Here is a 1,153,433-nt window from a genome sequence, read left to right on the forward strand (position 1 = left end):
CCCCCCCTCTGTCTAGGCTGCCCAGCACCAAGCAGGCAGCGCACGGGCACGGGGCGCACCCCAAACCAGCCCCTGTAAATGATAGTATAGGGCAGTATAGTGGCAGGTTAGGGTAGTATAGAGTGATATAGTGGCAGGTTGGTGTAGTGGGGTGGTATAGGACAGGTTAAGGTGGTATAGGGCATGTTGGGGTGATATAGGGTAGTTTGGGGTGGTATAGGGCAAGTTAGGGTTGCATAGGGCAGGTTGGGGTGGTATAGGGCAAGTTAGGGTGGTACAGGGCAGGTTGGGGTGGTACAGGGCAGGTTGGGGTGGTATAGTGCAAGTTAGGGTGGCATAGGGCAAGTTGGGATGGCATGGGAAAGGTTGGGGTGGTACAGGGCAAGTTAGGGTGGCATTGGGCAGGTTGGGGTGGTATAGGGCAAGTTATGGTGGCATAGGGCAGATTGGGGTGGTACAGGGCAAGTTGGGGTGGCATGGGAAAGTTTGGGGTGGCACAGGGCAGGCTGGGGTGGCACAGGGCAGGCTGGATGGTACAGGGCAGGCTGGGGTGGTACAGGGCAGGCTGGGGTGGTACAGGGCAAGCTGGGATTGCACAGGGCAGGCTGGGCATGTCAGCTATAAAAAAAAAACAAAAAGAAACGGGATGGTGTCACCCCTCTAGCGGGTGTCACCCGGTGCGGACCGCACCCCCCGCACCCCCCTAGCAACGCCCCTGTCCCCACTGTAGTACATGGTCTTCAGAAATGCGCTCCGGCTGCCGCCCCCCACTAGCCCTCTACAGAACTGTGTTTGGGAAATAGGTAAAATTACAGTAAAGTGAGTCACTTCTCTAACACGGTTGCAGCATCTTCTGAATTTATTGGTAGCTCTCTGAATGCTTTCACTTGCTGCCTAAAAATGACTATTCAAAGCGCAGATAAAGTACAGAGGTGTGAGTCTCGCTGGGAAGAGGCTCTTTTATTTGATCAATTTACTGCTGCATGTCCAAGTGCCCTCTTCTTGGTGATTAAGTGACAGAGAGATGTGTAATATTATAAGTATGTAAATTCAGCTTTATAGCCTTGTCTCAGCTGTATTTTTATGGCATTTTTGTCTCTGTGGAGTCATTTTATGCAAATTCCAGACTCCAGTGTAGGAGTAATGTGGAGAGACGAAGCAGAATGTCTGTAAGTACTCATATATGACTCATTGCAGCATTTGTAATGTTAACAGATTGTGTTGTATAGAGCTGCAGATGATTTGAGATCTTGGATGCAAAAGTTTAAAGGGACACCATCATTTTCTAACCATAGAACACGATATAGTGGTAATACTTAAAGAAAGAAAAAAATGATCATCTAGATTAGATAAGTAGGAGACAAAAGCAATACGCAGTTACAAGAGTTTGAAAGTATAAAAGGTCAATAATGCCCCGTAAACACAATCGGAAATTCCGACAGCAAAAGTCCAATGTGAGCTTTTGAACGGAAATTCCGACCGTGTGTATGCTCCATCTGACTTTTCCTGTCGGAATTTCCGCCAACAAAAGATTGAGAGCTGGTTCTCAAATTTTCCAACGGAAAAAATTCCTATCGGAAAATCCGATCGTCTGTAGCAATTCCGACGCATGCTCGGAAATAATTTGATGCATGCTTGGAAGCATTGAACAATTTCTCAGCTCATGGTAGTGTTGTACGTCACCGCGTTCTTAACGGTCGAATGTTCCAAGAACTTTTGTGTGACCGTGTGTATGCAAGCCAAGCTTAAGGCCTCGTACACACGACCAGACATGTCCGATCAAAACGGTTTCATCGGACATGTCTGCTGGGATCATTTGGTCTGATGTGTGTACACACCATCAGACCAAATTTCCCGCGGACAGAATACGCGGTGACGTGGCGGTGACGATGACGCAGCGACGTGCGCAAACCCGGAAGTTCAATGCTTCCACGCATGCGTCGAATCACTTTGACGCATGTGAGGGATTTCGGGCCAGCGGACATGTCCGATGAGTTGTACTAACCATCGGACATGTACGTCGGACAGGTTTCCACCGGACAAGTTTCTTAGCATGCTAAGAAACTTTTGTCCGCTGGAAACCTGTCCGCTAGCCCAGGAATCCGGTCCGCTAGGCCGTACACACGGTCTGACATGTCCGCGGAAACTGGTCCGCGGACCAGTTTCAGCAGACATGTTCGGTCGTGTGTACCAGGCCTCAGTGGAATTCCGTCGGAGAAACCATACAAGGTTTTTCCAACGGAAAATCCGATCGTGTGTGTACGTGGCATTATTTTTTTAAAAAAAATTGAAAATTATACACTGATCAGCCATTTAGACCAGTAACAGGTAAAGTGAATAACAATGGTTATCTCATGACAATGGCACCTGAAAGTGGATGGGATGCATTAGGCAACAAGTGAACTTGTTATCTCTGAAGTTGATGTGTTAAAAGAAGAAAAAAATGGGCAAGCATAAGGATTTGAGTGACTTTGACAATGGCCAAAGTGTAATGGCCAGATGACTGGGTCAGAGAAACTCCAACTCTGCATCTCATGTGGAATGTCCCCAGTAAGCATCTTCTAAAATGGTCTAAGGATGGGAAAACAGTGACCTAGCGACAGGGTCATGGGGTGGCCAAGGCTTGTGGAGGCACATGGGGGGAAAAGGCTGGCCTGTGTACTCCAATCCAATAGAAGAGCTACTGTAGTTCAAATTGCTAAAAAAAAAGTGAATATTGGTTCTGATAAAAAAAAAAGGTGTCAGAACACACAGCGCATCGCAGTTTGTTGTGTATGGGGCTGTGTAGCCACAGACCGGTCAGGGTGCCCATCCTGACCCGTGTTCACAGCCAAAAGTACTAGGGTTGTCCCGATACCGATACCAGTATTGGTATCGGGACCGATACTGAGCATTTGCGGGAGTACTTGTACTCCCGCAAATGCCCCCGATGCCAGATCCGATACTAAGCCCCCCCCGCCGCCGCCGCATACCGCAACGCCCCGCCGCCTAGTTAATCAGCGTGCGGGGAAAATTACAGCTTTCATTTGAATAGCCGTCTGTTCCTCACCGCGCCGCGTATAGACACTCCCCCTTGCTCGGGATTGGACGGGTGATCTGCACTTTGATAGACAGATCACCTGTCCAATCCCGAGCAAGGGGGGGGTGTCTATACACGGCGCAGCCAGGAACAGACAGCTATTCAAATGAAAGCTGTAATGTTCCCTGCACGCTGATTAACTAGGCGGCGGCATTTAGGTATGGGGAGACATGGGTGCATATGTGGGGGGACATGGCTGCATATATGGGGGACATGGCTGCATCTGTGGGGGACATGGCTGCATCTGTGGGGGACATGGCTGCATCTGTGGGAGACATGGCTGCATCTGTGGGGGACATGGCTGCATATGTGGGGGGCATGGCTGCATATGTGGGGGGCATGGCTGCATATGTGGGGGGCATGGCTGCATATGTGGGGGGCATGGCTGCATATGTGGGGGGCATGGCTGCATATGTGGGGGGCATGGCTGCATCTGTGGGGGACATGGCTGCATTTGGGGACACATTTAAAAAAAAGTATCGGTATTCGGTATCGGCGAGTACTTGAAAAAAAGTATCGGTACTTGTACTCGGTCCTAAAAAAGTGGTATCGGGACAACCCTAAAAAGTACCTATGATGGACATGGGAGCATTGGAACTGGACCATGGAGCAATGGAAGAAAGTGGCCTGGTCTGATGAATTCAAGAATGGTTTGAGTCCGGCCCAGGGTTCCCCTTTAGAGTCTCAAAAAAGAAAATTACCTCTTGAAAATGTGATTTTGTGGGCAATGAAAAGAAAAGTTAAAAAATTAAAAAATATATATAAATTTAATATACAAAAAATTACAAAAAATATATCCAAGTCATATTGTACATATAAACCACACAGTGGTACATTAAAAGCAGTACATAAATTGAATGACAGTACATATGTACAAAGAGTAAATGGTGTTAGCGGATGGACCTCCAGAACCTACAAAAGGAGGCTCAAGGAGATATACAGATAACTGATCCAACGCGTTTCGACTTGTGAGTTTACACTGAATGTCTTCATCAGGAAAAGACAGCGGGCTAGATTCACATACAATGGCGGATCTTTATGCCGACGTAGTGCATCTTTTTTCTGCTGCACCGGACCAGCGCGGAGAGGCCTGTACATGATTCACAAAAATAATTCTCACCCAGATGCACCAGCGGGGCGTATTTTAGACGGCGTAAGGCGGCGTAACTGTAAGTGGGCGTCACCCTATGCTAATGAAGCTCCGACGGTGGCGCAGGGAGATACGTCGGGCGCAACTTTTACCGCACATGCTCAGTGACATCGACGGGCTGACTGCCCCCATCTGCACATGCTCAGAACTGACCCCTAAGATACGCCGGCCCACTGCCTCCGACCAGTCCATAAATACACCCAGACATGCGCCCTACAAGTGCAAAAGTACCCAAGCATTTTTGGTTCCTGCTAGGTCTTCTGCACTTGTTTTTTGGGGGAATTATGGCTGCTGAAGATCCTCTCCCGTGCCCTCCTACGTGCCCGTCGACGCAGTAGTGCTATGACCACGGCTGCCCCTGGCATGTTGGCACACAGATGTGTTGTCCAGCAAGTGTGGTTGCTCAGGTCGTCTGTAACAGTGCTGCTGCAGCTGCTCTCCAGCTGACCTGTGCAAGTCTGGTGCAAAGTTACCCCTGCTTTATGAGGGGTAACTTTGCGCCAGAATTTCCAGTTACACGCACCGGGAGTAGCCTGCGCCGGCCAAACGTACTTTTCTGAATCGGCGTATCTCCCTCATTTGCATATTTAAAACCAAAAAACCATGGCCGCGCCAGATCCGTCCAGCGTAAATATGCGCCAACGCCACTCCGGCGTAGAAAAGTTACGCCGGTAGGAAGAAGTCTATTTTGAGTCGTATCTGGTTCTGTGGGTACGGCGCAGAGATACGACGGTGCACATTTCGACTTACGCTGCGCATCTCGAGATACGCCGGCGTAAGTGCTACATGAAGCTGTCTTTGGGTGAATTCCTCTACCGAGCCTGGGCTGTTATCCAGAACTCGATTGATCTATTGCTTTTGATCTATTGCTTTTCCCTTTTGTAAATTAATGCTACTTTGCTTATTCCAGTAAAAGCTGAGATAATACAAAAAAAAGAAGAAGAATGGTTTGAGTAACCCAATAATAAGTTTGAGGTGTTGACTTGGGGCTCTAAAATCTCCAAATTTCATTTGAGCATCTGTGGATGAGCTGGAAAAAAAGATCCGATTTATGGAGGCCTCGCCTTGCAACTTACAGGACCTAAAAAATCTGCTACTGACTACCCAGTGGAGTCCACGCTTTGACGGGTTATGGTGGGTGGTCATAATGTAATGGCTGACCAGTGTGTGTGTATATATATATATATATATATATATATATATATATATATATATATATAGTATCTCACAAAAGTGAGTACACCCCTCACATTTTTGTAAATATTTTATTCTATCTTTTCATGTGACAACACTGAAGAAATGACACTTTGCTACAATGTAAAGTAGTGAGTGTACAGCTTGTATAACAGTGTACATTTGTTGTCCCCTCAAAATAACTCAACACACAGCCATTGATGTCTAAACCACTGGCAACAAAAGTGAGTACACCCCTAAGTGAAAATGTCCAAATTGGACCCAATTAGCCATTTTCCCTCCCCAGTGTCATGTGAGTCGTTAGTGTTACAGGTTCTCAGGTGTGAGACCTGCGCCCTGTATGGGTGAGCTGCATGGCATTGTACAGTAAACACCTTAGAGAAGCATGAATGTTGGCAGGGCCATGCCACCCATGAGGCTAATCGATAGAGCATTAATAGAGACAGTGCAAGGGAAGGGCAGCAGTGAGATCAGAGTGTCCATACTGGACATGCCAACCTCAGTGCACATTCATTCCCATGTGAATGTTTCAGCCCCCTGAACCACCAGTGATGCTGTCCTGCCTGGCTGCATGTGTCCCATCAACCAGTGATGCCCAGCCACCATAGTCCTAGCAACCAGTGCACAGTATACACAAAAAAAGGTAAAAAAGAAAATGGAAAAGTTGTTTTCTGTCAGAAAAGACACATCCTCTTCTACCAAAAAAACTCTACCCCTGAGCATTTTATTTTTACATTAGTGCTAACTTAAAACAACCTTGTTGTTAACATTCAAATCAATATAGCATTCCAAAGAAAATTTTAAATATCTCTTCTGCCACCCGCGTTGCCAGAAGCTTCTCTGATGATGAAAAATAGCCTGGTGAAGCCTATCCTGCCCAGATGCATGTGTCCTAGCAACCAATGACGCTGAGCAGTCCAAAATGATAGAGTCCTAGCAACCAATGACGCTGGGCAGCCCAGCAGCTGTAGTCCGAGCAACCAATGACGCTGGACAGCCCAACCGCTAGAGTCCTAGCAACCAATGACGCTGGACAGCCCAGCTGCTAGAGTCCTAGCAACCAATGACGCTGGGCAGCCCAGCCGCTAGAGTCCTAGCAACCAATGACGCTGGGCAGCCCAGCCGCTGGAGTCCTAGCAACCAAGGGTGGAAGGAGGAGCATGGCCATGACTGTAAGTGAGAATGATTCCTTATGCATGTTCTTGGGGAAAAGAAGCAGACAAGTGAATGTTTCTTCTTACATTGATAAGATCAAATCCTAAACTGTTATATACAGTATTTTTTCCATATAAATAGCAGTACACCTTTAAATCTGAGGCAACACTAAGCTAACTAAAAAAGCTGGACGGCTAAGATTTTTTTTTTCTTCAAAGTTACTACCAGTAAAAACTGAGTAAACTCATCAGCTAATAGAATTTATTTGGAGTCCAAGCAAACATTTGGAAGCTGTTATGACATGAAAGTAAGCTCTCTGCTGGGATTATTTCTTCATTTGGGCTCGGAGTTCTGCAAAATTCATTGACTGGGCAGAAACAAAAATGCATTTAGTATGGTGCTTCACAATCCCATTAAATGCTGTATTATTTTACCTTGAGTATGCTGTCTGGTTTTGAAAAGTGTTGTGTTTCACGGTCTCTCTTAATTGCAGACAGCGGAGAAACGGAATCTTTGGATGCAAATCCATTATTAGTCCTTGAATGATACTGACAATAATATTGAGATATAGTATTGACTGGGGGAGTTACATACTACAGTGATTAGGTTCTTGTATGTTCGTTCCTGAAGTTCTCCTAAAAAGGGTTAAACTCTTTCCACCTACGGAGGGGGCTGTTCAGTGATTTACATCTACTTCTGTTAAAGTGTAAGATTTTGCAAACCCCCGTTATGTACAGTGGAACCTCTGATTGCGCGTAACGCGGTTAACAAGCGTTTCAAAATACGAGCAATATTTTTTTTAAATCCTGATTCGGTTTGCGCGTTATGTCTCGCAAAACGAGCAGGATTCAAAGCCTCTGCGGTGTGCAGTACCGCGTCTGCCCGGAGCAGTTCAGAAATAGTCGGAAATACACTGTTCCAGCGTGTTTCCGAGCCTTTCCGGGAGTTACCGAGGGCAGCCGAACAATCTCAGAGTATTTCTGAGTCTCTCCGGCGCCCCCCCCCACCTCTGGCCTAATGCGGTATTGCATGCAATAGAAGTCAATGTGGAACAAATTATTTTCGTTTTCATTGACTTCTATGGAGAAACTCGCTTTGATATGCGAGTGCTTTGGATTACAAGCATTCTCCTGGAACGGATTATTCTCGTAATCCAAGGTTCCACTGTAATTCTATATCCAATGAATAGAACATACCATGATTCCTCCTGTTGTAAATGGTGAAAGTCCTCCTATTACAGATTAGGCTGCTGGGAGGCCTGAACATCACAATAATGCGCCTCCTAGTGGTAACTTGGAGCCATTCAAACTGCACACATGGGCAGTGCACAATCTCCTGTTCCTGAGCTCAGGTATAGAAGACTGTACTTATGTGCAGTTTGAATGGCCCAGAGCAGCCCCCAGGGGCACATTATTGTGACGCTTATCCTGTCCTGCAAATGGTGGGATGGAGGAAAATAGGGAGGCCAGTGAATTTTCTGGAGAAGCCCCCCAATAGCTACATTTGTAAAGAGAGGACCTTCACCATTTACAACAGGAGCATAGGCGTGCGCACAGGGTGTGCCAGATGTGCCTGGGCACACCCTATTCCCCCCATGTGTGTTAGTATTATCGCTCTATGTGCTGGCAGGAAGATGGGAAAGATCTCCCTCTTGCCGGATATGCCATAAGAGAAGTGTTTATGCTCTTCTCTTTCAGTGTGCATCCTATGCATGAAGGTGAAAAAACACCTTGCAGTCACTAAACCCCCCCCCCCCCCAGCCACTGTTTTACTTACCTGAGCCCCGAATCTTCGGGGGCGCGATCCCGCGTTGCTTTCCTCCAGCTCTTGTCGGCTCATCATTGGCTAGATTGATAGCAGCGCAGCCATTGGCTCCCGCTGCTGTTAATCAAATCCAATGACGCGGCCGCCAGGGGACGGGGCCGAGTCATACACTCAGAGACTATGGAACGCCGATTGTATGGCACGGGAGCGCACCCACAAGCTAACCCTATCTGGAGAGAGCTTCCCAGAGGGGGTTAGCTCTTGCGGGGAGGAGCCGCGAGAGCCACCGTGGGACCCAAGAAGAGGACGATTGGGGCCACTGTACAGAACGAACTGCACAGTGGAGGTAAGTGTGACATGTTTGTTATTTAAAAGAAATTATATTCAAACCTTTACAACTCCTTTAATGATCCATTTACTTGAACATCACTCCCTTAGTGGATAGAGTTAAACTTTTATTTCCCATAGAACTAAAATATGACAATAAGGCTTAATTTCCACTGGCGTTTTTACAGCCACTGTTGTTAGCCTTTTTTACAGCTTAAAAACGCCTGTCCATGTTTATTTTATTTTATTTTATTTTTTTGTGAGCTGGAGCTCAAAAACGCAACGGTAGCGTTTTTAAGCGTTTTTGAGCGTTTGTGCGCGTTTGTGCGCGTTTAGCGTTTTTTAATGTCTGGCGTTTTTACAGCTCTATTGCTGGAGCCACAGAACTCCCTGGTCCCGCGTTTTTTTTACAGCTCAAAAACGCCTATGCCATTTGCAGCTCAAAAACGCCTATGTGGGCATGATGCCATAGAATAACATGGACAGGTGTTTTTAAGCTGTAAAAAACGCTCAGAAAAGTGGCTGTAAAAACGCTAGTGGAAATGAAGCCTTATGCTGTTAATCACTATTTCAAGATATACATGTACATTTGCTTGGAAAGGTTAGGTGATTCATTAACACTGAATTCTTAATTGACAGTTGAAATACATATGAAACTGTCTTACTTGGCAAATTATGTTTTCTTTTGTTCAACTAGTTTCAAGCACTCCTTCCAAACATGAATGTCAAGTTTCTCACCACGTGTTTTTTCAGTGCAATTAAGCGGTTCAGCTTTAGTCAAAGACCTGCACCAGCCTGTGGTTAGACAATGAAGAAGCAATAGCTTAATGATGAGGTAATCTTTCTACTCTCTTCTCTTGTGAGCAAGCTGCCAGTGTAAGGCCATGTACACACGATCAGTCCAAACCGATGAAAACGGACTGAAGTTCAGTTCCATCGGTCCAAACCGACCGTGTGTGGGCCCCATCGGTCTGTTATACTTTGGTCCAGAAATTTAGAACTTGCTTTAAAATTGAACTGATGGACTGCTAACCGATAGGTCAAAACCGATGGTTAGTACGCAAAAGCATCAGTTCCAAACCCGGGCATGCTCAGAATCAAGTCGACGCACATTTGTGTATTGCACGTTTGAATACAGTATAACATGGTACATTGCATGATGTCAATTGTTGGTTGCTTTTAATGATTTTACAATTTTCCAATATTGCATATTAGCTACAGTGATATTGTATATTAATTATTGCACTTTATTTATCACATTGCTGGTAGGTAATTTAATTTCTATACTTAAACCCAATTTATGGAAACAGTGTAAGGCCTATTGCGTAGGCGCGTCACAAGTGTCACGGAGTTTCCAAAAGAACCCGAACATGCAGAGCTGCGAGTCAGCTCTACGCGGCGCCTGCGCACCGACTAGGAGCCGTGTAGAGCTGACTGCGCAGGCGCCGTATAAAGCTGACGCGCAGCTCTGCATGTTCGGGTTCTTTAGGAAACTCTGTGACATTCGTGACGCGCCTACGCAATAGGGGGGGGGGCCTTATCCGGCCGGGGGGAACTTTTTCTCAAGGACGTCAATCATCTGGGCAAAGTCCCAGATGACATTGCGCCGCAGCATAGAAACGCCTACTCCCCGGAAGCCGGATTGAAAATAGGCATAATAAGGTATGTACAGCCAAAAAAAAAAAAAGGGCCTACTGTACATGTTGGAAGTATAAAGAACATGATCTTATATACATGTTATTTGGGTGAACCTCCGCTTTAACAAATAGACTTTCTGGTTGGAGGTTCTTTTCAGAATCGTGATCGAAAATGCCGTTACAGATTCGGTTTTGATCACTTTTTTCTACGTTTTTCTACACTGCAGACACTGCCATTTGAACTGACTAGTCATGTGACACACGCGCCGACACACTATCGCCGTCACTTCCCTCAGTAGCGGGACACAAAGGGCCAGATTCACAGAATAAGTACGCCGGAGTATCTTTCAGGCGTACTTTCAAATTTGCCACGTCATATCTTTATTTTGCATTCACAAACAAAGATACAACGGCATTTGGCTAAGATCCGACAGGCGTACGCCTTCGGATCTTAGGATGCAATACTTCGGCGCCCGCTGGGTGGAGATCGCGCAGTTTTCAGTGTCGGGTATGCTAATTAGCTGTTTACGGCGATCCACGAAGGTACGCACGTTCATCGCATTCTCTTACATCGTCGCTAGTCAGCTTTTTGCGTCGCAAAGTTACGGCTGCTATTTAGGTGGTGTAACAATAGACAGCCCATGTTAAAGTATGGCCGTCGTTCCCGCGTCGAATTTCACATTTTTTTTTTTTGCACAAGTCGTCCGGGAATACGAAAGGACGTAACGCACGTCGCCGTTCAAAGCATTACGTCGGGGCGACGTAATTTTGCACAAAGCACGGCGGGAAATTTCAAAACGGAGCATGCGCAGTACGTTCGGCGTGAGAACGCGCCTAATTTAAATGGTCCCCGCCCCATTTGAATTAGGCGGGCTTGCGCCGGACGGCTTTACGCTACACCGCCGCAAGTTTACACGCAAGTGCTTTGTGAATCAAGCACTTATGATGAAAACTTGCGGCGGAGTAACGTAAAAGGACATACGTTACGCCGCCGTAATTGTTCGTGAATCTGGCCCAAACTTTTTTATTTTTATTTTGTAGACGCTATAACTTTTGCGCAAAGTCGCAAACCAATCAATAAATGCTTATTGCCCTTTTTTTTTTTTTACCAAAAATATGTAGAAGTATATATTTTTGGGGGATATTTATTACAGCAAAAAGTAAAAAATATTGAATTTTTTTCAAAACTGTCTCTATTTTTGTTTATAGCGCAAAAAATAAAAACCGCAGAGCTGATCAAATACCACCAAAAGAAAGCTCTATTTGTGGGAAAAAAAGGACGTCAATGTTGTTTGGGAGCCACGTGGCACGACCGCGCAATTGTCAGTTTAAGCGACGCAGTGTCGAATCGCAAAAAGGCGCCTGGTCCTTTAGCTGCATAATGGTCCGGGGCTGAAGTGGTTAAGTGTCCATATGTGTATCACTTTAAATAAAGTTCAATTTATCTGTGCTCCACAGTGCAGAAAATATCCTCCTCTTATATGACCACCTTTTGTGCTCTACCACCTGTCACACCAAATGCTCACCTGGTGTCTTGACCTACAAACAATAGGTCACTTTTCGCTTTCCCCCCTCTAATTGGGGTATTAAGCCTCTATTATGAATTTCCCCAGAATCAACTGACCCATTAATCCTAATCTACTCCAATACAGGGCTCCAGGCAAAAGAGTGGCCTCTATCATATGTCATATATAGCTCAAAATGCAATAACACAATGTCATCGCCGTGCAAAATATCTTAATACACGCTCTTTTTATTAAAAATATAAGAAAACCACTCACAATAAAAGTGCACTTTAAACTAGTGTAGTAAAATTGCATTATTATAATGTAATTGCCCCCTTGGGATTCCATCTATTGGCATCATCTCTGCAGATACAGCTTTTTGTGTGAACCTCCTGGTAAGAGTATGATGTCACTGGCTCAGACCGATGAGTTTCGTCAAGGGGTGGTATAGCACAAAAGGTGGTCACATAAGAGAAGGATATTTTCCGCACAGTCAGCACAGGTAAATTGGACTTTATTTAATGTGAAACACATAGGCCCGGATTCACAAAGCACTTGCGCCGACGTATCTCGAGATACGCCGCGTAAGTGCAAATATGCGCCATCGTATCTATGCGCCTGACTCAGAAACTAAGATACGCCTGAAAATAGGCTTCATCCCACCGACGTAACTTGCCTACGCCGGCTAAGAGTGGGCGCATATTTACACTGGATGTATTTGGCGCTCCCATTGATTTTCGATTCACATATGCAAATGAGGGAGATACGCCGATTCACGAACGTACGTCGGTCCGACGCAGTCCGCGTAAAGTCATACGCGTAAAGTTATGCCCCATAAAGGAGGTGAAACTCAGCAGCATACATGCAAAGGGCTACACCAGGGAACACAAGCCGATGTATTTTACGTAGTTTACATAGGACGTGAATATGACTAGGCGTAGGTTACGTTCACGCCGTAGGCCAGGGGTGCCCAACCTTTAGAAAAGCAAGGGCCACTTAAGCGACTTGGTACCCAGTCGCGGGCCACAATGAGCCGAGCGGGTGGATATAGAGCCCACTCTACTCTCAGCACACCAAACTCACAGGTAATAGAAGTCTATGGCTCAGTGCAGGATACCCACAGGTGCACTTCTCTGCACCTGTGGATCAGTTTTGAAAGCAGCCCAGTAACCACTGCAGAACAGATAAGCCCATGTATACATAGTCATAAACGTACCTTTAATAACGGTATTCTATTCTATTTTATTCCATCCCAGAGCAGGAGGTCGCGGGCCACATCAGAGGGCTCCGCGGGCCACTGGTTGGGCACTCCTACCGTAGGCAGTTATCCGACGTATCTTAGGCAGTTGTTCTGACGTGATTGTGAGCATGCGCACTGAGATGCGTCCACGGGACGGCGCATGCGCAGTTGGCGATTCGTATCTGTCTGACTCTCGGCCCATAATTTGCATGGGGTCACGCCTCATTAGCATGGCTCACGCCCACTTCCACTTACGCCGACTTACGCCTTGGAAACCCAGTGCAGATTTGGGAGGAAGTGCTTTGTGAATTCAGTGCTTGCCTCTCTGTGCTGCGTCGGCGTAGCGTAAAGGAGATACGCTACGGCGCAGGGCTGGACTGGGACAAAAATTTGGCCCTGGACTTCATCCAGACCAGCCCACTTTAATTCAATAAAATGCTGAGAGGGTGAGAGAGAGGGAGGGTTGAGGGAAAGGGGGTGAGAGATGGGGGTGAGTGTAAGAAAAAGAGAGTGAGTGTAAAAGAGAGGGGGTGAGTGACCCCTTTTTACACTGAGGCGTTTTTTAGGCGCTTTTGGGCTAAAAATAGCGCCTGTAAAGCGACTGAAAAACGCTTCCGCTGCAGTCCCAGTGTGAAAGCCTGAGTTCTTTCACACTGGGGCGCTGCCAGGGCATTAAAAAAAGTCCTCCAAGCAGCATCTCTCTTTTAAAAAACGGCCCACTGAGCCATCGGCCCACCGGGAAACTCCCTGTAGTCCCTATGGCCAGTCCATCCCTGCTACGGCGGCATAAATATGCGCCAGTGTCTGTGAATCCGGGCCATATATATACTTAAAATTGTGTTAAATATGTATTTATTTTATTGGGTAATTTTTGATATTCACACTTCTGAAATAAGAAGAAACGTACGGCTGCACTGAACTTTTTTTTATATATATATATATTTGCCATTAGTTGCGGGAACACATAACAGTATTTATTCACGTTTCTTATTATTTCTAAAGCTTGTTGAGGGTGTATCTGACAGTTTGGTAGTGCAGATTTTTCACTTGCATATTACTGATTGCCTTATAGTGCTGCCCATTCCTCTCACAGCCAAAAGCCTCATACACGCGAGATCGGATTTCCATTGGACAAAAATTGAATTTTGTGCGAAGGGCGTTGGCAAATGGTCGGATTTTCCGACAAAACCCTTCCATCACACATTTGTTGTCGGAAAATCTGATCGTGTGTGCGGGTCTTTAGTCTGCAGTGAAAAGGTTTTGCAGGAGACTGATATAGAAATAAACTATGTAAAATACACATTTTTATATGCATACCCATCAAGATTACATTTTTTTTCTGTCCTTCTCTAAAGTCCTGGTTTAACTAGATGCCGACCAGCTGCCGCAGTTCTATGGCGGAAGGTCGGCTCTCCTGCCCGAGAGCCCGTAGCTCTACGTTGGCTCTCGACGCGGCCACTAGGGGCCACTAGGGGCACTCGCTCCTGACTCCCGCGCGCCTGCCTGGTGGTTGCGATCGCCGCCGGTCACCCGCGATTGCTCGTTACAGAGCGGGGACCGGGAGCTGTGTGTGTAAACACACAGCTCCCGGTCCTGTCAGGGGAGAAATGCCTGAATGTATGAACATCGATCAGTCATTTCCCCTAGTGAGTCCCCCCCCTACAGTTAGAACACTCCCTAGGGAACATACTTAACCCCTTCCCCGCCCCCTAGTGTTAACCCCTTCACTGCCAGTGGCATTTTTATAGTAATCAATGCATTTTTATAGCACTGATTGCTATAAAAATGCCAATGGTCCCAAAAATGTGTCAAAAGTGTCCGAAGTGTCCGCCATAATGTCGCAGTACCGGAAAAAAAATCGCTGATCGCCACCATTACTAGCAAAAAAAAAAAATATTAATAAAAATGCCAAAAACTACCCCCTATTTTGTAAACGCGATAACTTTTGCGCAAACCAATCAATAAACGTTATTGCGAAAAAAATTTAATGAAAAATATGTAGAAGAATACGTATCGGCCTAAACTGAGGAAATTTTTTTTTTTATATATATATATTTTTGTGGGATAATTATTATGGTAAAAAGTAAAAAATATAATTTTTTTTCAAAATTGTCACTATATTTTTGTTTATAGCACAAAAACTAAAAACCGCAGAGGTGATCAAATACCACCAAAAGAAAGCTCTATTTGTGAGGAAAAAAAGGGACGCCAATTTTGTTTGGGAGTCACGTCGCACGACCGCGCAATTGTCAGTTAAATCGACGCAGTGCCGGATATAAATTAAACTACCTGACTGTATGGAAATTTAAAATTTGTTAGGTCCTCATACTACATATGTGTTGGTAAATTTAAAGGGGATTGTGAAATTAGATTGTATTGTGTGGGCCAGCCTAGGCCAAGGTCTTAGGGGTCTGCCTACAGGTTTAGACTTCTTGAAACATAGGGTTCTATAATACAAAATTCTGTACATTTTTTTACACTCACTGATTCCAGTAACATCTTCTTGTATTTTATATTAATTCAAAAGAAGTGCTGACAAGTGTTATCTTTTAAATAAGAGAATGGCTGGCCTGCTCGTGAAATGCCATGTATCACGCAGTTTAATGCTTAAAATGTCAAAATGTTGATTCCTGATTTCACTTGTGTTATCCAAACACGGCCAAGTCTAATCTGCTACAGATTGTAGACATATAAGTTTGGCTCAGGCTCATCATAACCATTAAAAACACACAGCAGATACTATTCTGTTCCATAAATCAAGGTAAAAAATGGCTCCTTGGACGAGGTTTAACGAGAAATAAGTGACCCGTTGGGTGTTAAGAGGAATAAACCAGAGAGAGAGACCAGTGGTGGCCCGTCCATTAGGGGCGCAGCCCCCCTAATCCATGTGCCCGGCCCCTAATCTACATGAAGGTTGCCGGACGCATGGATTTCAATGTTTTTTTTTAAGCAGATGATTAGAGCCTGAGGTCCAGATCCACAGAGAACTGCCTATCTTTAGGCAGGCGTAGCGTATCTCAGATACACTACGCCGCCGTAACTTACAGCAGAGGGTTCCTTATCCAGAAAGAATTTGCGCCGTAAGTTACGGCGGCGTAGTGTAAATGTGTCGGCGTAAGGGCGCGTAATTCAAATGACTAAGATGTGGGCGTGTTTTATGTTAATTCATCTTGACCCCACGTAAATGATGTTTTTTTTAATGCCGCATGCGCCGTCCGTGGGGGTATCCCAGTGCGCATACTCGAAATCACGTTGCAAATAGTCAATGCTTTCGACGTGAATGTAATTTACGCAAAGCCCTATTCGCAAACGTTTTACGCAAACGACGTAAACAACGGAAAATTCAACGCTGTCCCGGCGTCCATACTTAACATTGCGTACGCCTCATAGAGCCAGGGGTAACTTTACGCCGGAAAAAGCCTAACATAAACGACGTAAAAAAAAAATCGCCGGGCGGACGTACGTTTGAGGATTGGCGTATCTAGCTAAATTGCATATTCGACGCGGAAATCAATGGAAGCGCCACCTAGCGGCCAGCGTAGATATGCACCTAAGATCCGACAGCGTACTAAGACGTACATCAGTCGGATTTAGCCCACATTCTGGCGTATCTTGTTTTGTGGATACAAAACAAAGATATGACGGCGCATCGATAGAACTTACGTGGCGTATAAACAGATACGCCGACGTAACTCTTTGTGGATCTGGCCCTGAGTCTCTAATTTGCTTGAACAAGGGTGGGCTCGGGCGCAGGTTTCCGCCTCCCGCGATGGGGGGGGGAGGTTTCCCCCCCCCCCAAAGTTTTGAGCACCAGCCGCCACTGACAGAGACAGACCTAGTGGTTAGCTGTCCTTGTTTTACAGTGTCAATCGCTAGTTTTAAAATGTCATCAGTTGCACAATAAAGTTGATTCCTTTTGTATTGAATTAAAATGTAACTCTACTGTCCCCACAACTTTGTAAAGCGCTGTTGACACTATAAAAATCCTGTATAGCAATAATAATAATAATAAACAGGGCTTTTTTTTCTCAGAAAACAGGTAAAGGAACACAGCCACAACTCCACAAAACCCCTCTCCCCCATTCACACCTTACAAATCACATTAAATAGTGGGTGTGGTCAAATTTCAGTGGAAGAGTATTAAAGGGGTATTAAATACCAGGACTGCATTACGTACAAAGTGCAGAGTTCAGGGGTGTGCTACATGTAGAGTTTGGTGGTGCGCTATATACATAGTGCAGAATTCATGGGTGTGCTACGTGCAGAGTCCAGGAGTGTGCTATGTACATAGTGCAGAGTTCAGGGGTGTGCTACATACATAGCGCAGAGTTTCTGGGTGCACCACACACAGGGTGCAGAGTTCAGCCTTTTTCCACAGCTGCTTAGCTCTACATCACCCTTCCACATTTTACTTTCACCCCTCTTCAGTTCTGACCTCTGCATCCAACCCCCCCCCCCCCTCCCATCCACTGTCCCCATCTTCCCCTCCCTCCTTAAAATCTGCAAAATCTTCCTTCCACATCTTACTTTTTACTTTCACTAATATTTATCAAAGTTTGACAGTATTACACAAACAAAGATTTCGGGGGAGAGTCAGAAAGATCGGCGTAATTTTTGGTGGGCGTAGCGCATCTCATAACTTAGAGAGGCGAGTACCGTATTCAGAAAGAACTTGCGCCCTAAGTTACGGCGGTGTAGCGTAAATGGGCCAGCGTAAGCCCGCGTAATTCAAATTTTAAGGCAGTGGGCGTGTTGTATTACAATGAGCAGTGACCCCATGTAAAGGAGTGGCCGATCGAACGGCGCATGCTCAGAATCACATTGCAAATACTCCCTAAGATACGTCGGCTCAATGCTTTGTCGACGTGAACGTAACCTACGCCCATCCTCATTCACATACGACTTACGCAAACGACGTAAAATACGGCGCTGTTCCGACGTTTCCGACGTCCATACCTTAACATGACTTACCCCTGCTTTATGAGGGGTAAACTTACGCTGGACATACACCTTACGTAAACGGCGTAGCTAAATCCGACGGGCGCAAGTACGTTTCTGAATCAGCGTATCTTGCTCATTTGCATATTCGACGCGTAAATCAACGGAAGCGCCCCTAGCGGCCAGCGTAAATATGCACCTAAGATACGACGGCGTAAGAGACCTACGTCAGTCGTATCTTGGACAAATTCTGGCGTACCTGATTCTTTGAATCAGGGGCATAGATACGACGCATCACATTCGGACTTACGACGGCGTATCTGGAGATACGCCATCGTAAATCCTTTGTGAATCTGGCCCACAGTCTTTTCATTGTGAAATATACAATGACATCAGGGAGACATATCTATATAACAAATTACTTGAGGAAACCTCCTCTCATAGTATACATGGCCCATTTTCACATCCCGATTTCACAATACACTGTGCTACTTTGTCCATGTCCTATAACATGCCCCCTATCGCAGGACATAGAGATATCTGATCCATGGGTCCCAGACTTTGTGGAACAACTTCATCTTATCTTGTGCAATTGCACTTCTTACTTTTTCTGCTGTATTAAGCTGAAGCACCCAGCTGGCTCAAGTACCTCCCCATACACTGTAGGTGGCTCCTCGTTTCTCACATGCAGGGAGATCTTCCAACGGGGGGTGTCGGCATCTGCAATGCATCCCAGGCACCTGCATCTCCCTTGTTCCCATCCTGCACTTGGAGACAATCAGGAGATCAGATCTGTGGGAGTCCTGGCAAACAAGCTATCACTGGTAAACACAGAAGCCAGACGTTTGTGTTTACCAGTGATAGTGGTGAGCAGGGAGCAGAGGGCCTGAGCCATTAAGATGAAAAAACATCCGATAATTGCTGCAGCCCCCCCCATTTACTTACCTGAGCCCTCGAAAGTCCCGCGTTGAGAACGCGATTGATCTTGGCCCGGTCTTCTTGGCTCCTCATTGGATAGATTGATAGCAGCGCAGCCATTGGCTCCTGCTGCTTTCAATCAAATCCAGTGATGTGGGCACCGTGGCCGAGTCTGGCATTAGTGTCTATGGACACAAATGCTGGACTCTGGAGTGTGCCTGCAAGATAACCCCCTTGGGAAAGCGCTTCCCAGAGGGGGTTATCTGATGCGTGGAGGAGCCGAGACAGCTGCCGAGGGACCAGAGAAGACCAGGTTCGGGGCCACTCTGTGCAAAACGAGCTGCACAGCGGAGGTAAGTATGACATGTTTGTTATTGAAAAACATTTTTTTTAACCTTTACAATCACTTTAATGTCCTAATGTTTTTTACATTTTAGCTTGGGTACCTTAAAGTGAAGTTCCATCCAAACATTGAAGCCCCGCTTATCTACCTCCTCTCCCCCTCCGTTTTTTACAGGTACCCGTCCCTACTTCCGGGAGACCGTGGACCTCGCCACAGGCAGTTCGGCTCACCTCCTCCCTCCCCCGCACCAGGCCATTCAGAAAGTGCTATGCTCTTCGCACATGCACAATAGTGAACTGGCTGTGAAGCCGCAAGGTTTCACTGCCCGTTTCCCTTACAGGCAGTGACAGTGTGTCATGGATATGCAATAAAGTCTGGCAGGTTACCTGTCTCCATGTGTTCATTAGAGGCCTGACCCTCTTTCTGGCTGTCTTTTATCACCTTCCTCCCTGGATGGCTCCACCCCAGACCATCCCAGGAAGCCTATATTAACCACTGCACTGCTAGTCTCCTGTTCAACATTTGTTTGTAGCTTGTTCCTGTCTGCAGTGTGCTACGTTTACCTTCCTGTGTACCGACCTTGGCTCGTCTCTGACTTCTCCTGTTTGCCCGTTTCCCTGACCCTTGGCCTGTTCCTTGATTACCCTTGTCTGCCTGTTGCCCCGACCTCGGCTTACCCATCACTATCGCTTGTCCTGGTTGCTGCTTCCCCTCTCTCCCTGCAGAGCGTGACCTTGGGGACCCCAGGGGTCGCGACCTGGATCCAGCTGCAGCGAAGGCCATCCTCACCACCAGAGGCTCTGGTGAACACAAAGCTGGGTCTTAGACTCCGCGCCCTGGGGGAATCTTGGGCTCACGCTTCCTCTCTGATCGCAGCATTCGGCCATAGGGTTCACTACCCTGTGGTGCATCCCTGACCCCAACGGGGCCACCTGGCCACCTGGCCACAGGTGACCTGACACTTGTCACCTGGCCACAGGTGACCTGACACAGTGCCAGCATCCGAGAGCCAATAGAAACATCGACTGGGGTGCTGACATCACTGGATTCCAGGACAGGTAAGTGTCCTAATATTAAAAGTCAGCAGCTACAGTATGAATTGTTGCTGACTTTTAATTTTTTCGTGGGGGGGCTGGACCTCCTCTTTAAGATTATGAATTGTTTTGAAGGGTGCAACGACTGAAAAAAGGTTGAGAAATGCTGATATAAATCTAACCTATCCAGATGTACAGATATCCCAATGGAACACTTGTTTCCAGACTAAACCCTTTACTTGGTAAACTGAGCATTATTCTGTCCTTTCGCCATAAAAAATTTATATACAGTGGAAAATGTCAGGTTTCTGTGATGTAAAAAAATGAGACAAAGATAAATCATTTCAGAACTTTTTCCATCTTTAATGTGACCTATAAACTGTAGAACTCAATAAATATAAAAAATAAATAAAATAATGTGGTTGCATAAGTGTACACACCGTCTTATAACTGGGGATGTAGCTGTGTTCAGAGTTAAGCAATCACATTCAAACTCATGTTAAATATGAGTCAGTACACACCTGCCATCATTTAGAGTGCCCAAAATAAGGTTCAGCTGTTCTAATAGGTCTTTCCTGACATTTTCTTAGTCACATCCTACAGCAAAAGCCATGGTCCGCAGAGAGCTTCCAAAGCATCAGAGGGATCTCATTGTTACAAAGTATCAGTCAGGAGAAGGGTACAAAAGAATTTCCAAGGCATTAGATAAACCATGGAACACAGTGAAGACAGTCATCATCAAGTGGAGAAAATATGGCACAACAGTGACATTACCAAGAACTGGACATCCCTCCAAAATTGATGAAAAGGCGAGAAGAAAACTGGTCAGGGAGGCTGCCAAGAAGCCTACAGCAACATTAAAGGAGCTGCAGGAATATCTGGCAAGTACTGGCTGTGTGGTACGTGTGACAACAATCTCCCGTAATCTACCAAACAGGGGCGTTGCTAGGTGGCAAAAAGACCAGAGGCTTCAGCCCGAAGGAAGTCCAAGAACTGGGGGTGGTGGTGTATGTGGCGCTGCTTTTTTTTGGGCTGGGTGGTGGGGTTGTGTGACTTACCAGTGCCCATCATCAAGTGGAGAAAATATGGCACAACAGTGACATTACCATGAACTGGACGTCCCACCGAAATTGATAAAAAGACAAGAAGAAAACTGGTCAGGGAGGCTGCCAAGGACCTACAGCAACATTAAAGGAGCTGCAGGAATATCTGGCAAGTACTGGCTGTGTGGTACGTGTGACAACAATCTCCCGAATTCTTAGTATGTCTGGGCTATGGGGTAGAGTGGCAAGACGGAAGACTTTTCTTATGAAGAAAAACATCGAAACCCTGCTAGATTTTGTAAAAACACATCTGAAGTCTCCCAAAGGCATGTGGGAAAATGTGTTCTGGTCTGATGAAACCAAGGTTGAACTTTTTGGCCATAATTCCAAAAGATATGTTTGGTGCAAAAAACAACACTGCACGTTACCAAAGGAACACCATACCCACTGTGAAGCATGGTGGTGGCAGCATCATGCTTTGGGGCTGTTTTTCTTCAGCTAGAACAGGGGCCTTAGTCAAGGTAGAGGGAATTACAGTTCCAAATACCAGTCAATATTGGCACAAAACCTTCAGGCTTCTGCTAGAAAGCTGAACATGAAGAGGAACTTCATCTTTCAGCATGACAACGACCCAAAGCATACATCCAAATCAACAAAGGAATGGCTTCACCAGAAGAAGATTACAGTTTTGGAATGGCTCAGCCAGAGCTCAGACCTGAATCCCATTGAAAATCTGTGGAGTGATCTGAAGAGGGCTGTGCACAAGAGATACCCTCGCAATCTGAAAGATTTGGAGTACTTTTACAAAGAAGAGTGGGGCAAATATTGCCAAGTCAAGATGTGCCATGCTGATAGACTCATACCCAAAAAGACTTAGGGCTAGATTCAGGTACGGCGGCGTATTAGTGAGTCAGCCTAGCGTATCGAATTTACGCTACGCCGCCGTAAGTCACAGAGGCAAGTGCTGTATTCACAAAGCACTTGCCTTTTAAGTTACGGCGGCGTAGCGTAAATGGGCCGGCCTAAGCGCGCCCAATTCAAATGTGGAACAGGGGGGCGTGTTTTATGTTAATGACTGGTGACCCGAAGTGATTGACGTTTTTAACGAACGGCGCATGCGCCGTCCGTGGACATATCCCAGTGTGCATTGCTCCAAAGTACGCCGCAAGGACGTATTGGTTTCGACGTGAACGTAAATTACGTCCAGCCCCATTCACGGACGACTTACGCAAACGACGTAAAATTTTAAAATTTTGACGCGGGAACGACGACCATACTTAACATTGGCTAGGCCAGCTATTTGTTAAACTAACTTTATGCCAGAAAAAAGCCTTACGTAAACAACGTAAAAAAATGCGCCGGGCGCACGTACGTTTCTGAATCGGCGTATCTAGTCATTTGCATATTCTACGCCAAACTCAACGGAAGCGCCACCTAGCGGCCAGCGTAAATATGCACCCTAAGATACGACGGCGTAGGAGACTTACGCCACTCGTGTCTTAGCCTAATTTAAGCGTATCTGGTTTCCAGAATACGCTTAAATTTACGACGGCGTGATTCAGAGTTACGACGGCGTATCTACTGATACGCCGGCGTAACTGTCTCTGAATCTAGCTATTAGTGCTGTAATACAATCAAGAGGTGCACCAACCATATTATTTAATTTTTTTATTTTTATTTCCCTCCACCTAAAAATTTCAGTTTGTTGTTCAACTGAGTACAGTGTATAGGTCACATTAAACGTGGAAAAAGTTTGGAAATGATTTATCTTTGTCTCATCTTTTACATCACAAACCTTGCATTTTAACAGGGGTGTGTAGACTTTTTATATCCACTGTAAACTCGAGTAGCTGAGTAGTAAAGTTTGAAGGCATTACGCTGGTAGATTAAAGGAATCTAGACTTTCTATAAAAGGAGCACATAAAACGCATCGGCTTTGTGGAATGAAGTAGGTAATTAATATGGATTAGCTACGGTGTCTTTGTTTCCTGAGGTAAGATATAAAAATGTGAAGACAATATACAGGGAAATGAAATGGGGTGGAGTGTGAAAATGGTTATGGACTTGTTAGAATAACTGAGAAATTGCTTTTTTTCCTGCCCTGGAGTCAGATACAAGTGGGTCATCTCTAATTCTATAACAGCTTTGCTTTTTCAAACAGAAAAACAGCGGTTCAACTGGGTGTTGTTCACGGTGTTACCGAAATTGACATGTTTTGCCTTCTATTAGCTAGATTCAGTAAGAGTTAGGCCAGCGTATCAGTAGATACGCCGACATAACTCGGAATCTGCGCCGACCTAAGTTTAAGTGTATTCTCAAACAGAGATACACTTAAACCTATCTAAGATACGACGGCTTGCGCCGTCCTATCTTAGGGTGCAATATTTAGGCTGGCCGCTAGGTGGCGCTTCCATTGCGGTCGGCGTAGAATATGTAAATAAGTTGATACGCCGATTCACGAACGTACGCCCGGCCGCCGCAGTAGTTTTACGCCGTTTCCGTAAGGCATTAGCAGGCCCCCAGATGATGCAAACTTTTGCGAAACGCGTCGGGACTCTGCTGCTGCCATGCGCCACCTTTTATTGATGCCCTTTGTTTTCATCAGAACTGTAAGTGTTTTTAACCGCTAATAAATTTCACTATTATTACGGTATTACACTATGAGACTTCGTTTTCTTTTATGTGCCTTGGATACGGTTTGATCTCTTGGGAGTTACCATCAAGACGTTGTCACTCCCCCTGCTCTGGTCTAAAGTGATGCTTTCAAGCCATCGTTTTCTCTGCGTATCCAGATCCGATTGATGTGGTTCCACCAACTCACATACAGTCTATATTGACCCTCTAGGCGTATGCTTATCAGGGTTCAATATTTCTGGTAAGCCTCACCTCCCGGTGGTGGTCATTTCTTCACACATTCATCCATTTCCATTTCACCGTGGTGTCCACTATTGTCCATCATAAGAGATTATTCACTGGCGGTGCATCTTTTCAGCGACCCACTGCTTTTTGATATATTATATATGGACTTTTTATTTGTTCACACTGTTATACGATTCAGTTTGTCATAACATTTTCTACATCATTATTTTCCAGCGCCACTTAATTGTTTTTGTATATTTATCACTTTCTCGTTTCACTAGATTGTTTGTGGCAGCTTTTCACACAGATAGAGCAGATTTATGCTTGATTTTTTGTAAGGCATTAGCAGGCCTAAAGTTATTCCATCTATTAGGTGGAATAACAATGTTAAAGTATGGCCGCCGTTCCCGCCGCAAGATTCAAATTTTTTATGTCGTTTGCGTAAGTCGTCCGCGAACCGGGATTTACGTCGTTTACGTCCACGTCTAAATCAATTGGCCCGTGCGGCGTACGTAGCCGCAATGCACACTGGGAAATGTAGGCGCCCGGCGCATGCGCATTAAAAAAAAAACGTAAAAAACGTGAGGTCAAGCCTCATTACCATAAAACACGCCCCCCTCCAACACATTTGAATTCAGTGCCCTTACGCCCGCCCGCTTAAGGCTACGCCGCCGTATATTAGCAGGCAAGTACATTGAGAATCATGTACTTGCCTAGCTAACTTACGGCGGCGTAGCCTAAACACGCTAAGCTACGCTGCCACAAGTTTAAGCCTTTCTCTGTGAATCTACCTATATGTCTTCTGTTCTAAGCCTGTAGGTACTGTATATATCTCCAGTTTAGGAGGTATTCAGAGTGCATGCAGCTAATGACATCATCGGCACATGCGCTCTGAAGGTCCGGCTTACAGTGCTGGAAACGGCAAACGCACAGGAGTGACGTCTGGGGGAAGATGTCAGCCATCTCTGTGGAGACATCATGGTGCTGGAGGGCTTCGTTCTAAGGTAAGTTTCTCATAATTTGCTCGCATACTAGGTTTACTTAGGGCTGGTGTAAGGATTTTTGACACCCTGGGCAAAACCTCATTTTGCCGCCTCCCCCTATTGACTCCTCACCTGTCTCCACCCCCTGTCTATGTATACCCCACCTTTTTTAATGAAGCGCCCATCAAATGCCGTCTCACCGGCGCCCGTCAAATGCAGCCTCACCAGCTCCCATCAAATGCAGTCTCTCCAGCGTCCATCAAATGCAGCCTCACCAGTGCCCATCACTGCAGCCTCTCCAGCGTCCATCAAATGCAGCCTCACCAGCACCCATCAATGCAGCTTCACCAGCTCCCATCAAATGCAGCCTCTCCAGCGCCCATCAATGCAGCCTCACCAGCTCCCATCAAATGCAGCCTCTCCAGCGTCCATTAAAGCAGCCTCACCAGCGCCCATCAATGCAGCTTCACCAGCGCCCATCAAATGCAGCCTTTACCAGCTCCCATCAATGAAGCCTCTCCAGCACCCATCAAATGCAGCCTCACCAGCGCTCATCAATGCAGCCTCACCAGCGCTCATCAATGCAGCCTCACCAGCGCTCATCAATGCAGCCTCACCAGCGCTCATCAATGCAGCCTCACCGGTTCCCATCAATGCAGCCTCACCAGCGTCCATCAAATGCAGCCTCACCAGCGCTAATCAATGCAGCCTACCAGCTCCCATCAAATGCAGCCTACCAGCACCCAACAATGCAGCCTACCAGGGCCCATCAATGAATGTTTGCTTGCTTCCATTCATTTGGGAGTTGGGACACAGATACAGTTCTCTGCCACAACTGCGCCTCTGACTCTATGTGTGAACGGAGCGGCCGCTGTCTACTGATGATGAGACTTAGTTGCTTGCTGCAGAGAGAAGAGAGTAGCAACACCAGTGGCTGGGCGCCCTTAGGCAGCACTGTGCTCTAGGCGGCTGCCTAGTTTGCCTAGTGGTAGCACCGGCCCTGGGTTTACTACTGCTTTAAGGGGGGGGGGGGACTCTGATGGAGATCCTGGTGTAAAGGGAAAACTCTGATGGGGATGTTTTTGGTTCGCGAATATTTGTAAAATATCTGATGTGGCCCTGATACTGAAAAGTTTGGAGACCCCTGCCTTAAATAATCATTGCTTCATGGTAATAGTGATCCACCATGCATATGCATAGTTGCCAACAGTCCCGGATTTCCCGGGACATTCACGGATTTAGGACCCTTGTCCCGGATTGTTTTTGTCCGGAGACTTTGTCCCGGGAAATTCAAAAATGTTTTTGCCAAAACACGGCAATGGCTACAAAAAAAAATGGCCGCCGCCGCCACTGTGTTGTTTCCTAGAGGTACGATTGATCATCCGGCCCGCTATGTGCTTTTATCCAGCCTGCAGAGTCATCAGACTTAGTGCAGGTACGGACTCTGGTCGAGTTGCGGGAGTCGCGGAGCTTCTAACTTGGCCGGTAAGCTATTCACACAGATCTATAGCAGGCGATAGTGGGGAAAGGAATGTGCGGGGGGGGGGGGCACAAGTATGGAGGGGCTCTGATGACACAAGTGTGGAGGGGACTCTGATGACACAATTGTGGAGGGACTCTGATGACACAATTGTGGAGGGGCTCTGATGACACAAGTGTGGAGGGGACTCTGATGACACGAGTGTGGAGGGGACTCTGATGACACAAGTGTGGAGGGGACTCTGATGACACAAGTGTGGAGGGGACTCTGATGACACGAGTGTGGAGGGGACTCTGATGACACAAGTGTGGAGGGGACTCTGATGACACAAGTGTGGAGGGGACTCTGATGACACAAGTGTGGAGGGGACTCTGATGCGGACACAAGTGTGGAGGGGACTCTGATGCGGACACAAGTGTGGAGGGGACTCCGATGACACAAGTGTGGAGGGGACTCTGATGACACAAGTGTGGAGGGGACTCTGATGACACAAGTGTGGAGGGGACTCTGATGACACAAGTGTGGAGGGGACTCTGATGACACAAGTGTGGAGGGGACTCTGATGACACAAGTGTGGAGGGGACTCTGATGACACAAGTGTGGAGGGGACTCTGATGCGGACACAAGTGTGGAGGGGACTCTGATGCGGACACAAGTGTGGAGGGGACCCCGATGACACAAGTGTGGAGGGGACTCTGATGCGGACACAAGTGTGGAGGGGACTCTGATGCGGACACAAGTGTGGAGGGGACCCCGATGACACAAGTGTGGAGGGGACTCTGATGACACAAGTGTGGAGGGGACTCTGATGACACAAGTGTGGAGGGGACTCTGATGACACAAGTGTGGAGGGGACTCTGATGACACAAGTGTGGAGGGGACTCTGATGCGGACACAAGTGTGGAGGGGACTCTGATGCGGACACAAGTGTGGAGGGGGCTGACAAATGTGGGGGGGGGGGGGACTCTGATGTGGGACACACTATCCCATGTAAACCATGCCTATTTTTCGCTTTGCGCACCGCATTTTTCTATTACGCTATGCCACGCCCACAAATGAATGCCCCACCCCTAATTATAACAAGGCAAGAAAGTGTCCCGTTTTTTTTTTTTTTGTTTGCAATGTTGGCCACTATGCATATGAAACCCTACCTCAAGGTTCAGCACCCAGACCTAGTGTTCTGCAAAAGAGGTCCATATGAAACAAATCAGTCACCACCAGAAAGTGAAACAGGGAACAAGCACAGGGCACAAGGAACCAATCAGAGCGTATTCCCTGATCTGTCTGTAATTCGATAAAAGCTGATTTGTTGCTATGGCTTACTGCACTTTGCAAAGCCTGACTGACCTCCACACTGCCTGACTTAGTAAGGTTTGCAAAGGCAGCACCAGAGAGGCCATTCATTTGTCTTGGCGTGCCTTTGAGCATATGTGAAACCATTTACAACGTGAATATTTTTAGAGCATATTATGAACTTTCCTCCTTTTGACAATTTGGTAGATTTACTTTCTGTTTGATGTGAACGTTGAGTCACTTGTTATCTGATTTGGAGGGCTAGAAGTAAACTTTTGCAATAGCAGATAATTTGTCCTATGATGAAAGTATGGAAGAGGCTCCCAGTGGACCTCCGCCCGAGAGGAAGTACACTTCAGATGGAGCCTTGTGATATATCAGCTGCATGCAGAGGAAACTATTAACCATAAATCATCCCAACAGGCCTGCTTTTAGACAATGCAAAGTAAAAAAAATAGAAGAAAATTGGAAAAGCAGTCAGCTAGTAGGGCAGTGCAAAGTGTACTAACCCAATGCCATGACTCCTGATGGTCTGCATTAGGAAAGGACAACTTGTATAAGCAACTGTCACTGGGACCCAAAGTGAGGGTGAATCTTAGAACAAAAAAACAAGGTTCTACATTTCTACTATATCCAAAATGAAAAAAAAAAAAAAATACAGTTGGCTGCCTAAACATATAAAGCTCCCTAAAGCGCAACTTTCTTCTTATTCTTGCTGTGTACAAATACGTTACCTCTAATGATATTTCTCGTAGGCAAGTAATGGGCGGGAGGGAGGAGTCCCAATGGAAAGCCTTCTGTTTATTAGACACACAGGGCCAGATTCTCAGAGACTTACGGCGGCGTATAAGTAGATACGCCGTCGTAAGTCCGAATCTGCGCCGTCATATATTTAAGCGTATTCTGGAAACCAGATACGCTTAAGTTTGGCTAAGATACGAGCGGCGTAAGTCTCCTACGCCGTCGTATCTTAGGGTGCATATTTACGCTGGCAATGCAAATGAGCAAGATACACCGATTCACGAACGTACGTACATACGCCCGTCGCAATTAGTTACACCGCTTATGTGAGACATACGCCGGCATAAAGATAAAGCAGGTCTCTAGGTGGCGTAGCCCATGCAAAGTATGGACGTCGGAACAAGCGTATCTTTTTACGTCGTTTACGTAAGTCGTACGTGAATGGGGCTGTGCGTAGGTTACTTTCACAGGCATTGAGCCGGCGTATCTTTGGACGTAAATACGACGTGATACTGAGCATGCACGCGCATGCGCCGTTCGTTCGGCCATGCATTCACATGGGGTCACGCTTAATTTAAATACAACACGCCCACGACCTGCCTACTTTGAATTACGCGCGCTTACGCCGGCCCATTTACGCTGCCGTAACTTAGGACGCAAGTGCTTTGTGAATACAGCACTTGCCTCTCTAAGTAGCGGCGGCGTAGCGTAAATAAGATACGCTACGCCCGCACAACGTAAAGCCGCCCTACGTGAATCTAGGCCACAGTGTCTGGTACCACATCCTAGGATTTTATAAAAACCTATAGAACGGGGGACTTTAAAGATAGCACATAAGATGCAAAAATATCAAAATGTTATTATACAAATAATAAAACACAATTTTTGTATTAAAATTACAGAATTGTTGCATGTCAACATTACAAATACATAAGCTTATGTATATCATCTAGTAATTAACCAAACTTGGGTGATGGATTGCTTGCTGTAACTTTGACGCGTTTCACGGGTCAATGCCTGCCTTATCAGGAAGATAACTACAGTCAAGCTCTTAAATGGTAAAAAGTACAGTTTCTAACCCTTCCCCATTCTATCCAAAGATTTTGACTGGAGTACTTTGACATTTTATGTAGGGCCTTTAGTTGGTCTGTTGTCAACCTACAGTATCGAAGTCTAAAAAGCTCTGTACAGACTCAACCTGCTTTTGAGCTTAAGGTCTCATGCACACTGGACGTTAAAATAACGTTATAAAAACGCCAGTAGCTTTGCAGTGAGTTTTTCAACTTTTTTCTGCTTTTTTTTTCGTTTTTTTAATAGCGTTTATTACCTTTATTAACGTTAGCGTTTTTTGGTAGAAGAAATTCTTTTTTTTTTTTCAATGGATCAAAAACGTTAAAAAAACGCTGGTAAATGCGCACGTGCCGTTGCTTTCAGTGACTGTGCCCTTACAGGTGGGTCCCGCGCAAAGTGCAAAGTGGGTTTACAGCCACTTTAATAAGAAAGGAACTTGTACAGCACTCAAAACACCTAGGCCTAGATTCACGTAGGACAGCTTTACGTTGTGCGGGCGTAGCGTATCTTAATTACACTACGCCGCCGCTACTTAGAGAGGCAAGTGCTGTATTCACAAAGCACTTGCGTCCTAAGTTATGGGGGCGTAGCGTAAATCGGCCGGCGTTATCTGCGCGTAATTCAAAGTAGGCAGGTCGTGGGCGTGTTGTATTTAAATTAAGCGTGACCCCATGCGGATGCATGGCCGAACAAACGGCGCATGCGCGCGTATGCTCAGTATCACGTCGTATTTACGCCCAAAGATATGTCGGCTCAATGCCTGTGACGTGAAAGTAACCTACACACAGCCCCATTCATGTACGACTTACGTAAACGACGTAAAAAGATACGCCTGTTCCGACGTCCATACCTTGCATGGGCTGCGCCACCTAGAGACCTGCTTTATCTTTATGCCGGCGTATGTCTTACATAAACGGCGTAACTAATTGCGAGGGGCGTACGTACGTTCGTGAATCGGCGTATCTTGCTCATTTACATATTCAACGCGGAAATCAACGGAACCGCGACCTAGCGGCCAGCGTAAATATGCACCCCAAGATACGACGGCGTAGGAGACTTACGCCGCTCGTATCTTGGCCAAATCTATGCGGAACTGATTCTATGAATCAGGCGCATAGATACGACAGCGGCCATTCGGACTTACGACGGCGTATCTGGAGATACGCCGTCGTAAGTCTTTGTGAATCTGGGCCCTAGAGTACTGAAAGAAATTAGGCGTTCCCCCTAAAAAGACGATGAAAACCAAAATGAATAAAAATTCTCTCTCTCCTATTTTATATATTTTAAATATTCAAAATTAAATCTACATTGTACAAATTCATATTGATCCCTCAATGTTTTCATTTGGCTGTCTGTGGCTGCTTTAGCTATATTTACTATTCACGGCCCTTGATGGGTCTTGATTATCTAAGATTTCTTGATCTCTTATATAGAACAACCCTTGGTATGTTATGCAATATTCTCTGGGGAATCTAGGATGAACAACTACCCTCAACCCCAAAGACCCAAACAACCGGAGGCCCATAACAGCTCTAAATGTCTTCTCCAAGGTAATGGAGAAAGTAGTTGTACAACAGCTGCAACTGCATTTAGACACCCATAAATTACTCGATCCGTTTCAATCAGGCTTCCGTCCGGGTCACGGAACAGAAACGGCGCTGCTTAAAATATGGGATGACGCTCTAGAGGCCGCAGACGAAGGAGAATCTTCTCTCCTGATACAGCTGGACCTAAGCGCGGCTTTTGACACTGTAGACCACGGACTACTACTGGCTAGGCTAGCTAAAGTAGCCGGAGTCACTGAATGTGTTTTACCCTGGTTCTCCTCCTTCTTGGAAAACCGATCACAAATAGTGAAACTGGGATCTTTCACTTCTGAAAAACGTACGGTGTCATGCGGAGTCCCTCAGGGATCTCCCTTGTCGCCCGTATTGTTTATTATCTATCTTCGCCCTCTCTTTGAAATCATCAGTAACCAGAAGTTACTTTACCACTCCTATGCAGACGACACACAACTGTATTTCCGCATCTGCAACAAAAAGGATCATTCTCTTGGACTAGAGAAATGCCTCACTCTAATAGATAACTGGATGATAAACAGTTATCTTAAACTCAATGGTTCGAAAACAGAACTTCTCCTGTTTCACGCTAACCGGAAAAATCACCCCGCGTCAACATGGACTCCCCCACCCATTCTGGGTAAAACTATCACCCCTAGCACCAAAGTCAAAAGTCTTGGAGTTATTTTCGATACCTACATGACAATGGATGCACAAATAGGGTCAGTAGTCAGCGGATCCCACCATCTGCTGCGCCTACTACGCAGACTCACGCCCTTTATCCCGAAAGAGGACATTGCAGTCGTGGTGGGAACAATCATCAATTCCAGACTCGACTATGCAAATACCCTCTATCTAGGACTCCCCAAATACCAAATCACTCGTCTGCAAGTCGTTCAAAATACGGCCGCTCGACTAGTGACTGGGAAAAAACCATGGGAATCGATCTCACCTTCACTGAGATCCCTTCATTGGTTGCCAGTAAAAGACAGAATCACTTTCAAGGCACTCTGCCTAATACATAAGTGTATTCAAGGCAACGCCCCCCAATATCTATGCGAAAAAATAAAAGCCCATAACCCCAATCGCATTCTGCGATCCACCAATCAAAACCTCCTCAAGATACCCAAGGCCAGATACAAGTCCAAAGGAGAATGAAGATTTGCAGTCCAGGGACCTCGCCTGTGGAATGCACTACCAACCACCATCCGACTGGAGTCGGACCACTTGGCCTTCAGGAGAAAGATTAAAACCCATCTCTTCTGAGGTCAAGGGGTTCCTTACCCATGAAATGGATACAGCGCCCAGAGGTGATTCAGTTCGCATGTGTTGCGCTTTACAAGTCTCTCTCTCTCTCTCTCTCTCTAGATGACATGCTCAGGAATGGCATGCAATGCCAAGCTGCTGCTAACAAATTAAACAGAATATTGGCATGCTTTAAAAAGGGGAACGCTCTACCCACAAACATCTGCATGAAGGAAAACCATCGGGCCTTCAGGAAAAAACTTAAGACCCACCTCTTCTGAAGGATCAGGACGGCACTGGATGGAAATCCATATACAAGTTATTCACTCACTCACTCACCTCCTGCTCTATAACTTCTTTGTCACCTCATCCCATGCTCACCTTCAGGACTTCTCCAGAGCCTCTCCCATCCTTTGGAATGCTCTACCCTAATCTGTCCGACTTTCTCCTACTTTGTCCACTTTCAGACGATCCCTGAAAACTCATCTCTTCAGAGAGGCCTATCTGGCCCTCACCTAACGACTGCACTTTTATTTTCTCCATCAGCACATCCCCCACAGTTATTACCTCTTGTAACTCTTGTCCTTCCCACTTAGATTGTAAACTCTAAGGAGCAGGGCCCTCTGATTCCAACTGTATTAAAGTGTATTGTATATGTACTGTCTACCCTCAAGTTGTAAAGCGCTGCGTAAACAGTTGGCGCTATATAAATCCTGTATAATAATAATAATTCAACAACAATAAGTAGGTAGCATTCATAAAATACCTCTTAGAAAAAAATAAATCCACAATGGCTCTGTACTGACTAGATAAATTGATGTTCTCTTTAACCTTCATAACTATTGATGTCAAAACAATGTTCACATTCTATTCCTGGTTCATTGTCTGCTTTGTATTTTGAACACATTGTTAAATACTTTTAAAGCTGAACTCCAAACAGATATAAAAGACTCAAATTAATGCAGCTCTGTAATTATCAATCCATCATTAAATGTGTTTTTTTAATGCCTTTATGTGACCTGGTATCAGCCTCTTGCAGTCTAAGTACAGCCGCGGTGGAAAGTGAGAGGAAGAATCTGTAAAAGGAGCCAACCAGATCATGTGCTGATAAGAAGAATGCTAATAGGATAAAAGAGCAGAGTGACTGAGAAATGAGCTCATCGCAGTGCTGCTTCCAGTGGCGGTCCGTCTATAGAGGGCGTTGGAGCGCCGCCCCCTCTGGCTCTGCACCGCCACTGAAATAACATACATTCATGCATTGCATGAATGTATGTTATTGTCGCCGCTGCCGCAGGTCTAATTCAGATAGCGGGAACTTGAGCGCCGACCACCTGAATAACGGCAGCTGGTTGGCTGTGCGGAAGTGCCTATCAGAGCCAGTCTCCCGGAAGCTTATCCTTGGAACGTACGGGGGGTGCGTTCCTTGGATAAGACTGACGGCCGTCCCAGACAATCAGGTTCACCGATTCTAATTATCGGTAACCTGATTGGCTGAAGCGTCACCAAGGTGGGAGAAGACATCGAGGGATGTTGAAAGAGTAAGGTAAGTGCATTTTACAGGGCACAGCGGCGACAATAGGCACAGAGGCGACAAAGGGCACAGTGGCATCAATGGGCACAGTTGCGACAAAGGGCACAGTGGGACAAAGGGCACAGTGGCATCAATGGGCACAGTGGCGACAAAGGGCACAGTGGCATCAATGGGCACAGTGGCGACAAAGGGCACAGTGGGACAAAGGGCACAGTGGCATCAATGGGCACAGTGGTGACAATGGGCACAGTTGCAACAATTAAAGGGCACAGTGGTGACAATTGGCACAGTGGCGAAAATTGAGGGGCACAGTGGCTGTGTTTGATGGCATGGCACAGTGGTGACAATTGATGGCACAGTGGCTGTGTTTGATGGCATGGCACAGTGACTGCGTTTGATGGCATTGCACAGTGGCTGCGTTTGATGGCATGGCACAGTGGCTGCGTTTGATGGCATGGCACAGTGGTGCGAATTGATGGCATAGTGACTGCATTTGATGGCATGGCACAGTGGTGATAATTGATGGCATAGTGACTGCATTTGATGGCATGGCACAGTGGTGACAATTGATGGCACAGTGGCTGCGTTTGATGACATGGCACAGTGACTGCGTTTGATGGCATGGCACAGTGGTGCGAATTGATGGCATAGTGACTGCATTTGATGGCATGGCACAGTGGTGACAATTGATGGCACATGTAAAAGAGGGGGAACCAATGCGCAAAACCACACCTAACCAAGGGCAATAATACAAATAATCAATAAATAATGTAATGATAATACAATTAAGAACAATACTAAAAGCAGCAGCCACTACTTAAAAAGTGCTCTCGCACCAATCAGCATATGCAAAAGTGCGGGGTGTAATGGCGCTTACTAGTAAAAGACGTAAAAAAAATGCACAGCACCGTGTGATAATTAACTGGTGATAAAGTAAAAATGTTTCACTCTAAATTCCTCACAGATTCCTTACACACCAACAACTAAGATGTAAAGGAAGGGAAATGTGAAAATAATGACATCCGGCAAATAGTGACTCAAATCGCAATTTAAGATCATACACATGAAAAAATGTGAAACAATTGTAAAACTATTATATTTTTTAGTGAAAAAAATCCATGCAAACACTAATAAAATAATTGGTATGTGTGAACCAAAAAAACTAAATAATCAATAAGTGCACTCAAATGTGCTAAAAAATAGTTCAAGCAAAGTGTTCAAAGAAGAAATCCATGCACAAAAGTTTTCCAAGTGAGTAAAAAATGAAATAAAGTGCTTAATGCAATAATTTCCACGAAGTGCAATATATAAAAACAAAGTGCTTGATGCAAAAGTTTCCACAAAGTGCGATAGTGCTTGATATAAGGGTGATGCTGCAGTCCAATGCATGATCCCTCCGTGTGGTAGTGCAGATCAAATAAAATGAAAATACCAGCCTCTCACCTCAAGAAAGGCTAATAAAGCCTATGTGTTGTAATGGAGACCAGCAGATGGGTCAGGACAATCCAGGCTATTTCCAGCATCCGTCCACAGGTCATCCAAAAACGCTCTCAATAAAAGCAGAATGCGCACTCCATAGTGTAGTAAGTATAAGCAAGTTTAATAGAAAAAAACGTAACACTCAGGCCCCGTACACACCATAGAATCCATCCGCAGATAAATCCCAGCAAATGGGTTTCAGCGGATAGATCCTATGGTGTGTACACGCCAGCGGATCTGTTTCCGCGGATATATCTCCCCTGGGATGGATTCCAGCAGATCGGATATTTGCTGACATGCAGAACATATCCATCTGCTGGAGTCCATCCCAACAGATGGATCCGCTGGTCTGTACAGACTCACCGGATCCATCCGTCCGAAGGGATCCCCCGCATGCTTCGTAATGATTCGACGCATGCGTGGAATTCCTTATATGACAGCGTCGCGTACGTCGCCGCGTCATAATCGCGGCGACGGCGCGACACGTCATCGCCAGAGGATTTCGGCGCGGATCTGCTGAAATCCTCGAGAGGATTTATCCGCGGAAACGGTCCGCTGGACCGTATTCGCGGATAAATTCTATCGTGTGTATGGGGCCTCACAGTTTAAACATTTTCTGTTACAGGAACAAAGTAACAAACAGCAGCAGCAGATCTCCGCTCTCGGCCGCGAGCGGAGATGACGTCACCGACGGCACTTCTCTGATCCCCTGACGCGTTGCGTGGCTGATCGACGCTATGGAGTGCGCATTCTACTTTTATTGAGAGCGTTTTTGGATGACCTGTGGACGGATGCTGGAAATAGCCTGGATTGTCCTGACCCATCTGCTGGTCTCCATTACAACACATAGGCTTTATTAGCCTTTCTTGAGGTGAGAGGCTGGTATTTTCATTTTATTTGATCTGCACTACCACACGGAGGGATCGTGCATTGGACTGCCGCATCACCCTTATATCAAGCACTATCGCACTTTGTGGAAACTTTTGCATCAAGCACTTTGTTTTTATATATTGCACTTCGTGGAAATTATTGCATTAAGCACTTTATTTCATTTTTTACTCACTTGGAAAACTTTTGTGCATGGATTTCTTCTTTGAACACTTTGCTTGAACTATTTTTTAGCACATTTGAGTGCACTTATTGATTATTTCGTTTTTTTGGTTCACACATACCAATTATTTTATTAGTGTTTGCATGGATTTTTTTCACTAAAAAATATAATAGTTTTACAATTGTTTCACATTTTTTCATGTGTATGATCTCAAATTGCGATTTGAGTCACTATTTGCCGGATGTCATTATTATCACATTTATCTTCCTTTACATCTTAGTTGTTGGTGTGTAAGGAATCTGTGAGGAATTTAGAGTGAAACATTTTTACTTTATCACCAGTTAATTATCACACGGTGCTGTGCATTTTTTTACGTCTTTTACTAGTAAGCGCCATTACACCCCCCACTTTTACATAAATTGATGGCACAGTGGCTGCATTTGATGGGCACAGTGAGGCTGCGTTTTTTTTTTTTTTTCGTTTGCGCCCCCCCAAAAATGTTGAGCACCAGCCGCCACTGGCTGCTTCTCCTTTACCTAACTGTAATGGCCTGGGCTCAGAGGATGTAAGTTAAATAAATGCTGGCTATCAGAATAATGACATCTAGCAGCAGGAAACGGTAATGGGATAGAAATCCCCCATGCTCTCAAAACATAAAAAATCGCCCTCCCAGTAATGCCTGTGTGCAGTGTATGGGTGTTAAAGCCCACAGTTTTGCCGCCGCACATAAACTATATTGTCAAAAGTATTGGGACACCTGCCTTTACACGCACATGAACTTTAATAGCATCCCATGAAGAAAAAAGAAAAACAAAAAATTGGGACTTAATATGAAGCACAAGGCGTGTTTAACCAAGCGCTTCCATCCCTGGTTACTGAGAAATGAGGGGAAGGGTTTGGACTTTATATGAAGCATGCAGCCAGGACACAGCAAGAATGTGTCCTGATGGTACATAGTGAGTTAGAACTGTATACGTTACAAAAAGGAAAAATGCATAACAACAAAATATAGTCAATAAATCTTCATTTCATACAAAATATAATAACATGATAGTATAGTAACATATTAGTTCATATTGTAAACATCATAAAAGACCAAACTCATTATTGCGTGTCTCCACAATGTAGTAAACATAACCTTAATTGATTGGTACAATCCAACATGGCATAATCAGTAAAGTAATGGTAACAATCTTGTAGTGTAAACAGGGGGGGGGGGGTGGATCTAATATCTCAACGCGTTTCGTGGCTTTTGCCACTCTTCAGGAGAAGATGTAGAATAGGTGTCTATGAAAAAATTATTAAAAAATACAAAAAATGAAAAGATTATTGAAGTGGGTCTGTCTATAGGGGGAGAAGAAGAAAAAAGGAGGTAGAAAATTAAATACCCAATACAACTTACAAATATGCTTATGAGTCTGGGTGCAAACATGAAGGGCTGAACACCGGCTGGGATCACCCCAAAGCACAAGGATTGAAACCAGTAGAAGACAGCAGTCCCCAGGAATGAACCCCTATGGATATTCAAGAAAGGTATAAACTAGGGTTGTCCCGATACCACTTTTTTAGGACCGAGTACAAGTACCGATACTTTTTTTCAAGTAGTCGCCGATACCGAATACCGATACTTTTTTTAAATGTGTCCCCAAATGCAGCCATGTCCCCCCCATATGCAGCCATGTCCCCCACATATGCAGCCATGTCCCTCTAGCCATGTCCCTCACATATGCAGCCATGTCCCTCTAGCCATGTCCCTCACATATGCAGCCATGTCCCTCTAGCCATGTCCCTCACATATGCAGCCATGTCCCTCTAGCCATGTCCCTCACATATGCAGCAATGTCCCTCTAGCCATGTCCCTCACATATGCAGCCATGTCCCTCTAGCCATGTCCCTCACATATGCAGCCATGTCCCTCTAGCCATGTCCCTCACATATGCAGCCATGTCCCTCTAGCCATGTCCCTCACATATGCAGCAATGTCCCTCTAGCCATGTCCCTCACATATGCAGCCATGTCCCTCTAGCCATGTCCCTCACATATGCAGCCATGTCCCTCACATATGCAGCAATGTCCCTCTAGCCATGTCCCTCACATATGCAGCAATGTCCCTCTAGCCATGTCCCTCGATGCGGCGGCGCGATGCGGCGGCAGCGGCGGGGGGGGGGAAGTATTCTATTTAGGTATCGGGGGTATTTGCGCGAGTACGAGTACTCCCGCAAATACTCGGTATCGGTCCCGATACCGATACTGGTATCGGTATCTGGACAACCCTAGTATAAACCATGTCAACATCAACATAGTCATCTATAAAAAAGGTAAAAGAGTATCAACTCGAAAGTGAAGGTATGCAGCGAACTAGCTAGAAGATAAAGAGGAATGTACTAGTGCTGGGACCAACCGGTGGTAAACATCTATGCCTAAATAAACAGCTGGTATAAGGTAATGAAAGTAGCACGAAGTGTCCCAAAAAAAGAGGGGAAATAGTTAATAGAGTCAAAAAACAAACACCAAGACAATAGAAAAAAGGAAAATAATTAGAAAGGGGGAAGAGAAAAAACTGCCAAAAAGTTACCTGAGATTTTTAAGTGATCAATGTGGGTTCAATAGTGCACAATGGCCATGGGAGTGGCAACTGGGCGCCAACAGCCGAGCAGCGGACACTACTTGCCGTTCGGTTCCAAATTACCTCACATGGGACGCCTAAATCGAATCAACAGCGCCGGCGCACTAACACCACTGGTGATGACGCAGTGCTCACAACGTTGGAAGCGTGACGTCGATGCGCAACTGGAAATCCTCCTGGGCCCCTGCGTCACAAAGGGGAGGAGGGAAGGGCTCCCAGAGTGCATTGCAGCTTCCGAGACTGGGCACAAAAGGTATCACTCAAATCTACACTCCTCTATACCTATATATAATATGTTAGCTCAAAGTTAAAAAATTCTAAAAAAATATAAAATTAAATAAATTATAGACACCTGTATAGATGCTGGCAATGAATGGTACCAAAAATAAATAGAGGTGCATGCTTCCATCCCTAATCAGCTAATGAAGAAAAAAAAATCATAAAAGACCAAACTCATTATTGCGTGTTTCCACAATGTAGTAAATATAACCTTAAAGGGGAGGTTCACCCTAAAAACGACTTTCTAGTATTACACTGGCCCCCCACATTACAATACAATTATGCCTATTATGTTTTTTTGTAAGCTGTACATACCTTAGGAACAGCTAATTCACCCGTGGCTTCCGGGTTGCGAGTCCCGCAGGAGTGGGCGTTCCTAACATGCTGGTGATTGACGTGATGACAAAAAACGAGCTCCCCCCGTCGCGCAAGCTGCGTCACGATTGGCGAAAGGAGCCGAACGGCGAGTCGGCGCTATACTGCGCCTGCGCACCGCCGTTCGGCCCCCTTCGGCAATCGTGACGCAGCTTACGCAACGGGGGGAGCTCGTTTTTGGTCATCACGTCAATCACCAGCATGTTAGGAACGCCCACTCCCGCGGGACTCGCAACCCGGAAGCCGCGGGTGAATTAGCTGTTCCTAAGGTATGTACAGCATACAAAAAAACATAATAGGCATAATTGTATTGTAATGTGGGGGGCCAGTGTAATACTAGAAAGTCGTTTTTAGGGTGAACCTCCCCTTTAATTGATTGGTACAATCCAGCATGGCATAATCAGTAAAGTAATGGCAACAATTTTGTGGTGTAAACAAGGGGGGGCATCTAATAGCGCAACTCATTGGATGGAAACCAGTAGAAGACAGCAGTCCCGGGAATGAACCCCCCTGGGTATTTAAAAAAGGTATAAACCAAGTCAACATAGCCATCTATAAAAAAGGTAAAATAGAGTATCAACTCGAAAGTGAAGGTATGCAGTGAATTAGCTAGTATATAAAGAGGGATGTACTAGTGCTGGGACCAATCGGTGGTAAAAAAAAATCTATGCCTAAATAAATGACTGCTGGTATAACTGTTCCCACAAAGTTGGGAGCATGAAATTGTCCATAATGTCTTGGTATGCTGACGCCTATGAGAGTTCCCTTCACTGGAACTAAGGGGCCAAGCCCAACCTCTGAAAAACACCCCCACACCATAATCCCCCCTCCACCAAATGATTTGGACCAGTGCACGAAGCAAGGTCCATGAAGACATGGATGAGCAAGTTTAGGATGGAGGAACTTGACCTCAATCCGATAGAATACCTTTGGGATGAATTAGAGCGGAGACTGTGAGCCAGGCCTTCTTATCCAGTATCAGTACCTGACCTTACAATTACGCTTCTGGAAGAATGGTCAAACATTCCCATAGACACTCCTAAACCTTGTAGACGACCTTCCCAGAAGAGTTGAAGCTGTTATAGCTGCAAAGGGTGGGCCAACTCAATATTGAACCCTACGGACTAAGACTGGTATGCCATTAAAGTTCATGTGTGTGTAAAGGCAGGCGTCCCAATACTTTTGCTAATATAGTGTATGGCCCAGATTCAAAAATAGCGGGCGCACATTACGCCGCCGTAGCGCAAACAATATACGCTACGCCAACGCAGCACAGAGAGACGAGCATGGAATTCACCAAGCCAGTGCTCCCAACGCTGTGCTGGGTTTCGAAGGTGTACGCCGGCGTAGGTGGAAGTGGGCGTGAGCCATGAAAATGAGGCGTGACCCCATGCAAATGATGGGCCGAGCGCCAGACAGATACGTATCACGAACTGCGCATGCGCTGAGACGTGGGCGCATCCCCCTGCGCATGCTCACAACCACGTCGGAAAAACCGCCTAAACTACGCCGGATCACTGCGTACGGCGTAAACGTAACCTACGCCCAGCCAGACACGTCCAACGTAAAATACGCCGGCTTGTGTTCCCTGGTGCAGACCTTTTGTATGTCAGCTGCTGGGTTACACCTCCTTTATGGGGAATAACTTTACGCCGGACGTACAACTTACGCGCACTGTGTCGGGCGCACGTATGTTCGTGAATCGCCGTATTTCACTAATTTGCATATTTGAATGGCTAATCAATGGGAGTGCCACCATGCGTCCAGCCTAAATGTGCGCCCACCCTACGCCGGCGTAGGCAAGTTACGTCGGCGGGATGAAGCCTGTTTTTAGGCGCATCTTAGTTTGTGGGTCCAGCGCACAGATACGACGGCGCACATTTGCACTTACGTCGGCGTATCTTGTTATACGTCGGCGTAAGTGCTTTGTGAATGTGTTAGGCAGACAGAAAGGGGTTAGGTAGATGAGAAGTAGATACATATTACATAACATCTGCCAAGGGTGGAATAATAAGACGATAATACATCCCACCATTACAGAACGTTAATCTTTTCTCCGATCTGAACTCGTCCTCGTATGATGGTAAACGTTTCTTCCGCTACATTTTTGTTATTTCGGTTTGGACTGGATAATACACAGAATGGAACTTGTAAGGGAACACATAAACGGCTCTGCAAGGCCTCTCCTCTGCATTTCCCGCTTCCAAATAATGCATCAGTGTCTTTGTACGGCAGCCAGCAACGTCCTGTTAGTAAAAGCAGGAAATTCTCAGCATTCTGAGGTAACATTTACTTTTTAGTCTCTTAAATATTTCTAAAACTTACAAGAAACATCTTTGTAGGCAATAAGTCTTCTGGTAAGAATGTAACCTTTGTCATTTAAATAGCTGCACTGTTCTGTACACTGACTCACCACCATGGTTAAAGGGTCTGTCTGCCCAATGCTGAGATTTCATTCTTCATCTGGACATTCATCACGTTCTGAGCTCTAAATAATTACCTTCCTTCCTCCATTTCACGATTCTTCACTTACTTGTTTTTCTTTGCCCTTAAAGGGGTTATAACGTTTTTTTTTTTTTTTTTTTTAAATATACACATCTCCCCCCCCCCCCCCACTGTAATATACACATCTCCCCCCCACTGTTCACCTCCCCCCACCAACTATAGTACCCCCTCGGTGCAAACACCCCCCCTCCTCTCAGTACAAGAGACCCCCCCCTCCTCTCAGTACAAGAGACCCCCCCTCCTCTCGGGGCAAGAGACCCCCCTCTCCTCTCGGGGCAAGAGACCCCCCTCCTCTCGGGGCAAGACCCCCCCTCTCGGGGCAAGAGACCCCCCCTGCTCTCTGGGCAAGAGACCCCCCTCCTCTCGGGGCAAGAGACCCCCCCCCTCCTCTAGGGGCAAGAGACCCCCCCAAGAGACCCCCCCTCCTCTAGGGGCAAGAGACCCCCCTCAGGCAGTACAGACATTCCCAGCGTGTGCTTCTTCCCCACGAGTGCGGGCTCCTCCTCTGTGGGTGTAAACAGAGGAGGGCCGCCGCCGGGTGTACCAAGATGGCCACGGCCCACGGAGCTAGGCCAAAGCCGCAGCCTTTCCTAATGTTATTCCTGCGGCTCCGGAGCTAGGCCGAAGCCGCGGCCTTTCCTAATGTTATTCCTGCGGCTCCGGAGCTAGGCCGAAGCCACGGCCTTTCCTAGCGTTATGGCTGCGGCACCGGAGGTAGGCTGAAGCCGCGGCCATAACGTTAGGAAAGACCGCGGCTTCGGCCTAGCTCCGGAGCCGCGGACATAACATTAGGAAAGGCCGCGGCTTCGGCCTAGCTCCGGAGCCGCGGCAATCCACGGATTACAGTGTGCTCCGATCCGAACGGGGGTAACACGTTCGGATCACGGATCAACTGTGATCCGTTGCACCCCTAATTTGGGGGCTGGGGGGGACTGCTGCACGCTGAAGGTTTTTTATCTTAAAGCGGAGCTCCACCCGAAAGTGGAACTCCCGCTGATCGGAACCCTCCCCCCTACGGTGTCACATTTGACACCTTTCAGGGGGGAGGGGAGTGCAGATACCTGTCTAAGGGATAGCTATAGAGTAAGGGGGCATCTTTTACCCAGGATTCACACATTTTTTCAGTTGGATCAAACTGCATACATGTGTAAATCCTGGGTGAAAGTTGTTTAAATCTGGTGTGAAAACATTTATAAATATTCTCACGTAGAAATTAGGTTTTGTTTAAGTGAAACCTGAAGAGTTAACACGTTTTACCACCGTCACCTCGTTGATTTTGTGTGCGTGATATTTGTGTCGTGCGTACTTGGAGCTGTAATTTTGCTAAGTTTAGCCCGCATTGCGTGTGAAGAGGAAAAATAGGGATTGTCATAAAAGGAGAAATTCAAATATCAAAGGATCCGTGAGTGAACAATAAAAGCTTCATTTGTCTAATTGGAGTGGAAATAACAATTGACAAATATCTACAATAGGGTTTGAAACAATTATAGAATAATTAGAAATGTGTTTTAACTCTGCCTTTTCATGAAATCATGCTTTTTGCACAGCAAAATAGGGGTTCATAGACATGCGGCGTTAACCACTTCCGGACCGCCGCATGTATATGTACGTCGGCAGAATGGCACGTACAGGCACATTGGCGTACCTGTACGTCCCTGCCTAGACGTGGGTCGGGGGTCCGATCGGGACCCCCCCGCTACATGCGGCGGCCGGAAACCCGCGGGGAGCGATCCGGGACGAGGGCGCGGCTATTTGTTTCTAGCCGCCCCCTCGCGATCACTCCCCGGAGCTGAAGAACGGGGAGAGCCGTATGTACTGTAAACACGGCTTCCCCGTACTTCACTGTGGCGGCTGCATCGATCGAGTGATCCCTTTTATAGGGAGACTCGATCGATGACATCAGACCTACAGCCACACCTCCCTACAGTTGTAAACACACACTAGGTGAACCCTAACTCCTACAGCGCCCCCTGTGGTTAACTCCCAAACTGCAACTGTCATTTTCACAATAAACAATACAATTTAAATGCATTTTTTGCTGTGAAAATGACAATGGTCCCAAAAATGTGTCAAAATTGTCCGAAGTGTCCGCCATAATGTCGCAGTCACGAAAAAAATCGCTGATCGCCGCCATTAGTAGTAAAAAAAAATAATAATAATAAAACTATCCCCTATTTTGTAAACCCTATAAATTTTGCGCAAACCAATCGATAAACGCTTATTGCGATTTTTTTTACCAAAAATAGGTAGAAGAATACGTATCGGCCTAAACTGAGGAAAAGAAAAATGTATATATATATGTTTTTGGGGGATATTTATTATAGCAAAAAGTAAAAAATATTGAATTTTTTTTCAAAATTGGCGCTCTATTTTTGTTTATAGCGCAAAAAATAAAAACCGCAGAGGTGATCAAATACCACCAAAAGAAAGCTCTATTTGTGGGGAAAAAAAAGGACGCCAATTTTGTTTGGGAGCCACGTCGCACGACCGCGCAATTGTCTGTTAAAGCGACGCAGTGCCGAATTGTAAAAACCCCTTGGGTCATTTAGCAGCATATTGGTCCGGTCCTTAAGTGGTTAATGAATGCTTTCTTTTGCATTCGCATGCAGCCCTACTCAAACGTATGCAAAACTCAGAAAAGGTTTTATCTTTTCTGCTTTGCCTCAATAGGATTTTATAGCCATAGCAGCACACATGTGTGTAGTGCGTACCCCTGTACCTAGGTTTCCCACAATAGTACAGAAGCTGCCAATCACACAGGCACAGTCCCATGCAAAAAACAATTGACCACTGCCCTCACCTATAACTGGCCCTTGCAGCAAAGGAGCACATGGCCAATGCATGTAAAATGAAGCCAAAGAAATTCCCAGAAAACAGGGGTTTAGTTTGCACACATTTGTAAATAAATGCGTAAGCTACAGAGCCCCATCAAAGCACCCCATTATTTTCTGTAGTCCTAACTTAAAATCTTGAGAGCCTCCACAGTGGAAGCACATCCTTTTTTAATGGATAGGCAGAAGGCAGGTGAGCTTGGAGGGAGCCCACACTTCCTTAAAGGGGTTGCAGCCAGGAAAGGATAATTTGGTTGGTTAGCAGATTGGCCAGTAATGTGAGGGAATCCGGACACCATGACTGGGTATCTCCGCCATGAAACTGCTTCCCAATCAGGCCCGGACTGGCCATAGGGCAAACCGGGCATATGCCCGGTGGGCTGCGGCGGCCTGCGGGCCGGTTGCGGCCAGCGAACGACCCTTGGCGGCCCACGGGCCGGTTGCGGCCCGCGAACGGCCCTCGGTGGTCCGCATGTCACATCTCCCCAGGGGTGTACCAAGGGGTTGCAGGCCGAGAGAGGACGCCCAGTTTACCTGATAGCAGAGATCCCCCACCTCCCGCCACCAACACAGCGCCAGATAGAGAGAGATGAACAGGGCAATTTCTCCCCTCCCCTTGCTGCCCGAAGGACCAGTTAGAGGAGAGGCGCTGCTTCTACTCCTCCCCCTCCTCTCCTCATGTTATCTATCTTCCTTCCTTTCTATCTATCTTTCTCTCTCTATCTTCCTTCCTTCCCTTCTTTCTATCTATCTGTATCTATCTTTCTTTCTATCTTCCTTCCTTCCCGTCTTTCTTTCTTTCTATCTTTATCTATCTTTCTATCTTCCTTCCTTCCCTTCTTTCTATCTATCTTTATCTATCTTTCTATCTTCCTTCCTTCTATTTATCTTTATCTATCTTTCTATCTTCCTTCCTTCCCTTCTTTCTATCTATCTTTATCTATCTTTCTATATTCCTTCCTTTCTATCTATCTTTCTCTCTCTATCTTCCTTCCTTCCCTTCTTTCTATCTATCTGTATCTATCTTTCTTTCTTCCCGTCTTTCTTTCTATCTTTATCTATCTTTCTATCTTCCTTCCTTCCCTTCTTTCTATCTATCTTTATCTATCTTTCTATCTTCCTTCCTTCTATTTATCTTTATCTATCTTTCTATCTTCCTTCCTTCCCTTCTTTCTATCTATCTGTATCTATCTTTCTTTCTTCCCGTCTTTCTTTCTATCTTTATCTATCTTTCTATCTTCCTTCCTTCCCTTCTTTCTATCTATCTTTATCTATCTTTCTATCTTCTTTCCTTCTATTTATCTTTATCTATCTTTCTATCTTCCTTCCTTCCCTTCTTTCTATCTATCTTTATCTATCTTTCTATATTCCTTCCTTTCTATCTATCTTTCTCTCTCTATCTTCCTTCCTTCCCTTCTTTCTATCTATCTGTATCTATCTTTCTTTCTATCTTCCTTCCTTCCCGTCTTTCTTTCTATCTTTATCTATCTTTCTATCTTCCTTCCTTCCCTTCTTTCTATCTATCTTTATCTATCTTTCTATCTTCCTTCCTTCTATTTATCTTTATCTATCTTTCTATCTTCCTTCCCTTCTTTCTATCTATCTTTATCTATCTTTCTATCTTCCTTCCTTCCCTTCTTTCTTTCTATCTATCTATCTATCTATCTATCTATCTATCTATCTATCTATCTATCTATCTATCTATCTATCTATCTTTATCTATATTTCTATCTTCCTTCCTTCCCTTCTTTCTTTCTATCTTGATCTATCTTTCTATCTTCCTTCCTTCCCTTCTTTCTATCTATCTTTATCTATCTTTCTATCTTCCTTCCTTCTATCTATCTTTATCTATCTTCCTATCTTCCTACCATTCTTTCTATCTATCTATCTATCTATCTATCTATCTATCTATCTATCTATCTATCTATCTATCTATCTATCTATCTATCTATCTTCTTTCCTTCCATTCTTTCTTTAATCTATCCACCTTCCTTTCTTTCTATCTTTATCTTTCTTTGTATCCCTCTCTCTCTCTATATATTTCTTTATCTCACCCCACATCCCATCACTAACCCCCGTCACGCCTCCCCAACCCCCCCCCCTTAACCTGCTGGTGGCACTGTTAGATCCGTGGACCGTAGTACCGGTGTTCACCAGCGGGTGCTTTCCGGCAGTGTGGAGTCGACATTATCTCCTGCAATCAGGCGTTACTGACAGAATACCAAGGCCATCTCTGACCAGAAGTGGCTGCACAGAGGAACCATCCTGGTTCAATTGGCTTTGCTAAAAAATGTATTTCAATAAAATTGTTTATTATTCTCTGCTGGCGACAGAGGATGGTGAATATTGCCACCAGACTTTAAAAGATTGGACCAGTGACCAGCTGCTGAAGACTATCCGATCGGCTCATTACCTAGTGGATCAGGGCTATATGCATACCTCCCAACCCGCACGGATTCAGCGGGAACTTCTCGCACAGACTGCATTTTCCCGCAGTCCTGCGAAGGGGTTAATTTTCCCGCACAGGAAGATCGATGCGCTTTGCTGATAGGCTATTGACTTAGGTTTGTCCCGCCCATAAAGCGGCAGCGTGTTGCTGATTCCCAAATAGAAGTGTGTCCTGACCTGCAGACCGTAGCTATCGTTGGCTATTGAGTAAGATTTGTCCCGCCTCTAAGGCAGTAGCGCTTTATGATTGGCTATTGGTGAAAGCAGGGCTGGAAATTGGAGTGACAGGGAGCTCATGTGAGGAGCCCTGACCAATCCCCAACTGGAATTGGCAGGGGGTAGGCCTCCTTCATAAGCTCAGGTCCAGCCCACTGGAGGGGAGTTGTCAGCTGGGTGAAGTAAAAAATGGAGTATTAGACTGCAGCAGGAGGCCCATCCCCATCTGGGGGGGGTGCGCACCTCGGCGGAGGAGCTCGGGAGCTGGGAGGGATTCCTCATCCTTACACGGTCATGGAGGAGGTGTCCTGGAACAAAGGAGCTGGAGAAGCAATCAGTACGCATGTCCGGGTAAAAGCTTCACCGTGGACTCAGGGCAGGAGAAGATTGTGAGTGAGGCACAGTGGATATCTAGAGGAGGCATGCCAGGGGAGCTGGGTGCAAGGCCAGAGGAGAGACTGCACATAGAGCCATCACATGGCCAATGCCAGAATTAATGGACCATACAATGTAACATTTTAAGAATATAAAGAGGGTAATGTAATGTGCCATGTGAGAATGTACTGTAACGTGGCTTGTCTGAATTCCCTATTAGGGTATTATTGAGAAGAAGGCACAGACATGGGTATACCTACTTACCTGGAATGAGCATGTAAGATTATTGCATAGGAGATATATTCCGAAATAAAAAGGCTTGCATTTTGTGTAGGGGGGTGTAAAGTTCTCCTTTAAGAAGTGCATTTGACTTCTCTCCATCTCCATGTGACAGAATTGGGTCAATCAACAAGTGCTGTTGCTTTCAGCCGTGAGGAAGGGGAATGAATGAGCCTCTTCAAGGCTCTCACATTTTGGGTATTTCACTTCTCTCCTTGCTCCCGAACACATCAGCAGAGGACAGTAGGAGTTTAGTGTAGTTATTGATTTGCCCATGCATGGGGAAAATACAAAGTACTATAGCAACGTGATTATAAGGGCCTTCAACTCCTGTCTAAGACTTCTCAATTGTATTTTTGTGATGGCTTTTTTGTAAGAAATTTAAAAATAATCTGTCTTAGATCTAGCAGTCTACAAAACATTTCCTTCATATGAAAGTATTTTGTGTAAAAATATGTCAGTCTTCTAACAAGATCTTCCAGTCCCTGGAGAAAATGATTATTTCTTTTATGAAGATTTTTATTATAACTTTCGAAAAATACAATATAAGATGCAATAAGTGCAATGACTGTTTCATGGTGTGGATCAGTGCTTTAAGTGGGCCGGAACGCGGCGGTACTCAGTACCGCCACTTCCAAAAATGGCCCTGGAGAGTACCAGCACCTCTCCGTGCGCCCAGTACGTGGGTTTCCGGTACCGGAATGCAGCGGAGAGCTAGCTACAGCATTGTAGTGGCTGGCCGGCGCTGGGAGAATTACATCGCGCACCGTCTCTCTCCTCCATAATGTCATTGGCTGGGCCGGCCATCAGCTAGTGGAGGGGGGCGGGCCGTGTGCAGAGTACGGCTTGAGCCGTACGTGCAGGCGCAGGCAGGGAGTTGACCTCACGTTAGGTGACGTCAACTCCTTTCCGCGCGCCTGTGAGGAGCGATCAGTGCGGCGTGGTGAATGTGAGCGGGTGACTGGCCCTCCTAGGAGTCAGGACGGTGCAGCAAAGTGAAAAACACCGGACTTTGCTTTGGATCTGAACTTCTGAAGTACACAGTACTGGTGAGTGTTTTGTTGCTACCTATGGCTGCTCACAGACTGATATGTATACACTTCATCTATCAATTTATCATGGCTCGTTTCAGACAGCCATGCAGACTTGCCCTGTTATTTTCCTTTTATGTTTATTTTAAACCATCTTGAAAAGTAGGAAGATGTTCATTGTATGATTATTGTTGCAAGCTTGCACATGGACTGCTCAGAGTGACTGATGAATAACATCCATTATTCTATCTATTTTCTGTGGTGTCTGTCCCTTGTCATGCTTTGTGCCCATTTTATCTTCTCTTTTTTTAGTTTCTGACATCATCAGCTGGTTTATGTAATTTTAGCAGAAATTGCTGTTCCCTCAAAATAACTCAACACACAGCCATTAATGTCTAAACAACTGGAAATAAAAGTGAGCTGACCCCTAAATGAAAATGTCCAAATTGGGCCCAAACTGTCAATATTTTGTGTGGCCACCATTATTTTCCAGTACTGCCTTAACCCTCGTGGGCATGGAGTTCACCAGAGCTTCCCAGGTTGCCACTGGAGTCCTCTTGCACTCCTCCATGATGACATCACGGAGCTGGTGGATGTTGGAGACCTTGCGCTCCTCCACCTTCCATTTTAGGATGTCCCACAGAGGCTCAATAGGGTTTAGGTCTGGAGACATGCTTGGCCAGTCCACCACCTTTACCCTCAGCTTCTTTAGCAAGGCAGTGGTCGTCTTGGAGGTGTGTTTGGAATACTGGCATTATGCCCTGCGATCCAGTCTCTGAAGGGAAGGGATCATGCTTCTGTCACAGTACATGTTGTCATTCATGGTTCCCTCAATGAACTGTAGCTCCCCAGTGTTGGCAGTACTCAGGAATTTTGGGGCCCCTTACACAGCTTCAGGCATGGGCCCGCTGGAGCAGAGAACCGGGGGGGGGGGGGGGGGGGTAGGGGGCTGCCGCGAATTGAGAAGCGGGGGGGGGCCCTTTACAAAAAAAAAACCCTCTTTTTAAGAAAGGGCCCTGGAGACCTCAGGGCCCTTTAATAATATATATATATATATATATATATATATATATATATATATATATATATATATATATATATAAAAATGTAGGTATATATATAAAAAAAATACAAAAAAAGAGCGTTGCCATCCGGGACCTCTAGGCCCTTTAATAAAAAGAAAATAAATAAACATTTATAAAAAAAAAGGGGGGGGTTGCCATCCAGGGCCCTGGGGACCTCTGGGCCCTTTAATAAAAAAATATATATAAACAAAAATAAAAAAAATAAACATTTATAAAAAAAAGGGGGGGGTTTGCCACATGGGGCCCTGGGGACCTCTAGGCCCTTTATTAATAATAATAATAATAATAATAATAATAATAATAATATATATATATAATATATATATATATATATATATATATATATATATATATATTAAAAAATAAAATAAATAATAAAAATATAAAAAAAAAGTTTTTTTTTTATAAAAACAAGGGGGGTTGTCATCCGGGTGCCTGGGGATCTCTGGGCCCCTGGGGATCTCCGGACCCCTAAAAAAAATAAAAAAATTGGCCCTTTAATAAAAAAATAAATAAAAATATATTAAAAGAAATATATTTTTTTTATAAAAAAAATTGAAAAAAGGGGGATTTCCATCTGGGGCCCTGGGGGGCTCCGGGCCCCAGGGGGGGGTTGCTGTCCAGGGCCATGGGGGCCACCGGACCCCTGGGGACCTCTGGACCTAAAAAACAAAAAAAAAATAAAAAATCATCCCTTTAATAAAAAATAAAATAAAAATATATTGAAAAAAATATATTTTTTTTATAAAAAAAATTGAAAAAAGGGGGATTTCCATCTGGGGCCCTGGGGGGCTCCGGGCCCCAGGGGACCACCGGACCCCTAAAAAAAAATTGTCCCTTTAATAAAAAACAAAATAAAAATATATTGAAAAATATATATATATTTTTAAAAAAAATAAGAAAAAAAAGGGGTTTCCATCTGGGGACCTCCGGACCCCTAAAAAAAATAAAAAAAATCATCCCTTTAATAAAAAATAAAATAAAAATATATTGAAAAAAATATATTTTTTGTATAAAAAAAATTGAAAAAAGGGGGATTTCCATCTGGCGCCCTGGGGGGCTCCGGGCCCCTGGGGACCTCCGGACCCCTAAAAAAAATAATAATATTTTAAGTGGGTTGCCATCCGGGCCCCTGGGGACCTCCGGGCCCCTTACAGGTGTACTGCCTGTACCCCCCTGATGGCGGCCCTGCCCAGACCATAACACTCCCACCACCATGCTTGACTGTAGGCAAGACACACTCGTCTTTGTACTCCTCACCTGGTTGCCGCCACACACGCCTGACACCATCTTCTTAACCAAATATGTTTATCTTGATCTCATTAGACCACAGGACATGGTTTCTTAACAATTTTCTTATAGCCTAGGCCATCTTTATGTAGAGCAACAATTATTTTTTCAGATTCTCAGTTCTTTGCCATCAGGTGCCATGTTGAACTTCCAGTGACCAGTATGAGAGAGTGAGAGCGATAACACCAAATTTAACACACCTGCTCCCCATTCACGCCTGAGACCTTGCAACACTAACAAGTCACATGACACCAGGGAGGGAAAATGGCTAATTGGACTCAATTTGGACATTTTAACTTAGGGGTGTTATTGCCAGCGGCTTAGACATTAATGGCTGTGTGTTGACTTATTTTGAGGGGACAGCAAATTGACACTGTTATACAAGCTGTACACTCACTACACAACATTGTAGCAAAGTGTCATTTCTTCAGTGTTGTCACATGAAAAGATAGAATAACATATTTTCAAAAATATGATGGCGCGTACACACTGCCTTTTTTATTTGTCCTAGAAAAAACAATGTTTTTCTCAACGTGATTCTTATCAAGCCTGCCTTGCCTACACACGATTGTGAAAAAAAAAAAGGCGCGGTGACGTACAATACATACTACGGCACTATAAAAGGGAAGTTCCATTCAGATGGCGTCACCCTTTGGGCTGCTTTTGCTGATTTCGTGTTAGTAAAAGTTTGGTGAGAGCCGATTTGCGCTTCTCAGTCTTCGTGCTTTTCAGTCTGTTACAGCGTGATGAATGTGCTATCTCCATTACAAATGCTAGTTTTACCAGAACGAGCGCTCCCGTCTCATAACTTGCTTCTGAACATGCACGTTTTTTTTCCCGTCGTTAAAGCCTTCACACGACAGTTTTTCACGACGTGAAAAAACAATGACGTGAAAAACGATTTTTAATGGCCATTTTTCACGTCGAGAAAAATGCTCAGGAGTCTACACGTGATCGTTTTAATGACCGATTAAAAAAATTGCGTTTTTCACGTCATGAAAAACGGTTGTGTGTACGCGGCATGAGGGGTGTAGTCCAGGGGAGATACTTTATATATATTTCTGCAATAAACGCACATTTTCTCATGTTTTACGCCTTGAAAGGCCCCACAAGTCCAAAGGAATACCAGTTGACCTGCCAAGAAATGCACTCAGCTCTGAAGTCCTGTTTTTGGACTGACAACACACCACATTTTTGTGGACTGAGTGTTGTCAGTCCTGCCCAGTTGTCTTCTGCTAAACTACTAAGGCCCAGATTCCGGTAGATTGGCGTATCTATGCAGCGGCGTAACATATGCGATTCACGTTACGCCGCCGCAAGTTTTTCAGGCAAGTGCTTTATTCACAAAGCACTTGCCTGCAAAGTTGCGGCGGCGTAGCGTAAATCACGTGGCGGAATTCAAATTCGGCGGGTAGGGGGCGTATCATTTAAATGAAGCGCGTCCCTGCGCCGAACGAACGGCGCATGCGCCGTCCGTAAAATATCCCAGTGTGCATTGCTCCAAATGACGTCGCAAGGACGTCATTGGTTTCGACGTGAACGTAAATGACGTCCAGCCCCATTCACGGACGACTTACGCAAACGATGTACCTTTTTAAAATTTCGACGCGGGAACGACAGCCATACTTAACATTGGCTGCGCCTCATATAGCAGGGGCAACTTTACGCCGGGAAAAGCCTAACGTAAACGTCGTAACTTTAAAGCATCTATTTTATAATTTGCTGTGTGAATCTTGGGTGAAAGCATCTATAGACCTCTGATTATGCTATAGTACCAAGGAAAGAACTAGGGGCCAGATTCACCAAAGAGATACGACGGCGTATCTGCTGATACGCCGTCGTATCTCTGTTTCTATCTATGCGACTGATTCATAGAATCAGTTACGCATAGATAGCCCTTAGATCCGACAGGTGTAATTGTTTTACACTGTTGGATCTTAGGATGCAGTACCGCGGCCGCCGCTGGGGGAAGTTTGCGTCGTAAACCAGCGTTGGGTATGCAAATTAGGAGTTACGGCTGATCCACGACGGATTTTCGCGTTCGCTACGTCGCCGCTAGTCTAGTTTCCCGTCGCAAAGTTTGTCGTCGTTTTTGGTGCCCTAACTTTAGTCAGCAAACGTATTGCTGTCTAAAGTATGGCCGTCGTTCCCGCGTCGAAATTTAAAAAATAACGTCGTTTGCGTAAGCCTTCCGGAAATACGGAATTACGCTAAGCGCGTCGCCGTTCGAAAAAATTACGTCACGGCGTGCAAAGCACGGCGGGAGTTAAGAAACGGAGCATGCTCAGTAGGTCCGGTGCGGGAGCGCGCCTAATTTAAATGGCACATGCCCATTTGAATTGGCCCGCCTTGTGCCTGCGTAGTTTTCATCGCAAGTGCTTTGTGAATCAGGCACTTGCAATGAAAACTTGCGGCGGTGTAACGTATCTATGATACGTTACGCCGCCGCACTTCTACCAGAATCTGGCCCTCGGAGGGCTAGATAGACTCCACGAGGGAAAAGAGGAACTGTACACAGGATAGCTCTGAGTATCTGGATCACAGGTATTTTTTTGTCACTTAAAGATATAACAAAATACTTTCAATTGTATAATTAAGGGGGTTGTAAAGGAATTTTTTTTCCCCCTAAATAGCTTCCTTTACCTTAGTGCAGTCCTCCTTCACTTACCTCATCCTTCCATTTTGCTTTTTTAAATGTCCTTATTTCTTCTGAGAAATCCTCACTTCCTGTTCTTCTGTCTGTAACTCCACACAGTAATGCAAGGCTTTCTCCCTGGTGTGGAGTGTCGTGCTCGCCCCCTCTCTTGGACTACAGGAGAGTCAGGACACTCTCTACGTCAGTGTTTCTCAACTCCAGTCCTCAAGGCGCCCCAACAGGTCATGTTTTTAGGATTTCCCTCAGATGAAACAGCTGTGGTAATTACAAGGCAGTGAAACGGATCAAATCACCTGTGCAAAATAATGGAAAGCCTGAAAACATGACCTGTTGGGGCGCCTTGAGGACTGGAGTTGAGAAACCCTGCTCTACGTAACAGATAGAGAAAGGATCTGGGTGTTAGTGGGCGTCCTGACTCTCCCGTAGTCCAAGGGAGGGGGCGAGCATGACACTCCACACCAGGGAGAAAGCCTTGCATTACTGTGTGGAGTTACAGACAGAAGAACAGGAAGTGAGGATTTCCTTTACAACCCCCTTAATTATACAATTGAAAGTATTTTGTTATATCTTTAAGTGACAAAAAAATACCTGTGATCCAGATAATCCTGTGTACAGTTCCTCTTTTCCCAGAACAGGAAGTGAGGATTTCTCAGAAGAAATAAGGACATTTAAAAGCAAAACTGAAGGATGAGGTAAGTGAAGGACTGCACTGAGGTAAAGGGAGCTGTTTAGGGACAACAATTGTACCTTTACAACCCCTTTAACAAAGCAAAAGGTAGCAAATAACACTCATTGGTAGATTTTGCATACGTTTAACTCTCAAAAAGATAATAGGACTCCCTTGACTCACTCTTTTGATCTTTTACAATGTTAGCTCTATATTATGTTTTTATTCTTAAAAAAATATATATGGTTGGATTTCTGCTTTATAAAAATAAATAAAAATCCGAGTGCATGTAACCTTATCAGGTATATGTGGGTTCACCGGCAATTTGTATCCTGACTGGCGTTCCATTTTAGATTATTTAGCCTTTCTTTGCCTCCTTTATTCGTAAATCAATTAAAACAAATAACAGATCTGACAGTTGTCGAGATTAGATGTGATGCTTCTTGTGGAATTCTTTTTTGCCAAGTCTCCTTTGAAGCTCAGAGTGAATTCCTAGCTTGCAGCTGCATGCAAAGGGATTTAATATTAATAGTCAGCTGTTCAATTCAAAAAGTGCGGGAGTAGGGTTCTGGTAATCGCGCTGAGTTATTTCAGGTCCAAGTCATCTAAATATGCCTCAGAATAGATCCAGTTTCACGGCTTCTTTTTTTTTTTTTTTTTTTTATCTTTCATCTTTGTTTTAATTATTTAATGTATAACTATTTGGAGATACAGATTAACAGTATCTAGGGGAATGGATATAAGCATGCCTTGGTGAAAATAAGAGAGTAATGCCCTGTACACACGATAGGATTTTCCGATGAAAAAAGTCCAGAAATTCCGATCGTGTGTGGGCCCAATCTGACTTTTTTCCGTCGGTGTTTAGAAATAGAACATGTTTTATTTTTTTTCCGATGGAAAAAAACCTATAGGAAATTGCAAGGATGGATAAAGGTTAGGCGATTTGCCCTCTCACCAACGACCAGACCGCTCTGATGTCTTCTGGACAGGAACTTGTGTAGCGACCAGTAGTGTATTTAGGTTTTGTGCTGCCCTAGGCCTGACTAAACTCATGCGCCCCCTAATTAAAATATGACCAACCCCTTTCTGTTTAAGACCCACCCTGAAATTTTTGATTGGGGACACTAGTTCTTAGTGCCTGGGGGGGTGGGGAAATGGATTCTCTTAATTTGCATAGATTTCCTCTTACTTCCTGTTTGGTTATGGAGCAGGAAGTGAAGGGAAATCTCTGCAATGGGACAGGGATGGCAAAAAAGAAACTGACAGGGGGTATACCCCCCCCCATACTCTATCCAAAATGTGTTGCCTATATTTCTACTTTAAGCACACAAAAAAAAAAAAAAGAACTTGCGGTTTAGTAATTATGCATATGAGCGTATTATTTATATTTTTTTGGTGGGGGAGTGGATCTTGGGTGGGAGTTCCCACACTTTTTTCCCTGGGACTTGACCCCTGGCGCAAACCAATCAATATACGCTTATTGCAATGTTTTTTTACCAAAAATATGTAGAAGAATGCATATCGGCCTAAACTGAGGAAAAATTGCTTTTTTTAAAAAAAAATGGAGATATTTATTATAGCAAAAAGTCCAAAATATATATATTTTTTTCAAAATTGTTGCTCTATTTTTGTTTATAGCACAAAAAATAAAAACCGCAGAGGTTGCAGTTAAAGCAACGCAGTGCCGAATCGCAAAAAGTGGCACAGTCATTTGGCAGCCAAATGGTCCGGGGCTGAAGTGGTTAAGAAAACCTGCCGTTTGGACTATCCTTTTTCCCAGGGAAGGTGATACCATTGAGCGAACCCCCCACAATATATATTTATATATAATGTTTGGGGGTTCTAATAAATTTTCTAGCAAAAAATACAGATTTTTACATGTAAACAGAAGTGTCAAAAAAAGACCTGGAGTTGAAGTGGTTACTATAGATCAGTGGTCTCCAAACTGCGGCCCAGGGGCCAGATTCGACCCTTCGCTTGCTTTTAACTGGGGAACCATACACTGACACCAACAAAGGGGCACAGTTACTCATAATGACTCCAACAATTGGGTCCAATGACACCAACGATGGGGCACAATTCCTACCAAAGACACCAAATATGGGGCACAGTTCCTTTCCAATGACATCAACAATGGGGCCCAATGAGGGGGCACAATTCCTACCAAAGACACCAACGATGGGGCACAATTCCTCCCAATGACATCAACAATGGGGCCCAATGACGGGGCACAATTCTTACCAAAGACACCAAAGATGGGGCACAATTCCTCCCAATGACAATCATCAATGGGGCCCAATGACGGGGCACAATTCCTAGCAATGACACCAAAAATGGGGCACAATTCCTTCCAATGACATCATCAATGGGGCCCAATGAAGGGGCACAATTCCTAGCAATGACACCAAAAATGGGGAACAATTCGTCCCAATGACATCAACAATGGGGCCCAATGACGGGGCACAATTCCTACCAAAGACACCTACAATTGGGGCACAATTCCTTCTAATGACATCAACAATTGGACCCAATGACGGGGCATAATTCCTACCAAAGACACCAACGATTGGGGCATAATTCCTCCCAATGACACAAGTGATGGGGCACAATTCCTCTCACTGACACTGAAGATGGGGCATGGTTTACTCCAACTGATGCTGGGACCTTTTTCTACTCCCGATGGCCACAGTCTGGCCCCCCTAAAGCCTGATGAACAGTAAAGTGGCCCTTTACGTAGAAGGTTTGGAGACCCCTGCTATAGAGGAAGAGTTACTCTACCAACATGTGAAATTTTAACAACTTATGTAAGTTACTAAAAATAAGTTATGCCCTTTTTTGCATGACTATTGGTACAGCCCTCATATAATATAATGACCTATTGATGAATACAGAGCTGCAATAATGTGTTCCTTTTTATCTGTCTACATTTCAACTTTAACCACTTGCCGCCCGCCAATGACATATTGACGTAGGCAAAGTGGTTGTAGAATCCTGACTGGACAACATATGACGTCCTCAGGATTTTGAGCCGCTGCGCGCCCCGGGGGGCGCGCATCACGGCGATCGTTGTTGCAAGGTGTCAGTCTTACACCCCGCAACACTGATCAAGGTAAAGAGTCTCTGACGGAGACTCTTTACCACATGATCAGCCGTGTCCAATCACGGCTGATCACGATGTAAAGAGGAAAAGCCGGTAATCGGCTTTTCCTCACTCGCGTCTGTCAGACGCGAGTAGAGGAGAGCCGGTCGGCTGCTCCTGTGACAGGGGGGGGTTTGTGCTGATCGATTATCAGCACAGCCCCCCCGAGGATGCCCACTGGACCACCAGGGATGCCCACCAGACCACCATGGATGCAAAAAAAAAAATATGCCACCCTAGAACACCAGGGATGAGAAGGACACAAAAAATGGATGCCAATCAGTGCCGCAATCGATGCCAATCAGTGCCCACAATGGGCATCACTGATTGGCAGTCATTGTTTGGCACTGATTGGCATCCATTAGTACAACACATACGATAGTGCCCATCTATGCCCATCCGTGCCACCTATCAGTGCCCATCCATGCTGCCTATCAGTGCCCATCCGTGCCGCCTATCCGTGCCCATCCGTGCCGCCTATCCGTGCCCATCCGTGCCGCCTATCCGTGCCCATCCGTGCCGCCTATCCGTGCCACCTATCCGTGCCCATCCGTGCCACCTATCCGTGCCCAGCCGTGCCGCCTATCTAAGCCCATCCGTGCCGCCTATCAGTGCCCATCTGTGCTGCGTATTGGTGCCCATCAATGCCACCACTTCAGTGCCACCTCATCGGTGCCCATCAGTGCCACCTTATCAGTGCCCGTCAGTGCAGTACCATCAGTGCCCATCAGTGAAGGAGAAAACTTACTTATTTACAATGTTTTATAACAGAATTTTCAGTCATTTTTAAAAAAAAATTGCAGAAAATAAAAATCACAGAGGTGATCAAATACCACCAAAAGAAAGCTCTATTTGTGGGTACAAAATGATAAAAATTTAGTTTGGGTACAGTGTTGTATGACCGCGCAATTGTCATTCAAAGTAAAACAGCGCTGAAAGCTAAAAATTGGTCTGGGCGGGAAGGTGTATAAGTGCCCTGTATGAAAGTGGTTAAAAACCCAGGAAAAAAAAAAAAGCGCAATAAAGCAATAACAAAAAATTCAATTTTCCATTCTACTGACATTTATGTTTTTCAAAGCAATATTGCTTATCATTTGGCCTTTTTTCTTGAACATTTTTTTGTTATCTTCTGGCATTTTGGGGCCTCTTCTTGCAGCTGCTGCAGTGCCTGGCCTAGAGAATTGCTTTGGCTCTCCCTTCCCCGTCCCATCTTATCGCTTTCCTTCATCAATCCTGATTATTCTGCAGGTTCAGTGCTTTTGTTGCCTCCGCGCCAGCACTTCCTCCCTTGAAAACGATCATATTTTTCAGCGATCACACCATTCTACTCGGCCTTTTTTTTTTTTTTTAAATGATCCCTGGGAGATTTGAAGACCGGGTTGAGAATGTCAAGTTTATTTATAAAAAGCTTGGTTTCTTACGGCACAACGACCACAAGAATCTGCTTAGAGACCGCGGCACACACAAGCTTCCCAGCTGTCCCTTCTGCGTCAGTAGCAAGATGATTTTAAATTCCCTGCTGATGCTAATCATGTTGTATCCACCAATTAGAGACACACAAGACCTTTTGCTATCCTGTCTCAGCCAGACCTGGCTATTTTAATGCTATTTGCACAACTAAATCCTGGGGTTCTGAAGGGAAGGGAACACGCTTTCTCTTGCCTTCTTGTTTCAATTTACATAAGTGAAATTCAAGAAAGGGCCAATTAGTAACAAGATCCTGGTATTTAACCATCTGAATGTTCGGTGTCTCTTACCAGTGAAAAGCAGAACCTGGAGACAATATTTTCTACGACTTCACTGTTTAACTTTTGGTAACAATATCTGCCCCTGTGCAAGACAATCCTGATGAATTGACACAGTTCATAACCTACCAGGTACACAAATAAAATATTAACGAGATTCCAGTCAACACGGCAATCAGTGAATTACAACGTGCTGCTAGTTGGATAAAATCAGAGGGCCACATCCACATAGAAATGGATAGGCGCAGCGTATCAGAGATACGCTACGCCGCCGTACCTTACCTGGCGTTCTTTTTAAATCCTCAAAGATTTTGCGCCGTAAGTTACGGTGGCGTAGTGTATTTCTGGCGGGCGGAATTCAAATCGGCGATTAGGGGGCGTGATTCATTTAAATGAAGCGCGTTTACGCGCCAAATGAATTGCGCATGCTCCGTTTCAAAATTTCCCGCCGTGCATTGCGCGAAATGACGTCGCAACGACGTCATTTTTCAAACTTAGACGTGACTTACGTCCATCCCGATTCACGGACGACTTACGCAAAAAAAAGAAAAAATTCAAATTCCGACGCGGGAACGACGGCCATACTTAAAGCGGGGGTTCACCCGCACATGACACTTTTTCCCCTTAGATGGATGCTCGTTTTGTCTAGGGGAATCGGCTAGTTGTTTTAAAATATGATCCGTACTTACCGTTTACGAGATGCATCTTCTCCGCCGCTTCCGGGTATGGGCTGCGGGACTGGGCGTTCCTATTTTGATTGACAGTCTTCCGAGAGGCTTCCGACGGTCGCATCCATCGCGTCACGATTTTCCGAAAGAAGCCGAACGTCGGTGCGCAGGCGCAGTATAGAGCCGCACCGACGTTCGGCTTCTTTCGGAAAATCGTGACGCGATGGATGCGACCGTCGGAAGCCTCTCGGAAGACTGTCAATCAAGAAGGAACGCCCGCTCCCGAAGACCCATAACCGGAAGCGACGGAGAAGATGCATCTCGAAAACGGTAAGTACAGCTCATATTTTAAAACAACTAGCCAATTCCCCTAGACAAAACGAGCATGAAGCTAGGGGGAAAAGAGAAAAAAAAACATAATTGGGTGAACTCCCGCTTTAACATGGCAAATCTAACTATACGCCGCAAAATACCAGCTTTAACTATACGCCAGAAAAAGCCGACTAGAGACGACGTAAGAGAATGCGACGGCCGCGCGTACGTTCGTGGATCGTCGGAAATAGCTAATTTGTATACCCGACGCGGAAAACGACGCAAACTCCACCCAGCGGACGCCGAAGTATTGCATCTACGATATGAAGGCGTACGAAGCCGTACGCCTGTCGGATCAAACCCAGATGCCGTCGTATCTTGGTTTGAGGATTCAAACTAAAGATACGATGCAGGAAATTTGAAAGTCGCCGGCGTACTCTCACTGTGGATCTGGCCCAGAATTTTTGTGTACATTTATTTACTTTTTTATGTTTTTTCTTAAGTCAGTGTAAATTAAAAAGTTGTAGGGAAACTGTGTTGGTTGTTATTTCTAATTTTTTCATATTTAATTTTTTTAGGTCAATGTACACTTAAAGCGGAGGTTCACCCAAATAACATTTTCCTCAGAACAACTTCTTTAGACTTGTAACATGTACAGTCCGCAATTTTTTTATTTTTTTACGCTGTACATACCTTATAATCTATCTTTTCATTCTGGCTTCCGGGTACTTCTCCCCGCGGGAGTAGGCGTTTCCAAGCTGAGGAGGAATGTCATCTGGGAGGTCGCCCAGATGATTGACGTCTTTTCAGCAAAAGTTCCCCCGGCAGATAAGGCCCCGCCCCCCGTATTGCGTAGGCGGGTCCGAGTCACGGTATTTTTCGGAAAAGAAGCCGAACATGCAGATCTGCCAGTCCGCTTTAAGATTAACTGTAATTTTTTTTTTTAGGGAAACTGTTTATATATATATATATATATATATATATATATATATATACACACACTTTTTTTTTAGTCAGTGTACAAAGAAAAGAAACTGTAAAGGTTTTTTTTTTTTAAAGTCAATGGACAAAGAAGGAAAACTGTCAGGGGCCATCCATTAAGGGCGCACGGGCGCTGCCCCTCCTATCCATGGCCCCTCCTCCCCATTCCCCCCCCCACATAGAATGCGAACATAGCCCACCCATGTGTGTTACAACAGCAAATGAATATTCGCTGTTGTAACACTGATCCTCCTCCCGGCCAATCAGGAAGCGGGTTTTAAGACCTGTCACCCAATTGGCTGAAAGGAAAGGCAATCCTATTGGACACCTAGGAGGAGGGGAGGAGACGCACGACTGCCGAGATGGAGGAATGGAGGAGATGCCCAAGCCCCGATCCCACTGCCGATGCCCGCTGGCAGATACCCGCCACCTAGATGGAGTAAGACAGCGAGCGGGTGGGGGGCTGGGGGGTTTGAGGTGCTGCCGGGAGGAGGGGTGGTTGTTTTTTCCGTTACCCCCCCCCCCCCCCCCCAAAAAAAAAACACCAGCCGCCACTGGAAACTGTAATGGTTTTAATTTTTTTACACTTTTTCATATATATATATATATATATATATTATATTTTTTTATTTAATTTGGCATAAATTGAAAGGAAACCGTGAGGCCCCGTACTCACGACCAAACATGTCTGCTGAAACTGGTCCGCAGACCAGTTTCAGCAGACATGTTTGGCTGTGTGTTGGCCCGAGCGGACCATTTTCGGGCGGATCGGACAGGTTTCCAGCGGACAACTGTTTCCTGGACTTGCTTTAAAACAGTCCGCTGGAAACCTGTCCGCCCGGACATGTACGGTCGTCTGTACAGACCTACCGTACATGTCCTGCCGCCCGCCATCCCTCGCATGCGTCGAATGACTTCGACGCATGCGTGGAAGCATTTTAAAGGCGGGCCGCCCACGTCGCCGCGTCATTGTCGCGGCGACACCGCGGACACGCCCCGCGTATTGTTTACGCGCGGACCTCTGTTCGATGGTGTGTATAGCCATCGAACAGAAGTCCCCGGGCAGTCCCCGGGCAGACATGTCCGATGGAAACGGTCTGCAGACCGTTTTCATCGGACATGTCTGGCCGTGAGTACAAGGCCTAAAGGTTGTATTTTTTAGATTGTTTTTTTATTTATTTGTTTATTTATATTTTTAATGGGTAACTCCATTTTCATGGGGGAAAAAATAGCAAATAATAAAGCATATGCAATTGCGACACAAGTCATATTTAAATTGAATGTTATTAAAAATGACCTTTCCTTTTCAATCTGCAGCCGCTGTAATTTTCAGAAAATGGCATGCAATATGGCTACCTGGAGGTGTTCTGTACACAGAGAAGAGGTACACATATGTGTGTGAGGGTGGCATGTGTAGAATGAGAGGAACCCTTACTGAAACCAATTAATCAGGAACTAATGGGGAAAATTCCTTTTACATTGGTGGTCAGTAGGAAGAACATAACAATTATACTGGTGTTCAGTAGAAAGAATGCAACCATTATAATGGTGGTCAGTAAGAAGAATGCAGCTAAAAATATCGTTGGGCCACATTGCTGGTTTTGCAGATGAGAGGACAATCAGCTTCATCACAAGAAACCTCTAGCAAATTCTGGAGGAACCCTAAAGTCCCACAGAACCCTTCTTGAGGATGGCCGATACATCTCCTGTCCCCCATGCAGTATTTGGAACTGTTCATAATTACCTCTACCTTGACTAAGGCCCCTGTTCCAGTTGAAGAAAAACAGCCCCAAAGCATGATGTTGCCACCACCATGCTTCACATTTGGCATGGTGTTCTTTTGGTGATGTAAAGTGTTGTTTTTGTGCCAAACATATCTTTTGGAATTATGGCCAAAAAGTTCAACCTTGGTTTCATCAGACCAGAACACATTTTCCCACATGGCTTTGGGAGACTTCAGATATTTAAAAAAAAAGTTTAGCCGGGCTTGGGTGCTTTCCTTCATAAGAAAAGGTTTCCATCTTGCCACTCTACCCCATAGCCCAGACATATGGTAGCAGGGTATCGGGAGAGGGTGGCTAGGGGGGGCTGAAGCCCCGAATGCAACCCCCAAAAGCCCCGAGTCAATGGAATGCTGCATTCCATTGTTAGCCCCGAGCGCCGGGACCGATCTGATTGCGGGTGCGGCCGAAAGTGGCCAAATGCGGCTGCGGACGAAAGTGGCCGAGTGCCATAGCAGGTCCCGCCTTCTGGAGCCTGCAGCGCCAATGCCAGGACCGCGTTGTGTGACGTGACGTCCATCTTAGCCTGCTAGCTCCAGAAGGCGGAAACGCCACATCCGGCTCCCCGCTCGGGCGGTCGGCTCTCCTCTCCTCCTCGGCTCGGCTCCTCTCTGATGACTGACTGACTGCCTGGCCTGCTGTGACCACACACCACGGCTGAAGTAGGTCAGACAGTGTATGTATGTCATTGACATTAAATTTCTGAGCCACACGGCACAGGCAACCTTTATTACAACAGCTAAGCCTCTTACCACTTAATTTTTATAAGGCCAGTATAAGCCTCCCCGGGGGGCCGCTGGGCGCTATGCCTTACCTCGGCTTAACATATTAGAGTGTTCACAACTTCCGGATACAAAAAAGCCAGAGAAGTTTTCTTATTTTTTTAAGGAGACGGGAGCTGTCTGGGAAAACCTGAGCTTATTTCCTTTTATCTTCAACCAAATTGGGGGATTGTGGAGTGCTTATTTCTGAATCATGTATGTCATTGCCAGTGTATGTAGGTCAGTGTGTGTAGGTCAGTGTGTGTAGGTCAGGCAGGTCAGTAGTCAGTGTATGTAGGTCAGGCAGGTCAGTGGTCAGTGTATGTAGGTCAGGCAGGTCAGTGTATGTAGGTCAGTGAGTGTATGTAGGTCAGTGTATAATGTAGGTCAGTGTATGTAGGTCAGGTAGGTAGGTCAGTGTATGTAGGTCAGGCAGGTCAGTTGTATGTAGGTCAGTGTATGTAGGTCAGGCATGTCAGTGTATGTAGGTCAGTGTATGTATGTCAGGTAGGTCAGTGTATGTAGGTCAGGCAGGTCAGTGTAATGGTCAGTGTCAGGCAGGTGTTTTTAGTGGTCAGCATTGATGGGCACTGGTAAGTGACACAATCCCCACCACCCAGCCCAAAAAAAAGCCACATACAACACCAACCCCCCCCCCCCCCCAGTTCTTGGACTTCCTTCGGGCTGAAGCCTCTGGTCGTTTTGCCACCTAGCAACGCCCCTGTTTGGTAAATTACGGGAGATTGTTGTCACATGTACCACACAGCCAGTACTTGCCAGATATTCCTGCAGCTCCTTTAATGTTGATGTAGGCTTCTTGGCAGCCTCCCTGACCAGTTTTCTTCTCGCCTTTTCATCAATTTTGGAGGGATGTCCAGTTCTTGGTAATGTCACTGTTGTGCCATGTTTTCTCCACTTGATGATGACTGTCTTCACTGTGTTCAATTGTATATCTAATGCCTTGGAAATTCTTTTGTACCCTTCTCCTGACTGATACCTTTTAACAATGAGATCCTTCTGATGCTTTGAAAGCTCTCTGCAGACCATGGCTTTTGCTTTAGGATGCGACTAAGAAAATGTCAGGAAAGACCTACTAGAACAGCTGAACCTTATTTGGGGCACTCTAAATGATGGTAGGTGTGTACTGACTCCTATTTAACATGAGTTTGAATGTGATTTCTTAATTCTGAACACAGCTGCATCCCCAGTTATAAGAGGGTGTGACACTTATGTTGTGCAACCACATTATTATTTTTTATTATTTTTACCCCCCCCCCCCCCCCCCCAAAAGCTTTCTGTTTGTTTTTCAATTGAGTTGTACAGTTTATAGGTCACATTAAAGGTGGAAAAAGTTCTGAAATTATTTATCTTTGTCTCATTTTTTTAAATAACAGAAACCTGACATTTTAACAGGGGTGTGTAGACATTTTATATCCACTGTAGTTGTATTTATAGTTTCCAGTGAAGCATAGAGAATGTCTGCCCAGCATTTACTTTATGTTATTGGGTCTTAGAACATTTTTAAATGGTTCTTTAGGCCTCTACTACTTGTATGGTAATATTTATCCAACATTAACCCCTTCATTTGGATCCAGAGCAGCCTCGGCCTAGTCATTACTTGGATATTTCCTTCCCAGAATACAGCATTCTCTGATTACCCCCTCCCTAATTATATATCTCCAGCCAGAGATCTTGAAACAAGTCCAATGGAAAATACATTAAATTCATTGTAGACATTCTCATAATAACAGAAAGCCAGTTCCTGCTGTCAGCCAGTCATTTATGCTAAAGGGTTAGTTTCTTTTTTTACATGAACATCAGAAATGCTGAATTCATTATCTTGAAAATATGTTACTGCACGATTAGGCAGTTTGTATTGTTCGAATTAATGCGAAAGTGTACAGTGTTCTGGGGCTTGTAGTTCCACAAATAAGTAACACTTAGGGCCAGATTCTTGTAGAATCTGCGGCGCCGAAGCGTAAGTCATTTACACTACGCCGCCGCAACTTACTGGAGCAAGTGCCGTATTCTCCAAGCACTTGCTCCGTAATTTGCGTCGGCGTAGTGTAATTGGCCCGGTGTAAGGCCGCGTAATTCAAAGGGGATGGCTTGTATTTACAAGAGCCTTACGCTTGTCAGATCTAAGGGATATCTATGCGTAACTGATTCTAAGAATCAGTCGCATAGATAGGCCGGGCCAGATAAGGACTTACGACGGCGCAAATGGCTTTGCGCCGTCGTAACGCCTTTGAGAATCTGGCCCAGAATGTTTAGGCTGAACTCCAGGTATGCATTTTATTGCATTGGTACACTGTTCCAGCTTGGCACAAGTATACATATTCCATACCTATGGGGCCGCTGAAGAAGCAGAAAATGACTTTTGTAGTTGCCGCTACTACAGCGATCGCCGTTGTCTCCTGGGCCTGTGCCAAGCAGCTGGCCTTCTTCATAGTGAACATTTGGGGGCACTTGCTCGGCACAGCCACCATTGGCAGGACAACTATTTTTATCAAAAGACATTTCCTGATTGGATTAAGTGAAAAAGCAGGGCTATGGCATCACAATCTCCACCTCCACAAGGCCTCCTTGAATGGCAGCCATGTCAAGCGAATAATCCCTCCGTGTTCACTATGCAGAAGGGCAGCCGCTCAGCAGAGGATCCAGAAAACGACTTTACCTTCTTATGCTTGAGTTCATCATTTCATTTACAAGGCTTGTAGGCAGGTGCAGTCTGTACTCCTGACTGTAGGCGGCGCTGAACCGAAGAAGCAATACAGTAGGGGAAGAAAGTTGTCAGGAACTGAGGGCCATATTCACAAATGAGATACGATGGCGTATCTACTGATACGCAGTCTTATCTCTGTTTCTAACTATGCGACTGATTCATAGAATAAGTTACGCACAGCTAGCCCTAAGATCCGACAGGTGTAATTGAATCGGATCTTAAGGATGCAATTCTAGGCCGGCCGCTAGGTGGCGAGGCCATTGCGGCCGGTGTAGAATATGCAAATGAATACTTACGGCGATCCCCGAACGTCCCGAACGGGCCGTCGATCTAACTCTACGTTGTTTCCGTCGAGTTGAGCTGAGCCCTAGTTGTCTTAAGCCATGTTAAGTATGGCCGCGTCGAAATTTAAACATCAACGTCGTTTGCGTAAGACGTCCGTGAATGGCGCTGGACACCATTTACGTTAACGTCTAAGCAAATGACGTCAGTTAGCGCAATGCACGTCGGGTAATTTACCCGGCGGAGCATGCGCAGTACGTCCGGCGCGGGAGCGTGCCTAATTTAAATGGGACTCGCCCCATTCGATTGGGCCCGCCTTGCGCCGGACAGATTTAGGATACACCGCCGCAAATTTCCAGGTAAGTGCTTTGTGGATCAGGCACTAACTTGGGAAATTTGCGGCAGTGTAACTTAAATGGTTTAAGTTACGTTGCGCCCAGGCTACGGGAATCTGGCCCTGAGTTCCTCTATGACTACCTGCGGTCACCAGGAGAACAGCTGTCCAATTGGATGCTGGAGCTCCTCGTGATCTCTGTGGCCATCTTGGATAAGGACAGAGCTTTTTCACGGACTGATTTGACCGGCATTATGCGAGTGGTTAGTTGAAGGACAGTTTCCCCGTTTGTCAGGGACAGTGCATAGCGGCAGGGAGAGGTTCTAAAGAAGTAGAAAAAGTGCAGGAAATATGTTATCTCCTCTCAGGAAGTCTCCCATTTGGGTGTGTACCAGCCAGGTCATACCCCCGCTTCTCGTTGCAGAAGCAGTCTGCATCATCTCAAAATAGTGTTCCTCTGCTACTGTTTTGTAAGTGGCTCTGGTCAGCTGTACCTACCCACCAGGCCTAATTGTGTATTCGCCGACACGCCACGTTGCACCCTGCTCACAGGCTGTTCCTGTTTCTCTGATGACACACACAACACGTGACCAAGAATGATGACACCATGAGAGCTTGCCCTACATACTTTGTTGAAAAGTGACTTCTTCATGAGCATATTTAATGCTCTAGGTCCTTTCATTGTATGCCACTGGAAAAGTGTTTGTCAGTAATGGAAATCACATACAGATGTTTGAGGCCTAAACAAGACTTGAGGCAACCTTCAACTTCAGCCTTACTTTTTAGAACCAGGATACAGGATGCCTTGGCGGGGGCCTGCAGATTACGCATGTATTTGCAAATGTGTGCAACTAAACCCCTGTTCTTAGCGCATATTGTTAGACAGGTCAATTCAGTTGGTCGCTGGCTGGTAGGTAAGTTTGAGCTTGGAAATCCCTTTATATTTGTTTGATATACGTTGCCATTCCAGTGCTCCTTGCTACAAAGACCAGTTATAGGTGAAGGCAGAGGCCACTTTTTTGTACCTGAATTTATTGGTCAGGCAACGCACTGATGCCCTTACTGCCATAGTGCTCTGTGCTGCATGTTCAGTGTGATCCTGTACCTTTAAGGAGGAATGGCTCCTTCCAGACTCACCTGTCCCCTACCTATCCATTATAAATGCACGTACTTCCAAGATGGAGGCTTTCAGTAGTTAGAAGAAAAAGATGGAAATGGTGCGCTTATTCTATAATGTGCCATAAAGTAATATACTCAAAGAAAAAATATGAGTATCCAAACATACAAATAAATAAACAAATGTGAATAGTCCAACTAAAGCCCAATGGTAGGAGTTAGTTCATATAAAGGCAAAAATTTCATAGAGATAACTTGATAGAAGAAAAAACAGATAAAACATCTATCCAAGCATCGACTGTTACATTTATGAATTGGCCGCTCACCTCCAACAGTGACCCAAGGATCAAACAAGGCTCATCAGATAGTCAGATAAGGAATCCTGCTGATGGATCTGTAAAGGCATCCAGGTTCCAGGCGAAGACGAAGAACTACATCCAAAACTTGGCATCAAAACATCTTGGGTAATTCCACATATAGAGGAAACAGCTCGCTCCAAGGAATGGCACTTCTTGTATAAATGGCACATAAGATATGACGGCGTAGGAGACTTACGTCGGTCGTATCTTAGCAACAGTGAGGCGTATCTCATTTTAAGAATGCGCGCGAAGATACGAGGGCACGCATTCGTAATTACGACGGCGTATCTACTGATACGCCGTCGTAAGTCTTTCTGAATCCGGCTAATAAGTACGTGTATAGTGACCATGAATTAGCTGCAACCACTTAGTAGTGTACTCAAAAGACACTGCGTAATAAATGTAAAAGAAAAAGATGGAAATGGTGCGCTTATTCAATAATGTGCCATAAAGTAGTATACTCAAAGAAAAAAATATAAGTATCCAAAAATACAAATAAATAAATAAATGTGAATAAAGTCCAACTAAAGCCCAATGGTATGAGTTAGTTCATATAAAGGCAAAAATCTCATAGAGATAACTTGATAGAAGAAAAAAACAAATAAAACATCTATCCAAACATGGACTGTTAAATTTATGAATTGGCCGCTCACCTCCAACAATGACCCAAGGGTCAAACAAGGATCATTAAATAGTCAGATAAGGAATCCTGCTGATGGATCTGTAAAGGCATCCAGGTTCCAGGCGAAGACGAAGAACTACGTCCAAAACTTGGCATCAAAACATCTTGGGTAATTCCACATATAGAGGAAACAACTCGCTCCAAGGAATGGCACTTCTTGTATAAATGGCGCTCAAAGGAAACAAAGAACAGCCATAGTGCAATATTGCCAAATGAAAAGTACATTTATTTAGTAAAAAAACTGCTTTCATCAAGTAAGAATAAAAACCGCAGTAAAAAGCAATGGGAGTAGTGACACACAGGCCTCCTCACCGTACTTCTGTTAAAACACCACCGGAACTGGCAATATTGCGCTATGGCTGTTCTTTGTTTCCTTTGAGCGCCATTTATACAAGAAGTGCCATTCCTTGGAGCCAGCTGTTTCCTCTATATGTGGAATTACCCAAGATGTTTTGATGCCAAGTTTTGGACGTAGTTCTTCGTCTTCGCCTGGAACCTGGATGCCTTTACAGATCCATCAGCAGGATTCCTTATCTGACTATTTAATGATCCTTGTTTGACCCTTGGGTCATTGTTGGAGGTGAGCGGCCAATTCATAAATTTAACAGTCCATGTTTGGATAGATGTTTTATTCGTTTTTTCTTCTATCAAGTTATGTCTATGAGATTTTTGCCTTTATATGAACTAACTCCTACCATTGGGCTTTAGTTGGACTTTATTCACATTTATTTATTTATTTGTATTTTTGGATACTTATCATATTTTTTTCTTTGAGTATACTACTTTATGGCACATTATTGAATAAGCGCACCATTCCCATCTTGTTCTTTTACATTTATTACGCAGTGTCTTTTGAGTACACTACTAAGTGGTTGCAGCTAATTCATGGTCACTATACACGTACTTATTAGCCGGATTCAGAAAGACTTACGCCGTCGTAAGTCCGAATGCGCGCCCTCGTATCTTCGCGCGCATTCTTAAAATGAGATACGCCTCACTGTTGCTAAGATACGACCGACGTAAGTCTCCTACGCCGTCATATCTTATGTGCATATTTATGCTGGCCGCTAGGGGCGTGTACGTGGATTTACGCGTTGAATATGTAAATGAGCAAGATACGCCGATTCACGAACGTAAGTACGCATGTCGCAGTAAGCTACGCCGTTTATGTAAGACATCCGCTGGCGTAAAGATAAACCACCAAAAAGATGGCGCAGCCCATGCAAGGTATGGACGACGGAACAGCCGTCGTATTTTACGTCGTTTGCGTAAGCGTACGTGAATGGGGCTGGGTGTAGGTTACGTTCACGTCGAAAGCATTGAGCCAACGTCGTTTCGTAGGGAGTATTTGCGACATGATTCTGAGCATGCGCGCATGCGCCGTACGAACGGCCCTCATTTACATGGGGTCACGGTTAATTTAAATGTAGCCCGCCCACTACATGCCTACTTTGAATTAGGCGGGGTTACGCTGGCCCATTTGCGCTACGCCGACGTAACTTACGGAGCAAGTGCTTTGTGAATACTGTACTTGCCTCACTATGTTACGTCGGCGTAGTGCAAATGGGATGCGCTACGCCGGCCAAAATATACGCCATTGTATCTGAATCTATACAGTTTTTGTATGCAGTTATAAAAAGGCAAGATAGCAAATGGTATTTATACAGTGTCACCAGGCTTGGACCTGTATTTCTGGAGGATGGCTTCTGCTGGAAGGGTGGTGATTTGGGGTGTACTGGGATGCCACTATAATCCTGCTGTGACCACATTTCCAAACTACCATTCAGGGACACCCTCCCTTCCCAAAAATCAGCTTGTGCTGTAACGAATCACAGCACAGTGATTGGACACAAGAAGCGGGATTTATGATTTCTCCAATCACAAGCAGGGGGCGGGATTGTGCTCCTCCAGGCTTTCCCGGCCATGACAAGTACTGTAAGTGAGTAAAGAGGTGATGTGGCGCCCTTTTTTTGAGGCATCAGATTGGCCCGGGGGGGAAGGGTGGCTGTGTCAGTTTCATTCCGGGACATTGTGTTGTACTGGAATGAATGTGCCCGGGACAGACCTGCAAAATGCGGGACTGTCCCGGGCAATCCGGGACACTTGGTCACCCTAGCTGGGAAGAGTCCCACATTACTGGTCCAGATACCGAGAGGTCTCTGTCCCTGACCTACTACTCGCTCCAGGCTCGCCGGAATGACACAGGTACCCTATTATATAAAGCACAGCTCTTAACTGTCCCTGATTTGGAGCAATGTACCTCTGTCCCTCTTTCCCCCTCATTTGACCCTCATTTTGGTCTGATCTATATAGTTGTATATAAAATGCACTTTTTATCTATCATAAAGTGTTTCCCAGTGCTAAACCTTTCATCTGATTTCTAAATTGCTGCATTTGTAAATTTCAAGAGCCAATATATAGGAATATTAGTGGTATTAAAAGCACTTGTGGGTTGAACCAATCATAAATTTTTTGTACAATTCTCTTTTAAGGGGGCGTGACAAGGGGTGTTACATAGTTACATAGTTACATAGTTAGTCAGGTTGAAAAAAGACACAAGTCCATCCAGTTCAACCACAAAAAAATAAACAAACAAAATAAAAAAACACAATACAATCCCATACACCCAACTCCATACCCACAGTTGATCCAGAGGAAGGCAAAAAACCCCAGCAGAGCATGATCCAATTTGCTACAGCAGGGGAAAAAAATTCCCTCCTGATCCCCCGAGAGGCAATCGGATTTTCCCTGGATCAACTTTACCTACAAATCTTAGTACTCAGTTATTTTATGTACATTTAGGAAAGAATCCAGGCCTTTCTTAAAGCAATCTACTGAGCTGGCCAGAACCACCTCTGGAGGGAGTCTGTTCCACATTTTCACAGCTCTTACTGTGAAAAAACCTTTCCGTATTTGGAGGTGAAATCTCTTTTCCTCTAGACGTAAAGAGTGCCCCCTTGTGTGTCTTATGCCTGCATACTTTTACTGATAGGTGTCCCTTATTCCCATCTCTGAAAGTTGAGAGGTATGTATAAGGTCTCATGCCAAGATGGCCACCAGAGATCTCAAGTAAGTAAAGCGTCCAACCAGGCAGTTGACCTCTCTCTGAGAACCAACAATCCATGAGAGGACAATAACCCTATCAGACTCCACTCCATCTGTAATAATAGCACAGTGCCACCTACAGCATGGAGGGAAACCTGCATCTGCCTACATGTTTTAAGTCTTTAATGCAGGTCTCCTGCATTCTGAACCTTCATCCTTGAAGGCACTGGGCCATAAACACAGGAGCCACTTGGTACAGTGCTAAGCCTCATCGAGCAGCAGCCTGCAATAGACTTTGAAAGGCTGCCATGTTACCTACAGCGGGGCCTGGATGTTGCACCTGTCCCTTCTGGACACACTGCACCTAGAAGCCTCGTATGCAAAGGGCCTAACAAGGAAAGGAAAATGTCTCCTTCCCAGCATTATGTAACCTACATATGGTGCATCAAATCAAGGATATCAGCAATACGAATATACACTGTATAAATGCTTTGCTGCAAGTGGTATTTACTGTGCATTTTACTGCCTATTGATCGACTGTGATGGGTGACACTGTTTGATGTTTTTTTTTTTTATTTACATGCTTTAATGAATCGTTTAGTCAGTTACATTGCAAAGACTTTTATTGGTTGCCTAGGCAGCATGTGCGCCAGCCGCTAAGTGTCTCATGCTTCCCTAGTTGCCTGGGAAAAGGTTTGAATCCTGCTGCGTAACTGGCATTTTGGTAACTGCCTCTGTCTTCACTTTGCTGTGAGTTTATTTGAACTGAAAGCTCCACTATCGAAAAAAATTAATAATATTCTGGTAATTGTATGAGGTGAATACTTGTAATTAAAGTCTTCAATGTATGAATTCCCTTTTTATTTCATAGGCCTGCATTTTATTTTTTTTACTTTATTTCCACCTGGTGATTCTGCCAGTGCCGCCCCCCTCTCCTGCACCCATCACTCAACAATACATAGATTCATGCATTGCACTTACAAACATGTATAAAAAACGAGCTCATTTGTGTGCTGTAATCACAGTGCGGTCCGGTCTCAGGTGCAACCAGGCTCACGGGTAGGCAGAAGAGTGTAGAAATGTATCCTGTAGTAATCAGGAAGCCAGCCAGAACCAGCGTGGAACACAGACGATGACGTCACAGGAAGCGGAACCAGAGAGAGCACCAGGGGAAGGACAGTATGAGGCAAACCACTGAGAATCTAGGCTACGCGCTCGGAGCCTTCTGCTCCTCACCAGAGCCATCAGCCCCCCCCCCCCATATGTTTGTGTCCCCATCAGCCCTTCATGTTTGTGTCCCCATCAAAGCCATCAGCCCCCCCACTTATGTGTCCCCACCAGAGCCATCAGCCCCCCCCACATTTTTGTGTCCCAACCATCCTCCCAGGTTTGTGTCCCTATCAAAACGATCAGCCCTCTCACACATGTTTGTGTCCCCATCAGAGCCATAAGCCCCCCCAGATGTTTGTGTCCAGAGCCATCAGCCACCCCCCCCCCCATGTGACCAGAAAGTTATCCAGCACTTTGTCAAGATCTAATCATTTCCATTCCAAATAGACAATATGACCTAAAAACCTTGGGCCAGATTCACAGCGGAGATACGATGGAGTTTCTCAGATACTTTGTCGTTTCTCTCAGGCCCCGTACACACGAGAGGATCTATCCGCTGGAATTGATCTGCGGATCAATTCCAGCGGATAGATCCGCTGGTGTGTACAACCCAGCGGATCTGCTTCCGCGGATTTTTATCCCCTGGGATGGATTTCAAGCGGATAAAAATTTGAAGACATGCTTTCAAATCTATCCGCTTGAATCCATCCCAACGGATTGATCCGCTGGTCTGTACAGACTCACCGGATCAATCCGTCCGAATGGATCCCCCGCATGCGTCGTAATGATTCGACGCATGCGTGGAATTCCTTATATGACCGCGTCGCGCACGTCGCCGCGTCATCATCGCGGCGACGGCGCGACACGTCATCGCGATGGGATTTCGGCGCGGATTTCGATCCTATGGTGAGTACACTCCATCGGATCCAAATCCGCGGAAATCCTTGAGAGGATTTATCCGCGGAAACGGTCCGTTGGACCGTATCCGCGAATAAATCCTCTCGTGTGTACTAGGCCTTAGAGTATCTATGCGACTGATTCATAGAATCAGTTACGCATAGATATCCCTAAGATCCGACAGGTGTAATTGTTTTACACTGTCGGATCTTAGAATGCAATACCGCGGCCGCCGCTGGGGGGAGTTCGCGTCGTAAACCAGTGTCAGGTATGCAAATTAGGAGTTACGGCAATTCCCGACGGATTTTCGCGTTCGCTACGTCGCCGCTAGTCTAGTTTCCCGTCGCAAAGTTAGTCGTTTTTTTTGGTGCCCTAACTTTAGTCAGCAAACGTATTGCTGTCTAAAGTATGGCCGTCATTCCCGCGTCAAAATTTAAAAATGAACGTCGTTTGCGCAAGCCGTCCGGGAATACGGAATTACGATACGCGCGTCGCCGTTCGGAAAAATGACATCACTTCGCGCAAGGCACGGCGGGAGTTAGGAAACGGAGCATGCGCGGTAGGTCCGGCGCGGGAGCGCGCCTAATTTAAATGGCACACGCCCATTTGAATTGGCCCGCCTTGCGCCGGAGGCCGCCGGCGTAGGTTTTCTTCGCAAGTGCTTGGTGAATCAGGCACTTGCGATGAAAACTTGCGGCGATGTAACGACGTTACGCCGCCGCTCACCTACGTGAATCTGGCCATTGTGCTTAATAGCTTAGCATGCTGAAGTAAAGTCCACTTGAACATCTTGGGTTGGCCCCATCAAACCTGCTTTCTTGGAAGTCCGTATTCCACTGCCAAATACCATTACCATTGCCAAGAAGACTGAGAAAATCCAAGCACTCTTTTGCCATGAACCATATCTGAAAATAATTCTGAACAGCATGCTTCCCAAGACTACACCTCATTTCCTGCCAAGCATCACCTCTCACAAGAAGACAGCATCCTAACTTTGTTATTTCCCAATCCAAACAAGAATATCATTCCCTTCTGTTAGAAGCAGCAGAATCTTCAGTTGTCTTTGGATGTTTGAGCCAATTCCACCAGGGCAACAGCCACCTCTTGGGAAGAAAGGATGCAAATGGTAATCTATGTTCTGACTGGCCCACTGGAGCACCAGAGTATGTGGCCCAAAAATGAAATATAATGTGTCTGTCCTTTCTACAACATACTTGCCAACGTCATGCCTGCCTCTGTGCTGAGCATTTCATCCCTACGGGTCCCAGCCACATCATCCCTGTCAATAAGTACTGTGCAAATCAACTTCAGAAATGCCTACAACACACGACCAGAAAATTGGATGAAAAATACCGATTTCTAAGCAATTGTACGACAACCTGATCGTTGGTGCTCAGCTTTCGAGATCCGATTATGAAAGTTCATGCGAAATTAGGACAAACACGGAAAAAAAAATTCTCGTACGTTACCAGAACAAACTATTTTAATTTAATCAGTACAGTATTAGTCAGAGTGACCAAGACCGCGCATGCTGGGAAAATAAAGAATACATTACAATACAATACATCAGCCCTCAAAATTTCCACTCGCCTGCTAGCATTTGGCGAGTGGATTTAAGCTGGGGGCGAGTGATGACAGGGCTGCATGACCAATGTCCCTTCAATCTGTGCCTACACTTAGAGCCCCGATGCGATTGGCGGCCGAAGAGGAAAGGTGCATGCTCTGGAAAAGTAGTCTGGTGAGCCACACACAGGCAGAGCAGTACACAGGTGCTCTCCTTACAATTCTCATTAAGCCATGAGACCCAACAGTATGACCTCTCTGAGCCTGCCCCCCTCCCCCGGGCCCCGACCAATGTAGATGGAGAGCAGAGAGCAGGGAGCAGGAAGTAATGAGTCAGGTGGAGGATTGCGAAAATTACCACTCCGGGTGTCCCAGGTAGGCAGTGCAGCGCTCACTGAAAGTTGCCCTGACATGAGAGCGGCAGCCTTCCAGTTTGTACAGTTTTCTTCTCCTTGTGTTCTATGTAGGTGTCCAGCAGTTCAGCCTGAGCACTGTGAGCAGACTGGTCTCAATGTGTGCCGTGCGGTGTCAATGTGCGCTGTGCTATGGTGTCAACGGCTGTGCAGTTGTGTGGATCTCGGCGCTGGATTGTACTCCCTCCCGCTGTGCTGCAGCTCCTCTCCTCTCTGCCAGCCTGAATAAAAGGGGGAAGTGGGGACATGCAAGCGTGGAGCCGCACACACAGGCTCCTGATGATGAGATGAATAGGAGAGGGATAGAGAGGATGCATGGATGGATGGGAGTTGCAGAGGAGACCGCAAGAGAATGGGGAAGAGATCCAGTTCTAGTGCCCTGTCCCTCTGGTCTGCCCCCAGTGCCCTGTCCCTCTGGTCTGTCCCCAGTGCCCTATCCAATTTTGTTAAAGTTGTTTTTGGTAATATTTAATTGTGTAACTTGATTCTGCATAAAACATTTAACAGTGTCATTCCATGAGATAATCTACGAGGGCGTGTTTAGGGGCGCAATTAGGCGTGGAGCAGTGTATGAATTAGGTGGGGCAACTGGTGGCGAGTAACTCTTGAGGCCTGGCTAGTAGCTCAGGGCTTGAAATTTTGAGCCCTGCAATACATTACATCACTTCCGAAGTTGTATTCTGTCGTACAAGCATTTTCATAATTTTAGTAACCTCTTCATTTTCGATATGAGACTAGCATGCAATAAATAAAACAGACAATCATTTGTCTGATTTTCTCATCTCATCAGTTGATTGATGATCATCCTGCCCTCCCTCTTTTGCTGTTTTGTTGTCTGCGTTGAAAGGCAGTGACATAACTACTTACCGTATTTTCCGGCGTATAAGACAACCTTTTGGATGCAAAAAAATGCATCCAAAGTCGGGGGTCGTCTTATACGCCGGTACCTGTCTCCGTCAGGCTGCGGGCATCCATGATTTAAAAGCCGCGCCTCCTCCTCAGACTGTTCCGCGATTGGCGGAACACTCATTTTCCCAGCAGGGCCTCTGTTTAGTGTTCCGTCAATCACGGATGCCTTCTCATCCTCGGATGAGAGGACATCCGTGATAGGCGGGAACACTGAACAGAGGCCCTGCTGGGAAAATTAGTGTTCTGCCTATCACGAAACAGTCTGAGGAGGAGGCGCGGCTTTTGAATCATGGGTTCGACGCATGCTTGGAAGTATTTTACTTCCTGGTTCGGTGATGTGGCGGCGTCAACGTCACCGCCACGTCACCGCGCTGTCTGTCCGCGGGGATTTCGGTTTGATGGTGTGTACAGCTATCAGACCGAAATCTCCGAGCGGACATGTCCGATGAAAACGGTCCGCCGGACCGTTTTCATCGGACTGTCCACTCGTCTGTACGAGGCCTAAGTCTGCGGATGGTTCTGCCTACGTACTGTACGCGGCATTCTTCACATGTATTAACGTAGACCACAAATTTAGTGTTACAATTAATAAATTGTAGGATATCGAAACTATTATTGTTAGAACAAGATTTAACCCATTGACCTTTTTTGATGAAATGGCAGTAATTGCAGCTCTTAATATCACATTTAAACATACCCTTAAATTTCAACCAATTCTGAGCCACCGTAGTGCTCTGAAAGAGGCTGGGTGAAAGGGAGCTCCCTAGAGTGGGTGCTCTGCGGGATACTGACTTGATGCCCTTCGACAGTATCTCGTTATAGGTTGGATCATTAAAGCACTTACCTTGAAATTTGCGGCGGTGTAACTTAAATGTGTCCGGCGCAAGGCGTGCCGAATATAATGGGGCGAGTCCCATTTAAATTAGGCGCGCTCCCGCGCCGGACGTACTGCGCATTCTCCGTCGGGTAACATACCGGACGTGCATTGCGCTAACAGACGTCGCTCCGACGTCATTTGCTTAGACGTTAACGTAAATGGCGTCCAGCGCCATTCACGGACGTCTTACGCAAACGACGTAGAGTTTAAAATTTCGACGCGGGAACGACGGCCATACTTAATAGGGCTTAGTCAAATAGGACTTAGCCCTATTTTTACACGGCGTAACTCGACGTAAACGTCGTAGATTTAGCGCGACGGGCCCGTCGGAACGTTCGTGGATCGCCGTAAGTGTTCATGTGCATATTCTAGGCCGGCCGCAATGGCCTCGCCACCTAGCGGCCGGCCTAGAATTGCATCCTTAAGATCCGACAGTGTAATTCAATTACACATGTCGGATCTTCTGCCTATCTATGGTAAACTGATTCTGTGGATCAGTTCCATAGATAGAAACAGGGATACGACGGCGTATCCCTTTTGTGGATAACCCCCTGTATTCTTAATTTTGGTGAATTCAGAGCTGTATGAGGTGGAAAAAACTGTTATGTTAACCAAAAGTACTGCAGGTTTTACCAGTATTAGTTGTCTTGTTGATGTTCTCCAACAAGCTATCTCTAGGGATAGTGCTGGTGGCTGAAAGGGCTCTATCTATAGTTTTACTAGGGTAGCCCCTATCTTTAAACCTTTGTGCCATCTCCTGGGATTCTTTGCTGTAATCTTCTGGTGTACTACAGATACATTTCAGTCTGAGGAATTGTCCATATGGGACCCCCCTGATGGTATGTCCAGGGTGAGCTGAATCAGCTCTTAGGAGGGCATTGCCTGCAGTAGGCTTCCTATGTAAACTGGTTACCACCGTATGTCCAACCCCGGAAAGCTTAACGTCCAAACAATTTATGGTGGTCACTCGGAGGTCGCCGGTGAACTTAAAGGTTAAGTTGGTTGTCATTAAGGTATAATAACCAGCTATCGAGGTTGGCCTCCTCATCAGAAGTAATGAATAATAAGTTGTCTATGTAGCGACAGTAAAAAACTGTATCAAGGCGGCGGGGGCTATCATATCCAAAGATACGGGACCTCTCCCACCAGTCCATGAAAAGGTTGGCTAGGGAGGGTGAAAATGTCGCTCCCATGGAGGCCCCGCATCTCTGGAGATAATAGCCCCAGTCAAACATAAAGAAATTATGGGCCAGATTCACGTACACTAGCGGCAGCGCAACGTTACCCGATTACGTTACACCGCCGCAAGTTTTCAGTGTTAGTGCCCGATCCACAAAGCACTTACCTGTAAACTTGCGGCGGTGTATCGTAAACACGTCCGGCGCAAGCCCGCCCCAATTCAAATGGGGCGTGTACCATTTAAATTAGGCGCGCTCCCGCGCCGGACGTTCTGCGCATGCTCTGTTCGCAATTTTCCAGACGTGCTTTGCGCGAAATTACGGAGGCGCGACGTGTTTGTGAATCGCGACGTCCGTAACGTACTTACGCCGGGAAAAAAAATTGAAAAACGACGTGGGAACGACGGCCATACTTAACTTTTGTGTAAAGTTAAGCAATGAAAAAAATTGCTTAACTTTGCGATGGGAAACTAAGACTTGCGCCGACGTAACGAACGCGAAAACCATTGTGGATTGCCGTAACTGCTAATTTGCATACCCGACGCTGGAAAACGACGCGTATACACACCCGACCCTGGGACACGCTCTGATGGTATACCTACCTTTACTGCTGGTACCCCTTAAATTGGCTCTTTTCAGCGTCACTTTCTGGCGGTCCCTTCCTGGCTCCTGCCTATTACCAGTCAGGTCTTAGGGGCCCTAAAAAGTTTTGAATATTCCATATAGTCACCACAGATCCTCACCTTGCTGGGGGCATTCTTACCATCTCATACCCCGTGTGAGATCCCTTTTCTCCACGTTGGTGCTCAGGCTCCCCCAAGGAGTGAATTTGTGTGCACAGACTAATTTCTCCTGACGAAGCTACCACGAGTAGCGAAACTAGTAGAGATCCTGATCTATATGACCCCCTCCGCCTCATCGCTGCCCGCACACTAGGGCCTATATATAACACCTCGATGACGTGTTGGCTGGTCGTATAATCTGTTTCACACTATTACTGTTGTAATTTTAAAACATTGTGTACTCCTCAATTCTCTTATGTTATGTATTTTTTTATAAATTTAACTTTTTTACCTTTACTATACTTTTTCTGTATAACTGATTTATCTAGTACCGATACAGTCCACTAGCCCTTACCCTGGCTTCTTTGGGTCTCTGGGGTCCCAACGAACCCGTTCCTTATTTAAAATTATGTTAGGATGATGGTACTTTAAGATTATGTTATTTCTTTCTACTGAGAGGTCTTTATATAAATCACGTATCGGCCTTAAAGTGGAGGTTCACCCTCAAAATGAAATTTTCAGCATTGCTAGCTTTAACCCTATTTACAGATGATAGCGTTGACATTTGTTTTTGAAAATGCTCCCTTCAGGCCGGGTACACACGAACAAACATGTACGGTGAAAGCGGTCCGTTGGACCGTTTTCACCGTACATGTCTGCCAGAGGGCTTCTGTACGATGGTTGTACACACCATCGTACAGAAGTCCGCGCGTAAACAATATGCGGGGCGTGTCCGCGTCGTCGCCGCGATGATGACGCGGCGATGACGCGGAGACGTGGGCGGGCCTGCCATTTAAAGGCTTCCACGCATGCGTCGAAGTCATTCGACGCATGCGAGGGACGGCGGGCGCTCGGACATGTACGGTAGGTCTGTACTGACGACCGTACATGTCCGAGCGGGCAGGATTCCAGCGGACGGTTTTAAAACACGTCCAGGAATATTTGTCTGCTGGGAAAAGGCCCGGCGGGCAAATGTTTGCTGGAATTCGGCCCGCTCGCGCCCACACACGACCGAACATGTATGCTGAAACTGGCCCGCGGACCAGTTTCAGCATACATGTTTGGTCGTGTGTACGGGGCCTAACTCTTATCTCCTCTACTTCCTGGTTTTCAGCCGAGCGGGGAGTGGGCGTGTCGCTATATTCCCCGACGGCTCTTTGCATTCTGGGAGCTCTCCTGTGAGTGACGTGCAGGATTACGCGGTGAATGCTGGGAGATCAGCATTCGCCGCATCCCGGAAGAAGGAACAGGAGGGTTTCACAGTGCCCACAATTAAGATGGCAATGTCCATCACTATAGTTTAAAAAATATTCTTTTATGGGAAAAGAGGATCCTGGCGGCTGCTAAAACGGGACATGTGAGTAAAATAAATACTATAGTAAAAGCAGCAGATTAGTGTTTTAAAAAAAAAAACTTTTTCCCACAGAACCTCCGCTTTAACTGAGGAAAAAAAAAGTTTTTTTTATATATTTTTGGGGGATATTTATTATAGCAAAAAGTAAAAAATATTGCATTTCTTTCAAAATTTTTGCTCTATTTTTTTTATTTATACCACCAAAAGAAAGCTCTATTTGTGGGAAAAAAAGGACGCCAATTTTGTTTGGGAGCCACATTGCACGATACTTTAATACCATTAAAACAACTTAACATGCTGAAATTATGCTTCCTGTATGCTCCCAGCATGGTAGCCAGCAGGGATCGATAAGCTCCCGATGCATACTTGTGATCGAGAGCTTTTCAATCATGTGACAGCCAATCATAGCAGTCACATGACCCAAATGCCCGCCTTCCAGTTCTAGAACGATTTATCATTTTCCTTCCACTTCACAATTATGTGTTGGTCTATCACATAAAATCCCAATAAAATACATTTATGTTTTTAGTTGTAACATGACAATGTGGGAAATTTCAAGGGGTATGAATACTTTTTCAAGGCACTGTATTTGCTGTTAGAATTACTTGCTGTTTTGCATTTTACACATTTTGTACATTTTAAATACATTTTCCTTTAACTGTAAAAAATATTTTTTATTAAATGAAGTTTTATTTATTTTTACTGTATATTTGAGATTTATTTGTCACGGTACACAATAATAATTATGTAACTGCTAATTTACCAGTAGCAGGAAAGAGCTCTGAAAATTCGCATGTCAGAAATTGTAAGAGACGGGTTGTGATGTGACCTGAAAACTCAAAGCTATTTCTTCCCTCAAAGTGACAGCAGAATTATATAATACAACAACTATAACTTCTTAATTCCTTAACGGGGAAAAAAAATGAACTCCAGGTAAAAAGCTAAATACACAGTTGAGATATTAAACATAATTGTTTCACTTGCCAAGGATTTGTTGTTGCGCTCAACCAGGCTTGCGATCCATGCTCCCCTACCAGTCATCACAGCCAGGTCAGAGAACTTACTTTTATCTACTGAAGTTAAACAATACGGTTTGGTCCAGGACACACCCTCAGCCCATCTCTGTCCTATGAGAGTGCCTCAGTGACCAATAATGGCACACTTATTGGATAGTGGCAGGGCCACCATCAAGGGGGTACAGGCCAGGGCCGATCCTAGGGTCACAGGCGCCTGGGAGTAGAAATATTTCTGGCGCCCCCACATGGGCGTCGTCATTTTACTAAAGCCTCCCCTTTACAAATGTTTCCCTTTTACCACAGAGATGCTCCCCCACAAAGTCTTCATTACCCTGGGATCCTTACATGATCTCTTAACAATAAACAAAATACAGGAAGAGAAGCAGAGTACTTTATTGGGACCTGGAGTTAGGCCTCTGTGATGGACACAGAGAGGGCTTCTGTTAGAGAGTCTGTTAGATGTTCGGCGCCCCCACCTCTGCAGGCGCCTGGGTGCAATGCACCCTGCCTAGGATCGGCCCTGGTACAGTCAGTACACCTGTAAGGGGCCTGGAGGTCCCCAGGGGCCCGTATGGCAACCCCTCCTTTTTTTAAAAAAAAATTATAAAAAAAAGTATATATATATTTTTGTTTTTATTAAAGGGCCCAAAGGTCCCCAGGGCCTCCGCTTCTCAATTCACATCCCCCCCCCCCCCCCGCTTCCCAATTTTCTCAATTAGCGGCGCTCTCCCCCACCCTTTTCTCAATTCGTTGCAGCGCTCCCGCTTCTCAATTTGAGGCGGCAGCACCCCTCCCCTAGTCCTCTGCTCCAGGGGGCCCATGGCTGAAGCTGTGTAAGGAGCCCCATAATTCCTGATGGCGGCCCTGGATAGTGGAATGGCTGTAGGCATGGTTAGGTTAGCCATGAAGAGTCAGGAGTCAGAAACAAACTGAAACTAAATCGAGGAAGACCAGAGATGGTGATTTTCCGTATTCAGAAAGAACTTGCGCCCTTAGTTACGGCGGCGTAACGTATGTGTGTCGGCGTAAGCCCGCCTAATTCAAATGTGGATGATGTGGGCGTGTTTTATTTAAATTCACTGTGACCCCACGTATTGGACGTATTTTACGAAACGGCGCATGCGCCGTTCGTGAAAAAATCCCAGTGCGCATGCTCGAAATTACGCCGCAAGTCGTCATTGCTTTAGACGTGAACGTAACTTACGTACAGCCCTATTCGCGAACGACTTACGCAAACGACGTAAAATTTTCAAAACTTGACGCGGGAACGACGTCCATACTTAACATTGGCTACGTCTCATATAGCAGGGGTAACTTTACGCCAAAAAAAGCCTAACGTAAACGACATAAAAAATGCGCCAGGCGGACGTACGTTTCTGAATCGGCGTATCTACCTAATTAGCATATTCATCGCGTAAATATACGGAAGCACCACCTAGCGGCCAGCGTAAATATGCAGCCTAAGATACAACGGTGTAAGACACTTACGCCGGTCGGATCTTAGGGAAATCTATGCGTAACTGATTCTATGAATCAGTTGCATAGTTACGACCCCGCACACTCAGAGATACGACGGCGTATCTGGAGATACGCCGTTGTATCTCCTTTCTGAATCCGGGCCAGTGTCTGCACTTGGCTCACTTTCAGACATGTATACTAACCCAGCCATGTTCCTTCCCTGACCCCTTCCTGAATCATCCCTGCTTGTCTAAGCTCTGGTGTTGACAGATGTTGAAGTGTAGACAAGTGCATGTCATAAAAAACTTGTCCTCTGGCCATTTTAGGGGATACTGTGTCTGATTGTACACAGTGCTTTCCCAAGATTTGAGCAGCCGTATTGGATCCAGGGAGTCTATCTATACAGTGCCTTGAAAAAGTATTCATACCCCTTGGAATGTTCCACATTTTGTCATGTTACAACCAAAAACGTAAATGCATTTTATTAGGATTTTATGTGATAGACCAACACAAAGTGGCACATAATTGTCAAGTGAAAGGAAAATAATAAATGGTTTTCAACATTTGTGACAAATAAATATCTGAAAAGTGTGGGGGGCATTTGTATTCAGCCCCTTTACTCTGATACCCCTAACTAAAATCTAGTGGAACCAATTGCCTTCAGAAGTCACCTAATTAGTGAAAAAAGTTACCTGTGTGTAATTTAATCTCAGTATGCAGCTGTTCTGTGAAGCCCTCAGAAGTTTGTTAGAGAACCTTAGTGAACAAACAGCATGAAAGCCACGGAACACACCAGACAGGTCAGGGATAACATTGTGGAGAAGTATAAAGCAGGGTTAGAATATAAAATAATACCCTAAGCTTTGAACATCTCACAGAGCTCTGTTCAATCCATCATCCGGAAATGTAAAGACTATGGGGCAGATTCAGAAAGAGATACGACGGTGTATCTCCTGATACGCCGTCGTATCTCTGAGTTCTGCCGGTAGTATCGTATCTATGCGCCTGATTCATAGAATCAGGTTCCGCATAGATATCCCTAAGATCCGACAGGTGTAAGTGACTTACATCGTCGGATCTTAGGCTGCAATCTCATGCTTGCCGCTAGGTGGCGCTTTAGTTTGTATACGCAAGGAATATGCAAATGAGGAGTTACGCCGATTCAGAAACGAACGATCGCCCAGCGCTTTTTTTTTACGTCATTTGCATTCGGCTTTTTCCGGCGTATAGTTACCCCTGCTATATGCGGCGTATCCTATGTTAAGTATCGCCGTCGTTCCCGCGCCGAGTTTTGAATTTTTTACGTTGTTTGCGTAAGTCGTTCGCGAATACGGATGGACGTAATTTACGTTCAAGTCTAAACCAATGACGTCCTAGCGACGCCATTTAAAGGAATGCACGCTGGGAAATTTTACTGACGTCGAATGCGCCTGAATTAAATTTTACACGCCCCCTAGCCGCAGAATTTGAATTCCACCGGGCGATTTATGATACGCCGCCGCAAGTTTACAGGCAAGTGCTTTTTGAATAAAGCACTTGCCTCAAAAACTTGCGGCGGCGTAACGTAAATCAGATAGGTTACGCGGATCTAAAGATCCGCTCACCTATCTGAATCTAGCCCAGTATGGCACAACTGAAAACCTACCAAGACATGGCCGTCCACCTAAACTAACAGGCCGGGCAAGGAGAGCATTAGAGAGCGTCAGAGAAGCAGCCAAGAGACCCATGGTAACTCTGGAGGAGCAGGGACAGGGAAGCTGGTCAGAGTTGATGGGAAGATGGATGGAGCCAAATACAGGGAAATTTTAGAATAAAATCTGTAGAGCTGCCCAAGACTTGAGAATGGGGGGAGGTTCGCCTTCCAGCAAGACAACGACCCTAAACATACAGCCAGATCTACAATGAAATGGTTTAGATAAAAGCATACTCATTTTTTTAGAATGGCCCGGTCAATGTCTGAAAAAAAAAAACATCAAATGCAGCCACTGTGCCCATCAATTGCAGTCACTGTGCCATTAAAAGCAGCCACTGTGCTCATCAATTGCAGCCACTGTGCCCATCAATGGCAGCCACTGCGCCCATCAATGGCAGCCACTGTGCCATCAAATGCAGCCACTGTGCCATCAAATGCAGCCACTGTGCCCATCAATTGCAGTCACTGTGCCCATCAAATTCTGCCACTGTGCCATCAAATATTGCCACTGTGCCATCAAATGCTGCCACTGTGCCCATCGAATGCTGCCACTGTGCCATCGAATGCCACCATTGTGACTCCCCCCAAGCCCGTTTGCCATCTGCCTGGCACTTACCCTGTCTCGGTGGGGCAGCGGGTGACTGCGGCGTGCAGTGTCCTCCATGCGTCTCCTTTCGTCCTCTTCTCCTGATAGGCGTCCAATCACAGCGCCTGTCATTTCAGCCAATCAGTTGACGGGTAACAGACCCGAGCACCTGATTAGCAGATGCATGAATCTATCAATTGGTCATAGAGGGGGTGACAGGAGAGAGGGGGCGGCACCTGTGCACCCTTATGGACGCACCGCCACTGCCAGCACAGCACCCAATCTGGAGGCCTACTATAAGCCTACCCATTTGTGGACAACCCTGCTGCATGTAGGTCTGCATCTTTGCACTCACTATGGCACCGTACTGTAATAGTGCCATACAGCCCATGCATAAGCTTTGCGATAACCACTATATTGTTGGACTGTGTATTATGAATTATATAAATCCTGATACCCAACCTGCAGTCTGGGACTTTGGCACTTTCTTTCTTTGTGACCCTCGGGGGCCCCTGCAGAAACTTATCTGTGTTTCTCTATTGCCCTTTTATAGCATTCTAGCAGTCTCATGCAATGTCTTTCGCCCTTTACTGTCACCTGAGGGATGTCCTGAGTCTCCAACAACTCCTATAGCATGTTTACATGTTCTGACTGTCTCTGACCATCTCCTGTATTATGTCTGCAGTCTCTGAACATCTCTTGTATCATGTCTACAATCTCTGAACATCTCTTGTATCATGTCTACAGTCTCTGAACATCTCTTGTATCATGTCTACAATCTCTGAACATCTCTTGTATCATGTCTACAGTCTCTGAACATCTCTTGTATCATGTCTACAATCTCTGAACATCTCTTGTATCATGTCTACAGTCTCTGAACATCTCTTGTATCATGTCTACAATCTCTGAACATCTCTTGTATCATGTCTACAGTCTCTGAACATCTCTTGCAACATGTCTGTAGTCTCTGGCCTTGTATCATGTCCGGAGTCTCTGACCATCTCTTGTACCATGTCTGGAGTCTCTGATCATTTCTTGTATTGTGTCTGCAGTCTCTGACCAGCTCTTGTATTATGTCCTGAGTCTCTGGCCATTACTTGTATAATGTCTGTAGTCTATAATCATCTCTTGTATCATGTCTGCATTCTCTGACTGTCTCCTGTATCATGTCTGGAGTCCCTGGCCATTTCTTGTATTTAGTCTACAGTCTCTGACCATTTCTTGTATCATGTCTGCAGTCTCTGACCATCTCTTGTACCATGTCTGCAGTCTCTGACTATCTCTTATACCTGGTCTCTAGCCTTTGATCATGACTTGTACCATGTCTGCAGTCTTTGATCACATCTTGTACCATGTCTGCAGTCTCTGACCATCTCCTGTACCATGTCTGCCATCTCTTGTATTATATCCATAGTCCACAGTTTCTGACCATCTGCTGTCCACAGACTCTAACCATCTCCTGTATCATGCCCCTAGTCTTCGACTATATCCTGTTTTGCGTCTGCTGTCTTTGACACTGAATATTCATTACATTTTATGTGCGGCCACTTGAGGCCCCCCAGCTCTAGAAAGTTGACCAACAACTGATACAAAACATAAAGGGCCAGATTCATGTCGATTTACGGCGGCGTAACGTATCCCGTTTACGTTACGCAGCCGCAAGTTTTCGGCGTAAGTGCTTGATTCACAAAGCACTTTCCTGTAAACTTGCGGCGGCGTAGCGTAAAGCTGTCCAGCGCAAGCCGGCCTAATTCAAATGGGGCGTGTACCATTTAAATTAGGCGCGTTCCCGTGCCGAACGTTCTGCGCATGCTCCATTAGGAAATTTCCCACCGTGCTTTGCGCGAAATTTCGGCGCCCCGATGTGTTTTTTGAACGGCGACGTGCGTTACGTCTTTTCGTATTCCCGGACGTCTTACGCAAACAAATAAAAATTAAAAATTTGACGCGGGAACGACGGCCATACTTTAACATGGCTGGTCTAAATCTAAGCCATGAAATAGCAGGCGTAAGTTTGCAACGGAAAAAGCCGACTAGCGACGACGTAAGAGAATGCGACAAACGCGCATACCTTCGTGGATCGCTGTAAACAGCTAATTTGCATACCCGACGCGGAAAACGACGCAAACTCCACACAGCGGTCGCTGAAGTATTGCATCCTAAGATCCGAAGGCGTACGAAGCCGTACGCCTGTCGGATCTTAGCCAAATGCCGTCGTATATTGGTTTGTGAATTACAAATAAAGATACGACACGGCAAATTTGAAAGTACGCCGGAGTATCAGCAGATACTCCAGCGTACTTTTTCTGTGAATCTGGCCCAAAGTTTAGAAAGCCTGCTCCCCTTTAATTACTGCCACCCAGTTAACCCAGTTAACCAGCCTTGTGCCATTTTCTCCCCCTCCCCCAGAAGCCTTGGGAAGGTTTCGGCAGTGCCGGGAGTTGGTGAGGGCTCATGGCTGTGTCTCTCTAGGATGTAAATGGAGTACAGTATGACTTTAAGAGATGCCAGTGATCAGCACTAAATCCATATTGGCTTTGAGTCAACTGAAAGAACACTTGAGAAGGGCTCTTAGCGGGGTTTTTTTTCAGTCTCCCAATTAGTAGCACTTTTTAGACAAGAATTCCTGGCACATATTTGAGGTTAAAAATAATCCTGTGGCATGAACTATTATCTGCGATTTCACCAGCCAGCAGAATGTTATCATGGCACTTAGACTGTGGTACATTCTCTCAAACACCGGGGAGAAAAAAAAGACGATCCCTTTTTTAATCTTTTAATAAAACCCGTACAGGAAATATGTGCGGGATTGCGTTACTTCGCCGGGTTTGGGATCTATCTTAATAATAGAAAATGAATGTTTGGAGCTTAGATTACATTCTTTCTGTCAGAATGTTTTCACTGCTTACCAGGTCAACTGCAGTTCAAGCTTTACAAATAGGATGGAGGTGGCTGCGTAGCATCGAGCACATTAGTAATTCCTAACACCGGCAATCTGCAGCCTGGAAGACATCGGCAATCGGCGGCGGGCCAAAAACCTTCCATGTCTTTGTCTTAATTAAATAACAAAAGCTGAAAGAAGCACAGAGCGTTACTAAGTGAGGTGAGCAATGGAGGAATTCATGGCTTTATGCTTTGCCTGAACTGAAGGAGTCTCGCAATCAATTACTGACAGATTTTAAAGAGGCGCTTTTATCCATGAAAACAGATAAAATTTGATGTATACATATTGCGAAGGATGCGCTACCACATCTGCATTCCATTTTTGTAAAGATCTGTATTCACGTTATAGAACCTCCTTTTTATTGCAATTACAGCTGCAAGTCTTTTTGGGGATGTCTCTACCAGATTTACACATCTAGAGAGGGACATTTTTGCCCATTCCTCTTTGCAAAATAGCTCAAGCTCTGTCAGATTGGATGGAGAGCGTCTGTGAACAGCAATTTTTATGTCTTGCCACAGATTCTCAATTATATTTAAACCATTCCATTGTAGCTCTGGCTGTATGTTTAGGGTTGTTGTCCTGCTGGAAGGTGAACCTCCGCCTTAGTCTCAAGTCTTTTGCAGACTCTAAAATGTTTTCTTCAAAGATTGCCTGTGTTTGGCTCCATCCATCTTCCCATCAACTCTGACCAGCTTCCCTGTCCCTGTTGTAGAAAAGCATCCCCACAACATGATGCTGCCACCACCATGTTTCACGGTGGGGATGGTGTGTTCAGGGTGATATGCAGTGTTAGTTTGCCGCCACACATAGTTTTTTGCTCTTAGGCCATAAAGTAAAATTTTGGTCTCATCTGACCAGAGCATCTTCTTCCACGTTTGCTGTGTCCTCCACATGGCTTCTCGCAAACTGCAAAATGGACTTCTTATGTCTTTCTTTCAACAATGTCTTACTTCTAGCCACTCTTCCATAAAGGGCAGATTTGTGGAGAGCACGAGTAATAGTTGTCCTGTGGACAGATTCTCCCACCTGAGCTGTGGATCTCTGCAGCTCCTCCAGAGTTACCATGGGCCTCTTGTCTGCTTCTCTGATGAATGCTCTCCTTGCCCGACCGGTCAGTTTAGGTGGACGGCCATGTCTTGGTAGGTTTGCGGTTGTGCCATACTCTTTCTATTTTTGGATGGTGGATTGAACAGAGCTCCGTGAGATGTTCAAAGCTTGGAATATTTTTTTTATAACCTAACCCTGCTTTAAACTTCTCCACAAGTTTATCCCTGACCTGTCTGGTGTGTTCCTTGGCCTTCGTGATGCTGTTTGTTCACTAAGGTTCTCTAACAAACCTCTGAGGGTTTCACAGAACAGCTGTATTTATACTGAGGTTAAAGGAGAGCTCCAACCCCCCTTCAAAAAATTCTAAATGGCGCGGCGACGGTGGAAGGCAAGATCGCCAACTTAGTAAAGTAAATAAGAGTCCACCTGTGTGCATTTAAAGTGAAGCTCCACCCTAAAGGGGAAGCTCCTATTGTTTGCATCCCCACTTCCAGGAGACCTCCCTGTGGCAAGATCGCCAACTTTTTGAATTTTTTTCTTTAAATACACACAGGTGGACTCTTATTTACTAGTTAGGTGACTAGTGACTTCTGAAGGCAGTTGGTTCCACTAGATTTTAGTTTAAGGGGTATCAGAGTAAAGGGGCTGAATTTTAAACGCACGCCACACCTTTCAGATATTTATTTGTAAAAGATTTGGAAAACATTTTCCTTATACCCCACAATTATGTGCCACTTTGTGTTGGTCTATCACATAAAATCCCAATAAAATACATTTATGTTTTTGGTTGTAACATGACAAAATGTTGATCATTTCAAAGGGTATAAATACTTTTTAAGGCACTGTACTTGTATTAAAAGGGAAACTAAACCCAACTAATCAATTGAACGATTTAAAAAAACAGTTACATTCCTGGAATGCAGGGATTGCTAACTGTCACATTTGTTTGTGCTCTCAACCAAACTATCCAACCATCAAATGGTTGGCGTCACATGTGATTACATGTGCAGCACCGTGGCAATTGCAGATCAAACAGAGGCTAAGATGGCAGCTTCCTTGGCTGAAAAGGACTTACCTTCTTGTTTGCATTCTTCTTTTGTGTGTACAATAAGTTAAACGTGCAGAGCTCCGTTTACAGTCACATCTGGCAGGTCCGGGGATGAATGAGTTCATGTTCCCATGAGTTACATCCAGGGCCAGGTAAAAAAGGTGGCTAGATGATGACTCCAGGAGAAGCCAGGAAGAAGATGACATTGGCGTTGAGGGAGTTCGCTGATGTTGCTTCGCTGGATCAAAGTTGAGTATAGTTCCACTTTAAGAGCCACTGTCGTAGAATAACAACAAAACCACCCTATAAGTGGTCTCTCTGCAGCAGTCCATCCACTGCGGAGAGATCACTGCTTCCACACAGAGAGCAGTTATCCTTTTCTGAAGTTTTTATTGGTACTGGGGATCAAATAAGCTTCTAGCAATAGTAATGCCGCGTACACACGATCGGAATTTCTGACAATAAATGTTCGGTGTGAGCTTTTGGTTGGATATTCTAACCGTGTGTAGGCTTCATTGGACATTTGCTGTCGGAATTTCCCACAACAAATGTTTGAGAGCTGGTTCTCAATTTTTCCGACAACAAAAGTTCTTGTCGGAAATACCGATCGTCTGTATGCAATTCCGATGCACAAAAATCCTACGCATGCTCGGAATCATTGAACTTCATTTTTCTCGGCTCGTCGTAGTGTTGTACGTAACCGGGTTCTTGACGTTCGGAAATTCCAACATTTGTGTGACCGTGTGTATGCAACACAAGTTTGAGCCAACATTCCGTCTGAAAAAAATCCACAGTTTTGTAGTCGGATCGTGTGTACATGGCATAAGAGTGAATTTACTCTTGCAGTAACCCTTTGATAAGCGTGAATATTGTTATTAGGGTTGTCCCGATACCGATACCAGTATCGGTATCGGGACCGATACCGAGTATTAGCGGGAGTACTTGTACTCCCGCTAATACCCCCGATGCCAAAATAGAATACATGGCTGCGTATATGGGGGACATGGCTGGATATGTTTGAGGACATGGCTGCATATGTGGGGGACATGGCTGCATGTGGGGGGACGTGGCTGCATGTGGGGGGACATGGCTGGATATGTTTGGGGACATGGCTGGATATGTTTGGGGACATGGCTGCATATGTTGGGGACATGGCTGCATATGTGGGGGGACATGGCTGGATATGTTTGGGGACATGGCTGCATATGTTGGGGACATGGCTGCATATGTTGGGGACATGGCTGCATATGTTGGGGACTATGGCTGCATATGTTGGGGACGTGGCTGCATATGTTGGGGACATGGCTGCATATGTGGTGGACAGGGCTGCATGTGGGGGGACATGGCTGGATATGTTGGGGACATGGCTGCATATGTGGTGGACAGGGCTGCATGTGGGGGGACATGGCTGGATATGTTGGGGACATGGCTGCATATGGGGGGACATGGCTGGATATGTGGGGGACATGGCTGCAATATGTTTGGGGACATGGCTGCGTATATGGGGGACATGGCTGCATATGTTTGGGGACATGGCTGGATATGTTTGGGGACATGGCTGCATATGTTTGGGGACATGGCTGCATATGTTTGGGGACATGGCTGCATTTGGAGACACATTTAAAAAAAAGTATCGGTATTCGGTATCGGCGAGTACATAAAAAAAAGTATCGGTGCCTGTACTCAGTCCTAAAAAAGTGGTATCGGGACAACCCTAATTGTTATAATGAGTATCCACTGAAGAGGTGTTATAACAATAAAACCAACCTACTAATGGTCTCTCTGCAGCAGTCCACCCACTGCAGAGAGACCACTACCCCCACACAAAGATAAGTAGTCCTTCTCTGAAGCTTACTGCAATTGGAGAGGAGTTTGTCACTATCTCACTGCCTGTTTTACCCCCCTAAAAGCATTTCTACTGCACTGCAACCGCATGCATTGCAGGGCGGATTCGATGCAACTCCATTCAACTGAATGGGTTGTTTGGGTGGGTGTTACTGCCGACAGGGGGGATAGTTATTCCTGTACTGTAATGCAACGGCTGTTGCATGTGTATACCCCCCAATATGGCTTCCTTTACAGGTTGGGGGGTATTTTGTAGGTGGTAGAATTGCAGGTCAATCACCTGTTTTTACTGCCCTCCCAACCCCAAGGTTAAACAAACCTAAAACATTACACTTTTTTCTTTCTGCTCAATATCCATCCAACTTTTTTAAGACATTTAAATTAGGCTTTAACATGCACTTTAATATGCTTTTGAATGAAGGAGCTATAAAAAAAATGCATCAGTTATAAAACTTTGATCTGAGGTGTCCTTTTGAAAACAACAAGCGCAGCACAGTTCAGCTCATCTGAAACACATTAAAATACATGCTGAAAAAGCACATAAAATATGAGTCTATTTAAAAGAGTTAAATTCATTCAACGTACTCCGTCAGTTTAATGATTTGCAGCACTCTTCCAGAGGAGAGCCAACAGCTAGACCGGCTTTTCTAAACCTTTCCACACTTGAGTAACCCTTAAAAAAGATTTCAGACCTCAGGAAAGAACCCCTGAAATTATTTTCTGATATACAGCTCATGTGATGTTATCGTGATCAATGATCTCTAGGTATACCTGTGAAAGACCCAAGTGGGGCATGGGCTTTTGAAGGGGACTGCAGGCTAGCCTCTCGCCTACTGACAATGGGCCTTGACATTTAAGGGGGCTCTATTATTTGGGAGGTGTGTGCCTGAGGGCCTTTGGAATAGTTTCACTTCAGGTTCAACTGAAGGACCCAGATACAGATTTGGGGCCTCTGTGTTTTGTTGAGGTATAGAACCAAGCGCCCAAAGAAGCATTGACCGCTTCAACCACCTCCTTAAACTCAGACCAAAGCACATTATAATCAGCTCAAAACAACCTGATGCTTGGGTCTCCTGCTGTATTCTGTTTATTAAGGTGTTATGTGTTTACTGTTAAGTGTCTTTCTCCCATTGTGTAATTTCCCCATTGTGTGCCTCCTAGGTGTGAATTCCCATTTTTAATTGAGTCACCTATTGTTTCTTTCTGTCTGCTAATCCTCTTGGAGATAACATTAGTCTTGTGTCACCTTTACCTTCGTTAGCTAACTATTGTGGGATGTTTACCCCAGTGTGTAATATATGTTTTTATCGTTCATGTGTTGACTGCCTCTATTTTTAAAGTGTGAAAAAAAACTGTATTTCTGTTCAATAAAGCGATTCCTTTTGTTTCTATCTCAAAACTTTGTCTGTGTACGATGCTTGGGGTAAAGGGCTGGTATCAGATTCTGGTCTGCTGGAAGGGTTTGAAGGGCAGGAGACACTGTTTGGCAGAGGCACCCAGGCAATGTGCCAGGCAGTCCATCACATTCACAATATCAATTAATAAAAATATAAAAATAAAATTTACACTAACATTAATTGTGCATTGTTGCTCGTGGAATCTTTAGCTGGTTCCACAGTGATGGGATAACTGGCACCTACTATACAGAACCATCTGTATAGAGGTTGGAATATAGTGATCCCCTTTTACCTTTTTTTTTTTTTAAATCAAAAAGGTTTTTATTGAGCAAAATAACAACATACAGGGCATGTAGAAGGCGTACAGTCAAAATACACAACAAGTGTTCACGGACAGAGTACAAGCATAAGTATCGTGACTATAGGTGACAGGGGGTACAATAACATTTATACCTAGTCTTCCCACAATGCGGGCACAGTACAGTAGGGTTAGTAGTCCATCAACCCGCGCCCCTCCCATTCCCCCATGCCCTCCCGTGAGCTCAGTGGCTCCCTGGTCACATCATCCCTCCCGGGAGCAGGTTGCAGATGAATTTAGCCATTTTCCCCAAATTTTTTCATATTTGGCCGCGCAGCCCCTGTGCGAGTACACTAGTTTCTTATAAGGCAGCGTGCTGTTGACCTCTGCCAGCCAGTGGGACAACTCTAGGTGTTCCGACCGCATCCAGACCCGTGCTATAACTTTTCGGGCTATAAAAAGTGTCTCGTGCAGAAAAACCTTAAGAAATTTATTGATTTCAGCGTCTGGAAAAATGCCCAGCAAGCATAGCTTGGGCTGTAGTGTAATGGGGGATCCCATTTTGTCATGGAGACATTTCACAACCTGCTCCCAGAAAGCCTGGATCTTAGTAAATGGAAAAAGGTGCCCGTTTCGCGACTGCACATTGGGCACACCGCGGAGAATCCCCTTTTACCTTTAAATTCCTTTCCACCTTCAACTGATCTGTGGTAACATTTCTATCCTTGTTTGATGGAAATGTCCACCCAGACTGTCCATCTCTCTGATCTTGGAGTGAATGCAGGAAGGAGAGATTTGGATTTAAATAGAAAAAATAAAGTTTGCTTTTGTCTCAGTCTTTTTGTACCTTCAGTTGCTCAATCTAGTCTCTTCATACTTTTCCTTCCCACAGCTGCTGCCCCCCTTGTCCACTGCTCTTGGTGACTATTGATGAGCTAAGGTTGACATTGACAAAATATGGCCTGTGACAGACCCAACCAGGACAGAAGCTTTTGGAGAGGAATATTGGCAAGCCTTCTACCTGCTGATTATGGCCCATGGATAAAGAAGAGCAATATCCAGGGGGAGAAGAGAGAGGGGTAGTCGTCCTTCCTCCCCAATAGCAGTGTAGGGCCTCAGGAGTGAAGGTAGCCTTCCTCGCTCCACAGCGGGAGTCTGGGAGATGGAGCAACCGACTCATCTCACCACCGGCAGATAAACAGTCTGGGAGTCGAGTACGCTGTCCTCTCTCCCCAACAGTCAGCCAGAGCAGAGGAAACTGTCTTCCCTTCCCAGCAAGGGTCCGTGCACCTGGGCAACAGTACCAGAGAAATGTCATCCCAGCAGCCAGGCTTTATTGTCCTTATTCAGAGAAGTATTCCAAACTATGCTCTCAGCATCCATTAAGTGGTTGTTCATCATTAGAGATTCTTCCATGGGCCATAATCAGTGGGTAGGAGGCTTGACCCTAGTCCAGTCCAAAAGCCCCTGTCCTGGTTGGGTCTGTCAAATGGCCATAATAGGTCAATGATGTCACCTGGCCCTTTGTTGCAGCTGCAGGGTAAGTAATTCCCTGGCCACAGTTGGGTTGGTGCTGCTATAATGTGACAGTTTCCAATGGGTTTAGCCCAAACCTTACTTCATTGCTACTGGTGACGTTGGGTGTTGGAATTAAAAGAGTATGATCAGGCTTATATCAATGGGAATCCACTGCAGCAGTAACTTTCAGGTGTGAGGCTGAAGCCATCGTTGGGCAGTAGTGGAGGTGGTAGGGGTTCTACAGAAAGCCAGTTGAAAAATTCTAAGCTAGATGACGTTGGAGAACTTATTTGTAATGAGGCAAGTGTAGCACTACCCCCGAAGGAGCTGCTGGTTTGATTTGGGTGGCATGTTACCTCTTGTCTTCTCACCGTCTAGGGTACTGGATGAGAACTGCAATAAAATCAATGTCCACACGACAGGTATCTTTTCTGTGCTTTTATTACCCAGCCGGGTAAAAACAATAAATGTAGAAATAGGTGAAGGGATATGTCATGAACTTTGGAATGCTGAAGTGTATCTCCTTGAAATCTGTTACACAGTGGGGGGTCTTCTGCCCTGTCTTAAGGCTACCCCCCCCCTCCAGACGTCTCCATGGTCTAGAGGAAAAAGCATTGTTCTGTGTCTGGCTGTTTGTGTACATTGATTGCCCCCTGGGGCTTCTGTCTCATTACACATAGCAGTCCTTCTATTCGAACTATCGTACCAATCCCTGCTGACCCTGTTTCAAGTCATCATTTGCATGGCTAAGAGGACCTAATTGAGAACTACAATGTACTTTACAATTGACCAATAGGAAAGCGGTTGTTGGGGGTGGGGTGTTCGAACTGCTGTATAAAAGTGTGTTGTGTGCATCCAAATAAAGAGTTTTCCTGTTTGAACTTACAAACAGCCTGCCTGGTGTTTGTTCTGATGGATTTCAAACGGCACATAGCTGTAGTTCGAATCCTGGAGCCTTGGATGACCGAACCATCAGATGTTGTGATCTGTAATCTGATTCAATAGCAGCAGAGGAGTGTCGGGAGAGTGGAACTGAGCAAGCAAGGGTCTCGTTACAGGATAGAAGAAATGGAAATAGCGGATTCAGGGTTAACTGGCCTGGAAACAGTCCTGCTTCCCATGAGCAAACTTATTCGCCACTCTAGCCAGAGTGGGTACAGTGCACCTGGACAGGCCTCTCTCACCAGCCTAGCAGCCAGGGTGTCACTTGGAACTTCAGGTTAAAGTCTCTGCCACAGACCCTCCTAAAGGTGGAGACAATCTCAGTCCAAAATCCTTCTCAACTGGATTCAGCACCCGGATCTCCTTCAACAAGCTTCAACTGCATCAATAACTGACAGGCGACCACCGCCCAGTCTCTCAGGTACAAAGTGTCCTTTAAAGGGCAGATAGGCCTCTCCTGCGACACCAGCCTCGTGCTTGGTGTGCCTTAGACAGGTTCTCCATCGACTGGCTTCCTCCACTTTGGATGGACAGCACAGGACCACTCGTAAATTTGTAGACCCAGTCTGCTTACTGAGCCTACGAGGTAGATTGGCGCTCCAGACCAACGTGGTCCCGGAGCCAGGAACACAGCAACACCTACACACACAACCCGGCCAGGCGGGCCACACACGGGGGTGGTGGGACGACTGACCAGGTGTAAGGCATGAGGCGACGACGACTCGAACCAATGGCGTCTGCCCCTTAAATACCCCTCCCCAGCATGCACAGCGAGACGATCAACCCTCCTGATTGGCTGCCGAGGAGAAGTATCCACACTACTCTGATTCCACTGCTGTCCCCTGCCGTCTGGGGGTGACTGAAGTCCCCAGAAGAAAGGAGAGGCATACAGCACAGCCAGGGCTGGAACAGAAGCCTTGGCTAAATTAACATGGTCAAAGCCAATTAACTCTCTGACCCCCTCTAGATTTACAATAGCACCAGCCATAAAAGTAGGTAGGCGCTACACAAGGAAGAGTCTTCTCCCAGCCCTCCTTCCATCTGCACTATTGGTCAGTAAAGCTGTATATTATAGTGGTGGACTGTTGTTTGAAGGTAGAATTTAGAACTTAAAGAGCCCATCGGACTTACGAAAATCATTGTGCACTCTGCATGGTATTTGAAAATATGCACCTTTGGACTTGACTTTAGAAGGTTTAGGCAGTTATAAGCCTCAATATGACAGGGAAGAGGTTTGCATATATCATCAGTAATCCTTCATATGTATATGCCATGAACCAAATGTCTAACAGTTGCCTTTTCCTAATTTTGCAGTTAATTAAATGGAGACAAGTGCACACTGTCTTGCATAAAATCACCAACTGAGTTCAGCTTAAACGATCTAGGCCTTTTCAATGAAGGGAGTTTTATAAAAACAGTGTTTTGACCTGAACACATCATTGCTTGGTTGCAGATTTTATCCATTCTACATTCTGCACTGCCTCCATTTACCCATTTGCAACTGTTGGAAATGTGGCTTGTGGGCGGGGCTTACTCGCCCTGTGCATAGGGGTACCTTTAGACGTGTACATGCTCTTGTGTGCAGTAGTCAAAAATACTTCTGTGTAACGAGTTGTCCTGAGTAACTACACACCTGTATGTTGCATTTAGGAGGGACACCGCTGAGCCCGAGCACTCTCCACCACTCTCTGTGACAGAATTTGGTTCTGTCATTCACTTAGCGTGGACCTCATGCATGCACTACAACTCCTTAAGTTCCACCGTGCCATGGGGCCAGGCATTCGATCCTAGTGACTTAGGGGAACCAACCGCTAGGAAGGGAGCCAGATCACTGACCCCTTTGCTACCGGAGGACCTGTCACCTTTGCCGGGTACCACTCTTCATGACCAGCTGCTATACACTTCCCACAAGTTCCTGGTTACCCATGGCAACTGCTGTCCAACTTCCACTTTCCTGCCGAGTTAACCCTTTGCAGTGGGCTTTCTTCGTAGTCCATGACCAGTGTATTAGAGAAAGACACCCCCCACTATCCAAACCACCCCTTACCCCAAGCCCATACCTTAAACACCCTTTTTACCTTTCCCTTTATCAAATAATAAATAGACCACACCAGAGTTGGAGTATAACTGGCCACAACAGCCTTCTTTATTAACAATTAAATAAATAACTCCAAATATTAAATACTTTCAATAAAATAACATTTTTTTTTAACCACCAAACCATTTAATGATATCACCCAGTCTGTTGGTCTCTGACGGCACCCCCAAACTTTTTCCACCTTTTTACCCTACACTGCGGGGCCATAATTTCTCATACCAGGCCTCCAGCCTTAATCAGCTCAGAGACAACCCCTTCCCGCAGTGTAACCATTACCGTAATTCCAGTGGACACCGTTCCACTGAAAATACACCATAGGGGCCCATACCACCTATGAGCCCCCCACCAATTCCATCACCTCTGTTTTGCCACCGTCAAAGACCACAGACACCGCCATCCCACAGCTGGCATGATGACCAGATCCACGTGTCCTGCAAGAAAAGAAAAACAACGACAGAAACACAGAACAACCGCATTGCATCAACCTAAACACAGGGAGGGTGGGTGGGAAAAAGTCCTCTCACTGCGCTTCCTCCTGAGCAATGTGCTCCTACGTTCCCGCCCCTCCACTTTATAACTGGCTCCTCCCCCATTTACTAAGAGAACCTGCCTCCTCCCTTCTTCCAGCTTCCCCAGCATTAACCCTTTCCTCGTCTCCTCTCTCCCCTGCCATGCCCGGCCCTCCATCATTTTCTTTGGGGCTTTTATTCCGGGCTTCCCTTGTGTGCGTTTTACAGGCCCTGTTCTTTGATACAACATATTCTGCCATGCACCCCATTGAAAAAACAGCTTATAGTATATACATAAGAAGGGCTGCTTCCTATATGATATATAAGATATGTTTCACCACCCATATACAGTATATCTGTCATCATGTGAAATAATCGAACACTGGTGAACTGGCCCCACACACATGTTCATTTTATCTGCAAAGACAATTATTAAATGTTGTGAAATTGATACAATGTAATATTATACTAAGTAGAATATGACACAAACTCTATCAGCACTATGCAATGAGAAGATTCCTGATGACATGACATATTTACTAAAGGGGTGGCGGTGTCATTTGTAAAACAGTAACATTAAAGTGTGTTGCCATTTCAGACTTGCAATGTTATTCTTTGCATTCTAAGACTCTATAGGGCATGAAGGTCACTTTATTCTTTTCAGTGCCTTAGGTAAATTCAAGGGTTTCTCCACCCTCCATGATACATGATACTGTAAAACAGAGCAGTCAACTGTCAATCTTGTAAATCCTATTCATAAATCTTTGATGGCTCTTTTTGCTTGCACTTGCTCTTTACGTAGCCGTTGCTAAAGAGAATAGTAAAAATAGATTTTTAGGCGTGAGTGGAAAAAAATTGTTCTCCAGAAAACAAGACCTAAAAGTGAACTTTTATATAGTTCTTTAGCCCCTTTGGGCCTAAGGCTAAAATGTTAATGCCTAAGCACAATTTTGCAACTTTGACATGTGTTAGTAAATCTTTTTTCAGGACAAATTGGGCTTTCATTTAGTGGTAAATGGATATCTTCAGATTTTTTTTATAATTAAAAGAAAACTGGCCCAAAATAGAAAAACATTTTTTTATTTTATTTAGCTGTATATTTCTTGCTACTACCATAACCTTCCATCAAAATTCTCCTGCTTCTGGTGATTGCAGCGATACCACATATGTGTATGTTGTTTGTTGTTTGTACTCGTAGACAATAGTGTGCATTTTGCTTTTTTATATCATACCTAAAACACACTGGCCCAGATTCAGATACATTGGAGTATCTATCGGCGGGCGTAACGAATCTCAGATACGTTACTCCGCCATAAATTAGAGCGCAAGTTCCTTATTCAGAAAGAACTTGCGCCCTAAGTTAAGACGGCGTGTAGCGTATGTGGTCCGGCGTAAGTCCGCCTAATTCAAATGTGGATGATGTGAGCGTGTTTTATTTAAATTACATGTGACCCCACGTATTTGATGTTTTTTACAAACGGCGCATGCGCCGTCCGTGAACGTATCCCAGTGCGCATGTTTCAAATTAACCCGCAAAAAGCCAATGCTTTCGACGTGAACATAAATTACGCCCAGCCCTATTCGCGAACGACTTACGCAAACGACGTAATCGACGGAAAATATGACGCTGGCCCGACGTCCATATGTAACATTGGCTGCGCCTCACATAGCAGGGGTAACTTTACGCCGGAAAAAGCCTAACGTAAACGGCGTATCTGTACTGCGACGGCCGGGCGTACATTCATGAATTGGCGTATCTAGCTGATTTACATATTCTAGGCGTAAATCAGCGTACACGCCCCTAGCGGCCAGCGTAAATATGCAGTTAAGATACGATGTCATAGGCGACTTACGCTGGTCGTATCTTAGCAAAATTCTGGCGTATCTGATTCTTTGAATCAGGCGCCAAGATACGACGGCGTATCTGGAGATACGCCATCGTATCTCCTACGTGAATCTGGCCCACTGACACTAACTGACACCAATACTAATTAGTCCTGTCCAGAAAAATACTGACCCTAATCTTTTACCCTGACCTTGACCAAAACACTAACCCTGGCATTGACCTTGATCAAACCTTGTTTTTTTTTTTTTTTTTTATAATTATTATTTATTAAAAAATGTTACACACTTATTTGATGCATCTCTCTCCTCCATTCACAGGGAGAGAAAACATGGGCTCGGACTTCACATTAACTGATCACTGTGGTAGCCAATCAGAGGCTATCACAGCAATCAGGTGACCTGGAATCAGGTTTTCCGGGTCCCAATCATTTTAATAAGACCTGGGGCTCTCGGTGAGACCCTGGATTCTGTGCTGGGAGTGTGCCACGCAGATCGCTCCGGGCATTAAGCGAAATATGCAAATATGCAAAATCCTAGTCTAGTGGGGTCGCATATTTGTGTGAAGTCAGTGTCAAGGGGTTAATGAAATCAAGTAAATTTGAATACCAAGGACATGGTTCTTACTCTACCACAGGGGTATCCAAACTTCCTAAGCAGCTTCCTGCCTTTCAGACTTTAGGAGGACCAGACTGTGGCCAATGGGAGGAGAAAATGTCCCAGCATCAATGGAAGTCCACAATGTCTCAGGCTTGGTGGCCAGTGGGATTTAAAAAATGTGGTCAGTAGGAAGTGGAAAAATGCCCCATCATTGGTATTAGTGGTAGGCCTCAAGGGCCAGACAAAGGAAAGCAAAGGGCCACAGTATGGAGGCCACTGCTCTACCAGATCCTTACCAACATTCAGATACCTGGTGGGCCCATACAGCACCACAGACACGGGGGGGGGGGTTGATTCACAGAGAGTTAGGCCGGCGTATCAGTAGATACGCCGACCTAACTCTGAATTTGCGCTGTCCTAAGTTTAAGTGTATTCTCAAACAGAGATACACTTAAACCTATCTAAGATACGACGGCTTGCGCCTCCTATCTTAGGGTGCAATATTTAGGCTGGCCGCTAGGTGGCGCTCCCATTGCGTTTGGCGTAGAATATGTAAATCACTAGATACGCCTATTCACGAACGTATGTCCGCCCGTCGCAGTAAAGATACGCCGTTTCCGTAAGAGATAGGCTGCCTAAAGATAAACATGCCCCCTAGGTGCCGTAGCCAATAATAAGTATGGCCGTCGTTCCCGCGTCGAAATTTGAAAATTTTACGTCGTTTGCGTAAGTCGTCCGCGAATATGGATGGACGTAATTTATGTCCACTTCGAAACCAATAGGTCCGTGCGGCGTACTTAGCCGCAATGCACACTGGGATATGTACATGGACGGCGAATGCGCCGTTCGTAAAAAACGTCAATCACGTCAGGTCACCCCCATTAACATAAAACACGCCCCCTCAGCCTAATTTGAATTAGGCGTGCTTACGCCGGCCCCATTTACGCTACGCCGCCGTAACTTTGCAGGCAAGTACTTTGTGAATACAGTACTTGCCTTGCAAACTTACGGCGGCGTAGTGTAAATGCCATACGCTACGCCGCCGCAACTATGCGCTCTCCACCCTGAATCTAGCTAATAGCCTTTGCCTCAATATGTTCCTTTGGGAGTTAAAAAAACTGGAAAGATCAGCCTGCAGTGTCTGATATTAGCCTGATTATTCTCAAGACTACTACATGGTCACACTGGGGTTGATTTACTAAAACTGGAGAGAGCAAAATCTCGTGCAGCTGTGCATAGAATCCAATCAGTTTCCTTTTTCTTTGTCAGAGCTTAATTGGACAAGCTGAAGTTAGAAGTTGATTGGCTACCATGCAGAGCTGCATCAGATTTTGCACTCTCCAGTTTTAGTAAATCAACCCTTCTGCAACTGCACACCTGGTTTAATCAGGCATGATTTATTGGAGTTCAGATGAATCGATTCCAAATCAAAGATGTGTCTTTCTACCTGCGTAGCTACTTCATGCTTGTGGATTACTCTTTGGTATTCACTTGGACTTCCCTTAAGCCTCGTACACACAACCAAGTTTCTCTGCAAAAACCAGCAAGAAACTTGCTGGGAGATATTTTTTTGCCGAGGAAACCGGTCGTGTGTACATTTTCGTTGAGGAAACTGTCGAGAAACTCGACGAGCCAAAAAGAGAGCAAGTTCTCTATTTCCTTGACGGGAATGGAGAAAATTGGCTTGTCGAGTTTCTCAACGGCTTCACAAGGAACTCGACGAGCAAAACAATGTGTTTCGCCCGTCAAGTTTCTCGGTCGTGTGTACAAGGCCTCAGGCTTTTTTATGCTGCCTTCCCTAACCTTTGCTTGGTCCTTGACCATTATAGCCTGCTGCCTGCCATGATCTCTGGTCCATCTAACCTTGTTCCTGCCCTGTGACGCTGCACTGCCTTTGGTTCTGCTATCGTCCTTTAGTGACACACTGGATCCACCCCAACCAGTGACAGAAATGAGTAAAAGCTGCACTTTTAATCAAGCTTGTGTGTGCTCATTTACCATTACACAGATGGAAATGCCAAAAGAATGTCTTAGTAAAACAGTCCAGATGGGATGTCATATCCTGGATGAGCCATATCGCTGAACCAGGCCCTCTCAGCCCTGATTCTCAGTCTACTGCTAGATCTTCTGAGATGTGCCAAATGTTGGCCTTGGCAAAAATGGCAGGTAGGTGGGGTGCAGGGCGGTGTGATGGCAATAACACACACAGGGCCAGATCCACAAACGAATTACGCCGGCGTATCTATTGATACGTCGCGTAATTTTTAAAATGCCCCTTCGTATCCTTGTTTTGTATCCACAAAACAAGATACGACTGAATCTGGGCTCGATCCGACTGGCGTACGTCTTAGTATGCCATCGGATCGTAGGTGCATATTTACGCTGGCCGCTAGGTGGCGTTTCCGTCGAATTCCGCGTCGAGTATGCAAATTAGCTAGATACGACGATCCACGAACGTACGTCCGGCCGGCGCATTTTTAACGTTGTTTCCATAAGGCTTTTTTCGGCGTATAGTTACCCCTGCTATATGAGGCGTATCCTATGTTAAGTATGGCCGTCGTTCCCACGTCGAATTTGAAAATGTTACGTCGTTTGCGTAATTCGTTCGCGAATAGGGCTTTGCGTAGAATGACATCAACGTCGTAAGCATTGGCTTGTTGCGGGTTAATTTTGAGCATGCGCACTGGGATACCCCCACGGACGGCGCATGCGCCGTTAAAAAAAAACGCCATTTACGTCGGGTCAAGACGTATTAACATAAAACACGCCCCCATCACATACATTTGAATTGCGCGCCCTTACATCGGGAGATTTACGCTACGCCACCATAACTTACGGAGCAAATTCTTTCAGGATACCAAAGATACGCTGTAAGTTACGGCGGCGTAGTTTATCAGAGATACAAGTTGTCCCATCTGCATTAACAACCCCCATAACATTCTGAATGAATGAATGAAAGACTTATATAGCGCGGCACATGCGAACTGAATCGCCAATATCATTGATTATCTCAGGACAATGGCACCTGAAAATGGGTGGGATATATTAGGCAGCTAGTGAACATGTTGTCCCTTAAGGCCGAGTACTCACGGCAGGACATGTCCGATGAAAACGGTCTGCAGACCGTTTCCATCGGACATGTCTGGCCAGGGACTGCCCGGGGACTTCTGTTCGATGGCTATACACACCATCGAACAGAAGACCGCGCGTAAACAATACGCGGGGCGTGTCCGCGGTGTCGACGCGTCGATGACGCGGTGTCGCCGCGACAATGACGCGCCGGCGTGGGCGGCCTGCCTTGAAAATGCTTCCACGCATGCGTCGAAGTCATTCGACGCATGCGAGGGATGCGGGCGGCAGGACATGTACGGTAGGTCTGTACAGACGACCGTACATGTCCGGGCGGACAGGTTTCCAGCGGACTGTTTTAAAGCAAGTCCAGGAAACAGTTGTCTGCTCAGAAACGGTCTGTCAGACAATTGTTTGCTGGAATCCTGTCCGCGCGGCTGTACACACGACGGAACATGTCTGCTGAAATTGGTCTGCCGACCAGTTTCAGCAGACATGTTTGGTCGTGAGTACGGGGCCTCAGTTGTTTTGTCAAAAGAAAATGTAGCAAACCCCAGAGGGAGCTGCTTTTGTTTGTTCAGTCCGTTATTCTGCCTTTCAACCCCAATGAACTGTCCCAGCCCCTCTGGTACACCCAGCAATGTGATTAATGGAATAACTCAGCAAGAATACACAACACAGTTCTTCTTGTAGTTTACTAGAAGAAAAGTAAACTTCAGGTTATCATTGGTCAGCCAGGACCTGTGTAAGGACCCAGGACTTGGTTGAAACAGTTTAAAGAAAAGATTCAGGAAAACTATGCAAACAACAAAAGCAATAGGTAACAATATGTACAGATTAAATAGACTCCCCAATAACTTTTGGTGTGTGTGGGATGCTGTGGCTAAAGGGGAACCCCAGGCCGACCTACAATACCTCTGGTACACACCCAGTGAAATTATATCAATACCCGTGGTATGTCCCCTTTAAGAGCAACCGTGGTAATGTCCTGGAGCAAAGCTTTGCATTTTATTATCTTCGCCGGCAATGTAGGAGCTCTGTGGACAATATTTGGATGTGGTATTCTATGAAAAGCATTGGAGATTCCTGGGCAAAGCCCCCTCACCAAATCCTGTACACATTCAGTGGTCCTCCCCTGAGCGATCGATCGATCTTAGATGCCGGTGTGTCGCAGTGGCATTCATCCCTTGAGCTGTTGCAGGGTGTCCTTCTTTAGCATGGACAGTCTGTTCCTCTGGGCTGGAGCTGCATGAACAATCTGTTCCTCTGGGCTGGAGTTGCAGGCTGTGTGTCCCTTGGTAGGCCGCGATTCCACACACACATACAATGGAAATATGAGCATTTGAAATGGACTACGGAGCAATGGAAGAAGGTGGCCTGGTCTGATGAATCGTGTTTTCTTTTACATTAAGTGAATGGTGGGTGCATGTGCGTCATTTACCTGGGGAAGAGATGGCAGTGTGATGCTTTGTCTAGTGAAGTCCATGCCTCGATGGGTCAGGGCTGCTCTGGCGACAAAATGGGGACCTACTCAATATTAGGTTGGTGGGCTTAATGTTATATATTTATAAAAGTGTATAAGGGCTATCAGATTTGTTTTTGAATCTTTTTAATAATTCAGCTAATATATGCAGGGGAGGGCTGGGCCGGGGGGCAGGGTTGCAATTGCCTCCCAGGCTTATGTTCAAAATGGCCAGCAGTCGCTGCCCTCTACCATTTCATTTTTTATTCTGCTCTAGGAAGTCGAGCCGGGGGCACGGCCACAGTGGCTGACCACTTGCTGTTGCATTCCGGGAGTTGTAGTCCACGCTCAAGCTCCCGGTTAATGGAAAACAGAGAAGCGCAGAGGAAATTACAACTCCCTGGGACCGGATTCTTGGAAGCAGGCAGAGGCAGTGTGTGCCAGGGAGTCGGGACGCAGGGCTGCAGGGCTGGGCGCTGGCTGCAACTTGACCCCAGGACCAGGAGCATTACCCCCCCAAGGAGGTTGTGCCGTGCAAGGACCTGCTGAGCTCAGATCACTGAGGTGAGGGACCCTGACACACCTACCTGACCCCCCATTCCCCCTTCCCCATACACCCCATGTAGCCTGCCCCAGTGATCAGGCTGCATTGATGGGCACTGGAGTTGGCTGCACTGATGGGCGGTTCAATAGGCCACTTGACTGGACTTGCCCCCCAGGCCTAAGGCTGCCAGCCCTCCCCTGAATATATGCCTATTAGGAATCCTGGTAAGTTTCATAATTTAAGGTTTGTTGTATGGGGCAAGCTAAAAACTAGAGATTTGACTTTATATAGAATTATTGTTTAGTTGTGGGTCTTTTCCCTCTTCTGTCACCATCCGCCTACTCGCCGAGAAGAGATCCTGAACACACACATCCTCCACCTGACCAGCTGCAATATTTCATCAGCATGTACACATCTGGCGTTCTGCTGTTTTGTTTCTTTTCAGCACTTCATTTTCTCTCTTTTAAGATTGTGGATGTGGTGACCATATTTTATATATCAGATGGTGTCCATATATTCCTTCTTTCCTTTTTCTCTTTCTTTCCTTATTTCTTTCTACTTTCTTTCCTTCTTTCTTTCCTTCTTTCTTTCGTTCCTTCTTTCTTTCTTTACTTCTTTCCTTCTTTCATTCTTTTTTTCCTTCTTTCCTTCTTTTATTCTTTCTTTCTTTCCTTCTTTCTTTCCTTCATTAATTCTTTCATTTTTTCTTTCTATCCTTCTTTCGTTCCTTCTTTCGTTCTTTCATTCTTTCTTTCCTTCCTTCTTTCATTCTTTCTTTTATTCTTTGTTTCCTTCTTTCCTTCTTTTATTCTTTCTTTCTCTCCTTCTTTCTTTCCTTCATTAATTCTTTCATTTTTTCTTTCTAGCCTTCTTTCTTTCCTTCTTTCGTTCTTTCATTCTTTCTTTCCTTCCTTCTTTCTTTCCTTATGTCCTTCTTTCTCTCCTTCATTAATTATTTCCTTATTTCATTCTTTCTTTCTTTCCTTCTTTCCTTATTTCTTTCTTTCTTTCTTTCCTTCTTTCTTTCCTTCCTTCTTTCCTTCCTTCTTTCTTTCCTTCTTTCTTTCCTTCTTTCTTTCCTTCTTTCTTTCTTTCCTTCTTTCCTTCCTTCCTTCTTTCCTTCCTTCTTTCTTGCTTTCCTTCTTTCTTTGTTTCTTTCTTTCTTTCCTGTTTTCCTTCCTTCTTTCTTTCTTTCTTTTTTTCCTTCTTTCTCTTTCTTTCCTTCTTTCTTTTCTTCTTTCTTTTTCCCTTTCTCTCTCCATTTATTTCTCCTTATTATGTTAATATGTTGGATGTCTAAATAAAATGTATCTTCCTCACTTACAGAATGTTGACTTTCTGCATCATTATTACCATTTTATACAGGAAACATGGGTGTAATTCTCACCTTTATGGTGGCCATACACACTTTAAAAGTATTGATTTATTTTCCAGTCGATCTCTTCCGATAGGAATAATTAATCCATAGTGAACAACACATTATATTGATATGTTAATGCAGGAAAGTGGATTTAGATTGATAGTTTTTCCTTTTTCTGGTCGATTTACCTGGTTTTAAATGGTATATTTCCTGTGTACCTCGCGAGGTACATAATTTCTGGCTGCACATTGGCTCCTGGGAGATGAGTGTCATCAATCCCCAGAGTTTCACACGTCTCAAACGCGGCCAAATGAGGCTAAACGCGGTAACTCGCGTTTAGCCACGTTTCATTTACAGGTGATTTCCATTTTTGGCTATTTTGGGGGGAAACCGCTTCTAAACGCAAACGTGTCAAAACGTCGCAAAACGCAGAATGTAAACGTGGCAAAGTGGACGTTTTAAACGTGGGTTACTATTTGTCAAGTTAAATCGTTCAGGAGAGGTTGTAAAAACGTCCCGTGTACATGAAGCCTAACGCGGAAAAACGCTAATAAACGTTAAAAAACGATATTGCAAAAACGTTGAAAAACTCACTGCAAAGTTACTGCCGTTTTTATGATGTTATTTTAATGTCCAGTATGCATCAGGCCTTAAAAGGTTAAAGGGGTTGTAAAGGTAAAAAAAAAATCCTAAATAGCTTCCTTTACCTTAGTGCAATCCTCCTTCACTTACCTCATCCTTCCATTTTGCTTTTAAATGTCCTTATTTCTTCTGAGAAATCCTCACTTCCTGTTCTTCTGTCTGTAACTCCACACAGTAATGCGAGGCTTTCTCCCTGGTGTGGAAAAAGCCTCTTGAGGGGGGAGGGGGCGAGAAGGCAAGTCAGGACACTCTCTACTTTGCAGATAGAGAAAGGAGCTGTGTGTTAGTGGGCATCTTGACACTCCTGCTCGCCCCCTCCCCCCTCAAGAGTCTTTCTCCACATCAGGAAGAAAGCCTTGCATTACTGTGTGGAGTTACAGACAGAAGAACAGGAAGTGAGGATTTCTCAGAAGAAATAAGGACATTTAAAAGCAAAATCGGAGGATGAGGTAAGTGAAGGAGGACTGCACTAAGGTAAAGGAAGCTGTTTAGGGAAAAAAAATCTTTAAATTAAAAACTAAACTACCCTACATACAGTGGGGATCGAAAGTTTGGGCACCCCAGGTAAAAATTTCTATTAATGTGCATAACGAAGCCAAGGAAAGGATTAGACATTCTTATAATATGTCAAAAAAAGTTGGATTTTATTTCCATCATTTACACTTTCAAGATTACAGAAAACAAAAAAATGGCATCTGCAAAAGTTTGGGCACCCTGCAGAGTTAATATCTTGTACTGCCCCCTTTGGCAAGTATCACAGCTTGTAAACGCTTTTTGTAGCCAGCCAAGAGTCTTTCAATTCTTGTTTGAGGTATCTTTGCCCATTCTTCCTTATAAAAGTCTTCCAGTTCTTTGAGATTTCTGGGCTGTCTGTCACGCACTGCTCTTTTAAGGTCTATCCATAGATTTTCAATTATGTTGAGGTCAGGAGATTGTGAAGGCCATGGCAAAACCTTCAGTTTACGCCTCTTGATGTAATCCCCCGTGGATTTTGAGGTGTGTTTAGGATCATTATCCATTTGTAGAAGCCATCCTCTCTTTAACTTCAGCTTTTTCACAGATGGCATCAAGTTACCTTCCAAAATTTGATGACATTTTATTGAATCCATTTTTCCTTCTAGTCGTGAAATGCTCCCTGTGCCACTGGCTGCAATACAACCCCAAAGCATGATTGATCCACCCCCATGCTTAACAGTTGGTCAGAGGTTCTTTTCATTAAATTCTGTGCCCTTTCTTCTCCAAACGTACCTTTGCTCATTCCGGCCAAAAAGTTATATTTTAACCTCATCGGTCCACAGAACTTGTTTCCAAAATGCATCAGACTTGTCTATATGTTCATTTGCAAAGTTCAAACGCTGATTTTTGTGTTGAGGACGTAGAAGAGGTTTTCTTCTGATGACTCTTCCATGAAGACCATATTTGTACAAGTATCTCTTTATAGTGGAATAGTGTACCACAACTCCAGTGTCTGCCAGATCTTTCTGGAGGGATCATGCAGTCAAACGTGGGTTTTGAATTGCTTTTCTCACAATCCTGCGAGCTGTTCTGTCTGATATTTTTCTTGGTCTTCCAGATCTTGCTTTAACGTCCACTGTTCCTGATGACTGCCATTTCTTAATTACATTCCGAACAGAGGATATTGATAGCTGAAAATGCTTTGCTATCTTCTTATAGCCTTCTCTAGCTTTGTGAGCGTCAACTATTTTCAGGTTTCGGTTTTCTAGACAACTGCTTAGAAAAACCCATGGTGCTGATTGTTGGGGCAAGGTCAGATGAGTCTGGGGCCGCGTACACACGGTCGTTCCAAACCGATGAGAATGGTCCGACGGGCCATTTCCATCGGTTCACCGCTGAAGTGGCCTGATGTGCGTACACACCATCGTACCAAAAACCGATCGGGTCAGAACGCGGTGACGTCAAACACACGACGTGCTGAATAAAACGAAGTTCAATGCTTCCAAGCATGCGTCGACTTGATTCTGAGCATGCGCGGGTTTTGAACAGATGCTTTCTGTACTAACCATCGGTTTGGACCGATCGGCAGTGGTCCATCGGTTCGATTTTGAAGCATGTTTTAAAATTTTGGACCGAAGGAAAACAGACTGATGGGCGGTCACACGATAAACACACGATAAAACTGAACCTCTGTCCATTCTCATCGGTTTTGTCTGACCGTGTGTACACGGCCTGGGCATTTAAAACCTTTGAGATTGACATCACCTGGTCTTCCCAGACCATGATTGAGAACAATCCATGACACTGGCAGGTTTCAGCTTTGCAAAGGGGGGCAGTGCATGCTATAAATTCTGCAGGGTGCCCAAACTTTTGCAGACGCCATTTTTTGGTTTTCTGTAATTTTGAAAGTGTAAATGATGGAAAAAAAATCTAACTTTTTTTGACATATTATAAGAATGTCTAATCTGTAATTTGATGCCTTTTGGAGATTTTTCCATCTTTCCTTGGCTTCGTTATGCACATTAATACAAATTTTTACCTGGGGTGCCCAAACTTTCAATCCCCACTGTACATACCTAAAACACATACCCTATAACCAGTTGCCGACTGCCGCATGTATATGTACGTCCACAGAATGGCACGTACAGGCATATGGGCGTACATGTACGATCAGGACTCCCCCCGTAAAATGCGGCGGTCGAAAATCCGCGGGGATCGATCCGGGACGAGGGCGCGGTTATTCGTTTCTAGCCACCCCCTCGCGATCGCTCCCCGAAGCTGAAGAACGGGGAGAGCCGTATGTAAACACGGCTTCCCCGTGCTTCACTGTGGCGGCTGCATCGATCGAGTGATCCCTTTTATAGGGAGACTCGATCGATGACATCAGACCTACAGCCACACCCCCCTACAGTTGTAAACACACACTAGGTGAACCCTAACTCCTACAGCGCCCCCTGTGGTTAACTCCCAAACTGCAACTGTCATTTTCACAATAAACAATGCAATTTAAATGCATTTTTTGCTGTGAAAATGACAATGGTCCCAAAAATGTGTCAAAATTGTCCGAAGTGTCCGCCATAATGTCGCAGTCACGAAAAAAAACGCTGATCGCCGCCAGTAGTAGTAAAAATTTTTTTTTTTATAAAAATGCAATAAAAATATCCCCGTTTTTGTAAACGCTATAAATTTTGCGCAAACCAATCGATAAACGCTTATTGCGATTTTTTTTTACCAAAAATATGTAGAAAAATACGTATCGGCCTAAACTGAGGAAAAAAAATATTTTTATATATGTTTTTGGGGGATATTTATTACAGCAAAAAGTAAAAAATATTGAATTTTTTTCAAAATTGTGGCTCTATTTTTGTTTATAGCGCAGAAAAAAAAACCCGCAGAGGTGATCAAATACCACCAAAAGAAAGCTCTATTTGTGGGGAAAAAAGGACGCGCAATTGTCTGTTAAAGCGATGCAGTGCCGAATCGCAAAACCTGGCTTGGGCATTTAGCTGCCTAAAGGTCCGGGGCTTAACCGGATAAACAATGAAAAAAAAACTTTTTTACTTTTTGAAGAAAATTGTACTTAAGCAGCCCAAAGAGCAAAATTATTAGATTCAGCAAAACCAATTTTGCCTAAATCATTTGGCTCATCTCTACTCATTATGCCGTCTATGCGGCCTCTATATTAGAAGTTGTCAGCGCCGAGTCTCCATAGAGAGGCCCTACGGACTGAATGAAGCAGAGATGACTAATGCTGTGTGATTGAACTTTTACCTCCTGACTAGGAAAGTCATAATTCCCTTGCTTAGAGAGACAGCACTCTAAATTTAGAAATAAAGATAGAAAAGAACTTAATCCGTCCTTACAATTATATAACTGTACCATGCAGTCCATTAGGGCCTTCTGCATAATTAAATACAAGATTTTGATTTCTTTCTCCGGCCACATTAGAGGAACAATCAGCTTCCAGAATTCTTCCATTAAACAGAAAGGAGAAAGCCAAGTGTTATTCCATGAAACGCACTGCAGAATAATAACACTGACTGCTTACATTAGTGTTCAGTCATTTTTCACAAGAGACAAGTGTATTTTTACTACAATTCTGGCAAAGGATTTAACTGCTGACAAGTCTGTTCATTGGGCTGTAAGAAACACTTCATTAGCAACTCATTCCGAGTCCCACCACCGACACTGAGAGCCGGTCCTATAGTCCTATAGTCCCTGATTACGTCCTTGTGTAAGAATGTTCATGATGGGTTATTTTAACTCTATCTATCTATCTATCTATCTATCTATCTATCTATCTATCTATCTATCTATCTATCTATCTATCCTTTATATCAGACCTCAAATTTTACACTCGCCTACTCGCATTTTGCGAGTGGAAAATTAGGTCGGGCGAGGAGCTGGGCTGCCTGGGAGTGGGGGGGAGCACCGCTGGCGATCGGGGTTTATTTGCGAGCCGTTCTCACAGTGATCGCCCCGATGGCATAGAGGAAGAGGAGAGCCGTGGGATCGCAGAGCGGTATAGCACAATGTTACAACTTGCATTGAAATTTCCTCCACTCTGCCCACAGCCCCGCCTCCTCCTGACCCCGCGCCTGTAATAGACAACACATCTAAGCATTGGACCCGCATTCTGTCTATTACAGGCTGATCTGGTGTCATGTTACAGCTCACCAGGATGTGCCACTACGGATCCAATATGTTTTGCATCCAGGTGGGTTCCACCATGCGTTTTTTAGCCGCCCCCTGTTGCCAATGACCTTCTTTCACCACTAGCCCTATAAGCATTTAGCACTTACATACTATGACAGTACATACCTAACTGCCATGTTAGCTGTCTCTGCTACCACTGATAAATGTGTTACTCCATTTTTTATGGCATCCTTTTGATTTTCTCTTTCTTGCCTTCCATTTTGCCTCTTATATTCTCCAGACCATAGGTCGCATTGTATGGAGATACTTTGTGAACCACTTATGACCTAGGACAGTGATGGCGAACCTTGGCACCCCAGATGTTTTGGAACTACATTTCCCATGATGCTCAACTACACTGCAGAGTGCATGAGCATCATGGGAAATGTAGTTCCAAAACATCTGGGGTGCCAAGGTTCGCCATCACTGACCTAGGATATCTTTCTTCTAAACCAGACCTGGGCAAACTACGGCCCGCGGGCCGTATATGGCCCTGCGGACCTTTAAATCCGGCCCCCGGGCAGTGTTGCCAACTGTCCGTAGAATTACGGACAGTACGTAAATAAAAGGCACTTTTTCCCTGTTCGTAAAAGTCCGTAATAAGGGAAATGTGCCCGTAAAAAGATCCGAATGTGAGCCGCAGCGCAGGCAGCGTCTAGTCCTCCTACATTATGCATAGCCTCGCCCTCTCTGACCGCCCAGCCCACCACCACCCGCCGCGCAGCCAATTATCAAAGCGCATTTTCGCGCTAACAACACTGCTGCCAGCCTATTCAAAAGAGCAGCGCGGGGAAACTGAGGAACATCGTAGAATGTGTGGACTCTGTGGAGAGCGGCACCGGCGGGATAGCACACAGCAGCAGATGTAGTGGACTCACTGCAGACGCACCCCCACTGTGACGGAGTGGACTGAGTGAAGGCAGACGGAGACCGACCAGTGCGCCTGCCTGCCTGCTCTGCCCGCCCGACTCACTGTAGCAGTCGGCCAGCCGCCATGCTGGTGCCCAGACCTGGAGTGGATCCTGGTCTCCACTCTCTTCGTTGGAGTAGGACTCCTCGCGACGCCTGCTGCCTGCCCTCAGTGCCACTGCCCTGGCCTTGTCTGGTGAGTCCTCCTCAGTCCAGCAGCAGAGTGTGAAGTGCTATCCTACCTAGACATCATCAGTATGCTGTGTCCTCCTCCTGTGCCCCTTTCACCTCTCCACAGGTCAGATCTGTGGAGAGGTGAAAGGGGCACAGGAGGAAGACACAGCATACTGATGATGTGAAGAAGTGATATGATTTATTTGCAGCCTCTGTGCCATGTCCCCAGCCTCTGTCCCCCTCCTGTGTCATGTCCCCAGCGTCTGTCCCCCTCCTGTGTCATGTCCCCAGCGTCTGTCCCCCTCCTGTGCCATGTCCCCAGCGTCTGTCCCCCTCCTGTGCCATGTCCCCAGCGTCTGTCCCCCTCCTGTGTCATGTCCCCAGCGTCTGTCCCCCTCCTGTGTCATGTCCCCAGCCTCTGTCCCCCTCCTGTGTCATGTCCCCAGCCTCTGTCCCCCTCCTGTGTCATGTCCCCAGCCTCTGTCCCCCTCCTGTGCCATGTCTATAACAAGTACTCGTACCAGTTGTCCAACAATGATATTTACTGCTTTTTATAAAGAAATACAATTGATTTTATGCAGTATTGAGTTTAGCCTTTTGGCCCGGCCCTCCAAAATATTTTTAGTTTCTCATGTGGCCCCATCGAAAAAATAATTGCCCACCCCTGTTCTAAACCGACCTAACAACATCTGTGATGTCTCTTGAAGACAAACCAACCATTTCCTGACCGGTTAGTGGTTACTTATTATTTTTGTTTGCCTTCACTGTGATAATTGGAAATTATAAGATTGCAACTATGGGTTTAACACAGGGAAGGTATTTTGGGATCCTTTTTGTCCTTACATTTGGCTCTGAGCACTCCTCCATGCATGGTAGGAGCCACGATGAGGATCTGTCATTGATTCATGTATATAGTTCTCCATGTAATTAACATTTTAAATTTTAAAAAAAAAATAAAAAAAAAATTTATACTTTTCATTGTGTATTGAAAGTATTTATTTTCTTTATTTTAGATTGTATTCGCGACATCTTTTGCATCACCCTAGCCCTGATGAAGAGGCGGTATTCTCCATAAAGCCTCGAAACGTTGGCATATCTGTCTGCATCCATGAGACAGTTCTGGAAGGGTTCCCATTGCATTTATTTGTCGCTTTAATATATATATACAATTCTGAATTTATGTTCTATCTTTAGTGATGCTTGGTGCCCTCTGACGGTTGCTCACCCTAGGTCGTGCCTTCTTTTCCCCTTTTTTGGTCATTTGAATGTTGTTTATGCTGTTAACATTTACTGTGATACGTTGTCTACGAGCAACATCATTAAAATAAAATTTTATATTTTTTGATACATTTTTTGTCGACTAATTCAGTCCTTACTTTACAACCAATCTCCCACGCTTAAAATCCCATTGAGGAAACACACTCCTTCAGGGGGTACAGCAACTGGCTTATATTCAGGGATGTGGTGAGACAATGGTTTTTAGTTTTCAATTATAGGGGACACCTACGTTCTTTCCATTACAGGCGCGGGGTCAGGAGGAGGCGGGGCTGTGGGCAGAGCAGTGGAAATTTCAATGTAAGTTGAAACAGCGTGCTATACCGCTCAGCGATCCCACGGTTCTCCTCTTCCTCTATGCTCTCTGCCATCGGGGCCATATATACTGTAGGTAGAAAATGGTTCAAAAATGCTTGCTTGTTCAACTTTTTAAGTAATGGCTCAACTTGATTCTCAGAATACAAAAAATTGTCATTTTGTGGCTAAAAAACAAGTGGTGGAATCGATCAAAAAACAGACCAAAAATAAAAACCTACAGTGTATGAGCAGGCTGAAGTTGATCCTGGAAGCACAGCAAAGTTCTTTCCACCGCCAAACTTTTGTGCAAACATGGAGATTGACAGATCTTTATCAAATGCAAATTCTGTTTTTAACAATTTTTCAGGGGACTGTAACAATGCTGTTACCTCTTCAAACCTTTAATTATTTGTAATAGAAACCATTACTGTGCGATTTTTTGGAAGTCGTGTGCACCCCCAGGTGGTAATAAGGGGTATAAAATGTTTTATTCTTCTTAAAGAGATACTAAGTATAAAACGTAAGTCATGTGCAGGAGCTCTTAGTAAGCTGGTGCTCAATTCCCTGCAATAGACGTCTTTTTTGCTGGAACTCTCACAGATTGGAGTACATCTCTTGTTTGTAAACATATCCAAATCTTTTATTTTTATCATAAATAAGGCCACATGATTTGCCTGCTCGGATCCGCCTGTCCGTTTTTCAGGCAGATCCGAGCGGGCCACCCATTGACTTCTATGGGAAGGCGGATGTCAGCGGAGATGTGTTTACTGACACCTGCCTGCCATCCGATCGGACAACATCTGCTCAAAACAGACAGATGGTGATAAGTTCGCCATCTGTCCAGCGGATCGGATCAGATAAGAGAACGAACAGGCTGTCCATTTTCGTCCGATTTCCCCATAGAGGGCAGCGGGCTCTGACAGGTCCTTCCCTGCACAGTGAGTGGAGACGGACCTGTCATCCGCCTGCTCAGCGGGCATCAATGAAGAGATCACCAACTGAGCTAGCGGAGTCCGTCCAACGGACCTAAAAGATTTTAATAGGGTCGCCTTTCAACGGGAAAATGGTGTATTTTTATTATATGTTAGTGTTTGCAAACATCAAAAAAATAAGCTGCACTAAAAAATCAGTGATAACATAATAAATAAATAACCAAAGATGTGAAAAAAGCTTAATGAGTGACAAAACTTCATTCAATAGTGTATTGAGTCCATATGGAGTTCAACCAAATAGTGAAAAGTGAAGGAACAAAACTACATAAATAGTCCAATTAGATGAGTAGAGGTCCAGAGTAGATCAACCTTCACCGAAGGGAAGTGGAGGGGGAATAGGAGATGTGCAGGAGTCCCAATTGAAGAAAACGAATCTCACTGTGAGTGGGTACCGAATCAGGTGGACCCCCTGAAGAGCAAGGTCATATGCGCAGCCAGACTCAGCCGTCTGCAGGGACAAAAGGATCTCTGTGTACTGGATCTCCGTGCTACAGCTCGATCTCCAAAGTCCTCGAAGGAAAATGGAACCATTGGTCCTTCAATCTAAGGGATCGCCACAGTCATTAGATCTGGTGGCTGCATTCATTTTTAATTCTTCATTACTTCATTTTCAGGACGTACAGAAAACACCTGCTGATCCTGCCAATAATGCAGTGTCCTTGTCACTTCCTGTGAGCTTTCCGCTTTTTTCGAGGACTTCCGTTTACAGGAAATGACAAGGACACTGGCAGGATCAGCAGGTGTTTTCTGTACTAGAAATCCAATATGGATACCAAGCCGCAAGGTGAGGGGCATAAAGAGCACCTGCCCTCCCACAGAACAGGGCTACCATCACCTTCCACAGTCATCTGATTCCACTCAGTTTGGCCACTAGTTTCTCAAAGCTTGTGTAGCGCTGCTGGTAGTATTGGTTCCTCTGCTCTTTTTCTGGCCATAGGTAAAACCTCACTTCCACTGACACCACCAGAGTACTGTGGTTGGGTACTCCCATCAGTCACAATAAAGACGGCACACACTGACCTCTCAGAAAATAAGCAGACTGTATTGGCAGACCAAACTGTAACACAGCAGATCAGTAGTTCAGTGTCAATATATGAACATATGTCTAAATATGAAAACAATGCAACACACGCAATAAACCCAGGTACATATAAGGTTAGAGTCAGCATGTACTGCAGTACTAGGAGCATAAACAATAGCTCTCAGTCTCGAAGATTACACCCCCAGTGACTGCAGAGGACAACTAATAGGTATAACAGACTAGCCCACTTGAGGGCTCTTAAGCTAGGGGCTAGGCTTAGGCCTGTGACTTGTTACACCCCAACAGCAATCCAGTGCTGTCTTCAGGTAAGTAGTGCTTCTGAGCAGTTCTTAATGTAAACGTTTGCATTGTTGGGGCCCTTTAACGTTGGTGCACAAAGCAGTGAAGTTCAAGTCTCCAAGGGTGAAGTTCAGCAGCAAATAAAAGTCGAGTTGGGCTCAGTACTTGAGTAGGCCCTTTGGTACAGAATGACAGGAATAGGACAAGTTCTCAAGAGGGAAATGGATGGGGAGAAGGTATGTACTAAGGTATTATGCAGCCTGGGAGGGGGGTGGTTCACAAAGAGAAAGCTGGATGAATGACTTAACTTCCGAGTGAGATTCTTCAGATACACCAAGGTTATTCTGATTCGAGTTATAGACACCTCTACTAGTAAAGGACACAGTCAACTTCTTGAATTAAATAAATTCCTTTTTACTGACAACCTTGGAAAATAACAGGTACATCTCACATACATTTTCAGAACTAGCTGCTGTAATATAACACTGTTTACAGTAGGTACATTAGAGTGGGTGCATAGCAACATAGGTCAACCCATACCTAGCAAAAGAAGTCCATGACACTTGGATTCCCTGAAAAATGGGTACATTAAGAGGGGAAGCAGTTGGTCCTCACAGCTCTAGTTCTCATACGACTTATTCTCTAGGGGTAGTCTTCTGCAGATACACTATATTACCAAAAGTTTTGGGCCTTTGGTGCCTTTACACACACATGAACTTTAATGGCATCCCAGTCCTAGTCCGAGGGTTCAATATTAAGTTGGCCCACCCTTTGTAGCTATAACAGCTTCAAATGTTCTGAGAAGTTTGTCCACAAGGTTAGGAGTGTGTCTATGGGATTGTTTGACCATTCTTTCAGAAGTGCATTTGTGAGGTCAGACACTGATGTTAGATGAGGAGGCCTGGGTCTCAGTCTCCACTCCAATTCATCCCAAAGCCCAAAGGTGTTCTATCAGGTTAAGGTCAGGACTCTGGGGGGGGGGGGGGGATTATGACGTGGGGTTGTTTTCAGGGGTTGGGCTTGGCCCCTTCGTTCCAGTGAAGGGAACTCTTAAGGCGTCAGCATACCAAGACATTTTGGACAATTTCATGCTCCCATTTTTTTGGTGAACCGTTTGGGGATGGCCCCTTCCTGTTCCAACATGACTGTGCATCAGTGCACAAAGCAAGGTCCATAAAGACATGGATGGGGCGGAGGAACTGCCCCAGGGGAAACTACATGCCGCCGTGCTCTGTGGGGCGGCCGTTGGGGAGGCCCCAAAGGGGCAGGCGAGCCCCTGTTGCTATGGGGCGCCCCAGCAATCCCTCCCCTCAACATCATACTAGTGGCTACGACCATCCTGGAGGAAGCTAGCTATGCTAGCTATGCAAGCTTGCTGCACTGAGGAGGTATGGATCAGGTAAGCTTTTACACCCTCTAGTGGCGATGTGTAGGCATGACAACATCTGCTCAAAGAAGAATCCATAAGTGAACTAAGTTCCTTAGGAACCTTCACTTACCTCTTCCGGAGCAGGATTCTGCTGGAAATCAGACAGACCTTATCTTCACCCATCACGATGGGGTGAGTCAAAAGACCTTTTTAAATAGGGGTACCACTCCCCTGGACCTGTACTGCACCCTGCCAGAAAAAACCTTTGGTATCTGATGCATAACCAAGGAACTGGGTCCTGGGGTCCAGCCCTCCAAGAGAGGCATTACAGGCAAAACCTCATTCTTCTTCTCCGAGGCCCGGGTACCATCCACTTTGGCCTCAATAGCACTTTGAATGGATCCGGTTGTATAGCTTGCATGATCCAGTAAGGATCCAGCGCAGCTCTTTATAGCACTTCTTTAACCGTGACCAACACCGTAGACACTGGCGAAAAAACTGAGGTACTCCCTGTATGGGAGAGGTTATATAGGGGAGGGGACTTCCTGTCTTGGGTGGGCCAGTGTCTATCACCTGAAGGTGGTCTATAACCAACATAGTTATTACTATGGCTGCTCTGTGTCTCGTGATGTTCAAAAATAAATAAATAAGAAAAAACATTTTTTAAAGCGCCTCTGTCCTTCTGTGCTCATGCACAGAAGAGAAAGCATACGTAAGTTGCACACGCATATGTAATGTAATCAGAGCAATAATTCTAGCGCTAGACCTCCTATGTAACTCGAAATGGGTAACCAGTAAACGCATTTAAAATGTTGCCTTTTGAGATTTTCAAGTACCTTAGTTTGTCGCCATTCCACAAGCGTGTGCAATTTTAAAGCGTGACATGTTAGGTATCTATTTACTTGGCGTAACATAATTTTTTACATTTTACAAAAAAATTGGGGTATATATTGCTTGCTCCGAATCATTAAAGTGTATTTTTTCCCCAAAAAAATTCGGAAAAAAAAACGCTATGCGAATACTGCATGACATAAAAAAATGCAATGGTCGGCATTTTATTCTCCAATGTCTCTGCTAAAAAAACGTATAATGTTTCGGGGGTTATAAGTAATTTTCTAGCAAAAAACACTGATTTAAGCTTTTAAACAAAAAGTGCCAGAAAAAAGCCTGGTCTTAAAGTGGCACTCTCAAAAGTTGAAAATGGCTGACCAGTTGACTTTAGACTCCATTCACACTTCGGAGATCAAAATTGCATGACAACAAGTTGTTCCCCATGTTTTCAAATGATAACCATTCATATATGTGCAACTTAAAGCTGAATGACCACAACATACAGGGATATACGATGTAATACTGACATATAATCACACACATAGGTTGGACTTGATGGACTTGTGTCTTTTTCCAACCTCACCTACTATGTAAAAAAAAGTAGTTAATGCACTACTTTGGTTTGACTTTCATGCAACTTGGGCCGTAGACTTCCATATTAAAGGGGTTGTAAATGTACAATTTTTTTCCCTAAATAGCTTCCTTTACCTTAGTGCAGTCCTCCTTCACTTACCTCATCCTTCCATTTTGCTTTTAACTACTTGCCGACCTGCCGCCGTCATTCTACGGCGGCAGGTTGGCTCTCCTGCGTGAGAGCCTGTAGCTCTACGTCGGCTCTCTCGCAGGCAACTAGGGGCGCGTGCGCGCCCCCCGCTCGCCCCCGACTCCCGTGCACGTGCCCGGCATGCCCGATCGCCGCCGGGCGCGCGCGATCGCTCGTTACAGAGCGGGGACCGGGAGCTGTGTGTGTAAACACACAGCTCTTGGTCCTGTCAGGGGGGAAAATGCTAATCCTCTGTTCATACAATGTATGAACAGAAGATCAGTGATTTCCCCTAGTGAGGCCACCCCCCCCACAGTAAGAACACACCCAGGGACATACTTAACCCCTTCCCCGCCCCCTAATGTTAACCCCTTCACTGCCGGTGTCATTTTTATAGTAATCCAATGCATTTTTATAGCACTGATCGCTATAAAAATGCCAATGGTCCCAAAAATGTGTCATAAGTGTCCGCCATAATGTCGCAGTACCGAAAAAAATCGCTGATCGCCGCCATTACTAGTAAAAAAAAAATATTAATAAAAATGCCATAAAAATACCCCCTATTTTGTAAACGCTATAACTTTTGCGCAAACCAATCAATAAACGCTTATTGCAATTTTTTTTTTTACGAAAAATATGTAGAAGAATACGTATCGGCCTAATCTGAGGAAAAAAATCGTTTTTTTATATATTTTTGGGGGATATTTATTACAGCAAAAAGTAAAAAATATTCATTTTTTTCAAAATTGACGCTCTATTTTTGTTTATAGCGCAAAAACTAAAAACAGCAGAGGTGATCAAATACCACCAAAATAAAGCTCTATTTGTGGGAAAAAAAGGACGCCAATTTTGTTTGGGAGCCACGTCGCACGACCACGCAATTATCAGTTAAAGTGACACAGTGCCGAATCGCAAAAAGTACTCTGGTCTTTGACCAGCAATATGGCCCGGGGGTTAAGTGGTTAAATGTCCTTATTTCTTCTGAGAAATCCTCACTTCCTGTTCTTCTGTCTGTAACTCCACACAGTAATGCAAGGCTTTCTCCCGGGTGTGGAGTGTCGTGCTCGCCCCCTCCCTTGAACTACAGGAGAGTCAGGACGTTCTCTACGTTGCAGATAAAGAAAGGAGTTGTGTGTTAGTGGGCGTCCTGACTCTCCTGTAGTCCAAGGGAGGGGGGCGAGCACGACACTCCACACCAGGGAGAAAGCCTTGCATTACTGTGTGGAGTTACAGACAGAAGAACAGGAAGTGAGGATTTCTCAGAAGAAATAAGGACATTTAAAAGCAAAATGGAAGGATGAGGTAAGTGAAGGAGGACTGCACTAAGGTAAAGGAAGCTATTTAGGGAAAACAAAAATGTACCTTTACAACCCCTTTAACCCTCACAAAAGTTGCATGAAAGTCGTACATGAATGTTATACAATGCAACTTGTGTGCAACAGTTGTCCATGATCACTGGTCAAAGCCCAAGTTGTATCCAAAGTTGCATCGAAGTTTCACTCTAAAGCAGGGGTCTCCAAACTTTCTAAACAAGGGGCCAGTTTACTGTCCTTCAGAGTTTAGGGGGGCCGGATTGTGGCCATTGAGAGTAGAAAAGGTCCAGACAACAGTGGGAATAAACAATGTCCCATTGATGGTGTCATTGGGAGAATTATGCCCCATCATTGGAGTCATTGGGTCCCATTGTTAGTGTCATTGGGAGAAATTGTTCCCCATCATAGGTGTCATTGGGAGGAATAGTGTCCCATCATTTGTGTTGTTGGACTCCATTGTTGGTGTCGTTGGGAGAAATTGTGCCCAATAATAGGTGTCATTGGGAGAAATTGTGTCCAATCATTGGTGTCATCAGCGCTGTCTTAATGAGAGGGCACACCTAGGCACTGCCCAGGGGCCCCAGCTGCATGGGGGCCCCTGCCCTTTCCCCAAAGCAGCTGATCCTTGAGCCCGGGCTACCCAGAAATTGGGGCAGCCCGGGCTGCCCTTCTACATCCCAGATATCCCCCCAGCACTCTGACCCCTCTACACCCTAGATATCCCCTACCACCTACCTACTTGATTTCTGTTTACCTGCACTGTGTCTCCATTGTAGGGGCCCCAGAGCATTACTTTGCCCAGGGGCCCATGATGCTATAAAGACGGCCCTGGGTGTCATTGGGAGGCATTGTGCCCCTTTATTGATGTCAGTGAGGGGAATAATGCCCCATTGTTGGTATCAGTGGATGAAATAGTGCCCCAAGGGCCACATAAAAGCAAGCAAAGGGCCGCATCTGGCCCCCGGGTCACAGTTTGGAGACCACTGCTCTAAAGTCAGCCCAACTTTGGAGTCGTACAAGTGTGAATGGATCCCTAATCTGAGAGGCCAGATTAAGGAGTTTTTTATTGTTATTTTATTTTATTTTTTACAATGTCCCAAAAGAATGAACTCAGAGAACACTTTTGGACTTAACCAGCGCCACCGGGGAATCCTCAAAAACATGATATCATTTCCTATTGTGTGGAGCAAAGTCTCATATTCCAGCTGTGTTATCCTACAACTGTTGCCGATAATAACGTCTTTTTCTGTGTCTAGAATGAAACTTTTTGTAAACGATTTAATCCCAAATGTCATAGTACTGACCAAACCAACGGTGCATTGCGTGGGTCCGGCCTAGAACACTAGAAGCCATTATCTCCAAATTAGCAGCTATTGTAAAGCCGCATATGAAGTAATGAGACTCTCCTCTGCCAAATCAAATTTGTGTTTGGGGAAAGTATCATTTTGGGATCTCCACTGTTCGCGTTCTCTCTGTGCAATCATGTGTTTCTGGAGCTCGTCCCCCTACATTTCGGAATTTCTTGCGGTGGAGATGTTTCTCGCCGCTCGCATTTGCCAAGTCTGAAATGATAAAATCAGAAATCCATCACGCTGACGGCAGGCAAAGGGCTCATTTTTGTTCCATTTTTCATGTCTGTGAGGTTAGGATACAAGACTGATGGGATACACAGTGTAACTAGGAGGGGGACTTTCTGTCAATTACAAGTTCCTATATATATAAAGATATTGAAAAAGTTCTTAAAGCTGAACTCAGCAAAAACGTGATATGAAAACCGCAGTTTTTTTTTTAACTACTTCCCTACCGGCCCAATTCTGACATTTCTAACATACATGTAAAAATCAGCATTTATTTTGCTAGAAAATGAGTTAGAACCCCCAAACGTTATATATTTTTTAAGCAGAGGCCCTAGAAAATAAAAAGGTGATTGTTGCAATTTTTTATGTCACACGGTATTTGCGCATCAGATTTTCAAACACAACTTTTTTTGGGGAAAAAATACACTTTAACCACTTGCTTACTGGTCACATATACCCCCTTCCTGCCCATGAAAAATTTCAGCTCTCAGCACTGTCACGCTTTGAATGACAATTACGCAGTCGTGCGACGCGGCTCCCAAACAAAATTGATGTCCTTTTTTTCCCACGAATAGAGCTTTCATTTGGTGGTATTTGAACATCTCTGCGTTTTTTATTTTTTGTGCTATAAACAAAAATAGAGCGACAATTTAGAAAAAAACACAATATTTTTAACTTTTTGCTATAATAAATATCCAATTTTTTTTTTAAACGATTTTTTTCTCAGTTTAGGCCAATACGTATTCTTCTACATATTTTTGGTAAAAAAAAATGCAATAAGCGTATAGTGATTGGTTTGCGCAAACGTTATAGCGCCTACAAAATACAAGACTTTCCCCAACTTGTTCATTCCCCGACTTAGTTGGGGTAGGCGGTACACTTTGTTGGGGGTGGGTCAGCCATGCCCTGTGACCTTTGACCTCTGGGAACCCGCCTTCTGACCTTTGACCTTTGGGGGAGGTCCCTGTTCCAATTCCTAAGTCCTAGCCATATTCTTCAATGGGAAACCCTAACCCTAACCCTAACTCTAACCCCAACCCCAACCCCTAACCCCAACTCCTAACCCTAACCCCAACCCCTGCGATTTTTGTCGTGACTGCGATATTACGGCGGACAGATCGGACACTTTTTTGGGACCATTCACATTTATACAGCGAACAGTGCTATAAATATGCACTGATTACTGTATAAATGTGACTGGCAGGGAAGGGGATAACACTAGGGGGCGAGTAAGGGGTTAAATGTGTTTCCTGCTAGGTGATTCTTACTGTGGGGGGAGGGGGACTGACTGGGGGAGGTGACTGATGGTTGTCCCTATGTACAAGGGACACACCATCGTTCTCCTCTCCCTGACAGGACGTGGATCTCTGTGACTGCCGATCGCGGGTGCCTGGCGGACATCGCGGTCGCCAGGCATGCACATGGCCCCCCCAGTGGCAGGAGGCCAGAGGCCGTATATTGAAGGCCTCCCGGCATTTTAGAGCCACCTTGTGGCCGTAAATAGTAGATGGGCGGATGGGAAGTGGTTAAAGTGTTACTAAACCCACAACAGTAAATACAGTGTGTATATGCAGTAAATCATGCTTGTTATACTTACTGCGGAACCTAAGGGGTTAATCCTCTGCATTGTGTAAAAAGGCTGTTTGATCATGTCTTCTCTATTCCTCCCCCTCTTCCACTATCCCCAAACCATATGCTGATTAAGGATGAGCTCTGGCGTGTTCACATAGAACACGTGCAGAGCCCGCCAGGAAGTGTGCACGGCGCTGCGCTAATAACAGCCAGAGAGACATTTCACGATCCCTGCAGCCGAGCATCGGGACAATGTCTCCCTGGCTGTGATTAGCACAGCGCCGTGCACACTTCCTGACGGGCTCTGCACGTGTTCTATGCGAACACGCCGGAGCTCATCCTTAATGCTGATGATACAACAGAGCCTTGGAGCACTCTGCACATGCTCAGTTTAGTGTGTATTGCTAGAGATTTTCTTCTTTTTCTTGGGAGAGTGTATGTGATCAACACAGGGCCAATCAGCACTATTCAGACAGAGGGTCAGGGGTCCTACAGCCTCATAGGGTAATCAAGGCAGAATGAAAACTCCTCCTACAAGCTTTAACCAGACACTAATAGAAGTCAAAAGACTGCTATATACTGCTGATGAGACAAGGTATTTAGCAGTTTATATTTTTCTAAAATAATCACATTTACATGTGCTGTGTACTGTGGGAGACCAGATATAGTGAATGCAGGCTCCTGGGTTTAGTAACACCTTAATGAATTAAAAATTAACTCAAACACAATATAATACCTTATTTTTACCTTATTACCTTATTACCTTATTTTTGGGGAAAAATACCAAATAATGAAATTTAATTATTGAATGGACTGGCACTTTAAAAAAGGAGGGGCAGATCCACAGAGAGAGTACGCCGGCGTATCTACTGATACGCCGGCGTACCCTTAAATTACCCGCGTCGTATCTTTGGTTTGAATCCTCAAACCAAGATACGACGGCATCTGGGTTAGATCCGACAGGTGTACGTCTTCGTACGCCTTCAGATCTAAGATGCAATTCTTCGGCGTCCACTGGGTGGCGTTCGTGTCGTTTTCTGCGTTGAGTAAGCAAATTAGTTATTTCCGTCGATCCACGAAAGTACGAGCGGCCGGCGCATTCCTTTACGTCGTCTCTAGTCTGCTTTTTCCGGCGTATAGTTAAAGCTGGTATTTCGTCGTGTATAGTTAGACCTGCCATGTTAAGTATGGCCGTCGTTCCCGCGTTTATTTCGAATTTTTTTTTTTTTTTTGCGTAAGTCGTCCGTGAATCGGGATGGACGTAATTCACGTCTATGTTAAAAAAAATGACGTTGTTGCGACGTCATTTAGCGCAATGCACGGCGGGAAATTTAGAAACGGAGCATGCGCAGTTCATTCGGCGCACGGACGCGCTTCATTTAAATGAAACACGCCCCCTAATCGCCGATTTGAATTACGCGTTGTTACGCCGCCAGAGATAGACTACGCCGCCGTAACTTACGGCGCAAAATCTTTCAGGATTCGAACCAAAGCCGGGAAAGTTACGGCGGCGTAGCGTATCTCTGATACGCTGCGCGGGTGCAGATCTCTGTGGATCTGCCCCGGAGTCTCTTTTATTTTTTTATTACAGGGTTCTGTCCCCCAAGGGACCAAGTACATGTAGTACAGTGTCCCATCTTCCTATAAGATATAGAAAAAGTATTTACCCCCCTTGGCATTTATCGTGTTTTGTTGCCTCACAACCTGGAATTTACATGGATTGTTTGAGGATTTGCATCATTTAATTTACAGAACATACCCACAACTTTGAAGATGTTTTGTTTATTATTATTATTGTGAAGCAAACAACAAATAGTACAAAATAACAGAAAAATGTGCACATCTATTTACCCCCCCCCCCCCTAAAGTCAATACTTTGTAGAGCCATCTTTTGCGGCTATCACAGCTCCAAGTCGCTTTGGATCAGTCTCTATGAGCTTGCCGCATCTTACCACTGGGAATTTTGCACATTCCTCCTTGCAAAACTGCTCCAGCTCCTTCAAGTTGGATGGTTTGCGCTGTGAACAGCAATCTTTAAGTCTGACCACAGATTTTCTATTGGATTGAGGTCTGGGCTTTGACAAGGCCATTCCAACACATTTACATGTTTCCCCTTAAACCACTCAAGTGTTGCTTTAGCAGTGTGTTTGGGGTCATTGACCTGCTGAAAGGTGAACCTCCGTCCTAGCCTCAAATCGCACACAGAGTGGTACAGGTGTTGCTCAAAAATATCAAGAACTTATGTTTATGTTTGCTTGTTTCTCATTACAGGTTCCAGGACATTTATCAGTATTGGACTTCAGACGGGGAGTGTTGCGTTACACTATGTGATTTATTATCATTTATCTAACTTAGTTATTATTGCTCTGTGTCTTTAAGCTGTGTTCTCCTGTCTAAGCTGAACTCTTTCTCTCACCAAACTTATGTATATCCCCTCCCCTTCCTTCTCTCTGGTATCATTCCACTATTTCCTGTCATGGTGTATACATCTTTCCATGTGGCTTACAACATCATAGTTTTTTTACCCATGAGTAACCTTCATTAAACAGAATATTCGAAAGGCTTCATCGCCTGTCGCCTCAACATGTGAGTTTATTCATCGAGTTTAACTGTCTGAATTGATGCAAGTGATAAAAAGGTCACCAGGTCCTATAAGCCCTAAATAAAGCTGGATATAAAGTTGTATGGCCTTATAGTTGAGTCAGAACGAAACTCCTTGAAGCCTACACCACCACTACGCAACCGCTTGCATTGTGCGTGGTTGAGGCACGACCCCATTTACTTGACTGCAAAAGCATGTGTAGCACCTTCCTAGTTAGGCTCCAAGATAGATTTAGTTTTTGGCTTCTGCTGTATTTAGAGGAGCAGTGATTGATGGGTCTGGTCTGCAGGGCTGTCTTAATGAGAGGGCACACCTAGGATACGTTACGCCGCCGCGATTATACGTGAATCTGGCCCAGTATTGCTGCACTTTGCACAATATTTTTTGGTATTTTACCACTTTGCACAATATTTTTGGCATTTTACCATTAAGTACATTTTTACTTTGGAATATTTATTTATGTATTATTGATTTACTTAATTTATGCGCTGATCACTTTTAATCACATCCACTTGAGGTATATAATTATTTATTTACTTATTCAGATTAAGCAGCATTTATTTGATTGTTTATCCTTATCTTACATTTGGTGGCGCGAAAGCACTCTTCACCTTTTACACTACCTATTTACGTCACGTGTATGGAGAAGGACAGGAAGGGGAGGCGGGGGGCCCGAGTACATTGCGGGGGCCCTACGCAGCTTGCGTAGCAAGCATATAGGGCGGATCGGCCCTGGGAACGGCACACACAGAACGTGCCTTGACTCAGTGGATGAGAAGCGCATGTGCTGGAGGAATAATCAAATAAAAAAGTAAGGAGACTTTAACAGGCAGGGGCCCCCTATTGGATGGGGCCCATGGGCTTGAGCCCAGTCAAGCCCAATGGTAAGTCCGGCCCTGGGCGCACTGGACACCCAGCATTAAGCACAATGGCAGAAAAGGTGTCCAGTGCATCCCCTCACCAGTATCCCTCCTTTAAAGAGCGTGGGCTCCCTCCAGGCTCACCTATCCTCTGCCTATCCATTATAATGCATGAGTGTCTACTATGGAGGCTCTTAAAATTTAGAGTTAGGACTGTAGATAATGCTGGGGTGCCATGAAGTGACTCTGCAGCTTCCGCACGTGTTTGCAAATGTTTCTGTGTGCCTGACTGCCTTGCACTGTTTGGAGAAGAGCCTGTTGAATCTACAGCGGCTCCTACGGGGGTCGCGTTACACATGCAGGGCCGCTATCAGGGGGGTATAGGCAGTACACCTGTAAGGGACCCGGAGGTCCCCAGGGGCCCGGATGGCAACCCCCTTTGAAAAAAAAAAGGGGGGGTCTGGAGGTTCCCAGGGACCCAGAGGCCCACAGGGCACCAGATGGCAACCCCCTTTTTTTATTTATGTTTTATATATTTATATATATATATATATATATATATATATATATGTATATATATGTATATATATATATATATATATAATAAAGGGCCCAGAGGTCCCCAGGGCCCCGGATGGCAACCCACCTTTTTTTTATAAAAAAAAAATATTTTATATATATATATATATATATATATATATATATATTTTTTTTTTAAAGGGCTCAGAGGTCCCCAGGGCCCCATGTGGCAAACCCCCTTTTTTTTTTTATAAATGATTATTTTTGTTTATATATTTTTTTTATTAAAGGGCTCAGAGGTCCCCAGGGTCCTGGATGGCAACCCCCTTTTTTTTTTTTTTTATAAATGTTTATTTCATTTTTTTTATATATATTTTTTCTTTGTTTTTTATTAAAGGGCCCAGAGGTCCCAGATGGCAACCCCCCTTTTAAAAAAAATATATATATTTTTTATTTCCTTTTTTTTCTTTTTATTAAAGGGCCCAGAGGTCCCCAGGGTCCCGGATGGCTACCCCGCCTTTCTTATATATATTTTTCTTTATTTCTTCTTTTTTTTTGTAAAGGGCCCCCCCTCGCTTCTCAATTCGCGGCAGCTCCCCCCCCCCCCCCGCTTCTCAATTTCAGGCGGCAGCACCACCCCCCCCCCCGGTTCCTCCAGGAGGGCCCATGCCTGAAGCTGTATAAGGGGCCCCATAAATCCTGATGACTGCCCTGTACACATGGACAATATTTTCTATACCGCGGTGCAAAGCAATGCTGGCTCGATGTGTGAAAACACCTGTACAGCTGTCTTTGCAGCTTAGAAGGAGTGGTTGTGGGGTGTTAAAAACACTGCTCAACCACGTGTTTTTACTGTCCTCCCCCAACCGCGAGTGAGAATGAGGTCTCAGAGAATCAAAAAGCTGAGCGGAAGGGTTTAAAAAAAATCAATGGCAAGATACAAGTTAGACCGACTTACCAGTCAAACTACGTTCGATGAAAACTGCAATATATTTTCTGTCTGATTCATGTGTGCCTTTGGTATTTATTGCTACAGCATTAAAAAAACAAACTCAACTTCCTTTTAATATTGGAGGACGTCGGCGTCCCTTGAGCTTGTGCGGGGACATGGGATTTACACTGGCAGTGCCTCCGTGCCCAGGCAAAGATGGAATGGAAATGTTATGTGACTCGGTGAGGGATTTTAAGTGCTTTTAGGTGTTTATCAGCCCGGGGAGTTGAAACACGGCTAGTTAGTGAAAGTAGCGTGTAGCGTCAGTGATGTGAGAGGACCCAGCGGGCGAGGTGCCGCGTCTTCTGATGGAGTGACTCATACGGGAACACGTCTCTGAAAGCGCCCCCCGCCTCCACACAGCAATTTTACTGAATTTACGCTCTGCGTGTCTACGGGAATTTAGGTGAAACAAACTGCACGCCATTCCAGAAATGAGACATCTGTCTCAGTTCTAAGCATTGCAGATTTGTGCAGCATAATATAAAAGTAGAATATTTATATAGAATGTACACCCACCGGCCACTTTATTAGGTACACTTTGCTAGTACCGGATTGGACCTCCTTTTGCCTTCAGAATGGCCTCAATTCTTCATGGCATCGATTCAACAAGGTGTTGGAAACATTCTTTAGAGATTTTGGTCCATAACAGTGGTGGCTGGTGCTCAAAATTTGTGGGTGGGGCGCAAAGAAACTGAAGAAAAAAAACCATCAAGCACAGCCACTGTGCCCATCAAACGCAGCCACTGTACCCATCAATTGCTGCCAGTGTGCCTATCAATTGCCACCACTGTTCCCATCAATTGCCGCCACTGTGCCATCGAACAAAGCTACTGTACCCATCAATTGCTGCCAGTGTGCCCACCAATTGCCGCCACTGTGCCCCATCAATTGTCGCCAGTGTGCCCCATCAATTTGCCGCCACTGTGCCCCATCAATTTGCCGCCAGTGTGCCCCATCAATTGCTGAGTAAACTTGCCGACCACCTACCACAGATTTACTGTGGCAAGGCGGCCATGCTGCACTGGATCATGTACATGATCCAGCACATCCGGGTAGGGGGCGCGCGCCCGCCGCCCCAGCTGTGCTACCATTCGCCACAGTACAACCTGATCATCAGGTCCCGGCCAATGATTTATAGCCAGAACCCAGCGAGTGAATGACAGAAGCAACGCTGTATCCTGGCCTAGGCCAACAAGGCCCAGACCTAGAGCAACACTTTGCAGGGGGGTAGCATGGAAGGAGTCACCGCCGACTTGCGCTACACTGTTAGTGTAGAGCCAGTCTTATGGGGCGAACTGGGTTGAGAGGCAAATTAGTCTAATTAGCTTCCGCAGTGCAGGCATCTGGCATTCCGCAACTGTGGGGGGGGGGGGCTCTCCTTCTAATTTTGACTGTCCTATCATCCTGGACCACAAACCTTCCTCATTGTGCTCTAAGTTTTCTGCTGCACCATTGGCATGGTTATATCTTCTTAGTCCTCTCAATAAAATTATCAGAAATTTGTGCTTGAAGTAGAACTATAGGCAACACTTTTCTTTCACTTTGGATAGAGTAAGGGAGGGTTATAGCCCCTGTCAGTTTTTTTGTATCATCCCTGACCCATTGCAGATATTTCCCTTCACTTCCTGCCCCATAGCCAAACAGGAAGTGAGAGGAAATCTATGCAAATTAAGGGAATTCATTGCCCCCCCCCCCCCAGGCTCTCAGAACTAGTGTACCCACTAGAAAATTTCAGGGCGGGTCTTAAAGAGCAAGGGGTGTGGCCTTGACAGAAAGGGGTGGGTCATATTTAAATTAAGGGGTGCACGAGTTCAGTCAGGTCTAGGGCAGCACAAAACCTAAATACGCCACTGGACGGAAGAGAGCCTGGTGTAGGTAAACAACACAGGGCTGTGTAGTGACAGCATTGATGTGCCTTTTGTTTTCAGGGAGTAAAAGCCAGCGCATTTTTTAGTAAAACAAACACAGTAAACATTGTGAGGCACACATCTAACCCTTTGCTCTCCCTATATGTTAACCCCTTCCCAGCCAGCGTCATTAGTACAGTGACAGTGTACTATTATTAGCATACCTCCCAACCAGCACGGATTCTGCGGGAACTCCCCGCACAGGCTGCATCTTCCCGCAGTCCCGCGAATGGGTTAAATTTCCCGCACAGGAAGCTGTGCAAGAAGAAGGAGCACGGGGTCTGAGGGGAGACATGCATAGCTGCGCACTGGTGAGAGACAACTGATCAGCGGCACCCGATCCGATCCGCGGCACCCCTTATATATATATATAGAAAATAAAATAAATAAATAAATATATAAAAAATAATTTTTTTTTTTATAAAAAAAACATGAAAAAAGGGGGGTTGTCATCCGGGCCCCTGGGGACCTCCGGACCTATAAAAAAAAAAAATTGTCCCTTTAATAAAAAATAAAATAAAAATATATTTTATATTTTTATAAAAAATTAATAAAAAACAGGGGGGGGTTACCATCTGGGGCCCTGTAGGCCCCAGATGGTAATTTGGAGATTTGAAAGAGGCTGAGGGCAATATAATATATTTATGAGTTACGAATACATACTTGATTTTTTTTGTAACCAGTTTAGTGTCACTTTCCCACTCCTATTGTTGCAAGAGCTTCATAGAATGTACACCAGTGTATGGAAGAGTGCTGTGCTCCAATACTGCCACCTAGTGGAAGAAGTCACCCTTCACATCCACATTTTCTTTTATTTGGTAACTTTTATTAATTTCTCGCCTTTTTATAGCACCAACATGGTAGGCGGGTCATTACAGAGATCACAAAAGAACATACATCAGTCTGTATAAAATATAAAATACATTAAGTCTGTATTTATGCAAACGGGAGTAGGGGGAAATGGAAAAGAGCATTTAGCCAATGCAGCCATTCACAGATTTTCCCAAATGGCAAATGAGGAATCTGGTGGTTACTGCGTGCAACAGGTCTCCATGACTCCAGTTTTTATAAATCAGTTACTCTATGCCATCTTAAGATAAAGTAGGTATGAGGCACTGGACTCCAATCACTTCAATACCAGGCACTTACACCCCCTTCCTGCACTTTCAGCGCTGACAATTGCGCGGTCGTGCTACACTGTACCCAAAAATATTTTTTTATCATTTCTTTCCCACAAATAGAGCTTTTTTTTGGGGGGGTATTTGATCACCTCTGCGGTTTTTATTTTTTTGCTAAATAAATAAAAAAAGACAGAAAATTTTGAAAAACTATTTTTTTTCTTTTGTTTCTGTTATAAAATTTAGTAAATAAGTAACTTTTCTCCTTCACTGATGGGCACTGATAAGGCGGCACTGACGGGCACTGATAAGGCGGCACCAATGAGGTGGCACTGACGGGCACTGATAGGCGCCACTGATGGGCGCTGATAGGCAGCACTGATGGGCGCTGATAGGCAGTACTGATGGGTGGCACTGATATGCAGCACTGATGGCATTGATGGGCACTCATGGGTGGCATACCTCCCAACTGTCCCTGATTTCGAGGGACTGTCCCTGATTTGGAGCAATGTCGCTCTGTCCCTCATTCTCCTCATTTGTCCCTCATTTTGGTCTGATCTATATAGATGTATATAAAATGCACTTTTTATCTATCAAAAAGTGTTTCCCAGCACTAAACTTTCATCTGATTTCTAAATTGCTGCATTTGTAAATTCCAAAAGCCAATATAAAGAAATAGTAGTGGTAAAAAAAACACTTGCGGGTTTAACCAATCTTATTTTTTTGTACAATTCTCCTTTAAGGGGGCGTGGCAAGGGGTGTGTCTTATGTAAATGAAGGACGGACACAAAGGGGGTAGGGAAAGTGCTGCTCACCCCTGTAAAGGTAATGAAAAAAGGAAGGGTTCCCCAGTGGGGTTTTTAGGCAGCAAAAATTATATAAACAATTACAAAGACGTACCAATTTGTTGTAAAAAAGTAAAAAATTTATTTAATAAGTACAAAGTCGTAAAATAATGAACTCTGGTACAGTTTATGCTGAGGACACATACATATGAGAATATAGCACCAAAATTACATGACACTGATCAACATGAATGGCTGATCTTCAGGTCAAGTTGTTCCTGACGCGTTTCGACCCCCACATATGGGTCTTCTTCGGAGGAAAGGGTATATGATGCAAACTATAACAGAGAGTAAATATATGGTAATAAAATACATAGATACATAGTACAATTTAGGTGAAAAATAAATTTAAAGTATATAGTTATCAACTCACAGATTGTGTTTCTCAGTTCTATTTGGACCAGAGTAAGGTTATAATCCTGAGGATCCCTAGTTACTTTTCTCCATACGGGTGGTTAGCACCCCCAAAAAGGCCTCAACGATGCCCCACAAGAGTGGCCTGCAGGGACCCACAGTATAACTGGGAAAAAATCCAAAAGTCCAGTCAGAGAGTGCGGGCCGGACAGGTGGAGGGGGAGCCCAGCAAAGCAATTGCCAGAGTGATGCCTATTAAGAAATTCAAATATAAAATAGTTTTAATACCAAAAACTATATGTTTAAAGTATAGAGATTGATTGACTTGTTGTACAAGTAGATGGCGCTAGACATGCACATTATGCTCATTATAATGATGCATATATAAAATGGGACTGTGATATGTCATAGGAATTTTAAATTAATATAAATATGCACAGGATATTTTAAATGTTATATGATATCATGAGTTAAGATTAATGACAATATCAAAATTATATAGAATTGTGAATTCAAAGAGAATTATATGTGTAACTAAACACCTATTCTATCCCCCCTATGGACATAGGAAAGTATAATATATGAGCATTGGCATTGTGCGGCTGTACTTAGCATTTGCTTGTTTTTGTTCATGCGGGTTTGACAAATGCCCGTAACAAAATATTTAAGCATATTGCTTATCTACCCACTGCTGCACTGCCAAATACTCATGAAATCTCTATAACCATATATCCAACATGGGTTCCATATATACCTTTTGGTATTTATTGTTATCAATTGTTTGCTTGGTTATAAACAATTATATATACACTTTTTGCTCTAATGGGCATATACATGTCCATTTCTAGCATTACTAATATTCCACCTTTATATATACCAATTTTTATTATTTATCTTTTGTTTAATCCTTTTATCCTGTAGGACCTTGTTACAGCTCTGCTGGGTGGCGCTTCCCCGCTAGGTACCTCTTTATTATGCTCTCTCTATGGCCTCTCAGTGGGGAGGGGGAGACTCAGGGCTCTGTGTTCTCTTTACTCTCCACAAGATGGCGATATTCTCGCCACTGTGGAGGTGTTTCCTCCCCACTGACGGCGTCAGTGACGTTCCCTGGCGCCGTGGGTGTCCCGCGCGTGCATGCGCATTGCGCGCGTTTGTGACGCTGCCGCGGCACTCGCGACCGCAGCAGAGGGCTGGGTTTTTTTTTTTTTTTTTTTTTTTTTTTTTTCTTCCTCACTGACGCTGAGGAACCCACAGCTGGGAGGGTCATCTGACCTTAATTCCTTGCTCCAGCTGGGATAGGGGGGGCGGACTTCTAGATGTGGGAGGGGATGTCCCAAGCAAGGCATTCATTTGCCAATTAGTGATTGCCAAATCCTTGACACCTGACATGCACATATTTAAATAGACTGGGTGTATACCTGACACCTGCCTGTGATCCTATCTTCATACTATGCTGGACACACCACACATAGGGTAAGGCTGCATTTTCAAATCCTGCACAAAGTTATCCTTCCTATGCCTACTAAATCTAATCAATAATATATTTCCCCTCCAGATACGCTTTTTCTTGCTCTCTCTGGAGATCGTTTCCATACTCATATTCTAAACATTTAATAAGGTATTTTTTACTATCCTTTACATTGTGTTTTTTTAACACTATTCACCCCATTGGCACTAATCCCAATATTCTTACTACTATTTTATCACATTATATACAACTATTCTCACATGAATTTAATTATTTTAGCACATGCTTACTCACACCCATCCATTACACACCATTATTATTTATTTATTTTTTATTCAACTAATTAACTATATATATTTATTATATTATACTAATTATATATCTTTCACTATTTTATTATAATTATCATATATATTGGCACCTCAACCCACTATTAGCCCTATATTGTAATCTCTATCGCCCTGTTACACATATAATTCTCTTTGAATTCACAATTCTATATAATTTTGATATTGTCATTAATCTTAACTCATGATATCATATAACATTTAAAATATCCTGTGCATATTTATATTAATTTAAAATTCCTATGACATATCACAGTCCCATTTTATATATGCATCATTATAATGAGCATAATGTGCATGTCTAGCGCCATCTACTTGTACAACAAGTCAATCAATCTCTATACTTTAAACATATAGTTTTTGGTATTAAAACTATTTTATATTTGAATTTCTTAATAGGCATCACTCTGGCAATTGCTTTGCTGGGCTCCCCCTCCACCTGTCCGGCCCGCACTCTCTGACTGGACTTTTGGATTTTTTCCCAGTTATACTGTGGGTCCCTGCAGGCCACTCTTGTGGGGCATCGTTGAGGCCTTTTTGGGGGTGCTAACCACCCGTATGGAGAAAAGTAACTAGGGATCCTCAGGATTATAACCTTACTCTGGTCCAAATAGAACTGAGAAACACAATCTGTGAGTTGATAACTATATACTTTAAATTTATTTTTCACCTAAATTGTACTATGTATCTATGTATTTTATTACCATATATTTACTCTCTGTTATAGTTTGCATCATATACCCTTTCCTCCGAAGAAGACCCATATGTGGGGGTCGAAACGCGTCAGGAACAACTTGACCTGAAGATCAGCCATTCATGTTGATCAGTGTCATGTAATTTTGGTGCTATATTCTCATATGTATGTGTCCTCAGCATAAACTGTACCAGAGTTCATTATTTTACGACTTTGTACTTATTAAATACATTTTTTACTTTTTTACAACAAATTGGTACGTCTTTGTAATTGTTTATATAATTTTTGCTGCCTAAAAACCCCACTGGGGAACCCTTCCTTTTTTCAGGGGTGTGTCTTATGCCTGCATACTTTTGCTGATGGGTGTCCCTCATTCCCATCTCAGAAAGTTGGGAGGTATGCTGGTGGGCACTGATAGGCGACACTGATGGGTACTAAAAGATTGCACTGATGGGTACTTATGGGGGGCACTGATAGGTGTCACTGCTGGGCACTGATAGGCGACACTGATGGGGACTGATACATGGCGCTGATGGGCACTGATGTGCAGCAGTGATAGATGGCACTGATAGGCATCACTGATGGCACTGGCAGGCATTGTGGATGGGCACTGATTGGCATATCCCTGGTGGTCCAGGGTGGCATACCTGGTGGTCCAGTGTGGTGGCCATCCCCTGGTGGTCATGGGCGGATATCCAAGGGGCGGCTGCACTGATAAACAATCAGCACAGACCCCCCTGTCAGGAGAGCAGCCGAGCGGCTCTCCTCTACTCACGTCTGTGGTCAAAATATTACGATCTTGGCCTTGGCAGCTCCACAGCAGGACTTGGGGTTCCCAGGTAAAAAGGGCTGCCAGAGTCCTCATGAAAATTGAATAATGAGCGCCAAACTGCACATAATGTTTTATTTCTGAAAACTTGATAACAGAAGAATAAGCAGAATGCAAAGCATTTCAAGGCCTTTAAATGCCCTTCTTCAGACCTGAAACAAATGACATCAATAACCAGTTGGGGGATCAGATTTATACACACAATAAACACCAAAAACAGAATTCATACTGTACATATAATAAGCAAAAATATATATGCAAAATTAAAATAAATGTGATTCCTAAATCAATAGCATATTATTATTAATAAAATAAAATACCTCTCTAAAATCAATAAAAGGTCTATAATCTATATTAGGTCTGTCTGTCTATACAAAACACACATATATATATAGGCAGGGCCCTCTAAATCCTCCTGTCCTGTATTGAATTGTATTGTAACTGTACTGTGTCTGCCCTCAAACTTTTGGTGCTATATAAATCCTGTATAATAATAACATATACAATATATATATATATATATATATATATATATATATATATATATATATATATATATATATATATATATATATATATATATTTTATATATATATATATACCCTCAAAATAACTCAACACACAGCCATTAATCTCTAAACCGCTGGCAACAAAAGTGAGTACACCCCTAAGTGAAAATGTCCAAATTGGGCCCAAAGTGTCAATATTTTGTTTGGCCACCATTATTTTCCAGCACTGCCTTAACCCTCTTGGGCATGGAGATCACCAGAGTTTCACAGGTTGCCACTGGAGTCCTCTTCCACTCAACATTACGGAGCTGGTGGATGTTGGAGACCTTGCGCTCCTCCACCTTCCATTTGAGGATGTCCCACAGAGGCTCAATAGGGTTTAGGTCTGGAGACATGCTTGGCCAGTCCATCACCTTTACCCTCAGCTTCTTTAGCAAGGCAGTGGTTATCTTGGAGGTGTGCTTGGGGTCGTTATCATGTTGGAATACTGCCCTGCGGCCCAGTCTCTGAAGGGAGGGGATCATGCTCTGCTTCAGTATGTCACAGTACATGTTGGCATTCATGGTTCCCTTAATGATCTGTAGCTCCCCAGTGTTGGCAGCACTCATGCAGCCCCAGACCATGACACTCCCACCACCATGCTTGACTGTAGGCAAGACAACCTTGTCTTTGTACTCCTCACCTGGTTGCCCCCACACACGCCTGACACCATCTGACACCAAATACGTTTATCTTGGTCTCATCAGACCACAGGACATGGTTCCAGTAATCCATGTCCTTAGTCTGCTTGTCTTCAGCAAACTGCTTTCTTGTGCATCATCTTTAGAAGAGGCTTTCTTCTGGGACGGCAGCCATGCAGACCAATTTGATGCAGTGTGCGGCGTATGGTCTAAGCACTGACAGGCTGATCCCCCCACCCCTTCAACCTCTGGAGCAATGCTGGCAGCACTCATACGTCTATTTCCCAAAGACAACCTCAGGATGTGACGCTGAGCATGTGCACTCAACTTCTTTGGTCGATCATGGCGAGGCCTATTCTGAGTGGAACCTGTCCTGTTAAACCACTGTATTGTCTTGGCCACTGTGCTGCAGCTCAGTTTCAGGGTCTTGGCAATCTTCTTATAGCCTAGGCCATCTTTATGTAGAGCAACAATTCTTTTTTTAGATCGTCAGAGTTTTTTGCCATGGGGTGCCATGTTAAAATTCCAGTGACCAGTATGAGAGAGTGAGAGCGATAACACTAAATCTAACACACCTTTTCCCCATTCACACCTGAGACCTTGTAATACTATCAAGACACATGGCACTGGGGAAGGAAAATGGCTAATTGGGCCCAATTTGGACACTTTCACTTAGGGGTGTACTCACTTTTGTTGCCAGCAGTTTAGACATTAATGGCTGTGTGTTGAGTTATTTTGAGGAGTCAGCAAATTTACACTGTTATACAAGCTGTACACTCACTACACAACATTGTAGCAAAGTGTAATTTCTTCAGTGTTGTCACATGAAAAGATAGAATAAAATATTTACAAAAATGTAAGGGGTGTACTCACTTTTGTGAGATACTGTACAGTGTAAGTGCTAGTGTTAGGGTAATGTTTCCAGAAGGGGTTGGTGTTAGGGAAAGGGTTATAAGGAGGGTTATTGTTAGGGTTGGGGGTTACAAGGTAAGTAAGGTGGGTTATAGTGTGAGCGTTAGTGTTAGGCTAAGGCTTACAAAAGAGTGTTATGAAGATTGTTATGGGGAAGGTTAGTGTTTGGACAAACTTTACAGGGATGGTTAGAGTTAGTGACGGTTCACACTACAGGGACTTGGCATACGACTTGTGTCGCTCCAAGTCGCAAGAAATTCCATTGAAGTGAATGAGAGCAGTCTTAATACACACTACTGAGGTCGCTCCGACTTCAGAAAAGGTTCCTGTACTACTTCAATGCAACTTGTAGGCGACTTGTACCCATAGATTTCAATGGCCGTTGTCTCCAAAATCAGATCACTGTCAGAAGCAACTTTACAGGAAGAGAAAATAGTTTTCTCAGGCAAACCCCTCCCTCCCACAGAGCCGATTATTGTTTGATTGGCCACTGGTAAAGTCGCCTGTCCTGGAGGCAACTTGAAGTCGTGTTGTAAATCGCTTCAAGTCACGCTGAAGTCGCGTTGCGTGAACCAACACTTAGGGCCAGGGCTGGACTGGGACAGAAATTTGGCCATGGACTTCATCCAGACTGGCCCACTTTGACAGGTCTCTCCCATGGTGGCCGGACAACTCCCACACCCCCCTCTCCCCCTTCACTAGCCACTAGCCGTTCTATTTATTAGAGTAGAATGGCTGGTACTGGTACTCTTATAGGCAGTACCAGTGGGGAAGCTAGACATTATTTCCCCCGGGACATAGAATCAGTTTGGTGCCCCCCCCCCCTTATGGGACAAGATTAGGCAGAAGTGAGAAACTCCCAGGCCATAGCTGATGAGTCAGCTGTCTGTCTCCTCCCCCATGCTCCTCTGTCATCTCCTCTGCTCCTCCCCCTGCTTCTTTGTTCCCCCCCAGGTGAGTGCTGTGGGGAGGGAGAGGAGGTCAACGCTGCGGGGAGGGAGAGACAGAGGAGCGGAGGGGGGAGGCGGTCCGCTGTCACTGAAGCCGGCCCACTGAGCCATCGGCCCACCGGGAAACTCCCTGTAGTCCCAATGGCCAGTCCATCCCTCCTTAGGTCCAGGGTTTCTGGGAAGGGAGATGTTAGGAGGATGGTTTCAAGGTGGGTGAGTGCTAGTGTTAGGATAATGTTAATATAGAGGCTGGTGTTGGGACAAGAGTAACAAGGAGGGTTAGCATTAGGGATGAGGGTTACAGGGTAGGTTAGTGTGAGAGTTAGTGTTAGGCAATGGTTACAGGAAGGGTTAGTGTCAGGATTGTGAATTACAAGGTGGGTTTGATTAAGAGTTAGTGCTAGGGCAAGGGTTACCAGAAAGGTTGGTGTTAGGGATGAGGGTTACAGGGTAGGTTAGTGTGAGAGTTAGTGTTAGGGCAAAGTTTACAGAAAAGGCTAGTGTTAGGGCAAGGGTTACAAGGAGGGTTGGTGTTTTGGCAAAGGTTACAGGAAGAGTTGGTGTTTTAGCAAGGGTTACAAGGAGGGTTGGTGTTTTGGCAAGGGTTACAGGGAGGGTTGGTGTTTTAGCAAGGGTTACAAGGAGGGTTGGTGATTTGGCAAGGGTTACAGGGAGGGTTGGTATCAGGTTTGGAGGTTACAGGGTAAGTTTGTGTGAGAGTTTGTACAAGGGCAAGGATTACAGGAAGGGATGGTGCTAGAGTTGAGGGTTACAGCATAGGTTTATGTATATATATATATATATATATGTATATATATATATATATATATATATGCAGTGCCATGTGACTCGTTAGTGTAACAAGATCTCAGGTGTGAATGGGGAGCAGGTGTGTTAAATTTGGTGTTATCGTCCTGAAACTGAGCTGCAGCACGATGGCCAGGACCATACAGCGGTTTAACAGGACAGGTTCCACTCAGAACAGGCCTCGCCATGGTTGACCAAAGAGGTTGAGTGCGCGTGCTCAGGGTCATATCCAGAGGTTGTCTTCGGGAAATAGATGTATGCGTGCTGCCAGCATTGCTGCAGAGGTTGAAGGGGTGGGGGGGTCAGCCTTTCAGTGCTCAGACCATACGCCGCACACTGCATCAAATTAGTCTGCATGGCTGTCGTCCCAGAGGAAAGCCTTTTCTAAAGATGATGCACAAGAAAGCCGGCAAACAGTTTGCTGAAGACAAGCAGACTAAGAAAATGGATTACTGGAACCATGTCCTGTGGTCTGATGAGACCAAGATAAACTTATTTGGTTCAGATGGTGTCAGGCGTGTGTGGCAGCAACCAGGTGAGTAGTACAAAGACGAGGTTGTCTTGTCTACAGTCAAGCATGGTGGTGGGAGTGTCATGGTCTGGCGCTGCATGAGTGCTGCCGGCACTGGGGAGATACAGTTCATTGAGGGAACCATGAATGCCAACATGTACTGTGACATACTGAAGCAGAGCATGACCCCCTCCCTTCAGATACTGGGCCGCAGGGCAGTATTACAACATGATAATGACCCCAAACACACCTCCAAGATGACCACTGCCTTGCTAAAGAAGCTGAGGGTAAAGGTGATGGGTAAAGCATGTCTTCAGACCTAAACCCTATTGAGTATCTGTGGGACAGCCTCAAACGGAAGGTGGAGGAGCGCAAGGTCTCCAACATCCACCAGCTCTGTGATGTCATCATGGAGGAGGGGAAGAGGACTCCAGTGGCAACCTGTGAAGCTCTGGTGCACTTCATGCCCAAGAGGGTTAAGGCAGTGCTGGAAAATAATGGTGGCCGCACAAAATATTGACACTTTGGGCCCAATTTGGACATTTTCACTTAGGGGTGTACTCAGTTTTGTTGCCAGCGGTTTAGACATTAATGGCTGTGTGTTGAGTTATTTTGAGGGGACAGCAAATTTACACTGTTATACAAGCTGTACACTCACTACTTTACATTGTAGCAAAGTGTAATAAAATATTTACAAAAATGTGAGGGGTGTACTTACTTTTGTGAGATACTGTCAGTCACCTTCCAACCCTCATTCTTATTACCTCCCCTCCCAGCAACCCTGGCCCTAACACTAAACATCCCTGTAACCCTTGCCCCTACACCAATCCTTCTGTAAACCTTAATCCAACACTAAATCTCACACTATAACCCATTTTGCTTACTTTATAACCCCCAACCCTAACACTAACCCACCCTGTAACCCTTGCCCTAACTCTCACACTAACCTACCTTGTAACCCCCATCCCTAACACCGACCCTTCCAGCAACCCTGACCTTAACACTAACACTCCCTGTAAGGCCCCGTACACACGTCCGAGGAACTCGATGGGCAAAACTCATCGTTTTGCTCGTCGAGTTCTGTGTGAAGCCGCCGAGGATCTCGGCGAGCCAACTTTCCTCATTGAACAACGAGGAAATAGAGAACATGTTCTCTATTTGGCTCGACGAGGAACTCGTCGGCTTCCTCGACCAAAAGTGTACACACGCCGGGTTTCTCGGCAGAATTCAGCTCCGATCGAGTTTCTGGCTGAATTCTGCCGAGAAACTCGGTCGTGTGTATGGGGCCTGAGGCTTTCCCTAACACCAATCCTTCTGTAAACCTTACCCTAATGCCGCGTACACACGATCGTTTTTCGGCATGAAAAAAAACGACGTTTTTAAAAACTTCATTTAAAATTATCGTGTGTGGGCTTCACATCATTTTTCGGCTTCTAAAAAAACGACAAAAAAAAAATTCGAACATGCTGCATTTTTTTCACGCCTTTTTTAAAAATGTCTTTTTCGTGTTGTTAAAAATGATCGTGTGTGGGCAAAAACGACGTTTTAAACTCGCGCATGCCCAGAAGCAAGTTATGAGACGGGAGCGCTCATTCAGGTAAAACTACCGTTCATAATGGAGTAAGCACATTCATCACGCTGTAACAGACAAAAAAAAAACGCGTATCGGCTTTTATTAACAAGGAATCAGCTAAAAGCAGCCCAAAGGCGAATAGAACTTCCCCTTTAGAGTTCCGTCGTACATGTTATACGTCACCGCGCTTTGTTCATCATTTTTCAAAAACGATGGTGTGTGGGCAACATCGTTTTTAATGATGAAGTTGGAAAAACTTCGTTTTTTGGACATGCTGAAAAACGTTGTTTCTTTTCATGCCGAAAAACGATCGTGTGTACGCGGCATAACACTCCCTTTTCCTAACACCAATCCTTCTGTAAACCTTATCCTAACACTAACTCCCACACTACAACCCCCTTTGCTTACCTTGTAACACCCAACCCTAAGCCTCCCTGTAACCCTGGCCCTATCGCTAACTCTCAAACTAACCTACATTGTAACCTTCATCCCTTACGCCAACCCTTTCCCCTACCCTGGCCCTAACACTTAGACCCCTTTCACACTGAAGGGCCTTTTCAGGCATTTTAGCGCTAAAAATAGCACCTGTAAAGTGCCTGAAAAGCGCCTCTCAAGCCTCCCAGAGTGGTGTGCTTGCAGGACGGAAAAAAAAGTCCTGCTACAGCATCTTTGGGGCGGTGCCGGAGTGGTGTATACACCGCTCCTAAACCGCCCCGCCATTGAAATTAATGGGCAGAGCTGCCAAAGCACCTGCAAAGTGTTTCGGCAGTGGCGCTTTTCGGGCACTTTTAACCCCCTTCTTTGGGGTTAAAAGAGCCCCGCTCTTACCCGTACAGCACCGGTAAACCGTCGCTAGCGTGAAAGTGTTCTAAATCTCCCCGAAACCCTGAAATTCCGATAGAAAAAGACAGACAGACTTTTTTCATCTGATATTCCGACCGTGTGTTTGCCCCATCTGACTTTTTCCGTCGGAAATTCAGACGGACTTAGAAAGAGAACATGTTCGTCTGTATGGAATTACGACGGAGAAAAAAAACATGCATGCTCTGAAACAATTCGATGCATGCTTGGAAGCATTGAACTTCATTTTTCTGGGCTCGTTGTAGTGTTGTACATCACCGCGTTATTGACGGTCGGAATTTGGTGCGTCCGTGTGTGTGCTTAAGTGGAATTCCATTGGAAAAACACGTCAGAGTTTATTCCGACAGAAAAAACGGTCATGTGTACGCTGCATTACCCTCCCAATACCCCTTGCCCTAAAACCATCCCTTCCTGTAAACCTTGCCCCAACACTAATGCTGCGTACACACGACCGGTTTTTATGACGAGAAAAATGCCATTTTTTAAATTGGTCGTGAAAAACGGTCGTGTGTAGGCTCCAGAGCATTTTTCTCGATGAGAAAAATGCCGTTAAAAATTTAGAACCTGCTCTGAAAATCGGTTCGTGTGTACGCTTTAACGAGGGGGAAAAAAAAGCGCATGCTCAGAAGCAAGTTATGAGAGGGGAGCGCTCGTTCTGTTCGTCCGTCCTACGTGTTGTTGTACGTGTTGTACGTCACCGCGCTTTGCTAAAGCATTTTTTGTTTTCATGAACATGTGTATGCAAGGCAGGCTTGAGAGGAATCACATCGAGAAAAAAGTCGGTCGTGTGAAAAAAGAACGGTCGTGTGTACGCGGCATAGATCTCACACTATATCCCACCTTGTATCCCCCATTCCTAACACCAACCATTCCGGTAACCCATGCCCTAACACTAACCCCTTTCCTAGCACTAACCTTCACACTAACCCACCTTATAACCCTAAGGGCTCTTTCACACGGGCGGACCGTATGTCCGCTTTTTCATCCCTCTGTGTACGGATGAAAAATGGACATACATTGGTCCCTATGAGATTGCGGGTGTCAGCGGATGAACATCCGCTGACACCCGATCTCGCCCGGTTCCCTAATCCTCCGATTCTGCAGACAGAGGAAAACCCTATTTTTCCATCCGTCTGGCGGATCGGATCAGGTGAATACGGACAGATGGTCCGTGTTCATCCGATCCTCCCATAGAGGAGAGCGGAGAAAAGACAGGGCGGTCCCTGCACAGTGTGCGGGGACCACCCTGTCATCCGCCAGCTCAGCGGGGATCAACGGAACGATCCCCGCTGAGCAAGCGGAGGTTCATCACTGATCTGCCCCGTGTGAAAGAGCCCGAACACTCAACTTCCCTGTTGTACACCTAGGGGTAGATCCACAAAGAAATTACACCGGCGTATCTATTAATACGCCGGCGTAATTTCAAAATTCCCGTGTCGTATGTTTGTTTTGAATCCTCAAAACAAGATACGACGGCATCTCGGCCAGATCTGACAGGCGTACGTCTTCGTACGCCGTTGGATCTTAGATGCAATTTTTCGGCGCCTGCTAGGTGGCGTTTCCGTCGAAATCCGCGTCGAGTATGCAAATTAGCTATTTACGGCGATCCACGAACGTACGTCGGCCCGGCGCTTTTTTTTCCGTCGCTTGCGTTCGTTTTTTTCCGGCGTATAGTTAAAGCTGCTATATGGTGGCGTACTCAATGTTAAGTATGGCCGTCGTTCTCGCGTACAATTTTGAATTTTTTACGTCGTTTGCGTAAGTCATTCGCGAATAGGAATTTGCGTAGAATGACGTCACTGTCGTAAGCATTGGCTGGTTCCGGTTTAATTTCGAGCATGCGCACTGGGATACCCCAGGGACGGCGCATGCGCAGTTAAAAAAAACGTTGTTTACGTCGGGTCACGACGTATTAACATAAATCAGGCCCCCATCACAGCCATTTGAATTCATCGCCCTTACGCCGCGAGAGATACACTACGCCGCCGTAACTTACGGCGCAAATTCGTTGAGGATTCAAACAAAAAAAAGTAAGTTACAGCGGCATATCTTAGATACGCTGCGCCCGGAGCAGATGTATGTGAATCTGCCCCCTAACCTCTTGTTTGTATATTCACCTCTGCTGTGTTGGGGGACTTACATTAACAATCCCTCTGTGATGAAAGATATCAGTGTCGGGATCTACTGTTTCAAATTCTTATGCCGCGTACACACGATCATCGGCATGAAAAAAAACGTTGTTTTAAAAAAATGTCATTTAAAATGTTGGTGTGTGGGCTTCACATCATTTTTTGGGTTCTGAAAAACGAAAAAAAAAAATTCCGAACATGCTGCATTTTTTAACGACGTTTTGAACAATGTCGTTTTTTGGGTTGTAAAAAATGATCGTGTGTGGGCTAAAACGATGTGAAAAACGCGCGCATGCTCAGAAGCAAGTTATGAGACGGGAGCGCTCGTTCTGGTAAAACTACCATTCGTAATGGAGTAAGCACATTCATCACGCTGTAACAGACAGAAAAGCGCGAATCGTCTTTTACTAACACAAAATCAGCTAAAGCAGCCCCAAGGGTGGCGTCATCCGCATGGAACTTCCCCTTTATAGTGCCGTCGTACGTGTTGTACGTCACCGCGCTTTGCTAGAGCATTTTTAAAAAAACGATGGTGTGTAGGCAACGTCGTTTTAATGATGCAAGTTGGAAAAACGTTTTTTCTACATGCCGAAAAACTTTGGGCCTGATTCTCAAAAGAGATACGCAGACTTAATTGCTGTTCAGCCTGCGTATCCCTGTGCCTAACTTTGGAAACGATTCTCAAAAGGCTTTTTCCAAAGTTAGGCAGAAAATCTGACATGTGTAAGACACTTACACGGTCAGATTTTAGGATGCAGTACCGAATCCGCCACTGGGGGCATTTCTCATTGAAATGCAGCTTTGCGTATGCAAATGAGGACTTAAGCAGATTTTCAAAGCATTTCATCACTGTGATTTCTGCCTAAGTTCCGAATTTGCCTGCGCAAAACTAGGGCTGGTTTTATAATGTGGAAAGTTAGTCACACATTGTAAAGGCCCATTCCAGCGACGGCATTTGGTATGCATTCCCGAGGGAGAACTCCACGGCAATTTTTAAATTCAAAACCGGCATGGGTTCCCCCCCCAGGAGCATACCAGGCCCTTAGGTCTGGTATGGGTTGTAAGGAGACCCCCCCTCCGCCGAAAAATCGACGTAGGGGGTCCCCCTACAATCCATACCAGACCCGTATCCAAAGCACGCTACCCGGCCGGCCAGGAATGGAGTGGGGACGAGCGAGCGCCCCCCCCTCCTGAGCCGTGCCAGGCCGCATGCCCTCAACATGGGGGGGTTGGGTGCTCTGGGGCAGGGGGGCGCACTGCGGGCCCCCCCACCCCAGAGCACCCTGTCCCCATGTTGATGAGGACAGGACCTCTTCCCGACAACTCTTGCCGTTGGTTGTCGGGGTCTGCGGGCGGGGGCTTATCGGAATCTGGGAGTCCCCTTTAATAAGGGGGCCCCCAGATACCGGCCCCCCACCCTAAGTGAATGGATATGGGGTACATCGTACCCCTACCCATTCACCTGGAGGCAAAAAGTAAAAGTTAGTAAACACACAACACAAGGCTTTTTAAAATAATTTATTATTCTGCTCCGGATGCCCCCCCTGTCTTCTTTATTAGCTCTATTTCCAGGGGGGGCTTCTTCTTCCGCTCTCCGGGGGTCTTCTTCCACTCTCCGGGGGGGGTTTCTTCTTCCGCTCTCTGGGGGGGGGCTTCTCCGCTCTCCGGGGGGCTTCTTCCATCTTCTCCCCTCTTCCGCTGTTGACTCGGCGAACCCCGGTTCTTCTCCAGCTGTCCGGTGCCTTCTTCTTCAGCGCTGGCTGCCTGCTATGTTTGTGTGTTAGCTCAATTAGTAACAGGCAGCCGGCGCGGTCTTCTGTGACGTCAGGGTCTTCTGTTCTTCTCCCCTCTTCCGATGTTGACTCGTCGCCTGTTGTCGCTGTAATGATGGAAGCGCGCCTTGCATCCCATTTATATAGGCATCACCGTCCCATCATGCTCCGGCAGGTACCCACGAGGTGGGTGCACGTGGGTAGGCACCCACCACGTGGGTACCTACCGGAGCATGATGGGACGGTGATGCCTATATAAATGTGATGCAAGGCGCGCTTCCATCATTACAGCGACAACAGGCGACGAGTCAACATCGGAAGAGGGGAGAAGAACAGAAGACCCTGACGTCACAGAAGACCGCGCCGGCTGCCTGTTACTAATTGAGCTAACACACAAACATAGCAGGCAGCCAGCGCTGAAGAAGAAGGCACCGGACAGCTGGAGAAGAACCGGGGTTCGCCGAGTCAACAGCGGAAGAGGGGAGAAGATGGAAGAAGCCCCCCGGAGAGCGGAGAAGCCCCCCCCTGGAGAGCGGAAGAAGAAACCCCCCCCCCCCGGAGAGTGGAAAAAGATCCCCGGAGAGCGGAAGAAGACCCCCCGAGAGTGGGAGAAGACCCCCGGAGAGTGGAAAAAGACCCCCGGAGAGTGGAAGAAGAAGCCCCCCCTGGAAATAGAGCTAATAAAGAAGACAGGGGGGGCATCCGGAGCAGAATAATAAATTATTTTAAAAAGCCTTGTGTTGTGTGTTTACTAACTTTTACTTTTTGCCTCCAGGTGAATGGATAGGGGTACGATGTACCCCATATCCATTCACTTAGGGTGGGGGGCCGGTATCTGGGGGCCCCCTTATTAAAGGGGACTCCCAGATTCCGATAAGCCCCCGCCCGCAGACCCCGACAACCAACGGCAAGGGTTGTCGGGAAGAGGTCCTGTCCTCATCAACATGGGGACAGGGTGCTCTGGGGTGGGGGGGCCCGCAGTGCGCCCCCCTGCCCCAGAGCACCCAACCCCCCCATGTTGAGGGCATGCGGCCTGGCACGGCTCAGGAGGGGGGGGCGCTCGCTCGTCCCCACTCCCTTCCTGACCGGCCGGGTAGCGTGCTTTGGATACGGGTCTGGTATGGATTGTAGGGGGACCCCCTACGTCAATTTTTCGGCGTGGGGGGGGTCTCCTTACAACCCATACCAGACCTAAGGGCCTGGTATGCTCCTGGGGGGGGAACCCATGCCGGTTTTTTCTTTGAAAATTGGCATGGAGTTCTCCCTCTCAGGAATGCATGCCGAGCGACGCTGTCATTTTTTTTTATAATTATTTGTTTTCCCGGCGCGTCTTTTTTTTTTCACCCGTCGCAACTTTAGTGTCCCGTCGAAATTCTCAAAGCCGCCCGGCGTTAATTACGTTCGCGCGCTGCACGTCGGGAAAATGACGTCACACGCATGCGCAGTACGGCCGGCGCGGGAGCGCGCCTCATTTAAATTTTAAACGCCCCCAGGAGAGGAGGACCGCCTTACGACGGCGGCACTTAAGTTACACGGCCTGAAATTTCTAGGTAAGTGCTTTGACGATCGGGCACTTAGGTAGAAATTTTAAGTCAGTGTAACTTAACTGCTGAAATTTAAGTTAGGCAGGTTTTTTGAGAATTTGGCCCTATGTTTTTTTTCATGCCGAAAAATGATCATAAGTGTCTGCTTATAGTTTTGTCTTTTTTTTCCCTCATAAATGATTTGTACTCAGACTTTCCCAATATACAATAGAACTACTAAATAATTCATTAATATCTACCCAATTATCAGTGTTCACTTCTACATGATTAATAGATGAAGCTGTCCCAGGTTGTATACATGGGCTGGAATTGAAGGATTAATCGGATTCAAAGGTACTGAATAGAATTCCAGCCTGAAATCAATGGCTATTCCCATTAGTCTGCGGCCATTGTATTACAAGGCTGAAGGTGGGGGGGATTCAACAGGCTCACCTAGCACTGGATATATTAAACTATTCTTACAAAACTACAACGTATACAAATATGTTTGGCAGATGAGCAGAGAACAATGGAGCCTGGATTTATAGCAGGCTCCATTCACCTGACTACCAACCCCTTCTACACACAAATACCGAATGGAGGAGAACAATCAGGAGATTATTATTGTAGCAAAACTAGGAACTCCGTCCACAAATAGGAGCATTGGATTCTAATTAGATGAATAATGTGTTTTCATCAATTATGTCAGCGTTTACCACAGGATAAATATACAAAGTGAGCCTTAGATAGATAGATAGATAGATAGATAGATAGATAGATAGATAGATAGATAGATAGATAGATAGATAGATAGATAGATAGATAGATAGATAGATAGATAGATAGAGATAGTAAATATTCTATTTTTCAATATCATATCTGCTCATTAATGAAAGGACTCTTGGCAATTGCAACATTCTCTGGTAGGGAAGAGTGGAGTTCCTTATGTTGTAATAATGTAATAAAGATAACACAATCACAATGATTTAACACGTGTTGCATGCAGTCATTGAGTAAAATACATCAATAATCAAATATTCTAATAGCCGGAAATTGTACTTTTCTACAATTCAGTTGGGTAATGTGCTTCCCTTCATTGAAATGGGTTTGGATTATTAATCATCATTTAATAAAAAAAAACGGAGCCAGCATATTTTACATATAACAGGAAATAATTGAATAGATACAGATAGATAGATAGATAGATAGATAGATAGATAGATAGATAGATAGATAGATAGATAGATAGATACTGATAGATATATTTTGCTTACTGTTAATGTTACTTTTCTTAGAATTATTTATATTATATTTATGTAATAAGGGCAATGTTCTAATTTCATAATTTTAGATAGATAGAATAAAATTAGACAGAAATATAGGTAAATTAATAGAATGAATGAATAGATAGATAGATAGATAGATAGATAGATAGATAGATAGATAGATAGAATGGACACCTATGAATAGATAGATAGATAGATAGATAGATAGATAGATAGATAGATAGATAGATAGATAGATAGATAGAATGGACACCTATGAATAGATAGATAGATAGATAGATAGATAGATAGATAGATAGATAGATAGAATGGACACCTATGAATAGATAGATAGATAGATAGATAGATAGATAGAATGGACACCTATGAATAGATAGATAGATAGATAGATAGATAGATAGATAGATAGATACTTTTCTTAGAATTCTTTATATCATATTTATGTAATAAGGGCAATGTTCTAATTTCATAATTTTAGATAGATAGAATAAAATTTATAAACCATTGTTTGTTATATATGCTTTACCCATATACTATTTTCTGTACAATCTTGAATCTGCTTCAATAAACCTTGGATTGTGAAAAAAAAAAAGAATACAATTAGGCAGAAATATGGATAAATTAATAAAATGAATCAAAATGGATAGATAGATAGATAGATAGATAGATAGATAGATAGATAGATAGATAGATAGATACTGATATACATATTTTGCTTACTGGAAAATGTACTTTTCTTAGAATTCTTTATATCATATTTATGTAATAAGGGCAATGTTCTAATTTCATAATTTTAAATAGATAGATAGATAGAATACAATTAGACAGAAAGATAGGTAAATTGTATATTTACCTATGTATAAGGAAGGATAGATAGATAGATAGATAGATAGATAGATAGATAGATAGATAGATAGATAGATAGATAGATAGATAGAATAAAAATAGACAGAAAGATAGATAAATTAAATAGAATGAATTACAAGGAATGGATAGCTAGATATATAGATAGGTAGATAGATATATAGATAGGTAGATAGATATATAGATAGATAGATAGATAGATAGATAGATAGATAGATAGATAGATAGATAGATAGATAGATAGACAGATAAATATATCAGTAGAATAAATTAATAAGGAAGGATAGATAGATAGATAGATAGATAGATAGATAGATAGATAGATAGATAGATAGATAGATAGATAGAATAAAAATAGACAGAAAGATAGATAAATTAAATAGAATGAATTAAAAGGAATGGATAGCTAGATATATAGATAGGTAGATAGATATATAGATAGGTAGATAGATATATAGATAGATAGATAGATAGATAGATAGATAGATACTTTTCTTAGAATTCGTTATATCATATTTATGTAATATGGGCAATATTCTGATTTCATAATTTTAGATAGAATAAAATTAGACAGAAATATACATAAATTAATAAAATTAATTAAAATGGATAGATAGATAGATAGATAGATAGATAGATAGATAGATAGAATGGACAAATATGAATAGATAGATAGATAGATAGATAGATAGATAGATAGATAGATAGATAGATAGAATAAAAATAGACAGAAAGATAGATAATTTACTAGAATGAATTAATGAGGATCGATAGATAAATTAATAGAATGAATTAAAAGGGATAGATAGATGAATAGATAGATAGATAGATAGATATATAGATAGATTATAGACAGATAGATAGATAGATAGATAGATAGATAGATAGATAGATTATAGACAGATAAATAAATAAATAAACTAGATAGATAGAGATAATGGATGATCAAGATAGATAGAATAACATAGAAAGATAGATAATAGATTAATAGAATAAATGAATAAGGATAGATACAATCCAGCCATATTGGGGGCTGTAATGAAATTCTACAACACTCTCTTAATGGTATTACAGATCTCACACTAGACACCAAATCAATATACAAATGACACAATAAATGTACAGAATGGATTATCCATCCAGCATGACTGTCTGTGTACTGGGTGACTTTATTGTGAAGCTGTTGGTATAGACTCCGTCCATTGCCCCGATGCCACCCACAGAGTGGGGATTGTCCATCCTGTATGCAGATTGCAGTGGGCAGAGTCAATGTCTTTGTCAGGTCAGAGGTGACTCGGGGCCTGTCCTCTCCCTCTCTGATTAGTTGTGGCTCCATTTAATTAGCAGGGACTGCATGTGATTGGTGGTCCCAACCAGCCAGAGTTGGGATGACATCACTGCAATGATAACGTAAAGTTGTGGGAAAAAAAGAATGAACTGATCCATTCTACCAACCAAACCTAAAGAGACCCCAGACATTACTGATCACAGGATGGAGGAGGTGAGACTCAAACACTCCAAAAAGAAGTGTACAGACTATGAAGTCTATTCCGAAATCACTGCTGTGACATCAACCGCTGGTGAGAATCAAATTATCTATCTATCTATCTATCTATCTATCTATCTATCTATCTATCTATCTATCTATCTATAAGTTATCTTTATAAAACAATGAAATTATGGTATTGCCATTATTATATAATTATGATCTAAAGAATTCTAAGGAAAGTAAAATGTCCAGTAAGCACAAATATATATTAATGTAAAACGATCTATCTATCTATCTATCTATCTATCTATCTATCTATCTATCTATCTATCTATCTATCTATCTATCTTTTATCTCTATGAAATAAAGAAGTTAGAGCATTAATCTTGTTACATAACTATAATATAAAGAATTCTACGAAAAGTAAATTTTCCAGTAAGCAAAATCTATCTATCTATCAATCTATCTATATCCATTCTATCTATCTATCGATCTATCTATCTATTCTTCCGTATTAATTTGTTCTATTGATATATTTATCTGTCTATCTATATCCTTTCTATCTATCTATCTATCTATCTATCTATCTATCTATCTATCTATCTAATCTATTCCTTTTTTATTCATCATAATAATTTATCTATTTTTCTGTCTATTTTTATCCTATCTATCTATCTATCTATCTATCTATCTATCTATCTATCTATCTATCTATTTATTTATCTATCTATACTTATTAATTCATTCTATTAAATGATCTATCTTTCTGTCTATTTTTAATCTATCTATCTATTTATTCATAATTATCCATTCTTTCTTTCTTTGTATCTGTCTATATATCTATGTATCCTTATTTATTCATTCATTCTATTAATTTACCTATAATTCTGTCTAATTTTATTCTATCTATCTATCTAAAATTATGAAATTAGAACATTGGCCTTATTACATAAATATGATATAATACATTCTAAGAAAAGTAAATTAAAACGATCTATCTATCTATCTATCTATCTATCTATCTATCTATCTATCTATCTATCTATCTATCTATCGATCATATATCTCTATAAGATAAAGAAGTTAGAGCATTGATCTTATTACATAACTATAATATAAAGAATTGTAAGAAAAGTACATTTTCCAGTAAGCAAAATCTATCTATCTATTTTTATTCTATCTATTTATCTATCTATCTATGCTTATTTCTTTAAATCTATCTATCTATCTTTTAAAGTTATAAAATGATTAAATTAGAACTTTGTCCTTATTAAATAAATATGATATAAAGAATTCTAAAGTAAAATATATCAAACTTTCTTTTTTTTTATTCATTAAATCTATTTATCATTATTCATTAATTTTATCAATCTATCTATCAAACTATCTTTTTCTATTTTATCTATCTTCGTAAAATTATGAAATTAGAGAATTGTCCTTATTACATAAATATGATATAAAGAGTTCTAAGAAAGTTACATTTTCAAGGGAGCAAAATCTATCTATCTATCTATCTATCTATCTATCTATCTATCTATCTATCTATCTACCTATCTATCTATCTATCTATCTATGAGTTGTACATAATTATGATCTAAAGAATCCTAAGGAAAGTAAAATGTCCAGTAAGCACAAATATATATTAATGTAAAACTATCTATCTATCTATCTATCTATCTATCTATCTATCTATCTATCTATCTATCTATCTATCTATCTATCTATCTATCTATCTATCTATCATTTATCTCTATAGAATAAAGAAGTTAGAGCATTAATCTTGTTACATAACTTAAATGAAGAATTCTATGAAAAGTACATTTTCCAGTAAGCAAAATCTATCTATCTATCCATTCTATCTATCTATCTATCTATCTATCTATCTATCTATCTATCTATCTATCTATCTATCTATCTATCGATTCTTCCTTATTAATTTGTTCTATTGATATATTTATCTGTCTATCTATATCTATATCCTATCTATCTATCTATCCCTTTTTATTCATTATAATAATTTATCTATCTTTCTGTCTATTTTTATTCTATCTATCTATTTATTCATAGTTATCCATTCTTTCTTTCTTTGTATCTGTCTATATATTCATCTATCCTTATTTAGTTATTTATTTATTTATTTATTTATTTATTTATTCATTCATTCTATTAATTTATCTTTAATTCTGTCTAATTTTATTCTATCTATCTAAAATTATGAAATTAGAACATTGGCCTTATTACATAAATATGATATAATGCATTCTAAGAAAAGTAAATTAAAACTATCTATCTATCTATCTATCTATCTATCTATCTATCTATCTATCTATCTATCTATCATATACCTCTATAAAATAAAGAAGTTAGAGCATTGATCTTATTACATAACTATAATATAAAGAATTGTAAGAAAAGTAAATTTTACAGTAAGCAAAATCTATGGGCCAGATTCATGTAGATTTACGGCGGCGTATCGTATCCCGTTTACGTTACGCCGCCGCAAGTTTCCAGCCTAAGTGCTTGATTCACAAAGCACTTGCGTGTAAACTTTCGGCGGCGTAGCGTAAAGCTGCCCGGCGTTGCCCTGCCTAATTAAAATGGGGCGTGTATCATTTAAATTAGGCGCGTTCCCGCGCCGAACGTTCTGTGCATGCTCCGTTCGGAAATTTCCCGCCGTGCTTTGCGCGAAATTACGGCGCCGCAACGTGTTTTTTGAACGGCGACGTGCGTAACGTACTTTCGTATTCCCGGACGTCTTACGCAAAAAAAAAATTAAATTCGACGCGGGAACGACGGCCATACTTTAACATGGATGGTGTCATTTTACACCATCTAAATAGCACTCTTAACTTTACGACGGGAAAAACCGACGTAAGAGAATGCGACGAACGTGCGTACCTTCGTGGATCGCCGTAAACAGCTAATTTGCATACCCAACGCTGGAAAACGACGCAAACTCCACCCAGCGGCCGCCGGAGAATTACACCTACGATCCGAAGGCGTACGAAGCCGTACGCCTGTCAGATCTATGCCAAAAGCCGTCGTATCTTGGTTTGAGGATTCCAAATCAAGATACGACGCGGCAAATTTGAAAATACGCCGGCGTATCAGTAGATACGCCGTCGTATTTCTGCTGTGAATCTGGCCCTATCTATCTATTTTTATTCTATTTATCTATCTATCTATCTATCTATCTATCTATCTATCTATCTATCTATCTATCTATCTATCTATCCTTATTCCTTAAATCTATCTATCTATCTTTTAAAGTTATAAAATGATTAAATTAGAACTTTGCCCTTATTAAATAAATATGATATAAAGAATTCTAAGAAATTAAAAATTTCCAGTATGTAAAGTATCTATCTATCTATCTATCTATCTATCTTCATAAAATTATGAAATTACAAATGTTATAATATTACTATAATACAATTACGGCATTATAATAATTAATTTAAGGAATTGTAAAAATAATAAGAACCCTTTAGCTTCTAATAATACAAATATTTACAGAGAATACCCTGAGAATTTAGACACATTTTTATAGATGACTTCATGCAGGGTGGACAGAAGACGGGTGTTATGTAGCCATGAACTGTGTGACCATGGTAGGGTATTCCAGTCCTTGTATTCCTCCATAAGACATTGAGCATTGGCAGCACCTGTTGAAATGCTCAGTAGATACACTAGATTACCAAAAGTATTGGGACACCTGCCTTTACACGCACATATACTTTAATGGCATCCCAGTCTTAGTCCATAGGGTTCAATATTGAGTTGGCCCACCCTTTGCAGCTATAACAGCTTCAACTCTTCTGGGAAGGTCGTCCACAAGGTTTAGGAGTGTGTCTATGGGAATGTTTGACCATTCTTCCAGAAGTGCATTTGTGAGGTCAGGCACTGGTGTTGGATGAGAGGGCCTGGCTCCCATCTTCGCTCTAATTCATCCCCAATATTTTCTATCGGGTTGAAGTCAGGACTCTTGCAGGCCAGTCAAGATCCTCCACTCCAAACTTGCTCATCCATGTCTTTATGGACGGTGCATTGTGCACTGGTGCGCAGTTATGTTGGAACAGGAAGGGGCCATCCCCAAACTGTTCCCACAAAGATGGGAGCATGAAATTGTCCAAAGGTCCTGGTATGCTGACGTCTCAAGAGTTCCCTCCACTGGAACTAAGGGGCCAAACCCAACCCCACACCATAATCCCCCCTCCACCAAATGATTTGGACCAGTGCACAAAGCAAGGTCCATAAAGACATGGATGAGTGAGTTTGGGGTGGAGGAACTTGACTGGCTTGCACAGAGTCCTGATCTCATCCCGATAGAACACATTTTGAACAAATTAGGGCAGAGACTGTGAGTCATGCCTTCTCGTCCACATCAGTGCCTGACCTCACAAATTCTATTTTCAAACATTCTCATAGACACACTCCTAAACCTTGTGGATGGCTTTCCCAGAAGAGTTGAAGCTGTTATAGCCCAAATGGGTGGGCCAACTCAATATTGAACCTTACGGACTAAGACTGCAATGCCATTAAAGTTCATGTGCGTGTAAAGGCAGGCGTCCCAATACTTTTGGTATTATAGTGTATTGTTTAAAAAAAAGAAGCCATCTACTCTCCACACATTCATCACCATGCACCCAGCACACTCTGCATTTTGCCATAAGACAAGAATTAAAGTAGCTCCTCATTTTAATGTACTTTCTGTAGTTTATAATTGTGCTATGTTAGGATCTCTAAATATAACCTAATTTGAACAGTGTCTGATGCTAGCTGGGCTGCTGATGCCAATTTGTTGATCTCCTAATCCAGAATATTTACTAGATCAGCGTTTCCTAACCAAAGTTCCTTCAGGGGTTGCAAGGGGTTCCTTGAGCAATTTCTGCCTGATAGGTAACCATTGACATCGATGATCATTTCTTTCATTTTCTTTTCAATGATCATTTAATTACTCCCACTGACCCCAAATGTAAGGAACTTTCTTCCCACTGGCCATCATACTAATATACTATAAAGCAGTGGTCATCAACCCTGTCCTCAGGGCCCACGAACAGGCCAGGTTTGCAAGATAACTGAAATACGTTAAAAGTGATATCATTTGCTGCCAGTGTTGCCAACCTACCAGATTGAAATTTACTGGCACGACACCCGAAATTTACTGGCGCAGCCACGTTTTTACTGGCATTTCACAAAAGTTACTAAATTACATTTCTAGGTGCAAATGTCAGTATTTAGGCTACAAACAAGTACGCTAGGCAAATAGCAATGTGATTTAAGGTAGATATTAAAGCAGGGGTTCACCCAAAAAACACATTTTTAACATTAGATTGAGGCTAATTGTGGGAGGCACAATCGGGTGTTTTTTTTTTTAAATCAATGCAGTACATACCTTTTTAGAGATAGATGTTCTCCGCGGCTTCCGGGTATGGACTGCGTTTCTATTTGATTGACAGGCTTCCGACCGGCTTCCGACCGTCGCATACAGCGCGTCACGAGTTGCCGAAAGTAGCCGAACGTCGGTGCGCAGGCGCCGTATAGAGCCGCACCGACGTTCGGCTTCTTTCGGCAGTGCGTGACGCGCTGTATGCGACGGTCGGAAGCTGGTCGGAAGCCTGTCAATCAAATAGGAACGCCCAGTCCCGAAGATCATACCCGGAAGCCGCGGAGAACATCTATCTCTAAAAAGGTATGTACTGCATTGATTTTAAAAAAAAACACCTGATTGTGCTTCCCATAATTAGCCTCAATCTAATGTTAAAAATATTTTTTCGGGTGAACCCCCGCTTTAAGGAAAAAAAACATATTTTTGTTATTTTCGATATAATAAGGGCAAATTATTTAGTCACATCACCCCCTGCCTCCATCCCCCTCTGCGGTGCCACAATCTCCCCCTGCCTCAAATCTCCCTCTGCCTCCAATCTCCCCTGCCTCCAATCTCCCCCAGGCCCCCTGCCTCCATCATCCTCTGCCTCCATCCCCCTCTGCGGTGCCACCAACAACCCCTGTCTGCATCCCCCAACTAGGGTTGTCCAGATACCGATACCAGTATCGGTATCGGGAACGATACCGAGTATTTGCGGGAGTACTCGTACTCGCGCAAATACCCCCGATACCTAAATAGAATACTTCCCCCCCCTTTCCCCCCCCCGCTGCTGCCGCTGCGTCGCCCCGCCGCATCGAGGGACATGGCTAGAGGGACATTGCTGCATATGTGAGGGACATGGCTAGAGGGACATTGCTGCATATGTGAGGGACATGGCTGCATATGTGAGGGACATGGCTAGAGGGACATGGCTGCATATGTGAGGGACATGGCTAGAGGGACATTGCTGCATATGTGAGGGACATGGCTAGAGGGACATTGCTGCATATGTGAGGGACATGGCTGCATATGTGAGGGACATGGCTAGAGGGACATGGCTGCATATGTGAGGGACATGGCTAGAGGGACATTGCTGCATATGTGAGGGACATGGCTAGAGGGACATTGCTGCATATGTGAGGGACATGGCTAGAGGGACATTGCTGCATATGTGAGGGACATGGCTAGAGGGACATTGCTGCATATGTGAGGGACATGGCTAGAGGGACATTGCTGCATATGTGAGGGACATGGCTAGAGGGACATGGCTGCATATGTGGGGGACATGGCTGCATATGGGGGAGACATGGCTGCATTTGGGGACACATTTAAAAAAAGTATCGGTATTCGGTATCGGCGACTACTTGAAAAAAAGTATCGGTACTTGTACTCGGTCCTAAAAAAGTGGTATCGGGACAACCCTACCCCCAACCTCTGCGGTGCCACCATCCCCCTCTGCGGTGCCACCAACACCCCCTGCCTCCAATCTCCCCCTGCCTCCATTGCCCCCTGCCTCCACCCCCCTCTGTGGTGCCACCGCATCCACCATCACCCCCTGCCTCCAATCTCCATGCACAGTTCCACGCCGAACGGATCTCGGCTATTTTTACTGGCACATAGTAAATAGGAGTATACAAATGTACGAGTTTGTCCTGGTCCGCACGTGTGATGCCTCACTTTGTCGCCTGCGTTCCCAGCCTCGTTATACTCAGACTGGACATGATGACGAGCTGGCAATGGTCCTGCAGCCTCTATGCATTTCGCAACTTAATGCGTCCTCAGGAATACTAGACATACATGCAAAGATTTCTCTAACAGCCTACAGGCTAAGCAAGAAAAATCTAATAGATCTCTACATTAATACTAAACGTTGTAGATGGAATCTCTGCGACCTGGTATTGTATTCTGAGAGAAGGAGCTTCCACGGTTGCCTGAATACCCCAATTGTGATTGCATCTGATTGAACGTAGTTTGGCTGGCAAGTTTCCACCCGTCTCCTCCAACAGGGCATCCCATAGGTGGAATTTCAGCCAATTCAGTAGGAGTCAGGTAAAATTCCAGCTGTGGGACACGCTTAAAGGATACTGTCACCTTATTCACAAAAAATATCCTGGCAACCCCTCCAGATGCCACTGCAGAAAGCGGACATGATGCCTTATGCTGCTGGTGTAGTGGTTGGTACCTCGCAACACATGGCCCCAGAGTGAATATCCATCATAATGCTTGCAATGGCAAGCACTAGTTGGTCAGCGCAGATATGAGATTGTGCTGACGAACATGAAGAGCATATAAGTCCTGCATTGGACGTGAGGACAATGAGGGACAGTCCACTGCCAGAGCATGGGAGAGCCCTGCCTGCCGAATGGGTGGGGATCAGGTAAATAAAACAGTTTTTCCCATCCCCTAGACATAAACGAGCACTGAACCCTTGCAGTAAGAGAGGGTTATTTGCTTTTCCTGGATTTGGCCTTCGGTAACCCTCAGGAGCCATTTAAAACCACCTTCATTTCATTTTTTCCATTAACCCCAGATGCATTCTGCCTAAATGAAAACCCTGAATTTCGCTCATCTGTACTCAATAAACATGAGGGGCAAGTGTCATAAGAGCTGGTACTCCTACCAAGAAGAGTAATGCTGGCCATACACAAAAAAATCGGGCAAAAAACTGTCGTTTTTCGAACAAATAATGGGCACAAAATCGATAATCGTTGGGACGTTTTTGAGCCGAAAAAACTTAGGACAAGTTTGGAAATTTTCTGCCGAACGAACGATAAATCGGAAGGTTAATGTGTTTACCGTCCGAACTTTCTGCACTAGGTATATGTAAAAAAGACGAACCAATTTTTTTTTTATTTATGTCCACTGAATGATTTATCGGTCATTACATGATGGCATTATCGTTTGCGCTCACGACCGTTCGTTTTTCGAAAGTTTGTTCGGACGATTTTTCGGATTTTCCGGAGTGTATGGCCAGCATAAAAAGAGTAAAAGTAAATACAATTATGGTTAGGCTGTAAACTGTAACTGCCAGTGTTGGTGTTTGATTGGTTGCTGGTCAACAGTTATTAGGCATGTGCAATTTTATAAGTTACGAATACGTTTTCCGTCAATTTTCGTTATTTTAGTTGATTCGTTAACATAGGAATGAACGAACGGTTTAGATCAATTAATAACGAATAATGATATTTTCAAAATAACGAATATGAAAAACAACGAAGATACGAAAGAAGAAAGAAACGAAAACATAGAAACAACGAAAATACCGAACCCAAAAAAAATAATAAATTACGAAAAACAAAATGAACGAAAATGCAAACTTACTAATATTCGAAGACCAAAAAGAAAACAACCGAAATGCCGAACAAAGAATAAAAAACGAAAATCAAAACTAACGAAAAATAAATTACGAATCTTCAGGAAAACGGAAATGAAAACAACGAAAATATGAAATAATGTAAATTAGCTTTCGTTAGTACTGAAATATTTCTGGACATTGACCAATAGCCACTGAGCGCTGTCCCTTTCCTCTGAAGAGGTTTGTTCCTTCCCCTTCCCCCAATGAGCTTCTTTCTCATTACCTCCTGGCTCCTTGTGTCTTTTTCTGTGTTAGACTGCAGTGCATCTAATTTCTAGATTTGTATTTGTAATATCTGACATATTTTAGTTTTCTTCTACGTCAGACTTCATTCTAGACAGGGTGTGTGTGCTAACTAAGACAGTCAAGTCAATCACAGTAAAGTACGAATTACAAAATTACGACGAGTAGTGTGTCGAATAAACGTAAAATTTATTCTAACAGAATTACGAATGCAATAAAATCTACAAAAGTACGTTTTTACAATCAAAGGAAATTAGACACGAAAATACAAATGATCATAAAGCAACGAAAATATATTTCTTACGAAAATACGAACGCGGCATGATGGAAAATATAATATAAATACGAATAGCAAAACAACGAAAATTAAACCAACGTAAAAACGAAGAAACAAATAAAATCATTTTAAAAATACGAACATGGCAGAATACAAAATATAACGAAAATACGAATCTCGATTCAACGAAAAATAAACTAACAGAAAAAAACCGAAACGGAAAAAAGAGTGTTACGAAAATACTAAAGAGTACGAATACGATAACCAACGTCTTACGAAATTACGACTCGTTACGAATCACGATAAACGAACAGAAATAAACGAAAATTTTTGCTGTGCACATGTCTAACAGTTATATCAGTTTTTTCAAAAAGTCTACCTATAATGGCATACATTTCAGTAGTTCCGAAACCTAATAAGGATCCGGGAAAGGTTGACAATTACTGGCCCATCTCGCTTATTGACAATGATCTTAAACTGTTTATGAAAGTTTTGGCCAACAGATTGTCATGCGTCATTAGTTCTTGTGTTCATAAGGTGGGTATAATTCCCGGGTCGCCAGGGACCGGATCAGATCAGGAGAGCAGTGGATATTATTTCCCTACTCCGGTCGGTTGTTCTGGGGGTCCCCCTCAGGAGGGCCTTCTCTTGTCGGTTAATATTCAGAAGGCATGTGACTAGGTCTCTTGGACATATATGTTTCAGGTCTTGGAGTCATGGGGCTTTGGCCCACTGTTCTTGCGAATCATGGGTACTCTATTCTCTAAACCACAAGCTAAGATCAGACTGATGAGACATTATTCCGACCCCATTGCTATTAAACGGGGCTCACGTCAGGGGTGCCCGTTATCCCCATTGCTATACGCTATTTCAATAGAAACAGTAGCTATAGCTATTTGGGATGAGCCGAATATTAAAGGAGAGTCTTGCGGATCGCGTGTACACAAGTGTGCGCTATTCGTGGACGATATGTTGTTGTTTTTAACTTCTCCCCTTACCTCGATTCCAAATATACTCTGATATATACGTGATTTGGGTAGGGTATCTGGGCTCAGGGTAAACGAGACAAAGTCTGCCATGAACATTAATATTCCTTCATCTTTGTATTCGCGCCTTTCCTTTCCAATGGCATGCAGATGTTCTTCCATATCTGGGAGTTAGTCTTTCTCCCTCTTACGCATTGTTATATGTGGCTAATTATCTTTCCTCTTAACTAAACTAAACTCCTTAATTTGTTTTGGTCCCTGCCAGTTGCTGTGTCCAGGATGTATTTTCTGTGCTTTAGAACCAAAGTGCTGAACTTTATCTGGGGTTCCAAGTGTCCTAGATTGGCTCACACCAGGGGGGTTTAACCTCCCTGGCGGTATGATTCTTTCAGAAAAAACATGCTGAAAGCGGTACCATTATTTGCAAGGAAATTTGGCGTTTTATATTGTAGGTCTGTAATTTTTTGAAATAACTCACTTAAATCTGACCAAACAAGATTCTAATAGGCATCCCGGGTATGACATTTTTTAAAAACAAAATTATAAATTATAATATAATAAATAATTATAAATAATTATAACAAATAATAATATAATTATAATAAAAATTATTCAATAATGTAATCAAATCAAAATCACTGAAATTTGCTCAGTTGCAGAATTGTCGCGGTCATTATTATTTTTTTTTTATGACGAATTTCCCCACAAATCGCTATCGCACAATTCTGCAAGTGATTATAATTTATTATCGCTGTTTTCTAGCTGATCTAAAACTATTTTTGACATAAAGGGACACTTTTGGTTGCTATGGACAATCTACAGTTTGCAGGGAGAAAGAAACGTTTTTATTATATAAAATGACATGCATGACACAGGACAGACCACTAGGGACAGGGGGGGTGTGTTTTTTACATACAGTACTGTAATCTATAAGATTACAGTATACTGTATGTAAAGTGTTTGTTTACTTTTTTGAATTTGGCGCCGTTCTCCTTCCCCGTGCGTCGTAACGTCGCAGGGAACGGAGATCGGCGGCACAGGAGGACGCTGTGTGAATCGAGCGAGGTCCCGCTCGCTCACACAGCGCGGTGGCATCGCTGGATCTAGGGACAAGGTAAGTAAACCAAGCCTGTGGATCTAGCGAGGCAAGCCCGAGTCTGACTCGGGGTTACCGCTCGCAGCAGGAAAATCTAACCCCGAGTCAGACTCGGGAATACCGCCAGGCAGGTTAAGTGTTCCTGATTTCTACATGTATTACAAGGCAGCACAATTTATGCAATTGTCTATTGTTTATTCTCGCCACTTGAGACCAGACTGGGTACAATTAGGCCGCATACACACGATCAGTCTAAACCGATGAAAACGGACTGTTTTATCGGTCCAAACCGACCGTGTGTGGGCCCCATCGGTCAGTTATCCTTCGGTTTAAAAATTTAGAACTTGCTTTAAAATTTCACCGATGGGCACCTAACCGATAGGTCAAAACCGATGGTTAGTAAGCAAAAGCATCGGTTAAAAACCCACGCATGCTCAGAATCAAGTCGACGCATGCTTGGAAGCATTGAACTTTATTTTTCTCTGCACGTCGTCGTGTTTTACGTCACCGCGTTGGACTCGATCGTTTTTTTAACTGATGGTTTGTAGGCACATCAGACCATCAGTCAGCTTCATCGGTTAACCAATGAGAACGGTCCTTCAGTCCGTTCTCATCGGATGGACCGATCGTGTGTACAGGGCTTTAGAGCGGCAGGCCGTTTTGTCTTATACAATTGATTACTTGCTATAATGTCCCCTTAAGGATAGACCCCTGATACAGTCACCTACATTGTTAAATTCTTTGGCTCTATGGGATCGCTTAAAAGGATCACTAAAGGATTTTTTTTTTTAGCTAAATAGCTTCCTTTACCTTACTGCAGTACTGGTTTCATGTTCTCATTGTTCGTTTTTGCTTTGAAGTTGCTGTAATTCTGCTCTGATCTCCACACTTCCTGCTTGTCTGGCTCCTTATGAAAAATCTCATGGCAGCTTTTCACTGTGGTCCAAGCTGTGTGTCTAAAACTCCTCAGAACCAATCAGATTCATTTTAAAAACAAAACACTGCCCTGGATTTGTTTGTTTTTGTTCTGTGGGTCTCTTTACTTCACAGAAACATGAAACCAGTTTAAAAACGAAAGTGAAACTGCAGGCACATTATATGATTGAATTTAATCTGTTTTTTAAAAGGAATCAGTTAACTTTTATGTCTCTATACCCTGTAAACAGTCATTTCAGCAAAAAAAAATGTTTTCCTTTAGTGACCCTTTAAGGCACAATCCTCTGCTGATTTCAAAATATTACCCTTTGGGACACATATTTCATAATCCTGGTTTTCCTCCAGGTATGGATATTAGGGCATTTAAATGGTGGACAGACAAAGATCTGTACCGTATAGGAGCCTTTTTTACACATCGCGGGCCTTTCACATTGTCATCAGTCTTATGCCCCGTACACAAGAGCGGAATTTACGTCGGAAAAAAGTTGGGTGGTTTTTCCGACGGGATTCCGCTCAAGCTTAGCTTGTATACCCACGGTCACACAAAAGTTCTCTAAACTTTCGAGCGTTAAGAACGCGGTGACGTGCAACAGTACGACAAGGCGAGAAAAAGAAGTTCAATGCTTCCGAGCATGTGTCGAATTGTTTCTTTTTATGATCTATCTGGCCCTCCAGAGAACCCCTCCCCCAGTGACAGCTTACAAAGAATGGTGTACCAATGACCAGGGTACAAGAGGTGGTTTTTCTATGGTGTACGAGTCTCTGCTCAACCCAGGTTAAGAAACAGCCATACATGATGGCTTGGGAAAGGGACCTTAATGCCGAGGTTGATCTGGATTCCTGGTCATCCAGACTTCATGTCTAATATAAGGGGGTCCTAAATGTTTCACTGATAGAAGCTAGTCTTAAAGTTCTAACCAGATGATATTTGGTTCCTGCTTGCCTAGCCAGAGTGTATGCTATGACTCCCGCAGAATGTTTCCAAAATGTCTTAAAGATGAATTGTTCCAATTGTATCTTCTCTTTATTTCCAGATATTCATAACTCATTTCCCAATAGCCCTGGTGTGAACAACACCATCTTATTGTCATCGACCAAACACGCTCCACCTCATTATCCCACCCCAACCAGACGACGACATCGCACCACATTCAGCCAAGAACAGTTGGAGCACCTGGAGGTGGCGTTCAGCAAGAATCACTATCCGGATATCTACTGCCGGGAGGAACTGGCCAAGATCACCAAGCTCAATGAAGCCCGGATACAGGTGAGATTGTTAACATTGGGGTAGATCCAGCAAGCAATTACGCCTGCGTATCCATAGATACGCAGCGTAATTGCTAAGTAGCGCCGACGTATCTACTTTCTGTATTCAGAAAGCTAGATACGCTGACTGTAGCCTAAGATACAACTGGCATAAGTCTCTTATGCCGTCATATCTTAGGGTGCATTCTGACGCTGGCCGCTAGGTGGCGCACCCGTAGTTGTCAGCGTAGAGTATGCAAATTGCATACTAACGCCGATTCACAAACGTACGCACGGCCGGCGCTCGTTTTTTACGTTGTTTGCGTACGTCGTTTTCGCCGTAAGGCTGCTCCTGCTATTAGGAGGCGCAGCCAATGGTAAGTATGAACGTTGTTCCCGTGTCGCGATTTTCAAAATTTGCGTCGTTTGCGTAACTCGTTCGTGAATGGCGCTGGACGCCATTTACGTTCACGTCGAAGTCAATGACGTCCTTGCGACGTCATTTACCGCAATGCACGTCGGGAAATTTTCCCGACGGAGCATGCGCAGTACGTTCGGCGCGGGAACGCGCCTAATTTAAATGATCCACGCCCCCTATGGGATCATTTAAATTACGCCGGCCCCTTTTACGAAACGCCGCCGCAAATTACGGAGCAAATGCTTCGTGAATGCAGCGTAGCTCAAGTAATTTACGGAGGCGTAGCGTAAAAACGATACGCTGCGCCGCCGTATCAGTGCGCGCCCCTACCTGAATCTGGGCCAGTGTGGTTAATGACACTTTACTGTGGTGACACTGCTAATTATAATGGCAAGCTATTACTTACAAAGTAAAAAACGAATCTGTTCCATCAGTTGTTTCAAATGCAGTCTTCCATTCCACAATTTAAAGAGGAGTCCCTGGCTACTCCAAGAAAGTTAAAAGTCAGCAGCTACAAATACTGTAGCTGCTGACTTTTAATATAAGAACACTTTCCTGTCCAAAGATCCAGCGATGTCCTCACCCAAACAGATTCTTCCATTGGCTTCAGGTGCAGGCACCAGCGTCTCTAGTAAGGGAAACAGGAGAAGAAGCCTTGCGGCTTCACAGCCCGTTTCCTACTGCACATGCGCAAGCTGTGCTGCACCTTGTGAATGGTCCTTCTGGGACCTGTGATGTCCCAGAAAACTGCAGAGGAAACAGGGGGTGGGGGGATAAGATTTAGATCACCATGGCTATCTGAGACAGACGTGGGAGCAGGTACTTGTCAAAACCAGGTACGCGTCCCCCGAAAAGTGGCAAACGTGGCAGTGGAGGGGGGAAAAAGGGTGCGAACAAGTGGAGCTTCCCCTTTTGGGCAGAGCTCCACTTTAAGAAGCCTAGGAAACAGAGCGGTTTATGGAGGCGAAACTTTGTGGGAATCAGTGCTAAAAATATGCACTGTCACTGTATTAAACAGGGTTAAGCAACTGGAGCGATCAAAGGGTTAAAGTGATTGTAAAGGTTTATTTTGTATTCTTTTAAAATAACAAATGTCATGCTTACCTCCATTGTGCAGTTTGTTTTGCACAGAGTGGCCCCTATCCTGCTGTCTCGGCTCCTCCCTGCAATAGCTAACCCCCCCCCCCCCCGAGAAGGGGGATTAGCTTGCGGGCGCGCTCCCTGTCATACACTCTGCGTCCAAAGACACAGAGGGGGTTATTTACGAAAGGCAAATCCACTTTGCACTGCAAGTGCACTTGGAAGTGCAGTCACTGTAGATCTGAGGGGGACATGTAAGGAAAATAAAAAACAGCATTTTAGCTTGCACATGATTAGATGTTAAAATCAGCAGAGCTTCCCCTCATTTCAGATCTTCCGCGACTGCACCTCCAGTGCACTTGTAGTGCAAAGTGGATTTGCCTTTCATAAATAACCCCCAGAGTGTATGACTCGGTCCCGCCCCCCCTGACGACTGTCATTGGATTTGATTGACAGCAACGGGAGCCAATGGCTGCGCTGCTATCAATCTATCCAATCAACGCAGAGACTCCGTGGAGAAGAGGATGCTGGGGACGCGCACAGCAGGGGAACGGGCTCAGGTAAGTAAAACGGGGGTGGGGGGCGCCATAACAGCGAGGTGTTTTTTCACCTTAATGCACCTAAAACACAAACCTTTACACCCCCTTTAAATGTGTGCCTAGACAGTGTTTTTTGTGTACTGTGTGTGGTTGTTTACTAAGGGATGTGATGGATTTTATTCCCTTTGCAGGAAGAATAAATCCACAACAGCCCTGCTGTCAGAACAAAACTCTGCCTTGTTTACATGTGCAGAGCTTTGTCCTGTGTGTCTTTCCCAATGATCAGCAGGTAGTGGTGGACACTGGACATCCATTCGCTGATCGGCTTCTGCTGCGACTAATCACAGCAGAAGCAGCGTGCCTCCTAGGCAGAAGTGCAGAATCACGTATATATATATGTGATTCTGCTGTAAACCTGCTATAGGGCAGTCGTTAAGTGGTTATATGAACCTCTCTAGTGGTCATGTTTCCTACCTCCGCTTCACTCTAGAGATGCAGTCCCTGTCAGTCTCTCGTGACGCTTCCAGGAGTGTTGGGTGCCTGTTTTTCCTGTTAGGCACCATGGTTCCATCCTCCAACCCCGATGTCACTACAAGATTCAGCAGTGATGTGAGATAGTTGGAGAGAGGAAACACGGCAGGTACAGAGGAGGGGAAGACAAGGGCAAGTGTTGGATTCGGATAAGACTGAAACGGTGGAGAGGTAGGAAACACTGGCCCCTGGCCCTGAGTTGTGGTTAAACACAGGAAACAGACAGAAAGTATCAACATATTGCACAAATATTGAAACTTTTCTCCAAATTACAGGTTTGGTTTCAGAATCGGAGGGCGAAACATCGCAAACATGAAAGAACGAATCAGAAGTCAATCACAGCAAGTGGTATGATTGCCTGCGGAAGCCTAATGCCTGGCATGTGCTCTGTGCCACCTGGATCTCGCCAGTACCAGTATCCTCACACCCTCAACCACATACCCCGCTTCACTTCTATGGCACCCCCAGGGTACCAGCCGACATCCTCCGTCAGTCAGTTCATGTGTACCAGCACACACCCCCATCTGCCCACTGGCACCCCACCTTCTCGCCAACATGATGACTGGTACAATTCACTGCGGTCTATCAATTCCCCAGGCACAGGATTATCGTCATCAATGTTAACCCTAACACCAATGACTGCTATAGACCCAACGACGCCCTGGAGTTAAAATGTCTTTCGTTTTATTCCTTTGGGAATATGTGTACATGATGTAAAATAAAGTAATGTAAAAATAGAGCTCCTGCAGTTTGGTTTGTGTTACATCCAATTATGTGTTTGCCTTTGCTGATACCTGGGATGGGTGAGAGGAAGTGAGCGGGCGGAGTCAGCCAAGCAGAGGGTGGAGACCGGGGCGGAGAGCAGAGCGCAGACCGGGGCGGAGAGCAGAGCGCAGACCGGGGCGGAGAGCAGAGCGCAGACCGGGGCGGAGAGCAGAGCGCAGACCGGGGCGGAGAGCAGAGCGCAGACCGGGGCGGAGAGCAGAGCGCAGACCGGGGCGGAGAGCAGAGCGCAGACCGGGGCGGAGAGCAGAGCGCAGACCGGGGCGGAGAGCAGAGCGAGTCCTTAGGTACGTAAGCTTGTAGGGGGCAGCCGCATCATCATCATCAGTGTGTGTCACCCATCAGTGCTCATCACTCAGTGCCAGGCAGCCAGTGCCACCTATCAGTGGCCAGCCATCAGTGTCTGCCACCTATCAGTGCCCAGCCAGTGTGTGTCACCTATCAGTGCTCATCACTCAGTGCCCAGCCATCAGTGCGTGCCACCTATCAGTACCCAGCCATCAGTGCGTGCCACCTATCAGTACCCAGCCATCAGTGCGTGCCACCTATCAGTACCCAGCCATCAGTGCGTGCCACCTATCAGTACCCAGCCATCAGTGCGTGCCACCCATCAGTGCGTGCCACCTATCAGTGCCCAGCCATCAGTGCGTGCCACCTATCAGTGCCCAGCCATCAGTGCGTGCCACGCCACCAGTGCCCAGCCATCAGTGTGTGCCCAGCCATCAGTGCGTGCCACACCATCATTGCCCAGCCATCAGTGCGTGCCACGCCATCAGTGCCCAGCCATCAGTGCGTGCCACGCCATCAGTGCCCAGCCATCAGTGCCCAGCCATCAGTGCGTGCCACGCCATCAGTGCCCAGCCATCAGTGCGTGCCACCTATCAGTGCCCAGCCATCAGTGCATGCCACCTATCAGTGCCCAGCCATCAGTGCATGCCACCTATCAGTGCCCAGCCATCAGTGCCAGCCAGTGCCCAGCCATCAGGGCGTGCCACCTATTAGTGCGTGCGTTTAAGGGATTTGAACAGTTGCGTCATTAGAAACCAGAGGAAAAAGCTTGTTCAGAACAGAGAGCTTCTAGAAGTCAATGAACATCGCCACTGCTGAAAGCACACACACTGCACCATGACAGTCTCCAGATAAACAGCAGGCTTAAAAATCCTTCTCCAGCCCACTGATAGGAGGTCGGAATTTTAATATGCTGGCATATGGCTGCTTGTTACTTTTAAAAAAAAGTTATGGCAAATTAAGGAAACTTTAAAAACCTGTATTTTTGGTTAGAGTACATCATGTTCTTGTATAAATTAAACCATTAAAAACAGCCACAGAATGTCCCAGCTGTGCAGCTACACACATAATACAGACCACAGGATCGCACAGAGCGGGAGACCACAATACTAGAAAAACACGTAGATTGCTAAAAGTTCACATTCAGAAGAAAAAATAAACCCGAGTCTTTATTCTAATGATTTAGCAAATTCTGCATAGTCAATGTATCCATCGTTATTCAAATCATCATCTTTGAGAACGTCATCTACCAAGGTGATCATTTCCTGCTCGTCTATTGCCTGCGCATGCTCCGCGCTCCCCTAAAAAAAACAAGAGAAAACACATTAGAGAGAGTTTCAGGTTGTCATCCATACAGACGTTTCACCCCCCAATACCTATGCGACAAACTAAAAGCTTACAACCCCAATCGCGTTCTGCGATCCTCCAACCAAAATGTACTCCAAATCCCCAAAACCAGATACAAGTCCAAAGGAGAAAGAAGATTCGCTGTCCTGGGCCCTCGACTTTGGAACACTTTACCAACCTCCATTCGGTTGGAGGAGAACCACTTGGCCTTTAGGAGAAAGATCAAAACCCACCTCTTCTGAGCTCTAGGGAGAAGTGCTCAAATAAGCGCCCAGAGGCGATTCAGTTCGCATGTGTAGCGCTATATAAATTTTTCACTCACTCACCCCATTCACTGCCACATCCAACTTTAGTTTTTCGTTTTGCACACATGCCAAATTGCGCTTTTTATTTAAGTTAACAGCCCATTATTACCTCTAATATACAACAGTAAAATTCCACTATTAACCACTTAAGCACCAGACAATTTTGCTGCTCAAAGACCGGGCCACTTTTTGCGATTCGGCACTGCGGCGCTTTAACTGACAATTGCGCGGTCGTGCGACGTGGCTCCCAAACTAAATTTACGTCCTTTTTTCCCACAAATAGAGCTTTCTTTTGGTGGTATTTGATCACCTCTGCGGTTTTTATTTTTTGGGCTATAAACAAAAATAGAGCGACAATTTAAAAAAAAAAATCTATATTATTTTTTACTTTTTGCTATAATAAATATCCCCCCAAAAAATATACAGTACAGACCAAAAGTTTGGACAAACCTTCTCATTCAAAGAGTTTTCTTTATTTTCATGACTATGAAAATTGTAGATTCACACTGAAGGCATCAAAACTATGAATGAACACATGTGGAATTATACATAACAAAAAAGTGTGAAACAACTGAAAATAGATTTCATATTCTAGGTTCTTCAAAGCAGCCACCTTTTGCATTGATTACGGCTTGGCACACTCTTGGCATTCTCTTGATGAGCTTCAAGAGGTAGTCACCTGGCGCAGCACCCCATCACTCTCCTTCTTGGTCAAATAGCCCTTACACAGCCTGGAGTTGTGTTTGGGGTCATTGTTCTGTTGAAAAATAAATGATGGTCCAACTAAACGCAAACCGGATGGAATAGCATGCCGCTGCAAGATGCTGTGGTAGCCATGCTGGTTCAGTATGCCTTCAATTTTGAATAAATCCCCAACAGTGTCACCAGCAAAGCACCCCCACACCATCACACCTCCTCCTCCATGCTTCACGGTGGGAACCAGGCATGTAGAGTCCATCCGTTCACCTTTTCTGCGTCGCACAAAGACACGGGGGTTGGAACCAAAGATCTCAAGTTTGGACTCATCAGACCAAAGCACAGATTTCCACTGGTCTAATGTCCATCCCTTGTGTTATTTACCCCAAACAAGTCTCTTCTGCTTGTTGCCTTTCTTTAGCAGTGGTTTCCTAGCAGATATTCTACCATGAAGGCCTGATTCACACAGTCTCCTCTTACCAGTTCTAGAGATGTGTCTGCTGCAAAAGGTGGCTACTTTGAAGAACCTAGAATATGAAATATATTTTCAGTTGTTTCACACTTTTTTGTTATGTATAATTCCACGTGTGTTAAAGCGGAGGTTCACCGGTAAATTGCTATTTTTACCCTTAGATGGATGCTCATTTAGTCTAGGGGAATCGGCTAGTTGTTTTAAAATCGAAGCAGTACTTACCTTTTTAGAGAGCGATCTACTCCGCCGCTTCCGGGTATGGGCGTTCCTTCTTGATTGACAGTCTTCCGACAGGCTTCCGAAAAGGCTTCCGACGGTCGCATCCATCGCGTCACGATTTTCCGAAAGTAGCCGAACGTCGGTGCGCAGGCGCAGTATAGAGCCGCACCGACGTTCGGCTTCTTTCGGCTACTCGTGACGTGATGGATGCGACCGCCGGAAGCCTTTCGGAAGACTGTCAATCAAGAAGGAACGCCCGCTCCCGGAGACCCATACCCGGAAGCGGCGGAGAAGATCGCCCTCTACAACGGTAAGTAATGCTCGGATTTTAAAACAACTAGCCGATTCCCCTAGACTAGATGAGCATCAATCTTGGGTAAAAAAACATTTATGGGTGAACTCCCGCTTTAATTCATAGTTTTGATGCCTTCAGTGTGAATCTACAATTTTCATAGTCATGAAAATAAAGAAAACTCTTTGAATGAGAAGGTGTCCAAACTTTTGGTCTGTACTAATATATATATATATATAAAAAAAATCTCTTCAGTTTAGGTCGATACGTATTCTACATATTTTGGTAAAAAAAAAAAAAAATGCAATGAACGTTTATTGATTGGTTTGCGCAAAATTTATAGCGTTTACAAAATAGGGGATAGATTTATGGCATTTTTATTAATATTTTTTTTTTTCGACTAATGGCGGTGATCAGCGATTTTTTTCATGACTTCGACATTATGGCGGACACATCAGACACTTTTGACACATTTTTGGGACCATTGTCATTTTCACAGCGAAAAGTGCTATAAAAATGCACCGATTACAGTGAAAATTACACTGGCATTGACCGGGTTAACCAGGAGGGGGCGCTGTAGGGGTTAAGTGTGTACTAAGGGAGTGTTCTTACTGTGGGGGGGCGTGGCTGTGCGTGACGTCACTGATCGTCGTTCCCTAACACAGGGAACAGACGATCACTGACAGCCACACTAGGAAGAACGGGGAAGGTTGGTTTACACTCACCTCTCCCCGTTCTTCCTCTCTGTGACCCGATCGCGGGACACCAGCGGCGATCGGGTCCCGCGGTCATGGAGGACATGAACGCCTCCGGCATGCTCGCGACCCACGGCTGGGCATCTTTAAGGGGACGTACCTGTACGTCCATGTGCCCAGCCGTACCATTCTGCCAACGTAAATAGTCGTGCGGCGGTCCCTAACCGGTTAACCAATGAAACCACCAAACTACTCATTCATTTCCTTGTCATCTCTCGCATTGACTACGTCACCTACCATCTCATAGGGCCTGTATAAACAAAACTTGGAGTGCCGCAAATTGCCCCGATGATCCTCAACTCTAACAGGTGCTGGATACACATTCGGAATAGCAATAGTATGAAGAAATCTAAGGGGCATCAGTCAGGATAGTAAAGGAACAGTTAAAAAGGCCTCCTCCTCTCTCTGGTCACGTCCTCTGACATGTTTCACCCCGGGGCTGGGAAAAACACATCAGCGGCAATGGCCAGAGAGGGGCCAAGGCTGAGGCAGTTTCACTGTTCTCTTACTATCACTACTCATGGGAGTGTGGTGTCCTTAGACTTCTTCATATCTCATAGGCCTACCTCTACATAGGCTATACCCCACCTCAGTCTACCATGAATGAAGCTGCCAGACTCTTACACCTTACCAAGCGCTCAGTTCCCGCTACCCCTCTCTGCCAATCCCTCCACTGGCTTCCAATGGCCCAATAAAAATTCTAAATGCCAACAACATACAAAGCCATTTACAACTCTGTCCTGAGCATAGGTGTGTGCAGCCTATTGCATTAGGGTGTGCACCCCAAATCTCAAGCACAAATGAATGCTGCCCACTGTCACAGAAAGGAAGCTGTGGTGGTGGGAGCATATTACGTTACACTCTAAATACTGGTGCAACATGCTCCTACTGTTGAACCTAGCCTTTAATATAATGGGGGCATTTACACTGGCCACTGGCATCCCCAACCACCCACCTGGTGCTGTCCCTGGATAATGCTAATGCACATCGGGTGAATAGGGTGTACCCAGGCACACCTGGCACACCCTGTGCGCACGCCTATGGTCCTGAGCTACATCATCAATCTTGTCTCCAAATATCACCCAAACCATTCTCTATCCTCCTCCCAAGATCTCCTGCTCTGTATCTTCCTTGTTTCCTCCCATGCTCATCTCCAGGACTTCTCCAGACCCTCGCCCACCGTCAACGATCCTTGAAAACTCATCTCTTCAGGGAAGTCTAGCCCAACTATCGAAAAAATTTGAACTTTTACGTTCCCCATCATCTCATGCCTCTCAGTTATTACCCGTTGTACCACTTTACCCTTTGTATTAGATTGTAAGCTCTCAGAAGCAGGGCCCTCTTAACCCTCTTGCATTGAATTGTATTGTAACTGTACTGTCTCACTTTATATTGTAAAGTGTGGTGCAAACTGTTGGCACTATACACATCCTGTATTATAATAATAATAATAAAAATATATAATTTACAGGATTATTATTAAAGTTAAATTGACTGTGCACTTCACAAGTGAAACTATTATTGTATATACTCGACATTACTGTTTTGAAGTTTGCTCATATATACGTTTGTTCTCTATAGAGATATCTACACATAAAAAGTACACTCCTGAAGAAGCGGTGCCACCGTGAAACATGTAGAGGTGGAAATGACAAGGAATGATGATCTGATTCCCCCCCTTCACGGATGGATACACGTTTAGTCTTTCAGTTCCTTTTCAGAGATCTAAGCCTATGTGTAGGGCTGTGGAAATTAAAGATTAATTCCTCGATTAATCGTTAATTTTTTTGATCGATCAAAATTCTTTTGATCGGTACTAGTGGTGCAACGGATCGTAAATGATCCGAACGGGTCACCATATGCGGATCGGCACACCATGTGATCCGCGGAGCTCCGCTGCTGCCTCGGCCATAGGAAAGGCCGTGCCTTCGTCATCACCCGGCCTCAACTCTCGTGTTAGGTGAGTTTCTCTGGTAAGACTAAGCAAGCACTAATCTTCCTATACAGTGGGGAGATGTTGACCATATTACAGTTGGGGGGGAGATGTCTGTGGATATTACATCGGGGGGGGGGGGAGATGTCTGTGGATATTACAGTTGGGGGGTGTGTGGAAGTGGGGGAGATGTCTGTGGATATTACAGTCTGGGGGGGGGGGGAGATGTCTGTGGATATTACAGTGGGGGGGGAGATGTCTGTGGATATTACATCGGGGGGGGGGGAGATGTCTGTGGATATTACATCGGGGGGGGGAAGATGTCTGTGGATATTACATCGGGGGGGGGGGGGAGATGTCTGTGGATATTACATCGGGGGGGGGGGGGGAGATGTCTGTGGATATTACATCGGGGGGGAGATGTCTGTGGATATTACAGTGGGGGAGATGTCTGTGGATAGTACATCGGGGGGGGGGGGAAATGTCTGTGGATATTACATCGGGGGGGGGGGGAGATGTCTGTGGATATTACAGTGGGGGAGATGTCTGTGGATATTACATCGGGGGGGGGGGGAGATGTCTGTGGATATTACATCGGGGGGGAGATGTCTGTGGATATTACAGTGGGGGAGATGTCTGTGGATAGTACATCGGGGGGGGGGGGGGAGATGTCTGTGGATATTACAGTTGGGGAGAGGTCTGTGGATATTACATCGGGGGGGATGTCTGTGGATAGTACATCGGGGGGGGGGGGGGGGGGAGAGGTCTGTGGATATTACAGTTGGGGGGGGGGGGGAGGTCTGTGGATATTACATCGGGGGGGGGGGGGAAGATGTCTGTGGATATTACATCGGGGGGGGGGGGGGATGTCTGTGGATATTACAGTGGGGGAGATGTCTGTGGATATTACATCGGGGGGGGGGGGGGAGATGTCTGTGGATATTACATGGGGGGGGAGATGTCTGTGGATATTACAGTTGGGGAGAGGTCTGTGGATATTACATCGGGGGGGATGTCTGTGGATAGTACATCGGGGGGGGGGGGGGAGATGTCTGTGGATATTACATCGGGGGGGGGGGGAGATGTCTGTGGATATTACATCGGGGGGGGGGGGAGAGGTCTGTGGATATTACAGTGGGGGATTATATATGGTGGTGATCCGAAAAATGTATGTGTGTTATAATTAATCAAAATTAGTCGATGAGTCGATTAAAAAAAAAAAAACGATTAATTGAACATGAAACTACTTATGTCTATTGTACTTTCTCCTTAACCACTTAAGCCCCGGACCAATATGCTGCCTAAAGACCGAAGGTGTTTTTACAGTTCGGGACTGCGTCGCTTTAACAGACAATTGCGCGGTCGTGCGACGTGGCTCCCAAACAAAATTGACGTCCTTTTTTTCCCCACAAATAGAGCTTTCTTTTGGTGGTATTTGATCACCTCTGCGGTTTTTATTTTTTGTGCTATAAACAAAAATAGAGCGACAATTTTGAAAAAATTCAATATTTTTTACTTTTTGCTATAATAAATATCCCCCAAAAACATATATAAAACATTTTTTTTCCTCAGTTTAGGCCGATACGTATTCTTCTACCTATTTTTGGTAAAAAAAAAAAAAAAAAAAAAAAAAAAATCGCAATAATCGTTTATCGGTTGGTTTGCGCAAAATTTATAGCGTTTACAAAATAGGGGATAGTTTTATTGCATTTTTTTTTTTAATTTTTTTTTTACTACTAATGGCGGCGATCAGCGATTTTTTTCGTGACTGTGACATTATGGCGGACACTTCGGACAATTTTGACACATTTTTGGGACCATTGTCATTTTCACAGCAAACAATGCATTTAAATTGCATTCTTTATTGTGAAAATGACAGTTGCAGTTTGGGAGTTAAACACAGGGGGCGCTGTAACATTTAGTGTTCACTTTGTGTGTGTTTACAACTGTAGGGGGGGTGTGGCTGTAGGACTGACATCATCGATCGAGTCTCCCTAATAAAAGGGATCACTCGATCGATGCGCCGCCATAGTGAAGCACGGGGAAGCCGTGTTTACATACGGCTCTCCCCGTTCTTCAGCTCCGGGAAGCGATCGCGACGGAGCGGCTATAAATGAATAGCCGCGCCGTCGTCCCGGATCGCTCCCCGAGGCTTACCGACCTCCGCATGTACCAGGGGGGGTCCCGATCGGACCCCCGACCCACGTCAAGCAGAGGACGTACGGGTACGTGCATGTGCCTGTCCGTGCCATTCTGCTGACATATATTTACATGAGGAGGTCGGCAAGTGGTTAAAGGGCTATTTTATTATCAGGTTTTGTCCTAATAAATTTATATTTTTTTTACATTTGCGTATGTGAGTCTTTACCGTAAGTCCAAAGCAAGCACTAATCTTCCTATACAGTGGGGAGATGTCTGTGGATATTACAGTGGGGAAGATGTCTGTGGATATTACAGTGGGGGGAGATGTCTGTGGATATTACAGTGGGGGAGATGTCTGTGGATATTACAGTGGGGGAGATGTCTGTGGATATTACAGTGGGGGATTATATATGGTGGTGATCCGAAAACTGTATGTGTGTTATAATTAATCAAAATCAGTCGATGAGTCGATTAAAAAAAAAAAAATTGATTAATTGAACACGAAAATTTTAATCAGTAACAGCCCTACTTATGTGTATTGTATTTTCTCCTTAAAGGGCTATTTTATTATCAGGTTTTGTCCTAATAAATTTATATTTTTTATACATTTGCGTATGTGAGTCTTTACCGTACCATGAAAGTCCAAATTTGCTGCCTCTTGTTTCTCGAATTGATGGGACGATGGTACATTATTATATCTTTATTTGTTCAGTAGTGATAATTAACTTTACAAGTGTAGTTGCTCCAGATCTTAGTAAATAAGGTGAAGCTTCACTTTGCAAAGAATACCCAATTACATTATGCAAGGGAAAAAAACAAACAAAAAACAGCATTTTTGCTTGCACATGATTGGATGATGAAAGTCAGGAGAGGTTTCCCTCATTTCATAAGATTTGCAGCAAATGCCCTTGCAGAGTGAAACTGCACAGTCCACTCGCCTTCAGTAAATGAACCTCACAGACTTCACATGAGCCACATTGTGTGTCGAATATAAGACAGCCATTTCTATATACTGACCGATTTGTGGACATGGGAGATCGCGGTTGCCAGCTCCAGGCCATCCAATAAACTGTTGCCATCATAATCGTGCATCTTGAAGTAATGAAGCTGCAGCTCCTGCGGGGACATCTCCGACTCCGGCTTCTTTACAACTCCTTCTAAATGCTCCATAATGTGGCTGAGGACAAAAAAATCATATTGGTCTCAGTCTCTCTTCTTCTCTCAAGTGCCATAGCTTTTTTTTGGACTTTTATCCTTTAGATTTTGTATTCTATGTTAAAGCGCTGAGCAGCTTTAAAGGACAGATAGAGCTTTAATTTGGTAACAGATTTGGATATTTGTTTTTAATTCTTAGGTTTTAGGAAGAAGATCAAAGAGAAAATTTGCAATTTGCCAGAAAATATAACGGGCAAGGTTTTTTTAAGGGTGAAAGGATATCAAATACACTATATGGCCAAAAGGTATATGGATACCGCTACAAATTAGTGAGAGATAACTGATCTGCTCCTCTGTGGGAATTAAAAGTGATTGTAAAAGTTTTTTTTTTTTATAAAAAAAAATGAAAAAAAAATGAAAAAAAAAATACTTACCTGCTTTGTGCAGTGGTTTCGCACATGCTCGCTCCCAAAAAAAAAAACAGTTTCATAGTAAAACAGGTAATATTTCTCATTTATTAATGTGCGCTGATGAGGCTGCACTGATGGGAACTGGTATGCACCTGTAGGTGGCACTGCATAGCAGCAGTGCCTCTCCCTGTTCGGGACCAATGTCCCTCTGTCAGAAGCCGGTGATCATCTTTTTTTTTGTCAGCACGAGAAAAAAACAAAACAAAAAAAACGGATTACCGAACTTCTGTTTACATCACGTCATCAGCCGTCATTGGTTGACAGCTGATCACGTGGGAAGGGGCCAGGATCTGTGATCAGCTAAGTCTCATTGACTCTGATCACAGAGGGCATAAAGGCAGCTCATGCATGGGAGGATGTCTATTGACACCCTGCTGGCAATTAAAGGAGTTGTAAAGGAAAAAAAAAATGTTGCCTAAAATTAATGTTTGCAAGGTAGACAGACAGAACAGTGTAATGATTCTGTTAAAAAACGAGTAAATACCTATTATATTCCTTCATCTATATCACCTCCAGCGTTCTAGTTTCTGTTCTCTCATTCACTTCCTGGTTTGCGGCGCTCGTTCATGTAAGAACTACATTTCCCAGTATGCATTGCGGCACGCCCAGTAAGTCACACCTCCTTGAAGTCTCTAACACGTAGAGAGCGTCCTGCCGCACAGATGTAGTTCCCAGGAGGGGGTGAGCACGTTACTGACCACCGCAGTAAACCCTCCCGTCACGGTGGTCAGTAAAATCAGACAAGCAGGAAGTGAACAGAACAGAGAAGAAATAGAGCGACTTCTGCGCAAAAACAAACAATGAGGAAGTGAAAAGAGGAATGTCTGCAGGTAAAGGATGCTTATTGGGAATTTTTTTTTTCCCTTTATAACCCCTTTAAGGCCCAAGCTAGCGCTCCTACAGCCACTACCTGATCCAAATCCTCTAGTGACAGCAAGTCGGGAATCTTCTCCCCCCACTCACTGACACTATCTTTTTTTTTTTTTTTTTTAAACGCGGCCATGCAGGACTTCGCATTTCTGTGAATGAATGAATGACTGACTTGTATAGCGCTACACATGCGAACTGAATCCCCTCTGGGCGCTTTTTCCAGCCAGTGTCTGCTTGGCTGGTGCGGTCATTTTACCCCGTAGGGGTAAATGGGAGAACTACAAGTACCAACAGTCTTTGGGGCTGTCAGCTTGTAGTTCTCAATGAACCATCAGAGCACTGTTGAGCACTCTAGGTAGCTAATTGATGGTTTCTGTCATTCTGTAACTGCTGATCGCGGGTGCAATGCTTTCCAGGCTCCTACTAAAACAAAAACAAAAATGTAAAGAAAAATAATAAAATGCACTTTTCTTTTTTGCCTGCAATAAGTGCATTTATTCTTTTTTTTTTTTACAAAGGGGAACTTATCCTTTAAAGTACCAAGTTATAAATATTACAGGATATATTTTTTCTATTTGCACTAACAGTTCGGTTTTCAGGAGATTTAATCCCTTTCTCCAGTACAAGTAGTACTGAGACACAGAGGTTTAGCAAAATGCCAAAACAAATTCTACACTTGGCGCTTCGCTCTCCTACTTATACAGGCTTAGAGCCTCCCCACCAGTTATCTATCTATCTATACACACACGCGCGCACGTGTATGTATGTATGTATATATATTTATATACACACACACATATACAGTACAGACCAAAAGTTTGGACACACCTTCTCATTCAAAGAGTTTTCTTTATTTTCATGACTATGAAAATTGTAGATTCACACTGAAGGCATCAAAACTATGAATGAACACATGTGGAATTATACATAACAAAAAAGTGTGAAACAACTGAAAATATATTTCATATTCTAGGTTCTTCAAAGTAGCCACCTTTTGCATTGATTACGGCTTGGCACACTCTTGGCATTCTCTTGATGAGCTTCAAGAGGTAGTCACCTGGCGCAGCACCCCATCACTCTCCTTCTTGGTCAAATAGCCCTTCCCCCACCTGGAGGTGTGTTTGGGGTCCTTGTCCTGTTGAAAAATAAATGATGGTCCAACTAAACGCAAACCGGATGGAATAGCATGCCGCTGCAAGATGCTGTGGTAGCCATGCTGGTTCAGTATGCCTTCAATTTTGAATAAATCCCCAACAGTGTCACCAGCAAAGCACCATCACACCTCCTCCTCCATGCTTCACGGTGGGAACCAGGCATGTAGAGTCCATCCGTTCACCTTTTCTGCGTCGCACAAAGACACGGGGGTTGGAACCAAAGATCTCAAGTTTGGACTCATCAGACCAAAGCACAAATTTCCACTGGTCTAATGTCCATCCCTTGTGTTCTTTATCCCAAACAAGTCTCTTCTGCTTGTTGCCTTTCTTTAGCAGTGGTTTCCTAGCAGATATTCTACCATGAAGGCCTGATTCACACAGTCCGTTTTCATCGGACATGTCCGCTCGGAGATTTCGGTCTGATGGCTGTACACACCATCAAACCGAAATCCCAGCGGACAGAGAACGCGGTGACATAGACGACACCGACGTTCTCTATCGCGCGAGTTCAATGCCTCCACGCATGCGTCAAATCAATTTGACGCATGTGCAGGATTTCGGTCCGCTGGTTAGACGTACTAACCAGCGGACATGTCCCACAAACAGCTCTCCAGCGGACAAGTTTCTTAGCATGCTAAGAAACGTTTGACCGCTGGAAATCTGTCCGCTAGCCTGTACACACGATCGGATCTGTCCTCTGAAACTGGTCCGCGGACCAGTTTCAGCGGACATGTCCGGTCCTGTGTACGAGGCCTAACAGTTCTAGAGATGTGTCTGCTGCAAAAGGTGGCTACTTTGAAGAACCTAGAATATGAAATATATTTTCAGTTGTTTCACACTTTTTTGTTATGTATAATTCCACATGTGTTACTTCATAGTTTTGATGCCTTCAGTGTGAATCTACAATTTTTCATAGTCCTGAAAATAAAGAAAACTCTTTGAATGAGAAGGTGTGTCCAAACTTTTGGTCTGTACTGTGTATATATATGTATGTATGAACACCGCTTCCAGGAACAAGGCTATGAACTACTTTCGCAATAGTACACAAAGTCCCAACCCCCCCCCCCCCCCCCATAAAATATATCCATAGGTCCCCAACATTTGCTTGAGACACCAGCCAGAATCAGGGACACTAACCCATGTCTGTAGGTACTACTCTTTAACCACTTGCCGACCAGCCGCCACAGCTTTACAGCGGCAGGTCGGCTCAGCTGCGCGAAATCAAGTAATAGAACGTGATTTCGCATTTCAGCCACTAGGGACGCGCGTGCCCGGCGCGTGCGATCATCGCCGGGCACCCCCGATCGCTCGTTACAGAGCGAGAACCAGGAGCTGTGTGTGTTCACATGGGGGGGGGGGTCAGATCTGGGGGTCCCCTTTGTTAAAGGGATCTTCCAGATTCTGATAGGCCCCCAGCCCGCAGACCCCCACAACCACCGGTCAAGGGTTGTGGGGAGGAGGCCCTTGTCCCCATCAACATGGGGACATCCTCCCCATGTTGAGGGCATGTGGCCTGGTACGGTTCAGGAGAGGGGGGGGGGCGCACTCTGTCCCCCCTCTTTTCTACGGCCAGCCAGGTTAACGTGCTCGGATAAGGGTCTGGTGTGGATTTTTGGGGGAACTCCATGCCATTTAAAAAAAAAAAATTGGGTGGAGTTCCCCTTAAAATCCACACCAGACCTGAAGGGTCTGGAATGGATATTTGGGGGGAACCCCACATCATTTTTTTTTTAAATTGATGGCGGGGTTCCCCTTAATATCCATACCAGACCTGAAGGGCCTGGTAATTGAATTTGGGGGGCCTGGTATGCTCCTAGAGGGGAACCTGCCGTTTTTTTATTTAAAATTTGGCGTGGAGTTCCCCCTCATGATTCATACCAAACACGGCGTCTAGAATTGGCGGGAATCCAAGTCGGATCCCCGTCGCTTCTATGTCGGCTTTTTCTCGCCGCGGCAAGCCAGCTCGGCGCTGGCTCCCGCGACGGGGCTCGTAGGTGGTCAATCTCGCTGAGAAAAGGAGCGAGATTGTGTCAATCTCACTGTCACCTACTGTAGTTATCATTTCAGATTTTCGAATTTTCAATTTTTTGTGAATTTGCGAATATTTCAAATTTACCAATTTTCGAATATACAAATTTACGAATATTGGGAAATTTTTTACGAGTTTTCCTTAATTCGGATATTTGCAAATGAACAAATTTGTCCAAATTTGTTAAACGAATTTGGAACGAAACAAATTGCATCAGTCTTTTATTCAGCTCCTCTGTCCCTAGGGAGGACCTGGATCCCAGACTGGAGCATGTGAAAATAAATACCGGGGAGAGGAATCCTGATTGTCATCAGAGGTCAACCATTACATAGATAAAACTGCACACATTTTGTGATGTTACCCCATCGGGTCAAAAAGAAAGAAAACGTCTTTATAGTACATTATCAGGATTTACTAAAAATTGTATCAGCCACTCACCCTCTTTATCCATGAAGATAGGTGACCCCCAATGCTTCATTACTTACCTTCAGCGATGATCGTGATCTTCTAAGCCAGTGATGGCGAACCTTGGCACCCCAGATGTTTTGGAACTACATTTCCCATGATGCTCAACTACACTGCAGAGTTCATGAGCATCATGGGAAATGTAGTTCTAAAACATCTGGGGTGCCAAGGTTCGCCATCACTGTCCTAAGCTGTCTGCAGCCCAGACAGTAAAAATCTAGTCCCATAGACTTGATGGGACGTACCCATATAGCAGAAGCAATAACACATTCACGTTCATGAACCCTGGCACACAAGTGCATCCTGGCACCAGATTCATAACATCCACTGTATATACTGTAGCTTGGATGACACCATGGAATGATTCTTTTGAAAATGATAGGAACACGTGAAAAAGCTGCAATTTATGCCACTACTACTGACCTCAGAGGTTTAAAATTTTTATAGTTAAAGTGCAAGTCCACCCTAAAACTAAAATCCCTGCATCTACAGACATTGAGGATCTAACACTAATCTACCCAAGTCTATGAAGAAGTAATCAGTATACATACCTTTTCTGAAGCCGACCCGATCTCCAGCGGCAGAAGCTCTGCAGAGGACACAGCCGACAACGGGTGTGAAATGAATGGGGAGTGACGTTACCCGTAGAGTTACTATGGGGCTTCTGTTGTCGGACGTGTCCTCTACACCCGCCTACACAGTGAAAGCCGCAGTGACAGCTCAGCGTGGGATCGGGTCAGTATGTATACTGTTTTTTTCTTCACAGGGTTAGATAGGTTAGTGTTAGATTGTCGATGTTTGTAGATGCAGGGATTTTAGGGTGGACTCCTACTTAAGATGACAGGGGGTGGAGCTTAATAGGCATTTCCATGTATTCTAACAGTTAAGGAAGTCTTATGTTTTCAGTTTTACATGCCATATAATCTGCTTGGTCATATCACGCTTTACTAAAGCCGGGTACACACTATGGGCCAGATTCTCGTAGAATCTGCGGCGGCGTAGCGTAAGCCATTTACACCACGCCGCCGCAATTTACTGGAGCAAGTGCCGTATTCTTAAAGCACTTGCTCCGTAATTTGCGGCGGCGTAGTGTAAATGGCCCGGCTTAAGGCCGCGTAATTCAAAGGGGGCGGCTTGTATTTAAATTAAGCGCGCCCCCGCGCCGATCGAACTGCGCATGCGCCGGCCGTAAAAATAGCCCAGTGCGCATGCTCCAGCTCTCGACGGAAAACGTCAATGAAGCCGACGTGAGCGTCATGTACGTAAAGCCCTTTTCGCGAACGACTTAGTAAAACGACGTAAACGACATAAAAAGACGACGCTGTCCCGACGCCATACTTAACATGGCATACGACGGACCTTCGTAAACTTACCCCTCATATAGCAGGGGTAAGTTTACGCTTACGGAAACAACGTAAACGACGACGAGGCGGCGCAAAAACGTTCGGGGATCGGCGTATCAGGCTCATTTGCATAGACAAATGAGAAATCGTCGTAAACGCCATCTGAGAAATCGTCGTAAACGCCAATCCAACTATTATTGGCCAGTTCATCATCCAATGGAAACTTCCAACCCTTCATCTGATTGGGCAATCTCTAACCTATCTCCCAAATTTATAAGTAATTATATCATATGGGGGTCTGCCAACGAATCAATTTGATTCATATCTAATGGGTCCTTGTCATTTTTTATAACGTTTGTCTGTAAATGTAAAACTTATTTGTAGTATTGGATGGAGAGGGGAAGCTTTTTTGTTGCTTTCTGTTTTGGCCTCACATACACTTTAGGAGAGACTATAAAATCATATTTGGACACCTTTACTATCCCAAAAAAAACAATTTTTAAGAATTCATAAAGCGTATTTACTACAAAATTAATCAACAGTTTCAAATATCCATATAAAACACTTCTGGCCCGGATTCACAGAGAGCGGGCGCACATTACGCCGCCGTAGCACAAATAATATACGCTACGACGACGCACCGCAGAGAGGCAAGCACGGAATTCACAAAGCCAGTGCTCCCAAAACTGCACTGGGTTTCTAAGGCGTAAGCCGGCGTAGGTGAAAGTGGGCGTGAGCCATGCAAATGAGCCGTAAAGCCATGCAAATGATGGGCCGAGCGCCAGACAGATACGTATAACGAATTGCACATACGCCGGGACGTAGACGCATCCCTGTGCGCATGCTCACAACCACATCGGAACAACTGCCTATGCTACGCCGGATCACTGTGTACGCCGTTAACGTAACCTACGCCCAGCCAGACCCACGTCCAATGTAAATTACGCCGGCTTGGGTTCCCTGGTGCAGCCCTTTGCATGGATGCTGCCGAGTTAAACCTCCTTTATGGGGCATAACTTTACACCGGACGTATGACTTTACACGCACTGCATCGGGCGCACGTACGTTCGTGAATCGCCGTATTTCCCTCATTTGCATATTTGAATGGCTGATCAATGGGAGCGTAAATATGCGCCCAGCGTAAATGTGCGACCACCCTACGCCGGCGTAAGTAAGTTACGTCGGCAGGCTGAAGCCTTTTTTTAGTATCTCTGTTTGTGGGTCAGGCGCACAGATACGACGGCGCACATTTATACTTACGTCGGCGTATCTTAAGATACGTCGGCGTAAGTGCTTTGTGAATCCGGGCCATCTATGTATATATTGTTCTATGCTCTACCGTTACTGATAATATTATTTTTCAACCTGATTTTATTACAAATCATACATGACAATGCCTGATAATTGAAGCGTTGGGATAAATTATTTATTATTTTGTGGCTTAGATTAACCACTTAAGCCCGGACCTTTAGGCAGCTAAATGCCCAGGCCAGGTTTTGCGATTCGGCACTGCGTCGCTTTAACAGACAATTGCGCGGTCGTGCGACGTGGCTCCCAAACAAAATTGACGTCCTTTTTCCCCCCACAAATAGAGCTTTCTTTTAATGGTATTTGATCACCTCTGCGGTTTTTATTTTTTGCGCTATAAACAAAAATAGAGCGACAATTTTGAAAAAAAATCAATATTTTTTACTTTTTGCTATAATAAATATCCCCCAAAAACATATATAACATTTTTTTTTCCGTCAGTTTAGGCCGATACGTATTCTTCTATCTATTTTTGGTAAAAATAAATAAAAAATCGCAATAAGCGTTTATCGATTGGTTTGAACAAAATTTATAGCGTTTACAAAATAGGGGATAGTTTTATTGCATTTTTATAAAAAAAAAAAATTTACTACTAATGGCGGCGATCAGCGTTTTTTTTCGTGACTGCGACATTATGGCGGACACTTCGGACACTTTTGACACATTTTTGGGACCATTGTCATTTTCACAGCAAAAAATGCATTTAAATTACATTGTTTATTGTGAAAATGACAGTTGCAGTTTGGGAGTTAACCACAGGGGGCGCTGAAGGAGTTAGGGTTCACCTAGTGTGTGTTTACAACTGTAGGGGGGTGTGGCTGTAGGTCCGATCGTGTCTCCCTACAAAGGGGATGACACGATTGATGCAGCCGCCACAAGGACCTCGCCTGTGGAATGCACTACCAACCACCATCCGACTGGAGTCGGACCACTTGGCCTTCAGGAGAAAGATTAAAACCCATCTCTTCTGAGGTCAAGGGGTTCCTTACCCATGAAATGGATACAGCGCCCAGAGGCGATTCAGTTCGCATGTGTTGCGCTTTACAAGTCTCTCTCTCTCTCAGTGAAGCACAGGGAAGCCGTGTTTACATACAGCTAGCTCTCCCCGTTCTTCAGCTCTGGGGACCGATCGCGAGGGGGCGGCTAGAAACGAATAGCCACGCCCTCGTCCCGGATCGCTCCCCGCGGGTTTCCAACCGCCGCATGTACCGGGGGGGGGGTCCTGATCGGACCCCAGACCCGCGGAAAGGCAGGGACGTACATGTACGCCCATATGCCTGTACGTGCCATTCTGTGGACGTACATATACATGCGGCGGTCGTTAAGCGGTTACCATACAAAAATGTTATAGAATATAATAATCTTATGTACAATCTTTTCTATCTCTCCATCAGATTTCTCACTGCCGAGATCCTTTGTGGCCTGCAGTTCCTTCATAACCGAGGGATTGTACAGCGGGATCTCAAACCAGACAACATTCTCCTGGATAGCGTCGGACATGTGAGAATCGCCGACTTTGGCTTATCAGCAACAGATGTGCATGCATCCGGAACCCTGACTTCCGACCTCGGAACTCCACTATACATGGCACCAGAAGTGAGTATTGGATCATTTTGGTTTTCCTGTCTTCTTGTCAGTAAAACAATCAGTACTGAGCATTCTACTCTTTTTTTATATTTCCACAGAGATATTTGGGTGAGCCATATGGATTTGGCGTTGACTATTTCTCTCTGGGAGTTATAGTCTATGAGATGGCGATTGGAAGTTATCCATTCAATGGCTCAGGCAACGACCCAGACAAGAAGTTAGAATACTTAATCTGCAACCAATGTCCAATTTTCCCTGAGGATTTCAATATGGAACTCGAGGACCTCATTGGGAACAAAGTAAGTAAACACCATTTGTAGCCAGCAAAAAATTATATTTTATTATGAGTTATAAAAGTAGAATTGCAGTTTTTGCCTTTGTACCATGGATAACCATTTTTTTTTTGTATATTTTTACAGCTACTATGCAAATGTGGAGAAACAAGAGAGATGTTTGTTAAAGATCTACGGAGCCACCCATTTTTCAAGAGCGTAGACTGGATGGAACTGGAGGCTGGAGAAGCAAGCCCGCCATTTACCATGAGCCCGGTAAGTATATGAACCGCCCAGCACCTGAGTGTGCATAACCACATTTCTAATAGAAAGGCCATCATTGTACATAATATTCAGTAATAATGTTTCTTTTCTTCACAGTGCCCCCCAGACCTGACGACAGTGATGACAATGGAGAAAATCATAGATCCTGCCGAACGGAAGCCTAAATTTAAAGCAAAGCACAAGAAGCTTTTTTGTGGATTCTCTTTCACCAGCAGCAGATGGGGAGAAATTGAAAGGCCACAGGTGTCATCAGCTTCCCCTGCAAACTCTGCAGGGCTGTAAATATTATTTTGAATGCACTACCGAAGGGATGCAAGACATGTGACCAGCCTGAAACCAAGGACATACTGGAGTTTGTTCCCCCCACCCCCTTATCTACACCTGATGCCGATCCAGGCAATGATTCAGAGGGACGCCGTGGGAAGGGGACTACATCTCCCAGCAATCTCTGTCCGCATGGGGAACTACAACTCCCAGCATGCTCTGTGTATGTAATGGGGCTTCAGCTCCCAGCCTGGAATAAGATGTTACAGGACTACACGTCCCAGCATGATTTTTTCTATAGATGTACTACAGGTCCCAGCAATCTCTACATACCCCAGCCTGCTCCCCTCCCCCTCCTCAGGGGTAATTTCACCCCACACTCCTCTCTCACCAAGGATAAGGGTGGGCCGGTTGGGCCTGCGGGGGAGGGGTAAAGGGCGGTGGGAGATGAGTGGGGTGGTGGGATTGGGGGGGTGCAATCCCCCATGAGGAGGGGGAGGGGAGCAGGCTGGGATATGTAGAGATCACTAGTACCTGTAATATCTCCATAGAAAAAAAATCATGCTGGGATATGTAGTCCCACAGCATCTTATTCCAGGCTGAGGGCTGAACCCCCACTACTTACACAGTGCATGCTGGGAGTTGTAGTTCCCCATGCGGACAGAGATTGCTGGGAGTTGTAGTTCCCTTAGAGCCTGAGCAGAGGCGGCAGATTACACAGACACGTCGTGACCCACCTGTAGTCTGGACAATGGCTCCTCCCTCTGGAGCTCTGTGTGGGGGATGGTCCCTCCTCCCCCGCTTTCCACACACCGACACCCACATCTCCACTCACTTACCACCGAGGGTGGGGCTCCAATTGCCCGCCCTCCCCCACACACAGGGCTGATCCAGGAAATATTCGATTGCCTCTCGCGGGATCAGGAAGGAATTTTTTCCCCAGCTGGAGCACATTGGCTTATGCTTTGCTGGGGTTTTTCGCCTTCCTCTGGATCAACTGCCTCACAACCCAATACACCCACTCATCTACCACCAAGAGGGGACGCTACCACCCTGGGTATGGGGTGAGTGTGGCCAGTGGAACTTCCCCCCAAGTTTCATCTGCCCCCACTCCCCCACGCCCAGCATACTGGTATTACCACCTGCCCTCACCTATATGCACTTATCTACCACCAAGAGGGGACGCTACCACCCTGAGTATAGAGTGAGTGTGTAACAACTAAACCTGGGGAATGCCCAGGAAAAAAACAGGCCTCGAGTCCTTACCGACCAGCCTGCAGAACAACCAAATTAACCTGTCTAACAGTACGCGTTAAAAACAGGGGTTTTGTCTGCACGCATTTGCAAACGCATGCGTGAGCAACAGAGCCGCGCCAAGGCACCATGTAATCTGTGGTTTTAACACTAAACAATGAGCGTCCCCACAGTGGAGGCACATGCATTCTAATGGATAGATGAGGAAAGGTGGACTGAAGGGGTGCCACCCCTCCTTAAAAGGTACAGGAGCACACCAAACACCCAGCATATAGCACAATGGCACCCCGAGTATAGGGTGTGTGTGGCCAATGGAACTTCCCAAGTTTCATATGTCCACACTGCCCAGCGTAATGGTACTACCCCCTGGCCCCACCTATATGCACTCATCTACCACCAAGAGGGTCCAGAGAAAATGGTGTGCCTTGCAGATAAGTTGGGCTACGTGCCCAGGTATAAACAGGACTAACATTTACTAACACACTGGTCAACATACAATGACTGGCATGCACTGACCTACACTAACAGACGACGTCCACATGTACACAAACTGACCGCTCCATGCTTTAGAGAGATGCACACAGACAGACAACCAAATTAGGCGAGAGTAGATCGCACACACAGATTATAAGATGAGGCCTACTACAAACATACATCCAACATTAGATAAAGGATGACTAGCATCCAGTAGGGTAGCTTAGTGTAGTTAGTGTAGGTCCTGCCCTAGAAGAGTCTACCTTGTCGTGGTGGGCAGGCTTGGAATCTCTTGGTCAACAGTGTGCCAGCAAACAGGCGAGAGGATCACTAGATCTTCACTTCTGGCCAATTGATTTTACTAAAGGACTCTTGGTTTAATCAGAGTATATTTATAGTTAAAAAAGGACATTTCCACATTTGCAAGGCTAGAAGTGGCTCTATGGCTACTTCTACTTCTGGGGTGTGTAGGTATGTGTAATAGGTGTTTATGTATTAAAGCGGAGGTTCACCCTCAGAGAGCACATTTTCCCCTTAGATTCCTGCTCGTTTTTCCTAGGGGAATCGGCTAGTTGTTTTAAAATATGATCCGTACTTACCCGTTTACGAGATGCATCCTCTCCGTCGCTTCCGGGTATGGGCTGCGGGACTGGGCGTCCCTTCTTGATTGACAGTCTTCTGACGGTCGCATCCATCGCGTCACGATTTTCCGAAAGAAGCCGAACGTCGGTGCGCAGGCGCAGTATAGAGCCGCACCGACGTTCGGCTTCTTTCGGCTACGAGTGACGCGATGGATGCGACCGTCGGAAGCCTCTCGGAAGACTGCCAATCAAGAAGGAACGCCCGCTCCCGAAGACCCATACCGGAAGCGACGGAAGAAGATGCATCTCGAAAACGGGTAAGTACAGCTCATATTTTAAAACAAATAGCCGATTCCCCTAGACCAAACGAGCAGGAATCTAAGGGGAAAAGGGCAAACATTAAATAAATGGGTGAACTCCCGCTTTAACATGTGTCCTAACCATGTATATATGTATGTACTGACAAGCCCCTTATGTGACAGTAGTGACAAGGTCCTCTCAATGGAGACATCAGGGGTCTTCTAGCTTCACCCCAAGAACAGGATATATGATTAAATCCTGTAATGAAACATTCCCCTTTACTCGGAAAAGATATCAAGTTCTGAAGGGAATTTTATATTATTTTTTTTATAAATGTTTTATTCCTACACATTCCACTCACAAAATATATGGGAAATTCTTTCCCGTTATCCAGGGCTAGAGGATCTGCTCTATTCAGAAAATGTGTTCTCCCCCCCCCCCCCTTTAATCTACACTTTAGACTATCCAAGCCTTTTTCTAGTCTCCAAAATAATTGTAAAATTCTCAATTTTAAAAAGTGACCGCAAGGCCCGGTTCACACTTGTGCGATGCCAGACATCGCATGTGATTCGCAGCGCACTGCTTTTCACATTACATGCAATATCTGTGCGATGTGATTTCAGCCATACAGATAGTCCAAACACGCACAGGACCCTTTTTTCTGTTCGGATCAGAATCGGATCGCATTGGGTGTTCACACATGTGATCCGATTCATGTCCGAACAGTCAGTTCGCAGTGCGATACGCAAGCTGAAATGGGGATGTCGTTAACATTTAATGACACTCCCCAGCAGTTCGCATATGGCAGTGTGAACTGCCGTGCAAGTGTCGTGGCAGTGAAGGGGTTAACCACTAGGTGGCACTGAAGGGGTTAAGTGTGTCCTAGGGAGTGATTCTAACTGTTAGGGGGAGGAGCTACCAGTGACACGTCCCTGATCACTGTTCCCGATCACAGGGAACAGTAGATCAGTGACATGTCACTAGGCAGAACAAGGGAATGCCTTGTTTAGGCCGGATTCACACTAGCGAATTTCAGCTCTCTTATCTCTGCAGAGAGAAAAGAGAACTGTTCAGCAGATCATCTCCGTTTTAGCTGCGAATTTGGAGACCTGGGAGAGGTGAGGGGGGAAGTGTATTGAGGTGAATGAGAGAAATCTTGAAGAGAAATTAACACATCTGCGAATCAGATGCGTGCCCATAGAAGATAATGGGCCTGAATTCGCACCTGAGCCGCAACCCAATGCCTAGAAATCGCACATATGTGAACCAGCCTGCTTGAAATCAATGTATTTTATAATGTTATGCGAATTGGATGCGGTTTAAGCCTCAACCAAATCGCATAGGTGTGAACCCGGCCTTACAAAGGCATCCCGCTGTTCTGCCTTTGCCGACTGCAATTGCAGGCCGATCGAGAACATCGTGTTCCCAGGACCCGCGAGCACACTCACGAGGCACGCTGGGTGGCAAATTTAAAGGGACGTACAGGTACGCCCATTTGCCTGCCCGTGCCATTGTGTCAACGTATATGTGTGTGGCGGTCGGCAAGTGGTTAAAGACATGAACACCCAAAGAAATTTCACTATAGCTGGTTGGGTGCGCTGTCTCTTTTAAATTGTTACATGGATATGAAAAGCTTAATTGACAATGACACAATGACAGTGGGACTAGGCCCTGCCCCCAGGCTGTGCTCACAGCTTTAGACTGACAGCAGCTGGAGCCAATGGCTCCCAATGCTCTAATCCAAGCCTGTGATAGCGGGGAGAGGGGAGAAGAGCTGCTGCAGATGTGCATAGCGCTGGATCTAAATCGGGCTCAGTTGAGTATTAAGGGGGGGGCTGGGCACTTTTAAAAGGTTTTTACCTTAATGCACTTTCTTTAAAAAAAAAAACTCCAATAGTACAATGGTAACCAATAACATTTTGCTTCTCAAGTTAACAACTCAGGTTATCTACTTTTATCTATATCCTGTACAGCAGAGATATGCAATTAGCGGACCTCCAGCTGTTTCAAAACTACAAGTCCCATCATGCCTCTGCCTCTGGGTGTCATGCTTGTGGCTGTCAGAGTCTTGCAATGCCTCATGGTACTTGTAGTTCTGCAACAGCTGGAGGTCCGCTAATTGCATATCCCTGCTGTACAGTATGTCCTCGGCCTCTTTGTCATTCAACTTTTACCAGAATATTTTTTCTATTTGCCAGGACTGAGCATTTACTGCTTTCGCACGGAAGCTCTATACTTACCTGCTCTGTGCAACGGAATTGCACAAAGCGCTGGTGAACCTCCTCTTTTTGGGTCCCTGTCAGCGCTCCTGGCCCCTCCTCTCTGTCCAGTGCCCCCATAAGAAGCCGCTTCCCATGAGGGCACTCGTACGTGCTTGCATCCGAGTCTGCGTCCATTGACACAGACAGCGGGACACGGCCCTGCCCCCCGCTCCCTCGTCACGGGTATGGATTGACAGCACTGAAAGCCAAGGGCACGGCGAAGCCAGCGAGACTCAGAATTGAGCGGAGAGAAGAGCAGCAGGCATGCACAGCGCTGGATCGAATGAGGATATCATCTTGGTATCATCCTTTTCAGCCAGGGAGTAACTGCTCGCCTGTAGGTGGTCCCTCCATAGACACTGTCCTAGCAAACAAGGGGACAAGAGGTCCCGGTGACAGTGTTGAGTTGACAGTGACAGTGTTGAGGGGGCAGCACAGTGGTGTTGTGAGTAGCACTTTCGCCTAGCAGCAAAAGGGTCGCTGGTTCGAATCCCGACCATGACACCATCTGCCTGGAGTTTGCATGTTCTCCCTGTGCCTGCGTGGGTTTCCTCCGGGTACTCCGGTTTCCTCCCACACTCCAAAGACATGCTGGTAGGTAAATCGGATCTGTCCAAAAAATTGGCCCAGTATATATATGTATATCTGTGTGTATGACTGTGTCCCAAGCGTGTCACGATCCTACAGGGTAAAATGACCGCACCAGCCAAGCAGACACTGGCTGGAAAAAGCGCCCAGAGGCGATTCAGTTTGCATGAGTAGCGCTATACAAGTCATTCATTCATTCATTCAGTAAGCCCTTGTGGAACATTGCTAGTGAGGTTAAACAGAAGGGTGTGGTGTTGGTCTCAGATGGTTTGGTTGCCAAAGGTAACGACATAGGGGTTGGTGAACCTGAGAAACAAATGTTGTTGGGTTAATGTTGCGTCTGGTAGTGAGAGCGGTCAGTCCCTGACAGAGTTCATGGAAATGGGTCCCCAACAGTCCCAGGAGAGTAGGCCTGTGGGAGGAAAAAGAAGGATCTTAAGGCCAGATAGTAGAAGGGATAGAGAGATTAGTGGGAGCCCACGGTTCAGGAAGAAGTGCTGGTAGAAGCACAAACGGAAGAAGATGTGAGTGGAGTGCCCCTTTAGAGAAAAGGTTGGGCAGGTTAGGACTCCTGCTGTTGATAGTTGGCACAGAGGCACCACGGTGAAATGTTGGTGGAAACATACCCGGAAAAAATGGGCCTACACAGCCAATGGCTGGCACAGTGGTGTCCCATTTCTGATGATGGGTCTATGTGTTCCTCCCTCCTGTTCGAAACAGGAAGGGAGGATATGTGAGGGTGGGACTCTGTGCTACGGGAAAGATTGCTGGTTTACGCCATATTTTAAAGAGAAAGGCACGCTGATTGAACAGCTGTGTGTTCAGATATTTAGTTGTGACCTGACTATAGAATGAAAGAAATGAAGGAACACCAACCATAGGATGGACTATGGGTGTCCTAAGATATTACGGTGCCACGTCCTAGCATGAGTAGAGATTTTTAATTTTGAAGGAATAATGGACTTTATAGGCACCAATGGTCAACATAAGATATAAAAAAGTTTTTTATTGATACAAGCCCAGAAATCTGGGTAATTGAATCAACAATTACAATATAGAAAAACAATATAAAAAAAAACATATATTTGGCTATATTAAAAACATTAGTAAGCATAGAGTATCTCTAAATGCTAATAACCCAGATGGGTTGTACAAAAACCACAGATAGTCCACAAGGGACAACAACAACAGTTGGTGAACAAACGTAGACTTCAGTTGGCGTATTTTTGATACATAGGCTCTACATGTTTTGCATGTTACTGCTTCTTCAGGAGCTTAAAAAGAAAACTTTCATCTGACCTGACTATAGCTCAGGGTCCCACCCTACAGACAGGAAGTCTGTCCTGGGAATCAGGTGAATTCCCAAAATCCCTCTGAGAAGAGTCAGGGGCTGTGTGGATGTCTGCAGGAGGCAGATGTCCTTAATGGGAGTAAGCTAGGTTTGTGCTTAACTCTGAGAAAACTGTGTGTTCTGGGGAACAGAACTGGGGCCTAGGCTAAAGGCCTGAAAAAGTATGAAAGCCAGGAGGCTAAACTGTTGATTTGGCAAGATACAGGAATGGTGGAACCCCCTGCGAGGGCTGTTATGGTATTTGTGAACTTTTATTTTAAATAAAAGTGGGCTACCAGGCCCTTAAAAACTCAGTTCTGGATTGGCGTACTCACTGGAAAACGCATCTATCGCTGGAGTCCAATAACCCCAAATATATATATATATATATATATATATATATATATATATATATATATATATATATATATATATATATATATATATATATATATATATATATATATATATATATATATATATATATATATATATATATATATATATATATATATATATATATATATATATATATATATATATATAGTTTCTTCTTATTTATTTTGACACCGTTTTTCAAAAATAGAAATAAAAAATTGGGTCACTTTTATTCCTATTACAAGGAATGTAAACATCCCTTGTAATAGAAAAAAGTATGACAGGTCCTCTTAAATATGAGATCTGGGGTAAAAAAAACTCAGATCTCATATTTGGACTAAAATGCAATAAAAAAAAAAAAATAATGTTGTCATTAGAAAAAATGACAACAAAAAAATGGCCCTATAATGGGCGGAAGTGACATTTTGACTTTGTTTCCGCCCTGCTATGGTATGGAGACGGGTGGGGCCATCTTCCCCTCACTCGTCTACATACCCAGCATGAGAGTGGACTCGATCGCCTCCGCTGCTACCGGCGGCTGCGGTAAGCAATGGAGGGCGCGGGAGAGCTGCGGGAGCCCCTCTCCCACCGCCGATAACGGTCATCTCTTGGCGAATCCGCCGCAGAGACCACCATTATCTTAAAGTGGAGTTCCACCCATAAATATAACATTACATCAGTAGTTTTAAAAAAATGTCATTAGTCCTTTACAATTTTTTTTTTTTTTTTTTAGATGCCTTCAAAGTGTTGTTGCTAGGCAGAATAGTAAACCTTCCCACTTCCTGCACCTAGATGCTTAATGCTTCCTAACCTACACCGCACAGACTCCTGGGAATGTAGTGGGTGTAACTTTCCAGGAGTCTGTGCACTCCCCAGTCTCAAAGAATCATGTGACTAGGACAGTACAGGTGCTGAAACCTGATCTGACACTGCTTGTGCAGCACTGAGCATGTGCGAGATTTGCAAGGCAGAAATCCAGGAAGTCATACAGTCTGGCTTCATGATGCCCACACTTAAGATGGCCCCAGTCAATTTCTATTTTATAAAGTGTCTAAATGCTGTAACAACCTAACAAAACGGACCTTAGTTTACAGACTAACTTTACTAGAATACATTAAGCTTGTGTATTACAGGGGTATTTATATTTAAAAAGTGAAATTGTGGCCGGAACTCCGCTTTAAACCGGCCCGCTCACTGAAGAGATGGATACCTGGGGTATGGCAGCTAGTGCCGACGTATATATACAGTGGGCGGTCCGGAAGTGGTTAAAAATTAACACATAATGAAACCTTCCATTACAAACTGTTTAAAAAAAAAAAAAGAAAGAAAGAGGAAAATAATAATAATACAATTTTGGGTGAGCAAAGCCTTTACAACGACAGGCTAGGGCACTCTGTTCCTTTCAGGTTGCAATACTCACTCTTTATCCTGTATCACATTCTTGTCGAAGCGACCGCCGGCGTGGTGATCCTCTTGCACGTTGGGATGTACATGTTCTTCTGTGAATGTGGGAAGTATTAACGCCAAAGAAAACAGACAGCAAAAGATATAGGAAGTCCTGCAGCCAATCATTGTTCTTCTATGTGGGGGAAATAAAGAAGATGAGCAAATGAAAATTATTTACTAGCAAAACGCTTTATAACAATAGTTAGATAATATTATGTCAAATGATAACTATGCATAACTTTCATAAAATAGTCTGTGAAGATTCTCATTGAAACAGGTCATACTATAACTTTTGTGCAAACCAATCAATATACGTCTATTGGGATTTTTTTACAAAAAAAAAAAAATCTAGTATCTAGTAGTACTGGACTTGTCCTGCAATACAGATGTTTAGTAGTATGTCCACGTCTCACCTTCAGTTCGAAGGAGTGTCTTGAAAATACCCAGCAGGCTCGTGCGCGATGACGTCACAGATGCGGCTCCACCACATCTGTGGAGATGTGGCACCTGTGGAACCACATCTGTGACGTCATCTCGCACGAGCCTGCTGGCGAATCCGCATTCCTGGATTGTTTGCATCACTTATTATGAATTTATTCATGTAAGTGCAATCGTTTATTTTTATTTTCTTTACAATAAACTTGAGTTTTAGCATACTGCATCATGAAGCCTCTTCTGTCTTCCACTTTTATGAATATATTAAATGGAGAGCCAGCTTCTGTTTGCATGATATAGGTCAGGTGACATACCCTGAGGTAATTGCAGCGCTGAGACTTTGCAAAGGAATCATTTCTGAGTTGCTAAGCCTGTGAATAACAAATAGTGGGTTGTGTTGCAGGAGCGAGTCAGACCTCTAAAATTTGAGATCATATACTTCTGGTAAGAGGTGCGATTACATGTGGGAATCGCACTTTTTTGAGCACCTTCACACCGTTTCGACTGTCTATTTTATGCACTAAGGCTGCTTTCACATTGCAGCGTGGAACCGCGGTGACGGTATAGCCGCGCTATTTGTAGCGCGGCTATACCGTCGTATTTACAGCGATATTCGGGCGCTAGCGGTGAGGTTTTAACCCGAAAAAGGGTTAATACCGTGCTTTCCCATTGATTTCAATGGGAAGGCGCAGTATAGGAGCGGTGAACACACCGCTCCTATACCGCGGTAAAGATGTGGCTAGCAGGACTTTTGGTGCGCTCCTGCTAGCGCACCGCTTCAATGTGAAAGCCTTCGGGCTTTCACATTGAACACTGCAGGGCATGATTTTTCATGCGGTATAGCAGCGCTATTTTTAGCGCTGTACCGCATGAAAAACGCCCCAGTGTGCAAGGGGCCTTATAGTTTACCTGAATATTCACTTGAAGACTATTTCTATTTGTGACTTTTCACGTAGCCTGGATGGCGATGCTGTACCCAAATAAAATAGATTTCTTCTTTTTCCCCACAAAGAGAGCGTTTTTGATCACCTCTGCTATAAACAAAAAAACGTAAATTTTGAAAAAATAAAATGTATTTTCAGCTACAATACATGCCCCCCCCCAAAAAAAAAAGATTATATATATATATATATATATATATATATATATATATATATATATATATATATATATATATATATATATATATATATATATATCTTTTTTTTATATACATTTTTCTTTTGGAAATAAAATACACACACACACTAATATATATATATTTTTTTTTTTTTGGTTTGCGCAAAAGGTATAATGTCTACATACTACGGGATAGATTTAAGGACTTTAAAAAAAAAAAATTATGAGATTTTTAGTGGGACTGTGACATTGCGGCGAACAAATCTGACCCCAATACTGTGATCACTGTATAAATGACACTGGCAGGAAAGGGGTTAACATCAGGGGCAATCAAAGTGTTAAAGAGGTTGTAAGGGTTTTTTTTTTTTTAAATAACAAACAGATCATATTTACCTCCACTGTGCAGTTCGTTTCGCACAGAGTGGCCCCCTATCCTCGTCTTCTGGGGTCCCTCGGCGGCTGTCTCGGCTCCTCCCCGCAAGAGCTAACCCCCTTCTGGGAAGCTCTCTCCCAAGGGGGTTATCTTGCGGGCGCGCTCCCGTGTGATACAGTGGTGGCCATGGCCGGCAAGTGTATCACTCGACCCCGCCCCTGGCGCACCACTTCATTGATTTGATTGACAGCAGCAGGAGCCAATGGCTGCGCTGCTATCAATCTCCAATTGAAGAGCCACCTCAAACTGGGGTAAACCACCGCGGGATCGCGTTCACCGAGTTTCATGGCTCATGCAAGTAAAACGAGGGGGGGGGGTCATAGAGTGCAAGGTGTTCTTTGAAATAAACACAAAGCTTTACAACTTCTTTAAATGGGTTCCCTGTTGGTGCTTTCTTACTGTGTGGGGGAAGTGCTGTCAGGAACAACACAGAGACCGCTATTCCTAATCACTAGGAACAGCAGACCCCCATGTTGTCCACAGCCAGAACGAGAATCTGCCTTGTTTACATAGGCAGAGCGGGGATCTGCCTCTCTGTGAAGTGATCGCGGGTGGCTGGCGGACATCGGGTCTACCTGGGCATGTGCATCGGCTCCTCCTTCGTGCAGCGCACACGCGCCCACACTATTTATTGCAGGGATCCTCAAACTACGGCCCTCCAGCTGTTGTAGAACTACACATCCCATGAGGCATTGTAACACACTGACATTCACAGACATGACTAGGCATGATGGGAATTGTAGTTCCTGAACAACTGGAGGGCCGTAGTTTGAAGGCCTGTGATCTATTGCGTGACTACAACTACAGGAGGGGGGCGGAGACAAGACCAGTCACCCTGCACAAGGAGAGAGAGCAGCAGTGAGCGGTCTTTATTACAGGAAGCTCCTACACAGAGGGAAAGTCTCACATTGGATTACTGTACAGATCTGGAGGAAATACACAAATCACACCAAGATTCAGGGAATAATACGCATGATGAAAGGATATAGACAATGGGCTAGATTCAGCAAGAATTTACGCCGGCGTATCTATTGATACGCCGCGTAAATTCAAAGCTGCGCCGGCGTATCTTCTTTCTGTATTCAGAAAGCAAGATACGCCGAAATTAGGCTAAGATCCGACTGGCGTAAGTCTCTTACGCCGTCGTATCTTAGTTGCATATTTACGCTGGCCGCTAGGTGGCGCTGCTGTCGATTTCAGCGTAGAATATGCAAATGAGCTGGATACGCCGATTCAGAAAGGTACGTGCGCCGGGCGGATTTTTTTACGTTGTTTGCGTAAGGCTTTTTCCGGCGTAACGTTACTCCTTCTATATGAGGCATAGCCAATGTTAAAGGGGTGGTTCACCCTAAAAACTACTTTTTTTTATTACACTGGCCCCCCACATTACAATACGATTAAGGCTATTATTTTTTTTTTATGCTGTACATACCTTTGTACAGCATATTCACCCGTGGCGTCCGGCTTGCGAGTCCCGAGGGAGTGGGCGTTCCCAACATGTCTGTGATTGACGTTTTGACCAAAAACGAGCTCCCCCCGTTGCGTAAGCCGCGTCACGATTAGCGAAAGGAGCCGAACGGCGATGCGCATGCGCAGTATAGCGCCGACTCGCCGTTCGGCTCCTTTCGCCAACCGTGCCGCAGCTTACGCGACGGGGGGGAGCTCGTTTTTGGTCAAAACTTCAATCACAGACATGTTAGGAACGCCCACTCCCGCGGGACTCGCAACCCCGAAGCCACGGGTGAATATGCTGTACAAAGGTATGTACAGCATCAAAAAAATAATAATAGCCTTAATCGTATTGTAATGTGGGGGGCCAGTGTAATAAAAAAAAGTAGTTTTTAGGGTGAACCACCCCTTTAAGTATGGACGTCGTTTCCGCGTCGAATTTAGCAAATTTTTCACGTCGTTTGCGTAAGTCGTTCGCGAATAGGGCTTTGCGTAAATTACGTCCACGTCGAAAGCATTGACTATTTGCGACGTGATTAGGAGCATGCGCACTGGAATACGTTCACGGACGGCGCATGCGCCGTTCGTGAGAAACGTCATTTACGTGGGGTCATGTTTTATTTGCATAAAATACGCCTACCTCTTCAGAATTTGAATTTGGCGCGCTTACACCGGCAGATGTACGCTACGCCGCAACTTAGGGCGCAGGTTCTTCGTGAATCCAGCCCCAGCAAGTTACGGCGGCGTAGCGCATCTCAGATACGCTACGCCCACACAAACTTACGGCGGGCTTTATGCATCTAGCCCAATATTTGCTGATCCCAGAGCTCAGCCAGTCATTCCGTGTTCCTTTGCTGTATCTACCATCCTATCTCTGAATAATAAATGAGACAGTCACGGGTTAAGCTGTTCAAATAACATGAAGAGGGAAGAACAGGGATGCAAAGTCAAACACTCCTGTCTGGGCACCCGCCAGGTGATTCTACAAAATACTTCTTCAGGATTAGTTTGGCATCAGGTATGTGCCGGAGGATAAAGAACAGGCCAAGCTTCATCTTATTACCTGGCAGAGAAGAGAGATGACCGGGGTGAGGGATTCTGCAGAGACATTCCCAACAAGAATATCATTTGGACAAGTCTATGGTGTGCCATGATAGTGAAATGAGGCGCCTACCACCGTACATCCCTGTATACCGAGGAGACGTGAGCTGTACTCAATATACAGTGGAACCTCGGATTGCGAGCAACGCGGTTAATGGGCGTTTCGCAATACAAGCATTTTTTTTTTTTTTTAATCCCGACTACCGCGTTGGGCCTGATGTGAGGTGGGGGGCGCCAGAGCCGTTTGGAAATGCTCGGAAATACTATGACCCGGATTCACGTAGCACTTACGCCGACGTATCTCGAGATACGACGGCGCATATGTGCATTTGCGCGGTGTATCTATGCGACTGACTCTGAAAGCAAGATACGCCTGAAAATAGGCTTCATCCGACCGACGTAAGTTTCCTACGCCGTCGTATCGTGGGCGCATATTTACGCTGGCCGAAGGGGCGCTCCCATTGATTTACGATTCGAATATGAAAATGAGTGAGATATGCCGATTCACGAACGTAGTTGCGCTAGGCGCATAATATACGCGGTTTGCGTAAGGCTTACGTCCGGCGTATAGTTATTCCCCATCTATGAGGCGCAACTCAAGCAAAGGTATGGACCAGGTTACAGCCGTCGTATTTTACGTTGTTTACGTAGTAGTACGTGAATAGGGCTGGGCGTAGGTTACGTTCACGTCGTAGGCAGTGATCCGTCGTATCTTAGGGAGTAGTTTCGAAGTGATTCTGCGCATGCGCACTGGGTTGCGTCCATGGGACGGCGTATGCGCCGTACGTTATTCGTATCTTGATGGCGCTCGGCCCATCATTAACATGGGGTCACGCCTCATTAGCATGGCTCACGCCCACTGCCACTTACGACGAGTTACGCCGAGGGAACCCAGCGTAGATTAGGGAGCAAGTGCTTTGTGAATACTGTGCTTGCCGCTCTGCGCTACGTCGGCGTAGCGTATATTCGCTACGCCGGCATAACTATGCGCCAAGGTATGCGAGTCCGGGCCTATGTTCCTGAGCCTTTCAGAGTTCTGCTGAGCTGTCCCCGGGCCTTTCTGGGTGTTTCCGAGGCTCTCCGGCGCCCCCCACCTCTGGTCACATGCGGTATTGCATGCCATTGAAGTCAATGCCGAACAAATTATTATTATTTTCGTTTCTATTGACTTCTATGGGGAAACTCGCTTGGATATGCGAGTACTTTGGATTACGAGCATTCTCCTGGAACGGATTATGCTTGTAATCCGAGGTTCAACTGTACTGGTGATATGACACAACAATGTGAATGTGATCCCACAAGGAACCCTGGGAACAGATGTGCTGATCATTTAACCACTTGGGACGAAAGACGTCCACAGCGCGGATCCCAAGTGCCAAGTGGACGTCCTTGGACGTCCCGTTTGTTTACATTCCCCGCGCGCGCCGCTGGGGGCGCGCCTCGGGGAAACAACGTGCCCGGCGCATTGCTGGGGAGCCGATGCGTGTGCCTGGCGGCCGCGATGTCCGCCAGGTACCCGCGATCGGCGGTGACAGGAGGGACGTGGAGCTCTGTGTGTAAACACAGAGCTCCACGTCCTGTCAGGGAGAGGAGACCGATGCTGTGTCCCTTGTACATAGGGACACAGCATCAGTCACCTCCCACAGTCACCCTCCTCACAGTTAGAACACACCCAGGATACACATTTAACCCCTTCCTCACCCCCTAGTGTTAACCCCTTCCCTGCCAGTCACATTTATACAGTAATTAGTGCATGTTTATAGCACCGATCGCTGTATAAATGTGAATGGTCCCAAAATTGTGTCAAAAGTGACCGATGTGTCTGCCGCAATATCGCAGGCCTGACAAAAAAAAAAAAAATCGCAGACCATTACTAGTAAAAAATGTAAAAATAAATCATAAATCTATCCCCTATTTTGTAGGCGCTATAGATTTTGCGCAAACCAATCAATATACGCTTATTGCGTTTTTTTAAAACAAAAATATGTAGAAGAATACGTATCGGCCTAAACTAAGGAAATTTTTGTTTTTTTAAAAAAAAAATTGGGATATTATTATAACAAAAAGTAAAAAATATTGTGTTTTTTTCAAAATTTTCTGTCTTTTTTTGTTTAGAGCGCAAAAAATAAGAATCGCAGAGGTGATCAAATACCACCAAAAGAAAGCTCTATTTGTGGGGAAAAAAATGATAAAAATATAATTTGGGTACAGTGTTGTATGACCGCGCAATTGTCATTCCAAATGTGTCAGCGCTGAAAGCTAAAAATTGGTATGGGCACGGAGGGGGTTTAAAGTGGAGGTTCACCCGGAAATAACAATTTTTAACATTAGATTGATGCTCATTTTGTCTAGGGGAATCAGCCATTTTCTTTTAAATTGAAGCAGTACTTACCGTTTTAGAGAGCGATCTTCTCTGCCGCTTCCGGGTATGAGCTGCGGGACTGGGCGTTCCTATTTTGATTGACAGTCTTCCGACGGTCGCATCCATCGCGTCACGATTTTCCGAAAGTAGCCGAACGTCGGTGCGCAGTATAGAGCCGCACCAACGTTCGGCTTCTTTCGGCTACTCGTGACGCGATGGATGCGACCGTCGGAAGCCTGTCAATCAAAATAGGAACGCCCAGTCCCGAAGACCATACCCGGAAGCGGCGAAGAAGATCGCTCTCTAAAACGGTAAGTACTGCTTCGTTTTTAAAACAACTAGCCGATTCCCCTAGACAAAATGAGCTTCAATCTAAGGGTAAAAAAAATTTTATGGGTGAACTCCCGCTTTAAGTGCCCAGTAATGAAGTGGTTAAAGCAGAACTCCAGCAAAATATAAAAAGATATAAAAAAACAAAAACAAAAAAAAAACACATTAACCACTTCCATACCAGGCCAATTCTGACACTTCTCTCCTACATGTAAAAATCTTAATTTTTTTTTGCTAGAAAATATACACAGAACCCCCAAACATTATATATGTTTTTTTTAGCAGAGACCCTAGAGAATAAAAATGGCAGTTATTGCAACTTTTTTTTATCTTGCACCGTATTTGCGCAGCAATTTTTTCAAACATTTTTGTTGGGGAAAAAAAATGTCATGCAAAAAAAAAAATGGCAACAGTAAAGTTACCAATTGTTTTGTATAATGTGAAAGACGATGCTACGCCGAGTAAATAGATACCCAACGCGTCACACTTTAAAATTGCGCACACTGGTGGAACGGCGCCAAACTTTGTTACTTGAAAATCCCCAAAATGTTACAGTTTGCATGTTTTTTACAGGTTTTGAGTTCCCCTCTCGTTTTCACCGCGTCTAGATGCCTAAATGCATCGAGTTGCTGCCATGTGATTGGCTGATTAGCAATTTGTGTTACCGAGCAACTGAACAGGTGTACCTAATAAAGTGACCGGTGATTGTATATAGAACTTTATAGATAGATAGATACACACACACATACACATACAGGACTGTATACATTCATATACACCTATAAGTAGGACTCTATAGGTGTATATACACACATATACATGGGGCCCTAATATATACACACACACATAGGACTCTATAAGTATATATATATATATATATATATATATATATATATATATATATATATATACACACACACACACACATATATACATACACACACATAGGACTGTATAGGTAGGTAGATTATATATATATATATATATATATATATATATATATATATATATATACACACACACACACACACAGGACTCTATAAGTATATATATATATATATACACACACATAGGACTGTATAGGTAGGTAGGTAGGTATATATATATATATATATATATATATATATATATATATATATACACATACACACATAAGGAGTATATATATATATATATATATATATATATATATATATATATATATATATATATATATAATTACACACACATAGGAGTGTATACATGAAATGAGAACTGTTGGGTAATGGAGTCCAGGCTGGCAGTAGTATTAATCAGGGACTTCCATAGATGGGAAGTAATAGTACTCATACTAGTGGGGGGTATAACCTCCCTCCCCCCCGGTCCCGGTCCCCGTCCCCGGACTCTGTTCGGGATATTCGGCTCCCCTCTCACCTCAGCCTTATCCAACCGCTTTCCAAGTCTAGAGCGACAGAGCGCCGAGCGATAAACAAGTCTTTCCAAGCGGCGGAGACGTCCGTCGATCGGCGCTCATCTTCACTCGCCTGAAGAGTTTTGTACTGTACGCGTGCGCAGTGGTTCCGGTGATGCTAGCATCGCCATTTTTGTTTCTCCTCTTTTGGGTAGACGTGTTCCTCTCTCAGTAGAGGGATGACAGAGAGAAGGAGGGAGTGCAGAGCCCATTAATATAAACATATGTGAGAGCTGCCTGACCTGAGGGACCCCCCAACTGTCCTGGGATGATGGGAGGAGGCAGGCTTGTAATAATAATTAGTGATGGTTTCATATAGAGACACAGCTGCCCAAGGCATGCATCCATTCTTCTGTCTGAGCCTAGGTTCACATTGGAGCAATTGTCATGCAATTTGAGAGATCAAATTGCATGACAAGTCACAGGCTATTGGAGGCAATGGTTCTATTCCAGTGGCGGCTGGTGCGCAAACAAACTGAAAAAACCCCATCAATTGCAGCCACTGTGCCCAAACGCAGCCACTGTGCCCATCGAACACAGCCACTGTGCCCATCAAACGCAGCCACTGTGCCCAAACGCAGCCACTGTGCCCATCAAACGCAGTCACTGTGCCCAAACGCAGCCACTGTGCCCAAACGCAGCCACTGTGCCCATCAAACGCAGCTACTGTGTCTATCAAACGCAGCCACTGTGCCTATCAAACGCAGCCACTGTGCCCATCAAACGCAGCCACTGTGCCCATCAAACGTAGCTACTGTGCCCATCAAACGCAGCTACTGTGTCCATCAAACGCAGCTACTGTGCCTATCAAACGCAGCCACTGTGCCCATCAAACGCAGTCACTGTGCCCAAACGCAGCCACTGTGCCCAAACGCAGCCACTGTGCCCATCAAACGCAGCTACTGTGTCTATCAAATGCAGCCACTGTGCCTATCAAACGCAGCCACTGTGCCCATCAAACGCAGCCACTGTGCCCATCAAACGTAGCTACTGTGCCCATCAAACGCAGCTACTGTGTCCATCAAACGCAGCTACTGTGCCTATCAAACGCAGCCACTGTGCCCATCAAACGCAGCTACTGTGCCCATCAAACGCAGCCACTGTGCCCATCAAACGCAGCCACTGTGCCCATCAAACGCAGCCACTGTGCCCATCTAACGCAGCCATTGTGCCCATCAAACGCAGCCACTGTGCCCATCAAACGCAGCTACTGTGCCCATCAAACGTAGCCACTGTGCCCATCAAACGCAGCCACTGTGCCCATAAATTGCTGCCACTGTGCCCATAAATTGCCGCCACTGTGCCATCAAACGCAGCTACTGAACCCATCAATTGCTGCCAGTGTGCCCATTAATTGCCGCTACTGTGCCCCATCAAATGCTGCCAGTGTGCCCTCCTGCCTGGCACTTAACTGTCTCGGGTCACAGCGCTATCCTCCACGCCCCAAGTCTTCAATGTCTTCTCCCATCCTCTTCCCGTCTTCTGCTATGATTCAATTCATCCAATCACAACGCCTGTCGCTTCAGCCAATCAGGTGACAGGTCACCTGATTAGCTGAGAGGTGGCTCAGTGTTAGGAAAGCAATTTATTCGCTTTCCTAACACAATACAGTGTAAACCACGAACGCACAGCATTGCGCCTGCTGTTTACCAATTTGGAAGCCTATTAGAGCCTAGCGCTGTAACCAGGACGTCTATTAGAGCCCATGACTCTAATCAGGCGCTTCCAAAACACCCCCGGTGCTGTGATTTAGATGCCCGGCGCCCGACAAGGGGCCAGACACCTGAATAGGGGGCGGCAACGGCAACCATAGATAGTTTCATGCAATGCATGAATCTATCTATGGTGATAGGTGCAGGAGAGAGGGGGCGGGGCTCCGGCACCCTTTATGGACGCACCGCCACTGCTCTATTCCAATCAGTGCCACACCGATTTTGCGGCACCGCACTATTTGCAAAAGTCTTTTCTGTACTACTTTTGCCAATTTCAGGTGCGACTTCAATAGACATCTTTGCATGAAGCCACGCAGATGTGTATCACGTAGCACCTGAAATTGTGCTGACCTTGCTACTTTGAAATCATGCTACTTCAAGTGAAGTAGCGCGATTTCAATGTAGCATTAGGGCCCTTTCACACAGGCTGTCCAATCAGGTCCGCCTGTCAGTTTTTCAGGCGGACCTGAAAAGGACCCTCCAGTCTCCTCTATGGCAGCAGTGACATGTCCGCTAACACCCGCCACCATCCAATACGATTAGGGTTGCCACCTGTCCGGGATTCCCCCGGACAGTCCGGGTTTTGAATCACGTGTCCAGGTTTCAGTCCACCTGAAACTCAGACACATTATTGGTCACTCAGGTGTGTTCGGGATCCCTTTAATCTCCTTTTTCTGTCTCAAAGGTAAAACATCAGAGGCTTGTTTAGACCCCTGATATTTCAGAAAAGTCCCCCCAACGGGGCTTCTAAAGAATTGTCAACAATAATTAAAAAAAAACTGCAAAAAATAAATAAACAAAATGGTCAAATATATATTTACATATAAATTACAAAAAAAAAAAATTACTGACAGCAGTGGCGGAACTACCAGGGTCACAGAGGTTGCACTTGCAACAGAGCCCTAGCGTTCTGCCACCATGGAGGGGACCTGGCTGAGGCGTCAGGGGGGCCCTTTATGGTTGGCTGAGGCGTCAGGGGGGCCCTTTATGGTTGGTTGAGGCGTCAGGGGGGCCCTTTATGGTTGGCTGAGGCGTCAGGGGGGCCCTTTATGGTTGGTTGAGGCGTCAGGGGGGCCCTTTATGGTTGGTTGAGGCGTCAGGGGGGCCCTTTATGGTTGGCTGAGGCGTCAGGGGGGCCCTTTATGGTTGGTTGAGGCGTCAGGGGGGCCCTTTATGGTTGGCTGAGGCGTCAGGGGGGCCCTTTATGGTTGGTTGAGGCGTCAGGGGGGCCCTTTATGGTTGGTTGAGGCGTCAGGGGGGCCCTTTATGGTTGGTTGAGGCGTCAGGGGGGCCCTTTATGGTTTCTGAAAACCGGGGCCCTAAAAGTAATAGTTATGACTCTGCCAGAGAGCGATGGTAGTCTCCATAGGAAGAGAGTTTACCTGTTCATGGAAGCAAATGTTTAGAGACAAAGGGCTAGATTCAGGTAGGGGAACGCATTGTTACGGCGGCGCAGCGTATCGTATTTACGCTACGCCGCCGTAAGTTAGAGAGGCAAGTGCTGTATTCACAAAGCACTTGCCTTCTAAGTTACGGCGGCGTAGCGTAAATGGGGCCGGCGTAAGCGCGCGTGGATGAGGGGGCGTGTTTTATGTTATTTCTTGGTGACCCGACGTGATTGACGTTTTTCCCGAACGGTGCATGCGCCGTCCGTGGAATTTTCCAGTGTGCATTGCTCCAAAGTACGCCGCAAGGACGTCATTGGTTTCAACGTGAACGTAAATTACGTCCAGCCCTATTCGCGAACGACTTACGCAAACAACGTAAAAAATAAAAATTTTGACGCTGGAAAGACGGCCATACTTAACATTGCGTGCGCCTCCTAATAGCAGTAGTAACCTTATGCCGAAAAAGCCTAACGTAAACAACGTAAAAAAATAGCGCCGGGCGCACGTAAATTTGTGAATCGGCGTATCTAGGTCATTTGCATATTCTACGCCGAAAACGACGGAAGCGCCACCTAGCGGCCAGCGTAAATATGCACCCTAAGATACGACGGTGTAAGAGACTTACGCCAGTCGCATCTTAGGCTAATGTCGGCGTATTTTGCTTTCTGGATACAGAAAGAAGATACGCCGGCGCAGATTTGAATTTACGCGGCGTATCTATAGATACGCCGGCGTAAATTCTCTCTGCATCAGATTGCAGCAAAGATTGGATTGTGGTAGCTAATTATTAATTAAGTGTTATCAACATAGGAGGAAGCTAGAATAAACATAACCTTTGTTATTTGGTGATATTCCATAGAAAATGAGCGCTGATTACCTAATAGCAGAGGGGGGTTTATCTATTTGTAGAAGGGCCAGAGAAGATCTTGCACCATGGGGTGACGTGTACAGAGTGCGGGGAAGATCATATTAATGGAGTTGTAAAGAAAATACATTTTTTCACCTTAATGCAATCTATGCATTAAGGTGAAAAAACATCCGATGACGCCCCCCCCCCGAGCCCCCGTTTTACTTGCCTGACCCCTCAAAAGTCCCGCGCTCGGTCCCGAGATCCTCTTCGCCGCTCAGCCTAGCTGCTGATTGGCTAGAGCGGATAGATTGAGAGCAGCGCAGCCAGAGCCTTTTCGCTCGTGGACCGTTGGGTGTTTTTTCAGCGCACGTTTTGGCAAGTTTGTAACGCGACAAATGTTCGGCAAAACAAGCATCTGCTACCCACACTTATGCCGCGTACACACAATCATTTTTTGGTTTGTAAAAAACAACGTTTTTAAAAAATTTCATTTAAAATGATTGTGTGTGGGCTTCACATCATTTTTCAGCTTCTGAAAAACGACAAAAAAAAAAAATTCGAACATGCTGCATTTTTTTAACAACGGTTTAAACGATGTCGTTTTTCGGGTTGTAAAAAATTATCGTGTGTGGGCTAAAACGATGAGAAAAACCCGCACATGCTCAGAAGCAAGTTATGAGACAGGAGCGCTCGTTCTGGTAAAACTACCATTCGTAATGGAGTAAGCACATTCATCACGTTGTAACAGACAGAAAAGCGCTAATCGTCTTTTACTAACACGGAATCAGCTAAAGCAGCCCCAAGGGTGGCGTCATCCGAAATGGAACTTCCCCTTTATAGTGCCGTCGTACGTGTTGTACGTCACCGCGCTTTGCTAGAGCATTTTTTTTCACGATCGTGTGTAGGCAAGGCCGTTTTAATGATGAAGTTGGAAAAAACAATGGGCCAGATTCACATACAAATGCGTTACGCTGCGGTGGCGTAACGTATCCCATTTACGTTACACCGCCGCAAGTTTACAGCGTAAGTGCTTGATTCACAAAACACTTACCTGTAAACTTGCGGCGGCGTAGCGTAAATCCGCCCGGCGCAAGCCCGCCTAATTCAAATGGGGCGGGGACCATTTAAATTAGGCGCGTTCCCGCGCCGAACGTACTGCGCATGCTCCGTCCCTAAAATTTCCCGACGTGCATTGCGCTAAATGACGTCGCAAGGACGTCATTGGTTTCGACGTTAACGTAAATGGCGTCCAGTGCCATTCACGGACGACTTACGCAAACGACGTGAAATTGAAAAATTTGACGCGGAAACGACGGCCATACTTAACATTGGTTAGACCACCTAGAGGGCATGCTTAGTTTTACGCGACGCATCTCTACGGAAACTACGTAAATTTAGATAGACGGGCAAAGCGGACGTTCGTGAATCGGCGTAACTAGTCATTTGCATATTCTACGCCGACCGCAATGGAATCGCCACCTAGCGGCCGGCCTAGAATTGCAGCCTAAGATCCGATGGTGTAACACAGTTACACCTGTTGGATCTTAGGGCTATCTATGCGTAACCTGATTCTATGAATCAGGCGCATAGATACGACAATCGTATTTCAGAGATACGACGGCGTATCAGGAGATACGCCGTCGTATCTCTTTTGTGAATCTGGCCCAATGTTTTTTCTAGATGCTGAAAAACATAGGCCCAGATTCTCAAAGGCGTTACGACGGCGCAACACCATTTGCACCGTCGTAAGTCCTAATCTGGCCCCGGGTATCTATGCGACTGATTCTTAGAATCAGTTACGCATAGATACCCATTAGATCTGACAGGCGTAAGGCTCTTACGCTGTCAGATCTTAAATGCAATTTTTTTTCCCGCCGCTAGGTGTCGCCGACGTCGTTTTCCCCGTCGCTTATGTAAATTAGCAAATTACGACGATTACCGAACGTACGCGCGCTCGACGCAGAGAATTTACGTTGTTTCCGTAACCTTTCCGACGCGTAAAGTTGCCCCTGGGTCTATGAGGCGCAGCCAATGTTAAGTATGGCCGTCGTTCCCGCGTCGAAATTTAAAAAATCTACGTCGTTTGCGTAAGACGTCCGTGAATGGCGCTGGACACCATTTACGTTAACGTCTAAGCAAATGACGTTGGTGCGACGTCATTTAGCGCAATGCACGTCGGGTAATTTACCCGACGGAGCATGGGCAGTACGCTCGGCGCGGGAACGCACCTAATTTAAATGGTGCCTGCCCCATTTGAATTGGGCGGGCTTGCGCCGAGCGCTTTTACGATACACCGCCGCAAGTTTACAGGTAAGTGTTCTGAGAATCAGGCACTAACGCTGTAAACCTGCGGCGGTGTAACGTAAATCACATACGTTACGCTGCCCAGGAGCAACGTAATTGTATGAGAATCTGGGCCATAGTTTTTTACATGCCGAAAAATGATCGTGTGTACGCGGCATAAGGGTGCCATTAACAATTAATTGTTTTCCGTCGGAAAAAACATCCAAGTTCCGATGGAAATTCCGATCGTGTGTACGCGGCATAAGTTGAGGACATGCATTGAGGGAAATAAAAAATTTGTGTTCAAAACAAGTAATTTTTTGCATAGCTTACCAGATCCACCCTAGCCGTGAATGAATTTGTTCATCAGTGCTGGAATATTACCCCGTTAACCTGTTTATACACCTGTGTGTATGACCGTCCCGGCATCTTATCCAGCATACTGCAGTCATAACAAGTATTCTCCGGCATTTTACTGCTTGTTTGTTTTGGATAAGAGTTAGCGTCAATGCGATTTTCTTCCTAAGTTCCTACCTTGTGGCTTATTCCTAATCAAAACTCTGTTAAATCCTGACTCCCTTCTAGTTGAATTAGTCCCATTGTCACTGCCCTCCACTGTGAGCCACAAGTCCCTTTCTCACGATATTAAATTATTGGAAGGAAAACCAACGAGTGATCAGTTTACAACTAACCTGAATCTGGAAAAGTCTTTCTAATCCACAGACTGGGAGAGGATGGTGGCATTTCAGTTCTGGGTTGAAGTCCAAATGACTAATTAGAAATAACTCATTTTCCTTCTAACGTTTTGACTTGGACCTGACCTGCATAGATCAGCAAAAGTATGTGCCATTCAGGGCCGAGACAATGGAGAGAAAAGCTAGGCATTCTAAATAGAGTCTCGCATTACAGCTATCTCTTGCTGGTATTCATAGTCTCTTAATACGGGAATTGGAAGATGTCGTCATGAATTCGACACTAAAATGAGCTGTCTGTGTTAAAGAGCCACTCCAGGCAACAAGTTCATTGCTCGTTTAGTCTAGGGGAGAGGAGGAAACAACCATTCTCAACCAGGATTCCTCCAGAGGTTGCAAGGAGTTCCTTGAGCTGTGGGGGATTGACCTCACTTTTGACAAGAGAAACCAGAAATTCTCACGCAGGGTTCCATGGAAGACCAGGGTTCTGCCAGAGGTTGCTAGCAGTTCCTTGAGCTGTGGGGGATTGACCTCACTTTTCACAAGAGAAACCAGACATTCTCAACCAGGGTTCCATGGAAGACTAGGGTTCTGTCAGAGGTTGCAAGGGGTTCCATGTGCTGTGGGTGATTGACCTTACTTTTGGACAAGAGAAACCAGACATTCTTAGCCAGGGTTTCATGGAAGCCTAGGGTTCTACGAAAGGTTGCTAGGGGTTCCTTAAGCTGTGGGGGATTGACCTCACTTTTCACAAGAGAAACCAGACATTCTCAACCCGGGTTCCATGGAAGCCTAGGGCTCTGTCAGAGGTTGCTAGGGGTTCTTTGAGCTGCGGGGGATTGACCTCACTTTTGACAAGAGAAACCGGATATTCTCAGCCAGGGTTCCATGGAAGCCTAGGGTTCTAAAAGAGGTTGCTAGGGGTTCCTTAAGCTGTGGGGGATTGACCTTACTTTTGACAAGAGAAACCAGACATTCTTAGCCAGGAATCCATGGAAGCCTAGGGTTCTGCCAGAGGTTGCTAGGGGTTCCTTGAGCTGTGGGGTGATTGACCTAAATTTTGATAAGAGAAACCAGACATTCTCAGCCAGGGTTCCATGGAAGCCTAGGGTTCTACAAGAGGTTGCTAGGGGTTCCTTAAGCTGTGGGGGATTGACATCACGTTTGACAAGAGAAACCAGACATTCTCACGCAGGGTTCCATGGAAGCATAGAGTTCTGCCAGAGGTTGCCAAGAGTTCCTTGAGCTGTGGGGGAATTGACCTCACTTTTGACAAGAGAAACCAGACATTCTCAACCAGGGATCCATGGAAGCCTAGGGTTCTGCCAGAGATTGCTAGGGGTACTTTGAGCTGTGGGGGATTGACCTCACTTTTGACAAGAGAAACCAGACATTCTCAACCAGGGTTCCATGGAAGCCTAGGGTTCTGCCAGGGGTTGCTAGGGGTTCCTTGAGTTGTGGGGGATTGACCTCACTTTTGACAAGAGAAACCAGACATTCTCAACCAGGGTTCCATGGAAGCCTAGGGTTCTGCCAGGGGTTGCTAGGGGTTCCTTGAGTTGTGGGGGATTGACCTCACTTTTGACAAGAGAAACCAGACATTCTCAACCAGGGTTCCATGGAAGCCTAGGGTTCTGCCAGAGGTTGCTAGGAGTTCCTTGAGCTGTGGGTGATTGACCATCCATTTGATGGTGCCTACATAGTTCCAAGACTAATGCTACTTGGCAAAGCCAGTAAGCACGACACCAATTTTTTTTTTTAGCTGTACCAGTGTATGGGTTTCATTTGTCCCACTGAACACCGGTGTATGAGAAATATTTGCCATTGACCCCCAATGAAGTGGTTTGAGTAAGGGTTCCCGAGACTTGAAAATTATTTTAGAGGATCCGACAGGGAAAAAAGTTGAGAAAGGCTGGAAGAAACACTTTTACTTATCTGATCCTCCAGTCCCCCAGCAGATCTGCTGTGTCCAATCACAGCTGGTCACATGTAAATGTGGAAGTGCCGTTTATCGGAGTGAGTGGCGAGGATCGCTGATCAGCGGCATCTCCTCACCTGGGACAGGTAATCAAGACACTGATCATCAGTGCCCTGATTACATTAAAGCCCCAGCAGTGGCCATAAGTGACCCCAATCTGTGCCCATTAGTGATGCCAGTCAGTGCTGCCTTTCAGTGCCCATTAGTGCCTGCTCATCAGTGCTGCCCATCAGTGCCCATCAGTGGCGCTCATCAGAGTTGCCCATCAGTGCCTCCTATCAGTGCCACCTATCAATGCCCACCAGTGTCACCTATCTGTGCTCATCAGTGCCGGATATCAGTGCCACCTATTAGTGCCCATCAGTGCGGCATATTAGTGCCACCTATCAGTGCCCATCAGTGCCATCTATCAGTGCCCAACAGTGTCACCTATCAGTGCCCATCAGTTCCATCTATCAGTGCCCATCAGTGCCGCATATCAGTGCCCATCAGTGCGGCATTTTAGTGCCACCTCATCAGTACCCGTTAGTGAAGGAGAAAAATCACTACAAAATTTACTGCCAGAAACTAAGAAAAAAAATTTTCTTTTTTTTTATAAAAAACCCAGAAGTGATTAGATACCACCAAAAGAAAGTTCTATTTGTGTGAAAAAAATGATAAAAATGTCATTTGGGTCCAGTGTAGCATGACCGCACAATTGTCATTCAAAGAGTGACAGCGCTGAAAGCTGAAAATTGGCTTGGATAGGAAGGGGGGGGGAAGTGCCCAGTAGGCAAGTGGCTAAGGTGCCGTTGCAAACCATCCAAAATTATTACCATATTTATCTTGCTATAACGCACCCCAGCGTATAGCGCGCACCCCCAAACTTGAAGGAAAATTCCTGGAAAAAAAAAATACTTACAGTTTGGATACCCCTCGTCGGTGTCTTGCCCGTCGTCCATCGCGTCCTGCCCGCGTCCATCGCGTCCTGCCCGTCGTCCATCGCGTCCATCGGCGGCCTCGTCCGGTCCGGTGTCCTTCTGCGCCCATCGTGGTGTCCTCCCCACTCGATCCCCGCTTCCCGCCATGTGTTTGAACCACTGCGCCGACATATACCGAGCGCAGTACACTCGGGTATAGTCGGGCAAGCTCAGCTTCTCTCGCATAAAGGACGTACAGGACGCACAGGACGTGACTGCGAGAGGAGCCGAGCCTATACCCGAGTGTACTGCTCGGTATATGTCGGCGCAGTGGTTCAAACACAGCGCGGGAAGCGGGTATCGGCGTATATCGCGCACCCACGATTTTGCCCTGATTTTAAGGGCAAAAAAGTGCGCGGTATACGCCGATAAATACGGTATTTCCCATTTTAGCCTTGGACAAATTAAAAAAACACATCTCACAGGGCGCGTTAGCGGAGTGTTGCCTGACTCAATATGAATGCCTGTGCAACGCAACCAAAATGCTCATTAAGACTATAGGTGTGTTATTGCGCTTTTAAGACTGCTGTAGAAATTAATGCCTGTGTGAAAGAGTTCTTAAAGTGGAGGTTCACCCGGAAATGTACATTTTTAACCTTAGATTCCTGCTCATTTTGTCAAGGGGAATCGGCTAGTTTTTTTAAAATCGAAGCTGTACTTACCGTTTTAGAGCGTGATCTTCTCCGCCGCTTCCGGGTATGGGCTGCGGGACTGGGCGTTCCTATTTGATTGACAGTCTTCCGACAGGCTTCCGACGGTCGCATCCATCGCGTCACAATTTTCCGAAAGTAGCCGAACATCGGTGCGCAGGCGACGTATAGAGCCGCACCGACGTTTGGCTTCTTTCGGCTACTCGTGACGCGATGGATGCGACCGTCGGAAGCCTGCCGGAAGTTTGTCAATCAAAATAGGAACGCCCAGTCCTGAAGACCATACCCGGAAGCGGCGGAGAAGATCGCTCTCTAAAACGGTAAGTACAGCTTTGATTTTAAAAAAAAATAGCCGATTCCCCTAGACTAAATGAGCATGAATCTAAGGTTAAAATTTATTTTTCGGGTGAACTCCCGCTTTAAGCCCTGGTTCACATTGGTGCATTTTGACATGCGATTTGACATGTCAAATCGAATATCAAACTGGCAGCAATTGCCTGCAATGGCACCATCCTAATCGGTGCAATGCCCCATTTCTGCCGCCGCACCGAACTCAAAAAGTAGTTTCTGTACTACTTTTTGCGATTTCAGTGTGCGATTTCCATTGACATCCGTGCAGAAACCAGCACAGATGTCTGTGAAATCGCTGCTGAAATCGGGACTGACAAGGGGGAGTGAAATCGTGCGAGTTCGGCTTCATTCCCGCAGCTCAGTGTGCATTTCGGTGGCAAAAATACGAATGCAATCTATACACTAGGAGGAGAACCTCTGGGGGAATCTAGGATGGAAAAGGACCTGGGGGTCCTAGTAGATGATAGTCTCAGCAATGGCATGCAATGCCAAGCTGCTGCTAACAAAGCAAACAGAATATTGGCATTAAAAAGGGAATTAACTCCAGAGATAAAACGATAATTCTCCCAATCTACAAGACTCTGGTCCGGCCGCACCTGGAGTATGCCGTCCAGTTCTGGGCACCAGTCCTCAGGAAGGATGTGCTGGAAATGGAGAGAGTACAACAAAGGGCAACAAAGCTAATAAAGGGTCAGGAGGATATTAGTTATGAGGGAAGGTGACGAGCACTGAACTTATTCTCTCTAGAGAAGAGACGCTTGAAAGGGGATATGATTTAAATTTACAAATACAGTACTGGTGACCCCACAATAGGGGTAGAACTTTTTCAAGGAAGGGAGTTTAATGACACGTGGCTACTCAGTAAAATTAGAACAAAAGAGGTTTAAAGGGGTTGTAAATGTAAATGTTTTTTCACCTTAATGCATTAAGGTGAAAAAACATCCAACGGTACCGCCCCCACCCCCCCGAACCCCCGTTTTACATACCTGACCCCTCGAAAGTCCCAAACACGTTCACGTGATCCTCTTCTGTTCCCAGCCTGGTTGTTGATTGGCTAGGCTGGATGGATTGATAGCAGTGCAGCCTTTGGCTGGCGCTGCTGTCAATCACAGCGGATGACGCGGCGTGCCGGGGGGGCGGGGCCGAGTGATACAGTTGGCGGCTATGCCCGCCGCTGTATCACAGGAGCGCGCTCACAAAAGCTTTCCACCATGCGAGCTCGCTCACATGAAGGTGGAAAGATTTTGCGAGGAGGAGCCGAGACAGCCGCCGAGGGACCCCAGAAGACAGGGTTAGGGGCCACTCTGTGCAAAGCGAGCTGCACAGTGGAGGTAAGTATAACATGTTTGTTGTTTAAAAAAAAAAAAGTTTGCCTTTAGTGTTCCTTTAACCTTAAACTACGTAGAGGGTTCTTTACTGTAAGAGCGGCAAGGATGTGGAATTCCCCTCCACAGGCGGTGGTTTCAGCGGGGGGCATCGATAGTTTCAAATAACGATTAGATAAACACCTGAACGACCACAACATACAGGGATATACAATGTAATACATACTGACTAGACATGTGCAATTTTTTTAGTTACGAATACGTTTTCCGTCAATTCTCATTATTTTAGTTGATTCGTTAACATACGAATGAACGAACGGTTTAGCGCAATTAATAACGAATAACGATATTTTCAAAATAACGAATATGGAAAACAACGAAGATACGAAAGAAGAAAGAAACGAAAACATAGAAACAACGAAAATACAGAACCCAAAAAAAAATAATTACAAAAAACAAAATGAACGAAAATGCAAACTTACTAATATTCGAAGACCGAAAAGAAAACCACTGAAATGCCGAACAAAGAATAAAAAACTAAAATCAAAACTAACGAAAAATAAATTACAAATCTTCGGAAAATGGAAATGAAAACAACGAAAATACGAAATAATGTAAATTAGCTTTCGTTAGTACTGAAATATTTCTGGACATTGACCAATAGCCACTGAGCGCTGTCCCTTTCCTCTGAAGAGGTTTGTTCCTTCCCCCAATGAGCTTCTTTCTCATTACCTCCCGGCTCCTTGTGTCTTTTTCTGTGTTAGACTGCACTGCATCTAATTTCTAGATTTGTATTTGTAATATCTGACATATTTTAGTTTTCTTCTACGTCAGACTTCATTCTAGACAGGGTGTGTGTGCTAACTAAGACAGTCAAGTCAATCACAGTAAAGTACAAATTACAAAATGACGACGAGTAGTGTGTCGAATAAACGTAAAATGTATTCTAACAGAATTACGAATGCAATAAAATCTACAAAAGTACGTTTTTACAATCAAAGGAAATTAGACACGAAAATACGAATGATCATAAAGCAACGAAGATATATTTCTTACGAAAATACGAACGCGGCATGATGGAAAATATAATGTAAATACGAATAGCAAAACAACGAAAATTAAACCAACGTAAAAACGAAGGAACTAATAAAATCATTTTAAAAATACTAACGCGGCAGAATACAAAATATAACGAAAATACGAATCTCGATTCAACAAAAAATAAACTAACAGAAAAAAATGGAAACGGGAAAAAAAGTGTTACGAAAATACTAAAGAGTACGAATACGATAACTAATATCTTACGAAATTACGACTCGTTACGAATCACGATAAACGAACAGAAACAAAACAGAAATAAACGAAATTTTTTGCTGTGCACATGTCTAATACTGACATATAATCAAACACATATAGCCAGATTCATAGAGAGTTACGCCGGCGTATTACGCCGGCGTTAATTTAAGCGTATTCTGGAAACCAGATACGCTTAAATTAGGCTAAGATACGAGCGGCGTAAGTCTCCTACGCCGGCGTATCTTAAAGTTTAATTTTTAGGCTGGCCGCTAGGTGGCGCTTCCGTTGAATTCGGCATAGAATATGTAAATGACTAGATACGCCGATTCACGAACGTAAGTGCGCCCCTCGCAGTAAAGATACGCCGTTTCCGTAAGAGATACGCCGCGTAAAGTTAAAGTTGCCCCCTAGGAGGCGTAGTCAATGTTAAGTATGGCCGTCGTTCCCGCGTCAAAATTTGAAAATTTTACGTCCTTTGCGTAAGTCGTCCGTGAATAGGGCTGGACGTAATTTACGTTCACGTCGAAACCAATACATCCTTGCTGCGTACTTTGGAGCAATGCACACTGGGATATGTACAAGGACGGCGCATGCGTCAATCACGTCGGGTCACCCTCCATTAACATAAAACACGCCTCCTCATTTGAATTAGGCGCGCTTACGCCGGCCCCATTTACGCTACGCCGCCGTAAGTTAGGAGGCAAGTACTTTGTGAATACAGCACTTGCCTCTCTGACTTAAGGCGGCGTAGCGTAAATACGATACGCTGCGCCGCCTTAAAGATACGCGCCCCTACCTGAATCCGGCTAATAGGTTGGACTTGATGGACGTGTGTCTTTTTTCAACCTCATCACCTACTATGTAACTATGTAACTATGGGCCAGATTCACAGAGGAAATACGCCGGAGTATCTACTGATACTCCGGCGTATTTATAAATTTGCCGCGTCGTATCTTTATTTGTAATTCACAAAAAAGATACGAAGGCTTTTGGCTAAGTACTCCTTCGGATCCTAGGTGTAATTTTCCGGCGGCCGCTGGGTGGAGTTCGCGTCGTTTTCCAGCGTCGGGTATGCAAATTAGCAGATTACGGCGATCCACGAAGATACGCGCGTTCGACGCAATCTCTTACGACGACGCTAGTCGGTTTTTCCCGTCGCAAACTTAGGCCTGCTTTTTCATGGCTTACATTTAGAACAGCCATGTTAAAGTATGGCCGTCGTTCCCGCGTCAAATTTCAAAATTTTTTTTTTGCGTAAGACGTCCGGGAATCCGAAACGACGTAACGCACGTCACCGTTCAAAAAATACGTCGGGGCGCCGTAATTTTGCGCAAAGCACGTCGGGAAATTTTCACACGGAGCATGCGCAGAACGTTCGGCGCGGGAACGCGCCTAATCTAAATGGTACACGCCCCATTTGAATTAGGCGGGCTTGCGCCGGACGGCTTTACGTTACACCGCCGTAAGTTTACATGCAAGTGCTTGGTGAATCAGGCACTTGCGCTGAAAACTTGCGGCGGTGTGACGTAAAGGGGATACGTTACGCCGCCGCAGATATCTGTGAATCTGGCCCTATGTAACTATGTAACCTGGGCTTATGCAGATTGCGGAGCGCCATATTACAGGTCAGGCGTACTTTATAAAAATAAAGGTGTATTTGAAAGTTGCAGAAATGTGTTTTTCTCAGTTTTGTATGTATAGCGAGCAGTCACCGGCTGTCTAGGTACCTGGGGGGGTTTGTTAAAATAAGAGATCGATGTAATCCGCCGACAGAACTTTGATTTTATGCTAAATAGATTAGTCAACCAATTAACAAGTTTAATTGCTTTTTACATCATTGTGCACTTCATTCACATTGCAAGCGAATTGACGTTTTGAACAGAAGGCACATGGAAGCGGAGGAGCAGAATTTCAGGGGAAAACAGATTAACTCATGAAATACTATTACTTTCCTTGACGGGGATGTCAATACCAATACAAAAAGAACATAAAGCGTCTTTCCGCTAATTGCTCGATTCCGTTAAAGTTTTCCAATCACCTTATTAGCTTCGCAATGTCATATAGTGTCGCTGCGGGCTTTGAGTTTTCCTTGACCACTTCAATACCGGGCACTTTCGCCCCTTTCTGCCCAGGACAGCACTGTCGCACTTTGAATGACAATTGCGCGGTCATGCTACACTGTACCCAAACAAAATTTTTATCATTTTCTTCAAACAAGTAGAGCTTTCTTTTGGTGGTATTTGATCACCTCTACGGTTTTTATTTTTTGCTAAACAAACGAAAAAAGACCGACATTTTTGGTGGCAGTGATGGGCACTGATATGTAGAATTGATGGGTACTGATAGGCGGCACCATAGGTGTGCGCAGCCTTTGGCATTAGGGTGTGCACCCCAAAGCTCAAACACACTCTACCAATCACTCACGATGTTCATTCAGAAAGGGAAGGGGCTGGTAAATGGCATATTTACTGGCCCCTTCCCCCACTCATCCTAAAACATTCTCAGCAACAAGCGGTGGGAGATGAGGGAAGCCGGCAGTGCTGTGGGGGGAAGGAGGGGGATCCAGGTCAGTAGGGGGAATCTGTTCTGCAAAGGGTGATTAGGGTGTGCCTGGCACACCTGGCACACCCTGTGCGCACGCCTATGGGTGGCACTGATGGGCACCGATAGGCAGGGATGGACTGGCCATTGGGACTACAGGGAGTTTCCCGGTGGGCCGATGGCTCAGTGGGCCGGCATCAGTGACAGCGGACCGCCGCCCCCCTCCGCTCCTCTGTCTCTCCCTCCCCGCAGCACTCACCTGAGGAGAACAAAGAAGCAGGGGGAGGACCAGAGGAGCAGGGGGGAGGACAGAGGAGCATGGGGGGAGGGGACAGACAGTTGACTCAACAGCTATGGCCTGGGAGTTTCTCACTTTTGCCTAATCTTGTCCCATAAGGGGGGCACCATACTGATTCTTTGCCCCGGGTGAAATAATGTCTAGTTTCCCCACTGGTACTGCCTATAAAAGTACCAGTACCAGCCATTCTACTCTAATAAAGTAGAACGGCTAGTGGCTAGTGAAGGGGGAGAGGGGGCTTGGGTGGCCGGGTGGGTGTGGGAGTTGTCCGGCCGCCATGGGAGAGACCTGTCAAAGTGGGCCAGTCTGGATGAAGTCCAGGGCCAAATTTCTGTCCCAGTCCAACCCTGCCGATAGGTGGCACTGATGGGCAATGACAGGCAGCACTGATGGGCTTAATAGGCGGCACTGATTGGCACTGATAGGTGGCACTGATGGACACTAATAGATGGCACTGATTTGTACTGAGGTGGGCACTGATTGGTACTTTATTGGGCACTGACAGGGGGTTATGATGGGGCACTGACTGGGCAGCGATTGGCAACTGATGGGTACATTTGATAGGGGCTGTGTTGATAATCAATGTGCTGATTATCAGCACAGACCCCGCCTCTGACAGGGAGAGCCACCGATCGTCTCTCCCTGTCAGCATAAACAGCAGGAATGCTGTTTAACAGCACTTCCTGGTTCACGCGATGATCAGCTGTGATTGGAACTAATGACGCTGGCTGGGAAGGGGTTAACATCAGGGGCAATCAAAGGGTTAAATGTGTGGCCAACATGTGTTTCTGTGTATTGTGTGAGATGATTTTACTCAACGTGCTTTGCAGGAAGAAAATAAAAAAACAGAACGGGCTAGATTCACGTAGCCTTATGACCGGCGTATCAGTAGACACGCCGTCGTAAGTCCGAATCTGCGCCGTCGCAACTTTAAGCGTATGCTCAAACCGAGATACGCTTAAATGTTGCTAAGATACGACTGGCGTAATTCTCTTACACCGTCGTATCTTAGGGTGAATATTTACGCTGGCCGCTAGGTGGCGCTTCCGTCGTTTTCGGCGTAGAATATGCAAATGACCTAGATACGCCGATTCACAAACGTACGTACGCCCGGCGCATTTTTTTACGTCGTTTGCGTAAGGCTTTTTCCGGCGTAACGTTGCTCCTGCTTCTATGAGGCGTACACAATGTTAAGTGTGGACGTCGTTCCCGCGTCAAATTTTTTATTTTTTACGCCGTTTGCGTAAGTCGTTCACGAATAGGGCTGGACGTAAATTTACGCTGACGTCGAAACAAATACGTCCTTGCGGCGTACTTTGGAGCAATGCACACTGGGATATGTACACGGACGGCGCATGCGCCGTTCATAAAAAACGTCAATCACGTTGGGTCACCACCCATTTACATAAAACACGCCCCCCTCATACTCATTTGAATTAGGCGCGCTTACGCCGGCCCCATTTACGCTACGCCGCCGTAACTTGGGAGGCAAGTGCTTTGTGAATACAGCACTTGCCTCTCTGACTTACGGCGGCGTAGCGTAAATACGATACGCTACGCCGCCGTAAAAAATCCGCGCATCTACCTGAATCCAGCTATCTGTCTTATTTCTAGTGTCATCCAGGACCGGAGGTGAGGGGAAATCTTCCCAATGGTGATACAGTCAGCAATAAAAAATTTGACAGAAGCTCTTATTCTTACCCAAAAGTCTATAAACAAATTTGGTGTGGAACTGGTTTATAACACATGTTGCCAAACATATTCAGATGAAGGTCTTCATTTTTGTCTCCATTCATTTGCTCAGCCTCTGCAGTTCTATGCTCTGATGAGGGCAAATTCCCTTTACATGCATTGATTTTTCAAGCATGCAGTTTTCCTGCAGTGGAAACATTCATGGAATCATCATTTGGTGTGAATGAGCCCTGAATAGACTATTAGGAAGGGTGAGACTGTAAAATGTGGGAGTGATTCAGTTTTACTTTATTTTAGGTTCTTTTTTACATCTTAAAAGCTTGCAATCTACTGCCATCTTCTGGATTTCCTGTGTATTGCACATATTTCCAATCCATCTTTCAAGAGGTCGGGAATGTGAAAGTGGAACTCATTTTTTATCTTTCCATCTATTAAAGAGGAAGATTTATAGAGATTTCCTTGTGACAGGAAGAGTATAGGGACTGTATTTAAAGCATGATGGACAATAGTGCAATATACAAATACGTAGGCCTGGTCAAACCTCAATCATTAGAGCCACAACGACAATTTAGGTTTATATATCAAAACATTTTTTTTACAAAAAATATATAGAAAAAGGAATAGAAAAATATACAATAAATACTTTAGGATGCATGTTAAAAATATTCAGACTAGCGTGTAGAAATGATACTTCATATGCATATAGATGCAGGTGATCTTCATCTCAACCTACGTATTGCGCTTCTACTAGTTTCGCCCGAAAGGGCTTCGTCAGGAACCCGTAGGGGGCATTAGTCTATGCAAACAAAGAATATGTCAGTAACGTAACAAAGTACAATAAATGAAATGGATATAATATATCAATAGATAAAGAATAATAGAAAATTCTTGACCATAGGTATCAACAGCAATTGTTCATTATAGTGCAAAAATACATGTCTTAAAAAAGGCAAAAATAGAGTGAACACGGTGTCTGCGATAGCTGTGGACTATGGAAAGATCACTCCCGCGCATGTGTGCGGGAGCCACCAGTAACGGCATGAAGACTTCAGTTTGCCCCAGTGTGCACATGCAGGGGACAGGGGAAACTGTTCAGGTTTAGGAGATATCCTGGGTAGCTACAGGTAAGCCTTAATATAGGCTTACCCGTAGCATAAAGTTGTAAAAAAGGGTTTGTAACCACTTTATATCTTCTGCCCTTGTTGTTTTAACTTTGGATAGTAAAAAACAAATAAATCCTGCCAGTAAATACCTTATACAGCGCACTTCCTGTTTCTTGTCAGGTCATTAGCCTAGGCTTATGACATCATGCACAGCTCTCTCACTCACTCTGGTGAGAGTTCTCAGGAAGGGAGGGGGGGATGAGTCATAAGAGGGCCAATGAGAGCTGCAGAGCTGGAGGTATGTGTCTGTGTAAATCCAGGAAGTGAACAGGCAGCAGCTTCAGCTGCCCACAGTTAAAATGGATGCAGCCAGACTCAGTGGAGGGAGACTTCTGCAGCGTATTTGGCAAGTACAGAATCACAGTATATAGAAAATAATATGCAAAGTGGTTGGAGGGAAGTTTCAGAATGGCAAAGATGTTTTTATTACAGATTATTTGAGAAGACAGCAGTTTCTCTTTAAGACCTTATTACTCTAAAAAATTCCGCACAATTATCCTAACATCAAAAAAAATATAAACACACACACATATATATATAAGACAACTGATCAAAAAAATTATAATGATATAAAAAGTGCTGCAAAACTGGTAAGTCTAAATACCAGACCACTATGAATACAGAATAATCAACACCAGTGCGCTACTCCAAACACTTCACTACTAAAATCACTCAGTGCACAAAATGGTAATAAAAAAATGATTGGATAAACCATGGGTGCTCAACCTGTGTCCCTCCAGCTGTTGCAGGACTACAAGTCCCATGAGGCATTGCAAGGCTGATAATTACAAGCATGACTCCCAAAGGCAGAGGCATGATGGGACTTGTAGTTTCATAACAGCTGGAGGGCCACTAGTTGAGCACCCATGGGATAAACCTTCCATTATATAGTCTTTAGTAGTGTTGAGCAGAATATGCCATATTCGATTTCGCGATATATCTCGAATATATATTCGAATATTCGAGATATATTCGCTAAATTCGAATATTCGTGATATTTCATCGAAATTAAATGATTGCGATTTTTCGCTATTGCGAATGCGAAAATAATTGCGATTTTTTGATAACTGCGGTAGGAGCACTCTGATTGGCTCAGAATATTCGTGATATTTTATCGAAATATCGCAACATGCGAATGCGATATTTATTGCGCAATTTCGACAAATGCTGTAGGAGCACTCTGATTGGCTCAGAATATTCGTGATATTTTACAATACAAAATAATTGCGAATATTCGGCAAATGCAGAAGGAGCACTCTGATTGGCTCAGAATATTCTTGATATTTTACAATACAAAATAATTGCGAATATTCGGCAAATGCGGAAGGAGCACTCTGATTGGCTCAGAATATTCTTGATATTTTACAATACAAAATAATTGCGAATATTCGGCAAATGCGGAAGGAGCACTCTGATTGGCTCAGAATATTCGTGATATTTTACAATAGAAAATAAAAAGTGTTTTGCATTGGTGGTGATTCTTTACTCTATCCATCTGTCACAGCCGTTTGTCAATCAAACACCTTGAAGATTGAACACGTTCATGCAGCATGCTTTGGACTTTTTTTCACTTCACATATCAAAGACATTTTTATGAAAGATTATTTTTCTATTATTGGGACTATATTTCTTTATATATTTGTTTCACTGTGTATTTCACAAGTTATTTGCGCTTGCTTATTTTATAATTTGCCCACATGTCTTGTCACTAGACATATTTTTTATTCTTGTAGAGCGACTCCATTTTCTGTCTTGTATTAATTTATGTTGTATAACATTTTTGAGTTGCTGCTGTATTCTCCCCTTTTTTAAGGTATGCGCAATTTTTTCCTTCTTACAAAAAAAAATAATATCAAACATACAAATATTCATAACATACACATACACAAAGCCCCCCCCTTTTGCATCAGAGACAATCAGAGTTCTCCTACCACAGTTATCGAAAATTCGCAATCATTTTCGCATTCGCAATAGCGAAAAATCGCAATTTTTTTTTTTTCAATTTGGCAACATAAAAGGATCGCCTCAGCTTAGCTACTCGGCCCAGGGTCTCTAATCATACCAGCAATGCTTTTAGACGTCGATAGGATGTGATCTGTTTTAAAAATCAAATTGAAAAAATGCGAATATTCGGAATTGCGAATATTCACCGCGAAATTCGAAATATAGCGCGATTTCTCGAATATGCTATATTCGAGTCGAATATTCGCAATGCGAATATTCGTGAGCAACACTAGTCTTTAGTGTGTGAAAAAAAGAATAGTGATAATTCTAAAACAGTCACAAAAAAAAAAATCGACCAGCAAGTGCCCAGTGAAAAAAGTGAACACACATAAAGTGAAAGAGAAAAGGGTGTTCAAACAGGCCGCCATCCCCACATAGACTCATGCCTCTTACCTAATGGAAATGATCTCAAGTTATAGAGATCTATTGCGTCAAAGAGGAAATCCTGGTAAGACACAAACCAAGTGCTAAACAGAAAGCCACTGCACACCAGTCATTACTGGTGTCCACATTTATTAGGAAGGATATCCACAAGCTTGACCAATGTCAAGCCCTTATAGTTGTTCATAAATTGCACTATTTATCTTTCAAAAAGTGTCTCACATTGCTAAACCTTTCATCCAATTTCTAAATTGCTAAAAAAAAAAAATTGTACAATTCTCCTTTAAGGGGGTGTGACAGTGGGTGTGTCCTCTGCCCACATACTTTTGCTATTAGCTGTCCCTCATTCCCATCTCAAAAAGTTGGGAGGTAGGCTTGTCCGGCGGACCGTTTTCATCGGACTGTCCCGTCGTGTGTACGAGGCCTCAGGGTGACCAGACATCCCCAGATTCCGGGGTAAGTCCCCGGATTGAGGACACTGTCCCCGGGGGCCAGTCTACCGGATTTGTCCCCGGATATCAGTGGCATGGGGGGACATCTGGTACTCTCACCCCGGGTGCAACATTTAGGGTCGGGCACAAATCATTACTGTGCCCAACGCTGTATCCTGGCCTAGGCCAACAAGGCCCAGGCCTAGGGCAGCACCTTGCAGGGGGGCAGCACAGAAAGAGTCCCCGCCGGCTTGCACTACACTGTTAGTATAGTGCCAGTCTTATGGGGAAGACTGGGCTAAGAGGCAAATTAGTCATAAAGTGGCCGCACTGCTTCCAGAATATGGGCGGCCGGCATTCTGCAACTGTTCGGGGGGGGGGGGTGCTACTTCTAATTTTGACTGTCCTATCATCCTGGGCCACAAACCTTCCTCACTGTACTATATGTTCCTGCTGAACCATTGGCATGGTTATATCTTCTTAGTCCTCTCAATAAAATTATCAGAAATTTGTGCTTAAAGTGGAGGTTCACCCTAAAAACAAATTTTTAACATTAGAGCCAGCATAGTAAGGGTATATACTTTTGGCAGTTTTTTTTTTTTTCTTCTCTGTACTTACCTTTATATTCTGATTTGGTCCAGGGCTTCCGCGTTCTGATGACTCCGGGACTTGGCGTTCCTATCATTGCATCAGGGTTCCGATGACTGTGGGACTGGGCGTTCCTATCCTTTCGTTGGATGATTGACGGCTTGTGAAACAGGTGACCTGTCGCACAACGCGCGTCACCAGATTTCCGGAAATAGCCGAGCTGCGAGCCGGCACTATACGGCGCCTGCGCCTGCCATGTAGAGCTGACTACGCAGGCGCCGTATAGTGCCGACTCGCAGCTCGGCTATTTCCCGACATCTGGTGACGCACGTTGTGCGACAGGTCACCTGTTTCACAAGCCGCCAATCATCGAACGGAAGGATAGGAACGCCCAGTCCTGCAGTCATCGGAACCCGGAAGCCCTGGACAAAAACAGAATATAAAGGTATGTACTGAGAAAAAAAAAAAAAACATCCGAAAGTATATGCCCTTACTATGCTGGCTCTGCTAGATGTAATATTAAAAAAAAATTTTGGGGTGAACCCCCGCTTTAAGGTATAGGCAACACTTTTTTTTTGGATAGAGTAAGGGAGAATTATAGCCCCTGTCAGTTTAATCTTTACCATCCCTGTCCCATTTCAGAGATTTCCCTTCACTTCCTGCCCCATAGCCAAACAGGAAGTGAGAGGAAATCTATGCAAATTAAGTGTAGTGCCCCCTTGCTTTCAGCATGGGCACCACGCCTAAATTTAGTGGGAAAGGAGAGTTACTTTGCTCCCTTCCAGTGTTTGTTTAAATTTGGGACCTCTGTCATTCTGGAAATGTCCACTGGGTCAGTCTGCGGTCAGGGAGTGCAATGCCACCCCTGGCCGGCAGCTGGCGCCAGAGGGGTTCTAGCAGAGCAGATCTTCTCTTAGCAGCCAATTAGAGGATGTTTTCCCTCGCAGGGCATGCTGGGGGAGGGTATATTTGGGACAGAGGTCATGTGTTGAGGGTCCTTCTTCCCGCGGGGTCCCCGTTCCAGGTGCGGTACCCACCTTCAGGGTACGCGCATCCATGGACCCTGCCGGCGCGGCCCACCTGACGAGAGCTGAACTCTGCAGCGAACCTCATCCTGATGAGAGAAGGGACCTCAGCGTTCCACTGGGTTCCAAGGCCTATTGAAAGAATCCCAGCCTGGGATCTGGTGTCCGGACCACTGACAGGTATGCTTGCTGTCATCCGGGGACCATTTACAGAAAAGTCTACTGGGGGGATTCTCTTTCCTTATTCACTCAAGTCCTCTATTGAAATTGGCCTGTGGCAGGGGCCCTAGAGACAGGTCTGTGTGAGAGGCTTGTTACTCCCAGTATTATCCTAAGTGACGCTCCGGCTGCCAGGCCTATCATAGGGGTCTTGTCCGGGGGCACTTCACCCACTCAGAGTAGAGTGGCGACGTGTAACCAAATTGGTTCAATGCAGAGCAGTGTACTGCTCAGTTCTATATCCAGGCCTGATACCGCATGGTTCTCTTCTTCTTCCTTCATCAACTTTGATCTCCCCAAATTGTGTTGATGTTGGCCGTGTTTGGCCTGGGCAATAAAGCATTGAAACCTTTTATTGAATGTCTGGACCTCCACTCACTGTTGCTATTCTCACTGTTACACCCCTAGACACTGCCAGGGTAACTTAGTAGGCCGATTCCCAAATTAACCAGTGGCTCCTTCGGGGGTAGCGCTACATAAGGGAATGCATTTAAGGCTCCCCGGCCCTCAGAACTAGTGTCCCTACTCGAAAACTTCAGGGCAGGTCTTAAACAGAAAGGGATGTGGCCTTGATAGTAAGGGGTGGGTCATATTTAATTTAGGGGTGCACGAGTTTAGTCAGGCCTAGGGCAGCACAAAACCTAAATACACTGCTGACTGTGCCCCCCCCCCCACAAATGTGCTCTGTTGATTCCTCTCCCAGGTACTCCTGTGGTCCAGCCTGTCCCCCGTGATCCCTTTGGTGCGAGCGGCCCATGTATGTGTGAGGCAGGGAGGGGTGGTGGGGGAGGGGTGGTGCAGAGCATACGGTGGCTATTGAAGAAGCTCTTGACAAAAAAATAATATGTCCCCGGATTTAATTTTAAAAATCTGGTCACCTTACTCTTGGCTTACTCCAGGAATGCCTGAAGCATACCTCCCAACCGTCCCAGATTTTGCGGGAAAGTCCCGCGATTCGCGGTAAATCCCGCGAGCAGCGCTATTTTCCCACGATTCCGCCCCCCCTGCGATTACCGGCAAATCACGCGGACCCGCGATTCACGGTAACCCCCCCCGCTCGACAACTCTGACCCGCGGACCCCCCCCCCCCGCTCAACAGCTTCGCTTGGGGGGTATGCTCATTTGTCCCTCATTGTGAAGTTGAAAAGTTGGGAGGTATGCTGGAGGGTTACCCAAATGGTGGGTGGGAAGCAAATAAATAGCTGAGGACTGAGCAAGATGTGTTCTTCACCTGGAGTAAGGGGCACTGTGTGCTTCAGGGGGCTGCTAAGCCCTCAGGCCTTCCCGACTGGCTGCTGGACTAATCCCTCCCATGGATTGAGCCCATGGTTTTGCTTCTACTGGGATTCATGAGTAGAGCCCAATCTTCTGAGCTGCAACCTAGTGGTACTCGGCTGTGGATGTTAAAAACTGCTCCAGTCTGCTCCTAATAATTGCCCAATCCCATAGCTCCCAACTGTCCCTGATTTCGAGGGACTGACGCTGATTTGGAACAAAGTCCCTCTGTCCCTCTTTCCTTCTCATATGTCTCTCATTTTGGTCTGATCTATATAGTTGTATATAAAATGCACTTTTTATCTTTCAAAAAAATTTCCAGTGCAAAACCTTTCACCCAATTTCTTAATCGTTGCATTTGTATATTTCAAAAGCCAATATGGAGGAATAGTAGTGGTAAAAACAAGCGGTTTGAGTTGCCATGGGGGGAGGGTTTGGTTGTCTGCTGCCCCCCCCCCAAACAAAAACACACCAGCCACCACTGGTCTAGAACATTCTTCAATGTCCCAGAAAATAGTTCAGGTTTAGCCCTAAGCCAAAGAAACGTACCTACACTAACAAATCTACACTAATGCCTAGCACAACTAAAGGGTGCTACAGTTAATACACAGCGTTCAAGAGCCAATCAGAACAGTTTATCTGATATTATCCAATGTTATGCCACGTACACAACCTTTTTTCGTGTTCTAAAAAATGACGTTTTTTTTTTTAATGTCATTAAAAACGATCGTGTGGAGGCTTCAGAGCATTTTTCGGGTTCTAAAAAATGGGCGATTTCTTTTCGAACATGCTCTTCCTTCACAACGTTTTTAACGTTATCGTTTTTAAGGCTGTAAAAAATGGTCGTGTGTGGGCTTTAAAAACGTGAAAAACCTGTGCATGCTCAGAAGCAAGTTATGAGACGGGAGCGCTCGTTCTGGTAAAACTAGCGTTCGTAATGGAGTAAGCACATTCATCACGCTGTAACAGACAGAAAAGCGTGAATCGTCTTTTACTAACACAAAAGCAGCCCCAAGGGTGGCGCCATCCGAATGGAACTTCCCCTTTATAGTGCCGTCGTACGTCACCGCGCTTTGCTAGACCATTTTTTTTTTCACGATCGTGTGTAGGCAACGTCGTTTTGATGATCGGGTTGAAAAAAACGTAGTTTTTTCTAGACCCTTAAAACGTCATTTTTTAGAACCCGAAAAACGGTCGTGTGTACGCGGCATTAGAAGCGCACATATTTTTCTCCTACGCTAACAGATCATATAAGTACAGTTGTCGATCGAAAATACAATAAAAATACACTACAACTCATTACATCACTTCCGAATTTTTATTCTGTTATACGAGAATTTTCATAACTTTAGTAATCTCTCCATTTTTGATATGAGATTAGCATGCAAAAATATAAATAAAAAAAATGCCGATCATTCATCCGATAATCTCATTGGCCCAGATTCTCAAAGGCGCTACGACGGCGCAACACCATTTGCGCCATCGTAACTCCTCATCTGGCCCCGGGTATCTATGCGACTGATTCTTAGAATCAGTGGCCTGGATTCAAGAAGCAATTGCGCCTGTGTAACCATAAGTTACGCAGCGCAATTGCTTACTTCCCCCGGCGTAACGAATGCTCCTGATTCAGGAACATCGTAACGCCGACTGCAGCCTAAAATCTGCCTGGCATAAGGCTCTTATGCCACGCATATCTTAGGCTGCATTCTTGCGATGCCCGCTAGGGGGCGCTCCCATTGTGCTCAGTGTATAGTATGCAAATTGCATACTAATAACGATTCACAATGTTGCGCGAGCCCTGCGTACGCAATTTACGTTGTTTCCGTACGGCGGTTTTCGCGTAAGGCTGCTCCTGCTATTAGCAGGGGCAGCCAATGTTACGTATACCCGTCGTTCCCACGTCACGAAATTTGAAAGTTACGTAGTTTGCGTAAGTGAATCGTGAATGGCGCTGGACGCCATTCACGTTCACTTTGAAGCAAATTACGTCCTTGCGACGTCATTTGCCGCAATGCACGTCGGGAAAGTTTCCCGACGGAGCATGCGCTCTACGATCGGCGCGGGAACGTGCCTAATTTAAATGATTCCCGCCCCCTACGGGATCATTTAAATTGCGCGCGCTTACGCCGGGCATTTTGCCGGCGCGCCTACGCAATTTACGGAGCTACTGCTCCGTGAATCAAGGGCAGCGCAGTAATTTTGCGGGGTCGCAGGGAAAAATTGTTGCCCTGCGCCTCCGTAAAAATAGCGCAATTCTACCTGAATCCAGCCCAGTTACGCATAGATACCCATTAGATCTGACAGGTGTAAGGCTCTAAAATGCAATTTTGTTTCCCGCCGCTAGGTGTCGCGGACGTCGTTTTCCCCGTCGCTTATGTAAATTAGCAAATTACGGCGATTCCCGAACGTACGCGCGCTCGACGCAGAGAATTTACGTCGTTTCCGTAGCCATTCCGACGCGTAAAGTTGCCCCTGCTATTATGAGGGGCAACCAATGTTAAGTATGGCCGTCGTTCCCGCGTCGAAATTTTAAAAAATTACGTCGTTTGCGTAAGACGTCCGTGAATGGCGCTGGACGCCATTTACGTTAACGTCTAAGCAAATGACGTCGGTGCGACGTCATTTAGCGCAATGCACGTCGGGTAATTTACCCGACGGAGCATGCGCAGTACGCTCGGCGCAGGAGCGCGCCTAATTTAAATGGTGCCCGCCCCATTTGAATTGGGCGGGCTTGCGCCGAGCGATTTAACGATACACCGCCGCAAGTTTACAGGTAAGTGTTCTGAGAATCAGGCTGTAAACCTGTAAACCTGCGGCGGTGTAACGTAAATCACATACGTTACGCTGCCCAGGAGCAACGTAAATGTATGAGAATCTGGCCCATTGTGTGTACCAGGCTTTAGCCAAGCACCTGTCTACACAGACATCAGAGGGAAGACATGTAAACAGCGAATGCGCAGCCTGTGTGTCGGAGCCAAACAGTGGTAACCAGAGAGCGTACAGTTTATTTTCCTGACTCCAGGCAGGCCTTGGATAAATCATGTAAAGTACAATAAGGCGAACGTTCTATCTGCTAATAACGGCGGCGGATGACACTGTTTATACGGCGGACGGTCTGCGGAGACACAGGGGATTTTTATTGTTTTATTCTGACTTACTTCTGTGTCCTCTGTTCTTCCTCAGTTGTCAGAGAGCAGAATTCTACCTAAAGCCCCGACTGTCCTCTTCAGGGACACGCTTACCTTTTAGGGGACGCCAGGAAGGGAATGCAAAGAGAAGTTAGGGTGCGAAACATGCAAGCAGCCTACAGCAATAAATCAGATTTCCCTTTACTTTAACCACTTAACCCCCAGACCATATTGCTGGTCAAAGACCAGAGCACTTTTTGCGATTCGGCACTGCGTCCACTTAACTGACAATTGCGCGGTCGTGCGACGTGGCTCCCAAACAAAATTGGCGTCCTTTTTTTCCCCACAAATAGAGCCTTCTTTTGGTGGTATTTGATCACCTCTGCGGTTTTTAGTTTTTGCGCTATAAACAAAAATAGAACGACAATTTTGAAGAAAAATGAATATTTTTTTACTTTTTGCTATAATAAATATCCCCAAAAATATATTAAAAAAAGTTTTTTTTCATCAGTTTAGGCCGATACGTATTCTTCTACATATTTTTCGTAAAAAAAAAACCAAAAAATCGCAATAAGCGTTTATTGATTGGTTTGCGCAAAAGTTATAGGGGCAGATCCACAAAGATCTGCCCCGGCGCAGCGTATCTGAGATATACGCTACGCCGCCGTAACTTACTTTTTTTGGTTTGAATCCTGAAAGAATTTGCGCCGTAAGTTACGGCGGCGTAGTGTATCTCTCGCGGCGTAACGGCGCCTAATTCAAATCGGCGAGTAGGGGGGCATGTTTCATTTAAATGAAGCGCGTCCCCGCGCCGAACGAACTGCGCATGCGCCGTCCCTTAATTTCCCACCGTGTATTGCGCTAAATGACGTCGCAAGGACGTCATTGTTTTGACGTGGACGTAAATTACGTCCATCCCGATTCACGGACGACTTACGCAAACTAAATTTTTTTTTTTAATTATACGCGGGAACGACGGCCATACTTAACATTGCGTACGCCACCAAATAGCAGGTTTAACTATACGCCGGAAAAAGCCGACTAGAGACGACGTAAAAGAATGCGACGGCCGCTCGTACGTTCGTGGATCGTTGGAAATAGCTAATTTGCATACTCGACGCGGATTACGACGGGAACGCCACCCAGCGGACGCCGGAGAATTGCATCTTAGATCCGAAGGCGTACAAAGACGTACGCCTGTCGGATCTAACCCAGATGCCGTCGTATCTTGTTTTGAAGATTCAAAACAAAGATACTACGCGGGAAATTTGAAAGTACGCCAGCGTATCAGTAGATACGCCGGCGTACTCTCTTTGTGGATCTGCCCCATAGGGTTTACAAAATAGGGGGTAGTTTATGGCATTTTTATTATTATATTTTTTTTTAATAGTAATGGCGATGATCAGCGATTTTTTTCGGTACTGCAACATTATGGCGGACACTTTTGACACATTTTTGGGACCATTGGCATTTTTATAGCGATCAGTTCTATTAAAATGCATTGGATTACTATAAAAATGCCACTGGCAGTGAAGGGGTTAACACTAGGGGCCGGGGAAGGGGTTAAGTGTGTTCCCTGGGTGTGTTCTAACTGTAGGGGGGGTGGCCTCACTAGGGGAAATGACAGATCGCTGTTCATACATTGTATGAACAGACGGTCAGGCATTTCTCCCCTGACAGACCGGGAGCTGTGTGTTTACACACACAGCTCCCGGTCCCCGCTCTGTAACGAGTGATCGCACCCGCCGGGCACGCGCACGGGAGTCGGGGGCGTGCGTGCGCACCCCTATTGGCTGCTGGGCGAGGTGACGTTATACTACGTGCTCTCGCCCAGCAGAGCCGACCTGCCGCTGTATAACTGCGGCGGCTGGTCGGCAAGCAGTTAAACTCAGGTCAGTGAAGATCAATTCTGATTGGCTTAAAGTGGAACTAAAGCTACAATTAAAAACACTGGGCTCCAAAGTGCAGAAAGTGCAGAGAAGGGCAACCAAACTGATAAGAGGCATGGAGGAGCTCAGCTATGAGGAAAGATTAGAGGAACTGAATTTTTTCTATCTTTAGAAGAGAAGAATAAGGGGGGATATGATCACCATGTACAAATATATAAGGGGTCCATATAGTGAACTTGGTGTTGAGTTATTCACTTTACGGTCATCACTGAGGACAATGGGTATGCTCTTTACGTCTAGAAGAAAAGAGATTACACCGCCAAATACGGAAATATTTCTTCACAGTAAGAGCTGTGAAAATGTGGAAAAGACTCCCTCCAGAGGTGGTTCTGGCCAGCTCAGTAGATTGCTTTAAGAAAAGTCTGCATTCTTTCCTAAATGTACAGAATATAACTGAGTACTGACTTTTATAGGTAAAGTTGATCCGGGGAAAATCTGATTGCCTTTTGGGGGATCAGGAAGGATTTTTTTCCCCTTCTGTAGTAAATTGGATCATGCTCTGCTGGGGTTTTCACCGTCCTCTAGATCAACTGTGGGTATATGGGATTGTATGTTATTATATATATATATATTTTACGGTTGAACTGGGTGGACTTGTGTCTTTTTTCAACCTGACTAACTATGTAACTATGGGCCAGATTCACGTAGCCCGGGCGCAACGTAACTTAACCGATTTAAGTTACACCACCGCAAATTTTCTGGCTAAGTGCCCGATCCACAAAGCACTTACCTGGAAATTTGCAGCGGTGTATCCTAAATCCGTCCGGCGCAAGGCGGGCCCAATCGAATGGGGCGAGTCACATTTAAATTAGGCGCACTCCCGCGCCGGACGTACTGCGCATGCTCCCGTCGCAAATTTCCCGACGTGCTTTGCGCGAAGTTACGACGCGCCGACGTTTTGTGAATCGCGACGCGTAAAAAAGACTTGCGCCGGGAAAAATAAAATGTTTTAAAATAATTTGAAAGCGACGCGGGAAAGACGGGTATACTTTTACATGGTGTACTAAGTTTACACTTTGTAAAAGGTACCCTATCTTTGCGACGGCAAATTAAGACTTGCGGCAACCAAACGACGGGAAAAAAATTTGTGGATCTCCGTAAGTGCTAATTTGCATACCCGACGCTGGTTTACGACGCAAAATCCCCCCAGCGGCGGCCGCGGTACTGCATCCTAAGATCCGACAGTGTAAAACTATTACACCTGTCGGATCTTAGGGATATCTATGCGTAACTGATTCTATGAATCAGTCGCATAGATAGAAACAGGGATACGACGGCGTATCAGGAGATACGCCGTCGTATCCCTTTTGTGAATCTGGCCCTATGTTTCTGTAACGGCTACCCACTAGTGAGGGGTATCGGCCGTTGGAGACGTCCTTTTCCCTGGCAAGCTGCGATATGCAGGTACCGCCGGTATATCCCATCGAACGCCCTTCCAAGAAACGAGACGTGCTACGTTTGGAGGGTCAAGCAGACTGACTTTATTTGGCATATTTCACCTGCTTATATCTGGTTACAACTGTTACAAGAACAATGACAGTTTCCGCCCTCCCCTTTTCCCAGTAGGGGGCTTCAACACAGACCCCCTGAAACAATGACATCTCCTTGAATTAATCACTTGGCCAGTTTCTAGCCGCTTCGGCACCTCACCCCACTTAACATTTCCTGGCCAGGCACATAGAATTCAATTAACCTTTAAAACAATTATCACTCACACATAATCCCCATCAGCATACACCTCACAGGGGGGCTGTTTACCTGCACACAAAAGAGGGTTCATTAGGTATGCGAAGGGAACATTAGCATTCAACAATGAAAAGAAACTTGTCCAATTAACCCTTTGAGCTCAGAATACACTGTGGTACATCCACTTGTGACAAGCCATGCAGTTCCTTGTAGTCCCCCTGCACGAAGATTATAACTGTCTCGGCAGCATGCATGTGTCCGTTACACTACTCCCCCTTTGTGGAACACTCCGGCAGACCCGGATTGATCTTTTTCGGATCAACTTGGGGATGTCCGGTCTGCTGTTAGGGTAAAAGTTCCGTTTGCCTGGACAGTCCGTCGGCCTTCCCATTGGCTTACCAGGTCGGTAGCTGATGGTGACGGTGAATAATAGAATTCAATTCTGGAACAGTCACTTGCTTTGCTCTCTCAATGGCTCCCAAAACCTGTTGCTGATGCTCTTGGGACAGATACGGCACCACCTGGATGCAAATCCCATTTAATCTCTTGACAATTTCCGCCTGTTTGTGCATTTCAATGTTCAAGCCACGGGACATCTCATAATACATGACATAGTGTCGTTGCATCTCTGATTTCTCACTGGCCAACTTGTCACATTCCCATTTTAGACTGTGATATTGTGCCGGATCTACAGTACATGTCGGGGAAGGGAGTCTTACCCGGTTCTCAGCAGCAAGTGGGTTGATTCCAGCAACGCGGGTGGTCCCGGGACAAGCAGCAGCAGGTGTAGGTAAATAAGCCGAAGTCAGAGGGCCAATGTCGTTGCCCAGCACCACCTCGGCAGGTAGGTTGTCCATGATACCAACTGTGGTCTTTCCTGACCCGGCTCCCCAGTCTAAGTGCACCCGGGTGGTGGGTACGCGAAATACAGCACCCCCTGCGACCCGGACGGCAACTGTGCGAGTGGACACGTTCTCTGGCTTTACCAGATGTTTTTGAATCAGAGTGATAGTAGTCCCGGAATCTCTTAAGCCTTGTGCTACTTGTCCATTCACTCGTACCTCCTGACGGTGATGCTGACGGTTATCCGGAGAGGCCGCTTGTATTGGTTCTGCCTCATACCAAATTCCCAGACATTCCTCAGGGCCCCCTTCGGTCTCCAGGCAGTGGTCCGCAGAGGGACGTGATGGAGTGACCTCTGTGTTGGGTGTTGTGCGTCTCCAATTGTTATTTGTAGCTCTCAAAGGGCAATAACGAGCAATATGTCCCGTGTCGCTGCAGTGATGGCACGTCACCCTAGGCGAATCCCGGGGGTAGTTGCTAGGCCCCTGAGGACGTGGTGGGACTGGAGCCCGAAACTCTGGGCATGGGGTGACGGCTGGAGTACGCGGTTCTACCTTCTGAGCCAGCCGTGCAGTACCCTGGCTTACTTTCCTCGTCTCCGCGTACTCATCTGCTAGCCGAGCCGCCTCGTTTAAGTTAGCGGGCCGGCGATCTCGTACCCAGTCTTGTATGTCTGCGGCCAGGTCTTGAAAGAAATGTTCCATTAGGAACAGCTGCAATACTTCCTCCCCGGTGTTGGCCTTGCACCCTTGGACCCAAAGGGATGCCACCCTTTGTAACTGGTTGGCCCATTCCATGTGGGAGTCCACAGCCATCTTCTTGGACTCCCGAAAGCGCCGGCGGTAGGCTTCTGGCGTTACGGCGTATCGGGTTAGCAGCGCCTTTTTAACTTGCTGGTATTGTAAAATATCCTCTGGAGCGAGAGCCCGAAAGGCTTCATTGGCTTTGCCCGACAATTTCCCCGACAAAATAGTGACCCATTGGTCTGGTGGTACCTGGTGTAGTGAGCACTGCCTCTCAAAGTCCGCCAAATATCCATCGATTTCCTCCTCACTTTCTACAAAAGCTTTAAATGCAGTGAACGGTATTTTCTTTCCTGTAGCAGCAGGTGGGGGGGTAGGAACTGCAGGTGTAATGGGCTGTCTCGCTCTTACCAGTTCCAGTTCTTGTCCCCTCTTCGTTTGTATTTCTTCCCTTGCTTCCCGGAACAGCTGGTTGATAAGTTCCACGGACGTTTCTGGATACAAGGATAATCTCCGCTGTACAATCCCAGTAATTACATCTTCCTCGCTGACCGGTGCAAGGGGCTCCGTTCCTTCCATGGATCCATCCATTTCGTCCAGCTCCAGCAGGTCAGCTATCAGCTCCCTCCGTGGTCTGTTGCTGGCGCTCCTACCACGAATCTCCAATAGATCTTTCAGTGTGGATCTTTTCAGCCTGGCGTACTGCGACTCCATTCAGAACTTGCTCTTTGGATAAAAGGACCATCCCACTGCTGCCACCAATGTAACGGCTACCCACTAGTGAGGGGTATCGGCCGTTGGAGACGTCCTTTTCCCTGGCAAGCTGCGATATGCAGGTACCGCCGGTATATCCCATCGAACGCCCTTCCAAGAAACGAGACGTGCTACGTTTGGAGGGTCAAGCAGACTGACTTTATTTGGCATATTTCACCTGCTTATATCTGGTTACAACTGTTACAAGAACAATGACAGTTTCCGCCCTCCCCTTTTCCCAGTAGGGGGCTTCAACACAGACCCCCTGAAACAATGACATCTCCTTGAATTAATCACTTGGCCAGTTTCTAGCCGCTTCGGCACCTCACCCCACTTAACATTTCCTGGCCAGGCACATAGAATTCAATTAACCTTTAAAACAATTATCACTCACACATAATCCCCATCAGCATACACCTCACAGGGGGGCTGTTTACCTGCACACAAAAGAGGGTTCATTAGGTATGCGAAGGGAACATTAGCATTCAACAATGAAAAGAAACTTGTCCAATTAACCCTTTGAGCTCAGAATACACTGTGGTACATCCACTTGTGACAAGCCATGCAGTTCCTTGTAGTCCCCCTGCACGAAGATTATAACTGTCTCGGCAGCATGCATGTGTCCGTTACAGTTTCTATGTCGCTCAGGTGTGAATGGATCCTAAAAACAGACCTTTTTCTTGTTTTTCCAGACTTCTCCTCAAAGGGGAGGAAACGTGGCAAAGGGGTTGATTTACTAGAGGCAAATGCGCACTTTGCAAGAGCAGCTGCTCCAGAGCTTAGTAAATGACCAGGAGCTCTACTGACTTCCATGATTTCATCCTCCAATCAAGTGCAAGCAAAAATGTAGTTTTTTTTATTTTCCTTGCACTTGATTGGGTATTCTTTGGTGAAGCTTTGCCTCATTTTCTAAGCTCTGGGGAAACTGCCCTTGCAGAATGCACAGTCTATTTGCCTTTAGTAAATCACCCCCAATGCAGCCTTTCTCTTCAGAGAGAATAAACGCCACTGGGGCATGACTTTAAAGTGATACTAAAGCTTTGTTTTTTTAAATAACAAACATGTCATACTTACCTCTGCTGTGCAGCTCGTTTTGCACAGAACCTCGTCTTCTGGGGTCCCCCGGTGGCTCTCGCGGCTCCTCCCCACATTAGATAACCCCCTAGGTGAAGCACTCTCCCTGGGGGTTACCTTGTGGGCGTGCTCCCGTGTCCAGCATTTGGCATCTATAATGCAGGATGCGGCCCCGCCCCCGGCACCTGCGTCATTGGATTTGATTGACAGCAGCGGGAGCCAATGACTGCGCTGCTATCAATCTATCCAATCAAGAGCCAAGAACCCCTGGGCGGAGAGACTGTGCATCCTCGCCATGGGACATTCCAGGGCTCAGTTAAGTAAAATGGGGGGCTGGGGGGCCGGTGACTGACAGAAGTGTAGCGCTACCCCCGCAGGAGCTGCTGATTAGATTTGGGATCGGCGTATTTAAGTTACCTCCAGTGGCGTCACTAGGGTTGGTGTCAGGCCCGGACTGGGACAAAAAATAGGCCCGGGCATTTTGGAATGAGCAGCCCATGACACCTTAACCGGCCCATCCCCACTCTCCATCCTAAAGGATCCCCCGGGAGAGGGGAGGGGGAATCCCTGCAAAGGTGCAGGGGGCAAGGGGACAGAGAAAGAGCAGGGGGGCAGAGAGCACAGTGAAGAACCTTGAGAACATGGGGTGGGGTGAGAGCACGGGGGAGGTGAAGAGCATGGGGGGGGGCAGAGAGCACAGGGGAGAGGCAGAGAACACAGGGAGGAAGAGGAGAGCACAAGGGGGCCGGAGAGCATGGGGGTCTGAAGGTCACAGGGAGTGGGGAGTTGGAGAGAAAAGGGGGAAGCAAAAACACAGGGTGGGGCAGAGAGCACCGGGAGGGCAGGAGAGCACGGGGGTGAAGCGCACACGGGGGAGGCAGAGATCACTGGGGGGAGGCGAAGGGCACAGGGGGGGGGGCAGCAGAGAGCATGGGAGGAGGTGGAGAGCACAGGGGGTAGGTGAAGATCAATGGGGGGCTGGAGAGTACTGGGGGAGAGGCGTAGGGCACATGGGGCAACAGAGAGCATGGGAGGAGGTGGAGAGCACAGTGGGGGCTGGAGAGCACTGGGGGGCTAGAGAGCACTGGGGGAGAAGCAGAGGGTACAGGGGGCAGCGTAGAGCATGGGGGAGGTGGAGAGCAAAGGGGGGGCTAGAGAACACTGGGGGGGCTAGAGAACACTGGGGGGCTAGAAAGCACTGGGGGAGAGGCAGAGGGCACAGGGGGCAGCGTAGAGCATAGGGGAGGTGGAGAGCACAGGGGGAGAGACGGAGGGCATAGGGGGCAGCGTAGAGCATGGGAGGAGGTGGAGAGCACAGGAGGGAGGTGGAGAGAAGAGGGGGGCTGGAGAGCACTGGGGGGATAGAGAGCACTGGGGGGCTGTAGAGAATTAGGGGGAATTGAAAAGAGCACAGGGGGAGGTGGAGAGCACAGGGGGAGAGGCAGAGGGCACAGGGGGCAGCGTAGAGCATGGGGGGAGGTGGAGAGCACAGGGGGAGAGACAGAGGGCACAGGGGGAGGTGGAGAGAAGGGGGGGCTGGAGAGTACTGGGGGTGATAGAGAGCACTGGGGGACTGGAGAGAATTAGAGGGAATTGAAAAAAGCACAGGGGATGGGGAGAGCACAGGGGGAGAGGCGGAGGGCACAGGGGGCAGCGTAGAGCATGGAGGGAGGTAGAGGGCACAGGGGGGCAGCGTAGAGCATGGGGGAGGTGGAGAGTACAGGAGGGAGGAGGAGAGCACAGGGGCCAGGGGGGGTGGGCTGGATAGCACTGGGGGAGAAGTGGAGGGCACAGGGGGAGGTGGATATCACAGGGGGGAGGTGCAGAGCACAGGAAGAGAGGCGGGGGGCAGCAGAGAGCATGGGGAGGTGGAGAGCACTGGGGGGGCTAGAGAGCACTGTGGGGGGGGATAGAGAGCACTGTGGGGGCAGCAGAGATGAGCAGGATAGGACGAGCGGTGGGGTGGCTGCATATAGAAGAATCATTCTCTCCATCTTCTTCCCGCAGTACCTGAATGCCTGCGAGAGGGAGAGGAGCAAAAGCAGGCATTCAGAGACCGCGGGAAGAAGATGGAGAGAATGATTCTTCTAGATGCAGCCACCCCACCGCTCCTCCTATTCAGGTTACAGGTGCCGTACTTACGTTTTTTTCTGAGAGATGGATCCCATCGAAAGAACATGCTGTAGCAGGCTCCTCTCCCTTCCTGGTCACGCCCCGGGGCACCAACGGCTGAACTTCACTGGCGGCCGTGGAGCGGTGTCTCCTCTAGTCCCTCCCCCTTCTTGTTTACTTCCTCCTGCTGCTGGTGCCGATGCCGAACGCTGAGCCTGAGGCTAACCTGGCAGCCGGGCGGCCGCGGAAAGGTCGGAGGACCAGCGCGGGCTTAAAGAGCAGCCTGCCTTGGCCCCGCAAGCAAGAACAGCGGTCCGGCGGCTGCGGCCCACCGGGCATATGCCCGGTTTGCCCTATGGCCAGTCCGGGCCTGGTTGGTGTCACCCGGTGCGGTAAAACATGGTGTCACCCCCCCTCTGTCTAGGCTGCCCAGCACCAAGCAGGCAGCGCACGGGCACGGGGCGCACCCCAAACCAGCCCCTGTAAATGATAGTATAGGGCAGTATAGTGGCAGGTTAGGGTAGTATAGAGTGGTATAGTGGCAGGTTGGTGTAGTGGGGTGGTATAGGACAGGTTAAGGTAGTATAGGGCATGTTGGGGTGATATAGGGTAGTTTGAGGTGGTAATGGGCAAGTTAGGGTTGCATAGGGCAGATTGGGGTGGTATAGGGCAAGTTAGGGTGGCATAGGGCAAGTTGGGATGGCATGGGAAAGGTTGGGGTGGTACAGAGCAAGTTAGGGTGGCATTGGGCAGGTTGGAGTGGTATAGGGCAAGTTATGGTGACATAGGGCAGATTGGGGTGGTACAGGGCAAGTTAGGGTGGCACAGGGCAAGTTGGGGTGGCATGGGAAAGTTTGGGGAGGTACAGGGCAGGCTGGGGTGGTACAGGGCAGGCTGTGGTGGCACAGGGCAGGCTGGGTGGTACAGGGCAGGCTGGAGTGGTACAGGGCAGGCTGGGGTGGTACAGGGCTGTTTGGGGGGGGTACAGGGCAGGCTGGGGTGGTATAGGGCTGTTTGGGGTGGTACAGGGCAGGCTGGGGTGGTACAGGGCAGGCTGGGGTGGCACAGAGCAGGCTGGGGTGGTACAGGGCAGGCTGGGATTGCACAGGGCAGGCTGGGCATGTCAGCTAAAAAAAAACAAAAAACGGGATGGTGTCACCCCTCTAGCGGGTGTCACCCGGTGCGGACCACACCCCCCGCACCCCCCTAGCAACGCCTCTGGTTACCTCTGTGAAGTGTCTAGGGGTGTTGATGGTTGTGAGAGCAATGACGGAATGTCCAGACAGTTGGTTTACGGTTTTTCAATGCTTTATTTCTGCCCGTGATGTGCGCACACCCTAAAGGTGGGTGCCGCACCTGGAACCAGGAACCCGCGAAGAACCCCGAACAACGGCCTCCGCCACAGAAATACCCCTCACCAGCATGCCCCGCGAGGGAAAACTCCTCTAATTGGCTGCTGAGGAGAAGCGGCTCCGCCTGAACCCCTCTGGCGCCACCTACCGTCCAGAGATGAAATGGCATCTCTGGAGAACAGAATGACCCAGAAAACAGTTCAGGGTTGGCGACAGCCAAATTTAGATAAATCAACAAAGATGAGAGCAAATAAGTCTCTCATCCTACTAAATTTAACATAGCACCTGTACTGATAAGTACACAGGCGCTACAGAAGTTTTTTCACTTTAATGCATTAAGATGAAAAAACAGGAGGGTTTACATCCCCTTTAATAATTGGGGCGGGGTCTTCACGGTAGTGATCACTGTGATTGGCTAATTACAGCGATCACAAGATCAAGAGTCTTCCAGCTCCAATCATTAGAATGAGACCTGGAGGTGTCGGTAGCCGATCGGTCTCAGTGCGGGGAGCGCCCGATCAATCCAGCACAAACAGTAATAAAGCCCACTTTCAGGGCGCTGCGTATTTCATGCACTGCTTTGGTCCGACTTTCATGCAACTTGAGGGCCATAGACTTCAATGTTAAAAAACTTTCCATGAAACTCGCACCGGAATGTTTTACACGCAACTGTGGGTCTGAGTTGGCAGAAGGACAACAAGGTAGACATGTGCGCTACGTTTCGTTTGGAAATTAAAATTCCGACAAATTTTCGTTATTTGGAAATTCAGATGTATCCAATTTTCCAAATTCGAATAGTGCCGAATTTAAACAAATCCGAAATCACAGAAAAAAGAATTCGGATGAAGTTCAAATTCACATTTTTTCTTTGAATCGCTTTTGAATACTTTTCTTATTCGAATCGTTTTCCAATTTCCAAAGAGAATAAAATAGAATAGAAAATAAAGGAATAGAATAGAAAAAAAATCTTTTCTATTCCTTTATTTTCTATTCTATTTTATTCTCTTTGGAAATTGGAAAACTATTAGAAAACTTTTCTAAATTGATTCGAAACGAATAAACAAAGCAAATTCCGAAAACGGATGAAACAAATGAAACCAATTTAACGAAACAAGTTTATGTAAATAACGAATCGAAATGAAACAAACTTTTTCGTTCTGCACATGTCTACAAGTCACACCCAAAGTCGCAGGATTTTGGAGCAGTGGCGGTGCGTCCATAAAGGGCTCAGGAGCGCCGCCCCCTCTCTCCTGCACCTGTCAATCTCCCTATTCAGGTGTCCGGCCCCTTGTCGGGCAAAGGGCATCTGAATTACAGCCATAGGCTCTAATAGGCTTCCAAATTGGTAAGCAGCGCTTCCCTAACACTGACCCACCTCTCAGCCAATCAGGTGCTCAGGTCTGGTTACCTGTCACTTGATTGGCTGAAGAGAGAGGCGCTGTGATTGGGTGCCTATCAGACGTCCAATCATAGCAGGGGACAGGAAGAGAACAGGAGAAGACATGAGGACTTGAAGCGTGGAGGACAGCTCCAACAATGGTAAGTTCCAGGCCGGGGGGGGGGGGGGCCTGCACACTGGCAGCATTTGATGGGGCACAGTAGCAGTAATTGATGGGGCAAACTGGCAGAAATCGATGGGGCACTCTGGCAGAAATTGATGGGGCACACTGGCAGAAATTGATGGGGCACACTGGCAGAAATTGATGGGGCACACTGGCAGCAATTGATGGGGCACACTGGCAGCAATTGATGGGGCACACTTGCAGCAATTGATGGGGTACACTGGCAGCAATTGATGGGGCACACTGGCAGAAATTGATGGGGCACACTGGCAGGAATTGATGGGGCACACTTGCAGCAATTGGTGGGACACACTTGCAGCAATTGATGGGGCACACTTGCAGCAATTTATGGGGCAAACTGGCAGAAATTGATGGGGCACACTGGCAGAAATTGATGGGGCACACTGGCAGAAATTGATGAGGCACACTGGCAGAAATTGATGGGGCACACTGGCAGCAATTGATGGGGCACACTTGCAGCAATTGGTGGGGCACACTTGCAGCAATTGATGGGGCACACTGGCAGCAATTGATGGGCACACTGGCAGCAATTGAGTGGCACACTGGCAGCAATTGATGGGGCGCACTGGCAGCAATTGATGGGCTCAGTAGCAGCAATTGATGGGCACACTGGCAGCAATTGATGGGGCGCACTGGCAGCAATTGAGTGGCACACTGGCAGCAATTGATGGGGCGCACTGGCAGCAATTGATGGGCACAGTAGCGGCAATTGATGGGCACACTGGCAGCAATTGACGGGCACACTGGCAGCAATTGATGGGACACACTGGCAGCAATTGATGGGGCACACTGGCGGAAATTGATGGGGCACAGTGTGGCAAATTGATGGACACACTGGCAGCAATTGATGGGGCACACTGGCAGAAATTGAGGGGCACACTGGCAGCAATTGAGGGGCAGACTGGAAGAAATTGTTGGGGCACACTGGCAGCAATTGATGGGCACACTGGTAACAATTGATGAGGCACACTGGCAGAAATTGATGGGGCACACTGGCAGCAATTGATGGGGCGCACTGGCAGAAATTGATGAGGTCCACTGGAAGAAGTTGATGGGGCCCACTGGCACAAATTGATAGGGCACACTGGCAGCAATTGAGGGGCACACTGGCAGCAATTGAGGGGCACACTGGTAGTAATTGATGGGGCACCTTTGTGATGTGGTGGAACGCAGTGGCGGCTGGTGCCTGGTGTGGTCTTCTGCTGCTGTAGCCCATCTGCTTCAAGGTTGGAAGTGTTGTGCTTTCAGAGATGGTATTCTGCATACCTTAGTTGTATTGAGTGCTTATTTGAGTTGCTGTTGCCTTTCTATCATCTGGAACCAGTCTGCCCATTCTCCTCTGACACCAACAAGATATTTTCCTCCACACAACTGCCGCTCACTGGATATTTTTTCTTTTTCTGACCATTCTCTGTAATCCCGAGAGATGGTTGTGTGTGAAAATCCCAGTAGATCAGACGTTTTTGAAATAATCAGACCAGCCCGTCTGTCACCAACAACCATGCCACGTTCAAAGTCACCTAAATCCCCTTTCTTACCCATTCTGATGCTCGGTTCGAACTTCAGCAAGTCGTGTTCACCACGTCTAGATGCCCAAATGTATTGAGTTGTTGCCATGTGATTGGCTGATTAGCAATTTGTGTTACTGAGCAATTGAACAGGTGTACCTAATAAAGTGACTAAGAGTGTACAGGGCCGCCATCAGGGGGGTACAGGCAATACACCTGTAAGGGGCCCGGAGGTCCCCAGGGGCCCAGATGGCAACCCCCCTTTTTTTAATATATATATATTATTATTATTATTGTTATTAAGGGGCCCAGAGGTCCCCAGGGCCCCGGATGTCAACCCCCCCCTTTTTTATATATATATATATATATATATATATATATATATATATATAAATATATATATATATATATATATTAAAGGGCTCAGAGGTCCCCATGTGGCAAACCCCCTTTTTAATTTTTTTTTTTATAAATGTTTATTTTTTTTATTTTTGTTTATATATTTATATATATTTTTTATTAAAGGGCCCTGGATGGCAACCCCCTTTTTCTTTATTTTTTATAAATGTTTTTTTTTTTAATATATATTTATTTATTTATTTTTTATTGAAGGGCCCAGAGGTTTTTTTTTTTTTTTTTTTTTAAGGGTCCAGAGGTCCCGGATGGCAACCCCCCTTTTTTTGTAATTTCTTTTTATAAAAAAAAAAATATTTGTGTGTATATATATATATATATATATATGTATTTTTTTTTAATTAAAGGGCTCAGAGGTCCCCAGGGCCCCGGATGGCTACCCCCTTTTTTTTATATATATATATATATTTCTTTATTTCTTCTTTTTTTTGGAAAGGGCCCCATAATTCCTGATGGCGACCATGACGTCACTTCTGGGTTTCTCGGCTGCCAATGGCGTCGGATTTAAAAAAGTACACAGTATTCAGAATCGCTGTTTTCGGCGATCTGAATACTTTGAAGTGCAAAGGAGGGATTTGGGGTCTTTTAGACCCCGATCCCTCCATAAAGAGTACCTGTCACCACATATTACTGTCACAAGGGGTGTTTACATTTCTTGTGACAGCAATAAAAGTCATCAAAATGTAAAAAAAAAAAAAAAAAAACAATTTAATATTATACAAATAAATACATTTTTTTTTTAAAGCGCCCCCTCCCCGCGATCTTGCGCAACAAAGAAAACGCATATGGAAGTCGCACCCGCATATGAAAACGGTGTTTAAATCACACATGTGAGGAATCGCCGCAATCGTCAGAGCGAGAGCAATAATTCTAGCACTAGACCTCCTCTGGAACTCTAACCTGGTAACCGTAAAAAAAGTTTAAAGCGTCGCCTATGGAGATTTTTAGGTACCGTAGTTTGTCGCCATTCCACGAGTGAGTGCAATTATAAAGCGTGACATGTTTGGTATCTATTTACTCTGCGTAACATCATCTTTCACATTATGCAAAAAAATTGGGCTAACTTTACTTTTTCATTTTTTCAAAATTCATGAAAGTAAATTTTTCCCAAAATTTTGCTTTTAAAACACCGCGGCACAAATACCGTGTGACATAAAATATTGCAACAATCACCATTTTATTCTCTAGATTCTCTTCTAAAAAAAGATATATAATGTTTGGGGGTTCTAAGTAATTTTCTAGCCAAAAATACGGATTTTAACTTGTAAACACCAAATGTCATAAATAGGCTTAGGCATATAGGGCTAGATTCACAAAGGAGATACGACGGCGTATCTCTGAGTTGCGCCGTCGTATCTATGTGCCTGATTCGTAGAATCAGTTACGCATAGATTTCTATTAGATCCGACCGGCGTAAGTCTCTTACGCCGTCGGATCGTAACTGCATATTTACACTGGCCGCTAGGGGCGTGTACGCTGATTTACGCCTAGAAATATGTAAATCAGCTAGATACGCGAATTCACGAACGTACGCCCGGCTGAAGCAGTACAGATACGCAGTTTACTTTAGGCTTTTCCCGGTTTAAAGTTACCCCTGCTATATGGTGGCATACATGCGGCGTACCAATGTTAAGTATGAACGTCGTTCCCGCGTCAAATTTTGAATATTTTAAGTCATTTGCGTAAGTCGTCCATGAATGGGGCTGGACGTCATTTACGTTCACGTCAAAACCAATACGTCCTTGCGGCGTATTTGGAGCATTACACACTGGGATATGTCCACGGAACCGCGCATGCGCCGTTCGTTCAAAATGTCAATCACGTCGGGTCATGGTTATTTTACATAACACACGCCCCCCTGTTCCAAATTTGAATTAGGCGGGCTTACGCCGGCCTATTTACGCTACGCCGCCGCAACTTACGGAGCAAGTGCTTTGAGAATACAGCACTTGCCCATCTAAGTTGCGGAGGCGTAGCGTAAATCGGATATGTTAAGCCCGCGCAAAGATACGCAGATCTATGAGAATCTGGCCCATAGTGTGTATATATAAATATATTTCATTAACCACTTGCCGCCCGCCAATGACATATTGATGTCGGCAAAGTGGTTGTAGAATCCTGACTGGACGTCATATGACGTCCTCAGGATTCTGAGCCGCTGCGCGCCCACGGGGGCGCGCATCGCGGCGATCGTTGTTGCAGGGTGTCAGTCTGACACCCCGCAACACCGATCAAGGTAAAGAGTCTCTCACGGAGACTCTTTACCACGTGATCAGCTGTGTCCAATCACGGCTGATCACGATGTAAATAGGAAAAGCCGGTAATCGGCTTTTCCTCACTCGCGTCTGTCAGACACAAAAAATGGATGCCAATCAGTGCCGCATTGGATGCCAATCAGTGCCCACAATGGGCATCACTGATTGGCAGGCATTGTTTGGTACTGATTGGCATCCATTAGTACAACACATACGATAGTGCCCATCTATGCCCATCCGTGCCACCTATCAGTGCCCATTCATGCGCCTATCAGTGTTCATCCGTGCCGCCTATCTGTGCCCAGCCGTGCCACCTATCTGTGCCCAGCCGTGCCGCCTATCCGTGCCCATCCGTGCTGCCTATCCAAGGCCATCCATGCCGCCTATCAGTGCCCATCCGTGCCGCATATTAGTGCCCATCAATGCCACCACATCGGTGCCCATCAGTGCCACATTATCAGTGCCCGTCAGTGCAGTACCATCAGTGCCCATCAGTGAAGGAGAAAACGTACTTATTTACAATGTTTTATAACAGAAACAAAGAAAAAACGTTTTTTTTCTAAATTTTTGGTCATTTTTTTATTTTTTTTTGCAGAAAATAAATATCCCAGAGGTGATCAAATACCACCAAAAGAAAGCTCCATTTGTGGGTACAAAATGATAAAAATTTACTTTGGGTACAGTGTAGCATGACCGCGCAATTGTCATTCAAAGTGCAACAGCGCTGAAAGCTAAAAATTGGTCTGGGCGGGAAGGTGTATATGTGCCCGGGATGGAAGTGGTTAATAAAAATAGGACAGTATACTGATTGTTAGCATTATTATAAATATATATATTTAGTACAGTATATATATAATTTAGTATAGTAATATATATATATACAGGGCTTTTTTTCAGGGGGAACTTGGGGGAACTCAGTTCCACCACCTCTGGCTCGGACCCTTTGGTGCCTGCTCACCACAATCACTTGTAAACACAGAAGTCTGGTTTCTGTGTTTATAAGTGACAGCTCTGCACTCTGTGTGTAACCCTCCTGAACTCTGCACACTGTATGTAATGCAATCCTGGTATTTAATGCCCCTTTAAGACCCTTCTACTGTTTGTGAAATCTGAATGGGGTCGTGGTTGAGTTCCTGCACCTATTTTCTGAGAAAAAAAGCTCTGTGTATATATATATATATATATATATATATATATATATATATATATATATATACTGTAGAGAGAGAGAGAGATCTCTATATATATCTACAGTATATAAAATATATATATATAGATCTCTGTATATATACACACATATTATCTATCTATCTATATATACGATATATATATATTTTCTATGTAATGGTAACAATCAGTATATCCTGTCCTATTAGTAATGAGATGAGTGTTGTTGGGTATATAAGGAGATATCAGTGTAGGTGATCGGATCACCGTTGACCTGTCATTGATCTGGCAGTGCCCTCACCTGCCTGGCACCGATCACACAAGGTGCTGGCCAAAAAAAAAATGACCAATCATCCAATCAGCGCCCGGCTCCGTCCGTCGGCGGCCAATCAGCGCGCGGCCCCCGGAAATGGGGGCGGAGGAAGCAGCTGCAGGCTCAGGCTGAGAGTTGTTGAGCGATCCGCAGACGGGGTGCAGGCAGAGCCGCTGCTGGAGAGTCCGGGGCCCCTTCTGTGTGCAATCCAGGGGCCCCTCCGTCCCTGTGACAGGTCATGGCTTCCAGGCTGTCCCAGTCCCACCTGAAGCTGGAGGCAGAGATAGAGCGCTGCAGGGCAGAGTGTCAGTGGGAGAAGATCCTGAGCCTGAGCAAGCAGCTGGCCCCCAGGGGCCCCGACAGTACCGGTAGGTGATCCCCCATCCCCCTCTCTCCAATCCCTGCACTGATCACACCCATCAGTATCAGGCAGCTGAGGGCTGGGCTCAAGGTGAGCTGCACACCCAGGCAGGTGACTTGGCACTGATAACACTGTGTACTGATGTGGAGGGCAGGAAGTGGCAGGGTGAGGGGCCCCGGGGCCCTAAGATCACACGACTTCCTGAACATGATTGGTGGCGGTTATCTGGGTGCACTGAGGCGTCACATGGGTTTCCTGCAATCTTCATCTGTGTTATGGGGGAACCCCGGGGGATGGGGGACACAGAGGAGAACATGCATACAACGGCCTTGAGAAAATTTGCTTTACATCAGAGTCCCCCGTCACATCAGAGTCCCCCCGTCACATCAGAGTCCCCCTTTACATCAGAGTCCCGTCCCCCCGTCACATCAGAGTCCCCCTTTACATCAGAGTCCCGTCCCCCCGTCACATCAGAGTGCCCCTTTACATCAGAGTCCCGTCCCCCCGTCACATCAGAGTCCCGTCACATCAGAGTCCCGTCACATCAGAGTCCCGTCACATCAGAGTCCCCCTTTACATCAGAGGTCCCACTATCACATCAGAGTCCCCCTTTACATCAGAGGTCCTACTATCACATCAGAATCCCCTTTACATCAGAGTCCTCCTATCACATCAGAGGTCCCACTATCACATCAGGGTCCCCCTTTACATCAGAGTCCTCCTATCACATCAGAGGTCCCACTATCACATCGGAGTCCTCCTTTACATTAGAGGTCCCCCCATCACATTAGAAGTCCCACCGTCACATCAGAGTCCCCCATTACATCAGAGGTCCCACTATCACATCAGTGTCCCCCTTTACATCAGAGTCCCGTCCCCCCCGTCATATCAGAGTCCCCCTCATCACATCAAAGTCCCGTCCCCCTGTCACATCAGAGTCCCCCTTTACATCAGAGTCCCGTCCCCCCGTCACATCAGAGTGCCCCTTTACATCAGAGTCCCGTCCCCCCGTCACATCAGAGTCCCGTCACATCAGAGTCCCGTCACATCAGAGTCCCGTCACATCAGAGTCCCCCTTTACATCAGAGGTCCCACTATCACATCAGAGTCCCCCTTTACATCAGAGGTCCTACTATCACATCAGAATCCCCTTTACATCAGAGTCCTCCTATCACATCAGAGGTCCCACTATCACATCAGGGTCCCCCTTTACATCAGAGTCCTCCTATCACATCAGAGGTCCCACTATCACATCGGAGTCCTCCTTTACATTAGAGGTCCCCCCATCACATTAGAAGTCCCACCGTCACATCAGAGTCCCCCATTACATCAGAGGTCCCACTATCACATCAGTGTCCCCCTTTACATCAGAGTCCCGTCCCCCCCGTCATATCAGAGTCCCCCTCATCACATCAAAGTCCCGTCCCCCTGTCACATCAGAGGTCCCCTTTTATATCAGAAGTCCCACTATCACATCAGAGTCCCCCTTTACATCAGAGGTTCCACCATCACATCAGAGGTCCCACTATCACATCAGAGTCCCCCTTTACATCAGAGGTCCCACTATCACATCAGAGTCCCCCTTTACATCAGAGTCCCCCTTTACATTAGAGGTCCCTCCATCACATCAGAGTCCCCCTTTACATCATAAGTCCCAGCGTCACATCATCAGAGTCCCCCTTTACATCAGAGGTCCCACTATCACATCACAGTCCCCCTTTACATCAGAGGTCCCACTATCACATCACAGTCCCCCTTTACATCAGAGGTCCCCCATCACATCAGAGTCCCCCTTTACATCAGAAGTCCCACCGTCACATCTGAGTCCCCCTTCACATCAGAGTCCCCTATGAGGTCAGAGTATTTTTACTAAAATTCATATCAGAGTGCAGATGTAAAATCTGATACTTTTTTTTTTTTTACGTTTGACTTAGAGCCCATTCACACCTCCGCGACAAAACGCCCGACGCCGGACGCTTCTGCCGCTAGAGGGGAGAATTCCCATTGCTGTCTATGGAGATGGTTCACATCTCATAGACGCCGTACGCCTGTCGCCTGAAAAAAAGTCCCGGACCCTTTTTTTCAGGCGGCATTGGCGTTCGGCCATACAAAGCAATGGGAAGGCTTTGTTAAAAAAAAAAAAAAAAAGTTACACACTCGCGGCAAAATACGCCGCGTACGCGGCGTATCTTGTCACAGAGGTGTGAATGCAGCCTTAGAAGAGAGGTAGGGGTAATGTTTTTTCAGAATCATCCCTAGGTGTATGCAGCACTGAGAACTAAGTGATCAAACACCACCGAACGTTCGGTTCTCAGAGCACGGGAGCAGAGAGTGGTGACTGTCAGTTACTGTCTTTCCCCCTCCCCCCCCCACTGGAGCGCTGGGCTGTGGAGGGGGCGGAGCAGCTACTTCAGGCTCACTGAGAGGCTGAGAGGCTGAGCCAGGTGCCGGTCCAGGCATGTGGGCGGGTCCTGACTTCATTGTCCAAGCTTGGACTGGCTCTGTGACATCAGCAGACAGAGGGATTCAGCCCGCTGTCTGCTGAACATGGGTCACAGGAGTGCAGAATAAACTACACTCCTATGATCCCCAGGAGAAGTACAACTAAACAAGCTTTGGCTGTACTTCTCCTTTAAAGAAGAACTTCCCTCCCATGCCTCTTTTCCGTGCCGTCATCTTGCATGGTCCAGCATGTGCACAAAGGTGCTCCCCAAATATCTGTCAGAAATTAGCTGCCCATCTGCACTCACATGGGGGTAGGATAGGGGGCGGTGCCAGGGTGTTTGCGTAGGACAAACGGCGTCATTTCTAGTGCATGTAGACCAAATAGGAGGAAGAAGAAAACATCCAGGGGTTATGTGAGATCATACAAAGCAGTGAGAGGACGAAACGTTTTGGAGGGCTCACTGGCTTGGGTTAGGCTGCTCACAACAGACAAGGATACCCCCTAGTGGGTTACCAACAAAAGGAAAAAAAAAACATGCACTAATAGAAAGAGAACCAGACCAAAGAATAAAAGAGTCCATCGGCTGGATTCAGATACATTGGCGTATCTGTCCGCCCGGCGAAACGTATCTGAGATAAGTTATGCGTGAGTTCTTTATTCAGAAAGAACTTGCGCCCTTAGTTACGGCGGCGTAACGTATGTGTTTTGCGGCGTAAGGCCGCGTAATTCAAATGGGGATGTAGAGGGCGTGTTTTATTTAAATGTGTCTTGACCCTGCGTTTTTTACGTTTTTTTGGAACGGCACATGCGCCGTCCGTAAAATATCCCAGTGTGCATTGCTCTAAATGACGTCGCAAGGACGTCATTGGTTTCGACTTGAACGTAAATGATGTCCAGCCGTATTCGCGAACGACTTACGCAAACGATGTAAAAAATTCAAAACTCGGCGCGGGAACGGCGGCCATACTTAACATTGGCTACCCCTCCTATAGCAGGGGTAACTATACGCCGGAAAAAGCCGAACGCAAACGACGTAAAAAAAAAGCGCCGGGCGGTCGTTCGTTTCTGAATCGGCGTAAATACTGATTAGCATATTCCTCGCGTAAAAATACGAAAGCGCCACCTAGCGGCCAGCCAGAAAATGCAGCCTAAGATCCGACGGTGTAAGACACTTACACCTGGCGGATCTTAGGGATATCTATGCGTAACTGATTCTATGAATCAGGCGCATTAATACGACCGACCGCACTCAGAGATATGACGGCGTATCAGGAGATACGCCGTCGTATCTCTTTCTGAATTGGGCCCCATATTCATTTATTGGTTTACGAACAGGCAACGCGTTTCAGGGGCCGGAAGAAACGCCCCCTTTCTCAGGGCTTCAGTTAAGCACTTCCCATCCTTAATCGGTTTAGAAACGGCCTATGGTTGAAGTGGTTATACCAGGATCATGGTTTAGGCTGCAACTATCATCCCAGTATCTTTTTTTTTTTTAGTTGGCGATTTCCTACAAAGTAAAAGTAATCCTAACAGCTATACAGCCTCTGGATTACTGTTACAGGCAGCATAAGGGGTCCCGCCTCCCACTGCTGCCTTTACCGGACTCTCCCGTCCAATCAGGGATGTGGGCCTGGCAGCCATTGTGGATAAAAATCACTGGGGTGGATTCAGCAAGCAATTACGCCTGCGTATCCGTAGATACGCAGCGTAATTGCTAAGTAGCGCCGGCGTTTCGACTTTCTGTATTCAGAAAGCTTGATACGCCGACTGTAGCCTAAGATACAACTGGCATAAGTCTCTTATGCCGTCGTATCTTAGGCTGCATTCTGACGCTGGCCGCTAGGTGGCGTTCCCGTAGTTGTCAGCGTAGAGTATGCAAATTGCATACTAACGCCGATTCTCAAACGTACACGCGCCCGGCGGTCGTGTTTTACGTCGTTTGCATTCGTCGCTTTCGTCGTAAGGCTGCTCCTGCTATTAGGAGGCGCAGCCAATGGTAAGTATAGACGTCGTTCCCGCGTCGCGATTTTAGAAATTTACGTTGTTTGCGTAAGTGGATCATGAATGGCGTGGGACGCCATTTACCGCAATGCACGTCGGTAAATTTTCCCGACGGAGCATGCACACTACGTTCGGCGCGGGAACGCGCCTAATTTAAATGATCCACGCCCCTTACGGGATCATTTAAATTACGCGCGCTTACGCCGGCCACTTTTACGAAACGCCGCCGCAAATTACGGAGCAAATGCTTCGTGAATGAAGCGTAGCTCAAGTAATTTACGGAGGCTTAGCGTAAAAACGGTACGCTGCGCCGCCGTAGCAGTGCGCGCCCCTACCTGAATATACCCCATTGATTTTGTTTTTTAAAACTGTTTTTTTTTTTTAGCAAATTTATTAAAATAAATCTATGCTTTTTAGTAACATTCTATGTAAAGCTAGTTTTCTATTTAAGATACAATAATAATTCAGTTTCTTCAGCATGAAATGGAGCTTAGTTATGTAGAATGAGGTTGTAAATTCTGCAATATTTACTTTTTTGGTAAACTTATTTGATGAATCCAAGCTGAGATAACATGCACTGCATTGATGCATTCACACAATTCCACAGTAAAACAGAGTTCAGGATTATTCCTTTAAAATCCCATCGTTTTGCAAATGTACACTACAAACTGTATGATTGAATCGGTTCTGATATCGCTGTTTTACTAACCCGGCAGCTTATTATTCTAAATAGGAAAACTTCATTTTGTTTGCAAATATTAAGGACCAGTTCTCCCCATAGAAACGCAGTCCGGGTGCGTTCCAGATGCTTTTCTGCATGCGCGTTTTGGATGTGTTTTGGACGCGTTCCAGTGCGGTTTTATGCATTTCTGGTCCATTTTTGATGCAGACCAGTGCATTCCCCCCCCCCTTTTTTTTCTTAACCACTTCCATTCCAGGCACTTACGCACCTTCCCGCCCAGGCCAATTTTCAGCTTTCAGCACTGTCGCACTTTGAATGGCAATTGCGCGGTCATGCTACACTGTACCCAAACAAAATTGGCGTCCTTTTTCCCCCACAAATAGAGCTTTCTTTTGGTGGTATTTGATCACCTCTGCGATTTTTTTTTTTGCGCAACTAAAAAAAGACTGAAAATTTTGAAAAAAAATTAAGTTTTTATTTTTTTCTGTTATTTTTTTGTAAATAAGTACGTTTTCTCTTTCAATTACGGGCACTGATGGGCACCAATGAGATGCCACTGATGGACATCGATGAGGTAGTACTGATGGGCACTGATTGGCGGCGCTGGTATGCGGCACTGATGGGCACTCATAGACGGCACTGATGGGCACTCATAGGCGGCACTGATGGGCACTCATAGGCGGCACTGATGGGCACTCATGGGCGGCACTGATGGGCACTCATAGGCAGCACAGATGGGCACTCATGGGCGGCACTTATGGGTGGCACTGATGGGTACTTATGGGTGGCACAGATGGGCACTGATAGGTGGGAACTGATGGACACTGTGGGGTGGCACTGATGGACACTGTGGAGTGGCACTGATGGATCCATGTTGCCAGTCGGTGCCCATTTGTGGGCACTTATTGGCATCTTTTTTTTTTACTGCCCTTTTTTTACTGACATTTTTTTGTCCCTTTTTTTGCCCTTCCCTGGTGCTGGTGGTCCAGGGTGGGCTTCCCTGGTGGTCCAGTGTGGCGATCCGAGGGGGGCTGCGCTGATAAACAATCAGCGCGAACCCCCCTGTCAGGAGAGCCGCCGATCGGCTCTCCTGTACTTGCGTCTGTCAGACGCGAGTGAGGAAGAGCCATCAACGGCTCTTCCTGTTTACATCGTGATCAGCCGTGATTGGACACGGCTGATCACGTGGTAAAGAGCCTCCGCCGGAGGCTCTTTACTGAGATCGGAGATGCAGGGTGTCAGACTGACACCCCGCATCACCGATCGCCCCCACGGGCACGCGCCGGCATGAAATCCTGCAAGGAGGTCAATAGACGTCCAGTCAGGATTTCAGAACCACTTCCCGGACGTCAATCTGTTATTGACCGGGCGGGAAGTGGTTAACCATAAATAAGGACACGTGTGTTCCAGTGCGTTTTTGATGCGTTTTACAGCGTTCACGTGCAGGAAAACGCAGCATGTTCTACATTTTTTTCTGGAACTGGAACGCACTGGTGTGAACTTTGCCATTGAAAGCCATAAACCCTACTTTCCATGCATTTTTGATGCAGAAAAAATAAAAAATCGCACTGGACTGCATGTGATGTGAACTGGCCCTAAAGATCCGAACTACCAGCAAGAATACGTCCTTACTTTTAACCACTTAAGGACCCCTTCACACCGATATACGTCGGCAGAATGGCACGGCTGGGCACATCCACGTACCTGTACGTGGCCCTTTAAGCCCAGCCGTGGGGTCGCGCGCGTGTGCACGCGACCCGGTCCAAAGCTCCGTGACCGCAGCCGCGGGAGCCGATCGCCGCTGAAGAACGGGGAGAGGTGTGTGTAAACACAGCTTCCCCGTTCTTCACAGTGGCGGCTTCATTGATCGTGTGTTCCCTAATATAGGGAAACGCGATCAATGACGTCACACGTCCAGCCCCGCCCCCCTACAGTTAGAAAAACATGTGAGGTCACACATTACCCCTACAGCGCCCCCCAGTGGTTAACTCCTAAACTGCAATTGTCATTATCACAGTAAACAATGCATTTTTATAGCATTTTTTAGCTGTGAAAATGACAATTGTCCCAAAAATGTGTCAAAATTGTCCGAAGTGTCCACCATAATGTCGCAGTCACGAAAAAAAATCGCTGATCGCCACCATTAGTAGTAAAACATTTTTTTTTTTTTTTTATAAAAATGCAATAAAACTATCCCCTATTTTCTAAACGCTAAAAATTTTGCGCAAACCAATCGATAAACGCTTATTGCGATTTTTTTAGGTAGAAGAATACGTTTCGGCCTAATCTGAGGGAAAAAAAATTTTTTATATATTTTTTGGGGATATTTATTATAGCAAAGAGTAAAAAATATTGAATTTTTTTCGAAATTGTCGCTCTATTTTTGTTTAAAGCGCAAAAAGTAAAAACCGCAGAGGTGATCAAATACCACCAAAAAAAAGCTCTATTTGTGGGGAAAAAAGGATGCCAATTTTGTTTGGGAGCCACGTCGCACGACCGCTCAATTGTCTTTAACAGTGACGCAGTGCCGAATCGCAAAAACTGGCCTGCCTAAAGTTCCGGGTCTTAAGTGGTTAAAGAGCGCCTGTCATGTCAGATCCATCATGGCAGCACCTGTTAGCGGGCATCTACTCACCTGCTGCGGGGAAACCTGCATTCAATTCGCATTGGTGTGAACCCGGCCTTAATAAAATAAATAATGGAATTAACCACTTCAGCCCCGGGAAGAATTGGCTGCCCAATGACAGGGCTATTTTTTGCGATTCGGCACTCCGTCGATTTAACTGACAATTGCGTGGTCGTGCGACGTGGCTCCCAAACAAAATTGGCGTCCTTTTTTTCCCACAAATAGAGCTTTCTTTTGGTGGTATTTGATCACCTCTGCGGTTTTTATTTTTTGCTCTATAAACAAAATCAGAGCGACAATTTTGAAAAGAAAACAATATTTTTCACTTTTTGCTATAATAAATAATCAAAAAATATATAAAACATTTTTTATTTCCTCAGTTTAGGCCGATACTTATTCTTCTACCTATTTTTGGTAAAAAAAAAAAAATATTGCAATAAGCGTTTATTGATTGGTTTGCACAAAATTTATAGTGTCTACAAAATAGGGGGTAGTTTTATAGCATTTTTATTAATCATTTTTTTTTTTTTACTAGTAATGGCGGCGATCAGTGATTTTTTATCATGACTGCGACATTATGGCGGACACATCGGACACTTTTGACGCTATTTTGGGACCATTGTCATTCATACAGCGATCAGTGCTATAAAAATGCTCTGATTACTGTGTAAATGACACTGGCAGGGAAGGGGTTAACACTAGGGGGCAAGGAAGGGGTTAAGTGTGTCCTAGGGAGTGATTCTAACTGTGTGGGGGCTGGGCTACCAGTGGCACGACAGTGATCACTGATCCCGATAACAGGGAGCAGTAGATCACTGTCCTGTCACTAGGCAGAACAGGGAAATTCCTTGTTTACATAGGCATCGCCCCGTTCTGCAGCTCTGTGACACAATCGCGGGACACTGGCGGACAGGTACGTTGCTTTGCCTGCCCGTGCCACTCTGCCGACGTATATCTACGTGGTTAAACAAAAAATGAACACGCAAATCGGAACGCGCCCGTAGGTCCCGCCAGCATATGTAATTGGTCATTGCACCACGTGTAAGATATCGCCACAAACTTCAGAGCGAGAGCAATACATCTAGACCAGACCTCCTCTCTAAGTCTATACTGGTGACCTGTAATGGCTTTTACTGTGTTGCCCATGGAGATTTTTGGGTACTGTAGTTTGCAGCCGAATCTGTGTAGGGAAGGTGTGTATATATATATATGTGTGTGTGTGTATATATATATATACCTATAGAGTGTTATTTATAGGCGTATATGAACTTATACAGAACTATGTGTGTATATATATATATATTAGAGGTCGACCGTAAGGGGTTTTTCTCTGGCCGATGCCGATATTTAGAAATCAGGGCGGCCGATATATAGTGCCGATTTTTTTATTTTTTTTGGTGCCACTGGATGGCACTAATTGGCACTGGAAGATGGCACTAGCAGAAGGCACTGATTGGCAGGTGGAACTTATTGGCACTGGCAGGTTTCACTGGATGGCACTGAAAGATGGTACTAGCAGATGGCACTGATTGGCAGGTGGCACTTATTGGCACTGGCAGGTGGCACTAATTGACACTGGCAGGTGGCACTGGTTGGCACTGGCAGATGGTACTGGCAGGTGGCACTAACAGGTGACACTGGCAAGTGGCACTGGTTGGCACTGACTGGCAGGTGGCACTAATTGGCACTGGCAGGTGGCACTGGATGGCAATAGTTAGCACTGGCAGATGGCACTGGTTGGCATTGGCAGGTGGCACTGATGGCTTTAGTTGGCACTGGTAGGTGGCACTGGATGGCACTGGCAGGTGTCACTGGATGAAAGGTGGCACTAATTGGCACTGGATGGTGGCACTGGTATTGGCACTGGCAGGTGGCACTGGATGGAAGGTGACACTAATTGGCACTGGATGGTGGCACTGGTATTGGCACTGGCAGGTGGCATTGGCAGATGGCACTGAATGGAAGGTGGCACTGGCAGGTGGCATTGGCAGATGGCAAGTGGCACTAATTGGCACTGTCAGGTGGCACTGGTGCAAAAATGGTGTCACCCCCCTCAGTACAGACCCCCTCTCCCTCCAGTATAGACACCCGCCCCTCCTCAGTACAGACCCCCCGTGCCCCCCGTAGTACAGACATCAGAAAACGGTGTGTGTCCCACGAGCGCGGGCCCCTCCTCCTCTGTGGGTGTAAACAGAGAGGAGGGCCGCCGCGCTGGGTGTACCAAGATGGCCGCGGCTCCGGAGCTAGGTCGAAGCCGCGGCCTTTCTTGATGCTGTGACCGCAGCTTCGGCCTAGCTCTGGAGCCGTGCCGATGACGTAGACACATGCTGATACAGGGGATATCTCATCAGGATGCAGGTTCAGGAGGTATCCTTATTATAGGCTTGTCTGTAATACAAAGTGCTCTGTAAGGTTTACAAACACTTACCAGCTTAACTCTCCTGATCCAGCCATTAGTTTTGCTACTTAAAACGGTAGAAAACCTCACCTATTTTTATTTTATTTTTTTAAACCTTGCAAGGTAAAGGCATAATGTGCTAGTATGTAGAGCTGCACGATTTTGGTCAAAATGAGAGTCACAATTTTTTTTTTGCTTAGAATACAGATCACGATTCTCGCGGCGTAAAATCTTTCAAATTTTACACAAAAAAAAAATTGAGCTAACTTTACTGGTTATTTTTTTATTTTATTTTTTATTAATTAAAGTAATATTTTCCCCAAAAATTGCTTTTGAAAAACCGCTGCGCAAATACAGTGTGACCAAAAATATGGAGAAGAATACGTATCGGCCTAAACTGAGGAAAATATTTATATATATATATATATATATATATATATATATATATATATATATATATATATATACCGGTATATATCAGGGGTTGACAAATTTGCTTGGAATCTAGGAGCCAGCTAAAAAAGTTAGGAGCCAGAAAACGCGCCCCGTCGCGACGAGCTTGCGCGCAGAAGCAAACACATACGTGAGCAGCGACCGCATATGTAAACGGTGTTCAAACCACACATGTAAGGTATCGCCGCGATTGGTAGAGCGAGAGCAATAATTCTAGCCCTAGTCCTCCTCTGTAACTCAAAACATGCAACCTGTAGAGTTTTTTAAACGTCGCCTATGGAGATTTTAAAGGGTAAAAGTTTGACGCCATTCCACGAGCGGACGTAATTTTGAAGCGTGACATGTTGGGTATCAATTTACTCAGTGTAACATTATCTTTCATACTATTAAAAAAAATGGGGATAATTTTACTGTTGTCTTATTTTTTAATTAAAAAAAGTGTAATTTTTTCCCCAAAAAAGTGCGCTTGCAAGACCGCTGCTCAAATACGGCATGACAGAAAGTATTGCAACGATCGCCATTTTATTCTCTAGGGTGTTAGGATAAAAAATATATATAATGTTTGGGGGTTCTAATTAGAGGGAAGAAGATGGCAGTGAAAATAGTGAAAAATTACATTAGAATTGCTGTTTAACTTGTAATGCTTAACTTGTAATACCCAACGGCCACCACCAGATGGCGCCAGCTCACATCTGGTGGTAATAACCTGTAATACCAACGGCTCACCACCAGATGGTGCCAGCTCACAAAAAAAAAAAAAAAAAAAATTTTTTTTTTTTTTGCCCCCCCTTCCAAGCCAAGTCGCCAGGACCCTATTTCTAGTCGCCATGGCGACCTGGCGCCCGGGATTTGTTGACCCCTGAATTATATATATATATATATATATATATATATACATTTTTTTGGGGTATATTTATTATAGCAAAAAGTAAAAAATATAGAATTTTTTTCAAAATTGTCGCTCTTTTTGTTTATAGCGCAAAAATGAAAAACCGCAGAGGTGATCAAATACCACCAAAAGATAGCTCTATTTGTGGGAAAGAAAGGACGTCAATTTTGTTTGGGAGCCACGTCGCACGACCGTACAATTGTCAGTTAAAGCGACGCAGTGCCGAATCGCAAAAAGGGGCCTGGTCCTTTAGCAACAATTTGGTCAAGTGCCGGTTCACACAGGGGCAACACGACTTCCAGTGCGACTTCAAGTTGCCTCCAGGACAGGCGACTTTACCAGTGGCCAATCAAACAATAATCAGCTCTGTGGGAGGGAGGGAAGGGTTTGCCTGAGAACTATTTTCTCTTCCTGTAAAGTTGCTTCAGTTAAGATGTGATCCGACTTTGGAGGCGACTTCTATTGAAGTTGCATTGAAGTAGTACAGGAACCTTTTCTGAAGTCGGAGCGACATCAGTAGTGTACAGTAAGACGGCTCTCATTCACTTCAATGGAATTTCTTATGTCCAGCGACTTGGGGCGACACAAGTTGGATCCCAAGTTGCTGTAGTGTGAACCGGCACTCAAAGCGGAGGTTCACCCAAATAACATCTATATAAGACCAAATTCTTTATACTTCTAACATTTTTTTTTTAGGCTTTACATACCTTATTATGGCTATTTTCAATCCGGTTTCCGGGTACTCACTCCCGCGGGAGTAGGCGTTTCTATCCTGAGCCGCAATGTAATCTGGGAGTTCGCCCAGATGAGTGATGTCCTTCAGAAAAAGTTCCCTCCGGCGGATAAGGCCCCCCCCCCCTGTATTGCGTAGGCGCGTCACGAGTGTCACAGAGTTTCCGAAAGTAGCCGAGCATGTAGAGCTGCGAATCGGCTCTATACGGCGCCTGCGCAGTCAGCTCTACACGGCTCCTAGTCAGTGCGCAGGCGCCGTGTAGAGCTAACTCGCGGCTCTACATGTTTGGCTTCTTTCGGAAACTCAGTGACTCTCATGAAGCGCCTACGCAATACGGGGGGGGGGGGCCTTATCCGCCGGGGGGGAACTTTCAGGGGAGAAATGCCTGACCGTCTGTTCATACAATGTATGAACAGAAGATCAGTAATTTCCCCATGTCAGTCCACCCCCCTTCAACACCCAGGGAACATACTTAACCCCTTCCCCGCCCCCTAGTGTTAACCCCTTCACTGCCAGTGGCATTTTTATAGTAATCAATGCATTTTTATAGCACTGATCGCTTTAAAAATGCCAATGGTCCCAAAAATGTGTCAAAAGTGTCCGAAGTGTCACAGTACCGAAAAAAAATCGCTGATCGCCGCCATTACTAGTAAAAAAAAAATATTAATAAAAATGCCATAAAACTACCCCCTATTTTGTAGACACTATAACTTTTGCGCAAACCAATCAATAAACGCTTATTGCGATTTTTTTTTTTTTACGAAAAATAGGTAGAAGAATACGTATCGGCCTAAACTGAGGAAAAAAATAGTTTTTTTATATATTTTTGGGGGATATTTATTATGGTAAAAAGTAAAAAATATTAATTTTTTTTTCAAAATTGTCGCTCTATTTTTGTTTATAGTGTAAAAACTAAAAACCGCAGAGGTGATCAAATACCACCAAAAGAAAGCTCTGTTTGTGGGTAAAAAAGGACGTCAATTTTGTTTGGGAGCCACGTCGCACGACCGCGCAATTGTCAGTTAAAGCGATGCAGTGCCGAATCGCAAAAAGTGCTCTGGTCTTTGACCAGCAATATGGTCCAGGGCTTAAGTGGTTAAAAGCGTTCAATCCGTCTTGATGTGGATCTCTTGTTAGAAGCTGCCCAGGGTGAAGTTAGCCGTATCTTCCCTTACACACGCCTAGCAGAGTTTTGCATAATAACTGGAGTTCTTGGTTTGCATATATTGCAATACATATCCAAGGTGGCCAACTGTGTCAAATGCCTTGTTTCCACTGCACGGAACGGTTCGGGTCAGTAAGAATGGAGCGGTTTAGAATGGACCGGTCTATTCTCGTGAGCGTTTCCACTGCAAATCGGACCGTCGGGGACCATTCAGGATTTAGAAAAAATGCCTAGCACGTCCACCAATCAGTGGAATGTATTGCATCTCCTCCCCTAATGGAACCGTTTCATTTCCTATGGCCCCACATCTGAAGCAGGACCCAGAATGGTCCGGTACGGTTCGGTTTAATGGCACACTTTCGTAGTGGAAACACCCAAAATAGCGTACCGAACCGAACCGTACCGAACCGATCCACTCAGTGGAAACGAGGCAAAAGTGTCCTCTGTCCTCTGTCTGTTCTACCAGCAAAACGCACAATTCTCGTACATAGCAGGCGTGTGACTCAATTGGGCTTTTAAAGCGGAGTTCCGGGCATAATTTTTTATTTTTTTTTGCCAGCTAAAAATAAATCACATTAAATAGTCCCTAAAACATATTAATAGCTCCCCAATCGTTCCAGAAATCATTGCAAACACTTGCCTTATATCCTCCAGACCATGTAGTGGCCGTATCCATCATATGTGTGGGCATGTGAAGCCCAGTTCCTTTTTCTTCCTGGTTTTCAGGGAGAGGTGCATGCTGGGCGATTTTTAGGTACAGTAATGCCCAGAGACTCCTGGGAAATGAGTGTCATCATTTCCCAGGAGGCAATGGGGTCTTAGGACAGGAAGTTGAACCACCTAAAGCCAGGAACTAGGCAGATTACGAATACTGCCTAGTAACAGCCAGATAGAAGAGAGTAAAAAACATTTTTTTTTTTTTAGGGTGGAACTCCAATGGGAGTAATAATCAACATGAATACATTCTGGACATGACACTGGATCATTTTCTTCAAAAGAGCTCTACCTTTTATTATTACAGCTAAAGTCCAAATACATTTTGCAGTGGATCCCCCACCCCTCATCCTGCACTGCAAGGGTTAAAACACTTCTTAATCACTTAAGGACTGGAAGATTATCCACCTTAAAGGAGTTGTAAAGGATTCTTTTTTTTCACCTTAACCACTTAAGACCCGGACCTTTAGGCAGGTAAAGGACCTGGCCAGTTTTTGCGATTCGGCACTGCGTCGCTTTAACTGACAAATGCACGGTCGTGCGACGTGGCTCCCAAACAAAATTGGCGTCCTTTTTTTCCCACAAATAGAGCTTTCTTTTGGTGGTATTTGATCACCTCTGCGGTTTTTATTTTTTGCGCTATAAACAAAAATAGAGCGACAATTTTGCTATAATAAATATCCCCAAAAAATATATAATTTTTCTTTCCCCTCAGTTTAGGCCGATATGTATTCTTCTACCTACTTTTGGTAAAAAAAAATCGCAATAAGCGTTTATCGATTGGTTTGCGCAAAATTTATAGCGTTTACAAAATAGGGGATAGTTTTATTGCATTTTTATTAATTATTATTTTTTTACTTCTAGTGGCGGCGATCAGCGTTTTTTTTCGTGACTGCGTCATTATGGCGGACACATCGGACAATTTTGACAAATTTTTGGGACCATTGTCATTTTCACAGCAAAAAATGCATTGCATTGTTTACTGTGAAAATGACAATTGCAGTTTGGGAGTTAACAAACTAGGGGGCGCTTAAGGGGTTAAGTGTGACCTCATCTGTGTTTCTAACTGTAGGGGAGCGGGGCTGGACGTGTGACGTCATTGAATGTGTTTCCCTAGATTGGGGAACACACGATCAATGACAGCACCACAGTGAAGAACGGGGAAGCTGTGTTTACACACAGCTCTCCCCGTTCTTCAGCTCCAGGGACCGATCGCGGGACTCCAGCGGCGATCGGGTCCCGCGGCCGCGGTGCTTCGGACTGGGCACTTAAAGGGGACGTACAGGTACGTGCTTGTGCCCAGCCGTGCCATTCTGCCGGCGTATATATGCAGGATGCGGTCCTTAAAGCGGTGTTTCACCCTAAAAAACAACTTTCTAGCATCTCATTCAGCATAGTAGCGCGAGCTACAGTTTGCCTTTATATATTTTTTGGCGCCGTACTCACTGTTAAATCGTGTAGTAAAATTTCAGACTCCCCGCGGCGAATGGGCGTTCCTATTCAGAGGACTCGTGATTAACGGCCGGCTATGGCGCGTCACGCTTCACGAAAATAGCCGGAGTAGGTCTCGGCTCTTCCCGGCGCTATACGGCGCCTGCGCACAGAAATCGGAGCTGACTGCGCAGGCGCCGTGAAGAGCAAACACCTATTTTGGCTATTTCCGTGAAGCGTGACGCGCCATAGCCGGCCGTCAATCACGAGCCCTCTGCATAGGAACACCCATTCCCCTGAAACTTTACTACGCGATTACACAGTGAGTACGGCGCCAAAAAAATATATAAAAGCATACTGTAGCTCGCGCTACTATGCTGAATGAGATGCTAGAAAAAAAAATATTTTTTTAGGGAGAACCCCCGCTTTAAGTGGTTAATGCATTCTATGCATTAAGGTAAAAAAAACATCAGATGATGATCCCCCCGAGCCCCCTTTTTACTTACCTGACCCTTCGAAAGTCCCGCGCTCGCCCCTGTCATCCTCCTCGAGTCGAAGCCCGGCCGTTGATTGGCTGCAGTGGATGGATTGAAAGCAGCGCAGCCATTGGCATTGAAAAATCGGTGCTCCCCGGCCGTAGGTCCCCCGGACAACAAACTTTGCACTTTTGTAGAGGAAGAGTGGGGCTACATGTGTGCCAGGGGAGCTAAGGCCCGTCGGTACCGTGTCCCCAAAGTCCGGGAGATCAGGCGCAGAAAGGTGACTCGAGTGTAAGCCGAGGGGGGCATTTTCAGCACAAAAAAATGTGCTGAAAAACTCGGCTTATACTCGAATATATACAGTATATTTTTATTTTACAAAGATGAACTTATGTTTTAATTCTTTTATTACTGCCCCAAATTCGGATTCGCAATGATGCCTGTACCGTAGCTCTCTGCATTTGTAAGGTAATCCTATTGCCTATGGATAGAAGTTGTGTTCTCTTTAGGGTTGTCCCGATACCGATACTAGTATCGGTATCGGGACCGATTCCGGGTATTTGCGGGAGTACTTGTACTCCCGCAAATGCCCCCGATGCCTCATCCGATACTCGCCCCCCGCCGCCGCCGCCGCTGCTACGCCACATCCCCACTGCCGCTTGGTTAATACGGGCGGGGAACATTACAGCTTTCATTTGAATAGCTGTAGTGTTTCCCGCCGCGTATAGACACTCCCCCTTGCTCGGGTGAACTGTCCAATCCCGAGCAAGGGGGAGTGTCTATACGCAGCGCGGCACGAAACACTACAGCTATTCAAATGAAAGCTGTAATGTTCCCCGCGCGTATTAACCAAGCGGCGGCGCGGCAGCATGTAGGTAAGGGGGACATGGCTGCATATATGGGGGGACATGGCTGGATATGGGGGGGACATGGCTGCATCTGTGGGGAGACATGGCTGCATCTGTGGGGAGACATGGCTGCATTTGTGGGGGGACATGGCTGCATTTGTGGGGGGACATGGCTGCATTTGTGGGGGGACATGGCTGCATTTGGGGACACATTTTAAAAAAAAGTATCGGTATTCGGTATCGGCCAGTACTTGAAAAAAAGTATCGGTACTTGTACTCGGTCCTAAAAAAGTGGTATCGGGATAACCCTAGTTCTCTTATTTCCCCATTCATATCCCAGTATGGGGAGAGACATGGCTGCAAATGGGAGACATGGCTGGATATGGGGTGAGACATGGCTGCATATGGGGGGACATGGCTGGATATGGGGGTAGACATGGCTGGATATGGGGGTAGACATGGCTGGATATGGGGGGACATGGCTGCATATGGAGAGACATGGCTGGATATGGGGGGGACATGGCTGGATATGGGGGGAAATATACAAGAACAAGTCTCCTGCGCTCTGATATTTTGTAGGGAGTGCTATGGGGTGGTGCGGTTCAATTAAAAGTTATCATCTAGAGTCTTGCAGCCCTCCTCAGAATCGTGGGTATTCATGAAACTATAAAAGAGAAGAAAGAGAGCGGAGGGCGCACCGACCTCGTGTGATACTGATAAAAAATATTTATTCCAATAATAAAATCAATGGTTATACTCACAAAATTGGAGTTAAAAACAGGCTTTAAAAGTGAGTACAGCAGATGTCCAGCACCGTCAGTGGAACACGAATAATCGTTTGAACCAATCAGTAGATGTAAAAGCTGACGCGTTTCGGGGGCGTACCCCTTTCCTCAGAGCTAACGTGGTCTGCAGTGCTCCCTCGCCGTGGTGATTATGGGGCTATATATAGCCCCATAATCACCACGGCGAGGGAGCACTGCAGACCACGTTAGCTCTGAGGAAAGGGGTACGCCCCCGAAACGCGTCAGCTTTTACATCTACTGATTGGTTCAAACGATTATTCGTGTTCCACTGACGGTGCTGGACATCTGCTGTACTCACTTTTAAAGCCTGTTTTTAACTCCAATTTTGTGAGTATAACCATTGATTTTATTATTGGAATAAATATTTTTTATCAGTATCACACGAGGTCGGTGCGCCCTCCGCTCTCTTTCTTCTGGATATGGGGGGGACATGGCTGCATATGGGGGGACATGGCTGCATATGGGGGGACATGGCTGGATATGGGGGAGACATGACTGGATATGGGGGGGACATGGCTGGATATGGGGGAGACATGACTGGATATGGGGGGGACATGGCTGGATATGGGGGGGACATGGCTGGATATGGGGGGACATGGCTGCATATATGGGGGGGGACATGGCTGCATATATGGGGGGACATGGCTGCACATACGGGGGGACATGGCTGCATATATGGGGGGGACATGGCTGCATATATGGGGGGACATGGCTACATCTGTGGGGAGACATGGCTGCATTTGTGGGGGGACATGGCTACATCTGTGGGGAGACATGGCTGCATTTGTGGGGGGACATGGCTGCATTTGGGGACACATTTAAAAAAAAAGGATCGGTATTCGGTATCGGCGAGTACTTGAAAAAAAGTATTGGTACTCGTACTCGGTCCTAAAAAAGTGGTATCGGGACAACCCTAGTTCTCTTATTTCCCCTTCATATCCCAGTAGCTCAGTTGTAGTCTCTGTGGAAATGTTGAGTAGAATAATGGAGATTTCCAGCCGTCTCGCAGTGTAAACCTTTCTTAGTCATTTTCTTCTATGTCACGTTACAGTTTTTTTTTATCCCTGTGAGGAAGCAAAGTTTTTTTTTAGGGAGAAGGAAAAGCAGACGCGGCTCAATCACGGGTTTCACATTTCTAGGCTGCAGGCGGACAGGGAAGTGGCGTGGAAACATTTTGTGCACATTTCATGTACAGAGCAGTAATAACAGTCTAATGAATGAACACTCAGGGCTGTGGGGTGGTGATTCATGGCTCAGGCAGTCATGGGAAAACTCAACGACTTGACCGGCTAAAAGCCAAGGGAACCTGCACTGAGTGGACTGGCATGGAGATCGGGAAGACCCGTCTGGTGGGATTTTGAAAGACGCCATTTCTCAATGGATAGCGATATTTCATGTACGATCGATGCGCCATAATATGGGAACAGGAGTTCAATTATACTTTGAACTTTTATTGTTGACACAAGAAGTAATCACTTTATGGCTCTAAAAGCCCCGCCTTGCTGCCAGGTGTGAGGTTGTGTTCCTCTCCTTGTGGTTTATTTGTACGTGTTAAAGTGGTTGTAAACCCCCCCCCCCCCCCCAAAAAAAAAACCCTGCAAGACAAAGGCATAATGAGCTACTAGCTCATTATGTATTACCTCAGATCGAAGCCCCCACAGCGGTCCTCGTCCCCCCTTCCGGCTGCCGACATCTCTGTCGGGGCTTACTTCCGGGTATCACGGTTTCGGCGTTGTGATTGGCCGGAGCCGCAATGACGTCACTCCCGCGCATGTGCATTGGAGCTGCCGGTAACGGCACGTCTAACTGAAGCAACGGCAGTCCCCTCCCCCTACAGTTAGAATCACTCAATAGGGAACATATTAACCCCTTCAGCGCCCCCTAGTGTTAACCCCTTCCTTGCCAGTCACATTTACACAGTAACCAGTGCAGTTTCTGATCTCACCCCAGGTCGGCAGGTGGCAGCAGTGGAGTCAAGGATTGGGTTGCTTTTGCCCAGCAGCCTATCAAGAGGGTTTGGCCTTGTTGTGTATGCTGGGAGAGAGTATTTATGGGGCAGACGCCATCTTCCTGGGTCTTCTCCTCGTGTGGCGCCAACCTTTGGGGTAGCCACTTCACACCGCCCGGGCAAATGGCCTTCCGGGCTGGGGTGCACGTGCATGCAAGGATCCTGGCTTCGGGACCACGTTGGCCCGGAGTAATTGATCTGCCGCTTGGGGACTCAGTAATCGACTGGGAGGTCCTGGGCTGTCCATCCAGTTGGAGGAGGCTGTACGGTGGAGAGTCTGCCTGAGGAGTACCAAGAGAGACTGGTGTTCCGATAGGGGCCTTACCATCCATCGGGGACCAGGGGAACCGGACACTGCAAGGCTGGATGTTGACCGCCTGTAAGTCGGTACCCTAATTCAAAACTACCTGAAGGAGATCCAGGTGCCAATTCTGCTAAGCAGGATTATCTCCGCTGTTCAATTATCGGGAGGGTCTGTGGCAGAGACTTTTTCCTAATGTTCGAGTGACATTCTGGCTGCCAGGCTGGTGAGAGAGGCCTGTCCAGGTGCACTATACCCGCTCTGGCTGGAGTGGTGAAAGAGACATTACACGTGAGAGCAGGACTGTTTCCCTATTACTGCCGCGCCCGCGACCCGGTCCGAAGCTCGGTGACCGCGGCCGCGGGACCCGCGGACCCAATCACCGCTGGAGTCACACGATCGGTCCCCGGAGCTGAAGAACGGGGAGAGGTGTGTGTAAAGACAGCTTCCACGTTCTTCACTGTGGCGCTGTCATTGATTGTGTGTTCCCTGATATAGGGAAGCACGATCAATGACGTCACACGTCCAGCCCCGCCCCCCTACAGTTAGAAACACATATGAGGTCACACTTAACCCCTTCACCGCCCCCTAGTGGTTTACTCCTAAACTGCAATTGTCATTTTTCACAGTAAACAATGCATTTTTATAGCATTTTTTGCTGTGAAAATGACAATGGTCCCAAAAATGTGTCAAAATTGTCCGATGTGTCCACCATAATGTCGCGGTCACTAAAAAAATCGCTGATCGCCACCATTAGTAGAAAAAAAAAATATTAATAAAAATGCAATAAAACTATCCCCTATTTTGTAAACACTATACATTTTGCGCAAACCAATCGATAAACGCTTATTGCGATTTTTTTTTTTTTTACCAAAAATAGGTAGAAGAATACATATCGACCTAAACTGAGGAAAAAAAAAAGATTTATATATTTTTGGGGGATATTTATTATAGCAAAAAGGAAAAAATATTGAATTTTTTCCAAAATTTCGCTCTATTTTTGTTTATAGCGCAAAAAATAAAAACCGCAGAAAGCTCTATTTGTGGGAAAAGAAGGTCACCAATTTTGTTTGGGAACCACGTCGCACGACCGCGCAATTGTCAGTTAAAGCGACGTAGTGCCGAATCGCAAAAACTGTCCGGATCCTTTACCTGCATTTTGGTCCGGGTCTTAAGTAGTTAAACAGACCTCTTATGTTTCACCTTTGAGAACCTTAATCTCCATCTCTGCAGCTTTAAAGCGGAGCTCCACCCTCAAATCTAACTCTACATCAGGACTTTAAAAAAAATATCATTACAGAGTAACAACATTTTATTTTTACATGCCTTAAAACGGGTGTTGCTAGGCAGAATTGCTAATCTGCCTTCTTCCTGCACCGCGGTCCTTGTGCTTTCTAGCCTACACGCACAGACCCCTGGGAATGTAGTGTCATAATTTCCCAGGAGTCTGTGCGCTCCTAAGTGCCGAAAAATCGCGTGATTTCGGTACAGCATGCACATCTCGCCGGGAACAGTAAAAAAAAAAATGTACTGGGCTTCAATTGCCCACACCGAGGATGGGCATGGCCACATTGTACTGCCCAGCAAACAAGGCAAGTTTTTAATTAATTTAAAGATCGATGGGGTATATTTGATTCAGTGTAATGTGATCTTGAGGAACATAATATTTAAATAGCCCAAAAAAAAAATGTGACCAGAACCCCGCTTTAAGTCTCGTACACACGAACGAATATTTTCCGACAACAATTGTGTGATGGATGTGTTTTATCGGATAATCCGACCGTCTGTATGCTCCATCGAACAATTGTTGTCGGAATTTCCGACAACAAATGTTGGATGATCATGCTCTCAAATTGCCGACAACAAATGTGTTTCGTCAGATTATCCGTCGGACTAAAATCCAAAGTGCAAACACGCATTCATGCAATCTATGCATTAAGGTGAAAAAACATCTAATGATGCCGGCCCCCCCCCGAGCCCCCGTTTTACTTACCTGACCCCTCGAAAGTCCCGCGCTCGGTCCCGAGATCCTCTTTGCCGCTCAGCCTGGCCGCTGATTGGCTAGAGCAGATGGATTGAGAGCAGCGCAGCCATTGGCTGGCGCTGCTGTCAATCACATCCAGTGACGTGGCGTGCCGAGGGGCGGGGCCGAGTGATACAGTAAGCGGCTATGGCCGCTCACTGTATCACGGGAGCGTGCCCACAATTACTCACCACCATGCAAGCTCTCTCATGACTGTGGCCAGTACTTGCGGGGAGGACCAGAGACAGTAACCCAGGGGCCCCCAGAAGACGTGGATCGGGGCCACTCTGTGCAAAACTAACTGAACAGTGGAGGTAAGTATAACATGTTTGTTATTTTAAAGGGAAAAAAAATTCCTTTACTAACCCTTTAAAAATTGAGAGAAGTCCATAGAAAATACAGGGCATAGAGCAAAATGTTGGTGCTTCCAAGTCCATTGAAGTGGAACTAAACTCTCTCAATCAACATGAACTATTATTTATCCTGATGCCGCGTACACACGGCTGTTTTTTCAACTCGATCATTAAAACGCCCTTGTCTACACACGATTGTGAAAAAAAAATGCTCTAGCAAAGCGTGGTGACGTACAACACGTAACGACGGCACTATAAAGGGGAAGTTCCATGCGAACGGCGCCACCCTTGGGGCTTCTTTAGCTGATTTTGTGTTAATAAAAGACGATTTGCGCCTTTTCAGTCTGTTACAGCGTGATGAATGTGCTTACTCCATTACGAACGGTAGTTTTATCAGAATGAGCGCTCCCGTCTCATAACTTGCTTCTGAGCATGCTCGGGCTTTTCACGTCGTTAAAGCCCACACACGACCATTTTTTACAACCTTAAAAACGACAGCGTTAAAAACGTCGTGAAAAATTAGAGCATGTTCGAAATTTTTAATGGCCATTTTTTACATCGTGAAAAATGCTCTGGAGCCCACACACGATCGTTTTTAACGACATAAAAAATAAAATGTCATTTTTTACAACCCGAAAAACGGTCGTGTGTACGCGGCATGATACTGCTGGCATTATTACATAGATAGGAAGAAATATATTTACTTGTTTTAAACTTTTTTTTCGTGCTTCCTGGTTTGCGGCCTAGGCTTCCATATACAGTATGGCTGTTAGCTGTTAGCCTGGAGTTCAGTTTAAAAAAAAAAATGCTGACGTTGCAAATATCAGTTTTAGCTTTTTTCCATTGAACTACTTGGGATGCTGGGTCACTCCTTTCCCAGTTTCTGTGTCAGACGTCTTCAGTTCTGGGTAGATTGCCAAGTTCTTTGTTCTGTGACTCCATGGTCTCCGACTTCCTTAATAAACCTAAGCACTGCTCCTTATTTGTCCATTGCATCTCTAGACTTTAAATATGCAGCCGCTGTTCACCTCCAGTTGCTCGTGTCCTCAGCATTGGGCTGCCCATAGACAGAAGCAGGAAGGGTGCGGTTGGACATGCAGACAGAATACAGGTGCCATCATGATCATAATATACTTGTAAAATCCACCTACTAAGTTTATTTCAGTGGGGGAGAGCAACAACTGATTCTGTCCAATCAGCTGAGAGCATGAGAGTGCAAGGGGTCTTTGGAGTGTGGGAGGAAACCAGAGTACCTGGAGGAAACTCATGCAGGCACAGGGAGAACATGCAAACTCCAGGAAGGTGGTGTCACAGTTGGGATTTGAACCAGCGAACCTTTTTACTGCTAGGTAACCACTACACCACTGTGCCACCCTTAATTCATTCTATGCATTAAAGAGGTTGTAAAGGTACATTTTTTCCCCCTAAATAGCTTCCTTTACCTTAGTGCAGTCCTCACTTACCTCATCCTTCCATTTTGCTTCTAAATGTCCTTATTTCTTCTGAGAAATCCTCACTTCCTGTTCTTCTGTCTGTAACTCCACACAGTAATGCAAGGCTTTCTCCCTGGTGTGGAGAAAGCCTCTTGAGGGGGCGAGCAGGAATGTCAGGATGCCCACTAACACACAGCTCCTTTCTCTATCTGCAAAGTAGAGAGCGTCCTCACCCTCCTGCTCGGCCCCTCCCCCCTCAAGAGGCTTTCTCCACACCAGGGAGAAAGCCTCGCATTACGGTGGTGAGTTACAGACAGAAGAACAGGAAGTGAGGATTTCTCAGAAGAAATAAGGACATTTAAAAGCAAAATGGAAGGATGAGGTAAGTGAAGGAGGACTGCACTAAGGTAAAGGAAGCTATTTAGGGAATTGTTTTGTACCTTTACAAAACCTTTAAGGTGAAAAACCTTTTGTGCTGCAGCTGCACCCCCCCCCCCCCAGAGCCCCCTTACCTGAACCCGATCGTTCTAGCACCGAGGACGAGCAGCTCCAGCCGCTGTCTCAGATCCTCATTGGATAGATTGATGGCAACAGGAGCCATTGGTTCCAGCTGCTGTCAATCAAATCCAGTAAAACGGGGTGGGGCGGGGACGAGTCCTGCTGTCTGTGTCAATGGACGCAGCAGCAGGACTCGGGAGCGTGCCCGCATGGGTGCCCCCATGGAAAGGGGATCGACGTGGGGGCACCCAATGAATAGGAGGAGCCAGGAGCGCAACCGGGGGACCCCAGAAAAGGAGAATCGGGGCTGCTCTGTGTAAAACCCTTACACAGAGCAGGTAAGTATAACATGTTTGTTATTTTATAAAAAACAAAAAACGGAACCTTATGTATATATACTATATTACCAAAAGTATTGGGACACCTGCCTTTAAACACATGAACTTCAATGGCATTCCAGTCTTAGTCCGTAGGGGTTCAATATTAAGTTGGCCCACCCGTTGCAGCTATAATTGTCCAAAATGTCTGGGTATGCTGACACCTTAAAGAGGGGTTTTACTTCCTCTTTTGTTTCCTGCATACCCTGGAAAGTAAAATCATAATGGGCTAGTATGCATTGCATACTAGCCCATTATGTAGCACTTACCTGAAAACGAAGCCTGCGCTGTTCCCGCTGCAGGAAGCATCCATCTTCTCCCCTCTTCCTTCTGGGGCCGCAGACTCCGGCTGTGTGACTGGCCCGAGTCTCGTGACAACACTCCCACGCATTTGCGCCGGAGCCGCCAGTCAGGGCACACGCTCAGCAAGAAATGCCACGGAGGTTCATTTCTTCACAGCGCATGCGTCAATGACATCATCAGCACACTACAAGGTAAACATCTCCCAAACAGCGCATGTTTAGGAGATATTTCCAATACCTATAGGTAAGCCTTATTTTAGACTTACCTATAGGTAAAAGTTAAAATCAGGGGTATATAACCACTTTAAGCATTACCTTCACTGGAACTAAGGGGCCAAGCGCAACCCCTGAAAAACAACCCCACACCATAATCCCCCCTCCACCAAATGATTTGGACCAGTGCACAAAGCAAGGTCCATAAAGACATGGATGAGTGAGTTTGGGGTGGAGGAACTTGACTGGCCTGCACAGATTCCTGACCTCAACCCGATCGAGCACCTTTGGGATGAATTAGGGAGCGGAGACTGCGAGCCGGGCCTTCTCGTCCAATAATGCGCTTCTGGAAGAATGGTCAAACATTCCCATAGACACACTCCTAAACCTTGTGGACAGCCTTCCCAGAAGAGTTGAAGCTGTTATAGCCGCAAAGGGTGGGCCAACTCAAAAATGACGCCTTAAGAAAAAAAACAGGCAGACCCACCTCCCCTCCTCTCCTTCCAGAACATTCTAGAAGGAGGTGGGAGGTCCCAGTGATCCTGCCTGTGAGTCCCCAGCTGCTACTATGAGCCACTCCCAGCCCACAATAAAAATAAACAAACGGGCCTGACTGCCAGCCAGGCCTGCCTAAATTTATCAAACCTACCAAACTTTCTCTCTCTAGCACCTACCTACCTAGAGGGTGCTACATTCCCATAGACACACTCCTAAACCTTGTGGACGGCCTTCCCAGAAGAGTTGAAGCTGTTATACCTGCAAAGGGTGGGCCAACTCAATATTGAACCCTACGGACTAATATGTAGATTCAGGTAGGGGTGCGTAAATCTAAGGCGGCGTAGCCTAGCGTGTTTACACTACGCCGCCTTAAGTAAGAGAGGCAAGTACTGTATTCTCAAAGTACTTGCCTCCTTACTTAGGGCGGCGTAGCGTAAATGCGGCGGGCGTAAGGGCGCCCAATTCAAATGTGTTGGAGGGGGGCGTGTTTTATGGTAATGAGGCTTGACCTTACGTTTTTGACGTTTTTCTTTTACTGCGCATGCGCCGGGCGCCTACATTTCCCAGTGTGCATTGCGGCTAAGTACGCCGCACGGGCCTATTGATTTCGACGTGGACGTAAACGACGTAAATCCCGATTCGCGGCGGGAACGGCGGCCATACTTTAACATTGTTATTCCACCTAATAGATGCAATAACTTTAGGCCTGCTAATGGCTTACGGAAACGGCGTAAATCTACTGCGGCGGCCGGGCGTACGTTCGTGAATCTGCGTATCAACTCATTTACATATTCTACGCCGACCGCAATGGAAGCGCCACCTAGCGGCCATCCAAAAAATTGCAACCTAAGATAGGACGGCGCAAGCCGTCTTATCTTAGATATGTTTAAGCGTATCTCTGTTTGAGCATACGCTTAAACATAAGTCGGCGTAGATTCTGAGTTAGGTCGGCTTATCTACCGATAAGCCGGCCTAACTCTTACTGAATCTACCTATAAGACTGGGCAGTGGCGTACTAAGGGGAGGACGGGGGGGGGGGGCGTACCGCACAAGGTGCCACACACTAGGGGGGTGTCAGGCCGGCAACCCCCCCCCCCCTCTCCGAAAGGTGAAAGGAGAGCGCGCGGTGGCAGAATAGACATAGCATAGAGTTCCCGAGCGGAGCATGTAGTGGCTTTGCGGGGGTGGGGGGCGCGAGGAGCTGCACCCGAGCCAGTTTCCCCGGGATCTCGGCAATAAACGGAAGTGATTATTTACAGATTAACAGCCCCGAGCACCTCTCCGACATTCTCATTTACACAAATGGCTTCCTTGCGCTTTTTTTGGGCCTCTGCCTGTTGAATGTGTATCTTGGTCGTTTATTAGAAGGGATGAAATCCTCCTTTATATGGGAATTCGGTGCTAAGTGACATCTGCCTTAACCCCTTGCCTTCCAGATGACTTCACAAACCTGCTGCTGGCCGAGGCCCTGCTGGAGATCTGTCTAAAGGAGAACGTTGCCAAACTCAAAGACTCCATTCCATTAATGGAAAGCACCGAGCCAAAACTGCATCAAGCCAAGAACTATCTGAGCGCTATTCTAAACAGAGGCAAATTACCAGTAAGTGACAGATGGGAACCTTCTCCGCTTTGATATCCGACGCGTTCGTCTCCTATTCCTGATATGTAGCATTGTGTGCACTCAGCTTTATTAAAAGCCAATTCTGGAGAGAATCGGGGGAATTAAAGTGATACTAAACACACACAGTATCATTTATAATGTCCCTTCTGTTTCTGAATATAGATGATGGTATTGTAATTATTTAACCGCGTGCCGACCGCCGCACGCCAATGTACGTCGGCAGAATGGCACGGCTGCGCATACTGGCATACAGGTACGTCCCCTTTCATATGCACAGCCGCGGGTCATGCGCGCGCCGCCGGTACTCCATGACCACGCCCGTGGGACCCGCGGACCCGGTCGCCGCCGGTGTCCCACATTACAAGGAATGTAAACATCCCTTGTAATAGGAATCAGTGTGACAGGTCCTCTTTATGGAGAGATGTGGGGTCAATAAGACCCCACATCTCTCCTCCAGGCTTACAAGCATGAAATCTGTGAAAAAAAAATCACTGATCACATGCCGACAGCCACGATTGCGGCTTTGTTTACTTCCGGGTACCGGGCGTGACATCATAACGTCGCGCTCGTGCCTCCGACGGTCATAGAGATGACTGGTGACCATCTGGTCACCAGTCATCTCTATGCTTTCCAGGCAGCGCCGACCGATTCGCTCTCCGAGCACCCGATGGCACCGGATGGGGGACGTCCCCTCCCGCTGCCTATAAGAATGATCAAGTGGAGGAACCGCCGCTTTGATCATTCTTATCGTGCACAGAATCGGCGGCTGAAGACAACGATATCTGAATGATGCCTGTAGCTGCAGGCATCATTCAGATATCACTGCACAAAGTCGAGGACGTCATATGACGTCCTCCGGTGGACAAGTGGTTAAAAATGCACTGATTACTGTGTAAATGTCACTGGTAGAGAAGGGGTTAACACTAGGGGGCAATCAAGGGGTTAAATGGGTGTGTTCTCTCAGTGTGGGGATAGGACATATCTCCTCTCCCCTGACAGCACATCGGGTCCCTCGTCGTCCAGCGGGCGCCTCTGGCACCTCTTAAATGGCCGATGTACCCATACGGGATTTTGCGCACCCATGCAACTTTTCTGACGTATATAGGCAAGTGCTTAAGACCTCAAACCTTGGGCAGCTGTGCCGGGTCTATGTAGACATTTCAATGCCAGTTTCCTATTTTTCCTGAAGTGTGACATTTAATCGTCATAATTATTATTATTATTATACATTATTGTTTCTTTCCACAGCCGCATTTACTAACAGAAGCTCTGCTGATTCTGGGTAAGCTGCATTATGTTGAGGGATCATATCGGGACGCTATAAGCATGTACGCCCGCGCTGGATTCGAAAACATGTCATTGGACGATGAGCCTCTGTATAAGTTGCGCCTATTTACCGAAGCTTTCCTTATAAAAGGTAAAAGATCATTTATATGTGTTATTGTTCTTATTATTGGTTGATATAATAGGGTTGGCCAGTCACTATCTCCTGTCATGCGAATTGGATGCGGAAAAAGTTGGCGCATAGTTGATGTCATCTCTCTGCTCCCGCCGCGCACCTCCGCCATTGAGGCTGACAGGGAGGAAGAGTAGCGATGCGGGGGGCGGAGAGAGATTATGTCATCTCTGCTTGCCTGCCCACTCACTTATCTCTCCCACCCGGCGCTCATATGCCAGCCGCCCACATGCCGGCAGCAGAAAGGCCACGGCCCGGGGGTTGACAAACCCTGCTTTAATATGATTGCAAAGTCTTGTTTTTTTTCCTATAAAAATAACAAACATGTTATACTTACCTGCTCTGTTGCAGTGGATTTGCACAGAGCAGCACAGATCCTCCTCTTCCTGGGTCCCTCTTCTGTTATCCTGGCCCCTCCCTCCTGTCGAGTGCCCCCACAGCAAGCAACTTGCTATGGGGGGCACCTGAGCTGAGTCACAGCTTCCCGTGTCGACGCCAAGCCTCTCCCCTCTCCCGTCCCCTCTCCCCGTCCCCTCTCCCCCATTGTCTAGCTGACTTTGACAGCCGTGGGTGCCAATGGCTCTGCTGATATGTCTCAGCCAGTCATGAGAGAGAGTCTCGGACGGCTCAGACACTCGTGGACATCACTGGACAGAGAGGGACCTCAGGTAAGTATTAGGGGGGGCTGCTGCACACAGAAGGTTTTTTATCTTAATTAAAGCTGGTTCTACCCAAAAGTGGAACTTCCTCTTTAAGCACTCCTCGCCCCCTTACATGCCACATGGCATGCAATTTTTTTGTGTGTGTGTGTGGGGGGGGGGGGGCTTTGTTAGGAGTGGGACTTCCTGTCCCACTTCCTCCTTCCACCTACGGGCCGCCTAAGCGACCTCTCCTCTCGCCCAAAGTGACTCCTCCACTGCACCTATGCGACCCCTCCCTCTAGGCGATCGCCTGGGACACTTGACAGGTCCCAGAAGATCGCCTGTCCACTCCGAGAGCGCAGTGCGACTCGCGCATGCGCAGTGCGTGCTTGGCCTTGAAGCCGAAAGCTGTCACGGCCGGGTGCCCAGAGTGGCAATGGAGGTGGCGGCGGAGAGGAGGGGTAGAGAAGTGATGCTCCGGACAGCTGCATTGCTGGACCGGGGAACAGGTGAATGTCTGTTTATTAAAAGTCAGCAGCTACAAAAAGTGTATAAAAAAACATAAACATAAAAAGCCTGGAACTTCGCTTTTAAGATAATAAACCTTCTACCTTTACATTCCCTTTAACGTCTACTAATGAGGGCAGGTGTGCATAATGAATATAATATCTTTGAGGCCTTTATAGTTTCATAATTATTTTTATTTATTTAGGTATGTCATTAAAAATAACAAATGTTTTTGTTATAAATATCTTTTTATGTTCTCTTTGCTTCTTACTGTTCTGTTACCCTTTAAGGCATAAAATGAATGCAGCCTATGGATGATGGTCTGTTACACATAACATTTACTACCTGTTTATCACATGTACAGTTTCTTTTTAAACAAAGTTTTGCATTTATCCCCCTGAACCTCACTGCTGTAACTGTTTGCATTGTACAAGAATTTCTATAGATATTTTAACTCTCACAACATCAAGCTGTGTGATCATAGATTTTATCTGCAGGAAACCGAAGAAAAAAGACAAAGTCGTAGAAAGTAGCGTGATGGACGCCGGGACGTTCATCAATGTCACATCCAGGACTTTTCTTCTAAATATTTGTACAGCTGCTGGTGAATCTAAACATATATCATAGGGTGCTTTGCATTCAAATTTAAATATGGTTTGTTTATATACAGTGTATATGTATACATACAATATATATATATATATATATATATATATATATACTGCTCAAAAAAACACTTTGAAAAAATATCAGATCTCAACGGGCAAAAATCTCATGCTGGATATCTATGATATGGACGGGGTAATGTGTTAGGAATGAAAGGAAGGCACATCATTTGCTAGTAATTAAAATTATCCACCAACAGAGGACTGAATTCAAAGACCCCCCGAAAATCAAAGTGAAAAAATTATGCAGCAAGCTAGTCCATTTTGCTGAAATTTCTCAACTCAAAGTGGTCCTCAGTAGTTTGTATGGCCCCCAAGTGCTTGTATGCATGCCTGACAACATCAGGGCATGCTCCTAATGAGGCGACGGATGGTGTCCTGGGGTATTTCCTCCCAGATCTGGACCAGAGCATCACTGAGCTCCTGAACAGACTGAGGTGCAACCTGGCGGCACCGGATGGACCGAAACGTAATGTCCCAGAGGTGTTCTTTTGGATTTAGGTCAGGTGAGCGTAGGGGCCATTCAATGGTATCAATTTCTTCATCCTCCAGGAACTGGCTGCATGCTCTCGCCACATGAGGCCGGGCATTGTCGTGCACCAGGAGGATCCCAGGACCAGCGTAGGGTCTGACAATGGGTCCAAGGATTTCATCCCGATACCTAATGGCAGTCATGGTGCCATTGTGTAGCCTGTAGCGGTCTGTGCATCCCTCCATGGATATGCCTCCCCAGACCATCACTGACCCACCATCAAACTGGTCATGCTGAACGATGTTACAGGCAGCATAAAGTTCTCCACAGCTTCTCCAGACCCCTTTTTACGTCTGTCACATATGCTCAGGGTGAACCTGCTCTCATCTGTGAAAAGCATGGAGCACCAGTGGCGGACCTGCCAATTCTGGTGTTTAATGGAAAATGCCAATTGAGCTCCACAGTGTCCAGCAGTGAGCACAGAGCACACTAGAGGATGTCGGGCCCTCAGGCCACCCCCATGAAGTCTGTTTCTGATTGTTTGGTCAGAGACATCCACACCAGTGGCCTGCTGGAGGTCATTTTGTAGGGCTCTGGCAGTGCTCATCCTGCAACCTTTATAGGGTCCAAGTATCGCCTTGTGCTACCAGTAGTGACACTGACCCTAGCACAAAGGAGCAGATACCTGTCCTGCTGATGGGTTAAGGACCTTCTACGGCTCTGTCCAGCTCTCCTAGAGTAACTGCCTGTCTCCCGGAATCTCCTCCATGCTCCTGAGACTGTGCTGGGAGACATGGCAAACCTTCTGGCAATGACACGTATTGATGTGCCATCCTGGAGGAATTGGACTGCCTGTGAAACCTTTATAGGGTCCAAGTATCGCCTCGTGCTACCAGCAGTGACACTGACCCTAGCCAAATGCAAAACTAGTGAAAAACGGTCAGAAAAGATGAGTAGGGGAAAAAAATGTCAGACACCTCCACCTGGAAAAAACATTCCTGTTTTGGAGGTCGTCTCATTGTTGCCCATCTAGTGCACCTGTTGTTTATTTCAATTAACAGCAAAGCAGCTGAAACAACCCCCTCTGTATACACCCTCCCCCTCTGTATACACCCCTCCCCCTCTGCTACTTAACTGACCAGATCAATATCCCAGGAGTTCTGATTCAAAAGTGTTCCTTTAATTTTTTTGAGCAGTGTATATATATAAATATTGTATGTCTGCATATATACAGTATCCCACAAAAGTGAGTACACCCCTCACATTTTTGTAATTATTTTATTCTGTCTTTTCATGTGACAACACTGAAGAAATGAAACTTTGCTACAATGTAAAGTAGTGAGTGTACCGCTTGCATAACAGTGTAAATTTCCTGTCCCCTCAAAATAACTCAACACATTAACCACTTAAGCCCCGGACCAAAATGCAGGTAAAGGACCAGGCCCCTTTTTGCGAATTCGGGACTGCGTCGCTTTAACTGACAATTGCGCGGTCGTGCGACGTGGCTACCAAACAAAATTGGCGTCCTTTTTTTCCCACAAATAGAGCTTTCTTTTGGTGGTATTTGATCACCTCTGCGGTTTTTATTTTTTGTGCTATAAACAAAAATAGAGCGACAATTTTGAAAAAAATTCAATATTTTTTACTTTTTGCTGTAATAAATATCCCCCAAAAATATATATAACAAACATTTTTTTCCTCAGTTTAGGCCGATACTTATTCCTCTACATATTTTTGGTAAAAAAAATCGCAATAAGCGTTTATTGGTTGGTTTGCGCAAAATGTATAGCGTTTACAAAATAGGTGATAGTTTTATTGCATTTTTATTAATATTTTATTTTTTACTACTAATGGTGTCGATCATCGATTTTTTTTGTGACTGTGACATTATGGCGGACACTTCGCACAATTTTGACACATTTTTGGGACAATTGTCATTTTCACAGCAAAAAATGCATTTAAAATGCATTCTTTATTGTGGAAATGACAGTTGCAGTTTGGGAGTTAACCACAGGGGGCGCTGAAGGGGTTATGTTTCACCTAGTGTGTGTTTACAACTGTAGGGGGGTGTGGCTGTAAAAGTGACGTCATCGATTGTGTCTCCCTATAAAAGGGATCACACGATCGATGCAGCCGCCACAGTGAAGCACGGGGAAGCCGTGTTTACACGCGGCTCTCCCCGTTCTTCAGTTCTGGGGACCGATCGCGGGACCCCAGCGGCGATCGGGTTCGCGTGTCTTGCGGTCCCGGAGCTTCGGACCGAGTCGCGGGCGCGCGCCCGCGAGCCACGGCTGGGTAGATGTAAAGGACGTGCCGGTACGTCCATCTGCCCAGCCGTGCCATTCTGCCGACGTATATCGTCGTGCGGCGGTCGTTAGGTGGTTAATGGAGCAGTGTGAAAGCACCCAAAACTAAACATTATCAGAAACATAAGGCAAGAAACCAGAATATAAGTTAAGAATTTTTTTTTTGCTAACGTTCTTTAAAGTTTTTATTTGCATGGGTAAGGCACGAGAGCTAATGGATAGGGGTTGGATTTGTATTATAGGTGAATTGATAGGTTTCCTTTTTTTGAACTGTCAAGTCTCCCATGTTGTGTAACCTCTATTCTCAGCAAGAAGTGCCCCACGTTTTGCACAACTTGGCTTTCTCCTTACCTTCTGCTCTACAACTGTCCTGTTCTGAGTGTTCTGATTGGATGGATTGTGATTCTCTACTGGATATCGCTGTAATCTTCCTCCTCTCTACTGCTCTCTACTCTCTGCAGCATGCACACCTAGAGACTGCAGCTGACCTCATCCAATGGTATGTAATGAGGGCAACAACTGCATGTTAATGCATGTCTTATCAAAGTACTAGGTAGTATTTTGCATGCTATGGGTTATGATAGTAGTGGTAATAGTAATAGGTCAGGATACAACCCAGATAGCAAGCAATTGTGCTGCAAGTTTGAAAATGACTTGCTAAGCTATTGCTAGACTTGCCAGGCTTCACAAGTTTGTTGCTCAATTGCAGCAAGTCTGCATTGCATGATTCCAGATCAACTTTCATTACAAACATTCTGCAAGTCTGCTGCAAGTTCTGATTCAGTTATGTTGTGCAATAGTCATCCCACCACAGGGGGCACTGTGGCTCATTTTTCATGCTGTAGATTTGGAGAGCTCTTGCTGTAGACTCACCACTGCAACTTTGCTCTCGCTAGAGACCTGCCACGCAAATTTGCTACAAATTGGAAACGCGTCAACTAGAACTTGTGCTTCAAGTGCTCTGCAAGTGTACAACTTGCCAGTGAAAATGAGCAGCAAGTTAACAGACTTAAGCCCTGTACACGCGGGCCAAAATCTTGTCAGGAAAAAAACGTTGTTTTTACTGACGAGATTCTTGGCAAGAATCTCTTGCCGCCCGAGTGTAGAGACACTCCATTCAAAAGAACCGCGGTTCATTTGAATGGCAAGAACGCGATGACATGATTGTGTACGACGAGCATGCGCTCATCACATTCGATGCCGTCGCTGCCATCTTGCTGCGCCCTACATATGCCTAGGAAGCTACCGCGCATGCGTCTAAGTCATTTCGAGCATGCGCGGGTTTCCACGGTGACAGGTAAGTATACAGACTCTCGGGTTTCTCGGCAGGAAAACACTGCCGAGAATCTCATGACGAGAAAATAGAGAACAGGTTCTCTATTTTTCTCGTCTAGATTCTGCGCAGTTTTCTCGACGAGAAACCTGAAAGCCTCGCACACACGCACGGTTTACTCAGCAAGAAAACTGCTGGCAGAGCTTTCTTGCTGAGAAAAACGGGCGTGTGTACGAGGCTTTACAATTCGACACTGCCACAAATTTGTGGCAAGGTATCCTTGCTATCATGGTAAATGCGCCTATCGTTTACGTACTTTTAGACACGTTTAGGCACATTTAGGCATGTTTTGGCGTTTTTTCAGCCAAAACACTCCTCTCTTGAATGGACAAGCAATTTTTTATTTATTTTATGCAGGGCCAATTTAGGGCCAATCTTTCAGATTTTAGTGGGGCTGGACTGTAGCCAGCGGGGGTAAATAGTGCTTTGGTATTAGGGGGAGAAATAGTTCCCCATAATTGGTGTCAGTGGGAGGGACTATATTATATTATAGTAACTTGATATAAACTTTTTTTGTTACATTTCTTCAGTTGCTTTCTGGTTTCTTTCCTAGAGCCATAATTATGTCCTAAATCCCAGGAGTCTTCATGGGCATTTTTTTCTATTTCATTACAAGGGAGGACGGGCCTTCTCAGCTAAGCCCATCCTTCTGCCTACATGCCTGAGCTAATGCCAGATGGATTCCAGAAAGTAATTTTTTAACAAAATAAACAGGGGTAGGCAACAAAAAGTGAACCTCCGCTTTTTGGATCCCTCCCCCCCTCTTCGGTGACACATTTGGCACCTTTCAGGGGGGTGCAGATACCGGAGACAGGTATTTGCACCACTTCCGGATCTGATCCCAGTGGGGAATCTAGCCTGTGACATCACCCCCCCCCCTCCCGCGCTGTCTTCTAGGAAACACTATTCCCAGTAGAGAGCGGGGACCAGTGACTGCGCGCCGCGGTCCTCGTACATGCGCAGCGATTGCTCAGCCTCGACTGCTGACATCACGGGCGTGCTGGACAGGTAAGTCAGTGCAAATCAGTGCAACGCCGACTTTGCGGCGCCGTACCGATTCCCAAAAGTAGTTTCTACTTTTGGTGAGTTCAGCTAAACTCGCACAATTTCAACCAACTAATATCCGAATGGAAATTGATCACCTGGCCTTCAGAAAAAAAGGAAAGACCCATCTATTCTGAGGGTCAAACTGAAGGAAAATGGATGCCAAGCGCCTTGAGGCGATTCAATTCGCATTTGTAGCGCTATATAAGTAATTCACTCACTCAATCCCGCAGCAGTGTGAACCTGGGCTCAAGTGTGTTTGACAGGTGGTAAGGAGGCAACATATCGCATCCTCACCACCTATCAAACACACTTGGATCGCTTTTCAGGAGAGAAGCAGTGCCTGCTGCACTTGTGAATGAGCCCTTAGTTGCATTCAGCAGTGGCACTCATGAAGCTCATTCACACAGAAAGTTGGAGGGTGGTAAAACCCTGCGGTTGAGTCACAGTTTTACCACCTCCAATGGTGAGGCAGCAGCAAAAGGTGTACGCATGCCAGGAAAAAAGCATTTAGAAGAGCCCCAGTGTGCATGAGGCATAAATCAGAGCAGAAACAGGTAAGAATCTCCAACAAAGCAAATAAAATCTCTGCAATGTACACATCACCCAGAGTTTTTTTTTTCCAACATAAAAACATGTATCAGGGATAAACAAAGGAAAATACGTCATTTTTATTTGGTGTAAATATTGGCACCTTTTCAGTGTCTAAAATGTACGCTGTGACCACAGTGATATAAATACTAGGGTTGTCCCGATACCACTTTTTTAGGAACGAGTACCGATACTTTTTTAAGTACTCGCCGATACTTTTTTTTAAATGTGTCCACAAATGCAGCCATGTCCCCCCACAAATGCAGCCATGTCCCCCCACAAATGCAGCCATGTCCCCCCATATATGCAGCCATGTCCCCCCCATATCCAGCCATGCCCCCCCATATGCAGCCATGTCCCCCCCCATATCCAGCTATGTCCAGCCATGTCCCCCCCATATCCAGCCATGTCCCCCCCATATGCAGCCATGTCCCCGCATATGCAGCCATGTCCCCCCATATGCAGCCATGTCCCCCCCATATGCAGCCATGTCCCCCCATATGCAGCCATGTCCCCCCATATGCAGCCATGTCCCCCCATATGCAGCCATGTCCCCCCCATATGCAGCCATGTCCCCCCATATGCAGCCATGTCCCCCCCATATGCAGCCATGTCCCCCATATCCAGCCATGTCCCCCCCATATATGCAGCCATGTCCCCTTTACCTACATGCTGCCGCGCTGCATCCCCGCTTGGTTAATACAGGCGGGGAACATCACATCTTTTATTTGAATAGCTGTAGTGATTCGCGCCGTATAGACACTCCCCCTTGCTCGGGATTGGACAGTTCACCCGAGCAAGGGGGAGTGTCTATGCGCGGCGGGAAAGACTACAGCTATTCAAATGAATGCTGTAATGTTCCCCGCCCGTATTAACGGGGATGCGTCGGCGGCTGGGGGGGGGGGGGTGGAGTGAGTATTCTATTTCGGTATTGGTGGTATTTGCGGGAGTACGAGTACTCCCGCAAATACTCGGAATCGGTCCCGATACCGATACTAGTATCGGTATCGGGACAACCCTAATAAATACTGTAGTAAGGAGGGGCGGACAGCGAGGAGGTGGATCTGTACAGATGGACGGTGTACCACTGTCATGCAACAAACTAATACATTTTCATGCAACACTTTTATTTGTATTTTTTTTTTATCGTTTTATTTTTGTATTTTTTTTTGTTTTGTTTTAATTGATACTAGGTTATTGGGGGAGTTCTGCATAATTAAAATTAAATAAATAAATAAAAAAAAATGCATGAAGTGTTTAAGTGTGCATTTAGAAATTGCAGCATTTTCCTCAGTGCGCCAATTCTTGGTAATCCCCCCTGATTGTTTCAGTAGATAATGCACACATCTTTAAAAAGTTGTGGTGACAATTGCATGATGTCTCATGAATCATTCAATCAATCATATTTTAAAGTTATTGGCGTATATATATATATATATATATATACAGAGAGAGATCTATATGTATATATACACACATATATATATATATATATATATATATATATATTAGGACTGATTAAAATTTTTGTGTTCGATTAATCGTTTATTTTTTTATTGATTAATCGACTAATTTCGATTAATTATAACGCACATATAGATCCGACTACTTTTAGCTGATCTCCTTGCAGGCTGATTCCCAGTGCAGCTACCAACCAATTGGAAAAATGGATAGCAGGATACAAAAAACACACAAAGGCAGCGCTCGATGGGAATAGCATTAAAACTTTTATAGTCTTCAAGTAGGTAACCAAATAAATATTGCACTGGAGATAAAATCGATGTAGCTACATAAACGGTAACAATGGTGCGAGTAATACCAAACGGTAGCAAAAGCAGTGATAAAAACATGTAGCTAAGTATGATACTGGTATAAAAATGTGTACAACGATACCACTGCTGAATCCAGATGAGGAGAGGGTTAACATCAGTCCGTCGGCATGTAGATGTCCCGTGAAGGGAACTATCACAACTGCCAGTGGATGGTTGTAGAATCCCAGGTTGATAGAGGGAAGTGATAGAGGGAAGTGTAACAGTCCTTGTGTGTGGCAGATAGGAAGGTCCCGCCGGCATGCAGATATGAAGGCACAGCAAAGGAGCCCTTCAGATGGACACGGCAACCCCTGCCGGTGTCCGTGACGTCACCGGATCTCCGACGGAATTCCCTGAAGACGGCGGAGAGGCGAGTACCAATCAAAAGAATTTTGATCAATCAAAAAATTTAAAGATTAATCGAGGAATTAATAGTTCATTTCTACAGCCCTAATATATATATGTGTGTGTGTGTATGTATATATATTTGTGTTTAAACGACAATAAAAAGTAATTTAATAAAAAAAAAAAAAAATTATATTTTAAAAGTTTATTTGACAGCCTCCGTCTCCTCTCCATTCATCTTCAGTGCAGCTGAGGCTGCCGAGAAAGGGACAGGGGAATCTCTGTCCTCAGTTCCTTTCCATGTTTAAAAGGGGAGACGTCAGGGGTTAAGACCCCTGATATCTCACCAAAGCCCCCCAACAAGGCTGCTAAAAAAAAAAAGATATGTAACAAATATTTAAAAGATTAAATTGTAAAAATAATAAAAAATAAAATAACAAACACACTGACACTGTCCACTCCCCCCCCCAAAAAAAGAAATCATTGCAAAAAATAAATAAATAACAAAATAAATTGTAAAAAAATATTGTAAAAAATAAAATTGTAACAAAAATGAAAAAAAAAAAAAAAACGTCTGACACAGCCCACGCATCATCAGTGCTGCATATTAGTGCCACTGTCACATGACATTTAAAACTTAAAAAAGTGGTATTGGGACAACTCCAGTCTTTACAACCACTTTAAAGCAGAGCTCCGCCCAAAAATGGAACTTCCGCTTTTCGGAACCCTCCTTCCCTCCGGTGTCACATTTGGCACCTTTCAGGGGGGAGGGGGGTGCAGATACCTGTCTACAGACAAGTATTTGCATCCACTTCTGGGAATACGGTACTGCGGCAGTCACGCCTCTACCCGCAGCCCCCGCTGTCTTCTGAGAAACACACTATTCCCAGGAGAGAGCGGGGACCAGTGACGGCGCGGTGCGCTACTCGCGCATGCGCAGTAGGGAACCGGGCAGTGAAGCCGCAACGCTTCACTTCCTAATTCCCTCACCCAGGATGGCGGCGTGTGCAGCCGAAGGACGAGTGATTGCTCGTCCTCGGCTGACGACATCGCATGCGCGCTGGACAGGTAAGTGTCCATTTTTTAAAAGTCAGCAGCTGCGGTATTTATAGTAAAAATTTGGCGGAACCTCCGCTTTAAAGTAAAAAAAAAACAACAGACTGGACTGTGTGGCCCAGATTCTCAAAAGAGATACGACGGCGCATCTCCAGATACGCCGTCGTATCTCTGCCTAGCGCCGTCGTATCTATGCGACTGAGGCCTCGTACACACGGCCGAGAAACTCGACGGGCAAAACACATCGTTTTGCTCGTCGAGTTCCTTGCGAAGCCGCCGAGGATCTCGGCGAGCCAAATTTTCCCATTCCCGTCGGGGAAAAAGAAGACATGCTTTCTTTTTGGCCCGACGAGATCCTCGTCGGTTTCCTCGTCGAAAAGTGTACACACGACCGGTTTCCTCGGCAAAAAAAAAACCCAGCAAGCTTCTTAGAATCAGTTACGCATAGATATTCATTAGATCCGACAGGCGTAAGTCTCTTACGCCGTCGGATCTTAACTGCAATTTTTTTTTGCCCGCTAGGTGGCGCTTTCGACGATTTCCCCGTCGAATATGCAAATTAGCTAGATACGCGAATTCCCGAACGTACGTGCGGCCGACGCAGTAAAGTTACGACATTTACGTTAGGCTTTTCCCGGCGTAAAGTTGCCCCTGGGTCTATAAGGCGCAGTCAATGTTAAGTATGGCCGTCGTTCCCGCATAGAAAATTAAAAAATTTGCGTAAGTCGTCCGTGAATGGTGCTGGACGTACTTTACGTCCACGTCAAAACCAATGACGTCCTTGCGACGTCATTTAGAGCAATGCACGCCGGGATATTTTAGGGACGGCACATGCGCAATTCGTTCGGCGCGGAGACGCGCTTCATTTAAATGAAACACGCCCCCTACCCGCCGAATTTGAATTCCGCCGGGTGTTTTACGCTACGCCGCTGCAACTTTACAGGCAAGTGCTTTGTGAATAAAGCACTTGCCTGAAAAACTTGCGGCCGCGTAGCGTAAAACAGATACATTCCGCCCGCCCAAATTTACGCCCATCTACCTCAATCTGCCCCTGTGTGTCAATAGATGCACACAGTGCAGCTCGGGATCAAGCCTGCACAAATACCACCCCTAGCAAGCAGTTTGCAAGGGGGGGGGTACTCGGAAGGCAGGAGAAGCCAAAGCATGGGCAGGGGACCCTATAAGAGGAGGATAGGGGCTGCTCTGTGCAAAACCAAAATTTTCTCACATACAGGGAGTTTACAAAAAAATTTTTTTTACTTGTTGGTTATTAAACTAGTTAAGTTTTGAAAGGCAAAATATGTTTTTGCCCTGAAGGGGTTAAAAGGCACGTGTTAATGAGATGAGAGAATTCACTAAATAGTTCCATATTGTTTTTTTTTTTTGTAATCCCTTCAAGTGAAAAACTGGGAATTTTTTCCCTCCCCATTTCTTGTTTTCGTTGATCTGATTCCAGAGGATTTTGTGTCCTTTACTGTATATATTAAAGCCATTTATAACTTTCTCTGGAGCCTATTTACTAAATCTAACATAGTGTGCTTTATACAGCATGATTTTTGCTATCTGAAAGCGTTTCATACTGTAGGTGGCATTTTTCTATTTTTTTTAGATTATTGTACATTAATTACTTGAATACATGTTTTTCTTAGTTTCAGTTATAGGGCCAGATCCACATACAAATAGATCGGCGCAGCTTTTTTAGAGATACGCTACGCCGCCGTACCTTACCTGGCTTTAAATCGAATCCTGGAAGAATTTGCGCCGTAAGTTACGGCGGCGTAGTGTATCTCTGGCGGCGGAATTCAAATCGGCGATTAGGGGGCGTGATTCATTTAAATGAAGCGCGTCCCCGCGCCGAATGAACTGCGCATGCTACGTTTCTAAATTTCCCGCCGTGCATTGCGCTAAATGACGTCGCAACAACGTAATTTTTTTAACTTAGACGTGATTTACGTCCATCCCGATTCACGGACGACTTACGCCAAAAAAAAAAAAACATATTTCGACGCGGGAACGACGGCCATACTTAACATGGCAAGTCTATCTATACGCCGCAAAATACCAGCTTTAACTATACGCCGGAAAAAGCAGACTAGAGACGACATAAGAGAATGCGACGGCCGCGCGTATGTTCGTGGATCATCGGAAATAGCTAATTTGCATCCCCGACGCGGAAAACGACGTGAACGCCACCCAGCGGACACCGAAGTATTGCATCTTAGATCCGAAAGGCGTACGAGGACGTATACCTGTCGGATCTAACCCAGAAGCCGTCGTATCTTGGTTTGAGGATTCAAACCAAAGATACGACGTGGGTAATTTGAAAGTACGCCGGCGTATCAGTAGATCTGGCCCATAAAATTTAGTAAATAAGTAATTTTTCTCCTTCACTGATGAGGCTACACTAATGGGCACTGATGGGCACTGATGATGCGACACTATTGAGGAGGCACTGATAAGGCCGCACTGATGAGGATGCACTGACAGGTATCACTGGTGGGCACAGATTGTCAGCACTGGTGGGCACTATTTGGGCTGCACTGATAATCAGGACACTGGTGATCAGTGCCCTGATGGTCAATTCAGATGTCCCCTGTGTGGATTTGCCATTTTTTGCTCTCCTCACCTCACGCCCTGTTCACATCCATCATCGGCTTTGATTGGACAAAGATGATCACATGGTAAAGATTGGCCCTTTTACCCCCATCTGTGATTAGCTGTGTCCGAGGGGGGGCAACGATCACAGTTCACTGCCAATGCATGCCGCAGGGGGCGTGCAGGAAGCGTGAGCATGGCAGGACGTCATATGACGGCCTCCCGGCACAGTGCCAGCGTGCTGTAGCCGTCATTCAGTTATAGCGTTGTTGCAAAGGATTAAAGTGTTAGTAAACCCATAACAGTAAAATCAGTGTGTATATGCAGTAAAGCATGCTCGTTATACTCACTGTGGAACCTAAGGGGTTAATCCTCTGCATTGTGTAAAAAGGCTGTTTGATCCTGTCCTCTCTGATCCCCCCCTTCTTCCACTGTCCCCAATCCATCTGCTGATAGAACAGAGTCCTAGGAGGCATTCTGCACATGCTCAGTTTGGTGTCTATTGCTAGAGAGTTTTTTTTTCTTTGGGAGCCAATAAGCACTCTCCAGACAGAGGGTCAGGGGTCCTACAGCCTCATAAGAGAGTCAGAGGAGAATGAAAACTCCTCCTACAAGCTTTAACCAGACACTGATATAGTGAATGCAGGGTCCTGGGTATAGTAACACTTAGGCCCTGTACACACGAGGAGACATGTCTGATGAAACCGGTCCGCGGACCGTTTTCATCGGACATGTCTCCTGGGAGCTTTTGGTCTGATGTGTGTACACACCATCAGCCCAAAATCCCTGCGGACAGAGAACGCGGTGACGTAGAAGACACCGACGTTCTCAAACACGGAAGTGCAATGCTTCCACGCATGCGTCAAATCAATTTGACGCATGCGCGGGATTTCGGGACGCTGGTTACACGTCATAACCAGCGGACATGTCCGATTAGGTGTACTGACCATCGGATATGTCCGACGGACATGTTTCCAGCGGACAAGTTTCTTAGCTTGCTAAGAAACTTTTGTCCGCTGGAAACCTGTCCGCTAGGCCGTACACACGGTCGGACATGTCCGCGGAAACTGGTCCACGGACCAGTTTCAGAGGACATGTTCGACCGTGTGTACGCGGCCTTAAAGGGGTTTTAAAGGTTTGTTTTTTATTTTCTAAATACCGTATTTGCCGGCGTATAAGACAACCCCCTAATTTTCCAGCTAAAATGCTGGTTTTGGGATATACTCACCGTATAAGACGATGCCTCACTGTGCCAGTATGCCTGCCTCGACGATCTTCCTACCTTCTCCTGTTTGCAGAGTTTCTCAGGCTGCGGGTGTCCATTATTCAAAAGCCGCGCCTACTCCTCAGGCTGTTCCGTGATAGGCGGAACACTAATTTTCCCAGCAGAGGCTCTGTTCAGTGTTCCGCCTATCACGGATGTCCTCTCGTCCGAGGCCACCTATCACGGAACAGTCTGAGGAGGAGGCGCGGCTTTTGAATAATGCATGGCCGCCGTCTGACAGACAGGTACCCGGCGTATAAGACGACCCCCGACTTTTGGGGCATGATTTTAGATGCAAAAAGTCGTCTTATACGCCGGAAAATACGGTAGGTTCCTTTAAGCTAGTGCATTGTTGGTTCACTTACCTTTTCCTTCCATTTCCCTTCTAAATGTTTTTTTCTTTGTCTGAATTTCGCACTTCCTGTTCCTCCTCAGTAAGCTGTTCTAAATGACTTTCCACAGCTCGGATGATGGTGGAAAGCTTACTGAGGAGAAACAGAAAGTGAGAAATTCAAACAAAGAAAAAAAACATTTAGAAGTGAAATGGAAGGAAAAGGTAAGTGAACCAACAATGCTCTAGCTTAAAGGAACCAATTTAGAAAATTTAAGAAGAACCTTTACAACCCGTTGAAAAGTAAATACGGTCTATCACAAAGGAGGAATCCCCTTTAAAAATAATTAGTATCTAGTAGGCCCCCTTTCACACCAGCGGACTGATTGGGTCCACCTGCCCGGTTTTCAGGATGACCTGATCGGACCACCCTTTGTTTTCTACAGGGCGGCGGATACACCTGCCGGCATCCGATCCGGTCTGCTAAAAACAGATGGATGGGGATACGTTTGCCATCTGTCCGGCGGATCGGATAACAATAGGATGGGAATGGGACATGCAGTACATTTCCATCCCACCACCCCATAGAGGAGAGCCGGCTGTGTCTGTGACAGAGACCTGCCTTCCGCCTGCTCAGCGAATGTCCCCCATTGAAGAGGCGGATCTGCTTGGATGGATCCGCTCCGTCTGAAAGGGGCCTTAAAGTTTTGATTACAGAAGTAAAATGATTACAGCTTTGAAAGTCACTGATATTACACTTTATTACAGTGAGGGGAAAAAAGTATTTGATCTCCTGCTGATTTTGTACGTTTGCCCACTGACAAAGAAATTATCCGTCTATAATTTTAACCATTTGCTTACTGGGCACATAAACCCCCCTCCTGCCCAGGTGAAATTTCAGCTTCCGGCACTGCGTCGCTTTAACTGACAATTGCGCGGTCGTGCGATGTGGCTCCCAAACAAAATTGACGTCCTTTTTCCCCCACAAATAGAGCTTTCTTTTGGTGGTATTTGATCGCCTGTGCGGTTTTTATTTTTTGCGCTATAAACAAAAAAAGAGCGACAATTTTGAAAAAAAATCAATATTTTTTACTTGTTGCTATAATAAATAGCCAAATTTTTTTTAGTCTAGGCCGATACGTATTCTTCTACATATTTTTGTTAAAAAAATAAAAATCGCAATAAGCGACTGGTTTGTGCAAAAGTTATAGCGCCTACAAAATAGGGGACAGAATTATTATTATTTTTTTTATTATTTTTTTTACCAGTAATGGCGGCGGTCTGCGATTTTTATTGGGACTGCGACATTATGGTGGACACATCGGACACTTTTGACACCATTCACATTTATACAGCGACCAGTGCTATAAATATGCACTAATTACTGTATAAATGTGACTGGCAGGGAAGGGGTTAACACTAGGGGGTGAGGAAGGGGTTAAATGTGTACCCTGCATAGTGTTTCTAACTGTGGGGGAAGGGGACTGACTGGGGGAGGTGACCGATCTGTGTCCCTATGTACAAGGGACACAGATCGGTCTCCTCTCTCCCTGACAGGACGTGGATCTCTGTGTTTACAAACAGAGATCCACGTCCTTGTCTGTGTAACCGCCGATCGCCAGGCGCGCGCATCGGCATCTCAGTGATGCGGCGGGCACGCGCGCGCCCCCCAGTGGCTGGAGGCCGTATATAGACGGCCTCCCGGCAATTGGCATCCACACTGCGGCCATAGAAAGTCGTACGGCCGGCAGAATGTGGTTAATGATCAGTTTATTTTAACAGTGAGAGACAGAATATCAACAAAAATATCCAGAAAAACGCATCAATCAATCAGCAAGATTTCTGGCTCGCAGTTGTCTTCTATACAGGTAATGAGCTCTAAGGCCGCGTACACACGGCCGAGTTTCTCGGCAAAAACCAGCAAGAAGCTTGTCTGTACGTCGGGCCAAAAAGAGAACATGTTCTCTATTTCCTTGATGGCAATGGGAAAATTTGGCTCGCCGAGATCCTCGGCGGCTTCACAAGGAAATCGACGAGCAAAACGATGTGTTTTGCCCGTCGAGTTTCTCGGCCGTGTGTACGCGGCCTAAGGCTCTGTTTCCACTATTGCAACCCCAAAGTCGCGCGATTTACAATGCGACTTTGCAATTAAATTTTTTATGCGACTGGTGAAAACCATGTGAGAACAAGTCGCACCGAAGTCGGAAACAAAGTAGTGCAAGAACCTTTTTTGGAGTCGCTGCGACTTGAGTCGCACCAATTAGAACGGGGACCATTGAAACACATGGGGTTTAGACTTGTCATGCGACTTCACATGTGTCAAGTCGCACAACAACTCACAGTAGTGGAAACAGAGCCTAAACAGAAGTGCTCTTAATCTCAGCTTGTTACCTGTATAAAAGACACCTGTCCACAGAAGCAATCAATCAGATTCCAATCTCTCCACTATGGCCAAGACCAAAGAGCTGTCCAGGGGTGTCAGGGACAAGATTGTAGACCTACACAAGGCTGGAATGGGCTACAAGACCATTGCCAAGCAGCTTGGTGAGAGGGTGATAACAGTTGGTGCGATTATTCGCGAAAAATAGCTGTCAGTCTCCCCAGACGGGGCTCCATGCAAGATCTCACCTCGTGGAGTTTCAATGATCATGAGAACGGTGAGGAATCAGCCCAGAACTACACGGCAGAATCTTGTCAATGATTTTAAAGCAGCTGGGACCATCGTCACCAAGAAAGCAATTGGTAACACACTACGCCGCAAAGGACTGAAATCTTGCAGCACCCGCAAGGTCCCCCTGCTCAAGAAATCACATGTACAGCCCGTCTGAAGTTTTCTAATGAACATCTGAATGATTCAGAGGAGAACTGGGTGAAAGTGTTGTGGTCAGATGAGACCAAAATCAAGCTCTTTGGCATCAACTCAACTCGCCGTGTTTGGAGGAGGAAGAATGCTGCTTATGACCCCAAGTACACCATCCTCACCATCCAACATTATTCTTTGGGGGTATTTACCTGCTATGGGGACAGGACAACTTCACTGCATCAAAGGGATGGGGCTAGGGCTGCAACTAACGATTATTTTTATAATCGATTAGTTGGCTGATTATTGTTTCGATTAATCGTATAATAGCCTTAAAAAAAAAAAAAAATATTTTTTTTTGGCCCAATTTGTTGTTGTGCAGATTACAAAACACAAATTTCCGCAAATACACATTACATGCTTTTCTGCAGCTTCTCCATTGAAGTATATTGAACCAAAAAAAAAACAAAATAGCACCGTTTTGCGTTAAAAACTCCTTACCCTTTCCAAATACGCAGCAGCTGAAAGAAAATCATGGATGTGAACGTGTCCCATAGGAAAACATGTAAATGAACTGTAGTATGTTTCTGCAAAAAGCACCAAAAAACAGAGGTGTGAACCCAGGCCTGAGATGTTTAGTAACATAATGGGGTTAAAAAAAAAAAAAAAGGACAAAAAGAGCAAATAATCGCTACTGTAAGGGATTCATTTTTTTTACTGTGGGACAGTGAAAGTAATATTTACAGTAGCGATTTGCTTTTTTGTACTATAAAGGGCTAATTTTCGTTTTTTTAACCCCATTATGTTACTGGCCGATTAATCGATTATGAAAATTGTAATCGATTAATTTCATAATCGATTAGTTGTTTCAGCCCTAGATGGGGCCATGTACCATCATATCTTGGGTGAGAACCTCCTTCCTTCTGCCAGGGCATTGAAAATGGGTCATGGATGGGTATTCCAGCATGACAATGTCCCAAAACACTGGGCCAAGGCAACAAAGGAGTGGCTCAAGGAGAAGCACATTAAAGGGGTTGTAAAGGTAAATGTTTTTTCACCTTAAAGAGGAGTTCCACCTAAAAATTGAACTTCCTCTTAACCCACTCCTCGCCCCCTTACATGCCACATTTGGCATGTAATTTTTTTTGGGGGGGAGTGGGGGCTTCAGGAGAAGGGGACTTCCTGTCCCACTTCCTCCTTCCGCCGAGGGGCTGCAAAGGCGATTAAGCTTAATCGCCTTTTGTTAGCCCCTCCCTGTAGGCGATCGCCTAGGACATGTGAAAGGTCCTAGGCAATCGCCTGTCCAATCAAACAGCGCCGCGCGCGCATGCGCAGTGCCGCTCGCGCATGCGCAGTGGGTGCCCGGCCGTGAAGCCGAAAGCTGTCACGGCCGGGTGCCCACAGTGACAATGAAGACGCCGGCCGGGGAGGGGGGGAGAGGAGCGCAGCCCCGGCCGGCGCGCCGCTGGAGCGCTGGAGCAGGTAAGTGTCAGTTTATTAAAAGCCAGCAGCTACACTTTTTGTAGCTGCTGACTTTTAATAAACTTAAAAAATGGGTGGAAAACCCCTTTAATGCAACCTTTGGTAAAAGTAGCGTTTGTAATGGAGATAATACATTTTTCATGCTGTAACAGTCTGAAAAGTGCAAATCGTCTCTCACCAAACTTTTACTAACACGCAGTAACATGAGATTAGCAAAAGCAGCCCCAAGGGTTGTACCGGTGGAATCGAACTTCCCCGGCCGTCCTCTGTGTTGTAGTCACCACGTTTAAGAACGAGGAAATTTGGTCTTGACAGTGTGTACGCAAAGCAAGCTTGTCGAGTTTCTCCACAAGCCTAACAAGGAACTCGACGAGGAAAACAATGTTTCATTTCCGTCGAGTTCCTCGGTCGTGTGTTCGAGGCCTTACACGATTTACTGTATGCCTTAACAATTTTCAATAAAATTGTATTGGAAGAAAAAATGATTACATCTATTATGTGAGAGAAATGACGTCTTTCCGCCATATTTCAGGAATGAAATACGTGTTTTTCAATTACTTTGAATTAGTCAAATCTCCAAACTCTAGGAATGCCCATTGTGCTCATGTTTATTCTTCCTCCTGAACCAGGTCTATGCAGAACAATGCCTTGAGCAAATATGTCACCTACAAGACTCGCTCTGAATAGGAAGCGCCCCGGAGCAAAAGCCGGTGTTTTCTTTTTGCAGTGTAGACTGTGCAGAATGCGAATGTAGAATACACGCTTTCCTGGCCCGGGGTCAGCAGCTTGTTCTAGATGCGAAAATGAGAACAATGGGCCCTCAAAGTATCTGAAGGGAAAGTGAATTTCTTATAGAAACTGACATCGGCAACAATGTATCCTTATCTTTGAAAAATGTTTATACCTGGATTAGTGGGTGTAAGCAGCAGAGACCTATATCCGTCCACACAAGTGAGGCGGATGGAAGAATTACTCCCCCTTCCCCCATATCATTGGGGGATTTAGTTAGGCTCCATTCACACTTGTGTGACATTGATGCGACTTTGATCCAACTTTACACTCTGTGGCCCAGATCCACAAAGAAATTACGCCGGCGTATCTATTGATACGCCGCGTAATTTCTAAGATGCCCCGTCGTATCTTTGTTTTGTATCCACAAAACAAGATACGACTGAATGTGGGCTCGATCCGACTGACGTACGTCTTAGTACGCCGTCGGATCTTAGGTGCATATTTACGCTGGCCGCTAGGTGGCGCTTCGAAGGTTTCCGCGTCGAGTATGCAAATTAGCTAGATACGCCAATCTACAAACGTACGTCCACCTGGCGCTTTTTTTTACGTAGTTTACGGCGTAACGTTACCCCTGCTCTATGAGGTGTACGCAATGTTAAGTATGGAGGTTGGGCCAGCGTCGAATTTTCCGCTGTGTACGTCGTTTGCGTAAAACGTTCGCGAATAGGGCTTTGCGACGTGATACTGAGCATGCGCGCGCATGCGCCGTACGAAAAAAGCGTCATTTACGTGGGGGCAAGCTTGTTTCACAGAAAACACGCCCCCCTGTTCATTATTTAAATTCTGCGCACTTACGCTGGGAGATTTACGCTACGCCGCCGTAACTTTAGAGGCAAGTGCTTTGTGAATACAGCAATTGCCTCTCAAAGTAGCGGCGGCGTAGCGTAACTACGATACGCTACGCCTGCCTAAAATTACGCCGGGCTACGTGGATCTGGCCCTGTGGCACTAAGTCCTATCAAAGTAGTGCAGGCAGCTTTTCAAAGTCTCTGCGACCATATGATCTGAAAGGGTGCCATTGAAAACAATGGGCTGTGACTTGTCATGCAACTTTGTGGGGTTGATTTACTAAAGGTAAATAGACTGTGCACTTTGCGGCTGCTCCAGAGCTCAGTAAATGAGTTAAAGCTTCACTTTGCAAAGAGTACCCAATCGGGTGCAAGGGGAAAAAAAATGCATTTTTACTTGCACGTGATTGGAATGACGGAAATCAGCAGAGCTTCCCCTCATTTACTAAGCTTTAGAGCAACTGGACTCTGCAAAGTACACAATCTATTTGCCTTTAGTAAATCAACCCCTATGTATCCAAAGTCGCTTGAGAGGTCGCACATGTGTGAATGGAGCCTTAACCACTTCAGCACCGGAAAGGTTTTAACCACTTTTTGACCAGGCCATTTTTTTGCGATACAGAACTTTTTTTGCTTTAACTGACAATTGCGCGGTCGTGCGACATTGTACACAAACACAATTGATGTCCTTTTTTTCACACAAATGGAGCTTTCTTTTGGTGGTATTTGATCCCTTCTGCAGTTTTTATTTTTTGTGCTATAAACAAAAAATGCGCCAATTTTGAAAAAAAAAAAAAAATAATTTTTACTTTGTGCTATAATAAATATCCCCCCCAAAAATTGATTTAGAAGTAGAAAAACAAATTTCTTCATCAGTTTAGGCCGATACGTATTCTTCTACATATTCTTGGTATAAAAAAAATCGCAATAAGCAAATATTGATTAGTTTACGCAAAAGTTATTGCGTCTACAAAATAGGGGTTCGATTTTATGCCATTTTTTTTCCTATATATATATATTTTTTACTAGTAATGGTGACGATCAGCGATTTTTAGCAGGACTGCGACATTGCGGCAGACAAATCAGACACCTTTGACACTTTTTTGGGACCATCGACATTTATATATCCACTGATTATTACTGTATAAATGTCACTGGTAGGAAAGGGGTTAACACTAGGGGGCAATCAAGGGGTTAAATGTTCCCTGGGGAGGTGTTTCTAACTGTGGGGGGGAGGGGACTGACAGGGAGTAGAGAGAGATCGCTGTTCCTAATCACTAGGAACAGATCATCTCTCTCTACTCCCCTGTCAGAACGGGAATCTGTTTGTTTACATTGAGAGATCCCCGTTGTGTGTAGGAGCGATCGCGGGTCACTGGCGGACATTGCGGCCACCAGCCACGCTCTTAAAGAGGTCGACCTACACCTACGGCGATTCACGCAGCCGTGCCAACCTGTCGCAGTATAATGATGGTGGATGAGGAGCAATCGCAGGTGGCCTGTGAATAGCACGCGCAGCGGCTCCGACGACGTGCCATGGGCACGTCTGCTATAGCTATTAAACGGGTCGATGTACCGGTACAGCGATTCGCCCAGGCGAGCCAACCTGCCGCAGTATAACTATGGCGGTTGGTCGGCAATCGGTCAAAGAGGATCTTCAGTTAGTTAAAAAAAAATTAAAGTCAGTAGCTAAAATGACTGTAGCTGCTGACATTTAATAAAAGTGCACATACCTCTCCAGGGATCCAGTGCTGTCCTCACCCGGGTCAGTTCTGGACCGGTCTTTGGGTCCCCAGCGCTGCCATCTTGAATGTGGGAAGCTGGCTGTGACTCCCTGCGGCTTCACACTGCCCAGGAAGTTGTGGGGGGGGAGGTTGGGCGAACTTTTACTGGGATCGCCTAAGTATCTAGGTACCCGGGGGTAATAACAAAAAGCGGAACTTCCTTTTTAGGGTGACGTTCCGTGGTTGTAAAGTATGAAGGTTCTATGCATGAATGTAAAATAAACTTCTGTGTGCAGCAGCCCCTCACCCCCCATCCAACCCCCCTAATAATTACCTGAGCCCGATTTCGCCTATCACACCTCCAACTAATCTGTTATCACTTCAGCTCATCCCCCAGAGTACCACTTGCCCCACCCTCTTAGATTGTAAGCTCTTATGAGCAGGTCCCTCATAGCCCTCTTGTATTTTATTGTGTTGTAACTGTATTGTCTCCCTTTTATATTGTAAAGTGCTGTGTAAAATGTTGGCGCTATATAAATCCTGTATAATAATAATAATCTGGATCCAGCAATGTGCACGAGAGCAGCCACTCTACCAGGTCTCTCCCTTCTCATTGACTGAGACACTGGCTGCAGCCAGTCAGCCAATGAGGATTGAGTAGGGGGGGGGGGGGGGCTGAGCTATGCTTCATGTGTAAATAGACACACAGAGCAGAGGCTTGGGTGTCCCCACCGCAATCTGCTTGCTTTGGGGGCACTTGGCAGTAGGGAGGGGCCGGCAGCACCGACGTGGGACCCGAGAAGAGGAGGATCTGGGCTGCTCTGTGCAAAACCACTACACAATGACCCAGATTCTCAAAGGGCTTTACGACGGCGCAACGCAATGTACGGATAAAGTAGGCAGAATAAGGGGAGGGAGAAGGGACCTATAGGGTATGGAGGGGGATATATATATATACCGTATTTATCGGTCTATAACGCGCCCCGGCGTATAGCGCACACCCCCGAACTTGAAGGAAGATTCCTGCAAAAAAAAAAAAAAATACTTACAGTTTGGATGCCCCTCGTCGGTATCTTGCCCGTCGTCCATCGCGTCCTGGCTGTCGTCCATCGCGTCCATCGGCGGCCTTGTCCGGTCCGGCGTCCTTCTGCGGCCATCCCCGCTCGATCCCCGCTTCCCGCGCTGTGTTCGAACCACTGCGCCGACATATACCGAGCAGAGTACACTCGGGTATAGTCGGGCGGGGTCGGCTCCTCTCGCATAAAGGACGTACAGGACGCACAGGACGTGAACGCGAGAGGAGCCCAGTCTGCCCGAATGTACTGCGCTCGGTATATGTCGGCACAGTGGTTCGAACAAAGTGCAGGAAGCGGGTATCGGCGTATATAGCACACCCACGATTTTGCCCTGATTTTTAGGGCAAAAAAGTGCGCGGTATTCGCCGATAAATACGGTATATATAAACATATCGCGGGCAATTTAGACGGGATGGTGTACCCCCCATTTTTTTTTAGATATCTCAGGGGAATTTAAGAGGAGTATATGCCATGGGCTAGATCCAATCGTGTATTTATGTGTCGTTTTTGAATGTTTTGTGTTACTGTATATATTTTTGAATGACTTGTAAATTAGTTTTTGCAAAGTATGTAAAGTTTTATATCTGTGCAAATTTAATAAAAATCATTTAAATGAAAAAAATGAATTTAAGAAGTCAATTTGACTTCTGTAGTTGTTTGTCTGAATAAAATCACTGATCTGAGGGTGGGGGGGGGGGGGGGGGGGTAGTATTAGAAATGTAAAATAGATATCAGCATAGTAAAAAAAGATGACTTTTTTGTTTTTTTCCCTGATAGGCCTGTCATTAGAGCGCTCTACAGCCACCATTGCATCCCGAGCCCGGCTGTCGGAGAGGGAGGAGGAAGTCGTCTCTTGTTTTGAGAAGGCCAGCTGGATTGCACAAATCTATTTGCAAGAGATGGAGAAGGTGCGTAAAATGCTCAAAGTCTGGGCACACGCTCATTACATTTCTCTGATCATCGTATTATTATTTTCTATACATTGCTTACTATGAGTCTTCAAAGTGTCTTCCATGTGAACTGTTAACATTGACCACCAATCAGATTAAACCGTACAAATGAAAGTCTGCATCTGGCTGGCTGCTCCAGGACAGTGTAGAGCAGATTTTATACTTTGATAAATGATGTGATATCAACATGGAGCGGCATGCTGGCAGATCACATGCTAATAAAGGGCATGCTGGCAGATCACATGCTAATAAAGGGCATGCTGGCAGATCACATGCTAATAAAGGGCATGCTGGCAGATCACATGCTAATAAAGGGCATGCTGGCAGATCACGTGCTAATAAAGGGCATGCTTGGCAGATTTCTTATTCCAGTGAGAAGCACCGTGCACTCAATGGCAGACTTTCTCAACATTTTTAGCATCGGGGACCCTGGAAATGACCTTCTAGGCTCAAAAAACTTTTTATAATAAATAGTTTATCTAAAGCTCATGGCACATTAGTGTGATGCTCAGTGGGAAGAATGCCCCTTATATTGGTGATCAGTGGGAAGAATGCCCCTTATATTGGTGGTCAGTAGGAAGAATGCTCCTTATATTGGTGGTCAGGGGGAAGAATGCCTCTTATATTGGTGGTCAGTGGGAAGAATGCTCCTTATATTGGTGGTCAGTGGGAAGAATGCTCCTTACATTGGTGGTCAGTGGGAAGAATGTGCCTTATATTGGTGATCAGTGGGAAGAATGCCCCTTATATTGGTGGTCAGTGGGAAGAATGCCCCTTATATTGGTGATCAGTGGGAAGAATGTCCCTTACATTGGTGGTCAGTGGGAAGAATGCCCCTTACACTGGTGGTCAGTGGGAAGAATGCCCCTTACACTGGTGGTCAGTGGGAAGAAGGAGGAGGACACACCCAAGGAGCTCTCTGAGAGATCCAACCTTTTTCAAGCCTGGGCCTTGCCTGCTAGCTTGGCCCAGGAATAATGCCTGATCCTGGGGGAGGCCCTGGGACGGATCCCCCTGATGATACGGGGCCTAGTGAGGAGGAGGTGGAGGATCTGTCTGTAGGTCCAGGCCCTGCTGTGGATGCGAATGTCTTCAGTCAGAAGAGCATTGATCGTTTTAGGGCGATTGGAAGAGCTGAAGAAAAACTTAAAATTTTGAAGGCTGAACACAAATCCTTCAAAATCAAGTATTTCCAGGCCTGGAGTAAAAATCGTTTGGCCATGAAGCCTGAGTTGCAGGAATTGGAGGAAAAGGTAAAGGAACAATCTTTATTATTGGAAAAGCTGAAAGATAAAAGTGGAGAAAAGTTTGATAATGAGAGGAGATTTGCCAGCCAGACAGCAAGTTCCAGGGACCAGCCTCAGATAATGGATGACGCGGGTCCATCTGCTTCTGCACCCCTCCCTCCATGTCAGGGCTTGGAATCGCCGACAGCAACCAGCCAGGGTTTTGAGAGTGAGCATGGCACCCTGAAATGTATCCAGGAGATGGAGTCACCCCTGAGAGCAAACAAGCCTGCTAATACAGAAGTCCCTGAAGCCAAGCCAGTACAGGTGGAGAAATGTCAGCACACCTCACTGTCTTCCAACATGTCTGCCCAACCTGCTGTGGTGGACGGTGTCCTGACTAAGGAGCAGAAAGGGAAGGCCTTGTGCAGAGCGCTGCCTGGAGTTTCTGCTGGGACCTGTAGTTCCTCTGTACAAGGTATGCCTGTTACCAGCAGTGAGATTGCCTCACCTGAGCCTCCCTGTGGTGGGGGAGGGGATCAGCATATTGCACCATGTGCAGTGGAAGAAGCAATGGAGGTTTCACCTGCTGCAGTATCAGACCAGCCTGCACTATCCCCTGATGACAACCCTGTCCTGACAGAAGAGAACCGACCAGCTGAAGCTTCTACAAGCACAGCAGTGGGAACTGACACTGCTGGGAAGACTGCAGGAACTGTGAATATTCCAGCAAGTTCTAAAAATGACAGTAATGATAAAACAATGGATGTGGTGGGTGGTGAAGGGGTTAATACTGCTGGGAAAAATAAAAATGACATTCCTCCCCCTGCTCAGCAGAGGAAAGACTCGCCGATTGTTCAGACCAAATCTGTGCAATCGATATCTGCTGCAAATGTGTCAGATGGTTCAAAACAAACAAATGTTTTATCTGCTGGGAGTTACGCGTCGGTTTTGGGGAATCGCACCAAGGAGGGTGGGGGGAATGGTGCAAATGTTGGTGGTCACAATTTGGGGGGGTTTAGTGGGGGGATGGTTGGTGGGTATAAGCGGAGAAATGTGGTCCAGCTGAAGTGGGAAGGGGAGGGGACCCCACCAGTAAGGGGGAGGGTGGCAGAGTTGATCCTGGAAATGGGGTTCAAAGTCGCAGACATTTTTGCTTTGATTTGTCCCGTTGGGAGTTGGGAATTTGATTTGTCCTTTGTAAAACCTGAGGGTCTGGATTTATTTTGGGAACGTTTTAGGGGGCGCAGGGACCTTCCGCAGTGGAATGGTTGGATGCCAAAGGTGGTTTCCAGGCAGCCTCTAATAAAATCAGTGATGATCCTTGTGCGTAACGAATCCATCCCAGAGGCTGATTTGGTAGTATGGTTACGCCGCTATGGTGAAGTCCTCGCTCCACTGCGGAAGGTCCGTGATCAGCATGGGATATGGACAGGGGCCTGGACAGTGTCACTAAAATTGGGGGTGCAGGGAAATGTTGTTCAACATCTGCCCTGTTCAGCCTTTCTGGGGAGGGACAGGCTGACCATTTTTTACCAGGGTCAGCCTAAGGTGTGCAATAAATGTGGTGACAAGGGCCATTTTGCCTCCACCTGCACCCGCAAGAAATGTTCTTTGTGCCAGGAGCTTGGCCATTTGGCTAAAGACTGTACTGACATTCGGTGCAATTTGTGCCAAAAACTTGGTCACCCGTACAGTCAATGCCCGGAGGCATTACATAACCTGCCAGGGTTGGAGGCTGAGCTGCAGAGGCTGGATAAGGAGGATGAGGCCACTGAAACTCTTGTTGTCCCTCCTGTGTCTGTGACATCTGTTTCTGTTCCCCCTAGTGATGTGGTCCCTGAGTCTGTCCCTCCTGTGTCTGTGACATCTGTTTCTGTTCCCCTTAGTGATGTGGTCCCTGAGTCTGTCCCTTCTGTGTCTGTGACATCTGTTTCTGTTCCCCCTAGAGATGTGGTCCCTAAATCTGTCCCTCCTGTCCCTAATCCATCTATTCGTAGATCCTCCAGACTGGCGGAGGCTGCTGGGGGGGCAGGTTTAGCGGATCTTCCCACTCAGCCTCCAGTCCCTGCCCCTCGGCAGCGCAAGCGTGGTCAGGGGAATGTGGGGGTGCTGGATGGGGGTGGGGCTGATGGAAGGGTGTCCGTACCCCATGTTTCACATTCCATTGATGGGGATTCGGATGAGGAGGGGTGGGAGAAGATTAGGAGGAGGAAAAAAATGAAGAGAAAGACAAGAAAACCGGTCGTCTCTTCCTCAGAGTCGGATCCAGGAGGGGTTCCCCTTGGTAACACCTTTAATGTGTTGTCAGGTGAAAAGATGTCTTTGTCTTCTTCTTTTTCATCTATGGATGAGTCACGTTGTTTGAAGAGAGCGGTTTCTGGTGATGAGAGTGTGGTGAAGGTCAAGAAACGACTACCCCAATCATCCTGATGGCAGTTCCCCCTCCGATAAAGGTGGCGACCATTAATGTCGCCAGCATTAAATCTGCAAGAGCTCGTGATATGGCCTTATTTTTGCTCAGTGAGTTTGATGCTGAGATTTTATTTTTGCAAGAGACCTGGCTCCATACTTTGGCCGATGTCCATCTGGCAAAAAGGGAGTGGAGATGCGGTCCCTCCTTTTGGTCTCTTGCGGCTGAGCCTTGCAGCGGAGTTGCGGTACTTTTTGAAACCGATATGGTAACGCGCCGGCGGGTAATTGAGGTAGAAATAGGTGGATGCATGGTGTTGGACGTTTCTTAGAAGGGCTGCATGCATAATGGGTGCGGGTTTGTTTCTTGACCTTGCAGGTTTGTCTGGTGTAGTGGTGTGAGTTTGTATTAAGATTTATTTTCCCAGTGATTACATAATTTTTGCTTTGCTGTAAAGTCTTTTGTTTGAGAGCAGATTTGCTATATTTATTTTCATTTATGTAAATATGTGTATATTTATGTATATCTTATAGTGATTTTATGCTTTTTGTTTGCAAGACTTTTAATAAACAAAATTGGGAAGAATGCCCCTGAGGCCTCGTACACACGACCGAGGAACTCGTCGGAAAAGACACATCGTTTTCCTCGTCGAGTTCCTTGTTAGGCTTGTCGAGGAACTCGACAAGCTTGCTTTGCGTACACACTGTCAAGACAAAATCTCCTCGTTCTCAAACGCAGTGACCTACAACACATACAATGGCAGGGGAAGTTCCATTCCACTGGCACAACCCTTGGGGCTGCTTTTGCTAATCTCATGTTACTGCGTGTGAAGTAAAAGTTTGGTAAGAGACAACTTGCACTTTTCAGTCTGTTACAGCGTGACGAATGTGTTATCTCCATTACAAATGCTACTTTTACTCCCGTCTTATACTTTATTCTGAGCAAGCGCGGGTTTCTTAGCATAAACACGCTCGAGTTTCTCGTTGAAAATCAGCCTGTCGAGGAACATGACGAGCCAATTTGAGACTCCCGTCGAGGAAATAGAGAACTTGTTCTCTTTTTGGCTTGTCGAGTTTCTCGACAGTTTTCTAGACGAAAATGTACACACGACCGGTTTCCTCTGCAAAAAAATATCTCCCAGCAAGCTTCTTGCTGGTTTTTGCCGAGAAACTCAGTCGTGTGAACGAGGCCTCAGGCCTCGTACACACGACCGAGAAACTCGTCAGAATCGAGAAACTTGGTGGCAGAGCTTTTTTGCCAAAGAAAACGGTCGTGTGTACGTTTTTCATTGAGGAAACTGTCGAGGAACTCGACAAGCCAAAAAGAGAGCAAGTTCTCTATTTCCTCGACGGGAGTCTCAATTTCCTCGTCGGGCTGGCAACCCGTGCTTGCTCAGAATAAAGTATGAGACGGGAGCGCACCTTCAGTAAAAGTAGCGTTCGTAATGGAGATGGCACATTTGTCACGCTGTAACAGACTGAAAAGTGCAAATCGTCTCTCACCAAACTTTTATTTAACACGCAGTAACATGAGATTAGCAAAAGCAGCCCCAAGGGTTGTGCCAGTGGAATCGAACTTCCCCTGCCGGTGTACGTGTTGTACGTCACCGCGTTTGAGAACGAGGAGATTTGGTCTTGACAGTGTGTACGCAAAGAAAGCTTGTCTAGTTCCTCGACAAGCCTAACAAGGAACTCGTCGAGGAAAACGATGTGTCTCGTCCGACGAGTTTCTCGGTCGTGTATAGAGGCCTCACACTGGTGGTCAGTGGGAAGAATGCCCCTTATATTGGTGGTCAGTGGAAAGAATGCCTCTTATATTGGTGGTCAGTGGGAAGAATGCCCCTTATATTGGTGGTCAGTGGGAAGAATGCCCCTTATATTGGTGATCAGTGGGAAGAATGCCCCTTATATTGGTGGTCAGTGGGAAGAATGCCCCTTATATTGGTGGTCAGTGGGAAGAATACTCATTACATTGGTGGTCAGTGGGAAGAATGCCCCTTATATTGGTGGTCAGTGGGAAGAATGCTCCTTACATTGGTGATCAGTGGGAAGAATGCCCCTTATATTGGTGGTCAGTGGGAAGAATGCTCCTTATATTGGTGGTCAGTGGGAAGAATGCTCCTTACATTGGTGGTCAGTGGGAAGAATGCCCCTTATATTGGTGGTCAGTGGGAAGAATGCTCCTTATATTGGTGGTCAGTGGGAAGAATGCTCCTTACATTGGTGGTCAGTGGGAAGAATGCCCCTTATATTGGTGATCAGTGGGAAGAATGCCCCTTATATTGGTGGTCAGTGGGAAGAATGCTCCTTACATTGGTGATCAGTGGGAAGAATGCCCCTTATATTGGTGGTCAGTGGGAAGAATGCTCCTTATATTGGTGGTCAGTGGGAAGAATGCTCCTTACATTGGTGGTCAGTGGGAAGAGTGCTCCTTACATTGGTGGTCAGTGGGAAGAATGCTCCTTACATTGGTGATCAGTGGGAAGAATGCCCCTTACATTGGTGGTCAGTGGGAAGAATGCCCCTTACATTGGTGATCAGTGGGAAGAATGCTCCTTACATTGGTGATCAGTGGGAAGACCCGGATGAGCAGCTGCTCTCAGACATACCGCTTGATCAAGATGGGACTCAGGTAAATTTTGGAGGGGGAGGGGTGACTGAGGGGGGGAAGCTGCACCCAAAAGGCTTTTCCTTGGACGTGATTGGATATTCTTAGCGAAGTGAATTGTCACCTTGTTCAGTAGGCTAAGAGGAAATTCCATTGCTAAGTGAACAGCCTATTTGTCTTTAGTAAATCAACCCCTATATGTTGTTGTCTTTTATAGGAAGGCATTTTTTGATAGGATTGCTATTGAAAACAAAATCGAATTCTTCCAGTAATTATCAGGCATGACACAAAGCTTCTTACCCGGTATCATTGTAGGCTTAGCTATACTTGATATATTTGATCATTTTTTTATAGCAATCTGCTGTATATAAATTCTGATGTTTTTCTTCCTGATTTATCAGCTAAGAGTGTTGAGGCAGGCTTTCACTAAGCTTCAGGCTGTGCAGATGCCTGCTAGCAGCTTGTTTAAAGTGATAATCAGCACTCCCATTAGGATCTGTGTTCAACATTCACAAACTGAAGCAGAAAAAGATGCTTTAAAGGCTTCACCAAAGCTTGCTGAAAGCTCTGTGTAACGGTCAGGGGTTAACGCTGTTACGATATTCCATTCCACCAACCCAAGACAGCTTCCGACACTCCACAATCCAGCAGACAGGACCCATTAGATTCCCCCCCCCCCCCCCCCCCAGAATAACGATACACAGCTCTGTTCACTGGTTCCAAACAGAATGACACTTTAATGGTAAACTTAGGTTTCTTATATACAGTTAGAAAGCATGCTGCAGGAATCAAAGGGACAATGACACACTCCACCCACAACATCACACAATGGGTGCTAACGAGTCCCTCTCAATCCACATCTCAGGCCGGGTTCACACTTGTCCGACAAACGCTCCGACATTGGGAGCTCATGTCGCATGACGTGTGAAAATCAATGTTTCCCTATGAGAGCTGTCTTTAACTGGTCCGACACAAGTCGGTCCGACTTTGAAAATGCTCCCTGTACTACTTTGGTCCGACATTGATCCTACTTCAGCCCATTGAATATCATTGAAGTCGGACCAAAGTAGGAGCCTTGTCCTTACCATCCGATTTTTGACATCCGACATGTGATTACAGCAGCAGTAAAAAGAATTTATCTCAGTCCGGGATTGTTTTGATTGGACAAAGCAGAGCAAAGTAGGATGAAAGTTGTACTGCTTTCGTGTAGTATAGTGTGAACCCAGCCTTAGACAGACTTTCTGACTCCGCGATAAGCTATTCTCACCTGCTACACATCACACATTCCTTTAGTGAACATAAGTCAGATGTCTGACTTTTAGAGTGTGTTAACTCACAACACATATTAGCATCAATACAACTTTCACACAATACAGGGTTAGTTAGCATAGCACCATGAAATATCTTAGGAGCCAGGCTTAATTAACACAATAGACAATAGAATGCAATCACAGCAAGCTTTCATCACTACAGCCAGGTAGCTGGAGGTGATTAACATCAATTAACATCTCAACAGTCTATGTTCCACATTGAAGGAGACACTCTATTGACCTGTTGTGTTCAGAATGAACAACTTGTAATATTTCAAGATATCCTGCAATACATGAGTTATCCTTAGGCCTCGTACACACGATAGGTTAACCAGAGGACAACGGTCTGAAGGACCGTTTTCATTGGTCAAAACCGATCGTGTGTGGGCCCCATAGGTTATTTAACCATAGTTTGAAAAAAAAGCCAACTTGCTTTAAATTTAACCGATGGATTCCTAACCGATAGGTCAAAACCGATCGTTAGTAGGCACGACCATCGGTTAAAAATCCACGCATGCTCAGAATCAAGTCGACGCATGCTTGGAAGCATAGAACTTCTTTTTTTCAGCACGTCGTTGTGTTTTACGTCACCGCGTTCTGACACGATCAGTTATTTAACCAATGGTGTGTAGGCGCGACGGACCATCAGTCAGCTTCATCGGTTAGCCTATGACAACGGTCCTTCAGACCGTTGTCCTCTGGTTAACCTATCGTGTGTACGAGGCTTTACTGTCCCATCTCATGTAATTCAAGATATCATTTCTCAGTCATCCTATGCCCCTAGTGGACATAGGATAACCCTAGACCAGGGGTGCCCAACCTTTTGAAGAGCAAGGGCTACGTAAGCAAGTTGGTAACCAGTCGAGGGCCACAATGAGTGGAGCGGGCAGGTGACAGGTCACGGCTACTCTATAGGCCCTCCGATCCGCCCAGATGAAAGGGGACAAATTCCCTTCTGTTTTTCGGATTGGAGGTAGGTCGGTGTAAACAGGCATCTGTTGCTCTATAGAGGTGAATTAAGGGTCCCATTTGATCGGGCTGATCGTGTGAAAAGGGCCTAAGACTGCTTTCACACTGATGTGCTGTGGTTTACCCAAACCGTGGGTGCAGCGTAGTGCACCTGTGTCGATCCTGCGGGTTAGTTGAACTTTGCCATCGACTCCACCTGTGGCAAAAGCCGGCGCTGTAGAGGAAGCATCGGCTCATGGGGCTCTGCTCCGCAGCCGCTTCCTTCTTCTACCACCAGCTTCATTCACAACACTGATGCTGTGGTATGGTGGGTCAGCAACCTGCGATCTGGGCTTGCCAACCCACCATTCCAGAGCAGGAGGTCGCGGGCCACATCAGAGGGCTCCGCGGGCCACATGTGGCCCCCGGGCCACTGGTTGGCCACCCCTGCCCTAGACCCAAGAGTCATTGGTGAAGCTGACACAGGAGTACCCCACATCCTTCAAGAGCCTCTAAGTCCCACTGGCCATACCGTTACACTCTGCAAATGCTTTATAAAAGCTTGCTGTTCACACTGTTCTGTCGTCTGAAAAGTTGGAATCGGCTGTCAGATAAGCGGCTCAGTTAATCGGCCGATCGTTCGACGTACAGAATTTTACTTCCGGTTTTCTTATCACACCTTTAGCCTATAAAGCACCCTTCTGCTTGAGTTTGTTAATGCTGAACACAGATCTTAAAGCGGAGGTCTGCCTAAAAAAATAAAAAAAATAAATGAAAAGCCAGCAGCTACAAAAGTTTTCTGAAAGCTCCGCAAATGCTGTTCTTTTACAAGCTGAAGCTCCTGTGAAATTGGCCTAAAAAAATAAAAAATAAAAGTAATATGTAGCAATATATTGTTTTTGGGTTCAGATACACTTTAAAGAAGTTTTTCTACTTCTCTAATGCCGCGTACACACCATCACTTTCTGCGATGGAAAAAAAACGTCATTTTCAAAAACGTCAATTTAATTGACCGTGTGTGGGCAAAAACGTCGTTTTATGTCTTCTAAAAAACGACAGAAAAAAATTGAAGCATGCTTCAATTTTATGTGTCGTTTTTCAAAAGTGCACTTTTTACCTCACAGAAATTGACCGTGTGTAGCAAAAAACGTCGTTTTCTAAGACGTTTTTTCATCTACGCATGCCCAGAAGCTAGCTTCAATGGTAAAACGTGGTGGAACGTAACCTCACTTTGCAAGATCATTGTGAGAAAACGATGGTGTGTATGCAACTTCGTCTTTGAAAATTGAAGTTTCAAAAACGTCATTTTTTACTTCACAGAAAGTGTCGTTTTTTTTCATCACATAAAGTGATGGTGTGTACGGGGCATAAGTGTCTTCATCAGTTGTGAAACGGAGGAAGCTGCGTGGATGAATGGGGAAACTTCTTCCACATTGCAACACAGGGCCAGATAAATGTGAATATTACTAACTCTCCAGCTATGGTAAATTAGATGGTGGTATTTATGAAAGTTTTTGGTAGTATTTATGATCGTTTTTATCAATGTGTAAGAATGATTTGTTTGTAACGAACTCTTCCATATATAAAGACTCTGATTGCATTCTGATTCTGATAGATCAGTGGTCTCCAAACTAGGGCCTGGGGGCCAGACTCGGCCCTTTGCTTGTTTTTATCTGGCTCTTGGGGCACTATTTTATTCACTGATACCAACAATGGGGCATAAGGAAGGGGCATAATTCCTCCCAATGACAACAATGATGGGACACAATGTCTCCTAATGACACCAATGATGGGACACAATTTCTCCCAATGACAATAACAATGAGACCCATTGACACCAATGATGGGGCACACCCTCTTTTCAATGACACCAATGATGGGGCATCATTTCTCCCAGTGACACCAGCTATGTGGCACAATTATTCCCAATAATGCCAATGCTAGAACAGAATTTCTCCCAATGACACCAATAATGGGACACAATTCCTCCCAATGACAATAACAATGAGGCCCAATGATAGCAACGATGGAGCACAATTTCTCCCAATGACACAAATGATGGGACACACTTCCTCCCAATGACACCAATGATGGGGCATAATTTCTCCCAGTGACACCAACTATGGGGCACAATGCTTCCCAATGTGACAATTTCTCCCAATGACACAAATGATAGGGCACAATTTCTCCTGATGACAGCAATGATGGGACACATTTCCCCCCCAATGACACCAATAATGGAACACAATTTCTCCCAATGACAATAACAATGAACCCCAATGACGGGGCACAATTTCTCCCAATGACACCAATGATGGGACACACTTCCTCCCAATGACACCAATGATGGGGCATTATTTCTCCCAGTGACACCAATAATGGGACACAGTTTCTCCCAATGACAATAACAATTAGGGGTGCAACGGATCAAAAAAATCACGGATCGGATCGATCCTCGGATCAGGAGTCACGGATCGGATCATTTACGGATCAGCAAAAAAAAAAAAAATCTTGTTACACCCACCTAATCACTATCCACCCCCTCCACCCTGGTGTACAGACATGCTTCCCAGGTGATGGTGTAGCTCCTACCTGCAGGTGCAGAGCTCACCGATGCTGTCTCCACATGTCTGCACTGCAGGCAGTTCCGGGTCTGTAGTGAGCGCGCTGAGGCGGGGAGGCGTGTCACGCTGTGCTCTGACAAGCACACGGGGGTGGAGCAAGATGGCCGCTGCTCCGGAGCTAGGCCTAAGCCGGGGACTTTCCTACGGCCGAGGCTCCGGAGCGCTCCGCGGATCGCGTGGTGTGCCGATCCGAACGGGGTGACCCGTTCGGATCACGGATCGGTGACGATCCGTTGCACCCCTAATAACAATGAGGCCCAATGACACCAACGATGGGGCACAATTTCTCCCAATGACATTAACAAAGGGGACCAATGATTCCAGTGATGAAACACAATTCCCCCCAATGACACCAACTATGTGGCCAGGTGATAACAATGATGGAATACAATTCCTCCAAATGACAGCAACAATGGGGCCCAATGATACCAATAATGGAACACAATTTCTCCTAATGACACTACTGATGGGGCACAATTCCTCCCTATAGACACCAATGATGGGGCACTGTTTTTTCCCACTGACATCAAGACTTTTTTTGTACTTGCAAAGGCCACAGTCCGGCCCCCCTAAAGTCTGAAGGACAGTAAACTGGCCCTTTGTGTAGAAAGTTTGGAGACCCCTGTGATTGATGATTATGTGTAGTCCTCTAGGATTTATTTTCCTGATTTGCACACATGTAGTTCTCACCCCCCTCTCTCTCCTTTAACTACTAGACCATGAGCAGCTCGAGGAACACTAAAGGAGGCTCACCCTGTCCTGACTTTGAGCTCAGCTACTTCCTGGAAGCGGCACTTCAGAGCGCCTATGCCGCGCACTTCAAGAGAGGGTGAGTGGGCAGTTGTCCAGCTTTAATAAGGTTTTCAGAAGTAGGTATGATATAGACATAGGCCCAGATTCACAAAGCACTTACGCCGACGTATAACAAGTTACGCCGACGTAAGTGCAAATGTGCGCCGTCGTATCTGTGCGCCAGACCCACAAACTAATATGCGCCTAAAAACAGGCTACACCCCGCCGACATAGCTTGCACACGCCGGCGTAGGGTGGGCGCACATTTAGGCTGGACGCATGTGGCGCTCCCATTGATTAGCCATTCAAACATGCAAATGAGGGAAATACGGCGATTCACGAACGTGCGTGTGCCCGGCGCATGCTACGCGAGGTGCGCGTAAGTTGTACGTCCGGCGTAAAGTTATTCCCCATAAAGGAGGTGCAGCCAGCAACAGACATGCACAGGTCTACACCAGGGAACACAAGCCGGCGTATTGTGCGTTGGACGTGTGTCTGGCTGGTCGTACGTTATGTTCACGGCGTACGCAGTGATCCGGCGTAGCTTAGGCAGTTTTGCCGGCGTGGTTGTGAGCATGCGCATGGGGGTGATGTGCTTGCGTCCACGTCATGGCGAATGCGTAGTTTGTTTGTGATACATACCCGTCTGGCGCTCGGCCCATCATTTGCATGGGTTCACGCCCACTTCCACCTACGCCGACATGCGCCTTCGAATCCCACGCCACGCTGGCACAGCGTTGGGAGCACTGGCCTGCTGAATGCCATGCTTGCCTCTCTGCGCTGCGTTGGCGTAGCGTACAGTGTTTGCCTTACGGCCGCGTAATGTGCGCCTTGCTCTCTGTGAATCTGGGCCATAGAATGTTGCTGTAGCTTCTCACAGTGTGCATTAGAAACTGCAGCAAGCCAGGTATAGCCAACCTCATTGCTTGGCTGGAGGACGTCTGGCATCATCTAGCTCAGGGATCCCCAAACTACGGCCCTCCAGCTGTTGCGGAACTACACGTCCCATGAGCCATTGTGAAACTCTGACATTCACAGACATGACTAGGCATGATGGGAAATGTAGTTCCTGAACAACTGGAGGGCCATAGTATGGAGACCCCTGCTAGATCCTTCATCCCCAGTCTTACTCTCCCTGGCCCACTCCTTTCATTCGTCGCATTTCAGTTCTTTCAATCATGGAGGCTCGGCATCACATGTGGGCGTTACCTGTTGTACCCCAACGCATGTTGAGGTGCATTGATATTTATTGTCACCATATACAGTAAAATCTTGGATTGCAAGCATAATTCGTTCCGGAAACATGCTTGTAATCCAAAGCACTTGTATATCAAAGCAAATTTTCCCATAAGAAATAATGGAAACTCAGATGATTCGTTCCGCAACCATTTATTCATAGGTCCTTCAGTTTATAGTCCATATAAAAAGATTATAGCAATGAGGTTGTGTAACCATTAAATGTCCATTCACAAATGGAAGCCTCCACAAGGGGATTAGAAGAAAATCCATCAGGAGCCACAGAGTATATAAGAGAAGAGAGGAGCCTCTAAGTGTAGCAATAAGTTGCTAAATGTTGTACCTTCATTAAATGTAACCATATTGCTACACTTAGAGGCTCCTCTCTTCTTTTTTATACTCAGTTGTGACATGACTCTACTCTTATATCAAGACATCGCTTGTATATCAAGTTAAAATTTATTTAAAAATGTTGCTTGTCTTGCAAAACGCTCTCAAACCAAGTTACTCTCAAACCAAGGTTTTACTGTACAGAGTAAACAAATGCACCTACCCCTCAGGACACTGGCATGCAGTGCATGTAACAAAGAGCATGCGATGGTAACATTTTGTCGGGTATATATAATATTGTCCACTCCCCTTCATGACCGCGCCATTTTTTGCTATTCAGCACTGCGCTACTTTACCTGGTAATTGAGCAGTCATGCAACACGGTATGCAATTTAAATCAATAAAAAAAAAAAATTCACAAAATAGAGCTTTCTTTTGGTGATATTTGATCACCACTGGCTTTTTTTATTTTTTATTATATAAGCGAAAACATAAACTATATATATTTTTTTTTTTTACTTTCTGCTATGGGAGATATCCAATAAAAAAAGTAAAAGAAATTATTTGTGCTAGGGGAGGGTTTGTGCTCATGGGAAAAATAGGCAGTGTTGCCAACCGTCCGTATTTTTACGGACAGTTTGTAAAAACGGGCACTTTTTTCCCCCGTTCCGAAATGTCTGTGGTTGCGGAAATGTGCCAGTAAAAATAGCCGAGATCCGTTCGGCTTGGAACTGCGCATGGAGATTGGAGGCAGGGGGTGATGGTGGCTGCGGTGGCACCGCAGAGGGGGGTGGAGGCAGGGGGCAATGGAGGCAGGGGATTTTAGTGGCAGGGGGTGATTGGAGGCAGGGGGTGTTGGTGGCACCGCAGAGGGGGATGGAGGCAGGGGGAGATTGGAGGCAGGGGGAGATTGTGGCACCACAGAGGGGGGTGAAGGCAGGGGGCCTGGGGGAGATTGGAGGCAGGGGGTGTTAGTGGCAGGGGGTGATTGGAGGCAGGGGGTGTTAGTGGCAGGGGGTGATTGGAGGCAGGGGGTGTTGGTGGCACCGCAGAGGGGGATGGTGGCACCGCAGAGGGTGGGGAATGGAGACAAGGGTTGTTGGTGGCACCGAAGAGGGGGGTGGAGGCAGGGGGCCTGGGGGAGATTGGAGGCAGAGAGAGATTGTGGCACTGCACAGAGGGGTGAAGGCAGGGGGTGTTGGTGGCAGAGGGGGATGGGGGCAGGAGGTGATGTGACTAAATAGTTTGCCCTTATTATATCAAAAATAACAAAAATATGTTTTTTTACCTTAATATCTACCTTAAAGCGGTTGTAAACCGCATAAACTTTTTTTTTTTTCCCCCAAACCTGCAACGCAAAAGGCATAATAGGCTAGTATGCACCGCATACTAGCCTATTATGAAATACTTACCTCGGAACGAGGTGTGTACCACTTACCTGGTCCACGCCGAGCAGGATGTCATCTTGCTCCGGCGTGTCTTCCGGGTATCGCCGCTCCAGCGCTGTGATTGGCTGGAGCGGCGATGACGTCACTCCCGCGCGTGCGCGCGGGAGATTTAAAAGCGGCAGGGTCCGGCAGATGCCGGTCCTTCAGCCGTGGATTCCCTCCTGCGCATGCGCCGCCCGCATTGCGGGGGGAATATCTCCTAAACCGTGCAGGTTTAGGAGATATTCTCCTTACCTACAGGTAAGCCTTATTATAGGCTTACCTGTAGGTAAAAGTCCAAATAGTGGGTTTACAACCACTTTAAATCACATTGCTATTTGCCTAGCGTACTTGTTTGTAGCCTAAATACTGAAATTTGCACCTACAAATGTAATTTAGTAACTTTTGTGAAAAGCCAGTAAATTTCGGGTGTCGTGCCAGTAAATTTCAATCTGGTAGGTTGGCAACACTGGGGGGGGGGGGGGGGTATTGTGCTCTGTGGGGAATTTTGAGGGGCAGAGGATTTGTTTTAGAATGGGTAATTTGGGGGGGGGGAGTCTTAGGAGGAGAGATTTGGGTAGAGATAGCATTGGATCTGGGAGGAGGGATGGGCATCAAAGTTTTCTGGGGGGATTTCAGCAGGGGGGGGGGGTTATTTTTGTTTGGGGAGAATTTTGACTTGTAAAGAAAATATATACTTAGGGGGTTAGCGTGCAGAGTAGTGCTTGGGGGGATTTTTGCTGACACATAGATTTTTTTGGGGGGGCGCAGTTTGACATCTTCGTCCTGGGCGCTGCATGACCTTGTCCTGGCACTGGCTCTGCCAATGATATGCATATCAAATACATGTCAAAATGCAGGAAAATCTACAAGAGCCCTCATTATTATTATTATTATTATTTATCTACTGCATGCTTTTTATAAACTCTTCCCGAATATAGATCGGGGTCAGACTTTTGCCCACGCAGACAGAAGTGAAGGATTATGGGACTTTCAGGAAACAGTGAAGGTCTGTCCCCCATCTGAAGTGTGTCCTTTCCTTATTCTGCTCCACTTATTCTGTGAATCATTTGCAGGAAATGAGCAAATGAAACCTTCTTCTCGGAGCTGGGAGGAGGATCAATGAGTCATGAATCTGTACTTACAAGAGATTTTATGTCTTTTTCTGGTAACATGTTACAGAATATAATGATTCTCACAGGTTAAAGAAACATTTTTCATTTTAATTCCAGTTTTGTTAAAGTGGATAGTTAACCATTTGCCTACTGGGCACTTTTACCCCCTTCCTGCTGAGGGCAATTTTCAGCTTTCAGCGCTGTCACACTTAGAATGGCAATTGTACAGTTATGCAACGCTGTACCCAAAACTAAGTTTTTATAATTTTTGGAGACAGATAGAGCTTTCTTTTGGTGGCATTTAATCACCACTGGGTTTTTTATTTTTTTGCTAAACAAACGAAAAAATACTGAAAATTTCGATTTTTTTATTTCCTTTCGTTTTGGTTATGACATTTTGTAAATAAGTCATTTTTTTCCTTCACTCATGTGCGCTCATGAGGCTGCACTGATAGGCTGCACTGATTGGCACTGATGAGGTAGCACTGATGGGCGGCACTAATAGGAGTGGCACTGATTGGCAGCACCGATGGCACTGATTGGAAGCACTGATGGGTGGCACTAAAGGAGGGGCACTGATTGGCAGCACTGATAGGCTGCACTGATGGGCACTGATAGGCGCAAATGATAGGCAACACTGATAGGCATCACTATAAGAAGAGGGAGAACATGCACACTCCATAGGAATTAAAATTAAAAATGGGTAGCACAGTGATGTCCTGGTTAGCACTTTCACCTAGCAGCAATAGGGTCCAAACCCGACCACGACACCATCTGCTTGGAGTTTGCATGTTCTCCCTGTGTCTGCGTGGGTTTCCTCCGGGTACTCCGGTTTCCTCCCACACTCCAAAGACATGCTGGTTGGTTAATTGGATCCTGGCCAAATTGGCCCAGTATATATGTGTGTACGACTGTGTGTCCCAAGCGTGCCAAGATACTACGGGGTAAATGACCGTACCAGCCAGTAAATGACCGCACCTGGCTGCAAAAAAGTGCCTAGAGGGGATTTAGTTTGCATGTGTAGCGCTATACAAGTCATTCACTCACTCACTAGTGGGCACAGATTGGCAGCATTGGTGGGCACTGTTGAACAGGACACTGATGATCAGTACCCTGATTGTCAGTGCAGATGCCCCCTGCGTGGAATTGCCAGTTTTCAGCTCTCCTCTCAACACGCCCTGTCAGTTTGAGGGGAGGACTGGCGATAACCGGCAAATCCTGCATACATCCGTGATCAGCTGTGATTGGACACAGCTGATCACATGGTAAAGATTAGCTCTTTACCCCAATCACAGATCACTGATGATGCGTGCCGCAGGGGGTGCGCAGGAAGCGCAAGCACGGGAGAACGTCATATGACTGTCCCCTGGCAAAGTGCGGCCGCGCTGTAGCCGTCATTCGGCTATAGAATGGTCACAAAGGGGTTAAATAAAATTCATGCTTAAAGCGTTCTAAAATGAAAACACAAAACTTTTAATTTACTGTACATAGCATTTTTTTTATAATGTGGTGGCTGCATTAATTTTCTTTTTTTTTTAGACCTTTTGTCTTTTTTTTTTTTTTTTTTTACTTGGTGATCTGGCCAGTAACACACTCCTGTCAGATTTTTTCTTTCGTCATCTGTGTCCCTTCACTTCCTGTTCTTTAGCCAAACAGGAAGTGGGAGGAAATCCTTGCAAATGAAGGAAATCTCTTGGGGACCCCCCAGGTTACCAGAACTAGTGACCCCATTGGAAGATTTCCCCTTACTTTTTCAGGAGCAACCCAAAATTTGGGATTTTCTTTTACTTTCAATGATAATGGTACAAATAGAGAGGGGGAATCTCCCTAACGGGGACATAGACAGCTATAAAAAAACTGACAGGGGGTCTAATTCGTCTTCAATTTATCCAAAACTTAAAAAACACAAGTTTTGCCTTTGGTTATACTTTAAAGCTGTAAGCAGTAATAAACCCAAAAGCATCATGCTCCGGGTGGTGACGACATAAGGGGGCGGGGTCACTGGGTGATATCCGCCCCCTTATGTCTCCACCACCCAAAGCATGATGGGACTGTGATGTCATAAGAGGTCTATATAAATCATTGCGCACCACGCACCTGTCATTACAGCGGGAGGAAGCACAGTGTCAACATCGAAGAAGAGAAGCGGGAAGAAGCCGACGCGGAAGACCGGGCCCCCACTAATAAAAGAGCTGTAAGAAGATAGCGGAGAAGCTCGGCAGAAGGACGCCGGAGAAGAGGGAAGAAGGACACCGGAGAAGAGGGAAGAAGATGACGCGAAAGACCGGGACCCCCCGCTAGTAAAAGAGCTGCAAGAAGATAGCGGAGAAGCTCGGCAGAAGGACACCGGAGAAGAGGGAAGAAGGACACCGGAGAAGAGGGAAGAAGATGACGCGGAAGACCGGGACCTAGTAAAAGAACTGCAAGAAGATACTGGAGAAACCCGGCAGAAGGACACCGGAGAAGAGGGAAGAAGGACACCGGAGAAGAGGGAAGAAGGACACCGGAGAAGAGGGTAAAAGATGACGCAGAAGACCGGGCCCCCCCGCTAGTAAAAACTGCAAGAAGATACTGGAGAATCCCGGCAGAAGGACACCGGAGAAGAGGGAAGAAGGACATCCGAGAAGAGGGAAGAAGATGACGCAGAAGACCGGGCCCCCCCGCTAGTAAAAGAACTGCAAGAAGATACTGGAGAATCCCGGCAGAAGGACACCGGAGAAGAGGGAAGAAGGACACCCGAGAAGAGGGAAGAAGATGACGCAGAAGACCGGGCCCCCCCGCTAGTAAAAACTGCAAGAAGATACTGGAGAATCCCGGCAGAAGGACACCGGAGAAGAGGGAAGAAGGACACCCGAGAAAAGGGAAGAAGATGACGCAGAAGACCGGGCCCCCCCGCTAGTAAATAACTGCAAGAAAATAGTGGAGCAGCCCGGCAGAAGGACACCGGAGAAGAGGGAAGAAGGACACAGGAGAAGAGGGAAGAAGACGACGCGGAAGACCGGGCCCTTCCGCTAGTAAAAGAACTGCAAGAAGATAGTGGAGAAGCCCGGCAGAAGAACACCGGAGAAGAGGGAAGAAGGACACCGGAGAAGAGGGAAGAAGATGACACGGAAGACCAGGCCCCCCGTTAGTAAAAGAACTGCAAGAAGATAGTGGAGAAGCCCGGCAGAAGGACACCGGAGAAGAGGGAAAAAGGACACCGGAGAAGAGGGAAGAAGACGATGTGGAAGACCGGGCCCCCCCGCTAGTAAAAGAGCGGCAAGAAGATAGCGGAGAAGCCCGGCAGAAGACACCTGAGAAGAAGGAAGAAGGACACCGGAGAAGAGGCAAGAAGACGACGCGGAAGACCGGGCCCCCCCCCCGCTAGTAAAGAGCTGCAAGAAGATAGTGGAGAAGCCCGGCAGAAGGACACCAGAGAAGAGGGAAGAAGGACACCGGAGAAGAGGGAAGAAGATGACGTGGAAGACCGGGCCCCCCCGCTAGTAAAAGAACTGCAAGAAGATAGTGGAGAAGCCCGGCAGAAGAACACCGGAGAAGAGGGAAGAAGGACACCGGAGAAGAGGGAAGAAGATGACACGGAAGACCGCCCCCCCGTAATAAAAGAGCTGCAAGAAGATAGCGGAGAAACCCGGCAGAAGGACACCGGAGAAGAGGGAAGAAGGACACCGGAGAAGAGGGAAGAAGGACACCGGAGAAGAGGGAAGAAGATGATGCGGAAGACCGGGCCCCCCCGCTAGTAAAAGAGCTGCAAGAAGATAGCGGAGAAACCCGGCAGAAGGACACCTGAGAAGAGGGAAGAAGGACACCGGAGAGGAGGGTAGAAGACGACGCGGAAGACCGGGCCCCCCCGCTAGTAAAAGAGCCGCAAGAAGATAGCGGAGAAACCCGGCAGAAGGACACCGGATAAGAGGGAAGAAGGACACCGGAGAAAAGGGAAGAAGATGACGCGGAAGCCCGGGACCCCCCGCTAGTAAAAGAGCTGTAAGAAGATAGCGGAGAAGCTCGGCAGAAGGACACCGGAGAAGAGGGAAGTAGGACACCGGAGAAGAGGGAAGAAGATGACGCGGAAGACCGGGACCCCCCGCTAGTAAAAGAGCTGTAAGAAGATAGTGGAGAAGCCCGGCAGAAGGACACCGGAGAAGAGGGAAGAAGACGACGCGGAAGACCGGCCCCCCCCCCCGCTAGTAAAAGAGCTGCAAGAAGATAGTGGAGAAGCCGGCAGAATGACACCGGAGAAGAGGGAAGAAGGACACCCAGGAAAAGAGAAGAAGACGACACGGAAGACCCCCCCCCCCCCCACTAGTAAAAGAGTTGCAAGAAGATAGCAGAGAAACCCGGCAGAAGGACACCGGAGAAGAGGGAAGAAGGACACCGGAGAAGAGGGAAGAAGGACACCAGAGAAGAGGGAAGGACACCGGAGAAGAGGGAAGAAGGACACCAGAGAAGAGGGAAGGACACCGGAGAAGAGGGAAGAAGGACACCGGAGAAGAGGGAAGAAGACGATGCAGAAGACCGCCCCCCCTAGTAAAAGAGCTGCAAGAAGATATCGGAGAAACCCGGCAGAAGGACACCGGAGAAGAGGGAAGAAGGACACCAGAGAAGAGGGAAGAAGACGACGTGGAAGACTGGGCCCCCCCGCTAGTAAAAAAGCTGCAAGAAGATAGCGGAGAAACCCGGCAGAAGGACACCAGAGAAGAGGGAAGAAGATGACGCGGAAGACCGGGCCCCCCGCTAGTAATAGAACTGCAAGAAGATAGTGGAGAAGCCCGGCAGAGGGACACCGGAGAAGAGAGGAGAAGATGACGCGGAAGACCGGGCCCCCCCCGCTAGTAAAAGAACTGCAAGAAGATAGTGGAGAAGCCCGGCAGAAGGAAGAAGGCACCGGAGAGCAGAAGAAGAGACCCCAAAGTCCAAAGAAGACCCCCAGAGCTGCCTAATAAATGACTTTTAAAACCTGTGTAGTGCGTTTTTTTGACATGTTTTCCTCCGGGTAAATGGGTAGGGGTACAATGTACCGTTTTTTCGGCATGCGGGGGTTCCCCTTGAAATCCATATCAGACCCAAGGGCCTGGTATGCCCTTGGAGGGGAACCCATGCCGTTTTTTTATTTAAAATTTGGCGTGGAGTTCCCTCTCAAGATTCATGCTAAACGCAGCTGACACAGTGCACTGCGATTACCTGCGGTCATGTGCAGATAGGTGCGCCAAATCGCACCTGGACGCATTCAATTCCTTTTTTTCTATTCGCACCAAACCGCAGGTAACGAAACCGCAGCTAAACGCAGTGTGTGAAGGGTGTCATAGGAAAGCATTGTGTGCTTCTAGCTGCGGTAGAATCCGCAGCTAAAAGCACCATTCTATCCGTCCGTGTGAAAGGGGCCTAATACAGGAGGTATGTTACTGGCCAGATCACCAGGTGAAAACAAAGGAAACAGAGGGGAAAAAAGCCTAAAATAAAGAAAATGAATGCAGCGACCGCATCTAATGATTTGTAAGCTGCAATATATTTTATGCTTTTAGGTTCTGCTTGAACTCCACCTAACACTTTTTTAGGCTGGTACAGCAACAGATATTTTTTTTCTTTTTGGTATAAAGGCCTTACATAAATGAATAAAATCTGATCATTGTAAGCACTCCTGTTAGGTGCAGCTGCTATTCAGTGTATTCTAATAATGCCGGGTCCCGGTGGAGGGATTGTGCCATCCTCTTTGCTTGGGTGGATGAAGGAATCATTTTTTTTCTTTTTTCTTTTTATTTCTCCTGCCAGCTTGAGGCACAATCAGGAAGCAGGCGGTTATTGTTGTCTGGGTGCCCGATGCAAAGATTCACCCTCACTATTGGTCATGGTGAGTTTTATTTCCTGTACAGAAAGTGGCAGGAAACCCACATAGAGCTGCCACAGAAACTGGAGGTACCGGGAAATCTGGTGTACCAGTTTGCATCCTGTTCTGCAAAAAGAGCAAGACATTTGCCTGTAGATACAGTGCCTTGAAAAAGTATTCATACCCCTTGAAATTTTCCACATTTTGTCTTGTTACAACCAAAAAAGTAAATGTATTTTATTGGGATTTTATGTGATAGACCAACACAAAGTGGCACATAATTGTGAAGTGGAAGGAAAATGATAAATGGTTTTCAATTTTTTTTACAAATAAAATATGTGAAAAGTGTGGTGTGCATTTGTATTCAGCTCCCCTTAACCACTTAAGACCCGGACCAAAATGTAGCTAAAGGACCTTGCCCCTTTTTGCAATTCGGCACTGCGTAGCTTTAACTGACAATTGTGCGGTCGTGCGACGTGGCTCTAAAACAAAATTGGCGTCCTTTTTTTCCCCACAAATAGAGCTTTCTTTTGGTGGTATTTGATCACCTCTGCCCCATGCAATGGGGCAGATTGTGGTAGATTTGCGTAAAAATGCAGCGGCGTAACGTATCTCATTTACGTTACGCCGCCGCAAGTTTTACGGGCAAGTGCTTTATTCACAAAGCACTTGCCTGTAAAGTTGCGGCGGCGTAGCGTAAATCCCCCGGCGCAAGCCCGCCTAATTCAAATGATCCGGGTAGGGGGCGTGGATCATTTAAATTAGGCGCGTTCCCGCGCCGAACGTACTGCGCATGTGCCGTCCCTAAAATTTCCCGACGTGCATTGCGCGAAATGACGTTGCAAGGACGTCATTGGCTTCGATGTTAGCGTAAATGGCGTCCAGCGCCATTCACGAACGACTTACGCAAACAACGTAAATTTTTAAATTTCGACGCGGGAACGACGGCCATACTTAACATATGGCAGGGGCAACTTTACGCGTCGCAAAAGATACGAAAACGTAACTTCACTGCGTCGACCGCGCGTACGTTCGGGAATTTTGCGTAAATAGCTAATTTGCATAAACGACTGGGAAAACGACGGAGGCTACACCTAGCGGCGGAAAAACAAATTGCATTTAAGATCTGACAGCGTAAGAGCCTTACGCCTGTCAGATCTAATGCATATCTATGCGTAACTGATTCTAAGGGACCTTTCGCACTGGTGCATTTTTGCCGCGTTTTCGCAGTAAAAATAGCGATATTAAAACGCTACCCATGCCCCTCTCCATTGAAATGAATTAAAAACGCGGTAATAACGCGGTAAAATCTCTGTGTTTTACCACGATTTTAACGCTCCATTTTTACCGCGTTTTTATAGTGGTTTTTAATTCATTTCAATGGAGGGGGCATGGGGAGCGTTTTATGAGCGTTTTAATAGCGCTATTTTTACTGCAAAAACGTGACAAAAACGCACCAGTGTGAAAGGGCCCTAAGAATCAGTCGCATAGATACGACGGCCCAGATTAGGACTTACGATGGCGCAAATGGCGTTGCGCCGTCGTAAGCCCTTTCAGAATCTGGGCCAATGTTTTTTACTTTTTGCTATAATAAATATCCCCCAAAAATATATAAAAAAAATGTTTTTTTTTCCTCAGTTTAGGCCGATGCGTATTCTTCTACATATTTTTGGTAAAAAAATGGCAATAAGCGCTTATCGGTTGGTTTGCGCAAAATTTATAGCGTTTACAAAAAAGGGGATAGTTTTATTGCATTTTTATTATTTTTTTTTTTTTTTTACTACTAATGGCGGCGATCGTCGATTTTTTTCGTGACTGCGACATTATTGCGGACACTTCGGACAAATTTGACACATTTTTGGGACCATTGTCATTTTCACAGCCAAAAATGCATTGTTTATTGTGAAAATGACAATTGCAGTTTGGGAGTTAACCACAGGGGGTGCTGATGGGGTTATGTGTTTCCTGAAGTGTGTTTACAACTGTAGGGGGGTGTGGCTGTAGGTGTGACATCATCGATTGTGTCCCCCTATAAAAGGGAACACACGATCGATGACGCCGCCACAGTGAAGAACGGGGAAGCCATGTTTACACACGGCTCTCCCCGTTCTTCAGCTCCGGGGACCGATCGCGGGACTCCAGCGGCAAACGGGTCCGCGGGTCCCGCAGTCCTGGTCACAGAGCTTCAGACTGGATCGCGGGAGTGCGCCGCTGGGTACTAGTACAGGACGTACATGTGCCCAGCCGTGCCATTCTTCCGACGTATATGTGCATGAGGCGGTCCTTAAGTGGTTAATCAATACCTTGTAGAACCTCCTTTCACTGCAATTACATCTACAAGTCTTTTTGGGGATGTCTCTACCAGCTTTGCACATCTAGAGAGGGACATTCTTCTTTGCAAAATATCTCAAGCTCTGTCAGATTGGATGGAGAGCGTCTGTGAACAGCAATTTTCAAGTCTTGCCACAGATTCTCAATGGGATTTAGGTCTGGGCTTTGACTGGGCCATTCTAACACATGGATATGCTCTGATCTAAACCCTTCCATTGTAGCTCTGGCTGTATGTTTAGGGTCGTTTTCCTGCTGAAAGGTGAACCTCCCCCCCAGTCTCAAGTCTTTTGCAGACTCTGATGCCGCGTACACCTGATCGGTTTGTCTGATGAAAATGGTCTGATGAACCGTTTTCATCAGACGAACCGATCGTGTGTGGGCAACATCAGTTTTTTTCCCATCGGTGAAAAAACTTAGAACCTGTTTTAAAATGATCTAATGGTTAAAAAAATGATGGAAAAAAAACGATCGTCTGTGGGGAAATCTATCGGTTAAAATCAACGCATGCTTAGAATCAAGTTGACGCATGCTCGGAAGCATTGAACTTCATTTTTCTCAGCACGTTGTTGTGTTTTACGTGACCGCGTTCTGACACGATCGTTTTTTTAACTGATGGTGTGTAGGCACGACTGATGAAAGTCAGCTTCATCGGATATCTGATGAAAAAATCCATCAGACCGTTTTCATCGGATAAACCTGATCGTGTGTACAGGGCACAAGAGGTTTTCTTCTAAGATTGTCCTGTATTTGGCCCCATCCATCTTCCCATCAACTCTGACCAGCTTCCCTGTCCCTGCTGAATAAAAGCATCCCCACAACATGATGCTACCACCACCATGTTTCACGGTGGGGATGGTGAGTTCAGGGTGATGTGCGGTGTTAGATTTCCGCCACACATGGCGTTTTGCTTTTAGGTAAAAAAGTTAAATTTTGGTCTCATCTGACCAGAGCACCTTCTTCCACATGTTTGCTGTGTCCCCCACATGGCTTCTCGCAAACTGCAAACGGGACTTCTTATGGCTTTCTTTCAACAATGTCTTTCTTCTTGCCACTCTTCCATAAAGGCCAGATTTGTGGAAAGCACGACTAATAGTTGTCCTGTGGACAGATTCTCCCCCCTGAGCTGTGGATCTCTGCAGATCCTCCAGAGTTACCATGGGCCTCTTGGTTGTTTCTCTGATTAATGCTCTCCTTGCCCGGCCGGTCAGTTTAGGTGGACGGCCATGTCTTGGTAGGTTTGCAGTTGTGCCATTCTCTTTCCATTTTTGGACGATGGATTGAACCTAGAGCTCTGTGAGATGTTCAAAGCTTGGGATATTTTTTTAGAACCTAACCCTGCTTTAAACTTCTCCACAACTTTATCCCTGACCTGTCTGGTGTGTTCTATTATGATGCTGTTTGTTCACTAAGGTTCTCCAACAAACCTCTGAGGGCTTCAAAGAACAGCTGTATTTATACTGAGATTAAATTACACACAGGTGGACTCTAATTTACTAATTAGGTGACTTCTGAGGGCAATTGGTTCCACTAAATTTTAGTTAGGGGGTATCAGAGTAAAGGGGGCTGAATACAAATGCACGTCACACTTTTCACATATTTATATGTAAAAAATTTGGAAAACCATTTATCATTTTTCTTCCACTTCACAATTATGTGCCACTTTGTGTTGGTCTAGCACATTAAAATCCCAATAAAATACATTTACGTTTTTGGTAGTAACATGACAAAATGTGGAAAATTTCAAGGGGTATGAATACTTTTTCAAGCCACTGTAGTTGCCTTTCCGTTAAATTTAGTGGGCCAGATTCATAGTCAAAATACGCCGGCGTATCTACTGATACGCCGGCGTATTTTCAAATTTGCTGCGTCGTATCTTTAGTTTGAATCCTCAAACCAAGATACGACGGCTTTAGGCTTCGATCCTACAGGCGTACCGCTTCGTACGCCTTCGGATCATAGGTGTAATACTTTGGCGCCCGCTGGGTGGAGTTCGCGTCGTTTTCCGCGTCGGGTATGCAAATTAGCTGTTTACGGCGATCCACGAAGGTACGCGCGGCCGTCGCATTCTCTTACGTCGTCGCTAGTCGGCTTTTCCCGGCGTATACTTACGGCTGCTATTTCATGGCTTATATTTAGACTGCCCATGTTAACCACTTAACGACCGCCGCACGCCTATATACGTCCGCACAATGGCACGGACAGGCAGAAGGGCGTATATATACGCCCTTGCCTATTAGCGGGTGGGGGGTCCGATCGGGACCCCCTCCGCTGCGTGCGGCGGGCGGGATCTCTCGGGGAGCGATCCGGGACGACGGCGCGGCTATTCGTTTATAGCCGCTCCGTCGCGATCGCTCCCCGGAGCTGAAGAACGGGGAGAGCCGTATGTAAACACGGCTTCCCCATGCTTCACTGTGGCGGCGCATCGATCGAGTGATCCCTTATATAGGGAGACTCGATCGATGACGTCCATCCTACAGCCACACCCCCCTACAGTTGTAAACGCACACTAGGTGAAGCCTAACTCCTACAGCGCCCCCTGTGGTTAACTCCCAAACTGCAACTGTCATTTTCACAATAAACAATGCAATTTAAATGCATTTTTTGCTGTGAAAATGACAATGGTCCCAAAAATGTGTCAAAATTGTCCGAAGTGTCCGCCATAATGTCGCAGTCACGAAAAAAATCACTGATCGCCGCCAATAGTAGTAAAAAAAAATAATGAATAAAAATGCAATAAAACTATCCCCTATTTTGTAAACACTATAAATCTTGCGCAAACCAATCGATAAACGCTTATTGCGATTTTTTTTACCAAAAATAGGTAGAAGAATATGTATCGGCCTAAACCGAGGAAAAAAAAATTTTTTATATATGTTTTTGGGGGATTTTTATTATAGCAAAAAGTAAAAAATATTGAATTTTTTTCAAAATTGTCGCTCTATTTTTGTTTATAGCACAAAAAATAAAAACAGCAGAGGTGATCAAATACCACCAAAAGAAAGCTCTATTTGTGGGGAAAAAAGGACGCCAATTTTGTTTGGGAGCCACGTCGCACGACCGCGCAATTGTCTGTTAAAGCGACGCAGTCCCGAATCGCAAAACCTGGCCTGGGCATTTAGCTGCAAAATGGTCCGGGGCTTAAGCGGTTAAAGTATGGCCGTCGTTCCCACGTCAAATTTTTAATTTTTTTTTTTTGCGTAAGTCGTCCGTGAATAGGAAAGGACGTAACGCACGTCGCCGTTCAAAAGATTACGTCGGTGCGACGTCATTTTGCGCAAAGCACGGCGGGAAATTACAAAACGGAGCATGCGCAGTACGTTCGGCATGGGAACGCACCTAATTTAAATGATACGCGCCCCATTTGAATTAGGCGGGCTTGCGCCGGACGCATTTACGCTACGCCACCGCAAGTTTACAGGCAAGTGCTTTGTGAATCAAGCACTTGCGCTGAAAACTTGCGGCGGTGTAACGTAAATGGGATACATTAGACCGCCGCAAATGTACCTGAATCTGGCCCAGTATGTCTACTGGTACTTGGATGCCTGCAGCATTATTAAACCCAAAACCAAGAATGTAACATATTGCAGCTTACCAATTATTAGATGTTGTGGCTGCATTCATTTACTTTTTTAAGCTGTTTTCCCTCTGTTTTTATTGGGTGATCTGGCCAGTAACACACCTCTTATACTATAGTGCTTCCACTCTGGATGAAGGAGCACAGGGGGGCACAGCAGACAGCCGCATTGTCAGCAAAGTGGTTTGGGCCTTTCATACACTCTAAAGCCCATTTCACACTGGGGTGTTTTTCGGGCGTTATTCAAGCGTTTTTCAGGCGCTTTGGCGTTACAAAAAGCCTGTAAAACACCTGAAAGAAGCCTCATCTGCAATCCCAATGTGAAAGCCAGAGTGCTTTCAGAGCCATTTCACACAGCCAGTGCCCGAAAAACGCTGGTAAAGCGCCGCTAAGACCCCTTTCACACTGGGGCGTTTTTCGGGCGTTATTCAAGCGTTTTTCAGGTGCTTTGGCTTTACAAAAAGCCTGTAAAGTGCCTGAAAGAAGCCTCATCTGCAATCCCAATGTGAAAGCCCGAGTGCTTTCAGAGCCCTTTCACACAGCCAGCACCCAAAAAACGCTGGTAAAGCGCCGCTAAGACTCCTTTCACACTGTGGTGTTTTTCAGACTCTTTGACATTAAAAAAGGCTCCCTCAATGGGAAGGGGGCTTTAGGAGCGGTGGATTCAACGCTCCTAAAGGGCTGCAAAGAAGCTGCTTGCAGGACTTTTTTTGACGCCCTGCCAGCGCAGCGCCTCAGTGTGAAAGCACTCGAGCTTTCACATTGGGATTGCAGATGCAGCTTCTTCCAGGCGCTTTACAGTCGCTTTTTGTAATGCTAAAGCGCCTGAAAAACACCCCAGTTTATAAAGGGGTCTAACCCATCGTCTCCAAAATGTCTAAACAAAAAGTTCATCAGAGACTGTAAGGGGGCTGTGTCCAGACTAAACAATGCCCTATCTATGGTAGAATTAGTGCCCCATTGTTGGTGTCAGTGGAAGAAATAGTACCCCATTGTTGGTGTTAGTGGAAGAAATAGTACCCCATTGTTGGTGTTAGTGGAAGGAATAATTTCCTATCGTAAGTAATAAACCCGATGGGAAAACCGAGGACCGGCTTGGTCCCTTTTCCCCCGTGTACACACGACCGGTTTTCCCGACAGGTTTTCTCTTGGTCGAGAAAACCGTCCGTGTGTAGGCTCCCTAGCAGTGTTTCTCTATGGGATGACTGCCGAGCAAAAAACCGCAGCGATTCGCGACGAGAAAAATTTAGAGCATGTTCTAAATTTTCTCGTCGTGATTCTCTGCAGTTTTCTCGTCGGGAAAACTGCTGGAGAGCCTACACACGGCCGGTTTTCTCGACCATGAGAAAACATGACAGACAGTTTTCCCGACGAGAAAAATGATCGTGTGTACGCGGCATTAGAGTGGCACTCCAAGTTTGTTTGTGTCAGAATAGAATAGAATAGGTAGAGTCTCCTTGTTCTATCTTTCACCAGTCTGTTATAAACAGTGACTGAGCCCACGGGCCTAGAATGATGTCATACATCTGGGAAGAGTTCCTATTTTATATAATTTGGTATAGGGGAAGTGCCAAGGTAATAAGTATTTTCCACTCAGTTAGCTATGAGGAGAGGTTTGCTTCCAGTAAAGAAAAATCGTTTTTGGAACAAAACTATAATTATCTCATTCATTTCTTCATGTGCAAATAAATTTAAAATCCCTCTAATACCAAAAAAAGATGTGTCTTGGGGCATCAGCAGTTGGTTAGACCCAATATAGTTTTAATGAAGGAGTTGACCCGTGTCCAGAATGACTGGACATGGGAGCTCCTTGATGCAAGAAAAAATCTGCTTCTTGATCACAGGCATCGAAGTACAGCATGGAATGCCTATGGGACAGCAGACAGGAATTAACCCTTAACACTTTAAATAAATAAATAAATAAGAACACCACAGGGGGGAAGAACACCACAGCTCCAATGTCTTCTGAGGCGAATGAGCCTGGGCTGAACGGAACCTGCTTTAACCACTTGACAACTGGGCACTTAAACACCCTTAATAACCAGACCAATTTTCAGCTTTTGGTGCTCTCACGTTTTGAATGACAATAACTCAGTCATACAACACTGTAACCAAATGAAATTTTTGTCCTTTTTTTCCCACAAATAGAGCTTTCTTTTGGTGGTATTTGATCACCTCTGCGGGTTTTTTTTTTCCCGCTATTAATGAAAAAAGAACGAAAATTTTGTAAAAAAATGAATTTTTCTTCATTTCTATCATATCATTTTGTAAAAAAGTAATTTTCCTCATACATTTGGCCTAAAATGCATACTGCTACATATTTTTGGTAAAAAAAAAAAAAAAATTTGGATATTATTTAGTCTGGGTGAAAGTTATAGGGTCTACAAGCTTTGGTACCAATTTCTGAAAATTGAACAATTTGATCACACCTGAAGTACTGACAGCTTCTCTCATTTCTTGAGACCCTAACAAGCCAATAAAGTACAAATACCCCCCAAATGACCCCTTTTTGGAAAGTAGACATTCCAAGGTAGTTAGTAAGAGTCATAGTTAGTTTTTTGAAGTTGCCATTTTTTCCCACAATTCTTTGCAAAATTAAGATTTTTTTTTTTTTTTTTTTTTTCATACCAATATTGTCATTATAACAGGTTATTTCTCTCACATGGCATGTATATTCCACAAATGACACCCCAAAATATATTCTGCTGCTCCTCCTGAGTATGGCGATACCACATGTGTGAGACTTTTACACAGCGTGGCCACATACAGAGGCCCAACACCGAAGTAGCAACTTCAAGCATTCTAGGAGCATAAATTACACATCTAATCTCTCAACCACCTATTACACTTTTGAAGGCCCTGGAGCACCAGGACAATGGAAACGCCCACAAAGTGACCCCATTTTGGAAAGCTAACACCCCAACGTATAATCTATGAGGCATAATGAGTCTTTTGAACAGTTCATTTTTTTGCAGATGTTTTTGGAAAATGTGGAAAAAAAATTAAAACGCATTTTTTTTACACAAAGTTGTCCATTTATAGGATATTTCCAACACATAGCATGTACATAGCAAAAATTACACCCCAAAATATATTCTGCTGCTCCTCCTGAGTATGGCGATACCACATGTGTGAGACTTTTACACAGCGTGGCCACATACAGAGGCCCAACACCGAAGTAGCAACTTCAAGCATTCTAGGAGCATAAATTACACATCTAATCTCTCAACCACCTATTACACTTTTGAAGGCCCTGGAGCACCAGGACAATGGAAACGCCCACAAAGTGACCCCATTTTGGAAAGCTAACACCCCAACGTATAATCTATGAGGCATAATGAGTCTTTTGAACAGTTCATTTTTTTGCAGATGTTTTTGGAAAATGTGGAAAAAAAATGAAAACGCATTTTTTTTTACACAAAGTTGTCCATTTATAGGATATTTCCAACACATAGCATGTACATAGCAAAAATTACACCCCAAAATATATTCTGCTGCTCCTCCTGAGTATGGCGATACCACATGTGTGAGACTTTTACACAGCGTGGCCACATACAGAGGCCCAACACCGAAGTAGCAACTTCAAGCATTCTAGGAGCATAAATTACACATCTAATCTCTCAACCACCTATTACACTTTTGAAGGCCCTGGAGCACCAGGACAATGGAAACGCCCACAAAGTGACCCCATTTTGGAAAGCTAACACCCCAACGTATAATCTATGAGGCATAATGAGTCTTTTGAACAGTTTATTTTTTTGCAGATGTTTTTGGAAAATGTGGAAAAAAAATTAAAACGCATTTTTTTTACACAAAGTTGTCCATTTATAGGATATTTCCAACACATAGCATGTACATAGCAAAAATTACACCCCAAAATGTATTCTGCTGCTCCTCCTGAGTATGGCGATACCACATGTGTGAGACTTTTACACAGCGTGGCCACATACAGAGGCCCAACACCGAAGTAGCAACTTCAAGCATTCTAGGAGCATAAATTACACATCTAATCTCTCAACCACCTATTACACTTTTGAAGGCCCTGGAGCACCAGGACAATGGAAACGCCCACAAAGTGACCCCATTTTGGAAAGCTAACACCCCAACGTATAATCTATGAGGCATAATGAGTCTTTTGAACAGTTCATTTTTTTGCAGATGTTTTTGGAAAATGTGGAAAAAAAATGAAAACGCATTTTTTTTACACAAAGTTGTCCATTTATAGGATATTTCCAACACATAGCATGTACATAGCAAAAATTACACCCCAAAATATATTCTGCTGCTCCTCCTGAGTATGGCGATACCACATGTGTGAGACTTTTACACAGCCTGGCCACATAGAGACCCAACATCCAAGAAGCACCATCAGGTGTTGTAGGGACACAAATTACACATCCAATTTCCTTACAATCTATCACATTTTTGAAGGCCCTTCATATTTCTAACACAGCATGTACATACCAAGAATTACACCCTAAAATACATTCTGCTGAGTAATGGGTACAAAAAAAAGGATTACCTGTGTTTTTAGTAGTGCAATTGTCCACAGGAGGAGAGCCCTGATCCAGGCAGCAGGCAGGGACGTGGTCAGCGACAATGAATGGAATTGTCCAGGCAGCAATATTGTTCATAGTCGGTACATAGCCAGCAGTGCCAAAATATTGGTCCTGGTAGTAAGGCCAGGAAAGAATGGGGACAGGGGTAGAGGCTTCTCCCACCCAAATCTCTTTGAAGCCTCCGGGCAACCAGACCCTAATCTGGGAATGAGAAAACTAAAAAATTAGTTTTTTCATCCAGAAAAACAATTCTGGAGCCCCTCACATGTGTGAGACTCCTGTGTTCCCACTAGCATAGCAGGGTAAAAGATCAATCCAAGGGGCAGGCAAAAAACGTGGTCAAACAGTCCAGGGTCAATTCCAGAGCAGGCAGATGTAGGTACAGTTTAGGGTTAGGCAAAAGAGTGGTCGTATAACAAGCCAGGGTCAGTTCCAGAGAAAGCAGAGGTATTTTTAGCATTAGGCAAAATCGTGGTCGTATAAAACAGTCCAGGGTCGGTTCCGGAGAAGGCAGAGGTATGTAGAGTGCAGTGGCATAAGGGGTGTGGAGGAAAATGACAGGGAATTTGAATTTTGTTTACCTAATAATTTTCAATAGTGTGGTAACGGCGGAAACATGCACCTAAACAGAGGCCTGGTTGGGAGGGACAATCGGGACAATAAACTGTTGTGTCTCTTCTGACTCCTCCTCTGGCGCACACCCGACATTTCTTCTGACGGGCTGCACCTGTTCGACGGGGGGGGATTTTGTCAGGAAAGTGCCGTTCGTGAAGTCTGCTCACGCAATCAGTGCGAAGAATGTCTGGTGGCATTTCAGGGAACAAAAGGGCGGTGATAACGTCTTCTTGGTAGAGTAGATATGGAACGGGATTCTGTGTTGCTTTTTTGTAGATAACATAAGAGTTATAGAAGGCCAAACTGAAAAAGTAAATGGACACTTTTTTATACCAGTGACGGGATTTTCGGGAGGGAAGATAGGGTTCAATCATCTGGTCATTGAAGTCTACGCCACCCATGAATAAATTGTAGTCGTAGACACAAGATGGTTTCTGCACTGGGCCGCTTCTTTTGGGGACTTCCACGTAGGTGTCATTGTGGATGGTGGTGAGCATGTGGACATCTCGTCTGTCCCTCCACTTGACAGCCAATAGCTCCTGGTTCCGTAAAGACGTCGTCTCTCCTCGTCTCAGCTTCTGATTCACCAATTTTTGGGGGAAGCCCTTTCTGTTTATTCTCACTGTGCCACATGCTGGGGTGTCTCTCCGGTAAAGATTTCTAAACAGGGGCAAGCTAGTATAAAAATTGTCCACGTAAAGGTGGTATCCTTTTCCAAGTAGTGGATAGATGAGCTCCCAGACGACTTTTCCACTTGTTCCGATGTATTCGGGGCATTCGGGGGGATGTAGTTGGGAGTCCTTCCCTTCGTAAACAATGAAGGAGTAGATGTACCCCGTGTCTCGGTCACACAGTTTGTACATCTTCACCCCATATCGGGCCCTTTTGCTTGGGATGAATTGTTTAAAGCCCAGCCTGCCGTGGAATTTTACAAGGGACTCATCTATTGATATATTTTGTTGAGGGGTATATAACTGGGGGAATTTTTCAGAAAAAAAATTTAGAAGTGGCCGAATTTTAAATAATTTGTCAAAAGCAGGGTCATTTCGGGGAGGGCACTGGGTGTTGTCATTATAGTGGAGGAACCGTAGAATCATGAAGTATCGGGATCTGGGCATACGGGATGAGAAGACGGGCATGTGGTGGATGGCTTTGGTAGACCAATAGGCGTACCCTTTGTTTTTTTTTGAGAGACCCATATTGAAGGTCAGGCCTAAGAATATTTTAAACTCCTCTACGGTCAGGTCTCTCCAATGAAAGGGGCGGGCATAGCTAGAATCGGGGTTGCTTAGAATAAATTGCTGAGCGTAGAGATTGCACTGGGCCACAATAGATGACAATAATTCGTCTGTAAAAACTAAATGAAAAAAATCAATCGTGTCAAAATTATCGGTGTTCACCTGTACACCTGGTTGGGCGGTGAAAGGGGGGATACTTGATGCTCCAGAATTCGAAGGCAGCCACAGGGGGTTTTGAAGGCCATAGGGAAGGCTGGCATGGCCCCTATCCCTTTGGGGCAGAGAGGACACCCTACTGGTGCCTGACCTTTGTTGCACTGCTTGCGGGGTGGACGGCACTGCTTGCGGGGTGGACGGCACTGCTTGCGGGGTGGACGGCACTGCTTGCGGGGTGGACGGCACTGCTTGCGAGGTGGACGGCACTGCTCGCGAGGTGGACGGCACTGCTTGCGAGGTGGACGGCACTGCACTAGTAGTAGGCTGCTCCACGCCAGAACACCTTCTTTTAACGGGCACAGGTTCCTCCTCTGAATCAGTATCAGACCCGCTTCCTGTTACGGGCTCATAGGCCGAATCGGAATCGGACAGAGACTCCTCACAGCTGTCATCAGACGCCCATAGTTTCTGGAAGGCCTGCTCGGTGGTAAAAAAATTTTTTGCCATACTGGTGGCTAGTGAGGCTGGACTGCAGAACACTGGTGGGCACTAGTGGCACTGCAGTGGCGCAGGTGTAACTGATGGGCAAATGTGGCACTGGTGTGGCTCTGGTTGCACTGCTGTGGCTCTGGGGTCACTGATTAGCAGGCGGCACTGGTGGGCACAGGCGTCACTGCAGTGGTGCAGGTGGAACTGGTGTGGCACTGGTGGGGCACAGATGGCACTGGTGGGGCACAGATGGCACTGGTGGGGCGCAGATGGCACTGGTGGGGCGCAGATGAGCACTGGTGGGGTGCAGATGAGCACTGGTGGGGCGCAGATGAGCACTGGTGGGGTGCAGATGAGCACTGGTGGGGTGCAGATGAGCACTGGTGGGGTGCAGATGAGCACTGATGGGCACAGGTGGCACTGATGGGCACAGGTGGCACTGATGGGCACAGGCGGCACTGATGTGGCTCAGATGACACTGGTGTGGCACCGGTGTGGCTCAGATGACACTGGTGCGGCACTGGTTTGGTACAGGCGGCACTGGTTTGGTACAGGCGGCACAGGTGGCACTGATGGGCACAGGCGGCACTGATGGGCACAGGTGGCACTGATGGGAACAGGCGGCACTGATGTGGCAAAGATGACACTGGTGTGGCACTGGTGTGGCTCAGATGACACTGGTGCGGCACTGGTTTGGTACAGGCGGCACTGGTTTGGTACAGGCGGCACTGGTGTGGCACAGGTGGCACTGATGGGCACAGGCGGCACTGATGGGCACAGGTGGCACTGATGGGCACAGGCGGCACTGATGTGGTTCAGATGACACTGGTGTGGCTCAGATGACACTGGTGCGGCACTGGTTTGGTACAGGCGGCACTGGTGTGGCACAGGCGGCACTGGTGTGGCACAGGCGGCACTGGTGTGGCACAGGCGGCACTCGTGGGCACAGGCGGCACTCGTGGGCACAGGCGGCACTCGTGGGCACAGGCGGCACTTGTGGGCACTTATGGGCACAGGTGGCACTTATGGGCACAGGTGGCACTTATGGGCACAGGTGGCAGTGTTGTGGCACTGATGTGGCAGTGTTGTTTTACTTTTGTGGCACTGGTGTTCACTGGTGTAGGACAGGTGGCACTGTTGGGGCACTTGTGGGGCACAGGTGGCACAGATGGCACTAGTGGGGCACAGATGGCACTAGTGGGGCACAGATGGCACTGCCTGGGGCACAGATGGCACTTCCTGGGGGACAGATGGCACTTCCTAGGGGACAGATGGCACTGCTGGGGTAAAGATGGGGCACTGCTGGGCACTGCTGGGGATTGCTGGGCACTGCTGGCACTTACTATTGATTTGAAAAAATCTCTCTCCTCTCCTCTCACGCTGCAACGGTGTGAGGAGAGGAGAGAGATGACCTGCATGTGACCCAGCCGCAGGGTTTGTTTACAAATGTGATCGCGCCGTCATTGGACGGCGCGATCACGTGGTAAGGAGCCGCGTCCATTGGCTCCTTACCGCGAGTGCTGTTGCTGCGGGTCCCGTAGACCCGGCGAGCACCGGCGATCGCGTGTGCGCGCCCGCTCGGGCGCGCACAACGCAGTCTCTGGGAGGACGTACATTGACGCCCTCCTAGAGTACAGTAACCGCTCTGTAGCCGTATTTTGGCTATAGGGCGGTTACCAACTGGTTAAATAGCCCAAAACGGGCTGAAAACCCACTGGTTCTGACTGGTTTAAACTGACCCTTCCTGGGCTTTATGTCCAGAAGCCCAGGAAGGGTCACCCAAAGTACAAAGAGCCCGCCAAAAATCCCCCAGGAAAGGTCACCTGGGGGACAAATGAGCCAGTTTAAACTGACCTTTCCCGGGCTTTCTATTCAGCCCCAGGAAAGGTCATCCAAAGGCCAAATGCTCTAATTTCCTCACAGGGAGCCAAGAAAAAATCCCAGGGGAGACCTAACACTGTCCCCCGTCGCTCTCCCATGAGGAAAAGGGGGCCTAGAACTGCCCCTTTTCCTGTCATTCTTTAATCAGTACATCTGTGGGGGGTAGGGGGTGGGGGGTGGTTAGTATATTTAATGGTATAGCTTGAGTTGTGTGTTATTTTGGCTTTGGATGAAAATAACTGAGGACATTTATGTCTTGGGGAGACTTTTTACCTTCTGTGGACAAAAAAATAAACTTACTTTCATGTACCCATCTTTGAAGCGCACCACTATTTTCTGAGATTTTCAGTAGGGCCTCTGCACTACCAGTTCATGGCCCATTTTCTGAGATTTGCTGTAATGCCTCTGCACTACCAGTTCATGGCCCATTTTCTGGGATTTGCTGTAATGCCTCTGCACTACCAGTTCATGGCCCATTTTCTGAGATTTGCTGTAATGCCTCTGCACTACCAGTTCATGGCCCATTTTCTGGGATTTGCTGTAATGCCTCTGCACTACCAGTTCATGGCCCATTTTCTGAGATTTGCTGTAATGCCTCTGCACTACCAGTTCATGGCCCATTTTCTGGGATTTGCTGTAATGCCTCTGCACTACCAGTTCATGGCCCATTTTCTGGGATTTGCTGTAATGCCTCTGCACTACCAGTTCATGGCCCATTTTCTGGGATTTGCTGTAGGGCCTCTGCACTACCAGTTTATTGAGCTTCTCCTCAGTTCCAGTTCCAGTCCTCAGTTCCAGTTTTGGCCCTGTTGCGCTTTCTTGGCATCACCATTGTGGGATATGTTGTAGACCTTGACCCCTCATGCAGAAGTGGAGAACTGTACAGCTTCTGGACTAATGCCGTGTACACACGATCGTTTTTCGGCATGAAAAAAAAAACAACATTTTTCAGCATGTCCAAAAAAACGACGTTTTTCCAACTTCATTTAGAAAAATGATGAACAAAGCGCGGTGATGTACAACACGTACGACGGCACTCTAAAGGGGAAGTTCTATTCGCCTTTGGGCTGCTTTAGCTGATTCCTTGTTAGTAAAAGACGATTCGCGCTTTTCTGTCTGTTACAGCGTGATGAATGTGCTTACTCCATTATGAATGGTAGTTTTACTAGAACGAGCGCTCCCATCTCATAACTTACTTCTGAGCATGCACGGGTTTAAAACGTCGTTTTAGCCCACACACGATCATTTTTTACAACCCGAAAAACGAAATTTTTAAAACAACGTTCAAAAATGCAGCATGTTCGAATTTTTTTTTTGTCGTTTTTCAGAAGCCGAAAAACTATGTGAAGCCCACACACAATCATTTTAAATTACGTTTTTAAAAACGTCGTTTTTTTTTCATGCCGAAAAACGATCATGTGTACGCGGCATAAGTCTTTGGGCTCATTTCACTCCAGTCCTCTGCAACGTAATGTTCTATCAGATGGTGGAAACCACTCCCTGGCTTGGACTGAGAAGTTCCTTTTCCTTTATTTTAGGGGTTCTGGGAAGTCTCGTGCAACTTGTCTGTGCAAGGGACTTGGTCGTTGGTAGAATTTTGTCTCTCAATAAACATCTTGGGCTCTGGCCGATTTTCCCAGCGTTTGACCAATCTGTTGGAGGGCTATCTGTTCTGGATTCAGTCAGACAACATTATGGCACTGGCATACGTTACCATAAAGGAGGAATAAAAAGTCTAATGCCGCGTACACATGCTCGGAATTTCCGACAAATGTCCAATGGGAGCTTGTCGGAAATTCCCGCCAACAAATGGTTGAGAGCTGGTTTTCAAAACTTGTTGTCGGAAATTCTGATTGTGTGTACACAATTCCAACGCACAAAATTCTGTGCATGCTCGGAATCAAGCAGAAGAGCCGCACTGGCTATTGAACTTAATTTTTCTCGGGTCGTCGTACGTGTTCGATGTTCGCAATTTCCAACATTTGTGTGACCGTGTGAGCAAGTTTGAGCCAACATCTGTTTTGTTGTCGGAATGTCCGATCGTGTGTACGCGGCATTACTGTTGCAAGAGAAGTAAAGCAGACCCAGTCCTGTGCAGAACTGCATCTTTCAGCTTTGTCAGCCATGTACATTTCAGGCGTAGGCATCTGGCATGAAGATTACATCAGCTGGCACAATTTAAACCCAGGAAAGTGATCTCTACACTTGTAGGTTTCCAGGACCTGTGTCACAGGTGGGGGGACACCAAATGTGGCCCTTCTGTTCTTCAAGTTCAACAAGAAGCTGGACAGGTTTGCCTCCAGGTACAGGGATCCTCTAGCGCAGTGGTTCTCATGGCCATAGATTTCAATGGGTAGGAGCGGTGGAGGAGCGGTAAACACACCACTCCAAAGATGCAGCTAGCGCATTGTGAAAGCCCTCTGGGCTTTCAAACTAGAGAGACAGCAGCAGCTGTTTCAGGACGCTTTGCAGGCATGATTTTTAGCGTTATAGCGCCTGCAAAGTTCCCCCGGTGTGAAAGGAGTCTAATGAAAAACATTCCAGATTACCCATTTAAGGAACAGGACACATTTTGCTAGCTCTACTTTGATCTTCTGCCTAGATCACTGTGTGTAGTGCTGCACAAAACAGGTTTTTCTTCTTGTTCTGACACGTACTGAACTATCAGGCAGGGCATGACATTTTGGTATGCTTTATTTCATTTTGAAATACAGGAGTGTGCGTGTTCAGGACCACACCTCGGCAATTCGCTGCAGAAGATTTTTTATCTTTTATCCTTTTTGAACGTGCCCATAGAATACCCCTGACATGGGCTCAGCCATTCGTTTCTATGAAGTTGTACCTGCAACCAGCAAGCAAAATGAATGCAATGGCTGCCCAGCTCAGGGGTAAGATTGGAGGTGCATCTGATATTTCATTTATAGTATAACAATTCGTCCCGGATTCACAAAGCACTTACGCCGACGTAGAACAAGATACGCGACGTAAGTGCAAATGTGCGCCGTCGTATCTGTGCGCAAGACCCACAAACAGAGATGCGCCTAAAAACGGGCTACACCCTGCCGACGTATCTTGCTTACGCCGGCGTAGAGTGGGCGCACATTTAGGCTGGGAGCATGGTGCCGCTCCCATTGATTAGTCATTCAAACATGCAAATGAGGGAAATACGGCGATTCACGAACCTGCGTGCGCCCGACGCAGGCTACGAGAGGTGCGTGTAAGTTGTACGTCCGGCGTGAAGTTAAGCCCCATAAAGGAGGTGTAACCCAGCAGCATCCATGCAAAGGTCTGCTCCAGGGAACACAAGCCGGCCAAGCCGGCGTATTTTACGTTGGACGTGTGTCTGGATGGGCGTAGGTTACGTTCATGGCGTACGCAGCCATCCGGCGTATCTTAGGCAGTTGTTCTAACGTGGTTGTAAGCATGCGCAGAGGGATGCGTCCACGTCCCGGCGCATGCGCAATTCGTGATACGTATCTGTCTGGCGCTCGGGCCATCATTTGCATGGGGTCACGCCTCATTTGCATGGCTCACGCCCACTTCCACCTATGCCGGCGTACGCCTTCGAAACCCAGTGCAGTTTTGGGAGCACTGGCTTTGTGAATTACATGCTTGCCTCTCTGCGCTGCGCCGGCGTAGCGTATATTATGTGCGCAACAGCGTCGTAATGTGCGCCTGCTCTCTGTGAATCTGGGCCTTCCTCTTCATCAGGACTTGGATGAAAAATTACAAAATCTTCCTACTGGATCTTAAGAGGGCTTGACAAATTTGCTTTGTATCTAGGAGCCAGCTAAAAAAGTTTTAACTAACAAATCTTACGGGTGGAACATTATCCTTTAACCACTTCAAGACCGGAGTCTATTTCTGACATTTGTTGTTTGTTAGTTAAAATTTGTTTTTGTTTTTTGCTAGAAAATTACCTAGAATCCCCAAACTATATATATATATATATATATATACTATGCCCTCAAAATTTCCACTCGCCTGCTAGCATTTGGCGAGTGGATTTAAGCTGGGGACGAGTGATGACAGGGCTGCATGACCAATGTCCCTTCAATCTGTGCCTACACTTAGAGCCCCGATGCGATTGGTGGCCGAAGAGGAAAGGCGCATGCTCGGGAAAAGTAGTCTGGTGAGCCGCGCACAGGCAGAGCAGTACACAGGCGCTCTCCTTACAATTCTCATTAAGCCATGGGACCTAACAGTATGACCTCTCTGAGCCTGCCCCCCTCCCCCGGGCCCCGACCAATGTAGCTGGAGAGCAGAAAGTAATGAGTGAGGTGGAGGATTGCCAAAATTACCACTCCGGTGCAGCGCTCACTGAAAGTTGCCCTGACATGAGAGCGGCAGCCTTCCAGTTTGTACAGTTTTCTTCTCCTTGTGTTCTATGTAGGTGTCCAGCAGTTTAGCCTGAGCACTGTGAACAGACTGGTCTCAATGTGTGCTGTGCGGTGTCAGTGTGCGCTGTCAGTGTGCGCTGTGCTATGGTGTCAATGGCTGTGCAGTTGTGTGGATCTCAGCGCTGGATTGTACTTCTTCCCGCTGTGCTGCAGCTCCTCTCCTCTCTGCCAGCCTGAATAAAAGGGGGAAGTGGGGACATGCAAGCGTGAAGCTGCACACACAGGCTCCCGATGATGAGATGAATGGGAGAGAGAGGATGGATGGATGGGAGTTGCAGAGGAGACAGTAAGAGAATGGGGAAGAGATCCAGTTCTAGTGCCCTGTCCCTCTGGTCTGCCCCCAGTGCCCTGTCCCTCTGGTCTGTCCCCAGTGCCCTGTCCCTCTGGTCTGTCCCCAGTGCCCTGTCCCTCTGGTCTGCCCCCAGTGCCCTGTCCCTCTGGTCTGCCCCCAGTGCCCTGTCCCTCTGGTCTGCCCCCAGTGCCCTGTCCCTCTGGTCTGTCCCCAGTGCCCTGTCCCTCTGGTCTGCCCCCAGTGCCCTGTCCCTCTGGTCTGCCCCCAGTGCCCTGTCCCTCTGGTCTGCCCCCAGTGCCCTGTCCCTCTGGTCTGTCCCCAGTGCCCTGTCCCTCTGGTCTGCCCCCAGTGCCCTGTCCCATTTTGTTAAAGTTGTTTTTGGTAATATTTAATTGTGTAACTTGATTCGGCATAAAACATTTAACAGTGTCATTCCATGAGATAATCTACGAGGGCGTGTTTAGGGGTGCAATTAGGCGTGGAGCAGTGTATGAATTAGGTGGGGCAACTGGTGGCGAGTAACTCTTGAGGCCTGGCTAGTAGCTCAGGGTTGAAATTTTGAGCCCTATATATATATATATATATAATTTTACCAGAGACCCTGGAGAATATTTTATGTCGCACTGTATTTGCGCAGCGGTCTTTCAAACACAATTGTTTTGGAAGAAAATACCCTTTCGATGAATTAAAAAAAGACTAAACAGTAAAGTTAGCCCAATTTTTTGTATAATGTGAAAGATGTTGCACCGAGTAAATAGATACCTAACATGTCATGCTTTATAATTGCGCACACTTGTGGAATGGCGACAAACGACAGTACTTAAAGCGGCGGTCCACACAAACATGGAACCTCCGCTGTCCGGATTCCTCCCCCCTTCAGTGTCACATTTGGCACCTTTCAGGGAGGAGCAGATACCTGTCTAAGACAGGTATTTGCACCCACTTCTGGGCATAGATAGCCGCATTATCTGTGGGTATCTACACCAAGTCCGGTGCCCCCCCTGCTGTTTTCTGGGAAACACACAGGTCCCAGAAGACAGCAGGGACCATTCAGATTGTGCAGTGCGAGTCGCACATGCGCAGTAGGGAACTAGGAAGAGAAGCCGCAAGGCTTCACTTCCTGATTCCCTTACTGAAGATGGTGGCGGCAGCATCCGAGAGCTGAGCGGTAGATCGGCTTCGGGTGCCGAAATCGCGGGCGCGCTGGACAGGTAAGTGTCCTTATTTTAAATGTCAGCAGCTGCAGTATTTGTAGCTGCTGAGTTAAAAAAAAAATCGGTGGACCTCCTCTTTAAAAATCTCCATAGGTGACGCTTTAAATTTTTTTTAACAGTTACCTGTTTAGAGTTACGGAGGAGGTCTTGCACTAGAATTATTGCTCTCGCTCTAACGATCGCAGCGATACTTCACATGTGTGATTTGAACACTGTTTACATTTGTGGCCACGGAGGGATGGGCCGCTTTAATTTTTGTTTTCTTATTTTTTTTTTTATACTGTGTCTTTAAAAATAAAATTTCTGATCACTTTTATTGCTGTCACAAGGGATGTAAACATCCCTTGTGACAGTAATAGGCAGTGACAGGTACTCTTTAGGGAGGGATCGGTGGTCTAAAAGACCCCAAACCCCTGCACTTAAAAAAATTCAAAACGGCAAGATCTGCGTTTTGGAATACCAACATTTTTAAAAAATTGTGCCATAGGCTGCCGAGTAAACCAGAAGTGACGTGACGTTGTGACGTCGCTTCCGGGTTTCCTCATTTCCAACACATAGGATGATTTTTTTTGCTGCAAGGTTCCTTTATTGACACATCCAAGGTCTAAAAGTCCCCTGTGCTCCACTGAATGGAATTCAATGCACGTCGCACTGCATTACATTCCTTCCCAGGCCTTGATGGACGGGGAAACTGTCAACGGGGACCCGGATATGACATCACTTCTGGGTCAACATCTAGAAGGGGAGAGGAGCAGACGTGTGTCCACTATCCCCCCCCCCCCAATGTCACCCGCTATGCCGGTCCTGGTCCCGGGCCCGCAGATGGGCAAGCAGGGGGGGCCCGCGTGTCTCAGCGTATGGAGCATTCATTCGGCAGCTCAGGTGCCAGGTCGAAACTTCTGGTGGCCATCGGCGCCTACAGTTTGTCGAGCCCTGTCTCCTAGAAATTGCAAATTGCATAATCTGTGGGCTGCTTTATTAGTCCTTCCCTGACATGGAGCCATTTTCTTTCCTTCCCCCATGTGTGCATCACTAGTCATCAAATCTTCATACGAATGTTCGTACAGAGTTTTGTAAGTGAGCTCATTGAAAAACCATCTAATGGTGTATGGCCAGCTTTAGTAGACCGTTCTTACTTACTACCGTATGTACTCGAGTATAAGCCGAGTTTTTCAGCACATTTTTTTGTGCTGAAAATGCCCCCCTCGGCTTATACTCGAGTCACCTTTTTGCGCCCGATCTCCTGGACTTTGGGGACCCGGTACTGGCCAGCCGTAGGTCTCCTGGACCCGAAACTTGGCACACATGTAGCCCCACTCCTCTATAAGTGTGCAAAGTTTGCTGTCTGGGGCAGGGCCGATCCTAGGGTCACAGGTGCCTGAGTGCAGAAATATTTCTGGCGCCCCCACATGGGCGTGGTCCTTTTTACTAACTCCTCCCCTTTACAAATGTTTCTATGGCAATGACTCAACCACAGAGATGCTCCCCCACAAAGTCTTCATTAACCTGGGATCCTTACATGATCTCTTAACAATAAACAAAATACAGGAAGAGAAGCAGAGTACTTTATTGGGACCTGGAGGGGGGGCCTCTCCGATGGACACAGAGAGGGCTTCTGTTAGAGAGTCTGTTAGAGAGACCCCAGACATACTACAGACATGATACAGGAGATGGTCAGAGATTGCAGACATAGTACAGGAGATGGTCAGAGACTGCAGACTTAGTACAGGAGACGGTCAGAGATTGCAGACATAATACAGGAGATGATCAGAGACTGCAGACTTAGTACAGGAGACGGTCAGAGACACATCAGTTATGGACGGACACACACCTATGATCAGAACACTAGTTGTGGATGGACACAAACAAGAAGGGAGGGGAGAACTCTGCCACTTTGGCGCCCCCACCTCTGCAGGCGCCTGGGTGCAAAGCACCCTGTGCACCCTGCCTAGGATCGGCCCTGGTCTGGGGGACCTACAGCCAGGGAGCACCGTTTTTTTTTAATCCGGGCGTCCCTTCCATATACTCCCATGTTAAACGTAAGTCTAGTCATGTGCACAATGAGGCATGGGCACAGTGAGGGATGGGCACAGTGAGGCATGGGCACAGTGAGGGATGGGCACAGTGAGGCATGGGCACAGTGAGGGATGGGCATAGTGAGGCATGGACATTGACACAGTGAGGCAAAGTGAGGCACAGTGAGGCATGCAGATGGACACCCCAGGCTTATACTCGAATCAATACGTTTTCCCAGTTTTTTGTAGTAAAATTAGGTGCCACGGCTTATACTCGGGTCGGCTTATACTCGAGTATATACAGTATTTATTTAAAGATAAAATGTTGTCCTTTCATCTGGACAAGAAATATCCATACCGGAATGTGGGGGGTCAGACTTATTAGCTGCCGTGGAACATTCTAGAACATCTAGTAATTGCAGCAAACTTCAGAATGAAGTAATCTAGTTATGCCGGCCCTCCGTTATACATTAGCGGCACCAAATCAAGTTAAAACACTTGCGGTCAGCTAAAAGATGAGCGGAAAAGGGCTGAAGTTGGTGGAAATACAATTACCTTCCATGTTCTAGTGTACGGTGATAAATGGTCGCCTATTTACTCTATGACAAGGGAGATTGAAACAAGGAGACCGGAGAGGTCAATGGAGTTTTGCTTCTGCTGACATAAATTGATAAACTCTCCAGTCGCAGTATGTGCAGCGTTCAGGTGATGGTGAAATATCTCCGCTTTAAAGAGGAAGTAAACCCTCACCAATTCTTTGAAGAAAAAAAAAACACCTGCAAGAGAAAGGCATAATGAGCAAGTATGCACAGCATACTACCTCATTAGGTGGGACTTACCTGCGATCGAAGCCCCCAGAAGTCCTCCTCGGTTCCGTCCACTACCGCCGCCATGTCCCCTCGTAGCTACTTCCTGTTATCGCCGCTCCGGCGCTGTAATTGGCTGGAGCTGCGATGATGTCACTCCCATGGAACCGGCAGATCCCAGCAAGGCATTAACCCCAATTCTGACACTAACTGACGCTTTTGAGACTTTTTGGGGACCAGTGACACTAATACAGTGATCAGTGCTAAAAAGTATGCACTGTCACTGTACAAATTACACTGGCTGGGTCAAAGGGTTAACCAGTGTTTTACTACCCTATGTGAGGTGCTTTTACTAGGGGAAGAGATTCATTTTTTTCCCAATTCCTTGGTAACCGTCGCTTGGCTCTTGCTCTGTGTGATCACAGTGGGAGCGAGGTGCCGACAGCGCATGCGTGCCCCCTACCCCGACTTGTTAATTCCCCGACTTAGTTGGGGCAGGCCCGAGGGCTTTCACACTGAGGTGATGCGCTGGCGGGAGAGAAAAAAATCTCCTGTCAGCAGCATCTTTGGAGCGGTGAGAGGAGCGGCGTGTATACCGCTCCTTCCCATTGAAAACAATGGGAAACCGCGGCAATACCGCCCGCAATGCGCCTCTATAGAGGTGCATTGCGGGCGGTATTAACCCTTTATCGGCCGCTAGCGGGGGTTAATACCGCACCGCTAGCGGCTGATTCCCACGGCAATCCCGGCGGTACCGCTATTTTTATGTCCGAAGTGCCCGCCATAATGTTGCGGTCATGAAAAAAAACGCTGATCGCCGCCATTAGTAGTAAAAAAAAATTATTAATAAAAATGCAATAAAACTATCCCCTATTTTGTAAACACTATATATTTTGCGCAAACCAATCCATAAACGGTTATTGCGATTTTTTTTTTTTTACCAAAAATAGGTAGAAGAATACGTATCGGCCTAAACTGAGGAAAAGATTTTTTTTATACATTTTTGGAGGATATTTATTATAGCAAAAAGTAAAAAATATAGAATTTTTTTCAAAATTGTCGCTCTATTTTTGTTTATAGCGCAAAAAATAAAAACCGCAGAGGTGATCAAATACCACCAAAAGAAAGCTCTATTTGTGGGAAAAAAAGAACGCCAATTTTGTTTGGGAGCAACGTCGCACGACCGCGCAATTGTCAGTTAAAGCGACGCAGTGCCGAATCGCAAAAACTGGCCGGGTCCTTTACCTGCATTTTGGTCCGGGTCTTAAGTGGTTAAGGGTGCAGGAAAATAGGCCTAAAGCACAGAGGTGAAGACTGGACCTGAGAAAAATATCTGTGATATTGGGAAACTTCCACAACTCCATTACATGTTCTACGTCAAAGCGCCAACATGTGATTTAATGACATTACACGCCATGTTATCTTAATGAAGGAGGCATGACCACATTTATATACAAGAGGCGGCCTGGAATCCATGGCTGTGGGACGCGGCCGGCTGAATTCTGCTCTAAGGCTGCCGGTCCCTTTATAATCTGTATTGGGGAACAGAGCAGAAAAAGAGACGGGAAGGATCTATTCTGTACAGACGGTAATAGGAGAATGGAGGAGTTTTATTATATATTATTATTATTTAAAAGGAACTTTTCCCTTCCTAGTTCTAAAGCCTCATACACACGATCGGATTTCCATCGGACAATGTGTAGGACTTTTGTCCGAAGGGCGTTGGTCGTCAAATTGTATTGCATACAAACGGCAAGGAATTGTCGGCCAACAAACACGGAAGCACGTGTTTTTTTTTAGCTCTTTAGCACCACCCTTTGGGCAACTTCTGCTAATGTTGTGTTATGGTGAGCATTGCTTCTGAGCATGCGTGTTTGTACTTTGGAGTTTTGTCCGAAGAATTTAAAGCATGCTATCCCACATTTGTCCATGGAAAATCTGACAATTATCCGATGGAGCGTACAAACAGTCGGATTTTCCAACAAAATAGCCACTGTCATCACACAATTCCCGTTGGAAAATCCGTTTGTGTTTAACTCTCTGTCTCTGTATGGCAAAAAATAAAATACTAACCGTATATACTCTAGTATAAGCCGCAGTTTTCAGCCCTTTTTTTAGGACTGAAAATACCCCCCTCGGCTTATACTCGAGTCAGTGTACTTGAATTTTTGACAGGCGTCCATTTTTTTTTTTAAAAGTCGCGGCTTCCTCCTGGCGTTCCGTTCCGTGATAGGCATTTGACACTGTGTTCCGCCAATCAGGGACGTCCTCTTGTCCAAGGATGAAAGAATGTCCGTGATTGGCGGAACACAGTGTCAAATGCCTATCATGGAACGGAACGGCAGGAGGAAGCCGCTACTTTTAAAAAATGGATGCCTGTCAAGAATTCAGGTACTCGGGCACAGTGAGACTGCAATGGGCACAGTGAGGTATGGCACAGTGAGGTTACAATGGGCACAGTGAGACTGCAATTGGCACAGTGAGACTGCAATGGGCACAGGGAGTACCGTATGGCACAGTGAGACTGCAATGAGCACAGTGAGACTGCAATGGGCACAGTGAGGTATGGAACAATGAGACTGCAATGGGCACAGTGAGGTATGGCACAATGAGGTTGGGCACAGTGAGGTTTCAATGGGCACAGGGAGGTTGCAATGGGCACAGTGAGACTGCAATGGGCACAGTGAGGTATGGCACAGTGAGGTTGGGCACAGGGAGGTTGCAATGGGCACAGTGAGACTGCAATGGGCACAGTGAGACTTAAATGGGCACAGTGAGGTATAGCACAGTGAGGTATGGCAGTGAGACTGCAATGGGCACAGTGAGGTTGCAAATGGGCACAGTGAGGCATGCAAATGGGCATTATTGACCCTCTTTTCCACTTACAGTAGCTGCTGCATTCTCACCCTAGGCTTATACTCGAGCCAATACGTTTTCCCATTTTTGTTGTGGTAAAATTTAGGTACCTCGGCTTATATTCGGGTCGGCTTATACTTGAGTATATAACCGGTACTAGTCCATGGAGTCCAGCGTTGTCCATTCCTTGCTGCCTAAGTTCTTCTTGCGCTGCGCTGCTCTGCATCACCATAGTCTTGCAGCCCTCCACAGAACAAAGGGTGTTCATAAGGCTAAAACAAAAAGAAAAGAAAGGAGGGCGCACCGACCTTGTGCATTACCACTTAAAATTGTAATTAAAAACAGAATAAAAAGCAATGGTCCTACTCACAAAAGATTTATAAGTAAGCGCTTTTCAGACAGCTGGACTGGACCTCACGGCACCTGCCAGTAGGACTTCAGACATCTAAACGGCCGTCTTAATGAAATGGGGACCAGTGCGACCCTCAGGAGAGGTGGGTCAAGTGGATTTTGGTGTGACTCAGGACTCAGGACTGTTCTGTGCTGGTTCCTCCAGATTGCAGAAGGCAGTCCCTCCTCCAGGAACTAATTAACCACTTCCGGACCGCCGCATGTATATGTAGGTCGGCAGAATGGCACGTACAGGCACATTGGCGTACCTGTACGTGCCTGCCTAGACGTGGGTCGGGGGTCCGATCGGGACCCCCCCGCTACATGCAGCGGTCGGAAACCCGCGGGGAGCGATCCGGGACGAGGGCGCGGCTATTCGTTTCTAGCCGCTCCCTCGCGATCGCTCCCCGGAGCTGAAGAACGGGGAGAGCCGTATGTAAACACGGCTTTCCCGCGCTTCACTGTGGCGGCTTCATCGATCGAGTGATCCCTTTTATAGGGAGACTCGATCGATGACGTCAGTCCTACAGCCACACCCCACTACAGTTGTAAACACTCACACAGTGAACCCTAACTCCTACAGCGCCCCCTGTGGTTAACTCCCAAACTGCAACTGTCATTTTCACAATAAACATTGCAATTTAAATGCATTTTTTGCTGTGAAAATGACAATGGTCCCAAAAATGTGTCAAAATGTGTCAAAATTGTCCGAAGTGTCCGCTATAATGTCGCAGTCACGAAAGAAATCGCTGATCGCCGCCATTAGTAGTAAAAAAAATAATAATAATAAAACTATCCCCTATTTTGTAAACGCTATAAATTTTGCGCAAACCAATCGATAAACGCTTATTGCGATTTTTTTTTTACCAAAAATAGGTAGAAGAATACGTATCGGCCTAAACTGAGGAAAAAAAATGTATATATGTTTTTGGGGGATATTTATTATAGCAAAAAGTAAAAAATATTGCATTTTTTTCAAAATTGTCGCTCTATTTTTGTTTATAGCGCAAAAAATAAAAACCGCAGAGGTGATCAAATACCACCAAAAGAAAGCTCTATTTGTGGGGAAAAAAGGACGCCGATTTTGTTTGGGAGCCACATCGCACGACCGCGCAATTGTCTGTTAAAGCGACGCAGTGCCGAATTGTAAAAACCCCTTGGGTCATTTAGCAGCATATTGGTCCGGTCCTTAAGTGGTTAAAGTGCAGGCGGCCAAAACTATAGAATGAGTATCGGAAAATGCAGCCACATTCGGTCGTGGACCGAATGGAATTCAGTTCCTGACTCTTCACTGCCGCAGCCTTTTTTCTGCCGTCACGAAAATATTCCAAAAATGTATTACCAAGTACCCCATGTGGGTGTGGGCATCCAAGGTCGGGAACCGCTGCTCTCTAGTGATCCTGTCTCTGGGGAATCATTGCCAGCAAAGGATTCCAAGTGTGACATAAGTTCGCCTCACTTGGTCGATCTTGCTCCAGAAAATGATAGTTGTAACGTGTTTTTGGTCCTGCCTTGATCTTTCAAATAATCAAACTTCATTACTAAAAGTGAACACAAGAGGGCAGCCTTTGCTCATGTCAAGACGCGCAGAACCCACGACGCGATCTCAGCTATATCATTTTAAGGTTTAAATATATCCTATGCTCAGTGCCATATGCTCAGTAAATAACTCCCAATGGGTTGTAAACATCTTTCATGACTTTTTTTGTGCCAGTGATACTTGCGTAGTTGTTAAGGCTTAGCTACAAAATGTGTTAAGTTTATTTTCGCCCAATGAAAAGCAAAAATAGCTGCTGCCCACAGCAGCCAATCGTTTTTCGTGTTTCTTTTTCTAGAATAAAAGGCAAAAAGTCTTCCTTTTGCAAAAATAAAAATGGCAAAATGGACAACTAACATCAGGAACACAAATGTAATATGCTGCACTTTACAGTGCTTTCTGGCTGCATTCTTTTTTTTTTTTTTTTTTAAAGCCAAGAACATTTTCAGCAAGTACAGAAAACTCCCATTGATCTTGCCAGAGATGCAATGTCCTTGTCATCTCCGGTTAGCTGCACCAAAGAATATCTTCCTTCCTAGATATGTAATGGGGATGAAGACATATGAACATGTTTTTAGTCCATATCTGAAGAGCAGTCCAGGGTGACAACCACAGCTCACCCCCGAAGGAGCCGCTGGTTATTGAATGGGATGGCAAATTTACCTCACGGCTCTCTCTCTGAATGTCTAGGAATGAATGATGCACACAGCAGCAGTAAAGGAATGTCCACGAATAAATGTATTTTTATGTGCACTTTATTACCCAGCCAGGTAAAAACGGTTAACAGGTGATGAAAGGGATAGAGGTGAAAAAAAGGAGAATCGCAGATTCAGGCGTAGTACAGTCCTGTTCCTATGCTTAGCAACCTTCCTTACACCACTCCTGCCTGAGTGGGTTTAGCGCACCCGGATAGGCCTCTCCCACTGACCTAGCAGCCGGAACACCGCTCGAATCTCTTTAGAACAGAGTCTCTGCCACAGACCCTCTTGAATTAATGCTCAGAATGGAACCTCTGCCACAGGCCCTTTTAACCACTTAAAGCGGGAGTTCACCCATTTATTTAATTTTTGCCCTTTTCCCCTTAGATTCCTGCTCGTTTTGTCTAGGGGAATCGGCTATTTGTTTTAAAATATGATCCGTACTTACCCGTTTTCGAGATGCATCCTCTCCGTCGCTTCCGGGTATGGGTCTTCGGGAGCGGGCGTTCCTTCTTGATTGACAGTCTTCCGACAGGCTTCCGACGGTCGCATCCATCGCGTCACTCGTAGCCGAAAGAAGCCAAACGTCGGTGCGGCTCTATACTGCGCCTGCGCACCGACGTTCGGCTTCTTTCGGAAAATCGTGACGCGATGGATGCGACCGTCGGAAGCCTCTCGGAAGACTGACAATCAAAATAGGAACGCCCAGTCCCGCAGCCCATACCCGGAAGCGACGGAGAAGATGCATCTCGTAAACGGTAAGTACGGATCATATTTTAAAACAACTAGCCGATTCCCCTAGACAAAACGAGCATGAAGCTAAGGGGAAAATGTGCTCTCTAAGGGTGAACCTCCGCTTTAAGGACCCCTTCCTGCCGATATACGTCGGCAGAATGGCATGGCTGGGCACATCAACGTATATGTACGTTAATCTTTAAGCCCAGCCGTAGGTCGCGGGCGCGCTCCCGCGACCTGGCCGAAGCTCCAGGACCGCGGGACCCGTGGACCCGATCGCCGCTGGAGTCCCACGATCGGTCCCCGGAGCTGAAGAACGTGAAAAGCCGTGTGTAAACACGGCTTCCCCGTGCTTCACTGTGGCGGCTGCATCGATCGTGTGATCTCTTTTATAGGGATCCACAATCGATGACGTCACACCTACAGCCACACCCCCCTACAGTTGTAAACACACACTAGGTGAAACATAACCCCTTCAGCGCCCCCCTGCGGTTTACTCCCAAACTGCAACTGTCATTTCCACAGTAAACAATGCATTTTAAATTGCTGTGAAAATGACAATGGTCCCAAAAATGTGTCAAAATTGTCCGAAGTGTCCGCCATAATGTCGCAGTCACGAAAAAAATCAATGATCGCCACCATTAGTAGTAAAAAAAAAAAATTGATAAAAATGCAATAAAACTATCCCCTATTTTGTAAACGCTATACATTTTGCGCAAACCAACTGATAAACGCTTATTGCGATTTTTTTTACCAAAAATAAGTCGAAGAATACGTATCGGCCTAAACTGAGGAAATTTTTTTTTTATATATATTTTTGGGGGATATTTATTGTAGCAAAAAGTAAAAAATATTGAATTTTTTACAAAATTGGCACTCTATTTTTGTTTATAGCGCAAAAAATAAAAACCGCAGAGGTGATCAAATACCACCAAAAGAAAGCTCTATTTGTGGGAAAAAAAGAACGCCAATTTTGTTTGGGAGCCACGTCACACGACCGCGCAATTGTCAGTTAAAGCGACGCAGTCCCGATTTGCAAAAAGGGGCCTGGTCCTTTAGCTGCATTTTGGTCTGGCTCTTAAGTGGTTAAATGAACAACAGAATGGAACCTCTGTTGTTAACGTCGCCACAGGTACCGACTGAAAGAGGAGTCAATCCTTCAGTGTCCGGTCACCTCGATCCCCGGTGGTTTGTCAGAATCCTGTTGGACCGCCAGCTTCTCATTGGCGCTCCTCAGATGGACTCCCCACCGAACAGCTAAACTCGCTTGGGATCTTGAAAGTGGGAACCCAGTCGACCACTGGGTCCCCGTCCTGCTCAAATGCTCCGGACCAACTTAGGCCCGAAACCAGGAACACAGAATAGCGCGCACACTCCGGCCCGGTAGGCCATAACGCCGGATCGCCGTGAGGTGGCCACCCTAAAGGTGGGTGCCACACCGGAAGAAGACCACACAAAATGGCGTCTGCCTCATAAGGACCCTCTCCCAGCATGCCCAGCGAGGCCCCAACCTCCTGATTGGTCGCTGGGAGAGGACACCCAAACCTCAACTCCACTGCTGCCACCTACCTCACCGGGGTGGGAAAACACCCCTGCGCGACAGAATGAGCCCACAGCACAGCCAAGCTGAAGCAGAGACCCTAATCAAATGGTTGCAATTGGAATCAGAGTCACTTACACTCTGATTACCCCTAAATTTACCTTAGAAGTAACCAGGCGCTACAGATATAGTGGAGGAGGGATGTAGCCCGCCCAGGGACAAGAAGTGTGTTAGTGTGTGCAGGATTACCAGGAGAAATTAAAGCAAAATAAACTTGGAAAAAGAAAACAAATGCAGCTGTGACACCATGGACTAGAGAGCTACAATGTAATAATACCACTTGCCGACTGCCCCCCTGCAATGTACTGCTGGTGAGCGGCGGCCAGTGGCGTATCTAGGGTATGGCAGCCATGGTAAGTGCCATGGGCGCCATATGAAGGGGGCGCTGATGAGTGGCTGGGCAGCAAGACACTTACCAGGGTCTGAGGGTATCTTCTTCCCTCCTCCCGAGCATAGGCAGGATCTCCTTTTCAGCACCTTTGCTAATGGACAATGGCAGCGCTATCCCTGCTGTGTTCAGCCACAGCCCTCCCCTGTTCTCCCAGGCTCTCCCATTCCCTCTGGTCGGATTGGCAGCGCACAAAGAAGAAGGAGGAACATCAGTTTCTCCCTCTCCTCTGTGAAAACTGTGGCCTTAAGTGATGAAGATTTCATCACTTCCAGTATTGGTTCTGCATTTACCTGGCCTTGAAGGGCATAGGAGGGATCAGGGGTCTAATAAACCCCAGATTTCTCCATAAAGAGGATATGTCACTACCCAAGGTATCACAAGAGATGATAAATGTCACTAGTTTTGTTAGCTGTTTTTTTTGTTAAGGTTAACTGAAAGATGGGTTTCAAATGTTTCAACAGGGGCGCAGTTTCAGTGCTTGCCATAGGTGCTATTTTCACTAGATACGCCTCTGGCGGCGGCTGTAGGCTAAGTGGCTTACTGGTACGTAACTGTCCACTTCTGGGTTTAGGGCGTGCCTACAAGTGATTCCCCGCATGACGCCCGCTGTCATTGTAAACAGCGGGAGCTTATCAGCATGTCTCGGCCAGTGATTCATGGCCAGGACCTGCTGATCGGCTGTGTGCAATCACATCCCAGAGCTCTGTGTTGGTAAACGACACAGAACTCTGTACAGTGGAAGCAATCTGTCAGTTTCTCATTCCTGCAAAGCAGGGATAAGAAACAGAGAGATCTTCGGTAAAAGCAGCACATAATACACACAGGAAAAGCTGTTGACGCATTTCACACCGTATGAAGGTGCTTAAAGGGTTTGTAAAGGAATTTTTTTTTTATCTTAATAGCTTCCTTTACCTTAATACAGTGCTGTTTTCATGTCCTCATTGTTCGTTTTTGCTCTCAAGTTGCTGTAATTCTTTTCTGATCTCCACACTTCCTGGTTGTCTGTTTCCTGATAACCACAGTACTGGAAGCTTTCTCTCTGTGATCACTAATCAAGGAGGTGTGATTACTGTGTATCTAAAACCCCACAGCACCAATCAGTTTCGTTTTCCAAACCATCACTGCCCTGTATTGGCTCTGTGGCTCTGTACAGCAGAGAAGCAGGAAGCATCATGCACAAACGAAACTAGAAACTGCAGGCACATTATATGATTGTTTTTTATCTATTTTTATTCATTTTTAAAAGGAATCAGTTAACTATTATGTCTCTACACCCTGTAAACAGTAATTTCAGCAAAAACATTTTTTTCCTTTAAAGTGGATGTAAACCCAATTTTTTTTTTCTTTTGACGTCACAATGTAGAGTATAAGATTTCCTATCACCTGTGCCCAGTCTTGCCACTCAGAGTTTATTCAGCTCTGAGCAATCCTCTTTTATTGTTCAGTGAAATAAAACGGACTTCCAGAGAAAAACCTTAGTCCGTTCCGCCCCCTTGCTGTGAGTGACAGGTTATTTACATATCTCATGCACTAACCTGGAGACAGGCATTGTTTTTTAATTCCCACCCCCACTCCTTTTCTGAAGTCATGTGGTTACTTTTCTGGAATTTGACTGGATGTTAGTGATCATAGCAGAATTTAGTGTAAGTGTGGGGGTGGGCGGGGAGTCTACTGACATCAGGACTCCACCCACCGAGCTCCAGACAACAGACCCACCCACAGAATCTGCAGTTTTTCAGTTCTTATAACAGACAGAGGGGAGACATTTGACAGGTAAGGATCCATGCAGGAGGCATCTATATCCTTATACATCAGCCCTATGGCAGTAGAAAGGATGAGAGTAGGTTTACACCCACTTTAATCCTGATTAAGCACCTTCATACGGTGTGAAACGCGTCAACAGCTTTTCCTGTTTTCTGTAACGTGAAATGACTGTATTGAATTTCATCTGCTACACAAGATATCAATAAAGATGCCTTTAACGGTGTGCGGCCGTCCAGGATTTTTTTCTTCCTTCCTAATTCGTTGCAGAGAAAGCACCTGTAAGTTCCTAAAAGGGCGCGTGCGTTAGAGGACCAGGACTTAGAGCGGCAATCCTTCAAAACACATAGTTAGGCACATATTTAACCCCTTGATTGCCCTAGACTTTAACGATTTCCCAGCCAGTGTCATTAGTACAGTAACAGTGTATATTATCAATGTATTAATTATTTTATAGCAAATATTTTATTTTATTTTTTTCAAAATTGTCGGCCATTTTTCTTTTATATGATTTAAAATAAGAAACCCAAAGGTATAACGCGCACCCCAAGTTTCGAAGGGAAGTTTAAGGAAAAAACTTAAATTTTGGATGTCTTGCCCGGCGTCTATCATCGGCCTTGTCCGGCATAGCGGCCTTGTCCGGCGTCCATCTGTAGGCTTGCGCGGGGTCCGTCCAGCATTGTCGGTGTCCGTCTGCTGTCTTGCCCAGCGTCCATCGGCGGCCTTGTCCGGCGTCCGTCTGCGGCCTTGCGCGGCGTCCGTCCAGCCTTGTCGGTGTCCGTCTGCTGTCTTGCCCGGCGTCCATCGGCGGCCTTGTCCTGCGTCCGTCTGCAGCCTTGCGCGGGGTCCGTCCAGCCTTGTCGGTGTCCGTCTGCTGTCGTGTCCGGCATCCGTCTGTTTGAGTTTGGCGCCTCGGTCAAGCTGTGCAGAGCCGGATTTCCGGTGTGTTTGGCTCCTCTCGGCTTCTCTCGGCTCCTCTCGCGTGGCTGCGGGCGGGGCCGAGCCTAGTCGAGTGCCCAGTACACTCGGCTCGGTCTTTGTCAGTCTTTGTCGGCGGCGCTCTGAGACAGCCCACAAAGACAGGATCGGCGTATAACGCGCACCCACGATTTCCCCCTGATTTTAAAGGGAAAAAAAGTGCGCGTTATACGCCGATAAATACGGTATATTTTGTTTGGGTACAGCATCACAATTGATAGTTAAAGTAGTGCAGCGCCCAATAGCAAAAAATGGCCTGGTCATAAAGGGGGGATAAATCTTCTGGGAGGCATGTCCTTCAACTCTATCCCATCACTTGGAATTAGACCTGAGGATCCATCTTCGCCTACCTACCTTTTCTATATGATTCCAGGCATAGGTGTGCGCAGCCTATTGCATAAGGGGATGCACCCCAAAGCTCAAACACACAGTACCGATCACTCACCATGTTCATTCAGAAAAGGAAGAGGCTGATAAATACATATTTATCAGCCCCTTTCCCTCACTCATCCTAAAACATCCCCGCAGCAACAGCCGGCAGGAGAGGAGAGGAGGGAAGACGGTAGTGCTGCAGAGGGTAGTGCTGCCTGGGCACACCCGTCACACCCTGTGCGCACGCCTATGATTCCAGGATCAAAGGGTAGATCCAGAATTAGTGCAAATTTCCTATTTTACAGCTAAGTTATCCCTTCTCAAGTAAAGTTTAATATAATATAACAGTTTTTCGTTTTTGTTTTTTCCCCAGAAATATTTTAAAAGGAATCAAAGAATTCAGAGATGTCCTACGGGCCATAGAGACAAAAGCAACACAGAATTTCAAAATGGTAAGTTTTTAAAATAAACACATCGCAGAGAACATCAACTTAAATGCTAAGTTTGCCTTTTCAAATAAAAAAAACATAATAAATGCACATTGTTTTTTTATTAGGATTCTGTAAAGCAGGGGTGCCCAACCTTTTGAAGAGCGAGGGCCACTTAAGCGGCTTGGTAACTGGTCGTGGGCCACGGGTCGCGGGTAACCGGTCGTGGGCTACACTCCGCATATGCAGAATGGACACGGACACAGCCCGCTCGACTCCATGGGCCCTCCGATCTGCCCCTTCTGTGTTTTTTTTTTTTTCCGGATCGGATTAAATGTAGGCGGGTGTAAACGGACACAAGTCTGTTTACATTTTCCACTCCCCATAGAGGTGAATGGAGGGTCTGATTGGGTCGGACTGATCATGTGAAAGGGGCCTAAGGATGCTTTCACACTGATGCGCTGTGGTTTACCGCCCCCGTGAGTGCAGAGCAGTGCACTTGTGGCTTTCCTGCGAGTTAGCTGCACTTTGCCATAGACTTCTATTATATCCTGCCGGTGTTGTGCACTTTCTGAAAGCGCACCAAACCGTAGGTAATAACAGAGGTCTATGGCTCAACCAGTCATGTCAGAGCAGGAGGTCGTGGGCCACATCAGAGGGCTCCGCGGGCCACATGTGGCCCCCGGGCCACTGGTTGGGCACCCTTGCTGTAATGCATTAAAATCATGATCAGCAGATAAAGGCCGGATTTGTGGAGTGCATGACTAATAGTTGCCCTGTGGACAGATTCTCCCACCTGAGCTGTGGATCTCTGCAGCTCCTCCAGAGTTTCCATGGGCCTGTCTGTTTAGGTGGACGGCCATGTCTTGGTAGGTTTGCAGTTGTGCCATACTCTTTCCATTTCCGGATAATGCATGTTCAAAGCTTGGGATATTTTTTATAACCTAACCCTGCTTTAAACTTTTCCACATCTTTATTCCTGACCTTTCTGGTGTGTTCCTTGGCCTTCATGGTGCTGATTGTTCACTAAGGTTCTCTAACAAACCTCTGAGGGCTTCACAGAACAGCTGTATTTATACTGAGATTAAATTACACACAGGTGGTGGGCTCTATTTACTAATTAGATGACTTCTGAAGGCAATTGTTTAAAAGGAATTGGATGCACCGGTACAAATGTGCCAACGTCCCGATACTTGAAGATGGACACTAAATTACGCTAGGAAATGGACTTTAAACCGTTTAATGCCATTTCCTAGCGTAATTTAGTGTCCATCTGAAGGCAATTGGTTCCACTACAAATGCACGTCACATTTTTCAGATTTTTATTAGTAAAAAATGTTAAACTATTTATCATTTTCCTTCTACTTCTCAATTAAGTGCCACTTTTTGTTGGTCTATGACAGGGGTCCTCAAACTATGGCCCTCCAGTTGTTCAGGAACTACAATTCCCATCATGCCTAGTCTTGTCTGTGAATGTCAGAGTCGTGCAATGCCTCATGGGATGTGTAGTTCCGCAACAGCTGGAGGGCCGTAGTTTGAAGATTCTATGACATAAAATCCCAATATAATACATTTACTTTTTTTTGGTTGTAACATGACAAAATGTGGAAAATTTCAAGGGGGTATGAATACGTTTTCAAGGCACTGTATAATCTGTTTTTTTAGGGTGTCTTTCTCTCATTGTATAATTTCCCATTGTGTGAATCCTCATTGTTAATCGAGTCACCTATTGTTTCTGTGTGCATTCTAGTATTGTGTCTACTTCACCACGTTACCAAATAATTGTGGGAAGTTATATCTTCATGTTAATTAGATTACTGTTTGATTAGATCACTGTTATATGTTAGGTGACTAGTTAATTAGCTTACTGTTTGTGTTTATGTTAGCTGTTTTACTGATATTACTGTTTACAGTTTGCATTGTTTAGAATAACTTGATCAAGCTTTTATCTGATTCTGTGTGGTACATATTCTATGTGAGTTTACAGTCAGTTCCAGTTTGCACATAAGCTAGTGTCGTCTAGCTCTTGGGTGCAATGCTCAGCTATAATACCTGGTTCCTGTTTACAGAATGGAGAAAGCTTTATCCATTGGCTCCCTCTGCTGTCAATCAAATCAATGATGCAGCGCGCCAGGCGGCGGGCCGAGTCATACACTTGGCGGCTATGGCCGTTGAGTGCATCACATGGGAGCGCGCCCACAAGGTAACCCCCCCTCGAGAGAGAAAGCTTCCCAGAGGGGGTTAGCTCTTGCGGGGAGGAGCCGAGACAGCCGCTGTGGGACCCCAGAAGTGGACGATCGGGGCCACTCTGTGCAAAACTAACTGCACAGTGGAGGTACGTATATGACATGTATGTTTTTTTTTTAAAGTGCACCCATACAACCCCTTTAATCGTTTTTTTTTTTCTTTTAAAGTGCGGCACTGCCCACTCAGGGATCTTTGATATCATCCATGTTGTCCTGGTAGATCTCAGCCTCTGAAAGTTTGCCTACCCCTGCCATAGAGGGATGTGCTTTGTTCATATTTCACTTTAAGTTAATTTTGCAAAGACTCATGGGAGCCCACCCAGTTTCACCTAGCAGTTCACAGATTAAGCTCAGAGCCCTGTGCCTATAAATTTTGCAGCAGATAAGTAAAATGAAGTTTGCAGAACTGTACAAATAGCTGTGAGAGTCCACTTTTGTGTGCTGTCAGATTAAACCAAGAGCAAACAGAGCAGATTTTACCAGTGTTCAGCCCTTTATCACATTGAGCATATTTGCTTCTTACTTTTCTTACATTGCTGAGTAACTCCAATACACATAAGGTGAGGGTGGTGTGCTAAATGATGCATTAAACATGGAAGTGACATTGAGATAGGTTATGAAAATACATTTAGGTCATTCACATTATATTATAGTACATTAGTGCTTCATTGCTAAACCGGATCTTGGAGCCAGAGGAATTATAAGTAAATTTTAGCTTCATTATCTCTATAGAGGGTGTTTTTTGTTCTCTGCTTACCCTTGTTGGGTAATATGGATGCAGAATACAAAAAGTTGGTTGCACTAAAAGCCTGGGTTCTGTAAAGAGCCCTCAACATGGTCATGCTTTTCCAATACATTCCCTAGTGCAGGGGTCATCAATCCCCGGGCCGCAGCCCACTACCGGGCTGTGCCCTTCTGCAGGCGGGCCGCGAGTGGGGGTGGGCGGCAAGGGAGAGCCCGGCGGCCGGCTGTAAGCTGTGAAGTTCCTCGGAGTGGATGAGCAATTTCGGGGAAGGTGAGAGTGAAGTGCACATTCGATTGTGGTCACGTGTTCCCCCTCACCTCCTGTACACAACAGAAGTTCAGTGTTGTGTATTGCTGAGCGCTGTGTGTTTATGATGCACCGGAGGAGAGGCCCGGGGGAGCCCGAATACAACAACACCACCATTGACAGGGTGAATGTGAGCGGGGACTGACTGGGAGTGGGTCACCTGTGTGCATGGCTTAGTGAGGGCACTACCTTTATCACTGGGGGGCACTACCTTCATCTGTGGGGGGGACTACCTTCATCTGTGGGGGGCTACATTCAGCTGGCGGGGGACTATCTTTATCACTGGGGGGCACTACCTTCATCTGTGGGGGGGGCTGCCTTCAACGGTGGGGGGGCTCCTTCATCTGTGGGCGGACTACCTTCATCTGTGGGGGCTGTCCTCAATGGTAGGGGGCTACCTTCATCTGTAGTTGCACTACTTTCATCTGTGGGGGGACTATCTTCATTACTGGGGGCACTGCCTTCATCTGTGGGGGTACGAATACCTTCACCGGTGGGGGGACTACCTTCACCACTGGGGCACTGTCTTCATCTGTGGGGGGCACTACTACCTTCATGTGTGTGGGGGGCACTACTACCTTCATGGGTGGGGGGGCACTACTACCCTCCCGGGGGTTGCCAGAATTTTTTTCCTCGCAGCCGGTCCCCGGTGCCAAAAAGGTTGGGGACCACTGCCCTAGTGCATCCATTTCTATATAGTCATTGTCAAAACAAGGAAAAGGTCTTTGCTCCTTCTAAGCATTTTGGCCAGCAATACCCTATGCAGGAAGGGTTCCTAAAAAAGTGTGGACCCAGCAATTCCCTGTCTTAACTAGACTCTAATGCCGCATATACACGATCGGAATTTCTGACAAGAAATGTTCGATGTGAGCTTTTGGTCAGAAATTCCGACCATGTGGGGGCCCCATCGGACATTTTGTGTCTGAATTTCCGACAGTAAAAATTTGAGAGCTGGTTCTCAAATTTTCAGACGGGAAAAGTTCGTGTCGGAAATTCCGATCGTCTGTGTGCAATTCCGACACACAAAAATCCTTTGCATGCTCGGAGAATCATTGAACTTAATTTTTCTCAACTTGTCGTAGTGTTGTATGTGACTGCGTTCTTGAGGTTCGGAATTTAAGACAACATTTGTGTGAACGTGTGTATGCAACAGAAGTTTGAGCCAACATTCCGTCTGAAAAAAGTCCACGGTTTTCTTGTCGGAAATTCCGATCATGTGTACGTGGCATTACTGTCCCTATTGAGGACAAACCCATGTTTCCAGATACGCCGCGTAAGTGCAAATATGCGCCGTTGTATCCGGACTCAGAAACTAAGATACGCCTGAAAATAGGCTTCATCCGACCGACGTAACTTGCCTACGCCGGCGTAGAGTGGGCACATATTTACGCTGGACGTATTTGGCGCTCCCATTGATTTTCTATTCACATATGCAAATGAGGGAGATACGCCGATTCACGAACGTAAAGTTATGCCCCATAAAGGAGGTGTAACTCAGCAGCATCCATGCAAAGGGAACACAAGCCGACGTGTTTTACGTAGTTTACGTAGGACGTTAATATGACTAGGCGTAGGTTACGTTCACGCCGTAGGCAGTGATCCGGCGTATCTTAGGGAGTAGTTCCGATGTGATTCTGAGCATTCGCACTGGGATGCGTCCACGGGATGGCACATGTGCCGTTTGTTATACGTATCTGTCTGGCGCTCGGCCCATCATTTGCATGGGGTCACGCCTCATTTGCATGGCTCACGCCCACTTACACATACGTCGGCTTACGCCTAGGAAACCCAGCGCAGTTTTGGCAGCACTGGCTTTGTGAATCCAGTGCTTGCCTCTCTGCGCTGCGTCGGCGTAGCATAAAGGAGATACGCTACGGCGGCATAAATGTGCGCCAATGTCTGCGAATCCGGGCCTTAGTAGATAAAAGGCTAGATGCCTTTTCTAAGAACTGATTTCCCCTTGCAGGTCTTGCCCTGCAACCTGCCATTGCAACTGTTCACATCTGCCAGACCTTAGCTGTCGGGTCCAAGGGTATTTTCCCGGGATCTTGATTCTGTCCTGATGGATTCCTCTGTTCTCCAGCAACTGGAGCTCATGCCTGTGACCCTATTTTATTGTGTTGATGAGCTAGTAGATACAGTATTATACACCAAAAATCGAGAAGGGGGTCTCCTTTCGGGATAAGTGACGGACCCTTTGGCTCAATTATTGGTGTACAGTGCATTAGAAAAATAAGGCACAATCTCTACCCCTGAGAATAAATAGAGTTCCTTTTATTTCTCTCAAGCCTCCAGGGCCTGGAAATTAGTTCTGGACCTCCAACTCTGCGAAAAATTCCTCTTCACAGTGAGGGGGCACCCCCATTTATCAGAGTGGAGAGGCAACTGTTGGCGTTCATGGCCACCTGGTCCAAGGACATATCAGATGTTTGGGTCCAAAAAGTTGTATCCATTGATAAAAACTGCAATTTTGGTTTCTGCCTCCTCCCCACTTCATGCTGTCAACATTGACAACATTCCTGCAACAATTGCATCTCCAGTATCAAAACCCATCTCAAGTATCAGGAGCTCTGGTGAACACTGGTTAGTACTTCAGGTAAGCCCATGTAATTTGCCGGAGTGGCTTGCTTCTGTACTTATCCAGCTGGTCAGTGGGTGCCTAGCTACTGCTAAGCTACTTGTCTCCGAGCCTGACTCCGGATTGCGACAATGGGACAAGAGGGTGCAGTCTTTGGATTGTCCGATATGCCTGGCCAGCAGGACCAGGCTTACCCTAGTGAGGTGGTTTACAAGGTTGGCACTGTAATTAGTAAAATCCTTCCATCCAGTGGTTTTGAATGTGCTCACAATGGATGCCAGCCCATTAGGTTCGGGAAGGACTGCTTTGTTCCTTCTCGGTCAAAAGGACTTGGTTGTCAGAGAAAGCTTGGCTCCTGATCAACATTCTGTAAGTCAGAATGTTTTAGTTATCCCTTCAATGCTGGCCCTATCATCTGTGAGATCAGCTGACCAGGATTAATTTGGACAATGCCACATCAGTGTCCTACATCAACCACAAGGGAGGCACCAGAAGTCTTTCAGGTCAAATGGAAGCAGAGCTGATACTGGCTTGGTATTTTACGTTGCGACCCTGACTGTCATGCACATCCTAGGTGTGGAAAACTGGTAGATGGACTTCCTCTGTCATTAGCATCTGCTCTTTGGAAAATGTTTTAACACCTCAGTTGCAGATGTGGGCCTCCTGGCTTCCAGGTTCAACAACTAACTCAGCAGGTTTGTCTCCCTACCCAGGGATCCTCTAGCCTTCGCAGTGAATGCTCTGGTGACTCTAATGTCATGTACACACGATATGAATTTCCGCCAACAAATGTTTGAGAGCTGGTTCTCAATTTTTCCGACAACAAAAGTTCTTGTTGGAAATTCCAATCGTGCGTCTCCAATTCCGACGCCAAAAAATTGGCTCGTTGTAGTGTTGTACGTCACCGCGTGACACGGGGGTCGGAGACGAGTCCTGTACTCGGCGGGTATGGATGCCGAATACAGGACTCGGGAGTGCGCCCGCAAGGTAACCCCCTTGGGAGAGAGCTTCTCAGAGGTGGTTATCTGATGTGAAGAGGAGCCGAGAGGGGACACCAGAAAACACAGTTCGGGGCCACTCTGTGCAAAACAAGCTGACATGTTTGTTTTTAAAAAAAAAATAAAAAAATGTATCCTTTACAACCATTTTAAAGTGTGTGTTATGCCGCGTACACGACCGTTTTTCGGGTTCTAAAAAATGACATTTTTTTTTTAATGTCATTAAAAACTACCGTGTGTGGGCTCCAGAGCATTTTTCACGATCTAAAAAATGCCCATTAAAAATTTCGAACATGCTAAATTTTTTCACGACGTTTTTAACATTGTTGTTTTTAAGGTTGTAAAAAATGGTTGTGTGTGGACTTGAATGACGTGAAAAACCTGCGCATGCTCAGAAGCAAGTTATGAGACGGGAGCGCTCGTTCTGGTAAAACTACCGTTCGTAATGGAGTAAGCACATTCATCACGCAGTAACAGACAGAAAAGTGCGAATCGTCTTTTACTAACACAAAATCAGCTAAAGCAGTCCCAAGGGTGGCGCCATCCGAATGGAACTTCCGCTTTCTAGTGCCGTCGTACGTGTTGTACGTCACCGCGCTTTGCTAGAGCATTTTTTTTTCACAATCATGTGTGGGCAAGGCCGTTAAATGATCGGGTTGAAAAAAACGTTGTTTTTTCTAGACCCTTAAAAACATATTTTTTTAGAACCCGAAAAACGGTCGTGTGTACGCGGCATAAAGACAGGTGTCCCAATACTTTTAACAATATGGGCCCGGATTCACAAAGCACTTACGCCGACATATCTACAGATACGCCACGTAAGTGTAAATATGCGCCGTCGTATCTTTTCCCCAGGACTTTGAAACCAAGAAAATAGGCTTCATCCGACCGACGTAATTTTCTTATGCCAGCGTATCGTGGGCACATATTTACGCTGGACGTAGGTGGCGCTCCCATTGATTTCCTATTCACATATGCAAATGAGGGAGATACGTCGATTCATGAACGTACTTGCGCCCGGCGCATAATATACGAGGTTTACGTAAGTCGTACGCCCGGCGTAAAGTTATTCCCCATATATGAGGCGCAACTCATGCAAACGTATGGACCAGGGAACACAGCCGTCGCATTTTACGTTGTTTACGTAGTACGTGAATAGGGCTGGGCGTAGGTTACGTTCACGTCGTAGGCAGTGATCCGTCATATCTTAGGGAGTAGTTTCGACGTGATTCTGAGCATGCGCACTGGGATACGTCCACGGGACGGCGCAAGCGCCGTTCATTTTAAGTACTTGTGTGGCACTCGGCCCATCATTTGCATGGGGTCACGCCTCATTAGCATGGCTCACGCCCACTTCCACCTACGACGGCTTACGCCGAGGGAACCCAGCGCAGTTTGAGAGGCAAGTGCTTTGTGAATTCGGTGCTTGCCTCTCTGCGCTGCTTCGGCGTAGCGTATATTAGATACGTTACGCTGGCATAAATATGCGCCGATGTATGTGAATCCGGGCCCTAGTGTATACAAAAGCGTTAAAAAAAAGACTGGAGTTCCACTGTAATCCCATTACATGACTGCGGTGACATTTGTGGGACGGAACCCATTCCACGTTATTCTTTGGTGAGATATAAAGAAAGGTCAGTTGGATGAGATGGATCTTTGGAATAAAACATTCCACACATACATGAAAGTTTTGCTGTTATGAAGGCTGATTTTTTATCTTCTCTCATATCCTTACATTGGGTTGCAGCGATCGCTGTGCCGCATGCAGGAAATCTGTTTTCCTTTGTGAAATAATGAAAAGTAGAAGACTTAGAACCCGAGGGATGTAGCTGCCTAAATAATTCCATCTAGAGATGAAACATTGGCATTGGCTGATAGCAGAGCACTAGAGGCTTCTCCATTCATGTTTACATGTCATGAAAGCGCCGAAGAGCTGACTCTCCTTTCTGTCATTTGTCAGCAGGAAGGCACAGAGATGCATGAGCTCGGAGGAATTGAGCATTAAACGCAGCGGCAGGGAAAGATCCCCTCCATGATCTGTTTATGAAAGGAAGACATGGCTCTTTGTTATTTAACGAGGGCTCATTGCTGTTTCATGTGCAAAAAATGGCCCTGCCTTTGTCGCAGTGCCGATGACATTTTTTTCATAGCCAGTCTTTGGTTCTGTCATTGTCGCCCAATTTGTCCGCTTTATTTTGGAGATCTAGGGTCTTTTGGGAGGGGGCAGAGACACAGCGTACAGTGAAGAAATCTGGCCACCCAAGCCTTTGGGAAATGTAAAGTGTTACTAAACCCACAACAGTAAAATCAGGGCTAGATTCAGATACAATTGTGTATCTATGTGCCGGCGTAACGTATCTGAGATACGTTACGCCGCCGTAAATTAGGGCGCAAGTTCCGTATTCAGAAAGAACTTGCGCCCTTAGTTACGGCGGCGTAACGTATTTGGTCCGGCGTAAGCCCGCCTAATTCAAATGGGGATGATGTGGGCGTGTTTTATGTATATTAACTGTGACCCCGCGTATGTGACGTTTTTTACGAACGGCGCATTCTCCGTTCGTGAAAAAATCCCAGTGCGCATGCTCGAAATTACGCCGCAAATAGTCAATGCTTTAGACGTGAACGTAACTTACGTACAGCCCTATTTGCGAACGACTTACGCAAACGACATAAAAATTTCAAAACTCGACGCGGGAACGACATCCATACTCAACATTAGCTACGCCTCATATAGCAGGGGTAACTTTACGCCGGAAAAAGCCTAACGTAAACGACGTAAAAAAATGCGCCGGCCGGACGTACGTTTCTGAATCGGCGTATCTACCTAATTAGCATATTCCTCGCGTAAATATACGAAAGCGCCACCTAGCGGCCAGCGTAAATATGCAGCCTAAGATACGACGGTGTAAGACACTTACACCGGTCGGATCTTAGGGAAATCTATGCGTAATTGATTCTATGAATCAGTCGCATAGATACGAAGGCCCGCACTCGGAGATACGCCGTCGTATCTTCTTTCTGAATCCGGGCCTCAGTCTTTATATACAACAAAGCATGATTGTTATACTCACTGTGGAACCTAAGTGGTTAATTCTCTGCATTGTGTAAAAAGACTGTTTGATCCTGTCTTCTTTGATCCTCACCTTCTTATACTGTCCCCACACAGAGGAGTAGCTTGAGGCTTGTGGGCCCCGATGCAAAAGTTGACCTGCCCCCCCCCCCCCCCCCCACTATCACCACCACTTCCACTGTGCGTGTAGATACACCCATTGCATGCCAAGATACTCAAAGTGTCCTAAGAGTTTTGAGTTCCTTACATCAAGGATTACTGCTGGAAAATGAGATTACAGGGACCCCTGGCAGGTCACTTGGCAGAGCTCCTTTCCCATCCCAGCACTGTATATAGCTTCTCCTCCCCCACACCGCAAGTTAGATGGGTGGGCAAAGCCATGTGACACAAAATCTGGAGCCTACAGCCCCTCAGGGGATGTTAACCACTTGCTTACTGGGCACATATACCCCCCTCCTGCCCAGGTGAAATTTCAGCTTTCGGCACTGCATCGCTTTAACTAACAATTGCGCGGTCGTGCGACGTGGCTCCCAAACAAAATTGACGTCCTTTTTTCCCCACAAGTAGAGCTTTCTTTTGGTGGTATTTAATCGCCTGTGCGGTTTTTATTTTTTGCGCTATAAACAAAAAAGTGAGACAATTTTGAAAAAAATACAATATTTTTTACTTCTTGCTATAATAAATATCCCAATTTAAAAAAAAAATAACATTTTTTTTTCTCAGTTTAGGCCGATACGTATTCTTCTACATATTTTTGGTAAACAAAAAAAAAAAAAATCGCAATAAGCGACTGGTTTGCGCAAAAGTTATAGCGCTTACAAAATAGGGGACAGAATTATTTTTTTTTAATTATTTTTTTTACTAGAAATGGCGGCGATCTGCGATTTTTAATGGACTGCGACGTTATGGCGGACACATCGGACACATTTTTGGCGCCATTCACATTTATACTGCGATCAGTGCTATAAATATGCACTAATTACAGTATAAATGTGACTGGCATTGAAGGGGTTAACACTAGGGGGTGAGGAAGGGGTTAAATGTATCCCTGCTTAGTGTTCTAACTGTAGGTGGAGGGGGGGTGACTGGGGGGGTGACCGATCTATGTCTCTATGTACAAGAGACACAGATCGGTCTCCTCTCCAGAGACAGCACCGCTGTCTCTGTGTAAAACGGCAATGAGAGATGATCTCATATGTTTACATATGAGATCATCTCTCATTGGCCGCACAGATCGCCTCGCGAACGGCCACTCTGATTGGCCGTTCGCGGCGATCTGTAATTGGCTGTGTCCGAGGGACACGGCCAACACAGATTTTCCCCGCAGCGCGCTCTGGAGCGCGCGCGGGGAACGCCCAAAGGGGCGGCCGTCAATTGACGGCGGTTTGGCTTTTGGGATCCGCACTGTAGCCGTCAATTGACGGCAGGCGGATCCCAAGTGGTTAAGGGATTTTCTTTAGCAATTTTTGACGGTTTCTCTGTCAATGTTGGCAGGTGTTGGGGGAATGTCACCTCCCGGAGGTGTGTGTCTTCTCCCCAGTTTTCAGGGAAGAGCAGTAAGCGTGAGAAGTAGCAGTGGGGCGACTCAGGCGAGCAGAGGCTTCCCATCCAACTGACCTTCAAGTCCAGGCAGCAGCAGCCATCAGGGAAGAAGTGACTCCTTGGGCCCAGGCAGCTAAGCATTACACAGGTGTGTGCTTTGGGGGGGGGGGGGCTTCAAGATCTCCTACTACTACTACTGCAGCAGCAGCAGCGTGTATACATTATGGCATAATTGACATCGGCATGGGTGGCTCTGTCTGCCCATAACACATGTGCTGCCTTCAGAGACAGTGCCACCCATGCCATGCTGCCAATGCCGTAATGTGCTGCAGACAGTGCCACCCATGATGCTAATGTCATAATGCATGTGCTGCCTGCAGAGACAGTGCCTACCCATGCTGCCAATAGCACATGCGTTATGGCATTAGCGTCATGGATTGCGCTGTCTGCAGCACAATATGGCATTGGCCGCATGGGTGGCATTGTCTGCAGCACAATATAGCATGGGTGGCACTGTCTGCAGGTAGCACATGCGTTATGGCATTGGGTCATGGGTGGCACTGTCTGCAGCACATTACGGCATTGGCGGCATGGGTGGCACTGTCTGCAGGTAGCACATGCATTATGGCCCATAACACATGTGCTGCCTGCAGAGACAGTGCCACCCATGCCTCCAATGCTGTAATGTGCTGCAGACAGTGCCACCCATGCCTCCAATGCTGTAATGTGCTGCAGACAGTGCCACCCATGCTGCCTATGGCATTATGCCATTGGCGGCATGGGTGGCACTCAGGGATGGACTGGCCGTTGGGACTACAGGGAGTTTCCCGGTGGGCCGATGGCTCAGTGGGCCGGCTTCAGTGACAGCGGACCGCCGCCCCCCTCCACTCCCCTGTCTCTCCCTCCCCGCAGCGCTCACCTCCTCTCCCTCCCAGCAGCGCTCACCTGGGGGGACAAAGAAGCAGGGGGAGGACCAGAAGAGCAGGGGGGACGACAGAGGAGCATGGGGGAGGGGACAGACAGCTGACTCAACAGCTATGGCCTGGGAGTTTCTCACTTCTGCCTAACCTTGTCCCATAAGGGGGGGGGGGGCACCAAACTGATTCTTTGCCCCGGGTGAAATAATGTCTAGCTTCCCCACTGGTACTGCCTATAAGAGTACCAGTACCAGCCGTTCTACTAAAGTAGAACGGCTAGTGGCTATTGAAGGGGGAGAGAGGGCTTGGGTGGCCGGGTGCGGGAGTTGTCCGGCCGCCATGGGAGAGACCTGTCAAAGTGGGCCAGTCTGGATGAAGTCCAGAGTCAAATTTTTGTTCCAGTACAGCCCCGGTGGCACTGTTTGCAGCACAATATGGCATTGGCAGCATTGGCATGGGTGGCACTGTCTGCAGTACATTATGGCATTGGCAGCATGGGTGGCACTGTCTCTGCAGTACATTATGGCATTGGCATGTCCCGCTGTCAATTCGCTGGGCCAGGGGTGGGGCTGAAGGAGGGGCCAGACCAGGGGTGGAGCTGAAGGGGGCCCCATCAGGTAGGCTGTACGGGGCCCCATGATTTCTATCAGCAGCCCTGGTTGTTGGTGAGAGAGGAGGATAGAGAATGAAGGGGGAGTCAAATCAGGCCCAAGGGGCCAAGTATCTCAACATCACAGGTCCATTAGACAAATGGTCGGTCAGTGTGCTTTGGTAGGAAATGTGAAATCCACATATCTCCGATTTTTATGGAATTTTCCCTTTCTTTCAGAGAGTTTCAATGTCAATTTTCTGCATGGTGATTTTTTTTTTTGCATGTTTAGAACGTACAGAGCTGCCTGTCACTACTTGTTTTGCTTAGTCTCTTCTGGTTCATTTTTGGAATTATGGAACAGATTGCGCAGTAACAAGGGAAAATAATGTTATTTTTCCATCTCTGATAGAACATATGCCGCTGTGAGTTATGTATGCCGATCGTTTCCTTAACACGCCATTCATATTTAATGGAGGCTTTTCTGAAATGTTCACCTGAGCAAAAGGGCTGCAGACAAAGGCATGTTTAAGTGTAAAGTCTACAGAAAACTTGGAGCTGAACAAAGTGAATTCATTCGAGTTGTGGAAAATGTCATGCCCTGTACACACGATCGGATATCTGATGGAATCTAATCCCATGGATTTTTTCATCGGATATCCGATGGTGCTGACTTTCATCAGTCTTGCCTACACACCATCGGTTAAAAATCCGACCGTGTCAGAACGCGTGACGTAAAACACAACGACGTGCTGAGAAAAATGAAGTTCAATGCTTCCGAGCATGCGTCGACTTGATTCTGAGCATGCGTGGATTTTTGACCGATGAATTTCCCCACAGACGATCGTTTTTTTTCTATCGTTTTTTTTTAACCATAAGAAAAATTTAAAACAGGTTCTATTTTTTTTCACAGTTCGATAAAAAAAACGATGGGGCCCACACACGATCGATTCGTCCAATGAAAACGGTCCATCGGTCTGTTTTCATCAGACGAACTGATCGTGAGTGCAGGGCTTCAGTGTTATCCACTACAGTGCCCCCCTAGTGGTTAAGCAAAGTGGTGTAGTGGTTAGCACTTTCATCTAGCAGCAAAAGGGTCGCTGGTTCAAATCCCGACCACGACACCATCTGCTTGGAGTTTGCATGTTCTCCCTGTGTCTGCGTGGGTTTCCTCCCACACTCCAAAGACATGCTGGTAGGTTAATTGGATCCTGGCCAAATTGGGCCAGTATATATGTGTGTACGATTGTGTGTCCCAGGCGTGTCAAGATCCTACGGGGTAAATGACCACACCAGCCAGGAAGACACTGGCTGCAAAAAGCGCCTAGAGGCGATTCAGTTCGCATGTGTAGCGCTATACAAGTCATTCATTCATTCATTCATTCATTCAACTCCTAAACTGCAATTGTCATTTTCACAGTAATCAGTTAATTTTTATAGCACTTTTTGCTGTGAAAATGACAATGGTCCCAAAAATGTGTCAAAATTGTCCGATGTGTCCGCCATAATGTCGCAGTCACGAAAAAAATTGCCATTAGTAGTAAAAAAAAAAATTATTAATAAAAATGCAATAAATCTATCCCCTATTTTGTAAACGCTATGAATTTTGCGCAAACCAATCAATAAACACTTATTGCGATTTTTTTTTTACCAAAAATAGGTAGAAGAATACGTATCGGCCTAAACTGAGGAAAAAATACTTTTTTTTATATATTTTTGGGGGATATTTATTACAGCAAAAAGTAAAAAATATTGAATTTTTTTCAAAATTGTCGCTTTATTTTTGTTTATAGCGCAAAAAATAAAACCCGCAGAGGTGATCAAATACCACCAAAAGAAAGCTCTATTTGTGGGAAAAAAAAGACGCCAATTTTGTTTGGGAGCCACGTCGCACGAACGCGCAATTGTCAGTTAAAGTGACGCAGTGCCGAATCGCAAAAAGGGGCAAGGTCCTTAACCTGCATAATGGTCCGGGTCTTAAGTGGTTAATGAAATGACTATGGGTCTGAGATGACTCCTATGATGACCATAGACAGGTAGATGGCTCATCGGGATAGACGGACGGAGGGTGGGACAGCTGCCTGTCCTTAAACAGCTTATACCGAGAGATCCTCCTGAATCAGATGACAGATGGATATGACGGAAATCTACAAATCTTCCTAAATCACAAAGCCATTTGAATGACATAGAAAACATAGCTAATTTAGAGAAAAATAATACTGTGGATTTCAAAAAGGAAAAAAAAAAAAAAAAAACGACTAATATTTGGTTTCCATGGTTAAACTTCAAGATAACCAATAATTATTCCTCAACATTTAACATCTGAAATTGCAGATAGACTTTATTTATCCTGCGTCTGACGAAGCTGAGACAAGCCATAAACAGCTGTAAGCAGCATGGAATAAATGGATCTATAATATCTGTGCTGTAAATATGGGGCTCTAGATGGACAGTTGGGCCCAGATTCTCAAAGTCCTAATCTGGGCCGTCGTATCTATGCGTCTGATTCTTAGAATCAGTTACGCATGGATAACCATTAGATCCGACAGGCGTAAGGCTCTTACGCTGTCGGATCTTAAATGCAATTTTTTTTTCGCCGCTAGGTGTCGCCTCCGTTGTTTTCCCTGTCGGGTATGCAAATTAGCAAAATACGCGAATTCCCGAACGTACGCGCGGTCGACGCAGTGAAGTTACGACGTTTACATTAGATTTGCGACGCGTAAAGTTGCCCCTGCTATATGAGGGGCAACCAATGTTAAGTATGGCCGTTGTTCCCGCGTCGAAATTAAAAAATTTACATTGTTTGCGTAAGGCGTCCGTGAATGGGGCTGGAAGCCATTTACGTTTACGTCGAAAACCAATGACGTCCTTGCGACGTCATTTAGCGCAATGCACGTCGGGAAATTTTAGGGACGGCGCATGCGCAGTACGTCCTAATTTAAATGATCCGCGCCCCCTACCCGGCTCATTTGAATTAGGCGGGCTTGCGCCGGGGGATTTACGCTACGCCGCCGCAACTTTACAGGCAAGTTCTTTGTGAATAAAGCACTTGCCTGTAAAACTTGCGGCGGCGTAACATAAATGAGATGCGTTACGCCGCCGCAGTTTTACGCCCAGATACGAGAATCTGGGCCTCGGTCTCCAACCCTTCTAAATAAAAGGCCAGTTTATTGTCCGTCAGACTTTAGCGGGGCCAGACTGTGGCCAGTAGGGGTAGGAAATGCATTGACATCAGTGTGTGTAAACAATGCCCCATGATTAGTATCAGTGGAAAAATTAGTACCCCCTAATTGATATCCCATTATTGGTGTCAGTGGGAGGAATAGTGCCCCGTCATTGGTGTCAGTGGGAGTAATAGTGTCCCTTCACTGATATCACTGGGAGGGATAGTGCCCGTTTATTGATATCACTGGGAGAGATAGTGCCCCATCATTGTTAACAGTGGGAGGAATAGTGTCCCATAATTTGGTATCAGTGGAAAGAATCGCGCCCCATCATTGGTATCAGTGGGAGGAATAGTGCCCCTTTACTGATATCACTGGGAGAAATGGTGCCCCTTTACTCATATTACTGGGAGAGATAGTGCCCCATCATTGGTAACAGTATGAAGAGTAGTGTTCCATTATTGGTGTAAGTGGGAGGAATAGTGCCGCACCAGTGGTACCAATGGGAAGAATAGTGGCCCATTATTGGTATCAATAGGAAGAATAGTGGCCCATCATTGGTATCAATGGGAGGAAAAAGTGGCCCATCATTGGTATCAATGGGAGGAATTAGTGGCCCATCATTGGTATCAATGGGAGGAATAGTACCCCATTATTGGTATCAGTGGGAGGAATAGTGCCCCTTTACTGATATCACTGGGAGAGATAGTGCCCCATCATTGGTAACAGTATGAAGAGTAGTGTCCCATCATTGGTGTTAGTGGGAGGAATAGTGGCCCATCATTGGTATCAATGGGAAGAATAGTGGCCCATCATTGGTGTCAGTGGAAGAAATATTACCCAATCATTAATAGTGCCTAATTATTGGTGATGATATGAAGAGTAGTGCCCCATTGTTGGTACCATTGGTAGGAATAGCCACATCCCTGGTGTCAGTGGATGGAATAGTATCTTATTGGTATCAGTGAAATTAATACTGCCCCATTATTGGTATCAGTGGGAGGAAGTGTGTCTCATCATCATTGGTGTCAATGGGAGGAATGGTGCTGCATCGTTGGTATCAGTGGGAGGAATACAGCCCCATTGTTGGTGTCAGTGGGAGAAATAGTGTTTTAAGAGCCAGATAAACAAGAGGCTGCATCCGGGGGGGGGGGGGGGGGGGGGGGGATTTTGATGGAAGTGATAACTCTAGCGCAGCTCTAGTACCTGTATACAAGGGTGGCTCCACAGCATGTTGCAAGAGAAAGGAGCCACCTGAAAATGGAAACCTGGGTCAGAAATCATGGCACCGACTTAAAGCGGTAGTTCACCCCCCCCCCGACACATTTTACCATCGAGACAGGCATTGTAGCGCGAGCTACAGTATGCCTGTCCCGATTTTTTTAACCCCGTACTCACCTTGTAGTCGTCCATCGTAGATTTCGGCTCCCGCGGGGAATGGGCGTGCCTATGGAGAGGGAGGATGATTGACGGCCGGCCCTGGCACGTCACTCTCTCCGAAGACAGCCGGAGTAGGTCTCGGCTCTTCACGGCGCCTGAGCACAGGCTATGCGCACGCGTCGTGAAGACCAAGCCTATTTCGGCTATTTCCGGAGAAGCGTGACGCGCCAGAGCCGGCCGTCAATCATCCTCCGTCTCCATAGGCATGCCCATTCCCCGGTATCTTCGATGGACGACTACAAGGTGAGTATGGGGCTAAAAAAAACGGGACAGGCATACTGTAGCTCGCGCTACAATGCCTGATTTTAAGGTAAAAGAAAAAAAAAAATGTTTTTTTCCCGTCGATAGGGTGAACCCCCGCTTTAAATTGGAACATAGGCAAGGATGAAAGATAAAGGCTTCGTACTCAGTAAGTGCTCCTCTTCCTTTCTTGGCAACAAGCTCAGTGGCCCAGATTCAGTAAGCAATTGCGCCTGCGTAACCATACAGCGCAATTGCTTACTTGCTCCGGCGTTACGAATGCTCCTGATTCAGGAACATCGTAACGCCGACTGCAGCCTAAAATCTGCGTGGCATAAGGCTCTTATGCCACGCTGATTTTAGGCTGCATTCTTGCATTGACCGCTAGGGGGCGCTCCCATTGTGATCAGCGTATAGTATGCAAATTGCATACTAACACCGATTTACAAAGTTGCGCGGGCCCTGCGTACGCAAGGTACGGAGTTTCCGTATGGCGTCTTTAGCGTAAGGCTGCCCCTTCTAATAGTAGGGGCAGCCAATGCTAAAGTATACCCGCCCTTCCCGCGTCGCGACGTTCAAATTTTACGTCGTTTGCGTAAGGGATTCGTGAATGGCGCTGGACGCCATTCACGTTCACTTTGAAGCAAATGACGTCCTTGCGACGTCATTTGCCGCAATGCACGTCGGGAAAGTTTCCCGACGGAGCATGCACTTTACGCTCGGCGCGGGAGCGCGCCTAATTTAAATGATTCCCGCCCCCGGGGCGCAGGGCAAAATCGTTGCCCTGTGCCTCCGCAAAAAAAGAGCAAATCTCTTTGAATCTGGGCCAATGTGTTTTTCCACAATTGCCGCGCAAGAAACCTGGCAGAATCGCACTGCATTTGCTGAGCCATTAAGAACAATGGCACCAAAGTGTGTCACGCGTTTTGCCACGATTTGGAATCCCCAAACCTCAGCAACACGCGTGATTCCAACTCACTTGCTAGTTAACACTTGCTTCAAAACAATTCTTCAGACACGCTTTGTTATCCACTTAAGACCCGGACCTTTAGGCAGGTAAAGGACCCGGCCAGTTTTTGGGATTCGGCACTGCGTCGCTTTAACTGACAATTGCGCGGTCATGCGATGTGGCTCCCAAACAAAATCGGCGTCCTTTTTTCCCCACAAATAGAGCTTTCTTTTGGTGTTATTTGATCACCTCTGCGGTTTTTATTTTTTGTGCTATAAACAAAAAATAGAGCGACAATTTTGAAAAAAATTCTATATTTTTTACTTTTTGCTATAATAAATATCCCCCAAAAACATATATAACATTTTTTTCCCCCTCAGTTTAGGCCGATACGTATTCTTCTACATATTTTTGGTAAAAAAAAATCGCAATAAGCGTTTATCGATTGGTTTGCGCAAAAATTATAGTGTTTACAAAATAGGGGATAGTTTTATTGCATTTTTATTAATATTTTTTTTTTGTTTACTACTAATGGCGGCGATCAGCGATTTTTTTCGTGACTGCGACATTATGGGGGACACATCGGACAATTTTGACACGTTTTTGGGACAATTGTCATTTTCACAGAAAAAAAATGCTATAAAAATGCATTGTTTACTGTGAAAATGACAATTGCAGTTTAGGAGTTAAGGGGCGCTGAAGGGGTTAAGTGCGACCTCATATGTGTTTCTAACTGTAGGGGGGCGGGGCTGGACGTGTGACATCATTGATCGTGTTTCCCTATATTAGGGAACAGACGATCAATGACAGCGCCGCAGTGAAGAACAGGGAAGCTGTGTTTACACACACCTCTCCCCGTTCTTCAGCTCCGGGGACCGATCGCGGGACTCCAGCGGCGATCGGGTCCGCGGCCGCGGTCACGGAGCTTCGAACCGTGACCCACGGCTGGGCACTTAAAGAGGACGTACAGGTACGTGCTTGTGCCCAGCCGTGGCATTCTGCTGACGTATATGTGCAGGAGGCGGCCTTAAGTGGTTAAAGCTCTCTGAACGCCAGACTAAGGTCCTGTCACTAAATAAAATGGTTAGCTTACCGTCCTGTTTACGCCTTGCTTTTGCTTGGTGCTTCGATGAGGCTTTGGTGGGGCTTTGATGAGGCTTCAGTGGGGCTTTAAGCGAGCTTTGCCATAGACTTCTATGGAGGCTTTGAAGACGCTTTGAAGCACAACTAAAGCTACATGGGGTAGCGAAGACGAAGCAAAGCAAAAGCAAGGTGTAAAAAGAAGCCTTGTTTTGAAGCAAGTGTAAACTAGCCGTTAATGGCCCGGATTCAGTAACAATTGCGCTTTTTTTTTGCGTTTTTGCCCTGCGCCCCCGCAATTTTTTTGCGCTGCCCTCGATTCACGGAGCAGAAGCTCCGTAAATTGCGCGGGCGCGCCGGCAAAATGCCCGGCGTAAACGCGCCCAATTTAAATTATCCCGTAGGGGGCGGGAATCATTTAAATTAGGCGCGTTCCCGCGCCGATCGTAGAGCGCATGCTCCGTCGGGAAACTTTCCCGACGTGCATTGCGGCAAATGACGTCGCAAGGACGTCATTTGCTTCAAAGTGAACGTGAATGGCGTCCAGCGCCATTCACGATTCACTTACGCAAACTACGTAAATTTCAAATTTCGCGACGCGGGAACGACGGATATACGTAACATTGGCTGCCCCTGCTAATAGCAGGGGCAGCCTTGCGCAAAAACCGCCGTACGGAAATTACGTTAACTGCGTACGCAGGGCTCGCGTAACATTGTGAAACGGCGTTAGTATGCAATTTGCATACTATACGCTGAGCACAATGGGAACGCCACCTAGCGCCCATCGCAAGAATGCAGCCTAAGATATGCGGGCATAAGAGCCTTATGCCGTGCATATCTTAGGCTGCAGTCGGCGTAACGAGGTTCCTGAATCAGGAGCATTCGTTACGCCGGGGCAAGTAAGCAATTGCGCTGTGTAACCTATGGTTACACAGGCGCAATTGCTTCTTGAATCTGGGCCAGTGTGTGTTGAAGCCGAAGCAAGTGTAAATGAGCCCTTCATGTGAACACAACTCACCGACTTGTAATTTGTGTTGAAGTAGTTTGGTTCTTTTTCTCTATAACTATTTTGCAGACAATTTCTTTAACACAAACACAGCTTTCTATGAGTCGGAAACTTTGGAACATATTTAATGAAGTTCTTTGAAAACGACGTGCTGTAGTGGGCTCCGGCAATCTGCGCTCTCTCTCCTCTAGCAGTAATTACCCAGAGTGATTCTATATAATGTTGTATGATTGTGAGCGGTTACTGGAGAAAGTGATCCCCTGGTGGACCTTCAGTACTCCTCCACCATTGTCTTGTACTGAGATGATAGTCCGTGTCGTAGCATCAGAAGTGGTCTCACTGTCACTGTCATCGAAACCCTCCTAATGTACACAGAACAGCACGAGGTGGGGGACAAACTCCAAATCTAATTGTAAATCCCACACAATTCCTAACACATTATAGGAGAATATATGTAAAAAATACTGTGCAGGTCTAGCTAAACTATTATTAGTGATATGATATCAAAAAATAGTGAAAAGTGAAGTTGCTGCAGCAGCAAAAATATGTTAGATAAAACACAAATGAAATAATAAAAAGAGTAAGCTGCGCTGCGTGTGAAATATTATAAACAAATATGCATTGCCAACCAATCAATCAATGAAGCTATAGTTAGTCCTTATAAAGTACCAAAGTTGGTGCAATTAGCGTGCATATGAATATGGAAAAGAAAGTGCAAAACAAATAAAGGTGAATCAATAGTCCATAAGATCATGACATTCACAGCTGAGATTCTTGTAGATATCCCATAAATGTTGCAGGTACACCAATAAAGTGTTGAAAACAATCCAGGAAGCAGTGTCAGAAGAAAAGGCACCTCCAACCCCACCTGAACAGTGGTGACGTCAGCACACCGCTCCTCCCTACGCCGTTTCGTCAAAGAGATGACTTCTTCCAGGGTCACTCTGGAAGAAGTCATCTCTTTGACGAAACGGCGTAGGAAAGAGCGGCGTGCTGACGTCACCACTGTTCACCAACGACCATCCGGAAGGACGGGCGGATTATCTAAGCCGGCCGGCTTTAACATTACACAAACGCTACTAATTTTCAATGGACATGTGAGTGCATTATTTTTTTCATGCTATTAAACTGCTTTTATCGACAATACTGCTCTATGTCGACTATTTTGTTTCACTCCTGGGTACGATCTATGTGGTGAGACCTGGAGGTTGCAGTCAAGTGAAATCATTTGGGCAGGAATGTTACAGAGGAGCAGTGAGAACCAGCCTGGCTCGGCTTAAGAGCCACAAGCGTATATGATCTCAAACATAGAGATCCATGGGAGTCGGTAAGGAGATTTGTTATTAGAGGTGAAGGTGCCTTTTCTTCTGACACTGCTTCCTGGATTGTTTTCAACACTTTATTGGTGTACCTGCAACATTTATGGGATATCTACAAGAATCTCAGCTGTGAATGTCATGATCTTATGGACTATTGATTCACCTTTATTTGTTTTGCACTTTCTTTTCCATATTCATATGCACGCTAATTGCACCAACTTTGGTACTTTATAAGGACTAACTATAGCTTCATTGATTGATTGGTTGGCAATGCATATTTGTTTATAATATTTCACACGCAGCGCAGCTTACATTATAGGAGACATCAATGATGTATCCAGTGGCGGCTGGTGCTCAAATTTTTTTTTGGGGGGCGCAAACGAAACAGAAAAAAATTGCAGCCTCACTGTGCCCATCAAATGCAGCCACTGTGCCATCAATTGTCACCACTGTGCCATGCCATCAAACGCAGCCACTGTGCCATCAATTGTCACCACTGTGCCATGCCATCAAATGCAGTCACTGTGCCATGCCATCAAACGCAGCCACTGTGCCATCAATTCGCACCACTGTGCCATGCTATCAAACGCAGCCACTGTGCCATGGCATCAAACGCAACCACTGTGCCATGCCATCAAACGCAGCCACTGTGCCATGTCATCAAAGGCAGCCACTGTGCCATCAATTCGCACCACTGTGCCATGCCATCAAACGCAGCCACTGTGCCATGCCATCAAACGCAGCCACTGTGCCATAAATTGTCACCACTGTGCCATGCCATCAAATGCAGTCACTAAGCCATGCCATCAAACGCAGTCACTGTGCCATCAATTCGCACCACTGTGCCATGCTATCAAACGCAGCCACTGTGCCATGGCATCAAACGCAACCACTGTGCCATGCCATCAAACACAGCCACTGTGCCATGCCATCAAAGGCAGCCACTGTGCCATCAATTCGCACCACTGTGCCATGCCATCAAACGCAGCCACTGTGCCATGCCATCAAACGCAGCTACTGTGCCATAAATTGTCACCACTGTGCCATGCCATCAAATGCAGTCACTGTGCCATGCCATCAAACGCAGCCACTGTGCCATGCCATCAAAGGCAGCCACTGTGCCATCAATTCGCACCACTGTGCCATGCCATCAAACACAGCCACTGTGCCATCAGGTATCTCATTACCCAAGGTGTCACAGAAGAAACATCTCATGATGGGTAAAAGCAAAGAACTCTCTCAAGACCTTTGCAACCTTATTGTTGCAAAACATAATGATGGCATTGGTTGCAGAAGGAGTTCTAAACTTCTGAATGTTCCAGTGAGCACTGTTGGGGCCATAATCCAGAAGTGGAAAAAACAAATTCACCATAAACCAGCCAAGACCAGGTGCTCCTCACAAGATTTTTGACAGGGGAGTGAAAAGAATTATCAGAAGAGTTGTCCAAGAGCCAAGGACCACTTGTGGAGAGCTTCAGAAAGACCTGTAATTAGCAGGTACCATTGTTTCAAAGAAAACAATAAGTAATGCACTCAACCGCCATGGCCTGAATGCACACTCACCATGCAAGACTCCATTTAAAGTTTTCTGCACAAACTTTAGAGAAGCCTGTGAAATACTGGGAGAATATAGTCTGGTCAGATGAGACCAAAATGGAACTTTTTGGATGACATAATACACACCATGTTTGGAGGTCAAATGGCACAGCACCCAAAAAACACTCCCATACCAACTGTGAAGTTTGGAGGTGGGAACATCATGGTGTGGGGCTGTTTTTCAGAATACGGTACTGGAAAACGTCATGTCGTTGAAGGAAGGATGAATGGAAAAATGTTCCAAGACATCCTTGATAAAAATCTTCTGCCATCCACCAGGATGATGAAGATGAAACGAAGAAGGACATTTCAGCGAGACAATGATCCCAAACAAAGCCAAGGAAACTCTCAATTGGTTTCAAAGAAAGAAAATAAAGCTGCTAGAATGGGCCAGCCAATCACTTGACTTGAACCCAATAAAAAATCTATGGAAAGAACTAAAGATCAGAGTTCATAGAAGAGGCCCACAAAACCTTCAAGATTTGAAGACTGTTTAGCCTTGTACACACGGGCAAGAATCTTGTCAGGAAAAAAAACGTTGTTTTCCCTGACGAGATTCTTGGCAAGAATCTCTTGCCGCCCGAGTGTACAGACTCTCGTTTCAAAAGAACCGCGGTTCTCTTCAAAGGAAAGAACGCGGTGACGTCATTGCGTACGACGAGCATGCGCTCGTCACATTCGATGCCATCGCCGCCATCTTGCTGCACCCTACCTATGCCTAGGAAGCTATCGCGCATGCGTCAAAGTCATTTCGAGCAAGCACGCGTTTCCACAGCAACAGGTAAGTATACACACTCTCAGGTTTCTCGGCAAGAAAACTGACGAGAATCTCACAACGAGAAAAATAGAGAACACGTTCTCTATTTTTCTCGTTGAGATTCTGGGCAGATTTCCAGAAGAGAAACCTGAAAGCCTCGTACACATGCTCGGTTTACTCTGCAAGAAAGCTCTGCCAGCAATTTTCTTGCTGGTTCTTGCCGAGAAAAACAAGCGTGTGTACGAGGCTTTAGTGTGGAAGAATGGGCCAAAATCACCCCTGAGCAACGCATGTGACTAGTTTCTCCATACAGGAGGTGTCTTGAAGTCGTCATTACCAACAAAGGATTTTGTATGAAGTATTAAATACATTTTAGTTATCGTGTTCAATACTTTTAATACAGAAATGGTAATTTCTGAACTTACCATATTTATCGGCGTATAACACTCACTTTTCTACCCTGAAAATAGAGGGTAAACCGTGCCTGCGTGTTATACGCCAATATCTGTTTTTTTTTTACCAACAGGGGGCGGGGATCGGGCCAGCCGCCCCGCCACTCCTGGCCATGGGACAGCGCTGGCAGTAATCTTTGAAGTTCAGAAAATATTACTGCCAGTCCTTTGTCATATACTGCTCTTTATAATGAAAGGGTGCTGTGTTGTTGTACAGGGGGCTGCGATGTTGTACAAGGGGCTGCGGTGTTGTACAGGGGGCTGCGGTGTTGTACAGGGGGCTGCGGTGTTGTACAAGGGGCTGCGAAGTTGTACAGGGGGCTGCGGTGTTGTACAGGGGGCTGTGTTGTTGTACAGGGGGCTGTGTTGTTGTACAGGGGGATGTGTTGTTGTACAGGGGGCTGCGGTGTTGTACAGGGGGCTGTGTTGTTGTACAGGGGGCTGCAGTGTTGTACAGGGGGCTGCAGTGTTGTACAGGGGGCTGCGGTGTTGTACAGGGGGCTGCGGTGTTGTGCAGGGGGCTGCGGTGTTGTACAAGGGGCTGCGGTGTTGTACAGGGGGCTGCGGTGTTGTACAGGGGGCTGCGGTGTTGTACAGGGGGGCTGTCTTGTTGTACAGGGGGCTGCGGTGTTGTACAGGGGGCTGCGGTGTTGTACAGGGGGCTGCGATGTTGTACAAGGGGCTGCGGTGTTGTACAGGGGGCTGCGGTGTTGTACAGGGGGCTGCGGTGTTGTACAGGGGGCTGCGGTGTTGTACAGGGGGCTGTCTTGTTGTACAGGGGGCTGCGGTGTTGTACAGGGGGCTGCGGTGTTGTACAAGGGTCTGCGGTGTTGTACAGGGGGCTGTGTTGTTGTACAGGGGGCTGTCTTGTTGTACAAGGGGCTGCAGTGTTGTACAGGGGGCTGCGGTGTTGTACAAGGGGCTGCAGTGTTGTACAGGGGGCTGTGTTGTTGTACAGGGGGCTGTGTTGTTGTACAGGGGGCTGCGGTGTTGTACAGGGGGCTGCAGTGTTGTACAGGGGGCTGCAGTGTTGTACAGGGGGCTGCGGTGTTGTACAAGGGGCTGCAGTGTTGTACAGGGGGCTGCGGTGTTGTACAGGGGGCTGTCTTGTTGTACAGGGGGCTGCAGTGTTGTACAGGGGGCTGCAGTGTTGTACAGGGGGCTGCGGTGTTGTACAGGGGGCTGTGTTGTTGTACAGGGGGCTGTGTTGTTGTACCGGGGTCTGCAGTGTTGTACAGGGGGCTGCGGTGTTGTACAGGGGGCTGTGTTGTACAAGGGGCTGCGGTGTTGTACAGGGGGCTGTGTTGTTGTACAGGGGGCTGCGGTGTTGTACAGGGGGCTGTGTTGTACAAGGGGCTGCGGTGTTGTACAGGGGGCTGTGTTGTTGTACAGGGGGCTGCGGTGTTGTACAGGGGGCTGCGGTGTTGTACAGGGGGCTGTGTTGTACAAGGGGCTGCGGTGTTGTACAGGGGGCTGTGTTGTTGTACAGGGGGCTGCGGTGTTGTACAGGAGCAGTGGCGGCTGGTGCTCAAAATTTTTGGGGGGGCGCAAACGAAGAAAAAAAAAATTCGCACCACTGTGCCATGCCATCAAACGCAGTCATTGTGCCATCAATTTGCACCACTGTGCCATGCCATCAAACGCAGCCACTGTGCCATCAATTGTCACCACTGTGCCATGCCATCAAACGCAGCCACTGTGCCATCAATTGTCACCACTGTGCCATGCCATCAAACGCAGCCACTGTGCCATCAATTGTCACCACTGTACCATGCCATCAAACGCAGCCACTGTGCCATGCCATCAAATGCAGCCACTGTGCCATGCCATCAATTGTGGTCACTGTGCCATCAATTGTGACCACTGTGCCATGCCATCAATTGTTGTGGTCACTGTGCCATCAATTGTCACCACTGTGCCATGCCATGAAATGCAGCCACTGTGCCATGCCATCAAATGCAGCCACTGTTCCATGCCATCAATTGTGGTCACTGTGCCATCAATTGTCACCACTGTGCCATGCCAAACGCAGCCACTGTGCCAATTGTCACCACTGTGCCCATTCATGCCGCTGTGCCAATTGTCCCCACTGTGTCACTGTCCAGTCATCAATCCACCTCGGAGCTTTATATTATAACCTGCTGGGACTTGTAGTTCTCCATCGTCTCCGGGTGCTCAGGTGCATGCCATCCACCATCTTTGTCCAGTTTTTCTCACTGCTGGGACTTGTAGTCCCATAGATGGTGGATTGCATGCACCTGAGCCCCAGGAGAAGATGAACTACAAGTCCCAGCAGGTTATACATACAATAAGGCTCTGAGGTGGGTGGGTGTGGATGGCATGCACCTGAGCCCAGGAGAAGATGGGGAACTACAAGTCCCAGCAGGTTATGATATAAGACACCCATCCACCTAGGAGCCTTATATTATAACCTGCTGGGACTTGTAGTTCCCCATCTTCTCCTGGGCTCAGGTGCATGCCATCCATCCATCCATCTCAGAGCCTTATTGTATGTATAACCTGCTGGGACTTGTAGTTCTCCAATCTCCATCTTCTCCATTAGCCCCAGGAGAAGATGGAGAACTAAAAGTCCCAGCAGTCTAACTACAATAAAAGGCTCCGAGGTGGATGGGTGGGGATCAGGCAGTGAATGTGCATTAAAAAAAAACAATAATAGGGGGTGCTTCCTGACGGCAGACATTAAAAAAAAAAATTCAACCAGCGGGAGGGGGGGTGGTGCTTCCTGACGGCATGTTGAAGTCTCAATAAGCGGGTGGGGAGGTGTGCCGGCCGCCGATGCTGTTGCTGCTGCCGCCGAAGAACAGAACAGTACAAACTGGGGTGAGGGGAAGACATGGAATGCAGCTTACCTGTTCCACGAACGGGCGCACTGAGCTGGATAGTGCCGACGTCACTTCCTGTTTGTCCAGTGACGTCGGAACTAGCACTGAGACGGGCGGGTGCACATAGAAAGTGTATGCACCCGCCCGCCAATGACAATACTACTGTCCATCGCGCCAGAAGCATGTGGCGCGCTGGGAAGCGCCACAAAGGCATATTTTGGCTGCCAATGTAGCGCCACGTCTGCAATCCCGTGATTGCACAGACGTGGCGCTACTCCTACCGCACTGTGCCCGGCGTGCGGACACAGTGCACATAAGGACCTTTTTAGGATTTTTTTTTTTAAAGGCACAGGTTTAAATAAAAAAAAAAAAAATTTTTTCTTCTGACTGGGGAGGGGGGGCGGCGCCCGGGCGCCCCCTATGGACGGGCCGCCACTGCCTGTGTTATACAAGGGGCTGCAGTGTTATACAAGGGGCTGCAGTGTTGTACAGGGGGCTGCGGTGTTGTACAAGGGGCTGCAGTGTTGTACAGGGGGCTGTGGTGTTGTACAGGGGGTCCGTGTATTATGTCAGGGGTCCGTGTATTATGCCAGGGGGCTGTGTTAAATTTTTTCCTGAAATTTCCCTCTTACAGTTAAGGTGCGTGTTATACGCCCGTGCGTGTTATACGCCCGTGCGTGTTATACGCCAATAAATACGGTATTTGTTTTGGTGTCTTTGTATGTATGGATTGCATTGGTTGTTACTGACATGTGGTGATAATTTCATTTCAAAAGCACCTTTACAAATATATTTACCCCCGAAAAATGGTGACGTGTTCAATACTTATTTTACTCCCTGTATAACGTGTCATTGGCCCGGATTCACATACATCGGCGCATATTTATGCCGGCGTAGCGTATCTAATATATGCTACGCCGGCGCAGCGCACAGAGGCGAGCACTTGATTCACAAAGCACTCGCTCCCACTCGCTGTTAAAGATATGCTGGGCTTCCTCGGCGTAAGCCAACGTAGGTGGAAGTGGGCGTGAGTCATGCTAATGAGGCGTGACCCCATGTAAATGATGGACTGAGCGTCATAAAGATACGAATAACATACGGCGCATGCGCCGTCCCTTGGCCGCATCCTAGTGCGCATGCTCAGAATCACGTCGAAACAACTGCCTAAGATACGTCGAATCACTGTCTACGATGTGAACGTAACCTACGCCTAGTCATATTCACGTACAACGTAAACGACAAAAGATACGACGGCTGTGTTCCCTGGTACATACCTTTGCATGAGTTGCACCTCCTATATGGGGAATAACTTTACGCCGAACGTACGACTTACGTAAACCGTGTATATTATGCGCCGAGCGCAACTACGTTCGTGAATCGGCGTATCTAGCTCATTTGCATATGTGCATAGAAAATCAATGGGAGCGGCAAATGTGCCCAGCGTAAATATGTGCCCAAGATACGACGGCGTAGGAAAGTTACATCAGTCGGATGAAGCCTATTTTCAGGTGTATCTCAGTTTATGGGCACGGTGCATAGATACGACGGCGCACATTTACACTTACGCGGCGTATCTCGAGATACGTTGGCGTAAGTGCTTTGTGAATCCGGGTCATTGTGTTTATCTTTTTCATTTGGTGTTTGTTGGGCAGGATCGCTATTAAACATCATCTATGACCACAGTATTTTGTTTCATTTACTTATTGATGCTAAAGGGGATTTATTCTTATATTATCCCAGCTATTACTGGGGGCTTAGCGCTGGTTAGAGTTTTAGGACAGACAATCTTTTAACGCGATCATTTGTTTAAATGCAGACAATACTCATGAGGATTATTCCAGGATCACTGAATTTTATGCTCAGTTTATAACATTTGTTTCCCTGATTTTATGTATTTTCTTTTTTCTGTCATTTTTTTGCCAGACGGCATGTCGGCAGCTTGCTGAAATCTTGCTCCATTCCTTAAGTGAGAATTGTTATTCGTCTCCAATGAAAAGTCCTCCACCTGAACCCATGAAGAGAGAAGGCAGCTCGCTCGCTTACCACATCATCCGGCAAAAACCCCAAATTCACTCAGGAGATCAGTAAGGATTTCTTCCTCTATATATTATGTAACACAGTAAAACCTTGGTTTGAGAGTAACTTGATTTGAGAGCGTTTTGCAAGACAAGCAAAATGTTTTAATAAATTTTGCCTTGATATACAAGTGATGTCTTGATATAAGAGTAGCGTCATGTCACAACTGAGGCCTTGTACACACGGTCGGACCGGTCCGATGAAAACGGTCCGCCGGACCGTTTTCATCGGACATGTCAGCTGCCTGATTTTGGTCTGATGTGTGTACACACCATCAGACCAAAATCCCCGCGGACAGCGAACGCGGTGACGTGCGCGACCCTGGAAGTTCAATGCTTCCACGCATGTGTCAAATCACTTTGACGCATGTGGGGGATTTCGGCCTAGCGGACATGTCCGATGAGTCGTACTGACCAGCGGACATGTCCGACGGACATGGTTCCAGCGGACATGTTTCTTAGCATGCTAAGAAACATTTGTCCGCTGGAAACCTGTCCACTAGGCCGGGAATCCGGTCCGGTCGGCCGTACAGACGACCGAACATGTCCGCGGAAACTGGTCCGCGGACCAGTTTCAGCAGACATGTTCGGTCGTGTGTACGAGGCCTGAGTATAAAAAAGAAGAGCGGAGCCTCTAAGTGTAGCAATATGGTTACATTTACTGAAGGTACAACATTTAGCAACTTATTGCTACACTTAGGCCCCGTACTCACGACCAAACATGTCTGCTGAAACTGGTCCGCAGACCAGTTTCAGCAGACATGTTTGGCCGTGTGTTGGCCCGAGCGGACCATTTTCGGGCGGATCGGACAGGTTTCCAGCGGACTACTGTTTCCTGGACTTGCTTTAAAACAGTCCGCTGGAAACCTGTCCGCCCGGACATGTACGGTCGTCTGTACAGACCTACCGTACATGTCCTGCCGCCCGCCATCCCTCGCATGCGTCGAATGACTTCGACGCATGCGTGGAAGCATTTTAAAGGCGGGCCGCCCACGTCGCCGCGTCATTGTTGCGGCGACACCGCGTCATCGACGCGGCGACACCGCGGACACGCCCCGCGTATTGTTTACGCGCGGACTTCTGTTCGATGGTGTGTATAGCCATCGAACAGAAGTCCCCGGGCAGTCCCCGGCCAGACATGTCCGATGGAAACGGTCTGCAGACCGTTTTCATTGGACATGTCCTGCCGTGAGTACAAGGCCTCAGAGGTACCTCTCTTCTCTTTTATACCCTGTAAAAAAAAAAGAGAATAAAAAATAAAAGGTTTTACTTAACACACTCTAAAAATACACAAGGTTTCTTCAAAAAGTTTCTGGACTTTTTTCTAACTCTTTTTATTAAGAATTTCAAAAATAAAATGCATTATTTTTTCTAAACTGCAAGGTCAGCCGGCTTGCCAGACAGACTACATGACACGACCAAATACTGCTACTCCCGCCCCCCCACTGTTTCCAATGAAAATATAAAAGTGCAGAAACATTTTGAAGACCCCTCGTAATATAGTTAAATAAAAAGAAAGCATATTAATACTTTGCTTTCGAGCCAGTGGAGATTTAGTTTTCTTTTCGTCTTTTAAAGGCTCTCAGTTTGCTTCTTTGATGAAAAAAAGCCCATTGTATACACAGCTTATTGACTTGTATACAACAGTGACTCATTGCAATGGCTCATTCCTTATTGGATGGCCTTGTGTAACCTGCTTTAGACCCCACGCACACTGGGCGTTTAGTCCCGGGGCATAGAGCTCTGGTGTTTAACCACTTCCATACAGGGCACTTATACACCTTCCTGCCCAGACCAATTTTATAGCTTTCAGCGCTGTTGCACTTTGAATGACAATTGCGCAGTCATGCTACACTGTACCCACTAAATTTTTATAATTTTGTTCCCAGAAATAGAGCTTTCTTTTGGTGGTATTTGATCACCTCTGGGATTTTTATTTTCTGCAAAAAAAATTAAAAAAATTACCGAAAATTTTGTTTTAGTTACAAAACATTGTAAATAGGTACGTTTTCTCCTTCACTGATGGGCACTGATGGTACTGCACTGACGGGCACTGATAAGGCGGCACTGATGGGCACCGATGAGGTTTCTCTGATGAGGTGGCATTGATAGGCACTGATGATGGGCACTAATATGCGGCACGGATGGGCACTGATAGGTGGCACGGATGGGCACGAATTGGCGGCATGGGCGCTTTTTACGAACGGCGCATGCGCCGTCCGTGAAAGTATCCCAGTGCGCATGCTCCAAATTAACCCCCAAGAAGCCAATACTTTCGACGTGAGCGTAAATTCCGCACAGCCCTATTCGCGAACGACTTATGCAAACGACGTAATCGACGGAAAATTTGACGCTGGCCCGACGTCCATACTTAACATTGGTACGCCTCATATAGCAGGGGTAACTTTACGCTGGAAAAAGCCTAATGTAAACGGCGTATCTGTAATGCGACGGCCGGGCGTACGTTCGTGAATTGGCGTATCTAGCTGATTTACATATTTCTAGGCGTAAATCAGCGTACACGCCCCTAGCGGCCAGCGTAAATATGCAGTTCAGATACAACGGCGTAGGAGACTTACGCTGGTAATTCTGGCGTTTCTGATTCTTTGAATCAGGCGCCAAGATGCGACGCCTCGGACTTAGAGATACAACGGCGTATCTGGAGATACGCCGTCGTATCTCCTACGTGAATCCGGGCCCATGTGCGTGTAAATGCAGGCGTCCCAATACTTTTGACAATATAGTGTATATTTACATGTCACTTTGGGGAGGATCACAGCCAACAATACAGATGTGTTCTGATCGGTATGAAGGATGAGGAGCCCCAGTGACGGTATTGGGTGGCACATGAATCATGCATGGCTTGTTTTCCGTTACCGCTCTGTCAATGTAACACTTTGTATGGAGCTGCAGTATAACCTAATTCTTCTCTTGTGTGTATTTGTAGCCTGTTCTGCCCTCAGGACAATATCGAGGAAGCTCTACTTCTGCTGCTAATCAGCGAATCAATGGTAAGCGATCTACTCACGGCTTCCACTATTATTAATGTTTTGGAAAGAATATGTCCTGTATGTGAGTGCTTATCTCAGAGATTCTCCCGTCTCTCAGGTATTCTTTATGAACATTCACCTTGTCATTCCTTTACTCCAACATCATGTTCTCTGATAGAGTCTGACCTCCCAGGATCCACCTGTTTCTTTATCTTAGACCAGAGGTCTCCAGACTTCACAAAGGGCCAGTCCTTCAGGCTTTAGAGGGGGGGGGGGTAAACTGTGACCATTGGGAGTAGAAAAGGTTTGGATGTCAGTGGGAAAAAAATAATGCCCCATCATTTGTTTCAGTAGGAGTAATTGTGCCCCATCATTGGAGTCATTGGGAGAAACTGTGCCCCATCATTGGAGTCATTGGGAGAAACTGTGCCCCATCATTGGAGTCATTGGGAGAAACTGTGCCCCATCATTGGAGTCACTGGGAGAAACTGTTCCCCATCGTTGGTGTCATTGGGAGACATTGTACCCCATTGTTGGTGTCATAGGGAGGCAGTCCTGAACTCCCTGGGGCCCTAAGCAAGCGCGGGGGGGTGCCCTGCCAAAAATGAGGGGGGGATGGGCGCTGACATGTCACATTAAAGATTAGTTGAGAGGAGGGGGGCGAGGGTGTGACGTCTTACATTAAAGTGAGAAGCCGGGGGGTGCTGACTTCTTAACTCTTCTCCCATGCAGCCAGCAAGTTGGAAAGCGGGGTGAGGGGCAGAAAATGGCTTCTCACCAGGCAGGACCTCTAGTAATTTGGGGGCCCTCCGCAGCTTTGCGGGGCCCTAAGCGTCTTGCATAGTGAGCCTGTAGGGCGGATCGGCCCTGTAGGGAGGTATGGTACCAAATTGTTGGTGTCATTGGGAGAAATTTTACTCCATCATTGATGTCATTGGGAGAATTTGTGCCCCATCATTGGTGTCATTGGGAGGAATTTTATCCCATAGTTGGTGTCATAGGGAGCAATTGTTCCAAGTTGTTGGTGTCATTGGGAGTATTGGTGCCCCATCATTGGTGTCATTGGGAGAATTGGTGCCCCATCATTGGTGTCATTGGGAGAAACGGTGCCCCATTGTTGGTGTCACTGGGAGGAATTGTACCTTATCATTGGTGTCATTGGGAGAAATTGTACCCCATAGTTAGTGTCATAGGGAGCAATTGTACCAAATTGCTGGTGTCATTGGGAGAATTGGTGCCCTATCATTGGTGTCATTGGGAGGAATTGAACCCCATCGTTGGTGTCATTGGGAGAATTTGGTGCCCCATTATTGGTGTTATTGGGAGGAATTGTACCCCATTGTTGGTGTCATAGGGAGGAATTGTACCAAATTGTTGGTGTCATTGGGAGAATTGGTGCTCCATCATTGGTGTCATTGGGAGGAATTGTACCCCGTCATTTGTATCATAAATTGTGCCCCTTCATTGGCGTTAGTAGGGGGAATTATGCCCTATTGTTGGTATCAGTGAATTAAATAGTACCCCAAGGGCTGGATACAAACAGGCAAGGGGCTGCATCTGCCCCCTGGGGTACAGTTTGGAGACCACTGCCTTAGACTGAAGAATGATGGGAACTTTTGTTAAAGCTAAACAGTTTCTAGTTTCTTCAAAACTGTAAATTTACCACTGGCTCCATCTTGTGGTCAAATCTGATATTGCAGGCAAAACCGCTGGAGGCAGAACAGAAACCTTCCGGGGTTTATTGTCAAAGCTTAATTGAAAAACCTGAAGTTAGAAGCTGATTGGCGGCCATGCACAGCTGCACAAGATTTTGAGAGCTCCAGTTTTAATTAATCGCCCCACAACTTCCTATCAGTAAATCCTTTCTTGAGAGTTGACAAACATCTGCACAGCTTTGATTCATTTTGCATAAAGATCGTAGCTGGGGCCCATAGACATCAAACTAGCATTTTATGGAGGAGTTGTCAGCAACAGCAATCTCCATGTTTGTGTCATGACAGGTTCACTTTATGAATACAAATTTTGCAGATAACATATTTCTATATGTGACCTGTTCTGGGTGCATTTTTCTTGAGATTATACAGTGTCTCACAAAACTAAGTACACCCCTCGCGTTTTTGTAAATATTTTATTCTACCTTTTCATGTGACAACACTGAAGAAATGACATTTTGCTACAATGTAAAGTAGTGGTTGTACAGCTTGTGTAATGGTGTAAATGTGCTGTCCCCTCAAAATAACTCAACACACAATAATGTCCAAACAACTGGAAACAAAAGTGAGTACACCCCTAAGTGAAAATGTCCAAATTGGGCCCAATTAGCCATTTTCCCTCCCCGGAGTCATGTGACTCGTTAGTGTTACAATGTCTCAGGTGTGAATGGGGAGCAGGTGTGTTAAATTTGGTGTTATTGCTCTCTCTCATACTGGTCACTGGAAGTTCAACATGGTACCTCATGGCAAAGAACTCTCTGAGGATCTGGAAAAAATAATTGTTGCTCTACATAAAGATGACCTAGGCTATAAGAAGATTGCCAAGACCCTGAAACTGAGCTGCAGCACGGAGGCCAAGACCATACATTGGTTTAACAGGACAGGTTCCACTCAGAACAGGCCTCGCCATGGTCTACCAAAGAAGTTGAGTGCACGTGCTCAGCGTCATATCCTGAGGTTGTTTTCGGGAAATAGATGTATGAGTGCTGCCAGCATTTCTGCAGAGGTTGAAGGGGTGGGGGGTCAGCCTGTCAGTGCTCAGACCATACGCTGCACACTGCATCAAATTGGTCTGCATGGCTGTCGTCCCAAAAGGAAGCCTCTTCTAAAGATGATGCACAAGAAAGCTTGCAAACAGTTTACTGAAGACAAGCAGACTAAGGACATGGATTACTGGAACCATGTCCTGTGGTCTGATGAGACCAAGATACACTTAATTGGTTCAGATGGTGTCAGGCGTGTGTGGCGGCAACCAGGTGAGGAATACAAAGACAAGTGTGTCTTGCCTACAGTCAAGCATGGTGGTGGGAGTGTCATGGTCTGGGGCAGCATGAGTGCTGCCGGCACTGGGGAGGTACAAATCATTGAGGGAACCATGAATGCCAACATGTTCTGTGACATACTGAAGCAGAGCATTATCCCCTCTCTTCAGAGACTGGGCTGCAGGGTAGTATTCCAACATAATGACCCCAAACACACCTCCAAGACGACCACTGCCTTGCTGAAGAAGCTGAGGGTAAAGGTGGTGGACTGGCCAAGAATGTCACCAGACCTAAACCCTATTGAGCATCTGTGGGGCATCTTCAAATGGAAGGTGGAGGAGCGCAAGGTCTCCAACATCCACCAGCTCCGTGATGTCATCATGGAGGAGGGGAAGAGGATTCCAGGGACAACCTGTGAAGCTCTGGTGATCTTCATGCCCAAGAGGGTTAAGGCAGTGCTGAAAAATAATGGTGGCCACACAAAATATTGACACTTTGGGCTAAATTTGGACATTTTCACTTAGGGGTGTACTCACCTTTGTTGCCAGTGGTTTAGACATTAATGGCTGTGTGTTGAGTTATTTTGAGGGGACAGGAAATGTACACTGTTATACAAGCTGTACACTCACTACTTTACATTGTAGCAAAGTGTCATTTCTTCAGTGTTGTCACATGAAGAGATAGAATAAAATATTTACAAAAATGTGAGGGGTGTACTTACTATTGTGAGATACTGTATATGATAACAATTTGTGTATAAGGTGATGTGGGTACAATGGTGTTAATGGGTGTTAATGTATATAAAAGCACATAAACAAAAGTACTAAAACTGAATTAAAATTGAATTAGTAACAGGAAGTCACCTGTGTGTAGGAAAATGTCTCCCTGCGATATTCCCGTCATCTTAATGATATTACGCTCTGACAGGCTCCTGAGGCTTTTACGTTTATCCATGTATGACATTAAAAGCTCTTTCCTGTGATTTAGCGTGCAGATTATTTTTACTGGCACTATAAAATGCAGTGAAGGTAATTGATGGATGTCTCGATTACATAAGCTTGGAAATGTTAAAAAGATTTAGGTCTAGTTCACACGAGCCTCAGCTTGTAGACTGCAGAGTAATGTGCACAGCAAGCATTTATAAAGTGTTTTAAAAGCTTTTGGGAAGCTTGGAGCAGATTTCCTCAGACCCTTAAAGAGGAAGTAAACCTGGATGGGAGGAGATCAGACCTTCCACCAGGATGGGAGGAGCAGAGAGCGCAGCGTGATGGGAGGAGGCGCAGAGGAGCAGGAGATCAGACCTCCCACCAGGATGGGAGGAGCAGAGAGCGCAGCGTGATGGGAGGAGGCGCAGAGAAGCAGGAGATCAGACCTCCCACTGGGATGGGAGAAGCAGAGAGCGCAGCGTGATGGGAGGTGGCGCAGAAGAGCAGGAGATCAGACCTCCCACTGGGATGGGAGGAGCAGAGAGCGCAGCGTGATCGCAGGAGGCGCAGAGGAGCAGGAGATCAGACCTCCCACTGGGATGGGAGGAGCAGAGAGCGCAGTGTGATCGCAGGAGGCGCAGAGGAGCAGGAGATCAGACCTCTTACCGGGATGGGAGGAGCAGAGAGCGCAGCGTGATGGGAGGAGCAGAGAGCGCAGAGGAGCAGGAGATCAGACCTCCCACTGGGATGGGAGGAGCAGAGAGCGCAGCTTGATGGGAGGAGCAGAGAGCGCAGCGTGATGGGAGGAGGCACAGAGGAGCAGGAGATCAGACCTCCCACTGGGATGGGAGGAGCAGAGAGCGCAGTGTGATGGGAGGAGCAGAAAGAGCAGCGTTATGGGAGGAGGCGAGGGGAGCAGGAGATCAGACCTCCCACCGGGATGGGAGGAGCAGAGAGCGCAGCGTGATGGGAGGAGGAGCAGGAGATCAGACCTCCCACCAGGATGGGAGGAGCAGAGAGCGCAGCTTGATGGGAGGATCAGAGAGCGCAGCGTGATGGGAGGAGGAGCAGGAGATCAGACCTCCCACCAGGATGGGAGGAGCAGAGAGCGCAGCTTGATGGGAGGATCAGAGAGCGCAGCGTGATGGGAGGAGGCGTAGAGGAGCAGGAGATCAGACCTCCCACTGGGATGGGAGGAGCAGAGAGTGCAGCGTGGTGGGAGGAGCAGAGAGCGCAGTGTGATGGGAGGAGCAAAGAGCACAGTGTGATGGGAGGAGCAGAGAGCACAGGGTGATGGGCGGAGCAGAGAGCGCAGTGTGATGGGAGGAGGCGCAGAGGAGCAGGAGATCAGACCTCCCACTGGGATGGGAGGAGCAGAGGGCGCAGCGTGATGGGAGGAGCAGAGAGCGCAGTGTGATGGGAGAAGCAGAGAGCGTAGTGTGATGGGAGGAGCAGAGAGTGCAGTGTGATGGGAGGAGCAGAGAGCGCAGTGTGATGGGAGGAGCAGAGACCGCAGTGTGATGGGAGGAGGAGCAGGAGATCAGACCTCCCACCGGGAGTTTGCCTTCTTCCCCCCGGGCACTGGAACTGATGCTTTATATGTATATATTCCCCGGGTATATACTGTATATATTTATATACACACAACAACACACACTATAAGATGACAATTTTAAATGTATGACAATGTTTTAATATTTTATAGGGAAAAAAAGCATTTTATGCTTCCAAATGAGTTGTCCTTAAAAAGAGTGAATTTTAATTTTTTTTTTGCAAAGGTTTATAAAATCAGTAGCGGCTAAAAATTGTCTCCTTGTTACAGGCCAACAGAGATGCTGTTATTAGCCGCGCTCCAGACCAGAAGGAAGACCGCGCTGTCAGCCTACAGAATGCTTCTGCGGTATATGACCTGTTGAGCATCACAATGGCCAGAAGGGGGCAGTATGCCATGCTTTCGGAGGTAATGTGCTGTCCTAGTAAAAGGATCCTATAGGTCAGGGGTGTTGAATTAAAATTCACTGAGGTTCGATCAGTAAAATTTTCTTCCAACAGAGGTTCGAATCGCATGTTTGTGTGAAGACTATTGCCGCGTACGCACGATCATTTTTCGGGTTGTAAAAAAATAAGTTTTTCAGGCTCTAGAAAAAACAACGTTTTTTTCAACTTCATCATTAAAACGGCCTTGCCTACACACGATCGTTAAAAAAAAAATGCTCTAGCAAAGCGCGGTGACATACAACACGTCCAGCCCCGCCCCCTACAGTTAGAAACACATATGAGGTCACACATAACCCCATCAGTGCCCCCTAGTGGTTAACTCCCAAACTGCAATTGTAATTTTCACAATAAACAATGCATTTTTATAGCATTTTTTGCTGTGAAAATGACAATGGTCCCAAAAATGTGTCAAAATTGTCCGAAGTGTCCGCCATAATGTCGCAGTCATGAAAAAAATCGCTGATCGCCGCCATTAGTAGTAAAAAAAAAAATATTAATAAAAATGCAATGAAACTATCCCCTATTTTGTAAACGCTATAAATTTTGCGCAAACCAATCGATAACCGCTTATTGCGATTTTTTTTTACCAAAAATAGGTAGAAGAATACGTATCGGCCTAAACTGAGGGAAAAAAAAACGTTTTTTTATATCTTTTTGGGGGATATTTATTATAGCAAAAAGTTAAAAATATTGCATTTTTTTCAAAATTGGCGCTCTATTTTTGTTTATAGCGCAAAAAATAAAAACGACGGAAATCGACGGAAGCGCCACCTAGCAGCCAGCATAAATATGCAACTAAGATACGACGGCGTGAGACACTTACGCCAGTCGGATCTTAGCCAAATTCCGGCATATCTTGTTTTCTGAATACAGAAAAAAGATACGCCGGAGCATCCTAGAAGTTACGCGGCGTATCTATAGATACGTCAGCGTAACTTCTTTCTGAATCTACCCCAATGTCTTCTGGGAAAGTCCAAGGATGAGAGGACCTCCGTGATAGGCGGTAGCAGAACACAGTGTCAAACGCCTATCACAGACCAGGAGGGACGCCCGCGACCCAACAGGTACACTGACTCGAGTATAAGCCGAGGGGGCTATTTTCAGCCCTTAAAAAAGGGCTGAAAAAACTTGGCTTATACTCGAGTATATACGGTAATCAATATACACTTATTGGGATTTTTTTTTTACCAAAGACATGTAGCGGATTACATTTTGGCCTTAACGTATAAAGAAATGTGATTAAAAAAAAATTGCATTGGATATGTTTTATAGCAGGAAGTACAAAATACTGTTTTTTTTTTTTTCCAAAATGTATGCTTCTTTTTGTCTCGTTTATAGCACAAAAAAAAACAAAAAAACACAATGGTGATCATATGCCACAAAAAGAAAGCTCTAATTTTGGGGGGGGGGGGGGGGATGATATTCATTTTGTTTGCGTATTGCATTGCAATCACCAGTTAAAGTAGAGGATGTTGAAAAGCAAAAAATAGCCTGGTCATGAAGGGGGTAAAATCTTTCGGAGGCTGAGGTAGTTAAAGTGGAGGTTCACCCTCAAAAAAATTTCTGACATCACACGGAGTCGCGCCATCCTACCGACAGAATGCCGGTGTTTTTTTTTTTCTCAGCACATACCTCTTAATCCCGATTTTCACCTCACGGCAATCCCGCGGGAGTGGGCGTTCCCAAGCACTGCCTGTGATTGACAGTTTTCCGAATGGCGCATACTGCGCGTCACAGGTTTCTGACAGAACCCGAACGTCGGTGCGCAGGCGCCGTATAGAGCCGCACCAAAGTTCGGGTTTTTTCGGCAACCTGTGATGCGCAGTATGCGCCGTTCGGAAGCCTGTCAATCACAGGCAGTGCTTGGGAACGCCCACTCCCGCGGGATTGCTGTGAGGTGAAAATCGGGATTAAAAGGTATGTGCTGAGAAAAAAAAAAACACCGGCATTCTGTCGGTAGGATGGCGCGACTCGGTGTGATGTCAGAATTTTTTTTGAGGGTGAACCTCCACTTTAATATATTCTATATAATAATAAAGAGATAAACTGATTTTGCATGACTTTGTACAAGTAAGCATGACTTTGCATGGGGAAGAGATAACCTACCAGATGGAGTTGAGAATACTGTGGAGTCTGTTTATGAGTTATGGAAAGAGGAAGACAAGGCTGATGAGGGAATTGGGTGATCACAGGTCACTGCTGCCATTTGTGCTTTAATTAATATGTAAACATTAAGCTGCAGGGAAGAAAAAAATGGGAAACAAATACACTGTAGAACTAAAGGCAACACTTTTTTATTTTAGATTGAATAAGGGAGGGTTATAACACCTGTTGGATTTTTTTAGTCATCTGTGTCCTATGGAGAGATTTCCCTTCACTTCCCGTCTAATGGCCAAAACAGGAAGTGAGAGTAAATCCATTCAAAGTGACAGAAGCCCTGGTTGTCTCCAGAACTAGTGTCCCCATTGTTAAATTATTCCTCTATTCTAAGGTGACCAAATGTTTTAAATGAAAGCTGGGGACATTTTTTTTTTTTTACTAGTAATGGCGGCAATCAGCGACTCTGCCCGTCACCGCCACCACCCACCTCACAGCCTGTCAAGCCTTATAAGGCCTCGTACACACGACGGGACATGTCCGCTGGCGGATTTTGGTCTGATGACGTGGCCGCGCCGTCGCCGCGACGATGACGCGGCGACGTGCGCGACGACGTGCGCGACCCTGGAAGGTCAATGCTTCCACGCATGCGTCGAATCACTTTGACGCATGTGAGGGCTTTCGGCCGAGCGGACATGTCCGGTGAGTCGTACAGACGACCGAACATGTCCGACGGACAGGCTTCCAGCGGACATGTTTCTTAGCATGCTAAGAAACATTTGTCCGCTGGAAACCTGTCCGATCCGCCGGAAAATTGTCCGGTCGGCCGTACAGACGACCGAACATGTCCGCGGAAACTGGTCCGACGGACCAGTTTCAGCAGACATGTTCGGTCGTGTGCAGGGCTGTGGAGTCGGAGTCGGAGTCGGGGGAAATTTTGGGTACCTGGAGTCGGAAAACAATGCACCGACTCCGACTCCTACTAAATTTAGATTGGAATAAAAAAAAAAAAAAAGCAAGTTTAAATGTCCCAATTCACAAAAAGTTATAATTAATGACTTCTCTACTGTAAGAATAAAGACCAATGCATGCAGTGCCTCACGTAACCGCAAAACGAACACGTTAAGTGACCGTGAAGAAGCATGCTTTTCATGTGCTTCACTATATGGCACGCAACGCACAATTAGGAGCTGCAATACTTATACTTTCCATAGTGTTGTGTTCTGCTTTTACAGGGAACGCATGTTAGAGAACCAGTAAGTGTCCAAATAAAAAAATTCCAACAGGAGTTTTATAAAGCACTAAAAGAAGTTGAAAAGTATGATCGCTCATCAAAACTTACTGTTGAAGAAGCCATCCTTGTTTATCCAGAGATCGTTAGTGATGTGGCCAGAATAGTTACTGCAATGCCACCCACCCAAGTCAGTGTCGAAAGATTATTTTCAGCCCTAAAAATAATAAAGTCTGACTTAAGAGCCTCTATGAAAGAGGATCTGGCAGAGGCAATTCTCTTCCTTAGAACTCTACATTGAATTGATTTGCATTTGCTAAGCCTATAACTACATTTCAAGATTAATATAAACCATTTCTAGGTTTTACAGATTTTGTATTTGGTTCATTATAGATAAGCTTTGTTTTTGTTCTAAAACAACCAAATAATGTGGTTTGTATTTTTGAACTGGTAAAGATCCTGTTCCTGATGTTTATGCCTGCTGCTACTATCCAGACACTTGATTGTTTTCATTGTGTTTGTCTTTTGCTTAAACTGTGCAATACAGTAGACTGTTGGCTTCCCAGCCAGTAGTCCTGTGGTAGGTTGCGTTTCTTTCACTCAAGGAATGTATAAAATACATTCGCATATTAATACAGAGGAGTCGGAGTCGGGGAGTCGGAGTCGGAAGTCGGAAGTACATAAAACTGAGGAGTCGGAGTCGGAACATTTATCTACCGACTCCACAGCCCTGGTCGTGTGTACGAGGCCTTACACACGACCATTTTTCATGACGAGAAAAAGGCAATTTTTTTAATTGGTTGTGAAAAACGGTCGTGTGTCGGCTCCAGAGCATTTTTCTCGACAAGTTAAAAATTTAGAACCTGCTCAATTTTTTATCGTTGTTTTTCACGCCGTGAAAAACGGTCGCGTGTACACTTTAACGACGGGCATGCTCAGAAGCAAGTTATGAGACAGGAGCGCTCGTTCTGGTAAAACTACCGTTTGTAATGGAGATAGCACATTCATCACGCTGTAACAGACAGAAAAGCACGAAGACTGAAAAGCGTGAATCGTCTCTTACCAAACTTTTACTAACATGCCGTAACACGAAATCAGCAAAAGCAGGCCAAAGGGTGGCGCCATTCTAATGGAACTTCCCCTTTATAGTGCCATTGTACATGTTGTACGTCACCGTGCTTTGCTGTATCCTTTTTTCTGTATCCTTCCCCAGATCTGTGCCTCCATACAATCCTGTCTCGGAGGTCTACAGACAATTCCTTGGACTTCATGGCTTGGTTTATGCTCTGACATGCACTGTTACCTGTAGGACCTTATATAGGCAGGTATGTGCCTTTCCAAATCATGTCAGATGGGCACAGTGAGGCTGCAGATGGGCACAGTGAGGCTGCAGATGGGCATTGTTGACCCTCTTTTGCACTTACAGTAGCTGCTGCATTTCTCACCCTAGGCTTATACTTGTCAATACATTTTCCCAGGTGATAAACTTAGGTGCCTCGGCTTATATTCCAGTCGGATTATACTTGAGTATAAATGGTATATGCTGTATGGAGTTATAACTTTAATGGCCATCTTTCCTATACTCCTGCAGTGAAGCTCTATGTTCCCAAAGCATTTTTCAGTTTAATTTTGCTTCTTCTTACCTGGAATGTACATAAGTTCTATTAGTGTTCATCAAGCTCTTTACAGCATATTACTGCTGCAATGATTCTTAAATCCATTTGCGGGGATTCCATGATTTTTGGCAACTCTGATCCTGCAGCTTTTACACAGCTTAATTGCTCATGTGCTTGGAATAGAGCTGTGTGGATGACTGCTTTCCACGATACTTCTGCATGAAATCACACTGTAACATCTGCACCCACCGGCCGAAGAAACACCAACATCGTGACCGGTGCTCGCTCTGCACCCTGGAAAATGAAGAGGTAGCAAGGGGTTCTTTTCAGTCTATCAATGCTCAAGATCTCTGAGATATACATATCTATATAGAGATATATACACATATTTCCCTTTAAGGCCTCGTACACACGACGGGACATGTCCGATGAAAGCGGTCCGTGGACCGTTTTCATCGGACATGTCCGCTGCCGGATTTTGGTCTGATGGCTGTACACACCATCAGACCAAATTTCCCGTGGACAGCGAACGCGGTGACGTGGCCGCGCCGTCGCCGCGATGATGACGCGGCGACGTGCGCGACCCTGGAAGGTCAATGCTTCCACGCATGCGTCGAATCACTTTGACGCATGCAAGGGCTTTCGGCCGAGCGGACATGTCCGGTAAGTCGTACAGACGACCGAACATGTCCGACGGACAGGCTTCCAGCGGACATGTTTCTTAGCATGCTAAGGCCTCGTACACACGACCGAACATGTTTGCTGGAACTGGTCCGCGGACCAGTTTCCAGTGACATGTTCGGTCGTCTGTACAGCATGCTAAGAAACATGTCCGCTGGAAGCCTGTCCGTCGGACATGTTCGGTCGTCTGTACAACATGTTCGGTCGTCTGTACAGCATGCTAAGAAACATGTCCGCTGGAAGCCTGTCCGTCGGACATGTTCGGTCGTCTGTACAACTCACCGGACATGTCCGCTCGGCCGAAAGCCCTCGCATGCGTCAAAGTGATTCGACGCATGCGTGGAAGCATTGACCTTCCAGGGTCGCGCACGTCGCCGCGTCATCGGCGACGGCGCGGCCATGTCACCGCGTTTGCTGTCCGCGGGAAATTTGGTCTGATGGTGTGTACAGCCATGAGACCAAAATCCGGCAGCAGACATGTCCGATGAAAACGGTCCGCGGACCGTTTTCATCGGACATGTCCCGTCGTGTGGACGAGGCCTTAGAAACATATGTCCGCTCGGCCGGGAATCCGGTCGGGTCGGCCGTACAGACGACCGAACATGTCCGCGGAAACTGGTCTTTCAGTTTCAGCAGACATGTTTGGTCGTGTGTACGAGGCTAATGGATGGAACGGATCCATTAAAGGAAATGGAAACTGACCCATTGGCGACAAGCCACCTACCAAGTTTTTCTTAATTTCATCCTTCAATAGATGTTCTGCATCCGGCAGCTCTGCTCAGTTTCTGTGGTTGTCAGTATCCTTATTCTCCAAATATTCCTAATTCAGGTTCACTGTGCCCTGGTTGTGAACACTACTCTCCTTACTTCATACAAGGAGACTGCAGAACATGGCATTGTGAGAAGAGTCCTAATAATCTAAAAAAAAAACTGTAATGCCGCGTACACACGACCGTTTTTCGGGTTGTAAAAATGACATTTTTAATGGTTTAGAAAAACCGACGTTTTTTTCAACCCGATCGTTAAAACGGCCTTGCCTACACACGATCATAAAAAAAAAAAGCGCGGTGACATACAACGCACTATAAAGGGGAAGTTCCATTCGGATGGCGCCACCCGTTGGGCAGCTTTTGCTGATTTCGTGTTAGTAAAAGACGATTCGCGATTTTCAGTCTGTTACAGCGTGATGAATGTGCGTACTCCATTACGAACGCTAGTTTTACCAGAACAAGCGCTCCCGTCTCATAACTTGCTTCTGAGCATGCGTGTTTTTTTCACGTCGTTAAAGCCCACACACGACCATTTTTTTACGATATTAAAAACGACGTGAAAAATTAGAGCATGTTCGAAATTTTTAATGCCCATTTTTTACATTGTGAAAAATGCTCTGGAGCCCACACACGATCGTTTTTAATGACATAAAAAAAAAACGCCTTTTTTTACAACCCAAAAAACGCGCGTACGCGGCATAAGACCCGTCAATTAGTTGCAATTATATAAAGAATAGATTGGAATGAACATGAGCCTTATGCCTATGCAAGACAATTGGTTCACTTAAATAATCCCTCTCAAACATATAACTTCTTTTGCTCCCTTGCTGCTCCATTGAGCCATCTGCATCAAAGAAAAATTGCCAGTGTTATAGGTGTGGGTAGCATCTCTCTCCTTTCTTTCATATTAAATGGATGGATGCCTAAGTAGCCAGTTCAAAGCTGTCATGTGTGGGCAGCAGTGGCGGCTGGTGCTCAACATTTTTGGGGGGGGGACAAACAAACTGAAAAATTCTGGAAAAAAACCCCATCAATTGCAGCCACTGTGCCCATCAAACGCAGCCACTGTGCCCATCAATCACCCCGGCCTTAAGGACTTTCCATTGGCTATCTGTAAAGGATCGGGTTACATTCAAGACCCTCTGCCTCACCCACAAATGCACATAAAGGAACGCGCCTCAATATTTATGCGAGAAAATAAAACGCTACACCCCTAATCAGGCCCTCCGATCAACTAATCAAAATCTCCTCCACATCCCCAAGTCCCGCTACAAATCTAAAGGAGCACGAAGATTCGCACTCCAAGGACCACGGCTATGGAATTCTCTACCCACAAACATCCGCATGGAATAAAACCATCGGGCCTTCAGGAAAAAACTTAAGACCCACCTCTTTTGAAGGATCTGGACGGAATTGGACAAAAGCGCTTGAGGTGATTCAGTTTGCATTTGTAGCGCTATATAAGTTACTCACTCATCAAACGCAGCCACTTTGCCCATCAAACGCAGCCACTTTGCCCATCAAACGCAGCCACTGTGCCCATCAAACGCTGCCCCTGTGCCCCATGTGCTGCCACTGTGCCCCAAATGTTGCCACTGTGCCCCAAGTGCTGCCAATGTGCCCCCGTCATCTGCCCGGCACTTACCTTGTCTCAGGTGGGCAGCGGGTGACAGCGGCAGGCGGCGAGCAGTGCCCGGTGTCGTCTATCTTCCCCGACCCTGATTGCTTCTCCCGCTTACTCCTCCTCTTTCCCTGTGTTGTGATTGGAGGCCTGATAGGCGTCCAATTACAGCATCTGTAGCTTCAGCCAATCATGTGACAGGTAACACAGACCCGGTGCGCCTGATTGGCTGAGAGGCGGTTCAATGTTAGGAAAGCGAATTCCTTCGCTTTCCTAACATACAGCTGAGTGAGAAGCGAACACACTTTTTTGGATGCCTATCAGAGCCTATAGCTATAATCAGGTGCATCCAAAAAAAAACCCCACCACTGTAATTCAGGTGCATGGTAACCGAAAAGGGGCCGTCCATAGATAGATTCATACATTGCATGAATCTATCTATGGTAATTAGTGAGTTACAGGAGAGGGGCGGCATTCCTGCGCCCTTTATGGATGCGCCACCGCTGGTGGGCAACTTGGAGCTCACAAAGAGCATCCTCTCTGTGACCAGTGCGGTCACAGAGTGTAGAATCGAGAGTAGAAAGGGAAAAGAGGGAGGCCAGTGTTATTTAAGTGTACCAGTTGCTCTAACCAGCAAAGACAAAGCACAGGCTCAGTTTAAGACTGGGTTTAGACTTGTGTTGTTTGTTGAGGCACATTAACATGCATTAACATAAATGGGCTGCCAATGCGCAGCATGTTGCAGTGGAGATATGTTGGCCACTACTTATTTAATGCATTGGGGTTCCATTCAAAATACATAGCACCATGTTACATTTGGGCCTAGTTATAGGGTCATAGGAACCACAGGAAATAATTTGGCATGTTTCTTCCAGTCAATACAAAGCATTCTCTCATTTGATGAGGTGGAGATTTTGGAGTCACCACCCTCACTGCTCAACATAGTTCCTTTTGTTTAGACTGGAGTGACATTATTTCAAAGGCTATGAGGTGCACATTTTGGACAGAGATGACAATTTGATTTGCAAGATGTATGAAAGAGGCCAACTATGTCAGACTGGTACAGCCAACCATAAATGGGGGTGGGGCCTTTTACACCACCTGTCCTTCACATATAATGCCATGGAAATGCCATGGAAAAGAAGGAATAACCACCTATTCAAACTTCTTGATATAATAGATCAGGTGTCTCCATACTTTCTAAATAAAGGGTCAGTTTATTGTTCTCCAGTCTTGTAGCCATTTGGAGTAGAATGATCTTGCTGTCTTTGGGAGTAAACAATGCATCTTTAGTATTACGTACCTGAAGTAATTTTGCAATATCATACAATCTAATATAAACTATATAGAACTATTGCATACATGTGATAACTTGTCTATCCCTATAATAAGCTAGTCTAAAAGAGTCTGATAAGCACAATGATATAACAAACACATCTGCTTAGTAAACAATGTTACATTTATTTCCCAAGAAAATAGGAATATCACACACTAAACAGCAGATATCTATAGAGCGGGGATATGCAATTAGCGGACCTCCAGATGTTGCAGAACTACAAACCCCATGAGGCATAGCAAGACTCTGACAGCCACAAGCATAACACTCAGAGGCAGAAGCATGATGGGACTTGTAGTTTTGCAACAGCTGGAGGTCCGCTAATTGCATATCCCTGCTATAGAGCATACAACAACAATAAAACATTAAAGATACTGATCACATCCTCTAGAATAGACTCGTTGGCTGGTCTCAAGATGGCAAAAATAGTCTGGGCTGCATGGCTTAGGCCCAAACCAGCATCCAGAGCAAGGTCTCTAGGTGGTGAAAAGAGAGAGCCAACAGGCTCAGGCAAAGGACAGCAGCTAAAGAGGCCAAACTCTTTTCTTTGTGCACTTTTTACTTCCACTCGTAACCACCCTCACTTGCATCTTGTCCAATGAGATATTGCCAAAGGTAGTCCTTGTGATATATTATATTGGCCTCTAGGTGGCAGTATTGCCCATATCATCTCCATGAGCCCTGGGTCGTCTTAACTAGCCCTTATTCTCTTTGAAGCTTGCCTGCAGAGTGGTAATCACTGATTCTCATCTTATTGTCCTAGCCAGACAGGAGCCAGGCCCCTTTGCTATGTAGATTCTGCTTGGGGCCATCTGTCTGTAAATACCTTTATCCTTTAAAACCATGGAGCTGCAAGTATCAGTCTGGCTGATCTTTGGGAATAGGGAACAGATATGTAGAAACTCCAGAAATATTATATGAACTCATGTTGCCTTCCAACAGTACCCCATCGCTAATGTCAGTAGGAAGCAGAGTACCCCATCATTGGTGCTAGTTTGAGGAAAAGTGCCCCCCCATCATTGGCATCAATGGGAAAAATAGTGCCCATTTTTTATGTCAGTAGCAGGAATATTGCTCCATTGTGGGTGTCAGTGGGAGGAATAGAGAATAGTCTTTTATCGGTGGAAGGAAAAGTGACCCAAGGGGCTTATTAAAGGCAAGCATAGGGCCACATAGTGCACAGTTTGGAGACCACTGCCATAGATGGCTCTACAACTTTCACACCTCCGACCTGTTTATTTGCAATCAATAACATCCCAGTGATTAGAAAATGGGGCAGTTATCACAAATTATGGGGCCCCTTACACAGCTTTAGGCAGGGCCCCCCCTGGAGCAGTGAACCGAGGGGGGGGGGGGGTTCTGATGAAAGAAAACAAGTGTAATCTCTTCTCTCCTGTTGCGAGATGATAAGGGGTGTTCCTGGGGACCATCGGGGGCCCCTTACAGGTGTAAAGCAAAAAAAACGGGAGGGGTGTCTGTACAGGTGTAATGCAAAAAAAAAAAGCTAGGGGGCCAGCCAGGTCCCTTACAGGTGTATTGTCTGTACCCCCCTGATGGCGGCCCTGTGTGTGGATATAATGTTGGAATATGTTCCTAACACTCATTAGAACTGAAGAAGTAGCTTGGATAGGCTACGATACATCTTCAAACTTACAGAACATGTCCGAGTGAATGTTACTAACTACTACTAGATAGAATAGAGTTCTTTCTTACCTGAAACTTTTTTTCTGATTTGGGTTTTCTCTGTTTTTCAGTGTCTGGAGAGAGCCATGAAGTTTGCATGTGGAGAGTTTCATCTTTGGTATCAGTTGGCGTTATCCATGATATCTTGTGGCAAGGTAACAACATAAGCTACATGACACAATGAAGATTACAATTTTGGGATTATTTTTGTAATCTGGAGAAAAAAATGTTGCTGTAACCTGTATCAGTCAGATTTTAATTGTTGTCCTTCTTTACATGGGATTCATCTTGTAGAAGAGCAATTTGTACTGCAGCATTTTGCAAAGCTTTTAGCATGTTTCACGCACCCGTGATTTCCCCCCCTATTTTCAAATAGCATGTTTCACGGAGCTACCGCCACAATGCAAGAAAAACAAGAATAATTACAGTGCCTTGAAAATTTTCCACAATGTTACAACCTAAAACATGTAAGGCCTCGTACACACGAGGGGACATGTCCGATGAAAACGGTCCGCGGACCGTTTTCATCGGACATGTCCGCTCGGAGAATTCGGGCATCAAACTGAAATCCGCGCGGACAGGATACGCGGTGACGTGGCTGAGCCGTCGCCGCGACGATGACGCGGCGACGTGCGCGACCCTGGAAGGTCAATGCTTCCATGCATGCGTCGAATCACTTCGACGCATGCAAGGGCTTTCGGCCGAGCGGACATGTCCGGTAAGTCATACAGACGACCGAACATGTCCGACGGACAGGCTTCCAGCGGACATGTTTCTTAGCATGCTAAGAAACATTCGTCCACTGGAAACCTGTCCGATCCGCCGGAAAATTGTCTGGTCGGCCGTACACACGACCGAACATGTCTACTGAAACTGGTCCGCGGACCAGTTTCAGCAGACATGTTCGGTCGTGTGTACTAGGCCTTAATGTATTTTATTGGGATTTTATTGGGATTTTATGTGATAGACCAACTCAAAGTGGCGCATAATTGTGAAGAGGAAGTAAAATGATAAATGGTTTTCAAAATGTTTTACAAATACACCTGCTGACAGCTGATGACTCATTGGTTGTTAAGGACACAGCGGCTGGCTTCCTGGTCCACTCCTTAGCAACAAGATATATACAGTATTTTGTTGAAAGAGAAAAAAATGCATTAAAAACGAGCGTTTAACAAAGGCAAAATGTGCCTGAAAAACGGATCAAGGGCAGCCCGCATAGATGTGAACCTAGACTTAGGCCCGGTGCACTGCGGGGTTAAACCACGGGTGGAGAACACAAGTGGCAACCTGTTAAACTCTAAGAAAGGCTCACAGCTCGTGTCCAGTGTGCACGGGGCCTAAGCCACTAACCACAGACACCGTTTGACGATTCGGTAATTGCTACAGCCATGTCATTTCACAACCCAGCATGGGCGTAAATAAAAATCCTCTAAGCAACAAGTCTGAACATTTAGCTATGACTAAGCATTGAAGTTCGATGTGAAACGCGTCAGCTGTTTTGTTCCCACTGCATGCTGTTTCTTGTAGTGCATTTTCCTTTTTTTACCCAATAACGGGCATGTCTTTTTTAGACATTGGAGTGCGGCTGTCCATATATTTTCCTTCCTCTGAACATTTAAACTTGAAATTTCCCATTTTGTCTTCTCTCAAAGTTCCAAGAATAAAGCACTTTTCTCTGAAGTTACATCACAGCTGATAGTAGTCTGTGAAGTTTGTATTTCCTCGTGGGTGAAATCTGAGAGTGAGATGTAACCGAGCTGTGCCTCAAAATACCAGCTCCGCTATTTGATGTCACTTTGCCAAACGCCGTCCTGCTGCATTCTCATTAAGTGAACATGACACAATGAATCATCTTATGTCATATCGTCCACTGCAGGGTTTAAATAGCTCCCCGCAAATAACTCTTCCACAGGAATCCAATACAGCCGTCGCCTTGTAAATTATTATATCCCCCTAGTCAGGACTGCTGAGCTCGTCATATCGGATTTGACAAAAAGACAATGAAGACCGCAGCTCGGGTAGAAATGCACACTGGGGAGCCGGGAACGGAACTGCCAGCTAGTCCCCGCTTCCATGGACAGAGTCCGGTCAATAGGCCGATATATCTCAATTACATTCTTTTCATTAAGGCTTTGATTTGGAAGAGAAGTTAGTTCATGAATTAATTCAGGGATGCATATAAAGACAATTTAGGAGATAATGTGAAGAGAAGATATTCATATCTATAAGCAAAACGATTTTAATTTTTTTTACTTTTTGCATGGTATAGGGCAGTCATTTTCTCCAGAGATTGCTAGGGGGTTCCTTGAGTTGTGGCTGACTGACCTTCCATTTGATGGTGTCCAGATAGTTCTGCTGCCAATGCCACTCTTTTTGATCTAATATAGTAATTTTCAACCAGGGTACCAACTAGCCCTAGGGTCCCTCCAGTGATTGCTAGGGGTTCCTTGAGTTGTGCCTGGTTGACCGCTTATTTGATAGTACCAGGTCTTTTTACACCTGGGCAGCAAGGCACCAATTATAGGTTTAGCTGGTTGCAAGGATGGCATACTTTCACTTGACCACCACCGTAAGAGGCATTTTCCACTTTGATCCTCAATGAGTTGGTTGTAGTAAGGGTTCATCAAAACCTGAAAAGTAGGGGTTCCTCTGGGGTAAAAAGATTAAGAAGGACTGGTATTGGGAATGGTTAGAAATTATGTTGAGATTTTTGCTCTGAATCTTGGTGATTCTATTGGTCAGCTCCTTGGGCACCATGTCTATTACACTTGAAAGCCTTTTATATAGGATTTCCTTGGTTTCCTTGAATGAGGTAGGTCTCCAGGTCCCCACACCTGTTGATGAGGCTTGGGACTGTAGAATGTGATAATGCATGTACAAAGCTAATGTCATTGTGGGCCGCATCAGCATTATGATTGCCCTCAAAAGGGCCTGTTGTATCCGTAAGATTAGATGTCCAGCGCATCCCCTCCCCATATATTAGATGTCAAGAGCCACCCCACCATCAGAAGTTGAGTCCCCCACTCTCCCTTACATCATAGTGCACCCCCCTTTCCTTATGCTGCTGCTGGGAAGAAGCTGGATGCATTGCTTGAAAGCAGAAAGTAACGGTATGGAGGAGGACCAGAGGAGTGCTGGAGCTGCAGGAGAGGTATGAGGGCCACATGAAATGGCCTGGACAGCCGGATTCGCCCCGCGGGCCTTGTGTTTGACACCTGTGTACTAGAGACAAAATACGAATTGGCATGTCTTTGGGAGGAAACTCATGCAAGCACAGGGAGAATATACAAACTCCAGGTATATAATGTATGTCTTGGCCTAAAACAGTGGTCTCCAAACTTTGGCCGAGGGCTGGAGGTGGCCCTTTGCGTGCTTTTATCTGGCCCTTGGGGCACTGCATCTCCAACTTACACCAATGATAAGAAAACCATTTTTCACACTGACACAATCAATGAGGCCATTGTTTACCCCCACTGATACCAACAACGGGGCATTCTTTACTCCCACTGGCCACAGTATGGCCCCCCTAAAGCCTGAAGAACATTAAACTGGCCCTTTGCTTAGACAGTTTGGAGACCCCTGGCCTAGATTTTAACCAAGGACCCTAGTACTGCAAGGCATAGGTGCTAACCACGAGTGCCCCATGCACACTGCGTGTTTAGCCACTGTGTATGGGGCTCTTGGGTTTAGCTACAGAAAAAGGCACAGGAGGCAACCTGTTAAACTTTGACAACTCCTGTGGCTGGATGGTGTATCGGGTGGTACTTACAGTTAGAGTAGTATGTGCCTAGGGGCAAATGCCCAGAATGCAGAGTTCCAGGCTTTGTCCCTGATCCCATCTTGCACTAAACATAAGTAAAGCTAGGTCAAGTGTGCATTGGGCCTAAGACTCTGTGCCACCCAGGTTTTTATTGCTGTCTGTTATCCCTTCTGGGGAGAATCACTCTCTTTATTTTCACTTGTACAGAAAGAGAAATGCGAAATCAAAAATGTTACAGTTGTCACCAGAACAGGGGATGAAGGGAAATCTTCCAACAGGAACACCTGATCCGGTGATAACATTGAGGTGGTTTGCCCTTAGGTTGGAGAAATTTCAGTTTATTTCCTGTTTTGTATTCAGGAGAGACGTAAAGGCAAAGCTCTGCAATGAGACATAGACAGGCCTTCAGCTCTTACCTACTCTATGCAAAATAAAAATAATTTTTGTTGACCCTACTGTAGATATACTTGCATTCCAGTATACCAGCTGCGTATATAAAACCATCAATGCCATACTGTATAACTAGGTCAGTGAATTATTTTTCTTCATTTTGGTTAGGCTATACAGCTTGTTCACCAAACCACCCCAAGCCCATGGATTGGATAGTTAAATTATGTCTAAAGCCATATACTAAAGCTAGCCATATGCAGCTTGATTTTCTCTCTGCATATGTGGCACGTAAATAAGGGAGCCACAGGTGCAACATACAGCTTCCATTGCAATGAAGAGATGTTCCTCATCATATGAGGGTTTATGCCAACACTCGCAAAAGCTCACGAATGTACACTGGTGTAAAACCCTGGACAAAAACTGAAAGCGCTGTGCCTAGGACAAAACATGTCAGAATAGAACCTGTTCCTGCTGGCTTTATTAATAAAGGAAGAATATTATTTAGTGTAACGGAAGGGCCCGTGGGACCCAGAAGCTCCCCAATGCCTCATATGTGTAGATCACCCTGTGTCTCTAATGGGGGCACAGGGTGAATGAGAACCCCACTCGGTATATATTGTATATATTGTATATATATTGTGTGTTGGATGTAGTGTACTATAAAGCTTGCTGTGATTGCATTCTATTGTCTATTATGGTAATTAAGTCTGCTACTGTGAAATGTGTATTGAATCCAGACTAACTTCTAAGGATCTTTCATTGTGGCTTGTGCTAATTGACCCTGTATTGTGTGAAGGTCTATTGATGAAATGTGTATTGTGAGTTAACAGACAGCCTAAAGGTCAGGTGTATGAATTATCAGCTGTAGTTAATTAGCTCACGTAAATTAGGTCAGGAGCCCGGATACAGAATGTCTACTAAAAGATGTGTATTGGGGGGGCTTGTTAGGAACCATTGTCTGATGTTGTGGGTGGAGTTGGGTCATTGTTCATTTGGGTTACTGCAGTATTCTTTTTGTGTGTATATAAGAGCCTGCTTTCTCAATAAAGATTGGTCTTTTCTGTTGAACCTCAAACAGAGCTGTGTCTCGTTATTGGGGGAATTCGTATGGGTCTTGTTCGCCGGATTGTGGATTGTCGATAGCTGCCTTGTGTGCGGGAATGGACTATCCTAAACTGCTTTAACCCCTTTCCCATTTGGGGTTCCGTTACATTTAGCATCTTGGTGTGCTGCATTTATGTTTCTGGTACAATTGCCTGGTTGCCCATGATCTGCATCCAGGAATGTAAGCCTATGTTCATGTGGCAGTTTATGCCAGCACCAGTGTAAATCCTTGTTCATTGCAATGGGAGACTGTACGTTGCATCTGTGACTCTCTTACACCAGCTATGTATGCTCCATGCACGCTGTATTCCCTTTTGTGACCGTGTGCACCAAGCCTAAATTGACTTTTGTCAAGCTAGGTGGTGCTTGACAAAAGGGCTCAAATTTGAACTTGTCCATGGCCAGTCTCATCAGTGTATGTTGTACTTTATAAAGGCTCAAGGTTTTTTACCTTCATGCATTCTATGCAGCGCTTCCATTAATACTTACCTGAGCCCCATCTCAATCCAGCAGTATGCATGAGAGCAGCGGCTCTCCGTAGTTTCTGCCACCTCATTGGCTGGGACAGCAGCGGGAGTCATTGAGTACCATTAAAGTAATCCACAGCCAGTGAGCTAATGAGGAGAGAGCAGGGGCGGGGCCGAGCTGCACTCTGTGTGGGAATGAATAGACAGGGCAATGACTCAGGGGCCAGCCTGGTCGGGTGCCCCCATAGCAAGCTGCTTGCTATGGGGGCACTCGGCAGGAGGGAGGGCCCAGGAATGCCGGCAGGGGATCCGAGAAGTGAAGGATCTGGGCTGTTCTGTGCAAATCCACTGCACAGAGCAGGTAAGTATACTTCTGATTGGCTCCAGCAGGATAATGTCCCATGTCACAAAGCTCCAATCATCTCACCACTGGACAATGAGGTCCATGTACTCCAATGGCACCCACACTCACCAGATCTTATCCAATAGAGCACCTTTGGAATGTGGTAGAACAGGAGATTCGCATCATGGATCTGCAGCAACTGTGTAATGTTATTATGTCAATATGGACCAAAATCTCTGAGGAAAGTTTCTAACATCTTGTTGAATCTATGCCACGAAGAATTAGGGCAGTTCTGAAGGCAAAAGAGGGTCCAACCTGGTACTAGCAAGGTGAATCGAATAAAGTGGCCTGTGCGTGTATATTGCATAATATGCCAACAGTGACTGGACAAGGTCCTTTGTCACCCAAGGCAAGGATACCAAAGGGCTCCATTCTGAGCTGAAACAGACCCAGATTTTCTTTAGCATAGCTAAAATTTGGAAGTTAAAGGGGTTGTAAACCTTCATGTTTTTCCCCCCTCATGCATCCTATGCACTACACTTGCACTGTCTGCGACATCCCCCACCCCCGAGCCCCCGTTTTACTTACCTGAGCCCCGAATTTCCATGGGCACGATCCTGCGTCCATCTCTCCACATCTTCTTGGCTCTTCATTGGATAGATTGATAGCAGCACAGCCATTGGCTCCCGTTGCTGACAATCAAATCCAATGAAGCGGACACCGGGGCCGAGTCATACACTCGGCGGCTATGGACACAGACTGTTTGACACGGAAGTTCGCCCGCAAGGTAACCCCTTCGGGAGCGAGCTTCCCAGAGGGGGGTTGTCTATTGCGGTGAGGAGCCGGGAGAGCCACCGTGGGACCCCAGAACAGGAGGATCGGGGCCACTCTGTGCAAAACGAACTGCACAGTGGAGGTAAGTATGACATGTTTGTTTGTGAACCTTTAGGCCCCTTTCAAACTGGGGTTGTGAGGTGCGGTGGCGGTATAGCGCCGCCATACCATCGGAATTGCCATGGCGGTATTCGGCTGCTAGCGGTTTTAACCCCCGCTAGCGGCCAAATAGGGTTAATACCGCCGGCAATGCTTCTCTGCAGAGCAATGGAGGAGCAGTAAACACACCGCTCCTCTCACCGCTGAAAAGATGCTTCTAGCAGGACTTTTGGAGCAGTCCCGCCAGCGCATCGCCTCAGTGTAAAAGCACTCTGGCTTTCACACTGAGACTGCAGGGCAGGAGTTTTTCAGGCGGTATTTAGGCGCTGTTTTTAGCGATAAACCGCCTGAAAACTCCTCAGTGTGAAAGGGGTCTTCGTGTCACTTTAAAAATGTAAGTTGGAATATCTATCTCCCTGCGCTACGACAAAACCTGCCCCAGTTATCATAAATGGTGCTCAATAATAGGACCAGCGTGTCTGCATTGTGTGCAATGGCTCATGTAGGTAGATTCAGTGAGAGTTAGGCCGACTTATCTGTAGATAAGCCGGCCTAACTCAGAATCTACGCCAACGTATGTTTAAGCGTATGCTCAAACAGAGATACGCTTAAACATATCTAAGATACGACGGCTTGCGCCGTCGTATCTTAGATTGCAATTTTTCGGAAGGCCGCTAGGTGGCGCTTCCATTGCGGTCGGCGTAGATTATCTAAATGAGTTTGTACGCCGATTCACAAACGTACGCCCGGCCGCCGCAGTCGATTTATGCCGTTTCCGTAAGGCCTTAGGAGGCCTAAAGTTATTCCACCTATTAGGTGGAATAACAATGTTAAAGTATGGCCGCCGTTCCCGCCGCAAGGTTCAAATTTTTTACGTTGTTTGCGTAAGTTTTCCGCGAATCGGGAGTTACGTCGTTTACGTCCACGTCAAAATCAAAAGGCCCGTACGGCGTACTTAGCCGCAATGCGCACTGGGAAATGTAGGCGCCTGGCGCATGCGCAGTAGCTAAAAGACGTCAAAAACATGAGGTCAAGCCTCATTACCATTAAACACGCCCTCCTCCAACCCATTTGAATTAGGCGCCCTTACGCCCGCCGCGTTTACACTACGCCGCCCTAAGTAAGGAGGCAAGTGCTTTGAGAATCATGTACTTGCCTCTCTTACTTAAGGCGGCGTAGTGTAAACACGCTAGGCTCCGCCGCCGCAAATTAGCGCGCCCCTACCTGAATCTACCCAATAGTTTCCAATAAGTCACAGAAGCATTCATTTTTGCTTAAGCCTTATGGAGCATTATTTATAATTTCAAATGGTGCTTGCAAAAAAAAAAAAGACACTAGTAAACAACTTTACGCGTTATTGACAGCTGCAATGACATAACCCCATTCACTTTGTGAGCTCAGAACCCAGGCGGGGGGCTAGTAGTGAAATGGTTTTGAATAACGGACGGGTGCTAGAAATAGTCAAGGCCTTATAAGGGTAAGTGGGGAATCCTTCTCTTCTACAATCCCCTCTGTGCAGTGTTTCATATGCAGTCCCAAAGGATTCCTGTCGTAGTCTCTGCAATGCGTCACGCTGCTGCTGGAAGCCGAGCAGTTTACAGTGTGTTGAATGTGTGCCGACCAAAGCATTAGGGACAGGGCTCCTTCAGAGCAAGCTATCGGTCATAATAAAATGCAGTGGGTGTGGAGATAGGGGAATTTCAGCATCGCCCTTTGTGTCTAGATCCGCATTCTAAAACTGAATTTATAGGACGCGGCTCTCTGCTAGAGACAACTGGCTCTATCCTGCTGCTGCCATCATTTCATCATGGTGAAATGGGATCTGAGAATTAGAGGGACATGTTGATTAGCACTGCAGGGATATGTCATGCATGCAATAGCTCCTGTACAAGACAGATTAGCAGCAGATGTAGTGACAAGTTTTAGAGCTGCTACTTAGGGCACGCCGAGTCCTTGTCATTTTTTCGGATGTCACATTAAAGTGAACATTTCCCAAACACGTAAACATACCTGTACTTTCCTATTCTGCTCCATAAGTTGTTTTACATTCACTCACTGAACATCCTGGCTGGACAGACTAAACAGTGGGGTAGATTCAGGTAGCTTTGCCCATTTTTTACGGAGGCGCAGCGCACCGGTTTGCCGCTGCGCCTCCGTAAATTTCCTGCGCTATGCTTGATTCACGGAGCAGTAGCTCCGTAAATTGCATGTGCGCTCCGGAAAACTGCCCGGCGTAAGGGCGCGTAATTTAAATGATCCCGTAGGGGGCGTGGATCATTTAAATACGCCGAGCGTAGTGCGCATGCTCCGTCGGGAAACTTTCCCGACGTGCATTGCGGTAAATGACGTCGCAAGGATGTCATTTGCTTCAAAGTGAACGTGAATGGCGTCCAGCGTCATTCACGATTCACTTACGCAAACGACGTAATTTTTCAAAAACACGACGCGGGAACGACGGGTATACGTAGCATTGGCTGCCCCTGCTATAATATCAGGGGCAGCCTTACGCAAAAACCGACGTACGCAAACGACGTAAACAGCGTACGCAGGGCTCGCGTAGGGTTGTGAATCGGCGTTAGTATGCAATTTGCATACTATACGCTGACCACTACGGGAACGCCCCCTAGCGGCCATCGTAAGAATGCAGCCTACGATATGACTGGCATAAGAGCCTTATGCTAGTCATATCTTAGGCCCCATACACACGGGAGGATTTATCCGCGGATACGGTCCAGCGGACCGTTTCCACGGATAAATCCTCTGAAGGATTTCCGCGGATTTCTATGCGATGGAGTGTACACACCATCGCATTGAAATCCGCGCCGAAATCCTCTGGCGATGACGTGTCGCGCCGTCGCCGCGATTATGACGCGGCGACGTGCGCGACGCTGTCATATAAGGAATTCCACGCATGCGTCGAATCATTACGACGCATGCGGGGGATCCCTTCGGACGGATGGATCCGGTGAGTCTATACAGACCAGCGGATCCATCCGTTGGGATGGATTCCAGCAGATGGATTTGTTTGGCATGTCAGCAAATATTCGATCTGCTGGAATCCATCCCAGGGGAGATATATCCGCGGAAACAGATCCGCTGGCGTGTACACACCATAGGATCTATCCGCTGAAACCCATTTGCTGGGATTTTTCAGCGGATGGATTCTATCGTGTGTACGGGGCCTCAGGCTGCAGTCGGCGTAACGAGGTTCCTGAATCAGGAGCATTCGAAACGCCGGCGCAAGTAAGCAATTGCGCTGCGTAACTATGGTTACGCAGACGCAATTGCTTTTTGAATCTGGGCCAGTGGCGTTACCAATATGCCTACTTAGGGCCAGATTCTCAAAGGAGATACGCCATCGTATCTCTGAGTCTGAGCCGTCGTATCTATGCGCCTGATTCATAGAATCAGTTACGCGTAGATTTCTATTAGATCCGACCGGCGTAAGTCCCTTACGCCTTCGGATCTTAACTGCATATTTACGCTGGCCGCTAGGGGCGTGTACGCTGATTTTCGCCTAGAAATATGTAAATCAGCTAGATACGCAAATTCACGAACGTACGCCCGGCCGAAGCAGTACAGATACGTAGTTTATGTTAGGCTTTTCCCGGCGTAAAGTTACCCCTGCTATATGGTGGCGTACATGCGGCGTACCAATGTTAAGTATGGACATCGTTCCCGCGTAAAATTTTGAAAAATTTACGTTGTTTCCGTAAGTCGTCTGTGAATGGGGCTGGACGTCATTTACGTTCACGTCAAAACCAATATGTCCTTGCAGACTGTCAGAAAGGTTTGCCGGCCCAGTGCACGGGCCTGCAGCGCAAAACCATCTGGGACCTGGCTTCTTCTATCCGAGCTGATGATGACATATTCGGCCCCAAAAAGATGGCTGCCCCACCAGGGCGAGAGCAATATCGGTAATGTCGGCAAGTCTGTGACCGATACAGATTCTTAAAAAAAAATGAATATCCCCCTCGATAACCGGCTGCACCGATAATCGGTCAACCCCTACTTTTTACACTTTGCATTTCTATGTACAACATTTAGCTTGAAAATACATATAACATATCACATCCCTTGCTCTCCATGTCTGTAAAATACTGATTAAAGTTCTACTTTATAAATCACACATAATGTACAAGTCGCTGCCTAAAACAAACAGGTTTGAGGTCCCCTCTGAATAAACTTGTACGCTGTAACAGTCACAATAGCAGAAGATATTTGTATTTGTTTTTCTTATAATTCCAATTACATAAGTACACATTGGGGACTTTCTACACTTCATTGTGCTGAATACTGAATGGGATTTAGTTACCTTAGCAATGTACTCCGTGTGTGGCATGTATTGTGTGCTCTGCTTAAAGGGGTTGTAAAGGTATTTTTTGTTTTAAATAACAAACATGTCATACTTGCCTCCACTGTGCAGTTCGTTTTGCACAGAGTGGCCCCGATCCTCGTCTTCTGGGGTCCCTCGGCAGCTGTCTCGGCTCCCCCCCCCCCGCAAGAGCTAACCCCCTTCATGGGAAGCGCTCTCCCAATGGGGTTGTGATTTCGCACAGCCGTAAAACTGCAGCGGCTGGTCGGCTAGTGGTTAATGGCATCCCCCCCACACAAAATATTGACACTTTGGGCCCAATTTAGAAATTTTCACTTAGGGGTGTACTCACTTTTGTTGCCAGAGGTTTAGACATTAATGGCTGTGTGTTGAGTTATTTTGAGGGGACAGCAAATTTACACTGTTATAAAAGCTGTACACTCATTGGCCCAGATTCAAGAAGCAATTGCGCCTGTGTAACCATAGGTTACACGGCGCAATTGCTTACTTGCTCCGGCGTAGCGAATGCTCCTGATTCAGGAACATCGCTACGCCGACTGCAGCCTAAAATCTGCGTGGCATAAGGCTCTTATGCCACGCAGATTTTAGGCTGCATTCTAGCGATGACCGCTAGGGGGCGCTCCCATTGTGATCTGTGTATAGTATGCAAATTGCATACTAACACCGATTCACAACGTTGCGCGAGCCCTGCGTACGCAAATTACGTAGTTTGCGTACGTTGGGTTTCGCGTAACGTTACACATCCTAATAGCAGGCGCAGCCAATGCTATAGGATACCCACGTTCCCTGCGTCGCAGCGTTCGAATTTTACGTCGTTTGCGTAAGTGAATCGTGAATGGCGCTGGACGCTATTCACGTTCACTTTGGAGCAAATGACGTCCTTGCGACGTCATTTGCCGCAATGCACGTCGGGAAAGTTTCCCGACGGAGCATGCGCTGTACGCTCGGCGCGGGAGCGTGCCTAATTTAAATGATTCCCGCCCCCGGCGGGATCATTTACATTGCGCGTGCTTACGCCCTCGCAATTTATGGAGCTACTGCTCCGTGAATCGAGGGCAGCGCAAAATATTTGCGTGGGCGCAGGGCAAAATCGTTGCCCTGTGCCTGCGCAAATCTACTTGAATCTGGGCCACTACTTTACATTGTAGCAAAGTGTCATTTCTTCAGTGTTGTCACATGAAAAGATATAATAATATATTTACAAAAATATGAGGGGTGTACTCACTTTTGTGAGATACTGTGTATATGTGATTCTGAGCACATGGGCCACCCCTTCTATAGGGCGGTCATTAAGTGGTGAGACATAAATAAGTAATTAGCCCTTGCAGTGCGGGCACAACCCCATTCCAAGGGATCATTTTTTATTTACCCGGAGTTGGGCTTTAACCACTTCCCGCCCGGTCAATAGGAGATTGACGCCCGGGAAGTGGTTCTGAAATCCTGACTGTACGTCTATTGACGTCCTGCAGGATTTCAGCGCGGCGATCAGTGATGCGGGGTGTCAGTCTGACACCCTGCATCTCAGATCTCGGTAAAGAGCCTCCAGCGGAGGCTCTTTACCACGTGATCAGCCGTGTCCAATCACGGCTGATCACGATGTAAACAGGAAGAGCCGTTCATGGCTCTTCCTCACTCGCGTCTCACAGACACGAGTACAGGAGAGCCGATCGGCGGCTCTCCTGACAGGGGGGGTTCGCGCTGATTGTTTATCAGCGCAGCCCCCCCTCGATTGCCCACACTGGACCACCAGGGAAGGGCAAAACAAAATAAAAAATAAGGGGCAATAAAAAAAAAAGTCAGTAATAAAAATAAAAAAAGGGCAGTAAAAAAAAGATGCCAATCAGTGCCCACAAATGGGCACTGACTGGCAACATGGATCCATCAGTGCCACCCCTCAGTGTCCATCAGTGCCACCCCACAGTGTCTATCAGTGCCACCCCTCAGTGCCCATCCATGCCCAGTGCCCACCTATCAGTGCCCATCTGTGCCACCCATAAGTACCCATCAGTGCCACCCATAAGTACCTATCAGTGCCGCCCATGAGTGCCCATCTGTGCCGCCCATGAGTGCCGCCCATGAGTGCCTATCAGTGCCGCCCATGGGTACCCATCAGTGCCACATACCAGCGCCGCCTATCAGTGCCCATCAGTGCCACCTTATCGGTGCCCATCAGTACTACCTCATTGGTGTCCATCAGTGCCGCCATATCAGTGTCCGTAATTGAAAGAGAAAACTTACTTATTTACAAAAAAATGTACAGAAAAAAAATAAACTCAGGCCCGGATTCACAACGGAGTTCCGACGGCGTATCTCCGGATACGCCGTCGTTACTCTGAGTGTGGTGGGTCGTATCTATGCGACTGATTCATAGAATCAGTTACGCATAGATTTCCCTAAGATCCGACCGCCGTAAGTGTCTTATCTTAGGCTGCATATTTACGCTGGCCGCTAGATGGCACTTCCGTATATTTCCGCGAGGAATATGCAAATTAGGTAGTTACGCCGATTCAGAAACGTACGTCCGCCCGGCGCAATTTTTTTACGTCGTTTACGTTAGGCTTTTTCCGGCGTAAGGTTACACCTGGGTCTATGAGGCGTACGCAATGTTAAGTATGGACGTCGTTCACGCGTCAAATTTTGCAAATTTAACGTCGCTTGCGTAAGTCGTTCGCGTATAGGGCTGTACGTAAGTTACGTTCACGTCGAAAGCATTGACGATTTGCGGCGGAATTTCGAGCATGCGCACTGGGATTATAAAGGTAAATAAATAATAATAAAAAAAAAAACATGTCTACTCTTATCTGCTGGAATGGCACAGAGTGGCCCAGAACCTTCTCTTTTTGGGTCCCCCGTCGGTGCTCCTGGCCCCTCCCCTCTGTCCAGTGCACCCATGGGAAGCTGTTTCCATTGAGGCAGACAGCGGGACTCGGCCCCGCCCCCCCAGTCACTGGCTTTGATTGACACTGGCTTTGAATTTCGAGCATGCGCACTGGGATTCTTTCACGAACGGCGTGGGGTCACACTAAATTTAAATAAAACGATGCCCACATCATCCCCATTTGAATTACGCGGGCTTACGCCGGACCACATGCGTTACGCCGCCGTAACTTAGGGCGCAAGTTCTTTCTGAATACGGAACTCGCGCCCTAATTTGCGGCGTAACGTATCTGATAAAAAAGGTGATCAAATACCACAAAACGAAAGCTCTATTTGTGGGGAAAAAAGGACGGCAATTTTGTTTGGGTACAGTGTAGCATGACCGCGCAATTGTCATTCAAAGTGCGACAGCGCTGAGAGCTGAAAATTGGCCTGGGCGGGAAGGTGCGTAAGTGCCTGGTATGGAAGTGGTTAATTATGGCCATCTTCTATTTCACTACAACTTTCCTATGTATACTCTCATAGATGCAGCTTGGAACAGCCTGGTGTACGAGAGCAGCGGAGGAAGTTGATGACATTGGCTTTCCTTGCGCTTGCTTAGCTTAGCCGGGTTGCTAGGAGACCAGCGCCAGAGAAGTATGTTTGTCTTTGCCTGGTCGCCAGGAGCCTTGGGAGAGAAGATTCCTCTTATGGCTCCATATATAGAATCATCCAGGGAATGAAATTTGAAAATATTAACTGTTTCCTTTGGAGAACGATGTCATTGGAAAGGTCAGCAGTCTTGGGTCTGCGCAGAGATGAGCCTTTTAAAGAATAATTACTTTTTGAAGCATGCAGGGAATATCAAAAGGGGGTCCTTGGTTAGGAAATCGATCTTAGAGCGAGATGTATATGCATTATATCAATGAGGATGTCCTTAACCACTTCAGCCCCGGACCATTTTTCTGGCCAAAGACCGGGGCACTTTTTGCGATTCGGCACTGCGTCGCTTTAACAGACAATAGCGCGGTCGTGCGACGTGGCTCCCAAACAAAATTGACGTCCTTTTTTTCCCCACAAATAGAGGTTTCTTTTGGTGGTATTTGATCACCTCTGCGGTTTTTATTTTTAGCACTATAAACAAAAATAGAGCAACAATTTTGAAAAAAAAACAATATTTTGTACATTTTGCTATAAAAAATATCCCCCAAAAAATATAAAAAAAAAACGAATTTCCTTATCAGTTTAGGCCGATATGTATTCTTCTACATATTTTTGGTAAAAAAAATTGCAATAAGGTTAGCGCAAAAGTTATAGGCCCAGATTCTCATACATTAGCGTTGCTCCTGGGCAGCGTAATGTATGAGCTCTACGTTTCACCGCCGCAGGTCTACAGGTTTAAATCCTGATTCTCAGAACACTTACCTGTAAACTTGCGGCGGTGTATCGTTAGATTGCTCGGCGCAAGCCCGCCCAATTCAAATGGGGCGGGCACCATTTAAATTAGGCGCGCTCCCGCGCCGAGCGTACTGCGCATGCTCCGTCGGGTAAATTACCCGACGTGCATTGCGCTAAATGACGTCGCCCCGACGTCATTTGCCTAGATGTATACGTAAATGGCGTCCAGCGCCATTCACGGACGTCTTACGCAAACGACGTAATTTTGATTCAATTCGACGCGGGAACGACGGCCATAGTTAACATTGGTTGCCCCTGCTAATAGCAGGGGCAACCTTACGCGTCGGGTACGCTACGCAAACGACGTTAATTCGCTGCGTCGACCTCACGTATGTTCGGGAATCGCCGTACTTACCTCATTTGCATAGACGACGGGGAAAAGCGACGATGCGACACCTATCGGCGGGAAAAAAAATTACTTTTAAGATCTGACAGCGTAACAGCCTTACGCTTGTCAGATCTAATGGGTACCTATGCGCAACTGATTCTAAGAATCAGTCGCATAGATACCCGGGGGCCAGATGAGGTGTTTCAACGGCTCTAATGGTGTTGCGCCGCCGTAACGCCTTCGAGAATCTGGGCCATAGTGTCTACAAAATGATGATATATTTATGGCATTTTTATTATTATTGTTATTTTTTACCAGTAATGGTGTTGGGCGGGGGCGGCGTCGGCAGTAATGGCGTTGAATTGGAAGTGGGATGGGGTAATGGCGCTGCCCTACTTATAAACTGTATCAAATTGTAGTTGTGAACAGTGACCCTGAGGGGTGCGTATATAAGTGTAGTGATTATAAAGCCAGCATAAATTGTGAAAACAGCAACTGAATACCAGCTAAATACTAAGTGTAATAACAGTAACTAGGTGCTGGCATGCAAAAGTAAACCAAAAACACATACAGTTATATAACAATCAAATAAACCAAACTGTGCTGTCACTGGTAGGCTGTAGGCTAGCCTGTGTGTGTTTCCACTAGGTGAGTGTTATACACTCATATGAAAAATCATAATCATAAGGAAAAATATATAATACAAAAAATCCAATAATATAGTGCGGTGAGAAAAACAGTTCTTCATAAGATAATAAATATAATGTAATAAAAATAGTCCAATGATATAGTGCAATAAAGAAGACAATCTTCATGAAAATAAATTATAACTAAGTACAAAGTCCATCCAAGGAATGATAGAATCCGTGCTTGCAAAGGTGCACCTATAAAGGTGGGTGCTCAAATGAACATTAGTGAGAATTCCACGCAGTGGTCGCGGTGCTCCCCCTCTTGGGTCCCCACTCACCAGAGGCACTAACCCCTACAGGGGTAAAGTGCAAGAAGTATGCCTCCGACGGCTCTGGGATCTCCCACGGCTCCTCTGTTGTACTTGGGGCCTCCTTCACTTCTTAATGGTGGTATACCGGATCCAGGGGTAAAGGTTGTTTTTATTGGTCCACAGTCTTTGTAGGTGCCTACCCGGCACTAGGACTGCATGCGCTGAATAAGGGCTCTGTCTGGATGTGTACAGATCGATCGCGGTGCGGGGAGTCCCAATCAGATGCGATGGCGTCTAGGTGCGGGGTCAGCTGGGGAGCGAAAGATGTGGGATGGCGTTGAACAGCGTTTTTTAGCGGGACTGCAACATTTTTGACACTTTTTTGGGACCAGTGACATTTTTACAGCAATCAGTGCTAAAAATAACCACTGATTACTGTATAAATGACACTGGCAAGGAAGATATTAACACTAGGGGGCGATCAAGGGCTTAAAGTGTTTCCTAGGGAGGTGTTTCTAACTGTGGGGGATAGGGGACTCACTGAAGGAGGAGACAGATTGCTGTTCTTAATCACTAGGAACAGCAGATCTCTCTCTCTCATCCCTTGTCAGAACGGGGATCTGTCTGTTTACATTGAATCTCTGTGGAGCTATTGCCAATAAAGGCACCGCCGTACACTTACGGCGTTCCGCGCAGCCGTGCCAACCTGCCGCAGTATAATGTCGGCAAGTGGTTAAAGTGGTTGTAAATCCTAAATATTTTTTACCTTAATGTATCCGGCATTAAGGTAAATTTTTTTTAGGTGTCAGCATCTCCCCTTAACCCCCCCTCCTTTACCTACCTGAGCCCTCATTTAATCCAGCACTGAGCACGTCTGCAGTTCTTCCCATCCCTTACTTCCGGGTCTTGTTGGCTTTGCTGGGCACTGGGAACCATTGGCTCCCCAAGCTGTCAATCAAAGCCAGTGACTGGGGGGCGGGGCCGAGTCCCGCTGTCTGCGTCAATGGAAACGGCTTCCCATGGGTGCACTGGACAGAGGGGAGGGGCCAGGAGCACCGGCGGGGGACCCAAAAAGAGGAGGTTCTGGGCCACTCCAGCAGGTAAGAATAGACATGTTTTTTTTATTTACCTTTATAATCACTTTAAGTTCCTGAAGTTGCTTGCGATATGTTTTATCCTCCAGACTTTTCACCATTTTTGTTTCCCGTCTCTGGACTCGTTCTGCATTTAGGCAGATTTTTAGTAAAGGTGAATACACCGATCCTCTGGATTTAAAATATTCATGGCAAACACATTCACACTTAGGCCCATTTCACACTGGTGCGCGATGTGCGGTGATGGTATCGCGCCGCTGTTTTTAGCAGCGCTATACCGTCGGAATGCGGTGGTATTCGGCCGCTAGTGGTGGTATTAACCTCCGCTAACGGCTGAAAAAGGGTTAATGCCGCCCGCAATGCGCCTCTGCAGAGGCGCATTGCCGACGGTATTACGGTGCTGTCCCATTGTTTTCAATGGGAAGGAGCAGTGGAGGAGAGGTAAACACACCACTCTTCTCACCGCTCCAAAGATGCTGCTGGCAGGAGATTTTTTGTCCTCCCGCCAGCGCATCGCCTCAGTATGAAAGCCCTTGGGCTTTCACATTGAGACTGCAGAACAGGATTTTTTCAGGCGGTATTTAGGCGCTAAACCGCCTGAAAAACTCCTCAGTGTGAAAGGGGCCTTAGGCTCGGTTTCCCCTAGTGCGACTTATCATGCGAGTTGGGACTGCAAAGTCGCTTGACAAGTCGTTCCCCATGATTTACAATGAGTACCGTTCCTATCTGTGCGACTTCAAAGTAGTCCCTGCAATACTTTGGTCCCACTTTGATGCGACTTGAGGTCCAGGACCTCAAGAATACACAGGCATTGCTTCAAGTTACGGTAGAATCGCGGCATAAAATTGCGCGCCTTTGGGGTTGCATTAGTGGAAATGGAAAGATGAGCGGATTCTCTCTGGTTTCTGGAGGCTCCTTCAGACAATGTCAGCCATTAGCTGTCCCGTTCTTGCTCATCCCCCAATCTCTATTTTGCATTTTTCATATCCTCATGGCATCGGTCAGTGTCGTTGTCTTTTTTTTCCCTCAAGCACACGAAGAGAAGCGTGTGAAAGAAAAGTCTCATGGAGAAACCCTTTTTTTATTTTATTAGAATGAGCTTAAGAAATAAACTATTTATAGATGGGATCGCAATGAAAGATGTGCTGCAGCGAGGACTTTGAAGATCTCCAGCTGTGTTTATTCATTATATCCTCGTTTGAGCAAAAGCGGCCTTAAAACGCCGGACAATTCTTGTATAGATTTAACAAAGTGGTAAAAAGTGCCAGTAATGAATATGTGCAAGCCTAGAGCAAATTAGATAATGCTGTCGTATTATCTGCAGAACACGTCTTTAAACCTTTTCCTTAGAACAACATCACTTCAATTAAATGTATTTACAGCTCTGTAGTTATTTGTATGTAGCTGTTCTACAAAATAATAGTATCTGAGCATCAATGCAGCCTGATCTGTGCCCATCTGCAGTCTCAATGCAGCCTGATCTGTGCCCATCTGCAGCCTCAATGCAGCCTGATCTGTGCCCATCTGCAGCCTCAATGCAGCCTGATCTGTGCCCATCTGCAGCCTCAATGCAGCCTGATCTGTGCCCATCTGCAGTCTCAATGCAGCCTGATCTGTGCCCATCTGCAGCCTCAATGCAGCCTGATCTGTGCCCATCTGCAGCCTGATCTGTGCCCATCTGCAGTCTCAATGCATCCTGATCTGTGCCCATCTGCAGTCTCAATGCAGCCTGATCTGTGCCCATCTGCAGCCTCAATGCAGCCTGATCTGTGCCCATCTGCAGCCTCAATGCAGCCTGATCTGTGCCCATCTGCAGCCTCAATGCAGCCTGATCTGCGCCCATCTGCAGCATTGCTCCTCACTGCAGCCTGATTAGTGCCCATCTGCAGCCTATACATTTACCAAAATGCCCTGCCTGTTCAGTGCCCATCTGCAGTCTCACCTTTCAGTGTCAGATCATACCTGCTGTCTGAGGGAAGAGGAGCGAGCGCCACTGAATTACATAGATCTCCTTCCTCTGTACTCGGCGCTCCGTCACTCACAGCCACACCTCCTGCCCCTGCTCATATGATAGACAGTACAGTGGTCCAATGCGGGGCCAGGAGGCGTGGCTGTGCGTGACAGAGCGCCGGATACACAGGAAGGAGATCACGGCTCTATGTAATTCAGCGGCGCTCGCTCCTCTTCCCTCAGACACCAGGGATCGGCGTATAAAACACACACGATTTTCCCCTGATTTTAAGGGGAAAAAAGTGTGTGTTATACCCCGATAAATACGGTATGTGTTTTTTATGCTCTTTAGCGCCACCCTTTTGGGCAAATTCTGCTAATGTTGTCTCAGTGTTGGTTCTGAGCATGCGTGTTTTTACTTTGGATTTTAGTTGGACGGATTTGTGTAAACACGCTCAGATAATCCGACATAACAGATTTATTTCCCAACAATTGGTGAGCATGAACAGCCAACATCTGTTGTCGTTAATTCCTCCAACAATTGTCTGATGGAGCATACACACGGATTATCCAACACAACACGTCCATCAGACAATTATTGTCGTAAAATTGGATCGTGTGTACGGGCCTTTACTCCACCAGCATGTGAAATTTGAACGATCTACATAAGGTATTACAAAAGCTATGGCCACTTTTGTAATACAGCCCTCGTAGATCCCCGTCATCATCAGCTTTTATGGGAAGGGTTAAATATTACAAAACAACATATTTTCCCCACAGCTTGTTCATAGCCCAGTGCAGTCACCAAAATGAGTCATATTCCACATGGATCATGTGAAACAATTACTGCGAGAATTGAGGCGTCCTTTCTGTGGTCTCCATAACTCTGTAGTGTTTTCAACTTATCACAGAATTGCAGTCCAGCTGGAGTATCACATCATCCCACATGGTTTGCTGATTACTGCGCAGTGCTGTAGGGTAGTATCATTTGGGACTATGGATGCTGAATTAGAAAATGTGCTCTGAGTCTATATTGGCACCACTCACTTAACTAGTAAACCGGTTTCTAAAAGTTGGAATTGGATTATCATATAATAATAAAAAGCAAACCCGAGAACAGAAGTGCAGGTGATGCGCAATGAAAAGCAAGAGTAGACTGAGCAGCAGAAGCAATCCTGTGTCCGTAGGTTTGAGATAGTGGTTCATTGCACTTGGCCTAAATATTAACCACTTAAAGCGGGAGTTCACCCTCGTTTTAGAGATGCATCTTCGCTGCCGCTTCCGGGTATGGTCTTCGGGACTGGGCGTTCCTATTTGATTGACAGTCTTCCGACAGGCTTCCTACGGTCGCATTTATCGTGTCACGAGTAGCCGAAAGAAGCCGAACGTCGGCGCGGCTCTATACGGCGCCTTCGCACCGACGTTCGGCTACTTTTGGAAAATCGTGACGCGATGTATGCGACCGTCGGAAGCCTGTCGGGAGACTGTCAATCAAATAGGAATGCCCAGTCCCGCAGCCCATAACCAGAAGCGGCAGCGAAGATGTATCTCTAGAACGGTAAGTACGGCTTCGATTTTAAAAATACTACCCGATTCCCCTTGACAAAATGAGCCTCAATCTAATGTTAAAAATTTTCATTTCCGGGTGAACCTCCACCTTAACCCCCGGACCATATTGCTGGTCAAAGACCAGAGCACTTTTTGCGATTCGGGACTGCGTCGCTTTTACTGACAATTGCGCGGTCGTGCGGCGTGGCTCCCAAACAAAATTGGCGTCCTTTTTTTCCCACAAATAGAGCTTTCTTTTGGTGGTATTTGATCACCTCTGTGGTTTTTAGTTTTTGCGTTATAAACAAAAATAGAGCGACAATTTTGAAAAAAAATAATATTTTTTACTGTAATAAATATCCCCCAAAAATATATAAAAAAAAAATTTTTTTCCTCAGTTAAGGCCCGATACGTATTCTTCTACATATTTTTCGTAAAAAAAAAAATCGCAATAAGCGTTTATTGATTGGTTTGCGCAAAAGTTATAGCGTTTACAAAATAGGGGGTATTTTTATGGCATTTTTATCAATATTTTTTTTTTTTTACTAGTAATGGCGGCGATCAGCCATTTTTTTTCGGTACTGCGACATTATTGCGGACACTTCGGACACTTTTGACACATTTTTAGGACCATTGGCATTTTTATAGCGATCAGTGCTATAAAAATGCATTGGATTACTATAAAAATGCCACTGGCAGTGAAGGGGTTAACATTAGGGGGCGGGGAAGGGGTTAAGTATGTTCCCTGGGTGTGTTCTAACTGTAGAGGGGGGGTGGCCTCACTAGGGGAAATCACTGATCTTCTGTTCATACATTGTATGAACAGAGGATCCGCATTTCCCCCCCTGACAGGACCAAGAACTGTGTGTTTACGTCTCTGTAACGAGCAATCGCTTGTGCCCGGCGGCAATCGCGCCCGCCAGGCACGCGCCCCTAGTGGCCTGCGAGAGAGCCGACGTAGAGCTACGGGCTCTCGCACCGGGGGGCCAACCTCCCGCCGTAAAACGACGTCGGCAGGTCGGCAAGTAGTTAAAGGAGAAGTACGGCCAAAGCTCATTTGGCCGTACTTCTCCTGATCACAGTAGTGCAGTTTGAATCTTCGGCTTCGGCCTAGAGTCCGTGGCCTTTTCCCAGGATCGTGGCAGACTAGGCCGAAGCCGCGGCCTCGCCTAAAAATCCTGCCCACAGCTCGTCGCGATCCTGGGAAAAGGCCGCCCTTCAGACAAAGAAAAAAAACATCTAGAAGGGAAATCGAAGGAAAAGGTAAGTGAACCAACAATGCACTAGCTTAAAGGAACCTATTTAAAAAATGTAAAACAAACCTTTGTAACCCCTCTAAGATGGCGCTGGCTTATTCCGGGAGGGACACATTTTCGAACTTCTTAAAAAAGTAAGAAATATGTTATTGGGGATGATTTATACTGTGTAATGTGTAGTAAGAACTTAATAAAATGGAACAGTTAAAAAGAAGCATCGGAGGGGGAGAGTTTACTACCGCTTTAAGCTGAGAAAGCCCCTCCTCCCATGAAGACTCCTGGGCCCGGATTCAGATAGAGATACGACGGCGTATCTCCTGATACGCCGTCGTATCTCTGAGTTCCGTCCGTCGTATCTATGCGCCTGATTCATAGAATCAGGTTCCACATAGATCTCCCTAAGATCCGACAGGTGTAAGTGACTTATACCGTCGGATCTTAGGCTGCAATTCCAGGCCGGCCGCTAGGTGGCGTTTCGTTTTTTGTACGCAACAAATATGCAAATGAGGAGTTCCGCCGATTCAGAAACGAACGCCCGCCTGGCGCTTTTTTTTTTTTACGTCGTTTGCGTTCGGCTTTTTCCGGCGTATAGTTACCCCTGCTATATGCGGCGTATCCTATGTTAAGTATGGCCGTCGTTCCCGGGTTGAATTCTGAATTTTTTACGTCGTTTGCGTAAGTCGTTCGCGAATACGGATGGATGTAATTAACGTTCACGTCGAAACCAATGACATCCTAGCGACGTCATTTGGAGCAATGCACGCTGGGAAATTTAACGGGCGGCGCATGCGCCGTTCGTTCGGCGCGGGGACGCGCCAGAGTTAAATGTTATACACCCCCTAGCCGCAGAATTTGAATTCCGCCGGGGGATTTATGATCCGCCGGCGCAACTTCAGAGGCAAGTGCTTTCTGAATACAGCACTTGCCTCAAAAACTTGCGCCGGCGGATCGTAAATCAGATAGGTTACGCGGATCTAAAGATCCACTAATCTATCTGAATCTAGCCCTTGGGATGTAGGACATCATTTTGGCCTAGGCCAGAAACCAGGAAGCAACTGAAGAAATGTAAAAAAAATTAAATAAAATAATATACCTTCCTATTTATTTACTAATGCTAGCAACATAGGGATTAAAAATAGTCAATGTTGATTGAGAGAGGTCAGTTCTGTTTTAAATACCGATCAGTGAAGGAAGTTGAGATCATTGTATCGCCGGTTTGTTGGCTCTGCAATGATTTTCAATTAGAACTCCGTAAAATGAAGTCACTTCTGTTCACAGGAAGGTGGAGATTCTTCTTTTTCTAATAAAAGTATATTTGTCCAGGGATTTCCAGCTTTAATTTGCTGGCGGTTTCAGATATGTGTGCACAGTTCTGTGTATTGAGGCCGGGAAGCTTTGGAATTGGTCGTAGTAAAGATAGAAGAGGGTGGATGGAGTAAGTAAAGCAGCTGGGGTGGGGGTCAGCTTATTCCCTTTCATTGTCCCCATAGACGCAATGTTATGATAGTGCGATAGATAGAATATTTGATCAATCTTTGTAATAACATTAAATTAAATTTATAGTGCCAGCTTACATTTTCTTTTTCTAACATCATCATTGTAATAACAATGCAAACAATAGTTATTTTTGACAATCCAATATAAGCTAACTTGAAAAAATCTTGTTGTGAGTGCTGCCTGTATGCTGGTCATCTCTTTCCACAACTTCCTGGATTCCCTGAATGCTTTGCAGCTTCTGCTCTATTTCTAAGGACTATGGGCCAGATTCTCGTACATCCTGCGGCGGCGTCGCGTAAGCTATTTACACTACGCCGCCACAACTTACAGGAGCAAGTGCCATATTCCCCAAACACTTGCTCCATAATTTGCGTCGTAGTGTAAATGGCCCGGCGTATGGCCGCGTAATTCAAAGGGGGCGGCTAGTATTCAAATTAAGCGCGCCCCCGCGCCGATTGAACTGCGAATGCGCCGGGCTGAAAAATAGCCCAGTGCGCATGCTCCAGCTCACGATGGAAAACGTCAATGACGCAGACGTGAGCGTCATTGACGTAAAGTCGTATTCAAGAACGACTTAGGAAAACGACGTAACCGACGGAAAAAGCCGACGCGGACCCAGCGCCATACTTAACATGGCATACGGCGGACTGGCGTAAGGTTACCCCTCATATAGCAGGGGTAACCTTACGCTTACGGAAACGACGTACGCGACGAGTACCCAACGCAAATTCGTTCGGGAATCGGCGTAACAGGCTCATTTGCATAGTCAAATGAGACCTCAACGTAAACGCCACCTAGCGGTCAGCGTTGTATTGCATTTAGGATCCGACGGTGTAAGTGACTTACACCAGTCGGATCCTAGCCTAATTCCGGTGTATCATTGTTTTGTGAATACAAAACAATGATACGCCGGCGGGAATTTCGAATTACGCCGGTGTATCTACAGATACACCGGCGTAACTCTTTTGAGAATCTGGCCCAATATATCCCATGGTATATTCCTGCACTGACTCCCCCTCCTGGACCTTTCCATCTATTAACCTCCCTGGCGGTATGATTCTGTCTGGAATTACGTACCAAAAGCGGTACAATTATTTGCAAGGAAATTTGGCATTTAATACTGTAGGCCTGTAATTCTTAGGAATAACTCACTTAAATCTGACCAAACAAGAGTCGAGTAGGCATCCCGGGTATGACATTTTTTTTAAAAACAAAATGATAAATTATAATATAATAAATAATTATAAATAATTATAACAAATAATAATATAATTATAATAAAAATTATTCAATAATGTAATCAAATCAAAATGACTGAAATTTGCTCAGTTGCAGAATTGTCGCTGTCATTATTTTTTTTTTTTATGATGAATTTCCCCACAAATCTCTATCGCACAATTCTGCAAGTGATTATAATTTATTATCGCTGTTTTCTAGCTGATCTAAAACTATTTTTGACATAAAGGGACACTTTTGGTTGCTATGGACAATCTACAGTTTGCAGGCAGAAAAAAAGGTTTTTATTATATAAAATGACATGTAGGACACTGGGCAGACCACTAGGGACAAGGGGGGTGTGTTTTTTTTACATACAGTACTGTAATCTATAAGATTACAGTATACTGTATGTATAGTGTTTGTTTACTTTTTTGAATTTGGCGCCGATCTCCGCTCCCGTGCGTCGTAACGTCGCAGGGAACGGAGATCGGCGGCACAGGAGGACGCTGTGTGAATCGAGCGAGGTCCCGCTCTCTCACACAGCACGGTGACATCGCTGGATCCAGGAGAAGGTAAGCCAACGCACGCTGCAGGCTCTGCATAGCTACCCCGAGCGTGACTCGGGGTTACTGATTATAGCAGAAAAAACCAACCCCGAGTCACGCTCGGGAATACCGCCAGGGGGGTTAAATCTTTTGTCCTTGTTGTTGTTTTAACTTTGGATAGTAAAACATGTTTTTTCTGCCAGTAAATACCTTATACAGCCCACTTCCTGCTTCTTGTCTGATAAAAGGCCTAGGCTTATGACATCATGAACAGCTCTCTCTCACTCTTGTGAGAGTTTGTTAGGAAGGGAGGGGGTTGGGTCATAAGAGGGCCAATGAAAGCTGCATAGCTGGAGGTGTGCCTCTGTGTAAATTAGGAAGTGAACAGACATCAGCTTCAGCTGCCCACAGTTAAAATGGATGCAGCCAGACTCAGTGGAGGGAGATTTCTGCAGCATATTTGGCAAGTACAGAATCACAGTATATAGAAAATAATATGCAAAGTGGTTGGAGGGAAGCTTCAGAATGGCAAAGATGTTTTTATTACAATATATGTCAGCAGACTGCAGTTCCTCTTTAACCACCTTAAAGTGTTTGTAAAGTCACTATGTGACTTTACATGTATCCCATGCAGGTTTGCTGCCATTAACAAAAGTGTAAGGCCTCGTACACACGATCAGTCCAAACCGATGATAACGGACTGAAGTTCAGTTTCATCGGTCCAAACCGATCGTGTGTACGCCCCATCGGTCTGTAGTCCTTCAGTCCAGAAACAGAGAACTTGCTTTAAAATTGGACCGATGGACGCCTGTCCGATGGGTCAAAACCGATGGTTAGTACGCAAAAGCATCGGTTCCAAACCCGGGCATGCTCAGAATCAAGTCGGCGCATGCTTGGAAGCATTGAACTTCATTTTTTTCAGCACGTCGTTGTGTTTTACGTCACCGCGTTGGACTCGATCAGTTTTTGAACTGATGGTGTGTAGGCACATCAGACCATCAGTCTGCTTCATCGGTGAACCGATGAAACTGAACTTCAGTCCGTTTTCATCAGTTTGGACTGATCGTGTGTACAGGGCCTAAGTGTTTGTTAGAAATGAAAAGGCTATATACTTTTCTGACACCGCTGTTGTGCGGTCACGTGATCCCCCTGTGCCGGCCGGTCTTGATCTAAAGAGAAAAGCGGGAGGGGCCGAGATTCCCCTCTGCTGGCCGGCTGTTGTCACAGGGGAATCTCGGCCCCTCCTGCTTCTCTCCATAGATCAAGGTCAGCCAGCACTGGGGATCATGTGACCGCACGACGGCGGTGTTAGAAAATATATTTTAAGGCCCTTTTCACACAGGCTTTCCGATAAGGTACGTCTGTCAGTTTTTCAGGCGGACCTGAGTGGACCCTCTATTCACCCCTGTGAAGGATGTCAGTGTAAATCTCCCTGCTTGGTTCATGTGTCACAAGCTATTGACATGTTAATGACCCTTCCTCAGCCAGCTCCCTAGTTCAAATGGTAATTGATTTATTGTGTGTGGGAAGGAGACCGGCCTTACTGTTTACAATGATTAGATAAGGGGCTCATGTTAATTATTCTGATTGCTTCATTGTGGTCAGGCTGTTACACCTAGTAATTAACTCCGCTGATGTCTTTATCTAAAGAAACGTGTCTGCATGGTCGGCTCCGACTTGTCTCCTATAATCTGTATGGGAAACCCCACTGTGTGAGGGGGGCGTTCCTAACAGGCTGTAACCACATATAAGCTGAGTTTTTGTGTCAATAAAGTGTCTTGTTCCAGCAGTAAGCTTGTCTCATGTGTGGCTTTCTGGGCGATTCCAGGGATATCCCTCCTCGTGGAATATTGGGGTGATTGTCGTTATGGGAAGAAGGGAACGTTGACGGGGATATCATACCGATACCGTCACAATTGGTTGGTAGCAGCGGGATTTTTCCCTTCTATTCCCCTTCACACCCGGATTCCAAGCAGACACTGGAAGAACTACTGGAAGTTCGTGGAAGGATCGCTAGCAACAAAACCAAGCGGGTCATCATAGCAGAATTAATGGAGCTAGACCAGGAGGACGGGATTGCAGCAACGCCAGCAGTACAAGAGATGGAGACACCAGTGATTCAGGAGGAGGAATCGCCAGCCAACAAGCTAATGAGAGAGAAGCTAGCGTGGTTCGGCCCGAACCCAACGCCGGATGTGGTTCTGAAAGTGATGGACCTGTTAGCGGAGGAGGCTAAACAAATAAGGGACGCAGAACTACAGAAGGCTAAAGAAATAAGGGACGCAGAACTACAGAAGGATAAACAAATAAGGGACGCAGAGCTACAGTTAAAACTGGCAGCAGTCCAACAAGCAGCCGCACCTTCTACGAACAGTGAGTACAGCACAGCAGACGCAAGGAAGATTCCGTTTAGCGCTTTTAAAGCTTTTGATGAAAAGGACTGTGAAATTGATAACTACCTGGCAGACTTTGAGCGACAATGTAACCTGCACCGAATTGCTAGAAGAGAGTGGGTTGCAATATTGTCAGGCAAACTGTCAGGCAAAGCTTCTGATGCTTTCCGGACCGTGCCAGATCAGGATATCCATAGCTACGCCCGGGTTAAAGAAGCGCTCCTGGCTCGTTATGCAGTAACCCCAGAGTCCCACCGACAGAAGTTCAGGGACTCACGCAAAACCACGAAAGAATCTTACGCAGAATGGGCATGCCAGCTGTCCCTGTCGGCCTCTAACTGGGTTAACAGCAGCCAGGCCACCACCGCAGAGGACATTTTGCAACTAATGCTCCTGGAGCAATTTTACAATCACATCCAGACGGATGTCAAAGATTGGGTGAGAGATCGCAGGCCCATGACTCTACCAGAGGCCGCGAAGTTGGCGGATGAATATGCGGATACTCGCAAGACAAACCAGGTCACACCACGGGTACAACCTCCACAACCAACGGCGCCCTCACACCCACCAGCCGCTAGATACCAACCGCCTAACAGACCGATGACATCTAGCCCTCGCTACCCACGCCAGGAGGACAACGAACAACGCTGCTTCCGGTGCAAACAGTTGGGTCACTTCAAGCAGAATTGCCCCATGAACGACAACACCAGGTCAAATTGGTCTCAACCTGGGTACCGCCCACCAGCAGCAGCCCATTGTGTAGACTCGGCTTGGGATCTCCAGGAGCTGGGTCCGGAAGAACCATTGGGCACCCCTTACGAAGCCCTCATGGTACAATCTGTTATTACGGACAACAGGGAACACCATTGTCAGCTGGTCATGGGCGACCGCCATGAGCCGGAGGGGCCTTGGAGGGAGCTGGGCAGAAAGAGGCACCGCCAGCTACCCTCCAAGAAGAAGAGGTCCTGGAAGTCATATAACCAGCGGACCTGGGAGGAGAAGAAGCGACTGGAGGAGATGGAATCGCAGCGGGCGCCCCAGATGCGGGCCGAGATGTTCGCCAAGGGCCCACCGGTGGCCCCTTACACCACCACCCAGTTCCTGATGATGAAGGACCACGTGGAGAGCCTGCAGGACATGAGCAAGCAGGATCTGATCCGTGAGTACATAGAGCTGGAGGAGTGCATAAGCCGCATGGAGGAGGAGAACAACCACCTGAGGTCACAGCGGGCTGACCCCCCCAGGCTCCATGAACTGGAGATGGAGCTGGAGAAGCTCAAAGAGGAGAACCGGCGGCTGCGGAGGGAGCAGGGGGTGGCTGACCTTATGGGGCTCTGAGTCCCCTCTCCCCCCCCCCCCCCCGGACTCTGAGCACCAGTGCTACAGCATTTCAACAAATATAACTTTTTCTTTTTATGAATCTCCTGTGATTGTCACTTCAGAGCCATAACCTGCCCCCTCCCATAGCGGGACACCTAGACGGCGGCGCACAGACCCATTCGCTGTCTTCACACTGACTTCTGGTGACTTTGCAGATCGCACAAAGACTTGGGGACTGACCGGCGTGTGATCTGACGACCCGGTAGCATACCTGAGTCGGAAGCAGTTACCAATGGAGGTCAGTCACGCCAAACGGAGTTAACCTCGGACTAAAAGCTCTGAACCCGTCAACCCTACTGGACCAGGGAAGGTCCAACCGGGTTTGCCGGAGCAGGGAGAAAAAGGGGGGCCATTGTGAAGGATGTCAGTGTAAATCTCCCTGCTTGGTTCATGTGTCACAAGCTATTGACATGTTAATGACCCTTCCTCAGCCAGCTCCCTAGTTCAAATGGTAATTGATTTATTGTGTGTGGGAAGGAGACCGGCCTTACTGTTTACAATGATTAGATAAGGGGCTCATGTTAATTATTCTGATTGCTTCATTGTGGTCAGGCTGTTACACCTAGTAATTAACTCCGCTGATGTCCTTATCTAAAGAAACGTGTCTGCATGGTCGGCTCCGACTTGTCTCCTATAATCTGTATGGGAAACCCCACTGTGTGAGGGGGGCGTTCCTAACAGGCTGTAACCACATATAAGCTGAGTTTTTGTGTCAATAAAGTGTCTTGTTCCAGCAGTAAGCTTGTCTCATGTGTGGCTTTCTGGGCGATTCCAGGGATATCCCTCCTCGTGGAATATTGGGGTGATTGTCGTTATGGGAAGAAGGGAACGTTGACGGGGATATCATACCGATACCGTCACAACCCCTATGGCAGGGCTCGACAAATACCGGTCGCCAGGTCGACTAGAAATAGCGTCCTGGTGACTTGGCTTGGAAGGTGGGCAAAAAAAATAAATTTGTTCCATAGGACCGGCGCTCCGCGGACTAGGCCGAAGCCGTGGCCTCGCCTAAAACATCCTGCCCGCAGATCGCCGCGATCCTGGGAAAAGGCTGCGAGCGGCATCTGCCCGCTTTTACCCTTTAAGATCTTCATAGGCGATGTTTAAAACAATCTACAGGTTGCATGTTTTGAGTTACAGAGGAGGTCTAGGGCTAGAATTATTACTCTTGCTCTACCAATCGCGGCGATACCTCACATGTGTGGTTTGAACACCGTTTACATATGCGGGCGCTGCTCACGTATGTGTTCGCTTCTGCGCATAAGCTTGTCGGGACGGGGTGCGTTTTCTGGCTCCTAACTTTTTTTGCTGGATCCTAGATTCCAAGCAAATTTGTCAAACCCTGCCCTATGGTGACATATCCGCGGAAACCCGCTTCTGGCCAATCCGATCTGCGAAATCCAGATGTCTGGAGACCCTATTTTCCATCCGCCTGGTGGATTGGATAGGATCGGATAAAAACAGACAGGTGGTCCGTTTCATCCGATCTCCTCATAGAGGAGAGCGGGACTCTGACAGGTCCGTCTCTGAACAGTGAGCGGAGACGGACCTGTCATCCGCCTGCTTAGCGGGGAACAGCGGATCGATCCCCTGCTGAGCAAAGCGGAGTTCGTGGAGCGGACCGCCCATGTGAAAGAACCCTTATGCCGCGTACACACGATCGGTTCGTCTAATGAAAACAGTCTTTTTCATCAGAAGAACCGATCGTGTGTGGGCCTCATCGGTTTTTTATCCATTGGTGAAAAAACTAGGAACTTGTTTTAAAATTATCTGATGGTTAAAAAAAACGATAGAAAAAAACGATCGTCTGTGGAAATCCACGCATGCTCAGAATCAAGTTGACTCATGCTTGGAAGCATTGAACTTCATTTTTCTCAGCACGTCTTGTGTTTTACATTACTGCGTTCTGACACGATCGTTTTTTTAACTGGTGGTGTGTAGGCAAGACTGATGAAAGTCAGCTTCATGGGATATCTGATGAAAAAATCCATCAGACAGTTTTCATCGGATGAACCGATCGCGTGTACAGGGCATTACACTTTAATTGCAGCATATCTGAAATCAAAAGTGCTCATTTTAAAGCTTATATGCAAGTTATTGTCATAAAAAGTGTTTGGGGATGTATCAATGTATTTTCGGGAGCAGTGATTTTAATAATAAAGTGAAACAATAAAAGTGAAATATTCCTTTAAATTTCGTACCTGGGAGGTGTCTATAGTATGCCTGTAGTTGATGTAAACAACAAGTTTGAAAAAATAGGCCTGGTTCTTAAGTGGTTAAACATACTAATAGGGTAATTGGCTTATAGTAAGTATTCAGGGGGTTATCTTCAAAAGGGATACGCCGGCGTATCTACTGATACGCCGTCGTATCCCTGTTTCTATCAATGGAACTGATCCACAGAATCAGTTTACCATAGATAGGCAGAAGATCCGACATGTGTAATTGAATTACACTGTCGGATCTTAAAGCGGATGTGCCACGGGAAAAAAATATTAAAAGCCAGCAGCTATAAATACTGCAGCTGCTGACTTTTAATATTAGGACACTTACCTGTCCTGGAGTCCAGCGCCGATCGCAGCAGAGGACGAGCGATCGCTCGTCTCTCTGCTGCTCCCCCCCCCCCCCGCCATCCACGCTGAGGGAACCAGGAAGTGAAGCGCTGCGGCTTCACTTCCCTACGGCGCATGTGCGAGTCGTGCCGCGCCCGCCGATTGGCTCCCGCTGTGTGCTGGGAGCCTAGTGTTCCCAGCACACAATGGGGGGGGGGGCGACGGGATGTGACGGAATGCCTGTCTTTTGCCCTTTAGACAGGTATCTGCACCCCCCCTCTCCCCTGAAAGGTGTCAAATGTGACACCGGAGGGGGGGAGGGTTCCGATCAGCGGGACTCCACTTTGGGGTGGAGAACCGCTTTAAGGATGCAATTCTAGGCCGGCCGCTAGGTGGCGAGGCCATTGCGGCCGGCCTAGAATATGCAAATGAACCCTTACGGCGATCCACGAACGTTCCGACGGGCCCGTCGCGCTGAATCAACGTCGTTTACGTCAAGTTACGCTGTGTAAAAATAGGGCTAAGTCCTATTTGACTAAGCCCTATTAAGTATGGCCGTCGTTCCCGCGTCGAAATTTTAAACTCTACGTCGTTTGCGTAAGACGTCCGTGAATGGCGCTGGACGCCATTTACGTTAACGTCTAAGCAAATGACGTCGGAGCGACGTCTGTTAGCGCAATGCACGTCGGGTAAGTTACCCGACGGAGCATGCGCAGTACGTCCGGCGCGGGAGCGCGCCTAATTTAAATGGGACTCGCCCCATTAGATTCGGCACGCCTTGCGCCGGACGGATTTGAGTTACACCGCCGCAAATTTCCAGGTAAGTGTGTTGTGGATCGATACCTAACTTAGGAAATTTGCGGCAGTGTAACTTAAATCACTTAAGTTACGTTGCGCTGCGGGGCTGTGGATTTGGCCCTCAGTATTCTCAGTAAAAAGCTGGAAAATATAGCGGCAGTATAAAAACCTAATTTTTCTATTCACGCACAGAGATCCATATATGAGTATCTGTAGGAATAATGATTAATGGCTCCTAATCCTCTCTCACCTTTCCTCCTCCAGTATTCCTCTGCTGTGTCGGTACTGAGAGAGTGCAGCAAGCTGCGTCCCACAGACCCAACTGTTCTGCTCCTCGCTGCCAAGGTCTGCATTGGGCCACTTCACTGGGTAAGTCCGCCGGAGGAAGGAGTCTTACATAATGCATGAGGCTCCGCAGTGTGCTACCATGGTGTTTAAAAATAGGTACAGCATTTACATCTGGAGAGGGAGTTGCTGGAGCCGCATTTATTAGAAGCAGAACATTTTTTTTAAGGATTAATGTAGAAACACAAAATAACAGCTACGCCAGCTCAGGGAACTGCGTTCTGCCTTCGCTAACAGCGAAAATAAGGATCTTGTGACTCCAGCAGCTTAAGGCAGGCCATACATTGTGCAATTTTTTTGGCTTCGACCTATTGCTCGATTCCCCCATCAATACAGTCAGTGGGGTAGATTCAGGTACCTGTTACGGCGGCGTATCTCCAGATACGCCGCTGTAATTTCAAATCTGCGTCGGCGTTTCGTTACGCCGATTCACAAAGGCAGTTACGCTGTAAAAATAGGCTTCCTCCGCCGACGTAACTTGATTGCGGCGGCGTAGAATTGTGTGCAATATCACTTTAGCCGCTAGGGGCGCTTCCGTTGTTGTCGGCGTAGAATATGCTCATTTCCTACATACGCCGATTCACAAACGTACGTACGCCCGTCGCAATGTATTTACGTAGTTTGCGTTAAGGCTTTTTCGGCGTAACGTTGCTCTTGCTATTAGGAGGCGCAGCCAATGTTAAGTATGGACGTCGTTCCCGCGTCGCCATTTACGTTCATGTCGAAACCAATGACGTCCTTGCGACGTCATTTACTGCATTTACCTGAATCTACCCCACTACTGTTGATGGGGGAATCCCTCACTTGGAGCCATTGGGGTAGATTCAGGTAGGGGCGCGCACTGATACGGCGGCGCAGCATATCGTCTTTACGATACGCCGCCGTAAATTACAGGAGCAAGCGCTGTATTCACGAAGCACTTGCTCCGTAAGTTGCGGCGGCGTAGCGTAATTCAAATGATCCGGTAGGGGGCGTGGATCATTTAAATTAGGCGCGTTCCCGCGCCGAACGTACTGCGCATGCGCTGTCCCTAAAATTTCCCGACGTGCATTGCGGTAAATGACGTCGCAAGGATGTCATTGGTTTCGACGTGAACGTAAATGGCGTCCAGCGCCATTCACGGACGACTTACGCAAACGATGTCAAATTTTCAAATCGCGACGCGGGAACGACGTCCATACTTAACATTGGCTGCGCCTCCTAATAGCAGGAGCAACGTTACGACGAAAACGACTTACGCAAACGCCGTAAAAAACTACCGCCGGGTGCACGTACGTTTGTGAATCGGCGTAAGTATGTAATTTGCATACTCTACGCTGACAACTACGGGTGCGCCACCTAGCGGCCAGCGTGAGAATGCACCCTAAGATACGACGGCGTAAGAGACTTATGCCAGTCGTATCTTAGGCTAATGTCGGCGTATCTAGCTTTCTGAATACAGAAAGAAGATACGCCGGCGCAGCTTTGGAATTACGCGGCGTATCTATGGATACGCCGGCGTAATTCTTTCCTGAATCTACCCCATTGTATTCTGACAGCAGGAGGTTTCCCAGCCACCAGAATACAATAATTACCGATACAGCCACCGGCAGTGATCAAAAAAAAAAAGACGACAGACTGCTTTTACTGAAGTCCATCCATAGATCGATCAAATTTCAGCTGGTTCAGACTTTCACCAGGAAGCCTTCAATGGCGTCATAACTTAAAGGGGTTGTAAACCCTTCTTTTTTTATATTTTTATAATAAACATATCATACTTACCTCCACTGTGCAGTTAGTTTTGCACAGCGTGGCCCCGAATCCTCATCTTCTGGGGTCCCCCAATGGCGCTCGTGGCTCCTCCGCGCATTGTTAAACCCCCTAGGAGAAGCACTCTCCCAGGGGGGTTACCTTGCGGGCATGCTCCTGAGTCCAACATTTACGTCCATAGACACAGAATGCCGGACTCGGCCCCGCCCCCGGCGCCCGCATAATTGGATTTGATTGACAGCAGCGGGAATCAATGGCTGCGCTGCTATCTGTCCAATCAAGAGCCGAGAACCCAGAGACGTAGAGCACATCTCCGCTGAGGGAACGAAGGGCTCAGTTCAGAATTCCAACCATGGAGGGCTGAAGTTTGGTTCCCTTCAAGAGAACCTGCAGCATGGAAAAGGAAAAACCAGGGCTTATGACCAGGGCTTTTTTTCAGGTGGAACTTGGTGGAATTCAGTTCCACCATCTCCTGGCTCAGACCTTTGGGGAGTGGGAAGGGGCTGCTCACCACAATCACTTGTAAACAGGGCCACCATCAGGGGGGTACAGGCATTACACCTGTAAGGGGCCCGATGATCCCCAGGGGCCCGGTTACCAACCCCCCCCCCCCCCTCCCGGTTTTTTATTTTGTATTTTTTTTCCCGTCCGACCCAGACTTCAGCAACTCGCGTCAGGGGCCCACCCCCGTTTTGTTTTTATTTTATTTTATTTTTGTCGTCTGACCTTAGGAGAGAGAAGAGAAGACTTGAGTTGACTTTGTTTTGTTCGTCAGCACCAACCCCGTCCCGTCCCGCTTATCATCTCACGGCAGGAGAGAGAAGAGATGTCACTTTCGTTACCACAACCCCCTCCCCGTTTATCATCCCGCGGCAGGAGAGAGGAGGGCCCCCGCCGGTTCTATACTCAAGGGGGGCCCTGCCTAAAGCTGTGTAAGGCTCCATTCACACCTAGGCGTTTTAACGCCTGAAGCCCGACGCTATTGCAGCCTAAAATACGCTGGAGGGGTGATTTAACATTGTTCTCTATGGAGATGGTTCACATCTCCACGCCAAACGCAGAAACTCCGTACGCCTGAAGCTCAAAACAAGTCCCTGACCCTTTTTTTCAGGCGGCTTCGGCGTTCGGCATAGCCGAGAATGTTAAATCACCCCTCCAGCGAAAACAAGGGTAAAAAACGACGCGCTTTGTCGCGACAAATCGCGGTACAAAATGCCGCAATTTGTCGTGGCAAATCGCGGTACAAAACGCCGCAATTTGTCGCGGCAAATCGTGGTACAAAACGCCGCGCTAAGGTGTGAATGCAGCCTAAGGGGCCCCAAAATGTGTGATTGCTGCCCTGCTTGTAAACATAGAAGTCCGATTTCTGTGTTTACAAGTGACAGCTCTGCACTGTGTGTGCCACCCCCCTGAACTCTGTATGTAATGCAATCCTGGCATTTAATGCCCCCTCCTACTGTTTGTGAAATTTGACTGACCACACCCACTATTTGATGTGATTTGGAGGTTGTGGGTGGGGGAGGGGTTTTGGGGGGTCGTGGTTGAGTTCTAGCACCTATCATTTGAGAAAAAAAGCCCTGATTATGACCATGTCCTGTTTTTTACATGTGGGCTGTTACTCATTTTAGTGTGTTTTCTGGAAGACATTTACCGCTCCGTAGACCGCCTAATCATCGCCAAGACAATGATTCCAATTTCCGTAAATCCGGCGGCTTTGGACGCGGCGGTAATGTCATCCTTCTAACCCGTAATAATGTTTACCTGCCGCTGAGCCATTAATCTGTAAATGTTTGATGTGCTTTATCGCTGTTTCTACATTTGGGAAGTGTCTGGGACAATAGGTAATAAATAATGTTTACAAAGTTGATCATTTTGCTACCTCGCCTCTTAATATCAAATTTGTCAGATAGGCAGAAGCGGGGCTTTAACAAAACCCGCGGGACAACATTTCTGCTGATAAATTAAACAGGTGCTGCACCCTCATGAGCGGCGGATCATTTGCTGTGAAGCTCGCCATTCCAAGGCTTTAATGAGAACAGCCTACGGTACAGGAATTGAGCGGCATCCGGCCTCGCATAATAAGCAATCTGCTTGTAACAATGGATAGCATGTCCTAAAAACAGATCACACCACAAAGTGAGTGCAGATCCAGGCTCACCTGTATATGGGAACTGTTTTTCTACCCTTATGTGCGACAGAAAAAAGCTGGTTGTTACCCCACTTGAGGACCAGACCTTTTCAGACGCTTTTTGGGGCAGATCCACAAAGCGAGTACGCCGGCGTATCTACTGATACGCCGGCGTACTTTCAAATTTCCTGCGTCGTATCTTTGTTTTGAATCCTCAAAACAAGATGAATGAATGAATGAAAAAAAAAAATGAATGAATGAATGAATGAAAAACTTATAAAGCGCGGCGCATGCGAACTGAATCGCTTCTGGGCGCTAAGACGGCATCTGCGGTCTTCGTACGCCTTCGGATCTAAGATGCAATTCTTCGGCGTCCGCTGGGTGGAGTTCCCGTCGTTATCCGCGTCGAGTATGCAAATTAGCTATTTCCGACGATCCACGAAGGTACGAGCGGCCGTCGCATTCTTTTATGTCGTCTCTAGTCGGCTTTTTCCGGCGTATAGTTAAAGCTGCTGTTTGGTGGCGTATAGTTAAACCTGCTATGTTAAGTATGGCCGTCGTTGCCGCGTTTAATTTGAATTTTTTTTTTCCGTTTGCGTAAGTCGTCCGTGAATCGGGATGGATGTAATTTACGTCCACGTCAAAACAATGACTTCCTTGCGACGTCATTTAGCACAATGCACGGCGGGAAATTTAGGGACGGCGCATGCGCAGTTCGTTCGGCGCGGGGACACGCTTCCTTTAAATGAAACACGCCCCCCTACTCGCCGATTTGAATTAGGGGGTTACGCCGCGAGAGATACACTACGCCGCCGTAACTTAAGGCGTGAATTCTTCCAGGATTCAAAACAAAAAAAGTAAGTTACGGCGGCGTAGCGTATCTCAGATGCGCTGCGCCGGGGCAGATCTTTGTGGATCTGCCCCTTTGTATACAGGTAAAAATATGTATATTTTGCTAGAATATTTCTTAGAACCCCCAAACATTATAAATATTTTTTAACAGAGGCCCTGGAGAATATAAGAGTTGGTTGTTGCAATTTTTTATGTCAGGAGGTATTTGCCTAGTGTTTTTTCAAACGCAATTTTTTGGGGAAAGAATATACTTTAACCACTTCAATACCGGCATTTTCACCCCCTTCCTGCCCAGGCCAATTTTTTGTTTTCAGCACTGTCGCACTTTAAATGAATATTGCGCGGTCATGCAACACTATACTCGTATGACATTTTTATGATATTTTCCCCCACAAATAAAGCTTTCTTTTGGTGGTATTTGATCACCTCTACGGTTCTTATTTTTTGCGCTATAAACAAAAGAACAGTGGTAAGTTTAAAAAAAAAACACAATGGGCCAGATCCACAGCCAGGCGGCGCAGCGGAACGTAACCTATTTAGGTTACACCGCCGCAAATTTTCGGGCAAAGTGCCCGATCCACAAAGCACTTACCTTGAAATTTGCGGCGAGTCCCATTTAAATTAGGCGCGCTCCCGCGCCGGACGTAATGCGCATGCTCCCGACGCTATTTTCCCGACGTGCTTTGCGTTACGTTGCGCCGAGTTTTGTGAATCGCGTCGTGTAAAAAAGAGATGTGGCGGGAAAAATGTTTTTTAAAAAAAAAAATTGACAGCGACGCGGGAAAGAAGGGTATACTTTTACATGGTGTACTAAGTTTACACTTTGTAAAAGCAGCCCTAATTTTGCGACGGCAAACTAACACTTACGGAGACTTAACGAAGGGAAAAAGCTTTGTGGATCTCCGTAAGTGCTAATTTGCATACCCGACGCTGGATTACGACGAGAAATGCCCCCAGCGGCGGCCGCGGTATTGCATCCTAAGATCCGACAGTGTAAAACTATTACACCTGCCGGATCTTAGGAATATCTATGCGTAACTGATTCTGTGGATCAGTCGCATAGATAGAAACAGGGATACAACGGCGTATCAGCAGATACGCCGTCGTATCCCTTTTGTGGATCTGGCACAATATTTTTTACTTTTTGCTATAATAAATATCCCAGTTTAAAAAAAAAAAAAATAATGTTTTCCTCATTTAGGCCGATAAGTATTCTTCTACATATTTTTGGTAAAAAAAAAATCGCAATAAGTGTATTAAGTGTATATTGTTTGGTGCGATTTTTATCATGACTGTGACGTTGCAGCAGACGTATCGGACACTTTTGTCACTATTTTGGGACCATTCACATTTATACAGCTATAAAAATGCACTGATTACTGTGTAAATGTCACTGGCAGGGAAGGGGTTAACACTAGGGCGCGATCAAGGGGTTAAATGTGTTACCGTATATACTCGTGTAAAAGCCGAGTTTTTCAGCACATTTTTTTGTGCTGAAAATGCCCCCCTCTGCTTTTACTTGAGTCACCTTTTTGCACCTGATCTCCCGGACTTTGGGGACCCGGTACCGGCCATCTGTAAACTTGGCACACAATCTCCTCAGTAGAAGTGGGGACCCAGTAAGTCACTGGGGCCCCTTGGTAGCATCAGTTGCTCCGGGCCAGGAGGGCCCAGAGTTAGGAACTCTGCGTAGCACGCGACCCCAGGCCAGGAAGGCCATAGTGGTGGGGCCCGTGATGTGTGCACACCCTAAAGGTGGGTGCCGCACCCGGAACCAGGAACCCGCGAAGAACCCAGAACAATGGCCTCCGCCACAGAAATACCCCTCCCTAGCATGCACAGCGAGGCCCAACTCGCTCCTCCCGGATCCCTCTGGCGCCATCTGCCGTCCAGAGATGAAACCGTATCTCTGGACGTACAGACTGACCCACAGGACAATCTAGGATTTGGCGACAGCCAAATTTATCAAAATCAAGAATGAGAGCAACATAACTCTCTCATTCCCCCACTAAATTTAACATAGCATCCTTTCTGAAGGTAAAGGGGCGCTACATATTCAAGTGGTTATACCGGGGCGATGACTGCAGCCATTAGGCCAGCTGATCTAAGAGCTGATCATCTCTATGGTCCAGGAGACCGATGAGCATGTTTTCACTTCCGGTTAGGGCAAATGTAAACAGAGCCACTCTTGAAAGTATGAGTTAAAAAAAAAAAACCCTATTGATCTAAAAAAAAAATGGCTCTGTTTAAATTTTGCATTAACCGGAAGTGACAAAATGCTCATCGGTCTCCTGGACCATAGAGATGATTGGAGACCTTCCAGTCCCCGATCAGCTCTATGATCAGCAGGCATAACGGCTGTAGTCATCGCCCCGGTATAACCACTTATATACAATATATATGTATATTAGTATATACGCATGATTTTTTGACACTGGTTAACGCTCACACGCCGCACATGCGTCACTGGGCTTAGGTGTTGGTACGCTCCCAGCTCAAAGATCGAGCTGCCGAAAAACAGCTCTCGGTCACAAGAACACACCAGTAACCGCTGGTCACATGATCGCTGATCCTCCCCGCCCCCTGGCCATTAATAGCTGTTAATGGGAACGCCAGGGCAGGTGGGCAGGGGTTAAAGCTGAAGTTTAGTTAATAATAATTTTTTCTCTATGGCTTTAGTTACATTACTTACCTGTAATGAAGGATGTCCTATGATGTGCAGGTTGCTGGATTCTGCAGAAATCTTCACTGCAGGGCTGCCCTGTCTTCTTCCTGCTGCTGATCTTCCAGCATTGTAGGGGATAACAGCTTCAGGTTTTTGGGCTCAGCTGTACCAAAGATGACTGACCAGGACACACCTCCTCCTTTCTCTTTTCCTGTGGAGAAAATGGTCGTGTTTGGTGCAGCTGAACCCGTAGATCTGAAGCTGCTGTCCAGAGTGCTGGAAGTTCAGCAGCAGGAAGAGGACAGGGCAGCCCTACAGTGAAGATTTCTACATAATCCAGCTGCCTGCACTTAACCACTTAAGGACCGCCTCATGTACATATACGTCAGCAGAATGGCACAGGCAGGAACATCAACGTATATATACGTGCCCTGCTTGACGTGGGTCGGGGGTCCGATCGGGACCCCCCCGGTACATGCGGCGGTCCCCGTGGCTTCAGGAGCGATCCGGGACGACGGCGCGGCTATTCGTTTATAGCCGCTCCGTCACGATCGCTCCCCGGAGCTGAAGAACGGGGAGAGCCGTGTGTAAACACGGCTTCCCCGTGCTTCACTGTGTCGGCGCATCGATCGCGTCATCCTATTTATAGGGAAGACACGATCGATGACGTCATTCCTACAGCCACACCCCCCTACACTAGTAAACACATACACAGTGATCCCTAAATGTTACAGCGCCCCCTGTGTTTAACTCCCAAACTGCAACTGTCATTTTCACAATAAAGAATGCAATTTAAATGCATTTTTTGCTGTGAAAATGACAATTGTCCCAAAAATGTGTCAAAATTGTCCGAAGTGTCCGCCATAATGTCGCAGTCACGAAAAAAATCGCTGATCGCCGCCATTGGTAGTAAAAATAAATAAATAAAAATGCAAAAAAACTATCCCCTATAACACTATAAATTTTGCGCAAACCAACCAATAAACGATTATTGCGATTTTTTTTACCAAAAATAGGTAGAAGAATACGTATCGGCCTAAACTGAGAAAAAAAAAAATGTTATATATGTTTTTGGGGGATATTTATTATAGCAAAAAGTAAAAAATATTGCATTTTTTTCAAAATTGTCGCTCTATTTTTGTTTATAGCGCAAAAAATAAAAACCGCAGAGGTGATTAAATACCACCAAAAGAAAGCTCTATTTGTGGGGGAAAAAAGGACGCCAATTTTGTTTGGGAGCCACGTCGCACGACCGCGCAATTGTCTGTTAAAGCGACGCAGTCCCGAACTGTAAAAACCCCTTGGGTCTTTAGGCAGCATTTTGGTCCGGGGCTTAAGTGGTTAATGGGACATCCTTCATTACAGGTATAGAAAATAACTGGAGCTGGAGAGAAAAAATAAATATAAAAATCAACTTTAAGGGTCGGTTCACACCATGAAGGGCGCTGTGCGTTCCTGTGTGATCTAGGTGCAGTGTAATTTCAATTTTTTTTTTTTTTGTCGTTTTTCAGAAGCCGAAAAATGATGTGAAGCCCACACACGATCATTTTAAATGACATTTTTAAAAAAACTTTTTACAAGCCGAAAAATGATCGTGTGTACGGGGCATGACACCCTCTGCAGACTACAAGTGTAGTGCATTTTGTAACTGGTGTGAACAGTTCTTATATACAGGTAAGCCTGGATTTGTGCACCTATCCTGGAAAACTGTGTCCTTTGCATCATATATAACTTTTAGGCCCCTTTCACACTGGGGCGTTATTCGAGCGTTATTCAAGCGTTTTTTCAAGCGTTATTCGAGCGAAGCCTCATCTGCAATCCCAATGTGCTGGTAAAGCACTGCTAAGACCCTAACGTTTTAGGGCGTTTTTGCAGTGCCTCAGTGTGAAAGGGCAAGGCGTTTTTACAGCGCTTTCAATTCATTTCAATGGAGAGGGGCGTTTTTGGAGCGTTTTTTTTTTGGCGCCCAAAAGCTGCTCCAAAGATGCTGCTTGCAGGACTTTTCTCAACGCCCCGCCAGTGCAACGCCTCAGTGTGAAAGGGCAATGCGTTTTTACAGCACTTTCAATTCATTTCAATGGAGAGGGGCGTTTTTGGAGCGTTTTTTTCAGCGTTTAAAAGCTGCTCCAAAGATGCTGCTTGCAGGACCCAGTGTGAAAGGGTCCATTGAGATGCATGAAGAGCGTTTTGTAAGCAGTTTAATAGCGTTATTTTTAACGCTAAAACGCTGCAAAAACGATTCAGTGTGAAAGGGGTCCTAATGTTTAGATGTTTTTGAAATTTTACATTAGTTTCCAGTCCCTCTGACTCCCAAACCCCTGGATCCTTATGCCGCGTACACCCGGTCGTTTTTTGGCATGAAAAAAAACGATGTTTTTCAGCATGTCCAAAAAACGAAATTTTTCCAACTTCATCATTAAAAACGATGTTGCCCACACACCATCGTTTTTAAAAAATGATGAAAAAAGCGCGGTGACATACAACACGTACGACGGCACTCTGAAGGGGAAGTTCTATTCGCCTTTGGACTGCTTTTAGCTGATTCTTTGTTGGTAAAAGACGATTCACGCTTTTTTGTCTGTTACAGCGTGATGAATGTGCTTACTCCATTATGAACGGTAGTTTTACCAGAAAGAGCGCTCCCGTCTCATAACTCGCTTCTGGGCATGCGTGGGTTTAAAACGTTGTTTTAGCCCACACACGATCATTTTTTACAACCCGAAAAACAACATTTTAAGAAGCCGAAAAACGATGTGAAGCCCACACACGATCATTTTAAATGACGTTTTGAATAACTTCAGTTTTTTTCATGCCGAAAAACGACTGTGTGTACGCGGCATCAGGCTGCACGTACCTTACATTTGTCGGTATCTTTTTTCAATGTTTGACAAACAATTTCTGTGCTGCAACTGCTGCAGAAAAACTGTAATTTGGACGCACATAATTACAGATACGTTCACATTTTCCAGGACATTTCACGGCACATACCCAGCAAATGACTACTTGTCATGTTTATACAAACTCCATTCAAAAGGAGCGTTTTTGAATTAAATCCAAGCGTGGAAATTATATTTAGCTGCCAAAGTGGGTTCAGCAAAACATTCATCGCAGTAATGTGGAGCATCTCCTAATGTAGCCTGAGATCCGTGCTCGATAAAATTCCCGCATTGATTTCCATCGGCACAATTTGAGCGTCGTTAGTGATAATTAGGTAGAGTGTAAATCAATGTGTATGTAAACCCTAAGGCCGCGTCGTTCCAAACCGGCCGCGTCGTTCCAAGCCGCGTCGTTCCAAACACGCGGTCGTTCCAAACCGATGAGAATGGACCGAAGTTCAGTTTCATCGGTCCAAACCGACCGTGTGTATGGCCCATCGGTCTGTTGTCCTTCGGTCCAAAATTTTAAAACATGCTTTAAAATCGAACCGATGGACCGCTGCCCGATCGGTCCAAACCGATGTTTAGTACAGAAAGCATCGGTTCAAAACCCGCGCATGCTCAGAATCAAGTCGACGCATGCTTGGAAGCATTGAACTTCGTTTTTTTCAGCACGTTGTGTGTTTTACGTCACCGCGTTCTGACCGATCGGATTTTGGAACGATGGTGTGTACGCACATCAGACTGTCAGGCCACTTCATCGGTGAACCGATGGAAATGGCCCGTCGGACCATTCTCATCGGTTTGGAACGACCGTGTGTACGCGGCCTAACAATCAACTCCTCGTGTTTTGCTCTCTTGTTCATCCGTTGAATACTCTGTTAAAGAATACTCTGGGTTTGAAAAAGTCGGCACATGCAAGTACTGTAGGTTCTAGTTTCGCTCCTACACTGCCATCTTGGATTTTCAAGCTTCTTTCCCTCACCGCCATCTTTGATTGGCGAGCTGTCTTTTTTCCCTCACCGCCATCTTGGATTAATGAGCCGTCTTCTCTCCTACACTGCCATCTTGGATTTCCGAGCTGTCTTCGCTCCCACGACGCCATCTTGGATTTTCAAGCTGTCTTCATTCCCTCACCACCATCTTGGATTTTCGAGCTGTCTTCGCTCCAACGTGATCATGGATTTGGGAACTGTCTTCGCTCTCACACCGCCATCTTGGATTTGGAAGCTGTCTTCACACCTACACTGCCATCTTGGATTTGGGAGCTGTTTTCGCTCCCATATTACCATATTGGATTTAGGAGCTGTCTTCGCTCCCGCACAATCATCTTGAATTTGGGAGCTGTCTTTACTCCTATACTGCCATCCTGAAATGGGGAGCTGTCTTTTCTCTGGCACTGCTATCTTGGATTTGGGACCGGTCTTCTCTCCCACACCACCATCTTGGATTTTCGAGCTGTCTTTGCTCCCACAACATGATCTTGGATTTGGGAGCTGTCTTCTCTCCCATGCCGCCATCTTGGATTTGGGAGCTGTCTTCACTCCTACACTGTTATCTTGGATTTGGAAGCTTTCTTCACACCTACACTGCCATCTTGAATTTGGGAGCTGTTTTCGCTCCCATATCACCATCTTGGATTTAGGAGCTGTCTTCGCTCCCGCACCATCATCTTGAATTTGGGAGCTGTCTTCACTCCTACACTGCCATCCTGAAATGGGAAGCTGTCTTTTCCCCGGCACTGCCATCTTGGATTTAGGAGTGGTGTTCTCTCCCACACCACCATCTTGGATTTGGGAGCAGATATTTACTAAATAGCCAGCAGCATGCTGAAAATAAAAACTAAGCTGCAAGCTTCTTTTAACCACTTGGGGTACAGGCTGTTTATAAACAACCTGTCAATGGCAATTGGTTAAAGCCCAATTCCAGGAATTCAGCCATTTTGTAAAAAGTGAAGGCACACTAGGAGTTAAGTTCAACTGGGTGCATGACATCTCCTGGACTTCTCTCTGTTTACATTTGCTCTGCCAGAGAGACACTCCGGGATCTGAGAGGATAGAAACACACAGAGCAGCTATGCCCGCTCCTCCCCTCTGCTGCCTGTTCACAGAAGCCTTGGTATTTTGTGAATGTGTTCACAAAATGCCAAGGCTTCTGTGACTGGGCAGGAGGAGGAGGGGGACAGGTATAGCAGCTGCAGTAACTCTACTGTTGAAGCTGCAGAGATCAGAAGGATCAGCGTCGGGGCTCTGGGAAATACAGTACTATAAACCTTTCAGCTATAAGGAAAGATATAGCGGTAAGCCCAGAAGATAGCATGCACCTCCTTGGAATTAACTCATAGCATGCCTTCACTTTTTACAAAGAAGCTGAATTCCTGGATTTAAATTCATACTCTGGGACAGTACCCCTTCCCTTCTGGATTTTCAAAAAGATATTCTATGTATACGTTTCAGCTGTTAGAATTTAGGAATGGAACGTCCTTTCATTTGATGTGTATGAGTCATAGATTTGATGTGGATGCACCACAGATGGACTTTTTTTTGTTAAGCTTCTAACTACTGTTTTGGATCATTCCCCATTGGCATTCCATGGTTATGGGTCAGCCCTGGTGTGTTAAGTCTGCACAATATCAGAGGCTTTTATTGCTACAGAGTGGAGTAGAAGGAATGCGTCAGCTTTTCCACCTGCCAAATGTGGACTTATTGACTTCACATTGGCCTTTGCCCAACAATGATCTTAAATGTGTTGTTTGTAACTTTTGTGCCACATATGCAGCCGTATTTATCATTCCTCCAGTTAACGGCTTTTGGAGAGAAATTCATTCTTGCTGCAGAGAAATATATTTAGAGGAGATAGAGGTCATAAAGGGCCGCCGGTCTTAGGTCTACGCAGAGCGGAATTTATAATATGGCATGTACATTGTTTATGCAAATGCAAGGCAGTTTTATTTTGCATAGTAAAGCAAATATTTATTAGGACTATTCTATCTGACCTCCTAATATGTGGGTTCCCGGCTGTCTCTGCACCCTCCTCCTTCATGGTCTAGGTATTGCTTCATGAGCCTGTCCATCATAATGATAGACTGGTAGAGATAGAGAGCAGAGCCAGCTGCAACCGCAGAAATGGGAAGCCACTTCAGTGCCTATTGCACTTTCAAATACTCTGGGCTAGATTCACATAGATCAGCGGATCTTTAGATCGGCGTGACCTATGTGATTTAAGATCCGCTGCCGCAAGTTTGAGAGGCAAGTGGGTAATTCACAAAACACTTACCTCCAAACTTGTGGCGGCGGATCGTAAATCCCCCGGCGGAATTCAAATTCCGCAGCTAGGGGGAGTGTAGCATTTAAATCAGGCGCGTCCCCGCGCCAGTTTAAATGCGCATGCGCCGTCCGCGAATTTTCCCGGCGTGCATTGCTCCCAATGACGTCGCTAGGACGTCATTGGTTTCGGCGTGAGCGTAACTCGCGTCCAGCGCGTTTGAGAATCGGCGTACGCAAACGACATAAAAAAATTGAGGCGGGAACGATGGCTATACTTAACATTGGCTGCGCCTCATAGAAGCAGGGGTAAGTATACGCCGGGAAAACCGCTAAGTAAACGTCGTAACAACACTGCGTCGGGCCCGCGTACGTTCGTGAATTGGCGTATCTCGCTGATTTACATATTTCTCAACGTAAATCAGCGAGAACGCCCCCCGCGGCCATTTTTAAATTGCAGTTAATCTTAGGCATATCTATGCGTAACTGATTCTATGAATCAGTCGCATAGATACGACGGGCCTAAGTCAGAGATACGACGGTGTATCAGGAGATACACCGTTGTATCTCTTTGTGAATCTGGCCCAGTATTTCTTTGCACCAGGGAATGAGTTTAGGCATGTTCAGATCCTAGTTTAAATCCAACTGAGTGGTCCCACCAGGAAGCTGTCACTGTCCTTGGCCAATCATAAGTGGTAAAGGCCAGTGGCGGCTGGTGGTATATTTTTCGGAAGGGGACAAACAATCCACCCGCTGACCCCCCCCCCCCCCAAACTCCCCCCCAGCATCAGTGGGTCGGTTGGTCACCAGCCCCGCACTTACCTCATCTAGGTCACGGCAGCACTTCCTGCGGGCGGCGTCTCCTCCTCCTGGTGCTTTATAGTGGCCTCCCCTGCGTCTCCTCCCTCCTCCACTTCGTCGGCCAATCAGGTGAAGGGTCTCAGGACTCGCTTCCTGGCCGGTGACTTGTCCTCAATGTTCCCCTAACTGGGAAGTTCCTTCACTGACTGCGCAGGCGCAAACTTCCCGACGGAAATCTCCGAACCTCGCACGGCATCCAGGCTCATTCTTTAACATCCCCGTGGATTGGAGGATGTTAAAAAAAGAGCCAGGAGGCCGAGCGAGCGGAGCGAGCCGTCCGAGCGCAGCGAGGATGTGTGGCCGACTGGCCACTTACCTCGAAATCCATGTCGCCCTGGATGCCGGCCGCGGTTCGGGGATTTCCTTCAGCAAGTTTGCGCATGCGCAGTCCTTGAAGGAACTTTCCCGATAGCTGGAACCATCTCAGCACATCAGCTTGCGCATGCGCTGGAACTTCCACGATAGCTGGAACCAGCACGGCAGATCACCGGGACAAGAATCAGGAAGACAATAGCAAATATTATTTTGCTATTGTCACACAACTGGGTGGGCTTGTGGCACAGTGCTCTGCGCCCAGTGCCCACCCTTTTTTGAGGCCTATTAAAGCCTCTGGCTCTAATCACGTGCTTCTAGGGAAAAAAAAAAAGGATGGAATCCACGCGTCCGGTGCCCCACATGTAGATTAGGGGGCCGGCCGCATGGATTAGGGGGAAGGACACTGGTCAAGGCTTTACCTGCCCTGATACAAATACTGTAACTGCCAATCTGCCGCAGGATATCTGCATGAGCTGGTCGGCAAGCGGTTAAGTAATCTTCTCTCAGCATGGCTCCACCCCAGGCTCTAACATGAAACACAATTTAACTCCATGCACTGCAAGCCAGCCTTGCCCAGGCAACAGTTGTGTTTAGGCTTCTGCTGTCCCTCTGACCATTTCTATCTGCTAGTTTCCCCGACCTTGGCTTGTGTTCCTGACTATCCTGTGCTTAACCCAGAACTGCTGCTTCCGCTCTGTCCACCAGAGCCAGTCCGTGAGAATGAGCTGAGAGACCCCAGGGGCCGCGACCCAGAGTCAGCTGCAGCCAAATCCTTTCTCCTTACTCGAGGCTCTGGTGAATACCTGCTGCCTCTTAGACTCCGTGCCCTGGGGAATCCTAAGCTCTAGCTTCCTGCTTGGTACGTGTCAGTGTTCAGATGGAGCTGCTTTCCTGAACTACCCAGAGCTCCATCCGCAGAAACCAGCTGAAGGGTCCACAACCTTAGCAGTGTGCTCCTAACCTCAGCAGTGTGCATCTATCACCTGGCCTCAGGTGACCTAGCAATATGTATTTAGTTTGGTTAACCACTTGCCTACCGCCCTATATCAGTTTTATTGCTACAGTGATCAAATATGTAGCAGAATACATATTGGTCTAAATTTATGAAGAAGTAACATTTTTTTCCATTTTTCTATGGGATATGTTTTATAGCAGAAAGAAGCATGCGCTAAACGCTTTCCCCAACTTGTTCATTCCCTGACTTAGTTGGGGTAGGCGGTACACTTTGGTGGGGGTGGGTCGGCCATGCCTCGTGACCTGGGAACCCACCTTCTGACCTTTGACCCCTGCGGGAGGTCCCTATTCCAATTCTAGCCTTATTCTTCAAAGGGAAACCCTAACCCTAATGCCCTGTACACACGATCGGTTCGTCTGATGAAAACGAACCGATGGATTTTTTCATCAGATATCCGATGAAGCTGACTGTCATCAGTCGTGCCTACACACCATCGGTTAAAAATCTGATCGTGTTCAACGCGGTGACGTAAAACACAACGACGTGCTGAGAAAAATTAAGTTCAATGCTTCCGAGCATGCGTCGACTTGATTCTGAGCATGCATGGATTTTTGACCGATGGATTTCCCCACAGACGATCTTTTTTTTCTATCGTTTTTTTAATCATAAGAAAAATTTAAAACATGTTCTATTTTTTTTCACCGATGGGAAAAAAAACTGATGGGGCCCACACACGATCGGTTCGTCCGATGAAAACGGTCTGTTTTCATCGGATGAACGGATCGTGTGTACAGGGCGTAACCCCCTAACCCTCTAACCCTAAGCCTTTTTTTTTAAATTGTCGGTCATTTTTAATTTATATCGCAAAAAAAAAAAAAAACACAGAGGTGATCAAATATTACCAAAATAAAGCTCTATTTATAATGAAAAAAGGGCTTGGTTTTGGTTGGGGGGCTAAATGCTCTGGAGGTGAAGTGGTTATATACCTAAATCCAACTACAATATTGTCCTGTATGGGCAAGGTGACAGTGGGGCAGATTCACGTAGATGGGCGTAAATTTGGGGCGGGCGTAACGTATCTGATTTACGTTACGCCGCTGCAAGTTTTTCAGGCAAGTGCTTTATTCACAAAGCACTTGCGTGTAAAGTTGCGGCGGCGTAACGTAAATCACCCGGCGGAATTCAAATTTGGCGGGTAGGGGGCGTGTATCATTTAAATGAAGCGCGTCCCCGCACTGAACGAACTGCGCATGCGCTGTCCCTAAAATATCCCAGCGTGCATTGCTCTAAATGACATCGCAAGGACGTCATTGGTTTTGACGTGGACGTAAATTACGTCCAGCACCATTCACGGACGACTTACGCAAACAACGTAATTTTGTTTAATTTTCTACGCGGGAACGACGGCCATACTTAACATTGACTGCGCCTCATAGACCCAGGGGCAACTTTACGCCGGGAAAAGCCTAACGTAAACGTCGTAACTTTACTGCGTCGGCCGCGCGTACGTTCGGGAATTTGCGTATCTAGCTAATTTGCATACTCGACAGGGAAATCAACGGAAGCGCCACCTAGCGGGCAAAAAAAAAAATTGCAGTTAAGATCCGACGGCGTAAGAGACTTACGCCTGTCGGATCTAATGGATATCTAAGCGTAACTGATTCTAAGAATCAGTCGCATAGATACGACGGCGCTAGGCAGAGATACGACGGCGTATCTGGAGATGCGCCGTCGTATCTCTTTTGTGAATCTGGGCCAGTGTCTCTTTTAGATTGCGCTCACATGGGTGGGCTGCTTTAGCGCATAAGTATAAAGGTGCATTAAAGAAAGTCATTCAAATGAATCATCTGCCTATGGCATAAAAAAAAGTTGCATGCGGCATTTTTAGCAACGCACACATTTTAGTGCATTCAGAAGGTGCGTTCAGGATTAATGACACTGCATCACACGAATGCATGTAATATGCAATAGTGCGAATGGTGCCAAAAGCTAATTTCTTTTATTTCCATCCCCTCCACATCATTACCTCTCTGGCATAACTTTTCACAGCTCTCAGATATGGATCTCACATTATACATTGGGCTAGATTCATAAAGCCCGCCATAAGTTTGTGCGGGCGTAGCGTATCTCAGATACGCTACGCCGCCGTAACTTAGTGAGGCTGGGGCTGGATTCACAAAGAACCTGCGCCCTAAGTTACGGCGGCGTAGCGTACATCTGCCGGCGTAAGCGCGGCAAATTCAAATTCTGAAGAGGTGGGCGTGTTTTATGTAAATAAAACATGACCCCACGTAAATTACGTTTCTCACGAACGTATCCCAGTGCGCATGCTGCTAATCACGTCGCAAATAGTCAATGCATTCGACGTGAATGTAATTTACGCAAAGCCCTATTCGCAAACGACTTACGCAAACAACGTAGACGACGCAAAATTTGACGCTGTCCCGACGTCCATACTTAACATTGGCTATACCTCATATAGCAGGGGCAACGTTACGCCGGAAAAAGCCTTACGGAAACGACGTAAAAAAATCCGCCGGGCGCACGTACGTTTTGGAATCGGCGTATCCAGCTCATTTGCATATTCTACGCTGAAATCGACGGAAGCGCCACCTAGCGGCCAGCGTAAATATGCAACTAAGATACGACGGCGTAAGAGACTTACGCCAGTCGGATCTTAGCCTAATTTCGGCGTATCTTGCTTTGAATACAAAAGAAGATACACCGGCGCAGCTTTGAATTTACGCGGCGTATCTATAGATACGCCATGTAAATTCTTTCTAAAATCTAGCCCAATGTGTTTTTCAATAAGGACAGAATTTCACAAATTCTTGAGAAGCCGTCCATGGGTGCAGCCAATAACAATAAGCCAACTGTCAGTTTTCTCGCGGCGGGAAGGCTGCAGGTTGGACTTCTAATGACGCTTGCTTGTTAAAGGTGAATTAATGCCTGGATTTCATGCTCCAGTTCTAGTGGCTTCCACATTAATGTGCATCTGGCGTACAGGATGTTCCTAGGTGCGCTTTTGTTGCAGATTTTACACCGAGGCTCCTGAAAGGGCTACACATGTGGGGGAGCAGGTGAAACGAGGACAACGGAAGACGCCGACTTCTCTTTACCTACCGCCAGATTCTGCAGAAATTAATAACAGCACAAAGCAGTCTCTTGGTAAAACAGATTTAAACCCGACAGTTGTTCATGTATTATGTATTTGTGGTCTCTGTACCGTGCAACCTGAACGAAGGAGATAAAGGCGACGTGCTTATATTACCATGCGTGCCAATATCTGCAGAGACTGGCAAGTGCAACTCCAGCCTAAGATGAAGCTTTTGCATTTCCAATATATGATTATATTGATTATATTGTCTACACTGTATATGTTTATATATACAGTTGTGCTCATAAGTTTACATACCCTGGCAGAATTTATGATTTCTTGGCCATTTTACAGACAATATGAATGAGAACACAAAAACCTTTCTGTCACTCATGGTTAGCGTTTGGCTGAAGCCATTTATTATCAATCAACTGTGTTTCCTCTTTTTAAATCATAATGACAACAGAAACTACCCAAATGACCCTGATCAAAAGTTTACATACCCCAGTTCTTAAAGTGGAGGTTCACCCTAAAAACGTTTGTTTTTTTTACATTAAAAAGTACAATAGTAAGGACATTACATTTCGGCAGTTTTTTTTTTTTTTTTTGCTCCGTACTTACCTTTATATCCGGATTTTGTCCAGGGCTTCCGCGTTCTGACGACTCCGGGACTGGGCGTTCCTATCTCTGCCTCGGGCTTCCGATGCTTGCGGGACTGGGCGTTCCTATATTTTCGTTGGATGATTGACGGCTTGTGAAACAGGTGACCTGTCGCACAACGCGCGTCACCAGATTTCCGGAAATACCCGAGCTAAGGGTCGGCACTATACGGCGCCTGCGCCCGCCGTGTAGAGCTGACTGCGCAGGCGCCGTATAGTGCCGTTTTGCAGTTCGGCTCTTTCCCGACGTATGGTGACGCGCGTTGTGCGACAGGTCACCTGTTTCACAAGATGTCAATCATCGAACGGAAGAATAGGAACGCCCAGTCACGCAGTCATCGGAACCCGGAAGCCCTGGACAACATCAGGATATAAAGGTATGTACCGAGAAAAAAAAAAAAATGCCGAAATGTAATGTCCTTAGTATGCTGGATCTGCTAGATGCAATTAAAATTAAAAACATTTTTTGAGTAAACCCTCACTTTAACCACTTTACAACCGGAGGCCGTCTTTTAACGTCCTCGGCTTTGTGCGGTTTGTGCGGTGATATCTGAATGATGCCTGCAGCTACAGGCATCATTCAGATATCACCGTCTTCAGCCGGCGATTCTGTGCACTATAAGAACGATCAAAGCGGCAGTTCCGCCGCTTGATCTTCTTATCGGCGGCGGGAGGGGACGTCCCCCCCTCCCGTCGCCATCCGGTGCTTCTCCGGGCTCTCCCGTGCCATCGGGGGCCCGGAGAGCGAATCCGCCGGTGCTGTCTGGGAAGCATAGAGATGACCAGATGGTCACCAGTCATCTCTATGACCGTCAGAGGCCCGGGCGCGACGTTATGACGTCACGCCCGTTACCCGCAAGTAAACAAAGCCGTAATAGCGGCTGTCGGCATGTGATCGGTGAATTTTTTCACCCATTTCATGCTTGTAAGCCTGGAGGAGAGATACGGGGTCTTATTGACCCCACATCTCTCCATAAAGAGGACCTGTCACAGTGATTCCTATTACAAGGGATGTTTACATTCCTTGTAATAGGAATAAAAGTGATTACATTTTTTTTTTTTTTTAAGTGTAAAAATAAAAAAATTAAGTAAAAAAAAATGTTTTAAAACGCCCCTGTCCCCGGTAGCTCTCGCGCAGAAGCGAACATGCATGCAAGTCCCACCCACATATGTAAACGCCGTTCAAACCCCACATCTGAGGTATCATCGCGTGCGTTAGAGCGTGTGCAACAGTTGCAGCACTAGACCTCCTCTGTAACTCGAAAATAGTAACCTGTAAAAAAATGTAAAGCGTCGCCTATGGAGATTTTTAAGTACCGAAGTTTGGCGCCATACCATGAGCGTGCGCAATTTTAAAGTGTGACATGTTAGGTATCTATTTACTCGGCGTAACATCATCTTTCACATTATACAAAAAAATTGGGCTAACTTTACTGTTTGTTATTTTTTATTTCATGAAACTGTTTTTTTCCCTAAAAAAGGCGTTTGAAAAATGATTGCGCAAATACCGTGCGAGGAAAAAAAGTTGCAATGACCACCATTTTATTCCCAAGGGTGTCTGCTAAAAAAAAATATATAATGTTTGGGGGTTCTGATTAATTTTCTAGCAAGAAAATTGTGATTTTTACATGAAGTTGAGTGCCAAAGGAAGTGCCAAAATAGGCCCGGTTGTCAAGTGGTTAAAGTGGTTGTAAAGGTTCCTTTTTTATTTATTTTTAAATAACAAACATGTCATACTTACCTCCACTGTGCAGCTTGTTTTGCACAGAGTGGCCCCGATCGTCCTCTTCTGGGGTCCCACGGTGGCTCTCGCGGCTCCTCCCCGCATTAGATAACCCCCTCTTGGATGCTTTCTTCCAAGGGGTTACCTTACGGGCGCGCTCCTGAGTCATACACATGGCATCCATAGATGCCAAGTGTATGACTCGGCCCCGCCCCCTTCGGCCGTGTCATTGGATTTAATTGACAGCAGCGGAAGCCAATGGCTTTGCTTCTATCTATCTATCCAATGAAGAGCCGAGAAGCCGTGGAGACACGGGATTGCGCCCATGGAAATTTGGGGCTCAGTTAAGCAAAACGGGGGGGGCTGTGGGGCCAGACACTGCAAGTTTTTTTTTCACCTTCAACCCCTTTAATAATCTTTAACATCAATGACAGCTTGAAGTCTTTTGTGGTATTTGTGGATGAGGCTCTTTATCTTCTCAGATGGTAAAGCTGCCCATTCCTCTTGGCAAAAAGCCTCCAGTTTCTGTAATTTCTTGGGCTCTCTTGCACGAACAGCACATTTGTGATCTCTCCAGAGGGGCTCAATGATATTGAGGTCAGGAGACTGAGATGGTCACTCCAGAACCTTCACTTTATTCTGCTGTAACCAATGAAAGGTCAATTTGGCCTTGTGTTTTGGATCATTGTCATGTTGGAATGTCCAAGTACATCCCATGCGCAGCTTCCTGGCTGATGAATGCAAATGTTCCTCCAATATTTTTTGATAACATACTGCATTCATCTTGCCATCAATTTTGACCAAATTTCCTGTGACCTTGTAGCTCACACATCCCCAAAACATCTGCGATCCACCTTCGTGTTTCACAGTAGGAATGGTGTACCTTTCATCATAGACCTTGTTGACTCCAAATGTAGTGTTTATGGTTGTGACCAAGAAGCTAAATTTTGGTCTCATCACTCCAAATGACTTTGTGCCAGAATGTTTGAGGCTTGTTTGGCGTATTGTAAGCGGGATACTTTGTGACATTTGCGTAGTAATGCCTTTCTTCTGGCGACTGCAGTCCATCTTTCTTCAAGTGCCTCCTTTTTGTGCATCTGGAAACAGCCACACCACATGTTTTTATAGAGTCCTGTATTTCACCTGAAGTTATTTGTGGGTTTTTCTTTGCATCCCGAACAATTTTCCTGGCAGTTGTGCATGTAACTTTAGTTGGTCTACCTGAACGTGGTTTGGTTTCAAAGGAACCCCTTATTTTCTACTTCTTGATTAGAGTTTGAAATCTGCAATGAATTTTAGTGTAAATACACACAATATAATACCCATTTTTGGTAAAATATAAAAAATGAGGCTGGGTCAAGTAGATGGATACACAACATGCCAAGTCCTAAAATTATGTGCACCAGTGATATCCCAAAAAAACGACGATGCCCAAAAATTGCCAAGGGAGATACTTTTAAAGCTTGTACAGCTCATCATTTAAGAGTTAAAAGTGGTTGTAAAGGTACAAGGTTTTTTTGCCTTCATGCATCCCCCCAGCCCCTCCTAATACTTACTTGAACCCCCTCTCGATCCAGCAATGACCAGGAGAGTCTTGCCTCTCCAAAGACATGCACTCCGGATTGGCTTTTGGCAGCAGCAGGAGCCATTGTCAATCACATCCAGTGAGCCAATCAGGAGGAGGTGGGGCCGAGCCACAGTTTCGTGTCTGAATGGACACACAGAACAGCGGCTCGGCTTGGGTGCCGCCATAGCAAGCTACTTGCTGTGGGGGCCAGAAGTGCCGATGTGAAACACGAGAAAAGGAGGATCTGGGCTGCTCTTTGCAAAACCATTGTACAGAGCATAAAAAAAAGATTTTAGTATCAGTTTCACCAGGAGCTCTTGTGTTAGAATTATTGCTCTCACTCTGATGTTTGACACGATATGTCACACTTCTGGTGCGACCGGGGTTTACAAACACATGCGCACCATGGGCCTACATTTGCGCATGAGTGCGGGGCAATGAGGGTTATGACAATTTGTCTTATTTTTTAAATAGTATTTTATTTGTGTAACTTTTTCTTTTATTTATGTCTCCCCTGTCCGTCACACCATCTGACAAAGCACAGATCGGCTTGGTTAGGTGTGTCCCCTGGCTGTACTGCTCTGTGAAGTGATTGGCGGCTAGGGAGCTGCTGCATCATCTTCAAGTCAGGAGCTGGCTGAAGAAAACCGCAGAAGCTGCAGCCATCAGCTTGTGAATAAAGGTTCATGTCCAAAGAGCTTAACTAGTTAATGTACTTTTTTAATGTATTTTTATGCAAGTACCTGGATTTGATTTGTTATCAGACTCTTGCAATCCCCTAGGGGGGCAGGACAGGTATGCTGCATGCCAATGTGTTGGCAAGGAGCATGATGGGAGTTGGTCCAGTATGACCTGACTCAGAGGAAGTGGATTGAATGATGATTCTTGCAATCAGACTGAGGGCATCTAGTATCAGAAAAAAGTTACGGCAGGGAAATGTTTGAATTAAGGCTCGGTTCACATTGGATGCCGATGCGGCTCCCAGCAAGGGTGCTGTGCGTCCTGGTTCACCGTTTCAGGTCTGATTTCAGCCCGAATGTTGGTCTGAATTAGGACCTGAAACGGACCAAAAGACGCACAGGGGTCCTGTGCAAATTCGCATCGGAGGCCACATTGGAGATATGTGAACCGCCTACATAGAGAGCCATTCACATTCTCCTGCTATTGCAAATTGGATGCGGGGATCCCCATATTTGGCAAGTACAGAATCACAGTATATATAAAATAATATGCAAAGTGGTTGGAGGGAAGCTTCAGGATAGCAAAGATGTTTTTATTACAAATTATGTGAGCAGACTGCAGTTCCTCTTTAACTGTGCATGTTCTTATGATACTGATGGGGGGAGGGTGGTGTATCCCTTCCCTCCACTTAGGTCTCACATTACACTCAGTTCTCTGCTCCATGCTGTGCAGTTCCTCTTTAAGGCCCCTTTCACATTGAGGCGTTTTTCATGCGGTACAGCGCTAAAAATAGCGCTGCTATACCGCATGAAAAAATCATGCCCTGCAGGCATCAATGTGAAAGCCCGAAGGCTTTCACACTGAAGCGGTGCGGTAGCAGGACCGCTCCAAAAGTCCTGCTAGCCGCATCTTTGGAACGGTATAGGAGCGGGGTGTTTACCACTCCTATACCACGCCTTCCCATTGAAATCAATGGGAAACCGCGGTAATACCGCCCGCAATGCGCCTCTGCAGAGGCGCATTGCGGGCAGTATTAACCCTTTTTCGGCCGCTAGCGGGGGTTAATACCGCTCGCTAGCGCCCGAATATCGCGGTAAATACGACGGTATAGCGGCGCTACAAATAGCGCGGCTGTACCGTCACCGCGGCTCCACTGCCCAATGTGAAAGCAGCCTAAGGCCCCGTACACACGAGAGGATCGATCCGATGAAATTGATCCGCGGATCGGTTTCAGCGGATAGATCCGCTGGTGTGTACGATCCAGCGGATATTTATCCGCGGATATATTTCGGGCTGACCGATTTCCAGCGGATAAAAATTTCTTAGCATGCTAAGAAATCTATCCGCTGGAATCGGCTCCAGCGGATCGATCCGGTGGTCTGTACAGACTCACCGGATCGATCCGTCCGAACCCATCCCTCGAATGCGTCGTAATGATTCGACGCATGCGTGGATATCCTTATATAACAGCGTCGCGCACGTCGCCGCATCATCATCGCGGCAACGGCGCGACACGTCACCGCGGACGGAATTCCGCGGGGATTTTGATCTCCTGGTTAGTACAACCAGGAGATCAAAATCCGCCAGAGGATTTTTCCGCGGATAAATCCTCTCGTATGTACCCGGCATAACTGTGCATGTTTCCTTATGATACTGATGGGGGGGGGGGGGAGGGTGGTGTATCCCTTCCCTCCACCTAGGTCTCACATTATACTCACTTCTCTGCTCCATGCTGTGCAGTTGTATGACATCAGATCCCTGCCCCCTTCCTTCTGGCGCTAAGAAATGCCATGTAAATGGTGTGCTTTAAGGGGCTGTAGGGAGACCTGACATATGCATAGACATGACATATGTAGAGGTTTGCAGCCACTATAAGTTTTTTTTTGTTTGTTTTTTGGTATAGTTTTCAAGGGTGCAGGGGACTTTAAATGGCTCCTCAGGGTTACAGAAGTTTCTTTCAACTACCATGAACTTGTAGTTATGCATTATTAGTTGGTTATGTGACATTCAATATTGTGGAATAGATATACCCTAATGCTAACCTTAGTTCTTTCTTTATGATGTCAGCACTGGTGACTGTGTTAGGGTTGATTCAGCACTGTCAGGGTGATCACATGGTTTTGTTCAAAGCATCAAGGTTTTTTTTTTATGTTGGTTCTGTATATTTAAAATAATGCTATTTTAAATGCTATGTATACAACAGATGCCTTAGCGCCCTTGCAGCTGACATGTTTATTTCTGGTTTCTTTCCTGTATTGCAGTTGGAAGAAGGGGAGCGTTTTGCGAAACAAGTGACAGACATGGGAGATAGAGCGGGAGAATCACTCGCAAAAGGATTCCTGGCACTGGGACTGGTGTACAGCTTGCAAGCTACTGATGGTAATATCCTCTCTCTCTCTTTAGTTGTTTTTCTTTCTGTTTGTGCATAAAAATAAAAAGCAGTTTTTCCATTAAAGAGGACCCGTTCTGCGGAAAGTGTGCCCAGGGGGACAAATTATTAATCACCAGTATTTCCCGCAGACTCCATTAAGCTGAATATTTTCATTCTTTCTGGGTCCTGTAGCAGGCCTTACAGGCAATGCTAGAAGGGGTAAGTCCCATATTGGTAGACAAGTGGGTGTCAGTAAGGCTGTGGTGAGAATGGAGGAGTCTGCCTAAAACAGATAGAGAGAGCAAGCCAGGGGCACAGTTCTTGTTTAGTATCCAATAAAGGAACGCTTACAACCGGTGCTAGAGAATTAGTAAATCCTACTAGTATCAGTCAGATACTGTGAAACCATAGAGAAGGGGGGAATTAGCAACCCTGGGCAGAACATGCGTCTGGGGAGATAATTGGAAAGCAACTCACAGGGCTATTGATCAGCGAAATGGCAGTAGTGGATCCATCCAGGTGGACACCTCACAAGGAGAGGTGAAAAACCAGACTGTTTCTCCATCTTGAACCCTCAGACGAGCTGGGAAAAGGACGCTGTAACGGACTCTACGAGTCCGCAGGGCTGCCTTTACTTGGTGGAATGACTTCCGCAGCTTTTGCATCTCCATGGAATAGTCGGGAAAGATTAGCAGTTTACGATTCTGGTAAGCGATGTCACCCTGCACCCTGACAGCACAGGGAACCCTGTCCCGGAAATTGAAAAGCCTCAGGAGGAAAGTGCACGGTGGGGCCCCAGGCTTGGGTGGTGTCTCCACAGTGTAGTAGGGTGAAAATTGGGCTGCAGGTAACAGTTGTGGAACAGTTCCTCCGCAAAGATCGTCGGCTTGGGTCCCCCAGCGCTCTCAGCCAGGCCCATAATGCATAGGTTGTTTCTATGATTGCAGTTCTCCGCATCTTCTGCCTTGTTTTCTAGTGCCCGGACCTTTGTCTGCAGGAAGCATAGAACAGTAGTATGCTCAGCGACCACGTCCTCAGTGTGGCCTAAATACTGCTCCACCGAGGACAGCCGGGAACGCACCTTGTCAATGTCCTGGCGAAGGAGCCCTACATCCAGCTATACAGCCTCTATTTTGGAGCCTAGCATTGCTAGGCAGCAATATCTGGCTGTGATGTGGCAGCCGGTTCCTCCAGCTCTGTCTGCGATGCCATGTTGAAAAAGAATCAAGCACAGGCCGCCACGTGGGTACTAGAGGCCAGGAGAACCCCCTTAGCGCCGGGAACTTGAGCTTCTTACCCCGACCAGAATATGGGCCAGATGATCAGTGGTACATCAGGGTGTCAGCGGGTTACTATGCGGGAAGGAGAGAGAGCGCAGAAATTGGAGAGATTATGGGTGAGACCAGCAGAGCTCCAGCCGAATGCTTCCACTCACCTCGCCATCTTATTTTCATTCTTTCTAATGGCTTACAATGCTATGTTCTTCAATACATCTCTGTATGGAAGTTTTCTTGGTAGAGGAGCGGGGCCTTGCTTCCTAAAGAATAAAGGGTCCCATAATGGGAGTAACGGACCCCTGGATCATGGGGAAGGGCCCCGGTCTGGTTTAAAAACAGAAAAAGGGATGAGAGAGTCAGGTAAGGTATGTACCCCCGTTTCATCACTTGGGGTCAGGGGTGGAGTTTTCTTTTGAAGAAGCAAACAGGAATGTATCAGAATCATTATAAAGTGTTCTCAGCAAAATTTTCAACTATGATTGTTAAGATTGAAACATTTAAGGTAGACTCTAACTAGTTGATATGCGTTATTTATTTATTACAGGTACTTGTATAGCACTATCAATTTACGCAGCGCTTTACATATATTGTACATTCACATCAGTCCTGGTTATTACATTGACATCTCTTCTTTCCGCCACATATCATACAGAAGAGCCATTTCTCTAAAGGCATTGTATTCTTTCAAATGTATATCATTGTTTTAACTAGGTAGTAATCAGGGCTCAAGTCCTGCGGGAACACGTGGGAACAGCGTCCATGCACTTTTTCACAGCAGGTCCTTTTGCAGGACTAGAGCAGCCTCAAGCAGCCGAGCCGCCCGAGCCAATCCTTCACTAAGCGGCGATGCCCAGCTCGAGTCACTGTCAGGGGCAGGCGAACCTTAGTAATCCTTTATGTTACTGCCCGCTTCCTGTATATGGATTCATCGGGTAGTTTGTGGGTATTCCGTCACTTCCTCGATGCCGCAATGTCTCCTGGGAGCGTTTGTCATTGTTCCCAGGAGACATTGCGGAGGTCTGCCGCGAGTTATCGCGGGATTTAGAAAGAACGTGCCTAAAGTTCTTTCTAAATCCCGCGATAACTCGCGGCAGACCTCCGCAATGTCTCCTGGGAACAATGACAAAAGCTCCCAGGAGACATTGCGGCATCGAGGAAGTGACGGAATACCCACACACTACCCGATTAATCCATATACAGGAAGCGGCCAGTAACATAAAGGATTACTAAGGTACAGTGGATCGAAAAAAAAACAAAAACACGCGGTTTAGTAATTATGCATATGAGCGTATCATTTTTTTTTTTTTGGGGTGGGGGAGTGGATCTTGGATGGGAGTTCCCACACTTTTTTCCCCAGGACTTGACCCCGGGTAGTAATGAAGGTATATTCCCTGTGTTGCTTGGTTGCCTTGCCTTGTAACAACAGGCTTACATGTTGTGGCTGTAGTTTGAAGTGTCATGGCTGATCGATTCCCTTATGTCCATGTATTCCTTCAGCTAGCTGGTCACTTTGGGTCAAGGGAATAGGACAATTTCCTGTTCAGGGTCACACAGCTCCCAATACATATCTCACCATCCCCTCTGTGTTGCATCACAAATGTGGTAGTGCTAATGTAATGAAACCCTACATGAGTGAGCTCTTTGTCTGTCTGTAAATGCTATGCCTGTTGGTGTCTGTGTGCAATCTAATTACCGTGTAGCTCTCACCGGCATAAGCACTAGACTGAGAGATCCAGGGATTGTGGCATATGTAGTTTCTTCACAGGAAGTGTCTGTTCTCACACTACAAACAGAGGTCATGCATTACCCCATAGAGTGGTGCCATACCGCATGCTTCATGTTTGAACATAAACAGAAAGTGCTGACACTGGCCAACAAATGGCACAATGAAACTACATGAGCAATGCACATCTTATATAGGTGAAAAAAACAAGGTGCAAGTCGGAAGGTTTGTAATACCTATAAAAAAAAAAATCTTGGCATTTTGTATATAAATAAACATTTTGCCCATACATTATTAATAAAAGCACTATTAGATGTCATTTTCAAAACTAAAATTTGTTACAGTAAAATTGTGTGAATCTATTTGTTCTAAAACATAAACTGTGGTAGTTCAAGTGTGGTAAACTTGAATGAATGAATGAATGAAAAATTTATATAGCGCGGCACATGCGAACTGAATCGCCTCTGGGCGCTTGTTGTTCGTGTCTCATGCCTTTCAAAAAAGCAGGGTTTTGATCTGCCTTCTGAAAGACAGGTGGTTTTGCTCCAACCGAATGCTGGTTGGTAAAGCATTCCAAAGCCTGGGGCCCTGGAAAGCAAACCTTCTTTCTCCCTTGGACTTGTATTTGGTTATAGGAACCTTGACCAGATTTTGGTCGGTGGAACGCAAAATGCGACTGCAATTGTACGGTTTGATCTTGTCGCATAGATATCTAGGAGCCTTCCCATGGATGCACTTATGTGTCAGGCAGAGTGCTTTGAATGCAATTCTGTCTTTCACTGGCAGCCAGTGAAGGGATCTCAGTGAAGGTGAGATTGATTCCCAAGATTTTTTCCCAGTCACCAGTCTGGCGGCCGTATTCTGTACGACTTGGAGACGAGCGATTTGGTACTTGGGTAGCCCGAGGTAAAGGGCATTTGCATAGTCCAGTCTGGAATTTACGATTGTTCCCACCACGACTGCTACGTCTTCTTTAGGAATAAATGGAATCAGTCTGCGTAGTAGGCGCATCAAATGGTGCGCCCCGCTGACTACTGACCCTATTTGTGCGTCCATTGTCATGAAGGTGTCAAACGTGACTCCCAGACTTTTGACTTTGGAGCTAGGGGAGATGATTTGTCCCAGGATGGGAGAAGGTGTCCAGTTTGTTGTCGGTGGTTTCTTCCGCCTGGCATCGAAGATAAAGAGTTCTGTTTTAGCATTATTGAGTTTGAGATAACTCTTAGACATCCAGTTTTCTATTGAAGAGAGACATTTCTCTAATCTTAGATGATGATCCTTTTTGTGGCAGATGCGAAAATACAACTGCGTGTCGTCTGCATAGGAGTGATAAAGTAGTTCATGGCTACTGATAATATCAAAGAGAGGACGAAGATAGATATTAAACAGCACCGGTGACAGGGGGGATCCTTGGGGGACCCCGCATGTCACCGTGCGTTTTTCAGACGTGAAGGATCCCAGTTTCACTGTTTGTGATCGGTTTCCAAGAAAAGCGGAGAACCATGGTAAGGCATCTTCTGAGACTCCGGCGACTTCTGTTAGTCGTCTCAGTAGCAATTTATGGTCTACTGTGTCAAAAGCAGCGCTTAGGTCCAGCAGAACCAGGAGACATGATTCTCCTTCGTCTGCGGCCTCAAGCGCATCGTCCCATATTTTCAGTAAGGCCGTTTCTGTCCCGTGTCTGGGATCTTGATCTGTAATTAAACTCCTGGGACCTGGCAAGCCACGGAGACAATTAACCATGTGCTATTAAAGACACAAAGCACTCCAAAGTTATATAAGACTAGAGTTCAAAAGTTATTATAATATATTACAATAATTTTATTTGATGAATTCCAGTTTTAAAGAGAACATCTCATACATCTCACAGGGTGCCACGCACTCACCTGTTGCCCTGTGTGGTTTGTAGGCTTCCATATCATGGTCAGCTGTCTGGACATGGTCGGGAGTTGAACAAGGCTGGTGGTTAGGTGTTAAACAGGCCAAAATTTGATGCGTGTTTAGACAATTTAAAGCACGCCGTGCATGAATCATTACTTTTTGATTAGCTGCAGGCGCTGATCTAACAAATATTTTTCAATAGTTCTGTTTGAGAGAAATTCATCATTAGATCGACTTCGCTCGAACTGGAGCCATGGACAGAACGAAATTCATCCGGTCCCTGCTAAACCGGCTGAATTTGGATCTATCTATGACCAGCTTCTTTTCGACCCTCCCTGTTGGAAGTCCTCCTGCATTCCTGATACTACTTTTGCCTACACATATGTGCATTTTATGCCCTTAGGCATTCTGTTTACATGCGGAAGCATGGCTTGTCCAAAAGTCATTGGGGCAGATTCTCAGAGTTACGCTGGCATATCAGTAGATACGCCGACGTAACTCCGAATCTAAGCCCGTCGCATGTTTAAATGTATTCTCAAACTGAGATACACTTAAACTTGCCTAAGATACGACGGCCTGCGCCGTCGTATCTTAGGGTGCAATATTTACGCTGGCCGCTAGGTGGCGCGTCCATTGATGTCGGCGTAGAATATGCTAATGAGTAGTTAGGCCGATTCACGAACGCACCCTTGCCCGTCGCAGTAAAGATACGCCATTTTCGTAAGAGATACGCGGCGTAAAGATAAACATGCCCCCTAGGTGGCGTATCCTATGTTAAGTATGGCCGTCGTTCCCGCGTCGAATAGGGCTGGACATCAATTACGTTCAGGTCGAAACCAATGACGTCCTTGCGACGTCATTTAGCGCAATGCACGTCGGGAAATTTTAGGGACGGCGCATGCGCATTAGGTTCGGCGCGGGAACGCGCCTAATTTAAATGCTCTACGCCCCCTAACCGGCTGATTTGAATTACGCGGGCTTGCGCCGGGGGATTTACGCTACGCCGCCGCAACTTTACAGGCAAGTGCTTTGTGAATCAAGCACTTGCCCGTAAACCCTGCGGCGGCTTAACGTAAATGAGATACGATACGCCGCCGCAGATCTACGAGAATCTGGCCCATTGGTTGTATGTATTGGTTGCCATTCTGATTGCTGAACTCAGTTTTTTTAGAGCAAAATGTCCAATTCTTTTGGTTGGCTTTGAGTTACTTAGGCCACCCTTGCTTGTCTGCAACGATCCTAGCACTGGTCTGGGATCCTCACAGAGGTTTTTATTTTACCTTTTAAATACATTTTGGTTTATTTAAGACTTCCCATTATAATTAAAATGCAGTATAATTTGGATATTCCTTATTAACCACTTGCCCCCTGCTTCACGCATTTATACGTTGGCAGAATGGCTTGGCTAGGCAAAGCAACATACCTGTACGTTGCTTTAAAAAGCCTGCCACGTGTCACATGTACAAATAGAAAATAATATTCAGCGCTGGAAAAATTGAATAAAATAAAACCCAAAACCTAATAAATGCAAGCCAGCACTAAGGACAAATTCATAAAAAATTCCCAAATAGAACTATATAATAAACAGTGCAGCGCAATAAAACAAAAATAAATATATAAATAAAGTGAAAAGATACACAATGCTAGTGTATATAATAAGAAAAACAGTGTCCATGTGAGGAAAAACCATAAATAAATAAATCCACAGTCAGTCCAACGAAAAGAAATTCCAGAGTGAAAAGTGAAGGGATGACACCATATAATATCCACCACCGGTGAAAGATGGCCTCTCACCTCAGAGCTTAGACCAGGGGTCTCAAACTCAAATTACCTGAGGGCCACAAGACAAGTTTTCATATGCCATGGGGGGCCGCATGCAAACTTTCAAACTTCAAAAACAACAGTACTGGTGTCAGCGAGCACATTATTACCACCAGCACTGGTGTAAGTCAGGGTTTGCCAAATTTGCTTGGAATCTAGGAGCCAGCTAAAAAAGTTAGGAGCCAGAAAACGCGCCCGTCCCGACGAGCTTGCGCGCAGAAGCGAACACATACGTGAGCAGCGCCCGCATATGTAAACGGTGTTCAAACCACACATGTGAGGTATCGCCGCGATTGGTAGAGTGAGAGCAATAATTCTAGCTCCTCTGTAACTTAAAACATGCAACCTGTAGATTTTTTTAAACGTCGCCTATGAAGATTTTAAAGGGTAAAAAAGTTTGTCGGCATTCCACAAGCGGACACAATTTTGAAGCGTGACATGTTGGGTATGAATTTACTCGGCGTAACATTATCTTTCATAATATTAAAAAAAATGGGGATAACTTTACTGTTGTCTTATTTTTTAATTAAAAAAAGTGTAATTTTTTCCCAAAAAAGTGTGCTTGTAAGACCGCTGCGCAAATACGGCGTAACAGAAAGTATTGCAACGATCGCTATTTTATTCTCTAGGGTGTTAGGATAAAAATATATATAATGTTTGGGGTTTCTAATTAGAGGGAAGAATATGGCAGTGAAAATAGTGTAAAATGACATTAGAATTGCTGTTTAACTTGTAATGCTTAACTTGTAATACCAACGGCCACCACCAGATGGCGCCAGCTCACATCTGGTGGTAATAACTTGTAATACCAACGGCTCACCACCAGATGGCTCCAGCTCAAAAAAAAAAAAAAAAAAAATTTTTTTTTTTTTTTGCTCCCCTCACTTCCACCCTGCCTGCGGGCCATTTATAACTGGTCCGCGGGCCGCAAATGGCCCGCGGGCCTGTACTTTGAGACCACTGGCTTAGACCCTTGCGGATCACAAAGCATATCTGTTTGTATTAACAGCTGACAGCCTCCATAGGAAACAGATGGATGGGATTTAGCACCACGGATCCAAACCCAATGACTTTCCAACAGGGATACCACCATATAATTGAAAAGAAAGGGGAAAATCTAGTGCTCTCCGATTGGATTTCTTTTATTAAAAACGAACAATAAAAAAGTTGCACTCACATGTAAGGACACTCAGTGTGCCGAGTGTCAGCATAACAGCATACATCAGTATGTAAAACCATCTGTCTGCAATCTGCGGCGGTCGTGGGTGACGTTCTGCGTAGCTCCTACCCTCTGTACGCGTTACATCCCATGAGCGGGACTTCCTCAGCGTGGGTTAAGGGAGTGTGCTTATTGTTATAGACAAAACCTTTTGTTTCTGAGACCTTCAAGGATAACTTTACTTTTAAAACATTAGCTCTTTTGATATACTGTATGCTGGTCTGCCAAACATTTTTGCACATATCATCTGTCACTGCTGTCTTTGTTTTCCTCAAGCTTTTAGATCTGCCTTCACAGGTCCAGGCAACGTTAAACATTGCTCTGCTTATATGAAGCTGGTCTTTATCCTGTAATGTAACTACTGACAGGGATTGAGAAGGAAGATGTAGGTAGATTCAGGTACATTGGCCTTACTTTAGGGCGGCGTAGCCTAGCCTGTTTAGGCTACACCGCCGTAAATTAGTTAGGCTAGTAGTGATTCTAAATCAACTTACCTGCTAATTTACAGCGGCCTAGCCTAAAACGAGCGGGTGTAAGGGCGCCTAATTCAAATTGGTTGGAGGGGGGCGTGTTGTATGGAAATGAGGCTTGACCTCACGTTTTTTGACACTGCGCATGCGCCGGGCGACTACATTTCCCAGGGCGCATTGCGGCTAAGTACGCCGTACGGGCCTATTGATTTCGACGTGGACGTAAACGGCGTAAATCCCGATTCGCGGACGACTTACGCAAATGACGTTAAAATTTCGAATTTCGCGGCTGGAACGGCAACAATACTTAACATTGGCTAGGCCACTAGAGCATAGCTCTAACTTTAGGCGCCCTATCCCTTACGGAAACGACGTAATTCGATGGCGTAGGCCTGGCGTACGTTCGTGAATCGGCGTATCCCCTCATTTACATAATCTACGCCGGCCGCAATGGAAGCGCCATCTAGCGGCCATCAGAAACATTGCAAGCTAAGATAGAACGGCGCAAGCCGGCCTATCTTAGCTTTGTTTAAGCGTATCTCTGTTTGAGCATACGCTTAAACAAACGCCGGCGTAGATTCAGAGTTAGGTCGGCTTATCTACTGATAAGCCAGCCTAATTCTTTTTGAATCTACCTAAAGGTGTCTACTCCCCTTACCTGTTTGTTTCAATGATTTCTGTACTGCTCTGCCCCATGCAGTCATTGCATTTTTCAGTTCTTTCATCTACATGGGAGTCCAGAAACCAAGACTAGCTGAGTATGCAAAGCCAGCACTTAGATATAAGTCAGTCCCACTTTCCATAATGCTATGCACATAATTTACTTGCCAATTGATAGGTGATAATGATGCTTGCTTTTATCTTGATGTTATCTCCATGGGTTTGTAAAAAAGGGCTACAACTGTTTCATTTTTATTTTGCAATGAACATTTTATTATACTACACCTGGCAAGGAACTGTTTTATATTTAATCTGCAGGCCATCATTTAAACACTGAGCTCTTGGAAGATAAATACTTAGAGGATGAATTAGCTTCTCCATAACTTTAAATTCTTTGCTTAGCCATTCAGAATTTATTATGTTTAGCTGATCTCAACAGAAACATTTCTCATTGTTGCAGCCACTCAGAAAAGCACTCAGGATGATTGGAGCAAGAAGGCTCTCCAGGCATTACAGAAGTAAGATGATGATTATGTGTACTTTAATCACACTCCTATAGCATAGTTGAAAGTAAGCATAGAATATTAGTGATCTATACATCTATACTATACTATTAGAACATTGCAAACATAGATCCCCTAATGAGTTTGGATTAGTGACCTAAAAGTGACTTTGTCTTTTTTTTTTTCAAGAAGAATTCCATGCATGGGTATTTGTATAAACAGTAGTTACATTGGTCCAGCTTGGGCCAATGTGGCTATGAATGTACCATACCTATGGAACCATCTAGAACAGTGGTGGCAAACTTTGGCACCCCAGATGTTTTGGAACTACATTTCCCATGATTCTCAACTACACTGCAGAGTGCATGAGCATCATGGGAATTGTAGTTCCAAAACATCTGGGATGCCAAGGTTCGCCATCACTGCTCTAGAACAGTCGGTCTCAACCAGGGTTCCTCCAGAGGTTGCTATGGGGTTACTTGAGCTGTGGCTAGTTGGCCTCCAATCTGATGGTGCCTTTGTAGTTCCAGGACCATTTCCACTTGGCAGAGCCAGTAGCATAACACAAATGATCTTTTCGTTCTCTTCATCATGTAAGGGTGGCATTCTAATAAGAACTGTATGGGGTAATTTCTTCCACTGACCACCAATGTAATGGGGCATTTTCCTTGTGACCGCTAATGGACTTAACAAGGGTTCCCAGACATCAGAAATTATTTCAAGTGTTTCTCATGGACTTAACAAGGGTTCCCAGACATCGGAAATGATTTCAAGTGTTCCTCTAGGGCAGTGGTTCTCAACTAAAGCCTCGTACACGCGATCAGTCCATCCGATGAGAACGGTCTGAAGGACAGTTGTCATAGGTTAACCTATGAAGCTGACTGATAGTCCGTCGTGCCTACACACCATCGGTTAAAAAAACGATCGTGTCAGAACGCGGTGACGTAAAACACAACGACGTGCTTAAAAAAACGAAGTTCAATGCTTCCAAGCATGCGTCGACTTGATTCTGAGCATGCGTGGATTTTTAACCGATGGTTGTGCGTACTAACGATCGGTTTTGAGCTATCGGTTAGCAATCCATCGGTTAAAATTTAAAGCAAGTTGGCTTTTTTCAACCGAAGGTTAAATAACCTATGGGGCCCACACACGATCGGTTTGGACCGATGAAAACGGTCGTGTGTACGAAGCCTAACAGTCCAGGTTTGCAAAATAGCTGAAATACATCACAGGTGATATAATTTGCTGCTCAGTGATTGCAGTGCAGTGGAACCTCGGTTTAAGAGTAATTTGGTTTGAGAGCGTTTTGATTTGCGAGCAACTTTTTTTTTTTAATTCTGACTTGGTTTGCGTGTGTTGACTCGCAAGAGGAGCAGAATTCAAGCTAAATATGCCTGCAGTACCTCATTTGGCCTGAGGTACGGGGGTGCAGAAGCCGAGCAGAGCCGAAAATAGGCCTGCAGTACCTCATTTGGCCTGAGGTATGGGGGTACAGGAGGCGAGAAAAGCCGAACATTGACCTGCAGTACCTCATTTGATCTGAGGTACGGGGGCGCAGGAAACGAGCCGAAGTGTCCTCGGTGCTCTCTGGCACCCCCCACTTCTGGCCACATTCGGTATTGCATCCCTTTGAAGTCAATGCGGAACTAATTATTTTCGTTTCCATTGACTTCAATGGGAAAACTCGCTTTGATTCGCAAGTACTTTGGACATGCTGAAAAACAATGTTTTTTTTCATGCTGAAAAATGATCGTGTGTACGCGGCAAAAGGCTGAAAAGCGTCTCTCACCAAACTTCTACTAACACGACTGGTATTGAACTTCCCTTTAATAGTGCCGTTGTACGTGTTGTACGTGACCGCGTTCTTGACATTCAGAATTTCCAACAACATTTGTGTGACCGTGTGTATGCAAGACAAGTTTGAGCCAACATCCCTCGGAAATGTATCCACGGTTTTGTTGTCGGAATGTTCGATCGTGTGTACGCTGCTTTAGCCTTAAATTGACAGATTCAACCTTAATTCATTCAGTTTTTCGAACTAATGGATTTTTTGATGAAACAAAATAAATAAAAACGAATTTCGAAAGTAACTAAAAAATTTCATTTTTCAGACGAAAAACAAAATTCAGAAACAAAATATTTCAGTGTGCACATGTCTAATTCCCGTGTTCATGGGACCGCAGGCCACACTACCCACCCCTTCAAAACCCAACACTCCCAGTGAACAAAAGACCAAACAACTTCTTGGCATTTTAATGGCCGTGGCACCTTTATTGGTTTAAACAAATTAATATATATCATAACCATCTTTATTTAATCAAAATATTGTATTGAATAATAAACCTTTAATAATCCAAAAATTCCCTGCTCAGTCTTAGGACTCGAGCAGATAAACTTGAACAAACTGTAAAGTCCCCCCCCCCCCCGATTCGGGGGTGACAAACCACATAATTGTGCCAACGACAGGGAGGGGGGGTGGGGAGCAAAGTCCAGTACCCAGCCAACAGCCCTGAACAAACGCAGCTGCAGCCTTATATAGGGTCCATTCAGATCCAGAACCTTCCAGCCGGTCACCTGCTCCACCTGGACCAGTCAGAGCCCACCTTTTCCAGGTACCTGAAATATACTTGAAAAGCAAGGAACATGCACAGGTGTTTTAAATGACATACAGGTGTTTTTATTTAAATGACCACATATTTTGTCAGTAGAAGGCTAAGCATTAAAGGGGGGGGGGAGGGGGTGGCTGCAGGACCCATGTGCATGGGCCCAAATGAATTGTGCCCTATTATGCCAATACGTTCCAATCATGTATTGGTCAACTCTTATGCCGCATACACACGACCATTTTTCGGGTTGTAAATTTTTTTTATTTTTTTTAATGCTCCAGAGCATTTTTCACGACGTAAAAGATGGCCATTAAAAAATTAGAACATGCTCTAAATTGTCACGTCATTTTTAACGTTGATGTTTTTAAAAATGGTCGTGTGTGGGCTTTAAAGACGTGAAAAAAATGCGCACGCTCTGAAGCAAATTATGATACTGGAGCGCTCGTTCTGGTAAAACTAGCGTTCGTAATGGAGTAAGCACATTCATCACGCTGTAACAGACTAAAAAGCGCGAATCGTCTTTTACTAACACAAAATCAGCAAAAGCAGCCCCAAGGGTGGCGTCATCCGAATTGAATTTCCCCTTTATAGTGCCGTTGTACGTGTTGTACGTCACCCTGCTTTGCTAGAGCATTTTTTTTTTTCACAATCGCGTGTAGGCAAGGCCAGTTTAACAATAATCGGGTTGAAAAAAACGTTGTTTTTTTTCTAGACCATTAAAAATGGTTGTGTGTACGCGGCATTAGCCTTCATGAATATCTCACCCAGCATTTCCTGTACTGGTCAAAGCTTTTGTGGACACCACTCAAAATTATTTAGGTCAGGTGTCTCCAGTGAAGAGTACTTCAGCATGCAAAGGCTTTTAGGACAAGGCAATTTTTTTTTTTTGGATCCAACAAAATTTTATTTAGTTAGCAGAGGTACAAATTATGCACGGTCCCCTTGACATTGCGGGGACAAAATAATAACAAAGGTTAAGATAACCAATACTCATAGAGTATCCATAGACAGGAGGTAGACCCCCCTCCCCCAAAACCGTTTCAAACATCACCATCCCGACAAGTAGCATCGTCCCCATCTCACCCCACATTGATGCCCAAAAGTCTATCCATCACCAGGTCTACCGGTGCCAGACCCGGCACATCCAACCACTTTGCCCATAATTTCTCAAATTTGGGGGTATTACCCCTGTGTTGATACACCACTTTCTCCATCCTCAGCACCAGCCCGATATTATTAATCCATTCAGTCAGAGTCGGAGGAGCCTCAGCCCTCCAGCGAACCATAATAAGTTTCCTTGCTTGGAACAGAACCCTGTGTATCGCCTCTCTGTCCGCTTCCTCCCACTCAGGACAAGGCAATTTTGTGGCAGCAGTTTGGGGAAGGCTCTTTTTGTTCCACTTGGCCCTGGGTACATAGCTAGCTCCTCTAAGACATACGTTTTGTATGAAGAAACTTTAGTGACCTGCACAGAGCCCTTACCTCAGCCCTACTGAACACCTTTGGAATGTATTGGAATGCAAACTACAAGCCAGGTCCACTCTTCCAACATCAGTTCCTGGCCTCACAAATATTTTTTTGGCTAATTGGGCCTAAGTTTCCAGAGACACCCTCCAAAATTTTGTGGAAACCCTTCCCAGAACAGCAGAAGCTGTGATAGCAATACAAGGGGGAACAACCCTATAGTAATGTCCATGGTTGTGAAATGGGTTGTCCAACAAGCTCCTATAGATGTAATAGTGAGGTGTCCACAAGCTTTTGGCAATGTATATATGGTTTTTGATGTTTGTTTTTAAAGCATTGACACCAAAGCATGAGAAGCTATCTGTGATAATTGAGTGCTGTTGTTTTGCAGGGCACATGAGTTAGATCCAGAGGACAATCAGATTATCCTCTACTTGTCACTTCAGCTGGGACTCGTCCGGCAGGTAAGTGAGCCATGTTATGTTCAGGAGAACCATGCACAGCCATTATATAGAAAATGGCGCAGCGCTTATATGGGAACTGAATCACTCATAACATTAAATGTAATTGAACAATAATAAAGTCCATATAAAACATTCTTGTGGAGATCACTGGTTTGGACACCACCAACACCCAAACACACTGCTTCTTACCAAAAGGAAGATAAAAACTCACAAGACAATATATCAATAGCAGCTCTTCAACAGCAAAGGGTGTAGAGAAAAGGCAGCAGCTTCTTTATTACAAGTCAGCAATCCTGGATGCCTCCCAAATTAGTATCCTCAGCAGTATGAGCATAATCAGGCCCTTAATCGACCTCGATAGCTGAACAAAGAAAACACTTCATAGTGCAGACATCCCAAGAAGTGGTTTAATAAAGGATAAAGAAGTTGATACACTCATATTTATGAAGTAAATATCAAGCAGATAAAAAACGGAAGAAACATCCAGCGCTTCTAACCATAAAGATGGCCGCCGTGTCCCTGTACAAGCATTGCGTGACACGTTACAGGCTCCTCCCTACTAGTTTTGTCATCGCTAACGTCTTCAGGGCCATGCTGAGGATCCTATCTTGGGAGGCATCCAGGATTGCTGCCTTTTCTCTACACCCTTTGCTGTTGAAGAGCCGCTATTTATATATTGTCTTGCAAGTTTTTATCTTCCTTTTGGTAAGAAGCAGTGTGTTTGGGTGTTGGTGGCGGTGTCCGAACCAGTGATCTCCACAAGAAGTTTTATATGGACTTTATTATTATATTTAATGTTATGAGTGATTCAGTTCCCATATAAATGCTGCACCATCTTCTATATATCTCTATTGTGCTTTTCCTGCATTTTGTGTCAGCTACTTTTTATTTAATTGCTTCTTTGATCCCAGCGCAACAAAGTTGTATTTTTTTTTTTTGTTTTTTATACATGCACAGCCATTAACTGACCATAAAGCTGGTCATACACGAATGCCACGTACACACGATCGGTCAAACCGATGAGAACGGTCTGATGGACGGTTTTCATCAGACCAAACCGATTGTGTGTGAGCCCCATCGGTTATTTATCCATAGGTTAAAAAAAAGCAATCTTGTTTTGAATTTAACAGATGGATACCTAACCTATTGGAAAAAATGATCGTTTGTAGGCACGTCCATCGGTTAAAAATCCACGCATGCTCAGAATCAAGTCGACGCATGCTTGGAAGCATTGGACTTCGTTTTTTTCAGCATGTCGTTGCGTTTTATGTCACTGCGCTCTGACACGATTGTTTTTTAACCGATGGTGTGTAGGCACGACTGACAATCAGTCAGCTTTATCAGTTAACCTATGAAACACGCCCTTAGCGGCCAGCGTAAATATGCAGTTAAGATACGACGGCGTAAGAGACTTACGCTGGTCGTATCTTAGTGAAATTTTGCCGTATCTGATTCTTTGAATCAGGCGCCAAGATACGACGGCTCAGACTCAGAGATACGACGGCGTATCTGGAGATACGCCGTCGTATCTCCTACGAGAATCTGGCAGTTAGTTCGTAGGGTTCAATATTGAGTTGGCCAACTAATTTCACCTATAACGGCTTCAAGGTTTAGGAGTGTGTCATTGGGAATCTTTGACCATTCTTCCAGAAGCGCATTTGTTGGGTCAGGCACTGATTTGGACAAGAAGGCCTGGTGTGATGGAGCTAAATAAAATGTCTATGTTATCTTTCTCTTTTAACCACTCAAATATTACTTTCCTTTCTTTTATTATTTTTATTATATTCTTTTATGTATGTATATGTGTATTTCAGTATTCACGTGAGAAACATTAGTATTATTTTCCTTGAATGAAAGTTATGACAGAGTTAATCATCCCAGAGTGAAAACTAGAAACAGATGTCAATTAACTCCTACTGCGTAACCCACTCCTTACCCCCTCTTTTTTCCTCCACTCCTTGACCCACTCCTTCCCCCTCCCACTGAGCAAAGGGAATATGGCGACTGAAAGCTCTGGAATGCGAAGCCTCGTGTCCAGGAACAGATGCAATAAGAGAAGACCATATGAATGAGCCAATAAGATGCACCCATATGTGATGACGTTTGCTTATGTCACTTTGGCTATACAAGCTGTAACCTGAGTAAAGGGTTTCCTGTTGATGATGGAGACTCAAGCAGTGTGATCTCTTATGCATGCATGTACTTACATCATCATGAATTTGGCACAGCGGCAGAATAGAACATGTATCCTGGAATTGGACCAGGGATAAGTCTATTACACAGGCTCGCAGTCTCCGCTCACATGTATTCCAAAGGTGTTCTCCCGGGTTGAGGTCAGGACTCTGTGTAGACCAGTCAAGTTTCTCCACCCCAAACTCACTCATCCATTTCTTTATGGACCTTGCTTTGTACTGACCTCAACCTGATAGAACACCTTTGGGAGGAATTAGAGTGGAGACTGCGAGCCAGGCCTTCTCCTCCACATCAGAGCCTGACCTCACAAATGCACTTCTGAAAGAATGGTCAAACATTCCCATAGACACACTCCTAAACCTAGTGGACAGCCTTCCCAGAAGAGTAGAAAATGTGATAGCTGCAATGAGTGGGCCAACTCAATATTGAACCCTACGGACTAATGCCGCGTACACACCATCACTTTATGTGATGAAAAAAAACGACGTTTTGAAAAACGTCAATTAAAATGACCGTGTGTGGGGGAAAACGTCGTTTTATGTCTTGTAAAAAACGACAAAAAAAATTTGAAGCATGCTTCAATTTTTTGTGTCGTTTTTCCAAACGTTGTTTTTTGTGTCAATTAAAATGACCGTGTGTAGGCAAAAACAACGTTTAAAACAACGTTTTTAAACCCGCGCATGCTCAGAAGCAAGTTATGAAGCTAGCTTCAATGGAAAAGAGTGCTGAACGTAACCACCCTTTGCTAGAGCATTTTGAAAAAACGATGGTGTGTAGGCAACGTCGTTTTTGAAAATTGAAGTTTCAAAAACGTTGTTTTTTTTCCATCACAGAAAACGTCGTTTTTTTTCATCACATAAAGTGATGGTGTGTACGCAGCATTATGCCGCGTACACACGGTCGTTTTATGTGATGAAAAAAAATGACATTTTTAAAAACGTCACTTTAATTGACCGTGTGTGGGGGAAAACGTCGTTTTATGTCTTCTAAAAAACGACCAAAAAAAATTGAAGCATGCTTCAATTTTATGTGTCGTTTTTCAAAACGTCAACTTTTACTTCACAGAAATTGACCGTGTGTAGCAAAAACGTCGTTTAAAACGACGTTTTTTCATCCGCGCATGCCCAGAAGCTACTTATGAAGCGAGCTTCAATGGAAAAACGTGGTGAACGTAACCTCGCTTTGCTAGAACATTGTGAGAAAAACGATGGTGTGTAGGCAACTTCGTCTTTGAAAATTGAAGTTTCAAAAACGTCGTTTTTTACTTCACAGAAAATGTCGTTTTTTTTCATCACATAAAGTGATGGTGTGTATGCGGCATAAGACTGGGATGCCATTAAAGTTCATATGCTTGTAAAGGCAGGCGTCTCAATACTTTGGTAATATAGTATATGTACAACGACAAGAGAGTGGGCTTTAACACCCAAATGCTGCACATATGCGTCCCTGGATGGTCAATGTTTCTATGCTTTTTTGGGGGTTGTTGGGGGGAATGAGTTACAGTAAAGGGAGGACAAATTATGTTGTTGTTTTTTTTCTTATGGGGAGGATGAATGTTAGAAGGAAGATAATGTAGTGGACAAAATTTATGTATAAATGTATAATTTGTATTGCTATGAAAAGAATACAAAAAGTACTGACAGTAGTCACATGATCACTAATCCTCCCTGCCCCAGGTGTAAAGAGCCTTTTAGAGCCTGCTTCTAGAGTTGGATGGGAAGGGCTTAAAGTCTGTGTAGCTTATAACTGCCAATCAAATTTCAGATATTCTTTCGCTAGCCTGGGTTAAAAATTGTAAGATAATAACTGATTAACCACTTCCATACCAGGCACTTACGCACCTTCCTGCCCAAGCCAATTTTCAGCTTTCGGCACTGTCGCACTTTGAATGACAATTGCGCGGTCATGCTACACTGTACCCAAATGACATTTTTATCATTTTGTTCCCACAAATAGAGCTTTCTTTTGGTGGTATTTTATCACCTCTGCGATTTTTATTTTTTGCACAACAACTAAAAAAATACCAACATTTTTGAAAAACATTACGTTTTTATTTTTTTCTGTATTTTTTTTGTAAAAAAGTAAGTTTTCTTCTTAAATTATGGGCACCGATGAGGTGGCACTGATGGGCACCGATGAGGTGGCACTGATGGGCACCGATGAGGCGGCACTGATGGGCACCGATGAGGCGGCACTGATGGGCACCGATGAGGCGGCACTGATGGGCACCGATGAGGCGGCGCTGGTATGCTGCACTGATGGGCACTTATAGGCAGCACTGATGGGCACTCATAGGCGGCACTGATGGGCACTCATGGGCGACACTGATGGGCACTCATAGGCGACACTGGGCACTCTTTGTCGGCACTGATTGGCACTCATGAGCGGCACTTATGGGTGGCACTGATGGGTACTTATGGGTGGCACAGATGGGCACTGATAGGTGGGCACTGAGCATAGATGGGCACTAAGAGGTGGCACTGATGGACACTGGGTGGCACTGATGGACACTGAGGGGTGGCACTGATGGCATTGCTGGGCATCATTTCAGTCAGTGCCCATGTTGCCAGTCATTGCCCATTTGTGGGCACTGATTGGCATCGATTGTGTTCAAATTTCTTTTATTGTTTTTTTTTTCTTCCTATTTTTGCTCTTTTGAGCACCGGGGGGCACTCCCTGGTGGTCCAGTGTTGGCATCCGAGGGGGGGCTGCGCTGATAAACAATCAGCGCGGACCCCCCCTGTCAGGAGAGCCGCTGTTCGGCTCTCTTCTACTCGCGTCTGTCAGACACGAGTGAGGAAGAGCCGATCAACGGCTCTTCCTGTTTACATCGTGATCAGCCGTGATTGGACACGGCTGATCGCGTGGTAAAGAGCCTCCGCCGGATCGGAGATGCAGGGTGTCAGACTGACACCCCGCTTTACCGATCGCCGCGCTCATTGACGTTTTCCGCCGAGAACTGGAGCATGCGCATTGGGCTTTTTGAAGCCCGGCGCATGCGCAGTTCATTAGAATCGGGGGCGCGCTTAATTTGAATACAAGCCGCCCCCTTGGAGATCCGCCAGGCTACGCCGGGGCATTTACACTCCGCCGTCCCAACTTACGGAGCAAGTGTTTGGGGAATACAACACTTGCTCCTGTAAGTTGGGACAGCGGAGTGTAAGTGCCTTAAGCGCAGCCCGCGGATTTTTAGAGAGAATATGGGCCACGGTGTTTATTTTAGATTGCAGTTCATTTTCTTAAATATATTCAAATAACAATTTATTCTTAATTTTTTATCTCTCCTTTTTTCAGCCCACAAAAATAAAACTGAATATATTGACTTTCTGGCTAACAGATCTGATAATTATTACTTGGATATTTTCACATACAGCAGATTGTATTTATTGTTATTTTTCACAGATAATCATCTACCTCTCTCAGTATTCAATGAGAAATATGGCTCATGTTTAGGGAGAGTCTATTATATTTCTATCACATACAGTAGGTGCAGTGCCGATAAACCCCTGTAGGTGACACTTCCAGCTGTTTTCCTAATGATGTATAGAGGTAGTGCTGAGTATTAGTTGGCGTTTTCATGATTCAGTTTACAAAATAGCTGCATTTGTTATGTTAAAAGCTGAACGCTGGGATGAGCAATTATTGGCCCAGATTCAAGAAGCAATTGCGCCTGTGTAACCATAGGTTACACAGCGCAATTGCTTACTTGCCCCGGCGTTACGAATGCTCCTGATTCAGGAACATCGTAACGCCGACTGCAGCCTAAAATCTGCGTGGCATAAGGCTCTTATGCCACGCATATCTAGGCTGCATTCTTGCGATGACCGCTAGGGGGCGTACCCATTGTGGTCAGCGTATAGTATGCAAATTGCATACTAACACCGATTCACAATGTTGCGTGAGCCCTGCGTACGCAATTTACGTAGTTTCCGTACGGCGTGTTTAGCGTAAGGCTGCCCCTTCTAATAGCAGGGGCAGCCAATGCTAAAGTATACCCGTCGTTCCCGCGTCGCCAAGTTCGAATTTTACGTAATTTGCGTAAGTGATTCGTGAATGGCGCTGGACGCCATTCACGTTCACTTTGAAGCAAATGACGTCCTTGCGACGTCATTTGCCGCAATGCACGTCGGGAAAGTTTCCCGACGGAGAATGCGCTCTACGCTCGGCGCGGGAGCGCGCCTAATTTAAATGATTCCCGCCCCCTACGGGATCATTTACATTAAGCACCCTTACGCAGGGCAAGTTTACACAGCGCACACGCAATTTACGGAGCTACTGCTCCGTGACTCGCGGGTAGCGCAGGAAATTTGCGGGGGCGCAGGGCAAAAACGCTGCCCTGCGCCTCCGTAACTAAGGGGCAAATCTACCTGAATCTGGGCCAATTGTCTATATCCTTTCATCATGTGTATTCTTCTTGAATCTTGGTGCGCTTTGTGTATTTCTTTTGGATCTGCGCAGTAATCCAATGTGAGCCTTTCCCTCTGTGTAGGAGCTTCCTGTAATAAAGACCGCTCACTGCTGCTCTCTCTCCTTATGCAGAGTGACTGGTCTTGTCTCCGCCCCCTCCTGACGTTTTCTGCAGACAGCCTGTAGAGTTTGGGGTCTGCTCGGTCCCTCCCACAGCTCAGCCCGCTGCAAAAATTGAGTTCAGTGAGTAAAATAAGTATTTGATCCCCAAGAAAAACACAACTTAGTACTTGGTGGGGAAATCCTTGTTGGCAAGCTACGTTTCTTGTAGCTTCTTCTTGAGCCAGTCCTTTGTTGCCTTGGTGTTATGTTTTGGGTCATTGTCATGCTGGAAGACCTATCCACGACCCATCTTCAGTGTTCTGGCTGAGGGGAGAAGGTTCTCATCCAAGATTTTATAATACATGGCCCCATCCATTGGTCCCTCAATGTGGCAAAGTCGGCCTGTGTTATTGGCAAAGAAACAGCCCCAAAGCGTCATGTTTCCACCTCCGTGCTTGACTGTAGGGATGGTGTTCTTATGCCGCGTACACATGTTCGTTTTTCGTTTTTTGTTTTTTATTTGATTAAAAACGATCGTGTGTGGACTACAGAGCATTTTTCGGGTTCTAAAAAATGGGCACATTTATTTTCAAACATGCTCTATTTTTTCACAACAATTTTAACAACGTTGTCGTTTTTAAGGTTGTAAAAAATGGTCGTAGGAGGGGGATAATGCCTCATCAATGTTGTCAGTGGAAGGAGTAGTGCTTCGTTATGGGTGTCAATGCAAGGGATGGTATCTCATTGTTGAGGTCAGTGGAAGGGATGGTGCCTCATTGTTGGTGTCCGTAGAAGGGATATTGTCTCATCGTTGGTATCAGTGGAAGGGATGGTGCCTCATAGTTGGTATCAGTGGAAGGGATGGTGCCTCATAGTTGGTATCAGTGGAAGGGATGGTGCCTCATCGTTAGTGTCAGTGGAAGTGATGGTGCCTCATCGTTAGTGTCAGTGGAAGGCATGGTGCCTCTGCGTGGGTGTCAGTGGAAGGGATGGTGCCTCATTGTTGGTGTCAGTGGAAGAGATGGTGCCTCATAGTTGGTATCAGTGGAAGGGATGGTGCCTCATAGTTGGTATCAGTGGAAGGGATGGTGCCTCATCGTTAGTGTCAGTGGAAGTGATGGTGAATCATTGTTGGTGTCAGTGGAAGGCATGGTGCCTCTGCGTGGGTGTCAGTGGAAGGGATGGTGCCTCATCATTGGTATCAGTGGAAGGGATGGTGCCTCATAGTTGGTATCAGTGGAAGGGATGGTGCCTCATCGTTAGTGTCAGTGGAAGTGATGGTGAATCATTGTTGGTGTCAGTGGAAGGCATGGTGCCTGTGCGTGGGTGTCAGTGGAAGGGATGGTGCCTCATTGTTGGTGTCAGTGGATAAGATGGTGCATCATTGTTGGTGTCAGTGGAAGGGATGGTGCCTCATTGTTGGTGTCAGTGAAAGGGATGGTGCATAATTGTTGGTGTAAATGGAAGGCATGGTGCCTCGTCGTTGGTGTCAGTGAAATGGATGGTGCCTCATTATTGGTGTCAAGACAAAAAGGAGAGTATTGGGAGTTTAAATATACATTCAAAGATAAAGTACAGAAACATCAAATAAAAACATAATACAACTTATAGCAACATTTAAATATACAGGTTAGAAAATCCTTAAAATTCCAGTAATTTATTAATCGCATGTTCTAAAATCCAATATTAATAGTTCCCCATATCATCAAATAGAAGCAGGTAAACTGCTGGATATGTAATGGTCCATCAGAAGGAAGACCTAATTCTTGGGAACCCCCCCCCCCCCTCCCCCACTTATCAGGGCCATGGATCTCAAATACTCTCTTAAAAATGTACACTCTAATCTCAGGTCCATAAAGACATGGATGAGCGAGTTTGGGGTAGAGGAACTTGACTGGCCTGCACAGAGTCCTGACCTCAACCCAAGGCCTTCTCTTCCAACATCAGTGCCTGACCTCACAAATACGCTTCTGGAAGAATGGTTAAACACTCCCATAGACACACTCCTAAACCTTGCGGACAGCCTTCCCAGAAGAGTTGGAGTGGTTATAGTTTCAAAGGGTGGGTCAACTCAATATTGAACCCTGCGGACTAAGACTGGGATGCCATTAAAGTTCATGTGCGTGTAAAGGCAGGCGTCCCAATACTTTTGACAATATAGTGTATCACCACAGGAAAGGTAGCTAATGCAGACTCCCCCCGCATGGTTCTAATTGACACCAAACCTAGCTTTAGTTTTCCTGCAGCATGTCCAATAAAATACAATTTAATGGGGTGGATTGAGACCCTCTTGTAATGACTGTAGCTCTTTTGGGGCGGGTCTGGGAAACCAAAATTGCATAGAGGTCCCCTTTAAGAAAGCAGTTCTATACATTAAACGCGGCACCACTCTTTATGTCGGCAGAATGGCATGGCTGCGCATATGGACGTACGCCCCCTTTAAGAAGCGTTATTGCATGCGTCGGTGCAAGCTTCCTGAGTTTGACCGCGGGTCCTGCGGACTTGATGTTCGCCGGTGTCCCACGAACGTGTGGCGGAGCTGCAGAAAGGGGGGATACCCATATAAACAAGGCATCTCCCTGTTCTGCCTAGTGACAGGACACTAATCACAGCTCCCTGTCATCGGGAGCAGTGATCAGTGTCGTGTCACTGGTAGCCCACCCCCCCACAGTTAGAATCACTCCCTAGGACACACTTCCTTGCCCCCTACTGGTTAACCCCTTCCCTGCCAGTGTCATTTACACAGTAATCAGTGCATTTTTATAGCACTGATCGCTGTATAAATGACAATGGTCCCAAAATAGCATCAAAAGTGTCCATGTGTCCTCCACAATGTCGCAATCACGATAAAAATCGATGATCGCCGCTGAAACTAATAAAAAAAAATAACAGTAAAAATGCCATAAAACAATACCCTATTTTGTAGACGCTATAACTTTTGCTCAAACCAATCAATATACGATTATTGCATTTTTTTTAATACCAAAAATACTGTATTTGCCGGCGTATAAGACGACCCCCTAATTTTCCAGCTAAAATGCTGGTTTTGGGATATTCTCACTGTATAAGACGACCCCTCACTGTGCCAGTATGCCTGCCTCACTGTGCCAGTATGCCTGCCTCACTGTGCCATTATACATGCCTCACTGTGCCATTATACATGCCTCACTGTGCCAGTATGCCTGCCTCACTGTGCCAGTATGCCTGCCTCACTGTGCCATTATGCCTGCCTCACTGTGCCATTATGCCTGCCTCACTGTGCCATTATGCCTGCCTCACTGTGCCAGTATGCCTGCCTCACTGTGCCATTATACATGCCTCACTGTGCCATTATGCCTGCCTCACTGTGCCATTATGCCTGCCTCACTGTGCCATTATGCCTGCCTCACTGTGCCAGTATGCCTGCCTCACTGTGCCATTATACATGCCTCACTGTGCCATTATACATGCCTCACTGTGCCAGTATGCCTGCCTCACTGTGCCATTATGCCTGCCTCACTGTGCCATTATGCCTGCCTCACTGTGCCATTATGCCTGCCTCACTGTGCCAGTATGCCTGCCTCACTGTGCCAGTATGCCTGCCTCACTTTTCCAGTATGCCTGCCTCGACGATCTTCCTACCTTCTCCTGTTTGCAGAGTTTCTCAGGCTGCGGGCGTCCATTATTCAAAAGCCGTGCCTCCTCCTCAGGCTGTTCCGTGATTGGCGTAATACTAATTTTCCCAGCAGAGCCTCTGTTCAGTGTTCCGCCTATCACGGATGTCCTCTCGTCCGAGGCCGAGGATGAGAAGGTATCCGTGATAGGCGGAACACTGAACAGAGGCTCTGCTGGGAAAATTAGTGTTCCGCCTATCACGGAACAGCCTGAGGAGGAGGCGCGGCTTTTGAATAATGCATGGCCGCCATCTGACAGACAGGTACCCGGCGTATAAGACGACCCCCGACTTTTGGGGCATGATTTTAGATGCAAAAAGTCATCTTATACGCCGGAAAATACGGTATGTAGAAGAATACGTACCGGCCTAAACTGAGAAAAAAAAAATTATATCTTTTTTGGGGATATTTATTATTAGCAAAAAGTGAAAAATATTGTTTTTTTTCCCCAAAATTGTCGCTCTTTTTTAGTTTATAGCGCAAAAAATATGAAACCACAGAGGTGATCAAATACCACCAAAAGAAATCTCTATTTGTGTGGGAATAAAGGACGTCAATTTTGTTTGGGAGCCACGTCGCACGACCGCGCAATTGTCAGTTAAAGCGACGCAGTGCCGAATCGCAAATAATGGCCCGGTCATTGGGCAGCCAAATCCTCCAGGGCTGAAGTGGTTAAGGATCTATTTATTCGCTCTTATGAAGTACGGACGGAGAAAATGACATTTGGACAGATGAAGTCTTTGCGTTGGTTCGGTTCTAGGTTGATGGAAGCAAGACAAATAATCATTAAACTTGATTATGCAGAAGTTTTCTTGTTTTTGGCAAGCGGCAGTGGCAGCATTTCCACCAAATTAGTTATCGCCCTGCGGACCATTAACCCCTGATTCTGAATATTTTTTACAGCGCGCACTTCCCTCCTAATGCTGCGTCAGTGCTTTCCTGGCATATTGCTTTATGGCCTTGCCCTTCACCACGGTCGGCCGTACAGTACATACCATCAGAGTCGTTCCACTCCTGAAAGCACCGAGCGATGGCGGCACGGAGCCCGCTACAGGCCCCCCCCGGTAGAATTGGCAGTCCAATCTGATAGGAGATTGCTGCAGAGCTCAGCACTGGCTGGGAATCCAAGCTGGCAAATGAGCCCAGGTCCCGGAGTTTCAGAACGCCATCTGGGAAGCCAACTTCCGTGTTCCTCGCATTACAGCGCTCCTTAATGAAATAAGCAGTGACATCTGTCAGTAGATACTTGGCTGTGCATAGCAAAAGAATGAAATCTGGACGGCTGACATAGGCTGCCCCCCCCCTTTTATTCATACACATGTTCTGTGCCACCGCCTGATGTGCCCAAACTCCAGGCAAACCGCTAAACACACAAATCAATCACATAGAGAGCTGTTGTACCTTGTATTTTTGGCCATTCAGTCCTGAGAATTAACCACTTCAATGCCAGGCACCTATGCCCCTTCCTGCCCAAGACAATTTTCAGCTTTCTGTGCTGTCGCTGTTTAAATGACAATTGCGCGGTCGTGCTACACTGTCAAACAGAATTTTTATCATTTTGTTCCCACAAATAGAGCTTTATTTTGGTGGTATTTGATCGCCTCTGGGGTTTTTATTTTTTGCTATACAAATAAAAAAAGACCGAAAATTTTGAAAAAAATACTTTTTTTTCTGTTATAAAATTTTGTAAATGACTAAGTTTTCTCCTTCACTGACGGGCACTGATAAGGCAGCACCGATGAGGTGGCACTGACGATGGGCACTGATATGCGGCATTGATGGGCACTGGTAGGCGGCACTGTTGGGTGGCACTGATATGCAGCACTGATGGGCATTGATAGGCGGCACTGATGGGCACTCATGGGTGGCACTGATTGCACTGATAGGGGACACTGATGGGCACTGAAAGGCTGCAATGGTTGGTACTTATGGGCGGCATTGATAGGCGGCACTGCTGGGCACTAATGGACATCGGTACATGGCACTAATGGGCACTGACATGCAGCACTGATATTCAGCACTGATGGGTATTTCTGGTGGCACTGGCAGGGATTTTCAGTGGGCACTGGTTGGCAGCTGCCTGGGCATTGATTGGCAGCTGCCTTGGCACCGATTGGCATTCCCTGGTGGTCTAGGGGGCATACCTGGTGGTCCAATGTGGATGCCCATCCCTGGTGGTCCTGGGCGGCATGCTGGTGGTCCTGCGCGGTGATCCGAGGGGGGGGGCACAAACCCCCCCCCCCCCTGTCAGGAGAGCAGCCAATCGGCTCACTGATCGCTGCGATGCGCCCCCCCCCCCGGCGCACGGCGGCTGTTATACTGCAGGACGTCAATAGGCTTCCAGTCAGGATAACCAAACCCCTCCATGGACGTCAATTCACTATTGACCGAGCGGGAAGTGGTTAAACAGCACTGCCACTCAGTAGCAGGGCAGGAGACCTTATTATTTTCTGTTGTAGTTAAAGCTGTATTAAACCCAAAAGCAAAAATGTAATTCCGTATATACTCCAGCATAAGCCGAGTTTTTCAGCCCTTTTTTAGGGCTGAAAATACCCCCCTCGGCTTATACTCGAGTCAGTGTACCTGCGATCGGGTCCACTGTTCCTATAGGGACGGTCACGGAGAAGAGGCCCAGGTCATGAGCGCGCGCACCGGCGGCGATTGGGTCCGCTGTTCCTATGAGGACGGTCACGGAGAAGAGGCCCAGGTCATGAGTGCGCCACCGGCGGCGATTGGGTCCGCTGTTCCTATGAGGACGGTCACGGAGAAGAGGCCCAGGTCATGAGCGCGCCACCGGCGGCGATCGGGTCCGCTGTTCCTATGAGGACGGTCACGGAGAAGAGGCCCAGGTCATGAGCGCGCCACCGGCGGCGATCGGGTCCGCTGTTCCTATGAGGACGGTCACGGAGAAGAGGCCCAGGTCATGAGCGCGCCACCGGCGGCGATCGGGTCCGCTATTCCTATGAGGACGGTCACGGAGAAGAGGCCCAGGTCATGAGCGCGCAACCAGCGGCGCGCTCGCGACCCACGGCTAGGATCTTAAAGGGGACGTACAGGTACGTGCTTGTGCCCAGCCGTGCCCCTCTGCCGACGTATATCGGCGTGAAGGGCTCCTTAAGCGGTTAACCAGACACTGATAGAAGTCACAAGACTGCTATATACTGCTGATGAGAAAAGATATTTAGCAGTTTATATTTACTAAACCAGTGTTTCTCAACTCCAGTCCTCAAGGCGCCCCAACAGGTCATGTTTTCAGGCTTTCCATTATTTTGCACAGGTGATTCGATTAGTTTCACTGCCTTAGTAATTACCCCAGCTGTTTCAATTGAGGGAAATCCTGAAAACATGACCTGTTGGTGTGCCTTGAGGACTGGAGTTGAGAAACACTGTACTAAACTGATCCATGTTCTGTGTTCTGTGGGAGACCAGATATAGTGAATGCAGGCTCCTGGGTTTAGTAACACTTTAGGCTGGAGTAACTGGAGAACCTCTTGACATTACGAGATTTTGTCGGGCTAATGATATGTCAATAATCAAATGAACGAGATAAGAGGCCGGGGCTATAATCACATTACAGCTGCATAATGTAAATATATAGAGGAAGCTAAAGGAATTATGTCTGGTCACAGCGACTCTCCATGTTGTAGGGGGTGATTCATTGGCTGATGATCCAGCCTGGTTCTGAACACACAATGATTCACTGATTACATGAAGGATATCTCCACTGCTCATCTTCCCGGGATTTGATGGCTGGGATAACGGAGAAAAGAGACGCCCATGCGCCAAGATTTTTGAATGATTCTCGCCATAATCGCTTGTCTTGAGTCCCACATCCGTCTGCTGGATATGTAATATCATGTTCATGTAATCCGATCATTAACCACTTGTTTACTGGGCACATATACCCCCCTCCTGCCCAGGTGAAATTTCAGCTTCCGGGACTGCGTCGCTTTAACTGTCGTGCGTCGTGGCTCCCAAACAAAATTGGCGTCCTTTTTTACCCAAAAATAGAGCTTTCTTTTGGTGGTGTTTGATCACCTCTGCGGTTTTTATTTTTTTGCGCTATAAACAAAAAAAGAGCGACAATTTTGAAAAGAAATTCAATATTTTTTACTTGTTGCTATAATAAATATCCCAATTAAAAAAAAAAAAATTCTCAGTCTAGGCCGATACGTATTCTTCTACATATTTTTTTTTTTTTTTTACTAGTAATGGCGGCGATCTGCGATTTTTATTGGAACTGCGACATTATGGCGGACACATCGGACACTTTTGACACATTTTTGCCACCATTCACATTTATACTGCGATCAGTGCTCTAAATATGCACTAATTACTGTATAAATGTGACTGGCATTGAAGGGGTTAACACTAGGGGGTGAGGGAGGGGTTAAATGTGTACCCTGCATAGTGTTTCTAACTGTGGGGGAAGGGGACTGACTGGGGGAGGTGACCGATCTGTGTACCTATGTATAAGGGACACAGATCGGTCTCCTTTCTCCCTGACAGGACGTGGATCTGTGTGTTTACACACACAGATCCACGTCCTTGTCTCTGTAACCGCCGATCGCGGGTGCCCGGCGGACATCGCGGCCGCCAGGCACACGCATCGGCATCTCAGCGCTCGCGTGTCCCCCAGTGGCCTGGAGGAGCGGAGGCCGTATAAAGACGGCATCCCAGAGATTTAGAACCACACTGCGGCCGTATATAGTCGTACGGCCGTCAGGAAGTGGTTAAAGAACAAGGGGGCTACTATTGCCGATCTTCTGTAAATGCTGTAAATTCACCCCAAACTGTTCCCACAATGTTGGGAGCATGAAATTGTCCAAAATGTCTTGGTGTGCTGACGCCTTAAGAGTTCCCTTCACTGGAACTAAGGGGCCAAGCCCAACCCCTGAAAAACAACCCCACACCTTAATCCCCGCTCCACCAAATGATTTGGACCAGGGCACAAAGCAAGGTCCATAAAGACATGGATGTGTGAGTTTGGGGTGGAGGAACATGACTGGCCTGCAGAGTCCTGACCTCAACCCGATAGAACACCTTTGGGATAAATTAGAGAAGAGACTGTGAGCCAGGCCTTCTTGTCCAACATCAATGCCTGACCTCACAAATGCGCCTCTGGAAGAATGGTCTGACACTCCCATAGACACACTCCTAAACCTTGTGGACAGCCTTCCCAGAAGAGTTGAAGCTGATATAGCTGCAAAGGGGGGGCAACTCAATGTTTAACCCTAAGGACTAAGAGTGGGATACCATTAAAGTGCATGTAGCCTCGTACACACGACCGGTTTTCCCGTGGGGAAAACTGCCATAAGAGCTTTTGGCCAGGAAAACCGACCGTGTGTATGCTCCATGGCAGTTTTCCCGACAGGAAAACTGCCGGAAAAAAAAGACAGAACCAGCACTCTTGTTCCCGCTGGGATTCCCGGCGTTTTTTAACCGATTCCCGACCAAAGCTCTCATGGCAGTTTTCCTTTCCAGAAACCCGGTCGTGTGTAGGAGGAAAAGTTACCAAGCAGGTTCTCGGTTTTCTCCTCGGGTTTCCCGGCAGACTTTTTACCGCCGGGAATCCCGTACGTGTGTATGAGGCTTAAAGCGGATGTCCGCTGAAAAAAAAAAAATTAAAAGCCAGCAGCTACAAATACTGCAGCTGCTGACTTTTAATTTAAGGACACTTACCTGTCCTGGAGTCCAGCGCCGTCCGCAGCAGAGGACGAGCGATTGCTCGTCACTCTGCTGATCCCCCCGCCATCCATGGTGAGGGAACCAGGAAGTGAAGTGCTCCGGCTTCGCTGCCGGTTCCCTACGGCGCATGCGTGAATCACGCTGCGCCTGCCGATTGGCTCCCGCTGTGTACTGGGAGCCAAGTGTTCCCAGCACACAACGGGGGGGGCGGGAGGTGACGTCATGCCCACAGTCTGCCCGAGACTGTTGTGTCCGGAAGTGGGTGCCGCTTTAAGTGTATAAAGGTGTCCCAATACTTTTGCCAATATAATGAAGATCACCCAGCGGAGAAGGTTACCAATTAACACTCACCCTCCTTGCTGCAGCACATATTACATAGGTGGCAATAGGTTAAGCCAGAGAATTAGTATAATGCCTCGTACACACGACGATCGATCGCCATTCCCGAAGAGAATAGTGCGATGTGAGCTTTTTGTTGCAAATTCTGACCGTGTGTATGCTCCATCTGACTTTTCCTGTGAGAATTCCGGGCCAAGAAAAGATTGAGAGCAGGATCTCAATTTTCGTGACAGCAAAAAATTCCTATCGTGAATCGCGATCGTCTGTATGCAATTACGATGCAGAAAAAAAGGCGCATGCTCAGAATCAAGCAGAAGAGCTGAACTGCCTATTGAACTTCATTGATCTTGGCTCTCCGTACTGTACGTATACGTGTTGTACGTCACTGCGTTCTTGATGGTTGCCATTTCGCCCAAGATTAGTGTGACCGTGTGTATGCAAGACAAGTTTCAGCTGTTTTCCTGCTGAAACCCCCCCCCCCCCCTACGGTTTTCTTGTCGGAAATCGCGATCGTGTTTATGAGGCAAAAGAATCAGGCCTGTTCACTTCCTGGATTTACACAGACACACAGAGGCACACCTCCAGCTCTGCCGCTCTCATTGACCCTCTTATGACTCACCCCCCTCCCTTCCTGGCAAACGCTCACGAGAGAGCTGTGCATGATGTCATAAGCCTAGGCTAATGACCAGACAAGAAACAGGAAGTGGGCTGTATAAGGGATTTACTGGCAGAAAATCACTCATTACAAGATACTCACACCAGTGATCTCCACTTGCTTCTGGGTCCTGTGCCGAGTGGCTGCTGAGCTGCACCGAGAACACAGGAGGTCGGCCAATCAGCACAGGCCCCATTCAGAGCATGCTTTGTGTATTCTAAATGAATGTCACCGTCACCGCCCCACTTCTCCACCTTGTCCAATCAGAAAACGTATTTATGTAACGTGTAGTTTATTTTTATTATTAACCACTTGCCGACCCCCTTACGTCTTTTTAGGGCGGCACTTTAAAGATGGATATCTCGGTAACGGCAGCAGCTGCTGCCACAACCGAGGTATCCATCTTTAGTGTGAGCGATCCTGTAAAAGATAACGGTGGTCTCCGCTGCGGATTCGCCGCAAGATCACCGTTATCGGCGGCGGGAGGCCCCCCCCTCCCGTCGCTCTCCCGCGCCCTCCGCTGCTTACCGGAGCCGTCGGTAGCAGCGGAGGCGATCCGGTGCTTCAGCCTGCTCTGTGGGAATACGAGTTAGGGCAAGATGGCCCCCACCCGTCCCCATAGCATTGCTGGGCGGAAGTGACGTCAAAACGTCAGTCCCGCCCAGCGTCTTAAAGAGACAATTTTTTTGTTGTCATTTTTTTAAATGACAACATTTTAAATTTTTTTTTTTTTGCTTTTAAGTTTAAATATGAGATCTGAGGTCTTTTTGATCCCAGATCTCATATTTAAGAGGATCTGTCATGCTTTTTTCTATTATAAGGGATGTTTACATTCCTTGTAATAGAAATAAAAGTGATCAATTTTTGTTTTAAAGCGCCCTGTCCCGACGAGCTGGCGTGCAGAAGCGAACGCATACGCGAGTAGCGCCCGCATATGAAAACGGTATTCAAACCACACAAGTGAGGTATCGCCGCGATCGTTAGAGCGAGAGCAATAATTCTAGCCCTAGACCCCCTCTGTAGCTCAAAAAATGCAACCTATAGAATTTTTAAACGTCGCCTATCGAGATTTTTAAGGGTAAAAGTTTGACGCCATGCCACGAGTGGGCGCACGAGCGTGACATGTTCGGTATCATTTTACTCGGCGTAACATTATCTTTCACAATATATAAAAAAATTGGGCCAAATTTATTGCTCTTATTTTTTAATTAAAAAAAGTGTTTTTTTTTTCAAAAAAAGTGCGCTTGTAAGACCGCTGCGCAAATATGGTGCGACAAAAAGTATTGCAATGATCGCCATTTTATTCTCTAGGGTGTTGGAAAAAAATATATATAATGTTTGGGGGTTTTAAGTAATTTTTTAGCAAAAACACCAAATCTGAAAAACACCCAAAGTAGAGAAGTGGTTAAATTATGCTGTGAGAATGGGAAGATGTAGCAGATATAAAGTAGGTGTTATCCCAGGTTGGATGTAAAGGTAGACATGCGCTTCAGGAAAAATACACTAGATGGCGCTTATGATCATAGGAAATAATCATATTATATAAAATACAGCGATTTCCCATTGCAGCTGTGCAAATGTTTGTCATATTTGTACAGCAATGTTTTTATGAATAGACCCCCTAAAGCGAAAACAGAAAATGCAGTGACAAGGAGAGGCTTGTCATGTGTTTGATAATTGAGCTTTAACACTCCTTCTTGGACAATGGGTGTAAATGGTGTCTAGAGACATTTGACCTGATGGTGAACATGATCTTCTCAGGTCAGTGGAAGTATGTGCAGAATGATATTACAGAACAGCTGGTATGTGGACTCCAGCATAATGGCTCCATGGTCACAGTCCGGAGGCATGTTCTGCAGGAATAACAGGATTTCAGCTGTCTGCGGAGAGCCTGGGAAGCACGTAGGTCCTTCAGGCTGTTTTTACCAACAGTTCTTAGTGCATTCGTTTTTTTATAGCTCAGATACTAGTTCAGAAAATCTTGATTTTTAACATTTCTCCCTGCACAGATATGTAGCATGCGCACATTTAATCGTAATAGAAATTAGACAAACTGTCTGACCAGCTCTTAACCACTTAAGGACCGGACCAATATGCTGCTAAATGACCCAAGGGGTTTTTACAATTCGGCACTGCGTCGCTTTAACAGACAATTGCGCGGTGGTGCGACGTGGCTCCCAAACAAAATTGGCGTCCTTTTTTCCCCACAAACAGAGCTTTCTTTTGGTGGTATTTGATCACCTCTGCGGTTTTTATTTAGAGCGACAATTTTGAAAAAAAATGCAATATTTTTTACTTTTTGCTATAATAAATATCCCCCAAAAACATATATATAATTTTTTTTCCTTAGTTTAGGCCGATTTGTATTCTTCTACCTATTTTTGGTAAAACAAAATCGCAATAAGCATTTATCAATTGGTTTGCGCAAAATTTATAGTGTTTACAAAATAGGGGATAGTTTTATTATTTTTATTTTTTTTACTACTATTTGCGGCGATCAGCGAATTTTTTCGTGACTGCGACATTATGGCGGACACTTCGGACAATTTTGACACATTTTTGGGACCATTGTCATTTTCACAGCAAAAAATGCATTTAAATTGCATTGTTTATTGTGAAAATGACAGTTGCAGTTTGGGAGTTAACCACAGGGGGCGCTGTAGGAGTTAGGGTTCACTTAGTGTGTGTTTACAACTGTAGGGGGGTGTGGCTGTAGGTCTGACATCATCGATCGTGTCTCCCTATAAAAGGGATCACTCGATCGATGCAGCCGCCACAGTGAAGCACGGGGAAGCAGTGTTTACACACGGCTCTCCCCGTTCTTCAGCTTCGGGGAGCGACCGCGACGGAGCGGCTATTAACAAATAGCCGCGCCGTTGTCCCGGATCGCTCCCCGCGGGAATCCGACCGCCGCGTGTAGCGGGGGGGAGTCCCGATCGGACCCCCGACCCACGTCTAGGCAGGGACGTACAGGTACGCCCATGTGCCTGTACGTGCCATTCTGCCGACGTATATCTACATGCGGCGGTCGGGAAGTGGTTAATGGGCTTGACTCACTTAAAGTGGAACTAAACCCATCGATTTAACGGTTTCCTAAAACAGGCATGCCACAAATGATAACTCTCAGGCCTCGTACACACGATCAGTCCAAACCGATGAAAACAGACTGAAGTTCAGTTTCATCGGTCCAAACCGACCGTGTGTACGCCCCATCGGTCAGTTGTCCTTCGGTCCAAAAAAAGAGAACTTGCTTTAAAATCGAACCGATGGACGGCTGACCAACAGGTCAAAACCGATGTTTAGTACGCAAAAGCATTGGTTCAAAACCCACGCATGCTCAGAATCAAGTCGACGCATGCTTGGAAGCATTGAACTTCGTTTTTTTCAGCACGTCGTGTGTTTTACGTCACCGCGTTCTGACCCGATCAGTTTTTGAAACAATGGTGTGTACGCACATCAGACCATCAGTCTGCTTCAGCGGTAAACCAATGAAAACAGTCCGTCGGACCATTCTCATCGGATGGACTGATCGTGTGTACGCGGCCTTACAGTTGCTTGTGCTCTTAAAGCGGATGTCCGCTGAAAAAATTAAAAGCCACCAGCTACAAATACTGCAGCTGCTGACTTTTAATATTAGCACACTTACCTGTCCTGGAGTCCAGCGCCGTCCACAGCAGAGGACGAGCGATTGCTCGTCACTCTGCTACCCCCCGCCATCCTCGGTGAGGGAACCAGGAAGTGAAGTGCTCCAGATTCACTGCCCGGTTCCCTTACGGCGCATGCGCGAGTTGCACTGCGCCGTGCTGACTGGCTCCCGCTATGTTCTGGGAGCCGAGTGTTCCCAGAACACAACGGGGGGGGGGGACGGGATCTGACGTCCTGCCCGCAGTCTACCCGCAGACTGTGTGGCCGGAAGTGGGTGCAAATACCTGTCTTTAGACAGGTATCTGCACCCCCCTGAAAGGTGTCAAATGTGACACCGGAGGGGGGGAGGGTTCCGAATCGCGGGAGTGGAGGGTGGAGCTCCGCTTTAACCGAACTGTCAAGCCAACAAATGGGTTGTTTCATAAATAGTCATGGTTTCATGGTTATGGTCATTGTGCAGTAGTGTTATAAATGGTAATGCTGTCACGATAATGGTCATGGTGTCATGAATGGTCATGGTTCCATGGTGTAATAAATGGTTGTGATGTAATTCTGATGGTCATGGTGCCACAGTGTTAAAATTGTGAATGGTCATGGTTCTATGGTGATATAAATAATCATGGTGCCATGGTTTTTTTAAATGATCACGCTGTCATGATGATGGTCACTGTGCTATGATGCTATAAGACAGTGATCATGGTAATGGTCATGGTGCCACGGTGTTATAAATGGTGAAAGTAACGGTCATGGTGTCATAATGATGGTAATGGTGTTATAAATGGTCATGGTAATGGTCGTGGTGCCATGATGTTATAAATGGTCATGGTGTCATAATGATGGTCATGGTGTTATAAATGGTCATGGTGCCATAGTGTTATAAATGGTAATGATCATGGTGTTATAAATGGTTCAGAATGTCATGGTGATGGTCATGGTGCCTGTTATGTTTACCAAAGGAATGTGTATTGTATTGAGGTGAAAAGAGCTTATCGCGGAGTCGGAATGTCTGGGTAAATGACTAGTAATTAGCTCATGTAGATTATCTGAATGTCATTATCTAAAGGAATGTGTATTGAGCTCCGTGTGTCATGTTGTGGGTGGAGTTAAGCCATTGTTTCTTGGGGCTTCTAACTGTATAAAAACCTGAGTTTTACCATTAAAAGATCCTGTCTGTTTTGAACCAGAGAACAGAGCTGTGTCTTGTTATTCTGGGGGGAAAATCCAATGGGTCCTGTCTGCTGGATTGTGGAGTGTCGGAAGCTGTCTTGGGTTGGTAGAATGGAATATCGTAACGGCGTTAACCCCTGACTGTTACAGTGCCATAGTGTCATAAATGGTCATGGTACCATGGTGCCATAAATGGTCATGGTGGTGGTCATGGTTCCATGGTGATATAAGTGGTCATGGTGCCATAGTTTTTTAAATGATCATGGTGTCATAAATGGCCATGGTGTAATAATGATGTTAATGGTGTTATAAATGATCATGGTGCCATGATGATGGTCATCGTGCTACAAATGGTCAGTGTAATAGTCATGGTGTCATAATGATAGTAATGGTTTTATAAATGGTCATGATGCCATGTTATGAATGGTCATCATGGTTATGGTCATGGTACCATGGTGTTATAAATGGTTATGGTGTCATGATGATGGTCTTGGTGTTATAAATAATCATGGTAATGGTCATGGGTCATGTTCTGCGTAGCCTGGTACAACATTAAGTCAAAAAACTATTCATAAAAGAAAGGGAACGAAAGAAAGGGGAAAAAATGGAAAAAGAGGCGGGAAGAGGAGGAGAAAAAGAAAGGAGAAAAAAAAAGAGAGAAAGAGAATAATGCCGCGTACACACGACCGTTTTTCAGGTTGTAAAAAAGGCCTTTTTTTAATGTCATTAAAAACGATCGTGTGTGGGCTCCAGAGCATTTTTCACGATGTAAAAAATGGCCATTAAAAATTTAGAACATGCTCTAATTCTTCACAACGTTTTTTAACGTTGTTGTTTTTTAACGTCGTAAAAAATGGGCGCATGCTCAGAAGCAAGTTATGAGCAAGTTATGAGACGGGAGCACTCGTTCTGGTAAAACTAGCGTTCGTAATGGAGTAAGCACATTCATCACACAGACTGAAAAGCGCGAATCGTCTTTTACTTACACGAAATCAGCAAAAGCAGCCCCAAGGGTGGCGCCATTTGAATGGAACTTCCCCTTTATAGTGCCGTCGTACATGTTGTAGGTCACCGCGCTTTGCTAGAGCATTTTTTTGTTCACGGTCGTGTGTAGGCAAGGCCGTTTTAACGATCGAGTTGAAAAAAAAAATGTTTTTTTCTAGACCATTAAAAATGTAATTTTTTATAACCCGAAAAACGGTCGTGTGTACGCGGCATGAGACTAGGAAGAGAGAGATGAAGGACCTAGTGATCCATTGAGCTGAGAGAGGTACAGTATCAAATATTTAAAACAATACAAGGGGTTTGCTGAGTTGCCCCCAGCCTGAGTTAAGGGGAACATATGGTGAGCCACCAGACGTAGTGAGCATCTCTGTGAGGGTGTGGGAAGAAGAAAGAGTCATTATCAAGTGCTAACATTTCTTCCATTTGCATAACATCATTCAATAAACTTACATTTTTAGTCCATAATTTAGTTAAGCAGGGCACCCCAGGGGTCACCTTCCCAAAGTTCCCTGCACCATTACAACCTTTAGCCAAACTGGTATCCAGGGGCCAAGGGTGGGAGGACACAAAGCCTGTACTACACACTTCCTATACAGCTTACAGTAGAGCTGTAGTGAGTATAGATGTGGAATTATGAGGTTATACTATGTATGATGAAGTAGCTACATACTTATGGACAATAAGTTATATCTAGGACACTAATTGATATCCTTATTCCCCAAAAATAATCCATACACATCCACTACTTAACTACTTGCCAACCAGCCGCCGTCATTTTACGGCGGCAGGTCGGCACCCGTAGCTATATGTTGGCTCTCGCGCAGGCCACTAGGGGCGCGTGCGAGCTGCCGCGCGTGCCCGGCGGGTGCGAACGCCTCCGGGCACACGCGAACGCTCATTACAGAGCAGGGACCGGGAGCTGTGTGTGTAAACACACAGCTCCCGGTCCTGTCAGGGAGAGGAATGCTGATCTTCTGTTCATGCAATGTATGAACAGAAGATCAGTCATTTCCCCTAGTGAAGCCACCCCCCCTACAGTTAGAACACACCCAGGGAACATACTTAACCCCTTCCCCGCCCCCTAATGTTAACCCCTTCCCTGCCAGTGGCATTTTTTTTAGTAATCCAATGCATTTTTTAGCACTGATCGCTATAAAAATGCCAATGGTCCCAAAAATGTGTCAAAAGTGTCCGAAGTGTCCGCCATAATGTCGCAGTACCGAAAAAAAATCGCTGATTGCTGCCATTACTAGTAAAAAAAATATTAATAAAAATACCCCCTATTTTGTAAACGCTATAACTTTTGCGCAAACCAATCAATAAATGCTTATTGCGATTTTTTTTTTTTTAAATATGTAGAAGAATACGTATCGGCCTAAACTGAGGGAAAAAAAAGTTATTTTATATATTTTTGGGGGTATTTATTATAGCAAAAAGTAAAAAATATAAATTTTTTTCAAAATTGTCGCTCTATTTTTGTTTATAGCGCAAAAACTAAAAACCACAGAGGTGATCTAATACCACCAAAAGAAAGCTCTATTTGTGAAGAAAAAAGGATACAAATTTTGTTTGGGAGCCACGTCGCACGACCGCGCAATTGTCAGTTAAAGCAACGCAGTGCCGAATTTCAAAAAGTGCTCTAGTTTTTGACCAGCAATATGGTCTGGGGGTTAAGTGGTTAATGGCCCTGTAATCTAATTTTCATGAAATCACTTCTAAAGCCCTGTACACATGGCCGGGATTCTCGTCAGGAAAAAAACATTGTTTTTCCTGACGAGATTCCTGGCAAGATTTTCTTGCCGGCCGAGTGTACACACGTACACCGCCGTTCTTTTGAATGGCACAAACTCTGTGACGTCATCGACTACGACGAGCATGCGCTCGTCACATTCTATGCCTTTGCCACCAATTTGCTTCTTCCTATCTATGCCTTGGAAGCTACCGCGCATGCGTCAAAGTCATTTCAAGCATACGTGGGTTTCCACGGCAACAGGTAAGTATACAGACGCTCGGGTTTCTCGGCAGGAAAACACTGCCGAGAATCACGACGAGAAAATAGAGAGCAGTTTCTCTATTTTTCTCGTCTAGATTCTGGGCAGTTTTCTCGACGAGAAACCTCAAATCCTCGTACACACACTCGGTTTACTCGGCAAGAAAGCTCTGCCAGCAGTTTTCTTGCTGTTTCTGGCTGAGAAAACCGAGCGTGTGTACGAGGCTTTAGGCCTCGTACACACGACCGTTTTCCTCGATATGATCCATCAAGAAACTTGGTGGGAGAGCTTTTTTGCCAAGGAAAACGGTTGTGTGTATGTTTTGCATCGAGGAAACTGTCGAGGAACTCTTTTTCCTCGTCGGGAGTCTCAATTTCCTCGTCGTGTTCCTCGTCGGGCTGGTTTTCGACGAGAAACACGTTTGTGTGTATGCTCAGAATAAAGTATGAGACGGGAGCGCACATTCGGTAAAAGTAGGGTTTGTAATGGAGATAGCACATTTGTCACGCTGTTACAGACTGAAAAGTGCAAATCGTCTCCGACCAAACTTTTACTAAACACGCAAACACATGAGATTAGCAAAACCAGCCCCAAGAGTTGTGCCAGTGGAATCGAACTTCCCCTGCTGTTGTATGTCACCGCGTTTGAGAACGAGGAGATTTGGTCTTGACAGTGTGTACGCAAAGAAAGCTTGTCAAGTTCCTCGACAAGCCTAACAAGGAACTCGTCGAGGAAAACGATGTGTCTTTTCCGACGAGTTCCTCAGTCGTGTGTACAAGGCCTCACTGTGTTTTTTTGCCTCTTTGTAACATCCACCATGAGCGCCTAAACCTCTCCTTTTCCCACTCATGAGCCTACCGCGTGAAAGTACAGTGGTCTCTTGATCTCTATATTGCTCTGTATGTTATAGACATTCTTTGTCTTTTCAGATATCAGATGCAATAGTACATCTGCAGGAAGCACTCCGGCTCTGTAGGGATGACATCAGCTCTCTGCACCTTCTGGCCCTTTTATTATCGGCACAAAAACAATATAAACACGCCATGGATGTCATCGATATGGCCATATCCGAGTACCCCGAAAACTTCAGGTAGGTGTCCATTCCTCTTTTTGTCATTTTTTTTTTTTTGCATAAGCTGGCTAAACACTAGCAGAATCTTGTTAAAAAATTTTTGTTTCCAAAGTTTTCGTTTTAAGAACGTTCGTTCAGTTTTCCAATTATTAATAAAGTCAAATCAACGTTCTTTTTCGACCACAGTGACAAAAAAATTCAGAGCAGTGGAATGGAATGTTTTACTCGATTGAATTTCTAAGGTCAAGTTTAGACGTGCGGTTGGGGGGCGTTCAAAACTTGTGGTTGAGACACGTTTTTATCCCAACCGCCCCACCTTAAGTTGCATAGGCAGCGAATGGGAGTGTTTACATTCACGGCGCTTCACTTGGCGGCCAAGACAAAAAAAATATCCAACATATTGGGATCTGCAGGCGGCACGCTTTACAAAATGCGACCCATTCAAGTGAACATGAATTGCGTGGTTGTAATGCGTGTTTTCAGCAAAAATGATCTTAAAACAGGTGGTAAGGAGGAGTCACATTGCCTCCTTGCTCTATGTCCATCTCCTCCAGCACTTTGGGGGAAAAAGAAGAGTCTACGCTTTTCGGGCTACATTATGGCTACATTATGGGTGGAGGTCACGATTAAGCGCTGAAGTAGACTGAAACATGTAAAGTATGTCCATCTTTATTCTATCATAAAAGCAACATAACAGCAGCAAAACACTGTAGGGCATGAGAAGAGCCTACGCTTTTTAGGCTACATCATGAATGGGAGTCATGATAAAGTGCTCGTGTAGCACGAAACACGTTGACTTTTCTCACTCCAAGAATGTCCGCCTTTACTGAATCATAAAAGTAACATAACATAGCAGCAAAATACTCTGGGGTATGAGAAGATCCTATGTTTTTTCACGCTACAGCATGGATGGGAGTCATGATTAGATGCTGATGTAGCACGAAACACGTAGACTTTTCTCAAGTGTTTTGCTGCTGTGTTATGTAGCTTTTATGATTCAGTGAAGATGGACATTCTTGGAGTGAGCATAGTCTACATGTTTCGTGCTACATCAGCACTTAAAGGTTTGTTTTTGTTTTTAATAAAATAACAAACATGTTATACGTACCTCCTCTGTGCAGTTGGTTTTGAACAGAGCAGCCCGGATCCTCTTCTTTTCGGGTCCCTCTTTGCTGCTCCTGGCCCCTCCCTCCTACTGAGTGCCCCCTCAGCCAACAGCTCTCTACGGGGGCACCGGAGCCGAGTCAGAGCTCTATGTATCCATGCAGACTCAGAGTCCCAACCCAGCTCCGCCCCCTCTCTCCCCTGATTGGCTGACTGACTTTGACAGCCACAGGGGCCAATGGCGCCTGCTGCTGTGTCTCACCCAATCAGGAGGAGTGTACCGGACAGGTTAGACACTAGTGGACATAGCTGGGGAGAGATGGGGCTCAGGTAAGTAATTAGGGGGTGCTGGGGAGGCTGCTACACACAGAAGACTTTTTATCCTAATGCATTCAGATAAAAAACCTTGTGCCTTTACAACACCTTTAATCATGACTCTCATCCAAGATGTAGTGTAAAATGTGTAGACTCTTCTCATGCCTTACAGTGTTTTGCTGCTATGTTATGTTGCTTTTATGATATAATAAAGATGGACATTCTTGGAGTGAGAAAAGTCTACGTGTTTCACGTTAAATCAGTGCTTTATCATGACTCCTATGCATAATGTAGTGCAAAACGCATAGACTCTTCTGATACCCCACAGTGTTTTGCCTCTATGGTAAGTTGCTTTTATGATTGAATAAAGATAGACATTCTTGGAGTGAGAAAAGTCTACATGTTTCGTGCTACATCAGCCCTTAATCATGACTCCCATCCATGATGTAGTGCGAAATGTGTAGACTCTTCTCATGCTCCACAGTGTTTTGCTGCTATGTTATGTTGCTTTTATGATTCAGTAAAATGGACATTCTTGGAGTGAGAAAAGTCTACGTGTTTCGTGCTACATCAGCACTTAATCATGACTCCCATCCATGATGTAGCCTGAAATGCGTAGGTGCTTTTCATGCCCTACATCGTTTTGCTGTTATGTTGCTTTTGTGGTACAATAACGAAAGACATTCTTGGAGTGAGAAAAGTCTGAACTTATGTGAACGTACATGCTTCAGTAGAAGGAGCGGAGCTTGCACCCATGGGGAAAATTGTGTGCAGGACCATGACGGAGCCCCACAATACAATTAGTGCAGTGTTTCTCAACTCCAGTCCTCAAGGCACCCCAACAGCAGGGCCGATCCTAGGGTCACAGGCGCCTGGGTGCAGAAATATTTCTGGCGCCCCCACATGGGCGTCGTCATTTTACTAACACCTCCCCTTTACAAATGTTTCTATGGCAATGACTCAACCACAGAGATGCTCCCCCACAAAGTCTTCATTACCCTGGTATCCTTACATGATCTCTTAACAATAAACAAAATACAGGAAGAAAAGCAGAGTACTTTATTGGGAACTGGAGGGGGGCCTCTGTGATGGACACAGAGAGGGCTTCTGTTATAGAGTCTATAGATGTTCGGCGCCCCCACGTCTGCAGGCGCATGGGTGCAATGCACCCTGTGCACCCTGCCTAGGATCAGCCCTGCCCAACAGGTCATGTTTTCAGGCTTTTGCCCAGGTGATTTGATCACAGCCGTTTCATCTAAAGGAAATCCTGAAAACGTGACCTGTTGGGGCACCTTGAGAAACACTGGATCCGTGTATACCCAGCTATATAGCATTAGGCAACATGCAAAATACAATAACCAACTGCATCCGAAAAAGGGCCGCCGTGTCTGAGACAGAGAGGAGAAATGTGATTGGTTGATTTGGATTCCGAGAACGTTTTATTGAGGAATAATGATAAAGATGGTCTCCATTATTTTCTCTTTTATAAGCAGCACTGTGAACTCTTCAGGCTCCAGCACACTGTTGGCTGGGTAGAGACGATTATGCTCAGACAGATCTTTACCGGTGGCGGCTGCTAATTAGTGCGGCAATGTGGAATCCTGTGCTTGGCTGTGCAGTAGCTCCCTATTCTTATCCTGATCATTAAACCTCTTCACATTTCCCCGGATGCTCTGACATTAACTGCTAAAATTCATTCCAAGGCAAGATCACACGTCTCAGGAGAGATACTTCTTGTATTGTAATGTGCCGAAATGTCACTAACAACTCACATCCATCGCTTCCAGAGAGACAAGGACTTTTCACTATTACTTCATATTACATAGACCACCTCTTATTTAAAGGGTAACTCCCCTATTAAGGGAAAAATTATTGCAAAAAAAATATATATATATATACATATCATAGACAATTGCAATACAAGTCATATTGCAATATAAAGGTATTAAAAATGCCCTTTCCTTTTCAATCAGCAGCCCAGATTTTCCCAGAAGTCTGCATTAAATCCACTCCTCGCCCCCTTACATGCCACATTTGGCATGCCATTTTTTGGGGGGGGGGGGGGAGTGGGGTCTTCAGGAGGAGTGGGACTTCCTGTCCCACTTCCTCCTTCCGCCGAGGGGCTGCTAAGGCGAATAGTCTAATCGCCTTTCTCTCCGCCGGACCGTTTCCATCGGACATTTCACCTCCGGATTTTGATCCGATGGCTTGTACACACCATCGGATCAAAATCCGCGCGGAAAACATCCGCGGTGACGTGTCGCGCCGCGACGTGCGCGACGCTGAAAGGTAAATACTTCCACGCATGCGTCAAATCAATAAGACGCATGCGAGGGATGGGATCGGACGGACTGATCAGACGACCGTATCAGTCCGCTGGACTGGATTCCAGCGGATAGATTTTGTAGCATGCTACAAAATTTTTATCCGCTGGAAATCCGGCGGCTGGATAAATATCCACCGACAATCTATCCGCTGGAACTGATCCGTGGATAAATCCTAGCGGATAGATCCGGTCGTGTGTACGGGGCCTTAGTGTTACAAGGTCTCAGGTGTGAATGGGGAGCAGGTGTGTTAAATTAGATTTTATCGCTCTCACTCTCTCATACTGCTCAATGGAATTATAACATTGCACCTCATGGCAAAGAACTTTCTGAGGATCTGCAAAAAAATTGGGCTAACCTTAAGGCCCCTTTCACACGGGGCGGATCAGTAATGATCCGCCCCGTGAACCTCAGCGGGGATTGCTCCGCTGATCCCCGCTGAGCCGGCGAATGACAGGGCGGTCCCCGCACACTGTGCAGGGACCGCCCTGTCTTTTCTCCGCTCTCCCCTATGGGGGGGATCGGATGAACACGGACCGTAGGTTTTTCTCCGTCACACTTTGGCGGATCGGAGCGGGTCGGATGTCAGCGGGCACGTCACCGCTGACATCCGCGGCTCCATAGAGGAGCACGGAGCGCCCGTTCAGGTCCGCCTAAAAAACTGTCAGGCGGACCTGAACGGGCCGCCCGTGTGGACGAGCCCTAAGGCTTTTTTTTTTTTTTTAATGCATGATTTTTTTTTTCCAAATAAATTACTGTACAAGTATCGTGCGAGATAAAAAGTTGCAACAACCACCATTTTATTCCCTAGGGTCTCTGCTAAAAAAAACAAAAAAAAAACATATATATAATGTTTGCAAATCAATGATGATTTTTACATGTTGGAGCAAAGTGTCAGAATTGGCCTGGGTAGCGAGTGGTTTATAGACTCGCTCTGTGTCAGTTGAGCATATTGCAGTTGACAGTGTTGTTCATATAGTTGCGTTTGCATTGCGTCATGTAGCGATCACTCCCCAAACGCCTCCATTCATGTTAATGTAAATGCACTGCAAACACCCCCTATGGCATTTACAGTACGTTTTGAACGCGTTACTATCTGAGATGATCCGTACAATAGAAAATAAACACAGAGGGCTAGATTCAGGTAGCTTCGCGCATTGTTACGGCGGCGCAGCGTATCGTATTTACGCTACGCCACCGTAAGTCAGAGAGGCAAGTGCTGTATTCACAAAGCACTTGCCTCCTAATTTACGGCGGCGTAGCGTAAATGGGGCCGGCGTAAGCGCGCCTAATTCAAATGAGGATGAGGGGGCGTGTTTTATGTTAATTATTGGTGACCCGACGTGATTGACGTTTTTCCCGAACAGGGCATGCGCCGTCCGTGGAATTTCCCAGTGTGCATTGCTCCAAAGTACGCCGCAAGGACGTCATTGATTTCGACGTGAACGTAAATTACGTCCAGCCCCATTCACGGACGAGTTACGCAAACAACGTAAAATTTTCAAATTTCGACACGGGAACGACGGCCATACCTAACATTGCGTACGCCTCCTAATAGCAGGAGTAACCTCACGCCGGAAAAACCTAACGTAATCGATGTAAAAAAATAGCGTCGGGCGTACGTACATTTGTGAGTCGGCGTATCTAGGTCATTTGCATATTCTACGCCGAAAACGACAGAAGCGCCACCTAACGGCCAGCGTAAATATGCAACTAAGATACGACGGCGTAGGAGACTTGCGCCGCTCGTATCTTAGCCTAATTTAAGCGTATCTGGTTTCCAGAATACGCTTAAATTTACGATGGCGTAGATTCAGAGTTACAACGGCGTATCTACTGATACGCCGGCGTAACTCTCTCTGAATCTAGCCCAGAGCAGGCATCTGGAAAGTGTTATTGAACGTGATAGGCGCGGTAATTGGCCTCCATTGTATCTACAATTACAAAGCGCGTCTAAACAAACCGTTAATGGCGAAGTCTCGTACAAAATAGCGACCGGAAAAATGAAAATCTGCATATCTGTATCATTTCCCTCCTCCTTCATATGCCCAACAAGCCGGTCGTCTTGATGCATTTCCCCCATTAATATCCTATAACAAGCAGCCAATACGTATAAAATAAATCCTGATTTATTAGGTGTCATCCCTGCCTGACTAATAAAAGCTCCCGCCGCCGTTCCTGTGTACAGTGTATATTGCAGCGTTTCCATAGCAGCTCGCTCTGGCAGCTTTTTAATATGGAAACAAATCTGCTCTCCCTGTTTAGCAATATCTAGCGCATGAATCTTGTCCTCATTACATTTCTATTCCGGAGAAAGCCGCTATTCCCAAACAGATGTTTTCCTGAATGCAACCTGAGCCCCATACAAACTCCAATCACCGTTTACCTCTTGTAGCATCGCAGAAATTCAGTGCTTTACAGCTGAACTCCGGGGGGCAAACATCGAAATACCCAGATGAACTCTCTGCCCAAAGAGTTTTGGGCCAGATTCACGTAGAATCACGGCGGCGTAACGTATCCTAGATACGTTACACCGCCGCAATTTTTCATCGCAAGTGCCTGATTCACCAAGCACTTGCGATGAAAACTACGCCCGCGGCCTCCGGCGCAAGGCGGGCCAATTCAAATGGGCGTGTGCCATTTAAATTAGGCGCGCTCCCGCGCCGGACCTACTGCGCATGCTCCGTTTCCTAACTCCCGCCGTGCTTTGCGCGCCGTGACGTCATTTTTTTGAACGGCGACGCGCGTAGCGTACTTCCGTATTCCCGGACGGCTTACGCAAACGTCGTTGATTTTTAAATTTCGACGCGGGAACGACGGCCATACTTTAGACAGCAATACACTTGCTGACTAAAGTTAAGGCACCAAAAAAAAAAGTGTAACTTTGCGACGGGAAACTAGACTAGCGGCGACGTAGCGAACGGGAAAAACCGTTGTGGATCCGCCGTAACTTCTAATTTGCATACCCGACGGTGGTTTACGACGCAAACTCCCCCCAGCGGCGGCCGCGGTACTGCATCCTAAGATCCGGCAGTGTAAAACAATTACACCTGTCGGATCTTCTGGCTATCTATGCGTAACTGATTCTATGAATCAGCCGCATAGATAGAAACAGAGATACGACGGCGTATAAGGAGAAACGCCGTCGTATCTCATTTGTGAATCTGGCCCTTTATTTCTGTACATCCAGTTCAGAGATTTGCACGGCTCTGCCACTCAACACAGCCTTGTCTGGTAGGACGGGCGGCCTGATTTGTCTCTGCTGTAGTTCAGGAAACCTGGGTTCACACTTGTGCGATGTGGGACATCGCATGCGATTCGGATAGGATTAACACTGCATTCCTATTCAAATCACATGCGATTCTTTGCAGTGTGATTTCAGCCCATTCATTTTGTATGGGCTCAATTCACAGCGCACAAAAAAGGTGCAGGCATCTTATTTTTGCCTCACCGGAATCGGATCGCATGGGCAGTACTACTGGTGGGTACTGCTGGTTGTTACTACTTGCTGGTACTGCTGGTGGGTAATACTGTCTGGTACTGCTGGTAGGTACTGTTAGCTGGTACGACTGGTGGGTACTGCTGGCTGGTACTACTGGTGGGTACTACTGGCGTGTACTACTAGCTGGGTACTGCTGGCTGGGTACTACTAGCTGGGTACTGCTGGCTGGGTACTACTAGCTGGGTACTGCTGGCTGGGTACTACTGGCGGGTACTACTGGTGGGTACTGCTAGTGGGTACTACTGGTGGGTACTACTGACTGGTACTACTAGCTGGGTACTGCTGGATGGTACTGCTAGTGGGTACTACTGGCTGGTACTACTGGCTGGTACTACTGGTGGGTACTACTGGCTGATACTACTGGTGGTTACTGCTTGCTGGTACTACTGGTGGGTACTGCTAGCTGGGTACTACTGGATGCTACTACTGGTGGGTACTGCTAGCTGGGTACTACTGGCTGTTACTACTGGTGGGTACTGCTGGCTGGTACTGCTGGATGGTACTGCTGGCTGTTACTACTGGTGGGTACTTCTGGCTGGTACTGCTGGCTGGTACTACTGGTGGGTTCTGCTAGCTGAGAACTACTGGCTGTTACTACTGGTGGGTACTGCTGGCTGGTACTACTGGCTGGTACTGCTGATGGGTACTATTTGCTGCTTTCCCAGATCATGGGTTCTCGACCCGCCATCCCTGGCATTTTTTGTATTTTTTTTTTAACTAGTAATGGCGGTGATCCGTGATTTTTAGCGGGACTGCGACATTGCGGCGGACACTTTTGACATTATTTTGTGGCCAGTGACATTTACACTGCGATCAGAGCTAAAAATAGCCACTGATTACTGTATAAATTTTGTTGTCAGGGAAGGGGTTAACACTAGGAGGACGATCAAGGGGTTAAGTGTGTGTCCTAGTGATTCTAACTGTGGGGGGATGGGACTGCATGGAGGAGGAGAGAGATTGATCGCTGTTCGTACTTAGAATAAACAACAGATCTGTCTTCTCTCTCCTGACAGGACGGAGATCTGTCTATCTACACAGACAGATCTCCATTATTTTTGTCTCAGGAGGGATCGCGGGCGCCCGGCGGACATCGCGGCCGACAGGCACGCGCGTTGGCTCCGCCGCCGTGCCATCGATACGACGGCTCGCCCGGGGGAGCCAACCTGCCACAGTATAACTGCAGCGGCTGGTCCTCAAGTGGTTAAAGTACGAGCACCGCAGCACAGCCCAAACATAGCACATAATGGGGAGGAAAGGGGAAATTGCACTGTAAACTGAAGTTTGTTACTATTCCGTGTAACTTTATTGAAAGGAGTAAAGACTGTTTGCCAACTAAATGATTTCATGATAAGAAGTTCCGGTTAAAGGAGTTGTAAAGGCAGAAGATTTTTTTTATCTTAATGCATTCTATGGGCCAGATCCACATAGAATTGGATAGGCGCAGCGTATCAGAGATACGCTACGCCGCCGTATCTTACCTGGCTTTAAGTCAAATCCAGGAAGATTTTGCGCCGTAAGTTACGGCGGCGTAGTGTATTTCTGGCAGCTGAATTCAAATCGGCGGGTAGGGGGCGTGATTCATTTAAATGAACTGCGCATGCTCCGTTTCGAAATTTCCCGCCGTGCTTTGCGCGAAATGACGTCGCAACGACGTCATTTTTTGAACTTAGACGTGACTTACGTCCATCCCTATTCACGGACGACTTACGCAAAAAAAAAAAAATTCAAATTTCGACGCGGGAACGACGGCCATACTTAACATGGCAAGCCTATCTATACGCCGCAAAATAGCAGCTTTAACTATACGCCGGAAAAAGCCGACTAGAGACGACGTAAGAGAATGCGACGGCCGCGCGTACGTTTGTGGATCGTCGTAAAAAGCTAATTTACATACCCGACGCGGAAAACGACGCGAACTCCACTCAGCGGGCGCCAAAGTATTGCACCTACGATCCGAAGGCGTACAAAGCCCTACGCCTGTCGGATCGAACCCAGATGCCGTCGTATCTTGGTTGGAGAATTCAAACTAAAGATACGACGCGGGTAATTTGAAAGTAAGCCGGCGTATCAGTAGATACACCGGCGTACTCGCTCTGTGGATCTGGCCCTATGTATTTAGATAAAAAAGCCTTCTGTGTGTGTGGCAGCCTCCCTAATACTTACCTGAGCCCCCTCACTCTCCAGCCATGTCCACGAGTGTCTAGGTTATCCAGGACTCTCCTGCTGATTGGCTGAGACACAGCAGCGGTGCCATTGGCTCGTGCAGCTGTAAATCAAAGTCAGTTAACCAATCAGAAAAGAGATGGGACGAGGCTCCGTGTCTTAACCACTTAAGACCCGGACGAATATGCAGGTTAAGGACCTTGCCCCTTTTTGCGATTCGGCACTGCCTCGCTTTAACTGACAATTGCGCGGTCGTGCGACGTTGCACCCAAACAAAATTGACGTCCTTTTTTCCCACAAATAGAGCTTTCTTTTGGTGGTATTTGATCACCTCTGCGGTTTTTATTTTTTGCGCTATAAATAAAAATAGAGCGACAAATTTGAAAAAAAAATCAATATTTTTTACTTTTTGCTATAGTAAATATCCCCAAAAAAGATATAAAAAAACATATTTTTTTCCTCAGTTTAGGCCGATACGTATTCTTCTACATATTTTTGGTAAAAAAAATAAAAAATCGCAATAAGCATTTATCGATTGGTTTGCGGAAAATTTATAGCGTTTACAAAATAGGGGATAGTTTTATCGCATTTTTATTAATAATTATTTTTTTACTACTAATGGCGGCGATCAGCGTTTTTTTTTTTTTTTCGTGACTGCGACATTATGGCGGACACATCAGACACTTTTGACACATTTTTGGGACCATTGTCATTTTCACAGCGAAAAGTGCTATAAAAATGCACTGGTTACTGTGAAAATGACAATGGTAGTGAAGGGTTAACCACTAGGGGGCGCTGAAAGTGTTAAGTGTGATCTAATGTGTGTTTCTAACTGTTGGGGGGCGGGGCTGGACTTGTGACGTCAGTGATCGTCGTTCCCTATAACAGGGAACAGACGATCACTGACATTGCCACACAGAAGAACAGGGAAGGTGTTTTTACACTCACCTCTCCCCGTTCTTCAGCTCCTGTGACCCGATCTAGGGACACCCGCGGCTGGGCTCTTAAAGGGGTCGTATATATACGTCACTGTGCCCAGCCGTGCCATTCTGCCGACGTATATCGTCGTGCGGCGGTCCTTAAGTGGTTAATGGACACACAGGCAGCTGTGACTGGGCTCGGGTGCTCCCATAGCAAGCTGCTTGTTGTGGGGGCACTCAATTGAAGGGAGGGGACAGGAGCGACGGCAAGGGACCCAAGAAGAGGAGGATCCAGGCTGCTCTGTGAAAAACCAACTACACAGAGCAGGTAAGTATAACGTGTTTGTTTTAAAAAAAAAAAAAAATAATACTTTACAATCACTTTAAGAAAAATATTTGGTTTGTATTACTTTAGGAAGAGAGAATGAGAGTGTGCAGTGAATGGAAACCGAGTGTAAACCTTCATGTTAAGCTTTGGGGTGTTGGAAAGTAAAGAGTAAAGGGCAGGAGAAGCAGGCAGCTCTGTAGAGGAGGCTGGTGGTGGTTGGTGAGGGTGGTTTTGTCAGGAGAGGTGGACTGGTGGCTGTATTGCTCGCCCCTCCAAGTGGCATGGTCCTTATGTTGGGGCCCGCTGTGTAATGGGACCCTCCAAGGCAGTGGTTCTCAACCTTTCTAGTGCCGTGACCCCTTGATAAAATTTCTCAAGTTGTGGGGACCCCTAACAGTAGAATTTTCGTAGCGTGGGTTGTCAGCACCCAAGGCCAGACAAGTAATTTGCGCCCCTAGCCCATGGACATTTAGGGCTCCCTAAGTCCCTTCCACTCGTACAGTATTAAAACCCTTTATGGTACATTTTAGGAGTGCTGGCTGGGAGTTCTGATCAGCCAGCTTAGATGCTCTTGATCAAGATCATCTGCTGATCTGAGAACTGTAGTAGGGACTTTAACCACTTAAGACCCGGACCAAAATGCAGCTAAAGGACCCAGCCAGGTTTTGCGATTCGGCACTGCGTCGCTTTAACTGACAATTGCGTGGTCGTGCGACGTGGCTCCCAAACAAAATTGGCGTCCTTTTTTCCCACAAATAGAGATTTCTTTTGGTGGTATTTGATCACCTCTGCGATTTTTATTTTTTGCGCTATAAACAAAAATAGAGCGACAATTTTGAAAAAAATGCAATATTTTTTACTTTTTGCTCTAATAAATATCCCTAAAAAATATATAAAAATACATATTTTTCCTCAGTTTAGGCCAATACGTATTCTTCTACCTATTTTTGGTAAAAAAAAATACGCAATATGCGCTTATCGGTTGTTTTGCGCAAAATGTATAGCGTTTACAAAATAGGGGATAGTTTTATTGCATTCTTTTTTTTTTTTTTTTACTACTTATGGCGGCGATCAGCGATTGTTTTCGTGACTGCTACATTATGGCGGACACTTCTGACACATTTTTGGGACCATTGTCATTTTCACAGCAAAAAATGCATTTAAAATGCATTGTTTATTGTGAAAATGACAGTTGCAGTTTGGGAGTTAACCACAAGGGGGCGCTGATGGGGTTATGTGTGACCTCATGTGTGCTTACAACTGTAGGGGGTGTGGCTGTAGGTGTGACGTCATCGATTATGTATTCCTATAAAGGGGATCACACGATCGATGACGCCACCACAGTGAAGAATGGGGAAGCCGTGTTTACACACGGCTCTCCCGTTCTTCAGCTCCGGGGACCGATCGCGGGACTCCAGCGGCGATCGGGTCCCGGAGCTTCGGACCGGGTCGCGGGTGCGCGCCGCGTGCACGCGACCCACAGCTGGACAATAGCACAGCACGTACCTGTACGTGCATGTGCCCAGCCGTGCCATTCTGCCGACGTTTATGTGCAGGAGGCAGTCCTTAAGTGGTTAAATGGCAACTTTAATCACAGGTAGTGTTACTCACTGTGTCTCCAGCTCTGTGGTGTCCCGCAGCAGTGACACCTATGCCGAAATCAGGAGATAGGGTCTCCTCCAGCCCCTCCCACTTCACATTTCTCACCAGTCAGCTGACCTCTAGTTTCTGCCCCACAGGTATGCTGTAAACTGAATGGGCGGGCAAGGGCTCCAGGAGCAGCCCAGCTGGGCGGCCACAGGCTCCAGGGACAGCCCTGCTGAATGGCTGCGGGCTTCAGGAACAGCCCAGGATTCGGTGACCCCTAGCAAATTGTCATTTGACCCCCGAGGGGGTCCCGACCCCCAGGTTGAGAACCACTGCTCCAAGGGAATCAGCCTGGATCATGGAGCGTGTGGCCTCACAAATTTTACAGCAGCTTGGCTCCATGCCTTCAGGTTGAAGAGTAAAGTGTATCATGTAACATGTATAAAAGAGCTGGTGGTGGGAATCCATGTCAGGATACTATCTCTCCAATGTCTCTGTAGTCACTGCCGGGACGGGTGTCACTGAAAAGTGAAAAGGCGTTATTCTTCCTGTGCGGGGAAGGGTGCAGTTTTACGTTTTTTTTTTTACATTTTGGATAGTTAGGGAATGATTACTCCTACTAGTTAAATTTTTGCTGGCTGTATATCAGTAGGGGAAATTTCCCTTCACTTTCTGTTCCAGAGATGCAACAGGAATTTAGAGGAAATTCCATAGCAAGTCAAATTGCTCTGGAAAGCAATCTATGGTGGAGCAGAAGCATTTCAAGCAATATGTCAAATTCCCGAATGCCTGTTTTAATTATTGGGGAAATTTCCCTTCACTTTCTGTTCTAGAGATGCAACAAGAAGTTAGAGGAAATCTCCTTAAGTAAGGGGAGTTCCCCTATTAGGATTAGTTTACACTTTCAGCTGTCTTTGTCACCCCCTTGCTTAACATTAGGCCTGAGGCTGGGTTCACACTACTACACTACTTTCATCCTACTTTGCTCTGCTACATCGGTCCTACATTGATCCTACATTGGTCCTACATCCATCCTACTTTCATGAACAGGCTCCTACTTTGGTCCGACTTCAATGATATTCAATGGGCCTGAAGTAGGATCAATGTAGGACCAAAAGTAGTACAGGGAGCATTTTCAAAGTCGGACCGACTTGTGTAGGACGCTACAAGACGCTCTCATAGGGAAACATTGAACACAGAGCAAAGTAGGATGAAAGTAGTGTAGTAGTGTGAACCCAGCCTCAAAGCGGTAGTAAAGTCTCTTATTCAATGTAAAACAATGGGCCCCCTGCAGGTTTGAGTTGTGATGTACTAATATGCATTGCATACTATTACATTAGGACAGACTTGCCTACAAACTGAGCCCTCCAGCACTTTGCTAGGCTCCCCGGCACTTCCATCTTCATCCAGTCCTCTTTCCGGGTTCGGAATCTTTAGCCACTTAAATGCCCGGGTGGGCAGCGATGACGCACATGCGCATGGGAGTCATGTCGCTGTGGCCAGTGTCGGGACAAGGTCATCTAGCACCCCCCAAATGTATAAGCATTATGTGTCAGCAAAAGTCCCTTCCCCCTCAAAAACATTGGAACACTAATTTTCGCGTCTACCCCCAAGCATAAAATCCCTTTGTATTCTCCCCAAACAAAAATTCCCCCCTCTTCCAGTACAAATCCCCCCTCCCAGCTAAAATCCTCCACCCCTCAAATTTCCATTCTGAGCAGAAATCCCCCCCGCCCCTTCAAATCCTCCACCCTAATCTTCCTTCCTAATGCAAATTCCCCCTCCTTATACAAACCCCCCTCCTAGCACAAATCCTCCATCCCCAGCACGAATTCCCCCCAAATCACCCCTCCTAACACATTCCCCCAAATGATCACCCCTAATGCAAACCCCCCCCCCCCCTGAAATTTTGCCACCTAAAATAAATTGTATACCACTGCAGCCCCTGAATTTCCTCCTCCCAGTACAAATCCTCTCCCCCTAAACTCCCTTCCTAGCACATATCCCCCCCCCCCAAACCCCCTAGCACAATTAATCTTCTCCCCCCCTATGTATTAGTACACCAAAGTCCCAGAGCCCAGACCTCCACAGAGAGACAAACATTGTTTCTTCTTACACAAGGCCCGGGTACCAACCATCTTAAGCCTTTGATATCAGCCCGAGGAATGGACTCGGTTATAGCTCCTAGGTCTCTGCAGCCAGACCATCAAAAGAGCATTTTTCTTCTTAGCACATGTTGAAAGTGACCAACCACCTTTACACTGGCGAAAAAACTGAGGTACTCTCATTTGGGAGGGGTTATATAGGGGAGGGACTCAATAATTTTATATGGGTTTGCCAGTGTCCAATCACCTGTGGTGACTACATAACCCATTAAAGCGGTAGTAAACCCCCGCCGATTATTTCTCTTTATCAATTAATATGTTACATAAGCGCACTGCATTGCATAGTACATGTAAAATTAGCAAAAACGAGGGCTGCAAATACCTTTTTCCTCCTGTTCTAATTCGCTCTATTTCCGGGTATTGAAAGCGCCATTGTTTGTGCTGCTTAATGATTCCTTATCTGTTGTCACTTCTGCCCTTACAGATTCCATGTTCAAAATCTCGTGCATGCGCCGTAGTGCCTTAAACCAAGCCTCGATCTCGTTCCTCAGTCTGCGGCTGCTGTATTGTTTCACTCCCCTGTGTGACGTCTTGTTCAGTCACACGGGGGAGTATCAGGAAGAAAACGCAATGAAAGAACGCGAGACTTCTCCTCTGTGCCTGACAGAGGGGAAGTTTGCTCAGTGTCAATTCCGGAATAGATTAAAATGAAAAACCGGCTGACTTTAGATGCCGGTGTTTAGGGGGGAAAGTGCGCAAGCGCGGTGACGTCATTAAAACAAAAATTACGATTTTAGAGCTAAATACAGAGGTGAGTACACTTTCACAGGCATCGATCAGCTGCCTGTGTTAATGGCTAGTTTTTAAGATAAAGTTGGCTACGAGGGTTTACAACCACTTTAAGTAATTAAGACTCTGTGTCCCGTGCATAGGTGTGCGCAAGGGGTGTGCCTTGGCACACTCGAATCTTGGGGTTGGCGACCTGTTAATGGTGGGCAGGTGATAGGTAAACCACAATCCTTCCTTGCTGACCCTCAGAACCTAGACAGGAGAGGTGGTGGGTGTGGAATTTAGTGGAACTGATCTGTATTCTCCTCCTGCAGCAGCTGAAAGTAGGCTTCTCCTCCTCTCCCTTTTGTCAACATTCAGCTGCCACAGGAGGAAAATATAGGGGATTGGTAATAATATATGTCACCCTTCCTTTCCCTGTTCCATTTCCTTCTGTTGCCGGTCCTCCATGTTATCTTTTGCTCCCCCCTTCCCCCCCATTGTTTCAGAATGGAGAGCGGGGAAGAGGCAGGTAAATATGTCAAACGCATATGTGTTGAAGGTTTGGGGTGCACACCCTAATGCAATAGGCTGCGCACACCTATGGTCCCGTGATGTATGATCAAGAAATACTCTCATCTCCAGCACATATGTTTGTTACTCTGAAGCTGCTGCCACTACTTCTGCCAGCTTGTAGGTAGGAACTTCCAATGCAGCATCCCCCCGCTTCACAATGTACCACTGCGCCCAGGGCAGCTGCCCCCCCCCCCCTGTCCCGTCCCTGACTGCGGCACATAGAGCGGGCCATAAATGTGGTCTGAACTGCGCATGTGCGGCTCAAATCACATTCCCCACTGACAAGCAGAGGGGAGATTTATGACAGAAGAGCATTTCCCAAGTTAATTGCCACTTCAAGGGTAATTTTTTTTTATGTCACAATGTAGAGAATAAGATTTCCTATCATCTGTGCCCAGTCTTGCCACACAGAGTTAATCCAGCGCTGAACAATCCTCTTTTTATTGTTCAGTGAAATAAAACAGACTTCCAGATAAAGACCAAAGTCCTTGCTTGAGTGACAGGTTATTTACATATCTCATGCACTAGCTTGCAGACATGCACAGCTTCTTGTCTATGTATATTCTGATGGCTGTTTACACTGAACTGTGGATCACCCCATATTTTGAAAACATTTGGGGGTAGATTCACAAAGGAGATATGACGGCGTATCTCCAGATACGCCGTCGTATCTCTGAGTCTGGGCGGTCGTATCTATGCGCCTGATTCTTAGAATCAGTTACGCATAGATTTCTATTAGATCCGACCGGCGTAAGTCTCTTACGCCGTCGGATCTTAACTGCATATTTACGCTGGCCGCTCGAGGCGTGTACGCTGATTTACGCCTAGAAATATGTAAATCAGCTAGATACGCGAATTCACGAATGTACGCCTGGCCGACGCAGTACAGAAACTCTGTTTACGTTAGGCTTTTCCCGGCGTAAAGTTACCCCTGCTATATGGTGGCGTACATGCGGCGTACCAATGTTAAGTATGGCCGTCGTTCCCGCGTCGAAATTTGAAATTTTTACGTCGTTTGCGTAAGTCGTCCGTGAATGGGGCTGGACGTCATTTACGTTCACGTCGAAACCAATATGTCCTTGCGGCGTACTTTGGAGCAATGCACACTGGGATATTCCACGGACGGCGCATGCGCCGTTCATGAAAAACGTCAATCACGTTGGGTCATGGTTAATTTAAATAACACACGCCCACCTCTTCACAATTTGAATTAGGCAGGCTTACGCCGGCCTATTTACGCTGCGCCGCAACTTTCTTTTGAGAATACGGTACTTGCCTGTAAAAGTTGCGAAGGCGTAACGTAAATAGGATACGTTACGCCCGCACAAAGTTACGCGCATCTACGTGAATCTACCCCTTAATCAAAACACAGGAAAGACAGCCAATCCTGGGAGAGCTGGACGGGAGAGGAGAGGAGGAGAGGGGAGGGGGATGTGAATTGTGCACTTTACAGAAGCTGTGCATGTCTGCAAGCTAGTGAACGAGATATGTAAATAACCTGTCACTCAAGCAAGGACTTTGGTCTTTATCTGGAAGTCTGTTTTATTTCACTGAACAATAAAAAGAGGATTGTTCAGAGCTGGATTAACTTTGTGTGGCAAGACTGGGCACAGATGATAGGAAATCTTATTCTCTACATTGTGACATCAAAAAAAAAAAAAATTGGGGGTTTACATCCACTTTAAGAATAAGGGTCCTTTCACACGTGCGGTCCGTTTTTTAGATCAGTTTTTCATCCGTTTTACATCCGTTTTTCATCAGTTGTCATCCGTTTTCATCAGTTTTTCATCCGTTTTACATCCGTTTTCATCAGTTTTTCATCCGTTTTACATCCGTTTTTCATCAGTTGTCATCCGTTTTTCATCAGTTTTTCATCCGTTTTACATCAGTTGTCATCAGTTTTTCATCCGTTTTTCATCCGTTTTTCATCAGTTTTTCATCCGTTTTACATCAGTTGTCATCAGTTTTTCATCCGTTTTTCATCCGTTTTTCATCAGTTGTCATCTGTTTTTCATCCGTTTTTTCATCCGTTTTTTTTTTGTTAGAACTTTATTTTTATTACATATTTTGATGAAAAACTAATTTTAGCGGATCGGATGTTAAACGGATCGTCCGCTAACATCCGTTTTTCGTCCGTTCCGTTTTTTTGACGGAAGAAAAATAGGGTTTTCTTCCGTTCAAAAAAACGGAGCTTAACGGAGACGGATGTTAACGGACGTTAGCGGATGCTCATCCGCTAACGTACGCTATCCCATTGGAAAGCATTGCAGTCGGTAAACGGACGTATGAAAAAACGGACGGACGTGTGAAAGGACCCTAAAGAAAAAGGGGCAAAAATAAAGAAAATCCTTGTACAGCACAGAATGGCGTTATGTTAAAATTGTAGTTATTCCAGAAAATGATTACTCTATGAAGACTGCTCTTATTTTGTCCTCTCACCATTCCTCTCCTGATCTAAGATTGCCGTTAATTACCTTGGATGTTTCTCCAGAGTCGGAGAATTACATTACACAATCTCGCTGTCTCCATGTACAGCGGAGCGGTGTAATGACATTATTCCTTCCAGTTGATCGGAGTTGTTTGTGAATCTCTTGCTCTATCTTTCCCCCAGCGACAACGAGAGGTCTGACCCAATAGGAAAACAGCAAGTGCAGCCTTTAAACTCGGCCCGCCATCCAATCAAGCCGCTTCATAAATCAGGAAGCCTCCGACATCACCGCGGCAACCAGGAAGCGTTCCTTCCTTGGCTGAGAAGCTGCTGTAGGGCACAGAATATTGAACAGGGATGGCATTCTATTATTAGTGTATGTCACATAATACAGGAGGAAGAATCACGCCGGCTCTTCCCAGCTCTTCATTCCTTTCTATTTAACCACTTCAGCCCCGCAAGGGTTTACCCCCATCCCGACCAGGCCATTTTCTGCCATACGGCACTGCGTTGCTTTAACTGATAATCACGCGGTCGTGCGATTCTTTACCCAAACAAAATTTATGGGGCTTTTTCCCCACAAGTAGAGCTTTCTTTTAGTGGCATTTGACCACCTCTGCGGTTTTTATTTTTTTGCGCTGTAAACAAAAAAAAGAGCGTCAATTTTGAAAAAAAAAAACTATTATAATAAATACCCCCCAAAAAATAAAAAAACACATTTCTTCATCAGTTTAGGCCAATACGTATCATTCTACATACTTTTGTTAAAAAAAAAAATCGCAATAAGCGTATATTGATTGCTTTGCGCAAAAGTTATAGGCCCAGATTCTCAAAGGGCTTACGACGGCGCAGCGCCATGTACGCCGTCGTAAGTCCTAATCCGGCCGTCTTATCTATGCGACTGATTCTTAGAATCAGTTACGCATAGATATCCATTCGATCCGCTCTTACGCCGTCGGATCGTAACTGCAATTTTTTTCCCGCTAGGTGGCGCTTCCGTCGTTTTGCAAATTAGCTAGATAAGCGAATTCCCAAACGTACGTGCGGCCGATGCAGTAAAGTTACGACGTTTACGTTAGGCTTTTCCCGGCGTATAGTTGCCCCTGCTATATGAGGCGCAGCCAATGTTAAGTATGGCCGTCGTTCCCGCGTCGAAAATTTATAAAATTACGTTGTTTGCGTAAGTCATCCGTGAATGGTGCTGGACGTAATTTACGTCCACGTCAAAACCAATGACGTCCTTGCGACGTCATTTAGAGCAATGCACGCCGGAAAATTTTAGGGACGGCGCATGCGCAGTTCGTTCGGCGCGGGGACGCGCTTCATTTAAATGAAACACGCCCCCTACCCGCCAAATCTGAATTCCGCCGGGTGTTTTTCGCTACGCCGACGTAACTTTACAGGCAAGTGCTTTGTGAATAAAGCACTTGCCTGAAAAACTTGCGGCGGCGTAACGTAAATGAGATCCGTTACGCCCGCCCATTTTTTGCGCCATTCTACGAGAATCTGCCCCATAGCGTCTACAAAATAGGGGATAGATTTATGGCATTTTTATTTATTTACATTTTTTTACTAGTAATGGCGGCGATCAGCATTTTTTTAGCGGGACTGCGACATTGCGGCGGACAAATTGGACACTTTTGACACTTTTTTTGGGACCAGTGACATCTATACAACGATCAGAACTAAAAATAGCCACTGATTACTGTATAAATGTCACTGGCAGGGAAGGGGTTAACACTAGAAGGCGATCAAGGGGTTAAGTGTGTTCCCTGGGAAGTGTTTCTAACTGAATGGAGGCTGGGCTGAGTGGAGGAGGAGATTGCTGTTCCTAATCACTAGGAACAGCAGATCTCACTCTAACTTCCCTGTCAGAACGGGGATCTGTCTGTTTACGCGCATTGGGTACCTTTTGCTATAATAAATATCCATGCCGCTAAACTCTGTAAATAACCCACTCCTGAACCCTGCACTCTATACACATCACACCCCTGAACTCTCTATGTATCGCACTCCTGAACCGTGCACTCTGTACACAGCACACCCCATAACTCTGTATGCATCGCACTCCTGAACCCTGCACTCTGTACACAGCACACTCCTGAACCGTGCACTCTATACACAGCACACCCCTGAACTATGTATGTATTGCACTCCTGAACCCTGCACTCTGTACACAGCACACCCCATAACTCTGTATGCATCGCACTCCTGAACCCTGGACTCTGTACACAGCACACCCCACAACTCTGTATGCATCGCACTCCTGAACCCTGCACTCTGTACACAGCACACCACGGAACCCTACACTCTGTACATAGCGCACCCCTGAACTCTGTACATAACACATTCCTGAACCCTTCACTTTATACAGAGCACACCCTGAACTCTGTACATAATGCACTCATGAACCCTGCACTCTACATAGCGCACCCCTAAACTCTGTACATAATGCATTCCTGAACCCTTCACTCCTAATCCACACCACGCCCCTTAACTCTGTACATAATGCACTCCTGAACCCTGCACTCTGTACACAGCACACCCCTGAACTCTGTATGTATCGCACTCCTGAACCCTGCACTCTGTACACAGCACACCCCTAAACTCTGTATCGCACTCCTGAACCATGCACTCTGTACACAGCACACCTCTGAACTCTGTATGTATCGCACTCCTGAACCCTGCACTCTGTACACAGCACACCCCTGAACTGAACTGTGCACTTTCTGCATAGCCCACTCCTGAACTTTGCACTCTGTACATAATGCAACCCTGCACTCTGTGCACTGTGCACTCCTGAACGCTGCATTGTGTATGTAGCATAATCCTGAGCTCTGCACTCTGTACTTAACATATTGCTGAACCCTGCACTCTGTACACATCATACCCCTGAACTCGGTACGTAACACACTCCTGAACCTTGCACTCTGTACACAGCACACATCTGAACTGAACTGTGTGCACTTTGTGCATAGCGCACCCCTGAACTTTTCACTCTGTACATAATGCAACCCTGGACCCTGTACACAGTGCTCTCCTGAACTCTGCATTCTGTATGTAGCATAATCCTGAGCTCTGTGCTCTGTACATAATGCACTACTTAACCCTGCACTCTGTACGTAACACACTACTTAACCCTGCACTCTGTAGATAGCGCACCCCAGATACAAGCATACTGCTGATGCAGCCCGCAATGAAATTCAGTTTAACCCCCCTGCTCTGACAGAACGCAGCTGAAAATGTATGGCTCCCTATGACTTCCACTGACCCAGAAGCAGGACAGGCCAAGGCTACACATCAAACTGGCTCACTGCTTAAGGAGAAGAGTTCCGCAGGGACCAGCCAAATTTCGATCCATGTATGGGCTCCCTGGTTGTACAGAAGTTGATCTACTGATCGACTTCTGTACAACAGCCTGTCTGTTTTTTTTCCCAATCGATCGGTGGCTATAGCTGACAACACTGATCATTGTATTCTGACGGTGGGGAAGGTTTCCCTGTCATCAGAACACAATAGCGTTGTGGGGGGATTGCCCTATCCACGTCTAATGTGTGGATGGGGGAATTGGATCGTGGTTGAACAAAAAAAAATGATGAAGGTATAGGCTGCCTTCATTTGTGCATTATTAGTCCTCTCAGCTTCAGAATCTGGGCCAACATTGTTAATCAGTTTTATTTATAGATGTAAACAGCTCAGCTATTAGAAAATATAGACAAGAGAACGTTTCTAACTGGATTTAGATTATTGTGCACATCTATGATTGTTCATCTAGAACACCAACAGATTCGTTGAGTTGTGTATGGAAGCCGAAGTTGACTTGGCTAGCCATACACTAGAGCAGTGATGGTGAACCTTGGCACCCCAGATGTTTTGGAACTACATTTCCCATGATGCTCAGGCACTCTGCAGTGTAGTTGAGCATCATGGGAAATGTAGTTCCAAAACATCTGGGGGTGCCAAGGTTCGCCATCACTGCACTAGGAGGAGGATTTACTAAAACTGGAGCACACAGAATCTGGTGCAACTGTGCATGGTAGCCAATCAGCTTCCGGATTTTATTGTCAAAGCTTAATTTAACAAGCTGAAGTTAGAAGCTGATTGGTTACTATGCACAGTTGCACCAAATTGTGTGTGCTTCATTTAACCACTTCAGCTCCGGGAACATTTTACCCCTTTTATGACCAGGCCATATTTTTTTTACAAAAAACAAACAAAAAGGCAGACAAACAAAAAAGAAATCAAATATATATATATATATATATATATATATATATATACACACATATATATATATATATATACCGTATTTATCGCGGTATAACGCGCTCCCACGTATACCGCGCACCCCGAAAGTGACCCCGAATCCTGTGGAAAAAAAGTTTTTTTTGTACTTACAGTTTTGGTGTCTTGCGCGGCGTCCATCGGCGGCCTCGTCGGGTCCGGCGTCCTTCTGCGGCTTCGGTTGTCCTCTTCGGCGGGTCCGGCGTCCTTCTGCGGCTTCCGGTGTCCTTCTGCGGCGGGTCCGGTGTCCTTCTGCGGCGTCCTACACGAGTGTACTGCGCTCTGATACTCGTGTATTGTCGGCAATGCTCGGCTACCCGCGCTGACGTCCTGTACGTCCAGGACGTGAGGTCGGAAGTTGCCGAGACTGCCCGACTATACCCGAGTGTACTGCGCTCGGTATATGTCGGCGCAGTATTCAAAACTCGGCGCGGGAAAGCGGGTATCGCGTATGCCGCGCACCCACGATTTTGCCCTGTGCGCGGTATACGCCGATAAATACGGTATATGTGTATATATATATATATATATATATATATATATATATATATATAAATATATATATATATATATACTTGCTATTTAGCACTGTGCTACTTTAACTGGTAATTGTGCGGTCATGCAACGCTGTACACAAACAAAATATATATCTTTTTTTTTTTCACACAAATTGAGCTTTTCTTTTGGTTGTATTTGATCATTTATTATATAAGCAAAAAAAAAAAAAGACCAAAATCCACAATATTTTTTACTTTCTGCTATAAAACATATCTAATTTTTTTTTTTTTTTTTTTTAAATCAACTTATTTTTAAATAAAATAATTATTTAATTAATCTTCATAAATATTGGCCAAAATGTATTCTGCTACAAGTCTACAGAGATTGTTCCCTCTGTACAGAGCCCTGTGTTGATTGTCAACGCAGGGTTCTGGGCTGTGATTGGACATGAATCATTGGCTGGAATCTGCTGACAGATTCTCGCTGTGTACAATCACAGTGGGTGTTGGGGGGGGGGGCGCATGCGCGTGCCATAAACCCAGAAGCAAGCAACGACATATCAGTACATCACTTTGCACGGGAAGCCCATTACTTTGGGCGGGGCGGGCGGACGGTCCGCAAGTGGTTAAGTAAAGCCACCCCTGGGTTTTGAAGACTTTTGTTTCAGGAATGGTTGTTCGATTTCCAAATCCTTTGAAGGAACAGGAAGGAATACCTTTCTAAAGCCTCATACACACGATCGATCGGACTTCCATCTGACTTTTTCGTGGATTTTGGTACGAAGGGCGTTGGCCGAGAATTTGTTCTGCATACACACAGCAGAACATTTTCAGCCAACATTCACCAAATCACGTGGTTTTTCAGCTCTTTACCGCCACCCTTTGGGCAACTTCTGCTATTGTTGTTCGATCTTTAGCATTGGTTCTGAGCATGCGTGTTTGTACTTTGGATTTTAGTCCGATAGACTTGTGTACACACGATCGGATTGTCCTCCGTCGGACATTTGTTGTCGGAAAGTTTGAGAGCATGCACGGCGAAAAAAATTTCGTTAAAAAAACGAAAACAATTGTCCGATGGAGCATACAGGCGATCGGATTGTCCGATAAAACACGTCCGTCGGACCGTTGTTGTCGAAAAGTCAGATTGTGTGTATGGGCCTTTACAGTGTATGCGGTTTTCATTCAGGAAGTCCATTCATCCCAAAATGTATTGTTAAACAAAATTTTGTCAAGTCATCGAATGTACTGATGAGAATTTTTGTACAAACGTTTGTCCGTAAATCTACCGGCCAGTTTAACACTTTCTTGGAATGACCGCCGAGTTGCAGCATTAAACCAGTTAATCCCGGGTAGTAAAGGCTAAACCGAGAATACATCCGTTTCTGCTTGGTAAATCATGCATAATGGTGACACTTCGAGGACAGTATTGACCACCAGGGGCAGTGTTCCCCAGCACAATACAGACATCATGTTATATAATCAGCCTTGTAGTAATGAGTTGATATGCGTATTATGCTCCTTAGAAATAGAAAACTGTGTGTGTGTGTGTGTATATATATATATATCTTTTTTATTGCATTTCATTCTAAGGAGCATAGTACACATATCAATTGTATAGAGTTGTGTGTGTATATGTATATATGTGTAATATTAATATATATATATATATATATATATATATATATATATATATATATATATATATATATATATATATATATATATATATATATATATATATATATATATATATATATATAATACAATTCTAAAGGAAATCAAGCCAAAAAGGTATTGCTATGCTGCTGCTTGTGAATAAGATTTGCTATATCTGTATGCTTTACCACTTTTGCAGCCAAACTGAGATAATTTTCAGCTACAAACTTACCTCCCAAATGGTGATGGTACCGTATGCCGGACAGTATTTGCATCATTTATGTTCTGTTTTGTATTATGTATATTTATGTAACTCTCGAGATATTTAACAATTTTTTGTATATGTTGTATGTATTTTTGTAATAAATTTATATATTTTTTCATATATATTTTTGAATAATTTAATTTATGTTGCCTACACAATCCCACTCTATGAGGTATTTTCGATTTCATTTCTAGTACTATGGGATGATGGCAACTACATGCTATCATATGTGAGTTGGTCCTTTTTCAACTGAGATAATTATTACCTAATAATTATATTTGTTACATGGTCCCATTTACTTAGCATCCATTTTAAGAAATATTTAAAAATTGCTGCTTACATTTAACTTGCTTTGTAATTCCTGAAAGTACTATTAGCTTTCCCCTTCTATGTAATGTTCGGGGTGGGGGTTAAATGTAACCAGGCCCGGATTTACTCCCTTTGCTGCCCCAAGGCCGGGTCCTTCAATGCCGCCCCCCGCCTGCGCAGTACAGGGGGGACATTATCCGCCGGGGGACTTTTTCGGCAACACACGAAGAAGGAGGGGGGGGGGGGATTTGCTGCCGAATATGACATCAAGAGGCGGGGGGGTGCTGCTGCCGAAAATTGCATTGAGAAGCGGGGGGGGGGGGGTGACATTGAGCATTGGGGGGGGTCTGACAAAATGACATTGGGAATCGGGGGGGGGGGGGGAGTTGCTGCTGCCGAAAATTACATTGAGAGCCATCTCACCTTCTCTCCTCTCACCATCCGTAAAAGTGAAAGTGTCCTCTCCTCTCAGCCCCTGCACCCACTGCCGCCCCGAGGTGTAGCTGCTGGCTTTTAATAAACAGACACTTACCTGCTCCACGGCTCCAGCGATGCGCCGGCCGGGGCTCCGCTCCTCGCCGGTCGGCATCTTTATTCTTAGTGTGGGCACCCGGTAGTGACAGCTTTCAGCTTCACGGCCGGGCACCCACTGCGCATGCGCGAGCGGCAGTGCGCATGCGTGAGCGGCGCGGCGCCGTCCGATTGGACAGGCGCTCGCCTACAGGGAGGGGCTGTGAAAAGGCGATTAAGCTAATCGCCTTTCCAGACCCTCGGCGGAAAGAGGAAGTGGGACAGGAAGTCCCCTTCTCTTGAAGCCCCCACTCCCCCCCCAAAAAAATTACATGCCAAATGTGGCATGTAAGGGGGCGAGGATTGGGTTAAGCGGAAGTTCCATTTTTAGGTGGAACTCCGCTTTAAAGGGGTTGTAAAGCTTCATGTTTTTTCACCTTAATGCATCCTATGCATTAAGGTGAAAAAACACCTTGCAATCTTGGGCCCCCCAGCCCCGCCGTTTTACTTACCCAAGCCACGAGACTCTGTGGGCGCGATCCCGCGTTGGTTTCCCCCAGCTTGAGACGGCTCGTCATTGGAGATTGATAGCAGCGCAGCCATTGGCTCCCGCTGATGTCAATCAAATCAATGACGCGGCGTGCCGGGGGGCGGTGGCCGAGTGATACAGCGGCGCCCGCAGGCTAAACCCCTTAGGAGAGTGCTTCCCAGAACGGGGGTTAGCTCAGAACGGAGACAGCCGCTGAGGGACCCCAGAAGACCGTGATCCGGGCCACTCTGTGCAAAACGAACTGCACAGTGGAGGTAAGTATGACATGTTTGTTATTTAAATATATGTATATATATATATATATATATATATATATATATATATATATATATATATATACACCTTTACAACCCCTTTAACCCTATCTATATTGTGCAGGCAGATCTCATTATCAGTTGTTCACTAGATGTGTGTGTATGTGTGGTTTGTCCTGGCAAAGGGTTAAAGTCCTCCTCTTAGACATCTGGAAATTCTCCCCTTAAGTGGAGCAGCACTCACACTGCAAGCGTTTAGTTATAGGGGGGCATAGAAAAGAAGAGTTGCGTAGCATGCACTGTATAGGAGATATTAACAAGTTCTGCAGTCGGTGACGTCACCGGCGCTTGAGCACTGTGCTCTGGACTGAGGGCAGGAACACTGAATGTGCCCTCAATCCAGAATGCTGTACCATGACCGTGGCTTCTGCGTGGGAGTGATGTCATTGCAGCTTGGCCGCAGCATATGACGGAAGACCAGGTGAAGATGGAAGCCTTGGCAGCGATGTCAGTGCACCTCTGGAGGGATCTGATTCATGCATAAATCTGTTATAATGCAGTGCATACTAGAACATTATTAGCTGGATTCAGGTAGGGGGACGTAAGTTTGTGCGGGCGTAGCGTATGTTATTTACGCTACGCCGAAACAATTTAGAGAGGCAAGTGCAGTATTTACAAAGCACTTGCTCCGTAAGTAGCGTAAATCTGCCGGCGTAAGCGCGCCGAATTCAAATTGTCAAGAGGTGGGCGTGTTTTATGCAAATAAAACATGACCCCACGTAAATGATGTTTCTCACAAACGGCGCATGCGCCAGCCGTGAACGGATCCCAGTGCGCATGCTCCTAATCACGTCGCAAATAGTCAATGCTTTCGACGTGAACGTAATTTACGCAAAGCCCTATTCGCGAACGACTTACGCAAACAACGTAAAATTTTCAAAATTCGACGCGGGAACGATGTCCATACTTAACATTGGCTATGCCTCATATAGTAATGTACAAAATATTGCAGTTATTTAAATGTGTAAGAAGCGGCGATCAAAAAAGTGTTATACCACACAAACAATATGCAAAAGAGAAAAGATCGCGCTAAATGAAAAAATATTGAGTATATGAAAACGCGTAAATGTTCATAATAATAAATTGCATGTTGATAAGTCCACCAAGGCAAAATGTGTATAAACAGTCTCCCAGATGTATATCAAATCCACACGAGAAAGTGCTTGAAAGAAAGAACCTCCACCACAGTCAAATCAAGCCTCTTACCGAATGGAGTTGATCTCCAGATTATAAGAGATCAAAAACAGCATGGTAAGAGATATGGATGGATGGTGTCCAATAGGAAGCCCAGATGATGGAAACCTCGTACCTCGTATCCTTAGAAGGACTCATATAGCAGGAGTAACGGCCTCATATAGCAGGAGTAACGTTACGCCGGAAAAAGCCTTACGCAAACGACGTAAAAAAATTCGCCGGGCGCACATACGTTTCTGAATCGGCTCATTTACATATTCTGCGCTGAAATCGACGGAAGCGCCACCTAGCGGCCAGCGTAAATATGCAACTAAGATACGACGGCGTAAGAGACTTACGCCAGTCGGATCTTAGCCCAATTGCGGCGTATCTTGCTTTCTGAATACAGAAAGAAGATACGCCGGCGCAGCTTTGAATTTACGCGGCGTATCAATAGATACGCCGTCGTAAATTCTTGCTGAATCTAGCCCTATGCCTTTAACTTGCGGGGAAAGTGGGGGTGTATTTTTTTTTAAGACATCACTAGCGCTTTATTACACTTTTGAAACAAAAATTGTCTTTCCGTCTGTCCCCTAATTGCACATTGAAAGCTATTCTAAACAATAGAAGCTGCCTATTGCGTCCTATAAATAAACCTGCTGCAGAAACAATTAGAAGGGTAAGATGCTGTTACAAAATATTTTTAAGTATTGTGCTGTGTGAATGGGAAAGCATGGCATAGAGTGGGTGTTTCTCAAATTTGATTGCAAAGGTGGAAACACATTATAAGTCGTAGTCAGTAGGGTTGTACCGATACTAGTATCAGGGGCGATAACGAGCATTTGCCCGAGTTCTTGTCCCTGACTGTCCCCCATATCCTCCTCCAGTCCCCCTCCATGATCCTCCGGTCCCCCTCCATGCTCCACTCCAGTTATAAAAACAACCATATAAAAATTTTGGCTCAAACTTGTGTGGCACACACCCGGACACACCAAATTCCGACCTCCAAGAACGGGGTGACGTACAACACTACGACAAGCCGAGAAAAATGAAGTTCAATGCTTCCGAGCATGTGTCGACTTGATTCCGAGCATGCGTAGGATTTTTCTCCGTCGGAATTGCATGCAGACGATCTGAACTTTTCCCGTTGGAAAATTTGAGAACCAGCTCTCAAATTTTTCTTGGCGGAAATTCCGACAGAAAAATTCAGTTGGAGCCTTCACAGGGTCGGCATTTCCGTCCAAAAGCTCACATCTGACTTTTCTTGGCGGAATTTCCAATTGTGTGTACGCGGGATTACATTTCTCGTTGCATTACATACCTCTTCCCTTTACACCCTCCCCCTCATCCCCCCTCCCTGCCTTCCCGTTCCTATTAGTACCCCCTTAATCCTTCCATCTTGTTCGCCTCTTATATCTATATCCTTTTCTTCCTTTTTATTTTTTAGCATGTACCCTGGGCTATAACTATTTTACTCTGATTTTCTCATCTACTGTTCTATCCCACCATTGATACTTCTCTATACATCTTGTTTCCTTGTCTGTGAGGTTACTTCCGGCCGCTACTCTGATCTTTTTCCCTTTTCTTCCTTCTACGGGGGGTATCCCATCTTTTCCAACCACGGCTTCCACATCTTTTCAAATTCCTTAAAATTCCCTCTTTTAGTGTAGACTACCCTTTCCCTCCATACTATCTCATTTATAATTCTAACCAATTCCCTCACTGATGGGGGTCTCACTGACTGCCATCTCTGGCACGATCATTTTTCTTGCTTGGTATAGGCTCCTTACTACCACTGTTGTAATGCTTGCTATTTCACAGATTTTCTCCCTGTATCCCAGTCGGACATCCATTTCGTAGTCCCATATGTTATATTTATGGTATCAAGTACCTCTGCCCAATATCGGAATAACTTTGGGCATCTCCATACCATATGTTATAGATCCCCTGTCTCCTGGAACATGGGGCAGTTGGCATCTGGTCTTTGACCAAACGAAAACAGTCTCCTAGGGGTGTAATATGCTCTATGTATCAGCATCAAATGTGATACTTTCTGCGAGGGGGAGACCGATACCAATTGCCCCAGCTCCAGTATCCTGCTCCACTCCACCTCCGTTATTTCCCCTAGATCCTCTTCCCACTTCCTCCTACTTTTAAGAGATTCCGGCCTTTTAAAGCGGGAGTTCACCCATAAAAAATGTTTTACCCGTAGATTGATGCTCATTTTGTCTAGGGGAATCGGCTAGTTGTTTTAAAATCCGAGCAGTACTTACCGTTGTAGAGAGCGATCTTCTCCGCCGCTTCCGGGTATGGGTCTTCGGGAGCAGGCGTTCCTTCTTGATTGACAGTCTTCCGACAGGCTTCCGATGGTCGCATCCATCGCGTCACGAGTAGCCGAAAGAAGCCGAACGTCGGTGCGGCTCTATACGGCGCCTGCGCACCGACGTTCGGCTACTTTTGGAAAATCGTGACGCGATGGATGCGACCGTCGCAAGCCTGTCGGAAGACTGTCAATCAAAATAGGAACGCCCAGTCCCGCAGCCCATACCCGGAAGCGGCGGAGAAGATCGCTCTCTACAACGGTAAGTACAGCTTCGATTTTAAAACAACTAGCCGATTCCCCTAGACAAAATGAGCATCAATCTAAGGGGAAAAAGTGGTAATTCCGGGTGAACCTCCACTTTAATACTTCTGCTACGTATCTGTGCTTTTAGTTCAGAGATAAGCCCCTTGGTCGTACCTGTCCTAATTATTCTTTGGAGAAGGGAAGCTTTACTCCATTCTAACGCTTGTATCTTTAATTCGTTGTAAACCCTAAAAGAAAAAATAAATAAATACATCAGCGCCCGTCATTTTTGTAAATACCTCCTCCACGGTTTCGGAGATATTTCGAGCACCTACAGGTAAGCCTTAATCTAGGCTTACCTGTAGGTAAAAGTCATTGTAAAGGGTTAACAACCACTTTAAACTTGACTTCCAGCGCGTGTCTAATCTGTAAGTATCTGTAGAATGGGAAGTCCCCCTGTCAGAACACAATAGATCAGCGGGGGAGATCACTGTACTAACATCGAATAGTTAACCCAGTGGGCTGCACAAAATAAAAAACTGAAGGGCTCGGGAGCAGATCCTGTACAAACTATCTGATGTTGGTACAGTGATCCTCCCAGCTGAGCTATTGTGTTTTGCCGCCAAAACATACCGGTCACCAGGTGGCGATCAGCGGACCTTTTTTGTTCATGCCCCTTCGACAGAAGTCGATCAACGTTTTTTTTTTGAGTAGGCTAATCAGCAGAACCCCAGGAGCTACTTAATTTGCTTGGATCACTCCAATTATGGAAACCATGTAACAACACTAAAGCATAGTAGACATAATGAGAAAATCTAAAGAAAAATACCACTCTCTGAGTGATCGCCCATTGATCTGGTCATTAGTACACAACTTTCGAGAGCCAATCAGGACAGTTCATGCAAAAATATCCAAAAGGGACAAGCACGAAAAAATTTCTTGTATGATAACAGAACTAACGATTCGAGTGACCAAGCCTGCGCATGCTCCGAAAGAAAATAATAAAATACAATGCATTACATCATTGCGGGAAGTTGTAGTTTGTCTTACGAGAATTTTCGTAACTCTAGTAACCTATTAGTTTTTCGATATGAGACTGGCATTCAAAAAAAAATGGATGATCATTGGTCCGATATTCTCATTGCAGGGCTCAAAATTTCAAGTCCTGAGCTACTAGCCAGGCCTCAAGAGTTACTCGCCACCAGTTGCCCCACCTAATTCATACACTGCCCTGCGCCTAATTGCACCCGTAAACACGCCCTCGTAGATTATCTTATGGAATGACAATGTTTTATGCAGAATCAAGTTACAAAATTAAATATTACCAACAACAACTTTAACAAAATGGGACAGGGCACTGGGGGCAGACCAGAGGGACAGGGCACTGGGGGCAGACCAGAAGGACAGGGCACTGGGGGCAGACCAGAGGCACAGGGCACTGGGGGCAGACCAGAGGGACAGGGCACTGGGGGCAGACCAGAGGGACAGGGCACTGGGGGCAGACCAGAGGCACAGGGCACTGGGGGCAGACCAGAGGGACAGGGCACTGGGGGCAGACCAGAGGGACAGGGCACTGGGGGCAGACCAGAGGGACAGGGCACTGGGGGCAGACCAGAGGGACAGGGCACTAGAACTGTGTCTCTTCCCCATTCTTTTGCTGTCTCCTTTGCAACTCCCATCCATCCTCTCTCTCTCTCCCATTCATCTCATCATCAGGAGCCTGTGTGTGCGGCTCCACGCTTGCATGTCCCCACTTCCCCCTTTTATTCAGGCTGACAGAGAGGAGAGGAGCTGCAGCACAGCGGGAGGAAGTACAATCCAGCGCTGAGATCCACACAACTGCACAGCCATTGACACCATAGCACAGCGCACACTGACAGCGCACAGCACACATTGAGACCAGTCTGCTCACAGTGCTCAGGCTAAACTTACATAGAGCACAAGGAAAAGAAAACTGCACAAACTAGAAGGCTGCCGCTCTCATGTCAGGGCAACTTTCAGTGAGCGCTGCACCGGAGTGGTAATTTTTGCAATCCTCCACCTCACTCATTACTTTCTGCTCTCCAGCTACATTGGTCGGGGCCCGGGGGAGGGGGGCAGGCTCAGAGAGGTCATACTGTTGGGTCCCATGGCTTAATGAGAATTGTAAGTAGAGCACCTGTGTACTGCTCTGCCTGTGCGCGGCTCACCAGAATACTTTTCCCGAGCATGCACCTTTCCTCTTCGGCCGCCAATCTCATCGGGAGTCTAAGTGTAGGCACAGATTGGAGGGAGATTGGTCATGTAGCCCTGTCATCACTCGCCCCCAGCTTAAATCCACTCGCCAAATGCTAGTAGGCGAGTGGAAATTTTGAGGGCTGCTCATTGTGTCTACCAGGCTTAAGGGACTGACATCATTTGCTGGGTTGAGTGTCCCACATGCTCAGTGCTATCTTTCTTGCAATCCAGCGTCAACCTGGAATCTTTTATTATATGCATCTTTCCTAGCTCCTCTGGACGTGTCTTGTCAGCCAAAGTTTCCACTACAGCCAAGCAAGACTTTGTGACCTGATTCACCCAGTCCCTTGTTAACTCTGATTGTAGAGTCTATAAGTGTGCTCTCAAGTCTTTCCTTTTCGATTCTATATCTGAACTGCCCGCGGCCTTAGTGACTCTGGAGCCATCAGTCGCATTGATTATATCTGATTCTGAGTTGCTCCAATCTTTACCTGATGAGCTCTTCTTTGAGCTCTTATTTGCAATTTTCTGTTAATACTCTAAAGTTTAAAGAGCACATTTTGGTGCTTCATTCTCAACCTGTTTGTTTCCAGTTTTGGATACTTTAGAGTCCCTGAAACTGCAAAGATTTTTCCATTGTACCTGATTATTGAGGTCTTCCTGTGCAGAGAGTGGAAACACACTGATATGCCTTTAAATACCCCAAACATTTACTTGACTTATTCCCATTTGGAGGTGATTTTGTCAAACAGTTGTCCATCCACACTGTGGATTCATCAGTGGCTCACCTTTGAAGGTGACCACTGTGGTAGTAGGGGATTTCCCTGTATACAAAGAACCTAATGATGAACGGTTGGAAACCTTCTTTAAAACCTACCGTTTTTCCCAAAAAATAAGCCTGGGTCTTATTATCATTTTGGCAACCAAAAACACAGTAGGACTTATTTTTTGGGTAGGGCTTGGGGTAGGGCCAAATGTCCCTCTCCCTCCCTGCCTGGCAGGAATCCCCTGTGTGGAGTGAAGTAAAAGTGGTTGTGGGGTGCCAAAGTCCTCTCTATTACATCCATACATTCCATAGCCTGCCTGAGCGCTCTTCCACAATCCAAGCATTGCAGAGGAAGGGGGGGGGCCGAGATCCCACGCTGACAGGCAGGAGAAGAGAAGGAGACAACCACTAGGGCTTATTTTGGGGTTAGGGCTTATATTGCAGCCCTCCTGGATAACCAAGGTAGGTCTTATTTTCAGGGTAGGTCTTACTTTCGGGGGAAACACGGTAGTTCTTGCTGGCGAGCACTCCCCTTCACTCTATTTTGGCAGTGATTTTACATTGTCAAACCATGGCAGAATTGTCAAAAGCCCTTAAGAAAGATCTCTCCATCGTGCCATTGGATCCTTCGCTGATAGAACATATGGAGCAAATACATGGAGCTTTACACTTCAGCTATGATGGCCTGCAGCAAACATCGGGGCTTGTCTTTCGCATTGGGCTTTTGTGAATACACATGCGTAGAGCAATCTGGTTAAAGTGTTGGTCTGTGGATCTTGCATCCAATGAGCATCTGACCCACATGCTCTTCAAATGACAAATCCTCTTCTGTCAGACCCTGGGTATTATTATCAGGACTGTCACTGGAGGCAAGAACTCCCACGTGCCTCAGCGCAAGAAGCCTAAGGAAATGTCTGAAAAAGTCTCCCCCTTTTTGTTTGTCTGACTGTCCATATGTCAGAACTATTCAGCAGGATCCTGAATCTTCATAAAATGGCACTGGAGTTGTCTCATATTCTAGTCCTACAGTCCACCAGTTGCCTGCTTCTCAACTGGTTTTAACGAGAGTTATGGGTCAGTGGATATTCCCATTTTTTGCCCTAGACTGCCTAAGTACTACACTTTGTTGTTGTGGGACAAGTTGACCAAGTCCCTTAACAAACCATTTTGTCCACCCTTGGGGACTAGGACATCCTGATCTGGTGTATTAAGCAGCCCATACAGGCTTCTTTTTTATTTTTTATTTCATTGATCCAGTGGGTTGAACGAAAAAACAATAACTCGATTGGTTAACTGGTACTTGTTTAGGGTCATGTGACCTTTCATCAGATGCTGTCCAGTATTAAAATGCGAACCATACCTCCAAATCAGTGGTCTCCAAACTGTGGCCCTTTGCTTGGCTTTATCCAGCCCTTGGGGCACTATTCCTCCCAATGACATCAACAATGGGTCATAATTCCTCCCACTGACATCATTCATGGGGCACTATTGCTCCCACTGGCCACAGCGAAGGGGCACGTTTCCTCCCACTGGCATCAAATATGGGGCACAATTCCTTCCACTGATACCAACAAAGGGGGCAATAATCCTCCCACCGACAACAATGATGGGACATTGTTCCTCCCACTGACACCAACAATGAACACTATTCTTTCCACTGATACCAATGGTGGGACACTATTCCTTCCTGTCAGGTACCCTTTTCCAAGGCCAATATGCTGAGAGAGGCTCCCCTTGCGGCTAAGCACAGTATACCCCTGAAGGTGGTACAGGAGGTATAGGGCTCAAAGAAGCACGGGTTGCCAGCAGGTTCAGAAGGCTTGAACTGATGATCACTTGGAGACTTTGCTTGAGAAGATGACAAGGAGTAATCCGGACACTAGTAAAAGCCTGGCTGAGGGTAGAACACAAGCGAGCAGGTTGAAGGCTGTGGTGAGGCCAGCTGAGGGTCAATCACAGGTAAGTGATAAGCCAAGCCGGGGGGTCAAACACTGGTAATCAGGCAGGTGCAATTATAACAAGTCTGTGAGCCAAGCCGGGGGTCAAACACTGGTAATCAGGCAGGTGGAAGTATAGCAAAGTCTGTGAGCCAAGCCGGGGGTCAAACACTGGTAATCAGGCAGGTGCAAGTATAGCAAAGTTCGTGAACCAAGCCGAGGGTCAAACAATGGAGAGGAGATCAGAGCAGGTCAGGAGGCAAGCCGAGGTCACAACATATGAATCACTTGAAAGTATAACACAGGAACAGGGAAGAGCTGAAGACAATCCAGCAACTTGGGTCAGACAGAGGCAGCCTTTTATAGGCCAGCAGGGGGAGCCATCTGTCACATGATGTACCTATGGCGCCCATTTGTCCTACTGGCAAGATTGCCAGTACTTCGACAGCACTATTTTTTCTGACACTTTCACTGATGATACACATTTACTCCCACTGACATCAACAATATGGCACTGTTCCTCACACTGACACAAACAATGGGATTTTATTCCTCCTTCTGACACCAATGGTGGGAAACTATTTCTCCCACTTAAACCAAGAATAGGGCACTATTGCTTCCACTGGCAACCACAATGGGGCACTGTTTCTCCTACTGACACCAATGATGGTGCACTATTCCTCCAACTGACTAAACAATGGTACTCTATTCCTCTCACTGATGCTAACGATGGGACACTTACTCCCACTGACACCAATAATGGGGCACTATTACTCCCACAAATACCAAAGATGTGGCATTGTTTACTCCCACTGAATACCCCCAATGGCCACAGCCCATCCTCTGTAAATTCTGAAGGATAGTAAATTGGCCCTTTGTTTAAAAAATTTGAAGACCCCAGCTCTAAATGAATGAGAGATTGTTTATCCAGCTTGCTTTTATGATGTTTCCAAGCATTGGTACGTTTATATCAGTGGTCTCCTCTAATGCTCTTATGACCTTGGCCATTCAGAAAATAAATTTACTAGCATTGGCAGCCATAAAGAGTTAACAAACAGGGCAGCCACCTGCCCAAGATGAATGCCAGGATATAAATTATGGCAGACCATCCCTGAGTCAGCGTAAATAGAACATTTTCATATTTATCTCCAAGACATTATACATCTAAACTGACCACAGAGCACAATTCCAATGCACTTAGAATTTTTCGCAATAGCATATGTAGGAATTGTATGTAGGAACTCCTCTATAGTATTTCATAACCTAATAGGTCTTGATTGAAAACCCCTGCTGAGTGCTCTGATTCACGGGGTTATACGGGGATGATATGATGCCTGCAGCTACAGGCATCATCCCGATATATATTTTTTTCAACTGGCAATGGGCTTTAATTTTAACGTAATCCTAGCAGCTAATTAGCTGGTGGATAGCTATTAAAGCCTTCCTGACGCCTTTCTGAGATCTCCCGTCCCCCCGGGGAGCCCGGGACTGAAGCTGGCACTTTTTTTTTTACAATTTACAACAAAACTAGTACATGCAATACATGTATGTACCGTGTTTCCCCGAAAATAACCCGGGTCTTATATTAACTTTGACAATCAAAAACACAGTAGGGCTTATTTTCAGGGTAGGGCTTGCTATTTAATGTGCTGTATTCTCTACCCACTCCCTCCCTGCCTGGCAGGAATACCCTGTGTGAAGTGAAGTAAAAGTGGTTGTGGGCTGCTAGTCCTCAATATTACAGTAGTAATACAGGAGTTTCAACGCTTCTGCCCCCAGGGCTTCTTCTGGCCTTGTGCTTGCCCCTGAGGCCTACCCTTTGACCCTGACAGCGAAGGCCGTCGCGACTGCCTGGAGGCTGCCCCCATCACGGCGGGCCATGTCATGACGGACCTTCAAGGACTGGGTCCCCCTTATATATATGGGGTCCTCTCCCTTGGACCTGTACAGCACCCTGCCAGAGCAACCTTTGGTTTAGTATATGTGACCAAGGCGCTGGATCCTGCCCTCAAAGAGGAGCATTACAGGCAGGAAACCTCGTTCTTCTTCCTCGAGACTCGGGTACCATCCATTTTGGCCTTTTTTGGCACTTTGAATGGATCCGACTGCATAGCATCATGATCCTGTCAAAGATCTCTTTGCGGAGCTTATTTTTAGCACTTCATTAACCGTGACCAACACCTTAGACACTGGCGAAAAAAACGAAGCTGCTCCCTATATGGGAGGGGTTATATAGGGGGGGGACTTCCTGTCTTTTGAGTGTACCAGTGTCCATTCACCTATAGGTGGCGTATAACCCACATAGTAATTACTATGGCTGCTCTGTTTCCCGTGATGTACGCTAAAGAAAAGTACTGTGGGAGAAGTTGACGCTTAAATTGGAAGCAAAAGCTGGTTTTGTTATTTTATCTTTTTATGGGCTATGTATTTCTATTGTGTTATATTTGGCTGGAGTTCTAATTTAAGTTTAAATTATTTAGTTCATCTATGGTTTGTGTGTGTGTGTTCATGTACATTTATTCTTTACAGCTAGAAAGGTGCGTACATTGTTTTAAATTTTACATACATCTTTAATTCCATTAGTACTGCTTCGTAGTAAATCTGTTAAAGTATTAATGAAAGCAGTTAAGTTGCATTCTTCTCTGGAAACGGGAGAAAGCCCGACCTGAAATACTGCTTCAACTTAAATGACTATAGCAGTGCCCTCTAAACTGTGGCCCATGGCCTGAATGCCGCCCTTTATTTGCCTTTATCTGGCCCCTGAGGCACATTCCTCCCACTGACACCAGTAATGGGGCACCATTCCTCCCACTGACACCAGTAATGTGGCACCATTCCTCCCACTGACACCAGCAATGGGGCACCATTCCTCCCACTGACACCAGCAATGGGGCACCATTCCTCCCACTGACACCAGCAATGGGGCACCATTCCTCCCACTGACACCAGCAATGGGGCACCATTACTCCCACTGACACCAGCAACGGGGCACCATTCCTCCCACTGACACCAGTAATGGGGCACCATTCCTCCTACTGACACCAGCAATGGGGCACCATTTCTCCCACTGACACCAGAAATGGGGCACAACTCCTTCGCATATCTCCAGAGCAGCTCCAGTGCGAATTGCACAGCCAAGGATTCAGACTAAAATCAGAATGGTGGGGACGCAATGGACCCCCGCCTGAGCCGCTCCATGCAGCAGTTTGAACGCCGATTACAAATGCACGCCATACTTTTCAGATATTTATTTGTAAAAAAAAATGAAAATCATTTTCCTTCCACTTCACAATTATGTGCCACTTTGCGTTGGCCCATCACATAAAATCCCAGCCAAACACATTTACGTTTTTGGTTTTACATGACAAAATGTAGAATATTTCTAGGGGTATGAATACTTTTTCAAGGCTCTGTATGTGCATGTCTTTGCTGCTAAAAATGTGCGTGGCGTGTTTTCAGTTTTACATACAGTAAGTCTTTGATTCCATTAGTGCTGCTTCATAGTAAATCTCTTTAAATATTAATAAAGGCAGTTAAGTTGCCTTTCTTCTCTGCAAACAGGAGCAGCCCCAGACTTGAATACGGCGTCACCCACAATGACTATCCAATGATCGTATACGGCTCCTCTGCTGCTATATCTAATTGGAAAAACAATTGCGCTCAGCCTGAAGACGCTGCATTTAAATTAGAACTTTGTGTGTTTGGGAATCGCTAAAGCGTTTTCCTCTCCCGTGTTTTTTTTTTTTTTTTCCCTTCCCTAACCCACTGCATTAATGCTTCATTTCAAAGTGGGCTGCTGCTCCTGATTGGCTGCGTAGACCTGCAGCAAGACTGCAGTGTGTCTAAGGCCAGTCTTTGCAGCTGTAAATCTGAGCTAGTAACAAAAAAAAAGAATGGAGGAAGGCTGAACTTTACACCCGGGGACCTGGCCTGTCCTATGACCTGCTGCACCAGCGTGTCCTCCCTCTTCTGAGCTATAGAAATAAAACAGCTCATTAGAAAGCATTGCAGATCATCTGGGTAATGGAGAGTCTGCTGTAATGTATACTGTGATATCAGCAAGAAAATAGAGAGATACAATGAAACTCCAGCTATAGGATCAGTTGGCACAACAGATATATTCACCATACAATTCTTTTTTTGGATTATTGCAAAGTATAGATTTCCATTTCAGTCTGTAGGCACTTTCTATAGCTGATGCAAATGACAACCATAGAGCTCAGCTGACACCTAGATGTCTATAGAGGTGACACCTAGATGTCTATAGAGGTGACACATAGATGTCTATAGAGGTGACACATAGATGTCTATAGAGGTGACACATATATGTCTATAGAGGTGACACATAGATGTCTATAGAGGTGACACATAGATGTCTATAGATCTGACACATAGATGTCTATAGAGGTGACACCTAGATGTCTATAGAGGTGACACCTAGATGTCTATAGAGGTGACACATAGATGTCTATAGAGGTGACACCTAGATGTCTATAGAGGTGACACATAGATGTCTATAGAGGTGACACATAGATGTCTATAGAGGTGACACATAGATGTCTATAGAGGTGACACATAGATGTCTATAGAGGTGACACATAAATGTCTATAGAGGTGACACATAGATGTCTATAGAGGTGACACATAGATGTCTATAGAGGTGACACGTAGATGTCTATAGAGGTGACACATAGATGTCTATAGATCTGACACATAGATGTCTATAGAGGTGACACATAGATGTCTATAGAGGCGACACATAGATGTCTATAGAGGTGACACATAGATGTCTATAGAGGTGACACATAGATGTCTATAGAGGTGACACATAGATGTCTATAGAGGTGACACATAGATGTCTATAGAGGTGACACATAGATGTCTATAGAGGTGACAATAAATGTCTATAGAGGTGACACATAGATGTCTATAGAGGTGACACGTAGATGTCTATAGAGGTGACACATAGATGTCTATAGAGGTGACACATGGATGTCTATAGAGATGACACATAGATGTCTATAGAGGTGACACATAGATGTCTATAGAGGTGACACATAGATGTCTATAGATCTGACACATAGATGTCTATAGATCTGACACATAGATGTCTATAGAGGTGACACATATATGTCTATAGAGGTGACACATAGATGTCTATAGAGGTGACACATAGATGTCTATAGAGGTGACACATAGATGTCTATAGACGTGACACATAGATGTCTATGGAGGTGACACATAGATGTCTATGGAGGTGACACATAGAGGTCTATAGAGGTGACACATAGATGTCTATAGAGGTGACACATAGATGTCTATAGATCTGACACATAGATGTCTATAGAGGTGACACATAGATGTCTATAGAGGTGACACATAGATGTCTATAGAGGTGACACATAGATGTCTATAGAGGTGACACATAGATGTCTATAGAGGTGACACATAGATGTCTATAGATCTGACACATAGATGTCTATAGAGGTGACACATAGATGTCTATAGAGGTGACACATAGATGTCCATAGAGGTGACACATATATGTCTATAGAGGTGACACATAGATGTCTATAGAGGTGACACATAGATGTCTATAGAGGTGACACATAGATGTCTATAGAGGTGACACATAGATGTCTATAGAGGTGACACATAGATGTCTATAGATCTGACACATAGATGTCTATAGATCTGACACATAGATGTCTATAGAGGTGACACATAGATGTCTATAGAGGTGACACATAGATGTCTATAGATCTGACACATAGATGTCTATAGAGGTGACACGTAGATGTCTATAGAGGTGACACATAGATGTCTATAGAGGTGACACATAAATGTCTATAGAGGTGACACATAGATGTCTATAGAGGTGACACATAGATGTCTATAGAGGTGACACATAGATGTCTATAGAGGTGACACATAGATGTCTATAGAGGTGACACATAGATGTCTATAGATCTGACACATAGATGTCTATAGAGGTGACACATAGATGTCTGTAGATCTGACACATAGATGTCTATAGAGGTGACACATAAATGTCTATAGAGGTGACACATAGATGTCTATAGAGGTGACACATAAATGTCTATAGAGGTGACACATAGATGTCTATAGAGGTGACACATAAATGTCTATAGAGGTGACACATAGATGTCTATAGAGGTGACACATAGATGTCTATAGAGGTGACACATAAATGTCTATAGAGGTGACACATAGATGTCTATAGAGGTGACACATAGATGTCTATAGAGGTGACACATAGATGTCTATAGAGGTGACACATAGATGTCTATAGAGGTGACACATAGATGTCTATAGAGGTGACACATAGATGTCTATAGATCTGACACATAGATGTCTATAGATCTGACACATAGATGCCTATAGATCTGACACATAGATGTCTATAGAGGTGACACATAGATGTCTATAGAGGTGACACATAGATGTTTATAGAGGTGACACATAGATGTCTATAGAGGTGACACATAGATGTCTATAGAGGTGACACATAGATGTCTATAGAGGTGACACATAGATGTCTATAGAGGTGACACATAGATGTCTATAGAGGTGACACATAGATGTCTATAGAGGTGACACATAGATGCCTATATATCTGACACATAGATGTCTATAGAGGTGACACATACATGTCTATAGAGGTGACACATAGATGTCTATAGATCTGACACATAGATGTCTATAGAGGTGACACATAGATGTCTATAGAGGTGACACATAGATGTCTATAGAGGTGACACATATATGTCTATAGAGGTGACACATAGATGTCTATAGATCTGACACATAGATGTCTATAGAGGTGACACATAGATGTCTGTAGAGGTGACACATAGATGTCTATAGAGGTGACACGTAGATGTCTATAGAGGTGACACATAGATGTCTATAGAGGTGACACTTAGATGTCTATAGAGGTGACACATAGATGTCTATAGAGGTGACGCATAGATGTCTATAGAGGTGACACGTAGATGTCTATAGAGGTGACACATAGATGTCTATAGAGGTGACGCATAGATGTCTATAGAGGTGACACATAGATGTCTATAGAGGTGACACATAGATGTCTATAGAGGTGACACATAGATGTCTATAGATCTGACACATACATGTCTATAGAGGTGACACATAGATGTCTATAGAGGTGACACATAGATGTCTATAGAGGTGACACATAGATGTCTATAGAGGTGACACATAGATGTCTATAGATCTGACACATACATGTCTATAGAGGTGACACATAGATGTCTATAGAGGTGACACATAGATGTCTGTAGAGGTGACACATAGATGTCTATAGATCTGACACATAGATGTCTATAGAGGTGACACATAGATGTCTATAGAGGTGACACATAGATGTCTATAGAGGTGACACATAGATGTCTATAGAGGTGACACATAGATGTCTATAGAGGTGACACATAGATGCCTATAGATCTGACACATAGATGTCTATAGAGGTGACACATACATGTCTATAGAGGTGACACATAGATGTCTATAGATCTGACACATAGATGTCTATAGAGGTGACACATAGATGTCTATAGAGGTGACACATAGATGTCTATAGAGGTGACACATAGATGTCTATAGAGGTGACACATAGATGTCTATAGAGGTGACACGTAGATGTCTATAGAGGTGACACGTAGATGTCTATAGAGGTGACACATAGATGTCTATAGAGGTGACACATAGATGTCTATAGATCTGACACATACATGTCTATAGAGGTGACACATAGATGTCTATAGAGGTGACACATAGATGTCTATAGAGGTGACACATAGATGTCTATAGATCTGACACATAGATGTCTATAGAGGTGACACATAGATGTCTATAGAGGTGACACATAGATGTCTATAGATCTGACACATAGATGTCTATAGAGGTGACACATAGATGTCTATAGATCTGACACATAGATGTCTATAGAGGTGACACATAGATGTCTATAGAGGTGACACATAGATGTCTATAGAGGTGACACATAGATGTCTATAGAGGTGACACGTAGATGTCTATAGAGGTGACACGTAGATGTCTATAGAGGTGACACATAGATGTCTATAGAGGTGACACATAGATGTCTATAGATCTGACACATAGATGTCTATAGAGGTGACACGTAGATGTCTATAGAGGTGACACATAGATGCCTATAGAGATGACACATAGATGCCTATAGAGATGACACATAGATGTCTATAGAGATGACACATATATGTCTATAGAGGTGACACATAGATGTCTATAGAGGTGACACATAGATGTCTATAGAGGTGACACATAGATGTCTATAGAGGTGACACCTAGATGTCTATAGAGGTGACACCTAGATGTCTATAGAGGTGACACCTAGATGTCTATAGAGGTGACACCTAGATGTCTATAGAGGTGACACATAGATGTCTATAGAGGTGACACATAGATGTCTATAGAGGTGACACATAGATGTCTATAGAGGTGACACCTAGATGTCTATAGAGGTGACACCTAGATGTCTATAGAGGTGACACATAGATGTCTATAGAGGTGACACATAGATGTCTATAGAGGTGACACATAGATGTCTATAGAGGTGACACATAGATGTCTATAGAGGTGACACATAGATGTCTATAGATCTGACACATAGATGTCTATAGAGGTGACACGTAGATGTCTATAGAGGTGACACGTAGATGTCTATAGAGGTGACACATAGATGTCTATAGATCTGACACATAGATGTCTATAGAGGTGACACATAGATGTCTATAGAGGTGACACATAGATGTCTTTAGAGGTGACACATAGATGTCTATAGAGGTGACACATAGATGTCTATAGATCTGACACATAGATGTCTATAGAGGTGACACATAGATGTCTATAGAGGTGACACATAGATGTCTGTAGATCTGACACATAGATGTCTATAGAGGTGACACATAAATGTCTATAGAGGTGACACATAGATGTCTATAGAGGTGACACATAAATGTCTATAGAGGTGACACATAGATGTCTATAGAGGTGACACATAAATGTCTATAGAGGTGACACATAGATGTCTATAGAGGTGACACATAGATGTCTATAGAGGTGACACATAAATGTCTATAGAGGTGACACATAGATGTCTATAGAGGTGACACATAGATGTCTATAGAGGTGACACATAGATGTCTATAGAGGTGACACATAGATGTCTATAGAGGTGACACATACATGTCTATAGATCTGACACATAGATGTCTATAGATCTGACACATAGATGCCTATAGATCTGACACATAGATGTCTATAGAGGTGACACATAGATGTCTATAGAGGTGACACATAGATGTTTATAGAGGTGACACATAGATGTCTATAGAGGTGACACATAGATGTCTATAGAGGTGACACATAGATGTCTATAGAGGTGACACATAGATGTCTATAGAGGTGACACATAGATGTCTATAGAGGTGACACATAGATGTCTATAGAGGTGACACATAGATGCCTATATATCTGACACATAGATGTCTATAGAGGTGACACATACATGTCTATAGAGGTGACACATAGATGTCTATAGATCTGACACATAGATGTCTATAGAGGTGACACATAGATGTCTATAGAGGTGACACATAGATGTCTATAGAGGTGACACATATATGTCTATAGAGGTGACACATAGATGTCTATAGAGATTACACATAGATGTCTATAGAGGTGACACATAGATGTCTATAGAGGTGACACATATATGTCTATAGATCTGACACATAGATGTCTATAGAGGTGACACATAGATGTCTGTAGAGGTGACACATAGATGTCTATAGAGGTGACACGTAGATGTCTATAGAGGTGACACATAGATGTCTATAGAGGTGACACATAGATGTCTATAGAGGTGACACATAGATGTCTATAGAGGTGACACATAGATGTCTATAGAGGTGACACATAGATGTCTATAGAGGTGACACATAGATGTCTATAGATCTGACACATACATGTCTATAGAGGTGACACATAGATGTCTATAGAGGTGACACATAGATGTCTATAGAGGTGACACATAGATGTCTATAGAGGTGACACATAGATGTCTATAGATCTGACACATACATGTCTATAGAGGTGACACATAGATGTCTATAGAGGTGACACATAGATGTCTGTAGAGGTGACACATAGATGTCTATAGATCTGACACATAGATGTCTATAGAGGTGACACATAGATGTCTATAGAGGTGACACATAGATGTCTATAGAGGTGACACATAGATGTCTATAGAGGTGACACATAGATGTCTATAGAGGTGACACATAGATGTCTATAGATCTGACACATAGATGTCTATAGAGGTGACACATACATGTCTATAGAGGTGACACATAGATGTCTATAGATCTGACACATAGATGTCTATAGAGGTGACACATAGATGTCTATAGAGGCGACACATAGATGTCTATAGAGGTGACACATAGATGTCTATAGAGGTGACACATAGATGTCTATAGAGGTGACACGTAGATGTCTATAGAGGTGACACGTAGATGTCTATAGAGGTGACACATAGATGTCTATAGAGGTGACACATAGATGTCTATAGATCTGACACATACATGTCTATAGAGGTGACACATAGATGTCTATAGAGGTGACACATAGATGTCTATAGAGGTGACACATAGATGTCTATAGATCTGACACATAGATGTCTATAGAGGTGACACATAGATGTCTATAGAGGTGACACATAGATGTCTATAGAGGTGACACATAGATGTCTATAGAGGTGACACATAGATGTCTATAGATCTGACACATAGATGTCTATAGAGGTGACACATAGATGTCTATAGATCTGACACATAGATGTCTATAGAGGTGACACATAGATGTCTATAGAGGCGACACATAGATGTCTATAGAGGTGACACATAGATGTCTATAGAGGTGACACGTAGATGTCTATAGAGGTGACACGTAGATGTCTATAGAGGTGACACATAGATGTCTATAGAGGTGACACATAGATGTCTATAGAGGTGACACATAGATGTCTATAGAGGTGACACGTAGATGTCTATAGAGGTGACACATAGATGCCTATAGAGATGACACATAGATGCCTATAGAGATGACACATAGATGTCTATAGAGATGACACATATATGTCTATAGAGGTGACACATAGATGTCTATAGAGGTGACACATAGATGTCTATAGAGGTGACACATAGATGTCTATAGAGGTGACACCTAGATGTCTATAGAGGTGACACCTAGATGTCTATAGAGGTGACACATAGATGTCTATAGAGGTGACACATAGATGTCTATAGAGGTGACACATAGATGTCTATAGAGGTGACACATAGATGTCTATAGAGGTGACACCTAGATGTCTATAGAGGTGACACCTAGATGTCTATAGAGGTGACACATAGATGTCTATAGAGGTGACACATAGATGTCTATAGAGGTGACACATAGATGTCTATAGAGGTGACACATAGATGTCTATAGAGGTGACACATAGATGTCTATAGATCTGACACATAGATGTCTATAGAGGTGACACGTAGATGTCTATAGAGGTGACACGTAGATGTCTATAGAGGTGACACATAGATGTCTATAGATCTGACACATAGATGTCTATAGAGGTGACACATAGATGTCTATAGAGGTGACACATAGATGTCTATAGAGGTGACACATAGATGTCTATAGAGGTGACACATAGATGTCTATAGATCTGACACATAGATGTCTATAGAGGTGACACATAGATGTCCATAGAGGTGACACATAGATGTCTATAGAGGTGACACATAGATGTCTATAGAGGTGACACATAGATGTCTATAGAGGTGACACATAGATGTCTATAGAGGTGACACATAGATGTCTATAGAGGTGACACATAGATGTCTATAGAGGTGACACATAGATGTCTATAGATCTGACACATAGATGTCTATAGAGGTGACACATAGATGTCTATAGAGGTGACACATAGATGTCCATAGAGGTGACACATATATGTCTATAGAGGTGACACATAGATGTCTATAGAGGTGACACATAGATGTCTATAGAGGTGACACATAGATGTCTATAGAGGTGACACATAGATGTCTATAGAGGTGACACATAGATGTCTATAGAGGCGACACATAGATGTCTATAGAGGCGACACATAGATGTCTATAGAGGTGACACATAGATGTCTATAGAGGTGACACATAGATGTCTATAGATCTGACACATAGATGTCTATAGAGGTGACACGTAGATGTCTATAGAGGTGACACATAGATGTCTATAGAGGTGACACATAAATGTCTATAGAGGTGACACATAGATGTCTATAGAGGTGACACATAGATGTCTATAGAGGTGACACATAGATGTCTATAGAGGTGACACATAGATGTCTATAGAGGTGACACATAGATGTCTATAGATCTGACACATAGATGTCTATAGAGGTGACACATAGATGTCTGTAGATCTGACACATAGATGTCTATAGAGGTGACACATAAATGTCTATAGAGGTGACACATAGATGTCTATAGAGGTGACACATAAATGTCTATAGAGGTGACACATAGATGTCTATAGAGGTGACACATAAATGTCTATAGAGGTGACACATAGATGTCTATAGAGGTGACACATAGATGTCTATAGATCTGACACATAGATGTCTATAGAGGTGACACATAGATGTCTATAGAGGTGACACATAGATGTCTATAGATCTGACACATAGATGTCTATAGAGGTGACACATAGATGTCTATAGATCTGACACATAGATGTCTATAGAGGTGACACATAGATGTCTATAGAGGCGACACATAGATGTCTATAGAGGCGACACATAGATGTCTATAGAGGTGACACGTAGATGTCTATAGAGGTGACACGTAGATGTCTATAGAGGTGACACATAGATGTCTATAGAGGTGACACATAGATGTCTATAGATCTGACACATAGATGTCTATAGAGGTGACACGTAGATGTCTATAGAGGTGACACATAGATGCCTATAGAGATGACACATAGATGCCTATAGAGATGACACATAGATGTCTATAGAGATGACACATATATGTCTATAGAGGTGACACATAGATGTCTATAGAGGTGACACATAGATGTCTATAGAGGTGACACATAGATGTCTATAGAGGTGACACCTAGATGTCTATAGAGGTGACACCTAGATGTCTATAGAGGTGACACCTAGATGTCTATAGAGGTGACACATAGATGTCTATAGAGGTGACACATAGATGTCTATAGAGGTGACACATAGATGTCTATAGAGGTGACACCTAGATGTCTATAGAGGTGACACCTAGATGTCTATAGAGGTGACACATAGATGTCTATAGAGGTGACACATAGATGTCTATAGAGGTGACACATAGATGTCTATAGAGGTGACACATAGATGTCTATAGAGGTGACACATAGATGTCTATAGATCTGACACATAGATGTCTATAGAGGTGACACGTAGATGTCTATAGAGGTGACACGTAGATGTCTATAGAGGTGACACATAGATGTCTATAGATCTGACACATAGATGTCTATAGAGGTGACACATAGATGTCTATAGAGGTGACACATAGATGTCTTTAGAGGTGACACATAGATGTCTATAGAGGTGACACATAGATGTCTATAGATCTGACACATAGATGTCTATAGAGGTGACACATAGATGTCCATAGAGGTGACACATAGATGTCTATAGAGGTGACACCTAGATGTCTATAGAGGTGACACCTAGATGTCTATAGAGGTGACACCTAGATGTCTATAGAGGTGACACATAGATGTCTATAGAGGTGACACATAGATGTCTATAGAGGTGACACATAGATGTCTATAGAGGTGACACCTAGATGTCTATAGAGGTGACACCTAGATGTCTATAGAGGTGACACATAGATGTCTATAGAGGTGACACATAGATGTCTATAGAGGTGACACATAGATGTCTATAGAGGTGACACATAGATGTCTATAGAGGTGACACATAGATGTCTATAGATCTGACACATAGATGTCTATAGAGGTGACACGTAGATGTCTATAGAGGTGACACGTAGATGTCTATAGAGGTGACACATAGATGTCTATAGATCTGACACATAGATGTCTATAGAGGTGACACATAGATGTCTATAGAGGTGACACATAGATGTCTTTAGAGGTGACACATAGATGTCTATAGAGGTGACACATAGATGTCTATAGATCTGACACATAGATGTCTATAGAGGTGACACATAGATGTCCATAGAGGTGACACATAGATGTCTATAGAGGTGACACATAGATGTCTATAGAGGTGACACATAGATGTCTGTAGATCTGACACATAGATGTCTATAGAGGTGACACATAAATGTCTATAGAGGTGACACATAGATGTCTATAGAGGTGACACATAAATGTCTATAGAGGTGACACATAGATGTCTATAGAGGTGACACATAAATGTCTATAGAGGTGACACATAGATGTCTATAGAGGTGACACATAGATGTCTATAGAGGTGACACATAAATGTCTATAGAGGTGACACATAGATGTCTATAGAGGTGACACATAGATGTCTATAGAGGTGACACATAGATGTCTATAGAGGTGACACATAGATGTCTATAGAGGTGACACATACATGTCTATAGATCTGACACATAGATGTCTATAGATCTGACACATAGATGCCTATAGATCTGACACATAGATGTCTATAGAGGTGACACATAGATGTCTATAGAGGTGACACATAGATGTTTATAGAGGTGACACATAGATGTCTATAGAGGTGACACATAGATGTCTATAGAGGTGACACATAGATGTCTATAGAGGTGACACATAGATGTCTATAGAGGTGACACATAGATGTCTATAGAGGTGACACATAGATGTCTATAGAGGTGACACATAGATGCCTATATATCTGACACATAGATGTCTATAGAGGTGACACATACATGTCTATAGAGGTGACACATAGATGTCTATAGATCTGACACATAGATGTCTATAGAGGTGACACATAGATGTCTATAGAGGTGACACATAGATGTCTATAGAGGTGACACATATATGTCTATAGAGGTGACACATAGATGTCTATAGAGATTACACATAGATGTCTATAGAGGTGACACATAGATGTCTATAGAGGTGACACATATATGTCTATAGATCTGACACATAGATGTCTATAGAGGTGACACATAGATGTCTGTAGAGGTGACACATAGATGTCTATAGAGGTGACACGTAGATGTCTATAGAGGTGACACATAGATGTCTATAGAGGTGACACATAGATGTCTATAGAGGTGACGCATAGATGTCTATAGAGGTGACACATAGATGTCTATAGAGGTGACACATAGATGTCTATAGAGGTGACACATAGATGTCTATAGATCTGACACATACATGTCTATAGAGGTGACACATAGATGTCTATAGAGGTGACACATAGATGTCTATAGAGGTGACACATAGATGTCTATAGAGGTGACACATAGATGTCTATAGATCTGACACATACATGTCTATAGAGGTGACACATAGATGTCTATAGAGGTGACACATAGATGTCTGTAGAGGTGACACATAGATGTCTATAGATCTGACACATAGATGTCTATAGAGGTGACACATAGATGTCTATAGAGGTGACACATAGATGTCTATAGAGGTGACACATAGATGTCTATAGAGGTGACACATAGATGTCTATAGAGGTGACACATAGATGTCTATAGATCTGACACATAGATGTCTATAGAGGTGACACATACATGTCTATAGAGGTGACACATAGATGTCTATAGATCTGACACATAGATGTCTATAGAGGTGACACATAGATGTCTATAGAGGCGACACATAGATGTCTATAGAGGTGACACATAGATGTCTATAGAGGTGACACATAGATGTCTATAGAGGTGACACGTAGATGTCTATAGAGGTGACACGTAGATGTCTATAGAGGTGACACATAGATGTCTATAGAGGTGACACATAGATGTCTATAGATCTGACACATACATGTCTATAGAGGTGACACATAGATGTCTATAGAGGTGACACATAGATGTCTATAGAGGTGACACATAGATGTCTATAGATCTGACACATAGATGTCTATAGAGGTGACACATAGATGTCTATAGAGGTGACACATAGATGTCTATAGATCTGACACATAGATGTCTATAGAGGTGACACATAGATGTCTATAGATCTGACACATAGATGTCTATAGAGGTGACACATAGATGTCTATAGAGGCGACACATAGATGTCTATAGAGGTGACACATAGATGTCTATAGAGGTGACACGTAGATGTCTATAGAGGTGACACGTAGATGTCTATAGAGGTGACACATAGATGTCTATAGAGGTGACACATAGATGTCTATAGATCTGACACATAGATGTCTATAGAGGTGACACGTAGATGTCTATAGAGGTGACACATAGATGCCTATAGAGATGACACATAGATGCCTATAGAGATGACACATAGATGTCTATAGAGATGACACATATATGTCTATAGAGGTGACACATAGATGTCTATAGAGGTGACACATAGATGTCTATAGAGGTGACACATAGATGTCTATAGAGGTGACACCTAGATGTCTATAGAGGTGACACCTAGATGTCTATAGAGGTGACACCTAGATGTCTATAGAGGTGACACATAGATGTCTATAGAGGTGACACATAGATGTCTATAGAGGTGACACATAGATGTCTATAGAGGTGACACCTAGATGTCTATAGAGGTGACACCTAGATGTCTATAGAGGTGACACATAGATGTCTATAGAGGTGACACATAGATGTCTATAGAGGTGACACATAGATGTCTATAGAGGTGACACATAGATGTCTATAGAGGTGACACATAGATGTCTATAGAGGTGACACATAGATGTCTATAGATCTGACACATAGATGTCTATAGAGGTGACACGTAGATGTCTATAGAGGTGACACGTAGATGTCTATAGAGGTGACACATAGATGTCTATAGATCTGACACATAGATGTCTATAGAGGTGACACATAGATGTCTATAGAGGTGACACATAGATGTCTTTAGAGGTGACACATAGATGTCTATAGAGGTGACACATAGATGTCTATAGATCTGACACATAGATGTCTATAGAGGTGACACATAGATGTCCATAGAGGTGACACATAGATGTCTATAGAGGTGACACATAGATGTCTATAGAGGTGACACATAGATGTCTATAGAGGTGACACATAGATGTCTATAGAGGTGACACATAGATGTCTATAGAGGTGACACATAGATGTCTATAGAGGTGACACATAGATGTCTATAGATCTGACACATAGATGTCTATAGAGGTGACACATAGATGTCTATAGAGGTGACACATAGATGTCCATAGAGGTGACACATATATGTCTATAGAGGTGACACATAGATGTCTATAGAGGTGACACATAGATGTCTATAGAGGTGACACATAGATGTCTATAGAGGTGACACATAGATGTCTATAGAGGTGACACATAGATGTCTATAGAGGTGACACATAGATGTCTATAGAGGCGACACATAGATGTCTATAGAGGCGACACATAGATGTCTATAGAGGTGACACATAGATGTCTATAGAGGTGACACATAGATGTCTATAGATCTGACACATAGATGTCTATAGAGGTGACACGTAGATGTCTATAGAGGTGACACATAGATGTCTATAGAGGTGACACATAAATGTCTATAGAGGTGACACATAGATGTCTATAGAGGTGACACATAGATGTCTATAGAGGTGACACATAGATGTCTATAGAGGTGACACATAGATGTCTATAGAGGTGACACATAGATGTCTATAGATCTGACACATAGATGTCTATAGAGGTGACACATAGATGTCTGTAGATCTGACACATAGATGTCTATAGAGGTGACACATAAATGTCTATAGAGGTGACACATAGATGTCTATAGAGGTGACACATAAATGTCTATAGAGGTGACACATAGATGTCTATAGAGGTGACACATAAATGTCTATAGAGGTGACACATAGATGTCTATAGAGGTGACACATAGATGTCTATAGAGGTGACACATAAATGTCTATAGAGGTGACACATAGATGTCTATAGAGGTGACACATAGATGTCTATAGAGGTGACACATAGATGTCTATAGAGGTGACACATAGATGTCTATAGAGGTGACACATAGATGTCTATAGAGGTGACACATAGATGTCTATAGATCTGACACATAGATGTCTATAGATCTGACACATAGATGTCTATAGAGGTGACACATAGATGCCTATAGATCTGACACATAGATGTCTATAGAGGTGACACATAGATGTCTATAGAGGTGACACATAGATGTCTATAGAGGTGACACATAGATGTCTATAGAGGTGACACATAGATGTTTATAGAGGTGACACATAGATGTCTATAGAGGTGACACATAGATGTCTATAGAGGTGACACATAGATGTCTATAGAGGTGACACATAGATGTCTATAGAGGTGACACATAGATGTCTATAGAGGTGACACATAGATGTCTATAGAGGTGACACATAGATGCCTATATATCTGACACATAGATGTCTATAGAGGTGACACATACATGTCTATAGAGGTGACACATAGATGTCTATAGATCTGACACATAGATGTCTATAGAGGTGACACATAGATGTCTATAGAGGTGACACATAGATGTCTATAGAGGTGACACATATATGTCTATAGAGGTGACACATAGATGTCTATAGAGATTACACATAGATGTCTATAGAGGTGACACATAGATGTCTATAGAGGTGACACATATATGTCTATAGATCTGACACATAGATGTCTATAGAGGTGACACATATATGTCTGTAGAGGTGACACATAGATGTCTATAGAGGTGACACGTAGATGTCTATAGAGGTGACACATAGATGTCTATAGAGGTGACACATAGATGTCTATAGAGGTGACGCATAGATGTCTATAGAGGTGACACATAGATGTCTATAGAGGTGACACATAGATGTCTATAGAGGTGACACATAGATGTCTATAGATCTGACACATACATGTCTATAGAGGTGACACATAGATGTCTATAGAGGTGACACATAGATGTCTATAGAGGTGACACATAGATGTCTATAGAGGTGACACATAGATGTCTATAGATCTGACACATACATGTCTATAGAGGTGACACATAGATGTCTATAGAGGTGACACATAGATGTCTGTAGAGGTGACACATAGATGTCTATAGATCTGACACATAGATGTCTATAGAGGTGACACATAGATGTCTATAGAGGTGACACATAGATGTCTATAGAGGTGACACATAGATGTCTATAGAGGTGACACATAGATGTCTATAGAGGTGACACATAGATGCCTATAGAGGTGACACATAGATGTCTATAGATCTGACACATAGATGTCTATAGAGGTGACACATACATGTCTATAGAGGTGACACATAGATGTCTATAGATCTGACACATAGATGTCTATAGAGGTGACACATAGATGTCTATAGAGGCGACACATAGATGTCTATAGAGGTGACACATAGATGTCTATAGAGGTGACACATAGATGTCTATAGAGGTGACACGTAGATGTCTATAGAGGTGACACGTAGATGTCTATAGAGGTGACACATAGATGTCTATAGAGGTGACACATAGATGTCTATAGAGGTGACACATAGATGTCTATAGATCTGACACATACATGTCTATAGAGGTGACACATAGATGTCTATAGAGGTGACACATAGATGTCTATAGAGGTGACACATAGATGTCTATAGATCTGACACATAGATGTCTATAGAGGTGACACATAGATGTCTATAGAGGTGACACATAGATGTCTATAGATCTGACACATAGATGTCTATAGAGGTGACACATAGATGTCTATAGATCTGACACATAGATGTCTATAGAGGTGACACATAGATGTCTATAGAGGCGACACATAGATGTCTATAGAGGTGACACATAGATGTCTATAGAGGTGACACGTAGATGTCTATAGAGGTGACACGTAGATGTCTATAGAGGTGACACATAGATGTCTATAGAGGTGACACATAGATGTCTATAGATCTGACACATAGATGTCTATAGAGGTGACACATAGATGTCTATAGAGGTGACACATAGATGTCTATAGATCTGACACATAGATGTCTATAGAGGTGACACATAGATGTCTATAGAGGTGACACGTAGATGTCTATAGAGGTGACACATAGATGCCTATAGAGATGACACATAGATGCCTATAGAGATGACACATAGATGTCTATAGAGATGACACATATATGTCTATAGAGGTGACACATAGATGTCTATAGAGGTGACACATAGATGTCTATAGAGGTGACACATAGATGTCTATAGAGGTGACACCTAGATGTCTATAGAGGTGACACCTAGATGTCTATAGAGGTGACACCTAGATGTCTATAGAGGTGACACATAGATGTCTATAGAGGTGACACATAGATGTCTATAGAGGTGACACATAGATGTCTATAGAGGTGACACCTAGATGTCTATAGAGGTGACACATAGATGTCTATAGAGGTGACACATAGATGTCTATAGAGGTGACACATAGATGTCTATAGAGGTGACACATAGATGTCTATAGAGGTGACACATAGATGTCTATAGAGGTGACACATAGATGTCTATAGATCTGACACATAGATGTCTATAGAGGTGACACGTAGATGTCTATAGAGGTGACACGTAGATGTCTATAGAGGTGACACATAGATGTCTATAGATCTGACACATAGATGTCTATAGAGGTGACACATAGATGTCTATAGAGGTGACACATAGATGTCTTTAGAGGTGACACATAGATGTCTATAGAGGTGACACATAGATGTCTATAGATCTGACACATAGATGTCTATAGAGGTGACACATAGATGTCTATAGAGGTGACACATAGATGTCTATAGAGGTGACACATAGATGTCTATAGAGGTGACACATAGATGTCTATAGAGGTGACACATAGATGTCTATAGAGGTGACACATAGATGTCTATAGAGGTGACACATAGATGTCTATAGAGGTGACACATAGATGTCTATAGAGGTGACACATAGATGTCTATAGAGGTGACACATAGATGTCTATAGAGGTGACACATAGATGTCTATAGATCTGACACATAGATGTCTATAGAGGTGACACATAGATGTCTATAGAGGTGACACATAGATGTCTATAGAGGTGACACATAGATGTCTATAGAGGTGACACATAGATGTCTATAGATCTGACACATAGATGTCTATAGAGGTGACACATAGATGTCTATAGATCTGACACATAGATGTCTATAGAGGTGACACATAGATGTCTATAGAGGCGACACATAGATGTCTATAGAGGTGACACATAGATGTCTATAGAGGTGACACGTAGATGTCTATAGAGGTGACACGTAGATGTCTATAGAGGTGACACATAGATGTCTATAGAGGTGACACATAGATGTCTATAGATCTGACACATAGATGTCTATAGAGGTGACACGTAGATGTCTATAGAGGTGACACATAGATGCCTATAGAGATGACACATAGATGCCTATAGAGATGACACATAGATGTCTATAGAGATGACACATATATGTCTATAGAGGTGACACATAGATGTCTATAGAGGTGACACATAGATGTCTATAGAGGTGACACATAGATGTCTATAGAGGTGACACCTAGATGTCTATAGAGGTGACACCTAGATGTCTATAGAGGTGACACCTAGATGTCTATAGAGGTGACACATAGATGTCTATAGAGGTGACACATAGATGTCTATAGAGGTGACACATAGATGTCTATAGAGGTGACACCTAGATGTCTATAGAGGTGACACCTAGATGTCTATAGAGGTGACACATAGATGTCTATAGAGGTGACACATAGATGTCTATAGAGGTGACACATAGATGTCTATAGAGGTGACACATAGATGTCTATAGAGGTGACACATAGATGTCTATAGATCTGACACATAGATGTCTATAGAGGTGACACATAGATGTCTATAGAGGTGACACGTAGATGTCTATAGAGGTGACACATAGATGTCTATAGATCTGACACATAGATGTCTATAGAGGTGACACATAGATGTCTATAGAGGTGACACATAGATGTCTATAGAGGTGACACATAGATGTCTATAGAGGTGACACATAGATGTCTATAGATCTGACACATAGATGTCTATAGAGGTGACACATAGATGTCTATAGAGGTGACACATAGATGTCTATAGAGGTGACACATAGATGTCTATAGAGGTGACACATAGATGTCTATAGAGGTGACACATAGATGTCTATAGAGGTGACACATAGATGTCTATAGAGGTGACACATAGATGTCTATAGAGGTGACACATAGATGTCTATAGAGGTGACACATAGATGTCTATAGAGGTGACACATAGATGTCTATAGAGGTGACACATAGATGTCTATAGATCTGACACATAGATGTCTATAGAGGTGACACATAGATGTCTATAGAGGTGACACATAGATGTCTATAGAGGTGACACATAGATGTCTATAGAGGTGACACATAGATGTCTATAGAGATAACACATAGATGTCTGTAGAGGTGACACATAGATGTCTATAGAGGTGACACATAGATGTCTATAGAGGTGACACATAGATGTCTATAGAGGTGACACATAGATGTCTATAGATCTGACACATAGATGTCTATAGAGGTGACACATAGATGTCTATAGAGGTGACACATAGATGTCTATAGAGGTGACACATAGATGTCTATAGAGGTGACACATAGATGTCTATAGAGATAACACATAGATGTCTGTAGAGGTGACACATAGATGTCTATAGAGGTGACACATAGATGTCTATAGAGGTGACACATAGATGTCTATAGAGGTGACACATAGATGTCTATAGAGGTGACACATATATGTCTATAGAGGTGACACATAGATGTCTATAGAGGTGACACATAGATGTCTATAGAGATGACACATAGATGTCTATAGAGGTGACACATAGATGTCTATAGAGGTGACACATAGATGTCTATAGAGGTGACACATATATGTCTATAGAGGTGACACATAGATGTCTATAGAGGTGACACATAGATGTCTATAGAGGTGACACATAGATGTCTATAGAGGTGACACATAGATGTCCATAGAGATGTCACATAGATGTCTATAGAGGTGACACATAGAGGTGACACATAGATGTCTATAGAGGTGACACATAGATGTCTATAGATCTGACACATAGATGACTATAAAGGTGACACATAGATGTCCATAGAGGTGACACATAGATGACTATAGAGGTGACACATAGATGTCTATAGAGGTGACACATAGATGCCGTGTGTGGTCTTTAACAACGTGAAAAAAACGCGCATGCTCAGAAGCAAGTTATGAGACGGGAGCGCTCGTTTTTGTAAAACTACCGTTCGTAATGGAGTAAGCACATTCATCACGCTTTAACAGACTGAAAAGCGTGAATCGTCTTTTACTAACACAAAATCAGCAAAAGCAGACCCAAGGGTGGCGCCATCCGAATGGAACTTCCCCTTTATAGTGCCGCTGTACGTGTTGTACGTCACCGCGCTTTGCTAGAGCATTTTTTTTTTCACGATCGTGTGTAGGCAACGTCGTTTTTTCTAGACCCTTAAAAACTTAATTTTTTAGAACCTGAAAGACGGTCGTGTGTACGCGGCATTACAGTCTTTGTCAATGAGACATCCCCAGTCCTCTGAGGGCAGCAAGGTGTGGCATGTTTGCATCTCCAGTCAAGAAACGATAAGCAACAAGCATTGTTGTTAGTCCACCACACTCATGCGCAGAAGGTGCTTGGTTCAATATTAGAATGTTGCTCGCCAGTGATGGTGGGACTCCTTCGCTAATTTGGCCAGTAAGGGAGCCACAGCAGTCCTGTTATGCAATCGGCTTTGGTGTAGAGGAGGGACAGCGGACAACAGATGCTTCAGATCATAGTAGCTTTTTCTGTGCGAATCCAATGCGAGTTCAGCCATACAACTGTACGGCTGAACTCGCATTGCTGAGAAATCACATGTGACTCGCAGCTGCCGGGGGTGCAAATCACATGCGATGTCTGAGATCGCACTAGTCTGAACATAGGCTTAATATCACTTTAATGTGACTGTGTGCAGGTGTCTATTTTGACAATACAGGTGCTGAATTACAGACTGGTGAAAAAATTGAGCTGTTGCCTTTAACCAACTATTAAATTTAATTAAATTTTAATTTTAATCTAATAAAACCTGAACCACAGTGCAGCTACACCAACCAATCAGATCAGATCATGTCACTACTGTCTTGTTGGACCGATTCAAGGTGGTTTCCGATTGGCTGCAATTGGTAACTGCACTCTGCATATTGCTCTTAGGAAAAATAGAGCTAAGAAGGTCTCTCTGAAGAAATATGGGGCAACCTGGGTATTGCTCTTTAGACATATTACACTAATTGGCTATAAACGGTTGACTCGGCAAACTAAAGCCAACCAATAATGTAATTACTGTAATTGTCTGTTGAGTAAAATAATTCAGAGTACTGATGGGGCCCCTGACTCCGGCTCTTTGTGTGCGCTCTACAAATGATATATTGGAATGATAGGAGAACAGAATAGTAAGCGAGACGAAAAAGGACACGTTTTCATGACATCACGGTCATTGGATTATATGCATTGCTTTCTAAGAACTGCTAACTGATTAAATTTTTTTAATTAAAATTAAAAAACAACATTTAAACTGGTTAAATAAAGAAAATTTTTATTCAACTATGAATTCTTAAAGCGGAGATGCTGACGATTTTTTTTTTTTTAAAGTCAGCAGCTACTAATACGGCAGCTGCTGACTTTTAAAAAATGGACACTTACCTGTCCAGTGCGCCCGCCATGTCAGCAGCCGAGGTTGAGCAATTGCTCGGTCCTCAGCTGCTTCTGCCACCATCCTCGGTGAGGGAATCAGGAAGTGAAGCCTGACGATTCCCTACTGCGCATGCGCGAGGATTGCGGCACGCCGTCACTGGTCCCCGCTCTCTCCTGGGAACAGTGTTTCCCAGAAGACAGCGGGGGGGAGGGGGGTGGTGATGTCACAGGCTGGATTCCCCGCAGGGATCAGACCCCGGAAGTGGTGCAACCTCTTCAGGTGCGAACCTCTGATTTAACTCCTAGACTCCTTTCCTCCTGGTAGCAGCGTTTTGGCCTGTAGGGGGGCAACAGATCACAAAACTCACGGTTCGTCCCACTGTAATATCCACATCTCCCCCCACTGTAATATCCACATCTCCCCCCACTGTAATATCCACATCTCCCCCCACTGTAATGTCCACATCTCCCCCACTGTATTGTCCACATCTCCCCCACTGTAATGTCCACATCTCCCCCACTGTAATGTCCACATCCCCCCCCACTGTAATATTCACATCTCCCCCCACTGTAATATCCACATCTCCCCCACTGTAATGTCCACATCTCCCCCCCACTGTAATGTCCACATCTCCCCCCCACTGTAATGTCCACATCTCCCCCACTAATATCCACATATCCCCCACTGTAATGTCCACATCTCCCCCCACTAATATCCACATCTCCCCCACTGTAATATCCACATCTCCCCCACTGTAATGTCCACATCTCCCCCCACTAATATCCACATCCCTCCACTGTAGTATCCACATTTCCCCCCCAATGTAACATCCACATCTCCGCCACTGTAATATCCATGCCATCTCCCCCACTGTAATGTCCAAGTCATCACCCCACATCTCCCCCACTGTAATGTCCACATCTCCCCCCATCTCCCACACTGTAATGTCTAAATCTCCCCACATCTCCCCCACTGCAATGTCCACATCTCCCCCACTGCAATGTCCACATCTCCCCTACTGCAATGTCTAAATCTCCCCACATCTCCCCCACTGCAATGTCCACATCTCCCCCACTGCAATGTCCACATCTCCCCCACTGCAATGTCCACATCTCCCCCACTGCAATGTCCACATCTCCCCCACTGCAATGTCCACATCTCCCCCACTGCAATGTCCACATCTCCCCTACTGCAATGTCCACATCTCCCCCACTGCAATGTCCACATCTCCCCCACTGCACTGTCCACATCTCCCCCACTGCAATGTCCACATCTCCCCCACTGTAATGTCCACATCTCCCCAGTCAGCGCCGCTCTGGGAAGCTCACCTAGGCCGTCGCCGGGTGTACCAAGATGACCGCCGCTCCGGAGCTAGGCCGAAGCCGTGGCCTTTCCTATGGGCTCAATCCGCGGATCGCGTGGTGTGCCGATCGGCGGAATGTTGACCCTTTCAGATCATGAATCAATGACGATCCATTGCACCCCTAGACGCCTGCTTTTACACACACATGAACTTTCATGGCATCCCAGTCTTAGTCCGTAGGGTACAAAACAACAATAAAAAGATAATATTGAGGCACAATGATATGGTGGATAAGGCTCTGACAGTAGAAATAACTAATTACTAATAAAACAATACCATCAGGACCTAAAATGTGTGCAATAGTTCTTCTGTTGTTGACCCACCAAGGCAATTTTTGTGTTCCTTCACCACTTTGCTCGATTGAAAAGGAACTCTTTAAAGTGGACCTCTTAAAGGTCAAACAACCTCCATTGTGATTGCCCTCCTCTGCTGTGATTACCTAAATCTATCACTTATTATGAGACCTCCGTGTGTTCCTACATGAAATGCATCTCACAAATCAAAATCCAATGTGTAGCGGACTATGAAGGAACGAACCACTAATAGTGTAACTCTATTATATAAAGCCATGTAATAACATGAATTGCACTTATATAAATAAAGTACGTCCTTCAATAAATGACTCGTATATAAAACAACACTCATGAGAATGGGAAAACGGCGGTTCCAAGTTTGATTGCGTAGTTTGTACATTTGAGTTCGATATGTGTTGTTATACTTTTGAGAGAAACGAAGGAATAGTTTTAAAGAGGAAGTAAACCCTGATGAGTGTTTTTGTTTCCCTGCAGGTAAAGCATAATGGGCTACTATGCATAAAGTAGCCCATTGTGTGACACCTGCAGAAGAAGCCCGCAATGTCCCCGTTTTCCTCGTGAGTAGGAAGCTGCTATTCTTCATCCCTCTTCATACTGCGCATGCGCCGTCCCTAAAATTTCTCGACGTGCCTTGTGCTAAATGACGTCGCAAGGACGTCATTGGTTTTGACTTTAACGTAAATGGCGTCCAGCACCATTCACGGACGACTTACGCAAACGACGTAAATTTTCAAATTTCGACGCGGGAACGACAGCCATACTTAAAGCGGTTCTCCACCCTAAAGTGGAGTCCCGCTGATCAGAACCCTCCCCCCCTCCGGTGTCACATTTGACACCTTTCAGGGGGGAGGGGGGTGCAGATACCTGTCTAAAGACAGGTATTTGCACCCACTTCCGGCCAGACGCTACGGGCAAAAGACGGGCATTCCGTCACATCCCGTCTGTCGCCCGTTGTGTGCTGGGAACACTCGGCTCCCAGCACACAGTGGGAGCCAATCGGCTGGCGCGGCGCGACTCGCGCATGCGCCGTAGGGAACCGGGCAGTGAAGCCGCAGCGCTTCACTTCCTAGTTCCCTGAGCGTGGATGGCGGGGGGAGCAGCAGAGAGACGAGCGATCGCTCGTGCTCTGCTGCGATCGTCGCTGGACTCCAGGACAGGTAAGTGTCCTAATATTAAAAGTCAGCAGCTGCAGTATTTGTAGCTGCTGGCTTTTAATATTATTTTCCCGTGGCACATCCGCTTTAACATTGACTGCGCCTCATATACCCAGGGGCAACTTTACGCGTCGCAAATTTTACGCCAACATCGTAAATTCACTGCGTCGGTCGGGCGTACGTTAGGGAATTCGCGTATTTTGCTAATTTGCATACTCGATCGGGAAAACGACGTCGGCGACACCTAGCGGCGAAAAAAAAAATGCATTTAAGATCCGACAGCGTAAGAGCCTTACGCCTGTCGGATCTAATGGTTATCTATGCGTAACTGATTCTATGAATCAGGCGCATAGATATGACGGGCGGACTCAGAGATACGACGGCGTATCAGGCGATACGCCGGCGTATCTCTTTTGAGAATCTGGCCCTAAGGCCCCATACACACGAGAGGATTTATCCGCGAATACGGTCCAGCGGACCGTTTCCGCGGATAAATCCTCTCGAGGATTTCAGCGGATTTCCATACGATGGAGTGTACTCACCATCGCATTGAAATCCGCGCCGAAATCCTCTGGCGATGACGTGTCGCGCCGCGATTATGACGCGGCGACGTGCGCGACGCTGTCATATAAGGAATTCCACGCATGCGTCGAATCATTACGACGCATGCGGGGGATCCCTTCGGACGGATGGATCCGGTGAGTCTATACAGACCAGCGGATCCATCCGTTGGGATGGATTCCAGCAGATAGATTTGTTTAGCATGTCAGCAAATATTTGATCTGCTGGAATCCATCCCAGGGGAGAAATATCGCGGAAACAGATCCGCTGGAGTGTACACACCATAGGATCTATCCGCTGAAACCCATTCGCTGGGATTTTTCAGCGGATGGATTCTATCGTGTGTGTATGGGGCCTAAGTGTATATTGATTGGTCTGTGCAAATTTTATAGCGTCTACAAAATAAGGGAACGTTTTATTTTTTAATTTTTTTTTTATTAGAAATGGCAACGATCGTGACTGCGACATTATGGCGGACACATCGGACACTTTTGACGCTATTTTGGGACCATTGTCATTTATATAGTGATCAGTGCTATAAAAATGCACTGATTACTGTGTAAACGACACTGGCAGGGAAGCGGTTAACCACTAGGGGGTGAGGAAGGTGTTAAGTGTGTCCTAGGGAGTGATTCTAACTGTGTGGGGGCTGGGCTACAAGTGACACGACATTGATCACTTATCTTGATTACAGGGAGCAGACTATTAGTGTCCTGTCACAAGGCAGAACAGGGAGATGCCTTGTTTACATAGGCATCTCCCCGTTCTGCCGCTCCGTGAAACGATCGCGGGACACCGGGGGACATCGAGTCCCACGGGCACGGTCACCGAGCTTGCGGCAGGAATTTCAAAGCAACGTACCTGTACGTTGCTTTGCCCACAGGAGCCCTTCTGCCAACGTATATCTACTGCCGAGTGGTTAAGCACAATTAACATTTCTAAATGTCCCCTAAAAGACAGCAAACTTTCCTTTTAGAGTTCAGTTCCACTTTCACAGCAGATTGAAGCTCACATTTTCTGTTATTGTAGGCATAGACATTTTTGGGGGGTCTAGTGAACACATCTGGATTTTCATTCTTCAAAGTGGCAATCCTCAGGCTGCGCACCCATTAGTGAAAGATAAGCTGTTTGTTTTGGAACATTATGTAAAACCAGAGTCTTTCTGTGCATAGATATAAACCAGATTATTCCGTAAATAATGTGTCTGGTTCTCTTTAACCAACCAGATAGCAGGTTTTATCCTTGGATAACTTTGCCGTTCTTTTCCACGTACAAAGCTTCCCTTTGAATTGGCAATTTCTGATAATAAAGAAGGCTTCCTTTAGGGAAGAGGAGTCGGTATCTGTAATAGCAGATGTCTTACTCACGGCAGGCCTAGCACATCCAGCAAAGCATTTAATGATTGCTCTGGGTCTTGTGAGGCGTTTGGCCTACAACGGAGCACTGCAGCCAAAATCATAGCGGATCGTAAAAACTGTACTAACAGCAGAGCGAGGTCATGAGATGACATCACCTGGAAACGGACAGCGGAGTCATTTTTATTGATGGATTAATAGTCCATCCTCGTCTTCCTTAGCACCTTCCTGTGGATTTTCAGCACACAGCATGTGGTCCTGTACAAATAGCTATAGAAATGCAAGAAGATGAATTATGCTGCAAATGTACAGAAGCCACCTTCTCCTCCTTCACCGATGTGCATTATGGAAGGACATATTTATTACAGGGCATATGTAGAAGGAGGATTAAAGGGGGGAAGCACTTATGTTATGTTTGTTATATATGACCACCTCTGAACACTTATAGAAATATTCATCGGTTAAGAAGTCGTAAGTCTTGAGTAATAGACGTAACTCTTCCATTGGTCTGCAAGATTTTGCTTAACCACTTAAGGACCGGACCAATGTGCTGCTACATGACCCAAGGGGTTTTTACAATTCGGTACTGCGTAGCTTTAACTGACAATTGCGTGGTCGTGCGACGTGGCTCCCAAACAAAATTGACGTCCTTTTTTCCCCACAAATAGAGCTTTCTTTTGGTGGTATTTGATCACCTCTGCGGTTTTTATTTTTTGCGCTATAAACAAAAATAGAGCGACAATTTTGAAAAAAATTCAATATTTTTTACTTGTTGCTATAATAAATATCCCCTAAAAACATATATATAAAAAAAAAAATTCCTCAGTTTAGGCCGATACGTATTCTTCTACCTATTTTTGGTAAAAAAAATTGCAATTTGCGTTTATCGATTGGTTTGCGCAAAATTTATAGCGTTTACAAAATAGGGGATAGTTTTATTGCATTTTTATAATTTTTTTTTTTTTTACTACTAATGGCGGCGATCAGCGATTTTTTTTGTGACTGCGACATTTATGGCGGACACTTCGGACAATTTTGACACATTTTTGGTACCATTGTCATTTTCACAGCAAAAAATGCATTTAAATTGCATTGTTTATTGTGAAAATGACAGTTGCAGTTTGGGAGTTAAACACAGGAGGCGCTGTAGTGTTCACCTAGTGTGTGTTTACAACTGTAAGGGGGTGTGGCTGTAGGACTGACGTCATCGATCGAGTCTCCCTATAAAAGGGATGACTCGATCGATGCAGCGCCACAGTGAAGCACGGGGAAGCCGTGTTTACATACGGCTCTCCCCGTTCTTTAGCTTCGGGGAGCGATCGCGATGGAGCGGCTATAAAGGAATAGCCGCGCCGTCGTCCCGGATCGCTCCCCGAGGGAATCCGACCGCCGCATGTAGCGGGGGGGTCCCGATCGGACCCCCGACCCGCGGAAAGGCAGGGACGTACAGGTACGCCAATGTGCCTGTACGTGCCATTCTGCCGACGTATATCTACATGCGGCGGTCGGGAAGCGGTTAAAGACCAACTACAGAGATAAATATTTTATTCTCTTAACTATATATGGGTAATACCTGTAATTATGGTGTTTCCCCAAAAATAAGACCTAGTGCTATTTTCCAGGAGAGCTGCAATATAAGCCCTACCCCGAAAATAAGCCCTAGATTAAAATGCTTGTTAACGACTTCCATACTGCGCCTATTCTGCCACTTTTCTCCTTTATGTAAAAATCATATTTTTTTTGCTAAAAAATGACTCAGAACCAATTGCAACTTTTTTTTCCGCACTGTATTTGCGCAATCATTTCTCAAACACCTTTTTTTTTTTGAGAATGAATAAAAAAATAACAAAACAGTAAAGTTAGCCCAATTTTTTTGTATAATGTGAAAGATTATGTTACGCCGAGTAAATAGATACCTAACTTGTCACGCTTTAAAATTGTGAACACTCATGGAATGGCGCAAAACTTCGGTACTTAAAAATCTCCATAGGCAACGCTTTATTATTTTTTACAGGTTACCAGTTTAGAGTTACAGAGGAGGTCTAGTGCTAGAATTCTTGTTCTCGCTCTAAGGCCTAGTACACACGAGATTACTAGCTGGAAACGGTACTCCGGACCGTTCCCGCGGATAAATCCTCTGGCGGATTTTGATCTGATGGTTGTACTAACCATCAGATCGAAATCCGCGCGGAATCCATCCGCGGTGACGTGTCGCCGCGATGATGACGCGGCGACGTGCGCGACGCTGGAAGGTAAAGACTTCCCACGCATGCGTCGAATCATTACGACGCATGCGATGGAGGGGATCGGACGGATTGATCCGGTGAGTCTGTACAGACCACCGGATCAATCCGCTGGACAGGATTCCAGCGGATAGATTTCTTAGCATGCTTAGAAATTTTTAACCGCTGGAAATCCATCGGCCCGAAAAAAATCCGCGGATAAATATCCGCTGGGCCGTACACACCACAGGATCTATCCGCTGGAACTGATCCGCGGATAAATACCAGCGGATAGATCCTCTCGTGTGTACGGGGCCTAACGCACGCGGCGATACCTCACATTTGTGGTTTGAACGGCATTTACATATGTGGGCGGGACTTACGTGTGCGTTGGCTTCTGAGTGCAAGGTCAGGGGGCGTTTTTAAAAAAAAACGAAAATTTTTATTTTACTTAATTTTTTTATTTTTACACTTTTTTTTTACTTTTTTTTTTTATCACTTTTATTCCTATTACAAGGAATGTAAACATCCCTTGTAATAGGAATAGTGTGTGACAGGTCCTCTTTATGGAGAGAGGCGGGGGTCAATAAGACCCCACATCTATCCTCCAGGCTGGAAAGCAGGAGATTGTTAAATCACCGGTCACCGGAAATCTCTATCCTCCCCATCAAGCGGCAGGTGATTTGTTCTCCGGGCCTCCAATGGCACGGGAGAGCCCGGAGAAGCACCGGATGGTGGCAGGAGGGGGGACGTCCTATAAGAATGCCTATAAGAACGATTAAGCAGCGGAACTGCTGCTATGATCATTCTTATCGTGAGCAGAATCGCCGCCTGAAAAGAAGGATATCTGAATGATGCCTGTAGCTGCACGCATCATTCAGATATCCCCACACAAAGTACAGGACGTCATATGACGTCCTACGGTAGGGAAGTGGTTAAATCCTATAATCCCCTCTATTACAGTAGTATATAATGTACAATGTGTGTGTTTCTGTAATATAATTGCGGGGAAGAGAGCTATAATGAAGGTATTTGGAGAGAGTGGGGGAGAGAAGATATCACATTACATGTTAAGACCTACCCCGAAAATAAGCCCTACTGAGTCTTTTGTTGCCAAAATTAATATAAGACCCGGGCTTATTTTCGGGGAAACACAGTATATTATTATAATAAAATACAAATTCCATTTTCTTTTCAATTTTTTTAAATAAATTATTTATAAAAGAAAAGAAAACAGATCTTATGTCAACCGTATAGCAGGAACAAATTTTGAAGAACTTGGCAATATATGTGAAAACATTGGTAGATGATTTTCAGGTTCTGGTAATATTATCTGGTAGTTGGGACATTACCGCTTCTACCTTCAATTAGAAGACCCTATCAGGTAACCACTTAACCCCCGGACCATATTGCTGGTCAAAGACCAGAGCACTTTTTGCGATTCGGCACTGCGTCGCTTTAACTGACAATTGCGCGGTCATGCGACGTGGCTCCCAAACAAAATTGGCGTCCTTTTTTCCCCACAAATAGAGCTTTCTTTTGGTGGTATTTGATCACCTCTGCCGTTTTTAGTTTTGCGCTATAAACAAAAATAGCGCGACAATTTTGAAAAAAAATGAATATTTTTAACTTTTTGCTATAATAAATTTCCCCCAAAAATACATAAAAAAAATTTTTTCCTCAGTTTAGGCCGATACGTATTCTTCTACATATTTTTCGTTAAAAAAAATCGCAATAAGCGTTTATTGATTGGTTTGCGCAAAAGTTATAGCGTTTACAAAATAGGGGGTATTTTTATGGCATTTTTATTAATATTTTTGTTTTACTAGTAATGGCGGTGATCAGCGTTTTTTGTTTTCGGTACTGTGACATTATGGCGGACACTTCGGACACTTTTGACACATTTTTGGGACCATTGGCATTTTTATCGCGATCAGTGCTATAAAAATGCATTGGATTACTATAAAAATGCCACTGGCAGTGAAGGGGTTAACACTAGGGGCGGGGAAGGGGTTAAGTATGTTCCCTGGGTGTGTTCTAACTGTAGGGGGGTGGACTGACATGGGCAAATGACCGATCTTCTGTTCATACATTGTATGAACAGAAGATTAGCATTTCTCTCCCTGACAGGGCCGGGAGCTGGAGTCGGGGGCGAGCGGGGGGCGCGCTCCTGAGTCATACACTTGGCGTCCATAGCCGCCGAGTGTATGACTCGGCCCTGCCCCCCGGGGCGCCCGCGTCATTGTATTTTATTGACAGCAGCGGGAGCCAATGGCTACGCTGCTATCAATCTATCGAATGAAGAGCCGAGAAGCTGTGGAGAGAGCGACGTGCGATCGCGCCCACAGATATTCGGGGCTCGGGTAAGTAAAACGGGGGGCTGGAGGGCCGGACACTGCCAGGTGTTTCTTCACCTTAATGCATAGGATACATCACGGTGAAAAAACACGAAGCTTTACGACCCCTTTAATGGAGAGATTTATGCACATCATGCATTGGTCAGATGATTTACAGCTTGTTGGGGTTGCTGTAAATGTAACATTTCCTGAATGTCCACATTCGCCTAGTGCTTAGGGTAATTATTTAGGGTGAATGCGACTTTGGAATGTCATAAAAATTTCAGAAAGACAAATAACCCACAAGAAGACTCACGGGTAATTTTGTTAGTGAATTCTTTATAAACATTTCCTATAATTTATTACTAACAAATTATTAAAATACATTGATAAACGTTAAAAAATTCAACGTGAAAGCGGAGTTCCGGCCACAATTTTACTTTTTAAATATAAATACCCCTGTAATACACAAGCTTAATGTATTCTAGTAAAGTTAGTCTGTAAACTAAGGTCCGTTTTGTTAGGTTGTTACAGCATTTAGACACTTTATAAAACAGAAATTGACTGGGGCCATCTTAAGTGTGGGCATCATGAAGCCAGACTGTATGACTTCCTGGATTTCAGCCTTGCAGATCTCGCACATGCTCAGTGCTGCACAAGCAGTGTAATAGGTTTAAGATCAGGTTTCAGCACCTGTACTGTCCAAGTCACATGATTCTTCGAGACTGGGGAGTGCACAGACTCCTGGAAAGTTACACCCACTACATTCCCAGGAGTCTGTGCAGTGTAGGTTAGGAAGCTTAAGCACCTAGGTGCAGGAAGTGGGAAGATTAACTATTCTGCCTAGCAACAACACTTTGAAGGCATCTAAAAAAAAAAAAAATTCTAAAAGGACTAATGACATTTTTTTAAATCTACTGATGTAATGTTATATTTATGGGTGGAACTCCACTTTAACACTGTCCCAAATATATGATAGCATCATAGGGCCAGATTCACAAAGGAGATACGACGGAGTATCTCTCAGAGTATCTATGCGACTGATTCATAGAATCAGTTACGCATAGATATCCCTAAGATCCGACAGGGGTAATTGTTTTACACTGTCGGATCTTAGGATGCAGTACCGCGGCCGCCGCTGGGGGTAGTTTGCGTCGTAAACCAGCGTCGGGTATGCAAATTAGGAGTTACGGCGATCCACAACGGATTTTCGCGTTCGCTACGTCCCCGCTAGTCTATTTTCCCGTCGCAAAGTTAGTCGTCGTTTTTGGTGCCTTAACTTTACACAGCAATCGTATTGCTGTATAAAGTATGGCCGTCGTTCCCGCGTCGAAATGTAAAAGTTAACGTCGTTTGCGTAAGCCGTCCGGGAATACGGAATTACGCTACGCGCGTCGCCGTTCGGAAAAATGACGTCACTGCACGCAAAGCACGGCGGGAATTCCGAAACGGAGCATGCGTAGTAGGTCCGGCGCGGGAGCGCGCCTAATTTAAATGGCACACGCCCATTTAAATTACGCGGGCTTATGCCGGAGGCCGCCGGCGTAGTTTTCATCGCAAGTGCTTTGTGAATTAGGCACTTGCGATGAAAACTTGCGGCGGTGTAACGTATCTATGATACGTTACGCCGCCGCACTTCTACCTGAATCTGGCCCATAGTAACTAAATGATAATTAACTATATGAAAGAGTATCTATGGTTAAAATTGAAAATCATATTTTACTTTCTACATTGTATTTAAATCATCTAGCCTACTCCTAATAAAGCAGAGTTCCTCCGAAAAATGGAACTTTTGCTTTTCAGATTACCCAACCCCCCCCCCCCCCCCCCTCCGGTGTCATATTTGGCACCTTTCAGGGGGAGCATAATCCAGGTATTTTCTCCCACTTCCAGGAATAGATTGCCGCAGGCTCTGCAGTGATCTATGCCATGTCCTGCCCCTCCCCCCGCTGTCTTCTGAGAGACACACAGGTGCCAGAAGAAAGCAGGGACCAGTGGGATCGCGCATGCGCAGTAGGGAACCAGGCTGTGAAGCCAGAAGGCTTCACTTCCTGATTCCCTTACCGAAGATGGCGGTGCCTCCACCCAAGTGCTGAGGGACAGATCAGCTTTGGGGGAAGACATTGCGGGCGCCCTAGACAGGTAAGTGTCCTTATTTTAAAAGTCAGCAGCTGCAGTATTTGTAGCTGCTGACTTTAAAAAAAAAACAAAAAAATTGTCAGAACGCTTTAATCTGAATTATCTTCCCCACACATTTACTTCTTTGAATTTTGTGACATGTAGTCACTATGCCTTGTGAGTAGGCATTGCTGTATCACACATTTCACAGAGCCTGCCTTCAGATGTGCTGAGAGGAGGAGTTTCAGGAGACAAAGTCAGTAGAGGAATCAGGCAGCAAGGTACCATGGGACACATAGTCCTTAAACATAGTCCGACAAAATTGTCGCTCTATTTTTGTTTATAGCGCAAAAGATAAAAAACGCAGAGGTGATCAAAAACCACCAAAAGAAAGCTCTATTTGTGGGGGGAAAAAGGACGTCAATTTTGTTTGGGAGCCACGTCGCACGACCGCGCAATTGTCAGTTTAAGCGACGCAGTGTCGAATTGCAAAAAGTGGCCCGGTTATTTTGCAGCCAAATGGTCCAGGGCTGAAGTGGTTAAAGTGGAGGTTCACCCTAAAAAAATACAAATAGACAGAAAAGGCTAAAAAATAAATAAATAATACCAGAAAAGGCTGTTACTAGGCAGATCATCCTAATCTGCCTCTTCCTCGTCCGTGGTGAGGTTCTGTGTTCTCCTCCTCATGTTGCCTCCTGGGAAATGGAGGCACGCTGCCTTCTGGGACACACAGGACGGTGTGCCCATTCACGAAAAAGCAGCGCGACTCGCAGTAGGAAACGGGTAGTGAAGCTGCAAGGCTTCACTGCCTGTTTCCCTTAGTGAGGATGGCGGCGCCGGGACCTGGTCCGAGGGACGGATCGGCCTCGGGTGGCCGACATTGCGGGCAACCTGGACAGGTAAGTGTCCTTATTAGAAGTCAAGAGCTACAGTGTTTGTAGTTGCTGACTTTTAATTATTTTTTTTTTTACCGCCGGACCTCCGCTTTAACCGCTTAACGACCGCCGCATGTACATATATGTCGGCAGAATGGCACGGACAGGCAGAACGACGTGCCCGCACGTCGCTGCCTAGACGTGGGTCGGGGGTCCAATCGGGCCCCCCCCCCCCCTGGTACATGCGGCAGTCAGAAATCGTCGGGGAGCGATCCGGGATGAGGGGACGGCTATTCGTTTCTAGCCACCCCCTCGCGATCGCTCCCTGGAGCTGAAGAACGGGGAGAGCCGTATGTAAACACGGCTTCCCCATGCTTCACTGTGGTGGCGTATCGATCGAGTCATCCCTTTTATAGGGAGACACAATCGATGACGTCAGACCTACAGCCACACCCCCCTACAGTTGTAAACACACACTAGGTGAAACATAACTCCTTCAGCACCCCCTGTGGTTAACTCCCAAACTGCAACTGTCATTTTCACAATAAACAATACAATTTAAATGCATTTTTTGCTGTGAAAATGACAATGGTCCCAAAAATGTGTCAAAATTGTCCGAAGTGTCCGCCATAATGTCGCAGTCACGAAAAAAATCGCTGATCACCGCCATTAGTAGTAAAAAAAAAAAAAATTAATAAAAATGCAATAAAACTATCCCCTATTTTGTAAACACTATAAATTTTGCGCAAACCAACCGATAAACGCATATTGCGATTTTTTTTTACCAAAAATATGTAGAAGAATATGTATCGGCCTAAACTGAGGTAAAAAAATGTTTTTTTTATATATTTTTGGGGAATATTATTATAGAAAAAAGTAAAAATATTGCATTTTTTTCAAAATTGTCGCTCTATTTTTGTTTATAGCACAAAAAATAAAAACCGCAGAGGTGATCAAATACCACCAAAAGAAAGCTCTATTTGTGGGAAGAAAAGGACGCAAATTTTGTTTCGGTACAACATTGCATGACCGCGCAATTACCAGTTAAAGCAGCGCAGTGCCAAATTGTAAAAACACCTCTGACCATTTAGCTGCATATTGGTCCGGGGCTTAAGTGGCTAATGAACATTTTTGAGGAATGATCCTTTTTGAAGTTATAAATGAAATTGTAACATGTCCATCAGCAAACATCTATGGGTATCTCCCTCATCTCCAATTTATTTCCATGTCTATGGTTACCCAAGCACAGCCTGCTTCCTGTCCTTCAGTTTGTATATATCCTTCCCAATGTCTCTGTGACAAAGCTTTCGTCTTTGCATATTTCAATGCAATTCTTCTGCTGCCCCTCACCCTGTCATTGAGGTCGGTATAGGCGCTGTATGATTGATTCTAACACCTTGTCCGTATGACTTTCATCCTCAACCGAGAGAATTATATTCCTGTATGAATGTGTCACACAACGGTCGTTATCAGTATACAGTGTATGTTCACACCATGATTTCATCTGTTCCTGGACTTATTCCAAGCTGGAGATGAGAAGACATTGCAGCGAGTAAACGATGAGCTATACACAGATGTGACACATTGCAGATCACCCAGAGAACAGCAGACAGCTTGCTTTATTGGGTTCAATAATTTGCCCTGGGAAATCAATGCAGGAAATGCATTCCAAGGGAATTAGATCGTAGGATAGTAATGAAACAAATATAAACAAATGTCAATAAAATCATCCGATGCAATTTTACAAACCATGAATACGGTCAAATTTGCTCGGATAATGACGCAGGGTTTGCTGATGTTACAAAGGGGGTCTAAAAGTGACCCCTTAAAGGAGTTGTAAAGGTAAAGAAAATGCTCCCTAAATAGCTTCATTTACCTTAGTGCAGTCCTCCTTCACTTACCTCATCCTTCCATTTTGCTTTTAAATGTCCTTATTTCTTCTGAGAAATCCTCACTTCCTGTTCTTCTGTCTGTAACTCTGATAAGGATTGTTTAACCCCTGACTCAACTTCAGGGCAAAACCCATTCTGCCGTTGACCCAAATTATGAAAGCATGCAGAAAGCTGAGAGGGAGCCCTGCTTCTTTCGGTGTTCCAGCGTCAGAGAGACCGAACCCATTTATTTCCCTAGCTTTATAGACAAAATTACATCACACACATGAGCACAATTGATTGGTCAGTCCATATTAAGGGTGGTATCTCCTTGCAAGTCCATTTTTGGCATGGAGCCCTCGTGGCATACAGGGCCCTTACACTGAAGTTCACAGGGGCTTTCTTCACTCAGGGCCATATTTGGTTCCTCAGTAAAAGGAGGAGGAGGGGTGACATCTGTTTGGTATTATTAGTTCCCTTTGTCTCCATTTCAAGCTAAGATATACTTGTAACTTTAAAACATTATAATTTGCTTCTTTATTTAAGGATAATACTGTAGTATATATTTTCACACATACATATGTATACATATCTTATATAGATCAAGAAATAAAAGAAAATAAAACAAGTAAACAATATAAGAAAAGAAAAACAACATTTCAGTGGTTATATAAAAGAAATGGCATAACACAAAAAATATTCATTTTAGTAACCTCCATCACAACTCCACACAGTAATGCGAGGCTTTCTCCCTGGTGTGGATTGTTGTGCTCGCCCCCTCCCTTGAGGGGGGAGGGGGCGAGCAGGAGAGTCAGGACACCCACTAACACACAGCTCCTTTCTTTATCTGCAATGTAGAGAGCGTCCTGACTCTCCTGCTCGCCCCCTCCCCCCTCAAGGGAGGGGGCGAGCACGACACTCCACACCAGGGAGAAAGCCTTGCATTACTGTGTGGAGTTACAGACAGAAGAACAGGAAGTGAGGATTTCTCAGAAGAAATAAGGACATTTAAAAGCAAAATAAGAGGATGAGGTAAGTGAAGGAGGACTGCACTAAGGTAAAGGAAGCTATTTAGGGATATTTTTTTTTTACCTTTACAGCCCCTATTTGGAAGCAATGCTTCTGATTTATTTCCAGGCCATAAAGGATAAACACACAAGTGAAAGGAAGTACATTTGAGGTGCTATGGAAAATGTTAACTGGTCCTCCACCATGCATATGCTACATCAAAATGTAGGTCGAGGACAACCATTCTCAACCAGAGTTCCTCCAGAGATTGATAGAGGTTCCTTGAGCTGCGGTTGATTCACCTCCCCATTTGATGGTTCCGGCATAGTTCTGGGGCCAACACCACTTGGCAGAGCCCGCTGTATAATGTGAAAGATCCGTTTCACCAACCTTGCTGACCAATGTAATAGACAATTTTCCATCTGACCCCCAATTAACCGCTTAAGACCCGGGCCATTATGCAGGTAAAGGACCTGGCCCCTTTTTGCGATTCGGCACTGCGTCGCTTTAACTGACAATTGCGCAGTCGTGCAACGTGGCTCCCAAACAAAATTTACGTCCTTTTTTTCCCACAAATAGAGCTTTCTTTTGGTGGTATTTGATCACCTCTGCGGTTTTTATTTTTTGCGCTATAAACAAAAATACAGTGACAATTTTGTCAGACTATGTTTAAGGACTATGTGTCCCATGGTACCTTGCTGCCTGATTCCTCTACTGACTTTGTCTCCTGAAACTCCTCCTCTCAGCACATCTGAAGGCAGGCTCTGTGAAATTTGTGATACAGCAATGCCTACTCACAAGGCATAGTGACTAAATGTCACAAAATTCAAGGAAGTAAATGTGTGGGGAAAATAATTTACATTAAAGCTATAATAAATATCCCCCAAAAATATATAAAAGCATTTATTTTCCTCAGTGGGAGAGCGGGGCCGAGCCTATACTATAGTCTATAGATGCAGACAGCGAGGCTTGGGATGAAGCCCACAGGTGTGCCACCATAGAAAGCAGTTTTCCATGGTGGCACACCAAGAAGAGGAGCCAGGAGCACCAGTGGGGGACCCAAGAAGAAGAGGATTAAGGCTGCTCTGTGCAATCCCATTCTACAAAGCATAGCAACCTGTTTGTTATTTTAAAGGAAAAAAAATGACTTTACAAACATTTAAAAAAAAAAAAATTCTCTTTACTATGGGCCAGATCCTCAAAAGGGATACGCCGGCGTAACTGCTGTTACGCCGTTGTATCCCTGTTTCTAACTATGGAACTGATCCACAGAATCAGTTTTCCATAGTTAGGCAGAAGATCCGGCATGTGAAAGGGACTTGCACTGCCGGATCTTAGGATGCAGTACCGCATCCGCCGCTGGGGGCATTTTGCGTCGAAATGCCGCCTCGGGTATGCAAATTAGCACTTACGGAGATCCACAAAGCTTTTCAGCTTCATTTTTTCTCCATAAGTTTTAGTTTGCAAATGTAAAATTAGGGCTGCTTTTACAAAGTGTAAACTGTTTACACCTTGTAAAAACAGACCCTTCTGTCCAGCGACGCGATTTTTTTTTTGTTTTGAATTTTTTTTTTCGCGCCGTATCTTTTTTTTTTCCCCGACACAACTTTATTGACCCGTCGCAATCCACAAAGCTCGGCGTAACGTAATTTTGCGCTATGCACGTCGGGAAAATGACGTCACGAGCATGCGCAGTACGGCCGGCGCGGGAGCGCGCCTAATTTAAATGGGAATCGCCCCCATGAAAATAGGAACGCCTTGCGCCGGCGGAATTTAAGTTACACAGCCAAAAATTTCTAGGTAAGTGCTTTGTGGATCGGGCACTTAGGTAGAGATTTTAACGCAGTGTAACTTAAATGGATAAAATTAAGTTACGCCGGATCTTTGTGGATTACCCCCTATATTTTTTGTATATTGTATGTGCATGGACCTTCTTTCAAGCAGTGGATGTGAATAGTACCTCCTGGTGTGTAGTTACATTTATTACATAGTCACTGTTTATTTCTTGATATAACGTTAGCGTTCTTACAGTTACAGTGTTATTGTATACATAGGGCCAGATCCACGTACAGCGGGCTTAACTTAAAGCGGATCTCCACTCTAAAGTGGAGTCCCGCTGATCGGCACCCTCCCCCCCTCCGGTGTCACATTTGACACCTTTCAGGGGGGAGGGGGGTGCAGATACCTGTCTACAGACAGGTATCTGCACCCACTTCCGGCCCTACGATACGGGCAAAGGACGGGGTTTTTCTCCGCTTCCCGTCCGTCCCCCGTTGTATGCTGGGAACACTCGGCTCCCAGCACACAGCGGGAGCCAATCGGCGGGCGCAGCGCGACTCGCGCATGCGCTGTAGGGAACCGGGCAGTGAAGCCGGAGCGCTTCACTTCCTGGTTCCCTCACCGTGGATGGAGGGGGGAGCAGCAGGGTGACGAGCGATCGGCTCGTCATCTGCTGCGATCACCGCTGGACTCCAGGACAGGTAAGTGTCCTTATATTAAAAGTCAGCAGCTGCAGTATTTGTAGCTGCTTGCTTTTAATATAGTTTTTTAGTGGCACATCCGCTTTAAAACGCCAAAAAACGTGAATGTGTGCATGGACACATAGGATAACATTAAATGTGTTCAGGGGCAGTTGAAAAAAATGCCCAAATGCCTCTGAACTCGAGTTTACCAGCGTCTCGTGTGCATGGGGCCTTAGCGTTCTTACAGTTACAGTGTTATTGTATACATAGTCCTTTATATTGCTTCCTTGCTGAGGATTTATGCATCTGTTTCTCATTAATATATTCCAGAGGAAGGTCATTTGTGATGCAGTTGATCCATAAAGATAATTAACCTGCCTTTTAAAGGGTAATATCAGCAATTCAAACATGGGTTATATTTAAAGAATGTTATTATTATACAGGATTTATATAGCGCCAACCGTTTGCGCTTTACAACATGAGGGCAGACAGTACAGTTACAGTAGGGTGACCACGTGTCCTGGATTGCCCGGGACAGTACCGCATTTTGCAGGTCTGTCCCGGGCACCTTCATTTCAGGACAATACTGTGTCCCGGAATGAAACTGACACAGCTACCCCCCGGGCAAATCTGATACCCCCAAAAAAGGCCTCCACATCACTACTTTACTCACTGACAGTACTTGCCCTGGCCAGGAATGCCTGAAGAAGCACAATCCCCGCCCCCTGCTTGTGATTGGAGAAATCATAAATCCCGCCTCTTGTGTCCAATCACTGTGCTGTGATTCGTTACAGCACAAGCTGATTTTTGGGAAAGGGGGGTGTCCCTGAATGGTAGTTTGGAAATCTGGACACCCTAAGTTACAGTACAATTCAATACAGGATGAATCAGAGGGCCCTGCTCATTAGAGCTTACAATCCAGGAGGGCCAAGTGATACATAAGGTAATAGCTGTGGGGGATGAGCTGGTGGAGAAAATAAAAGTACAGGTATTAGGTGTGGGCAGGATAGGCTTCTCTGAAGAGGAGGGTTTTCAGGTATTGTCTAAAAGCAAACAGAGTAGGAGATAATCAGACAGATTGGGGTAGGGAATTCCATGGGATGGGAGATGCTCTGGAAAAGTCCTGGAGGTGAGCATGGGAGGAGGTGACGAGAGAACTAGAGAGCAGAAGGTCTTATGCCCTGTACACACGATGAAAACGGTCTGATGGATTTTTCCATCAGATATCCGATGAAGCTGACTGATGATCAGTCGCGCCTACACACCATCAGTTAAAAAAAACGATCATGTCAGAACACGGTCACGTAAACCATGTACAACGGCACTATAAAGGGGAAGTTCAAATCCAATGGCGCCACCCTTGGGGCTGCTTTAGCTGATTTTGTGTTAGTAAAAGACGATTCGCGCTTTTCTGTCTGTTACAGCGTGATGAATGTGCTATCTCCATAACGAACGCTAGTTTTACCAGAACGAATGCTCCTGAGCATGCGTGGATCTTTAACCGATGGACGTGCCCACAGACGATCGTTTTTTTTCTATCGGTTAGTTAAGCATCAGATAATTTTAAAACAAATTTCTATTTTTTTAACCGATGGTTAAAAAAACGATGGGGCCCACACATGATCGGTTAGTCTGATGAAAACGGTCAATCAGACTGCTTTTCATCAGACAAACCGATCGTGTGTACGCGGCATAAGGAGGAATGAAGAGAGCGATAAGGTTGGTATTTTGAGACAATGGGGGTTATTTACGAAAGGCAAATACACTTTGCACTGAAAGTGCACTTGAAAGTGCAGTCGCTGTAGCTCTGAGGGGAAGATCTGAAATGAGGGGAAGCTCTGCTGATTTTATCATCAAATCATGTGCAAGCTAAAATGCTGTTTTTTATTTTCCTTTGTATTTCCCCCCCCCCCCCCCCCCCCCGTAGTGCAAAGTGGAGTTGCATTTAGTAAATAACCCCCAATGTTAGTAATGTAGCTGGGGGCTGAGTTGTGGATGGCTTTGTATGTTTTTGTTAGAATATTATTATACAGCATTTATATAGCGCCAAAAGTTTGCGCTTTACAACATGAGGGCAAACAGTAGAGTTACAATATAATCCGATACAAGAAGAATCAGAGGCCCTGCTCATTAGAGCTTACAATCTATAAGGGAGGGTCAAGTGATAGCTGTACGGGATGAACTGATTGAGAAAATAAAAGTACAGTTGTCAGGTGTGGACAAAATTGGATTCTCTGAAGAGGAGGTTTTTCCGGGATCAACTAAAAGCAAACAGAGTAGGAGATAGTCAGACAGAAATTTTGCCCCCCTGTACAAATCATTAGTAAGACCTCATCTGGAATATGCAGTTCAGTTTTGGGTTCCAATTCTCAAGAAGGATATCAGGGAACTGGAGAAAGTGCAGAGAAGGGCAACCAAACTGATAAGAGGCATGGAGGAGCTCAGCTATGAGGAAAGATTAGAGGAACTGAATTTAGTCACTCTTGAGAAGAGCAGAATAAGGGGGGATATGATCAACATGTACAAATATATAAGGGGTCCATATAGTGAACTTGGTGTTGAGTTATTCACTTTACGGTCATCACTGAGGACAAGGGGGCACTCTTTACATCTAGAGGAAAAAAGATTTCACCTCCAAATACGGAAAGGTTTCCTTATAGTAAGAGCTGTGAAAATGTGGAACAGACTCCCTCCAGAGGTGGTTCTGGCCAGCTCAGTAGATTGCTTTAAGAAAAGTCTGGATACTTTCCTAAATGTACAGAATATAACTGGGTAATAATATTTATAGGTAAAGTTGATCCGGAGAAAATCTGATTGCCTCTCTGGGATTAGCCCCTGCTGTAGCAAATTGGACCATGCTCTGCTGGGGTTTTTCACCTTCCTCTGGATAAACTGAGGATATAGGATTAGGTATACGATATTATTATTATTATTATTATTCTTTTATTTTTTTACGGTTGAACTGGATGGACTTTTTTCAACCTGACTTACTATGTGACTATGTAATTGGGGTAGGGCGTTCCATAGGTTGGGAGAGGCTCGGGAGAAGTCCTGGAGGCGAACATGGGAGGAAATGACGAGGGAACTAAAGAGTAGGAGGTCTTGGGAGGAACGAAGAGAACGATTAGGTTGGTATTTTTAGACTAGGTTAGTGATGTAGCTGGGGACCGAGTTGCGGATGGCTTTGTAAGTTGTTAGTATTTTTAATTTAATTTGCTGGTGAGTGGAAGCCAATGGAGGGATTGGCAGAGAGGGGTGGAAGACACTGAGTGGTTGGTAAGGTGGATGAGCCTGGCAGGAGCATTCATGATGGACTGAAGGGGGTTAGCTTGTGTAAAGGTAATCCCGTGAGGAGGGAGTTGCAGTAGTCGAGGCGAGAGATGACCAGGAAGTGAATTAGAAGCTTTGTGGTGTTTTTGGTTAGGAAAGGTTCATATTTTAGAGATGTTTTGGAGGTTGAGGCAGCAAGATTTGTAAAATGATTGGATGTGGGGCCAAAAGGAGAGTTCAGAGTTCAAGATAACACCTAGAACCTTGGCATGCCCGGACAGGGTGATAGTAGTGCCATCAATCATGACAGAGAAATCAGGGGAAGGGGCACGTGGAGGAGGAAGTATAAGCTTGGTTTTTGGATAGATTGGATGTCCAACTCAGACAGATTTTTTGCTTTGTCAACATATTACATTCTTTTTAGATATTTTGATATTAAATTACATTCAGAAAGCACATAGTCTGGTACAACATGATCCCATATATCATGACATTAATAGAACAGGAATATGGCAGTCCTTCATAACAGGAGCTAAAGATAAGATCATTATAAATATGCATTTCCACCTGTTCATCAAAAACATCAATACTCTGGTAACCAGTGCTTCCCAAAGGGCAAGAGATTTGCCCAAGAAAGTAAAAAAAAATATATATATATATATATAAGGAAGAAGAAAAAAGTTAGTAAATTAGTGATACGTGAGGAAACGGAAGGAGTGAGCTGAGGGGTAGAGAGATGAATTTGGGTGTCGTCGGCGAAGACGGTGTTAATTGCTGACATTTTTGCATTTGTTTTTAAATTCTTAAAATGGAATGTAGAATAATTATTAATTTCACACCGGAGCAGCTTAAATGTCGCCCGACTTTGAAGCCGACATCCCTGCGCGGCTTCATTGCTGCTTGTATACGACTTCTTTAACAGAAGTCAATGTAAGTTGTGTTGAAGTCGCTCCTAAGTAGTGCAGTAAACCTTGTAGAGTCATTAGAATGGTTCCATTGACGTTAATAGGGCGCGACTTGTCATGCGTCAAGGGCTAAGTGATATCTTCTATTCCCAGGTCTTGTGTTCATGCTTAAAAGGGGTTGTTGTAAAGCTTCGCATAGGATGCATTAAGGTGAAAAAACATCCGACGCTTACAAGCCCCCCGGTTTACTTACCTGAGCCCTCGTCGTGAACGCGTTGGCTACTCGCCCCTGTCTTCAGGCTGTTCTCAGCCCTTCATTGGAGATTTATAGCAGCGCAGCTATTGGCTCCCGCTGCTGTCAATCTAATCAATGACGCGTCACGCCGGAGGGCAGGGCCGAGTGATACAGTAGGCGGCTATAGCCGCCGGCTGTATCACGGGAGAGTGCCCGCAAGCTAACAATCTTGGGAGAGAGCTTCCCATAAAGGGGGTTAGCTCTTGCGGGGAGGAGCTGAGACAGCCGCCGAGGGACCCCAGAAGACCAGGATCGGGGCCACTCAGCAAAACGAGCTGCACAGTAGAGGTACAGTAAGTATGACGTTTGTTATTTTTTTTTTTTATATTTTACAACCCCTAATTTTATATTAGGGTTATAATAAACCTAATTATTAAAGTGTATGTGACCCTTTATGCTGCAAAAGAACTTACTTGTAAACACAGAAGTCCGACCTATGTGTTTACAAGTGACAGCTTGACTCTCAATGGCTCCTGTAGATCTGATCTCCTGAATAAGTGCAGGATGGGGACAAGGGAGATGCAGGTGCCCAGGGTGCAATGAGGAGGCCAACACCCCCAATGGATGATCTCCCTGCAAGAGAGAGAGGTGGAGCCACCTACAGGGGAGGTACTAGAGCCGGCTGGGTGCTTCAACTTAATACAGCAACAAAAGTAAGGTGGATCAAAAAATCAACCCCTAGATATTTCACCATGGATCTCTGCTAGTGGATTATGTTTGAGCATTTGAGAAGGTGGAAAGTAGTATCCTCGAATGCCATGTCCAACCCCCGGTGTTTCAAATGCCTGCTGTAGATAGGGTTGCCACCTTTTCTTCAAGCCAAACCTAAACACTTTAGCAGCCTGGGACACCTTTGGGTTCCCCTGAGGAGGGTAGAAATGCAGTACGCATAGCGCGCCACAGCGAAATGTGGGTGTGGCCTAATTGCTCTTGCTGACATCATCACCCTGCATCCCAATGATGCCAAACCTGCCCCCCAGACAGCCTCTGCAGCTCCCGGACAGCAACAGATTTATGCTAGACTATCTTGGTTACTTGGGGAGCCAAAGCCCAGTCTGAATATTGTGTCCGGGTTTCAGTTCGCCTGAAACCCGGACACACGATTCAAAACCCGGACTGCCCAGGTGAATCCCGGACAAGTGGCAACCCTAGCTATAGACACGGTATCTGTGCGAGTGCTGTAGATTGATATCATCTTGGGAAATATTCACTTTGCCGTGCTGTTTATTGCTTTGATGTTCTGTATCCGCAGTTTTTACAGAGCCAAATGCCTTATTCAAGATCACTTGTTTGAGTGCAAGCTTTTGCGCTGTTACTTCTACAGGATTCATCCGGAGAAGCTCTATGCTGAGTATTTTGCATATAGACAGGTAACATCTCATGCAGCTTTGCATAAACGCTTGATTCCCTGATCATGAAACCGCGCGACGTCGAGGGATTACAGGATTGCCTATTCTGAGAAAAGAAGCGAGTTAAGTCTAAACAAATCCCTAAACAAGCCTGCCTTTCATTTATCCATTCCTGATTGTATCAGCAGCGCTGTGCAATGATACTTCCTCCTCTAAATGATCCAGCATGATGTATCAGTATGTGAACTGAATTACTATTGATTGCTATGGCTGGACAGAATGTGGAGAGTGCGCACACAGGGAATTAATGTCATGTCTCATTCTCCCCGGCCCTGGCTCGTTTATTAAATAACCTGACAGAAGGTTGTCTGCCGGCTTCAACAGGGGATTCCAAATAGAACTGGAGCACTGAAAGGATAATGTAACCTCCAGTTTATTTTGCCTTAAATGGACAGCGAAACATATGGGCAGAGTTTTGGTGTGCCAGGAATATGTGTGCACATTAGAGAAAGCAGAGAGGCAGTGAAGGGCATTCAGCTTTGCAAAATTACACTGTATTTTACCTATTACAAGGCACAATCAGAATAATAAAACTTAAAGGTATACACAAGTCAAAATTCAAAGTGAATCTGTGATTTGCTCATGCATGTCCTAAAGCAAGTGGTTCGCTGTATTGTAGATATCCACATGCTCTGCTGTCACTCTGTTGCTGCCGCACTCAGCTGCTAGGAGTCAAAGAAGAGCCTGTCCTGTGTATTCACCTTACAGATTTTTCTGTAAAGGTGAACTTAAACTTTAACCAATTGAAAAAGGGGGGGGGGAGGGGAAGGGAATACATTGGGACTTTAAATAAGGTAATGGGTCAAAATTTTGAAGCGTGACATGTTAGGTATCTATTTCCTTGGCGTAACTTCATCTTTCACATTATGCAAAAAAATTGGGCTAACTTTACTGTTTTTTTTTTAACCACTCAACGACCGCCGCATGACGATATACGTCGGCAGAATGGCACGGCTGGGCAGATGGACGTACCGGTACGTCCTTTACATCTACCCAGCCGTGGGTTCCGAAGCTCCGGGACCGCGAGACCCGCAGACCCGATCGCCGCAGGGGTCCCGCGATCAGTCCCTGGAACTGAAGAACGGGGAGAGCCACGTGTAAACACAGCTTCCCCGTGCTTCACTGTGGCGACTGCATCGATCGTGTCATCCCCTTTATAGGGAGACACAATCGATGATGTCACTCCTACAGCCACACCCCCCTACAGTTGTAAACACACACTAGGTGAAACATAACCCCTTCAGCGCCCCCTGTGGTTAACTCCCAAACTGCAACTGTCATTTCCACCATAAAGAATGCATTTTTTGCTGTGAAAATGACAATGGTCCCAAAAATGTGTCAAAATTGTGCGAAGTGTCCGGCATAATGTCGCAGTCACGAAAAAAATCGCTGATCGCCGCAATTAGTAGTAAAGATTTTTTTTTTTATAAAAATGCAATAAAACTATCCCCTATTTTGTAAATGCTATAAATTTTGCGCAAACCAACCGATAAACGCTTATTGTGATTTTTTTTACCAAAATATGTAGAAGAATACGTATCGGCCTAAATTGAGGAAAAAAAATGTTTTTAGATATTTTTGTGGGATATTTATTATAGCAAAAAAAAAAATATTGCATTTTTTTCAAAATTGTCGCTCTATTTTTGTTTATAGCACAAAAAAAAATCGCAGAGGCAATCAAATACCATCAAAAGAAAGCTCTATTTGTGGGAAGAAAAGGACGCAAATTTCGTTTCGGTACAACATTGCATGACTGCGAAATTACCAGTTAAAGCAGCGCAGTGCCAAATTGTAAAAACACCTCTGGGCATTTAGCTGCATATTGGTCCGGGGGTTAAGTGGTTAACCACTTAAGCCCCGAACCATATTGCTGCCTAAAGACCCAAGGTGTTTTTACAGTTCGAGACTGCGTCGCTTTAACAGACAATTGCGCGGTCGTGCGACGTGGCTCCCAAACAAAATTGGCGTCCTTTTTTCCCCACAAATAGAGCTTTCTTTTGGTGGTATTTGATCACCTCGGCGGTTTTTATTTTTTGCGCTATAAACAAAAATAGAGCAAAAATTTTGAAAAAATTCAATATTTTTAACTTTTTGCTATAATAAATATCCCCCAAAAACATATATAAAAAAAAAAATTTTCCTCAGTTTAGGGCGATACGTATTCTTGTACCTATTTTTGGTAAAAAAAATCGCAATAAGCGTTTATCTAATGGTTTGCGCAAAATTTATAGCGTTTACAAAATAGGGGATAGTTTTATTGCATTTTTATAATTTTTTTTTTTTTTTACTACTAATGGCGGCGATCAGCGATTTTTTTCGTGACTGCGACATTATGACGGACACTTGGGACAATTTTGACACATTTTTGGGACCATTGTCATTTTCACAGCAAAAAATGCATTCTTTATTGTGAAAATGACAGTTGCAGTTTGGGAGTTAACCACAGGGGGCGCTGTAGGATTTGGTGTACACTGTGTGTGTGTTTACAACTGTAGGGGGGTGTGGCTGTAGGAATGATGTCATCGATCGAGTCTCCCTATAAAGGGGATCACTCGATCGATGCAGCGCCATAGTGAAGCACGGGGAAGCCGTGTTTACACACGGCTCTCCCCGTTCTTCAGCTCCGGGGATCGATCGCGACGGAGCGGCTATAAACAAATAGCCGCGCCGTCTTCCCGGATCGCTCCCCGAGGGGACCCGACCGCCGCAAGTCTAGGCAGGGACGTACAGGTACGCCAATGTGCCTGTACGTGCCATTCTGCCGACGTATATGTACATGCGGCGGTCGGGAAGGGGTTAAAGCATGTGCGCAAATACCATGTGAGATAAACAGTTGCAATGACCGCCATTGTATTCTCTAGGGTCTCTGCTAAAAAAAAACATATATAATGTTTGGGGGTTCTGTGTAATTTTCTAGCAAAAACATTATGATTTTTACATGTAGGAGCGAAGTGCCAGAATTGGCCTGGTTGTGAAGTGGTTAATAGGCTAAAATGATGTGGGTTATTGGTCCATTTGCACTCAAAGCAGAATACATGAGGAAATATAGCACTTGTATTTAAAAACGTCCTTTTTACTTTCATCATTGCCACTATATTCACATGCAGATACATCGCTCTTATTCATGGTAACTTAGGAACACGTGATAAACAGCCAGCAGATACAACTTCGTTATCACCAACGACAAGCAAACTTTCCTGTTGTTCTACTTTTTGACCCTGTACTGGAGATTATCACTATTGTTCTCGATAATTCATCTTCAGCTCTTGGGAACTGACAAAGTTGTGTTTATTTTTCCATCTAGTTTATTGTTCACCAAGACAAAACTGGAGTGGAAGCACAAAGGACCCGAGGAGGCTCTGATAACGTGCCGCCATATGTTATACCTGTGGCAGAAGCTCTTTAACAATTCACAACTCAGGTAATTTTCATCTGCTGTTGACAATGACTTTCTGACAGACTGAAAACTGGGTCAGAAGAAAGCTTAGAATGTGCCAAGTGAACCTGTCATTAAAAATCTCACTTCAAGTCAATCAATAGTGTATTTGTTGGCATTTTCAAGCCATATCATTACTGTTTTGAGTTAAAGCCTAAGTTTAGTTAAAAAAAAAAAAAAAAAAAATCAACACAAGGGATGGTACCTACAGATGTGCTCATAAGTTTACACACCCTTTATGATTTCTTGCCCATTTTTCAGAGAATATGAATTATAACAAAAAACTGTTCTGTCATGGTTAGGCCCCGTACACACGTCCGAGAAACTCGATGAGCAAAACACATCGTTTTTCTCGTCTAATTCCTTGTGAAGCCGCCGAGGATCTCGACGAGCCAAGTTTCCTCATTGACTAACGAGGAAATAGAGAACATGTTCTCTATTTGGCCTGACGAGATCCTCGTCGGTTTCCTCGGCCAAAAGTGTACACACGGCCCAGTTTCTCGGCAGAATACGGCTCCGATCGAGTTTCTGGCTGAATTCTGCCGAGAAACTCGGTCGTGTGTACGGGGCCTTAGAGTTTGGCTGAAGCCATTTATTATTAATCAACTGTGTTTACTCTTTTTAAATCGTGATAGCAACAGAAACTACCCAAATGACCCTGATCAAAAGTTTACATACCCCAGTTCCAAATGTCATGTATGCCCCCTTTAACATCAATGACAGCTTGAAGTCTTTTGTGGTATTTGTGGATGAGGCTCTTTATCTTCTCAGATGGTAAAGCTGCCCATTCCTCTTGGCAAAAAAGCCTCCAGTTCCTGTAAATTCTTGGGCTGTCTTCCATGAACGTCACATTTGAATAGCAATAAGAAGAGGAAGATGGACAGCCGCACTCTGGGAAAACTTTAAAAGAAAGTTGTCTTTATTTTCAAACTGGAACATGTACAGTCACCGTAACCACAAAACAGGACAGCCGACGCGTTTCGCACTTAACTAGTGCTTAGTCATGGCAGTTTGAAAATAAAGACAACTTTTTTTAAAGTTTTCCCGGAGTGCGGCTGTCCATCTTCCTCTTCTTATTGCTATTGCTACGTGCATCGCCAGCACCCTGGTAATCCGACCGTCCCTGATTATCTACAAGACTCACCTGGAGCGGTGAAAATCTCTCAACGGCACATTTGAGATCTCCCCAGAGGGACTCAATGATATTAAGGTCGGGAGACTGAGATGGCCTAGGGTGACCACATTTTCAAACTACCATTCAGGGACACCCTCCCTTCCCAAAAGTCAGCTTGTACTGTAACGAATCACAGTGATTGGACACAAGAGGCGGGATTTATGATTTCTCCAATCACAAGCAGGGGTTGGGGATTGTGCTCCTCCAGGCATTTCTGGCCAGGACAAGTACTGTCAGTGAGTAAAGCGGGGATGTGGCGACCTTTTTTGGGGGCACCAGATTGGCCCGGGGGGTGGCTGTGTCAGTTTCATTCCGGGACACTGTATTGTCCTGGAATGAATGTGCCCAGGACAGACCTGCAAAATGCGGGACTGTCCCAGGCAATCCGGGACACGTGGTCACCCTACCTGAGCCCCAAATTTCCCTTGGTTGGGATGCTCTGTCCTTAGGGTGACCACATTTCCAAACTACCATTTAGGGACACCCTCCCTTCCCAATAATCAGCTTGTGCTGTAACGAATCACAGCACAGTCATTGGACACAAGAGGCGGGATTTATGATTTCTCCAATCACAAGCAGGGGCGGGGATTGTGCTCCTCCAGGCATTCCCGGCCAGGACAAGTACTGTCAGTGAGTAAAGCGGTGATGTAACGGCCTTTTTTGGGGGCATCAGGTTGGCCCGGGGGGGGGGGGGTGGCTGTGTCAGTTTCATTCCGGGACACTGTATTGTCCTGGAATGAATGTGCCCGGGACAGACCTGCAAAATGCGGGACACGTGGTCACCCTAAGATGGCCACCCCAGAACCTTCACTTTATTCTGCTGTAGCCAATGACAGGTGGACTTGGTCTTGTGTTTTAGATCATTGTCATGTTGGAATGTCCAAGTACGTTCCAGGCGCAGCTTCCTGGCCGATGAATGCAAATGCTGTTATAGCTGTGAAGGGCGGATCAACTCCATATGGAACCCTACGGACTAAGACTGGGATGCCATTAAAGTTTGTGTGCGTGTAAAGGCAGGCGTCCCAATACTTTTTGTAATATAGTGTATATAAACACACACCGTATATATCCATATAGTTCTGCAAATTTTTTGGTTGAGTTGGGCAAGATTTACCATTAGGCACAGTAACCTTTATGCCTTTAGACAGCAGATACAATGAGGTGACTTTTCTCTGAATAGTTTTTCCCATCGTACAGTAAATCATAGAAGCTTATCTTGAGACTATCACAATATTCTAAGCCAGATCAGAACAACATTCTGTGCAAACCAGATGACTCTCTCAGAGGGGAATTATATGGGGCACTAAAAATCGTGTGCCTACAAGTTTGGATATGGATATCTAGGCCTGGTTTTCAGCTAATCGCAGGGCTTGTCATTCTACAGAAAAGACCATAATGCCGTGTACACACGATCGGTTAAACCGATGAGAATGGTCTGATGGACCGTTTTCATTGGTCAAAACCGATCGTTTGTGGGCGCCATCGGTTATTTAACCATTGGTTAAAAAAAAGCCAACTTGTTTTAAATTTAACCAATGGATTCCTAACCGATAGTTAAAAACCGATCGTTAGTAGGCACAACCATCAGTTAAAAACCCGCGCATGCTCAGAATCAAGTTGACGCATGCTTGGAAGCATTGAACTTCGTTTTTTTCAGCACGTCGTGTTTTAAGTCACCGCGTTCTGACATGATCGTTTTTTTAACCGATGGTGTGTAGGCGCGACGGACCATCAGTCAGCTTCATCGGTTAACTGATGAAAACGGTCCATCAGACCGTTCTCATCGGATGGACCGATTGTGTGTACGCGGCATAAGAGTTTCTCCATTATGACGTCTTGTGGTTTATTACTGAATGCTGTTATGACCGGCATGTATTGCTATTTATGTTGTTCTAGTGACAGTGAAAAAGAGAGCAGCCTGGCTGATGTTCCCCTGACAAGAAAACATAGTGGGATGCACCTCGCTCTTCCGGAAGGCCATGACCAGGAGAATGGTAAGAAAACATATGAGGGAAGGGTGCATATGTAAAAATGAATGCAGAAAAATAGCATTGACCAGCAATCAGTCAACATTCATTGATGGATTCATTGCGTCATTTTTCATTCTTTTAAAGCGGAACTAAACCCACATATCCTTTCCAGCCAAGGAAAGTGCAATCTTGGCCTCTGTTAGATCTTCAGTGACCATGGTGCTGCACGTGTGATCATTTACAACACCATGAAGAAGCAAAAAAAGTGGCTAGGACTTTGTAGGCAGTTTAAACATTACAGATGACATTCAAAAACCTCATAGCTTATTTAGCAACATTAAAAAATACAATTATGACTGTTCACCTACCAATCCAGACAATGTTTAATAATCACTATATCATTGTACCACTGCTTGATTTACTGTATAGATGACACAAAATAATGTCATATTGCATATAACAGGCATGTCCAAAGTCCGGCCCGAGGGCCAATTGCGGCCCGCATTCCAGTTTAATATGGCCCCCTGGTGATTTGTGTATATATATCTTTTGAGGCTCCCAGGGCCACAAAAGATATGTATCATTTGTATTGGCTCTGCCTCGGAGGGGGCGGGAGGAGTGCCGTCAGTGTACATACAGGAGAATTTCCTGTTTACTAGTAATAGGAAGTCCCGTCTCCTGGGCTGCCATTGGATGATTGTTCTGTCTATCATAGGAGGCCACCAAGTAAACAGGAGATTCTCCTGTATGTAATCTGGCGCTCGTCCGGCCCCCTCCCTGTCCCTTCTGCTACTGCAGATGGGCATCGATCAGGCTGCACTGATGGCAGTGGTGAGTCTGGCAATGGTGAGATTATACACCCAAGCTCATCTCTTTACCACACACAGCCTCAAGGGCAAGAGAATTCTTGTTGGGCAGTGTATTAGTGCTTGGTCGAACACAAATTTTGCGTGTTCATTTCATCAAATCTTGCCCTCTTTGAAAAAAGTTTGGACACCCCTAATATATTTCATTTTGACGTGACCCGACATGTTTCCAACAGATGTCTTCTTCAGCAGTGCCTGTGGTACATTATATGATACAAGTTAGAAAGAGCATGACAGCCATGTGTTATTAAAAACTTCAAGCCTATGCCTCCTGTGGTATATGTGGACAATCTGAAGACCAGGCGGCTAGAAGAGGGTCACAAGGGTTGCATAAAATATGCCATAATGGAACTCTTCTGCAGTATCCTTGACATAATAGCGGTCCTTAAACAAGCCCAAAAGTGTTGGAGAGCATCTGGCTCTCTGCCATCTTGGCCTCTGTTTGATCTTCAGCCATGAGCATCCGCAGAACCTTTTTTGGGGGGGCATAGTTTTAAGGTCGTCCATGCCCCGCCCCTTTTCGACAATGCCATCACGGTCAGAGACTGCAGACGTAGTACAGTAGATGGTCAGAGACTGTGGACATAGTACATATACATTACACCCCCATACACACACAATCATTAGCATGGAGAACTCCCCTCCAGTCAATTTCTATATCGCAAGCTTCCAATGACATTAGAGAGAATTAAATGGATTACTAACCCCAGAAAAGGCAGATGGAAGGCTCCAACAACTGCTGTACATGCCAAGCAGCTCAGATGAGGCTGGGGCCCCATGCAGTGGATGATCTAGAAGGGAGCGCTGGGCTTCTCACACATCTCTAGGCAGAGCACACAAAGCCGGCAGTCCAAGCCGAGGAGGAGAGGAGATAAATCTTTAGTGATCTGGTTGGGCTGAACATTAGCAGACGTTGTCTGCAGGAAAGTAAAAGATAACAGGCAGCTGCGGGAGAGCTTTGTATTTCCATCTACTGCCTGTGCTGCCTCCCCGCAAACACCATAACTCCTGACACACACTCCATGTTGTGTATTTGATGGCCCTGGGACATGCTGTGCAGCGCCCCCGATCGATATGCACACTTGCCTATAGGTAGCACCAGCCCTGCCAGGAGGGGGCACTTGACCCCCTATTGCCCTTCCCTGTCGGACGCCCATGTCTGCAGCGGCCATGATGTTGCATGTGAGGTCAGTTATGACAATAGCCATTTGGTGATTTGACAATTTGGTTGAGAGCACAAGCAAAGTAACCCAGTTATCACTCACAGCATGCTTTGAATGTAACTGTTTTGGGAAAAAGTTAAACCAACGAATTTGGTTCTGCTTTAAGTTAAAAATACCACTGATGAGGATGTTTACACTACACAAATACTGAAGTTTTGTCCGAGGACATATGGGTTCCTCAGGGAATGCAGGCAGTGCTTCATGTTGGTCAGGATGAATGAGTTTCCTGACTTCCATGACTGATAATCTGAGCCTTCCATAAAGGTTTAGATTTAGATAAGGGTGCTTAACTTTTTAAGGGATGTGGCTTGGGTTTTGAGTATGGTTAGGTGTGCAAAGGCAGCCCAAGCTCCATCTTCTCCAATGTAAGCAGCCCTCTGATCCACTGCTTTAAGGGTTTGTTGAACTATGTAAGCAAAGCTCCCAGGTTGAACACTCGTGTATGCTTTTCTTGAGTAGAGTGGAAATTATCTTGTCCTATTCATACCCTTTAATTTGAACCAGCTAAATGCTAGTGTGCGCCCTAAATGATTTTCTTGTCAGTTTCATCAGGAGGTCTGTTTTGTCTCTCTTTGGGCTGCTGTCAATGTAGCCAGGGTAGGTAGAACTTGGGTTGTCTCCAAAAGCCAGGGTTGACAACTGTAATGTTACGGTCCGTGAATGGGACAAACTGTCTGTAAAAAAATGGAGGCTGGCTTCTCAAGTAGTCTACAGCTCCAGGGAAGTTTACACAGTCCACTCTGAAATCATGTCCAATACCTTATTGGTTTCTAGCCTAGCGACCTAGCAACCAATGATAAATAAAGGGAATATGAAGCATACTAATCCTCATAATATATTAAATTAAATTCTAATTTAAATTGAATCCATGCGTGAATACTTAGACCTGTGCAAATAATATGTGAAACAATAGCGATTGTGCAAAGAGTAAAAATTATAAAGGAAAAAAAACAATTGCAGATAATTGTGCAAAATTTGCAAAAAAATTTGCAAATTCCAGTTGTGCTAAAATAGCAAATAAAGTGCAGATGACAATCAGGAACTACCATCAAAAGGGAATGTGCAAAAAATTCTATGTGCCAGAAAAATATATAAATATTAATATATATATAAATAGTTCAATGCTGTATTACTGAGCTTTACTCAGCTGTGTGCAGTGTCCCATAGACAACAGTGCATCTCATTTCAGATCAGTAAAAAACAGCAATTTTTACTCCCATGTGCAAGAGGCCCAAGGCTTGATGCACACTGAGCATGAAAGTGGTTCTAAAGGCAGAAGGTTTTTTATCTTAATGCATTCTATGCATTAAGATTAAAAAACCTTCAATGTACAGTGAAAAAGAAAACAGGTAATACGGCCACCCAGGTGTACTTCAGGTAATGCAGGAAAAGCTTCAATGACCCACAGATCCATGAGAGACGAATGAGACACATGGAAACAGATTTGAGTGTGTTCATAAGATCTCTGGTCTTTATTCAGTACCACAATGGCGTATATGCAGTAGAAATAAGGGAGGGGCTGAGTTTTAATGCATATGTTTCTAAAAGTTATACAAACTTAGTACTTTCTTATCATGATTTAAACTGCTGACTTTAGTTAATAAGAACTAGCTGATGATTTTGCTTATACAACAGGCTGCTCCATGAATCGGCTTAACCACAATGACTCACATGGTGTGTTTCTATGTAAACTGTCAGTTATGTCAAAACACATACATTCAAAAGTTAATTTCTACTAAAATTGAGTCAGTTATTCATACATTTTATTACATACAGCAGCTCCCCTAATACTTACCTGAGCCCCATCTGGATCCAGCCATGTTGCATGAGAGCCTTGGCTGTCTGGGACTCTCCCTCCTGATTGGCTGAGAGACAGCAGTGGGTGCCAATTTAAAGTCATTGAGCCAATGATGAGAGAGAGGGGGCAGGGCCAGGGTACTTGTCTGAATGGACACACAGAGCAGCGGCTCAGCTTGGGTGCCCCAAAGCTTACTGTGGGGGCAGGAGGAAGGGGCCAGGAGCGCCACCAAGGGACCCGAGAAGAGGAGGATCTGGGCTGCTCTGTGCAAAACGACTACACAGGAGAAGGTAAATATAACATGCTTGTTATTTTTAAACAAAAAAACAAGACTTTAGTATAACATTAACTCTGGTGCATGAGATTCTGGTGTTTAGGTGTTGGTGAAAGGCACGGCGCACTGTCCAGCCCCAATATTGGCAGCCTGTAAAACTCTGAGGCCTCGTACACACGACCGAGGAACTCGGCAGGGGCGAAACATTGTTTTCCTCGTCGAGTTCTTGTTAGGCTTGTCGAGGAACTCGACAAGCCATTTTTCTCCATTGCCGTCGAGGAAAAAGAGAACATGCTTTATTTTTGGCTCGTCGAGTTCCTCGACAGTTTCCTCGCTGAAAAATGTACACAGGACCGGTTTCCTCTGCAAAAAAAATCTCCCACCAAGTTTCTTGATGGATTCTGCCGAGGAAACCGGTCGTGTGTACGAGGCCTTGAGAGGCTGACAACTGATGCAACTGGATGGTCCACTGAGCAGTACTAATGTTTAGGGCAGTATGCACCTAGGGATGAATGCCCAGAGTACCAGCAGTATGCATTCTGAGCATTTGTCCCTGGGCACATACTACCCTAAATGTTAGCACCACACCAATCGCTTATTGCGATTTTTTTTTATTTTTTTTACCAAAAATATGTAAAAGAATACGTATCGGCCTAAACTGAGGAAAACCAATTTTTTTTCATATATTTTGGGGGGATATTTATTATAGCAAAAGTCAAAAATAGGGCATTTTTTTTCAAAAATGTTGCTCTTTTTTTGTTTATAGCGCAAAAAATTAAAACCGCAAAGGTGATCAAATACCACCAAAAGAAAGCTTTATTTGTGGGGATAAAAGGATGTCAATTTTGTTAAAGCGGCGAAGTGCCAAATCGCAAAAAAGTGCTCTGGTCTTTGGCCAGCCAAATGGTCCGGGGCTGAAGTGGTTATGATGTGGTCCTGGTCTGAAGATAGTGTCATCCTACAAATTTTGGTGCCTTCAGCATCCACAATGTATGGATCTTGAACATGTAGCTGTGTTTTTAGCACTGTAAAGTTTTATGCATTGAGATTGTAGATTGCTTGTTTTTGTTGTTCCTGAGCTAAATAAGATCAGGTTTCCAATATCCCTCGCATTGCCTCCGGAAAATGTCTACACTATGGAAGGTCACCGAATGACTTTCATGGAAAGTATTTAAATTTTGAACATCATCTGCGATGGATAACGTTACTGAATACGCCTGAAATTAATAATTAAACAATCAAAGCAGTTTAATAATGAGCAAGGCCGAGGGTTTTTATTTGGGGGTTGATGGATAGTAATTGAAAACCATACTTCATTATTTATATTTATATCATTCACACATTAAGGCCTAGTGTGTTTGCAAAGCAGCTATTCTTTCTACACTTCACAAACATTACAATGAAAGCTCATTTGTCTTGTTGTGCGGCGGCTGAATTCATGGGCACAGTGGCTGAGTGGTTGGCACTCTTCCCTTGAAGCTGTGTGGTCCTGGGTTTACTTTCCACAATCCAACCTATCTGCATGGGCTCTGTATGTTCTTACTTGTTTATGTGGATTTTCTGTGGCAAACCAAAGACAAAAATGGTAGAGTACAGTGGAAACTCAGATTGCGAGTAACGCAGTTAACGAGCGTTTTCGACATACGAGCACTGTATTTTTAAAAATCGTAACTCGGTTTGCGAGTCTTGTCTCGCAAAACGAGCACGATTCAGACCAAAGCATTGTGCAGTACCGCGTTTGGCCTGAGGTGGGGGGGGCGCCGGAGCCGAACTACGCCGATTGCAGCCGATCTGCGCCATTCGGAAATGCACGGAAAGGCCCGAGGATAGCTCAGCTGCACTCGGCAAATCTTGGGAACAGAGTCTTTCCAAGGTTTCCCGAGGTCAGCCGAGGTGTCCTCGGGCCTTTCCAGCCCATTCTGAGGCTCTTTGGCGCCCCCCCCCCCACCTCTGGCCGCATGCGGTATTGCATGCCATTGAAGTCAATGCGGAACAAATAATTTTCGTTTACATTGACTTCAATGGGGAAACTCGCTTTGATATGCGAGTACTTTGGATGACAAGCATTCCCCTGGAACGGATTATACTGGTAATCTGAGGTTCCACTGTACAGGCATACCCTACTTTTAAGTACACAATGGGGTTTATTTACAGCTGGAAAGCACAAAATCAGGCTCACTTCTGCATAAAAACCAATGAGCTTCCAGGTTTTATTACAAAAGCTTAATTGAACAAGCTGGGGTTAGAAGCTCATTGGTTTCTATGCAGAAGTGAGCCTGATTTTGCACTTTCCAGCTTTAGTAAATAAACCCCATTGTGTACTTGTAATTGGCTTCAATCCAAACTGCGTATGTGACATTGGATGTTAAAGGGGTTGTAAAGTAAAACATTTTTTCACCTTAGTGCAATCTATGCATTAAGGTAAAAAAAATATCTGATGACGCTCCCGACCCCTAAATATACTTATAAATAAATGGTGATTCTGCGCAACATATCACACTAATGGAATAGTGATATCACATAAACAAGATAAATGTAAGAGCTGACAAATAATCAGCATATAGTATTAAATGCAAAGAGAATAGTGAGTCCAAATATAAATATATATATACTCAAATAGTGAATAGTGAGTCCAAAATATATAATACTCATAAGGCGAATGTGCAAAAATATATAAAGAATATTGTGCAAAAAAACCGGAATGGAAGTTCAATCCCAATAGTAAACACAAATCAGCTGTCAGGGCAGATATTCTAAATGCACTAGATGAAGGTGAGCACCAGCTCTATGGTGTGAGTGCACGGCCGTGCGATAGAAGATAAACCAGATCCCTGGCTGAGCTCCCGGGACTCTTACCTCTCAGCCCTCCTAAATGGGCATTGATGTACAGGTCACTCGCAGCCTTCTATGGGTGGTCCCTGATGTTTCCTCTCTTGATCTGATGGATCCTTCCTTAATTGGGACAGATGCTCCTCGAAACCAGATGGATGATGTGGGTTATAAGAGAGAGAGAGAGGGGACTCCCATAGTGAGGTAACGTTTGGTGCAGGTAAAATATGTTTATTGAGGAAAAACCTGCACTTACATTAAAAGAAAAATAAAAGTGCAACGAGGAAACAAACAGGCGGCGTTTGAATCGCCAGCTTACGTCACTCCGGGTGTACGTCCTCCAATTCCTACGCGTTACGACACCACGTGTCTTCGTCTGGGGAATCTGATTGGTAATGTGGCTGTTGTTTATATAACCGAAAAACAGGAAGTCTCATCGCGGCCATTTTCTTGTAGACCGTGATCTAATGGACATCAGACATACTAGAGGGGGCATAAACCACTCTAGAGCTCGGCAATAGAAAACGTGTGTAGAGGATACCGAGCACTATATTTAAAACGGGCAAACGTACGGTTCCTGGTATAAAGGCCAGCTAAATTATACATAGTAAAAACTATTAATGGAGACGTTTATAAAATAATAATAGTGAACCGTAAAGTCATATGACCAGCATAATGTAATTGAGACTAGCACCAGAGCATGGACATCATCAATGACAATCCACTAGGTGTCGCTCATGAGCTAAAGTCTATGGCTTGTATTGTAACCTTTACATGGTAGTAACTGGGTTTTACAATGATAAAATTAATATATGTAAAATTATATATATTAAAAATTCTTTAAAGCATAATAAAACTTAACATGTGTAAAAAACCTAGTAGTATCTATATCTATAGCCACAGGGGGCTCCCATATAAATTATTAATATGGAATAAATATAATACTGATATTTAAATATGTTAAAAAATTTAAAATTGAAAGTAGAGGGTGTATATAAATAATACATATATATGGTGGTCGTACACTCGGTTTGTCGCATTACAACCACAGAATATATATACATACACACAGATAATAGGCAATTTAATAAAAAATATGGTCAATGGGTGTTGATGGACCTATATATAACTAGTCTAAAAATGTGGAGAACTAAAAATTGCTGAGGAAGCAGTTGAGGTCAAACTCAACGTTCATTCCTCCTGGTGTCAGGGTGCGCATCTTATGAATCCACTGGGATTCTTTTTGACTTATCGTGCGCACCTTGTGGCTTCCTCTCCAAGAGGGGTTAAATTTGTCAATGCCCCAGAATTGCAATTGTGAGGGATCCCGATTGTGTATCTGATCAAAGTGTCTAGAGACACTATGTTTCGGGAAGCCATTTATTATGTTCTCCACATGCTCACTAATTCGAACCTTCAAGGCCCTTTTTGTTCTCCCAACATATTGTAAATTACAGCTACATTGTAGCACATATACCACTGCTTCGGTGTGACATCCAATAAAGTCTCTAATCACATGGGTTTCTCCTGTGTTTGTTGCCACAAACTCGGTACGTTTCTTTTGAAACTTTTGCGATTTTCGACATGCATTGCAATTTTTGCATGGATAGAAGCCTTTTCCCGAAAAGAATGAGTATCCCGGCTTTGATGGTGGTTCTACTACTGATTTTACAATCAAGTTCCTTAGAGTAGGTGCTCGTTTATATACTATCCTTGGTTTTTCAGGAAGTAATTTCCCTAAATCTTTATCTCCTTTTAAAATGTGCCAGTGTCTTCCAATTAATTTGGCCACATCTTTATATTGGGAGTTGTAATCAAGGATAAGTACTGGTGCTGTTTGTTGTTGGCACTTTTTTGGTTTGTCCTGTAGCATCTCTTTTCTATCCAGTTTTTTGACCGTGTCTATTTGGCCTTTAATCCATGACTCTTCATATCCTTTTTCTTTGAACCTCAAACCAATCATGTCTGCTTGTAATGAGTAGTCACTCTCATATGTACAATTTCTTCTTAATCTAACTAGTTGCCCCTTAGGGATGTTAAAAAGCCAAGGTTTAAAATGACAACTGTCAGTTGAGAGATAACTATTCATATCTACGTTTATAAATGTGTTTTAGTAACAATCTTGTCTTTCTCAATACTAATGTTCAGGTCTAGGAAGTCTACAGATTTATCATCGATTTTCCACACCAGGGAAATATTTTTATCATTTCTATTGAGTGTTTCAAGGAAGTTGTCCAAGCTCTCTCTATTCCCACTCCACAAGATAATGATGTCATCTATATATCTTTTGTAGAGGGATAACTCAGTAGGAGTATTCTCGTATATAGCTGACTCTTCCCATAATGCCATGAAGGCATTTGCCACACTAGGTGCGAATTTCGCTCCCATGGCAATACCAATTGCCTGATGGTAAAAGTTCTGGTCATACCAGAAGTAATTACACTTAAGGCACAAATCAAGGCATTTAATGAGAAACTTCCTTTGTGGACATATGAGGTTACTAAATTTACGTAAAAGCCATTTAACGGCGAAGCAGGCGTCATGGTGTTGTACAATAGTGTACAGTGATGTAACATCTGCCGTGGCGATCAACGTTCTTCCTTCGCTCACGGGTACTGTATCTAATAACTGTAGTATATGTTTCGTGTCCTTGAGGTGAGCTGGTGTAGCTTGGACTGCAGGCTGGATAAAATAATCTATATACTGTCCCATCCTCGCAGTCAGGGAATCTATCACGTTTACAATAGGCCTTCCTGGTGGGTTTTCTCTGGATTTATGGATCTTGGGGACAGTATATATAACAGGTGTTCTACAGGTTTCTGGCATTAAATATTTAGATTCTTTTTTATTCAGGATATCTTTTTTCTTTCCTAAATCGATAAGTAATGCCAGTTCTTTCTTATACTTTCTGATCGGATTTCCCAGAAGTTTAGTATAAGTGGTGCCATCTTGTAATTGTCTACTCAGTTCGTTTTGGTACTGTTCTTTCGATTGTATCACAACTGCTCCTCCCTTATCTGCAGGGCGGATAACGATGTCAGTTCTTTCTTTAAGTAGTTTAATACCTTTCTTTATATGGATGGGGTCGCTCCTATTTTTTAGTTTCAGAGACTCCAGGTCTTGTAAAACCATTTTGCTAAAAACGTCAATATGTTGGTTCTTAGAGATTTGGGGGTTGTAAACCGAGTTATTTCTCAGGGTACTGTGTACTGGTATATTCCCATTACTTGCTGTAATTGGGCGCGATGTGAAAGGGTTATTTAAGATGGCCTTTTTAATAGTGAGTTTCCTCACATATTTCCGTATTCCAATGTATGTGTCGAATTTATTGAGATTCTTGGTGGGTGCGTGTTTCAATCCTTTATCTAAGACCGCCAGTTCTTCTGCCGTCACAGATTTCCCACTCAAATTTACCACGTTTCCACCGATCTTTCTCTTTTTCGCTTGGAATCCCTTTCCCGCTCGATGGCCTCTCTTTGTTCGGGATTTAGCCTGTCTTCCTGAGTTTTCCTTAGTGGCGAACGGTAGTGTTCTGATTGCCGTCGTGGGGAGGGGTCTCTCCTCTCCCTGTCTAAAAAAGCCCTTTGTGTACTATGATCGTAATAACTCAAAGGTTGGCGCTGATCATAGTAGGGATCCTGATAATATCGTAGGGGCTCAAATCTATTTTGTGTGTATATAGGGGCTCTATCAGCCCCCCCGCGATATTCATATTGTTGTGGTGGCGGCCCTCTATACTCCCTCTGGTGGACTTGATAGTTTTGTCCATTTGATCCATTATTGGGGGGTTTTTTTAAAAGGTTTTTTAAAAGGTTTTTTCCCCGTTTTCTTGGGGGTACGCTGTCCCTGATTAGTGTTCTGTGGTTGTTCATAGTACGGTCTAGCATATTGTGTTGGTTCCTGATATGGTCTACTGGTTTCAGGATAATATGTTCTCTCATCTAGTCTCGATTCAACACGGTTAATCATAGGTGTGGGGTCTAAAATTCTGACCTCTCTCTCCGGTGTTGAATAGGTCGAAGTAGGTTGTGTTGCTTCGACCTTTTGTTGCCATTTAAAGACTAGGTCTGACTTATAATCGCCAACATCGCGTTGATACTTTTTCATTTTTCGTTGTTGCACTTCCAGATCTTTACTGTTAAGATCTTTGTTTAATTGTGTTGTGAGTTTCTTAAAGTCCTCAGATTCTTTGTGTGGATCTAGTTTCGATTTCAATTCTTCTATCTGTTTCTCTATGGTGCGTGCCTTACGTTGTTTCCGTTTCAGCAGAAATTTGAGGCCCTCAACGCTTTTGGTGTTAAAAAATTCGAACCATTCATCCATAGACTCTTTGTCGGTCAAGCCGTCATTAGGGGGAAGTTCCCACCGTAATCTACGGGGGGCAATATTTTCCCTAATGTATCTGTCAAAGGTGTTAATATCCGGGATACTCATTCTTTTCGGGAAAAGGCTTCTATCCATGCAAAAATTGCAATGCATGTCGAAAATCGCAAAAGTTTCAAAAGAAACGTACCGAGTTTGTGGCAACAAACACAGGAGAAACCCATGTGATTAGAGACTTTATTGGATGTCACACCGAAGCAGTGGTATATGTGCTACAATGTAGCTGTAATTTACAATATGTTGGGAGAACAAAAAGGGCCTTGAAGGTTCGAATTAGTGAGCATGTGGAGAACATAATAAATGGCTTCCCGAAACATAGTGTCTCTAGACACTTTGATCAGATACACAATCGGGATCCCTCACAATTGCAATTCTGGGGCATTGACAAATTTAACCCCTCTTGGAGAGGAAGCCACAAGGTGCGCACGATAAGTCAAAAAGAATCCCAGTGGATTCATAAGATGCGCACCCTGACACCAGGAGGAATGAACGTTGAGTTTGACCTCAACTGCTTCCTCAGCAATTTTTAGTTCTCCACATTTTTAGACTAGTTATATATAGGTCCATCAACACCCATTGACCATATTTTTTATTAAATTGCCTATTATCTGTGTGTATGTATATATATTCTGTGGTTGTAATGCGACAAACCGAGTGTACGACCACCATATATATGTATTATTTATATACACCCTCTACTTTCAATTTTAAATTTTTTAACATATTTAAATATCAGTATTATATTTATTCCATATTAATAATTTATATGGGAGCCCCCTGTGGCTATAGATATAGATACTACTAGGTTTTTTACACATGTTAAGTTTTATTATGCTTTAAAGAATTTTTAATATATATAATTTTACATATATTAATTTTATCATTGTAAAACCCAGTTACTACCATGTAAAGGTTACAATACAAGCCATAGACTTTAGCTCATGAGCGACACCTAGTGGATTGTCATTGATGATGTCCATGCTCTGGTGCTAGTCTCAATTACATTATGCTGGTCATATGACTTTACGGTTCACTATTATTATTTTATAAACGTCTCCATTAATAGTTTTTACTATGTATAATTTAGCTGGCCTTTATACCAGGAACCGTACGTTTGCCCGTTTTAAATATAGTGCTCGGTATCCTCTACACACGTTTTCTATTGCCGAGCTCTAGAGTGGTTTATGCCCCCTCTAGTATGTCTGATGTCCATTAGATCACGGTCTACAAGAAAATGGCCGCGATGAGACTTCCTGTTTTTCGGTTATATAAACAACAGCCACATTACCAATCAGATTCCCCAGACGAAGACACGTGGTGTCGTAACGCGTAGGAATTGGAGGACGTACACCCGGAGTGACGTAAGCTGGCGATTCAAACGCCGCCTGTTTGTTTCCTCGTTGCACTTTTATTTTTCTTTTAATGTAAGTGCAGGTTTTTCCTCAATAAACATATTTTACCTGCACCAAACGTTACCTCACTATGGGAGTCCCCTCTCTCTCTCTCTTATAACCCACATCATCCATCTGGTTTCGAGGAGCATCTGTCCCAATTAAGGAAGGATCCATCAGATCAAGAGAGGAAACATCAGGGACCACCCATAGAAGGCTGCGAGTGACCTGTACATCAATGCCCATTTAGGAGGGCTGAGAGGTAAGAGTCCCGGGAGCTCAGCCAGGGATCTGGTTTATCTTCTATCGCACGGCCGTGCACTCACACCATAGAGCTGGTGCTCACCTTCATCTAGTGCATTTAGAATATCTGCCCTGACAGCTGATTTGTGTTTACTATTGGGATTGAACTTCCATTCCGGTTTTTTTGCACAATATTCTTTATATATTTTTGCACATTCGCCTTATGAGTATTATATATTTTGGACTCACTATTCACTATTTGAGTATATATATATTTATATTTGGACTCACTATTCTCTTTGCATTTAATACTATATGCTGATTATTTGTCAGCTCTTACATTTATCTTGTTTATGTGATATCACTATTCCATTAGTGTGATATGTTGCGCAGAATCACCATTTATTTATATTCCTGTTTTATGTCATGTAAACATAATTAGGTTTTGCTGCACTATATATTTTTGGTGGATTCACTCATTTAGGATCCATTTTAGCGCAAAAGCACTTTTCACTTTATCCTAAATATACTTACCTGACCCCTCGAAAGTCCCGCGCTCGGTCCCGAGATCCTCTTCGCCGCTCAGCCTGGCCGCTGATTGGCTAGAGCGGATGGATTGAGAGCAGCGCAGCCATTGGCTGGCGCTGCTATCAATCACATCCAGTGATGCAGAGGGGCGGGGCCGAGTGATACAGCGAGCGGCTATGGCCGCTCGCTGTATCACGAGAGCGCACCCACAATTACTCACCACCATGCGAGCTCTCTCGCATGACTGTGGTCAGTACTTGCGGGGAAGACCAGAGACAGCCGCCGAGGGACCCCAGAAGACGTGGATCGGGGCCACTCTGTGCACAACGAACTGCACAGTGGAGGTAAGTATAACATGTTTGTTATTTTAAAGGATTTTTTTTTTTTCCTTTACTAACCCTTTAAGATTAGGCTGATGCGAGGAGTTCCTTGTTGTTTGGAATACAGTAAAACCTTGGTTTGAGAGTAACTTGTTTTGAGAGAGTTTCCGATGGGATAAAATCCGAAGGAATTTTCTGTCAGAATTTCGTTCAAGCTGTCTTGCATACACACTGCCAGACCAAATTCTGACCGTCCAAAACGCGGTGACGTAAAACACTACGACGAGCCGAGAAAAATGAAGTTCAATGCTTGCGAGCATGCGTCGACTTGATTCTGAGCATGCGTGTTTTTTTTCTCCGTCGGAGTTCCACAAAGACGATCGGTTTTTCCGATAGGATTTTTTTCCATCGTAAAAAAAATAAAACATGTTCTATTTACAAACCCTGACGGAAATACGTCCGATGGGGCCCACACAGGGTCAGAATATCCAATGATAAAATTTCTGTCTGACTTTTTTCATCGCAAATTTCGATCGTGTGTACAGGGCATAAGTGTAGCAGTAGGGTTACATTTAATGAAGGTACAACATTTAGCAACATATTACTACACTTAGAGGCGCCTCTCTTCTCTTTTATACTCTGGAGCTCCTGATGGATTTTGCTTCTAATTCCCGTTGTGGAGGCTTCCATTTGTGGATACCCATTTTATGGTCACACAACCTGAATAACGGCAGCTGGTTGGCTGTACGGAAGTGCCTGTCAGAGCCAACGGCTCTGATAGGCTTTTCCGAGTACAGCCCTCGGGTCCCGGAAGCCTATACAAGGAACGCACTAGGGATGTGCTCCTTGAATAAGACTGACAGGCGTCTCAGCCAATCAGGTTGGCCTATTCTGGCTACCGGTAACCTGATTGGCTGAGACGCCTGTCAGTCATCAAGGGCGGTAGAAGACATCGAGGGACGTGGATGGCTGACTCCAGTAAAGGTAAGTGCCGGCCGGGGGGGGGGGGGGCACTTTACAGGGCACAGCAGCAACATCAATGGGCACAGTGGCAAAAATAGGCACAGTGGGGACAATGGGCACAGTGGGGACAATTAAAGGGCACAGTGGTGACAATTGATGGCACAGTGGCTGCGTTTGATGGCATGGCACAGTGGCTGCGTTTTATGGCATGGCACAGTGGCTGCGTTTAATGGCATGGCACAGTGGTGCGAATTGATGGCACAGTGGCTGCGTTTGATGGCATGGCACAGTGGTGACAATTGATGGCACAGTGGCTGCGTTTGATGGCATGGCACAGTGGCTGCGTTTAATGGCATGGCACAGTGGTGCGAATTAATGGCACAGTGGCTGCGTTTGATGGCATGGCACAGTGGTGACAATTGATGGCACAGTGGCTGCGTTTGATGGCATGGCACAGTGGCTGCGTTTAATGGCATGGCACAGTGGTGACAATTGATGGCACAGTGGCTGCGTTTGATGGCATGGCACAGTGGTGACAATTGATGGCACAGTGGCTGTATTTGATGGGCACAGTGAGGCTGCAATTATTTTTTTCGTTTGCGCCCCCCCAAAAATTTTGAGCACCAGCCGCCACTGGATCTAACCATCAGATTTACAGCGACTGCACTTCCAAGTGAACTTTCAGGGAAATTACAAGTGCACTTTGTAGTGCAAAGTGGCTTTGCCTTTAGTAAATAACCCCCAATGTTCGATAATAATGTTTGTTGCATTGTTCCTCTTGCTTGATTAAAGCATATTAATGATGTTATTGTTCTTCCATAATTAAGGGTTGGCTTGGGATTCATCGTGGGTGATTTTGGGGGTGGGTATTGGCTAATTATTGCCTTATTATTGTGGAATAACTGATGCATAAATGACATGGCACAAACAAGGACTTCTGCCGTGGTGTGCAGAACCCAGAATGTAAAAATGGATGTTCCGTTGATAAATGTTCCATCATCAGACTTTATCTCTCATGAGTGATCTCTGATAATGGCCGTTTATTGCATGAGGACGGATGATGTCAGCTTAGCAATTGCGCCTGAGTGTGGAGTGTCCTGTATAATTTGTCCTAGTGCATCGTGATCGCGTTCAGGAATAACCTTGACACAAATATTTCAACGTTACATTTCATATTTCTAATTTAATGCTTCCTGTAATTAAAAAGAATGTTATATTGAACAGAAGACTTTCAAAGAATGACTTACACAAGGAGAAGTTCCTTCGTGATTAGCAGAATAAGATTTTTCTATTCTGGGCGATTTTCTTTTCTTTTTTTTTTAACAAGAACTAATTTTGTGGCAATCTGGGTTGTATTATTGAAGGGGGATCAAGGGCATTTGTCCCAGGCCTGTAGATCTCTTTTGGATGGAGCTACACTATATTGTCAAAAGTATTGGGACACCTGCCTTTGCGCACACATGGGCCCGGATTCAGAAAGCACTTACGCTGACGTAGCTCAAGATACACCGCGTAAGTGTAAATATGCGCCGTCGTATCTGTGCGCCGTGCCCACAAAACTAGATACGCCTGAAAATAGGCTTCCTACGACCAACGTAACTTGCCTACGTCGTCGTATCGTGGCCGCATATTTACGCTGGGCGCATTTGCCGCTCCTATTGATTTTCTATGCACATATGCAAATGAGGGAGATACGCCGATTCACGAACGTACTTGCGCCCGGCGCATAATATACGCGGTTTGCGTAAGTCGTACGTCCGGCTTTAAGTTATTCCCATATATTCCGACGTGATTCTGAGCATGCGCACTGGGATGGCGCATGCGCTGTTCGTTATTCGTGTCTTTATGGCGCACGGGCCATCATTTGCATGGGGTCACGCCTCATTAGCATGGCTCACGCCCACTTCCACCTACGCCGGCTTACGCCGAGGGAACCCAGCGCAGTTTGGGAGGCAAGTGCTTTGTGAATTCGGTGCTTGCCTCTTTGCGCTACGTCGGCGTAGCGCGTATATTATGCGGCATAAATATGAGCCAATGTATGTGAATCCGGGCTTAGCAAGTTTAATGGCATCCCAGTCTTAGTCCGTAGGGTTCAATATTGAGTTGGTCCACCCTTTGCAGATATAACAGCTTCAACTCTTCTGGGAAGGCCGTCCACAATGTTTAGGAGTGTCTATGGGAATGTTTGACCATTCTTCCAGAAGTGTATTTGTGATGTTATGCGAGAAGGCCTAGCTCGCAAACTCTGCTCTAATTCATCCCAAAAGTGTTCTATTGGGTTGAGGTCAGAACTCTGTGCAGGCCAGTCAAGTTCCTTTCCCCCCCAATTCCCTCATCCATGTGTTTATATACCTTGCTTTGTGCACTGGTCCAAATCATTTGGTGGAGGGGGGATTATGGTGGGGGGTTGTTGTTCAGAGGTTGGGATTGGCCCCTTAGTTCCAGTGAAGGGAACTCTTAAGGCGTCAGCATACCAACATTTTTTGGAAAATGTCATGCTCCCAACTTTGTGGGAACAGTTTGGGGATGGCCCCTTCCTGTTCCAACATGACTGCGCACCAGTGCACAAAGTATGGTCCATAACAACATAGATGAGTGAGTTTGGTGTGGAGGAACTTGACTGGCCGGCACAGAGTCCTGACCTCAACCCGATAGAACACCTTTGGGATGAATTTGAGTTAGGCCATCTGGTACACATCAGTGCCTGACCTCACAAATGCACTTCTGGAAGAATGGTCAAACATTCTCATAGACACACTCCTAAACCTTGTGGACGGCCTTCCCAGAAGAAGGTTGAAGCTGTTATAGCTGCAAAGGGTGGGCCAACTCAATATTTAACCCTAAAGACTAAGACTGGGATGTCATTAAAGTTCATGTGCGTGTAAAGAGAGGTGTCCCAATACTTTTCACAATATAGTGTAGCTTCATCCAAAAGAAACCGACAGCCCTGGGGAAAACGCCCTTGATCCCCCTTCAGTAATACAACCCAGATTGCCACAAAATTATTTCTTGTTTAACCACTTCCCGCCTGGTCAATAGTCTATTGACGTCCAGCAGGATAACATGCCGGCGCGCGCCTGTGGGGGCACGCATCGCGGCAATCGGTGATGCGGGGTGTCAGTCTGATACCCTGCATCTCCGATCTCAGAAAAGAGCTTCTGGCGGAGGCTCTTTACCATGTGATCAGCCATGTCTAATCACGGCTGATAACGATGTAAACAGGAGGAGCCGTTGATCGGCTCTTCCTTACTCACGTTTGACAGACGCGAGTAGAGGAGAGCCGATCGCCGTCTCTCCTGACAGGGGGGGTTCGCCCTGATTGTTTATCAGCGCAGCCCCCCCTCGGATGCCAACACTGGACCACCAGGGAAGGGGGCAACCATAAAAAAAGCAATAAAAAAAAATGAGCACTGACTGGCAACATGGGCACTGACTGGCACAAATTGGTAAATAAACAAGTGATGCCCAGCAATGCCATCAGTGCCACCCCTTAGTGTCCATCAGTGCCACCCCTCAGTGTCCATCAGTGACACCTTTCAGTGCCCATCCATGCCCAGTGCCCACCTATCAGTGCCCACCTGTGCCACCCATAATTACTCATCAGTGCCGCCCATGAGTGCCCATCAGTGCCGCCTATGAGTGCCCATCAGTGCCGCCTATGAGTGGCCAGTGCCGCCTATGAGTGCCCATCTGTGCCGCCTATAAGTGCCCACCAATGCCACATACCAGTGCCGCCTATCAGAGCCCATCAGTGCCGCCTCATCCATACCCATCAGTGCCACCTCGTCGTTGCCCATCAGTGCCGCCATATTAGTGCCCGTAATTTAAGAAGAAAACGTACTTATTAACAAAAAAATTTACAGAAAAAAATAAAAACTTTTTCAATTTTTTCACAATTTTCTGTCTTTTTTTAGTTGTTGCGCAAAAAAATAAAAATCGCACAGGTGATCAAATACCACCAAAAGAAAGCTCTATTTGTGGGAACAAAATTATAAAAAAATTGTTTGGGTACAGTGTAGCATGACCGCGCAATTGTCATTCAAAGTGCGACAGCGCTGAAAGCTGAAAATTGGCTTGGGCAGGAAGGTGCGTAAGTGCCTGGTATGGAAGTGGTTAAAAGAAAAAAAAAATGCCCAGAATAGAAAAATCTTATTCTTCTAATCAGGAACTTCTCCTTGTGTAAGTCATTCTTTGAAAGTCTTCGATTCAATTTAACATTCTTTTTAATTACAGGAAGAATTAAATTAGAAATATGAAATGTAACATTGAAATATTTGTGTCAAGGTTATTCCTGAACGCCATCACGATGCACTAGGACAAATTATACAGGACACTCCACACAAGTGTATGTAAAATCTCATGAAATAAATAAATAAAAACTTTTTTTTTTTTTTTCCATTTTTGGATATCGTATGGGAGGTTATAAACACTGTCAGGTTTTGGTTCCGATGTCCCATGTGGCTTCCTGTCCCATAGGCAAAAAGGGAAATAAAAGGAAATCACTGCAAAGCAATGGAATTCCTGGTTGTCACCACAACGAATGCCCCCTTTTAACCACTTGCTTACTGGGCACATATACCCCTTCCTGACCAGGTGAAATTTCAGCTTTCGGCACTGCGTCGCTTTAACTAACAATTGCGCGGTCATGCGACGTGGCTCCCAAACAAAATTGTCGTCCTTTTTTCCCCACAAGTAGAGCTTTTATTTGGTGGTATTTGATCGCTTGTGCGGTTTTTATTTTTTGTGCTATAAAACAAAAAATACCGACAATTTTGAAAAAAATACAATATTTTTTACTTGTTGCTATAATAAATATCCCAATTTAAAAAAAAAAAAACATGTTTTTTCTAAGTTTAGGCCGATACGTATTCTTCTACATATTTTTGGTAAAAAAAAAAAAAACGCAATAAGCGACTGGTTTGCGCAAAAGTTATAGCGCCTACAAAATAGGGGACAGAATTATTATTTATTTTTTTTACTAGAAATGGCGGCGATCTGCGATTTTTATTGGGACTGCGACGTTATGGCGGACACATCGGACACTTTTGACACATTTTTGGCACCATTCACATTTATACTGCGATCAGTGCTATAAATATGCACTAATTACAGTATAAATGTGACTGGCATTGAAGGGGTTAACACTAGGGGGTGAGGAAGGGGTTCAATGTATTCCCTGCATTGTGTTCTAACTGTAGGTGGAGGGGGGGGTGACCGATCTGTGTCCCTATGTACAAGAGACACAGATCGGTCTCCTCTCCAGAGACAGGACGCTGTCTCTGTGTAAAACGGCAATGAGAGATGATCTCATATGTTTACATATGAGATCATCTCTCATTGGCCGCACAGATCGCATCGCAAACGGCCACTCTGATTGGCCGTTCGCGGCGATCTGTAATTGGCTGTGTCCAAGGGACACAGCCAACACAGAGTTTCCGCGATGCGCGCTCTGGAGCGCGCGCGGGGAACGCGCAAAGGGGCGGACGTCAATTGACGTCCAGTTGGATTTTCAGGTCCGCGCTATAGCCGTCATTCGACTATAGCGCGGGTCTGAAGTGGTTAAAGATTTTCCTCTATCCCTGTGCTGGTGACAACTCAAAATTTAGGGGTTCTTCTTTCACTTTCACATTGGGTCATAATAGTAAACAGGAAAAATAGAGAAAGCGACTCTCCCAACATGGGGCACAGACAGCAATAAAAACTGACAGCTGTTCTAATCCCTCTTAGGATTGATTTAGAAGATTGTAAGCTCTAACAAGCAGGGCCCTCTGACCCCTCCTGTATTGATTTGTATTGTGACTGTACTGTCTTCCCTGATGTAAAGTGCTGCGCAAACTGTTGGCGCTATATAAATCTTGTATAATAATAATAGTGGGGTGGATTCAGGTAGGGGCGCGCAAAACTGCGGCGGCGTAACGAACGACATCTACGTTACGCCTCCGCAAGTTTTACGGGCAAGTGCTTGAATCACAAAGCACTTGCCTGTAAAGTTGCGGCGGCGTAGCGTAAAAGGGGCCGGCGTAAGCGCGCGTAATTCAAATGATCCCGTAGGGGGCGTGGATCATTTAAATTAGGCGCGTTCCCGCACCGAAAAGGCTGCGCATGCGCCGTTCCTTAAATTTCCCGACGCGCATTGCATCTCAAGGACTTCATTGGTATCGACGTGAAATGTCCAGCGCCATTCGCGGACGACTTACGCAAACGACGTAAAATTTTGAAATCGCGACGCGGGAACGACGTCCATACTTAAAGCGGGAGTTCACTCATTTGTTAAATTTTTTTTTTTCTCCCCTTAGCTTCCTGCTCGTTCGGTCTAGGGGAATCGGCTAGTTGTATTAAAATATGAGCAGTACTTACCCGTTTTCGAGATGCATCTTCTCCGTCGCTTCCGGGTATGGGCTTCGGGAAAGGGCGTTCCTTCTTGATTGACATTCTTCCGAGAGGCTTCCGACGGTCGCATCCATCGCGTCACTCGTAGCCGAAAGAAGCCGAACGTCGGTGCGGCTCTATACTGCGCCTGCGCACCGACGTTCGGCTTCTTTCGGAAAATCGTGACGCGATGGATGCGACCGTCGGAAGCCTCTCGGAAGACTGTCAATCAAGAAGGAACGCCCTTTCCCGAAGCCCATACCCGGAAGCGACGGAGAGGATGCATCTCGTAAACGGGTAAGTACTGCACATATTTTAAAACAAATAGCCGACTCCCCTAGAGAAAACGAGCAGGAATCTAAGGGGAAAAAGTGCCCTCTAAGGGTGAACCCCCGCTTTAACATTGGCTGCGCCTCCTAATAGCAGGAGCAGCCTTACGGCGAAAACGACGTACGCAAACGACGTATAAAACGAGCGCCGGCCGCACGTACGTTTGTGAATCGGCGTAAGTATGCAATTTGCATACTCTACGCTGACAACTACGGGTGCGCCACCTAGCGGCCAGCGTCAGAATGCACCCTAAGATACGACGGCGTAAGAGACTTATGCCAGTCGTATCTTAGGCTACAGTCGGCGTATCTAGCATTCTGAATACAGAAAGTAGATACGCCGGAGCTACTTAGCAATTACGCTGTGTATCTATGGATACGCAGGCGTAATTGCTCTTTGAATCTACCCCAGTGTGTGTCTAAATCTCCCCTGCCTCTGAAGCCCGATCTTCACTCTAATTGCTCTTCAGAAGCTACTGACAGGCGTGGAGGAAATTATGTGACGCGACCTTACTGCCTATTTTTTTTCAGACAAATGCACCGAAACCGCGTGCATTGCATGTGTTTATGGGGTGTTTGGGGCGCTTCCCTATTGAGTTAAATGTGTAGCATTCAGCGGGGATGCTGCATTCAAATCGCTACAAGTTGGGTCAACTTTGCCATGGTCACGAAGCAAAGCATTGCAATCACAGTACGTAAACATACCATTCGCTGCCTAATACAGCTTAAGGGGGGGGGGGTCAGATGGCAGGCAGTAAAAACTCAGCTCAACTGCACATTATTGACACCTTCCAACCACAAGTCTAATTGAGACCTTAAAGTGGTTGTAAACCCCATTCATGAAATCTGACCTGGGCACAAACATCTGTAGTATATACTTATCTCTCTCCAAAGCCCTAAGTCCCGTGTCTTTCTGTTGCTCCTTTCCTCGGTTATCAGCATGATAACTTCTGACAAGTTCTCCGACACAGGAGATAAAAGTAGCTAGAAATTTGTGTCGGGGAGGGAGCTTAGAGATAGATCTGCAAGTTTCTTTGGGCCAGATTCACAAAAAACTCTGGCGGCGTAACGTATCGTCTTTACGTTACACCGCCGCAAGTTTTCAGCGTAAGTGCCTGATCCTCAAAGCACTTACCTGTAAACTTGCGGCGGTGTAATGTAAAGCCGTCCGGTGCAAGCCCGCCCAATTCAAATGGGGCGTGTACCATTTAAATTAGGCGCGCTCCCGCGCCGGACGTTCTGCACATGCTCCGTTCGCAATTTTCCCGACGTGCTTTGCGCGAAATTACGGCGGCCCGACGTGTTGTGAATCGCGACGTGCGTAACGTACTTACGCCAAAAAAAAAAAATTCAAATTCGACGCGGGAACGACGGCCATACTTTAACATGGGCTGTGTAAATTTAAGGCATGAAAAAAACATGACTAACTTTGCGACGGGAAAAAAAGACTTGCGACAACGTAACGAACGCGAAAACCTTCGTGGATCGCCGTAAAACCTCATTTGCATACCCGACGCTGGAAAACAATGCGAACTCCACCCAGCGGCGGCCGAAGTATTGCATCATAAGATCCGACGGTGTAAGTCAATTACACCTGTCGGATCTTAGGGCTATCTATGCGGAACTGATTCTATGAATCAGCCGCATAGATACGACAAGAGATACGACGGTGTATCAGGAGATACGCCGTCGTATCTCTTCTGTGAATCTGGCCCTTTGTTCCTCTGCCTATGTGGAGGGGGGTGTGTCCCTTTCCTCCAATCAGCTCTCATACAGTGTAAACCCAGGGTCCACACCCACTGCTGAAACAGGAAGAGAGATTTCTAACATGATGTGCGCTTTCTAAAGAGTGTAGAAAGGGAAAGACACCAGGTATACATGTAAGACTCATGTAGGGATATTGTTTCACCTCTGTGTATCATCTGAGGCTGTTCACTTCACTGGGTGTAGGAGAGAGTTTACATCCACTTTATTGCTCCGGTCACACCATGGGGTTCTGGATCTGGCAAACAAAATCGCGGGACTCCTGTTGCTCAAAAGAAGTTCCGGAACTTCCACTTAGATGACACTTTGCTACAATGTAAAGTAGTGAGTGTACAGCTTGTATAACAGTGTACATTTTCTGTTCCCTCAAAATCATTCAACACACAGCCAATAATGTCTAAACCGCTGGCAACAAAAGTGAGTACACCCCATAAGTGAAAATGTCCAAATTGGGCCTAATTAGACATTTTCCTTCCCCGGTGTCATGTGACTCGTTAGTGTTACAAGGTCTCAGGTGTGAATGGGGAGCAGGTGTGTTAAATTTGGTGTTATCGCTCTCACTCTCTCATACTGGTCACTGAAAGTTTAACATGGCACCTAATGGCAAAGAACTCTTTGAGGATCTGAAAAAAAATAATAGTTGCTCTACATAAAGATGGCCTAGGCTATAAGAAGATTGCCAAGACCCTGAAAATGAGCTGCAGCACGGTGGCCAAGACCATACAGCGGTTTAACAGGACAGGTTCCACTGAGAACAGGCCTCGCCATGGTCGACCAAAGACGTTTGAGTGCACATGCTCAGGATCATATCCAGAGGTTGTCTTTGAGAAATAGACGTATGATTGCTGCCAGCATTGCTGCAGAGGTTGAAGGAGTGGGGGAGTCAGCCTGTCAGTGCTTAGACCATACGCCGCACACTGCATCAAATTGGTCTGCATGGCTGTCGTCCCAGAAGGAAGCCTCTTCTAAAGATGATGCACAAGAAAGCCGGCAAACAGTTTGCTGAAGACAAGCAGACTAAGGACATGGATTACTGGAACCATGTCCTGTGGTCTGATGAGACCAAGATACACTTATTTGGTGTCAGATGGTGTCAGGCTTGTGTGGCGGCAACCAGGTGAGGAGTACAAAGACAAGTGTGTCTTGCCTACAGTCAAGCATGGTGGTGGGAGTGTCCTGGTTGGGGGCTGCATGAGTGCTGCCAACACTGGAGTGATACAGATCATTGAGGGAACCATGAATTCCAACATGTACTGTGACATACTGAAGCAGAGCATGATCCCCTCCCTTCAGAGACTGGGCCGCAGGGCAGTATTCCAACATGATAACGACCCCCAAACACACCTCCAAGACGACCACTGCCTTGCTAAAGAAGCTGAGGGTAAAGGTGATGGACTGGCCAAGCAAGTCTCCAGACCTAAACCCTATTGAGCATCTGTGGGGCATCCTCAAATGGAAGGTGGAGGAGCGCAAGGTCTCCAACATACACCAGCTCTGTGATGTCATCATGGAGGAGGGGAAGAGGACTCCAGTGGCAACCTGTGAAGCTCTGGTGAACTCCATGCCCAAGAGGGTTAAGGCAGTGCTGAAAAATAATGGTGGCTTCACCAAATTTTGACACTTTGGGCCCAATTTGGACATTTTCACTTAGGGGTGTACTGACTTTTCTGACATTTGGTGTTTACAAGTTAAAATCCATATTTTTGGCTAGAAAATTACTTAGAACCAATTTTTTTGCATAATGTGAAAGATGATGTTACGCCGAGTAAATAGATGCCAAGCATGTCACGCTTTATAATTGCACGCACTCCTGGAATTGCGACTAACTACGGTACCTAAAAATCTCCATAGGCGACGCTTTAAACTTTTTTTTACGGTTACCAGGTTAGAGTTACAGAGGAGGTCTAGTGCTATAATTATTGCTCTCGCTCTGACGATCGCGGCGATACCTCACATGTGTGATTTTAACACCGTTTTCATATGCTGGCGCAACTTCCGTATGCGTTTTCTTTGTTGCGCAAGCTCGCGGGGAGAGGGGCGGTTTAAAAATGTTTTTTTTTGTTTTCTTATTTATTTTTTATTTTTTTATAATATTAAATTGTGTTTTTTTTTTTTTACATTTTGATCACCTTTATTGCTGTCACAAGGAATGTAAACATCCCTTGTGACAGTAATAGGTGGTGACAGGTACTCTTTATGGAGGGATCGGGCTTCTAAAAGACCCCCCGATCCCTCCTTTGCACTTCAAAGTATTCAGATCACCGAAAACGGCGATTCTAAATACTGTGTACTTTTTTAAATCCGGCGCCATTGGCAGCCGAGAAACCCGGAAGTGACGTCATGACGTCGCTTCCGTGTTTTCAATGCGGACACTGAATCAGCTGCAGGCATCATCCTGGTATAACACCCAAAAGCCGAGGACGCATATATGCGTTCCGTCGGCATGAAATTGATGTGTGTTGAGTTATTTTGAGGGGACAGCAAATGTACACTGTTATACAAGCTGTACACTCACTAGTTTACATTGTAGCAAAGTGTCATTTCTTCAGTGTTGTCACATGAAGAGATAGAATAAAATATTTACAAAAATGTGAGGGGTGTACTTACTTTTATGAGATACTGTACATACATACATATATATATATATATATATATATATATATATATATATATATATATATATATATATATTGTACATATACTGTATATATACAAGGAAAATCATGGGAAATCTGCTAAATTCTGTACTGTTCATCTGTGTGTCTTTGTTGTGCCTTATTTCCTTTTAGTAAATCTAAAGCGAACGGAACGCATGCAAAGGTCAGAAGTTTGCATTGAATTAAATGGTAGCGGTGTTTATCAGATTAACAGCTGCTAACCCAGCTGCTCGCTGTGATCGTGGCGCGGTAGGTAGGTTAAATTGCTGGCTTTCAGCTCTTCCCACGTGTTCTGTGCTGAAGGCTCTCAACAGAGCTGGAAGAAGAAATCTTGTTAATGCAATATTTAGGTACAATAATATTACCGATATTTAGAACGCGGAAAGTAAGAAGTAAGACGCAGGTTTATTCGGACTAAACCGGCAGATTTTATAACAGCCGCTCGCATTTGGCTCTTAGATAAGATATTTTGTTGCCGGGATTTATGGCGGGTGGGTTACATTCAGTATACCTCAAACATGTATAGTATGCCGTTTTTTTTGGGAGGGGGGGTACACATACAGTATTATCGGTATTTTCCTCCCGGCTTCCGGGTACTCATTCCCGCGGGACTGGGCGTCTCTGTGCAGTGCCGCAATGTCATCTAGGACTTCGCCCATATGATTGACGTGCTTGAGAAAAACTCCCACCGGCGGAGAAGGCGCGTCATGACTTTCCGAAAATAGCCAAACTGCGAGTCGGCTCTAGACGGCGCCTGCGCACCGACTAGGAGCCGTGTAGAGCTGACTGCGCAGGCGCCGTATAGAGCCGACTCGCAGTTCGTCTATTTTCGGAAAGTCATGACCCGCCTTCTACGCTGGTGGGAGTTTTTCTCAGGCACGTCAATCATATGGGCGAAGTCCCAGATGACATTGCGGCACTGCACAGGAACGCCCAGTCCTGTGGGAATGAGTACCCGGGAGGAAAATACTGATAATGCCGTATGTACACCCCCCCCCCCCCCAAAAAAAACGGCATACTGTACATGTTTGAGGTATACTGAATGTGATGTTATATACTTGTTTTTTGGGTGAACCCCCGCTTTAAGAGTTCTCTTCACTGGACCTAAGGGGCCAAGCCCAACTCCTGAAATACGACCTCAGACCATAATCCCCCCTCCACCAAATGATTTGGACCAGTGCATAAAGCAAGGTCCATAAAGACATGGATGAGCGAGTTTGGGGTAGAGGAACTTGACCAAGGGAGGAGGTGTAGATAGAGAAGAGAAGGGGTCCAAGAACAGAGCCTTAATGGACCCCTATAGAAAATTGAAGTGGAGAGGAGGAGACTGTGTTATAGATAACACTGAAGATAGATAGGAGGAGAACCAGGATAGAGTAGAATCTTGGAGGCCAAGGGAATGGAGTTTATCGAGAAGGAGCGGGTGGTCAATAGTATCAAAGATTGCAGAGAGGTCTAGTAGTAAGAGTATGGAGTAGATGCCATTGGTTTTAGCAGTTAGTAAATCATTATTGAGTTTTAGTACGGCAGTTTTTGGGAAGTGCGGCGAGAGAAAGCCAGACTGTAAGGATTCGTACACACGATGGGTTAACCAGAGGATAACGGTCTGAAGGACCGTTTTCATCAGTCCAAACCGATCGTGTGTAGGCCCCTTAGGTTATTTAACCTTAGGTTAAAAAAAAGCCAACTTGCTTTAAAATTAACCTATGGATTCCTAACCGATGGGAAAAAAAACGATCGTTAGTAGGCACGTCCATCGGTTAAAAACCCGCGCATTCTCAGAATCAAGTCGACGCATGCTTGGAAGCATTGAACTTCGTTTTCTTCAGCACGTCGTTGTGTTTTACGTCACCGCGTTCTGACACGATAGTTTTTTTAACTGATGGTGTGTAGGCACGACTGACCATCAGTCAGCTTCATAGGTTAACCTATGACAATGGTCTCATCGGATGGACTGATCGTGTGTACGAGGCTTAACCTCCCTGGCGGTAAACCCGAGCGTGACTCGGGGTTGGTTTTTCATGTTAGGATCGGTAACCCCGAGTCACGCTCGGGCTGGACGTGCAGAGTGTGCAGCTGCGCGGCTTACCTTTCGCTGGATCCACAGGCAAGTTACTTACCTTGTCCCTGGATCCAGCGATGCATCCCCGCTGTGTGAGCGAGCGGGACCTCCTCGCTCGATTCACAGTCTCCCCGTGTGCCACCGATCTCCGTTCCCTGCGACGTTACGACGCACGGGAGCGGAGAACGGCGCCAAATTCAAAAAAGTAAACAAACACTTTACATACAGTATACTGTAATCTTATAGATTACAGTACTGTATGTAAAAAATACACACGCCCCTTGTCCCTAGTGGTCTGCCCAGTGTCCTACATGTACTTTTATAAAAATAAAAAATGTCATTTCTGCCTAAAAACTGTAGATTGTCCAAAAGTGTCCCTTTATGTCAAAAATGGTTTTAGATCAGCTAGAAAACAGCGATAATAAATTATAATCACTTGCAGAAATGTGCGATAGCGATTTGTGGGGAAATTCGTCATAAAAAAAAAATAATAATGACAGCGACAATTCTGCAACTGAGCAAATTTCAGTGATTTTGAGTTGTTTACATTATTGAATAATTATTATTATAATTATATTATTATTTGTTATAATTATTTATAATTATTTATTATATTATAATTTATAATTTTGTTTTAAAAAAAAAATCATACCCGGGATGCCTACAAGACTCTTGTTTGGTCAGATTTAAGTGAGTTATTTCTAAAAATTACAGGCCTACAGTATAAAACACCAAATTTCCTTGCAAAATAATTGTACCGCTTTTGGTACGTAATTCCAGACAGAATCATACCGCCAATGGAGGTTAAGGAGTCAAAAAGGTTGTTTTCAGTGAGGTAGGAGCTAAGATGTAGATTTAAATGTAGAGGTAAATGGGAGCAAAGAGATGGGTCTAAAGTTCTTCAGGTAAGTATGGGAGTATTCTGTGCATGCTTTAAAAGGGAGGGGAGGGGAAGCTGCCAGTAGATAGTGATGGATTGAAGATGTAAGTGAGAGAGCATAGGATAGAATAAGAGGGTGACTGTAGAAGTTGCAAGGGAACAGGATCCAGTAGGTCCGGTAGGTCCAGTATAAAGAGGTAGGTAGGTTGCTGCTACCATTTTGAGTTAGCAAATAACTGGGCACAAGTAGTAAATACGAACAATAATATGTATACTTTCACATTTACAATTATTTTATTATATTTGCTACTATCTATCATATTTTCATCATTGCCTGGGGCCCTAACTCCTAAGCTGCCCATAGATGATTAAAAATTTCGATCCATGTGTGGGCATTGTGGTTGTACAGAAGTCGATCTACCAATTGAATTCTGTACACCCGCCCTGCTGGAAAATGTCCTCTCCATCAGCTCTGCGGGTTATAGCCTGCAGCGCTAATCTGTATATTCTGACGGCAGCGGAAGACTCTCCACCGTCATATGACAATGACTCAGCAGGAGGATTCCCCCACCCACCTTGAATTTTTGGATACAGGAACCAGTTCAGTTTTTTTATATTCAACCTACTGGTTGAACAAAAAAAAACCGACCCATCTATGACCAGCTTTAGATTGTCTTTGTTTATAGAAACTGGCTGTTTTTGTGTCTCAGCATTACAATATTGAATTCATCTCAAGACTAAGGATCTTTTGATCTTAACCACTTTAGCCCCAGAAGAATTGGCTGCTCAATGACCGGGCCATTTTTTGCGATTCGGCACTGCGGCGCTTTAACTGACAATTGTGCGGTTGTTGTACCCAAACAAAATTGATGTTTTTTTTTCCCCACAAATAGAGCTTTCTTTTGGTGGTATTTGATCATCTCTGCGATTTTTATTTTTTGCGTTATAAACAAAAAAAGAGCAACAATTTAGAAAAAACACAATATTTTGTACTTCTTGCTATAATAAATATCCCCATTTTTTTTTTAGATAAGCTATTTTTTTCTTAGTTTTGGCCGATATGTATTCTTCTACATATTATTGGTAATAAAAATCACATTAAGCGTATATTGGTTGGTTTGCGCAAAAGTTATAGCGTCTACAAAATAGGGGGTAGATTTATAGCATTTCTAATATTATTATTTTGTTTTACTAGTAATAGCGGCGATTTGCAATTTTTATTGAGACTGCAACATTATGGCGGACACATCGGACACTTTTGACATATTTTTGGGCCATTGTCATTTATACAGCGATCGGTGTTATAAAAATGCACTAAAAGCGTGCTGACCAGCTGCATCATTGTCTGGTATGGGAACTGCAGTTCTGCTGACGCAAGACCCTGCAGCGGCTAGTGAAGACGGATGAAAAGATTATTGGAGTCTCTCTCCTCCATCCTGGACATTTTCCATACACAATCAGGGCAGCCATCAGGAATTATGGGCCCCCCTTGCTGCCGCCTGAAATTGAGAAGCGGGGGGGCTGCCGTGAATTGAGAAGCGGGGGGGGGCCTTTACCAAAAAAAGAAGAGATAAAGAAAAATATATATAAAAAAAGGGGGTAGCCATCCGGGGCCCTTGGTGACCTGTGAGCCCTTTAATAATAATAATAATAATAATAATAATAATAATAAAAAAAAACAACCTCTGGGCCCTTTAGTAAAAATAAAGAAAGAAAATGTATAAAAAAGATAAAAAATAAACATTTATTTAAAAAAGGGGGGGGGGGGTTGCCATCCAGGGCCCTGGGGACCTCTGTGCCCGTTAATACAAAAAATGAAAAATGAATATATATAAACAAAAATAAAAAATAAACATTTATATATATATAAAAAAAAGGGGGGGGGTTTGCCACATGGGGCCCTGGGGACCTCTGAGCCCTTTAATAACAAAATATATATATATATATATATATATGTATATATATATATAAAAAAGAAATAAAATAATAGAAAAAAAAATTATAAAAAAAGGGGGGTTGCCTCATCAATTGCAGCGTAGCGCATATGAGATGCGATACGCCGGCCAAAATATACGCCGAGGTACGTGAATCTAGCTCATAGTGTGTATGGGGCTTGAGAGCCCTCAACTCCAATCCCCTTCTACAACCTATATATTGTGACCAGGAACGTCTCACTCCCCCCCCCCCCCCTTTTTTACTCTTGAATGTTCACTAAGCACTTTTATAAACACTTGCTGCTACAAAGGCTTTTAGAAACATACAGTATATGTACAGTTGCGTAGTTCCCAGATGTGTATAGGTTGATATATGTTTTTTTTTTTTTTTTATTCTTCGCTGTGTTTTTATTCTTTGTACATTTATACTGTAATTATGTTTACTTTGTATGTAGTACCGTGGCCCTGTGAGATACGACATTTTGTTCTACCGTATGTCCTCACGTGTAGTAGAATGACAATAAAGCTTGACTTGACTTGATTCATTAAATGACGCTCTCTTGGGTGGACCTTATTGGTTAGCAGCAGCCAAGTATATGTTATCTGTTGAATTTGTAATTATGTGTTTGCAGGATCCCCGCGAGCCTCATCAATTGCAGCATCACGCATGGAGCAGGCCATGTCTGAGATAACCAGGCACAGCAGTGCTCCCAAGCAGGGCCCAATGCAGCAATGGATCACTCTCGAGCAGATATGGCTTCAGGCTGGTGAGTGTCAAAACCCAACACATATCATGAAATGCAAATGGGCTGCAAACCATTCTGATTCACTAATTTGACAAAAGTAGAAATATCTCAGCCAGTAAGACTATACCTGTATTTTTAAGCGCAAATAATAAAATTAACCACTTGCCCACCGGGCCTATTTTGGCACTTCTCTCCTTCATGTAAAAATCACAATTTTTTTGCTAGGAAATTAATCAGAACCCCCAAACATTATATCTTTTTTTTAGCAGACACCCTAGGGAATAAAATGGCGGTCATTGCAACTTTTTTTCTCGCATGGTATTTGCGCAATAATTTTTCAAATGCCTTTTTTTGGGGGAAAAAAAACGGTTTCATGAATTAAAAAATAACAAAAGAGTAAAGTTAGCCCAATTTTTTTGTATAATGTGACAGATGATGTTACACCGAGTAAATAGATACCTAACATGTCACGCTTTAAAATTGTGCACACTCATGGAATGGCGCCAAACGTACTTCAAAATCTCCATAGGCGACGTTTAAATTTTTTTTACAAGTTACTATTTTCGAGTTACAGAGGAGGTCTAGTGCTAGAATTGTTGCACACGCTCTAACGCACGCGACGATACCTCATATGTGGGGTTTGAACGGCGTTTACATATGTGGGCGGGACTTGCATACGCGTTCGCTTCTGCTTCTTTTTTTTCATTTTATTTTACTTAATTTTTTTATTTTTACACTTTTATTTTTATTTTTTTATTTTTACACTTTTATTTTTATTTTTTTATTTTTACACTTTTATTTTTACTTTTTTATTTTTTTTATCACTTTTATTCCTATTACAAGGAATGTAAACATCCCTTGTAATAGGAATCCCTGTGACAGGTCCTCTTTATGGAGAGATGTGGGGTCAATAAGACCCCACAGCTCTCCTCCAGGCTTACAAGCATGAAATCAGTGAAAAAAGATTCACCGATCTCGCACCGACAGCCGCGATTGCGGCTTTGTTTACTTCCGGGTACCGGGCTTGATGTCATAACGTCGTGCCCGGGCCTCCGACGGTCATAGAGATGACTGTGACCGTCTGGTCACCAGTCATCTCTATGGTTCTGCAGCGAGCGCCGGCCGATTCGCTCTCCGGGCCACCGATGGCACGGGAGAGCCCGGAGAAGCACCGGATGGCGGCTTTTGGGGGATATTTATTATAGCAAAAAGTTAAAAATATTGCATTTTTTTCAAAATTGTCGCTCTATTTTTGTTTATAGCGCAAAAAATAAAGACCACAGAGGTGATCAAATACCACCAAAAGAAAGCTCTATTTGTGGGGAAAAAAGGACGCCAATTTTGTTTGGGAGCCACGTCGCACGACCGCGCAATTGTCTGTTAAAGCGACGCAGTGCCGAATTGTAAAAACCCTTTGGGTCATTTAGCAGCATATTGGTCCGGTCCTTAAGTGGTTAATATGATGTTTTCTCTACAGGCCTTTACAACAAAATATTTTTTTTTAGCCATAAATCTATGTGTGATATTAAAATGCACATTTCTTATCAAGCAATATGGCCTGTCAGAGGAGGGCTCTCAGATGAATCCAAAATACCTGCATTAGCTCTGCCTGCAGCATAATTTAAATGCTGACAGAATGTTGATTTCGATTCTGTCCTAGTTAAGCTCAAATCTCATTTTATACAGTACAATACATGACAACTTATGTGAAAATAGAGATTTTTGCAGTGACATCTATAATTGTCGCACATAAATGAGATTAACGTCATTTTCAGTACTGGAGGAAAAGAGTTCCACAGAAAATTCAAGATACAAAGTGTTACCATCATTTTATATTTGTAGGTTCTGTTTACTATATATATATATATATACACGCTATATTACCAAAAGTATTAGGACACCTGCCTTTACACACACGTGAACTTTAATGGCATCCCAGTCTTATAGTCAGATTCACAAAGAGTTACGCCGGCGTATCTCTATATACGCCGTCGTAACTCGGAATCTGCGCCGTCGTACATTTAAGTGTATTCTCAAATTGAGTTACACTTAAATGTAGCAAAGATATGACTGCCTGCGCTGTTGTATCTTAGCTGTCTAGTTCCGCCGGCCGCTAGGGGCGTGAACGCTGATTTACGCCTAAAATGCGTAAATCAGCGAGATACGACGATTTACGAACGTACGCTTGCCCGTCGCAGTAAAGATACGCCGTTTACGTAAGGTGTTTTCAGGCGTAAAGTTAGTCGAACAAATAGCTGGCCTTGCCAATGTTAAGTATAGACGTCGTTCCCGCGTCGAATTTTGAAATTTTTACGTCGTTTGCGTAAGTCGTCCGTGAATGGGGCTGGACGTAATTTACGTTCACGTCGAAACCAATACGTCCTTGCGGCGTACTTTGGAGCAATGCACACTGACATATGTCCACAGACGGCGCATGCGCCGTTCGTTAAAAACGTCAGGTCACTTATCATTTACATAAAACATGCCTCCGTGTTCCTCATTTGAATTAGGCGCGCTTACGCCAGCCCATTTACGCTACGCCGCCATAACTTAGGAGGCAAGTGCTTTGTGAATACAGCACTTGCCTCTCTGACTTATGGCGACGTAGCGTATATGCGATACGCTACGCCGCCACAAAGTTAAGCCAGTCTTTCTGAATCTGGCTATTAGTCCGTTGTTCAATATTGAGTTGGCCCACCCTTTGCAGCTATAACAGCTTCAACTCTTCTGGGAAGGCTGTCCACAAGGTTTAGGAGTGTGTCTATGGGAATGTTTGACCATTCTTCCAGAAGTCTATTTGTGAGGTCAGGCACTGATGTGGACAATAAAGGCCTGGCTCACAGTCTCCGCTCTAATTCATCCCAAAAGGTGTTCTATCAAGGTTGAGGTCAGGACTCTGTGCAGGCCAAAGCAAGGTCCATAGAGACATGGATGAGTGAGTTTGGGTTGGAGGAACTTGACTGGCCTGCATATAACCTGATTGCGCTAATTCATCCCAAAGGGATTATGATCAGGACTCTGTGCAGGCCAGTCAAGCTCCTCCACCCCAAACTGTTGGAACAATAACTGTTAGCCAGGTCTTCTCATCCAATATAACTACTTGACCTCACAAATGCTTTGCTGGCAGAATGGGCACAGATTCCCACAGACCTTCAAAGGACTTATGGGAAGCCTTAAGGGGAAGCAAACTCCATAATAATGCCCATAGTTTTCAATTGGGATATCCTCCAAGTTCATGTAGATGTGATGGTCTGGTAGCCAATACCATTTTGTCACATCCACACACTACTAAGTGACTTCTTTGCAGTCATAATGGCTGCTTAATAAGACTTCTTTAGTGGTCCTTGTACAACAGGGGTCTCAAACTCAAATTACCTGAGGGCCACAAGACAAGTTTTCATATGCCATGGGGGGCCGCATGCAAACTTTCAAACTTCAAAAACAACAGTACTGGTGTCAGCGAACACATTATTACCACCAGCACTGGTGTCAGCGAGCGCATTATTACCACCAGCACTGGTGTAAGTCAGGGTTTGACAAATTTGCTTGGAATCTAGGAGCCAGCTAAAAAAGTTAGGAGCCAGAAAACGCGCCCCGTCCCGACGAACTTGCGCACAGAAGCGAACACATACGCGAGCAGCGCCCGCATATGTAAACGGTGTTCAAACCACACATGTGAGGTATCGCCGCGATTGGTAGAGCGAGAGCAATAATTCTAGCACTAGACCTCCTCTAACTCAAAACATGCAACCTGTAGAGTTTTTTTAAACGTCGCCTATGAAGATTATAAAGGGTAAAAAAGTTTGTCGGCATTCCACAAGCGGACGCAATTTTGAAGCGTGACATGTTGGGTATGAATTTACTCGGCGTAACATTATCTTTCATAATATTAAAAAAAATGGGGATAACTTTACTGTTGTCTTATTTTTTAATTATAAAAAGTGTAATTTTTTCCCAAAAAAGTGCGCTTGTAAGACCGCTGCGCAAATACGGCGTAACAGAAAGTATTGCAACGATCGCCATTTTATTCTCTAGGGTGTTAGGATAAAAAATATATATAATGTTTGGGGGTTCTAATTGGAGGGAAGAAGATGGCAGTGAAAATAGTGAAAAATGACATTAGAATTGCTGTTTAACTTGTAATGCTTAACTTGTAATACCAACGGCCACCACCAGATGGCGCCAGCTCACATCTGGTGGTAATAACTTGTAATACCAACAGCTCACCACCAGATGGCGCCCCCCACTTCCGCCCTGCCTGCGGGCCACTTTGAGACCCCTGTTGTACAAGCTCTAGAGTTGTTATTTTGGGTTGAATTAGAACACTAATTATTAACCAAGTCTTCTCATCCAACATCAATACCTAACCTCATTAAAAAAATTCTGGCAGAGTGGTCATACAATCCCACAGACATGCCAAAATGTTGTGGAAGCCTTGCCAAAAGACTGGAGGCTGTTATACCCAAAAAGTGGATGCAAACTCCATAATGACGCCCGTGGTCTTCAAATGGGATATCAACCAAGCCCATGTACGTGTGATGGTCTGGTGTCCACTAACATGTTGCCATATCCATGCACTGCAACTTCTTTGCAGTAATAGTAGCTGCTTAATAAGACATCTTCAGTGGTACTTGTACAAGCTGTAGACTTGATATTTTCTATGTTGGAATAAACCATATGATTTGTTCAAAGGAATCATGCTATTAGAGCAGTGTTTCTCAACCTTTTTCCAGTCGGGGCACCCTTAAAAAGTATTTTCAGTCTTGAGGCACCCCAGTCCAAGGCTTGGTTCACATTACGGTGTGTCGCAGAACACGCGCAAAATCGCGCTCATTCCTGGCACACAGACAAATGCTTTGCACTTTAGGGGTGCCATTAATTCTTAATGGTACCCCCACACATTGGAAAACGTGGGGTGCTTTTGCTGCAGTGCAATTAAAAAAAAAAGTCTGGGGACTTGTTTCCCTGCATTTTTGTGGGTACGGAAATGAATGGACTGCCCTACATGCAGCTACACAGATGTGAACCAAGGGTTTGTTCACATGTCATAGGGGCGGTAAAACCACATGGTTGAGCTGTTTTTACCACCCCCAACTTCTCCACCTTTAGCTGCAGAGGCAGCAGCTGAGGGTGTTCACATGCTGTGGCTGCAACTGAAGGTATAACAAGGGTGAATGGGGCTGTACTGCAACTACCTCGCAACTGTGTGCATTGCACGGTTGTGGTGTAGTGATGCTGCATTTACATGCTTAAAACAGGTGGTAAAGAGGCAACATAATGCCTCTTTACCGCCTGTCAATGCCTCTGAAAAGCAATCTGTGCATGGATTGCTTTTCAGAGGAGCAGCAGTCCTTGCTGCTATCAAACCAGCCCTACAGAAGCCATTCTGATGGTACAGGAATGGGGGGGGGGGGGGGGGGGGTCGGGTCAGGATTAAAAGTAACATACATACATACAGACAGACACATGCTTATACACGCATGCACACACACACATACATACATACATACATACACATGCACACACACACATACAGACAGACACTCACATGTGCAGACACACACACAGACACATGTATAAAGCCATTTTAAAATAAATCTAGCTTCTATCTCAGTACCTTTCCAGATTTCTCATTCAGCCGGGTACTGCACTCTAGGGGGAAGCAGAGAGCACAGCACACTCCTCTGCACTTTACTTTCACTTTTGAAGCTGACAGAGCTTCTCACAGTTCAGCAGGAGAGCAGGCTCATCTGACAGCCTTCTCTCCACTGACCCCGCGGCACACCTGAGAACCTCTGACGGCACACCAGTGTGCCGCGGCACACTGGTTGAGAAAGACTGTATTAGAGTGCCTGCTGGATCCGGACCTTTCTTGAACCTTATTTGAGTTATCTTAGATCTCCAAGGGCTCAGAGGGCCATAGTCAACCTTCATAATTAACCGCTTGCCTCACGCACATTTCCCTCTGCAGAATGGCACAGGCAGGCAAAGCAAGGCATATATACATTGCTTTAAACCTGCCCCCTAACGGGCACGCACGCCCGCCCGCCATGGTCTCCGTGGCCGTGCCTGCGGACTCGATGTCCACCGGTGACACGCGATCGCATCACGGAATGGCAGAACGAGGAGATGCCTTTGTAAACAAGGCATCTCCATGTTCTGCCTAGTGACACAGCACCGATCGTCTGCTTCCTCTCATCGGTAGCAGCGATTAGTGACAGTAAGCCCCGCCCCCTACAGTTAGAATCACTCCCTAGGCCACACTTAACCCCTTCCCCGCCCCCTACTGGTTAACCCCTTCACTGCCAATCACATTTATACAGTAATCAGTGCATTTTTATATAAATGTGAATGGTCCCAAAATAGTGTGAGAAGTGTCCAATGTGTCTGCCATAATGTTGCAGTCAGACATGTGCGATTTTCATTATTCAGATGTATTCGACTTTTCAAATCCCAATAGTAAGGAATTTCAACTAATTCAAAATAAATTATAACAAAACGAATTATCCGAATTCGAAATGGAAATATATTACAATAAATACAGTAAGGTATAAAAGTGAGATAAGATGATGATTCCTACTTAGGCAACTTAAAGCGGAGGTTCACCTTAAAAACATGTATTTAACATTCCATTCAGCATAATTCCAACATTTACACTACGCCATTTTTTTTTTTTTGCTGTACATACCGTCTTATTGTTATTTTCCACCCGGCTTCCGAGTTCTCACTCCCGCGGGAGTAGGCTTTCCTATGCAGAGGCTAGATGATTGACGCCTTGTGAAAAACTTCCCCCCGGCGCATAAGGCGCGTCACCAGTTTTCCGAAAGTAGCCGGCTCTATACGGCGCCTGCGCAGTCAGCTCTACACGGCAGGCGCCGTATAGCGCTGTATAGAGCCGACTAGCAGTTCGGCTACTTTTGGAAAACTGGTGACGCGCCTTATGCACCGGGGGGGAAGTTTTTCACAAGGCGTCAATCAACTAGCCTCTGCATAGGAACGCCTACTCCCGCGGGAGTGAGAACCCGGCGGAAGCCGGGTGGAAAATAACAATAAGACGGTATGTACAGCAAAAAAAAAAATGGCGTAGTGTAAATGTTGGAATTATGCTGAATGGAATGTTAAATACATGTTTTTAGGGTGAACCTCCGCTTTACTAGAATAGAATAAAACAGAATAGAATAGAACATAAAAAAACTGAATACATTAAAATATAAAATAAATGAATAAAACAGAATAGAATAGAAAATAAATGATTAGAACAGAATAGAAAATATTTAGTCTTCCGAAATTCGAATTTCAAATTGATTTGAAAATAACGAATATATGAAACAAATCCAAGTATACAGAATGAATTTAAAAAACAAATAATCCTAGCATAGGGAACATGACAAAACAAAACAAACAAATCTGAAACAAAACACATTTTCCCATTGTGCACATCTCTGTGCACATCAGAAGTCTGCATAAATAGCTGAAAATTCATTATATAAAGCAACAGTTTAAAAGGGTTGTAAAGGTTCATGTTTTTTCACCTTAATGCACCCCTATTGGCTGCTCAGCGAGACGACGCAGATCTACGTGATCTCGCCCAGCAGAGCCGACCTGCCGCCGTATAACTGCCGGCGGCTGGTCGGCAAGCGGTTAAAGTGTTACTAAACCCAGTACCCTGCATTCACTATATCTGGTCTCCCACAGTACACAGCATATGGAAATGTAATTATTTTAGAAAATATAAACTGCTAACCTTTTCTCATCAGCAGTATATAGCAGTCTGACTTCTATCAGTGTCTGGTTAAAGCTTGTAGGAGGAGTTTTCTTTCTACTTTGACTAAAGCCTCGTGCACACACATGGTTTTCTCGGCAAGAACCAGCAAAAAAACTGCTGGCAGAGCTTTCTTGCCGAGTAAATCGTGCGTGTGTACGAGGCTTTGAGGTTTCTCGTCAAGAAAACTGCCCAAAATCTCGACGAGAAAAATAAAGAACCTGCTCTCTATTTTCTCGTTGTGATTCTCGGCAGTGTTTTCCTGCCGAGAAACCCGATGCGTCTGTATACTTACCTGTCGCCGTGGAAACCCGCGCATGCTCAAAATGACTTTGACGCATTCATAGTTACATAGTTAGTCAGGTTGAAAAAAGACACAAGTCCATCCAGTCCAACCACAAAAAAATAAATAAACAAACAAAATAAAAAACACAGTACAATCCCATACACCCAACTCCATACCCACAGGTGATCCAGAGGAAGGCAAAAAAAACCAGCAGAGCATGAGATCCAATTTGCTACAGCAGGGGAAAAAATTCCTTCCTGATCCCCCGAGAGGCAATCAGATTTACCCCGGATCAACTTTACCTACAAATCTTATGTAGCGCTCACCCTCGAAGGAGCCGCTGGTTGATTTTGGGATCGGCCTGCTAAGTTACCCTGGCGGTGTCTAGGGGTGCAGTTGTGAGAACAGCGGTAGTGAGCGAATGTCCAGACATTCAATAAAGAGTTTTCAATGCTTTATTGTCCAGGCCAAACACGGCCAACATCAACATAAAATTGGGAAGGTCAAGGTTGATGAAGGAAAGAAAGAGAACCTCGCGGTATCAGGCCTGGATATTGGATGGAGCAGTCAGTACTGCTCTGTTTAGTACCAATTTCTATAACTCGTCGCCACTCTGCTTGGAATGGGTAAAGTTCCTCCGGACAGACCCCTATGATAGGCCTGGCAGCCGAAGCGTCACTCTGAACTAGCTGGGAGGAACAGGTCTCTCTTACAGACCCGGCTCTAGGGCCTCTGCCACGGGCCAATTTCAATAAAGGACTTAGGTGAATAAAGAGAGAGCGAATCCTCCCAGTGGACTTTTCCTATATAGGTCCCCGGATGACAGCAATCATACCTGTCAGTGGTCCGGACACCCGATCCCCAGACTGGGATTTTCTCAACAGGTCCAGGAACCCAGTGAAGCACTGGGGTCCCCTTTTTTTTTTCTGGATGAGGCTCTATGCAGTTTTCAGCTTTGGCCAGGTGGACCGCGCCGGCGGGGTCCATGGATGCGCGTACCCTGAAGGTGGGTACCGCACCTGGAACGGGGACCCCGCAAAGATTTCTTAACACATGACATCCATCACAGATATACTCTCCCCCAGCATGCCCCGCGAAGGAAAAACTCCTCCAATTGGCTGCTGGGGAAAACTCACTCTGCCAGAACCCCTCTGGTGCCAACTTCCGGCCAGGGGTGGTATTGCACCCCTGGACCATAGACTGACCCAGTGGATATTTCTGGGATGACAGAAGTCCCAAATTTAGTCAAACACCGAATGGGAGCAAAGTAACTCGCCCATTCCCCACTAACTTTAGCGTAGCGCCCATGCTGAAAGCAAGGGGGCACTACACTTAGTACCTAGTTATATTCTGTACATTTAGGAAAGTATCCAGACCTTTCTTAAAGCAATCTACTGAGCTGACCAGAACCACCTCTGGAGGGAGTCTATTCCACATTTTCACAGCTCTTACTGTGAGGAAACCTTTCCGTATTTGGAGATGAAATCTCTTTTCCTCTAGATGTAAAGAGTGCCCCCTTGTCCTCTGTGTTGACCGTAAAGTAATAGCTTCCATGGAATAGGTAGCGTAAAGCAAGATGGCCGCGAATGCGTATGCTCGTCGTACTAGATGACGTCACCGCGTTTGTGCCATTCAAAAGAACGGCGGTTCTTTTGAATTGAGTGTCTGTACACTGGGCCGGCAAGAGAATCTTGACAAAAATCTTGTCAGGAAAAACAACGTTTTTTTCCTGACGAGATTCTGGCCTGTGTGTACAGGGCTTGCCCCTGAGCTTCTGTCTGGACAGTGCTAAATGGCCCTGTGCTGATCACATGCGCCCTCCCAATAAAAAAAAAACTCTCTAGTAATACACACCAAGGCTCTGTACTATCAGGAGATAGATTGGGGATGATAAAATAAGGGGGTGCCTCTTTACACAATGCAGAGGATTAACCCCTTAGGTTCCACAGTGAGTATAACAAGCGTGCTTTACTGCATAAGGGACGAGTTCTGACCAATCATGTATACAGATTTTGTTTACGGACAAACATACATTTTTTGAGGGGTGTAGATCTTGGAGGTTTTTGATTGTTTTTTTATAGGCTATGGATGGTAAATGACCCAATATTGTTGTTTGCCTCTTTAACAAACTCTGGGTACACCACCCTTATTGCAGGCCCGGCTCTGTTGAATGTTTCGGTATCTTGGCGTTTTGATGCACATTTTGAACTGCCTGACACTTCACATTAGAATTCTTTTGTTCTGCAGACAGGAAGGCATCAGCGCCACACCAATTATTTCCCTACCTCTAATGTAAAATGATAGCATGCAACGAGGGGAAGAGGATCAGGGCAAATAGCTGCTGAAAAATCAATGGAGACAGCTGAATTTTACTTTCTGATGACCCACATGAATATCTGGAGCCTCACTGAGCATTGGACTTAGTTCCCCCCATGTCCCTCACACCTTGTGAATGGTGAATAATGCACATTAAGGATTTCATGCCACTGTCAGAAGCTCCTTTCACATTGATCTTAGCATGCTGACTCGTGGGAGCTAATCAAGGCCTGTAACCGAGCAGGGACTGGGAGAGGGAGATGGCAAAGGCTTGACAACCTGTTACCGGGTGTGAGGATGAATAAAAAGCAGAACTACAAAGTGTGGAATCCGTGTATGAATACCTTCCTGTAAAAGATACTTCCTGCAGGTTTTATATCTATCTATCTATATATATCTATAGATATATCTGAGTTGAGTTGAGAGGTATCTCGATATAGCGCAGTCTTACCCCGAAGGGTCCCGACGCGCAAATATATACTGTATTCAGATATACAGAAATATATACAGTATATATATATATATATATATATATACTGTATATTACAGTAAAACCTTGGATTGAGAGCACAATTCATTCCAGAAACATGCTTGTAATCCAAAGCACTTGTATATCAAAGTGAATTTTCCCATAAGAAATAATGGAAACTCAAATGATTCATTCCACAACCATTTATTTATAAGTCCTTCAGTTTATAGTCCATATACATAGATTATAGCAATGTGATAAGTTGTGTAATCATAAAATGTCCATCTACAAATGGAAGGGAATAAGAAGCAAAATCCAGCAGGAGCTACAGAGTATAAAAGAGAAGAGAGGCTCCTCTAGCAATATGGTTACATTTAATGAGGGTAAAACATTTTGCAAGTCACATGGTTGAAGATTAAAAGAGGCACATCTAAGTATTCAGGCATCCGGGGGAAAAGCTGTCCACATAGACCGTCTTCCTCACAGCTGTCAGTCTGCAATCGCGACCGGGAAGACTACCCTGCAGTAGAGTGATCTGAAAGCGAGGCTTGAACAGCTCGTGGAAGGTACAACATCAATGGTGGTGCAGAAGATGGTCTATGTGGATCGCTTTACCCCAGATCCCTGCATACTTACAGTAGATGTGCCAGTTTTAATCATCAACCATGTGAGTTTCTAAATGTCCCTTCATTAATTGTAACCATATTGCTACACTTAGAGGTGCCTCTCTTCTCTTGTATACTCAGTTGTGACATGACGCTACTCTTATATCAAGACATCACTTGTATATCAAGTCAAAATGTATTTAAAAATTGTGCACATCTTTCAAAAGTTGATCTCAAATCAAGGTTTTACTGTATTATTATTATTATTATACACAATTTATATAGCACCAACAGTTTACGCAGCGCTTTACAATGTAGAGGGGGGAATGCACAATTTCAGTACAGTTCAGTACAGAAGGGACAGGAGGGCCTGGCTCGTAGAGCTTACATTCTAAAGGGAGGGGGGAGTTGGTACAAAAGGTAATAGCTGCGGGGGATGAGTTGATATGGGTGGCTTGGGTACAGTTCTTAGGTAGGTGTGGGATAGGCTTTCCTACATAAATACATTTTCAGGGATCTCCTAAAGGTGGACAGGGTAGGGGCTGATCGGACAAACCAGGGCAGGGAGTTCCAGAGGATGAAAGAAGCTCTAGTGAAGTCCTGTAGGCGAGCGTGGGAGGGGGTAACAAGGGAAGCTGGAGAGCAGGAGGTCCTGGGAGGAACAGATGGGACGATTTGGGTGATATCTGCAGATGAAGTTGGTTATGTAGCTGCAGGGGGGGGGGGGGCGATGTTGTGGATGGCCTTGTATGTTGTGGTTAGTATTTTGAATTTTATACGGTGGGGTAGTGGAAGCCAGTGAAGGGTTTAGCAGAAAAGGGCAGCAGTCACGGATCGGTTAGTGAGGTGTATGAGTCTAGCAACAGAATTCATAATAGACTGAAGGGGGGATAGCCTGCTTAAGGGTAGGCCATTAAGGAGAGAGTTGCAGTATTCAAGGAGGGAAATAATCTTAGGGGCGAATTCTAGAGATGTTGCGGAGGTTAAGGCGGCCAGATTTATCCAGTGATTGGATGCGGGGGCTGAAGGAGCGGTCAGAGTCAAGGATTACACCTAGCACCCTGGCATGTGTAGAGGGACCAATGGTTGTGTTGTTGATCTTAATGATAAAGTCATGGGGGGGGGGACCAGGAAGGTGGAAATAGAACAAGCTCAGTTTTAGAAAGATTGTTTGAGAAAGTGATGTGACATCCATACCGATATGTCAAGTTTGTGATCCGTGAAGAGATCGAGGGGGTGAATTGAGGAGTGGTGAAAGATCTGAGTGTTGTCAGCATAGAGGTGGTATTGGGAGTGGGGTTTGCCAAGGAGGAGCAGGTGGTCAACTGTGTCGAAGGCAGCAGAGAGGTCCAAGAGTATGAGTATGGAGAACTGGCCATTGGTTTTAGCAGTTAGTAGGTCGTTGGTGGGCATTTTAATGCATTCTGCTATACAATGATATTTTTTAGACATTTCATTCAAACCCAATATTTCACAATGAATTGATATTTCTATAGAATATTTCATATATTTATAAATACAAGGAGTGGTTGATATTAATGCCTGTACAGATTATTGACTCACTGTGTTATCTCACACTCTGACCCTCTTGAGGTGTCGCTTGTGTGGGCCGTTGTCGCCCTGCATGCCTCCTCAGCTCCTGGAGGTGACTTACCTGGCTGGTCTATGATTTTCACTGCCATACCATCACTGTGCAGATGCATCCATAAGTCCTTAGGCTAAATATAAATATGAGGGGGCTTCTCTTATTTTTACATTTTGCCTTACATAAATTTATAACCCTTTTTAGATTTTTTTAATATGATTGTTCCCTTTTTGTCTATAGATAATCACTACGGTTTTGCTCCTGATGAGTGGCTTTAAGGCCCCGAAACAAGTTAATAACTACCGATATGTGTTTATACTTACCTAATTTCCCATGGATGTTCTTTTAACAAACCTCATCTCCTTTTATATATAATTTATTTATTTTTTAAGATATTATCAGCGGGTCAATAATCTGTACAGGTATTAATTGTATCAACCACTACTTGTAATTATAAATCTATGACATTTTTCTATTGAAATATCAATTCATTGTGTAATATTTGGTTTGAATGAAATGTCTAAAAAATATCATTGTATAGCAGAATGCATTAAAATGAAAAATGTAATTTATATGACTAAATAAACTAAATTACCACTTCAATACAGGGCTTTAATACACACCTCCATAGCGGGCCTATTCTGGCACTTTTCTCCTACATGTACAAATCATCATTCTTTTGCTAGAAAATTACTCAGAACCCCCAAACATTATATATGTTTTTTTAGCAGACACCGTAGGGAATAAAATGGCGGTCATTGCAACTTTTTATCTTGCACGGTATTTGCGCAATCATTTTTCAAACGCCTTTTTTAAAAAAAAAAATGGTTTCATGAATTAAAAAAAATAACAAAACAGTAAAGTTAGCCCAATTTTTTTGTAAAATATGAAAGATGATGTTACGCTGAGTAAATAGATACCTAACATGTCATGCTTTAAAATTGCGGACACTCATGGAATGGTGCCAAACTTCGTTACTTAAAAATCTCCATAGGCGAAGCTTTACATTTTTTACAGGTTACCAGTTTAGAGTTACAGAGGAGGTCTAGTTCTTGAATTGTTGCACACGCTCTAACGCACGCGGCGACACCCCGCATGTGTGGTTTGAACAACGTTTACATACGTGGGCGGGACTTACGTGTGCATTCGCTTCTGAGCGCGAGCTACCGGGGACAGGGGCATTTTAATTTTATTTATTTATTTATTTATTTATTATTTTATTTATTTTTTACACTTTTTTTTACTTTTTTTTCGATCGCTTTTATTCCTATTACAAGGAATGTAAACATCCCTTGTAATAGGACTAGTGTGTGACAGGTCCTCTTTAAGGAGAAATGCGGGGTCAATAAGACCCCACATCTCTCCTCCAGGCTGGAAAGAATGAGATTGTGAAAAAAAATTCACAGATCTCATTCTTACTAGCTGCAATTGCGGTTTGTTTACTTACAGGTACCCGGACGTGACGTCATCACATCACGCCCGGGCCTCCGACAGTCGTAGAGATGACTGGTGACCATCTGGTCACTAGTCATCTCTATGCCTCCCATCCGGCGCACAGCGATCATCTCTCCGGGCCCCCGATGACACGGGAGAGCCCGGAGAAGCACCGGATGGTGGCCGCCGCCTATAAGAACAATCAAGCGGCGGAACCACAGCTATGATTGTTCTTACGGTGCGCAGGATCGCCACCGGAAGAAAATGATATCTGAATGATGCCTCTAGGTGCAGGCATCATTCAGATATCACCACACAAAATACAGGATGTCATATGGCGTCCACCCCTGATAACAGATCCCCTTTTTGGACGTCATATGACGGCGTGCGGTTTTAAAGTGGTTAAAGGCTGTCTTTTTTCTTACCCAATTATTCACTTCCATGTGCTTCACATAAAGTCCCGCCTCTCCCCTCACTTCCTTTCAAATATTGAACCTGGAATGGAGGCTGGGATCCGCAAGGTCACAGCCTCATTTAAAGTCCCAAAACTCCCTTTTACTTTTATCTTTAAAGTGGATGTAAACCCGATTTTTTTTTTTATGTCACAATGTAGAGAATAAGATTTCCTATCATCTGTGCCCAGTCTTGCCACACAGAGTTAATCCAGCTCTGAGCAATCCTCTGTTATTGTTCAGTGAAATAAAACGGACTTACAGAGAAAAACCTTGGTCCGTTCCTCCCCCTTGCTGTGAATGACAGGTTATTTACATATCTCATGCACTAGCTTCAGACATTATTTTTTAATTTCCACCCCCACTCCTTTTCTGAAGTCATGTGGTTACTTTTCTGGATTTTGACTGGATGTTAGTGATCATAGCAGAATTCAGTGTAAAAAATACACAGGAAAAAATGCATGTTGACAAGGAGAGTATAGAGGTGGGCGGAGAGTCTACTGACATCACAACTCCACCCACCGAGCAGTTCTTCAGGTCTCATAACAGACAGAGGGGAGACATTTGACAGGTAAGGATACATGCAGGAGACATGTATATCCTTATAGATCAGCACTATGGCAGTAGTTTAGAAAGGATGAGAGTGGGTTTACATCCACTTTAATGATGCTCTTCAAACACCCTGTGAGTTTTTTTATTTTTATTTTTTTATTTTATTTTTTGCCAAGTGACTTGGCAACCAGTCGCGGGCCACAATGAGCAGAGCGGGTGGATGACCGGTCCGTATCCACTCTGCATATGTAAAGCAGACACGGACACAGCACGCTCTACTCTAAGGGCCCTCTGATCCACCCAGATGGAAGGGGACGGATCCCCTTCTGTTCTTTCTTTTTAGCGGATCGGATTTGAGGTAGGTGGGTGTAAACAGACACATGTCCGTTTACATCTGCTGCTCCATAGAGGTGAATGGAGAGTCCGATCCACCTGAAAAGATGGACAGGCGGACCTGGCAGCTTTCACATTGATGCGCTGCAGTTTACACGAACCGCGGGCATGGTACAGTGCACCTGTGGCTTTCCTGCTTGTTATGCCGCGTACACACGATCAGTCCATCCGATGAGAACGGACCGATGGACCGCTTTCATCGGTTAACCGATGAAGCTGGCTGATGGTCCGTCGCGCCTACACACTATCTGTTAAAAAAACGATCGTGTCAGAACGTGGTGACGTAAAACACAACAACGTGCTGAAAAAAACGAAGTTCAATGCTTCCAATCATGCGTCGACTTGATTCTGAGCATGCGTGGAATTTAAAGCAAGTTGGCTTTTTTTTAACCGATAGTTAAATAACCTATGGGGCCTGCACACGATCAGTTTAGACCGATGAAAACGGTCCATCAGACCGTTATCCTCTGGTTAACCGGTCGTGTGTACAAGGCCTAAGCTGCACTTCGCAATAGACTTCTATTATATCCTGCAGGTGTGATGCACTTTCTAAAAGCGCACCAAAACCGCAGGTAATGACAGAAGTCTATGGCTCAATGCAGGTAACCCGCGGTGTGCTGCACCCGTGGATCAGTTTGAAAGCCACGGTAGAAGGGTTATGCCCATATACACTGTGATTTTAGAATATAAACTGACCCTCAGGAATCTCCCTTGCTACAGGTATTGCTGGCTGTTTCCATCACAGGCGGAGTGATACCAATTGCACTCCGCCTGGGACAGCAACAGCCAGCAATACCTGTAGCAAGGGAGATTCCTGAAGGTCGGCGCTATACAGGAAGCATCGTCTTATGAGGCTCTTCCTCTAGTGCTGGCTCCATTCAGAACACTCATACTCTGGGATGGCAGGTCGGGAACCCGCAATCTGGGCTTCCATCCCAGAGCAGGAGGTCGCGGGCCACATTAGAGGGCTCAGTGGCCCGAGGGCCAGCGGTCGGACACCTACACCTGAAACCATGTGCCAGCATGCCACAACCATGTAACTGCAGGGAGCCCCCATTCAGTTGGGGGATAGTAAAATGTCTGTGAAAAGGAGCTCTTGCTCTTTTATGAGGAATAAATAGCTCTTGATGCTGCAGCCCCCTTTTCTGTTTTTGTTTATTTGGTGATTCCCTCGAAGCAGAGGAATCTGCGCAATGCAGCATATCAGACGGCAGACTGAAAAAAATGTAACCGCCTTGGATTCAACGAGTTCCAAAAAAAGGCACATAGTATTATGCCAAACATTCCTAATTTTCCAGGTTAACCAGAAAGTTCCTGTCTTGGGTCAGTAAAGTTAGTCCTTGAAAAAAAACTCCAGTCCACATGAGGCATGGTCCTGGACTGTGAGTTTCACGGACCTGAAACTTGCTAGCTGTGCCTTCTGGGAATCATTGTGACTCTCTGGAGAACTAACTATAAATGGGGAGACAGACAACACTCCATGGGAAACACATGCTCAAGAAGAAGAAATTATTTCTCGGTAAGTGCGATTTTTAGATGGCAAGCCTATAAGGACATATCTTTAAACATTGAGTTCAATTAAATCTTCACCTTCTTAGAGTACCAGGCACTGCTAAGATCTTCAGCATCCTTCCGGGTGTGTTGAGTGTCTGCGTTCCACTGCTGTCCACTGTACACCTTTCCCTGCGTAATTGATTAGTCCCCTTCACAACTTCAGTGCTAGTCAGAATGAGTGTAACCCACCAGAAAGCTGGGAAGCATACGATCAACCATAACATTATGGCCACCCACCATAACATTATGGACCACCCACCTAATATTGAGTAGGTCCCCTTTTTTTTGCCAAAACAGCCCTGACCCATCGAGGTATGGACCCCACTAGACCTCTAAAGGTATACTATGGTAGCTGGCACCATGCCATCAGTAGTAGATCCTGTAGGTCAGTGGTCATCAACCCTGTCCTGCAGGGCCCACTAACAGGCCAGGTTTGCAAGATAACTGAAATACATCACAGCTGATATCATTTGCTCCTCAGTGATTGCAGTATTCTAAACTGCATCTCCCCAAGGTAATACATAAATCCTGGCCTGTTAGTGGGCCCTGCAGGACAGGGTTGGTGACCACTGCTGTAGGTCACTAAGTGGGGCCTCTATAGATCAGACTTGTTTTTCTATGCTCATTTGGATTGAGATATGGAGAATTTGGAGGCCAAGTCAAGACCTTAAACTCATTGTTGTGTTCCTCCATTTTTGCAGTGTGGCAAGACGCATTATCCTGCTAAAAGTGGCCAGAGCCATAGAGGAATGCCGCTTCCATAAAGGGATGTACCAGTTAATTTTGTTGATGAAAATTTCTTTATCGTACATCACGGGACACAGGACAGTCATAGTAATTACTATGTGGTTTATATGCCACCTATAGGTGAATGGACACTGGTAAACTCAAGACAGGAAGTCCCCCCTATATAACCCCTCCCATCAAGGCATACCCCAGTTTTTTCCCCAGTGTCTAAGGTGTTGGTCACGGTTAATGTTGTGCTGAAGAGAGCTCCGCTAAGAAGATCCCTGACAGGATCAAGGGGCTATGCTATCGGATCCATTCAAAGTGCCATAAAGGTCCAAAATGAATGGTACACAAGCCTCGAGAAAGAAGATCGAGGTCCTGCTTGTAATGCTCCTCTTTTAAGAGCTGGACCCTGGGATATAGCTCCTTGGTCACATATACTATACCAAAAGGTTGCTCTGGCAGGGCGCTGTTCAGGTCCAAGGGAGAGGACCCCATATACTCCCTGTGTGGGAGAGGTTATATAGGGGGAACTTGCTGTCTTGAGTGTCCATTCACCTATAGGTGGCGTATAACCCACATAGTAATTACTATGGCTGCTCTGTGTCCTGTGATGGACTCCAAGAAAAGGATTTTACAGGTAAGCTTTTATAAAAAATCCTATTATTTTCGTCGACTAAATTAACCCTGGTATTGAAGATTTTAGTAGACTAAAATACGACTAAAATTTAATTTTAGTCAAAAGACTATGACTAAACTAAAATTTGATGTCAAAATTAACACTGGTACTTGGTCAGAAACAATGTTTAGGTAGGTGGTACATCCACATGAATGGCAAAACCCAAGTTTTCCCAGTAGAACATTTCCAAAAGCATCACACTGGCTTTCCTTCTTCCCATACTTCATCCTGGTGTCATCTCTTCCCTAGGTAAGCGACACACACAAACCCTGCCATCCACATGATGTAAACTATAATGTGACTCATCAAACCAGGCCACCTCCTTCCATTGCTTCATGGTCCAGTTCTGATGCTCACGTGCCCATTGTAGGTGTCTTTGGCTGTGTACACGGGTCAGCATGAGCACTACGACCAGTCTGCAGCTACACAGCCTCATACAGAACAAACTGTGATGCTCTGTATGCTCTGACACCTTTCTATCATAGTCAGCATTGACTTTTACAGGAATTTGACCTATAGTAGCTCTTCTATAGGATCAGAGTACACGGGCCAGCCTTCACTCCCCATGTGTATAAATGAGCCTTGGCCACCCTCTCACCAATTTACTGGTTTTCCTTCCTTGAACCACTTTTGGTAACCCTACCAGGGTGGGCTGACAATCAGAAGGAACTCAAGAAACCTAATGGTTGGCAACATTGAATCATGGGTGATGAATATTGGGAAAGATACTTTACCATGGTAGTCCTAAGGACCGTTGGACTACAATTCCCAATGCAAGCCGTGTATAGGGGGGAGAGAGAGTTGTATTCTCTGAGATTGAATACAGAGGAACTTTCTCTTTTTTGCAAGGAGACTGAGGTGTGCACATCAACCTGCTACAAGCCTGTGTGCTGGGAATCAGAGTCACTCCAGGCAAATCCAGATGTGAGCGGATATCTGGAGAAGCCTGTTGCTGTATTGCTGGGACTGGCGAGAGGGCACTGCTACCATTAACCTGTTTCTGCTAGCAGAGGCTGAGCACTTAGGAACTGGCCATCTAAAAAATAGCATTATTTAGTGCATGCAGATTTTGCTGGGACTGTACCCATGTGCACCACTGTAAGGAATGGGCCCCAATGCTAGCTGGCTGAAGAACTAGGGCTAAAGACTGCTCACTCAGATAGCTGCTTCACAAGAACTATTGTCCATAGTAAGAGGTACCTCTTTAGGAAGTCTTAAATTTCATTGCTGCCATTCATATATAGAGTGCACTCTAACTTGGATAAAGCCTACTGTTTACAGAAGATTTATCACAGTATTTATTATTATTATTAAACAGGATTGGATTCCAACAGCTCCAACAGTTTGCGTACAGTTACAATACAATTCAATACTGTAACCCATGACAATATGTTGGGTTCAATTACCACTAACCAGTCTGATGTTTGCTTTTTGATACTGAACCTTAGTTGTGTGCGGGGTATGTATATCTGTGCTCCCAGTAGCAGTGCAGTGCTTAAACACTTAAGCCCCGGACCTTTAGGCAGCTAAATGCCTAGGCCAGGTTTTGCGATTCGGCACTGCGTCGCTTTAACAGACAATTGCGTGGTCGTGCGACGTGGCTCCCAAACAAAATTTACGTTCTTTTTTTTCCCACAAATAGAGCTTTCTTTTGGTGGTATTTGATCACCTCTGCGGTTTTTATTTTACTTTTTGCTGTAATAAATATCCCCCAAAAGCATATATAAAATTAGTTTTTTTTCCTCAGTTTAGGCCGATACGTATTCTTCTACCTATTTTTGGTAAAAAAAAATCGCAATAAGCGTTTATCCATTGGTTTCCGCAAAATGTATAGCGTTTACAAAATAGGGGATAGTTTTATTGCATTTTTATTATTTATTTATTTTTTTACTACTATTGGCGGCGATCAGCGATTTTTTTTCGTGAGTGCGACATTATGGCGGACACTTCGGACAATTTTGACACATTTTTGGGACCATTGTCATTTTCACAGCAAAAAATGCATTTAAATTGCATTGTTTATTGTGAAAATTACAGTTGCAGTTTGGGAGTTAACCACAGGGGGCGCTGAAGGAGTTATGTTTCACCTAATGTGTGTTTACAACTGTAGGGGGGTGTGGCTGTAGGTCTGACATCATCGATCGTGTCTCCCTATAAAAGGGATCACTCGATCGATGCCGCCGCCACAGTGAAGCACGGGGAAGCCGTGTTTACATACGGCTCTCCCCGTTCTTCAGCTCCGGGGAGCGATCGCGAGGGGGCGGCTAGAAACGAATAGCCGCGCCCTCATCCCGGATCGCTCCCTGAGGCTAACCGACCGCCGCATGTACCGGGGGGGGGGGGGTCCCGATCGGACCCCCGACCCGCGGAAAAGGCAGCGACGTTCTGCCTGTCCGTGCCATTTTGCCGACGTATATGTACATGCAGCGGTCGTTAAGCGGTTAAAGTGGTTGTAAACCCTTTACAACCACTTTTACCTATAGGTAAGCCTAGATTAAGGCTATGCTATGCATACTAGCTCATTATGCCTTTGTCTTGCAGGTGTTATTTTTGAGCTATTTTTTGAAAAGTGGGTTGTTCTCATAGTTGAGGCAGAAGAACAGAGAACCCAACCTACTAAGCATCTCCTGCAGGGGTAGTGCTACACACACACACATGTAATATATATATATATATATATATATATATATATATATATATATATATATATATGAGTATAGTATATGCAGCACAACTTTTTTATATATTTTTTAAACAGCATCGACCTCAGGAAGATAGTCAGAGGCATCGATCATGTGACACATTAAGAATCGGAACCCTTCACTAAAAGTGACAATGACCCAGAGGTCAGGGCAATTTGTGTAATGTCTCTCAAGAAAACTTACAAGTGTTTCTTTGTGAATGGAGTTTGGCAGCTAATGTGTGTCACACATGGAACACACCGGTCACACCCTAAGAGAAGTTGCTTCAATTCACGGTTTACGTCTCCCTGTAACCTTGGCATTGGCACTAAGTAGATAATGGCATTCATTAAAGGTGACTCAACATATTCATTGAGAACATTCAGTACACCAGAGGGCACTGATCACGTTCCATATCCCGTGTATCAGTTAAAGCGGAACTAAACTCAATCAACATGAACTATTTTAATCCTTATGCTGCTAGCATTCTTGAATAGATGGGAAGGTACACTAAATTACCAAAAGTATTGGGACGCCTGTCACATGAACTTTAATGGCATCCCAGTCTTTGTTCCGTAGGGTTCAACATTGAGTTGGCCCACCCTTTGCAGCTATAACAGCTTCAACTCCTCTGGGAAGGCCGTCCACAAGAATTAGGAGTGTGTCTATGGGAATGTTTGACCAATCTTCCAGAAGCACATTTGTGAGGTCAGGCACTGATGTGGGACAAGAAGGCCTGGCTCACAGTCTCCACTTTAATTCATCCCAAAGGTGTTCTATTGGATTGATTTGGACCAGTGCACAAAGCAAGATCCATAAAGACATGGATGAGTGATTTTCTGGTGGAAAAACTTGACTGGCCTGCACAGAGTCCTGGCCTTAACCTGATGGAACACCTTTGGGATGAATTCGAGTGGAGACTGGACAATTCTTATTGTGCACATCAGTACCTGACCTCACAAATGCGCTTCTGGAAGAATGGTCAGACATTCCCATAGACACACTCCTAAGCCTCGTGGACAGCCTTCCCAGAAGAGTTGAAGCTGTTATAGCTGCAACTTAAAGGGGTTCTAAAGGACCTGACACTCCTGCTCGCCCCCTCCCCCCTCAAGAGGCTTTCTCCACACCAGGGTAAAAGCCTTGCATTACTGTGTGTAGTTACAGACAGAAGAACAGGAAGTGAGGATTTCTCAGAAGAAATACCGTATTTATCTTGCTATAACGCGCCCCGGCGTATAGCGCGGAAAAAGAGAACATGCTCTCTTTTTGGCTCGACGAGTTCCTCGACAGTTTCCTCGATGAAAAATGTACACACGACCGGTTGTGAAAACGGTTGTGTGTACGAGGCCTCAGCCTACAGGTAAGCCTAGATTAAGGCTTACCTGTAGGTGCAACAAATATCTCCCAAACCTAAAAGGTTTAGGAGATATTTGCAGAAATGACAGGCGCCAATGTCTACGGCACATGCGCCCTGTAGACACCGGCGCAGGCGCACTGAAAGTGCAGTTTTTGTCAATGGCATTAACGGCATGCGCAGGGACCTGCCGCTTCCGGCCAATCACAGCGCCGGAGTGGCGATAACAGGAAGAAGATGCGAGGAGACATGGTGGCGGCGGTGGAAGGGAATGAGGAGGACTTTGGGGGCTTCTATCTCAGGTAAGTGCCACATAATGAGCTAGTATGCTATGCATACTAGCTCATTATGCCTTTCTCTTGCAGGTTATTTTTTTCCCCCGTTTTTTGGGGGGGTGGGGGATGCAGGGCCGGATTTTCTCTCCCTGCCGCCCCAAGGCCAGGTTCCACAATGCACCCCCTCCCCGCCAACCGAACCCCCCCCCCAAATCAACGGAGAATGTGCGGCACGGTTAGATCAAATATGTTTTGTTTGTTTTTTTACTTTTTTTATTTATTTTTAGCTTGTCGCTTACTTTCTTAAATTTTTGTATCATTTTCTTATTATTTTTCTTACTATTTTTCTTATTCTTTACTTTTTTATTTTATTAATTTAATTATTATTTCTTATTATTTATTTATTTTTTATCATTTTTTTTTTCACTTAACTTTTTTGCTATCACACAGGAGAAAACAATTTCCTGTGTGATAGCAATTGGAGGTGACATGTTCTCTTTATTGACCCTGTCACCTCCAAAACAGGAGTCCTAGCACTGTGCTAGAACTCCTGTCACAGCTGAGATGGGAAGAGCACAGCTCTCCCCTCTCACTGTGTACATCGGCAGCAGGGACAGGAGACAGACTCGGTGGCCGGGGGGAGGACGGAGTCCCGAAGACAGAGCCAGCAGAGAGAGGTATGTGGGGTGGGGGGGAGAGGGGGGGACGGACAGGAGCACATATTTTACAAGTGATTTCGGCGACATCGCCGCAATCACTTGTTAACGAGCGAGTGGATTCCCCCATAACTTACCGCCCTCAACTGTATCTTCCGGGCGTCGGGGGACTCCATGCCACTGCCGCCCCTTGTAGCCCTGCCGCCCCAAGGCCTGGCCTCAGTGGCCTTGTGGGAAATCCGGGCCTGGGGGATGTACTTTCTCTTTAAGTTAGTTGACTAAAATGTTTTAGTCGGTTTTAGTCATCAAAATTAACCCTGGCTCCAAGGTATCAGTACATCATTATATAAAATAATACTAAACTCTGTGTGGGGGACACTTGCAATGAGGGGTGTGACCAGAGACGGACTGACAACTCATGGGGCCCCCGGGCAATAGAAGATTATGGGGCCCCCGGCTTACCACGCCAGGAGGCAGTGCAGAGGCGGGATAGCTAAAATCTGAGGAATTTTACATCAAAAGCATGTAGTTTTGAGACATATCAGGGACAGATGTAAAAAAAAAAAACACAGATTTTTACATACTGTCCCTGGTTTTACTAAGGCCCCTTTCACATTGAGGCGTTTTTCATGCAGTACAGCGCTAAAAATAGCGCTGCTATACCGCATGAAAAATCATGCCCTGTAGTGTTCAATGTGAAAGCCCGAAGGCTTTCACACTGAAGCGGTGCGCTAGCAGGAGCGCTCCAAAAGTCCTGCTAGCCGCATCTTTACTGCGGTATAGGAGCGGTGTGTTCACCGCTCCTATACCGCGCCTTCCCATTGAAATCAATGGGAAACCGCGGTATTAACCCTTTTTCGGCCGCTACAAATAGCGCGGCTATACCGTCACCGCAGCTCCACGCCTCAATGTGAAAGAGGTCTTAGCCTTGCAACCCTGATGGGGCCCCCTAGTGGCATGGGGCCCTCGGGCAGTGCCACAATGGTCAGTCCGCCCCTGGGTGTGGCTATTTCTGAGCTCCGCCAGCAGAGAGCACTGCAGTGTGAGAACAGAAAGACAATAACATGAAATTGCGTTTCCAAGCAAAAATCTGTCACAAAAGAGGAAATGCGGAAGTACAGGAATATAAAGACATAAAAAGGTGTGAGATTTCAATTGTTACTCCAACGCCGAGGATTTCCGTTTTCCATGGAAACCCGTTAAATCATCCCCGGTATCTATGACATTTTTTTTATTTATTTTTTATTTAGAGGAATGACTTTTGGTGTATACAGTGAGTTTTTCACATCTGACAATGCGCCATAGAAACAAAAAACACAATGATTGAGCGCACTTCTGACAATGCGCCATGACAGCTTGCCAGTCACTCACATAAGCTGCCATTGTTTATTATCTCATATCGTGTATATTTTTATTTCTCTGCATGTTTGTGGCTTTCTGACAATTGTCACAATTTAAAAAAATAATGAGTTATTTTATTGTACTTTTCCCCCCTCCATTGTACAGCTGAACTCTTTATGGAACAACAGCTTATGAAAGAAGCAGGCTTTTGTATCCAGGAGGCAGCCAGCCTTTTCCCCACATCACACACTGTGCTGTACATGCGTGGGAAGCTCTGCGAGATGAAAGGCTGTTTGGAGGAGGCAGAGCAATTGTACAACGAAGCACTAACAGTCAATCCAGATGGAGTGAAAATTATGCACAGCCTGGTAAGTTTGTAGGCTCCGCTCGTTGTGCGAGTGTTTGGAGACCGCAGCTGTGGGTTCCATTGTCGCATTGATTGTGCGGTAATATTAGGGAATTATTTTTAGAATTTTTACATTCAGTGGCTGTACTTTAATTGGGAGAAGTGGTAATAGTAAATGTTTATTGTGTGAAAAAATAAAAATAAAAAAAGGTAGAATGTTCTGCCATTGTTAAAGGAATACTCCACATTTACTAAACTATTTTATTCTACATTAAAGTGGAACTAAACCTTCTCAAAGTAAACACATAGCAAGGTACACAACACCTGCCTTTACACGTACATGAACTTTAACCACTTAAAGCGGGGGTTCACCCTATATTAAAAAAAATTTTATTTTTTTTTCCTCTAGCATTAAATTCGGCATAGTAGCGCGAGCTACAGTATGCCTGTCTGTATTTTTTTATCCCCGTACTCACTGTGCTATTGTACATTGAATATTCCGGGGAATGGGCGTTCCTATGGTGAGAGAAGGTGATTGACGGCCGGCCCTGGCACGTCACGCTTCTCCGGAAATAGCCGAAATAGGCTTGGCTCTTCACGGCGCCTGCGCATAGCCTGTGCGCAGGCGCCGTGAAGAGCCGAGACCTACTCCGGCTGTCTTCGGGGAGCGTGACGTGCCAGAGCCGGCCGTCAATCATCCTCCCTCTCCATAGGCACGCCCATTCCCCGCGGGAGTCGGAATCTTCAATGTACAATAGCACAGTGAGTACGGGGATAAAAAAATACAGACCGGCATACTGTAGCTCGCGCTACTATGCCGAATGTAATGCTAGACTGTTGTTAAGGAGGGTGAACCACCGCTTTAAGGACCGAACCAATATGCTGCTACATGACCCAAGGGGTTTTTACAATTCGGCACTGCGTCGATTTAACAGACAATTGCGCGGTCGTGCGACGTGGCTCCTAAACAAAATTGGCGTCCTTTTTTCCCCACGAATAGAGCTTTATTTTGGTGGTATTTGATCACCTCTGCGGTTTTTATTTTTTGCGCTATAAACAAAAATAGAGCGACAATTTTGAAAAAAATGCAATATTTTTTACTTTTTGCTATAATAAATATCCCCCAAAAACATATATATATATAAAAAAAAAAATTTCCTCAGTTTAGGCCGATACGTATTCTTCTACCTATTTTTGGTAAAAAAAAAATCGCAATAAGCGTTTATCGATTGGTTTGCGCAAAATTTATAGCGTTTACAAAATAGGGGATAGTTTTATTGCATTTTTATTATTTATTTATTTTTTACTACTAATGGCGGCGATCAGCGATTTTTTTCGTGACTGCGACATTATGGCGGACACTTCGGACAATTTTGACACATTTTTGGGACCATTGTCATTTTCACAGCAAAAAATGCATTTAAATTGCATTCTTTATTGTGAAAATGACAGTTGCAGTTTGGGAGTTAAACACAGGGGGCGATGTAGGATTTAGTGTTCACCTAGTGTGTGTTTACAACTGTAGGGGGGTGTGGCTGTAGGACTGACATCATCGATCGAGTCTCCCTATAAAAGGGATGACTCGATCGATGCAGCGCCACAGTGAAGCACGGGGAAGCCGTGTTTACATACGGCTCTCCCCGTTCTTCAGCTCCGGGGAGCGATCGCGACAGAGCGGCTATAAACGAATAGCCGCGCCGCCGTCCCAGATCGCTCCCCGAGGGAATCCGACCGCTGCATGTAGCATGGGGGTCCCGATCGGACCCCCGACCCGCGTCTAGGCAGGGACGTACAGGTACGCCAATGTGCCTGTACGTGCCATTCTGTGGACGTATATATACATGTGGCGGTCGGGAAGCGGTTAATGGCATCCCAGTCTTAGTCCGATTGCGGCCCGTTGTCCGGTTTCATACGGCCCCACTGGTAATTTGGATATATATACCTTTTGTGGCCCCCATTCGTGGGGGCACCACAAAACATATATACTGTATTTCCTCAGAGGGGACAGGGAGGGAGTGAGACGAGTGCCGTCAGATTACATACAGGAGAATCTCCTGTTTACTTGGCGGCCTTTGTAATAGGAAGTCCCGTCTCCTGAGCTGGCATTGGACAACTGTTCTGTCTTAGGAGGCGGGACTTTGTATTAAAGTGGCCGCCGAGTAAACAGGAGATTCTCCTGTATGTAATCTGTTGGTGCTCGTCCTGCCCCCCTCCCTGTCCCCTCCAAGACTGCAGATGGGCATGGATCAGGATGCACTGATGACAATGGTGAGGCTACATTCAGAGGCTGCATTCATGGCAATAGTGAGGCTGCATTCATGGCAATAGTGAGGCTGCATTCATGACAATGGTGAGGCTGCATTCAGAGGCTGCATTCATGGCAATGGTGAGGCTGTATTCATGGCAATGGTGAGGCTGCATTCATGGCAATGGTGAGACTGCATTCATGTCAATGGTGAGGCTGCATTCATGTCAATGGTGAGGCTGCATTCATGTCAATGGTGAGGCTGCATTCATGTCAATGGTGAGGCTGCATTCATGTCAATGGTGAGGCTGCATTCATGTCAATGGTGAGGCTGCATTCATGGCAATGGTGAGGCTGTATTCATGTCAAGGGTGAGGCTGTATTCATGGCAATGGTGGGCTGCATTCATGGCAATGGTGAGACTGCATTCATGTCAATGGTGAGGCTGTATTCATGGCGATGGTGAGGCTGCATTCAACGCATTGGTGAGGCTGCATTCATGTCAATGGTGAGGCTGTATTCATGGCAATGGTGAGGCTGCATTCATGGCGATGGTGAGACTGCATTCATGGCAATGATGAGGCTGCATTCATGCCATTGGTGAGGCTGCATTCATGTCAATGGTGAGGCTGTATTCATGGCAATGGTGAGGCTGCATTCATGTCAATGGTGAGGCTGCATTCATGTCAATGGTGAGGCTGCATTCATGGCAATGGTGAGGCTGCATTCATGGCAATGGTGAGGTTGCATTCATGGCAATGGTGAGGCTGCAGATGGGCAGTAATTAGGCTGCATTGATGGGCACTGACCCTTATTTTGCTTTACAGTTCTTAATTAAAAAAAAAAATCTGGGAATTTCCCTCTTAAAGTGAAGGTGCGTGTTATATTCCGATAAATACGGTATATCCAAATAACACGCCCCAAGCTCATCCTTAGACTCCTCACCACACACAGCTACAAAGGAATGTGAATTCTTGTTGGGCAGCGTATTAGTTCATTTGCATTTTATTTTAATGGTTCAAAGAATGTCAGGCAAAATGGTCAACCCTCACGCACGTTCACTTCATTAAATCTGGCCCTCTTTGAAAAAAGTTTGTGGTGGCACCTTCCCATCCTCTTCTGCGCACTGGGGTTGGCTTGCTGCCCCCCAAAATAATTGAGCACCAGCCACCACTGATTCAGGGCATAGTGACAGTGGGGGAGATTTACTAAAACTGGTGCGCACAGAATCTAGTGCAGCTGGGCATACTAACCAATCAGCATCAGGTTTTATTGTCAAAGCCTAAAGAAGTTTTTTTTTTTTATCTTAATGCATTCTATTGTACTAATGTCACTGGCAGGGAAGGGGTTACCATCAGGGGCAATCAAGGGGTTAACTGTGTTCCCTGGGTGTGTATTCTAATTGTATGGGGGACTGTGTGACTAGGGAAACACACAGATGCATCTTCCAGGATCTGTGTGATCTCCCCTGTCAGAACGGAGATCTGCCTTGTTTACACAGGCAGATTCCCGATCTGTCACTGCGGGGAATGATTGCGGGTGGCCGGCGGAAATCGAGTCCACTGGACCCCGCTGATTGGCTCCCCCGCTGGCCAATGGGAGCGTGCACACCCACAAAAGCAAGTTTCCAAGCCGTCGTACACCTACGGCGATTTGCGGGATCGTGCCACGTTGCCGCAGTATAATTACGGCGGAAGGTCGGTAAGTGGTTAAAGTCCCATGTTGGGGGGGAAAAAAATACTGATTTGATAATATGATTGGATAATGGACAACAGCAGAGCTTTACCCCATTTACTAAACTCTGGGGGAAAGGAGTGCAACGGTACACAGTCTATTTGCCTTTAGTAAATCCACCCCAAGTGTCACTTTAAGTGCTGCACCCTTTTATACAATCTTGTATTAGATCAGGGGTCCCCAAACTTTCTAGGCAAAGGGCCAGTTTACTGCCCTTGAGGCTTTAGGGGGGCCAGCGGGTGTAGAAGATGCCCTGGCATCAGTGCCCCACCATTGGTTTTGATGGAAGGAATAGTGCCCCATTGTTGATATCAACAAGAAGGAAAGTGCCTCATTGATGGTGTTAGTAGGTGGAACAGTGCTCCATCGTTGGTGTCAGTTGGTGAAATAATGCCCCAAGGGCCAGATAAAAGTATGCAGAGGGCCACATCTGGCCCCCGGGCCACAGTTTGGAGACCACTGTATTATATCATATCCACTTGATGCATTCTGAGGATATATTCACTTCCATATCTTGCAATCAGGCACATAATGGGGTAGATCCACAAAGAAAGTACGTCGGCGTATCTATTGATACGCCGGCGTAATTTCAAATTTCCCGCGTCGTATCTTTGTTTTGAATCCTCAAAACAAGATACGACGGCATCTGGGTTAGATCCAACAGGCGTACGTCTTCGTACACCTTCGGATATTAGATGCAATTTTTCGGCGTCCGCTAGGTGGCGTTCCCGTAGTAATCCGCCGCGAGTATGCAAATGAGATATTTCTGACTATCCACGAACGTACGACCGGCCATCAAATTTTTTTACGTCGTTTCCGTGCGGCTTTTTCCGGCGTATAGTTAAAGCTGCTATCTGGTGGCGTACTCAATGTTAAGTATGGCCGTCGTTCCCGCGTATAATTTTGAAAATTTTACGTCGTTTGCGTAATTCGTCCGTGAATGGGGCTGGACGCCATTTACGTACACGTCGAAAACAATGACGTCCTAGCGAAGTCATTTGGAGCAATGCACCCTGGGAGTTTTAAAGGACGGGGCATGCGCAGTTCGTTCGGCGTGGGGACGCGCTTCATTTAAATGAAACACGCCCCCCTACCCGCCCAATTTGAATTTCGCGCCCTTACGCCGCGAGAGATACACTACGCCGCCGTAACTTACGGCGCAAATTCTTTCAGGATTCAAAGAAAAGCAAAGTAAGTTACAGCGGCGTAGCGTATCTTACATACGCTGTGGATCTGCCCCAATGGGTTCTGAACCTTGTAGAACATTGACAGCACAGGAAGTAAGAAAAATAAGCGCTGCGCAAACTGTTGGCGCTATATAAATCCTGTATAATAAGAATAATAATGTCACCATTGCCGTCATACAAGCCTTTCTCATCCTACCCTCACACATCATTTGATTTGCTGTACTTGTACTTGGCCTGGCTGTGTCAGGCTCGGCTGCAGCAAGCGACGGCAGACAGCGTGACTCATGTGGCAGCATTCATTTAGCCCGTCTGAACCTGGGAGCAAGATGGCAGTCTGTAGCGCACAGCCTAGGTGTAACCTTTCCTGCAGTATGTCTCCTGGTAGGTTCAGGTTACTCCGCAAGTAACTATTTCTGTTTGGTGTCATTACATCACATGCCTTTAAATAGCCCCGTGAATTTCTACTTAAAAGGCCAGTAATCGTAAATTGCAGGTCGGCTTGTATAAAAGAGCTGCTAATGGTGTTCGGCTTTTGTTAAATAAACATTCCAGAGGCTTGTAGATTAATTATATGCCAATGGTAAAATCAATAAACTGCTAATGCAGTCCAGTAAACAGTGATATAGTCAGAATGTGGTCAAAATATGATCTTAATCACTTCACGCCCAAGCTGTACCCGAAAGACGACTACAGCGCAGGCTTAAAATGCTGGGAGGGCGTCCATGAATGTCCTCCCGTATTCGCGCTGCTGGAGCGCCACCTTTGGACTCGGCTGATCACACATTGGGGGTAAAGGACCAATCACATGATCAGCTGTCAGCCAATAAAAGCTCTTTACAGAAGTAAACAGAAGCCGGTTATCGGCTTTTTCTTTTTTCCAGCGTCTTCTGTTACAGGAACATCGGTTCCAACATTTGCCCATCAGTGCTGCTAGTCAGTGCCCGCCAGTGCCACCTACCAGTGCTCATCAGTACTGCTAATCAGTGCCACCTACCAACATCCGTATTTTTATGGAAAGTTCGTAAAAACTGGCACTTTTCCCCCCTGTTCGTAAATGTCGGTGGTTGTGGGAATGTGCCAGTAAAAATAGCCGAGATTGGTTCAGCTTGGAACTGCAGAGGGTGGGGGGTGGAGACAGGGGTTGTTGGTGGCACCGCAGAGGGGGATGGAGGCAGGGGGTGATTGGAGGCAGGGGGTGATTGGAGGCAGGGGGAGATTGAAGGCAGGGGGTGTTAGTGGCAGGGGGTGATTGGAGGCAAGGGGTGTTGGTGGCACCGCAGAGGGGGATGGTGGCACCGCAGAGGGTGGGGGATGGAGACAGGGGTTGTTGGTGGCACCGCAGAGGGAGATGGAGGCAGGGGACGATGGAGGCAGGGGGTGATTGGAGGCAGGGGGCCTGTGGGAGATTGGAGGCAGCCGAGATTGTGGCACCGCAGAGGGGGGTGAAGGCAGGGGGTGTTGGTGGCAGAGGGGGATGGAGGCAGGGGGTGATGTGACTAAATAATTTGCCCTTATTATATCGAAAATCAAAAAAATATGTTTTTTTACCTTAATATCTACCTTAAATCACATTGCTATTTGCCTAGCCTACTTGTTTGTAGCCTAAATACTGAAATTTGCACCTAAAAATTTAATTTTGTAACTTTTGTGAAATGCCAGTAAAAACGTGGCTGCGCCAGTAAATTTTGGCTGTCGTGACAGTAAATTTCAATCTGGTAGGTTTGCAACACTGCCTACCAGTGCTCATCAGTACTACTAATCATTGCCCACCAGTGCCACCTATCAGTGCCCATCAGTGTCACCTATAAGTACTGCCTATCACTGCCACCTACATGGGATGGTTTTTTTTGTGTGCCGGCCAACACACCAAACTTGAGGCACATTTAATCAGGGGATGTTGTACGTGCAATAATTTATATTCTAATACATTTTAAAAGGATTTTACACAATGTGGAGCATTTTGATTTTTTGGAGAGATTCTTATATATAATACGGTGCCAAGGGGTGATCCAGTGTAGGGGAGTTACCGGATCCGGGGAAAGGCCTTGGCTGGGTTTAAGCTACAAATGCAAACAACCCCCTTGTAATGAGGGGTCCACAGGAGCTGGAAAGCGAGTTATTCAGCTGTTGGTGGAGGCACTGATATATAAAACCACTAAAAGGTGGCGGATGGTGGAGAACAGCACCAGGAGTTTTTAAGATATATTTTCACAACACCTGTGGACTGTTTTGTTATTTTTATTCTGAAATGATTTATTATAATTTGTTTGATTAGTGCAATTCTATATATTTTTATATTTGTGTACTGTGTATATGTCTCACAGGAGATTTGCTGCTTATACTTTTCTGTTTATCAGGTTATTTGATAGCGCAGTTTTTTCACTTCTTTATTTCATGAATCATCTGCCCTAACTCAAGATGGCCGCAGCTAGAAATGTTAGGAAGGTGCTTTTTAAAGGGATTTCTCAAAATGAAATATAAGATGGATGAGTGAGTCTATGTTAATTATTAACAAATTACCGTATTTATCACGGTATAACGTGCTCCCGCGTATACCGCGCACCCCTAAAGTGACCCCCAATCCTGTGGAAAAAAAAGTTATTTTTGTACTTACAGTTTTGGTGTCTTGCGCGGCGTCCATCGGTGGCCTCGTCGGGTCCGGCTTCGGGTGTCCTCTTCGGCGGGTCCGGCGTCCTTCTGCGGCTTCGGGTGTCCTTCTGCGGCTTCGGGTGTCCTTCTGCGGCGGGTCCGGTGTCCTCTTCGGCGCGTCCGGTGTCCTCTCCGGCGGGTCCGGCGTCCTTCTGCGGTGTCCTCGCGGCATCCTCGCGTCCTCCCCGCTCGTTTCCCGCGCCGAGTTTTGAATACTGCGCCAGCATATACCGAGCGCAGTACACTCGGGCAGGCTCGGCAACTGTCGCGCTCACGTCCTGTACGTCCAGGACGTGACCGCGGAAGAAGCCGAGACTGGCCGACTATACCCGAGTGTACTGCGCTCGTTATATGTCGGCGCAGTATTCAAAACTCGGCGCGGGAAAGCGGGTATCGGCGTATATCGCGCACCCACGATGTACGCCGATAAATACGGTAAGTACTCTTTTTTTTTTTTAAACAAAATGTATTAAAGCGGAGGTCTGCTTTTCGAACCCCTCCCCCCTCCGGTGTCACATTTGGCACCTTTCAGCGGGGAGGGGGGTGCAGATACCTGTATAAAACAGGTATTTGCTCCCATATCCAGGCATCGACCCCCACAGAATCAAATGCAAGCAAAAATGCTGCGGGGAGGGGGGTGGAAGTGACGTAGACCCATGCAGCATTTTTGCTTGCACTTGATTGGATAATGGAAGTCGGCAGAGCTTCTGCCCATTTACTAAGCTCTGGAGCAACTGCTCTTGCAGTCTATTTGCCTTTAGTAAATCAACCCCTTTGTGTCTGCATTCATTTTTCAAACTTTTTCCCCATGTTTCACCATCTAAACCTTTCAGTACTACACTTTTTATCCTATAGAAACAACACTCACTGTACTGTATCTATAGAGGAGTAGAGTTGTCAGTGTAGGACCAAGATGTGCTTTAGGACTGCTGAACGCCTAGAATTTCCAGTAGGAGATATTGCGGCTTTCATATTTCTCTCAGTGCAGGTTTCTTACCTGTATCACCTGACCATGCATGTAAAGGTAATTGGAGGAGAGGGTGAAGAAGCTCCGTGATGCTGCCTATAACTAGAGAAAATGGAAATGATTAGTCCAAGAAATTCAACCCAGCTGATTAGGTATCCCTTCTGATTTACTAGGGGTGTCAGATGCTATCCATAGACATATTAGCCATCAGCTAATCATAGTCAGCCTGTTACAGACTGTTGTGAATCTTCAGTGTCATGGGCATGGTTTAAAGCAAGGTTAGGCAACCTCGGCACTCCAGCTATGGGGAAACTACAAATCCCATCATGCCTCTGCCTCTAGGAGTCATGCCTGTGATTGTCAGGGGCTTGCAATGTCTCATGGAACTTGTAGTTAGTTAAGCCCTGTACACACGGGCCAGAATCTTGTCAGGAAAAAAACTTTGTTTTTCCTGACGAGATTCTTGGCAAGAATCTCTTGCCGGCCGAGTGTAACACACACTCCATTCAAAAGAACCGCCGTTCTTTTGAATGGCACGAACATGGTGACGTCATCGACTGCGATGAGCATGTTTTTGTCACATTCGATGCCGTCGCCGACATCTTGCTACACCCTACCTATGCTTTGGAAGCTACCGCGCATGCGTCAAAGTCATTTCGAGCATGCGCGGGTTTCCACGGCGACAGGTAAGTATACAGTTGGTCGGGTTTCTCGGCAGGAAAACACTGCCGAGAATCACAACGAGAAAATAGAGAGCAGGATCTCTATTTTTCTCGTCGAGATTCTGGTTTCTGGACAGTTTTCTTGACGAGAAACCACAAAGCCTCGTACAGACGCTCGGTTTACTCGGCAAGAAAGCTCTGCCAGCAGTTTTCTTGCTGGTTCTTGCAGAGAAAACCGTGTGTGTGTACGAGGCTTAAGGCACCGTCTTTAGTTATACCAACAGTGTAATTAGGGTTTGATTGTCCATATAACAGGTCCCATCTTGCAGCCCTCTAACAGACAGCTACCAGGCCAAAGGGTTGCTGGAGGCAGTAATTGTGAGCAAGTCATAAACAGAAGGAACCAGGGGGATACCCGCGATCATCTCACGGAGAGGAAGAACGGGAAATGCTAATGTAAACAAGCATTTCCCCATTCTTCCTAGTGACAGGACAGTGATCACAGCTCCCTGTAATCGAGAGCGGTGATCAGTGTCATGTCACACATAGCCCATCCCCCCTACAGTTAGAATCACTCCCTAGGTCACACTTAACCCCTTCAGTGCCCCTACTGGTTAATCCCTTCACTGCCAGTGTAATTTTTACAGTAATCCGTGCATTTTTATAGCACTGATCGCTGCATCAATGACAATGGTCCCAAAATGGCTTCAAAAGTGTCCGATGTGTCCGCCATGATGTCACAGTCACAATAAAAATAGATGATCGACGCCATTACTACTAGCAAAAAAATATATATATATTAATTAAAATGCCATAAAACTATCCCCTATTTTGTAAACGCTATAACTTTTGCACAAACCAATCAATAAATTCTTATTGCGTTTTTTTTTACCAAAAATATCTGGAAGAATATGTATCGGCCTAAATTGAGGAAAATATTTATTATAGCAAAAAGTAAAAAAATATTGCTTTTTTTTCGAAATTGTTGCTCTTATTTTGTTTATAGCACAAAAAATAAAAACCGCAGAGGTGATCAAATACCACCAAAAGAAAGTTCTATTTATGGGAAAAAAAGGACGTCAATTTTGTTTGGGAGCCACGTCGCTCGACCGCGCAATTGTCAGTTAAAGCGACGCAGTGGCGAATCGCAAAAAGTGCTCTGGTCTTTGGCCAGCCAAATGGTCCGGGGCTTAAGGCCCCGTACACACGGTCGGACAAAACCGATGAGAATGGTCCGACGGGCCGTTTTCATCGGTTCACCGCTGAAGTGGCCTGATGGTCTGATGTGTGTACACACCATCAGTTCAAAATCCGATCGGGTCAGAACGCGGTGACGTAAAACACACGAAGTGCTGAAAAAAACGAAGTTCAATGCTTCCAAGCATGCGTCGACTTGATTCTGAGCATGCGCGGGTTTTGAACCAATGCTTTTCTGTACTAACTATCGGTTTGGTCCGATGGGGCAGCGGTCCATCGGTTCGGTTTTGAAGCATGTTTTAAAATTTTGGATCGAAGGAAAACAGACCGATAGCCTATACACACGGTCGGTTTGGTCCGATGAAAATGAACTTCGGTTCATTCTCATCGGACCAAACCGACCGTGTGTACGGGGCCTTAGACCCCATTCACACCTTCGCGTTTTGTCGCATGTAGCGCGACGCGAACAAACGCCAGAGGGACGAAAAGCAATGAAAGTCAATGGGGATGGTTCACATCTGAACGCTGATGCGCCTGACGCGCATCGCCTGTAGTCAAAAGAAGTTCTGGACCCTTTTCTGTCGCGCAATACGCGCGATATGCGCGTATTTGAGCGTTTTTGGTTTTCCATTGAAATCAATGTAAAACGCCAGATACGCGCGTATTGCGCGACAACAAGCGTTTGCTACAGGCGTTTTGTCAATAGAACTTGTCGCCCAGGCAGAAGATTTAAAAAATCTACCAACATAGCAACAAGTGATGAAAAGATGATAGTTTTTCCTATTGGCTAAAAAAAAAACGTCTAAGTACAAAAACGTCGGACAACGCTGTATGCAAACGCGCATATTAGCATGAATACGCGCGAAAAAAACGCCTAAAAAAAACGCCGGAAAACGACGCTATTGCCTACGCCTAGGTGTGAATGCAGCCTTAGTGGTTAAGGAGAAATGGCAGTCTAGGCATGTTAGCAGCTTTGGACCCCAGTTTACATTGGTAACGATGGCAATGGTCGTGGCCCAATCGGCATTGTCTGTATTGGCAATACCAGCCCCATCAGACACCAGCTACCTACTACTACAAGTGCAAGTAACAGACAGGTGCACATCTTTGACCAATCTGAGCCCTTCAAACCTTAGAATCCTTCCTAGATCGCCTTGTGGATCATCCAGCTTGGACTACTACTGAATTTCCCAGTGACCTCAACACTTCCATGAACCTCAGCCTAGTTGAGAAATCACATGCTAAAATTTTTGTAAGAAAAATGCAAAATTAAAAAGTCAAATTTGACCTTTAGGTTTAAAAGTTTGCGGTGTCAGACAACTGACTGAACATTAGGCGTTCTCCTGTTACATGGAGAGTAGGTAAAAGTGTTAAATGGTTATGTTTAGTGAGTTGGAGGGCTCATCATTTCGGGAAACAATACCTTGCCTTTTAATTAGATCCAAGTTCGCCTTAATTTGCTCTCTTCATAATTGTGTAATTGATAGCGGTTGTAATTAAACATTGATGCGGGAGAGTATTTCAAATCAAACGAGATACCAGAACCCTCGCCATAAGGTTACTAATCAGAGATCAGAAAACAAGTCAACCATCGGGGAGCCTTCAATTGTTCTAGACAATTAATGTTATGGAATACAGTTTGTTATGGAAACCGGCTTAATACCTTTTGTACTTCCATGTCATTTTGGTGTTAGATGACCACTTATGCCTATTAAACTTTCTGTGCTTGTAACGATCAGCAGCCTTGTGAAAAGGCACACGTGTTTTAATAACCCTAGAATATGACACCATCCCTTGGAGGGGGGGGGGGGGGGGTTGACTCCTGACGGAAGATGTCCTCTCCTTCACTATAATAATCTCTTGCCGGGGTGAGATGCGCTTTTCAGTTTTCGTCTTCCAGGAATCCAATAAGTGTGTCACTTTGCATTATGTCATAAGCTGCTTTCACTGACCTTCCCAACCCTTTGGAAGAGTAGAACTCATTTACAAATCTAATGGGCTTGAATTAATATGCAAGCTACGCAAGTTATATACTGTGCTGGGGGAGTATGAATTGCTAGTTTGACCCATAAAAGGTTTCATACGATAAGTGTTTCCAAAAATTAAGGTTGTTAATGGGAAACAAAAAGCAACAGTCATGATTTTTTAAAATATATATCGAAAACAACCAGCCTAAACCCAGTGCCGACCCAAGACATTGTGCTGCCTGGTACCAAGAATTAAATGCTGCCCCCCCCCCCAAAAAAAATTATGCCCACCAAAATGCCCCCACATCCATTATTTTATATCATGATAACTAAAGTGGACCTATCATGGCTCTATACATGTATATAGGAGTATAAAGAGGACCTGTTATGGTTGTTTACGTGTATAGGAGTATAAAAAGGACCTGTTATGGCTCCATTCATGCAATTAGCCCCACAGTGGAGTGGAGAGCGGAGCTGGCGGAATGGGATGGCGTGCGGGTGGCAGTTTGCCGCCCCCTTGAAAGTGCTGCCTGGTACAATGGTACCATCGGGTCCCATGGTAGGGCCGGCCCTGCCTAAACCGTAGCTAAAGCAAACCTGGAGATACATGTAAAGTAAATATCTTTAACCCCCTTAGCGGTATCCCCGAGCGTGACTCGGGGCGTTTTTTTCATGCTACTATCGGTACCCCCGAGTCACGCTCGGGGTAGATGTGCAGAGCGTTCAGCGGCGCGGCTTACCTTTCGCAGCATCCACAGACAAAGTTACTTACCTTGTCCCTGGATCCTGCGATGCATCCCCGCTGTGTGAGCGAGTGGGTCCTCGCTCGATTCACAGTGTCCCCGTGTGCCACCGTTCTCCATTCCCTGCGACGTTACGACGCATGGGGGTGGAGAACGGCGCCAAATTCAAAAAAGTAAACAAATACATTACATACAGTATACTGTAATCTTATAGATTACAGTACTGCATGTAAAAAATACACCCGCCCCCCCCCCCCCCCCCACCCTTGTCCCTAGTGGTCTGCCTAGTGTCATGCATGTTATTTTATATAATAAAAACTGTTCTTTCTGCCTGCAAACTGTAGATTGTCCATAGCAACCACAAGTGTCCCTTTATGTCAAAAATGGTTTTAGATCAGCTAGAAAACAGCGATAATAAATTATAATCACTTGCAGAATTGTGCGATAGCGATTTGTGGGGAAATTCGTCATAAAAAAATAAAAGTAATGACAGCGATAATTCTGCAACTGAGCAAATTTCAGTGATTTTTAGTTGATTACATTATTGAATAATTTTTATTATAATTAAATTATTATTTGTTATAAAAAAAAAATCATACCCGGGATGCCTACTAGACTCTTGTTTGGTCAGATTTAAATGAGTTATTCCTAAGAATTGCAGACCTACAGTATAAAACGCCAAATTTCCTTGCAAAATAATTGTACCGCTTTTGGTACGTAATTCCAGACAGAATCATACCGCCAGGGAGGTTAAGGCATGGGCCCCCTGGAGCAGAGAACTGAGGGGGGGGGGGGTGCTGCCGCCTGAAATTGAGAAGCGAGGGGGGGGGGGGCCTTTACAAAAAAAAGAAGAAATAAAGAAAAATGTATATATATAAAAAAAAGGGGGTAGCCATCCGGGGCCCTGGGGACCTCTGGGCCCTTTAATAAAAAGAAAAAAGAAACCTCTGGGACCTTTAATAAAAAATAAATACAAATATATATAAAAAAATGAACATTTATAAAAAATACATAAAAAAAGGGAGGTTGCCATCCGGGGCCCTGGGGACCTCTGGGCCTTTTAATAAAAAATTTAAAAATTTAAACAAAAAGAAAAAAATAAACATTTATAAAAAGAAAAAAAAAAGGGGGGGGTTGCCACATGGGGCCCTGGAGACCTCTGAGCCCTTTAATGATTGATATATATATATATATATATATATATATATATATATATATATATATATATATATATATAAAATGTAAACATTTTTATATAAAAAAAAGGGGGGGTTGCCATCCGGGGGCCCTGGAGACCTCTGGGCCCTTTAATAATAATAAATATATATATATATATATATATAAACATATTTTTTTTTATAAAAAATGGGGGGGGGGTGCCGTCCGGGGGCCTTGGGGACAATTTTTTTTTTTTTAAAGGTGGTTGCCATCCGGGGCCCCCTATTGGGCGGGCCCATGGGCTTGAGCCCAGTCAAGCCCAATGGTAAGTCCGGCCCTGGTGCTGGGTATTTGTATTATTTACTCTTGTTTTTGTGGAATTTAGCAAGCAGCTCTAGAAATCTATAGAACTCTTGTGCGTGGACCTTAGAGAAACATGGAGGCATCTTAGAAAATAGAAGCACCACTGCACTTGTAAGAGTCCAGAATAAGATTTCATTTTTGTTTAACTGGAAAAGTCAACTCGTTTTAGAGGTTGCAAAGGTCCTCCTCCTGTTCTGAGAGTTTCTCTTTAGTCCAGTAACACCCAAGCCACTCTATTGTAAAGCAGCCAGGGTGTTGACTGGAGTCACAGAGCATGGACAGTGACTTAGTCACCCACAATGGTGTCATTTAAGCTAGTCAAATGTAGCGTTACCACCACACGAGCCGCTGGAATAACTGGTTCTTTACTAAACAATACAGAGGCCGCCAGTCACCCAAGCAACAATCCATTCACTCTGGGGCCCTGGGGACATCCAGACCTCTAAAAAAAAATTGTCCCTTTAATAAAAATATATAAAAAAAATATATTTTTTTTATTTAAAAATAAATAAAAAAAGGGGGGTTGCCATCTGGGGCCCTGGGGACCCCTAAACAAAAATTGTCCCTTTTAATAAAAAATTAAAATATATTAAAAAAATATATATTTTTTTTATTTACAAATAAATTAAAAAAAAAGGGGGGTTGCCATCTGGGGGCCTCCGGACCCCCTCAAAGGGGGTTGCTTTGGGCCCCCAACAGTGACAGGGCACTAGGCAGCTGCCCCTGTTTGTCCTATGGTAAAGACAGCCCTGGTGCCAACCAGGACAGGGAAAATGGGCGGGCAGGAGGTGAGGCTGTCCTGGGCACTGTTGTATCATGTGAGGTTCGGGGGCACCACAAGGAGATTGGGGGGAGTGTATTTATGTTGGGAGAGGAAATTTGTTCTAGGAGGGGACAGTTGGGGAAGTGTGGTGATTTTAGGGGATTTGTGTTGAGAGGGGAGATGGTGGAAGAGGATTTGTGCTAGGATTGAAGATTTGGCATGCCCGCCTGGGGCTCCAGATGACCCTGTCCCGGCACTGGTGCCAACAGGCCCATCCACGGCTGGAATTTTGGACAGGGCCTGAAATTTGCTCCCAAATTTAGACTGGGCCTGGTGGATTACAGCCCTGATGATATCACCCTACATCCTCTGAGCCAGCCATCTTTCATCATAACCTGCACAATGCACCAAGAATTCCCTTTTATTGCCTTTTGTTATAAATATCAAAGACATGAATATATCCACTGTACATCTTATTAAATGTCCTCTTCATTGTCCTTGCTAAAGGGGAAAAAAAGCTCTCCCTTCCTCGTCTGTGTCATGCCCCAGCTGCATTGCAGATAAACGTATTGCTGAGAGGAAGAATGTCAGAGTCTTTGCTGTGATGTACGGGTCTCATGTACTCTGCCAAGTGAAAATAGCTGCAGAGATGGGAATAATGCATTTCTGAATGCACAGAGCAGCCACTTAAAGTAGAACTCCATCTAATCTCAATGCAGAATATTGCTTTGAAATGATATTTCGGTAAAATAATTGAAAATATTCTTCATTATACTGCAGGCAAAGTATATGTAAACCCCCACCTTATAAAACAAGCCGTTCAGGTTAAAATAGAAATGAAAGGCAAAAAAAATAATAATTATAAATACTTTGGGCCAGATTCTCAGAGCAGATACGATGGCGTATCTCCAGATACGCCGTTGTATCTCTGAATTCAGCCGGTCGTATCTATGCGCCTGATTCTTAGAATCAGTTACGCATAGATATCTATTAGATGCGACAGGCGTAAGTCTCTTACGCCGTCGGATCGTAACTGCATATTTACGCTGGCCGCTAGGGGCGTGTACGCTGATTTACGCGTCGAAATATGTAAATCAACTAGATACGCGAATTCACGAACGTACGCCCAGCCGATGCAGTACAGTTACGCCATTTACGTTAGGTTTTTCCCGGCGTATCGTTACCCCTGCTATATGGTGGCGTAAGTGCGGCGTACCAATGTTAAGTATGGCCGTCGTTCCCGCGTCGAAATTTGAAAAAGTTACGTTGTTTGCGTAAGTCGTCCGTGAATGGGGCTGGACGCCATTTACGTTCACGTCGAAACCTTGCGGCGTACTTTGGAGCAATGCACACTGGGAAATTCCACGGACGGCGCATGCGCCGTTCGGGAAAAATGTCAATCACGTCGGGTCAAGCCTGATTTACATAACACACGCCCACCTCTTCACAATTTGAATTAGGCAGGCTTACGCCGGCCTATTTACGATACGCCGCGCAACTTTTTTTTGAGAATACGGCACTTGCCTGTAAAAGTTGCGGAGGCGGAACGTAAATAGGATACGTTACACCCGCACAAAGTTGCGCCATTCTACGTGAATCTACCCCCTTTTGTTTACCCTTTTATATAAGTGATCACACACACTCTGTTCTCAGCTGCAAAAGAGCTGAGGGAGGAGAAACATGATTACACTGATCTTCCCAGTGAATGGGTGTGCAGGGGGAGGGGTGTCAGGACAAGCCTGATCATTGGAGAAGAGCAGGCTGGGTTCCCAGCACAGCCAGATAACTCACCACACTGTGCTCTCATGCCTAGTGTGATCAGTTTTTATTAGAATGGCAGAGTGACTGGAAGGAACACCAGAGATTTTACATAAAGGAAGCAATACAAAGGAAACAGGGGACTTTTTGATACAAGTACATGGTACAGCGGCCACATATCAGGAATATGATGGGTTTGCAGCAGAGATCTGTTATTAGAAATGGAACCCGTTATTTAGGTTATGCAATTGAAGCGTCGGTTGTCAGCACCCAGGACAAGACAAGTAATTTGTGCCCCTAACCCACGGACAGTTAGCGCTCCTTGAGTCCCTTCCACTCGTACAATATTCCAACCCCTTATAGTACATTTTAGGATGTAGCACTCTTTCTCTTTGTTCTCCTTTCTTTCCCTTTTTATCTCTCTCTGTCCCAATTTCTTGTGTTTTCCCCCCATCCCTCTCTCTAGCTGTCTTTCTTGTTCTTTCTCCTATTCTTTCTCTCTCTTTTTCTTTGTTCCTCCCCCTTTTTTCCTCCCATCCATGTATTCTCTACTTTTTTTTTTTTTAACAGAAGGATGTATTCTCTATTTTTACTTCTTCGCTTGCTCCTTCTTGGGGGTAGGGGGTGGGATCAGTGGAAGTGCTGGTGGGAGGTGGGTTCGGTGGCAGTGCTGGGGGGAGTTTTGTTCAGCCAACTTAGGTGCTCTTGATCAAGGTCATCTGCTGATCTGAGAACTGTAGTGGGGACTTTTAATGGCAACTATAATCACAGGTAGTGTTACTCACTGTGTCTCCCAGCAGTGACACCTATGCCGAAATCAGGAGATGGGGTCTCCTCCAGCCCCTTCCACTTCACATTCCTCACCAGCCAGCTGACCTCTAGTTTCTGCCTCCCCAGCCATGCCGTGAACTGAATGGGTGGCTGCGAAGAGGCTGAGAGGGCGGCCGTATTGTGGGTACTGTAGAACTCCAGGAACAGCCCAGCTGGGCAGCCATTAAAAGGCTGGGAGAGCGGTGCGGGATTCAGGAACAGCCCAGGATTCGGTGACCCCTGGCAAATTGGCATTCGACCCCCAGGTTGAGAACCACTGCTGTAGAGTGAGTTTTTCAGTGCTTTTCTAGTAGCGGTTTTCAGTGGTTTTTAGAATTTTTTGGCTTTTTTTTTTAACTGTAGCGTTTTTTAGCTTTTTTTATCAAAACTCCCATAAAAGCTTATGGCTCATAAACACAGAATAGCCAAATTTTTCTGTGTTTTTAAGCTGTTTCCAGCTATTTTCAAAGTTAGAGCGTTTTCACAGCTGAAAATATGTGAATTTTGCAAAGGGAAATATCACCACAGGCCTCGTACACACGACCGAGGAACTCGTCCTAAATGAAACATCGTTTTCCTCGACGAGTTCCTTGTTAGGCTTGTCGAGAAACTTGACAAGCTTTCTTTGCGTACACACTGTCAAGACCAAATCTCGTCGTTCTCAAACGCGGTGACTTACAACACATACAACGGCAGAGGAAGTTTGATTCCACTTGCGCCACCCTTGGGGCTGCTTTTGCTAATCTCATGTTACTGCGTGTTAAGTAAAAGTTTGGTAGGAGACGATTTGCACTTTCAGTCTGTTACAGCGTGACAAATATGCTATCTCCATTACAAGCCCTACTTTTACCGAAGGTGCGCTCCCGTCTCATACTTTATTCTGAGCATGCACAGGTTTCTAAGCATACACACGAACGTGTTTCTCATCGAAAACCAGGAACACGATGAGGAAATTGAGACTCCCGAAGAGGAAAAAGAGAACATTTTTTTTCTCATCGAGTTCCTCGATGAAAAACATACACACGGCCGTTTTCCTCGGCAAAAAAGCTCTCCCACCAAGTTTCTTGATGGATTCTGTCTAGGAAAACGGTCGTGTGTACGAGGCCTCAGTCACTAATCTCTTGGGTGAATTTCCTTGCAACATGAACAGGCTACTTGCTTTTTGTAAACCAACCCCAATGGGGTAGATTTACTAGATGCAAATAGGCTGGCTGTTCATGTTGCAAGGGAATTTTTACGTGGTTTAGTGAATGAGCTGAAACTCCAAACTTGTATCATCCAATAAAGTACAAGCAAAAATACAGTTTTGTTTTTTTATTTCCCTTGCTTGTGATTAAGTACTCTTTGCAAAGTGAACAGCAAGTTTGATTAATGCTGCGTACACACGATCGGTTAAACTGATGAGAATGGTCTGATGGACCGTTTTCATCGGTCAAGACCGATCGTGTGTGGGTGCCATAGGTTATTTATCCATCAGTTTAAAAAAAAAAAAAATTGTTTTAAATTTAACCGATAAATTCGTAACCGATAGGACAAAACCGATCGTTAGTAGGCACGACCATCGGTTAAAAATCCATGCATGACGTGCCTCCCAAATACAAGAATTCTTAGCCAAGTATTGTCCCAAACCCATCTCCTCTCAACAAGCTGAGGCCATGGAAATCCCCCTCTCCAAAGAGGAAGTGCATCTAGCCATAAAGCAAATGAAAGTAGGGAAGAGCCCAGGCCCAGACGGTCTCCCATTAATGTACTACAAATCCTTCCAGGACACTCTGACCCCCGAGATGCTTAAGATGTTTAACTCACTATGGGACCCACACACCCACCCAGGCAGACTCTTAGAAGCCCATGTAACATTTCTACCCAAAGAAGGAAAGGATCCCTTATTAGCTTCCAACTACAGGCCCATCTCTCTACTTAACGTAGATATTAAACTTTACGCCAAAATTCTGGCTAACAGGCTACTCCCCCTTATTCCTGGCAGGGCCGTCTTTACCACAGGGCAAATGGGGCAGCTGCCCAGGGCCCTGTCACTGTTGGGGGCCCAAAGCAACCCCCTTTAAAAAAAAAAAAAAAAAAAACTTTTTTTTTTTTTTTTTTTTTTTTTAGGGGTCCGGAGGCCCCCAGGGCCCCAGATGGCAACCCCCCCTTTTTTTATTTATTTTTAAATAAAAAAAATATATATATTTTTATTTTATTTCTTATTAAAGGGCCTATTTTTTTAGAGTTTTTTTTAATTAAAGGGACAATTTTTTTAGGGGTCCCCAGGGGCCTGGAGGCCCCCAGATGGCAACCCCCCTTTTTTTATTTATTTTTAAATAAAAAAAAATATTTTTTTATTTATTTTTTATTTTATTTTTTATTAAAGGGCCACTTTTTTTTTTAGAGGTCTGGAGGTCCCCAGGGGCCCGTAGTTCCCCAGGGCCCCGGATGACAACCCTCCTTTTTTTTATAAAAAATATATTTTTTTATATATTTCTTTATTTCTTTTATTTTTTATATATATATATATATATTATTATATATAATATATTATTATTATTATTATTATTAAAGGACCCAGAGGTCCCCAGGGCCCCGGATGGCAACCCCCCTTTTTTTAATATTTTTTTTTTCTTTTCTAATTTTATTTCTTTTTTTATATATATATATATATATATATATATATATATATATATATTATTAAAGGACTCAGAAAGCCCCAGGGCCCCATGTGGCAAACACCCTTTTTTATTTTTTTTATAAATGTTTATTTTTTTATTTTTGTTTATATATTTTTTTATTTATTTTTTTATTAAAGGGCCCAGAGGTCCCCAGGGCCCTGGATAGCAACCCCCCCTTTTTTTAAATAAATGTTTCTTTTTTATATATATATTTTTATTTTTTATTAAAGGGCCCAGAGGTCCCGGATGGCAACCCCCTTTTTTTGTAATTTATTTTTATAAAAAAAAAACTATTAAAGGGCCCAGAGGTCCCCAGGGCCCCAGATGGCAACCCCCTTTTTAAAAAAAAATATATATATGTTTTATATATATTTTTTATTTCTTTTTTTCTTTTTATTAAAGGGCCCAGAGGTCCCCAGGGCCCAGGATGGCTACACCCCTTTTTTTATATATTTTTCTTTATTTCTTTCTTTATTTCTTTTTTTTATAAAGAGCCCCCCGTTCCTAAATTCGCGGCAGCCCCCCCTGCTTCTCAATTTCAGGCGGCAGCACCCCCCCCCCCGGTTCTCTGCTCCAGAGGGCCCATGCCTGAAGCTGTGTAAGTGGCCCCATAATTCCTGATCCCTGCTGCCCGGTAAGCCCCTGTGCTGCCCACAAATCAGGCTGAAAATCATCAGCGGCATGCAGCCAGTGACAGTACTGCTTCCCTTCCCAGTGTTTTAAAATGTACAGCACCCCTGGCTTCCCTTTAGACGTGCACTTCTCCCTTCAATTAGAATGTGATTTTATAACATCCCCAGTTTGTTCTTCCCGAGGCTGACTTCTTCATGTCCTGCTCCTCAAGGTATGTCAGTGTTTGCTAATCTATATTGTAAATAGAAGTTTTCTGTAGAGTGTGCCCAAAGTCTTTATAATATTTGATGATTCACTGCAGGTCTGGTCAGTTTTTTTTAAAAGTTCCTCTATTTTACACATGGCATGGCATGGGGGTCACAGCACCGTCTGTCTATTCTGCTTTAGCACCATGGGATGCCATGCCATGTGTAAAATAGAGGAACTCTTTAAATCACAGACCAGACCTGCAGTCCAGGCTGAGTAAGGCCTCAGAGCACATGGCATTACTGCCTGTATTTAACTGCTTGATGGGCTTATTTTGGGCCTGGCTGGTTCACATGTATGTGTTTTGGCAGCCCACATTTGCGCAGGCACAGCAGCCCATTCATTTGAATGGGCCGCCATGCCTGCGTTTCCTGCAAAGAAAAGCGCATGCCTCATGTAATAGGCTGCGCACACGGCACGCCTATGCCCATGAAGCACTGAAATACAGCACTGTCTGTCCATTCTGCTTTCTGCTGTGACTTATCTGCAGTTCCCGCACTGTCAAACTTGCTGCATTTTTAGACGTTTAGGTCACGCTTTTAAAAACACAGTGCGTTTGTGTGTTCAAGAACTGCAGGTAAGTAGCATGGTGCAAAAGCATGGGTGTAGGAACCCTTACAAATCTGGGGGGGACAGCATTTTTACTCGCCAGGTATATTCTTATTCAGTAAACTGGGAGTTGTTTATAACGTGATATCAGAGACTGCAGACATGGTACAAGAGATGGTCAGAGACTGCAGACATGGTACAAGAGATGGTCAGAGACTGCAGACATGAAACAAGAGATGGTCAGAGACTGCAGACATGATACAAGAGATGGTCACAGACTGCAGACAAGATACAAGAGATGGTCACAGACTGTAGACATGATACAAGAGATGGTCAGAGACTGCAAACATACTACAGGAGATGGCCAGAGACTGCAAACATACTACAGGAGATGGCCAATGACTTTAGACATAATACAAATCGAGGTTGGTCAGAGACTGCAGACATGATACCAGAGATGGTCAGAGACTGCAGACATGATACCAGAGATGGTCAGAGACTGCAGACATGATACAAGAGATGGTCACAGACTGCAGACATGATACAAGAGATGGTCAGAGACTGCAAACATACTACAGGAGATGGCCAGAGACTGCAAACATACTACAGGAGATGGCCAATGACTTTAGACATAATAAAAATCGAGGTTGGTCAGAGACTGCAGACATGATACCAGAGATGGTCAGAGACTGCAGACATGATACCAGAGATGGTCACAGACTGCAGACATGATACCAGAGATGGTCACAGACTGCAGACATGATACCAGAGATGGTCACAGACTGCAGACATGATACCAGAGATGGTCATAGACTGCAGACATGATACAAGAGATGGTCATAGACTGCAGACATGATACAAGAGATGGTCATAGACTGCAGACATGATACCAGAGATGGTCATAGACTGCAGACATGATACCAGAGATGGTCATAGACTGCAGACATGATACCAGAGATGGTCATAGACTGCAGACATGATACCAGAAATGGTCATAGACTGCAGACATGATACCAGAGATGGTCACAGACTGCAGACATGATACCAGAGATGGTCACAGACTTCAGACATGATACCAGAGATGGTCATAGACTGCAGACATGATACAAGAGATGGTCATAGACTGCAGACATGATACCAGAGATGGTCATAGACTGCAGACAAGATACCAGAGATGGTCATAGACTGCAGACATGATACCAGAGATGGTCACAGACTGCAGACATGATACCAGAGATGGTCACAGACTGCAGACATGATACCAGAGATGGTCAGAGACTGCGGAAATCATACTAATATTAATATTATAAAGATTTATATTGTAAAGTGCTGCATAAACTGTTGGCACTATATAAATCCTGTATAATAATAATAATGATAATAATAATAATATCAATGCATCAAATACAGCCTACCAGTGCCCACCAATTGCAGCCCCATCAGTGCCCATCAAATGCAACCAAACAGTTCCCACCAAATCCAGCTCATCAGTGCCCACTCCAGTGGCCAACAGGATCCATAGGTCTGTGGCCAGTTCCCAGCAAGACCTACAGCCTGTGGATCCTGCTGGAAGCTGGCTGCGGATCCTGCTGGGAGCTAGCTGCGGATCTGTGGGTCCTCCTGGGAGCTGACTGCGGACCTGTGGGTCCTGCTGGGAGCTGACTGCGGACCTGTGGGTCCTGCTGGGAGCTGACTGCGGACCTGTGGGTCCTGCTGGGAGCTGACTGCGGACATGTGGGTCCTGCTGGGAGCCGACTGCGGATCCTGCTGGGAGCTGGTCATGGCCTATGGGCCATGGCTAGCTTCCAGCAGGACCCACAGGTCATGAGCAGCCCCCAGCAGGAGGGAAAATAGATAGGATGATCATGTGGGGGTCAGCTGGGGGGGGGGGGGGGGGGCAGGGTCTCTCACCTCAGCGATGGGCCTATGGCAGCTGCCAGCTCAGCAGGACAATATTGTATGATGATTTTGTATGCTGTCCCTGCCCAGGAACTAATACAGACCTTTAATTCAGAGTGGTTGCTTTATTTAGAGGCTTCTGATTGGTGTCTACCCTCATGGCAGATGTTCTTTAAAGGGAACATTGAAATTTGGAACCTGAACAACTGACTTGCTTTAGGGTGCATTCTCCAGGGCTGTTATCTTTACAGTTGCTTCACTACTGAGTCCCATGTCACACTAGCAAACCTGTCGTTAGCAAGAAATCATAATTTACAGATTTACTCGGACACATCTGCTTTGTATGTGTTGCTTCGTTAGCGAGATGTTTCCTTGCTGACAAAAATGCTACAAAACTTGATTCACCAGTGAAGGAATACTCACATGCAAGCATGAGTTTTCTCACTCTCTGCTGTGTCCTTCAAAGCTATCCTGCTGCTGGCAAGTTTTTACAAGTGATTAGATCCCCAGTGTGAGATGGCTCTTAGTGATTCACTTGCCTATGGCAGCTGCCAGCTCAGGACAGGTCCTCCTCTTAGGCTTGCTGGCTGCGCTGCTCTCCAGACTCACTATATTCACTGGGAGCAGAGAGATTGTGTGCGCAGCTGCGGACTACAATTCCCAGAAGCATTGGCGGCGGCCGTGACGTCACTGACGTCAGCTAGCCCAGACTGCCTCCGAGACAGATGAGTGACACTGTCGGAGAGAGTACACTGGGAAAAAGAAAATTGTAAGCAGGCGGCCGTGGCTCCTGGCGCCGTCACCAACCCCCCCGCGGTGACGTTATTGCTTGTGTTCATTGGCGGACTGCACCAAGTCCTCCTAACCTGGGGGGGATTTTACCATACCTGTCCCCCCTGCATTATTTCCTGGGGGGGATGCGTCCCCCCCGTCCCCCCCGGTTCCTACGCCCATGTGCAAAAGCAGAATGGATTTCAAGGCAACTGTATTTTTAAAATGCTGAATGCACCTTTTTTCTGCAGGAAACAAAGGCATGGCAGCCCGTTCAAATCAATGGGCTGCTGTACCTGCACAAATGAGGACCGCCAAAACATACATGTGAACCAGCCAGGCCCAAAATAAGCTGGAGGGGGGCCCAAAAATAATGTTTGCCCAGGGCCCAAACCATATTAAAGACGGCCCTGATTCCTGGTCTAGTAACATCGGATCAAGTGGGCTTAGTTCCGGGCAGAGAAGCTAGGGACAACTCCATGTGCATACAACACTGGCTATAGACATCGGGTTCTAAAGTTTTTTTTTTTATCCCTTGATGCTGAGAAGGCATTTGACAGGGTGGCATGGGATTACATGCGGGAGGTCCTAAAAGGAATTGGTCTCATGCCCCGCATGGCTACGTACATTAACACCCTCTATTCTAACCCATCAGCAAGGGTGAAGACCAATGGCCTCCTGTCAGACGCCTTCTATCAGCAACGGAACACGCCAGGGCTGCCCCATATTCCCTTAGATTTTTATTTTGACACTGAAACCCCTATTAAACAGACTGCGTAGCAACCCAGTTATCAAAGGGGTTACCATTTCAGGTAGAGAATTCAAGGTCGCCGCTTTCGCGGATGACATTCTGCTTTCCCTACAAGTCCCCAGAATTTCCCTACCCAATTTATTAAAGGACATAAGTCAGTTTGGAGAACTTTCAAACCTAAAGATTAACTACTCAAAATCACATGCTTTGAATGTTTCTCAACCCCCACAAGAAGTAGAACATTGCCAGGATTCCTTCCCGTTCCAGTGGAAGGAGATAGCTATTACATATAATTGCACACTATTTCTTTTTCACTTCACTTATTTTTATGGTTGGATTTGTCACATTGAATACCATATTGTCAATTCATTTATCCAATTCTTTGATCATTCTTTTTGTTATTTATTTCACATTTATTTTTATAAGTGTTGTATTCAGCTTTTTGAGATATATTTCGCACATATATTTTTCACAGGTCTAAACAATAGCGCCGTATTATCTTGTTTTTTATAATTGCACACAGTCCAACAGATATGTAAATATATAAATTATATAAAGTCCTCTTAACGGATTAAGGAGGCGCAGGCATATGGAGAAGATCCTTCAAGGGATTGAGGTGATTAAATAGCACCAAAAGAAAGCTCTATTTTGTGGAAAGAAAATTACATACATTTTCTTTGGGTATAGCGTTGCATGACTGCGCAATTGTCAGCTACAGTTACGCAGTTATAGTAAATGCTCTGGTCATGAAGGGGGGTAAATCTTCTGGAGGTCAAGTGGATAAGTAAGACTTTTCAATTTATGATCAATGAAGATGAAATATTCTGATTCTTCTTTAATTTATAGCCCAGTTAAAGTCAGCAGTTGTTGGACTAGGCAAGTGGTTCTCAACACCTGTCCTCAGGACCCACTAACAGATTTTAAGTATTGAGTGAGTGAGTGAGTGAAAAACTTGTAAAGCGCAACACATGCGAACTGAATCGCCTCTGGGCGCTGTTTCCATTCCATGGGTAAGGAACCCCTTGACCTCAGAAGAGATGGGTTTTAATCTTTCTCCTGAAGGTCAAGTGGTCCGATTCCAGTCGGATGGTAGTTGGTAGAGCATTCCACAGCCGAGGTCCTTGGACTGCAAATCTTCGATCTCCTTTGGACTTGTATCTGGTTTTGGGTATTTGGAGTAGGTTTTGATTTGTGGATCGCAGAATGCGATTTGGGTTGTGGGCTTTTATTTTTTTGCATAGATATTGGGGTGTTTCCATGAATACACTTATGCGTTAGGCAGAGTGCCTTGAAAGTGATTCTGTCTTTTACTGGCAACCAATGAAGGGATCTCAGCGAAGGTGAGATTGATTCCCATGTTTTACATTGGGGAGATGCAAACTAGCACATGATATGATGTATTTTGGTTATCTTGCAAACCTGGCCTGTTAGTGGGTCCTAAGGACAGGACTTGAGAACCACTGGACTAGGCAAACACATTTCTACTCCTGTCCCGTAATCGCATTACTCCTGGCAATAGAGTTCTCCGCGAGGATTAGAGGTTCCCTTTAGTGATATGAACGGTAATAATACATTCCGAATAACACAGATAGAAATTGTACAATCAAGTGTTTTCAGCACCAATATTAGGCTACAGATGCAATTCCACTCTGTGGCGTCTCTCTATTTTTATAATCCTGCCAGCTCTGGGATAATTGAGGAGCGTTTGATGGAGGCTGTCTAAACACAAGTAAAACACACTTATTTATTTTCAGTCTAAATTGCAGATTTTTACAGTTTGTATGTGAAAGGGAAAGGTAAGAAGAGAAGATTCAGTATGAGCGCACCCTCCAAGGATCGACGTGTAATGCCTCGTACACACGACCGCTTTTCCCGACGAGAAAACTGCCATTTTTTAGATTGGTCGGGAAAACCGGTCGTGTGTATTGTGAGGGGTTCGCTCGGTAGCGGGGTGTGTGACCCCTTGCTTGGGTTCACCACACACTGATTTTATACAGACTGGCAGTCGAAGACAGTTGAAAAATAAAGTTTTTGGTTTATTTTTCCATCTTGCTGGAAAATAATTGCAAGCATCCAAACAGCATAAACAAAATCAAATATAAAATAAATCCTAGCCACTCTGGGCGTCTACCTTCCACACAGGAACCTATCTAAGGAGTCTGGCTCAGCCTAGCGCTGGGCAGACAATGTGGTCATACAGCACAAACAGTAGTCTTTTGACATTGATAACACAGGAAAAAGTCAATGGTCTCCTCACCTCATCAGGAGACTTTCTGGCACTGCTCTCCTACTCACACAGCCTTAGGAGTGATGCAGCAACCAAGTGGTAACCCTCTGGCTACTTATAAAGGCCTTGATTGCTTCATTCTGAACAGCTGAAGTTTTCTAACGGCCTCTAGCCTTCCTCTGGCTACGTTTGTAGCCGACGCCCGATAACAATCTGTGTATCGTCTAAACAAGGCAGAAATGTATGTCCCATCAGTGACAACGCCCACAGATTTACCTGACTTTCTGTCACAGTATGCTCCATAGCAGTTTTCCCGACGATAAAACAAAAAAATTCGAACCTGCTCTATTTTTTCCCGTCGTGTTTCCCATCAGTCTTTTTCTCGTCGCGAAAACCGCTCGTGTGTATGCTTTTCCGAGGTGAAAAAAACGTGCATGTTCAGAATCAAGTATGAGACAGGAGCGCTCGTTCTGGTAAAACTAGCATTCGTAATGGAGATGGCACATTCGTCACGATGTAACAGACTGAAAAACGCGAATCGTCTCTCACCAAACTTTTACTAACACGAGGATCAGCAAAAGCAGCCCAAAGGGTGGCGCCATTCGAATAAAACGTCCCCTTTATTAGTGCCGCCGTACGTGTTGGACTTCACCGAGCTTTGGTCGAGAGTTTTTTTGACTGAATGTGTGTATGCAAGGCAGGCTTGAAAGGAATCAGGTCGGGAAAAACGTAGGGTTTTGGCATGTCAGGAAAACTGGTCTTGTGTACAGGGCATTACTTCCTCACAGCCTTAGAATGTATGTTTTTTAAATAAAAAAATAGCAAAGATGAAAAGTTGCAGTGGCCGAAGACACACTTCCTGGTGTGTCAGATAACTCTGTACCCTTTTTTATGCTATGGCTCCCCCCTCTGGTTGCTACAATGCTGCTGCATCCTGATGTAGCGGTGAACATGCAGGACTTTCTGCACTGTATCTCTATAAAGAGACCCTGTCACCAAACCATTTTGACAGAAATTTTCCTATAAGGCAGTAAATATACACTATTTTGGCAAAAGTATTGGGACGCCTGCCATTACACACACATGAACTTTATAATGACATCCCACTCTTAGTCATCCAACTCTGATGCCGCGTACACACCATCACTTTATGTGATGAAAAAAAATGACGTTTTTAAAAACGTCACTTTAATTGACTGTGTGTGGGGGAAAACGTCGTTTTATGTCTTGTAAAAAACGACCAAAAAAAATCGAAGCATGCTTCAATTTTATGTGTCGTTTTTCAAAAGTGCACTTTTTACTTCACAGAAATTGACCGTGTGTAGCAAAAAACGTCGTTTTCTAAGACATTTTTTCATCCACGCATGCCCAGAAGCTACTTATGAAGCAAGCTTCAATGGTAAAACGTGGTGGAACGTAACCTCACTTTGCAAGATCATTGTGAGAAAAACGATGGTGTGTAGGCAACTTCGTCTTTGAAAATTGAAGTTTCAAAAACGTCATTTTTTACTTCACAGAAAGTGTCGTTTTTTTTCATCACATAAAGTGATGGTGTGTACGCGGCATTAGAGTTGGTCCACCCTTTGCAGCTTTAACAGCTTTAACTATTCTGGGAAGGCTTTCGACAAGGTTTAGGAGTGTCCATGGGAATGTTTGACCATTCTTCCTTAAGCGCATTTGTGAGATCAGACACTGATGTTGGACGAGAAGGCGAGTGCGGACCTGGTGGGGGGAGGGGGCTTATTGTTTGCTGCCCCCCCCCAAAAAAAAGCCACCACTGGTAAATTAAGGATTAATAAGGGGTTAAACAGGGACATTTAATAAATAACAAAAAAATTAGGGCTGTTACTGATTACAATTTTCATGTTCGATTAACTGCTTTTTTTAAAATCGATTAATCGACTAATTAATTATAACCGTAATGTCCGCACATCTCCCCCAGTAATGTCCACATATCTCCCCCGTAATGTCCACATCTCCCCCAGTAGTGTCCACATCTCTCCCAGTAGTGTCCACATCTCCCCCAGTAGTGTCCACATCTCCCCCCGTAATGTCCACATCTCCCCCAGTAGTGTCCACATCTCCCCCCGTAATGTCCACATCTCCCCCAGTAATGTCCACATCTCCCCCAGTAATGTCCACATCTCCCCCAGTAATGTCCACACATCTCCCCCAGTAATGTCCACATCTCCCCCAGTAATGTCCACATCTCCCCCAGTAATGTCCACATCTCCCAGAATAGAAAGCACACTCACAGGCAGCAGACGATGACGTCAACGCGCCGCTAATAGGCCGCCGCCGGGTGTACCAAGATGGCCGCGGCTCCGGAGCTAGGCAGAAGCCACAGCATTTTCTATGGGCGAGACCGTGGAGCTCAATCCGTCGATCTAATACTCGATCAAAAATATTTTGATCGATCAAAGAAATTAACGATTAATCGAGGAATAATCATTAATTTCCGCAGCCCTAAAAAAATATATATATATATATTTTTTTTTTTCACTTGACAGGTTGCTTTAAACTGCAGATCGAAGTTCATTCCTTTGATCTGTAGATGAAGAAAAACAGAAAGATACAAAAAAAAACAATGTTTCTTTTTACCTTTCAGCTGAGCAATGTTGTTTATAAACATTGCCCGGCTGCTTTTTTTTTTGACAGCTTCAATTGCTTGGACTTAAGTTTACACTTTAGCTGTCAACAGGGGAACCCCACTGACAGGTGAATGAGTCATTGGTTGTTAAGGACGCGGCGGCCCCACTTCAGAACAACCGATATATATGCTGCCTTTATTTTATTTATTCTTTACATTTCAGAGAACCGAGCCTAAAATGATCAGTTTCAGGTATCTGAGCATTGGCACGGGTACTGATACAGATTTCAAATGCTTAGTATCGGTACCGATACAGATATCGGTATCAGTGTAACCCTAGCTTGTAGGAGGGTTTTTATTCTTCTCTGAGTGTCCTATGAGGCTAAGCAGTTAGCTCTCAGGCAGGAGTTCAATTAAATACATGCCCTAGTGAGGCACACAGGTGCAGGCTCTGCATGAGATCAGAGAACAGAAGAATAGACCTGGACGGCCGCACACCGATCATAATTGAATCATGATTAAGCACCAATCTATGATGTGAAACGCGTAAGCTGTTTGTCCCTTCTTTTGTACAGTATGGACTGATTGTTTTTGGATTTTAATCAAGAATAAAGGTGTTGTATCGGTGTGCGGCTGTCCAGGTCTATTCCTCTGTTCTCTGTCCTATGAGTCTGCAGGACCCCTAACTTTCTTTCTGGACAGTGCTTATTGGCCCTGTGCGGATCACATGCACCCTCCAAAGAAAAAAACTAAGGCCCCGTACACACGATAGAATCCATCCGCTGAAAAATCTCAGCGGATCGGTTTCAGCGGATAGATTCTATGGTGTGTACATTCCTGCGGATATTTATCCGCGGAAATTTCCCAATTCCAGCAGATAAAAATTTGTAGACATGTCTACAAATCTATCCGCTTGAATTGGCTCCCGCGGATCGATCCGGTGGTCTGTACAGACTCACCGGATCGATCCGTCCAAAGGGATCCCCCGCATGCGTCGTAATGATTCGACGCATGCGTGGAATTCCTTTTATGACAGCGTCGCGCACGTCGCCGCGTCGTCATCGCGAGGGGATTTCGGCGCGGATTTCGATCCGATGATGAGTACACTCCATCGGATCCAAATCCGTGGAAATCCTCGAGAGGATTTATCCGCGGATACGGTCCGGTGGACCGTATCCGCGGATAAATCCTCTCGTGTGTACTAGGCCTAATAGGTAGATTCAGGTACAATGGCTTTAACTTGCGGCGGCGTAGCTTAGCGTGTTTAGGCTACGCCGCCGTAAGTTAGCTAGGCAAGTACATGATTCACAATGTACTTGCCTGCTAAGTTACGGCGGCGTAGCCTAAAGCGGGCGGGCGTAAGGGCGCCTAATTCAAATGTGTGTAAGGGGGCGTGTTTTATGTTAATGGGGCTTGACCTTACGTTTTTGACATTTTTTTTTAACTGCGCATGCGCCAGGCGCCTACATTTCCCAGTGTGCATTGCGGCTAAGTACGCCGCACAGGCCTATTGATTTCGACGTGGACGTAAACAACGTAAATCCCTATTCACGGACGACTTACGCAAACGACGTTAAAATTTCGAATTTCGACGCGGGAACGGCGGCCATACTTAATGTTGGCTAGGCCAACTATGGCCTAGCTCTAACTTTTGGTGGCCTATCTCTTACGTAAACGGAGTAAATGTACTGCGGCGGCGGGGCGTACGTTCGTGAATCAGCGTATCTACTGATTTGCATATTCTACGCCTACCGCAATGGAAGCGCCACCTAGCGGCCAGCAGAAATATTGCAACCTAAGATAGGACGGCGCAAGCCGTCGTATCTTAGATATGTTTAAGCGTATCTCTGTTTGAGAATACACTTAAACATAGGTCGGCGCAGATTCAGAATTAGGTCGGCGTATCTACTGATACGCCGGCCTAACTCTCTCTGAATCTACCTAAAAATCTTTTAGCAATACACACCAAACTGAGCATGTGCGGAGTGCCCCCAAGGCTCTGTACTATGGATTGGGGACAGTAAAAAAATGTGAGGATCAGAGAAGACAGGATCAAACAATCTTTTTACACAATGGGGAGGATTAACTCCTTAGGTTCCATAGTGAGTATAACAAGCATTATTTACTGCATATACAGACTGATTTTACTGTTGTGGGTTTAGTAACACTTTAAGGCCGGATCTAATGGAGTGTACCAGGTTAAGGAAACTAGGTGGACTTTTTGTCAACCTAACTAACTAATGTGTCAATGGCAAATATGAATTGAGACAGTCGGCAGATAGATGGGGCCCCAAAGTGCAGTATGTTCTTCATTGGCTGGAGTAGACCTGAACATGTTCCTCGGTTCCTCCATGTGACATTAAAAATTACATTTCCTGATATTGCTGCAATACTAACAAATCTCAATTACATGTCTGACAAGAATAACAATTAAGGCTGCCGGAGATGTTACAGATAAATCACATTGTGGGCATGTAGATACAAGAAGAGCGCACTTTGCATGGAAGCGGCTGAGCCAGAGAGACGATTCCACATTGACATTCGATGAACTCAATTAATTTCTGAAATTCCTCCCAATAACGACACGGCCATAGACGTGTACTGCGTGTACGGTGGGGCGGATCTGTATTAGCAGGTGTTACCGAGAGTTGCTAAATGTTTAGAGAAGGTGGTTAATAGGGGTCATGCGCTCTATGTGGAAATCAAACAGACTAACAGGAAAGGTGTTAGCGCTTTAATTAGACTTTTATTAACTATTTAATATGTTGCATGCTGTTTTTTTTTACCCTTTTCCAGAAGGGTTTTTAATTTGCGCTGTACACAGGCTTGCCACCTTTTCCTTACGTCAAACCCGACTGGGCCACTTTTGCGATTCGGCACTGCGTCGCTTTAACTGACATTTGCGTGGTCATGCGACGTGGCACCCAAACTAAATTGACATCCTTTTTTCCCACAAATAGAGCTTTATTTGGTGGTATTCGATCACCTCTGCGGTTTTTTTTTTTGCGCTATAAACAAAAATAGAGCGACAATTAAAAAAAAAAATGAATATCTTTTACTTTTTGCTATAATAAATATCCCCCAAAAATATATAAAGTAAAACTGCGGTGGGCGGTCAGCAAGCGGTTAAAGTAGTGCAGTGCCAAAAATTGTCTGGTCATGAATGTGGTAAAATCTTCCAGAGTTTAAAGCGGAGGTTCACCCTAAAAACAAGTATATACCATTCAATCCAGCATACTGCAGACATGTACAGTATGCCGTTTTTTTTTTTTTTTTTTCGGTTTACATACCGTAGTATAGGTATTTCCCCCCCCCCCCCCGGTTTCCGGGTAGTGAATCCCGCAGGAGTGGGCGTTCCTATTCAGAGACTAAGCGCCCTTTCACACATACGGACAAACGGTCCGTTTATTACAAGTCTGTTTACGGACTTGTAATGTATCCCTATGGGATTGCAGATGTTAGCGGATGATGCATCCGCTAACGTCCGCAACCATCCGCCTCCGCAAAGATCCGCTTTTGCGGACGGAAGAAAACCCTATTTTTCTTCCGTCCGGCGGAACGGATCGGATGAATATGGACACACGGTCCGTATTCATCCGATTCCCCATAGGGGAGAGCGGAGGAGAGACAGGGCGGTCTCTGAACTGTGTGCGGGGACCGCCCTGTCCGCCGACAGCTCAGCGGGGATTAACGGAGGAATCCCCACTGAGCCAAACGGGCTAACGGAGCGGATCAATGCGGATCCGCTCCGTGTGAAAGAGCCCTAAGGCTGCATTCACACCTGAGCGTAGCGTTTTGCGGTGTTTTTTTACCGTGATTTGCGTGACAAAACGCGGCGGTATTTGCCGCGATTTGCAGCGACAAAACGCTGCGTTTTTTACCGCAATTTTGTACAGGTCTAGGGTCACCAATGTAAAACGCCCAAACGCCCAAATTCGAGCGACAAAAAAGGGTCCAGAACTTGTTTGGGCTTCAGGCGTTCGGCGTCAGGCGTTTTGTAGTGGAGATGTGAACCATCTCCATAGAGAATAATAAATTTTTTCCCCTCTAGCGTTTTGGGGCGTCGCGCTTCAGGCGACAAAACGCTCAGGTGTGAATGCAGCCTTAGTGATTGACATATGACAAAAGCTTCCCTCCGGCGCATAATGCGCGTCACCATTTTCCGAAAGAAGCCAAACTGCTAGTCGGCTCTGCCTGCGCACCGACGTTCGGCTTTTTTCAGAAACTGGTGACGCGCCTTTTGCGCCGGGGGTGAAGCTTTTGTCATACGTCAATCACTTAGTCTCTGAATAGGAAAAAAATACAAAAAACAGCATATTGTACATGTCGGTAGTATGCTGGATTGAATGGTATATACTTGTTTTTAGGGTGAACCTCCGCTTTAAGTAGTAAATTACTTTTTTTATATTTGCTTTTATTTTTATTTAATTTTTTCAATTGTTTTTCCTTGAAAGTGTAGTTACCCTTTAAGTAGTGGCAAAGTTCTTGCCAAATAAACTGGTGCATAACCGAAATGTAAAAATGTTGTCTGCTCCATAGGGGGTGTGCAGGTGTGAGAGCTGAAGGGGTTAAATAAACGCACAATATTACATGAGGTGTGATGGGAGGGACTTTGCATATCCTGTGCATTTATACGGAGTTCTGCTTTACAAAGAAGAAGGCAGGCAGGTGCAGAACTGGGTGTGCCAAGGTCAGACATAAGTCACCCAGCTGTCACAATGAGTACAATAGATATACTACTATTACCTCTCTTTGTGTGCGTTCCCTGTTGTCACTGGAAGCATGGTATTTGTTCTTAGTTATGCTTTCAGTCGCTTAATCCTTAGTATTATGCTTTCTAAAGCTTTGAGTGAGTACAGATTCCGACTTATTAATATCTTCCCACCAAGTATTAGTCAGGTTTAAAGGCATTTATTTTACGTGATCCATAAACTTTCAAGTGCTCCATAAATGTTCCAGAATATTTTATGTTTTGGTGCCTAGCTATAGCCTTTTGTGTAAAATATTTTTATGCGCATACATTTGTTGCGGCATATGATCGTATATTTTAGCTGTATTTGTCAGCTTCACTGTCCCTTTGTGAATATTACAAAATGCATTTTTTATTGGATCTATTTCAGAACGCTCTGGCCATTGTTGCCAACAATCAATACCCCAAATAAATAAAATTCTTTCCAAGGCTTTTTGCCCCAATTGCTAGTCCACATTGGAAGGTCAGGAGCTAGGTGAAATAGATAAATAAGCTGCCTTTGGCAAACAGAAAAAAAAAGAGAAATGTTGGACTTTAAAAGGTGCTCACAATGTAAGAAATGAAACACAAAATTTAAAAACCTTATATTTTATTACACTCTAGGGCCCGGATCCACAAAGATCTGCCTATCTTTAAGGCAGGCGTAGCGTATCTCAGATACACTACGCCGCCGTAACCTACAGCGTAGTTTCCGTATCCACAAAGAATTTGCGCCGTAAGTTACAGGGGCGTAGTGTAAACGTGTCGGCGTAAGGGCGCGGAATTCAAATGACTTTATCTGGGGGCCCCCTTATTTGAGGGGGCTCCCAGATTCCGATAAGCCCCCCGCCCGCAGACCCCGACTACCAACGGCCAGGGTTGTCGGGAAGAGGCCCTGTCCTTATCAACATGGGGACAGGGTGCTCTGGGGTGGGGGGGCCCCGCAGTGCGCCCCCCCTGCCCCAGAGCACCCAACCCCCCCATGTTGAGGGCATGCGGCCTGGTACGGCTCAGGAGGGGGGGGCGCTCGCTCGTCCCCACTCCTTTCCTGGCCAGCCGGGTAGCGTGCTTTGGATATGGGTCTGGTATGGATTGTAGGGGGACCCCCTATGTCGGTTTTTCGGCGTAGGGGGGTCTCCTTACAACCCATACCAGACCTAAGGGCCTGGTATGCTCCTGGGGGGGAACCCATGTCGGTTTTTTATATAAAAATTGGCGTGGAGTTCTCCCTCTCAGGAATGCATACCAAATGCCGCAGCTAGAATTGGCAGGAATCCAAGTCGGATCTCCCGTCGCTTCTATGACGGCTTTGTCTCCATCGCGGCAAGCCAGCTCGGGGCTGGCTCCCGCGATGGGGCTCGTAGGTGGTCAATCTCGCCGAGAAAGGGAGCGAGATTGACACAATATCGCGGTCACCTACTGTAAACAACGGAAAATTTGACGCTGGCCCGACGTCCATACTTAACATTGCGTACGCCTCATAGAGCAGGGGTAACATTACGCCGAAAAAAGCCTTACGTAAACGACGTAAAAAAATGCGCCGGGCGGACGTACGTTCTGAGAATCGGCGTATCTAGCTAATTTGCATACTCTACGTGGAAATCAACGGAAGCGCCACCTAGCGGCCTGCGTAAATATGCACCTAAGACCCGACGGCGTACTAAGAAGTACGTCAGTCGGATCTAGCCCACATTCAGGCGTATCTTGTTTTGTGGATACAAAACAAAGATACGCCGGAGCATCCTAGAAGTTACGCGGCGTATCAATAGATACGCCGACGTAACTTCTTTGTGGATCTGGCCCAAAATGTTTAAAAAAAACTTTTTTCATTGCAGAAAATGGTTATATCTCAAAATGATGAGGAAAAAAAAACTCAAATGTCGTATCATAATCAGGGCTTTTTTTCAGCGGGAACGCAATTCCGGCACCTCCAACACTGAATGCATTTTATGGCAAGGTGTGCTGAAGGGTCTATTGATTCTGGCTGCTGATCTATTGTCGTTGGTGGGGATACATTTTTGTGTGGTGGCTGGGGGGTCTTATGTTGCTGGGGGATCAATTGTTGCTGGGAGGGATCTACTGTTGATGGAGAGGTCTAGTTTTGCTGGAGGATCTGTTTTTGCTGCTGGGGGTCTATTATTGCTGGGTGATAGATTGTTTCTGGGGTCCATTGTTGCTGAGTGGAGGTCGGTTGTGGTTGGGCCTGTTGTTGCTGGGGTGGGGTCTATTGTGGTTGGGCCTGTTGTTGCTGGGGTGGGGTCTATCAAATTCCTTGTAGCACAAAATTATACTTGGTTCTGTATTCTCTAAAAGGGGCGGTACTGGGAGATGGGTAGGGGTGGAGCCAAAAGACAGTACTCAGAGGTGGGTAGGGGTAGAGATGAAGGCTGACTCGGAAGGGGGAGTTCCAGCACCTATTCTCTGAGAAAAAAAGGATGATGGTAGTTATTATATTAGACTTTTTTAGCAGAGAAGAAAAGTGCTTGTTCTCCGTTGAAATCCCACAATATAGTGATAATAGTAAGAAATGCTCCCAGAACGACTCATAGAAGTAAGTTGAAGATCCCCACTCACCAAATGTTGTTGACCCTCAATGTCGTACGACAAGAGAGTTTAAATGAGCTTGGCGGTCTCAATGACCAGAGGATTCACGAACCAGCTTATATCATAGTCTCCTTCCTGCGATCCGTAATCCAGGGGTTAACCTTGTGGCAATCAAGAAGAAAACGGGCTCCACATAGCTGGAAAAAAAGTATTTGCTCTTTATTCTAAAAGCTTAAAAAACAGGTACAATATCCAAACAGGATCGATACAAACCTTTCCTGTATAGCATTAATTAGCATCTGATCAACCATAGAAAGCCCAATACACTGCACCGTGCGTCCTAACTTGGCGCGTTTCGTCATCGAAAATGACGTCATCAGAAGACATCATCTGAGAAAAAAAGCCCTGATCATAACACGTTTATTTCCCACAAGTCATATAAATACATAAGTAATCATATATTGCTTAGATGTAATATAAAGTAATAAAGATAACGTTGATGTTGGACCAAATGCGGGTAGATTTACTAAAGGCAAAAAGGCTGTGCACTTTGCAAAGTGCAGTTGCATTCTGAAAGAGCTCCAGAGCTTAGCGAATGAACAGAAGCTCTGCAGACTTCCATCATCCAATCATGTGCAAGAAAAAATGCTGTTTTTTATTTTATTTTTTATTTTCCTTGTATGTGATTGTGTATTATTTGAAAAGGTAACCTCTATTACTAAGCTCTAGAGCAGGGGTCTCAAACTGGAGGCCCTCGAGCTGTTGCAAAACTACAAGTCCCCTTGTGCCTCTGCCTGTGGGTGTCATGCTTGTAACTGTCAGCCTTGCAATGCCTCATGGGACTTGTAGTTTCACAATAGCTGGAGGGCTGCCAGTTTGAGACCCCTGCTCTAGAGCAACTGCACTTGCAGGGTGAAATTGTACTTTGCAAAGTGTAGTAAATCAACCCTATAATGTCTATGGAGGTCCAGATGGCATCTGACCTAAATCAATCAGAGGTGCCCTCCTCTACGTGGTCAGTTATAACCAATGCTAGGTGCCCTCAAGACTTTTGGAACATACTTCCCATTTGTCTTCTCTCCCTACTTAGTTTCTCTCCCCAGGTCAACCTCATGCATGTTAAATCCTTGTGTATAACCGCTGTATTTAGTGCTCCCCCACCAGTGGCTGTCCGTCCATAGAGGGCGCTGGAGCGCTGCCCCCTCTGGCTCTCGCTCGCCACTGAGTCTAATATCATGCATTGCATGAATGTATGTTATTGTTGTCAGCTGCCGCTGGTCTATTCAGAGATGGCCGGAACTTGAGCGCCGGCCACCTGAATAACGGCAGCTGGTTGGCTGTGCGGAAGTGCCTATCAGAGCCAGTGGCTCTGATAGGCTTTCCGAGTACAGCCCTCGGCTCCCGGATGTCTTATCCTCGGAACGTACGGGGGGTGCGTTCCTTGGATAAGACTGACGGCCGTCTCAGCCAATCAGGTTCCCCGATTCTGGTTATTGGTAACCTGATTGGCTAAAGCGTCACCAGGGCACAGTGGCATCAATGGGCACAGTGGTGACAAAGGGCACTGTGGCATCAATGGGCACAGTGGTGACAAAGGGCACAGTGATGACAATGGGCACAGTGGCAACAATCAAAGGGCACAGTGACTTGCACAGTGGCAACAATGGGCACAGTGGCGACAATTAAAGGGCACAGTGGTGACAATTGGCACAGTGGCGACAATTGGCACAGTGGCGACAACTGAGGGGCACAGTGGCTGTGTTTGATGGCATGGCACAGTGGTGACAATTGATGGCACAGTGGCTGTGTTTGATGGCATGGCACAGTGACTGCATTTGATGGCATGGCACAGTGGTGATAATTGATGGCACAGTGGCTGCGTTTGATGGCATGGCACAGTGGTGACAATTGATGGCACAGTGGCTGCGTTTGATGGCATGGCACAGTGACTGCATTTGATGGCATGACACAGTGGTGACAATTTATGGCACAGTGGCTGCATTTGATGGGCACAGTGAGGCTGCAATTTTTTTTTTTTTTTCCGTTTGCGCCCCCCCAAAAATTTTGAGCACCAGCTGCCACAGTCCCCCACCCTATTATTTTTCATAATTTGACATGTTTTATATTGTGTAAAATATGAGTAAAGACATAGTTGACTAATAAATATGTACAAAAAACGAAAATGTTGCCTCAAAAGTCAGTAATTTCACTTCATTGACCTTAGCTGTATATTCCTTGGCAGCCGAAAGGTGCAAACAGCTTGTGAAAGGAAGTGCGGTCTCTTGTTCTGCTATATTGTGCATTTCAAGCTCCTTCATTGAGATAACAGAAGACAACGTTCAAGTCTAGGAATACTAGAAATACCGGCTACCACAGGTATTTCATAAGTAAGGCAGGCAGCTGTCCAAGACAAATGACACAATAAAAATCAGAGCCCTCGGGATGTGGAAGATCCTAAATCTTAACACAACATTCAGAGAAAAATAATTATAATTATTATCTTTGGTGCTGAAATGTAGATACAGTTCCTAGGACAACAAACTCCAATGTGTTTCTAAAACCTAGGACTGTCCTTGAAGTCACAAACGTATGGGCAGGTGAACAAGCTCCTGAGCATGCCCAACATAACACTGATGACTTTGCATACCACTGCAGAAATTTCCAGCCATGTGCTGTTTAGTGTAAAAGCTCTTGTCATGGCATGAGGGGGCGAAATATTAAAGCGGTGTTTCATTCTAAAAACAAATTTCTAGCATGCCATCAAGCACACTAGCGCGATCTACAGTACGCCTTTCTTTTATTTTTTGACGCCGTACTTACGGTTTACCGCCGTAGTGAAGTTTCAGACTCCCCGCGGGGAATGGGCGCACAGACATCGGAGCTGACTGCGCAGGCGCCGTGAAGAGGCAAGTCCTATTTCAGCTATCTTCGGGCAGCGTGACGCGCCATAGCCGCCCGTCAATCATTTTCCCTGTGCATAGGAACGCCCATTCCCCGCGGGGAGTCTGAAACTTCACTATGGCGGTAAACCGTAAGTACGGCGCCAAAAAATAAAAGAAAGGCGTAATGTAGATCGCGCTAGTATGCTTGATGGCATGCTAGAAAAAAGAAATGTTTTTTTTTAGGGTGAACCCCCGCTTTAAGAATGGTATGTGGATCTGTCAAAGACAGGTTGGCAACATGTAAGTCCAACTGAAGTCACAGAAATCAATATTTCGTTTGGTTGCCTTTGTCCTCGCGATTATCATTTTCGGAATCTTGTCTCAGTTACCGGTCATAGCATTTCATTATAAATTTCGCTGTGCAGTTCGAAAAGCACCAAAGTTTGACTGCGCCACCCAGTGTACTCTGTTATCTAACACATTGGTTATTAAGCGCCAGGCCATGGACCAATAATGGCCCTCAGCCTCCCTTCTCTTTGGCCTCCAGCTAGCTGCAGATTCCCTAACCTCCTACAATGACCCCCAACCTCCCTTAGTAACCCCAAGCTCCCCTTAACCTCTCAACCAACCATCCAAAAGCCCTCAGTCCCCACAGTGCCCGCCAACCTCCCACAGAATCACCAAGCCTTCTGCAGTGGCATTTAGTTAGCTGCAAAGCCTTCAGACCCCCAGAGCATGCCCAACAGTGTCCCCCAGCCTCCCACCTTGAACCGTGAAAAGCCCCCAGCCTCCTGGAGTTCCCCCTGCCCCTTAAAGAGACTCCGTCTCCCACAGTTGCCCCCAGATCTCTCAAGAAACCACATCCCCTACAGGGCTACTAAGTTTTCTGTGCCCCCCCCCCCCCCCACAGTGACACCCAGCCCCACCCAGAGACTTCCAATAATTCAATACATATTGGGGTTGATTTACTAAAGCTGGAGAGTGCAAACTCTGGTGCAGCTGTGCATGGTAGCCAATCAGCTTCCAACTTCAGCTTCGACAAAAGAAAAAACCTGGGTTTCTATGCAGAGTTGCGCCAAATTTTGCACGCTCCAGTTTTAGTAAATCAACTCAAGTGCGTATAAACCTTTTCTTTACTGTTGGGGCACAGGGGTTTTGAAGAAAATTTACCGGGCCTTGGTCTCAATAATGTTGAAAAGCACTGATTGAACAACCCTGGTCACATTCCTCCTTCACCCTTCCCCACCGGTCAGACACACCAATGGGCGTCCGCTGAATTTTTTTCAGAGGGGGACGCTTCCGCAGCGGTGATACACAGTCGCATTTAACCCTTTCTTAAACCGATAACGCAGTCATCTGGCAGTGTGAAATAGCTCTTGAGATGATTCAGCTTCACTCCATGCCCATATAAATATAGCCTAGAGAATGTACAGACCCCCCTTCAGCACAGACCCCTCCATTCAACACAGATAGACCCCCCTTCAGCACAGACCCCCCATTCTGCACAGACCCTTACATTCAGCACATATGCCCCCCCCCCTTCAGCACAGACCCCCCCATTCCGCACAGACCCCTCCATTCAGCACAGACCCCCCTTCAGCACAGATGGACCCCCCTCCCCCATCCCATTCAGTACCTCAGATCAGCCATCAGCGCGGCACACACACAGCAGGTTCCCTCCCCCTGTGTACACATAAACACCGGAGGGGGAGGCGGTTTCACTCTGCTCGCTGTGCCTGTGTGACATCCGGGGCAAGACTGCTCAGACAACCCGTGGCCACTAGACTCTTCAACACCTTCTCGATTTTTCCAGGGGGGGTCAATTGCCCTCCCTTGCCCTATGGAGCGGATGCCCATGGACACACACCCTCTCTTTCTCAGCACTTCTGATGAGGGGTGTGGCAGTTACTCAGCTATGCCAGTACAGAGCACTGGAATGGGAGAGCAGCAAGCAGCAGCTTTACTTTAAGGAACAATGATTTTAATGCTATTTAAACAAAAAAAGAAATAAGATATGGGCTGTACAGAACTGGAAAATAAAAATGAGGTGAGAAACTTCAGTTGGGCTTTAAACTGCCACTTTTCTTTTGATAACATCAGCCTGTGCTAAATCTTCAGGAAAGTTATCATCGTATTAAAAGTTGCAACTTTATACATAAATATAAACTTTTTTTTCCCCTTTGGAATCAATGTGGATATGCTCATCGGCGGTAAGCAACAGCCGCAGAGAAACGTCAATTATTTTTCAGATACGTATCTTGCACTGCTTATCCTGCATTACTGTCAGGGACGTGATAGCTGAGACACTTACATGGTGCTTATCAAGAATAGGAAGTGTGTGTCGCTTGCACAGAGGATTCTGCCTCGGGAGCAAGGCAGCATTATCAAGAGGAATAGCAATGCAGATGAAATTCTCTCTGTGCCGCAGCCAATTCTCCCAGACTTTCCTCATTTTCAATGTTATGCTTTATCAGTGTTATTTTATTCTGATATTTATTTGCATTTCATCAGCCGCTCACTATGGCGCTGTGATGTGTTTCAACGAATTTGGAACCTATACTTCCATTTCAGGCACGATGAAGGAAATAAATACTCTATTAGGTAGATTCAGGTAGATTGAACTAAACTTGCGGCGGCGTAGCTTAGCGTGTTTAGGCTACGCCGCTGTAAGTTAGCTAGGCAAGTACTTGATTCTCAAAGTACTTGCCTGCTAAGTTACGGCGGCGTAGCCTAAAGCGGGCGGGCGTAAGGGGGCCTAATTCAAATGTGTCTAAGGGGGCGTGTTTTATGTTAATGGGGCTTGACCTTACGTTTTTGACGTTTTTTTTAAACTGCGCATGCGCCGGGCGCCTACATTTCCCAGTGTGCATTGCGGCTAAGTAGGCCGCACGGGCCTATTGATTTCGAGGTGGACGTAAACGACGTAAATCCCTATTCACGGACGACTTACGCAAACGACTTAAAATTTCGAATTTCGAAGCGGGAACGGCGGCCATATTTTAACATTACTATTCCATCTATTAGATGGAATAACTTTAGGCCTGATAATGCCTTACGGAAACGGCGTAAATATACTGCGGCAGCCGGGCGTACGTTTGTGAATTGGCGTATCTACTAATTTATATATTCTACGCCGACCGCAGTGGAAGCGCCACCTAGCGGCCAGCCTCAATATTGCAACCTAAGATAGGACGGCGCAAGCCGTCCTATCTTAGATATGTTTAAGCGTATCTCTGTTTGAGAATACACTTAAACCTAAGTCGGCGTAGATTCTGAGTTAGGTCGGCTTATCTACTGATACGCCGGCCTAACTCTTTCTGAATCTACCTATAAATCAGGATTGAAAATGCCATTCGGAAAGCTATTGATAAATAATATCTCCTATGCCCTTCTTTTAGGAAGACAAGCAGGTTAAAGCTGAACTCAGCCCAAACCGTTGCAGACACCTTGTTCATCCGGGGCAATAAACCCCAATCACTTTATACTCACCTCACCTCCTCTACTTCCTCTCTCTAAAGTATCCAAGTGTCAGCAATCAGTAGGAGCAGTGACCTTACCCCCTCCATCATGTGACAATGCTCAGGCCTAGAGATTGACTGTAAGGCCCAGGCACTGCATCATGGTAGCGCATACTTGCCAACAATCCCGATTTGTCTGGGACATTCACGAAATTCAGAACCATGTCCTGGTCTGAGCCTGTCCCGGGCAGAATCCTGGAAAATAGACTTTGTCACGGGCAGGGACAGACTGCACCGGGGGGTCCCCCATAAAAAGGCTGCACCATTCCACCGTCACCATGTGCGGTGTGCGCATGCTGTGCAAAGGTGTAATGTCAGGAGATTCTGGGAGGAATGTAAGAGCAAACAGCAGCTGCCTACTGGCTGAGGAGGTAGCAAGAGACAGACTGCACTGCATCCCAGCCAATGGGTGCGTTGTCTGGGCTTCCAATGTTGTGGAATGGAACTGCTCTGCAAGCTGCATGAGGTGAGAAAGAAGAAACTCTTCCTCTCTCTCCCTCTTTCTCGTTTTCTTTCTTTCTTTCTTTCTCTCTCCCTCTTTCTTTCTTTCCTTCTCTTTTTTTTTCTTTCTTTCTCTTTCTTTCTCTTTCTCGCTCCTTCTTTCTTTCTTTCTTTCTTTCTTTCTCTCTCTCTCTTTCTTTCCTTCTCTTTTTTTTCTTTCTTTCTCTTTCTCACTCCTTCTTTCTTTCTTTCTTTCTCTTTTTTTATTTTTCGCTTCTTTTTCCTTTCTTTCCTTTCTTTCTCTCTTTCTCGCTCCCTCTTTCTTTCTCACTCCCTCTCTCTCCTCCACCCCTCTTTTTTTTTTTTTCTCTCTCCCCCATCCCACTTTTTATTTTTATTTAATTCTCTCTCTCTCTCTCTCTCTCTCTCTCTCTTTCTCTCTCTCTCTCCCTCAATCCCTCTTTCTGTTTCCCTATATATATTACTACATACTAAACTATGTAGGTCATCTCAGACACTATTTAACCACACCCTCTTTAACCACTTAAGGACCGGAAGGATTTACCCCCTTAATGACCAAGCCATTTTTTTTTTTTTTTTTTTGCGATACGGTACTGCGTCGCTTTGACTGGCAATTGCGCAGTTGTGCAGCGTTGTACCCAAACAAAATGCATGTCCTTTTTTTCCCCAAAAATAGACCTTTCTTTTGGTAGTATTTAATCACCACTGTGCATAGGTGTGGCTCCTGCGCTATCGGGGGCTGAAAAAACTAGGGGGCACTGCTGCAAACACCTGATATTCTGTCCTTGCCAGAAAAGTGAAGAAATATGCAAAAAGTGTGTTGGTGTCTGCGCTGTGTGGACAGAAGTGTGGTAAAAACTTACTGGATAAGTAAGTGGACCACTAGGGACAGAAATCCCTATATGGCAAAGTGGGTAATAAACAGCATAAAATACAGTGCAAACTTGAAAAATGCTCAACTGATCATATAGATCAGGGGCCTCCAAACTGCGGCCCGAGGGCCAGATGTGGCCCTTTGCTAGCCTTTATCCGGCCCTTGGGGCACAATTCCTCCCACTGACACCAACAATGGGGCACTATATTATCCACTGATACCAATGATGGGATACTATTCCTCCTACTAATAGGGGGAATGCTCCTCTTCCTATTGATCACCAACCCCGAGGCCATATTTGTTCTCTCTGATGCCGGGCCTTTTTCTTCCCTTGCTGGCCCCAACCTGGCCCTCCTAAAGTCTGAAGGGCAATAAAGTGGCCCTTTGTTTGAAAAGTTTGGAGACCCCTGATATAGATGAACACAAAGTGCACCAAACATCAGTGTAAATAATTACAAGTGATAACACATAATAATGAATGACCAAACATATATGAAGTGAAAAAATACATATAATATATTGAAGCAGAAAATAAAGTCTTTATAGAGCAGTGCTCCCAAGGAAAGTCCAAATTCCAGTGTTGGTGAAACAAAACTTCAGTGCAAAACACCTCTGGTGGTATCTAAATGCTCACCTCACCGCTATAGCACGGACAGCCAAAACAACACCACAAGGGGTACTCAAACAGATGCAGCAAGACGTGTAGTTGAAAAAAGCTCTGTATCAAATTGTCATATGGAAAACAATAGCAAAGAGAAAAAAATGGCGTAATACTGTGGGGGTTTTAGAGGGGAAATTTATGTATTGCATAGACATGCACTCACATGGAGGCCATGAATAGTGGGCCTATCTCCAACTAACGCAGAGTTCGTAAGTCCACCTGTATGGATCCTTTGGTATCTCTTAGGCCTTGTACACACGGGCAAACATGTACGATGAAAACGGTCCGCCGGACCGTTTTCAGCGTACATGTCTGCCCAGGGATTTCTGTATGATGGCTGTACTCACCATCATACAGAAATCCGCGCGTACTCGATACGCGGCAACGAGGCTGCCAGGCTGGCCCTGGCAGTTCAATGCTTCCACGCATGCGTCAAAGTCATTCGACGCATGCGAGGGATGGCGGCCGCTCGGACATGTACGGTAGGTCTGTACAGACGACCGAACATGTCCGAGCGGACAGGATTCCAGCGGGCATGTTTCTAAACAAGTTTGGAAATATTTGCCTGCTGGAAAAAGGCCCGGCGGGCAAATGTATGCTGGAATCCTGTCCGCTCGGCTGTACAGACGACCGAACATGTCTGCTGAAACTGGTCCGCGGACCTTTTTCAGCAGACATGTTCGGTCGTCTGTACGGGGCCTTAGTTACCCCTTCCTCCTCCTGATATGTAGGTATGGGTGGCCATTTTGATGGGTGGAGGAGTCACTGATCACTTCTGGTGTGGTGGAAGATTTTGAAGATTACAAGATCAACTTTATCACTTTATATCATTTATGAACTGTATACTTTATCACTTTCAATTATTCACGGGTTTATTCATTTAGTATTTTTGGACATTTATAATATTTATTTATTTATTTATTTATTTGTCACTTTAGTTGTATGTGTATTGCATACGTGAGCGCTGTTTAGTATATTCACATTTTGTCAGTTTAATCACACAATTTTTTTATATACACTTTGTTTCTATTTATTTAAATTTAAAACAGCAGCTAGGAGACTTTTTATCTATCCTCTATAGCGCAGCGATGGTGATCAGGAGGGTGCATTTACTTTAATTACCATCTATTTTTGATCTCTTTTTTCTAGGCTATCTATCACTTACCTCTTTCAATGTTTTTTTTTTTTTTTTTAATTGGATCTTGCTTACACTTGCAAAAGCATACCCAATAACGTGCAAGTAAAATAAAAGAACAGCGTTTTTACTTGAACATGATTGGATGATGGTCAGTCAGTAGAGCTTCTACTCATTTATTAAGCTCTGGGGTAACTGTTCTTGCAGTGTGCAATGACACTTTGCTAAGTGCACAGTTTATTTGCCTTTGGTAAATCAACGACATTGGGCCAGATTCTCAAGAGATACGACGGCGTATGTCCAGATACGCCGTTGTATCTCTGAGTCTGGCCGGTCGTATCTATGCGCCTGATTCTTAGAATCAGTTACGCATAGATTTCTATTAGATCCGACCGGCGTAAGTCTGTTACGCCGTCGGATCTTAACTGCATATTTACGCTGGCCGCTAGGGGCGTGTACGCTGATTTACGCTTAGAAATATGTAAATCAGCTAGATACGCGAATTCACGAACGTATGCCCGGCCGGCGCAGTACAGATACGCCGTTTACGTTAGGCTTTTCCCGGTGTAAAGTTGCCCCTGCTATATGAGGCGTATATGCAGCGTACCAATGTTAAGTATGGCCGTCGTTCCCACAAAGAAATTTGAAAATTTTACGTTGTTTGCGTAAGTCGTCCGTGAATGGGGCTGGACGTAATTTACGTTCACGTCAAAACCAATACGTTCTTGCGGCGTATTTGGGGCAATCGGAGCAAAAACATCAATCACGTCGGGTCACATAACATTGACATAAAACACGCCCCCCCTGTCCCACATTTGAATTAGGCGGGCTTACGCCGGCCTATTTACGCTACGCCGCCGCAACTTACGGATCAAGTGCTTTGAGAATACAGCACTTGCCCATATAAGTTGCGGAGGCGTAACGTAAATAGGATACGTTACGCCCGCACAAAGATACGCGGCTGTACGTGAATCCGGCCCATTGTTTTTTTTTATCTGTGGCATGGAAATTTTCTGATAGTAGAAGAGTAAACGAGCACGGAAAGAAGACAAATAGCACCAAGCGCTGGTTATAACTGAGCCAGGGCCTTAAAAAGAATCCTTAAGGGCCAATTAAAAAGTCCAAGTAGAGGAGGCCACCTCCAGCTGATTTCGGTCAGATGCCACCTGAGTTTCCATAGACATTAGGCCGGGTTCACACTGGTACGACAAACACTCCGACATCGGGAGCTCATGTCGCATGACGTGTGAAAATCAATGTTTCCCTATGAGAACCGTCTTAACTGGTCCGACACAAGTCGAAAATGCTCCCTGCACTACTTTGGTCCGACTTTGGTGCGCCCCCCACCCCAAAGCACCTTGTCATTAGGGTCTAAATCTGTATCAGCCTAAATGTTTGACGACCGATACAATCATATGATGCAGCATTATCATTTTGCATTTTTATGTCCTGTTCACATCTTTTTCATCTTGTAGTATCTTTAGCAAATAGACAACAGTGTGAACACCGGTGTACGGTGCGTAAAGAGTATAGCGCACTGTATCTACATTCTGCAAGTTTTCAATTTAATGCTAATCCATTTGTGAAGGCAAGTGTTATTACAGTCTATTTTAATGCTGTGAAATATGAGGGGGAGAAGTGCAATTTCATATTATTCATGCCATATAATAATAATACAGACGCGCTGCTAAAAAAAGATGTTTTATGTATTCACTGTTAGGAATGCTTTGTGTGTAAATTATATATTCATGTCACGTGACGGTTAGGAGGCTTAATAATAGTTGTTCCTTTGGTGTAATCAGTATTACATCTGGCACGTGTCGGGTAGTTTATCTTTACAATGTCACAGCTTGTTTCCCTGTCTGAGTGGTCTGCGGGCTGAATGGAAAAAAAACGAAAAGATTCCTCCATCCAAGCTAAACAGTGTGGGTGACCGAAATAGCTGTTATTGTATACTCAAACAATGTCTGCATCTGATTGGATACTGCTGCTGTTTGGACAACATTGTCTGCATGTGATTGGATACAGGTGCTGTTTGGACAACTATTTTCCCACCTAGCTCCTTCTATTTTTTTATGAAAGTATGTCAGGTGGGCATGCAGGCAGGTGCAGTCTGTACTTCCTTTTGTAGGTGGTGCAAGGCAGCGGTGCATAAGGGGATGGAAGGGTTGAGGAACTTTATTCCTTCACAACTTCCAGCTTATGTCAAGGGAGCAGCTGTCCAATTGGACGCTGGTACCCTGATTGACCCTGTGACCATCTTGGGTCTGGGCAGTGTCTATTTAAAACACTAGCTCCTGGGTTTGGTGGCCATTTTGTGAGTGTTAAGTGTAGGAACAGAAAAGTGTTTAGAGCTAGGGAGAGGTTCTGGAGGAGTAGGGACAGCTTAGGGACTATACCACTTCTCTGCTTGGAGTAACCCACCAGTTGGGTGTGGACCAACCAGGCCACATTCCCCTTGCTTGTTGCAGAAGCTGTGCAAAGTATAAGCTATTTGCTGCAGACTCTGTAAGAGGCTCTGGACAACTGTGTCCACCAGGCCTGGACTGGGACAAAAAATAGGTCCAGGCATTTACAACTGAGCAGCCCATGGCATATTTACCGGGAGGCACGGAGAGCATGGGGAGGTGGAGAACACGAGGGAGTGTGGAGAGCACAGGAGGTGAAGAGCACGGCGAGATAGAGAGCACTAGGGGGAGCCGGAGAGCACAGGGGAGCTGAAGAGCACTGGGGGGGTCGAAGAGCACTGAGGGGGTAGGGCCCATGGGGGGCTGGAGAGCACAAGCAGGGGCAGAGAACATAATGGCGAAGAGCATGGGGGGGCGGAGAGCACAGAGGGGCTGGAGAGCACAGAGGGGGTCGGAGAGCACTGAAGGGGCATGGACCATGGGGGGCTGGAGAGCACAAGCAGGGGAAGAGAACACAGGAGGCGAACAGCACAGGGGGGGGGGGTTAAGAGCACGGGGGGTGGAGAGCATGGAGGGCCAGAAAGCACAGGGGGGCCAGAGAGCACAGGGGGGCCTGGAGACCACGGGGGGCCTGGAGAGCATGGGGTGCTGGAGAGCCCTGGGAGGGGCTGGAGAGTGCCGATGAGCCCAGGGGGGCCTGAGAGCACTGGGGGGCCGGAGAGTACAGTGGTGCTGAAGAGCACAGAGGGGTCTGAGAGCACAGGGGGGTCTGAGAGCACAGGGAGGGGCTGGAGAGTGCTTATGAGCACAGGGGGGTCTGAGAGCACTGGGGGGGGGGGCCAGAGAGTAAAGGGGTGCTGAAGAACAAGGGGCCTGAAAGCAATAAGCGTATATTGATTGCGCAAAAGATATAGCATCTACAAAATAGGGGAAAGCTTTATGGCATTTTTATTATTATTATTTTTTTTTTACTAGTAATTGCGGCGATCTGCGATTTTTTTTTTTTACAGTAAAAGCGATCTGCGATTTTTAATGTGACTGCGATATTGCGGCGGACACAACGGACACTTTTGACACTATTTATACATCGATCAGTGCTATAAAAATGCACTGATTACTGTGTAAATGACACTGGCAGGGAATAGGTTAAACACTAGGGGGCGATGAAGGGGTTAAGTGTGTCCTAGGGAGTGATTCTAACTGTGAGTGGGCTGGGCTACAAGTGACAAGACAGTGATCACTGCTCCCGATGACAAGGAGCAGAAGATCAGTGTCCTGTCACTAGGCAGAACAAGGAAATGCCTTGTTTATATAGACATCTTCCCTTTCTGCAGCTCCGTGACACGATCGTGGGACAACGGCGGACATCGAGTTCACGGGTACAGTCTAGGCAGCAGAATCAGAGCAACGTACAGGTATGTTGCTTTGCCTGCCCGTGCCATTCTGCCGACGTGTATCGGCGTTAGCCGGTCGGCAAGTGGTTAAGCTGTTTCCTCCACTCAGACTACCAACGAGGTAGTGCAACCAACATGTTTTATTTCTTCTACTACTCCATAAAGACAGAGTCAACCGGTCTTGCGACCCAGGCGAATGCAATTTAGAACATGACAGAATACACTCGAATGTGAAGATCTCACCACCATAGTGCTACACTACAGGCATTCTAGGAATTTAATTGTCACACCTCGTAGTTCCTCTTTAAGATTCTCAATTTCCTGGCTTTTTTCTTAAAGCGGAGGTTCACCCTCAATGTCAACTTGACCTTATTCAGACCTGCTCTATATTTACTACTACCTTCCGCTATCCGCAATTTTTAAAATTAGTTCCGTACCTTAATTCAGATGATAATAGCAGCCACTTCCTGCTATCCCTCCTGCGGGACTGGGCGTTTCTCCCTTTCCCACAGCGGCCAGTGTTTCATTGGACAGCATCGCAGTGTCTCCTCGGGTGTGACGCACCCAGGAGACGATTCCTAACGCAGAATAACTAGCTATAGCGAGATTTTACTCGTCACGTGACTAGGAAACCAGGTCACGTGACGAGGGCGGATCTAATTCCGCCATTTTACTCGATGGCAAACAGGTGAAATCAGGCATTAGATGTGCCTGTCGTCACAATGGGGCGTGAACTTTTCTTTACGCCGGCCGTTGTGATGGCAACGGAGAAGTGTTGACGGCGATGCTCGCCGTCAACACTGCTCATGCGCGGGATAGAGCGGTGGATGCTGGGATATCCGCATTCACCGCTTCCCGGAAGCATTTGCTTGTGGGCTTCACGCTGCCCACAAGCAAAATGGTAACGGCCAGCATAGAATTTTATAAAGACACATTTGATGCCGACGGAGAATGCGGGGCAGTAGCGGTATTGAATACGTGAGTACTATTTTTTGGACATTAGCAGAGTTTAATTATCCAAAAAAAAAAAAAACATCCGGACCGCGGAACCCCAGCTTTAATGATAGAGGGCCATATTCTTAAACAAGTTACGCCGGTGTATCTACTGATACACCGGCGTAATTCGAAATTCCCGCCGGCGTATCATTGTTTTGTGTTCACAAAACAATATACGCCGGATTTAGGCTAGGATCCGACTAGTGTAAGACACTTACACTGTCGGATCCTAAATGTAATTACTCCGCCGGCCACTAGGTGGCGTTTACGTTCAGGTCTCATTTGTTTATGCAAATGAGCCTGATACGCCGATTCCCGAACGAATTCGCGTCGCGTAACCGTCGCTTACGTCGTTTGCGTAGGTGTAAGGTTACCCCTGCTATATGAGGGGTAACCTTACGCCAGTCCCACGTAGACCATGTTAAGTATGGCGTCGGGTCCGCGTCGTGTTTTCCCGTCGGGTACGTCGTTTTACTAAGTCGTCAATGACGCACACGTCGGCGTCATTGACGTTTTACGCCGAGAACTGGAGCATGCGCACTGGGCTATTTTAAGCCCGGCGCATGCGCAGTTCGTTCGAATCGGGGGCGCGCTTAATTTAAATAGAAGCCGCCCCCTTGGATTTACGCGGGGATACGCCGGGCCAATTACACTACGCCGCCCCAAACTACGGAGCAAGTGTTTGGGGAATACAGCACTTGCTCCTGTAGGTTGGGGCGGCGGAGTGTAAATGGCTTACGCGACTCCCGCCTACTTTCTACAAGAATATGGCCCAGAGTTTTTTCTTTACCAAACAAAAACCAGTATACCAGCAGGATAGCATAAATATACACACGGGTTTAGGTCTTCGTGTCCTCTATTCTTGAAAAACTGGTACCGGTAGTTGCGAGTATGGAAAGTCTAATGTTTAGTGATCTCGGATTACATCAGCTCTGAGTTTAGTGGAAGCATTCAGTGTGACCTGTATGAGCCCTGTGTACATTTATTTATGGAGCGTTTATAGCCGGGGCTCCCTGCCCTTATGTAACCATTGGCTTCTAATGTGGTTAGGAGGGGTGAAGACAGAAAACGAGTTTACTTACTCATCACAGTCAACAACCGAATAGTTCCACGGTACAGCTAAAAGTAAATAACAGAAGGTAAAAAGATGAAGGAAAACCATAAAGATTTATTATAGAGATTTACAAACTGTATTAAAGGGGTTGTAAAGGTGAATTTTTTTTCTTCCTAAATAGCTTCCTTTACCGTAGTGCAGTCCTCCTTCACTTACCTCATCCTTACATTTTGTTTTTAAATGTCCTTATTTCTTCTGAGAAATCATCACTTCCTGTTCTTCTGTCTGTAACTCCACACAGTAATGTGAGGCTTTCTCCCTGGTGTGGAGTGTCGTGCTCGCCCCCTCCCTTGGACTACTGGAGAGTCAGGACACCCACTAACACACAGCTCCTTTCTCTATCTGCAACGTAGAGAGCGTCCTGACTCTCCTGTCATGGAGAGTGAGGCATGGACACAGTGAGACATGGGCACAGTGAGACATGGGCACAGTGAGACATGGGCACAGTGAGACATGGGCACAGTGAGGCATGCACATGGACACAGTGAGGCATGGACACAGTGAGACATGGGCACAGTGAGGCATGGGCACAGTGAGGCATGCACATGGACACTGTGAGGCATGGACATAGTGAGGCATGGACACAGTGAGGCGTGGACACAGTGAGGCATGGACATAGTGAGGCATGGACACAGTGAGACATGGGCACAGTGAGACATGGGCACAGTGAGGCATGCACATGGACACAGTGAGGCATGGACACAGTGAGACATGGGCACAGTGAGGCATGGGCACAGTGAGGCATGCACATGGACACAGTGAGGCATGGACACAGTGAGGCATGGACACAGTGAGGCGTGGACACAGTGAGGCATGGACATAGTGAGGCATGGACACAGTGAGGCATGGACATAGTGAGACATGGGCACAGTGAGGCATGCACATGAACATAGTGAGGCATGGACACAGTGAGGCATGGACACAGTCAGACATGGGCACAGTGAGACGTGGACACAGTGAGACATGGGCACAGTGAGGCATGGACACAGTGAGGCATGCACATGGACATAGTGAGGCATGGACACAGTGAGGCATGGACATAGTGAGACATGGGCACAGTGAGGCATGGACACAGTGAGGCATGGACACAGTGAGGCATGGACACAGTGAGACATGGGCACAGTGAGGCATGGACACAGTGAGACATGGGCACAGTGAGGCATGGACACAGTGAGACATGGGCACAGTGAGGCATGGACACAGTGAGACATGGGCACAGTGAGGCATGGACACAGTGAGACATGGGCACAGTGAGGCATGGACACAGTGAGGCATGGACACAGTGAGGCATGCACATGGACACGGTGAGGCAAAGTAAGGCATGCAGATGGACACCCTCGGCTTATACTCGAGTCAATACGTTTTCCCAGTTTTTTGTGGTAGAATTAGGTGCCTCGGCTTATACTCGGGTCGGCTTATACTCGAGTATATATACGGTATGTAAAAGTGAGAGAGATAACATTCACAACAGTATATGTCATAAATAAAGTCTGCACAGACACTGAGATATCTAACATTCCATTTCCTTCACCAGATGTGAGTCAAGGTTCCCCCATACACACAGAGATCTGATCATAAGACAATAAACAAGCAGCTCCTTGGAATTCCCTCTTTCCTGTATTTGTTCGGCACGTGCGACTCGCTGAATCAATTATGCACGCTTGGTGAAATCATGGTTTTTATTGTGGAAGAAACATTTGCATCTATCCAACAATCTCATCCCATGTGGCCACCTTTATTCCCTCCATCGTACCGACTGATAGAGAGCTGATGACAGATGTCAGGGTTGGGATCTGCATAATGGGGGGGGGTGACATGGCTGGGAATGGACACAGCGCCGGTGACAGCGCTGTCTTCTCTGCGGTTTGGGAGAGGAGTGACAGTTTCCTGGTCGGTAAAATACAGCATCTTCTTCCCACCAGATCCCTCCCTGTCTGCAGCCCTGTCTGTCGTATTGCAGCAGAATCATCCCACCCTGTCTCTGTTCCCGGACTCTGATCTTTCTCTATAGTGGAAAGTCCTGCTGTACATGAATGAGAAGCGTTGTCTGACACTTAGCCAGATTCAGAGAGGTTTACGCCGGCGTATCAGTGGATACGCCGTCGTAACTCTGAATCTGCGCCGTCATGCATTTAAATGTATTCTCAAATTGAGATCCACTTAAATGTAGCTAAGATACAACTGCCTGCGCTGTCGTATCTTAGCTGTCTAGTTCCGCCGGCCACTAGGGGCGTGAACGCTGATTTACGCCTAGAATGCGTAAATCAGCGAGATACGCCTATTCACGAACGTACGCTTGCCCGTCTCAGTAAAGATACGCCGTTTACGTAAGGCGTTTTCAGGCGTAAAGTTATTCCACCAAAAAGCTGGCCTAGCCAATGTTAAGTATGGATGTCGTTGCCGCGTCGAATTTTGAAAATTTTACGTTGTTTGTGTAAGTCGTCCGTGAATGGGGCTGGACGTAATTTACGTTCACGTCAAAACCAATAAGTCCTTGCGGTGTACTTTGGAGCAATGCACACTGGCATATGTCCACGGACGGCGCATGCGCCATTTGTTAAAAACGTCAATCACGTTGGGTCACGGTTCATTAACATAAAACACGCCCCCCTGTTCCTCATTTCAATTAGGCGCACTTAGGCCGGCACATTTACGCTACGCCGCCGTAACTTAGGACGCAAGTGCTTTGTGAATACAGCACTTGCCTCTCTAACTTACGGCGGCGTAACGTAAATACGATACGCTACGCCGGCTGAAACATACGCCGCCCTACGTGAATCCAGCTATATGTGCGCCTTTCCAGCAAGAACCATCACCTGCCTTCTACAGGGAGCGTCACTGACGCCTGGCTGTGCTTCTTGCCTTTCTCCTAACCTGACAATGATTGATAAGAAGTATTCCTCTGAAAAGCAAATCAGATTATCTGTTTCATGCAGCCCTTGTGGAATGAGTACTAACGTCTGATTGGTTGCCGTTGGCAACGGCACCGTCTTTCCTTTTCAGTTTTGCAATAAAGCTGAACTCCAGGCAAACAGCTACATACAGAGATAAAAATAACATATAAGAGAGCAAAGGATTTGTATATCTGTCTATCCGGGCCTGAGATTTACACAACTCTGCCACACAGCACAGCCTTGGTTGGCTGGGGAGAGGACCTCATTTTTCTCTCCTGCAGTTTAACCTTTTCACACCGTAAAAAAAAAAAAAAAATATGTTATACTTACCTGCTTTATTGCAATGGATTTGCACATAGCAGCCCCAATTCTCCTTTTCTGGGGTCCCTCTTTGCTGCTCCCAGCCCCTCCCCCTACCAAGTTCCCCCACAAGCAAGCAGCGTGTTATGGGGGCACCCGAGCCAAGCTACAGCTCAGTGGATGCAGCTCAGACCCCCGCCCGCTCTCCTGATTGGCTAACTGACTTTGATTGTCAGCCACGGGAGCCAAAGGCAACGCTGCTGTGTCTCAGCCAATCAGACAGCTGAGGGACTCGTGGACATCGCTGGACTGAGATGGGGCTTAGGTAAGCAATTAGGGGGTGCTGGGGGAAGGGCTGCTGCACACAGAAGGCTTTCTACCTTTACAACTCCTTTAAAGAGGAAGTAAACCCTCTGTAATTAATATTTTCTTTTAAATACACCTGAAAGAGAAAGGCATAATGAGCTAGTATGCACAGCACTGATTCAGGTCCCCATCCCTAAGGCTGCTTTCACATTGGGGATAGAGCCGCGGTGGCAGTATAGCAGCGCGATTTTTAGCGCTGCTATACCGTTGTATTTACCGCAGTATTCGGGCGCTAGCGGTGAGGTTTAAACCCCCGCTAGCGGCCGAAAAATGTTTAATACCGCGGTATTACCGCGGTTTCCCATTGATTTCAATGGGAAGGCGCGGTATAGGAGCGGTGACACACTGCTCCTATACCGCAGTAAAGATGCGGCTAGCAGGACTTTTGGAGCGCTCCTGCTAGCGCACCGCTTCAGTGTGAAAGCCTTCGGGCTTCCACATTGAACACTACAGGCCAGTTTTTTTCATGCGGTATAGCAGCGCTATTTTTAGCGCTATACCGCATGAAAAACGCCTCAATGTGAAAGGGGCCTAATACATAGTGTGAAAACTAAGTTCCTCAAAGGTGAGACTTTAACGGACCATGAGCAGTTAAAATTGTAGTTAAATTTCAAATTTATGAACTTTTGTATTTGAACTTCAATTTGTAATTTTACTACAATTTTCACTGCTCATGGTCCTTTAAACTCCCACTTTTGAGGAACTTGGTTTTCCAACTTTTGGATAGTAAAACGTTTTTTTTTTCTGCCAGTAAATGCCTTATACAGCCCACTTCCTGTTTCTTTTCTGGTCATTAGCCAAGGCTTATGACATCATGCCCAGCTCTCTCTCTCTCTCACTCTCGTGAGAGTTTGCCAGGAAGGGAGAGGGGGAGTCATAAGAGGGCCAATGACAGCTGCAGAGCAGGAAGTGTGCCTCTGTCTGTGTAAATCCAGGAAATGAACAGGCAGCAGCTTCAGCTGCCCACAGTTAAAATGGCTGCAGCCAAACTCAGTGGAGGGAGATTTCTGCAGCATATTTGGCAAGTACAGAGTGGCAGCACAGTGGAACCTTGGATTATGAGTCTAATGGGGCTCCTAAAAAAAAATAAAAAAATAATATATATATATATATATATATATATATTTTTTTTTTAAATCATAAAAATTTAAATAAATAAAAATAAAAAGTACTAACACCGTCCACTTCCTTATTGACACCATCAGTATATATACACATGCACATACATGCATATGTGTTTGAGCTTTGGGGTGCACACCTATGCTCAGACACACTCGGGAACAGAGTATTTACGAGTGTTTCCAAGTATTTACGAGCGATTCAGAGTATTTTCGAACGGCTCCAAACTGTTCCGAGTGTCACTAGTGCCCCCGCACCTCTGGCAAAAAACGGTACTGCACACCCCGTTAGCTTGAATTCTGCTCATTTTACGAGACAACACTCACAAACCGAGTCAGGATTTAAAAAGAAAAGTTGTTGTCTTTCAAAACGCTCGGTAACCGCGTTACTCGTAACCAAATGTTCCACTGTATATATAAAATAATATGCAAGGTGGTTGGAGGGAAACTTCAGAATGGCAGAGATGTTTTTATTATGTGAGCAGACTGCAGTTCCTCTTTAACCATTTGCCGACCGCCGCCGGTACATATACGTTGGCAGAATGGCACGGCTGCGCAAAGCAGCGTACAGGTACGTTGCTTTGAATTTGCCCCCGGGCGAGCTGCAGAACGGGGAGATACCTGTGTAAACAAGGCATCTCCCTGTTCTGCCTAGTGACAGGACAGTGATCTACTTTTCCCTGTCATCGCCGTATGACATGTAGCCCAGCCCCCTTACAGTTAGAATCACACCCTAGGACACACTTAACCCCTTCCTCGCCCCCCTAGTGGTTAACCCCTTCCCTGCCAGTGTAATTTACACAGCAATCAGTGCATTTTTATAGCACTGATTACTGTATAAATGACAATGGTCCCAAAATAGCGTCAAAAGTGTCCGATGTGTCCGCCATAATGTCGCAGTCATGATAAAAATCGCTGATCGCCGCCATTACTAATAAAAAAAAAATTATAATAAAAATGCCATAAAACGATCCCCTATGTTGTAGACACTATGGGCTAGATTCAGATAGCCCTGCGTAATTTTGTGCGGGCGTAACGTATCTCCGATACGTTACGCCGCCGTAAATTAGGGCGCAAGTTCCATATTCAGAAAGAACTTGTGCCCTAAGTTACGGCGGCGTAACCTATGTGGGCCGGCGTAAGCCCGCCTAATTTAAATTGGGATGATGTGGGCGCGTTTTATTTAAATTAATGGTGACCCCGCGTATTTTACGTTTTTTACGAACGGCGCATGCGCCGTTCGTGAAAGAATCCCAGTGCGCATGCTCGAAATTCCACCGCAAATCGTCATTGCTTTCGACATGAACGTAAAATACGTCCAGCCCTATTCGCGAACGACTTACGCAAACGACGTAAAAGTTTCAAAATTCGACGCGGGAACAACGTCCATACTTAACATAGGATAATAGGATACGCCTCATATAGCAGGGGTAACTTTACGCCTGAAAAAGCCTTACGTAGACGACGTAAAAAATAGCGCCGGGTGGACGTACGTTTCTGAATCGGCGTAACTAACTAATTTGCATATTCCTTGCGTAAATATACGGAAGCGCCACCTATCGGCCAGCGTAAATATGCAGCCTAAGATACAACGGTGTAAGACACTTACGCCAGTCGGATCTTAGGGAAATCTATGCGTAACTGATTCTATGAATCAGGCGCATAGATACGACGCCGCAACTCTGTATCTCGTACATGAATCTAGCCCTATAACTTTTGCGCAAACCAATCGATGAATGCTTATTGCGATTTTTTTTACCAAAAATATATAGAAGAATACGTATCGGCCTAAACTGAGAAAAACATTTTTTTATATTTTTTGGGGGGGATATTTATTATAGCAAAAAGTAAAAAATATTGCTTTTTTTTTTTCAAAATTGTCGCTTTTTTTGGTTTATAGCGCAAAAAATAAAAACCGCAGAGGTGATCAAATACCACCAAAAGGAGCTGCGGTGGCTCAACGCGATTGGCACTGCGCTGACAAGCCATTCACCTCTGCAGCTAGGGGTTCGGATCCCGGTCTCGGCTACATGTGAATTGAGTTTGGTGGTCTCAGCCCGGCTCCCGGTGGGTGTGCTATGCGAGGTAAGCCTGCGCTTAGTACGCCCACCCCCCTCCCACAAAAACCACCACACTTACACGCACTCGAAATTGGGTTAACATGCACGCACTTTGACCACACGGTCTCTAAAAAGAGAGGCGAAGGACTAACGGGGCTGGTTGAGCGGGCTAGATCCTCTCACTCCCTTATAGGGAGTCCCTCTGCCCCGTTGGGCTTCAAAGCGGAGCAGGTAGGGCAGGCTGTGTGGGAGGACCCCCTCACACGCCCGCCATTGCCACCCGGGGCATGGAGAAAGGTGGCAGATTGCCTCTAGTGGAGGCCTGCCTACTCCCAACCCCTGCAGTCCGGCTCCTCTCTCGAGTACACGCACAAAATACACTTAAAAAAAAAAATACCACCAAAAGAAAGCTCTATTTGTGAGGAAAAAAGGAGCCATGTCGCACGACCGCACAATTGTCAGTTAAAGCGACTCAGTGCCGAATCTCAAAAAAACGGCCCGGTCATTGGGCAGCCAAATCCTCCGGGGGTGAAGTGGTTAAAACATGTTATTTTGGTTCATCCTAAAAAGATGAGTGCAATTTTGTGAAGTCAACTGGACTTTAATAGGATACTTATCCATAATGGGGTTTCCAGACTTCAAAGGAGGTTTTTTTTTTTTTTTTTCTTTAAAAATTGAAAATGTTGTATGTAGTGAAATGATCTCGGGGGGGGGGGGGAAATGTAATAAAACATTCTTGTCTCGTGGGGAACGGATCAGACAAGCCGGCCTGAGTCCTATTAGGAGCACTAACAAGGAGACTTTTAAAGCAAAGGCTTGAACCATTAATGGTAGGTTTTAACCTGCCGCCAATTCCGTTCACAGATCAGAGGGAAAAGCCTGTAAATGGAAGCCTCTTTGTCTGATATGTGGCCCTAATGGCTTGCAGCTTTTTTAGACATTTCAACGAGTATATTTGAACATCTAAGTGACATTCCTCGGGCGAGAAAAAAAAAACGCAAGTTATTTTATTAAGCACAATGGATAATAATCCCGCAGTGAGATCAACTGTATGGGCTATAGAAATGAGACATATTTCAAGCCCTGACTCTACTCTCCCTCCAGTAGGTCCTCAGCACAGCTTCTATTAATACTTATTACAGTTCAGTGATTAATGATTATTATCAATTATGTGGATGGAAACCACTCATTATATATAATCTTGTGGGGTAGAGAACAAAACATTACACAGCTCCTCGTAGTATCTGTAGACTAGAAATAGCAGCACGAGGCTGTAGAATTGGGCCTGCTAGAAGACTTCAAGTCATTTTTTTTATGGGTGACATGACTTGGGAAAAAATTAGGGCTGCTACTGATCAAAATTTTCGTGTTCGATTAATGTTTTTTTTTTTAATCGATTAATCGACTAATTTCGATTAATTATAACGCACATACAGATCCAACTACTTTTAGCTGATCTCCTTGCAGGCCGATTCCCAGTGCAGCTACCAACCACTGGAAAAATGGATAGCAGGATACAAAAAACACACAAAGGCCGCGCTCGATGGGAATAGTTACATAGTTAGTCAGGTTGAAAAAAGACACAAGTCCATCCAGTTCAACCACAAAAAATAAACAAACAAAATAAAAAACACAGTACAATCCCATACACCCAACTCCATACCCACAGTTGATCCAGAGGAAGGCAAAAAAAAACCAGCAGAGCATGATCCAATTTGCTACAGCAGGGGAAAAAAATCCTTCCTGATCCCCCGAGAGGCAATCGGATTTACCCTGGATCAACTTTACCTACAAATCTTAGTACTCAATTATTTTATGTACATTTAAGTAAGTATCCAGGCCTTTCTTAAAGCAATCTACTGAGCTGGCCAGAACCACCTCTGGAGGGAGTCTGTTCCACATTGTCACAGCTCTTACTGTGAAGAAACCTTTCCGTATTTGGAGGTGAAATCTCTTTTCCTCTAGACGTAAAGAGTGCCCCCTTGTCCTCTGTGTTGACCGTAAAGTGAATAACTCAACACCAAGTCCACTGTATGGACCTCTTATATATTTGTACATGTTGATCATATCCCCCCTTATTCTCCTATTCTCAAGAGTGAATAAATTCAGTTCCTCTAATCTTTCCCCATAGCTGAGCTCCTCCATGCCTCTTATCTTATAGCATTAAAACTTTTATAGTCTTCAAGTAGGTAACCAAATAAATATTTTACTGGAGATAAAATCGATGTAGCTACATAAACTGTAAAAATGGTGCGAGTAATACCAAACGGTAGCAAAAGCAGTCATAAAAACGTGTAGCTAAGTATGATACTGGTATAAAAATGTGTACAACGATACCACTGCTCAATGCAGATGAGGAGAGATTAACATCAGTCCGTCGGCATGTAGATGTCCCATGAAGGGAACTATCACAACTCCCAGTGGGTGGTTGTAGAATCCCATGTTGATAGAGGGAAGCGATAGAGGGAAGTGTAACAGCCCTTGCGTGTGGCAGATAGGAAGGTCCTGCCGGCATGCAGATATGAAGACACAGCAAAGGAGCCCTTCAGATGGACACGGCAAGCCCCTCCGGTGTCCGTGACGTTACTGGATCTCCAACGGAACTCCCTGAAGGCCCAGAAGCCGGCAGAGAGGTGAGTACCAATCAAAAGAATTTTAATCGATCAAAAAGATTTTGACCGATCAAAAAAATTAAAGATTAATCGATGAATTAAAAGTTAATTTGCACAGCCCTAGAAAAAAATAATAATTTTTGAGCAGTTGAAATAACCGGCAATGTCTGCTTATAAAATATTTGCTTCCTTTTGAGTAGGGTGACCGGCATTACCGGGTCACTGATTTCATCCTCGGTTAAAATAATTTTTCCAGCTTTAAAGTTCTTCAGTTAGCAGCTACACACAGTGCATTGTGGGCACACAGGCGTCACCCCCCCCCCCCCTAACACAGCCGCCGCCCTCCCTATCTATGCACCCGACCCTTTCAGGACGCCGGGCACATTAATTCCTATGGCGGGGGGGTGTTTTTTAAAGCACATGATTACAGCCAGAGGCTCTAATAGGCTTAAAAAAAGGGTGGGATTGGGGCGCAGAGCACTGCGTCCTGAGCCCACCCAGTTGTGTGACAATACAAATGGAATTTTGCTATTTTCACACTAAATCTTCCCCGCGCCAATCAGGAAGCAGGTGTGAGACGTATTTCCCAATTTACCAAAACGTCAGGCAATCCTATTGAAGGCCTAACATAGAGCCAGACAGGAAGCCTGCTACCCTGGAGCTGCTGCCCAGACCCCACACCTGCTAGCCTTATAGCCTTTCCTGCAGGTACAAGATCACAAAGAGGGTTTACTTTCTGCTTCAATAATTTACAGCGCATGAGATTTATTTAACCAGGATTTGGCTACCAAATGACCGGGCCACTTTTTGCGATTTGGCACTGCGTCGCTTTAACCACTTAAGGACCGCCTCCTGCACATTTACCTCAGCAGAATGGCACGGCTGGGCCACATGCACGTATAGGTACGTCCTGTGCTAGTACCCAACCGTGGGTCGCGGGCGCACGCCCGCGACCCGGTCCGAAGCTCTGTGACCCGATCGCCGCTGGAGTCCCGCGACCGGTCCCCGGAGCTGAAGAACGGAGAGAGCTGTGTGTAAACACAGCTTCCCCGTTCTTCACTGTGGCGGCGTCATCGATCGTGTGATCCCTTTTATAGGGATACACAATAGATGACGTCACACCTACAGCCACACCCCCTACAGTTGTAAACACACATGAGGTCACACATAACCCCATCAGCGCTGCCTTGTGGTTAACTCCCAAACTACAATTGTCATTTTCACAGTAAACAATGCATTTTAAATGCATTTTTTGCTGTGAAAATGACAATGGTCCCAAAAATGTGTCAAAATTGTTCGATGTGTCCGCCATAATGTCGCAGTCACGAAAAAAATCGCTGATTGCCGCCATTAGTAGTAAAAAAAAAAAAAACTATCCCCTATTTTGTAAACGCTAGAAATTTTGCGCAAACTAACCGATAAACGCTTATTGCGATTTTATTTTTACCAAAAATAGGTAGAAGAATACGTATCGGCCTAAACTGAGGAAGAGGAGGAGGCGGGCTATAAAGCCCCGGACTCCTCCCACAGGCCAGCCTTTCTACATATATTTGTGTCATTCTCAAAACTTTTGGCCACGGCTATATGCTTCTTTCTCCTTCCAACAACAAATTATTCAATATATAAACAAAATAAATGATTAATAAATACCAATCTATTTATCCCAAAAAAAACATGGACGAGTGAGTTTGGGGTGGAGGAACTTGACTGGCCTGCACAGAGTCATGAACGATAGAACACCTTTGGGATAAATTAGGCCGCGTACACACGATCGGTTAAACCGATGAGAACAGTCTGCTGGACCGTTTTCATCGGTCCAAACCGATCGTGTGTGGGCGCCGTCGGTTATTAAAAAAAGCCAACATGTTTTAAATTTAATCCACGCATGCTCAGACTAAATTAGGGGACGGGAGCGCCCGTTCTGGTAAAACTAGCGTTCGTTATGGAGATAGCACATTCATCACGCTGTAACAGACAGAAAAGCGCAAAACTTATTTTACTAACACAAAATCAGCTAAAGCAGCCCCAAGGGTGGCGCCATTGGATTTGAACTTCCCCTTTAAAGTGCCGTCGTACGTGGTTTACGTGTCCGCGTTCTGACACGATCGTTTTTTTAACCGATGGTGTGTAGGCGTGACTGACCATCAGTCAGCTTCATCGGTTAACCGATGGAAAAATCCATCAGACCGTTCTCATCGGATGGACCGATCGTGTGTACGTGGCCTTAGAGTGGAGACTGCGAGCCAGACCTTCTTGTCCAACATGACCTCACAAATGCTCTTCTGGAAGAATGGTCAAACTTTCCCATAGACACTCCTAAACCTTGTGGACGGCCTTCCCAGAAGAGTTGAAGGCGTTATAGCGGCAAAGGGCGGGCCAACTCAATATTGAACCCTACAGACTAAGACTGGGATGCCATTAAAGTTCATGTGCGTGTAAAGGAAGGTGTCCCAATACTTTTGGTAATCTAGGGCCAGATTCACAAAAGAGATACGACGGCGTATCTCCTGATACGCCGTCGTATCTCTGTGATCCGCCCGTCCTAACTATGCGGCTGATTCATAGAATCAGTTACGCATAGATAGCCCTAAGATCCGACAGGTGTAATTGAATTACACCGTCGGATCTTAGGATGCAATTCTAGGCCGGCCGCTAGGTGGCGATTCCATAGCGGTCGGCGTAGAATATGCAAATGGCTAGTTACGGCGATTTACGAACGTCCACGTTACCCGTCGCTCTAACTTTACGTTGTTTCCGTCGAGATACGCCACGTAAAATTAGGGCTGAGCCCTAGGTGTTCTAAGCAATGTTAAGTATGGCCAAGTTCCCGCGTCGAAATTTAAAAATACACGTCGTTTGCGTAAGTCGTCCGTGAATGGCGCTGGACGCCATTTACGTTAACGTCTAAACATATGACGTCCGTGCGACATCATTTAGCACAATGCACGTCGGGTAATTTTCCAGATGGAGCATGCGCAGTACGTTCGGCGCGGGAACGCGGGTGCCCGCCCCATTTGAATTAGGCGGGCTTGCGCCGAGCGGAATTACTTTACACTGACGCAAGTTTACAGGTAAGAGCTTTGTGAATCAGGCACTTACGCTGTAAACCTGCGGCGGTGTAACGTAAATCAGATACGTTACGCTGCCGCGGAGCAACGTAAATGTACCTGAATCTGGCCCATAGTGTACATGTGACCCAACGGTCCGAAGGCGGTTTTGTATTGCATAGGGACTTGCAACAGATATTCCCGATGTTTTCCATACATCCTGTGTAATATGATTAATATACATGGTATATAAACAGATGTGCCTCTAACGATGCTGTGCGATGTTTCATCAGATAGCTCCCCTAATCACCAGAGGGATATACCTAGTTCACTGAACACAAATGAAAGGCACTGATGTAGAAGAGATACTGTTAAGAGAGATGTAATTACACGTGGTCCTGTCATGTAAATAGACAAGCGCTGACAGATGGCGGAGTGTAAAAGTCACATTAGTGTGTCAGAGATAAATAGAGCTTATAGCATGAGTGGCTGGAGCACAGGACGGGAGGAGGCCGACGGAGCATCACTCTTCTCTACCGCGAGCCGCGGAAGGTGAGGGTTTAATAGAACGGCTGACTCCACACTTCGCTTTTATAGAATATAATTGGTGCCGCATCTTTTTCCTATTTTTTTTCCTCTTCGCGTTTATAGGCAATTGCTGGTAATATATGTCGGCCCTTGCAGCCTTTATTTCTGCCTCTTTTTGCTGGGCTTTAGCTAATGTGTAAAACACTTTGATAAAAGATCTTTGATAACCAATCGCGGGCTTTGCCTGTAGTACAAAGATGTCAGCAGTTTTGTATACATTAAGCTGACGAATGTTTGTAATTGCGATTCTGCCGAGTTTTTTCTCTTCGACCTCCAAAATTCTTCCACAGTCAACTTGTGAAAACTTTTGATAGTTAAACATAAGTGCCGGTTCTCGGAAATTTCATCCGGGCCAAGCTGGCCGTACACTGGAAGATAATTGAGGGAACTCCTCATCTGCATTTGATAATATCAACAGAGACTTGATGTCATTCGAAGGCCCTTCAAAATTTCCTTTGCTTTCAACTAGGGTTGTCCCGATACCACTTTTTTAGGACCGAGTACAAGTACCGATACTTTTTTTCATGTACTCGCCGATACCGAATACCGATACTTTTTTTTAAATGCAGCCACGTGTCCCCAAATGCAGCCTTGTCCCTTAATTCAGCCATGTCCCTTAATTCAGCCATGTCCCTTAATTCAGCCATGTCCCTTAATTCAGCCATGTCCCTTAATTCAGCCATGTCCCTAAATTCAGCCATGTCCCTTAATTCAGCCATATCCCTTAATTCAGCCATGTCCCTAAATTCAGCCATGTCCCTAAATTCAGCCATGTCCCTAAATTCAGCCATGTCCCTTAATTCAGCCATGTCCTTTAATTCAGCCATGTCCCTAATGCAGCCTTGTGTCCCCTAAGACAAAGCCAAGTCAATCCCCCCCCTCCCCCCGCCGCTGCCGACATCTAGTTACTATGCGCTAGGGGAACACAACAGCTGTCATTTGCATTTGAATAGCTGTGTGTTTCTCCGCCGCGCCGTCATGTATAGCCCCTCCCCCTTGCCCAGAAACTTTGATAGACAGGTCACCCGTCGTATCAAAGTGCCCGGGCAAGGGGGAGGGGCTATACATGACGGCGCGGCTGGGGAAACACCCAGCTATTCAAATGCAAATGACAGCTGTTGTGTTCCCCCAGCGCATAGTAACTAGATGTCGGCAGCGGCGGGGGGAGGGGAGAGGGATTGACTTGGCTTTGTCTAAGGTGGCAGCGGCAGCGGACAGCAGTTCTCCTCTCCCCCATACGAGGACTGCTCTGCTCCGCTCTCCGCCCCCTCTCCACCCCCTCTCCACCCGCACTCCACCCCCTCTCCACCCGCACTCGAAAAAAAAAAGTATTCTATTCAGGCATCGGGAGTATTTGCGGGAGTACAAGTACTCGCGCAAATACTCGGTATCGGTCCCGATACCGATACTAGCATCGGTATCGGGACAACCCTACTTTCAACATTTTGTCTTGGTATGAAGAGAATTTCCCAAATGAAAACCGGATTCACTGGTAGAAATTAGGGTAACCACGTGTCCCAGATTGCCCGGGACAGTCCCGCATGTTGCAGGTCTATCCCGGGGACCTTCATTCCAGGACAATACAGTGTCCCGGAATGCAAAATGCACTGACACATTTTTGGGACAATTGTCATTTTCACAGGAAAAAGTGCTATAAAAATGCATTGTTTACTGTGAAAATGACAATTGCAGTTTGGGAGTTAACCACTAGGGGGCGCCGAAGGGGTTAAGTGTGACCTCATATGTGTTTCCTACTGTAGGGGGGCGGGGCTGGACGTGTGACGTCATTGATCGTGCTTCCCTATATCAGGGAACACACGATCAATGAGAGCGCCACAGTGAAGAACGGGGAAGCTGTGTTTACACACAGCTCTCCTCGTTCTTCAGCTCGGGACCGATCGCGGGACTCCAGCGGCGATCGGGTCCGCGGGTGCCGCGGTCACGGAGCTTCGGACCGCAACCCACGGCTGGGCACCTAAAGAGGACGTACAGGTACGTGCTTGTGCCCAGCCGTGCCATTCTGCCGACGTATATGTGCAGGAGGAGGCGGTCCTTAAGTGGTTAAGAGCAACATCAAAAATGTCCCGTGTGCACGAGCCCTAAATGAGAGGAAGCTCTGCTGACTTCCGTCTTCCAATCTTATGAAAGCAAAAATGCAGGGTCTTTTTTATTTTCCTTGCACGTGATTGGGTATTCTTTGTAAAGTGAAGCTTTACCTCATTTACTAAGAGTGCAACTGCAGGTGTGTGCAAAGTGCACAGTCTAATTACCTCTAGTAAATCTGCCCCATAATGTGCCACTTGTAGTCTCCATTGGAAGCTCTTGTAACAAGGGTGCGATTAGGATCCAAGGAGCGAGCGATGTCCCCCTATAATAGAAGGAACCTGAACGAGGATCACCAGGTATTATTTTAATGGGCGCCGCAGATTCAGAAATGCTGACAATTACTTGTGAAATCACAGTAACCCTCTTAACGCTTCTATGAGATTTTAGTGATTGGATTTACATCTGCTTTAAGTGATCTCCATAATAAACCCCGGGATCACGTTAAACCATTTATAGAATGCTGCGTCTTTCTTGCCATGATTGTAGAAAGTACATGAAGCCCTTTGTCTGCCGCCTCTGCTCGGTGTCAAGGGACGGAGAGCCGGGAAAGGTGTATTAATATGCCAGTCACAGCTCCCTCATATTAATCACTCGCTCCTAAATCTAGTGGCAGACACTATTATCTCTTAGATAATCAAAGCAGAATGTTGTGCCTGGTTTGAGAAGCATTAAATTAATGCCGCTGGTGAATTTTTATAGGAAAACTTACATTTGACATGCACTTAATTAAAGGGAAAGTGATGTAAATTGCAAGAAATTGGAAATGTCAAGGGTTTTGCGGTCCGTTGTGGAGGTAACAGGGCAGAAAAGGGTGACTTGGGAAATGGTGCCAATGTTTCCGTCAAATAACGCCGCATACTGTAATAAGGATAATTATGTGGAGTGCCCCAGATGCTTAATAAAGCCTAACGCCAGCTTTGCTATCATTTAAAATAATATACAAAATTGCTGGGCATATACAATACAGTGCAAATTATAAATGACTAAGAAAACCGGTGAATTCAATTACAGTGAAACCTCGGATTGCGAGTAATGCGGTTAACGAGCGTTTCACAATGCAAGCACTCGGTTGCGAGTGTTGTCTCGCAAAATGAGCAGGATTCAAGCCACAGCAGTGTGTAAGGCCTCGTACACGCGGACGGACTGTCCGATGAAAACGGTCCGCCGGACCGTTTTCATCGGACATGTCCGCTGCCGGATTTTGGTCTGATGGTTGTACACACCATCAAACCAAAATCCCTGCAGACAGGATACGCGGTGACGTGGCCACGCCGTCGCCGCGGCGACGTGCGCGGCCCTGGAAGGTTAATGCTTCCACGCATGCGTCGAATCACTTCGACGCATGCGAGGGCTTTCGGCCGAGCGGACATGTCCGGTGAGTCTGTACAGACGACCGAACATGTCCGACGGACAGGCTTCCAGAGGACATGTTTCTTAGCATGAAACATTTGTCCGCTGGAAACCTGTCCGATCCGTCGGAAAATTGTCCGGTCGGACGTACAGACGACCGAACATGTCCGCTGAAACTGGTCTGCGGACCAGTTTCAGCAGACATGTTCGGTCGTGTGTACGGGGCCTTATACTGCATTTGGCCTGAGGTGTGGGGGCGCCGGAGCCGAGCGGAGCCGCTTCGGAAATACTCCATTCCCGAGCCTTTCCAAGGTTTTTCGAGTTCAGCCGTGCTGTTCCCGAGCCTTTCCGAGTATTACAGATGCTCCTCGGCGCCCCCCAACCTCTGGCCACATGTGGTATTGCATGCCATAGAAGTCAATGCGGAACAAATTATTTTAGTTTCCAATGACTTCTATGGGGAAACTCGCTTTGATATGCGAGTGCTTTGAATTACGAGAATTCTCCTGGAACAGATTATGCTCGTAATCCAAGGTTCCACTGTATATCAATAAATAAAATCCAGTGAAAGTGAAAACAGTCCAATAAAGTGCCAAATGTAAACGGTGTAGAATCTTCAGCAAGTGTCCATGTATTCATACACCAATGGATTCATGAAGAATCGTCCTTGCCAAACCAACCTGTTAACCTTCTATGAGGAGGTGAGTTGCCATCTAGATAAAGGAAGGCCCATAGACGTGGTATATCTGGATTTTGCAAAGGCATTTGATACAGTTCCCCATAAACGTTTACTGTAAAAACTAAGGTAAGCATGGACCATAGGGTGAGTACATGGATTGAAAACTGGCTACAGGGGCGAGTTCAGAGGGTGGTGCTGAATGGAGAATACTCAGAATGGTCAGGGGTGGGTAGTGGGGTGGGTAGTGGGGTCCCCCAGGGTTCTGTGCTGGGACCAATCCAATTTAATTTGTTCATAAATTACCTGGAGAATGGGGGTAAACCGTGCAATCTCTGTTTTTGCGGACAATACTAAGCTAAGCAGGGCAATAACTTCTCCACAGGATGTGGAAACCTTGCAAGAAGATCTGAACAAATGAATGGGGTGGGCAACTACATGGCAAATTAGATTTATAGCTGGATTCAGGTATGCGGGCGCATCCTTGCGGCTGTGTAGCGTATCGTATTTACACTACGCCGCCGTAAGTTAGCAAGGCAAGTACTGTATTCACAAAGTACTTGCCTGCTAAGTTACGGCAGCGTAGCATAAATGGGGCCGGCGTAAGCGCGCCTAATTCAAATGAGGATGTGGGGAGCGTGTTTTATGTATATGAAGTGTGACCTGACGTGATTGAAGTTTTTTAAGAACGGCGCATGCGCCGTCCGTGTACATATCCCAGTGTGCATTGCGGTTAAGTACGCCACACGGACGTATTGGTTTCGACGTGGACGTAAATTACGTCCAGCCCTATTCACGGACAACTTACGCAAACGACGTAAAATTTTTGACGCGGAAACGACGGCCATACTTAACATTACTAGTCCAGCTATTTGATGGAATAACTATACGCCTGAAAATGCCTTACGTAAATGGCGTATCTGTACTGCGTCGGCCGGGCGTACGTTCGTGAATCGGCATATCAAGTGATTTACATATTCTACGCCGGACGCAATGGAAGTGCCACCTAGCGGCCAGCCTAAAATTTACACTTTAAGATACGACGGTGTAAGACACTTACGCCGCTCGTATCTTAGCCTAATTTAAGCGTATCTGGTTTCCAGAATACGCTTAAATTTGCGTCGGCGCAGATTCAGACTTAGGCCGGCGTATCTACTGATACGCCGGCCTAAGTCTTTCTGAATCTGCCTATTAATGTAGAAATAATGTAGAATGTAAAATAATGCATTTGGGTGGCAAAAATATGAATGCAATCTATACACTGGGGGGAGAACCTCTGGGGGAATCTAGGATGGGAAAGGACATGGGGGTCTTAGTAGATGATAGGCTCAGCAATAGCATGCAATGCCAAGCTGCTGCAAGCAAAGCAAACAGAATATTGGCATGCATTAAAAAGGGGTTCAACTCCAGAGATAAAGCGATAATTCTCCCACTCTACAAGACTCTGGTCCAGCCGCACCTGGAGTATGCCGTCCAGTTCTGGGCACCAGTCCTTAGGAAGGATGTACTGGAACTGAAGAGGGTCACATAAAAAGAAATGAAGGGTCCATAATTTTTATCATAGGTGTATTTTAGATGACAGAGACAGAATATCAACTAAAAATCCAGGAAAAAAACACAATAAAAATGTTATAAATTGAGTTGCAGTTCAGTGAGTAAAACAAGTATTTGATCCAAAACATGACTTGGTGGAGAAACCCTTGTTGGCAAGAACAGAGGCAAGATGTTTCTTGTAGTTGGTTACTAGGTTTGCACACATCTTACTTAAAGTTCATGATATTAATTAAAAAGTTATTTATAAAAACAATATATATATATATATTAACCCCTTCCTGCTGAGCGTACGCATATATGCGTCCTCAGCTTTAGGGGGTTATACCAGGATGATGCCGGCAGCGATTTTTAGAGCCAGCGGTTGGCTTCCCAGGAATAACAACCAATGCGTCTAAAAGCCACTCGGGTTGTTATCCCGGAGGAGCGGGAGGGGACATCCCTGCCGCCTTCCGCCGCTCTTACCGGGCCTCCTATCCCACCGGAAAACCCGATCGGCGATCCGCCTCTTCCGGCATCTAGACAGAGACTGTCACAGCGTCACTTCTGGTTTACTCAGCTGTCAATGGGCTGGATTTAAAAAAATATACAGTATTCAGAATCGCTGTTTTCAGTGATCTGAATACTTTGAAGTGCAAAGGAGAGATTGGAGGTCTTTTAGACCTCCTATCCCTCTGTAAAGAGTACCTGTCACCACCTATTAATAAAAGTGATCAAAATGTTTTTTTTTTTTTTTTTTTTTAAACACAAAAACTATAAAAAGACAAAAATTGGGCTAACTTTACTGTTTCGTTTTTTTCTAAATTCATGAGAGTGTCTTTTCCCCCAAAAAGTTGAGTTTAAAACACCACTGCACAAATACTGTGTGACATAAAATATTGAAACAATCGCCATTTTATTCTCTAGATTCTCTGCTAAAAAATATATATAATATTTGGGGGTTATAAGTATTTTTCTATCAAAAAATATGGATTTTAACTGTCAGAAATAGGCTTAAGCATGAAAGGGTTTTGGCCCTGAAATTTTCATTTTGGTGCACCACTAAATATAAGTCAAGACGAGAGGGTTCGGAGATCCCTGCTTGCAAGAGTTAGGCCCCTTTCACACAGGCTGTCCAATCAGGTCCGCCTGAAAAACTTTTTTCCAGGTGGACCTGATTGGACCTTGCACTCTCCCCTATGGAGCGGCGGATGTCAGCGGTGACATGTCCGCTGACATCCGACGCTATCCGATCCGTGAAATACAGATGGATGGTGTAACAGTCACCACCGTTTACGATATTCCCTTCCATCAACCCACGACAGCTTATCCGACAGTCCGACAAGCCAGCAGACACGATCCATAAGAAGACGAGACATACGCTCTGTGTTCTGAGTCAAATGAATGAACCCCTTTAATGGTTAGCTCTCTTATATACAGTACAGGCATGTTACAGTTAATCAACGGAACAAAGACACACTCCACCCACACATCACACAATGGGGTTTCAATCACATTCTTTTAGATAATGACATTCAAAGGAGTTAATTATCCCCCAGACGTCCGGACGATAATAAGTGATTCACCTGCATAATACACATTCCTATGTCAGACGTTCTGTCTCCGGCAATAAGCAATTCACACCTGATCATCAATAGGCTTTTCACACCATACAGTGTCATTAGCATCGCACAATGGAATGTCTTTCAGGAGCAGACCTAATTAGCACAATGGACACAAAACAGTATTAGCATCACACAATGGACAATAGAATGTAATCACCGCAAGCCCCATCACTACAGCCAGGTAAGGTAGCTGGAGGTGATGTAACATCAATTAACATCTCAACAGTCTATTTGACCTGGTGTGGGTCAGCATGAAATCACCTGTAATATGTCCAGATCTCCTGCAAAACATGAATTATCAGTAATGTCCCATCTCATGTCATTTATAATTATCATTTCTCAGTCACCCTATGCCCAAAAGGGGCACAGGATGACCCTAGACCCAAGAGTCATTAGTGACGCTGGCACAGGAGTACCCCCCATCCTTCAAAAGTCTCTGGGTGTCACGGGCCATTCTGTTACAGATGATGGTCCTATTTTACATCCATCTGGTGGATCCGATCAGAGATGATCGAATAAAAATGGACTGGCGGTCTGTTCTCACACGATCTCCCTATAGAGGAGATTGGGCTGTGTCCGCTCTGCACAGTGAGCGGAGACAGACCTGTCTTCCGCCTGCTCATCGGGGATTAGCGGAGCAATCCCCTGCTGAGCAAGCGGAATCCATTAGGCGGAGGCGTCCGTGTGAATGTGGCCCTAGGCAGGACATACATTATAAAAAAAATTAACAAAAAAAATGTGCGATTGCCCCATCCAAATACTCCAGGTGTTGCTGGAAACATTCCGAGCTGGCAGAATACATTGATCGGTGTTGCTGGCTACAGGAAAACCCAGCAGGTTGGTTGTACACAAGCTGATCGATGGATCAACTTGTGTACAACCAGCTAGCCCATATATGCATTGAAATTTGGCTGATCCCTGCTGAACCGGACAAATTTTGATCCATGTGTGGCCGGCTTTATATGAACTTTTTTAGACTTTTTGGGCCAGATTCTCAAAAGAGATCTGTTTTTGCCCCCGGGTATCTATGCGTCTGATTCCTAGAATCATTTACGCATAGATACGGCGTAGATCCGACAGGTGTAAGTCACTTACACCGTCGGATCTTAGATGTAATTCTACGCTGGCCGCTAGGTGGCGTTTACGTTGATTTCTCATTTGACTATGCAAATGAGCCTGATACGCCGATTCCTGAACGATTTTGCGCCGCCTCGTCGTCGTTTACGTAAGCGTAAGGTTACCCCTGCTATATGAGGGGTAACCTTACGTCAGTCCACCGTATGCCATGTTAAGTATGGCGTCGGGTCAGCGTCGTCTTTTTCCATCGTTTACGTCGTTTTACTAAGTCGTTCGCAAATAGGACTTTACGTCAATGACGCTCATGTCCGCTTCATTGACGTTTTCCGTCGTGAGCTGGAGCATGCGCCCTGGGCTATTTTTACGGCCGACGCATGCGCAGTTCGATCGGCGCGGGGCACGCTTAATTTAAATACAAGCCGCCCCCTTTGAATTACGCGGCCATACGCCGGGCCATTTACACTACGCCGCCGCGGATTCTATGTGAATCTGCCTCCTTGCCTTTAGTGGCAGTGTTTTCTTGGATTGCCTTAACATTTTGATTGCTGATTTATTTTGTAGACTGGGGTCACACCGAACTGTTTATAAGGGAGTTAAGGAAGTTAAACTACACCAGCTTGGGCCCTTCCAGTGTCCTTCCTGAAAACAAATGACCATTTATTGAGTTATTAGAGGAAGCAGCTCAGGGTGGACAATAGGCTGTCGGAGGAATGGATTAGCAAAACTCGAATTTCTGGAGTCTAGTAATTCTGCGCTAATTGCTTCATATTCAATTACACGAGAAGCAGAGACAGGCTCAAGACGGACAGGAACACTTATCGGGATGACGTGGGCTGCTGCTATAGCAGCGGAGAAACAGGTCAGGAAGCATAAGAAGAACAATACTCGGCCAATTTAGGAGTCATGTCAGACTGACTTCTAATTGCAGGAGGCTGAGAGTTTACATAGATGCAGTCCATACACGACTAATTAACATTGCAATGGGATACGTTTGTAATCAGGCCGCTCCAGCGCTGTTATACATTTCTGCGAAGAAGGATGAAGGTACAAACGCCAGCTTCCAAATATAATGAGCTACTTGGTACTTCGCTTCTTGCTGCCTCTTGTTGTCAGTTTATTTAGAAAACCACAGACTTACTTTTTTTGGTAACAGCAAAGAAAGTGGTATTAAAGCCAAAACCAAAAATGTCATATATTACAGCTTACCAAATCATTAGATGTGGTGGCTGCATTAGCTTTCTTTTTTAAACTGGTGATCTGGCCATTAACGCACCTACTGTATTAGAGTGCCTCCACTCTGAAATTCGACATTCCACAGCAAAGGGCATACACATACAGACAAATAGATTTATACCTAAACAGTCCACTCCAGTTATGCAGTTACCTGTAAAAAGCCTGGTCCGTTTGGTCTTCAGAATCCATCAAACTTAAAGGGGTTGTGTCATGGACCTTGGAATGCCGAAGTGTTCCTCCTTGAAAGCTGTTACACAGTGGGGGGTCTTCTTCCCTGTCTTAAAGCTCCAGATGACTCCATTGTTCTGTGTCTGGCTATTGTGTACATTGATTGCCCCCTGGGGCTTCTGTCTCAATACACATAACAGTCCCTCCATTCAAGCTATCGGACCAATCCCTGCTGAACTCATTTTCAAGTCCTCATTTGCATGGTTATGAGGACCTGAAGGAGAACTCCATGTACTTTACAATTGACCAATAGGAAAGCGATTGTTGGGGGCGGGATGTTCAAAATTCAGTTTAAAAGTGTGTTGTGTACTTCCAATAAAGGTCTTCCTGTTTGAACTTACATACAGCCTGCCTGGTGTTTGTTCTAATGGATCCCGAACGGCACATAGCTGTAGTTCGGATCCCGGAGCCTTGGATGACCGAACCATCAGACGTTGCGATCTGCAAGCTGACTCACTAGTAACAGAGGAGTGTCGGGAGAGCGGAAGCGAGCGAGCAAGGGTCTTGTTACATTGTAAAGGTAAATGTTTTTTCACCTTAATGCAGTGTTTCTCAATTCCAGTCCTCAGGCCCCCCAACAGGTCAGGTTTTCAGGATTTCCCTCAGATGAAAAGGCTGTGGTGATTACTAAGGCAGTGAAACTGATCAAATCACCTGTGCAAAATAATGTAAATCCTAAAAACCTGACCTGTTGGGGGGGCCTGAGGACTGGAATTGAGAAACACTGCCTTAATGCATCCTATGCATTAAGGTGAAAAAACATCCGACAGTACCGCGAGCCCCCGTTTTACTTACCTGACCCCTCGAAAGTCCCACGCTCGGCCCTGTCACCCTCTTCGGTTCCCAGCCTGGCCATTGATTGGCTACACTGGATGGATTGAAAGTATCGCAGCCATTGGCTGGCGCTGCTGTCAATCACATACAATGATGAAGCGCGCCGGGGGGGCAGGGCCAAGTGATACAGTCAGCGGCTATGGCCGCCGCTGTATCACGGGAGCGCGCCCACAAGAGCTTTCCACCATGCAAGCTTGTGGTATACATCATCAGCACTGCCTCCTATTGTAGTATATCCCCCTCTGTGTGTGATTTATAAAAAAAAATGCTGCAAATACCTCATTTCACTGCAGAGATTGCGATCACATGACTGGCCAGCTTTCTCCTTTCTTCCTCTGAGAGATGCAGTGGGGGGGGCTGAGATTCCCCTTCTGATGTCAGTCTGGAGGGGAGGAGAGAGCTGGCTGGTCATGTGATCACAATCTTGGCTCTTAAATTAGGTATTTACAGCATTTATATTTATAAATCATTCACAGGGGGGGACACTGCAATAGAAGGCAGTGCTGATGGTGTATACAGGTTAGTGCTATGAGAGCAGCAGGATGGGGGAGGGGTGGCTCACACACAGACAGAGAGGGGAGGGGAGGGGAAGGAGGAAACAGGAGCAGAGAGGAGAGCAGTTAGCAGGTTGCTAATTACAAAGGCACGTAAACTGACCACGGTGTCTGGTCTCAGCAGCAATGATACACAGTGGTCAGTTTACAGAGGGGTGGGGAAAAACTTGCCGGATCAGCCAGGTATTTTAGATGTTACAGGGGCCAAATGACACAGGACAAGCACTGTGCTGTATAACATGCTTTAAAGGAGCAGGATCCATTTTTATTTTTTTCTGGGTTAAACGCTTAAGCTACTGGGAAATGTCCCAAAAAGTTCATTCTAGATGGTATCTAACTCCAGAACAAATGTTTAAATGTGCTAGCTTAGATATTGACAAATTTTGCCATGGTTGTTCGCAGCTCCAACGCACATTCTTTGGGAGTGCCCACATATACGTAGTTTCTGAAACGCAGTATTCATTGTAATTTCTGAAGCTACAGGCTGTCTGACTACCCCCTTTGAAGCCCTAGCCTTGCTTAGCATAGACATAGAGAAGTTCCCACAAAACCACAGAGCTATAGTTATTAATATTCTATTTGCATCTAGATTGCTAATAATGCGGAAATGGAGGCACACCTTGGTCCCAAATATATCAGATGTTAAACTACAAATGAACCTGACAAAATCATATGATGAAAACGGACTGATGGACCATTTTCATCGGAAGAACCGATCGTGTGTCGGCCCCCTCAGTTTTTTTCCCATCGGTGAAAAAAAATAGAACCTGTTTTAAAATTTTCGTATGGTGAAAAAAACGATAGAAAAAAAAACAATCGTCTGCGGGGAAACCCATATGTCAAAAACGCATGCTCAGAATCAAGTTGACGCATGCTCGGAAACATTGAACTTCATTTTTCTCTGCACGCCGTTGTGTTTTACATCACCGCGTTGGACACGATCGGATTTTTAACCAATGGTGTGTAGGCAAGACTGATGAAAGTCAGCTTCATCGGATATCTGATGAAATAATCCATCGGTTCGTTTTGGCAGTTGCTGTATCTCTACGAGGTTGAGTTACTGAAGGCAAATGGACTGTGCACTTTACAGGGGCAGTTGCACTTATCTTCCTTAGTAAATGTAATTCACTTTGTAAAGAATACCCAATCAGATGCAATGAAAATGAATAAAAGGGTATTTTTGCTTTCACATGATTGGGTAATAAAGAGCTTCACCACATTTATTAAGCTTTGGGGAAAATTAGTTGCTAAGTGCACAGTCTATTTGTCTTTAGTAAATCAACTCCTTTGTGTAAAACTTCTTTAGAAATTCAACAAACTAATTTGCCCATGCAAGGACCCTTCCATCAATTCTGGTTCCACTGGGGATCATGGTGGGCTTGTAGTCAAGGCAATGAAAATATAAAGTCTTCCACACTAAACACCAATATACTAGAGCAGTGGTTCTCAACCTTTCTAGTGTCGTGACCCCTTGATAAAATTTCCCAAGTTGTGGGGACCCCTAACAGTAAAAAAAAAATTGTAGCGTGGTTTGTCAGCAACCAAGGTAAGACAAGTAGTTTGCGTCCCTAACCCATGGACATTTATCGCTCCCAAGTCCCTTCCACCGATACAGTGTTAAAACCGCTTTTGGTACATTTTAGGATGTACCACTCTTTCTCTTTGTTCTCCTTTCTTTCCCTTTTATCCCTCTCTATCCTAATTTCATGTTTTTTCCCCCTATCCCTCTCTAGCCGCCTTTCTTGTTCTTTCTCTTATTCTTTCTCTTCCTTTTTCTTTGTTCCTCTCCCTCTATTCCTCTACCTTCCATGTATTCTCTTATTTTGGTGGAGAAGCCTGGGAGAGCTGGGCGGGCTTCAGGAACAGCCAAGGATTCAGGGACCTTTGGCAAATTGTCATTCGAACCCCAAGGGGGTCCCGACCCCCTAGGTTGAGAACCACTGTACTAGTGGGACTCCCTTAGTCATACATCATGATATAATGTTTGTGGTCTAAGCCTTTTAGGCCCTGTACACACGATCAGTCGAAACTGATGAAAACGGACTGAAGTTCAGTTTCATCGGTCCAAATGTGGGCCCCATCGGTCAGTTGTCCTTCAGGCCAAAAACAGAGAACTTGCTTTAAAATTGGACCGGTCAAAACCGGTGGTTAGTACGCAAAAGCATCGGTACCAAACCCGAGCATGCTCAGAATCAAGTTGACGCATGCTTGGAAGCATTGAACTTCATTTTTCTCTGCACGTCGTTGTGTTTTATGTCACCGCGTTGGACTCGATCGGTTTTTGGACTGATGGTGTGTGGGCACATCAGACCATCAGTCAGCTTCATCGGTTAACCGATGAAATTGAACTTCAGTCCGTTTTCATCAGTTTGGACTGATCGTGTGCAGGCCCGGATTTACTCCCTTTACTACCCCAAGGCCGGGTCCTTCAATGCCGCCCCCCCATCATCACATGGGTGGGGGTGGCGACGCAAGGGGGGTAAGCCATTTTTCGCAGACAATGACTGGTGTTAGTGCTTCAATCATTCCGGCACCATGGTTGTTATGGTGTCAGGATGATTGAAATGCATTATTTCCATCATTACATTGTAATATAAAATGAAATAGTTCAACTCACCATAAAGCAGAATGAGTAGGAGCCCTGAGCGTGTCACTTGCCACCGTCGCTTGTCACTAGATGGGAATGTCACTGGGAATGGTAAGTAAGGGCGGAAGTTGTAACAGCAGTGCGGGCAATGAGAGAATCTCTCTCTGCCGCTGCACGGCCCGCACCGCTGAAAAATTACTTGTCTCCTCTGCCGCCCCTGCACACAGTGCCGCCCCGAGGCCTGGCCTTGTTGGCCTTGTGGGAAATCCGGCCCTGATCGTGTGTACAGGGCCTCAGTCTCTGTATCATGTATCGTATAGGAGTATCTGAAACCACACATAAAATGACCTTAGGTTGGTGCACCTTGCTATTTTATTGTGTTGTACTTAGGGCAGAACATCACCCTCAAGAAAACTAGTCTAAATTGGTCTAAAACAGCCTTTTTCAACCTTGAAGTAACTTTTTATTCTCAATGAGCCCCTGCTAATAATTATTCTCTCTACGGCTCATAGTACATTAGTGGTATGGTCACTGGAAAATATGCTCTTTGCATTTATGGTCACTGGGAAGAAGGCTAAAAGGGTCATTGCTGTCTGTGGTTACTTATCTAAGCGGCAGAAATTGCTAATTGCTCAAGGAACCACTAGCAACCTTTGGATGAACCCTGGTTGAGAAATGCTGGTCTGACATTTTTTACCAAGCCCAACAACTGAGAGAAGAGCATTAGAGGGCAGAAAAAGTCTCTGTCACTCTGCTGTGCCTTGAGACGTAAATCATAGCTTTCCTCACCCTTTGGTGCTTGGCTAGGAAATCATTTTTGCTTTCATTTTGATTTTCTTTTGCTCTCCTCCTGCATGCTTAGTAGTCAATGATATGAACACTTTAGAAAAAAATTAAGTGCGCTGTCCCTTTTTATCGGTGCCCTTTTTTTTGCGAAAGATTTTCTGTTGGCCCAGTGTCTGGGTTAAAGGGTCAAAGTTGCAGCAGTCCATAATTTATTGTATTACTTTGAGCGAAGAGCAAGATTTTTCTTTAAAGTGGTTGTAAACCCTTTACAACTACTTTAACCTACAGGTAAGCCTAGATTAAGGCCTACCTGTAAGTGCTTGAAATATCTCCTAAACCTACACGGTTTAGGAGATATTTTCAGCTTCCCCAAACGACGCCTTCTACTGTGCATGTGCCGTCTTGAAAGGGCATGCTGTGCTGTTTCAAGCTGGGGTCATGCCGTGACTGGCGGCTCCCGCGCGCATGCTGTATATTTACATTTCCCATTTTATTGCACAGCACTTTCAAGGTACATAGAGCTTTTCACAGTGGGCTGAATGAGCTTACAATCTAATGTCCCTACCTCAGTCATTCGATGACATAGATGTTGCAGAGCCAAGCTGGTCAGAAGTAACTCGGCTTTCCATTTTTTTTTTTGGGAGGCAACGCGAATACCTGGAGGAAACCCAAAGAAACATTGTGGAGACATGTAAACTCTACACTGGATTGAACCCAGAATCCCAGCACTGCATTTTATTTGTAAAGTACCCTACTGTTGGAGTGACATTGGATAACACCTTATTTTTGTATTTTGCAGGGCCTTATACTGACGAGGCTTGGAAGGTACAGCCTGGCTGAGAAGTTTCTACGAGATGCGGTACAGATTCAGAGCACATCACACGATGCCTGGAAAGGGCTGGGTGACGTTTTACAAGCACAGGGGAAGCATGAAGATGCTGTAGAATGTTTCATAAGTGCACTAGACTTGGAGTCCAGCAGCCCAATATCTCCATTCACCATGATACCTCGTGAACTGTGAGGAGCTCTTCAGGAACTGGAAGATTCTCTTTATTTAAAGCCCACTGTTTTGGGTGGATATCCTCAGGTGTAATCACCCACCAGCCTTTTTCTTATGAGGGATTTGGTGTTATCCGAGTCCCGGCACCAAAGTGTTCTTATATGATTGTGCGTGGACATGTAGTGCAATGTGTGATCACATTTACGAATTTTGATAAACAGAACTGCTATGGAATCGGAAATCAGGTGGACCTTTGAACCAATGTATATCAATCTTTTAAAGCCCAACTCCAAACCAACTATTTTGAGTATTTTTTGATATGTTGGGGGAAAAGCTTACATTTTTATTCAGGTTTTTATTTTTTGTATGACCCTATAGGGTAAACGTTTCCTATCTTTTCCACCTCCTTATGCAAGCACAAGAAATAGGGGCAACAGTTACCAAAAACATGTTCTAATTCTTCTGTACGTTATTAAAAATATGTTTGTATTAAACATGAGATTTTCCATCACCCCCTGTTCTGATAGAAAGAGAGGGGAAATATTCCCAGACAGCAATAGAAACCCTGCAGAGGATCTAACTCTTTCTTGCTTTATTAACCACTTCAGCCCTGGGCCATTTCGCTGGCCAAAGACCAGAGCATTTTTTGCGATTCGGCACTCTGTTGCTTTAACTGCCAATTGCGCAGTCGTGCGACGTGGCTCCCAAACAAAATTTACTTCCTTTTTTTCCCACAAATAGAGCTTTCTTTTGGTGGTATTTGATCACCTCTGCAGTTTTTATTTTTTGTGCTATAAACAAAAATAGCTACAATTTTGAAAAAAAACAATATTTTTTACTTTTTGGTATAATAAATATCCCCAAAAAAATACATTACAAAAACGATTTTTTTTGCTCAGTTTAGGCCGATACGTATTCTTCTACATATTTTTGGTAAAAAAAAATGCAATAAGCTTTATTGATTGGTTTGCGCAAAGGTTATAGCGTCTACAAAACAGGGGATAGTTTTATGGCATTTTTATTAATATTTTTTTTTTACTAGTAATGGTGGCGATCAGCGATTTTTATCGTGACTGCGACAATATGGCAGACATAGAAATAGAGAACTCCCACGCTGTCTGATGGACTGGGGGGGGGGGGGGGACTGCAGCAGCACCTGTGGATCTGATCCTAACAGAAAAAGTGATAATAATGTGAAGTATGGTAGCTGCGCTGTGGGGGAGGGAATGGGAAGGTGGAAGGGAATGCAAAGTAAAGGGATCGTGGATGAACTTAAACAGTGAAGTAAAAAAAATTAAAAATTGAAGGTATCTGATGATACTACAATGAACAATACAGATGAAAGTGAACAAACACCTATAATCCTGTAAAGATTTTACAGTGAAAATATAAAGTAAAATGGCTACTACATATACAAACACCAAAAATAGTATAAAATAAGTGGGAAAAAAATGTGCAAAACTATCAAAAATCACACATGTGATAAAGTCCTGTCCACAAATAAGGATCAAATCTAGCAGTCCAGTAATTCTTCCACAAAACAGTGTCTAGATAAAACACCTCCACCAAAATTGCAATGTGCACAAATGAAATCTTCAGTGATGACACCTCTGATGTGCTGGCAGCACACCTCACGGCTGCTTATCCAAACAGCTAACCGAGATCCTGATCGCAGCTGGATGTGTTGGCTGACAAAACACCTCCTGACTCCTAAGACAGCTCTCAGCGGCCAATGTGTGTCATGGAAAAGAGAAGATATATGCAATGCATATAGTATTGACACTGTGAGGGTACCTTGAACAGGTAAAGATTTGAGAAAATGCACTCACATGAATGAAAGGACAGCGGGCATAAATCTACAAGTGCCGAACTCGTACCCCCCTCAGAGTGTCAGCTATACAGGTGAGAGTGTGATCTGATCCTCATACGTTCAAATGGCAAGGCTCAATGTATCATGGGAGCATTAAGAAGAGCGAAAAAGAGACCATAGTGTTACTCCATATAATGGATAAATTTAATAAAAAACTCAAATTAGGGTAGTGAAGTAGAATAAAACATCCACGAGCGCCGAACTCGTATTAAAACTTCAGACTCTGTCTGCACCCGGTGCTCCAATCCCTACGTATCGTCACATCAGGTGACTTCATCAGGGAGGTACACGGAGCCGAGATCAGTGTCATTCTCACTAGTCAAAGCGGGGAGATGCTTGTTTACACAAGCATCTCCCCGCTCTATACCTTCGTGAGATGATCGCGGGGATCCCCGCCGCGATCAAGTCCGCGGGACCCGCGGTCCGACTCATGGGGAAGGAGGAAGGGTTGCGAGCGTGCTCGCGACCACACAGCAGCCATTTAAAGGGCTACGTACAGGTACGTGATTATGCCTGTCCGTGCCATTCTGCCAACGTATATCTACATGGGCCGGTCCTCAAGTGGTTAAACACATTGGTGCTTGATCTATGTATTGAGTTGTCTTCCATGGGAATATGATAAAATGGGCTGGTGAATACCCCAATGCCACTCTTGTGTAGTTGGACACACAATATGCACTCCCTTTAACTAGGGCTCTAATACAGTATATATTTATGATATAGATGAACTGTACCAACCACTCATAAAACTGGCAATAGCAGCCTTTGAGTCATATAAGAACTTATGGGCATTTCCAACAACTGCCATCTATCCATATCCAAAATACCAGGTAAAACAGGGGTGATCAACCTTTTGAAGAGCAAGGGCCACTTAAGTGAGCGCTCCCTAAACCGCAAATGAGTCATGAGCCCTCTGAAAGGCTGCTTTCATACTGATGCGCTCTATTCGGATGGCGCCACCCTTTGGGCTGCTTTTGCTGATTTTGTGTTAATAAAAGTTTGGTGAGAGACGATTCGCGCTTTTCAGTCTGTTACAGCGTGACGAATGTGCCATCTCCATTACGAACTCTAGTTTTACCAGAACAAGTGCTCCCGTCTCATCATAACTTGCTTCTGAGCATGCACGTTTTTTTCCCATCGTTAAAGCCCACACAAGACTGTTTTTAATGACCAATTTAACATTTTTTATTTTTCACGTCATGAAAAACGGTTGTGTGTACGCGGCATTAGACTTAAATTACATCTTGCGGGTGGGGTACTATTCCTTCCACTAATACCAACAATGGGGTACCATTCCTCCCACAGACTCCAATGATGGGACACTATTCCTCCCACTGACATCACTGATGGGGCATTATTCCTCCCACAAATACCAACAATAGGGTACCATTCCTCCCACAGACTCCAATGATGGGACACTATTCCTCCCACTGACATCAATGATGGGGTACTATTCCTCCCACTAATACCAACAATGGGGTACCATTCCTCCCACAGACTTCAATGATGGGACACTATTCCTCCCACTGACATCAATGATGGGTTACTATTCCTCCCACTAATACCAACAATGGGGTACCATTCCTCCCACAGACTCCAATGATGGGACACTATTCCTCCCACTGACATCAATTATGGGGTACTACTTCTCCCACTAATACCAACAATGGGGTACTATTCCTCCCACTGACACCAATGATGGTGCACAATTCCTCCCATTAATACCAATGATGGAGCACTATTCCTCCCACTGATGCCAATGATGGGACACTATTCCACCCATAAATTCCAATGATGGGGCACCTTTGCATCATTATTTGAGTGTACACTGCCTTATTAAATCAGTCTAAATGTCCTCATCAACTGCCTCTAAATAAAACAATTCCATATTATATTAAACATTGCTTGCAGATAATAAAACGCATTACATTGATTTCATTGTGCCTGAGTGTTAAACTGACCATTTTCATTTACACAGACTCTTCATATTGAATGCCCATTTTTACCTTTCTAGTACATTTTATATGGTCAGACAAGGCAGCAAAATACATTTAAAAGTAGAATTTATTACCTATCTTGCTCACTTATGCTTATACAAGTGCTGGGAAATATTAAGTGTGCCTAATGGGAAACACTCGTGTTTGGCTTGTTTCCATTGGAGACCAGTAAACATGGCCCTATATGGAATGCTGCGTCGTTATGTGCTGAGAGGTGTTAGTAGAGCATTCCATAGACACAGCTCTGAGCATGATCCCCTGCCTTGTTAGAAGGTAAAGGTGTGCTTTAAAGAGGACCTTTCGTATACTGATCATGATCTTTAGTACTTCTGTATACATTCGCCTGCAGGTCGTTCAGAATACGGCCGCGCGACTTGTGACTGGGAAAAAAACGTGGGAATCAATCTCACCCTCACTGAGAAGCCTTCACTGGCTGCCAGTGAAAGACAGAATCACCTTCAAAGCACTCTGTCTAACGCATAAATGTATTTGGGGAAATGCCCCCGAATATCTATGCGAAAAAATAAAAGCCTACAACCCCAATCGCGCTCTGCGATCCTACAACCAAAATTTACTCCGAATACCCAAAGTCAGATACAAGTCCAAAGGAGAAAGAAGATTCGCTGTCCAAGGCCCTCGACTTTGGAACACTTTACCAACCTCCATTCGGTTGGAGGAGAACCACTTGGCCTTTAGGAGAAAGATCAAAACCCATCTCTTTTGAGCTCAAAGGAGAAGTGGTCAAACAAGCGCCCAGAGGCGATTCAGTTCGCATGTGCAGCGCTATATACGTTTTTTCACTCACTCACTCACTCACTTCTGTGACCTGTTTTCAGCAGGCTGAAGCCAGCTGTTGGCTGTCATAGAGCCGGTGCAGGATAGGGAAAGATCGTGACTATATGGTCAGGATCCACCCATCTGCCTGACCAGGCACCCGGCTCAGCCTCTCAGACAGCCACTGAGATCCTAAGCCGGCCCCTCCACAGCCCAGCTCTCGAGTGAGTGCAGGGCGGGGGGGGGGGGAGGAGAACAGAGAGCCGGCAGTCACCAGCTCTCTGCTCACTGCTCAATTGGCAGTGTTTGATCGCTCTGTTCTCAGTCTACACTGCAACCATGTGAATTTTTTATCACACAAATAGAGATTACTTTTGGTGGTATTTAATCACTGCTGGATTTTTTTTTTTTTTTAATAAATAAAAAAGGACCGAAAATTTTGAAAAAAAAATGTTTTTCTTAGTTTCTGTCAGTAAATTTTGTAAATAAGTAATCTTTTTTCCTTCACTGATGTGCTCTGATGAGGCTGCACTGATGGGCACTGATGGGGTGGCACTGATGAGGTGGCCCTGGTGGGCACCGATAGGTGGCACTGATGGGAATTGATGGGCAGCACTGGATGGCATCACTAATGGGGACCATTAGCACTGATCTTGTGCGAAACGTCGGCTGTTGCCCTGTTCCTGTTCTTATGATTTGGTGATGTATTTGCTGTTTATTTGAATAAAAGACAACCTGGACGGTTTTTTGGAGTGCGGCTATCCATCTTTCATCTACTTTTTATAATGGGGACTGATTGATGACACTTGTGGGCACTGATTGCTGGCACTGGTGGGCATTGATTGCTGCCACTGGTGGCGCTAAATTTTAATCAGTGCCCTGATTACATGTCTGGATGTCCCCCTGCGAGGAGATGCCGCTGATCGACTCTCCCCGCCACACACTCTGTCAGTGTTGAGACAAGGAACGGCGATTACCAGCATCTGTGTTTACATGTGACCGGCTGTGATTGGACACAGCCGATCACATGGTTAAAGAGCTGCGGCCGTGACTCTTTACAGTTATAGTGGTCATGCTGCGTCCTAGCAACATGGCACGGCCGCGATCGCAGCGATGCATGCCCCCTCGGTGGGAAGGCAGCAGGCGGTTAATGAAAGTCGCAGAATACAAATATTGCCATTTTAAAAGTATTTTCAATATTCCTGGGATTGGCTTTGCGTACACACTGATTTATTTTTCTAGGTTTAGATCATATTAATAAACAATAATTACATAAGGGCAGGGAGCCCCGTCTTTAAATGCTCCATAAATAAACGTACACAGGGCTCATACAAGTCCCGCTGAATGCGTCCTGTAAACACAGAGCTGATGCAAACAGAGATCACTAAACATTTGACTTTCCATACTCACAACTACCAGTTTTTCAGGAATATATGACATGGAAAATTACCCAAAATGCGTGTATATTCATAGTGGAAAATTTAACACATAACAGTCAATCATAAACATTATGTGAATATTGGAGCCTGGTGATATTCTACAGTAAACGCACCACCTCCTAAAAATATAGAACAAAGAAAGATGGAGTTTTGAGATACAGAAAAAAAAATCGTTTTTTTTTAAATTATATTACATAGGCAATAAAAAATGACTATAAAATATTCGGGCAAAAACAGCCCTGCGGTTACAATACAGAAGAATGGTTGCCTCTACATGTTTCACCACAATCGTGGCTTCGTCTGGAGCCTCTGTAGTACCTTTACATACAATATCACTATAGTCAAAAAAATCCCCCTAAAAAAAACATAATGGCCCAGATTCTCAAAGGACTTACGACGGCGTTGCGCCATGGACACCGTCGTAAGTCCGAATGAGAGCCGTCGCATCTATGCGTCTGATTCTTAGAATCAGTTACGCATACATTTGGCTAAGATACGAGCGGCGTAAGTCTCTTACACCGTCGTATCTTAGGGTGCATATTTACGCTGGCCGCTAGGTGGCGCTTCCGAAGACTTCCGTGTTGAATACGCTAATGAGCTAGATACGCCGATTCACGAATGTACGTGCGCCCAGCGTAGCAAGATACGTTGTTTACGTAAGACATACGCCGGCGTAAAGTTACCCCTCATAAAGCAGGGGTAAGTCATGTTAGGTATGGACGTCGGAATCATCGGAACATCGTTGTGTTTTACGTCGTTTGCGTAAGTCGTCCGTGAATGGGGCTGGATGCAAGTTACGTTCACGTCGACTAGGCATTGAGCGGAGGTAATTTAATTTGAAAATTCGACGTGATACTGAGCATGCGCCGTTCAAAAAAAGCATAATTTACGTGGGGTCATGATTAGTTTACATAAAACACGCCCCCCTGTTCCTCATTTTATTTAGGCGCACTTACGCTGGCAAAATTATGCTACGCCGCCATAACTTTAGACGCAAGTGCTTTGTGAATACAGCACTTGCCTCTCTAAGTTGCGGCGGCGTAGCGTAACTACGATACGCTACGCCCGCCTACATTTACGCCGCTGACTGTGAATCTTGCCCAATAAGTTTTACGAATATTAAACACATTTAAATATGGGGACCCTAAAAGATCCCCATATTTAAATGTGTTTAATAATTGTAAAACTTATTGAGGCAGATCCACAAAGCGAGTACAACGGCGTATCTACTGATACGCCAGCGTACTTTCAAATTTCCCGCGTCGTATCTTTGTTTTGAATCCTCAAAACAAGATACAACGGCATCTGGGTTAGATCCGACAGGCGTACGTCTTCGTACACCTTCGGATCTAAGATGCAATTCTTCGGCGTCCGCTGGGTGGCGTTCCCGTCGTTTTCCGCGTCGAGTATGCAAATTAGCTATTTCCGACGATCCACGAACGTATTCTTTTACGTCGTCTCTAGTCGGCTTTTTTCGGCATATAGTTAAAGCTGCTATTTGGTGGCGTACTCAATGTTAAGTATGGCTGTCGTTCCTGCGTATAATTTTAAATTTAGGGACGGCGCATGCGCAGTTCGTTCGGCGCGGGGACGCGCTTCATTTAAATGAAACACGCCCCCCTACTCGCCGATTTGAATTAGGCACCGTTACGCCACGAGAGATACACTACGCAGCCGTAACTTAGGGCGTGAATTCTTTCAGGATTCAAACCAAAAAAAGTAAGTTACGGCGGCGTAGCGTATCTCAGTTACGCTGCGCCGGGGCAGATCTTTGTGGATCTGCCCCATTATGTTTTTTTTTGGGGTATTTTTGATTTTAGTGATATTGTATGTAAAGGTACTACAGAGGCTCCAGACGAAGCCACGATTGTGGTGAAACATGTAGAGGCAACCATTCTTCTGTATTGTAACCACAGGGCTGTTTTTGCCCAAATATTTTATAGTAATTTTTTATTGTATATGTAATATAATAAAAAAATATTATATTTTTTGATAATTTGATGTTGATCAATTTTCTGTACCTCAAAACTCCATCTTTCTGCCCTTTGGGTATTCTTTGTTCTAGTGAATCATAAACATTGAACCCCCCCCCCCCCAACACACACACACTTTGGCCTTTTTACTGGATCTTAAGTACACTCCCTTGTATGATTTTTACCTATAGGTACAATAAATAGTTTCTGAATGTGCACCGTTTAGGACAGGGGTGCCCAACCTTTTGAAAAGAGAGAGGGCCACTTAAGCAACTTGGGCCACAATGAGTATGGCGGGCGGATGACAGGTCACGGCTATTCTATAGGCCCTCCGATTCGATCCGCCCAGATGGAGAGGGACAAATTCTCTTTGGTCTTTATTAGTGGATCGGATTGGAGGTAGGCGGGCGTAAGCGGACAAAAGTCTGTTTACATCTGCTGCTCTATAGAGGTGAATTGAGGGTCCGATTGGGTCGGGCCTGTCATGTGAAAAGGGCCTAAGACTGCTTTCACACTGATGTGCTGTGGTTTACGCACACCACGGTTTCAGCGTAGTGCACCTGGGTCTATCCTGTGGGTTAGCTGAACTTTGCCATAGACTCCGCCTGTGGCAAAAGCCGGCGCTGTACAGGAAGCATCAGCTTATGGGGCTCTTCTCCGCATCTGCTTTCTTCCTCTACCACCAGCTTCATTCACAACACTGATGCTGTGGTATGGCTGGTCGGCAACCTGCGATCTGGGCAGGAGGTCGCGGGCCACATCAGAGGGCTCCGCAGGCCACATGTGGCCCCCGGACCACTGGTTGGGCACCCCTGGTTTAGGAGATATTTACTTTAGATGCAGCCACTGACGTCACCGACTCACAGGCTCTAAAAGAACGACATACCCGCGCCATTCCTTCAGAGCGGTGCGATAAACAGTGTCTCCTGTGCACATGCACGAGAGTGACGACACCCCGCAAGGAACAAAGGGTGAAGATGGAAGCGCCTTCAGCGGTGACAGCGCGCCGCTGGAGGGCTTCGTTTTCAGGTAAGCCTGTCATAATATGCTAGTATGCAATACATACTAGCATATTATGACCTCGACTGCCCGGTGCCTTTTTTTTTCTTAATGCGGTTTACTACCGCTTTAAGGTGGGGTGATGGGACAGAATTTCCAATCATGTGACCACTGTGGCTGACACAGTGGTCACATGATTGGGAGCTCATCCTGCCGGATTCCAATACTAACATGACCTGTCAGGGAGTGGGCACCTGTAAGGCCCCGTACACACGGTCGAACATGTCCACTTAAACTGGTCCGCGGACCAGTTTCCGCGGACATGTCCGACCGTGTGTACGGCCTAGCGGACAGGTTTCCAGCGGACAAAAGTTTCTTAGCAAGCTAAGAAACTTGTCCGCTGGAAACATGTCCGTCGGACATGTCAGATGGTTAGTACACCTAATCGGACATGTCCGCTGGTTATGACGTGTAACCAGCGTCCCGAAAATCCCGCACATGCGTCGGATTGATTCGACGCATGCGTGGAAGCATTGCACTTCCGTGTTTGAGAACGTCGGTGTCTTCTACGTCACCGCGTTCTCTGTCCGCGGGGATTTTGCTCTGATGGTGTGTACACACATCAGACCAGGAGACATGTCCGATGAAAACGGTCCGCGGAAAAAATGCCCGAAAACGCTCCAGTGTGAAAGGGGTCTTAGAGGCGCCTCTCTTCTCTTTTATATTCTGTAAAAAAAAAAAAATTGATATACAAGTGCTTTGGATTACAAGCATGTTTCTGGAACGAATGATGCTCTCAATCCAAGGTTTTACTGTAATTGGTGCCTATTGCTGTTAGAAAATTTCACTAAAAGCAGGAAAATTCACTTATCTTGCAGCGTGCTAATGAAAAAATTTCCGGTATATTTGTGTGGATCCAATAAATCCTCCAGTGAAGCTTCCAGACTTAGTCATGATTCTGTACAGTATGTTATAGATCAGTGATGGCGAACCTCGGCACCCCAGAGGGTTTGGAACTACATTTCCCATGATGCTCGATTATACTGCAGTGTAGGTGAGCATCATGGGAAATGTAGTTCCAAAACATCTGGGAAGCCGAGGTTCGCCATCACTGTTATAGATCAGGGGTCTCCAAACTACGGCCCGCGGGCCACATCCGGCCCGCCAGGCCATTTATTCCGGCCCGCAGCGTGAATCCTTAGTTCCCCTGTTAGTTGTGGAACCTGCGCTGCATATTCGCCCCAGGCAATATGCAGCGCAGGTCCCGCAATCCCTCCCGGCGTCTCACTGTGTGTGTTGGCTGCTGGGACCACGGCATCCCAGCAGCCAATGAGGTGTTTAGGGCAGACCTGTTGCCGCCTCCCTGCTCCCGCCTCCCGCCTCGCTGTTAACCAGTAACGAGTGTGTAATACCAGCGGGGCGGGAGTCGGGAGATGCAGCAGGTCTGCAGTGCACAGCCAGTGATGGAGAGTGGAGACGCGCTGGACACATGCAAGGAGGGGGGCTGATACACTTGTGTGGGGGTGGGTTGAATGGCGCTGATGGGGCACAAACATCTGGGGGCTGATGACTCTGATGGGGACACACGTGGAGGGGGTTTTTCATACTGATGGGGACACAAATTTTGGGGGACTGATGACTCTGCTGGGGACACACGTGGAGGGGGGGTTGTAGACTGATGGGGGCACAAATGTTGGGGGGCTGATGACTCTGATGGGGACACAAATGTGGGGGGGGTGATGACTCTGATGGGGACATACATGTGGGGGGGGGGCTGATGACTGATGGGACATAAATATGGGGGGGGGGGGGGTGATGACTCAGATGGGGACATAAATGTGGGGGGGGGGGGGTGATGACTCTGATGGGGACACAAATATCTGTGGGGTTTGATGGGGACACAAATGTGGGGGTGCTGGTGGCTCTTATGGGGACACAAACATGTGAGGAGGGGGGCTGATGGCTCTAATGGTGACACAAATATGCAGGCGGGGGTGGGCTGTGATGGGGACACAAATGTGCAGGGAGACTCGGATAAATGATGGGGGGGCTCTAATGGGGACACCAATTTTTGGGGATACTGATGGGGAAACAGATGAATGCGGAGACTGATGGGGACACAGATGAATGGGGACACAGATGGATGGGGACACAGATGGATGGGGACACAGATGATGGGGACACAGATGATGGGGACACAGATGAATGGGGACACAGATGATGGGGACACAGATGATGGGGACACAGATGATGGGGACACAGATGAATGCGGAGACTGATGGGGACACAGATGAATGGGGACACAGATGAATGGGGACACAGATGAATGGGGACACAGATGAATGGGGACACAGATAAATGGGGACACAGATGAATGGGAAGACTGATGGGGACACAGATGAATGGGAAGACTGATGGGGACACAGATGAATGGGGAAACTGATGGGGACACAGGTGGATGGGGACACAGATGAATGGGGACACATATGAATGGGAAGACTGATGGGGACACAGATGAATGGGGACACAGATGAATGGGGACACAGATGATGGGGACACAGATGAATGCGGAGACTGATGGGGACACAGATGAATGGGGACACAGATGAATGGGGACACAGATGAATGGGAAGACTGATGGGGACACATATGAATGGGGACACATATGAATGGGGACACAGATGAATGGGGACACAGATGAATGGGGACACAGATAAATGGGGACACAGATGAATGGGAAGACTGATGGGGACACAGATGAATGGGAAGACTGATGGGGACACAGATGAATGGGGACACAGGTGGATGGGGACACAGATGAATGGGAAGACTGATGGGGACACAGATGTATGGGGACACAGATGAATGGAAAGACTGATGGGGACACAGATGAATGGGGACACAGGTGGATGGGGAAACTGATGGGGACACAGGTGGATGGGGACACAGATGAATGGGGACACAGATGGATGGGGAAACTGATGGATGGGGACACAGATGGATGGGGAAAATGATGGGGACACAGATGAATGGGGAGACTGATGGGGACACAGATGAATGGGAGACTGATGGGGACACAGATGAATGGGGAGACTGATGGATGGGGAGACTGATGGGGACACAGATGAATGGGGAGACTGATGGGGACACAGATGATGGTGACACAGTTGGATGGGGAGACTGATGGGGACACAGATGAATGGGGAGACTGATGGGGACACAGATGAATGGGGAGACTGATGGGGACACAGATGAATGGGGACACAGATGATGGGGACACAGATGGATGGGGACACAGATGGATGGGGACACAGATGATGGGGACACAGATGAATGGGGACACAGATGAATGGGGACACAGATGATGGGGACACAGATGATGGGGACACAGATGATGGGGACACAGATGATGGGGACACAGATGAATGCGGAGACTGATGGGGACACAGATGAATGGGGACACAGATGAATGGGGACACAGATGATGGGGACACAGATGATGGGGACACAGATGATGGGGACACAGATGATGGGGACACAGATGAATGCGGAGACTGATGGGGACACAGATGAATGGGGACACAGATGAATGGGGACACAGATGAATGGGGACACAGATAAATGGGGACACAGATGAATGGGAAGACTGATGGGGACACAGATGAATGGGAAGACTGATGGGGACACAGATGAATGGGGAAACTGATGGGGACACAGGTGGATGGGGACACAGATGAATGGGGACACAGATGAATGGGAAGACTGATGGGGACACAGATGAATGGGGACACAGATGAATGGGGACACAGATGATGGGGACACAGATGAATGCGGAGACTGATGGGGACACAGATGAATGGGGACACAGATGAATGGGGACACAGATGAATGGGAAGACTGATGGGGACACATATGAATGGGGACACAGATAAATGGGGACACAGATAAATGGGGACACAGATGAATGGGAAGACTGATGGGGACACAGATGAATGGGAAGACTGATGGGGACACAGATGAATGGGGAAACTGATGGGGACACAGGTGGATGGGGACACAGATGAATGGGGACACAGATGAATGGGAAGACTGATGGGGACACAGATGTATGGGGACACAGATGAATGGAAAGACTGATGGGGACACAGATGAATGGGGACACAGGTGGATGGGGAAACTGATGGGGACACAGGTGGATGGGGACACAGATGAATGGGGACACAGATGGATGGGGACACAGATGGATGGGGACACAGATGGATGGGGAAAATGATGGGGACACAGATGAATGGGGAGACTGATGGGGACACAGATGAATGGGAGACTGATGGGGACACAGATGAATGGGGAGACTGATGGATGGGGAGACTGATGGGGACACAGATGAATGGGGAGACTGATGGGGACACAGATGATGGTGACACAGTTGGATGGGGAGACTGATGGGGACACAGATGAATGGGGAGACTGATGGGGACACAGATGAATGGGGAGACTGATGGGGACACAGATGATGGTGACACAGTTGGATGGGGAGACTGATGGGGACACAGATGAATGGGGAGACTGATGGGGACACAGATGATGGTGACACAGTTGGATGGGGAGACTGATGGGGACACAGATGAATGGGGACACAGATGGGGACACTGATGGGGACACAGATGATGGTGACACAGTTGGGTGGGGAGACTGATGGGGACACAGATGAATGGGGAGACTGATGGGGACACAGATGATGGTGACACAGTTGGATGGGGAGACTGATGGGGACACAGATGATGGTGACACAGTTGGATGGGGAGACTGATGGGGACACAGATGAATGGGGACACAGATGGGGACACTGATGGGGACACAGATGATGGTGACACAGTTGGGTGGGGAGACTGATGGGGACACAGATGAATGGGGAGACTGATGGGGACACAGATGATGGTGACACAGTTGGATGGGGAGACTGATGGGGACACAGATGAATGGGGACACAGATGAGGACACAGATGAATGGAGAGACTGATGGGGACACAGATGGATGGGGACACAGATGATGGTGACACAGATGAATGGAGAGACTGATGGTGACACAGATGATGGTGACACGGATGTAAAGCCTCATGCACGCTGGAAGTTTAGCCCCGCTGCATGATGCTCCAGCGTTTAGGTGCCAGCAAAGAATAGAGGAGCACCATTCAATCTTGCTGTCAGCAGTAAGTCAAATTCTATTCTATTCTTCTTCTACTGTGGATTTATTTATAAATTTTTTTTTTTTTTCCGGCCCGCGAATATGTGTAAAATATAGAATGTGGCCCTCGAAGTAAAAAGTTTGGAGACCCCTGTTATAGATCAATAAACAAAAAATATATTTTTTTGTTTAAATAAGGAATTGTAACTGAGAAAACATTTTTATTGCATTGTTTGGTATGTGTGAATGTTTCAGCTGATTACAGGTATATTTTACTTTTTCTATTTCATTTTGTAAAAGGAATTTTCTGAGTCAATCAGTGCTGATGAGGATAATAAACGGCTAATTTATAATTTATTAAAGTCTATTAAATCAAGATGTTTTTATGCCGTGTAGGTTGAGACTTCTCATAAAACATATTAAGGGCCCATTTACACTGTTTTAAAGTGATGCTAAACCTGCAATGTTTAATTGCTATCATCTCTTCTGTTTATGTATAAAGATCATGCCACTGTATTTAATTTAATATAAATAAATCCGCTTTATAAATCCTGTATTATAATAATAATCATCTTATTTATTATTACCTTATTTAATCATTGCTGTTCAGAGGTCACATGATGTCTCCCAGGTCTTTCCTATCATCAGAGGGATGACACGGAGGAGGGAGGGGAGTGTCATTTACCATGTGCATGTTTACGTGGAAGTAAACACAAATTATTATTTTTTTATGTCACAATTTACAGTATAAGATTTCCTATCATCTGTGCCCAGTCTTGCCACACAGAGTTAATCCAGCTCTGAGCAATCCTCTTTGTAACGGAACTATGTATTCTGCCTGGACATCTATAATCCTCATGCAGTGAGGCCTACAAAGGGTTAATTGTAGAGTGACTCTTTCACTCCTAAATTCTAATGTCCCCCTTTCTTCAGCTAATTGACTCTCCTTTGTGTAGTTAACAGTCTCCTGTCAGGTGTATGCTGATGGGATTATCTGTGAGTGTGTATTGTTCTAAAGGTTAATTGAATTCTATTGAGAAAGGAATGTGTCTGATCAGGTCATGTTAAATGGGTCTCGGGGCCGAAACGTCTAGATACCGATTAAGTGATTAATTCAAGGAGATGTCATTATTTTAAAGTATCTGTATTGAAGCCCCCCCCACTGTGTGAGGAGGGGGCGGAGAGTTTCATTGTTCCTGTAACAGCTTGTAACCACAATTAAGCTAGGTGAATGTACCATTAAAACATTCAGTCTTTTTTGGCCCTTCAAAACGCAGCCTCGTCTCGTTCTTGAAAGGGGATGCTATGGGACTATTATTCTGCTCCTTTCACAGCTGAGCCTGACTCTCTCTCTCTCTCTCTGGATCTTGTGGATGGGATGATACCGGTTTTACTTGCATACAGCAACTTGCCAGGGAAAAGGACGTCTCCAACGGCTGATACCCTCTCACTACCTGGGTTACACTCTTATTGTTCAGTGAAATAAAACGGACTTACAGAGAAAAACCTTAGTCCGTTCCGCCCCCTTGCTGTGAATGGCAGGTTATTTACATATCTCATGCACTAGCTTAGGTCGACAGGCATTATTTTTTTAATTCCCACCCCCACTCCTTTTCTGAAGTCATGTGGTTACTTTTCTGGATTTTGACTGGATGTTGGTGATCATAGCAGAATTCAGTGTAAGAAATACATAGGAAGTCTATGGGGGGCAGTGTACAGAGGTCAATAGAGGGCAGTAGTAGGTAGGGCAGTGTACAGGGAAAAGTAGGGCAGTGGAAAGAGGTGAACAGGACAGGGGATCAGCAGGGCAATGCACAGGGCGGTCAGGAGGGGGCGGTACTGGGGGCTCAGGGGTGTGCGGTACTGGGGGCTCAGGGGTGGCACACTACTGGGGGCTCAGGAAGGCATGATACAGAGGAGATGGAAGAGTACACCACGGAGGAGGGGGCGGGGTAGGAGAGCACACCCCAGGGGGGTGGTTAGGAAAGAACACCACTTGGGGGGGCAGGAAGGCACACAACTGGGGGCTCAGGAGGGCACACCACTAGGGGCTCAACGAGCATACACATGAGTTTTTTTTAAGTAGCTCCCCTTCACCTAGTTTCTGCCATAGCTGCAGATGTGGGGTACTCACAGAGTAGAGTGCAGAATAAAGGGTAAGGTGCCCGGAAGAAGTAACCTGGGTGTAGACTGTCCTGTAGCAAAGTCCTTCTGGCAAAAGGGTCGGAGGAAGAGCCTGGGTATGTATAAGTGATCTAGGCAGAAATAGCAGTAAAGTGTGATCATAGGCGTGCACACAGGGTGTGCTGGGTGTGCATGGGCACCCGCTACTCACCCTATGCAGTGCCAATTCCCCCTGAGGCACACCTTTAGCTCTGCAGCTCTCATTGGCCCTCTTATGACTCACCCCCCCCCCCTTCCTGGCAAACTCTCACAAGAGTGAGAGAGAGAGCTGGGCATGATGTCATAAGCCTAGGGTAATGACCAGACAAGAAACAGGAAGTGGGCTGTATAAGGGATTTACTGGGAGAAAATAATGTTTTACTATCTAAAGTTAAAGTGGACCTTCAGTAATTTTTTCATCTTTCAATCTATTAAATCTTCTGCCCTTGTTGTTTTAACTTTTGAGAGTTAAATATATTTTTTTCTGCCAGTAAATACCTTTTAACAGCCCACTTCCTGTTTCTTGTCTGGTCATTAGCCTAGACTTATGACATCATGCACAGCTCTCTCTCTCTCAGTCTCATGAGAGTTTGCCAGGAAGGGAGGGGGGGTGAGTCATAAGAGGACCAACGAGAGCTGGAAGTGTGTCTGTGTAAATCCAGGAAGTGAACAGGCAACAGCCTCTGCTGCCCACAGTTAAAATGGTGCAGCCAGACTCAGTGGAGGGAGATTTCTGCAGCATATTTTGGCAAGTACAGAATCACAGTATATAGAAAATAATATGCAAAGTGGATGGAGGGAAGCTTCAGAATTGCAAAACAATTTTTATTAACAAATTACGTGAGCAGACTGCAGTTCCTCTTTAAAACAAGGGCAGAAGATTTAATGGATGGTTTCGTTGAACAAATGACTGAAGGTCCACGTTAAGTCTCCATGTAAGATCTCAAGTATTTTGCAAGCACAAGTTTCATTCATGTATTAATAATTGCCATACGTCCTGCAGCTACGGAGTGTTGCTTCTCTCTCTCTCTCTCTCTATATATATATATTAGTGTTTTTTTTTTCTAGAACGATGAAGAATTAATTTCTGTGGAATATGTTTTAAGCCTTAACCATAAAAATCTCACATAAAACTGCGGCTGGTTTGTGAAGATACTACAAGGCTGAAAGGCGCTCCCCCTCGGCTTGCCGCGGTCACATGATCTTGCGAATGCCGTTATGTAAATACTGGCTGCAGGGCGCATACTGGAGGAGTGTGGGAATTTTCCCCAGCCGTGCCCTGAAAAGGAGCAGACAGATCTGGGAAAGTCAGATGGAGAATAAATAAGCTGCAACAGCCAAAATTCGGGGCATCCTAAAAGCGTCAGCGACGACTGATGCAAGAATTTCATGGCATCTACTTTTCAGCAACAAAGAGAAATGAAGAGACACTTTATAGTGTAACTGAAGACTACGTGCAACCCTTATGTCGCGTCCACACCATCGTTTTTCGACATGAAAAAAAACAAAGTTTTTAAAAAATGTCATTTAAAACGATCGTGTGGGGGCTTCACATTATTTTTCGGGTTCTGAAAAACAACAACAAAAAAAATCAAACATGCTGCATTTTTTTACGACGTTTAACCAGTACACACGACCAATGGTTTATTATTATTATTTTTTACTAGTAATGGCGGTGATCAGTGATTTTTAGCGGGACTGCATCATTGCGGCGGAAAGATGGGACACTTTTGACACTTTTTTGGGAGCATTGACATTTATACAGCAATCTGTGCTGTAAAAATGTACTGGTTACTGTATAAATGACACTGGCAGGGAAGGGGTTAACACTAGGGGGCAATCAAGGGGTTAAATGTGTTCCCTGGGAGGTGTTTTCAATTTTTAGGGAGGGGGCTTAGTGGAGGAGGAGAGAGATCGCTGTTCCTGTTCACTTGGAACAGATGATCACTCTCAACTCTCCTGTTAGAACGGAGATTTGTTTGTTTACAGATGCTATCTCTGCCTCTCTGTGGAGCTGGAGTGCTGAAAGGGCAGAGCAGAGAGCTGGTGCCTGAAAGTCCCCGGCTCTCTGCAAGTTAAAGCGGAGCTGCACCCTAAAGTGGAACTTCCGCTCATCGGATTCCTCCCCCCCTCCGGTGCCACAATCGGCACCTTTCGGTGGTGGAGGGGGGACAGCACCCCAATCAGACGTCCCCTGAAGACGTAAACCTACGAAACGTACGTTGGCGGCGGTACCTGGTCACGTGTTTGTCACGTCGCTACGGGAGTGAGAGCGAGCGGGACCCCAAAGAACATATTGTTACATCTGCAGCCCCAGTGCCGGGAGGCACAAGGCCAATTGGCATTCTTTTTTATATTCATTCTTAAAAAAACAGTATTACGCTATGGGTATTTCTGTTTTTTTCATCTAACCTGAACTAAATCTTATCCAGTCAATCCAGCATGTGTGCAGGCACAATCCTGTCAACGTTATATTTGACTTTCTTTTTCACTAAAGAAGTCAAATATTTTTGGTAAGCGAATCTTAATTTTGAGCACTTGTGAAAATAAATTAATTTGTTTGTTGAAGGATCACATTTATCACCTTAAGCAATATTATATATAAAGTTGCTAAAGAAGATCTGTCATTGGATTTTTTCACAACTCAACTATTGGGACTTTCTATTAGTCAGTCACTATTGTACAACTAGCGCTAGTGTATCAATGTCACTGTTTCTTGTATAATAATTGATTTATTTTGTTTGGTATGTAATTGGTAATTCAACATGTATCACAATTATAGGACGGTATGTCCCCATGGGACACAAAATGATATAAAAATGTGCCTCCTCCGTGCCACTGTCCCATCTTTTCCCAACTCCTAGGCCTTGTACACACAACCGTTTTCCTTCCATTAAGAAGAATGCTGGCAGAGCATTTTTGCCGAGAAAAACGGTTGTGTGAGTTTTTCGTCGAGAAAACTGTTGTGGATCTCGATGAGAAAAAAAGAGAACATGCTCTCTTTTTTCTCGTCAGGAGTCTCAATTTCCTCGTCGTGTTTCTCGTCTGGCTGTTTTACGACGAGAAACACGATCGTGTGTATGCTTAGAAACCCGCACATGCTCTGAACAAAGTATGAGACGGGAGCGCACCTTCGGTAAAAGTAGCGTTTGTAATGAAGATAGCACATTCGTCGCGCTGTAACAGACGGAAAAGCGCAAATCGTCTCTCACCAAACTTTTACTAACACGCGGTAACACGAGATTAGCAAAAGCAGCCCCAAGGGTGGCGCCAGTGTAATGGAACTTCCCCTTTATAGTGCCGTCGTACGCGTTGTACGTCACCGCGTTTAAGAAAGACGAGATTTTGTCTTGACAGTGTGTACGCAAGGAAAGCTTGACAAGAACCTCGTCTAGGAAAACAACATTTCTTTTACGACGAGATTCTCGGTCGTGTGTACGATAAGGTGACCAGATTTTTTAAATGAAATCCGGGGACATATTTTTTCTTTACTAGTAATGGCAACAATCAGCGACTCTCTGCCCGTCGCCGCCCGCCTCACAGCCTCTCAAGTCTTACTCTTCGGGCCTCGGCTACTATTGGATGGGGAGCGGAGGAAGATCACTCCGCCAGGGAAGGCAAGGAGATAGGCAGGTGGCTGGCCAGGATTTGAGCCAAGGCAGAAGAACATGCGCCCGAAACTTAAGAAATACTCCCTCCGCTCCGACCAGCACAATATCATCAGAAAGGGGCACAGATAATGGAAAAAATACAACCCCCCTATGCTAGTAGGCACGATGGAGCGGGGGGGTGTAATTCTAATTTTTTTATTTTAATTCTGCACTGATTGTCTTTGAAATTGCCCCTGCCCCCTATTAAATCCAATCTGGGGACAAAACCAGGGACAGACTTGGTCCGGTGTCCTCAATCAGGGGACTGTCCCCTGAAACTGGGGATGTCTGGTCACCCTAGTGTACGAGGCCTTAGAAGATCTAATTCTCATTGGCCTGAGCTCCCTCTCTCATTATAAAGAGAAACCTGAGGAATGTACATATGTTCCCGATATAGGCTTGAAGAATTATGGGCCAGATTCACAGTCGAGATACGACGGAGTATCTCAGATACGCCGTTGTATCTCTGTTTCTATCTATGCGACTGATTCATAGAATCAGTTACGCATAGATATCCCTAAGATCTGACAGGTGTAATTGTTTTACACTGTCGGATCTTAGGATGCAGTACCGCGGCCGCCGCTGGGGGGAGTTTGCTTCGTAAACCAGCGTCGGGTATGCAAATTAGGAGCTACGTCGCCGCTAGTCTAGTTTCCCGTCGCAATTTTAGTCGTCGTTTGACCTGCCCTAACTTTAGACAGCACACGTATGTGCTGTTTAAAGTATGGCCGTCGTTCCCACGTCGAAATTTAAAAATTCACGTCGTTTGGGTAAGACGTCCGGGAATACGGAAGTACGCTACGCACGTCGCCGTTCGAAAAAATGACGTCACTTCGCGCAAAGCACGGCGGGAATTTCGAAACGGAGCATGCGCAGTAGGTCCGGCGCGGGAGCGTGCCTAATTTAAATGGCACACGCCCATTTGAATTACACGGGCTTACGCCGGAGGCCGCCAGCGTAGGTTTTCATTGCAAGTGCTTTGTGAATCAGGCACTTGCGATGAAAACTTGCGGCGGTGTAACGTATCTATGATACGTTACGCCGCCGCAGTTCTATGTGAATCTGGCCCTATGTGTTTTACCAAAACTGGCCATACACGAGTAGATTTTTCTTACTTTTACGTTGTTGTTTTCCAATGTTTTCTTGCTGTATGATGTTTTCATACTACATATAAAAATGTAGGAAATATTTGTAGCTGTCCTGTTTTAATGTGACTTTCCTAAGTATGCGTCTGTTGTGTGTAATCGCTCCATCACTAAGCAGATCTGTAGCTCTGCATTAACAGAATCTGCTGCTGCAATGAATGACTGCCAAGACGCACTGCTATTTTAGTAACCAATCCCGAGACACAGTCGTCGTCATCATTGACTTTTTTTTCTTTTACTTAATTTAAAGGTCAAACAAGCAGTTCAAAAAATGCATGGAATCTGCAACACAAATATTTTTTTCTTTTGATTTAATCTGCAAACTGGAAGCAAAATAGATTGTAACAGTATTTTAAATGAGTAAAATCAGTAAAATTACTTAAATATACCATCCAAAGATTACACAAAAAATAGCCTTTGCTACAACACTCTCCTTTAATCAGGAGCTGTCCTCCAAAGTAATACTACACTAGGGCCCACATTCACGTAGGAGATCTCTGAGTCTGAGCCGTCGTATCTTGGCGCCTGATTCAAAGAATCAGATACGCCAGAATTTGTATAAGATACGATAAGTCTCCTACGCCATTGTATCTTAACTGCATATTTACGCTGGCCGCTAGGGGCGTGTACGCTGATTTACGCCTAGAAATATGTAAATCAGCTAGATACGCCAATTCACGAACGTACGCCTGGCCGTCGCATTACAGATACGCCGTTTACGTTAGGCTTTTCCCGGCGTAAAGTTATCCCTGCGTAGATGAGGCGTAGATGAGGCGTACCAATGTTAAGTGTGGACGTCGGAACAGCGTCAAATTTTTCACATTTTATGTTGTTTGCGTAAGTCGTTCGCGAATAGGGCTGTGCGTCATTTACGTTCACGTCAAAAGCATTGGCTTCTTGCGGGTTAGTTTGGAGCATGCGCACTGGGATACTTTCACGGACGGCGCATGCGCCGTTCATAAAAAGCGTAATTTACGTGGGGTCACATTAAATTTACATAACACACGCCCACATCTTCCACATTTGAATTAGGCGGGCTTACGCCGACCTATTTACGCTACGCCGCCGCAACTTTGGTAATAAAAAAAGCTGCAGGGTCTGCATCCCTTTAGAAGTATTTAACTTCAGGACGTCAGTTGTGACGAAACGCGTGCTGCGTTACCATCCCTCTTCTCATGTCCCGATGATCAGGTTTGTTTAGATGTGTGCTAGCCGACACACTAAACTTAAGGCTTTTTTGGATATCAGATCATTGTGTATGCTGTGAGTGGGATCCCCAATAAATAAACCTAAAGGATTTTTACACTATGTAGAGCCATTTTTTTCTTTTTCGGTGGTCATCATCCGGAGTGACCCTAAAGTGTTAAGAAAGGCCCTAGCTGGGTTTAAGCCACAGGCGATCATTCACCCCCTGTGACAAGGGGTCCATTGGAGCTTGTAAGCCTTCCCATAATTATTATTATTATACAGGATTTATATAGCGCCAACAGTTGCGCAGCGCTTTACATCAGGAAAGACAGTACAGTCACCATACAAATCAATACAGGAGGGATCAGAGGCTCGTTAGAGCTTACAATCTAGAAATATTTGGTGACGGATTCACTAGGATATTTGTTGATGAACCCGGATATGGAATTCGTCACTTTACCATGTTAATAAGGATTACCTTCACATGTATCATTTGATTTGGTACACAGATTCTGAAAGGGCTTACGACGGCGCAACGCCATGTGCGCCGTCGTAAGTCCTAATCTGGGCCGTCGTATCTATGCGCCTGATTCTTAGAATCAGTTACGCATAGATATCCATTAGATCCGACAGGCGTAAGGCTCTTACGCTGTCGGATCTTGAATGCAATTTTTTTTTCGCCACTAGGTGTCGCCTCCGTCGTTTTCCCGATCGAGCATGCAAATTAGCAAAATACGTGAATTCCCGAACGTACGCGCGGTCAACGCAGTGAAGATACAACGTTTACGTTAGGCTTGTCCCGGCGTAAAGTTGCCCCTGGGTATATGAGGGGCAACCAATGTTAAGTATGGCCATCGTTCCCGCGTTGAAATTTAAAAATGTACGTTGTTTGCGTAAGTCGTCCGTGAATGACGCTGGACGACACTGATGGGTGGCATTGCTGGGCATCACTGATCTGGCAGGAATCCATAATGGTGCCAGTCAATTCCCATTTGTGGGCACTGATTGGCATATATTGGCATTCCTGGTTGCCATGGGGACGTATCTGGCCATCCAAATGTTAGGGAGTTCCCTGGTGGTCCTAGCGGCATCATTGCCGATCCAGTGTGGGCATCCGTGGGGGGGGCTGAGCTGATCAGCTCTCCTCTACTTGCGTCTGTCAGACAAGAGTGAGGAAAAGCTGATCAACGGCTCTTCCTGTTTACATCGTGATCAGCCATGATTGGACACAGATTACCACGTGGTAAAGTGCCTCCGTCAGATGCTCTTTATCGAGATCGGTGTAGTGGTGTGTCAGACTGACACGCCACACCACCGATCGCGGGCCGCGGGCACGCGGTGGCAGTTACCCTGCTGGACATCATATGATGCCCAGTCAGGATAACTGTACCACCGCCCGGCCATCATTCTGCTATAGGCCAGGCAGGAAGTGGTTAATATTTTTGTAGGGAAAGTTGTTTTTGCGCAGTTTTTTATATATTTTTTTAACTCTTATAGAGTATATCACCAAAATTTAAATCCTATTGCAGAGGATGCCTAAAATGTTGTATCTAAGTGCAGACTTCTGGGAAAATCAGTGAGCCGATAATGGGAAATTCTATTTCTGAGGGTGGTATAATTGCCATATTGCATTGAGGTTTACATAAAATGACAGCGGCTGCAGATTGAAAAGGAAAGTTAATTTCTAATGCCGGGCACCTGAATTACAGCGGCCGGGGTGTTTTTTGGAAGCACCTGATTAGAGCCACAGGGCTCTAACAAGCGTCCAAAAAGGTGAACAGCGGGTGCCATGCTAGCCGTTTCGCTGTTCACTCAGCTGTGAGTTAGCAAAGCGAAGAAATTCGCACTACTAACACTGAACCACCTCTCAGCCAGTCAGGTTGCTGGGTCTGTTACCTGATTGGCTGAAACGTCAGGCGCTGTGATTGGACGCCTGAGAGAGGATGGAAGAAGACATGGAGGACGTGCAGGACACTGCTGCTGACCCTCTGCGAGACAGGTAAGTGCCGGGCAGCATTTGATGGGGCACAGTGGCAGCAATTGATGGGCACACTGGCAGCAATTGATGGGCACAGTGTCAGCAATTAATGGGCACACTGGTAGCAATTGATGTGCACAGTAGTGGCAATTGATGGGCACACTGGCAGCAATTGATGGGCACACTTGCAGAAATTGATGGGTACAGTAGCTGCGTTTGATGACACAGTGGCGGCAATTTATGGGTACAGTAGCTGCATTTGATGGCACAGTGGCTGTGTTTGATGGGAACGATGGCTGCGTTTGATAGGCACAGTGGCGGCAATTGCTGGGAACAGTGGCGGCAATTGATAGGCACAGTAGCCGCGTTTGATGGGCACAGTGTCTGCAATTGATGATATTTTTTAGTTTGTTTGCGCCCCCCCAAAAATTTTGAGCACCAGCCGCCACTGATTGCTGCACATAGAAGTTTAGAAGTTTAGCAAGAACAAGTTTTCGCACTTCCTCTAAACTAATTTTTAGTTTCAAGTCACAGAGAAGGAAACCAAATGCGCTATTATTATCATATTGTTACACGCAAGAAGAGCGTTCTCGCTCCAAATGCAATTTCGTTTTTGTAAGCCGGGATTTCTCAATGCCTCATGAATAACTTATTAATCTCTCTGCTACTTTGTACCCTTTAACGCATCCTTTATCAAAAACAAAGGCGGTTTCTCCTTCGCAGGTGGATGTAGTAATTGCTACTTTGTTTTTTTTCAATCTGCTCTTTAATTACTTTTCACTTCTCAACAAGATTTATTGTCCGGGGAGGCATCAGCATCTTGTCAAAACCGCTAAGAATTAGACAAATTCATTTTTCTTGGTAATTGTGCGCTTCACTCTGCTTTTCATTGGCTGTGTTCTAACGCAGAAAACGTTCTTTTTCTATGTAATGACACATTGAAATTAGACCTAACTATATTTAGACCTGCAAATAAAAGAATACATGATGTGAATAGTCAAAGTCTATCCAACAAATAATAATGGCCCAGATTCAAGAAGCAATTGCGCCTGTGTAACCATAGGTTACACAGCGCAATTGCTTACTTGCCCCGGCGTTACGAATGCTCCTGATTCAGGAACATCGTAACGCCGACTGCAGCCTAAAATCTGCGTGGCATAAGGCTCTTATGCCACGCATATCTAGGCTGCATTCTTGCGATGACTGCTAGGGGGCGTTCCCATTGTGGTCAGCGTATAGTATGCAAATTGCATACTAACACCGATTCATAATGTTGCGCGAGCCCTGCGTACGCAATTTACGTTGTTTCTGTACGGCGTGTTTCGCGTAAGGCTGCCCCTTCTAATAGCAGGGGCAGCCAATGCTAAAGTATACCCGTCGTTCCCGCGTCACGGCGTTAGAATTTTACGTAATTTGCGTAAGTGATTCGTGGACGCCATTCACGTTCACTTTGAAGCAAATGACGTCCTTGCAACGTCATTTGCCGCAATGCACGTCGGGAAAGTTTCCCGACGGAGCATGCGCTCTACGCTCGGCGCGGGAGCGCGCCTAATTTAAATGATTCCCGCTCCCTACGGGATCATTTACATTAGGCGCCCTTACGCAGGGCAAGTTTACACAGCGCACACGCAATTTACGGAGCTACTGCTCCGTGAATCGCGGGTAGCGCAGTAAATTTGCGGGGGCGCAGGGCAAAAACGCTGCCCTGCGCCTCCGCAAATAAGGGGCAAATCTACCTGAATCCGGGCCAATGTGTTTTTTTGTTTTCGGCTGCTGCACATACATCACATGGCTTGATAAGGATGATACACGTGACCGCTCGGATTCTGTAATGGGCTGTATAGAGATACTTACTGGTTTAAGCTGATGTTAAAAAGAGCTGATTAAAGTTAAAGGGCCAGATCCACATAGAAATAGATCGGCGCAGCGTATCAGAGATACGCTACGCCGCCGTACCTTACCTGGCGTAATTTCGAATCCTTAAAGATTTTGCGCCGAAAGTTACGGCGGCGTAGTGTATCTCTGGCGGCGGAATTCAAATCGGCGATTAGGGGGCTTGTTTCATTTAAATGAAGCGCGTCCCCGCGCCGAATGAACTGCGCATGCTCCGTTTCTAAATTTCCCGCCGTGCATTGCGCTAAATGACGTCGCAACTACGTAATTTTTTTTAACTTAGACATGAATTACGTCCATCCCGATTCACGGACGACTTACGCAAAAAAAAAAAAAAAATCCAATTTCGACGCGGGAACGACGGCCATACTTAACATGGCAAGTCTAACTATACGCCGCAAAATACCAGCTTTAACTATACGCCGGAAAAAGCCGACTAGAGACGCCGTAAAAAAATATCCCGGACGCTCGTACGTTCGTGGATCGACGGAAATAGCTAATTTGCATACCCGACGCGGAAAACGACGTGAACGCCACCCAGCGGACCCCGAAGTAGTGCATCTTAGATCCGAAAGACGTACGAGGACGTATACCTGTCGGATCTAACCCAGATGCCGTCGTATCTTGGTTTGAGGATTCAAACCAAAGATACGACGCGGGTAATTTGAAAGTACGCCGGCGTACTCTGTCTGTGGATCTGCCCCAAACTTTCTAAATGTGTGTATCCATCTTTGCCCGTGTGCATGGTAAGGCTTGGCATTTTTTTTAAAGCCTTGGACTTATTTTAAAGTGGTTGTAAACCTTCTGTCTCTTTCCTCTGCTATCTGCATATGTCCCCTCAGATGCCAACTCCAAGGGATCCGGGGGGAAAGGGGGCTCCAGCCTTTGATTGACAGCCTAAGTTATGAATTTTTCCGTTATGAGACTGTGTAGAGTGGGATGTGTCCACTCCCTCTACTCAGGTCTCAGATTACACTCAGCTCTGTGCTCTATGTTGTGCAGTGTGTGACAACAGACCAACACCCCCTTCCTTGTGACAATCTGAAATGCTGTGTAAATTGTACCCTTTGAATGACAATCTGTCATTTACAATAATCTGTTTTTACAATAAAGCGCTTTTATACAATGCATGATAGAACAGGAGGATAAAAGGAATAAAACTCAATTTTTTTTCATTTTCTAATGTGTCTAAAACATATTAAAGTCTAAAATCCATGTTCCCCATACTCATTAAATGAGAGTGGGATCTGGGTGCTTACAGATTCTCATAAACCCCCGGCCCGCAGACCCCCACAACAACCACCCAGGGTTGTCGGGAAGAGGCCCTTGTCCCCATCAACATGGGGACAAGCACCCAACCCCCAATGCTCAGGGTCCTGGTATGGTTTAGGAGTGGGGGGGGGGCACTCGCTTATTCCCCCCTTCCTGGCCTTCCAGGCTGCATGCTCAGGTAAGGGCCTGGTATGGACTGGGGGGGGGGGGGGGCATGCTGTTTTTTCATTTTTTTTTAAATAGCCAGGTATCAGCAATTTCAACCTTGAGTCAATTTAAATGTGATTTGACAATTTTGTTTTTCTTTTGAAATTTTGTTTTTGCTGCAGCAGGTTCTATACATGCTACAGATGTGCAACTTCACAGACAGACTAAGGGGACATCCCAGGCACCGTATTTAAATGTATTTTTCATTTTTATTGCTCCACTTTAAGCATCATTAAAATCACTGCTCTAAAAACTTTTTTTTTTTTTTTTAATGTTTGTATTGCTATATGTCCTCCAGGGCAGTAACTAGACCCCCATACCCTTTTTATGGCCAATTACTTGCATTTTTCATGTGCGGCTCCCATAGATTTTAATGGAGTTTGCGGTTCGGGGAAGAACTTTTCCCCTGTTCAGGAGTTCTGCTGTAAACCCAACAGGGGGTTGTTCGGCCCATCTCTAGTCCTCATTCCGCCTTTTCATTCCATCGCAGACCCCACCACAGTTCGCCTCTTTGCCTTGCTAGCCTCAATTTCCCTTTCCCCCTATCTCTCAACCTCCAGATCTCAAACACTTCTCATTCTCTCTTACCTTACCCAACTTGAAAGTCTGGTGGATTCTCCTCTTCTCTTTTTTGCAACCGCTATTGTATTCAACAACTGAAATGCCAATTTATCAATATAAATTTCTATGTATTTTTCGGGAAAACTATTGCTACCTCTATTTTCACATCAAATATTTATGTAGCTCTTACCCCCGAAGGAGCCGCTGGTTATAGATTGGGATGGCGTGTTACCTCTGTGAGCGTCTAGGGGTAGATGACGAGAGCAGCAATGATGGAATGTCCAAACAGCAGGTGTCTTTTCTTGTGCTTTATTTTACCCAACACAGTAAACAGTAAACTTGAGGTAGATAGTAGAGGTGGGAAGGAAGGATAAGTAGCAGGCTCAACAGTACGGAAACAGTCCTGCTTTCAACAACACTTTACTTTCGTCGCCACTCCAGCCGAAGTGGGTATAGTGTACCTGGACAGGCCTCTCACACCGACCTGGCAGCCAGAGTATCACTCGGCACTTTGAGAGGAACAGGTCTCTGCCACAGACCTGGCCTCAGAACTTAGGTTATGGAGACTATTCTCCTCAGTAGACTTCTTCTTCCCTTAATCTTTCTCAGGTAGTTTCAATTGGGTTAACGACTGACAGGTGGCCAACATCCACCCCTCAGTGTCCAGTTACTTCAATCCCCGGTGGATTGTCTAGGCCCTGTTGGACCACCAGCCTCTCATTGGCGCTCTTTAGACGGACTACCCACTGAACAGCTATCTTGCTTGGGATCTCCTCAGAGTTGGGGCCCAGTCGATCACTGGAGCCCCGCCACAGCTTTAAATGTTCTGGGCCAACATGGTCCCGGAACCAGGAACACCGCATGGCACGTGCACCCCGGCCTGGCAGGCCATCTCGCCGGGGAGCCGCAATGTAGAGAGAGAGAGAGAGGGACTTGTAAAGCGCAACACATGCGAACTGAATCGCCTCTGGGCGCTGTATCCATTTCATGGGTAAGGAACCCCTTGACCTCAGAAGAGATGGGTTTTAGTCTTTCTCCTGAAGGCCAAGTGGTCCGACTCCAGTCGGATGGTGATTGGTAGTGCATTCCACAGGCGGGGTCCTTGGACTGCAAATCTTCGATCCCCTTTGGACTTGTATCTGGCTTTGGGTACCTGGAGGAGGTTTTGATTGGTGGATCGCAGAATGCGATCGGGGTTATGGGCTTTTATTTTTTCGCATAGATATTGGGGGGCGTTGCCTTGAATACACTTATGTATTAGACAGAGTGCCTTGAAAGTGATTCTGTCTTTTACTGGCAACCAATGAAGGGATCTCAGGGAAGGTGAGATTGATTCCCATGTTTTTTTCCCAGTCACTAGGCGAGCGGCCGTATTTTGAACGACTTGCAGACGAGTGATTTGGTATTTGGGGAGTCCTAGATAGAGGGCATTTGCGTAGTCGAGTCTGGAATTGATGATTGTTCCCACCACGACTGCAATGTCCTCTTTCGGGATAAAGGGCTTGAGTCTGCGTAGTAGGCGCAGCAGATGGTGGGATCCGCTGACTACTGACCTTATTTGTGCATCCATTGTCATGTAGGTATCGAAAATGACTCCGAGACTTTTGACTTTGGTGCTAGGGGTGATAGTTTTACCCAGAATGGGTGGGGGAGTCCATGTTGACGCGGGGTGATTTTTCCGGTTAGCGTGAAACAGGAGAAGTTCTGTTTTCGAACCATTGAGTTTAAGATAACTGTTTGTCATCCAGTTATCTATTAGAGTGAGGCATTTCTCTAGTCCAAGAGAATGATCCTTTTTGTTGCAGATGCGGAAATACAGTTGTGAGTCGTCTGCATAGGAGTGGTAAAGTAACTTCTGGTTACCAATGATTTCAAAGAGAGGGCGAAGATAGATATTAAACATGGTCACCCTGAAGGTGGGTGCCACACCAGGAACAAGAACCCGCCTAAAGGTGTCTGCTCCAGAAGTACCTTCCCCCAGCATGCCCCGTGAGGGAAAACCCCTCCTGATTGGCTGCTGGCAAGAGGCACCACAGCCTGGACTCCACTGCTGCCATCTACTGCCCTGGGGTGGAACAACACCCCAGCAACAACAGAATGAGCCCACAGCACAGCTGAAGCAGAGACCCAATTTAGACAAATCAACTGGATGAGAGCTAACTAACTCTCTCATCCCCCTTAAATTTAAGATAGCACCTCTACCTGAAAGTACACAGGCGCTACATTAAAATAGAAAAAAAAAGTGAAAGAAAGAACTCCTATTGGTTATGGTGGCATAACATTGACATTTGTTCTTACAGACAATTTCATGCATCATCTCTTTCTGTTCTGATACCATAGATAACTGCTGTGTGTAAGAGCTGTGAATAACTTGATATAAAACTGACAAAAATGTAAACCAATGAGAGTGATTCCTTCACTGGAGAATTCCATTGCTGTTTCCAAGAGGGAAATCACGCTTGAAAATTAACAACACAGCGGATAAAAATAAAACTCAATAAAACTTGTAAAAACACAGCGAATATTTCCCATCCCGATGAAATGTATTCAGCGCTCTGTGCCTTGTTTGCTGCCATTGTTTGCTATTTATGTGCATAATAATGCTATTTTATTGGTGTGCCGTTTTATCTCATCTCAGGCATTCAGAAGAGGCTTTTCTCAACAGAAGCCGATCAATCTTTTTTTTTTTTAAAGATCCTATTCATATTTAATAACAGGGTTTAGCAGTTTAATTGTATTTTTTCGTGTCAGTTTACATTGGCTATAAGTTAAATGCTGCCACAGCTGCCTCTGCATTAAAGGTAATATGGGTTTACAAGGAGCTCAGTCTTAAGTCCCTGTTCACATTTAGCGTGAGCTTAGCCAGCCTATTATTAAGGCATTTTTCTTGTTCCTGCATTTTTGGCATGTTTTTATGTGCCATTTCTAGTAAAGGAAAATCACACATTTTTGGCCCATAGATTTTTAAATGGGAGACCCTCAAAAATGTGTTTAAGGCGCTCCCATATTTTATGGGATGTGTATGAAACCGTAGAACTAAATACATGGATTTATTTGTTTTAGAATGCTCATTTATTAGAACACTGCCTGTGTTGTTAATGATTTCGATTTTCATAGACATCTTCACATGGGATAAAATGATGTCGGACAAAACATCTGGTGGCAGACCTTATCCATAGTCACCAGTGGCGGCTGGTGCTCAAATTTTTTTTTTGGGGGGAGCGCAAACTAACTGAAAAAAAAAAAAACCCCCATCAATTGCAGCCACCGTGCCTGTCAAACACAGCTACTGTGCCCATCAATTGCCGCCACTATGCCATCAAACGCAGCCACTGTGCTATCAATTGCTGCCACTGTGCCCATCAAACGCAGCCACTGTACCCATAAATTGCTGTCACTGTGCCATCAAACGCTACTGTACCCATCAATAGCTGACACTCTGCCCATCAATTTCTGACACTCTGCCCATCAATTTCTGACACTGTGCCCATCAATTGCTGCCAGTGTGCCCATCAATTGCTGACACTGTGCCCATCGATTTCTGCCAGTATGCCCATCAATTGCCACTACTGTGCCCATCAACTGCCGCTACTGTGCCCACCAATTGCTGCCAGTGTGCCCATCAATTGCCGCTACTGTGCCAAAATACACATCCTTCCCTCCTGAAGACTTTTGGGATGTATGACATCAGTTGCCTAGGCCTGGAAAGCAAGAAGTAACAAAAGCATACCTCCCAACTTTTGGAGGGGGGAACGAGGGACACCAATTAGCAAAAGTATGCAGGCATAGGACACACACCCTGCCACTCCCCCTTCAAGGAGAATTAAACAAAAAAAAGTTTTGTTAAACCCACAAGTGCTTTTTTTTACCACTACTATTTAGAGCTGCACGATTAATCGTGGAGAATCGTTTTCGCGATTCTCCAGCCCCCACAATCTCACCTGCTGGATTTGGCAATTCTCAGCATGCACATTATCAGCCGAATGCTGCTGTGGAGTGAGGCTGCCTGTGTCCCTGTGTTGGAGCGGAGGGGAATCATCGGCCTCGATGGAGCCAGCGTGAAACGCAAATGGCTTGGAGATACCGGAACCAACGTCAGGTAAGACTTGGAGATACAGGAACTGACGTCAGCTAAGACTTGGAGATACAGGAACTGACGTCAGCTAAGACTCGGAGATACAGGAACTGACGTCAGACCGCGATGCAGCAGGAGTATTCTTCCCAGGGGACAGTGCATCTGCTAGTACAAGGCAAGGCAAGCCTGTGCATGTCACACAGGCAAGTGTAAGCTGCTGGTATATAATTTATATATTCTCTCTGGCAAATATTAATTTTATATATTCTCTCTGGCAAATAATACATTTTATATATTCTCTGGCAAATATTAATTTAAATCTCTCTAAAATATAGTACCACCGTCCCTGTGAGTTTGCACGCAGAACGCATATGCAAGTCTCGCCCGCATATTTAAATTACGTTAAGTTTTTGAGAATCGTGATCTTCATTCTAAGCAAAAGAATCGTGATTCTCATTTTTCCCAGAATCGTGCAGCTCTACTACTATTTCTTTATATTGACATTTACAAATGCAGTAATTTAGAAATTGGTAAAAGGTTTAGCACTGGGAAACACCTTTTGAAAGATAAAAAGTGCAATTTATATACAACTATATAGATCAGACCAAAATGAGGGTCAAGAGATGGGGAAAGAGGGACAGAGGGACATTGGGCCAGATTCAGGTACAATTACGTTACTCCTTGGCGGCGTATTGTATCCCATTTACGTCACACCGCCGCAGGTTTACAGCGTAAGTGCCTGATTCACAAAGCTCTTACCTGTAAACTTGCAGGTGTGTAACGTAAATCCGCTCGGCGCAAGCCCGCCTAATTCAAATGGGGTGGGCACCATTTAAATTAGGCGCGTTCCCGCGCCGAGCGTACTGCGCATGCTTCGTCGGGTAAATTACCCGACGTGCATTGCGCTAAATGACGTCGCAAGGATGTCATTGGTTTTGGCGTTAACGTAAATGGCGTCCAGCGCCATTCACGGACGACTTACGCAAACAACGTGAAATTTAAAATTTCGACGCGGGAACGACGGCCATACTTAACATTGCTTAGAACACCTAGGAGGTAGCCCTAATTTTACAACGCATATCTCGACGGAAACAACGTAAATTTAGATCGACGGGCATCGCGGACCTTCGTGAATCGCCGTAACTAGTCATTTGCATATTATACGCCGACCGCAATGGCCTCGCCACCTAGAGGCCGGCCTAGAATTGCATCCTAAGATCCGACGGTGTAAGTCAATTACACCTGTCGGATCTTAGGGCTATCTATTGCCTTGTTTCCACTGCATCGGTTCGGGTCAGAAAGAATGGAGCGGTTAGAATGGGACCGGTCTATTCTGCAGAGCATTTCCACTGCAAATCGGACCATCCAAGGACCATGCAAGGTTTAGAAAAAAAGCCTAGCACGTCCACCAATCAGTGAGATGTATTTGTAGGTCCGCCCTAATGGAACCGTTCCATTCTCTATGGCCCCACATCTGAAGCAGGACCCAGAATGGTCCGGTACGGTTCGCTTTTATGGCACGCTTTCATAATGGAAACACCCAAAAAAGCGTACTGTACCGAACCGTACCCAATCGATCCACTCAGTGGAAACGAGGCATATGCGTAACTGATTCTATGAATCAGCCGCATAGTTAGGACGGGCGGATCACAGAGATATGACGGCGTATCAGGAGATACGCCGTCGTATCTCTTTTGTGAATCTGGCCCATTGTTCCAAATCAGGGACAGTCCCTCGAAATCAGGGACAGTTGGGAGCTGTGACTTAAGAAATGTAAAAAAAAAAGAAAAGAAGTAGATATAATATTCTTTCCTATCTATTTACTAATTCTAGCAGCATGAGGATTAAAATAGCCAATGTTTTTGTCAACCTGTATGATTGTCCATGTATTACTACTATTATTTTCTTCATTGAAAATTTTCAATAAACTTTTGTAAACAAAAAAAAAAAAAAAAAAAAAAAAAAAATAGCCAATGTTGATTGAGAGAATAAAGTTCCACTTGAAGACCTTGTATTTTACTGCAAGGTTCGCTTTAATGTGTTTACAGTCCTTTCTGTCCGCTATCATTCAGTCTGCACAATGTCTGTCCATCAACACAACTAGAAAGAAAGCAATGCTTTTAGCTGTACCATTGTTCAATATTGTTCATTTGCAGTACACACTGTTCCAACATGGCAGATGTATTTGTTTTTTTTGCAATACCTATTCCATTTTTACTCCAGCCTTATTATTTTACTCCTTAGCATGAAAATTGCAGTAAGAACAAAATGTCAAGCCAAGTACACATTTCAATCCGCTTACCGTAATTATTAGACTAATGAGGTCTGGAAAACACAAGACTGCCGAGAGAGTCTGGGGGGTTCTGTCACAGTTGCTCACATGTTTGCCTCGAATGAAGCTTTCTAATGTAATAACTGATGGATGCTTTACTTAGGTAGGATAAGTGAACCCAGCAATTTTTCTCCCATTTGCCGAGAAAGCCTTGTTTCAGTAGCTTGTAAATAAATAGTTCAAATAATGTAAGATTACTTTCTTCACATTTCCTTCTATGAATAGATTTCTGAGAAGCCTTTGTGAAAATATATCACCCTTCTAAACATTTTGTGTAGAGCAGAACTTAAAAGAAATACCCTATCAGATTTTTGTGTTTTTTGCTGTTTGCGTCCTGTTGTTATCCCTTCACATCCTGCTTTGGGAGCACAACTTAATGTGAGTGGAAATATCCCTAAAGTCAGTGAAAATCCAATCTTTGATGGTTGGTCCAAATGTTATGGTGGCAACAGTAACATTATGGATTTTCCATCACTATCTTTCCTACTAATATCACCATTCTAAACTTTCCTGTGTAGAGCAGAACTTAAAAAACCCTATCAGATGTTTTATTTTTTGCTGTTTGCATCCTGTTGTTATCTCTTCACATCCTGTTTTGGGAGCACAACTGAAAGTGAGCGGAAACATCACTAGAGTCAGTGGAAATCCCACCGTTGACAGCTGTTCCAAGTGTTAGGTGGCAACAGTAACATTTTGGATTTTCCATCACTATGGCCTTGTACACACGACTGAGAAACTCGTCGTAAAAGAAACATTGTTTTCCTCGACGAGTTCCTTGTCAGAAACTCGTCGTAAAAGAAACATTGTTTTCCTCGACGAGTTCCTTGTCAGGCTTGTCGAGAATCTTGTCAAGCTTTCTTTGCGTAAACACTGTCAAGACAAAATCTCGTCGTTCTCAAACGCGGTGACGTACAACACGTACGACGGCAATATAAAGGGGAAGTTTGATTCCACTGGCGCCACCCTTGGGGCTGCTTTTACTAATCTCAGGTTACTGCGTGTTAAGTAAAAGTTTGGTGAGAGACGATTCACGCTTTTCAGTCTGTTACAGCGTGACGAATGTGCTATCTCCATTACGAACGCTACTTTTACCGATGGTGCGCTCCTGTCTCATACTTTATTCTGAGCATGCGCGGGTTTCTAAGCATACACACAAACGTGTTTCTCGTCGTAAACCATACTTCATATTCCCATCGCACACTTTCCTGGATCCGCTCTTGGGTTTGGGTGCTCGTAGCAACAACCAGCTGGATATTGGTACACGTTACAGTAGAGATATTTGCCAGCACACCATGGAACGACATAAATAGCGTCCAAACGGATGTTTTATTGCATGATCACAACACAAAGAGAGTGCAACGTTTCAGAGCCGCGCAGGGCCCCTTCGACAGGCATGTGATCAAGCCCGACGAGAAACACGACGAAGAAATTGAGACTCCCCGACGATGAAAAACAGACACACGATCGTTTTACTCTGCAAAAAAGCTCTGCCACCAAGTTTCTTGATGGATTTTGTCGAGGAAAACGATCGTGTGTACGAGGCCTATCTGTCCTACTGACAATGCTCACTAGGTGAAATTGAGAGGGTGGATCTTTCCAATTGGACACAGACATCCCTAAAAATTTAGGAAATACATTTGGAAGGATAACGCTGGAACCTTATGATTACCGTAATATTATAGGGCAGTGGTCTCTAAACCGTGGCCTGGGGGCCGGATGCAGCCCTTTATCTGGCTTTTCTGGCATAGCTCCTGCCACTGCCACTGACAACGGGTCACTATTTCTCTCACTGACACCAATGATGGAGCTCAATTCCTCCCACTGACACCAATGATAGGGCACAATTTCTACCACTGACACCAATGATGGGTCACTACTCCTCCCCCTTAATACAAAAGATGGGGGCACTACTCTTCCCACTGACACCAACAATGGGAAACTATTCCTCCCTCTAATACCAAAGAGGGGACATTGTTTACTCCTACTGTCACCAGGACATGTTCTACTGCCACTGGCCACAGTCTGGCCCCAGTAAATTTTGAAGGACAGTAAACTGGCCCTTTTTTGTTTAGAAAGTTAGGAGACTCGTGTTATAGGGGGTGTAGAGGTATTTGACTAGGATATCTAGATTCTTAAAGCTGGCAGCTTCTCTACACCACTTACACTGTCTTCTTGGTTTGTAACTTAAAACATTTTAAGATTGAAGTACCACAACAAAATTGAATCATATATGAGATAAACTTTGTGAAGACACTAACAAGTTTAATGGGTTTGTAGCACCCTCCTAGATAAGTGCTAGGATTAGGTGAATAGGTGTTAAGATTAGGTACATTTAGTTTGGGCTCACTGTATTCAGTTTGGATGTGTTGATTGTTCTGGCCTGTTCTGTGTTTCAGTTGCTGCAGGACTGATTGCTTCTCCCTGGCTGATCCAGAAAGGTCTGGAGGTTAGTGGGCAGGAAGAGTCTAATCAGCAGCTAAATATTCATACAGCCCTTGCCAATCCCTGAGACAGGTCCCAGATGGTAACTGGGAGTCTGTATAAATGCTCTGGGATGAATAGAAGTCTGTTTTTTGCCCTTTTAGGCCATCCTGCCATGTGCCTAGGGTGTCAAGGCCTCAGGAGGGCTACCCGGAGGACTGCTTTGATGAAAGTTGCTGAAGCTGACTGAGGGACTGAGGTCTGAGCATCTAGTCTGGTATCACAAAGTGTTGCAAGGGTATTGAAAGGAGGCAACCAATTTTCCGAGGACAGTTATATGTACAGACTAGTGAGAGAGGTCCTAGAGACTGTGTGCTGAGGCCATTCCTCTTGTGCCAGAGTCAGCAGGGTTAAAGGGGACATTGCGCCCTGTGTCCTGTAGAGCTCAGTCTATTTAATTCCCAGTGAAAGAACTTTGCTTGGACTCTCCACAAAGAGGCAGATAATTCTCCTCAAGTTGCTACTAAAGGCCAGTCTACTCTTTACTTCTACAAAAGCTTGGCTCATAGTTCTGCAAACAAAAGTTCAGTATCCTCAAATCATTGTTAAGGGCTACATGAGTATCCTACCATTACCCACTACCTATCCAAATTCTACAATAAAGCATCAGAAAAGGCATACCGCTAGACTGGTTGATGAGCCAGAAGAGTGATTGAGCTGTGTGTTGTGCTGCAAGGGCACTATTGGGAAAAGGATCCAAGGAATATACCTAGCGGCTCCTTTGGGGATAGCGCTACAGGCTCGACACTCACCATTAATCCACAATATCAAAAGTTAATTCAATACTCATTCAGTGTGCATGAAAAGGAATCTGGGGGTTCTGTTCCCTGATAAAAAGTGTTAAACACCTGAAACGTGTTGGCTTTGTGACAAGTTTATCCCATTTAATATTGGAATAAATCTGTTAGTATGATTACATTTTGGTGTGATGCTTCAATCTCAGATTCTGAGAATTTTAACTTGTTAGGGTTTCTAACCTTCCTCAACTATATCCAAACCAAAAAAATGTTTTGGCTATAAATATACTTTAATCATGCCAAAACTACACAGCTCAAGCACAAATACGTGACCCTGATCCATTTGGACTGTATGACTTTATCTAGAGTTCGAAACTGTTACTATTCATGGTGTTTCTTATTTAGGATAACCTGTCTCTGCATCCAAGTCCCATATCTCACCCCACCCTCCTCACTCTCCATATCATAATTTCTCACTATGCTTGAGATGTCAAATATAGACTTGGCTCATCTCCACTGCCGTGGCCTACCTGGTTGTTATTACTTTGCTGTGTTTTGGCAATGCCCTCATAACTTGAGTGCACACCTGGAGTCACAGGACACCTGAAGTTTTACAGCTGCTGCCCTGTCAGTTGTCTGACCTCAAACACCGTTTCCCAGCTCCGGAGAGTGCATAACAGTTTCAATCTTCTAGGTCCCCAACAGTGCTCACTGGCTCCTTCTGCTGCCCAACACATCATTACTGGAAGCAGTGGTCCCATGGAGGTACCAATGGGAGGAAGCTGTGGGAACAGTGGAGGACTCAAGAGATTGACACTCCTGGAGGCGTTAGTTTTTCAGTAGACTCCGTGGGATCATTTCTCAGGATCAGAGTGGCACTTGGCAGAGCGGACAGCAGAGTATTTACACAGTTTTTTAACAAATATGTGTTCAAAGGAAAAGTTTTCTATGGTGACAGTATAGCTTAAAGTAAAGGCAATTTTTTTTCTTTAGTTTTGGATAGACAGGAGAGGGATTGGAACACCTGTCAGGTTTTTATTGCTATTTGTGTCCCCAATAGGGAGGTTTGTCATTGTGACAAACCTCGGTACTCAAGAAGAATATGTCTACCGTATAAGCTTCTCTTGCCCTGTAACAGAACGATATAAGATCATGCAGCCCACACAGTCACTAGTCACGGACACAGTGTAGGGTGTTGAAAAACATCAAACTGTTTATTGAAAACGAGAAAGAGAATTTATATACCACACAAAATCAGATAAAAGCTTGATCACATTATCGTGTGCAAAGGAAACAGTATACAGGAATATAATTAACATAACTAAGGAACAACCAACATATACTATATGCCAATCCACATCTAGCAACTAATAGCTGACAGTGATATAATTAACATAGGCACTTAAACCAGCCCAGGTGACCAGGCCATTCAGCACCTACAATCCTGAATACAAAGTACTGTACAATACACATTATTACAAGTATAAACACATAGATGAGAAGACAGACGGAAACAATAGGGGATCCAATTAACAATGGGGTAAAGACACTTAGAACGCACACCATGGGAGATACCTACTTACACTGAACACATTATGGCAGGCGACCCCAGAGGTTTGAGCTGATTACATTAACACCTACAGTCATTGCTGGTTTGAGGCATAGAGGCCCCAAATATGTATATGGAACCTCCAGTTCTCATGCTGCGTACACACAACCGTTTTTGATGTCATGGAAAAACTACGTTTTTCTTGACGTGACTCTTGTCAAGCCTGCCTTGCATACACACAATCATGAAAAAAATGCTCGAGCAAAGCGCAGTGACGTACAACACGTACAACGGCACTATAAAGTGGAAGTTCCATATGGATGGCGCCACCCTTTGGGCTGCTTTTGCTAATTTCGTGTTAGTAAAAGTTTGGTGAGAGACAATTTGCGATTTTCAGTCTCCGTGCTTTTCAGTCTGTTACAGCGTGACAAATGTGCTATCTCCATTACAAACGCTAGTTTGTAATGTGCTCCCGTCTCATAACTTGCTTCTGAGCATGCGTGTTTTTTTCTCGTCGTTAAAGCCTACACACGATCGTTTTTCACGACGTGAAAAACGACGACGTGAAAAACAACGAGAAAAATTAGAGCATGTTCTAAATTTTTTAATGGCTATTTTTCACATCGAGAAAAATGCTCTGGAGGCTACACACGATCGTTTTTAATGACCAATTTAAAAAATTTAATTTTTCTCGTCATGAAAAACAGTCGTGTGTACGCGGCATCAGAGTTTGTGTGTTTTGGAGAGATATGGATTTGAATCCAAACATGACCACTCCAAGGGTCCCCCAGGCACACACCTCCCAAAGAGTAGTGTTCCCTTAAAAGCCAGGGCCCATAGTCAGTAGGCAAGAGGCCACCCTGCAGTCTCCTCCTAAAGCCCCTGTCCTGGATGGGTCTGTCACAGTCATGTTTACCATTATCACCAAAAGTGAAAGTAAAAGAAAACCCCAAATTCTGGATAGTCCCCTAAACAGTAATAGAAGGGAAATCTTCCAGAAGCAACCAGGTATTCCTTCCCTTTGGAGGGATTTCCTCTCGCTTTCTGTTTTGGCCATAGGATATGAAGTCAGGGGAAATCTCCCCAATGGGACACATATGGTAAAAATAAAACTGAAAGAGGTTATAACCCTACCTTACTGCAAAAAAACAAGAAAAAAAAACCCCGATTTTTTTGCCTTTAGTTCTATATTAAAGTGTGTGCTTAGTAATTTTTTGGCTATGGAAAGAAACATTGTGTGCAAAGTGTGAAGTTTTAAATGTAGGTAATGTTTCCTTAAAGTGTCCCTTTAAATGAAGTGAGGGTACTTAACCCCGTTCTGGCATGAACCGAAAGGCCAGCGTGTTACATGGATCACTATGAGGTCTATAATTAAAGAGACAACTCATCTTTGAGTCTAATGGTGTTTTGTCTTAGCTCGTATTGAGTGTCTTATATTACCTGCCTAAATGATAAATGCAAGTAATTTTAAACCTGACCTGATAACGACTTGCAGATATAAAGCTTGAGTGCCATTTGAGGACTGTGTCCTCGTAGCTTGGAGGCGCCGTTTTACTCATTGCAGCACACTGCTGTAAAACATCATTGAAGCTTGCCAAGCTGCGGTGTCACATCTTGAAGTGCCCTAGTATTATTATATTATTTGCTTCATTTATGTGAATTTTATGTTTGGCATCCAATTGTCCAATACAATTAGAACAATCAGATATTGATAACTACAAAATGGGTACAAAATGGGTATACCTTTTTTACACTGATTTTCATGCTCCTGTTAGAAGCCTTATTGTATAAAATCAGGAACATCATTATGCCGCGTACACGCAACCAGAAATTCCAACAGGAAAAGTCAGATGTGAGCTTTTGGTTGGAAATTCCGACCGTGTGTAGGCTCCATTGGAATTTTTCTGTCGGAATTTCCGCCAGGAAAAAATTGAGAACTGGTTCTCAATTTTTCAGACAGGAAAAGTTCTTGGAGGAATTTCCGATCATCTGTATGCAATTCCGACGTGCAAAAAAACCCACAAATGCTCGGAATCAATTTGACGCATGCTCGGAATCAGTGAACTTAATTTTTGTCGGCTCGTCGTAGTGTTGTAATTCACCGTGTTCTTGACGGTTGGAATTCGGTGTGACCGTGTGTATGCAGCACAAGTTTGAGCCAAAATTCCATTGGAAAAAAAACACAGTTTTCTTGTCGGTAGGGTTGTCCCGATACTGATACTAGTTTTGGTTTTGGGACCGATACTAAGCATTTGCTCAAGTACTCGTACTCGCGCAAATGCTCCCGATGCTTCACCCGATACTTTTTTTGTGAGTGACGAGCGGGCTAAGAGGAGGTGGAGAGCGGGCTGAGAGGGGGCTGAGAGCTGGCTGAGAGCGGGCTGAGGAGGGCGGAGAGCAGGCTGAGAGGAGGCGGAGAGCGGGCGGAGAGGAGGCAGAGAGCGGGCGGAGAGTGGGTGGAGAGCAGAGCAGTCCTCGGTTAAGTAAAATAGAATGTCAATGTGTGAATAATGTCACTAATGGGGAAGAGAGAGGAGAGCTGCTGCCGCTGTCTAGTTGAGGAACATAACAGCTTTCATTTCAATAGCTGTGTGTTTCCCGCCGCGCGTCGTCATATATAGCCCCTCCCCCTTGTCCAGGCACTTTGATAGATCACCCGTCCCAGGATTGGACAGGTGATCTGTCTATCAAAGTGCCTGAACAAGGGGGAGAGGCTATATATGATGACGCGCGGCGGGGAACACACAGCTATTGAAATGAAAGCTGTTATGTTTCCCGCACGCTGATCAACCAGCCGGCGGCGGCGGTGGCAGGAGGGCTTTCTCTTTGCCTACACTGGTAGGCCACTGGGGACCTACACATGGCTGCATTTGGGGACACAATTGGGGACACAAGGCTGCATTTGGGGACACATGGCTGCATTTGGGGACACAAGGCTGCATTGGGGACACAAGGCTACACATGGCTTCATTTGGGGATACAAGGCTGCATTTGGGACACAGGGCTACACATGGCTGCATTTGGGACACAAGGCTGCAATTGAGGATACATGGCTGCATTTGGGGACACAACTGGGGACACATGGCTGCATTTGGGGACACAACTGGGGACACATGGCTGCATCTGGGGACACAATTTGGGGACACAAGGCTGCATTTGGGTACACATTGCTGCATTGGGGACACAAGGCTACACATGGCTGCATTTGGGACACAAGGCTACACATGGCTGCATTTGGGGACACAAGGCTGCATTTGGGGATACAACGCTGTATTTGGGGACACAATTGGGGACACATGGTTGCATTTGGGGACACAAGGCTGCATTTGGGGACACATTTTTTTTAAAAGTATCGGTATCGGCGAGTACATGAAAAAAAGTATCTGTACTTGTACTCCGTCCTAAAAAAAGTGGTATCGGGACAACCCTACTTGTCGGAATTTCCGATCATGTGTACTACGGCTTTTGCAGATGATATCTTGCTTTTTGTAACCTACGACTTTCATTTCCAAATATTATGGCAGAGCTGGAGAGATTTCATGCTTTGTCAGGTTTTGAGATTAACCTCAGAAAGTCTTAAATCATACCAATCACCCAGCCAATGGAGGTTATATCTCTTGAAATTGGTGTCCCCCCTTTCATAGCGACAGCAGGTCATAGTCTACTTAGGAACCAAGCTTAGGAATGATTTTATAAGCGTAATTTCCTTCCACTCCTGCAAGCCATTCAAAAAGATTTGCAGGCCTGGGGACACTGATTTCACTTGACTAGGCAGAATACAAGTAAATGCATATTCTTCCCGGGAAAATGTAGAAGACATTTTTGTAAAGAGCAGAGAACAAGAATTGCTTACTCCATTCAAAGGAGAACCAAAGAGACAGATGGGCTAGGACTGATTAATGCCTAGTACACACGATGAGAAAATTGGACAGAAAGCGCCACTTTCGAAGCGATCATACGATAATCTATTTATTTTATTTCAATACAGGTTCTTATACAGTTGTGCTCATAAGTTTACATAACCTGGCAGAATTTATGATTTCTTGGCCACAGAGAATATGAATTATAACACAAAAACGTCTCTTTCACTCATGGTTAGTGTTTGACTGAAGCCATTTATTATCAATCAACTGTGTTTACTCTTTTTAAATGATAATGACAACAGAAACTACCTCAATGACCCTCATCAAAAGTTTACATACCCTGGTGATTTTGGCGTGATAACATGCACACAAGTTGACACAAGGGTTTGAATGGCTTTTAACCATCCTCATCTGTGTATTTAGTGTGTAAAAGGTCAATGAGTTTCTGGACTCATGACCGACCCTTGCATCTTTCATCCAGTGCTGCACTGATGTTTCTGGATTCTGAGTCATGGGGAAAGCAAAATAATTGTCAATGGATCTGCGTGAAAAGGTAGTTGAACTGTATAAAACAGGAAAGGCATATACAAAGATATCCAATAAATTGAGAATGCCAATCAGCAGTGTTCAAACTCTAATCAAGAACTTTTTTTTTGGTTTAGGTTTCTCTTCATACCAGACTCAAAGGACCTGGTAATGGACTGGGGGGGAATCCCTGCCGTTTTTTTTAATGACTTTGATCTGTATTGCTGGGACCCAACAATTCATGAATAGCCGCGAGTAGTTTTAAATGACTTTTTTTCCTTTAGAAATTACATTTTGTGCAGAGACAGTTCTAAGCCCGGGAAACATGCGCTACTTTAACGGCATACTGTATACACCCCCAGATACTAAATTTAAAGAAATATTTAACTTTTATTGTTTCACTTTAAGCATTATTAAAATCACTGCTCCCAAAAAAACAACAGTTTTTAAAACATTTTTTGCATTAATACATGTCCCCTGGGACAGGACCCGGGTCCCCAAACACTAGTATCTGGGGGTGTCTACAGTATGCCGTTAAAGTAGTGCATGTTTCCCGGGCTTAGAACTATCTAAGCCCCAGCAATACAGATCAAAGTCATTAAAAAAAACGGCAGGGATTCCCCCCCAGTCCATTACCAGGCCCTTTGAGTCTGGTATGAAGAGAAACCTAAACCAAAAAAAAAAGTTCTTGATTAGAGTTTGAACACTGCTGATTGGCATTCTCAATTTCTTGGATATCTTTGTATATCCCTTTCCTGTTTTATACAGTTCAACTACCTTTTTCACGCAGATCTATTGACAATTATTTTGCTTTCCCCATGACTCAGAATCCAGAAACATCAGTGCAGCACTGGATGAAAGATGCAAGGGTCTGTCAGGAGTCCAGAAACTCATTGACCTTTTACACACTAAATACACAGGTGAGGATGGTTAAAATCCATTCAAACCCTTGTGTCAACTTGTGTGCATGTTATCATGCCAAAATCACCAGGGTATGTAAACTTTTGATCAGGGTCATTTGGGTGGTTTCTGTTGTCATTATGATTTAAAAAGAGTAAACACAGTTGATTGATAATAAATGGCTTCAGCCAAACACTAACCATGAGTGAAAGAAAAGTTTTTGTGTTATCATTCATATTCTCTGAAAAGATACAAATTGTTGGTGCTTATGATCGTTTTTTTATAGTGTTTATAAGGGCCCTTTCAGATGTGCGGCCCGTATGTCCGTTTTTCATCCACCCATTTTCGGATGAAAGGCGGACATACATGTATCCCTATGGGATTTCGGATGTCAGCAGATGAATATCCGCTGACATCCGTTCCCATCAGTCCCCGCTATGGTACGTTTCTGAAGACTAAATTCCTATCTTTCCATCCGTCTCCGGTTTGGATCAGATGAACACGGACAGGCGGTCCGTGTTAATCCGATCCCCCCATAGAGGAGAGCGGAGATCTGACGGGGCGGTCCCTGCACGTGACAGGGACCGCTCTGTCATCTGCTGGCTCAGCAGGGATCAACGTAGCGATCCCTGCTGAGCAAGCGGATGGTTCTGAAAGGGCCCTAAGGTGTATTTTCTATCAATATGTTCCTGTTTTGTTTCCATTTAATGTACATGTAATATCCATTATCATTGGAGCTACCATGTTCCTCAGGTTCCCTTTAAAGGGGTTGTAAAGATACAATTTTTGTCTCTAAATATCTTCCTTTACCTTAGTGTAGTCCTTCTTCACTTACCTCATCCTTCCATTTTGCTTTTAAATGTCCTTATTTCTTCTTAGAAATCCTCACTTCCTGTTCTTCTGTGTGTAACTCCACACAGTAATGCAAAGCTTTCTCCCTGGTGTGGAGTGTCGTGCTGGCCCTCTCCCTTGGACTACAGGAGAGTCACGACGCTCTCTACGTTGCAGATAAAGAAAGGAGCTGTGTGTTAGTGGGCGTCCTGACTCTCCGGTAGTCCAAGGGAGGGGGGGAGCATGACACTCCACACCAGGGAGAAAGCTTTGCATTCAGGGCTGATCCTAGGGTCACAGGCGCCTGGGTGCAGAAATATTTCTGGTGCCCCCACATGGGCGTCGTTGTGTTACTAACTCCTCCCCTTTACAAATGTTTCTATGGCAACGACTCAACCACAGAGATGCTCCCCCACAAAGTCTTCATTAACCTGCGATCCTTACATGATCTCTTAACAATAAACAAAATACAGGAAGAGGACACAGAGAGGGCTTCTGTTAGAGAGTCTGTTAGATGTTTGGCGCCCCCACCTCTGCAGGCACCTGGGTGCAATGCACCCTGTGCACCCTACCTAGGATCGGCCCTGCTTGCATTACTGTGTGGAGTTACAGACAGAAGAAGTGAGGATTTCTCAGAAGAAATAAGGACATTTAAAAGCAAAATGGAAGGATGAGGTAAGTGAAGGAGGACTGCACTAAGGTAAAGGAAGATATTTAGGAAAATAAAATTGTACCTCTACGACCCCCTTAAATGCCCTGTCACTCGAGTATAATGCCCTTTACATTAGGCCAGTGGTGTATATTGCCAATACATAGGACTGAGAAGAATCGGTGAAAGCTATTTTAGGACACACTCAGCTATTAAATCATCTTTTTAGACGTGGTAAGGCCTTTCCTTGCAATGTAGACATTAATATTAGGAGAAAAGTAGACAAGTTTGCTATTCTAACCTCAGGCACAGTTAATATTCACTCATTCCCTTATATACAACTTAAATAATTATAACTTTTCTGTATATGGGGGTTTTAACGTACTGCCTACTGGCGTGTTGGCAGCTTTCAAGTGTTTCCATTCCCAGTGTAACATTTCAGTGCAGCCAACCTCTACAGCACCAAGCTGGCCAATAGTGACTATAAGGCCTCATGCACGCTGGACGTTAAAATAACGTTATAAAAACGCCAGTAGCTTTGCAGTGAGTCTTTCAGCTTTTTTCAACGTTTTTGCACTAGCGTTTTTTTTAGCGTTTTGTAGCATTTTTCCGATTTTTTTTTTTGTTGAAGAAACATTTTTTTTTCCAATAGGTGAGTGACGTTTTTGAGCTTTTATCAACGTTTATCAGCGTTTTTACAGCTGAAAAACGTCTCTCAGAACCCACTAGTTTTTTTTTTTTACTTCTCAAAAACGCCACTGCCCAAAACTGCTAACAGTCTATTAGGTAGATTCACAAAGAGTTAGGCCGGCTTATCAGTAGATAAGCCGACCTAACTCCGAATCTACGCCGCCGTATGTTTAAGCGTATGCTCAAACAGAGATACGCTTAAACAAAGCTAAGATAGGCCGGCTTGCGCCGTTCTATCTTAGCTTGCAATTTTTCGGATGGCCGCTAGGTGGCGCTTCCATTGCGGCCGGCGTAGATTATGTAAATGAGCTTTTACGCCGATTCCCGAACGTACGCCAGGCCGCCGCAGTCGAATTATGTCATTTCCGTAAGGCCTTAGGCGGCCTAAAGTTATTCCACCTATGAGGTGGAATAACAATGTTAAAGTATGGCCGCCGTTCCCGCCGCGAGGTTCGAATTTTTTACGTCGTTTGCGTAAGTCGTCCGTGAATCGGGAGTTACGTCGTTTACGTCCACGTCGAAATCAATAGGCCCGTACAGCGTACTTAGCAGCAATGCGCCCTGGGAAATGTAGGCGCCCGGCGCATGCGCAGTGTAAAAAAACGTCAAAAAACGTGAGGTCAAGCCTCATTTCCATACAACACGCCCCCCTCCAAGTCATTTGAATTAGGCGCCCTTACGCCCGCTCGTTTGAGGCTACGCCGCCGTAGATTAGCAGGTAAGTAGATTGAAAATCGCTACTAGCCTAGCTAATTTACGGCGGTGTAGCCTAAACAGGCTAGGCTACGCCGCCCTAAAGTTATTCCAATGTACCTGAATCTAACTATATGTGTGCATGGACACATAGGATAACATGATGGAGAGTTTAACCACTTAAGACCCAGACCAATATGCAGGAAAAGCACCTGGGCCCCTTTTTGCGATTCGGCACTGCGTCACTTTAACTGAAAATTGCGCGGTCGTGCGACGTGGCTCCTAAACAAAATTGGCGTCCTTTTTTTTCCACAAATAGAGTTTTCTTTTGGTGGTATTTGATCACCTCTGCGGTTTTTACTTTTTTGCGCTATAAACAAAATTAGAGAGAAAATTTTAAAAAAAATATCAATATTTTTTACTTTTTGCTATAATAAATATCCCCCAAAAATATATATAAAAAAAAAATTCTCAGTTTAAGCCGATACGTATTCTTCTACTTATTTTTGGTAAAAAAATTGCAATAAGCGTTTATTGATTGGTTTGCGCAAAATTTATAGCGTTTACAAAATAGGGGATACTTTTATTGCATTATTATTAATATTGTTTTTTTTTTACTACTACTAATGGTGACGATCAGCGATTTTTTTCGTTACTGCGACATTATGGCAGACACATCGGACACTTTTGACAAATTTTTGGGACCATTGTCATTTTCACAGCGTTCAGTGCTATAAAAATGCACTGATTACTGTGAAAATTACACTGGCATTGAACGGGTTAACCAGGAGGGGGCACTGTAGGGGTTAAGTGTGTACTAAGGGAGTGTTCTTACTGTGGGGGGGGGGGCGTGGCTGTGCGTGTGACGTCACTGATCGTAATTCCCTAACACAGGGAACAGACGATCACTGACAGCCACACTAGGAAGAACAGGGAAGCTTTGTTTACACTCACCTCTCCCCGTTCTTCCTCTCTGTGACCCGTTCGCGGGAGACCGGCAGGAAACGGGTCCCGCGGGTGCGGTCACGGAGGACAGGACCGGGTCGCGAATGCGCCCCTGCTGGCGTGCTTGTGACCCACGGCTGGGCATCTTAAAGGGGACGTACCTGTACGTCCATGTGCCCAGCCGTGCCATTCTGCCGATGTAAATAGTCGTCTTTTTCTGGCGTATAGTTAAAGCTGCCATATGGTGGCGTACTCAATGTTAAGCATGGCCGTCTTTCCCGCGTATAATTAAAAAAAAAAAAAATTCGTGTTTGCGTAAGTCGTCCGTGAATCGGGTAATTTACGTCCACGTCAAAACAATGACGTCCTTGCGACATCATTTAGCGCAATGCACGGCGGGAAATTTAGGGACGGCGCATGCGCAGTTCATTCAGCGCTGGGACGCGCTTCATTTAAATGAAACACGCCCCCTACCCGCGCGATTTGAATTCCGCCGCGAGAAATCCACTACGCCGCCGTAACTTGCAGCGCGAATTCGTTGTGGATTTAAAACAAAGCCAAGTAAGTTACGGCGGCCTAGCGTATCTTAGATACGCTGCGCCGGTGCAGATCTTTGTGGATCTGCCCCTTACTATGTAACTTGCGACATGCAGTATACAGGATGACTTCATGCGATTTTGCACAACAGACATATTTAAACATCGCCCGTTTCATTCTCACTGGAGACATTAGGTTTCCGTTGAAAGGAAACAAAGATAAAATAATTGAGGTAATTTTAGTGTTTCAGTAAATCCATAAGAAGTGAGGTTAGCATAGATCAATTTCCTCTCGCTGCTTGTGTGCATTTCATTTCCGTTACTGATCTACTGTGTATAAAGTAATTAAAAATAAAAATACATGAAGTATCTCATCGCCGGAGCCGCTCTCCCTGAAGGAAGCAGTTGCTCTGGAAACCAGGTAATACACAGAGCGCTTCCAGTCTACAGCGCTATTCTAATTAATAGAGGAAGCGCCACCAAGACATACTTCACCACTTTGCCTCTGGTGGAAGGAGCTGTCACCCCTTTACACCCAATTCCCTATGTCCCTGTTAGCATCCAAATTGGCCGTCTTTGTTCTGTTTGGTGGAAGCGGCTCAGTTATTTTGTTGAATGTTGTAGGTAATAGTGTAAGGACATCGCTGCATCATGGAATACAGAAAGCCCAATGCTCAGGTTCATCTTTATGGCAAATGAGGCAGGGCAGCCGTGACACAGAGCCCAGCCAGTCTGGTGACTTCACTCTTTTCTACCGCAGTTAACCACTTAAGCCCCGGACCATTTGGTTGCTAAATGCCCAGGCCAGGTTTTGCGATTTGGCACTGCGTCGCTTAAACAGACAATTGCGCGGTCGTGCGAAGTGGCTCCCAAACAAAATTGGCGTCCTTTTTTCCCCACAAATAGAGCTTTCTTTTGGTCGTATTTGATCACCTGTGCGGTTTTTATTTTTTGCGCTATAAACAAAAACAGAGCGAAATTTTGAAAAAAATGCAATATTTTTTACTTTTTGCTATAATAAATATCCCCCAAAAACATATATATAAAAAAAAAATTTCCTCAGTTTAGGCCGATACGTATTCTTCTACCTATTTTTGGTTAAAAAAAAATCGCAATAAGTGTTTATCGATTGGTTTGCGCAAAATTTATAGCGTTTACAAAATAGGGGATAGTTTTTTTGCATTTTTAGAAAAAAATATTTTTTACTACTATTGGCGGCGATCAGCGATTTTTTTCGTGACTGCGACATTATGGCGGACACTTCTGACAATTTTGACACATTTTTGGGACCATTGTCATTTTCACAGCAAAAAATGCATTTAAATTGCATTGTTTATTGTGAAAATGACAGTTGCAGTTTGGGAGTTAACCACAGGGGGCGCTGTAGGAGTTAGGGTTCACCTAGTGTGTGTTTACAACTGTAGGGGGGTGTGGCTGTAGGTCTGATGTCATTGATCGAGTCTCCCTATAAAAGGGATCACTCGATCGATGCGCCGCCACAGTGAAGCACGGGGAAGTCGTGTTTACATACGGCTCTCCCCGTTCTTCAGCTCCGGGGAGCGATCGCGGCAGCTATAAACGAATAGCCGCGCCGTCGTCCCGGATCGCTCCCCGCGGGAATCCGCCCGCCGTACGCAGCGGAGGGGGTCCCGATCGGACCACCGACCCGCTAGAAGGCGGGGACGTATATACACGCCCATCTGCCTATACGTGCCATTCTGTGGACGTAAATAGGCGTGCAGCGGGCGTTAAGTGGTTAAAGTGGCAGTAAAGTCTTGTTTTTTTTTTTTTTTTCGTTTCAAAGAACAAACATGTTATACTTGCCTGCTCTGTGCAGTGGTTTTGCACAGAACATCCCCGATCCTCCTCTTCTTGGGTCCCTCTTCGGCACTCCAGGCCCCTCCCTCCTGTTGAGTACCCCCACAACAAGCAGCTTGCTATGGTGGCACCCGAGCCGAGTCACAGCTCTGTGTATCCATTCAGACACAGAGCCACGACCCGGCCCCACCCCCTCACTTTCCTCATTGGCTCACTGACTTTGATTGACAGCAGAAGGAGCCAATGGCGCTTTGTTGCTGTCTCAGCCAATGAGAAGCGAGAGTCCCGGGCAGCTGAGTCTCTCGTGCAACATTGCTGGATCAAGATAGGGCTCAGGTAAGTATTAGGGGGGCTGAGGGGGGCTGCACACAGAAGGTTTGATGAACTTTATGCATAGAATGCATGAAGATAAAAAACCTTCTGCCTTTACAACCACTTTAAGCAATAACACCTGGTCATCCCTGTACCCCAAGCCTGGTGACCTTACCCATCTCTACTGGAAATAACCAATATAACCTGGTCACCTCCCTGCCCCCAGTCTAGTTACCTTACCCTTCCCTTCTGCAGATGAGCAATACAGCCTGGTCACCTCCCTGCCTCCGGTTGGGTGACCTTACTTTACTTTACTGTGGTTAAGCAATACAGCCTGGTCACCTTGCTACCCCCAGACTGGTGACCTTACTCTACTTCAGTTAAGCAATACAGCCTGGTCACCAGTCATCCCATAGTCTGGTGACCTTACCCTTCTCTTCTTCAAAAAAGCAAAACAACCCGGTCTCCTTCCAGGTGGGGGTCCAGGCTGAGACTGCCATTCACTATCATACAGAAGGTCTTGACTTGATAGGCGGCTCCCGGGACACCTAATCATGCTCTACCATTGCCTGAGGCATAGACAAGCTCCTTTTTCGAACCAGCACTCACGGCGGTGGGCACAGGACTCCCTTCCCATACAGCCTGAGCAGCGCACACACGTCCATGACTACTGTCTTATCTTTGCTAGCCTTCCTCTGCTGTTCACCACCTGCAAACTAAGGGATCCATACTCACAAAAATGCAGGATGCTGCCAGCATGGATCCCTTAGTTTGATTCTCACATTTCAATCTACCTGATACATTTCCATGTTCGTTACTATGTTATATTTTTTAACCACTTTACTTTATAGATTAGGTCTATGAATCAACCCCTGAAGAGTGAGACTGAACTCACGAAATGCGTTGGGTCACCATAGATGCTATGACACACTTGGACTATTTGATTACTGTATGTAACCATGTATTACTGGCTGTGTGGAGCTTGATCTAAAGTCCCAATAGGCAATTCTGTATTTGTATGTTTTTTTCTTCTTGCGCTGCTCTCGCCTCCTGTCAGCATGCACCCTGTGAGCATATATGCATGCAGCAGACCTTATTTGACCTCCAGCTTGCCAGAGGATGGACTCATTCCCCCCTCCTATCTCCCTCTCTCCCTACTCTGTACAGCTGTGTACACCAGTGTTAATTTTGTCGACTAAAATTACTAAAACATATTAGTCGACTAAATGAATACTATTTTAGTCGATTAAAATACAACTAAATCTAAAACAATTGAGATAACTAAAATACGACTAAAAATAAAATGGCATTTTAGTCAAAAGACTAAAACTACATTGAAATTTGACTTCAAAATGAACACTGTTCATACCTAAATACCATAAATAACATGTGAGATTTTTCACTCCAGTTTACAGTTTACAATGAGTTTGGCAATTGTAGAGAAATGTTAACTAATGCATTACAATTTTATTACACCCATTAGATTTTAGATGACTAAAATGAGTTTTAGTCCACTAAAATGTACTGGAGATTTATAGCCAGATTCAGAGAGGTTTACGCCAGCGTATCAGTAGATACACCGTCGTAACTCTGAATCTGCGCCGTCGTACATTTAAGTGTATTCTCAAATTGAGATACACTTAAATGTAGCTAAGATACGACTGCCTGCGCCGTCGTATCTTAGCTGTCTAGTTCCGCCGGGCGTGAACGTGAACGCTGAACGTGAACGCTGATTTATGCCTAGAATGCGTAAATCAGCGAGATAAGCCTATTCATGAACGTACGCTTGCCCTTTGCAGTAAAGATACGCCGTTTACATAAGGCGTTTTCAGGCATAAAGTTATTCCACCAAAAAGCTGGCCTAGCCAATGTTAAGTATGGCCGTCGTTCCCGTGTCGAATTTTTAAAATTTTACGTCGTTTGCGTAAGTCGTCCGTGAATGGGGCTGGACGTAATTTACGTTCACGTCGAAACCAATAAGTCCTTGCAATGTACTTTGGAGCAATGCACACTGGGATATGTCCACGGACGGCGCATGCGCCGTTCGTAAAAAACGTCAATCACGTCAGGTCACGATTCATTAACATAAAACACGCCCCCCTGTTCCTCATTTGAATTAGGCGCGCTTAGGCCGGCACATTTACGCTATGCCGCCGTAACTTAGGACGCAAGTGCTTTGTGAATACAGCACTTGCCTCTCTAACTTACGGCGGCGTAGCGTAAATACGATACAACCCGAAAAACGACATTGTTTAAAATGACGTTAAAAAATGCAGCATGTTTGAATTTTTTTTTTTTGTTGTTTTTCAGAACCTGAAAAATGATGTGGAGCCCACACACGATCATTTTAACCACTTCCTTACTGGGCACATATACCCCTTCCTGACCAGGTGAAATTTCAGCTTCCGGCACTGCGTCGCTTTAACTGACAATTGCGCGGTCATGCGACGTGGCTCCCAAACAAAATTGACGTCCTTTTTTCCCCACAAATAGAGCTTTATTTTGGTGGTATTTGATCACCTCTGCGGTTTTTATTTTTTGCGCTATAAACAAAAATAGAGCGACAATTTTGAAAAAAATAAATATTTTTTACTTGTTACTATAATAAATTGCCCAATTTTTAAAAAAATAAATAATTTTCTCAGTCTAGGCGATACGTATTATTCTACATATTTTTGTTAAAAAAAAAAAAAAAAAAAAAAAATTTCTCAGTCTAGGCGATACGTATTATTCTACATATTTTTGTTAAAAAAAAAAAAATCGCAAGAAGCGTCTGGTTTGCGCAAAAGTTATTGCGCTTACAAAATAGGGGACAGAATTATTATTTTTTATTATTTTTTTTTTACTACTAATGGCGGCGATCAGCATTTTTTTTCGTGACTGCGACATTATGGCGGAGACATCGGACACTTTTGACACATTTTTGGCGCCATTCACATCTATACAGCGATCAGTGCAATAAATATGCACTAATTACTGTATAAATGTGACTGGCATTGAAGGGGTTAACACTAGGGGGTGAGGAAGGGGTTAATGTGTACCCTGAATTGTGTTACTAACTGTGGGGGAAGGGGGGTGACTGGGGGAGGTGACCGATGCTGTGTCCCTATGTACAAGGGACACAGATCGGTCTCCTCTCTCCCCTGACAGGACGTGGAGCTCTGTGTTTACACACAGAGCTCCACGTCTTGTCCCTGTAGCCGCCGATCGCGAGTCCCTGGCGGACATCGCGGCCGCCAGGCACTCGCATCGGCATCTCAGCGATGCGGTGAGCGCGCGCGCGCCTCCGCCGGACGCGCGCGCAGGCCGTAAAAACACGGCCTCCCAGAGATGTAGAGCCACCCTGCGGCCGTACAAAGTCGTACGGCCGTCGGGAAGTGGTTAAATGACGTTTTTCAAAAACAACGTTTTTTTAATGCCGAAAAATGATCGTGTATACGGCGGCGTTAGACTTAGACTAAAACTGAATGGAAAATTTGCTGCCAAAATTTACACTGGTGTACAGAATATAAAATTACATAGACAGAGTCTGAAGGCAAACAGCTACTGCTGTACCCTCTGTTTGGAAACCACTTAATACTCTGTGGCCAACATTAACCTAGCCTATCCCCTAAAATAACCTATTTTACTAATTAATTGTGTTCCCGGTACTTATTAGTACTACTCCATATTCCCATCGCACACGTTCCTGGAAAAGCTCATCAAGCTGTGATCATGCATTAAGCAATTCATTGGACGCTTCCTTGTTGATCCATGGTGTGCTGGCAAATGTTTTCCCCGGTACTTATTAGACATGCAAGTAGAGCAAAAGCAACTGCATAACGTTATTTTTTTTTTTCTAATAACCACACCGGGCTTACAGAGAATCATTTAACTGGTGACTTCTTTATTTAGAATGAAGTAATGCATTCTGAATACATTTATCTTTTACAACCAGCACCATCTCCACTTCTAACCACTTCGCATTGTATTTATTATACATTGTATTCTTGCTTTAGAGTTGATACAAAGTCTATACCATGTAATCACACTCAGTGTTCCTTCACATACATTGTTGCAATCCTGAAACACCAAGTACTACTATTGTATTATTTACTATACAGCTTGAATCCTTGTTCAGTTATTATTTTCATGCTATGAAAATGTAAAAAAATCAATTAAAGGGGTTGTAAAGGTACAATTTATTTTCCCTAAAGCTTCCTTTACCTTAGTGCAGTCCTCCTTCACTTACCTCATCCTTCCATTTTGCTTTTAAATGTCCTTATTTCTTCTGAGAAATCCTCACTTCCTGTTCTTCTGTCTGTAACTCCACACAGTAATGTGAGGCTTTCTCCCTGGTGTGGAGTGTCATGCTCGCCCCCTCCCTTGGACTACGGGAGAGTCAGGTTGCTCTCTACATTGCAGATAGAGAAAGGAGCTGTGTGTTAGTGGGCGTCCTGACTCACCTGTAGTCCAAGGGAGTGGGCGAGCACGACACTCCACAGTTAGCCCAATTTTTTTGTATAATGTGAAAGCTGATGTTACGCCGAGTAAATAGATACCAACATGTCACGCTTTAAAATTGCGCACACTCGTGGAATGGCGCCAAACTACGGTACCTAAAAATCTCCATAGGAGACGCTTTAAAAAAAATTAACGGTTACCAGGTTAGAGTTACATAGGAGGTCTAGTGCTAGAATTATTGCTCTCGCTCTGGCGATTGCGGTGATCCATCACATGTGTGATTTGAACACCGTTTACATATGCGTATGCGTTTTCTTTGCTGTGCGAGCTCGCGAGGACGGGGTGCTTTAAAAATGTTGTTCTTATTTATTTCATTTATAATTGATCACTTTTTTTGCTGTCACAAGGAATGTAAACATGTCTTATGACAGTAATAGGTGGTGACAGGTGCTCTTTATGGAGGGATCGGGGGTCAAAAAGACCCCAAATCCCTCCTTTGCACTTCAAAGTATTCAGATCCTCGAAAACAGCAATTCTGAATACTGTATATTTTTTTTAAACTGGCGCCATTGGCAGCCGAGTAAACCGGAAGTGACGTTGTGACGTCACTTCCGTGTTTACATACAGGAGACTGGAACAAAGCCGCTTTAGTTGCAGCTGCGGCATCATCCCGGTATAACTCCCTAAAGCCAAGTCCGCATATATGCGTACGCTCGGCGGGAAAGGGTTTTTAATTATTATACTCTGGTAGTACCCTCAAGGTGTATGGCACAAGCGCTTAACTTGTCCGTATTCAATTCCCCGCTATTACAGAAGGTTCTGCAGCCGACCAGTTGCAGGGCTTAATATAACGAGTGTATTCAGTATTGTTATCATCAACTTAGGATTCTACTTTACCTAAATGTAGAGCCCATTGGACTTCTGATATTGGAGATATGGATGGAGATCAATGGGATATGGCAGTGGAGTCGATTCCAGTTGTGTCGGTATCGGCCTCCCATAAACTCTCGCAATAATTCATTTTGCACTAAGCTTATTGCACGCCTGATAAACTATATGATTGGGACCAGTGGGACTCTCCACTATGTCCAAAATGTTCAGTTCACAGGGGGGAAGTGGCGGTGCATCCATAAAGGGCACAGGAGTGCCGCCCCTTCTCTCCTGCACCTGTCTATCACCAATAGATAGATTCATACATTGCATGAATCTATCTATGGTTGCCAATGCCGCCCCCTATTCAGGTTTCCCGCCCCTTATCGGGCACCTGAATTACAGCGGCGGGGTGTTTTTGGAAGCACCTGATTAGAGCAGTGGGCTCTAATAGGCGTCCTGATTCGAGCCATAGGCTCTAATAGGCTTTCAAATGGGTAAACAGTGGGTGTAATGCTGTGCGCCCGCTGTTTACTCAATGTTGTGTTTGGGAAGAGAATAAATCACTTTCCTAACATTGACACACCTCTCAGCTTTTTGGGTGCTCGGGTCTGGTTACCTGTCACCTGATTGGCTGAAGCGACAGGCGCTGTGATTGGACGCCTATCAGGCATCCAATCATAGCAGAGGAAAGGAAGAGGATGGGAGAAGACATCGAGGACTTGGAGCGTGGAGGACCCGAGACAGGTAAGTGCTGGGTGGGGGATGCACACTGGTAGCTTTTGATGGGGCACAGTAGAGGCAATTGATGGGGCACAGTAGCAGTAATTGATGAGGCACAGTGGCAGCAATTGATGGGGCACAGTGGCAGCAATTGATGGGGCACAGTAGCACCAATTGATGGGGCACAGTGGCAGAAATTGATGGACACACTGGCAGCAATTGATGGGGAACAGTAACAGCAATTGTTGGGCACACTGGCAGCAATTGATGGGTACAGTAGCTGCGTTTTGATGGCACAGTGGCGGCAATTTATGGGTACAGTGGCTGAGTTTGATGGCACAGTGGCTGCGCTTGATAAGAACAGTGGCTGCGCTTGATGGGCACAGTGGCTGCAATTGATGTTTTTCTTTTCAGTTTGTTTGCGCCCCCCCAAAAATGTTGAGCACCAGCCGCCACTGCAGGGGGGATTTTATACACATGATCTGGCGATGTCCAAAACTTACAAGGTATTGGGCAGAGGTTACACAGATTATTTATAACTTAGCTCAAACACCCATACCTCTAACTCCATTGGTGTGCCTGTTAATATGGGCTATCTATTTCTGCCCTATGAAATTATCTATCTCTCAGATGTGCAATACGGGTACACTCATCCATGTGGACACAAATAAGCACTAATGGACGAGCCCCGTATAGCACCACATCCACAAAAAAGCTACTCTCTTAAGCCCTGTACACACGATCAGTTTGTCCGATGAAAACAGACCGATGGACCGTTTTCATCGGACAAACCGATCGTGTGTGGGCCCCATCGGTTTGTTTTCCATCGGTGAAAAAAAAACATAGAACATGTTTTACATTTTTCCTATGGATAAAAAAACGATAGAAAAAAAATGATCGTCTGTGTGGAAGTCCATTGGTCAACAATCCACGTATGCTCAAAAATCAAGTCGACGCATGCGCGGAAGCATTGAACTTCATTTTTTCTCACCACGTCGTAGTGTTTTACGTGACCGCGTTTTGGCACGGTCGGATTTTTGACTGATGGTGTGTAGGCAAGACTGATGAAAGTCAGCTTCATCAGATATCTGATGAAAAAATCCATGGGATTAGATTCCATCAGATATCCGATCAGGGCTTTAATCAACACTACATTGACACAAGGCATATCTCACCCCACAAAACAGAGAAAATGAAGGGAAGGGGGGGAAGAATGTGTAAGGACAAAAATTAAATCATGTGAACCTAAATGAAAATAAAGTCAGAAGGTGCTCCCAGATTCAAATCACCCAAACCCAATTTTCTTTTTTATGGGTTGAGATATGCCATGTCAGCAGAGCTTCACCTCATTTCCTAAACTATTGGGAAGATTTCCTTGCAAAGTGAAACTTCTGTTACAAAGCGAATAGTCTACTTGCCTCCCTAGTAAATCAACACCTACAGTACGTGTCAATAGCTTGCAGTCCTGAGATCCCAGTACCAGAATAAACTGATCCGTCTCTACTCTCCTGTCCAATCCTTTGTTTACCTTTCTTTTTAGAATTTTTTTGTGTAAATTCCAAAGATATTGGCTATCAAGGGTCAAATGTTGTGGACAAATGTTGGTTTTCGGACTTGCTGGTCCTGGGAAAAATGTTTTGCTGTAGTATTATAGTGGCACGTAGTTGGATATACAGTAAAACCTTGGATTGTGAGCATAATTCGTTCTGGAAACATGCTTGTAATCCAAAGCACTTGTATATCAAAGCAAATTTCCACTTAAGAAATAATGGAAATTCAGATGATTCGTTCCACAACCATTTTCTCATAGGTCCTTCAGTTTATAGTCCATATAAAAAGATTATAGCAATGTGATCAGGTTGTGTAACCATAAAATGTCCATCTACAAATGGAAGCCTCCACAAGGCGATTAGAAGCAAAATCCAGCAGGAGCTCCAGAGTATAAAAGAGAAGAGAGGCGCCTATATGCTAAATGTTATACCTTCTTTAAATGTAACCATATTGCTACACTTAGGCCGCGTACACACGATCGGTTAAACCGATGAGAACGATCTAATGGACCGTTTTCATCAGTCCAAACCGATCGTGTGTGGGCGCCATCGGTTAATTATCCATCGGTTAAAAAAAAGCCAACTTGGTTTAAATTTAACCGATGGATTCCTAACCGATAGAAAAAAAACGATCGTTAGTATTCACGACCATCGGTTAAAAATCCACACATGCTCAGAATCAAGTTGACGCATGCTTGGAAGCATTGAACTTCGGTTTTTTCAGCACGTCGTTGTGTTTTACGTCACCGCGTTCTGACACAATAGTTTTTTAACTGATGGTGTGTAGGCACGACGGACCATCAGTCAGCTTCATCGGTTAACCGATGAAAACGGTCCATCAGACCGTGCTCATCGGATGGACCGATCGTGTGTACAGGGCTTAGGAGGCGCCTCTATTCTCATTTATACTAATTTGTGAGATGACGCTACTTGTATATCAAGACATCGCTTGTATATCAAGTCAAAATGTAATAAAAAAATTAGCTTGTCTTGCAAAACGCCCTCAAACCAAGTTACTCTCAAACCAAGGTTTTACTGTGTACAATATATATATATATATATATATATATATATATATATATTGGGTTGTGGAGAAGCAGCTCCAGGTCTAAAAAAGTTTGCAGCTGTGTTGACTTAACCGGCGAAACTTGAATAAAGAGACACATGGCAGTTTTATCTTGTATGAATTCTTCATGCTCATGAATTATTAAACAATAATCTCTTGTTCCACATGGAAAAAAAAAACAACAAACTTGAAAGGTTTTCATTACTCCTCACATAACGCTAGGAAGCGCTTCTGCTAATGAGGTAATATCGATGGCTTGAATGTTTCTCATTTAACTTGTAGCCTTCCATGTGTGCTGCGGAGACAAGCCGCTATGTAAAGACATAATAGGTTTATAGACACCTTAAAACGATGCCATCCTGTGCATCCTATGGAGCAATAAACGGTAAAAACTGGATTACCTATAGATATATGACTACTATCATAAATGTAATAAAATATATCTGCCCCATGGGCCTTTCGGGCCCAGTAGGCAGCAAACAGATAATGAAAAAAGTGAAGCAATGAAGAAGATAGACGGTAAAGAAAAAAATGACATATATAGAAACAAAAATAAAGATAGCTGTATTCCATAGAGAATAGTTACAGATCAGCAGAGGGGGTGCAAGGGAAGAAATTATTGAGAGTATTACAGACAAACCCAGAGCAGCATTCTTGGCTGGTTGGAGTCTTTGTAATTTTCGTTTGGAAAAGGGTGTTAAAAGAAGTGTGTGGTAAGGCTGCATTCACACTATAACGCGGCGTACGCGGCGTATTTTGCCGCGATTTGTAAACTTTTTTTTATTTTATTTTTTACAAAACATTTACATTGATGTCTATGCCGAACGCAGCCTGAAAAAAGGGTCCGGGACTTGTTTTCAGGCGGCAGGCGTACGTCGTTTCGGCGTTCGGTGTGAGATGTGAACCATCTCATAGACATCAATGTAAATTCGCCCATCCAGCGGCACGAGCGTCGGGCGTAAATACGCCTAGGTGTGAATGCAGCCTATAGTCTGTATGCAATACTACCAGATGTGCCCAGTTGTTTTTTTTTCCACTGGTGGATCCATAAATGGGGCAATTCAGATGGCTGACCGGGAGCTCAAGTAAGTAGAAAGACATATATATATAAAAAAAACAGTGGGAGGTCCGATTGGTAGAAGTGCCCATTCATTTTTGTATTTAAGAATGGATCTGAGTCACCCTGTTTAAGCGAACATGAAATAGTTTTATTTTAGCAAACCTGCTGATCCTACCAGTTAAAGTGATTGTACATGTTATACTTACCAGAGAATGCATTAAGGAAAAAAATTTAATACAATTATTTTGCTTTGAGAACCAGTTAAAAAGGGAACTCTACCCAGGCCCGTCGGAACAAGACAGGCAAAACAAGCAACTACTTGGGGCCCTGAGCTGGCCTGGGGCCCCAGCAGGGCTGCAGCCTGTAGGGTGGCCAAGCTCCTCTTCCTAGTTCCTCCTGCAGTCCGGCCAGGTACCGTAACCGCGCGGTACAGGAGATTCAGTTTTCTGTTCCTGGCCGGACTGACAGGAAGTGCACACACTCAGTGCTCACTTCCTTTCAGTACGGCCAGGAACAGCAAACTGAATCTCCTGCTGACAGTATGCGATAGGGAGGGGGGAAAAAAGAACATGGGGGGGTAAGGGGGGGAGGCAGTCAGAAGTACTATCCGTTCGGCGACGGCAGTAGCGCAACCCCCCCCCCCCACCTGCTCATGTCTGCGCAGTAATGACACCGCGGGGCACAGTTGATTGCCGAATATCAGATTCATACATATTTTTATTTTAATCTTGGGTGGAAAATCTGTGAGTATTGAGTAAATAAACCCTTTAAAGTTAATGCCTGGGCAAAATGAAAATAAAACATAAACTGTACATCTCTGCAATACCTGCATGTCCCCCTGTTTTAGCCCTTTAACAATGATGCAAGTAGAAAAGAATAATTGGTGATTCTGCCAGAAATGCTCTTAACTTAATATTTGTAGCTGCCAAAACTATCTCTGGAAGCTCAGCAACACCCCGTCCCACGTTTCTTGCTTGGGGCCCCCAAATTCCTTCAAACGGCCCTGGCTCCACCCATTTAAAAGTCAACTGCTACAAAAAGTGTAGCTGCTAACTTTTAATAAACAGACACTCACCTTTTCCATAGACCAGTAATGCGGGCGCACAAAGCCCTGCTCCTTTCCCTCTCCACTCCAACGAAGCATTGTAACTGTGGGCGCCCGGCTGTGGCTTAACAGCTGGGCAAGCACTGTGAAAGAGCAAGCCGCGCTGCGAGTTGTGAATGGCCGGGCAATCTTTTGGGACCTGTGACGTGTCCCAGAAAATTGCAGGGAGGGAGGGGGGAGAGGTGAACTTCCTTCCATTGCCGCGTCACCAGGGGAGAAAGTGGGAGATTAAAAACCTGTTAAAACTAGGCACCCGCTCCCCCCCCCCCCCAAATAAAAAATGACATGCCAAATGTGGCATGTCAGGGGTCACCAGTACTTAAAGTGGAAATTCAATTTTTGGGTGGAACTCCGCTTTAAATACATTAAATGCCGCTTTCTGGGACGATGTGACAACAATGCTGCACTGCTCCGGACTTCAGAGCATAGCTGCCACTCTCATGTAAGATGTGCCTGCTTATTCTTCAGTGGGATTAGAGGATGTTTCAGGGGCTACTACTGTTACTACTGATTCACAAGCCTGTATCTTCCTCATCTTTTTTTTTAACATTGCACTTGTATTTACTTGGGGCAAAATATATGTCACACTCAAAATAGTTCTTGTAATGGATAAAAACAAACTGTATATTGGAAATGGCATTGTTAATGTGTCTTTTTCCAAAATGTAAAATAAATGTGAAGTAATAGAAAAATGGACAAAACATATATTGTACTTAAGAGTTCATAGATGCACAAAATTAAATTCCTATAGGCCAGGGAAGAACTGACACTTCAGGACCAATAAACAGTGTTATTTTTTAAACCATGCAGTACATTATTACTATTATTATTATTATACAGGATTTATATAGCGACAACAGTTTACAATGTAGAGGGGGTACAATACAATAACAATACAGGTTTTTTTTTTAAATCAGATCCTATTTTTTATTTTTAAATGCAAACAACATTAAAACAATACAGACAAATTATACAAACAAAATCACATTAAACAAAACACAACCCAAGAAAAGAAAAAAAAGGGACCCCCAACCCCCTATCCCCCAACCCTCACCCTTGGAGTATATATGGAAGAAAAAAAAAGAGAAATTAAAGGACAGAAAATAATCAGCAACCAATATTACAAAGTATATAGGGCCAGATTCTCGTAGAATTGCGTATCTTAGGGCGGGCGTAACTCATTTACGTTACGCCGCCACAAGTTTTTCAGGCAAGTGCTTTATTCACAAAGAACTTGCCTGTAAAGTTGCGGCGGCGTAGCGTAAATCACCCGGGGCAAGCCCGCCTAATTCAAATTAGGCGGGTAGGGGGCGTGTAGCATTTAAATTAAGCGCGTTCCCGCGCCTAATGTACTGTGCATGCGCCGTCCGTAAAATATCCCAGGGTGCATTGCTCCAAATGACGTCGCAAGGACGTCATTGGTTTCAACGTGAACGTAAATGGCGTCCAGCCCCATTCACGGACGACTTACGCAAACAACGTAAATTTATAAATTTTGACGCGGGAACGACGGCCATACTTAACATTGATTGCGCCTCATATACCCAGGGGCAACTTTACGCCGGGACAAGCCTAACGTCGTAACTTTACTGCGTCGGCCGCACGTACGTTCGGGAATTCGCGTAAATAGCTAATTTGCATACTCGACGGGGAAAACAACGGAGGCGACACCTAACGGACAAAAAAATAAATTGCATTTAAGATCCGACGGCGTAAGAGCCTTACGCCTGTCGGATCTAATGGATATCTATGCGTAACTAATTCTAAGAATCAGTCGCATAGATACGACGGCCCAGATTAGGACTTAAGACCGCGTACATGGCGTTGCGCCGTCGTAAGCCCTTTGAGAATCTGGGCCATAGTACCTATTAGTTTACATGATACCTAGGTCATGGACTGGAGCCATCTTGACCAGGTAGCATAAAACATACTCATGGAATTCCTTAGGGAGTATGTATGTTTTTCAAAAGTAATAATCCTATTGAGATCTAAAATCCACTCAGATACGGTCGGCGGGTGGGGAGAGGTCCACTTAAGAGCAATCTGTCTACGAGCAGCAAAAAGCGCACGTCTTGTAGTGTTACCAATAGAAGAGGTATAAATAGACGTATCTCAGTATCACAATAGACATATGAGTGGTTCAACTGGAATATTAATATTTAATAGCCCATTTAGGGTACCAATCACCTCCGCCCAGTATCTTTGAAGTTTTGGACACCGCCACAAAAGATGTATTAGCGTACCCGTATTGCCACATCTAGCACAGGCTGGCTCAGATTTCAATCCAATTGCATACAGAAATTGGGGAGTTCTATAGACTCGATGGAGAATAAAGGTCTGTGTCAGTCTGTGTGATGGAGAAACAGACACCTGGGGGCGAGGACCGAAGAATATCATCCCAGACCTCCTCGGGGGTAGAACCAATATCTTTTTCCCAACCTGCCCTAGAGCGAATGGGAAAGTTAACAATACCCTATGTAGCAGAGGTGAGACCTCTTGTTGACCATGCCTGTACTATCTTATCAAGAATTGGGCATGTAAAGCATGTCTTAGTTGGAGGAATTGATAGAACCAATTAGATTGTAAAGAGAACTCTCCCCTTCCAAGATCTTCAAAGGATTTAAGTACTGTGGGCCAAATCTTCAAAGGAGATACGCAGGCGGAACTGCTGTTCAGCCTGCGTATCCCTGTGGCTATCTTTGGAAACGATCCTCAGAAGGATTTTTCCAAAGATAGTCAGAAGATCCGACATCTGTAAGACACTTACACTGTCGGATCTTAGGATGCAGTACCGCATCCGCCGCTGGGGGCATTTCGAGTCGAAATGCCGCTTTGCGTATGCAAATGAGGACTTAGGCAGATCCACAAAGCTTTTTAGCTTTGTGTTTTCTGCGTAAGTTACGTTTTGCATACGTAAAATTAGGGATGCTTTTACAAGGCCTAAACTGTTTAGACCTTGTAAAAACAAACCTTTTTTTCTATCGGCGCGTTTTTTTTTAAATTTCTAAAAAAAAATCCCGGCGCGTATTTTTTTTTTTACCCGACGCAACTTTATTGTCCACAAAGCCCGGCGTAAAGTACGTTCGCGCGATGTACGTCGGGAAAAATTACGTCACACGCATGCGCCGAACGTCCGGCGCGGGAGCGCGCCTCATTTGAATAGGAATCGCCCCCTCGAGCAGACGACTGCCTTGCGACGGAGGCACTTAGGTTACACGGCGTGTAATTTCTAGGTAAGTGCTTTGTGGATCGGGCACTTAGGTAGAAATTTAACGCCTGTGTAACTTAACTGCTGAAAGTTAAGTTAGGCAGGTTTTTTGAGAATTTGGCCCTGTATACCTTTTTTATATAACTGAGCTAGAGTTGTTATTCCTAATTTCCCCGCTCTCTGAAAGCCAAAGGGCCGAAATTTGAGGAAGTTTATAATTTTCCCATATGGAAGTGTATCTAGTAGGATAAGAGACACGCAGTATTTAATACAGTTCGATACAGTAGGACTAGGAGAGCCCTGCTCATGGAGCTTACAATCTAAAGTAACAATGCTACCATTTTGTTAAACACATGTGTGTATTGACCCATTGGGTTTCCTTTTGGTGCTTGTGTGCACAGGTACAGGGCAGTTCTCTAGAGGTGACAACATACACCTTCATCTAATCATAATTTGATCACTTTGAAATTATGACTACATCTACAAACAATTGACCTGGTCAACGACTTTCAATTTTTTGATTTGTTTTTAGTTTAATTTAAAAAGGAAGCAATTGGACACGTTGGGAAAGTTCCAGTGGGGTTGCAAGGTGAGTGGTATATTGGATTAAGGACATACTGTAATTCGGGCGACTCAATCATGCTTATTCAATAATGCAATGAAAATCCAGGACAGCAATCAATATCAACCATGCAGATTTTAAATGATCGCAGCAGGAAAATGAAATTTTGCGATTGGATGCAATTGGCGAAAAATGGAACATCTGCTCCAACAGTGATTCGGCAGAGTGGACCTATCTGCCAGGCAAATATTTGACACAGGTTATAGGGGAAGAGGGGGAGGTTGTGGAATTCTAGCTCCCTAAACCCCCAAGAATCTTAACCACTTGACCTCTGGAAGGTTTTGCCTCTTTCATGACCATTTTTTGCTATTGAGCACTGTGCTACTTTAACTGGCAATTGCGATGTCATGCAACACTGTACCCAAATGAAATTTATATAATTTTTTTCATACAAACAGAACTTTCATTTGGTGGTATTTAATCACCACTGTTTTTTTATTTTAATGACACTGGCTGGGAACAAGGTAACATTATTAGAGGTTAATGGTGTGCCTAACAAGTGTAATGTGTGTAATGTGTGCAGCTTTTACTAATAGAGCTGACAGTTTTTTTCTCCCTTATTATTTAGCGATCAGCGGGGAAGCCCATTGACAGCTGATGACTCATCAGTTGTTAAGGACGTGGCGGCCGGCTTCCCGAACCCACTCCCTAACAACCAGCCAGGTTTTACTGCACCCTGATTGAGCAAAGCTTTGCCCAACCAGGGCACAGAATGAACTTTGTAAGGTGGCTGTGTCAGTTTCGTTGCAGGACACTGTATTGTCCCAGAATGAAGGTGCCCGGGACCTGGGACAGACCTGCAAAATGCAGGACTGTCCCGGGCAATCCGGGACACGTGGTCACCCTATGATCATTGGTCAGAACCTGCTGACTGTAGCTAGTGACAGCACGGGTAAGCAGTGAGCACAACCCAGAACAGGTTGGATGATGTACATGTACCATGCCACTACACTACAGTAAATGTACTGTGGTCGGGCAGCAAGACGTTAAAGTACATGTAAGCCCTAAGACCCCTTGCACATGGTGCCATTTAGGAGCAGTGCATATCTCCTGGTATTTTAGTTTGCTTAGGGGTACAATTGCAACATCCAACCTCACTGCAGGCAGACTGTCAAAGTCTATGAGAAGCTTTGGCATTTAGGAGCCTGTGCGTACAGGGATGAAGGTCCAAAATGCAGAACACCTGCATTCCAGACTTTCATTGGTGAACTGCTGCTGCTGATCTCATTCAGCCTCTGGCAACCACTTTCTATCTACAAGCACCCACTCACAGCCCACCCACAGAGACTGCACGAGTGCTGGCATGGCAGCGTATAGTCCCTAGCAGAAACATACGTGACAGGGGGAGCCCAATTTTGAGACAGGGACAGAGAGTTGTCATCCTATAACAGAAAGTGCTTACCAAGGACCTTCATAGGATTGGCAGATATTAAATAACTTTTGAAATTATATTAGCATGTTAAAGATGATAAGATTGTAGTGCTTGCGTTTACTTCTCCTGTATACCTAATGAATCACTTGTTGTGGAAATTGTATAAAGATGTATTTAATATGTATTGCTTCCCAGTTTTAGTACTCCCGAAGCTCGCTCTAAAGAGCTGACCGGGGCAGACTGGCGCTGGTTGAGTCCCGTCTGGTAGTGGAAAACTTCCTGACGTTGGAGAGAAGTGCTTGCAGAGTGGGGATATGTCTGCCAGCAAAAGGGCCCCTGTGCAATGCACAGAACGTTCGTCTGTGGGGGATGTATTCACTCTGCAAAAACATTATCAGTTATGAGCGGATGTATGCTCATGTCACCCCTGTGTGCCTGATCAACACATTCGGGGGCCACGGCGTGCCCCTGCAGATAATCTCCCATCAGCAGGAACGGTAGTATAATCTGGGCATGCATTGTTCTCTGAACAACGCAGAATAAGAATTCATGCCAATGGTAAAAAACGGGAGCTTTTGAATTGTTATGGTCGGGGACAGAGTTCATGATTCCAAGGTCAGCCATGATGATGGCTTCCAGGTACAGGGGGCGGGAAATCAAACACGCTGTCCAGACACGCCCACAAGACTCCCTTAGTCATTGTTCATTGGTTGTTCTATAAACTCATCCTGTTGGAAGGATTTCCTATGTTGACATTCATATCCTGTGAAGTCATATCCTGTGATGTCATTTCCTATGGAGGAAGCGATTGGCTGTTGGGGCCATGACTTCCTGTTTGTCATTTCCTTTTGTTGTGGTTAAATAAAAACCAATAGGTAGATTCACAAAGAGTTAGGCCGGCTTATCTGCAGATAAGCCAACCTAACTTTGAATCTACGCCGGCATTTGTTTAAGTGTATTCTCAAACAGAGATACACTTAAACAAAGCTAAGATAGGCCGGCTTGCGCCGTTCTATCTTAGCTTGCAATGTTTCTGGTGGCCGCTAGATGGCGCTTCCATTGCGGCCGGCGTAGATTATGTAAATGAGGGGATATGCCGATTCTCGACGATTTACGAGCGTACGCCGGGCCTACACCGTCGAGTTACGTCGTTTCCGTACGCGATAGGCCGCCTAAAGTTATTCCACCTATGAGGTAGAATAACAATGTTAAGTATGGCCGCCGTTCCCGCCGCGAGGTTCGAATTTTTTACGTCGTTTGCGCAAGTCGTCCGCGAATCGGGATTTACGTCGTTTACGTACGTGTCGAAATCAATAGGCCCGTACGGCCTACTTAGCCGCAATGCGCACTGGGAAATGTAGTCGCCCGGCGCATGCGTAGTGTAAAAAACATAAAAAAATGTGAGGTCAAGCCTCATTTCCATACTACACGCCCCCCTCCCAGTCATTTGAATTAGGCGCGCTTACGCCCGCTCGTTTTAGGCTACGCCGCTGAAAATTTGAAGGTAAGTGGTTTGAGAATCACTAATAGCCTAAATAATTCACAGTGGTGTAGCCTAAAAAGACTAGGCTAGGCCGTCCTAATTTTAGGCAATTGTATGTGAATCTACCCACAAATGTTGTGCTCGGTAGAGACAGAAGAGGATGGTACTGAGATGCGGACGTAAGCTGTGGTAATGTCTGTTTACTTGGGGATATGCAGGAAATAAAGTGGTAAGATGCATCATTCCATTAGACTGAAATGTGTTGAATGGGTGCTTATTAGCACAGGAAAAATATGGATTATGCATAGGGTAGAGCCATATTTTTCCATCACACACCTATGGGAAGTCCTAGTGAACACCTTTCTGGTGCCAGAAGTAAACTGGTAATGGGTCCTTAGATCACTTGAAAGGTTCACCACAAAAGTGGATTACTGCTTTCCAGAAAACCCCAGATCAGAGCAGTGTCTGAATTTGTTGTCAGTCACACAAATGGAACCGCTCATCTCTAGTTGCAATAGGTTGACTATCTCTCTGGGTGACTGCCATTGCTCTATGCCTTACTGAATAAGCATGAATTAGTCGTTAGATAATAGCTGTACTCATGACGCTGACTGGTATATTCCTAGTGCTGTCGTCTTTCAGAACGAGAACTTTACAGACAGAAGCAGAACCCTAATTATCTCCCGTGATTCACAATTCAAAAGTCAAATGAATTACGGAAGAAGAGGCCGTGCATGCGACCCATTTTGGCAAGCGTGGGTGGTTGTTTCGGTAGATGTCTGGTTGGATCATATGTTCCGGGTCCAGGATTTTTCTGAAATAGAAGAAAAAATGAAACGTGAGGTACGTGATGCAAACGGCAGTTCAAATATTTGACGAGGAGCAGAATTCTAGAGACCACGTGGTCCTTGAGAGGGTAAAGTGGCTGCATTAGTTCCCTTGATAGAGCACATTGTTTCCACCAGGCTTTTAATGCTTTGCTCCAGGACATGCTGCATGGGTCATCTCCTTGTGTACTAATTTAGATGATCTTACAGATTTTCAGATTAGTATATACTCAATTCTAAAGTATATTTTAGAATACTTGTGCAGCAATGTAAAATTATCATGCAATTCCCTTAGACGTTCAGGGAAGAGGGGTACGTTCATTAATTAATTCCAAGACCTGTTGGGTTTTTCACTTTCTATATCCGATCTTATGAAAAATTAGGCTGTTATCTTGTTATATTTCCTGGTGTCCTCACAAGAGCTAAAAAGTGAGTAGCACAGCACAGCATAGCACAGAATCATATGAGAAGAGGGCACAGTCCCTCCTAGAAGCCCCTCCCAGAAACCCAGTGAAAACCTTGTTTATGTAAAGAACAGACTCTTCAGAATGATGCACTTTAGTATGTACAAAACACTCTGGGCTAGATTCAGAAAGGAGTTACGTCGGCGTATCTCCAGATACGCTGTCGTAACTTCCGAATGCGGGCCGTCGCATCTCGGCGCTTGATTGATAGATTTAGATACACCTCAATGTTGCCTAGATACGAGCGGCGTAAGTCTCCTACGCTGTTGTATCTTAGGGTGCATATTTACGCTGGCCGCTGGGGGCGCTTCCGTAGATTTCCGCGTAGAATATGCAAATGAGATATATACGCCGATTCAGAAACGTACGTCCGCCCCGGGGCATTGATTTACGTCTTTTACGTAAGGCTTTTTCCGACGTATAGTTACCCCTGCTATATGAGGCGTAGCCAATGTTAAGTATGGACGTCGGGCCAGCGTCGAATTTTGCGTCGTTTGCATAAGTCATACGCGAATAGGGCTAAGTTACGTTCACGTCTAAAGCAATGACAATTTGCAGCGTAATTTGGAGCATGCGCACTGGGATACTTTCACGGACGACGCATGCGCCGTTCGTTAGTAACGTCAATTACGTGGGGTCACGACTATTTAGCATACAACACGCCCCCTACCAGCCTATTTTGAATTAGGCGGGCTTACGCCGGCCCATATACGCTACGCCGCTGTAACTTCGGGCGCAAGTTCTTTCTGAATACGGGACTTGCCTCTCAAAGTTACGGCGGCGTAGCGTATATGAGATACGCTACGCCTGCCTAAAGATAGGCATTTGTTTCTGAATCTAGCCCTCTGTTCCTGAACATCTATTTGCCTTTCTTATTAGACTTACCTGAACTTGGTCATTTAGCTTTTGGGAAAAGATTTCTTTAAAGCCCAGCTCCAGAAAAAAATGAAATTACATCTCTTCCTAAGCCATCCTACAGTGTTAAGGTTCAAGGCAGGGGCGGACTGACAACTCATGGGGCCCTCAGGCAAAAGGAGATTATGGGGTCCCTGGGCAATAGGAGATTATGGGGCCCCCGGGCAATAGGAGATTATGGGGCCCCCAGGCAATAGATTATGGGGCCACACAGTACTGTATACACACACACATACAGTATACCTACACAGTATGCACACACAGACACACAGTATACACACACACAGTATACATACACACACTGAGAAGGTACTGGAGAGGCGGGGCAGCTATAATCTTGGGATTTTTAGACCAAAAGGATGTCGGTAAGGGACATTTCAGGGACAGGTATAAAAAAACACAGATTTTTACATACAGTCCCTGGTTTTACTGAGGCTGGCAACCCTGATGGGGCCCCCTAGTGGCAGTGCCCCGAGTGCCCGAATGGTCAGTCCGTTCCTGGTTCAAGGTCATAGTTTTCTTTATGAGCCAACCTATTTTTTTTTCATCTGGGGATTAGGCACTTCTTCCTGGGCACGGGTCCCATCACTGTCCCTGTGAGTTCTCCTGCCTCTGCATGATGTGGACACCCCAAGAATAACAGAAGACAGAAGGGTTGTCATGTGATAGTGGCTATTGGGCATTGGTCCCATCACAACCCAAGTGAGTTCTTCTGCCTCTGCAGCCTATAAAAGAGGACCTGGCCACTGGAAGGGTTGCCTCTACCATTTGGAGGTGTCCACATTCTGCATCAATGTGCACGCCCAAAGAAGGGCCCCAGGAATAAACAGAAGAAGAAGACTGAAGGATTATCGTGTGACAGTGGCTTCAGGTAATTTAAATGGGCTTTACCTTGTGCATTATCTTCTTGGGCACTGGTCCTATCACAACCCCAGTTCTGTCTTCGTAGCCTATGAAAAAGGACCAGGCCCATGGAAGGATTGTCTCTACCTACTGGAGGTGTCCACAATATGCAATGATGTGGATACTCTAAGAGGGACCCCAGGAATAAACAGAAGAGAGAAGGACCGCTCCAAAAGTCCTGCCAGCAGCATCTTTGGACCAGTGAGAGGAGCGGTGTGTTTACGGCTCCTCCACCGCTCCTTCCCATTGAAAACAATGGGATACCGCGGCGATACCGCCGGCAATGCGCCTCTGCAGAGGATTATGGATTTTAACTTGTAAGCAACAAATGTCAGAAATAGGCTTATGCCCTGTACACACGATCGGTTCGTCTGATGAAAACGAACCGATGGATTTTTTCATCAGATATCCGATGAAGCTGACTTTCATCAGTCTTGCCTACACACCATCAGTTAAAGATCCGATCGTGTCAGAATGCGGTGAAGTTCAATGCTTCCGAGCATGCGTCGACTTGATTCTGAGCATTTGTGGATTTTTGACCGATGGATTTCCCCACAGGCGATCGTTTTTTTCTATTGTTTTTTTAACCATAAGAAAAATTCAAAACAGGTTCTATTTTTTTTCACTGATGGGGAAAAAAAATTATGGGGCCCACACGCGATCGGTTCGTCCAATGAAAACGGTCCATCGGTCTGTTTTCATCAGACGAACCGATCGTGTGTACAGGGCATTAGTCATTAAAGGGATAATTATATCCCACAAAACTCCTCTGCGCAGTCCGCTTAGAATGACAATAAAGTGGAATTAAACTCTCTCAATTAACACAAACTGTTTTAAATCATTATATTACTATCATTAGTAAATAGATAGGAAGGTATATTAGCTTGTTTTGATTATATTTCCACTTTCTTCCCAATTCCTGACCTAGGTCAAATTGATGTCATACATCCCAGGAGTCTTCATGGGCATTTTCTTTTCTTTAATTTCAAAATAGAGGAGGGGCTTTCTCAGCTAAGTACACCCTCCTCCCTGCATGCCTGAGCTAAGGGCAGATGAATTTTGGGAAGAAAATACTACATGAATCATCTGCCCTTATTCAAGATGGCTGTGGCTGGAAATGCTATTGGGTGTGTGGATGTATGGGGGGGCAGGGCTTCTGTTAGAAATCACGGGGCCCCATACAGCCTACCTGCAGGGGTCCCCCCTCAAATATATATAAAAATAAATATACTAAAATCATTCTTAGTGGACACACAGATAACAGAGAAGCTGCGTGAATTAGCCATTTTTACATCGTTTTAAAAAAATTTGAACAAAAAACATTCATTTTTTTTAAAAGTTGAAATGTTTTAAAATTATTTTATTTTACAATTTTTACAAATAATTTTTTTTTTTACAAGGAATTAAAGCAATACAGGGTTAAAATGTGTTCTTTTTTAACAGGACAAGGAAGACGGCAGTTGTGTCTGTGTCTCTCCCTGCAACAGCTAAAAGTCGGCGGGAGGGTTTTCAACTGCTGCAGAGAGCTGCAAAGGGCATCCTGTAATTGCCCTTTCTTCCCCCTGGTGTTTGGGCCCCCCTGTGTGCATTGGCCCCCTACAGGAGGACTGGTGGTCCCCCCTATCAGCGACCCTGATGGGGGGTGTACAAAGTGATTTCTCAAGAAATTAAAGCATGGAGACATGAATGGATGGGCGATTCTTTTACTTTAAATATTAAATAAATGAATTAAAAAGCGTTTTGTTCAGATACAGTGGAGGTTCCTCTTTAGCGTGTTGTGTGCCATCACTAGGTGACGCCAAGACTTCACAAAGCTCCTCATGCTTACAGCTGCAACATGAATAAATGGAATCCAAGCTTTACTTTAAGTAACTAATGATACACAGGAGAGTGATTCACCAAAGAACGACAACTATATTTGGCTCCGTCTCTCTTTCTCTCTTAATGTAATACTATATAATAACAAGGAGTGCTTGAGGCGGTGGAGCAGGGCTGTGGAAATAAAACTCCCTTTGAGAAAGCCAGCTCCTCTGTGGGCCATGGTGCCAATGATTAGAGGTGATGCAAAAATAGCCTTTTACCCCGTCTCCCATCTTTTTACTGACAAATCAGACAAACCTTGCTGCTGCATAGCTTATCAGACGGCATATTGTTGAACAGAATTATATCATTCATATGAAAAGCTTTTGGGCAAGCATTTTCTTTTTCTTTGTATGTACATGCCGGACCATTGTTCTATGGTCACAGCATCCACTTTCATAAAAAATGTGCATTTATTTTTTAACTTGGAGGCTGTAAAGCATTGCAGGACTCCTGCAGACTTGTCTGTGTATATTCTCAAAAATATTCCAATTGCACACCTTCCTGGAAAATGGCCGATAAGAAAAGAGGGTGCTAAAGCGATTACCAGCTGGGAACCGGAAAGGAAATCATGTAGACATATTCGCCAGCACACCGAGGATCATTTAGAAAAACGTCCAGAAATTCTTTAATGCATAGAAGCGATCAAAACAGCAACGTTTTGAGGTCGCACAGGACCTCTTCGTCAGGCAAATGATTATCATTTGCCTGACGAAGAGGTCCTGTGCGACCTCGAAACGTTGCTGTTTTGATCGCTTCTATGCATTAAAGAATTTCTGGACGTTTTTCTAAATGATCCTCGGTGTGCTGGCGAATATGTCTACTTGTCTGTGTATATGTCTGCTCGTACCTTGTACGGGTAGGCAGATACACACTGACAGCTACGTAGACTCATTCCCTTCATCCCAAAAGAAGACACAGCAGTAGTGGTGGGAACAATAATCAACTCCAGGCTCGACTGGCCCTTTACCTCGGACTTCCAAAATACCAGGTTGCTCGTCTACAAGTCGTCCAGAATACGGCGGCATGACTTGTAACAGGAAAAAAAACCTGGAAATCACTCCCTCCCTCAGGTCCCTCCACTGGTTGCCCGTAAAAGACCGGATCACAATTAAGGCGCTCTGTTTGAAGCACAAATGTGTACAAGGAAGCGCGCCCCAATATTTATGTGATAAATTAAGAGGGAGCTGCGGTGGCTCAACGCGATTGGCACTGCGCTGACAAGCCATTCACCTAGTACACCCACCCACCTCCCACAAAAACCACCACACTTACACGCACTCGAAATTGGGTTAACATGCATGCACTTTGACCACGCGGTCTCTAAAAAGAGAGGCAAAGGACCAACAGGGCTGGTTGAGCGGGCTAGATCCTCTCACTCCCTTATAGGGAGTCCCTCTGCCCCGTTGGGCATCAAAGTGGAGCAGGTAGGGCGGGCTGTGTGGGAGGACCCCCTCACACACCTGCCATTGCCACCCCGGGCATGGAGAAAGGTGGCAGATTGCCTCTGGGGGAGGCCTGCCTACTCCCAACTCCTGCAGTCCGGCTCCTCTCTCGAGTACACGCACAAAATACACTTAAAAAAAAAATGTGATAAATTAAAATGCCACAACTCCAATCGCGTTCTCCGATCTACCAACCAAAATCTGCTTCAAATACCCAAGGCCCACTATTGTTTTTTTCAGCATGTCGTTGTGTTTTACGTCACCGCGTTCTGACACGATCGTTTTTTTAACCGATGGTGTGTAGGCGCGACGGACCATCAGTCAGCTTCATCGGTTAACCGATGAAAACGGTCCATCGGTCCGTTCTCATCGGATGGACCGATCGTGTGTACGCGGCATAACATGTTCAAAAAAGTTACCGTATTTATCGGCGTATACCGCGCACTTTTTTGCCCTGAAAATCAGGGCAAAATCGTGGGTGCGCGATATACACCGATACCCACTTCCCGCGCCGTGTTTTAATGCCTGCGCTGACATATACCGAGCGCAGTACGCTCCGGTACATTCGGCCAGGCTCGTCTTCGCTCGTAGTCATGCTTTGTGACGTTTATGCGTGAGAAGCCAAGCCTGGCCGAATATACCCGAGTGTATTGTGCTCGGTATACGTCGGCGGAGGCTTCAAACTGAGCGCCGGAAGCGGGGATTCGACATGAAGACAGCGCGGGAGAAGCCGGGAGGACACCATCGAGGCCGCAGACGGACGCCGGACCGGACGAGGCTGCCGATGGACGCCGGGCAAGACACCAAAACTGTAAGTAGTAAAATGTAATAAAATGTTTTTTTTTACAGGATTTTAGGGTCAAAATTAGGGGTGCGCGCTATACGCCGGAGCGCGCAATACCCCGATAAATACGGTAATTCATCCTTTAAATATACATTAAACACTATACAAAATAAAAATATAAGATACTGTACTGCGCTTAGGTTACAAGGACCATGAGAGGGCAGCAGCTAGCATAAATTGTGGGCAACAATATACGAATTTAAAGTGAAGAAATGCAGCGCTTAAATGTCCAAAAAAGCAAAGCAAACGTTCATCAATCCCGAGAGGCCCCCCATAGGAGAATGAACCTTGACTAAAAAGATGAAAAAGTTAGTGATGGTTTCAAACCGACAAGATGGCCACGGTCCTCATGCACAGCGACGCTACGCGTCCAAAAATTCCACCCAAGGGTGGAGTTTTTGGACACGTGGCATCGCTTAGCATTGTTGGTTTGAAACCATCAGGAACTTTTTAATATGACATGCCTGTTTATATCTACTACTGTGTGAGTATATAGATGTGGTTTTAATCAATTCAAAGTGGTTTCATTTTTACACCTTTCAACATGAGGAGTGATGCCTGGATCCATGCTGGAGCAGTCTGTGACGGATTGATGTTTGGGCGTTTTTCAACCAACTATAATCTAGTGGTCCAGTTGTAAGGGTAAGAGGCTTGGCTTTGGTGTTGGGGGAAGATCACTGTTCACCTTTTTAGTCAAGGTTCATTCACCTATCGGGTGCCTCTCGTGATTGATGGACGTCCTTTGCTTTTATGGACATTTAAGCGCTTAATTTCTTCACTTTATACATTAAATACTGTAAGGTCTTAAAGCAACAGCTGCATGCTTCTAGCCAAACTGCAACATCCACTGTTTGTTATATCCTCTGGGCGAGTCCTACCGCCAATCACTACTTGTGCTAACCTCAGCTCCATTGACCTTTATACATAAACAGGTCTTTATGCATTTTTATTCTTCCACAACCTTGATGGTATTATTTTCTGCCTTCTCCTCCACCTGAGATACAATCTTCAGTATACTTTATGACAATGGCCCTGAATCAGCATGCAAGAATGGCTCCTCCGCTCAAAAAAAACAAAAAAAAAAACAACTTCACCTTTTTTTTAAACTACTTTATAGCAATAATAAGCCAATAGGAATATAACTTACAATGCTGATCCACTTTAAATCCCAGTGCACACTGTAATAACGCTATAAAAATACATGAGGATGTTATCGAAATCCCTAGAGAATGACATTTGCTTACTGAGCAAACTCTGGCCGTCACTTCCAGTCTGGTGTGATGATCTCATGATGTTCCAGCCCATCGCGTTTCGTCACATCAAGCCATGACTTTCTCAAGGGTATTAGGAGCCCTCTGATGCCAAACCCCAGTAGCTTTTAGACACTGGTGTTTGACAGGTAAGTGATGGGTGGTGAGGCTTAGTGTTTAAAGGTGGTGGGTGTAATCGTTACTTGGAAAGCAGTCATAATCATAGATACCATTTAGATCAGCCCTTTTCAACCTTTCTTAACACAGAGGAACCATTGAAATAACTTTTCATTCTCAGGGAACCCTTGCTAATAATGACTATATCTACAACTCATGATAGATTAGTGTGACGGTCAGTGGGAAGAATGCTTCCTACACTGGTGGTCATTGGCAAGAATTACCCCCTTACAGATATCAAAAAAGATCAATAGTGTAGCTCAGCTATGAGGAAAGATTGGAGGAAATTAATTGAATTACTCTTGAGAAGAGGAGAATAAGGGGGGATATGATCAACATGTGCAAATATATAAGGGGTCCATATAGTGAACTTGGTGTTGAGTTATTCACTTTACGGTCAACACAAAGGACACGGGGGACACTCTTTACGTCTAGAGGAAAAGAGATTTCATCTCCAAATACGCAATGGTTTCTTCACAGTAAGAGCTGTGAAAATGTGGAATAGACTCCCTTCAGAGGTGGTTCTGGTCAGCTCAGTAGATTGGTTTGAGAAAGGCCTAAGATTCTTTCCTAAATGTACAGAATATAACTGGGTACTAACATTTATAGGTAAAGTTGATCCAGGGAAGATCCAATTGGCTCTCGGGGGATTAGGAAGGAATATTTTTCGCCTGCTGTAGCAAATTGGATCATGCTCTGCGTTTTTTTTGTTGCCTTCCTCTGTGTCAACTGTGGGTATAGAATTGGATATAAGGGATTGTACAATATTTTTTATTTATTTATGGTTGAACTAGATGGACTTTTTTCAACCTAACTATGTAACTATGTAACTATGTGTCAGTGGGATATTATCTAAAAGACAGAAATTGCTCATTCCTCAAGGAACCCCTAACAACCTCTGGAGGAACCCAAGGGTTCCATGGGACCCTGGTTGAGAAACCCTGATCTAGACCAAGGTTCCGAGGTCCACTTAGACAAAGAAACCGATTTGAAGACACCCACACTGTACCACAAATGTTGGTTTATACACTTGGCTGGGCACATTAAATAATCTTGGTTTCATCATTCTTTGCTATCTAGACTTTGTGCGATTTTTTGGAATAAAGGTTTTCCCGTGTAATGCCGCGTACACACGACTGTTTTTCATGACGAGAAAATTTACATTTTTTAAATTGGTGGTTAAAAACGGCCGTGTGTAGGCTCCAGAGCATTTTTCTCAACGAGAAAAATGGGCATTAAAAATTTAAAACATGCTCTATTTTTTCTCGTCGTTTTTCACGTTGTCTTTTTTCTAGTCGTGGAAAACAGTCGTGTGTACGCTTTAACGATGGGGAAAAAAACGTGCATGCTCAGAAGCAAGTTATCAGACGGGAAATTAGCATAATCAGCTTTGCTCAAGCATTTTTTATCACGATCGTGTGTATGCAAGGCAGGCTTCAGAGGGATCACGTCAAGAAACATTTCGTTTTTTTCCATGACATGAAAAATGGTCGTGTGCACGTGGCTTCAGCATTCTAGGTTGAAAACTAGCTGAATTCAATGAAAGAGTTTCATACATAATGACCATTTTTTTAAACATTGCCCATAACTGCCTGAAATGCTTACATATTTATCAGCAAATGTAAGGAAAAAGATGTCCCCGATGACCAAGTACCTCAGAACTGTAACTTGCTCTCTGGTTTCTGTGAAAGGTCAATCTATATAGCAAATTACTGAAGCATAGGAAAATTGATTTTATTTTTCCGAAGAAAAATGGAGTGTGTGAAAAAACAATGGCAAGTACTCTACCCAATATACTTTTCACATTAAAACACTGTATGCTGCTGTCATTTTATATTATAAACACATTGGGGGAAAAAAATAATATATAGAATGAGGAATTGGTTAGTGAAAATATAGGTAGTCTAAAGGGGCATTAAATGAAATACCATTAGGTGCTCATCTACACTATGGCCCATCTTGTCAGTTGTCATGTGAATGAGTGAGTGAGAGACTTGTAAAGCGCAACACATGCGAACTGAATCGCCACTGGGCGCTATATCCATTTCATGGGTAAGGAACCCCTTGACCTCAGAAGAGATGGGTTTTAATCTTTCTCCTGAAGGCCAAGTGGTCCGACTCCAGTCGGATGGTGGTTGGTAGTGCATTCCACAGGCGAGGTCCCTGGACTGCAAATCTTCGATCTCCTTTGGACTTGTATCTGGCTTTGGGTATCTGGAGGAGGTTTTGATTGGAGGATCGCAGAATGCGATTGGGGTTATGGGCTTTTATTTTTTCGCATTGATATTGGGGGGCGTTTCCTTGAATACACTTATGCATTAGGCAGAGTGCCTTAAAAATGATTCTGTCTTTTACTGGCAACAAATGAAGGGATCTCAGCGAAGGTGAGTGCCATACAGTTATGATTTCTGCCAAGTTCTCTGCAAAAATGGATTCTAAAGGGAGGGGGTTCTATGCTAAATGGCTTGATTTGCAGCAATGAAACCATGGATACCTGTTAATGTATATGGCTTCTCCCACCCAGACGCTGGCCACCTCTAGGAATAGAATGCTGTCTCCAAAACTTGAATTAGTTGAATTAGTCACCAAAGACTGGGAGTGTTGACCAAAGTAAAACTTGGAACGAGAATCACACTAAGCAAATAGGTCTTTGGGCAATAGGTTTAAAAAGAAACGTGCATATAGCCATAGGTGTGCGCAGCCCATTAAATTAGGGCAGGGGTCCTCAAAGTACGGCCCGCGGGCCGCATCCGGCCAGGCAGTGTGATTTACCTGGCCTGCGGACTGGCCCTTTAACATTGCAGCAATCCCCCTCCCCTCTGCTACCTTTATCACACAAAACGAGAAACATGAGCGGTCCGTGCAGGAAAGGGCGGCACCTTTTGAGTTAAGAAGCGGGTGATTGGTAACTAGGCAGTGGGACGGTCCCAGCAATCAATCACTTGCCTTTCACTTGCAAAGTCCCGGCCTTCGTCCGGACCTGCCCTGCTTTACGTCTTGTGTGATTAAGGTAGCAGCGGGAAGGGGGGGTGCTGTGATATTATAGAAGGGGCGGCAGTGTAATATCGATAGGGGGATCTGTGATTGGGGGGATCTGTGATGGGGGAGTCTGTTTTGGGGGGATCTGTTTTGGGGGGAGTCTGTCATGGGGGATCTGTGATGGGGGGAGTCTGTGATGGGGGGAGTCTGTGATGGGTGAGTCGGTTATGGGGGATCTGTGATTTGGGGGGAGGATGTGATGGGTTGGAGTTTGTGATTGGGGAGTCTGTTATGGGGGGAATCTTATAGGGGGATCAGTTATGGGGGGCTCTGTGATGGGGATGTCTGTTACGGGGGGGGGGCTTTGTGATGGAGAGGAGTTTGTGTTGGGGGGCTTTGTGATAGGGAGATTTGTGACGGGAGATCTTTAATGGGGGGCTTTGTGATAGATGACCTGAAATGGGGGCTTTTTGATGGGGGAATCTGTGATGGGGGGATCTGTGATGGAGAGGTTCTGTGATGAGTTGGTTCTATGATGCGTAGGGGGATCTGTGATGGGGAGGGGGAAGGGATCTGTGATGGAGTGAGTCTGTGAAATACTAATACGTTTATAATGATTAAAGTAGTTTTAAATTTTAAATATTAAATATTTTTTTCCTGTTCTTTTGCACTACAAATAAGATGTGTGCATAGAAATTTGTTCATATTTTTTTAAACTATAGTCCGCCCCCCAACAGTCTCAGGGACCGTGAACTGGCCCCCTGTTTGAGGACCCTTGCATTAGGGTGTGCACCCCAAAGCTCAAACACATTCGTATATATGTGTATATAAACTGACTGTGATTAGAGCAGTGGACGGTGTCAGTAGGGTAGAAATTGGTGTCAGTAGGATAGTGAATGGTGTTAGTAATTTTTTTTTGTTCTTTTATTTTGTATTCATTTTTACAATTTTATTTTCATTTTTTATTTATTTTTTGGAAAATAGGGGCAATGTGTGGCAAATGGGGTGATTAGGGTGTGCCCAGGCACACCCTGTGCGCACGCCTATGCATATAGCAATAAAAACAGATACAACCAGTCAGTAAGCGTGTCCAGAGAATCCAGTGCAGCCACACAGCCTGCTGCATTTCACCATACTATATGATGGTCCACAGGATCTGGTAAGAGGCATTAACCACTTGCCGACCATCCGCCGTCATTATACGGCAGCAGGTTGGCTCGTTCCTGCAAATCGCTGTAGGTGTACGTCTGCTCCTTTAAAAGTTGCATGGCAGGGGACCCAATGCGCGCGGCCGGTAGCTGCGATGTCTGCCGCTCACTCGCGATCGTGGGAAAGAGAGACAGAATGGGGATCTGTCAATGTAAACAAACAGATCCCCGTTCTGACAGGGGAGGGCGGAAAGATTTGCTGTTCTTAGTGATTAGGAACAGCGAACGATCTCTCTCCTCCTCCAGTCAGTCCCCTCCCCCCACCCATAGTTGGAAACACCTCCCAGAGAACACATTTAACCCCTTGTTCACCTCCTAGTGTTGACCCATTCACTGCCAGTGACATTTACACAGCAATTAGTGCATTTTTATAGCATCGATCACTGTATAAATGTCAATGATTCCAAAAAAGTTGCAAAAGTGTCTGATCTATCCGCCGCAATGTCGCAATGCCACTAAAAATCACAGATCGGCGCCGTTACTTGTAAACAAAAAAAATAAATAGTAAAAATGCCATAAATCTATCCCCTATTTTGTGCAAACCAATCAATATACACTTATTGGGGTAGATTCAGAAAGCAATTGCATCTGCGTATCCATAGATATGCAGCGTAATTGCTTAGTTGCGCCGGCATATCGACTTCTCCTGATTCAGAAAGCTCGATACGCCGACTGCAGCCTAAGATATGACTGGCATAAGGCTCTTATGCCGTTGTATTGTAGGCTGCATTCTTACGCTGGCCGCTAGGTGGCGTTCCCGTAGTGGTCAGCGTAGAGTATGCAAATTGCATACTCACGCCGATTCACAACCGTACGCGCGCCCGGCGTTCAAATTTTACGTGGTTTGCGTTCGTCGGTTTCTGCGTAAGGCTGCTCAAGCTATTAGCACGCGCAGCCAATGCTAAGTATAGCCGTCGTTCCCGCGTCGCGATTTTTGAAAATTACGTCATTTGCGTAAGTGAATCGTGAATGGCGCTGGATGCCATTTACGTTCACGTTGAAGCAAATGACGTCCTTGCGACGTCATTTACCGCAATGCACGTCGGGAAAGTTTCCCGACGGAGCATGCGCACTACGTTCGGCGCGGGAACGCGCCTAATTTAAATGATCCACGCCCCCTACGGGATCATTTAAATTACGCGCGCTTACGCCGGCCACTTTTACGGAACGCTCCCGCAAATTACGGAGCTACTGCTTCGTGAATGAAGCGTAGCGCAAGTAATTTACGGAGGCGTAGCGTAAAAACGGAACGCTGCGCCTCCGTAAGAGTGCGCAGCCCTACCTGAATCTACCCCATTGTGATTTTTTTTTTTTTACCAATAATATGTAGAATAATACATATTGGCCTAAACTGATGAAGACATTTTTTTTTTTTTTTACTTTTTTGGAATATTTATTATAGCAAACATTTTTAAAACAATTCAAATATGTTGCTCTTTTTTTGTTTATAGCACAAAACATAAAAACCGCAGAGGTGATCAAATATCACCAAAAGAAAACTCTATTTGTGGGGGAAAAAAAGGGCATAAATGTTGTTAAAGTGGAGTTTCCATCCCCAGTTTTTTTTTTCATTATTGTGCTCATTAGACCTTAAAAAGAAAAAAAGAAAACTTTTTTTTTTGTACTCATCTGGAAATGCCTGTTGCTATGCGGTCCCACGAAATCTGCCTTTGGAATCAACTAGGATTCTGACATCATCTCCCTCTAATGCTCCTGGGAAATGTGTGTCATCATTTCCCAGGATGCAGTGCGCTGCCCAATTATCACTTCCCATGCAAGACTTCCAGGAAGTAAGGGCCAGATTCACAGAAGAAATACGCCGGAGTATCTACTGATACTCCGGCGTATTTTCAAATTTGCCGCGTCGTATCTTAATTTGTGATTCACAAACAAGATACGACGGCTTTTGGCTAAGATCCGACAGGCTTACGGCTTCGTACACCTTCGGATTTTAGGCTGCAATACTTCGGCCGCCGCTGGGTGGAGTTTGCGTCGTTTTCCAGCGTCGGGTATACAAATGAGCTTTTACGGCGATCCACGAAGGCTTCTGCGTTCGTTACGTCGTCGCTAGTCATTTTTTCCCGTCGCAAAGTTACGGCTGCTTTAACATGGCTTAAATTTAGACGAGCCATGTTAAAGTATGGCCGTCGTTCACGCGTCGAATTTCAATATTTTTTTTTTTGCGTAAGACGTCCGGGAATATGAAAGTACGTTACGCACGTCGCCGTTCAAAAAAATGACGTCACTTCGAGCAAAGCACGGCGGGAATTTCAAAACGGAGCATGCGCAGTACATCCGGCGCGGGAGCGCGCCTAATTTAAATGGTACACGCCCCATTTGAATTAGGCGGGCTTGCGCCGGACGCCTTTACGTTACACCACCGTAAGTTTACAAGTGCTTGGTGAATCAGGCACTTGCGCTGAAACTTTGCGGTGGTGTAACGTATAGACGATACGTTACGCCGCCGCAGTTATATGTGAATTTGGCCCTAAGTGCTTGTGGGCTTCAAAATGCCCACAAGCAAAATGACAACAGTGTGGACATAGTTTGATAAACTATCTTTTTTGAATAACTATGCGGAGCGGCGGCGGATTGTAAAATAGTAAGTGACCGGATTTATATTATAAAAACACAGGATGAAAGGACATACATTTAAAAAATGCTAATTGTGGTTGGAACCCCGCTTTAAGGTACAACGTCGTACGACTGCGCAATTGTCAGTTAAAGTGATGCAGTGCCATATCGCAAAAAAATGGCTTCATATAGTTATCACAATTCTTGCATCTAGTGTCACAGATTGCTTAAAGGGTCACTAAAGGAATTTTTTTTTTTTGCTGAAATGACTGTTTACAGGGCATAGAGACATAATAGTTAACTGATTCCTTTTAAAAATGATTAAAAATAGATAAAAAAAACAATCATATAATGTGCCTGCAGTGTAGTTTCGTTTTTGCTGTTGTTTGCTGGTTCTCTGATGTACAGAGAGCCACTAGAGGGCAGTCAGCCAATAGAGAGCAGTGATACTTTGTCTAAAACTCCTCAGCACCAATCCAGTTTAGTTTTACTCACACCTCCTTGATTAGTGACCACCGTGAGAAATCTCCCAGTACTGTGGTCATCAGGAAACAGGCAACCAGGAAGTGTCCAGAACAGAGAGGATTTACAGCAACATGAAAGCAAAAACGAACAATGAGGACATGAAACCAGGACTGCAGCAAGGTAAAGGAAGCTATTTAGCTAAAAAAAAAAATTCCTTTAGTGACCCTTTAAGCTGCTACTCATTTGTAGTTTATATGTTTTAGCACGTGTATCCTCTATGAGTTTTTTAATCTTTTAATAAGCTATTAATTTTCATCTTGTTATTTTTGGCTGAGACTCTGCCTCAAATACCTCTTGCTTGTGAATAAATAAAGTATTGATATTTATGTGCATTCATATTTTGATGAGAATATATATTATATCATTACATGGAATGAAAACAGGCTTATAATAACTGGTAAGACTTAGTAAATTGATGTCCGCATCTGAACCGCTTTCCCTTTTGGCTCGTAGTTTAATATAAACATACACATAGCCATTTACAGGAACGCACCAAACTGGCCTGCAGCAAAACAATATACATGAGCTGTAGACAGGCTGCATTTTAATTAACTAGTAATTAACTCTCTAAACAATAATTAACTCACAAATGTTTGAATGTTTAATATGGAGGTAATGTTTATATCTGTGGGTAATAATTTCATGGTGAACATAGTTTCTATTGTTTGTAGTAGATGATGGAGGTACATGGCAGACAGTGTGTTGTTTCCCCTGTTTGTACATACATATGAATAAAATAATTATATGGGTAACATGTAATTCCCCTAATCGATCAGACCTCAAAGCTGCATCAACCAAAAAAAACACATTCTATTGTTCTGAACCCTACTTACAGTACAATTATAGTAAAGAGGATATAGACAGAAAAGCTTGTTGAGTCACAAAATAATACAAGAAATAATCATAAATGATAAATATAAATTCCAATATATATATTCAAAAATATATCCAATTTTTTTTTATATAAATTAGAATTTATCTTTAACTTTTTGCTTTTGTTCTTGTGTGTATTATTTTGTGGCACAATTTGCTCTTCTACATATATCCCCTTTAATATAGGAATAAAATACAATATATTGGGCCAGTCACAAGCCTAGTACTACTTAAAGGGTCACTAAAGGAAAAAAAAAATTGCCTAAAATGAATGTCTGCAAGGTAGACAGGCAGAATAGTGTAATGAACCTGTTAAAAAACGAGTAAATACCTATTAAATTCCTTCATCTATATCACCTCCGGAGTTCTAGGGCCAGATTCACATAGAAGAGCGGCGGCATAACGTATCGTAGATACGTTACACCGCCGCAATTTTTCATCGCAAGTGCCTGATTCACCAAGCACTTGCGATGAAAACCTACGCAGGCGCCCTCCGGCGCAAGGCGGGCCGATTTAAATGGGCATGTGCCATTTAAATTAGGCGCGCTCCCGCGCCGGACCTACCGCGCATGCTCCGTTTCCGAACTCCCGTCGTGCATTGCGCGCCGTGACGTCATTTTTTCGAACCGCGACGCGCGTAGCGTAATTCCGTATTCCCGGACGGCTTACGCAAACAACGTTATTTTTTACATTTCGATGGGAAACTAGACTAGTGGCGACGTAGCGAACGCGAAAAACCGTCGTGGATCGCCGTAACTCCTAATTTGCATACCCGACGCTGGTTTACGACGCAAACTCCCCCCAGCGGCGGCCGCGGTATTGCATCTTAAGATCCGACAGTGTAAAACAATTACACCTGTCGGATGTTCTGGCTATCTATGCGTAACTGATTCTATGAATCAGTCGCATAGATAAAAACAGAGATACGACGGCGTATCAGCAGATACGCCGTCGTATCTCCACTGTGAATCTGGCCCCTAGTTTCTGTTCTCTCATTCACTTCCTGGTTTGCATCGCTTGTTCATGTAAGAACTACATTTCCCAGTATGAATTGCGGCACGCCCAGTAATTCACACCTCCTTGAAGTCTCTAACACGTAGAGAGCGTCCTGCCGCACAGATGTAGTTCCCAGGAGGGGGTGAGCATGTTACTGACCACCGCAGTAAACCCTCCCTTCACGGTGGTCAGTAAAATCAGACAAGCAGGAAGTGAACAGAACAGAGAAGAAATAGAGCAACTTCTGAGCAAAAACCAACAATGAGGAAGTGAAAGGAGGAATGTCTGCAGGTAAAGGATGCTTATTATGAAAAAAATGTTTTCCTTTACAACCCCTTTAAAGTTATACTAAAGGTTTCGATTATTTTTTTAAATAACAAACATGTGATACTTACCTCCATTGTGCAGTTTGTTTTGCACAAGGTGCTCCCGATCCTCCTCTTCTAGGGTCCCTAAGCGGCTCTCGTGACTCCTCCCCACATTAGATAACCAACTAGGAGAAGTGCTCTCCCAGGGGGTTAGTTTGTGGGCGTGCTCCCCAATCCAGCACTTGGCGTCCTGAATGCATGACTTGGCCCCGCCCCGATGGCCGCATCATTGGATTTGATTGACAGCAGCAGGAGCCAATGACTGCGCTGCTATCAATCTATCCAATGAAGAGCCGAGAACCCCGGGCAGAGAGACAGCGCATCCTTGGCGTGGGACATTCCAGGGCTCAGGTAAGTAAAAGGGGGGGGGGGGGCAGGGGGACCAGTGATTGGCAGAAGTCTTTTCACCTTAACGCATAGGATGCATTAAGGTGAAAAAAACAAGAGGGTTTACAGCCCCTTTACGGCACTCACCTTCTCCTCCCACAGACACTGGGGCATTTTCTCAACTATGAAAACCAGAGCATTTTCCATCTACTGGTGATGGAGCAAATTTTTCATCCCATTGACATTAACATTGTACTCTTGCCTCCAAATGACTAGCGGCTTTTACAAAGCATAAACGAGAGGTGTACCCCAAAACCTGGACATTGTCTAATCTGAGGAGGGTAGGGCCCTCTTTGATGCAGGTTCCACTGGTTTGAGGGTGCTGGGGGCGCCCTCCCCCTGGACATACCAACCCTTTTTTCTCCCTTTCTTTCCTAATTTTCTCTTTTTTCTCCCTCTCTCTTCTCCTCTTCTTTCTCTCTCTTCTCCTCTTCTTTCTCTCTCTCCTCCTCTTCTTTCTCTCTCTCCTCCTCTTCTTTCTCCCTCTCCCCCATTTCCTTTCCACACTTACTCATATTCCTTTTCATTTCATCCCCCTCTTCCTATACAATCTGGGTGGTTCCCTTCTGTGACCTGCACATGCACCACGTCTGTTATCATATGCTTAACATTCCTTCTTTTATTACAGGGGATTGTTTTCATTTGGTTATGTATTCCCCGCATACAGACCATCAAGTCTACATGTTATGGATTTCTTACTGCCATTTTGTAATATTGTCTTAACTATCTGATGTTTACGGTTGTATCCTGTATTATGGTGTACACCCAAGGCCGCGTACACACGATCAGTCCAAACCGATGAAAACGGACTGAAGTTCAGTTTCATCAGTCCAAACCGACCGTGTGTACGCCCCATCGGTCTGTTGTCCTTCAGTCCAAAAACAGAGAACTTGCTTTAAAATTGGACCGATGGACGCCTGACCGATAGGTCAAAACCGATGGTTAGTACGCAAAAGCATCGGTTCCAAACCCGGGCATGCTCAGAATCAAGTCGACGCATGCTTGGAAGCATTAAACTTCATTTTTTTCAGCACGTCGTTGTGTTTTACGTCACCGCGTTGGACTCGATCGGTTTTTGAACTGATGGTGTGTAGGCACATCAGACCATCAGTCTGCTTCATCGGTGAACCGATGAAACTGAACTTCAGTCCGTTTTCATCAGTTTGGACTGATCGTGTGTACAGGGCCTCGGGGTTAAATTACTAAAACTGGAGAATACAAAATCTGGTGCAGCGCTTCATAAAAACCAATCAGCTTCCAGGTTTTATTGTCAAAGTTTATTTGAACAATTTGAAGTTAGAAGCTGATTGGCTACCATGCACAGCTGCACTTTCTAATGTTGGTAAATCAACCCCCTAATCTCATTGTGTGAGATCTCTGTAAGTCTTGGAAACTGCCTTTTTGTTAAATAAATAATTTGGAAAAAAAAAAAAAAAAAAATAAGAAATGACCACCAGCACTGGGGTATACTTCCTCCCACTGACCACTGATGCCTAGACAGCTTTTTCTTCCATTGACCAGCAATTTAAGGGACACTACATTCTACCAATCAAGGGGCCAGATTCACAAAAGGGATACGACGGCGTATCTCCTGATACGCCGTCGTATCCCTGTTTCTATCTATGCGACTGATTCATAGAATCAGTTACGCATAGATATCCCTAAGATCTGACAGGTGTAATAGTTTTACACTGTCGGATCTTAGGATGCAGTACCGCGGCCGCCGCTGGGGGGATTTTGCGTCGTAAACCAGCGTCGGGTATGCAAATTAGCAGTTAGGGGGATCCACAAATTTTTTTCCCGTCGTTATGTCGCCGCAAGTGTTAGTTTGCCGTCGCAAAGATAGGGTACCTTTTACAAAGTGTAAACTTAGTACACCATGTAAAAGTATACCCGTCTTTCCCGCGTCGCTTTCAATTTCTTTTTACATTTTTTATTTTTCCCGGCGCAAGTCTTTTTTACCCGTCGCGATTCACAAAATGTTGGCGCGTCGTAACTTCGCGCAAAGCACGTCGGGAAATTTGCGACGGGAGCGCGCCTAATTTAAATGGGACTCGCCCCATTCGATTGGGCCTGCCTTGCGCCGGACGGATTTAGGATACACCGCCGCAAATTTCCAGGTAAGTGCTTTATGGATCGGGCACTTAGCCAGAAAATTTGCGGCAGTGTAACCTAAATCGGTTACGTTACGCTGCGCCGCCTGGCTGTGAATCTGGCCCAAGGTGTTTACTGTCTCATCAGTTCCCTCCACTGGCTTCCGCTCACCCAAAGAATTAAATTCAAACTACTAACTACTACCTACAAAGCCATCCACAACTCTGCCCCCAGCTACATCACTGACCTAGTCTCTAAATACCAACCTAATCGTTCTCTTCGCTCTTCTCAAGACCTCCTACTCTCTAGCTCTCTCATCACCTGCTCCCATGCTCGTCTCCAGGACTTCTCCAGAGCCTCTCCAAGCCTATGGAACTCCTTACCCCAATCTATCCGCCTATCTCCTTCTCTACTAGCTTTTAGAGGATCCCTGAAAACCCTCCTCTTCAGAGAAGCCTATCCTACCCACACCTAACAACTGTATTTGCATTTGAGTCCATCTGATCATCCCCCACAGCTACTACCCTTTGTTCCACTTGACCCTCCCTTCTAGATTGTAAGCTCTAACGAGCAGGGCCCTCTGATCCCTCCTGTATTGAATTGTATTGTGACTGTACTGTCTTCCCTGATGTAAAGCGCTGCGCAAACTGTTGGCGCTATATAAATCCTGTATAATAATAATAATAATAATCAGTTGCTGGATGTTGTAGCTTCCAACACTTTCAATGTTAGCTCTATTTCTATATTCTGCCCAAACAAAAGCATATGTAACAAAATCATTTTTTGTAAAATTCTCCTTTGTTTTAAGGTTTATGTGTGTCTGTGGGACTATTGCTTGTGGCACAGTAATTAGAAAATATTTTGTGGGTACAAGTACTGTGCAGTAAATACTTCAGAGGCTATTTATGTTATTCATATAGAGCAGTGGTCTCCAAACTATGGCCCTCCAGTTGTTTAGGAGCTACAACTCCCATCATGCCTAGTCATGTCTGTGAATGTCAGCGTTTTACAATGATACGTGAGATGTGTAGTTCTGCAACAGCTGGAGGGCCGTAGTTTGGAGATCCCTTTTATAGAGCTATTCAAATAGTTAATACTTAAAGGTGCTTCTGTAAGTCACGCCAACTTTTTGATGCATCAAGACCTATCTTTTTCTCAAGTTCAAAAAGTTGGGAGGTATGTCAACTTCTGTTTCTTTGACAGCCTGTATTTGAGACTCGAAGCAGGCCCGTCGCTACAGGACAGGCAAAACAAACAATTGCTTGGGGCCCCGAGCTGGCCTGGGGCCCCCAACTTCCCCTTCCCAGGCTGTAGCGTGGCCGAGCTCCTCTTCCTTCCTCCTGGAGTCCCGTCAGTCTGGCCCGGTACCGCACGCGGTACAGGAGATTTAGTTTCCTGTTCCTGGCCGGACTGACAGGAAGTGCACACTGAGTGCTCACTTCCTTTCAGTCCGGCCGGGAACACAGGAAACTGAATCTCCTGTACCGCGCGGTACCCGGCCCGGCCCAGGCATCTGATAGGGGGCTGGGGACCCATAATGATAGAACACCGGACTGACAGGAGGAAGAGGAGCTCAGCCACGCTACAGCGGCTGCCTACAGGGAAGATGTGGAGGTGAGATTAGAAAAACATAGGGATGGGGGGGAGTAAGAACATGGGTTTAAAAAATTAGTGTAGCGCTAACGTAGGCTTTGCGTGCGGAGGGGTGATTGGGGCCCCCATTTTGCTTGGGGCCCCCAAATTCCTTCAAATGGCCCTGACTGGAAGTGAGGGGAATCTCCCACAGGGGACAGAGACAGCAATATAAATCTACAAAAGGGTGTTTTGTTGCTGTCTGCCCTTTTTGTTGGGATTTCCTATCACTTGTTGTCTATGTGACACCCTGTCATTCTTTGAGAATAAACCCTCCCAAATATATCCACGGGCAGAAATAAAAACTTGAAAAGGTTCTAACCCAATCTAGAACTAGTGATAAATGGCTAGGTCTGGCAGAGGAAAAGCAAAATCATAAGATAGCATAGGTCAATTTTAGGGGTTTGGTCACTGGCAAGGTACCACCAGCAGTAGATTCAGCCACGTGACATCGCCACACAGGTAAACTGAGCAGACTTTTTGACCTTCTGAAACTGTCAGTAGTAGTTCTAAAGATTAAAGTGATTGTAAACCCATATCTTTTTTTAAATTTCATACTTACCTCCTCCTCTTCTCGGGTCCCCTGCCAGCGCTCCTGGCTCTGCCTCATTGTCGAGTGTCCACCATAGGAATTTGCCTACTATAGGGCACTTGTGCTGGCTTGCTCCTGAACCGTGCTCTGTGTGTCCATTAACACACAGAGCATGGCTTGGCCCTGTCTGGTGTCACATTCGGCAACTTTCGGGGGTGGGGGGGAGCAGATAACCAGCTAATACAGGTATTTTGGTCCAGATTCACATATAATAGCGGCGGCCTAACGTATCATATATACGTTACACCGCCGCAAGTTTTCATCGCAAGTGCCTGATTCACCAAGCACTTGCGTGAAAACTTACGGCGGCGGCGTCCGGCACAAGCCCGCCTAATTTGAATGGGGCGTGTACCATTTCAATTAGGTGCGCTCCCGCGCCGGATGTACTGCGCATGCTCCGTTTTGAAATTCCCGCCGTGCTTTGCGTGAAGTGACGTAATTTTTTTGAACGGCGACGTGCGTAGCGTACGTTCGTATTCCCGGACGTCTTGTGCAAAAAAAATAATAATTTGAAATTCGACCCGGGAAAGACGGCCATACTTTAACATGGCTCGTGTAAAGTTAAGTTTAGGGCTATCTATGCGTAACTGATTCTATGAATCAGTCGCATAGATACTCTGAGAGATACCACGGTGTATCAGAGATACGCCGTCGTATCTCTTCTGTAAATCTGGCCCTTTGTTTCCACTTCCGGGCATAGATAGCCGAGCCACCCGTGGCTATCTACGCCATGCATGGCGCCTACTCCGTCACCCCGCTGTCTTCTGGGAGACAGCAGGGACCAGTGGGATCACGCAGCGCGAGTCGCACATGTGCAGTAGGGAACCAGGCTGTAAAGCCAAGGGACAGAACGGCTTCGGGAGCCGACATTGCGGGCGCCCTGGACAGGTAAGTTTTTTTATTTTAAAAGGCAGCAGCTGCAGGATTTGTAGCTGCTGACTTAAAGCGGGAGTTCACCCAATTCGTTTTTTTTTTTCTATTTTCCCCCTAGCTTCATGCTCGTTTTGTCTAGGGGAATCGGCTATTTGTTTTAAAATATGATCCGTACTTACCCGTTTTCGAGATGCATCTTCTCCGTCGCTTCCGGGTATGGGTCTTCGGGAGCGGGCGTTCCTTCTTGATTGACAGTCTTCCGAGAGGCTTCCGACGGTCGCATCCATCGCGTCACTAGTAGCCGAAAGAAGCCGAACGTCGGTGCGGCTCTATACTGCGCCTGCGCACCGACGTTCAGCTTCTTTTTCGGAAAATCGTGACACGATGGATGCGACCGTCGGAAGCCTCTCGGAAGACTGTCAATCAAGAAGGAACGCCCAGTCCTGCAGCCCATACCCGGAAGCGGCGGAGAAGATGCATCTCGTAAACGGTAAGTACGGATCATATTTTAAAACAACTAGCCGATTCCCCTAGACAAAATGAGCATGAAGCTAAGGGGAAAATGTGTTCGCTATGGGTGAACCTCCGCTTTAAAAAGAAAAAAAAAAAATTGGCGGAACTCGGCTTTAAGTTTACTGGTTATCTAGAATTGCTCTTTAATTACTTCATTTAAATTGTCATGATTAGTTTTTCTAAAACCCTATTCAAGCCTGTATTATTAGATGTAATGTAAAAACAAAAGCGCCAAGCTGCTAATACATGATCTAAGCACTGTGCTATCTCCTAATCTCATGGGAAATGTATTACGTAGGGCAGTGTTTTTATTCGACCCTAATCTCTAAAACCGCAGAAGTTGGAAAGAACTAAGACAAGTGTGCAGTAAAAGTCAGCCTGTATCACATAAACAGTGACATGACTGCCAGTCGGATGGGCCTTCCGAGGTACGATTGGTTCCCTGCCAGCATTTCAAGGCTCTGGATTACATGATCTTGCCTTTGTGCTGCGTCTCGTTTAGTGGAACCAGAGAAGGCAGGGCAGCTGCCTTATTATCTGGTGCTAAGCCATTAGATCAGCTGTAAATTATGTATTTCCTGTGTCTGTAGACAACCAAATAAATTATATGTCCTCACTAGGAGCTCTGGTCTTCTCTGTGCCAGACAGAGATGTGCGTTTAGTTTGGTGTTTATTAAATTGTAAAAGTTTTTTTCTTTTTCTTTTCTTTTCAATATCTTTACTTTGGTGTCATTCTATAGCAATATTCTATGGCCCGGATTCACAAAGCACTTGCGCCGACGTATCTCGAGATACGCCGCGTAAGTGCAAATATGCGCCGTCGTATCTGTACGCCGTGCCCACAAAACTAAGATACGCCAGAAAACAGGCTTCATCCGACCGACGTAACTTGCCTACGCCGGCGTAGAGTGGGCGCATATTTACGCTGGATGCATTCGGCGCTCCCATTGATTTTCTATTCACATATGCAAATGAGGGAGATCCGCCGATTCACGAACGTACGTCTGTCCGACGCAGTGCGCGTAAAGTCATACGTCCGGCGTAAAGTTATGCCCCACAAAGGAGGTGTAACTCAGCAGCATCCATGCAAAGGGCTGCACCAGGGAACTCAAGCCGACGTATTTTACGTAGTTTACGTAGGACGTGAATATGACTAGGCGTAGGTTACTTTCACGCCGTAGGCAGTGATCCGACGTATCTTAGGCAGTTATTCCGACGTGATTGTAAGCATGCTCACTGAGATGCGCCATGGGACGGCGCATGCGCAGTTGGCTAAACGTATCTGTCTGGCGCTCGGCCCATCATTTGCATGGGGTCACGCCTCATTAGCATGGCTCACGCCCACTTCCACTTACGCCGACTTACGCCTTGGAAACCCAGCGCAGATTTGGAAGCACTGGCTTTGTGAATTCAGTGCTTGCCTCTCTGCGCTGCGTCGGCGTAGCGTAAAGGAGCTACGCTACGGCGGCATAAATATGCGCCAGTGTCTGTGAATCCGGACCTACATATTCTGCACTAATATTCATTTGGAATTGATGAACTTTGGAATCACAAAAGTCATAGTAATATAGACCTGTTGATAACAGTGGTATAAGTGCCAAGTTCCAAAACTAAGAAAACGGTCAGCCCCAGCCAAAACATATACAGTAGTTTAGTTTTGGTTAGAGTGAGGAAAGATGAGACCGTGGGGGTTATTTACGAAAGGCAAATCCACTTTGCATTACAAGTGCAAAGTGCACTTAAAATTGCACTAAAAGTGCAGTCACTGTTGATCCGAGAGAGATATGAAAGGAAAATAAAAAACAGCATTTTAGCTTGCACATGATTGGATAATAAAATCAGCAGAGCTTCCCCTCATTTCAGCTCTACCCTTCAGATTTACAGCGACTGCACTTCCAAGTGCACTTTCAGTACAATTTCAAGTGCACTTTGCACTTGTAGGGCCAGATTCAGAAAGAACTGCGGCGGCGTAACGTATCGTCTTTAAGTTAAGTTTTCCTCGTAAGTGCCTGATTCACAAAGCACTTGAGTATAAACTTGCGGCGGAGTAACGTAAAGACGTCCGGCGCAAGCCCGCCTAATTCAAATGGGGCGTGTACCATTTAAATTAGGCGCGCTCCCGCGCTGGACGTACTGTGCATGCTCCGTTTTGAAATTCCCGCCGTGCTTTGCGCGAAGTGACGTCATTTTTTTGAACGGCGACGTGCGTAACGTACGTTCGTATTCCCGGACGTCTTACGCAAAAAAAAAAAAATTTGAAATTCGACCCGGGAACGACGGCCATACTTTAACATGGCTCATCTAAAGTTAAGCCATGTTAAAGCAGGCTTAACTTTGCGATGGGAAAAAATTACTAGCGACGACGTAACGAACGCAAAAACCGCCGTGGATCGCCGTAAAACCTCATTTGCATACCCGACGCTGGAAAACTACGCAAACTCCACCCAGCGGCGGCCGAAGTATTGCATCCTAAGATCCGATGGTGTAAGTAATTTACACCTGTCGGATCTTAGGGCTATCTATGCGTAACTGATTCTATGAATCAGTCGCATAGATACTCTCAGAGATACGACGGCGTTTCAGAGATACGCCGTCGTATCTCTTCTGTGAATCTGGCCCGTAGTTTGCACTTGTAGTGCAAAGTGGATTTGCCTTTTGTAAATAACCCCCCTATGTCAGATGTTATAGCCAATTGTGTCCCTTGTTGGGAGATTCAGAGATTCCACCTCACTTCCTATGCTGATGACCACACAGGAAGTGAAGCAATTTCCCCAAGGAGGATACAAATGTAAAACAGTTAAGCCCCATACACACTATCAGTTTTCCTGCTGGTTTTCTCTTCAGGTTTACCAAAACCATCTAATATGAGGTCAAACCTTAAGCGTTTCAATTTGAATGCAATCAGGCAGGCCCTTGCACTACATGGTTTTGGTAAACCTGAAGAGAAAACCAGCAGGAAAACTGATAGTGTGTATGGGGCTTAAAAGCCTGATAGAGCTCATTATCTTTCCCCAAACTTTTTTTTTTTCTTAAGACAAGGTGTGTATTGTAACGCATTGGAAAGGTTTCCCTTTTTGGTGACTGCACAGGAAGTGGGGTAAAATCTTCCCAATAGTTACAGAGAAAATGTAAAAAACCTGGAAGGAATCACTGTAGCCCACTGCTCTTCATTAACTCAATGGGCATGGAGGCCAAGTATAAGTTGTTAATGTGCTGGTACATAGTACCCCAGAGGTTGGCCAAATTTGTCCCCGGGGCCTCACCTTGCTGTTTCTGGGGGTTGTACCGACACAGGCATGCTCCTCTACATGGGATTGTATAAAAATCAGATGCTCTTGGATCAGTCTCTATCTATCTATATATATACTCAAATTTAGAGAAAAGCATCTAGAAGGATCCATGGTTGGCTTTGGTAAACCAAAAACTAAAGGGATGCCCATGCACCCTGTTCAAATTTGTCTTGTCAATATTCTCATCGCACACATTCCTGGCAAGTATGGCTCTTAAAATGGTGGAAAAGATCAAATATTGCTTCTGCGGACTTACATTAATAGATGAACGGAACCTGGGAACGCTTGATTTGAAACTTGATGAAATACTCTGAGAAGGGACGCTTTTCAGATTATAGTCTCCTGGTCCAGGTCCTTGTTTCTATTATATAAACAGGATTAGCGATTAGTTATTTGTCCTTTAACAATGTCATTCACATTAACAAGTAGCAATTACAAGCACCATTTAATTGAGGTAGGAAAAATCTTACATTATTTACATTAGAAAAACAGATAGTTGAACCGACTTGTTGAACTTGTAATCCTTTAATAATATCCTTCTGAGAAGTGTTTTTGTTACGGATCAAAGTAACAGCACAGTGAGCTAGTGGTGAATAAATCTGGGCCCCTTCCTGCCATGCCCTTCCACTAGTGTTGAGCGGAATACGCCATATTCGATTTCGCGATATATCACGAATATATAGCCGAATATTCATGAAATATTCGCTAAAATCGAATATTCGTGATATTTTATCAAAAAATTTTTTTGAGAAATTTCGCTAATGCGAATGCGAAATTGATTGCGAAATTTTGAAACATTCAATTTCACCTGCCCTTTGGAAAAAGTGTGGTTTTACGTAATGGACCCTGCAACTAACAAGGTATTAATAAAATAAATACATTATTATATAGATTTGAGGGTTTACTTTGACGAATTTGTATATTGATTAGTTTAATAAATATTGAATAACCATAGATTTGGAAAAGCCAAGTAAACCGTTTACGTTGACATCTCTTAAATGTCTTTATGTTAAACAGTTATTATTCTCATTAAAGCGGTGGTTCACCCTGCTGAACAACATTTCAGCATACAATTCGGCATCGTAGCGCGAGCTACAGTATGCCGGTCTTACATTTTTTATCCCCGTACTCACTGTTTAATCGTACATAGACGATTCCGTCTGCCGCGGGGAATGGGCGTTCCTAGCAAGAGGGAGGGTGATTGACGGCCGACTCTGGCACGTCACGCTCCCCGAAGACAGCCGGAGTAGGTCTCGGCTCTTCACGGCGCCTGCGCACAGGCTATGCGCAGGCGCCGTGAAGAGCCAAGCCTATTTCAGGCTATTTCCGGAGAAGCGTGGCGCGCCAGAGCCGGCCGTCAATCACTTTCCCTCTGGATTGGAACGCCCATTCCCCGTGGGCAGTCGGAATCGTCTAGGTACGATTAAACAGTGAGTACGGGGATAAAAAATGTAAGACCGGCATACTGTAGCTCGCGCTACTATGCCGGATTTTATGCTAGAATAAAAAATAAAAAAAATTTTTTTAATAGGGTGAACCCCCGCTTTAAAGAGGTGAAATGCAAATGATGACACGGGACAAAAAATGGAAAATTCTTTGAAGATGTGATACACTGGAAAAACGCACAGAAACACTCCACTCTCTCCTATGACAACTGTGGTAGGAGAACTCTGATTGGCTCTGATGCAAAAGAAGGGCGGAGAAAGTATTCGGGAATATTCGGAAATCGAATATTCCCGATTGCGAATATTCGGCAACATAAAAGGATTGCCTCAGCTTAGCTACTCGGCCCAGGGTCTCTAATCATACCAGCAATGCTTTTAGACGTCGATGGAGATCACTAGGATGTGATCTGTTTTAAAAATAAAATTGAAATAGTGAATATTGGCCGCGAAATTCGAGTTATTCGCGAATATTCGAATATGCCATATTCGTAACGAATATTCGCAATGCGAATATTCGTGAGCAACACTACCTTCCACCAATGGGATGTAAGTATTGCAGTGGGAACAAAACAGTGGGGGAAATAAGGTTCGCCCACCTACAAAGAAACGAAGGGTCTATAATTTGTATCATCTGTGCATTTTTAATGATATAGACTGAATATCAACCAAAAATCCAGAAAAAAAAACATAAAACAAATGCTATAAATGAAGGGCCAGATTCACAGAAAAAGTACGCCGGAGTATCTGCTGATACTCCGGCGTACTTTCAAATTTGCCGCGTCGTATCTTTATTTTGAATTCTCAAACAAAGATACGACGGCATTTGGCTAAGATCCGACAGGCGTACGGCTTCGTACGCCTTCGGATCTTAGGATGCAATACTTCGGCGCCCGCTGGGTGGAGTTTGCGTCGTTTTCCACGTCGGGTATGCTAATTAGCTGATTACGGCGATCCACGAAGGTACGCGCGTTCGTCGCATTCTCTTACGTTGTCGCTAGTCGGCTTTTCCCGTCGCAAAGTTACGGCTGCTATTTAGGTGGTGTAAAAATAGACAGGCCATGTTAAAGTCGAATTTCATTTTTTTTTTTTTTGCGTAATTCGTCCGGGAATACGAAAGGACGTAACGCACGTCGACGTTCAAAAAATTACGTCGGGGCGACAGCATTTCGCGCAAAGCACGGCGGGAAATTTCAAAACGGAGCATGCGCAGTACGTTCGGCGAGGGAACGCGCCTAATTTAAATGATACACGCCCCATTTGAATTAGGCGGGCTTGCGCCGGACGCATTTACGATACGCCGCCGCAAGTTTACAGGCAAAGGCTTTTTGAATCAAGCACTTGCGCTGAAAACTTGCGGCGGTGTAACGTAAATGAGATACGTTACGCCGCCGCGCAGCTACGTGAATCTGGCCCTAAGTTGCAGTCCAGTGAGTGAAATAAGTATTTGATCCCCAAGCAAAACATGACTTAGTACTTGATGAAGCACTGATGGGTATTGATAGGCACTGATAAGCAGCACTGCTGGGCACTGATAGGCTGCACTGATGGGCACTGATAGGCAGCACTAATGGGCACTGATAGGCGGCACTGATAGGTGGCACTAATGAGGAAGCACTGATAGGTGGCACTGATGGGCATTGATAGGTGGCACTGATTTGCACTGATAGGTGGCACTAATGAGGAAGCACTGATTGGCAGCACTGATAGGAAGCACTGATGGGCACTGATTGGTAGCACCAATGAGGAAGCACTGATAGGTGGCGTTGATGGGCACTGATAGGTAGCACTGATGGACACTGATTGGTACTTTTGGGGCTGCATTGATGATCAGAGCACTGATTGTCAGTGTAGATGTCCCCTGTGAGGATTGCCAGTTACCAGCTCTCTTCTCCTCATGTTGTCACAGCCTTTGAGATGATCAGCTGTGATTGGACACATGATTGACCACATGGGCATCAATAGATGCCCTCCCAGAACCAGCCGACCACACTGTAGCCATGTCTATAGCACGTCAGGCAAGTGGTTAAATAATTAACAATACTATTTGTAATATGAGGGGGTTTAATGTACTGTCAATGATGCATTGGTAACCAGTGATAGTTAAGTCACCCCTTTGTGCTGCATTAGTGACACCAATGTCAGTGTTTCTAAAACCCTTCATGCTGCAGCATAAAGGGGTTAACATTGACACGTGCCACTGCCACTAATGCAGCACACAAAGGGGTTAATTAACTATCACTGGTCACTAATGCATCATTGACAGTACATTAAACCCCTTCATGCTGCATATTACAAATAGTAATGTTAAAGGGGTTGTAAAGGTAATTTTTTTTTTACCTAAATAGCTTCCTTTACCTTAGTGCAGTCCTCCTTCACTTACCTCATCCTTCCATTTTGCTTTTATATGTCCTTATTTCTTCTAAGAAATCCTCACTTCCTGTTCTTCTGTCTGTAACTCCACACAGTAATGCAAGGCTTTCTCCCTGGTGTGGAGTGTCGTGCTCCCCCCTCCCTTGGACTACTGGAGAGTCAGGACGCCCACTAACACACAGCTCCTTTCTCTATCTGCAACATAGAGAGCGTCCTGACTCTCCTGTAGCCCAAAGGAGGGGGCGAGCACGACACTCCACACCAGGGAGAAAGCCTCGCATTACTGTGTGGAGTTACAGACAGAAGAACAGGAAGTGAGGATTTCTCAGAAGAAATAAGGACATTTAAAAGCAAAATGGAAGGATGAGGTAAGTGAAGGAGGACTGCACTAAGGTAAAGGAAGCTATTTAGGGAAAACATTTTTTACCTTTACAACCCCTTTAATTTAACCGCCTCCTCCCTCCCCCAAGAGTTAACACACTTGTACACACGATCAGTCCAAACTGATAAAAATGGACTGAAGTTCAGTTTCATCAGTTCACAGACTGATGGTCTGATGTGCGTACACACCATCAGTTCAAAAACCGATGACAGTTCAATGCGGTGACGTAAAACACAACGACGTGCAGAGAAAAATTAAGTTCAATGCTTCCAAGCATGCGTCGACTTGATTCTGAGCATGCGCGGGTTTGGAACCGATGCTTTTGTGTACTAACCATCGGTTTTGACCGATCGGTTAGGCCAGGGTTTGACAAATTTGCTTGGAATCTAGGAGCCAGCTAAAAAAGTTAGGAGCCAGAAAACGCGCCCCGTCCCGACGAGCTTGCGCGCAGAAGCGAACACATACGTGAGCAGCGCCCGCATATGTAAACGGTGTTCAAACCACACATGTGAGGTATTGCCGCGATTGGTAGAGCGAGAGCAATAATTCTAGCCCTAGACCTCCTCTGTAACTCAAAACATGCAACCTGTAGAATTTTTTAAACGTCGCCTATGAAGCGGACGCAATTTTGAAGCGTGACATGTTGGATATGAATTTACTCGGTGTAACATTATCTTTCATAATATAAAAAAAATGGGGATAACTTTACTGTTGTCTTATTTTTTAATAAAAAAAAGTGTAATTTTTTCCCAAAAAAGTGCGCTTGTGAGACCGCTGCGCAAATACGGCGTGACAGAAAGTATTGCAACGATCACCATTTTATTCTCTAGGGTGTTAGGATAAAAAAATATATATAATGTTTGGGGGTTCTAATTAGAGGGAAGAAGATGGCAGTGAAAATAGTGAAAAATGACATTAGAATTGCTGTTTAACTTGTAATGCTTAACTTGTAATACCAACGCCCACCACCAGAAGGCACCAGCTCACACAAGGAAGAGCTGGGGACTTCACCTTTCACTTTTTTTTTTTGCCCACCTTCCAAGCCAAGTCGCCAGGATGCTATTTCTAGTCGCCATGGCGACTTAGCGACCGGGATTTGTCGAGCCCTGGGTTAGGCGTCCTTCGGTCCGATTTTAAAGCTCTAAAACTTTGGACTGAAGGACAAAAGACTGATGGGGCGTACACACGGTTTGGACCGATGAAACTGAACTTTAGTCCGTTTTCATCGGTTTGGACTGATCGTGTGTACAGGGCCCCAAGTTCACACTGTGCTGACAGTCTGACACAACAATAAATTGGAAATAATAATTTGCTACTAGTAGCCCAGGCCCCAGCCCTTTAGTTATTGCTCGCCATCACTCCTCTCCCATCGAGCCTCCTGAAGCTTCTGCCCTGTGGAGATCACTCCGTCTGTAAGGGAAGTGTGTTTGCCCTAGAGGAGGAGCATGCCCGGCCCTCTAGCACCGCTTCGCAGAACGGCAGAAGCTATGCAACTGTTTCTGTCTCTATAACACAATGTAGCGGCCGACAGCCAACGATTGTGTGCAGTGTATGGGCCTATATTAAGGGAGGGGCCTGGAGCTGCAGCTCCAATAGCCCCTATGTTAATCCGGCCCTGAAACCATTTCTGTATGAAGCTGGCCTTGTGCACTTGAACTCTGTGTTTTAAGGGGTGGCCACACTTTTGATAACATAGTGTAGATATACTGTAAAAATTATAAACTTTACAGTTGGACCGTTGTCATAGGTTAACCGATGAAGCTGACTGATGGTCCGTCGTGCCTACACACCATCGGTTAAATAACTGATCGTGTCAGAACGCGGTGACGTAAAACACAACGACGTGCTGAAAAAAAACGTTCAATGCTTCCAAGCATGCGTCGACTTGATTCTGAGCATGCGTGCCTACTAACGATCGTTTTCTTTCCCATTGGTTAGGAATCCATAGGTTCATTTTAAAGCAAGTTGGCTTTTTTTTTAACCTAAGGTTAACCACTTAAGCCCCGGACCATTTTGTTGCTAAATGCCCAGGCCAGGTTTTGCGATTCGGCACTGCGTCGCTTTAACAGACAATTGCGCGGTCGTGCGACGTGGCTCCCAAACAAAATTGGCGTCCTTTTTTTCCCCACAAATAGAGCTTCCTTTTGGTGGTATTTGATCACCTCTGCGGTTTTTATTTTTTTGCGCTATAAACAAAAATAGAGCGACAATTTTGAAAAAAATGCAATATTTTTTACTTTTTGCTGTAATAAATATCCCCAAAAACATATATAAAAAATATTTTTTTCCTCAGTTTAGTCCGATACGTATTCTTCTACCTATTTTTGGTAAAAAAAAATCGCAATAAGTGTTTATCGGAACATTTATGGTTTGCGCAACATTTATAGCGTTTACAAAATAGGGGATAGTTTTATTGCATTTTTATTAATTTTTTTTTTTTTACTACTATTGGCGGCGATCAGCGATTTCTTTCGTGACTGCGACATTATGGCGGACACTTCGGACAATTTTGACACATTTTTGGGACCATTGTCATTTTCACAGCAAAAAATGCATTTAAATTGCATTGTTTATTGTGAAAATGACAGTTGCAGTTTGGGAGTTAACCACAGGGGGCGCTGTAGGAGTTAGGGTTCACCTAGTGTGTGTTTACAACTGTAGGGGAGTGTGGCTGTAGGACTGACGTCATCGATCGAGTCTCCCTATAAAAGGGATGACACGATCGATGCGCCGCCACAGTGAAGCACGGGGAAGCCGTGTTTACATACGGCTCTCCCCGTTCTCCAGCTCCGGGGCGGCTATAAACGAATAGCCGCGCCGTCGTCCCGGATCGCTCCCCGAGGTAAGCCGCCCGCCACATGCAGCGGAGGGGGTCCCGATCGGACCCCCGACCCGCTAGAAGGCAGGGACGTATATATACGCCCATCTGCCTGTACGTGCCATTCTGTGGACGTAAATAGGCGTGCGGCGGGCATTAAGTGACTAAATAACCTATGGGGCCCACACACGATCGGTTTGGACCGATGAAAACGGTCCATCAGACCGTTGTCCTCTGGTTAACCTATTGTGTGTACGAGGCCTAAGTCTCACCCATGTGCTGGTATTACATGACCACATGATTATGCACAAAAACGTCAGTCAAAACCAGATGACCATAACCGTTGAAAGAAGCCATACACTGACTTGTCAGTGTCCTTATGGTCATATGTCTAGGTCTAGGACGTTGTCTAAATACCCATCACTCAATGTTGAGATGCCCATTATTATTTTCTTCCTAAACAATCACTTGGCCGCCTCCTTTTTTCTGCTCATTTGTGGTGACTTGTGTCTTCCAAAACATGGTTGGCGAGGCTCCAGCTCTGGTTCTCCATGTCTTTATTTAATTATTTTTTTCATATAAGCTCAGGACTTGCGTTAGATCTCAGGCTGAGTTATTCGAGCTGAGATGAGAATGGAGCTGAGTTCCGGAACTGGGGGTCACATTCTACAGCTGCTTCTCTCAATGTACTACACATGACTGTCCTAAAATATCACAGGGCACTATGTAGGTCATTTTGTGTTGGCAAAATAACTGTACTTTAATAAAAAAAAGTTCTTAATAGCTGGAATAAGGTATTATATTTTCTTTCTTCAATCTAGGGCTGGTTAAAAGCCTACAGTATTTATAATACGTAAATTATTTTGCCCTAAAAGTTGACAACTTGCCCTTTGTGACCAATCAGATTTTCTCTTTTGGAACATTAAACGAGTTAACTGTTTGGCATCTATGAGAAAGTTCTCTATTTTCTTTTCCACGTTTTTAAAAGATATGCCCTTTTGTGTAAATGTCTTGTGAAACAGCTTAATGTGATGGCATTCCATTTCTCATCCTGAGGTCAGCATGTCAACGAGGCAAAAAGCATTTACAGAAGAAGTGAGCTTAGCGATGGCTGCCTAAATATTTTAATCATAACAAGTTCTCCATAGAAGATCGCAGTTCCATCTAAATCAGGGGTCTCAAACTCAAATTACCTGAGGGCCACAAGACAAGTTTTCATATGCCATGGGGGGCCGCATGCAAACTTTCAAACTTCAAAAACAACAGTACTGGTGTCAGCGAACACATTATTAACCCCCAGCACTGGTGTCAGCGAGCGCATTATTACCACCAGCACTGGTGTAAGTCAGGGTTTGACAAATTTGCTTGGAATCTAGGAGCCAGCTAAAAAAGTTAGGAGCCAGAAAACGCACCCCGTCCCGACGAGCTTGCGCGCAGAAGCGAACACATACGTGAGCAGCGCCCGCATATGTAAACGGTGTTCAAACCACACATGTGAGGTATCGCCGGATTGGTAGAGTGAGAGCAATAATTCTAGCTCCTCTGTAACTTAAAACATGCAACCTGTAGATTTTTTTAAACGTCGCCTATGAAGATTTTAAAGGGTAAAAAAGTTTGTCGGCATTCCACAAGCGGACACAATTTTGAAGCGTGACATGTTGGGTATCAATTTACTCGGGCGTAACATTATCTTTCATAATATTAAAAAAAATGGGGATAACTTTACTGTTGTCTTATTTTTTAATTAAAAAAAGTGTAATTTTTTCCCAAAAAAGTGCGCTTGTAAGACCGCTGCGCAAATACGGCGTAACAGAAAGTATTGCAACGATCGCTATTTTATTCTCTAGGGTGTTAGGATAAAAAATATATATAATGTTTGGGGGTTCTAATTAGAGGGAAGAATATGGCAGTGAAAATAGTGTAAAATGACATTAGAATTGCTGTTTAACTTGTAATGCTTAACTTGTAATACCAACGGCCACCACCAGATGGCGCCAGCTCACATCTGGTGGTAATAACTTGTAATACCAACGGCTCCCCACCAGATGGCGCCAGTGCTCCCCTCACTTCCACCTTGCCTGCGGGCCATTTATGACTGGTCCACGGGCCGCAAATGGCCCGCGGGCCGGTACTTTGAGACCACTGATCTAAATCATTATACAAGTTATCAGGGGAGGGCTGGCAGGGGGGGCAGGGTGGAAATATGCCCCCGGACTGGTGACACTATGCACAGCCACCGGCCGCCACTACCAAATGCTGTTTTTGCAGAGCAGGAATATGCCTGCTGGAGCTCTGTTATCACAGTTCACGGCCGCTGCTCACCTGTGCAGCCGTGCCTGTGTGAGCTCCGAGTTAGATGGCTGCAGAGCTGAGCTATGTCTCATCTCACACATAGCTCAGCCTCAGTGCACACCAGCGCTGACATCCTCTTCTCTCTCTGCACAGACATGAGGAGAGATAGAGCTCATCTGCTCCTCTTCCTTCTGAGTCTGCCCTGCCCACATTCCCCGGGCATGTGTGGGCACTGGACAGGAAGTTTGAACCCAAAAAAGCATCAGACAGCCTGCCTGCGCCTCAGCCTCCATCCTGGTAAGTTCACCCTCTCTAGTCTGTCTTGCCTCCCAGTCTCTCCCAGTCTCTTACATCAGAGTCGCGGACTCTGATGTAAGGGGAGGCTCTGTGCGGACTCTGATGTAAGGGGAGGCTCGGTGCGGACTCTGATGTAAGGGGAGGCTCGGTGCGGACTCTGATGTAAGGGGAGGCTCGGTGCGGACTCTGATGTAAGGGGAGGCTCTGTGCGGACTCTGATGTAAGGGGAGGCTCTGTGCGGACTCTGATGTAAGGGGAGGCTCTGTGCAGACTCTGATGTAAGGGGAGGCTCTGTGCGGACTCTGATGTAAGGGGAGGCTCTGTGCAGACTCTGATGTAAGGGGAGGCTCTGTGTGGACTCTGATGTAAGGGGAGGCTCTGTGCGGACTCTGATGTAAGGGGGGCCTCTGTGCGGACCTTGATGTAAGGGGAGGCTCTGTGCAGACTCTGATGTAAGGGGAGGCTCTGTGCGGACTCTGATGTAAGGGGGGCCTCTGTGCGGACTCTGATGTAAGGGGGGCCTCTGTGCGGACTCTGATGTAAGGGGGGCCTCTGATGTAAAGGGGGCCTCTGTGCGGGCTCCGATGTAAGGGGGGCCTCTGTGCGGACTCCAATTAAAGGGGGGCTTCTGTGCGGACTCCGATGTAAGGGGGGCCTCTGTGAAGACTCTGATGTAAGGGGGCCTCTGTGCGGACTCTTGACTGGACTTGCCCCCCAGGCCTAAGGCTGCCAGCCCTCCCCTGCAAGTTATCAGCCCTGAAACAGACCCTTCCCTTGTGTTTTCTTGTGTCCTGTATAGAGCCTGGTCTCTTTGATCTGAAGCCTCGTACACACGACGAGGAACTTGACGGGCGAAACACATCGTTTTCCTCATCGAGTTCCTTGTTAGGCTGTCGAGGAACTCGACAAGGCAAGTTTCTCCATTCCCGTCGAGGAAAAAGAAGACATGCTCTCTTTTTGGCTCGACGGGATCCTTCGACAGTTTCCTCGTCTAAAAATGTACACACGACCGGTTTCCTCTGCAAAAAAAAAATCACAGCAAGTTTCTTGCTGGTTTTTGACGAGAAACTCGGTTGTGTGTACGAGACCTGAGAGTTTAGTAACCCACAGGCCATAGTGAGCATGGTGTTATCTCCCAGATAAAACAATATGTTAGTATATGATAACATTTTTATTAACCAATTTACCCCCTTCCCGACCAGAGCACTTTTTGCTATACGGCACTGCGTCGCTTTAACGGAGAATTGCACGGTCGTGCGACGTGGCTCCCAAACAAAATTGACGTCCTTTTTTCCCCACAAATAGAGCTTTCTTTTAGTGGTATTTGATCACCTCTGCGGTTTTTATTTTGATATAAAAATGCACTGATTACTGTGTAAATGACACTGGCAGGAAAGGGGTAAAACACTAGGGGGCGAGGAAGGGATTAAGTGTGTCCTAGGGCGTGATTCTAACTGTGGGGGGGATGGGCTACCACTGACATGACAGCGATCACTGCTCCCGATAAGAGGGAGCAGTAGATCCCTCTCATGTCACTAGGCAGATCAGGGAAATGCCTTGTTTACATAGGCACATCCCCGTTCTGCAGCTCCGTGTCACAATCGCGAGACACCGGCGGACATCGCACTAAGCACTAGTGTTAGTGCGAAACGCGTCAGCAGTTGGGTTTTATTTTATTTCACTTTACTGTGATTTGTAGTGCTGTCCTTTTTTCAATAAAGGCTACAATTTGTTCAGTGTGCGGCTGTCCAGAGACAATGGGCTAGATTCAGTAAGAAGTTACGTCGGCGTATCTGTTGATACGCCGCGTAACTTCTAGGATGCGCCGGCGTATCTTTTTTCTGTATTCAGAAAGCAAGATACGCCGGAATTTAGCTAAGATACGACCGACGTAAGTCTCTTACGCCGTCGTATCTTAGGGTGCATATTTACGCTGGCCGCTAGGTGGTGCTTCCGTTGATTACGGCATATAATATGCAAATGAGCTGGATACGCCGATTCAGAAACATACGTGCCCTGGGCAGATTTTTTTACGTCGTTTACGTAAGGCTTTTTCCGGCGTAAGGTTACTCCTGCTATATGAGGAGTATCCAAAGTTAAGTATGGACGTCGGGACAGCGTCGAATTTTGCGTCGTTTACGTCGTTTGCGTAAGTTGTTCGCGAATAGGGCTTTGCGTAAATTACGTTCACGTCGAACGCATTGACTATTTGCAACGTGATTAGGAGCATGCGCACTGGGATACGTTCACGGACGGCGCATGCGCCGTTCGTTAGAGATGTCATTTACGTGGGGTCATGTTTTATTTACATAAAACACGCCCACCTCTTCACAATTTGAATTCGGCGCGCTTACGCCGGCAGATTTACGATACGCCGCCGTAACTTAGGGCGCAGGTTCTTTGTGAATCCAGTCCCTGCCTCACTAAGTTACGGCGGTGTAGCGTATCTGAGGTACGCTACGCCCGCACAAACTTACGGCGGGCTATCTGAATCTAGCCCATACTGTGTTCCTGCTTTGCTAAGTGCATTGCCTGCACCTGAGTTGTCTGCAACGGTGGATTTTCGTCTGGGTTTCCACCTGGAGCGGCTATTCCCCTTTCCACCCACGGGCATGGTCACGGAGTACGCGGTGGGCATGTGTGCCGACTAAGCCGCGATTTAAAGGGAACATACCTGTACACCCATTTGCGCAGCCGTGCCATTGTGCCGACGTACTGGTCGGCAAGCGGTTAACTTACATAGGCCATTCACATTTCACATGTTGGTGGAGTAACTTTTCCTCTCTAGTAATTCTTTTTCTTCTTTTTAAGGTACAAAACATACCGTCATTGGGTTCTTAAAGCGGTGTTTCACCCTGCAGAACAACTTTTTAGCATAAAATTCGGCATAGTAGCGCGAGCTACAGTATGCCTGTCTTAATTTTTTTATCCCCGTACTCACTGTGTAATCGTACATAGAAGATTCCGACTGCCCACGGGGAATGGGCGTTCCTTTCAAGAGGGAGGGTGATTGACGGCCGGCTCTGGCACGTCACGCTCCCCGAAGACAGCCGAAGAAGGTCTCGGCTCTTCACGGCGCCTGCGCACAGACTATGCGCAGGCGCCGTGAAGAGCCAAGCCTATTTCGGCTATTTCCGGAGAAGCGTGACGTGCCAGGGCCGGCCGTCAATCACCTTCCGTCTGGATTGGAACGCCCATTCCCCGTGGGCAGTCGGAATCTTCTATGTACGATTGCACAGTGAGTACGGGGATAAAAAAATTAAGACCGGCATACTGTAGCTCGCGCTACTATGCCGAATTTTATGCTAGAAGAAACATTTTTTTTTTATAGGGTGAACCCCTGCTTTAATGAAGGAGGGGTGCAGGCTGCCCGACATCCACTGAAGGCTGCAGAATGTTTACAGAGATAAAAAACATTTAAACTTTTTCATCTATCTGTGCACATTGCTCTTGGCAATGGTGTCCTCTCCGTAAACATATTTTATAGCCTTTTGTGGATCTCAGACAGTCTGCACCCCTTCCTTCATCAAGAACTCAATGACAGCACATTGCTTCTGCTTGAAATCCATTACTTACCTGCAATGAAATAGAAGAAGAAATAGTTACTATAGAGCAGTGTTCTCAAAACTGCGGCCCAGGGGCCAGATTTGGCCCTTTGCTTGCCTTTATCTAGCCCTTGGGGCACTATTCCACCAACTGACACCAATGATGGGGCACTATTCCACCAACTGACACCATAAATGGAGTACTAATCTCCTCATTGTCCCAACAACGGGACACTATTTATCCCATTAAAACCAATGATGGTGCACTAATGCCAGGGCATTTTTCTACTCTCATTGGTCACAGTCCAGCCCCCCTAAAGCCTGAAGGAAATTAACCTGGCCCTTTGCTTGGAAAGTTTGGAGACCCCTGCTATAGAGGAAGACTTATGCAGCGTACACACGATCATTTTTCGGCATGAAAAAAAAAATTATGTTTTTCGGCATGTAGAAAAAACAACGTTTTCCAACTTCATCATTAAAACGACGTTGCCCACACACCATCGTTTAAAAAAAAAAAATGCTCTAGCAAAGCGCAGTGACGTACAACGCGGACGACGGCACTATAAAGGGGAAGTTCCATGCGGATGACGCCACCCTTGGGGCTGCTTTAGCTGATTTTGTGTTAGTAAAAGACGATTCACGCGTTTCTGTCTGTTACAGCGTGATGAATGTGCTTACTCCATTACGAACGCTAGTTTTACCAGAACGAGCGCTCCCGCCTCATAACTTGCTTCTGAGCATGCGCGGGTTTTTAACGTCGTTTTAGCCCACACACGATCATTTTTTCCACCCTGAAAAACAACGTAGTTTAAAACGTTGTTAAAAAATGCAGCATGTTCGGAAAAAAAAATCGTTTTTCAGAACCCAAAAAATGATGTGAAGCCCACACAAGATTATTTTAAATTACATTTTTTTAAAACTACGTTTTTTTCATGCCGAAAAATGATCGTGTGTACGCGGCATTACTCTATCAATCTGATTACAATTTGAATGTCCTACGCAATTTCATAAAAAAAGTTATGCCCGCTTTTGCATTACTTTAGGTACACTCCTTTTATATTACCAAATAGCAGTTTTGACTCTCCCCTTTTGGAACCCTCCTTTCTATAAAGTAGGATCATTTTATCGGTAACAAAAAATTATAAACCTAGGCCCAGATTCTCAAAGGAGATACGACGGCGTATCTCTGAGTCTGAGCCGTCGTATCTCTGCGCCTGATTCTTAGAATCAGTTACACATAGATTTGTATTAGATCCGACCGGCGTAAGTCTCTTACGCCGTCGGATCTTAACTGCATATTTACGCTGGCCGCTAGGGGCGTGTACGCTAATTTACCCCTAGAAATATGTAAATCAGCTAGATACGCGAATTCACGAACGTACGCCCGGCCGACGCAGTACAGATACGCCGTTTACGTTAGGCTTTTCCCGGCGTCAAGTTACCCCTGCTATATGAGGCGTACATGCGGCGTACCAATGTTAAGTATGGACGTCGTTCCCGCGTCGAATTTTGAAAATTTTACGTCGTTTGCGTAAGTCGTCCGTGAGGGCTGGACGTAATTTACGTTCACGTCGAAACTAATACGTCCTTGCGGCGTACTTTGGAGCAATGCACACTGGGATATGTCCACGGACGGCGCATTCGCCGTTCGTAAAAAGCGTCATTTACGTGGGGTCACATAACATTTACATAACACACGCCCACATCTTCCACATTTGAATTAGGCGGGCTTACACCGGCCTATTTACGCTAAGCCGCCGCAACTTACGGAGCAAGTGCTTTGAGAATACTGCACTTGCCCGTCTAAGTTGCGGAGGCGTAACGTAAATAGGATACGTTACGCCCGCTCAAAGATGCGCCGCTGTACGTGAATCCGGGCCCTAATTTTGTAAACATTCATATATAATGATAGCCATTGTCAAGGCCCAAAGCATATAGTCTTATAAGACTCTCCATTTATAATTAATGACAGAAGGTCTATTCCCGTATAGATGAAAACAGCTATACATAATAAATGCCAGTCACATATATATTATTACTTACACAAGTGCAAATGTCATGGAGTACAATTTGAGGAACCTGTGTGTGTAATACAAACCTGTAACATCAACACACGGTATCATATTTAAAGCTATAATGAGTTTTGAGCATACATCATGCATACATGGCAGACGTACGCCAACAGAGCTGCTAAAGAACAGCCAAACGTTCCAACCTAAATAACTTACTGTATAATGATATGAACCATTAAATGAGGAAGAAAAGGTTTTCCGATTTTTATTATTGCTTTATCTATTTTTTTAACCACCTCGATACCGGGCACTTTCACCCCGTTCCTGCCCAGGCCCATTTTCAGCATTCAGCGCTGTCGCATTTTGAATGACTATTGCGCGGTCATTCAAAACTGTACCCAAATACATTTTTAATAATTTTCTTCATACAAATAGAGCTTTCATTTGGGGGTGTTTAATCACTGCTGTTTTTTTTTTTTTAGTTTATTTTTGCAAATAAAAAGAAAAAAGACCAAAAAGTTTGAAAAAAAATAGTTTTTCTTTGTTTCTTTGTTTTATCCTTCACTGATGTGCGCTGATGAGGCAGCACTAAAGGGCACTGATGGGGTAGCACTGATGAGGAGACACTAATATGCAGCACTGATGGGCATTGATATGCGGCACTCATGAACATTGATAGGTGCCGCTAATGGACACTGATAGGCGGCACTTATGTGCAATGACAGGTGGCACTGATAAGGAGGCACTAATATGCAGCACTGATGGGCACTGATAGGTAGCACTGATGAGCATTAATAGGTGGCACTGATTTACACTGATAGGCGGCAGTTATGAGAAATGATAGGTGGCACTGATGGGCACTGAAAGGCAGCACTGATTGACATCACTGATGTGCGCAGTTTGGCCTCACTGATTGGCACAGACTAGTGTCACTGATGGGCATGGTTGGGGCTGCATTGTAATCAGGGCACTGATGATCATTGCCCTGAGTATCTTTACACGCATCCCCTGTGAGGAGATGCCACTGACCGGCTCTCCTCACTTCACACTCTATCAGTGTGAGGTGAGGAGAGCCTATAAACAGTATCTCCTTGCTAACATGTGATCGGCTGTGATTGGACACAGCTGATCGCATGGGTAAAAAGCCAAGGCTCGTTGCCGAGATCAATGTTGAGCCATGCCCCAGAGACAAGGCACGCCCACGGCACGCCCACGATCGATGTGCTGCGCACACCCGCTGGCGCACGACCGTGGCTAAACTAGGCTTATCATATAATGTCGTCTCAGAACAAGAGCTGCCCTGGTCCACTGTCATTTGTCTATACGGTGGGCGGAAGGCGGTTAACTGGTTGCCCACCTTCAAATGGATAGGAAACCAACATTTTCCAGCTGTCGCATAACATGGGGTAAGGGAAAATGTTTTAATGGCAACGCCTGTTTCTGGTACTACTGTGGAAGAGATTTTTACTTATTTCCTGTTGTGTCTTTGAGGCAGTAAGTAAGGGGAAATCTCCCCAATGGGACAAGAGGAATGGCTTAGAGGAACCAGCCAACACAACCAAAACCGGTTTCGATTAAGACTATGAGACCACAGATTAACCACTTCCCACCCGGTCAATAGTATATTGACGTCCGGGAAGTGGTTCTGAAATCCTGACTGGACGACTATTGATGTCCTTCAGGATAACAGCCGCCGAGTGCCGTGGGGGCATGCAACGCGGCGATCGGTGATGAGGGGTGTCTGACACCGTGCATCTCCGATCTCGGTAAAGAGCCTCCGGCAGAGACTCTTTACCACGTGATCAGCCGTGTCCAATCACGGCTGATCACGATGTAAACAGGAAGAGCCGTTGATCAGCTCTTCCTCACTCGCGTCTGACAGACGCAAGTAGAGGAGAGCCGATCGGCGGCTCTCCTGACAGGAGGGTTCACGCTGATTGTTTATCAGTGCAGCCCCCCCTCGGATCCCCACACTGGACCACCAGGGAAGCCACCATGGCACCATAAAAACAATAAAAAACAAAAAACTATTTAAAAAAAAGAGCACAATAAATGCCAATCAGTGCCCACAAATGGGCACTGACTGGCAACATGGGCACTGACTGGAGTGATGCCCAACAATGCCATCAGTGCCACTCCTCAGTGTGCATCAGTGCCACCCCTCAGTGTCCATCAGTGCCACCCCTCAGTGTCCATCAGTGCCACCTCTCAGTGCCCATCTATGCCCAATGCCCACCTATCAGTGTCCATCTGTGCCACCCATAAGTACCCATCAGTGCCACCCATAAGTGCCGCCCATGAGTGCCCATCAGTACCGCCTATAAGTGCCCATCAGTGCCACATACCAGCGCCGCCTATCAGTGCCCATCAGTGCCGCCTATCGGTGCCGCCTCATCGGTGCCCATCAGTGCCACCAAAGCTCTATTTGTGGGAACAAAATGATAAAAAATGTGTTTGGGTACAGTGTAGCATGACCGCGCAATTGTCATTCAAAGTGCGACAGCGCTGAAAGCTGAAAATTGGCTTGGGCAGGAAGGTGTGTAAGTGCCTGGTATGGAAGTGGTTAAAGTACTCCTCTATATTAGAACAGCCCCCCATAAAACAAGCATTATATTCTGCAGCATTGGGGAGGGGGGGGCATGTTATTTATCTTATTTATGCCCAGAGTTAAGCCTTAAAGTAATTGTGAACATAAAATGTTATAGACAATTTTTAATACAGAAAATCACATCTACACATCTAAAACTCTGAAGGCACCATATTTGCTTTTGCATAGTTTCAAAAACTCAAATGTCAGAGTAAATTATTATTCTGGCCTATTTAATAAATGAATCAACACTAAATTAATTAATGCCCAAGCTCTTGACACGCCTGAAGGCAAGTAAACGCATAACCCGCGTTTACAAGCATGAAGCATTTTCAACTTTAAAAAGTTCTGTTGTGATCATTGTGACAGACCCAGCCAGGACAGGGGCTTTTGGAGGGGACAGTAGGGTTGTCTCTTGCCTGCTGACTATTGGCCCTGACTTTTAAGGGAACACTACTCATTGGGAGGTGTGTGCCCGGGGACCCTTGGAGAGGTTTTGCTTTGGATTTGGGATTGTCTCCAAAAAACACACAGACTCTGGGAATCTAGGCTCGGGATCCATATTTAGGGTCTCTATGCACATAACCAGCAATGACTGTGTTAGATTGTGATCCTCAGAACAGATGCTAATATCATCAGCTCAAAGTAACCTGATTCTGTGGACTCCTGATCAAATCTGTTCAAGGTGTTATGTGTTAAGTGTCTTTTCCCCATTGTATCATTTCCCCATTATGTGCCTCCTAGGTGTGCATCCTCATTGGTAATTGAGTCGCCTATTGTTTCTGTCTGTCTGCTCATCTCCAATATTACTTTTACTCTATACTCTGTACTCTATACCAGTGTTTCTCAACTCCAGTCCTCAAGGCGCACCAACAGGTCATGTTTTCAGGATTTCCCTCAGATGAAATGGCTGTGGTAATTACTAAGGCAGTGAAACTGATTAAATCCCCTGTGCAAAATAATGGAAAGCCTGAAAACATGACCTGTTGGGGCGCCTTGAGGACTCGAGTTGAGAAACACTGCTCTATACTACTATGATAATATGTAATGTACTTTGTTACAGATGTGTTGCCAGATGGTCTGGCCATCCCCTGACTAATCAAGGCTAGTTGTTTAATTAGCACACTGTTTGTGTTGGCTGTTCCTTAGTTATGGTAAATATATTTCTCTATACAGATTCCGTTGCATACGATAATGTGATTAGGCTCACGTGATCTGGCGTGCTATATATTCTGTGTGATTTTACAAAAAAAAAGAGTTCCAGTTTGCATCAAAGATAGTGCTGTATGGTTGGGATGCTCAGCTATAATACTTGGTTCTTGGGTCAAGACTGGAGCAAGTTGTATACAGACAGAAGCAACCAAGCTGGGTGCTGGACGGTTCTGTCACAATCGTGCATCTCTTTTTCCTGATAGTAGGTGGCGGAGTTACACGACACACATTGTGCCTGTATTCCATAGTCTGTTAAGCCGGAGAGTAGATGCCAGTGGTGTTTGTACAGGGGGTGTGCTCAAGAGGTGGGCTGTGACTGGGAGGGGGTGTGTGCCAGAGGAAGGCTTTGATTGGTCAGAGGGCATGGGTGCTGAAAAAATACCCAATATAGGCATGAAGTGTGTCTGCACAGTGTCCTGTTGATTTGAATGGCCAGCCAAAGAATGAAAACTGACCACGCTAACACAGATCAGCTTCTGTACTTTGTGTGGTCAGTTTAGATGAGAAAGAAAGGTGACTGGCAGGATCAAACAGGTGGTTTATCCCAACCATGGCACTATCTGCATGGAGTGTATATGTTCTCCCTGTGCCTGAGTGGGTTTCCTCCGTGTCCTCAGGTTTCCTCCCACACTCCAAAGGCATGCTGATAGGTAATTGGCTCCTGTCTAAATTGGCCGTAGTATGTATGAGATAGGGACTTTAGATTATAAGCTCCTTGAGGGCAGGGATCGATGTGGATTTATAATAGATATGTAAAGCGCCTTTATTTCAACAGCGCTACAGTATATAAGTACCTATAATAAATAAATAAATAAAAGGATTGACTATAATACCTAAATGAACCTTTTCCTAACCTGTTATGTGTATTTTGTAAGGCATGCTTTAATCCACTGTGAGAAAATCTGTAAATTGTAATATTCACATGTAGCGGCCAGCTGTTTTTCTCTGCTGGCCCTGCTCTAAACTTAGAGGTTAGTCAGAGGATTAGTAACCTCTGACCTATTTGTTTATCAAATTTGGGCCTCTGTTCCAGCCGTGGCTGTACTGCAGGTGACCACTTTTGTTGTCTGGGGTGTCAGTTCCACCCCAGGCCAAGGGTGGCAGCAGTCAGATCCAGTTGTGTTAGGTATTCTTTCTCAGCGACCTATCAGTGAGGGTTGATCGCCTTGCTGTGCATGCTGGGGAGAAGTATTTAAGGGACAGACGTCATGGGTTCTGGGTCGTTGTCCGTCCTGGGCAGTCATCCCACCACCCCTGCATGTGGCCCTCCTGACCGGGGTGCGTGTTCAGAGTTTCCTGGCTCCGGGACCACGTTGGTCTGGAGTCGTGTTTTGCCGAGCAGGCCCAGTATCCAAAATGGGTTTGCATTGACAAAGTGGTCCTGCGGTATCCATCCTAGAGGGAGGAAGCCACCGAATGAAGTACCTGTCTGGAGAGCACCCAGCACACGTCTGGTACGCTCAGGGGAGGCCTGAACTTCATTAACCACTTCCTGACCGCTGCATGTACATATACGTCGGCAGAATGGCACGTACAGGCACATTGGCGTACCTGTACGTCCCTGCCTAGACGTGGGTCGGGGGTCCGATCGGGACCCCGCCCGCTACATGCGGCGGTCGGGTTCCCTCGGGGAGCGATCCGGGACGACGGCGCGGCTATTTGTTTATAGCCGCTCCATCGCGATCGCTCCCCGGAGCTGAAGAACGGGGAGAGCCGTATGTAAACACGGCTTCCCCGTGCTTCACTATGGCGCTGCATCGATCGAGTGATCCCTTATATAGGGAGACTCGATCGATGACGTCATTCCTAAAGCCACACCCCCCTACAGTTGTAAACACACACTAAGTGAACACTAAATCCTACAGCGCCCCCTGTGGTTAACTCCCAAACTGCAACTGTCATTTTCACAATAAAGAATGCAATTTAAATGCATTTTTTGCTGTGAAAATGACAATGGTCCCAAAAATGTGTCAAAATTGTCCGAAGTGTCCGCCATAATGTCGCAGTCACGAAAAAAATCGCTGATCGCCGCCTTTAGTAGTAAAAAAAAAATAATTAATAAAAATGCAATAAAACTATCCCCTATTTTGTAAACACTATAAATTTTGCGCAAACCAACCGATAAACGCTTATTGCGATTTTTTTTACCAAAAGTAGGTAGAAGAATACGTATCGGCCTAAACTGAGGAAATTTTTTTTTTTATATATGTTTTTGGGGGATATTTATTATAGCAAAAAGTAAAAAATATTGAATTTTTTTCCAAATTTTCGCTCTATTTTTGTTTATAGCACAAAAAATAAAAACCGCAAAGGTGGTCAAATACCACCAAAAGAAAGCTCTATTTGTGGGGAAAAAAGGACGCCAATTTTGTTTGGGAGCCACGTCGCACGACCGCGCAATTGTCTGTTAAAGCGACGCAGTGCCGAATTGTAAAAACCCCTTGGGTCATGTAGCAGCATATCGGTCCGGTCCTTAAGTGGTTAAAGGACACATTACTACTAAAAGGCTGAGCAGTGATCGCCCGTCAGCTGCCTGATTTCACAAGTTGCTACTTTGAGAAGAAATCCGGGTGCTTAATCCTAAAGTGAGAGGATTCTGGACCGAACGTATCTCCACCTTTGGGAAGGTCAGTGGCAGAGACTGTACCAAGGTTCCATGTAGCGCCCTGGCTGCTAGGACTAGTGAGAGAGGCCTATCCAGGGGCACAATACCCACTCTGGCTAGAGTGGCGACGAGAGTTTATGTCTGGAAGCAGGAGTGCTTCCGATCAAGTTCTTCACCTGAACCCACTACCTATACCCTATTTCACCTCTTCAACCCACTGTTCGTTCCTTTACCACGTTCAGTTAATAAAGCAGAGAAAAAGAAGCGCAACGTGTGGACATTGACTTTGTTACAGCTCTCATTCAGTACCCTAGACGGTGGAGAAATAGAGGTAACATGCCACCCAAATTAAACCAGCAGCTCCTACGGGCGTAGTGCTACACACATATCACAAAAATTGATCTACCACATCTTTATGTCTGATTTACCAAAAATTGTTTTATGCTGCTTTATATATCATATAAATCTGAAAATTATTTTGGTCCCTTTTACTTCCCTGGCTGCTTTAGAACAATAAGAAAAGACCTTCTGTTTACTTACTTGTATTAGGTCTGATCTGTCACTCAGGTATAAAGGGCACACTTGAAGCATGAACTAAACAAAGGATATTATGGTGACTTTATTATATTTTATCCTCAGTTCAGGCACTCAGGCCGCACTGGGTACCATAAAATGAGAAATTACAGCAATAAAATGTAATAGGGTGTCACTTATTATATAATATTATATACTAAATAAACTGTCCCATAAATATAAAACACATTCATTTTAATCGTTTATAATGTTTATATGTTTATAGTGTTAACACATTATACAGCACTTTTCATAGAACCTTAAAGCGGTCCTCCACCCTAAAGTGGAGTCCCGCTGATCGGAACCCTCCCCCCCTCCGGTGTCACATTTGACACCTTTCAGGGGGGAGGGGGGTGCAGACACCTGTCTAAAGACAGGTATTTGCACCCACTTCCGGCCACACGCTACGGGCGAAAGACGGGCATTCCGTCACATCCCGTCTGTCGCCCGTTGTGTGCTGGGAACACTCGGCTCCCAGCACACAGCGTGTGAGCCAATCGGCGGGCGCAGCGCGACTCGCGCATGCGCCGTAGGGAACCGGGCAGTGAAGCCGCAGCGCTTCACTTCCTGGTTCCCTCACCGTGGATGGAGGGGGGAGCAGCAGGGTGACGAGCGATCGGCTCATCCTCTGCTGCGATCACCGCTGGACTCCAGGACAGGTAAGTGTCCTTATATTAAAAGTCAGCAGCTGCAGTATTTGTAGCTGCTAGCTTTTAATATATTGTTTTAGTGGCACATCCGCTTTAAAGCCTATTGCCTTTCCCAACCTTTTTAACACAGAGGAACCTTTGAAATAGTTTTCAAGTCTCAGGGAACCAAATTAAAATTAGACCATTGTACATTACCATGATCTGTAGGTTGTAGAGACTTTAAAATACAATCAAATATTTTTGAATAATTATGAAATTAGATTAATAATAATGTCCAACAAAGAAACACAGACTGAAAATGGTATTGCTCCCTTACATTGTTGGTCAGTGTACAATGTGTAGAAGACCCCTTACATTGGTGGCCATTGTTGAAGCGATCCCTTACATTGGCAGTCTATGTAGAAGTGACCCATTACATTGGCGGCCATTGTTGAAGCAATCCCTTACATTGGCAGTCTATGTAGAAGTGACCCATTACATTGGTGGCACTTGTTGAAGTGATCCCTTACATTGGCAGTCTATGTGTAAGTGACCCATTACATTGGCGCCCATTGTTGAAGCGATCCCTTACATTGGCAGTCTATGTAGAAGTGACCCATTACATTGGCGGCCATTGTTGAAGCGATCCCTTACATTGGCAGTCTATGTAGAAGTGACCCATTACATTGGCGGCCATTGTTGAAGCGATCCCTTACATTGGCAGTCTATGTAGAAGTGACCCATTACATTGGTGGCACTTGTTGAAGTGATCCCTTACATTGGCAGTCTATGTGTAAGTGACCCATTACATTGGCGCCCATTGTTGAAGTGATCCCTTACATTGGCAGTCTATGCAGAAGTGACCCATTACATTGGTGGCCATTGTTGAAGTGATTCCTTACATTGGCAGTCTATGTAGAAGTGACCCATTACATTGGCGGCCATTGTTAAAATTAGCCCTTAGAGCCCTTTCACACTGCCAGCGGGCCGTGTTAGCGGTAAAGCGCCTGCTGATGCCAATTAGGTCCAGTGACAAGGGAGCCGGGGGGGGGCGGGGCTGAGTCCTGCTGTCTGTGTCAATGGACGCAGCAGCAGGACACGGGAGCGTGCCCACAGGAGTGCCCCCTCGGAAAGCGGCTCTCCGTGGTGGCATTTGAAAAGAGGATAAGCCAGGAGTGCAGCTGAGGGACCCTGGAAGAGGAGGATCAGGGCCGCTCTGTGCAACACCCTTGCACAGAGGAGGTAAGTACAGGTGATACTCGAAAAATTTGAATATCGTTCAAAAGTTCATTTATTTCACTAATGCAACTTAAAAGGTGAAACTAATATATGAGATAGACTCATTACATGCAAAGAAAGATAGTTCAAGCCGTGATTTGTCATAATTGTGAGGATTACGGCTTACAGCTCATGAAAACCCCAAATCCACAATCTCCAAAAAATTGAATATTGTGAAAAGGTGCATTATTCTAGGCTCAAAGTGTCCCACTCTAATCAGATAATTAAGCCATAACGCCTGCAAAGGGTTCCTGAGCCTTTAAATGGTCTCTAAGTCTGGTTCAGTAGGAATCACAATCATGGGAAAGACTGCTGACCTGACAGTTGTGCAGAAAACCATCATTGACACCCTCCATAAGGAGGGAAAGCCTCAAAAGGTAATTGCAAAAGAAGTTGGATGTTCCCAAAGTGCTGTATCAAAGCACATTAATAGAAAGTTATGTGGAAGGGAAAAGTGTGGAAGAAAAATGTGCACAAGCAACATGGATAACCGCAGCCTGGAGAGGATTGTCAGGAAAAGGCCATTCAAAAGTGTTGGGGACTTTCACAAGGAGTGGACTAAGGCTGGAGCCACCACACACAGACGGATCCTGGACATGGGCTTCAAATGTCGTATTCCTCTTGTCAAGCCTCCTGAACAACAAACAACGTCAGAAGCGTCTTACCTGGGCTAAAGAAAAACTGACCTGGTCTGTTGCTCGGTGTTCCAAAGTCCTCTTTTCTGATGAAAGCAAATTTTGTATCTCATTTGGAAACCAAGGAGCCAGAGTATGGAGGAAGAATGGAGAGGCACACACTGCAAGATGCTTAAAGTCCAGTGTGAAGTTTTCACAGTCTGTGTTGATTTGGGGAGCCGTGTCATCTGCTGGTGTTAGTCCACTGTGCTTCATTAAGTCCAGGGTCACCGCAGCCGTCTACCAGGAGATTTGGGAGCACTTCATCCTTCCTTCCACAGATGAGCTCTATGGGGATGCCGACTTCATTTTCCAGCAGGACTTGGCACCTGCCCACACTGCCAAAAGCACCAAAACCTGGTTCAATGACTGTGGGATTACTGTGCTTGATTGGCCAGCAAACGCGCCTGACCTGAACCCCATAGAGAATCCATGGGGCATTGCCAAGAGAAAGATGAGAGACATGAAACCGAACAATGCAGAAGAGCTGAAGGCCGCTATTGAAGCATTCTGGTCTTCCATAACACCTCAGCAGTGCCACAGGCTGATCACTTCCATGCCACGCCGCATTGAGGGCCCAAACCAAGTACTGAGTACATATGCATGCTTCTACTTTTCAGAGGTCCGATATTGTTCTATGTACAATCCTTGTTTTATTGATTGCATGTAATATTCTAATTTTCTGAGATTGTGGATTTGGGGTTTTCATGAGCTGTAAGTCATAATCATCATCACAATTATGACAAATCACGGCTTGAACTATCTTGCTTTGCATGTAATGAGTCTATCTCATATATTACTTTCACCTTTTAAGTTGTATTATTGAAATAAATTAACTTTTGCACCATATTCTAATTTTTCGAGTATCACCTGTATGACATGTTTATTTTTTAAAGAAAAACAGAAAACAAACCTTTACAGCCCCTTTAAGTTAGGTTTTAGGCTTTTGTAGGTTCAGCTGTATGGTTTATTTTATTATAACTGGAGCCCTTATGCACAGCCGGTTGGTATTATTATGCTACTTACTCATTTATATGAAGGCTTTTAGGTATGCTCTATTTGTTTTTAGAGTTTTTGCATTTGGGCTTTTTTATTTTGTGGTGTACTTTGTTCAATTTGTTTATGTTTTTTCAAATAAAATAAAATTTGATAAAAAAAAAGAGTATTACCAGCACAACCTATATTTTCAATAAAAGCCACTTGTTTGTCACAAACAGGCTACGTCTCAGAGCCCTTGTATCATCTCCATCATCAAGGGTAACTGAGAAGGGATTCTGTATGAACAGAACTGTTTGTCATTCTCAGTTGCAAATTACTTTGAAAGGTAGCTAAAGTATGGGACAACAGAACGGTGACAGTGTAGTTCGGCCTTTCTCAAACTTTTTACCCAAGAGGAACCCTTGAAATAATTTTCAGGTCTCAGGAAACACTTCCAAAAATCTATTTATTGGAGGTCAGTGTGAAAAATGCCCCTTACACTGGTGGCCAGAGGTAAGTGGCGTCAGAATGTCACTCTTACAAACAACTAAAACTGGTTCAGGTGAATCAACCCTGCCAAGCAGTGTTGTAAGTAACGGCGTTAAAATAAACGCTGTTACCTAACGATGCCCCTTTTGAGGGTAATGAGTAATCTACCAGATTACTCTTCCCCTCGCGGTAACGCCGTTCCCATTACTTTACCGCAATTACACCTACCTGTGTCAGCCGGACTCAGCCCTCGGCCATCCATTATTAAAAAAGCGCGCCTCCTCCTCTGACTGTTCCATGATAGGCGGAACACTAATTTTCCCAGCAGAGCCTCTGTTTAGTGTTCAGCCTATCACGGATGACTTCTCATCCTCAGCCTCGGCCTTGGACGAGAGGACATCTGTGATAGGCGGAACACTGAACAGAGGCTCTGCTGGGAAAATTACTGTTCCACCTATCACGGAACAGCCTGAGGAGGAGGCACGGCTTTTGAATAATGGATGGCCGCCGTCTGACATCTCAGCAAACAGGAGGAGGTAGGGAGATCGTCGAGGCATGTTTACAGATGGCACAGTGAGTCATGTTGCAGATGGCACAGTGAGGCATGTTACAGATGGCACCGTGAGGCATGTTACAGATGGCACAGTGAGGCATGTTACAGGCATGTTACAGATGGCACAGTGAGGCATGTTACAGATGGCACAGTGAGGCATGTTACAGATGGCACAGTGAGGCATGTTACAGATGGCACAGTGAGTCATGTTACAGATGGCACAGTGAGGCATGTTACAGATGGCACAGTGAGGCATGTTACAGATGGCACAGTGAGGCATGTTGTAGAATATAAAAAAAAAGTCAGTTACTTTGCTGAGTAACTAATTACTTTTTCAATGTAGTAACTGAGTCACTAACGCAATTACTTTTTCGGAGAAGTAATTTGTAACTGTAACTAATTACTTTTTTAAAGTAAGATGAGCAACACTGCTGCCAAGTGACATTGGCCCCTGGACCTATGTAAGCACCATCAAATGAGGGGTCAAGGAACCACAGTTCAAGGAACCCCTAGCAACCTTTGGAGGAACCCTAGGCTTCCACAGAATCCTGGTTGACAATGGCTGGTGTCAGTGCTGGGGCAAGGTCAACTAGCGCCCAGGGCAAAGATTCCAACCTGCACCCCCCCTTCCCTTAGGCCTCGTACACACGACCGAGTTTCTCTGCAAAAACCAGCAAGAACCTTGCTGGGAGATATTTGTTTGCCGAGGAAACCGGTCGTGTGTACATTTTCGTCGAGGAAACTGTCGAGAACCTCGACGAGCCAAAACGAGAGCAAGTTCTCTATTTCCTCGACGGGAGTCTGATTTGGCTTGTCGAGTTTCTGGTCGGGCTGGTTTTCGATGAGAAACTCGAACGTCTGTATGCTAAGAAACCTGCGCTTGCTCAGATTAAAGTATGAGACGGGAGTAAAAGTAGCGTTTGTAATGGAGATAACACATTTTTAAAGCTGTAACAGACTGAAAAGTGCAAATCGTCTCTTACCAAACTTTTATTTAACACGCAAACACATGAAATTAGCAAAAGCTAAGCGAACTTCCCCTGCCGTTGTATGTGTTGTATGTCACCGCGTTTGAGAACGAGGAGATTTTGGCTTGACTGTGTGTACGCAAAGCAAGCTTGTCGAGTTCCTCGACAAGCCTAACAAGGAACTCGATGTGTTTCGCCCGTCGAGTTTCTCGGTCGTGTGTACGAGGCCTTAGGCCTCGTACACACCACCGGATCTATCCGCTGGAATTGATCCGCGGATCACTTCCAGCGGATAGATCCGGTGGTGTGTACGTCCGAGCGGACATTTATCGGCGGATTTCCAGCGGATAAAAATTTCTTAGCATGCTAAGAAATCTATCCGCTGGAATCCTGTCCAGCGGATTGATCCGGTGGTCTGTACAGACTCACCGGATCAATCCGTCCGCTCCTCTCCCTCGCATGCGTCGTAATGATTTGACGCATGCGTGGAAGTCTTTATCTTACAGCGTCGCGCACGTCGCCGCGTCATCATCGCGGCGATGGCGCGACACGTCACCGCGGATGGATTCCGCGCGGATTTCGATCTGATGGTTAGTACAACCATCAGATCAAAATCCGCCAGAGGATTTATCCGCTGGAACGGTCCGGAGGTACGGGGCCTTAGGGTTAGGCTTAGTAGCGATGCCACAGTCACTATTATCAGTATTGTAAGAGAATCAACTGGTACAGGGCGCCTCCATCCCTACAATAAACCATTGCGCCCAGGGCATCCTCTCCTTCTGCCCAAGCCTTGTCCCGGCCCTGGCTGATGTAGCTAATAAAGGTTAACCAGTTCCTGCCCATAGGACGTCATATGAGGTCCTTAGGCCAAAGTGGTGATATTTGAATGATGCCTACAGCTACAGGCATCATTCAGATATCTTTGTTTTTAGCCAACGATTCCCTGTAATAAAATAAATTCCTAGTCGCTAGACTGCTTTTACAGGCAAGTCTAGCGACCCTCCGATACCCTCCGATGCCTTTCTGGGCTTTCCCGTGCGATCGGGAAACCAGATTTCTGGTTTGGCGGTGGAGGCAGATTACCACAGATCTGGCCTGTGGACCGGATGGTCCCCCGTCATCTCTATGACCCTGGGAGGCCGGAAGAGACATCATGACATCACTTCCGGCTCTGGCAGATGTAAACACTGCCAGTTTTTCTTCCTGGAAAGCAGAGATCGATGTTGTTTTTATTTTTATCTCCTGTTTTCCAGGGTAGAGGAGATTTCTGAGGTCTTATAGGACCTTTCATGCCTTATTCCTATTACAATGGATGTTAACATTTCTTGTAATAGGAATAAAAGTGATCAAAAAATTAAATAAAACTAAAGGGACAGTGTAAAAGTAAAGCGCATCCGTCCCCTCGTGCTCACACGCAGAACAAACGCATACGTAGGTTAGCGCCCACATATGTTAACGGCATTCACACCACACATGTGAGATTTTCGCCACGATAGGGCGAGAGCAATAATTCTAGCACACAACCTCCTCTGTATCTCTAAACTGGTAACCTGTAAAAAAAATTAAAGTGTCACCTAAGGAGAGTTTAAAGTTTGGCGCCATTCCATGAGTGTTCGCTATTTTAAAGCATGACATGTTAGGTAGTTTTCACATTATACAAAAAAATGGGGTAAATTTGGTTGTGTTTTTTTTTTATTCATTAAAGAGGAACTGCAGTCTTCTCACATAATTTGGAATAAAAACATCTTTGCCATTCTGAAGCTTCCCTCCATCCACTTTACATATTATTTTATATATACTGTGATTCTGTACTTGCCAAATATGCTGCAGAAATCTCCCTCCACTGAGTCTGGCTGCAACCATTTTAAATGTGGGCAGCTGAAGCTGCTGCCTGTTCACTTTCTGGATTTACACAGACACACAGAGGCACACCTCCAGCCCTGCAGCTCTCATTGGCCCTCTTATGACTCATCCGCCTTCCCTTCTTGGCAAACTCTCACGAGAGTGAGAGAGAGAGCTGTGCATGATGTCATAAGCCTAGGTTTTTTACCAGACAAGAAACAGGAAGTGGGCTGTATAATGTATTTACTGGCGGCAAAAAAATGTTTTACTCTCCAAAATTAAAACAACAAGGACAGAAGATTTAATAGATGGAAAGATGAAAAAAATTACTGAAGGTCCGCTCTAAAGTGATTTTTTTTTTTTATTGTGTTTGAAAAATTGCTGCGCAAATACCATTTGATATAACAAATTGCAACAATCGTCATTTTATTCTCTAGGGTCTCGGCTAAAAAATGTTTGGGGGTTCTGAGTAATTTTCTAGCAAAAAAAATATTTGTTTTACATGTAGGAGAGGAATGTCAGAATTAGCGTGGACTGGAAGTGGTTATTACATAAAAGTGACAGTCTTTTTATTCCTGACCTCCTCCCCCTCTTCTGTCTGCCCCATCCCCCCCAGTCCCTCCTTGTATTACCAGTTTATGTATATACCTATTGGTTGTGTGCAAAATAGGCAGAGTACAGCATGTAACTGGCACAGATCTTGCATATTCACAGCGCTAGACACTACACACAAGTTCTTTTCCTGTTGCCCGGCAACAATTCAAGAGGCAAAAATTCTACTAAACACCAAACATCTGAGAGAGCGGAGCAGTGTGATACGGCGTACAGCATGTCAGCAGGTTCAAACGTGTTATTATTTGAGGAGCAGATAATGAAATGTACACATCCTTCACCCACATATAACACCGTCTTTTGGTATGCTGAGATACTGATGCATGCATACATCTCTGGATCATCTATACCTCATCATTGCTTCCTGTCTTCTTGTTGCAATGTACATTATTTGTCCGTTCCATTGTACCCCTAAGCCAGGGCTTTTTTTCAGGGGGAACTTGGGGGAACTCAGTTCCATCACCTCTGGCTCAGACCCTTTGGTGCCTGCTCACCACAATCACTTGTAAACACAGAAGTCTGGTTTCTGTGTTTACAAGTGAAAGCTCTGCACTCTGTATGTAACCTCCTGAATTCTGCACTGTATGGAATGCAATCCTGGTATTTAATGCCCCTTTAAGACCCTTGTACTGTTTGTGAAATATGAACGGGGTCGTGGTTGAGTTCCTGCACCTATTTTCTGAGAAAAAAAGCTGTCGTATCTTGGGGTGCATATTTACGTTGGCTGCTAGGTGGCGCTTCCGTTGATTTCCGCGTCGAAAATGTAAATGAGCAAGATACGCCGATTCACGAACATACGTACGCCCGTCGCAATTAGTTACCCCGTTTACGTAAGACATACGCCGGCGTAAAGATAAAGCAGGTCTCTAGGTGGCGTAGCCCATGCAAGGTATGGACGTCGGAACAAGCGTATCTTTTTACGTCGTTTACGTAAGTCGTACGTGAATGGGGCTGTGCGTAGGTTACGTTCATGTCACAGGCATTGAGCCGGCGTATCTTTGAGCGAAAATACGACGTGATACTGAGCATGCGCGTGCATGCGCCGTTCGTTCGGCCATGCATCTACATGGGGTCACGCTTAATTTAAATACAACATGCCCACGACCTGCCTACTTTGAATTACGCGCGCTTACGCCGGCCGATTTAGGCTACGCCGCCGTAACTTAGGACGCAAGTGCTTTGTGAATACAGCACTTGCCTCTCTAAGTAGCGGCGGTGTAGTGTAAAGAAGATACGCTACGCCCGCACAACGTAAAGCCGCCCTACGTGAATCTAGGCCCTAATTGTTAATGCTTACTTACATTAGTCCAGCATTACACAATATAAGTATACATATCTCATACACAACAGAGGACCGCTGCTATTCAAAAAATGCTTTGTATTTTTTTTTAATCAATACAAGGTGTTCTCTTATTGGATGAGGTGGAGATTGTGACATCACTGTTCTTCCTCCCCACTTCTATCTTAATTCTTGTAGTAAAACACCTGTCTGTACTCTTTTGTCTCTAGTACATTTTGACCCATTCTCCCTCATTACAATGTCCTACTGCTGATTTTACACTGCTGTACCATTCATGGTTTCCTAGGGGCAGATTCACACTAGAGATACGACGGAGTATCTCAGATACTCCGTCGTATCTCTCAGAGTATCTATGCGACTGATTCATAGAATCAGTTACGCATAGATAGCCCTTAGATCCGACAGGTGTAATGGACTTACACTGTCAGATCTTAGGATGCAATACCGCGGCCGCCGCTGGGGGGAGTTTGCGTCGTAAACAAGCGCCGGGTATGCAAATTAGGAGTTACGGCGATCCCCGAAGGTTTTTCTCGTCGTTACGTCGTCGCAAGTGTTAGATTTCCGTCGCAAAGATAGGGCACCTTTAATATGGTGGAAAAGTACTCCACCATGTTAAAGTATGCCCGTCTTTCCCGTGTCGCTTTTGATTTTTTTTTTAATTTCTTCTTTTTCCCGGCGTAAGTACTTTGATCACGTCGCGATTCACAAAACGTTGGCGCGTCGTAATTTTGCGCAAAGCACGTCGGGAAATTTGCGACGGGAGCATGCGCAGTACGTCCGGCGTGGGAGCGCGCCTAATTTAAATGGTACCCGCCCCATTTGAATTGGGCCGCCTTGCGCCGGACGTGTTTACGATACACCGCCGCAAATTTCCAGGTAAGTGCTTTGTGGATCGGGCACTTAGACTGAAAACTTTCGGCAGTGTAACGTAAACGGTTTACGTTACGCTGCGCCGCGGGTATGTGAATCTGGCCCTAAATTCCTAAAACGGAGCTCCAGTCCCTCATTTTTGTATTATGATTATTTAATGTACATTAAAATTCGGATACTGCTAGAACTGCCATTATGCTTGTTACTTTAAGCCCCCATTCACACCTAGGCGTTTTGTCGCCTGTAGTGTGACGCCGCAGCAGCCCCGAGACGCCAGAGGGACGAAAACACATGCACCTCTATGGAGATGGTTCACATCTCCACGCCGAACGCCGTATGCCTGCCGCCTGAAAAAAAGTCCCGGACCTTTTTTTCAGGCGTCTTTCGGCGTTCGGCATAGAAGATGTGAACCATCTCCATAGAGGGGGTGAAGGCTGCATTCACAATCACAGCGTTTTGTCCCCGCAAATCGCGGTACAAAACGCCGCTATTTGTCGCCGCAATTCGCGGGACAAAACGCTGCGATTTTGTACGCCGAAGTGTGAATGCAGCCTTAAATCTTTAGACCCCTTTCACACTGGGGCGGTAAAGCGACCCATTTTTTTTTTTTTAAATACAGTGTAAAAATAAATAAAATTAAGTATAATAAATAAGAAAAAAAAAAAAATTTAAAAGCGCCCTGTCCCGACGAGCTCACGCGCAGAAGCGAACGCATACGTGAGTAGCGCCCGCATATGTTCAAACTACACAAGTAAGGTATCACCGCAATCGTTAGAGAGAGAGAGCAATAATTCTAGCCCTAGACCTCCTCTGTAACTCAAAAGATGCAACCTGTAGAATTTTTTAAACGTCGCCTGTGGAGATTTTTAAGGGTAAAAGTTTGACGCCATTCCACGAGCGGGCTCAATTTTGAAGCGTGACATGTTGGGTATCATTTTACTCGGCGTAACATTATCTTTCACAATATAAAAAAAAAATGGGCTAACTTTACTGTTGTCTTATTTTTTTAATTAAAAAAAGTGAATCTTTTCCAAAAAAAAGTGCGCTTGTAATACCGCTGTGCAAATACGGTGTGACAAAAAGTATTGCAATGAACGCCATTTTATTCTCTCGGGTGTTAGAAAAAAACGATATATAATGTTTGGGGGTTCTAAGTAATTTTCTAGCAAAATGTTTTTAACGTGTAAATACAGAGGCCCGGATCCACAAAGAGCTGCCTATCTTTAAGGCAGGCATAGCGTATCTCAGATACACTACGCCGCCGTAACTTACAGCGTATTTTCCGTATCCACAAAGAATTTGCGCCGTAAGTTACAGCGGCGTAGTGTAACTGTTTCGGCGTAAGGGCGCGCAATTCAAATGGATAAGATGTGGGCGTGTTTTATTGTAATTTCTATTGACCCTACGTAATTGACGTTTTTTTTGAACGGCGAATGCGCACTGGGATACCGTTCAAAAAACATAAAATTGGCTATACATAAATGTTACCTACGTTACAATGACATTGTAAGCCACAGGTGTCAAACACAAGGCCCGCGGGCCGAATCTGGCCCTCCGCCCAGGTTCACACTGGGTACGATTTGGTGTGATTTGAGATGCGATTTCACATGTCAAATCGCATCTCAAATCGGCGGCATTTGCCGGCAATTGTCGGCAATGGCAGCGTCCTAATCGGTGCGACGCCGCATCTGCGGCGCTTCACCGATTTCAAAAAGTAGTTCCTGTACTACTTTTTGCGATTTCGGGCCGCGATTCACATTGAACCCTGCACAGATGTCTCTTAAATCGCGGCCAAAATCGCGGCAAAACCACAGCCGCTAAATCGCGATTTTACCGCGATTTTGAATTCGCAGCAGTTTGAACCTAGCCTCCAGGCCATTTCATGTGGCCCTCGCACCTCTCCTGCAGCTCTCCTCTGGTCCTACTCCAGACCTTTACTTTCTGCTTTCAAGCAATGCACCCAGCTTCTTCCCAGCGGCAGCATATGGAAAGGGGGGTGCACTGTGATGTAAAGGAGAGCGGGGGACTCGACTTCTGATGGTGGGGTGGCTCTTGACGTCTAATGTAAGGGGAGGGGATGCGCTGGACTTCTAATCTTACAGATACAATCGGCCCTTTTGAGGGCAATGATAATGCTGATGCGGCCCACCATGGAATTGAGTTTGACACCCCTGTTGTAAGCACTGAATTACATAAATAATTTTTAAATATGGAATGCTATAATGTATTGTGAATTAATCATATCTGAATGAAATGTATCAGTATGTTTTATACATATATGTTTAGGAGCAAAGGTGACATTCCACATTAAATAATAACAGAAATAAAACACGACACTAACAATAGAAATGACACCACTGGAATGTTCCTTTAAATTTTTCAGGGGATTTTGGGGATCTCTGTAAGGAACAATATAACCCGTTGATGTTAAACTAAACAATTAATCCCGCTGGTTTGGCAAGCATCCGGCTGTGCTATCCCCTGCAGCATGTGATGGTTTAATTTAAATAATACCGAACAGTGTATCCCACTAAGTCAGGGCTTAGCTACATAATAGGTTATGTGACTCGTCTTACTTCTTTCCTTTCTGTGCCATGTAAGCTATGTGAGCTGTGATTGCCTAAAATATTTCTCTGTGCGTTCAGCACAATGTCCGGCAGCACGCACATAACTGCAACTACCGTCTAAGTGCCGACAACAAACCATTATGGGGCTTTGGGATCTTCCATAAGTAAAGACTCATATTAAAGGTATATAATCAGAGAACATTTTCTTCTGTTAGTGGCTTTAACCACAAAATTAGGTCTTTAACGCCATGATTTAACCACTTAAGACCCGGACCATTATGCAGGTTAAGGACCTTGCCCCTTTTTGCGATTCGGCACTGCGTCGCTTTAACTGACAATTGCGCGGTCGTGCGACGTGGCTCCCAAACAAAATTGGCGTCCTTTTTTTCCCACAAATTTTCTATTTGATCACCTCTGTGGTTTTTATTTTTTGCGCTATAAACAAAAATAAAGTGACAATTTTGAAAAAAATGCATTATTTTTTACTTTTTGCTATAATAAATATCCCCAAAAAAGATATGAAAAATTATTTTTTTTCCTCAGTTTAGGCCGATACGTATTCTTCTACCTATTTTTGGTAATACAAAAATCTCAATAAGCGTTTATTGATTGGTTTATAGCGTTTACAAAATAGGGGATAGTTTTATAGCATTTTTATTAATAATATTTTTTTTACTACTAATGGCGGCGATCAGCGATTTTTTTTCGTGACTGCGACATTATGGCGGACACTTTGGACAATTTTGACACATTTTTGGGACCATTGTCATTTTCACAGCGAAAAGTGCTATAAAAATGCACTGATTACTGTGAAAATGACAATGCAGTTTAGGAGATAACTACTAGGGGCCGCTGTAGGGGTTAAGTGTGTGACCTCATATGTGTTTCTAACTGTAGGGGGGGCGGGGCTGGACGTGTGATGTCAGTGATCGTCTTTCCCTATATCAGGGAACAGACGATCACTGACATTGCCACAATGAAGAACGTGGAAGGTGTGTTTACACACACCTCTCCCCGTTCTTCAGCTCCTGTGACCGATCGCGGGACACCAGCGGTGATCGGGTCCGCGGATCCCGCGGGCGCGGAACTTTGGACCAGGTCGCGAGCGCGCCACCGGCGACCCCACGGCTGGGCTCTCAAAGAGGACGTACAGGTACGTGATTGTGCCCAGATGTGCCCTTCTGCCGACGTATATCGGCGTGAAGGGGTCGTTAAGTGGTTAAATGGAAGGTGTTAAGTATTTTTAATATTATTGCAGTATTTATCTTGCTTACTACGAGTCATGAGCATTTCGATTTTGAGCACTATTGAGGTTTACAGATTTATCTGGTCAACAAAATTTCACTTAAAGGGATGCTGTCGACCAACTGAAAAGAATGCGCTTTTTTTTAACCACTTCAGCCCCAGAAGGATTTTTCCCTTTTAATGACCAGGTCATTTTTTTTGCTGTGTTACCACTTCCCTGCCTTCCCTTTAAGTTTGAATTGGCTAGCTGTTTTTTTCTACTTATTTTCAAAACTATTTCAGATCTCTGAAAGCACCAAAATTTGTTTAGCTCTCTTTAAATGCACACAAATTCCATGGCAATGCTGATGATCCCAAGTACAAGAGCAAAATCCTTCCCCTCCAAACTAATAAGAACAGAAACACTTGAAATCAATTTCATATATATTACACAAGGGAATACGGAGATTTTTGTTTCTCAAAGGTTGAAAGAAATGTTCTTCTGGAAGAAAAGCAATATTCTAGGAGAGATTTGTGTTTCTACTTGAAGAACATCAATTGATGCAACTTACAAGTTTCAGGCGATTGTACATGAAACACATTAGCAGCGGAAACTCATTATACTGGATGATGGGTCACAGTGAAGACATAGTATTATAGGCACTTTATATCATTTCACATTTATAACCACTCTGGGAAAGTGAAAAGAAATATCAAGCATAAGGCTTACTGAGTTACTGAGGTCTGAATTCTTAATGTTAAAAATTGTGGGCCAGATCCACATACATTTGGATCGGCGCAGCGTATCAGAGATACACTACGCCGCTGTACCTTACCTGGCGTATATTCCAATCCTCAGCGAGTTTGCGCCATAAGTTACGGCGGCGTAGTGTATTTCTGGCGGCAGATTTCAAATTGGGCGGGTTTCATTTAAATGAAGCGCGTCCCCGCGCCGAATGAACTGCGCATGCGTCGTCCAGAAATTTTCCGCCGTGCTTTACGCGAAATGACGTCGCAACGACGTAATTTTTTGAACTTAGACGTGAGTTACGTCCATCCCTATTCACGGACGACTTACGCAAAAAAAAAATTAAAATTTCGACGCGGGAACGACGGCCATACTTAACATGGCAAGTCTATCTATATGCCGCAAAATACCAGCTTTAACTTTACGCCGGAAAAAGCCGACTACAGACGACGTTAGAAAATGCGACGGCCGCGCGTACGTTCGTGGATCGTCGTAAATCGCTAATTTGCATACCCGACGCGGAAAACGACGCAAACTCCACCCAGCGGGCGCCAAAGTATTGCATCTAAGATCCGAAGGCGTACGAAGCCGTACGCCTGTCGGATCTTACCCAAATGCCCTGTGAGTTTCCAGAAGAGAAGATGTTGGGGAAGGCAACATGTGTGCTGGAAAGAACCCTGATGTCTGGAAATTCTACTATACATGAAGAGGGCTGGAGGGGGTACATTCCAAGCCAAAATACACTATATTGTCAAAAGTATTGGGACACCTGCCTTTACACACACATGAACGTCAATGGCATCCCAGTTTTAGTCCGTAGGGCTTAATATTTTAAATTGATACCTTTTATCCCACTAGTTCCTCCTTTCTAAAATAAACTCCGTTAGGGGTGGGGAGGATAGAGTAAGACACCTAGTCTCATTCACAGTAAAGCCTCGTACACACGGGCCAGAATCTTGTCAGGAAAAAAACATTGTTTTTCCTGACGAGATTCTTGGCAAGAATCTTTTGCCGCCCGAGTGTACACACACTCCATTCAAAAGAACCGCGGTTCTTTTGAAAGGCAAAAAAAAGTACGATGAGCATGCGCTCGTCACATTCGATGCCATCGCCACCATCTTGCTTCACCCTACCTATGCCGTGGAAGCTACCGCGAATGCGTCAAAGTCATTTCGAGCATGCACGGGTTTCCACGGCGACAGGTAAGTATACAGACATTTGGGTTTCTCGTCGGGAAACATGCCGACAAGAATCCAGATGAGAAAATAGAGAACAGGATCTCTATTTTTCTTGTCAAGATTCTGGCCAGATTTCCCGACGAGAAACCTGAAAGCCTCGTACACACACTCGGTATACTCGGCCAGCAGTTTTCTTGCTGGTTCTTGCCGAGAAAACCGAGCGTGTGTACGAGGCTTCAGAGGCAGAATGAGAAAAAGAGGGTAAAAGTACAATAATAGCTAAACAAAAAACGGAATCCTTCCTCTCTGATCCCCACGTCTCACCTAATTTCCCTATGTCTGATCATGTGAGGACGCTATGCCTTGACCCTGTCTATTTGACTACTGTCTCCCCATGTTCCATCTCCCCCCTCTTATTTGTAATCCATTTCCGTTCCTTAAGTGAGTTGGCCCACCCTTTGCAGCTATATCAGCTTCAACTCTTTTAACTCCATTATTGACAATTCTTCCAGAAGCGCATTTGTGAGGTTTAGGCACTGGCTTGCAGTCTCCGCTCTAATCCATCCCGTGTTCATTGGGGTTGAGGATCACGACTCTGTACAGGCCTGTCAAACACACCAGTGCTCTTTGCAGTAGATGGGGTTGAGGATCACAACTCCCTACAGACCTATCAAAAACACCAGTGCTCTTGGCAGTAGATGGGGTTGAGGATCACAACTCCCTACAGGCCTATCAAAAACACCAGTGCTCTTGGCAGTAGATGGGGTTGAGGATCACGACTCTCTACAGGCCTATCAAAAACACCAGTGCTCTTGGCAGTAGAAAAATGCATTTTTGTACTAGTGTTTAGGAGCGTTTACATTTTTTTTTCTGCCAGAAAATTGCTCCTAAAAACTCTAACCAGAAAGAGGTTTTTTTCTGCTTCAACACTGAGCTTAAAATATACCTCTAAACATCCTAATGTGCATGGACACATAGGATAACCATAGTTACTTCTACAGGCAAAATGCTAAACTCCTCTAGTGCGCATGGACCCTAAATGTGTATAAGGCGATGACTAAAACTGATCAGCTGCATGACCTGTAAATCTTAGATAATGTGTGTCAGTAACAAGGGGAATGAGCTGTTAACCTTGGTCACCCCTTGGATATCTGCAGATGCCGGTACTCTGCAGGCAACCCAATTATCTTTCCACATCTGCTGATCCTGTCAATGAACATTGCATTTGTGCTTACAGCAAAACTTCAGGCAAACATCGAAAAACCAAACAAGTACAAATGAAGAAGTTGTATTACTGGTCAAAGGATTTGTGTTTCGCTGGTTCCAGTCCTGAAATGTACAGCCCAGCCACATAGCAGAGCCCAGTAAATGAAACCATTTTCTCTGTCATAGTTGTAGTGCTACACCTGCAAGGCCCGTTGATGTGTGTCCCAGGTTCTTTTACCACTAGTGTAGTGACAGTCTAGGGCAGGGGTGTCAAACTCAATTTCATCGTGGGCCGCATCAGCATTATGATTGCAATCAAAAGGACCAGTTGTATCTGTAAAATTAGATGTCCAGCGCATCCCCTCCACTTTAAATTAGACGTCAAGAGCCACCCCACCATCAGAAGTTGAGTCCTTCACTCTCCCTTACATCACAGTTCACCCCCTTTTCTCATGCTGCTGCTGGGAAGAAGCTGGATGCATTGCTTGAAAGCAGAAAGTAAGGGTCTGGAGTAGGACCAGAGGAGAGCTGCAGGAGAGGTGCGAGGGCCACATGAGATGGCCTTGAGGGCCAGATTCGGCCCGCGGGCCTTGTGTTTGACACCTGAGGTCTATGGGTTGCCTTTTTAAAAGTTTATTGCAGATAAACTTGGTTGGGGCTTAGGGCAGCTATTGGATACTCCAGAACACTGAACGGGAATGTGAGCGGCCACTTTAAATACAAGCTGCCGAACTCTGTTTGCAGAAGACTCAGTCCTCGTACACACGGACGGACTGTCCACTGAAAACGGTCCGCCGGACCGTTTTCAGCGGACATGTCCGCCCGGAGATTTCTGTCTGATGGTTGTACACACCATCAGACAGAAATCCGCGCGTACACGATACGCGGTGACATGGCCACGCTGCTGCCGCGACGACGTGCGCGGCCCTGGAAGTTCAATGCTTCCACGCATGCGTCGAATCACCTCGATGCATGCGAGGGATGGCGGCCGATCGGACATGTCCGGTGAGTCTGTACAGACGACCGAACATGTCCGACGGACAGGCTTCCAGCGGACATGTTTCTTGCATGCTAAGAAACATTTGTCCGCTGGAAAACGGTCGGCTGGACAAATGTCCGCTGGACACCTGTCCGGTCGGCCGTAAACGCGGTGTTCCTGGTTCCGGGACCACGTTGGTCCGGAACATTTGAGCTGTGGCCTGGGCCCCAGTGATCGACTGGGTCCCCAATCTTGAGAAGATCCCAAGCGTTGTTCCTTTGAGAGGAAGCTGTTCATGGGGAGTCCGCCTGAGGAGAGTCAAGAGAGGCTAGCAATCCAATAGGGTCTCGACCATCCACCGGGGATCAAGGTAACCGGGTACTGAGAGGCTGGATGTTGGTCACCTATCAGTGGGTAACCTACCTGAAGGAGATCCAGCTGCAAAGTCTATCAAGGAGGATTATCTCTGTTATCTCAATTCTAAGGAGGGTCTGTGGCAGAGACTTTTCCCTTAAGTTCCGAGTGATACTCTGGCTGCCAGGTCAGTGAGAGAGGCCTGTCCAGGTACACAGCACAGCATACTAGCTCATTATGTGGCACTTACCTGAGATCGAAGCCCCCGAAGTCCGCCGCGGTCCCGTCCACTGTCGCCGCCATGTCCCCGGAGCTTCTTCCTGTTTTCACTGCTCCGGCGCTGTGATTGGCCTGAGCAGCGAAAACGTCTCTCCCGCGCATGCGCGTGGGACAGGCAGATCCCCGCAAATGCGCGAAAACATGGCATTAACCCTGCTAATGCCATTTACAAAAACGGCACGCTCAGTGCGCCGTAGACAGCGGTGTCCGTTTTTGTGAAAATATCTCCTTAACCGTGTAGGTTAAGGAGATATTTCATGCACCTACAGGTAAGCCTTAATCTAGGCTTACCTGTAGGTGCAAGTTGTAACAGTGGGTTTACAACCACTTTAATGTTACCATAAATTTGTTGATGCTATTGCTCTGTTTCACACTCTGGTTGGATTGTCAGCTCTAAGGGTGCATTCACACCACGATTTTATCATCCTACTTGTTCTCATGATTCTTAGGTTTGAAATCGTACAAATCTGTATGGCAAAACGTATCCATTCACTTCCATTCATTAATGTAGGTCCCCAAGTGCATCCGATTTGATCCGCATCAAATTTGATACGATTTAAAATCGCATCAAAAATCGTGTTTGACCACGATTTTTGGTCCTGATTTGAAATCGTATTAAAATCGTGTCCGATTTTTTTTATATTGTGGTCAATCTAAATCGTAATAAATCGGATGACTGTGTGTTTTTATCCGATAAATCGTACCCGATTTTTTATTACGCATGCGCACTAGACACTGGAACACAAGCTTTATTGTACAAAACAAAAAAAAAACATTCAAATAGCCAAAACTTTATGGCCATTGCCAGACATTATTTAAAATCAGGATCCGATTTTTTAGTGAAAATCGGATGGAAAATTTAGCTGTGCGATTTATGAATCCGATTTAAAAAATACATTTTGACATACGATTACATACGATTTTGTCATATACGATTCCATCCGATTTAACGGTCCGATTATCGGATGTAAAAATCGTGATGTGAACCTAGCCTAATCGCTGTAATCACTTATGTACATGGTCTGTTATGGTTGTTGTTGTACTGTACTCTCCTTTAGGTAGATTCAGGTAGAATGCGGCAACTTTGCGGCAGCGTAGCTTAAGGAATTTAAGCTACGCTGCCGTAAGTTAGCGAGGCAAGTACATGATTCACAATGTACTTGCCTGCTAAGTTACGTCGGCGTAGCCTGAATCGGCGGGCGTAAGGGCGCCTAATTCAAATGTGTTGGGGGGGGTGTGTTTAATGTTAATGATTTTTACGTTTTTTTTAAACTGCACATGCGCCGGGCGCCTACAATTCCCAGTGTGCATTGCGGCTAAGTACCCTTGCACGGGCCTATTGATTTCGACGTGGACGTAAACAACGTAAATCCCGATTCGCGGACGACTTACGCAAACGTCGTAAAAATTTTGAATTTCGCGGCGGGAACAGTGGCCATACTTGACATTACTATTCCACTAGGGCCTAGCTCTAACTTTACGCGGCCTATCTCTTACGTAAACAACGTAAAATTACTGCGTCGGCCGGGCGTACGTTCGTGAATCGGCGTATCTACTAATTTGCATAATCTACGCTGACCGCAATGGAAGCGCCACCTAGCGGCCATCCAAAATATTGCAACCTAAGATAGGACGACGCAAGCCGTCGTATCTTAGATATGTTTAAGCGTATCTCTGTTTGAGCATACGCTTAAACATAAGTCGGCGTAGATTCTGAGTTAGGTCGACTTATCTACTGATAAGTCGGCCTAACTCTTTCTGAATCTACCTACTTGTCTTTTCTCTAAAATCAATAAAAATGTATATTTGAAAAAAAATATTTAATAAATAAAACTTCTGATTGGTTGGAAATGATCAATGAATTAATGCCACTGACCTTGCTGAATACGCCATAAGCTACTCATAGTTCCAAAAATTTTGATTTTCAAAAATGCGGGAAATGTTGTTGGCCTTAGCAGCTAATAAAATGCTTCCATTTTTTAATCGGCAACAGAAATTCAACTTGCTTGATTTGAAAAATTACTCTACTTTCACCTACATATAGATTTAAATGTAGGAAGGGGTAAGGAGAAGTATTATTTCTTAGAGACTAGTACTGTGGCCTTGCAGAGTTGAAATTCGAAAATCACAGGAAATGATTGGAGGTTCTATCCAAAAAATACTTTTGTAGCATCGCCTTTATGTGTTATAGACGGACATTTGCAAAATGGGTGGGCGAGTTGGACAGGTACAAAAGTGCACAAAAGTCTGATTCTCCCTATCCTTACAAACAACAGGTTGTGGAAATGGCAACCATGGATACATGCCGCTGGTTCCAAGAGGACGTAACCTAAACCGTACAAGGCAAACAAATCTAAAATTTCAATGCATTATTCACATAATCTCTAAGTAGAGGACATGAATGGGCATGACAGTGCACAGAAAGTGTTTCACCATGGAGTCTATTATTGTATGAGCGCTATGATATCTACAGGTGTATGTGTGGTAGGTATTGTTTAATTTTTAACTGATTAACAGCCATGGAAAGAATTTTTTTTGAGAAGTGTATTAAGGTAGAGCTATAGGCAAAACTTGTTTATTTTCATTTTGGATAAAGTAAGGGAGGGTTATAACCCCTGTCAGTTTATTCTTTGCCATCTGTATCCAATAGCGGAGATTTCCCTTCACTTCCTTTCCTATAACCAAAACAGGAAGTAAGAGGAAATCCCTGCAAATTATGGGAATCCCTTTGGGACCCCCAAGTCACCAGAACTTTTCCAATTGGAAGATTTCCCTTCTATCACTTTACTTGGGGAAATACAAAATGTGAGATTTTCTTTTACTTTCACTTTTAATGATAATGGTAAACAGGACAAATAGACTGAATCTCCCTAGCGGGGATACAGACTGCAATAAAAACTGACAGGTGTTCTAATCCTCGCCATTCTGTCCAAAGCTAAAAAAAAGTTTTGTTCTTAGTTGTTCCTTAACCGCTTCTGGGCCAGCCGCCGCAGTTTTACTGCGGCAGGTTGGCTTCCCTGGGAGAAACAATGCTACTTACGTCGCTTCACCTTTTGACCACTAGGGGGCGCACGCGTGCCCTCAGCTCGCGGCCAGGGCTGATGCAAGTGAACCGGCGGCTCACTTACAGTGTGCTGCCCCCAGACTACAGTTGTGTTCAAAATTATTCAACCCCCCAATGCTGTAAAGGGTTTTAGGGAATTTAGTGTACATTTGTAATTGTATTCAGAATGAAATCCTACAAGGACGTCTTAAAGAACCATATGCAACTAAAATGACATCAATTGGTTTTGTAATACAGTAGTAAATGTTTCTTTTGGGAATTCTTCATTTACACAATTATTCAACCCCTTAAAGACTACCACTCTGAAGAACAGAGGTTCATTGAAGTGTTTTCAATCAGGTATTGAAAACACCTGTGGATGTCAGGGAGCAGCAATAAAGCCTAATAAGCACCAATTAGGCAGCTTTAAAATGACTGTGATACTCAGCTCCTTCTAGACATTTACTGGTGTGGTTACAAACATGGTGAAGTCAAGAGAATGGTCCAGGAAGACAAGAGAAGAGGTGATTACTCTTCACAGGAAGGGCAATGGCTATAAGAAGATTGCAAAGATGTTAAACATACCAAGAGACACCATAGGAAGCATCATTCGCAAATTCAAGGCAAAGGGCACTGTTGAAACGCTACCTGGTCGTGGCAGAAAGAAGATGCTGACTTCGACTGCTGTGCACTACCTGAAGCGTAGAGTGGGGAAAAGTCCCTGTGTGACTGCTGAGGAACTGAGAAAAGATTTGTCAGATGTGGGTACTGAAGTTTCTGCTCAGACAATACGGCGCACACTGCGTAATGAAGGCCTCCATGCCAGAACTCCCAAGCGCACCCCCTTGCTGTCTCCAAAGAATAAGAAGAGTCAACTGCAGTATGCCAAAAATCATGTGGACAAACCACAGAAGTTTGGGGATTGTGTTCTGTGGACCGATGAAACAAAATTAGAACTGTTTGGGCCCATGGATCAACGCTATGTTTGGAGGAGGAAGAACAAGGCCTATGATGAAAAGAACACCTTGCCTACTGTGAAGCATGGCGGGATGTCAATCATGCTTTGGGGCTGTTTTGCTTCTGCAGGTACAGGGAAGCTTCAGCGTGTGCAAGGTACCATGAATTCTCTTCAGTACCAGGAGATATTGGATGACAATGTGATGCAGTCCGTCACAAACCTAAGGCTTGGGAGACATTGGACCTTTCAACAGGACAATGATCCCAAGCATACCTCCAAGTCCACTAGAGCATGGTTGCAGATTAAAGGCTGGAACATTTTGGAGTGGCCATCGCAGTCACCAGACTTAAATCCGATTGAGAACCTCTGGTGGGACTTAAAGAAAGCAGTTGCAGTGCGCAAGCCTAAGAATGTGACTGAACTGGAGGCTTTTGCCCATGACGAATGGGGGAAGATACCCGTAGATCGCTGCAAGACACTTGTGTCAAGCTATGCTTTACGTTTAAAAGCTGTTATAACTGTAAAAGGATGTTGTACTAAGTACTAAGATTGAATGTCACTTGGGGGTTGAATAAAACTGATAATGATGTGAGCACAGAAAAGACATTTGTGGTTATTTGATTATAAATGTTATGTTATATTTGTCTGACCTACACGTGCCTCTTTGATTTAATTGTAAGCAGGATGACTGAATGATCAAAATCAATGTCAAACTGGGCAAAACAATCAATTTCAGTGGGGGTTGAATAATTTTGAATACAACTGTATCTTATTGTAGGGTTCCGCCCGTCTCCTCCGTGTCTCTGATTTCAAGTGGGTTGGTTCGGTTGGGCTTTCCCTGCGTCTCCTTGACATCACAGTGGCTGTGCGTCTCTTCCCTCCTCCTCCTAGACCAATAGGATCACTTCTCCTTTTAGCAAATCAGGAAATGGGTCTCAGAACCCTCTTCCTGATTGGCCGGTGAGGGAATCAGGAAGTGAAGCGTTGCGGCTTCACTACCTGATTCCCTACTGCGCATGCACGAGCTGCGCGGCACTATGTGAATGGGCGGATGTCTCCTGGGACACACACAAGGTCCCAGAAGTCACCACTCCCCATTTCCCAAGAGGCATAACGAGGAGGAGAAGAATAAAGACCACCGCAGACGAGGAAGTGGCAGATTAGGACACTCTGCCTAGTAACAGCCACTTCTGGTAAGTATAAAAGGATGGATCTTCATTCCTTTATGGCAAACTTCCTGGTAGACAATGTGCAGCCTTGACTTTAGGCAACGCAGGTAAAATCTCTATTTAGTTTGTCTAAAAAAGAAAACAATGGCATCCTCCGTGCCATGGCTCTTCAATTCAGTCCTATGCACTTTTATACCGTTTCATAAACTTTTCAAAGCTTTATTATTATTGCAGCTTTTCAGCTATATACATCAACAGTACAATACAAATAATAAAGGCAAGCAAAGCCAAGGTTAAGTATTTGAATGCTCACAATATTACTGGAACCTTTAATAAAATGTATTCCATTATCTACTGAAAAACACAGCTGAAGTAGGGCTGGAACCTTGGAATGGCGCCTCTATCAGTGAGCTTATGGTCTTTACCACCATTATGTATGTCTCTGATTACACTTACTGGAATAAAGTAGATGGTTGGGAATCTCTGAACCACGGAACGAAACATGAAGTGCCTGTAGAAAAGAAGAGACACACCACCCATGGCGTGTTAGCAGTACATACACAGGTGCACAATAGCAGAGAAGACAATAGAGAAGCCTTTCTCAACCTATTTACCCTAAATGAACCCTTGAAATAAATGTCATACCCATGGCATGTTAGCAGTACATACACAGGTGCACAACAGCAGAGAACAGAGCATTCCCCAACCTTTTTATCCTAGAGAAACTTTTGAAATAATTTTCAGGTCTTGGGTTACCCTGATAAAATCAGTTCATGGGGTGTCAGGGGGAAAATTCCCCTTACATTGTCGGGCATTGGGAAGAATGCCCCTCTTATGCCGTGTATACATTTTTAATGTCATGGAAAGTGTCAGTTTTTCTCGATGTGATTCTTGTCAAGCCTGCCTTGCATACACACGTTCGGGAAAAAAAATGCTCGAGCTATCGCGGTGATGTACAACACGTGCGACGGCACTATAAAGGGGACGTTCCATTCGATTGGCGCCACCCTTTGGGCTGAATATGCAAATTTCGCTTCTCGAAACTTGCTCCTGAGCATGCACATATTTTTACCCGTCGTTAAAAAAGCCTACACACGACCGCTTTTCACGACGTGAAAGACCATTAGAAAAAATAGAGCAGGTTCTAAATTTTTAATGCCCATTTTTCACACCATGAAAAATGCTCTGGAGCGGACACACGATCGTTTTTAATGACCAACTAAAAAAATGACATTTTTCTCGTCATGAAGAACGGTCGTGTGTACGCGGCATCAGAGTTAACAGCCAAATGAGTTTCTATGGATGTGTTATTTTTCAACCTAACCCATTGTGTTTGTGGTGAATTTGTTTTAATTCTATTAGATATATAATTACTTTTTATGGGAAATACAAAGCTATATAGCATAGCAATTACAATTTTCTTACTTGAGGCTGATGGGTATTAATCGATCAGATATGAGGAGCAACACAATAGAGTCTATGGGAATGTTTCATGATTCTTCCAGAAGCGCATTTGTGAGGTCAGACACTGATGTTGGGTGAGAAGGCCTGGCTCGCAGTCTCCGCTCTAATTCATCCCAAAGGTGTTCTATTGGGTTGAGGTCAGGACTGTCAAGTTTCTCCACCCCAAATTTTCTCATCCCTGGCCCGGATTCAGATAGAGATACGACGGCGTATCTCCTGATACGCCATCGTATCTCCTGATACGCTGTCGTATCTCTGAGTTCCGTCCGTCGTATCTATGCGCCTGATTCATAGAGTCAGGTTCCGCATAGATCTCCCTAAGATCCGACAGGTGTAAGTGACTTACACCGTCGGACCTTAGGCTGCAATTCCAGGCCGCCGCTAGGTGGCGTTTCGTTTTTTGGAGGCGAGGAATATGCAAATGAGGAGTTCCGCCAATTCAGAAACGAACGCCCGCCTGGCGCTTTTTTTTTACATCGTTTGCGTTCGGCTTTTTCCGGCGGATAGTTACCCCTGATATATGCGGCGTATCCTATGTTAAGTATGGCCGTCGTTCCCGGGTCGAATTTTTAATTTTTTACGTTGTTTGCGTAAGTCGGTCGCGAATACGGATGGACGTAATTTATGTTCACGTCGAAACCAATGACGTCCTAGCGACGTCATTTGGAGCAATGCACGCTGGGAAATTTAGCCGGCGGCGCATGCGCAGTTCGATCGGCACGGGGAGGCGCCTGATTTAAATAGTAAACTCACCCTAGCCGCGGAATTTGAATTCTGCCGGGGGATTTACGATCCGCCGGCGCAACTTTAGAGGCAAGTGCTTTCTGAATACAGCACTTGCCTCAAAAACTTGCGCCGGTGGATCGTAAATCAGATAGATTACGCGGATCTAAAGATCCCCTAATCTATCTGAATCTAAAATGGGGAGGGTAGTGCTGCGCTAATCAGTGGTGAATGGATAAGTGAATAAACAGGTGGGGGAGGGGAATGAAAGTAGGTGTAATTGAAATGAGGAGCAATATAGCCCAAATGGCATCAGCATAAAAATAAATATAAATGATCAGTGAACAATAACAGTAATGGTGCAAATCATATAACTACACAGGTTCCTCTTAATGTGATGAAATACACTATAAGTAATGGTGCAAAAAAAATTCCAGGTAACTGTGCTAAGTGACACTCCTATACTGGTGATAAACAGTCCATCAACAGAGTTTGAAAAATATTAGCAAAAACTATAAGTAAAATTTCAGAGTCCAAAAAAAGTCCAAGAAAGCAAAAGTGCAAGTGTAGGTCCGCAATATGGAGTGAGAGGAAAATGGGTATCCAGTGATCCTTTTAGGGTAAGTAAGGATGTCCCCTTACCTTACTGCTGTAAGGTAACAGCATATAGATCCAACCACATTAGATGGTTCACTCGATGGGCTCTGATCCAACAACGGCAGGTCCTCCTTGGAGTTCTCATCCCAGATTGGTCAGTTTCTCGCCCCAAAGAAATAAAGCATCGATGGTGTGATACCGTTTTAAAAAATTTAATTCTCAAAGAAAATAGACAGGGGTACTCACATAATCCAAAATACAATTGAGCATGTAAAAAAGAGGGGCAATCTGTCGCCAACGTCACCTCCGATACCTCTCAGTGGACTCATGCGCATTCGTCACTATCATGTGACTTCCTCAGGAGTAGTGAGAGGCATAAATGGGATCCTTTTTATAAGGTGACTTGTTTAGTAGGCTGTAAGTAAACTCAGCTGTTTGCCATGTAAATAATGCAGCTGCAGCCATTTTCCCGTAGTCTGCTAGGCATTTAATAGTAAAATCAAAAAATCAAAAAATTTCGCCCAGCATATAAAATATTTAAATTAGTAGCATTCAAATGGTGGGTGACAGATATGACATCTCATTTATATGGTTAACAATGAAAAAAATTGAAAAGACTTAAAAGCTTCAGCCAGGGGACGGAGACCATGGGGGGGGCAAACACAGAAGTCCCATTGTACCATCATAACATTCTGTGTTGACAGTACACAGCGTTCTACAGGAAGTCTGGCAGCCGCCATTTTGTTGTAGCTCAAAAGACGTCCCCAGCATCTCACAGAGCGCTGGGGATACATCTTACAAAAGTGAGCCATTCTGTCTGATGTCTGGTCGGGGGCCTGCATGGGGCCCCCCGACCTCGGCCAGCATCACAAATAGGCTTCCATCACGTATCGGCGGCGTCTATCAAAACGAGCGCCGCCGGAAGTGGAGCTGCAGCCACCTTGCAGCCACCGGAAGTGGAGCCGCGGCCATTTTTTTGAAGCCAATGCTTGTTAAATGGTGACACACGGCGTCCTCACAAGGGAGCACTCGAGGGAAACAATTAAAAACACAGGGGAGCAGGAATTTATGTGTATAAACACACTCATAATGCACCGAGAAGATTGAGGCTCAATTGGTATATTAAAAAATATTGAGAGCCAGAATAATTTGTTAAAAAATATATATATGTTAAAAAGTATAAAAAATTTAAATGAATGTATGTCGACATATTTAATTTCATTGAATGGATATGCCACATAAGGTTAAAAGACGTAGATGACGTGTGCGAACAGATCCACATATACAGATTAAAAACAATCTACGTCATCAATATTAGATAGCGAAAAGGAGAGAACAGAGAGGGTAAGTGAAGCAAGAAATAAATCAAAAAATAAAGTCTTATCGGTCACTTAAAAAACAATTAAGATCAAAATCTATGTTAAGACCTCGGGGAGCAAAAGTATCCAGAGTAAATATCCAGCGAGATTCTAACTGGCTCAATGTTCTAACTTTATGCCCGCCTCGCCAGTGTCTCACATAGGGCTCTATGCCCCAAAATTTAAGATGTGTCGGATCTTTATTGTGGTGGGTAAGGAAGTGTCTTGATACACTATGTTTATCGAAACCTTTAAGGATGTTTTGGACATGTTCTTTTATACGCACTCGTAATGCTCTTTTTGTCCGGCCTATGTATTGTAGACCGCAACTGCATTCGAGTGCGTATACAACTCCCTCTGTGTTACAGCAGATAAATTCTTTTATTTCGTATACATCTCCTGTACTAGTTGCAGTAAAATCTTTCCTCTTCTGGTTCGGTTTGTGAGTTCTCAAACATGCGTAGCATCTTTTGCATGGAAAAAAACCTTTACCAGTGAAAAAAGAGAGGAAGTTGTTTTTATTTTTAGGCGGATCAGGCACATTTTTAACAATTTTGTCCCTAATAGTAGGTGCCCTTTTATATACGAACTTTGGAATCGGTGGAAGGACACCCCCCAGTTCTTTGTCAGCCAGTAGTATATTCCAATGGCGTCTAATGACTTTTTCAATGCATTTATGTTGTATACTGTAATCGAAGATGATAGGCATCAAGTCTTTATGCATTTTTTGTTTAGGCTTATCACTCATAAGAGTCTGTCTATCCATTGTTGCCACTTCTGCAATCTTCTGGTTAATAAAGGAATTGTCGTATCCTTTTTGTTTAAACCTTTCTCCCATGTCTTTTGCTTGGGTGAGAAAAGTATCTTTGTCTGTACAATTTCGTCTTAGGCGCATTAATTGCCCTTTTGGAATGTTAAAAAGCCAGTTTCTGTGATGACAACTTTCAAGCGGCAAGTAGCTATTACGATCCACATTTTTAAAATGAGTTTTAGACCGGAGTTCGTTATTTTCTTGTTCCACCTCTAGGTCTAGGAATGTGATCTTTTTGTTGCTGATTTCCCAAGAAAGTTCAATGTTTCTGTCATTGGTATTTAAATCTTGTAGAAAATCTGCTAGCGTTTCTTTCTCGCCCCTCCACAGTATGAAGATATCATCAATATATCTTTTATATATGTACAGATCATCAGGAGGTTCAGAGAAGATTTTCCCTTCTTCCCATTGGGCCATAAAAAGCCCAGCTACACTAGGGGCAAATTTTGCCCCCATGGCTACGCCGGTTTTCTGGAAAAAGTAATTGCCGCCATACCAGAAGTAGCTATTTTTAAGACAAAAGTCCAAACTTTTTACCAGATATTTTCGTTGGATGCAGGGCAACTGGGAATATTTCCTGAGGCCCCATTTGACTGCTTCGCATGCTTGATGATGTAGTATGATCGTGTATAACGACGATACGTCTGCTGTTGCTAGCCAAAAGGGTCCATCATCTCTTGGTATATCATCCAGGCATTGTAACATCTGTTTTGTGTCTCTAAGATACGCTCTTGTACTCTGAACTACTGGCTGTAAATAGAAGTCAATGTATTGCCCCATTCTTGCAGTTAAGGAATCAATTCCATTTACTATAGGTCTGGGCGGTGGATTCGTGCTGTTCTTATGTATTTTGGGGAGTGAGTATACAATAGGTGTGTGACATGATGTAGGGATCAGATATTGTGCTTCTTTCTTATCCAGGATTCCTCTTTTTAGTCCTAAATGTACAATCTGTTCCAAGGCTTTTCTGCATTTAAACATGGGATTACTCAGAAGGCGGTTGTAGGTGTTGGTATCTCCTAGCATTTGTTCCATGCTCATTTTATACTGTTCCTTGGAAAGTACCACAATGCCACCACCTTTATCGGCTGGTCGAACTACTAGATCCTTTCTTTTCATCAATTTGCGTATTCCACTCCTAATATGTTTCGGTTCTTCTTGTTTTTTCACTTTCAGGTCCATTAGTTCTCCTGTGACCAATCTTTTAAAGACTTCCACACATTTATTATCTTTCACAGGCGGATTAAAAATAGATTTATTCTTCAGATTACTATGTCTAATTTCTTCATCTGGATTGGCAGTCCTAGTTTTGTAAGGGTTACTGATCATATACTTTTGAATATTTAATTTCCTTACATACTTTTGAATTCCTATATATGTCTGGAATTTATCCAGATTTTTCGCTGGTGCGTATTTGAGGCCTTTATCTAGGACGCCAATCTCTTCATGTGTAAGTGGGAGTCCACTTAAGTTGAAGATTCCCTCTCCCTTTCTGTTCTTTTTCTTTTGTGTTCTCTTTCCTCCTCGCTTTCCCCGTTTCTTTCTGGGGTTCTTCTGTAGGTTCTTATTTCCTCTGTATGTCGAGGCGGATGGTATTCTTGACCTCTCTCTAAAAAAGAAGAGGTATTGGGATTTTGATGTCTTTCCACTCTATCATCCACTGTTCGCTGTTCTAGGGGTGCATAATAATTCCGTGTAGGGATTGGACTCCTATCCTGTGGGTGATGAGTGTAATAACCTCGATCTCCCTCTCTTCGATCATTTGAACGAACAGGGCTTCTTCTTCTCTGTTCATGTGTATATCCTCTGTTCTCATGGTATTCATTTGGACGTCCCTGATAATAGTTGGTTTCCTGTGGCCGACCTCTATTCTCATAGCCTCCACCTCTATTATCTCGTTGGTTTTGGGGCTGGGGTCTATTATCCCTCTGGTCTTGTTGTGGTCTTTGTCCATAGTTATGGCCATTGTTATTATTTCTGCGTTTTTTCCAGAAGGGTTTCTTCCAACCATTCTGTGGTGTCCGCTCATTTTGGGGTGGTCTTCTCTCATTTTGGTAGGGAGTGTGTTGATTATAGTTGCCCTGTCTCTCTTCATTTCTGTACTGCCGGGGCGATTCGTGCCTATTCCTATCATGCGTTTCTTGGGTGGGCAAGTTGATCACTCTTGGGGGTGAATAGACCCTCACATTTCTCTCTGGTGTGGAATAGGTTGAGATGGGATCTGGTCGGCCCGATTGGCTCTGCCATTTAAACGTATGATCCGTTTTAAAATCATTCATATCGCGACTGTATTTTTTACTTTTCCTGTGTTGTACTTCCTTGTCTTTCTTTGTTAAATCATTATTCAGTTGTGTTGTGTATCTTACGAGATCTCCTGAATCTTTATATGCTTCTAGTTCTTCCTTGACCTCTAGGATGATCTGTTCGATCAGTTTCAGCTTTCTCTTTTTCCTGTCTAGTAGGAACATCAAAAGTTCTGACCCCTTGATGTTAAAAAATTTAAACCATTCGTCTATTGAGGCCTGATCTAATAGGCCATCATTAGGGGTTATATCCCATCGTAGACGCCGTGGGACAATGTTATCCTTAATATAGCGTCTATACCATCTAATGTGGTTGGATCTATATGCTGTTACCTTACAGCAGTAAGGTAAGGGGACATCCTTACTTACCCTAAAAGGATCACTGGATACCCATTTTCCTCTCACTCCATATTGCGGACCTACACTTGCACTTTTGCTTTCTTGGACTTTTGAAATTTTACTTATAGTTTTTGCTAATATTTTTCAAACTCTGTTGATGGACTGTTTATCACCAGTATAGGAGTGTCACTTAGCACAGTTACCTGGAATTTTTTTTGCACCATTACTTATAGTGTATTTCATCACATTAAGAGGAACCTGTGTAGTTATATGATTTGCACCATTACTGTTATTGTTCACTGATCATTTATATTTATTTTTATGCTGATGCCATTTGGGCTATATTGCTCCTCATTTCAATTACACCTACTTTCATTCCCCTCCCCCACCTGTTTATTCACTTATCCATTCACCACTGATTAGCGCAGCACTACCCTCCCCATTTTCAATTGCTTATGGTTTGATACACCTTCCAGTGCCGCAGCTGTACCTCCACTTCTCATCACTTTCATTTCCCCTCCCCCTTTCTTCCCCTCTCTGTTTCCCCTCCTTTGATAAGCGCGGTAATATCCATTTTTCCACTATTTATCACTGTCTCGCACTCATTACCGCAGCTATCATGGATGTCTTCTCATTTCTTGATAAGAGGCAGGTTAATCTTGAAGATGTTTTTAATGCTTCTGCACCTGTTAAGAAAAACAGTGACCTAGAGAGCCTCATGAGGAAGCTAGGGCATAATATGGAAAAAAAGATCAGCCTATGGTGGGACATAGTCACCTTTGAACGCTATATTAAGGATAACATTGTCCCACGGCGTCTACGATGGCATATAACCCCTAATGATGGCCTATTAGATCAGGCCTCAATAGACGAATGGTTTAAATTTTTTAACATCAAGGGGTCAGAACTTTTGATGTTCCTACTAGACAGGAAAAAGAGAAAGCTGAAACTGATCGAACAGATCATCCTAGAGGTCAAGGAAGAACTAGAAGCATATAAAGATTCAGGAGATCTCGTAAGATACACAACACAACTGAATAATGATTTAACAAAGAAAGACAAGGAAGTACAACACAGGAAAAGTAAAAAATACAGTCGCGATATGAATGATTTTAAAACGGATCATACGTTTAAATGGCAGAGCCAATCGGGCCGACCAGATCCCATCTCAACCTATTCCACACCAGAGAGAAATGTGAGGGTCTATTCACCCCCAAGAGTGATCAACTATATAGGGCCCACCCAAGAAACGCATGATAGGAATAGGCACGAATCGCCCCGGCAGTACAGAAATGAAGAGAGACAGGGCAACTATAATCAACACACTCCCTACCAAAATGAGAGAAGACCACCCCAAAATGAGCGGACACCACAGAATGGTTGGAAGAAACCCTTCTGGAAAAAACGCAGAAATAATAACAATGGCCATAACTATGGACAAAGACCACAACAAGACCAGAGGGATAATAGACCCCAGCCCCAAAACCAACGAGATAATAGAGGTGGAGGCTATGAGAATAGAGGTCGGCCACAGGAAACCAACTATTATCAGGGACGTCCAAATGAATACCATGAGAACAGAGGATATACACATGAACAGAGAAGAAGAAGCCCTGTTCGTTCAAATGATCGAAGAGAGGGAGATCGAGGTTATTACACTCATCACCCACAGGATAGGAGTCCAATCCCTACACGGAATTATTATGCACCCCTAGAACAGCGAACAGTGGATGATAGAGTGGAAAGACATCAAAATCCCAATACCTCTTCTTTTTTAGAGAGAGGTCAAGAATACCATCCGCCTCGACATACAGAGGAAATAAGAACCTACAGAAGAACCCCAGAAAGAAACGGGGAAAGCGAGGAGGAAAGAGAACACAAAAGAAAAAGAACAGAAAGGGAGAGGGAATCTTCAACTTAAGTGGACTCCCACTTACACATGAAGAGATTGGCGTCCTAGATAAAGGCCTCAAATACGCACCAGCGAAAAATCTGGATAAATTCCAGACATATATAGGAATTCAAAAGTATGTAAGGAAATTAAATATTCAAAAGTATATGATCAGTAACCCTTACAAAACTAGGACTGCCAATCCAGATGAAGAAATTAGACATAGTAATCTGAAGAATAAATCTATTTTTAATCCGCCTGTGAAAGATAATAAATGTGTGGAAGTCTTTAAAAGATTGGTCACAGGAGAACTAATGGACCTGAAAGTGAAAAAACAAGAAGAACCGAAACATATTAGGAGTGGAATACGCAAATTGATGAAAAGAAAGGATCTAGTAGTTCGACCAGCCGATAAAGGTGGTGGCATTGTGGTACTTTCCAAGGAACAGTATAAAATGAGCATGGAACAAATGCTAGGAGATACCAACACCTACAACCGCCTTCTGAGTAATCCCATGTTTAAATGCAGAAAAGCCTTGGAACAGATTGTACATTTAGGACTAAAAAGAGGAATCCTGGATAAGAAAGAAGCACAATATCTGATCCCTACATCATGTCGCACACCTATTGTATACTCACTCCCCAAAATACATAAGAACAGCACGAATCCACCGCCCAGACCTATAGTAAATGGAATTGATTCCTTAACTGCAAGAATGGGGCAATACATTGACTTCTATTTACAGCCAGTAGTTCAGAGTACAAGAGCGTATCTTAGAGACACAAAACAGATGTTACAATGCCTGGATGATATACCAAGAGTTGATGCACCCTTTTGGCTAGCAACAGCAGACGTATCGTCGTTATACACGATCATACTACATCATCAAGCATGCGAAGCAGTCAAATGGGGCCTCAGGAAATATTCCCAGTTGCCCTGCATCCAACGAAAATATCTGGTAAAAAGTTTGGACTTTTGTCTTAAAAATAGCTACTTCTGGTATGGCGGCAATTACTTTTTCCAGAAAACCGGCGTAGCCATGGGGGCAAAATTTGCCCCTAGTGTAGCTGGGCTTTTTATGGCCCAATGGGAAGAAGGGAAAATCTTCTCTGAACCTCCTGATGATCTGTACATATATAAAAGATATATTGATGATATCTTCATACTGTGGAGGGGCGAGAAAGAAACGCTAGCAGATTTTCTACAAGATTTAAATACCAATGACAGAAACATTGAACTTTCTTGGGAAATCAGCAACAAAAAGATCACATTCCTAGACCTAGAGGTGGAACAAGAAAATAACGAACTCCGGTCTAAAACTCATTTTAAAAATGTGGATCGTAATAGCTACTTGCCGCTTGAAAGTTGTCATCACAGAAACTGGCTTTTTAACATTCCAAAAGGGCAATTAATGCGCCTAAGACGAAATTGTACAGACAAAGATACTTTTCTCACCCAAGCAAAAGACATGGGAGAAAGGTTTAAACAAAAAGGATACGACAATTCCTTTATTAACCAGAAGATTGCAGAAGTGGCAACAATGGATAGACAGACTCTTATGAGTGATAAGCCTAAACAAAAAATGCATAAAGACTTGATGCCTATCATCTTCGATTACAGTATACAACATAAATGCATTGAAAAAGTCATTAGACGCCATTGGAATATACTACTGGCTGACAAAGAACTGGGGGGTGTCCTTCCACCGATTCCAAAGTTCGTATATAAAAGGGCACCTACTATTAGGGACAAAATTGTTAAAAATGTGCCTGATCCGCCTAAAAATAAAAACAACTTCCTCTCTTTTTTCACTGGTAAAGGTTTTTTTCCATGCAAAAGATGCTACGCATGTTTGAGAACTCACAAACCGAACCAGAAGAGGAAAGATTTTACTGCAACTAGTACAGGAGATGTATACGAAATAAAAGAATTTATCTGCTGTAACACAGAGGGAGTTGTATACGCACTCGAATGCAGTTGCGGTCTACAATACATAGGCCGGACAAAAAGAGCATTACGAGTGCGTATAAAAGAACATGTCCAAAACATCCTTAAAGGTTTCGATAAACATAGTGTATCAAGACACTTCCTTACCCACCACAATAAAGATCCGACACATCTTAAATTTTGGGGCATAGAGCCCTATGTGAGACACTGGCGAGGCGGGCATAAAGTTAGAACATTGAGCCAGTTAGAATCTCGCTGGATATTTACTCTGGATACTTTTGCTCCCCGAGGTCTTAACATAGATTTTGATCTTAATTGTTTTTTAAGTGACCGATAAGACTTTATTTTTTGATTTATTTCTTGCTTCACTTACCCTCTCTGTTCTCTCCTTTTCGCTATCTAATATTGATGACGTAGATTGTTTTTAATCTGTATATGTGGATCTGTTCGCACACGTCATCTACGTCTTTTAACCTTATGTGGCATATCCATTCAATGAAATTAAATATGTCGACATACATTCATTTAAATTTTTTATACTTTTTAACATATATATATTTTTTAACAAATTATTCTGGCTCTCAATATTTTTTAATATACCAATTGAGCCTCAATCTTCTCGGTGCATTATGAGTGTGTTTATACACATAAATTCCTGCTCCCCTGTGTTTTTAATTGTTTCCCTCGAGTGCTCCCTTGTGAGGACGCCGTGTGTCACCATTTAACAAGCATTGGCTTCAAAAAAATGGCCGCGGCTCCACTTCCGGTGGCTGCAAGGTGGCTGCAGCTCCACTTCCGGCGGCGCTCGTTTTGATAGACGCCGCCGATACGTGATGGAAGCCTATTTGTGATGCTGGCCGAGGTCGGGGGGCCCCATGCAGGCCCCCGACCAGACATCAGACAGAATGGCTCACTTTTGTAAGACGTATCCCCAGCGCTCTGTGAGATGCTGGGGACGTCTTTTGAGCTACAACAAAATGGCGGCTGCCAGACTTCCTGTAGAACGCTGTGTACTGTCAACACAGAATGTTATGATGGTACAATGGGACTTCTGTGTTTGCCCCCCCCCATGGTCTCCGTCCCCTGGCTGAAGCTTTTAAGTTTTTTCAATTTTTTTCATTGTTAACCATATAAATGAGATGTCATATCTGTCACCCACCATTTGAATGCTACTAATTTAAATATTTTATATGCTGGGCGAAATTTTTTGATTTTTTGATTTTACTATTAAATGCCTAGCAGACTACGGGAAAATGGCTGCAGCTGCATTATTTACATGGCAAACAGCTGAGTTTACTTACAGGCTACTAAACAAGTCACCTTATAAAAAGGATCCCATTTATGCCTCTCACTACTCCTGAGGAAGTCACATGATAGTGACGAATGCGCATGAGTCCACTGAGAGGTATCGGAGGTGACGTTGGCGACAGATTGCCCCTCTTTTTTACATGCTCAATTGTATTTTGGATTATGTGAGTACCCCTGTCTATTTTCTTTGAGAATTAAAATTTTTAAAACGGTATCACACCATCGATGCTTTATTTCTTTGGGGCGAGAAACTGACCAATCTGGGACGAGAACTCCAAGGAGGACCTGCCGTTGTTGGATCAGAGCCCATCGAGTGAACCATCTAATGTGGTTGGATCTATATGCTGTTACCTTACAGCAGTAAGGTAAGGGGACATCCTTACTTACCCTAAAAGGATCACTGGATACCCATTTTCCTCTCACTCCATATTGCGGACCTACACTTGCACTTTTGCTTTCTTGGACTTTTGAAATTTTACTTATAGTTTTTGCTAATATTTTTCAAACTCTGTTGATGGACTGTTTATCACCAGTATAGGAGTGTCACTTAGCACAGTTACCTGGAATTTTTTTTGCACCATTACTTATAGTGTATTTCATCACATTAAGAGGAACCTGTGTAGTTATATGATTTGCACCATTACTGTTATTGTTCACTGATCATTTATATTTATTTTTATGCTGATATCATTTTGGCTATATTGCTCCTCATTTCAATTACACCTACTTTCATTCCCCTCCCCCATGCAACGGAATTTCGTGCGTTGGAATTGCGAGAAACTGACCAATCTGGGACGAGAACTCCAAGGAGGACCTGCCGTTGTTGGATCAGAGCCCATCGAGTGAACCATCTAATGTGGTTGGATCTATATGCTGTTACCTTACAGCAGTAAGGTAAGGGGACATCCTTACTTACCCTAAAAGGATCACTGGATACCCATTTTCCTCTCACTCCATATTGCGGACCTACACTTGCACTTTTGCTTTCTTGGACTTTTGAAATTTTACTTATAGTTTTTGCTAATATTTTTCAAACTCTGTTGATGGACTGTTTATCACCAGTATAGGAGTGTCACTTAGCACAGTTACCTGGAATTTTTTTTGCACCATTACTTATAGTGTATTTCATCACATTAAGAGGAACCTGTGTAGTTATATGATTTGCACCATTACTGTTATTGTTCACTGATCATTTATATTTATTTTTATGCTGATGCCATTTGGGCTATATTGCTCCTCATTTCAATTACACCTACTTTCATTCCCCTCCCCCACCTGTTTATTCACTTATCCATTCACCACTGATTAGCGCAGCACTACCCTCCCCATTTTCAATTGCTTATGGTTTGATACACCTTCCAGTGCCGCAGCTGTACCTCCACTTCTCATCACTTTCATTTCCCCTCCCCCTTTCTTCCCCTCTCTGTTTCCCCTCCTTTGATAAGCGCGGTAATATCCATTTTTCCACAATCTATCTGAATCTAGCCCCATGTCTTTATGGACCTTGTTTTGTGCATTGGTCCAAATAATTTGGACCAGTGCTTGAGTGCTTCCGTCATATACCGCTTCCTATCAGTCTGGATATAGATATCGGATATTCCAGCTGCTCTCAACACACAACGAGACAAGACTTGTTTGTGTGCTAAACATGGAGTGTTTATTAGAACCAAAAATGCAACCTTATATACAGTTTAAAGAGGATGGAACCAGAACATAAATTAACATGAGCTAATTAACTAATCATTTATCCAGACTAGGCGACTCAGATATGACCTTTCAGAGCAGACGTCACGTCTCTGCTCACCTGCTATACAATACACATTATTAAAAGTGTAAACACAGGACATCTTCACACAATAGCAGGGTCATTTAGCACAGAGAACAGACAGATGGCTGGAGGTGATGGCATTAGCATCTAACAGTATGTGTCCCAACAGTATGGCCCCGTACACACGATAGAATCCATCCGCAGATAAATCCCAGCAAATGGGTTTCTGCGGATAGATCCTATGGTGTGTACACGCCAGCGGATCTGTTTCCGCGGAGAAATCTCCTCTGGGATGGATTCCAGCAGATCGGATATTTGCTGTGATGCACAACAAATCCATCTGCTGGAATCCATTCCAACGGATGGATCCGCTCGTCTGTACAGACTTACCGGATCCATTCGTCCAAAGGGATTCCCCGCACGCGTCGTAATGATTTGACGCATGCGTGGAATTCCTTATATGACAGCGTCGCGCCCGTCGCCGCGTCATAATCGCGGCGACGGCGCGACACGTCATCGCCAGAGGATTTCCGCGCGGATTTCAATGCGATGGTGTGTACACTCCATCGCATCGAAATCTGCGGAAATCTTTGAGAGGATTTATCCGTGGAAACGGTCCGCTGGACCGTATCCGCGGATAAATTCTCTTGTGTGTATGGGGCCTTCGAATGAGTCACTCTTACAATTAACCCGTTGAGTTCAGAATCAACAAACAGTAAATAGTTCTGTACAGATATCCTGGAATATATTGTGGATAATTATTACATAATAATCCTATCTTAGGTAGTCCAAGATATCATTCCTCAGTCATCCTATGCCCCTAGTGGACATAGGATGATTTTAGACATAAGAGGATCCGGTGATGTCCCTGGTGAGTCTGTCACAGGTTGTTTTACAGGGGTTGGGCTTGGCCCCTTAGTTCCAGTGAAGGGAAATCTTAAGGCGTCAGCATACCAAGACATTTTGGACAATTTCATGCTCCCAACTTTGTGGGAACAGTTTGGGGATGGCCCCTTCCTGTTCCAACATGACTGTACACCAGTGCACAAAGAAAGGTCCATAAAGACATGGATGAGTGAGTTTGTGGTGGAGGAACTTGACTGGCCTGTAAAGGGACGTGACCACAACCCGATAGGACACTTTTGAGATTAATTAGAGCGGCGAGACTGTGACCCAGGCCTTCTCGTCCAAAATCAGTGCCTGACATGTAAATGGGGCGACAGTGGAGTCCTTCCGACGCGTTTCGTGGTCAAAAGCACATCGTCTGCTTTTGACCACGAAACGCGTCGGGAGGACTCCACTGTCGCCCCATTCACATGCAAGAGCTCTTTTACTTCCAGCCAAATGTAAGTTTGTTAGCTGTGAATAAACACGTATTTTTTCTTTTATACAGAGTTACGCTATGTGGCCACTTCTCTTTATTTTTCTCTATGCACCACTAACACACTGAGCCAATTGGTTTTGGGATACCAACATCAGTATAGCTTCCGGCTTACTCCTGGGGACCTATTCCATATAAGGACCTACCCACCAGTTGGACCTACGCTTCCTGCCAAGGATTGCTGTTTGACAATCGTCATATAAAGCCTTGACTGACCTCTTTTGGCATATGCCACCAGTGGTCAACAAGTTCCGGTAAGCCTGCACTTTTTCCGGTGATGGGATTGTCACGTTAAAGGAGTCACGCTTTTTTTATTTATTCACCTTTTCACTTGAATGACTTGTGGATGTTGATGAACTTTGCTACATACCTCGGATCATCACACTTAGGAGTTTTTGTTGGACTTTGTTTTTATGTTTGATACCACCTTAGGTGCATCAGTTCACGTGCCAGTTGGCACTGTTGTCACCCCTCGCTATAGAGGAATCTCACATGTTTCACAATTTGTGTCTAACATTTATTAATGTTATATGTGTTTTATTTTTTACTATACACATTTTTTAAAATGGTCATTAAAAACGATCGTGTGTAGGCTCCAGAGCATTTTTCTCGACGTGAAAAATGGGCATTAAAAATTTAGAGCCTGCTCTATTTTTTCTCGTCGTTTATCACGTAGTCATTTTTCACGTCGTGAAAAACGGTCGTGTGTAGGCTTAACGATGTGGAAAAAACGCGCATGCTCAGAAGCAAGTTATGAGACGGGAGCACTCGTTCTGGTAAAACTAGCGTTTGTAATGGAGATAGCACATTCGTCACGCTGTAACAGACTGAAAAGCGCGAATCGTCTCTCACCAAACTTTTACTAACACGAAATAAGCAAAAGCAGCCCAAAGGGTGGCGCCATCTGAACGGAACTTCCCCTTTATAGTGTCGTCGTACGTGTTGTACGTCACCGCGCTTTGCTCGAGCATTTTTTATTCACGATCGTGTGTATGCAAGGCAGGCTTGACAAGAATCATGTCGAGAAACACGTTGTTTTTTTTCATGACATTAAAAACGGTCGTGTGTACGCAGCATAAGACTGGAATGCCATTAAAGTTCATGTGCGTGTAAAGGCAGGCGTCACAATACTTTTGGTGATATAATATACTGTATATATTAATGTAATTATTATATAATATAATAAGGATGTTAAATCATTTAAGTTATTTGACCTAGGTTTATTTTCATTGTTATCCTTTTATTTCTATACATAATCTTATCATTTATCTTATAAGGTAAATGTATTCTTTAAATTGTTTCCCTGCAGGGCTGTGAATCGCATTAGTAGTAATAATAGTAGTAATTGACAAATAATTATGATAGGTGGAAACCATGCTGTGTGAAATATAATTAATACCAGCGCAAAGGTAATTATAGATTTACCTGCAGCCAGTTCCTGCCTTCTCCACCCAAAAGAAAAATGAAAAGCTTCTAGTATTTCTAATGCCATGTACACACGATCAGATTTTTCGTCGGAAAAACCTTGAATGTTTTTTCCGACGGAATTCCGCTCAAGCTTAGCTTGCATACATATGGTCACACAAACGTTCTCTGAACTTTTGTCCGTCAAGAACACTACAACGAGCTGAAAAAAAGAAGTTCAATGCTTCCAAGCATGCGTCAAATTGCATGCAACGGAATTTCGTGCGTTGGAATTGCTACAGACGAAAATTTGAGAACCAGCTCTCATGCCGTGTACACACAATCAGATTTTCCTTCGGAAAAACCTTGGATGGTTTTTCCAACGGAATTCCGCTCAAGTACATACAAAGACATGGAATATCCAGGCTCAAACTTACCGACCAATCAGCAACCAACCAAATTCACCTGTCTAACAGTGTGCTTCAAAAACAGAGGTTTAGTTGCACGCATTTGCAAATGTATGTGTAAGCTGCAGGCCCCGTCAAGGCTCTCTGTATACTGCAGTCCTAACTATAACATTGCATTTTAAGTCTCCTCAGTAGGAGCACATGACTGCTGATGGATAGATAAAGGGCAGGTGACTGGGGGTAGCCCAGCCCTCATTAAAGGGGCAGGAGCACACTAAACACCCAGCACATGGAAGCAGAGGTGCCAGTGTGCTGCCTGACCACAACGACATAAATACAACAAACAAAAGTCACTGCCCCTACCTATGACTGGTCTATACAATAAGGAGCGCTGGAAAGGGCGCATATACATGCAAAAACATGAAATATCCAGGCTCAAACTTACAGCGCTCCTTATTGTATAGACCAGTCATAGGTAGGGGCAGTGACTTCTGTTTGTTGTATTTATGTCATTGTGGTCAGGCAGCACACTGGCACCTTTGCTTCCATGTGCTGGGTGTGCAGTGTGCTCCTGCCCCTTTAATGAGGGCTGGGCTACCTCCAGTCACCTGCCCCTTATCTATCCATCAGCAGTCATGTGCTCCTACTGAGGAGACTTAAAATGCAATGTTATAGTTAGGACTGCAGTATACAGAGAGCCTTGACGGGGCCTGCAGCTTACACATGCATTTGCAAATGCGTGCAACCAAACCTCTGTTTTTAACGCACACTGTTAGACAGGTGAATTTGGTTGGTTGCTGATTGGTCGGTAAGTTTGAGCCTGGATATTCCATGTTTTTGTATGTATATGCGCCCTTTCCAGCGCTCCTTATTGTATAGACCAGTCATAGGTAGGGGCAGTGACTTTTGTTTGTTGTATTTATGGAATTCCGCTCAAGCTTGGCTTGCATACACACGGTCACACAAAAGTTCTCTGAACTTTCGTCTGTCAAGAGCGCGGTGACGTACAACACTACGACGAGCCAAGAAAAATGAAATTCAATGCTTCCGAGCATGTTTCTAATTGTTTCTGAGCATGCGTCAGAATTTTGCGCGTCAGAATTGCTACCGACGATTGGATTTTCCGATACAAATTTTTTCCGTCTGAAAATTTGAGAACCAGCTCTCAATCTTTTGTTGGCGGAAATTACGACAGCAAAAGTCCAATGGAGCATACACACGGTCGGAATTTCGGACCAAAAGCTCACATTGGACCTTTCTTGTCGGAATTTCCGATCACGTGGCATTAGGCTGGGTTCACACTGGACAACGCAGCGGCTCACAGCCCAGTTTTTGGGCTGAATTTGAACCTGAAACGGACCAAAAGACGCACTGGACGCCTGTGAAATTAGCACCGGAGCCGCTTCGGAGATGTGTGAACCGGCTCCATAGTGAGCCGTTCACAATCTCCTACCATGCAAATTGAATGCGAGGGACCCCACATCCGATTCCCCATAGTGTGAATCCAGCCTTTAAGGTAGCATTGGAGAAGATGTGGAAATAAAAAATTCAGGTGAATACATCTTTCATAAAATGGTTCGCATCCAATAATTCTGACTTACTTGCAAGGGTAAATATCCACAGGGCGTGCGCTGAGATCACACTGACCGGGATCTGTGTTCAGGTCCTGCAAATATAAAAGTGAAATATTAGTTCTTTAATGTTAATTCTCAGGACTACACGAAAGTGAGCCGGTTCTGTAGCCAGCCAGTCTTTTAATTTATCAAGCTGCAGGACAGAGGGTCTCGGGGATAAAGGGGGCTGAAATAAAAACTATTTTGGTTGCCTAGTATAGCCAATCATATTCTTCTACTGATATTCTGAAGAGTAGTATTAAAAAAATAATAATAGTGGGGAACTTACTGACTGGTGGTACAAAGAAATGTTCTTTCTACAGATACCGTTTTTCTTTTATAACAGAATAGGTAATTGGCCGAAAGATTAGACAAAGAGTAAACTGTAACTTACCATTTATAAAACAGGTGCAAAGTTCAAACCAATAATGCAAAACTTGTTCAGAATGGCAAAAGCCATGCATACACTGCAGAGTGATGAAAGCTGCACAGACATGGATCCCTCACAACAATGTATCAGTGGCTCCATCAGGATAATATGTGGCTGCATAATATTATCTCTATACGACTCTATAACAGTGGTCCTTTGCTTGCCCTTGGGCCACTATTCCTCCCACTAATACAAGGCTCTATACCTGCCACAGCCAACAATGGGAAACTATTCCTCCCACTGACACCAACAATGGGAAACTATTCCTCCCACTGACACCAACAATGGGAAACTATTCCTCCCACTGACACCAACAATGGGAAACTATTCCTCCCACTGACACCAACAATGGGAAACTATTCCTCCCACTGACACCAACAATGGGAAACTATTCCTCCCACTGACACCAACAATGGGAAACTATTCCTCCCACTGATACCAACAATGGGAAACTATTCCTCCCACTGATACCAACAATGGGAAACTATTCCTCCCACTGACACCAACAATGGGAAACTATTCCTCCCACTGACACCAACAATGGGAAACCATTCCTCCCACTGATACCAACAATGGGAAACTATTCCTCCCACTGATACCAACAATGGGAAACTATTCCTCCCACTGACACCAACAATGGGGGAAACTATTCCTCCCACTGACACCAACAATGGGAAACTATTCCTCCCACTGACACCAACAATGGGAAACCATTCCTCCCACTGATACCAATAACGGGGCACTATTTCTCCCACTGACACCAACAATGGGAAACTATTCCTCCCACTGACACCAACAATGGGAAACTATTCCTCCCACTGACACCAACAATGGGAAACTATTCCTCCCACTGATACCAACAATGGGAAACTATTCCTCCCACTGACACCAACAATGGGAAACTATTCCTCCCACTGACACCAACAATGGGAAACCATTCCTCCCACTGATACCAATAACGGGGCACTATTTCTCCCACTGACACCAACAATGGGAAACTATTCCTCCCACTGACACCAACAATGGGAAACTATTCCTCCCACTGACACCAACAATGGGAAACTATTCCTCCCACTGATACCAACAATGGGAAACTATTCCTCCCACTGACACCAACAATGGGAAACTATTCCTCCCACTGACACCAACAATGGGAAACCATTCCTCCCACTGATACCAATAACAGGGCACTATTTCTCTGACTAATACCAATGACTGGGTACTATTCCACCAACAATTATCCCCACTAATCTTAATGATGGGCCACTATTTATCCCATTGATACCAACGATGGGGCACTATCCCTCCTACTGATACCAATGGTTGGGTATTATTCCTTCAACTGGACACTATTCCTCCCACTGGTACAATGCTCTATACCTGCCACTGACACCAAAAATGGGAAACTATTCCTTCCACTGATACCAGTCATGGGGCACTATTCCTCTGACTAATACCAATATACCAATGACTGGGCACTATTCCACCAACGAATACCCCCACTGATATCAATAATGGGCCACTATTTCTCCCATTAATACCAACTATGGGACACTATTCCTCTGACTAATACCAATGACTGGGCACTATTCCACCAACTAATAACCCCACTGTTACCAATGATGGGCCACTATTCAGCCCACTGTTACCTACGATGGGGCACTATTCCTCTGACTAATACCAATGACTGGGCACGATTCCACCAACTAATACCCCCTCTGATATTAATGATGGGCCACTATTTCTCCCATTGATACCAACTATGGGACACTATTCCTCTACTGATACCAATGATGGGACTCCATTCCTCCCACTAATGCCAATGATGGAGCACTATTCCTTCCCCTGACACCAACAACGGGGCACTATTCCTCTGACTAACATGAACAATGGGAAACTATTCCCACTATTGCCCTCACTGATGGGACATTATTTCACCCAATGATACCAATAATAGGGCACCCCCCCCCCCCACTGATACCAATGATGGAGCATTATTCCTTTCACTGACACCAACAATGATCTGCCTGTATTCAACAGAGAGCCAGTGACAACAATATTTAATTTAAAAAATATAGACCTCCTCTGTAAATCTAACCTGGTAACCGTTAATTTTTTTTTAAAGCATTGCCTATGGAGATCTTTAGGTACCGTAGTTTGTCGAAATTACACGAGTGTGCGCAATTTTAAAGCATGACACGTTACATATCTGTTTACTCGGTTACATCATCCTTCACATTATACAAAAATAATGGGCTAACTTTACTGTTTAGTTTTTTTTTTAATTCATGAAAGTGGTTTCTTTCCCCAAAAAATGTGTTTGAAAGAACGCTGTGCAAATACCGTGTGACGTTAAATAACTCTAGAGTCTCTGCTAATATATATATATAAAATGTTTGTGGGTTCTAAGTAATTTTCTAGCAAAAATATGGATTTTAACTTCATAAAAGCAACAAATGTCAGAAATAGGCTAAGGCCTCGTACACACGATAGGATCGCCAGAGGAGAACGGTCTGAAGGACCGTTTTCATCGGTCAAAACCGATCGTGTGTAGGCCCCATAGGATATTTAACCTTCGGTCAAAAAAATTAGAACTTGCTTTAAAATTGAACCGATGGACGCCTAACCGATAGGTCAAAACCGATCGTTAGTATGCAGAAGCATCGGTTAAAAATCCACGCATGCTCAGAATCAAGTCGACGCATGCTTGGAAGCATTGAACTTCGTTTTTTTCAGCACGTCGTTATGTTTTACGTCACCGCGTTCTGACACGATCGGTTAATTAACCTATGGTGTGTAGGAGCGACGGACCATCAGTCAGCTTCATCGGTTAACCTATGACGACGGTCCTTCGGACCGTTTTCATTGGATGGACTGATCGTGTGTACGAGGCTTTAGGCGCAAAAGGGTTAAAAACAACATTCCTCAGTGTATTTACATATCACATATAACACCATGAGATGTAAAACAGAATATATAAAAGGGGTTGTAAAGGAAAAAACATTTTTTCCCTAAATAGCTTCCTTTACCTTAGTGCAGTCCTCCTTCACTTACCTCATCCTTCCATTTTGCTTTTAACCACTTGGGATCCGCCTGCCGTCAATTGACGGCTACAGTGCGGATCCCAATCTCCAAACTGCCGTCAATTGACGTCCGCCCCTTAGGGCGGTCCCCGCGCGCGCTCCAGAGCGCGCTGCGGGGAAAATCTGTGTTGGCCGTGTCCCTCGGACACAGCCAATTACAGATCGCCACGAACGGCCAATCAGAGTGGCCGTTTGCGAGGCGATCTGTGCGGCCAATGAGAGAGGATCTCATATGTAAACATATGAGATCATCTCTCATTGCCGTTTTACACAGAGACAGCGGTGCTGTCTCTGGAGAGGAGACCGATCTGTGTCTCTTGTACATAGAGACACAGATCGGTCACCCCCCCAGTCACCCCCCCCTCCACCTACAGTTAGAACACTATATAGGACACACATTTAACCCCTTCCTCACCCCCTAGTGTTAACCCCTTCAATGCCAGTCACATTTATACTGTAATTAGTGCATATTTATAGCACTGATCGCAGTATAAATGTGAATGGCGCCAAAAATGTGTCCGATGTGTCCGCCATAACGTCGCAGTCCCATTAAAAATCGCAGATCGCCGCCATTTCTAGTAAAAAAAAATAATTAAAAAATAATAATTCTGTCCCCTATTTTGTAAGCGCTATAACTTTTGCGCAAACCAGTCGCTTATTGCGATTTTTTTTTTTTTTTTACCAAAAATATGTAGAAGAATACGTATCGGCCTAAACTGAGAAAAAAAATGTTTTTTTTTTTTAAATTGGGATATTTATTATAGCAAGAAGTAAAAAATATTGTATTTTTTTCAAAATTGTCTCACTTTTTTGTTTATAGCGCAAAAAATAAAAACCGCACAGGCGATCAAATACCACCAAAAGAAAGCTCTACTTGTGGGGAAAAAAGGACGTCAATTTTGTTTGGGAGCCACGTCGCACGACCGCGCAATTGTTAGTTAAAGCGATGCAGTGCCGAAAGCTGAAATTTCACCTGGGCAGGAGGGGGGTATATGTGCCCAGTAAGCAAGTGGTTAAATGTCCTTATTTCTTCTGAGAAATCCTCACTTCCTGTTCTTCTGTCTGTAACTCCACACAGTAATGCAAGGCTTTCTCCCTGGTGTAGAGAAAGCCTCTTGAGGGCGAGCAGGAGTGTCAGGACGCCCACTAAAACACAGCTCCTTTCTCTATCTGCAAAGTAGAGAGCGTCCTGACTTGCCTGCTCGCCCCCTCCCCCCTCAAGAGGCTTTCTCCACACCAGGGAGAAAGCCTTGCATTACTGTGTGGAGTTACAGACAGAAGAACAGGAAGTGAGGATTTCTCAGAAGAAATAAGGACATTTAAAAGCAAAATGGAAGGATGAGGTAAGAGAAGGAGGACTGCACTAAGGTAAAGGAAGCTATTTAGGGAAAAATTAAAATTCCTTTACAACCCCTTTAAGTAGGGAATGGAAGAAATCCCCATCATGTTTTATTTTTGCTCTCTGTGAGCTGTCTTTTTATTTTCTAGCCAGGAGACCCAGCAGCCAACCAGAAATCAATTCAGTGGCTTGGATTCAAGAAGCAATTGCGCCTGTGTAACCATAGTTACACAGCGCAATTGCTTACTTGCCCCGGCGTAACGAATGCTCCTGATTCAGGAACCTCGTTACGCCGACTGCAGCCTAAAATATGCGCGGCATAAGGCTCTTATGCCCGCATATCTTAGGCTGCATTCTTGCGATGGCCGCTAGGTGGCGTTCCCGTTGTGCTCAGCGTATAGTATGCAAATTGCATACTAACGCCGATTCACAATGTTACGCAAGCCCTGCGTACGCAGTTTACGTCGTTTCCGTATGGCGTTTTTCGCGTAAGGCTGCCCCTGCTATTAGCAGGGGCAGCCAATGTTACGTATACCCGTCGTTCCCGCGTCGCGAAATTTCAAATTTACGTAGTTTGCGTAAGTGATTCGTGAATGGCGCTGGACGCCGTTCACGTTCACTTTAAAGCAAATGACGTCCTTGCGACGTCATTTGCCGCAATGCACGTCGGGAAAGTTCCCTGACGGAGCATGCGCTCTACGATCGGCGAGGGAACGCGCCTAATTTAAATGATTCCCGCCCCCTACGGGATCATTTAAATTGCGCACGCTTACGCCGGGCATTTTGCCGGCGCGCCCACGCAATTTACGGAGCTACTGCTCCGTGAATCAAGGGCAGCGCAGTAAATTTGCGGGGGCGCAGGTCAAAAACATTGCCCTGCGCCTCCGTAAAAAAAGCGCAATTGTACCTGAATCTAGCCCAGTGATTTTACTGCAGCAAATTAAAATCTAATTGCTTGTCCTGAGTTACAAAACTTTTTATGTTATTTATGCTCTTTGCATTTTTGAATGATTAAATGTATTCCGTTATGTTACACATACCTAAAAATTCCCTACTCCAAGCATCATCTGGGTATAAAGAGAAATATAATATTTCACACATAAAATGGGTCCGGTGTGTCAGGCTTCTGTAGCTTGTAATGAAGGGTCTGTACTTTTCACCATTGCTATGTATCTGTCGCCATGGGCAGTTTTATATCGCTCAGAGCCAGGCTGTCAACTAGCTGTATATTAGTGAGCGAACCTTTCACCTTTCCTTTCAGCGGAATATGTGTGTCCTGTTTCACCATGCAGTTGGTAAATAAAAGACAGACATATTTAATGTCACCTTTCCCTCCAGGGCGAGCTACAAATATCAGACGTACATAGCTGAGCGCCAGCAATCCTACTTCTTCCTGTGCCGCCTGTCCTCTGCAGATTTACTGCTACTTGCTTTCTATTTATACACAATTGGAGCTCAAATATAAATGTTTTAGCCTAAAATGAATTCAATTTCAGGTTTACAAAAATAAAAAATAAGTATATACATAAATATATATGTAGTGCTACCCCCGCGAGGGCCACTTAAAGGAGTTGTAAAGGAATTTTTTTTTTAGCTGAAATGACTGTTTACAGGGTATAGAGACATAATAGTTAACTGATTCCTTTTAAAAATGATTAAAAATAGATGAAAATCAATCATATAATGTACCTACAGTTTCAGTTTCGTTTTTGCATGCTGTTTCCTGCTCTGTGATGTACAGAGACTTCGAGCCAATACAGGGCAGTGATGGTTTGTAATATGAAACTGATTGGTGTTGAGGGGTTTTAGACACACATGGGTAGATTCACGTAGGGGCGCCTAAAATTAGGACGGCCTAGCCTACTCTTTTTAGGCTACACCGCCGTAAATTATTTAGGTAAGTAGTGATTCTCAAACCACTTACCTTCAAATTTTCGGCGGCGTAGCCTAAAACGAGCGGGCGTAAGCGCGCCTAATTCAAATGACTGGGAGGGGGGCGTGTAGTATGGAAATGAGGCTTGACCTCACGTTTTTTGACGTTTTTTACACTGCGCATGCACCGGGCGACTACATTTCCCAGTGCGCATTGCGGCTAAGTACGCCGTACAGGCCTATTGATTTTGACGCGTACGTAAACAACGTAAATCCCGATTCGCAGACGACTTGCGCAAACGACGTAAAAAATTCGAACCTCTCGGCGGGAACGGCGGCCATACTTAACATTGTTATTCCACCTCATAGGTGGAATAACTTTAGGCGGCCTATCGCGTACGGAAACAACGTAATGCGACGTTGTAGGCCCGACATACGCTCGTGAATCGTCGTGAATCGTCGTATCCCCTCATTTACATAATCTAGGCCGGCCGCAATGTAAGCGCCACCTAGCGGTAAGCCAAAACATTGCAATCTAAGATAGGACGGCGCAAGCCGTCCTATCTTAGATATGTTTAAGTGTATCTCTGTTAGAGAATACACTTAAACATAGGTCGGCTTAGATTCAGAGTTAGGTCGCTTATCTGTAGATAAGTCGGCCTAACTCTTTGTGAATCTACCTAACAGTAATCACACCTCCTTGATTAGTGACCACAGAGAAAAAGCTCATCCCACTGCTGCCACCACTGTAACGGTCACCGCCGTTTATGACCTTCCATCAACCCACGACAAACCAGCAGGCACGAGCCATATCAATTCCCCAGAAAATGAGACTGACAGCTCTATTCTCTGCTTTAAAATGTATGAACGGCTGAAGCTCTCTTCCCTCAAGGACTTACTGGAGAGCCTTTTACGACCTTCCATCAACCACGACAGCTTATCTGACACTCAAACCAACAGGACCTGATCCATCCCATTTCCCAGAATAACCGAGACACAAAGCTCTGGGTTCTGGTTTCAAATGAAAGACATCTTTAATGGTAGGCTCTCAGGGTTTTATACAGTTCAAGCATGAAAGGAACAAAGAGACTCTCCACCCCCCTCATCACACACTGGGGCTTCCATACAGATTTTAGAGAGACACTTTGGCGCCGGTCTATAATTAACATGACCTAATCACTACACCTGAGAAGTCACATTCCTTTATCAATAGAATTCAAACAAAACACCATCACACAATGAGTTCCCCTCAATCCACATCTTTAGACAGACGGTCTGTCTCCGACAGAAAGGTATTCACACTTGATCCTCAATAGGCTTTAAACAGTGTTATCACACAATGAAAGGCCTTTCAGGAGCCAGCCCCATTTAACAACTCAATAGCCTGGGCTACGCATTGAAAGAGTCATTCTATTAACTGGTAGGGTCAGAATAAACCAACACTTTACAATATCTCAAGATCCTGTAATATGAGCTATCAGTAATGTCCCCTGTCCTGTAATTTAGGATATCATTTCTCAGTCACTCTATGGCCCTATTGAACATAAGGGGACCCTAGACATAAGACTCCTTGGTGACGCCGGTATAGGAGTACCCCTCATCCTTCCAAAGTCTCTATTTGTCACGGGTCATTCCGTTACAGCTCCCATGACTTTTTTTATCAGGAAACAGACAACCAGGAAGTGTTCAGAACAGAGAAGGATTAGAGCAAAAACGAACAATGAGGACATGAAACCAGGACTGCAGTAAGGTAAAGGAAGCTATTTAGCTAAAAAAATATTTTCCTTTAGTGACCCTTTAAAAAAACTGTACCCCAATCGTTGCCCTGACCCTGACACCTCTGACACCCTGGGTTCAGACATTTCAGCAGTAGTGAATATAATGCACAGACACCAGAATAGGACCCAGTAAACCAGATGAGTCTTTACTTAAAGTGGATGTAAACCCACTCTCATCCTTTCTAAACTACTGCCACAGTGCTGATCTATACGGATATACTGTAGATGCCTTCTGCATGTATCCTTACCTGTCAAATGTCCCCCCTCTGTCTGTTATAAAAAAACGCAGAGATGATCAAATACCACCAAAAGAATTTGTGGGAAAAAAGGACGTCAATTTTGTTTTGGTACAGCGTCGCAATTGTCAGTTAAAGCGACGCAGTGTCGAATCGCAAAAAATGGCCCGGTCATTGGGCAGTCAATTCTTCCGGGGCTGAAGTGGTTAATAGCATCAACAGAAAATAATTTGAACGAAGATGCGGCTATAGTTATACTCTCTATATAAATTAACAAGTAAATTGTTAATATTAGGATATTAGGGATGCACCGATACCATTTTTTTTTACAACTAGTACAAGTACAGATACTTTTTTTCTTAATACTCGCTGATACCAATTAACGACACCTACTGCAACTTTTTTTGTTTCCACTTCAGTTATGAGCAATGGTACAAGGCAATGAAAAATGATTTACCAATTACATTATTTTTTTTCATTTCATGTTTAAGTTTTCATTATTAATATTTTTTTAAATAGAAGTAAAATAGAACAGAATGAGCTGGAAAACCATCATTAAATGGAGAAGGAGAATACGGAGTTATTAAGGCTAATGAGAGTAAATTAAGGGTTAATAAGAGGTTAAACAGAGGAACAATTTATTAAAAAAAACAAAACATTTTTTTAAAATTGATGGGTTGCTTTAAACTGACCTCATCTGCAGACCGAAGTTCATCGCTTTGAACTGTAAATTAATAAACAGAAAGGTAGATAAAAAGAAACAATGTTTCTTTTTATCTTTCTGTTTCCGCGGCTGAGCAATATTGCTGATAAACATTGCCTGTTTTTTTTTTTTTTTTTTACAGCTCCAATTGCCGATGTTCTGTCGATTTGTGCCCTCCATCGAAAGTGCCAGCGCATGCACAGAATGGAAGGGCACTCCAGCTGGTTTGCCGATCAGCTGGCGTGACATCACCATAGGGCATGCGCACATCATAGAAGGCTTTTTTCGATGGGAGATACCATTTGACTGGCACAATTGAACAGTGGAGGAACACCAGGACCTTGTTTTCACTTCGGCTGTCAACTGGGGAACCCCACTGACAGCTGAATGAGTCATCAGTTGTTAAGGACGCGGCGGCCCCACACCGTAACAATAATTGCTGGCTTTTTTTACATTTCAGCCGCCAGTGGGAGAATCCTGCTGACAGATGAAAGAACTGAGCCTCAAAATATCAGTTTCAGTTATCGGAGCATTTACATGAGTACTGATACTCGTGCAAATGCTTAGTATTGGCACCGATACCAATATCAGTATTGGTATAGGTGCAACCCTAGTTAATATAGTCCTTAGCAAAACAATAGAGCAGCAAGTATTAACCAATCACGGTCTATGGCTGTAGGTCAGAATAGGGAAGGTGAATGACCAATCTGGTGTCAGACTACTCCTTTTTGCCTCTTGACACGTTGGCGATAGGGCCAGATAAATGCCCAATGTTTCTTTCTCCTGTAGAGGGAGATAAAGTAGTCCTTTTGATGCAAGTGTCTTGTATCTTCAGATAGCTCAAATAAATGTACCCAATGTGATTTGTGAGTATGACATTCCAACAGTACAGTTGTGGTTGTGCATGTCTCCTTGTAAGGCTTTAGTGAGAGAAACAAAGCAATGGTTTCTGCATGCAGTGTCCTTGCCACCCAAAACTGACGATGATCGATGCATCCACGTGTACTCTCCCTTGCTGCCTAGCCCACAGTACTGGCTTGCTCTCCCCAACCATCCAGGTACCTGCTTCCAGATGAAGGCCTTGGTCCCAAGAGACCGACTCCTTCTGTCTTCTTCCTCCAGCTGGTTGGAACTTGTAGTCCCCAACCATCAGTCTCCAGTGTGAGTCTTAGGTCCCTGGAATACATGTCCCAAGATCACCCGCTCTCCTGCAAGTCCTTACTCACTCTGCATTCAGGATGTAACAAGCATAGTCTGTGCTCAACACTAGGGGAAACAGTCTCCCTGTGACAGATGTTGCAAAGTGTCCCCTGACACCACAGGCAACTTAGCCAGCTATGGCTACATATGTAGTGACAGCAGGCCAATAATAAATCTCCAGTTGTATCTAGCATAGGAAGCATGTCCCAAATTCAGGCAGTTTGCTGAATATTTGTCTTTTAGGTAGAGGAACTGAGGTTGTTTGGGCTGACCAATAAGGCAATGTGCCGAGCTTCACTCTGGAACCAGATTCTGTGTATGCCAGACTGGAAAGCCCTGAAGTACCGGTGTGGTGAAAGACAGTTCCTGTTTTGTTGCCTCGATGGTAAATTTATATGCATAGAATTTGGCACCTGGGGCAGCAATAGTTTGTTACAGGTTTGTTAGCCAGGGATCCTGTACAGTAAGATGCCAAGTTTTGGTGTCTGCGTGTCTTTCTGGCAGCACCTTACATGCAAGCATTCACTTGTGATTTTAATTCCCAGTTCTATGTGAACCAACAAGTAGTGTTAGCTCACTGTGACCTATACTTGCACATTGTCTTTGGGGAATCCACAGTGGTCCCGGCTTGTCCACGTGTCTCTACCTCAGCTCCCATGCCAGACATGTCGAGCAGCTCTGATCCTCTGTTTACATATATGCAGTTGACATCACCCCTGAAGAGTTGGTATACCCCAACGAAACGTGTCGGGCCTACATAGATTTTGTGAAAATAGTGCAGTTCTGCGTATCTATAAATCTTATATAAACAAATAATTATACATTCCATAAAACACTTTATGAAAAAAGAAAATAAATAAATTATAAAAAACGGTTCATATGTAGATTTCCATAGCTGTCACCGCTGTGGGAAAATCCTATTTAAATGAATCCAATGTTCAGTGCACACCACCACCTGCTAAAATGCCTGCTCACCTCAAGGAATCTCAAGGAACTCATAAACAGATCACTCCATGTGTCCACCACGATGAATCCACTTTACCAATGATAGTAATTCCTACAGTCTCCAGACTGCACCTCTGTGTGGGTAAACGTTTAAATTGTATCCAAACACCACCTTCCTCCATCCGCTTTTTAATAATCAATTCCACTTATGTATCCAGGGGTTAAGGACATGAAACCAAAAACACAAGTACCATAGTGTTCCCTACTTTTGAATTTATTAAAAAAGCCCCCCCTAAAAAGTTACACTTACAAGAAATAACAATAAAAACAGCATGTATCAAATCACCAGCTCATTCACCGCAGATCTAGACTCATGGTGCTTCGCCTGACATCACAGATACGACTCCTCCCTTCTAAACGCGTGTCGGCCTCTCATTGGCCTTTATCAGTAGATGGACCTACATAGATGCATGATATCCATACAGATGATTTTATATATTTTTTATGTCTCTTTTACATTGTTTCACTCAAGAATTTTAAACACCATCCAGCCCTTCCAGTGGCCTATGTTGTCTAGGACTTGTCTTTACCCCATGATATGCCAAAGTACCATGGTGTCAACATGGATATGTGATTTTTAGCATGCCTTGCGTTTCTGCAATTTTGTGCATGCACTTTTTGTCATTGAGTATGCTGTATATGATTTTGCAAGGTATAGTAAAATGTTCTTTGCAATGACTGCTTTTTGGTATACATCTCTCATTTAAAGTAAAGTAATAAACTCATATACTGTGCTTTATATCCTATGTGCCTACTCTATATAATGATTGGCTTCATTCAAAGTCCCCCTGACCAAAATTCTCTTTCTTTTTGTCCAAATTCGAGATGAAGGCCAATTACTGATGGTGCCATGGACCACATAATTTTTTATGATGCCAAGCGGCAAGGTTTTATTTTCCTGTTGTTGTTTTTTTCTGCACTGTACATAGTGTATATAGTTTGTGTAAATAAATTGCATAAGTGTTTCACTGAGAACTGTCACTGTTGTGCCTGTTTAAAGTGTTGTCAACTCATCCAGGGAGTAACACACACCCCTCTGCCAAGGTAATCTCTCACACATGGTGGAGGATGCGGGCATCTGTGTAAACAGATGTTAAGGCCAGCATGGAAGAGTTGCTGAAACAGCAAATGCCAATCAACAGCAGGCAAATGTCACACAAAAACGGGCAAATTAACAATTGCAACAAACTTGACAAAGAGATCTGTTGCAATAGAGCCTTGAAGACCAACCTCAAGCTTTCCAAGTAAGCTGAATATTGATAAAGGTGATTGAAGATCATGACCCTGAGGTCAAAGCGAAAGTTGGTCTAAAGAACTGGTGGCACCATTATATTATGGAGAGTCCCAAAAGGCCTACTATAACTGGGAACCTGTGGAAGCAAAGGACTATGCAATATTGGCGTAGAAAAATTGGTGCAGCTGCGTATAACCCTGGCTATTCAAGCTTACTATGTTCACTACTGAATATTTATTGTGGGAAGACTGCCCAGATAACAAATGTATGTATCCATTTGACCAGGAAGAGCTTTATATAGAGCTGGACCACAAACACCCTGGCGGATGACACAGGCTCACCCAACTTCCGGAGTCAAACTGCTACCTGGTGTTCACCAGAGCTCTTGATGGTGGAGATGGGTTTTGCTGCATTTTAGTACCAGGTTGCAGTCCTCATGATCACCCCACTAGAAGGTGAGCAATATCAGATATAGCAGGTAGGAATCAAGCAGAAGAATAGTCGAGGAACAAGCCCAAGGTTTGTAACAAGTGGTAGTGAAGATACAAATAACAGCAAGAGTGACAAGAGTGAGATATTGCCTGGAGACAGCACAATAATCTGACAAACAGGAAGTGCAAAGGCATAGTTTTAATAGGAAGTTCGTGGGAGCAGCAAAGGGTTCAAGAGAAACAGGCAGGGAGCTGAAGAGGACATACGACCATGGTTTGAAGTTAGAAGAAAGAAGTTTAGATAGTAGTAACATAGTTACATAGTTAGTCAGGTTGAAAAAAGACACAAGTCCATCCAGTTCAACCATAAAAAAAAAAAAAAAAATGAAAGTGGAGGTTCACCCTCAAAAAAATTTCTGACATCACATGGAGTCGAGCCATCCTACCGACAGAATTCCCGGTGTTTTTTTCTCAGCACATACCTCGTTATCACGATTTTCACCCCCCGGCAATCCCGTGGGACTGGGCGTTCCCAAGCACTGCCTGTGATTGACAGGCTTACGAACAGCGCATACTGCGCGTCACAGGTTGCGGACAGAACCCGAAACGTTGGTGCGCAGGCGCCGTATAGAGCCGCACCGACGTTCGGGTTTTTTCGGCAACCTGTGACGCGCAGTATGCGCCGTTCGGAAGCCTGTCAATCACAGGCAGTGCTTGGGAACGCCCAGTCCCGCGGGATTGCCGGGGGGTGAAAATCGTGATAACGAGGTATGTGCTGAGAAAAAAAAAAACACCGGCATTCTGTCGGTAGGATGGCTCGACTCCATGTGATGTCAGAAATTTTTTGGAGGGTGAACCTCCACTTTAACATCAGATCCAATACATAAACTTCTGAACTCATATTAGCCCAAAACCCTGTACTTTAAGGCATGTAGGATACTGCTGGGTTGAAATTCTGGCATTGCTGGGTCATTCCCGACGTGTTCTGGGGTATGTGCATCACGTCCATTGTTGTTAGGGGGATCTATTGTTGATCGCTGCAGGGGATCTATTTTACTGCCCTTCTTGATATCATTACCAAATTATGTACAAATTCCTTAGCACCACAAATTGATACTTGGTCCTCTATTGTCTAAAAGGTACTGGGAGGTGGGTAGAGGGCGGAGAAAAAGGGTGACTCGGAAAAGGGGAGTTCCAGCACCTATTGTCTGAGAAAAAATGCCCTGCCCAAAACATTATACATAAAGTAGAGAAGTGTTGAAATCCTACCAGGTTTTATTGCTGTCTGTGCTCCCTTTGGAGAAATGTATCCTCTTTACATGTCCTAGTGACCAGTGTCGCATTTATAAGGGCTCAAAAGGGGCAACTGGGTCCCCAACAGAAGGGACCACCCTTTTATACAAAAATATTATAAAACAATATAAAACATTATATAAAATAATAAAAAAATAAACAATATTAAAATAATATGAAATATATAGTAATAAAAAGATTACTTTATTAAATGTTGCTTGCAAAGTAATATTTTGCTGGCCGTCATCTGTAAAATTTTTACTCTGGACCAGTATATTGTGTACTCTTTAAAACCAAAGTTTGGCAGCTCATGCAAACCACACATAGGGCCAGATTCACGTAGAATCGCGGCGGCGTAACTTATCCTAGATAAGTTACACCACCGCAATTTTTCATCGCAAATGCCTGATTCACCAAGCACTTGCAATGAAAACTACGCCCGCGGCCTCCGTCGCAAGGCGGGCCAATTCAAATGGGCGTGTGCCATTTCAATTAGGCGCGCTCCCGCGCCGGACCTACTGCGCATGCTCCATTTCCTAACTCCCGCCGTGCTTTGCGCGTCGTGACGTCATTTTTTTGAATGGCGACGCGAGTAGCGTACTTCCGTATTCCCGGACGGCTTACGCAAACGACGTTAAATTTTGAATTTCGACGCGGGAACAACGGCCATACTTTAGACAGCAATACACTTGCTGACTAAAGTTAAGGCACCAAAAAAAAGTCTAACTTTGCGACGGGAAACTAGACTAGCGGCGACGTAGCGAACGCGAAAAACCGTCGTGGATCCGCCGTAACTCCTAATTTGCATACCCGACGCTGGTTTACGACGCGAACTCCCCCCAGCGGCGGCCGCGGTACTAAAACTATTACACCTGTCGGATCTTAGGGATATCTATGCGTAACTGATTCTATGAATCAGTCGCATAGATAGAAACAGGGATACGACGGCGTATCAGGAGAAACGCCGTCGTATCCCTTTTGTGAATCTGGCCCATAGAGCGCTATGACTAGGAATCCGCCGGCAGTGGTGGTTTACCATAGAGCTGACTGCGGACCAGATGGTCCCCGACCATCTCTATGACCCTTGAAAGCCGGAAGCGACGTCATGAAGTCACTTCCAGCGCCATCAGCTGTTTTTTTTTGCTGGGAAAACTGAGATGTTTTTTTTTTATCTGAGACTTTCCAATATAGAGGAGAGATGTGGGGACTTGTAGACTCCAGATCTCTCTGTAAAGAGGACCTGTCGTGCCCTATTCCTATTACCTATTATTTTTTTTAAAGGAACCGTGTAAAAAAAAAAAATGTAAAGCACCCTGTCCCCTTGTGCTCACATGCAGAAGTGAACGGTTACGTACCAGGTTGTGCCCGCGTATGTAAATGGTGTTCAAACCACACATGTGAGGTATCGCCGCAAACATTCGAGTGAGAGCAATAATTCTAGGTCAAGACCCTCTCTGTAACGCGAAACATGTATCCTGTAAAAACTTTTAAAGCAACGCCTATGGAGATTTTTAAGTACCAAAGTTTAACGCCAATATGCAAATACCGTGTGACATACAAATTTGCAATCAACTCCATGTTATTCTCTAGGGTCTCTGCTAAAAGTATATATATAGGCCCGGATTCACGTAGCACTTATGTCGGCGTATCTCGAGATACGCTGCGTAAGTGTAAATGTGCACCGTCGTATCTGTGCGCCATGCCCACAGAACAAGATACGCCTGAAAATAGGCTTCCTACGACCGACGTAAGTTTCCTACACCGTCATATCGTGGGCGCATATTTACGCTGGCCGCAAGGGGCGCTCCCATTGATTTGTGATTTGAATATGCAAATGAGTGAGATACGCCGATTCACGAACGTACTTGCGCCCGGCGCATTAATATATGCGGTTTACATAAGGCTTACGTCCGGCGTATAGTTATTCCCCATCTATGAGGCGCAACTCATGCAAAGGTATGGACCAGGGAACAGCCATCGTATTTTACGTCGTTTACGTAGTAGTACGTGAATATGGATGGGCGTAGGTTACGTTCACGTCGTAGGCAGTGATTCGACGTATCTTAGGGAGTATTTTCGACTGTGATTCTGAGCATGCGCACTGGGACGAGTCCACGGGACGGCGCATGCGCCGTTCGTTCAGCCCATCATTTGCATCATTTAAATGGATCACGCCCACTTCCACCTACTTTGAATTAGGCTGGCTTGCGCTTACGAATTTACGTTATGCCAGCGCAACGTTGGGAGCAAGTGCTTTGTGAATACTGTGCTCGCCGATCTGCGCTACGTCGGCGTAGCGTATATTCGATACGCTACATCGGTATAACAATGCGCCGATGTATGTAAATCCAGCCCATAATGTTTTGCGGTTCTGAGTAATTTTCTAGCAATAAAATTATGTTTTTTAAAAGGCAAGAAGGGAATGCCAGAATTGGCCTGATATATAGGTGTTTATGAATTGTATGTCTGTCATTGAGAATTTAAAGCGGAGTTCCACCTAAAAGTGGAACTTCCGCTTAACCCACTCCTCGCCCCCTGACATGCCACATTTGGCATGTAATTTTTTTGGGGGGGAGTGGGGGCTTCAGGAGAAGGGGACTTCCTGTCCCATTTCCTCCTTCCCCCGAGGGGCTGGAAAGGTGATTAGCTTAATCGCCTTTTCACAGCCCCTCCCTGTAGGCGAGCACCTGTCCAACCGGACGGCGCCGCGCCGCTCGCGCATGCGCACTGCCACTGGCGCATGCGCAGTGGGTGCCCTGCCGCGAAGCCGAAAGCTGTCACTGCTGGGTGCCCACACTAAGAATGAGGGGGGGCGAGGAGCGGAGCCCCGGCCGGCGCGTCGCTGGAGCCGTGGAGCAGGTAAGTGTCTGTTTATTAAAAGCCAGCAGCTACACTTTTTGTAGCTGCTGACTTTTAATAAACTTAAAAAAAAAATGTGGAATACCCCTTTAAACCAACTCTGTGTATGAGGGGCCCCCGAACCTGAAGTGCCCGGGGCCCTCCAAGGTCTAAATCTAGCCCTATATATAAAATTTCCAGTTATAACTGGTACAGGAGGAAATAGGAAATCTTTCAACAGTTTCTGTTACTTACTCCAGCACATACAACATTTGATTAAGGACACCGATTGCCTGTATGTGTTACCTTATCTCTAACCCCTAGTTGTACAGCATTTCTAGGGGTGTTCCGAAATGCATAGGTAAGTGGGATCTTCTCCACCAGATCACCGAATTCAGGAAACTTGTAGCAGCCTGGCAACAGAACTTCTCCAGCCCCGGGCAGGTTCAGAGGCTTTTTACGTCCTTCTCCTTTGAAGCTGTAAGACGCCTGCACAGGGTTAAGCTTTGCATCTTGTAGGAAGTCACGAAGGTCATAAGCGCCGGGATGGGGGGTTTCCTTATAACACAAACAACACATTGTTATAAGCTGTGCATGCAAAAAAACAAAAATCATCAGATCTTTGTCTTCTGGTAACATTTTGTATGTCTTAAAGCAGAACTTTAGATTTTTGTTTAGCTATTTTTGGCAGAGGGGATCCTGACCCGACTTCATTTTTCCTGTTCATTATAGCTCCATGGTCTGCATGCAGGGCACCTTTGTAAACTCCTATCTGACAATATCTTTATGGGCACTTCTTGGATGCGTGACATCAGTGGCGGGACAAGGTCATCCAGTGCCCAGGGCAAAGTTGCCAAACTGTGCCCCCTTTCCCTTAGGGTTAGGGTCAGGGTGTCCCCCCATTCCTGCAATAAACCATTGCGCCAGGGGCAGCCGCCCCCTCCTGCCCACTCCTTGTACCGGCCCTGCGTGACATTGACCATCAGCAGCAGCCAATGCCTTTCTATACTTCTCGATAGAACAGGGTTGGCATTGTGATGCAGCCAATGCAGCCTGTGTTCTTTGTTATTGGTGCCAAGAGCACAGAAGCCACACCCACAGCTGCTTGTATGAGAAAGTATTCAGTTTTTTTTTTTAATTGCCGCTCTATTTTTGTTTATAGCGCAAAAAATAAAAACCGTAGAGGTGATCAAATACCACCAAAAGAAAGCTCTATTTATGGGGGGGGGAAAAAGGCCAATTTTGTTTGGGAGCCACGTCGCACGACCGCGCAATTGTCAGTTAAAGCGACGCAGTGCCGAATCGCAAAAAGGGGCAAGGTCCTTAACCTGCATAATGGTCGGGGTCTTAACCGGTTAAGCAATTGCCATTCATATTCTTTAAAGTGTATGTACAGTAAAACCTTGGTTTGAGAGTAACTTGGTTTGAGAGCATTTTGCAAGACAAGTAACATTTTAAATACATTTTGACTTTATATACAAGCGATGTCTTGATATACAAGTAGCGTCATGTCACAACTACCGTATTTATCGGCGTATACCGCGCACTATTTTGCCCTGAAAATCAGGGCAAAATCGTGGGTGCGCGATATACGCCAATACCCGCTTTCCCGCCATGAGTTTGAATACTGCGCCCGCATATAGCGAGCGCAGTACACTCGTGAATCTTCGGCCAGTCTCGGCGCCTCTCGTACTGACGTCCTGAGCGTACAGGACGTCAGTGCGAGAGGCGCCCGAGCCTGCCCGAAGATTCACGAGTGTACTGCGCTCGCTATATGCGGGCGCAGTATTCAAAGTCGTGGCGGGAAACGAGCGGGAGGACGGCGCCGAAGGACGCCGGACCCGCCGAAGATGGACACCGGACCCGCCGAAGATGGACACCGGACCCGCCGAAGATGGACACCGGACCCGCCGAAGATGGACGCCCGACCCGCCGAAGACGGACGCCGGACCCGCCGAAGAGGACACCCGAAGCCGCAGAAGGACGCCGGAACCGACGAGGCCACAGATGGACGCCGCGCAAGACATCAAAACTGTAAGTACAAAAAAACAAAAAATCTTTTTTTCCCACGGGATTGGGGGCCACTTTGGGGGTGCGCGGTATACGCCAGAGCGCGTTATACCGCGATAAATACGGTAAGTGTAAAAGAGAAGAGAGAAAAAAAAAGTATTACACTAGCCCTATTTGTTGATAATTAAGTAATTTTTAATATATAACTTAGAAAGTTACCAGAATTCGAGATACCAGAATAGTTCAAACAAGTTATAAGCCTAAAGAAATAGGACAGGTAAGAAAAATGGACTTGGGTACTATAATTATAGTACCGTGTTTCCCCGGAAATAAGCCTGGGTCTTATATTAATTTTAGCAACAAAAGACAAAGTAGGGCTTATTTTTGGGGTAGGTCTTACTATGCAATGTGCTGTATTCTCTCCCTCTCTCCCTCCCTGCCTGACAGGAATCCCTGAGTTAAAATGCTTGTAAAATCCTATAACCCACTCAATTACAGAAACACACACACAGTACATTATGTACTACTGTAATAGAGTGTATTATAGAATTTTACAAGCATTTTAAACTAGGGCTTATTTTTAGGGTAGGGCTTATATTGCAGCCCTCCTGGAAAATAACACTAGGTCTTATTTTCGGGGTAGGTCTTGTTTTCAGGGATACACGATACATACATGCTATAACCTTACCCTAAGTGAGTGTAACCACCAGGCATCTCGTTCAGTAAACTGATTTTTCTTCTGTCTGTCCAGATCCTGATCCTGTAGACAAGGACACAACAAAGAGTTCAACTAAAACCAACCGCATCAAATTATGGATCCATTTGTGCTCTGCAGCAGTTTGGTATTCTACCATGAACAATCCAAGGGACATGTTGGTGTTTTTCTAAATAAAGGTGTAGATTGGTATGCATTTTCCATCAATAACTACCTACAATCTTTGTCTTCAAGATGCCAGAAGCTAGGGTTGCCACCTGTTCGGGATTCACCCATACAGTTCGGGTTTGGAATCATGCATCTGGGTTTCAGACTGTCTGAGACACGAACACATTATTCAGACCGGACTAAGTCTCCCCCCCCCACCCCCTTCTCTCTCCTGCCTCTAAGTGAGTATGCTAAGGTAAATCAGGGTTCTCAGAGCACTTATTACATCGGAGCTCCCCTTTACACCAGAGGCCACAGTGTTCCCCCTTACATCAGAGTCCTCTCCGTACACCAGAGCATCCCTGATGTTAGAGTCCCCAGAGTTCTCCCTTAAATCAGAGTCTGCAGAGTCCCGCCTTACAGTGAAAGGGCACTCTGCGGATTCAGATCTGTGACTCTGTGAACTCTGATGTAAAGGGGGACTCTTCTGATTAACTTCATATGATTATAAATGTTATTTAATAGCAACAACTATGCATAGTTTGTCTATGCATACTATGAAAAAAAAATTGCTGTGCGACGCTGAAGTGTTCGGGTTTGACTTAAAGAAAAGGTGGCAACCCTACCAGGAGCACATTCTAGTGTAATTATGAAGTCCACTCATATCTGTAATTCTGACTTTCAGTTCACAACAATCACACCCAGGCACGCAAACAGCTTGAACCTAAACACGTTTGTGTTTGAACCTAAACACCCAACAACTGAAACAAATACACATCGGGACAGGATCCAGTGATAGCTTTCCTTTTAGATCAGAGGTCTCCAAACTTTTTAAACAAAGGGCCAGTTTACTGTCCTCCAGACTTTAAGGGGGCCGAACTGTGGCCAGCGGGAATATAACATTTTTCTGGCATTAGTGGGAGTAAACAGTGCCCCATCTTTGGTATTAGGGGGAGGAACGGTGCCCCATTGTTGATGTCAGTAGCAGGAATTATGCCTCATTCATGGTGTCAGAGGGCAGAATAATGTCTCATATCAGTGGGATGAACAGTGCCCCAGTCCAGGGATGGACTGGTCATTGGGACTACAGGGAGTTTCCCGGTGGGCCGATGGCTCAGTGGGCCGGCTTCAGTGACAGCAGCCTGCCGCCCCCCACCGCTCCTCTGTCTCTCCCTCCCCGCAGCGATTACCTGGGGGGAACAAAGAAGCAGGGGGAGGACCAGAGGAGCAGGGGGGACGACAGAGGAATATGGGGGGAGGGGACAGACAGCTGACTCAACAGCTATGGCCTGGGAGTTTCTCACTTCTGCCTAATCTTGTCCCATAAGGGGGGGGCACCGAACTGATTCTTTGCCCCGGGTGAAATAATGTCTAGCTTCCCCACTGGTACTGCCTATAAGAGTACCAGTACCAGCCATTTTACTCTAATAAAGTAGAACGGCTAGTGGCTAGTGAAGGGGGAGAGGGGGCTTGGGTGGCCGGGGGGGGGGGGGGTGCGGGAGTTGTCCGGCCACCATGGGAGAGACCTGTCAAAGTGGGCCAGTCTGGATGAAGTCCCAGTCCAGCCCTGCCCCAGTCCCCCAGTGCCAGATAAAGGCAAGCAAAAGGGCCGCCTCTGGCCCCCAGGCCGCAGTTTAGAGACGCCAGTTTTAGATGATGAGCAACTGTATTACATATGAAATTATAATTCCACAATTCAGATGGAGATAGAAAATTTCATCTTTACGGAAAAGCCCCTAAAATAAATTTACAAAACAAAGGTCGGGAGCCAAAATATATATAAGGGGTGCAAAACAGTACTGTTTGATACTCATCTACTCACTCCTAATAGGTGGTAAGGGCCAGCATATAATGGAACTGTACCAAGACAAGAGATACAGTTCAAAGTACCACACAGTTGAGCCACAAGGAAGCTGGGGACTTCCCGTGAAACGCGTTGATGTCATGCCCTTGTGCGTCTGACACTGTCCCCTGCATTCACTTGGCTTCACAGCTATCGGGCTTCCATGGCATGGATATGACTGCAGGACTGTGGGTATGGAACTTTTTTCAGAGGGGGGCATAGTTTTAAGGTCACCCATGCTCCGCCCCTTATTGACAGAGTCATCACGGTCAGAGACTGCAGACGTAGTACTGGAGATGGTCAGAGACTGTGGACATAGTACATATACATTACACCCCCATACACCCAGATACATTATACCCCCATACACACACAATCATTAGCATGGAGAACTCCCCTCCAGTCAATTTCTATATTGCAAGCTTCAGATGACATTAGTGAGAATTAAATGGATTACTAATCCCAAGAAAGGCAAATGGAAGGCTCCAACAACTGCTGTACATGCCAAGCAGCTCAGATGAGGCTGGGGCCCCATGCAGTGGATGTTCACGGGCCCCTATCTAGAAGGGAGCGCTGGGCCTCTCACACATGTCTAGGCAGAGCACACACAGCCGGCAGTCCGAGCCGAGGAGGAGAGGAGATAAATCTTTAGTGATCTGGTCCGGCTGAGCATTAGCAGACGTTGTCTGCAGGAAAGTGAAAGGTAACAGGCAGCTGCGGGAGAGCTTTGTATTTCCATCTACTGGGCGCACTGCCTCCCCCAACTCAGGGCCCGCAAACACCATAACTTCTGACACACACTCCATGTTGTGTATGTGACGGCCCTGGGACATGCCGCACGGCGCCCCTGATTGATATGCACACTTGCCTATAGGTAGCACCAGCCCTGCCGGGGGGGACACTTGACCCCCCTTGCCCCTACCTGCAGACGCCCATGGGTATGGAGCTATAGTGTCGGACCGTAGGCTTATCGGAGCCCCTCTAAGCTGACATACACCGGGCCACAAGACAGTCAGTAGCCGGCGGATACGTATCCGAGCTGTCGAGCTGCCACAAGGAGAGTTGTCGGGAGCCTGGACTTGTCACACATATCAACTTCACATCGCTACCACGGAGCTACAAGCTGACACCAGGAAATGTACCTATGCAGTGAACCAGTACTGTACATCTTGTCTTTCTCCCTGCGGCTATACCACTGGTTGATGGCAGATATAAATATGAATGTTTGATGCTTGACTCCTGGTTGCTCGCCACTCCTTAATGCTACAGCTTGCATTAGATGTCTGACTATCATCCTCTCTATCTGCTTAGAGTTCGGCTCATGTGTTTATGTGACACCAGCAAATATTCTTCACGGCCCTCCAAGGATAGCTCGACACACATTTATGTGGCACATTTTTTTCCAGCCATGGCCTATAGCCCTCTGGATATTTGAGTTATTGCATTTGACTGCCACTCTATTATCGGCAGATTTGCTGGGCTATCCAGTTGCCGGTGCTTGCCATAGTATTATTTTCAATGCCACACCTAATACTGTACACATTATGATATGTTGGTGATATATGTGGATTGTGGATGCATGGATGGTGTCTAGATGTTATTTGCTATAGACAACGTTGTCTTTTCAGATGGTGGAAGGTGGAGGTTTGTTTATTCTATTTGCTTTATTGTATGTTATTAAATTTTAGCATTTTTAGATTTCCTTGTCTTTTGTATTTATTGTGGTACTATCTCCCTGTGGCTCAACTGTGTGGTACTTCTTGTTATGTTCTAGGGCAGGGGTGTCAAACTCAATTTCATCATGGGCTGCATCAGCATTATGATTGTTCCCAAAAGGACCGGTTGTATCTGCAAGATTAGATGTCCAGCGCATCCCCTCCCCTTACATTAGATAAAAAAAGTCACCCCACCATCAGAAGTTGAGTCCCCCCACTCTCCCTTACATTACAATGCACCCCCCTTTCCTTATGCTGCTGCTGGAAAGAAGCTGGATGCATTACTTGAAAACAGAAAGTAAGGGTTTGGAGGAGGAACAGAGGAGGGCTGGAGCTCTCCTGCAGCTGCGGCGAGGGCCGAAATTGGCCCGCGGGTCTTGTATTTGACACCTGTCTTCTAGGGTATGTGCCTGACGTGGAAAAAACTATCTATTTGTTTTCATAGAATCCTGGACCTTAGAGGCATTGTAGAGCATTGTATGGGATAAAGCCTCAATTTCTAGGTCCACATCTCACCTGGAAGCCAGACCTCATTATTGGCTCCAGCTGTCCACAAGCCTTTATTTAATGTATGTGTGCTGACGGAGGCTGGGTTCACACTTGTCCGACAAACGGTCCTACATTGGGAGCTCATGTAGCATGACGTGTGAAAATCAATGTTTCCCTATGAGAGCTGTCTTAACTGGTCCTACACAAGTCGGTCCGACTTTGAAAATGCTCCCTGTACTACTTTGGTCCTACATTGATCCTACAGTGGGTGACCGCGACATTGTGTCAATCTCGCTCCCTTTCTCGGCGATATTGACCACCTGCGAGCCCTATCGCAGGAGCCAGCGCCGAGCTGGCTAGCCGCGATAGAGACAAAGCCGTCATAGAAGCGACGGGAGATCCGACTTGGATTCCCGCCAATTCTAGCGTCGGCATTTGGTATGCATTCCTGAGAGGGAAAACTCCACGCCAATTTTTAAATAAAAAATCGGCATGGGTTCCCCCCCAGGAGCATACCGGGCCCTTAGGTCTGGTATGGGTTGTAAGGAGACCCCCCCCCTATGCCGAAAAACCGACGTAGGGGGTCCCCCTACAATCCATACCAGACCCGTATCCAAAGCACGCTACCCGGCCGGCCAGGAAGGGAATGGGGACGAGCGAGCGGTGGCTGCTCTGGGGCAGGGGGGCGCACTGCGGGGCCCCCTCACCCCAGAGCACCCTGCCCCCATGTTGATGAGGACAGGGCCCCTTCCCGACATCCCTGGCCGTTGGTTGTCTGGGTATGCGGGCGGGAGGCTTATCGGAATCTGGGAGCCCCCTTTAATAAGGGGGCCCCCGGATACCGGCCCCCCACCCTAAGTGAATATCCCTACCCATTCACCTGCAAGAAAAGTGGTATAAACACAAATAAACAACACAGGGTATTAAAATATTTTATTAGTCTGCTCCGGAGGCCCCCCCTGTCTTCTTTAGCTCTTTCAGCAGGGGGGGCTTCTTCTTCCGCTCTCCGGGGGTCTTCTCCGCTTTCCGGGGGTCTTCTCCGCTCTCCGGGGGGTCTTCTCCGCTCTGGGGGTCTTCTTCTATCTTCGCCGCTCTCCGCTGTTGACTCAGCGCCTTCTCGCGCTGTCCGGTGCCTTCTCCTTCAGGCCGCTGTTCTGTGACGTCTTCTTCTTCTCCCTTCAGGCCGCTGTTCTGTGACGTCTTCTTCTTCTCCCTTCAGGCCGCTGTTCTGTGACGTCTTCTTCTTCTCTTCTCTTCTTCTCCCTTCTTCCGATGTTGACACGCCGGCTCTTCTCGCTGCAATGACAGGTGCGCGGCTTGCATCCGACTTATATAGGCCTCACAGTCCCATCATGCTCCGGTACCTACCCACGTGATACCTACCCACGTGGGTAGGTACCGGAGCATGATGGGACTGTGACGTCGTAGGTGGCCTATATAAGTCGGTGCGAGCCGCCGCACCCGGCATTGCAGCGGGAGGAAGCGACGTGTCAACACCTAAAGGAACGAAGACAGCAGAAGGCGACAGAAGAAGAAGCAAGAAGACAGAAGAAGAAGCAAGAAGACAGAAGCCGACAGAAGCACACCACCCCCCGCCGAACACGTCGGAGGAAGCCCGCCGGGGGGTGGGCGCTTTTATAAAAGCGACCCACCCGGTGGCGGAAGAGAACCAGACGGCGGCGAAGAAGAGCGGCAAACACCCCCCACCCCGCGGAAAACGTCAGAGGAAGCCGGCCGGGGGAGCGACCCCCCCCCGGCGGCGGAAGAGAACCAGATGGCGGGAAGAAGAGCGGCCCCCACCCGAAGACATCAAAGAAGCAAGCCCCCCCTCGTGAAAGAGCTAAAGAAGAGAGGGGGGCCCCGGAGCAGACTAATAAAATATTTTAATACCCTGTGTTGTTTATTTGTGTTTATTCCACTTTTCTTGCAGGTGAATGGGTAGGGGTACGATGTACCCCATACTCATTCACTTAGGGTGGGGGGCCGGTATCTGGGGGCCCCCTTATATAAAGTATGGATTGTAGGGGAACCCCTACGTCGGTTTTTCGGCGTAGGGGGGGCTCTCCTTACAACCCATACCAGACCTAAGGGCCCGGCATGCTCCTGAGGGGGAAACCCATGCCAGATTTTTATTTACAATCCGGCGGGGAGTTCCCCCTCAGGATTCATACCAAACGCTGCACACGTGTAGAATTGGCGGGAATCCAAGTCGGATCCCCGTCGCTTCTATGGCCTCGTACACACGACAGAGTTTCTCGGCAGAATTCACAGAGAAACTCGGTCAAAACCCGGATTCTGCCGAGAAACTCTGTCGTCTGTACACTTTTGGCTCGATGGAGCCGCCGAGGAGCTCGTCGAGAAAATAGAGAACATGTTCTCTATTTTCTCGTTGTTCTATGGGAGAAGGCGGCCCGCCGAGCTCCTCGGCGGCTTCATCCCAGAACTCGACGAGGAACTCGACGTGTTTGGCACGTCGAGTTCCTCCGCCGTGTGTACGGGGCCTTAGACGCGCTCGCTGGGATGTGCTTTTACTATTCCAGCGAGTGCGAGATGTCGGCACCCTGTCGCCGAGAATCAGCGCGATGCTGTCGTGCTAAAAACACATTCTCGGCGGCAGGTACTGTACTTCAGCCCATTGAATATCATTGAAGTCGGACCAAAGTAGGAGCCTTGTCCTAACGATCCGACTTTTGACATCCGACATGTGATCGCAGCAGCAGTAAAAGGAATTTATCTCACTCTGGGATTGTTTTGATTGGTCAAAGAACAAGTCAGACTATCACAAAGTCGGATCAAAGTAGTATCCTGTTCATGAAAGTAGGATGGATGTAGGACCAATGTAGGATAAATGTAGGACCAATGTAGGATCAGTGTAGGACCAATGTAGCAGAGCAAAGTAGGCTGAAAGTAGTGTAGTAGTGTGAACCCAGGCTGGGTTCACACTACTACACTACTTTCATCCTACTTTGCTCTGCTACATTGGTCCTACATTTATCCTACATTGGTCCTACATCCATCCTACTTTCATGAACAGGATACTACTTTGGTCCGACTTCAATGATATTCAATGGGCCTGAAGAAGGATCAATGTAGGACCAAAAGTAGTACAGGGAGCATTTTCAAAGTCGGACTGACTTGTGTAGGACCAGTTAAGACAGCTCTCATAGGGAAACATTGATTTTCACACGTCATGCTACATGAGGCTCCCAATGTAGGACCGTTTGTCGGACAAGTGTGAACCCAGCCTGAGGCTGGGTTCACACTACTACACTACTTTCATCCTACTTTGCTCTGTGTTCAATGTTTCCCTATGAGAGCGTCTTGTAGTGTCCTACACAAGTCGGTCCGACTTTGAAAATTCTCCCTGTACTACTTTTGGTCCTACATTGATCCTACTTCAGGCCCATTGAATATCATTGAAGTCGGACCAAAGTAGTATCCTGTTCATGAAAGTAGGATGGATGTAGGACCAATGTAGGATAAATGTAGGACCAATGTAGCAGAGCAAAGTAGGATGAAAGTAGTGTAGTAGTGTGAACCCAGCCTCAGGCTGGGTTCACACTACTACACTACTTTCATCCTACTTTGCTCTGCTACATTGGTCCTACATCCATCCTACTTTCATGAACAGGATACTACTTTGGTCCGACTTCAATGATATTCAATGGGTTGAAGTAGGATCAATGTATGACCAAAAGTAGTACAGGGAGCATTTTCAAAGTCGGATCGAATTGTGTCGGACCAGTTAAGACGGCTCTCATAGGAAAACATTGATTTTTACACGTCATGCGACATGAGCTCCCAATGTCGGAGCGTTTGTTGGACTAGTGTGAACCCAGCCTCAGGCTCAGTGCTCTCTTATTCTCTCTGTTGTAAGAGCCTGCTGCTGAGTGAAAGGGCTGAGTGCTGATAGAACACTAAAAAGGTACAAGGGTTGTCTGTTTGTTTTGGGGAACCCATTAAGGGTCACTCTTATAGTCAGGAACTAACCAGAGTTTAGCTAGATGCTCAGGTGTGCTTTGTCTTATGATATAGACTTGCTGTAGAAAGCTCTCCTGCATTAATTTTGTTTGTTTATTGCCTTGCCGAATAAAAGGGCAGGACAAAACCTGCTTGAACTGTTCTTGGGCATTCCTGGCTTGTGTATGGTTTATCGCTGCCAATCCCAGTTGAGCTGGTCCACCCATACATAAGTGATTTGTATTTTCAGCATATGCAAAATGGGCGGATTGCTTTATGTTTGTACTCTTACAAAATAATAATCATGTAAAACCGGCTAATGTCTCCAAAGTACTGTATTTTGCATTCTACATTCTAATTTAAAATAGAAAAACAAAACGAACAGGAAAATATGTGTATCCCACAAAAGTGGGTGATAAAAAAGTCCTAAAGATTTCAGCTGTAAATTAATTTAAGAAAATATTTACTTTTCGCAAACTGGCGCAAAGTATTTATTTATTACAGATTATATAGCACCAAGAATGTATATAATCATAGGTGTGCACAGCCTATTGCATTATTAGGGTGTGCACTTCAAAGCTCAAACACATACCGCATTTTCCGGGGTATAAGACAACTTTCTGGATGCAAAAAAATGCATCCAAAGTCGGGGGTCGTCTTATACGCCGGGTACGGTCTCCGTGCTGCGAGAGCGTCAATGATTTAAAAGACGCTCCTTCTCCTCAGTGTGTTCTGTGATAGGAGGAACACAAATCTTCCCAGCAGCGCCTCTGTTCTGTGTTCCTCCTATCACAGATGCCTTCTCATCCTCGGACGAGATGAGAAGACGTCCGTGATAGGCGGAACACAGAACAGAGGCGCTGCTGGGAAGATTTGTGTACTCTATTAAAAACTGACCACTCTAGGCAGGAGAGCACAGCGTAGTCAGTTCTCCATCTATGTTGGGAACTCAGTGTACTCTCTTCCTGTCCTGACATGTCCCCGCTTCACAGCTATTCACTGTGAAGCTCAGTGTGCTGCTGCTGCTTCTCCTGTTTATTTTATATCTATACAAAAATGTTTTGCCTTTCATTTCTATTTTAAACTGAATTAGCTAGATTCAGGTAGCCGGGCGCATTGTTACGGCGGCGTAGCGTATCGTATTTACGCTACGCCCCCGTAAATCAGAGAGGCAAGTGCTGTATTCACAAAGCACTTGCCTCCTAAGTTACGGCAGTGTAGCGTAAATGGGGCCGGCGTAAGCGCGCCTAATTCAAATGAGGATGTTTTATGTAAATGGGTGGTGACCTGACGTAATTGGCGTTTTTTACGAACGGCGCATGCGCCGTCCGTGTACATATCCCAGTGTGCATTGCTCCAAAGTACGCCGCAAGGACGTATTGGTTTCGACGTGAATGTAAATTACGTCCAGCCCCATTCACGGACGACTTACGCAAACAACGTAAAAATTTCAAATTTCGACGCGGGAACGACAGCCATACTTAACATTGACTAGGCCAGCTATTTGTTCGACTAACTTTATGCCGGAAAAAGCCATACGTAAACAACGTAAAAAAAATGCGCCAGGCCCACGTACGTTTCTGAATCGGCGTATCTAGGCATTTGCATATTCTACACCGAACTCAACGGAAGCGCCACCTAGCGGCCAGCGTAAATATTGCACCCTAAGATACGACGACGTAGGAGACTTACACCGCTCGTATCTTAGCCTAATTTAAGAGTATCTGGTTTCCAGAATACGCTTAAATTTAGGACGGCGTAGATTCAGAGTTACGTCGGCGTATCTACTGATACGCCGGCGTAAATCTTTCTGAATCTAGCTAAATGTTATTTTTTTTTACAAGGTGAGGGTTTACAATCACTTTAATGTCAGATTTCTAACAAGGCAGGGCTAGCATGGCACGTGACGGTTAAGAAATAGTAGGAGGATCTTTGTAGACATTTGAACAAATGTAGAAACAAGATGATGAAAAACTGGATTAAAATTGGACTTTCTTTTCAACAGAACGGCGTTACATGAGTTTGTTGTACTGCTAAAACAATGTCAGTATTGATTGTCAGTGGTCAGGTTATGTTGCACAGAACATTACTACGTTAGGCTTTTTACGGCTCTGCATTATACACACTAAAGCCCCATACACACCATCAGATTATCTGCAGATTTTTGTCTTCAGATTTACCAAAACCATATAATATGAGGTCAAACCTTAAGAGTTTCAATTTGTATGCAATCAGGCAGGCCCTTGTACTACATGGTTTTGGTAAATCTGAAGACAAAAATCTGCAGATAATCTGATGGTGTGTATGGGGCTTAACACATCACAATATCACCATGTTGAGCCGACGATGTCAGACTGTCCTCATACCTTCTAATTGAACGTTCATTGTATCGCTTACCTTTTTATTCCATACGGGTCGAATGTTTCTTCTTAATTCCACTGCAGCCATTTCTGTTTCTGCCGGTAACTAAAACAAGTCATTCTAAAACAGCCCAGCTATACGCCGTCATGTGACCCAACTGGATTGTCAAGACAATACCCCCACCAGTGTCCTCAGGGCGCTTTTGACACTTAACGACAATATGTAATGGATACTTACAGAGGGCTGTGCTAAGTATCTGATAATGAGGTCAAGATTAGTAGAAGATCAAAGGATGTTACAAAAATCCTCTACTCTTTTATTTGGATGGATGTTAGTACATGAGCTACTGAAAACCAGAGGGACCAAGCAAAGTTCCATTACGTTCCATTTTGGAGTAGTGTCGTTTAATCCCTATACGACAGTGGAAGCAGGTCCTTTAATGCCTTGTACACACAGTTGGACTTTTGACCGTGCAAAAGTCTGCCGTGAGTCTGTCGGAAGTCCAACAGAAAGAAAGAGAACAGATTCTCTATCTAAGGTCCGTCAGACTTCCGGCAAAAAAAGTCCGATGGAGGCTACACACGGCCGGACTTTCCGAGACAAAAAGTCAGATGGGCTTTTTTTCTCGGAAAGTCCGGCCGTGTCTAGCCTCCATCCGGCCGTGTGTACGAGGCATAAGAGAGCCAAGCCACCCAAGGCCATTAGGTGGGGCTCTAGATCATATGTCACTGTAATTGGTGATAATGTTATTCATTGGTGATGACCATTGTGATAGCATCATTGGGAGCTCATCCTACTGCTCCTATACAAAGAAAAAGAGCCGCTGCTCCAGGTGTATGATGATAACCTGAGATGGAATGTCTCGTAGAGTGCCAGCCCCGGCCCGCCTCCATGGGAAACTTGTAAGAAAAGGAATGGCCGCACATCCAGGACTTCCGATTGCCTTTTATTGTTCAAAGTGATAACACCAAAGACACCAACACGAGGTCACGTAGACGCGTTTCACACAAACATCTTGTGCTTAATCATTACTAATATACCAGTAATGATTAAGCACAAGATGTTTGTGTGAAACGCGTCTACGTGACCTCGTGTTGGTGTCTTTGGTGTTATCACTTTGAACAATAAAATGCAATCGGAATTCCTGGATGTGCAGCCATTTATTTTTTTACATCCTACTGCTCCTGATCGTTGGTAATTGACTGTGAGCTGACGGTGACATCTTGATCACAGTTCTGCGATTGTCAACTGACAATCACAGAACAACACAACAATGCATATATGTGTCTTGTAGACGTCAAGATCCACCTACTATGCTGCCATGTATAGGCTGTCATAAAAGGGGTTAAGAACACTTGTGTGTTTCCAACCACTAATGTCCAACTTGTGGCCCTTTGGGACTTGTTGTGTGGACCTCGAACAGCAGATGTCATAAGAATGAGAAGGATTACCTGTTTGTAAAGAGGCTGTAATGGTAGTGCTCTTTAGCAGTCTTAAAGTAGGTACACCCTTTACAACCACTTTCACCTACAGGTAAGATTAAGGCTAACCTGTAGGTGCTGGAAATATCTCTTAGGCCCCGTACACACGACCGAACATGTCTGCTGAAACTGGTCCGCGGACCAGTTTCAGCAGACATGTTCGGTCGTGTGTACGGCGAACCGGACAGGTTTCCAGCGGACATTTGTCCAGCCGCCGTTTTGCAGCGGACAAATGTTTCACCGTACATGTCCGCTCGGCCGCCATCCCTCGCATGCGTCGAATCACTTGGACGCATGCGTGGAAACATTGAACTTCCAGGGCCGCGCACGTCGCCGCGTCATCGTCGCGGCGACGGCGCGGCCTCGTCACCGCGTATGCGCGGATTTCTGTCTGATGGTGTGTACAACCATCAGACAGGAATCTCCGGGCGGACATGTCCGCTGAAAACGGTTCGGCGGACCGTTTTCAGCGGTCAGTCTGTACGAGGCCTTAAACCTACACGTTTTAGGAGATATTTACATGTCCCCGAATGCTGTCGTCTTCTGCGCATGCGCCGATGTATTCGGGACATGCGCACTTTAGAAAGACCACACTGTGCCGTTTCTAGAGGGGGTCCTGCCGTGACTGGCGCTCCCGCGTGCACACGAGTGAGTGACGTCACGCGACTCCAGGCCAGTCACAGGTAAGTGACACATAATGGGCTACTATGCATAGTAACTCATTATGCTTTACCTTTGCAGGGAAATGAAGAGGAAGTAAAACCCATCAGGGTTTACTTCCTCTTTAAAAAGTAACTTCCCCTCTCATGTTAAAGCGGGATTTCACCCGCAATTTTTTTTTTTTAAGTCAGCAGCTACAAACACTGTAGCTGCTGACTTTTAATAAGGACACTTACTTGTCCTAGGCGCCCGAGATGATGGACCCCCCCCCCCCTCATGCCGATCTGGATCATTGCAGGTCCCGTGCCGCCATCATCAGTAAGGAAAACAGGCAGTGAAGCTTGCGGCTTCACTGCCCGTTTCCTACTGCGCATGCGCGAGTCTCACGCCGCTTTGTGAATGGGCGGCTGCTCTCTGGGATACACACAGTTCCTAGAAGGCAGTGCACCCCATTCACAAGAAGGAGGATGCGGAAGAAGACCCACTGCGGATAAGGAAGAGGCAGATTAGGAACATCCGCATAGCAACAGGTATTTCGGATGAGCATAAAAAATAATTAAATTAAAAAAAATTTGCAGGAAAATGCAGGAATTTTTTTTTTCAGGGTGGAACTCCACTTTAATCAATATACATTACAAGGATTTTAACAAACTTTGTTGCAGATTCCTACTTTTTGTTATTCTGAAGCAATTCCTGTGTGTTTGTTTATGTCTATGTAGAATGGGAATATAATGGGAGTGGTTTCACAATCAGCTGCTGCACCTGGAGGGCTCTAATGAGGAAAATTTAAGGGTCTGCATCCCTTTTGACTTGTATGTTAGTGTAGTTACTCGGAAAATCAGTGAGCCAATCACACAAAGCAGGAAATTATGTTTCTGGGGGGCGTTCTGTACACATTTTGTGTACAGAACACCTCCAGGTAGCCATATTGCATGGCATTTTACAGAACTTTACTATTATTAATCTTTTCTTACATAGAGTTTGTATTATTTCTAAACTGGTGTGAAACTTCACAATAATAAAAAAAAAATCTTCAAAGTTGTGGGCATGTTCTGTAAATTAAATGATGCAAATCCTCAAACAATCCATGTTAAAGGAACACTAAAGTACATTTTTTTTTTTTGTAAAATAACAAACATGTTATACTTACCTCCACTGTGCAGCTCGTTTTGCACAGAGTGTCCCCGAACCCTGTCTTCTGGGGTCCCTCGGCGGCTGTCTCGGCTCCTCCTCGCAAGAGCTTTCCACCTTCATGCGAGCGAGCTCGCATGGTGGAAAGCTTTTGCGGGCGTGCTCCCGTGATACAGCAGCGGGCATAGCCGCCGACTGTATCACTCGGCCCCGCCCCCTGGCGCGCCACGTCATCAGATGTGATTGACAGCAGCACCAGCCAATGGCTGTGCTGCTATCAATCCGTCCAGCCTAGCCAATCAACGGCCAGGCTGGGAACCCAAAGAGGATCACTGGGACGCGTGCTGGACTTTCGAGGGGTGAGGTAAGTAAAACGGGGGTTCAGGGGGGGGGCGGTACCGTCGGATGTTTTTTCACCTTAATGCATAGGATGCATTAAAGGGGTGTTCCAGGCATTTTTAATGTTTATTAAAAGTCAGCAGCTACAAAAAGTGTAGCTGCTGGCTTTTAATAAACATACACTCACCTGCTCCACGGTCCAGCGACGCGCCGGCCGGAGCTCCACTCCTCTCCCCCCCTCTCTGGCCGGCGTCCTCATTGTTACTGTGGGCACCCGGCCGTGACAGCTTTCGGCTTCACGGCCGGGCACTCACTGCGCATGCGCGAGCGGCGCTGCGCTATCTGATTGGACAGGTGTGTCACGTGTCCCAGGCGATCGCCTACAGGGAGGGGCCGCCAAAAGGCGATATGACGTATCGCCTTAGCAGCCCCTCGGCGGAAGGAGGAAGTGGGACAGGATGTCCCACTCCTCCTGAAGCCCCCACTCCCCCCCCCCCCAAAAAAAATGACACGCCAAATGTGGCATGTAAGGGGGCGAGGAGTGGATAAAGCGGAAGTTCCACTTTTGGGTGGAACTCCGCTTTAAGGTGAAAAAACATTTACCTTTACAACCCCTTTAATTCCAGGTTGTGAGGCAACAAAACATGAAAAATACCAAGGGGGTGAATACTTTTGCAAGGTACTGTATAGTTAATATTATATGCTGATTGCAGTAGTTCTTTTGCTCTCAAATACTTTGATTAGATTACTGATTCATTTCCCAGGAAGGGACTCTTCTCTCTTCACAGAAGTCCTAGGTGGAGGCGCTGCCAACTTTATAATCAAACCCACTCTTCCACTCAGCGAAGGTTCTGGCTCTCCTTTTTACCTACAGGTCTAGTGTAGTATCCTGTTCAAGGAGGGTCATTTCTCATAAGCGCCCCCCCACCCCCCCAAACCAGAAAGAGTAAGTTGTACAGTGACAGTATGGGAAATTTGTTTTTAATTCTAATATCACTATACATGCAATCGGACAGTAAGGGGGAACATTTTACAGATAAATACAAGAAATTTAACACATTCTTTACAGTCTCCACTTTGCCGTCATCATTTGTTAAAACTCTGCAAGAAAAACAAACAGTAGTCTGTCAATGTGCCAACTCAGCAGCTATTCAAATTAATTCATTGACCAGCAAATATTAAAGAGCAATTTCTGTAGCTGGCCAGCTAAGACCTGTCTTAGGTTGCTAATGTGACTTACAGTGGGGATCGAAGGTTTGGGCACCCCAGGTAAAAATTTGTATTAATGTGCATAACGAAGCCAAGGAAAGATGGAAAAATCTCCAAAAGGCATCAAATTACAGATTAGACATTCTTATAATATGTCAAAAAAAGTTAGATTGTATTTCCATCATTTACACTTTCAAAATTACAGAAAACAAAAAAATGGCATCTGCAAAAGTTTGGGCACCCTGCAGAATTTATAGCATGCACTACCCCCTTTGCAAAGCTGAGACCTGTCAGTGTCATGGATTGTTCTCAATCATCGTCTGGGAAGATCAGGTGATGTCAATCTCAAAGGTTTTAAGTGCCCAGACTCACCTGACCTTGCCCCAACAATCAGCACCATGGGTTCTTCTAAGCAGTTGTCTAGAAAACTGAAACTGAAAATAGTTGACGCTCACAAAGCTGGAGAAGGCTATAAGAAGATAGCAAAGCGTTTTCAGATGTCAATATCCTCTGTTCGGAATGTAATTAAGAAATGGCAGTCATCAGGAACAGTGGAAGTTAAAGCAAGATCTGGAAGACCAAGAAAAATATCAGACAGAACAGCTCGCAGGATTGTGAGAAAAGCAATTCAAAACCCACGTTTGACTGCACGATCCCTCCAGAAAGATCTGGCAGACACTGGAGTTGTGGTACACTATTCCACTATAAAGAGATACTTGTACAAATATGGTCTTCATGGAAGAGTCATCAGAAGAAAACCTCTTCTACGTCCTCACCACAAAAATCAGCGTTTGAACTTTGCAAATGAACATATAGACAAGCCTGATGCATTTTGGAAACAAGTTATGTGGACCGATGAGGTTAAAATAGAACTTTTTGGCCGGAATGAGCAAAGGTACGTTTGGAGAAGAAAGGGCACAGAATTTAATGAAAAGAACCTCTGTCCAACTGTTAAGCATGGGGGTGGATCAATCATGCTTTGGGGTTGTATTGCAGCCAGTGGCACAGGGAACATTTCACGAGTAGAAGGAAAAATGGATTCAATAAAATTTCAGCAAATTTTGGATGGTAACTTGATGCCATTTGTGAAAAAGCTGAAGTTAAAGAGAGGATGGCTTCTACAAATGGATAATGATCCTAAACACACCTCAAAATCCATGGGGGATTACATCAAGAGGCGTAAACTGAAGGTTTTGCCATGGCCTTCACAATCTCCTGACCTCAACATAATTGAAAATCTATGGATAGACCTTAAAAGAGCAGTGTGTGACAGACAGCCCAGAAATCTCAAAGAACTGGAAGACTTTTGTAAGGAAGAATGGGCAAAGATACCTCAAACAAGAATTGAAAGACTCTTGGCTGGCTACAAAAAGCATTTACAAGCTGTGATACTTGCCAAAGGGGGCAGTACAAGATATTAACTCTGCAGGGTGCCCAAACTTTTGCAGACGCCATTTTTTTGTTTTCTGTCATTTTGAAAGTGTAAATGATTGAAATAAAATCTAACTTTTTTTGACATATTATAAGAATGTCTAATTTGTAATTTGATGCCTTTTGGAGATTTTTCCATCTTTCCTTGGCTTCGTTATGCACATTAATACAAATTTTTACCTGGGGTGCCCAAACTTTCGATCCCCACTGTACATACATATACAGCTAGACCTGGTAATAACCTTAAAGGGGTTGTAAAGGTACAATTTTTTTCCCTAAATAGCTTCCTTTACCTTAGTACAGTCCTCCTTCACTTACCTCATCCTTCCATTTTGCTTTTAAATGTCCTTATTTCTTCTGAGAAATCCTCACTTCCTGTTCTTCTTCTGTCTGTAACTCCACACAGTAATGCAAGGCTTTCTCCCTGGTGTGGATTGTCGTGCTCACCCCCTCCCTTGGACTACAGGTTAGGCAAATTCGACCGCAGGTTCGATAGACACAGATTGTTATGCCCTGTACACACGATCGGTTCATCCGATGAAAATGGTCTGATGGATTTTTTCATCAGAAATCCGATGAAGCTGACTTTCATCAGTCTTGCCTACACACCATCAGTTAAAAAAACGATCGTGTCAGAACGCAGTGACGTAAAACACAACGACGTGCTGAGAAAAATTAAGTTCAATGCTTCCGAGCATGCGTCGACTTGATTCTGAGCATGGGTTGATTTTTAACCGATGGATTTCCCCACAGACGATCGTTTTTTTCTATCGGTTTTTTAACCATCAGATAATTTTAAAACGAGTTCCTAGTTTTTTTACCGATGGATAAAAAACCGATGGGGCCCACACACGATCGGTTCGTCTGATGAAAACGGTCCATCAGACCGTTTTCATCAGACGAACCGATCGCGTGTACGCGGCATTATTGTCACCGTCATGTCGAATCTCCTATCTATATCGAAATGTTGTAGCAATGAAAATGTAAATAAAGCATTTTTTTAAGACGTATCTTTCGGGTTTCGAATTTTGCGCGTTTGTTTTCGTTTGTTAAAACGATAATGAAAATACCCGAAAATTTGGACGAAAATGCATTCGGACGAAAACGAATGCACATGTCTATTAAACAGGCCGATGTGAATGTGGGCTGAATCACAGCAACTAAAATCGTCTTCTAGCTGCAGCCAATGTGGAGCAAATCATCCTCACCATTACAGCAACAAGTCTAAGCTCTTCTCACCAACTGATGTAAAATATCATTTGCAGCAAAGCAGTCTAAAACCCAAAGTCAAGCATTGTATTGCAGCTTACCATGTTTTAGATATTGTGCCTTCGTTTTCAGGTTTTTGTTCTTCTATCTATGTTTCAAGTAAGTTTTGCACCAGACCATTTAATCCTGCAGATGTAACGGTTAAGAGTGTTGAGATAAATCATTTAACACTGGCACTTACAATGATCAGCTATTATTTATTCGTGTAAAACCTTTATCCCATGTTACTATAGCTGCTTACCACTTCCCGCCCGGTCAATATACAATTGACGTATGGGAAGTGGTTGTGAAATCCTGACTGGACGTCTATTGACGTCCTGTAGGATTTCATGCTGGCGTGTGCCCGTGGGTCAGTCTGACACCCTGCATCTCCGATCTCGGTAAAGAGCCTCTGGCAGAGGCTCTTTACCATGTGATCAGCCATGTCTAATCACAGCTGATAACGATGTAAACAGGAAGAGCCGTTGATCGGCTCTTCCTCACTCGCGTCTGACAGACGCGAGTAGAGGAGAGATGATCGGCGGCTCTCCTGACAGGGGGGGGTTCGCGCTGATTGTTTATCAGCGCAGCCCCCCTCAGATGCCAACACTGGACCTCCAGGGAGTGCCCCCCGGTGCTCAAAAGAGCAAAAAACAAAACAAAAAAAACTCCACTAATAATAATAATAAAGGAAATAAAATAACACAATCGATGCCAATCAGTGCACACAAATGGGCACTGACTGGCAACATGGGCACTGGCTCAAATGATGCCCAGCAATAGTAATAGTAATAATATCTTAGTGCCCATCTATGCCCAGTGCCCACCTATCAGTGCCCATCTGTGCCACCCATAAGTACCCATCAGTGCCACCCATAAGTGCCCATCAGTGCCGCCAAAGAGTGCCCAGTGCCACCTATGAGTGCCCATCAGTGCCGCCTATGAGTGCCCATCAGTGTTGCCTATGAATGCCCATCAGTGCAGCATACCAGCGCCACCTATCAGTGCCCATCAGTGCCTCCTATCGGTGCCCATCAGTGCCACCATATCGGTGCCCATCAGTGCCACCTCATCGGTGCCCATCAGTGCCACCTCATCGATGCCCATCAGTGCCCGTAATTGAAGAAGAAAACGTACTTATTTACAAAAAAATTAACAGAAAAAAATAAAAAATATTTATTTTTCAAAAATGTCGGTCTTTTTTTAGTTGTTGCGCAAAAAAAAATCGCACAGGTGATCAAATACCACCAAAAGAAAGCTCTATTTGTGGGAACAAAATTATAAAAATTTAATTTGGGTACAGTATAGCATGACCGCGCAATTGTCATTCAAATTGCGACAGTGCTGAAAGCTGAAAATTGGCTTGGGCAGGAAGGTGCGTAAGTGCCTGGTATGGAAGTGGTTAAAAAGTGTGAGCTGGAGTTTGATTTCAGTTTGTTTGTGTCCCAACTTCCAAAATAAAAAACGCACTTGGGTTCAAAGAGTACAAAGACTAATCAAAAAACAACCTACCTTCGGAATTTTCTTTACCATCTTCATCAATATCTGCTTCCCTCATCATGTTATCAGCCTCTTCATCTGTTGCTTTAACACCAAGGGTTTCCATAACAAGATGAAGCTCATCAGCACCAAAGTAGCCGTCACCATCCTAGAAACAGAAGACAGTTAAAGATTGTAGAGGACTTTACAAAGTGAGTTACATAGAAGTCTGCCTTGTGTATCAATACATCCATGGGAAGCAGTTTGTATGTCATGACTTTAGTAGATTCTCTGTACATTGGCTGAAGAAAGGCTGTTGTGGGCAAATGTGTTCCTTCATAAAGACAGCGATTAGCGACATATAATGGAACAGCGATGGTGGGAATGGGAACTGACTAACTGCCACTGACATCACCAGTGACACTAATACAGTGATTATTGCTGATACAGTGATACCTCGGTTCACGAACGCTTCTGTTCACGAACAACTCGGTTCACGAACAGGAAAGTTCATAAAAATATGCTCCGGTTCACGAACTCCGCCTCGGTTCACAAACAGGAGCCGCGGCCATTTTAATGCTATTTCCAGGCTGTCACATGGTTGTGACTTTCTGTAGGAAGACCGTGGAGAGAAGAAGACACACAGAAAGAAGTACTGTGAGTACTCTGCAAACATTTTGAGTGATTTTTTGATTTTTGGTGTGCTTTTTAGCACATACAGTACTGTACTGTACTACAGTACTGTACTGTCCTTGCTGTATTGTACAGTTCACTGAAGGAGATCCCCCTGATGTCCTTATGGAGGGGGACTCTCCCTCCAAACAATAACTGCCTCCCACCTGCCTTCCTCCATGCCAGAAGTCATCTCAAGCAAGGTTAGTGTCCTCTCTTTATACATTACTATACTGTACTAATGTGTATTGTAATTGGTTTCATATTTTTGTGCTTCAAAAACCCCCAAAAATAGGTCAGCACGGATTAACTGGATTTACATTGAACCCTATGGGAAAATGTGCCTCGGTTCGCGACCAGAGTCAGTTCACGAATTAAGTTCGTGAACCGAGGTATCACTGTACTCTATACCAGCCTTTCTCAATCTTTTCAACACAGAGGAAACCTTGAAATAACTTTCTGGGCTCAAGGAACCTCTGATAAAAATGACTATGTCTTCAACTTATGATATATTAGTGTGATGGTCAGTGGGAAGAATGCTGCCCACACTTGTGGTCATTGGAAAAAATTCCCCACTTACAGATAGCTAAAAAGAGCAGTGGTGTCAGGGGGAACTTATCTGAGAGGCAATTGGTTATTGCTCAAGGGACACCTAGCAACCTCTGGACAAACCCTGGTCGAGAAACCATGCTATATGTCTTAATGACACTGACTGGGAAGGGGTTAACATCCTGGGTAATCAAGGGGTTAAATGTGTGCCTAACAATGTGTAATGTGTGCTGATTTTTTACTAAAGATCTCTTTGTATTTTTGTAATAGATTAATTAATTTCCTGACACAATTTCTCAGGGTAAAACCCATCCTACCGCTTGTCCAAATTATAAAGTGAGAGCATGCAAACCAGAGAGCGATTTCACATCCTCACCTTTCCAGCTCAGTCCCAACAGAGAGAGCGTGACTGGGCTTACCCAGTTCTTTTTATTAAAAGCATAGAATCACAAATACATGCATTTGATTGGTTCACATCATACATTTTACTCCCATTCATCCACCCCCCCTGTGTGGTTTGTCCTTGGCATGAAGCCCTCATTGGTCAGTTCATATAGGGATGGTTTCCTCCCACAAATCCATTCCTGGGAAGGCTGCACACACATCCAGTGTAAAAAAGTCCATTCAGCTCCTTTCCAAGAGGTCCGAGTGAGAAGGAGGGGGAGAGGGAGGCTTTCCTGTTACAATTGAGGAATTTAGAAGGGAGGGGTGGTTGAACACATTTGTAACATGAGGGGAAAATGGAGGATGACAGCATCTGCTCTTGATAAAAGTCCAATACTTATAAAATCCTCAAGGAAAATAAGCAGTATTGATAATTCCCATACATACATATGCATAATGTGTATAAAAACAAATAAACAGTATAAGGAATATAGGAAAGAACAACATTTCAGTGATTTTAATCAAAACAGAAAATAACATTTTCATTTTAGCACGTCCATCACATTTTATCCCTGCTTTGTATCTTATCCCTGCTTTGTATCTTATCCCATAAATTATTGTCCGGGACCTGCTGTCAGACTCCTGCTGTGTACAACCACAGCGGGAGTCGTGGAAGGGGCGCCGGAAACAGGCAACTTTGCCCGTTCCTAATACATTGTGGGCGACCGTTCCACAAGTGGTTACGGTCATGTGACAAACTGAAGTTCATTAAATGGGAGATTCCCCTAAAGAACCATGTGTCCCACAACATTAACATATCCAGCATAAGTATTTCCCTGCAAGATTGGACCTTGACCATTTCCACTTCCCAATGTTCCTTTTATCAATGAGGCCACCCATCACTTTACAGGACCAATAGAAAAGCTCTTTAAGTATAGCACAGTTTGGCTGTCAATATTCCTGATCTACTGATTGTTCCAACAAGATTTTCACTGAAGGAAGCCTTTGTTCGTGTATTGTTACATACCCAATGTAACAAAACATGTGGTTGTAACCCTCAGACATGAAATACGAACAAAGTATATCTCTCTAGTGTGTATTTATCTCGATCCAGAGCACTACGTGTCATTTCTGTCTGCTGCCTCGTTCCTCTGCTATCCGCATGAGTCCCTTCTTACATGGCTGCTCGGCTTCTCTAAAGTAGACTGACTAAATAAAACCTGACCTTGACCACTTAGCTCTACATGTGTAGAGTGTATATCTTCCTTATTTTCAGAAATTAAGGGCCTAATCCTCAAAAACCCGGCGCAACGTAACTTTTTCCATTTAAGTTACACCGCCGCAAAATCTCTAACTAAGTGCCCGATCCACAAAGCACTTACCTAGAAATTTTGAGCGGTGTAACTTAAATCCGGCCGGCGCAAGGCGTTCCTCTTCTCCAGGGGGCGATTCCCATTTAAATGAGGCGCGCTCCCGCGCCGGCCGTACTGCGCATGCTTGTGACGTCATTTTCCCGAGGTGCATAGCGCGAAATTACGTTACGTCGGGCTTTGTGGATTGCGACGGGACAATAAAATTGTGTCTGGTAAAAAAAAAGATACGGCGCCAAATTTTTTTTTTTAAATTTAAAAAAAATCGCGTCGCTAGCAAGAAAGGTCTGTTTTTACAAGGTGTAAACAGTTTACACCTTGTAAAAGCAGCCCTAATTTTGCGTTTGCAAAATAAAACTTACGAAGAAAAAACGAAGCTTAAAAGCTTTGTGGATCTCCGTAAGTGCTAATTTGCATACCCGAGGCGGCATTTCGACGCGAAATGCCCCCAGCGGCGGTTGCGGTACTGCATCCTAAGATCCGACAGTGTAATTCAATTACACATGTCGGATCTTCGTCCTAACTATGGGAAACTGATTCTGTGGATCAGTTCCATAGTTAGGACCAGGGATACGACGGAGTAACAGCAGTTACTCCGTCGTATCTCTTTTGAGGATTTGGTCATACTTGGCTGTCCAGGAATACAGCCACACGGGTCTGTAAACCTGTCAAACTTTGCTGGAGGAGACCCAAAACGGACTGGTGAACATACCTACTAACTTTTTGAGATGGGAACGAGGGACACCTATTAGCAAAATAATGTAGTCATAGCACACACCCCTGACACGCCCCCTTAAAGGAGAATTATACAAAAAATATGATTAGTTAAACCCACAAGTGCATTTTTTAACCACTACTATTCCTTTATACTGGCTATTTAAATTTACAAATGCAGCAATTTAGAAATAACATGAAAGGTTTAGTGCTGGGAAACACTTTTTGAAAGATAAAAAGTGCATTTTATATACAACTATATAGATCAGACCAACATAAGGGACAAATGAGGAGGAAAAAGGGACTTAGTTCCGAATCAGGGACGGTCCCCCTAAATCAGGGACAGTTGGGAGCTAGGCTTGTGACTAATTGTTCCAATATGATAAATACCTCCCAGTGTTTTACAATTTCTTAGGCCCCTTTCACACTGGGGCGTGGGCGGCAGCAGCGGTAAAGTGGGGCTATTTTTAGCGACGCTTTAACGGCATGTTTGCAGACATTTTCGTCCGCTAGCGGATCGCTTTTAACCCCCGCTAGCAGCCGAAAAAGGGTTAAAACCACCCGCAAAGTGGCACTGCAGTGGCACTTTGCCGGCAGTATTGCCGCGGTGCCCATTGATTTCAATGGGCAGGAGCGGTGGAGGAGCGGTATACACAGGGCTTTAGTACACGCCCCACACTATAAAAGGCTGCCTGCAGGGCGGCCTTGTGTAGTGTGTTGCGGCGGTGTTAGTGAATAGATCAGTCCTAGAGAGAGAGAGAGAGACAGTGTCTTTTTTTCTAGATAGATAGATAGAGCAGGCAGGCTAGTCAGTTTAGTTGAAGTTACAGGGCCGGATTCAGATAGATTTGTGTATCTATCTGCCGGCGTAACGTATCTCCGATACGTTACGCCGCTGTAACTTTGAGCGCAAGTTCTGTATTCAGAAAGAGCTTGCGCCCTTAGTTACGGCGGCGTAATGTATGTGTGGCGGCGTAAGCCCACCTAATTCAAATGGGGATGTTGGGGGCGTGTTTTATTTGCGCCGTCCGTAAAATATCCCAGTGTGCATTGCTCTAAAGTACGCCGCAAGGACGTATTGGATTTGACGTGTACGTAAATGACGTACAGCCCTATTCGCGAACGACTTACGCAAACAACGTAAAATTTTAAAACTCGCCACGGGAACGACGGCCATACTTAACATTAGCTACGCCTCATATAGCAGGGGTAACTATACGCCGAAAAAAACCTAACGTAAACGACGTAAAAAATTGCGCCAGCTGCGGTATTCTCACGTGGTGTATTGCCCGTGTGCTCTGTAGTTTGCACCTAAAGTTACTTTGTGTGTACCAGTACTGCACTTGTGCAGTACTTGCATATTGGGCTTTAAAATGAGCACTTTTAAAATTCGAACGTTCGAGTCCCATTGACGTCAATGGGGTTCTAAATGTTCGTGCGAACGTTCGGTCCGTTCGAAGGTTCTGGTGCGAACCGGACAGGGGGGGGGGGGGGGTGTTCGGCTCATCCCTACCTCACAGCATTGCAGTAACACAGGGAATGTGGTCTGACATGGAGGCACATGTTCATTGTGCAAAGCGTTAGTCAATGTCTAGGCATTCTTCTAACCCAGGGGTCTCCAAACTGCGGCCCGAGGGCCAGATGTGGCCCTTTGCTAGCCTTTATCCGGCCCTTGGGGCACTATTCCTCCCACTGACACCAACAAGGGGGCACTATTTCTTCCACTGATACCAATGATGGGATACTATTCCTCTTACTAATAAGGGGCACTACTATTCCTCCTACTGACCACCAACCTTGAGGCCATATTTATTCTAACTGATGCTGGGCTCAGGACATTTTCTGCCCTGCAGGCCACAATCCGGCCCTCCTAAACTCTGAAGGACAATAAACTGGCCCTTGGTTTGAAAAGTTTGGAGACCCCTGTTCTAACCTGATGACATTTGCTCCTAAGGACTCATTTACAAGCTGAAACAAACCTTGCCTGCACCAATTAGATTGAATTGCTCACTTATGGAGGTATGCAAAGTTACTCTACCACTTCATAAGCACTGTACAGAATTTACATGTCAGCTTCTAGCTCAGATAAGACATTACCTTGTCAAGTTTACGGAATTCTTCTCTGATTTCCTCTTCTGTGTTTTCCAATACACTTTCCATTATAGTCAAAAATTCGGGGAAGTCAGTTGTTCCGTGTCCTGTAAAGAGACAAGATCTGTAAGCCTTAGTTCAAACCTGCACCAGAAGAAGAGTTTTGGACAATTGGAGAACCAATGCAAGTCAGTGACACCAATGTTCTAAGAAAGCCGCACCCACATTGGCATTATATAATTTATTTGTAGTTAGAACTATTTACACAAGGCAGCCTACAGATTACCGCTGTCAAAGCTAGTTGATCGCCCTGTTACATAATTGATTTGCATATGCAAACGTGGGTCGATTGCTTAATTGTTGTACACACATAAAATAATGCATGAGAACACAGGGCTTTTTTTCAGCAGGAACGCGGGGGAACGCAGTTCCGGCACCTTCCGAACTGAATGTATGTAATGGAAAGAGGTTCTGGGGTGTGCTGGGGAGTCTATTGATGCTGGCTTCTGGGGGGTCTATTGTTGCTGGAGGGGATCTATTTTGCAAAGGAAGGGGGTCTATTGTTGCTGGGGAGTTCTTCTGTTGCCCGTGGGGAATCTATTGTTGCTGGGGGGGGGGGGTCAGTCATTGCTAAGAGGGATGTACTGTTGAGGGAGGGGTCTTTGTTGCTGGCTGCTGGAGGGTCTATTGATGCTGGCTACTGGGGAAACTATTGTTGCTGGAGGAGGGGATATATTTTTGCAGGGGAGTCTATTGTTGCTGGTGGGGGGTCTATTGTTGCTGGAGGTGGGTCTTATGTTGCAGGGGGTCAATCATTGCTGGGAGGGATCTGCTGGTTGCTGGAAGGTCGATTGATGCTGGCTGTTGGGAGTCCATTGTTGCTGGGGTGGATCTATTGTCGCTGGGGTGTACATTGTTGCTAGATCTATTTTACTGCCTTTCTTGTTATCATTAACAAATTCTATACAAAATACTTAGCGTCACAAAATTATACTTGTTTCTGCATTCTCTAAAAGGGGTAGTACTGGGAGGTGGGTAAGGGGTGGAACCAAGGAACGGTGTTCGGAGGTGGGTAGGGGGTGAAATCAAGGGTGACTTGGAAGGGAGGAGTTCCTGCACCTATTCTCTGAGAAAAAAAGCCCTGGTAATACATAATCTCACAACCAACTGTCAGGATGTGCTGCCCTATACTGTATGTAAGAGGCTCTGCTGCTTAATATTCACAGAGATTATTTATGTACATCACATTAGTGTCTCTATGTGTCTAGGTCAGAAACTTTGGAAGGAGGAAGTGAAGAGAGAGACAGAGAACGGAGTCACATGATCTCATATACACAGGGGCTGCTACTGATGCTGTATTTTCAGCCAGACCAGAAGCAGAAACTCTTAGGCAAGTAATCTTATGTTCTAATAGTTTAAAGCAGATATTCACTGATTGCTGGGACCTGCAGTCCTCCCTTAAGAAAAACAGTTCTGGAGATCTTCCACTGTGGGCTCTGCTGTATATGGACTCTTGCCTGTGCAGGTAGGCTGGGGCAGCCACAATCCTGAGTTTGGGATTTGTTTAGGGAAAAGTCTGTGCACTTAGTCTTGGAACTGTTAGGCTGCATTCACACCTGAGCGTCGGTCGTTCGGTCGTTTTTTCAGCGTTTTTTTCGGCGTTTTGTCGTGCGTATTCATGCTTATTTGCGCGTTTGCATACAGCGTTGTCCGACGTTTTTTTACTTCGACGTTTTTTATTTTAGCCAATAGGAAAAATGATCATCTTTTCATCACTTGTTGCTATGTTGGTAGATTTTTTTAATCTTCTGCCTGGGTGAAAAAGTTCTATTGATTAAAGCGACAAAACGCCCGTAGCAAACGCTCGTTGTCGCGATAGTCTCTAGAATCGAGCGTTTCTATTACTTTCTATGGGAAATGGAAACGCTCAAATACGTCCAAACCGCCCGATACGCGCAACAAAAAAGGGTCCGGAACTTGTTTGAGCTACAGGCGTTCGGCGTTTCGGTGTTCGGCGTGGAGATGTGAACCATCTCCATAGAGAATAATGTTATTTTTCCCCTCTAGCGTCTTTGAGCGTCGCGCTTCAGGCGACAAAACGCCTAGGTGTGAATGCAGCCTAATGCTGAATGTTTCCAGTAAAGCTTTTGAAACTTTGTCCTAATCTGGTCTGAAGTTACTTAAAGGGGTGCATGGTGATAATGGCAAATGGGAGAACAGAGCCTGTTATGCACACACACCGGGTGAAGTGGTGACATGTTATTTCTAAGGGCAACAAGTACAAGAGAAGGATGAAATGACAGCCAGACAACGGGAGAGCGGTACCGGCAGGGGTGATGGGTCTCATGTATAGTGACGGGATCGTTTCATAGTCTCCCACGTATGTAGTCGATGCCCCAGGAACTGGGACTGGATCCATATGGCAGAGACCCTAGGGACCAAGCTTTATGGTACCGAAGAGACAATAGTTAATTATCTGTACGCATGGGGTTCGCGCTGGTGCCTAGCGGGACCCCCTTCTGTCACTGGGAGATAGATGGCAGAGTCAAGCTGCACTGATGAAATGGGACACTGCTCTGTGGTGCTCTGCAGGTGTATGTATTGTGGGCCTGGGAGACACCTGTATGATAGCGTCAGGTTATAAAACAGAGACACTGGGGTGTTCAGCTCCCTTCTAAGTTGGGGTACCCCCATAATGTTGATGTCACATGAACACGCTCTCCCGCCTGGTAATGGGCATTAGCAAGCACGTATACGAGATCCCAGAGGAAGGACAAGAGTTTGGGGCAGCAGAAAAGCCTTATGTGCACCGTCCCTTTCAGAACCCTGCAATCTATTTGTAAATTAACATGTTTATTACACTAGAGATTATATGCAGCATCTGTTATTTTTGTTAACCCTGTCCCTTCAGGTCTGGGATTCTATAGCTAGTTTTAGCTCACGGCTCAATAACCAACATAGACTAAGCAAGGTTAGTCACCTGGTAGTCAAAGATCTGGTTGCATGACAGATTAGATGCTAGCAAGGACTAAGCGCAGAGTAGATAGGATTACTTTAGGCTCCAGTGCCACACCACAGTTTCTGCTAGCAAAAAGCTGCATTCCAGGCTGGTTGGACAATGGCTGAAGGGTCTCCTCATCACCGCAGATCCTGTTTTCAGGTCTTCAGGACAAATGCTGCATCACAGTCATCCTCAGCTATCACTATCACAGCTCCAAGTCACTATGGATAAGACTCTATGAGCTTGCCACATCTTACCACTGGCTCCTTCAAGTTGGATGGTTTGCGCTTATGAAGAGCAATCTATAATTCTTACCACAGATTTTCTATTGGATTGAGGTCTGGGCTTTAACTAGGCCATTCCAACATATTTACATGTTTCCCCTAACCCACTCAAGTGTTGCTTTAGCAGTGTGTTTGGGGTCATTGTCCTGCTGGAAGGTGAACCTCGCCTCAAATCACACACAGAGTGGTACAGGTTTTGCTCAAGAATATCCCTGTATTTAGCACCATCCATCTTTCCCAGTTTCCCAGTCCCGACTGCTGAAAAACATCCCCACAGCATGATGCTGCCACCACCATGTTTCACGGTGGGGATGGTGTTCTTTGGGTGATGTGATGTGTTGGGTTTGCTCCAGACATAGCGTTTCCTTTCATGGCCAAAAAGTTCAATTTTAGCCTCATCAGACCAAAGCACCTTCCTCCATACATTTTAGGAGTCTGCCACGTGCCTTTTCGCAAACTCAAAACATGCCATTTTGTTTTTTTGCTGAAAGTAATAGCTTTCTTCTGGCCACTCTGCCATAACGCCCAACTCTATGGAGCGTACAGCTTATTGGCTTCCTATGTACAGATACTCCAATCTCTGCTGTGGAACTCTGCAGCTCCTCCAGGGTTACCTTAGGTCTCTGATTAATGCCCTCCTTGCCCGATCCTTGAGTTTTGGTGTGCAGCTGTCTCTTGGCAGGTTTGCTTTTGTGCCATGTTTTTTCCATTTGGTTATGATAGATTTGATGGTGCTCCTAGGGATCATCAAAGATTTGGATATTTTTTTATAACCTAACCCCAGAGCCGGTACAAGGGGGCGGGCGGAAGGGACGGATGCCCTAATGGTACAATTTATTGGGGGTGGGGGGGGGTGCAGTGATGTGTCCTTCTCAGGGCTTTCTGCTCCAACCTGTAATTACACACTAGCGCTGCAAAGCCCTCGCATTCTTTGGCTCCCAACGCGGCAACGTACAGCTGCCTATGTTGATGCAGGAGGCAGCTTCCGTCCCTGCCTTTACAATGTAGCACGGAGGAACCCTGAAACTAGGGCCCAGCTACAGCTCCTCGATCACCTGCAAAAAAAGCCTGTGCATACCATATTGTCTGGTGCACTGGTGGTGGAAGAGGTGAGGGAGTTGGGAATGATAAACGGGGGGGGGGGGGAGAGGAGAGAGAGCGCTAAGAAAGTGGAGGGAGGGATGTGTACAGAAAGGAGGGCTGTGAAAGTGGGGGGGGGGGTGTACAGAGAGGAGGGCTGGGAAAGCGGAGGTTAATGTGTACAGAGAGGAGGGCTGGGAAAGCGGAGGTTAATGTGTACAGAGAGAAGGGCTGGGAAAGTGGGGGGATTTGTGCAGAGAGGAGGGCTGGGAAAGTGGTGGGATTTGTACATATAATTAAAATGTGTGAGTGAACTCTGTTTCTATCGCATTAAACCCAATTGAATTTGTATTGTTTTAAGTAGGGTTGTCCCGATACCGATACTAGTATCAGTATCGGTGCTGATACCGACCATTTGCCTAAGTACTTGTACTCAGGCAAATGCTTCTATGCCTAATCCGATACTATGTGATACTTTGTCAGCGGTGCTCTGATTCCCCCGCTGTGTACCGCTCCTGTCCCTCGTCGTGTACCGCTCCTGTCCCCCGCCGTGTACCGCTCCTGTCCCCCGCCGTGTACCGCTACTGTCACCCATGTACTTCTCCAGTCCCTCTCCGTGCTCTGCTCCTGTACCCTGCCGTGCTCTGCTCCTGTACCCTGCCGTGCTCTGCTCCTGTACCCTGCCGTGCTCTGCTCCGGTCCCCCTCCATGTACTGCTTGTGTCCCCCGCCGTACTCCGCTCATGTCCCCCGCCATGCTCTGCTCCGGTCCCCCTCCATGTACTGCTGGTGTCCCCTGCCGTGCTTCGCTTGTGTCCCCCGCAATGCTCAGCTCCAGTCCCCTGCCGTCCTCCTTTCCCCTCTGTGTACCGCTCCCCCGCCATCCTCCGCTCCCCTCCCCTCTGTGTACCGCTCCAGTCCCCCGCCGTGGGACTTAAGGGGGGTGAATAGTTATGCACATTGACTTTTTCTGTTATTTTGTCCTATTTGTTGTTTTCTTCACAATAATAAAAAAAAAACATCTTCAAAGTTCTGTAAATTAAATAATGCAAATCCTCAAACAATCCATGTTAATTCCAGGTTGTGAGGCAACAAAACAACCATTTAAAACAATGGGAAACCGTGCTAATACCGCGCGCAATGCGCCTCTGCAGAGGCGCATTGCGGGCGGTTTTAACCCTTTATCGACCGCTAGCGGGGGTTTATACCGCACCGCTAGCAGCCGAATCCCACTGCAATTCCGGCGGCTATTTTTAGCGGCGCTATACCGCCACCGCGCCTCCCGCCCCAGTGTGAAAGGGGCCTTAGGAAGGGAATCTCCCCTCTTCAAAGCCTTCACCTGACGTGACCTTGTGTTTTATGTCTTTGGTGTTATCACTTTGAACAATAAAAGTCAATCGGGATTCCTGGATGTGCAGCCATTTCTTTTCTTACAAATTTCCCACGGAGGCGGGCCGGGGCTGGCACTCTACGAGACATTCCATCTCAGGTTATCATCATACAGCTGGAGCAGCGGCTCTCTTTCTTTGTATATGGGAAGGCGGCATTCGTGGCAAGCCCCCCTGGTGCAGGCGGCAGACGGGAAGGCGGTGCAAGCAACCACCAACCCACCACCACCCAAATTTAATTCTAGAATTAACATACATGAAATCTGACAGTAAGGGGGGGGGGGGACATTTATTCAGTTACAAGCAAAGAAAGGACAATAAACATTTGTACAATACATTTAAAACATTCTGCACAGTCTTCACTTTGCCATCATCATTTGTATAAACTCTGCAAGAGAAACAAAAAACAGTAGTGAGTGACTAGCCAATATTAAAGATTAACTCCAATTTTTTTTGAGAAATAAAACAATCCCCTCTGGGTGGCCAGTGAACATTTCAAGGATTTGGAAAAGCTCTGTTGCATATTCCTACCTGCTTCTCCTCTGAAAGAAAAGCTGTTTGTTCTTCTATGTTTTTGGATACTGATTCTCTATGGGAGTGACTTTTTAATTTTTGATCAGCTGATGCACTTGCAGGGCTCTAATGAGGAAAGTAGAAGGGTCTGCATAACTTTGGAAGTCATTCCACTTTTAGGAGTACCTCCCCAGAAAATTACAGTGCTGCAGTTTTAAAATGAAATTGTTAATAACATTAACTACTTGGAGCCCCGGCCATAGACAAAAGATGGCCACAAGGTGGCTCTAAATCTCCGGGAGGACGTCTATTGACGTCCTCGGCTCCTCCGGCCACTGGGGGACGCGCGAGCGCCACCCCGTCACTGAGGTGCCGATGCGCGTGCCTGGCGGTCGCGATGACCGCCAGGGACTTGCGATTGGCAGTTACACAGACGTGGATCTGTGTGTGTAAACACACAGATCCACGTCCTATTAGGGGGAGAAGACCGATGTTATGTCCCTTGTACATAGGGACACAGATCTCCCCCAGTCAGTCCCCTTCCGCCATAGTTAGAATCACTCCTAGGGAACACATGTAACCCCTTCCTCGCCCCTTAGTGTTAACCCCTTCCCTGCCAGTCACATTTATACAGTAATCAGTGCATACAGTATTTATAGCACTGATCGCAGTATAAATGTGAATGGTCCCAAAAATTTGTCAAAAGTGTCCAGTGTGTCGGCCATAATGTCCCAGTCCCAATAAAAATCGCAGATCGCCACCATTACTAGTAAAAAAAATAATTAAAAAAATGTCAGAATTCTATCCCCTATTTTGTAGGCGCTATAACTTTTGAGCAAACCAATCACTATACGCTTATTGCGCTTTTTTTTTACCAAAAATATGTAGAAGAATACGTATCGGCCTAAACTGAGAAAAAAAATAGTTAAAAAAAAAAAAAGGGATATTTATTACAGCAAAGAGTATAAAAATATTGTGTTTTTTTTCAAAATCGTTGCTCTTTTTTTGTTTATAGCGCAAAAAAAAAAAAAATCGCAGAGGTGATCAAATACCACCAAAAGAAAGCTCTATTTGTGGAAATAAAGGACGTCAATTTTGTTCGGGAGCCACGTCGCACAACCGCACAATTGTTAGTTAAAGCGACGCAGTGCCGAAAACTAAAATTTCGCCTGGGCAGGAAGGGGGTATATGTGCCCAGTAAGCAAGTGGTTAAAGAAGAAGTCCAGCCTGAGCTTGTTTGGCTGGGCTTCTCCTATGGAATACAGGAGTGCATTTAGTTTTGCACTTCTGTGACCCGTTTTCAGCAGAGAGTGGTCCAAAGTTCACTCTCTGCTGTCGTCACTGCCATCAGACCAGACATCTTGTCATCCCGACAATAAAGTGTCCATGTAGATATATTCGCCAGCACACCGGGGATCATTTAGAAAAACGTCCAAAAAAAATTTAATGCATAGAAACGATCACAAAAAAGCAACGTTTCGAAGTCGCACAGGACCTCTTCGTCAGGCACTTGCCTGACGAAGAGGTCCTGTGCGACTTCGAAACGTTGCTTTTTTGTGATCGTTTCTATGCATTAAAACAGGAAGGTGTGCAATTGGAATATTTTTGAGATCCCGACAATAAAGTCTAGATCCACCAGGTGCCTGAACTGAGACCCGTCTCAGCCTCTCAGCAAGGTGCTGAGAGCTGGAGACGGCTGCTCCCGGCCCCTCCACAGCCCAGCACTCCAGTGAGTGTGGAGGAGCAGAGAGGAGAGGTGCTGATTGACGGCCAGCAACTCTCTGCTCGGGGAGCTGTAGGAGAACCGAGCCATCAACAGTGTCCGATCGCTCAGTTCTCAGTTTAGAGGCGCTGGGGAACAGATGCAGCATCCGCCTAGGTAAGCATGATGGGGGAAAAACCCATACTTCTCTTTTAAATTACAATACAGTTTGTGTCACAATGGTATATGCTATATTTTTTATTTGTTAGATTTTTTTTTTCCCACAAAAGTGGAGTTACATTTTAAATAACCCGCCACCAACAGCCAGCAGCTATCCAGAGTGGTTCTTTCACTATCCAATATTAAAGAGCCCACCACCACCAGCAGCTAGATTATCCAATAACAGTAGCATTTCAAGTTTGTGTAACTCCAAAAACATTCTAAGCTTCACGTGGTTATATTGGAGGCATTTAGATTAAAAATGTATTAATTAAAGATACGTTTGGCAGCATGATTAGGGATCTCTGATATCTTACTGCGGGCATTTAGGCTGGCGACAAGTTTTTTTTATTTAGCAATTACACCAGAATGACTGTTTCTAAGGAAAAGTTTCTATGAAAACATAGGTGGGCGTACGTGGGAAGTTCCATATTCCCAAACTCTCTAGGCAGGTCAGAGCTGCTTTATGCAACTGCATTTTTATAGTAACTTCCCAACAGGATAGGCAACGTCTATACTTTAGGGGCCTTGCAGTGACTGACAGAAGCTAAGACTTCTAGCTGCAGCCAATGTGGAGCAAATCATCCTCACCATTACAGCAACACATCCAAGCTCTTCTCACCAACTAAGGTAAATTATAATGTGCATTAAAGCGGTCTTCCACCCAAAATCAAGCATTATATTGCAGCTTACCAATCTTTAGATGTGGTGCTTTTGTTTTCCTGTTCTTTTTTCTTTTTTTCAAGTAGGTTTTTAATCGGATCAATCAATTCTGCAGATGCAATGGTTAAGAGTGTAGGGTTAAGAGAGATAAACCATTTAACACTGACAGGGGTGATTACAATGATCAGATTTTATTTATGTAAAACCTTTATTCCAAAATATATATTTTTTTTTTTACTGTAACTGCTTAAAAAATGTGTGAGCTGGAGTTTAGCTTCAGTTTGTTTGTGCATCTAAATCTGCTAGTGCATCTTAGGCCTAGTACACACGAGAGGATTTATCCGCGGATACGGTCCAGCGGACCGTTTCCGCGGATAAATCCTCTCGAGGATTTCAGCGGATTTGGATCCGATGGAGTGTACTCACCATAGGATCGAAATCCGCGCCGAAATCCCCTCGCGATGACGTGTCGCGCCGTCGCCGCGATGATGACGCGGCGACGAGCGCGACGCTGTCATATAAGGAATTCCACGCATGCGTCAAATTATTACGACGCATGTGGGGGATCCCTTCGGACGGATTGATCCGGTGAGTCTGTACAGACCAGCGGATCAATCCGTTGGGATGGATTCAAGCGGATAGATTTGAAAGCATGTCTTCAAATTTTTATCTGCTTGAAATCCATCCCAGGGGATAAAAATCCGCGGAAACAGATCCGCTGGATTGTACACACCAGGGGATCTATCCGCTGGAGACGGTCCGCGGATAAATTACAGCGGATGGATCCTCTCGTGTGTACGGGGCCTAACACTCCCCCCCTCCCCCCATTATTGACAATGCTGCTGTCCAAGGATGTCTGTTGTTCCCTCATCCAGAGTGAAGGCACCCTAATACAGGTGATGTATTACTGGCTGGATCATCAAGTGAAAACAACAGGAAAAAGCCTAAAAAGAAAACAAATGCACTTACCACATCTAAAGATTGGGTTTAATTGATTTGGGGTTTAATTCCTGTTGCAGTGCACCTGTGGCCATGGTAGGGACATGCCAGCATTTATATATTCCCAAAAAATGATTAGCCACTTGCGGACAGCGGCACGACTAATTACGTCGGCAGAATGGCATGGCTGCGCATAGGTACTTACCCGTACGTCCCTTTTAAGATGCGGCGTTGCAGGTGCGCGTGCGCCCGCCATGAGCTCCGTGAGTGTGACCGCGGGTCCCGCGGACTCGATGTCTGCCGAGTGCCCGCGATCGTGTCACAGACCTGCAGAATGGGGGATGCCTGTGTAAACAAGGCATCTCCCTGTTCTGCCTTGTGGCAGGACACTGATCATCTGCTCCCTGTCATCGGGAGCAGTGATCAGTGTTGTGTCACATGTAGCCCATCCCCCTCACAGTTAGAATCAGTCCCTAGGACACACTTAACCCCTTCCTCGCCCCCTCGTGGTTAACCCCTTACCTGCCAGTGGCATTTACACAGTAATCAATGCATTTTATAGCACTGATCACTGAATAAATGACAATGGTCCCAAAATAGCGTCAAAAGTGTCCAATGTGACCGCCATAATGTCGCTGATCGCTGCTATTAATAATAACAATAAAAATGACATAAATCTATATCCTATTTTGTAGACGAAATTACTTTTGCGCAAATCAATCAATATACACTTATTGCGATTTTTTTTACCAAAAATATGTAGAAAAAAAATATATCTTTTTTGGGGGGGATATTTATTATAGTAAAAAGTAAAAAATATTGCTCTTTTTTCAAAATTGTTGCATTTTTTTGTTTATAGCGCAAAAAATAAAAACCGCAGAGGTGATCAAATACCACCAAAGGAAAGCTCTATTTGTGGGAAAAAAAGGACGTCAATTTTGTTTGGGAGCCACGTCGCACGACCGCGGAATTGTCAGTTAAAGCAACGCAGTGCCGAATCGCAAAAAAGGGCCCAGTCATTGGGCAGCCAAATCCTCCGGGGGTGAAGAGGTTAATGAGCTTTGAAAAAACAAGTCCCCGCTAACCTTTGTAGCTGTGGGCACTGTGGAACAAACAATTGTCAATCTCACAGAAGACCTGCTAGCCCCTCCCCCTACCGACCCTTCTGTGCTGCATTAAAGATCAATATGCTGCAAAGTCACTGCAGGGGTAAGCAGAGTGAGCTAAGTAGCCAATCACTGCTGTAGGGGGATCAGAGCGTGCTTAGACAATGTGAACTTTGAGACTTTACTCTAGAACAGGGGTCCTTAAACTACGGCCCGCCGAGGACTTGTAACCGGCCCACCCGACCCTGGCAGGTTGTAACACTGCGATCCCGCTGTGTCACGGAGATCACAGTGTTAACAGTTCTGGCGCGCTGTGATAAATGTCCCGCCCTCCTCCTCCTAGACTAGCTTGTGTGATAGTGCCAGCGTTCTATCTATCAGACGAGCTGGTCTAGGAGGAGGAGGGGGGGACATTTATCACAGGTGGGAGGGGGGCTAATGATGATGATGATGATGATGATGATGATGATGATGATGATGATGGTGGTGGGGGGGCTGATGATGAAATGATGATGATGATGATGATGATGATGATGATGGTGGGGGGGGGGGGCTGATATTGATGTAATGATGATGATGATGGTGGGGGGGGCTGATGATGATGAAATGATGATTGTGGGGGGGGCTGATGATGATGATGGTGGGGGGGGCTGATGATGATGAAATGATGGTGGTGGGGGGGGCTGATGATGATGATGGGGGGGGCTAATAATGATGATGATGGGGGGGGGCTTGCAAAGGTGAGGGGGGTTGCAATGAAGGGCTGATGATGATGATGATGTAATGATGATTGGGGGGGGGCTTGCAATGATCTTGATCGGCTTGCAATTAATGATTGTGAGGGGGGGGCTTGTAATGAGGGGCTTACAATGATGATGGCGAGGGGGGGCTTGCAATGAGGGGATGATGATGATGGTGAGGTGGGGGGGGGCTTGCAATGAGGGGATGATGATGAAATGATGATGATGGTGGGGGGGGCTGATGATGATGAAATGATGATGATGGTGGGGGGGGGGGGCTGATGATGATGATGATGATGATGATGGTGGGGGGGCTGATAATGATGATGATGTTGGGGGGGGGGTGATAATGATGATGATGGTGGGGGGGGGCTTGCAAAGGTGAGGGGGGGTTGCAATGAGGGGCTGATGATGATGATGATGTAATGATGATTGGGGGGGGCTTGCAATGATCTTGATCGGCTTGCAATTAATGATTGTGAGGGGGGGGGGACTTGTAATGAGGGACTTACAATGATGATGGCGAGGGGGGGCTTGCAATAAGGGGATGATGATGATGATGATGATGATGGTGAGGTGGGGGGGGGCTTGCAATGAGGGGATGATGATGAAATGATGATGATGATGATGATGGTGGGGGGAGGGGCTGATATTGATGTAATGATGATGATGATGGTGGGGGGGCTGATGATGAAATGATGATGATGATGATGGTGGGGGGGCTGATGATGAAATGATGATGATGATGATGATGATGATGGTGGGGGGGGCTGATATTGATGTAATATTGATGTAATGATGATGATGATGGTTGGGGGGGGGCTGATGATGATGAAATGATGATGATGAAATGATGATGATGGTGGTGGGGGGGGCTGATGATGATGATGGTGGGGGGGGCTGATAATGATGATGATGTTGGGGGGGGCTGATAATGATGATGATGGTGGGGGGGGCTTGCAAAGGTGAGGGGGGGGTTGCAATGAGGGGCTGATGATGATGATGATGTAATGATGATTGGGGGGGGCTTGCAATGATCTTGATCGGCTTGCAATTAATGATTGTGAGGGGGGGGACTTGTAACGAGGGGCTTACAATGATGATAGCGAGGGGGGGGCTTGCAATGAGGGGATGATGATGATGATGATGATGAGGTGGGGGGGGGCTTGCAATGATCATGATCGGTTTGCAATTAATGATTGTGGGGGGGGGGGGCTTGCAATTGAAATATGGAACCGGACATTGACCATCTCATTAGCCAAAAGCAGGCCCATAGTTCCCATTGAAATACTTGTAAGTTTGTTGGTTTAACTTTACTTGTTCTTCATTTTAAATATTGTATGTGTTCCCATTTTGTTTTTTCACTTCAAAATAACATATGTGCAGTGTGCATAGGAAATTGTTCATCATTTTTTTATAGTCCGGCCCTCCAACGGTCTGAGGGACAGTGAACCGGCCCCCTGTTTAAAAAGTTTGAGGACCCCTGCTTTAGAATGTATGTAGCCACATGTGCTCTACGTGTCATTAGCTACAGAGCTTGAGCGGAGGGAAGCGGACCACACCATAGTACATCGGTATTTATCATAGGCGTGCGCACGGGGTGTGCCGGGTGTGCCTGGGCACACCCTAATCACCCCATGCTGACCCTAATCACCCCATGCAGTTTTACAGGCAGCAAATCGTAATTTTTGCCTGAGCTGTTCAGTGTATGAAACTGTGCGCTAATGTCACTGCATGCAGGAAGAGAGACGCGCTGTCATGAGTCGGAGGTGATGTCGGGGTGGGCGGGACCGAACAGTTAAAAAAAACAATCAATGGGATGGGGGTCTGGGCGGGCCGCTACATTCCTCTGGCTCCGCCCCCTCTCTGAAGCATCTCAATTATTGGCTGGTGTTGAGGGAGCTTGGTCCCGCCCCCAGCCCCGACATCACGGACATTGCGGCTGATCTGTGACTTACAACTCAGCCGCGATGCCGGGGGTGGGCTGGACCAAGCTCTCTCAACACCAGCCAATGACTGAGCTGCTTTAGAGAGGGGCGGAGCCAGAGGAATGTAGCGGCCCGCCCAGACCCATCCCATTGACTGTTTTTTTTAACTGTTCGGTCCCGCTCACCCCGCATCCTCTCCGACTATTGACAACTGGTTTCTCTCCCTGCATGCAGTGACATTAGCTGACAGTTTCATACACTGAACAGCTCAGGCAAAATTCAAGATCTGCATCTGCTGATTGTGAAACTCCCCCTCTCCACTATCAGTGCCAACCAATGCTGCCTATCACTGCCAGTGCTGCTTATCAGTGCCAACCAATGCCTTATTGCTGCCTATTAGTGCCAACCAGTGCTGCATATCAGTGCCAACCAATGCTGCCTATCAGTGCTGCTTATAAGTGCCAACAAATTCTGCATTACTGCCTATCAGTGCCAACTAGGGCAAATCAATGCTGCCTATCAGTGCCAACCAGTGCTGTCTATCAGTGCCAACCAATGCTGCCTATCAGTGCCAGTGCTGCTTATCAGTGCCAACCAATGCTGCCTATCAGTTCCCACCAGTGCTGCCTATCAGTGCCAGTGCTGCTTATCAGTGCCAACCAATGCCGCATTGCTGCCTATTAGTGCCAATCAGTGCTGCATATCAGTGCCAACCAATGTGGCATTTCTGCCTATTAGTGCTAACCATTGCCAATCAGTGCTGCATATTAGTGCAAACCAATGCTGCCTATCTGTGCTGCTTATTAGTGCCAACAAATGCTGCATTATTGCCTATTAGTGCCAACCTGGGCCAATCAATGCTGCCTATCAGTGCCAACCAGTGCTGCCTATCAGTGCCAATCGGTGCTGCCTATCAGCGCATGCGCCGTCCGTGAAAGTATCCCAGTGCGCATGCTCCAAATTAACCCGCAAGACGTGAACGTAAATGACGCCCAGCCCTATTCGCGAACGACTTACGCAAACGACGTAATATTTTCAAAATTTGATGCGGGAACAACGTCCATACTTAACATTGGCACGCCTCATATAGCAGGGGTAACTTTACGCCGGGAAAAACGTAACGTAAACAGCGTATCTGTACTGCGTCGGCCGGGCGTACGTTCGTGAATTTATGATTTACATATTTCTAGGCGTAAATCAGCGTACACGCCCCTAGCGGCCAGCGTAAATATGCAGTTAAGATACGACGGCGTAAGAGACTTAACGCCGGTCGGATCTAATACAAATCTATGCGTAACTGATTCTAAGAATCAGGCGCATAGATACGACGGCTCGGACTTAGAGTTACGACGGCGTATCTGGAGATACGCCGGCGTAACTCGTTTGAGAATCCGGGCCAGAGTGTGCATGGGAATAGTTTCCCTGCCAACCAGTATGTGAATGAGTCCCAACTTCCCAATAAGGAAAACCCACTTGGGTTCAAAGAGTACAAAGACAAAAGCAACCTACCTTCGCAAGCTATTAAACTATCTTCATCAATATCTCTTTCCCCGATCATGTTATTAACCTCTTCATCTGTTAATAGCTCACCATAGGTTTCCATAATATAATGAAGGTCTTTAGCACCAATGTAGCCGTCACCATCCTAGAAACAGAAAACAGTTTGTAGAGGACTTTACAAGGTGAATTACATAGAAGTCTGCCTTGTGTATCATCAATACACCCATGGGAAGCAGTTTGTATGTCTTCAGTAGATTCTGTACATTGGCTGAAGAATGGTTGTTATGGGCAAATGTCTGCAGGAAGTGATTGAATAACAACCCTCTGGGCCAGATTCTCCAATAATCTGCGGCAGCCTCGCGTAAGCTATTTACACTACACCGCCGCAACTTACTGGAGCAAGTGCCGTATTCCTCAAGCACTTGCTCTGTAGTTTGCGGAGGCGTAGGGCCAGATTCACGTAGCTCAGCGGATCTATAGATCCGCTCGATCTACGTGAATTAAGATCCGCTCCCGCAAGTTTAGGAGGCAAGTGGCTAATTCACAAACCACTCCCCTCCAAACTTGCGACGGCGGATCCTAAATCCCCCGGGGGAATTCTAATTCCGCGGCTAGGGGAGTGTACTATTTAAATCAGGCGCGTACCCGCGCCGATTTAAATGCGCATGCGCCGTCCGGGGAATTTCCCGGCGTGCATTGCTCCCACTGACGTCACTAGGACGTCAGTGGTTTCGACGTGAGCGGGACTTGCGACGCGCGTGTTCGTGAATCGGCGAGTTGTTGAGTGCACGTGGCCTGGTACGGTTCGGGGGGGCGCTCTCTCGTCCCTCCTCTTTTCCTGCGGCCTGCCAGGTTGCGTGCTCGGATAAGGTATGGTCTGGTATGGGTTTTTGGGGGGACCCCTATGGCATTTTTTTTAATCTAGGCGCAGGGTTCCCCTTAAAATCCATACCAGACCTGAAGGTCCTGGTATGGAATTTGGGGGGAATCCCACGCATTATATTCATACCAGACCCAAAGGGCCTAGTAATGGACTGGGGGGGTGGGGGGTGGGGTGGGAACCCATGCCGTTTTTTTTTTCAATGAGTTTTATCTGTATTGCTGAGACCCGACAATTCATTACAGCCGCAAGTAGTTTTAAGTGACTTTTTTCCTTTACAAATGTAATTTTGCTGCGGGACTGTTCTAAACACGGGAAAATGCACCACTTTACAGGCATACTATAGACACCTCCCCAGGCATAAAATTTAAAGGAATATTTTACTTTTATTGTTTCACTTTTAGCATTATTAAATTCACTTCTCCCCAAAAAAACGTCAGTTTTTAAAACTTTTTTTTGCATTGATACATGTCCCTTGGGGCAGGACCCGCGTCCCCAAACACTTTTTATGACAATACCATGCACATAAGCCTTTAAAATTAGCAATTTTGGTTTTTCATGTTCGTGTCCTATAGACTTTAACGGTGTTCGCGTGTTCAAACAAATGTTTTGCCTGTTCGCAAGTTCTGGTGCGACCCGAACCTGGGGGCGGGGGCCGGGGGTGTTTCGGCTCATCCTTACTTGTGACTAATTGTTTCAACTTGCTTGATAAATATCTGCCAATGTTTCACAATTTCTTAAAGCTGTATTAACTCCCTCAAAAAATTATATCACAGCTTAAGTATTCTTAAAATGTGGTGGCTGCACTAGTTTCTTTGTAGGTCTTCCTTCATTGTATCCTGCTCATTTGACCAGTAAGAGCAATTTTTCAACTTCAGACCAAGTTGTCCAACAAAAGTGGCAGTTAGAGGGTCGAAACATCCCATCTAACACCAACAGAGAATCTTACAATGGTCAACTTTTATTCATTTACTGTATGTAAAATCTTTGGAAACAATACAATTGCCATTAACAGCCTAAAAAGCAGGGGCATTGCTAGGTGGCAAAAAGACCAGGGGCATCAGCCCAAAGTCGAAGACCGGAAACCGGGGGGGGTAGGGAGTATGTGACGCAGGCTTTTTTGGGAGCTGGGCTGTGACGGTAGTGGCCTATATACACTGACCTACCTACACTGACAGTAGTGACCTACATACACTGACCTACCTGACCTACATACACTGACCTACCTGACATACATTGACCTACATACACTGACGGTAGTGACCTACATACACTGACCTACCTGACATACATTGACCTACATACACTGACGGTAGTGACCTACATACACTGACGGTAGTGACCTACATACACTGACGGTAGTGACCTACATATACTGACCTACCCTACATTGACCTACATACACTGACGGTAGTGATCTACATACACTGACCTACCTGATCTACATCACTGACGGTAGTGACCTACATACACTGACGGTAGTGACCTACATACACTGACCTACATACACTGACCTATCTGACATACACTGACCTACATACACTGACAGACACTGACCTACTTGACCTACATACACTGACCTACATTCACTGATCTACCTGACCTACATACACTGACGGTAGTGACCTACATACACTGACCTACCTGACCTACATACACTGACGGTAGTGACCTACATACACTGACCTACCTGACATACATTGACCTACATACACTGACGGTAGTGACCTACATACACTGACAGTAGTGACCTACATACACTGACGGTAGTGACCTACATACACTGACCTACCTGATCTACATCACTGACGGTAGTGACCTACATATACTGACCTACCTGACATACATTGACCTACATACACTGACGGTAGTGATCTACATACACTGACCTACCTGATCTACATACACTGACGGTAGTGACCTACATACACTGACGGTAGTGACCTACATACACTGACTGTAGTGACCTACATACACTGACCTACCTGATCTACATCACTGACGGTAGTGACCTACATACACTGACGGTAGTGACCTACATACACTGACCTACCTGATCTACATCACTGACGGTAGTGACCTACATACACTGACGGTAGTGACCTACATATATTGACCTACCTGACATACATTGACCTACATACACTGACGGTAGTGATCTACATACACTGACCTACCTGATCTACATACACTGACGGTAGTGACCTACATACACTGACGGTAGTGACCTACATACACTGACCTATCTGACATACACTGACCTACATACACTGACAGACACTGACCTACTTGACCTACATACACTGATCTACCTGACATACACTGACCTACCTACACTGACCCACATACACTGACATTTACATACACTGTCTGTCTGACCTACCTCAGCTCAGCCGTGGTGTGCGGTGTTACAGCAGTCAGTCATTCTGTCAGTCGACAGAGGAGGAGCTGAGGAGGAGAGGAGAGCCGAGGAGCCTGGAGACAAGCCGAGGAGGAGAGGAGCGAGCGCCGAGCGGGGATGTGGCTCGGCAGGCGCATTGTAATTCCCGCCTTCTGGACCCTGCAGCGCCTATGATGGACGTCACACATCCCACGGTCCCGGAATTGGACCAGTGGGTTGTCCATCATAGGCGTTGCGCAGGCTCCAGAAGGCAGGACCTGCTATGGCACGCGGCCACATTCGGTGGCACTCGGGATCAGATTGGTCCCGGCGCTTGCCACTCAGCACTCGCTCGGGGCTAACCATGGAGCCTTGCCAACATGAGACTCTGGGCTTTTTGGGGTCACATTTGGGGCTCCAGCCCCCCCTAGCCACACCCTCCCGACGCCCCTGCTAAAAAGTAGTAGGCAGAGTTCAGCTTTGTTAGGCAAGTCCATCTAATTTTGCTAGCGCACCTACCCTGTTTCCCCAAAAATAAGACCTACCCTAAAAATAAGACCTAGCATTATTTTCCAGGAGGGCTGCAATATAAGCCCTACCCCGAAAATAAGCCCTAGTTAAAAATGCTTGTAAACTCCTCTAATCTACTATATTACAGTAGTATATAATGTACAATGTGTGTGTTTCTGTAATATAATTGCGGGGAAGAAGTCAAAGCAGGGTTAGGCCAGAGGATGACGTGGTGCACGTGAAGCACGCACGTCGGAGGGAGGAGCTGCAAGCGCCACGGATCTGTCCCAGGGAAGGCTGCGAGGGATGGAGGGACCTGGCGGTGCTCCAGCGACGGCGGATGCGTCGCAGCAAAGGAGGTCACCGAGCGGTTAGCCCGCTCTCCCCGCAGACCACACCAACTCCCCCCGCTCTCCGGAAATCTTCATCCTCCGCCCCCCCCCCGTCCCCTGACGGCAGCAGGCGAAGCTCACCACGAGTGAAGCGCTGGGAGGCTTCCCTCTGGGTCACGCTGGTGGGTCGCCCGCCCCCCCCCCCTCCTTTCTCGGATCATCCCTTGGAAACCCTGGCACTAGGAGGTAAAAGTGAAAATAACAATTTCTGATGTATGAAGACCAGCAAACGAGGTAATATTAACCCTTTTGTTATTGGCTTAATGATTCTTTGGATGCAGTGTGTGGATCTGGTGACCTAGCCCAAGCAGTGGAGACAGGGGGAGAAAGTGGAGTCCATCCATACATTTTACTTTGTCACACTTCAAACGTTTTAAAGGAGCCTTGCAAATTTGGTTTTTTTATGCCTCGTCTCAATATATTCCCTAAGAGTTTGAATGCTGATGGTCTCTAATCATAGCCCTGTTTGATATGGACTTTAATGTGGACATTTAGTGGTTAAAGAGCAGGCACCCCGCTGTCACAGTACCTACCTCTGTTGTGAGAGGAGAAAAAAGGAAGGGAGAGAGACATACTTAAAAAAAAAAAAAAAAAAACATAAAGGTAAAGCAAGGTCGGGGGCTCTGTACTTGAAACAACGGGCAAACATCAGAGGCATACAATAAATACACTAAATATGCACTACTCTTTTCTGAATAAGCTTGGCAGCCTATCAAAAATAATAAAATAAGGATAAGTTCATTTCCTATACCTGAGGAGCATAAGTATGTATGGCCTATAGGACCATAGACCACACGCATTATAGGAACTGCCACTGAGCTGTTAGCTGGTAAGTACCGGCTAGCTAGGAGATACTGCACTTATCTCCGCAGACCGCGGCGAAACCACTGGCGGACTTGTTCGGCAGATTAGAGACAAAAGTCAGAGGAATTTTTACCCCCCCATTGGGCCTGGCCCGGAACGCCGGATGGTCGTACTGGAAAGCCCGTGGGGCATTCAGAAAACATAGCGCCGAGGCAAAGAACAGGGTACAGGGCGTAACAGCCCATTTGGTTCTGAGCTCCCTCCTTACCATAGAGGGGGAAAGGAGGGGGAAAGGAGGGATGGTATAAGAGTGGAAAGAAAAGGAATAGAAGAAGGTAATAAGTGGCGTATAAGGGAGACGAGGAGACACTGCCCCCCTACCCGCCCGTTGTTGTGGAAGGATTGCTGGACCCCCATTGTAGACGTCCCCCCAAGAAGGCGGGTTCAAACGGGGGTGGCATCACCTTTGATGGAAAATGTACGTAACCCTTCACCTATGAGTTTATCCTAACGCCTGTGGCAATTTAAAGAAATACTCAACTTATAAGGTCGCCCGGAATACCTGGGGCAAAACATTTTCTCTTTTCGTTTTCTTTTTTTTGTTTTTTTTCCCTCTTTCTCCCCTCCCTTTTTTCTTCAAAACTGGGGAAACGCATTAGACAGACAAAAAAATACAATATGAACAGGTCAACTAGGGGGGCGGTCCCGAAAAACCTTAAAGAGACTTCCTCTACAAGTACGATCAGACACTATATGACCCCGGACGGGAGTACCAAGAGCCCAGGACAGATAAAAAAAGCGGAAAAAACGGGGACAATGAAAAAGGGAGCGGGGGAGGTGGCCACCCCAATGGCGGACATTTCAACAGAGTCCGAACATGCAGCCAGTCTAACGCATGACACTAGCCGGGAGTCCCACGTTCCCAATATGGGAGAAATGGAGGCTATGTTAAAGAGGTTGGAGAACGTAATAAGAGAGGAAATCGGCACATTAAGAACGGACTTACATCACGTATTGGAACGAGTAGAGGAAGCAGAGAAAAAGATTGAAAAGCAGGACCTGGACCTCACTGAAATAAAAAACCAACATCTGTCGTTGAAACAAAACCAGAGGTGGTTGCAATATCGAATAGAAGATCAAGAGAACCGTAACAGAAGGCAAAACTTAAGAATACGTTCCATTAAGGAGGAGAAGGGTGAAGACTTGAGAAAAATTCTCAACGACCTGTTCCTCCCCCTCCTCGAAAAAGCTTCGGAAGGACCCCTTAAATTAGAACGGGTCCATAGGGTGGGACAGATCAGAGATGGAGGAGGAAATTGGCATAGGGATATTATTGCTAGATTCAGACATTTTGAACATAAAGAGGAGATCTGGCGAAAACTGAGAAAAAAGCCGCCGCTATCCTATGCCGGGACAGAGATTCAGATCTTCACGGACCTGGCCTGGGAAACACTGGCCAGAAGAAGACATCAAAAACCCTTATTGGAACAGATGCGTTTACTTAATATAAATTACCAGTGGGGTTTCCCGGCCTGCTTGATAGGCCATAGGGAAGGGGTATCAGCGAAATTAATATTTCCCGAGGACCTGGTGGGATTCTGCCGCAAATTCGATATGCCTGTGGTGGACTTACCCGGTTGGGTGGAATAGCAATTTTTTTTTTTTTTTTTTTTTTTTTCCCTTTTTCTTTTCTTCTTTTTTCTGGAAAGGGGTATGACCCCCAGGGTGGCCCCGGGGGATAGGTTCAGGGGTATACTATCCGGCATGGGGGGGATGGGAAGAGGGAGGGAGGGGGGGATGAGTGGAGGGAGGAGGGGGGAGGGCAGATCTGTTACCCCACCCACTTAAGATCTAGTCCCCTGAATTTTGGGGGAAAAAGGGTGGGAGGGGCGTGGAGGAGCTCCACCTCAGCCACAAGAACCGATGGGTAGGGGGCTCCAAAGATCCCTACGGTTCAGAGGCGTTGTATTGGCCTGGGCAGGGGGGGAGGGAGAGGGGGAGTGGAGGGAGGAGGGTGGGGGGCTGTGGATGGGGAAGGGAAAAGGGAACTTGGCTCCCAAGGAATCTCATGGACAGTTCATTAGGAAATGATTTAGTTATAGAATAATGACTGAAGCAAAATTTATTTCTTACAATGTCAAGGGTTTGAATTCAGCCGTTAAAAGACTTAAGGTACTGGCAGAGATCGAACAATTTAGAGCGGATGTTGTGTTTATACAGGAATCCCACTTAACTATAGATGCGAATACTAAGCTTTTCTCCCCTGCCTACCCCACTTGGTTTTATGGGGATTCTATTTCGAAACGTGCTAGGGGCGTGGCAATTGGGTTCACAAGGGGGTTTGGATTTACCCTTGAGGCAAGGATGACAGACCCAGAAGGGAGATTTTTATTCCTGAGGGTAAGAATTGATAACATTGTTTATACCTTAGCAAATATTTACGCCCCAAATGTTCATCAAACCCAATATTTGGGGAAAATTCTGGGAAAGTTAAAAGACTTCGCCGAGGGATATACGATCTTGATGGGAGACTTAAATTTCGCCCTGGATCCGAAAGAAGACAGTACGTTCCGTGGGCGGACGACAAAAAATGGCCTTTTACAAAGAATTAAACAAAAGATTCATGACCACCAACTAGTCGATGCCTGGCGGATTTTCCATCCTAAGGAACATGACTACATGTTCTACTCCCCCCCCCACGGTACATACTCCAGAATCGACTACATCCTGGCGGACCACAGACTTCTGGACTCTATAACGGAAACGGACATAGGAATCATGACGGTGTCAGACCATGCACCAATCTCTATGAAAATTAAACTGTCCACACAAAGGAGACAGAGGCCGGTGTGGCGCCTGGATGATAGCCTGATACGCGATGAAGGAGGGGCAAGTAGGGTGGAGGAGGAATTAAAACAATTCTTCCTCATCAATGATACAGAAGGGATAACCAGCGCAACCCTTTGGGAGACACACAAAGCCTACATCAGAGGAATTTTAATCGCGGAGGGCGTTAAAAAAAAAAAAGAGAGGATAAGTAAAGCTAACTCCCTGACTAAAGAGATAGAGACCCTAGAACGCGAACATAAAGTGCAGGGATTAAAAGAAACATATCTTAACTTAACTATAAAGAGAGACGCACTCAAGGAGATCATGGAACAGGAAGCGAGATATAAACTTAACTGTATCTCCAAAGAGAGATACGTATGGGGTAACAAACCAAGCAAGCTACTAGCTAAAATGGCTCAAAAAAAGAAAGCTAGAAACTACATCGAAAAAATAAAATGGAAAGACGGGAACATGGTATATGCAAATAGAGAAATAGCGGATACATTTAAAAACTATTATGAGGAACTCTACACATTAAAAAATCCAGGGTGGCAGGCAGGGGAAAGGGAGGGGAAGATCCGAGATTTCCTGGACAGGGCAGGACTTCCTAGTCTTGAGGAGATGGAAAGGTTAAACATGGACCGCCCCATATCCGAAGAAGAAATAAAAGAAGCTCTAAATACCACCATGGGGGGTAAAAGCCCGGGGCCGGATGGGTTTTCCTCCCAGTATTATAAGAGATTTAGCAACATTTTGATTCCAAGGATGTGCAAATACTTCAATGGGCTAGGGTCTGAATATGAATTCAGCAGGGAAGCTATTGCGGCTACGGTTGCAATAATTTTGAAGGAAGGGAAAGATAGCTCTCTCTGTTCGGCATACAGACCTATTTCTCTGTTAAATACAGACACTAAGCTCTTTGCCAAGATTCTTGCGGGGCGACTCAAAGGGGCAATGCACGTTTTAATTCACCCCGATCAGGTAGGCTTTGTGCCCAACAGAGAGGGCAAAGATAATAGTCTAAGGGCAATTCTCCTGCTACAGACCATAAGGCAGAATGAGCCCCCAGGTCTTTTCCTGTCAGTGGATGCTGAAAAAGCTTTTGACAGGGTGGACTGGGGGCTCATGATGGAGACTCTTAACGCCATGGGAATAGGAAAAAGGATGTCCCGCTGGATTAAAACACTCTACCACCACCCTACAGCAAAAATAAAAATTAATGGAACACTATCAGACCCCTTCGAGATGAAAAACGGGACAAGGCAGGGCTGTCCCCTGTCCCCCCTTCTTTTCATTCTTTCGTTAGAGCCTCTGCTGTCTACCATACGTAACGACCCCGATATTAATGGAGTCAGAGTAGAAGGGGAGGAACATAAACTATCGGCTTTCGCCGATGATATTTTGTTTTACCTAACCAACCCGGCTAAATCTATCCCAAAGCTCTCCAAAGTGTTGCAACAATATGGTGCCATCTCAAATTTTAAAATTAACGAAACGAAATCTGAAATTCTGAATATTAATTTAAACAAGAAGGAGGCGGGTCGGGTCAAGGAGATCTGCGTGTTCCCCTGGACAAAAGAATTAAAGTATCTAGGAGTTAAATTGGCCAATACAGCCCAAAAGATGTATAAAATAAATTACGTTCCCTTACTAAATGAGATCAAGAGAGAATTAAAAAAAACGGTTAATAAACCTATATCATGGATCGGACGCATTAATATGCTGAAGATGGTTGTAGTCCCAAAAATTCTTTATAAATTTTTATTACTCCCCATAGCCCTTCCTCAGCAATTTTTGAGAATCCTTAATTCTTTGTTACTTAACTACGTCTGGAAAAACAAGAAGCATAGAATATCCCTCTCCATCCTAAAACAGGGTAAACCACTTGGTGGTCTGGCAGTCCCGGATATCAAAAGTTATTATAAGGCGGCGGTTTTAGCACGGGCGGTAGAATGGGCACGGGACAGGAGGGACAAAAGGTGGGTACAAATTGAGAAAGCACTAACTAGTAAATATTTGAATAATATTATTTGGATCCCTGCACACCACAGAGCACTAGACCACAAAACACTTGATTTAACACGGGACACTTTAAGAATGTGGGATAAGACCCTGACACAAATAGAGGGTAAATTTAATTCCCCACTAATGAACCTAAAGGAAAATCCTTTTTTTGCACCAGGGGAAAACAAAATTGGGGGGAATTGGATTAAGGCAGACACGGTTCACTTAGGGGACATTATTAAGGAGGGAGAGATAATGACCTATGAAGACTTGAGATCCAAAACGGATTTCTGGAACTTGGATAGGTGGCATTACTCCCAGTTGCATCACTTTGTAAGGAACCTCCCCCGCCCACTGCGGACGGAGGCGGAGCTAACTCCACTCGAGAAGATTTGTAAATCTAAGAATAGTAAGGGCACTATCACTAAATTATATGGATTATTGGTAAAGATAGGTTCACGGAGCGAAGCACCCTTTATAGGTAAATGGGAAAGAGAGTTAGGAACCACAAGAGGGTCAAACAGTTTTAAGAGGATTATGCTCCTTACCCATTCATCCGCAATCGACGTACGAACTGCCGAAACAAATTATAAGTGTATCTCAGGGTGGTATATTACCCCGGACAAAGCAAATAAATACAAAGCAGATCAGACCGCAGAATGTTGGCGGGGCTGCCCAGAAAGAGGCACGATGGCCCACCTTTGGTGGTTATGCCCAAAAATACAAACTTACTGGGACATAATTCTGAGTCAAATTAAAGTTATTACGGGCGAAGATTTAAAGAAAGACCCCTGGGTCGTTCTCTTCCATTGCAGCCAGGAGGGGAAAAGAAAATACAAGCAGTCCTTACTTCCTCATCTTTTAAACGCCGCCAAGAAACTTATACCCAAAAAGTGGCAGGAGACGGAAAGTCCACACGTATGGAACTGGATAGACGAAGTGGAGGAAACATACAGGCTGGAAGAGTTAAAGGACAGCCACCTAGAGACGACTGGCGGACTTAGGAAGAAATGGGAAAAATGGAGGGAATACAAAAAAACATGGAGTTATGCAGAAAGAATTAGGGCACGCTAACTAATAAGCCATATGTGAGCCACATGGTTATAATAATGTCCCTGGCTATGGTCATTTTCTAGAGCGAGTCATATTCTACTTTTGATCGATGAACATCTGAGACTGGTTTTTACGAAGGAAAAGTTAGGAGATTCCTGGGAGCCAAGAGGGGGGGGGGGGGGGGGGAGGCAATAAAAAAAAATAAAAAATAAAAAAAAATATAGAGCCACAAGGGCAAGCCATTGTACTAAGCCATTCCCGCATTTTAAATAAGTGTTGGCCTATATTTAAAAAAGGAAAGAAGAAGAATAATAATGATAATAAAAGAAAAAAAAAGAAAAAAAAAAACCTAAGTAGCATAGCAAATATACCACTTATGATGCAAACTACAAAACGAGACGTAAGACACATCAAACCATGAGTGGGTCTCTATGATTTGGTAAGAGCTGAGGTGGAGGAAAAAAAAAAAAATAATAATTGCGGGGAAGAGAGCTCCGGCGGGTAACAGAAGTGCAGAGCGGCGCTATAACAAATGTATTTGGCACAATTATATTACAGAAACGCACACATTGTACATTATATACTACTGTAATAGAGTGGATTATAGGATTGTTCAAGCATTTTAACTCAGTTCACACTGGGGATTCCTGGCAGGGAGGGAGAGGGGGAGAAAAGACAGCACATTACATGGTAAGACCTACCCCGAAAATAAGCCCTACTGTGTCTTTTGTTGGCATAATTAATATAAGACCCGGGCTTATTTTCGGGGGAAACACGGTAACACTCCCCTCTCCCCAGATAGACAATGCAGCTGTCCAAAGGCATCTGTTGCTCATCCATCCGGAGTGGAGACACCCTAAAACATGAAGTGTTAATGTGTTGCTGGCTAGATCAGCAGGTAAAAAGGAAAAAAAAAAGCTAAAAAAAATGATTGAAGCCAAGACATTTAAGGGTTGTTAACCACTTACTAATTGCTCAGCCAAGTCTGAATCTCACTAATGGAAGTATGCAATGTTACTCTACCACTTCATAAGTACTGTACAGAATTTACATGTTTACAAGTTTCTAGCTCAGATAAGACATTACCGTGTCAATTGAACGCAATGTTTCTCTTATATCCTCCTCTGTTTGTTCCGATTCACTTGCCATTGTAGTCAAGAATTCAGGGAAGTCAGTTGTTCTGTTGCCTGTAAAGAGACAAGACCTGTAAGCCTTAGATCAAACCTGCACCAGGAGAAGAGATTTGGAAGATTGGAGAACCAATGCAAGTCACTAACATTAATGTTCTAAGAAAGCCGCACCCAAACTGGATTTACATTATTTCTAGTTAGAACTGTTTACACAAGGCAGCCAATAGATTATCGATGTCAAAACCAGTTGATCCCGTCCCTCTTACATAATTGATTTGCATTATCTTAAGACAGTATATGCAAACATGGGTGGATTGCTTAATTGTACACACAAAAAATAATGTATGCCGTGACGAAGCTAGACATTCTTTCACCCGGGGCAAAGAATGAGTTTGGCAACCCCCTTCTTACCGGGACAAAGTCAGTGCCCTTGATGAAGATGCCAAACTGCCAAAATAGCCTAAACAGGCAGCTGCTGCAGGGGGGAAATATAGGTAATCGATTCTAGTATATGCCACCCCTCCGGTCCATTGTTGCAGGGAGGCACCACCAAGCATAAGTGGAGTTGCCATTGTGACCCCTGATGCTAGGCCCATGGATAGCCTTTCACAGGGGTGGACCGATCGGGTCCACCTGTCAGGTTTTTTTAGGCGGACCTTCCACTGCCCTCTATGGAGCGGCGCATGTAAATGGACATGTGTCCATTGATACCTGCCAACGATCAAACCGATCCTATCCGCTAAAAATAGACAGACGTCTTGTGGTTTGGATGACAGTTTGATGTAAATGGACAGACAGTCCATTTACATCCGACTTATAGAGTTCATGCACAAGTGACTGAGGCCAAATTTCCCTCAGGTCTTAAAGCGGGAGTTCACCCAATTCTTTTTTTTTTTCTATTTTCCCCCTAGCTTCATGCTCGTTTTGTCTAGGGGAATCGGCAATTTGTTTTAAAATATGATCCGTACTTACCCGTTTTCGAGATGCATCGTCTCCGTCGCTTCCGGGTATGGGTCTTCGGGAGCGGGCGTTCCTTCTTGATTGACAGTCTTCCGAGAGGCTTCCGACGGTCGCATCCATCGCGTCACTCGTAGCCGAAAGAAGCCGAACGTCGGTGCGGCTCTATACTGCGCCTGCGCACCGACGTTCGGCTTCTTTCGGAAAATCGTGACGCGATGGATGCGACCGTCGGAAGCCTCTCGGAAGACTGTCAATCAAAATAGGAATGCCCAGTCCCGCAGCCCATACCCGGAAGCGGCGGAGAAGATGCATCTCGAAAACGGGTAAGTACGGATCATATTTTAAAACAAATTGCCGATTCCCCTAGACAAAACGAGCATGAAGCTAAGGGGAAAAGGTGTTGGCTATGGGTGAACCTCCGCTTTAATATATATAAAACAGGGGAAAATACAGGACATATGGGAAGGGGCAAGTATACAGTTTGTAGTGTACATAGATTTTCAAAACAATGGGATAAAGGAATATTTCTGAAAGAACATGGCACAACAACAAACCTGCCAAAAGACGGCCGCACACCAAACCTCACGGACCGGGCAAGGAGGGCATTGATCAGAGAGGCAGCACAGAGACCTAAGGTAACCCTGGAGGAGCTGCAGAGTTCCACAGCAGAGACTGGAGTATTTGTACATAGGACGCCAATAAGCCATACGCTCCATAGAGTTGGGCTTTATGGCAGAGTGGCCAGAAGAAAGCCATTACTTTCAGCAAAAAAACAAAATGGCACGTTTTGAGTTTGCGAAAAGGCATGTGGGAGACTCCCAAAATGTATGGAGGAAGGTGCTCTGGTCGGATGAGACTAAAATTTAACATTTTGGTCATCAAAGAAAACGCTATATCTGGTACAAACCCAACACATCACATCACCCAAGGAACACCATCAGTTGGGACTGGGAACTGGTCAGAGTTAAGGGAAAGATGGAAAAAAAAAAAATTGCGCAAACAGTGAAGATGTGTGGGGAATGGAAAAATTAGATTTGACCAAAGGCTGCTACATATGAATGTGACAAATATTCTGAATGCAAGGGTGGATGGAATGTAGCGCTATACCTAATGTATAAAATAGGTGCACACAAATGTAATAAACATTCAAAAAAACATGTGAATAGGCATGAATCATCAAAAATGAACATGAAAGTCCAACAAATGGTGAATACTGAAGACAAAACTAGTCTAATATCCAGGGCCGTTTGAAGGAATTTGGGGGCCCCAAGCAAAATGGACATAGAGGCCCCCCAACCCCCCCTGCACGCACACAAAGCCTACAGGAACCGGTGGGCAGCCTCCTACTGGCGGCTCTGGACTGTGAGGGAGGGAGGAGGAGGGGAGAGGGAGGAGGAGGGGAGAGGGAGCCAGGCAGGACACACTCGTGTATTTAGGTTTTGTGCTGCCCTAGGCCTGGTGAAACTCGCGCACCCCTTCCTTTTTAAGACTCGTCCTGTCATTTTCATGGGATGAGGACAGAGGGACAGGGTGGGAGGGGGACAAGGTGGGATGAGCACAGGGGGACAGGGTGGGGTGAGCATAGGGGGACAGGGTGGGGTGAGCACAGGGTGGGATGGGGACAGGGTGGGATGAGGACAGGGTGGGATGGGAACAGGGTGGGATGGGGACAGGGTGGGATGAGCACAGGGTGGGATGAGCACAGGGGGACAGGGTGGGGTGAGCACAGGGTGGGATGGGGACAGGGTGGGATGAGCACAGGGTGGGATGGGGACAGGGTGGGATGAGCACAGGGTGGGATGGGGACAGGGTGGGATGAGGACAGGGTGGGATGGGGACAGGGTGGGATGAGCACAGGGTGGGATGAGCACAGGGGGACAGGGTGGGGTGAGCACAGGGTGGGATGGGGACAGGGTGGGATGAGCACAGGGAGGGATGGGGACAGGGTGGGATGAGCACAGGGTGGGATGGGGACAGGGTGGGATGGGGACAGGGTGGGATGAGCACAGGGTGGGATGAGGACAGGGTGGGATGAGCACAGGGTGGGATGAGCACAGGGTGGGATGAGCACAGGGTGGGATGAGCACAGGGTGGGATGGGGACAGGGTGGGATGGGGACAGGGTGGGATGAGGACAGGGTGGGATGAGGACAGGGTGGGATGGGGACAGGGTGGGATGAGCACAGGGTGGGATGAGCACAGGGTGGGATGGGGACAGGGTGGGATGAGCACAGGGTGGGATGGGGACAGGGTGGGATGGGGACAGGGTGGGATGAGGACAGGGTGGGATGGGGACAGGGTGGGATGAGCACAGGGTGGGATGAGCACAGGGTGGGATGGGGACAGGGTGGGATGAGGACAGGGTGGGATGGGGACAGGGTGGGAAGGGGACAGGGTGGGATGAGGACAGGGTGGGATGGGGACAGGGTGGGATGGGGACAGGGTGGGATGAGGACAGGGTGGGATGGGGACAGGGTGGGATGAGCACAGGGTGGGAGAAGGACAGGGTGGGATGGGGACAGGGTGGGATGAGCACAGGGTGGGATGAGGACAGGGTGGGATGGGGACAGGGTGGGAAGGGGACAGGGTGGGATGAGGACAGGGTGGGATGGGGACAGGGTGGGATGGGGACAGGGTGGGATGAGGACAGGGTGGGATGGGGACAGGGTGGGAGAAGGACAGGGTGGGATGGGGACAGGGTGGGATGAGCACAGGGTGGGATGAGCACAGGGTGGGATGGGGACAGGGTGGGATGAGGACAGGGTGGGATGGGGACAGGGTGGGAAGGGGACAGGGTGGGATGAGGACAGGGTGGGATGGGGACAGGGTGGGATGGGCACAGGGTGGGATGAGGACAGGGTGGGATGGGCACAGGGTGGGATGAGGACAGGGTGGGATGGGCACAGGGGAACAGAGCATCTTAATTTGGGGGGGGGGTAGAGGGTGGTATGGGGATATGTGCTGGGGAGTGATTTGAGAGGGAAGATGATATGTGCTAGTGGGGGGGGGGGGGGAATCGGACCCCCCCCACACACACACACACACTAGCACATATCATCTTCCCTCTCAAATCAGTCCCCAGCACATATCACCATACCACCCTCTCCTCTCCCATCACTTCAATAGTTCACCTCGAATCTGCTTAAGGGGGGCCCCTTACCTCCTGCTTACTGTGCAGCACTCGTGTCTCTCCTCGGCTCCTCCTCCTGGCTGTGTACACATTGAGCCATGAGGGGGGGAGGAGCCGAAGTGTGACTGTAATGTATTGCAGTCAGTGGAGAGAGAGGGACGGCTGCACTGTCCCCGGTGACCGCGCCACTTTGCGGGGGGCGGAGAAACGCCCCCCCCCGCGAGCCCCCCTCCTCCCGCACGGAGAGCCGCACAGCTGAATCCTGGAGTTCAGTGCAACTACACGCTTCGGCACTGAACTCCAGGATTCAGCTGTGCGGCTCTCCGTGCGGGAGGAGGGGGGCTCGCGGGGAGCCTGTGAACATAGCAGCAGGCAGACAGGCGAGCCAGCTTGGGGGCCCCCCTCTAGCTCGGGGCCCCAAGCAATTGCTTGCCTTGCCTGTCCTGTTGCGACGGGCCTGCTAATATCCCAAATCAAGTTCTTAAAAGGAAAATAGGGAGTAAATCCACAGTGATAAAACAACACTCCTCAAATGGATGGATATAGAAAAGTTCACAAGTAAGGCATCCGAAATGGAAATCGATGTTCTCTAGAGTGTAAGGCCGAAATCACACTAGTGCGGTGCGAATTTCAGCTCTCTTATCTCTGCAGAGAGATAAGAGAAGTGTTCAGCAGATTAGCAGCGAATTTGGAGACCTGGGAGAAGTTCCGGGTGAGAGGAGAGTGGGGGAGAAGTGTATTGAGCTGAATGAGAGAAATTCCTGAAGAGAACTGAACACATCTGCGAATTAGATGCGTACCCATAGAAGATAATGGGACTGAATTCGCACCTGAGCCGCACCGCAAGACATAAAAACCGCACACGGTTTGGAGGCAATGCGCAGTGCGAATGCATCGCACATATGTGAACCAGCCTCATTGAAAACAATGTATTTTGAAATGTCCTGCCAATTGGATGCAGTTTAACCACTTAAGCCCCGGACCATTTTGCAGCTAAATGCCCAGGCCAGGTTTTGCGATTCGGCACTGCGTCGCTTTAACAGACAATTGCGCGGTCGTGCGACGTGGCTCCCAAACAAAATTGGTGTCCTTTTTTCCCCACAAATAGAGCTTTCTTTTGGTGGTATTTGATCACCTCTGCGGTTTTTATTTTTTGCGCTATAAACAAAAATAGAGCGACAATTTTGAAAAAAATGCAATATTTTTTACTTTTTGCTATAATAAATATCCCCCAAAAACATATATAAAATTTTTGTTTTCCTCAGTTTAGGCCGATACGTATTCTTCTACCTATTTTTGGTAAAAAAAAAACGCAATAAGCGTTTATCGATTGGTTTGCGCAAAATTTATAGCGTTTACAAAATAGGGGATAGTTTTATTGCATTTTTATTAATTTTTATTTTTTTACTACTATTGGCGGAAATCAGCGATTTTTTTTGTGACTGCGACATTATGGCGGACACTTCGGACAATTTTGACACATTTTTGGGACCATTGTCATTTTCACAGCAAAAAATGCATTTAAGCCTAGGTTCACACTGCTGCGAATTCAAAATCGCGGTAAAATGCGCGATTTTACCGCGATTTCGCGGCTGCGATTTTGCCGCGATTTCGCCGCGATTTCGGCCGCAATTTAATGTAAATCGCGGCCCGTAATCGCAAAAAGTAGTACAGGAACTACTTTTTGAAATCGCAGATGCGGTGTCGCACTGATTAGGACAGTGACATTGCCGACAATTGCCACCGATTTGAGATGCGATTTGACATGTCAAATCGCATCTCAAATCGTTCCAAATCGTACCCAGTGTGAACCAGGGCTAAATTGCATTCTTTATTGTGAAAATGACAGTTGCAGTTTGGGAGTTAACCACAGGGGGCGCTGTAGGGGTTAGTGTTCACTTAGTGTGTGTTTACAACTGTAGGGGGGTGTGGCTGTAGGACTGACGTCATCGATCGAGTCTCCCTTATAAAAGGGATCACTCGATCGATACGCCGCCACAGTGAAGCACGGGGAAGCCGTGTTTACATACGGCTCTCCCCGTGCTTCAGCCTCGGGGAGCGATCGCGACGGAGCGGCTATAAACGAATAGCCGCGCCGTCGTCCCGGATCGCTCCCCGAGGGAACCCGCCCGCCGCCCGCAGCGGGGGGGGGGGGGTCCCGATCGGACCCCCTGCCCGCTAGATGGCAAGGACGTATATATACGCCCTTCTGCCTGTCCGTGCCATTCTGCGGACGTAAATAGTCGTGCGGCGGGCGTTAAGGGGTTAAGCCGCACTCAATTCGCATAGGTGTGAACCTGGACCAAAGAATGAATACCCATACGGAGAATGGTGGACCCGTTTGTCAATGACAGTGGATCATGTAAGCGTGGATGGCCAGACTGATGAGTGACCAAGGCAGTGGAAAAGACCCGGGACCTCCAATGGGTACTCCAAGGGACCTCGTGGCATTTCGACACAACTGGAGGGGCTGACGACTGGATTGGATTGCCACACTGACTTCAATCCCAATTCGGTGTATGGAAAAAAGGAGGGCTCCAATAGTGTAGGTCAAAAAATGGGTGGGTTTAATAAAACCAACATACATATAATAAAAGTGATAACGTAAATAAAGAAAATTGGGGAGCAATGAACCTTGCCAGATGCGTTTCGTCCTTAGGGACATCTACAGGGGCATCTAACTGCTCCCCCACATTGCACATATATATATATATATAGATATATAGATACCATAAAAAATATCTCAACCAATCCTGAACAATCAATTGAGCATATACAATAAAATGGCCTCTGATTGGAGGACATCCTGTCATCTGTTGACCTAGGTTCCAAGCCTCCATATGAGAGCCAATAAAACAACCCCTTGAGTGGTTCCAACATGTTTATTTAAATGTTTCTTACATTTGTGTGCACCTATTTTATACATTTGGTATAGCGCTACATTCCATCCACCCTTGCATTAAGGGAAAGATGGATGGTGCTAAATACACGAATATTCTTGCGCAAAACCAGTTCACCTTCCAGCAGGACAATGACCCCAAACACACTACTAAAGCAACTAAAATTGCCCCCAGCAACCCCCCCTTTTTTTTTTTTACTTTTTTTTGTAAGGGGCCCGGAGGTCCCCAGGGCCCCGGATGGCAAGCCCCCCTTTTTTTTTCATTAACATTTTTTTTTCTTTTTATTAAAGGGCCCAGAGGTCCCCAGAGCCCCGGATGGCTACCAGAGGTCCCAGGGCAACCCCCCCAATTTGTGGCACCCCCCCGCTCCTCAATTCACGCCCCCCAATTCTCAATTTTCTCAATTAGCGCGGCAGGAGATTCCTGCGGCTGCAATATGTACCTGCCTAAATTTCTGATGTGTAGTGGTCACCTTTCACTATATTAGTGGGTGAACCTGTTTATTGTCATAGAGTTTATATGCAGCATCTGTTACTTTAGTTAACCCTGTCCCTTCTGGACTGGGATTCTATAGCTAGTTTTAGCTCAGAGATCAATAACCAGCATAGGCTAGAGCCAGGTTAGGCAAGCAATGACCACTTGTGGTAGTTGGAGCTCCAGTTACACGACAGATTAGAAACTACTAGGGACTAAGACATAGATTAGCTGAATTCCGGTGTCGCACGATGGCTTCTGTGGTGAAAGTTGCATTCCAGGCTGGTTAGGCATCAATTAAACAATCATCCCCCATCACTGCTGACCTTCCCTTCAGGTCCCTGACACCAAGATGGACACTACGTCGTGATTAACCTCAGGGGGCCCTGCAACTGGACTTTGCTGCAACATTCATCTGGAAGTATCTCTATTAGTAACTAGATATACCCAGGCATATGTGCATAATTCTACCAGGACTCTTGATGGGCCCTTTGCTGATATTACCTGTTTGTACCATGGATGTATGTACTATTAGTAATCCTTCTTATAAAGAGTTTGGGGCAGATACACAAAGAGAGTACGCCGGCGTATCTACTGATACGCCGGCGTACTTTCAAATTTCCCGCGTCGTATCTTTGTTTTCAATCCTCAAAACAAGATACGACGGCATCAGGGTTAGATCCGACAGGCGTATGTCTTCGTACGCCTTCGGATCTTAGATGCAATTCTTCGGCGTCTGCTGGGTGGCGTTTCTGTCGTTTTCCGCGTTGAATATGCAAATTAGCTTTTTCCGACGATCCACGAACGTACGCGCGGCCGTCGCATTATTTTACGTCGTCTCTAGTCGGCTTTTTTCGAAAGCATAGTTAAAGCTGCTATTTGGTGGCGTACGCAATGTTAAGTATGGCCGTCGTTCCCGCGTATAATTAAAAAAAAGAAAATTTTGTATGCGTAAGTCGTCGGTGAATCGGGCTGGACGTAATTTACGTCCACGTAAAAAAAAATGACGTCCTTGCGACGTCATTTAGCGCAATGCACGGCGGGAAATTTAGGAAAGGAGCATGCACAGTTCGTTCGGCGCGGGGACGCGCTTCATTTAAATGAAACACGCCCCCTACTCGCCGATTTGAATTATGCGCCGTTACGCCACGAGAGATAGACTACGCCGCCGTAACTTACGGCGCAAATTCTTTCTGGATTCGAAGCTACAAAAAGTAAGTTACAGCGGCGTAGCGTATCTCACATACGCTGCGCCCATGCAATTCTACGTGAATCTGCCCCTTTGTATTATTTCTAGACTGGTGTGCATCTATATACAGTACTTATGGTTAATGTTATATGCTGGTTGCAGTAGTTCTTTTTCTCCCGATTACTGATGAATTTCCCAGGAAGGGAATCTCCTCCCTTCACAGGTGCCATGACTTGGGTGGAGGCACTGCCAACTTTTTTATCAAACCCACTCTTCCACTTAATGAAGGTTCTGGTTTTCTTTATCTACAGTTTTAGTGCAATATCCTGTTTGAGGAGGTTGGTTTCTCATAACCACCCCTCTTCCCCCCAAAAGAGGGCTACATAAGAAATCTTTACAGCCCAGATATCCCATTGTATGGCCCAATTCAGGGGTCTCCAAACTTTTCAAACAAAGGGCCAGTTTATTGTCCTTCAGACTTTAGGAGGGCCGGATTGTGGCTAGCGGGGGGTAGAAATGTACGGGGCCCGGCATCAGTAAGAATAAATTTGGCCTCAGGGTTGGTTGGTTAATAGGAGGAGTAGTGCCCCTCTTAGTAGGAGGAATAGGAATAGTATCCCATCATTGGTATCAGTGGAAGAAATAGTGCCCCATTGTTGGTGTCAGTGGGAGGAATAGTGCCCAAGGGCCGGATAAAGGCTAGGAAAGGGCCACATCTGGCCCTCGGGCCACAGTTTGGAGAACCCTGGCCCAATTCATCAAGCTCTGCCATGTGCACAAAGGGCTTTGAGAAAAATCCAGCGTAAGCCACATGCAGCATTTGTTACTTTATCAACTTTTCATGGAAACCAAAAAGAGAAAAGCCCCATACACATGTGCCGAATTGGCCGATTCAATAGAACCGGACAATATTCGGCCCGTGTGTGCAACAGCTGATCGGACAGCAGCTGACTGAACGTCCGGCTTCTGTCAAAGGGGCATGACTGAAAAAGGTTGCCAAATGGCATCTGATCAGCACCCTCAGCCAATGGCTGAGAGTGCTGACCGTTGTGTTCTGGCAGGGGGGGGCGTACCCCTGTCAGAATACATTAGCTCAGCGGGAACGTCTCTGTACTAACATTGGATAGTTAGTACAGCGCTTCCTCTCACGTTCTTCAGTTTTTTTCATTCAGCACGCTGGGTTGAACCAAAAAAAAACCTGCAAGTGTGTACCTAGCTTAAAATGTAAAGAAAAAAAACAGTGACAGTTTGGGAAACGAATTTTAAAATGACCATACATGCAATCTGACAGTTAGGGGGGAACATTTATTAGGTTACAAGCAAAAAAAGGCAAATGAACATCGTTGTACAAGCAATTTAAAACATTCTGCACAGTCTTCACTTTGCCGTCATCATTTGTACAAACTCTGCAAGAGAAACAAAAAACAGTAGTGAGTGACTAGCCAATATTAACCTCTTCCATACCGGGTTTTTATACACACCTCCATACCAGGCCTATTCTGGCACTTCTCTCCTACATGTACAAATCATAATTTTTTTGCTAGAAAATTACGCAGAACCCCCAAACATTATATATGTTTTTTTTAGCAGACACCCTAGGGAATAAAACGACGGTCATTGAAACGTTTTATCTTGCACGGTATTTGCGCAATAATTTTTCAAACGCCTTTTTTTGGGAAAAAAGTTGTTTCACGAATTAAAAAAATAACAAAACAGTAAAGTTAGCCCAATTTTTTTGTAAAATATGAAAGATGATGTTACACCGAGTAAATAGATACCTAACATGTCACGCTTTAAAATTGCGCACACTCATGGAATGGCGCCAAACTTCGGTACTTAAAAATCTCCATAGGCAACGCTTTGAAAATGTTTACAGGTTAACAGTTTAGATTTACAGAGGAGGTCTAGTGCTAGAATTGTTGCTGGCACTCTAACGCACGCGGCGATACCTCACATATGTGGTTTAAACGGCGTTTACATATGTCGGCGGGACTTGCGTGTGCATTCGCTTCTGCGCGCAAGCTACTGGGGACAGGGGCGTTAAAAAAAAATGTATTTTTTTTTTTTTTTTTTACATATTTATTTATTTTTTTACACTTTTTTCTTTATTTTATTTTTTTATTATCACTTTTATTCCTATTACAAGGAATGTAAACATCCCTTGTAATAGGAATGTGTGTGACAGGTACTCTTTATGGAGAGATGCAGGGTCAATAAGACCCCACATCTCTCCTCCAGGCTGGAAAGCATGAAATCGGTGAAAAAAAATTCACCGATGCGTACTGTTGCTTAGCAGCCGCAATTGCTTTGTTTACTTACGGGGACCCGGGCGTGACGTCATCACATCGCGCCCGGGTCCTCCGATGGTCATAGAGATGACTGGTGACCATCTGGTCACCAGTCATCTCTATGCTTCCTGCCAGCACCGGACGATTCGTTCTCCGGGCCCCCGATGGCACGGGAGAGCCCGGAGAAGCACCGCATGGCGGCGGGAGGGGGGGGATGTCCCCTCCCGCCGCCTGTAAGAACGATCTAGCGGCGGAAGCGTGTACTGTTGCTTAGCAGCCGCAATTGCTTTGTTTACTTACGGGGACCCGGGCGTGACGTCATCACATCCCGCCCGGGTCCTCCGATGGTCATAGAGATGACTGGTGACCATCTGGTCACCAGTCATCTCTATGCTTCCTGCCAGCGCCGGACGATTCGTTCTCTGGGCCCCCGATGGCACGGGAGAGCCCGGAGAAGCACCGCATGGCGGCGGGAGGGGGGGATGTCCCCTCCCGCCGCCTGTAAGAACGATCGTTCTTACGTTGTGCAGAATCGCCGGCAGAAGAGAAAGATATCTGAATGATGCCTCTAGCTGCAGGCATCATTCAGATATCCCCCCACAAAGCCCAGGACGTCATATGACGTCCACTCTGAACGGTAGAGGTTCTTTGTGGACGTCATTTTACAATGGGCCGGTATTGAAGTGGTTAAAGATTAATTTCAATTTGTTGAGAAATAAAACAATCCCCTCTGGGTGACCAGTGAACATCTCAAGGATTTGGAAAAGCTCTGTTGCATATTCCTACCTGCTTCTCCTCTGAAAGAAAAGCTGTTTGTTCTTCTATGTTTTTGGAAACTGATTCTCTATGGGAGTGACTTTTTCATTATTGATCAGCTAATGCACTTGCAGGGCTCTAATGAGGAAAGTGACAGGGTCTGCATACATTTGGAAGTGATTAAACTTTTAGGAGTATCCCCCCAATGAGATTTTTGTTGCAGAGGACCCCTAAAATCGGACTTGTATCTTATTGCAGACTTTCGGGTTTATCAGTGAGCCACATTTCTGGGAAAGTTCTATACACCAGATGTGTACAGAATGTCTACTGCAAATGTAAAAGGAAATTGTTAATAACATTAAACCCCAAACCCATTCTTCTCTTTTAAATTACAATATGGTTTGTTTCACAATTGTATATGCTATGGGCTAGATTCACGTAGAGTTACGCCAGCGTATCAGTAGATACGCCGTCGGAACTCTGAATCTACGCCATCGTAAATTTAAGCGTATTCTGGAAACCAGATACGCTTAAATTAGGCTAAGATACGAGCGGCGTAAGTCTCCTACGCCGTCGTATCTTAGGGTGCATATTTACGCTGGCTGCTAGGTGGCGCTGCCGTCGATTTCAGCGTAGAATATGCAAATGAGCTGGATACTCCGATTCAGAAACGTACGTGCGCCCGGCGGATTTTTTTACGTAGTTTGCGTAAGGCTTTTTCCGGCGTAACGTTACTCCTGCTATATGAGGCATAGCCAATGTTAAGTATGGACGTCGTTCCCGCGTCGAATTTTGAAAATTTTACGTCGTTTGCGTAAGTCGTTCGAATAGGGCATTGCGTAAATTACGTTCACGTCTAAAGCATTGACGATTTGCGACATGATTAGGAGCATGCGCACTGGGATACGCTCACGGACGGCGCATGCAGTGTCATTTACGTGGGGTCATGTTTGATTTACATCAAACACGCCCACCTCTTGACAATTTGAATTTGGCGCGCTTATGCCAGCAGATGTACGCTACGCCGCCGTAACTTAGGGCGCAGGTTCTTTGTGAATCCAGCCCCAGCCTCACTAAGTTACAGGCGGCGTAGCGTATCTGAGATACGCTACGCCCGCACAAACTTACGGCGGGCTATATGAATCTAGCCCTATATTTTTTAATTGCTATATTTTTTTTCCACAAAAGTGGCGTTACTTTTTAAAGAACCCACCACCAACAGGTAACGTGCCAGCAGCTATCCAAAGTGGTTCCTTCACTATCCAATATTAAAGAGCCCACCACCAGAATTATCCAATAACAGTAGCATTTCAGGTTTGTGTAACTCCAAAAACAATCTAAGCTTCACCTGGTTATATTGGAGGCATTTTGATTAAAGATGTATTTATTAAATATATATTTGTTGGCAGCATGATAAGGGATCTCTGAAATCTTATTGCAGGCATTTAGGCTGGCGACAAGTCATTTTTGTTTAGCAATTACACCAGAATTAATGCTTCTAAGGAAAAGTTTCCGTTCAAACATAGGCGTGCATACGGGGTGTGCTGACTATACCTGGGCACAGGGCCGCTGATAGGGGGGGACCACCAGTCCTCCTGTAGGGGGCCCGGGCGCACAAGGGGGCCCAAACAGCAGGGGGAATTCGTGCGGTTTGGCGGAGGGGCACCTACAGAAGGATGCCCTGTGCGGCCCTCTGCAGAAGCTGAAAGACAGTTTTTCCCCCTCCTCCCGGCTTTCAGCTGCTGCAGCGAGAAACACAGACACATGGGCATCATTCCTGTAATTTCTTCTCTGACACTGATCACCGATTCCCTTCCCTGTTCTGCCTGGTTCGGATCCCCCCTCCCCCCGTGTGCCCCCCTGTCACTGTGAATGTCATTTTTTTTTTTTTTATGTAAAATACAAATAAAAAAGGGCTAATTCACACAGGTTCTATGTTTGTGTCCGCTAATAATGATTTTAGTGTATTTTTTGTGAAAATATGGTCTTGGTATATTGGAGGGGGGGGGGGGGCCCTGCCAGGTAGGCTGTACGGGGCCCCGTGATTTCTAGCAGCAGCCCTGCCTGGGCATACCCTAACCACCCCATGCAGGGCAGATTCCCCCTGCTACAGACACCATCCACTGCTCTACTGACACCAATCTCTGTCCTACTGACACCGTCCACTGCTCTGCTGACACCAATCTCTGTCTAACTGACACCGTCCACTGCACTATTGACACCAATCTCTGTCTAACTGACACCGTCCACTGCACTATTGACACCAATCTCTATCCTACTGACACCGTCCACTGCTCTACTGACACCAATCTCTGTCCTACTGACACCATCCACTGCTCTACTGACACCAATCTCTGTCCTACTGACACCGTCCACTGCTCTGCTGACACCAATCTCTGTCCTACTGACACCGTCCACTGCTCTGCTGACACCAATCTCTGTCCTACTGACACCGTCCACTGCTCTGCTGACACCAATCTCTGTCCTACTGACACCGTCCACTGCTCTGCTGACACCAATCTCTGTCCTACTGACACCGTCCACTGCTCTGCTGACACCAATCTCTGTCCTACTGACACCATCCACTGCTCTACTGACACCAATCTCTGTCCTACTGACACCGTCCACTGCTCTGCTGACACCAATCTCTGTCCTACTGACACCGTCCACTGCTCTGCTGACACCAATCTCTGTCCTACTGACACCGTCCACTGCTCTGCTGACACCAATCTCTGTCCTACTGACACCGTCCACTGCTCTGCTGACACCAATCTCTGTCCTACTGACACCGTCCACTGCTCTACTGACACCAATCTCTGTCCTACTGACACCGTCCACTGCACTGCTGACACCAGTTTCTGTCCTACTGACACCGTCCATTGCACTGCTGACACCAATCTCTGTCCTACTGACACCGTCCACTGCACTACTGACACCAATCTCTGTCCTACTGACACCGTCCACTGCACTGCTGACACCAGTCTCTGTCCTACTGACACCGTCCACTGCTCTGCTGACACCAATCTCTGTCCTACTGACACCGTCCACTGCACTGCTGACACCAATCTCTGTCTAACTGACACCGTCCACTGCACTATTGACACCAATATCTGTCCTACTGACACTGTCCACTGCTCTACTGACACCAATCTCTGTCCTACTGACACCGTCCACTGCACTACTGACACCAATCTCTGTCCTACTGACACCGTCCACTGCTTTACTGACACCAATCTCTGTCCTAATGACACCGTCCACTGCACTACTGACACCAATCTCTGTCCTACTGACACCGTCCACTGCACTGCTGACACCAATCTCTGTCCTACTGACACCGTCCACTGCACTGCTGACACCAATCTCTGTCCTACTGACACCGTCCACTGCACTGCTGACACCAATCTCTGTCTAACTGACACCGTCCACTGCACTATTGACACCAATCTCTGTCCTACTGACACCGTCCACTGCTCTACTGACACCAATCTCTGCACTACTGACACCAATCTCTGTCTAACTGACACCGTCCACTGCACTACTGACACCGTCCACTGCTCTACTGACCCCATTCATGTTTAATTTTTTTTTAAATATATAGGAGTGTGTCTCTGTACATACGGTATATATATTGTGTGTTTGTGTATGTGTATATATATGTTTATTATTTCAGGTACTTATATAGCACTGTCAATTAATGTAGCACTTTACATATACATTGTACATTCACATCAGTCCATACCCTTAAGGAGCTTACAACCTAAGGTCCCTAACACACATTCATACATATACTAGGGCCAATTTAGACAGGATCCGATTAACCTTCCAGCATGTCTTTAGAGTTTGGGAGGAAACCGGAGTACCCGGAGGAAATCCACGCAGGGAGAACATGCAAACTCCAGGCAGATGGTGCTGTGGTTGGGATTTGAACCAGAAACACTTTTTTTGCTGCTAGGTGAAACTGCTATCCACTGCACCACTGTGCTGCCCATATATACACGCTCTGAATGTGTATGGAGCCCAATTCATACTGAGCTTATGTGACAAGAGCAGGCTTTTTCCACCAGGGTGCCTTGAGGTTTCTTCAGGGGTGACTGGGCAAAATGCTAAAAATTTATCAAAAATTGTATGCAAGCCAGCAGGCCTTCTAGTTACACAAAGCCACAGGTTTTCATTTTGCACCATTATGAGCTTCTAGACACTGGTATCCTAACAACCAATGATGTCATCAGTTGATAAGGAGGATGTCTGTTGCCTCCACAGCATCCTTGTTTGACCCTCCTGTGCCCCTCTCCCTCACCTCTATCATTGGGTGTCCTACATGCAGGGCCGCCATCAGGGGGGTACAGGCAGTACATCTGTAAGGGGCCCAGAGGTCCCCAGGGGTCTGGAGGCAACTCCCCTTTTTTTTATTCATTTTTTATAAAAAAAAATAATATATTTTTTTTATTAAAGGGCCAATTTTTATTTTTATTTTTTTAGAGGTCAGGAGGTCCCCAGGGGCCCGAAGGCCCCCAGGGCCCCGGATGGCAACCCCCCCCTTTTTTTTATTTATTTTTTGTAAAAAAATAAAAAAATTCTAATATATTTTTATTTTATGTTTTATTAAAGGGGCATTTTTTTTTAGGGGTACGGGGGGCCCAGAGATCCCCAGGGCCCCGGATGACAACCCCCCTTTATTTTATAAAAAAAAAAATATATATTATATATATATATATATATATATATATCAACCCCCTTTTTTTAATATAAAAAAAATAATAATTATTTATATTATTTTTTTTCTTTTATATATATATATATATATATATATATATATATATATATATATATATATATATATATATATATATATATTTATTAAAGGGCTCAGAGGTCCCCAGGGCCCCATGTGGCAAACCCCCTTTTTTTTTTTATAAATGTTTATTCTTTTATTTTTGTTTATATATATTTATTTTTTATTTATTTTAAATGGCCCCTTTTTTTTTTTTTTATAAATGTTTATTTTATTTCTTATATATTTTTTTTTTATTTATTTTTATTAAAGGGCCCAGAGGTTTCTTTTTTTTATTATTATTATTAAAGGGCCTAAAGGTCCCGGATGGCAAACCCCCTTTTTTGTAATTTATTTTTATAAAAAAAAAAAAAAAAAATTTGTATATATATATATATATATATATATATATATAGATATATATATATATATAGATATATATATATATATATATATATATACATACAATTTTTTTTTTTTTTTTAAATAAATAAATATTATATATATATATATATATATATATATATATATATATATATATATATATATATAAATATATAGGGCCAGATTCACAAAGAGATACGACGGTGTATCTACAGATACACCATCGTATCTCTGACTTACACTGGTCCTATTTATGCGTCTGATTCATCCCGCTGATTTACGATAAATAATATGTAAATCAGCGAGATACGCAAATTCACGAACGTACGCGGACCCGTCGCAGTGTTCTTACGTCGTTTCCGTAGCGGTTTTCCGTCGTATACTTACCCCTTCTTTTATCAGGCGCAGCCAATGTTAGGTATAGCCGGCGTTCCCGTGTCGAATTTGAATTTTCCTACGTCGTTTGCGTACTCCGATTCACGAACACGCGCGTCGCAAGTCCCGCTCACGTCGCAACCACTGACGACACTAGGAAATTCCCCGAACGGCGCATGCGCATTTAAATCGGCGCGGGAACGCGCCTGATTTAAATAGTACACTCCCCTAGCCGCGGAATTTGAATTCCGCCGGGGGATTTAGGATCCGCCGTCGCAAGTTTGGAGGTAAGTGGTTTGTGAATTAGCCACTTGCCTCCTAAACTTGCGGGAGCGGATCTTAATTCACGTAGATCGAGCGGATCTATAGATCCGCTGAGCTACGTGAATCTGGCCCATAATATTTATTTATTTATTTTTTATTAAAGGGCCCAGAGGTCCCCGGATGGCTACCCCCCTTTTCTTATATATATTTCTCGTTATTTCCCCTTTTTTTGTAAAGGGCCCCCCCCTTCTCAAGTCGCGGCAGCAAGCCCCCCCTGCTTCTCAATTTCAGGCGGCCCCCCCCCCCCCCCCCGGTTCTCTGCTCCAGGGGGCCCATGCCTGAAGCTGTGTAAGGGGCCCAATAATTCCTGATGGCTGCCCTGCCTACATGTGGATGTTGCTGCATTAGGTAAAACTATTAGAATAGTTGTTTAAATTTTAGATTCGGGTGCCTCGAGACTGTCCATGTTTTTTAATGGTGCCTTAGCTTAAAGCGGAGTTCCAACCACAATTAAAACATTTTAAATGTATGTCCTTTCATCCTGCGTTTTTATAAAATAAATCTGGTCACTTACTATTTTACAATCCGCCGCCGATCCGCATAGATATTCAAAAAAGATTGTTTATAAAACTATATCTACACCATTGTCATTTTGCTTGTGGGCATTGTGAAGCCTACATGCATTTACTTCCTGGAAGTCCTGGATGGGGAGTGATAATTGGACAGCGCACTGCATCCTGGGAAATGATGACACACATTTCCCAGGAGCATTAGAGGGAGATGATGTCAGAATCCTAGGTGGTTTCAAAGGCAGATTTCGTGGGACCGCATAGCAACAGGCATTTCCAGATGAGTAAAAAAAAAAAAAAAAAAATTTTTTTCTTTTTTAGTCGTAAGCTACAGTTTAAAGCAAAAATTTTTTTTTGATGGAACCTCCACTTTAAAAAAGGTTGAGAAACACTGATGTAGAGTCACCTCCATAAATTTGAATGCAGCGATAATGGAGCTGCACCAGTGTCTTTGGGAAGTTCCAAGTTCCCAAACTCTCTAGGCAGGTCAGAGCTGCTTTATGTAACTGCATTTTTATAGTAACATCCAGACTTACGGACTTACCATTGGGCTTGACTGGGCTCAAGCCCATGGGCCCCGCCCAATAGGGGGCCCCGGGAGGAGGAAGCAGGAAGAGCCATGCAGTTGTGGATGAAGAGGTAAGAAGTCTGTCCAACGGTAGCACCCCTCCACGCTCAGCTACTGTGATCGTGCCGCAGCCCCCCCCCCCCCGCTCAATAACTCTGATCACCTCCCCCCCTGCTCAACAACTTTGATCGAACCCCCCCCCCCCTCAACAATTTAGACCCCCCCCCCCGCTTTTTTGGCGCCAGGGGGCCCCTTCAATCAACACTCAAGGCCAAGGGCCCCCACCACCCTAAGTCCTGCCCTGTTAACATCCCAACATGATAGGCAACATCTATACTTTATGGGCCTTGCAGTGACTCACAGCAACTAAAATGTGTTTTAAACAAGGCCTCGCTGACTTCTAGCTGCAGCCAATGTGGAGCAAATCATCCTCACCATTACAGCAGCACATCCAAGCTCCTCTCACCAACTAAGGTAAATTATAATGTGCAGTAAAGCGGTCTTCAACACAAAATCAAGCATTATATTGCAGCTTACCAATTTTTATATGTGGTGTGTTCGTTTTCATGTTCTTTTTTCTTTTTTTCAAGCAGGTTTTTCATTGGACCAATCAATTCTGCAGATGCAATGGTTAAGAGTGCTGAGATAAACCATTTAACACTGATAGGGGTGCTTACAATGATAAGCTTTTATTTATTTATGTAAAACCTTTATTCCAAAAAATGTGTGAGCCCCCTTCCATGATGTGTCTTGGCAAAAGAGGGAGGTGAAGCCTTTATCAATCTACATGAAATATCCTACCTCCATTGTGTTTAGCAGGTTAGTGGGTATGAAGGAGAAGGAGGGAGGGCGTGGGCTGTCATTTACCACTGTGCATACGCCCACATGTGTGACTGTATAGTCACATGGACTGCTCAGATAATTTTATATAATTGGAGGAAACACCTATCTAGTCAATCACTCTGCATCCAATCAGGCAGGCCCTTACACTACATAGCTGATGGTAGATCTAAAGGAAATTTTGTACAATTAGATAGTATAGTGCAGGGCTCAAAATTTCAAGTCCTGAGCTACTAGCCAGGCCTCAAGGGTTACTCGCCACCAGTTTACTTTTTGCTATAATAAATATCCCCCAAAAATATATAAAAAAAAAGAATTTCTTTCTCAGTTTAGGAAAAAAAATCGCAATAAGCGTATATTGATTGGTTTGCGCAAAAGTTATAACGTCTACAAAATAGGGGATAGACTTATGCAATTTTTATTAATTGTTTTTTTACTAGTAATGGTGGCGATATGCGACATTATGTGCGCTTCCTTGCATTTCAGAAATGCACTGCACCAAAAATCGCAGTAAAAAAACACACCAGCTCCGCTCTAAAAAAAAGTCCTGAAGCTTCTTTTTGGCGATTGCTATGTGTAGGGCGGCCCATTCAGGTGGATGGACTGCCCTACGTGTGATGAGTGAAAAATGCTCAAACGCCTCCCCTATCAGGGCCGATCCTAGGGTCATAGGCGCCTGGGTGCAGAAATATTTCTGGCGCACCCACATGGGCGTTGTCATTTTACTAACTCCTCCCCTTTACATCTCATTATACATCACATCTGTTGATGGACTAGGCGCAGGAATGGGCAGGGGCTGTGTATCCTATGCAATCTATCATGCCATAAAACATCTAGAGCAGGGGCAGCCCAGAACACATGTAAAGGGATGCTGGGAATGCCATCCCCCAGCACACTGAACACTGTGACTCACCTCGATTCTCTCTCTGTGCAGCCTGAGATAGAGATGGGAGTGGGAGGCATTCCAACTGGAGTTGGTGGAGACAGTGCGGGATCCAAGACTCCCAGTGTTAGGAATTCATTCCTGCACATCAGCACTCAGCAGCCACTGAAAACTAGAACTCTCATGTCAGGAAGAGGAGCGGCCCCTCCCCCGAGCACTGCCAGGCTGGACGGGCTGCCCTATGCTCACCCATCAGTTCTGGACGGACACATACCTATGCTCAGAACACTAGTTCTGGACGGACACAAACAAGGAGAGAAGGAGGGAGGGGATAACTCTGGCACTTCGGCGCCCCCACCTCTGCAGGTGCCTGGGTGCAATGCACCCTGTGCACCCTGCCTAGGATCAGCCCTGTCCCCTACCCCCCCCCCCCACCATGCAGAGTTGTGAATGGGGCTTGACAGCTGTGTGTTTCTGTCCAATCCCTCCTATGTACTTGTATAAAGATGGCCATACACTATTTAGTGAGAAGGGTGATTACTAATTGATTGCCTTTCATTTAAAAACCGTGCACCTGGGAATGGGAGGGTGGATGATGCAGGGTGTGTGCTAATGAGGTCAGCTGGTCAACTCCTTCCTGTGTCATGACTTATGATCAGGAAGACAAACATTACAAATCGAAATGTCTGGATACATGGATGAGCACAAGAAAAGTAAGTGACTGTAGATTTAATGGAAAGCTGTGATATGTTTGCAAAAAAAGAAAGTACACAAATGCTATATTGGTGCATAGGAGCTGGAATTTAGAAAGAAAGGTGTACAAAGGTGAACTTGCCCTTTAAAGAAAAACCTTACATACAGCAGGGAGCAATGATGAAACTTCAGCCACAGTACCCCCTGTGGCGGGATGACCATTTCACATCAGAGGCCTTAATGCATGGTTACATGTGAAATGCAGCAGTGCAGACCATTGACTTGTACAGGGTATAAATCTGGCTGTGCTCACACAAAGTGTGCATGGGAATAGTTTCCCTGCCAACAAGAATTGCATATTTGCCGAAGGCAGCCTATGTAATTGAGTCCCAACTTCCCAATAAGGAAAACCCACTTGGGTTCAAAGAGTACAAAGACTGATGAAAAAGCAACCTACCTTCATAAGCTATTAAACCATTTTCATCAATATCTACTTCCCTGATCATGTTATCAACCTCTTCATCTGTTGCTTGCACAGCAAGGGTTGACATAACAAGACGAAGCTCATCAGCACCAAAGTAGCCGTCACCATCCTAGAAACAGAAGACAGTTAAAGATTGTTGAGGACTTTACAAAGTGAATTACATAGAAGTCTGCCTTGTGTATCAATACACCCATGGGAAGCAGTTTGTATGTCATGTCTTCAGTAAATTCTCTGTACATTGGCTGAGGAATGGTTGTTATGGGCAAATATGTGCTCAGAATCTCTGCAGGAAGTTTGGACTTTAGAAGAGTTTGAATAACAACCCTTTGGGAGTTATTTACTAAAGGCAAATCCACTTTGCACTACAAGTGCAAAGTGCACTTGAAATTGCACTGAAAGTACACTTGGAAGTGCAGTCAGCTCCCGAACAAACGTAATTTTTTTTAAAACTTTTTTTTGCATTGATACATGTACCCTGGGGCAGGACCCGGGTCCCAAAACACTTTTTATGACAATACCATGCATATAAGCCTTTAAAATTAGCACTTTTGGTTTTTCATGTTCGTGTCCCATAGACTTTAACGGTGTTCACGTATACGAACAATTTTTTTGCCTGTTCAAGTTCTGGTGCGAACCGAACCAGGGGGCGGGGGCCGGGGGTGTTCAGCTCATCCTTACTTGTGACTAATTGTTTCAACTTGCTTGATACATATCTGCCAATGTTTCACAATATTCTTAAAATGTGGTGGCTGCACTAGTCTCTTTGTAGGTCTTCCTTCATTGTATCCTGCTCATTTGACCAGTAAGAGCAATTTTTCAACTTCAGACCAATTTGTCCAACAAAAGTGGCAGTTAGAGGGTCGAAACATCCCATCTAACACCAACAGAGAATCTTAAAATGGTCAACTTTTATTCATTTACTGTATGTTAAATCTTTGGAAACAATACAATTGCCATTAACTTATAAAAAGGTACTACAGCGCTATTACTAAAACCATATAAAATACTAAAGATAAGCTGCAGACACGTGAGGTGCACAAAACCAAAGTGAATAAATAAGAAAATATTGTGTTGCGCTGATAATCAAGTAAAAAATTGCATACATATATATATATACCATATACATAAATAAGAACCCCCTACACCTCAAATCAGGGAGGTATATGTGCAAAAGATAAACAAAAACCACTAAAAAACTATAATGTGAAAAAGTTCTAATAGAACCAGCAAAAATAGTTCATGGAAAAAACACAGTTCAGTACATAGGCTAATAGGAGACAGGTGTGAGATCCACAGTCCTCTGGTGTGCAGCTGTCATTATAGCAAAAAAAACCTTTCCCTTCTGGACTCCCCGATTAAACACAGGATATCAGCCGCTCATAAGGAGAAAAGAAAGATATATGGTGCAAATAACGTAATAAAATGGGAAATGAACCCTGCAATACAATGATTGCACTCACGGAACCTCGATGGTAAACAGGCTCAACTGCAATCAGTCATTGAACGCCGCTCAGTGCTACGATCTCCTCAGAAGGACGGATTCGACCGTCGACCGTCGATCGCGTCACTCGGCTTCGGCGTCACTCGGGAGAAGCCGAGTGACGCGGTCGACAGTCGAATCCGTCCTTCTGAGGAGATCGTAGCACTGAGCGGCGTTCAATGACTGATTGCAGTTGAGCCTGTTTACCATCGAGGTTCCGTGAGTGCAATCATTGTATTGCAGGGTTCATTTCCCATTTTATTACGTTATTTGCACCATATATCTTTCTTTTCTCCTTATGAGCGGCTGATATCCTGTGTTTAATCGGGGAGTCCAGAAGGGAAAGGGTTTTTTTGCTATAATGACAGCTGCACACCAGAGGACTGTGGATCTCACACCTGTCTCTTATTAGCCTATGTACTGAACTGTGTTTTTTCCATGAACTATTTTTGCTGGTTCTATTAGAACTTTTTCACATTATAGTTTTTTAGTGGTTTTTGTTTATCTTTTGCACATATACCTCACTGATTTGAGGTGTAGGGGGCTCTTATTTATGTATATGGTATATATATATGTATGCAATTTTTTACTTGATTATCAGCGCAACACAATATTTTCTTAATTGCCATTAACTGCCCAAAACGTGGTAGCCGGACCCCCCTTTACCCAGTCCATGTTACGCGGGGGTCTGGGAGACCTGATGGTCATGGAGGTACCCAGTTGTGCAATTCTGGGAGGACTTCATAGTACGCCCTCCCAGAGTTATCTGACAGCACTGTAGCCGTCATTCGGCTATGGCCCGGTCAGCAACTGGTTAAGCTAAAATATTACATCACTTTTGGTTTAATCTCTACCGAGTATGGCTGAAAGGTACCCCTCACAGCAAGGCCAGGACAAGGGGTGGGCAGAATGGGAAGCTGCCCTGGGCACTGTGGTATCATGTGAGGTAAGGGGGGGAAACCGTGAGGAGATGGGGGGGATTGTGTTGGGAGGGGGATTTTGGAGGGTGTCAGGGAATAAGAATTGATCTAGGAGGGGAAATTAGTGAGGTGTGCTAGGAATGATGATTTCGGGGGATTTGTGTTGGGGGAGGGGAGGATTTGTGCTAGGAAGGGGGATTCGGGGGGTTTGTGTTGGGGGAGGGGAGGATTTGTGCTAGGAAGGGGGATTCGGGGGGTTTGTGCTAGAAGAGGTCATATGGTAGAGGGAATTTTTGCTATCAGGGATGATTTAGGTATATGTATGCTAGATGAGGAATTTGTGCTAAGAGGGGGGATTGGTGGGAGAATTTGTGCTGGGAGGGGGATTCAGAGTGGGGGGAGAGGATCTGTGCTTGAAGGAGAAATTTGAAGGGTAGCGGTTTTCTGCTAGGAGGGGTGAGATTTGTGCTGGGGGGATTTGGAGAGAGAGAGAGAGGATTTGAGCTTGGAGGGGGGGGGGAGATTTGTGATGCCAGGGGGTATTTCAGCAGGGGGCAGATTTGTATTGAACGGAGGGAGATCGTATGCTTAGAAGGTAAGAAGGCATATTAGTTCAAATTTTTTTGTAGGGGGTGGGGGTGATTACTGACACATAATGCTGATACAACTTGGGAGAAGCCATTGTTTGGTATGTTTGCCCTGGGTTCTAGGTCAGTGGCTCCAAAACCTCAGTCCTCAAGTACCCCCAACAGGCCATATTTTGGGAATTTCTAGATAAAATAGCTGTCCAAAATACCAAGCCATTGACTCCTTATTTAAAGCACCTGTGCAAGATGAAGATAAACCTGAAAACATGACCTGTTGGGGGTACTTGAGGATTGGGGCTGAGAACCATTGCTCTAGATGACCTTGTCCCCTCACAGCATTGCATTAACACATGGAATGTGATCTGACATGGAGGCACATGTTCATTGTGTAAAGCTTTAGTCAATCTCTAGGCCAATGGCGGTGCATCCATATGCTCTCCTGCACCTGTCTATCATCACCAATAGATATTGCATGAATCTATCTATTGTCACCACTGACGCCCCCTATTCAGGTGTCCGACCCCTTTTCGTGTGTTGGGCAACCTGAATTACAGCAGCGTTTGTTTTTTTTGGAAGCGCCTGATTAGAGCTGTGGGCTCTAATAGAGAGAGAGAGAGAGAGAGAGAGAGAGAGACTTGTAAAGCGCAACACATGCGAACTGAATCGCCTCTGGGCGCTGTATCCATTTCATGGGTAAGGAACCCCTTGACCTCAGAAGAGATGGGTTTTAATCTTTCTCCTGAAGGCCAAGTGGTCCGGCTCCAGTCGGATGGTGGTTGGTAGTGCATTCCACAGGCGAGGTCCCTGGACTGCAAATCTTCGATCTCCTTTGGACTTGTATCTGGCCTTGGGTATCTGGAGGAGGTTTTGATTGGTGGATCGCAGAATGCGATTGGGGTTATGGGCTTTTATTTTTTCGCATAGATATTGGGGGGCGTTTCCTTGAATACACTTATGTATTAGACAGAGTGCCTTGAAAGTGATTCTGTCTTTTACTGGCAACCAATGAAGGGATCTCAGTGAAGGTGAGATTGACTCCCATGGTTTTTTCCCAGTCACTAATCGAGCGGCCGTATTTTGAACGACTTGCAGACGAGTGATTTGGTATTTGGGGAGTCCTAGATAGACGGCATTTGCGTAGTCGAGTCTGGAATTGATGATTGTTCCCACCACGACTGCAATGTCCTCTTTCGGGATAAAGGGCGTGAGTCTGCGTAGTAGGCGCAGCAGATGGTGGGATCCGCTGACTACTGACCTTATTTGTGCATCCATTGTCATGTAGGTATCGAAAATGACTCCGAGACTTTTGACTTTGGTGCTAGGGGTGATAGTTTTACCCAGAATGGGTGGGGGAGTCCATGTTGACGCGGGGTGATTTTTCCGGTTAGCGTGAAACAGGAGAAGTTCTGTTTTCGAACCATTGAGTTTAAGATAACTGTTTGTCATCCAGTTATCTATTAGAGTGAGGCATTTCTCTAGTCCAAGAGAATGATCCTTTTTGTTGCAGATGCGGAAATACAGTTGTGTGTCGTCTGCATAGGAGTGGTAAAGTAACTTCTGGTTACTGATGATTTCAAAGAGAGGGCGAAGATAGATATTAAACAATATAGGCGTCCTGATTACAGCCATAGGCTCTAATAGGCTTTTAAATTGGTAAACAGTGGGCACATGCTGTTTGTTCGCTGTTTACTCAGTGTTGTGTTTGGGAAGCGAATAAATCAATTTCCTAACACTGACCCGCCTCTCAGCCAATCAGGTGCACAGCATGAAGCGTCAGGCACTGTGATTGGATGCCTATCAGGCTTCCAGTCATAGCAGAAGATGGGACGAGGATGGGAGAAGACATCAAGGACTCGGAGCGTGGAGGACAGCGCCGTGACCCAAGACAGGTAAGTGCCGGGTGGGGGGAACACTGCAGAAATTGATGGGGCACGCTGGCGGCAATTGATGGGGCACACTGGCGGCAATTGATGGGGCACACTGGCATCAATTGATGGGGCACACTGGCAGCAATTGATGGGGCACACTGGTAGCAATTGATGGGGCACACTGGCAGCAATTGATTGTAATAGTAGCTGCGTTTGATGGCACAGTGGCTGCGCTTGATGGGCACAGTGGCTGCGCTTGATGGGCACAGTGGCTGCGCTTGATGGGCACAGTGGCTGCTATTGATGTTTTTTTTGTTTTTTTTTCAGTTTGTTTGCACCCCCCCAAAAAAAATTTGAGCACCAGCCGCCACTGGTCTAGGAATTCTTCTAACCTGGTAAGTATAGAAGGAAAATCATGGACCATTTGTTCTTAAAGCGGGAGTTCACCCGAAAAACAATTTTTAACATTAGATCGAGGCTCATTTTGTCAAGGAGAATCGGGTGTTTTTTTTTTAAATCGAAGCAGTACTTACCGTTTTAGAGATAGATCTTCTCCGCCGCTTCCGGGTATGGTCTTCGGGACTGGGCGTTCCTATTTGATTGACAGACTTCCGACGGTCGCATACAAAGCGTCACGAGTAGCCGAAAGAAGCCGAACGTCGGTGCGGGTCTATACGGCGCCTGCGCACCGACGTTCGGCTACTTTCGGAAAATCGTGACGCGATGTATGCGACCGTCGGAAGCCTGTCAATCAAATAGGAACGCTCAGCCAAGTCTGAATCTCACTAATGGAAGTATGCAAAGTTACTCTACCACTTCATAAGTACTGTACAGAATGTACATGCAAGTTTCTAGCTCAGATAGGACATTACCTTGTCAAATGAACGGAATGCTTCTCTCATATCCTCGTCTGGGTTTTCCAATTCACTTGCCATTATAGTCAAGAATTCAGGGAAGTCAGTTGTTCCGTTGCCTGTAAAGAGACAAGACCTGTAAGCCTTAGATCAAACCTGCACCAGAAGAAGAGATTTGGAAGATTAGAGAACCAATGCAAGTCACTAACATTAATGTTCTAAGAAAGCCGCACCCAAACTGGATTTACATGCTCTATTTGTAGTTAGAACTCATTACACGTTATTAAATGTCAAAACCAGTTGATCCCATCCCTCTTAAATAATTGATCTGCATTATCTTAATGCAAACATGGGTGGATTGCTTAATTGTACACACAAAAAATAATGTATGCCGTGACGAAACTAGACTTTCATTCATCCGAGGCAAAGAATGAGTTTGGCAACCCCCTCCACCCCTTCTTACCGGGACAAGGTCAGTGCCCTGGATGAAGATGCCAAACTGCTGAAATAGCCTAAACAGGCAGCTGCTGCAGGAGAGAAATATAGGTAATCGATTCTATTATATGCCACCCCTCCGGTCCAGTGTTGCAGGGAGGCACCACGGAGCATAAGTTGGGTTGCCATTGTGACCCCTGATGCTACGCCCATGGATAGCGGCTTCTCCAGCATTCAAATAGACGGATAGGGGATCTGTTTCCCATCCGTCTTGTGGTTTGGATGACAGTTGGATGTAAACGGACACAGTCCGTTTACATCCGACTTATAGACAAGTTCAGGCGCAAGTGACTGAGACCAAATTTCCCTCAGGTCTTAATATGTATAAAACAGGGGCAAATACAGGACATATGGGAAGGGACAGGTATAAGAAATATACAACAATATATAAATATAACTAAAAATGTCCAATACGGTATGAAGGAAAAAAATCCACAGACCATAAGGTGGGGGGTTTAGGATCCACAACTGAGGGCTGCCATTATAGGGGAACAGAAACTGGGTTCCAGTGCACTGCAATAAACAAAAAGGGAGAGGCGCCTCCAGGCTGGATTTGATTTAAATCACAATTTATCGTAAATCTCTAAAAATTATGATTTAAATCGAATTGATTTAAATCAAGCCTTTTTAGGAAAGAGCAACAGTCATCTCTGTCCTGCGGCGCCCTCTCCTCTGACCCGCTAGTGACTCAACGACAGTCCCATTCACTTTAATGAGACGGCTGGTGATGCGGCAGTGACACAACAAGGTGCTAACAGGCACTGCTATGATGGATCTGAAATAACAGGTGCTCTGTAAGTGTAATGCCGCGTACACACGATCATTTTTCAGCATGTCTAAAAAACAATGTTTTCCCAACTTCATCATTAAAAACGATGTTGCCCACACACCATCGTTTTTCAAAAATTATCTAGCAAAGCGCGGTGACGTACAACACGTACAACGGCACTATAAAGGGGAAGTTCCATTCGCCTTTGGGCTGCTTTAGCTGATTCCGTGTTAGTAAAAGACGATTCGCACTTTTCAGTCTGTTACAGCGTGATGAATGTGCTTACTCTATTACGAATGGTAGTTTTACCAGAACAAGCGTGGGTTTTTTACGTCGTTTTAGCCCACACACGATCATTTTTTACAACCCGAAAACGACATTGTTTAAAACGTAGTTAAAAAATGCAGCATGTTCGAATTTTTGTTTTGTCATTTTTCAGAACCTGAAAAATAATGTGAAGCCCACACACCATCAATTTAAATGACGTTTTTGAAAAACTACATTTTTTTCATGCTGAAAAATGATCGTGTGTGTGATCGTTTAACAAGGGGGCCCCCAGATCTCCTCCATGTGAATGAGTAGGGGGTACCCCCACCCATTCACCAAAAAAGTGTCAAAAAGAATTAAAAACACACAGTTTTTAATAATTCCTTTATTAAAAAAAAAAAAACAATGTTCCCTGATGTAGATCCATCGTCAATCACGATGTCTGCCGCCACTGGACCCAAGAAAAAAAGCTCCGCCAGCAACTAAGGCTAACCGCTGTCTACCTGCTCCGCCATCTGAGGCCTCGTACAGACGGGCAAACATGTACGATGAAAACGGTCCGCCGGACCGTTTTCAGCATACATGCCCACCCGGAGATTTCTGTATGATGGCTGTACACACCATCATACAGAAATCCGCGCGTACACGATACGTGGCGATGAGGCCGCGCCGTCGCGGCGACGTGCGCGGCCCTGGCAGTTCAATGCTTCCACGCATGCGTCAAAGTCATTCGACGCATGTGAGGGATGGCGGCCGCTCGGACATGCACGGTAAGTCTGTACAGACGACCGAACATGTCCGACGGACAGGATTCCAGCGGGCATGTTTCTAAACAAGTTTAGAAACATTTGCCCGCTCGAAAATGGTCTGGCGGGCAAATGTACGCTGGAATCCTGTCCGCTCGGACGTACAGACGACCGAACATGTCTGCTGAAACTGGAAACCGCGGACCAGTTTCAGCAAACATGTTCGGTCGTGTGTACGGGGCCTTAGAGTTCTTAAATAGGTAAGGGGCAGAGCCATCTGGCGGCGTCACCTGGTGGCAGTGCCCCATGTGACATCACCGACTCAGCGTGCACCGCTTGGTGATGTCATAAGGGGGCGGGCCACCAGGTGATGTCGCCAGGTGGCTCCGCCCCTTACCTATTTAAGAACTGTCAAACAGCAGAGCAGGCAATCGTCAGTTTACCTTCGTCGTGGGCGGAGGTTTTTTTTTCTTTTTTGGTCCCGCTGGGGCGATGGGCGTCATGATTGACGATGGATCTACATTAGGGGACATTGTTTTTTATTTTTAATAAATAAATTGTTAAAAACTGTGTGTGTGTGTGTGTTTTTTTATTTATTTTTGACACTTTTTTGGTGAATGTACCCCATACTCATTCATATGGGGGGGCTGGGATATGGCGGCCCCCTCATCAAAGGGGGCTTACAGATTCTGATAAGCCCCCTGCCCGCAGACTCCAACAACCACAGCCCAGAGTCTGGTATGGATTTTGAGGGGGAACTTGCCCTGTTTTGTTTTTACATTTTGGCATTGGGTTCCCCTTAAAATCCATACCAGACGCAAAGGGCCTAGTATGGATTGGGGGGGGGGGGGGGGCCTCACATCCTTTTTTTTCTCATTCTTCTTTTGCCAGCAATGTGGGTTTTTTTCAGCTGTCTGCGGGGAAGCCCATTGACAGTTGATGACTCATCCATTGTTATTGATGCAGCAGCATCAGCTATTCACTGTGCCCTGATTGGGAAAAGCTTTGTGCATTGCGCAGTGCATTGTGGGGCCTCATGGGCAAACATCCCACCGAGTGCCCAGCAAAGTTGTGTGTTAGCGAACAGGCAAAGTTCGGTCCGAGCTTATGCTCGGTCTGAATCGCTCACCCAACACTAATTGTGTATTCCGCTGTTCTGCCATGACATGCCTGATAGCCTATGTTATGGAAGTATGGCTATACGCTATGCGTAATACATTTCTCCTGTGCTAATCAGCACCCTTGTAACACATTTCAGTCTAATGGTATAATGCATCTTACTACTTACTCTATTTCCCACATATCCCCCAGTAAACAGACACGACCACAGCTTACGTCCTCAGTACCATCGTCCTCTTCTACCTCTACCGAGCACAGCACTTGTTTTTTTTATCAATAGACAACAAAAGCAATGACAAACAGGAAGTCACATCCCCAACAGCCAATTGCTTCCTCCATGAGAAATGACATCACAGGATATGACCTCAACACAGGAAATTACCTCACAGGATATGACCTCACAGGCAATCCTTCCAACAGGGGTATTTCATAAGATACAAAGAAGAGGCTTTGTGGTGCAGTACTCCACTTTAAAAGATTTATTCAAAATCGCAGGCACTAACATCCAAAAAACGGTGCTCAGTACATTTCCCATACAGGGCATTGACTGGGAACGGCTCCATTCTCAGTCGATGACCTGTATAGGGAAATGCATTGGGTAGAGCTACAGGTTTTGATGTCACCATGCATCAGCTGGCTGGCTTGAGCCGCGGCTGTTTTGAATGTACTGAACCCCGTCCATAGATTCCTGAGTGTGTATCTGAATCTTTGTGACATTCTTATCTATGCCCTATTGTTATTATCTCACATGCACAGTGCCAGATAGCTTGGTCTTTGCTACTGTATGTGTGTAGTGGTCACCTTTCACTATATTAGTGGTTGAACCTGTTTATTGCCATAGAGTTTATATGCAGCATCTGTTACTTTAGTTAACCCTGTCCCTTCTGGACTGGGATTCTATAGCTAGTTTTAGCTCAGAGCTCAATAACCAGCATAGGCTAGAGCCAGGTTAGGCAAGCAATGACCACTTGTGGTAGTTAGAGCTCCAGTTACACGACAGATTAGAAACTACTAGGGACCAAGACATAGATTAGATAGACTGACTTTGAATTACGGTGTCGCATGATGGCTTCTGTGGTGAAAATTTGCATTCCAGGCTTATTAGGCATCAATTGAAGAATCACCCCCCCCCCCCCCATCACTGCTGACCTTGCCTTCAGATCCCTGACACCAAGATGGACACTGCATCGTGATCAACCTCAGGGGACATTGCAACTGGACTTTGCTGCAACATTCACCTGGAAGTATCTCTTTTAATAACTAGATATTACCCAGGTATATGTGCACAATTCTACCAGGACTCTTGATGGACTCTTTGCTGATATTACCTGTTTGTACCATGGATGGATGTACTATTCGTGATCTTTTCTTATAAAGAGTTTGTAGTATTTATAGACTGGTGTGCATCTATATACAGTACTTATGGTTAATGTTAAATGCTGGTTGCAGTAGTTCTTTTGCTCCCAATTAATTGATTAAATTACTGATGACTTTCTCAGGAAGGGAATCTCCTCCCTTGACCTGGGTGAAGGCACTGCTAACTTTTTTTATCAAACCCACTCTTCCACTTAACCGATTTCCATCTGCCGCATGCAGATATATACATCTGCAGCATGGCACGGACAGGCAAAAGGACGTACCTGTACGTCCCCTTTAAGAAGCGGTTGTTGCGGGCGCGCCGCAATCTCCGTGAGTGTGCCCGTGGACTCGATCGCTGCGTGCTTACCTGCGATCGTCTCACGGAAAGATAGAACGGGGAGATGTTAGTGTAAACACAACATCTCCCCATTCTGCCTAGTGACACTGTCATTGATCATGTTCCCTGTCATCGGGAACACGATCAGTGAGGTGTCACAGCAAGCCACGCCCCCTTACAGTAAGAATCACTCCTAGTGGTTAACACCTTCACTGCCAGTGTCATTTTCACAGTAACCAGTGCATTTTTATAGCACTGATCGCTGTAAAAATGACAATGGTCCCAAAAATGTGTCAAAAGTGTCCGATGTGTCCGCCATAATGTTGCAGTCATGATGAAAATCGCAGATCGCCGCCATTACTAGTAAAAAAAAATATTAATAAAAATGCTATAAAACTATCCCCTATATTGTAGACGCTATAATTTTTGCGCAAACCAATCGATAAACGCTTATTGCGATTTTTTTTTTACCAAAAATATGTAGAAGAATACATATCGGTCTAAACTGAGAAAAAAACATTTTTTTTTTATATATTTTTGGGAGATATTTATTATTGCAAAAGTAAAAAATATAGAATTTGTCATCATTTCCCGGGAGCCCAAGCGAGTCAATAAGTGAACTAGGAGCACCGCGGACTAGGAAGTAGGCAGATTAGGACGACTGCCTTTTTTTCACAAATTTTTATTACATTTAAAGGAGACTGCTAATGTAAAAATATTTTTTAGGGTGGGCCTCCGCTTTAAAACATTCTGCACAGTCTTCACTTTGCCGTCATCATTTGTATAAACTCTGCAAGAGAAACAAAAAACAGTAGCCAATATTAAAGATTAACTCCATATGTTGAGAAATAAAACAATCCCCTCTGGGTGACCAGTGAACATTTCAAGTAGGGTTGTCCCGATACCGATACTAGTCCAGCGGGATTCTCGGCACCCGCACTCCCGCAGCATCGCTCCCTGCCATTTGTCACACTAGAGCCGGGGATGGAAAGCTTTTCCTAGGTGGCTCCTCCCCGGCTCTGACATGTCTCACAGGTCATGAGGAGGAGCCTGAGAGGAGGGGCAGCTCCCTCACTGAATTGAGCCGCACTGTATCTGAGGTCTGTTTTCAGAGTGGTGAGTTTTAAAGTGTGTTAATTCTGCCTAGGAAAAGCTTTCCATCCCCGGCCGGCTCTGTGACAAATGGCAGGGAGCGATGCTGCGAGAGTGCGGGCGGGTGCCGAAAATCTGGCTGGACAGGAGCGGATTGCTGTGTTACATCTAAATACAGAAGCCTGGCTTCCGCCCACCCTCTCCAGCCACAGGAGGGGGGATGGGTGTCTGTGCTGGGAGATGAAAGACATTCCTGCATCCACCACCCACCTGTATCCACCACCCACCTGCATGCTGTACCCACCTGCATGCTGCACCCACTGCCCACCTGCACCCACTGCCCACCTGCTCCCTGCCCTCTGTACTCCCCTGCACCCACCTGCACTCTGCACGCTGTACCCAACTGCACCCACCTACATCCACTGCCCACCTGCACGCTGCACCCACTACCCACCTGCACCCTGCCCTCTGTACTCCCCTGCACCCACCTGCACTCTGCACCCACCTGCACAACTTTGTCAGGCATCCATACAAGCACACGGGGGCCATACAAACTACTGGGTACCATTCAGAGTTGCTGCAATTAATATTCAGCAAAACAGACTAGCTTGCTGCATACATTTTTCACTTTGATTTTCTGGGTGTCTTTCAATTCAGCCCTCAGCCCTCAAAATGTTGCTTTAATTTTTTTAAACTGTGTATATACGCACACATGTGTGTATTTGAGCGTGTGTTTGGGAAGTTCCATGTTTTTCTCTAAAATAAACTCTCTGGGCAGGTCAGCCAGAGCTACTATTATGCAACTGCACAGTGGCGGTGCATCCATAAAGGGTGCAGGAGCGCTGCCCCCTCTCTCCTGCACCTCTCTATCACCAATAGATAGATTCATGCATTGCATTGCATTTTTTATTTTATTTTTTGGAAGCGCCTGATTGGAGCCGTGGACTCTAATAGGCGTCCTGATTACAGCCATAGGCTCTAATATGCTTTCAAATTGGTAAACAGTGGGCGCAATGCTGTGTGTTCGCTGTTTACTCAGTGTTGTGTTAGGTAAGCAAATAAATCGCTTTCCTAACACTGACCCGCCTCTCAGCCAATCAGGTGCTCGGGTCAGGTTACCTGTCACCTGATTGGCTGAAGCGACATACGCTGTGATTGGATGCCTATCAGGCGTCCAATCATAGCAGAGGACGGGAGAAGACATCGAGGACTCAGAGCATGGAGGACAGCGCCATGACCCAAGAGGTAAGTGCCAGATGGGGGATACACACTGGGGAAGAATTTGATGGGGCACAGTAGTGGCAATTGATGGGGCACACTGGCAGTAATTGATGGGGCACAATGGCGGCAATTGATGGGGCATACTGGCAGCAATTGATGGGTCACACTGGCAGCAATTGATGGGGCAAAATGGCGGCAATTGATGGGGCATACTGATAGCAATTGATGGGTCACACTGGCAGCAATTGATGGGCACAGTGGCAGCAATTGAAGGGCAAAGTGGCGGCAATTGATGGGCAAAGTGGCGGCAATTGATGGGGCACACTGGCAGTAATTGATGGGGCACACTGGCAGTAATTGATGGGTCACACTTGCAGCAATTAATGGGCACAGTGGCAGCAATTGATGGGCACAGTGGCGGCAAAATTGATGGGCACACAGGCAGCAATTGATGGGTACAGTAGCTGCGAATTTGATGGCACAGAGGCTGCGCTTGATGGGCACAGTGGCTGTGCTTGATTTTAATTTTTTTCGGTTTATTTGCGCCACCCCCCGAAAATTTTGAGCACCAGCTGTCACTGCAACTGCATTCTTATAGTAACATCCCAACATGATAGGCAACATCTATACTTTAGGGGCCTTGCAGTGACTCACAGCAACTAAAATGTGTTTTTAAACAAGGCCTCACTGACTTCTAGCTGCATGTGGAGCAAATAATCCTCACCATTACATTAACACATCCAATCTCTTCTCACCAACTAAGGTAAATTATAATGTGCATTAAAGCGGTCTTCAACCCAAAATCAGGCATTATATTGCAGCTTACCAACTTTTAGATGGTGGTGCGTTGGTTTTTCTTTTTTTCAAGTAGGTTTTTCACTGGACCAATCATTTCTGCAGATGAAATGGTTAAGAGTGTTGAGATAAACAATTTAAAAGTGACAGGAGTGCTTACAATGATCAGCTTTTATTTATTTTTGAAAAACCTTTATTCCAAAAAAAACATTGTTACTGTAACTGCTTAAAATGTGTGATCTGGAGTTTGGCTTCAGTTTTTTTGTGCATCTAAATCTGCTAGTGCATCTAACACTCCCCTCCCCCTTTATTAAGAGTGCTGCTGTCCAAGGGTGTCTGTTGCTCCCTTATCCAGAGAGTAGACACCCTAATACAGGTGGTGTGTTACTGGCTGACTCATCAAGTGAAAACAGAGGGGGGCGGGGGAGCTTAAAAAAAAATACAGTTACCACATCTAAAGATTGGGTTTAATTGATTTGGGGTTTAATTCCTGTGGCAGTGCACCTGTGGCAGGGTAGGGATATGCCAGCATTTACATATTCCCAAAAAGTGATTAATGAGCATTAAAAAAAAAAACATGTCCCCACTAACCTTTGTAGCTGTGGGCATTGTGGAACAAACAATTGTCAATCTCATAGCAAAAGTACTAAATTGTGTTGCATCCCCGGCACCTTATCATGACCTGCTAACCCATCCCCCTACCGACCCTTCTGTGCTGCATTAGAGATTAATATGCTGAAAAGTCACTGCAGGAGTAAGCAGAGTGAGCTGGGTAGCCAATCACCGCTGGAGGGGGATCAGAGCTTGCTTAAACAATGTGAACTTTGTAGCCACATGTGTAGGGTTGCCCCCTTTTCTTCAAGCCAAACCTGAACACTTTAGTAGCGCACAGCAATTTTTTTATAGTATAAACTATATATATATTTTATAATGAAATACAATTTCTAATCATATTAAGTCAATCACAAGAGTCCCCCTTTACATCAGAGTCCACAGAGTTCCCTTTTTACATCTGAACTCACAGAGCTCCCTTACACTGTAAGGGGGGACTCTGCAGACTCTTAAGTAAGTGAGAACTCTGTGGACTCTGACATATGGGAGAACTCTGTGGACTCTGACATAAGGGATGCTCTAAGAACCCTGATTTCAGGGGGAACACTGAGAACTCTGATGTACGGAGAGGACTCTGATGTAAGGGGGAACACTGTGGCCTCTGGTATAAAGGGGAACTCTGATGTAAGGGGTGCTCTGAGAACCCTGATTTACATTAGTCTACTCAGAGGCAAAAGAGAGAAGGGGGGAGACTTCAGTCACAGACAGGGATGGATGGTGAGCTCACTCACCCCTTGACAGTCAGCACCTCTCATCCAGATGTATCTGAGGCTGCTGGACTTCAAATTAACCAACCCCCACTTTCCTTTTCTGAGGCACAGCACCAGGGATTCAAGTTGAGGGGTAGGGGCAAGAGGAGCAAAAAAAAAAAAAAGATAACTTTTACATTTATCCAGAGAGGCACTTAAAGTGATACTAAACACACACACAGTTTAATTGACATGGTCCCTTCTATTTATGTATGTGGATGACGTCACTGTAATTATTTTAATTAAAGAAAAAACATCTAAGTACCTTTTTCCTAATCGCTATACAGCTGTCACATGACCCAGCTCTCTCCCAGCCTGTCTGCAGGGAAACATAAGCAGAAGGAGCCTCTTGTCCTCTGCTGCTGGTCACATGTTTAAAATAAAATATAAACAGCCTTTGGAATACGGAGTAAAAATAAATAAATAAACAAATAATATCAATAAACTGTTTTAAATTGTCATACAAACATATGTTTGAAATACAATCTTTATTATTTTGTAGAAATAACATGGTGTGGGTGGATTTCTGCCAGTCACAGGCTGTGCCACGCCCCTCCAGCCTGTGTCTTAGAATAAGAGGGAGGTGAAGCCTTCATCAATCTACATGTAATATCCCACCCTCATTGTGTTTAACTGGTTAGTGGGCATGGAGGAGGAGGGAGGGAGTAGGCTGTCATTTACCACTGTGCATACACCCACATGTGTGACTCTATAGTCACATGGGCTGCTCAGAAGTGATCGGGAGGAAATGCTTGGCATAGAAATTCACTGAAAACTGAGCATGTGCAGAGTTACCACCACAGCTGCAAAATCCCTACCTGAATTGGGGACATGGACGGAAGGGGGAGATAGAGAGCAGCAGGATCAACCGGGTATTTGGCAGAATGTAGAAAATGAATCTCATAGTTACTATGGACAGTGTCAGGACCTGGGCTTGAACCTGGGACCTCTTCTGTATCTGTCATTGACTCTTCCCACTGAGCTATCTGAGATGCTGGACAGTTCCCTGAATGATCTGCTGGATAAACCTATCTGATCCATTAGACCAAGGTTTCTCAACTCCAGTCCTCAAGGCGCCCCAACAGGTCATGTTTTCAGGCTTTCCATTATTTTGCACAGGTGATTGGATCAGTTTCACTGCCTTGTAATTACCACAGCTGTTTCATCTGAGGGAAATCCTGAAAACATGACCTGGAGTTAGGACTGGAGTTAGGGTTGCCAACTCATCCCTTTAAAACAGAACACATATGAATTACACAGGTTCTGAGGCTAATTTAATGCAGATAAGGCACCAAGTGAGTTTAATTACCTCCTTAATCAGCCACAGAACCTGTGTAATTCATATGTGTTCTGTTTTAAAGGGATGAGTTGGCAACCCTAACTGGAGTTGAGAAACACTGCATTAGACTACTCTGCTTGGTGTCTTGATTGCAGCTGAACCTTGAACTCTTTGCTCCTCCCAAGGACTTCCTATAAAAGCCTTGTCTCAGCACTTCCTCTTTGCCTGGTTATTGTGCCTTCCCTGCTGCCTGATCCCAATCTGCAGCCACCCGTGTTTGACCCTCGGCCTGTTCTTTGACTACTCTACTGCTTGATCCTAACCTGCAGCCACTCGTGATTGATCCCTTGGCTTGTTTACTGACCACGCTGCTGTTTCAACCTTGTCTGTTTATCTGCTATTGGACCCCGGCTTGCTCACACCCTGGTGAGGCGATCCTGAGGACCGCGACCTGGTACTAGCTTGCAGCTAAATCCATCTCCACCATCAGGAGCTCTGGGGAAAACCAGCTAGTACTTAGACTCCGCAACCTCAGGGGAGCCTGTGTCCTCTGCCAGGAGTGACTGCCTGTATGCCTGTCCTGCCACTGCTATTGCAATTGGTCTTCAACCCCTGACGTCTAATCGTGACAGACAGCATGTAATACACCATTTATTGATAGTTTTTTATGATGTGGGTTTAGTGACACTTCAGTTGGGCAATTAGACTGCTGCATACAGATGTGGCTAAACTATACAGCCATAGCAGAGTGCTGCTCTGTCCAGCTGCAAGCTGGACTGGGAACTGCAACCAGGACTGCCAGTCCTAGACACAAGGGGGTAGATCCACATACAACGGCGCATTATTGCGCCGGGCGTAGCGTATCTAAGATACACTACGCCGCTGTAACTTACTTTTTTTTGGTTTGAATCCTCAATGAATTCGCGCCGTAAGTTACAGCGGCGTAGTGTATCTGTTGCGGCATAAGGGCGCGGAATTCAAATGGAAGTGATGGGGGCGTGTTTTATGTAAATACGTTGTGACCCGACGTGAACAACGTTTTTTTTAAACTGCGCATGCGCCGGCCGTGGGGGTAGCCCAGTGCGCATGCTCGAAATTAACCCGGAACAAGCCAATGCTTACGACAGTGACGTCATTCTACGCAAACGACGTAAAAAATTCAAAATTGTACGCGGGAACGACGGCCATACTTAACATTGAGTACGCCTCAGAACAGCAGCTTTAACTATACGCCGGAAAAAGCCGAACGCAAACGACGTTAAAAAATGCGCCGGGCCGACGTACGTTCGTGGATCCCCGTAACTAGCTAATTTGCATACTCTATGCGGATTTCGACGGGAACGCCACCTAGCGGCCGCCAAAAAATTGCAGCTTAGATCCGACGGCGTACTAAGACATACGCCTGTCGGATCGATCCCAGATGCCGTCGTATCTTGTTTTGAGGATTCAAAACAAAGATACAACGCGGGAAATTTAAAATTACGCCGGCGTATAAGTAGATACGCCGGCGTAATCCTTTTTTGGATCTGCCCCAAACTGTCCGGGGACCATCAGAGGTCCTAATGCATGATCACATGTGAAATACAGCAGTGCAGACCATTGACTTGTACAGGGTAAAAATCTGGCTGTGCTCACACAAAGTGTGCATGGGAATAGTTTCCCTGCCAACAAGAATCGCATATTTGCCAAAGGCAGCCTACAGTATGTGAATGAGGCCCAACTTCCCAATATGGAAAACCCACTTGGGTTCAATAAGGAAAAAGACTGATCAAAAAGCAACCTACCTTTGGAATTTACTTTACCAACTTCATCAATATCTGCTTCCCTGATCATTTCATCAATCTCTTCATCTGTTATTAGCTCACCAAAGGTCATCATAACAAGACGAAGCTCATCAGCTCTAATGTAGCCATCACCATCCTAAAAACAGAAAACAGTTAAAGATTGTAGAGGACTTTACAAGGTGAATTACATAGAAGTCTGCCTTGTGTATCAATACACCCATGGGAAGCAGTTTGTATGTCTTCAGTAGATTCTCTGTACCTTGGCTGAAGAATGTTTTTTATGGGCAAATTTGTTCCCTCAAAAGACGAAACACCCGCTACCTGCTCAGAATCTCTGCAGGAAGTTTGGAATTTAAAAGTGTTTAAAAAACAACCCTTTGTATCGATATAGATATTACAGGCAGAGTGCATGCTGCAATCCCACGAGCAATTCAAATACTAGATAAACCCTAGAATCCTGCAAAGAGAGTTTAAAGTGATTGTAAAGGCTCATTTTTATAATTTTTATTAAAATAACAACATGTCATACTTACCTCCACTGTGCAGTTCGTTTTGCACAGAGTGGCCCCGATCCACCTTTTCTGGGGTTCCACGGCGGCTGTCCTGGCTCCTCCTCGCAATAGCCAACCCCCTCTGGGAAATTCTCTCACGAGGGGGTTACCTTGCAGGCATGCTCCTGTGTCATAAACACAGCGTCCATAGCCGCTGAGTGTATGTTGCAGTGGTATAGGGCAGGTTGGGGTGATATAGGGCAGGCTGGGGTGGCAAAGGGCAGGCTGGGGTGGTATAGGGCAGGCTGGGGTGGTATATGGCAGGTTGCAGTGGCATAGGTCAGGCTGAGGTGGCATAGGGCCGGCTGGGGTGGTAAAGAGCAGGCTGAGGTGGTATAGGGCAGTTTGTGGTGGTATAGGGCAGGCTGGGGTGGCATAGGGCAGGTTGCGGTGGCATAGGGCAGGTTGGGGTGATATAGGGCAGACTGATGTAGCATAGGGCAAGTTAGGGGGGTATAGAGCAGGTTGGGGTGGCAGAGGGCAGGTTGGGGTGGTATAGAGCAGGTTGTGGCATAGGACATGGTGGCTGGGGTTCCCATGATTGCCAGGTGTTTTTTCACCTTAATGCATAGAATGCATTAAGGTGAAAAAACACGAACCTTTACAACACCTTTCAGTACTTCAGCTCCGGAAGGTTTACCCCCCTTCATGACCAGGCCATGTTTTGCGATACGGCACTGTGTTAATTTAATTGACAATTGCGTGGTTGTGCAACACTGTACACAAATAATATTGATGCCTTTTTTTCCACACAAATAGAGCTTTTTTTTGGGGTGGTATTTGATCACCTCTGTGGGTTTTATTTTTTGCAGTATAAACAAAAAAAAGACAGACAATAAAAATAGAAATAATATTTTTTTACTTTCTGCTTTATTACATATCCAATAAGCAAAATGGCCAATATGAATTCTGCTACATATTTTTTGTAAGAAAATTCCCAATACGCGTATATTGATTGGTTTGCACAAAAGTTATAGCGTCTACATGGGATTTTCTAGTAATGGTGGCGATCAGCGAATTATAGCAGGACTGCGACATTGCGGCTGACAAATCAGACACTAAGTGACACTATTGACACTCTTTTGGGGACCAGTGACATTAAAGCGGAGTTCCACCCATTTAAAAGTCAGCAGCTACAAAAAGTGTAGCTGCTGACTTTTAATAATCAGACACTCATCTGTCCCACAGTCCAGCGATGTGGGCGCACGAAGCCCTGCTCCTCTCCTCAGCCCCTGCATTGTTACTGTAGGCGCCCGGCTGTGGCTTCACAGCCGGGCGAGCACTGCGCATGCGCGAGATGCGCCGTGATTGGCCGGGTAATATTCTAGGACCTGCGACGTGTCCCAGAAGATTGGAGGGAGGGGGGGGTGATCTTTCTTCCAGGGCCGCGGTGCCAGGGAGGAAGTGGGAGCTGGGTGCCTGTAAAAACATGAAATTCTTAATAGTACAAGATGATGAAGTGCAAGCTCATTCAAGTTCTCTCTTAATGAAAATGTAAGCGTGTCACAGCAGTGAGCATATGCTTTTCCAGTCTCTCTTTAAAATTGATTTAAACCCAATAACTAAACTTTCATTGATGTTTTAAAGCTGAATTCCAGGAATGCAGCTACTTTGTAAAAACTGTAGGCATACCATGAGTTAAGGCCAATGAGGTGCCTGGTGCCTCATGGACTTATCCCTATTATTTACATTTGACATGATTATTGTGTTGGCTATTAAAGGTAATCATCCTCATCTGTGATCTGTTTGCTTGTAATTAGTATGTGTGTATAAAAGGTCAATGAGTTTCTGGACTCATGACAGACCCTTGCATCTTTCATCCAGTTCTGCACTGACGTTTCTGGATTCTGAGTCATGGGGAAAGCAAAAGAATTATCAAAGGATCTGCAGAAAAGGGATATAAAAAGATAGCCAAGGAATTAAGAATGGCAATCACCAGTGTTCAAACTCTAATAAAGAAGTGGAAAATGAGGGTTTCTGTTGGAACCAAACCACGGTCAGGTAGACCAACCAAAATTTCAGCCACAAATGTCAGGAAAATTGTTTGGGATTCAAAGAAAAACCCACAAATAACTTCAGGTGAAATACAGGACTCTCTGAAAACATGTGGTGTGGCTGTTTCCAAGATGCACAATAAGGAGGCACTTGAAGAAAGATGGGCTGCATGGTCGAGTCACCAGAAGAAAGCCATTACTACACAAATGTCACAAAGTATCCCACTTACAATACGCCAAACAGCACAGAGACAAGCCTTCTGGCACAAAGTCATGTAAAGTGATGAGACCAAAAAATTTTTTTTAGGCTACAACCATAAACGCTACATTTGGAGAGGAGTCAACAAGGCCTATGATGAAAGGTCCACCATTCCTACTGTGAAACACGGAGGTGGATCGCTGATGTTTTGGGAATGTGTGATCTACAAAGGCACAGGAAATTTGGTCAAAATTGATGGCAAGATGAATGCAGTACGCTATCAAAAAATATTGGAGGAACATTTGCATTCATCAGCCAGGAAGCTGCGCATGGGACGTACTTGGACATTCCAACATGACAATGATCCAAAACACAAGGCCAAGTCCACCTGTCATTGGCTACAGCAGAATAAAGTGAAGGTTCTTTTGTGGCCACCTCAGTCTCCCGATCTCAATATCATTGAGTCCCTCTGGGGAGATCTCAAATGTGTAGTTCATGCAAGACAGCCCAAGAATTTACAGGAACTGGAGGCTTTTTGCCAAGAGGAATGGGCAGCTTTACCATCTGAGAAGATAAAGAGCCACATCCACAAATACCACAAAAGACTTCAAGCTGTCATTGATGTTAAAGGTGGCAATACACGGTATTAAGAACTGGTGTATGTAAACTTTAAAATCAGGGTAGTTTCTGTTGCCATTATGATTTAAAAAGAGTTAAAGGATCACTAAAGGAATTTTTTTTTTTTAGCTAAATAGCTTCCTTTACCTTACTGCAGTACTGGTTTCATGTCCTCATTGCTCGTTTTTGCTTTGATGTTGCTGTAAAACTGCTCTGATCTCCACACTTCCTGGTTGTCTATTTCCTTATAACCATCGTACTGGGAGCTTTTCACGATGGTCTAAGCTGTCATTATTGTGTGTCTAAAACTCAACAGAACCAATCAGATTCATTTTAAAAACAAAACACTGCCCTGGATTTGTTTGTTTTTGTTCTGTGGGTCTCTTTACTTCACAGAAACATGAAACCAGTTTAAAAACGAAAGTGAAACTGTAGGCACATTATATGATTGAATATAATCTATTTGTAATCATTTTTAAAAGGAATCAGTTAACTTTTATGTCTCTATACCCTGTAAACAGTCATTTCAGCAAAAACATTTTTTTCCTTTAGTGACCCTTTAACACAGTTGATTGATAATAAATGGCTTCAGTCAAACACTAACCATTAGTAAAAGAAAAGTTTTTGTGTTATCATTCATATTCTCTAAAAAAATGGCCAAGAAATCATAAATTCTGCCAGGGTATGTAAAGCTATGAGCACAACTGGAATTAAAAAAGACTGAAAATCCTGGATAAAAACAAAAAAAAATTTACTTTCTGCTATAAAACGTATCCAATAAAAAATGATTTCTTCATAAATTTAGGCCAAAATGTATTCTTCCGTATCTTTGGTAAAGAGAAAATACAAATAAGTGTATATTGATTGGTTTGCATGAAAGTTATAGTGTCTACCAACTATGTTATTCATACTTGAATTTGTATTATTATTATTTTTTATTCTACTAATGGCAGCGATCAGCGACTTATAATGGAACAGCGAGAGTGGGAGTAGGAACAAACCCATTGTGGCAGGTGGCGTATGGCAGGCAGCACGGTGCAGCGGCTCAGCTTTGAGTCCTCTCCTCCATGGCAGCCTCCAGCTCCTCCCCCCTCCACCTAGGCATCCAATAGGATCGCCTGTCCTTACAGTCAATCGAGTGACCGGTCTCAAAACCTGCTTCCCGATTGGCCGGGAGAAGGATCAGTGTTACAACATCGAATATTAATTCGGTGTTCTAACACACCTGGGTGAGCTCGGAGCGCACTCTCTGTGACCCGAGTCCACCCTATATTGAAGCCTATTAGAGCCTCTGGCTCTAATTGGTGCTTCAAAAAAAAAAACAGCCTCCCCACATTGGAATCCATGCGCCGGTGTCAAGAAAGGGGCCAGACGCATGGATTCCAATTTACAATTTCCAATTTGTATTTCAGTAAGATTGTTCAATCATACGTTCGTATTTTCGCTTGTTCGTTATTTTGCTTATTCGTAATTCCGTAATTTTCGTATTTTGGTTCTCTCAGCTTTTTGGATGTTTGAATTGATCCGAATGTACGAATACTAACAAATTTGTACGAAAATCCATTCGTTACGAACGGGAACGCACATGTCTATTTAATACCACTTTAACCTCCACTGGGAATTGATGAAAGGTACAGAATTGCAGTAACACAGGGAATCTCATCCACAGGGAATGTGGTCTGACACAAAGGCACATGTTCATTGTGCAAAGCTTTAGTCTATGTCTAGGCATATGGTTAGAAAGAAAATCATGGACCATTTGTTCCTAAGGACTCATGTACAAGCCTTGCCTTCCCCCGATTAGATTTAATTGCTCAGTCAAGTCTGAATCTCACTTATGGTGGAATGCAAAGTTACTCTACCACTTCATAAGTACTGTACAGAATTTACATACAAGATAGGATGTTACCTTGTCAAATTTACGGAATGCGTCAATGATTCCCTCTTCTGTGTTTTCTAATTCACTTGCCATTATAGTCAAGAATTCAGGGAAGTCAGTTGTTCCGTTGCCTGTAAAGAGACAAGACCTGTAAGCCTTAGATCAAACCTGCACCAGAAGAAGTTTTTGACAAATGGAGAACCGATGCAAGTCACTGACATAAATGTTCTAAGAAAGCCACACCCAAACTGGATTTACATCTTTTATTTGTAGTTAGAACTATTTACGCAAGGCAGCCAATAGATTACCGCTGTCAAAACTAGTTGATACAGTCCCCTGTTGATTTGCATTTTCTTAAGACAGCAAGTGCAAACATGGCTGGATTGCTTAATTGTTGTACACACATAAAATAATGCACGGGAACTGCCTGTATTAGAAAATCTCACAACCAAATATTAGGATGTGCTGCTTTCTACTGTCTGTAAGTGGCTCTGCTACTAATGTTCACAGAGTATATTTATGTACATCACTTTCTGTCTCTGTGTCAGAAACTCTAGAAGGAGGAAGTGCAAAGAGAGAGAGAGAGACAGAAAACCGAGTCACGTGATCTTATACACACAGGGGCAGGTACTGCTGCTGTATTTTTACCCAGACCAGAAGCAGAAACTCTTATCTCTGTCCAATTGTTATCTCACATGCTCAGTGCCAGATAGCTAGATCTGTGCTACTGTATGTACATATCTCCCAACCGCCCCAGAAATTGATCTATGTCCCAGCGCATTAAAGCAATGTCCCAGTGCAAAGCCAAGTGCTGGAAAAAGTTCCGCCACTTGGCTCCATTAAAATTACTGGTGGGTTCGCGCTGGCGCAGGGCTTCTTTTCAGCTCTCACTTCTCCCTGCAGCTTCTTGTTAATGCTGATGACTCCACCTCCACCATCGGCACTCTGTGGGCCCAGGGACAGCCTGACCAATCAGGTGCTGCCCTGGGCGAGTATGCAGCGGGTGTGGGGAGCGGGACAACACCCGGATGAGGGCTCCAGGAGGTGGTGGGGACAATGAGCTCAGAAGACCTAGAATTGATTGTCCTGGAGCAGAGAGAAGAGCTCATAAGACCTTCCACACCCTGCTTGGGTGCTTTCCTCATGTACCGCTTCCTCCAGTCTGAATATAGATATCAGATATTCCCCCCGCTTGCAACCACAAACTAGGCAGTACTTGTTTTGGCTGCTGACCATGAACTGTTTATTGAAACACAGGTACACAGAGATATTCAAACTTCTCATCAGCCTGTCCAATCAGCAGGGTGAGCTGTTGGAGGAATCCTCCCCCTCCCCTTTCACAGCTAATCTACATACACATCCCATAATACCCAAGGCAGACAGATACAATAGAACAATGGAAAATAGCCACACCCCAAATGACCCAACACAGAGCACACCTCAGTATGAGAAAATATACAATATATATATATATATATATATATATATATATATATATATTAGGGCTGGGGAAATTAAAGATTAATAACTTGATTAATCGTAAATTCTTTTGATCGGTACTAGTGGTGCAACGGATCGTAAATGATCCGTGATCCGAACAGGTCACCATATTCGGATCGGCTCACCACGTGATCCGTGGAGCTCCGCTGCTGCCTCAGCCATAGGAAAGGCCGCGGCTTAGGCCTAGCTCTCGGAGCGGCGCCATCTTGGTCCACCCCGGCGGCGGCCTAGGTGAGCCTAGAGCGGCACGCTGACGTCATCACCCAGCCTCAGCTGCTCGTGTTCGGCCGGCTTCTCTGGTAAGACTAAGCAAGCATTAATCTTCCTATACAGTGGGGAGATGTCTGTGGATATTACAGTGTGGGAGGTGTCTGTGGATATTACAGTGGGGGGGGGTGATTGTGGATATTACAGTGGGGGGGGGTGATTGTGGATATTACAGTGGGGGAGATGTCTGTAGATATTACAGTGGGGGAGATGTCTGTAGATATTACAGTGGGGGAGATGTCTGTGGATATTACAGTGTGGAGGTGTCTGGATATTAGTGGGGGGGGGGGGGTGATTGTGGATATTACAGTGGGGGAGAGGTCTGTAGATATTATATTACAGTGGGGGGAGATGTCTGGATATTACAGTGGGGGAGATGTCTGTGGATATTACAGTGGGGGAGATGTCTGTGGATATTACAGTGGGGGAGATGTCTGTGGATATTATATTACAGTGGGGGAGATGTCTTTGGATATTACAGTGGGGGGAGATGTCTTTGGATATTACAGTGGGGGGAGATGTCTTTGGATATTACAGTGGGGGGAGATGTGGATATTACAGTGGGGGAGAGGTCTGTGGATATTACAGTGGAGAGATGTCTGTGGATATTACAGTGGAGAGATGTCTGTGGATATTACAGTGGGGGGAGATGTCTGTGGATATTACAGTGGGGGGAGATGTCTGTAGATATTACAGTGGGGGGAGATGTCTGTGGATATTACAGTGGAGAGATGTCTGTGGATATTACAGTGGAGAGATGTCTGTGGATATTACAGTGGAGAGATGTCTGTGGATATTACAGTGGAGAGATGTCTGTGGATATTACAGTGGAGAGATGTCTGTGGATATTACAGTGGAGAGATGTCTGTGGATATTACAGTGGAGAGATGTCTGTGGATATTACAGTGGAGAGATGTCTGTGGATATTACAGTGGAGAGATGTCTGTGGATATTACAGTGGAGAGATGTCTGTGGATATTACAGTGGAGAGATGTCTGTGGATATTACAGTCGGGGGAGGGTTATTGTGGATATTACAGTGGGGGGGAGAGGTCTGTGGATATTACAGTGGGGACTATATACGGTGGTGATCCGAAAAATGTATGTGCGTTATAATTAATCAAAATTAGTTGATTTTAAAAAAAATTGATTCATCGAACATGAAAATTTTAATCAGTAACAGCCTTTATATATATATATATATATATATATATATATATATATATATATATTCACATACATACAACATACCAGTGTTGTTGTATGCCCGATGGGAGTATGTAAATCTAGGAAAGCCTGTCAGAGAGCTAAGGAGACACTGCCTTGCAGGACACCAGTGCCTCCTCCCATTCCTCATCCTCTATTGGTCCCACCTCGGTTTTAGGTCAAAGGCTAGTTTGGTAGCAACAGGAGTAGAGCATGCAGTAGAAGGTCGAGGTCATTCCCATAGACACTCCTAAACCTTGCCATACAATTTCATGTGTGTGTACAGGCAGGCATGCCAATATTGTACATATTAGGGTTGTCCCGATACCACTTTAGGACTGAGTACAAGTACCGATACTTTTTTTTTTTTTTTTAAATGTGTCCCCAAACATATTCAGCCATGTCCCCCGTACCTAAATGATGCCGCTGCCGCGTTAATCACCGCGCGGGGAACATTAGTCAGCTTTTGTTTGAATAGCCGTTTTTCCTGCCGCACTGTGTATAGAGACACTCCCCCTTGCTCGCGATTGGACAGATCCGTCCAAGGGGGAGTGTCTATGCGCGGCGGGGAAAACAGCTATTCAAACGAAAGCTGACGGCGGCGGTGATTAACGCGGCGGCTTTGCGACACACGACGGTGGCGGGGGAAGTATTCTATTTTGGCATCGGGGGTATTTGCGGGAGTACGAGTACTCCCGCTAATACTCGGTATCAGGACAACCCTAGTACATATCTAAAAATCGATCCTGATGTACTGACAGCCTCATTTCTTGAGGCCCAAAAATTCCAGAACAGTACAAATATCCCTCAAAATAACCTTTCAGAACGTAGACAGTCCAAGGTATTTAAAGAGGCATGGCAAGTTTTTTTTTTTTTTTTAGAACTTCTCATTTTTTGTCAAATTTTTTTTTTCTCATTTACATTTTGTCACAAGTGCAGTGTCATCACATAACCGAGTAGTGGTAATATGTAAAAAAAAAAAAAATATATTTTTTCTTTACATACTGTAACCATAGTGTAACGCATTTTTACTGAACAAAATAGATTTCGTGTATTGTTGCGATTGGCCAAAGCTAATCAAATGGTACAGATGAGCCGTGATTGGGCACCATCTATACCAATCAGTGATACACAAATCGTATAAATCAAATCCATTTGTTTATAATTGTCATATGATCTGCTGTGATTGGTCACAGCGATCACATGGTACCAGCAGTGGAGCGTTCCAGGGAGGATGTCATGTTGTCCACCCAGAGCATTAGGACTACCGCTGGGATGTAGTTTTTGCAATGGCCAGGCAGGAAGCAGTTAAACATCTCCAGAAGGATGCCCACAGTATGACAGTCTTCTATAGCTCCCCAAATATTCAGTGTTGTGTGACCCCTTGGATTGTCAGGTGCCACAGTAGATGCTCCCTATTCCTTGTTGATCACTACAAACCCAAACAGACCAGCACTTGCCCGATTTGATACAAATTTAATGCATTGTCCAGGTAGGTCCTTGTGTGCTGCTTTGATAAATCTGAAGATTAGGTTAGTTAGGTTGTAGCGTGTATGGTGAATTTACAATGCATCCTTCTGCAGCACCAGTGCTCAGATACCTAGCATGCAGCAATATAATCAGGTTTTGACACTTTCTGGTAATGTGAAGCGTTGTCCCTGCCCTCTACAGGTTCCTGTTTGAGTGAACTTTCTGTACTGGTAGCCTACTAACCGTTTTTAGTATTGGCCTCCAGCTCAGTGATGGACTACAGGGACCAAACTGATCTGAATTCAAAGGGGGGTGGGCATCCAAAAGCTGGAACTGAACCATTTCCAGCTGGCCAGGTTAGTCAGCTCTGCCTCCTCCCACTAGTCGTTCACGGTCACTTCAGTGATCCCCACAATGCTGCTGGCTTCTCATCCCTCTCCCTGCTAGTACTGACCACTACGCTGGCAATTACCAGGTCTTCAGTTTGGGAATGAACAGGAAGCTTGTTATTTAGTGCAACGGCAGATAAAGATTAACCGCTTCAATGTAAGGCACTGCCACTCCCTGCCCAGTTTAGTGCTGTTGCACTTTGAATGACAATTGCACAGTTATGCAACATTATACCCATAAGACGTTGTAGCTTGCCACACACAGAGCTTTCTTGGGGTGGCATATAATCACCACTGGTTGTTATATAAAGAGACTGAAAATGTAACAATACATTTCCTACTTATGTTATAAACTTCTGTTGAAGGTCCCAAAGAGGAAGAGGCACAGCTGCCTCATCTGTGCCAACCAGTACTGACTGCCAGTGTCACCCATGAATACCCACCAGTGGTGCCAATCGGCACTGCCTCAGTGTTATCTACCAGTGCAGCATCAGTGTAAATGGAGAAAAAGTTACCAGTTTGCAAAATAAACCAGTTTTTCAAAATTCAGTATTTTTATACACAATAACCCAGGAGGTGATCAAATACAACCAAAAGAATGCTCCATTTGTGTGTGTGTGTGTGTGTGTGTGTGTGTGTGTGTGGGGGGGGTGGATATTTTTTTGGGTACAGTGTTACAAGACCATGCAATCAAAGAGAAAGGGCTGAAAGATGAACATTGGTCTGGGTGGGAGGAGGTTTAAGTGCCCAGTAAGGAAGCAGTTAACCAACAGATGGCTCCAGGGAACATGGAGTGCATTATACATGGGCCAAAAATATATGGCAACTAAATAGAGCAAGAAAGGAGCTCCATGTTGAGGCTGCACTCACTACAGCGTTTTGAATTGCAGGCAGATTTGCCTGCGACTTGACAGCGCCGATGTGTGAATGACATTTGAGATGCCATTCATTTGAACACCTCAAATCGCATTGCAGGAAACATGTTGCCCCAAAGTAGCTCCTAAATCTTTGGGCGACATACTTCCCGCGATGCAGATTGCAGTGTGAATTATCGTGCGACAATTGTGGCAGACCTGCACTGCAATTTGGGGTCATTCAAATGAATGGCATCTTAAATGCAAGTCACAGAGTTTTCCCAATCTTGGCAAATCAGCCTGTTACCCAAAATGCTGCCCAAGAGTTACAAGACTTGTTCTCACTGCCCACAGCAACCAGTTCCAATGTGATGTGTAGTGCATAACAGGGACTCTGCCAGCAAGGTCAAAATTGTGTGATGACATAATCTAGTCTGATCATATCAAGATGACATCTGTTAGCTCAAGCAACCAATGTAGTTGATATTATCCCAATGATGGATCCTGCCACCAAGCTCCAACTTCTAGAACATTTTCTCATCAGCAGATTTAACAAAAGACAAAGGATTTTTTTTTTAATTTTTATTGTAAAACAAATATACAACTTGGAATGGATTTGAGGCAAATTGTGCCATAAGCAGGTTTTCTGAAAAGTGGCTAAACCAAAAAGTAAACCTTTGACTGGTGAAGGAGTTTACAAATCACATGCAGACCCTTCACAACAGTGGAGAGAGAAATAGAAAAAAAAAAAAAAAAAAGTAAAAAGCATAGTGATGTTCCATACGTAGGTCTGGAGCAAAGAAATGGGAGGGAAGGCAGAAAAATAAAAAAGATACAAGACATGTATCTGGATATACCAGCTTTGCATTAGTGCAACATAAGTTCAATATTGTTTAACTATCTGTAGTTTAGAGTTGTTGACTCCACATTCCGACAAGCAGACAAGTTACTTGAAGAAATCCAACTTTGGGAGAGGAAAATAAAAATCTGTAGAGCCCAGATATTCCATTGTGTGATCCAATTCATCCAGCTCTTCCATGTGCACAAAGGGCTTTGAGAAAAATCCAGAGTAAGCCACATGCAGCATTTGTTACTTTATCAACTTTTCATGGAAACCAAAAAGAGTAAGTTGTAAAGAAAAGACAGTGACAGTATGGGAAACATGATTGGAATTCTAAAATTACTATACATGCAATCTGACAGTAAGGGGGGGAACATTTTACAGATAAGTTACAAACAAAGAAAGGCAAATAAACATCTTTGTACAAGAAATTTAACACATTCTGTACAGTCTTCACTTTGCCGTCATCATTTGTACAAACTCTGCAAGAGAAACAAAAACAGTAATCAGTCAATGTGCCAATTCAAAAGTATTCTTTGACTAGTCAATAAAGAGCCCACCAGCAGTCAACTGACAGCCTTGTTTGGATCTCTGAAGGCACTCTAATTCAGGAACTACAAATCCCATCATGCCTAAACGTCAGTTTTACAATGCCTCACAGGAGGAGGTGTAGTTCTGCAAGAGCTGCAGGGCAGCAGTTTAGAGATCCTTGCTGTATTTTTTTTTTTTTTAAACCAAATACCCTATAGACCAGCACAGATTTAGGCTTAAAGTTAGCTTTCAAACAAGACCTCCAACTCCAGACAATGGAGCAAATCACACTTTCCTATACAGCAGCAAGTTAAAGCTTTTTACAAACTAATGAAAATTACATTAGAGCCATTTCCTAAAGAAAGCATTCAATTACTGCTAATCAATTTTAGATGTGGTAGATTCGTTTTAGGCTTTTTATAGCATACATTTTAGACTAGATCTGTAGCAGTCAAGTGAAAAGCAAACACTCACACTAGTCCCACCAACCTTGTAGCTGCAGGTATTGTGAAACACATACAATTCATAGAGGAAGCACTAAATTACTTTGTCTCAGCATGATCTGCTAGTGCTTACATTAGAAATGGATTGCCACAAAATCACTGCTGGGAGAAGCAGACTGACCCGAGTAGCCAGTCACTGCTGGAATGGGAACATGGCTGGCCAGTGTGAACATTGAGGATTTGCTCAAGTGTTCTGTAGCTACATGTGCTCTATCTAGCCATAGTACATTGGCAATTGTGTTCTAGCCTGCAGTAGTAACCAATTGGAATAGACTACTGAATATATGGTCAGCCCAACCAAATTCCACATGAAAAAGTAAGACTAGAGTCCTTTAAAGCGGTTTTAGAGTCAGAGGTTGTTTAATGCATTACGTTGGGGGGCTAGCCATGCATACTTTATTGAAATAGCTTCCCTGTCAGCAAGAATTGCAGATTTGCAAGTGGCAACCTGTGCCAATAGGCACAATTTCCCCCAATACATGATTCAAGCAAAGCCCACCTGTTCCAAGGACCAATCACAAAGCAACCTACCTTCGTAATTTACTTGACCATCGCCATCAATATCTGCTTCCCTGATCATTTCATCAACCTCTTCATCCGTTAACTTCTCACCGAGATTTGTCATAACATGGCGGAGCTCAGCAGCACTAATGTAGCCGTTACCGTCCTAAAATAAATAACAGAAAACAGTCTGCATGTCAAGTCTTCAGCAGGGGACAGTGCATGGCAAGAAAGTTTGTTGCTTCATAATGAGAACCAATGCCTGCTCAATCTCTGCAGGAAGTTTGTTAGTGTCCCAATAGCAACCCATTTACCTATATAGAGCCAAAACAAGCCCTATACAGAACTACAGCAGCTGCAGATAATCCACATGGGGAACCGCTGTGTCAATCAGAAGAGGCTACAGTGGATTACTACCTGCAGAGTCTATGCTGTAGTTATCCCATCTGCAAAAGCAAACTATAGATTAGCCCTTTGAAAAATAAAAAAGCCACACCGGATAAGTTCCATGTTGCACACCTAACATTTTCCAGCTCCCACATTCTCCTTGGACAGCTTCGAGATCAGTTCCACTTTAGGCTCCATGCACACTGGCCATTTACAGCTGCTTCTAGGGGCATCTGACTTTTCTGCCTCTAAAGACCAATCCATGTTAGGATTTTAGCAGCAAAAAAAAAAAACAAAAAAAAAAAACAACAACTTTGGGAGTGCAACCCCCCCCCACCAATCCCATGACAAAAATATATATATATATATATATATATATATATATATATATATATATATATATATATATATATATATATTTTCTCCATCTCACACAAAAAGTGGAACTAAATAATGGCTAAATATCTGATGGTGCTGCAACTAAAACAAAGCCTGAATATTCAGCAAAAAAAAAAAAAAGGGGGGCAAATAGTAACAAATTGTGCAACCAAATATATCAGATGCGAGTCCTTCACATAATAAAATTGAAAGCACTGGGAATGTATCATAAATCCTTCCCAAGAATGAATGCAAGACAAACTGAATTAAACGTCCATAGCAAATGACATTCACTGTGGATGGATCCTTTGGTAAAAACCAAGTGATATACAAATCCTTCCCAAGAACGCGTGTTTTACTCAAGGATCCATCCACAGTGAATGTCATTTGCTATGGATGTTTAATTCAGGTCAGTTTCCGTGTTTGTTTTACATTCATTCTTGGGAAGGATTTATATAATACATTGCCAGGGCTTTAAATTTTATTATGTGAAGGACGCACACATGATATATTTGGTTGCACAGTTTGTTTTTTGGGTTGCGCAATTGTTACCATTTCTAGGCCTTTCATCTGCTGATCTGCCAATTGTCAAATTTTTCAACTTTAGACCAAGCTGTCCAGCAAAAAAGTCTGAGGTTAAAACTCAATCTCATCTTAGAATGGAGCTTTTAGCAATTTAAAATCTAGCTCAGGGTAGCATTCAAGCAAATCTCTACTGTTAAAGAACCCCCCCCCCCCCCATACAAAAATAGGAAATTACCTTGTCAAACACACGGAATGCTTCTCTGATTTCCTCTTCAGAGTCTGTGTCTTTCATTTTCCTTGCCATCATAGTTAAGAATTCAGGGAAGTCAATTGTTCCATTGCCTGTAAAGAGACAAGACCTGTAAGCCTTTGTGCAAACATTCACCATAATATAAATTAAGAACCAATGCAAGTCGACACCAATTTTGTGAAAGCCCCACAGATTCATAAATAGACTTTAGGAAGATCATACCGTTTATGTATGCATTGATAAAAGTAGGTGAGTGACCCATGTACATGACTTACCATCTGCATCTACTTCATTAATCATGTCCTGCAGTTCTGCCTCTGTTGGGTTCTGCCCAAGCGACCTCATCACTGTGCCCAGCTCCTTTGTTGTAATAGTACCATCACCATCCTTGTCAAATAGTGAGAATGCTTCTTTGAATTCTAGAAAACAAAACACCATTCATTAAAAATATTGTATAGTAAAGCTGCACAATCATAAAACCGTGATCTTTATTCAACCCCCCTGACTATCTCCAATGCAGAGTTTTCCGATTCTTTCATATAACAAGTTGAGACTATCTGCTCACTCAGCTGTAATAAAATGTGGGCAGTCTGCCAAGTTCTTAACAGGAAACATTGTAACCAACTTCCTTCTTAGAGAAGAAGTCTGTAAATGCAAGAAGTTTACCAGTTCAAGCCCAAATCTTTTTCTGACAGCAGAGACCCTAGGGTAGGGGTGCCCAACCTTTTGAAGAGCAAGGGCCACTTAAACGACTTGGTAACTGGTCACGGGTCACAATGAGCGGAGCAGGTGGCTGGCATGTTCGTGTCTGCTCTGCATATACAGAGCGGACACAGCCCACTTTTTTTTAGCAGATCGTATTGGAGGTAGGACACAGGTTTGTTTGTCTTCCACTAATTAGAGGTGAATGAAGGGTCCAATTGGTCAGGCTGTCCGTGTGAAAGGGGCCCATGGATGATGCGCTGCAGTTTTCCCCGCTCCACAAGTGCGGTGCGTGTGTATGCACCACTGCAACATACCTTTGGCCTTCTGCACTTTGCAATAGACTTATATTGTGCACTTTCAGAAAGCTCAAATTCACAGGTAATAGAAGGCTATGGCTCAGTGCAGGTAACCCGCAGGTAAAAACTAATCTGCACCTGCGGATCAGTTTTTTTTTTATTATCAAAATTTATTAGTTTTTCAACATTTCCATTTAACAATATATTACATTATATAACACCCTTATACAATAAACATCCTTATCTGTATCCCATACCCACCCCCCGGGGGAAATAAAAAATAAAAAGGAGAAAAAGAAAATAAAAAAGGGGAGAAAAATTATCCCCCCCCACCCTCACTTATTCCCTGCGGCTCTCTCCCCCCCTCCAAACACCAAATAAAATAAAAAAAGTGATCCCTTAGATATGAGGCTTCTAAAAAGCCATTCTATAGCTTATCGCTCATTATTCCTTGTTACCCCCTCCCCTAAAAACACTTTTACCAAGGATCAGTTTTAAAGCAGCCCAGTAACCACTGCAGAACAGATATGCCCATATATACACTGTGATTTTAGTAATAAACACCTTTAATAACAGTATTATATTACAGAGCAGGAGGTCATGTGCCACATCTGAGGGCTCCCCTTTCCTATGGAATAAAATGGCAATTGCAGCAATATTATGTCACTGTATTAGCCCAATGTTTTGTTTTAATGTGAAAGATGTTCTGCTGCAAGAATCGTAATCTTTTATAAGCCAAAAAAAATAAATCTTGATTCTCATTTTAGCCAGAATCATGCTGCTCCATTGTAGAGCCACATTAGCAAGCTACACAAGTATTCAATTTTACAGTGATTGCTACAGAAGAAAGGCAGTAGTTACATTGCATACAGCCAATAACCACTCAGTTTAAGTGAACCACACCTTGCCCAAGCTGTTCAAGCGGGGGTTCACCCTTAGAGGGCACTTTTCCCCCTTAGATTCCTGCTCATTTTTACTAGGGGAATCGGCTATTTATTTTAAAATATGATCCGTACTTACCCGTTTACGAGATGCATCCTCTCCGTCGCTTCCGGGTATGGGCTTCGGGAATGGCGTTCCTTCTTGATTGACAGGCTTCCGAGAGGCTTCCGACGGTCGCATCCATCGCGTCACGATTTTCCGAAAGAAGTCGAACGTCGGTGCGCAGGCGCAGTATAGAGCCGCACCGACGTTCGGCTACGAGTGACGCGATGGATGCGACCGTCGGAAGCCTCTCGGAAGGCTGTCAATCAAGAAGGAACGCCCGCTCCCGAAGACCCATACCCGGAAGCGACGGAAGAAGATGCAGCTCGAAAACGGGTAAGTACTGCACATATTTTAAAATAAATAGCCGATTCCCCTAGACCGAACGAGCAGGAAGCTAAGGGGAGACAATTTTTTTTTTTTTTTACAAATGGGTGAACTCCCGCTTTAATTACTGGCAAACATTTAAGGTAGAAAATACCATTTGCCTTGTGCCATAAAATCTTTTCCCTGCATGCAAAGCTCAGTGTAAAATCCTGGCAATCCTACATGTCTGGACATTGGGTCACCCCTTTGCCCAACCAATCAAGGCAGATTCCTGAACACAGATTTACAAGAAACTAAAGCACCAGCTACAGAGTGACAAGTCAGAGCTGCCATTACAATGCCAAAGTGGCACTTTACAATAAGTTCCCTAAATTTGCTGGGCACACTTGTACAATAAGTTCCTGTTTGCCTGAAATTTTAATTTCCCCTTCAAGCAATATTGCCACAGTTCTGGTTCCACTTGGAGGCAATAAAAGCCACAGTTTGAGTTCCTTCTAGTGCCTGCAAGTACCCATATTAGTCTTCATTCTATAGATTTTTTTTGGTTTCTACACCCAGGAAATGTACAGCATTTCACAATCAAGCGTTGTCCATATTAATGGAGCTTCAGCTGGCACTGGATTTACAGGAGGGGGCAGGGTTTCATTTTTGGGTTTCTAAGGTTCTACATGAACCAGAGGGTAAAATTGGTTTAGGCAGTGACCTAGCTGTGAAGAAACAGTCAAGGGTGCCTAAATTACTTTACACTTAAAGACTGGCTTCACACCCCTTTCACAAGCTGCCATTCGCATCTACCAACTTGTGCAACACACAGGGCTGGGGTAATCTGCCATTTTACAAGTCATAAAATACTTATGATGGGATTTGCAGTTTAACAGTTTGAGTGGCAAAACTGCTTCCATGGTTTAAGGTAATGCACGGGACATAAATAGGCATCACAATGGCAAACCTAGGTCCATGTTTTACGAATAGATTTAAATGGGACCTTCGTCATCTGGGTCAGGTCACGCGAGTGTAGAACCAAGTGCACTCCTGGTACCTACAAAAGCACACCCACTACACAAGCCAGTCCATGCCAAGTGCACAGGGCTGTGGCAATGCCTTATGCCCCCCCATTTGTTCAATCACAGCATTGCAATGGCATGTGCTATGAAGTAACTTTCATTGTGTATTCAAATGAGCTTTAGTGAACATAAAGAGAATGGGGGGGGGGGGGGGGGGGGAGTTCTAACCAGCACCACAGCCAATAGCATTATAGCCAAGCCCTGAAGCAGACCTTCACTAAGTTACAATATACAATGATTCTAACCATACCCCTTGTTACATTTGCCTTGTGGGGGGGGGGGGGGGGGGGAATGGGACACAGGAAAGTTTAGAAACATACCTGCAATCTGCTCTTCTGTCAGTTGATCGGCCTGGAAGAAAAAAAGAAAACACAAGTGTTAGAGAGTTCCCCTCTGCATTTACTATACACTGCTTAAAACACATGCAACAAAGGGGGGAAAAGTCAGTTCCATGGCAAAAAAAAAAAAAAAAAAGTCAGCCTGTCTAGATTCCACAACGATTGTCCTAGAACCAACTATGCCTTATAATTGGGATGGGGTGAGAAACAACCGATACCAATTTTGCAGCTGCCTTTAAGGCTGATATTCTGTAGATTAAAAAAGTTTTACCGTTTACTTTATTGCTCAACAGCAACAGGTACTCTTTATGGAACCTATAAGACCACAAACCCCTCCTTTGCACTTAAAGTATTGAAATTACCAAGATCTGTTTCTGAACACCTTTTTAAAACCGGCACCTTTAAGATGAGAGAAATCAGGAAGTGATGAGATTGCTTTGTTCCCAGGTTACTAAATACAATCTGCTTTGTTCGGTCTCTGGCCAGCAGTCGGACATGCCGGCTGGCTTCCTCGGGCCTCCCAGTTGGACAGGAGGAGACCTGGGCTGAGCAGTGGGGGGTGTTACTTGTGATAATGGCCGATTGGCTACTTAGCTGCATCAGTGGTTACTAGAAAGCTGACCACTCTAAAGAATGGTACCAGGCAATGCCTGCAGCCATCACCCCAGTTCAACCACTTGAAGCAATAATCAGTAGGTTTGTAACCAATACTCCAAAATGGCAAAAAGGTTTGCCTTTAAGCGAAGCAAAACTCAGAAAACCCCCCACACACACACACACACATGTCACGGACCATTCGGACCTCTTCAGGAGCCATCTAAAAAGAATTAGATTTTCTTGCGCTAAACATTTAAAGTAGCACGAAAACCTGAAACTGAACCACTGCCACAAAGTCAAATGCTGGTCATACAAGGCCATAAGGAAATTTCAAGCAGCTTTCAGATCACACATCTGCTGTAAGATCACATCTGGGGGCAGACAGATTGCTGGCATTGCATAGAACAGGCAAGTATAAACATTTTGCATTTTGAAACCAATATCAAAATCACTCCCCTCTATAGCCAGGAAGCTGCCATCTTTATCTGATCTGCAATTCTCATGGTGCTGTACATGTGATCGGCTATGACACCAGCCATTTGATGGCTGTTGAGAACTGACAACCAAAATTCATAAGTTATTCAAAAGCATGCAAGCAGCTCAATTTTTAGGGCTCATTCACACCACAAGTGCAGCATCAGTTATGTGCCATATTCACACCAACATTGAGGTCACATTGAGGGCTTGTTTACCCCATTGATGGGAAATGAACAGAAAACTGCGACCTCAGATTCACATGCATGTCTGTTATGTGCCCTGTTCACACCAATGGGAATGTCAGGGCAGTTTTTTCCAGTGCAGAACACTGCATACACGTTGCAGATACCCACACATTGTGGTGTCAACAGGGCACAGAGAATTGGTTTTGTACCCTTGCAGAAAAACTGACATCTTTACTCCATGGTGTGAACAAGGTCTAACAAACCAAGCTGCCCACTAAGGCCCCTTTCACATGTGCGGACCGTATGTCTGCGTTTTCATCCATCCGTTTGCGGATGAAAAAAGGGACATACATTGGGTCCCTTTGTGATTGCGGGTGTCAGCGGATGAACATCCGTTATCACCCGCCTCCGCAAAGATCAGATGCAGATGCAGACGGGCGAAAATCCTATTTTTTTACGTCTGCGGATCGGATGAACACGGTCTGTGTTCATCCGATCCCCCCATAGGGAAGAGTGGAGAAGAGATAGGGTGGTCCCTGCACAGTGTGCGGGGACCGCCCCATCAGCTGCCGGCTCAGCGGGGATATACGGAGCAATCCCCGCTGAGCTTACGGACACACGGAGGCGGATCATTACTGATCTGCCCTGTGTGAAAGGGCCCTACAGCTTTAAAATGTGTATTCCACAACTATTGCAGTAAATTGCTTAATAGGTGTTAGCTGGAGTTCAACATCCGACAGCAGCTCTGCCCCCTCCTTGCTGGAGCAGAGAAAATATAGAAGGGCCTAAAAAGGAAATCCCAATCACAGCAAACAAATGGCAAGCTATGGTACAATAAGCATTTGGGTTTAAAATGATTATACTCAATTCTGCAATTGTTTTGCAGAGGCCCAATTTTCTTGAGGTCAGTGCTTTGGGCTCCCCCCTACCAAGTTTCCACATATCAAGCTGCTGGCTATTGGGGGGCTTGCTCCAGAGCCAGCTCTGTGTCCATCGATACACAGAAAATGTCCTAAACCCACCCCCTTTCCTTACTGGCTGCAATTGACTGCAGGAGCCAATGACTCCTGCCCCTGTTTAATGGTGAGAGAGCAGTAGCTACTCCAAGACCATAAGAAGAAGAAAAAAAAAAAAAGTTAAGTGGAGGGGATACACCCCCCCCCCCCCCTCCAGACCCCATAGAAAGATGCCCTACATTCCTGTTCGGGTGGCAATTCACAGATAAATTGCCCTAGCAGACAAAAAAAAATAATACCCTTACACTGGTATGGTCCTGTTACGAATGTTCAACACTGACTGTATCTCAAACACTCCCCCCCCCCATTACAGATGTGATGAATATGTTAGCTTGACATAAATCTCAAGATGCACTGAAAATCTTGCTTCAGTTTACAATTTGTATGATAACTTGTAGTTCTTTGAACATGGTGCATTAACCTACAACAATAACCTACAAATTAAAGGAAAGCCCCTGTAGGGTCACCGTTTGCTCCCCATCGCAGCCCAAGTCACGTGGCGTCGAACTGCGCATGCGCAATGCGATGCGTTCCAGGGGATTCACGACACTACCGTTCAGTGAACCCATCACAATTTGTGACGGAAGTGACGAGGAAGCATACACAGACGGGGGGGGGGGGGTTTGGCGGCCGGAGAGAAAGACATACAGATGTAATGAGAACCATACAAAGAGCGGGGGGGGGGGGAAGACATGAAGATATAATGAGAATACACGGAGCGGGGGGGAGAGATAAAGAGACATGCAGATACAGTATGGTTCTCATTACGTCTGTATGTGTCCCTCTCTCTCCCGAGCCCCCCGCCGCGCCGTATGGTTCTCGATAAAGATCTTTATGTCTCTCTCCCTCCCCCACCGCCGCTCTGTGTATGGTTCCTCGTCACTTCCGTGACAAATTGTGATGGTTCACTGAAGGGTAGTGTCGTAAATCCCCTGGAACGCATCGCATTTGCCGTTGGAACGCATTGCGCAGTTGGCCGCCACTTGACTTCCGCAGCATTCTGCGATAGGGAGCAGAATATGACACTGCACCCCCTGTACATGAAGGAGGCCCACAATGCCATGGGGGGGGACGGACAAGCCCAAGTCTATAGTCACTCCTCAGTGAAAATTAAAGCAGATTCATGACAGGTTGAGACTCATCACTTTCCAGCTATAAAAATCCTGAACATTGATCACCCCTTGAAGCACTGTGTTGGATCCAAGCATACATAAATAGGTCACAACTGCCTAGAAAAGGCTGTCCTCAAGCCTGCTGGATAAGGTGGGTGTCCCAAGTAACCAAAAGCACTCTGAAAGTGCCGTGGCAATCTACAGAAAGCAATAATTAAATAATAAACACATGTCCAATCCCATTTGAGACCATACATACAAATGTTTCTTGTAAGACCAGGGAACAAGTTTAAATATGCTGCAAGCAACAGATTTCCTCTGGTTTCAATAAATTGCATTAAAGCATTTACCACCTTTAAGTCTGGTTACAGAGCACTGAACATGAGGCGCCCACAACTTACTCTCAGTTGAGCAATATGGCATATAGGCATCAATTAGATGTGCAGTTGAACCGTTTTACTACCCCAACTACCCCTTCCCATACAAAGGCCACCAGACAGGGGTGTTACTACATTTTGTAGTCGCAATGCTTCATACCAAAGATAGTGACTAGGGTTGTCCCGATACCACTTTAAGACCGAGTACAAGTACCGATACTTTTTTTCAAGTACTCGCCGATACCGAATACCGATATATTTTTTTAATCTCACGTGACAGCGGCACGTGTCAGTTTTTTTTATTATTTAACAATTTGTTTAATTTTACAATTTTTATTTATAATGCTTTTTTTTTTTTTTTTTTAAGAGGGGGGGGACAGTGTGTTTAATTTTATTTTCTACAATAATTTTTTTTATTCATTTTTTTCAGCCCTGTTGGGGGACTTTGGTGAGATATCAGGGGTCTTAACAGACCTCTGACATCTTCCCTTTGAGACAAAGAGACACATGTTCCCCTGTCCCTTTCTCAGCAGCATCAGCTGTGCTGAAAAATGAAAGGAGAGAAGACAGAGTCTTCTCTTCGTTTTATAAACTGAAACATTGTAAACACAGGTTACAATGTTTCAGTTATGTGAATAGACAGTCAAGTGATCACTGACTGTTCATTCGGAGCAGTAAGGAGCTGGATTTACCGGCTCCTACCCTGCTCTCCGTCCTGACATTCCCAGGGGGTGGAGGAGCACTGAAGGGGAGAGAAACACGTACTCGGGCAAATGCTTGGCATTGGTCCCAATACTAGTATCGGGAAAACCCCAATAGTGACCCATTCAAGTTGACAGTGAATAACCACAAACAGCCCACATGCAACAGTGTGTTTGTTGGCAAACATGGGGTTGAACAAGCGGTGAGGCAGCAATACATTGCTGCCCATCAATTTCTTCTGAAAAATTCAGACATGAATCACTCTTCAGACAAGTGGTAGATTGACAGACTTAAAGCTACCCTTAATCTACCACTTATGGTTTCAATCCTCAAAGCCAGTATAGATAAAAAAAAAAAAAAAAAAAAAAAATAGAAACACTAGTGCTGGTGATAAAGATTCCCTAAATTACTATTACTTACAGCTTGCAATAACTGAGAGGGGTTACAATTATACCCCCCCCCCTTAGAATTAAATATCAATGTTTGAAGCAGTCCTACCAGAGTATGCATGGTGTAGGCCAGGGGTCTCCAAACTGTGGCCCTCATCTGGCCCTTGGGGCACTATTCCTCCAACTGACACCAACAAGGGGGGGGGCACCATTTCTTCTACTGATATCAATGATGGGATACTATTCCTCCTACTGATAGGGGCCTACTCCTACTGACCACCAACCCGGAGGCCATATTTATTCTCACTGGTGCTGGGCCCGGGACATTCTGTCCCTGCTGGCCACAATCCGACCCTCAAAGTCGGAAGGACAATAAACTGGTCCTTTGTTTGAAAAGTTTGGAGACCCCTGGTGTAGGCCATGTTCAAGGCACGTCTGGTATTACTGGCACAACTGCCAGCGAGTTTATGCCTACTCAAGCACTCAAATGGCTGGTGTCATAGTTGGCCAAGTGTGCAGCACCATGGAAGCTGCAGATTTTAATAGGCCAAGATTGCAGCTTCCTGGGCAGATCAGTTCCACTTTGAAGCCAGTTTCAGAACATAATTGAGGATTTTCAGGAATGCAATTGTGTGAAGTTTCCTGCATTCATTTTCCAGTGTGTAAAATACACGAGACTTTGTGTAAAATCAGAACTCAAGTTTTCCTTGTAGAAGCACTAGGCAAGACTAGACATTGCGCCCCCCCCCCCCATCATGACTAGCCTTGCGTCCTAGTTTAATTGTGCTGTGATAACAATTGCCTTCACTAGCAGAGAATAGACACTACTGTATGTGCCTTCCGACTTTAAATCACATTTGACTGAACAGCAGCCAAAAGCCTTGTCCAAACAACTTCGGCAAAGAACTTCTGCTCAGAGCATCCTTAGGTTTAGATTTATTCGTTTCCTAGATTTAGCTTTGTCTGCTTCAGTCACACACACGGCCTATGTTTAATAGTGCTTAAAGTAGTTCTAAAGCTTTATACTTTAATGGATTTATAAATGACAGCAGTAGTGATCTATTGGATGTTCCTGGAACCTGCAAGTCATAATGTGCTAGTATATCACCTTAGAACAAAGCCCTTCCAGCAGCAAGCTGCCACTTCCGACAAGGCTTCCACCTCTCTACCCATCTTACTTCCTGGATTCCCAGACTACAGCGGTGTGAGCGCTCAAGTCTGAGCCACAATTAGAGCTGCACGATTCTGGCTAAGATGAGAATCACGATTTTTTGCTTACAAGATAGATCATGAGTCTCTTGGCACAACATCTTTCACAATATAGATAAAAAAAATTTTTTTTACAGTTTCGTTTATTCATTTAAGTGTATTCCCCCCCTCAAAAAATTGCATTTGAAAGACTGCTGGGAAAATACAGTGTGACAAAATATTGTAGCAATTGCCATTTTATTCCCTAGGGTCTCTGCTAAAATGTTCCAAGTAATTTTCTAGCAAAAATATTGATTTCAACTTGAGAAACGAAGTATCAGAAAAAAAAATTTGGACTTGAAGTGGTTAAGCTTCCTGCATTTACACACAGAAGTTTGCTCCAAGAAGGAAGTTGGTTACAAACTTGTCAGACTGACGATTTTCTCTTCACGCAGAAGTTTATCCCTTTGATCCAAGAAGGAAGCATTAGTTACAATGTTTACTGTTAAAAACCCAGTGACCCAGGAGGCTGAGCGAAGCGAGGACGTGAGGCCAACTGGCCACTTTCCTCAAATTCCATGTCGCCCTGGATGCCAGCCGAGGTTTGGAGATTTTCGTCGGCAAGGATTGCACCTGCACAGTCCTTACAGGAACAATCTCGGAACCATATTGTCAGATCACCGGCAGAATGCCCAGATATTTTCTTATGACAGCCAGCTGAGTGAGCAGATAAGTCTCTCCACTTAATATATGAAAGGATCGGAAAACTATGCATTGAGATTAGGGGGGGGGGGGGGGGGGGGTTGAAGCGAGATCACGATTTATTTTTTTAACGATTAATTGTGCAGCTCTAGCCACAATGAAGTCACTCCCGTGCATGCATGAGCCGCCATTTAGAGCACAGGACTCTGAAGGGACAGCCACCTGTGCCACTCCAGAGCACATGTGCCAGTGATGTAACGGGCAGCAAATATCTCCCAACAGTGCATGTTTGAGATATTTACAGTGCCTATAGGCAAGCCTTATTATAGGCTTGCCTATATGTGCATCATGCATGGGAGTACTCCAATTTTAAAGGTTAAGGGGGGGGGGGGGGTGTACTTCAGGAACCCCCCAGCCTCCTTACCTGAACACTAGCCAGCAACATGTGCACAAGAGCAGCAGCTCCGCCTCCTCACTAGGCAGATTGATAGCAGTGGAAGCCATTTGCTCCTGTGACGAAGCAGCGAGGTTGAGCTGTCCTGTGTCAATAGACGCAGACAGGACAACTCAGAAGTGAGCCTGCCCATATAATGCAGCCTTCTAGGAGGGCACTCAGAAGTGCAGATGGGGGACCCCAGAGGAGGAGAAATTGGTGTGCAAAAACCACTGCATAGAGTAAATATATAAAAAAATTAAAATAAGCTTTAATATCACTTTAAATTGACAGTCAAGAAAACCTGACATTAATACAGTTAAAGCACACAAAACTTCTGCTTACTTGCAGTGCTTTACCTTTTTAATACTCCAGGCAAACCAATTACTTAGCACAGCCATGTACTTGAACACAGCTACATAGGGTTTGTGCCAGTCCAGTATTCCCACCCTCCCTTCTTATGCAGATGCTGGGAGGCAATAAGTGGGAGCTTGTCACTTGGACAACAGACAGATCTGCTGGGGCTATAGCCATCACATCCAAGATGGTGGCAAATGTAGGGCGCCTGTAGATAAAACTGCAGCTCGACTACAGCTGAATGCTTTTACTACATGTGTAGGACAGGGAACTGCAATTAGCAGCCCTCCAGCTGTTGCAAAACTACAAGTACCATCATGCCTCTGGGTGTCGTGCTTGTGGCCGTCGGTCTTGCTATGCCTTATGGGATTTGTAGTTCTGCAACAGCTGGAGTTCTGCCAATTGCATATCCCTGGTGTAGGCTATGTACCTCCCAAAGCCTGGTTGAAAAAATTGGAATCATCCTGTCCCAGATGTTGCCAAGGCAGTTACTGCCAAATTGGCCCAGTATATATGTATATATGTGTGTATGACTGTGTCCCTAGCATGTCATGATCCTACGGGGTGAAAGTGACCGCACCAGCCAATCAGATACTGGCGGGAAAAAGCGCCCAGAGGCAATTCAGTTCGCATGCGTTGCGCTATACAAGTCATTCATTCACCATCACAGAAGTGATCTCAAACCCTGGCACATGTCCACCATCTCTTCCATGGCAGCATTCCTGAAGTCAGAACTACTGCAACAGGAGTAAAGTGCACAAAAGGGGTTTGAAGGAGCATGGAGTATATTAACATCCTAGCAGCAAGGCAGGATATGAGGATATCATCTCTGGGAGAAATACAAGGCCCAACGCTAGCAAGGGCATTATTCAACTTTGGTCAGAGCTGCAGTTTGCCTTCATCTACAGATACCCCTTACCTGCATCGGCAGGATTTTGGCAAATGTTTCAAGATTCCTTGTTGCTAGACAGACTGGAGACAAGAATTTGTAATGGTAACAATCTGGAATACACAGCAGGCAAGAGCAGGTCCAGAACTTTTCAGCTGCAGCTTTCACAACTAAAATCTAGCAGCGCCATACAAATCTGACTACATTCACTGACCACTAAGAAAAGGCCTCCAGTGTGACTAGATAATCCTTTACATGAAGTAGAGGCACTACCCACTGCAAAGCTTGGTCTATAACCAAATTACCTGTAGCTGCCCCCTAGTAGTATGAGGCATTTCATCTTTTAAAGCAGTAGTAAACCACTGTGGGGGTGGACACACACTTTACTATGTTTGTGCCAATAGTATGGCATAGCCATTTTGGCCATGAGTTTGTTTTGTTCATATGCTACAGGAAACTGCAAAACTGACCCTGGCAAACAATCTTTAACCACTTGCTGTCTTGCACTATAGCCGAATGACCGCTACAGCGCAGACCTGAATTTCCAGGAGGCTGTCAAAGGACATCCTCCCCTTTGCATGCGTCCTACAGGGTGCACGCTGTGATCACCAAGCCAGAGACTTTGGGTGATCGAAGGGGCCAGTGTGTTGTCACATTCTGCTCCCCATCACAGAATGCTCCAGAAGTGATGTATAGTCGCCGCCATCTTGCTACACCCCACACTCCTGCACAGTGATAGAGTGAGAAGGGGGCAAGCAGACATCTTGTTACATCCACAGGAGTTTTAGATTTCAGTTATTTTCAACACAAAACGGAGCCTATATGCTTAAATACAGAGTTTTTAAATCCGACGGACTGTTTACATGTTAAATGTGAAAATCAGAGGTGTTCTGTCACATTGGCAACCATGCAAGGTCAGCAGGTTTGCTGCTGCTTTTAAAATTTAACATGTAAACAGTCCGTCGGATTTCCAAATCTGTATCAAGCATATAAGCTCCGTTTTGTGTTGAAAATAACTGAAATCTAAAACTCCGGTGGGTGCAACAAGATGTCCACTTGCCCCCTTCTCACTCTATCATTACTGTGCAGGAGTGTGGGGTTTAGCAAGATGGCGGCAACAAAACGTCACTTCCGGAGCATTCTGTGATAGGGAGCGGAATGTGACACTACACCGGTCCCGACCCCTTACCACGTGATGTAAACAAAGCGCGGTAATCTTTTCACCTCACGCCGACAGCATGAAGAGAAAAAAAGTAAAGCCGCTCACTGGCTTACGTGCAAGGGACATTGGTCCTGGAGAGGAAGGAGGCAAAATCTGCCTCATCTGCGCCCACAATTAGCACCTGCCAGTGCCCATGAGTGGTGCCAATCAGTTCTGCCCATCAGTGTAGCCTCATCAGCTTACAATGAGAAAAAAATGACCGGTTTGCTTAAAAAAAAAAAAAGCAGAGGTGATCAAATACAAAAAAAAAACAAAGCCATTTGTGGGAAAAATTTGGGTACAGTGTTTTATGACTGCAATTGTCATTCAAAGTGCATCATCGCTGAAAACTGGTCTGGGCAGGAGGGGGGGTGTTTAAGTGCCTAGTAAGCAAGTGGATAAACCGGCTCAAATAAATGTAAGCAAAAATGCTGCCCAAGTTATTTTGAGACTAAAGTACAAATCTACAAAATTAAAATGCGATTAGTTTAATTGAATTCCATCCTCTTGTCCCATCTGCTGTTGCATCCTGTTCTTGAAGGCTATAGTGCCGTTTGATTTTCAACCCAGCTCACCTGGAAGTGAAAGGCATTGCAGCAAGCTCACTTTTTGTCTGCAGAGGCCAAGCCTCCAACAAGACCCACTGCCTTAGGCCTCATGCACACTGCTGTTGCTCCTAAACTCATGTTTTTGGAGCCTTCGAGTTTACCAACGCACTTTAACACATTTTGCGCCTATTGAACCAAACTTTATCTTACAGATCCGAAAAAGGTTCATGCACCATTTTGATCAGGTTCACACAGCTGCGGAAATGAAGCAGCAGTGTTAAAAAAGCAAAATTCCATTCTCCCATGCACACTTCCCAGAATTTAGGAGCAGCTGCGTTTAGAGGCAGTTAATGCTCCTCTCCTGAATACAGAAGTGTGTTTTAGCTGGACACAGGAAAAACAAATGCAGCTAAAACAGTTAATGCACTCATTTCATTGGCCAGAATAATTTTTCTGGCCAACAAAAGTGCTGGACGCTGCTAAATGAGGGGCAAAACACCACACTTACCAGCATCTTTCTGTTGCCAGGAGGAGTCTAGGGAATGTGCATGACCCCTTCGACCTAAACCCGAAGCTCTATAAACAAAAATAGAGCGACAATTTTGAAAAAAAAAATTATATTTTACTTTTTGCTATAATAAATATCCCCCAAAAATATATTAAAAAAAAATTCCCTCAGTTTAGGCCGATACATTTTTTTTCCCCCTCGAAAAATAACGCAATAAGTGTTTGGTTTGCGCAAAAGTTCTAGCGTTTACAAACTAGGGGGTAGTTTTATGGCATTTATTAATATATTTTTTTTTTACTAGTAATGGTGGCGATCAGCGATTTTTTTTTAGTACTGCAACATTATGGCGGACACTTTTGACACATTTTTGGGACCATTGGCATTTTTATAGCACCGATTGCTATAAAAATGCCACTGGCAGGGAAGGGGTTAAGCATGTTCCCTGGGTGTTTTCTAACTGTAGGGGGGGGGTGGACTCACTAGGGGAAATGACTGATCTTGCTCTGTAACGAGCAATCGCGGGTGCCCGGCAGCGATGATGTCCGCCGGGCGCGAGCGCCCCTATTAGCTGGTCGGCAAGCAGTTAAAATCTCCATAGACGACAATTTTTTTTAAAAATGTTAAGAGGTCTAGGGCTAGAATTATTTCTTTAGCTCTACCAATCGCAGCAATACCTGTGTGGTTTGAACACTGCTGTCAAATGCGTGCGATACTTACGTATGTGTTCGCTTCTGCGTGCAAGCTCGGTGGGACAGGGCGCGTTTCTGGCTCCTAACTTTTAGATGGCTCCTAGTTTCCAAGCAAATTTGTCAAACTCTGGGTTAGGGGGCACAAATTGCTTGTCTTGGGTGCTAAGCCACTCAAATAATTTTACCGTTAGGGGTCCCCACAACTTGGCAAATTTTATCAAGGGGTCACGGCACTAGAGAGGTTGAGAACCACTGATCTAGAAGTCCAGTTATGCCAGAGTACCTGAAAAGTAAATTTGTATTGAATTCTGTAACACAATCAGCATGTATTTTTGTAGTAGGAAGTGTACCTACAGCCACCCAACTCTAAAGAGCAAAAGCACTACTGCTAAACCCAACTAGACCTCCCAGATTTGTGGCATCACCGATCTTTATTGAAGGCTCAGGATAAGCAAAGCTACACATCTACCATGGTGGCCACCTTAAACACCTCACTTGCTGAAAGTCTATGAAAGTGAAGAAAACAAGTCAATACGGGCCTTAGTCATTCCCCCATATACCGAGAAATGAAGTACAACTCCTCTGCCAGTGAGAATACACGGTCAAGTCTACCCTTTACCCTCCTGTAAATGCAATATTTAAATGTCCATGTATGAGAGCCTTCATTGGCCAATAGTCAAGACCTTGCACTTTTGCTCGCCAGCTCTGTTTAAAGACAGTTGTAGCGATTTCCTTTAATTAAAAAGAAAGTAGCGTCTGAACCCTAGAACCAAGTATAGTTCTATTTATGAGCAACAGTGTGTTGTGCCAAGGCCAGACTTGTCACAAGAGTCACTGTAGCAGGTTGAAACAGCAGCCATCACTTTACACAGTGTGTTAGTCAATGTACAGCCATTAAGTTAGTGAAAACTAAATCCATTCTTTACAGCCAAGGAAACTGACAACTAGTGCTTCATGTATACTACTGCTGGTAAACTGACATTTAGGAGCAGTTGGGCATTTTTCTTCAACTGCTCCTAAACTCTCCTCTGTTATCAGTACACAGGGTCGTTTATAGTAGTTTCTATTTGGCAGTTGAGGCTTTTCTCAAAAAAAAAAAAAAAAAAAAAGTTCAAAAGCATTTCAAGCGCCAAACTGTTAAAAGTTTTAAATGTGGGTTACTATCTGTCAAGGTAAATCCTTCAGGAGAGGTTGTAAAAACGTCCCGTGTACAGTGGCCTTAGCCTCTGATCTACAGTTGCCAGGGAGCGAGCTGCACAGCCATTTGATGGTTTTACAGTTAGAGCAGGGTTGACAAACTTGCTTGGAATCTAGGAGCCAGCTAAAAAAGTTAGGAGCCAGAAAACGCACCCCGTCCCAACGAGCTTGCGCGCAGAAGCGAACACATACGTGAGCAGCGACCGCATATGTAAACGGTGTTCAAACTACACATGTGAGGTATCGCCGCGATTGGTAGAGCGAGAGCAATAATTCTAGCCCTAGACCTCCTCTGTAACTCAAAACATGCAACCTGTAGAGTTTTTTTAAACGTTTCCTATGGAGATTTTAAAGGGTAAAAGTTTGACGCCATTCCACGAGCGGACGCAATTTTGAAGCGTGACATGTTGGATATCAATTTACTCGGCATAACATCTTTCATAATATTAAAAAAAATAAAAATATATAACTCTGGTCTTATTTTTTTAATTAAAAAAAAAAAGTGTAATTTTTTCCCAAAAAGAGTGCGCTTGCAAGACCGCTGCGCAAATACAGTGTGACAGAAAGTATTGCAACGATCGCCATTTTATTCTCTAGAGTGTTAGGATAAAAAAAATATATATATAATGTTTGGGGGTTCTAATTAGAGGGAAGAAGATGGCTGTTTAACTTGTAATGCTTAACTTGTAATACCAACGGCTCACCACCAGATGGCGCCAAGTCGCCAGGACCCTATTTCTAGTCGCCATGGCGACCTGGCGCCCGGGATTTGTCGAGCCCTGAGTTAAAGCACTACTGACATTTATTCATAGATCAGTTTTGGCAAAACTGAACAATTGATTAATGCAGAAATATGAAGTCAGTCAACTGTAAAGCAGCAGAACTGGATGAACATTATGGTATTAACGTAAACCCTCTAGAAGCGTTCCAAAAAAACCTGCAAGACAAAGGCATAATGAGCTAGTATGCATAGCATACTAGCTCATTATGAATGAGCTACCCGAGATTAAAGCCCCCGAAGCACTCTTCATGCCTTCCAGGTATCGCCGCTCTGGCACTGACTGGCCGGAGTGGCAATGTCATCACTCAGCCTCGCATGCGCGGGAGCAGCAGATCCCATTCAAGACCCGGCACGCTCAGTGCGCCTGCACCATTGTCTACGGTGTGCATGCGCTGTAGACAGTGGTGCATTCTTTTTGGCAAATATCTCCTAGACCAGGGCTCGACAAATCCCGGTCGCCAGGGCGACTAGAAATAGTATCCTGGCTTGGAAGGTGGGCAAAAAAAAAAAAAAAAATTTGTTCCGTAGGACTGGCGCTCCGCGGACTAGGCCGAAGCCTCGCCTAAAACATTCTGCCCGCCACGATCCTGGGAAAAAGCCGCGAGCGACATCTGCCGCTTGCGGCCTATTCCCAGGATCGCTGTGGGCAGGATGTTTTAGGTGAGGCCGCGGCTTCGGCCTAGTCCGCGGAGCGCCTTTTCCCCAGGATCGCGGCAGACTAGGCCCCCACCTCCCCTCGATCGCGGGGGGCCTGTGATGTCCGGCAAATGAGGCCGCGGCTTTTCGGCCTAGTGAAGCCCCCAGCTCTTCCGTGTGAGCTGGTGCCATCTGGTGGTGGCCGTTGGTATTACAAGTTAAGCATTACAAGTTAACAGCAATTATAATGTAATTTTTCACTGCCATCTTCTTCCCTCTAATTAGAACCCCCAAACATATATATTTTTTATCCTAACACCCTAGAGAATAAAATAGCGATCGTTACAATACTTTGTCACACTGTATTTGCGCAGCGGTCTTACAAGCGCACTTTTGGGAAAGTTATCTCCATTTTTTTTAATATGAAAGATAATGTTACGCCGAGTAAATTCATACCCAACATGTCACGCTTCAAAATTGCGTCCGCTCCTGGAATGCCGACAAAAAAAAAAAAAGGGCCATTGTGACTGGTCCTTTACTGCAATCAGCTGTATCCATAGGACAGTAATCACAGCACCTTAGATGCAGTTCTGGGAGGATGCCCTCACTTTAGCCGTTCTTGGCTATAGTGTGGTTGGGAAGTGGTTAGAGAAGTAGGGCCAAAGCTTTTTGGTCACTACTTCTCCTGTAGGTCAAAAGGAGTGCACTTTGATCTGCACTCATGTGACCTGTAAAGCCAGGATCCCTCCAGAGACTGACATCAGCCGATAGTCTGATCTCTCTAAATACCTGGCTCAACCTCTCAGTACGTGGCTGAGAGCCAGAGCCAACCACTTCCACACCAGAGTGCTGGATGGGCAGAGCGTCAGTAAATGACAGTCACTACCCTCTGCAGGTCCTATAACTTACTACAAGTGTTAAGTGGTTGTAAACCCTTAGAGACCACTTTACATACAGGCAAGCCTAGATTAAGGCTTACCTGTAGGTACAAGAAATATCTCCGAAATCTGCATGTTTAGGAGACAGTCGCAAATGACAGGCACTGATTTCTATGGCGCATGCACCCTAGCAAACAGCGTGCAGGCTGGAGCCACGATACCCTGAAGTCACTCCAGGAGAGATGGCAGTGACAGAGGGGGGCGAGCACCGTTGCGGGGGCTTCGATCTCAGGCAAGAAATTCATAATGAGCTAGTATGCTATGCAGGGTACATCACCCCGGAGGCTTTACTTCCTCTTTACCCCATGCTGAAGAACAAACAAAATGTGCCCCGCCCCCTACCAGGACTAGATTCCAAGCAACATTCTAGACCAAAGACATGGCATACAACTGGATGCTATGGAGGTCTATTTATAGTGCATTGCTTATCACAGTCTATGAAATCCCAAGGATAGGTTGTCAATGGCACCCAGCTATCCTGGGACCATTTTGCTGTTGATGCTGGCTTCAGCTTGTTACTCCAATTTGAAGTTCCTGTAAATGCAGATGGCTCATTTGCTTGGCCAAAATATAGACCATGTTAGGCTCTCCATCCAACCTCCATCTTTGCCTTCAGTCTCAGTTGTACATTTCCCTTAACTGTACTTAAAGCGGGGGTTCACCCTTAGAGGGCACTTTTCCCCCTTAGATTCCTGCTCGTTTTTACTAGGGGAATCGGCTATTTATTTTAAAATATGTGCAGTACTTACCCGTTTACGAGATGCATCTTCTCCGTCGCTTCCGGGTATGGGCTGCGGGAATGGGCGTTCCTTCTTGATTGACAGGCTTCCGAGAGGCTTCCGACGGTCGCATCCATCGCGTCACGATTTTCCGAAAGAAGCCGAACGTCGGTGCGCAGGCGCAGTATAGAGCCGCACCGACGTTCGGCTTCTTTCGGCTACGAGTGACGCGATGGATGCGACCGTCGGAAGCCTGTCAATCAAGAAGGAACGCCCGCTCCCGAAGACCCATACCCGGAAGCGACGGAAGAAGATGCAGCTCGAAAACGGGTAAGTACTGCTCATATTTTAATACAAATAGCCGATTCCCCTAGACCGAACGAGCAGGAAGCTATGGGGAGAATTTTTTTTTTTTTTTTACAAATGGGTGAACTCCCGCTTTAACCACTAAAGGACCGGACCAATATGCTGCCTAAAGACCCAAGGTGTTTTTACATTTCGGGACTGCATCGCTTTAACAGACAATTGCGCGGTCGGGAGACGTGGCTCCCAAACAAAATTGGCGTCCTTTTTTCCCCACAAATAGAGCTTTCTTTTGGTGGTATTTGATCACATCTGCGGTTTAGTTTTTGCGCTATAAACAAAAATAGTGACAATTTTGAAAAAAAGCTATATTTTTTACTTTTTGCTATAATAAATATCCCCCAAAAACATATAATTTTTTTTTCCCCCTCAGTTTAGGCCGATACGTATTCTTATATCTATTTTTGGTAAAAAAAAAAAAAAAAAGCAATAATCGTTTATCGGTTGGTTTGCGCTAAATTTATAGCGTTTACAAAATAGGGGATAGTTTTATTGCATTTTTATATTTTATTACTACTAATGGCGGCGATCAGCGATTTTTTTCGTGACTGCGACATTATGGCGGACACTTCGGACAATTTTGACAAATTTTTGGGACCATTGTCATTTTCACAGCAAAAAATGCATTTAAATTGCATTGTTTATTGTGAAAATGACAGTTGCAGTTTGGGAGTTAACCACAGGGGGCGCTGTAAGGGTTCACCTAGTGTGTGTTTACAACTGTAGGGGGGTGTGGCTGTAGGACTGACATCATCGATCCTCCCTAATAAAAGGGATCACTCGATCGATGCGCCGCCACAGTGAAGCACGGGGAAGCCGCGTTTACATACGGCTCTCCCCGTTCTTCAGCTCCGGGGCGGCTATAAACGAATAGCCGTGCCGTCGTCCCGGATCACTCCCCGAGGGAACCCGACCGCCGCATGTACCGGGGGGGGGGGGTCCCGATCGGACCCCCGTCAAGCAGAGCACGTACATGTGCCTGTCCGTGCCATTCTGCTGACGTACATGTACATGAGGAGGTCGGCAAGTGGTTGAATGCCAACCTCATTTTCTGTGCATTAGAAGCAGCAGCAAATCAGAACCCACACTTCCAGGTTTGATATCAAGCTCTGCTTCCCGCCTTGACTGTCACACCCCTTTTCATACACTGCATTTAATTTCTTCCAGTCAGAGGCTCAGCGTCACGTGTGGATGTTACACCCAGACATTAATGGTGCCGAAATCCACCCAATAGGGTACTAAAGAGGTTGGCTTTCTGACATTACAGCACTATAACCCTGCTGACCCCTCCCACAAAGCTATACATGTCTGCATTGCATACAGAAACTCAATATCAATTGAATTGAGGAAGGGAAGAACCAGGAAGTCAGAGATATGAGCATGGTATAGTTCAGCTTTAAAATAAATTCTGTACTACAGCAGAATTGCTACCTCGCACTTTATCCCAATATATTGCTAGATAGATCAAAAAAAAGCCACCACATAACTAGAATAGCAGGATACTTCACTGTGGAGACCATTGCTACTCCCAACCACATTCTATATACTAAGAACAACCTATCCCCAACAGCTAAAATGTTCCCTCTCTACCAAACAAGGATGGTCAGGGACATGGCCTAGGTTATTTACATGTTAAACATCTATCCAGGAGAAGAGCCCAGAACATGAAGTCAACAAGCCTTCAAATTGTATGTCAAATGTAAGCCAGTGCCAAGAACACATGTAGGAACAAGTATGCAGATAATGAGCCCTGACATCCCCCTGGTTCCAGCATGTTGGTCACCCACAACATTCTCAAGACCACAACGGCATCTTACACCACAGGTTCTCATTAGTACAAGCACCAAATGTTATTCCATTTGTAGATTGTCACAGAATGCAGCCAACACTACAAACTTGTTTGAGAACTTAAGTGGAAGTTAAATTTACTCATCTTTACCTCTAATAAATCCTCTGACCTGGTTTTAACTTTGGATAGTAAAACATTCTTTCTGCCAGTTAGATACCTTATATGGCCCACTTCGTTTGGCTGGGAAAAAAAGCCTAAGCTTGTGACATCATGCACAGCTCTGGTGAGAGTTTGCCAGGAAGGGGGGGGGGGGTGGAGCATAAGAGGGCCAATGAGAGCTGCATGTGTGCACGTAAATCCAGGAAGTAAACAGGCATCAGCTGCCCAGTTTAAATGGATGCAGCCTTGAGGCGATTCAGTTTGCATGTGCAGCACTATACAAGTTTTTCATTCAGCCAGACTTGGTGGGAGATTTCTGCAGCATATTTGGCAAGTACACAATTACAGTGTATATAAAATATGTAAAGAGGATGGAGGGAAGTTTCAAAATGGCAAAGATGTCATTACAAATTCTGTGAGCAGACTGCAGTTCCTCTTAATATATGTTAATGATTCCTTATTTTGGCTATCTAGGCCAGGCAAGTCAGAACAGGGTACTTTGTGGTAAAACATGGAAGTTATTGTACCATCCGTCAATGTGTCTGGTGGGCTGCAAGCCAATCTTGAGGTCTGGTTAGTAGGCCATGTCATCTACTTCAGTGTTTCCCCCAACTCCAGTCATCAAGGCACACCAACAGGTCATGTTTTCAGGCTTTCCCATTATTTTGCACAGGTGATTTGATCAGTTTCACTGCCTTAGTAATTACCACAGCCATTTCATCTGAGGGAAATCCTGAAAACATGACCTGTTGGTGTGCCTTGAGGACTGGAGTTGGGAAACACTGATCTACTTGACCAAGCTGCCAACTTAGAAACAGGTGGAGACAAGCTCAATACAGACTACCTGTAACTGCAACTAATGGAGATCTATCTATATTAGATCCACAGAGCTGAAGAGTCTTGGTACAAGCTGATCCCACCTGGAAAGGCTCCCACAATGTTACTTGTCTGCTTATGCAGATTAACGCATTGCCCTAGAATCTCATTCTGTTTAATTAGCACCCCAAAAGGTGTTCATTAAATAAAGCATGTGAATGGAACATAGAAGTGGGGACCCAACCTAAAGGAAGAATATTTTAGACAAAATTGACTTGGCACCTATAAAGGGGGCTGGACACTGAACTTCGAGCTGGCCACTCCCCCAACAGCCCTTTCAGGTATCAAACACACCAACTATTCACATTGAAGTGGAACTATACTCCAACTCCAGTGATGTGCAGAAACTCATTGTTTAAATCTTCAGCCGTTTGGCTGGCTTTTGATGCTCCCTCCCATGTGCAGAGGTTCAGTCATCTCAGCAAATGCTGAAACTGCACAGCTCGGAGTACAGTGTGAATAGAAAGGCAATACAGGACACACCATATGGGCTCTTTTGTATCAAGAGTCTGCCTGTTTGACTGAAATTCCACTTGACCATGTTCTTTGCCCAGTCAGTCACAACTAAATATGCCAAACAAAAAATGGTTATTAGACAAGTTGCAGTAAAGAAAGCCTGAACTGAAGACAGGTTGCCATAGGTGATCCAATACTAGTTTGGCCCTTCATTTTTCTGGGTCACCGTCTATTACTTGGAGGTCATGATAGTAAGATTTCTGTATGCGTGTTCTGTGAAGCCAACATTGTAATCCATACTATTAGTGCAGGCTCTGTAATAATGACAAACTAGCCATTTCTATTCAGCTATGGAAGTCATTAAATTACCACATCACAGGAAACATTAAATGAGAATAAATCTATTCTAGATAATGGACTGTCCCACCTCTTGAAGGAGTTGCTTCCACTACTGATGTCAAAGGCCTTGGGTATGCACAATACCATTGCTCACATTAGAGCAGAACGATGTGCATTTTTGCTGCCAGGATTCACTAAAGTATCAGCAATCAGGAGTAAACTTTAGACAGCATGCCCAACAGATCTGAGAAAGTACACATGTTCTATTGGAAGAGTACATGGCCAGAAGGGTTAGAGTAAATTGCAGACTTCCATGATCTTACACATGCATGTCCCTACAAGATCATGCACATTTTACATTCCTAAAGTCCATAACCTGCAACAGCTAGAGAAAGTGCACAAAACCTGTTCTTATAGTGATTCAAATAGGCCTTGTAGGATAAAATGGAGGAAAGCGTTTGCTTCAGACTGCGAGCACAGTCCCAGGGGGTAGTTACAACACCCGAGACTAAATGGGCAGGACTGAAACCCTTCCTGCCGGAAACTGCAGCACAATGCGGCTGGACCCACCCTGATCTAGGGAGGAGATGACTGCCTCTGGCAAGCCTTCTGGCCAACTCCCTCTCAGGGGCTTGGTAAACTTCCCTGCTGAACTTTGGCCAGGACAGCATACCAAGCCTGCAATAGTTTCCATTTTTAAATAAAATAGCAGGCCATCCTACAAGCTGTCCTTTGCAGTTTACCTAAAGAAAAGAAAAATACTTTTACATCTCTAGAAATCCTACAAACACATGAATAATCATTCACACATACGGGCACAGCCGCCGCCTAAAAGTAAACCCTGAGCTCTGTCACAATCGTCGATATCCTAGAGCAACGCCAGTTACACGACCCAGTTTGAAAAACGGGTTATTTCAGATTATGCAACAGCCACTCCAGAGCCTCTTCAGGCTACAAAGAGCCTGTCAGTCACTGGCAGGGCGTGGGAGGAGATCTGCATGCGGCAAGCCCTGGCTTTAGTCAGCCCTAAACCCTGGTAACTAGACACCTTCCTGTCCTATTCTTCACAGGCTACACCTAGCAATGCTGAATGAATGACAGTATTCATTGATTTACTAACGTTCGCTTAGTCCGCAAACCAAAAACGTCAAGCCCCACTAGTACTCTGACCCAGAACAGCCAATGGCAAACTTATACCTAGCAAAGCGAGAGAACCCTCCCCCCCCCCCACGCCCTAATAACTGGTTCCCAAAGCCAGACCTCCACCAGTCCCCAAAACCAGCAAAGGTGGGGCAAGCTACTAAACACAGGACTAGACTTACTAGCTGGTCATTTATGCAGACCATTAATGCGTTCCGCTTCTAAAATGTGGTCGGCATGTATAGGACCATTTATTGGGCATTTCCCCATAGCCAAAATCGGTCATAAATCCCTTGGCCAAGCAGACCTGTCATGTACCCATCTGTCACTATGATGGACAGCTGTCCCACAATGGGACCAGCTCCCTACAGACCCCCCCCCCCCCACAAATACAAGCAGCCTACCATTCATCTAAAGCCTAACCACACTGCTGTCATCCCATTGAAGGTCTGTGCAGAATACAAACTGTCAAGTCGTGTTCTTTGAGACAATGTATCCAAACCACCATATAAGAACACACAACCATTACTCAATGCAATAACCAACCAGCAAAGCTCAGTGTTACAAAGATCTGTATCCAATCACCAAAGCAGCATGAATGGTACAATCACAAAACCAGGAGAAACGCCTAAACACACACACACACACACACACACACACACACACACACTATACAATCTTAGATGTTAATCCATTTGCATGACAGATCTGATCACATACAGACAGATCTAGGCTGAGCATGCCCAGTACAAACGTGTTTCCATCCATCAGAACTATAGCAATCCGTTTAATAATTAAATGGATAGCTATAGTTCTGATAGATGGAAACACGATTGTACTGGGTATGCTCATATGGCAGCAGAGAGGGCCCATTGCATGGCAGAGCTAAGGATTGTACAATCAGATTGTATACAGCCAGCTTTACAATGCTCATCCTCACACACTATACAATCTCAGAGCGGTCATGCAATGGGCCTCCCTGCTTCCATATGAGTTGCTATAGTCCCATACAAGATCATACTAGGTATGCTCTGCCTATATGATCAGATCTGTCATGCAAAGAACTTTCTTGCATACATGCCAATTAAAAATGGGTCAAAAGTAACGATTGCACAAGGTAAGCCGGCTGTATACAATCTGATTGTACAATCCTGTGGATCTGTCATGCAATGGGGCCTCCCTTCTTCCATACACGTTAAGAAGGGTCACCATTGGTTTTAGAGATTGGGAAATTAGATTGCATACAAACCAGCAATAGCCAATACAAGCTGTCATTGTAAGGGGGGGGGGGTAATACAATCAGATGTCATTGTAATGATCATACAATCTGATTGCACAATCCTTTGGATCTGTCATGCAAAAAAAGGGGGTGGGGGGGCTCCCAGCTTCAATACACATTAAATGGGTCACTACAGTTGTGATCAATCCAAATCAGATTGTACAATCAGATTGCATGCAATGAAGGGACTGTCATTGTAATGGGGGCGAGGGGTGATCATACAATCTGGTGTCATTGTAATGGAAGGGGTGATCATACAATCAGATTGGTCAGCTTTAGGTGCCCATAGATTGTACAAGGAGACGATGCAACAGGAGGACACACCTTAACACGCTGGCCCCTTGCACCATACAGCAGGTCTCTGGTCGCCTAGACAACCAGCTCTCATATGGTGCGTCAACCGGCACACGACAATGGCCGTAAGGTGCGCCTGCGGTCAGATTCCCGGCGTATCCCCGGATGACAGGCGCCCCCCTCCCAGGGGGTCTGAGCCCTCATTGGTTTAGGAGGTCAGTAGAGCGGACAATCCCCGGGTCAGGCTGTACGATGGGTGGTCGGCGGGCGTCACTCACCATGTTGAATGGATGCAGGTATCGCGCAGCTCCAGCAGTCACAACCTCACCCCTCGAAGGCTCAACTCGGACTACTTTCCCAACCGCCGCCAACCGCTCTTCATAAACACCTCCCTCCGCCCCGGATCCCTCCGCCGCCGCGCTGGCTCCGCCCCACCCAGGGACGAAATCGATGGCGCGGCTCTCCTCAGCGCGGGATCCTCTCCGCCGCCTTTCTCTCCTGGCCCCGCGGCCGGAAGAAACGGCAAACGGCCCAGCGGAGGGTCGGGAACCCTTGGCGGGCTTGAGCGCCGGGCGGCTCGGGGCGGCCGGCGGCGGCGGGGACTATTTTTTGTGGACGCGGAATAGGCGAGACGGCGGTGAGGTGGTTAAGAGCTGGGCGCTGATTGGTCGCTCGGTACCTGCAATGCGTCACTCGGAACATGCACAGTGTGGTCGCAGCGCCTCCATGCGCAGTACGGGCTGCTGATAAAACGCAGCAGCAATAAGGAGGGGACTGGAGGCTGGAGGGAGCTCCGATCACCGACAGAGCCATGCCTCCCAACTTCTACAGTACTATGCCAACACATGAGTCTACTGCAGACCTTATACAGCCTCGTCTGCAGCAGCCATGACACAGTATAGCAATACAAATGAAGTGTATTAATAAATATGAAGTGTATAAATAAATAAGAATATATCACTCCTTTATACGAGTCCATTTATACACGTGTTCACACAACTTTCACTCAGATTTCAATTGGGTGACAGTTGAGGTGAAGACATAAGTACATTGAGTGTTAGAACACACACTACCTGAGGTAGAGGCAGACCTGCCTCCAAAGCTGGCACTACAGTCTAGTTAGTCAATAATTGGTCCCCAAATTAATAATTTCGGGCCCCTGAGCATCCAATAAACTTTCTAAAATATGTATACACACAACTTTCACTCAGAATTCAGCCCCCCCCCCCCAGTTGAGTGCTCACATCGGCGCGACTTGACGGGTCAAATCGCTGCCTACTGCCAGCAAAAGATGTCCATTTATAAATGTATTCACACAACTTTCACTCAGAAAATTTAGCTTAAAGTGGAGGTTCACCCAAAAAATAAATTTTTAACATTACATTCAATCGAGTTGTCCTAATGACAATCGGCTGTTTTTTGACAGGCTTCCGACCGTCGCATACTAGGCGTCTCGAGTTGCCGAAAGAAGCCGAACGTCGGTGCGCAGGCGCCGTATAGAGCCGCACCGACGTTCGGCTTCTTTCGGCAACTCATGATGCGCTGTATGTGACGGTCGGAAGCCTGTCAATCAGATAGGAACGCCCAGTCCTGCAGAAGACATACCCAGAAGTGGCGGTGAAATACGGTATGTACGAAAAAAAAAAAACAGCCGATTGTCATTAGGACAACTCGGCTGAATGTAATGTTAAAAATTTATTTTTGGGTGAACCCCCACTTTAACAAAAACATAAATACTTTTGGTTTGATTACTAAAACTGGAGAGTGCAAAATCTGGTGTAGCTGCGCATACAAACCAATCAGCCTCTATTTTTTTTTTTTTTGTCAAAGCTTAATTAAAGAAGCTGAAGTTAGCAGCTGATTGGCTACCATGCGCAGCTACACCAGATTTTGCACGCTCCAGTTTAGTAAATCCACCCCTTTGTGTGGTATAATGCAAACATTTCCTAAAGGTAAAGTCTGCCTCCAAAGCTGGTGCTGCAATCTAGTTAGTCAATAATTGGATACCAAATTAATCATTTCGGGCCCCTGAGCATCTAATAAACTTTCCAAAATATGTATCCACACAACTTTCACTCAGAATTCAGCGCACCCCCCCCCCCCCCCCCCCCCACTGAGCACTCACATTGGCGCGACTTGACGGGTCAAATCGCTGCCTACTCCCAGCAATGGCACCTTCCCAATCGGTGCAACGCCAACTTTGCAGCTCTTCACCGATTTCCAAAAATAGTTCCTGCACCACTTTTGGCGACTTCGGGGGGTGACTTCAATAGACATATGTGTGTAGCAGCCTGCTCCTGTTGAGCAGGCGCTGCTTTAAATTTAGAGGGGGTCTGAGTGTTAATTGACTCAGACATGTGTAATTATGGCCAAATTTAGCCTCTGTTCCAGCCATGGCTGGGCTGGGAGTGACCACCATTGTTCGCCTGGGGGTTTCGTTACCACCCCAGGCCGAGGGTGGCAGCAGCAGAGTATTGGGTGTCCCTAGGTTTGCCACCTGTTCGGGATTCACCTGGACAGTCCGGGTTTTGAATCATGTGTCCAGGTTTCAGGCAGACTGAAACCCGGACACATTATTTGGATCAGGCTGTGGCTGCCCAAGTAACCAAAATAGTCACATACAAATCTGTTGCCATCCGGGAGCTGCGGGTGGATGTCTGGGGGCCACGTTACTACTCTTCTTGGTGCAGGCCGCTAAAGTGTTCGGGTTTGGCTTGAAGAAAAGGTGGCAACCCTTGGTGTCCCCCTCGGCAGCCAATCAGTGGAGGTGATCATCCCGCTGTGCATGCTGGGGAGTGGTACTTAGAGACAGACGCCACTGAACCGAGGGCGTCGGTCTGTCGTCCCACGCACCTCGTGGCCCGCCTGGCTGGGGGTGCGTGCTCCTGAAATCCTGTCTCCGGACCACGTTGGTACGGGGTAGTGGTTTATCTAAGTAGGCCCAGTAGTCAGACTGGGTCTGCGCTTTCAAGGTGATCCTGTGCTGTCTGTCCTGCAGGAGGAAGCCACTTGATGAAGGAAGCCAGGGGAGGACCTATCCTGGAGAGGATCATGCAAGAGGCAGGTATCTTGGCAGAAGGCATGGAAACTTCATTGAAGGATGCACCATACACTGAGAGGCTTTTTGGCGATCGCCTGTCAGATCTGAATTCTACAGAAGTTAATCTGGAGAGATCCAGGTGCTGAATCCTGTGTTAGGGGATTCTGGACCTAAAGTGTCTCCTCATAAGGGAAGGTCTGTGTCAGAGACTGTACTTTATTCCGTGCGCCATTCCAGCTGCTAGGCCAGTGAGAGGGACCTATCCGGGTGAGCAATACCCACTCTGGCTAGAGTGGTGACGAGAACTGTCAGTGAATAAAGCGGTGATGTGGCGGCCTTTTTTGGGGGCATTAGTTTGGCTTGGGGGGTGGCTGTGTCAGTTTCATTCCGGGACACTGTATTGTCCTGAATGAAAGTGCCTGGGACAGACCTGCAAAATGTGGGACTGTTCCGGGCAACCCGGGGGACGTGGTCACCCTAAGTCAGACTGAAATCATGCGAGGTCAGATGAAGTCGGATGATTCCAAAGCCGTGTTCAGTGGGAATGAGGGCCCAATCGGGTGATAGTTGAGGTGAAAATATAAGTACACTGTGGGGGAGATTTAGGCCCCTTTCACACAGGCGGACTGTTGAGGTTCGCCTGTCAGTTTTTTAGGCGGACCTGAACAGACGCTCCATGCAGGTCTATGGAGCGATGGATGTCAGCGGTGACATGTCCGCTGATATCTGATCCACTGAATCCAGAAGGATGCAAACCCTTTTCATTCGATCCCCCATAGAGGAGAGTGGAGATCTGACAGGTCCGTCCCTGCACAATGAGCAGAGACGGACCTGTCATCTGCCGGAGCAATCCCCGCTGAGCAAGCGGAGTCTGGACACGCACAGCCCCGTGTAAAAGGGGCCCTACTATAAGGGCCCTTTCACACGTACGGACCGTATGTCCGCATTTTCCTCCTTCCGTTTGCGGATGAAAACAGGACATACATGGGTCCCTATGTTCATCCGCTGACACCCGTAATTTGTCCGCCTCCGCAAAGATCCGCATTAGCAGATGGAAGAAATCCTATTTTTCTTCCGTCTGTCGGATCGGATCGGATGAACACGGACATACGGTCCGTGTTCGTCCGATCCCCCATAGGGGAGAGCGGAGGAAACACAGGGCGGTCCCTGCACAGTGTGCGGGGACCGCCCTGTCAGCTGCCAGCTCAGCGGGGATTTTACGGAGGATCCCCGCTGAGCTTTGCGGACACACGGAGCAGATCATTACTGATCCGCTCCATGTGAAAGGGCCCTTATTGGTGCACTCAGAATCTGGTGCAGCTGTGCATGGTGAACAGAAGTGAGCCAGATTTTTCAGTCTGCAGCTTTAGTATATAAACCCCTGTGTGATATAATGCAAAAATTGCCTGAGGTTCAAAGCTGGCACTACAGTCTAGTCAAATGAATCATTTAGGGCCCCTGAACATCCCAATAACTTTCACTTAGACTTCAATTGGGTGACAGTTGAGGTGAAAACATAAGTACACTTTTAGGTATAATGCAAACATCGCCTGAGGTAGAGGCTGACCTGCCTCAAAAGTTGACACTACAGTCTAGTTAGTCAATAAATGGTCACCAAATTAATCATTTAGGGCCCCTGTGCATTCAAGAAACTTTCTAAACGATGTATTCACACAACTTTCACTTAGAATGAAAGCTGAGGTGAAAACATAAGTACATTTTGTGGTATAATGGAAAAAATGCCTGAGGTATAGGCTGGTCTGCCTCCAAAGCTGGTGCTGCAATCTTGTCAGCCAATAAATGTTCCCCAAATTATTTTTTTAGGGCCCCTGAACATCCCAATAAACTTTCCCAAATATGTATTTACACAACTTTCACTCAGATTTAATTTGGGTGACATGTGAGGTAAAAACATAAGTGCATTGTATGGTATAATGCAGACATTGTTTGAGGTAGAGGCTGGCCTGCCTCCAAAGCTGGCACTACAGTCTAGTCAGCTAATAAATCGTCCCAAAATGAATAAATTAGGGCCCCTAAGTATCCAAAAAACTGTCCCAAATATGTATTCACACAATGTTCACTCAGAATTCAATCGGGTGAAAGTTTAGGTAAAAACATAAGCATTTGTTGTAATGCAAATATAGTCTGAGGTAGAGGCGGGCCTGCCTCCAAAGCTGGTGCAGTAACCTATTCATTCAATAAAGGGTCCCTAAATTATTCATTTAGGGCCCCTGAATATTCAATAAACTTTCTAAAATAAGCATTCACACAACCTGCACTTAGACTTCAATTGGGTGACAGTTGAGGTGAAAACATAAATGCATTGTGTGGTGTAACGGGAAAACATAAGTGCATTGTGTGGTATAATGCAAACATTGTTTGAGGTAGAGGTTGGCCTGCCTCCAAAGCTGATACTACAGTCTAGTTAGCTAATAAATGATCCCCAAATGAATCATTTAGGGCCCCTAAGCATCCACAAAACTGTCCCAAATATGTATTCACACAATGTTCACTCAGAATTCAATCGGGCGAAAGTTGAGGTGAAAACATAAGCATTTGTTGTAATGCAAACATAGTCTGAGGTAGAGGCAGGCATGCCTCCAAAGCTGGCGCAGTAACCTATTCAGTCGATAAAGTGTCCCCAAATTATTCATTTAGGGTCCCTGAATATTCAATTAACTTTTTTAAATATGCATTCACACAACCTACACTCATACTTCAATTGGGTGATAGTTGAGGTGAAAACATAAATGCATTGTGTGGTATAAAGGGAAAACAAATGCATTATTTGTTATAATGCAAACATTGCCTGAGGTAGAGGCTGGCCTGCCTCCAAAACTGACACTACAGTCTAGTCAGCTAATAAATGGTCACAAAATGAATAATTTAGAGCCCCTAAGCATCCAATAAACTGTCCCAAATATGTATTTGCCACACCTCATCGCATGTCGTGGCTGACCCAGCGCGTACCTAGGGCCTGCTCACGCTTGATGGCCGGGCTGGGGAGACTACCGGGGTCTATATTATTCAGCCTGTCACCCAGACCGGCTGTTGGTAGTAGATCACAGGAATCAAAATAAAATTTATCATTTAGGGCCCCTTAACATCCCAATAAATGTTCCTGAATATGTATTCACACACATTTTTTATTCACCATTTTGTTTTATTTGGCACAGTGTTCTCCTTAATATCCATACCAAACCTGAAGGGCCTGGTAATGGAATTTAGGGGGACCCCCACACATTTAAATTTTTTATTTTTCAATGACTTTGATCTGTTTTCCCGGGACCCGACAATTCATTATAGCCGCGAGTAGTTTTAAATGACTTTTTTTGTGCAGAGACTGTTATAAACACAGGAAACAAGCGCTACTTTACAGGCATACTATAGACGCCCCCTAGGTACGATATTTAAAGGAATATTTCACGTTTATTTTTTCACTGTAAGGATTATTAAAATCACTGCTTCTGAAAAAAACGGCTGTTTTTAAAACTTTTTTTGCATTGATACATGTCCCCTGGGGCAAGACCCGGGTCCCTAAACACTTGTCATGACAATACCTAGCATATTAGCCTTTAAAATTCCCACTTTTGATTTTTCATGTTCATGTCCCACAGACTTTAACGGTGTTCGCGTGTTGGAACAAATTTTTTGTTCTGCTGCAAACCAAACCGGGGGGTGTTCGGCTCATCCCTACTCTTCTTATAGGAGACGTCCATTTATAAATGTATTCCCACAACTTTAACTCAGAATTCAATTGAGTGAAAGTTATGTGAAAACTTGTGTTATAATGCAAACATTGCCTAAGTTAGAGGCTGGCCTGCCTCCAAAGCTGGCACTACAGTCTGGTTAGTCAATAAATGGTCTCTTCCAAATCCCAAACTTCTACTAACACAAACATGAATAGTCTAGGGGCGCTGAACATCCAATAAACTTTCCCAAATGGGATGCAAATATTAAGGATGAGCACATAATACAATAAATGACAAAACTAAGGCCTTGTGCATACTGGGCTTTTAGACTTAGTGCATTAGTTCCCGGTTAGGGTTAGTTCACCTTTGCCAATTACCTGTCAGGGGGTGCCTGTAGATTAAAACAACTGTACAGCCTTGAGCAAAGTTGAACAATGCTCTTGCTAAAGGTGTAGGCCATTTACGTACCTCATAAAGCCTGACTGAAAAACTCCCAGAGATCGAGGATTCAAAGCCACTCAGGGCAGCCAATAGAAATTTTTGGGCCCCCATACACAGCTTTAGGCCTGGGCCCCCCATGTTGGGTGGTTAGGACTTCAATTTTACGTCTTTTATGGCTATGTTTCTCTTTGTTTATTTTCCAAATGCACAGTTCAGCATGCATTCTCGGCACACCTCAGTGCTGGGACGAATGAGCTCCCATGCGCAAGAGTGGGCGTCCTGGAGTGATTGCCCAGTCCTGGAGTCTCATAAACATCCTATTTGGCGTCCTGTTTTCAAAACATACTGAACTCATCCAATTTAACCTGTGAGTTACTACTTGTTTTTATTAAATATATGATTTATACTGGACTCAGTCTGGCGCCCCTCTGTTCCCAGGATGGCATGAGTGGCAAAGCCAAGTTGAGGATACAGAGGTCCTAAAGATCCAATGTTTCGGGAGGTATTCCTTGAAAAGGTTGACATGGATGGTACCCAGAAACATTGAATTGTTAGGACCTCACTTTTGGCTTGCTTTTTCTTGCATTTTTCTTTCCTCTTGTGGGTTTTCCATCATAATGTATGATCACCTTGTAGATATTTAGCTAGATTCAGGTACAGCCGCCTATCTTTAGGTCGGCGTAGCGCATCCCATTTGTACTACGCCGACGTAACATAGTGAGGCAAGTACTGTATTCACAAAGCACTTGCCTCCTAAGTTACGTTGGCGTAGCGCAAATGGCCCGGCGTAATTCCGCCTAATTCAAAATAGGCAGGTAGGGGGCGTGTTGTATGGTAGTGAATTCACGATTCATTACCATACATGTAAATAAAGGGCCGATCGTACGGCGCATGTGCGCGCATGCTCAGTATCACGTCGCAAATACTCAATGCTTTCGACGTGAACGTAACTTACGCCCAGCCCCATTCACGGACGACTTACGCAAACGACGTAAAACGTGGAATATTCAACGCTGATCCGACGTCCATACTTAACATTGGCTGCGCCATCTTTTTGGTGGTTTATCTTTACGCCTGAAAACGCCTTATGTAAATGGCATATCTTACATGCGACGGCCGTGCGTACGTTCGTGAATAGGCGTATCTTGATCATTTGCGTAAATCGACGTACACGCCCCTAGCGGCCCATCGTAAATATGCAACTAAGATACGACGGCGTAGGAGACTTACGCCGGTCGTATCTTAGCAACAGAGAAGCGTATCTCAATTTGAGCATACCGCTTAAAGATACGACAGCGCGGATTCGGACTTACGACGGCGTATCTACTGATACGCCATCGTAAGTCTTTATGAATCTAGCCCCTATTGTTTATGTTTTTAACATAGGCTTTTTACTTACTTGCACTTATGTATTAGACTGGTGGTAGTCAACTGTCTTGCTATGGGGGAATGTAAAGCAGCAAAAAAACTCCAATACCCCCCCGACCAGCAGTGCAACATTGACCAGCATCCTTTATTGGCACCAAAATCTCCACCAGGCTTCTTCTACATCTATGAGTAAACAGCTAAGTGCTAACAATCCACTATTTCAGGAGATTTCCCCTACAAAAAGGTCAGACAGTAGCCCAAAACATTGGAACGGTAGGACCTCACTATTTTTCGACATGGCATTGCAACTACTGATATCTTTCTGGGAAGTTTGCGCATTGTGGGTTTTCCATTGCATGTCTAACATCCTGGAACCATTTGGCTCTTATTGTTGTGGCCCTTGATTCCCCTTCAAACATAATCTGTGTTTTTCCTCCCTAGGTGCTTAGTCAGGCAAGCGAAGGAAAAATGCTCTTTTTCACACGATATTTAATTCTTCTGTGCTGTGCATTCCTTATCTCTTATGTTTTCTTTTCCCCTCTGATCTTTTAGAATTGATCTTGCCATGGCACAAGTAGTTTTTAACTGGGCTATAGGGAGCACAAATATGGAAGCATTGATTTATAAAGGGGTTTTAATAGCAGTGATTTCTAGCACTCTAATGTAATGTGTCTGCAGACTATGACGGTCATCTGAAGCATGTCCCCAGACTCCAACAACTCCTATAGCATGTCTGTAGCCTTTGACCATCTCCTGTTGCATAGATGCAGTCTCTTAAGCCGCGTACACACGACTGTTTCTGACGTGAACAAATAATTTTTTTAAAATGGTCATTAACCACTTAAGGACCGCCCACTGTATATATACATCCACAGAATGGCAGATGGACGTACCAGCATGTCCTGTACATCTACCCAGTCGCGGGCGCGCGCCCGCGACCCGGTCCGAAGCTCCAGGACCGTGGGACCCGCGGACCCGATCGCCGCTGGGGTCCTGCGATCGGTCCCCGGAACTGAAGAACGGGGAGAGCCGCGTGTAAACACAAGCTTCCCCTTGCTTCACTGTGACGGCTGCATCGATCGTGTCATCCCCTTTATAGGGAGACACAATCGATGACGTCACTCCTACAGCCACACCCCCCTACAGTTGTAAACACACACTAGGTGAAACATAACCCCTTCAGCGCCCCCTGTGGTTAACTCCCAAACTGCAACTGTCATTTTCACAATAAACAATGCAATTTAAATGCATTTTTTGCTGTGAAAATGACAATGGTCCCAAAAATGTGTCAAAATTGTCCGAAGTGTCTGCCAAAATGTCGCAGTCACGAAAAAAAATCGCTGATCGCCGCCATTAGTAGTAAAAAAAAAAAAAATTAATAAAAATGCAATAAAACTATCCCCTATTTTCTAAACGCTATAAATTTTGCGCAAACCAACCGATAAATGCTTATTGCATTTTTTTTTACCAAAAATAGGTAGAAGAATGCGTATCGGCCTAAACTGAGGAAAAAAAAAGTTTTTTTATATATTTTTGGGGGATATTTATTATAGAAAAAAGTAAAAAATATTGAATTTTTTTCAAAACTGTCGCTCTTTTTTTGTTTATAGCGCAAAAAATAAAAACCGCAGAGGTGATCAAATACCACCAAAAGAAAGCTCTATTTGTGGGGAAAAAAGGACGTCAATTTTGTTTGGGAGCCACGTCGCACGACCGCGCAATTGTCTGTTAAAGCGACGCAGTGTCAAATCGCAAAACCTGGCCTGGGCCTTTAGCTGCCTAAAGGTCCGGGGCTTAAGTGTTTAAAAACGATTGTGTGTGGGCTCCAGAGCATTTTTCATGACGTGAAAAATGTCCATTAAAAATTTTAAACATGCTCTATTTTTTCACGTCGTTTTTTACGTCGTGAAAAACGGTCGTGTGTAGGCTTTAACGACGTGAAAAAAAATGCGCATGCTCAGAAGCAAGTTATGAGATGGGAGCACTCGTTCTGGTAAAACTAGTGTTCGTAATGGAGATAGCACATTTGTCACGCTGTAACAGACTGAAAAGCACGAAGACTGAAAATCGCGAATCTTCTATCACCAAACTTTTACTAACACAAAATCAGCAAAAGCTGCCCCAAGGGTGGCGCCATCTGAATTGAAAATTTCCCCTTTTTAGTGCCATTGTACGTGTTGTACGTCACCGCGCTTTGCTCGAGCATTTATATTTCACATGACGTCGAAAAAAAAACCTTTAAAACCATTAATATCGGTCGTGTGTACACGGCATTACAGTTTTCTCTAGTAAAAGTTCACTGATTATTATGTGCAGCCCTTTGTTGAAGTCAAGGGACTGCAGTTAAAACGAAACATCACCCAAAAGGAGAAGTTCTGCTTGTTTGCATCCCTCCCCCTTTAACAATTGCCACTTTTTGGGGAAAAGGGGGGACCAAAAAGGTCCCCGCTCCCACTTCCCGTCAGGTTGCCACGGCAATCAGAGTGGAAGTTCGGCTTCCCCCTTCCTCCACAGCCTTCTGGGACACATCACAGGTCCTAGAAGACTGCAGAACCATTCACAAAGCACAGTGTGGCTCGTGCATGCACAGTGGGAAGCCGGTGTTCTGCCGAATAAGTTCCCTCTTGTACTGCACAGGCGCAGAGTCTCCGAAAATAGCCCAACATGTAGAGCTGAGCGTCAGCTCTACACGGCGCATGCTCAATGACTATCACATATGCCGCACGCACCCGATGCTAGTGCTACTCTGCAAGGGGCAGTGGTGATTTTAACAATAAAGTACACGTCTTAGCGGGGTGTGTTGGCCGCTTAAGTTAAATGTGCAAATCCGCCCATCAACTTTGCCATTGCAAAACCCGCCCATCAACACGCCCCGCTAAGGCGTGTACTTTATTGTTAAAATCACCCCCGCCCTTGCAGAGTAGCACTAGCATCGGGAGCGTGCGGCATATGTGATAGTCATTGCGCATGCACCTTGTAGGTCTGATTCTCAGCTGTACATGTTCGGCTATTTTTGGAGACTCGGCGCCGCGCCTGCGCAGTACAAGGGGGCTCGTTTGAGGTTCGTACTGTGCAAGTGCCGTGCCTGCGCAGTAAAGGGGGGTCCTAATACGCCGGGGGAACATTTTCGCCAGGACACCGGCTATTAAGCCGCAAGGCTTTACTGCCAGTTTCCTTCAGTTAAAATGTTGGCGCATGGATCTGAAGCCGATTAAAGAAATGGGCTTGGGTGAGGACAGTGCTAGATCCCTGGAAAGGGAAATATCCTTATATTAAAAGTCAGTATTTGACGCTGCTGACTTTTTTATTTTTATTTTGCGGAGGGGGACTGGAGTTCTTATTTAACCCCGAATTTAAAAACTTTCAAGCAGAAAGGATTTTTAATGCAAAAGAGACACACTAGGAGGTCTTTGTATGAAAATGTTGTTGTTCGAAACATTTGCATAACCCCAATAACACTTGTCTGATTTTGTGTGATATAACTATCTCCTATGATCATAAGTGTCATCTAGTGGCTATAATCAGAGCGGCGTATCTTAGATCGGCGTAGCGCATCTCATTTGCGCTACGCTGACGTAACATAGAGAGGCAAGTACAGTATTCTCAAAGCACTTGCTCCGTAAGTTACGTTGGCGTAGCGTAAATGGGCCGGCGTAAGCCTGCCTAAATTAAATTAGGAAGGTAGTGGGCGTGTTGTATTAAAATTAGCCGTGACCCCATGTAAATGAATTCCCGAAAGAACGGCGCATGCTCAGAATCACATCGAATTTACGCCCTAATATACGACGGCTCAATGGCAACGACGTGAACGTAACCTACGCCCAGCCCCATTCACGTACGACTTACGCAAATGACGTAAAATCCGACGGCAGTTCCGACGTCCATACCCTACACGACTTAGACCAGCTATTTGGTGGTTTATCTTTACGCCGGACGTACGCCTTACGTAAACGGCGTAGCTTACTGCGACGGGCGCAAGTACATTCGTGAATCGGCGTATCTAGGTCATTTACATATTCGGCGCGTAAATCAATGGAAGCGCCCCTAGCGGCCAGCGTAAATATGCACCCAAGATACGACGGCGTAGGAGACTTACGTCGGTCGTAGGAAGCCAAAATTCAGGCGTATCTTGTACTGTGAATACAGCGCATAGATACGACGGCGCATCCGTGGACTTACGCGGCGTATCATTAGATACGCCAGCGTAAGTCTTTCTGAATCTGGCCCAATGTGTTTTCTTTTTTGCTGATAAAGGTTTTAAAAAAATACCTAATTATTGCCATTAGATGGCACTTATGATCATATGAGATAATTATATTATACACAATGTGGAAACTTGTGGGCTGTTTGTCACATTCATACAAAGTTTTAATATATTGTCTCCTATGTTATATAGATGCTTTAGAATGCACACTAATCTGCGCATCCCCAGCTCAGTTTACAATCTTGGTACACCTTGGTGTTGGGATGAATGAACTGCATTGGAGCTTCTTTATCCAAGCCTAAGCAATCAAGATGGCCAAAGACTTGAAACTTGGAAGAAGACAGGGAGAAGATGGCAATGCCAGTGAGGGAGCTTGCGGACGCCGCAGTGGAGGTGAGTATTGGAGGGTTTAGTTCTATTTTAATGTCCCCTATTAAAATGCAGTTGGCCACTAAAACTGGTCATAGATAGATCGAATCAGCATGGACCGACCAAGATTTGATTAATCAAATTAATGTTGATTTTATGGATGGATAGACTTGGGTACAACCACGATGTTAGAGTTTTAGCATGCCATGATTGCCAGCGGCTATAGCCGCTAGCAGTAATCACTGTGTTCTACCAGCAGAGACGTCTCCCAGCGGTTCCACCCCACACTCTGACTGTGTTGATGGGGGAACCAATTTTCTTTCATATAAGTGCTCAACAAAACATGTAATTTATAAGCAAAAGTAACCGGCTTAATACACAAGTTCTGAGCAATAAGTAAGCTAAAGGCCATTTACACTATTAGCTGGATTCAGGTACACGTGCCTAACGTTAGGCAGGCGTAGCGTATCTCATATACGCTACTCCGCCGGAAGTTAGAGAGGCAAGTGCTGTATTCACAAAGCACTTGCCTCCTAAGTTACGGCGGCGTAGCTTAAATGTGCCGGCGTAAGCGCGCCTAATTCAAATTGTGAAGAGGTGGGTGTGTTTTATGTAAATAAAGCATGACCCCACGTAAATGACGTTTTGAACGAATGGCGCATGCGCCGTCCATGGACGTATCCCAGTGGGCATGCTCCAAATTACGCCGCAAAGACTTATTGGTTTCGACATGAACGTAAATTACGCCCAGCCCCATTCACGAACGACTTACGCAAACGACGTAAAAATTGAAAAATTTGACGCGGTTCCGACGTCCATACTTTTTGGTGGAATATCTTTAGGCCTGAAAACGTCTTACGTAAACGGCGTATCTTTACTGCGACGGGCCAGCGTACGTTCGTGAATAGGCGTATCTCGCTGATTTACGCATTCTAGGCATAAATCAGCGTACACACGCCCCTAGCGGCCGGCGTAAATAGACAGCTAAGATACAACAGCGCCGGCGGTCATATCTTAGCTAGATTTAAGTGTATCTCAATTTGAGAATACACTGAAATATACGACGGCGCAGATTCAGAGTTACGACGGCGTATCTACTGATACGTCCGCGTAACTCTACCTGAATCTGGCTATATATCTATAAGGTGACCAAATGATGCAAATTCCAGAAAGGGTAAAATACCAAGAAAGACTTCTGTACTGACAAAGCCAAGTTGGGTAATTATGAAGACCTAAAAATCCAACATTTTGATGTACTATCTGACCTTTTTTCTGGGGGAACTTCCCAGATTATTGGATGGTAGGGTCTCCATATTACTCAACTTGGCTTCACCACCACAACTTGTGTATTAAGCCGGTTACTTTTGCTTATATATTACATGTTTTGTTGAGCACTTATGTGAAAGAAAATTGGTTCCCCCATCAGAGTGTGGGGTGGAACCGCTGGGAGACGTCTCTGCTGGTAGAACACAGTAATTACTGCTAGCAAAATAATTAATATTCGCTATTGTCTTCCTGATTCTCCTCCCGGCCAATCAGGAAGCAGGTCCTGAGACCCGATTGGCCAGGGAGTCTTAGGACTTCTTGTTCGGCCGGAAGGAGAAGCAACAGGCCCGGAGCGAGGAATAGCTGGAGGAGCAGAAGCCCTACCTCGGATCCTCGTCACCTGCAGATCGCTGCCTTCCCTTCCTGCCTCCCGGGGGGGGGGGGGAGCACCGCTTAGGGTGACCACATGTCTCGGGTTGCATTCATTCCAGGACAATACAGTGTCCCGGAATGAAACTGACAGCCACCCCCTGGACCAATCTGATGCCCCCAATCTGATGTCCTGGCCGGGAATGCCTAGAGGAGCAAAATCCCGCCCCCAGCTTGTGGTTGGAGAAATCATAAATCCCGCCTCTTGTGTCCAATCACTGTGCTGTGATTCGTTACAGCACAAGCTGATTTTTAGGAAGGGAGGGTGTCCCTGAATGGTAGTTTGGAAATGTGTTCACCCTAGCACCGCCTTCCCGTCTGTCTTCCACGTGGGGGGGGGGGTGTGGCGTTGGTTTGCCTCCCCCCCCCCCCAAATATTGAGCACCAGCCGCCACTGCTACAAGAGATGGTCAGTGACTGCATATATGCTTATAGCAATTCTTGGAGACTAATGACATGCTTCAGAAGATAATCATAGACTGGATACACATTACACAAGAGGTTTCTATTATTACAGCCACCTTACAAATCAATGCTTCCAGATTTGCGCTCCCTACAGACCCTTTAAACCTTACTTGAGCTTCATCTAATATTTCTCTCAGCAGGATCCATTATAAAGGATCAGAGGTAAAAACAAACCATGAAAAATGAACAGAGATGGACAGCGCAGAAAGAAGGAATATCACGCAAAAGAAATAAAACAAACCATTAAATTGCTACAGCCCAAGGAAAATCATCTTAATAAAAAAAAACACAGGGCCAGATTCTCAGAAGAGATACGACGGTGTATCTCAGGAAACACCGTCGTATCTCTGTTTTTGGCCCCGGGTATCTATGCGTATGATTCATAGAATCATTTTCGCATAGATACGGCGTAGATCCGACAGGTGTAAGTCACTTACACCGTCGGATCTTAGATGTAATTCGACGCTGGCCGCTAAGTGGCGTTTACGTTCAGATCTTATTTGACTATGCAAATGAGCCTGATACGCCAATTCCCGAACGAATTTGCGCCGCATCGTCGTCGTTTACGTTGTTTCCGTAAGCGTAAGGTTACCCCTGCTATATGAGGGGTAACCTTACGCCAGTCCGCCGTATGCCATGTTTAGTATGGCGTCGGGTCAGCGTTGTCTTTTTCCGTTGGTTACATCATTTTACTAAGTCGTTCGCGAATACGACTTTACGTCAATGACGCTCACATCGGCGTCATTGACGTTTTCCGTCGTGAGCTGGAGCATGCGCACTGGGCTATTTTTCCGCCCGGCGCATACGCAGTTCGATCGGCGCGGGGGTGCGCTTAATTTGAATACAAGCCGCCCCCTTTGAATTAAGCGGCTATACGCCGGGCCATTTACACTACGCCGCTGCAAATTACGGAGCGAGTGCTTGGAGAATATGGCACTTGCTCCAGCAAGTTGCGGTGGCGTGGTGTAAATGGCTTACACTACGCCAATGCCGATTCTTTGAGAATCTGGCCCACAGACTTCTGTCTGCAGGGGCCACAAGGGCTGCCATAGGGCCACATAAATACAGCCCCTAGGCTGCAGGTTGGGCACCAGGGCCTTTAGCATTACCTTTCCCATGTTTAATACACGTTTTATATGCTGGCATAAAGTAGATGAAAGATGCAGCTTTTCTTTTCTTTTATTTCACTTGTATTCATTTTTGTTTCAGCCTAAAAACAACAGGAAAAAAATTGAACACAGTATGAAGGCTGAATTTACCAGCAAGACTTGTTTAATATATAGTTCAAAGAAGCATTGAGTGCATCTAAACCCCAACCTAACCTCTAGCTACACCCTTCTGCCTAACCTGATGTAACATAAAGCCTGCAGTAATTATCTGTCAGCGGATAATTGCTAGCTCTTCAGAGACATGTGAAGGCAGGTATATTGACTGACTTCTCAAGCACATGACCAGTGTAGTCAAGATAGTAGTCAAGCTATCTCCAATTTCTTACCACCCCTTAAACCCCACACTCACATTACCATACCCCCATTCAATGATAAGACCAGGCAAGAGTTTGGAGTATAAATGGCCATAACAGCCTTTTATTATTAACCAAAATATTTTAATCATTTCCAAATAACCTTTGTAACGACACTTTTAAACACTCAGGGCCAGATTCAGATAGGTCAGCGGATCTTTAGATCCGCGTAACCTATCTTATTTACGTTACACCGGCGCAAGTTTTAGAGGCAAGTGCTTAATTCAGAAAGCACTTGCCTCTAAAGTTGCGGCGGCGTATCGTAAATCCCCCGGCGGAATTCAAAATCCGCGGCTAGGGGGCGTGTAGAATTTAAATCAGGCGCGTCCCCGTGCCGAACGAACTGCGCATGCGCCGTCCGCTAAATTTCCCAGCGTGCATTGCTCCAAATGACGTCGCTAGGACGTCATTGGTTTCGGCGCGAGCGTAACTTACGTCCAGCTCTTTTCTGAATCGACTTACGCAAACGACGTAAAAATTCAAAACTCGGCGCAGGAACGACGGCCATACTTAACATAGGATACCCCTCACATAGCAGGGGTAACTATACGCCGGAAAAAGCCGAACGCAAGCGACGTAAAAAAAATGCGCCGGGCGGTCGTTTCTGAATCGACGGAAATCCTCATTTGCATATGCGTCGCGTAAATAAAGCGAAACGCCACCTAGCGGCCGGCCTTGAATTGCAGCCTAAGATCCAACGGTGTAAGTCACTTACACCTGTCGGATCTTAGGGAGATCTATGCGGAACCTGATTCTATGAATCAGCCGCATAGATCCGACCGACGGTACTCAGAGATACGACGCCGTTTCAGGAGATACGCCGTCGTATCTCTATCTGAATCCGGCCCACAGCCTGTTGGTCTTTGACGGCACCCCGAACTTCACATTTCCACCACCACACTGCGGGACCTTTTTACCCTACCGGGCCTCCAGCCGAATCCAGCTCTGAGAACAACCCCTTTTCCGCAGTGCAACCAATACCGTATTCCAGCAGACACCGTTCCACTGGAATACCCCAGAGGAGCCCATACCACGGATGAGCCCCCCACCACTTCCATCACATCTGTTTTCTACCATCAAAGACCAAAGACACCGCTGCTATGACGACCCGAAATCCATTGATCCTGAAATAAAAGAAAACAAACGAAACACACAAAGACAAACTACAGGGAGGGTGGGAAAACTGCCTCCCTTACCAACTGAAAATGTTCTCAGATGGTTCCCGCCTCCACCTTTTGTACAGCTCCTCCCCCTATCCAGCACTTTACTCCAGAATCCTCCCCTTCCATTCTTACCAACTTAAAGGGTCACTAAGACCCCTTTCACACTGGGGCGTTTTTTAGGCGCTTTGGCGTTTAAAAAAAAGCCTGTAAAGCGCCTGAAAGAAGCCTCATCTGCAATCCCAATGTGAAAGCCCGAGTGCTTTCAGAGGCCTTTCACACTGCCAGCGCCCGAAAAACGCTGGTAAAGCGCTGCTAAGACCCCTTTCACACTGAGGCGCTTTGGCGTTAAAAAAAGCTTCCTCAATGGGAAGGGGGCTTTAGGAGCGGTGTATTAACCGCTCCTAAAGCGCTGCAAAGAAGCTGCATGCAGGACTTTTTTTGACGCCCTGCCAGCTCAGCGCCTCAGTGTGAAAGCACTCAGGCTTTCACATTGGGATTGCAGATGCAGCTTCTTTCAGGCGCTTTTTTTTAACGCTAAGACCACTTTCACACTGGGGTGTTTTTCAGGCGCTTTAGTGTGAAAGCACTCGAGCTTTCACATTGGGATTGCAGATGCAGCTTCTTTCAGGCGTTTTACAGGCGCTTTTTTTAACGCTAAAGCGCTTGAAAAATGCCCCAGTGTGAAAGGGCCCTTAAGGAAAACATTTTTTTTTGGTGAAATGACTTTTTACAGGGTATAGAGACATAAAAGTTAACTGATTCCTTTTAAAAATGATTAAAAATAGATTAAATTCAATCATATAATGTGCCTCTAGTTTAGGGTGACCAGACATCCCCAGTTTCAGGGGATGATTGAGGACACTGTCCCCGGACCAAGTCTGTCCCTGGTTTTGTCCCCAGATTGGATTTAATAGGGGGCAGGGGCAATTTCAAAGAAAGTTAGTGCAGAATTAAAATAAAAAAATTAGAATTACACCCCCCGCTCCGCCGTGCCTACTAGCATAGGGGGGTTGTGTTTTTCCCATTATCTGTGCCTCTTTCTGATGATCATGTGCTGGTCGGAGCGGAGGGAATATTTCTTCATTTTCGGGCGCATGCCCATTCAGCTTCGCTCGCATGTTCTTCTGCCTTGGCTCAAGTCCCGGCCAGCCACCTGCCGATCTCCTTGCCTTCCCTGGCGGAGTGATCTTCCTCCGCTCCCTATCCAGTAGTAGCTGGGGCCCCAAGAGTAAGACTTGAGAGGCTGTGAGGTGGGTCAGAGAGTCGCTGATTGCCGCCATTACTTATAAAAAAAAAAAATTGTCCCCGGATTTCTTTTTAAAAATCTGGTCACCTTACTCTAGTTTCACTTTCGTTTTTAAACTGGTTTCATGTTTCTGTGAAGTAAAGAGACCCACAGAACAAAAACAAACAAATCCAGGGCAGTTTTTTGTTTTTAAAATGAATCGGATTGGTTCTGAGGAGTTTTAGACACACAGCTTGGACCACAGCGAAAAGCTGCCATGAGATTTTTTATAAGGAGTCAGACAAGCAGGAAGTGTGGAGATCAGAGCAGAATTACAGCAACTTCCAAGCAAAAACGAACAATGAGGACATGAAACCAGTACTGCAGTAAGGTAAAGGAAGCTATTTAGCTAAAAAAAATGTTTCCTTTAGTGATCCTTTAACCCTTTTGTTGACGCTCCTTTCCACCTTGTCATGCCCGGCCCTTCACTATTTTTTCCTTTGTCTTTTTCCGTTCCGGGCCTCCCTGGAAGGCGATCCCATCCCACCCAATGTCCTGGCTGTGCCTCTAAACCACACATAAGTCGGTAGCCAGTGGATGTCCTGGCCTGCTTAAAGTAAACGTGAATTAAGTCTAGGGTGCCCACGTGTCCCGGATTGCCCGGGACCTTCCCGAAATTAGCAGATCGATCCCGGGTCCCGGGCACCCCCATTGCGGGACAATACAGCGTCCCGGGCCGGATAGAAACTGATGCCAGGCAGCCGTTCTACCGTCATCCGGCCGGGCCAGCCCAGTAGTGTAGCGTGGGGGTGGGCAGCCAGTGCTCTTTCCCCTGCGAGTAAGCTCATTTCAAACCTGTCCTCTGCCTCTGTGCTGCTATGAATGTTATTGCTGCTGTCCCATCCCAAGAGTGACTTCCTCCAGCAGCCCCTATTATCACTGTGCACGATCAATAAAGCAGACTCCAGTCCTCAGCACCTGCACCTCCCCCCGCCCAGGGACTCCAGTGGTCTGGTCCAGCCTGTCCTGTCCCCCATGATGCCTCAGGTGCTTGCCTTGTGTGAGTGGGAGGGGCGGTGCTCGGTGCAGACGAGCGTGTGGAGAGTGCTCGGTGCAGACGAGCGTGTGGAGAGTGCTGGTGGAGTTCTTGGCCTGCAGGGGAGGAGTGCTGCTTCCTCTGAAGTGATCCATCTCACAGTGTCCCTTTCTCATGGCTCAGTTATGTCACCTCAAGAAGGGACCCTGCGACTCTGCCATACAAACAAATCATGTCCTGAGGAAGGGCTTCTGCGTGTAACTTCCTCTGGAGTGACTGGGAGATAGCAGTCACCTATGGATGGAGGCCTGGAGTGGTGAGTGAAATCCACCCATCTACCTTGTGTTTGTGTGGGGAAGTAGTCAGTAGTGCGAGTACTGCAGGAAGGAGTGTAGTGGTCAGGGGGGGTCAGTGTAGTGGACAGGTCATTTTAGGGGTCAGGTCAGTGTAGTGGGCAGGTAGGTCATTTTAGAGGTCAGTGTAGTGGGCAGGTAGGTTATTTTAGAGGTCAGTGTAGTGGGCAGGTAGGTCATTTTAGAGGTCAGTGTAGTGGGCAGGTAGGTCAGCTGCCTCTCAAAGTGACTGAACCCGCCACTTTCACCTTCCCTGGGCTCTGGTGTGTCAGACTTGTGGCAGGCTATGGGTGGCAAATGGCACTGCATCTGGTGGCAAGTGACACACTGCATATGGTGGCACGCTGCATCTGGCGGCAAGTGACACACTGCATATGGTGGCACGCTGCATCTGGCGGCAAGTGACACACTGCATATGGTGGCACGCTGCATCTGGCGGCAAGTGACACACTGCATATGGTGGCGCGCTGCATCTGGCGGCAAGTGACAAACTGCATATGGTGGCGCGCTGCATCTGGCGGCAAGTGACACACTGCATATGGTGGCACGCTGCATCTGGCGGCAAGTGACACACTGCATATGGTGGCACGCTGCATCTGGCGGCAAGTGACACACTGCATATGGTGGCACGCTGCATCTGGCGGCAAGTGACACACTGCATATGGTGGCGCGCTGCATCTGGCGGCAAGTGACACGCTGCATATGGTGGCACGCTGCATCTGGCGGCAAGTGACACACTGCATATGGTGGCACGCTGCATCTGGCGGCAAGTGACACGCTGCATATGGTGGCACGCTGCATCTGGCGGCAAGTGACACACTGCATATGGTGGCACGCTGCATCTGGCGGCAAGTGACACACTGCATATGGTGGCACGCTGCATCTGGCGGCAAGTGACACGCTGCATATGGTGGCACGCTGCATCTGGCGGCAAGTGACACGCTGCATATGGTGGCACGCTGCATCTGGCGGCAAGTGACACGCTGCATATGGTGGCACGCTGCATCTGGCGGCAAGTGACACACTGCATATGGTGGCACGCTGCATCTGGCGGCAAGTGACACGCTGCATATGGTGGCACGCTGCATCTGGCGGCAAGTGACACACTGCATATGGTGGCACGCTGCATCTGGCGGCAAGTGACACACTGCATATGGTGGCACGCTGCATCTGGCGGCAAGTGACACGCTGCATATGGTGGCACGCTGCATCTGGCGGCAAGTGACACGCTGCATATGGTGGCACGCTGCATCTGGCGGCAAGTGACACGCTGCATATGGTGGCACGCTGCATCTGGTGGCAAGTGACACACTGCATATGGTGGCACGCTGCATTTGGCGGCAAGTGACACGCTCAGGGTTCCCAATGATTCTGCATTATGGTGAGTTGAACTATTTCATTATCTATTACAATGTAATAATAGAAAGGAATATGATTTGATCATCCTAACCATAGGTGTGCGCAGCCTATTGCATTAGGGTGTGCATCCCAAAGCTCAAACACACATGCGTGTGTGTATGTATATTGACGGTGTCAGTAGGGTAGAGGTTGGTGTTGGTAGAGCAGTGGACTGTATCATTATTTTTTCATTTTTATTTTGTTTTTTATTATTTTTACAGAATTTTTTTTTTTTTTTTAGGAGCATCATTAGAGGACTTCAGTGAAATACCAGGGGTCCAAACAGGGGGATTCTGCGGCACACAGGGTGATTAGGGTGGGCCCTGGCGCACTCTGTGTGCACGCCTATGATCCTGACACCATATCAAGCATGGTGTTGGGATGATATGAGTGCTAAAACCAGCCATTCACCTGTTCGGTCCTTGGCAAAATTGTCCCTGAATGGCAGTTTGGAAATGTGGTCACCCTAATTAAGTCACTAAAATCTAATTTAAAACCCAACGTTGGGAAAATGTAAAATGATCCCTTGCAGTGGGGCTGCACCCCAATCCAATGGTTAATTGTTTGTTTTGTCTACAGTAGTGATCTCCAAACTGCGGCCTGGGGGTCTGATGTGGCTCTTTGCTTGTTTTTATCTGGCCCTTGGGTACTATTCTTCCCTCTGATAAAAGGTATTATTCTATCCACTGACACCAACAGTGGGGCATATCTTCTGCCACTGACACCAACAATGAGTCATTATTCCTCCCACTGACACCAATAATAGGGTGTAGGGGTGCAGACTGGCGCTGATTGGTTTTAGGCAGTCCCAGTGGGTTTGTTCGGGTGGCCCCCCGCTGAGAGAGATTTCAGTACAGGAATAGTAAAGACACGGGAACTCGATGTATCTGAAATCATTCTCTAACTTTACTGATAATATTAAGACAGTTATATGCATTACAAAAAGGGGAGGGGACGAAATACATTAATTTGGGTAAGGAGTAAAGAATTATTATGTTGGCAATATGTGATTGGTTAATACAAATACTACATGTTCTGTAAAGATAAGATACTCGTTTAAAACAGACTTCTATTCATTAAAAAAGCTTAGTAAGTAAAACAGCTGCATAATATAATTGGGAAAGGAGGAAATAGGTAAAAAATATTTTGCATGTGAACCTTAAATTTAAAATAATAAAGTACAAGATAGGGAAAATATAGATAAAATATATACCGTATTTTCCGGCGTATAAGATGACTTTCTGGATGCAAAAACATGCATCCAAAGTCGGGGGTCGTCTTATACGCCGGGTACGGTCTCAGTACTCACTTTTTTTTTTCCAGCGGTGACAGTCCCCCATGCTGCGAGCGCGAGCGTGAATGATTTCAAAGCCGCGCCTTCTCTTCAGAGTGTTCTGTAATAGGAGGAACAAAAATCTTCCCAGCAGCGCCTCTGTTCTGTGTTCCTCCTATCACAGATGCCTTCTCATCCTCGGACGAGATGAGAAGACGTCCGTGATAGGCGGAAAACAGAACAGAGGCGCTGCTGGGAAAATTTGTGTGCCGCCTATCACAGAACACTCTGAAGTGAAGGCGCGGCTTTGAAATCATTCACGCTCGCGCTCGCAGCATGGGGGACTGTCACCGCTGGAAAAAAAAAAGTGAGTGTTTGCGGTTATTGCACTGGGGGGCAACAAGTTCAGGCACAGTGGGGGCAAGTGATGACACAGTGAGAGGCAAGTGAGGGGCAAGTGATGGCAATGTGGGGGCATGTAATGTAATGGCACAGTGGCACAGTCTGGGCATGTAACGTAATGGCACAGTGGCACAGTCTGGGCATGTAATGTAATGGCACAGTCTGGGCATGTAATGTAATGGCACAGTGAGATTTGAAAAAGCCTGTTTCTGTCAGCGGTTCTGGCTCCCCCTCAGCTTCCAGAAAGACTAGAAGGAAGGGGGTAGTCTTATACAGTGAGTATATTCCAAAATCAAATTTTTTCCTGGAAAATTAGGGGGTCGTCTTATACGCCCAGTCGTCTTATACGCCGGAAAATACGGTACTACAGTTCTAGCAATTAAAGCGGTGTTCCACCCAAAAGTGGAACTTCTGCTTAATCCACTCCTCGCCCCCTTACGTGCCACATTTGGCATGTAATTTTTTTTGTGGGGGGAGTGGGGGCCTTTAGGAGGAGTGTGACTTCCTGTCCCACTTCCTCCTTCCGCCTAGGGGCTGCTAAGGCGAATAGTCTAATCGCCTTTCTGCAGCCCCTCCCTGTAGGCGATCGCCTGGGACACGTGACAGGTCCCAGGCGATCCCCTGTCCAATTGGATGGCGCAGCGCCACTCGCGCATGCGTAGTGACGCTCGCGCATGCGCAGTGGGTGCCCGGCCGTGAAGCCGAAAACTGTCACGGCCGGGTGCCCACACTTGGAATGAAAACACCGGCCGGAGAGGGGGGGAGAGGAGCAGACCCCCGGCCGGCGCGTCGCTGGAACGTGGAGCAGGCGAGTGTATGTTTATTAAAAGCCAGCAGCTACACTTTTTGTAGCTGCTGACTTTTAATAAACATAAAAAATTACTGGAACACCGCTTTAATAAGCAATGTCTCACATGTAATAGAATATATAAAAACAACACCTGTGAGAACAATAACAAAAAGGAAAGATACATTTCTAGCAATTAGTAAGGAATGTTTTGCATGTATAATCTTTTGTTCAGAGATAAAAACTACAAGAAATTATGTATGTAAGGCCTTTTAGAATTCTACTAATAATGAGTGAAATAACGCTGGCTCTGAAACTCTTAACCCCTTACAATCATATGTAACAGTTAGGCCGGGTACACACGGACAAACATGTATGGTGAAAGCGGTCCGTCGGACCGTTTCCACCATACATGTCTGCCAGAGGGCTTCTGTACGATGGTTGTACACACCATCGTACAGAAGTCCGCGCGTAAACAATACGCGGGGCGTGTCCGCGGTGTCGCCGCGTCGATGACGCGGTGTCGCCGCGACAATGACGCGGCGACGTGGGCGGCCCGCCTTTAAAATGCTTCCACGCATGCGTCGAAGTCATTCGACGCATGCGAGGGACGGCGGGCGCCTGGACATGTACGGTAGGTCTGTACTGACGACCGTACATGTCCGAGCGGGCTGAATTCCAGCGGACTGTTTTAAAACAAGTCCAGGAATATTTGTCTGCTGGGAAAAGGCCCGGCGGGCAAATGTTTGCTGGAATTCGGCCCGCTCGCGCCCACACACGACCAAACATGTCTGCTGAAACTGGCCTGCGGGCCAGTTTCAGCAGACATGTTTGCTCGTGAGTATGGGGCCTTAGAGTCGGTTCACACAGCAGCGGCACGACTTCGGGGGCGACTCTGCAAGGACTTCAGAGGCGATTTGCAAAACGACTTCTGTATAGAAGTTAATGCAGGTCGCCCCGAGTCGCCCCCGAAGTCATACAGGAACCTTTTTCTAAGTCGGAGCGACTTGCGTCGCTCCTATTAGAACGGTTCCATTGCATTGAATGGGACGCGACACGTCAGGCGGCTGAGCCGCCTGACGTGTCGCCCCAGTGTGAACCGGGTCTCAAGGAAGGACACTAGCTTTAGAACCTTAAACCCTTACATAGGGCACTATTCCTTTCACTAACAGCAACAATGGGGCATTATTTCTCCAACTTACACCAATATTGGGGCTCCATTACTCCCGCTGACACTAATTATGGGGCACTATTCCTCCTACTGACACCAATGATGGGTCACTATTCCTCCCACCAATACCAACATTAAGGCACTATCCCTCCCACTGACACCAACATAGGGGCACCATTCCTCCCACTGACACTAATTATTGGGCACTATTCCTTCCACTGACACCAATGATGGGTCACTATTCCTCCCACTGACACCAACATTGGGGTACTCTCCCTCCCAATGACACCAATGATGGGTCACTATTCCTCCCACCGATACCAACATTAGGGCACTATCCCTCCCACTGACACCAACATAGGGGCACCATTCCTCCCACTGACACTAATTATTGGGCACTATTCCTTCCACTGACACCAATGATGGGTCACTATCCCTCCCACTGACACCAACATTGGGGTACTATTCCTCCCACTGACACCAACATTAGGGCACTCTCCCTCCCACTGACACCAATAATGGGTCACTATCCCTCAAACTAACACCAACATTGAGGCACGATCCTTTCCCTAATACCAAAGATGGGGCATTGTCTACTCCTATTGGCGCCATGACATTTTCTACTCCTACTGGCCACAGCCTGGCCCCCCTAAAAGCCTGGAGACCCCTGGTCTAGAGGAAATGAGAAACTATTTTACTTACTTGAACCTCCACTCCCTAACAAATGGTGCAACATCATCATGTCCAATGCAGTACTATGGACCTTGCTTTGAGTTTGATGATGTCAGGAACCTAGACTGCGGGAGCATGGGGGAGAAGATGCTGCAGGGACTGGTCAAGCAGCAGGGAGGAGCAGGTAAGTAAATCTTTTATTGTTTCCCCAGACCCAAATGAGCAATTAACCCTTGCGGTGTGAGTGAAGCCCCACTGCAAGGGATAACTTTCTAATTGTCTGGAGTTGAGCTTTAACCACTTAAGGACCGCCTCCTGCACATTTACGTCGGCAGAATGGCACGGCTGGGCACAGGCACGTACATCCCCTTTAAGTGCCCAGCCGTGGGTCACGCGCCCGCGACCCGGTCCGAAGCTCCGTGGCCGCGGGACCTGCGGACCCGATCGCCGCCGGTGTCCCGCGATTAGTCACAGGAGCTGAAGAACGGGGAGAAGTGTGTGTAAACACACCTTCCCCGTTCTTCACAGTGGCAATGTCACTGATCGTCTGTTCCCTGATATAGGGAAAGGGGATCAGTGACGTCACACGTCCAGCCCCGCCCCCTACAGTTAGAAACACATATGAGGTCACACATAACCCCTACAGCGCCCCCTAGTGGTTAACTCCTAATCTGCAATTGTCATTTTTCACAGTAAACAATGCATTTTTATAGCATTTTTTGCTGTGAAAATGACAATGGTCCCAAAAATGTGTCAAAATTGTCCGATGTGTCCGCCATAATGTCGCAGTCACGAAAAAAATCGCTAATCGCCGCCATTAGTAGTAAAAAAAAAAATATTAATAAAAATGCCATAAAACGATCCCCTATTTTGTAAACGCTGTAAATTTTGCGCAAACCAATCGTTAAACGCTTATTGCGATTTTTTTTAACAAAAATATGTAGAAGAATACGTATCGGCCTAAACTGAGAAAAAAAAATGATATCTTTTTTGGGGATATTTATTATAGCAAAAAGTAAAAGAAAAAATTCTAAATTGTCGCTCTATCTTTGTTTATAGCGCAAAAAATAAAAACCGCGGAGGTGATCAAATACCAACAAAAGAAAGCTCTATTTGTGGGGAAAAAAAGACGCCAATTTTGTTTGGGAGCCATGTCGCACGTCCGCGCAATTGTCAGTTAAAGCGACGCAGTGTCGAATCGCAAAAACTGGCCAGGTCCTTTACCTGCATAATGGTCCGGGTCTTAAGTGGTTAAGCTTTAACATGGTAATTTCATCAAAAAAGTTGTTTATATATCTTTATTTTTTTTTAATCTACAGCTTTCATTAAACTACTAATAAAAATTTCACTATACCTAGTGATCCCGTCATAAAGGTCTTGGGTTGTCCTTCTATGGTCTGCCCATCCCCATCACACACTGGCTCCCAAGCTGCCACCCTCCTCTCTGACATCATCGGGAGCTGGCTGACTCTCCTGGCTTCTCACAGCCAGCCACTGATGACACACCACTGGGCCCACACTCCTCCAGCCTCTCTCTGTAAGCTGATGCCTCCTGGGATATCTACCATGGATATTCCACAAGGCTGTTGGAGCAAGGTACACATTATTGTTGCCTAAGTAAGGATAGAGGAAGGTGGACTGGGAAGTTTCAGATGATGAAAACTGCTTTAAGGGACTAAAGGTCCACTTTAGAGAAACTTAACTTTGGAAGCTGTCCCCAAAATCAGGCAAATAACTAATCCCCAGTATTGCCTGTTGTCTCCCTGCAGCTTATCTTTCCCTATTACTTACCATGCATTGATCTCCTCTATGCTTCTGTGTAGAAGCGGCCATCTTGGTGGAGGCAGGGCTTTGCTTCCTCGAGTTGGAGACTCTAACAAGGAGAACATTGGGCAGCTTAGTAGTGACATCACTAAATCTCACTTCAAATCACCTGAGACAAGCAGCAGGGCTTTTTTTTTTTTAGCTGAAACTTGGTGGAACTCTCTGGCTCAGGCCCTATGCTGACCACTATTCGGTCGGATGGAGCCAGAATTCAGGCGTATCTGGTTTCAAGAATACGGCGCATAGATACAACGGCGCAATCCATGGACTTACGCGGCGTATCAGTAGATACGTCGGCGTAAGTCTTTGTGAATCCGGCTAATGGAGTCTAAGTTATGTGCTCTGCCTTTTAACTTTTCTTAAAAAACAGGTGAAGCAGCTACAGGTCCAACCGGGATTGCCTGGGGAAATCTATGTTGATGGATGAGCTGAGTACAACATGCAGGTATGTTATGGACTTATGAGAAGTGTCATTGGAAAGTTCACAGTGAAATTCATTTTTCTGCTGTTTTTTGGGAGTCCACATTATAATTGCAACCATAAAGCCCTGTACACACGGGCCAGAATCTCGTCAGGAAAAAACCCCTAGTTTCTCCTGACGAGATTCTTGGCAAGAATCTCTTGCCGCCCTCTCTTGCCGCCCGAGTGTACAGACACTCCTATCAAAAGAACTGCGGTTCTTTTGAAAGGCAAGAACGCGGTGACGTCATCGCGTACGACGAGCATGCGCTCGTCACATTCAATGCCGTCGCCGCCATCTTGCTGCACCCTACCTATGCCTAGGAAGCTACCGCGCATGCGTCAAAGTCATTTCGAGCATGCGCGGGTTTCCACTGCGACAGGTAAGTATACACACTCTCGTGTTTCTCGGAAAACACTGCCGAGAATCACAACGAGAAAATAGAGGGCAAGTTTATTTTTCTCGTCGAGATTTTAGGCAGTTTTCTTGACGAGAAAACTCGGTTTACTCGGCAAGAAAGCTCTGCCAGGAGTTTTCTTGCTGGTTCTTGCCGAGTAAACCGAGCGTGTGTACGAGGCTTCACACTGAGGCCCCGTACACACGAGAGGATTATCCGCTTGAAACGGTCCTCCGGACCGTTCCCGCGGATAAATCCTCTGGCGGATTTTGATCTGATGGTTGTACTAACTACTATCGCAGTGACGTGTCGCGATGATGACGCGGCGACGTGCGCGACGCTGGAAGATAAAGACTTCCACGCATGCGTCGAATCATTACGACGCATGCGAGGGAGAGGAGCGGACGGATTGATCCGGTGAGTCTGTACATTGCTGTACATTGCTGTAATACTGCTCTGTTGTGGACACTTCCTGGTTGTCTGGCTCCTTATGAAAAAAGTCATGGGAGACTTTAGTTTCGTTTTCCTAGCCATGACTCTCTATGGCACTGTCCAGCACAGAGGCTTGAAATAACATGCAAAGACTTAGGGCCAGATCCTCAAAAGGGATACGCCGGCGTAACTGCTGTTACGCCGTCGTATCCCTGTTTCTATCTATGGAACTGATCCACAGAATCAGTTTTCCATAGTTAGGCAGAATATCCGGCATGTGAAAGGGACTTACACTGCCGGATCTTAGGATGCAGTACCGCATCCGCCGCTGGGGGCATTTCGTGTCGAAATGCCGCCTCGGGTATGCAAATTAGCACTTACGGGGATCCACGAAGCTTTTCAGCTTCGTTTTTTCTCCATAAGTTTTAGTTTGCAAACGCAAAATTAGGGCTGCTTTTACAAAGTGTAAAATGTTTACACCATGTAAAAGCAGACCCTTCTGTCCAGCGACGCGTTTTTTTTTTTGTTTTGAATTTTTTTTTTTTCGCCGTATCTTTTTTTTTTCCCGACGCAACTTTATTGACCCGTCGCGATCCACAAAGCTCGGCGTAACGTAATTTCGCGCTATGCACGTCGGGAAAATGACGTCACGAGCATGCGCAGTACGCCCGGCGCGGGAGCGCGCCTAATTTAAATGGGAATCGCCCCCTGTTGAAGAGGAACGCCTTGCGCCGGACGGATTTAAGTTACACCGCTCAAAATTTCTAGGTAAGTGCTTTGTGGATCGGGCACTTAGGTAGAGATTTTGCGGCGGTGTAACTTAAATGCCAAAAATTACGTTGCGCCGGGTTTTTGAGGATCTGGCTCTAAATTAGTTTCACTTTCGTTTTTGCATCTAAGAGGCACATTATATGATTGTATATCAAGGCAAAATGTATTAAAACATTTAGCTTGTCTTGCAAAACGCTCTCAAACCAAGGTTTTACTGTAATGTTTAACATAATTTACACAACAAATGACAATTTGCAGATACAAAAAGTACAGAGTGCAGCCATATTTAGTGTAGAAAGCACGCTGCGCTTGCTTACAGAGCACCATCAATCTAAACCGGAGGAAATCCTTTGTTTTGACATGGGATCCTATTTCCAATATTAACCATATAGCGGCCATCCCAACTAATGTTTTAAAACGACTTTTCTTGTATTGTATTTATTTCATGCAAGTCCCGTATCTTGGGAAATAATGATATGTTTCTAGTATGACTCACTGCAGTCACTACCAGCGCCGTACAAAGTGCATTAATGAACATTTTCCAAAGACATGAACTGTTGAGTAATAGAAATTGGCCGGTTGTCTTTGTAAAATGTTCTCCACAATGCCGTATTTCATCTCACATACTGTACAGAGCGAGTGTTTTGTGCCTTTCAGCGTGGCAAGGATATGTGTTGATTTGTAGACAGTGTAATTATTCATTAGCTGCCATATGGGACAGGTGGGCGCAAAAAAATTCAATGGCACTCATCTTTATTAAGTGAGGACGTGGAGACAATGGAGCTATGGGCTGTGACAAGACAATCCTGTGCAGGAGGGTCACATTTCATGTGCTATGGTGTGCAGACCAAAAGAGAAGTGTCTAAGGGACAATGATGGCGATGTCTGCTATGCATGTACAAAAAATGAGCATTTTGCTTTTAATCTGACATTTTAGAAACTTTTGTTCCATGATATAGGCCAGTGGTTTCTAAACTGCGGCCCGGGGGCCAAATGCGGCCCTTTGCTTGCTTTTATCCGGCCCTTGGTCCAACGATGGGCACAATTACCATATTTATCGCGGTATAACGCGCTCCCGCGTATACCGCGCACCCCTAAAGTGGCCCCCTAACCTGTGGAAAAAAAGTTTTTTAGTTTCTTTGTACTTACAGTTTTGGTGTCTTGCGCGGCGTCCATCTGCGGCCTCGTCGGGTCCGGCGTCCTTCTGCGGCTTCGGGTGTCCTCTTCGGCGGGTCCGGCATCCTTCTGCGGCGGGTCCGGTGTCCTCTTCGGCGGGTCCGGTGTCCTCTTCGGCGGGTCCGGCGTCCTTCTGCGGCGTCCTCGCGTCCTTCCCGCCACGAGTTTGAATACTGCGCCGGCATATACCAAACGCAGTACACTCGTGAATCTTCGGGCAGGCTCGGCAACTGTCGCGCTGACGTCCTGTACGTACAGGACGTCAGTGCGAGAGGCGCCGAGACTGCCCGAAGATTCACGAGTGTACTGCGCTCGGTATATGCCGGCGCAGTATTCAAACTCGTGGCGGGAAAGCAGGTATCGGCGTATATCGCGCACCCATGATTTTGCCCTGATTTTCAGGGCGAAATAGTGCGCGGTATACGCCGATAAATACGGTATTCCCAATGACACAAATGATGGGGCATAATTCCTACCAAAGATACCAACAATGGGGCACAGTTCCTCTCAATGATGCCAACAATGGGGCGCAATGACACCAATGATGGGGCACAATTCTTTCAAATGACGTCAGTGATGGGGCGCAATTCCTCCCAATTACACCAAGAATGGGACGCAATTCCTACCAATGAAACCAATGATGGGGCACAATTACTCCCAATGACACCAAGAATGGGTCCCAATGACAGTAACAGGGGGGCACAATACCTCTCAATGACACAAATGATGGGGCATATTTCCTACCAAAGATACCAACAATGGGGCACAGTGCCTTCCAATGATGCCAACAATGGCGCCCAATGAGGTTGGCCTGCAGCTTACCCAGGTATTTGAAAATACATGCAACTAAACCTCTGTTTTTAATTACATACAGTTAGACAGATTCATTTGGTTTAGTGCTTTTTTGGTTGGTAACTTTGAGCCTGGCTATTATGGGAAAAAAAATTATATTCCATATATATACTCAAAGGGTCACTAAAGGATTTTTTTTTTAGCTAAATAGCTTCCTTTACCTTACTGCAGTCCTGGTTTCATGTCCTCATTGTTCATTTTTGCTTTGATGATGCTGTAATTCCTCTCTGTTCTGGACACTTCCTGGTTGTCTGTTTCCTGATCACCACAGTACTGGGAGATTTCTCACTGTGGTGACTAATCAAGGAGGTGTGATTACTGTTTGTAAAACGAAACTGGATTGGTGCTGAGGGGTTTTAGACAAAGCATCGCTGCCCTCTATTGGCTCTCTGGCTCTGTACATCAGAGAACCAGGAAACAACATGCAAAAAACGAAACTAAACTGTAGGTACATTATATGATTGTTTTTTATCTTTTTTTAATCATTTTTAAAAGGAATCAGTTAAGTATTATGTCTCTATACCCTGTAAACAGTCATTTCAGCAAAACATTTTTTTTCCTTTAGTGACCCTTTAATCGCATACTGCTAAAAACGCATCTCATTCAAAGTCCCAACTCTCTCTCCCCCCTTTTTATACATTTACAGGGATGGAGGCCTGTGGCAGTGTCTTTCACATGCCCCATTCAAAGTCCCAACCCTATTCCCCCCTTTTTAATACAATGGCGCGTAAGTTGTACGTCTGGCGTAAAGTTATTCCCCATAAAGGAGGCGCAACCCAGCAGCAGACATGCAAAGGTCTGCACCAGGGAGCACAAGCCGGTGTATTTTACGTTGGACGTGTGTCTGCCTGGGCGTAGGTTACGTTCATGCCGTACGCAGTGATCCGGCGTAGTTTAGGCAGTTGATCCAACGTGGTTGTAAGCAGGCGCAAGGGGATGCGTCCACGTCACGGCGCATGCGCAGTTCGTAATACGTATATGTCTGGCGCTCGGCTCATCATTTGCATGGGGTCACGCCTCATTTGCATGGGTCACGCCCACTTCCACCTACACCGGCATACGTCTTCGAAACCCACGCCACGCTGGCGCAGCGTTGGAAGCACTGGCTTGCTGAATTCCATGCTTGCCTCTCTGCGCTACGCCTGTGATCTGCCGTGCTGGTTCCAGCTATTGTGGAAGTTCCAGCGCATGCGCAAACTGATGTGCTGAGACGGTTCCAGCTATCGGGAAAGTTCCTTCAAGGACTGCGCAGGCGCAAACTTGCTGACGGAAATCCCCGAACTGCGGCCGGCATCCAGGGCGACGTGGATTTCGAGGTAAGTGGCCAGTCGGCCTCAAGTCCTCGCTGCGCTCGGACGGCTTGCTCCGCTCGCTCGGCCTCCTGGCTCTTTTTGTAACATCCTCCAATCCACGGGGATGTTAAAGAATGAGCCTGGATGCCGGGCGAGGTTCTGGGATTTCCGCCTGCGCAGTCAGTGAAGGAACTTCCCCGTTAGGGGAACATTGAGGACAAGTCACCGGCCGTGGCGTACGGCGTTTTCGCTACGGCGGCGTAATGTGCGCCCACACTCTGTGAATCTGGGCCAATGTAAACCACAAAATCCCTTTAAAAGAACTGTCGTCTAATTTTTTCCAGCACATCATTTTTTGTTTTTATTATAGGGTATCTGCAAGTGTACATATATAGCTTGTCATGAGCACTAGGACTGACTCCTTGGGCTGTGTTTTTAATAATAGAGCAGAATCACATTGATATGTGGATACCTGGCTGGACTGACAGCTAGGCTCCCTGCATCCTCTATTCCTTCAATGTCCCGCAGAGCTGGCTCTATCTGCTTGTCAGCAGTGATATATCCCTACAGTCTGTCTCTTGATAGCTGGCATGCTTAACCGCAGAACCCCAGAGAAATATTTCTGCATAAGCATTTGAAAGTTTTGACAGGGCCTGTTGACTTTCGTGATGCAATTAACTGTAACACACAGTTGTAACCCTATTCATGTGTACCTCTCAGACAACAAGAGGCAGCTTAAAAAATAAAAAAAAAAGGTTGTTTAAGGACTGTTATGCCGCGCACACACGGTCGTTTTTCGGGTTGTAAAAAATGACGTTTTTAATGGTCTAGAAAAAACAAAGTTTTTTTCAACCCGATCGTTAAAACGGCCTTGCCTACACACATCGTGAACAAAAAAAATGCTCTAGCAAAGCGCAGTGACGTACAACGGCACTATAAAGGGGAAGTTCCATGCGGATGGCGCCACCCTTGGGGCTGCTTTTGCTGATTTCGTGTTAGTTTGGTGAGAGACGATTCGCGCTTTTCAGTCTGTTACAGCGTGATGAATGTGCTATCTCCATTACGAACGCTAGTTTTACCAGAATGAGCGCTCCCGTCTCATAACTTGCTTCTTCTGAGCATGTGTGTTTTTTTCACATCGTTAAAGCCCACACACGACCATTTATTACAACGTTAAAAACGTCATGAAAAATTTGAGCACGTTCGAAATTTTTAATGCCCATTTTTTACATTGTGAAAAATGCTCTGGAGCCCACACACATTTAAAAAAAACTTAATTTTTTACAACCCGAAAAACGGTCGTGTTTGTACGCGGCATAAGGGTTTGTTCCCACTGTGTATTTTGAGCTGCATCCATCTGCATAGATTAATGCAGGCCCAAAGCAAGGACAAATAGGATTTTTTTTTGTGTGTGCCCTGTTCCCACCATAACTCTGCATTAAATTAAAATGTATTATTTATTACAGATCTTATACAGCACTGACAATTTACACAGGACTTTACATGTATTGTTCATATAGGGCTTGTTTACACTAGCGTGTTAAGCAGGTGCAGTTAGCTAGTCTGCCACTAGGTGGCCCTGTCTCAGAATAGTGCTGGTAACAGAGACTAGTGTAATCAAGTGCTAGGTCTCTTTTAGGCTGCATTCACACTATAACGCGGCGTATTTTGCCGCAACAAATTGCGGTGTATTGTACCGCGGCAAATGAGTCGTTTAACCTTTTTTTTTTTTTTTTACAAAACATTGATTAAATTGTTGTCCATGCCGAAAGCCGCCTGAAAAAAAGGGTCCGGGACTTGTTTTGAGCTTCAGGCGTACGGCGTTTCGGCGTTCGGCGTGGAGATGTGAACCATCTCCATAGACATCAATGTTAACTCACCCCTCCAGCGGTACGAGCGTCGGGCATATATACGCCAAGGTGTGAATGCAGCCTAAGTTCCACCCCATTTATGCACTTTCTCTCTATGGTATCCCTTTAGCTTGTTCTTTTCCCAAAGCAAATTTTATTTTTATTTTTTAAATGGAATTACCTTTTTTATTTTTCTTTCTCCTGCACCTACAGAAATCCTCACCTAGGCGATTACGTCACTAGGTGATTCACAAGGGTTCACAGGATTTGTGGCATCATGTATCCCAGGAGTCCTTGCGAATAGCCTAATGCCGAAATCTTGCATTGGCAACCTGTCAGGGAGAAAGGGAGCCCCACAGAGGCATTACTGCGCAATGCATGAGATCGGGAGGTGCATACTGGGTAGCCAGCTGCATGGAAATCCCAGAAATGAAGACAGGTGGGCTTCAGATGCCCAAAACTAACACGGAACCTGCCTGTTTCCGAGATCTGTACGTTTTTAAGCTATTTTTACAGAAAGTAAAAGTGCAACACATATGACATGTTCTAAATGTTCATGTACATGTTTGCACAAATACAAAGCAATCTTTAAAAAAAAGTGTTTGGGAGACTGGGACTCTGCTTTAAGAGCCATCCTGTAGTGATGTAATGGGCCAGGACCCCCTGAAAAGCCAGGTTTGAAGGAGCCATATTACATTTGGGGCATGGGAGCCAGAGACCCTACCATCAGGCAGATGTAGTCAGCTAGTGGAGGCCCAGAACAAGGCTAGAGGGCAGACCTGCACCCAGAAGAGCCAGCTGTAGACATCCTGACCCTTATGGTGGTGGAGGCTAGAGCAGGTTTTAAAAGGGCTTTAAAGGCCAGGCAAATTAGCGGCGCATAGCAATTTTTTTGATAGTATGAACTATACATATATTTTGCAATTAAATAACATTTCTAATCATAAATAGTTAATAGTTACATCTGGACTCACCCTTTCGCTGTAAGAGGGGACTCTGCAGACTCTGATGTTGTTCTTCCCTGGAGACTTTCCCTGGCAGTGTTCTCCTTTTGTCCTCTCCTTGCTCCCATGCCTCCTGTCCAGGACACCTCCACGTGTTCTTAGAAGTTCCTGTCCACGCCCGAGCCCATGCCCAAGGCAACCCCCCCCCCCAGACTGGGGAGCTCCCTCAAGGCCACAACAGCCTAGCACTCCGTCTTCAGCTTCCTCCCAAGCAACTCCTCCCCCAGCTGGGCTGACCCTGGGTATTTAAGGAGGCCTGCCCCCTGCCAATCCAAGTTGGAGATTGATCAGGGCTCTACTGAATACCCCAAGCAGCTCCACCTTTCCTCTCCTCCTTCCTTTCCAGAAGAGGCTAGAATATTCTGGAAAGAAGTGGGAGGTCTTGGTGATGCTGCCTGTGAGTCACCCAGCTCTGCCCTGAGTTACTCCCAACCCATATCAAAACACACGCAGGCTGCCAGCCAAGCTTGGAAATTTACCTACTCTATCAAAAATCCTAGCCATACTACCTCTAGCACACTAGAGCGTGCTACACTTAGTTTGTTATAACATTTTGCAATTTTTCTCCTTCGCTGATGGGCACTGATAGACTGCTCTGATGGGCACTGATGAGATGGCACTGATGAGTCAGCACTGATGGGCGATAATGAGGTGGCACTGGTATGCACTGATGAAGAGACAGTAATAGGTGGCACTGATAGGTGGCACTGATGGGCTCTGTGAGACGGCACTGAAGGGCACTGAGAGGTGGCACCGAAGGGCACTGATAAGCAACACTGATGGACACTGATAGGTGGCACTGATAGGCAGCAATGATAGTTGACACTGATGATGGGCCCTAATTGGCAGCACTGATGGGCACTGATAGGTGGCACTGATGGTAGGGTGACCAGACATCCCCAGTTTCAGGGGACAGTCCCCTGATTGAGGACACTGTCCCCGGATCAAGTATGTCCCTGGTTTTGTCCCCAGGTTGGATTTAATAGGGGGCAGGGGCAATTTCAAAGACAGTCCGTGCAAAATTAAAATAAAAAAATTAGAATTACACCCCCCCCGCGCTCCACCGTGGCTACTAGCATAGGGGGGTTGTATTTTTCCCATTATCTGTGCCCCTTATCATGTGCTGGTCGGAGCGGAGGGAATATTTCTTCAGTTTCGGGTGCATGCCTATTTAGCTCCTCTCGCATGTTCTTCTGCCCTGGCTCAAATCCTGGCCAGCCACCTGCCTATCTCCTTGCCTTCCCTGGCAGAGTGATCTTCTTCCGCTCCCCATCCAGTAGTAGCCGGGGCCCGGAGAGTGAGACTTGAGAGGCTGTGAGTCGGGCGGCAACGGGCAGAGAGTCGCTGATTGTTGCCATTACTAGTAAAGAAAAAATATGTCCCTGGATTTCATTTTAAAAATCTGGTCACCTTAATTGATGGGCACTGATAAGTGGCACTGATGGACACTGATAGGTGGCACTGATGGACGCTGATAGGCAGCAATGATAGTTGACACTGATGATGGGCACTGATGGGCCCTGATTGGCAGCACTGATGGGCACTGGTAGGTGGCACTGATGGGCACTGATAAGTGGCACTGGTTAGCACCGATTAGTGGCACTGGTGGTCACAGATTGGGACCAATGTCCCTATAACAGAAGCTGGTTATCTGCTTTCTCCTTCTCTCCTCATGCTGATCTGTTTACTGCCGTGAGCAGCTGTCATTGGCTGACAGCTGTTAACATGGTAAAGGGCCACTGTGATTGGCCCTTTACCTTGCTCTGTGATCAGCCGAGTCTGAAGGACTCAATGATAATAGAGCGTGTCGCAGGGGGCGCACAAGCAGCGCAATCACAAGAGGACATCTATAGACACTCTCCCGGCACTGGAAGCCTGCGATGTACCCATCTTTTGGCTAAAGCGCAGGCAGAAAGTGGTTAATGTTCCTCGGGTGAACAGTCCAGGCAAAGTCCTTTCACTGGGAATTAAATAGACTAAGCTCTTCAGGTCTCTGGACACTTTGTACCCTTTACACATACAGCTGACTCTGACACACGAGGGATGGCCTCAGCCCAGAGTCTCTACAATTTCGTAGCAGTATGTCTTCACACAAGTGTCCTTGGAAAGTTGGTTTCCTCCTTCCAATAAAGTGACAGTGCTTTTGCGCTAATATGGACCCTTAATGAATCAAACCCAAAACAAAGTGTAGCAAAAAGGTGCTGCAAAACCTGAAGTGTTTACAATACACACAAATATATAAATGAGATAAAGTGGGGTTCCGCGCATCCTAACACGCAGACATGGTGAAAAAATATATGATAATAATAATCAGTGATGGCAAAGAAGAGAGCGAAAAAGCTCAATGAAATCAAGTGTTAAAAGTAAAAATGTCCAAACATCAAAATTCAAAATAAGGTCGCTGAAGTTGAGTCAATAACCGTAATAAAGTGTCCATAAATAGGATGAAAAATATAAATAAAATGTGGTGATCGAATAATAATTGTTATTCAAAATATGCATATGCTGCCAGAGAAATGAAGCTGATGTGATCTCAGAGCAGTCCAATAAAAGTATTGCCAGACGGGTGTAATGCTCCCTCCCTGGGCTCCCGGGACTCTTACCTCCGCGCAGATAATAAAGTGCATCCACTGTAGGCAGGGCAGGACTTAGGGTGGTGGGGGCCCCTGGGCTTGAGTGTTGAAGGGGCCCCCTGGAGCCGAGAATTGGGGGGGATCAAAGTTGTTGAGCGGGGGGGGGGGCGAATTGAAGTTGTTGAGCGGGGGGGGATTTTGCAGTTGTTGAGGGGGGGAGTGCCTCTCACATGTGCCAACAGCCGGGGCCACAGACTGTCGGCTTTCTTCCCTTCAGCAGCCACAGTCCTCCACACACCACTCCGGTTCCTCCTGCTTCCGTGCTGCCTCCTCTTGCAGTGCGGGAAAATTAACCCTTTTGCGGAACTGCGGGAAGAAGCTGTCTGTGCGGGAAAGTCCCACAGAATCCGTGCGTGTTGGGAGGTATGCGCAGGGCCGCCATCAGGAATTTTGGGGCCCCTTGCACAGCTTAAGGCATGGGCCCCTTGAAGCAGAGAACCTAGGGGGGGTGGGGGTGCTGCCGCCTGAAATTGAGAAGCGGGGGGGCCTTTACAAAAAAAAGAAGAAATAAAGAAGAAAACAAATATATATATAAATATATGTAGCCATCCGGGGCCCTGGGGACCTCTGGGCCTTTTAATAAAAAGAAAAAATAAACCTCTGGGCCCTTTAATAATAAAAAAAAAAACATTTATAAAAATTACATAAAAAAAAGGGAGGTTGCCAAACCCGGGGGCCCTGGGGACCTCTGGGCCCCTGGGAACCTCTGGGCCTTTTAATAAAAAATAAAAAAATAAACATTTATAAAAAAAATAAAAAAGGGGGGGTTGCCACATGGGGCCCTGGGGACCTCTGAGCCCTTTAATAAAAAAAAATATATATATATATAAAAAAAAATGTAATTTTTTTTATAAAAAAATAAAAAAGGTGGGTTGCCATCCGGGGGCCCTGGAGACCCCTGGGCCCTTTAATAATAATAATAATAAAATATATATTATATATATATACAGTGAGGAAAATAAGTATTTGAACACCCTGCTATTTTGCAAGTTCTCCCACTTGGAAATCATGGAGGGGTCTGAAATTGTCATCGTAGGTGCATGTCCACTGTGAGAGACATAATCAAAAAAAAAATCCAGAAATCACAATGTATGATTTTTTTTAACTATTTATTTGTATGATACAGCTGCAAATAAGTATTTGAACACCTGTCTATCAGCTAGAATTCTGTCCCTCAAAGACCTGTTAGTCTGCCTTTAAAATGTGCACCTCCACTCCATTTATTATCCTAAATTAGATGCACCTGTTTGAGGTCATTAGCTGCATAAAGACACCTGTCCACCCCATACAATCAGTAAGAATCCAACTACTAACATGGCCAAGACCAAAGAGCTGTCCAAAGACACTAGAGACAAAATTGTACACCTCCACAAGGCTGGAAAGGGCTACGGGGAAATTGCCAAGCAGCTTGGTGAAAAAAGGTCCACTGTTGGAGCAATCATTAGAAAATGGAAGAAGCTAAACATGACTGTCAATCTCCCTCGGACTGGGGCTCCATGCAAAATCTCACCTTGTGGGGTCTCAATGATCCTAAGAAAGGTGAGAAATCAGCCCAGGACTACACAGGAGGAGCTGGTCAATGACCTGAAAAGAGCTGGGACCACCGTTTCCAAGGTTACTGTTGGTAATACACTAAGACGTCATGGTTTGAAATCATGCATGGCATGGAAGGTTCCCCTGCTTAAACCAGCACATGTCAAGGCCCGTCTTAAGTTTGCCAATGACCATTTGGATGATCCAGAGGAGTCATGGGAGAAAGTCATGTGGTCAGATGAGACCAAAATAGAACTTTTTGGTCATAATTCCACTAACCGTGTTTGGAGGAAGAAGAATGATGAGTACCATCCCAAGAACACCATCCCTACTGTGAAGCATGGGGGTGGTAGCATCATGCTTTGGGGGTGTTTTTCTGCACATGGGACAGGGCGACTGCACTGTATTAAGGAGAGGATGACCGGGGCCATGTATTGCGAGATTTTGGGCAACAACCTCCTTCCCTCAGTTAGAGCTTTGAAGATGGGTCGAGGCTGGGTCTTCCAACATGACAATGACCCGAAGCACACAGCCAGGATAACCAAGGAGTGGCTCTGTAAGAAGCATATCAAGGTTCTGGCGTGGCCTAGCCAGTCTCCAGACCTAAACCCAATAGAGAATCTTTGGAGGGAGCTCAAACTCCGTGTTTCTCAGCGACAGCCCAGAAACCTGACTGATCTAGAGAAGATCTGTGTGGAGGAGTGGGCCAAAATCCCTCCTCCAGTGTGTGCAAACCTGGTGAAAAACTACAAGAAACGTTTGACCTCTGTAATTGCAAACAAAGGCTACTGTACCAAATATTAACATTGATTTTCTCAGGTGTTCAAATACTTATTTGCAGCTGTATCATACAAATAAATAGTTAAAAAAATCATACATTGTGATTTCTGGATTTTTTTTTTTTGATTATGTCTCTCACAGTGGACATGCACCTACGATAACAATTTCAGACCCCTCCATGATTTTCATGTGGGAGAACTTGCAAAATAGCAGGGTGTTCAAATACTTATTTTCATCACTGTATATATATATATATATACATATATATATATTATATATATAAAAATAAAAAATATATAAAAAAAACATTTTTTTACAAAAAATAAATAAAAAAAAGGGGGGTTGCCGTCCGGGGCCCTGGAGACCCCTGGACCCTTTAATAATAATAATAAAAAAGATATATATATATATATATATATATATATATATATATTATATATTATATATATAAAAATAAAAAATATATAAAAAATAACATTTTTTTACAAAAAATAAATAAAAAAAAGGGGGGTTGCCGTCCGGGGCCCTGGGGGCCTCCGGGCCCCTGGGGACCTCCGGACCCCTAAAAAAAAAAAAAAAAAAAAAAAAAAATTTTTTTTTTTTTTTTTTTTTTTAAAGGGGGCCCCCTATTGGGTGGGGCCCCTGGGCTTGAGCCCAGTCAAGGCCAATGGTAAGTCCGGCCCTGACTGTAGGTATCACTGCCAATCCTCCGTATGTAGACTCCACCAATCCTCCTTAGACATCCATGACTGGATCCTCAATCCGTCCAGACAGTAAGTGTGCCCAAGAGGAAAGCAGGGGAAACACAAAAACAGAGGAGGGGACTCCAATCGTGAAGTAGTAAACACAGGAAGATTTTTAATAAAAGGAAAAATCTGCGCTTACATGCGATCTAAAATAGTACAGCAAAGAACTTTCAAAACGAGCGGCGTTTCAAGCGCCTGTATACGTCACTCCAGGTGTACGTCCTCCTGTCCAATCCCTCCTTCCAATACCCGTGTACTGCAGCTTTGCCTGAGGATACAGAAGAATTGGCCACTTGGGCCGAAGTCCCGGTACAAATTCCAAGGCTTTCCGTTTTAACGGCATTGTACTTTTAAAGCTGGACTCTGCAAATCCGTGTGTGTATATAAAATGTATATAAAATGGCCACATAACAAAACCTCATTATAATTTCATAAAGTCTTTTCTAGTGCCCCGTCCTCTGACTGCCATCTGCACATGCAGCTGCTGTGGTTAGCAACTTCCCAGCATGTCCTAGCAGAGGATCTAATATCCATTCTAGGCAGAATGTCGCCCATCATGATGGACTAGCGGGATTGGGCACAGGCACAACATTTTCTTGGGTGTCTGCATATTAGCTGCTCAGCTAAATCTAAAATGAATAAAGAGACATGTTTTATTTCATTTTCTTCTAGGTTTCTTTTACATATCATTTTCTTTCTTTATTATATATATATATATTTTTAATCATTTTTAAGTAGATCCAGGTAGAGTTAAGCCGGCTTATCAGTAGATAAGCCGACCTAACTCAGAATCTACGCCGACCTATGTTTAAGCGTATGCTCAAACAGAGATACGCTTAAACATATCTAAGATACGACCGCTTGCGCCGTCCTATCTTAGATTGCAATATTTTAGATGGCCGCTAGGTGGCGCTTCCATTGCGGTCGGCGTAGAATATGTAAATGAGGGGATACGCCGATTCACGAACGTACGCCAGGCCGACGCAGTACTTTTACGCCGTTTACGTAAGAGATAGGCCGCGTAAAGTTAGAGCTAGGCCCTAGTGGAATAGTAATGTCAAGTATGGCCGCCGTTCCCGCCGCGAAATTCGAAATTTTGACGTCGTTTGCGTAAGTCGTCCACGAATCGGGATTTACGTCGTTTACGTCCACGTCAAAATCAATAGGCCCGTACGGCGTACTTAGCCGCAATGCACACTGGGAAATGTAGGCGCCCGGCCCATGCGCAGTAACAAGAAAACGTAAAAAACGTAAGGTCAAGCCTTATTAGCATTAAACACGCCCCCCTTCCACACATTTGAATTAGGCGCCCATACGCCCGCCCGCTTTAGGCTACGCCGCCGTATATTAGCAGGCAAGTATATTGAGAATCATTACTAGCCTAGCTAATTTACGGCGGCGTAGCCTAAAAACGCTAAGCTACGCCGCCGTAACTTTAATCCAATGTCCCTGAATCTACCTATAAGTCCGTTTTTACAAAGGCAGCCAGATGTAGCTGGGCTGTAGTTTTGACACCCCCACCACCCAACCACCTGAAACATAATATACAGCCGGAGGGGACTGTATGCATGCCATGGCAACAGCCAATTTGACACCACCTGTCAAACGTATCCATTGAAATCATTGAGGCTGCACTGCAACTGTAAGCCAAACGCTTCTATCCAAAATCTCCATTTGGATGTCAAAAAAAATCCCACGCTTTTAGGAGGCAGCAACAAACCCCCAGAGGTCTGCTGCCCTCTGAAAAGTGAGACGCTGCAGATCTCTTTTTCACAGGGTGGTAGAAACTGCTGCCCATGTGAAACAGACCTTCATTTGTTTTACATTTTTAAACAAGGTGAATATGAAAGACTGCATATTACTATTAAAGTGGAACGTCACCCAAAAGGGGAAGTTACAATACTAAAGTCTTGTTTTTTTTTAGTTAAAAATAATAAACATGTTATGCTTACCTGCTCAGCCCAGATCCTCCTCTTCTAGGGTCCATCTTCGGTGCTCCTGTCCCCTCCCTCCCTTTAACTGCCCCCAGAGCAAGCAGTTTGCTATGGGGGCACCGAGCCAAGTTACAGCTCCCTGTGTCCATTCAGACATGGAGCCATAGCCCAGCCCCCTTTCTCTCCTCATTGACTGACTGACTGATTGACAGCAGCAGGAGCCAGTGGCGCCGTGCTACTGTCTCAGCCAATGATGAGGGGAGTCCCGGGCAGCCGAGACACTCCTGAAACAACGCTGGATCTAGATGGGGCTCAGGTAAGTATTAGGGGGGCTGAGGGAGGCTGCTGCACACAGAAGTTTTTTTTTATCTTAATGAATTAAATGCATTAAGATAAAAAAGCTTCTGCCTTTACAAACACTTAACCACTTCCCGATCGCCGCATGTATATGTACGTCCACAGAATGGCACGTACAGGCAAATGGGCGTACAGGTACGTCCTTGCCTTCTAGCGGGTGGGGGGTCCGATCAGGACCCCCCGCTACATGCGGCGGTAGGATTCCCACAGGGAGTGACCCGGGACGACGGCGCGGCTATTCGTTTATAGCCGCTCCGTCGCGATCGCTTCCCGGAGCTGAAGAACGGGGAGAGCCGTATTTAAACACGGCTTCCCCGTGCTTTACTGTGGCGGCTGCATCGATCGTGTCATCCCCTTTATAGGGGAGACACAATCGATGACGTCAGTCCTACAGCCACACCCCCTACTGTTGTAAACACACACTAGGTGAACACTAACTCCTACAGCGCCACCTGTGGTTAACTCCCAAACTGCAACTGTCATTTTCACAATAAAGAATGCAATTTAAATGCATTTTTTGCTGTGAAAATGACAATGGTCCCAAAAATGTGTCAAAATTGTCCGAAGTGTCCGCCATAATGTCGCAGTCACGAAAAAAATCGGTGATCGCCGCCATTAGTAGTAAAAAAAAAAAAAATAATAAAAATGCAATAAAACTATCCCCTATTTTGTAAACGCTATAAATTTTGCGCAAACCAATCGATAAACGCTTATTGCGATTTTTTTTACCAAAAATAGGTAGAAGAATACATATCGGCCTAAACTGAGGAAAAAAATAATTATATATGTTTTTGGGGGATATTTATTACAGCAAAAAGTAAAAAATATTGAATTTTTTTCAAAATTGTCGCTCTATTTTTGTTTATTGCGCAAAAAATCAAAACCGCAGAGGTGATCAAATACCACCAAAAGAAAGCTCTATTTGTGGGGAAAAATGGACGCCAATTTTGTTTGGAAACCACGTCGCACGACCGCGCAATTGTCTGTTAAAGCGACGCAGTGCCGAATCGCAAAACCTGGCCTGGGCATTTAGCTGCCTAAAGGTCCGGGGCTTAAGTGGTTAAAGTCCTCCTCCTCCCCCCTCCTCTCCCATATTTGACATTTCATTTTGGGGGGAACCTTGTTTTGACAGTACTGCTCCCCCCTCCCTCCAGCAATCTTTTGGGACACATGCCTATTTTTGGGCGTGCCTATTTATTCTCAATGGGCCCTTAACATGCATCCACATTCCAAAGAACATAACTACCTTTTTTTCTTCTTCTGGTGCACTGTAAGAAAATGCATGTCCCTTGAGAACATCTCCTATGACGAAACACGTCAGGGAGGAGCCACTGCTAATGTCAAAACACTACCTGTTATCGATCCTTGCTGAACTGCCTTGTGGTTCCCTATAGAATATTGCTGCAGACAGTCCTCTGATATCAACAAGCACTATCAGAACTCCCACGTTTTGAGGTCTTTGATTTTGGTAAGGGTCTGATAGTTGGCAATGGTGGTGGAACTCACTCAAGGGATTCACGGAAGAAATTGATCATCACTTATATTTTATGGGAGACTTTTTATTGTTTATGATTTTGCTGTATTTGGGGTAATTGCACATGGTTTAGAGTCAGTTCACACTGCAGCGGCACGACTTCGGGGGCGACTCTGCAAGTCGTCCTGAGGACGAATTCAGAGACGATTTGCAAAACGACTTCTGTATAGAAGTCAATGCAGGTCGCCCCGAGCCACCCCCGAAGTCTTATAGGAACCTTTTTCTAAGTCGGAGCGACTTGCGTCGCTCCTATTAGAACGGTTCCATTGCATTCAATGGGACGCAACTCGTCAGGCGGCTGAGCCGCCTGATGTGTCGCCCCAGTGTGAACCGGGTCTAACATATTTATTTATTTTTTGTTGATTTATGAATGTAAAGGGACAGCGCAACATCATTTTATATTGTGTTTTCTACACATTTGTATTTGAGTGTGTTTTTGAGTACTGCTGTACACACATAGGCCTTATGGTGCACATTAGTGCATGATGTAATGATGTGTGAATGCGCCAAAGAATGCGGGCAAGTGCTGGATTGATTGCATAGCATTGTTTGCAACGAGTGCTCCAAGAATAAAATAGATACATTGTTGCAATGTTTTGCCTATTTTTCAACGTTTCATTCAATTTATTTTACCTGTCAAATGTGTACTGTATTATGTGACAGTGCCTGGAAGAATGTAAAGCCATGGGCTGTTCCACACAATTCCCACCGAGCACAGTGGTGAAGGGCTCTCCTCTGGGACTTCCACATTCAATCTGCTGCTGGTTTGTGATTTCCAGGCAAATTTGGTGGATTGTCCTCTTAGTGACAAGTTCTTTAACCACTTAAGCCCCGGACCATATTGCTGGTCAAAGACCAGAGCACTTTTTGCGATTCGGCACTGCGCTGCTTTAACTGACAATTGCGCGGTCGTGCGACATGACTCCCAAACAAAATTGGCGTCCTTTTTTTACCCACAAATAGAGCTTTCTTTTGGTGGTATTTGATCACCTCTGCAGTTTTTAGTTTTTGCGCTATAAACAAAAATAGAGCGACAATTTTGAAAAAAATGAATATTTTTTACTTTTTACCATATGAAATATCCCCCAAAAATATATATATATAAAAAAAAAATTTCCTCAGTTTAGGCCGATGCGTATTCTTCTACATATTTTTCGTAAAAAAAAAATCTCAATAAGCGTTTATTGATTGGTTTGTGCAATAGTTATAGCGTTTACAAAATAGGGGGTAGTTTTTTGGCATTTTTATAAATATTTATTTTTTACTAGTAATGGCGGCGATCAGCGATTTTTTTTCCGGTACTGCGACATTATGGCGGACACTTCGGACACTTTTCACACATTTTTGGGACCATTGGCATTTTTATAGCGATCAGTGCTATAAAAATGCATTGATTACTATAAAAGTTCCACTGGCAGGGAAGGGGTTAACACTAGGGGGCAGGGAAGGGGTTAAGTATGTTCCCTGGGTGTGTTCCAACTGTAGGGGGGGGTGGACTCACTAGGGGAAATGACTGATCGATGTTCATACATTGTATGAACAGACGATCAGGCATTTCTCCCCCTGACAGGACCGGGAGCTGTGTGTTTACACACACAGCTCCCGGTTCTCGCTTTGTAACGAGCGATCTCGCCTGCCGACAGGCACGCGGGAGTCAGGAGCGAACGGGGGGCCCCTATTGGCTGCTCGGCGAGATGACGTATAGCTACGTGCTCTCGCCCAGCAGAGCCGACCTGCCGCCGTATAACTGCGTTGGCTGGTCGGCAAGCAGTTAACAGACACAATGAGAATGAACTAAAACCCACAAGTGTTATTCGTTAAACTAAGGATTAAGGAAAACCCAGAGGATCAATCAACACAGAGAGATACTATAAATGAAACTTAAAGCATAAAGAAATTAGAGACAAAACCAAGTATCCACATTGTAGTACAACATAATTCAACGGAGTATGCCCTGCATTGTGGTGCAATGCATTCTCAAAAAGGGAGGTATTTTTTTTGGGCCATTCTATTTTTTTTATAAATGGGGCACTCTATCATTTAAAATACGCCTATGATAAAAATTATAGACCCTTAATTTCTTTGTAAGTGGGCAAACGTACAAAATCTGTAGGGGATTAAAAAATTATTTTCCCCGCTGTATCTGGAAGAATTGTGAACAAGCAGGTAAAGGGGGCATTAGTAGCCTCCGGAAGTAAAATAGAGGCAGAACAGACAGCACAGGACCACTCTGCAACTGTAGACCCAGTCTGACTACCGGGCCTACAAGGTAAATTACAACTCCGGACCAACGTGTTCCCGGAGCCTGGAACACTTGAACACACACCCCTTGAGGGCCACACACGGGGGGTGGTGGGACGACAGCCAGGGACGGCCTCAACACGAAGTTGACCCAGAACTAATGGGTCCCTTAAGTACTCTCCCCCAGCATGCACAGCGGGGCGACCAACCCCCACTGATTGGCTACTGAGGATAAACACCCAATACGCCCTGACCTGACTGCTGCCACTCTCAGCCTGGGGTGGTACAAACACCCCAGGCAGCAATAGTGGTCACTCACAGTATAGCCATGACTGGAACAGAGGCCCAAATTTGGCCAAAATAACATTTCCAGAGGTAGCTAAATCTCTGACTACCCTCTAAATTTAAGGCAGCACCAGCTATGAAAGTAGCAGTGCGCTACACTTACATTTGGGAATATTCACTCCAACAGTCTTCTTCTCACAAAGCTTTTTTCTGATGGTCTTGTAGCCCATTCCAGCCTTGTGCAGGTCTACAATCTTGTCCCTGATGTCCTTTGACAGCTCTCTGGTCTTGCCCATGATGGTGAAGTTTGAATGGAGGAAAGAGATTCTGTGGACAGGTGTCTTTTATACACATAACAAGTTGTCGTTAGGAGCACCTTCTTAAATTGGCAGGACTAATCTGTGTACCACATGAGCACATCAGGGCCGATCCTAGGGTCACAAGCGCCTGGGTGCAGAAATATTTCTGGCGCCCCCACATGGGCGTCGTCATTTTACCAACTCCTCCCCTTTACAAATGTTTCTATGGCAATGACTCAACCACAGATATGCTCCCCCACGAAGTCTTTATTAACCTGGGATCCTTACATGATCTCTTAACAATTAACAAAATACAGGAAGAGAAGCAGAATACTTTATTGGGACCTGGAGGGGGGCCTCTGTGATGGACACAGAGAGGGCTTCTGTTAGAGAGTCTGTTAGATGTTCAGCGCCACCCCACCTCTGCAGGCGCCTGGGTGCAATGCACCCTGCCTAGGATCGGCCTTGGAGCACATAATGTTTCCAGTCTGTAAGAGTCACAATTATTTTTTGTTGGTAGGGGATCAAATCCTTTTTTTTTTTTAACATAAAGTTTATTTATTTTCCAATAAAACAAAAAAGAGTGGTACATTCTCGACATTCCATAAAAGTAGTATAGATGGGCAATAAAGAAGAAGCCATTGTCAAGGTTAGAGATATAAACATTACAGATTCAGAGTATACTTCTCAATATCCTCAGTGAAGACAGTGATTACTCCATTCCATGCAAAAAGTCAGAGAAAGGAAAGAATGGGGGAGGGGGGTCACAGACAGAGGAGGAAATTAATACCACATGTACATCTGATTGTCCAGAAGTTTTAACTGTGATCCGGTCACTTTAACCAATTCCCCATGTTACTTAAATCCTGGCTCCAAACCTTACTCCAGAGCCAGCTGCCTCTCACAAACCCACAACCGCCCATATCATATCGATTTTTTTTGGGCAATTGCATCTCATATAGGTCCACTTTTTACAGGGGCAAGGCTGCATTTACCAAGGTTCTCCATTGATGCACCGTCGGAGGGGATAGCTCGTTCCATTTTGGGGGGATCGGTTTTCTGGCATAAAAGGCTGGGTAAAATACGAACAGTGTTTTGGATTGGGAGCCTTCCAATGTGTCAACAATACCCAGTAGTAATGGTTATGGATCACATGGGACTCGTAATTTACCTAGAGCAGTGGTCTCCAAACTAGGGCCAGATGTGACCCTTTGCTTGCTTTTATCTGGCTCTTGGGGCACTATTTCATCCACTGATACTTACCAGTGGGGAATAATTACTCCCATTGACACCAATGAAGGGGCACAAACTCTCCCAATGATGCCAACGATGGGGCACTATTCCTTCCCAACAACACCAACAATGGGGCACAAGTCTTCCCAACACACCAACAATGGGGCACAATTCTTCCCAACAACACCCAAGGATGGGGCACAATTCGTCCCAACAACACCCAAGGATGGGGCACAATTCCTTCCCAACAACACCCAAGGATGGGGCACAATTCCTTCCCAACAACACCCAAATGATGGGGCAAAATTCTTCCCAACAACACCCAACGATGGGGCACAATTCTTCCCAACAACGCCCAATGATGGGGCACAATTCTTCCCAACAACACCCAACGATGGGGCACAATTCTTCCCAACAACACCCAACGATGGGGCACAATTCTTTCCACTTACACCAAAGATGGGTCATTGCTTTTTTCCACTCACATCGGGACCTTTTCTACACCCAATGACCAAAGTCTGGCCCACCTCATGTCTGAATGACCATAAACTGGCCCTTTGTTTCGAAAGTTTGGAGACCCTTGACCTAGAGAGTTGATGTCATTAACCACCCCTGCCAGCAACTTGTAGAAGGAGCCCACCCCCGAGGTGCATTTGGGGCAGACTGAACTCCTGTTAGAGTAGATTCTGGTTAACCGCTCCGGGGAGTATTATGCCCGATGTATAAACTTAAAGGAGTTGTAAAGGAAAACGTTTTTTCACCTTAATACATTCTTTGCATTAAGGTGAAAAAACTTCAGAGTATACCGGCCCCCCGTTATACTTACCTGATCCCTCGAAAGTCCCGCTGCTTAGTTCCGAGATCCTTTTCGCCACTCAGCCTGGCCGCTGATTGGCTAGAGCGGATGGATTGAGAGCAGCGCAGCCATTGGCTGGCGCTGCTGTCAATCACATCCAGTGATGCGGAGCGCCGAGGGGCGGGGCCGAGTGATACAGTGAGCCGCTATGGCCGCTCACTGTATCACGGGAGCACGCCCGCACGGACTACACACAATGCAAGCTCTCTCGCATGAACGTGTGTAGTTTGTGCGGGGAGGACCAGAGACAGCCGCCGAGGGACCCCAGAAGACGTGGATCGGGGCCTCTCTGTGCAAAACAAACTGCACAGTGGAGGTAAGTATAACATGTTTGTTATTTTAAACAAAAATTTTTTTTTCCTTTAGTGACCCTTTAAGTTGGGTGAACCTATCTCTCACAGAAATCATGAGGGGGAGTTATTGCTGGATACCCTCTTAACAATCATCGTCAACGAGCGTAGGTATGTCCACCTGCCACATTGAGAAACCTTAGGCCTTGTACACACGTCCAGACATGTCCGATCAAAACGGTCCGCCGACCGTTTTCATCGGACATGTCTGCTGGCTGATTTTGGTCTGATGTGTGTACACACCATCAGACCAAAATCCCCGCGGACAGAGAACGCGGTGACGTAGACGACACCGACGTTCTCTGACACGGAAGGTCAATGCTTCCACACATGCGTCAAATCAATTTGACGCATGCGCGGGATTTCGGGCCGCTGGTTATACGTCATAACCAGCGGACATGTCCGATGAGTCGTACTGACCATCGGACATGTCCGACGGACATGGTTCCAGCGGACAAGTTTCTTAGCATGCAAAGAAACTTTTGTTCGCTGGAAACCTGTCCGCTAGCCCAGGAATCCGGTCCGCTAGGCCGTACACATGGTCCGACATGTCCGCGGAAACTGGTCCGCGGACCAGTTTCAGCAGACATGTTCGGTCGTGTGTATGAGGCCTCAGAGGTGTCTAATCCGATCAACACGGAGTAGAGAGCAGATAGAGGTTTGAGTTCGCCTGACAAACCCAACATGCGTTCGATACCGCTAACCTCCAATATTATAGATTGGGTGAATTGGGTCCGATAGGCATGGCAGAGTTGTAAGTATCTAAAGAACATACGGTTAGGCATGTCTCGTTCTCTTTTTAGAGCATCAAACGTGCGTAATCCATCAGGCGAGATAATATCTGCCAGCGTTTAGATGCCATATTGGGCCCATATCACAGGGTCCGGGATGGACCGAAAATGTGTCTCGGGGTTCCCCCCACAGCGGAGTGTTTGGGGACCAGCTGTTAGATTTCTCCACAATGGCTCGCGCAGTCTCCTAGACCCGAAGCTTGGTACGCATTGAGGGAGTAATATTAGGGTTGGAGCGGGGTCCTCTACGTATCAAATTCCGGAGTTCAGAGTAGGATCCAATCAAGTACTTATTGTACTCACTGAACTGCAACTCCATTTATAACATTTGTATCATGTGTTTTTTTCTGGATTTCTGGTTGATATTCTGCCTCTAGCATATAAAATACCCCTATGATAAAATGATAGACTCTTCGGCACAGATTCACGTAGGGCGGCGTAACTATGTGCGGGCGTAGCGTATCTTATTTATGCTACGCCGCCGCAACTTAGAGAGGCAAGTGCTGTATTCACAAAGCACTTGCGTCCTAAGCTACGGCGGCGTAGCGTAAATGGGCCAGCGTAAGCGCGCGTATTTCAAAGTAGGCAGGTCGTGGGCGTGTTGTATTTAAATTAAGCTTGACCCCATGTAGATGCATGGCCGAACGAACGGCGCATGCGCGCGCATGCTCAGTATCACGTCGAATTTTCAAAGTAAATTACGCCCGCTCAATGCTTAGTCGACGTGAACGTAACCTACGCCCAGCCCCATTCAAGGACGACTTGCGCAAACGACGTAAAATGCGACGCTGTTCGTACGTTTCCGACTTCCATACCTAACATGACTTACCACTGCTTTATGAGGGGTAACCTTACGCCGGTCCGACACCTTACGTAAACAACGTATCTTGATACGCCGGGGGCACGTACGTTCGTGAATCGGCGTATCTAGCTCATTTGCATATTCAACGCGGAAATATACGGAAGCGCCCCTAGCGGCCAGCGTAAATATGCACCCCAAGATACGACGGCGTAAGAGACTTACGCCGCTCGTATCTAGGCAACAGTGAGGCGTATCTGATTCTATGAATCAGGCGCAAAGATGCGACGCCTCACACTCAGAGTTAAGACGGCGTATCTGGAGATACGCCGTTGTAACTCCTTTGTGAATCCTGGTCCAGATTTCTTTGTAAGTGGGCAAACTTACACAATCTATAAGGGACAAGTCAAATAAAATCAAATAATTATTTTCCCCGATGTAGATGTGACCAGTCTAGATGCTTCAGATTCTATTTTTGTAGCTGTAGCCATCTCCTCCCACCTTCCTGAAACATGCAGATCTTAAAGACACCGGGCCGGATTCAGAAAGGAGATACGCCGTCGTATCTATGCGACTGATTCAGAGAATCAGTTACGCATAGATTTCCCTAAGATCCGACCGGCGTAAGTGTCTTACACCGTCGTATCTTAGGCTGCATATTTACGCTGGCCGCTAGGTGGCGCTTCCGTATAGTTACGCAATGAATATGCTAATTAGGTAGATACGTCAATTCAGAAACGTACGTCCGTCCGGCGCATTTTTTTACGTCGTTTACGTTAGGCTTTTTTCGGCGTAAAGTTACCCCTGCTATATGAGGCGTAGCTAATGTTAAGTATTGACGTCGTTCCCGCATCGAGTTTTGAAAATTTTACGTCGTTTGCGTAAGTCGTTCGCGAATAGGGCTGTACGTAAGTTACGTTCACGTCTAAAGCAATGACGACTTGCGGCGTAATTTCGAGCATGCGCACTGGGATTTTTTCATGAACGTCAAATACGCGGGGTCACAGTTAATATATATAAAACACGTCCACATCATCCCCTTTTGAATTAGGCGGGCTTACGCCAGACCAAATATGTTACGCCGCCGTAACTAAGGGCGCAAGTTGTTTCTTGATAGACCATTCTATCTGAATCCGGGCCACCATTTATTACATCTCTCTATTCATGAATACATTCTTGAACTCTGGAAAAAAAACAAATGTTGTCTAAATCCATTCAACAGGTGTATTCTCCTTGAATCTTGGTGTGCTTTGTGTATTCCTTCCAGATCTGTGCACATGTGCGTGCTCGCTCCCGAGCCCCACTCTGAACGTCCATAGGACACACAGAACGTGGGCTCAGCTCCACCCCCCTCCCCTGCTCCCTCCACAGATTGACAGCTGCGGGAGCCAATGGGATCTCACTGCTGTGTCTCAGCCAATGAGGAGGCAGAGACCTGAGACAGCAGTCTCTCTAGTACACACCACAGGATCAAGCTCATTACCTTCATGCATAGAATGCAAACGTTCAGCCAACTAGTCTAGATAAAAGAAGGTGTCAGATTATTACTAAATATGTGTAACTATATTTTCAGTGTTATCTTTAGCTATCAGATAGAACAAAGTGCTGGGATGGACTTTGCCTACTCTAGGCTTGCACATGTAAATGACACATCATTACACTGATAAGTGGGGTTTGCTATTACTTCTTTTACTTTCACGGAAATCAACCCACTTTGCATTCCTCTCTCACACAGAAAACGTTTAGTATAGCAAATAAAAAGCTTTTTGTTGCTAGGAATGAGCAGTTATTTCTTTATTATGTTTACAGCTGCATTCCTTTGTTGGGGATCAGGAAGAGTTTCTCGTTCCTGTCTCTGGACCTTCTCATAAATTCAGGGGTAATTAAAGTTGTTGTAAAGCCACACAAAGTTTCTATGCATGAAGGTAAAAAAAAACTTCTGTGTGCAGCCCAGCCCCCTTCCAGCCCCACCTAATACTAACCCAGGCCCCGTACACATGGCCGAGGAACTCGACGTGCCAAGCACGTCGAGTTCCTCGTCGAGTTCCTCGAGTTCCTCGCTGACGTCAGTGGCCCATGTGCTCTGAAAGTCCAGCGTACTGTGCCGGAATGTCAGCGCTTCTTGCCAGAACCGAGGGCTCCCGCAGCATGCATGCAGCCGCTGACGTCAGTGGCCCATGTGCTCTGAAAGTCCAGCGTACTGTGCCGGAATGTCAGCGCTTCTTGCCAGAACCGAGGGCTCCCGCAGCATGCATGCAGCCACTGACGTCAGTGGCCCATGTGCTCTGAAAGTCTAGCGTACTGTGCCGGAACGTCAGCGCTTCTTGCCAGAACCGAGGGCTCCCGCAGCATGCATGCAGCCACTGACGTCTGTGGCCCATGTGCTCTGAAAGTCCAGTGGACTGTGCCGGAACGTCAGCGCTTCTTGCCGGAACCAAACGCTCCCACGTGCATGCAGAGGAGTGATGTCATTGCGGTCCTGGAATAAAGGACGGGAGAAGATGTCAGCCTTCTCAGTGGTGATTGGGCGCTGCTGAGAGGACTTCGCTCTAAGGTGATTGTTTCATAATGCATTGCATACTAGCACATTATGCCTTTGTCTTGCAGGTTTTATTTTATTTTTCTCCTAGGTTTACAACCGCTTTAATGCATAGAATGCAAAGTGTTACTAAACCCAGTAATATAAAAATAGTTCCTCTGTGTCAGCCCCCCAATGCCCACTTATAAATCTTCTTTTTACATTAAAATACTGCCACTATATACCTTTTTGGATGATCTGTATACCACAGTCACATGATAAACTGCACAGTTTGTCCAGTGCTGAGTTTCCAGGTAGGAGGAGATTTCCACTCCAGCCTGTATACACGCCCACATGTGTGATGTCAATATCACGTGACCTGAACAGTTCAACTGGAACAGGAAATGTTCTTTCTCTCCAGCAATAGAAACTAAACTGAGCATGTGCAGGACGGCTACCCTCACTGTATTGTATGGCCCTGCCAAGATAGACATTGCAGGAGGGAAGGATCTGTCCATATAGTTATAAAGAGCCTTTTTACTCAATGCAGAGGATTAACCCCTTGAGTTCCACAGCGAGTATAACAAGCATGCTATTCTGCATATACAGACTGATTTTACTGTTGTGGGTTTAAGGTGAAAAACCTTTAAGTGGATGTAAACGCGATTCATGAAATTTGAGCTGGGCACACATATCTGCAGTGTTTTGTTATCTCTCTTCAAAGAGCTAAGTCCCGTAGCTCGCTGCTGAACCGTTCCTCTGTTATCAGCCTGATAACTCCTGACGAATTCTCTGACACATCAGATAAAAGCAGCCTGAAATTTTGGTCAGGGGAGGTTGCTAAAATAGATAAACAGGGACCTGGCCCTGTTACAAAACACCTGTGAGACCGCGTACACACGGTCGTTCCAAACCGATGAGAATGGTCCGACGGGCCATTTCCATCGGTTCACCGCTGAAGTGGCCTGATGGTCTGAAGTGCGTACACACCATCGTTCCAAAAATCGATCGGGTCAGAACGCGGTGACGTCAAACACACGACGTGCTGAATAAAACGAAGTTCAATGCTTCCAAGCATGCGTCGACTTGATTCTGAGCATGCGCGGGTTTTGAACCGATGCTTTCTGTACTAACCATCGGTTTGGACCAATCGGGCAGCGGGCCATCGGTTCGGTTTTGAAGCATGTTTTAAAATTTTGGACCGAAGGAAAACAGACCGATGGGCTATACACACGGTCGGTTTGGACCGATGAAACTGAACCTCGGTCCATTCTCATCGGTTTTGTCCGACCGTGTGTACGCGGCCTGAGAGTCTCTGCCTATGATGAGGGGGTGTGTGCCTTTCCTCCAATCAGCAATTTTAGCTATCTTGGCTGTATGCCCAGACATCACACTCTGTGTTAAACACGACATGAACTTTCTAAACAGTATATAAATGTGAAGACAGCAGATATACATGCAAAACCTATGTAGGGAGATTTGGTTCATTTCTGTGTATCATCTAAAGCTGTTCACTTCACTGGGTATATGGAGGGCTTACATCCACTTTAAGGCCCGGATTCAGAGAGCAGTAACTCTGAGTTGCGGGGTCGTATCTATGCGACTGATTCATAGAATCAGTTACGCATAGATTTCCCTAAGATCCGACCGGCGTAAGTGTCTTACACCGTCGTATCTTAGGCTGCATATTTACGCTGGCCGCTAGGTGGCGCTTCCATAGATTTATGCGAGGAATATGCAAATTAGGTAGATACGCCGATTCCGAAACGTACGTCAGGCTTTTTCCGGCGTAAAGTTACCCCTCCTATATGAGGCGTATCCTATGTTAAGTATGGAAGTCATTCCCGCGTCGAATTTTGAAAATTTTACGTCGTTAGCGTAAGTCGTTCGCGAATAGGGCTGTACGTAAGTTACGCTCACGTCTAAAGCATTGACGATTTGCGGCGTCATTTCGGATTTTCGCATGCGCCGTTCGTAAAAAACATCAAATACGCAAAGTCACATGTAATTTAAATAAAACACGCCCACATCATCCACATTTGAATTAGGCGGGCTTAGGCCGGATCACATACGTTACGCCGCCGTAACTTAGGGCGCAAGTTCTTTCTGAATACGGAACTTGCGCCCTAATTTACGGCGGCGTAACGTATCTGGGATACGTTACGCCTGCCAATAGATACACCATTGTATCTGAATCCGGCCCTAAGGCTTTACAACCAGTTTAACTCCCAATATGGAGTTAGTTCCGCTGTAACACCTACCCCCTCCCCACACAGAATTCTGGGAAATTTAAAAAAAACTTTTTACATTTTTAGCCCCACCCCTGTCGCCTTTTTGGCCTAGGCCACAATGGTGTGTACCTGGTCCTGTAGCTTCCTGGGATACTTACATCACAATCCCTCTGAAGGCTGTAGGATCGGCACATGGTGGGCGGGGGTGGGACTGCCTGCACCCATAAGAGACAGCAAGCTGAGGAGGACCAAGATTGCGGCATGTGACATACTATGTGCAAACAGCAGATCACAGGGGGACAATGCTGGATTTGCTGTGCAGGTAAGTTATGTGCTTTGAAGAGCACTGCAGTCTTAGGCCGGGTACTCACGAACAAACATGTACGGTGAAAGCGGTCCGTCGGACCGTTTTCACCATACATGTCTACCAGAGGGCTTCTGTACGATGGTTGTACACACCATCGTACAGAAGTCCGCGCGTAAACAATACGCGGGGCGTGTCCGCGTCGTCGCCGCGACGATGACGCGGCGATGACGCGGAGACGTGGGCGGGCCTGCCATTTAAAGGCTTCCACGCATGCGTCAAAGTCATTCGACGCATGCGAGGGACGGCGGGCGCCTGGACATGTACGGTAGGTCTGTACTGACGACCGTACATGTCCGAGCGGGCAGGATTCCAGCGGACGGTTTTAAAGCACGTCCAGGAATATTTGTCCGCTGGGAAAAGGCCCGGCGGGCAAATGTTTGCTGGAATTCTGCCCGCTCGCGCCCACACACGACCGAACATGTATGCTGAAACTGGCCCGCGGACCAGTTTCAGCATACATGTTTGGTCGTGTGTACGGGGCCTTACAGGTAAGTGGGGAAAACATAGATGGGGTAGGGGGAGTTGAATAGCTACATTTGTAATTTTGGAAAAACATACGCTTTAAAATGTATTTATTTCTTTGTAGATCTAGGACGCTCTCAGCCCGTGAAAGGTGACCGTATCGCAGATCTATTACCTTGTTATAAGATAGGACATTATTGCAGCACTGTGCCAAACGCCGCTTTAATCAGCGACTCCCAATCTGCCAAGCGAATATGAATTCTCCTGACCTTGCTGCTACTCGGCTATGTTTAGCTCCAGTGACTCCGTTAATTCTCACCACCCACATCTATCCATACGTACTAAACCGCACGAGTAGGTGGAAGGCACCTTTACATCTGCAAGCATTTGGCCCTTTTCTTCCACAACGCTGATTGCTTTCCAGTCTCCCGGAATAATATCCCCCGCATCGTGTTCCTGTTTTCTTTTACATTTTAACAGCGACTCGTGTTAGCCCGGTGGGCAACGAAATAGCGGCGTGAAGAAAGTGCGATTGCATTTTAAAACGCAGTTTGATAGATCGGGTCATCAAACGAAACGCGGCACATTTATGCAGCGTGTGGCCATGCTGGAATCGATCCTTCGACTTTGAATGGCATCAATCGATACTAATAAACATAAACGTTGCGCTTGTTCAATAAATGTGAATGAACCAAAGAATCAAAGTAGCGAGCAAAAGCATGTAAAACACAATAGTACTGTATATGAAAATCAATAACACAATTGAATGTAAAGGGGTATTAATAAAGGTAAAAGTCTCTGAAAGATAGGGAGTATAGCAAGTTCTGCAATGAGAAAGTTCCAGCAGGATAAAAATTCTCCGGGGCTTTCACCACCACCAAGGCAGTGTTGCCAACCGTCCGTATTTTTACGTACAGTTCGTAAAAATGGGCACTCCTCCCATGGGGTGGAGGCAGGGGGCAATGGAGGCAGGGGGAGATTGGAGGCAGGGGGTGTTAGTGGCAGGGGGTGTTGGTGGCACCGCAGAGGGGGATGGTGGCACCGCAGAGGGTGGGGGATGGAGACAGGGGTTGTTGGTGGCGCCGCAGAGGGGGATGGAGGCAGGGGACGATGGAGGCAGGGGGCCTGGGGGTGATTGGAGGCAGAGGGAGATTGGAGGTAGGTGGTTGGAGGTAGGTGGAGATTGTGGCACCGCAGAGGGGGGTGAAGGCAGGGGGTGTTGATGACAGAGGGGGATGGAGGCAGGGGGTGATATGACTAAAAAATTTGCCCTTATTATATCAAAAATAACAAAAATATGTTTTTTTTCCTTAATACCTACCTTAAATCACATTGCTATTTGCCTAGCGTAATTGTTTGTAGCCTAAATACTGAAATTTGCTCCTAGAAATGTAATTTAGTAACTTTTGTGAAATGCCAGTAAAAACGTGGCTGTGCCAGTAAATTTTGGGTGTCGTGACAGTAAATTTCAATCTGGTAGGTTTGCAACACTGCACCAAGGGAAAAATTGAGATCTTCATGTAACAATCATTCAAAGAAGTGGGGACTCTTACCGGAAGGAGTGGACCTCCTATAGCATTGAGGTCACACACATCTGCAGATGCAGCCCTCTGCGTGGTCTAGGATGGATTCCGACTTGGGAATACGCTGGCTGCCTGAGAGCATCCTTCCCAGTATACAGAAACCGTCCGACTCCCTTACTCGAGATCCCGATCTTCTGAGATCGCGGCGCGTATAGAGAAATAAAGGCTCCAATAGTGCGTTATCTTTAAATCTTTGTTTATTGCTTAAAATCTTTATGTTGGATCTTTATATATATACACATCATAAAAACGCTTGCCAGCAAACAAAATACGAACACCCACACTTCCGGGGTCACGTGGGGCGTGATGACATCAGTGTGTGGCTCCGCCTGACATGTTTCGTCATACGTGATGTCTTCCAGGGGCCATATTTGTTCAAGAGGGAGTTCACCCTAAAAATAACTTTTAACATTAGATTGAGGCTCATTTTGTCTAGGGGAATCGGCTAGTATTTTTAAAATCAAAGCTGTACTTACCGTTTTAGAGAGCGATCTTCTCCGCCGCTTCCAGGTATGGGTCTTCGGGAGTGGGCGTTCCTATTTTGATTGACAGTCTTCCGACAGGCTTCCGACGGTCGCATCCATCGCGTCACGAGAAGCCGAACGTCCGTGCGGCGCTATACTGCGCCTGCGTACTGCAGTTCGGCTACTTTTGGAAAATCGTGACGCGATGGATGCGACCATCGGAAGCCTGTCGGAAGACTGTCAATCAAAATAGGAACGCCCAGTACCGCAGCCCATACCCGGAAGCGGACAAAATGAGCATGAATCTAAGGGTAAAAAGTTGTATGTCCGGGTGAACCCCCGCTTTCACTGCACAATCATGCTTTCAGGGAGGGGGGGGGGAGAACGAGGAAGTTTGGCCCCCCTCCTCCCCCCACCGCTGGGCCAATAAGAAAGAGCAGCACGCTTTGCGCATGTGCAGTAGGGAACCAGCAGTGAAGCCGAAAGGCTTCACTGCCTGGTTCCCTTACCGGGAATGGTGGCAGCAGCACCCGGAAGTTGATCCGAAGATCGGCTGGGGTGTCGAGGCGACAGGTAGATGCCCTAATATTAAAAGTCAGCAACTACAGTATTTTTAACTGCTGACTTGTAATTTTTTTCACCCAGGCTGGACCTCCTCTTTAATGTAAAAAACTCCCCACTACCTGTCCTACCCACCCCCATCCCTAAAACATACCTGACTCCTGTTACTGCTCCAGCACTGTCTCGGCTGCAGCACTGCACCCCTCACTTCCTACTTTCACAGGAGACTTTGAGGGCAGAAAAGCCATAGGCTCCTGCTCATAGGCGTGCGCACAGGGTGTGCCCAGGCACACCCTAATCACCCCATGCACATTAGTATTATTGCTCTGTGTAGCAGCAGGAACATGGGAAAGATCTCCCTTTTACCGGCTCTGCCATAAGAGAAGTGTTTATGGTCTTCTCTTTCACTGTATCGGCAGGGAAATTAATGTGTCACGGTCATATATATGTAGACACACATACATGCATGTGTGTTTGAGCTTTAGGGTGCACACCCTAATGCAATTGGTTGCGCACACCTCTGCTCCTGCTATCAATCAAACTCCTGTGAGGAGAGAGTGGGGGTGTGGCTTACAAACTCTGTGGGTGTCTATGGATGCACATGGCCCAGTTTGGGAGTACGCCCTTGGACAGGTACCTGCTTAGCACATGGCTTGCTATGGAGGCACCCAGGGGTGAGCAGGAGAGGACAACGCTGGCAGGGACTGCCAGAAGAGGAGGTAAGGGACCTTTCTGTACAATATTGTTGCACAGAGCAGGTACATATATAAAAAAAATTTTTTTATTAAAGCGGTTGTAAACCGACCGCATATATAATTTTTTTTTTTTAAACCTGCAAGGCAAAAGGCATAATCAGCTAGTATGCACCGCATACTAGCTGATTATGAAATACTTACCTCGGAACGAGGTGAAGAACACTTACCTGGTTCACGCCGAGCGCGATGTCATCTTGCTCCGGCGTGTCTTCCGGGTATCGCCGCTCCAGCGCTGTGTTTGGCTGGAGCGGCGATGACGTCACTCCTGCACGTGCGCGCGGGAGATTTAAAATCGGCAAGGTCCGGCGGCTGCCGGATCTTTCGCCGTGGATTGCCCCTGCGCATGCGCCGCTGCAATCAGCGGCGCATTGCGAGGGAAATATCTCCTAAACCGTACAGGTTTAGGAGATATTCTTTATACCTACAGGTAAGCCTTATTATATATATATATATATATATATAAATGTTTTAGTTATTTAATGAAAATATGTCGATGTACAGTATCTCACAGAAGTGAGTACACCCCTCACAATTTTGAAAATATTTTATTATATTTTATAATTGTACACTCGCTACTCTACATTGTAGCAAATGTAATTTCTTCAGTGTTGTCACATGAAAAGATATAAAATAGTTACAAAAATGTGAGGGGTGTACTCACTTTTGCGAGATACTGTATATTGTAACATGCCAGGAATACATTCTTGGGTCAGAATACAGTAGTACTGAGTGGGGGGGGGGGGACTGTGGACTGTCCATAGTTTAAACATAGACCTGCCCTGTCAATCAAGACATTGGGCCGGATTCAGAAACGAGATACGCCGTCGTATCTCTGACTGCGGGCGGTCGTATCTATGCGCCTGATTCAGAGAATCAGTTATGCATAGATATCCCTAAGTTCCGTCGTATCTTAGGCTGCATATTCACGCTGGCCGCTAGGTGGCGCTTCCGTATAGTTACGCAAGGAATATGCAAATTAAGGGCCAGATTCACAGAACAAATACGCCGGAGTATCTACTAATACTCCGGCGTATTTTCAAATTTGCCGCGTCGTATCTGAATTTGTGATTCACAAACAAGATACGACGGCTTTTGGCTAAGATCCGACAGGCTTACGGCTTCGTACGCCTTCGGATCTTAGGCTGCAATACTTCGGCCGCCGCTGGGTGGAGTTTTCCAGCGTCAGGTATGCAAATTAGGTTTTACGGCGATCCACGAAGCTACTCGCGTGCGTAACGTCGTTTTTTCCCGTCGCAAAGTTAAGCAATCTTTTTCATTGCTTAACTTTACACCAGCCATGTTAAAGTATGGCCGTCGTTCCCGCGTCGAATTAAAAAAAAAAATTATGTTACGCACGTCGCCATTCACATGCACGTCGGGGCGCCGTAATTTCGCGCAAAGCACATTGGGAAATTTACTAACCGAGCATGCGCAGAACGTTCGGCGCGGGAGCACGCCTAATTTAAATGGTACACGCCCCATTTGAATTAGGCGGGCTTGCGCCGGACGTCTTTACGTTACTCCGCTGCAAGTTTATACTCAAGTGCTTTGTGGATCAAGCACTTACGAAAAAAACTTGCGGCGGTGTAACGTAAAGACGATACGTTACGCCGCCGCATTTGTACCTGAATCTGGCCCTAGGTATTTACGCCGATTCAGAAACGTACGTCCCGCCGGCACTTTTTTTACGTCGTTTACGTTAGTCTTTTTTCGGCGTATAGTTACCCCTGCTATATGAGGCGTAGCTAATGTTAAGTATGCCCGTCTTTCCCACGCCGGGTTTTGAAATTTTACGTCGTTTGCGTAAGTCGTTCGTGAATAGGGCTGTACGTCATTTACGTTCACGTTGAATCCAATACGTCCTTGCGGCGTACTTTGGCGCAATGCACACTGGGATATTTTACGGACGGCGCATGTGCCGTTAAAAAAAACCCTCAAAAACGCGGGGTCACGCGAAATTTAAATAAAACACGCCCCCAACATCCCCATTTGAATTAGGTGGGCTTATGCCACCACACATACGTTACGCTGCCGTAACTAAGGGCGCAAGTTCTTACTGAATGCAGTTACAGTTACAGCGGCGTAACGTATCGGAGATATGTTACGCCGGAAGAAGGATGCGCTCATCTTTCTGAATCCGGCCCATTACCTGAAAGTCTGTTCTCCATTTTTAGGACTATTTGCATAGTTGAAATATAAATACTTTGCAATATGCTCATCAATAAATATTAACCTACATATGTCTGATTATCAGTAACTGTTGGTAAAATGACATTTGGAATGCAGAAAATAGTTTTTTATTGTATGGGACTGATAAGCTCTGGTATTTCCAAGGACAAAGGTTTGCAGAAAGGAATCATTAATAAAATAAAAAGTCCAGGAATAATTTTATAGGCATGGAAATAGCTTTTCCAGATGTGGCAATATACAATATAAAGCATATAAAATAAGATAGAACTCTCAGAGCATCGGATCTAATAGAAAATAAAGCTCCCGCATTGCAATGAACTCGTGGTAGGATGTGGACTGATTACAGCGACTCCCGGAAAATGTAACCTTTGTTACCAGCCTGTACTCCTAGGCAGTAAAAGCCGGTAATCTCTTTGTTATTAGGGTCCACAGGTCGTGCGCTGGTTTATATGCCCATAAGCTTTATCAGCTCATGTAAAAATTTATGACAACCCAATGGAAAATAATGTGTCACTAATACTGCAACTAAGGAGGCTTTCAAATAAAGTATGCCTCATTTTACAGGCAAGTCCAAATGGTGCCCATACAATAATAGCCAATTATTAAAGGGGTTGTAAAGGTAAATGTTTTTTCACCTTAATGCATCCTATGCATTCGGGTGAAAAAACATCCAATGGTACCGCCCCCACCCCCGAACCCCCGTTTTACCTACCTGACCCCTCGAAAGTCCCACGCGCGTCCACGTGATCCTCTTCGGTTCCCAGCCTGGCCGTTGATTGGCTAGGCTGGACGGATTGATAGCAGTGCAGCCATTGGCTGGCGCTGCTGTCAATCACAGCGGATGACGCGGCGCGCCGGGGGGCGGGGCCGGGTGATACAGTCGGCGGCTATGCCCGCCGCTGTATCACGGGAGCGTGCTTGCAAAAGCTTTCCACCATGCTCGCTCGCTCGCATGAAGGTGGAAGGCTTTTGCGAGGAGCCGCCGAGGGACCCCAGAAGATATGGTTAGGGGACACTTTGTGCAAAACGAGCTGCACAGTGGAGGTAAGTATAACATGTTTGTTATTTAAAAAAAATAAAAAGTTTGCCTATACCAATTGCCTATACCAATAAAATACCAATATTTCTGTAGGATATCGCGTATCTGTCGATGGTGGCCAGAAAACCATGTGATTACTCTGGTCCCTGAATTAGACCTGTCAAGTTTGGGGTCATGTAAAAGTGAACGTCTGCTTTTTAGTTTAGCTCTAGCATACGCCTTTTTGAGGCATTTATTGCTGTATCCCTGTTCCTGAAAGCGCAGCCGTAGTTGTTTGGCTTCCTGTACAAAGTCAGACTCAGAACTACAATTTCGTCGGAGTCTGACCATAAGGAATGCTAGATATCAGAGGTCCAGGATGGGAGCTGGAGGCATGTAAGAGGGAGTTCCCTGCCGAGGGTTTGCGGAATAGGGTGGTACCTATTGTTCCGTCTTTGAGGATTTGGATCTCCAAATCCAAAAAGGTCAGTTTTTTCTGACTAGTTTCGAAGGTAAATTTCAGATTGAACTGATTGTCCTTCAGGTTGTCAATGAATGACACAAGGTCCTCCCGGGAGCCAGTCCAAACAAAAAAAATGTCGTCAATGAAACAACACCATAATGGTATTTGCTCAAGAAAAATCTGTATGTCATCCTGGTAAAACAAATCACGCTCCCACCCCCCCAGGTACAGGTTTGCATAGGAGGGGGCACATTTGGTCCCCATAGCAACACCCTGTACCTGGAGGAAGTGGGAGCCACCAAATAAAAAGATATTGTTGGACAAAATTGCACAGTGGAGGTAAGTATAACATGTTTGTTATTTAAAAAAAATTAAAAGTTTGCCTTTAGTGACCCTTTAATGTTTTAGACCATGCATGGGTCGGCCCTAATATTTACAGCAGTAAATGCTGCGCATGTTATCACAATGGAGTTCAGCTTTAACAGCTTGCCGAACGCCGTACAAACATTTAAGTCGCGTACACACGACCATTTTTCATGTCATGGGAAAAAAACAATGTTTTTCTCGACGTGATTCTTGTCAAGCCTGCCTTGCATACACACGATCGTGAAAATAAAAATGAAAAACACGTACAACAGCACTATAAAGGGGAAGTTCCATTCGATTGGCGACACCGTTTGGGCTGAATATGCAAATTTCCCTTCTCATAACCTACTTCTGAGCATGCGCGTTTTTTTCCCCTGTCGTTAAAGCCTACACACGACCGCTTTTCACGACGTGAAAAACGGCGACGTGAAAAAAGACGAGAAAAGACCATTTTAAAAGCCCATTTTTCACGTCAAGAAAAATGCTCTGGAGCCTACACACGGTCGTTTTTAATGATCAATTAAAAAAATGGCATTTTTCCTGTCATGAAAAACGGTTGTGTGTACGTGGCATTATGTCGGCAGAATGGCACGGCTGCTCACAGGGACGTACCTGTACGTTCCTTTGAATTTGCCGCTGTGCGGGTGCACGCGCGCCCCTGCCTCGAGCTCCGTGACCGTGTATGGTGAGTCCACAATACACTACAGATGAAACAGCGATCAATCGCATCACGGCAAGGGATTTGAGTCAAATCGGATCTGGCGTTCGTGGAGAATCGTACCCCAGTATCATCAGGAGGATCTGTACCCCAGAGGATAGAGGTTGACCATACGCATTAGACCCAACGCCATATGGTGTTTCGGGTCCACCTTAGCTGGTAAGGGTATTTCACCTTTTCCTTTATTTGAATGTGAGTTGCACCTCTGAGGGTGATTCCACATATGGTGACACCGGAAGGAATCAGACTCCATCTCCTGTGCAGATTCTGACGTTTTCGCTGTATTTGGATGGACATTACCATTTTATATTTTGTATTATATGGGACTTTGGTATATGATCACTAGCACTAGTTATCTTTGTGGATACCACATTTACACGTTGTGTATGTTAGTGATTTGGCATCACTTATTTTCACATATTAGCACTCCCATGCATGGAGAGCGCTTCATATTGTTAGGTAAAAGGCGCTGCACTTTATTTTCACAATTTGTTTACAATATTGCCGGTGACACTCGGAGCCGCTCGGATGCACTCTGAGCCATGCGGAAACACTCAGTTTATGAGTGTCTCCGGCTCTGAGCATCTCTGAGTGTCACAGACGCCCCCGCACCTCTGGCCACATGCGGTACTGCATACAATAGCAGTCACTGTTGAACTAATTATCTGAGTTTCTATTGACTCCTATGGGGAAACTCGCTTTGATATACGAGTGCTTTGGATTACAAGCATTCTTCTGGAACAAACTATGCTCTTAATCCAAGGTACTACTGTATTACTGTACATGACTTTAGCTGCTTGATATAGACCTAAAATGTTTAACCATTTGAAATAAATTTGTGTACCCGACACCCTCTGCTTTTTTAACCTTTTTAGTAACGTAGCTGACCAGAATCCTAATATTAGTGTAGCGCCTGGTTACTTCCAAGTACCGGTGCTTTGTAAATTTAGAGGGGGATCAGAGAGTTAAGTAGCTCTGATCCAGTTAATTTGTTCAAATTGGGTCTCTGTCTCAGCTTGGCTGTGCTGTGGGCTTATTCTGTTGTTCCTGGGGTGCTGTTCCCACCCCAGGACTATAGGTGGCAGCAATGGAGTCGAGGTTTGGGTGCTTTTCCCCAGCAGCCTATCAGGAGGGGTTTATTCTCGCTGTGCATGCTGGGGGAGGGTATGTATGGGACAGACGCCATTGGTCTGGGTCCTTCTTCGAGTGCGGCACCCACCTTTAGGGTGACTGCATCACGGCGCCCCGGTGAAATGGCCTTCCGGGCCAGGGTGCACGTGTGCAGGGTGTTCCTGATTCCGGGACCATGTTGGTCCAGAACATTTAAAGCTGTGGCTGGGCCCCAGTAATCCACTGGGTCCCTATCCTTAAGAAGATCCCAAGCATTGTTTCCTTGTGAGGAAGCTGTTTGGTGGGGAGTCCATCTGAGGAGAGCCAAGAGAGGCTGGCGATCCAATAGGGTCTCCACAATCCACCGGGGATCAAGGTAACCGGTTACTGAGAGGTTGGACATTGGTCACCTGTCAGTCGGTAACCTGCAAACTACCTGAAGGAGATCCAGACCAAAGTCTATGGCCCCGTACACACGACCGAGTTTCTCTGCAGAATTCAGCCAGAAACTCGCCAGAAACTCGATCGGAGCTGGAAGCCGACGAGGAACATGTTCTCTATTTCCTCGTTGTTCAATGAGGAAAGTTGGCCCGCCGAGATCCTCGGCGGCTTCAACACAGAACTCGACGAGGAACTCGATGTGTTTGGCACGTCGAGTTTCTCGGACGTGTGTACGGGGCCTATTAAGGAGGATTACCTCCGCTACCTCAATCCTAAGGAGGGTCTGTGGCAGAGACTTTTCCTCTAAGTTTCGAGTGATACTCTGGTTGCCAGGTCAGTGAGAGAGGCCTGTCCAGGTACACTATACCCATTCCGGCTGGAGTGACGAAGAAGACTTATGCCCTGTACACACGATCGGTTCGTCTGATGAAAACGGTCAGATGGACCGTTTTCATTGGACGAACCGATCGTGTGTGGGCCCCATCAGTTTTTTTCCCCATCGGTGAAAAAAAAAAAATAGAACCTGTTTTAAAATTTTCTGATGGTTAAAAAACCGATAGAAAAAAATGATCGTCTGTGGGGAAATCCATCGGTCAAAAATCCATGCATGCTCAGAATCAAGTCGACGCATGCTCGGAAGCATTGAACTTAAAGGAGTTGTAAAGGTAAAAGTTTTTTTACCTTAATGCATCCTATGCATTAAGGTAAAAAAACATCTGACAGCGTTTTACTTACCTCACCGTTCGAAAGTCCCGGGCGCGTGCTTGTCATCCTGCTCGGTTCCCAGCCTGGCCGTTGATTGGCTAGGCTGGGCGGATTGATAGCAGCGCAGCCATTGGCTGGCGCTGCTGTCAATCACAGCGGATGACGCGGCGCGCCGGGGGGCGGGGCCGAGTGATACAGTCGGCGGCTATGGCCGCTGCTGTATCACGGGAGCGCGCTCGCAAAAGCTTTCCACCATGCGAGGGAGCTCGCATGAACGTGGAAAGCTTTTGCGAGGAGGAGCCGAGACAGCCGCCGAGGGACCCCAGAAGACACGGATCCGGGTCACTCTGTGCAAAACGATCTGCACAGTGGAGGTAAGTATAACATGTATGTTATTTAAAAAAAAAAATAATTGTACCTTTAGTGTTCCTTTAATTTTCCCTGCACGCTCTTGTGTTTTACGTCACCCCGTTGGACACGATCGGATTTTTAACTGATGGTGTGTAGGCAAGACTGATGAAAGTCAGCTTCATCGGATATCTGATGAAAAAATCCATCGGTCCGTTTTCATCGGATGAACCGATCGTGTGTACATAAGTGTTGTTGGAAGCACCACACGTTTATTTGTTTTTACCCGGCTGGGTAATAAAGAGCACAAGAAAAGACACCTGTCGTGGACATTCCGTTACTACTGTATTCACCATACACCCCTAGACAGCGGAGGAGCCATGAGGTAACATGCCACCCAAAACAAACCAGCAGCTTCTTCAGGGGTAGTGCTACATTAGCTATGGAGGAACATGGACACACCCTTTTCCCATGCCCATGTTTGAGGGTGGGCAGGGCCATCTTATCCAGTGGGCACAGCCCAGGGGCCCCAAGTGCCTATGGGGCCCCATCAGGACGGGCAGGGCTGATTCTAGGCGGGTGCACCACGCCCCGACGCTGTAAGCTGCCACAGAAAAGGGGCGCCAAGCCGCCGAAGCTCTGGCATGCCACTTGCCTGCACTGGTTGCTAGAATTGCCGGCCGCCTGGTGCCTGGTAACCAGTGACATCAGTGGCCGCCCCAGCATTCAGGGCATGCCGCTGCCGCCCCTGCATTTATAGCATGCCGCCTACGTGGCTAGAAAACTAGATTGGCTCCACCCACCTCTGCCATCTTCAGACTCAGACAGCGTAGCACGCCGCAGGTCACAATCTTAATTGTTGGGGCCCCAATGCATTTCTTTGCCCTGGGGCCCATGATGCTATGAAGATGGCACTGGGGGTGTGGGGAGGCATAGCTCCCACCTGTCCCTGATTTCGAGGCAGTTGTTTGAAGACAAGTGTGTTTTAACATAGCTATTAAAAATTCTTTTGTGCAACTCAGTTCATGCAATTCAAGTTGCCATGTACATTTATTGACCCTTTTAGAAGTAGGCAGGCATGATCCAGCAAAAGTAACCGCAGTTGCCTGCAGTTGAAATAATATGTAGATACCTCTAGTGCCATCTTGCTGGAGAGAAAGGTACTGCTGCTTATATATTATAGAAATAGTATAATAACAAAACAGTGTGATGAGACCTTTTTTTTTTTTAGATTAAAAAATTGATTTGTGTGATCTGCTTGAAATTGAAATCTCAGTATTCTCGGTTAAAACCACAATTATGGAAATTGCTTGCTAACCATTCCCATCCTGTCCTGTTAAAACCAGGCATCAGGCAGCCTCCGCTTTGCATTCAGCTGCATTTGTAACCCGACACAAGCTGATAAGCTCCAGTGATTGAGGGTTCGCAGGTGCGCCAACCCATGGTTCTGTAACAAATCAAATTATCAATATGAGTTATTACAATAGATTGAGACTGTAGAGTGCTCACTATCCAGGATAATTTGAATCTGCAGAACACAAGAGCTCTACTTCTCAGCAATTTAATACAAAATAATATAATCATTAAAGGATGACTCCACCTTTGATTAAGGGCCCATTTATATCTTAGGCTGTTTTCACACTGAAAGCCCCGGCCGTTAGTGGGAAAGCGACGCTCGCTTTGCTGCTGTTTAACTACTTAAGGACCGAGCCTGTTTTTCAGACTTATGGCCCGTACACACGATCCGAATATCGGACGAAAACGATCGTGCGATGAAGAATCGTACGATTTTCGGATCGTGTGTACACTACTTTCGAGAGCCGATCACGACAGTTCATCCGATATTATTTGATCGGACATGCACGAAAATTTTCCTCGTACGATGTCAGATCGTACGATTTTCGTCAGTACAGTTGTCGTCCGAAAATACAATACAAATACATTACAACACATGACATCACTTCCGATTATATTTTTCGGTTGTACGAGAATTTTTGTGACTTTAATAACCTATTTTATTTTACTTGCGACTATTAAGCGAAAAAAGTCGTACGATCCGTCGTACGATATTCGGATTGTGTGTACGGGCCATTAGGCCGGGTTCACACCTATGCAAATTGAGTGCAGCTTAACCCGCATCCAATTCGCAGAACATTTCTAAATACCGTATTTATCTGCGTATACCGCGCGCCGGCGTATAACGCGCACCCCAAACTTAGAAGGGAAGTTTAAGGGAAAAAAATAAAAACTTAAATTTTTCGGTGTCCGTCTGCTGTCTTGCCCGGCGTCCATCGGCGGCCTTGTCCGGCGTCTGTCTGCGGCCCATCCAGCCTTGTGGGTGTCCATCTGCGGCTTTGGAGGTGTCCATCTGCTGTCTTGCCAGATTTCCTGTGTCCTGCGGGCGGAGCCGAGCGCGGCCGAGTCTAGCCGAGTGCTCAGTACACTCGGCTCGGCTCGGTCTATGTCGGCTTCTCTCGACTTCTCTTGCGGTCCTGCGGGGGGAGGCGAGCGTGGCCGAGCCTAGCCGAGTGCGCAGTACACTCGGCTCGGCTCGGTCTATGTCGGCTTCTCTCGGCTTCTCTCGCGGTCCTGCGGGCGGAGCCGAGCGTGGCCGAGCCTAGCCGAGTGCGCAGTACACTCGGCTTGGCTTGGTCTATGTCGGCTTCTCTCGGCTTCTCTCGCGGTCCTGCGGGCGGAGCCGAGCGTAGCCGAGTGTGCAGTACACTCGGCTCGGCCTATGTCGGCTTCTCTCGGCTTCTCTCGCGGTCCTGCGGGGGGAGGCGAGCGTGGCCGAGCCTAGCCAAGTGCGCAGTACACTCGGCTCGGCTCGGTCTATGTCGGCTTCTCTCGGCTTCTCTCGCGGTCCTGCGGGCGGAGCCGAGCGTGGCCGAGCCTAGCCGAGTGCGCAGTACACTCGGCTCGGCTTGGTCTATGTCGGCTTCTCTCGGCTTCTCTCGCAGTCCTGCGGGCGGAGCCGAGCGTAGCCGAGTGTGCAGTACACTCGGCTCGGCCTATGTCGGCTTCTCTCGGCTTCTCTCGCGGTCCTGCGGGCGGAGCCGAGCGTGGCCGAGTCTAGCCGAGTGCGCAGTACACTCGGCTCGGTCTATGTCCGCATCTCTCGGCTTCTCTCGCGTCCCTGCGGGTGGAGCCGAGCGTGGCCGAGCCTAGCCGAGTGCGCAGTACACTCGGCTCGGTCATTGTCGGTGCCGCTCAGAGACAGCAGGGTTCGGCGTATAACGCGCACCCACGATTTCCCCCTGATTTTAAGGGGAAAAAGGTGCGCGTTATACGCCGATAAATACGGTACACTCATTTCAATGAGGCTGGTTCACATATGTGCGAATCATTCGCACTGCGCATTGCCTAAAAAACGCGTGCGTTTTCTAGGCTATGCGGTGCGGCTCAGGTGCGAATTCAGGCCCATTATCTTCTATGAGCACGCATCTGATTCGCAGATGTGTTCAGTTCTCATCAAGATTTCTCTCGTTCTCCTCAATACACTTCCCCCCTCCCCTCTCCCAGGTCTCCAAATTCGCAGCTAAAACGGAGATGATCTGCTGAACAGTTCTCTTATCTCTTTGCAGAGATAACAGAGCTGGAATTCGCACTGCACAAGTATGAATCCAGCCTCAGTGTTTACAAGTTCAAAACTTTGCTAGAAAAATACTTAGAACCCCCAAACATTATATATATTTTTTTTCTAACACCCTAGAGAATAAAAACGCGGTCATTGCAATACTTTTTGTCACACCGCATTTGCGCAGCGGTCTTACAAGCGCACTTTTTTTGGAAAAAAATCACTTTTTTTAATAAAAAAATAAGACAACAGTATATTTTTTTTATATTGTGAAAGATAACGCCGAGTAAAATGATACCCAACATGTCACATTTCAAAATTTTGTCCGCTCGTGGAATGGCATCAAATTTTTACCCTTAAAAATCTCCACAGGCGACGTTTAAAAAATTCTTTAGGTTGCATCTTTTGAGTTACAGAGGAGGTCTAGGGCTAGAATTATTGATCTCGCTCTAACTCGCTTTAGAGCGGAAAGTAAAAAATATTGTTGTTTTTTTTTTCAAAATTGTCAGTCTTCTTTTTTTCTAGCGCAATTTTTTTTTAAATACAGAGGTGTTTAAATGCCACCAGTGGGAAAAAAAGGACATACATTTTTCTTGGGTAGAGCAGCGCACGACCGCGCAATTGTCAGTTAAAATACAGCAGTGCCGTATTGCAAAATATGCCCTGGTCAGGAAGGGGGTAAACCTTCCGGAGGTCAAGTGGTTAAACAGCGTAGGTACTTATTTTTTATGTTTTACATAGCTAGGCCTACAAAAGGGGATCAGCATGAAGTAATGTATCTTATTTTCTGACTAAAGTACCACTTTAATTAGTTAAAATAAACATAGTGTATTAACAAAAGTGGTATAAGGACAGAGGGCCAGATTCAGGTAGAATCGCTGCGGCGTAAAGTATCGTAGATACGTTACACAGCCGCAATTTTTCATCGCAAGTGCCTGATTCACCAGGCACTTGCGTGAAAAATTACACCGGCGGCCTCCGGCGTAAGCCCACGTAATTTAAAGGGGCGTGTGCCATTTAAATTAGGCGCGCTCCCACGCCGGACCTACTTCACATGCTCCGTTTCAAAATTCCCGAATTTGCGCGAACTGACGTCATTTTTTCGATCGGCGACATGCGTAGCGTACTTCCGTATTCCCGGACGTCTTATGCAAACGACGTGAAATTTTAAAATTTGACGCGGGAACGACGGCCATACTTTATACAGCACATACGTGTGCTGTGTAAAGTTAAGGCACCAAAAACGACAACTAACTTTGCAACGGGAAACTAGACTAGCGGCGACGTAGCGAACGCGAAAATCCGTCATGGATCGCCGTAACTCCTAATTTGCATACCCGACGCTGGTTTACGACGCAAACTCCCCCCAGCGGCGGCCTCGGTACTGCATCCTAAGATCCGACAGTGTAAAACAATTACACCTGTCGGATCTAAGGGATATCTATGCTTAACTGATTCTATCAATCAGTCGCATAGATACTCTGAGAGATACGACGGCGTTTCAGAGAAACGCTGTCTTATCTCTTCTGTGAATCTGGCCCAGAATTCTCACAGAATTCCCATAAGGAACTTCTCATCCATCCATTAGTGCTTCATTCAAAGACCGATCTCGAATATCCTGGCTAACATATTTTGAGGCAGCGCCTCTTCATCAGAGACAACTTACCCTTGACCCTTGCTGATACACAAGACACCAATAGGAACTTAAAGGTGTTATGGTGCTCAATCTTCCTGGATATTCCTAGCTAAGGAAAATCTTCCCATTACATCCATGGGATATCTTTGTATCTCTGTTGGATTTTATAACGAACTTCTATTACAGTGGAACCTTGGATTACGAGAATAATCCGTTCCAGGAGAATGCAAGTCAATAGAATCAATGGAGTCAATGGAAACGAAAATAATTTGTTCCACATTGACTTCAATACCGCATGAGCCTCGGAAACGGCCGTAAAGGCCCGAGGACAGTTCGGCTGACCTTGGCAAACCTCTGAAAGACTCCATACACAAGCCTTTCCGAGGTTTGCCAAGGTCACCCGAGCTGTCCTCTGGCCTTTTCGGGCCGTTTCCAAACGGCGCCGATCGGCGGCGTTCAGCTACGGCGCCCCCCACCTCAGGCCAAACGCTGTACTGCACATAGCTTTGGCCTGAATCCTGCTCGTTTTGCGAGACAACACCCGCAAACCTAGTTAGGATTTTAGGAAATACAGTGCTCGCATTTCCAAACACTCGTTAACCGCGTTACTTGCAATCCGAGGTTCCACTGTGTTTTTACATCTTCCCGTTTATTACTGAATAGCTGTCATTTTATATGTCCAAATGTGTCCTGAAGCTGGTTCCACTGTGAGGCAGGGATGGCTTAACCTAACACGTTTCACAGTCAATTAGTACTGCTTCATCAGGAGTGTCATTGGAGGTAAGATCTATAATTACAAGGTAAAGTATAAAAACTTCCATATGTGCAAAGCATATATCTATATACCAAGCATACATCTATTTGCATATACATTTATGTTTCTTACCACAGTATATTTTGTTCATATAAAAATATTGTCACAGGAAGTATAGCTGTGTATGCAAATAGATGTATTCTTTGGGCTAGATTCAGGTAGCCCTGTGTAACATTCTGCGGGCATAACGTATCTCCGATACGTTACGCCGCCGTAAATTAGGGCGCAAGTTCCGTATTCATAAAGAACTTGCGCCCTAAGTAACGGCGGCGTAACGTATGTGGGCCGGCGTAAGCCCGCCTAATTCAAATGGGGATGATGTGGGCGTGTTTTATTTAAATTATCGTTGACCCTGCGCCGTTCGTGAAAGAATCCCAGTGCACATGCTCGAAATTCCGCCGTAAATCGTCATTGTTTTCGACGTGAACGTAAATTACGTCCAGCCCTATTCGCTAACGACTTACGCAAACGACGTAAAAAAAAAAAAATTAGACGTGGGAACGACGTCCATACTTAACATTGTGTACGCCTCATAGAAGCAGGAGCAACGTTGCGCCGGAAAAACCTTACGCAAACGATGTAAAAAATTCCGCCGGGCGCACGTACGTTTTTGAATCAGCGTATCTAGGTCATTTGCATATTCTCCTCCGAAAACAACGGAAGCGCCACCTAGCAGCCAGCATAAATATGCACCCTAAGATACGACGGTGTAAGAGACTTACGCCAGTCGGATCTTAGGCTAATTTCGGCGTATCTTGCTTTCTGAATACAGAAAGAAGATACGCCGGCGCAGCTTTGAAGATACGCGGCGTATCTATAGATACGCCGGCGTAAATCCTTGCAGAATCTAGCCCATCGTATATAGTTTTGTACTTTGTACATGTGGAAGTTGTTATACTTTACCTTGTGAATTATAATAGATCTTACTTCCAGTGACACTCTTCGAGAAGCAGTACTAATTGACTGCAAAACACGTTAGCTTAAGCCATCCCTGCCTCACTGTTTTGATATGAAATGATATCTGAACAGTGATAAGGAGGTTTAAAATAATGAAGGTGGTTTATTGTTGTACTATCGGAGAGACAAAGATATCCTAGGGCTTTATATTGGCATTTTTTTTTAATTAGCTATTTTAACCCCTTCATGCCTCAAGCCCTATACACACGATCGGATATCTGTTGGAATCTAATCCGATGGATGGATTTTTTCGGCGGATATCCGATGAAGGAGACTTTCATCAGTCTTGCCTACACACCATCAGTCAAAAATCCGACTGTGTCCAACAAAGTAACGTAAAACACTACGACGTGCTGAGAAAAATGAAGTTCAATGCTTCCGAGCATGCGTCGACTTGATTCTGAACATGCGTGGATTTTTGACCGATGGACTTCCACACAGACGATCGTTTTTTTCTATCAGTTTTTTATCCATAGGAAAATTTTAGAACATTTTCTACTTTTTTTCACCGATGGAAAACAAACCGATGGGGCCCACACACGATCAGTTTGTCCGATGAAAACGGTCCATCAGTCCGTTTTTCATCAGAAAAAACAATCGTGTGTACAAGGCTTAAGCCTTTTTTTGACACTTGTTGCCTACAAGTTAAAGTGGTTGTAAACCCTTGTTTACAACTTTATGTTACAGGTAAGCCTATATTAAGGCTTACCTGTAGCTAACAAGGATATCTTCTAAACCTGCATGGTTTAGGAGATATCCCTGTATTTGCATGTGCCAACGTCATGCAGGGTTTTGCAGGGTTTTTCTTTTTTTTTTCGGAAGGTTTACTTCCTCTTTAAAATCAGTATTTGTTGTTAGAAAATTACTTAGAACCCACAAACATTATATATAGATATATATATATATATATATATATCTAAATATATATCTATATATACATACCTCCCAACTGTCCCTGATTTCGAGGGACTGTCCCTGATTTGGAGCAATGTCCCTCTGTCCTTCATTCATCCTCATTTGTCCCTCATTTTGGTCTGATCTATATAGTTGTATATAAAATGCACTTTTTATCTATCAAAAAGTGTTTCCCAGCACTAAACCTTTCATCTGATTTCTAAATTGCTGCATTTGGAAATTCCAAAAGCCAATATAAAGGAATAGTGGCGGTAAAAAAGCACTTGTGGGTTTAACCCCCTTGGCGGTAAACCCGAGCGTGACTCGGGGTAGGTTTTTCATGTTAAGATCGGTATCCCCGAGTCACGCTCGGGGTGGACGTGCAGAGTGTGCAGCGGCGCGGCTTACCTTCTCGCTGGATCCACAGGCAAGTTACTTACCTTGTCCCTGGATCCAGCAATGCCACCCCGCTGTGTGAGCGAGCGGGACCTCCTCGCTCGATTCGCAGTGTCCCAGTGTGCCGCCGATCTCCGTTCCCTGCGACGTTACGACGCACGGGAGCGGAGAACGGCGCCAAATTAAAAAAAGTAAACAAACACTTTACATACAGTATACTGTAATCTTATAGATTACAGTACTGTATGTAAAAAATACACACCCCCCTTGTCCCTAGTGGTCTGCCCAGTGCCCTACATGTACTTTTATATAATAAAAAATGTTCTTTCTGCCTAAAAACTGTAGATTGTCCAAAAGTGTCCCTTTATGTCAAAAATGGTTTTAGATCAGCTAGAAAACAGCGATAATAAATTATAATCACTTGCAGAATTGTGCGATATCGATTTGTGGGGAAATTCGTCATAAAAATAAATAAATAATGACAGCGACAATTCTGCAACTGAGCAAATTTCAGTGATTTTGAGTTGATTACATTATTGAATAATTTTTATTATAATTATATTATTATTTGTTATAATTATTTATAATTATTTATTATATTATAATTTATAATTTTGTTTTAAAAAAAAAATCATACCCGGGATGCCTACAAGACTTGGTCAGATTTAAGTGAGTTATTTCTAAAAATTACAGGCCTACAGTATAAAACTCCAAATTTCCTTGCAAAATAATTGTACCGCTTTTGGTACGTAATTCCAGACAGAATCATACCGCCAGGGAGGTTAACCAATCTTATTTTTTGGTCTTTTAAATGCAATATTTTTGGAAGAAATACACTTTTGTTAATTAAAAAAAAAAAGTTAGTTTTCCCTAACTAACTGTTCAATAGCAGTCTCCTGAGGAAGGCACGTGATCCCTGTGTCAACACGTGTACATTGTAGCAAAGTGTAATTTCTTCAGTGTTGTCACATGAAAAGATATAATAAAATATTTACAAAAATGTGAGGAGTGTACTCACTTTTGTGAGATACTGTATATGGGGCTGTGAACAGTGTCAGCAGCTGAAAATTATTGCATATATAATAATATCTAAAGTGATTATTTCTGGTAGCTCGCAAGATCTTTTTATCTAATTTCCAAAAGGTACCTGACAGGTGCGCAGAGTAGAAACAGCTGCAGAGAAGGGCAGAACATTTGCTGGACAGACCAGTCATGGGCACAGAGCAGGCCAGGAACAGCTCGCATAACATCACTTGGATTACACTATGCAAAGGCCTCTGTTTAGTGGCACACATTAGACATGTGCGTTTCCTTTCATTACGAATATTCAGACACATTTTTAGTTATTTGGAGATTTGGATATATCCGAATACCTGAATTACAATATAAACAAATTTTACCGAATGCTCCAAAAAACGTAACGAAATTGGTTTGAAAATGCACTCGGATTGAATAAACCATTTTTTATTAACCTACTGCACTATGGAGCGCCCCTTTCTCTCCTCTGTGTTATTTTGAGCTGATGTGAGGAGTCAGGCCGTGTTGGAGCTGTTGGTTTGTGGGGTATTGGATCACATCAGGAACTTGTGTGTACTAGCCTGCTATGTATGTGGATCAGGAGCTGGGACGGCAATGAGAAAAGAGCAGTTATCGGTTTTAAAGAGATATTGCAGCAAGGCTATATTTTTGGCCTATTAAGGTGAGAGGCTGGGGGGAACTGTTTTAGCACCTGCACTGGAAGAAACAGCACTTGCACTTTTGCTATCACTGTGATTTTCTGAAGATTGCCTGCCTGCACTTTTGGAGTTTATTGCACATCAATATGAATTATGAACTTTTTGAAGAATTTATTTATTACTAAGACTTTTCCACTTTGCACATTGATTGCAGTCTTTGCACATTTATTTAGTTATTTATTCAATGGATTATTGTTCACCTGTCCTATACGGGTTATTTATTAATTGCCCATTTATCTTTTTTCACTTGTTCACTTTTTTTGCACTGGAATATTGCATGATCTGGACTTGTTTGGTTATTTTATCATCTGATTAGTTTAATTGTTATCATTATTTAATTGTTTACCACATTTATCTACATAGGTATTTATTATTAGTAAGCGCCCCTTACCTCCTCCCTTTCGTGATTTAAAGAGTCATTGTAATCATTTGATGAAGATTTTTCTTTTGTTTGTTCACTTTGCTACATTTAAACCGAAAACAATATAACATTTTCGTTTTGACCGATTCGAAAATTTATCAATTTGAATGTTTTGAATCGAAAAAATCTATAAATTAAAAAAAAATATGAAAATTACAAATACGAATTAAACGAATCAACCAAATTGAACAAAACAAAGTAACTAGATTAACGAATCAAAACGAAACAATTTTTGTCATGCACATGTCTTATGCCGCGTACACACGACCGTTTTTCGGGTTGTAAAAAATGCAGTTTTTTTTTTTAATATCATTAAAAACGATCGTGTGTGGGCCCCAGAGCATTTTTCACGATGTAAAAAATGGGCATTAAAAATTTCGAACATGCTCTAATTTTTCACGACGTTTTTAACGTCGTAAAAAAATGGTCGTGTGTGGGCTTTAACGACGTGAAAAAAATGTGCATGCTCAGAAGCAAGTTATGAGATGGGAGCGCACGTTCTGGTAAAACTACCGGTCGTAATGGAGTAAGCACATTCGTCACGCTGTAACAGACAGAAAAGCGCGAATCGTCTTTTACTAACACAAAAATCAGCTAAAGCAGCCCAAAGGGTGGCATCATCCGAATGGAACTTCCCCTTTATAGTGCCGTCGTACGTGTTGTACGTCACCGTGCTTTGTTAGAGCATTTTTTTTTTTCACGATCGTGTGTAGGCAAGGCCGTTTTAACGATCAGGTTGAAATAAAAATTTATTTTTTTCTAGACCATTAAAAATGTCATTTTTTACAACCCGAAAAACGGTCGTGTGTACGCGACCTTACACACATCCTGAGGCATTTTTTGAAGACCTGGTCCTACATGCTCCTTGGAGGATTGATGCAATTATATACACCCAGGTGTCCGGGACAGCTTTGTTTAACCTTACCACTAAGTAGGTTGACTGTTGAGGTAAGCAGCGGAGGAGACTGGTGGTGGATACACAGAGGTGAAGCACTTCTGCATGTCATTTTCTTACTTTGCACAAGAGATCTGGAATTTGGGCACGTTGGATATTACACGTTTTTTATGCATTACTAATGCAGAACATTTCCACGCAAATTGCCTGTTTTTTATTTTTTTTTACTTGCACTGTGTCTTTAGCACGTTGATATTCTTATATTGTTTATGCTTTTTGGCAAAATAAATGTATGTTTATATGGGGATTGTTTATGTAAAAATATGAGACACTTTAAAGCGGAGTTCCACCCAAAAGTGGGACTTCCGCTTAAACCACTCCTTGCCCCCTTACATGCCACATTTGGCATGTCATTTTTCTTTTGAGGGGGGGGGGGGGGTGGGGGCTTCAGTTGGAGTGGGACTTCCTGTCCCACTTCCTCCTTCCGCCCAGGGACCGCTTAGGCGATATGTCATATCGCCTTTTGGCGGCCCCTCGCTGTAGGCTATCGCCTGGGACACATGACAGGTCCCAGGCGATCGTCTGACCACTCACAGAGCGCAGCGCCGCTCGCGCATGTGAGTGAGTGCCAAGCCGTGAAGCCGAAAGCTGTCACAGCCGGGTGCCCACAGTTTGGGTGAAGACGCCGGCCGGAGGGGGGGAAAGGAGCGGAGCTCCGGGCGGCCATGTCGCTGGACCGTGGAGCAGGTGAGTGTATGTTTATTAAAAGCCAGCAGATACAATTTTTGTAGCTGCTGACTTTTATTAAACATAAAAAAAGCCTGGAACTCCCCTTTAAGTGCCGGTTCACACTACAGCGACATGAAGTCGGCACGAGCACTTGAGGCAATTACAAGGCAACTTCGAGGCAACTTCAAGTCGCCTCCAGAACAGGCAACTTTGCCAGTGGCCAATCAAATAATAATCAGGGAAGGGTTTGCCTGAGAAAACTATTTTCTCTTCCTGTAAAGTTGCTTCAGTTAACCGCAAAGTATTAACAGCGATCTGTCATTTCCCCTAGTCAGTCCCATCCCCCTTCAGTTAGAACACACCTAGGGAACATAATTAACCCCTTCCCTGCTAGTGACATTTTTTCAGTACTCAATGTATTTTTATAGCACTGATCGCTGTAAAAATGCCAATGTTCCCAAAAATGGGTCAAAAGTGTCCAATGTGTCTGCCATAAGGTCGCAGTACCGATAAAAATTGCAGATCGCCACCATTACTAGTAAAAAAATAAAAATTATTGATAAAAATGCCATAAAACTATCCCCTATTTTGTAGACGCTAAAACCAATCAATAAACGCTTATTGAGATTTTTTTTTATGAAAAATATGTAGAAGAATACGTATCGGCCTAAACTGAGAAAAAAAATATGTTTTTTTATATATTTTTGGGGGATATTTATTATAGCAAAAAGTAAAATATAATTTTTTTTAAAAATTGTCGCTCTATCCTTGTTTATAGCGCAAAAAAATTAAACCGCAGAGGTGATTAAATACCACCAAAAGAAAGCTCTATTTGTGGGAAAAAAAGGACGTCAATTTTGTTTGGGAGCCACGTCGCACGACCGCGCGAATGTCAGTTAACTGGTTGCCGACCAGCCGCCGTCGTATTACGGCGGCAGGTCGGCTCCCCTGCGCAAGAGCCCGTAGCAATACGTCGGCTCTCGCGCAGGCCACTAGGGCCCCCCGCTCGCCCCCGACTCCCGTGCGCATGCCCGGCGGGCGCAATCGACGCCGGGCACACACGATCGTTCGTTACAGAGCGGGGACCGGGAGCTGTGTGTGTAAACACACAGCTCCTGGTCCTGTCAGGGGGAGAAATGCTAATGTTCTGTTCATACAATGTATTAACAGCGATCTGTCATTTCCCCTAGTGAGGCCACCCCCCTACAGTTAGAACACACTCAGGGAACATACTTAACCCCTTCCCCGCCCCCTAGTGTTAACCCCTTCACTGCCAGTGGCATTTTTATAGTAATCCAATGCATTTTTATAGCAATGATCGCTATAAAAATGCCAATGGTCCCAAAAATGGGTCAAAAGTGTCCGATGTGTCCGCCATAAGGTCGCAGTACCGATAAAAATTGCAGATCGCCACCATTACTAGTAAAAAAATAAAAATTATTAATAAAAATGCCATAAAACTCTCCCCTATTTTGTAGACGCTAAAACTTTTGCGCAAACCAATCAATAAACGCTTATTGCGATTTTTTTTAAGAAAAATATGTAGAAGAATACGTATCGGCCTAAACTGAGGAAAAAAATATGTTTTTTTATATTTTTTTTGTTTATAGCGCAAAAAAAATAAACAGCAGGGGTGATTAAATACCACCAAAAGAAAGCTCTATTTGTGGGGAAAAAAGGACGTCAATTTTGTTTGGGAACCACGTCGCACGACTGCGCGAATGTCAGTTAAAGCGACGCAGTGCCAAATTCGCAAAAAGTGGCCCAGTCACGAGTCACGGCGTTTCCGAAAGAAGCCAAACATGAAGAAGCTCTATACGGCGCCTGCGCAGTCAGCTCTACACGGCTCCTAGTCGATGCGCAGGTGCCGTATAGAGCAGACTCACATGGAGGAGCTCAGCTATGAGGAAAGATTAGAGGAACTAAATTTATTCACTCTTGAGAAGAGGAGAATAAGGGGGGATATGATCAACATGTACAAATATATAAGAGGTCCATACAGTGTACTTGGTGTTGAGTTATTCACTTTACGGTCAACACAATAGACAAGGGGCACTTTTTACATCTAGAGGAAAAGAGATTTCATCTCCAAATACGGAAAGGTTTCTTCACAGTAAGAGCTGTGAAAATGTGGAATAGACTCCCTGCAGAGGTGGTTCTGGCCAGCTCAGTAGATTGCTTTAAGAAAGGTCTGGATACTTTCCTAAATGTACAGAATATAACTGAGTACTAAGATTTATAGGTAAAGTTGACCCGGGGAAAATCCGATTGCCTCTCGGGGGATCAGGAAGGAATTTTTTCCCCTGCTGTAGCAAATTGCATCATGCTCTGCTGGGGTTTTTCGTCCTTCCTCTGGATCAACTGTGGGTATAGAATTGGGTATTTTGGATTGTATGATATATATATTTTTTTTATGGTTGAACTGGATGGACTTGTGTCTTTTTTCAACCTGACTATGTAACTATGTTAGTTATGTAGCATGAGGCTGTATATTCTGCAATATTTAAATTTTTGGTAAACTCATTCAATGAATCCAAGCTCTGCAAACTGAGATAACATGGTACTGCATTGATGCATTCACACAATTTCACAGGAACCATGCATACTTGCCAACTGTCCCGTTTTTAAAGGGACAGTCCCGTTATTTGGGACCTAGTCCCGGCTAATTTAGCCTGCCGGGACTTGTCCCGGCTAGTGGGCAGTGCTCGAGTCCTGCAGGAACGCATCCCCGTCCCTCAGGGACTGGCCTTTGGCTGCTTACACACACAGCCCCGTCCACCACACACTCTGCCAATCAGAGCTTCACTTACATCATGCTGCAGAGCCCTGTTCCCGATATCCAATGAGGGCACTGCTGACATGTCCCTCCTCAGCCACCACGTGTGCCTGGCTCTCACTACTCTGTGGGTGTGCAGCGATTGCTTGGAGGAGCATCAAGATGCCGGGAGGAGGGGGAGACCCAAGATGACATGGGTGGAGTGCTTAGGACTGGACACAGGTGAGCTGTGTCATTGCTGCTCATTAGTGTCTCTGTACTGTACAGATGGGAGCTGTATACTGTGTCCTGGGGGCAGACTGCATGTGTGTTAGGACAGACCTGAAGTGTGGATATGGGATGGGCACTTCAAGTTACTGCTCTGTCATCTATTAGCTATGTAGGTATGAAGAGTTATGTACAACTTGGGGGCCCTCCACCACACTATTTACTTGCCACAGTGATGAAAAAAAAAAAGTACAAGCTCCAGATCCTGTTAAGAGTTTTTGCAGGGCTAAGGACTCCATACTTACCTCCACAATCTCTGATCATCTCCTGTATTATGACCGCACAGTCTCTGACCATCTCCTGTATTATGGCCGCACAGTCTCTGACCATCTCCTGTATTATGACCGCACAGTCTCTGACCATCTCCTGTATTATGACCGCACACTCTCTGACCATCTCCTGTATTATGACCGCACAGTCTCTGACCATCTCCTGTATTATGACCGCACAGTCTCTGACCATCTCCTGTATTATGACCGCACAGTCTCTGACCATCTCCTGTATTATGGCCGCACAGTCTCTGACCATCTCCTGTATTATGACCGCACAGTCTCTGACCATCTCCTGTATTATGACCGCACAGTCTCTGACCATCTCCTGTATTATGGCCGCACAGTCTCCGACCATCTCCTGTATTATGGCCGCACAGTCTCCGACCATCTCCTGTATTATGGCCGCACACTCTCTGACCATCTCCTGTATTATGGCCGCACAATCTCTGACCATCTCCTGTATTATGGCCGCACAGTCTCTGACCATCTCCTGTATTATGACCGCACAGTCTCTGACCATCTCCTGTATTATGGCCGCACAGTCTCTGATCATCTCCTGTATTATGGCCGCACAGTCTCTGACCATCTCCTGTATTATGGCCGCACAATCTCTGATCATCTCCTGTATTATGGCCGCACAGTCTCTGACCATCTCCTGTATTATGGCCGCACAATCTCTGATCATCTCCTGTATTATGGCCGCACAATCTCTGATCATCTCCTGTATTATGGCCGCACAATCTCTGATCATCTCCTGTATTATGGCCGCACAATCTCTGATCATCTCCTGTATTATGGCCGCACAATCTCTGATCATCTCCTGTATTATGGCCGCACAGTCTCTGACCATCTCCTGTATTATGGCCGCACAGTCTCTGATCATCTCCTGTATTATGGCCGCACAATCTCTGATCATCTCCTGTATTATGGCCGCACAATCTCTGATCATCTCCTGTATTATGGCTGCACAATCTCTGATCATCTCCTGTATTATGGCCGCACAATCTCTGATCATCTCCTGTATTATGGCCGCACAATCTCTGACCATCTCCTGTATTATGACCGCACAGTCTCTGACCATCTCCTGTATTATGGCCGCACAATCTCTGACCATCTCCTGTATTATGGCCGCACAATCTCTGATCATCTCCTGTATTATGGCCGCACAATCTCTGATCATCTCCTGTATTATGGCCGCACAGTCTCTGACCATCTCCTGGTTGCACAGTCTCTCTCTTTTTTTATACACACTATTAGTTTTAGAAATTCCCGAGGGAACCATTATCACACATTGTGGTGTTTTTTTTTTTTTTTGTGTGTGTGTAATGCATGTAAATTTTGGAGCTGTCCTCGTGAACTGGCACTTTACAATGAATGTTGCACTTTATTTGTTTTATATATATATATATTGTGAGGGATTAGCTCGTGGGGATCACCTTTTCTGAAATCACAGTCTGTAAGCAGGCACTTTCTTTTAAGTCTGGCGGATGCCAGATTTTATTTATAAACGGTTTGCAGATTAAAATAAACAAAACAGTAAATTAAATCCTTGCCGTCCGGCGCTAAACTAAACAAACAGGATCTCCTCTCTATACAGTGTGGGGCTAGTCCCTGACACCCACAAAACATGTATTAAAGCAAACCTTTTCAGTCCAGCACTCAGCGCTCCCCTCACTCAGGTCCCTTCCTGAGTTTCAAGCCAGAGCCCTGTTGTGCTCTCTTCCTGGACATTTAAAGTCCAGCTGATTGTGGACTCCAGTGGACCCAAACATCCGGACCGGAATCCTAGCCAGGCCCAGAGGCTGTAAAACCCGGAATGGATTCCGGTTCAGTCTCTCATAATAGAACGTATGCGAGGTGAAATGTACCTATGATCATGTATCGCACCTCGCATACTGTCACATATCCTCCCCCTCTGCTCAAGCCCCTGCGGCTGAGCACTTGACCCAACCATACAGTGCACACGGGAGAGGGCATCTGCATTATTTTGGAGCTTCCCTGGCCTGTGCTCCACCGCAAATTTAAAAGGCTGTAGAGCCAGGAACCACCTTGTCACACGAGCATTTTTCTCCCTGTTATCACACATCCACTTCAGGGGAGCATGGTCTGTGACCAGCTTAAATGACCTCCCCAGTAGGTAATACCTCAGGGAGTCTAAGGCCCACTTAATGGCGAGACACTCCTTTTCTACGATGGCATAATTTTTCTCGTGCTTGTTCAGCTTCCTGCTCAGGTATACCACTGGGTGCTCCTCACCATCCCTGATCTGTGACAGTACGGCCCCTAGTCCCACCTCAGAGGCGTCCGTCTGTATAACAAACTCCTGGCTAAAATCCGGGGTTACTAGTACGGGTACCATACAAAGAGCCTGTTTTAACTTCTGAAATGCCCCCTCGGCTTCGGGGTTCCATTTGACCATGACCGACCCCTTACCCTTCGTTAGATCGGTCAAGGGGGCGGCAATGGTGGCAAAATTGGGTATAAAACGCCTGTAATACCCCGTAATGCCCAGGAAGGCCCTCACTTGTTTTTTATTGACTGGTTGGGGCCATTTTTGAATTGCCTCAATCTTATTGGTCTGCGGCTTGACCATCCCCTGGCCAATAATGTACCCAAGGTATTTGGCCTCCTCCAGGCCTATGGCCACATCACCCTGAAAGCGCCCGATCTCGTCTGATCTCGGAGGCTAAGCAGGGTCGGGCCTGGTTAGTACCTGGATGGGAGACCGCCTGGGAATACCAGGTGCTGTAGTGTTGGAGTCCCCCTGTCCGACCCACTTTCTCAGGGTAGCAGGGAGCGCACGCAGGTACCGGTCCATTACCACACGCTCCACAATCTGGGGGCTGGTCAGAGTCTCTGGCTGCAACCACTTCCTGGTGAGGTGGACCAGGTCAAACATTTGTGACCGAGGTGGCTTGTTGCTGGAATAGGACCACTGATGCACGCGCTGGGCCCGGACTGCCATGGTGACACCCAAGCGTGCGAGTATTTCTGTCTTTAGAGTCTCATAGTCCTGGGCCTTATCTGGTTCTAGGTCAAAATAGGCCTTTTGGGGTTCTCCTGTTAGGAATGGGGCCAATAGTCCCGCCCACTGCTCTTTTGGCCATCCTTCGCGGTCAGCGACTCTCTCGAAAGTCGCCATGTACGCCTCAACATCATCCGCCGGTGTCATCTTTTGCAGGTGGTAGGAAGCACGTACAATCTTTGGTTCCGCTAACACCGGAGGTGCGGACCCCTTTTTCAGTTCCACCAGAGCTTCGGCGAACTGTCGGTTCATCTCCTGCTGGGCAGCGTGTTGTGCTGCAACGGCCTCTGCGACTTGGCGGTGTTGTGCTGCAACGGCCTCTGCGACTTGGCGATGTTGTGCTGCAGCGGCCTCTGCGACTTGGCGGTTTATCTCCTGCTGGGCAGCCTGTTGTGCTGCAGCGGCCTCTGCGACTTGGCGGTTGGTTTCCCGCTGGGCTGCATTGGCCTGTAGCAGGGCCTTTAATATTTCTTCCATTTTCAGAAAAGTGCCCGCATTCTCCACCACGTGTGAGGGATTAGCTCGTGGGGATCACCTTTTCTGAAATCACAGTCTGTAAGCAGGCACTTTCTTTTAAGTCTGGCGGATGCCAGATTTTATTTATAAACGGTTTGCAGATTAAAATAAACAAAACAGTAAATTAAATCCTTGCCGTCCGGCGCTAAACTAAACAAACAGGATCTCCTCTCTATACAGTGTGGGGCTAGTCCCTGACACCCACAAAACATGTATTAAAGCAAACCTTTTCAGTCCAGCACTCAGCGCTCCCCTCACTCAGGTCCCTTCCTGAGTTTCAAGCCAGAGCCCTGTTGTGCTCTCTTCCTGGACATTTAAAGTCCAGCTGATTGTGGACTCCAGTGGACCCAAACATCCGGACCGGAATCCTAGCCAGGCCCAGAGGCTGTAAAACCCGGAATGGATTCCGGTTCAGTCTCTCATAATAGAACGTATGCGAGGTGAAATGTACCTATGATCATGTATCGCACCTCGCATACTGTCACAATATATATATATATATATATATATATATATATATATATATAAATTATGCACGCACACACACATTATTTTTATTTTTGAGGTGGGGGGTGGTCTTGGGTGAGTTCCCACACTTTTTTCCCCAGGACTTGACCCCTGCTAGTGGGGAAGGCATGTGCGGCTTCAGGGCCTCTCCAAATATTACCATGATGGGCGTTTGTCGGGTCCTCTGAGCTCAGCACAGTTCTCGGTCGGAATAATGCAGGACGCAGCGGGAGTCTGAGCGAGACCTGCCGGTGGCAGCCATGACTGAGCGGAACACCCGGGGGCCGGGCGTGGTGACTGCACTAGGAGCGGCGAAAAAACGGCACAACACACTGGATACAGATCACCGGAACCAGTGAGAGGGCAAGCTGACGCAAGAGAGATAAGATCACCGGAACAAGCGAGATCAACTGGTGGCTAGAGGGGGAGGGCTGCGGAACAAGAGAGAGGGAAACGTCTGCTAGAGCGGCGGCTCAGTGCATGGAGAGGCGGGGCCGAGTTGTAGTCAGCCTCCCCTGTCACCTCAGCGTACTCCAGGACCGCTCCAAGAGGGAACGTAAGACCGGGGGAGGAATAAGGATGCACCGGAACCAGCGAGAGCGGGGAGGAGCGTCTCCTTTCCACCACAGAGAGGAGGGGCTAAGCCAACTCCTAAGAGACTTGGTGAGTGCTGCACTTTACACAGCATTATGTGTGAGCCTCTGTGATTTATTATTGTGTTAGTAAACAAGGTGGTGTGTAGGGGTTCTAGTCCAATGTATCGTGTCTGATAATAGAATGATAAGTAGGCAAAGATTATGCGGAGTGGGTGGAGCTTCGGGGAAGTGAGTGTGGTAATTTAATTAATAGCTGTGCTGCAAAGTGTCCCTGGAATTTTTTTCAAATGTTGGCAACTATGACCATGAGATAAACCAAATATCAGGAGTATCCCTTTATCCCATTGTTTTGCAAATCTATGTACACTACAATCTGTATGATTGAAATGGTTCTGATATTGCTGTTTTACTAACCTGACAGCTTATTATTCTAAATAGGAAACCTTCATTTTGTTTGAAAATATTAAATATTCTAACTACCAGCAAGAATGAGTCCTCACATTTAAAGCTTACCTGTCATTTCAGATTCATCATGGTAGCGCCTGTTAGTGGGCATCCACTCACCTGCTGCCGCCACGTCCCTCACCTTGTGGTGTTACTGTCGCATTACCAGCCGTCCCATTAAAGAAAATGGGACTGTCGGTGAGTCAACAGCAGATCAGAGGAGGAGCTGCCGCAGGACAGAGATGACAGTTTTGCTTTAAAAATTATGATTTAAATCGATCAATAGCTGGGTGAAAAAATGAATAAAAACCTGAATATGTCAGAATTATATCACAGTTAACCAGGCAGCGCTGGACATATGGAACATTTAGACTTTAAACAAATAAATATATAAATATTGAATATTGTCCTTGGAATAGAAAAGTTCTTAAATGAAGAATGGCAGTCTTTAATGCAAATACTGGACTGAACAATCCTTATTCAAACAAAGTCCACTATAGCCCAAGATGATAGGTTTGGAAAGACACCGCTTCACATTTGTGCTTATAGAAGAAAGAGGGGGGTGTGTGAGAAGAGAGAACCCCCTCTTGAGTAGCCTCTTACCGCAAAGCAAATATATATCAGCGTGTCACAGGTGCAATCTCAGCCTCAATCTCTGCTTAGCGTCTCTGGATGGCTCAAGGTTCATGCATAGAAAAGATGATAGGAAACAGACACACAGGCCCGGATTCACAAAGAGATACGACGGTGTATCTCCTGATACACCGTCTTATCTCTGAGTTCTGCCGGTCGTATCTATGCGACTGATTCATAGAATCAGTTACGCATAGATATCCCTAAGATCCGACGGTGTAACTGAGTTACACCGTCGGATCTTAGGCTGCAATTCCAGGCAGGCCGCTAGGTGGCGCTTCCCTATCTTTTACGTGACGATTATGCAAATGAGCAGTTACGCCGATTCCGAAACAAACGACTGCCTGGCGCTTTTTTTTTTACGTCGTTTGCGTTCGGCTTTTTCCGGCGTATAGTTAACCCTGGGTCTATGAGGCGCAGCCAATGTTAAGTATGGCCGTCGTTCCCGTGTCTAATTTTGAAATTTTACGTTGTTTGCGTACGTCGATTCTCCAAAGCGCTGGACGCAAGTTACGCTCACGCCGAAACCAATGACGTCCATGCGACGTCATTGGGAGCAATGCACGCCGGAAAAATTGGCGAACGGCGCATGCGCATTTAAATCAGCGCGGGGACGCACCTGATTTAAATACTACACTCCCCCTAGCCGCGGAATTTAAATTCCGCCGGGGGATTTACGATCCGTCGCCGCAAGTTTTGAGGTAAGTGTTTTGTGAATTACCTACTTGCCTCAAAAACTTGCGGCGGCGGATCTTAAATCACATAGGTTACGCGGATCTAAAGATCTGCTAACCTATGTGAATCTGGCCCATACTGTCCGCATGTGTGAAAGGGGCCTTAGTGTCCAGGAAAGAAAAGTTTCCATAAATGGGTGAGAGTGGGTGGGTACATGCGTTCCTGACAAGGGTATACCTGGAGGTGGCTATAAAGTGCCTGGTACCTATTTTGGCAGCGTTAAGCTGGCTATTGTTGGGGCCTGTCTGTAAGGTGGTGCACATGAAGCTGTCACTTCAATACTGTACTCAATGGATGGCTGATGGGCTATTAAGTAGGGAGCAGTCTCCCATGGTGTTAACTGTGGACAGTAAGGGATTAAGCATGGTAATTCCTCTCCCTTTTCAATACATATGACGGTCAGCTATTCCAGAAAGCTCAGTCCTCATGATCAGGTCCTCTCTGATGTGGTACACATGGCAACAGGTCTCCCTAGACACAGTGACTCTCTTCAGTCTCTAGCTTCCTGGGTGCCCAGAAAGGCTTAGTATCTCACAGGTGGTGGTACACACGTTCTTTTCCTGGTGTGGTGTAGCTTTGTACTCCCTGGTTCCCCACACTAGACTGCCAGACCTCTGGTGAATTGCCTGGGAAAAGGCTGATCTTTCTTCCTTTTTTTAGCAGGTCATCCTGGGTATTAAAGCCCAAGCCCCCATTGCTGTCATTGTACAGTGCTCCTTTAAGGACTACATATCTTGTGATTCTCCTTCAGCCTCCCACTAATTAGTCCACTGCTCCTACTACTAGACATGTGCATTCGTTTTCGTCAGAATGCATTTTCATCCGAATTTCAGGTATTTTCATTATCGTTTTAACAAACGATAACGAAAGCACAGAAAACGAAAACCGAAAGACCTGACATAAACAAATGCTTTATTTTCGTTTTCGTTGCGGTCGAATGTGCCTAACCTTAACTCTATTAGTCCAATATTATTCTACATAAAGAGAAAAGATTCGACATAGGGAGACATGAAGATTCGACATAGAGAGACATAAAGTCAAAATTTTTTTTTTTTTTTTTAAAGATTCTGTCGAATCTTCTTCATTTTTTCTTCATAGAACATTAGACAGGCACCATAAGCCTTCAATGACAGATTCAACCTTAATTGTGCCTAACCTTAACTCTATTAGTCCAATATTATTCTACATAAAGAGAAAAGATTTGACATTATAGAGACATGAAAAAGAGTCGACATAGAGAGAAAAGATTTGACATAGAGAGACATGAAGATTCGACATAGGCCCCGTACACACGACCGAACATGTCTGCTGAAACTGGTCCGCGGACCAGTTTCAGCAGACATGTTCGGTCGTGTGTACGGCCGACCGGACAGGTTTCCAGCGGACATTTGTCCAGCCGACCGTTTTCCGGCGGACAAATGTTTCTTAGCATGCTAAGAAACATGTCCGCTGTAAGCCTGTCCGTCGGACATGTTCGGTCGTCTGTACAGACTGACCGTACATGTCCGATCGGCCGCCATCCCTCGCATGCGTCAAAGTGACTCGACGCATGCGTGGAAGCATTGAACTTCCAGGGCCGCACACGTCGCCGCGTCATCGTCGCGCGACGGCGCGGCCACGTCACCGCGTATCGTGTACGCGCAGATTTCTGTCTGATGGTGTGTAAAACTGTCTGATGGTATGTACGACCGTTTTCAGCGGACAGTCCGTCCGTCTGTACGAGGCCATAGAGAGACATGAAGATTCGACATAGAGAGACATGAAGGTTCGACATAGAGAGACATGAAGGTTCGACATAGAGAGACATGAAGGTTCGACATAGAGAGACATGAAGGTTCGACATAGAGAGACATGAAGGTTCGACATAGAGAGACATGAAGGTTCGACATAGAGAGACATGAAGGTTCGACATAGAGAGACATGAAGATTCGACATGAAGATTTTACAACATTATTTTACAACATTTCACAACATTAGAACATTCGACAGACACCATAAGCCTTCAATGACAGATTCGACCTTAATTTGGATTTTCGGACAAATGCATTTTTTTAACGAAAAACTAAATAAATAAAAACGAATTTCAGGAGTAACTAAATAAATGTATTTTTCAGTGTGCACATGTCTACCTACTACTAGGGGTGGGGGAGGAGAAACACAGCAGTGGCAAGAAGAAAGGAGGAGAACATTGGCAGAGCACATAGCCCACTCTGTAGTACATCAGGGAAGTGGAGGGATATTGGCCGGAAGACACACAGCCCAGTGCAACTCTCAGGCCCCGTACACACGTCCGAGGAACTCGACGTGCCAAACACATCGAGTTCCTCGTCGAGTTCTGTGTTGAAGCCGCCGAGGATCTCGGCGGGCCAACTTTCCTCATTGAACAACGAGGAAATAGAGAACATGTTCTCTATTTGGCCCGACGAGTTCCTCGTCGGCTTCCTCGGTGAAAAGTGTACACACGACCGAGTTTCTCGGCAGAATCCAGCTCCGATCGAGTTTCTGGCTGAATTCTGCCGAGAAACTCGGTCGTGTGTACGGGGCCTGACACAGTCAGCAACAGTAACCGGCTACAATAATATAGCACTGAAATAAAAATAAATAAAATCTAGAAGAAAACAAATCAACATTTTATTTCAGGTAATATAAAAGTAATAACCCAAAAAGGGTACACAGTGAAAATATATAACTGTTTCCCTTTAACTTAGCAGTGAGCCTGAGTTTGCATCAGAGCGTTCTGCCAAATGTTTACAGGATGCGGGTGGAATAAGCAGAAGACAAACAGCCCTTGCATGATGCTATCTGCAATGAATTTTAGAAGAATCAGCAGCCTGACCGCGGAGTAAAAAATCAATCAGTAAAAGGTGCTCTGCTCGCGTTATGTTTACCAGAGTTGACGGACTATCTCATTGCTGCTTAGCTCATTGTTACTCTGCCAAATATAATATTTTATACACCTAATATTGTCATGATCTTCCACATATTAATTTAACCGGTTAAGACCCAGACCAATATGCAGGTTGAGGACCTTGCCCCTTTTTGCGATTCGGCACTGCGT

General features: G+C 45.3%; 8 protein-coding genes and 1 non-coding gene across 12 annotated transcripts; 3 read left to right on the forward strand and 6 right to left on the reverse strand.

Annotated features, from left to right (window-relative positions):
* Positions 1–168,733: 168,733 nt before the first annotated feature.
* On the forward strand, positions 168,734–172,609 carry LOC120935467 (homeobox protein prophet of Pit-1-like). The gene is made up of 2 exons (XM_040347522.1): positions 168,734–169,187; positions 172,009–172,609. Exons 1-2 carry the CDS (start codon positions 168,882–168,884, stop codon positions 172,402–172,404), a joined length of 702 nt encoding a protein of 233 aa, XP_040203456.1. The 5' UTR covers positions 168,734–168,881; the 3' UTR covers positions 172,405–172,609.
* Positions 172,610–173,767: 1,158 nt separating this feature from the next.
* On the reverse strand, positions 173,768–209,543 carry MCFD2 (multiple coagulation factor deficiency 2, ER cargo receptor complex subunit). Its single transcript, XM_040351570.1, has 4 exons — positions 209,422–209,543; positions 200,754–200,912; positions 181,983–182,142; positions 173,768–174,105 (listed from the first exon to the last, which is right to left on the reverse strand). The coding sequence occupies exons 2-4, from the start codon at positions 200,903–200,905 to the stop codon at positions 173,974–173,976; spliced, it is 444 nt and encodes a 147-aa protein (XP_040207504.1). The 5' UTR covers positions 200,906–200,912; positions 209,422–209,543; the 3' UTR covers positions 173,768–173,973.
* A 46,009-nt stretch (positions 209,544–255,552) lies between these two features.
* TTC7A (tetratricopeptide repeat domain 7A) lies at positions 255,553–745,135 on the forward strand. 3 transcript variants are annotated; one of them, XM_040351571.1, is made up of 20 exons: positions 255,553–255,807; positions 282,914–283,077; positions 284,347–284,515; positions 308,955–309,085; positions 320,972–321,084; positions 366,238–366,316; positions 396,053–396,213; positions 399,152–399,215; positions 404,917–405,054; positions 416,199–416,282; positions 449,538–449,642; positions 475,271–475,388; positions 484,892–484,949; positions 489,396–489,468; positions 515,243–515,403; positions 602,513–602,629; positions 605,715–605,812; positions 637,234–637,368; positions 662,636–662,838; positions 744,436–745,135. In XM_040351571.1, the coding sequence occupies exons 1-20, from the start codon at positions 255,678–255,680 to the stop codon at positions 744,655–744,657; spliced, it is 2,523 nt and encodes an 840-aa protein (XP_040207505.1). In that variant the 5' UTR covers positions 255,553–255,677; the 3' UTR covers positions 744,658–745,135. The 3 variants fall into 3 exon arrangements, with proteins under 3 accessions (XP_040207505.1, XP_040207506.1, XP_040207507.1); XM_040351572.1 differs by lacking the exon at positions 449,538–449,642; XM_040351573.1 differs by lacking the exons at positions 255,553–255,807; positions 282,914–283,077; positions 284,347–284,515 and adding an exon at positions 289,174–289,644.
* A 68,368-nt stretch (positions 745,136–813,503) lies between these two features.
* Positions 813,504–937,126, reverse strand: STPG4 (sperm-tail PG-rich repeat containing 4). The gene is made up of 7 exons (XM_040351574.1): positions 937,027–937,126; positions 926,449–926,520; positions 924,057–924,308; positions 906,297–906,361; positions 887,450–887,504; positions 841,214–841,318; positions 813,504–814,182 (listed from the first exon to the last, which is right to left on the reverse strand). Exons 1-7 carry the CDS (start codon positions 937,075–937,077, stop codon positions 814,066–814,068), a joined length of 717 nt encoding a protein of 238 aa, XP_040207508.1. The 5' UTR covers positions 937,078–937,126; the 3' UTR covers positions 813,504–814,065.
* A 4,499-nt stretch (positions 937,127–941,625) lies between these two features.
* On the reverse strand, positions 941,626–952,127 carry LOC120935469 (calmodulin-like). Its single transcript, XM_040347523.1, has 4 exons — positions 951,755–952,127; positions 946,002–946,137; positions 944,552–944,636; positions 941,626–941,702 (listed from the first exon to the last, which is right to left on the reverse strand). Exons 1-3 carry the CDS (start codon positions 951,815–951,817, stop codon positions 944,599–944,601), a joined length of 237 nt encoding a protein of 78 aa, XP_040203457.1. The 5' UTR covers positions 951,818–952,127; the 3' UTR covers positions 941,626–941,702; positions 944,552–944,598.
* A 5,642-nt stretch (positions 952,128–957,769) lies between these two features.
* LOC120937982 (calmodulin-like) lies at positions 957,770–978,963 on the reverse strand. The gene is made up of 4 exons (XM_040351578.1): positions 978,749–978,963; positions 966,820–966,955; positions 960,628–960,706; positions 957,770–957,888 (listed from the first exon to the last, which is right to left on the reverse strand). Coding segments are annotated over exons 1-4 (279 nt in total). The 5' UTR covers positions 978,812–978,963; the 3' UTR covers positions 957,770–957,887.
* Positions 978,964–988,727: 9,764 nt separating this feature from the next.
* Positions 988,728–1,024,122, reverse strand: LOC120937981 (calmodulin-beta-like). 2 transcript variants are annotated; one of them, XM_040351575.1, is made up of 6 exons: positions 1,023,924–1,024,121; positions 1,018,653–1,018,788; positions 1,006,047–1,006,147; positions 1,000,293–1,000,428; positions 997,957–998,035; positions 988,728–988,850 (listed from the first exon to the last, which is right to left on the reverse strand). In XM_040351575.1, coding segments are annotated over exons 1-6 (516 nt in total). In that variant the 5' UTR covers positions 1,023,987–1,024,121; the 3' UTR covers positions 988,728–988,849. The 2 variants fall into 2 exon arrangements, with proteins under 2 accessions (XP_040207509.1, XP_040207511.1); XM_040351577.1 differs by lacking the exon at positions 997,957–998,035 and having other exon boundaries at positions 1,023,924–1,024,122.
* Positions 1,024,123–1,030,145: 6,023 nt separating this feature from the next.
* Positions 1,030,146–1,060,138, reverse strand: LOC120937983 (calmodulin-1). The gene is made up of 6 exons (XM_040351579.1): positions 1,059,823–1,060,138; positions 1,037,191–1,037,221; positions 1,033,770–1,033,913; positions 1,033,480–1,033,586; positions 1,031,985–1,032,120; positions 1,030,146–1,030,901 (listed from the first exon to the last, which is right to left on the reverse strand). Exons 1-6 carry the CDS (start codon positions 1,059,823–1,059,825, stop codon positions 1,030,873–1,030,875), a joined length of 450 nt encoding a protein of 149 aa, XP_040207513.1. The 5' UTR covers positions 1,059,826–1,060,138; the 3' UTR covers positions 1,030,146–1,030,872.
* An 86,416-nt stretch (positions 1,060,139–1,146,554) lies between these two features.
* On the forward strand, positions 1,146,555–1,146,673 carry LOC120938457. Its single transcript, XR_005749072.1, has one exon. It is a non-coding gene; the product is annotated as a 5S ribosomal RNA (ribosomal RNA).
* Positions 1,146,674–1,153,433: the final 6,760 nt, after the last annotated feature.

The sequence above is a fragment of the Rana temporaria genome, chromosome 4 (genome assembly GCF_905171775.1).
Source record: "Rana temporaria chromosome 4, aRanTem1.1, whole genome shotgun sequence".
NCBI lineage: Eukaryota > Metazoa > Chordata > Amphibia > Anura > Ranidae > Rana > Rana temporaria.

Excerpts from the sequence above, each read along its gene's own strand:
- LOC120935467 (XM_040347522.1), top strand. The coding sequence starts at position 168,882 with ATGACTCCCGCAGAATGTTTCCAAAATGTCTTAAAGATGAATTGTTCC. Across the intron at positions 169,188-172,008 it reads TCAATGAAGCCCGGATACAG|GTTTGGTTTCAGAATCGGAG; the intron begins GTGAGATTGTTA and ends TCCAAATTACAG.
- MCFD2 (XM_040351570.1), bottom strand. The coding sequence starts at position 200,905 with ATGATTGGCTGCAGGACTTCCTATATCTTTTGCTGTCTGTTTTCTTTG. Across the intron at positions 182,143-200,753 it reads AATGTGATACAGGATAAAGA|CCACATTATGGAGCATTTAG; the intron begins GTGAGTATTGCA and ends TTTTGTCCTCAG. Across the intron at positions 174,106-181,982 it reads TCTCCCATGTCCACAAATCG|GGGAGCGCGGAGCATGCGCA; the intron begins GTCAGTATATAG and ends TGTTTTTTTTAG.
- TTC7A (XM_040351571.1), top strand. The coding sequence starts at position 255,678 with ATGGCTTCCAGGCTGTCCCAGTCCCACCTGAAGCTGGAGGCAGAGATA. Across the intron at positions 309,086-320,971 it reads ATTTGCAAGAGATGGAGAAG|ACCATGAGCAGCTCGAGGAA; the intron begins GTGCGTAAAATG and ends TTTAACTACTAG. Across the intron at positions 416,283-449,537 it reads CCATGATATCTTGTGGCAAG|TATTCCTCTGCTGTGTCGGT; the intron begins GTAACAACATAA and ends TTCCTCCTCCAG.
- STPG4 (XM_040351574.1), bottom strand. The coding sequence starts at position 937,077 with ATGGCTGCAGTGGAATTAAGAAGAAACATTCGACCCGTATGGAATAAA. Across the intron at positions 906,362-924,056 it reads AACTAGGGGTTAGAGATAAG|GACCTGAACACAGATCCCGG; the intron begins GTAACACATACA and ends TTATATTTGCAG. Across the intron at positions 841,319-887,449 it reads CAACCATCTACTTTATTCCA|AAACAAGGACCTGGACCAGG; the intron begins GTAAGTGTAATC and ends TTTATATAATAG.
- LOC120935469 (XM_040347523.1), bottom strand. The coding sequence starts at position 951,817 with ATGGAAAGTGTATTGGAAAACACAGAAGAGGAAATCAGAGAAGAATTC. Across the intron at positions 946,138-951,754 it reads AATTCCGTAAACTTGACAAG|GATGGTGACGGCTACTTTGG; the intron begins GTAATGTCTTAT and ends TTCTGTTTCTAG. Across the intron at positions 944,637-946,001 it reads TGGTAAAGAAAATTCCGAAG|GATTAAATGGTCTGGTGCAA; the intron begins GTAGGTTGTTTT and ends TTACATCTGCAG.
- LOC120937982 (XM_040351578.1), bottom strand. The coding sequence starts at position 978,811 with ATGGCAAGTGAATCGGAACAAACAGAGGAGGATATAAGAGAAACATTG. Across the intron at positions 966,956-978,748 it reads CATTGCGTTCAATTGACACG|GATGGTGACGGCTACATTGG; the intron begins GTAATGTCTTAT and ends TTCTGTTTCTAG. Across the intron at positions 960,707-966,819 it reads TAGTTTAATAGCTTGCGAAG|AATTGATTGATCCGATTAAA; the intron begins GTAGGTTGCTTT and ends TTGCATCTGCAG.
- LOC120937981 (XM_040351575.1), bottom strand. The coding sequence starts at position 1,023,986 with ATGGCAAGTGAATTAGAAAACACAGAAGAGGGAATCATTGACGCATTC. Across the intron at positions 1,018,789-1,023,923 it reads CATTCCGTAAATTTGACAAG|GATGGTGATGGCTACATTAG; the intron begins GTAACATCCTAT and ends TTCTGTTTTTAG. Across the intron at positions 1,006,148-1,018,652 it reads TGGTAAAGTAAATTCCAAAG|GCAACGGAACAACTGACTTC; the intron begins GTAGGTTGCTTT and ends GTCTCTTTACAG.
- LOC120937983 (XM_040351579.1), bottom strand. Across the intron at positions 1,033,914-1,037,190 it reads GACAGAAGAGCAGATTGCAG|AATTCAAAGAAGCATTCTCA; the intron begins GTATGTTTCTAA and ends TTTGTTTTCTAG. Across the intron at positions 1,033,587-1,033,769 it reads TAATGAAGTAGATGCAGATG|GCAATGGAACAATTGACTTC; the intron begins GTAAGTCATGTA and ends GTCTCTTTACAG.